Consider the following 1,153,433-nt stretch of genomic DNA (forward strand, 5'->3'; position numbering starts at 1 on the left):
GATGTCATCCCAGTTCCAGCGGATTTTGCCCAACCAGCTCCTTCCAAGCAGTGTGGGGCCATCAGCCGGGACAATCCAGAGTGGCAGTTCGTGCACCGTGCCCTCGTAGGTGACCTTGAACATGGCACTGCCCAGGACAGTGATAAGCTCTTTGGTGTACGTTCTCAGTTTCGTGTGGACGGGGCTCAGGGCTGGTCTGAATGCCTTGTTGCACCACAGTCTCTCAAACATCTTTTTACTCACGATGGATTGGTTAGCGCCAGTGTCCAGTTCCATGGCTACGGATAAGCCATTCAATTTTACGTTTAGCATTATAGGTGGACATTTCGTCAAAAATGTGTGTACCGCGTGTACAACTTCTCTCTGAGGCTCGAAATTGCTTTGATCCACCATGGACCGATCTTCCTCTGCCACGTGGTGGTTAGCAGGTTTTGCAGAGCTTGTAGCTCGTTTGCAAGCTCGTTGGAGGTGCCCCATTGTTCCACAGCTCTTGCAAACATACCCTTTGAAGTGGCATGAATAGGCTGAATGGAAGCCTCCACAACTCCAACAAGGTGTGAATTGCCTTGCATTCATCCTTTGTTGGGGACTCTGAGTCATCTGGGTCACCTGAGGCCTGCTGGCAGTTGCAGACTCGTGGGTTCTGCCTTGTACATTTCTGCTCGCAAACACAGTTCCAGTTAATTTATGAACATTGCTAGCACTTGTGTGCTGAGAGATTTGTTTGGTGTTATCACTGGGCCAGCATGCCATTTGCTTCCTTTACTGCATGAATAACTTCAATGGCTGATGTACCACGACACCCAGGTCTCGTTGCCCCTCCGCTTTAAGGCGAGGTGGCCGAGAGGTTGAGGCGATGGACTGCTGATCCAGTGTGCTCCCACCCTCGTTGTTATTGTGTTAAAAATTTGATCCCTCTGGTTTTGCCCAGTAGTCGTGGCTGAGTGCTTAAAGCGATGGACTAGAAACTCATTGGGGTTTCCCTGCACAGGTTCGATCCTGCCGAGTACCGATTTCAGCATTTTTGTCAGGCCGAAATAGCTCAATTTGGAGAGCGTTAAACTAATAGATCTAAAGGTCACTGGTTCAATCCCGGGTTCTGGATATTTTCCCCAAAAGAGTTGTGGTGTTATCACTGGTGGACATAAACGCCTGTGCTATCGCAATGGCTTTACTGAGGGTCGGTGTCTCTACAGTCAAAAGTTTTCGTAGGATGGTCTCGTGGCCAATGCCCAGTACAAAAAAGTCTCTGAGCATTTGCTCCAGGTAGACATCAAACTCACATTGTCCTGCAAGTTGCCTTAACTTGGCGATGTAGCTTGCCACTTCCTGACCTTCAGATCGCTGGCATGTGTAGAAGCGATACCTCACCATCAGCACGCTCTCCCTCGGGTTAAGATGCTCCCAAACCAGTGTACACAGCTCCTCATACAACTTATCTGTGGTTTTCACCGGAACCAGAAGATTCTTCATGAGGCTGTAGGTCAGTGCCCCGCAGACTGTGAGGAGGACCGCTCTCCTTTTTGCAGCGCTTCCTTCTCCGTCCAGCTCATTGGCTACAAAATACTGGTCTAGCCGTTCGACATAAGCTTCCCAGTCTTCACCCTCCGAGAACTTCTCCAGGATGCCCACAGTTTGCTGCATCTTTGTGTTGGATTCGTATTCTCGTCGCCAGTTATTGTGTTCCTAACACAGATGAGGCTGCACACAGGGAGATTAGTGACCTCAGCCTTTAATAAGACACTCCAGAATGAGGAACAGGCCTTCGGGGCGGCTTATATACAGTGCTCCCAAGGGATGCTGGAATTCCTTGGGACTTCAGGGGATGAGCTCCCTGGTGGCGGAACATGGGAGTGCATGCTTTACAGATACACAACAACTTGTATGGCACATTGTTGCTGAGACCAGCTCTGAATTTAGCAGGAATTCTGCAAAATAAATGAGCCCAGCCCTATTGCTTTTGATAGTTGTAGTTTGTCGGCAAAAGCTTATAACGGAATGTCTGCTTTGGCTATCCATTTCGATGGCCTCCTGAGATGCCGAGTAGAGAAATGAGCTGCCTCCTGCAACAGATCTTAGTGGGAAGGTTGATGTGATGTGTTCCATGGTCTGAGACTCATGGTCACAGTCACACTTCGCGTCGTCCCTCATCCTCCACTTGAGGAGCTGATGACAACTTACACGTGGTCTCCCCGTGTAATGTTATCAAGAAGACGAACGTCCAAAAGCGGCCTCCCGGTCTGAAAAGCATGAAAGCTTTTGGTAGCAGAAAATCGTCTCAGGCGATGCCCCCAACCATGCCCCTCATACTATAGAATGTAAAGGGGTCAGTTCTGTGGTATCAGGAACTCCCCAAATAGTAGAAAACCGCATCAAGTAGAAACAGTTCTGTAATATATCTTCCTAAATGTTGGTCCCTGGTTCTTTACTCCAGGAACCAATAGAACAAATAAGCCACTACTTTAAGTTCGATTGTATATATCTATTTTTTAAAATGTTTTTAACGCTTAAAAACAATTCTGATTGCCAAATAAAGGCGAGTGGCCTACATGGCAGTGGATGAATGAAGTGCGCACAGAGCTGCAGCTGTCCTTGAGTGCAGAGTGACACCCGCGTGAGCCCGGCCCCTTGTGCGTGCGCGGTCTTCTGTCAATCAAACCCTCCCTACCTTCAGGACGCGGAAGTCGTCGGAAGGCTGCAGTTTCTTCATCGAATTTCTGTTTTTAATTTTCACTATTTTCTTCATTCCTCTGTTAGCATATTTTTGTTCGACTAGAAATACTTGACTTTCTGCAGTAGAACAAGAGGTAAGCATAACCCCGAGCATGAGTGGCTTCATCTTTCCATGAAAGTTGTAGATCGTGTTCAGCGAGGCGCGGTAACAGCGAGAAGGTTGAGACTGCGGATTAAATCGTGTACGGGTCACGGCGACATCCTCGCAGTGTGTGTGAATCATTCCCCAGCCCCCGGTAGCGTTGCTGGGTTTCAGACTAAGATCTTATTTTGTAGGCCGGAATACTGTAGATAATTCCACAGGCAATGCAATGCACTTCAATAGGCTTCATTCTGATTCATTTTTGACGTAAATCTTAAGGACCGATTGTTTTTTTAAAACCACCAGAACAACGCTGTTCAGAAGTTGTTGTTTTATTTTTCAGATGTACAGAAATACATCTTAAAATAAATGTTTTCTTCAAATTCTTTAGCCAGTAATTCTTTGCGGTTTTCCATTTTTGCATTGTCATTGGGATATGATACACAGCAACTCTGTGTGGGCCATATGATCTGGTCATATGTGATATATATCAATTTACCTCATAATTCTCCTCACATGGGTGAATGGCTGGGCTTCTCTTCCCGCTCCTGGACCGTTACCTCTGGAGACCCCAAGGATCTAACCCTGCCCCCCTCCTATTTCTCATCTGCATGCTGCCCTTTGCTGACATAATCCAAAAACAGTCAAGCTCACCTCGCCACTTCCTCTTTCGACTGCTCCACTACCTCTGTCTTGTCACGCTGCTTGTCTGACATCCAGTATTCGATGAGCAGAAATTTTCTCCAATTAAATATTAGGCAGTCCAAAGGCATTGTCTTCAGTTCCTGCTACAAATACCGTGCCCTAGCTACTGACTTCATCCTTCTCCCTGGCAGCTGTCTGAGGCTGAACCAGACTGTTCACAAACTTGGAATCCTATTTGGCCCTGAGCTGAGCTTCCGTCTCCATATCCTCTCTATCAAGATCGCCTACTTCCACCTCTGCCTTAGCTCATCTGCTGCTGAAACACTGATCTATAAGTTTGTTATCTCTAAACTCTCCTGGTCGGTCATCACCTTACACTCTCCGTAAACCTGAGCTAATCCAAAACTCTGCTGTTGTACCTTAATTAGCACTGTCCCGTTTACCCATCACCCTTGTGCTCGCTGACCTACATTGGGTCCTGATTCAGCAATGACTCGATTTAAAAATTCTCGTCCTTGTTTTCAAATCCCTCCATGGCCTCACCTCTCCCTATCTCTGTAACCTCCTCCAACCCTACAGCCCCTCGAGATCTTTGCGTTCCTCCAATTCTGGCCTCTTACGCATACCTGATTTTCATATCTCCACCATTGGTAGCCATGCCTTCAGCTGCTTAGGTCCTAAGCTCTGGAATTCTCACCCTAAACTTCTCCACCACTCGCCTCTGAGAAACCCCCTTAAAAGCTACCTCTTTGACCAAGCTTTTCGTCACCTGTTCTAATATCTCCATACGTGGCTCAGTGTCAAAGTTTGTTTGATTATGCTCCTGTGAAGTGCCCTGGGAGGTTTTACTACATTAAAGGTGCTATATTAATGCAAATTGTTGTTGGGAGGGGAGTATCTCGCAGGAAGTGAAATAATTTAAGATTGGAAGAATAAAGGCATGGTTGATTAGCAAGCGTTTTAGGATGCTTTTGAAGGGGGGAGGTACCAAAGAAATATGTTTTTGGAATATAATTTTAGAGGGAGCTGGTTGTAGAGGCTAAACTAATGGTTTCCAGTGGTAGTGGAGAGAGCAGGAGCAGGCAGCAATCTAGAGTTAGAGGAACTGAGCTTATGCGATAGGATCCAGGGTTGGAGAAGAAACCACATTTAGAGTGGAACAAAAGAGGAATGGAAGATGAGGATGAAGATCTTAAAATAGATTAGCTGGGCCACAGAGTTGGTGGATTTAGGCAAGGTTGGGGTGATGGATGTGGAACTTTGTGCAAGGGAGAACTATGGACCACAGAGTACTGGATTAGCTGGAGTTTATGAAGATTGTAGAGGTTGGGGTTCAGAGCTTAACCATTTCGGTCATAAAGTTGTAGATAAGTATTTCAGGGACACTGGGGGAATTGGGGCATAAGCAATCAAGGTTACACAGGTAGAAGGCGGCAGACTTGGGGTTCAAAACACACCTCAAAGACAAACAAGGCTGAAGTTACACACAAGGTTCAGCCTGAGTGAGCAGCCACTCGGCCAAAAGAGTAGAGGTAGTGGAGAGAGCCAAACAAGATAACTTCAGACTTGTGAACATTGACTTGTCTTGAACTTGATGATAGACAAGCATTGGATTGTATCGACAGCAGTCATAAAGTCAATTCTGGTGGTTGAGAGGTAGGTTTGTTTTTCTGGTGGATAGGCGGAATACCATAGTTTGTATGCTTCCGTTGGGGTACAATGCTATAAGAAACCCTCTAAAACAGTAATAATGCTACTTAGATATCAGGGTACCCTACTTCTGATAGTTTCAATGGTATGCTAAAATTACAATTTTAACATATTTAAGACATAACATTTTATGTCTATTCTGCCTATCTTCTTTACTATTCTTTCTTTACTATTCTAACTTACTTTATATTATTTATCACCTAAATTCTCCTGGCTTTTAAACAATTTGAATGTTAGACTATTCCGGACTATTGAGATGTGTGCTAGCTACAATACTTTTAATTATTTGGAGAGTTAGTCAAAGTTATGCATGCTGGATGCTTGACTTTTTGACTATGACTATTCGTTTTTTGTCTGTATGAATGTAGCATTGTCGAGTTCTTTATTTTCTGATTGGTTGCTACTAATCACATGACATGAGAAGCGCATTATAAATGTAAGTTGCTGTGGTTGTGTATTTCTTTCCTAATTCACTTTTTGAGTTTGTTTTCGTGCAGACCGTGTGGTCGATCTTATCTTCAGAGCGTGTTCGGTACGGGTGGTTAGAGTTAGGAACGGGAAACCCAGAGGTATGAGTTTTGTAACGCCCTTCAGTTTTTGATTGCAGGATGTCTTTAAAAAAAATTCTGTCAGTTCCTGTCCACGGCCAGCCTGATTGATAAGCTGGCTGCTTGTCAGGTGGGAAAGCCTGCAATGCAAGGCTGGAGCCGAGCTGAGAGCAAGTAGGTCTAGTGGTCCAATAAAATATTTAAATGACCAACCCGCCTTTTAAGAGCTCCCCCGTCCGACTTTCGTTAAAACCAGAGATGGGCTTGTTTGAGGCAGGTTGGATTCCGGTTTCAGATTTTTAGCTTTTCAACCTTCCACCCAAACCAAATCCACCTGTTTTTGGGGGTTAAAATCCTCCCCCCCCCCCCCCATCCCACCCCCTGTATCCGTTTAGACCACTATCACTCTGCACCCTACTGGTGCAGCGGGGAAAACTTTACAGGGCTATGGGTAAAGAGCAGGGGAATGGGACTAATTGTATAGCTCTTTCACAGAGCACAAGCATAATGCCGCCTTTGCTGGATGTTTATGTGATTCTATGACTGATGTGATTAGCATAGACCAACCAAAAAAACAGACAGTGAGCTGAGCAATCCCAGCCAATTTCACCCTCACTTCTATAGCCAGTACCAGATATATAAAAAAGGTGAATGTTATAAAATAGTCCTCTAATTAGCCAGGCACAAATCCACCAGTTCTCTGATTACGTTACATAGAATTACATAGGATATACCCCACAGAAACAGGCCATTCGACCCAACCAGTCCATGCCGGCATTCATCTTCCATTCGAGCCTCCTCCCGTCTTTGCTCATCTAAAGCTATCAGCACAACCCTCTATTCCCATCTCCCTCATATGCTTATCTAGCCTCCCCTTATATGCTTCAAAAGTGGTTGAGCTATTAGAGTTTGTAAATGATTCTTTCACTATGCTATAAAATAAAGGTGTCCTAGGGGTTGTGTTAAAACATAATCCATATACATAGAGTTAAGATTTAGGAAGGGACATATACATTACAAGCTAATAAACAGTGGAATTCTGTAAATCTCATAAAACTACCCATTGTACTCACTACTGCTCATCTTACCTCCTATCTATTCCTTCTGTGGATCAGGATCACCTTTGGATCCAACCTACTTCTTCCACCAAGCCGAGCCTGCCTCCGACCTACATACCTCCTGCCTTGTTCTTGAGCCAAATCTGCCTCTCTGATCTAACCTTGTGTGTCCTTTGCCACAAACACTGGAGGAGATCTATTCGTCTTTTAAGAATATTGTTAACTATGAAACTGAGGTTTTGTTGACATTCTATACTTACAGCTGCTACTGTAATACATTGGTAATTGGTTGTAAATGAAAATCAAAGTCAGATGATCTCGCTGAATTTAATGGACCAGCAGTAAATTTGGTTTTGAAATAGCCTAACACGAGACTTTTTAAAGAAAATTTTCCAGCAATTCTACCTCATGATATGAAATACCATTTAAATAATCAAACCATACTAATCATATCATAGTAATTCTAATCCAGACAATATGCTTAATTTGTGGCATTAAAGAAGAAAAGGCTTTAGAAGCACAAAGACCACATTGTAAACAGCCTGAAAATTTACTACAGTAAACATCCTGATTTCCCTATGATTAATATTGAAGAAAAAATAATTTTATTCTTATTGTACCATGGTTTACAATATTGAATCTGTGTAATGAAGAGAGCTAACATATTTGTGAATATTAAAAGTAAATATATAAGGGAATAAGAACAGGATGTTCAAATTTGTCACCTTGGAAATTTTGTACTAGACCTGCTTATTTTGTTTTTCATTTTGCCTTGGCAGAAAAACCATTTATAATAATGTACATTTCCATAATATCCGAGGGTCCTCATGTAAAGAAAATAGGTGAATGCTTAATAATTAATTCTCCTTTTTTTAAATGTGTCCATTGTAATGGGTGAAAATTCCATTCTGTGATTCTGTGATCCGGCACTAGAGTTCTCCTCAACCATCTTCTCCCTGTGGCTGAGGAGCTCCTTCTGGAGTCACAGTGCGATTTCGCCCCCTACGGGGCACAACGGACATGATCTTTGCAGCGCGACAGCTGCAGGAAAAATGCAGGGAGCAGCACCAGCCCTTATACATGGCCTTCTTCCACCTTACAAAGGCCTTTGTCACTGTCAACCGCGAGGGTCTATGGAGCGTCCTCCTCCGTTTTGGGTGCCCCCAAAAGTTCGTCACCATCCTCTGCCTGCTCCACAACAACATGCAGGCCGTGATCCTTACTAACGGATCCACGACAGACCCAATCCACGTTCGGACTGGGGTCAAACAGGGCTGCGTCTTTCGCCCCAACCCTCTTCTCAATCTTCCTCGCTGCTATGCTCCACCCCACAGTCAACAAGCTCCCCGCTGGAGTTGAACTAAACTACAGAACCAGTGGGAACCTGTACAACCATCGCCGTCTCCAGGCCAGATCCAAGACCACCCCAACCTCTCGTCGAGCTACAGTACACGGACGATGCCTGCGTCTGCGCACATACAGAGGCTGAATGCCAGGACCTAGTCGACGTATTTACTGAGACGTACGAAAGCATGGGCCTTACTCTAAACATCCGTAAGACAGAGGTCCTCCACCAGCCTGTCCTCGCCGCACAGCACTGCCCCCCCAGTCCTCAAGATCCACGGCACGGCCCTGGACAACGTGGACCATTTCCCATACCTCGGGAGCCTCTTATCAACAAGAGCAGACATTGACGACGAGATTCAACACCGCCTCCAGTGCGCCAGTGCAGCCTTCGGCCACCTGAGGAAAAGAGTATTTGAAGATCAGTCCCTCAAAACTGCCACCGAGCTCATGGTCTACAGGGCTGTAGTAATACCTGCCCTCCTGTATGGCTCAGAGACAAGTCGCTGGAGAAATACCACCAACGATGCCTTCGCAAGATCCAACAAATCCCCTGGGAGGACAGACGCACCAACATTAGTGTCCTCGACCAGGCCAACAACCCCAGCATTGAAGCATTGAGCACACTTGATCAGCTCCGCTGGGCAGGCCACATAGTTCACATGCCAGACACGAGATTCTCAAAGCAAGCGCTCTACTCTGAGCTCCTTCACGGCAAATGAGCCAAAGGTGAGTATAGGAAACGTTACAGGGACACCCTCAAAGCCTCCCTGAAAAAGTGCAACATCCCCACTGACACCTGGGAGTCCCTGGCCAAAGATCGCCTTAAGTGGAGGAAGTGCATCCGGGAGGGCGCTGAGCATGCAGAAATCAAGCGCCGGCAGCAGAAAGAGGGTGCGGAAAACATGTCCCACCCACCCTTTCCCTCAACGACTATCTGTCCCACCTGTGACGGGGACTGTGGCTCTCATATTGGACTGTTCAGTCACCAAAGAACTCATGTTAAGAGTGGAAGCAAGTCTTCCTCGATTCCGAGAGACTGCCTATGATGACTCCGAATAGAGAGAGGAACTCGCAGCTCGGGAAATTACTGGCAATTTTCACATGATTGTACTCCTTGTGTGCCCTGCTTCATTCCGGGAGTGGTGGTTTGAAGAATCACTCCTGAAGTATGAAAGAAAGAAAGCAAGAACGTACATTTATATTTTTATTCACAAATTCAGGACATCTCAAAGTGCTCAAAGCTAATGTAGTAGTTTAGAAATGCAGTCAGTGTTGTAAGAAAACACAGCAGTCAATTGTGTACAGAAAGTCCCTCAAATATAATGAGATAAATTGACCAGTTAATCTTGGTTGGTTGAGGGATGAATGTTGGCCAGGACGCCAGGAGAACTCTTCTCTTTTATGCCCACCTGAGAGGGGAGATAATAAACATTTCATTCGAAAAGCAACATTTCTGGCAATGCAGCACTCCCTCAGTACAAAAGCAAAATACTGCGGATCCTGGAACCCGAAATAAAAACAGAAAATGTTGGAATTCTCAGTGTGTCAGGCAACTTCTGTGGAGAGATACAGAGTCAACGTTTCAGCTCTGTAACCCTTCATCAGAACTGGAAAAGTTCGAAATATAACAGATTCTTGACGAAGTGCAGGGGCAGTGAAGGGGGGAGGGAAGGAAAGAACTAAAGTGACAGGCAACCAGAAGCTCGCGGTCACGCTTACAGACTGAACAAAGGTGTTCAGCAAGGTGGTCACCCAGTCCCTTCACTTCCATCCCCCACCAGGATGACCTGAGGGTGCTCTGCTTCTTCCTCGAGTAGAGGCCCAACCAGTCCCCATTCATCACTGCCCTCCTCTGCCTGGCTGAGCTTGTTCTACATTGAACAACTTCTCCTTTGACTCCACTTAGTTATTCCAAATTAAAGGTGTTGCTATGGAAACCCGCATGGGTCCTAGCTATGCCTGGCTTTTCGTGGGATATGTGGAACATTCTTTGTTCCAGTCCTACTCTGGTCCCCTCCCTCACAGTCATTCATGTACCGGAGAAAGAGGTATCAGTGCCATTTCCTGCTCTTGCCCTGAACTAGAAAATTTCATTCACTTTGCATCCAATTTCTACTCTTCCCTCACCTTCGCACGGTCCATCTCCGACTCTTCTTCCATTTCTGGGGATAGACTATTGACAAACATTCACTAGGTCCACTGACTCCCACAGCTACCTGAAGTTCACTTCTTTCCACCCCGCATCCTGTAAAGACTCCATTCCATTCTCCCAGTTTCTCTGTATCCATCGCATCTGTTCTGATGACACCACTTTCCACACTAGTGCCTCTTCCTTTTTTCCTCAAATGAGAATTCCCCTCCGCCGTGGTTAATATGGCCCTCGACCGTGTCCATTCTATTTCCCACACTTCTGCTCTCACCCCTTCCCCTCTCTCCCAGAACCACGACAGGGTTCCCCTTGTCCTCACCTTTCACCCCACCAGCCTCCACGTTCAAGGGATCATCCTCCGCCATTTCCGCCACCTCCAGCGTGATCCCACCACCAATCACATCTTCCCCTTCCCTCCTCTCAGCATTCCGAAGGGACTGCTCCCTCTGCGACATCCTGCTCCATTTCGCAGTTACCCTCAGCACTCCGCCACCTTCCCATGGCACCTTCCCATGCAAGTGCAGGAGATGCAACATCTGCCCGTTTATCTCCTCCCTTCCTACTATCTAGGGCCCCAAACACTTCTTCCAGGTGAAACAGCGATTTACTTGTACTTCTTACAATTTAATATACATAGAAACATAGAAAATAAGTGCAGGAGTAGGCCATTCGGCCCTTCGAGCCTGCACCACCATTCAATAAGATCATGGCTGATCATTCTCTCAGTACCCCTTTCCTGCTTTCCCTCCATACCCCTTGATCCCCTTAGCCGTAAGGGCCATATCTAACTCCCTCTTGATGCCAGTTCATTGGGTATATTCAACAACTCTTTGTGGCAGGGAATTCCACAGTTTAACAACTCTTTGAGTGAAGAAGTCCTCATCTCAGTCCTAAAATGGCTTACCCCTTATCTAAGACTGTGTCTCCTGGTTCTGGACTTCCCCAACATCGGGAACATTCTACCCGCATCTAACCTGTCCAGTCCCGTCAGAATCTTATATGTTTCTATGAGATCCCCTCTCATCCTTCTAAACTCCAGTGAATAAAGGCCCAGTTGATCCAGTCTCTCCTCATATGTCAGTCCAGCCATCCCCAGAATCAGTCTGGTGAACCTTCGCTGCACTCTCTCAATAGCAAGAACATCCTTCCTCAGATTAGGAGACTAAATCTGAACACAATATTCCAGGTGAGGCCTCAGCAAGGCCCTGTACAACTGCAGTAAGACCTCCCTGCTCCTATACTCAAATCCCTTAGCTATGAAGGCCAACATACCATTTGCCGCCTTCACCGCCTGCTGTACCTGTATGCCAACTTTCAATGGCTAATGAACCATGACACCCAGGTCTCGTTGCACCTCCCCTTTTCCTAAATGCCGCCATTCAGATAATTTTCTGTCTTTGCGTTTTGCCCCCAAAGTGGATAACCTAACATTTATCCACATTATACTGCATTTGCCCACTCACCTAACCTGTCCAAGTCACCCTGCAGCCTCTTAGCGTCCCCCTCACATCTCACACCGCCACCCAGTTTAGTGTCATCTGCAAACTTGGAGATATTACACTCAGTTCCTTCATCTAAATCATTGATGTATATTGTAAAGAGCTGGGTCCCAGCACTGAGCCCTGCGGCACTCCACTAGTCACTGTCTGCCATCCTGAAAATGACCTGTTTATCCCAACTCTCCCAATACCATTCGCTTTGATTTTGCACACCAATCTCTTGTGTGGGATCTTGTCAAAAGCCTTTTGGAAGTCCAAATAAACCACATCCACTGGTTCTCCCATGTCCACTCTGCTAGTTACATTCTCAAAAAATTCCAGAAGATTTGTCAAGCATGATTTCCCCTTCATAAATCCATGCTGACTTGGACCGATCCTGTCACTGCTTTCCAAATACGCTGCTATTTCATCCTTAATAATTGATTCCAACATTTTCCCCACTACTGATGTCAGGCTAACTGGTCTATAATTACCCGCTTTCTCTCTCCCTCCCTTTTTAAAAAGTGGTGTTACATTAGCTATCCTCCACTCCGTAGGAACTGATCCAGAGTCGATAGACTGTTGGAAAATGATCACCAATGCATCCACTATTTCTATGGCCATTTCCTTAAGTACTGCGGGATGCAGACTCTCAGGCCCCGGGGATTTATCGGCCTTCAATCCCATCAATTTCCCTAACACAATTTCTCGCCTAATAAGGATATCCTTCAGTTCCTCCTTCTCTCTAGACCCTCGGTTCCCTAGTACCTCCGGAAGGTTATTTGTGTCTTTCTTCGTGAAGACAGAACCAAAGTATTTGTTCAATTGGTCTGCCATTTCTTTGTTCCCCATTATAAATTCACCTGAATCCGACTGCAAGGGACCTACGTTTGTCTTCACTAATCTTTTTCTCTTTGCATATCTATAAAAGCTTTTGCAGTCAGTTTTTATGTTCCCGGCAAGCTTCTTCTCGTACTCTATTTTCCCCCTCTTAATTAAACCCTTTGTCCTCCTCTGCTGAATTCTAAATTTCTCCCAGTCCTCAGGTTTGCTGCTTTTTCTGGCCAATTTATATGCATCTTCCTTGGATTTAACACTATCCTTAATTTCCCTTGTTAGCCACGGTTGAGCCACCTTCCCCGTTTTATTTTTACTCCAGACAGGGATGTACAATTGCTGAAGTTCATCCATGTGATCTTTAAATGTTTGCCATTGCCTATCCACTGTCAAACCTTTTAAGTATCATTTTCCAGTCGATTCTAGCCAATTCACGCCTCAAGCCATCGAAGTTACCTTTCCTTAAGTTCAGGATCCTAGTTTCTGAATTAACTGTGTCACTCTCCACCTTAATAAAGAATTCTGCCATGTTATTGTCACTCTTCCCCAAGGAGCTTCGCACAAGATTGCTAATTAGTCCCTTCTCATTTCACATCATTCAGTCTAGGATGGCCTGCTCTCTAGTTGGTTCCTCGACATATTGGTCTAGAAAACCATCCCTAATACATCCCAGGAAATCCTCCTCCACCGCATTACTACCAGTTTGGTTAGCCCAATCAATACGTAGATTAAAGTCGCCCATGATAACTGCTGTACCTTTATTGCATGCATCCCTAATTTCTTGTTTGATGCTGTCCCCAACCTTACTACTACTGTTTGGGGTCTGTACACAACTCCTACTAGCGTTTTCTACCCTTTGGTATTCCGTAGCTCCACCCATACCGATTTCACATCATCCAAGCTAATGTCCTTTCTCACTATTGCATTAATTTCCTCTTTAACCAACAATGCCACCCCGCCTCCTTTTCCTTTCTGTCCTTCCTAAATGTTGAATACCCCGGATGTTGAGTTCCCAGCCTTGGTCACCCTGGAGCCATGTTTCCGTGATGCCAATTACATCATACCCGTTAACTGCTATCTGCGCAGTTAATTTGTCCACCTTATTCCGAATATTCCTCGCATTGAGGCACAGAGCCTACAGACTTGTCTTTCTAACACACTTTGCCCCTTTAGAATTTTGCTGTAATTGTGGCCCTTTTTGCTTTTTGCCTTAGGTTTCTCTGCCCTCCACTTTTACTTTTCTTCTTTCTATCTTTTGCTTCTGCCCCCATTCTGCTTCCCTCTGTCTCCCTGCATAGGTTCCCATCCCTGCCATGTTAGTTTAACTCCTCCCCAACAGCACTAGCAAACACTCCCCCTAGGACATTGGTTCCGGTCCTGACCGTCCGGTTTGTACTGGTCCCACCTCCCCTAGAACCGGCTCCAATGTCCCAGGAATTTGAATCCCTCCCTTCTGCACCACTCCTCAAGCCATGTATTCATCTGAGCTATCCTGCGATTTTACTCTGACTAGCACGTGGCACTGGTAGCAATCCAGAGATTACTAATTTTGAGGTCCTACTTTTTAATTTAGCTCCTAACTCCCTAAATTCGTCTTGTAGGACCTCATCCCGTTTTTTACCTATATTGTTGGTACCTATGTGCACCACGACAACTGGCTGTTCACCCTCCCTTTTCAGAACGCCTTGCACCTGCTCCGAGACATCCTTGACCCTTGCACCAGGGAGGCAACATACCATCCCGGAGTCTCGGTTGCGGCCGCTAAAATGTCTATCCCCCTTACAATTGAATCCCCTTTCACTATAGCTCTCCTACTCTTTCTTTTTCCTGCCCTCCTGTGCAGCAGAGCCACCCACGGTGCCATGAACTTGGCTGCTGCTGCCCTCCTCTGATGAGTCATCCCCCCCCAACAGCACCCAAAGCGGTGTATCTGTTTTGCAGGAGGATGATCGCAGGGGACCCCTGCACTACCTTCCTTGCACTGCTGTTCCTGTTAGTCACCCATTCCTTATCTGGCTGTGTACCCTTTACCTGCGGTAAGATAAACTCACTAAACATGTTGTTAACGTCATTCTCAGCATCGTGGATGCTCCAGATTAAATCAAACCCTCAGCTCCAGTGCCGCAATGCGATCCGTCAGGAGCTGCAGGCGGATGCACTTCCCGCATACGTAGTCGTCAGGGACACCGGAAACGTCCCTGACTTCCCACATAGTACAGGAGGAGCATAATATGTGTCCGAGCCCTCCTGCCATGACTTAACCCCTAGATAAACTTAATTTGGCAACAACAATGCTAAAAGGTTACTTACTGATAAAGAAAAAGAAAAACTACTTAACAATCACTTACCCCCTTGGCTCACCAGGTGAGGCCTCACCTGGAATATTGTGTTCCGTTTTGGTCTTCTAATCTGAGGAAGGATGTTCTTGCCATTGAGGGAGTGCAGCGAAGGTTCACCAGACTAATTGCAGGGATGGCTGGACTGTCATATGAGGAGAGACTGGATCAACTGGGCCTTTATTCACTGGAGTTTAGAAGGATGAGAGGGGATCTCATAGAAACATATAAGATTCTGACGGGACTGGGCAGGTTAGATGCGGGAAGAATGTTCCCGATGTTGGGGAAGTCCAGAACCAGGGGACATAGTCTTAGGATAAGGGGTAGGCCATTTAGGACTGCGATGAGGAGAAACTTCTTCAGTTAGAGAGTTGTTAACCTGTGGAATTCCCTGCCGCAGAGAGTTGTTGATGCTAGTTCATTGGATATATTCAAAAGGGAATTAGATATGGCCCTTATGGCTAAAGGGATCAAGGGGTATGGAGAGAGTGCAGGAAAGGGGTACTGAGGGAATGATCAGCCATGATCTTATTGGATGGCGGTGCAGGTTCGAAGGGCCGAATGGCCGAATGGCCTACTCCTGCACCTATTTTCTATGATTCTATGTTTGCTGTGACGTCACCTTTCGATTTCTTTCTACTTTTTTGCCTTCTCGCCCTGCTGCAGCTGCCCTGGCTGGCCTCAAGAACGACGCTGGGACTTTTTATAGGCCTCCCCACGCTGCCTCCTCGACGAACGCTGCTTCCCACTGGCCTCAGGAATGACGCTGGGCCTTTTTTCACTGTATTTACTGCTCATGAAGTGGTCTCCACTACATTGGGAGACCAGCAGATTGGGTGACCGCTTTGCGGAACACCTTCGTTCAGTTCGTAAGTGTGACCCTGAGCTTCCGGTCACCCGTTGCTTTAATTCTCTACTCCCACTCTGACCTTTCCATCCTCGACCTTCGACACTGTTCTAATGAAGCTCAATGCAAGCTCGAGGAACAGCACCTCATCTTTTATTTAGGCACTTTACAGCATTCTGGACTCAACAGCGAGTTCAACAATTTCAGACCATAATAACTGCCTATATTTTGATCCCTTTTCTCTTTTTGCAAAAGCTTCCCCCCCACCCCACTTATTTTTTAAATCTTTTTCTCTTTCCCATGGCAGCTGGTAATTATTCTGCCATTCACACCCCACCTAGACTCATATTCTGTTTCCTAACTTCTGCTATTACCATCTCAATTTGGCCCATCATCCCTTTTGTCTCAAATCATTCCTGCCTATCACATATCTTCCCTTTTGTTCTTTCCTCCCCTCCCCCTGTCAGTGCCCCAAGCACTTCCTTAAGAATGTGTTCCATTTCAAATTTTTCCAGTTTTGACAAAGGGTCACAGACATGAAACGTTAACTCTGTTTCTCTCCACACATGCTGCCTGGCCTGCTGAGATTTGCAGTATTTTCTGTTTTTACTCCCTCAGTACTGCCTGAAGTGTCAGCCTAGATTATGAACAGTTGTATTTACCTCAAGCTCTCCAGTACATCAACCTACCATTTTGTCTTTTACTTTTAAGATATTTTTAAAACCTTGGAATGTGGGCAGTATTTATTACCCATCCTCAGTTGCTCTAAGAGCATTAAAAATCCACCACATAATGTGGGATTGGAGTCATATATAGGCCAACCCAGGTATGGGAAAATCCCTTCCCAGAAGAACATTGGTGATCCGGTTGTATTTTTCTGGTGCCAGCACAAAAATTACCAGATTAATTGAATTCAGTTTCACAGCTTGTCGAATGCATTTTGAACTCTCAACATTTGGGTTGCATGTCCAGCGCCATACCCACATGGTTACCATACCCTGCATACCATAGTATTAATCATAGTTATCCAAGCCATCTTCTTTCCAAATGAGGACAAACCTAGCTCTCCCACATCATCTTTCATAGATCAAAAGCAAAACATTGTGGAGGTTGGAAATCTGAAATAAAAATAGAAAATGCTGGAAAGCATTCAGCAGATCAGGCAGCATCTGTGGAGAGAGAAACAGTGTTCTCTTTCATAGTTCAGTGATTTAAGATGTTACTGTTATGTCTGTAATGTACTTATGAATGACTCCACGAGGCAACGTGTTGTACTCAAACTGTAGTGACCTTGGTCCTTTATTCGTACCTCCAGAGTGAGGCAGCTACATGATGGCTCCCCTTTTATACAACCCCTGCCACCAGGGCAGGAAACCCCGGTTTCCACCAGTTGCACCTTCTAGTGGTGCCAGCATGTATATACAGAGTGTAAACCTTATTGACAGTACATCAGGTAAACAAGTCTCCATCTTGTGCAACTATGCAGTGACTACACAGAGAGCATATCTATATAGTCTGCATATATAACAGTTACTAATTGTGTTGACCATCTTAAAACCTTTGTAGTACTTCTGTCCTTTTGGAAGTATGATTGAAACTAGACACAATGCTCCAAATGTGGTCTGACTGATATTTTACATAATACTCTAGTGCATGAAAGAACAAATTTAGCTGGTGCTCAATAGAAATTTCTTACAGATCATTGTGCAACATAAAACCTAGGTGTGACTGGAGACCAAACCTTTGTCTGGCCCCAAACTCCATTTCAAGTATTCTATTTTTATCTCTGATATAATCGTGAGTGTGTGTGTGTGTGTGTGAGAGAGAGAGAGAGAGAGAGATTATTTTTTTTCTAGGACTGATAACATAACTTTTTGCTATTTTGTCATAAAGCCCTGGCAGAGCTTATGTGGACCAATAGTACAGTATCTGATGTTTTGGCGAGTAATAGTTAAAGCTTCCAGAAAAAGGGTACTTTCCAGTACAAACTTTTGCCCTTGTGACCAGAATAATCAGATTGGAATCATATTGCATTTTAAGCTTTACTATAGCATGGTTCACAGAAGGAACACTAGAAACTAGTGCCAACATATCTACACCAACTGCAGTTGCTTGAAATCCTGAAAATGCAGATGTAAAGGTTGCTACTGATCACTTTAAAAATATGTGCACATTAAATGCCAATGTATTATTGTAAACTGAGGGACAGGTATATAAATTATCCCTACTTTTTTTCTCCTGTAATGTCTTGAAGGTGCTAGGGTCGATGTTTAAGGTCATCTGCATTGATTATGCAAATACAGAATTGGTGCAGGGAAATCCAAAAATTGGGGGAAGCAGACCTTATACAAGAAGATTGATTTTTCCAATTTTGTAGTCCCGGTAGTTAGAATCTGTATCAAGGTACTTCACGGTACTTGCTTAAAATATATAATCTTATCTCATTTGACTATGCTTGCAGCCCAAGTCAAAGACACTTCTTAATGATATTCCTAAAGCTCTCTTTGCAGTAATTTAAGCCTGGCAGGTCAGACCAGGTGCTGACGTGCGGTTGAATCGTGTTACCTGCAATTGGTGAAAAAGCTGCTCATCAGACGATAACATTAAATGGGAAGGAAAATTGGGCTGTGGAAATCATTTATTCTTTTATCTGAATTGTGCCTGGAATTAGTTGACTATACTGTATCAGGATTGTTTTTGTAGAATGGGTTCTATTGTGTTTTCATTTATTGAAATTTATAGTTTTAATTTTTGAGTTTTTGCTATTTTTTCATTTTCTGTTTGTGCCCCTTTCATTTCCCTCCAGCTTTTGTGGTTTGCTTACTTCTATTATGTCCAGAACATAGTTCCTGTTTTACAAAAAGTCAGTGGTTGACGGTTTCTCTCTCCAGATCTCATGGAGCCATTGTATGTTTCTGACATTTTCTGTTTTTGGAGTTGCTGGTTTATTTTTAAATGCCTAGTTTTTTGTAGCACCTACACCTAAAGACACGGAAACATAATGGTATCTTTTAAGGTTACTTTGCAGACATCAGATGTTTGTATTTCAAATCAACATGCAGCACCTGTCCTTTCTAGCCCTGAAAGAGGAACACTCATACCATCAAATTTGTTACAGTTCTAATGCCGGCAGTAAAATAAACAACTGCAGAGGATCAGAAATGAGGGCAGACCAGTCGAAACAAGAGCATGTTTATGACATTACCATTGCATGGCCCAGTTTCCTTATTGTGCAGTGCTGCAACAATTAGCCATTGGAGACAGGCCTCATCTCTCTCTTATTTGAATATCCAGTATGATTTAGTTTACTTGGTTAGAATGGGGCTCAACTGCATGACCTGATGGGGAAATGGAGAATATTGCAAAAGAAATCGTGGAAATTTGATATTTAATTGAATTTACCAGTTAAGGGAAGGGTTTGTGATTTCAGTTTTTGAGATAATAAATGATTGCTGCAGTTAATTAAGTTTGTTCATTTATTTGAAAGTATTGTGAATTGCTGGCCACAATAAACCTACCATTAGCAACTTTGAGGAACTCCTGTTTGTTTTAACCTACCCCAAAACACTCCAGATGACCTGTCAGAAGTGTCCCTATCCAAGTACAATGTAGCGGTCAATACTTGCACATCAGGGTCTTTTTGAAGTATGCTTTGGTCCCAGTATTAATGGGGAGGTGGCGAAGCACAGTACTGCGGGTAAAAGCTGGAGGTACGGAGGCCCTGACAATCTTAACGGCAGTTTATAAATTAAATTCATTACTTTTCCAGTTTGTTAGCTTTCTAAGCAATATTGAAATTTGCTGAAGAATTTGGACAACCAACTTGAACTATGTATTTTGGCTCCATGAAGGATAAGTTGTTAATCGTATTTAGGTTTCACAGCACAGAGATTGTCTGACTGATTTTTTTTGCTATCATGATTACACTGGTGAAACAAAGCACATTTACCGCAGCTGGGGAACTGTGGGGACAGTCACCGACAGTTGGTGAGGGGGGTGTCTGGTCTCACTCGGGGAGGAGTGGGGTGAGTCTGGCCATGATCAGCGCAGGAGGGGAGGGGGAGGCGCAAGGCTTCCTTGAGAGGCCTGGAGGAGCACTCCTTCTCCTCGTGGCCCACATGGAAACCTGAAAAATAAATTGAAAACTTCCCTTCTGGGCCTCTTCTGTCCCGGATCCGGCTCCTGGTAGTTTGCTTGACATGGAGCTGACACTGCCCACCCCACTTGCTCAGGCCCCGCCGCCCCCCCCCCCCAGCCCCAGGCATAATTGATCAGGTCCTGATGACATAATCGGACCTAGTCTGCATATTTAAATCAGGATCCCGCTTCCTTCCTGAGGGTGTCCTGCTGAAAAGAGCAGGTTTAATATGAGGACATGACTGGTGAGAAGCGGGATCGCTAGGAGTAAGTGACTCCCGTTATTTTAACTGCCCCACAGCCCGGTTTCCATCTGTGCCCTCCATCCTCACGTCCAACAACAATTGCGAGAAGTTCATGGACTTCTGTATCTCTAAGCTTGAGACTAATCCGATTAGCTGCCTCTGCCACTTCTCTTTCCCTTAGCCCATCGGGCCAAACTTCTTCTAAGGTTCCCCCTCTCCCTGAACTCGCATCTTTCTCCGGTCTCTCTCATGCCCTCTCCGAGCTCATTTTGTCCATGCGACTCACTTCCTGCTCCCTTGTCCCTATTCCCACTAAACTACTGACCACCCAACTTCCTTTTTTGGCTTCCGTATGAGCTGAGATTGTTAACGGTTCTCGCTCCTCGGGTACTGTCCCCCCTCCTTCAAAGCTGTGGTCATCACCCCTCTCCTCAAAAAAAAAACAACCCTTGACCCTTCCGTCCTTGCAAACAACCCCCCCCCCCCACTCTCCATCTCCTCTCTTTCCTTGAACGTGTTGTCACCTCCCAAATCTGTGCCCATCTTTCTTGGAGCTCCAGGTTTGAATCCCTCCCATCAGTTTTCGGCTCCTGCCACAGTACCGAAACAGCTCTTGTCAAAGTCACTAATTGATCCTTGGCCCCCTCGCATTTCTCATCTACATGCTGCCCCTTGGCGACATCATCCAGAAACACAGCGTCAGTTTCCACATGTATGCTGACGACATGCAGCGTTGCCTCAGCCCCACTTCTCTTGACCCCTCCACTGTCTCCAAATTGTCAGTCTGCTTGTCCAACATTCAGTACTGGATGAGCAGAAATTTCTTCCAACTAAATATTGGGAAACCATCGTGTTCAGCCCCCACCACAAATTCCGTTCACTAGCTACAGACTCCACCCCTCTTCCTAGCACCTGTCCGAGGCTGAACCAGACTGTTCACCACCTTGGTGTCATATTTGACCCTGAAATGAGCTTCCGGTCACACATCCACGTCATAACTAAGACTGCCCATTTCCACCTCCGTAACATTGCCCATCTCCACCCCTGCCTCAGCTCCTCTGCTGTTGAAACCCTCATCCATGCCTTTGTTACCTCTAGACATGACTATTCCAGTGCACTCCTAGCTGGCCTCCCACGTTCTACTCTATGTAAACTTGAGGACATCCAAAGCTCTGCTGCCCATGTCCTAACTTGCACCAATTCTGGTTCACCCATCATCCCTGTGCTCACTGACTTACATTGGCTCCCAGTTAAACAATGCCTCCATTTTAAAATTCTCATCTTTGTTTCCAAATCCCTCCATGGCTTCGCCCCTTCCTATATCGGTAATCTTCTCCAGCCCCACAACCCCCTGAGATATCTGCGTTCCTCTAATTCTGGCCTATTTAGCATCCCTGATTTTAATCCCTCGACCATTGGTGGCCGTACTTTCAGCTGCCAAGGCCCTAAGCTCTGGAATTCCCTCCTTAAACCTCTCTACCTCTTTCCTCCTTTAAGACGCTCCATAAAACCTACCTCTTTGAGCAAACCTTTCTGCCCTAATTTCTTCTTATGTGGCTTGGCATCAAATTTTGTTTTATAATGCTCCTGTGAAGCTCCTTGGGATGTTTTACTACATTAAAAATACACTTTATAAATACAAGTTGTTGTTAAAATCAGGGCCTTTATTTCTACCCTGTCCTGATGTGTATATTAGATAGACTGGGTAATTTCTGTAAGTGATCGTTACATTTACTCTCACCCGGAAGAAAAGTGGCAATAAACATCTACATATAGATTGGGCTAACCAAGCTGGTAGCAATACGGTGGAGGAGGATTTCCTGGAGTGTATAAGGGATGGTTTTCTAGACCAATATGTCGAGGAACTGGGTGATGTGTAATGAGAGAGGACTAATTAGTAATCTTATTGTGCGAGGCCCCTTGGGGAAGAGTGACCATAATATGGTAGAATTCTTCAGTAAGATGGAGAGTGACACAGTTAATTCAGAGACTAGGGTCCTGAACTTAAAGAAAGGTAACTTCGATGGTATGAAACGTGAATTGGCTAGGATAGATTGGTGAATGATTCTTAAAGAGTTGACGGTGGATAGGCAGTGGAAGACATTTCAAGATCATATGGATGAACTTCAACAATTGTACATCCCTGTCTGGCATAAAAATAAAATGGGGAAGGTGGTTCAACTATGGCTTACAAGGGAAATTAGGGATAGTGTTAAATCCAAGGAAGAGGCATATAAATTGGCCAGAAAAAGCAGCAAACCGGAGGACTGGGAGAAATTTAGAATTCAGCAGAGGAGAACTAAGGGTTTAATTAGGAGGGGGAAATACAGTACGAGAGTAAACTTGCAGGGAACATAAAAACTGACTGCAAAAGCTTCTATAGATATGTGAAAAGAAAAAGATTAGTGAAGACAAATGTAGGTCCCTTCCAGTCAGAATCAGGTGAATTTATAATGGGGAACAAAGAAATGGCAGACCAATTGAACAAATACTTTGGTTCTGTCTTCACTAAGGAAGACACACATAACCTTCCAGAAATAATAGGGGACCGCGGGTCTAGCGAGAAGGAGGAACTGAAGGAAATCCTTATTAGTCAGGAAATTGTGTTGGGGAAATCGAAGGGACTGAAGGCCGATACATCCCCAGGGCCTGATAGTCTGCATCCCAGAGTACTTAAGGAAGTGGCCCTAGAAATAGTGGATGCATTGGTGATCATTTTCCAACAATCTATCGACTCTGGATCAGTTCCTATGGATTGGAGGGTAGCTAATGTAACACCACATTTTAAAAAAGGAGGGAGAGAGAAAATGGGGAATTATAGACTAGTTAGCCTGACATTAGTAGTGGGAAAAATGTTGGAATCAGTTATTAAAGATGAAATAGCAGCGCATTTGGAAAGCAGTGACGGGATCGGTCCAAGTCAGCATGGATTTATGAACGGGAAATCGTGTTTGACAAATCTTCTAGAATTTTTTGAGCATGTAACCAGTAGAATGGACAAGTGAGAACCAGTGGATGTGGTGTATTTGGACTTTCAAAAGGCTTTTGACAAGGTCTCACATAAGAGATTATTGTGCAAAATTAAAGCACATGGTATTGGGGATAATGTACTGACGTGGATAGAGAACTGGTTGGCAGACAGGAAGCAAAGAGTAGGAATAAACGGGTTCTTTTCAGAATGGCAGGCAGTGACTCATGGGGTGCCGCAGGGTTCAGTGCTGTGACTCCAGCTATTTACAATATACATTAATGATTTGGACGAAGGATTTGAATGTAATATCTCCAAGTTTGCAGATGACATTAAGCTGGGTGGCGGTGTGAGCTGTGAGGAGGATGCTAAGAGGCTGCAGAGTGACTTGGACAGGTTAGGTGAGTGGGCAAATGCATGGCAGATGCAGTATAATGTAGATAAATGTGAGGTTATCCACTTTGGTGGCAAAAACAGGAAGGCAGAATATTATCTGAATGGTGACAGATTAGGAAAAGGGGAGGTGCAACGAGACCTGGGTCTCATGGTACATCAATCATTGACAGTTGGCATGCAGGTACAGCAGGTGGTGAAGAAGGCAAATGGCATGTTGGCCTTCATAGCGAGAGGATTTGAGTATAGGAGCAGGGAGGTCTTACTGCAGTTGTACAGGGCCTGGGTGAGGCCATACCTTGAATATGGTGTACAGTTTGGGTCTCCTAATCTGAGGAAGGACATTCTTGCTATTGAGGGAGTGCAGCGAAGGTTCACCGGACTGATTCCCGGGATGGCAGGACTTGTATATGAAGAAAGACTGGATCGACTAGGTGTATATTCACTGGAATTTAGAAGAATGAGAGGGAACCACATAGAAACATATAAAATTCTGACGGGATTGGACAGGTTAGATACAGGAAGAATGTTCCCGATGTTGGGGAAGTCCAGAACCAGGGGTCACAGTCTAACGATAAGAGTTAAGCCATTTAGGACCGAAATGAGGAGAAACTTCTTCACTCAGAGAATTGTGAACCTGTGGAATCCTCTATCACAGAAAGTTGTTGAGGGCAGTTTGTTAGATATATTCAAAAGGGAGTTAGATGTGACCCTTACGTCTAAAGGGATCAAGGGTTATGAAGAGAAAGCAGGAATGGGGTACTGAAGTTGCATGTTCAGCCATGATCATATTGAATGGTGGTGCAGGCTCGAATGGCCAAGTCCTGCACCTATTTTCTATGTTTCTATGTTTTCAGTTAGTTAGCCAATCCTCTATCCTTTTATGTGGCACCTTATCAAATGCTTTCTGGAAATACAAATACACGACATCCACTGGTTCCCCCTTATCTACCCAGCTCGTTACATCCTCAAAGTACTCCAGCAAATTTGTCAAACATGATTTATCTTTCATAAAATCATGCTGGCTCTGCTTGACTGTAATATGCATTTCCAAATGTCCTGCTACTGCTTCCTTAATAATGGACTCCAATATTTTGCAATCCACAGATGTTCGGCTAACTGGTCTATAGTTTCCTGTTTTCTGCCTGCCTCTTTTAAATAGGGGCGTTATATTTGAGGTTTTCCAATCCGCTGGGACCTCCCCAGAATCGAGGGAATTTTGGTAGATTACAACCAATGCATCCACCATCTCTGCAGCCACTTCTTTTAAGACCTTAAGATGTAAGCCATCAGATCCAGGGGACTTCTCCGCCTTTAGTCCCATTATTTTACCAAGTACTACTACTTTAGTGATCGTGATTGTATTAAGTTCCTCCCTAAAGCCTCTTGATTATCCACTATTTGGCATACAGTTAATGCCGGAAATTTGCTAAACCGCCCGCCCATATTTTTAAAAAAAATCTGATGTCATCACTCGTGCACAGCCCAGAAGACTGTATATAATGGAAAGTAATGCCCAAATACTGCCCAGATTATCGGCAAGCGTTACTTTCTGCATTTCGTCCATAATTCGCCCAAATGATCGCTCGTCCAAAAAGACGCTCAAGAAAAGCTGCACTCACCTGACATTAACCCAGCTGTATGGATGCCATTTTGTAATTCGGAAGACTTTTCATAAAAGGCTGTATCAAGTTCATGGGAACTTTGAAGTAATTTGTGAGTGCTTTTAAGGTGGTTTTAAAATCTCTTGACAACCATCCAATCATATTGTGGTGAATTTTGATTTTTTATTGTGTTTTTAGAGGACAATTTACTAATTTTGAAGACATATAAATAGGGCATTAGTAATAGTAATGGGGCCTGTAATTTCTCAGCCAGTATTGATGACTACTCATATGCTGCAGACTAGAGATGGGAGAAGGTTTATTGAAGAGCATTATGTGCCCAATCAAAGAGGTGGCAGACTGCTGAAGAGGAGGAGACCTTGCACCCGACGCACTTACCGGGATAAGCAATCATATCACGGTCACGGTTGGATGCTGGGGGATAAAGGATATGGCCTTGCCAGCTGGCCAGTGATCCCCTGCATAAGCCCCAGATGGAAGCCGAGAAGCACTACAACGAAAGCCACAAAGCCACACGCAATATCGTCGAAAAGATAATTGGAGTGCTTGAGCAGCGCTTCAGATGCCTGGACCACTCAGGAGACGACTTACAATACCATCCTGAGCAGGTCGCTCAATTCATTGTGTTGTGCTGCATGTTGCATAATTTAGCTATCAGGAGGGGACAAGAATTGCCAGATGGGACTGCCGGTCCACCTCAGGAGAGAGGGGAGGCGTACGAGGACGAGAATGTGGACCTTTGGGAGAACAATCAGGCTGGCGTTGAAACCATACCCCCACCCCACACTATACTGCAGGAAAAGCCCCGTGGTAGTTACGCAGTTGCAAGACTGTTGCGTCAGCAGCTCATAAATGAACGCTTTGCGTTACGCTGGTGACAGTTACAGTTACAGTTGTGTTATATATGTGGACTTGTATTTACTCTGTACAGCCACCAGAGGGCTCATCCCTTGGAGTCTCAAGGGATCCCATAATTCCTTGGGAGCACAGGTATTTAAGGAGGCTTCACAGGTTAGAGAGGCATTCTGGAGACCTGCAATAAAAGACTACGGTCACACTTTACTTTGAGCTCACAGTATTCAGTCTGACTCTTTCTCCATACACAACAACTGGCGACGAGATACAGATAGCGAACCCAAAGATGCAGAGAACAGTGGGCATCCTGGGGAAATGTTTGGAGGGAGATGATTGGGAAACTTTGGCGGAGCGACTCGACTAATACTTCGTAGCCAATGAGCTCGATGGGGAAGAAAGCGCTGCCTAACGAAGGGAGATACTCCTCACCGTCTGTGGGGCACCAACATATGGCCTCATGAAGAATCTGCTCACTCCAGCAAAACCCGCGGCGAAATCATACGACGATTTGTGCACACTGGTCCGAGAGCTTTTGAACCCGAAGGAAAGCGTTCTGATGACGAGGTACTAGTTCTGCACCTACAAAAGGTCTGAAGGCCAGGAAGTGGCGTGTTATGTCACCGAGCTAAGATGCCTTGCAGGACATTGCGAATTTGAAGGACATTTGGAGCACGTGCTCAGAGACTTTTTCGTACTTTGCATTGGCCACGAAACCATACTTCGCAAACTTTTGACTGTAGAGACCCCAACCAGTAAGGCCATAGCGATAGCCCAGGCATTCATTGCCACCAGTGACAATACGAAGCAAATCTCTCAGCACACAAGTGCTGCTACAAGTACTGTGAACAAAGTGATGTTGTTTTTGAATCGTAACGTACAGGGTAGGTCACACATACCTGCAGCTGCACGTCTGCAGATGTCTGAGTCCAACATCAAGGGTGATGAATGCTAGGCCATTAACACCTTGTTGGTGCTGCGGGGGTGATCATCATTTCCATTTATGCCGATTCAAAGGATACGTTTGCAAGGGCTATGGAACAATGGGACATCTCCAATGAGTGTGCAGGCGAGCTGCAAAGCCTGTTAAACCTGCAAACCACCATGTTGCAGAGGAGGACAGATCCACAGAGGATCACGACGAATCAGAGCCTCAGATTGAGGAGGCAGAGGTACAATGGGTGCACACATTCACCATTAATTGTTCCCCCGATAATGTTGAATGTTGAACTAAATGAACTCCTGGTGTCAATGGAGCTGGACATGGGCGTGAGCCAGTCCATCATGGGCAAAAAGACTTTTGAAAGGTTGTGGTGCAATAAGGCCTCAAGGCCAGTCTTGACTCCAGTTCGCACGAAGTTACACTAAAGAACTGATTCCTGTAATTGGCAGTGCTATCGTAAAGGCCTCCTACGATGGAGCAGTACACAAGCTACCACTCTGGGTGGTGCCGGGCGATGGTCCCACGCTGCTCTGCAGGAGCAGGCTGGGAAAGATACGCTGGAATGAGGATGACGTCCGAGCGCTATCGCCTGCTGATGACAATTCATATGCCCAGGTCTTAAACAAATTTCCTTTGCTGTTCGAACCAGGCATCGGGAAATTCCAAGGAGCAAAAGTGCAGATCTACCTAATTCCGGGGGCGCAACCCATCCATCACAAGGCGAGAGCAGTACCGTACATGATGAGCGAAAGGGTAGAGATCGAGCCTAGACTGGCTGCAAAAAGAGGCCATCATTTCACCAATCGAGTTCAGTGAGTGGGCCAGTCCTATTGTTCCAGTCCTTAAGGGAGACGGCACTGTCAGAATCTGTGGCGATTACAAAGTAACTATCAATCATTTCTCCCTGCAGGACCAATACCCATTACCAAAGGCCGACGACCTCTTTGCAACGCTGGCGGGAGGAAAGACGTTCACGAAGCTGGATCTGACTTCAGCCTACATGATGCAGGAACTGGAGGAATCATCGAAGGCCCTCACCTGCATCAACACGCACAAAGGTCTTTTTGTTTATAACAGATGCCCGTTTGGAATCCGATCAGCGGCGATATTTCATAGAAACATGGAAAGTTTACTGAAGTCGGTCCCGCACACTGTGGTCTTCCAGGACGACATCTTGGTCACAGGCCCCAACACAATCGAACACCTGCAGAACCTGGAGGAGGTTCTTAGTCGAATCAACTGCGTGGGGCTCAGGTTAAAACGCTCAAAGTGCATTTTCCTGGCGCCTGAAGTGGAATTCTTGGGAAGGAGGATTGCGGCGGACGGCATCAGGCCCACCAACGTGGAGACGGAGGCAATCGAGAACGCACCGAGACTACAGAACGTGACGGAGCTGCGGTCGTTTCTGGGACTCTTGAACTACTTCGGTAACTTCTTACCAGGTCTCAGCACACTGCTAGAACCACTACATGTCTTACTACGAAAAGGGGGCGAATGGGTTTGGGGCAAAAGCCAAGAAAAAACCTTTGTAAAAGTGAGAAAATTGTTATGCTCAAACAAATTGCTTGTGTTGTATGATCTACGTAAGCGTTTGGTACTAGCATGTGATGCGTCGTCATATGGCATCGGGTGTGTATTGCAACAAGCTAATGATTTCGGGAATCTCCAACCGGTTGCTTATACATGCAGGAGTCTGTCTAAGGCTGAGAGAGCCTACAGCATGATTGAAAAAGAAGCATTAGCGTATGTCTATGGGTTAAAGAAAATGCATCAATACCTGTTTGGGCTAAAATTCAAATTGGAAACTGACCATAAGCCATTTTATCCCTGTTTTCCGAGAGTAAAGGGACAAATACCAACGCATCGGCCCACATCCAGAGATGGGCGCTCACGTTGTCCGCATACAACTACGCCATCCTCCGCAGGCCAGGCACAGAAAACTGTGCCGATGCTCTCAGTAGACTGCCATTGCCCACCACGGGGGTGGAAATGGCGCAACCCGCAGATCGAGCCATGATTATGGAAGCATGTGAGAGTGAGCAATCACCCATCACTGCCCGGCAGATCAAAACTTGGACAAGCCAGGACCCCTTATTATCTCTAGTCAAAAGCTGTGTGCTTCACAGGAGCTGGTCCAGTGTCCCAGTGGAAATGCAGGAAGAGATTAAAGCCGTTCCAGCGGCGCAAAGATGAAATGTCTATACAGGCAGACTGCCTTCTGTGCGGCAATCGAGTAGTGGTCCCCAAGAAGCGCAGAGACACCTTCATCAATGACCTCCACAGTACCCACCCAGGCATCGTAATGATGAAAGCGAGAGCCAGATCCCACGTGTGGTGGCCCGGTATCGATGCGGACTTAGAGTCCTGCGTTCACAGATATAATACATGATTGCAGTTAAGCAATGTACCCAGGAGGCGCTGCTAAGTTTATGGTCTTGGCCCTCCAAACCGTGGTCTAGGGTACACGTCGACTATGCAGGCCCGTTCTTGGGTAAAATGTACCTTGTGGTTGTAGACACGTACTCCAAGTGGATTGAATGTGAGATAATGTCAGCTAGCACGTCCGCTGCCACTACTGAAAGCCTGCGGGCCATGTATACCACTCATGGCTTACCTGATGTCCTGCTGAGCGACAACGGGCCATGTTTTACCAGTGCTGACTTCAAAGAATTCATGACCCCTAACGGGATCAAAAATGTCACATCTGCCCCGTTTAAACCAGCGTCCAATGGTCAGGCAGAGAGAGCAGTGCAAACCATCAAGCAAGGCTTGAAGAGGGTAACTAAAGGCTCACAGCAGACTCACCTATCCCGAGTCCTGCTTAGCTACCGTACAAGACCCACTCACTCACTTGGATCCCACCTGCTGAACTGCTCATGAAAAGAGCACTTAAGACAAGGCTCTCGTTGGTTTACCCTGATCTACATGAACAGGTAGAGAGCAGGCGGCTTCAACAAAGTGCATACCATGATAGCGCAAATGTGTCACGCAAGATTGAAATCAATAATCCTGTATTTGTATTAAATTATGGACAAGGTCCCAAGTGGCTTCCCAGCACTGTCGTGGCCAAAGAGGGGAGCAGGATATTTCGGGTCAAACTTTCAAATAGACTCATTCTCCGGAAGCACTTGGACCAAATCAAACTCAGATTCACGAACTATCCTGAACAACCCACCTTGGACCCTACCTTTTTTGATCGCCCAACATGCACACCAGTGGCAACCGGCACCACAGTTGACCACGAAGTAGAACCCATCATCTACAGCAGCCCTGCAGGGCCCAATACACCAGGCAGCCCAGCAAGGCCAGCTGCATAGAAGCCCAGCGAGGGCCCAACAAATGATTCAACAACACCAGCTTTCACACCGAGACGATTAACCAGGGCAAGAATAGCCCCAGATCGACTCACAATGTAAATAGTTACACTATTGACTTTGGGGGGGTGTTAAAAATGTGGACTTGTAGTTACTCTGTACAGCCACCACAGGGCTCATCCCCTGGAGTCTCGAGGGATCCCATAATCCCTTGGGAGCACAGGTATTTAAGGAGGCTTCACAGGTTGGAGAGGCACTCTGGAGACCTGCAATAAAAGACTAAGGTCATACTTTGCTTTGAGCTCACAGTGTTCAGTCTGACTCGTTCTCCATACACAACAAATTGTGTTACATTACGTTTCATCTTTGCCTTGCCTGGCCTGGCCTCGCCATTGTTTGCAAACTTAGTCTATGTTTAACGTTTCTGTTAATTGGAAGACACTGCACAACAATGTTAAGTTACATTTTTTTTTAATTATTAATGAATTGAAAAATTTGAAAGAAATTTTTTTTTAAACAATAAACACCCATCTACCCCTCACCCCGACCCCAACAGTGAAAATTAAAAAAAAATAAGAATAAATAACAATAACAACATTAACAGCAGCATAATATATAACGGTATAACAACAATATCAACAATAAACTTTCAAAACAATTATAAATATAATAAACACCCAGCCACCCAACAGTCAGCAAATATATTAATAACAATAATAAAAGTACAAAAAAATACATTCTCCCACCCTCCCGTACTTGCGGCCACACCTCGCCTTTCCTTTTACCCCCCCCCCCACCTCTCCCCCTTGTACACACACCAAGCCGTCTTGTAGCAGGGCACCTTGAGCGCTGCTGGTGTGTGGGGCTGATGACAGAGTCGAAGATGAGACTGGAGAAGATGGAGAGGACGTTTCCAAAGAAACTTCCTCCAAATCAGAAGCAACTGTTTCCTCCTGACTGGCATGCGTCGATGGCAATGGCGGTACTGCACCTTGGGGTGCAGTGCCGGATTTCTGGACTACAGGCTGACATCTGGCATCCATGGACTCAGCTATTTTCTCCATTACCGCTACCATCCGCGATATCTCCTGCGAAACGATCGCGGTCAGGGCGACAACCTGTCCAGTTAACCCGTCCATTGTCTGGAGGAGCTCTCGACCTGTCGACGCTCGTCCTGGACATCTGCCGGTCTTAGAGCAATCCGACCTCGCCGAACCAACCTCCGCGGGGTCAGCGGAGGCATTGAACCACTTGTGGTGCCCTGCTGCAAGGAGCTTGGCCCCGCTGCTTTCTCGGTGGATGAAGACGTGGCCGCAGGAACATTGGAAGACCTCGCTGCAGGCTCCTTCTTCACCTCCTCACTGTCCTCTGTGGATAAGAGGACTTGCAACAGTACAGGAGAGGCGCTTGTTTCCTCACCTCCAGAGACAACCTGGAGAGCCTGGGTAGCCTGCGAAGCCTGGTGACCTAGAAAACATAAATGAGGTTAATAGAAGAGAAGGGGATGCCAGGGTGACATGAGAATGCTTATGCTATGCAGTCATATGTACGAGGAGCAACACTACTGCTATAAATATCACTGACAGACGTCACATATAATTAACATCATGATAGTACAAGTTGAACCTCCCTTATCCGGAACCCTCGGGACCTGGCCTGTTCTGGATAAGGGATTTTTCCAGACGAGGGATGGTCACATTAAATTGGATGGTATAGGTACTGAGCAAGGGGATATCGGGGCTGGCTGGCTTGGGGCTGGGAGTGCGGCAGAGAGATCGGGGTGGGGGAGTCAGGCCAGCGATTGCAGGAGTCGGCAGCGAGGAAGGACTTCAATTTGTTCACGTTGGAGTTCTGTGCATACGCCACCTGGTGGCCAGGAATGGTTCTGGATAAGGGAGGTTCAACCTGTACAGAATCTGCATTGTATTACAATGATATTTCATGATCCCATCATTAATTACATAACGTTACATCAACCATATGTTGTACTGAAATGGCATTAAATTACTTTAAATCACCAATGGTTTATACATTACTCATGTGGCACAAGAACAGGTTCAGCACCACCACGGGTGGCCGACCGATTGTGGACTCCCACTAAAGCCAACGCCCGGTCCTCAAGGTCGGTCAGTTGGCAGCGGTCTGCCGGTCCTCCCCCAGTGCGCCTCTGTTTCGCCCGGTTTTTCGACAGTTTCTTCTGCAAAGGTGACAAGTGCATTGCATAAGCTCATTGCCTAGGTACTATTACAGATATTACAGATATTAGTAGATACTATTACACAATACAGAACACACAGATAATCCCCAATTAGTCATCGCCCATTTTATTGATTGATAACGTTATATGCTAATACGCTTCATACGTAATTGAATGCATGGTTATATCTATGGTCTGAGAATAAATTTAATAAGATCGAGGTTAGGAACTAATGCATGACACCAAGATTACCAGCCTAATTACAATCCAGCAGATCTACATTTGAATTAATGAGTTATTGCATCATTACAATTTATTTAATAAATGTAATACTTACTCTTCCGGAACCAACAAGATTGTTCCAGTGCTTGCGGCACTGGTTTGGCTCACGGACCTCATGCGTAGTTGACGCGAGCACTTCGGTGATCTCCGCCCAGATACATTGGTAAAACCAGGTGGAGGGGTGGGGGGGGGTTTCCCACGGCCACCCCGGGTCAGTTGGGCCCAACGACTTTCAAACTCCTGAACGAGGGCAGCACTGACCTCCTCAGAAAAGTGCTTTGCGCGCCTTCTACCGCCCATCTCCTCTCCCACCTCACCCAGATCACTCCCTTCAGCCACTTCCTCCACTTCTACATAAGCCACCATCTCATCAACTTGATCCATTGTCACAAAAATATCTGCTACTCTGCACACCAGCTTCCCACAAACAACCATCCCCCTCTCTCTCTCTCTCTCTCTCTCTCTCTCTCTCTCTCTCTCTCTCTCTCTCTCTCTCTCATGCACATGTGCAGATGACCCCTGACCTCCCGAATCGCAGGAAAAGTTAATCATAAAGAAAACCCACGCATGCGCAGAACGGCTGTTGCTATAGACGGCGGCCTTCCACGATGGAATAAACCGCTAACGCCCATTTCACATCACTACGGCTAATACCCAAATTTAAAAATGGAAACTAGCGGGTTTTAAAATAGGCGATATTCCAGCAATCCCGAAAAATAATATTATCACTGATGTCGGAAATATCGCCCAATAGACCAAGATGCAAAGTCTAGCCCTTAGATTTACATTGCCTGAATAAATCGATTTCCATTTTTATTAAAATATATTCTGCGATTTTTGTCTAGTGCTTTGGGTATTGAATTTCTCAACCCTGTCCATTATTTTGTGAAAACTGTAAATGAGTTGCCTTTATATGGTCATTATTCCGCCATTCACACCCTATCTTGACTAATGTTTTTCTAACTCCTGGCATTACCTTTTGAATTTGGGCCATCATCCCTTTTGTGTTTCTCATTTCTCCTGTCTTCCACCCTATCACAGACCTTCCCTTTTGTTCTTTCTTCCCCTCCCCCTTTCGGTGTTTGTTAAGGATCTGTTCTTTCCGAACCGTCTTCAGTTCTGACAAAGGGTCATCAACCCGAAATGTTAACTCTACTTTCTCTCCACAGATGCTGCCTGACCCGCTGAGATTTCCAGCATTTTCTGTTTTTATTCCAGATTCCAGCATGTGCAATATTTTACTTTTGTAGCCTTTATGTTCCTTTGTGTATTTACCATTTTTAATGCAAAGAATACACAGCAGGATGGTATACAGGATGCAACAGTTAGAGGTAGAGATCTGGGGCTAGACTTTCCACTTCACATCGCCTATCTATCGCCCAAAACTGACCTCTATCGCCCATTTTGTGCAAAAAGTGGAAACTAGGCCAAAACATCTCTGGAAAAACAGGTGCTTAAGTTTCCACTTTGATCGCCCACATAAGGCCCATCTCAAGTTTTGGCACCCAGCATGCACTTCGCTGGGCCGATGCAAGGCCCAAAAGAGTGCTGAGAAATAGTTGCTTTTTCTGGGCCTAAAAGAAGGAAATGGGCACTACGGATGCCATTTTGAATTTCGGAGGAAAGGTGGAGGATTAACTGTGAGTTAATTTAAAGTTAATTGTACTCAGAATATTGGATCGGGAATATAAACAGGTATTATCAAGCTATTTTTGGTAAATAGGTTTTATATATTGAAATTATTTTGTGAATAGCTTTTACATGGTGAAGTTATTTACTGATATTGTTTGTGCATATCAAACTGACTGGTATACAGCGTAGAGAGTGCAAAGTACAGTGATTAGAGAGTATAGAGTAGAGAGATTATTAAAATTAGTGCAAGTAATTATCAATAGTGATGGGGCCCATGCTTTCCCTGCCTTTAATTGTAACTGCTCACACACTGGTTACTGAAAGGAACAATCAAAGAGGTGGCACAGTAATGCGTAGATGGAGATGAAGACAGAGGAGGAGACCGTACAGCCAACGAAGGTACTTGGAAAAGCTATCTTACCTGAATTTGTCTGAAAATGCGTGTCTTGGGAGGTTGCGATTCCGGAAGGAGGTCATCGATGAGATATGTCAACTCGTCAAGGGTGATCTGCAGCCTTCCAGCACCATCAGAACCGCACTGTCCGTTGAGGTGAAGGTTACTGCTGCCCTAGCCTTCTATGCATCAGGATCTTTTTAGGCTTCAGCTGGCGACATCTGCCATATCTCTCAGCACGCTACACACTGCTGCATTCGACAGGTGACTGAAGCCCTTTACGCTCGCAGGATGGACTTCATAAGCTTCCCAATGACTAGGGAGGCACAGACTGCGAGGGCTTTGGGTTTCTTGAGAATAGCAGACTTCCCCAAGGTGCAGGGAGCAATAGACTGCACACACGTTGCCCTGAAAGCACCCTTAAAGAACGCGGAGGTGTTTCGTAACAGAAAGGGGTTCCACTCACTAAATGTGCAGCTTGTTGTCGACCACAATCAAACAATTTTAACAGTGAATGCTACATTTCCTGGCAGCATCCATGATGCGCACATCTTACATGAAAGTGCTATCCCTAACCTGTTTGTCAATCAGCCAGAAGGTCATGGTTGGATGCGGGGGGATAAAGGGTATGGTCTTGCAAGTTGGCTGATGACCCCTCTGCGTAATCCCGTCACTGAAGCACAGAAACGGTATAATGAAAGTCACGTAGCGACTCACAACATTGTTGAAAAGACAATTGGAGTCCTAAAGCAGCATTTCAGATGCTTGGATCATTCTGGAGGCAGCCTCCAGTACCACCCCGATCAGGTAGCAGAGTTTATTGTGGTGTGTTGCATGCTGCATAACCTAGCTATAAAGAGAGGACAAATAATGCCAGATCTTACTGCAGGTCCACCTCCAGAAGAAGATGAGACAGAAGAGGCAGCCGGCGAGGATGAAGAGGAGGAACAGGCGGGAGAGGACGCGGGCAAGGACATAAGGGAGCTTAATCAGCCTGGCGATCTAGCACCGGTACCACCACACCTCTCCCGAAGACCAGTAGCCAGTGGCAGTGACACGGCTGCTAAGCTTTTGCGCCAGCAGCTCATTAATGAACGCTTTGCATGAACTATTAATTGTGGATATTCAAATGTTCATTTACAGTTAGGGTTAATCAAAAGTTTCATTTGCGTGGGGTTTCCTTGTTGTGTTTCCTGCACTGGCCTATCATCTGAATTAGTTGAAGTAAAGTTTAAAGTACTGGCAAAATAAAAGTACTGGTATAATAACAGAATAAACAAACAAATATGCATGAAAAACTGTACATTTGAAAACTAATGTAACTAAGAGAGAATGCACAAAAGTTGTTGGAATACATTTTTTTTGATTAACAAAGATAGAAATGTTTTTAGAAAAAGTAATGAACAACACCCTCCCTTCAACCCTCCGCCCCCTGCACCAACCCACCCTTCCCTCAAATCCCCAAAATGTTATAACATGAAGAAATTGAACATTTAAGTAATAATAAGTGAACATTTAAGCAACAATAACATTTATGGAACTTTTGAAAAACATTCCCCCCTCCCTACCTGCGGCCACGTTTCCCTCCAGATCCTGTCCCACCCCGTGTTCGCACCCCAACCGCCCATTTTGGTCTACGCAGACCAACACGAACGCGTTCCTGCCGTGGTGGAGGTGACGGTGCGGAAGCAGAAGCCTCAGGCTCCACTTCTGAATCAGGAGGAACGGTGTCCTCCGTACTCGCTTGCGTGCTTGGGGTCTCGCTGCGAGTGGACACGATACCTTTGGGTGCAGCGCTGTGTCCAGCCAGGAACGCATGCCGTAGGGCATTTGTTGCGGCTGTCTGCTGCCTAATCGCCTCCAACGTCTCCCGAGCAGTCTGTGACTGCTCAGAAGACCAGCTGGAGAAGTGTGTGCAGAACTCGCTCCAGGTTGTGGAGAACTGGCTCCAATTTGATGAGAAACCCGTGAACCTCTGGATAAGGTCGCGACCGTCTCCGTGCACAGGGATAGTAAGCTCTCCGTCTGGTCCTCATAAGAACATAAGAACATAAGAATTAAGAACAGGAGTAGGCCATCTAGCCCCTCGAGCCTGCTCCGCCATTCAACAAGATCATGGCTGATTTGGCCGTGGGCTCAGCTCCACTTACCCGCGCTCCCCATAACCCTTAATTCCCTTATTGGTTAAAAATCTATCTATCTGTGACTTGAATACATTCAATGAGCTAGCCTCAACTGCTTCCTTGGGCAGAGAATTCCACAGATTCACAACCCTCTGGGAGAAGAAATTCCTTCTCAACTCGGTTTTAAATTGGCTCCCCCGTATTTTGAGGCTGTGCCCCCCTAGTTCTAGTCTCCCCGACCAGTGGAAACAACCTTTCTACCTCTATCTTGTCTATCCCTTTCATTATTTTAAATGTTTCTATAAGATCACCCCTCATCCTTCTGAACTCCAATGAGTAAAGACCCAGTCTACTCAATCTATCACCATAAGGTAACCCCCTCATCTCCGGAATCAGCCTAGTGAATCGTCTCTGTACCCCCTCCAAAGCTAGTATATCCTTCCTTAAGTAAGGTGACCAAAACTGCACGCAGTACTCCAGGTGCGGCCTCACCAATACCCTGTACAGTTGCAGCAGGACCTCCCTGCTTTTGTACTCCATCCCTCTCGCAATGAAGGCCAACATTCCATTCGCCTTCCTGATTACCTGCTGCACCTGCAAACTAACTTTTTGGGATTCATGCACAAGGGCCCCCAGGTCCCTCTGCACTGCAGCATGTTGTAATTTCTCCCCATTCAAATAATATTCCCTTTTACTGTTTTTTTTTTCCCAAGGTGGATGACCTCACACTTTCTGACATTGTATTCCATCTGCCAAACCTTAGCCCATTCGCTTAACCTATCTAAATCTCTTTGCAGCCTTTCTGTGTCCTCTACACAACCCGCTTTCCCACTAATCTTTGAATCATCTGCAAATTTTGTTACACTATACTCTGTCCCCTCTTCCAGGTCATCTATGTATATTGTGGTCCCAGCACCGATCCCTGTGGCACACCACTAACCACCGATTTCTAACCCGAAAAGGACCCATTTATCCCGACTCTCTGCTTTCTGTTAGCCAGCCAATTCTCTATCCATGCTAATACATTTCCTCTGACTCCGCGTATCTTTATCTTCTGCAGTAACCTTTTGTGTGGCACCTTATCGAAGCCTTTTGGAAATCTAAATACACCACATCCATCGGTACACCTCTATCCACCATACTCGTTATATCCTCAAAGAATTCCAGTAAATTAGTTAAACATGATTTCCCCTTCATGAATCCATGTTGCGTCTGCTTGATTGCACTATTCCTATCTAGATGTCCCGCTATTTCTTCCTTAATGAAAGTTTCAAGCATTTTTCCCACTACAGATGTTAAACTAACCGGCCTATAGTTACCTGCCTTTTGTCTGCCCCCTTTTTTAAACAGAGGCGTTACATTAGCTGCTTTCCAATCTGCTGGTACCTCCCACAGTCCAGAGAATTTTGGTAGATTATGACGAATGCATCTGCTATAACTTCCGCCATCTCTTTTAATACCCTGAGATGCATTTCATCAGGACCAGGGGACTTGTCTACCTTGAGTCCCATTAGCCTGTCCAGCACAACCCCCAGTGATAGTGATTGTCTCAAGGTCCTCCCTTCCCACATTCCTGTGACCAGCAATTTTTGGCATGGTTTTTGTGTCTTCCACTGTGAAGACCGAAGCAAAATAATTGTTTAAGGTCTCAGCCATTTCCACATTTCCCATTATTAAATCCCCCTTCTCATCTTCTGAGGGACCAACATTTACTTTAGTCACTCTTTTCCGTTTTATATATCTATAAAAGCTTTTACTAACTTTTTATGTTTTGCGCAAGTTTACTTTCGTAATCTATCTTTCCTTTCTTTATTGCTTTCTTAGTCATTCTTTGCTGGTAGGTGATTGCATAGCACGCTGACCGGACCTCCGTGGTGTCGGCATGTGCAATGTCACGCGCCTTGGCATCATCATCTGCACACTGCTTGGTCCCGGTGCCTCATCCATCTCATGTTCCCTCCCCCCACAAAAAAAATTCTTCTTCCTCCTCCTCCTCTTCCTCCTCCTCCTCCTCCTGTTCATACACAGCAGCAGGAGTCTGTAGTGGCTCCTCTTCTGCCTCTGCCTCCTGCAAAGTTCCTGAAGGTTCAGTGGACATGCTCCATGGACACTTGATCTTTGAAAGACAAATGAAATTTACAAACAACGTTTAACAATTCAAATCAATACATCTCAATTTTTCAAGAACTCAAAACCTTACAATGCTTTCCATTATCCCATATGCACAAAGGATCACCAGGCCTAACATGACCTCATTTGAAGATCAATAGTACATCACAATTATATATCAAATTACATTATAATTGCATAACATTACTTGCGTAACTAAGATATATTTCACAAAAAACAATCACAAAATGCCAATTTCAATTTTATAGACATCCCTTAGAAAGTCACAAATCAGTGCTGACACACATGGAATTCCTCCCAATTCTGTCTTGCCAGTTCTATGTCCCCATCAGCTCTGCCTTCCATTGTTCACGGCTTTCAGGCCCCACCAAGGCCACCGCAAGCTCCTCGTAAGCACTTAAAGACTGGAGCATGGCAGAGCCCCTGCCTGTCCTGCGTTGCTCTTGGTGGTTGATAGATATCTTCTTCTGTAAATGATAAGATAACATTGCACGGCATAAGCAAATGGATTTGGCATAAACATTTAAGACTGACATTTAAATGTAATTAAAAATTTGCATTACATTGCATAGGAATAAAATATTTCATACTACAACATTCAACTTTATGCTGGGGTGCATAAATTTATTCATAATTTAGTTATGTTTAAATGTAAGGAAATAACATTGCAGATTCTAGTTATAATTTCCATACATCATTAAATAATACATATGGATGATTTCAAATATCAGTTTCAACTTGCTCAGGCAGCTGCCAATAGGCTGTTCCATCTTTTGCGGGGCTGGTCCGCTGTGCGTGCTTCATTTGATACTGATGTGACCACGTCGGCAATCTCTGCCCAAATCCTATATGCACGGGGTGGAGGTTTCCCATGCCCACCCCGTGTCAGATCTTCCCACGTCGTGCTGACTATATTCACGAGGGCCTCATTGGCCTCCTCACTTCACCTTTCAATTGATCCCTCCATTTCAAAGAATAAAATGCTGATGATAAATTTTTTAATTAAATTCTAAGTAGTACTTAACCGTATTTAAAATTTGTTAAAATGCGAAAAAAATTCAAAATATGTGTAATATTAGCAGATAAATTCAAACAATCCAGAAAATCTTTTCTCCTTTATCCTCTTTCTCTCTCCCTGACCCTCACAGAGCTTCTGAGCATGTGTGATGACCCCTGACCTCTCAAAACGCGGCAAAGAAAACCTTAAAAAAAAAATCAAAATACACATGCGCAGTATTGCGTTGCTAAGGAAGCTTTTTTTTCTTCATTAACTTCCATTTTCTTTGGGCGATCGTGAGATCGCCGAAAAATCAGATCGCCCATTTGACATCGCCGGGGTAAGGCCGGTTGGAAAATCGCAAAAAAAAAATGGGCCTTGAGCCGGCAATCAGCACGGGCGATACGTCCCACATCGCTGGAACAAGGCCCTTTTTTTGGGCCTTAGCCACCTAGTGGAAAGTCTAGCCCCTGGTATTTAGTAATACTGGGGAGGGGGAAATAGGTATAGTGGGGAATAGTTCTGGGGTTTTGGCAGAACTCTGATGGGGGTCCTAGAGTTTGACATTATAGTAGTGGAGTTTGGCAGCATGGGTGTCCTTTGATCTGGCATTACTGAGGGGTGAAAACCTGAGATTTGGAAGGCAGAGCTGATGGGGACATAGAACTGGCAAGACAGAATTGGGAGGAATTCCATGTGTGTCAGCACTGATTTGTGACTTTCTAAGGGATGTCTATAAAATTGAAATTGGCATTTTGTGATTGTTTTTTGTGATATTTCCATGTGTATCTGTCACTGGGTGTGAGTGTGTGACACTGACAGTTGTTAGTGATTAGAATGGTTATATCTTTTAAATGTCAATATAACAAGCGATACCAAGTGAAATAATTAGAGACTGTTTGCTTCAAAATACAACTTTTATTGAAAATTAAATCAATTGCAATGAAGAAAGACATCGGCCCTGAAATTCCGGTAACACCATTCCCGCGGGCAATCTGGTAAAAGGAAAAAAAATGCGCACTTAACATTCTCTCCTGCGCCCTCTTGAACTTCAGATAGAGTGATGAAGGTTCCCAGGCAGCGTATGACGTCACGCCGCCCAGGAACGCAGCGCGCGCGAAGCCTGTGGCTTCTTTTGGAGTTTGTCTCCGCCCATAGGAGCTGTCAAAAGGAGTTTGTTTAGATATGCCACGCCCCTGATTTTTTTTTTACTTCAGTATTGCAGCTGGTTTAGAGATCACTATAAGGCTTTGAAAGGTGAGTTTTTCAATGATTTTATAATCTTTTAGAATAGTTTAAAGATTGCCTAATTTAATTTAAACATTTTAATAGTTTTAAAAGTTAATTAAAGCAATATAAAGACTTTAAAAATGTCTTGCATTTCTGAACGGGTCGTAGTTGTGCAGTGTGTAATAGCATGGCCAGCAAATTAAAAATAGCGACTTCTAAACTGCATGTACAAATGAAAGGAGGAGAAAGTGTTTATAAGATTGATGGCCACAAAATTTCTGGTTTGGGGAGGTTGTAAGTTGGCGGGACTATCAGTAAGATAATGGGACTAAAGGCAGATAAATCTCCTGGATGATGGCTTGCATCCTAGGGTCTTAAGAGAAGTAGCGGCAGGGATTGTGGATGCATTGGTTGTAATTTACCAAAATTCCCTGGATTCTGGGGAGGTCCCAGCAGATTGGAAAACTGCAAATGTAATGCCCCGATTCAAAAAAGGAGGCAGACAAAAAGCAAGAAACTATAGACAGTTAGCTTAACATCTGTGGTTGGGAAAATGTTGGACTCCCATTATTAAAGAAGCAGTAACAGGACATTTGGAAAAGCAAAATTTGGTCAGGCAAAGTCAACATGGATTTATGAAGGGGAAGTCATATTTGACACATTTTCTGGAATTCTTTGAGGATGTAACAAACAGGGTGGATAAAGGGGAACCAGTGGATGTGGTGTATTTGGGCTTCCAGAAGGCATTTGACAAGATAACACACAAAAGGGTACTGCACAAGATAAAAGTTCACAGAGTTGGGGGTAATATATTAGCATGGATAGAAGATTGGCTGATAAACAGAAAACAGAGAGTCGGGATAAATGCCAACCAGAGAATGAACCAATCAGTAATGAGTGGGGTGCCGCAGGGATCAGTGCTGGGACCCCAACTATTTACAATCTATATTAACGACTTGGAAGAGGGGACTGAGTGTAACGTAGCCAAGTTTGCTGACGATACAAAGATGGGAGGAAGGGTAATGTGTGAGGAGGACATAAAGAGGCTGCAGGAGGGCATAGACAGGCTAAGTGAGTGGGCAAAAATTTGGTAGATGGAGTATAATGTTGGAAAGTGTGAGATCATGCACTTTGCCAGAAAAAAAATCGAAGAGCAAATTATTCTTTAATGGAGAAAGATTGCAAAGTGCTGCAATACAGGGAGACCTGGGGGGGTACATGTGCATGAAACACAAAAAGAGAGTATGCAGGTACAGCAAATGATCAGGAAGGCCAATGGAATCTTGGTCTTTATTGCAAAGGGAATGGAGTATAAAAGCAGGGAAGTCTTGTTACAGCTGTACAGGGTATTGGTGAGGCCTGGAATACTGCGTGCAGTTTTGGTTTCAGTGGAGGCGATTCAGAGAAGTTTCACTAGGTTGATCCCGGGGATGAGTGGATTGACTTATGAGGAAAGGTTGAGTAGGTTGGGCCTCTACTCATTGGAATTCAGAAGAATGAGAGGTGATCTTATAGAAACGTATAAGATTATGAGGCGGCTTGACAAGGTGGATGCAGAGAGGATGTTTCCACTGGTGGGGGAGACTAGAACTAGAGGGCATGATAGAATAAGGGGTCGCCCATTTAGAACTGAAATGAGGAAAAATTTCTTCTGAGAATTGTGAATCTGGAATTTGCTGCTTCAGAGAGCTGTGGAAGCTGGGACATTAAGTAAATTTAAGACCGAAATAGACAGTTTCTTAAACGATAAGGGGTTATGGGGAGCGGGCAGGGAAGTGGAGCTGAGTCCATGATCAGATCAGCCATGATATTGAATGGTGGAGCAGGCTTGAGGTCGTATAGCCTACTCCTGTTCCTATTTCTTATGTTCTTATTGTCATGTATCCAAGCATGTTTACTGCTTGTATTAGTACATATGATGTGCCACCAGAGGGAACCACTATGGGAACTTGTACACCAGCTGTATGGTTACTCAGGTGTGCCACCAGAGAGCACTGCAGTGGGAGGCTTGTAGGTTACCTGTATAGGTGTGCCAGGCCTAGTATAAAAGGCAGGCCACCATGTGTGATACTCACTCTAGAGTTACATTAAATGGACTAAGGTCACTACAGTTCATGTACAATACATTTCCTCATGGAGTCATTATCAGCGCATCTAATGACATAACACTTATGACAGGAATTATTGGCTAGGCCGATGTATGACAGAACACACTGAAGAAGCAACTGCCCTCCTTGTGCAGCAGCATACAAATGACGGAATTAGGATGGGATGACAGCACTTGTCCTAAATTCGAAAACTCCTGCCCTCCCATCCGTTCGAGAAGCTGAGCCTCTATGTAAAATGTGCAGTTTGTCGGGACCCATTCACTAAGGTGGAAGTACATGGTTGAAAGTACGCTGTTCAACTGAGATTGTTTGTGGAAACTTTTGGCCAAAATTTGGGACTCACTACAATTGCTGGAAAGCCATTGCACTATTATTCTCAAGAAGCCATCCTCTACATTCTGCATGACTCTTGGAAAGCATTCTATCTCAACACAATTACAGAGCTAGGTACTGAGTGTCTGACTTAAAATCGATCATAGACAACATGGTAACTCAAATGTTATAAAAGTTGAAAGATTTGAATCTCTACTTTGAAAGGAAACTGCTTGTTTCCATTTCCTGCTGTTTATTTAGTTTGTGTTAAGCTTTTACTCTACAGAACTGCTCAGCATCGACTGCTGCTTATGCTGAAGGCTATTGAGCTGTTTGAAGCAAAGTTTCAGGTAGATGCACACAGAATGCAGGCTGTACGCCTGCTTTATCTCGCGCAGAACTTTCCTGCCCTATTCCTGGGCAGAAGATCTCTAAAAGTCGGAATTTTGCATGAGAACGCATCGCACGGGTAAGACATGTAAAGCTCCAGCTGGACAGGTCGGAAAAGCCGGTTTTCAGCGCATGCGCATTGTGCGCTGAAAACCGGCTTTTCCGATGCCTTCCCAGGTCCGTAGAAACTTCGTACAGGCCCGAGACATCGGAATTTCAGGGCCAATATCTTTGAGCTTAATGCTCTTCATGATGTTTTGAGAACGCAAAATAAGTGTAATCTGTTGGGGCTTTTTTTACACACACAGCCTCTTTAAATAAAAGAGTCACCCTGCTTTAAAAAAAACACCGGGATCCATTTTCACTTCTATCACCTAGCGTTAACAGGCCGGTGACAACCTCAAAAAGGGCTTGATAGCCTTACTGCCCTGTTAGCGCTGACGAAAAGGCTAGCAGCATGTCGAAAGGAGCCCACCGCTGGCGCCCAAAGCGCCTACCTGTTTCAGGCAGTAGACCCAATGTAATATACAAATGTGGATCCCAGGACCTCAATTGCCAATTTAGGTTGAAACTGGTCAGAGGCAGCGCCATGCACACTGGTGATGGAGCCGAATAAATCTAGCCAAGGTAAGTTTGGAATTATTTTTATGAGGCACCGAGGAGCAGGGATGCTCCTTAAGGGCCCTATAAAAATAATCTGGGCTATTGTCACCTGAGGACCCCCACCCACTGTGATTGTGATCCTTGCCCCACCCTTGCCTTGCAGGCAGCCGGGTTGGCCTTATATTGGAAGGCATCAATCTGGCGAGCTACATTGGGATGCCCATTTAGTGCACAGGAGCTCACTGGCCCGATGTTAATGAGCTTAAAATAAACACAGTCTCTCGCTTAATAAAACACCGCCTCACTGCTTATAGAAAACACACAAGTCCAAGCCCAGGCTTTTGGAAGAGGCTGAGGCCTTCAAGTTAATGCTTTAATGAAGGCATTAAAAGGCAATTCGGTTGATACATTTAATTATCATTGTGAAATATCTTTTTTTTATTCTTTAAAGCCTTATTTTGTATTTTAGAAATTTCATTTCGTGAAAAAAATAAGGTGGATGAATTTTTTTCAGAAAGTAGGTTGTGTGTAAAGCTAGCTGTATGTTCATCACAAGCACCAATTCACCATTTTATTAAAAATATATATTCTTAAGACAGAAAATATATGTTTCAGATATATTGATGCACCCTGTAAAATGGTTGTCAATGTCTTAAGAATGTAAGAAAATTAAACTCAACCATCGGTAGCCGTGCTTTCTGCTGCCTCGACACCAAGCTCTGGAACTCCCTGCCTAAACCTCGCTGCCTCTTTACCTCTCCTCCTTTAAGATGCTCCTTAAAACATACCTGTTTGACCAAGCTTTTGGTCACCTGCACTAATTTCTACTTATGCGGTTTGGTATCAAAATGTTATTGCGTAATACTCCTGTGAAGCGCCTTGGAACGTTTCACTACGTTAAAGGCGTTATATAAATACAAGTTGTTGTTGTGCAGAGATTGAGCACTCTTGTATCAAAATTTGTGCTGCGGGCAGCCCGAGATATGCAGGAAGCTTTCTTTTGCAAGTTTTGATTGTGCCTTAGATATTCTCTTGCGTGCAGAATTAGCCACTCCTATAAGCAGTCTTGAGTACTGCTCAATTATACAATAGCATAACCTGAGGGTGTAACAACCTTGTGATCCAAACTAGGTATTTGGGGGAATTTCTGCCCAACTTTTATCAGATCTTGCAGAATTCTGCACCATACGGAAGAACACGAATTTTAGTGCTATCGCTGATTTGGATCTTTATCTCCATCAGCCTTTCAGAGCACCAGAGTCTGAGCTTCCTGAGACAACTTGCTGCTTTCCCAAGATAAGAACCTGCCTCATCGCATATGACTTTTATCCGATTGCGTTTTACTTTGTAGCTATGTAAAACTATCTATATCTTCTAATTATTATCTTCTTGAGAGGACAGGATGGAAACTTACATGAAAGAAAAATTATGAAATATGCAGATCTGTATACAGAATATAAGTGGTGTTTTTAACAAGAAGGAGACCCCCAAAGCTATCTTCCCCATGTGGCTGTTTCACATAAAAACAAGACAATGCCTTTTCAGCTCAGAAATTGTGGCGCGGTGCCTTGATCACAAGACAAAGGTTAACAGTGCTGTATTAATATTTCAATTTTGATAACTTTAATAGGCTCATTGTTCTGATGGTCAAATGGATCTAGTAGGTTATAGAAAGTGTATTGCTATGATAGACTGTCTCACCAAGATACTTTGTTGTGTTTATTTATAGGAAAGGGTACAATAATTAAACTCTGGTATATGTGACTGATCAACTTGTGCTACAAATTGTTAACTTAGTTTTGTTAAAACTAAAAAGGGCATTTTGAAAGTTGGCCAATTCAGCATAAATAGGTGTCATAAATTTGCAGACATTTTCTAATGTGGTATAGCAGAGAAAATGGAGTAGATTTTTTCTAGTTCTTTTGGAAGTGCTTGAAAACATTGCAATATTTTCTACAGTTTAATTATAACTGCTTATAAAGTTAGTAAAACTCTAATCTACATATGCAATTTACCCTAATATTTGATTCCAAATGATTTATTTGAGCAAATTGTGCATTACTGGGCCAATAGCTTGAATGTTTTTGCTACGTAATGTGTGATACAGAGACGCATATCATAGCCTTGTGTTTTTCCCTGATAAAAGATGATCTCCCAAATGCTAATAGGAACAGAAGATGTTGTCAACCTGAAGCCCTTTTGTTCACATTTTTTCTTTAAAGACCCAGTTGGAGGTATGAGGTGTTGACAATCTATTATTGTTGTATCTGCCATTTAATGACTGTCTTGTATTTTTTAGTGTACCAAGTTGGCCTCCCAGAAGATCTATAACAGTGGAAGCTTTCAGAAAACTATCCCACAATGCAAAGTTTCTGGGTTTATTTCTTGGCATTTGTATCTGGATTCCTTGAATGCCACTGTAATAATGCAACAAGCAACTCAGAGGTTAGATTACTTCTCGTGTCCTTTGATGGATTCAGAGCTGATTATCTTGCACAATACGCCTTTCCTAACCTTCAGAAAATGATTGCTGATGGAGCCCATGTGAAGCATGTAACAAATGTGTTTGTTACCAAAACTTTTCCAAATCATTACTCCATTGTCACAGGCCGCTATGCAGAAAGCCATGGCATTGTGGCCAATCATATGTATGATGCAGCCACCAAAAAGAATTTTTCAATCTTCGCAGATCAAGATCAATTTTGGTGGAATGAGGCTACACCAATTTGGATAACTAATCAGCAACAAGGGCACAAGAGTGGTGGAGCAATGTGGCCTGGTACTGATGTGTCAATACACAATACAATGCCTTCTTATTACTTGAAATATGACCACAATGTCTCATTCAGTAAGAGGGTTGACCACATTATACAATGGTTTTCCAACTCAACCGAACCCATTAATTTTGGTGCATTGTACTGGGAGGAGCCTGATGCCACTGGGCACCATTATGGACCCGACAGTAAAGAACTGGGCAACATGTTGAAGGAAGTGGATGATCGCATTGGCTATTTAATCGATCAACTTCAAAAGACTGGACTCTGGAACACAGTTAATGTAATTATCACCAGTGATCATGGAATGGCACAATGTTCTGCAAAGAAAGTTATAGAACTGGATAATTGCATTGGGCGTGGTAACTACACTCGGGTGACTTATTCTCCAGTAACAGCTATATTACCCCATGCAAGTAAGCAGTAATAACTATACAGTATTGATTGGTCAACTCCAGACTTAAGTTATTTCTAAAAGGAAGTAATGAATGAATTTGGGTATAAGAAGTTGAACTTGATATTCTCAACTACAGGTTTTCAAACCTTTCTATGTGGGGTCCTCAATGTCGTAATTGTTGAACGTCAATGTGCAGTTACTTAAAGGAAAACTTACATAGCGGAAAATTCATTTTATGAGCATACGCTAACCAAATTAGTAAATCAACAAATAGCGGAATATGATATACAGAAAACAATTACATAGACATCATGTGATTCCCTCATAGACCCCAGTTCGAAAACATATGCCCAAATCCAAATAAGAATTTAAAAGTTAGTCTCTTGATCCCTTAATTCTAATATAGATCATGTTCCAATTATTAATTCTTTATTGTGGATACATTGCACATAAACTACATGATAGCACTGCATGTCAGATCAGAACTATCCCTATGGACTGAAGTATCTATACAAGATACCAAAATAACTGGCATCTGCTTCTGACCAACACTGATCATATGACCTTGAACATCATGACATTTTTAAATAGTATCATTTGTCAATGATGATCATGTTACCATTCTGTTCCTGGCAATCTGATTGGCTGTAGCTAATCCTGTCACTAATCTGGTTGTTCCATGTTTGACTGGTAGGGCTCTGAATCCGTGTTGGTTAAAGGCAAGCTATGTGGGTTTGGTGGTTCAGCTACTTTGGTGTATATACAATATTTGATCATTGGTGAACGCACTCAGCAGGTCCGGCAATAAAGATGCTGTCTGACCTGATGAGTGTTTCCAGCATTTTTCTGCTTTTGTTTTATATTTCCAGCATCTCCAGTATTTTTCAGTTATTGACTGATTGGTCCCTAACAACCCAATGGTAGCACTGGCTGCACACAAGAATCATTGTAATCAGCAGACAGCACAGTTATTTTGACAATAATATTTGGGCCATTGTGTTTATATTTCTGGAAGCAATAGTTAAAATTCCTCTGTGGTATCACTTTGTCATTGCCTGGTCATACCTTTTAATAGATTCATAGAATGGTTACAGCACAGAAAGCCATTCGGCCCGTGCCGACTCTTAACTAGTCCCATCTCCCTTGCCCTTTCCCCATAGCTCTGCAGTTTTTTTTTCCTTCAGATACTTATCCAACTCCCTTTTGAAAGATAAAATTGAGTCTGCTTCCACCACCCTTTCAGATCCAAACCACTCACTGCATAAAAAAGTTTTTTCGTATATCGCCTTTGGTTCTTTTGCCAACAAGCTTAAATCTGTGTCTTCTGGTTCTCGACCCCTCTGCCAATGGGAACAGTTTCTCTCTACCCTGACCAGACCCTTCATGATTTTTTTACCTCTATCAAATTCCTCTCAATCTTCTCGGCTCGAAGGAGAACAACCCCAGCTTCTCCAGTCTATCAATGAACTGAGGTCCCTCATTCCTGGAATAATTCTCGTAAATCTTGTCTGCAATTTCTCTAAGGCTTTCACATCCTTCCTAAAATGTGGTGCTCAGAATTGTCACAATATTCTAGTTGGGGCCAAACTAGTGTTTTATACAGGTTCATCATAATTTCCATACTTTTGTACTCTATACCTCCATTTCCCAAGATCTCCTAAGCCTTTTTAAATGCTTTCTCAACCTGCCCTGCCACCTTCAACGATTTATACACATGTACCCCAGGTCTCTCTGTGCACTACCTTTAGGATTGTACCATTTAGTTTATATGTCCTCTCCTCATTCTTTCTACCAAAATGCATCACTTCACACTTTTCTGCTACAACTTCATCTGCCACGTGTTCGCCCATTTCACCAGCCTGCCTATCACTTTCTCTTCACTGTTCTCTATACTTCCAAGTTTTGTGTCAGCTGCAAATTTTGAAATTGTGCCCTGTACACCCACAACCAAGCCATTAATACATATCATGAAAAACAGTGGTCCCAGTACCTACCCCAGTCTGAAAAACAACCGTTTATCGCTACACTGTTTCCTGTCATTTAGTCAATTTTGTATTCAGGCTGCCACTGTCCTTTTTATTCCATGGGCTTCAATTTTGCTGGCAAGCCTATTATGTGGACTTTGTCAAACGCCTTTTGGAAATCCATGTACATTACATCAACCGCATTACCCTCATCAAACCTCTCTGTCACCTCATCAAAAAAACTCAATCAAGTTGGTTAAACATGATTTTCCTTTAATGAATCCGTGCTGGTTTTCTTTAATTAATCCACATCTATCCAAGTGAGTTACTTTTGTCCCTGATTACTGTTTCTAAAAGCTTCCCCAATACTGAGGTTAAATTGACTGGCCTATAGTTGCTGGGTTTATCTCTACTCCCTTTTTTGAACAAAGTTGTAACCTTTGCAATTCTCCAGTCCTCTGGCACCACCCCCATATCTATGGAGGATTGGAATATAACGGCCAGTACCTCTGCGATTTCCGTCCTCAATTCCCTCTGCATCCTAGGATGCATCCCATTCTCTCCTGGTGATTTAGCTACTTTACGTACAGCCAGCCTTTTAATACCTCTTTAGCAATGTTTATCCTATTAAGTGTCTCCACTACATCCTCCTTCTCTATGTCTATGGCAGCATCCTCTTCCTTGGTGATCACTTTGTTACGAAGGGCCAATTGCAGCAGTTACCATAAACTAATAACAGATGAGATTATAGGCCATTGTCTTACAGCCCCGGTGGCAAACTCTAGTCCTTTGACTTTCTCCCAGCCACTATCTTAGGCTGAACTGAACAGTTTACATTCTTGATATGCTATTGAACCCTGTATGTATCCTTGTTCCACAATTAAATCCGACTCACCCAGCACCCTGTCCTTGTTGACCTGTATTGGCTCCAAGTTCCCCAAAGCATTACATTCAAAATCATTGTCATTGTCTTTAAATCCTTCCATGGCTTTGCCCACTCTATCTTTGCAATCTCCTCCAGCTCTGTAATCTCCCAAATGCTCTGTTCCTCTGGTACAGGCCTTTTGCTTATTCCCCTTACCATTAGTGACAGCACCTTCAACTGCCTGGGTCCTACTCTCTTGATTTTACTACATAAAGCTCTCTGATTCTCCACCTGTCTTTCCTCCTTTAAAATATTTTTCACAGCCCATCTGCTTGACTCACCTTTTGGTCCCCCTCTCCTCCTAGAAACATAGAAACATAGAAAATAGGTGCAGGAGTAGGCCATTCGGCCCTTCGAGCCTGCACCGCCATTCAATGAGTTCATGGCTGAACATGCAACTTCAGTACCCCATTATCCTGCTTTCTCGCCATACCCCTCGATCCCCCTAGTAGTAAGGACTATATCTAACTACTTTTTGAATATATTTAGTGAATTGGCCTCAACAACTTTCTGTGGTAGAGAATTCCACAGGTTCACCACTCTCTGGGTGAAGAAGTTTCTCCTCATCTCGGTCCTAAAATGGCTTATCCCTTATCCTCAGACTGTGACCCCCTGTTCTGGACTTCCCCAACATTGGGAACATTCCTCCTGCATCTAACCTGTCTAAACCCGTCAGAATTTTAAACGTTTCTATGAGATCCCCTCTCATTCTTCTGAACTCCAGTGAATACAAGTCCAGTTGATCCAGTCTTTCTTGATATGTCAGACCCGCCATCCCGGGAATCAGTCTGGTGAACCCTCGCTGCACTCCCTCAATAGGAAGAATGTCCTTCCTCAAGTTAGGAGACCAAAACTGTACACAATACTCCAGGTGTGGCCTCACCAAGGCCCTGTACAACTGTAATAACAGCTCCCTGCCCCTGTACTCAAATCCCCTCACTATGAAGGCCAACATGCCATTTGCTTTCTTAACCGCCTGCTGTACCTGCATGCCAACCTTCAATGACTGATGTACCATGACACCCAGGTCTCGTTGCACCTTCCCTTTTCCTAATCTGTCACCATTCAGATAATAGTCTGTCTCTCTGTTTTTACCACCAAAGTGGATAACCTCACATTTATCCACATTATACTTCATTTGCCATGCATTTGCCCACTCACCTAACCTATCCAAGTCACTCTGCAGCCTCATAGCATCCTCCTCGCAGCTCACACTGCCACCCAACTTGGTGTCATCCGCAAATTTGGAGATACTACATTTAATCCCCTCGTCTAAATCATTAATGTACAATGTAAACAGCTGGGGCCCCAGCACAGAACCTTGTGGTACCCCACTAGTCACTGCCTGCCATTCTGAAAAGTACCCATTTACTCCTATTCTTTGCTTCCTGTCTGCCAACCAGTTCTCAATCCACGTCAGCACACTACCCCCAATCCCATGTGCTTTAACTTTGCACATTAATCTCTTGTGTGGGACCTTGTCGAAAGCCTTCTGAAAGTCCAAATACACCACATCAACTGGTTCTCCCTTGTCTACTCTACTGGAAACATCCTCAAAAAATTCCAGAAGATTTGTCAAGCATGATTTCCCTTTCACAAATCCATGCTGACTTGGACCTATCATGTCACCTCTTTCCAAATGCTTAACATCCTTAATAATCGATTCCATCATTTTACCCACTACCGATGTCAGGCTGACCGGTCTATAATTCCCCGTTTTCTCCCTCCTTTTTTAAAAAGTGTGGTTACATTGGCTACGCTCCACTCCACAGGAACTGATTCAGAGTCTATGGAATGTTGGAAAATGACTGTCAATACATCTGCTATTTCCAGTACCTCCTTAAGTACTCTGGGATGCAGACCATCAGGCCCTGGGCATTTATTGGCCTTCAATCCCATCAATTTCCCCAACACAATTTCCCGACTAATACGGATTTCCCTCAGTTCCTCCTTCTAACTCGACCCTCTGACCCCTTTTATATCCAGAAGGTTGTTTGTGTCCTCCTTAGTGAATACCGAACCAAAGTACTTGTTCAATTGGTCTGCCATTTCTTTGCTCCCTGTTATGACTTCCCCTGATTCTGACTGCAGGGGACCTACGTTTGTCTTTACTAACCTTTTTCTCTTTACATATCTATAGAAGCTTTTGGCAGTCCGTTTTAATGTTACCTGCAAGCTTCCTCTCGTACTCTATTTTCCCTGCCCTAATCAAACCCTTTGTCTTCCTCTGCTGAGTTCTAAATTTCTCCCAGTCGCCAGGTTCATTGCTATTTCTGGCCAATTTGTATGCCACTTCCTTGGCTTTAATACTATCCCTGATTTCCCTTGATAGCCACGGTTGAGCCACCTTCCCTTTTTTATTTTTACGCCAGACAGGGATGTACAATTGTTGTAGTTCATCCATGCGGTCTCTAAATGTCTGCCATTGCCATCCACTGTCAACCCCCTAAGTATCATTCGCCAATCTATCTTAGCCAATTCACGCCTCATACCTTCAAAGTTACCCTTCTTTAAGTTCTGGACCATGGTCTCTGAATTAACTGTTTCATTCTCCATCCTAATGTAGAATTCCACCATATTATGGTCACTCTTCCCCAAGGGGCCTCGCACAACGAGATTGCTAATTAATCCTCTCTCATTACACAACACCCAGTCTAAGATGGCCTCCCCCCTAATTGGTTCCTCGACATATTGGTCTAGAAAACCATCCCTTATGCACTCCAGGAAATCCTCCTCCACCGTATTGATTCCAGTTTGGTTAGCCCAATCTATATGCTGATCTTTCCCATCTTGGCTGGGCATTTGTTTTCCTCATGCTTGTCTGTGAAGTACCGTGGAAAGTTATTTTTATATTAAAGAAACTATATAAATTCAGATTGCTGCTGCTGCTGCAATGACCCCAGACCCAGACCTGCTCCCACTGCTACTATAAATGGACCCTGTCTTCTCCCTCGGTCCTGACCACATTATATCTCATTCTGGTTCAAGAGGACCTGCAGTCATCCTGTAAAAAGAAAACCGAATAGAGGCAAGAAAGAGGGAAGGGAGGAAAGAGGAGTGGGAGATACAAAGAAAAGGTGAGATTTATGAGATAGTGGCAGAAGAGAGGAGAATCCAAGCAATCCAGAGAAAGTGAGTGAATTAAGAGGGAGGAGAGAAAAACTGGTGAAGGGAAGGTATGAATGAGACAGAGAGCCACAGAAGGGAAATAAAGACACAGTAAAGGGAAGGAGAGGAGAATGACACATGGAAAGGAAGGAGAGACTTTTTTCTGACATAATCAGTATCCATAGTTAAAGGGATGTGAGAAGGTGAGATTTTATTGGTGGCCCCGGTTGTAAAAGTTGTGAGAATTGTTGAAGTAGATTGTTTTTGCTCATGTTTGTTGTCAGGGATGATATGCTATATGAATCAGCCTCAAAGACACTTGTGTTTAAAATATTATAAAAATAAAAGATATTTTTGCTCCAGAGCTTCTAGATTTTGCTCCAACAAAGTGAAGTGTCCACTCCTTTTATAGCGCAACCTTATGCCGATTATGGTTGTGTAACTAGAATATCTGCTCTGACTTAGTTGATTTTATTGCCTTCATTGATGTAGCCATGGCAAATCCCATAGTTGTTGCCTGGTGCACCTATATAGCATTAGATCGATCTGCAGAGGCTTCAATTTTCCTTTATTATGGAGCAGATCCTTGGTACAGACATCAGGAGCAAGCAATAATAACTGCTAAATCCCCGTATCAACACAAAATCATAAAATCATACAGCACAGGCCATTCAGTCCATTGTACCTGTGTCGGCTCTTTGAAAGTGCAATCCAATTGGACCCACTCCCCTGCTTTTTCTCCTTAACCCTGCAATTTTTTCCTTTTCAAGTATTTATCCAATTCCAATTTGAAAGTTGGAATTACCATTGAATCTGCTTCTGCCATCCTTTCAGGTAGTGCATTCCGGATCATCATAACTCGCTACATTAAAAAAAATTGCTACCTCTCCACTCTAGTTTTCCACTCCGGCAGACTTTAATCTCCATTGAAACCAATGGAGTGTAATATTGTGCGGGGTGTAAAACTGGTGTTTCACCCGGTCCCATGGGTTTCCCGCCAGCAAGTTAGTTTAAAATTACCCACCTTTTCTCCGTGTGTGGCTGGCTTCATTAACATGGTTGTTGTAGTGTCTCTTCAAGTTGCCATACAAAATAACTTAGGTACGTGCAGTAACATTTATTTGCCTGAGGTTTATTAGTGCATAATTACAGGCAAGAGATTATGACCATTCTCATGATTTTGATTGTATGATATAAGCACAGTAGGACTGTTCTTTTTTTTAAAAAATGTTTAGGAATGTATTCTGTAATTATGTCTTTGTGTCCTTGCACATATTGTTGTGGGTGACACTGCAAGTAGTGACTATACTTGATGCAGTCTTGGGGATTTGATGTAAGCTCAGTGTGCACAGCAATGGTTTTATAGTTAATACCAGATGCACTGCATATCACTATTTAATTCATGTGTAATAAACACAAGAATCCTGAGAGAGAGACATTCCAGAATATTTAAACATTCTGGGGTAGAAATTCATCTTAGTCGGTGGCGCACAGCGAGTGGTATCGGATTGGTCGCCCGTTGTATGCGGCGTCCTGCAATGGAACTGAATATCGGGCGCTGCATATAACGGGCGGCCGATCCGATACCATCCTTTTTGCACTACCGCCCGAGACAAATCTTTACCCCTACATGTTGATAACTTGTAAGTCCAGTCACGGCAAGGGTGGATATTCCATTGGTCTGACGTCTACTTCACTGGGTCAGAATCTTGAGTAACTATTATTCAAAGTGTATTGGATCAATTAAAAGTATTATAAATCTTGGATTTGGATAATAATGGGTTGTAGATGTATTTTTATAGCCCATGCTGCAGTCATATTCTGCATATGGCAAAGATCTAAGCATCATAGTGACAATTGTGCTGCCTTTACATGGGCAGGCTCAGTCAGCATTCCAGTAGAGTTACACAATGTTACTTTAGTTTTAACATTCATTTATGGTCAGTTTTGATTCAACATGTGATTCCATTTTTATTAACAGACATAAGTAATGTATATGAATTACTGTTGAACTGTGATAGTCACATGAAGGTATATTTAAAAGAAGATATTCCAGAACGTTTTCACTACAAACACAATGAAAGGATTCAACCAATTCTTCTTGTTGCTGATGAAGGATGGACAATTGTTCAGAATGGATCAATCACCCAGTGTAAGTTCAGAATGCAAATGATTATATTTTTATTTTTGAAATCTTGAGCACTGTATTCAGTCTGAACTAGGTTCTTTCCTGGTGTTGCTTCAGTTTGTTCCATTTGTGTACATAAAAAAAATCCAACTGATGGGTGTACAACTGTTTCCAACAATCAATCAGAAACTTCTATGGGGTCAGACATAAAATTAAATGGCATTGATGGATTTTTATAATGAACAGAGGAAAACTTGATACTCAAGGTCACAAAGCTGTTGCAACACAGATTGTTGCCAAGCTATAATATGTAAGGAATAAACAAGTTATTTTCTAATAATTGTTAGTGGATTATCAATCAAACTTGCAGGATTTACTCATTCCTGAGGCAGAAGGGTTTTCGTTTTCTACAGGAAATTTGACAGAATGGTAGAGTATGATTGATGGCCCAGATTTTCAGTTTTGTGCAGGAATTGTGCAAAGGTCTCACTGGAAACATGTATAAAATGGAAAATCCATAACTAGATGAAAATGTTAAGGAGAAAATAGCTCCAGACAGATATCAATCACTTCAGTTTACACGCCAAGTCCTGCCTACTTGCCATGTGTCCTACCTGTTTCCCTAAGTTCTGCCTGCCTGTTGCTGCTGCCTTGATTTGAGCCTGCCTCGCATGCTAAGTTTGTGGTATGGATGCTCTGTCTCATTATTCCATTTGGCTGCCTTTTTTCTAGAAAAATATTGGTCTTCCCCCTTCTTAGCATGTCCAAGTGCTTTCTGCACAACACTTTGTCTCTTAGTCTATACTTGGTGCATGAAATTTATCTGTACTCCTTGGGCTGTTACCGGAACTGGGAACGGTATTTAATTTTTTTTAACCTATTTATAATCAATGTAAACTTGTGTTTCTTTGGCAATGTTTTGAGATGTTGCAATGTCAAAATCTTGCATTTTCAAAGTACCTGTAAAACTGAGAACCTATCCTCAACACACCAGTAAAAATCTCAGGGTTCACAGATTCCACAGAAATGAAATGTGACTGAGCTACTCACTCTGAACCAATGCTCCTGCTTGTTATATATGACCTAATCTACTGCTATGAAAACTGATGCTATGATGCTATATTGTATGTCAGGGAAGTAAAATATTTAACATAAGTAGATGTAATTGTTAGATGATTATACTACACAAAATATCACTTAAATCTGTATTTTAGAACAATTTCAAATTCCTGTTTTAAAAAAAATATCAGCTGGTTGTATCATTTGTATATTTCCCCTTCCAGTTTGTCTCTGCTTTTCTGCCCTTGTCGCTGCTCTCCTTGTTGATTATTGACCTGTTATTTTATAGACATGAGAAGCCCTCCAGTACTATGCAAATTGGTTTTCTAATAGACCTGCAGTGATCAGTCTGTCACAAACCAGTGCTGGTGGAACCAAGACAAACCAGTCATCTGACATCCAGAGGAATGATAAACATGGTTTCAACAATCCCAAATAGATTTGGCTGCAGTTTCTGGCAAATGTCCTATTACAAAGTACTTGTCAGCTCACTTGTTGAAAATGAATAAGTTACTGCCAACTTGATGTTTTTGTGAACTTGTAATAATGCAGAGATGTTGCATTGTCAGTGCACCACCACCTAAATCGGAATGACATTTGAAGCAAAAATGAATTTGTCCTTTTCTTGTAGAGGGCAGAGTATCATTGTATAAGGCCAAACTACTAAACCTGGATAATGCAATCAGACAAGATATCCGTGCATATCTCCTTCAAAATGATAGTTTATGTTCTACTGTAAGTGATAGGAACACTAAGAACTAAATAGTGATATCTGATGACTGTGTTACATAAGAACATAAGAAATAGGAACAGGAGTAGGCCATATGGCCCCTCGAGCCTGCTCCGCCATTCAATAAGATCATGGCTGATCTGATCATGGACTCAGCTCCACTTCCCCGCCCGCTCACCATAACCCCTTATCCCCTTATCGTTTAAGAAATTGTCTATTTCTGTCTTAAATTTATTCAACGTCCCAGCTCTCTGAGGCAGCGAATTCCACAGATTCACAACCCTCAGAAGAAATTTCTCCTCATCTCTGTTTTAAATGGGCGGCCCCTTATTCTAAGATCATGCCCTCTAGTTCTAGTCTCCCCCATCAGTGGAAACATCCACCTTGTCAAGCCCCCTCATAATCTTATACGTTTTGATAAGATCACCTCTCGTTCTTCTGAATTCCAGTGAGTAGAGGCCCAACCTACTCAACCTTTCCTCATAAGTCAACCCCCTCATCCCCGGAATCAACCTTGTGAACCTTCTCTGAACTGCCTCCAAACCAAGTATATCCTTTCGTAAATATGGAAACCAAAACTGCAAGCAGTATTCCAGGTGTAGCCTCACCAATACCTTATATAGTTGTAGCAAGACTTTCCTGCTTTTATACTCCATCCCCTTTGCAATAAAGGCCAAGATACCATTGGCCTTCCTGATCACTTGCTGTACCTGCACACTATCCTTTTGCATTTCATGCACAAGTACCCCCAGGTCCCGCTGTACTGCGGCACTTTGCAAACTTTCTCCATTTAAATAATAACTTGCTCTTTGATTTTTTTTTCTGCCAAAGTTGTCAACAGTGAGTTTCCAGTTTCAATTCTAGGAAGCGTGTTGGCCTGGCATCCCATCTTCCAGATTGTTAGTTCACCTGAACTGCAAACCTTAGAATGAAATCCCAGATATTTTTTACAATTGTTTTACAAAATGACTAATGAAATCACAAGCAGTCCTGAGGAGTTTATTCAATAGTATTTGAACAAATCATGTTTTTAATTTTAAAGAATCATTGTTGGATTTTGGGTACAAGCTTGTCTGGCTTAATGGTTAGCAGCATAACAGAGTGATCTTTCAAACTTCAGTTACTGTACTGTTCAAGTGAATTCCCAATCAAAGAACTTTTGGACAATTAATGGAATTCTGTCAGCCAAATTATAATCATAATCTAGGCTGACAATCCAGTGCTGCACTGTCAATAATGCCATCTTTTGGATGAGACACTAAACCGAGACCCCTGTCTGCCTTCTCGTGTGGACGGCACTATTCGAAGAGGAGCAGAGGGATTTTCTCAGTATCCTAGATATTATTTATTCCTTAACTAACATCATAAAAAAACATGTTATCTGGTCATTTATCTCATTGCGGTTTGTAGGACCTTTGCTGCGAGCATATTGGCTGTTTTGTTTTCCAACATTACAACAGTGACTGCACTTCAAAAGTACAGGTTGTACCTCTCCAGTCCAGCATCCTTGGGAACTGACTGTGCAAGGCCAGAGAATTTTCCGGACCACGGGATGTCACGCCAACCTTAGACTTACCGGGTCCTGATGACAGCGCTCAGGCTCCTGACTGCTCTGGCTGCAAAACTCTGGCCTCGCTCCCGCTCCGACCCGATCTAGGAGGGGGCAACGGGGAGAAGAGGAGCAGTCAGCCCCAAGACACAGCCCACCGACCCGACCTAGGAGGGAACACCGGAGGCAGTGGGGAGAAGAGGAGCAGCCAGCCCCAGGACACGGTGTGGGACGCCACCCCCACCGGCAATGATGCCAGACCAGGAATGATTCCAGACTAAAGAGTCCCAGACTGGAGAGGTACAACCTGTACTTAATTTACTGTGAAGCGCTTTATAATGTCTTTCTTTCACTCTGTCTTATCAATGACATGGCTACAAATTCAGGGCAGAGACTGGGCATTCAGCAACGAGTGCCTCATCTCTGCATCTCATCCCCTCAAAGCCTCTCCACCACCTACAAGGCTCAAGTCAGGAGTGTGATGGAATAGTCACCACTGGACCCAAATCTTTGCATCATTCAGGATGCCTCAGTGCCTCGGGACTTGATATCTACTTCCTCCTTCACCATCGTCTCATTGTAGTAAATACTATCTTACAGGATGAACTACCAAACTTACTTCGATAGCACCTCCTAATCCCACAACTTCAACCACTAAGAAGGACAAAAGCAGCAAGATAATGGAACACCATCACCTCAACATTTCCCAAGTGACACACCATCCCGACTTCATTGCTGTTCCTTTATTGTCACTGGGTCAAAGTCTAGGAATTCCTTACCGAACCCTATTGTGGTAGCAACATTGCAGTGATTCAAGAAAGCTACCCCCATCATCTTGGGGCAACTGGGGATGGACAATAAAAATGAGACCATAACCACGTCCTTCACATCTTGAACAAAAAACCTCTCCCACCAGTTACTGCCCCAGAACACCTACATTGTTCCCAGCATGTTCAGTCCCTCCTACCCCACCACTGCCTTCTCCCTCTGCATCACACGTGATAATTTGTGGCTCCCCATTTCATTCCAGCCTCAGCTTTCAGTGCCACTTTCTCTCTTATTATACACTATCATGTAGACAGCTTGTCCCCAACCAAGTCTAGTACCCACAACAAACCAGTACATTTTGGCTACCATTTTGATGTGAGCCCTGGCTTTTAGCATAGTTAAGGTAGAAAAATTGAGTGCATCAGTAAAGGCACACGTATGAGAGACATACAGGAGAAGGGAAGGTTAGAGAAAGAGAGATAAAATGTGAGGAACACTGTTGAACATGGAGAGAGATAGATGCCACTATGAGAATCCTTACAAAAAGAGTAATGTAAAACAAAGCCATAAAGAGATCCTTGGAGAATTAGAATGGGAAATAGACAGAGATCAGTTACAGAAAGAGAGATACCTTTCTTTTTTGCACCTGAACAATGGGCAGAGAAAATCAAGTCATAGTACAAATATGCATGTAAAAGTGAGTTAATTTAAAATACAATTTCTATTTGTAGCGTCAAACATGCTGTACCCAAATAGCTAACTATTTCACTGGTAATGGGCCGAATTTACCATGTTCTTGGAATTATCTGTTGAAATTAATTTATTTATTACACATGAAATGATTCGGTGAGACTGTCGTCTGGCCCCTATATTGGCGGGAAGGGTGCGGGGGAATGTGGTATCGCAGGGAAAAGCCGGAACAGGCCAGGGAAACTGAGATCTTGCTGAATCGGCAAGACTGCATAATTTTTTCTTCAGTTTCCTGCTCGGCAACCGGCCAAATTGACAGCCTGGCTGACTGCGAGGCGGAAAAGCAAGTGGCAGGAGGACACAGCTGAGGACCCTTGGGAACGGTCCTCGGCAATCATGAGGGGGAGAGGGAACGAGATCGAGTTTGGGTGTGAAAAAGGCCATCGCGGAGGGAGCAAGTGCTCAGAGCTGGAACTTAGTCATAGGAGGTAGGGAGAGATTGTGGCTTGGGGGTGGGAAGGTCATGGTTTGCTGTGAGGAGAGGGGAGGGGAAGAGAGGCCGCAGATGGCAGAAGGGTGGCCAAAAGCATTCTTGAGGAGCGAGGGGGAACAATCCTGCAGAACAGGCTGGAATTCTTGTCTCTAAAAAAGAGGAAGACTGAGAGGTGACCTGATATAAGTCTTTAAAATTCATGAAGGGTAGACGTGGAGATGATGTTTCCACTGATGGGGGGTAATCCTAAACTAGGGGCCATGAAAATAAAATAGTCACTAATAAATTCAATAAGGAATTCAGGAGTAATTTCTTTACTCAGTGAAAATGTGGAACTCACTACCATATGGAGTGGTTGAGGTGAATAGCATAGATGCACTTAAGGGGAAGCTGGATAAATACACTAAGGTGAAAGGAATAGAAGAATATGTTAAGATTAGATTAAGTAAGGTGGGAGGGGCTAGTGTGGAATATAAACTCTGTATAGACCTGCTGGGCTGAATGTGCTGTAAATTCTATGTAATATGTGCATCCATTGGGCAGTGGTCCATGCCAGAGTGCAAACTTGGAAAATGATCTCATATTAAAAAATCTTGTTCTTCTCAGGTGCTGCAATTATTAGTACAAAGACTGTTAAACATAGTGTAATTTATATTTTTGCATTTTTTCATCAGTGGGTGATCATGGTTATGATAACGCTTTACCAAGCATGCATCCCCTTCTGGTAGCTCATGGACCAGCATTTCGAAAGGCTTACAAAACCAACACAATCAATAGTATTGATGTCTACCCACTGATGTGCCACATCCTGGGACTGAAGGAGGAATCTAACAATGGAACTTTTGCGAATGTGAGATGTTTGCTCATTAGTGAGTCATGTGTGAGCCTACCAGATGTGATTGGAATTGTGATTGGCTCTTTAATGGTATTGGTAACATTGTCCTGCCTTATAATACTAATGAAAAAGCGAGGGTCACCTCAGCGTGCATTTGCTCGTCTTCAGTTACAGGACGATGATGATGATGATGATCCTTTAATAGCAGGGTAGTTTTAAGGCTTACCAGTGTGAAGAGTCAACAGTGAAATATGTTTATAATTTTAATGTGGCAGAAAGCAATGTGGTTTCTTTTTAAAGTAAAGATGTTATCGATAGAATCAAGATTTTTTTTCTTTCCATAATCCGAGTACGTTTCAATACTACAGATCTCTAACTTCCAAGTTTTAATGGTGAAATCACCAAAGCAACAAAAATTAATCTGCCCTTTCAGGCTGTTATCTAAGGTCAAACTGAATTAATGAGATTCCGAATTCTGTTATAATCAATACCAATTCCTTCCGCATTCCAAAACATTAGATTTTAGTATATCCTGTTTATATTGTCATCTTTTAATTGAAGTGAATCAAATTTCTAAGAGTCTGGTTTGCAAACGACAGTATACAAAGTTCAAACTCTTTGAATTGGCGCAAGTAGACTAGAAGTGGTTTGTTAGGAAACAGTTCAAGTGAAACTGAAACAAAACTAGAACTGTCCTGGATTACCTACAGCTGGAGGCAATGCAAACATCGTTCTCACGAACTGAGGTGGAGTTGATTACAGTACTCAACAGGTCCACTATAAATGTTTAGCACCTCACTGGTTAAGAATTAAATTGTAGTCACTGTTTCAGGTGACAGGAGATAGACATTCAGAGTTCTGCATTGCTGAACTTTCATAAGTTTGAGAAACTGTAGACACTATGCAAAATGTAATATTTCATGCCAAAAATCAAACCTGCAGAGCGTGCACTGCGATGCAGATGTGTACACATTTACATGAGACAACTTGTTCATGGCGCAATAGGGGTTAATGCAATCAGGTTTCATGAGATTGTTGGCAAAGTAATTCGTCCAGCCATACTGCTGAAGCATTTGCTGGAAAATAAACAGAGATTGGATCTGGTCATACTATAGACTTGGCAATGGCAGTTATCAGAGTCCTTGGTCTTACTGATTTAAAAAAAATTGAAACTGCAATCAGAGCCCAGTTTGTTTTTAAAATGAACAAAGGGGCTGCCTGGCTGTCACAAAATATGGTGAGAATGTACTAACTTAAAAAAAAAATTAAAGTATAGGATCAATTATAAACAAAGGAAAAGTTAATTAAATAGATGTGAGGAAAGGAGACCAAGTCAATAAAAAGTGTTACATTATTTTCAATTACAATTGCTTTAGGTATTTTACAGAATAATGCAGAAATAGGTTGGCCTTGACATTTGAGGAGCTTTAATATTCTAATGGCATGGTTTTCTCCAGTATCACAGGTCCATTTTTTAATGTTAGCTCTGGACCTGCTGGCAGTCTAAGAGTCAATACAATTGAATTCTGCAAACTGTGTCTGCATTTTCACAAACTTATTTAAGTAGTTTATCAGGCAATATATAAGTAAACCTTAGGACTAAACTATAATTCGAGCAGATTAATTTTGGGGGGGACAAGGAACTTTCTAGGATTTATATTGGGGAAAAAAATAAAGCTTTTATTTCTAGGACCGTTATTAAAAATCTTTAACTGAATACAGCAGTAAATGTTTATTTTAATGTGGCATTTAAATGTAGATTTTATTCAAATTGGCTCTTTTGAAAAAGGTACATTTCAAAGAGCATTGTGAATGTAGTTGTCTGCTAATAATTTCCATTTTTATTTTAAGTTAATATAATTGCAAACTTAATCAACAGCTATGACATTAAGGTTTAACAATTCTAATGCTTGCAATGTAACACAATAGCAATTGTGATGGATTTTGAACAGTCTGTAGTAAATCCAGTGTCCCTTTTAAAGTTTGTATTTTAAATGAGCAGGAATATCCAAGTCCTAAAGACGTTATGACCAAACTGTCTCATGACAACTCAAGTAGATGTTGATCATACCCATTACTCAGTGCTCCAGTAATTATAAAAGAACTAGAATAGTGAACATGTCCAACTAAAACTAACAAGCAAGAGCTTCAATGATGTGACTGGACAGTACAAGGATGTACCTTTTTTTTTTAGGTCAAAGCAAAAGGTAATGTATAACAGATATTGAGTTTCTTGGTGCACTGAAGATCATATGATAAATGGTGTACATGTCTTATTCCTGAATTCAGTGTTGTATGGAAGGTGTTCTAAGATATTTCAACTCATTTGCATCTTTCTCAACTTGCTAGTTTGTTTTTAAAAGTCTGTGGGCAGCTTTAGGTTGAATTCCTGGAAGACTTTTCACACAGAACTGAAGATGGCAACAAGATGCAAACATTATTTATTGCATTATTTATAGCTTATTTGAGCTGTTTAGTGCATTATGATGCAAATTCTAGATGTTAAGAGTGTCTTGTTACCATTTGGTTTATATTAGTTTTCATTATCTTGAATATTTAATAAATTTGATTTTTTTATTGCAAAATCTTCTCTATTTCATCCAAGCTAAAATGTAATTGTGTGGAAAGTTAACTAAACAATAAAATCAGGAAATAATTGGCCTCAATCCACCAATAAATTTATACTACGAATCCACCTGTCGGTCAGTTATATTACTTGCATACTCCTGGAATAGTACTCCCATAGCATATTTGACTGACATCTTGAACTCAGATGGGGATTTCTACAGAGCCATTTGTGCCCAAAGTTAGAGATTAAATTGCACTAGATGTGTGACTCCAAGTAAAGAAAATACTAGATTGCTTCCAGGAATTTTAGTCTTCCTTATTATTTTAACGCAATTATAAACTCCATGTAGAAATAGGATGCAGGTATTTGTCATATTCTGTAGAGGTAAGCTACCTATGGGCACTGATCCTTTAATCCTAAAGGTCTATAGATGAATTTTAGTTACACATCCATTAACAGCCTTTTCCTACTTTAATATGTTTCTGCCTCAGGGATTGATCTCCTTGTGCTGGTGAGGAACCAAGCTCAATCTTGAGTCTTTGATCTTTTGATTGAAGCCCATTATTTTTCTTTCACTTAGTAAATAGACAATATGAATGAGAAGTTACATTAAATAAATGTTAGAAAAATATAGAAAGGAAATAATGAAGAAAATAAAATGGGATCAAGACATGATTAGATGAGCAGTAGTACAATTATTCAAAATTAGGTATTCATTTCAGGAATAATATATTATACTATAATTCAAAGAGGAGTAGGGTAAAGTTCTCCCAATGTCCTGGCCAACATTTATTCTTCAAACACCACCTACAACAGATGATCTGGTAATTTATTTAATTGCTGTTATTGGGAGCTTGCTATGCACAAATAGGCTAGCACGATTCCTGTATTACTAGTGACTACACTTAAAAGTACTTTATTGGCTGTAAAGTGCTTAGGGACGTTGTGAACGGCACTATATAAATGCAAGTCTTTCAGTAATAAATTGATTGAGAAATATATAAAATGTCTCTTTCAGCCCCACCTGTATAAAGTCAGAAATACATCCACTATTACTGTTCAAAAACTACATAATATATATATTTTTAAAGTGCAGCATGTTTATATTCCTGGAAATAAATCCTCATTCAAGCTTCATGATTTTAATGGTGGTGGTCTATTTTGTTTCCTTTTCTCACTAATTCAATATGATTGTGTTTCACCTGTGGTTGGGCAGTAAGGTTTTGTCATTGTACAACATAAACATAACTTCAATGCTATTTGCATTATGCAGCAATTACATGATATTTGGAGGGGTTTGATTCAACCTGTAAATATAGTACTGTACTTGATGAGCTATTCAGTTTATTCCTTTTTGATAAGCATTCGTAGAATGTTCTTTTTTCCTGCAACCCCCAAAACTAGCACAATCATAAATAAGCTGGTCTCCAGTTACTTTCTGTACTTGTTAAAATGAGCAACTCCTAAACTGCTGTTGTAAATAGGAACTTCAGTTGTGTACGATTCTTCAGATTTGCTTGATTTGGGATTGAGTTTCATTTTCTTAAAAGACATTCAGCACTGAACCTTAAGTTGACATTCAATCTGAATGAACTACTCCAGCATCTTTATGGCAATTTTAAAATTGTATTTGTTGTTGAGTTTTTATTTTTGAACCATTTGAGAACTGCAAGAGCATTTCTGCACCGCTTTTAAAATATTAATTTTAATGTACTATGTTCTAAAATTACAGAATAATTAAAAATGTATTTTCACAGACCAAAAGCCTGCAACAGTACTCAAAAGGTGAAAAGATATTAATGATACATAATGGCTGTAAAGTAATAAGTAATTGCGCTCTTTCGGGAGGTGCCGCTGTGGTCTGCTCATTTATTTGGATTCTGAAATATGAACAATAAATATTTTTCATTTATAAAGAATGTTACATGAATATTTACTTAACAGTTTTTGTTGTTTTTTTATTTGCATTACATGGATATATCATAACATTGAAGTAATGGTCCCATTTCAATCAATTGAACCCCTTTCATTGCTGCCAATAATTATAGGACCATTTTACTGCTGGTTCCATGTCTACTACCCTACAGATTAAAAACCACGTGGTCCATTAACAGTAGTTAGAGTGTAAAATATCTTCCAAGCTACTAACACAGGGTTGTTCTTGATGAATACTTGTAAGAACTACAAGAGAGTTAATCGTAACCGATCAACCATGCTTGTGACAGTCACACTTCACACGTCCGCAGAATTGATAACTGTGATGTATGTAGCACACAAATCACTGACTCCATACGGTCTGGTGTTGATCTAACTGCTGTGACCTTGGTCCTTTATTGAACAGCTCCAGAGTGACTCTCCGGAGTGGTGGTCAGCCTTTTATATTGCCTCTTGCAGGTACCTTCAGGTCTCCCACCACAGCACCCTCTGTGGTGTACCATTGTGCTTATTATACATTTGAGGTACCAGGACGATACACATACCAATACATAACATCTCACTTCCCCCCAGGACGCAGGACGATACACACATCGATACATAACATCTCACTTCCCCCCCCTCCTGTCCTGACGCCGTTGCCGGGGATCTCGGCCTTGTTTGTCCAACGGAAGGCAGGTATGCATAGACAGTGCGTTTGTATGGTACATGTTATCTGGTACAGATGTTGCGTCAACTGGTTGCAGGTACACTGAGCAGTTACATTAAATAGTTATTAAATCCCAGCTCCTCTGGGTGAGGTGCAGTGACATGGCAACGGATCCCTGATTTCCTTATTAGCTCTGATCATTAATTGTACTTCATATCCATTATTTTACACAAACACAGTGACCATTCAGCATTAAAATATTAATTCTTATTATAAATCCGTCATCTCACATTAACATAGCTCATTTTAGACTCGCTCTTGCCTTACAAAAGTCACTGTGGGGACCGCCATGTGGTAAGGCCCTTTTAAGACTCCCGGGTGCATTTCCTTTTTAAGGCGCCAGCTTGGATTCCACGAGGCTTCTCCTTGGGCACCGCCATCTTTGATGCTCTGCTGCTCTGGACACAAGGCCGCTGCCATCTTGCTTTCCGTCGCTCTGGATGCCCTCCGCCGCCGCAGCCTCTGCTCCCCTCCACTGTCACCTGACTTGCCGCTTCTCCTGCGGCCGTCGTCGTCGCTTCTCCAGCAGCCACCATAGCCGCCTCCCCTGCGGCCGTCGTGGCCTCTCCAGCCGCCGCCTCCCCTGTGGCCGCCGACCTCCAGCTGTTACCGCCGCCCGACTCTCCCTCTGCGTGGGCCCCCTCCGATCCACTGGCCATCCTGGATCTCTCGCGCAGCGTCCCGCCGGTTCACTCACACACCCCCCCCCCACCCCCACTAGGCCCGCCTCTGCAGGGCTACTTGCCTGTGGGGGCTGAAGCTGCAGGATCACTGTGTGAGGTCCGGGGCTGGGGCTTGCTCTGCTTGCCTGTGGGTGGATTGAGGCTGCAGCTCCAGCTCGGTCAGCGCTGCTCTCTGGGAACCCAGGGCACGGCAGCACCCCGGGGAGCAGCAACCTGTGGAGTGAAGTCTTCCCAGCTCCCACGGACCGTCCCCATCCACCTCCGGCCAAGGAGCGTCGGCCTATCGCTTGCAACGACCCACAAGGGTAAACCGTGCGTCTTTCCCCGTGGGATACCTGCACCTCCGCTCTGCCAAGAACAGGTATCAGTTTCCCTGGTGTAGGTACGCAGCTTCGCCGTGACCGGGACCAGCTTGGGTCGTGCAGCTGGGTTAATCCACAGTTTATCAAAAGTTCTCTGACTCATCAACGACGGACCCGATCCCGTATCCACTACCATGCTCACAGGAACTCCATTGATTTTTACTTCCATTACCACTGGGGGCGAATCATCTGTGCATGTATACAGTCCCAACACCTCATCTTCTGCCTGCTCCTCGCTGAACAGTGGATCATCCCCTATCTCCTCAGCCACATGGTGAGTCCGATTTCTTTTACACATACGCTGAAGGTGGCCTTTCGTGTGGCAGGTATTGTACGTATACTCCGCAAATCTGCAACGGTGAGTCCCATGGCTTCCTCCGTAGCGCCAGCATGGTGCTGCTTGATTGGCCCCACTCAGCGGAGCCCGAGTTCCAGGACCCTGAGGTCCGTGCTCTCTGCCCCGGGCAGAGCCACGTTCTGCAGTTTTGTCCATGGTGGGCGCTATCCTGTGGACAGTGCCTGCCGGGTTCGAGACTGTGTGGATCATTTGTTTGGTGCTGCAAGTTGAGGTCATATATGCCCGGCTGATGGTGATGGCCTTTGTCAGGGTGACTGTGGGTTCCGTGGCTAGCAGCTTGTGAAGGAGACCCTCGTGGCCAATCCCCATGACGAAAGGGTCCCGCAACGCCTAGTCAAGGTGTGCGCCAAAATCACACGGCACCGCGAGTCTCCTGAGGTCCGCAGCATATTTGGTGACATCCTGGCCCTCTGGTCTGCAGTGATGGTAAAATTTGTATCTGGCCGTGAGGATGCTCTGCTTCGGTTTCAGCTGGCCACGCATGAGTTCAGTCAGCTCCTCGTATGACTTGTCCCTGGCGCTCCCGGGTGCCAGAAAATCCCTGACGAGACAGTAAACCTCATCGCCACAACTGGAGAGCAATATCGCCTTACGCTTCTCTCTCATTGCGTTCGTGTCGCCGTCAGATCGTTTGCTGTGAAGTAGTACTCGAGCCTTTCCGTGAAGGCCTCCCCAAAATTGCTTATGGTAAAATCCTTTAGCAAGCCCAGAGTAGGCATGGTTGCGTGGAATTCGTCTGCTTCCTCGTCGCCAATGTGATGACGTATGTAACACACAAATCACTGACTCCACACGGTCTGGTGTTGATCTAACTGCTGTGACCTTGGTCCTTTATTGAACAGCTCTAGAGTGACTCTCAGGTGTGGTGGTCAGCCCTTTATACTGCCTCTTGCAGGTACTTTTAGGTCTCCCACCACAGCACACTCTGTGGTGTACCATTGTGCTTATTATACATTTAAGGTACCAGGACAATACACACCAATACATAATAACATATCCTGTGTGTTGTGGAATTTTGGTTCTCTTACAAAAATGTGCCTGTTGTAAATGCAGCTACATGCAAAAAAGTGTATTGTTAAATGAAATTCAAATCTCGGCCAGCTTTGTGGCAGTTGATCACAACTTGAAAGTTGCTTTTCCTTGTATTCAAATGAAAAGTTAGCCAGATTTCACCTCTGTTGCTCAGAGGTATTTCAAGCTAATGGGCTTGAAAATACAAGTACTCATGCAAGGAATAGTTAAATAAAAAAGCTATTCCTGTTACAAATCGAATTTTCTGGTGCAGTGCACACCTCATATTTAATTGCACAGTCCTGGAATCTAACCAATTTAAGCTACCAGTCCAATGGATAACCACAACTAAAATCTTGGGAAAAAATTGAACCTTATGGTGCACATTTTTTGATTGCAGAACAGAGGGGGGGGGGGGGGGGCAGGAGGGGGAAAACATAGATTTCCGAGTGCTGTGTCCCCACCCCAAGGTCCTGTGAAATACATCAGACACCTCTGGCATCTGCCTAAAACAGGCCTTGGGCCCCTTGCATATATTAATGAGAACGCTAATGTCTGTTTCAGGACCTCCCAGAAATTTGTTAGGACTGAGGAAAATGAGCCCAGCATGCTTTAAGGTTTTTGGGTTCTTCAGGTTAACCATCGGTCCTTAAGGGGACTGAGAGGCTGCCATCAAAAAGTAAGCATTTTCTTTTAAACTTATCTTCATATAGAGTCTGGGGACGGGGAATATTGCTGCCTCCCCCCATCTGTTCTCCTTCCCCTCCACCCTCAAGGACTTACCGACAGCTACTGCTGGAGTGGCAGCTGCTGCTAATTGGTCCTTTTCAAACGCCAGCTGTCTCTAGACATCCGATTGGCATCTGCAATTCGCCATGAATATATTGATAAAGCTTAATTTTGGCTGAGCCTCAGGCGTACGGCTTCTGGCATGCGCACCCAAAGGCAATTACTAGCATTTTGTTTCAGGAAATCTCAGTATTTCCATAATAATGCCTATTGCCTTTAATTTATCAAAACAAAATTTTACCCATCATTCCTTATTTTTCTTGAAGTACCTTCTTCCAGATGGTTAATGATTAATAATGGTCGTCTGTAGTTTACATTAGTCACTTTCCTTTAAACGTGAATGTCTATTTATCAATACTTGCTTTCTCTTGTCAAATCAGATTGAAGTCCAATTCTGTTAAATTTACCAATAAATGCATACAACTTTATTTTCTTAAAAAAAATGAATAACTTTATTACCTGCCTTTGAAATCTATATTCCAGTTATATCTATAAATAATAATTCACTAATCTGGTTTCATTCTCAAAGCATTACAGTAGGTTCTTCAGGCACAACTTTTGTTGACTACTCGTTATGTTCTTGATTTAAGTTTGTACAAGCACAACCTCTCAAAAAGAAACCAATAATTGATAACTCACACATGAAGCTCAGTTACAATCAAAAGAAAACGTATTCAAGTTGAAGTGGTATTTCAGAGTTCAGAATAGAAGGAAGGAATGCTTTATTTTTTACTACAGTAAGCAAACTCACTGCACAGAAAATAAAACAAAGTTCACAAAATCACAATGGTCTGGAAATTGCGGCAAAAGGCTTGCTGCCCATGTACTCCTTCCGAACCGCAAGAAAACTCCCTACTTACCTTATGTCCCCCGAGCTTTGGACTCTTGCCTGTGTAATGACCCATGGATCCCAGGGACTAGTGCGGTTCGCAAGCGTCCTTGGGATCACGTGGGCCAGGCCAACCAATTACAACATTATAGAATGGTTACAGCACAGGAGGCGGCCATGCGGTTAATCGAGCCTGTGCCGGCTCGCTGCAAGAACACTTCAGCTAGTCCTTCTCCCCCACCCTTTTCATAAGAAATAGGAGCAGGAGTAGGCTATTTGGCCCCTTGAGCCTGCTCTGCCATTAAATAAGATCATGGCTCATCTGATCTTGGCCTCAACTCCACTTCCCTGCCTGCTCCCCATAACCATTGACTCCCTTATCATTCAAAAATATGTCTATTTCCACCTTAAATATATTCAATGATCCAGCCTCTGCTGTTCTCTGGGGTAGAGAATTCCAAAGATTCACGACCCTCAGAAGAAATTTCTCCTAATTTCAGTTTTAAATGGGCAACCACTTATTCTGAAACTATGCCCCCGAGTTCTAGATTCCTCACGATGGGAAACATCCTCTCAGTAGCTATCCTGTCAAGCCCCCTCAGAATCTTGTACGCTTCAAAAAGATCACCTCTCTTGCTTCTAAACTCCAATGAGTATAGGCTCGATCTTTCTTCATAAGACAATCCCTTCATCTCTGAAATCAACCTAGTGAACCTTCTCTGAACTGCCTTCAATGCAAGTATATCCTTCCTTAAATAAGGAGACCAAAACTGTATGCAGTACTCTAGCTATGGTCTCACCAATGCCCTGTACTGTTGTAGCAGGACTTCTCTACTTTTATACTCCATCCTTCTTGCAATAAAGGCCAACGTTCTATTTGCCTTCCTAATTACTTGCTGTACCTGCATGCTAACTTTGTGTTTCATGTACAAGGACCCCCAGATCCCTCTGTACCTCAGCATTTTGTAATCTCTCCCCATTTAAATAATAATTTGCTTTTTTATTTTCCCTAACAAAATAGATAACCTCCCATTTTCCCACATTATACTCCATCTGCCAAATCTTTGCCCATTCATGTAGCCCATCTATATCCCTTTGCAGATTCTTTGTGTCCTCCTCACAACTTGCTTTCCCACCTATCTTTGTATCAGCTGAAAATTTGGCTACATTACATTGTCACTTCATCCAAGTCATTAATATAGATTGTAAATAGTTGAGGTCCCAGCACAAATCCCTGTGGCACATCACTAGTTACAGTTTACCAACCTGAAAATGACACATTTATCCTGACTCTCTATTTTCTGATAGTGAGCCAATCCTCCATCTATGTGAACATATATTACCCCCAACCCTGTGAGCTCTTATCTTGTGTAGTAACCTTTTATGTGGCACATTATTGAATGCCTTCTGGAAATCCAAGTACATGACATCCACTGGTTCTCCTTTATCCACCCTTCTTGTTACATCCTCAAAGAATTCCAGCAAATTTGTCACACAGGATTTCCCTTTCATAAAACCATGCTGACTTTGCTCGACTGTATTATGACACCATCGAACACTTGAAGAACCTGGAAGAGGTTCTAAGTCGGCTACATCGCGTGGGACTCAGGTTGAAACGCTTGAAGCGTGTATTCCTAGTGCCAGAGGTCAAGTTCTTAAGGAGAAGAATCACAGCAGACAACATGAGACCCACCAATGCCAAGACGGAGGCCATCAAGAACGCACTGAGACCACAGAACGTGACGGAGCTGCGGTTATTCCTGGGATTCCTCAACTATTTCGGTAATTTCCTAACCAGGTTAAGCACTTTGCTAGAACCCCTACATGTGCTACTACGCAAGGGAGATGACTGGGTATGGGGAAATCACAAGAGGCTGCTTTTGAGAAAGCCAGAAATGTGTTATGTTCCAACAAACTGCTTGTTCTGTATAACCCATGTAAATGTTTAGTGCTAGCTTGCGATGCATCTTCGTATGGGGTTGGGTGTGTGTTACAACAAGCTAACGAGTCGGGAACATTGCAACCGGTCGCCTATGCATCCAGGAGTTTGTCCAAGGCCGAAAGGGCCTACAGTATGATTGAAAAAGAAGCTCTGGCATGTATTTACAGGGTGAGAAATATGCACCAGTATCTGTTTAGTCTCAAGTTTGAGTTAGAAACTGACCATAAGCCGCTCATATCGCTATTCTCAGAGAGCAAAGGGATTAATACCAATGCCTCTGCTCGCATCCAAAGATGGGCGCTCACACTGTCAGCATACAACTATGTAATCCACCACAGACCAGGCACAGAGAACTGCACTGATGTTCTCAGTCGGCTACCATTGCCCACCAGCGGGGTGGAAATGGCACAGCCTGCAGACTTGCTTTTGGTGATGGATGCATTTGAAAATGAAAAGTCACCCATTACAGCCCACCAGATCAGGACCTGGGTCAGCCAGGATCCTTTACTGCGTTCTCCATGGGAGCTGGTCCAGCGTCCCAGCGGAGATGCATGAAGAGATCAAGCCGTTCCAGTGGTGCAAAGACAAAATATCCATACAGGCAGACTTGTCTTTTGTGGAGTAATCGCATGGTTTTGCCGAAGAAAGGCAGGGAAACGTTCATACGCGACCTACGCAGTACCCACCCAGGCATAATAATGATGAAAGCTATTGCCAGATCCCATGTGTGGTGGCCTGGCATCGATTCAGACTTTGAGTCATGCATGCACCAATGCAACACTTGCTCTCAACTGAGCAATGCACCCAGAGAGGCACCACTAAGTTTGTGGTCATGGCCCTCCAAACTATGGTCTAGGATCCACGTGGACTTTGCGGGCCCATTTCTAGGCAAAATATTTTTGGTTGTTGTGGATGCTTATTCAAAATGGATTGAGTGTGTAATAATGTCTGTAAGCACATCCACTGCCACCATCGAAAGCCTACAAGCCATGTTCTCCACGCACAGCCTGCCTAATATCCTTGTTAGCGACAATGGTCCGTGCTTCACCAGCGCTGAATTCAAGGAATTCATGACCCATAATGGGATCAAGCACGTCACATCTGCCCTGTTCAAGCCCGCATCCAACAGCCAGGCAGAACGTGCAGTCCAAACTGTCAAGCAAAGCTTGAAATGTGTGTCGGAAGGCTCCCTGCAGACCCGCCTGTCCCGAGTCCTGCTCAGCTAGCGCACCAGACCCCAAATGCTCACCAGGGTTCCCCTAGCTGAGCTGCTCATGAAAAGGGTGCTCAAAACAAGGCTCTCGCTTGTCCACCCTGATCTCCATGATCATGTCGAGGGCAGGCAGCATCAACAAAGCATGTACCATGATCGCACAAACTTGTCACGCGATTTGAAGTCAACGACCCTGTATTTGTACTCAATTATGGACATGGTCCCAACTGGCTTACTGGCACCGTCATAGCCAAAGAAGGGAGTAGGGTGTTTCAGGTCAAACTTGCTAATAGACTAACTTGCAAAAAGCATTTGGACAAAACCAAATTGCGATTCACAAACAGCCACAAGCAACCCGAAGAGGACACCACCAACTTCGACCCTCCAACACACACAGTGGCAACCGACATCATGGTCAACCACGAAGCTGAACTCATCATCCCCAGCAGCCCGGCAAGGCCAGCGAAGAACCAACCAACTCATCCACACCTGCATTTGTACCGAGACGATCGATAAGGGAGCGAAAAGCCCCAGATCGTCTCACCCTGTAAATAAGTGTACTATTGACTTTGGGAGGGAGTGATATGTAATGTATGCAACCCTAGATAACCTGTATCATACTGCCACTAGAGGGCATACCTGTTGAAGTCCCAAGGGATCCTAGCATCTCTTGGGAGCACTGTATATAAGCAGGTCTCCCATGCTGTACCAACACTCTGGAGTTTGAATAAAGGAGCTAAGGTCACACTCACTCATATCCACAGTACTTTGTTACATTACTTTATTATGAGTATAACAATCTTGAAGGGAGGAAGATGCCTGTGCATGGATTTTTTAACGTGTGGTGGCCGTTGCACACCAGCCACCACAGGAGCTTGACAGAGCTAAGTCTTGGTACAGTGACAAAGATTAACCAAGACAACTGGAGACCAGCTCTGCTGCACACATATCACAGTGTGGGCTGGCCTGTGCTGCCGTGGGCCCTTGCCACTTCAGGGCCCCGAACTCACGTCTCTCCTGGGCCCCGATCACATCAGCAGGCCGGGACCATTAGAGGGAGCAGCATGTGCTGCTGCAGGAGGGCGACGGCTGACTGTAGTGCGGGCAGGTACAGCAGGAGCGGCAAATTAGTTTAAACCCTCCCCAACAGTACGAGCAAATCCCCCCACGAGAACATTGGTCCCAGCTCTGTTGAGGTACAACCCGTCCGGCTTGTACAGGTCCCACCTCCTGCAGAACTGGTACCAATGGCCCAGGAATCTAAAGCCCTCCCTCTTGCACTATCTCTCCAGCCTCACATTCATCTGCTCTATCCTCCTATTTCTATATTCACTAGCTTGTGGCACCGGGAGTCATCTGGAAATTACTACCTTTGAGGTCCTGCTTTTTAATCTCTTTCCTAGCTCCCTAAAATCTGCCTGCATGACCTCATCCCTCTTTCTACCCATGTCATTGATAAAGATATGGATCACGACCTCTGGCTGAGAATGTTCTGCAGCCGCTCAGTGACATCCTTGACCCTAGCACCAGGAAGTCACATACCATCCTGGAATCACGTCTGTGGTCGCAGAAACGCCTGTCTGTTCCACTAACTATTGAATCTCCCATCACAACACAAAAGCAAAATAATGCAGATGCTGGAATCTGAAATAACAGAAAATGCTGGAAATCTCAGCAGGTCAGGCAGAATCTGTGGAGGGAAAAACAGAGTTAACGTTTCAGGTCGGCGAACCCTCGTCAGAACTGGTGAATGTTCGAAAAGAGCACATTCTTAAGAAGCACTGAAAGGGGGAGGGGGAAGAAAGAACAAAAGGGAAGGTCTGTGATAGGGTGGAAGGCAGACGAGATTTGAGACAAAAGTGATGATGGGCCGAATTGAAATGGTAATGGCAGGAGTTAGAAAAAGGTTAGTCAAGATAGGGTGTGAATGGCACAATAATGACCAGCTGCCATTGGAGACAAAAAGAAAAAAGGTGGGCGGGGGGGGAAGGGAGCCAAAGTTGGGTAGAGGTTATACCCTGAAATTGTTGAACTCTATGCTGAGTCCAGAAGGCTGTAAAGTGCCTAAATGAAAGATGAGGTGCTGTTCCTCGAGCTTGCGATGAGCTTCATTGGAATAGTGCAGGAGTCCGAGAACGGAGATATCAGAATGGGAGTGGAGTGGAGAATTAAAATGACAGGCGACCAGAAGCTCAGGGTCACATTTATGGACTGAATGAAGCTGTTCCACAAAGCGGTCACGCAATCTGCGCTTGGTCTCCCCAATGTAAAGGAGACCACATCGTGAGCAGCGAATACAGTATACTAAATTGAAAGTACAAGTAAATCGCTGTGTCATCCGGAAGGAGTAATTGGGGTCCTGGATAGTAGGAAGGGGAGGTAAAAGGGCAGGTGTTGCATCTCCTGCACTTGCATGGAAAGGTGCCATGGGAAGGGGAAGGGGTGCTGGGGGTGACTGCGGAATGGACCAGGGTGTCACAGAGGGAGCGGTCCCTTCGGAATGCTGAGAGGGGAGGGGTATGGAAGATGTGATTGGTGGTGGGATTACGCTGGAGGTGGCGGAAAATGATCCGTTGAATGTGGAGGCTGGTGGGGTGAAAGGTGAGGACAAGGGGATCTCTGTCGTGGTTGAGAGGGAGGGGAAGGGGCGAGAGCAGAGGTGCGGGAAATAGAACGGACACGTGGGCTAGGGCTATGTTAACCATGGTGGAGGGGAATCTTCGGTTGAGGAAAAAGGAAGACATGAGAGAGGTACTGGTGTGAAAGGTGGATTAGTCAGCACAGGTGTGAATGAGATTATTGCTTTTCTGATCTTCCTCCACTTTCCCTCCCGCCCCACCCCCCCGTACAGCCGAGCCACCCATGGCACCATGGCCTTGGCTCTGGCTGTACTCCCCCAGAGGAACCATCGCCCTCACCAGTATTTAATACTGAATACTGGTTTGAGAGCGAGATGCTCTCCAAATATTTTGTATTGGTCTTTACAGTAGAGGACACTAACAATATTCCGACAGTGGATAGTCTAGGGGCTATGGGGGGGGGGGGGGTTGTTGGAGGAACTTAACACAATCACAATGATTAAGGAGGTGGTACTCAGTAAGATAATGGGACTAAAGGCAGATAAATCCCCTGGACCTGATAGCTTTTATCCTAGGGTCTTAAGAGAAGTTGTGGCAGGGATTGTGGATGCATTGATTGTAATTTATCAAAATTCCCTGGATTCTGGGGAGGTCCCAATAGATTGGAAAAATGCAAATGTAACGCCCCTATTTAAAAAAGGAGGCAGATAAAAAGCAGAAAACTATAGACCAGTTAGCCTAACATCTGTGGTTGGGAAAATGTTGGAGTCCATTATTAAAGAAGCAGTAGCAGGACATTTGGAAAAGCAAAATTTGGTCAGGCAGAGTCAGCATGGACTTATGAAGGGGAAGTCATGTTTGACAAATTTGCTGGAGTTCTTTGAGGATGTAACAAACAGGGTGGATAAAGAGGAACCAGTGGATGTGGTGTATTTGGACTTCCAGAAGGCATTTGACAAGGTGCCACATAAAAGGTTACTGCACAAGATAAAAGTTCACGGGTTTGGAGGTAATATATTAGCATGGATAGAGGATTGGCTAACTAACAGAAAACAGAGTTGAGATAAATGGTTCATTCTCTGGTTGGCAACCAGTAACTAGTGGGGTGCTGCAGGGATCACTGCTGGGACCCCAACTATTTACAATCTATATTAACGACTTGGAAGAAGGGACTGAGTGTAATGTAACCAAGTTTGCTGACGGTACAAAGATGGGAGGAAAAGCAATGAGTGAGGAGGACACAAAAAATCTGCAAATGGACATAGACAGGCTAAGTGAATGGGCAAAAATTTGGCAGATGGAGTATAATGTTGGAAAGTGTAAGGTCATGCACTTTGGCAGAAAAAAATCAAAGAGCAGGTTATTATTTAAATGGAGAAAGATTGCAAAGTGCCGCAGTACAGCGGGACCTGGGGGTACTTGTGCATGAAACACAAAAGGATAGTATGCAGGTACAGCAAATGAGCAGGAAGGCCAATGATATCTTGGCCTTTATTGCATAACGGATGGAGTATAAAAGCAGGGAAGTCTTGCTACAGCTATACAAGGTATTGATGAGGCCACACCTGGAATACTGCGTGCAGTTTTGGTTTCCATATTTACGAAAGGATGTACTTGTTTTGGAGGCAGTTCAGAGAAGGTTCACTAGGTTGATTCCGGGGATGAGGGGGCTGACTTATGAGGAAAGGTTGTGTAGTTTGGGCCTCTACTGATTGGAATTCAGAAGAATGAGAGATGATCTTATCGAAACGTATAAGATTATGAGGGGGCTCGACAAGGTGAATGCAGAGAGGATGTTTCCACTGATGGGGGTGACTAGAACTAGAGGGCTTAGAATAAGGGACTGCCCATTTAAAACAGCGATGAGGAGAAATTTCTTCTCTCAGTGGGTTGTTAATCTGGGGAATTCGCTGCCTCAGAGCTGTGGAAGCTGGGACACTGAATAAATTTAAGAAAGAACTAGACAGTTTCTTAAACGATAAGGAGATAAGGGGATATGGGGAGTGGGTGGGGAAGTGAAGCCGAGTCCATGATCAGACCAGCCATGATCTTATTAAATGGCGGAGCAGGCTCGAGGGGCCGTATGGCCTATTCCTGTTGCTATTTCATATGTTCTTATGCACTCAGGGAACTTCTGCATAACCTGCCTGGTCCTCCTTGTCTGTCTGACAGTCAACCATTCCCTCTCTGCCTGCTCACACTTTCGCTGCAGAGTGACCACCTCCTGAAACATGCTATCCACGTAGCGCTCAGCCTCATGGATGCACTGCAGTGACACCACCTGCTGCTCAAGCTCTGAAATCTGGAGCTTGACCTCCTCCAGCTGACGACACATCTTGCACGTGTAGTTGTCCAGGTCAAGGGAAGCGCTCCGGAGTCCCCACATGGCATAAGACGTGCATACCACGGGACTGAGGTGCCCTGTCATGGCTCTACTTAATAGACTATTAAGTAACTTATCATGAAATAAACTTAGGAATTAAAAAAAAAACAATCACCAACTACTCACCAATCAACTCTTTCCCTTGCGCTGACTTCACTTAGCTCGCTCCCTGACACTCACACTTCCTCCGGTCTCTTGGGCCTACCTTTATCTGTGGCCGCTCCTCTCTGCTCTCCCGCAGGTCTTCTCTCGTGTCTATTAGAAACTTTGGGTTCTGTGGCTCCACTCCTCCTTTTCAGTCAGATGTCTTAACCACCTTCCTCCTCTCCACCGAATTCCTGCGCTCTCAAAATTCCTCGCTCTGCTTGCGATTCACTCCGTTTGCATTCTCCCAGCTCTGTGCGCAAGCTCTCAAAGGAGGATTCCCATTATGAATATGGGGATGTATGGCTCAGAGACATGGACCATATATAGTAGACACCAAGTCGCTGGAGTCCTAGAAATCCCTTGGGAGGACAGACGCACCAACATTAGCGTCCTCGACCAGGCCAACATCCCCAGCATTGAAGCACTGACCACACTTGATCAGCTCCACTGGGCAGGCCACATTGTTCGCATGCCAGACACGAGACTCCCAAGGCAAGCGTTCTACTCGGAACTCCTTCACGGCAACCGAGCCAAAGGTGGACAGAGGAAACGTTACAAGGGCACCCTCAAAACCTCCCTGATAAAGTGCAACATCCCAACTGACACCTGGGAGTCTCTGGCCAAAGACTACCCTAAGTGGAGGAAGTGCATCTGGGAGGGTGCTGAGCTCCGAGTCTCATCGCTGAGAGCATGCACAAATCAAGGGCAGCAGAGTGTGCGGCAAACCAGTCCCACCCACCCCTTCCCTCAATGACTATCTATACCACCTGTGACAGAGACTGTGGTTCTCGTATTGGACTGTTCAGCCATCTAAGAACTCACTTTAAGAGTGGAAGCAAGTCTTCCTCGATTCCGAGGGACTGCCTGTGATGTTGATGATGATGACGGGGATTCCATTTACGTACAGAATCCCCATAAGCATAATAGAAATGATCTAATAAATACAATTTTACGATACTGCAATAAAAATAATCACAGGTTCAAAATTAACTAAAATACCTGTTAAACATTTAAAATAAAAATTTAACCTTTTGAAAAATAAATTTTTAAACAATTTTAAACAGGACAAAAAAACGAAACTAATTTTAAATGTGAGTGATTAAATTATTTAAAATGTTTATTTCAACATTTATTTTAATCCGTACACTGGTAAAAGGCTGCTTTTACCAGGCATATGGGTTTTGAGCGTATTCGCTGGGCAGTAGCCCAACTCTGTGCCAGCAAAAGTGAATTTATAGTGGATGTGTATGATGTCCAGGAGAAACTTGACAGATCGCAAGCTGTGGGTTTTCGCAGATGCGCATCGCATGCGGAAACCCTGAGCTAGCGGGGCCATTCACAGCACTTACGACAGTATACGCATAGGCCCTGTAAATTCCGGGCCTTTATCTTGTAGTTAGACAAGTTTTAAATATATATATTTTTCATGAAGTAACATGGCAGAAAGATTGAAAACAAATTCCAAAATAGACTAAAAAAAAGTTCAAACAAATTCTTTAATTTTTCCTTTCACTGTTCTCAATATATTTCACAACAATTTACATATATGTATCAGTTATTTTTCCTGAAGATTTAGCTTAATATAACCTATAACAGCACAAACAGTATTACAGTTTAAAAGCTGTGTAAAATATGCTAACAATGTTTACAACTCTTGTCTTTTCACTTTTCTATTTTGCTTTCCTTGCTTGAAGGGCAGTTAAGATGCATAATGTGTGTCCTCCTCGCTCCCCCTTTAGCTGCTTTATCACCACCAATCTAGTTTCCCAACTGAACCAACTAGCAAAATTCACCAACCAGGAGGATAGTTATTCAAATCTCAGTTGACGCTTCAATTTGAATATACACTCTGAATTTGGATCAATTGCTCTTGATGGAATTACAACAACCCCCCCCCCCCCCCCAGAAAGCCAGACATTTTATGGTGTGCTCATTTTTAATTGAGGGGAGAAAAATACTGCTTAAATAGGAACCATATCAAATTAATAAATTGCAACCGTTTGTTAAAATAGAAATCCCCAAAAGAGAACCTTCAAAGTTAAAATAATAAACCCATTTGTGGTAGTCAGCTTCATTTATTCGTGAATTATCTGTTTTGACTACGATACCCCGATTAGAAATTCTCGGTAATATATTAGACATTATTTCAAGAAATTCTGCAATAATCTGTATGAGTGAATCACTTGCAACATTGTTCAGTAATTGTGTGGATCAACCTCTTACCTGTGGCATACTGCAGTCACTAATGGTTAGATTTGAGAGCATGATTACAGAAATGACAACAACTTGCATTTATATAGCACCTTTAACATAAAATGACCATGGTGCTTCAGACAAAAATGGATGCTGGGCCAAAGAAGGAGATATTAGGAGGGTGAGCTTTAAGGAGGGTTTTAAAGAACTGTTGGCAGAAAGGTTAAGGGAAGGTATAAGGCACAGTCGCCAATGGTGGAGGAAAGAGTCGGAGGAAGAGAGTTCAGGGGGGATCATAGAAGGTTAGAGAGACAGAGAGGGGCAAGGTCATGAGATTTAAATACCAGGTTAAGAATTTTAAATTGGAAGTCTTGCAGGACTGAGCCAATTTAGCTCAGCAAGAAGAGAATGATGGTGAATGGGACTTGGTGTGGGACAGGGAACGGACAGCAGAGTTTTGAATAAGCTGAAGTTTGTAAAGCATGGATGCTGGGAGTCTGGAGGTGGCAAAAGCATGGATGAGTTTCAGCAGCAGATGGGCTGAGGCAGGTGGTTAGAGGTTAGAAGCATGTAATCTTTGTAATGGAGAGAATATGGGGTCAGAAGTGTAGCTCATTGTTGAATAGGACAACAGGGTTAGTCTGGCTCACCCGGAGACAATGGCTGGGAATGGGATGGAACCGGTGCTAAGAGTAGAGAGTTTACGACAGGGGACGAAAATAATCTCTTCAGTATTCCCAATGTTTAACCAGAGGAAACTGCGGCTCATCCAAGAATGGATGTAAGTATAGCAGTCTGACAGGTGCTGGGGAGGGAGAGTTGGCTATTGTCAGCATCCATGTGGATACTGACAACTGTCTTTGCATATCGCCAAAGGGCAGCAAGTAGATGAGGAGGAACAGGATGCCAAGGATAGATTCTTTAGGGACTCCAAAGGTAAATAGTTCGAGGGCAGGAAGAGAAGCCATTTGCTGGAGATATTCTGCCTCTGATTGGATAGGCAAGAGTGAAACCAAGCAAGGACAGTCACACTAAGCTAGACAATGGAGAGAAAGCGTTAAGAGGATGATGGTGAGGTTAACATGTCAAAAGCTGCAGAGAGGACAAGGAAGGAAAATGCAGCATGGTCAGAGTCACAGAGAATGTAATCTGTCACTTTTATTGGACCATTTCAGTGATATGGCATGGGTGGTCTGATTTCAGAGATTGCAACATGGAGTTGTGGGAAAGATGAGCAACACATTCAAGCGGTGGCTAGATCTTTTGACTATTAGCTCAGGAGAGGGCATGAGGGAGATAAGAGGGAAACTGGAGGAAAACATAGAACCAGGATTGGATAGGAGCCCAGCAGGTTTGGTTTTGTGGAAAATGGGAAGGGGGTTAAGCAAGAGAGGCAGCTACATCTAGGTGACAAAGAAGTCTATGAGCTCTTGACACATTGTTAGAGGTGATGATAGAGGTTAATGGAGATGTTTGGTAAGGCAGTAAAGGTAGGATTATCTTTGCTCATCAGGATGAGCTTTGAGTAGTGGACAGTTTTGCTGGAGGAGAACGAGACCTGATAGCACTGGATGTGATCCAGCTAGATCTGGTGATGGGTGGCTAAACCAGTTCTGCAGTAGATTTACTTGTCTGAGACTTGAAGAATATTGTCATACCAAGGGAAAGACCATGGTGGGAGAAAATAATAGTATTATTAGGGACAAGGGCAAAGTGGAAATGAGGGAGCAGTTGAGCAGATTGACAGCTGTAGAAGTATCATGGCAAATGTAAGGCCAAATGCTACAACAAGGAACCGGATCATTCGGCCCAACCAGTCTGTTTGTGTTTATACTCCACGAGCAGTAGTCCTAATGCCACGTGCCCATCCTGTTCCCATATCTTTAACCACCTCTTCCCTTCCTTTAGGCATCTATCAAATTTATTCTTAAATGTCGACTTGGTCCCTGCTTCAATCACTAACTTCGGTAGTGAACTCTGCAGCCTTACAACCCTGTGTAAAATGAAATTCTCTTGTTCACTGTCCTAAATCTTAAATTATTTCCCATCATCCTAGACCTTTGAACTACTGGAATTAGTCTGTTTTTATTTATCCTGTACCATACGTAATTTTAAACATTTCTACCAAATCACCCAATCATCTCATGTTTTCTAACAAAAGCAGCCCCAATTATTTAAATTCGTCATAGTATTTCATCATACCAAGCAGCATTCTACTTAATCTGCAATGTACCCTCTCTTGTGCCGCATCATCCTTCCTATAATGTGGTGAGAAAACTATATACAGTATTCCAACCAGATCTTAAAGTTTTATGTAGATTCACCATTACATCTGGCCTTTTATATTCTATGCTTGTTGCCATAAAATTCAGTAATCCATTTGCTTTTTATTTTAGCCTTATCCACTTCAGTGCTGCTATTAATCTGTGAACCTGAACCCCCAAATCCCTGTGTTCTTCCATGTCTCCCCACTCTCCTCAGTTTATTTTATTTGAATGTACCAAAAATGCATCATCTCACACTTACTGACATTTAATTCCATCTGCCACCTTTTTGCCCATCCCACCAGCTCATCAATATCCCCTTGCAGCTTCCTTTTTTCCCCTCAATTATTTACACCCCACTCTGACTTCAATGGACTATAAAAGCATGCTAGGTGTAAAACAGATGTCCACCCAAACCCATCCCTTTCTCATCGAGCAGGTTAGATTAAAATGACCCTTGTAGAGTCAAAGCAACATTTAGTAATTCCTATTTTAGTTCGTGAGGCACAAAAATTGCAATCATACTTTTAGATATGGTGAAAAATATTTTTATCCATCATAGTGTTTTGACCAATTTAGATGAGTATTATTGTAGTCTTAAATCAGTAACTAAGTGTACAACTACCAAGACTTTACACACTAGTACAGTGGGGTATAGATTTATTTCGGAGGCCTCGTTGCTGCTGGTAGGACTTTGCATGCAGGGAGAGGAATCATCAGAAAATCGCAGATGCATTGCCTGCAATTTTATGTTCATTTAGATCAGTGGATGTAAAGTTGCATGCAGTGCACTGGTGATTGCTGGATCATAATTCAGTAAGATTTAGGATAGTTATGGAAAAGGACAAAAGGGGACCAGGAATAAAAGTTCTCAATTAGGGCAAAGCCAATTTTGCTAACCTGAGATGGGATTTGGCCAAAGTAGACTGGAAACGGCTACTTGGTAAATCAGTATCAGAGCAATGGGAGGCAGTCAAGGAGATCATCCTGAGGGTAGAGAGCAAGCATGTTCGGCTAAAAAGAAAAGGATAGGGCTAACAAATCTAGAGCCCCCTGGATGTCAAGGGACATACAGGGTAAGATAAAGAAAAAAAGGGAAGCTTATGACAGATAGAGAACTCAACACTGCAGAAACTCTAGGATTATAAGTGCAGGGGTGCAATTAAAAAAGATATCGGGAAAGCAAAGAGCATGAAAGAATGTTGGCAAGTAAAATTAAGCAAAACCCAAAGATGTTTAATAAATACATTAAAAGCAAGAGAATAACTAGGGAAAGATTGCGGCCTATTAGAGACTATAAAGGAAATCTGTGTGTGGAGGATTCTTAATTAATACTTTGCATCTGTTTTCACAAGAGAGGGCGGAATATGAAATATTAGACGAGATAAATATAGTGAGAGCGTAAGACTTAAGGGGCTCAGCAGCTTTGAAAGTGGATAGATCCCCAGGCCCGAATGAAATGTATCCCAGGCTGTTAAGAGAACCAAAAGAGGAAATAGCAGAGGCTCTGACCATCATTTTCCAATCCTCTCTGGCTACAGGTGTGGTGCCAGAGGACTGGAAGACTGCTAATGCTGTACCTTTATTTAAAAAGGGAGAAAGGGATAGACCGAATAATTATATGCCAGTCAGCCTAACCTCGGTGGTGGGTAAATTATTGGAAAAAATCCTGAGGGACAGGATAAATCTTCATTTGAAAAGACATGGATTAATCAAGGACAGTCAGCATGGATTTGTCAAGGGAAGGTCTTATCTAACCAACTTGATTGAATTTTTCGAGGAGTAACCAGGAAGGTCAATGAGGGCTGTGCGTATGATGTAGTGTATATGGATTTTAGCAAAGTTTTTGATAAGGTCCCACATGGCAGACTGGTCATGAAAGTAATAAGCCCACGGGATCCAGGGAAAAGTGGCAAGTTGGATCCAAAATTGTCTGAGGCAGGAAGCAAAGGGTAATGGTTGATGGATGTCTTTGTGACTAGAAGGCTGTATCCAGTGGGGTTCTGCAGGGCTCAGTGCTGGGTCCCTTGCTTTGTGTGGTATACATCAATGCCTTGGACTTAAATGTTGGGGGTATGATTAAGAAGTTTACAGATGATACTAAAATAGGCTGTGTGGTTGATAAAAGAAGAAAGCTGCAGACAGCAGAAAGATATCAATGTACTGGTCAGGTGGGCGGTGGCGAGGTGGGCGGAACAGTGGCAAATGGAATTCAATCCAGATAAGTGTGAGGTAATGTATTTGGAGGTCGTCAAACAAGGCAAGGGAATACACATTAAATGGGACGACACTGAAAAGTGTAGAGGAAGAAAGGGATCTTGGAGTGCAGGTCCACAGATCCCTGAAGGTAGCCGGCCAGGTCCTTCCTTATCCGGCACCCGGCCTGTGCCAATTAAGGGATTTTGCCGGATGAGGGGAAGTCAGCGGCCCGAGGTCAGGGAGGGGTAGGAGGTCGGCGCCCCAAAGTGTCGGCAGGCCCTTGGCGAGCCGAGTGTCGGTACGGCCGCAAAATCGGGGTGGAGGTTGGCCGCGTTCTGCGCATGCGCTCCTGGCTGCCGGAATCACGCGTGTGGTGCCGGATAAGGGAGTCCCGGATAAGGGAGGTCCAACCTGTATTTGCCTTTATTAGTTGAGGCGTGGAATACAAGAGCAAGGAGGTTATGCTTGAATTTTATAAAACACTGGTTAGGCCGCAGCTGGAGTACCGTGTGCAGTTCTGGTCACCACATTACAGGAAAAATGTGATTGCACTGGAACGGGTGCAGAGGAGATTTACAAGAATGTTCCCTGGACTGGAGAATTTTGGTTAGGAGAAAAGATTGGAGATGCTGGGTCTGTTTTATTTGGTACAGAGGAGGTTAAGAGAGACCCGATTGAGGTGTATAAAATTCATAAGGGACCTGGATAAAGTGGATAGGAAGGACCTGTTTCCCTTGGTAGAGAGGTCAATAACCAGGGGGGAGGTTTCAAGGAGATACGAGGGGAAATTTCTTCACCCAGAGAGTGGTGGGAGTCTGAAACTTACTGCCAGAAAGGGTGGTAGAGGCAGGAACCCTCACCACATTTAAAAGATACTTGGATGTGCACTTAAAGTGCCGTAATCTACAGGGCTACGGACCAAGAGCCGGAAAGTGGGGTTAGGCTGGTTAGCTCGTAGTTGGCCAGCGCGGACACGATGGGCCGAAATGGCCTCCTCCATGCTGTAAATTTCTATGATCTAAGCGCCTTGTGTATGAGGCACTGTCAGTAGCTTTGGGTTGGAAAATGTTATCCTACATCTCATGCTAAACATTAGTTACAAAATCTACTTCAAAGCCAATGCAGTTATCAAGGATAGGCTTCTAATCATCAAGATTCACCCACTGATACTCCGAAATAGTAACTGAAAGGCAGCAACATTTATTTTAACATAATGATGAACTGCTACAGATTAGACATCATGGTCTAGATCTTCCGCTCAACCGGAATATTGGCCGGTTGAGTGGAAGATGGCAGGGCAGGATTTCCAACCGCCACAACGATGCATTCCTGACTTAGGCTGAGTTTCTGGGTCAGAGCCCTTAAAATAATTTTGGTGTGTTCCCTGATCATCGCCTAGGAACCCACAGAAGTGGCAGACACCAAGGACACAAAGATATAGCTGGCACCCAACATTGCTAAGGAGAAAATCATGGGAAGTTACATCATGTAGTATACCTCCAACATCACCTTCAGCATAAAAAGCCAGAAGTGGCAGGGAAGGAGAGCAGCTCTACTTGAGTTACACCCAGGAGCCAGTTGTCATAACTCGTGGTAAATCTAGGCCCACATCTGAAGAATCAGGTAGTGAGCAAGAACAGAAAATCAGCAGAATCTTATGGAGAGCGGGATTACTCGGTACTCACATGGGGAAAAACAATAGCGCTGGCCTGATGGGCTGGATGTTACAACATAGAAACAGGCCATTCAGTGATCCTATCTAAATTTTGGTGAACACAGTAGATAAGTGTGGTAATTATTATGCGCTTATGCAATAAAATCTTGCTAGAAACCTCATTATAATGTATTCTTTCCAGGGCCACAGTTCTATGTTCATAAAGTATCAAGTGGCTTTCAGGAAACATGCTAATGTTACTATAGAGAATAAAACAAAGATCATGACAACACAGTACATAAACCATTATACATGTGGGAAGAATGTTACAATCTTATCACAAGTCATTATGCCTTATTCTCATCACCCTCACTGCATGGGTGGGAAGCAGTATTGTGTTATACTTTTATTTTCTTCAAACCTTTCCCAAAAATGTTATATTCTGAATGCCACCCAAACTCATTAGTTTGAAAGAAGACACCAAGTGGTGCTCTGAGAGCAGTTTGAGGATTTACTGCTTGCAAGGTAACTGCTAGCTAACTCCTAATTAGATCCACATTCCATCATTTAAAAGTCATTTATGGCATCATTGCTATAATACCAAAAAAAAAATGAAGGAATTATCCAGGATATTAGCTTCTGTATGAGCATTCATGTGAAAAATACAGCTTGTGTTAGTCATCATTTATTATTTAAAAAAAAAAAGAGGGGACAGGTTACCCACACCATTGCCACTGTTCCAAGGTTTATCTTGGAAATAGCCCATCTTCATTGAGCTTCAGCATTCCCTCCCTCTTCTCACCCATCCTCGTATTACTTAACTATGGTACTTTAAAGAATTATTATTACAGTAAAAAACAATGTTTAGGTAGGTTATCCAGTAGGTCCATTTCGCTTGGAACATGAGGAATATTTCTGTTAGCCACATTACAAGATATACTCGTTTAAAAGTTTCTTGCTACGACGGCATGTTTTAGGTTGTGATTTCCATCAGTTTCTAGGTTAGTTTTTAATGTGGTGTTTATAGTTGCAATGCCATCGCGTAAAATCTTATAACAAATATTTCTTGACATATGCCTGATCAAAGTCCTAAAACACTTATTGTAGTTACTTAGCACGAAATGGAATCCCTCTGCCTACACTACTTACTATATTTGTTAGTAGACCTGATCTACTGCAGTGCTGATCCAAATGCACTACTGGGCAAACTCACTGACAGACAACAAATTTTCACAGATCTGCAAAACTACAACCCTGGATTCACATTAGTATAACTGCAGTCACTCAGCTAGTTAATACCATTTTGAGATAATAAAGGACAACTGATGCATTTTGAAATACAAAGTTCAACGGCAGAGAACAGTTCCATAAACAAATTTAACTTGGCAGCAAGGGTTGAGCCATCTCACCTTGGTGAATATTCAATCCAATCATCTGGCTTTTTGTCACCTGTTGTACAAATGCTATTAGAAATCCAACAACCAATACACTTCCAAGGAGAATACCTAGCCATGCATATGAACCCCTAACATTTATTTCATGCTTGGACTCAATCTGCATAGTTGTAATCATTTTTAAAGCAATTAATAATTCCTGAACATTTTTAAAGGTGCCATTGTTTGGCACTGGGTCAATTCCCAAGATGTGGCAGATTAACGGATAGAGGTCAACATTATCTATGGTTTCCTTGGTGAAATTATTCTTGAAAGCAGGACCATGGGCGATTAATATTGATTGCATGCTCCTTATGGTGTTATCATATCCATGATTACCCACTAGGAAAGAAAAGAGAAGTTCAGTAACAAATAATCACAATTTCACATGAACACGTAAAATTACATAAAATCCTAGGAACAATTTCTTAAAGACTTTAGTAGAAACAATGTAATTTCATATACAGGATAAGTTTAAAAAAAATACAAATTTGGAGTAACTTTATAATTAGCCCAACATTTTCTCAAGAGATGCAATTATTTACAGAAGATGTCTGCTTTCAGGAAACCTTTTCATACTCCAAGATCATTCGTTAGCACTTTCACCCTCAATTCATTTTCCTTTTTTTCTAGCTATGTGCTTTAAATCCAAATCAGGAGCCATAGTACTCAGTTTTCTATCAGACTGTGAAATTAAATTTAAAAAAGTTATTGTACTGAATATCACTTGCTTATCTAACTATGGAATAAACAGTAGGCACTTAATTGCAATATCTGTTATTTCTCACATAGGCATGTTTAAGTGTTTTTGAACTTTATATATGCAAGAAAGAACTTTTAATTTTATTCATTCTTGGGATGTGGGTCTCATTTACAAGACCAGCATGTATTGCCCACCCTAGTTGCCTTATAGTGGTTTGATACAATGGAATGGCTTACTAGGCTACTTCAGAGGGAAATTAGGAGTCAACCACTTTGGTATGAGACACTTCCAAATACGACAAAAGCAGCACTGCCTCACTACTGTACTGAAGTGTCAGCCTAGGTCCTGTAGTGAAGCTTGAACCCATGACCTTCTGACTCAGACGTGAATGCGACCAATGCCAAGCTAACCCTTAATGACACTTGCACGTAATCTTGAACTAGGGTTTAGTTGAGCAATCAAAAACTGTTTATAATTTTGGTGGAGCATGATACAGTTTAACTAGTTCAGAAGTTGACTGGTGCGGCTGACTACGCAATATCACTTGGTTGATCTTATTGCACGAAATAAAGTTGTACTGAAAAACCTCAAACCATAATGGCAGTGGGAATGGAAGATACTTCCAATGGAAATCAAATCAAACAGTAAGAAACTTAAAAAATAAGTGTTATAGAAATGGAACACTTAATGATATTTAGATATACAAGTGTAATCTGTGCATGCTCCAATATGTATTGCTCTTTTATCCTCACAGTTCCATGCTTTGCAGACTCCCTTTGTTTGTCTTCGGATCATACAAAATAAATGTAATCTTTTCTCAAAAAACTCTGAAGAAGCCGACTAAAAACAGAAGATAATATGCATTTTGATAATGGAAATGTGACAAAGCATATACTTAGACACAGATGAGTTGTCTTCCTTTCTTTGCCACCCCCTTACCAATAAAAAATCTGAAAATTATCCTCACCATTGCTTAAAAAATAATTAACATTACCAATATTATTAATATAAAACACTTACAAATAAATTTTCCAGATGTTTTGTTCTGGTTGATAGTCCAGCCTTCATCTGCCACAGCTATTATTGGTTGAATTCTCTCATTGTGTTTGTAGTGAAAACGATCTGGAATATCCTCCTTCTTGTATACGGTCATATTAGGGTGAGCATTCACTAAAGCATTATATACCTCACTGTGTTTGCCTACAGTAAAACAAAATAGTGCTCACATCAGCAGCACTAAAATACCTGCTTGTGCATTAGTGTTTCAAACAACTTGAAATAGTTTTTTTTTAAATAAACTGTGCCCCGAGCATCCATAATAATTATTTTCTTGTCAGCTGGGTTTCTGTCACACAAAAGAGAAACTCATCACTATAATTAACAGTCTCCAAGCAAAGCCACAGAGAAATCAGTTTGCCTAATTGGAGGGGGGAGGGGGATGCACTACATGTATCAAAACTGTAAAGAGCAGCTGTACAATTTTGAATGAGAAGGATCTCAATCTCTAGTGAATGGTCTACCCTCCAAGTCCCATTAATGAAACAGGTTGGATAGTCAAATATCAGTGCGCTGTTTAGTATTTCAGAACTGCCTGGTTTGGGTATCAAATTATCCTACAAAGGTTCTAATCCAATTTTATATCACCAGGCTGGTCAAGAGAATCCACTTATCTCCCCTAATGAGAATAGTGACTACTTGATTATAAAATAACTGGCAAGTCTTGTTAAAAGTCAAATAGCAGATATGAAGATCTCTTTGCAAGTGGCATAGTGAGTAGCACAACACCATAAAATGTGAGTGCACTGCCAGAGTCCTCCTGACAACAGCATGGACACACACCATATCTTTTCAAATGGTGGGTATAGCATTTGGAGGTGTACAGCTTCACAGCTTGTCTCTCTGCAAACCAATTGTGGTAAGGACTGAACTGAACCATGGATACATGAGCATGCTCTTACAGCCAGCTTTCAAGTAACATCTTCAAGCATCTTTCGTGGATTTTACCTCCAGAACACTGGTAAAAATCGCATAGTCCCATGTAATGAAAGCAGAATTTGATTTATTCAATCATAAGCCAATGGCTTAATCATCAAACAGAATTGCACAATGCATTCCCCAAAACACTGGCAAAAATCTTGAAATCTAGTAATAAAAACCTGATTTGTGGACTGATTTGTTCACAGTACATTAGCTAAAGGACAAGTATTCTTTCAGTTTGATGGACAGCATGCAATGTGCAAGCCACCTAATGTTCTAGACAACCAAGTTCAATGGGACATACGAGGCTTGTGTCACCAATAGCCCACACCCAAAATCAGATCCGACATCCAAAATTCAGCCTTAGACCCTACGCACAGAAAGGTCTAACCACCATTAAGAATCATGGAAATTTTTTTGACCAGTTCAACAACAACTTGCATTTATATAGCATCTTTCATGTAGAAAAACATTCAAAGGAACTTCACTAGATGCTGAGAAAACAGACACGGAGTCAAAGGAGAGATTAGAGATTAGGATGGGTGACCAAAAGCTTGCCCAAAGAGATGGCTTTTGGGGAGAGTCTTAAAATGAGCAATCGGTGTATAGAAGGATTTAAGGATGGAATTCCAGAGAATGAGGCCTAAATGATTGAATTTACGTTGCTAATGGTGGAGTGAAAAAAGGAGGGATGCACAAGAATCGGAATCAGAGAAATGGAGAGTTTGAGTGAGAGCAGGGTTTGTAGGGTGTTACAGCGATGGAGAGGCAGGCTATGGAGAAATTTAAAGACAAAAACAACAATTTAAAATTGAAGTTCAGGCACCAGAAACCAATGTAGGTTGTGGTGGCTGGTATGTAACGGCCACCACATGTTAAAAAAAATCCATGCACAGGCATCTTCCACCCTTCAGGATGTAGTTCGGGATTTGGAATATTAGGTCCTTCATTGAAACACTTGTGAACTCGTCCCTTTTTGGCGTGGAAGCAAGTCAGCCTCATTTCGAGGGACTGCCTATGATGATGATGAGGTCAGTGAGGGTGGGATGATGAACAAGAGTTTTGGTCAAGTTTCTGGAGGATGAATGACAACAAGAAGAGTACGAGAATATATTGAATCGCAAGATGGCAAAGGTATGCATGAGGTTTTCATTGGTAGATGAGCTGAAATGGAGCAGAATTTCACAATATTATGAGGGGGAAGTAGGTAGTCTTTGTGATGGAGACAACATGGAATCAAAAATTCAGTTCAGGCTCAAATAGGATACTGAGGGTGCAAGCACTCTGGTAAAGGCTGAGACAGTGGCTGGGAAGGGAATGGAAATAGCGCCGTGGAAGAAATTTGTGGTGGAAACCAAAGATGATATCTTCAGGCTTTGCAATGTTTACCTGCAGAAAATCAAGACTCATCCAAAGCTGGATGTCAGCCAAGTAGTCTAACAGTCTGGATGAATCAGTGGAGGACTCAAGAGATGCTGGAGAAGGAGAACTGGGTGTCACTGGTATACAAATATATTATGACATGTGAAGAACAGGGAAAGCAAAAAAAAAAAACAGTAGTCCACAAACCAGCTTACAAAAGGGCACAGGAGAAGGCCTAGGGAAAAGACAAATGTTTACATTGAAGTCTAAAAATTAAAAACATATTTAGTAGTATTCTAAAAGGTACATAGGAATAGGAGTAAGTCGATCAGCCTCTCACCATTCAATTAGACCAGGGCTGATCTTTATCACAACTCCATTTACCTGCATTTGTTCCATATCCCTTGATATCTATTTACAATCCATATTAATGACTTGGATGAAGGGACCGAGTGTAATGTAGCCAAGTTTGCGGATGATGCAAAGATGGGAGGGAAAGCAAGTTGCAAGGAGGATACAAAGGATCTGCAAATGGATAAGTGAGTGGGTAAACATTTGGCAGATGGGAGTATAATGTGGGAAAGTGTGAGGTTTATCCACTTTGGCAGGAAAAATAAAAAAGCAAATTTATTATTTAAATGGAGACAGATTATAAAATGCTGCACAATACAGAGGAACCTGAGGATCCTTGTGCATGAAACACAAAAAAGTTAGTATACAGGTACAGCAAGTGATCAGGAAGGCAAATGGAATGTTGGCCTTTATTGCAAGGGGGTGGAGTATAAAAACAGGGAAGTACTGCTGCAACTGTACAAGATATTGGTGAGACCACACTAGAGTACTGCAGAGAGTTTTGGTCTCCTTATTTAAGGAGGGATATACTTGCATTGGAGGCAGTTCAGAGAATTGATTCCTGAGATGAGGGGTTTAACTTAAGGTTGAGTAGGTTGGGCCTATACTCACTGGAGTTCAGAAGAATGAGAGGGGATCTTATTGAGACATATAAGATACTAAGGGAGCTCGATGAGGTAGATGCAGAGAGGATATTTCCACTCGTGGGGTAATCTAGAACTGGGGGCATAGTTTAAGAGTAAGGGATCGCCCATTTAGAATTGAGATGAGGAATTTTTTCTCAGAGGGTCGTAAATCTGTGGAATTCTCTGCCCCAGAGAGCTGTGGAGGCTGGGTCACTGAATATATTTAAGTTGGAGATACCTATTTTTGAAAGATACGGGAGTGAAGGGTTACGGGGAGCGGGCAAGGAAGTGGAGTTGAGACTAAGATCACATAAGCCATGACCTTATTGAATGGCGGAGCAGGCTCAAGGGGCCAAATAGTCTACTCCTATTTCTTATTAAAAGGGCGGGGGAGTGTGACTAGCTGAAGTGCTCTTGGAGAGCCGGCATGGGCTTGACAGACCAAATGGCCGCCTCCTGCGTTCTCACCAGTTCTAATGAAAGATCATCGACCTGAAACGTTAACTCTGCTTTTCTCTCCACAGATGTTGCCTGACCTGCTGAGATTTCCAACGTTTTCTGTTTTTACTACTGAATCCCTTTATCATTTTAAACACCGTAATTAGATCAATCTTCAACCTTCTAAGTTCAAGGAAATACAAGTCAACTGTTCCCACAATTTAACCCTTTAAGCCTTGTTAACATTCTGGTGAATCTGTGGCCCTTTCCAAGGCCAATATCTTTCCTGAGGTTCAGTGCCCAAAATTGAACATAGTACTCCAGATGTGGTCTGACCAAGGCTCTGTACAACTGAAGCAGCTCTTTCTCTCTTTTGAATTCCAACTCTCGAGATAAAGGCCAACAAATCCTTCAAACTTATTGATTACTTTGTGTTCCTGTGCACCAGCTTTTAGTGACTTGTGTATACAGAGACCTAAATCCCTTTGCTCTTTTCAACTCCTAGTCTATCAATATTAAGAACATATTCTAATTTGTCTTCTTCAGATCCAAAGTGGATGACCTCACACTTCTATTCCAAGAACACTGATGCACATATTGTTACATTCCATCAGTTACTGTAATACTTAAGCATACATGATGGATAATACAAGTTTGCTTGCATAGCCTATTGCCTGGCTGACCCACCTTCCTCTTCCTTATTCCGTTATCCAGAAGATGTAGTTAGAATTAGTGGAGTTTCTTAGTTATATAGTGATGGTTTTAAGATATTACGTTAAACGCATTTTTCCAATTCTTAACAAAGAAAATCAATAGTAATTGCCTTTGTCTTACCTTCTTTGGGTAAAATAGCAGAAACTGGAGTGAAGTCAATCCATGTATACAGATCATGATCAACGTATTGGTCCAATTCAATAATCTTGTCTCTAGAGCATTGAGCCATCCCATGGTCACTTGTGACTATTAAGTTTATTGACTCCCAGAGTCCTGCTTTCTGAAGTTGTTCTACGAGGTAACCAAGCTTTCGATCAATATCTGCAATGACCTTATCCATGAGAGGGTTGTCGGGCCCTAAAACATGGCCTGAATGATCAGGCTCTTCCCAGTACAAGAGGCCGAAATTAATAGGTTCTTTCCCACTGAACCAGTCAATCAGTCGAGCCACTCGATCCTCAAAAGGAACAGAGATATTATAGATCATGTAGTGAGTTGGGTACATACCATGTATTTGAACATCAGTACCAGGCCACATTACAGCTCCACTCTTTTGGCCTTGAATCTGGTTTGTAACCCAAAGTGGGTAGGCCTGGTCCCACCAGACTGGGTCAAACATATCCATTCTGTCCAAAGAGAAGGTTTTATTTAAGTCCTGATCATATATTTCATTGGCTACAATCCCGTGGCTCTCTGCATATAACCCAGTTACAAGGGTATAGTGGTTGGGATAGGTTTTTGTGATGAAAATATTTGTAACCTGATTCACATGAATACCATTTTCCATGACATACTTGAAGTGTGGTGTTGGAACTCTGTGGATGTAATCCCAACGAAATCCATCAAAAGATACCAGCAGTACCTTTGGTTGCTCGATTTGAACAGATATAGCTTCAGTGAGAGTGAAGGTGATTACAACCTGCCAAAGACACATTTGCCAGATGCGAGGTGCCATGGTAATCTGCGGTCAGGTATTTAGATACCAGCTGCAACACAGAAATAGCAACAATCAAAACTGCTTACATCTCAGTATTTATTAAAAACTCTCGAACCAAAATGTCCCCTTGTTCCTCACTCAATCTTGGAAGTGCTTACGCATGTTGAGCTACAGCTCTAGACACACCCTTATCTCTCTAGTCCCCCTAGCCACAGTGACATCAATTATCATGTTCCCATGGATAACAATTAACTTAGCGCTGATCAGTTAATAGTCAGATGTGGGAAGTTTCTAGAAAATATTTCTAAATAAAATGGTCACAATATACAGGCTTAAATACGTGGATGAAATTTTCTGAGACCTTTCACCACCAGTGGGACCTTGTACACAGCAGGTGGCTTATTGAAAAATTGCAGGTGCACTGCTCACGTTCTTCTGTGGATGGTAAATTGCCAGTAGTCCACATATAACTTTCCAATAAACCATTTGCTGCTTGCAAGGCCCCCTCCAAGGGTCTCAGTAGATTTTACCCATAGCATTCTACTAACATAGAAACATAGAATAGGTGCAGGAGTAGGCCATTCGGCTTTTCAAGCCTGCACAACCATTCAATAAGATAAGGGCTGATCATTCCTTCAGTACCCCTTTCCTGCTTTCTCTCCATACCCCTTGATCCCTTTAGCTGCAAGGGCCATATCTAACTCCCTCTTGAATATATCCAATGAACTGGCATCAACAACTCTCTGCGGCAGGGAATTCCACAGGTTAACAACTCTCTGAGTGAAGAAGTTTCTCCTCATCTTAGTCCTAAATGGCCTGCCCCTTATCCTAAGACTATGGCCCCTGGTTCTGGACTTCCCCAACATCGGGAACATTCTTCCCGCATCTAACCTGTCCAGTCCCGTCAGAATCTTATATGTTTCTATGAGATCCCCTCTCATCCTTCTAAACTCCAGTGTATAAAGGCCCAGTTGATCCAGTCTCCACATATGTTAGTCCAGCCATCCCTGGAATCAGTCTGGTGAACCTTCGCTGCACTCCCTCAATAGCAAGAACGTCCTTCCTCAGATTAGGAGACCAAAACTGAATAAAATATTCCAGGTGGGGCCTCACCAAGGCCCTGTACAACTGCAGTAAGACTTCCCTGCTCCTATACTCAAATCCCCTTGCTATGAAGGCCAACATATTATTTGCCTTCTTCACCACCTGCTGTACCTGCATGCCAACTTTCAATGACTGATGAACCACGACACCCAGGTCTCGTGGCACCTCCCCTTTTCCTAATCTGTGCCATTCAGATAATATTCTGCCTTCGTGTTTTTGCCCCCAAAGTGGATAATCTCACATTTATCCACATTATACTGCATCTGCCATGTATTTGCCCACTCGCCTAACCAGTCCAAGTCACTCTGCAGCCTCTTAGCGTCCTCCTCACAGCTCACACTGCCACCCAGCTTAGTGTCATCTGCAAACTTGGAGATATTACACTCAAGTCCATCAGCTAAATCATTAATATATATTGTAAAGAGCTGGGGTCCCACTGAGCCCTGCGGCACTCCACTAGTCACTTGCCTGCCATTCTGAAAAGGACCAGTTTATCCCGACTCTCTGCTTCCTGTCTGCCAACCAGTTCTCTATCCACGTCAGTACATTACCCCCAATACCATGTGCTTTGATTTTTCACACCGATCTCTTGTGTGGGACCTTGTCAAAAGCCTTTTAAAAGTCCAAATACACCACCATCCACTGGTTCTCCTTAGTCCAGCTGTGAAGAGAGGATGGCGCCAGATTGGCAAGAAGGGTCCTGGCAAATTTAAACCAGCAGCAATAGCTCAAGCTTGGAAATGCATTGCACAGCAGGTTTCCTCAGTGGGGCCACCAAGAGGACTGGTAGCAGTGCCAGAAGAAGTGGCAGGACCTTTGCCAAGCAGTTAGAATAAGTAATGTTTTTATTTATGCACTGCAATTACTTGAATTGTAAATGTGACTATGTGCGCCATGGCAGCAGAAGGCCCCGCTCTTTAAAATTTCTATTGCCATCTTTACATAAGGTGTCCGACAACCACCAAGAGCAGACAAAAACTGATGGAGGTCCGTCAAGACTGTACCCACTAACAGCTTTGTAAAGTAGAATCGCAGGTAGTATTGGTGGGTCCCAAAGATCAACCACCCATGCGGATGCTGGGCCCAGATTGTAGAGAGAGGGTAAGTCCTGCAAAATCCAGTCTGGGTTGGCACAAGTGGGCTACGCTTCAGTTTATGCGATGTACTCTCCATCAGCTACGCTTCGGTTTATGCGATGTACTATCATTCGTCATGGGCCTTCAAATGAGCCTGCGCTATTGTGAGCCTACTTATGTCACCCTGTCCCCTGTCCCCTCCCCTGCTGCTAACCATTCGTCTGTTCTGTTATATGTGGCAGATGTTTCACAAACATCCAATAATGAAGGAGAAGACCCCGCCACCTTGCCATAAACAGAAGTGGATGAGCCAGAAGACCTCGGCCATACTGAATAAGTTCCACAGGGCGATCAGGAGGAATACGAGGAGGAGTAGGAGACCGACAATATTTTTCAGGGGGGCGGGGGGGGGGGGGAAAAGAGAGAGGGCGGTGGAGGAGGAAGATGATCAGACGGTGCTATTGCAATTGGAGGAGGTGCAGGCCACAGATGTACCAAGCGCTTTCAACAGTTCTACACGCGAGGGGACATTTCTGGGTTGTCCACTCTACGAGGTTGCGGGTCCCAGTGGGTTGCAGGAAAGCACACCCAGTGCAGCAGTAGCCAGTCTGTATGGAGGAGACCTGAACAGTGCTCTCCTGAAATACAGGCTCCACGGGAGATGGTAGAGCTCATGGGACTGAGTGGGGAAGAGCGTTCAGCTTACAAAAGTCACTCCTTGAGGCCATGGGTGGGATCAAGGGAGAAATAGAGGTCATACCGGGAGGAATAGCAGCACGATCTGCAGGCATGTCGGAGATAGTCGCTACAACACAGGAACACACCCAGGCTGTCATCGCCCAGCGACAATTAATGGTATCAAGTGATGTCACTGCCACTCCAATTCCCAGACCAACCTTAACAGGTAGTGTGCAGGTTGATGCACAGGCCAAAGAGGCCGAACCCAGGTCTTCCGGATTGCTATCTCCTGGGTCTGTCCCCCAACAAGTGGAGCGTCGTACCCAAGACACTAATAAGAAGCTTGGGCTCACCGGAGTAGGGCTAAGCCTGTGGTAACAGGCAAGGTTAATGGCAAGGGCAAGGAGGGCAGGCGGCACAGCGGTGTTTAAGTAAGGGGGTGAGGGAAGAGGTGGCTGCAGCTTGTTTGCTGCTGTTGTTGTTTTGCTGTTCTTATGTTATTTAAATGATGTTAATTTAAACGTTTAAAATTTATCATTTTTTAATTAAAGTTAAGTACAAGTGTACAAATGTTTAATGAACTGCAAATTATTTTTTCAACTAAACCAAACTCACGTAGTGTCTCATTCGCAGAACAACAGGTGGAAATAGTCAACATGGTGGGATGCAATGATCAAACGGCCGTTCAGTCTTCATGCAAAGCGATGAAATATTAGCTGCTGACGCAAGGCTCTTACAATGGCATAATGTCCACGAGGCCTCCTCCCCCGTCGCCCTGCGGGTTGTAGTGGTACCATGGGTTCCTCATCCTCCTCCCCTCTCTCTCTCTCTCTCTCTCTCTCTCTCTCTCGAGCTGGTTCTGCAATCCCCAGTGGGAAATCCTCACCGACCTGCTGAGGGGAGTATTGCAGGGAGCCTCCAGAGTGGTCCAGGCATCGGACGTGCTGCTTTAGCACTCCAATTGTCCTCGACAGATATTGTAGCGACACTCGCCTTCTGTCTGCATTTTGCAGGGGGGGGGGGGGGGGGGGGTCATGAGCCAGGTAGCGTGCCCATAACTTTTGTCCCCCAGCATCCAGGTCTACCCTTCTGGCTGCTGCCCAAACATGAGAGACACTGCTCTCACGCAAGATGAAAGCATCATGGATGCTCCCTGCATATTTTGCATCTACTGCCATGATACGCTGAGTATGATCGCAGATGATCAGTTCGTTCAGGGAGTGGAATCCCTTTCGGTAAACCTCTGGCTCCTCTGAAGGTGCTCGCAGGGCAATGTGCGTACAGTTAAAGGCAGCCTGTACCTTGGGGAAGCTAGCAATTCATGCAAAACCGAGAGCCCTCTAATTCTATGCCTCCCTGGCCATTGGGAAGTTAATGCAGTTATCCCTGCATGCAAACAGTGCAGTAGTCACCTGGCGAATGCAGCTATGTATAGCGTGCTGCGAGATGCAGCATATGTCCGCAGCTGATGCCTGAAAGGAGCCGGAGGCATAGAAGGCAAGTGCCACAGTCACCTTAACCTCGATGGGCAGTGCAGTCCTCCTCCTGCTTGTAGGCTGTATGTCTGCCTTTATAAGCTGGCATATCTCTGTGACTACCTCTCTTCGAAAGCGCAGCTTTTTAACGCACTGTGCCTCAGTTGGGTGCAGGTAAGAGCGCGTCTCCCCGTAAACTCATTGGGGGCAAGGCCTCCTCCCCATAAGTCTGCAACCTCTTTGATTACGCCGATAATGCTGTCGAATAAGCCTTCTTCTATGATAATTCAGGATAACATAAGCACTCACCAAATATGGCAGATAGAATAGCCCGCATTCTTTAAAATGTCCTTAAATGTCCCTAAAAATGCATTATAAACTCCCTCCAAAGAAGCTCTGTTTTCCAGGATGGCGCCGATATCGATCCAACTCGACCAGGTAAGACGAGCTTTTTCAAATCGGTATTTAGCACTGTCCTTAAAAATGTCCTTATTGGGGAAAATCTCAAACGGCATTATCGTTGGTTTTGACGCCAAGTGGCGGCATTAAATGGTTCTCAAAAAAAAAACGGCCCTTTTTTTAACGACGGTGTTACACCACTGCCGAAACTAGCAAAATGGCCTTAAATTTATTTAGCTCTTTAAAAAAAACTTGGCTCCAAAAGATTGAGCTAAATCGATTGTTACGGTGGCGAATTTCTAGCCCATTATTTTTTATTTCTTACATTCTCCAACAATAATTAAAATCTGAAACAATAAACTGACTACGGTAATCCTAATATAACTAGCAAATCGTTCTGTATATTTTTTTTCCAAGTCATTTAGTTATTTTAAATTGGGTTACATACAGGTGGTGAACTAGGCACTCTGATTAAAATGCTTCTTTTTTGTGATAATTAAACTGCACCAGGTTACCACTCTTAAATAGAACAAGGAATATTTTAAAGCAACATTTTTTTAAAGTTATATTCTAAAACGCTGCTCAATTGCGTTGGTTCTGGCAGATTTTGCGTTTAGCGAAATGCAATTGAGCTCGAGCAGAAACTTGAGAGGAAAAAAAACAATTCTCAAAACTACGCATTTTAGGCGCCGTTGGGTCCTGATCGACGATTGCACCAAAGCGGAAACTCCACTTCCTGGTTTATATAGAGGTTGCTTAAGAGACTACAGGTTGAGCATCCAAAATCCGAAGTTCTGAAATTCGGAATGTTCCGGAATCCGGGCCGCTCCGTGGCAGGATCGTCCTGAAACCAGAAAATGCTCCGAAATCCAGATTCCCCGCCTCGGCCCCCGCGCCGCGTCACCCCCCCCCCCCCGCCTCTACCCCCCACCCCCTTGACCCCCCGACCCCCTCTCCGCCTCGACCCCCCGACCCCCTCGACCTTCCCCCCCAACACCGCCTGCCCCTTCTGCCCGCCCCTCTCCCCTCCCCTCCCCCCTCCCCCATCTACCTCAGCCCAGGCAGAGATGTTCGCAATCCGGAAATACCCAAAATCCAGAACGGTCTGGGTTCCGAGGTTTCCGGAGTTCGGACGCTCTACCTGTACACACATACTGGCTTCAGTTTTTTTGCTGACCCTTTGTTTCTTAGGTTTTTTATTTTTAAAGCTAGACACAGAAATTGGAGTGACAGAGATGCATGATAGACAGGAAATGCACACTTGGCCTAATAGAAACAAAATTCACAGAAAATCAGAGAGCCCATTTTCCAAGTATGTGTTGTCTCACCCACTGGCTGCACATATCAGAAAACCATTGGTACAGTGCCAGTGATTCTCCATACAAACATAGAAAATAAGGTGCAGGAGTAGGCCATTTGGCCCTTCGAGCCTGCACCGCCATTCAACAAGATCATGGCTGATCACCCACCCCAGCACCTCCCCCCACGCCCCCTCCACACCCCCCCCGGCTGCAAGGAGCACATCCAACTCCCTCCCGAAAACATCCAATGAACTGGCATCAACAACTCTCCGCGGCAGGGAACCCCACAGGCCAGCAACTCCCCGAGTGAAGAAGTCTCTCCCAATCCCAGCCCCGAACAGCCCACCCCCCATTCCAAGAGCGTGCCACCCCCCGGCTCTGGACGCACCCAACACCGGGAACACTCCCCCCGCACCCAACCCGCCCCATCCAGTCAGAATCCTTCCCAAATGCCGAACAACCCGGATGTCGAGCCCCCAGTCCCGGCCACCCTGGAGCCACGCCCCCGCAATGTCAACCACACCACATCCACCAACTGCCATCTGCGTAGTCAACCCGTCCACCCCAATCTGAACACTCCCCCCGCACCGAGGCACAGAGCCCCCAGGCCCGCCCCTCCAGACCTTCGCTGCAATGTGGCCCCTCCTGTCCCCCGCCCTGGGTTTCTCCACCCCCTCACCTCCACCACTCTCCCCTCCATCCTCCATCCCCGTCTCCCCTCAGCCTCCCCGCACAGGCTCCCATCTTGGGGGCGGTAACCTTCTGGGGCAGGGAATTTTAGCCCCCCCAGCGTGGAAGTCCTGCTCCCGCCGCAGAATTGGCCTTACCACCCCTCAATGGAAGCAGAGTGTAATTTCCCACACTGCACTTACTTTGGGTGCAGTTACCGGGGCACGACTGGATGCTCCTGCGATAGTTGGAGCTGGTGCTCTCCACTCTCCCGTCCTGCGACAGTTGGAGCTGGTGCTCTCCACTCTCCCGTCCTGCGACAGTTGGAGCTGGTGCTCTCCACTCTCCCGTCCTGCGACAGTTGGAGCTGGTGCTCTCCACTCTCCCGTCCTGCGACAGTTGGAGCTGGTGCTCTCCACTCTCCCGTCCTGCGACAGTTGGAGCTGGTGCTCTCCACTCTCCCGTCCTGCGACAGTTGGAGCTGGTGCTCTCCACTCTCCCGTCCTGCGACAGTTGGAGCTGGTGCTCTCCACTCTCCCGTCCTGCGACAGTTGGAGCTGGTGCTCTCCACTCTCCCGTCCTGCGACAGTTGGAGCTGGTGCTCTCCACTCTCTCGTCCTGCGTCAGTTGGAGCTGGTGCTCTCCACTCTCCCGTCCTGCGACAGTTGGAGCTGGTGCTCTCCACTCTCCCGTCCTGCGACAGTTGGAGCTGGTGCTCTCCACTCTCCCGTCCTGCGACAGTTGGAGCTGGTGCTCTCCACTCTCCCGTCCTGCGACAGTTGGAGCTGGTGCTCTCCACTCTCCCGTCCTGCGACAGTTGGAGCTGGTGCTCTCCACTCTCCCGTCCTGCGACAGTTGGAGCTGGTGCTCTCCACTCTCCTGTCCTGCGACAGTTGGAGCTGGTGCTCTCCACTGTGTCTAATTGATTAGCTGATCTGGATTTGTCCTGTTCTTCCAAAACCATTAAAAGTTTTCAGGTCTCAAAGAATGTTATAGCACAGAAACAGCCATTTGACCCATCAAGTCTGCACTGATGTTTTTCACCCCACTCACCACTTCATTGAAGCCCATTCTCTTGCTCATTGCCTTTAATAGTTCCCTTTTAAAAGCAATTAATTCCCTTTTAAAACAATTTATAGATTCTGCTTTGATGATGGTTAGTGGCAGAGAATTCCACGTTCCAACTATTCTCTGTGTAAAGACAGGTTTTCTATCATTCTTTTTGTGATCATCTTAAATTTTTGCCCACTCCATGTTTACAGTGGTCAGCAGGACACTATTTATCTCATCATAACCCTTTACATCTTGAAGACTTTTATCAGATCGCCCCTTAACTATCTCACCTATAGTGGAAAAAGCCTTAACTTCTCAAATATTTCTGCATAACTGTAATCTCTTGTCTATGGAAGCATCCTGGTGAATCTTCACTGCACCTTTTCCATTGTACTGTATTACATCTTTCCTATAATGTATACCCAAAATTGTACACAATAATCCCACTGCGACCAAACCAAGGTCCTGTACAAGTTCAACATTACCTCCTTGCTTTTTATGGTCTAATGTATATAGAAATAAAACTAATCTGCAGCAAAGAAACAGACCATTCAGTCCAACTGGTCTCTACCAGTGTTTATATTCTACACGAGCCTCTATTCCCTTCTCCCTCATGTATATATCAAACCTCCCCTTAAATGCATGAATGTGATCTGCTTCATCCACTCCAATGTGGTAGCGAGCACCTAATTCTCACCACTCTGTGTATAATGAAATTCCTGCAAATTTCTTTAATTGATCAGTTAGTGGCTATCTTATATTTATGCCCTTTTTTTCTGGACTCACCCACAAGTGAAAAGTTTCTCCACATCCACCCCATCAAGTTTCACGTATTGCTACCGTTTTCGCCGAAAAACCATGAAAGCCAAAAATCCGGCCCAGATGTACCAATGTTACTTTCTGCAGAAGTCTGGGAAATTATAGTCACAGCCTCCACTATTTCTTCGCTAGCTATCCTCAGAATATTCGGTGTAAACTATTGGGTCCTAGTACCTTAAGTTTGAGTTTTTTTTAGTATAATCTCTTTTTGAATAGTCGTTACTAACTATTCATACCCACCTCAGGTGATTCTACAATTTCAATATCCATTCCCTCTGTGAAACTGGAGACAAAGTACTTCTTTACTACCATTGCCATTCCCTCACTTTCCATTGCAAACTTGTCTCCTTAATGGCCCTAACATTGAGTATGCTATTGCTACTAATGCAGTTATAGAACACTTGTGTTACTGCCCTTTGTTTTTTAATGCTGACTGACTCTCAAACTCCCTTAGCTTTTCTAATCACCCCTTTATTCTTTAAATTTGTCCTGGTTTTTGTTTTATCTGCTATGTAATCACAAAATATTTCTCTTTTCAGCCTCAAATTGGCTCTCGTCTTCTTATTCATCCATGGAGCCCAAGCCTTCCATACATTGCCTTTTCCTTACTGGAATATACTAAATTTGTAACCTATTCATCGCGCTTAAATATTTCCCATTGCAGATCTAAAATTTTCTTTCCATTGATCTGCACAAGTTTACTTTTTATATCATTATAATTTGTCCTTAAATGTTCCTATTCCTTTTCTATTCTTACACAGAACGTGATCACTATTTTTTTAATACAGGTCCTTCATTTCGGTCAACTACTTGCTCTGCCCCATTACCCAGAACTCAGTCAGGTTTTGCTTCCTCTTGGAGTGGTAACATTTTGACTAAGAAAACAGTTCTGAGCACAATGTTGAAAAAAAACTCCCCTTTCTCACCACCTTTTCCTAGTCTCAGTCTATTTTGAGATAATTAAAATCTCCCACAATTATTATTAACTATTGTTAGTATGAACCTAATTTGACTAATTTCATCCTCAATTTCCTTTCCATCATTCAGGAATCAATATTATATTCCCAGCTCCCATCAATATTATACTACCAACCCTGTGCTGTTCCTCAGCTCAATTCAAAGTATCATACAATAAAATTGTTGTCCCAAAATTGGAGCCCCATGGGATTAAAGGGGTTGTGGCTGTGTGGATACAAAATTGGCTAAGAGACAGAAAGCAGAGAGTAGAGGTGAACGGTTGTTTTTGAGACTGGAGGAAAGTGATACCTCCAGGACCACTGCACTTTTTGATATATATCTTGGACTTGGGTATTCAGGGCATAATTTCAAGATTTGCAGATGATACGAAACTCAGAAATGTAATAAAAAGTGAGGATAGTAACAGACTTCAGGAGAACATACAGATGGTGAAATGGGCAAACACATGGTAGATTAAATTTATCAGAGAAGTGTGGTGATTCATTTTGGTAGGAAGAGGAGAGGCAATATAAACTAAATGCAGTCAAGGCCACCTCTGACCACTTCCTTGTATCACTCTTCACCCACAGCCCCCTTCCCCCACCCATCCCTACTTCCTTCTGCGTCCGCCTCTGGTAAAAACTCTCCCCAATCTCTCTTACTTATGAAATTTGAACTGTCCAGCCTTCCATTCACCATGACATTTCTGCAACCACACCTTCAATGCCGTAGTCCCTATTAAAACCATTACTCATGCTCACCCTGACCATTCCCCCGCTACGGCCCTCACCGTTGCTTCCTCAAGTCCAAGGGGTGCAGACTTGAACGGATATGGCGGACAACTGGTTAAGCCATTCACCGCCAGGTCTGGCTGGATCACATAAAGCATTATCAGGTTCTACTCATCTGCCAAAACTGGTCATTATTCCAAGATCATTCTGGAATACAAAGATAAGCCCCGGCTACTATTCTCTATGCTAACTGTCATCTTAAATTCATCTCCCTTGTCTCCACCATGCTTACCTTCAAGTGCGAGGAGCTTATGGATTTCTTTGTCTCAAAAATTGAGACCATCTGATCAGCAGTCTCTGCCACTTCCTTTCCATCCCCTAGCCCACTGGGTCAAACCTCCTCTGAAGTTCCCCCTGCCCTAACCCTGAACTCTCATCGTTCTCCAGTTTCTCTCCGATCTCTGCTCTTAACCGCTCCACCCTCATCTTGTCCACGAGACCCATTTCCTGCTCCCTTGACTCCCCTATTCCCACTAAAATGCTGACCACCCAACTTCCTTTTCTGGCTCCTTGTTAACAGTTCTCTCTCCTCTGGTACTGTGCCCCTCTCCTTCAAATCTGCCATCATCAGTCCTCTCCTCAAAAAATACTTGACCCTCACTTTGCTTGTAAGCTACCGCCCCACCTCCAACCTCCCTTTCCTCTCCAAAGTCCTTGAACGCGTTGTCGCCTTCCAAATAAGTGGCCATCTTTGCCAGAACTCCATGTTTGAATTCCTTTAAAACGATTTCCACCCCTGCCACAGTACTGAAATGGCCATCAAAGTCACAAATGATATCCTTTGTGACTGACAAACTATCCCTCCTCGTCGTTCTCGACCTGTCTGCAGCCTTTGACATGGTTGACCACTGCATCCTCCACCAACACCTTTCCACCATCACCCAGCTGGGTGAGACTACACTCGCCGAGTTCCATTCTTATCTATCTAATCATAGCTAGAAAATCATCTGCAATGGCTTCTCTTCCCGCTCCCACATCATTACCTCTGGTGTCCCCCAAGGATCTATCCTTGGCCCCCTCCTATTCCTCATCTATATGCTGCCCCTTGGCGACATCAGCCGAAAACACAGCATCAGTTTCCACATGTACGCTGATGACACCCAGCTCTACCTCACCACCACTTCTCTCAACCCCTCCACGGTCTCTAAATTGTCAGACTGCTTGTCCGACATTCAGTACTGGATGAGCAGAAATTTTCTCCAATTAAATATCGGGAAGACCAAAGTCATTGTCTTTGGTCCCCGCCACAACCTCCGTTAAGTAGCCACCGACTCCATCCCTCTTCCTAGCATCTGACTGAGGCTGAAATGGACTGTTAGAAACCTTGGTGCCATATTTGACCCTGAAATGAGCTTCCGAGCACATATCCACAGCATAACTAAAACCGCCTATTTCCAACTCTGTAACAGTGCCCCGTCTCTGCCCCTGCCTTAGCTCATCTGCTGCTGAAACCCTCATCCGCTGCTGAAACCCTCATCCATGCCTTTGTTACCTCTAGACTTGACGACTCTAATGTACTCTTGGCGAGCCTCCTACATTCTCACCGATGTAAACTTAACATAAGAAATAGGAGCAGGAAGAGGCCATATGGCCCCTCAAACCTGCTCTGCCATTCAATAAGTTCATGGCTGATCATCGATCTCAACTTCACTTTCCCGCATATCTCCATAGCCCTCGATTCCCCCAGACCCCAAAAATCTATATCTATCTATCTCAGCCTTGAATATACAACGTCTCGAATCCAACTGTCTGAAAACTGGATATTTTTGAGGTGGCCAAGATGGCAACATCGGGTGGCGAGGGATGACGAAACCAGTAAAAAAAAAACGCAGTTTTCTGTCCATTAACCAATCCTCTATCAATGCGAACACGTTGCCTCCAATCCCATGAGCCCTTATCTTGTGTAATAACCTTTTATGTGGAACCTTATTGAATGCCTTTTGGAAATCCAAATACAAGGGTATACTACATCCACTGGTTCCCTTTTATCTACCCAGCTAGTTACATCTCAAAAAATTCTAATAAATTTGTCAAACACTTTCCCTTTCATAAAACCATGTTGACTCTGCCAAATCAAGTTAGGATTTTCTAAGTGCCCTGATACCACTTCCTTAACAATGGATTCCAGCATTTTCCCAACAACTGATGCCAGACTAACTGGCCTGTAGTTCCCGGCTTTCTGTCTCCCTCCTTTCTTGAATAGCGGTGTTACATTTGCTACCTTTCAATCTGCTGGGACCGTTCTAGAATCTAGGGAATTTTGAAAGATCAAAACCAATGCATCCACTATCTCTGCAGCCACCTCTTTTAGAACCGTGGAATTCAGTCAGGTCCTGGGGATTTGTCAGCTTTTAGTCCCATTAGTTTCTTCAGTACTTTTCTCCTCTTGTATGAATTACATTAAGTTCCTCACCCTCATTAGACCCTTGGTTCCCCACCATTTTAGGTATGCTTTTTGCATCTACTGTGAAGACAGATACAAAATATTTGTTTAACATTTGTGTCATTTCCTTATTCCCCATAATAATTTCTCCTGCCTCAGCCTCTAAGAGACCAATCTTTACTTTTGCTACTCTATTCCTTTTTAGATACTTATAGAAGCTCTTACAATTTGTTTTTATATTTCTTGGTCTATTTTTTCCCTTTTTATTCATTTTTTGGTCATTCTTTGCTGGTTTCTGAAACTCTCCAAATAACTACTTACTACTATTCTTCACAACATTATAAGCTTCTTCTTTCAATCGAATTCTATCCTTAACTTCTTTAGTTAGCCATGGATGGATCACTTTTCCTGTCTGTGGGCACAGGCCAGCGCCTTGGGGTCAGGCTAGGACTGGGTGTGTGGGGTCAATCTGCTGGCCCCGATTTCCCCGGGTGGGGGTATTACCACCTTTGCCGGTAGCCAACTTTCTCTGGCTGAACCCACTTTCACTGAGACAGAGTCCGCCATTTGAACCCAAAGTAGTTGGGCGGAAGGTGCACGGGCACCTGTTTAATATTCCCACTGTAACCCCAGAGTCCCTTCGATCAGCCCAGAGCCGGCCTCGGAATCCCTTCGGCCAGCTCAGAACCGGTCTCAGCAGCAACCCTGGAGTTCTCTCAGCCAGCGGCCCGATCTACGGAGGCAAAAGCAGCTGGAGGAGCTGCGGCAGAGCCACTGCCGAGCACTGGCCGCAGGTAATGGCGGCGGCCACTCTGACCTCCCGCACGACCCTTCGGGAAGCAAAAATGGAGCAGTGCCCTAGCGTCTCTCATCCCCTCCCCTCATAGAAACATAGAAAATAGGTGCAGGAGGCGGCCATTCGGCCCTTCGAGCCTGCACCACCATTCAGTATGATCATGCAACTTCAGTACCCCATTCCTGCTTTCTCTCCATACTCCTTGATCCCTTTAGCCGCAAGGGCCACATCTAACTCCCTTTTGAATATATCTAACGAACTGGCCTCAACAACTTTCTATGGTGGAGAATTCCACAGGTTCACAATTCTCAGTGAAGCAGTTTCTCCTCATCTCGGTCCTAAATGGCTTACCCCTTATCCTTAGACTCCCCCAACATCGCATCTAAATATGTTTCTATGAGATCCCCTCTCATTCTTCTAAATTCCAGTGACTTTTAAGCCTAGTTGATCCAGTCTTCCTTCATATGTCAGTCCTGCCACCCCAGGAATCAGTCTGGGTGAACCTTTGCTGCACTCCCTCAATAGCAAGAATGTCCTTCCTCAGATTAGGAGACCAAAACTGTACACAATATTTCAAGGTGTGGCCTCACCAAGGCCCTGTACAACTGCAGTAAGACCTCCCTGCTCCTATGCTCGAATCCTCTCGCTATGAAGGCTAACATGCCATTTGCCTTCTTCACCGCCTGCTGTATTTGCATGCCAACTTTCAATGACTGATGTACCATGGCACCCAGGTCTCGTTGCACCTGCCCTTTTCCTAATCTGTCACCATTCAGATAAAATTCTGCCTTCCTGTTTTTGCTACCAAAGTGGATAACCTCACATTTATCTACCCTCAGTTCTCTCACCACCTCTCTCCTGAAGGCGCTGCTTAGTGCCGAGCTTACGGCTCGCATCCCACCATAGACAACTAGGCCCATACAGTAGACCTGGTCTCCAGTTGTCTTGGACCCCTTTGCCACTGGACCTTGCTCTGCTAAGCTCGTGTGGCAGCGGGTGTGCAACGGCCACCCCATGTTAAAAGAACTCAAGCACAGGCATCTTCCACCCTTCAAAATTAAGTTCGGGACATAGAAAACATAGAAACATAGAAAATAGGTGCAGGAGTAGGCCATTCGGCCCTTCTAGCCTGCACCGCCATTCAATGAGTTCATGGCTGAACATTCAACTTCAGTACCCCATTCCTGCTTTCTCGCCATACCCCTTGATCCCCCTAGTAGTAAGGACCTCATCTAACTCCTTTTTGAATATATTTAGTGAATTGGCCTCAACAACTTTCTGTGGTAGAGAATTCCACAGGTTCACCACTCTCTGGGTGAAGAAGTTCCTCCGCATCTCGGTCCTAAATGGCTTACCCCTTATCCTTAGACTGTGACCTCTGGTTCTGGACTTCCCCAACATTGGGAACATTCTTCCTGCATTTAACCTGTCTAACCCCGTCAGAATTTTAAATGTTTCTATGAGGTCCCCTCTCATTCTTCTGAACTCCAGTGAATACAAGCCCAGTTGATCCAGTCTTTCTTGATAGGTCAGTCCCGCCATCCCGGGAATCAGTCTGGTGAACCTTCGCTGTACTCCCTCAATAGCAAGAATGTCCTTCCTCAGGTTAGGAGACCAAAACTGTACACAATACTCCAGGTGTGGCCTCACCAATGCCCTGTACAACTGTAGCAACACCTCCCTGGAACATCAGGACCCTCATGGACAACCCCAATAGCGACAGACTGGAACGTCGCACTGCTATCGTTGCCTGGGAACTCAGATGCTTCGACGTCGACATCGCCACCCGAAGTGAGACCCGGTGGGCAGGAAAAGGCCAGCTCAAGTAACAAGGTGGTGGAGGTTACACCTTCTTCTGGAAAGGCAAACCAAAAGGAGGTCGCCTCCATGGAGTAGGCCTCGCCGTCAAGAATGAGCTGGTGGGCCATCTCAGAGACTCCTCCTACGGGATAAGCAAACGCCTCATGACTCTCCGACTCACCCTAGTCCGGAACCAGTGCACCAGTCATCAGCGCGTACACCTCAACACAGCAGATGAGATCAAAGAAGAATTCTACTCCAGCCTCGAACAATCCCTGTTCCCGAGTCCCTACGGATGACAAACTGATCCTCCTTGGCGACTTCAATGCCAGAGTCGGTAAGGACACAGACCTTGAGGCATGATCGGCAGAGAGGGGGTAGGGAAAACCAACTCCAGCAGTACCCTGCTCCTGACAAAATACCTAGAACATAACCTTGTCATTACCAACACCTTGTTCCATCAGAGGGACAAGTACAAGGCATCATGGCAACATCGTCGCTCCAAGCACTGGCATCTGCTCGATTAAGTCATCGTCCGAGCGAGGGACCGCAAAGACGTGCTCATCACCCGCGCCATGACAGGAGCCGACGACACCTGGACGGACCACCACTTAATCCGCTCTGTCATTATCAATATAGGCCCAAAGCAGCGTCGGCAACAGAAACAATGCCGCAGGAAAATCAACACTGGGACACTCAAAGACCCAGTTAAGAAAGCCCTATACAACCAGCGCCTCACTGCCAACTTGGTGACCTTCGATGACCCCGCGACGCAGAATGCCCACAGCGCCTGGTCTGCCCTCAAGGCCTCCATAACCAGCGCCTACGAAGAGCTCAGTTACTCAACCAGCAAACACCAAGACTGGATTGACGAGAACGACCAGGTGATCCAGGAGCTAATAAGCCGCAAGGCATTTCTGAACTTAAAGCAGCAACCCAATTCGGGAGCAGCAAAGCAGCTCTACAGGCGGCTGAAGACGAGGTCCAACAAAAAACCCGCGACCTAAAGAATAGATGGTGGGTGGAGAGATGATGAGTGCACAGGAGATCCAGCAGCTGGCCGACAACTACGACGTGCGAGGATTCTTCAGCGCAAGAACGGAGAGGCCCTCATTAAGGACACCGAGGCAGTCAGGGCCCGCCGGAAGGAGCACTTCGAACACCTCCTTAACGGAAACTCTGCCTTCAACACGAGTGTCCTCGACTCCATCCCACAGCATGCTCCCCGCCACCATCTCAGCAAAATCCCTGCCCTGCACAAGGTCAAAAAGGCCATCCGTCAGCTCAAGAACAAGGCATCAGGAGCAGATGGAATCCCCGCTGAGGCTCTAAAGTATGGCGAAGAAGCACTATTGGCACGAATGCATGACCTCATCGCTCTTATCTGGAAGGAGGAGAGCATGCCAGGAGATCTCAGAGATGCCGTAATCGTGACCATCTTCAAAAAAGGGGACAAGTCCGACTGCGGCAACTATAGCGGAATCTCCCTGCTGTCGGCCACTGGAAAGTCATCGCAAGAATCCTCCTCAATCGTCTTCTTACTGTGGCTGAAGAGCTCCTCCCAGAGTCGCAATGCAGATTCTGTCCACTAAGGGGTACAGCGGACATGATTTGTACCGCACGATTACAAGAGAAATGAAGGGAACAGCACCAACCCTTGTACATGGCCGCCTTTGACCTCACAAAGGCCTTTGACACGGTCAACCGTGAGGGACTATGGAGCGTCCTCCTCCGTTTCGGCTGCCCCCAAAAGTTTGTCACCATCCTCCGCCTGCTCCACGATAACACGTGATCCTGACCAATGGATCCACCACAGACCCAATCCACATCCGGGCCGGGGTCAAGCAGCGCTGAGTCATCGCACCAATGCTCTTCTCGATCTTCCTTGCTGCAATGCTCCATCTCACTCAACAAGCCGAGAGGTTTTTATTACGAGATTTCAAGATTTTTGCCAGTTTTGGGGAATGCATTGTGCAATTCTCGAGAAGAGCAAGTCCACTGGGAGGATAGACACACCATCAGTGTTCATGCTCAGGTTAACATCCCCAGCATCGAAGCACTGACCAAACTGACGAGCTCCGTTGGTGTGCCACATCGTCCGCATGCCCGTCACGAGACTCCCTAAGCAAGTGCTCTACTCGGAACACCTACATGGCAAGCGAGCCCCAGGTGGGCAGAGGAAATGTTTCAAGGACCACCTTGATAAAGTGCAACATCCCTACCAGCAACTGGGAATCCCTGGCCAAAGACCGCCCTTAGTGGAGGAACAGTATCCGGCAGGGCGCTGTGCATCTCGAGTCTCGTCGCCGAGAGCAGGCAGAAATCGAGCGCAGACAGCGGAAGGAGTGTGCGGCAAACCAGGCTCCCCACCCACCCTTTCCTTCCACCATTGTCTGTCCCACCTGTGACAGAGACTAATTCCCACATTGGACTGTACAGCCACTTAAGAACTCACTTTGAGAGTGGAAGCAAGTCTTCTTCGATTTCGAGGGACTGCCTAAGATGATGACGACGACTTTTCCTGTGTAGTTTTTGTTTCTCAATGGAATGTATTTTTGTTGAGAATTGAAAGATATTTCTTTAAATGCTAGCCACTGTTTATCTACTGCCATACCTTTTAATCTATTTTTCCAATCTACCTTAGCCAACTTGCCCTTCATAACTATGTAATTGGCTTTATTTAAGTTTAAGACTCTAGTTTCGGACTTACGGAAGTCACTTTAAAACGCAATGTGAAATTCTATTGTTATATGATCATTCTGCCCCAGAGGATCCTTTACTATAAGATTGCTAATTAACCCTGTCTCATCACACAATACAAGATCTAAAATAGCCTGTTCCCTGGTTGGTTCCATGACATATTATTCCAAGTTACTGTCCCGAATGCATTCCATGAACTTGTCCTCCAGACTACCTTTGGCAATTTGATTTGTCCAGTCTATATGAAGATTAAAGTCCCCACAATTATTGCATTACCTTTGTTACAGGCTCCTACTATTTCTTGAGTAATATTCTGTCCAATGGTATAGCTACTGTTAGGGGGCCTATTATATACTACTCCCACCAGTGTTTTCTGCCCCTTGTTATTCCTTATCTCCACCCATACTGATTCTACTTCCTGATCTTCCGAGGCAAGATCCTTTTTCTCTACTGTCCTTATATCATCCTTTATTATCAAGGATACCTCACCTCCTTTACCATTCTGCCTGTCTTTTCAAAACGTCAAGTACCCTGGAACATTTCATTCCCAATCTTGGTCACCTTGCAAGCACGACTTTGTAATGGTTATTAGATCAAACCCCATTTATCTCTATTTGTCTATCTTGTTACGAATGCTCCGTGCATTCAGATAAAGAGCCTTTTTAATTTTTTTACCATTATTCCCTGCTTTGACCTTATTCTCTGCTGCACTGCTACCATTATCTCTCTGCCCCTTCCTCTGCTTATTTTTACCCAAATCGCTATACTGCTCTATTGCATTGACCTTTCTCTTTAGAATATTTAATTTCCCTTCACCAGACCCCTCCCCACCCCCATTTTTTAGTTTAAAGCCCTATCTACAGCCCTTGTTATTTGATTTGACAGGGCACTGGTCCCAGCCGGTTTAAGTGGAGCCCATCCCGAAAGAACAGCTCTCTCTTTCCCGAGTACTGGTGCAAGTGCCCCATGAATTGAAACTCCTTCCTCCCACACATTTAACTCTCTGATCTGCTTGACCCTATGACAATTTGCACATGGCTCAGGTAGTAATCCAGAGATTATTACCCTTGGAGGTTCTGTTTATTAATTTAGACCCTAACTCCTCAAACTCCCTCAGCAGAACCTCATTCTTAGTTCTACCTTTGTCATGTGATCCATGTAGGAACCAGACAACTGGATCCACCCCCTCCAAGTTCTTCTCCAGCCATGAGCAGATACCCTTAACCCTGGCACCGGGCAGGCAACACAATCTCGAACTCCCTGTCACAGTTGCAGAGTACAGTATCTATTATCTTCCTGACAATACTGTCCCCTACCACATTCCTTCCTTCTCCCCCCACTTGCATGCCGCCCCCCCCACCTCCACCCCACCCCGTACTACGGTGCCGTGGTCAGTTCGCCCATCCTCTCTACAGTCCTTTTCCTCATCCATACAGGAAGCAAGTACCTTATACCTGTTGGAAAGGATCAAGGGCTGAGGCTCCTCCATCATTGCATCCTGGGTCCCCATACCTTCCTGACTCGTGGTCACACCCATCTGCCCTGACCAATGATTAAATCTAAAGAACTATTGAACCTTAAGGGTGTGGTTGCCTCCTGGAACAAAGTGCCCACGTAACTCTCCCCCTCCCTGATGCATCGCAATGTCTGCAGCTCGTACTCCAGCTCAACAACTCTGAGCCGAAGTTCCTCGAGCTGCAGATACTTACTGCAGTTGTGGTTGCTTGGGATCACGATGCTCTCCACCAGCTCCCACATGCCAGTTGTGACACACCACCTGCTCTGCCATCTCTTTGATTCAATCGATATTTTAGTTTTGTTTAATTATTTTGTTTTAAGTTATTAATTTAATAAGTACTAGCAAGTTACTGTTTCTCAGCTCTTAATTTAACCCCCTTTCCTCACTTAGAAAGCAAAGAAAGGCTGTACTATACACCAACCAATTACCTACCTGCTCTCCTGTAACATCATTCTTTCAGGTTTTTTTTGTTGCTTTTGAATTGGAGCGTCTCCGCTCTTTTTATGCCGCTGCCGCTCTGCTCCATCCGGTCATCCAAAACTCGACTGCCCATGTCCTAACTCGCACCAAGTCCCGTTCACCCATCACCTCTGTGCTCGCTCACCTACATTGGCTTCTGGTTGAGTAACGCCTCGATTTCAAAATTCTCATCCTTATTTTCAAATCCTTCCATGGCTTCGCCCCTCCCTATCTCTAATCTCCTCCAGCCCCAGAACTTCCCAGAGATGTTTGCGCTCCTCTAATTCTGCCCTCTTGAGCATCCCTGGTTTTAATCGCTCAACCACTGGTGGCCGTGCCTTCTGTTGCTTCGGCCACAAGCTCTGGAGCTCCCTGCCTAAACCTCTCTTTCCTCCTTCAAGACTCTCCTTAAAACCTACCTCTATGACCAAGCTTTTGGTCACCTGCACTAAATTCTACTTATGTGGCTTAGTGCCAAATAGTTTTTATCTCATAATACTCCTGTGAAGCGCTTTGGGACGTTAAAGGCACTATATAATTACAAATTGATTTGATCGAGTAAATAAGGAGAAACTGTTTCCAGTGGCAGAGGGTCAGTAACCAGAGGACTCAAATTTAAGGTCATTGACAAAAGAACCATAGACACCATGAGGAAAAATAATTACACAATGAGTTATGATCTGGAATGCACTGTCTGATGGAAGCAGATTCAATACTAACTTTCAAAAAGGAATTGGATAAATACTCAAAAGGGAAAAAATTTGCACTGCTATGGAGGAAAGAACACAGGAATGGGAGTAACTGGATAGCTCTTTCAAAGAGCCGGCACAGGCAGGATGAATCGAATGGCCTCCTCCTATGCTGTGTCATTCAATGATCTTGTTTGGGCCATTTCTATATTTAAATCCATATACGCTCGTGGTATGATGTCTCAAATTATTCCTGGCTCTGAAATACGATCTCTCCTCCAGCCCATTCCTGCAGCCGAGGTGGTAAAAAAAAATAAAGATATATTTAATATTTCAATCTGCATTTGACCCTGCAATGCTGTTTTATCAGTGACATGTCACGAGTAAGATCTGAGTGAGAACGAGTGCAAACCTATATTAAACTATAATAAACAAAGAGGTCGCTCAAATATAAAACGCCTTGAATAAGATGCTGTGGGGGGGGGGGGGGGGAATCTTTTTACAAACACACAGCAATGAACGGCACCGTCTCCACGGCCAGGAGTCTGCAGAGGACAGGCCCAGGGCTCGGCCTCTCCGTGCAGATGCTGCTGACCGGCTTGTGGTGCGGACCACGGACCAAGGCCACCCCCAGCTTGCCCATGACCCCGCCTCCGCCTCGGCCTCGGCCCTGGGGTTGTCGCCGCTGCTGAACAATCACCTGTTCCTGTTTACAGTGCCAGCTCCACTCCGTCCCCTGGTGTGCCGGTTGTCCCGGTCTCGCTCTGTGTCGCAGCTCACTCGCTCAGCCCGCTCGCGCTTCCTGAACGGCTGAGGACCGCACTCCTATTGGGCGACAGGCACTCTGTTACGTGACCCAGCCCAGCTCGCCAGGTTGCTAGGCGACAAAAGCACGCGTTCTCTCACCCGGAAGCAGCGCGCCAAATTGCGCATGCGTGCCGGCGGGCAGTGGTTACAGTCGCAGATTATCGGGAGCCAATGGGGAAGCGCATGTTTTCAGCAGTTTTACACAGGGCGGGGGATCGTATGACCGTTCTTGTTAAAGCTGTCAACAGCGGCCAAATGTTGCAATCAAAAAGGCTAAGAACCACCATTAACAGCAACAACAACTTTGTATTTATATCATCATCATCATAGGCAGTCCCTCGGAATCGAAGAAGACTTGCTTCCAATCTTAACATGAGTTCTTAGGTGGCTGAACAGTCCAATACGAGAACCTGATTCTCTGTCACAGGTGGGACAGATAGTCATTGAGGGAAGGGGTGGATGGGACTGGTTTGCCGCACGCTCTTTCCGTTGCCCGCGTTTGATTTCTGCATGCTCTCGGCGATGAGACTCGAGGTGTTCAGTGTCCTCCCGGATGCACTTCCTCCACTTAGGATGGTCTTTGACCAGGGACTCCCAAGTGTCAGTGGGGATGTTGCACTTTATCAGGGAGGCTTTAAGGGTGTCCTTGTAATGTTTCCGCTGCCCACCTTTGGCTCGTTTGCCGTGAAGGAGTTCCGAGTAGAGCGCTTGCTTTGGAATAGGAGCAGGAGTAAGCCATTTGGCTCCTCGAGCCTGCTCCGCCATTCAATAAGATCATGGCTGATCTGATCATGGACTCAGCTCCACTTCCCTGCCCGCTCCCCATAACCCTTTACTCCCTTATCGCACAAAAATTTGTCTTATCTCCACCTTAAATATATTCAATGACCCAGCCTCCAAAGCTCTCTGGGGCAGAGAATTCCATAGATTTACAAAATCCTCCAAGAAAAGAAATTTCTCCTCATCTCAGTTTTAAATGGGTGGCCCCTTATTCTGAGACGATGTCCCCTAGTTTTAATTTTCCCTATGAATGGAAATATCCTTTTTGCATCCACCTTGTCGAGCCCCCTCATTATATTACATGTTCTAATAAGATCACCTCTTATTCTTCTGAACTCCAATATGTATAGGCCCAACCTACTCAACCTATCTTCATAAGTCAAGCCCCTCATCTCCGGAATTAACCTAGTGAAACTTCTCTGAACAGCCTCCAAGGCAAGTGTAGCGCCTCCAATATAGTGGCTTTAATGTACTGAAACGTCCCAAGGTGCTTCACAGGACTATTATGCGATAAAAATTTGACACTGAGCCACATAAATAGAAATTAGCGCAGGTAACCAAAAGTTTGGTCAAAGAGATAGGTTTTAAGGAGCGTCAAGGAGAAAAGAGAGGTAGAGAGGTTTAGGCAGGGAATTTCAGAGCTTGGGGCGTAGGCAGCTGAAGGCACAGCCACCAATGGTTGAGCGATTTTAATCAGGGGTGCTCAGGAGCACAGAATTAGAGGAGCACAGATATCTCGGGGGGGTTGTGGGGTTGGAGGAGATTACAAAGATAGGAAGGCCATGAAGGAATTTGAAAATAAAGTTGAAAATTTTGAAATCGAGGCGTTGCTTATCGGAAGCCAATGTAGATCAGCGAGCACTGGGATGCTGGGGGAGTGGGATCTGGTGCAAATTAGGATACGGGCAGCCAAGTTTTGGATCACCTCTAGTTTATGTAGAGTAGAATGTGGGAGGCCAGCCAGGAATGCAATGGAATAGTCAAGTCTAGAGGTAAAAAAGGCATGGATGAGGGCTTCAGCAGCTGAGGCAAGGTCGGAGACAGGCGATGTTATGGAGGTGGAAATAGGCGGTATTAGTTATGCTACGGATATGTGGCCAAAACCTCATTTCGGGGTCAAATATGACACCAAAGTTGTGAACAGTCTGGTTCAGCCTCAGCCAGCAGTTGGGGAGAGGGATGGAGTCAGTGTCTAGAGGACAGAGTTTGTGGCGGGGACTGAAAACAATGGCTTCGGTCTTCCCAATATTCAATTGGAGAACACTGATGTCGGCCTCAAGCAATCTGACAATTTGGAGACGTGGAGGAGTTGAGAGAAGTGGTAGTGAAGTAGAGCTGGATGTCATCAGCATACATGTGGAAACTGATGCTGTACTTCTGGATGATGTCACTAAGGGGCAACATGTAGATGAGAAATAGGGGGCCAAGGATAGATCCTTGGGGGACACCAGAGGTAATGATGCGGGGGCGCGAAGAGTGATTCTCTGGCTACGATTAGATAGATAAGAATGGAACCAGTCAGGTGCAGTCTCACCCAGCTGAACGACAGTGGAGAGGCATTGGAGAAGGATAAAGTGGTCAAACATGCCAAAGGCTGCAGACAAGTCAAGAAGGACGAGGAGAGATAGCTTGCCTTTGTCACAATCACAAAGGATGTCATTTATGACTTTGATGAGAGCCGTTTCGATACTGTGAAAGTTGTTTGAAACACATAGAATTACAACTACTTTATGCAATGGAACAAAAAAGGCCACTAAAGGGTGGGTTTCAGGGAAGGGATGTTTCCCCAACAAAAATTTGCATTTATATATACCTTTAACATAGTAAAATATGCCAAGGCGCTTCACAGGAGCATTATCAGAGGAAATCTGATACTGAGCCACACAAGCAGATATGAGGATAAGCTTGGTAAAGGGTTAGGTTTTAAGGAGAGTCTTAAAGGAAGAAAGGCAGATGTTTGAGGAGGGAATTCCAGAGCTTTGATCCTAGGCAGCTGAAGGCATGGCTGTCAATGGTGGGGCAAAGGAAAATTAAAATCATTAACATCCAGCATCGTGTGTTTGTAGTAGGATTGCCAACTCTGGGTGGATATATTTCTGGAAATTTGATCATGTAAATTTGATCACAAGGCAATCAATCCCATGACACTTCTCGTGATGCTTCATCACATGATATTTGCCCACATTTACCTTAGCTGAGCGTCTGAATATCACCAAGCTACGAATACAATACTTGCCTTTTTGTTTTATAGTAAGATGAACAACTTATACATCAAAGAAAACATAAACGAATAGAAATATTTAAGGATACATAATGTTTAACTAAAAAATACTTTTGTGCAACGTTCCCTCTAAGCTGCGCGGGGGATAGACTTTTAAAATGTTAAATTTTACGCGTGCGTGTTTCTCTCCCCTCAATTTGAGTCTTTGCCTCCCTCCCTCAGATTGTGCTATCTCCCAGTTATGTTTTCTCTCCCATTTTTTTCTCTCCCTCCCCAGTCTGTGTCTTTCTCCCCCTCACTCCCCCAGTTATTTTTTTCTCGCCCCAGTCTGTGCCTTTCTCCTCCTCACTCCTCCAATTTGTTTTTCTCTCCCTCCCACCCAGTTGTTGGCCCCGATGCCATCATCCTCACAACCGACAATGAAGAAGTGAGTTCCAAATAACGTGGGGACCAGCAGGGGGCTCAGACAACACGTTACCCCTCTTCCCTTTTTAAATTTGGTTACAAGCCACAACAGCCTTGAACTAATTATTGCGCATGCACCAATCGCACCTTTCTCCCGCGTGGCCAGCAACAGTGCGCGGGAGGCCAATGGCCCATCCCGGTGGACTCCCGCTTGTCTGTAGCCAACCTTTGCAAATTTCACACTATACCACACAAACTTTAGCTCAATTGGAAATCTCTCCAAGTAATATATTTTGACCCTACTGCTCAGAATTTATTGCAACGGACAGGAACTTCAACAAACGTTCCCCCTCAATGTGAGCGGATTTCTTTCTTGGTGAGCGCTGCAACGAATGGTTGTCGGTCCGGCAACAATAACTCCGCTTCTGATTCAGTGCCTTTTATAATAACACGCTTTATTACATTGACTAGTAATAGTCTTCCATTCATATTAAATGACAAGGTGACATGTAAATAATACAACCCGGTTTGCCAAGAGAACAACAATTCATTCCCAAGAGTCGGATCGACCAGCTCCAGCTCTCCAGGCCCTGCCTGGCTCTGACCTCCAGAACAGAACGCTCGACTCAGATGGACAAAAGGTGAAAACAAGAATAAGCTTAGGGAAAACGTTTCAAACATTTCATTTCTCTGGTTGTTCCCCACATTCTCTTTCTCTTTCGGATTTTCTTTCTATCTTTGTCTTTCTTTATATAGTTCTCATATACTTTTATCTCCAACCCTTTAACACGTTCTATTTTTCAGCCTCTCGGTAAGAAAAATAGGCAAATGTTCCTGTTACATTGTAGGTTTTCACTCAGCTGCTTCTCTGGATTACTACTTGCTTTGCAGTCAAAACATAGGAATAATTGTATAGTGCCTTTGAAGTGACCTTGTGCATATCAGATCAGAAATTATCTGCCTGGGGAAAGTGACCCGGCAGTAATCAGAGTCAAAGTGACACATCCCACTTCTTGGTTAAGATATTAAAAATATATAGACTTATGATTGGATTCTTCCATAGCAACAGCCAGTGCCACCAAGTCACCCTTCTTGCTCTCCTGTCCATCTCTCCTGCAGCAACTAGTTCTGCTCTATTTGGCCTTGTGTCCTCCCATTCCTTGTCCAGACCAAGGAGGACCCCTAGCAAAATGTCTATGATCAAGCACTCCCTTTCTCCTGGTGACTTCTATAAGGTGTCCAATAAGTTGGAGTACCACAGTAGTTACTCTTTTTACGTGAAGCCCTCTGAGAATTTGCGGAATAAATGTTGCTAGGGCGTTATTGAAGTCTCGCTAAAGTGGCCCAGAAAGTCTCCCGATGTGTTTCAGAGGTCCTCCAACAGTGAAATGGCATGTATCCCTTTAAATAGTGCTTTAAATCCAAATCAACGCCTTGTTTACTCCTGTTGGGAGAGGGTGTTAGCACAAATGCTAGCCACCAAAATGGCATGCGGCCTCCTTAATGAGTGCTAGCAGACATTTATGTGGCAAACAGACCCTTAATGAACCTCCGACCGGATGTTCCCAGCACTCGCATCAACTCCTTTAGCAAGCTTATTGATCTTGGCTTTTCATTGCTAAAAGTGTAGTGTTTAATCCTTTGGAAAATCCCCTATCTTCCCTCCAACTTCCCTTCACCGCCCCGCCCCCCCCCCCCCATCTCTGGCTCTCTGCGCCTAATTTCTAAAGTGTACACAAGGTTTTTCTGAACGTACAAAAGTCGACGCTTACTCCGTTCTAAGTTAGTTTGGAGTAACATTTCGCTGCCTAAACTTGCAAAACAGGCGTAAGTGGCTGGTAACGCCCCCTTTGAAAACAAAACTGAACCAAAACTAAACTAAACTAACACTTAAACTGGAGCAAACTAAATGACGAGAATTTCTAAGATACTCCAAACTAAACTAGTTGCTCCAAAAAAATAGTAGCAACTCCAGCCAAAACTTGGGCCCAATGTTACCATCTCTACAACTGCATTAGAGTATCTGGCAACCTTAGATTAAATCATTTTGTCATATATTTCAGAACATCAGTTTTCACTAACCACCAGCAAAAAGTGCACTTCCCCATTAATGGAGTTCAGGCTGCCTTTAAGTAGAAATTTCCTCTACACCGCATGAAGACGAGGCGTTGTTTGGACTGTATACATGTACCGACGGTTCGGCCCTGGTGATTATGGAGGTCAAGATTAATGGAGTCCCTGTGAGTATGGAAGTAGATACTGGCTCGGGTCCGTCGTTGATGAGTCAGTAAACTTTTGAAAAACTGTGGGTTAACCCAGCTGCACGACTCAAGCTGGTCCCAGTCAAGGCAAAGCTGCGTACCGACACCAGGGAACTGATACCTGTTCTTGGCAGAGTGGATGTGCAGGTATCTCATAGTGGCGAGACGCACGGTTTACAGGCGATGGACCGATGCTTCTCGGCAGAAGATGGATGGGAAAGGCCTGTGGGAGCTGGGAAGACTTCACTCCTTGCTAGATCTCTTAATTTCCAATGAAATACGAACTCCGATGGTAGTTTTAACTTTTTAATCTTGGCAGAGAGCAACAAACTTCTTGGCTTTAAGCCAGGTCTTTGTTCTTACTGAGACACATGGTCAAAATGGCTGTATTTTATACCTGGATCAATTTACAGAAAAGAACTCGCCTTCTTTGACCTTATTGGCTCAATTGAAAGTCTTTTAATGTTTTAATTGGCTCGCTACCCAAGGTCCGAAAATGTCAAGTTGATTGATGAGTTAATGCAACATGCCGAACTGCATGTAGCAGCCTTGACTTGGGGGTCTGTGAATTTTCACAGTCTGTCTAAATGAGCCTGTTTGATCTATCACTCCTCCACAGACCGCTGTCCCCCGGGTCCCCAAAGAGCAGCGCCGACCGAGCTGGAGAAGAAATAAGCAGTTCATCAGCAGTCTCAATTCCACAGGCCACAGCAACCCTGCAGCCCCAACCCTGGAAGAGCAGCTTTTCAACCCGGCTACAGGAGCGGCGGCAGGTGCTGGAGCAGGAGCGAAGGCCACAGGAGAGGCGGCACCAGCGGCAGGAACAGAGGCTGCAGCGGCGGCGGAGGCTACGGAGGCGGCAGGTACAACTCGGGAGAACGCGATTTCTCGCACAGATGCAGGAGCCAGAGCAGATGCAGGAGCCAGAACAGAGGATACGGCCAGATTCAAGATCATGTTTTGGCTGTTTTCTTTCCTTCTTTCTTTGTTATTTCTTCTTTTCCAGAGAGTAAAATGGCAGGCCAGTGAGCTCAAGATGGCAGCAGCAGAGCTCTGCATAGAACAAAGGCAAACAGTACAACTAAACTGGCGGCGCCCAAGCTCGTGGGAACCACAAAATGGCGTCTTAAAAGGGAAATGCACCCGGGAGTCTTAAAAGGGCCTTACACCGTTGGCGATCCCCACAAAGAGACTTTTGTAAGGCAAGAGCGAGTCTAAATGAGCAATGTGAATGTAGGATGACGGATTTATGATAAGAATTAATATTTTAATGCTGAATGGTTACTATATTTAAAATAATGGATATGAATTGCGATTTATGATAAGAGTTAATATTTTAATGCTGAATGGTTACTGTGTTTAAAATTAGGGATATGAATTACGAAAAGAGTTAATACCACGAGGTTCAAGTAAAAGGGATATGGACCCATGACTAACATGACCAATGGCTAATGCGATTTTCGATTTAGGTGATTCATGCAATAGTTCAGCGGCTGCTAAGGCGACTACTTCATGAGAACAGAGGCAACGCACCAGTTGCGATACCCTGTCTCAGCGCAGCCCATTACCTCGGGCAAAAAGGGGCTGTGTACCGCCACCGTACCCCACCCAGAGCAGCTGGGATTAAATAACTGTTCAGTGTACCTGCAACCTATTGACATAACATCTGTACCACATATTATATGTACCAACAAATGTACAGTCTATGTATACCTGCTTTCTGTTGGAGGTTATGCTCGTGTGCTTTATCCACCATGTAAAGACTGCAAATACCACATGTGTGCACTGGGTCCTCCACATGGGGGAGAAGAGGGAGGTGGATGGTCATGGACTCACACTCACAAATCAACCAGGACGAACAGGGCCGAGGTCACCGGCAATGGCTTTTGGAACTGGGGGGGGAGTGAGATGTTATGTATTGTCCAGGTACATTAAATGTATAAGTACAATGGTGCGCCACAGAGGGCGCTGTGGTAGGAGACCTGAAAGTACCGGCAAGACAGAGTATAAAAGGCTGCCCACCACACCAGAGAGGCACTCTGGAGTCAGACAATAAAGGACTAAGGTCACAGCAGTTACCACAACACCAGACCGTGTGAAGTCAGTGATTTGAGTGCTACATACTGTCGAAATCTCGACCTCCGAAAAGAATGACTCCGACACTTACAGCTCCGGTAGAAGTTTCCTTTTTTAATTTACTTGCTCGCAAGGGGTAGGTCACACTCAGTCAAGGGCTAAGTGAACACCTCCAAAATGGTTCAGTTTAACAAGATATTTATAGAGTAAAACCAAAGTTCTGGCCTCTCCCTGTGTATTGCTCTGTCTCACAGTCAGTGAATACAGATAAAGAGTTAATTACTATATCCTGGTCCTGACATGGTGTCCAGATATTTCCTTTTGTCAGGGTTATCAGAAAGCCAAACGGCCATTACTCCATGAGTCATAGGTAATGGGCTATCACCTGTCTTGTATTGTGTCAGGATTGTTTCAATTTCCTGGTCAGTTTATCTGTTTGCATCAAATGGATGAGGTCTCAGAAAGAGATAATGGCTAGAAGATAAGGGTGGGGTGACATGGAACTCCTGTAGTGTAGACAATAGGAGAGCACCATGGGGGTTACTTGTCTCAGCATGACTTGTCTCCTAGCTGTCTGATGGCCATCAGCCATCTCACAGCAGGTTTAGCTGTTTATGCAAGCTGACTGCTAAAATGCAGAAAGTTCTGGAAGGGCCAGGACTCCATTTTAATCAAAAGGCACACAAATACCGTATGGTATCAGCTTAGATAAAAATACTTTCCACATTCCCCCATTTTGTCCTTCACAAGGACAACTCAATCCATTCTGATCTTGTACAGTCTCTCCATTTCCATTTCTACACAAGAGCCTTCAGCAGTTGTTGCTACCATAACTCTAGCCGTGGTCTCGGTAGGTAACATAGTTTCTCCCACCCTGGCACAGCAACACTTAATGACGACAAATAATAGATACAGGGCGAAGACTATCAGCAGGAATATGATCAAACCCTGTACCACAGATTTCCCCAGGGCTCCCAACCATCCTGATGTTTTCAGCTAGACTGCCGATATCTTCTGATTTATCTGGGATATACGTACAGCATTCTTCACCTATTAATGCGCATGTTCCTCCCTCCTTGGCTAGGAGATAATCTAAGGCCATACGATTTTGGAGAGTGTAGGGGAGGACGAAAACCCCCTCATTTTACCCAGAAGGAAAAGGGCTGTGGGATCAGTCTGTGCTGTGAATTGAAACCGATGGAAGGAAAACTTTGGGACACAAATGGAGACCCCCCCCCAGTGTTTGGACTCCTAGGAAAGGGAATTTAATTTGGAACTATCTACCAGAAAGTTTGAAATCCTAAAGTGCACATGGAAGAAACTACGAACTTTAATCGCATTTGGGATTTTTTTAAAGGTCTGCAAGAAAAGGGGTGGAGTCAATATCAAAAGGGCCAGTTTGGACATTGGAACTAATCAAATTGTCTGGGAACTGTATACCCTCGAAACTTGCGCCTTGAAAACATTAGCATTTAAACAATGCCACATACATATTCCAACACCTTTTTCATCAGGCATAGAAATATCTGGCTCAGGCCAGACTAGCACAATGGCTACTGGAGGCCAATGCAATCAACACCCACTCAAACCTTGAGTAGGTTAAGATCAGTGGGAAAAAAACCTAAAAACCTCATACTGCTGCATTTTTCAAAATCAAAAGTCCACCAATGAGAAGAATCGACTTCAGCAGGAGAGGCGGACTGGATAATCTGGCTATAAAAAAGGGGTTTCTGACGTAGTGAAAAAGAGGAGTGATGATTTTCCCTGCCCTCGTGATTCAACAACCACAACCACAGGCCTCTCGACACGGAAGGAAAACCAGTGTCTGAAGACACCGAAGATAGAAGAAACAAACCACCAGACTGCAGAAGGCACAGTAGTGAGTATAACCTGTGGTCCCCAGAACTCCCAACTCAGTTAGGCCAGGAAAGGTGGGAGGTTGGGCATTGTACTGCTAAACTGGTGTAAAGATTTTCGTTGTGTCCGTTTAGTGGGATTTAGGGGGATTGTTTTGTTGGTGTATTGATGTTTGTTGAGTTACACCTTGCCAAATAAATTGGAAGCCTAAAGTTCCTCTTGGAATCACCTTGTCTCAGTTCTATTGTATTACATCTCCTGATCGTGAGTCTTATGTCAGAACCGTGTAAGGGAAGCTAGGAGCGCCTCGAAAATGCTCAACTGTGTGTCACAGGCTAGGGAAGAAGGGGTTAGGAGTGTTTGACACTCACAGGTGCCTCACAGGCTAGGCATAAGCTGTGGGGACGCACGAGTCTCAAAACCCCCTTCATAAGCTGTGGACACAGTCTCTCCAGGGGTGCTCTTGCAGCACTCAGGGTACCTCACAGGCCAGGCATAAGCTGTGAGGGCAGAAGCCCAGAGAGAGACACCCAAGACACAACAACAACCCTGTGAAAACCCCTTACAAGAGCCACTGTTCGAATAGCTACCATTTCGTCATTTATCCCTTCAAAGGCTTGGGAAGTTGCGTTGGCTACTGATTCTACTAAGTTAGCCAGTTCCCGTAACTGCCATTCGGTCGATGCTATTCCATAGGGTGGCACCATTACCTTGAATATTCCGTTTAGCCACGTCAAATCCCGTTTAAATCTGTGGCTTCCATAGGCCTCCCTTAGAGTCCTTACTGATCTGATAAGGGGTACCACATATCCTAAGTAACAGGACCCTGTCCAGTTGGCTGGTAACCATGGGTAGGCTTTATGGCCACAAATAAAGTAGGTGCAATTATAGGGCGTCAGCTCCTGGTCCTTTCGCACTATCCCTACTCGAGTGGTCTCACCTTCCCACCCTTCACCTGGGGCTTTGTTATGGACCGTTGTCCAGCCAACGGTTGCTATCTTTCTCTCAGTGGGATTAGTTGTGGCTTGCCATTTAGTCATTTGGGAACACTTGCTGCGTCCCATTTCTGGTCCTTTAGTTTCATTACTCACTAGGCATATTATACCTTCAGGATTTCCTATTCTGGGAGTAATGCTTAGGAAGGGAGGCTGATGGTTATTATCATAATTGGGCTGGTACCATCCCTGGAAGGCTGTAAGTTTATACCCTGCCGACCTCCATTCTGTTTGCTCCTTCGTTTCTGGCCCCTTAGTTAGTTTTGTCCTGTTTTGCACTGTCAACCATTCTACCATTTCTGATTCGTTAAAGGGGACAGATCTCAGGGGAATACCCCCCCTGGAGTGGACAGGTACATGGGAACATATCCAACAACTCGGCAAGTTTCTTTCTTGAGCATACCTATGACTCAGTGCCATAAATACGTTTACGTGCAATTCCCTTCGGTGGCGGGTCTGTACCCCTGGTGTAATCAATAATGTGAAGTAAAACCCTGTCAAGCCCAGCACCATCAGTCCCCATAGTCCATACAGATACTTATTCAGTCTTCCTTTTTCTGTTCCTCTGGTTCCTTCGTCCCTTCCTCCTGGTCGGGTGCCCGTTTGTAATGGGATGCATGGATCCATGTTGGTCTTTCCTTTACCTTGATTGCAGTATTGGTCGCCAGCAAGACCTGGTATGGCCCTTCGAATCTTGGCTGTAGACTGCTTTTCCTTTTAAAAATCTTGATGTAAACGAATTCCCCTGGCTCCAGGTTATGACACTTCCCTTCCGCTGGCTTGACTTGGGCTTCCTTTACCTGTGAATGAAAGCTGGAAATACATTTGGTTAGTGCAATACAATAATTCAACATATTTTCCTCCATTTTGTGGATGTCCATCTGTTTTGCAGTAAATGGTGCTGTAAAAGGTAGTCATTGGGGACGTCCTATAACTATCTCATGCGGTGACAGGCCTGTTGTTCTGTTGGTTGCAGATCGCATTACCATCAAAGCTAAGGGCAGCAGTTCTGTCCATTTCAGTCCAGTGTCATTGCATAGTTTTGCCAGCTTATTTTTAAGCATTCCATTATATCTTTCAACAAGTCCAGCTGATTGTGGATGATAACTGCAATGAAAACGTTGATTAATCTGTAAAGCTTTATACATTTCTCTTATAACAGTTCCCGTGAAATGTGACCCGTTATCACTAGAAAGCTTAGCAGGGATTCCGAAGCGCGGTACGATTTCTTTTAACAAACATTTAGCAACAGTAGTGGCATCGGCCTTTTTACATGGAAAGGCTTCAATCCATCTAGAGAACACATCTACAATAACTAATACATACTTGAATCCCATACACATAGGTAATTCAATAAAATCCATTTGTAAATGTACAAAAGGCCCGATTGGATTTGGGTGGGAGGCAGATTCTACTTTTTCCGTCTTACCCGGATTCATTGTCTGACAGGTAACACAATTTTCACAGATTTGTTTTGCAATTGCCGAAATACCTGGTGCATACCAAGTTGCCAAAATATAATCTGCCAATCCCCCTTTGCCTGCATGTGTGAATGTATGAACACATCGGGCAATCCATGGAAGTAAGGATCTAGGGGCCACCACGCAGCCGTCATGGTGAACCCATATTCCTTCTGGATTTTTATAACATTGATCCTTCGTCCAGGTCACCACCTCCTCCGTACTGGCTTGTGTCTGAAAGGCTAGCACGTCATTAATAGTGGGTGGCGGGTCTGAGCAATTATTTTTCCTTAGTGGGAACAATGACACCTGCATCCCCCCTTTTGACAGAGCTGCTGACTTAGCTGCATTATCAGCTCTGGCATTCCCAAGTGCCACCTCATTCGACTGGCCTGTATGTGCTTGGCATTTGATAATGGCAAGTTTCAAAGGGCATTGAATGGCTCGCAGGAGATTTTCCACTTGTTCTGCATTTTTGATAGAGGTTCCTGAAGAAGTCAGGTACCCGCGAATCTTCCAAATTTGTCCATAGTCATGTGATACCCCAAAAGCATACCTGGAGTCAGTGTAGATATTAACTGTGTGTCCTTCAGCCAGAATACAGGCTTGAGTTAACGCAAACAATTCGGCTTGTTGGGCTGAAAAGGAGTCTGGAAGAGAGGCTGTTTCGACAACATTAAACTGAGTTACAATTGCATAAGCCGCTCTAGGTTGGCCCCTATCATTTCGTAAGGCTGATCCGTCAACATAGTACACTAGCTCAGGGTTACACATTGGTACATCTGTTAGATTGATACGTGGTTTAGTCACTAATTCGGTTACCATTTCACATGAATGGGGTTCGCCGTCGTCTTCCGTGGGGAGTAGAGTGGCTGGATTTAAGGTAGTGCATCTTTTGATGATAAGATTCGGATTTGATAACAGTTCGACCTCGTATTTAGTGGTTCTTGCGGAGGTTAGGTGTTGGGTGGCACATTTAGTCAGTAAAATCTCGACAGAGTGTGGGATATACAAAATGGTCTGATGATTTAGAGTTATTGTCTGAGCCTGTTGCATAGCATAATAAGCTGCTGCCAACGAAGGAAGACATCCCGATAGTCCGCGTCCCACTGGGTCTAGTTGGGTACTGAAATATGCTACCGGTCGCTGCCTGTCCCCATGTAACTGAGTCAAAACAGATTGTGCAAAACCCGACTTGTGATGCACAAATAAGTTGAATAGCTTAGTGTAATCTGGTAATTCCCAAGGCTGGTGCTGAAGTGAGGGACTGCTTAAGGTTCTGGAAAGCATTCCGGGATACTTCATTCCACATCCTTTAAGCATTGTGAGAATATAGTAGATTCATTCACAGCTCGTAGGTCATGGACAAACCTCCATTTGTGTGGGCTTCTGAACTGGACAAATCTGTGTGTTACACGGACTTCTCATTTATGCTTATAGTGATTCACAGATCACAGAATGTAAAGTACTTGTTTTCTAATTTTATTAAAAGGCTTCCAAACCCAAGATTTTTCCAATACACCCAAAATGTTGATCAAGAGATCACCTGAAATATCTCAAAATCCCAATTCAACTATTGTACTGTCACTCTTTATCAAAAAAAATCCTCTTACTGAGCTAGAAGCTTTTGTACCAAGAATTTACACCAAGGACAATGAGAGTGTACTCCCCCAGCCTGCACCTCGAGAGACCCACAAAGGCTTTTTAAAAAAAAAAGGCATTACAACTTTTAACCACCAGGACCATGTCTCAACAAACCTATCCTTTGTGCATTTCCTAGCTCCGTAACCTCTCATCCGAATAAATCCACACCTGCGCTTCTAACTTAAAATGTCTTAAACTTCCCACATACAGGACAACACTATGAAGGGTTAAAAAAACTTCACTTTGTTTGAAAAAGTGGGTGGAGCTAAAACAAACAGGCAGCTCCACAACCTTTCCAAACAGGTTTCCAGACACAAGGAAAAAAGACAGAAGCACTCTCATTCAAAGACAAGACATTCACGCACTCTCATTCAAAGACAAGACATTCACAAGTCTCTCTCCATTCAATAAAGCTTTTTCTTTTGCTAGCTTCATTTTTTTTTGAATCCATAAGTCACTATCAGGTTCTCTTTTTTTTTACATTTGATTTACTTCCTCTGTTAATTTTACATGGGCTTGAAGAATCGGAACCCAGGCCTTTTCTATTACTTTCCTTTTTTTTTTTACCTGGATCTCTGTTTATAAGACACTCCTCTAGACATGTTGTTCTCTCTAAATTAAATGAACCATCGGGTGGAAATGGCCTGTTTTCACCCTTAGTCCACTTTACCGGTTTTTGTTTCTTTGGTCAATTGAAGACTGACCACAATTCTGGAGCATGACATAGGCTGGTGTGCCTTTTGTGGTGTTTTAACTTGCTCCGGCACCTATTCTGGATGATTAAGATTTTCCTACAGTTTCTGATCTCACAATCCTTTCGGCCAACCGAGTTCTCTACGCCCACTTCTCCTGGCCGTTACGTGGCCTGAAAAGGCTCTTAATTCGGGCTCAGTCTGGGTGTGTGAGATATGTTGGCACGAACCAACCGTAGTTGATCAATCAGTTACTGTTTCTTTTCTTAATCAATCCTTGTGGTTTTTTTTTTCCGAATCACAATTTTCCCTAGTGACTCTTCCCGTTTCTCTAATGGCAATGACTCACAAAGGTATTGCACCCAACAGTAATACAAGGACAACACTACAATATTCCCGTGAGTACACAAATCATAACCTCTAAACAAATTCTCAGTCTGCGTTGTACGCCACTACAGACCGAGTCCTTAACTTATCCTAATAAAAACTGATAAAACTTAAGGTTCCGTACCCAAACTCTTTGATCGATTGCGCTCTTTTTTTTATAGTCTTATCACATAAGAACCCTTTCCGAATTAAAAACAATAAAAATCTTATCACATAAGAACCTTCGATCGATTAGCGCTTTCTTTTTCCTTTTTTTTTTAATAGTCTTATCACATAAGAACCCCTTCCGAATTAAAAACAATAAAAATCTTATCACATAAGAACCTGGAACCCTTTTCGATCGACTAGCGCTCCCTTACCTACTGAAACCTTCCCCGGGCTGTCGAGATTTTTTCCAGAACCTGTTCTCTTCTGCTGGCGAGCTGAGAAAGAAATGGTTATAAAAAAAATACCTTTAACTTTTAAATGCCGAGTCTTGTAGATGCAGTACCTCAGCTGTGGACAACAGATTACATCTGCGATTCAACAGTGAAGAAACCTCTTGTGAGCAAAGGCTCACCTTGTTTGGCCACCGAAGCCTTTCACTGGAGAGGCACTATGCCTGTATCCGTTTTACTCACAGAACAGAGAGTATGCATCTCGGTGGAACCTCCAATAACTGTCGAAATCTCGACCTCCGAAAAGAATGACTCCGACACTTACAGCTCCGGTAGAAGTTTCCTTTTTTAATTTACTTGCTCGCAAGGGGTAGGTCACACTCAGTCAAGGGCTAAGTGAACACCTCCGAAATGGTTCAGTTTAACAAGATATTTATACAGTAAAACCAAAGTTCTGGCCTCTCCCTGTGTATTGCTCTGTCTCACAGTCAGTGAATACAGATAAAGAGTTAATTACTATATCCTGGTCCTGACATGGTGTCCAGATATTTCCTTTTGTCAGGGTTATCAGAAAGCCAAACGGCCATTACTCCATGAGTCATAGGTAATGGGCTATCACCTGTCTTGTATTGTGTCAGGATTGTTTCAATTTCCTGGTCAGTTTATCTGTTTGCATCAAATGGATGAGGTCTCGGAAAGAGATAATGGCTAGAAGATAAGGGTGGGGTGACATGGAACTCCTGTAGTGTAGACAATAGGAGAGCACCATGGGGGTTACTTGTCTCAGCATGACTTGTCTCCTAGCTGTCTGATGGCCATCAGCCATCTCACAGCAGGTTTAGCTGTTTATGCAAGCTGACTGCTAAAATGCAGAAAGTTCTGGAAGGGCCAGGACTCCATTTTAATCAAAAGGCACACAAATACCGTATGGTATCAGCTTAGATAAAAATACTTTCCACAATACATCACACATACCACTTCAGGGAGCAGCACGAGCTGGTGCAGGAGGGCTACGGCAATGAAGCGGGCGACTGGATTGGACATCACCATAATCCAGGTCACTGATTGGAGCATGGGCAGGTGTAGCAGGAGCAGCAAGGTCGGGGCACAGGAGCAGCAAGGTCGGGGCACAGGAGCAGCAAGGTCGGGACGCAGGAGCGGCGAGTAACCGGGGCCCAGGAGAGGCGAGGGCCTTGGGACAGCGTGGGCCAGCCTACACTGCAATAGGTGTACGCACTAGGTCCGTGCAGCAGAGCTGGTCTCCAGTCGTCTTGGTTAATCCTTGCTACTGGACCAAGACCTATCTCTGTCAAGCCCGTGTGGTGGCTGGTGTGCAACGGCCACCACACATTAAAAAAAGCCATGCACAGGCATCTTCCACCCTTCAACATGTAGTTCAGGACCTGGAATTTCAGGTCCCTCATTGAAACACCTGTGAACTCATCCCTTTTTGGTGTGGAAGCAAGTCATCCTCGATACGAGGGATCGCCGAAGAAGAAGGAGGAGAAGTTCAGTTCTATTCGTAACTCCTCAGTTAATGAAGCAGTCCATGACCGTATACAGCCAGACCTGAATGACATTCAGGCTTGGTATCTGATAAGTGGCAGGTAATATTCCCGCCACACAAGTGCCAGGCAATGACTATCTCCAACAAGCGAGAATCTAACCATCGTCCCTTGACATTCAACGGCATTATCATCACCGAAACCCACCATAAACATCCTGGGGGGGTATCACCATTGACCAGAAACTTAACTGGACCAGTGACTGTGGAACAAGAGCAGGTCAGAGGCTGGGTATTCTGTGGCGAGTGTCTCACCTATTGACTCCCCAAAGCCTTTCCACCATCTACAAAGCATAAGTCAGGAGTGTGATGGAATACTCTCCACTTACCTGGATGAGTTCAGCTCCAACAACAAGTTCAACACCATCCAGAATAAAGCAGCCAATATTTAAGGAAGGATATACTTGCATTGGAGACTGTTCAGAGAAGGTTCACTAGGTTGATTCTGGAGATGAGGGGGTTGACTTATGAAGATAGATTGAGTAGGTTGGGCCTATATTGGAGTTCAGATGAATGAGAGATGATCTTATCGAAACATATAAGATAATGAGGGGGCTCGACAAGGTGGATGCAGAGAGGATATTTCCACTCATAAGGGAAACTAAAACTAGGGAACATCGTCTCAGAATAAGCGGCCGCCCATTTAAAACTGAGATGAGGAGGAATTTCTTCTCTTTGAGAGTTGTAAATCTATGGAATTCTCTGTCCCAGAGAGCTGGGGAGACAGAGACATTGAATATAATTAAGGCAGAGATAGACAGATTTTTGAGCGATAAGGGAGTAAAGGGTTATGGGGAGTGGGCTGGGAAGTGGAGCTGAATCCATGATCAGATCAGCCATGATCTTATTAAATGGCAAAGCAGGCTTGAGGGGCCAGATGGCCTACTCCTGTTCCTATTTCTTATGTTCTTATATAGCCCACTTGATTAACACCCCATTCACCACCTTAAACATTCAATCCCTCCACCACTGTCAGAACCTCCCAAACCCGTGACTTCTACCACCTAGAAGAACAAGGGCAGCAGGCTCATGGGAACACCATCATCTGCAAGTTCCCCTCCAAGTCATACTTCATCCTGATTTGGAAATATATCGCCGTTCCTTCATTGTCGCTGGGTCAAAGTCCTGGAACTTCCTCCCTAACACCATACAGACTGCAGGGGTTCAAGAAGGTGGCTCACCACCACCTTCTCAAGGGCAATTAGGGATGGGCAATACCTGTTGACCTTGCCAATGACGACCACATCCCATGAACTAATAAAAAAAAGATCCGACCACGAAACGGCTTGGCCCTTTCCACCATCTGATCTATGCCAAACATGCAATTTAACCCACCAATATATCTTTCCTAAGGTGCAGTGTCCAGAACGGAATGCAGAATTCTAAATGGGGTCTCACAAGAGCTTTATATAATTGTAATATAACTTCCACTCCTTTGTTTTCCAGGCCCCTTGAGATAAAGGTTAACATTCCATTAGCCATTTCAATTATTTTTTGTACCTGTCCACTAGCTTTTCGTGATTACTGTACTTTGACCCGTAAATCTCTCTGTTCTTAGCTTCTCACCATTTGGAAAATACAGGTTGAACCTCTCTTAGCCAGAACTCCTTTATCCGGAACCACCCCTCATTCAGAACCATTCCTGGCCCCCGGGTGGCGCATGCGCAGAACTCCGACATGAACAAATTGAAGTCTTTCCTCGCTGCTGACTCCACAATCGCTGGCCTAACCCCGCAATCTACTGCTCCCACCCCCCACCCTCCCCTGCTGATGTCGCTGCTGCACTCCCAGCCCCAAGCCAGCCAGCCCCAATATCCCCTTGCTCAGTACCTGTACCATCCAAATTAACGTGACCACCCCTCGTCCAGAAAAATCTTTTATCCAGATCAGGCCAGGTCCCGAGGGTTCCGGATAAAGGAGGTTCAACCTGTACTCTTTCTTAAGTCCAAAATTAATGATCTCATACTTCTCCACATTGAACTCTATCTGCCACAATTTTGGATACTCACTTAATCTATCAACAGCCCTTTACAATTTTCTGCTCCCATCTAAACTATTTACTGTGCCACCCAACTTGGTGTTGTCATCAAACTTGGATAAATGGCTTTTTATTCCTTTATCTAAGCCATGTATAAATATAGTGAAAAGCTGAGGCCCCAGTACAGATCCCGGGGACATCACTAATCACATTCAGCCGATTTTAATATGTCATGTATGTAACCACAATGTAACACCACTGTATTACTGTATACTCTCAACCTAGATGCACACCTTGACCACAAGGGGTGAACTTGTGGGAGACACTCCTTACCTGATCACACAGGTATAAAAAGGGAGGTCCCACACAGGGTCATCGTCTTTGGAGTCCTGTGAATAAAGCGTTAAGGTCACAGAGTGACCTTGTCCCCAGAATGTGTCTCATGTGGTTTCATGCTGTAGAGTAAGGACTTTACATTGGCGATGAGAAACGGGAATTCACAGCCCACAGGAATGGCCACCAGTAGCACAGAGGAACGGTACTGTGTTGGGGAAGACTGGGACAATTTTGTCGAGAGGCTTCAGCAAAGCTTCGTTACGAAAGAATGGCTGGGGGATGCAGCGGCCAACAAGCGAAGGGCTCATCTTTTGACCAGCTGCGGACCAAAGACTTACGCACTCATGATGGACTTACTAGCACCCGAAAAGCCGGCGGACAAAACCTTTGAAGAACTTAGCAAATTGATCGGGGAGCACCTCAAACCGGTGAGTAGCATACATATGGCCCGACACAGATTCTACACCCACCGACGTCGTGAAGGACAGAGCATACCGGACTTCGTAGCGGACCTCCGGCGTTTGGCCAGCCTCTGTAAGTTCACAGACGCCTGCAGGGGGGAGATGCTAAGGGACTTCTTTATCAAGGGCATCGGTCATGCGGGAATTTTCCACAAATTAATTGAGACCAAGGATTTGACCTTGGAAGCGGCGACGTGATGGCTCAAACTTTCATGGCGGGGGAGGAAGAGATGAAAATAATATATGCGTGCAATTCTGCCTCTAACGCGGCAATGGATCAGGGAGTCAACATCATCAATGCAACTCAGAGTCCCGCAAGCAGGCAGGGGCAGTCTGACATGCCCCAGGCAGCAATAGACCCCAGAGTAGGACTTCAACAGAGGCAATGGCAGGCTGAACGGACATTCACGCCATCACAGTGGACAATGCGGCCTGGGATCGGGCCATTGACACTCACTAATAGGGTACTTAAGAGCAGTCAAAGGGACAGTCAGCACGGAATGCCTGGCCATAAACCCTTTGTTCCCAACAATGGAAACTTTAACTCATGCTGCAGGTGTGTGGGAAAACACTCAGCTAGATCTTGCAGATTTCAACAGTTTGTCTGCAGGAGCTGCAATCTCAGTGGCACTTAGCTCGAATGTGCAGGAAGTCTGCTACCAGACTAATATATGAGGCGGATGGACCAGAAGAGGGTTCTTTGAGGCAGGATGACATTTGGGGCAAATCAGTGGATGCCGAGGTTCAGCGGGTCCATGTGGCGAATATTCACAGTTCATACACCAGAACGCCACCAGTGATGATGAGGGTTTTATTAAACAGTATCCCTGTATGCATGGAGCTGGACACTGGGGCCAGCCAGTCACTCATGGGCGTTCAGCAATTTGAGAAGCTATGGCCACTTAAAGCTAGTAGACCCAAATTAGCACGTATTGATACACAATTACGGACTTACACTAAAGAAATCATTCCGGTGCTAGGCAGTGCAATGATGGCTGTCACACACAATGGGTTAGTGAATCAGCTGCCGCTCTGGATTGTCCCGGGCAATGGTCCCGCACTGTTGGGGAGGAGCTGGTTAACCGAGATGAACTGGAAATGGGGGGATAGTCCAAGATGGTCATGGCTGTCGATGTCTTTGACAGCGCAGGCTCCCCCATCACAGCCCGCCAGATCAAAATCTGGACAAACAGAGATCCCCTCCTATCCCTGATTAAGAAATGTGTCCTGACTGGGGATTGGGCGTCCGCACACGGAGCATGCCCTGAGGAGGTTGGACCGTTCCACAGACGGATGGATGAGCTCTCCATCCAAACCGACTATCTACTATGGGGCAGCCGGGTAGTTATGCCCCAGAAGGGCAGGGCGGCTTCCATCAGGGAACTCCACAGCGAGCACCCAGGCATTGTGCTGATAAAGGCCATTGCCCGGTCACACGTTTGGTGGCCTGGAATTGATTCAGACTTGGAACATTGTGTTCACAGGTGCAAGACGTGTGCCCAGCTGGGTAATGCCCCCAGGGAGGCCCCGCTCAACCCGTGGCCCTGGCCCACCAGGCTATGGTCACACATTCATGTTGACTACGCGGGCCCATTCATGGGTAAGATGTTCCTTATTGTGGTAGATGCGTACTCGAAATGGATCGAGTGCATCATTCTGAATTCATGCACGTCATCCACCACCGTGGAAAGCCTACGTACGATCTTTGCAAACCATGGCTTGCCGGACATCCTGGTTAGTGATAATGGCCCATGTTTCACAAGCTACGAATTCCGAGAGTTTATGTCGGGCAATGGCATCAACCACGTCAGGAGTGCGCCGTTCAAGCCGGCCTCCAATGGCCAGGCGGAACGTGCAGTCCAAATCATTAAGCAAGGTATGCTCAGGATTCAAGGACCCTCCCTACAATGCCGCCTATCACATCTCCTGCTGGCCCATAGACCCCGACTGCACTCGCTTACGGGGGTCCTGCCTGCAGAGCTACTAATGAAACAGACACTCAAAACTCGGTTGTCCCTCATTCACCCAGTCCTGATCGACATAGTTGAGGGCAAGCGCAAGTCACAAAATGAGTACCATGACCGTAATTCGAGGGGGAGATGTATAGAAATAAATGATTCTGTATTCGTCCTCAATCACACCATGGGGCCCAAATGGTTTGAGGGCACTGTAATTGACTAAGAGGGGAATAGAGACATCGTGGTAAAACTCAACACTGGTCAGATATGCCATAAGCATCTGGACCAAATAAAAAAAAGGTTCAGCATCGACTCGGAGGAACCTGAAGAAAACCATGAGATGGAGCTCACAACACCGCCAGGGAATGAACAACAAGAGCAATCAGAAGAATGCACAGTCCCTGCGGTCAGCCCGGACAGGCCGGAATCACCACAGGTGACAGACACTCACATCAGTGTCCAACAACTAGAGCCCCAACTGCGGCACTCCACGAGGGAGCGTAGACCACCTGAAAGACTAAACCTATGATCCCAATAAGACTTTGTGGGGGGAGGTGATGTCATGTATGTAACCACAATGTAACACCACTGTATTACTGTATACTCTCAACCTAGATGCACACCTTGACCACAAGGGGTGAACTTGTGGGAGACACTTCTTACCTGATCACACAGGTATAAAAAGGGAGATCCCACGCAGGGTCATCGTCTTTGGAGTCCTGTGAATAAAGAGTTAAGGTCACAGAGTGACCTTGTCCCCAGAATGCACCTCAAAGAGGCGGCCATGGGTCGGTAAGGACTCTCCGCCTAGTCAGCGTTGAGTCTGGCAACATTTAATAAATTGCTCTACCTGATTTTCCCGCCGTTGATCATCACCGCGCCACCCATGTTCCCACCCCGCGGGATTGGCGCTGCCGCCGGTCAGTGCCCTGTCGGAAGCTGCGTGTGTTCGGGTGGAGTGCCCGCCCTTAAAGGGGAGAGCACACTGCCGGCTTCTCCATTTTATTTTATTTGTCGGCCGACTCCAAGGTCGGCCCGACAATGGTGACTACGGGTTCGGTTGGGCCGCCAACAAGCAGGCCTGGCCGAAACCCTCCCTGGTGGCCCTGTGGGCCTAACTAAACTACACGAAGAGCTCGCAGCGGCCTTCCCCTTTAACTGAAGGCGAGGGACATTGTGATGCATCAGCACGGCACTGATGACTCGGAGCCACGGATTGGGGCGGAGAAAAAAAAATGGTAGGTGCGGCACTTTTCAGTCAGGGGGCAATTTCGGCCCCTCTGTCTCCTACCTAACCAATTCCTTATCCAAGCCAATAGGTTGTCTCCAATTCCATGCACTCTAATTTTTGCTCAGTCTCTTATGTGTAACCTTATTAAATGTCTTCTGGAAGTCCATATCAATAACATTCATAGCTACTCCCATGTCTATCAGATTAGCTATCTCCTCAAAAAATTCAACGAAGTTTGTTAGTCAAGACTTACCCGTTACAAATACATTCTGGCTCTCTGATCAGCTCATTTTTGTCCACGTGCTCAGTCGCTCTTTCCCTAATAACAGATTCTAGTATATTTCCTACCCTTCTGAATTAATGGAGTGACATTGGTAATTTTCCAATCGAAGAAGAGCGTTTTGGAAATCATCTAAAATGTCCTCACCTGCTTGTTTTAATACCCTGGGGTGGAAACCATTAGGTCCTGGAGATTTGTCTATCTTTAGTCTCATTATTTTTTCCATTACTTATATTAAATGTGGTGAACTGTAGGTGAGAAATCACTTCCTACCATTTGGAACTGCAGTTACCCACTGTGCATTACCAAACTTACATGATTAATTGGGCTACATGTTGAATGAAGATTTATCAATGGAAACAAATCACTTTTCCATTGGAAAGGGAGAGAAAGTGTTCTTTTTTGTGTGGTATTTGATTTTGTTAAGTAATATATATAGAAAAACAATGCAATAAGTATAGTAAACAAACTGTTGAAAACTGGTCAGCAAACTATTTCATTTTAAACCAATTTGCTTGGTTTAAAAACAAACCAACAAATACACTCCGATTTAGTTCTATATTTTTCATCCGATACCTGCATCCTTGTCATCATGTTGCTCCAAGTCTTTCTTTCCTGGTATCTTGTTCTGGCTCTGGGGGTAATTTGGCAAAGGGTGAAAACAGGCACTAAATAAGAACTGTGCTAATAAGGTACGCCTGTTTGAAAGCCCGGATTTAACACACAATTTTCAGGCTAATTGATGATTATCATGATTTGAGCATGCCTGCAGGTTTAGCACTCAAGTGCTGAATGACACAATTTTCATGGAGCAGTAGATGTGGACTCCTCGCACCCACTGCCACTGAAGGTTTGGTGTGCTCTGGCTGGCACACAGCGGCAGGTTTCAGGTTAATCAGGGACCTAAGGACAGGGCCCACAGGTTCTCAGATGTGGCACTGGAGGAGGGGGGATGTCCTGAACCTGCAGGGGGCAAGGACACCACCTTACTCTCCTGTCCCTCTCTCCTGCAGCAGCTGGTGCTGCTCTGCATGGCCTCATGTGCTCATCCCATTCCTCATGGAGATCAAGGAGGACGTCGAGCAAGATGCTCATGACCAAGCACTCACTTTCTCCTGGTGATTCAAGAACACAAGAAATAGGAGCAGGAGTAGGCTATGCGGCCGCCATTTAATACGATCATGGCTGATCCGATCATGGACTCACCACCCTGCTCGCTCCCTATAACCCCTTATTCCCTTATCAGTTAAGAAAATGTCTATATCTGTCATAAATTAATTCAATGACCCAGCTTCCACAGTTCTCTGAGGCAGTGAATTCTACAGATTTACAACCCTCAGAGAGAAGAAATTCTTCCTCATCTCAGTTTTAAATGGGCGGCCCCTTACTCTAAGATTAAGCCCCCTAGTTTTAGTTTCCCCTATGAGTGGAAATATCCTTTCTGCATCCATCTTGTCTAGCCCACTCATTATCTTATATGTTTCAATAAGTTCACCTCTTATTCTTCTGAACTCCAATGAGTATAGGCCCAACCTACTCAACCTATCTTCAGAAGTCAACCCCCTCATCTCCGGAATCAACCTAGTGAACCTTCTCTGAACTGCCTCCAAAACAAGTATATCCTTTCATAAATATGGAAACCAAAACTGCACGCAGTATTCCAGGTGTGGCCTCACCAATACCCTGTATAACTGTAGCAAGACTTCCCTGCTTTTATACTCCATCCCCTTTGCAATAAAGGCCAAGCTTCCATTGGCCTTCCTGATCACTTGCTGTACCTGCATACTAATCTTTTGTGTTTCATGCACAAGTACCCCCAGGTCCCGCTGTACTGCAGCACTATGCAATTTTTCTCCATTTAAATAATAACTTCCTATTTGATTTTTTTCTGCCAAAGTGCATAGCCTCACACTTTCCAACATTATACTCCATCTGCCAAATTTTTGTCCACTCACTTAACCTGTCTATGTCCTTTTGCAGATTTTTTGTGTCCTCCTCACACATTGCTTTTCCTCTCATCTTTGTATCGTCGGCAAACTTGGCTCTGTTACACTTGGTCTCTTCTTCCAAGTTATTAATATAGATTGTAAATAGTTGGGGTCCCAGCATTGATCCCTGTGGCAGCCCACAAGTTACTGATTGCCAACCAGCGAATGAACCATTTATCCCGACTCTCTGTTTTCTGTTCGTTAGCCAATCCTCTATCCATGCTAATATATTATCCCCAACCCCGTGAACTTTTATCTTGTGCAGCAACCTTTTATGTGGCACCTTTCAAATGTCTTCTGGAAGTCCAAATACACCATATCTACTGGTTCCCCTTTATTCACACTGTTCGTTACACCCTCAAAGAATTCCGGCAAATTTGTCAAACATGACTTCCCTTTCATAAATCCATGCTGATTCTGCCTGACTGAATTATGTTTTTCCAAATGTCCTGCTACTACTTCTTTAATAATGGACTCCAAGATTTTCCCAACCACAGATGTTAGGCTAACTGGTCTATAGTTTCCTGCTTTTTGTCTGCCTCCTTTTTTAAATAGGGGCGTTACATTTGCAGTTTTCCAATCTGCTGGGACCTCCCCAGAATCCAGGGAATTTTGGTAAATTACAACCAATGCATTCATTATCCCTGCCGCTACTTCTCTTAAGACCCTAGGGTGCAAACCATCAGATCTAGGGGATTTAGCCACCTTTAGTCCCATTATCGTACTGAGTACCACCTCCTTAGTGATTGTGATTGTGTTAAGTTCCTCCCTCCCTATAGCCCCTTGACTATCCACTGTTGAGATATTATTAGTGTCCTCTACGATAAAGACTGTTACAAAATATTTGTTCAGAGTTTCTGCCATCTCCATGTTCCCCATTCCTAATTCCCCGGTCATGTCCTCTAAGGGACCAACATTTACTTTAAACTCTTTTCCTTTTTAAATACCTATAGAAACTCTTGCTATCTGTTTTTATATTTCGTGCTAGTTTACTTTCATAGTCTATCTTCCCTAAGTTGTTCTATAAGTTGTCCAATAATGAGGGGCAGCACAGCACTCACTATTTTTAGGTGAAGTCCTCAGAGAATTTCTGGAATAAATCTTGCTCGAGTGTAATTGAAGTCTTGAGAATGTGTCCCAGAAAGTCTCCCGATGTGTTTCAGAGGTCCTCTTCAGGGCTCCAGCAGCACTGATCACGAAATAGTGGGTATCCCATTGCACTTAAAATCGACATCAACGCAGTATTTACTCTCAAATAACTGGTTGCTGTTAGGAGAGGACGTTAGTTGAAGCGCTAGCCACCAGTAGTCCATGCAGCCTCTTTAATGAGCGCCAGCAGGCAATTTAAGTGCTAATCGGCTGTTTAATAAGCGTTCACTTGAACTCCTTTACCAAAATGCCATCTCACTCTAAACATGGACTAAACCAACGTTTCAGATTAAGACCCCATCTTGGCCCACTCTTTATCTCTTTAGCACCTAAAGTATTCGGCAAAAATGGCCCCCAATATGTCGGCTTCCCCTATTCCCACTGTGTGATAGGGCCAGGAAATGCTACTAGGAAGTTGAAGCTGTCTCCTCCTTCCCAGTGCTCTGAATCCCCAGGAGGTAAACCAGAGACATTCTGAGCTGCTGCATGTAAGGGTAGGCACATATAGATTATTATAAAGAATAAACTATTTGGCATGATATAGAATCAGATAATACTGAGCTGGAGTTATTAGGTTAAAACACACCGACGAGAAAGACACATACACAGCTGAGACAGGCTATTATCACAGCAGAGGACAGTGTGAAGGAGGAATTTCAATTGCCAGTGTAGATAAGAGAATAAATGGTTCTTTGGCAATAAAGATTGGAAGAGATAAGACATCAAAGGCGTATACAACAAGGGGTGCATATTCGCAGGGAGGTAGTGATTAGATTCTAGCAATGACTTTCCCAATGGCTGATAACAGGGAGATTCCTCTGTAGTTGATGTGGCCCCTCAACAAGCTCCGTGCTGGAGTGGAACTAAACTATAGAACCAGTGGGAACCTGTTCAACCTTCGTCGCCACCAGGCCAGATCCAAGACGGGCCCATCCTCTGCCATCGAACTACAGTATGTGGATGACACTTGCATCTGCGCACATTCAGAGGTTGAACTCCAAGTCATCGTCAACATCTTCACCGAAGCCTATGAAAGCATGGGCCTTACGCTAAACATCCGTGAGACAAAGGTCCTCCACCAAGCTGACCCCGCCACACAGCGCTGCCCTCTAGTCATCAAGATCCACGGCACGGCACTGGACAATGTAGACCACTTTCCATACCTCGGGAGCCTATTATCAGCAAGGGCAGACATCGACGACAAGGTTCAACACCACCTCCAGTGCGCCAGTGCAGCCTTCGGCCACCTGAGGAAGAGAATGTTCGAAAATCAGGCCCTCAAATCTGGCACCAAACTTATAGTCTACAGGGCTGTAGTGATACCCGCCCTCCTGTATGGCTCAGAGACGTGGACCATATACAGTAGACATCTCAAATCGCTGGAGAAATACCACCAACGATGTCTTCGCAAGATCCTGCAAATCCCCTAGGACAGATGCACCAACATTCGTGTTCTCAATCAGGCCAACATCCCCAGCATCGAAGCACTGACCACACTCGACCAGCTCCGTTGGGCAGGCCACATTGTTCGCATGCCTGACACAAGTCTCCCAGAGCAAGCGCTCTATCGGAACTCCTACACGACAAGCAAGCCCCAGGTGGGCAGAGGAAACATTTCAAGGACACTCTCAAAGCCTCCTTAATAAAATACAACATCCCCACCGACACCTGGGAGTCCCTGGCCAAAGACTGCCCTAAGTGGAGGAAGAGCATCCGGGAGGGCGCTGAGCACCTCGAGTCTCGTCGCCGAGAACATGCAGAAAACAAGCGCAGGCAGAGGAAGGAGTGTACGGCAAACCAGGCTCCCCATCCACTCTTTCCTCCAACGACTATCTGTCCCACCTGTGACAGAGACTGTAATTCCCATATTGGACCGTTCAGTCACCTGAGAACTCACTTTTGGAGTGCAAGCAACTCTTCCTCGATTTCGAGGGACTGCCTATGATGATGATGATGATGATTAGATCTGAGCCACACATTTGTCCGATGTAATGAAACATATAGGCCTTGAAATCCCGGCACCCCCGGGTCCGTACGGAATGTGTACGGACCCAGGAAGACATCGCAAAAGCCGGTTTTCGGCATGCAATGCGCACGCGCCGAAAACCGGCTTTTCCGATCTGTCAAGTTTCTGGCTTGACAGATGGCCGCATTTCGGGGAGAAGGACATTCCCACGGCAGGGATTGGGCTATTTGCCCATTTCTTGCCCTGCGAATGTCCTTAAAACTCTTGTACCTGGTAAAAGCAGGCGCATAGCCTATTTTTACCAGAGTAAGAATTTTAAAACATACAAAAACATATAAAAAATAACATTAAAAAAACATATTTTAATGTTAAAAACCCTGCCCACTAAGGTAAGTTTATTTTAAACCATAATTAAAACTTTTTCTTTTAAATCGGCATTTTCTTTTCAAAAACATTTCTATCAACTTTAATTTCTATAATGTATTTATGTGAGATGTTTTTTTACATTTTTTATGTAGTTTTTGGGTGTTTGGGGGTGTTTCTCATTTATATTAAAGGAGTTTCAGACTTACGAAACTCCTATTACTATGAATGAGAAAATACTTTACCGTAATTGGGTGTCCAGGCCTACGTGATTCCTACAGACGTCCCAATGTGCACGCGCTCCGTTGCGCAAGAAGAGGAGGCCTCAGGACCTGGACCAGCAGGAAAAGGTAGGTGCGGATCTTTTTAGCCATTTTCTGGTGAGCGCCCGCGGGAAGCAGAGGACTGGGATTTCAGGGCCATAGAATACAACGTTTTGCGTAAAAACGGTGACTCTTCAATCTATTATTTCTGAGGCTAGCATATGTAGCAAAGATATCTCCTGGAATATGAGTATTATTGGTATCTATATCTCATATATACTCCATGTAATGGGGTTATGTTTTATTATCTCATTGACTTGATTTAATAAAGTTTTTCAATGTTTCCCTACTCCTCAAACTTGTATTAAAGGTGCATGATAATATCTTATAATACCCTCACATAAGGGCAATAGCGATATATGATAATATCCTATATAAACTCAATAATGCAGTTGTTATCTGTTTGTGTTTTCCCTTAGCATTATTATCTTAACTTGACATAAATACTTTGACGCTGCTGTTCTCCAGATTAGCCTGAAGTTGTAGGCCCTCAGATTTGCTGTACCAGTTTCTACAATACTTTGGTATACTCTTACATATAAGTGATGGTTGAGCAAAGGAGAAGAATGTTAGATAACCTAATATGGATAAGGTCATTTTCATTTAATAAATTTAGCTTGCACACACAAAGATCCCCCTGGTCTGCCTCATATATTTTTCTGACCTTCAGGTATGGTCATTTTTATACCATGTATTTATCATGCAACTGATTTCATGCTGATATCAATATCTATATTATGATATGGATATCAATATTACTTTATATGGGGCTTGATTTTGGTGGACATAACGGCCACTACCGCCCGCATACCGCCGAGAATTGGAAGTTGTGTGGAAAAACAGCTGCATTACACCGACATACCACCCGGCGCGACTTTGGTAGGTGACATACCGCCGGGTGGTATGCATACCGTCCGCCCGCATGGAGCACCCGACAGACCACCCAAAAGTCCAACATTGGTGCATACCACCAACATACCACTGGAGCTGCACAATGTCTGAAAAAAGGTGGTTTTATGCCGATGGTATGTTGGCGGCATGTAAACTACAATGTTCCTCCCCCGCCATCCCCAGCGACACCGTGGCTCTTCCCTTCACTTAAAGGAGAGAGCCTCCGCGATTTTAAAACCTTGGCCCACTGGGCCACCAGTGAGGGTTTCGGCTGTGCCAGCCGCCTGGCACACAAAAGGGGGTGCCAGGCTGCCTGTTCGCGGCCCGGCCGAACCAAGGGGCGTAATTGGAGACCGACATGGCAGTCGGCCGTAAAAAAAAAAACATGCCGGCAATGGCAGTGCATCCTCCCCTTTAAGGGAAGTCGCACCGTCATTGCAAAAGGCCACAACCTCACTGGACCAACGGGAAAAAATAGTTTTTGGCATCGCTGGGCGGGCTGAAGATTTTCAGAGGGGCATGTTGCCGTCGGAGGGGAGGTGGGGGGGGGGGGGGGTAGATCGGCGGTGCGCGCGGTGATGACGCGCTTATCATGGATCAGCAGCAGCGGAGCAGTGAGGGATATCGGGGCGCCACCGGGAAACCTCAGGAGGGCAATTGCGCTATCAGCGGCCATTCCACGAAAAGTCGGCGGCCACTCCACTCTGCAGCGTGGCCACCGATTTGCAGTGGTAACAGGCCTTAAGGAGTGGGGCAATTTTGGCCCTCTAGCTTTTAGACAATGAAGCAGAAATTATGTGTAAGGAATGTTATGTTTTTAGATGCTCTGATAATGACTCCACGAGGCAATGTGTTATACTTGAACTGTAGTGATCTTAATCCTTTATTGATAACTCCAGAGTGAGGATCACACCTGGTTGGCCTGCCTTTTATATTAGGCCTGGCACATCTGTACAGGTAACCTACAAGTCTCCCATTGCGGTGCCCTCTGGTGGCACACCTTGTAATAGTGCAAGCAGTAACCATGTACGATACATGACATCACTCTCCCCCAAGCCTTTAGTGCCAATCGCCTCTGCATTGACTGTGCTCTGGGCTTAGCTCTATCTGGTTGACCCTTGGCGGGTCGTTTCTGTTATGTATGAAGAAAGAGTCAGACTGAATTCTGTGAGCCCAAAGTAAAGTATGACCGTAGTCTTTTATTGGGACTCCAGTAGATCAGCCCTCTAGTGGCTGTACAGAGTATATACTAGTTTATATATATAACAGTTTCCATCTTGGGTGAGTAGGTGGTATTTCGTTGGCAGTGGAGTTGCTGGTGGTTTCTGTTTGTGTGTGTCCATAACCACTCCATTCTCCTCCCCCCTCCCCCCCACTGCCACTTACAGATTGTGCCATTGGCTCATTACATTCATATACTTTCAAGTCCAACCCCAAAAGAAATTGCCTTTACAGTGTTGCATTTGTGGTACATGCTTGGAATATACTTGGAGTCAGTGCTGGGGTCAGCACCGGTGCGTGAGGACAAACTAGTGCCAGAACTGCTGGATGGTGTCCAGGTAGTCTGGTGGCAGCGCGGTGCCCAGTGCTGGCAGTGGGAACCCGGTTAGTTCAAGTTGCCTGCTCTCGGGGCTTTTGCCGTTGCTCCTAGCATCGGGCAGGTTCACAGATGCCTGTGACCTCCCTGTCCTCTCCTTGCACCCCGGGTCACTGCTGCTCCCTGAGGGGCAGTCGTCTAGCAGTGCACAGGGAACTGCTGACTCGTTTTACTGGGCGTTATTTGGTTTGGGATCCTGGCTGGTCCCAGTCACATTTGGGAGACCCGTTGCGGTGACCCTTCATTCCTGGGTGTAGCCTTGGTGATAATAGGGTCTGGGGGCTGCGCCTTAGCCGAGTTTGCTCTTTCAGGCTCATGACGGTTGGTGCCATCAGGTGCCTGAAAGATGGAGCCGATCGGGGGCAGGGTATCAATACCGTTGCCATGGCCCTCCTGAGATCGCTTGCTCTGCAGCTTGTATATATTAGCTGCTTGTGGCCACACTCCGTGGTGCATCACTCTGGTCCCAGGGATACAGGCTACAGCATTGGGTAGCTCGCTGGATCTGTGTGCTCCCAATGGGTGTTTGCCCGCTGCGTTGACAACGTTTCATTACTTATTGTACATAACCTGTAGCTCCACCACAAATGTGCGACTTTACCTTGCTTATTGCATGTACACAACTCTGATCCTCCATTACACATTTTACATGGTCGCAACCGCGCGACTTTTTCTTGCTTATTGCATGTACACAACTCTGATCATTAATTACACATTTTACATCTAACTCACAGTTGCTGTTACATTGATAGAGAGTGTGGAACTGTCCCTTTAAGTGTGGTGAGTTGCTCCATCAGCGCTGCACCTCGTGGTCCAGCCGCCGCCATCTTTTACTTCAGCACCTCACCTCGTGGTTTGGGTGCCATCTTTTTTTTTATCCACGATGTCAACTGCTGTGATCCTCTTCTCCCCGGGTTCCTCCACCGAAGCTGGGAAGTCACCTCTGGGTCTGATTCTGTTCCTCCGGAGTCCTGCCACTGGAGCCTGGGAGGTGCATTCGGGTCGTCTCAGCTAGATCATCTCCACGCAGTCGTGCTCAGTGGTCTGTGCCTCGGGTGCTGTGCTGGCCTGCTTTCTGGTGTCGGATCCAACCTCAGGTGGGGGTTTGCTTTGCCTCTGAGCGCGGGGGACGTCGATGGGGGGATGAAATCTTCCCAGCTCCAATTGCTCTTCTCCATCCACCTTCTTCCGAGTAGCGTTAGTCCATCACCTGCAACAATCCACAGTGGTAACTTGTGCACCGCGCCGTCATGGTGTACCTTTACATCCACACTACCAACGACTAGGATAGGTTCATTGGTGTAGGTGCGCAGCTTTGCCTGAACTGGGACCAACTTGGGTCGTTCAGCCTGATTGTCCCATAGCCTCTCAAAGGCTTCTTGATCCATTACTGACTGGCTCGCCCCCGTGTCCACTTCCATGAAGACTGGAACGCCATTTATCTCGACTTCCATCCGCAACGGAGAACATTCAGTGGTGCAGGTAAACATGCTATATACCTCATCATGGGGCTGAGCTGCCTCTCTGACTATCGCTTCATAATCCGCCCTGGATTCATGGCTATCTGCAGACTCTTCATCAACACAGTGAGTCATATTTTACACATTCGCTGAAGGTGGCCCTTTGTGCTGTAGCCTTTACATACATAGTCTTTAAAACGGCACTGGTAAGCCCTGTGATTCCCTGTGCAAAGCCAGCATGGTGCTACTCGATTAGCCCCCCTTGGAGGACTCTGAGTTAAGGGACTCGGGAGCCTGTTCTCTCTCTCCCGAGAAGATTCACGTTCTACAGTCCAGCCTCTAAAAGACGCCACTCTGTGCACAGTACTTGCCGGGTTTGAGTCCTGAGGATGAGTCATCCGCCTAGAGCCACAGGTCGAGGTCACGAATGCTTGGCTGATGGAGATGGCCTTCTACAGTGTGACTGTGGTATCCGCAGATAGTAGTTTATGAAGAAGGCCCTCATGACCAATTCCGATGACAAAGATATCCCGCAGCACTTCGGTGAGGTGGTCGGCGAAATCACACGGTGCCGCTAGCCTCCTCAGGTCTGCAGCGTATTTCGTGATTTCCTGGCCTTCGGGCCGTCGGTGGATGTAGAACCGGTATCTGGCTGTGAGGATGCTCTCCTTGGACTTGAGTTGCTCTTGGATCAGCGTTACAAGCTCCTCATATGTCTTGGTCATTGTCTTCACTGGTGCCAGCAAGTCCCTGACAAGGCCATAGACTGTGGGCCCACAACTGGTTAGCAGGATAGCTCTGTGCTTATCAGCCAGTGTGGCCGGATTGTCTCCTGCCAGGTCGTTTGCTGTGAAGAAATGGTCGAGCCTCTCCACAAAGGCTTCCCAATCATAACCATCGGGAACTGCTGCAACGTATCAAGGTTAGCCATTTTCGCGTGAAGGTCCGAAAGCTCGTCGCCAATTGTTATGTCTTCAGATGCTCTAATAATGACTCCATGAGACAGTGTGTTGTGTTTGAACTGTGGTGACCTTAGTCCATTTAATGTAACTCCAGAGTGAGGATCACACATGGTGGCCTGCCTTTTATTCTAGGCCTGGCATACCTGTACAGGTAACCTACAAGTCTCCCACTGCGGTGCCCTCTGGTGGCACACCTTGTAATAGTACAAGCAGTAACCATGTAGGATACATGACAGGTGGGATCAAGGGAGAAATAGCAGCACTATCTGCTGACATTAGGGAGGGCATGTCGGGAGGAATGGCAACACTATCTGTAGGCATGTCGGAGACAGTCGCTGCAATGCGGGAACACACCCAGGCTGTCATCAATTGATGCCACTCTCACTCCAATCCCCAGACCAACCTCAACTGTCAGTGTGCGGGTTGATCCACAGGCAGCAGAGTACCAAGCAAGACCTTCCACAGCCGAGGTTTTCAAGGGCTTCCATTGATGTCTCCTGGGTCTGTCTCCCAACAAGTGGAGCACCGTACCCGAGACACTAACAAAAACCTTGGGCTCACCGGGAAATGGCCTAAGGCTAAGGAAACGGCCAAGGCTAGTGGCAAATCCAAGAAGGGCGAGGGCAAGAAGGGCACGTGGTGCGGCGGTTTTTAAATAAGGGGGTGGGGGAAGAGATGGCTGCAGCTGAAGTTTGTTTGTTGCTGTTGTTGTTTTGCTATTCTTTTGTTTTTGTATTGTTATTTATGTGATGTTAATTTAAAAGTTTAAAGTTTAATATAAATTTTTTATTAAACTTAAGTACAAGTGTACAAATGTTTAATAAAACTGCTAATTATTTTTTCAACTAAATCAAACTTAAGTAGTTTCTCATTCACAGAATAACAAGTGTAAATAGTCAACATGGTGGGATACAATGATCAAACGTGCCATTCAGTCCTTATGCAAAGCGGTGAAGTATCAGCTGCTGACGCAAGGCTCTTGCAATGGAGTAACATCCACGAGGCCTCCTCCCCCATCGCCCTGCGGGTTGTAGTGGGTTCCTCATCCTCCTCCTCCTCCTCCCCGCTCTCTCTTGAGGTGGTTCTGCAATCCCCAGTGGTAAATCTTGTTCCTTGATGATGGCTAAGTTGTGTAGCATGCAGCACACCACAATGAACTCACCGACCTGCTGAGGGGAGTATTGCAGGGAGCCTCCAGAGTGGTCCAGGCATCAGGCGCGCTGCTTTAGCACTCCAATTGTCTTCTCAACGATGTTGCGTTTAGCTATATGGCAGCTATTGTAGCGAGCTCACCTCCTGTCTGCGTTTTGTGGAGGGGTGTCATGAGCCAGGTGGTGAGCCCGTAACCTTTGTCCCCCAGCATCCAGGTCTGCCCTTCTGGCTGCTGCTCAAACATCTGTGAGACAGTGGTCTCACGCAAGATGAAAGCATCATGGATGCTCCCTGGATATTTTGCATCTACTGCCATGATACACTGAGTATGGTCGCAGACAATCTGATGTTCCGCGAGTGGAATCCTATTCGGTTTCAGTAAACCTCCGGATCCTCAAAAGGTGCTCGCAGGGCGATGTGTGTACAGTCAATGGCAGTCTGTACCTTGGGGAAGCCAGCAATTCATGCAAAGCTTACAGCCCTCTCATTCTGTACCTTCCTGTTCATTGGGAAGTTGATGAAGTTGTCCCTGCGTGCAAACAGTGCCACAGTCACCTGGTGAATGCAGCTATGTGTAGCGTGCTGTGAGATGCAGCATATGTCCCTAGCTGATGCCTGAAAGGAGCTGGAGGCATAGAAGGCAAGTGCCCCAGTCACCTTTATTGTGTTCCTAACACAGATGAGACTGCCCACAGGGAGGTTAAAGTAACAGTGACCTCAGTCTTTATTAAGACACTCCAGAGTGAGGAACAGGCCTTAGGGCCGGCTTATATACAGTGCTCCCAAGGGATGCTGGGATCCCTTGGGACTTCAGGGGATGCACTCCCTGGTGGCGGAACATGGAAGTGCATGCTTTACAGATACACAACAACCTTGATCTCGACGGGCAGTGCAGTCCTCCTCCTGCTTGTATGCTGTATGTCTGTCTTTATAAGCTGGCATATCTCTGTGACCATGTCTTTTCAAAAGCACAGTCTTCGAATGCACTGTGCCTCAGTCAGGTGCAGGTATGAGCGCCTCTCCCTGTAAACCCGTTGGGGGTAAATCCCTATAAATCTGCAACCTCTTTGATTACGCTGATAATGCTGTCGAATAAGCCTTCTTCTATGATAATCCGGAATAACATAAGCACTCATCACATGTGGCAAAGATAGAATAGCCCCCATGCTTTAAATGCCCTTAAATGTTCTTAAATGCTCCTAAAAACACATTATAAACTCCCTCAAAAAAACACATCATTTCCCAAGATGGCGCCCTTAACGCCGATTTTGATCGGACTCGACCAGGTAAGGCAAGGTTTTTCAAATCGGTATTTAGCACTGTCCTTAAAAATGTCCTTATTGGGGAAACTTTCAAAAATGGCGTTATCGTTGGTTTTGACGCCGAGTGACGTCACAAAAACGGTTCTAGAAATAATCGACCCTTATTTTTTAACGACAGCGTTACACCACTGATGAAACCAGCAAAATGTCCTTAAATTTATTTAGCACCAAAAAAAACCTTTTAGGTCCAAAAAATGGAGCTAAATCGATCGTTATGGTGGCGAATTTCTAGCTCTCGAAAGACAGTCATTTTACTGTGCACAGTACACAGTGCAAATATCTTCATTCAGAGAGTTCTCGGCAGGTAATTTTGACTTTGTGCTGTATTGTAACATGGGTAATAGCAAATTGGCAGCCTGTTTTAGATCTCTCCCAATTTCTATTGATGATTTTACGATGTAAAATATTATACCATCTAATTGTAAAATGATCTGGAGTGCAGATAAAAGTGTATAATTTGCATTGTATATTTCCTGCAAAATGTTATGTGAAGTGATATTGGCACCCACATCATAACGGTAATTTTCCAATTTTGCACTGCTGAAAAAGAGCTTTTCTTAATTCTTTTTGTTCTCGGGTTGTGGCCAATGTTCGGCCTTCTCTTTGAAGCACTGCAGTTCTCGTAGATGATAATGTTAAGTCAAGAAAATCAGGATATTAATGAATTAATGACAATATATGTCCGAGTCAGGATGGGCAACATGGAGGTGATGGTGTTCCCATGGCATTGCTGCTCTTGTCCTTCTTAGTGGTAGAGATCACAGGGGAGGAAGATGATGTTGTAGTAAAATTGGTGAGTTGCTGCAGTGCATCCTGTAGAGAGTACAAACTGTAACTACAGTGCACTAGTAACGAAAGGTGTGGATATTGAGTCCAGTGGCAAGGGCACCGATCAAGCAAACTGCTCTTTCCTGGAGAGTTGAGAGCCGATTGAATTGTGGTGGTTGCCCCCACCTAGGTGAGCGGTGAGTATTCCATCACATTCCTGACTGGAGCCTTGTAGATGGTGGTAAAGCTTTGAGGGGTCAGGTGATGAGTCACTTTTCACAGGATACCCAGCCTCTGCCCTGTTCTTTTGGCTACAATGTCGATAAAGTTGGTCCAATTAAGCTTTTGGTTAATGGTAACCCCATAGATATTGCTGGTAGGGGACTTGGCGATAGTGGTGCTGTTGCAGGTCGGGGAGATGACTAGGATTTCACTTGATCAAGATGATCATTAGTTTGGTGTATGAAATGATACAATGAACTCCGTACAGTGAGCCAGTGACTAGGTGTAACCTGGTCAGTCTTTAATGGCTTCCAGAAGTGAAGATACAAAGGTGAAGTTCAGGTTATATACTGGGCCCAGCACGAGTGTACCCATGACCTTAGGACCTCCGATGGTAGGGTCCCCTGGTGGTGGGCAGACCTTATGTACATACATTACATCATTCCCCTCCCCCCCACCCCAGTTCTTGGCCCAAGTCCATATTACAAGTTCAGATACTCCTTCACTCCCTGGTTGACCGTCTCAGTACAATCGCAGTGTTTTCCGAGTCTCTCACGACTTGGGGCTGGGCGTTGACCCCAGTGGTTTCTTCTGATGGTTGGACATGAGTTGGTTGGTCGTCTAATCTCGCGGTGTCTTCTTCCAACTGTTCTGGTTCGTCAGTGTGTCTTAGCTTGATTTGATCAATGTGTTTCCTGCACATCTGCCCATTCTTGAGCTTAACCATATACACCCGGTTATCCTCTTATCCGTAAGATTGCTCGGGAGCCACTTGGGCCCTTGACCATGGTTAAGTACATACACTGGGTCATTTACAGATATGTCGCGTGACACTGTGGCTGGCCTTGATGTCGGGTTTCAACATGATCGTTAAGGTCAGGCTGGACTAGAGAGAGCCTGGTTTTGAGGCCTCTCTTCATCAATAGTTCTGCAGGAGAGACCCCGGTGAGCATGTGTGGCCTTGTCCTGTAACTGAGCAGTTTGCGTGACAGGCGTGTCTGCAAGGAACCGTGAGTTACGCATTTCAGGCTCTGCTTGATGGTTTGAACTGCCCGCTCCGCTTGACCATTGGACTCGGGTTTGAACGGGGCTGACCTCACATGTTTTATGCCATTGCATTTCATGAACCCTTGAAACTCCAAGCTCGTGAAACACGGTCCGTTGTCGCTGACAACGATGTCTGGCAGACCATGCGTGGCAAACATGGCTCTCAGGTTCTCAATGGTGGCAGCGGAAGTGTTGGATGACATGATCACACATTCTATCCATTTGGAGTAGGTATCCACCACCACAAAAAACATTTTACCGAGAAAGGGGCCCGCAAATTCGATGTGGTTTGGATGGCCACGACCACAGACTGAGTGGAGCTTCCTTTGGGGCATTGCTTAACTGCATGCAAGTGCTGCACTGATGCATGCATGACTCTAAGTCCGAGTCAATGCCAGGCCACCAAACATGGGACTTGGTGATGGCCTTCATCATGACAATACTGGGATGCGTACTATGTGACTCCCGTACACATCTTGCCCTATCTTTCTTGGGCATTACAACACGATTACTTCACAGCAAACAGTCGGACTGGATGGAAAGCTCATCTTTGTGACGGCTGTATGGTTTGGTTTCATCACCCATTTCCTTGGGGATGGTCGACCAGTCCCCATTAAGAACACAACGTTTTACAACCGATAGGGTCGGATCCTGATTAGTCCAGGTCTTAACTTGCTGAGCACTGACAGGCAACCCTTTACTCTCAAAGGCATTCATGACCATGAGTAGCTCTGCGGGCATTGGTGTTTCCACCTCTGGTGTGGGCAACGGTAACCGGCTCAATGCATCAGCGCAGTTGTTGGTGCCTGGTCTATGGCGAATTACATAATCATAGGCAGATAATGTCGGCACCCACCTCTGGATGCGGGACGACGCGTTGGTATTGATACCTTTATGTTCCGAGAGCAACGATTTAAGAGGATTATGATCAGTTTCCAGCTCGACGCGAAGCCCAAACGGGTACTGGTGCATTTTTTTTAACCCCATAAACACATGCTAAAGTCTCTTTCTCTACCATGCCATAGGCTCTTTCCGCCTTGGCCAGGCTTCAAGGCGCGTATGCAACTGGTTGGAGTTTGCCTGACTCATTGGCTTGCAGGAGTACGCAGCCGACCTCATAGGACGATGCATTACAGGTCAAAACTAGACGCTTGCATGGGTCATACAGTACCAGTAGCTTGTGGGAATACAACAGGTTTCTAGCCTTCTCAAAGGCTCTGTCTTGAAGTTCACCCCACACCCAGTCATCTCCTTTCCTGAGCAACTTGTGCAAAGGCTCTAATACTGTGCTCAATTTGGGTAAGAAGTTACCGAAGTAGTTGAGAAGATCCAGGAACGAACGCAGCTCCATCACATTCTGGGGCTTGGCGCATTTTTGATGGCCTCTGTTTTCACGTCTGTAGGCCTGATTCCGTCTGCAGCAATCTTTCGTCCGAGGAATTCGACGAAGGAAAACGCACTTCGAACGTTTCAGCCTGAGTCCCGCTTTGTTCAGATGACGCAGAACCTCTTCCAGATTGTGCAGGTGCTTGGCGGTGTCACGACCTGTGACTAGGATGTTGTCTTGGAATACCACGGCTCTGGGGACGGATTTCAATAGGCTCTCCATGTTTCTCTGAAATATGGCCGCAACCGAACGAATGCCAAAAGGGCACCTGTTGTAAATAAACAATCCTTTGTGCGTGTTGATGCACGTAAGTTTCTTTGATGATTCAACCAGTTCCTGTATCATGTAGGCCAATGTTAGATCCAATTTGATGAACGATTTTCCCCCAGCTAGTGTTGCAAACAGGTCATCAGCTTTCGGCAGCGGGTACTGATCTTGTTTCGAAGCTCGGTTGATCGTGACCTTGTAGTCTCCACAAATCCTGACCGTGCCATCGCTCTTTAACACCAGAATAATGGGGCTGGCCCATTCATTAAATTCGACCGGTGAGATGACCTCCTCGCATTGTAGCCTGTCCAATTCGAGCTCGATCTTTTCTCTCATTATGTGCAGGACCGCCCTGGCTTTGTAATGGATGGGCCTTGCGTCTGGGCCTAGGTGAATCTGCAACTTGGCTCCCTTGAAGCTGTCAATTCCCGGTTCAAACAGTGATGGAAATTTGCTCAGCACTTGAGCACACAAATCATCATCCGCTGATGACAAAGCTTTGATATCATACCATTTTCATTTTATTTTCTCGAGCCAACTCCTGTCGAATAATGATGGGCTGTTGCCCGGGATAATCCATAACGGTAGATCATGAACCGCTCCCTTGTATGACACTCTTACTGCTGCACTACCGATCATTGGTATGAGCTCTTTGGTGTAGGTATGCAACTTCGCATTTATCGGACTCAGGTTGGGTTTCTCTGCCTTGGTCTCCCACAGCTTTTCGAAAGTCCTCTGGCTCATTATCGATTGACTCGCACCTGTGTCGAATTCCATGGATACCGGCACGCCATTTAATTTTACCTCCATCATTATTGGTTGGCTCTTTGTTAGGAACACACGTATGCTGTACACTTCCTTCTCGGAGCTCTCAAATGCCTCGGGCTGCATCGCCAGATCCATGCTGAATTGATCATTATCTACGTGGTGTGTCACAGCTTGCTTGCTCTGCTGTGGACACGTCCGCTGAAAATGCCCCGTCTTCGCACACCCTCTGCATACATACTGCCTGAAGCGGCACTGATGGGATTGGTGATTGCCCCCACAACGCCAACACGTTGAGCTCAGATTTGCGCCCGATGGCGGGCTTTGAGCGGCTCCCGTTCTCGCATACGCAGTCGAGTAGGCCCTCAATGGCGAACTTTGAGCGGCTCCCGGCCCTGCCATGTGCAGCTCTGCTGGCCGTCGATACAATTTTGTGCACAGTACTTGCCGTGGAGTTCCAGTTTTGTTGCGATATCAGCTTCACGCTTTTCTGCGTGGACATGCAAGCCTGGGCGATGGTGATGACCTTGCTGAGGTCCAGCGTCTCCGCAGCCAGCAGCTTACTTAAGATCACCTCGTGGTTGACCCCGATCATGAAAAAGTCACGCAGAATGTCTTCCAATGCAGGCCCAAATTTGCTAGGCCCTGCAAGATGTCTCAGGTCGGCAACAAATACCGCTACGTCCTGGCCTTCTGGACGAACGTGTGTATAGAAGCGATATCTGGATATGAGGATTTCTTCCATGGGTTTAAGGTGTTCCCGAACTAGAGCACACAGTTCTTTGTAATCCTTTTCTGCAGAAAGAGTGGGTGAGAGCAGATTCTTGATGAGTGCATAGATCGTGGGGCCACAGACGGTGAGAAGAACTGCCCTGCGCTTCTCTGCATCCTTGTCTTTGTTTAGGTCGTTGGCCACGAAATACTAGTCAAGATGATCCGTGAAATCTCCCCAATCCTCTCCCTCATTGAATCTCTCAAGAATTCCAACAGTACTCGATCATGCTGTGCTCGCCATACTTTTGCATGGGTTCGTATTTGCCTCGTCACCAGTTGTTGTTTATGAAATGATACAATGAGCTCCGCACTGTGAGCCAGTGACCAGGTCAGTCTTTAATGGCTTCCAGAAGTGAAGATACAAAGGTGAAGTTCAGGTTATATACTGGGCCCAGCATGAGTGTACCTCTGACCCTAGTACCTCCGACGGTAGGGCCCCTGGTGGTGGGCAGACCTTATGTATATACATTATAATTATCCAGCACTTATGTGGCGCGAATGTTATCTGCTGCTTTTCAGTTTAAGACTGGATGTTATCCACGTCTTGCTTTTCACATGTTGGGAGGCTTCAATATTAGAGAACTTCTGAATTGAGCTAATCACTATTAAAATAATCAGCGAACAGGTCCACTCCTGACCTTATGACAGAGAAAAAGTTACTGATAAAGCAGCTGAAGGTGGTTGGTCCAGTACCACCTCCTGGAAAACTCCTGCAGTAATGTCCTGGGGCTGCAGTGATTGGCCTCCAACAACCACGACACCTATTATTGTGTCATGTATGACTCTGGCCATTAGAGAACTTTCTCTTTGAATCCCATTTACCTCAATTCTGCTGGAATTCACCATGTTTCACACCGATTGCCATTTTCCATCAGTGGTTATTTAAAGGCGCTGAGGCTTTGGGAGCATTGTGATAGGCTGCATTTGGAACTCATGGGGTGAAATTGCCCTGCACCCTGATTGGGGATGGTAACCTGCTCAGGGAGGTACCTCCCACTCCTGGCATGGAAATCCCGCCCCAGCCGCTGAATTGGACACCACCCCTCAGAGGAAGTGGAGTGTAATCTGGCTCACTTCACTTCCTGTAGGGGTGGATCCAGCGGCGCTAACTGGGCATGATCAGTAGTGCTAATGCATTTCAATGCCCCTCACCTTCGCTTAAAGGGGAGGGCCGTTGCACACTCTGTAAGGCCTCTGATGGCCTCCACTAGACCACCAGAGCAGCGCCGTACTGGGGCTGTAGCCCGGCACCCAAAAAGGAGTGCCGAGCTGCATGATGGCAGCCTGGACCAGGCTAGGGTGGGAGTCTTGGAACCGTCCAGCAAAAGCGCAAAGATAGCGGGCGCTGGTGACATCCCCTTTAACTTCCGCCCCACGAGCAGACATCGGTCCGCTTCGTGACCCGTGAGGCTGCCATTGACACCTGCTCGTGCCAGCCTCGCAGGCTGCAGGGCAATATCCGCCACGGGGTGGAAAGGGGTCAACGCGCAGTGCTAATGGGTCGCCACTCGTGGCAATGACATCATCGCCGGTTGAGCAGTGACCCAGAGCGCTACCCGCAGGGCGTGATGCTGCCACGACAGCGCCTCAGCTAACACCCAGGCTAATTCCCGGGAGTCGGTAGCACACAGCGCCCACCCCCTGGGTGAAAAGTGATTTGTGCCCCATTAGCACCCCCACAGGCGCCAACGAGAGGCGCGATTTCGACCTCTCAGTTCTTTTTTTAGCTGTCTGTATTTGGTGCTCATTTATTTTGGTGGAAGTCGCCTGTCAATACAAACAGCTGTGGTGGAAGAAGGAAGGCCCCTTACTTTGACAGTAAGAATATAAAGATCTTGCTGCAGAAAGTGGAGCAGAGGAGGGAAGTACTATTTTAGCACCGCCCTTTTCCAAAATTGGGCAAGGCAATCAGACTAGCATAACAGTTTACAAGACTGTAGGCAGAAGAGCTTGGCAGGAGGTGGTCAAAGGCAGCATTGTCCAGAGGAGGTGGCTGAAATACAAGAGAAGATTCAGCGACCTCACCAGGGGTAGCAGGTGGGTGGGGCCAAGGTCAACTCTTATTTATACTCTGAACCAGCCAGTACTAGCATAATCTCTTGGCTGTAATTTATGCATTTCTTCACTTTCTTACCACCTTTCCACAGGTGCCAATGATACACCACTACATCCTTTCCACAAAGTCCCTTGCCAGCTTCCCAGAGCATTGCACTGACAACTCCTTCCATGATCAACACCTGCATACTGTATTTATCTGTCTTGATGATCCCTACCATCAGGGGGTTGGGGTAAGCAGATTCCATGCACATATTGTCACATCATCTATACATTGCTTCTGCTTTTGTAGAAGTAGCACACAACAGAAGGCAACTGTTCACAACTGGAGAGGGATCTACAATGCACAATATGACTCCATTCGATGAGCGGTATCTGCAGATTAAGGCTTGGAACCTGGAGGAGGAGGCAGGAGATGAGGCGACAGATGGCATAGCCCCAGCTCAGGGTTTATACAGCACGTTATCTTTGCTTTGTACTTCATCCTAGTTACGCACACAAGCACTGACACAAAATCACCATACATCAGCAACATCATGCCAACTATTTGGGGAAGGCTGTTGCGTAATAAATTGTTCCGATGATGTCTTCCTAACAGTTTTCTATTTTCTGTTTCTGCAGGTACAGCAGAAGGGGGCCCTGCCAACTGGAGTCACCCAATATCTCACCTAACAATCTGTCCATAGGATCTTTTATGTCCACAGTTGGGGCCTCAGTTTAGCATCTCATCCGAAAGATGGGACCACAAACAGTGCAGCACTTCCTTAGTACTGCGCTGGAGTGTCAGCCTAGATTTTTCTCTCTCTTAATCATATTTTTCTTTCTCACTCTTTATGTCTCTTTCTGTACCTGATTGAGCATTGGATTCACTCATTCTAACTTACACTTCCTTCTCAGTCTTTGTGCTGTTAATGTCACAATTCTTCAATCTGATTGGTTAAGGAGATACACAGTTGCTTGACTTGTTCACTCAAATCCCAGATGCCCTGTTTCTCTCGCTGTGTCATTATCAGCTCACACTTTCAGCAACTTGCCACAAAAATAATTTAAAAACCTAAATGTGCAAAAGCAAATCTAACTAATAGCAGATGCCTTTTGATGCCCTGTCACAGCAAATTATGGCTCAATGTAGTGCAACTAAATGGCCAGTTTAAATGGAAACAGCCTGCACTTGACGTGCAACTGATGGAAATGGAAGAAATCGGGTTGTAGACAGATTAGGAAAAGGCGAGGTGCAACGAGACCTGGGTGTCATGGTACATCAGTCATTGAAGGTTGGCATGCAGGTACAGCAGGTGGTTAAGAAAGCAAATGGCATGTTGGCCTTCATAGCGAGGGGATTTGAGTACAGGGGCAGGGAGGTGTTACTACAGTTGTACAGGGCCTTGGTGAGGCCATACCTGGAGGAGTATTGTGTACAGTTTTGGTCTCCTAACTTGAGGAAGGACATTCTTGCTATTGAGGGAGTGTAGCGAAGGTTCACCAGACTGATTCCCGGGATGGCGGGACTGACATATCAAGAAAGACTGGATCAACTGGGCTTGTATTCAATGGAGTTCAGAAGAATGAGAGGGGATCTCATGGAAACGTTTTAAATTCTGACGGGTTTAGACAGGTTAGATGCAGGAAGAATGTTCCCAATGTTGGGGAAGTCCAGAACCAGGGGTCACAGTCTAAGGATAAGGGGTAAACCATTTAGGACTGAGATGAGGAGAAACATCTTCACCCAGAGAGTGGTGAACCTGTGGAATTCTCTACCACAGAAAGTTGTTGGGGCCAATTCACTAAATATATTCAAAAAGGAGTTAGATGTAGTCCTTACTACTAGGGGGATCAGGGGGTATGGCGAGAAAGCAGGAATGGGGTACTTAAGTTGCATATTCAGCCATGAACTCATTGAATGGTGGTGCAGGCTCGTAGGGCAAGATGGCCTACTCCTGCAACTATTTTCTATGTTTCTATGTTTTACCATTTGACCTCACTTTGCAGACAAGTTTAATATTTACATATTTTTCAGGTGTAATAAAGTGGCCTCCAACCAGACCTTGAATGGCACTCCCTGGTGGTGGGCAGATCTTATGAACATACACTACAATTACCCAGCACAAAAAATCTGCAAAAGGACATAGACAGACTAAGTGAATGGGCAAAAATTTGGCAGATGGAGTATAATGTTAGAAAGTGTGAGGGTCATGCACTTTGGCAGAAAAAAAATCAAAGAGCAAGTTATTATTTAAATGGAGAAAGATTGCAAAGTGCTGCAGTACAGCGGGACCTGGGGATACTTGTGCATGAAACACAAAAGGATAATATGCAGGTACAGCAAGTGATCAGGAAGGCCAATAGTATCATGGTCTTTCTTGCAAAGGGGATGGAGCATAAAAGCAGGGAAGTCTTACTGCAGCTATATAAGGTGGATGAATTAACTGCGCAGCCAGCTGTTAATGAATATGATGTAATTGGTATTATGGAGATATGGCTTCAGGGTGACCAAGGCTGGGAACTCAACATCCAGAGGTATTCAATATTCAGGAAGGATAGACAGAAAGGATCAGGAGGTGGGGTAGTGTTTCTGGTTAAAGAGGAGATTAAAGCAATAGTAAGGAAGGACATTAGCTTGGATGATGTGGAATCTGTATGGCTAGAGCTGCGGAACACCAAAGGGCTGAAAACACGAGTGGGAGTTGTGTACAGACCACCAAACAGTAGTAGTGAGGTCGGGGATGGCGTCGAACAGGAAATTAGGGATGCATGCAATAAAGGTACAGCGGTTATCATGGGTGACTCTGCTCTACATATAGATTGGGCTAACCAAACTGGTAGCAATACGGTGGAGGAGGATCCTGGAGTGTATAAGGGATGGTTTTCTAGACCAATATGTTGAGGAACCAACTAGAGAGCTGGCCATCCTAGACTGGGTGTTGTGCAATGAGAGAGGATTAATTAGCAATCTTGTTGTTCGAGGCCCATTGGGGAAGAGTGACCATAATATGGTAGAATTCTTCATTAAGATGGAGAGTGACACAGTTAATTCAGAGATCGAACTTAAAGAAAGGTAACTTCAATGGTATGCGACGTGAATTCGCTAGGATAGACAAGCAAATAATACTCAAAGGGTTGACGGTGGATAAGCAATGGCAAACTTTTAAAGATCACATGGATGAACTTCAACAATTGTACATCCCTGTCTGGCGTAAAAATAAAACAGGGAAAGTGGTTCAACTGTGGCTAACAAGGGAAATTAGGGCTAGTGTTAAATCCAAGGAAGAGGCATATAAATTGGCCAGAAAAAGCAGCAACCCTGAGGACTGGGAGAAATTTAGAATTCAGCAGAGGAGGACAAAGGGTTTAATTAGGAGGGGGAAAGTAGAGTATGAGAGTAAGCTTGCAGGGAACATAAAAACTGACTGCAACAGTTTCTATAGATATGTGAAGAGAAAAAGATTAGTGAAGACAAATGTAGGTTCCTTGCAGTCAGAATCAGGTGACTTTACAATGGGGAACAAAGAAATGGCAGACCAATTGAACAAATACTTTGGTTCTGTCTTCACTAAGGAAGACACAAATAACCTTCCGGAAATACTAGGGGACTGAGAAGGAGGAACTGAAGGAAATCCTTATTAGTCAGGAAATTGTGTTCGGGAAATTTATGGGATTGAAGGCCAATAAATCCCCAGGGCCTGATAGTCTGCATCCCAGAGTACTTAATGAAGTGGCCCTAGAAATACTGGATGCATTGGCGGTCATTTTCCAACATTGTATAAACTCTGGATCAGTTCCTATGGGTTGGAGGGTAGCTAATGTATCCCCACTTTTTAAAAAAGGGGGGAGAGAGAAAACAGGGAATTATAGACCGATTAGCCTGACATCAGTAGTGGGGAAAATGTTGGAATCAATTATTAAAGATGTAATAGCAGCGCATTTGGAAAGCACTAACAGGATCGGTCCAAGTCAGCATGGATTTATGAAAGGGAAATCATGCTTGACAAATCTTCTCGAATTTTTTGAGGATGTAACTAGTAGAGTGGACAAGGGAGAACCAATGGATGTGGTGTATTTGGACATTCAAGAGGCTTTTGACAAAGTCCCACACAAGAGATTAGTGTGCAAAATTAAAGCACATGGTATTGGGGGTAATGTATTGACGTGGATAGAGAACTGGTTGGCAGACAGGAAGCAAAGAGTAGGAATAAACGGTCCTTTTTCAGAACGGCAGGCAGTGACTAGTGGGGTACCACAAGGTTCAGTGCTGGGACCCCAGCTATTTACAATATACAGCAATGATTTAGACGAAGGAATTGAATGTAATATCTCCAAGTTTGCAGATGACACTAAGCTGGGTGGCAGTGTGCTCTGTGAGGAGGATGCTAAGAGGCTGCAGGGTGACTTGGACAGTTTAGGTGAGTGGGCAAATGCATGGCAGATGCAGTATAATGTAAATAAATGTGAAGTTATCCACTTTGGTGGCAAAAACAGGAAGGCAGAATATTATCTGAATGGTGACAGATTAGGAAAAGGGGAGATGCAACGAGACCTGGGTGTCATGGTACATCAGTCATTGAAAGTTGGCATGCAGATACAGCAGGCAGTGAAGAAGGCAAATGGCATGTTGGCCTTCATAGCTATGGTGTTTGAGTATAGGAGCAGGGAGGTCTTACTGCAGTTGTACAGGGCCTTGGTGAGGCCTCACCTGGAATATTGTGTTCAGTTTTGGTCTCCTAATCTGAGGAAGGACATTCTTGCTATTGAAGGAGTGCAGCGAAGGTTCACCAGACTGATTCCCGGGATGGCAGGACTGACATATGAGGAGAGATTAGATCGACTGGGCCTGTATTCATTGTAGTTTAGAAGGATGAGAGGGGATCTCATAGAAATATATAAAATTCTGATGGGACTGGACAGGTTAGATGCAGGAAGAATATTCCTGATGTTGGGGAACTCCAGAACCAGGGGTCACAATCTAAGGATAAGGGGTAAGCCATTTAGGACCAAGATGAGGAGAAACTTTTTCACTCAGAGAGTTGTTAACCTGTGGAATTCTCTACCATAGAAAGTTGTTGATGCCAGTTGTTAGATATATTCAAGAGGGAGTTAGATATGGCCCTGATGGCTAAAGAAATCAAGGAGAGAAAGCAGGAAAGGGGTACTGAAGTTGCATGATCAGCCATGATCATATTGAATGTTGGTGCAGGCTTGAAGGGCCGAATAGCCTACTCCTGCACCTATTTTCTATGTTTCTATGTTTCTATAAGATATTGGTGAGGCCACACCTGGAATACTGCGTGCAGTTTTGGTTTCCATATTTACGAAAGGATATACTTGCTTTGGAGGCCGTTCAGAGAAGGTTCACTAGGTTGATTCTGGGGATGAGGGGGTTGACTTATAAGGAAAGGTTGAGTAGGTTGGGTCTCTACTCATTGGAATGCAGAAGAATGAGAGTGATCTTATTGAGACTTATAAGATTATGAGGGGGCTTGACAGGGTGGATGCAGAGAGGATGTTTCCACTGATGGGGGAGACTCGAACTAGAGGGCACGTCTTAGAACAGAGATGAGGAGAAATTTGTTCTCTCAGAGAGTTGTGAATCTGTGGAATTCGCTGCCTCAGAGAGGTGTGGAAGCTGGGACATTGAATAAATTTAAGACAGAAATAGACGGTTTCTGAATCGATAAGGGGTTATGGGGAGTGGGCAGGGAAGTGGAGCTGAGTCCATGATTGGATCAGCTCTGATCTTATTGAATGGCGGAGCAGGCTCGAGGGGCCATATTGCCTACTCCTGTTCCTATTTCTTATGTTCTTATGTTCTTATAAAGCGCAGACCAAAAGGAGACCCAGTATAACAGGCCTTACATCTCTTTATCCATTGTGTTGCACTAGGAAATAGGCACACCTGATTTACAGACCAGAGGAAAATCAATCCTATAGAGTTCTTGGAGACCCCAAACCCTCTTCCATCTCCAGCCATAAAAGTTTGCAGCTGCTTGACTGCAAAGTCACTCTAGTGCCATGTTGCATCAGAATGAGAGTTATAAAGAGAACCATGACATTGTGTCAACTGGCAACTTCTCAAGTACTTTCCAAACAGTCTTGCCAGCCTTAACAGTAGGCAGTGCTATGGCAGTCAGCATTCTACTTGAAATGATAGTTATAATCTGAAGATAGTTGTACAGCACCATGAATTTTACAGTATATATTGTATAAATAATTGTATTAATATGTGCATTGTAAATTTTAATGGGTGGGTTTATTTCACTTATTCCCCATTTTTGTGACAGTATCAGCTCTCTAGATGAATGGGAGTACTCCATGTCATTGGTGAGTATAACAATGCTCATTCGTGCAAAGTTATATGGGCAGTAAGCGCTATATATATTTAGATAGCTTTTACTTTGTGTATTTGTAACAAAACAATAGTAAAAGCCATAGGAAAAAAATAAATGTATCTCAAAGAATCATAGAATAGTACAGCATAAAAGGAGGCCATTCAGCCCATCAAGTCTGTGCTGGCTCTTTCGAAGAGTTAGACCCACTCCTTGGCTCTTTCCCATATCCGTGCAATTTTTTTCCTCCTTCAAGTTTTTATCCAATTCCTTTTTGAGTGCTACTATTGAATTTGTATCCATCAGCTTATCAGGCAGCACATTCCAAAACCTAACCACTCATTACGTAAAAAGGTGTTTCCTCATGTTGCCTCTGGTTCTTTTGCCAATCACCTGTCATGTATGTAAACCTGTAAATACCATGTCTTTAGCCCCTGGAGTCCCAAGGGATCCCACAATCCCTTTGGAGCACCTGTATATAAGAAGGTCTCACAGGCTGGAGAGGCACTCTGAGACCTGTAATAAAGGACTACAGTCACACTTTACTTTGAGCTTGCAGTATCTAGTCTGACACTGGCGACAAGATACAAATGATGAACCTCACCGCAACAATGCAGAGAACCGTGAGCATCCTGGAGAAATTTTCGGAGGGAGATGATTGAGAAACCTTCGTGGTGCGACTTAACCAATACTTTGTGGCCAACGAGCTGGAAGGAGAAGCGAATGCTGCCAAACGAAGGGCGATCCTCCTCACCGTTTGCGGGGCACTAACGTATGGCCGCATGAAAAGTCTGCTTGCTCCAGCAAAACCCACAGACAAGTCATACAATGAGTTGTGCACACTGGTCCGGGAACATTTAAACCCGAAAGAAAACGTTCTGATGGCGAGGTACCGGTTCTACACGTACAAGAGGTCTGAAGGCCAGGAAGTGGCGAGCTATGTCGCCGAGCTAAGGTGTCTTGCAGGACATTGTGAATTTGAAGGACACTTGAAGCACATGCTCAGGGACTTCTTTGTACTTGGCATTGGCCATGAAATAATGCTTCACAAACTTTTGCCTGTAGAGACCCCAACCTTGAGTAAAGCCATAGCGATAGCCCAGGCGTTTATCGCCAAAAGTGACAATACCAAATAAATTTCTCAGCACACGAGTGCTGCTGCAAGTACTGTGAACAAAGTAACGTTGTTTTTGAATTGAAATGTACAGGGCAGGACTTACACGCCTGCAGCTGCACGTCCGCAGATGACTCAGAGTCTACCATCAAGGGTGGTGAATACAAGGCCATTAACACCTTGTTGGCGTTGCGGGGGTGATCATCATTTCCATTCATGCCGCTTCAAAGGATACGTTTGCAAGGGCTGTGGAACAATGGGACACCTCCAACGTATGTGCAGGCGAGCTGCAAACCCTGCTAATCCTGCAAACCACCATGTTGCAGAGGAGGACAGATCTACGGTGGATCACGACGAACCAGAGCCTCAGACCGAGGAGGCAGAGGTATATGGGGTGCACACATTTACCACAAAGTGTCCCCCGATAATGCTGAAGGTTGAATTAAATGGACTCGCGGAATTAAATGGAGCTGGACATGGGCGTAAACCAGTCCATAATGAGCAAAAAGACTTTCGATAAATTGTGGTGCAGCAAGATATCAAGGCCAGTCCTGACTCCCATTCGTACTAAACTGAGAACGTACACAAAGGAACTGATTCCCGTAATCGGCAGTGCTACCGTACAGGTCTCCTACGATGAAGCGGTGCACGAGTTACCACTCTGGGTGGCACCACTCTGCTGTTTGGCAGGAGCTGGCTGGGAAAGATATGCTGGAACTGGGACAACATCCGAGCGCTTTCGTCTGTCGACGACACCTCAAGTGCCCAGGTCCTAAACAAGTTCCCCTCACTGTTCGAACCAGGCATCGGGAAGTTCCAAGGAGCAAAAGTATAGATCCATTTGATTCTGGGGGAGCGACCCATCCATCACAAGGTGAGAGCGGTACATAGAAACATAGAAAGTAAGTGCAGGAGTAAGCCATTCGGCTCTTTGAGCCTGCACCACCATTCAATATGATCATGGCTGATCATGCAACTTCAGTATCCCATTCCTGCTTTCTCTCCATACCTCTTGATCTCATTAGCCATAAGGGCCACATCTAACTCCCTTTTGAATATATTTAACGAATTGGCCTCAACAACTTTCTGTGGTAGAGAATTCCACAGGTTCACAATTCTCTGAGTGAAGAAGTGTCTCCTTATCTCAGTCCTAAATGGCTTACCCCTTATCCTTAGACTGTGACCCCTGGTTCTGGACTTCCCCAACATCGGGAACATTCTTCCTGCATCTAACCTGTCCAATCCTGTCAGAATTTTATATGTTTCTATGAGATCCCCTCTCATTCTTCTAACTTCCAGTGAATATAAGCCTAGTCGATCCAGTCTTTCTTCATTTGTCAGTCCTGCCATCCCGGGAATCAGTCTGGTGAACCTTCGCTGCACACCCTCTATAGCAAAAATGTCCTTCCGAGACGAAAACTGCACACAATACTCAAGGTGTGGTCTCACCAAGGCCCTGTACAACTGCAGTAAGACCTCCCTGCTCCTATACTCAAATCCCCTCGCTATGAAGGCCAGCATGCCACTTGCCTTCTTTACTGCCTGCTGTACCTGCATGCCTACCTTCAATGACTGATGTACCATGACACCCAGGTCTCGTTGTACCTCCCCTTTTCCTAATCTGTCACCATTCAGATAATAATCTGCCTTCCTGTTTTTGCAACCAAAGTGGATAACCTCACACTTATCCACATTATACTGCATCTGCCATGCATTTGCCCATTCATCTAACCTGTCCAAATCCCCCTGCAGCCTCCTAGCATCCTCCTCACAGCTCACACTGCCACCCAGCTTAGTGTCATCTGCAAACTTGGAGATATTATCTTCAATTCCTTCGTCTAAATCATTAATGTATATGGTACCTTACATGATGAGAGAGAGGGTGGAGATCGAGCTGGACAGGCTACAAAGAGAGGGCATCATTTCGCCGAACGAATTCAATGAGTGGGCCAGTCCGATTGTTCCAATCCTCAAGGGAGATGGCACCATCAGAATCTGTGGTGATTACAAAGTAACTATCAATTGTTTCTCACTGCAGGATCAATACCCGCTACCGAAGGCAGACGACCTATTTGCGACACTGGCGGGAGGGAAAACGTTCACAAAGCTGGACTTGACCTCGGCCTACGTGACGCAGGAGCTGGAGGAATCATCGAAAGGCCTCACCTGCATCAACATGCACAAAGGTCTCTTCATTTGCAACAGATACCCGTTTGGGATTCGATCAGCCGTGGCGATATTCCAGAGGAACATGGAAAGCTTGCTGAAGTCGGTCCCGCGCACCGTGATCTTCCAGGGCAAAAACTTGGTGACAGGTCGGGACACTGTCGAGCACTTGTAGAACCTGGAAGGGGTTCTTAGTCGGCTTAATCATGTGGGGCTCAGGCTAAAACACTCGAAGTGCATTTTCCTAGCGCCTGAAGTGGAATTCCTGGGAAGAAGAATCGCGGCGGACAGCATCAGGCCCACCGATTCGAAGACAATCAAAAACGCAGCAAGACCACAGAACGTGACGGAGCTGCAGTCGTTTCTAGGATCCTGAACTATTTTGGTAACTTCTTACCGGGTCTTAGCACATTGTTAGAATCCCTGCACTCTTTACTGCATAAAGGAGATGAATGGGTATGGGGTAAAAGCCAAGAAAATGCCTTTGAGAAAGTTAGGAAGCTATTATGTTCAAACACATTGCTTGCGTTGTCCGATCCATGTAAGCGTTTGGTACTAGCATGTGATGTGTCGTCGTACGGGGCCGGGTGTGTATTGCAACAAGCTATTGAATTTGGGAAATTGCAACCGGTTGCTTCTGCATCCAGAAGTCTGTCTAAGGCCGAGAGGGCCTATAGTATGATCGAAAAAGAAGCGTTAGCGTGTGTTTACTGTAAAGTCCTTACTCTACAGTATGAAACCACACGAGGCACATTCTGGGGACAAGGTCACTCTGTGACCTTAACTCTTTATTCACAGGACTCCAAAGACGATGTCCCTACGTGAGACCTCCCTTTTTATACCTGTGTCTCCCACACGTTCACCCCTTGTGGTCAAGGTATGGATCTAGGTTGAATGTATACAATAATACAGTGGTGTAACATTGTGGTTACATACATGACATCACCTCCCCCCACAAAGTCTTATTTGGAATCATAGGTTTAGTCTTTCAGGTGGTCTATGCTCCCTCGTGGAGCGCTGCAGTTGGGGCTCTGGTTGTTGGACACTGACGTGAGTGTCTGTCACCTGTGGTGATTCCGGCCTGTCCGGGCTGACCGCAGGGACTGTGCATTCTTTTGATTGCTCTTGTTGATCGTTCACTGGCGGTGTTGTGAGCTCCATCTCATGGTCTTCTTCAGGTTCCTCCGTGTCGATGCTGAACCTTTTTTTTACTTGGTCCAGATGCTTACGGCATATATGACCATTGTTGAGTTTTACCACGATGACCCTATTCCCATCTTTGTCAATTACAGTGCCCTCAAGCCATTTGGGCCCCATGGCGTGATTGAGGATGAATACAGGATCATTTATTTCTATACATTTCCCCCTCGAATTACGGTCATGGTACTCGTTTTGTGACTTGCGCTTGCCCTCAACTATGTCGGTCAGGACTGGGTGAATGAGGGACAACCGAGTTTTGAGTGTCCGTTTCATTAGTAGCTCTGTGGGTGGGACCCCCGTGAGCGAGTGCGGTCGGGGTCTATAGGCCAGCAGGAGACGCGATAGGCGGCATTGTAGGGAGGATCCTTGAATCCTGAGCATACCTTGCTTAATGATTTGGACCGCACGATCCGCCTGGCCATTGGAGGCCGGCTTGAACGGTGCAGTCCTGATGTGGTTGATGCTATTGCCCGACATAAACTCTCGGAATTCGTAGCTTGTGAAACATGGGCCATTATCACTAACCAGGATGTCCGGCAAGCCATGGGTTGCAAAGATCGCACATCGGCTTTCCACGGTGGTGGATGACGTGCATAAATTTAAAATGATGCACTCGATCCATTTCGAGTACGCATCTACCACAATAAGGAACATCTTACCCATGAACGGGCCTGCGTAGTCAACATGAATGCATGACCATGGCCTGGTAGGCCAGGGCCACAGCCTGAGCGGGGCCTCCCTAGGGGCATTACCCAGCTGGGCACATGTCGTGTGCCTGCGAACACAGTGTTCCAGGTCTGAATCAATTCCAGGTCACCAAACGTGTGACCGGGCAATGGTCTTCATCAGCACAACGCCTGGGTGCTCGCTGTGGAGTATCCTGCTGAATGCCTCCCTGCCCTTCTGGGGCATAACAACCCGGCTGCCACATAGTAGGCAGTCGGCTTGGATGGAGAGCTCATCCATCCGTCCGTGGAACGGTCTGACCTCCTCAGGGCATGCTCTGTGTGCAGGCGCCCAATCTCCAGTCAGGATACATTTCTTAATCAGTGATAGGAGGGGCTCTCTGTTTGTCCAGATTTTGATCTGGCGGGCTGTGATGGGGGAGCCTGTGCTGTCAAAGGCATCGACAGCCATGACCATCTCGGCGCTTTGCTCCGCTGCCCACTCAATGGTGGCCAGTGGAAGCCTGCTGAGCGCGTTAGCGCAATTTTCAGTGCTGGGCTGGTGCGGGATGGAGTAGTCATAAGCAGCCAGCGTGAGAGCCCATCGATGTATGCGAGCTGATGCGTTGGCATTGACAGCCTTTCTGTCTGACAACAGGGATGTTAATGGCTTGTGGTCCGTCTCTAATTCACACTTCCTACCAAAGAGGTACTGATGCATTTTTTTTACACCATAGACACATGCAAGAACTTCCTTCTCAACCATCCCATATCCCCGTTCTACTTGAGAGAGCGACCTGGAGGCATAAGCCACAGGTTGTAGTTGACCCTCAGCATTGCCCTGCTGCAACACGCGCCCAACCCCATAGGACGATGCATCACATGTCAGAACCAATTTTTTACAGGGGTCGTACAATGTCAACAACTTGTTTGAACAAAGTAAGCTACGCGCCCGATCAAAAGCCCGCTCCTGACAGTCCCCCCAAAACCAATCGCAACCCTTACGCAGGAGCACGTGTAGCGGCTCCAACAACGTGCTCAAGTTCGGCAGAAAGTTCCCGAAATAGTTCAACAGTCCCAGGAATGAACGCAACTCCGATGTGCAGGGCCTGGGTACTCGTCGAATTGCCTCTGTTTTGGATTCGGTGGGCCGAATCCCATCTGCAGCTATCCTCCTGCCCAGAAACTCAACCTCAGGAGCTAAAAACACACATTTAGACTTCTTGAGTCGCAGGCCTACCCGGTCCAGTCGGCGTAGCACCTCCTCCAGGTTGTGGAGGTGTTCCTCGGTGTCTCGACCCGTGATGAGGATGTCGTCCTGGAACACGATCGTTCCAAGAATGGATTTAAGCAAGCTTTCCATGTTTCGTTGAAAAATCGCGGCCGCTGATCGAATGCCAAATGGGCACCTGTTATTGACGAACAGTCCCTTGTGCGTGGTGATGGTGGTCAGTAGTTTAGATTCGTCGGCCAGTTCCTGGCTGAAGTGAGGTCCAACTTGGTGAACAGCTTGCCACCTGTCAGCGTGGTGAAGAGGTCCTCCGCTCTCGGGAGCGGGTATTGATCTGTAGGGACACCCGATTGATGTTGGCCTTGTAGTCGCCACAGATCCTGACAGAGCCATCCGCTTTTAGGACGGGATAGATGGGGCTCGCCCAGTCGCTGAATTCAACAGGCGAGATGATGCCCTCTCTCAACGGCCGGTCCAATTCGCTCTCGATCTTTTCCCGCATCTCATACGGCACCGCTCTGGCTTTGTGGTGCACTGGCCTGGCGTCCAGGGTGATGTGTATCCTTACTTTAGTGCCTTTCAAAGACCCGACGCCAAGTTGGAATAGTGAATCGAATTGTTGTCGGACTTGTGAGCACGAACTTCGCTCCACAGATGACACTGCGTGAACATCCCCCCATTTCCAGTTTATCTTGGCTAACCAGCTCCTCCCCAACAATGCGGGACCATTGCCCGGGACAATCCAGAGCGACAGCCGATTCACTAACCCATTGTGTGTGACAGACAACATTGCACTGCAGACTTCTTTAGTGTAAGTCTGTAATTGTGTCTCAATATGTGCTAATTTGGGTCTACTGGCTTTAAGTGGCCATAACTTCTCAAATTGCTGAATGCCCATGAGTGACTGGCTGGCCCCAGTGTCCAGCTCCATGCGTACACAGGGATACCGTTTAATAAAACCCTCATCATCATTGGTGGCGTTCTGCTGTATGAACTGTGAGTATTCATCACATGGACCCGTTGAACCTCAGCGTCTATCAATTTGCCCCAAAAGTCATCCTGCCTCAAAGAACCCTCTTCTGGTCCATCTGCCTCATATATTAGTCTGGTTGCAGACTTCCTGCACATTCGAGCTAAGTGGCCACTGAGATTGCAGCTCCTGCAGACAAACTGTTGAAATCTGCAAGACCTGGCTGAGTGTTTTCCCCCACACCTCCAGCATGAGTTAAAGTTTCCATTGTTGGGAACAAGGGGACTATGGCCAGGCATTCCACGCTGACTGTCCCTTTGACTGCTCTTAAGTACCCTATTGGTGGGTGTCAATGGCCCCATCTCGGGCCGCATTGTCCACTGTGATGGCGAGAATGCCCGTTCAGCCTGCCATTGTCTGTGTTGAAGTCCTGCTCTGAGGTCTATTGCTTCGGACTGCCCCTGCCTGCCTGCGGGGCTCTGAGTCGCATTAATGATGTTGACTCCCTGATCCATTGCCGCGTTAGAGGCAGAATTGCACGCGTATATTATTTTCGTCTCTTCCTCCCCCGCCATGAAAGTTTGAGCCATCAACGCCGCATCTTCCAAGGTCAAATCTTTGGTCTCAATTAATTTGCGGAAAATTCCTGCATGACCGATGCCCTCGAAAAAGAAGTCCCTTAGCATCTCCCCACTGCAGGCGTCTGTGAACTTACAGAGGCTGGCCAAACGCCGGAGGTCCGCTATGAAGTCCGGTAGGCTCTGTCCTTAATGACGTCGGTGGGTGTAGAATCTGTGTCGTGCCATGTGTATGCTAGTCGCCAGTTTGAGGTGCTCCACGATCAATTTGCTAAGTTCTTCAAATGTTTTGTCCGCCGGCTAGTAAGTCCTTCATGAGAGCGTAAGTCTTTGGTTCGCAGCTGGTCAAAAGATGAGCCCTTCGCTTGTCGGCCCTAATCCCCCAGTCATTCTTTCATAATGAAGCTTTGCTGAAGCCTCTTGACAAAATCGTCCCAGTCTTCCCTAACACAGTACCGTTCCTCTGTGCTACCGGTGGCCATTCTCGTATGTCATGAATTCCCGTTTCTCGTCACCAATGTAAGGTCCTTACTCTACAGTATGAAACCACACGAGGCACATTCTGGGGACAAGATCACTCTGTGACTTTAACTCTTTATTCACAGGACTCCAAAGACAATGCCCCTGCGTGGGACCTCCCTTTTTATACCTGTGTGATCAGGTAAGGAGTGTCTCCCACAAGTTCACCCCTTGTGGTCAAGGTGTGCATCTAGGTTGAGTGTATACAGTAATAGTGGTGTTACATTGTGGTTATTTACATGACATTTACGGGACATTAAAGAAAATGCATCAATATCTGTTTGGGCTCAAATTTGAATTGGAAATCGACCATAAGCCGCTTATATCTCTCTTTTCTGAAAGCAAGGGGATAAATATGAATGCATCGGCCTGCATCCAGAGATGGACGCTCACGTTTTTTTTTTTTTTAATTCGTAGCCAATCGTTCCAATTCTTTGTCAAATCACAAACGCCAGAGGTCACCTTGCACACGTCAAGGATCACTCTGCGCCAATGCTCTTAGCCAAAAGGCCTAGAGCCACTGCACCGTTCCTGGAAATACTGCAATACCAGGTTCGTGCCATGGAGGTGGATGGGTCAGGTCCCCCACACACCTCCGTGGAGGTGGATGGGTCAAGCCACCCCACCCACCTCCTATTTCCAAAAAAGCAAGCATATACCTTCCTGATCCAGGGAGAACCACCTTGGGGTTATGGTGGTTACTCCCCTATCAGGTCAGTTACGCATGATCTTAGCGAACGACCTGGCGGCCTTCGAGAAACTCTGGGACAATCCAGTCGAACGACCTAAAATGCTCCCGGTCCAGGTGAAGCTGCTCACCTACACAAATGACATCATTCCAGTCGTTGGCAGCATAAATGTCCAGGTGTCCTACAGCGGTGCGATGCACAAGCTACCTTTGTGGATTGTTGCTGGTGATGGTCCAACACTGCTGGGAAGAAGATGGATGAGACAAATCCAAATCTGTTGGAGCTGAGAAAGCCTCCAGGCTCCAGCGATCGACGTCCTATGCGGCCCCAAATTTGGATCCATCACAGCACCTGAAGATCCTACCTTCCAACTCGACTGCGGGGCGACAACACAGACTGCACTACCCAACGGCGAGATGATCCAACCCAAATGACCAGACCTCACCTTCAGGGCTCCAGTGGTAGGACTCTGGAGGAAGAAGATTGGCGCAGAAGGTAACTTCACTGTTTCCGTGGCAGAACCTGGGGAGAAAAGGATGACCGCAGCCTGCCTCGTGAAGAGAGAAAAGATGGTGCCCGCACCACGAGGTGAAGCACCTGAATCAAGATGGTCGTGACCAGACCACGAGGGGCAGCATTGAGGTAGCAACACATGATGCTGAACAGCAAACTGGATTGGGGTAAAGATTGCAAGGCCCTCTCAAAGGAGACCTGCAACCCAGCACAATTAAAGGGACAGTTCAACTCTTTGTACAGTGATGCCGGTGATACATATGTAAAAGATGTCATTAACAAATGGAAATATCTAACTGTAACTTTGAACTGCGATGCCGGTAGGATACGTGGAAAAGATGTAATTAACAAATACAAGTATCTAAATGTAACTTTGAACAGCGTTGCCAGTAGTGTACATGGAAAAGATGTAATTGACAAATGCGAAGATGTAATTGACAAATGCGAACATGTAAAGATAACTAACAATTTTGATTCGAGTGATTGTGGTCGGAGCCAATGTATCATGACTGTAAGTGAAGAAATGATGTGTGATGCCGAGTTCAGTGGGGAAAATGTTGGAATCAATCATTAAGAATGAAATAGCAGCGCATTTGGAAAGCAGTGACAGGATTGGACCAAGTCAGCATGATTTTATAAAAGGGAAATCATGCTTGATGAATCTTCTGGAATTTTCTGAGGATGTAACTAGCAGAGTGGACAATGGAGAACCAGTGGATGTGGTGTATTTGGACTTTCAAAAGGCTTTTGACAAGGTTCCACACAAGAGATTGGTGTGCAAAATCAAAGCACATGGTATTGGGGGTAATGTACTGATGTGGATAGAGAATTGGTTGGCAGACAGGAAGCAGAGAGTCGGGATAAGCGGGTTATTTTCAGAATGGCAGGCAGTGACTAGTGGAGTGCCGCAGGGCTCAGTGCTGGGACCTCAGCTCTTTACAATATACATTAACGATTTAGATGAAGGAATTGAGTGTAATACCTCCAAGTTTGCGGATGACACTAAACTAGGTGGCGGTGTGAGCTATGAGGAGGACGCTAAGAGGCTGCAGGGTGAATTGGACAGGTTAGGTGAGTGGGCAAATGCATGGCAGATGCAGTATAATGTGGATGAAGGTGAGGTTATCCATTTTGGGGGCAAAAACACGAAGACAGAATATTATCTGGATGGCGGCAGATTAGGAAAAAGGGAGGTGCAACGAGACCTGGGTGCCATGGTTCATCAGTCATTGAAAGTTGACATATAGGTACAGCAGGCGATAAAGAAGGCAAATGGTATGTTGGCCTTCATAGCTAGGGGATTTGAGTATAGGAGCAGGGAGGTCTTACTGCAGTTGTACAGGGCCTTAGTGAGGCCTCACCTGGAATATTGTGTTCAGTTTTGGTCTCCTAATCTGAGAAAGGACGTTCTTGCTATTGAGGGAGTGCAGCAAAGGTTCACCAGACTGATTCCAGGGATGGCTGGGCTGTCATATGAGGAGAGACTGGATCAACTGGGCCTTTATTCACTGGAGTTTAGAAGGATGAGAGGGGATCTCATAGAAACATATAAGATTCTGACGGGACAGGACAGGTTAGGTGCGAGAAGAATGTTCCCGATGTTGGGGAAGTCCAGAACCAGGGGACATAGTCTTAGGATAATGGGTAGGCCATTTAGGACTGAGATGAGGAAAAACATCTTCACTCAGAGAGTTGTTAACCTGTGGAATTCCCTGCTGCAGAGAGTTGTTGATGCCAGTTCATTGGATATATTCAAGAGGGAGTTAGATGTGGCCCTTACGGCTAAGGGGATCAAGGGGTATGGAGAGAAAGCAGGAAAGGGGTACTGAGGGAATGATCAGCCATGATCTTATTGAATGGTGGTGCAGGCTCGAAGGGCCGAATGGCCTACTCTTGCACCTATTTTCTATGTTTCTATGTTTCTACATGTACGCCAACAAAACCAAGGGCAACCTCCCATTAGAAGCACCCAGGTCCAGCGGGCTACCCGATCATGTAGCCTCCGGGATCAATGTGATGCCCCAGGGAATGTGGCCACACACAGAGGGAGCATACCAACTGCAGGGCCAGCGATCAGCGGATGGCACAGGCACCACTCCTGGCACCCTGCCCCAGATCAGCCCGACCTCTCTGGCCACCAGGGCCAGTACTGGGAGCAAGAGGCTAGCACCCTATAGCGCTCCCAACAGGACCTGGGATAACCAGGCTCCCACTACTGCTGAAGGGCGCAGGGATACTCTGCAGCCCTCAAAGGAGGACAGGGAGGCCATACATTCCTGTGGCTCTGCCCACCACTAGGCAACGGCAAAGGCCCTGAGACCCAGCCGGGTGAGCGATTTGAGCCCATCCAGCTGGCAGGGGGCGTAGCGCCACCATCAGACAACCTGGAAACAGTCCGGTTACTCTGGAACTAGCGTCCTCACCCATCTGCACCTACACCTCAGGGGCAAGACTGTAATACCATGTATGTACCTTACCTGTCATATGTACTTGTTCCACTACTGCTAAACCCAAACAGTGATGTAACCAATCCTATTTTATTTTCTCTGTACATGCATGCAAATGCAGATGTCGAGCCACACACATGGTCTATGTATGGTGGGGCGGGGGCCGGGGGGAGAGGGGGGGTGGGAAATGGATGTATGTAGCCATGGACACATATGGATCACACCCAGAACCCACTCAAACCCCACTGCAACCTCCAACCGTCCACTACTGACCATTTCCCAATGTCATGGCAATAAGGATTTGGGGATCTACAGGGAGAGAGCCATTCCCAAGCACAGACAAGATGCAAGCGCTTTGGACACTCAAGTCGAGGGCCAGAGCACACAGTGCAAAGGCCAGTGCCACAAGACTTAGAGGGGAGTGATGTGTATGTATAATATATGTATATACCCTGTACACTTAATGTACAGTTACATAAGACCACTGAATGTACCTTCAAACTGTATACACTATGCCTGTACCACCAGAGGGTGAAACTGGTGAAGATCTAGGGGCCACCTGCACACTGCAAATAACCAAGTATAAAAGGGAGCTCACCTTACTGTATCCTCATTCAGGAGCTGCAATAAATGGACTAAGGTCACAACAGTTCAAGTGCAATACCTTACCTCGTGGAGTCATTACTAGAGTGCTTACAGACACAATAGGTTGAACCTCCCTTATCCGGCACCCTCGGTACCTGGCCTGTGCCGAATGAGTGATTTTGCTGGATGAGGGGAGGTCATCGGCCCGAGAGGGGAGTGGGTGGGAGGCAGCCCGAGGATAGGTGAGGGGGGAGGTCGCCTGAGGTCAGGAGGAGGGGGAGGGAAAGAGGTCGCCTGAAGTCGGGGGGGCGGGCGGGGGGGAAGGTAGGAGATCGGCTGCCCAAGCGGGCCTAGTGGGCCTTGAAGTGTCGGCGGGCCCTGAAGTGTCGGAGGGATGGCAAGCCCCGAAGTTGTGCTCCTCAACCTTGAGCCTAATTAATAATTTAGCATCCACAAGCAGCTCCCTTTCTTGGCCCGTGAAGCTGAAGAGAAAAGTATCAGTCATGAACCTTCCCCATCCATTGCCCTGGACTCTGCCTGGCTGTGACACCGCCCTTTCGTGTCTTTATCCCACTGAATGGTCACACACATACACATACGTTATTTGCAAAGAACAGTGTATCCCCATAGAAATGTGACAGGTGAACAGATTTCTAGTTTCTTTTTTCATATTGCGGATAGTAAAATAAATGAAATTATGCTGCCGTTACTTCGTACATTAAAAGAAACAACCACTTAAATTCCCAAGTATAGCTGCAGTGTAGAGCCACACAAAGGTATCCCATTGAGAAATGTTTCTGTCACCCCACTCAGCATGATTTTGGGTTCTTACCCTCACTCTGTATGCACTCTGATCACACTCCACTGTTCCTGCTGAGCCAGTCCTCCACCCAACTGAACATGTCTTTGGTTAATCCTCCCCTCCCCCACCACCTTAGCATGTCCTCATGTTGCTGACGCGTTCTGCGCATGTGCCACCTGGCGGCCGGGAATGGTGCCGGATGAGGGGTGGCCGTGTAAGGGAGTCCCGGATAAGAGAGGTTCAACCTGTATCACTATGATGTTTGCATTATATGCACCAATGTTATTAAAGAATTTATTTGTCACACTTTGTAGTCATAGCCAAATTGTGGGATGGAATGGAGATAGCATAGTGTACGGCCAGAGCTGATTTGACTTCCAGCAATGGTGGTGAGGATGAAAGCAAGGGACTCGTAAGTGTTTCTTTGGTTTATGTTGTTAGCATGACCACACAGCCAAATGTGGCAGCCAAATGTGTGACCTCCACAAAGTTAATTGAACCTGGCATGTATGAGGGCATCCCTGGTGTGACGAGCAGCATTCATGTACTGGTTTTAGTGGCACTGCCGGCTCCTCCAGGTGTTCCTCATCATCGCTGCCAACATCATGGTGCTCCTCCTCCTTCTCATCTTCCAATGAGGCTCTGCACTCTGCGCCGTCTTCCTCATCGAGTGCTAGTCCTTGCAGCTGTGCGATGTTGTGCAGTGCGCAGCAGATCATGTCTATTCTAGCGACCCTGGCTGGTGCATACTGAAGGGCTCCTCCAGATTTGTCCAGGCACCTGAGCCCCATTTTCAGCAATCCTATTGTTTACTCGATTATACTGCTGGTTGAGATGTGTGTCATTTATGTATGCTTGGGGTTACTAGCCACCAGGTTGTGCCACTGTCGGAGGCCATGGGACTGTACGCACGTGTGTGCGGCCCAGGTATAAAAGGCAAGCCATCACTTTGGGCCCTAATAAAGCAGAGCCAGGTTTGTACCTGTGTTAGTATTCAGTCTATCGAGTTATTACATACATAACATTTGGCGACAAGGTAACTTAAGAATCTTCGCCTGCAAAAAATGAACACAATTGGAATTCTGGAGAGATTCGTGAAGGGAGAGGACTGGGCAGATTTTGTAGCTCGCCTGGACCAGTACTTCATGGCAAACAAAATGGAGGAACCCACTGACGCAGTTGGGCACAGGGCGGTCTTCCACACGGTTTGCGGTCCGAAAATCTATGGACTCATAAAGACTCTTCTCTCGTCTGCAAGTCCAACGGACAAGGACTATGAGGAATTGTGTGCTCTGGTACGAGACCATCTCAAGCCAGAAGAAGGCATCATCATCTCACGATATTGATTCTACAAGCATGTTCGTTCTGAGGGCCAGGATGTGTTGGAATTCATTGCCGACCTAAGACGTCTAGCTGGATCATGTAAGTTCGAAAACGCGTTGGGAGACATGCTGCGGGACTTCTTTGTAATCGGCATCAACCACGAGGTGATCCTGCGTAAGCTACTGGCGGCGGAAATGCTGGATTTGAGCAAGGCCATCACGATTGCCCAGGCATACATGACGAAAGACAAAAACTTAAAGCAGATATCATCGAAAAATCGGAACTTGGCAAGTACTGTAAACAAGGAAAACTCTGTCGTTGAGCTGTAATACGCGGACGACGCCTGCGTCTGCGCACATTCTGAACTCCAGGATATCGTCGATGTATTCACCGAGGCATATGAAAGCATGGGCCTTACGCTTAACATCCGTAAGACAAAGGTCTTCTACCAGCCTGTCCTCACCACACAGTGCTGTCCCCCAGACATCAGGATTCATGGCGTGGCCCTCGACAACGTGGACCACTTCCTATACCTCAGGAGCCTTTTATCAACAAGGCAGACTTTGATGCGGAGATTCAACATCGCCTCCAGTGCGCCAGTGCAGCCTTTGGCCACCTGAGGAAAAGAGTGTTCAAAGACCAGACCCTCAAATCTACCACCAAGCTCATGGTCTTCAGGGGTGTAGTAATACCCGCCGTCCTGTATGGATCAGAGGCATGGACGATGTACAGAAGACACCTCAAGTCGCTGGAGATATATCATCAACGATGTCTCCGCCAGATTCTGCAAATCCCCTGGGAGGATAGACACCATCATCAGCATCCTTGCCCAGGTTAACATCCCCAGCATTGAAGCACTGACCACACTCGATCAGCTTCGCTGGGCAGGCCACATAGTTCGCATGCCAGACACGAGGCTCCCTAAGCAATTGCTCTATGCAGAGCTCCTTCACGGCAAACGAGCCAAAGGTGGGCAGCGGAAATGTTACAAGGACACCCTCAAAGTCTCCCTGGTAAAGTGCGACATCACCACTGACACCCGGGAGTCCCTGGTCAGCGTGAAGAGGTCAGGCGCAGGCAGCGGAAGGAGCGCACAGAAAATCAGTCCCACCACCCACTTCCTCCGATGAATGTCTGTCCCACTTGTGACAGGGTCTGTGGCTCTCGCATTGGACTGTTCAGCCACCAAAGGACTCACTTTGGGAGTGGAAGCAAGTGTTCCTCAATTCTGAGGGACTGCCTATGATGATGATGATATGGCAGGGTCTCCTCGACTGCATATGCGAAACCTGTGGCTGCTCAAAGTCCGCCAACGGGAATGAATCCGATTTCACCGTGTTGGCGTTGTGGGGGCAATCATCGGCCTCATCAGTGTCAGTTTAAACAGTACATTTGTAAAGGCTGTTCGAGACTGGGGCATCTCCAGCGCATGTGTCCGCAACTGAGCAAGCGTGCTGCGACACACCACGTGGATGATGATGACCAGTATAGCACGGATCCGGATATGCAATCCGAGATACCAGAGGAGGAAGTGTATGGACTGTATTCGTTCCTAACAAAGAGCCAACCGATAATGATTAATATGAAAGTTAACGGTGTGCCGATACCGATGGAATTGGTCATGGGTGCAAGTCAATCAATAATGAGCCAGAGGACATTCGACAAGCTGTGGGATACTAAGGCTGTGAGGCCTAAGCTGAGCCCAGTCAATGCCAAGTTGCGTACATACACTAAAGAACTCATAAATGTGATTGGCAGTGCAGTAGTCAAGGTGTCATATGATGGTGCAGTTCATGATTTACCATTATGGATTGTTCCAGGCAATGGTCCAACACTGTTCGGCAGGAATTGGCTAGAAAAAATTTAATGGAATTGGAACGATATCAAAGCGTTGTCATTGGAGGATGATACTCCATGTGCTCAAGTGCTGAGCAAGTTCCCCTCGCTGTTTGAACCAGGCATCGGCAATTTCACGGGAGCCAAGTTGCAGATTCACATGGACTCAGATGCAAGACCCACCCATCATAAAGCTCGGGTGGTTCCGTACATGATGAGGGAGAAGGTCGAAATTGAACTGGACAGACTCCAGCGTGAAGGGGTCATATCACTAGTCGAATTTAACGAATGGGCCAGCTCCATTGTTCCTGTGTTGAAGAGTGATAGCACTGTCAGGATTTGTGAAAACTACAAGGTTACGATCAACCGAGTTTCGAAACAGGATCAATACCCATTCCCGAAGGCTGATGACCTGTTTGCAACGCTAGCCGGGGGGAAATCGTTCACTGAACTGGATCTGACGTCGGCCTACATGACACAGGAGCTGGTCGAGACGTCGAAGAAACTTACGTGCATCAACTCTCATAAAGGACTGTTTATCTACAACAGGTGTCCTTTCGGAATTCGCTCAGCTGCAGCCATATTTCAGAGGAACATGGAGAGTCTACTGAAGTCAGTCCCTAGAACCGTCGTGTTCCAAGATGACATCCTGGTCACAGGTCATGACACCGCCGAACATCTGAACAACCTGCAAGAGGTTCTGCATCATCTGGACAAAGTGGGACTCATACTAAAACATTCAAAGTGCGTCTTCATGGCACAGGAAGTCGAATTCCTGGGGAGGAAAATTGCTGCTGACAGCATCAGGCCTACGGACTCGAAAACCAAGGCCATCAAAAATGCACCCAAGCCTCAGAATGTGACGGAGCTGCATTTGTTCCTTCGTCTACTCAACTACTTTGGAAATTTCCTACCTAGATTGAGCACTTCATTAGAGTCACTGCACATGCTGATAAGAAAAGGTGACAACTGGGTTTGGGGTGCGCCTCAAGATAGAGCTTTTGAGAAAACTACTAATTTGCTTTGCTCTAACAAGCTGCTGGTACATTATGATATGTGTAAGCGTCTAATATTGGCCTGTGATGCTTCGTCATATGGAGTTGGTTGTGCCCTCCAACAAGCTAATGAGTCGGGCAAACTACAACCTGTTGTATATGCTTCTAAAAGTTTGTCAAAGGCGGAAAGAGCCTACAGCATGGTAGAAAAAGAAGCATTAGCCTGTGTGTATGGGATTAAAAAGATGCATCAGTACCAGTTTGGTCTTTGCTTTGAACTGGAAACAGATCACAAGCCACTCATTTCTTTGTTTTCAGAAAACAAAGGTATCAATACCAATGCATCGTCCCGCATCCAGAGGTGGGCGCTGACATTATCTGCCTATGGTTATGTCATTCGCCATAGACCTGGCACCGAGAATTGTGCCGATGCACTGAGCCGTCTGCCGTTGCCCACACCGGAGATGGAGACGCCACAACCTGCAGACCTACTGTTAGTTATGGATGCTTTTGAAAGTGAAGGAACCCCTGTCACGGCTCAACAAGTTAAGACCTTGACCAGCCAGGACCTGATATTATCGGTTGTGAAACGTTGTGTCCTTAGTGGTGATTGGTCTGCCACACCCAAGCAAATGGATGATGAGACCAAACCTTACAACCGTCGCAAAGACGAACTATCCATTCAGTCAGATTGTTTACTGTGGGGTAATCGTGTTGTTATGCTGAAGAAAGGCAGAGAGAAATTTGTACCAGATCTACATAGCATTCATCCTGGTATTGTCATGATGAAAGCCATTGCCAGGTATGGTGGCCTGGAACTGACTCTGATCTGGAATCATGTGTGCATCAGTGCAACACTTGCATGCAGCTCAGTAAAGCACCAACGGAATCGCCGCTGAGTCTGTGGTCGTGGCCATCTAAATCATGTTCCAGGATCCACATCGATTTTGCAGGTCCCTTCCTGGGAAAGATGTTTTTAGTTGTGGTGGATGCATATTCCAAGTGGATAGAGTGTACAATCATGTCATCCAGTACATCCACAGCTACCATTGAGAGCCTTCATGTCATGTTTGCCACTCATCGTCTGCCCGACATTGTTGTAAGCGACAACGGACCTTTCTTCACTAGTCTGGAGTTTCAAGAGTTCATGAAACTCAATGGTATCAAACATGTGAAGTCAGCACCATTCAAACCCGCATCTAATGGTCAAGCAGAGCGTGCGGTCCAAACCAGCAAGCAGAGTATGAAACGTGTAACTCAAGATTCACTGCAGACTCGCTTGTCATGCATATTGCTTAGTTACAGGACAAGACCCCATACGCTTACCGGGGTCCCCCCTGCTGAACTATTGATGAAGAGAGGTCACAAGACCAAGCTCTCTCTTGTCCACCCTGACTTGAACGATTGTGTTGAATACAGACGTCAAAGTCAGCAGTGATATCATGATCGCGTTGCTGTGTCACGCGACATTTCTGTTAATGATCCTGTGTATGTACTAAATTATGGTCAAGGTCCCAAGTGGATCGTCGGTACTTTATGGCCAAGGAGGGTAACAGAGTGTTTTTCGTCAAGCTCAAGAATGGGCAAACATGCAGGAAACATGTTGATCAGATAAAGCTGCGTATGAACTGGAACAGTCTGAGGAAGACACAATCAGTGACCAACCAACCCACCCTCAGTCATCAGAGGACTCCGCTGTCATCAATGAATCTGGACTTTCAATCCCTGACATGGTCATTGCCACTCCCATCAGATCGGCTACCCAGCCACCATTCATAACAGCCTCAGAACGTTCGCCCAAGGCTGGAGTTGAACTGAGACGATCAACTCGGGAGTGGAAAGCCCCGGACCGTCTCAATTTGTAAAAAGACTGTTTCTAATATCTTAAAGGGGGATATTGTCATGTATGTATGCTTGGGGTTACTAGCCACCAGATGGCGCCACTGTCGGAGGTCATTGGGCTGTACGCACATGTGTACGGCCCAGGTATAAAAGGCAAGCCATCATATAATGTAATCACTTTGGGCCCTAATAAAGCAGAACCAGGTTTGTACCTGTGTTAGTTTATAGTATTCAGTCTATCTAGTTATTACATACATAACAATGTGGCTCTGATTTTATCGTCCCTAAGCCTCAAAGGTGTCATGAGCCAGGTCTTGAGAGAATAGCCCTTGTCACCAAGCAGCCAGCTGGAAAGACTGGCAGAGCAAAGAGCTAAGGGACGGTGGAATGGCGCAGGATGTATGAATCATGGCAACTGCCAGGGAACTTGGCACACTTGGAAGATGATTTTCTTATGGTTGCACACCAGCTGAACGTTGAAGGAGTGGAAGCCCTTGTGGTTAACAAAAGCTATTGGGTTGTGCTGGGGTGCCCTGATGGCCACATGTGTGCAGTCAATGACACCCTGCATCTGTGGGAAGGCAGCCAGTGCGGCAAAGCCGAGTGCCCTCTCAGTCACACTGGCTTCATCTGTGGTAAAACGTATATAATTGGCCGACTTGTTAAAGAGAGCATCAGTGACCTGTGTGATGCATCTTTGGGCAACCCGACTGCTAAAGAACACAAATGTCTGCTACAGATGCCTGGATGAAGCCTGAGCCTGTCAGTAGCCATTTTGACAGTGGGCCCGCCTCCAAACCCGTACTCGCAGCTGCGGTAAGATTCCGGCCGTAGTGTGTGAACGGAAACCAAATTAGCTACCCTGTGGATACAGTCATTCCCCAGAGCTGATGGCCTTAGTTTAGGTTAAATATGACTCGAAACAAATTCATCATGGATTGATCATAATAATGCTTTGTTGTTTACAGCAGCAAGAAGATTTATTCATTGTTAGCAGTTTAAATACAGTCCCACTGCCACGGGAGTACCTCTCCCACATAAGCCAATCTTCCAACTGGCAGTTGCAATTTCATACCTGGAAATAACAATGAAGATTACTGGATTGCATATTGCAGAGCAGCACAGGAAATATTGGGGCCGAAATTGCCCACCGCCTGAAATGAGGCTCACCTATCGCTTTTTGGCATGCATTACCGCCGCAATGACCGCTATTACATCAAAATTCAGCAATTTTGCTGAAAAAAAGGAGCGATGAGGTATTGGTGGCGGAAATGGTCTCATTGCAACTGTGTGGGGGCGGAGTGGCCAATTAGACTGCGAAATTCAGCTGATGTTCATTTACTGATAACGAGGCAGCTGTTCCCTGGCCTTCTAAAGGGCAGGTTTTGCAGCTAGACCCGAAGCACTGAATTTGTCTCTGTTGCTTGAGAAGGAATGGCTAATGCAAGAGGTTTAAGGAGGGCCAGCCACTTCTTGTATATTGAACTTGAGACGCTGGTCCAAGCTGTGGAGGGAAGGAAGCACGTTCTCTATCCCGACGCAGGAAGACCCACTCGCACCGTCTTTGCCAATTCATGGAGAGAGATAGAAGGTGTCGGGGCCCTCCATTCATGACCACACCACCACTCAATGCCGCAAAAAGCTGAACAACATCATTCGACTGATGAAAGTGAGTACATGTTCCCCCAACTCCTCACCTTCCATCTGCGAGACTCTCCTTCACCTCTTATTTCCCACTTTCACTATATAGTCAGTGACGCACCATTTGATTGCTGGGGCATGTATATCAATGTGTGCATACTCGCAATGGAGAGTCCCTTTCATGTTACACCTGCATGTAATGGACCAACACTTGCACTAATTGCCGAGGCCTCATGGCACTGCTACTCAGCAACCCTTCTTTGCTTTGCAGGCAAATGTCTTCTACAACCGTTTGGAGCAACAGTGGACTGGTGGAGGCGAGGCCAATATCCAGCAGCTGACTGATATAGGAGCAGCAGAGCAGGTCTCCAGTCGTCCTGGTTAAATTTGCCACTGGACCAAGACCTGGCTCTGTCAAGCCCGTACGGTGGCTGGTGTGCAACGGCCATCACATGTTAACAAAATCCATGCACAGGCATCTAACACCCTACACTATGTAGTTCAGGACCTGGAATATTAGGTACTTCATTGAAACATTTGTGAACCCACTCTTTTTTGGCCTGGAAGCAAGTCATTCTCGTTTCGAGGGACTGCCTGTCATATATGCTGACTATAGATAAACTCTCTGTGTAGTCACTGTATAGTTGCATAAGATGGTCAGAGGTACCATGATACTTGTTTACCTGATGTACTATCAATAAGGTTTACACTGTGTATATACATGCTGGCACCTCGAGAGGGTGCAACCGGTGGAGACCGGGGTTTCCTGCCCTGGTGGCAGGGGCTGTATAAAAGGGGAGCCACTATGCGGCTGGAGTTACTCTGGAGTTACAAGTAAGGGACCAAGGTCACTATAGTTTGAGTACAACACATTGCCTCGTGGAATCATTCATAAGTACACTGCAGACATAATAACTGGCGACGAGAATACGGACTTTCACGCGATTATGGCTACCTTTGGCACACTAAAAGACTTCGCAGAGGATGATGATTAGGATGCTTTCACGGAAAGGCTTGAGCTATATATCGTGGCAAACGACCTGGCAAGGGAGATGGACACATTGGCGGAGAAGCACAAAGCTATACTGCTGACCAGTTGTGGGCCTGAGGTCTACTGCCTCGTCAGGGACTTGCTGGCACCCATGAAGGCCAAGGATAAGATACACGATGGGCTGACTGAACTAATTCACGACCAACTAAAACCAAAACAGAGCATACTCACGGCCAGGCACAGATTCTACACTCACCGTAGACCTGAGGGCCAGAAGATTGCAAAATATGCTGCCGACCTCAGGAGACTTGCGGCACCATGTGATTTTGGCATGCACCTCAACGAAGTATTGCGAGACATCTTCGTTATGGGAATTGGCCACGAGGGCCTCCTTCACAAGCTATTATCTGCCGACACCACAATCAACCTGCAGAAGGCCATCAGCATCAGTCAGGCGTTCATGACCTCGACCTGCAACACCAAGCAAATTATTCATTCTATGGACTCAAGCGCAAGTACTGTACACAGAATGGTGCCTTTCACAGGCAGGACTGTAGAACGTGGCTCTGCCCAGGGCAGTGAGCACAGACCTCAGGGTTCCAGAACTCAGAGTCTGCCAAGGGGTGCTAATCGAGTAACACCATGCTGGTGTTGCGGAGGAAACCATAGGGCTCACCAGTGTCAGTTTGCTGAGTACATATGCAAAGCCTGTAACACGAAGGGCCACCTCCAGCATATGTGTAAAAGAAATACGACTCACCGTCTAGCAGAGGAGTTGGTCGATTACTTTGAATCCAGCGGGGAGTATGATGATTTGGCCAGAGAGGCAGCTCAGCTCCAAGAAGTGTATGGAGTGTATATCTGCACCACCGATTGTCCTCCAGTGAAGGTGGAAGTCGAGATAAATGGCGTTCCAGTCTTCATGGAAGTGGACACTGGAGCGAGCCAGTCAGTGATGAGCCAGGATGCCTTTGAGAGGCTATGGAACAAAAAATGACCCGAGCTGGTTCCAGTACAAGAAAAGTTGTGCACCTACACCAAGGAGCTGATCCCAGTCCTTGGTAGTGCGGATGTAAGTGTAATCCATAATGGCGTGGTGCACAAGTTACCTTTGTGGATTGTTACAGGTGATGGTCCAACGCTACTTGGAAGAAGGTGGATGGGGAAGATCCAGTGGAAATGTGAAGACCTCTTCACTCCAGCAATCGATGTCCCCCGTGCTCAGAGGCAGAACAAAACCTCACCTTTGCTTGGGCCAGGCACCAGAGAACAGACCAGCGCAGCACCTGAGGCACAGACAGTCCATCATTACTGCATGGCAATAATCCGACCGGAACGACCTAACAGTAACTTCCCGGCTCCAGTGGCAGGACTCCTAAGGAGGAAGTTCAAATTCACAGGCACTCTTCCAGCTTTTGTGGCAGAATCGCAGGAGAGGAGGATCAAGGCAGTCGACCTTGAGGACAGAGGCAAGATGGCGTCCCTGCTGCAGTGAGGTGCAGCATGGTGTGGCAGGGCTCTCTTAAAGGAGACCTGCAACCAACCGAACTTAAAGAGACATTGGATACATGGCAATCAATGTAATGAACCGATTAAGAATGTAAAGAACACAAATGTTGCAAGATGTCAGGAATAGAGTGTCCCCAAAAGCAGCAAGCGAGCGAATGCGGAAGGGTGAAGGCACTGATCCTGATACCCTGCCCCAGGTCTATCCCACGCTGCAGGCACCCGATGGCACTATTCGCCACGGACCTGGAAACGAAAACGTTGCCACTACGCGCAGTCGACTGCCGTTGCCCACCACCCGGGTGGAGATGGCGCAACCCCCAGACCCAGTCGCTACCTCGGCCATGTCCGGGAGCGAAAGGTCAGAACCAATGAGTTCCCCAAATTCACCTGGAACAGCCAGGTTCCCAACACTGTTAGAGAGCAGTCAGCAGATTCTGCAGCCCTCAAAGGAGGATAGGGAGGCGACACACACCTGTGGCTCTGCCCACCACTAGGCAACGGCAAAGGCCCTGAGTCCTGACAAGATGAGCGAACCAAGCCCACCCCACTAGCAGGGGGCGCAGCGCCGCCATCAGACGACTAGGACCCCGTCTGGTTGCTCTCGAACTAGCGTCCTCACATACCTGTACTGCTACCTCAATACTGACCATGACTGAACTAGTTATGCAATCTACCCAATTCTGGCGCACTACCGTAAAACATAACGAATGTAAGTCACTGAACCAAGGTGTCATGACACAAACTGTAAAAAAAAATGTTTTCTTCTTTTATTTGTAATTGCACTGTGTCTGATCCTATATGTTAATGCAATGGCCAGCTGCATGATCTCACTGTGGGGGTGATGAGGGAGGGGGGGGGGGGAATGGATGTATGTAGCAATGGACACACAAATAGATCACACCCAGAACCCACTGGAACCTCCACTGCAGCATCGAACCATCCAAACTGGTAACCACTACCCAACGTTGTGGCAAAAGGACTTGGGGGATAACATGGTGAGAGCCAAGCGTAAGCGCAGCCAAGATGCACGGGCTATTGGCACTTAAGTCTGGGGAGAGCTAAGCCAGAGCACATAATGCAAAGGTAATTGGCGCAAAGGACTTGGGAGAGAGTGATGTTATATATGCAGACTATAGATATACTCTCTATGTAGTCATTGTATAGTTACATAAGATGGAGACTTGTTTAGCTAATGTACTATCAATAATGTTTACACTGTGGTTATACATGCTGGCACCACTAGAGGGTGCAACTGGTGGAGACCGGGGTTTCCTGCCCTGGTGGCAGGGGTTGTATAAAAGGGGAGCCACCATGCAGCTGCCTCACTCTGGAGTTACGAGTAAAGGACCAAGGTCACTACAGTTTGAGTACAACACATTGCCTCGTGGAGTCATTCTTAAGTACACTACAGACATAACACTGCCTATGATGATGATGAAAATGTGTGGTGCCCAGAATTGGACATAATACAGCAACTGGTGCCGAACTAGTGTTTTATATAGGTTTAGCCTAATTTCCTGGCTTTTGTACTCTATTCCTCTATTTATAAAACCCAGATTCCATGGGCTAGATTTTTGGTTGTCAGCAAAAACGGTAGTTTTACACCAAAATTACCGTTTCGCTGCGCTACTGTTTTTAACATCTAAATTTTGGCCTTTATGCCTTGGTAAAGTCGGCATTGCACGAGGATTTGCGGCACAAACCGCGAGTTTCGGCAACTTTAGTCCGGGGCCGGTAGTGCTGCACGAGAGGCCTTGGGAGGAGGGAAAACCAAAAAACATTGACAAAACATTCACAAAACCCTTACCTCCTAAATCGCTGAAAAATAATTAACTTTAACTTACCTTTTTTGCAGGTCTTCATAGTTACCCCTGCTGGCAGGGCTGCACCAACAGGTTTGATCTGTCGGTATTCTGGGCGTGGCGGAGAGTGACGAACGTACAACGGTAACGCAATCTGCGATGTTGCACATCGCTTCACGTTGGCACACCTCTCCCCGGTGGTACATGGAAACGCCACCGCAAAAAGATGCCCAAAGATCCCGCCGACCGGGTTTTCACCGCAGAGGGTCAAATCGTGACAAAAACCCGGTCTCAAAGTTGGCGCAAATCTAGCCCATGCTTATGTATTAACTGCTTTATTAACCTGTCCCGCCACCTTCAAAGATTTGTGCACTTGATTACGTGCAGTCGTTCCCAATGGTCCCAAAGTATTAACAAGTGTGGAGTGTAGCAATTGTGGGCAGGCATGTGTATCATTAGAGGGGAAGGGGAATGGAAATCTGGAACTCGCTCCCCAAAAGCCTGTGGATGCTGGGGGAGTCAATTGAAATTTTCCAGACCAATAGATTTCTGTTGGGTAAGGGTACCAAGGGACATGGAACAAAGGCGGGCTAATGGCACCAAGGCACAGATCAGCCGCGATCCAACCGAATGGCTGAACAGGTTCAAAGCGCCGAATGGCCTCCTCCAATTCCCATGTTCCAATGGCGGGGAGGATGTGTGCATTGGGAGCCATGGATGCTGGGTAAATCAGCATGCAAAATCTTGAAAATTTAGAACACATGGCTAGTCAAGGTTGAGGTCTAAAATCAAAATCCACCCTGAAAAAATATAATGCTTGGCTGATGATATGAATACAAATTCATAGTATACTCAGAGTGGGTGACTTATGTTAATACAATACAATCCCTTTTATTGAAGCTTAGCATGTAATTCCATATAGTAGCACCAGCTTAAAGATTTTCTTTGAGACGATTGATGCCATTTTAAGAGCGACGCAATCAGATTTCCCAAGGCTTCTAAGGCGAAAACTAGACACTATCCCCATTAAAAGTTCAAAGAGCAGATTTCTTCCAATCAACTCTTCTTTAATTTCAATCAATTAATGCATGGTTATTAAGGGATAGAGACAATAATTGAGAATTTGACTAACTTGCCACAGGTAACAGAGAGAAGCAAAACGCTAGCCAAACAAAACTCAACACTGGCTAGTCCAACACTGGCAGGACTAACTCAACAAGATGAACTTCAAGAGCCTGATAAACACCAGGAACATCGGAGTAGGAGGAGGCCATTCAGCCCCTCCAGTCTGCTCCACCATTCAATTAGATAACGGCTGATCGCACCTCAACTCTATCAACTCACCTCAGTTCCACCGACCCCTCCCCCACACCCCCCAATACCCCCACTCAACAAATGTCTACTGATCTCCATCTTAAAAGCTCCAACTGATTCCCAGTGTCCACATCCCCATGGGCAGAGAAGATTTCCAGACTTCCATTATCTTTTACGAGATGAAATACTTCCTGACATCACTCCTGACATCACATTAGTTTCCTGAGGCATTGGGACCACTTCTGGGGGAGGTGGGGCCTGTACAAGCTGGACGAGTTGCACCTCAACAGAGCCGGGACCAATATCCTCATGGGGGGGGGGGGGGGTGGTGGTTGCTAGTGCAGTTGGTGAGGGTTTAAGCTAGCTTGGCAAGGGGATGGGAACCTGAGAATAGATTCAGTAGGGAGGGGAATAAAGCTGGAATTAGAAAGCAAAAATGAAGAAAGACAGAAGAAACAAGCAGGGAAAAAAGGGTAAAAATAAACAAATTTAAAAGCTTTTTGTCTAAATGCACATAGCATTTGTAATTGTTATGTATTGATGCTTGGGGTCACTAGACACCAGGGGGCGCCACTGTTGGGGGTCATCGGGCTGTACACGCGGGTGCACGGGCCCTGGTATATAAGAGTGAGTACCATGTCATGTGCGCACTTTGGGCGGGAATAAAGTTGAACCAAGTTTGCACCTGAGTGAGTTTACAGTAAGGTCTTTCCAGTTATTATATATATTACATTTGGTGACGAGGTAACTTAAGAACCTTCGCATGCATAATGGGCACCATTGGAATTCTGGAGAGATTCGTGGATAGCGAGGATTTGGTGGATTTTATCGATCGCCTGGATCAGTATTTCGTGGCCAACAAAAATGGAGGAAGCTGGTGACACAGTTAGGCGCAGGGCGGTTCTCCTCACCGTTTGTGGTCCAAAAATTTATGGCTTCATAAAGAATCTTCTCTCACCTGCATGTCCAACAGACAAAGAGTATGGGGATTTGTGCGCTCTGGTGCTTGAACATCTTAAGCCAAAAGAGGGAATCATCATCTCACGCTATCGCTTCGACACACATGTTCATGCTGAGGGCCAGGATGTGTCAGGATTCGTCGCCGACCGAAGACATCTGGCTGAGCCGTGTAAGTTCAGAAACGCGTTGGAAGACATGCTGCGAGATTTCTTCATGATAGGCATCAACCATGATGTGATCCTTCGGAAATTATTGGCTGAGAAATGCTGGATTTGAGCAAGGCCATCACGACTGCCCAGGCATGCATGTCAACTGATGATAATTTGAGGCAGATATCATCGGAGCTCCATGGCAAATACTGTAAACAAGATTGTGTCGTCGTCTGGCAGAGCTGCTTATGGCAGGGCCTACTTGACTGTTTATGTGAAACCTGTAGCTGCTCAAAGTCTGCCAATTAGTACGAATTCGATTTCACCCTGTTGGCGTTGTGTGGACTATCATTGGCCTCATCAGTGTAGGTTTAAACAGTACATCTGTAAAGGCTGTTCAAAAGCGGGGCATCTTCAGCGAATGTGCCCACAACTGAGCAAGCGTGCTGCTGCTCATCACATTGATGATGATGATGACCAGTCCAGTGCTGGCCCGGATATGCAACCCAAGATACCTGAGGAAAAAGTGTATGGCTGGTATTTGTTCCTGACAAAGAGTCAACCGATAATGGTTAATATGAAGCTGAATGGTGTGCCTGTATCAATGGAGCTAGACACGGGTGCGAGTCAGTCGATAATGAGGCAAAGGTCATTCGACAAGCTGTGGGACACTAAGGCTGTGAAGCCTAAGCTGAGTCCAATCAATGCCAAGTTGCGTACTTACACTAAGGAACTCATACCGGTGATTGACAGTGCAGTAGTCAAGGTGTCGTATGATGGTATAGTTCACGCTTTGCCATTATGGATCATCCCAGGCAATGGTCCAATGCTGTTCGGTGGAAATTGGCTCGAGAAAATCAAGTGGAGCTGGAATGATATCAAAGCGTTGTTATCGGTGGATGACACCTCGTGTGCTCAGGTGCTGAAGAAGTTTCCTTCTTTGTTTGAACCGGGCATTGGCAATTTTACTGGAGCCAAGGTGCAGATTCACCTGGATTCTGATGCAAGATCTGTCTATCATAAAGCTCGGTCTGTTCCGTACATGATGAAGGAGAAAGTCGAAATTGAGCTTGACAGACTCCAACGTGAAGGGGTCATATCACTGGTCGAATTTAACGAGTGATGGCACTGTCAGATCTGTGGAGACTACAAGATTACGATTAACCAATTTTTGAAACAGGATCAGTATCCGCTACCGAAGGCTGATGACCTGTTCGCCATGCTAGCTGGTGGAAAGTTGTTCACTAAACTGGATCTAACGTCGGCCTATATGATACAAGAGCTTGTCAACACTTCGACGAAACTCACCTGCATCAATACCCATAAAGGACTGTTTGTCTACAACAGGTGTCCTTTTGGAATCCGTTCGGCTGCAACCATATTTCAGAGGAACATGGAGAGTCGCCTGAAGTCTGTTCCTAGAACTGTCCTGTTTCAAGATGACATTCTGGTCACAGGTCGCGACACTGCTGAACATCTGAACAATCTTGAAGAAGTCCTACATCGTCTGGACAAAGTGGGACTCAGGCTGAAACGTTCGAAGTGTGATTTCATGGCACTTGAAGTTGAATTCTTGGGGAGGAAGATTGCTGCTGATGGCATCAGGCCTACTGATTCGAAAACCAAGGCCATAAAAAATGCACCCAGACCTCAGAATGTGATGGAGCTGCATTCATTCCTTGGGCTACTCAACTACTTCTTTAATTTCTTACCCAGATTGAGCACTTTATTAGAGCCACTGCACATGCTGCTCAGAAAAGGTGACAACTGGGTCTGGGTGTATCTCAAGATAGAGATTTTGAGAAATCTGCTCTGTTCGAACAAACTGCTTGTTCACTATGGTCCATGTAAGCATCTTGTATTGGCTTGTGATGTTTCATCATATGGGGTTAGCTGTGTACTCCAACAAGCTAATGAGTTGGGTAAGCTACAACCTGTTGCGTATGCTTCGAAAAGTTCGTCAAAGGCGGAAAGAGCTTACAGCATGGTAGAAAAAGAAGTTTTGACCTGTGTGTATGGAGTCAAAAAGATGCATCATTACCTGTTTGGTCTTCATTTTGAAGTCAAAACAGATCACAAGCCACTCATTTCATTGTTTGTGGAAAACAAATGTATTAATACCAATGCATCATCCCGTATCCAGAGGTGGGCATTGACATTGTCTGCCTATGAATATGTTATTCGTCATAGACCTGGCACTGAGAATTGTGCCGATGCACTGAGTCGTCTGCCATTGCCCAGATCTGAAATGGAGACGCCTCAACCTGCAGATCTACTGTTAGTAATGGATGCTTTTGAGAGTGAAGGAACTCCTGTCACTGCTCAACAAGTGAGCATCTGGATCAGCCATGATCCTATTTTATCGGTTGTGAAACGTTGTGTCCTCAGTGGTGATTGGTCTGCAATACCTATGGAAATGTGTGATGAGACCAAACCTTACAACCATCGCAAAGATGAACTATCCATTCAGTCAGATTGTCTACTGCGGGGCAATCATGTTGTTATGGCTAAGAAAGGCAGAGAAAAATTTGTATGTGAACTGCATAGCACTCATCGTGGTATCATCATGATGAAAACCATTGCCAGGGCTCATGTTTGATGGCCTGGAATTGACTCTGATCTGGAATCATGTGTGCATCAGTGTAATACTTGCATGCAGCTAAGTAAAGTACCAGCGAAATCTCCGCTGAGTCTTTGGTCGTGGCCTTCTAAACCATGGTCGAGGATACACATCGATTTTTCAGGCCTTTTCCTGGGAAAGATGTTTTTTGTTGTGATGGATTCAAAGTAGACAGAGTTTATTATTATGTCATCCAGTACTTCCACAGCTACTATTGAGAGCCTACGTGTCATGTTTGCTATTCATGGTTTGCCTGACATTGTTGTGAGCGATAACGGATCTTGCTTCACAAGTCTTGAGTTTCAGGAGTTCATGAAACTCAATGGTATCAGACATGTAAGGTCTGCTCCATTCAAATGTGCGTCTAATGGTCAAGCAGAGCGTGCAGTTCAAACGATCAGGCAAAGCATGAAACGTGTGACTCAGGGTTCACTGCAGACTTGTTTGTCATGTATATTGCTTAGTTACAGGACAAGACCTCACACGCTTACCGGGGTCTCCCCTGTTGAACTACTGATGAAGAGAAATCTCAAGAACAAGCTTTCTCTTGTCCATCCTGATTTGAATGATCATGTTGAAAACAGACGTCAAAATCAGCAATTGTATCATGATCTTGCTGCTATGACACGTGACATCTCTGTGAATGATCCAGTTTATGTGCTGAATTATGGTCAAGGCCCAAAGTGGATCGCCGGTACTGTTACGGCCATGGAGGGTAACAGAGTGTTTATTGTTGTGCTCAAGAATGGGCAAACATGCAGGAAACATGTTGATCAGATAAAACTACGGCACATGGATGAACAGGAACCAATTGAGGAAAATGCAGTCAGTGACCAACCAACCAATGTTCATTCATCAGAAGACTCTGCTATCATTACTGAATCTGGACTTTCAGTCTCTGATAGGGTCATCACCATTCCCATCAGATCGGTTACTTAGCCTCCAGTCATAACTGACTCAGAACGCTCGCCCAGAACTGGAGTTGAACTGAGACGATCAACTCATGAGCAAAAAGCCCCAGACCATCTTAATTTGTAAAGAGACTGATACTAAGATCTTGAAGGGGGATGTTGTTATGTATTGATGATTGGGGTCACTAAACTCCAGGGGGCGCCATTGTCAGAGGTCATCGGGCTCTACGCGTGGTGGCACGGGCCCTGGTATATAAGAGCGAGTACCATGTCATGTGTGCACTTTGGGCGCGAATAAAGTTGAACCAGGTTTGCACCTGAGTGAGTTTACAGTAACAAATCTTTCGAGTCATTATATACATTACAGTCACAAAATAGATGAGTTGACGGCAAAAGTAGATACAAATCGTTATGATTTGAGAACCATTTCAGAGACGTGGTTGCAAGGAGACCAGGACTGGAAACTGAAGGATATCCTTATTAGGCGGGAAATTGTGTTAGGGAAATTGATAGGATTGAAGGCTGATAAATCCCCAGGGTCTGATAGTCTGCATACTTAAGGAAGTGGCCATAGAAATAGTGGATGCATTGGTGATCATTTTCCAACAGTCTATCAGTTCCTATGGACTGGAGGGTAGCTAATGTAACACCACTTTTTAAAAAAAGAGGGAGAGAGAAAACGGGTAATTATAGACCGCTACCTGACATCAGTAGCGGGGAAAATGTTGGAATCAATTATTAAAGATGAAATAGCAGCGCATTTGGAAAGCAGCGACAGGATTGGTCCAAGTCAGCATGGATTTATGAAAGGGAAATCATGCTTGACAAATCTTCTGGAATTTTTTGAGGATGTAACTAGTAGAGTGGACAAGGGAGAACCAATGGATGTGGTGTATTTGGACTTTCAAAAGGCTTTTGACAAGGTCCCACACAAGAGACTAGTGTGCAAAATTAAAGCACCTGGTATTGGGGGTAATGTACTGACGTGGATAGAGAACTGGTTGGCAGACAGGAAGCAGAGAGTCGGGATAAACAGGTCCTTTTCAGAATGGCAAGCAGTGACTAGTGGGGTGCCGCAGGACTCAGTGCTGGGACCCCAGCCATTTACAATATACATTAAAGATTTAGATGAAGGAATTGAGTATAATATCTCCAAGTTTGCAGATGACACTAAACTGGGTGGCGGTGTGAGCTGTGAGGAGGATGCTAAGAGGCTACAGAGTGACTTAGACAGGTTGGGTGAGTGGGCAAATGCATGGCAGATGCAGTATAATGTGGATAAATGTGAAGTCATCCACTTTGGGGGCAAAAACACGAAGGCAGAATATTATCTGAATGACAGCAGATTAGGAAAAGGGGAGGTGCAACGAGACCTGGATGTCATGGCACATCAGTCATTGAAAGTTGGCATGCAAGTACAGCAGGCGGTGAAGAAGGCAAATGGTATGTTGGCCTTCATAGCTAGTGGATTTGAGTATAGGAGCAGGGAGGTCTTACTGCAGTTGTACAGGGCCTTGGTGAGACCTCATTTGGAATATTGTGTTCAGTTTTGGTCTCCGAATCTGAGGAAGGACGTTCTTGCTATTGAGAGAGTGCAGCGAAGGTTCACCAGACTGATTCCCGGGATGGCTGGACTGACACATGAGAAGAGACTGGATCAACTGGGCCTTTATTCACTGGAGATTAGAAGGATGAGAGGGGATCTCATAGAAACATATAAAATTCTGACAGGATTGGACAGGTTAGATGCAGGAAAAATGTTCCCGATGTTGGGGAAGTCCAGAACTAGAGGACACAATCTAAGGATAAGGGGTAAGCCATTTAGGACTGAAATGAGGAGAAACTTCTTCACTCAGAGAGTTATTAACCTGTGGAATTCCCTGCCACAGAGAGTTGTTGATGCCAGTTCATTGGATATGTTCAAGAGGGAGTTAGATATGGCCCTTACAGCTAAAGGGATCCAGGGGTATGGAGAGAAAGCAGGAAAGGGGTTCTGATGTGAATGATCAGCCATGATCTTATTGAAAGGTGGTGCAGGCTCAAAGGGCCGAATGGCCTACTCCTGCACCTATTTTCTATGTTTCTATGTAAATATTCAGAGGTATTTGACAATTTGGAAGGACAGACAGAAAGGAATAGGAGATGGAGTAACTCTGTTGATAAAGGATGGAATCACTGCAATAGTGAGAAACAATATTGGCTCAAATGATCAGGATGTTGGAACAGTGTGGGTGGAGATAACGAATAATAAGAGAAAAAAGGCACTCGTGGGCATGGTCTCTCGGCCCCCTAACAAAAGCAACTCTGTTGGTCGGAATACAAATGAAGAAATAGTGGGGGCTTGTAAAAAGAGAACAGCAATAATCATAGGTGATTTTAACCTCCATATTGATTGGACAAATCAAATTGATCAGGAAAGCCTTGAGGAAGAGTTCATAGAGTGCATAAGGGATGGGTTCCTTGAGCAGAATGTAACGGAACCAACCAGGGGGCAGGCTATCTTAGATCTAGTCCTGTGTAATGAGACAGGATTAATAAACAATCTCCTAGTAAAGGATCCCCTTGGAATGAGTGATCATAGCATTGTTGAATTTCAAATTCAGATCAAGGGCGAGAAAGTTGGATCTCAAACCAGTGTACTAAGCTTAAATAAAGGAGACTACAAAGGTATGAGGACAGAGTTGGCTAAAGTGGACTGGGAAAATAGATTAAAGTGTAAGACGGTTGATGAACAGTGGCTTACATTTAAGGAGATATTTCATAACTCTCAAGAAAAATATATTCCAGTGAGCAGGAAAGGGAGTAAAAGAAATAAGGGATGGTATTCAATTAAAAACAAGGGCATACAAAGTGGTCAAAACTAGTGGGAGGACAGAAGATTGGGAAGCTTTTAAAAGCCAGCAAAGAATGACTAAAAAAATGATTAAGAAAGGGAAGATAGACTTTGAAAGTTGATACACTCATCATAAAGGGTGAAACTGAGTACTGTATGTAATGAGCAAGTGTGACCTTAGCTCCTTTCATAAGATTCCAGAGTGCAGGTACCTCGTGCTCCCTACGGATGCTGGGATCCCTTGGGACTCCAACAGGTGGGCCCTCTGGTAGTCAGGTGTCATGCAGTTTGTAAAGGGTTAAATAAATAACATCACTCCCCCGTGAAGTCAACACTACACTTATTTACAAGGTGAGACGATCTGAGGCTTTACACTTCCTTGTCGTTCGTCTCGGTACAAATGCGGGTGTGGGTGGGTTGGTCAGTTCTTCACTGGGCTGTTGGGCAGTCGGCCTTGCTGGGCTGCTGGGGCTGATGAGTTTGGTTTTGTGGTCAACCATGATGTCAGTTGCCATTTGTGTGTGTGTGTGTTGGAGGGTCAAAGTTGGTGGTGTCCTCTTCGGGTTGTTCGTAGCTGTTGGTGAACCACAATTTGATTTGGTCCAAATGTTTTCTGTGCGTTTGTTCATTGGCCAATTTGACCTGAAACACCCTACACCCCTCTTTGGCGGTGGCCGTGCCAGCGAGCCATTTAGGACCACAATACACAATATCGCATGACAAATTTGCGCGGACATGATACACACTTTGTTGATGCCGCTTGCCCTCCACGTGATAATGGAGATCAGGATGGACAAGAGAGAGCCTTGCTTTAAGAGCCCTTTGTTGAGTATGGAGAAAGAGTCAGACTGAACTCTGTGAGCTCAAAGTAAAGTGTGACCTTAGTCTTTTATTGCAGGTCTCCAGAGTGTCTCTCCAGCCTGTGAAGCCTCATTAAATACCTGTGCTCCCAAAGGATTATGGGATCCCTTGAGACTCCAGGGGATGAGCCGTCTGGTGGCTGTACAGAGTAAATACAAGTCCACATATATAACAACACTCACTGCCCAAAGTCAATAGTGTAACTATTTACAATGTGAGTCGATCTGGGGCCCTTCTTGCCCTGGTTGATCATCTCGGTATCAAAGCTGGTGTTGTTGAATCATTTGTTGGGCCCTCGCTGGGCTGCTGTGCAGCTGGTCTTGCTGGGCTGCCTGGTGTGTTGGGCCCTGCAGGGCTGCTGTGGATAATGGGTTCTGCTTCGTGGTCAACCGGTTGCCACTAGCATGTATGTTGGGGGATCAAAAACGGTAGGGTCCAAGGTGGGTTGCTCAGGATAGTCCGTGAATCTGAGTTTGATTTGGTCCAAGTGTTTCCAGTGAATGAGCCTATTTGAAAGTTTGACCCGAAACACCCTGCTCCCCTCTTTGACCACGACAGTGCCGGGAAGCCACTTGGGACCTTGTCCATAATTTAATACAAATATAGGACTTCAATCTCACGTGACACATTTGCGCTATCATGGTATGCATTTTGTTGAAGCTGCCTGCTCTCTACCTGTTCATGTAGATCAGGGTGAACTAACGAGAGCCTTGTCTTAAGTGCTCTTTTCATGAGCAGTTCAGCAGGTGGGATCCCAGTGAGTGAGTAGTGTCTCGTGCGGTAGCTAAGCAGGACTCGGGATAGGCGAGTCTGCAGTGAGCCTTCAGTTACCCTCTTCAAGCCTTGCTTGATGGTTTGCACTGCTCTCTCTGCCTGACCATTGGATGCTGGTTTAAATGGGGTAGATGTGACATGTTTGATCCCGTTACAGGTCATGAATTCTTTGAACTCAGCACTGGTAAAACATGGCCCATTGTCGCTCACCAGGACATTGGGTAAGCCATGAGTGGCAAACATGGCCCGCAGGCTTTCAGTAGTGGCAGCGGATGTGCTAGCCGACATTATCTCACATTCAATCCACTTGGAGTACGCGTCTACAACCACAAGGAACATTTTACCCAAGTATGGGCCTGCATAGTCGACGTGTACCCTAGACCATGGTTTGGAGGGCCAAGACCATAAACTTAGCGGCGCCTCCCTGGCTGCATTGCTTAACTGCGAGCATGTATTACATCTGTGAACACAGGACTCTTAAGTCCGCATCGATACCGGGCCACCACACGTGGGATCTGGCTATCACTTTCATCATTACGATGCCTGGGTGGGTACTGTGGAGGTCATTGATGAAGGTGTCTCTGCCCTTCTTGGGGACCACTACTCGATTGCCCCACAGAAGGCAGTCTGCCTGTATAGACATTTCATCTTTGTGCCGCTGGAACAGCTTTATCTCTTCCTGCATTTCCACTGGGACACTGGACCAGCTCCCATGAAGCAAACAGCTTTTGACTAGAGATAATAAGGGGTCCTGGCTTGTCCAGATTTTGATCTGCCGGGCAGTGACGGGTGATTGCTCACTTTCAAATGTTTCCATAACTATGGCTAGATCTGCGGGTTGTACCATTTCCAACCCCGTGGTGGGCAATTGCAGCCCACTGAGAGCATCGGCGCAGTTTTTTGTGCCTGGCCTGTGGCAGATGGCGTAGTTGTATGCGGACAACGTGAGCGCTCATCTCTGGATGCGGGCTGCGGGCCAATGCTCTCGGAAAACAGGGATATAAGTGGCTTATTTTCAGTTTCCAATTCGAATTTTAGCCAAACAGGTATTGATGCATTTTCTTGACCCCTACACACACATTAATGCTTCGTTTTCAATCATGCTGTAAACAGACTCCTGGATACATAAGCAACCGGTTGCAATTTCCCGAAATCATTAGCTTGTTGCAATACACAATGGATCATACAACATAAGCAATTTGTTTGAGCATAACAATTTTCTCACTTTTACAAAGGCATTTTCTTGGCTTTTGCCCCAAACCCATTCTCCCCCTTTTCGTAGTAAGACATGTAGTGGTTCTAGCAGTGTGCTGAGACGCGGTAAGAAGTTACCAAAGTAGTTCAAGAGTCCCAGAAACGACTGCAGCTCTGTCACCTTCTGTGGCCTCGGTGTGTTCTCGATTGCCTCCATCTTTGCGTTGGTGGGCCTGATGCCGTCCGCCGCAATCCTCCTTCCCACGAACTCCACTTCAGGCACCAGAAAAACGCACTTCGAGCATTTTAACCTGAGCCCCAGGTTCTGCAGGTGCTCGACTGTGTTCCGACCTGTGACCAAGATGTCGTCCTGGAAGACTACGGTGTGCGGGACCGACTTCAGTAAACTTTCCATGTTTCTCTGGAATATCACTGCCGCTGATCGGATTCCAAATGGGCATCTGTTATAAACAAAAAGACCTTTGTGCGCGTTGATGCAGATGAGGGCCTTCGATGATTCCTCCAGCTCCTGCGTCATGTAGGCTGAAGTCAGATTCAGCTTCGTGAACGTCTTTCCTCCCGCCAATGGTACAAAGAGATCATCAGCCTTTGATAGTGGGTATTGGTCCTACAGGGAGAAACGATTGATAGTTACTTTGTAATCGCCACAGATTCTGACGGTGCTGTCTCCCTTGAGGACTGGGACAATAGGGCTGGCCCACTCGTTGAACCTGATAGGTGAAATGATGCCCTCTCTTTGCAGCCGGTCTAGCTCGATATCTACCCTTTCTCTCACCATGTACGGTACTGCTCTCGCCTTGTGATAGATGGATCACTCTCCTGGAATTAGGGGGATCTGCACTTTTGCTCCTTGGAATTTCCCGATGCCTCATTCGAACAGCGAAGGAAATTTGTTTAAGACCTGGGCACACGAAGTGTTGTCAGCGGGCGATAGCACTCGGACGTCGTCCCAGCTCCAGCGTATCTTTCCCAGCCAGCTCCTGCCGAGCAGCGTGGGATCATCACCCGGTACCACCCAGAGTGGTAGCTTGTGCACCGCTCCATAGGAGGAGACCTTTATGGTAGCACTGCCAATTACAGGAATCAATTCTTTTGTGTAAGTTCTTAGTTTCGTGAGAACTGGAGTTAAGACTGGCCTTGAGACCTTGTTGCACCACAACCTTTAGAAAGTCTTTTTGCCCATGATGGACTAGCTCACGCCTATGTCCAGCTCCATTGACACCGGGAGTCCATTTAGTTCAACATTAAGCATTATCGGGGGACAATTCATGGTGAATGTGTGCACCCCATGTACCTCTGCCTCCTCAGTCTGAGGCTCTGGTTCATCATGATCCTCTGTGGATCTGTCCTGCTCTGCAAGGTTTAACAGGCTTTGCAGCTCGCCTGCACACTTGTTGGAGGTTTCCCATTGTTTCACAGCCCTTGCAAATGTACTCTTTGAATCAGCATGAATGGAAACGATGATCACCCCCGCAGCGCCAACAAGGTATTAATGGTCTTGCATTCATCACCCTTGATGGTGGACCCTGAGACATCTGCGGACGTGCAGCTGCAGGTATGTGTGACCTGCGCTGTACGTTACAATACAATTGAAAACAACATCCCTTTGTTCACAGTACTTGTGGCAGCACTTGTGTGCTGAGAGATTTGCTTCGTATTGTCACTGGTGGCAATGAACACCTGGGCTATCGCTATGGCCTTACTCAAGGTTGGGGTCTCTACAGTCAAAAGTTTGCGAAGTATGGTTTCATGGCCAATGCCAAGTACGAAAAAGTCTCTGAGCATATGCTCCAAATGTCCTTTAAATTCGCAATGTCCTGCAAGCTGTCTTAGCTCGGCGACATAACTCGCCACTTCCTCACCTTCATATCTCGCCATCAGAATACTTTCCTTCGGGTTCAAATGCTCTCGGACCAGTGTGCACTTTCTCAGTGGGTTTCGCTGGGGTGAGCAGATTCTTCATGAGGCCATACGTTGGTGCCCCACAGATGGTGAGGAGGATCGCCCTTCATTTGGCAGCGCTCTCTTCCCCATGTAGCTTGTTGGCCACGAAGTATTGGTCGAGTCGCTTTACAAAAGTTTTCTAATCATCTCCCTCTGAAAATTTCTCCAGGATGCCCACCGTTCTCTGCATCTTTGGGTTCGCTATCTGTATCTCGTCGCCAGTTGTTGTGCATGGAGAAAGAGTCAGGCTGAACATTGTGAGCTCAAAGTAAAGTGTGACCTTATTCTTTTATTACAGGTCACCAGAGTGCCTCTCCAACCTGTGACGCCTCCTTAAATACCTGTGCTCCCAAATGATTATGGGATCCCTTGATACTCCAGGGGATGAGCCCTCTGGTGGCTGTACAGAGTAAATACAAGTCCACATTTTTAACACCCTTTTCATGAGTAGCTCAGCTGGGGGAACCCTGGTGAATGAGTGGGGTCTGGTGCGGTAGCTGAGCAGCACTCTGGACAACCGGGTCTGCAGGGAGCCTTCCGACACACATTTCAAGCTTTGCTTGATGGTCTGAACTGCTTGTTCTGTCTGGCTGTTGGATGCGGGCTTGAATGGGGCAGACATGACGTGTTTGATCCCGTTGCGGGTCATGAATTCCTTGAATTCAGCACTGGTGAAGCACAGTCCATTGTCGCTGACTAGGACATCAGACAAGCCGTGAGTAGCAAACACGGCTCGTAGGCTTTGAATGGTGGCTGTGGATGTGTTCACAGACATCATTGCACATTCAATCCATTTTGAGTAAGCGTCCATGACAACGAAAAGCATTTTGATTAGGAATGGGCCCGCATAGTCTACATGGATCCTCGACCACGGTTTGGAGGGCCACGACCACAAACTTAGCGGTGCCTCTCTGGGTACATTGCTCCGCTGACAGCAAGTGTTTCACTGGCACACGCATGATTCTAACTCTGAGTCAATGCCGGGCCACCACACATGGGATCTGGCTATGGCTATCATCATTACGATGCCTGGGTGGGTACTGTGCAGTTCACATATGAATGTGTCTCTGCCTTTCTTGGGCAAGATCACGCGATTGCCCCATAATAGACAGTCTGCCTGCAGGGACAACTCGTCTTTGTGTCTGTGGAATGGCTCAATTGCCTCCTGCATCGCCACTGGAACACCGGACCAGCTCCCATGGAGGAAATTTTTTTTTTAACCAGGACAGTAAAGGGTCCTGGCTGGTCCAGGTCCTGATCTGGCGGGCCGTAATGGGGGACTTCTCGTTCTCAAATGCCTCCATGACCATGAGCAAGTCCGCTGGCTGTGCCATTTCCACCCCGGTGGTGGGCAATGGCAGCCGACTGAGAGCATCAGCGCAGTTCTCTGTGCCTGGTCTGTGGCAGATTACATAATTGTATGCCGACAACGTGAGCGCCCATCTTTGGATGCGGGCAGAGGCATTGGTATTAATCCCTTTGCTCTCAGAGAACAGCGACATGAGAGGTTTGTGATCAGTTTTAAGTTCAAACTTGAGGCCAAGTAAGTACTGGTGCATTTTTTTAATCCCATAAACGCATGCCCGAGCCTCTTTAAAACCAGGCTGTAGGTCCTTTCGGCCTTGGACAAACTCCTGAACGCATAAGCGACCGGTTGCAAAATCCCCGATTCGTTAGCCTGTTGTAACACACACCCGACCCTGTATGACGACGCATCGCAAGCTAGCACTAATCATTTACAAGGGTTATACAGGACAAGCAGTTTGTTAGAACACAACAGATTTCTGGCTTTCTTAAAGGCAGCCTCTTGTGAAATCCCCCATACCCAGTCGTCTCCCTTGCGCAGTAGCGCATGTACGGATTCTAGCAGGTTACTTAACCCAGGTAGGAAATTACCGAAACAGTTAAGGAGTCCCAGGAACGACCGCAGCTCTGTCACATTCTGTGGTATCGGTGCGTTCTTGATGGCCTCCGTCTTGGCATCGGTGGGTCTGATGCCGTCTGCTGCAATTCTCCTTCCCAAGAATTCGACGTCCTGTGCCAGGAAAACACACTTCGAGCGTTTCAACCTGAGCCCCACACGATCCAACTGACTAAGAACCTCCTCCATAGTCTTCAAGTGCTCCATGGTGTCCTGACCTGTAACCAATATGTCATCCTGGAAGACCACTGTGCAAGGAACCAACTTTAGCAGTCTCTCCATGTTCCGCTGGAAGATCGCCGCGGCCGACTGAATCCTGAACAGGCACTGGTTGTAGATAAACAGACCTTTGTGCGTGTTGATGCAGGTGAGGCCTTTCGAAGACTCATCCAGCTCCTGCGTCATGTCCTGGCCGAGGTCAGGTCCAGCTTGGTGAACGTCTTCCCTCCAGCCAGGGTCACAAATAGGTCGTCTGCCTTGGGTAGCGGGTACTGGTCCTGCAGCGATAAAACTGTTAATCGTTACTTTATAATCCCCACAAATTCTAACCGTGCCGTTCTCCTTAAATACCGGGACGATCGGACTGGCCCAGTCGTTGAATTCCACCGGCGCGATGATGCCTTCACGTAGCAGCCAGTCCAGCTCAATTTCCACTTTTTCATGCATCATGTATGGTACCGCCCGAGTCTTAGGAGGACCGCCCTTCGTTTGATAGCGTTCTCGTCTCCTTCCAGCTCGTTGACCACGATGTATTGGTTGAGTCTCTCCACGAAGGCCTCCCAATCTTCTGAGAACTTCTCCAGGATGCCGACTTCTTTGCATTTTCGCGCTGTTGTTCGTTACCTCGTCCCCAATTGATGTACTCATAATAAAGGGTGAAACTGAGTACTGTGTGTAATGAGCAAGTGTGACCTTAGCTCCTTTAATAAGATTCCAGAGTGCATGTACCTCGTGGGTGGCCTGCTTATATACTGTGCTCTCAAGGGATGCTGGGATCCCTTGGGTCTCCAACAGGTGGGCCCTCTGGTGGTCAGGTGTCATGCAGGTTACAAAGGGTTAAATACATAACAAAAGCAAACTAGCACAAAATATAAAAACTGATAGCAAGAGTTTCTACAGGTATATTAAAAGGAAAAGAGTGGCTAAAGTTAATCTTGGTCCCTTAGAGGACAAAACCGGGGAATTAGTGATGGGGAACATGGAGATGGCAGAAACTCTGAACAAATATTTTGTATCAGTTTTTACGGTAAAGGACACCAACAATATCCCAACAGTGGATAGTCAAAAGGCTATGGGGGGAGGAACTTAACACAATCACAATCACTAAGGAGGTGGTACTCAGTAAGATAATGGGACTAAAGGCAGTGAAATCCCCTGAACCTGATGGCTTGCATCCCAGGTGTTATATATTTAAACCTGTAAATACCAGGGCTCATCCCCTGGAGTCCCAAGGGATTCCACAATCCCTTGGGAGCACCGATATATAAGGAGGCCTCATAGGCTGGAGAGGCACTCTGGAGACCTGTAATAAAAGACTATGGTCACACATTACTTTAAGCTTACAGTATCTGGTTAGATTCTTTATTCAAAACATAACAACTGGCGACGAGATACAGATGACGAACCCCACCGCAACAATGCAGAGAACCGTGGGCATCCTGGAGAAATTTTCAGAGGGAGATGATTCGGAAACCTTCATGGAGCAACTCGACCAATGCTTCATGGCCAACGAGCTGGAAGGAGAAGCGCACGCTGCCAAACGAAGGGCGATCCTCCTCACCGTCTGTGGGGCACCAACATATGGCCTCATGAAAAATCTGCTTACTCCAGTGAAACCCACAGAGAAGTCTTACGATGATTTGTGCACACTGGTCCGGGAGCATCTAAACCCAAAGGAAAGCGTTCTGATGGCGAGGTACCGGTTCTACACGTACAAGAGGTCTGAAGGCCAGGAAGTGGTGAGCTACGTCGCCGAGCTAAGGCACCTTGCAGGACATTGCGAATTTGAAGGACACTTGGAGCACATGCTCAGGGACTTCTTTGCACTTGGCATTGGCCATGAAGTAATACTTCGCAAAATTTTGACTGTAGAGACCCCAACCTTGAGTAAAGCCATAGCGATAGCCCAGGCGTTCATCGCCACCAGTGACAATACCAAACAAATTTCTCAGCACACGAGTGCAGCTTCAAGTACTGTGAACAAAGTAATGTTGTTTCTAAATCATAAAGTGCAGGGCAGGACTCACAAAGGCTGCAGCTGCATGTCCGCAGATGGCCCGGAGTCCACCATCAAGGCGGCTGAATGCAAGGCCATTAACACCTTTTTGGCGCTGCAGAGGTGATCATCGTTTTCATTCATGCTGCTTCAAAGGATATGTTTGCAAGGGCTGTGGAACAATGAGATACTCCAACGTATGTGCAGGTGAGCTGCAAACCCTGCTAATCCTGCAAACCACCATGTTGCAGAGGAGGACAGATCCACTGTGAATCACGACAAACCAGAGCCTCCGACTGAGGAGGCAGAGGTATATGGGGTGCACACATTTACCACAAGGTATCCTCCGATAATACTGAAGGTTGAATTAAATGGACTCCCGGTGTCAATGGAGCTGGGTACGGGAGCGAGCCAGTCCATAATGAGCAAAAAGATTTTCGATAAATTGTGGTGCAGTAAGGCCTCAAGGCCAGTCCTGACTCCCATTCATACTAAACTGAGAACATACACAAAGGAACTAATTCCCGTTTTCGGCAGTGCTACCGTAAAGGTCTCCTACGATGGAGCGGTGCACAATTTACCATTGGGTGGTACTGGGTGATGGCCCCACGCTGTTCGGCAGGAGCTGGCAGGGAAAGATACGCTGGAACTGGGACGACGTCCGAGCGCTCTCGTCCATCGACGACACTTCATGGGTCAAGGTCCTAAACAAGTTCCCCTCGCTGTTCGAACCGGGCATCGGGAAGTTCCAAGGAGCAGAAGTGCAGATTCACTTGATTCCGGGGGCGCGACCCATCCATCACAAGGGGAGAACGGTACCGTACATGGTGAGCGAAAGGATGCAGATCAAGCTGGACCGGCTGCAACGAGAGGGCATCATTTCGTCGTTCGAATTCAATGCCAGTTCGATTGTTCCAGTCCTCAAGGAAGATGGCACCGTCAGAATCTGTGGTGATTACAAAGTAACTATCAATTGGTTCTCCCTGCAGGATCAATACTCACTACCTAAGGCAGATGACCTATTTGCGACGCTGGCGAAAGAAAAACGTTCATGAAGCTGGACTTGACCTCGGCCTACATGACGTAGGAGCTGGAGGAATCATTGAAGGGCCTCACCTGCATCAACTCACACAATGATCTCTTCATTTACAACAGGTGCCTGTTTGGGATTCGATCAGCCGCGGCGATATTCCAGAGGTGCATGGAAAGCTTGCTGAAGTTGGTCCCGCACACCGTGATCTTCCAGGACGACATCTTGGTTACAGGTCGGGATACCGTCGAGCACCTGCAGAACCTGGAGGCGGTTCTTAGTCGGCTTAATCATGTGGGGCTCAGGTTAAAATGCTCGAAGTGTGTTTTCCTGGCACCCGAAGTGGAGTTCCTCATGGGAAGAATCGCAGCGGACGGCATCAGGCCCACCGATTCGAAGACGGAGGCAATCAAGAACACACCGAGACCACAGAACGTGATGGAGCTGCGGTCGTTTCTAGAACTTCTGAACTCCTTTGGTAACTTCTTACCGGGTCTTAGCACACTGTTAGAACCTCTGCACTCTTTACTGCGTAAAGGAGGTAAATGGGTATGGGGTAAAAGCCAAGAAAATGCATTTGGAAAGGTTAGGAAACTGTTATGCTCAAACAAATTGCTTGTGTTGTATGATCCATGTAAGCGTTTGGTACTAGCATGTGATGTGTCGTCATATGGTGTTGGGTGTGTATTGCAACAAGCTAATGAATCTGGGAAATTGCTTATGCATCCAGAGGTGTGTATTTAAGGCTTTGAGGGCCTACAGCATGATCAAAAATGAAGCGTTAGCTTGTGTTTATGGGGTAAAGAAAATGCATCAATGTCTGTTTGGGCTCAAATTTGAATTGGAAACCGACCATAAGCCACTTATATCCCTCTTTTCTGAAAGTAAGGGGATAAATACGAATGCATTGGCCCGCATCCAGAGATGGGCGCTCACGTTGTCCGCATACAACTACGCCATCCGCCACAGGCCAGGCACAGAAAACTGTGCCGAAGCTCTCAGTAGGCTGCCATTGCCCACCACAGGGGTGGAGATGGCACAACCCGGAGATTTAGATATGGTAATGGAAGCATTCAAGAGTGAGCAATCACCTGTTATCGCCTGACAGATTAGAACCTGGGCGAGCCAGGACCCCTTACTGTTCTTAGTAAAAAACTGCGTGCTCCATGGGAGTTGGTCTAGTGTCCTGTTAGAGATGCAGGAAGAAGTAAAGCCGTACCAGCGACGCAGAGATGAAATGTCCTTACAAGCAGACTGCCTCCGATGGGATAATCGTTTGTGGTGCCAAAAAAGGGCAGGGACACTTTCATTAGTGACCTCCACAGTATCCACCCAGGCATTGTAATGATGAAAGCGATAGCCAGATCCCACGTGTGGTGGCCCGGTACTGATGCAGACTTAGAGTCCTGCATGCACAAATGTAACACATGTTCACAGTTAAGCAATGCACCCAGGGAGGCGCCACTAAGTTTATGGTCCAGGCCCTCCAAACCGTGGTCCAGAGTCCATGTCGACTATGCAGGCCCATTCTTGGGAGAAATGTTCCTTGTGGTTGTAGATGCATACTCCAAATGGATTGAATGTGAGATAATGTCGGCAAGCACGTCCATTACCACCATTGAAAGCCATGTTTGCCACGCACAGCCTGCCTGATGTCCTTGTCAGTGACAATGGGCCGTGCTTCACCAGTACCGAGTTCAACGAGTTCATGACCCGCAATGGGATCAAACATGTCACATCTGCCCCGTTTAAACCAGCGTCCAATGGTCAGGCAGAGCGAGCAGTGCAAATAATCAAGCAGAGCTTGAAGAGGGTAACTGAAGGTTCACTGAAGACTCGCCTATCCTGAGTCCTGCTTAGTTACCACTCGCTCACTGGGGATCCCCCCGCTGAACTGCTCATGAAAAGGGCACTTAAGACAAGGTTCTCGTTAGTCCACCCTGATCTACACAAACAGGTAGAGAGCAGGCGGCTTCAACAGAATACATATCACGATCGCGCAAATGTGTCACGCGGAATCGAGATTAATGATCCTGTATTTGTGTTGAACTATGGACAAGGTCCCAAGTGGCTTCACACACACAAGTAGCAACCGACCCAGTGGTTGACCGCGAAGCAGAACCCATCACCTGCAGCAGCCCAGCAAGACTCACCACACCCAACAGCCCTGTAAGGCCAGCTGCACAGCAGCCCAGCGAGGGCCCAACAAACGACTCACCAAAACCAGCATTTGCACCGAGACGATCAACCAAGGAAAGGAAGGCCCCAGATCAACTCACATTGTAAATAGTGTTGTTATATATGTAAACCTGTAAATACCTTGTTTAACCACCAGAGGGCTCATCGCCTGGAGTCCCAAGGGATTCCACAATCCCTTGGGAGCACCTGTAGATAAGGAGGCCTCACAGGCTGGAGAGGCACTCTGGAGACCTGTAATAAAGGACTATGGTCACACATTACTTTAAGCTTACAGTATCTGGTCAGATTCTTTATTCAAGACATAACAGTAGGATCTTAAGAGAAGTAGCGACAGGGATAGTGGATGCATTGGTTGTAATTTACCAAAATTCCCTGGATTTTGGGGAGATCCCAGCAGATTGGAAAACTGCAAATGTAACGGCCCTATTTAAAAAAGGAGGCAGACAAAAAGCAGGAAACTATAGAACAGTTAGCCTAACATCTGTGGTTGGGAAAATCTTGGAGTCCATTATTAAAGAAGCAATAGCAGGACATTTGGAAAAGCATAATTCAGTGAGGCAGAGTCAACATGGATTTATGAAGGGGAAGTCATGTTTGACAAATTTGGAGTTCTTTAAGGATGTAACGAGCAGGGTCGATAAAGGGGAACTAGTGGATGTGGTGTATTTGGACTTCCAGAAGACATTTGACAAGGTGCCACATAAAAGTTTACTGCACAAGATAAAAGTTCACGGGGTTGGGGGTAATATATTAGCATGGATAGAGGATTGGCTAACGAACAGAAAACAGAGAGTCGGGATGCTTCATTCTTGGGTTGGCAATCAGTAACTAGTGGTGTGCCGTAGGGATCAGTGCTGGGACCCCAACTATTTACAATCTATATTAACGACTTGGATGAAGGGACTGAGTGTAAAACAGCCAAGTTTGCTGATGGTACAAAGATGGGAGGAAAAGCAATGTGTGAGGAGGACACAAAAAACCTGCAAAAGGACATAGACAGGCTAAGTGAGTGGGAAAGATTTGGCAGATGTATAATGTTGGAAAGTGAGATTATGCACTTTGGCAGAAAAAAATCGAAGAGCAAGTTATTATTTAAATGGAAAAAAATTGCACAGTGCTGCAGCACAGCACTGAGGGTCCTGGTGCATGAAACACAAAAAGTTAGTAAGCAGGTACAGTAAGTGATCAGGAATGTCAGTGGAATCTTGGTCTTTATTGCAAAGGTGATGGAGTATAAAAGCAGGGAAGTATTGCTCCAGTTATACAGGGTAATGGTGAGGCCACATCTGGAATACTGCGTGTAGTTTTGGTTTCTATATTTAATAAAGGATATACTTGTATTCAGAGAAGGTTTACTCGATTGATTCTGGAGTTGAGGGGGTTGACTTATGAAGATAGGTTGAGCAGGTTGGGTCTATACTCATTGGAGTTCAGAAGAATGAGAGGTGATCTTATTGAAACATATAAGATAATGTGGGGGCTAGACAAGATGGATGCAGAGAGGATATTTTCACTCAAAGGGGAAACTAAAACTAGGGGGCGTAATCTTACAATAAGGGGCCGCCCATTTAAAACTGAGATGAGGTGAAATTTCTTCTCTCAGAGAGTTGTAAATCTGTGGAATTCGCTGCCTCAGAGAGCTGTGGAAGCTGGAATAAATTTAAGACAGTTTCTTAACCGATAAGGGAATAAGGGATTATGGGGAGCGGGCAGGGAAGTGGACCTGAGTCCATGATCGGATCAGCCATGATTATATTAAATGCGGAGCTGGCTCGAAGGGCCGTATGGCCTACTTCTGCTCCTATTTCTTATGTTCTTATGTTCTGAACAGCCTAACTCTAATTTTAAGGTTATGCCCCCTTGTTCTCGATTTTCCCCCATCAGATGAAACAGTTTCTATCTATCCTATTGAATCCTTTTAACATTTTAAACACCTCAAATCAGAGCACCCCTCAATCTTCTATACTCAACAAAATATAAGCCAAGTTTATGCAACTGTCCTTATAATTTAACCGTCTAAACCTCAGATGAATTTGGCGTTTTCTCGAAAGTCAATATAGCCTTCCTGAAGTGCAGTTCCCTAAACTGAACTCCAGATGGGGTCTGACCAAGGCTCTGTACAACTGTATAATAATTTAATCACGTAAAGAAAAAAAATGATCAAACAGATTTATAACATCACCTACAAAGGACAAATAAGAAGAAATAGCATTGAAGAAAGACTTGCATTTCTATAGCACCTTGCACAACCACCGGATGTTCCAAAGTGCTTTACAGCCAATGAAGTACTTTTTGAAGTGTAGTCACTGTTGTAATGTGGGAAACATGGCAGCCAGTTTGCGCACAGCAAGCTCCCACAAACAGCAATGAGATAATGACCAGATAATCTGTTTTACTGATATTAGTTGAGGGATAAATATTGCCCAGGACACCAGGGAGAACTCCCTCTCTCTTCTTCAAAATAGTTCCATGGAATTTTTTACATCCACCTGAGAGGGCAGACGGGTTTAACGTCTCATGTGAAAGATGGCACCTCTGACAGTGCCGCACACCTTCAGTCAGAATAGATGTGTGTGCTCAAGGCTTTAGAGTGGACCTATGAACCCACAGCCTTCTGACTCAGAAGTGGAAAGTCCTATCATCAAGCCCGGCTGACACCTGAGCACATGCTGACCACACACTCCCTTTTTTCAGCTGGACAGGAGCCTGGATGCAGTATCAGGTTATGAAAAGCAATTGGTTAATTGGCTAATGAAGAGTGGGGGCGGGGGGATCAAGATTGTAATGCAACCAATTAGCATACTTGTTAATTAAGTTAAGTGGTTACTAGATTTAATATTAGAGCTGTCAAACATGGCTTCAGCTAATGGATGGAATGATGGTCAGATGACAGCAGCAAGCCTGAAGAGTAGTGTTTAGAGTGTTCACAATCGCGTTATCAATAGACAGGAGTTCAGTTCACAAAAGGTCCAGTAAATAGTAAATTAGGAACAGACCACTGGATCCCTAATGGAGGGCAAACATGATGGTTTTATTCTTCTCAATATTCTGTTGGAGAAAATTTAGTCTTCAAAAGTACCACTCGATAGTGTACTGAGCTTTGTAAATCTGAAAATGTCCCGGATTTGATCAATGGTCTGTGCCTTTAACAGATCTCAGCCAATAGGAGTTGGCCTGCTACAATTAACTGAGTACGCTGAGATCAGCCATCTGGCTCATAAAAACTAGTGACTCGTGTCGCAAATTATGGTCGTGTAGATGAAGGCTGAGGTTAAGAATCAGCTATGATATGGTCACACGTGATGAAAGTGGTACCCGAGGTCTACTGGAACTTGTTGAACTGTAACACAGCCTGGCTCAGCGCCCTCCAGAGAGGCAACTGAGGGAGCGGGAGGAGAGAGGGAAATGACAAGAGGCGTGGGAAACTCAAATGAATGACTAAAGTAAGTCATAAAACAACAAGTTAGAGGAGTGAAACTCCTTGGGACATAGGAATAAGAGGAGGCCATTCAGCTCCTCCAGCATGCTCCGTCATTCAATTAGATCATGGCTAATCCATTTACCCGTCCTTGATCCATATCCCTTGATGCCCTTACCCCCAACAAAAATCTATTGATCTCAATCTTGAAAATTTCAATTGACCTCCAGCATCATCAGACTTTTGAGATAAGAGTTCCAGATTTCCACTACCCTTTGTGTGGAGAAGGGCTTCCTAATTTCACACATGATTGTTCCACCTTTAATTTTAAGATAATGTGTTTGCTCTAGATTCCTCCATCAGAGGAAATAGATTCTCTCTAGCTATCCTATCAAATCAATTTATCATTTTAAACACTTTGAATAAATCACCCTTTAATCTTCTAAACTGAAGGCAATAGAACTAAAGTCTATGCAACCTGTTCCCATAATTTAATCCTTTTAGTTCCAATATCATTCTGGTGAATCTACGCTGCATCCAAGACCAATATATCCTTCCTGAGGTGCGGGAGCCAGAACTGAACTCCAGATGGAGTTTGACCAAGACTCTGAACAACTGAAACATCACTTCCACCTCTTTGTATTCCAGCCTTCCTCGAGTTAAAGGCCAACATTCCATTAGCCCCTTTGACTATCTTTGTACCTGTGCACTCGCTTTTAGTGATTTGTGTACCTGCACATCTAAATACCTTTTGCTCTTCCACAGTTTCCAGTTTCTCAGCTTTGCTACGTTAAAGGTGCTGTATAAATGCAAGTCCTCGTTGTAGAATCATAGAAATTTACAGCACAAGAGACCATTCAGTATTACTGTTTAAAAAAATGAATAATATTATAATTAACTTAATTTATTTTAATTAAGGAATATTCTGTCCTTTTTTTATATAACTTTATGGTATAATAAGTTTGATTGCCATAAATTGCTTCATATTTTTGGATGATGAAAATAGTGGATAATTTGAGTATGTCTTAAGAATCCTCTTAGTTCATTCTTAGAGTCTGTTGTTTAAAAAAGCTTAAGCAGCATCAGTTCGGTTCACCAGTAGCCATGAACTCACAGTGCAAAACTTCTCTAACAGTTGAACTGAAAATGATTTGAAAACAAATGTATAAAAACTTCTAAAAGCATATAACAAAAAGCAGCATGATCTGATGAATCTTTGAACAGTACTTCCATTTTTAATCAATATTAATGGAATAAAGTTTGTAAATGTTAATTTAATAAGACTAAAACATTTGTTATTTACACAGAAATTTCAATTAAATGTCTACATACCGTTTTAAATAAATCGGCGTCAAAAAGGCATTTCTTAAAGCAGTTTGCAGTTAAAAATGTCTTACAACTGGTATCCACAAGAGGTCACCCATCGTACAACAAATGAGATTAACTTTTCCAGTGTTTCATTACTTTTCTTTTAGATCAACGAATAAATTCAGTATGAAAACTCATTAGCCTTGGAACAAAAAAGTTAATGTTAAACCTAAATTATTTTTACAAATAATTTTGCAAATAAACAGCATGGGTTAGATTTTACACTTTTGTGCAAATCGCACAAAAATGGACGTTATTTCCGGCATGGGCGATAAAAATGGGTTTTCAGATCGCCAGCTTGTCGCCCATTCTCAAAGCCACTAATCTCCATTTTTGAAATTTGCCGTTACCATGAGCATGCTGAAATGGGCGTTAGCGTTAAATCTTTCTGACCTTCTGCCGTAAAGTGTCGCCGTCCTTAGCAACGGCATGGCAGTGCTCTATTTCCACGATTCAGGAGATCAAGGGTCATCATGACATGCGCATAAGAAGAGACAGAGAGAGAGGGAGCTGAGAGGGAGTGGAGGCGTGTGTGGCTGCTTTGGGAGGAAGGAGGGAGAGTTTCGAGCTTTATAGCAAATTGGGAAAAAAAAATTAGCTGTTACCAGCCAGATATTTTCCGAATTTGGTGCCTATAATGGAGGGAGGGGAGGAGGCGACACAGCACGCTGTGGAAACTGATGCTGGTGAGAGCAGTGAGCTGGGAGAGGAGCACATTGGAGGGCGCAAAAGAGTGAGGAGGTTCTCGGACGAGGCAAATGCCTCCCTCCTGCAGGAGGTCGAGTTACGCTGGGGTGATTTGACACAGGGAGGGCGTGGGAATCCCACCCCAAAGGCCAACCAGAAGATATGGACCGAGATAGCAGAGGTGGTCTCGTCGGCGGCCAACGAGGTGCATGAGGGCAACCAATGCCGCAAGCGATGGAACGACCTTGTCGGATCCACAAGAGTAAGTATTACATTTATTTACATGTACTTATATATTTATATAATTTGATTTGTAAGAGTCATGAGTGACTATCATCAGATGTGAGGTGTTTCACTTATGTGGCGATAGCCAGGAACACTTCTGGTACAGGCCTCCCAGTGGTCCCAGAGCGCGGCAACCCCTAGGTTCCGCACTACCAGTGCCAACGACACATGAGAGGCAGGACCAAGATCCTGCTTCTGGATCCGAGAATGTTCCCACCTTGGCACCCCCGCTCCCGTACCCATACAACCACCGCCTCTGCCTTCATCCCCCCCAACGAGGCACTGCCTGAGGAGCTCCTCGACCAGGTGGCGTGGAGCGAGGAGGGGAAGGGGTAGAGGTGGGGAGAAGAAGGGGAGGGGGGAAGGAAAGTGAGGTGCATGTCCGCAGGTGATGGCTGTGTTATATCTACATCTGGGTGTATGCAATTTGTTGTAATGTATGGGGAGAGGGGGCCACCCTCCTGCTTTGCATTTGTATTCTGTGTTGCTGGACATGTTGAACATTTGATTGATGTCAATGGTCAAAACAGTGGGATGGTGGTAGGATGTTTTTGCCCGTGATACTTATAATTTCAGACCAATGGTCGTATAAAATGTTTTTTATTCAACATAACCTTGTTGCGCATTGTCTCAGATAGCTGGACCGTTACACACTGGTTATTCCTTAACATGAAAGGGTAAAATTAAACTTAACTTGAATCAACTTAAACTTTAACTGGGACCAAGGTGATGCCCACCATTGATGTCTGAGCAGTACACACACAGCAGTGTGTCAGCTTTGTCAAAATTACAGCAACGTTCTTTCAGGCAAATCGCTCATTTATGAGCTCCTGACATAAAAGTCTTGCAGCTATGTAGCCACCACGGGCCCTTTCCTGTGGTTTGTAGGGGGGCATGGGCATGATTGCATAGCCAGCCTGATTGTCTGGCCCGAGGTCAGCGTCCAGTCCCTCGTCCTCCTCTTCCTCTCTCTCCTGAGGTGGACCATCAGTCCCTTCTGTCAATTCTTGTCCCCTACTGATAGCCAGGTTGTGCAGCATGGAGCACATGACCACGAATTGAACTCAGACTCAGGGTTGTATTGTAGCTCCCTACCTGAGTGCTCCAGGCATCTAAAGCGCTGCTTAAACATACTAATTGTTTTCTGGACCAAATTGCTTGTGGTTCTGTGGCTCTGGTTGTATTGTTTCTCGGCCTCGGTGTGGGTATCACGCAGGGGGGGTCATCAGCCAGGTGGCTAGGCCATATCGGTTGTCACCAAGCATCCAGCATTGTCCTTGTAGCTGACTGTTAAACATGTCAGAGACAGCGCTCTCAAAGGTTAGTATGCAGGTACAGCAAGTGGTCAGGAAGGCCAATGGAATCTTGGCCTTTTTCGCAAAGGGTATGGAGTATAAAAGCAGGGAAGTCTTGCTGCAGCTATACAGGGTATTGGTAAGGCCACACGTGGAATACTGCGTGCAGTTTTGGTTTCCATATTTACGAAAGGATATACTTGCTTTGGAGGCAGGTCAGAGAAGGTTCACAAGATTGATTCCGGAGATGAGGGGGTTGTCTTATGAGGAAAGGTTGAGTAGGTTGGGCCTCTACTGATTGGAATTCAGAAGAATGAGAGGAGATCTTATCGAAATGTATAAGATTATGAGGGGGCTTGACAATGTGGATGCAGAGAGGATGTTTCCACTGATAGGGGAGACTAGAACTAGAGGGTAAAATCTTAGAATAAGGGGCCGCCCATTTAAAACTGAGATAAGGAGAAATTTCTTCTCTCAGAGGGTTGTGGACCTGTGGAACTCACTGCCTCAGAGAGCTGTGGAAGCTGGGATATTGAATACATTTAAGACAGAAATTTAAGACAGTTTCTTAAACGATAAGGGAATAAGGGGTTATGGGGAGCATGCAGGGAGGTGGACCTGAGTCCATGATTGGATCAGCCATGATTATATTGAATGGTGGAGTAGACTCGAGGAGCCGTTTGGCCTACTCCTGCTCTTATTTCTTATGTTCTTATTACAGACTTTATTACCCCTATGCTCACCTGGTCAGATGCCCATCCCCCACCCTGCATAAACACCGGATCATCCAAAAGGCCAGCATCCATATCATTTAACCCATACCAAGCCATGCTCGCCCATTGCACCCAGCCTCACTGATCTGTATTATTGTCCTTGTGTTGAAATTCCCCCATTGCCTTGTCCTGCACTACCTTGTAATATCCTCCAGTCCTACAACACCCTGTACTTTCTATTCCATTGACTCTAGCCTCCCCATCCCATCACCCCACGATTGGCAGCCATGCCTTCAGCCATCTAGATTGCCCTTTCTGGAATTACCTTCCGGGAACCCCTCCACCTCCCTCTTCTTTAAGCATCTCCTTAAAACATATCTCTTTGCCCAATCTTTTGGTCAGTCCTCCTAATCTTTACTTCAGCATCCATTTTCCTGTGAAGCAGCTTGGGTTGTTTTTCTATGTTAAAGATTACATATAACTACAAGACGTTATTGCTGTTCTTGTTGTGTCATGATGGCCCCACCACAGGCTTTAGGGATTTGCTGTATTGAAACAGCACATTTACAAGCTCCAAAAAGTCACTCTAAAATAACGGCCCAAAAATTGAGGCCTCTTTGTGCAATGTGCGTAAGCACCTGAAGAGGCCTCGCAAATGAAGGTTCTCGGCCGCAATGCACATGCGCCGAGTACCGGCTTTTGCAATCTGTCAATATGTCTTTTGACAGATCGCACGCATCTCCGCAGGAAGGCTATTTGCCCAACTCCTGCCCAGCGAATGTCCTTCAAACTCTTACGCCTGGTAAAAGCAGGTGTATAGCCTATTTTTACCAGCGTAAGAGTTTTAAAACATAGAAAAATTCAATGTTATTCCTTATTTTTATATTAAAAACTCTGTCTATGATGGTAAGTTTATTTTTAACAATATTAATACATTCTCTAAAATATTTAATTTAAAGCAATTTCTATTAATTTTAAAAAGTAGTGTTTTTTTAATTTATGTTTGTGTTTTAGTTGATTTTAGGGATATTCTCATTGATAGTAATAGGAGCTTGTTGCTCCCATTACTATGAATGAGAATACTAAATTGTGATTGGTGGTCCAGGCTCACGTGATTCCAGGATACGCATACGATCCTGGAAGACATGTTCCCAAACACTGGACTGTGAAACTAGGCCTCCGAGTGCAATCCTACGTTCCTCTGGGACCACCAGGTACTTTTGTTAAAAACATTTTGGTCGGAGGCGTTCACCCGCGGAAGGCCTCCGATCGTAATTTTCCCCCAAACAAGTCTACGGCCGGGTTTCCCGCACGCCCTGCAGGTGCGCAGGCAGAGATGGAATGGGTGACTGCCAGACAGAAGAAGATGACCAGGCAGGTAGTGCAGGAGTATTCTGAGTGCATCTCGCTCTCCAACCAGTATTCTGTTCTGAGTACTGGGGAGGACGATAGTTCCTCTGGGGAGTGCAGCCAGAGCCAAGTCCATTGCACCATGAGTGTCTCAGCTGTAAAGGGGGGAAGGAAGAAGATCAGGAAAGCAATAGTGATAGGAGATTCGATAGTTAGGGAAGCAGACAGGCTTTTCTGCGGCCGCAGACATGATTCCAAGATGGCATGTTGCCTCCCTGGTGCCAGTGTCAAGGATGTCACTGTGCAGCTGCAAAACATTCTTAGGGGGGAGGGTGAACAGCCAGAGGTTGTGGTCCATATTGGTACCAACGGCATAGGTAGAAAGAGGGATGAGGTCCTACAGGCAGATTTTAGGGAGTAGGAAAGAGATTAAAAAGCAGGACCTCAAAGGTAATAAACTCCGGGTTACTCCATGTTCCACGAGCGAGTGGGTATAGAAATAGAAGGATAGAGCAGATGAATGCGTGGCTGAAGAGATCGTGCAGGAGGGAGGGCTTCAGATTCCTGTGGCATTGAGGCCGGTTCTGGGGGAGATAGTGTGGGAGCGAAACTCCAGAATACCTCGCTTTCAGCGCAGTCTGAGATGACACATGCTGGGTTAAAAGTTCACACAGCTTTTCTGATGGGCATGGATTGTAAATTGAAGATTAGATCAAAGCAGAGAATGTCTCCACATGAAGGAAGATGCTAGAAGGTGTGAGAATTATTCAGCCCTATCAAATGTGTCAATTTGGTCACCCGTGTGTTATAGTAATAAAATTAATGGCAAGAGTCAATTGTGGCAATAAGACCTGATCTCAGGACATTGCATGGCTGGTGTTATGATGGTGTTACAATCCCTTGGGAGCACAGGTACTTAAGGAGGCCTCATAGGCTGGAGAGGCACTCTGGAGACCTGTAATAAAAGAATAAGGTCACACTTTACTTTGAGCTCGCAGTATCCAGTCAGACTATTTATTCATATATAACAACTGGTGATGAGATACAGATGACGAACCCAATGATGCAGTGAACAGTGGGCATCCTGGAGAAATTCTCGGAGGGAGATGATTGGGAAACCTTCCTGGAGCGACTCGACCAATACATCGTGGCCAACGAGCTGGAAGGAGAAGCGAATGCTGCCAAATGAAGGACGATTCTCCTCACCGTCTGCGGGGCACCAATGTATGGCCTCATGAAATATCTGCTTACTCCAGCAAAACCCACAGAGAAATCATACAATGATTTGTGCACACTGGCCCGGGAGCATTTGAACCCGAAGGAAAGCGTTCTGATGGCGAGGTACCGGTTCTACACCTACAATAGGTCTGAAGCCCAGAAAGTGGTGGGTTATGTCGTCGAGCTAAGACGCCTTGCAGGACATTGCGAATTTGAAGAACATTTGGAGCACATGCTCAGAGACTTTTTCGTACTTGGCATTGGCCATGAAGTGATACTTCCCAAACTTTTGACTGTAGAGACCGCAACCTTGAGTAAGGCCATAGTGATAGCCCAGGCGTTCATTGCCACCAGTGACAATACTAAGCAAATCTCTCAGCACACGAGTGCTGCTACAAGTACTGTGAACAAAGTGATGTTGTTTTCAAATCGCAATGTACAGGGAGGCCCCAATTGCCTGCAGCTGCACGTCCGCAGATGTCTCAGAGTCCACCATCAAGGGTGATGAATGCAAGGCCATTAACACCTTGTTGGTGCTGCGGGGGTGATCATCGTTTCTATTCATGTCGCTTCAAAGGGTTCGTTTGCAAGGTCTGTGGAACAATGCGACACCTCCAACGTATGCGCAGGCAAGCTGCAAACCCTGTTAATTCTGCAAATCACCATGTTGCAGAGGAGGACAGATCCACGACGGATCGCGATGAACCAGAGCCTCAGACCAAGGAGGCAGAGGTATATGGGGTGCACACATTTACCACAAAGTGTCCCTGGATAATGCTGAAGGTTGAATTAAATGGACTCCCAGTGTCAATGGAGCTGGACACATTTGCGAGCCATTCGATTATGAGCAAAAAGACTTTCGAAAAATTGTGGTGCAGCAAGGCCTCAAGGTCAGTCTTGACTCCCATTCGCACGAAACTGAGAACTTACAAAAAGGAACTGATTCCCGTAATTGGCAGTGCTACTGTAAAGGTCTCCTACGATGGAGTGGTGCACAAGCTACCACTCTCGGTGGTACCGGGCGATGGTCCCACGCAGCTCGGCAGGAGCTGGCTGGGAAAGATACGCTGGAACTGGGACGACATCTCGCGTCCGCTGACGACACTTCGTGTGCCCGGGTCTTAAACAAGTTCCCTTCGCTGTTCGAACCAGGCATCGGGAAGTTCCAAGGAGCAAAAGTGCAGATCCACCTAATTCCTGGGGGGGTGACCCATCCATCACAAGGCGAGACCAGTACCGTACATGATGAGAGAGAGGGTGGAGATTGAGCTGGACCGGCTGCAACGAGAGGGCATCATTTCCCCGATCGCATTCAACGAGTGGGCCAGTCCGATTGTTCCAGTCCTCAAGGGAGATGGCACCATCAGAATCTGTGGTGATTACAAAGTAACTATCAATTGTTTTTCCCTGCAGGATCAATACGCACTACCAAAGGCTGACGACATTTTCGCTATGCTGGCAGGAGGAAAGATGTTCTCGAAGATGGACTTGACCTCGGCCTTCATGGCGCAGGAGCTGAAGAAATCATCGAAGGGCATCACCTGCATCAACACACACAAAGGTCTCTTGATTTATAACAGATGCCCGTTTGGAATTCGATCAGACGTGGCAATATTCCAGAGAATCACGGAAAGCTTACTGAAGTTGGTCCCGCGCACGGTGGTCTTCCAGGACGATATCTTGGTCACAGGTCGGGACACAGTCGAGCACCTGCAGATCCTGGAGGAGGTTCTTAGTCGACTCAACTGCGTGGGGCTCAGATTGAAATGCTCGAAGTGCGTTTTCCTGGTGCCTGAAGTGGAGTTCCTGGGGAGAAGAATCGCGGTGGACGGAATCAGGCTCACCGATTTGAAGACAGAGGCAATCGAGAACGCACCGAGGCCACAGAACGTGACGGAGCTGCAGTCGTTTCTAGGACTCCTGAACTACTTTGGTAACTTCTTACCGGGTCTAGGCACACTTTTAAAACCACTGCATGCCTTACTGCGTAAAGGAGATGAATGGGTATGGGGCAAAAGCCAAGAAAATGCCTTTGTAAAAGCTAGAAAATTGTTATGCTTGTGTTGTATGATCCATGTAAGCGTTTGGTACTAGCATGCGATGCGACGTCATACATTATCGGGTGTGTATTGCAACAAGCAAATGAATCTGGGAAATTGCAACCGGTTGCTTAAGCATCCAGAAGTCTGTCTAAGGCTGAGAGAGCCTACAGCATAATTGAAAAAAAAGCGTTAGCCTGTGTCTAAGGGATAAAGAAAATGCATCAATATCTGTTTGGGCTCAATTTTGAATTGGAAATGGACCATAAGCCACTAATAACCCTGTTTTCCGAGAGTAAGGGGATAAATACGAATGCATCGGCCCGCATCCAGAGATGGGCGCTCACGTTGTCCGCATATAACTACGCCATCCGCCACAGGCCAGGCACAGAAAACTGTGCCGATGCTCTCAGTAGGCTGCCATTGCCCACCACGGGGGTGGAAATGGCGCAGCCCGCAGATTTAGTCATGGTTATGGAAGCATTTGAGAGTAAGCAATCACCCGTCACAACCTGACAGATTAAAACCTGGACAAGCCAGGACCCCTTACTGTTCCTAATAAAAAATTGTGTGCTTCATGGGAGCTGGTCCAGTGTGCCAGTGGAAATGCAGGAAGAGATAAAGCCGTAACAGCGGCGCAAAAATGAAATGTCTATACAGGCAGACTGCCTTCTGTGGGGCAATCAGGTAGTGGTCCCCAAGAAAGGTAGAGACACTTTCATCAGTGACCTCCACAGTACCCACCCAGGCATCGGAATGATGAAAGCGATAGCCAGATCCCACATGTGGTGGCCCGGTATCGATGCGGACATAGAGTCCTGCGTGCACAGATGTAACACATGCTCGCAGTTAAGCAATGCACCCAGGGAGGCGCCGCTAAGTTTATGGTCTTGGCCCTCCAAACCGTGGTCCAGGGTCCATGTCGACTATGCATGCCCGTTTTTGGGTAAAATATTCCTTGTAGTTGTAGATGCGTACTCCAAATGGATTGAATGTGAGATAATGTCGGCAAGCATGTCCGCTGCCACCACTGAAAGCCTGCAGGCCATGTTTGCCACACACGGCCTACCTGATGTCCTTGTGAGCGACAACAGGCCATGTTTTACCAATGCCGAGTTCAAAGAGTTCATGACCCGTAATGGGATCAAACATGTTACATCTGCCCCATTCAAACCAGCATCCAATGGTCAGGCAGAGAGAGCAGTGCAAACTATCAAGTAGGGCTTGAAGAGGGTAACTGAAGGCTCACTGCAGACTCACCTATCCCGAGTCCTGTTTAGCTACCGCACGAGACCCCACTCGCTCACTGGGATTCCACCCGCTGAACTGCTCATGAAAAGGGCACTTAAGACAAGGCTCTCGTTAGTTCACCCTAATCTACATGAACAGGTAGAGAGCAGGCAGCTTCAACAAAGTACACAAAGTGCTAATGTGTCACGCAAATTGAAATCAATGATCCTGTATTTGTATTGACAGTTCCCAAGTGGCTTCCTGGCACTATTGTGGCCAAAGAGGGTAGCCGGGTGCTTCGGGTCAAACTTTCAAATGGACTCATTCACCGGAAACACTTGGACCAAATCAGACTATCCTGAGCAACCCATTTTGGACCTTACCTTCTTTGACCCCCCAGCACATACACCAGTGGCAACCGACACCGCAGTTGGCCACGAAGCAGAACCCATCACCCGCAGCAGCCCAGCAGGACTCACCACACCAGGCAGCCCAGCAAGGCCAGCTGCACAGCAGCCCAGCGAGGGCCCAACAAACGATTCACCAAAACCAACATTTGAACCAAGACGATCAATCAGGGAAAGGACCCCAGATCGACTCACCTTGTAAAATAGTTACACTATTGACTTTGGTGGGGGGAGTGTTGTTATGTATGTAAACGTGTATATACTTTGTACAGCCACCAGAGGGCTCATCCCCTGGAGTCACAGGCTAGAGAGGCACTCTGGAGACCTGCAATAAAAGACTAAGGTCACACTTTACTTTGAGCTCACAGTATCCAGTCAGACTCTTTATTCATATATAACAGCTGGTTGTTTAGTTTACATTGTTATTCTTTTGATATTTTGATGTACTTTTGATGTAACATGATTTATTGATAGTATGTATGGAATATAAAGTTCAAAGACCTGATTTTGTATAAGAGACATGAGTGAACACTGTTTTAGAAGAGGAGACACTAGAATTGGAGTGTGTGCCTCAAGAGAAGACACTGGAAAATGGAGCATGTGTGTCTTAAGAGCAGGGAGCATGTACTGGTTTTGTGAAGTGTATGTCTCAGTAACTTTCATACTTGTTTTGGTATAGTATGAAGTTTTACTAAAGACCTGATCCTACCATTACTATAACTGAGTGTGTGTGTAATCTGATGTTTAAAACAACCAAATGAAAAAGAGCAAGAAAGCAGTCCAATATCTTGGCGACCCCAACATGAATTTTTTGAGTTTTGTTAATCAAAGTTGGTCCAACTTTCCAAATTTCGTTGGCAGAGTTGGTTAAAGACCAAGTCGGTGAGTTTGTTAAACTCGAAGTCGGTTTGAAGAATTGTTTCCCACACATCATTCGAGAAGTGAGTATTCTCTTAGTTGTCCTGACTTAAGGGGATCTCCAGTTAGCAATGGGAGGATCAGGGAATATTCCAGATGAGGTCCAGTCATTTGTTAATGAATGGATTGAGTCTAAAAGAGGACCTGACGAGATAGGGGAGGAAACAATGACAGAAGGGTGGAGAGAGACACGGCAGTCCTTAATGGAGAGCATCCAGTTAAAAAAGATTAAGGTGCTAGGGTGAAAAAGCGTTAGTCTTACAGTGTCTAACGCTGGGGATTCAAATATTAGGAGAAGAGGCTGAGGCTGGAAATAGAGAAGTCTCAGAACTCACAGAGCAGCTAACAGTAGCTAGGAAAGAAGTAGAGAATTGGTGATTTCAGATGCTCGGAGCAGCCAGGACTGTTCTGATGCTGGATCAGCATCTTGCTGATAAACAGAACTGTAATCGCGATCTAGAGAAAGAAAACTGCAGAATGCGAAAATGATAGCGTCCCGAGTGAGCATAATAGTTAGAGGGGCCCCTACCAACCCGCGTCCTGTGAAGGAGATGGAAGGGCAGCAGGTTATGCTATTAGCTTGCCCAGTAGAGACAGAAATTGATGAAGCTTGGTGGTATTCGGAGGATTCCCCAGGTCCAAGAATTGAAAAGGGGATTAAGGAACACGGAGCATGCCCACCATTCACTTCCGCACCTCCTTTGTCTTCTCTGGCTTTGGAGCCTCGAACCCGTGTGGTTCGTGTTAAATGTTCGGTATGGAGGCGGAGCAGTTGGATGGCTCTTTGGTTCCTCAGACGCTTCACACCTCGCAACATTATACACAACTTTCCGATAATGGGGGAATGTATATTCCAGTTGTGTAAAAGTTTGGGAACTCATTGGATTGATATCAGTCATTATGGGGATGATACACATAGAGAGATTATTTTGACTCTTCTACCCCCTTCAGTAGTTCTTGAAGTAGATGCCTGGGGCAAGGTCGATAGTTTTGATAAATGGTTGGCAAGGGTAGAAAGCTTGTATCAGAGAGCTGCAGGTATCTCAGTCATGGAAGTGAGACAGGGGTTACAGCGATGGAAGGCAGAAGGGGCTGAGTGGATGAATCCCAGGAGGAGTCGCATGAAAGGAGCAGGACCAGGTGGTGCTTGGATCCCGACCTGTCAGTTGATAGAGGACAGGGATAGACTGGCTAAAGATTTAGAAAAGTTAAAAGCAAAGTTGAAGAATCCGGTTAAGGAAGCAAGAGTCACAGACAGGAGTGATACCTCGATTCAGCTGGTAAGGTCGGGGGTAGATTCTGCAAGTGAGGGAGAATTGCTTTAGGGATGCCGCACCTCAACCACACACGTTGTTCCTTTAGGATAGGGGTGGCCATTCCCTTATCAAGGAATGTGTGGAAGGGCAGCGGGAAATTGACATAGGGTCCACTAGACAAATGAATGTTGAGGTGATGCTGAAGGAAGGGGGATTCCCCTCTTCAGAGACTGTACCCCATCACCCCAGACCCGCGAGGAGCAATTACTGAACAGTCAGAGATGAAAGCAGTGGGAGAAGCTTGCTCAGAAGTACTTAACAAGTTTCTCTAGGAATGGGCTGTCTCAGAACTGATGAGATGTTAAGTGAAAAGCTCTATGTGGCAGTTGTAAGCATGATTTTAAGGGATGCGTAATGGAAGTTGGAACATTGAAAATGTTGAAAGAAGGACTTGGACTGGCGACTGAATATTCAGCATTTCCGTCACCTTTTACTCTATGTTATTACACACCTCCCATAAAATAGAGAAAATTGTTAAAAACTGTGCAAGAGGCAACAGATTTGTTCGCAGACACCGATTGTGAGTTTAAGATTCTGAATCAGAACAGAATGGGATTCAGTAGAGAACATCAGATATTGAAAATTGGCTTAAGAGAAAATGGATAAATAGTTACGACTGAATTGAAAGGAGGAAAGGGAAGACCATGTCTCTTTTCTGCTGTTCTACAGGTTTTCCTTTGATGTTTCAGTGTGAATGTTAAAGTTTTAAAAAAGCATGTGTGAATGTTTATTTGTTAGTGGCTATGGCTCCTCCCTCTTTTTCAAATGGCACTGGTTAGTTTAAGATTTAGGTCTGAATTAAATTGGTATTTTTTAAAATTTCTAACACAATTTCAATGTGTGATCAGAGGGAAAAAGGGAATGCTATTGTGTATGGAGTTGTTTTACAGAATGTTTGTAGTAATGTTACTGATGATGTCTGATGTTTTTACCTGCTGAACTGAATTGATTAGTATCTTTGCAAATTTTAAATGCACAGCGACTTTGCAAATGTAAAAGGTTTTTTAAAACTTGAAAAACTGCTGAGAAATTTGTGTGACAGAAGCTGACACTGATTGACGATGTCTGTGTTTGTCAACTTTTGAAATGCGAAAAAGGAAGTTAACGCTTTTCACAAGCTGCTGTGAACTCTGTTTTAATTCAGTACGCAATATCTTTTGCATAGTTGAATGTAAATATTTTGGGCATTTTTAAATTTAAAGTTTTTAAATTTGAGTAGGTGTTTCCCACAGTGACAGATGAATCAGAAATACAGGCCGGATGGTTGCACCTCAACAGAGCCAGTACCAAAATCCTCATGGAGAGGTTTGCTAGTACTGTTGGGAAGGGTTTAAACTAAGTTTGCAGAGGGATGGGCACCAGGATGTAGCATTAGAAAGGAGAAACAAAGGACACAAAGGATTGGTAGAAACGGATAGCACTAAAACAAGAAATAGTAAGGTATTAACGGGTCAGAGAGAACACAGGGGGGATGGTCTAAGATTGGTTTACAGTGTATGTATGTGAATGCAAAAGATTTACAAAATGATTCCAGGGATGGGGGCCTTCAGTTATGTGGATAGACTGGAGAAGTGAGGGGTGGGGGGGGGGGGGGGGGGGAGGTGGAGGACAGAGAAGGTTGAGAGGAGATTTGATAGAGGTGTTCAAAATCATGAGGGGTCTGAACAGAGTAGATAGAGATAAATTGTTCCCCTTGGCAGGACCAGAGGACACAGATTTAAGATGATTGGCAAAAGAACCAAAGGCAACATAAGAAAAAAATTTGCAGGGCTATGGGAAAATGGTGGGGGAGTGGGACTAACTGAAAAGCTCTTGCAGAGAGCCGGCATGGGCTGGATGGGCCGAATGGCCTCCTTTGTGCTGTAACCATTCTATGATTCTACGTGGGTGGGTTGGAGGCGGGATCAGGTCGTAAATCCCATTTTTAACACTTTAACCGCCTCCACTCCAAACCCACCCATTTTTTAAGGGGAAAATTCCAGCCTTCCTGTCTATCTATCTTAAAAAATTTAGAACATTTAGTTTGATGTGGCCACCACCAGTCCCCAAAAATCAAAGTAAAAGCAGCTTTAGAATTGTTCTCATATGTTAACTGATTTGTGTTCGTTCTGCTCACTTTTTTGTTTATATCTCTCGCTCGATAATTGGCCCAATACTACCTTAGATTAGTCTACATAAAGGCCTTAACAAGCAAAAAGTACTCACCACCACCCCTCCACCCCCACCCGCCCAAGTAAATATCATGAACATATTTTAGGATGGAATATTTTAAGATTCAGAGTAGAGATACAAAAGTGTATCATTACTTTCTGCTGCCTTGCCCCTATGTTTATGCATGCCTGCTTTTTTGAAAAAAAGAAAAAATATGGCCACTTGTTTTTCTTTACTAAGGGGCGAAATTGCCCTGTGCCCCGATTGGGGCCGGTAACCTTCTGGGGCCGGGACTTTTACTGCCTGGTGCGGAATTGCCTTACCGCCCCTGAAAGGAAGCAGAGCGCAATCTCCCGCGCTCCACTTCCTTTGAGGGCGGGAACCGAGATGCTACCGGGGTGCTGAAGAAAGCACTACGCAGATGCTCCGCATAGTGCTGACGTGCAATTATGGTAATGTGGCCACAATGTGTGTCCAAATCAGAAAGCCTGAAATTTGGTCTCGGGCCTCATATAAATAATCTGGGCAAGCAGCCAGCGCCAGTCACGCCTCCACAGGCAGCTCATCATTCTGTAGGAATGGATTTCAGGTCACCACCCTCGCCAGCAGTGGCCCTCCGGTAAGTGCCAGGAGGGGGCTCTACATGAATGTAAAAAAAATTAAAACTTACCTTTTCGGTGGTTGCCAGTTCCTAGGCCGCATCATGACAAGAAAAGCCAAGTGGCACAGGCCCAGCATTTGATCTGCTCAGAGAATCCTAAATCAGGCGTTGGGCTCTTTATTAGCTTATGCAAGGGCTCCAACACCTGTTTTGGTTTGCCGCCCTGAATGCCTGAACATTGTAGGTGTCCTTAAGGTGCAGAGCACAGACCTGCAAAATTGGTCATTTCTACCCACGCTTTCTGCAATGACACCAATTTGCACCCCCTAGTTTCTTGTGTTCTTATCACATGCCTTCAAAATGAGATATTGTGCAATTTGAATGCTGAATGTAAGTAGAACTGCAGAAAAGTAAAGACCCCAGAACATTCTTTATTTTGTACTATTCTTGGAATAAGCAAAATCATTTCTTGATATTTGTCTTGGTGTTACAAATACCACTGCAATTCTTAAACTATTTTTAAAAAGTTAGGAAAGAGATGTAATTGAACACAAAAAGTGCTAAATATTTACCTAATGTTGTGTTCATATTCTATTTATTTGTTACATCATCATAGGCAGTCCCTTGAAATTGAGGAAGATTTGCTCCCACTCTAAAAGTGAGTTCTCAGGTGACTGAACAGTCCAATGTGGTATTTACAATCTCTGTCACAGGTGGGACAGACAATGGTTGAAGGAAACGTTGGGTGGGGAGCCTGGTTTGCCTCACGTTCCTTCCACTGTCTGCGCTTGATTTCTGCATGCTCTCGGCGTTGAGACTCGAGGTGCTCAGCGCCCTCCCGGATGCTCTTCCTCCACTTTGGGCAGTCTTGGGCCAGGGATTCCCAGGTGTCAGTGGGGATGTTGCATTTTATCAAGGAGGCTTTGAGGGTGTCCTTGAAACGCTTCCTCTGCCCACTTGTGGCTCGCTTGCCGTGTAGGAGTTAGAAGTAACCTCTATGCCCTTTGGAGGGCCGACTGTAGACACTGAGATTGGTCTGAACCTTCCTCGACCCAAATTTCATAATACTCATGACATTCATTATAGAACATCTCCAGTCAAACTGACCATCTCCCAAAGGGATAGAAATTATGACGGGCATCAGGAACCTGCGGGAGCTATTCACAGTTGCCATTTTGGTTTGTTGTATAAAGCACACGGTTTAAGTTACTTTTCTCCTGGCTCAGTTTGTCAGTTATTTACGCGTACACAACACCTAGTTAATATACCTAATATATATTGACATTTTAAATGCAATTCAAGAATCCAGAACAAAGCAGTACTGTGGAAATATGAAGAACTTTTTTTTATTTACACTGTGTCTTGAAAGCTTGTTTTTCATCTCAACACTCCTGAAAGGTCACAATCACCTTGGGGTGTTCATTAAGTCTGTTCTGACTTTCACACATTCATAAGGGCATCTGTACACGAGCCCACTAAAAAGCAATTACCTAATAAGGTGCAGTGTGATTAGTGGCAAAACACAATTCACTTGGTACCCAAACTAACACACAATGTCATCTTGCAAGGACAATGTTTTATGTTACAGAAACAATAAAAATAACATTTTTAAAAAGAGACTTCAATGAAACATTGCTTTATATGACCAATAATCATGATTATTTAATCACAAAAACTTTCAACTTGTGTCTAAAGTGTAGATTATATTTGAGAAAAGGGATTTTCAAAGATAAGTTGTGTTTGTGAGAGTGTGCCTTTTGCAAAATCTTAGAGAAGGCACAAATACAATTCTGTCACAATGACCACAATTTTGAACAATAAGACACAGTTCCATGCACAAACCAAATAACAACAGATATATACCAGACATACATATATAAGGCAATTAATTTAAAAAGTATTATTACTAGCACCCATTCAGTGGCAAAGACACGTAATAACACAGACAATGTCCAATTACTAATAATGCTCTATTCTAACTATACACAAAAGCTCTAGGTACTTGGCAAAGCGGTCAAATTTCATTATTACTAGCTAATTGCCCCTTTAGCTTTGCATGTTAGCATTTTAGGAAAGGACCCTTGAGGATTTCTGACCCCAAGTACAACCATGGTCCATGGGACTACATAGAAGATGACCGAGACAAATTCCTTTGGCAGAAGAATACCACCACCCTTGGCTATTTGGGCCTCAAACTGCTTGGGAGAAGATTACAGGGAATGCCAAAGCTGATTTTTGAGACTGAGCAGAATGGAGTTCAAATGACAATTGGCAGACCATTTGAATGGGAGCCCAACATTGTCATTGGAGCACATGTATTTCTTCACTTTAATGGAGTTTCACAGGATTAGAGAGTACAGTTTTATTAAATCATTGACTTTGCTGTAATGAGGTTTGACTGTTTTGGTCTACAATATTTCTGCATTCAGAATGACTACATCTATACCGTGGATTCATTCACTGATTCTTTTTGTATCCTTTCAATATCTTTTTGACTATTTTAGGTCTCAGGCAACCTAATCCTTTCCCCATGAATGTTTTTCTTCATGTGATTTTAAAAAGGAAAATCCATGAAAGTATAGTAGCTGAATTGAAATGCTGAGTAGAAACCCAGCAGGAAAGTTGTTTCTTGCAACATATTAGAGCACAACAAAAACAGTGACTTAGACATTAAACACAATGGTCATCAAATATTATTCACCACCCTTGATAGATATGATTAACTGAGCAAAGTAAAATAAGTGCTATCCAGAAAAAAAAGCAAATAATTATGGCATTAATGTTGATAGCCATTAAAAAAATATTTCACTGCATGAAAACTGAAAATATGATTGAAAAAGCACAACATTTAGATTATTTTACATTGGTTCCTAACCCAATTTATCCAACTTTGGTTAAATATCTTCTAAATTTGTCAAAATGGAGTAGAATCAAGAATAATGCTAATTTATTTATTTTGAATGTTAATAGACAGAGTTCAGTCTAGTTTTTATATATACTCAATTGTGTCACTAGAATCTACACCCCAAAGTCATGACTCGCACATTTTATTATTGCAGCATCAAGTAGCTTATTGACATTTTTTAAGCAAATATTTAGACACCTCTGATTGTTGTGCTGAGGTGTGTGTTAATAATGTAAATAGCGCAGTAAAAGAAGTTACACTGAGAAAATGTCTAAAGTTTTTTTTAAATGTTCTATGTTTATGGAAATTTCTTTAAAAAAATGTATACTATAAGATGGGAAAGCAGGTCATCTTGCACAGATTGGAGTGTAAAGCTGTCATGTAGCAGCACAATAGGAGTCCTTCAGTGCAGCAGGTGATACCATAATATGATCTATTATACTCATCCTGGTCAGATAAGTGCAGATTGCAAAATTCATGACTGATAATGCTTATTTGTCTATCTGCCTTTATACTCATTTTTATCATTCCTATTTTTAATAAGCATATTGTATATAACTTCAATTAATACATTGTATCAATATTAAAACAGAGTGATAAAAGTACAAATTACAGTTACACCTTTTCACAACATTATATTTGATGATGCTGACATTATGTACTGCACATTGGTATAAATGAATGTTAGTCTTTCCACATGTGTTGCCTATACATTTTACGTTTTCTACAAATAGTCTCACAGGATTTTCACCAAGGACATCATTTGCAATTCAACACCAGAAAAATAAAACTCAGGCTATTCATTAACCTTTTCAGTTTCTGACCAAGTCGGAGAACATACTAGATGTAATCATAATATGCCTCAAGACTTTAAGTCTAATCTAAAATTGGATCAAGCATTTATACCAAATCATTTTAGAACACTAGGTTTCCATGTGCTGAATAGTTTGGATGTAATTTGTCTTGGAATTATAATGCCAAGCTTTGCTGGGTTTTACTAATGCCATTCTAACATAAATGAATGCTTTATGATATGATCAGATACTAGTTTGTATGTAGCAAATAGGCATACACATAGTAACCCCTTCCATCCTGTTTTGGTAGACCGTAGAAACACAGAAGGGGCTTGAAAACAAATGCTCCTGTGACTGACAGGCAATTGTTCCTTTCAACCGAGTACGGCTGTAGCAGAGAGCACTAGATGATACTTGACTGCAAGTGTGCATCAATGTTTCAATTGGACATTGCTGGTGGCAGATCAGGGCGCCTGGTTTGAATTATTTTTGGTTTAGGAGAATTCTTCAGTTCTTCCTCATCCTCTGCTTCACTATCGCAGACGTGGACCACCACACTGGGAGTTGATTCTGTTCCTGCATGTAATTCATACTTCTCTCCTGTAAAATAGAAGATGGAAAGATTACAAATAGGATAACCTATTAGTTTCAGAATGAATTCTTTCTTTAAAAAAATGATTTTGGGGATATTTGGTTAACTTATTTATTTTTGTGGCTTCAGACAGTTAGCTATCTGAGTGAAGTGATGTGATGTGTTTTCCTATTTTGGTGAGGCATGTTGGGACTCACAGTCACAATGTTCCTGTTTATTTGGCTATGTGTATCCTACATTTCTAAGTACATTTGAGAAGAGCGAGAATATCTTAATTATGGGTGAAATTTGGTGAAAGTGAGCAGCTTTAAAAAAAATGTCTGTACAAAATTGTGTTCTTGACCAACATTAGTTATGGAACTATAGGCAGAAACAAAGCACAGACTATACAATGTGCAAACTTTGTGTGATAGTGTAAAACGAGCGATAGCAAATCGACAGCCCTTTCTACATCGCTCCCGCTTTTTATTTCCATTCAATGTATCTGGAATGCACAGCCAGAAACCAGGCCAGGAAAGAGCACACGTGAGGGTGGAGCCTCCACCTGCCGCAAACAAGCCCATTAACATAAAGGTGGGCGGGGTGGGTCCAGGGTGCAGGGAATTCCTGAATCAAGAGATACACCACCCAGAGCCTTCAGTGGGACCGAGCATGAGGTTCGGCAGATCAGACCCAGTATACCTCCCCAACTACCAGCAGTTGCGAGGCCCACCTGGGGAATCCAGGACAGGATTGTGGACTATACCCATGAAGATCTGGCAGCAATTGAGACTGTGGGGGTATCTGTAACTTGTGTCCAGAAAGGGACCCAGCATCCTCCACCCAAACCTGGGCAGGCAACCCAGAGCTTGATTTTCCAATTTTAAGCCATTAGAGGGTGCTTGGGAGGTTCCCCAAACTGAACAGGTGGCTCACCATTGGCATGATAATTAAAGAACTTTCACCTAACCAGGAAACTTTGGAGTCAGTGGTGGATACATCCTGGCATTTACGCCACAATGGTCACCTCCACCACCCACTCCCATGGATGTTCAGAGCCAATGCTTTTAAGCAATCACTTCTAAAAGTACCTATACTAAAATATATATGCTAATTCCTGCTCCCTGTCCTGTTTTGGGCTGAGCAAAACGTGCCAATTGTGTTGGTTTCCTCATCCTTCATCTTTCTAGCCAGTGCTCTTTGTACTGGTCTACTAAATAATGGTTGAGTGGTGATCTAATTGAGGTGTTTAAAGTGATAAAAGAATTTGATAGGATAGATACAGATAAATTATTTCCTCTAGTCTGGATTAGTACGCACTGTTTTAGAATTAGGCCGTTCAGGAGTGAAATCAGGGAGCACTTATTCATGCAAAAGGTAGTGGAAATGTAGAACTTTCATCACCAAAAGGCTGTGGATGCTGGGTCGATTGAAAATTTCAAGACTAAGATTGACATATTTTTATTAGGTAAGGGTACCAAGGGATAGGGATCAAAGGCGGGCAAATGAAGTTGAGGTACAGATCAGCCATAATCTAATTGAATGGCGAAACGGGCTTGCGGAGTTGAATGGCCTATTCCTGTTCCTATGTCCCTATGTTAGAAAAATTAATAACTTTAGTGGTCTTGGTGCCAGATTTGCAGTTCAGCCCTCAGCCTGCCTCATGTCTGTCCAGCTCGTCTCCACTCACAGCGATCATTCTCAGTATCCCTGGGACCCAATGGCTCCCAGGCCCTATGGCTAAATTTGACCGCTCCATCCTTGAAAGTAAATTACTGAATCAGGGCTGTGTAAAATCAACCAAAAATAGGTAGCTATTTTGAATTTTGTTTTTAAACTAGAAAGAGGCAAATGCTAAATGTTTTTTTTTAAAAAGGTTAAATGCACCATAAAGAGCATAACCATATTTGGAGAAGACAAAGGGGGCATTGTGTTAAAAATCAGCTTTCTGGTGGACTTGTGATAATAGCTCATGGGTAGGTCACTGCACAGAATTATGCCACTCAGTCAAAAATTATTGATGGCAACAAAATGAAAGGATGTGCCAGCTAAATGGATCAGCCAAACTTATGATGGGTTTCTTTAGATTAATCTATGTTTCTGAGCCCAATCTGCAGATTTGATAGGTTGCAACTAATTGAGATTTAACAGATCTCCATACATACTCTAGCAAAGATATATCTGTGTCTGAATCTGTTCTCACAGTTTCATAGTAATATCATTGGGATTATTTGATGTATACCTCAGAGAAACTCACTTACAGTCTCTAATTACGGTATTTAAATATTTTATCTAAAGTTAATTGGAGCAGTTGTTAGATATTTGTTGTGGTCAAAATAGATGCTTCATCAAAATGGGACTAAGAGTACCTTGTGCATTTCAGTTGCTGTAATTAATTTTTGTTATTGTTACTTTCAGCCTGTCAGAAATGTGAAGTGACATAGAAAAGTTTTAGAATTAAGAAAAGGCCATTAAGCCTAATAGGTTTGGCCATTTTTCATTGATCAACCCCATATATGTATCTTTTCACTGTTACCTTTAATCTCTTCTCTCTCCACAAACCCATTGATGTTGTTTGCTTCAGTTATTTTCTTTGGCACCTTATTCACTCATGTTTTTATTACTTAGGTGTAAAAGTTCTGTGTGATTTTGCTTTTTACTGTTAAGTTTCTAATTTTTAACTTGTACCCTCATGTACCATTCACTATAATGCTTAATGTGCCTGGATCAATTTGACCAATTCTCTTCATAATCTTGAAAACTTCAACTGAACCATTTCAAAGTATATTTTCCAAAGGAAACAAGCCTAAGTGCTTTGACCCTTCCTCGTAGCTTAAAATTCCTGAAACCCAGAATCATCGTTATTGCTTGTTGAAGGCACATTTGAAGTGGTAGGTTTTGAGGAGGTTTTTGAAAGTGGAGAAAGATGTGGAAAGGTGGAAATCCTAATGAGTCCAGTGAGCATGGGCCAATTGCACTGGGAGCAATTTTCATTTGCAGCATATATTGAGTAGGTGGTTTGTGTGTGATGGGAGGGGTTGGGGGGGCCGTGTCTGCTCTGCCCAGCTGATGCAGTTGGAAAGGGACACAATCAATTTTTGTGGTCATAGACTTGGCGGGCTGCCAGCACAAATCACACTCATTATAGGCAGCTCGAGGTGGGATAGGTGAGGTGGAGTTTGGAGAATGGGGTCTTGGAGGGAGAGATGGAGACTGGGGAATTGGGCATGGAGAATGGGGGCTCGGTGGAGTGATAGAGACTGGGAAACCAATGATTCTCACTGGAAGAACCAACAAGGAAGGGCAGAGGGAGGTTCTTGAACTGAGTTCTATTAGGCCAGGGGAACCTCCACCACATGCGGCTATTGAGGTAGAGATTAAGGGGGAGAAATTTGCATCGTTTGTGCCTCGCGCGGTTCCGCTAGCGCCTCCTGTGAAATTCCACAGGAGTTAGCGGAGGCACAAACAGGCACCGCCCCATCCTCACTGTGTGCAGCGACCCATTTTTGCCCCGGAGCGGAAATTCTGTAGCCCCGTGAGGCTGCCACAGGTGTTGTTCGCACCCGCCTCATGGGTCGCGAACTATGCCACACTGCACTCGCGGAGCAAAAATTAAAGGGGAGGTGCGTGCTGCCATTTTGTCTCAATGACCTTGCGTTGAAGGTTTCACGGGGACAATGCTACCATGTTGCAGCCCGGCACTCTGCTTTGGTGTCGGATTGTTGGCACGGCAGCCCACTCCCCAGTGAAGAAGTGGTGGCCCCTTGCCCCACTGCAGAGCTCGCAGCATGCCCTCCCCTTTAACGGAAGGGGAGGGCCCTGTTTTCCTAAGTGCTCTGCGTAGAGCCGGAAAATTTCCATGCTTAGTGTCCCGGTCCCGCCCCTAAGAGGAAGTGGAGCACCCAATATTGCGCTCTACTGCCACTCGGGAGCAGTAACCCCAATTTCGCGCAGGAAGTCACACTTCGCTTTGGTTACCGCCTCCAAATGGGCCGATACCAAATTTCGTCCACTAAATCTTAATTTAAAAGGGAAGGGGATAAATATTTGAAAGGAGAAATATAAAAAATCTGGGGGGAATGGTGCTGCAGGTGAGAGCACCAGGGCCGAATGGCTTCCTCCTGTGCTGTAACTCTATGAAAAATCCTCTTTATCGAGACCGAGCCCATAAATGGTTTAGAAATGTTGGTGTTGAGTTGAATTAAGACAACGTGCCCTGATGGACGTGCCCCAAACATCGAGCCCTTTGTGCAATCTCATGGTTTGGTTCAGGTGTACCGGCCAGTTTTGATATGTGAAGTCCAAGTACAGATCAGCTCTCACTGAGCTTCGCAGTTCAGAGCATTCATCTTCACGCAGAACCAGAGTCCAAGGAGATAGGGAGAGTGATGGTGCCTATTAAAAGTGGCATCAATCGGGGAGCATGACCGCAGAGAGACTGAGGGAGAGAGAGAGAGAGAGACTGAGGGGGGAGAGAGAGAGACTGAGGGGGAGACAGAGAGAGAGAGACTGAGGGGGAGAGAGAGAGACAGAGAGAGACTGAGGGAGGGAGAGAGAGACTGAGGGGAGAGATAGAGAGAGAGAATGAGGGGGAGAGAGAGACTGAGGGGGAGAGAGAGAAGGAAAGACTGAGGGAGAGAGAGAGAGACTGAGGGGGGGAGAGAGAGAGAGACTGAGGGGGAGAGAGAGAGAGAGAGACTGAGGGGGGAGAGAGAGAGACTGAGGGGGAGAGAGAGAGACAGAGAGAGACTGAGGGAGGGAGAGAGAGACTGAGGGGAGAGATAGAGAGAGAGAATGAGGGGGAGAGAGAGACTAAGGGGGAGAGAAAGAAGGAGAGACTGAGGGAGAGAGAGAGAGACTGAGGGGGGAGAGAGAGAGAGAGACTGAGGGGGAGAGAGAGAGACTGAGGGAGAGAGAGAGAGACTGAGGGAGAGAGAGAGTGAGAGAGACTGAGGGGGGGGGAAGAGAGAGAGACTGAGGGGGATGGAGAGAGACTGAGGGGGGGAGAGAGAGAGAGACTGAGGGGGAGAGAGAGAGCGAGACTGAATGGGAGAGAGAGAGAGACTGAGGGGGAGAGAGAGAGAGACTGAGGGGGAGAGAGGGAGAGATTGAGGGGGAGAGAGAGAGAGAGACTTAGGGGGAGAGAGAGAGAAACTGAGGGGGAGAGAGAGAGAGACTGAGGGGGAGAGAGAGAGAGAGACTGAGGGGGAGAGAGCGAGAGAGACTGAGGGGGAGAGAGCGAGAGAGACTGAGGGGGAGAGAGAGAGAGAGACTGAGGGGGAGAGAGAGAGAGAAACTGTGGGGGGGGAGAGAGTTGTGCAGTGCAGGGGATTTGTGGCTATGGTTTCAGGGTGAATATCAGTGGGATACAACATAGGATTACAACTAGTTACAAGTAGGTTATTAGAGCATTACACCTATTCCTATCAGTGAGTATGGTATTGCTGTTGGTTATGAGGTGAATCTGAGTGTTACCTGTATTACTATTAGTTATCTGCATAATTGCACAATTTCAGGGAGTTACCATTAGTTACTGGTGCAATCAAAGATCCTCCCTCTGCAAATTGCTCCCCTTATCCTTTGCTTTCCCCTCTTTGCCTGATCACAGGTGGCTTTCTAGTTCTTGTAACAACTCGCTCAACAGCTGTTGGCATCAAACCAGGAGCAAAAATTCTCAACTACAGGGGACCCGACCGTTAAAAGGTAAATGCAATAACATTAGTTGAAGTCATGTGATCGGATGACACATGATCAGGCAACGCATGGTCAGATGTCATGTGGTCAGAACATCATGTGATCAAACCTCCAGGAATGTGTCCAACCAGAGGTGGCAACCCCCACTGTCAGTCACATAGAGGAATGCAAAATAGTTCAGTGTCTGTCAGAAAAACTACTTGAAAAGAGGTTTGCAGGAGCATTGACCAAAGATGGAGCTTCAAACCTGGAATTTGCTTACATTGAGCAGCTTTTTTCTGAAATTCTGGTACGCAATAAGTTGAAAGGAATTCTATGCCCGAGGCGGTTCATCAGGTGAGGTACTGAGAATTGTGTGTGCGCGCTGGAGCGGTGTTGGCGATGTTGCTGTCGGCAGCAGCTCAGCTATTCCCAGCCCAGTAACAGAACACACCGGGGTAGAAATTGCCCCCCGCCTGAAACGGGGTGCATGCGAATGTTTTTTACCGCAGCTGCGGTCAGGTCACATCTTGAGCAACATTCTGCTCTTTGTTGGTTTTTTTCCCTTGGATCCGGAAGTCGCTCTTAAAGCGAGCGGTGGCAACACTTGAAGGGCTGAAATCACGGCGCCGCATCACTACAGCTATCCCCTTCACTTAAAGGGGAGAGCCTCTCCGATTTTAAAACCTTGGCCCAGTAGGCCATCAGGGAGAGTTAGGGCTGGGCCAGTGCCCAGGCACCCAAGAGGGGATGCCAGGCTGCCTGTTGGCGGCCCGGCCGAACCCGGGGGCATAATTGTTGGGCCGACATCACAGTCGGCCGACAAAAAAATAAATATGGCGGCAGCGCATTCTCCTCTTTAAGGGAAGCCACACCGCCATTGCAGAAGGCCACAGCCTCACTGGACCACCGGGAAAAAACAGATTTAGGCACCGCCGGACGAGCTGAAGATTTTCAGAGGGGAATGTCGCTGTCGGGGGTAGATCGACGGTGCGCACGATGATAACGTGCTTACCACGGATTGGCAACAGCGGAGCCATTCCACGAAAAGTCGGCGGCTACTCCACTCCGCAGCTTGGCTGCCGATTTGTGGTGGTAACAAGCCTTAAGGAGAGGGGCAATTTCGGCCCCACCGTCTTCAACTGGTGGAATATTTCTTCGGTACAGCTGACTCCTCAACTGCCCCATTCCCCCTCGCCCCTGCTTCTGCTGTCACCTCTCGGGAATCAGGCTCCGCAGCGCTCGGCAGAGGGAATCGAGCGTGCAGGTGGAGGTTGTGACTGGGTCTAAAACAGAGTTATAATAACAGCCACGCAGTAAGGAACCCACTGTTTATATTATCAGAGATTCACAGTCTGTCTTTTCAAATAGAATATCAAGCTCTACCCACACAACAGGATATAGGAAAATAATCTGCCATATCTTAGCCCTTAAGGAATGGATTTTTAATATAATTCACTGTATCAGAGCTCCAGAATGGAGGCTCTAATGTAAATGGAAGTTTTTGTTCTATTATGCTCTAGCCAACTGAGCAATTTGAAAAAGATTTCTCATCTCTGTAATGATCACTGCACTTTAAACAACCTTGAGCAGCAAAATTTTGCAAAACAGTCTGTGGATACAGTCTTGTTTCCCACATTACGACAGTGACTACATTCCAAAAAAAAAGTTTTTCATTGGCTGTAAAGCGCTTTGAGATGTCCGATGATTGTGAAAGGCACTATATAAATACAAATTTTTATTTTTGATACACCAGTTAGTTTTTTTTCTAGAAAGTTTTAGTTGCCTTTTTAAGTCCAATCCTGGATGTAAAGGTTTAAAAGAAAACAAGTTCTGCGCAAAGTTGTTCAAAAAGATAATCAAGGTGGCATTCCACAGGAAGGGCCCATTTCCATGGTAACACACTGGTTTGGTGAGGCATGTACAGCTGCGCATCACCTGTCAAAAAGGTCACCAACCCCCACTTCTCCATACCACTTTGAGCATGTGTGATGTCTTACAATACAATGGGGCTCAATTTTCCCCAAGCCCGTTTTCTGGCATATTGCCAGAGTTACACCAATTCTCTAGGCCAGAAATGCGCCAGAAATATTTTGCCAAAGTTTCTCCGATGTATAATTCGAATTTGGTGGCGCACAGCATGTCCAGTCGCCTCGGAGGATGGAGCCTGCTGTCTGCGCATGCGCAGAAAAAATATTTACGTTTTTGACGTCATTCCAATGGACGCGCATGCTCAGTCTAGCTCAGATTTGGCAATTGGCTATTTTTAAAGAGCCAGTTGTGTGTGTTACAAGTGCTGCGTGAGAGCATTGTAAAAATCGCAGCTGCAGCAGTACAAGATGCAATTCAGTGCAAGAACCAAGAAGTTCTTACAGGATGAAATGGAGGCACTAGTTACTGTGATTGAGAACAGATGGCAGGAGCTGGATACCAGCAGACGTCACATTAAAGTTCCACCAAAAGAAATGAAGAAACGCTGGAACCAAGTTGCAGAAGATTACTGCGCAGTGGTGACCAACATGAGATCTGGAGGCCAGTGTAAAAAGAAATGGCAGGACCTTGGTCAAGTAGTTAGTGTAAGTAATATTTTAATTTATTCAATGCAATTGTAAATATGATCAGCTGTACATGTCCCACCCAGCAGAAAGACACCCTCTCTAAAAAGTTGCATTTTCATCTTTGCAGAGGAAGGTGGCACATAATAAAAGGGAAAGAATTCGAACAGGAGGAGGCCCGGCAAATCTGCACCCACTGACACCCTTGGAAGAGATGGTCGCTACTTTGATGGGTCCTGCCTGGAAAAAAGCAATCAGTACTGCACAAGCTGGGCCCACACTTGAGGGAGAGGGTAAGTCCTACAAATTCATCGTGGCCCTTCAAATCAACCTGCTGTCTGGCCTGTGATGTGTGAGCCTACTCATGCAATGCATCCTGCCCCCTCCTCTACTGCTAACCATTTGACTGTTCTGTTATATTTAGCAGAACTTGAGGCTAATCCTGACGATGCAGAAGAAGATTCAGACATAAACGAGCCTGAAGAGGAGAACATCTTCCAATCTATCCATGAGGATGAGAGGGAGGGGCTGGAGCTGGATGAAGCTTTCACTGTTGTACTGACTTTGGAGGAGGTGCCGCTCATGGAGATGACAGCCCCTTCTGTGACTAGTGCTTTGAGTGTTGGTGGGACATTCCATGGTTTCGCACTTTCCAAGGTCGCAGGTCCCAATGGTGTGGTGCAGCGAGGCACACCCAGGGCCCCACCTTCTGAGGTTGCGGGTCACAGTCATGTGGTACAGCGAGGCACACCCAGGGCCCCACCTTCCGAGGTTACGGGTCCCAGTCGTGTGGTGCAGTGAGGCACACCCAGGGCCCCACCTTCCGAGGTTACGGGTCCCAGTCGTGTGGTGCAGTGAGGCACACCCAGGGTCCCACTGTCCCAGGCTGCGGGTCTCAGTGTTGGGGTGCGAGCCACACCCGTGGGGAGGAGGGGAAGGAGAGCTCTCCTGATATGCAGGATCTAACAGATGTGATTCAGATGATGTCATTGAGTGCAGAGAGCATTGACCATACCTGATCACTACTGGACACCATCAGTAGGGTGAGTGATGAGGTAGTGGGACTGTCGGGAGAAGTAACAACAATTATTATGTATGTAAACTTGTATTTACCTTGTACAGCCACCAGAGGGCTCATCCCCTGGAGTCCCAAGGGATCCCATAATCCCTTGGAAGCACAGGTACTTAAAGAGGCCTCACAGGCTGGAGAGGCACTCTGGAGACCTGCAATAAAAGACTAAGGTCATACTTTACTTTGAGCTCACAGTATCCAGTCAGATTCTTTATTCAGATACAACAACTGGCGACGAGATACAGATGACGAACAAACGATGCAAAGGACAGTGGGCATCCTGGAGAAATTTTCGGAGGGAGATGACTGGGAAACCTTTGTGGAGTGACTCAACCAACACTTCATAGCCAACGAGCTTGAAGGAGAAGCGAACGCTGCCAAACGAAGGGCGATTCTCCTCACCGTCTGCGGGGCACCAACATATGACCTCATGAAAAATCTGCTTGCTCCAGCGAAACCCACAGAGAAATCGTATGATGATTTGTGCACACTGGTCCGGGAGCATCTGAACCCGAAGGAAAGTGTTCTGATGGCGAGGTACCGGTTCTATACCTACAAAAGGTCTGAAGTCCAGGAAGTGGTGAGTTATGTTGCCGAGCTAAGATGCCTTGCAGGACATTGCGAATTTGAAGGACATTTGGAGCACAGACTTGGAGACTTTTTCATACTTGGCATTGGACATGAAGTGATACTTCCCAAACTTTTGACTGTAGAGACCCCAACCTTGAGTAAGGCCATAGCGATAGCTCAGGCGTTCATTGTCACCAGTGACAATACTGAGCAAATCGCTCAGCACACGAGTGCTTCAACAAGTACTGCGAACAAAGTGATGTTCTTTTCAAATCACAACGTACAGGACTGGCCCCACTTGCCTGCAGCTGCACGTCCGCAGATGTCTCAGAGTCCACCATCAATGGTGATGAATGCAAGGCCATTAACACCTTGTTGGTGCTGCAGGGGGGATCATCATTTCCATTCATGCTGCTTCATGTTTGCAAGGTCTGTGGAACAATGGGACACCTCCAACGTATGTGCAGGTGAGCTGCAAACCCTGTTAATCCTGCAAACCACCATGTTGCAGAGGAGGACAGATCCACAACGGATTGCGATGAATCAGAGCCTCAGACCGAGGAGGCAGCGGTATATGGGGTACACACATTTACCACAAAGTGTCCCTGGATAATGCTGAAGGTTGAATTAAATGGACTCCCGGTGTCGATGGAGCTGGACACGGCTGCGAGCCAGTCCATTATGAGCAAAAAGATTTACGAAAAATTGTGGTGCAGCAAGGCCTCAAGCCAGTCTTGATTCCCATTTGCACAAAACGGAGAACTTACACAAAGGAACTGATTCATGTAATCGGCAGTGCGACTGTAAAGGTCTCCTACGATGGAGCGGTGCACAAGCTACCACTCTGGGTGGTATTGGGCAGTGGTCCCATGCTGCTCAGCAGGAGCTGGCTGGGAAAGATACACTGGAACTGGGACGACATCCAAGCGCTCTCATACGCTGACGACACTTCGTGTGCCCAGGTCTTAAACAAGTTCCCTTCGCTGTTCGAACCAGGCATCGGGAAGTTCCAAGGAGGAAAAGTGCAGATCCACCTAATTCCGGGGCGTGACCCATCCACCACAAAGCGAGAGCTGTACCGTACATGATGAGAGAAAGAGTAGAGATCGAGCTGGACCAGCTGCAACGAGAGGGCATCATTTCGCCGATCGAATTTAACGACTGGGCCAGTCCGATTGTTCCAGTGCTCAAGGTAGGCGGCACCGTCAGAATCTGTGGTGATTACAAAGTAACTATCAATCATTTCTCCCTGCAGTATCAATAATCACTACCCAAAGGCTAACGACCTTTTTGCTACGCTGGCGGGAGGAAAGACATTCATGAAGCTGGACTTGACCTCGGCCTACATGACACAGGAGCTGGAGCAATCATCGAAGGGCCTCACCTGCATCAACACACATAAAGTTCTCTTCATTTAAAACAGATGCCCATTTGGAATTCGATCAGCCATAGCGATATTCCAGAGAAACACGGAAAGCTTACTGAAGTCAGTCCCGCGCATGGTGATCTTCCAGGACGACATCTTGGTTACAGGTTGGGACACAGTCGAGCATCTGAAGAATCTGGAGGATGTTCTTATTCGACTCAAACGCGTGGGGCTCAGGTTGAAATGCTCAAAGTGCATTTTCCTGGTGCCTGAAGTGGAGTTCCTGGGGAGAAGAATCGTGGTGGATGGCATCAGGCCCACCGATTCGAAGACCGAGGCCATAGAATGTGACGGAGCTGCGGTCGTTTCTAGGACTCCTGAACTACTTTGGTAACTTCTTACCGGGTCTCAGCACACTGTTAGAACCACTGCATGCCTTACTGTGTAAAGGAGACGAATGGGTATGGGGCAAAAGCCAAGAAAATGCCTTTGCAAAAGCTAGAAAATTGTTATGCTCAAACAAATTGCTTGTGTTGTATGATCTATGTAAGTGTTTGGTACTAGCATGTGATGCGTCATCATACGGTGTCGGTTGTGTATAGCAACAAGCTAATGAATCTGGGAAATTGCAACCAGTTGCTTATGCATCCAGAAGTCTGTCTAAGGCTGAGAGAGCCTACAGCATGATTGAAAAAGAAGTGTTAGCGTGAGTCTATGGGGTAAAGAAAATGCATCAATATCTATTTGGGCTCAAATTTGAATTGGAAATGGATCATAAGCCACTAATATCCCTGTTTTCCGAGAGCAAGGGGATAAATACAAATGCACCGGCCCTCATCCAGAGATGGCGCTCACGTTGTCCGCATACAACTACACCATCCGCCACAGGCCAGGCGCAGAAAACTGTGCCGATGCTCTCAGTAGGCTGCCATTGCCCACCACGGGGTTGGAAATGGCGCAGCCCACAGATCTAGTCATGGTTATGGAAGCATTTGAGAGTGAACAATCACCCATCACAGCCCGACAGATTAGAACCTGGATGAGCCAGGACCCCTTACTGTCCCTAGTAAAAAATTGTGTGCTTCACGGGAGCTGGTCCAGTGTCCCAATGGAATTGCAGGAAGAGATAAAGCCGTACCAGCACCGCAAAGATGAAATGTCTATACAGGCAGACTGCCTTCTGTGGGGCAATCGGGTAGTGGTCCCCAAGAAGGGTAGAGACACTATCATCAATGACCTCCACAGTACTCACCCAGGCATTGTCATGATGAAAGCGATAGCCAGATCCCACATGTGGTGGCCCGGTATCGATGCAGACTTAGAGTTCTGCGTGCAGAGATGTAACACATGCTCGCAGTTAAGCAATGCACTCAGGGAGGCGCCACTAAGTTGATGGTCTTGGCCCTCCAAACCGTGGTCCTGGGTCCATGTCGACTATGCAGGCCCGTTTTTGAGTAAAAGGTTCCTTGTGGTTTTAGATGCGTACTCCAAATAGATTGAATGTGAGATAACGTCGGCAAGCACATCCGCTGCCACCACTGAAAACCTGTGGGCCATGTTTGCCACGCACGGCCTGCCTGATGTCCTTGTGAGTGACAACGGGCCATGTTTTACCAGTGCCGAGTTCAAAGAGTTCATGGCCCATAACGGGATCAAACATGTTAAATCTGCTCCGTTCAAACCAGCATTCAATGGTCAGGCAGAGAGAGCAGTGCAAACTATAAAGCAGGGCTCACTGCAGACTCGCGTATCCCGAATCCTGCTTAGCTACCGCACCAGAAGATTTCTTAACTCACCAGAAGATTTTTCGGGAGTGGCCAGATGCGCCAACCTAAGAGAAAAAAATGTTGGCCAAACTGCGAACAATTGAAAAAACCGGCGCAGACATGAGGTTAAAACGACGTAAAAAAAAACTGGCCTAGAAAAATCGTACCTAAGTCAGTTATGCCAGTGCAGATCGCAGGAGAAAACTTGGAAGAAATAAATACGCCAGAAAAAAAATGGCACAACTGATCGGGAAAAATTAAGCCCAATGTTACAGAAAGCATTGTGAGAAGATGGGACCTATTCAGATAGAGGACTTCGGTAAAAATCTAACAGAAATATTACTGCGTCTTCAGAAATCATTCTTATGAAGGGTAATTGACCTATTAAAGATAATTGACCTATTATGCAATTTCATTTTGTTTAGCTAGAGGGGCTTGTTCTCCAATGCTTGTATAACATGAATCTAGCAATTTGAGTGTGAGAATCAGGCAGACTTGAATTTTCCTGCAAGCTGTGGAAGCTGCTGAGAGCAGTGGTGAGGAATATGTAGACTCTCAGCCCCTGGCTTTCCATCCATTCATTTAAATGATGGTAGGCTTGAAATTTCCTGGCTAGCAATTCCTCACCGAGAGCTCAATAATGGGGAATCAACCCTATAGGACGAAGTTTCCAAGGATCACAATTTTAGTGTACGAACATTGCATCGTGCATTTTGGCCTCATGGATACGATATATGGCTGCCCCTGAAGATCTGCCAGGGTTGACCTAATTCAATCTGCATGATGAGCTCACAGCCTGAATTGGACCTTCCACTGGGAGTTCACTCAATTGGGAGGGAGTAGAATATTCAGTTCAGTTGAAACTCTTAAAGGACTGCATTTGCTATTTAAAGGGAGGCAATAATTAGAAGCCGAAAGAAGAGCAGAGACAGCAAGGGGTAGAAATTGCCCCCCACCCGAAACGGGGCGTTCCCACCCCGTTTTGATGGTTTTGACTGCAGCTACGGTTCAGGTCGCCTCTTGAGCGACATTCGGCTCTTTGATTTTTTTTCCTTCCATCCGGATCTCAATCATAATGGGGGCGGTGACAACACCGGAGAGGCAGATACACGGCAGCGACAGCAACTGAGGGGCATATTTGTCGGGCCGACATGGCTGTCGGCCGACAAAAAAAAATATGGCGGCAGCAGCAGTGCATCCTCCCCTTTAAGGGAAGCCGCACTGCCGTTACTGGACCACCGGGAAAAAACAGGTTTTGGCACTGCCGGGTGGCCCGAAGATTTTCGGTGGGGAATGTTGCCATCTGGGGTGGGGGGGGGAGTAGATCGGTGGTGCATACGGTGATGACGTGCTTAAGACGGATCATCAGCAGCGGAGCGGTAGGGGGGCTATCGGGTCACCGCCGGGAAAATCGGGAGGGCAATTGGGTTAGCAGTGGCCATTCCACAAAAAGTCAGTGGCCACTCCACTTCACAGCGTGGCCAGCAAGAGAGTCCAGTAAGACCTTCCATTAATGAAATATATCAAGTGTGTACAGCACTTACAATTACTTCCCCTTCACACTATCCGAAAGCACTTTCAAACCTCGCAATGAATGTCATGAATTTTCTGGCTGTCCTTTATACCCCAATCTTTGCATGCATTCAGCCCAAAATAATCCTCCTATCTAATATATCTGAATGTTGTAGGCAGATGGCATCACATCACAGAAGAAGTCAGCCTGTAACAACTGAGAGAGAACTCAGGAAGAAGAAGATGTCCTTGAAATCCTGGAATGCCATGGAAAGTGGAGGAGATGAGAAAGTGGGAAGTCTCCTGCTAGCTCATGGATTGCTATAAACTTCTGCTCTTTTTCATCCTATTCTCTAAATCACTTACTGCCAGCAAAGTATAATCTTTTACCATGTTGTTTCTACTAAAAAAAATGTCAACTCTGCTCAACAGGACACCATCAAGATAATCTTCATCTGTTTCTCTAGGTGTGTCACATGAAGGCAATTCAGGCCACACTACATACAGTCATGCCAGCATTTCACAGAACACATCATCACTCACTCTCTTCCTCCCAAGCATCAGCTTAATATATGCATTAGAGAGTGAGCTAGAGGGGAGAGCAGCAAGTTAGATACACAGCACAACTGAACAGGAGGGGGAGGACCAACTTGTATTCAGCCTCAGAATGTGAGCCCAGGGATATCGACCTCACCAGATCTAGTTTCAAAATCTACCATGGAGCATGTGACAGCTTCAGAGACATACCAGAATCACAAAAAAAAGGTGAATCTTTGGAATTCTCTACCCCAGAGAGCTGTGGAGGCTGGGTCACTGAATATATTTAAGGGGAGATAGACAGATTTTTGAAAGATAAGGGAGTCAAGGGTTATGGGGAGAGGGCAGGGAAGCAGAGTTGAGGCCATGATCAGATCAACCACAGAAACATAGAAACATAGAAAATAGGTGCAGGAGTAGGCCATTCGGCTCTGCGAGCCTGCACCGCCATTCAATGAGCTCATGGCTGAACATGCAACTTCAGTACCCCATTCCTGCTTTCTCGCCATACCCCTTGATCCCCCGAGTAGTAAGGACTTCATCTAACTCCCTTTTGAATATATTTAGTGAATTGGCCTCAACTACTTTCTGTGGTAGAGAATTCCACAGGTTCACCACTCTCTGGGTGAAGAAGTTTCTCCTCATCTCGGTCCTAAATGGCTTACCCCTTATCCTTAGACTGTGACCCCTGGTTCTGGACTTCCCCAACATTGGGAACATTCTTCCTGCATCTAACCTGTCTAACCCCGTCAGAATTTTAAACGTTTCTATGAGGTCCCCTCTCATTCTTCTGAACTCCAGTGAATACAAGCCAAGTTGATCCAGTCTTTCTTGATGTGTCAGTCCCGCCATCCCGGGAATCAGTCTGGTGAACCTTCGCTGCACTCCCTCAATAGCAAGAATGTCCTTCCTCAAGTTAGGAGACCAAAACTGTACACAATACTCCAGGTGTGGCCTCACCAAGGCCCTGTACAATTGTAATAACACCTCCCTGCCCCTGTACTCAAATCCCCTCGCTATGAAGGCCAACATGCCATTTGCTTTCTTAACTGCCTGCTGCACCTGCATGCCAAATTTCAATGACTGATGTACCATGACACCCAGGTCTCGTTGCACCTCCCCTTTTCCTAATCTGTCACCATTCAGATAATAGTCTGTCTCTCTGTTTTTACCACCAAAGTGGATAACCTCACATTTATCCACATTATACTTAATCTGCCATGCATTTGCCCACTCACCTAACATATCCAAGTCACTCTGCAGCCTCATAGCATCCACCTCGCAGCTCACACTGCCACCCAACTTAGTGTCATCCGCAAATTTAGAGATACTACATTTAATCCCCTCGTCTAAATCATTAATGTACAATGTAAATAGCTGGGGCCCCAGCAGAGAACCATGTGATACCCCAGTACTCACTGCCTGCCATTCTGAAAAGTACCTATTTACTCCTACTCTTTGCTTCCTGTCTGCCAGCTAGTTCTCAATCCAAGTCAGCACACTGCCCCCAATCCCATGTGCTTTAACTTTGCACATTAATCTCTTGTGTGGGACCTTGTCGAAAGCCTTCTGGAAGTCCAAATACACCACATCAACTGGTTCTCCCTTGTCCACTCTACTGGAAACATCCTCAAAAAATTACAGAAGATTTGTCAAGCATGATTTCCCTTTCACAAATCCATGCTGACTTGGACCAATCATGTCACCTCTTTCCAAATGCGTTGCTATGACATCCTTAATAATTGATTCCATCATTTTACCCACTACCGATGTCAGGCTGACCGGTCTATAATTCCCTGTTTTCTCTCTCCCTCCTTTTTTTAAAAGTGGGGTTACATTAGCTACCCTCCACTCCATAGGAACTGATCCAGAGTCTACGGAATGTTGGAAAATGACTGTCAATGCATCCGCTATTTCCAAGGCCACCTCCTTAAGTACTCTAGGATGCAGACCATCAGGCCCTGGGGATTTATCAGCCTTCAATCCCATCAATTTCCCCAACACAATTTCCCGACTAATAAGGATTTCCTTCAGTTCCTCCTTCTTGGTTGCTCAGGCTGCTGCCATAGAGGCCTGGATTGCAGAGTGAAACAGGCTATTTCCTTTGGCTTAGACAGGCTTGGGGATCAGTTAGAGAGAACCATGAGGCAGGGCTTCACTGATCTCATTTGTGTGATTAAGTGTGCTATCAGGCTGATCAGTAGTCATGATGAGGGAGTGCCCAGAATCAGGGGAATGCCTGGAAATTGCAAAGATCATGGGACTGTCTCTCAGACTGGGCAGAGATCGTCATCCTGCTACCAACTGTTTCCAATATCTGCACAGGTAGCAGAAGACATTCAGGCCCACACGGCCCATGCAGTAGTAGAAATGGCTCTACTGCTGAGCTACAAAGGCAGCTTCAATCACATCATCATCATAGGCGGTCCCGCGAATCGAGGATGACTTGCTTCCATGCCAAAAAAGGATATGATCACAGGTGTTCCAATGAAGGACCTAAAGTTCCAGGTCCTGAACTACATCCTGAAGGGTGGAAGATGCCTGTGCTTGGATTTTTTTTAACGTGGGCTTGACAGAGCTAGGTCTTGGTCCAGTGGCAAGGATTCCATTGCCTGCCATGAAGTCCTGGAATTCAGTGCTTGTGAAGCATGGGCCATTGTCGCTGACCAAGATATCCGGTAGACCATGGGTGGCAAACATTGCCCGTAGACTTTCTACCGTGGCAGAGGATGTGCTTGAATTTAAAATGTCACACTCGATCCATTTGGAGTCGGTGTCCACTACAACCAAAAACATTTTTCCCATGAAAGGACCTGCGTAGTCCACATGGATGCGTGACCAAGGCTTGGCGGGCCAGGACCAGGGGCTAAGGGGGGCTTCCCTGGGCGCATTGCTCAGCTGGGCACACGTGTTGCACCTGCGAACACAAAGTTCCAGATCTGCGTCTATTCCTGGCCACCAAACGTGTGACGTGGCAATTGCCTTCATCATGACAATGCCCGGGTGCTCATTGTGGAGTTCTCTGATGAATGCCTCTCTGCCCATCTGGGGCATGACTACGCGGTTTCCCCACAGTAGGCAATCGGTCTGAATTGAGAGTTCATCCCTGCGCCTGTGAAATGGGTTAAATTCCTCAGGGCATGCCCCGTACGTGGCTGCCCAGTCCCCATTCAGAGCACATTTATTGACTAAAGACAATAGTGGGTCTCGATTTGTCCAGACTTTGATCTGACGGGTTGTCATGGGTGAGCCTTCGCTTCCGAAAGCTTCAACAGTCATGACCATCTCAGCAGCATGCTCGGTAGTCCCCTCAGTGGTGGCTAGTGGGAGCCTGCTGAGTGCATCGGCGCAGTTTTCGGTGCCCGGTCTGTGCCGAATTGTGTAGTCATAGGCGGCTAACGTGAGTGCCCACCTCTGTATGCGGGCCGATGCGTTTGCATTTATGGCCTTGTTGTCAGCCAAAAGGGACGTTAGGGTTTTGTGATCTGTCTCCAGCTCAAATTTCCTGCCAAACAGGTACCGGTGCATTTTCTTTACTGCATATACACATGCAAGCGCCTCCTTTTTTACCATCCCGTAGCCCCTTTCTGCCTTGGACAGACTTCTGGAGGCATAAGCTACCAGCTGTAACTGAACCTTGGCATTAACATGCTTCAACACACACCCGACACCATAGGACGACGCATCGCATGTTAACACAAGTTTCTTACATGGGTCATATAGCATTAACAGATTGTTGGAACATAACAAATTGTGTGCTCTATTAAAAGCCCTTTCCTGGCTGTCCCCCCCAGACCCATTCGTGACCTTTGCGTAGGAGCACGTGTAGCGGCTCTAGCAGCGTGCTCAATTTGGGATGAAAATTACCAAAATAGTTCAGGAGCCCCAGGAACGAATGCAGCTCCGTCGTGTTACGGGGTCTTGGTGCTCTCTGGATCGCTTCCGTCTTGGACGCAGTAGGGTTGATCCCGTCTGCTGCTACCCTCATCCCCAGGAATTCTACCTCTGGAGCTAGGAAGACGCACTTCGCCTTTTTCAGTCGCAGCCCTACCCGGTCCAGTCTGCGTAGCACCTCCTCCAGGTTGTGGAGGCGTTTTTCAACCCATGATGAGGATGTCGTCTTGAAAAACCACCATCCCTGGAATCGACTTGAGGAGGCTTTCCATATTTCGTTGGAAGATCGCGGCGGCCGAGCGAATCCCAAACGGACATCTGTTATACTCAAACAATCCCTTGTGTGTCGTGATGGTGGTCAGCTTCTTCGACTCACTCTTCAGCTCCTGGGTCATGTAAGCTGAGGTCAGGTTCAATTTTGAAAAAAGTTTGCCACTGGATAGCATCACAAAGAGGTCCTCTGCTCTCGGTAGTGGGTACTGGTCTTGGAGTGATACCCGATTGATGGTGGCCTTGTAATCACCACATATCCTGACCGACCCATCCATCTTGAGCACCGGCACAATCGGGCTCGCTCAGTCACTGAATTCGACTGGCGAGATGATGCCTTTCCTCAGCAGGCGGTCCAATTCGCCTTCTATCTTTTCCCGCATCACGTACAGCACCACTCTGGCCTTGTGGTATATTGGCCTGGCGTCCGGATTTATTTGAATCACTACCTTGGCCCCCATGAAAGTGCCAATGCCGGGTTGAGACAGTGAGTCAAATTTGTCCAGGATCTGTGAGCATGATACTCGCTCCACAGAGGAAATTGCATTGACATCGCCCCATTTTCAGTTCATGACAGCAAGCCAACTCCTCCCCAGCAGTGCGGGACCGTCCGCCGGGACAACCCAGAGTGGCAACCTGTTCCCCGAATCTTTGTGGGTCACGACTACCGTGGCACTGCCTAGCACCGGAATGATCTCCTTTGTGTATGTCCATAGCTGTGCAGCAATAATTTTGGCCTCCTGGCCTTGGACACCCACAACTTTTTGAACTGTTTGATACTCATCAGGGACTGGCTGGCCCCTGTGTCTAGCTCCATTGATACTGGGATGCCATTGAGGAGCACTTTCATCATTATCGGTGGCGTCCTGGTGTATGAACTTTATATGTGCTCCACATGAACTCGCTGAACTTCAGCTTCCAGCGATTTCCCCCAGCGTTCATTTCTGCAATTTCTGCAGGTATTTTGCTCATCTCTGCAAACTCCGGCTGAGTGTGTCCTCCACACCTCCAACATGAGCTGTTGTTGGAAACAAAAGGTCCCTTGCCAGTCGATCGTCTCTGACTGCCTCTGTGACTGTCCTTAAGTGTGCTATTAACAGGTGTTGATGGCCCCATTACTGGCCGCATTGTACCTCGCCATCCAGCTAGCCATTGTCTCTGTCGAACTCCCCCCTCTGGGCTCAACTACATGTTGGGGCATGTCCAATTGCCCTTGTCTGTCTGGAGAACTGCATGCTGCTTTAAAAATGTTGATTCTCTGTCCCAACCATTCCTTAACACAGTGCCTCTCATCTGTTCTGCTAGTGGCCATGCTCACGTGGTTTAAATCCCAGTTTCTCGTCGCCATTGATACTTCCTTACTAGACAGTATAAATGCACACGAGGCCCATTATTGAGAGAAGGTCAGTCTGTGACCTGTCCTTTATTCCATAGCACTCAAATGATGAAGGTGGGTGGACTTCCCCTTTTATACCTGAAGGTCCAGGTTAGGAGTGTCTCCCAAAAGTTCACCACCTAGTGGTCATTGTTCTCACAGTGTACAACTTAGGTCAGATTATACATGGGTTACAATGCTGGTTGAATATATGACAGTTTCTTTGTAGGGAGCATGGGTAAGATGTCAATGGGACTGTTACTATTGTGGCCACATTTGTAAGTTAGGAGGAGTTATCTTGTAAGACAGCTTGCTGAAAGTCACTTGCATTGTGTTCTGCTCTGCAACCTCTTCAAATTTCTCGCCTCTTCATGAATCCCTTGTTGTGCCAGGGGACCTTCATACTCCGGAGTATCCATGATGATCCCTCTTTGCAGGCAGCCCACAACAACGTACCTTGAAAGCTTGGCTAGGCTGTATTACAGGACACACACAGATCTATCCAGGCAGCTAAAGCACTGCTTCAACGAGTAAATATTGAAGCTCAACGATTATTTTGATGTATGTCAGCACCTCATTATATCTGTGCTCCTGGGATATTGCACAGATGTCATAAGCGATTGTTCCAGAGGATAGTCTTGGTCATTACAGAAGCCACCTGAGACTTGTCTTTGTGAGACAAATATTGGTGGGACAGGAGACTGCTTTGATATTAAGGCACGTGGATTGCTGTCTGGGAAATGAGTATTGAGGTGCACAATCTGTGGTCACAATCGAGCTGAACACTGAGAGAGTGGAATCCTTTCTTGTTCATGTAGGTAATGGCATTGCGCAATGGAGCACACAAGGGCCACTTGGCTGCAATGTTCTGGATGTTCAGGAATCCTGCTATTTATAAAATTGCAGTTTCTCGTGCTGCTTTCTGTTATTATGAGGAAAGAGATCAAATTGATTTCTCAAACAAACACTTCTTTTACCACATCTACAGACAGCTCATTGATCATGTTGCTGATGCCCCCAGTGAAAGCACAAAGTGATCCTGAACCATAAAAGTTAAGAGTGATTGTGACCTTGAAAGACCCCAGCAGTTCCATGCCTGTTGAAGGGTTTGGCTGCCAGTCTGGCTGCTTAACTCTGTCATGGCATTCCTCGCAAATCCTAAGCTCCAGAGGCACAGCTCCTGTGACAAATGGAGTTATGTGTGTCTTTCCTTGTAGGTTCTGGAGTGGATGTACCGGCAGGTGGATGCAGATCGACTCTGGTTCAGCCTAGCCTACCTGGCATCCCTCCATTGATCTTCGTCTTTTTTCTTTAAAAAACAGATATTAGGATATTCCCTTTGGAAAACTAATGGAGTTGTGGGGAAAAAGAGACAGCAGCACAACAATTGCCACAAAGGCCCCATAATACTTGAGTGAAAAACAAAACAAACATGCCCATACCTTAGCAACCCTGAATATCACATGCGGGGCAGGGTGGTAGATCACTCAGTGTAATGCATACACAAATTATGTGCAGCTCAAAATGACATAATTGCAACTTTATTTAAATATTATAATAAAGATCCCAGCTGTTTCAGGTGGCAGCTCCCGTTAAATTTAGTACTGTTAATGCGCATTTTCGTGCAACATAGGCAGAAAACTGGTGGGACAGATCTCCTAATTTTCTAATTGGTAATGCTCACTTTATGTCTGAATATCAGGCGGTACCAATTGGAAAATCTACCCCAATGTCTCAGATACTCCGAATCATAATGCTGTGTTTATTTTGAAGCTAATCGGCCAGCAGACTGCACGTAAAGTATGTGATTCAGTCAGTTGTAATAGATGGATAATCTAAATATCTTTCCCAGGGATGCTATGTAATTATTTGTGCTGATTAGTGTTGAATATGACTGTTGTGCGTTGTGAATTTTTGTCCATGGAGGCTGGATTAAAATTGTCTAACCCTTAAGTGCTTTTATCTTTCTCTTATTGGGGGATCGATTTGAGCTCAAGTATGAAAGGGCACCATTCTAATGGACTTAACTAATTAGTGTCAAGCAACAATTCTTTTGGCACATTGAATTGCTGGGAAAAAGAAAAAAATTCCATTCATGATCCATTAATTACAGTAAGTGCTTCCAGGTCGCTGAATGCCATGAGTTTTCCATAACATTGGGTTTCCTCAGAACCCTCTGCAATAAACTCATGAAAAATAATAGCTCTTTGTTGCCTCCTCTATTCACTCCCCCTGCCCCCTCCCCCGCAATCGTAACTTCTTTAGCTGAATCATGAGCTGAATTCTAGTCAGTTCTGTGTTGTTGTCCCACATTACATTGTGTAGACTAAGCTGAAATTGGCATTCGAATTAAAAGTATTCTGAGCCAGAACAGCTGCTTATGAAAGGAATCTTTGATTGTAATCCAGAGTTGAAGGGCAGTAACTGGGACCAAAGTCCTGTAGGACATCCTGTGATATATTCTTTATGACATCACAAACACACAGATTACAAGATGGCCCTGCAGAAAACTTGTCATCATGTGACCTTGTCACCCTTTATTGTATTTACATCAGCAGTTGCATTACCACAGTAGTCCACTAGGTGGAGCAGTAGTCCACTGGAGGGAGCTCGAAATTACACTTCTCCCTCCTTAATGAAGAATTAATCCTAACAAATAATCATCGTACTTGCATGGTTATACATAACAAAAGATATGGACTTAGTTTGCCATATTTACAAAACAAATTTAACGACTGGTTTTCTGCTTCGAAGAGGATACTTTTGCTCTCGAACAGAATTTCCCAAACTTGGTGTCGAACTTAGACTTGTTCCAGGCTGAGCCTGAAGTGAGTTTTTCTCCATGGGCAAACCTTGATCTACATTTGAACTCTCTACAACTTCAGAATGTTTGTCTGCCTGGCTCGGACTCAGATTTAAATTCTGACTTTCTCTTGGACTTGTTTCTAGTACACCTGATGTAGGATTTGCTGCTGGTACTCTACTTATAACAGGACTATCTGATTCATCAGAAATAATCAAATCATTCCAACTTTCAACTCCTTCCACATCTGTAGGTAAAATATGATCAATGTGAACAAATCTAACCTTTGCATGATCAAACACCTTGACCAAATATGTGCGAGGACCACATACCTTAACTACTCTTCTTGGTAACCATTTATGGTGATGGTTCTTCACTCACCTTCTGATTCAATTTCACACTTCTCTCTCTTACTCTACCTCTATCATGATTCTCTTTCTGTCCTAATTATTCTCTTTTACTGACTGTGCCAGGTTTGGCTTTAACAACGAGAACTTGGTTCATGGCTGTCATTTGAGAAACAACTCTGCTGGGCTTCTACCAGTAGTTGTATGAGGAGTATTACGATTAGTAATCAGAAAGTTTGCTAGTTTGTGGTCCAATGACAAATGCCGTATCTTTGGATTTGGTTCCAACATTTTCTTGATGGGGGTACGTTTTAAAATTTGTACCGTGCGCTCTGCTGCACCATTTGAAGCAGGGTGGTATAGTGGAACCTTGGTATGTTTCACACCATTTCTGCTCATGAACTGTGCAAATTCTTCTGAACAAAATTGCGGCCCATTATCAGACACAATTTCTTCTGGGAGGTATATGAAGCAAACGATCTTCGCAAATTGTCTTGTGTTTTATTTGTTGTTATTTTCCACATCGTTAACACCTCTACCCATTTCGAATGACTATCAATCACTATTAACAATTGTTGTCCTTCTAGCTCAGCAAAATCTACATGTAACCTTTGCCACACCTGGGAGGCCATTTCCATGGCTGTAATGGTACTGATGCTGGTTCCTTGTTTACCGATTGACATTCTGTACATTGATTAACGATGTACTCTATATCTTTATCTAAACCTGGCCACCATAAGTAACTACGTGCAAAACTCTTGGTCAAGCACATTCCCAGGTGCTGGTCATGAAGATCTCCTAACAATTTGGACCTGAACTTATTTGCAATAACTACTCTTGCACCCCACATGAGCCAATTTTTATCCACCGATAATTCATTCCTACGAATGAAGTATGGATAAATATTTTTCTCTGATACTTGGCTTGGCCAGCCAGTTGCTATGTAATCGTACACATTTGACATAACTGGGTCACATTTAGTTGCTCTACCAATCTCTTCAGCTGTGACTGGCAGTTCTTCAATTTATGAAAAATAGAACACTTCTCTATTCGATGTAACTTTTGATGGGGATGGCAACCTGGACATAGTATCAGCATTACTGTGATCAGCTGATCGTCTATTTTCAATGTCATATGTATATGCTGACAAAATCAAAGCCCATCTCTGCATTCGGGCTGCAGATAAGGTTGCAATTGCGGACTTTGGATGGAGGATTGCAGTCAGGGGCTTATGGTCAGTAACAATGGTAAACTTATGACTATACAAGTATTTGTGGAACTCCTTGACCCCAAAAATCAATGCCAAAGCTTCTCTTTTGATTTGCGTATAATTATGCTCCGTGAAACAAAAACAATTGGTCTCTCCTCCCCACTAACTAGTACATGAGAGATCACTGCCCCAACTCCATATGGAGAGGTGTCACATGCTAGCTTGATCTCCTTAGAAATGTCATAGTGAACTAACATGGTGCTCTCTACCAACTGGCTTTTACACTGTTTGAATGCAGCATCGCATTCTTCTGACCACTTACAATGGACCTGTTTTTTCAACAGCTCATTCAATGGATGTAACTCTGTAGCCAAATTAGGTAGGAACTTCCCATAATAGTTCAAAAGACCCAAACATGAGGCAGACAAAAAGCAGGAAACTATAGACCAGTTAGCCTAACATCTGTCATTGGGAAAGTGCTGGAGTCCGTTATTAAGGAAGCAATAGCAGGACATTTGGAAAAGCATAATTCAATCAAGCAAAGTCAGCATGGTTTTATGAAAGGGAAATCATGTTTGACAAATTTGCTGGAGTTCTTTGAGGATGTAACGAGCACGGTGGATAAGGGGAAACCAGTGGATGTGGTGTATTTGGTGTACTGCACAAGATAAAAGTTCATGGGGTTGGGGGTAATATATTAGCATGGATTGAGGATTGGCTAACGAACAGAAAGCAGAGAGTTGGGATAAATGGGTCATTTTCCGGTTGGAAAACAGTAACTAGTGGGCTGCCGCAGGGATTAGTGCTGGGGCCTCAATTATTTACAATCTATATTAATGATTTGGATGAAGGGACCAAGTGTAACGCAGCCAAGTTTGCTGATGATACAAGTTGTGAGGAGGACACAAAAAAACTGCAAAGGGATATTGACAAGCTAAGTGAGTGGGCAAAGATTTGGCAGATGGAGTATAATGTGACAAAATGTGAGGTTATCCACTTTGGCAGAAAAAATAAAAAAGCAAATTATTATTTAAATGAAGAAAAATTACAAAATGCTGCAGTACAGAGGGACCTGGGAGTCCTTCTGCAAGAAACACAGATACAGCAAGAAATCAGGAAGGCAAATGGAATGTTGGCATTTATTGCAAGGGGGATAGAGTATAAAAGCAGAGAAGTCCTGCTACAACTGTACAGGGTATTGGTGAGGCCATGCCGAGAGTACTGCGTATAGTTTTGGTCTCCATATTTCAGGAGAGATATACTTGCATTGGAGGCTGTTCAGCGAAGGTTCACTAGGTTGATTCCTGAGATGAAGGGGTTGACTTATGAAGAAAGGTTGAGCCTGTACTCATTGGAGTTCAGAAGAATGAGAGGTGATTTTATTGAAACATATAAGATAATGAGGGGGCTCAACAAGGTAGATGCAGAGAATGTTTCCATTCTAGAACTAAGGGACATAGTTTCAGAATAAGGGTTTGCCTATTTAAAACTGAGATGAGGAGGAATTTCTTCTCTCAAAGGGTTGTAAATCTGTGGAATTCTCTTCCCCAGAGAGCTGTGGAGGCTGGGTTATTGAATATATTTAAGGCGGAGATAGACAGATTTTTGAGCGATAAGGAAATAAAAGGTTATGGGGAGCGGGCAGGGAAGTGGAGCTGAGCCCATGATGAGATGAGCCATGATCTTATTGAATGGCGGAGCAGGCTCGAGGGGCTAAATGGCCTATACTTGCTCCTACTTTTTATGTTCTTATGAAGTTCAGTGACATTCTTGGGAATGGGTGCATTTCTGATTGCATCCAGCTTTCCCTTGGTTGGATGCAAACCATCTTTGTTTACTCTGTGCCCTAAGTACTCCATGGAGTTTTGAAATAACTCACACTTATGAGCAGTCACTCGTACTTCTCTGCCGTTTGAGCACTTAATTCAACACGTTATTATGGATTTGCCTATTTAGTGCTGAAATGAGTATATTATCTAAATAACATACTACCCCTTCAATGCCTTGCAAAATCTGATTCATCACCCCTTGGAATACGGCGGGGCAGAAGACACTCCAAATGGTAGCCTATTAAATTGATATAGGCTTAGATGAGTATTTGTTGTCAAGCATGACTTGGACTCCTCATCTAGTTCAAGTTGTAAGTTTGCATTTGTAAGATCTAACTTTGAGAAATCTGGTCACCTGTCAGCGTTATGAACAAATCTACATTTAGCAATGTATTAGGTACATTACCCTCTAGAACATGGTTTACGGTTACTTTATAATCACCATACAACCTTACGTTACCATCTGACTCAGGTACAACAACAATGGGTGTAGCCCAATTACTTAGATCTATCTTAGAGATATTTACCTGGATTTTCGGGATCTGCGATTTTGTTTACGGGTGCAAATCGCAGCAACATTTATTTTTTACCGGCGGGTTAGCGTTAGCGCCAGAGCACGCAACTTTTGGCAAGTGAAGTTGCCGACGAGCATTAGCGCTAACTCTGACGTTGCACAACAGATTTTGTGCGCCGGAGTCAAAACTTCTGCCCTGAAAAAAATGGCCCTTCTGCGCATGCAAATTGTACAGGAGGGGTGGATCTAGACCCCTCCCATCACTATTCAACAAAATCTGGAGGGAAATTACAGAGGAAGTCTCTGACTCCAACACTGTTCAAAGGAGTGCAACACAGTGCCGAAAGAAATTGAACAATCATTCGAGGGTCGTTAGAGTACAATTTGTATTGATGCACGCTTTCATTACTTAAATTATAAACCTGACACACTATTTGTTAGTTCGGCACCCTATTTGCCATGAATGATCTTTACACCTTATTAAGATTGCTTTATGAGATCTCAAAAGATGTTTCCGCACTTCGATGTCCTACTGATGAACTTCCAAGGCCATTAACTGGGGACTGCAACTTCCAAGGCCATTAAACAGAGGACTGCATTACATTCACACAATATGGTATACGTGCTTTGGTGGCTATCTGTGTGTGACAGCATTCCCATTTTCACCTTTGCAGGCAAAGAAATCACACAATCGCCGGGAGCAGCAGCGGACAGGCGACGATCCGCCTCGGACCCTGCCGCTCACCGACCTGGAAGAACAAGTGGCAAATCTCATTAGCTTTTCAGGTCGGACAACTCCCCGTGGGGGTGCTGACCCCCCCTTGGATACTGAGGGTAGGTCCTGCACACTCACTGGGCTGGGTTGGGGCAATGTCCTGCAGTGTCTCTGGACTACATATAATGGAGTAGCAGTGGTCCTTCAAATGAGCCTGTGCTATGTGACCTACCTCATGTCACCCTGCCTCCTCCCCTGCTGCTAACCACTCATTGATTGATTTCTACTTCCAGATGACGAGTCGCAGGTGCCGAATTCCTCACACCAAACCTCCATGTCAGGCCATCATGTGGGGTGAATGAGGAATTTGAGGAGGAGGAGTTGACGGAGCAGCCTACTCCGGGGGGTGGGGGGGGCGGCAGCGGCAGAGGGGCAGATGCCTCAACACCTCTTTTGCAATCGGTAAACACCTCATCAGAGGATGAAACATTCCTGGGCTTTGAGATCTCTAAGACTCCTGGAACTAATGGCGTACAGCCGTAGTTCTGGGGTCGAATCTTTTATGCCATCTCTCCGGAGGGTAAGTCGGCAAAGTCAGTCTGCTGACAGACAGGCAGACGCGGAACTGGACATAGTGGGACTGTCCAGGGAGAGCTTCCAGCTCCTTGATGTCCTGGGTAGGATTCCCGTGAGCATCGACAAACTCACTGCGACCATAACAGAGGTAGGGTCGCAGATTGTCGGTGCGAGCCATGAAACCTGTGAGGCCATCACTGCCCACACGAGGCTGGTGGAGTCCCTAGTGTGACACCCAGACACACCCCCACACCACCTATGACTGGCGACGTCGATCAAGAGGCTTGCCAGTCAGAAGCCGGGCCTCCCATGCCACGAGCTGATCCAGTGCATCCCCAGACAGCATCTGCAATGTCTCTCCACACAACTCAGCAGGACTCTGGCTGCCTTGCTGCAACTCTTGGTGCCACTTTGGGTAGGGACATCAGGCAAGAGAGGGGGCTAAAGGTAAGGGTAGGGGGGCGGGGCGGTGGGGGAGGAAGAGCCGGTGGTAAAAGACAGTGGGGCAGGGGTTGTTGTTTTGTTGTTTGTTACTTTATTAAAGTTTTCAAAGTTTCCCAATTCTGTTCAGAAAGTTATAAAAGTTCACAATGTTTAATAAATGTTATTAAAATTGCACAATTACATTTACAAAGTTCACAAAGTTTACAATGTTTAATACATTCTTTTGTTCACCTTAACCGTTCCTGTGTAGTGTCTCATTTTCAGAATAAGAGGGAGAATAGACAACATGGTGGGATAGAGTGGCCAGGCAACGGTCAAATGTGCCATTAATTCTTCAAGCAAAGCATTCAATTCTGACTATAAAGTCCTGTCCCCTCAGTACAGATTCACACGAGGCACATAGTGAAGTCAAGGTCACTCAGGACCTGCACCTTTATTACACAGCTCTCGAAAGCCACACTTGCCTGAGACCTGTCCTTATATACCTGTCTGGGACAGGTATCCAGTGTCTCCTGCAAGTGCACCCCTGGTGGTAAGGTATGCTGGTGGTTACAGGTTATATCTTATTACAACCATGTATAGCATGGTAAGATACAGTTGTGTACAGTAGTGTGAGATACATGACATCACCCTCCCCCAAGCTCTTATTGTCTTTACAGGTTCAGTCTCTCAGGTGGTCTACGCTCACGCGTGGAGCGTCTAAGTTGTGGTTCAGTTGTTTGCCTTGGTGCCTGTTTTTCTTTGGGTGTGGTTGCTGGTATCTCGCCTGGGCTGTCTGTTTCGTTTAGTGTGATTGTTGGTGTTTCGCCTGGGCTGTCTGTTGGGATTGCCCTTTCCTCAGGTTGTTCCCTCTGTCTGTCCACCAGGTGTGGTGTGAGTTCCACATTGTAGTCTGCCTCTGGTTCAGCAGTGTTGTTGGTGAATCTGCTTTTGTCTTGGTCTACATGCCTCCGGCAGGTTTGGCCATTGTCCATTTGTACTACCAGTAGCCTGTTTCCTTCCATGGCCATTACTGTCCCTGCAAGCCATTTGGGACCCCTGCCATAGTTTAGTACAAAAACTTTGTCTCCTATTTCATGCCACCTCCCCCTCGAATTTCGGCCATGGTACTCGGTTAGCTTACGGAGCTTTGCCTCAACGATTTCGTGCATGTCTGGGAGGATTAATGAGAGCCTTGTCTTTAAAGTCCTTTTCATCAACAGTTGCGCGGCGGGAACCCCAGTCAATGAATGCGGACGAGATCTGTATGCCAGCAGCAGTCGTGACAGGAGACCCTGCAGCATGGGACCTTGGATTTTAAGAATGCCTTGTTTAATAATTTGCATTGCTCGCTCCGCCTGGCCGTTGGAGGCCGGCTTGAACGGTGCCGTCTTAACGTGATTTATGCCGTGGTCAATTATAAAATCTTGGAATTCTGCGCTGGTGAAGCACGGACCATTATCACTGACCAATATGTCAGGGATTCCGTGCGTTGCAAACATGGTTGCGAAGCTCTCCACAGTGGTGGAGGTGGTGCTCGAGTTTAAAATGGTGCATTCGATCCACTTTGAAAATGCATCTACAACTACGAGGAACATTTTCCCATGAATGGGCTCGCATAGTCTACGTGCACCCGCGACCACGGTTTGGTGGGCCAGGGCCAGGGGCTCAGGGGAGCCTCCCTGGGGGCATTACTAAGCTGGGCACAAATGGTGCACCGTCGGACGCAGAGCTCCAAGTCCGAGTTAATGCCAGGCCACCAGACGTGGGATCTGGCTATGGCCTTCATGAGAACGATCCCCAAATGCCTCTCTGCCTTGCAGAGGCATAACTACTCGGCTGCCCCACATCAGGCCGTCTGCTAGTAGTGATAGCTCATGGATGCGCCTGTGAAAGGGTTTGATCTCCTCAGGGCAGGCATCGCGAGCCTCTGCCCAGTCACCGGTTAGGACACATCTTTTTACTAAGGATAACGTGGGGTCGCTGGCCGTCCAGGCTCTGATTTGGCGAGCCGTCATGGGCGAACCTGTGGACTCAAAGGCATTGATTGCCATGACTATCTCACAGTCCTGTTCGTCAGACCCTTCCGTGGTCGCCAGGGGTAGCCTGCTAAGCGCGTCGGCACAGTTGTCTGTGCCTGGTCTTGCCTTATGGTGTAGTCGTAAGACGCCAGCATGAGTGCCCACCATTGAATGCGTGCCGAGGCGTTGCCGTTTATTGCCTTGCTCTCGGATAGGAGGGATGTGAGGGGCTTGTGGTCAGTTTCTAACGCAAACTTGGCCCCGAAAAGGTATTGGTACACCATACACGCACGCGAGCACCTCCTTCTCTACCATTCCGTACCCGCGCTCTGCCCGCGAAAGTGACCTGGAGGCATAAGCTATGGGTTGTAATTTGCCCGCACTATTGACATGTTGTAAAATACACCCGACCCCATACGCTGACGCATCACATGTAAGAACTAGCTTTTTACCTGGATCAAAGAAAGCCAAAACACTGTTGGAACACAGAAGGTTGCGTGCCTTGTTGAAGGCACGTTCCTGGGCGTCCCCCCAAAAACAATCGCACCCCTTTCTGAGTAGCACGTGGAGAGGCTCCAGCAGCGTGCTTAAGTTCTACATAAAGTTCCCAAAGTAATTGAGTAGCCCGAGAAAGTCGCGCAGTTCTGAGACATTCCGGGGCCTGGGTGCCAGGCGAATTGCTTCTGTTTTGGACTCTGTTGGGCGGATTCCATCAGCGGCAATCGTTCTGCCCAAAAATTCAACCTCGGGTGCGAGAAACAGGCACTTGGATTTCTTAACTCTTAGGCCTACCCGATCCAACCACTTTAGTACTTCCTCCAAATTGCGGAGATGGGAGTTGGTGTCCCTGCCCGTGATAAGTATGTCGTCTTGAAATACAACCGTCCCTGGGATGGACTTGAGCAGACTCTCCATGTTGCGCTGGAATATGGCAGCTGCCGACCTGATGCCAAATGGGCATCGATTGTACATGAAAAGGCCTCGATGTGTGTTGATGGTGGTGAGTAGCTTGGACTCCTCAGTCAATTATTGCGTCATATACGCAGATGTGAGATCTAGTTTTGAGAGAAGTTTACCTCCAGCCAATATGGCAAATAAGTCCTCTGCTCTGGGCAGCGGGTATTGGTCCTGTAGGGAGACTCTGTTTATGGTGGACTTGTAGTTCCCACAGATTCATACGGATCCATCAGGCTTCATGACTGGGACGATGGGACTTGCCCAGTCGCTAAATTCCACGGGTGATATAATGCCTTCCCGCAGAAGCCTGTCTAGTTCATGTTCAATCTTTTCCCTCATTACATAGGGTACAGCTCTAGCCTTGTGATGGACCGGTCTGCCATCCTGTGTGATGTGGATTTTGACTTTAGCCCCTTTGAAGGTGCCCACACCTGGCAGAAAGAGATGTTCAAATCGACTTAGAACTGTTGAGCAGGAGGTCCGTTCCTCTGACGACATGGCATGAACATTATCCCATTTCCAGTTTAGTTTTGCCAGCCAGCTTCTCCCCAGCAGTGCTGGGGGTCTCCGGGGACAATCCACAGGGGAAGTCGGTTCACTGTCCCTTTGTGTGTGATGGAGAGCATGGCGCTGCTGAGGACTGGGACGATTTCTTTGGTATAGGTCCTTAGTTTTGTGTCGACCCTTGTGAGTTTTGGTCTGTCTCTTTTGTGCGGCCACAGCTGTTCAAATTGTTGAGCGTTCAGGAGATACTGACTCGCTCCCGTATCCAGCTCCATGTTGACGGGTATCCCATTGAGTAGGACCCTCATCATTATTGGAGGCGTCTTGTTGTAGGAGCAGTGGCCATTGATCGTGTTGACCCACTGTACATCGGTGTCCCAGGTACTGTCCCCACCGTCTTCTGGTCCACTTTCCGACCCTTCTGATTCGTATACCAGCCGAGCTGCCATTTTTCTGCACATGCGGGCCAGATGCCCTGTATAGTCACAGTTTCTACAAACAGCATGCTGAAATTGACACCCCCTTGATGAGTGCCTTCTCCCACATCTCCAACACAGTTCGCTTCCTTTGTTTCCAAAGAATGAGCTGTGTCTGGCTGATCTCTCTTGAGCTTCTCTCAGTTTGTAGTTGATTGCTCGCATTGTGGGTTGATGAGGTGTGAACGGCCGTTCATGTGGCCCCCGATGGCTTCTGGCGCCACTGCCTGCTGTTGAGGGCCTGCTCTCCTGCCTTTGTCTGTGTGTGGGGGTAGCGGCTTGTTTCACGCTGTGAACCCCTTGTTCCGATGTTTCGTTAGTTGTCGTACCCGCAGTGTAGATCAACCTCGTTTCTTCTTCTCCTGCCAAGAATGTCTGTGCAACCAGTGCTGCTGCCTCTAGGGTCAAGTTCTTGGTTTCTATGAGCTTTCGGAATATGCCTGCATGGCCTATTCCTTCAGTGAAAAAGTCTCTCAGCATTTCTCTCCGCAGTTCATCGGAGAACTCACATAAGCTAGCCAACCTCCGAAGTTCTGCCACGAAGTCGGGTATGCTCTGGCCCACACAGCGTCTGTAGTTGTAGAACCTGTGTCTGGCCATGTGTAGGCTGCTCGCTGGCTTCAGGTGGTCTCTTACCAGTGTGCTCAACTCTTCAAATGACTTGCTTGCTGGTTTCTCGGGTGCCAGCAGGTCCTTCATTAAAGCGTATGTTTTCGAGCCACAGCTGGTCAAGAGATGGGCTCTTCTCTTGTCTGCCTTGTCGTCGCCTAACCAGTCTTTGGTTACAAAGCTTTGCTGGAGCCTGTCTATAAAGTCCTCCCAATTGTCTCCAGCATTGTACTTTTCATCTGATCCGTTGTTCGCCATTCTGTGGTTTCTGTAATCCCGTAACTCGTCGCCACTGTAAAGTCCTGTACCTGCAGTACAGATTCACACGAGGCACATCGTGAAGTGAAGGTCACTCAGGACCTGCACCTTTATTACACAGCTCTCGAATGCCACAATTGCCTGAGATCTGTCCTTATATACCTGTCTGGGACAGGTATCCAGTGTCTCCTGCAAGTGCACCCCTGGTGGTAAGGTATGCTGGTGGTTACAGGTCATATCTAGTTACAGTCATGTATAGCATGATAAGATACAGTTGTGTACAGTAGTGTGAGATACATGACAATGAGCTGCTGACGTAAGGCTTTTGCAGCAGCGAAAGCTCCACAAGGCCTCCCCTGTGGTTGTGTTTGTGGTGGTGGTGGCATGGGTTCCTTGCCAGGCTTCTTTTCCTCGTCTTCTCCTCCTCCTCCTCCCCCCTCTCCCCCCTTCTCTTGAAGTGGTTCTGCAATCCCCATTGGCAAATCCTGTCCCCTCATGATGGCTAAGTTGTGTATCATGCAGCACACTACAGTGAACTCAGAGACCTGCTGAGGGAAGTATTGCAGGCAGCCTCCAGAGTGGTCCAGGAATCGGAAACGCTGCTTCAGCACTCCAATAATCTGTTGATGACGTTGCGTGTGGCTACATGGCTCTCATTATAGCAATGCTCGGCTTCTGTCTGAGGGTTTCGGAGGGAATCATGAGCCAGGTGGCAAGGATGTAACCGTTGTCCCCCAGCATCCAGCTCTGGCCTTGTGGTTGATGCTGGAACAGACCAGAGTCACTACTCTCATGTAAGATGAAAGTATCATGGATGCTCCCTGGATATTAGGCATTGACTGCCATGATGCGCTAAGTATGGTCGCAGACGATCTGTACATTCATGGAGTGGAATCCCTTTCGGTTTCGGTAAACCTCTGGATTGTGTAAAGGTGCTCGCAGGACGATGTGCGTACAGTCAATGGCACCCTGTACCTTGGGGAAGCCAGAAAATCGTCCACAACCTACAGCCCTTTCATTCTGGGTCTCTTTGGTCATTGGGAAGTTTATAAAGTCCATCCTACGTGCGTACAGTGCAGTAGTCACCTGGCGAATGCAGCGATGTGTAGCGTGCTGCAAGGTGGAGCATATGTCCCCCGCTGATGCCTGAAAGGAGCCGGAGGCATGGAAGGCAAATGCCGCAGTCACCTTCACCTCGAGGGGCAGTGCAATCCTGTTGCTGCTGGTAGGCTGTAGGTCTGCCTGTACGAGATAGCATATCTCTGTCGGCATTTATTTTCGGAAGCGAAGCCTTCAAATGTACTGTGCCTCAGAGAGCTGCAGGTATGAACGATGTTCCCTGTAAACACGTGGGGGTAAGGCCTCCTCCCTATGCGTCTGTGACCTCTTCGATTATGTTTAAAATGATCATTAATAAGCCTTCTTGTAGCTCGACGCCATATAAATATAGCGGCCAAGAATAATGGCTGACATAGTATAGGCCCCATCTTTTAAAATGTCCTTAAATGTCCTTTAAAATGTACTGTAAACTCACATAAAACTTCACTATGAAAAATGTAGACCTCTTCTCCCAGTCCTTTGATGCACTCAACTTCTCCATTTTTTGAAGATGGCACCGTTAGTGCTGGATGCGCCCTGGGTCCGACCTGAGGGCGACTGCTTTCTGCTGGCGGGTTCCCAGGTGGATGCTAAATCGAGCGATATGCTTGAAAGTGCCGCCTGGTGCATTGCACACTGATTGACATCATCCAAACGGTGAAAAAATCGGGCGGGCGCTAAATTTTAGTGCTGCCGCAAAAGCACTGCCGAAAGTTCCACCCGGGCGCAAAATGCTGTGCACCTCATTTCACTCTCAACAAAATTGTTTTGCGTCCCACCCAGATGCTAAACGGGGTGTAAATGAGCTGAAAATCCAGCCCAAAGTTCTCAGTTTCTAGGGCTAGATTTTACACTTTTGTGCTTATCGCCCCAAAATGGGCGCTATTTCCGACGTGGACGGTAAAAATGGGTTTTCAGATCGCTGGCTTCTCGCCCATTCCAAAGCACCTAGTCTCCATTTTAGAAATTGGGCATTACCGCAAGCGATATGAAATGGTCAGTAGCGTTAAATCTCACTGACCTTCTGCCATAAAGTGTCGCCGTCCTTAGCAGCGGCATGGCAACGCTCGATTCACACGATTCAGGAGGTCAAGGGTCATCATGACAAGAGCAGAAGAGGAGACAGAGAGGGAGCTGAGAGGGACTGAAGGTGTGTGTGGGTGTGGCGTGGCTGTTATGGGAGGAAGGGAATACAGCAAATAGGGAAACAAAAATTAGCTGTTACCAGCCACATATTTGACAGAATTTGGCCTATAATGGAGGGAGAGGAGGAGGCATCACAGCACGCTGTGGAGACTGACACAAGAGAGAGCAGTGAGGTGGAAAGGAGCACATTGGAGGGCGCAAAGAGCGAGGAGGTTCTCGGACAAGGCAAATACCTCCCTCCTGCAGGAGGTCGAGTTACGCTGGGGTGATTTGACACAGGGAGGGCGTGGGAAGCCCACCCCAAAGACCTACAAGAAGATATGGACCGAGATATCAGAGGTGGTCACATCGGCGACCAACGAGGTGCGTGAGAGCAACCAATGCCGCAAACGATGGAACGACCTGTGGGTTTTGTAAGAGTAAGTATTTCATTTATTTACATGTACTTATGTATTTATATAATTTGATTTGTAACAGTCATGAGTGACTATCAGCAGATGTGATGTCTCCCACTTTTACCGGGAATGTTTTACCCAAAGCCTGCGGTCACACTGCACGTCTTTAGGTAAAGGATGATAATTATCATAATAAGCATGATTATATTTGTTGGTTATGTGTTGTATCAGTCTCTGTGACAGTACCTAGCAATGATATCATGCAATGATCTCATGCCATGTCATCCTGTTACCTTTTACAGAAGAAACTATCGACGATGAGGTCCGTGCAGAGGCGAACGGAGGGGGAGCCACCAGTCCCCAGCGACATCACTGAGATGGAGGAGCGTGTGCTCGCACTCGTGGGGAAGCACACCCGGACAGCCACGGAAGCATCTGCAGACCCTGAAGTGATGCCACGTGAGTAAAGCTTACACCATTGCGTGATGTGAAGTCAATAGATGCCACACCCACTCATATCCACAATCATATATGATAGATGATTTCTAAAATTGTCATAGAAATAATGCTGGCCTAATATATCATTGCAATGCAAATGTGTTGATGGTCATGAAATGTGATGCCTGTGATGATTTTGATAGCGGTGGTGCTTTTGTCGTGCATATGCTGTGTGTAGCGCTGGACTCATTTTGTGACCCTAGCACCCCCTTCTTCTCTAATAACCTCATTTGTGTTTTGCAGCTCAGCCAGCAGTGTGGCCCCAGGGAAGACCACAGAGGCCAGAAGGTCCAACTCTCTGGACAATCCTACATCTGGTGCTGAGGAGCTCCGATTCTCGCCCATCAATCTGCTGGGCCTGATCTCCAAGGATGAGAGCGCTGACTTCGAGGAACCTGCATCGCCAAGCTCCAGAAGCCATTCCATCCCAAGGCCAACTAGTGGTCCTCCGGTCATTCCCGCCTCCACTCTGGAGGTACCGGCCCCAAGCACCTCGCCACAGGGCACCCCATTTGTCCCCAGGACGGCACCGACCCCACGGAGGCATCGTGGATGCGGCAAGTCTGGCCCATGAGCGCCACGAGAGCGGAGAGATGGTACAGTTATCCAGGAGGACTGTAGACATTGGTGACCAGCTCATTGAAGCATTGGGGGGCATATCCCGATTGTTGGCTACCATGACTCAGTACATTCCGCAGATGGTGGAGCCCTGGATGCGACAGCCAGGAACACTGCTGGCACAGGCCTCCCAGTGGTCCCAGAGCACGACATTCCACCCCTAGGTTCCGCACCACCACTACGAATGACAGATGAGAGCAAGGACCAAGATCCTGCTTCTGCATTAGAGAATGTTGCCCCCTCAGCACCCTGTTCCCATACCCGTGCAACCACCACCTCTGCCTTCATCCCCCCTCAATGAGGCACCGCCTGAGGAGTTGCTCGGCCAGGCGCCATGGAGCGAGGAGGGGAAGAGGTAGAGGTGGCGAAGAAGGGGAGGGGGGAAGGAAAGTGAGGTGCATGTCCGCAGGTGATGGCTTTGTTATATCTCCATCTGGGTGTATGCAATTTGTTGTAATGTATGGGGGGGAGGGGAACACCCTCCTGCTTCGCATTTGTATTCTGCGTTGCTGGACATGTTGAACATTTGATTGATGTCAATGGTGGAAAAAGTGGGGTGTGGACAGAGGTTGGGGGTTTTGCCTGTGATACTTATGATTTCAGACCAATGTTGGTATAAATGTTTTTTTATTGAACAGAACCTTGTTGCGCATTGTCTCAGATAGCTGGAACATTACACACTGGTGATTCCTTAACATGAAAAGGTTAAATAAAACTTAACTTCAATCAACGTAAACTTTAACTGGCACAAAGGTGATGGGCTCCATTGATGTCTGAGCTACACACACACAGCAGTGTGTCAGCGTCGTCACTCACAGCAACATTCTTTCAGACAAATCGTTCAGATATCAGCTCCTCACGTAAGAGTCTTGCAGCTATGTAGCCACCACGGGCCCTTTCCTGCGGCCTGGAGGGGGTCGTGTCCATAGTTCCATAGCCAGCCTGATTGTCTGGCCCTATTTCAACGTCAGCCCCTCGTCGTCCTCTTCTTCTCTCTCCTGAGGTGGAGCATCAGTCCCTTCTGGCAATTCTTGTCCCCTCCTGATAGCCAGGTTGTGCAGCATCGAGCACACGACCACTAATTTAGTTACTTATTCAGAGTTATATTGTAGTTCCTCTCCTGAATGCTCCAGACATCTGAAGCGCTGCTTAAGCACAGTTATTGTTTTCTGGACCACATTGTGTGTGTCTCTGTGGCTCTGGTTGTATCGCTTCTCGGCCTCGGTGTGGGTGTCACACAGCGGGGTCATCAGCCAGATGGCTAGGCCTTATCACCAAGCATCCAGCATTGTCCTTGTGGCTGACTCTTAAACATGTCAGAGACAGCGCTCTCACGCAGGATGTGAGCCTCATCGAAGGTGCCCGGACATTTGGCATTCACTGCCAATATGATCTGGTTGTGGTCGACAACTAGTTGGACCTTCAGGGAGTGAAATCATTTTCTGTTACGAAAATGCTCCAGGTCCTGAGAAGGTGACCGCATGGCGATGTGAGTGCACTATATTGCTCCCTGCACCCTGGGGAACTCAGCAATGCGGTAGAATGCTCCAGCCCTGTCAGTCTGAGCCTCCGTGGTTATGGGGAAGCTGTTAAAGTCCATCCTTCTCACGTACAGGGCCTCTGTGACCTGTTTAATGTAGTGATGGGTGGCATGGTGAGGCAGAGGGCAAATCTCGACCCCGGGGGCCCGAAAAGAACGGGACGCGTAGAAAGACAGTGCCGCAGTGACCTTGACCTCGACCGACACTGATGTCCTGATGGCAGGCTGCATATGTGGCCTGATGAGCTCACGTATTTCATTGATCACCACCTTGTGGAAGCGCAGTCTCCGAAGGCAGGTGTGGTCAGACACGTCGCGGTAAGACCTCTTTTCCCTGTACGTGTGGGGTGTGTATGGTCTTGGCTCTCCTCCTCATTCTTGCACATCTTAAATTGGGGACATAATGATGTGCATCACACATTGAGCCATCTGCACTCTGCAGCATCTGCGTATTAATCGATGCAGGCTGAGAAATGGCTGGCTCCATTGCAATGAAAGTATAATAGTGATTGATCAGAAGCAATAATTTCCTCACTAAAGTACACCTAGAGTAAACCCCCAATAGTCCAGAGTCTGAAAATATGTCTGTTGAGATGGTCACTTCACCTAGAATTACTCCAGAATCAATCCAAACTTCCCCGAAGTTGAAGCAGCCTTTTGAATGAAGTGACCTGCGAATTTAAAAAATGACAGGCACACCACTGGCTTTAGTTCAGAACAGTTCCACTTCTTCTGGGCAGTTTTTTGGGTGAGCGATATTGTGGCCGATATGTGTGCGAGGTGGTGAAAGTGAAGGTGGGCGATCTCCTGGGTGTTAGTTTCGCCAAATGTGCTCTTCATGACAAAAAAAATGGGCGGGCGGTATTATTTTATCCCGGCATTATACACATGGGGAAAGTAATGCTCACCAATAAGTTTTTGAAAAATTCCCGTCAGCTTCCATTTTGTGGCTAAATGGACGCTATATGGGCATTATAAGTCATTTCAGCAGTAAAATGGACATTGTGTGCATTAAGCATGCAAAAAACATGGAAAATCTAGCCCCTAGTCTTTTGAGTTATTGCTCAACTTTCTCCTTGATTGAGTATGGTACGGGACGTGGCTTGCAGTAAACTGGTCTAGCATCCTTCTGTACCCAGACACTCGCTGTGAAGCCTTGGATCGGACTGCCTGTTTCACAGAACACCTTCGGATATTGCTTGATGAAGTCATCCTTCGATGCAAATCTTGGTTCAACATGAAAAATCTCATTCCAATCCTGCTTCAATGATCCCAACCAATTTCTACCTATTAAGGCAGGCTTGTCTCCTGCCACTACTAGCTGCCACTGCAAGCTCTGAAACTGATCCTTGTATTTCACCGGTTCGATGATACATCCTACCACAGGAATTTGCTCTCGTGAGTAGCCTCGCAGCTCTATCTTTGACTTCTCCAGTCGAAAATCACGCAACTTGTCGAGATATAGCGATTTCGGTACTACGCTCACAGATGCACCAATGTCGATTTCCTTGGGTTTCCTGGTTCCTGCAACGTCTACTTGGATGATGATACTTCATGAATCGTTGTACGGTACTGTTATGTACTTAACCCTTTGTAACTTACCTTACACCTGACCAGCAGAGGGCCCACCTGTTGGAGTCCCAAGGGATCCCAGCATCCCTTGGGAGCACAATATATAAGCAGGCCACCCACGAGGTACCTGCACTCTGGAACCTTAATAAAGGAGCTAAGGTCACACTTGCTCATTACACACAGTACTCAGTCTGACCATTTATTATGAGTGTAACAATTGGCGATGAGATAACGAACAACCGCACGAAAATGCAAAGAACAGTCGGCATCCTGGAGAAGTTCTCAGAAGGGGACAATTGGGAGGCCTTCGTGGAGAGACTCAACCAATATTTTGTGACCAACGAGCTGGAAGGGGACGAGAACGCTACCAAACGAAGGGCGATCTTCCTAACTGTCTGTGGGGCAACAACCTATGGCCTCATGAAGAATCTCCCAACCCCAGCGAAACCAACAGAGAAATCCTACGAAGAATTGTGTATGCTAGTCCGGGAGCACCTCAATCTTGATGGCGAGATATCGGTTCTACACGTGTCAATGTTCGGAAGGCCAGGAAGTGGCGAGCTACGTCGCCGAACTAAGGCGCCTCGCAGGACATTGTGAGTTTGAAGGATTCCGAGAACAAATGCTCAGAGACTTCTTTTGTACTGGACATCAGACATGAAACAATCCTTCACAAACTGTTGACTGTAGAAATTCCGATTCTTAGGAAAGCCATAACTGTAGCCTAGGCATTTATGTCTACCAGCGACAACAGCAAGCAGATTTCACAGAACAAAGATGTTTCGGCCAGTAGGCCAGTACTGTGCATAAAGTAACGTCAGTTTTGAGCAGAAATGTACATGGCAGAACATAGATGCCGGCTGCTGTGGCCCAACCTCAATTGACCCAGAGTCCACCATCATCTGTTAATGCGAGGCAGTTAACACCCTGTTGGCGCTGCGGAGGTGAACATCGGCCCCATCAATGCCGCTTTAAGCATTATGCGTGCAATGGTTGCAGAACAATGGGACACCTCCAACGAATGTGCAGGTGAGCTGCAAACTCTGCAAACCACCATGTTGCAGAGGGAGATCGATCCACAGTGGATCAGACTGAATTGGAAACTCGGACGGAGAAGGCAGAAGTGTACGGGGTACACACGTTCATGACAAAATGCCCACCAATAATGTTGAAAGTTGAACTGAACGGCATTCCAGTATCTACGGAGCTGGACACGAGGACAAGTCAGTCCATAATGAGTAAAAATGTCTTCGACAGGCTGTGCGGAAAGAAGGCACACAGGCCCAAGCACACCCTCATTCACACTAAACCAAGGACTTACACCAAGGAAATAATCACTGTAATTGGCAGTGCAGAAGTCAAAGTCTCCTATGATGGAGCAGTACACGAACTCCCGCTGTGGATTGTGCCAGGGGATGGCCCCACGTTGTTTGGCAGAAGCTGGCGGGGGAAAATCCGCTGGAACTGGGACGACATCCGAGCGCTTTCGTCTGTGGACAACGCCTCATGTACCCAGGTTCTAAGCAAGTTTCCATCGCTATTCGAACCAGGCATTGGAAGCTTTTCGGGGGCGAAAGTGCAGATCCATTTGATTCCCGGTACGCGACCCATCCACCACAAGGCACGGCGATACTGTGCATGATGTGTGAAAAACTGGAAATTGAGCTGGACAAGCTGCAATGTGAAGGCATCATTGCGCCGGTGGAATTCAACGACTGGGCCAGTCCGATTGTCCCGGTACTCAAGGAGCACAGTACAGTTAGAATTTGCGGGGACTATAAAGTAACGATTAACCGTTTTTCGCTGCAGGACCAGTACCCGCTACCCAAGGCAGACGACCTATTTGCGACCCTGATTGGAGGGAAGACGTTCACTAAGCTGGACCTGACCTCGGCCTACATGACGCAGGAGCTAGAGGAGTCTTCGAAAGGCCTCACCTGCATCAACACGCACAAAGGTCTGTTTATCTACAACCGGTGCCCGTTCGGCTGCAGCGATCTTTTAGCGGAACATGGAGAGATTGCTAAAGTCAGTTCCTTGCACAGTGGTCTTCCAGAACAACATATTGGTTACAGGTCGGGACACCACGGAGCACTTGAAGAATATGGAGGAGGTTCTTAGTCAGTTGGATCGTGTGGGGCTCAGGTTGAAACGCTCAAAAGTGTGTTTTCCTGGCACAGGACGTCAAATTCTTAGGAAGGAGAATCGCAGCAGACGGCATCAGATCCACTGACGCCAAGACGGAGGCAATCAAGAACGCGCCGCGACCACAGAACGTGATGGAGCTGCGGTCGTTCCTGGGACTCCTTAACTACTTCGGTAATTTCCTACCTGGGTTAAGCACCCTGCTAGAACCCCTACATGCGCTACTGCATGAGGGAGACGACTGGGTTTGGGGGAATTCACAAGAGGCTGCCTTTAAGAAAGCCAGAAATTTATTGTGTTCTAACAAACTGCTTGTCCTGTATAATCCATGTAAACGATTAGTGTTAGCTTGCGATGCGTCGTCATAAAAGGCCCAGCGGCAGCAGCGTCGAGGAGGCAGTTGGGGAGCAGCGTTGGTGAGGCCTATAAAAGGCCTACTGGTGCAGCTGCAGCAGGGAGGCAAAAAAGTAGAAAGAAATCGAAAGGTGACGTCACAGCCAAGGGGGTAAGTGATTGGCTGGTGATTGGTGAGTAGTTTTTCTTTTCTTTATCAGTAAGTAACCTTTTAGCATTGTTGTTGTCAAATTAAGTTAATCTAAGTGTTAAGTCATGGCAGGAGAGCTTGGACACGTGTTATGCTCCTCCTGTAATATGTGGGAAGTCAGGGACGCTTCTAGTGTCCCTGACGACTAGGTGTGCGGGAAGTGCATCCGCCTGCTGCTCCTGACAGACCGCATAGCGGCACTGGAGCTGTGGGTGGATTTACTCTGGAGCATCCACGATGCTGAGAATGATGTGAATAGCACATTTAGTGAGTTGGTCTTATCGCAGGTAAAGGGTACACAGCCAGATAGGGAATGGGTGACCAACAGGAAGAGTAGTGCAAGGTAGGTAGTGCAGAGGTCCCCTGTGGTAATCCCCCTACAAAACAGATACACTGCTTTGGGTACTGTTGAGGGGGATGACTAATCAGGGGAGAGCAGCAGCAGCCAAGTTCATGGCACTGTGGGTGGCTCTGCTGCACAGGAGGGCAGGAAAATGAGTGGGAGAGCTATAGTGGTAGAGGATTCTATTGTAAGGGGAATAGATAGACGTTTCTGCGGCTGCAACCGAGACTCCAGGATGGTATGTTGCCTCCCTGGTGCAAGGGTCAATGATGTCTCGGAGCGGGTGCAGGACATTTTGAAAAGGGAAGGGGAAAAGGGAGATGTTGTGGTGCATACAGGTACCAACGACATAGGTAAAAAACAGGAAGAGGTGCATTTAGGGAGCTAGGAGCTAAATTAAAAAGTAGGACCTCAAATGTAGTAATCTCAGGATTGCTACCAGTGCCAAGTATTAGTCAGAGTAGGAATCGCATGATAGTGCAGATGAATACGTGGCTGGAGGAGTGGTGCAGAAGGGAGGGATTCAAATTCCTGGGACATTGGAACCGGTTCTGGGTGAAGTGGGACTAGTACAAACCGGACAGTCTGCACCTGGGCAGGACCAGAACCAATGTCCTAGGGGGAGTGTTTGCTAGTGCTGTTGGGGAGGAGTTAAACTAATATGGCAGGGGGATGGGAATCTATGCAGGGAGACAGAGGGAAGTAGAATGGGGGCAGAAGCAAAAGATAGAAAGAAGAAAAGTAAAAGTGGAGGGCAGAGAAACCTAAGGCAAAAAGCAAAAAGGGCCACAATACAGCAAAATTCTAAAGGGGAAAAGTGTGTTAGAAAGACAAGCCTGAAGGCTCTGTGCCTCAATGCGAGGAGTATTCGGAATAAGGTGGACGAATTAACTGCGCAGATAGCAGTTAACGGTTATGATGTAATTGGAATCACAGAGACATGGCTCCAGGGTGACCAAGGCTCGGAACTCAACATCCAGGGGTATTCAACATTTAGGAAGGATAGACAGAAAGGAAAAGGAGGCGGGGTGGCATTGCTGGTTTAAGAGGAAATTAATGCAATAGTAAGGAAGGACATTAGCTTGGATGATGTGGAATCGGTATGGGTGAAGCTGCGGAATACCAAAGGACAGAAAACGCTAGTGGGAGTTGTGTACAGACCACCAAACAGTAGTAGTGAGGTTGGGGACAACATCAAACAAGAAATAAGGGATGCATGCAATAAAGGTAAAGCATTTATCATGGGTGACTTTAATCTACATATTGATTGGGCTAACCAAACTGGTAGTAATGCGGTGGAGGAAGATTTCCTAGAGTGTATTAGGGATGGTTTTCTCGACTAATATGTCGAGGAACCAACTAGAGAGCTGGCCATCCTAGACTGGGTGATGTGTAATGAGAAGGGACTAATTAGCAATCTTGTTGTGCGAGGCCCCTTGGGGAAGAGTTACCATAATATGGTAGAATTCTTTATTAAGATGGAGAGTGACAAAGTTAATTCAGAAACTTGGGTCCTGAACTTCAGGAAAGGTAACTTTGATGGTTTGAGGCATGAATTGGCTAGAATAGACTGGCAAATGATACTTAAAGGGTTGACGGTGGATAGGCAATGGCAAACATTAAAGATCACATGGATAAACTTCAGAAATTGTACATCCCTGTCTGGAGTAAAAATAAAACGGTGAAGGTGATTCAAACGTGGCTAGGATAATGTTAATCCAAGGAAGAGGCATATAAATTGTCCAGAAAAAGCAGCAAATCTGGGGACTAGGAGAAATTTAGAATTCAGCAGAGGAGGACAAAGGGTTTAATTAAGAGGGGGAAAATAGAGTACGAGAGGAAGCTTGCCGGGAACATAAAAACTGACTGCAAAAGTTTCTATAGATATGTGAAGAGAAAAAGATTAGTGAAGACAAACGTAGGTCCCTTGCAGTCGGATTCAGGTGCATTTATAATTGGGAACAAAGAAATGGCAGACCAATTGATCAAATACTTTGCTTCTGTCTTCACGAAGGAAGATACAAATAACCTTCCGGAAGTACTAAGGGACTGAGGGTCTTGTGAGAAGGAGGAACTGAAGGATATCCTTATTAGGCGGGAAATTGTGTTAGGGAAATTGATGGGTTTAAAGGCTGAGAAATCCCCAGGGCCTGATAGTCTGCATCCCAGAGTACTTAAGGAAGTGGCCCTAGAAATAGTGGATGCATTGGTGATCATTTTCCAGCAGTCTATCAACTCTGGATCACTTCCTATGGACTGGAGGGTAGCTAATGTAACACCACTTTTTAAGAAAGGAGGGAGCGAGAAAACGGGTAATTATAAACTGGTTAGCCTAACATCAGTAGTTGGGAAAATGCTGGAATCAATTATTAAGGATGAAATAGCAGCACATTTGGAAAGCAGTGACAGGATCGGTCCAATTCAGCATGGATTTATGAAAGGGAAATCATGCTTGACAAATCTTCTGGAATTTTTTGAGGATGTAACTAGTAGAGTGGACAAGGGAGAACAAGTGGATGTGGTGTATTTGGACTGTCAAAAGGCTTTTGACATGGTCCCACACAAGAGATTGGTATGCAAAATCAAAGCACATGGTATTGGGGGTAATGTACTGATGTGGATAGAGAATTGGTTGGCAGACAAGAAGCAGTGAGTCAGGATAAACGGGTCCTTTTCAGAATGGCAGGCAGTGACTAGTGGAGTGCCACAGGGCTCTGTGCTGGGACCCCAGCTCTTGCTCATGGTCATGGAGGCATTTGAGAACGAGAAGTCCCCCGTTACGGCCCGCCAGATCAGGACCTGGACCTTTATTCTCCTTGGTAAGAAAACTGTTCCCCCATGGGATCTGGTCCAGTGTCCCAATGGAGATGCAGGAAGCGATTAAGCCGTTCCACAGACGCAAAGACGAGTTGTCCATGCAGGCGGACTGTCTTTTGTGGGGCAATCGCGTGGTCTTGCCCAACAAAGGCAGAGACACATTTATTTGCGAACTGCACAACATCCACTCAGGCATCATAATGATGAAAGCCATAGCTAGATCTCACATGTGATGGCCTGGCATCAACTCAGATTTAGAGTCATGCATGCGCCAGTGCAATACTTGCTCTCAGTTGAGCAACGCACCCAGAGAGGCATCGCTAGGTTTGTGGTCATAGCCATCCAAACCGTGGTCATGGATCCACGCAGACTATGCGGGCCCATTCCTAGGCAAAATGTTTTGGTTGTCGTGTACGCTTACTCAAAATAGATTAAATGTACAATAATGTCTGTAGGCACATCCACGGCCACCATTCAAAGCCTACGAACCATGTTTGCCACGCACCGCTTGCCTGGTGTCCTAGTCAGTGACAATGGGCCGTGCTTCACCAGTGCTGAATTCAAGGAACTCATGACCCGCAATGGGATCAAACATGTCACATCTGCCCCGTTCAAGCCTGCATCCAACGGCCAGGCAGAACGGGCAGTTCAGCCAATCAAGCAAAGCTTGAAACGTGTGTCGGAAGACTCCCTGCAGACCCGGTTGTCCTGAGTGCTGCTCAGCTACCGCACCAGACCCCACTCACTCACCGGGACTCCCTCAGCTGAGCTGCTCATGTAAAGGGCACTTAAAACAAGGCTCTCTCTTGTCCACCCTGATCTCCATGATCACGTGGAGGGCAAGTGACATCAACAAAGTATGTACCATGACCGTGCAAATTTGTCACGTGATATTGAGATCAATGATCCTGTGTTTGTGTTCATTTATGGGCATGGTCCCAAATGGCTCGCTGGCACAGTCACAGCCAAAGAGGGGAGTTTCAGGTCAAAGTGACCAATGGACAAACGCACAGAAAACATTTGGACTAAATCAAATTGCAGTTCACCAACAGTTACGAACAACCTGAAGAGGACACCACCAACTTTGACCTTCCAACACACACACAAGTGGCAACTGACATCATAGTTGACCACGAAACCGAACTCACCATCCCCAGCACACCGGCAAGGCCGGCTACCCAACAGCCCAGTGAGGAGGTGACCAACCCACCCACACCCGCATTTGTACCGAGACGATCGACAAGGGAGTGAAAAGCCCCAGATCGTCTCACCTTGTAAATAAGCGTACTGTTGACTTCACAGGGGGTGATGTTATGTATTTAACCCTTTGTAACTTGCATTACACCTGACCACCAGAAGGCCCTCCTGTTGGAGTCCCAAGGGATCCCAGCATCCCTTGAGAGCACAGTATATAAGTAGGCCACCCACGAGGTATCTGCACTCTGGTAAGGTCACACTAATAAAGGAGCTAAGGTCACACTTGCTCATTACACACAGTACTCAGTCTCACCATTTATTGTGAGTGTAACAGGTATCCTCATGCTCCTGATGACGTGCATCTCCAGAACCCCCTCATCCTGTTGCTTCTCTTCAATGCTATGTAGTCTCTAGCGATTTCTACTTATAACCTTGAAAGTCGGTTTACTCTTCAGTCGGCATGCCTTTGCAAGATGCCCAGTTTATTTGCAGAAGAAACACTCTGCCTTCACATATGGACAGCTTTGAGCAATGTTGGCCCAGACACCGATAGCATGACTTCAATGCTCTGTTACCTTGGTCAGTTGCTGAGGCTTTGGGGCCCAATTGTCTTTTACTTTTAACTTGAAGCTGATTCACCTTGATTGTCTGGTGACTGTAAATGGTGCAAAATTCTAGGGAGTATTGGTTGGCCATATCTATTGACATAGCTGTCTGACAAGCTAAATCAAAAGTCAAGTTATGGGTTGTCAACAACTTTCTTCTGAATGCTTCATTTATCATCCCACAATCAAAGCGGTCATGCAATGCTTGGTCCTGAAAGTTTCCAAAATGACAGTGAATGTATAGCTTTTTAAAGCTACAATGTACTCACTGATACCCTCATCAATGAATTGATCCCGTTTTCCAAAATGATAACTTTCAGGAATTTCCAGGGGCTCAGGTCTGTAGTAATATTCTGAATCTCTGTCAGTGGTGTGTCCTTTGGCTTTATGGGAACAAGCCCATTTTTCAGGATTTCATACATCTCGGGACCTGCTTCAGTCAAGAAAATAGCCTGTTTTCTTTCTGACACTACCCGGTTACGGTTTTGATCATCAGGGACTTCGACGATACTATTTGCAGTGAAAAACATTTCTAGCCGCTCCACATATGCTCCAAAGGTCTCTCGGTCATACTGGAACTCACTTCCACAAGCGCCCAATTATTCCCATAGGTGTAGCCATCTGTACTCTAGCAGTTCAAACAATTATGCTTGAAATTTACTGTGGATTTTTAGCTATGCTGCAAAACAAAGAACCTCTCAAAGTCTCTCTGATGCTAGGCAGGAATCATCCACCAACAAAAATTTCAGCTAAGGAATCCAATTATCCTATCCTAGTGGGTAAAGTGATGGAATCAATTATTAAGGATGTCATAGCAGTGCATCTGGAAAATGGTGACATGATAGGTCCAAGTCAGCATGGATTTGTGAAAGGGAAATCATGCTTGACAAATCTTCTGGAATTTTTTGAGGATGTTTCCAGTAAAGTGGACAAGGGAGAACCAGTTGATGTGGTATATTTGGACTTTCAGAAGGCTTTCGACAAGGTCCCACACAAGAGATTAATGTGCAAAGTTAAAGCACATGGGATTGGGGGTAGTGTGCTGACGTGGATTGAGAACTGGTTGTCAGACAGGAAGCAAAGAGTAGGAGTAAACGGGTACTTTTCAGAATGGCAGGCAGTGACTAGTGGAGTGCCGCAAGGTTCTGTGCTGGGGCCCCAGCTGTTTACATTGTACATTAATGATTTAGACGAGGGGATTAAATGCAGTATCTCCAAATTTGCGGATGATACTAAGTTGGGTGGCAGTGTGAGCTGCGAGGAGGATGCTATTAGGCTGCAGAGTGACTTGGATAGGTTAGGTGAGTGGGCAAATGCATGGCAGATGAAGTATAATGTGGATAAATGTGAGGTTATCCACTTTGGTGGTAAAAACAGAGAGACAGACTATTATCTGAATGGTGACAGATTAGGAAAAGGGAGGTGCAACGAGACCTGGGTGTCATGGTACATCAGTCATTGAAGGTTGGCATGCAGGTACAGCAGGCGGTTAAGAAAGCAAATGGCATGTTGGCCTTCATAGCGAGGGGATTTGAATACAGGGGCAGGGAGGTGTTGCTACAGTTGTACAGGGCCTTGGTGAGGCCACACCTGGAGTATTGTGTACAGTTTTGGTCTCCTAACTTGAGGAAGGACATTCTTGCTATTGAGGGAGTGCAGCGAAGGTTCACCAGACTGATTCCCGGGATGGCGGGACTGACCTATCAAGAAAGATTGGATCAATTGGGATTGTATTCACTGGAGTTCAGAAGAATGAGAGGGGACCTCATAGAAACGTTTAAAATTCTGACGGGTTTAGACAGGTTAGATGCAGAAAGAATGTTCCCAATGTTGGGGAAGTCCAGAACCAGGGGTCACAGTCTGAGGATAAGGGGTAAGCCATTTAGGACCGAGATGAGGAGAAACTTCTTCACCCAGAGAGTGGTGAACCTGTGGAATTCTCTACCACAGAAAGTAGTTGAGGCCAATTCACTAAATATATTCAAAAGGGAGTTAGATGAAGTCCTTACTACTCGGGGGATCAAGGGTTATGGCGAGAAAGCAGGAAGGGGGTACTGAAGTTTCATGTTCAGCCATGAACTCATTGAATGGCGGTGCAGGCTAGAAGGGCTGAATGGCCTGCTCCTGCACCTATTTTCTATGTTTCTATGTTTCTACATCGCCAATGTGATATACTCTTTATGACATTACAAACACACAGACTACAAGATGGCTCTACAGAAAACTTGTCATGACGCTGTATTGTATTTACATCATCAGCGGATGCATTACCAGAGTAATCCACTAGGTGGAGCAGTAGTCCACTAGAGGGAGCTCTATATGACAGATCCTTATTGTTTTTGGGAGCAAAGCAGTTCAAACGAACTGGATATCTGTTTTGCGAATGTCACACAAAATCCTTGGGGGAGAAATTGTTTCCTGTCACGCCCGATTTAGGGACGAAGAATCGGAGTGGGAGGGATTCATTTCCAGACTAAATCTCTCTGGAAGTGTGGCAGCTGCAAAATCAGTGGCTGGCAATATCTGAATGCCCAACGTGACCACCTAACAGCTGTTGGGCTGCATGAATATGCTAATCAGGCTTCTAATATCTCGTTCAGGACCACAATGCCAAATTCGGAGAAAAATGGGTGGAGCATGAGCCGCACAGACTCTGCTCAATTTTTCTGGGTCTAAAGCTGCCTATCCAGTGGTCCTTAGAGGGACCACAGGAAGCCAATGAAGAACAGGTAAGTTTTTGGTTTTTACTCATTTTAATGTGGAGCCAGGAGGAGCAGGAGTGCTCCTCTTGGCTCCACAACAATACTGTAGGCCACTGACAGGCTGCATTCGCCCTCTCTTATTGACCTTTCACCCTCTCAGGACCTACCTGCAGGCTGGATCGGTGTCAGAGCAAGCCAAATTCTCTAGGGCCCTGACCGGTGAGCTGCATCAGGATATCTGATTGGACAACTCACTGGAATTATGTAGGTGAAGATAGAGGCCCAATTTGCAGTGAGCCTCGGGCCTTCAACTTCGGGAGTGTGTTGCAGCCACACTGTCCACTTGGCAATGGTTTTCGACGTGAGACCAATTTCCCAGCCCTTGTCTGACCCAGTGCTCTCCCTTGAGGAGGAGAATTGAGCCTTCATTTCTGCAAGTTTGACACTATAAACTTTACTTTATGTAGGGACAACAAGTGGCAGTGAGCTTTGGATTTATGACTAAGATCATAATCAAAACATTCTGCTGAGATATGTCATCATTTTATGGCACATAATCAGCATTTTAGACTCATGATTCAATATAAATTGTTACATTATCTTCAACAAAATGACAGTAGCAACTTTGTAAAGAATCTGATCAAAGATAGCAAAAATTATGTTAGGGGGAGGTTTTAACTTTTGGGTAGGCGACCGGTGGAATGCACCAGCTGCCTGCCCATGCCAGCAATAGAGATGCTGAAGCCATTTTGAGGCCCAGGCCTCATTTAAATACTAGGCTGCAGGTGTCAAATGGGCCATTCTGATGCAGCACAATATTGGCCGGTCATGTAAACATAAATATTACCAAACACTGAGAATTAGTTCATGAATAATTTAATATTATTCTGGCCATTATATGAAGCATGGAACCATGCTTTAAAACTCATTGTTGTGGCTAAAAGCTCCTCACTTCTGCCTTTTTTTATTTGATTGCCCAGTGATTTGCCCTCTTTTTCTCTGCATCATGTACTATTTTTGGCTGAGAGGTTGAGCAGGCAACTTATTCCCTGGCCTCTGCCAACGTCAGTATTCAGCTACTTGCGAGGAGCCAGTCACCATGGGTCACTGCTTCTCTGACTGCTGCTGAGGAAGTGCTTCACCTCTGTTCGGTCCCCCTTGTCGAAGGTCAGCTATGTTTGAGAACTGTACTTGTGGACACAAGTTTATGTTTGAAAACTCTATGACACACCAGTGCTCTACAATATCAGCCTTTTCATCTATTCTTGCTCCTTTGCAGAGAAGTCCGCATACACAAGCTATTATGAAGCATAGATGCACACAGCAAAAGTGCATTTTTCGAGCTATCAGTTCATTTGGTAATAAGGTGCATATTTAAATTTTACTTGAGTCTACAGCACAGAAAAAGGCCATTTGGCCCAAATAGTCTATGCCAGCATTTATGCTCCACACAAGCTTCCTCCCATCTCTCATCTAACCCTATCAGCATATCCTTCTATTCCTTTCTCTCTCATGCGTTCATCTAGCTTCCCCTTAAATGCATCTATGCTATTTGCCTCAATGTTCATTGTTATTCCTGCTTTAATGCAGGGAATGTTATTTACATTCCAAACATTATTTCTGCTTTACTGCATGAACAATTTCCACTGTCCTGACACAAACAGAAGGCACAGCATGCCAATAACAGCCCGGCACCACCACTTCTTCTATGACAGAAATATAAATGTTTTTTATTTTATGCTTCATTTTGTTACATGGGCAGCATCCAGTTTATTTTAAAAATTGTTTGTTTATTTTGAATAAAGAACTCAAAGGAGATCTTGTTCTTGGTTCTGGCTAATATAAAGAGCACAAATCTCTATATTGTTCAGCAGTCCTTGTCCTTACGTTTTTCTTTCTCTACTCTTTTGTCTTCAGGGCAGAATTAATTTTGCAGCCACGGTATGACGTCAAATTTGTCAGCAAGCGCCAAAAGCGACATAAGCTGCTGAATGCTTCTGCATTAATTCACCCCTAACATTGCCAATTCAAAGCAAATTGTAGAGAAGCAGACTGAAGGTTATACAGGGACTAATGATGTAAACCACTGGACCTGTTAGGCTTCGGGCCCCATATTATTGACTCTGTAAACCTGAGGTCATTCTCTGTGCCTGATGCATACACTGAACTCAAGAAAATATGGGCTGACAGTAACTACGGTATCAGGGGCTACGCACTAACTGCGCACGATGCTCATTCAGGCCCTAGATGCTATATGAATTAAAAGGCCTGCTCATAATGCATTACTCCAGTTGCTGAGAGGCCCGCTCAAAAATTTTAACTTACAGTCCAAAGTGGCCGCCTCCTTATTATAGGGCTGAACTTACTTTGCAGCTCACCTTTCACCTTCAATGGCCAATTCTTCAATGGTGACTTAGTGCACCACCACATTTACAGAAAAATGGCGCTGATTTATAGGCGGCGAGCAGTCTTTCACTGGCTCTTGGTGCCAGCTATTCTGGTCCCTAACCCACATAACACTGTCAGTGCATCATCTTCTAAATGGTGGAAACACCAAAAATGTATTCAAATTAACTGACTTTGTATTATTGTGCAAGCACATATTAGTTGAGTGTAGGTATCAGCAGTGCCTCAACAGCAAGAGTCCTTGTGGCTCTGCACCAGGGCTGTAGAATCCGCTCCCTTGCTGCAGGCATCCAAGGATAATTACATAGGCTATGGATTGTATTATTCCATGCCAACTTTTCATTTGATCACATGTTTGTCTGCTATTTTAACACAGGCATTAACACACTTCATGCACAGTATTGTTAGATGTGAGCGTGTGTTGGAGACAGCCTTATAGAAATAATTTTCCATTTGTACACTAGTGGCAGCGAGCCCCACCCATTGGTAGCACATATTGGAAATTTGGATGTAAACTGTGCACAATTTGTTGGAAAATCGTGTGCAACCCATGTTCAAATTCCAAAAATATGCTACCTGCAGGCAAGGCTTCCCGCCTCCGACACAAAGTCGTAAAATTATTCCTCCGACACTCACGTCTAATGAGGCCCCACACCAGCCACGGAGAGCGGAGCCTCAGAAAATTACCCCATTAAGCAATTAAGGCATGTATATCTTGCAATGAACGAGAAGTGAAACTCATTAATAAACATCCTGGATCAGGAGCTCCTTTTTTTCCCCAGAGAACCGGTACCCTGTAAGGATCAGTTAGGGCAGTTTATCTGCTAAAATTTTTATTTTCTTAGTTCAAAGCACCCTATCTAAAATTTCACTTAAAATATTGTCATTTAAAGGAGCTTGCAAAGGCCCATTTTTGATAGGATTTTAAAAGTTTTGTCATATTTAACAATTTGGGAATCGCTCTCATAATCCTGCATTTAGCTTACTGTCCATTGGCCTCTGGTTCATTTTGAATGACAGACATGACAGAGAGCTACTAGCATCCATCACTATGCTACATTTGAAAATGACCAAACTGCACTGGGTAGGAACACAGAACAGCAACATGCTCATTTCACAATCATGGGAAATGCTGGTCCTGCCAGGTAGCAGGAGTAATGAAAGGAAAATAGTGTTGCAGAGAAGCATCATTGTAATTGAGAATGCTTAGCCTATCTAAGTACAGTAAAACAATCATTGAAAAAAACACTTCTACCCTGTACTTCCTGACCTTTGCTGTTTGCTGATCTCAGCCAGAGTGAAAAGGGTAAAGAGAGGAGGTGGGCAGTGTGACTGCTACAATTGACCTTATTTCCTCTGGGTTAGGGAGGAGGACATCTACAAGGATTCCCATTCCTGATTGATACCCAGCAACCTTGCTGGAAAGTGCACATGTCTGGACCTTAGGTGAGGACAGGAGCTGGTTCATGTGCAAAACCTTGGCCCTCCCATAATCACATAGCTAGCTGACATTCATCATTAGATTCACACATTAAAATAGCCATTTGAGCAAGACTACCTAGGGAACTTGCTGCCAGCAGAAACATATCTTACAGGCAGATAACGCCTTTGTGAGAGAAGGGAAGTAAAGGAGTAAACATAGACAGACTGATCAGACTAATGAAAAATGAAATTTAATGCAGAGAAGTGTGAAGTGATACATTTTGGTAGGAAGAATGAGGAGAGGCAATATAAACTAAATGGTACAATTTTAAAGGGGGTGCAGGAACAGAGAGACCTGGGGATGTATGTACACAAATCTTTCAAGGTGGCAGGACAAGTTAAGAAAGCTATTCATAGAAACATAGAAACATAGAAAATAGGTGCAGGAGTAGGCCATTCGGCCCTTCTAGCCTGCACCGCCATTCAATGAGTTCATGGCTGAACATGCAACTTCAGTACCCCATTCCTGCTTTCTCACCATACCCCTTGATTCCCCTAGTAGTAAGGACTTCATCTAACTCCTTTTTGAATATATTTAGTGAATTGGCCTCAACAACTTTCTGTGGTCGAGAATTCCACAGGTTCACCACTCTCTGGGTGAAGAAATTCCTCCTCATCTCGGTCCTAAATGGCTTCCCCCTTATCCTTAGACTGTGTCCCCTGGTTCTGGACTTCCCCAACATTGGGAACATTCTTCCTGCATCTAACCTGTCTAACCCCGTCAGAATTTTAAACGTTTCTATGAGGTCCCCTCTCATTCTTCTGAACTCCAGTGAATACAAGCCCAGTTGATCCAGTCTTTCTTGATAGGTCAGTCCCGCCATCCCGGGAATCAGTCTGGTGAACCTTCGCTGCACTCCCTCAATAGCAAGAATGTCCTTCTTCAGGTTAGGAGACCAAAACTGTACACAATACTCCAGGTGTGGCCTCACCAAGGCCCTGTACAATTGTAGCAACACCTCCCTGCCCTTGTACTCAAATCCCCTCGCTATGAAGGCCAACATGCCATTTGCTTTCTTAACCGCCTGCTGTACCTGCATGCCAACCTTCAATGACTGATGTACCATGACACCCAGGTCTCTTTGCACCTGCCCTTTTCCTAATCTGTCACCATTCAGATAATAGTCTGTCTCTCTGTTTTTACCACCAAAGTGGATAACCTCACATTTATCCACATTATACTTCATCTGCCATGCATTTGCCCACTCACCTAACCTATCCAAGTCGCTCTGCAGCCTCATAGAATCCTCCTTGCAGCTCACACTGCCACCCAACTTAGTGTCATCCGCAAATTTGGAGATACTACATTTAATCCCCTCGTCTAAATCATTAATGTACAGTGTAAACAGCTGGGGCCCCAGCACAGAACCTTACGGTACCCCACTAGTCACTGCCTGCCATTCTGAAAAGTCCCCATTTACTCCTACTCTTTGCTTCCTGTCTGACAACCAGTTCTCAATCCATGTCAGCACACTACCCCCAATCCCATGTGCTTTAACTTTGCACATTAATCTCTTGTGTGGGACCTTGTCGAAAGCCTTCTGAAAGTCCAAATATACCACATCGACTGGTTCTCCCTTGTCCACTCTACTGGAAACATCCTCAAAAAATTCCAGAAGATTTGTCAAGCATGATTTCCCTTTCACAAATCCATGCTGACTTGGACCTATCATATTACCTCTTTCCAAATGTACTGCGATGACATCCTTAATAATTGATTCCATCATTTTACCCACTACCGATGTCAGGCTGACCGGTCTGTAATTGCCTGTTTTCTCTCTCCCTCCTTTTTTAAAAAGTGGGGTTACATTGGCTACCCTCCACTCCATAGGAACTGATCCAGAGTCAATGGAATGTTGGAAAATGACTGTCAATGCATCCACTATTTCCAAGGCCACCTCCTTAAGTACTCTGGGATGCAGTCCATCAGGCCCTGGGGATTTATCGGCCTTCAATCCCATCAATTTCCCCAACACAATTTCCCGACTAATAAGGATTTCCCTCAGTTCCTCCTCCTTACTAGACCCTCCGACCCCTTTTATATCCGGAAGGTTGTTTGTGTCCTCCTCAGTGAATACCGAACCAAAGTACTTGTTCAATTGGTCCGCCATTTCTTTGTTCCCCATTATGACTTCCCCTGATTCTGACTGCAGGGGACCTACGTTTGTCTTTACTAACCTTTTTCTCTTTACATATCTATAGAAACTTTTGCAATCCGTCTTAATGTTCCCTGCAAGCTTCTTCTCGTACTCCATTTTCCCTGCCCTAATCAAACCCTTTGTCCTCCTCTGCTGAGTTCTAAATTTCTCCCAGTCCCCGGGTTCTCTGCTATTTCTGGCCAATTTGTATGCCACTTCCTTGGCTTTAATGCTATCCCTGATTTCCCTTGATAGCCACGGTTGAGCCACCTTCCCTTTTTTATTTTTACGACAGACAGGAATGTACAATTGTTGTAGTTCATCCATGCGGTCTCTAAATGTCTGCCATTGCCCATCCACAGTCAACCCCTTCAGTATCATTCGCCAATCTATCCTAGCCAATTCACGCCTCATACCTTCAAAGTTACCCTTCTTTAAGTTCTGGACCATGGTCTCTGAATTAACTGTTTCATTCTCCATCCTAATGCAGAATTCCACCATATTATGGTCACTCTTCCCCAAGGGGCCTCGCACAACGAGATTGCTAATTAATCCTCTCTCATTACACAACACCCAGTCTAAGATGGCCTCCCCCCTAGTTGGTTCCTCGACATATTGGTCTAAAAAAACCATCCCTTATGCACTCCAGGAAATCCTCCTCTACCGTATTGCTTCCAGTTTGGTTAACCCAATCTATGTGCATATTAAAGTCACCCATTATAACTGCTGCACCTTTATTGCACGCACCCCTAGTTTCATGTTTGATGCCCTCCCCAACATCACTACTACTGTTTGGAGGTCTGTACACAACTCCCACTAACGTTTTTTGTCCTTTGGTATTCTGCAGCTCTACCCATATAGATTCCACATCATCCAAGCTAATGTCCTTCCGAACTATTGCCTTAATTTGCTCCTTAACCAGCAATGCTACCCCACCTCCTTTTCCTTTTATTCTATCTTTCCTGAATGTTGAATACCCCTGGATGTTGAGTTCCCAGCCCTGATCATCCTGGAGCCACGTCTCCGTAATCCCAATCACATCATATTTGTTAACATCTATTTGCACAGTTAATTCATCCACTTTATTGCGGATACTCCTTGCATTAAGACACAAAGCCTTCAGGCTTGTTCTTTTAACACCCTTTGTCCTTTTAGAATTTTGCTGTACAGTGGCCCTTTTTGTTCTTTGCCTTGGGTTTCTCTGCCCTCCACTTTTCCTCATCTCCTTTCTGTCTTTTGCTTTTGCCTCCTTTTTGTTTCCCTCTGTCTCCCTGCATTGGTTCCCATCCAAAAACATATGGCTTTATTAATAGAGGAATAGAGTACAAAAGCAAGGAAGTTATTCTAAACCTGACTGGTTAGGCCTCAGCTAGAGTAGTGTGTGCAATTCTGGGCACCACACTTCAGGAAGGATGTCAAGGCTTTAGAGATGGCGCAGAAGAGATTTACTGGAATGGTACCAGGGATGAGGGACTTCAGTTATGTGGCGAGACTGGAGAAGCTGGGGTTGTTCTCCTCAGAGCAGAGAATGTTAAGAGGAGATTTGGTAAACGTGTTCTAAATCATGAATGATTTTGATGGAGTAAATAATGAGAAACTGTTTCCAGTGGCAGAAGGGTCGGTAACCAGAGGACAGAGATTGGCAAAAGAACCAGAAGCGAAATGAGGAAACATTTTTTTACACAGCAAATTGTTGTGAACTGGAATGCACCGTCTGAAAGCGTGGTAGGAACAGATTCAATGGTAACATTCAAAAGAGAATTGGATAAATACACGAAGGGAAAACATTTACAGGGCTATGGGGAAAGAGCAAGGGAGTTGGATTAATTGGATAGCTCTACCGGCACAGGCACGATGGGCCAATTCGCCTCCTTCTGTACTGTATCATTCTATGATTCTAGGAATTGGCAAAATAAATTGAAAACAAAAAGCTTCTATTTAGTAAGAGATATTTCTAGTTTTGAAAGGAGACATAAAAATTGATTGGTTGGATTAAATACATTGAGCTATGTTTCCCAGGCTGCATAAATGATCAACTCAAACAAAATTTTAAATACTTATGATTTTAACAGAAAAAGAAAGACTAGGATTTATATAGTGCCTTTCATGTCCACTGGACGTCTCAAAGCACTTTATAGCCAATGAAGTACTTTTGGAGTGTAGTCACTGTTGTAATGTGGGAAACGAGCAGCCAATTTGCACACAGCAAGCTCCCACAAACAGCAATGTGATAATGACCAGATAATCTGTTTTTGTTATGTTGATTGAGGGATAAATATTATCCAGGACACTTGGGGTAACTCCCCTGATCTTCTTCAAAATAGTGCCGTGGGATATTTTACGTCCACCTGAGAGCGCAGACAGGGCCTCAGTTTAACGTCTCATCCGAAAGAGGGCAGTTCCAACAGTGCAGCACTCCCTCAGCACTGCACTGGAGTGTCAACCTTGATTTTTGTGCTCAAGTCCCCTGAGTGGGAACTTGAACCCACAACCTTCTGACTCAGAGGCGAGTAAGGGAGTAGAGTGAAGGAGCATTTAATAGGATGGTGTATTTGGAGGTTAGAGGAAACAAGAGGAGCACTGACCATGGTAGTATTGATAAAATAGGGGTAGTCATGTAAGGTACAAAGAGAAGGATATCATCATAGGCAGTCCCTCGAAATCTAGGAAGACTTGCTTCCACTCTAAAAGTGAGTTCTTAGGTGACTGAACAGTCCAATACAGGAATTACAGTCTTTGTCACAGGTGGGACAGACAGTCACTGAAGGAAAGGGTGGGTAGGGAGACGGGTTTGCCGCATGCTCTTTTCGCAACCTGCGCTTGCTTTCTGCATGCTCTCAGCGACGAGTCCTGAGGTGCTCAGCGCCCTCCCGGATGCTCTTCCTCCACTTAGGGCGGTCTTTGGCCAGGGACTCCCAGGTGTCGATGGGGATGTTGCATTTTATCAAGGAAGCTTTGAGGGTGTCCTTGAATGGTTTCCTCTGCCCACCTGGGGCTCGCTTGCCGTGTAGGAGTTCCGAGTAGAGCACTTGCTTTGAGAGTCTTGTGACAGACATGCGAACAATGTGGCCCACCCCACGGAGCTGGTCGAGTGTGGTCAGTGCTTCAATGCTGGGCTGATCGAGGACGCTAATGTTGGTGTGTCTGTCCTCCCAGGGGATTTGCAGGATCTTGTGGTGACATCGTTGGTGGTATTTCTCCAGTGATTTGAGGTGTCTACTGTATATGGTCCATGTCTCTGAGCCATACAGGAGGGTGGGTATCACTACAGCCCTGTAGACCATGTGCTTGGTGCCAGATTTGATGGCCTGATCTTCGAACACTCTCTTCCTCAGGCGGCCGAAGGATGCGCTGGCGCACTGGAGGCTGTGTTGAATCTGGTTGTCGATGTCTGCCCTTGCTGATAATAGGCTCCCGAGGTATGGAAAGTGATCCACGTTGTCCGGGGCCGCACTATGGATCTTGATGACTGGGGGCCATGCGGTGTGGTCAGGTTGGTGGAGGACCTTTGTCTTACAGATGTTTAGTGTAAGGCCCATGCTTTCGTACGCCTCAGTGAAGATATTGATGATGACTTGGAGTTCAGTCTCTGAATGTGCGCAGACGCAAGCGTCGTCCATGTACTGTAGTTCGACAACAGAGGTTGGGACGGTCTTGGATCTGGCCTGGAGATGACGAAGGTTGAACAGGTTCCCACTGGTTCTGTAATTTAGTTCCACTCCAGCGGGGAGCTTGTTGAGTGTGAGGTGGAGCATTGCAGCAAGGAAGATCGAGAAGAGGGTTGGCGTGATGACGCAGTCCTGTTTGAGCCGATCCGGACGTGGATTGGGTCTGTGATGGATCCGTTGGTCAGGATCACGGCTTGCATGTCGTCGTGGAGCAGGCGGAGGATGGCGACAAACTGACAAACTTTTGGGGGCAGCCGAAACGGAGGAGGACGCTCCATAGACCGTCGCAGTTAACAGTGTCAAAGGCCTTTGTAAGGTCAAAGAAGGCCAGGTACAAGGGTTGGTGTTGTTCCCTGAATTTCTCTTGCAGTTGTCGCGCCGTAAAGATCATGTTCGTTGTACCCTGTAGTGGATGAAATCCGCACTGTGACTCCGGGAGGAGCTCCTCAGCCACAGGGAGAAGACGGTTGAGGAGGATTCTAGCCATGACTTTCCCAGTGGCTGATAACAGAGAGATTCCTCTGTAGTTTCCGTGGTCAGACTTGTCCTCTTTTTTAAAGAAGGTCACGATTACTGCATCTCTGAGATCTCCCAGCATGCTCTTCTCCTTCCAGACGAGAGAGATGAGGTCATGCATTCGTGCCAATAGTGCCTCTCTGCCATACTTTAGTGTCTCAGCGGGGATTCCATCCGCTCCCGTTGCCTTGTTGTTCTTGAGCTGGTGGATGGCCTTTTCTACCTGGGGTTTTGCTGAGGTGGTGGCGGGTCGCATGCTGCGGGGTGGAGTTGAGGGCACTCGAATCAAAGGCAGAGTCTCGATTAAGGAGATCTTCGAAGTGCTCCTTCCAGCGGGCCCTGACTGCCTCGGTGTCCTTGATGAGTGTCTCCCCATTCTTGGCCAGCAGTGGGGTGGGGCCTTGGTGCTTGGGCCATAGGTGGCCTTGGCTGCGGCGAAGAATCCTCGCACATCATGGCTATTGGCCAGCTGCTGAATCTCCTGTGCTTTCGCCACCCAGCATCTATTCTTTAGGTCCCGGGTTTTTTGTTGGACCTTGGCCTTACGCCATCTGTAAAGCTGCTTTGCTGCTCCCGAGTTGGGTTGTTGTTTTAGGTTCAGAAATTATCTGCGCTTGCGATTTAATAGTTCTTGGATCTCCTGGTCATTCTCATCAAACCAGTCCTGGTGTTTCCTGGTTGAGTGACTGAGCATCTCTTCACAAGCACTGGTTATGGTGGCCTGGAGTGCAGACCAAGCACTGTGGGCATTCTGCGTCTTGGGGTCATCAAGAGTCAGCAGGTTAGCAGTGAGGCGCTGGCTGTATAAGGCTCTCTTAGCTGGGTCTTTGAGTGCCCTGGCGTTATTTTTTTGTGGCACTGCTTCTGCTGCCGTCACCGCTTTGGGGCTATATTGATGTTGATGATGGAACGGATTAGGCGGTGGTCCACCCAGCAGTCGTCAGCTCCTGTCATGGCACGGGTGATGCGCACAATCTTGTGATCCCTGGCTCGAATGATGACATAGTCGAGCAGTTGCCAGTGTTTGAAGCGAGGGTGTTGCCACGATGCCTTGTACTTGTCCCTTTGGCGGAACAAGGTGTTAATGATGACAAGGTCGTGTTCTAGGCATTTTGTCAGGAGCAGGGTACCGCTGGAGTTGATTTTCCCTACCCCCTCTCTGCCGATCACACCTCCCCAGAAGTCTGTGTCCTTACCGACCTTGGCGTTGAAGTCGTCGAGGAGGATCAGTTTGTTGTCCGTAGGGATGAGGGACAGGGATTGTTCGAGGCTGGAGTAAAAACTCTCTTTGGCTTCATCTGTTGGGGCGTACGCACTGATAATTGTGGCGCACTGGTTCTGGGATAGGGTGAGTTAGACAGTCATGAGAAGTTCGCTAATCCCGCAGGGGGAGTCTCTGAGGCGGTCGACCAGCTTGATGGTGAAACCGACTCCATGGAGGCAGCGTTCTTCCTCTGGTTGCCTTTCCAGAAGAAGGTGTAACCTCCACCTTGTTCCTTGAGCTGGCCTTCCCCTGCCCGCCAGGTCTCGTTTGGGATGGCGATGTCGGCATCGAAGTGTTTAATTCCCGGGCAACTATGACAGTGCGGCGTTCTGGCCTGTCGCTGTTGGAGTTGTCCATGAGGGTCCTGACGTTCCAGGTCCCGACCTTCATTTTGAGTTCTTTTAATGAGGGGTGGCCATTGCACACTGGCTACCACACGGACTTGGCTGAGCAAGGTCTTGGTCCAGTGCCAAGAGGCTCCAAGATGACTGGAGACCAGGCACTGCTATATGAGCCTAGTTGCCTACGGTGAGATGCGAGCTGTAAGCTCGGCACTGAGCAGCGTCCTTCGGTGAGATGGTAAGAGATCTGAGGCCTGGCTGAGGCAGGCATTGGGAAGGTCAGAGGTCCATTTTGTGGAAGGAGGAGAGGTCAACGAGGTCAAAGTAACCACAGCCATTGTGCACACCACGTGCTCGACAGAGACTCCACCGTTGAGTAGAGCCAGCAGCCGGGGGGTGGGGAGGCCAAGACATCGTTGGAGGAAGAGAGGCCAGGAATATGCCGATGGATGAAGGCCAAGGCGTCGCCGGAGGGAAGGCTCGTGCGTGATGTAGTCCCAAACCTGTGTTTGAAGCTGGTCACCACTGTTGAGATGGCCGGGGGTCGATTGGAGCAGCTGAGTCGGCTGTGGGTGGGGAGCGACAAGCGAAGGTCCAGCTGGAGGGACTTGGCAATGGGGAGGTCAGTCTGTAAGGTAGGCCGAAGTTGGGGGGTGGGATGGGCAGTGGACCCTTGCAGCACGGGATTTTAAGGTTTTAGGGGTAGGTAGAGTACTTTGGGGGTCGGAGTTAGGACCAGAGGGGGCTTAGACAATGGGGGGGGGGAGGTTTGAGGGAGAAAGAGGTGGAAGATGGCATCAGATGGTCAGATGATGGCTTGTTCGGGGAGAGCTCCCTAGGGAGCTTCTATCCCATCCGCCACCCATTGGATGGTCTGCCTCAAGACGGCAGAGAAGGACATACAGCCTTAATATAGGCCCATTGACATACAGTTGCACTGAAAGTGCAGCGGGATATGTGCTTGTCATAGCCTAAACTGGAGGACTACTACTCTACATCACAAAGATTGTGAGAAAAATCGCAGGCGTTACCCCCCATTTCTTGTGGAGATAGCAATGGCTACTATGAATTTGTATTGGTAATTTCTGTTGCTAAATATGATTGTTAAATTACTTGTATGATTGTTAATTAGTAAAATTGTTTTAAACACAAAGATGAAAATGTTTAATTGGAGGTGTTGGGGAATTGGGAGCCACTGTAGGTCAGCAAGGACGAGGTGATGGGCAAGCAGGACTTAGTGAGGGATAGGATATAGGCAGCAGAGGTTTGCTGAACTGAAGTTTACAGAGGGTGGGGGATGGGAGGCCGGCCAGGAGAGCGTTGGAATAATCGCATCTAGAGGTGACAAAAGCACGGATGAAGGTTTCAGCAGCAGATAGGTTGAAGTAGGACTGGAGGTAGGTGATGTTATGGAAGTGAAGGTGATGTGAGAGGACATGGGGTCAGAAACTCAGCTCATGGATGAATAGGATGCTGAGGTTACGAACAGTCTAGTTCAGCCTGAAACAGTGGCCAGGGAGACAGATGGAATCAGTGGCAAGGAGACGGAATTTGTAGTGGGGTCCAAAGACAATGGCATCAGTCTTCCCAATGTTTAGCTGAAGGAAATCGGGGCTGATTCAAGATTGAGATCGTAGGACCCCTATTAGCATCTATTCATGAGGCTCCCACCTGAGTTATGTTCTAACTCAGCCACCTTAAACAAGGCCCCAGTTTAGGTGGCAGCAGGTAGGAATTGATGGGGAATGGGGCGATAAGTTTTTGGCAGTGCTTTTAATTGCATGGCTGCCTTGTTCTTCCTGGGTGGGGTGGGTGGAAATGTTATTCACCCAGGGACTATCACCCAAATAGGAACTCAGCAGGGTCTTTGGATAGCCACGAGGAGCCAGAACCCTGGCTGATTTTCCCGTCCCTAATGTAGGGAAACTGGTGCCAACTATGGTGCCCTTACTGCTGCCCGGCTAAGACCAGCTAACTAATCAGAGCCCACAGTTAAAACCTGGGATATTCCTGGTCTTTGTGGTTTAGCTACTTACTGAATAAACTAAGTGAGCCATCACCGAATAAACATTCAACATTCTGGAAACAAAGTTCCTCATGCATATTGTTGCAGCTTGAAACAGCAGCCTTTGAAACGCCAGAAAAGGAACTGATGAGAAATGCCGTATCAAATTGACTGACCTTATAAAACGCAATAGGGGGTCAAATTCTTTGAGTTTCTGATGCCATATTACCCTATAAAAATGTTCAATGCCCATAAACTGCTGCTTGTTAACTTTTCCCAAGTACCCAACCCCTGTTGCTTTCAAGCAAATGTTTTCCATCAAGTTTCAAAACATTTAAATAGGTAAATAAGTTCAGCTCTGTCTAAATTTGTTGTATTAATGATTACATTTATACATTTTCAAGTAGTTACTACAGATTTCCTCACATATACTATTTATGACCATTCATACATAGACAAAACAATGCAAGATATCAGAGCTTCTATTTTAGTTTCTAGAACTGAAAGATATGTAGTAGAAAGATTTATCAGCAACAATACTATTAAAAATCCACATTTTTTTGTGAAAGCAAGATTTTGTGAATGGTTGGCATTTAACGATTTTTGGGTTGCTTGGAACTCTTAGCACCTTGAGTGTACATCTCTGGTTGCAGCATATCAGTGCATTATTTAGTAAATCAAAACAATACTGAAAATTACACTGGGCACATAGAATAAGAATTGAAATACTCAAACAGGACATATCAATGGAGGAGAAGCTATTGACAAAAGTTGTACATATATCAAGCAGCTGTCAGATTTCACGGCATATGAAATATGAAAAAGCTATAGAAAAACCCAATTTTACATTGAGGTGAATGATCAGCCATGATCTTATTGAATGGTGGTGCAGGCTCAAAGGGCCAAATGGCCTACTCCTGCATCTATTTTCTATGTTTCTATGTACATTGGTTTGCATAGTAGTAGAGTTGTGTAAATGTTGCTTACACATCATTTGCAGGAGCCTACATCAATACACAAGATTGTTGACATAATTATATCGACGGGTGTTACACAATTCAGTTTCACGGCTTGCTGGTAAGGACCACGGTGGGCCAACTGAGATGGCTGTCAGAGACAAGGAGGGGCTACATCATTTTTCTAGGTTCATGCATGAGGTCAGGATTGTGTTCAGCTCAGAATTATCTTTGAATTAGGATTCCTTATCGGGTTTTTATAAAATAAGAAATGATCAGTTTGTAATATTGTTATCTCAGCTCATACAATAATTCATGTTCCTGCTGTATATAATTGAGAATGTACCATACAATATCTTAGTAGCACTTGGGAAAAGATAATCTACTGGACTGTACTAATAAATGCAAACAAAGAAAAATTGAGATATATTTAACGATGCACAATATTTCATGAAAAATAGTAACAAACATTTTTAACATTTGTTTGCAGACACATGAGTGGAATTTTAAACCCCCAAAATGGGCCTGTTTCAGTCGGCTGGGGGTTAAATTGTTAAAAATCTGAATTCCGAACCCAACCCATCTTCAATCCATCCCCTTCCGGATTTAATGGAGGATTGGGCAGCCGACCCACTCCCAGGAGGTGGGTTGGCACTTTAAATATTATAATGAGGCTGCATGCCTCATTTTGAATCTCCATTTTAAATTTAACTGTGGACGGCCGGGTTTCCCAGACCTCGGGAAGCCAGCCAGCTAAAGGAAGGCAAGGACTGTTGAATCCAGGAGCTTTGTGCCTTGCCACTTACCTGCTTGATTCAGCGACCCTGCTTCGCCAACCCCTGTGATCCATCACCCCCCTCGACCCTTCAGATCTCCCCCGAAGGAGTCCGACCATCCCCACCTCCCCGGAGGCCTCCGATCTCCCCACCAAACTTTCAACCCTGGCCTCCTCCGATCCCCAGCCTTTCTACCTCCCACCCTGATCTCCAATCCCTCCCTGCACTCTACTACTCACCTCTCAATTTTGCTGGCTGTGGGTGGGTAATGGAGATTCCCTCTGTTATGTATGTAAACTTGTATATACCTTGTACAACCACCAGAGGGCTCATCCCCTGTAGTCCCAAGGAATCTCACAATCCCTTGGGAGCACAGGTACTTAAAGAGGCCTCACAGGCTGGAGAGGCACTCGAGAGACCTGCAAGAAAAGACTCAGGTCATACTTTGCTTTGAACTCACAGTATCCAGTCAGACTCTTTATTCATATATAACTGGCGACCTGGATGCAGAGAACAGTGGGCAGCCTGGAGAAATTTTTGGAGGAGATGATTGGGAAACCTTCATGGAGCGATTCGACCAATACTTCGTGGCCAATGAGCTGGAAGGAGAAGCGAACGCTGCCAAACGAAGGGTGAATCTCCTCACCGTCTGTGGGGCACCAACGTATGGCCTCATGAAAAATCTGCTTGCTCCAGCGAAACCCACAGAGAAATCGTACGATGATTTGTGCACACTGGTCCGGGAGCATCTGAACCCGAAGGAAAGCATTCTGATGGCGGGGTATCGGTTCTATACCTACAAAAGGTCTGAAGGCCAGGAAGTGGCGACTTACGTCACCGAGCTAAGACGCCTTGCAGGACATTGCGAATTTGAAGGACATTTGGAGCACATGCTCAAAGACTTTTTCGTACTTGGCATTGGCCATGAAGTGATACTTCGCAAACTTTTGACTGTAGAGACCCCAACCTTGAGTAAGGCCATAGCGATAGCCCAGGTGTTTATTGGCACCAGTGACAATACTAAGCAAATCTCTCAGCACACGAGTGCTGCCACAAGTACTGTGAACAAAGTGATGTTTTCAAATCGCAATGTACAGGGAGGCCCCACTTGCCTGCAGCTGCACGTCCGCAGATGTCTCAGAGTCCACCATCAAGGGTGATGAATACAAGGCCATTAACACCTTGTTGGTGCTGCGGGGGGGATCATCGTTTCCATTCATGCCGCTTCAAAGGATACGTTTGCAAGGGTTGTGGAACAATGGAACACCTCCAACGTATGTGCAGGCGAGCTGCAAACCCGGTTAATCCTACAAACCACCATGTTGCAGAGGAGGACAGATCCACGGAGGATCACGACGAACCAGAGCCTCAGATCGAGGAGGCAGAGGTAAATGAGGTGCACACATTCACTACAAAGTGTCCCCCGATAATGCTGAAGGTTGAATTAAATGGACTCCCAGTTTCAATGGAGCTGGACACGGGCGCGAGCCAGTCCATTATGAGCAAAAAGACTTTCAAAAAATTGTGGTGCAACAAGGCCTCAAGGCCAGTCTTGACTCCCATTCACATGAAACTGAGAACTTACACAAAGGAACTGATTCCCGTAATCGGCAGTGCTACTGTAAAGTTCTCCTACGATGGAGCGGTGCACAACCGAGCACTCTGGGTGGTGCCGGGCGATGGTCCCACGTTGCTCGGTAGGAGCTGGCTGAGAAAGATACGCTGGAACTGGGACGACATCCGATCGCTCTCGTTCGCTGACGACACTTCCTGTGCCCAGATCTTAAACAAGTTCCCTTCGCTGTTCGAACCAGGCATTGGGAAGTTCAAAGGAGCAAAAGTGCAGACCACCTGATTCCGGGGGCGCGACCCGTCCATCACAAAGTGAGAGCAGTACCGTACATGATGAGAGAAAGGGTCGAGATCGAGCTGGACCGGCTGCAACGAGAGGGCATCATTTCGCCGATCGAACTCAACGAGTGGGCCAGTCTGATTGTCCCAGTCCTCGAGGGAGATGGCACCGTCAGAATCTGTGGTGATTACAAAGTAACTATCAATCATTTCTCCCTGCAGGATCAATACCCACTACCAAAGGCTGGCGACCTTTTTGCTACGCTGACGGGAGGAAAGACGTTCACGAAGCTGGACTTGACTGCAGCCTACATAGCGCAGGAGCTGGAGGAATCATCAAAGGGCCTCACCTGCATCAACACACACAAAGGTCTCTTCATTTATAACAGATGCCCGTTTGGAATTCGATCAGCAGCAGCGATATTCCAGAGCTACATGGAAAGCTTACTGAAGTCGGTCCTGCGCATGGTGGTCTTCCAGGACGACATCTTGGTTACAGGTTGGGACACAGTCGAGCATCTGCAGAGCCTGGAGGAGGTTCTTAGTCGACTCAACCGCGTGGGGATCAGGTTGAAATGCTCGAAATGCATTTTCCTGGCGCCTGAAGTGGAGTTCCTGGGGAGAAGAATCACGGCGGACGGCATCAGGCCCGCCGAGTCGAAGACTGAAGCAATCGAGAACGCACCGAGGCCATAGAACGTGATGAAGCTGTGGTCGTTTTTAGGACTCCTGAACTACTTTGGTAACTTCTTACCGGGTCTCAGCACACTGTTAGAACCACTGCACGCCTTACTGCGTAAAGGAGACAAATGGGTATGGGGTAAAAGCCAAGAAAATGCCTTTGTAAAAGCTAGAAAACTGTTATGCTCAAACAAATTGCTTGTGTTGTATGATCTATGTAAGCGTTTGGTACTAGCATGTGATGCGTCATCATATGGCGTCGGTTGTGTATTGCAACAAGCTAATGATTTCGGGAAACTGCAACCGGTTGCTTATGCATCCAGGAGTCTGTCTAAGGCCGAGAGAGCTTACAGCATGATTGAAAAAGAAGCGTTAGCGTGTGTCTATGGGGTAAAGAAAATGCATCAATATCTGTTTGGGCTAAAATTTGAATTGGAAACGAACCATAAGCCACTAATATCCCTGCTTTCTGAGAGTAAGGAGATAAATACGAATGCATCGGCCCGCATCCAGAGATGGGTACTCACGTTGTCCGTATACAACTATGCCATTCGCCACAGGTTAGACACAGAAAACTGTGCCGATGCTCTCAGTAGGCTGCCATTGCCTACGACGGGGGTGGAAATGGCGCAGCCCGCAGATCTAGTCATGGTTATAGAAGCATTTGAGAGTGAGCAATCACCAGTCACAGCCTGACAGATTAGAACCTGGACGAGCCAGGACCCCTTACTGTCCCAAGTAAAAAATTGTGTGCTCCATGGGAGCTGGTCCAGTGTCCCAGTGGAAATGCAGGAAGAGATAAAGCCGTACCAGCGGCGCAAAGATGAAATGTCTATACAGGCAGACTGCCTTCTGTGGGGCAATCGGGTAGTGGTCCCCAAGAAGGGTAGAGACACTTTCATCAGTGACCTTCACAGCACCAACCCAGGCATTATAATGATGAAAGCGATAGCCAGGTCCCACGTGTGATGGTCCAGTATCGCTGTGGACTTAGAGTCCTGCATGCACAGATGTAACACATGCTCGCAGTAAGCAATGCACCCAGGGAGGCGCCACTAAGTTTATGGTCTTGGCCCTTCAAACCATGGTCCAGGGTCCATGTCGACTTTGCAGGCCCGTTTTTGGGTAAATTGTTCTTTGTGGTTGTAGATGCATACTCCAAATGGATTGAATGTGAGATAATGTCGGCAAGCACGTCCACTGCCACCACTGAAAGCCTGCGAGCCATGTTTGCCACGCACGGACTACCTGATGTCCTTGTGAGTGACAACGGGCCATGTTTTACCAGTGCCAAGTTTAAAGAGTTCATGACCCGTAATGGGATCAAACATGTTACATCTGCCCTGTTCAAACCAGCATCCAACGGCCAGGCAGAGAGAGCAGTGCAAACCATCAAGCAAGGCTTGAACAGGGTAACTGAAGGCTCACTGCAGACTCGCCTATCCCGAGTTCTGCTTAACTACCGCACGAGACCCCACTCTCTCACTGGGATTCCACCTGCTGAACTGCTTATGAAAAGGGCACTTAAGACAAGGCTCTCGTTAGTTCACCCTGATCTACATGAACAGGTAGAGAGAAGGCGGCTTCAAAAAAGTACATATCATGAGAGCGCAAATGTGTCACGCGAAATTGAAATCAATGATCCTGTATTTGTAGTAAATTATGGACAAGGTCCCAAGTGGCTTCCTGGCACTATTGTAGCCAAAGAAGGGAGCAGGGTGTTTGGGGTCAAACTTTCAAATGAACTCATTCACCAGAAACACTTGTAGCAAATCAAACTCAGATTCACGGATTATTCAGAGCAACCCACTTTGGACCCTACCTTCTTTGACCCCCCAACATACACACCAGTGGCAACCGACACCGTGGTTGGCCACGAAACAGAACCCATCACCCGCAGCAGCCCAGCAGGATTCACCACACCAGGCAGCCCAGCAAGGCCAGCTGCACAGCATCCCAGCAAGGGCCCAACAAACGATTCACCAACACTAGCATTTGCACCGAGACGATCAACCAGGGAAAGAAAGGCCCCAGATCGACTCACCTTGTAAATAGTTTCACAGTTGACTTTGGGGAGGAGTATTGTTATGTAAGTAAACATGTATATACCTTGTACAGCCACCAGAGGGCTCATCCCCTGGAGTCCCAAGGGATCCCACAATCCCTTGGGAGCACAGGTACTTAAGGAGGCCTAACAGGCTGGAGAGGCACTCTAGAGACTGCAATAAAAGACTAAGGTCACACGTTACTTTAAGCTCATAGTATCCAGTCCGACTCTTTATTCATATATAACACCCCCCTCCAGCCTTTTGAACCTCTCTCAGCCTCTGATTCCCAAACTCCCCTGTATGGCTTCCAATCCTCAGCCTCTGGCCAACTGTTCGGCCTCCGATCCTCAGCCTCTGGTCCCCGACCCCCTCTCAGTGCTCCAATTCTTGGCCCTCGGCCCCTGACCATTCCCCTGCCCGCCTCCAGCCTTCTGATTCTTGGTCCCCTCCGATACCTGGCCTTCCTACGTCTGATTCCTCCCTCCCACCTCTATGCTACCCACCCGACAGCCAGACTGCCTCTCATCTTGTCTGGCTGCAGGTGGGTAACAGAGAAACAAAATATTAATCAGGCCTTGTCATTAAATTCGTCAGGACCTGAGGGAAACCAGTTGTCCCGGGTTTCCTGTCTGCAGCCCAGTGTCCCCGCTCCCTACCCACCTCCAAGTTAAAATTCCAGCCAAATTTGGGTGCTATAAATTGGCTCAAGATCCATTATTACTTGCACATGATATTGTGACATAATTGACCTGACATCTCTCCCAAACAAATAAAGTTTGTTGAATACCTTTTCATTAAGATGGCCCTTTAAATAATTGGATCAGGATTGTGGTGGTCAGATGAAAATGACAGACACGAAAAGACCTACTGGCCTATCCAGCTGGTCCCATAGAGTTGTGATGCCCTATGCATTGCAATATATATACTCCTCACCCTCCTGGAGCCACCCTACATCTCGAGAGAGGCAAAAAAAATATAAAAATCTTACCTAATTGAGGGAGAGGGGGGAAATCCTCAGAATTCCTTTCCAACCCGCTTAGGCAATTAAAACTAGTTCAGGAGACCACATTGGCCCTAACTTACTTTACAGGATACCTATCTCCTCCCAGCTAGAAACAGTGAATCAGTGTTCACCGCACGAGCCGGCAACCTGTTCCCTTATTCTCTGGGAAAAGAAGAACCGCCTGACATCCAACCTAGCTCTGCCCTTACATCATTTGTAAGTGTACTCCCTGGTCCTCCATAACCTATTCCGTTGAAATAATAGGTCTACGTAAACACATTCTCGGGGCCAAAATTCACCCCCACCAGAAATGGGACACACCTACCATTTTTGTTTCATGCGATGGCTCATCCTGTGAAATTCAGCCCTCTGTCATTTTTTTTTGAGCGTGGCGCAAGTCGGCCATAATGGGGGCGGAAGTGGAGGTGGGACAGAATCTCTGCCGGTGTCAGTCATCAGCTCTGCCAACCGACGACACAATCTGGTGCACAGTACTTGCCGTGGAGTTCCGACTCTGTGAGGATATCTGCTTTGTACTATCGAACGTGGTCAGGCAAGCCTGGGCGATTGTGATGGCCCCGCTCAAATCCAGCATCTCTGCAGCCAGCAGCTTCCGCAGGATCACCTCTTGGTTTATGCATATTACAAAGATTTTGCACAGCATGTCTTCCAACGCGGTTCCAAACTTACACGGCCCAGTGAGACGCCTCAGGTCAGCAATAAATTCTGCCACGTCCTGGCCCTCAGAACGAACATGCTTGTAAAAGCGATATCTCGCGATAATGATGCCTTCTTTAGATTTGAGATGGTCCCGAATCAGAGCACGAAATTCCTCATAGGTCTTTTCCGTTGGATGTGCAGGTGAGAGCAGATTCTTTATGAGGCCATAGATTTTTGGACCACAAACCGCGAGGAAAACCGCCCTGCGCCTAACTGCGTCAGCATCTTCATCCATCTTGTTGGCCATGAAATACTGGTCAAGGTGATCTGTAAAATTCTCCCAGTCTTCTCCCTCCATGAATCGCTCCAGGATTCCAATGGTGCTCATTTTTTTTTGTGCGTGAAAGTTTGTTTGTGCCTCGTCGCCAAATGTTGTGTAAGCAATAACTCAATAGGCTTAGTATCGTGAACTCAATTAGGTGCGACCTGATGCTACTTTATTAGCTCTCAAAGTGAAGATTAAACATGAAGGCTTTCTTTATATACATGGGCTGCACGTGTGTGTCTGTGGCCCAATGACCTCCGACGGTCACTCCCCCTGGTGGCAGGTAAACCCAGGCATACATACATTACATCTGGAAGGAGGGAAATTGGGTTGGGAGGGTAGGCAATTGGGACAGTAGGCGATCGATCACATCGGGAGGATAGCAGCGACAATTAGGGGAGTAGCGGCAGCGGCCCGTCTGTGCTTTGAATTACATCCGGGTAAGTATATTTCAAAATCTTACCTCGTTGATTACTGGCTAACAGGCATATGCAAAGGGCCTAATGCCCGTTTCAGGCATGGTCTCTGGACGCTGATTTTCTGCCTACACCAATATTGCAGGCGGCGTGCATCCAGCTCGTAATGAATGAACGCTTCCTATAGTGGTGGCTTAGGAGGCTGATTAGTGCCAAAAACACTGACACTGTGCAGATTAATTTCTGGGCCAGTATTCGTAATGAGGCTTAACCAAGGCCTTGTACAAGGACAAAATGATATGCTTTATTTTACAGTGAATACACCCTGGAACTCTGTTCAATTTAGCTTTAGCTTCATGGGATATGTGTGTATGTTTAATGTTTGATATGCCCACATGCATAACATTAAACTTTTCTAAGTTCAACCTTATTTGCCAAACACGGGCTCAATCCCCCAACACATCGAGGTCTGCTTGTAGCATATCTTGGTATAGTCCACAAAATTTGTGGATCATTCCGCAACACCTATATCTAGATCATTAATGAAAATAGTAAATAATAATGCTCCTAACACCGATTCCTGTGGGACACCACTGGTAACCGGTTTCCAAGCAGATCCAAATTCATAGACAACCACTTCTGCCTACATGCATTCAGTCAATTCTCAAGCGACCGCACCAGCAATTCCACAAGAGCCTTACAGAGAAGCCTCTTGCAAGGTACTTTAACAAAATCTTTCTGAAACTTCAGGTAGACCATGTTTACTGGATTACCCTCATCTACTAAGCTTTTTTTTCATTCGTTCATGGGATGTGGGCATCGCTAGCAAGGCCAGCATTTATTGCCCATCCCTATTTGTCTTCTTGAACCGCTGCAGTCTGTGTGGTGAAGGTATTTCCACAATGCTGTTAGGGAGGGACTTCCATGATTTTGACCCAGCGATGATGAAGGAATGGCAATATATTTCTAAGTCAGGATGATGTGTTACTTGGAGGGGAATGTGGAGGTGGTAGTGCGCCTGCTGCCCTTGTCCTTCTATGTGATAGAGGTCGCGGGTTTGGGAGGTGCTGCCGAAGAAGCCTTGGTGAGTTGCTGCAGTGCATCTTGTAGATGGTACACTCTTCAGCCATGGTATGCCGGTGGTGGAGGGAGTGAATGTTTAAGATGGTAGATGGGGTGCCAATCAAGTGAGCTGCTTTGTCCTGGATGGTGTTGAGCTTCTTGAGTGTTGTTGCAGCAAGTGGAGAGTATTCCATCACAATCCTGACTTGTGCCTTGTAGATGGTGGAAAGGCTTTGGGGAGTCAGGAGGTGAGACACTCGCTGCAGAATACCCAGCCTCTGACCTGCTCTTGTTGCCACGGTATTTATGTGGCTGGTCCAGTTAAGTTTCTGATCAATGGTGGCCCCAGGATGTTGATGGTGATGATAATGCCGCTGAATGCCAAGGGGCTGTCATATATGTATACTCTGTACATACTATGCAGGTACCACTAGAGGGTGCAACTGTGGGAGGCCCAGGCAGCAGCTGTACAAAAGGCTCGTCACCACATTGCTGCCTCCTGCTGCAATTTGAATAAAGAGACTAAGGTCACAGCAGTTCAAGCACAGTACTAGGCCTCGAGAAGTTATTCTACAGATAAGTAGGGACACATTAGGGGCGGTGGTTAGACTCTTGCTTGTTGGAGATACTCATTGCCTGGCACTTGTGTGACGCAAATGTTACTTGTCACTTATCAGTCTAAGCCTGAATGTCATCCAGGTCTTGCTACATGCGGGCATGGATAGCTTCATTATCTGAGGAGTTGTGAATGGCACTGAACACTGCAGTCATCAGCAAACATTCCCACTTCTAACCTTATGATGGAGGGAAGATCATTGATGAATCAGCTGAAGATGGTTGGGCCTCGGACACTGCCCTGAGGAACTCCTGCAGCGATGTCCTGGGGCTGTGATGATTGACTTCCAAGAACCACAATCATCTTCCTTTGTGCTAGGTATGACTCCAGTTAGTGATGAGTTTTCCCCCTGACTCCTATTGACTTCAGTTTTACTCGGGCTCCTTGATGCCACACTCGGTCAAATGCTGCCTTGATGTCAAGGGCAGTCAATCTCACCTCACCTCTGGAATAACCTGGTGACTTCTTTGAAAAAATTCAATCAAATTGGTAAGACACAGCCTTCTTTTCTGGAAGTCGTGTTGGGTATCCCAGATATGGTCTTCGCTGTCGAAGTGGTCATAACTGCTGTGACCAAGTGATAGCTTTAACAATGCACATCAACGCAGGCAGCTCAAGACCACATTAGCACTGGAGGATCTGTCAGTGGCATATGGCACAATATGGAAGAATGGACTGCTTTTTTCAAGCTCTCCACCATTTTACCCTGCAGAACAACGATCCATCTTCTCAACTCCATGCTTAGCAACTGACGCTTCCATGTGTACACTGTTCTAGACATTTTGTCAGGAGTAGGGTACCACTGGAGTTGGCTTTCTCTACCCCCTCTCTGCCAATCACGCCTCTAAGAGGGCTGTGTCTTTGCCGACCCTGGCATTAAAGTCGCCCAGGAGGATCAATTTGTCGCCCGTGGGGACGTGGGACAAGCATGTCTCGAGGTTAAAATAAAAACCCTCTTTAGCCTCATCCGTTACATCAAGTGTAGGGGCATAAGCACTGATGACTGTGGCACATTGGTTCCGGGATAGGGTGAGACAAAGAGTCATGAGGCATTCGTTAACCCCACAGGAGGTGTCTTTGAGGCAGTCGACCAGCTCATTCTTGACGGCAAAGCCGACTCCATGAAGGTGGCGTTCTTCCTCTGGCTTTCCTTTCCAGAAAAAGATATAACCTCCACCATGTTCCTTCAACTGGCCTTCCCCTGCCCGCCGGGTCTCGCTTAGGGCGGCGATGTCAATGTCAAAACATCTGAGTTCCCGGGCAACTATGGCGGTGTGCGTTCCGGCCTGTTGCTGTTGGAATTGTCCATGAGGGTCCTGATGGTCCAGGTCCCAAACTTCATACTGACGAAGTAAAGGCTAGGTCCAAGATCACCCCAATCTCTGTCACTGAGCTGTAGTACGCGGACGATGCCTGCGCCTGTGCACATTCTGAGGCTGAACTTCAGGATACAGTCAACGTATTCACTGAGGCATATGAAAGCATGGGCCTTACGCTTAACATCCATAAGACAAAGGTCCTCCACCAGCCTGTCCTCGCCGCACAGCACTGCCCTCCAATCATCAAGATTCACGGTGCAGCCCTCGACAACCTGGACCACTTCCCATATCTCGGGAGCCTCTTATCAACAAAGGCAGACATTGATGTGGAGATTGAACATCGCCTCCAGTGCGCCAGTGCAGCCTTCGGCCGTCTGAGGAAAAGAGTGTTTGAAGACCTGGCCCTCAAATCTACCACCAAGTTCATGGTCTACAGGGCTGTAGTAATACCCGCCCTCCTGTATGGAGTTCTTCGAGTCTCAACGCAAAGAGCATGAAGAGGTTAAGCGCAGACAGTGGAAGGAGTGTGCGGCAAACCAGCCCCAGCCCCCACTTCCCTCGACGAATGTCTGTCCCACCTGTGACAGGGTCTGTGGATCTCGTATTGGACTGTTCAGCCACCAGAGAACTCACTTTGGGAGTGGAAGCAAGTTTTCCTCGATTCCGAGGGACTGCCTATGATGATGATGATGTGTACACTAGCACCCAGAAGAGCAGATATAGGACATTGAACAACTGATGCCCACAGGGTTCTGTCCTGGTACCCATGTAATTCAACGTTTACACCCATGATCTGCTCGAAACAGGGTCCCTCAAGTTCGTATACGCTGAAGACGTTGGCTGCGCAAAACACGAAGCTGTTCATCACCGAAGAAACCCTGACCAGTGATTTACAGAGGATGGTGACCCATAAAAGACTGTCACCTCGACATTCCACCTCAACACCCATCAAGCAAGCCAACCTTTGACAGTCCCTTTTGTGGCGCAGAGGTAAACCATGCCAAAAAAACCTCCTATTTAGGAGTCACGCTTGATCGCACCCTGTCATATAGACGACATCTCCAGACCCTTGTGAAGAAACTAAAGAGTAGGGTCAACTTGATCCAGAAAGTCGCTGGATCCACATGCGGAGCAGACGTTCAAACCCTCTGTACAGCAGCACTCGCCCTGGTGTACTCTACAGCGGAGTACTTCTCTCGGGCATGGTTATCAAGTCCACATGTCAAATCCGTTGATGTCCAGCTGAATTCTACTATGAGAATTATCACCAGCATGCTTTTATCAACACCAATACCTTGGCTGCCCGTGCTTGCAAACATGGCACCACCACACCTACGCCGCGAATATGCAGTCTACAGAGAATACAACCGCAACACCAGCAAGACATGCCGATCCAGGCCGACTTGAACAACCTACCACCAACCCGTCTCAAATCTAGAAGGTAATCTTGGACCGTCGCCGAAGTCCTTCACGGATATCCCCTCAGCTTTGATGACCAATGCTGAAATGCTTGGAAGAACTGCGACATATGGAATGGATTCCTTATAGAGGACCCCACAGTACAACCTTAAAGATCAAACTTCCTCGCAAACAGTGGACAACCATCAACTGCCTCAGAACTGGTCATGATAGATGCTGCCATCTTCTCCATAGGTGGAAAATTAAAGCATCCCCATCATGCGACTATGGAGCTGCTAATCAGATCCTGGAGCACATCATTGAGCACTGTCCTCAGAGGAAATTTGCCGGCAGCTCTAAGACATCCACGCTATTACACCGGAAGCTTTGGCCTGGCTATCCAACTTAGATATTGACATTTGATTTGCTTTGCTACTACCATACGAAAGATGAAGAAGAAGTCGTCATATATATATTGCAGCCCTCGAGCATCTTACCCATTACTAACATCTGCAGTTATCCGGTTCTGCCTTATCCCACTTTTTAAATGTTTTAACTACTTGAGCCTCAATTGGAACAACACTAGTCTATTGCAGGACTTACTGCACTATAGGCTCAGGTGAGAACTGAATTATACAGTCACATTGCTTTTTGGTCTGGCAAAATGGAGGTCTGCTTTTAACATTAATAAGAATGGCAGTTTAAAAAAATTTCAATGTGAACATTTAAAGTTTGTTTTGCAGCAATTGCAGTTATTAAGGTTAAATACTGCATAATGTTAACATAGCTTTGTGCAGTTATCCCTCTTAAAGTTTACATATTTAACATTTTGTTTCAAGTGCTGCATAACTCTGTTTTGAATTATATATATATACATATATAGATAGATAGATAGATAGATAGATAGATAGATAGATAGATAGATAGATAGATAGATAGATAGATAGATAGATAGATAGAGATATATATAAATAAAGTAGCATTTCACTTACTGCCTTGAACAGAATGTTAGGAGACTTTGATGTCAAGTGTTTTACAACACTGCATTTAGAGGTCAACAGAAGGGATGTCATGTTTCGAACTAAATGTATTTTTATTGAATATCATGTACAGTCAATATTTTTCTCTGCCGTTACTGCTTCCTGATTGGAATTACAGCATTGTAACTAAGTGCTGACCTTAATCAAATGTCTTTTAGCAGATTGCTACTCAATTCATTTGTGAATTTTTGGGTCTTCTCATATGAGTTACCTGTCACTATAAACCACAACTAAAAAACCTGAGCAAACAGAATACAGGTTCTCTTGGGGGAGTCTGGGCATTAATCTAATAGGATATTTCCAGTTACATCAGATTTTTATGGTGCCAAAAAATATCATTTTGTAAATAGGTTACCAGGGTTTATGTGAATCAGAACATTGGAATAACATTTGGCAGTCAGTGACTGCTCGAGGACAAATAACATTAATGGCAGAACTTACTGTTGCAATACATATCTTTTTTTAATAACAATGTCTTAGGGGGCAAAATTGCCCTGGGCCCCGATTGGGGGCGGTAACTTTCCGGGGCCGGAACTTTTAGCGACTTGCGCAAAAGATTCACCCCCGCCGCTGAATTGGGCTTACCGCCCCTCAATCTCCGGTGCTCCACTTCCTCTGGGAGCAGGTCCTGGGGTATGACTGGGACAAAATGTTCAACAATCCGCAAATGCTCTGCGTGTCACTAATGTGCTTCAATGCCCTTCCCCTTCGATTAAAGGGGAGGGCCGCTGCGCACTCTGCACGGCCTCTGATGGCCTCCACAGAGCCACCAGGGCAGCATGTGACTGGGCCAGCAGCCAGGCACCCAAGGTGGAGAGCTGGGCTGCACAATGCCTGCCCGGACCACGCTGGGGCTGCCATCATTGAGCCGACCAGAGAGTCGGCCGACAAAAAAAGATGGCGGCCCAGGGCACTGGCACCCTTTCCTTTAAGTACCGCCCCGAGAGCGGATGTCAGCCAGCTTCGCGACCCGTGGAGCTGGCGTTGACATCCACCTGCGGCAACCTTGGGGCACGCGGGGCAATTTCCCCCAAGGGGCGTTAAGGGGTCCGTGCGCACGGCGATGATGTCATTGTCGGATGTGCAGTAGCCCAGGGTGTTAACCGTGGGGCACGAGAATTGGTAGTGCCCCCGCCCCCCAGAGACGCTGACGGGGCTATAAAAAGTGTCAATTTCACCCCCTTATTCTGTTACCATTGTAATCCAATCCACTGAAATATTAGTGTTTTGAAAATATGACTTTGAAACGAAACTGTCATGTATTCAACCAGCATTGTAACCCATGTATAATCTGACCCAAGTTGTACACTGTGAGAACAATGATCACTAGGTGGTGAACTTTTGGGAGACACTCCTAACCTGGACCTTCAGGTATAAAAGGGGAAGCTGCACCCACTTCCATCACTTGAGTGCTAAGGAATAAAGGACAGGTCACAGACTGACCTTCTCTCAAGCATGGGCCTCGTGTGCATTTATACTGTATAGTAAGGACGTATCAATAGCGACAAGAAACTGGGATTTAAACCACGCGAGCATGGCCACTAGCAGAAGAGACGAGAGGTACTGTGTTAAGGAATCGTTGGGACAGAGATTCAACATTGTTAAAGCAGCACACAGTTCTCCAGGCAGACAAGGGCAATCAGGCATGCCCCAACATGTAGTCGAACCCAGAGGGGGAGTTCGACAGAGACAATGGCAAGCTGAACGGCGATTCAAGCCAGTGCAAGGGACAATGCGGCCTGTAATGGGGCCATCAACACCTGTTAATGGCGCACTTAAGGACAGTCACAGGGGCAGTCAGGGACGATCGACTGGCAAGGGACCTTTTGTTTCCAACAACAGCTCATGTTGGAGGCGTGGGGGCACACACTCAGCCGGAGTTTGCAGAGATGAGCAAAATAGCAGAAATGAACGCTGGGGGAAATCGCTGGAAGCTGAAGTTCAGCGAATTCATGTGGAGCACGTATACAGTTCATACACCAGGACGCCACCGATAATGATGAAAGTGCTCCTCAATGGCATCCCAGTATCAATGGAGCTAGACACGGGGGCCAGCCAGTCCCTGATGGGTATCAAACAGTTCGAAAAATTGTGGGCGTCCGAGGCCAGGAGGCCAAAATTATCGCCGATTGACGCATAGCTACGGACATACACAAAGGAGATTATTCCGGTGCTAGGCAGCGCCAAGGTAGTCGTGACCCACAAAGATTCGGGGAACAGGTTGCCACTCTGGGTTGTCCTGGGGGATGGTCCCGCACTACTGGGGAGGAGTTGGCTTGCTGTCATGAACTGGAAATGGGCCGATGTCAATGCAATTTCCTCTGTGGAGCGAGTATCATGCTCACAGATCCTGGATAAATTTGACTCATTATTTCAACCCGGCGTTGGCACTTTCATGGGGGCCAAGGTAGTGATTCACATAAACCCGGACGCCAGGTCAGTACACCACAAGGTCAGAGCAGTGCTGTACGTGATGCGGGAAAAGATAGAAGGCGAATTGGACCGCCCGCTGAGGGAAGGAATCATCTCGCCAGTCGAATTCAGTGACTTGGCGAGCCCGATTGTGCCGGTGCTCAAGGCGGATGGGTTGGTCAGGATATGTGGTGATTACAAGGCCACCATCAATCGGGTGTCACTCCAAGACCAGTACCCGCTACCAAGGGCGGAGGACCTCTTTGCGACGCTATCCGGTGGCAAACTTTTTTCAAAATTGGACCTGACCTCAGCTTACATGACCCAGGAGCTGGCGAGTGAGTCGAAGAAGCTGACCACCATCACGACACACAAGGGGTTGTTTGAGTACAACAGATGTCCATTCGGGATTCGCTCGGCTGCCGCGATCTTCCAACAAAATATGGAAAGCCTCCTCAAGTCGATTCCAAAAACGGTGGTTTTTCAAGATGACATCCTCATCACGGGTCGCGATACTGAAGAACACCTCCACAACCAGGAGGAGGTGCTACACAGACTGGACCGGGTAGGGCTGCAACTGAAAAAGGCGAAGTGCGTCTTCCTAGATCCAGAGGTAGAATTCCTGGGGATGAGGGTAGCAACAGACGGGATCAGCCCTACTGCGTCCAAGACGGAAGCGATCCAGAGAGCACGCAGACCCCGTAACACGACGGAGCTGCGTTCGTTCCTGGGGCTCCTGAACTATTTTGGTAACTTTCTTCCCAAATTGAGCACGCTGCTGGAGCCGCTACCCATGCTCCTACGCAAAGGTCGCGAATGGGTCTGGGGGGACAGCCAGGAAAGGACTTTTAATAGAGCACGCAATTTGTTATGTTCCAACAATCTGTTAACGCTATATGACCCATGTAAGAAACTCGTGTTAACGTGAGATGCGTCGTCCTATGGTGTCGGGTGTGTATTGCAGCATGTCAATGCCAAGGGTCAGTTACAGCCGGTAGCTTATGCCTCCAGATGTCTGTCCCAGGCAGAAAAGGGCTACAGGATGGTAGAAAAGGAGGCGCTCGCATGTGTATATGCAGTAAAGAAAATGCACCACTACCTGTTTGGCCGGAAATTTGAGCTGGAGACACATCACAAACCCCTAACGTCCCTTTTGGCTGACAACAAGGCCATAAATGCAAACGCATCGGTCCGCATACAGAGGTGGGCACTCACGTTAGCCGCCTATGACTGTACAATTCGGCACAGACCGGGCACCGAAAACTGCGCCGATGCATTCAGCAGGCTCCCACTAGCCACCACTGAGAGGGCTACCGAGCATGCTGCTCAGATGGTCATGGCTGTTGAAGCTTTCGGAAGCGAAGGCTCACCCGTGACAGCCCGTCAGATTAAAGTCTGGACAAATAGAGACCCGCTATTGTCTCTAGTCAAGAAATGTGTCCTCAATGGGGACTGGGCATGCCCTGAGGAATTTAATCCATTTCACAGGCGCAGGGATGAACTCTCGATTCAGGCCGATTGCCTACTGTGGGAAAACCGCATAGTCATGCCCCAGATGGGCAGAGAGTGTTCATCAGAGAACTCCACAATGAGCACCCGGGCATTGTCATGATGAAGGCAATTGCCAGATCACACGTTTGATGGCCAGGGATAGGCGCAGATCTGGAACTTTGTGTTCGCAGGTGCAACACATGTGCCCAGCTGGGCAATGCGCCCAGGGAAGCCCCCCTTAGCCCCTGGCCATGGCCCGCCAAGCCTTGGTCATGCATCCATGTGGACTACGTAGGTCCTTTCATGGGAAAAATGTTTTTGGTTTTTGTAGACACCTACTCCAAATGGATCGAGTGTGACATTTTAAATTCAAGCACATCCTCTGCCACGGTAGAAAGTCTATGGGCAATGTTCGCCACCCACGGTCTACCGGACATCTTGGTCAGCGACAATGGCCCGTGCTTCACAAGCACTGAATTCCAGGACTTCATGGCAGGCAATGGAATTAACCATGTCAGAAAGGCACCATTCAAGCCGGCCTCAAACGGCCAGGCAGAACGAGCAGTGCAGATAATTAAACAGGGGATGCTCAGAATCCAAGGGGGTTCCCTACAAAGCCGCTTATCACGCCTCCTGTTGGCCGACAGATCCCGACCACACTCGCTCACAGGGATTCCATCCGCAGAGCTGCTAATGAAAAGGACGCTCAAAACCCAGTTATCCCTTACACACCCCACCATGAAAGAAATTGTCGAGAGCAGGCGCAAGTCACAATGTGACTACCATGACAGGAATGCGAGGGCGCGATGTAGTGATGTAAATGACCCTGTTTTTGTCCTCAGCTATGCTGCAGGGCCCAAATGGCTCGCAGGCACTGTGATTGCCAAAGAGGGAAATAGGATTCTGGTAGTTAAACTTACCAATGGATAAATCTGCCGCAAACACGTGAATCAAACAAAAAGGAGGTTCAGCAACCCCATAGAAGAAGCAGAGGAAGAACACGATATAGAGTTCACTCCACCACAGGTGACCGAACACTGGAACCAAAGGGAGGAGGAGCCCAGTCACTGTAGGCAGTCCAGATAGGCCTGAGGCACCACAAACAGCAGACACTCAGGCCAGCGCCCAACAACCGGAGCCCCAACTCAGGCGCTCTACAAGAGAGTGAAAACCACCAGAGAGACTCAACCTGTGATCCCAATAAGACTTAGGGGGGGAGGTGATGTCATGTATTCAACCAGCATTGTAACCCATGTATAATTGACCCAAGTTGTACACTGTGAGAACAATGACCACCAGGTGGTGAACTTGTGGGAGACACTCCTAACCTGGACCTTCAGGTATAAAAGGGGAAGCTCCACCCACTTCCATCACTTGAGTGCTAAGGAATAAAGGACAGGACACAGACTGACCTTCTCTCAAGCATGGACCTTGTGTGCATTTATACTGTATAGTAAGGACGTATCAGAAGAGTTCTCTCATAAATTGTAACTGAGAAATGTCATTCTAACTACTGATCCCAAAAGCTTATTTCAAGATCTACCTCCCTATTGTCCCACACATATATCATACAGTTCACACTGGGTCTATGCTAAGATTAAAGGGGATAACTGGTCTTACCTCTGTTGTCACAAATAAAGACTTCCTAGGCTAATGAAGTCACAGCAATGACATGGTGTTTAACTATGCCTGTAATAAAATGATTTTGAACAGCAACAACTTATACTTAACATAGAAAAATGTCACAAATCACTTCCATGAGGTGTACTCAAAAAATGGACAACCAAGCTAAATGAAATATTAGGAAGGGTAATCAAAGAGATTCAATTTCAGTACAGATTTGAACGAGAAGATTGAGGTTGTGAGGCAGAGAGCTAGAGGAAGGGAATTCCATAGCGTGGAGTTTAAGCAACTGAAGGCATAGCTACCAATGGTGGGATAATGGGGAGAGATGCACAACAAGCCAGTCAGGAGAAGAGGGATTGTTTTTGGGGGGAGTGGTATGTAGGGCTGGAGGAGGATACAGAGATAGGGATGATTGAGGTCGTGAAAGGATTTAAATGCAGGGATGAACAATTAAAATTTGAGGCATTGGGGAACTGGAAGCCAATGTAGGGGACAAGGACGATGGGTGAGTGTGACCTGGTGCAGTATAGGTTACGGGCTGCAAAGCTTTGGATGAACTGAAGTTTATGGAGGGTTGAGGATGACAAACCAGCCAGTAAAGCATTGGAATAGTCAAGTCTAGCGGTAAAAACTAAATGGACGGGGGTTGAGGTAAGGGCAGAGACAGACAATGCTACAGAAGTAGAAAACAGCAGTCTTTGTGATGTCGGACAAGCAGTCTGACATCACAGATATAATTGAGGGGTCGAGAGAGGTAGTGGAGCAATAGAGCTGGGTATCATCAGTGTATAGGCAGAAGCTGACCCCATGAATGCAGATGATATCGTTGAGGAGAAGGATGAGTAAGAGCGGACAGCCAAGGATAGATCCTTGAGGGACTTTGGGGGTAACAATTTGGGATGGAAAAAAAATCATTTTTGGAGATGCTCTGGCTATGATCAGATAGGTTAGAGTGGAACCAATCAAGGGTAGTTCCACTGAGTTGGACAATAGAGCAGAGATGTTGGAGCAGGATGATGTGGCCGACCATGTTAATGACTCCAGAGAGGTCAAGGAGGATGAGGTGAAATAATGAACCATAGTCCCGGTCATAGAGAAAGTCATACATGACTTTGGTTAGGACCATTTTGGTTCTGTGGGAAGTGTGGAAACTTGATTGGAGAGATTTAAACAGAGACTTGCAGGAGATAAGGGCGTGGATTTTTAAGGTGACACATGTTCAAGAGGAAAGGAAGGTTGGAGATAGGGTAGCAGTTGTGCCAGGACAGAGGAATCGAGGGTGGGTTTTTAAAGATGGTGATTTTGAAAGGGAGGGGCACAATACCTGAGGGGAGGGAAACATTTACAATGTCAGTTAACATGAGGACCTTGATGGGATGTTGGGTGGTCAGCAGATAGTGGAAATAGGGTCAAGGGAACAGGATAATACATGCAGACTTTTCAGCCACTGTTTTCTGCATTCTCCTCAGCTGCAAAAAAAGTGCCACCACATCATGTAAAGTGCGCACAGCAAGAGGAAAATTAGATTCTTGGTTAGTAAGGCTATTCCATATAAACAATGAATTCACAACCACCTGTGCAAAGGAAAATAGTATGCATGGTGAAATTGCAGCATTTGCAAAAGTGACAACCTTAATCGACATGGTGATGTGTCCATTTTACAGGCATAAAACAGGGTTCCAAGGGTCCAATATGGTTGGCGATGTGCGCATGTTCATTCCGCGCTGGAAGCCCACCATATTGGTTAAGGATAATTAGTAGGTGTCCAGGGCATGTGCCTGGAACTAGCGTCATGCCCCATGCATATGCAAATTATGGACCAAACGCATTTCAAGTCCCCTTGCGAAATGAATCTGCGAAGGTCCACAGTAGGCACCATTGTTGCTGCAATCAGTTTCCTCAGGTGCTCGGCTATCAAGCCAGCAGTCATAATAGAGGCTGCCGTCCAAAAGGAAAGTTGAACATTATTTACTTACTCTATTGTGGAATCAGGAGGAGCAGGAGCGCTCCTCCTGGCTCCACATTAAAACCGTGAGCCGCTACCGGATATCACTCACCCCCCTACCACCCTCCAAATTCCCCCCCCCCGCTGCCCCACATATTCTCCTGAAGCCCTTGGAAATTATCAGAGCCAGCCGATCTTGCTGGCCTCTCTCCCCACCCCCGCCGTAACCAGTGAGCAGCCTCTGGGGACACAGATGGCTTCCCGTACCTCACCAGTACTATTCTATTGAGGCTGATGGACCAATTAACCAGCCTCATCAGGCGCACACAGTGTGCGCTGCACCGGGATCCCGCGCCAAGTCACACTGCATGGGTCACATTGAAACAGAGCATCACATCACCTGCATGTGGCATTGTCAGGACAAATTTGTCTCTTTTTCCTCTCTTCCTCCATATATAAAGCTTAGCCATTTAAAAAAAAAATTGCTTTCAGCATGTGGCAAATGCTGGCACGGTCGCATTTATTACCCATCTCTAGTTGCCCTGAGAAAGTGGTGTAGGCCGTTCTCCTTAATAGTGATCTTTTCTTTTACAACTGAATGCCTTACAGGGCCACTCCAGAGGTATTAAGAGTCAACCACATTGTGTGGGACTGGATATCGTGTAAACCAGACTTGGCAGGAGTGGCAGATTCCCTTCCCTGCAGGATGTTAGCGAGCCAGTTGGGGTTTTACAACCTGGCAGTTGTTGTGGTCAGTTTGGTGGCAGCCCAAAAATTGCTAGATTTAATGAACTCAATGTTATAACTTGCCATTGTGCGACTTGATCTCACCCAAATCGGTTGCTATTCCAATACCATAACACTGAAGGCAGTGCCTCTTTTATAAAATTGCAATATCTACACCAGCTATTTGAAGTTCTGATTCTTGTGGGTAAAGTCTGAGAATCCACAAATCAATTGAGACTGGCCTGAACTACTGAAGACTTTTGTTGCAAATCAATAGGGAGCCATACAGCTACCCATACTTAGTTTTTTGCAGAAAGGTCACTTTTGCAGGTCAGCAAGTGATGAGTTTTACTGAAGTGTTCCCATAGCCCACCCTTGAGACTTTCAACTCCAAAACAAATTTCCTTTTAGCAACATGAGTCATGGGACAGGATCTGGTAGATGCCAGACATCATATCCCAGTGGAAAATCCTAATGCTGGTACAATGAGCAGGAATGAATGAACTGTGATCCTAACTAGAGCAACTGAAATGTGGTATAGGGACCTGAGTGTTGAATTCAAAGTTAAATTGAAAAGTATCATGGAAGAAACTAGACTGGTGCAGTCTGGCTTTAATCAGAGTACTTCTGTAGTGAGCTGGCATGAAATGGATGGTGGTCACTAGCAAAAGCGTTCTTGCATCGCATTTTGTCCTGAAAGGTGAACAGCAGCAGGACATGCCTTCATGAGAATCCGTAAACATAGTATAAAAAAAATTAGATGGTAAACCTGTGACCTTCCTTCGAAACATTCTGCCACCATATTTATCTGGAAGTGCTAACTGATGCAGTTTCTGACAGTTTGCCCTGACTGCAGCTTCTAGGAATCATTTATATATCATTTAATGTTTTAGTATCTCAGACAAGTAGTGATAATTTTGAGTGTACTCTTCTGGAATATAATATTGAAAACATAGGTATTAAAGGGTCACTGTTTACATAACAAAGTGCCAAATCTTTTTTTTTATTAAGGAGGCAGAAAAGCTATGTAGCATTTTAATCATGTTGAAGACACACACGTGTTACTTGTTTGACTACAAATAAATAAGGTTTGTGTTGCAGTGCCCTTTTAAGAGGTTTGGAAATGCTAGCATTGTGAAAGATGACTTCCTCATGTGCAGCCATAAGTAAGGAAGGAAAAGGGAGGCATCCTCTCTTACCAATTGCTGCAACATCATTTTTTTTTAGCAGTTTTTTTTTAAAGTCATATATTGTATCTGAGAAAAAATTACGTTTCTGGCACACTGTCTCAAGCAGTTAAAACTTATATGTAAATCCAAGTCAGTGTGAAAGGCAATGTGATGAATGGCTCTTTTCTGGAGAGCCACGTGACCATTAACCTGACGGGCTGCCTAATCTCTAATTTTATCGCTGCTGCAATTTCTAATGTTTTGCTCTGACTGCAGCTTCTGGTGAGTCGGTGGAACCCTCTAAGTATATGATTTCCATAAAATCTTAAAACTAGTGACAGTACTGATAGAAAGAACATTGCGGCCAACGGTGCTTATGCACCCGCAGAAGCCTCACAAATGCTGGTTCTCAGCCGCAATGCGCATGCGCCGAAAACAGGCTTTTGCAATCTGTCAAAATGTCTTTTGACAGATCGCACGCATCCCTGGGAGAAGGACATTTGCGGGCGGAGATTTGGGCTATTTGCCCAACTGCTGACCAGCGAATGTCTTTCAAACTCTTACGCCTGGTAAAAGCAGGTGTATAGCTTACTTTTACCAGCGTAAGAGTTTTAAAACATAGAAAAATTATATGCTACCACTTATTTTTATATTAAAAACCCTGTCTATGAAGGCAAGTTTATTTTTAACACTGTTAAAACATTTTTTTTATTTCAAAATAATTTTTTTCCCTCTAAAACATTTAATTTATTGCAATTTCTATTAATTTTTAAAAAGTGAAGTGTTTTTTTAAATTTATGTTTGTGTTTTATTTGATATTTGGGGTATTCTCATTGATAGTAATGGGAGCTTGGAGCTCGGTGCTCGGCAAAGGTCCTTTCATAGCATGAGTTCTGACTTTGCCTTTTACCAATTTGTACCTGTGTCTCCAATACCTGCAGCCATGATTTAATTTGAAAAAGGTTAACCTTTTTTCTGCCATTAGTTTCATATGTACCTCTGTAGGATCCTCTCAATGGCCTAGAAATTTAGGCATGTCCATATTTGTGCCTATGTGCGGTGTTGTAGGGTACAATCCCCTGTGCATCAGGGGCAAGGCCCGAGGCGCCCTGATAGTGGGCCTTGTGCCTCATTTCCAGGAGGCAGGTGAGCTGTAGAGAGTAAGAAGCAGTTCGCCCAGCACAGCGTCGTTGAAGATCGGGTTGCAGGCCCTCAGGTAAGTGAGGAAGCGGGGGTGGGGGGGGGCGGAGGGGGAGGGAAATCCCTGGCGGGGAGGGGGGGGTTGTGGTGACCTGAAAATATTATTAGAATTACCTCTTCTTGTGAGGCACTCATGAAGACACAAAAGTTGATATGATAAAATATTTGATAAGATGATACTAGAATTGTTGCATTTAACTTCCTCTCTATTTGAGGTAGGAAGGAGTTGCTGTCAGAAGCCATACTAAAAGTTTAAAATGGCTCTGAAAGCTTCAGCTGTTCTGGCATACTCCTGCCTTAACTTTGGTAGGGTCCGACAGAATGGCCAGAAATTAGCATTTGGTTGGCGGAGGCAGAAGCAGGAGGCATCTGAGAGTCCAAGCTGGACCTCTGAAGAAGAGCGATATCTTTGGAGAAGAATTATTATTGCGGCCAGTTACAAAGGGGACTGCTGGAAACATCCTCATTTTGTTTCTGGTGGAGTGATCTAATTACCCTCTCCTTTCTCCAGCCCAGACAACTCTGCCAGACTTTCTGACTTTATGTCATCGGCAGACACCCCTGATGTGCCCTTATGTGGCATGGGTGCCCGTTATTGGCATGATAATGAAAGGACCTCAACCCTGACCCTTGGCAGATTTTTGGGGGCCAAAATGTCTACACAGTTATTTCATGAACCTAAATACATTAAGATTACCTAGCTAGGTCTACCTATCTACTTATCAGCTTAGATTATTTGAAAGACCTGTAGAAGATGTTACTCCAATGAGATGAAGACATTTTTCAGAATTGTGCAATTATCAGGACTGTTCTGCAGCCTTCTGCATTTAGCTTGGCTGAAGACTTTGTACAAAGGAGCTATAAAAAATTTATAACCATCTGCATATTGTGAGTTTGTAAATAAAAGTGTCAATTGAGAACCAACATTGCTCTAAACTGCTCGCTTACATCCCCCAAGAGAAACTAGAAAAAAACTAATTATGGGATAAAGTACTATACTATAAACTTTTGAAATGAAGGACATAATTACATAATTTTAGTTTACTAAATATCACTTATATCCTCAATCTGATTGACTCGCAAGATACTCTTATAATAAAAGTCTGAGTTGATAGTGCCCTGATTTTAAATAGTAAATGTGAACAAATCATAGAATAGGATCATAGAATTTTACAGCACAGAAGGAGACCGTTTGGCCTATTGTGCCTGTGTCGGCTCTCTGAAAGAATTTTCCACTTAATTTCATTCCCTGCCCTTTCCCCATTTTCTCTTAAAATTTTTCTTTTCAAGTATTTATCTACTTTCTTTTACAAGCTATTATGGATTCTGCTTCCACCACTGTTTGTGCTTGGCATTTCAAGTCCGAATAACTCTGCTTAAAAGATCTTATCTCTCCCCTTCAATCTTTTGGTAATGATCTTCAATTTGTGCCAATCAGTTACTAACTCACCGACTGGTAGAAATAGCTTTTCTCAATTTGATGTATCAAATTCTTTTATCATTTTGAATATTTCTATCACATATCCTTTAAACCTTCTTTGTTCCAGTGGAAAGTGCCTCAGTTTCTCTAGTATGTCCTCATAACTAAAGCCTCTCATTCCTGGTATGATTTTAATGTATCTCTTCTGCAACCTTTCCATGGCCTTAACATCCTTCCTAAATTAAGGGCTCCAAACTGGACACAATCATAGAATCATAGACATTTACAGCACAGAAGGAGGCCATTTTGTCCCATCATGTCCGCGCCGGCCGACCAAGAGCTAGCCAGCCTAATCCCACTTTCCAGCTCTTGGTCTGTAGCCATGTAGGTTACGGCACTTTAAGTGCACATCCAGGTATTTTTTAAATGTGGTGAGGGTTTCTGCCTCTACCACCCTTTCAGGCAGTGAGTTCCAGACCCCTACCACCATCTTGGTAAATACATTTCCCCTCATATCTCCTCTATACATCCCCCCAATGACTTTAAATCTATATTCCCTGGTTGTTGACCCCTTTGCCAAGGGAAACAGGTCCTTCCTATCCTCTCTATCCAGGCCCCTCATAATCTTATACACCTCAATCAGGTCTTCCCTTAGCCTCCTCTGTTTCAAAGAAAACAGACCTAGCATCTCCAATCTTTCCTCATAGCCAAAATTCTCCAGTCCAGGCAACATTCTTGTAAATCTCCTCTGCACCCTTTCTAGTGCAATCACATTGTTGCTGTAATGTGATGACCAGAACTGCACACAGTACTCCAGCTGCAGCCCAACCAGTATTTTATACAGTTCAAGCATAACCTCCTTGCTCCTGTATTCCATGCCTTGACCAATAAAGGTAAGTATTCCATATGCCTTCTTAACCACCTTATCTACCTAGCCTGCTACCTTCAGGGATCTGTGGACCTGCATTCCAAGATCCCTTTGTTCTTCTACACTTTTCAGTATCCTATCATTTAATGTGTATTCCCTTGCCTTGTGAGACCTCCCCAGATGAATTACCTCACACTTATCCAGATTGAATTCCATTTGTCACTGTTCTGCCCATCAGACCAGTACATTGATATCTTCCTGCAGTCCATAGCTTTCTTCTTCATTAATCAACCACACAATCTATTTTAGTGTCATATGCAAACTTCTTAATCATACCCTCAACATTCAAGTCAAAGTAATTGATATATACCACAAAAATCAAGGGACCCAGCACTGAGCCCTGTGGAACCCTGTGGATACAGCCTTCCAGTCACAAAAACACCTATCAACCGTTACCCTTTGCTTCCTGCCTCTGAGCAAATCTGGATCCAACTTGCCACTTTTCCCTGGATCCCAATGGGCTGGGTTTTTCTCATAATGGTTGGATTTCTGCCTGCCCCTGTAACTGCATCACAACCTGAGCCAATTCATGGGTCAGAGGTAGGATCGCAGAGGAAAGTTCAGACCAATATTCTAACTGTGGCCTGACAAATAGAGTAAATTTAACAATCCTGAGTGTGCAGCAAGGAGCCTCACTCAATGGGAACATGGGTCGAAGAATCGGGACTACACTGATGTAGTCTTATGTTCAACTAGCACTGCCATTGAGTGAGGCACACTGTTGGTGGCATGGGATTGATTAAGTTACCTTCAAAGAAGAAAGAACTTGCAAGTATATTGAACCTTTCATGATCTCAGGACATCCCAAAGCATTTCATAGTCAATTAATTATGTTTGAAGTGTGGTCAATGTTGATAAGTAGGCAAACACTGCAGCCAATTTACACACAGCGAGGTTGCATACACAACAAATGAGATAAGTGACCAGCGAATCCGTTCTTTCTCGTGTTGTTGGCTGAGGGATAAATATTGGCCAGCGCACTGGAAGAACTCCCCTGCTATTCCTTGAATAGTGCCTTGGACTTTTTACGTGCATCTGAACAGACAGACAAGGCCTTGCCCTTGATTTAATGGTGGAGGTGGTGATGGGCAGGGGGAGAAGTTAATGGTTGGGAAAGCTGCAAGTCTGGGTCTCCTCGAACGCTGTGGAGTTTTAACTCCAGGGTGCACATACTTATTTTTTTTAAAACAGATTCCCCGCCCGGAAGCCAGGCTTGGCCGCCTGTTGGGCGGAGAACGCTCCAGCAAAGGTCACACCCGAGGAGCAGTTTTGTGGTTGTTGGGGATAGAGATCACAAGGGGGGCGAGCGCGGGCGGGGGGGAGGGAAGGGGAGTGGAGGGGAGGGGTGGATGGTGGATGGAGCATAGTTGAGAGGGTCAGGGATGATCGCAGGGGTGTTGGAAATCGCGGGAAATCGGGTTGAGATGAGGGGGTCGGAGATCGGGGGAAGAGATGGGCGGTCGGGGAGAGATAGGAGAATGGTTGGAGATCGAGGGGGCTAGGGGGGCTGGGAAGAGGTCGGTGGTCAGATATTCTGGAGAAATGGGGGTTTTTGGGGGATGAGTCGAAGATCACGGGTGATATCGGGGAGGTTGGTGATGGTAGAGGTGAGGGGGGGTGCAGGGGTGCTGTTTACAGATTAGCTTGTTGGACTGGAAGGAGGCACTCCTGCTTCTCCTGACTCACAAGTAGTGCTGTAAAAGCACTTACCTGATGGATCTAGGCCTTCTCACCTTCTTTTACCTACCAGGTTTCCCAAACCCGAGGAAACCCGGCCAACAAAATAGAAATCTTGCTACAATGAAGGTACCCAGCCTCCTTAAAAGGTTTCAACAACTGACACGCATCCTGTGAGCAGATGACCCCCCCACTCCTTGGAAGTGATGGATTCAAGGCGAGTTGGATTCCTGTTTCAGATTTTTAACATTTTAACTTCCCACCCGACCCAAACGCTCTCGTTTTTGGGGGAGAAAATGACTCTCAATATCTCATATGAAAGACAGCACCACTGATGGTGCAACACTCCATCAGCACTGCATTAAAATTTATCTTTAAATTGTTTTCAATTCCCGTCCACATGATGCATGTACAAGGATTAATTACTGTTAAGCTTCAGAATCCTTAACTTCTGTAATTACTCTTTCAGACCATGAAACAGTTATATTGGCATTTTTTCAAAACACAGTGGGAAACCATGGCCACATTGGCATGGAAATAGCTCATTACTACAAGATAGGAACAGTAAATTTATTTCTGGAAGGAACTACATTTTATTAGCAGAAATGAAGGTTCAGTTTCAAATAAATGCTTATAGGATATGTATAAGGCCATTTTACTGTTTTGCTTTTCAAAAAATGAAGGAAAATTATGCCTCAGAGATATGGATGGAAAACTATAAGCCCCAATTTTAACTTGGGCATGAGTGCGGTGTGGAGTCAGCAACATGCTCACACTGCCGTGCTGGTGTGAGGCCTGGGTTATTTTAATCTCTGGTTCTCGTCGCCATATTTCAGAAGAGACTCCCTCCCAAACCCAGCGAGGATGACCAGAAGGGAGGCGGGCAAGGTCCACAAGGAAACCATGAAAATTGTAAAAAAAAAACTTTGGAGAACAGCAAGAGTGAAAAACAATCATCTTTACGTTCCTACCAAACTTGTAAGGAAGTTTTATAACAATTGCTCTGATGTTTGACAAATTTGCTGGAATTCTTTGAGGATGGAACGAACAGGGTGGATAAAGGGGAACCAGTGGATGTGGTGTAATTGGACTTCCAGAAGGCATTCGATAAGGTGCCACATAAGAGGTTACTGCACAAGATAAAAGTTCACAGGATTGGAGGTAATATATTAGCATGGATAGAGGATTAGCTAACTAACAGAAAACAGAGAGTCGGGATAAATGGTTCATTCTCTGGTTGGCAATCAGTAACTAGTGAGGTGCCCCAAGGATCAGTGCTGGGACCTCAACTATTTACAATCTATATTAACGACTTGGAAGAAGGGACCGAGTGTAACGTAGCCAAGTTTGCTGACAATACAAAGATGGAAGGAAAAGCAATTTGTGAGAAGGACACAAAAAATCTGCAAAAGGACATAGACAGGCTAAGTGAATGGGCAAAAATTTGACAGATGGAGTATAATGTTGGAAAGTGTGAGGTCATGCACTTTGGCAGAAAAAAATCAAAGAGCAAGTTATTATTTAAATGGAGAAAGATTGCAAAGTGCAGCAGTACAGCCGGGGCCTGGGGGTACTTGTGCATGAAACACAAAAGGATAGTATGCAGGTACAGCAAGTGATCAGGAAGGCCAATGGTATCTTGGCCTTTATTGCAACGAGGATGGAGTAGAAAAGCAGGAAAGTCTTGTTATAGCTATATAAGGTATTGGTGAGGCCATACCTGGAATACTGCGTGCAGTTTTGGTTTCCATATTTACAAAAGGATATACTTGTTTTGGAGGCAGTTCAGAGAAGGTTCACAAGGTTGATTCCAGAGATGAGGGGGTTAACTTAAAAGGAAAGGTTGAGTAGGTTGGGCCTCTACTCATTGCAATTCAGAAGAATGAGAGGAGATCTTATCGAAACGTATAAGATTATGAGGGGGCTTGACAAGGTGGATGCAGAGAGGATGTTTCCACTGATGGGAGAGACTAGAACTAGGGGGCATGACCTTAGAATAAGGGGTCGCCAATTTAAAACTGAGATGAGGAGAAATTTCTCCTCTCAGAGGGTTGTAAATCTGTGGAATTTGCTGTGCAGTACTACACAATGGGCCATGCAGCGCTGCCGCGTTTGAAAGCTCCTTCCCTTCCTTCCCACTCTTAAAGGGAAGGGCCATCGCTGCAGGCTCTGTAAAAGACTTACCTTCTCTTCGATGGCAGCCGCGATCCAGCCCAATCAGCCTGTTGCACTGCAGCAGAGTGCCGGGCTGATCGATCGCGGGCAGCAAACAAGGCAAAACATTGGAAAGAGGGATGTGAAATGTTTTCTTTACTTACCTCAGCCACCTCACCATTGAGCGTCATCCCTCCTGCAGTTGTTGGTGTTTTTGCCCAGCGACGCTGCAGGAGGTGGAACACACATTCAGGTCCGGGGTGCTACCGGAGCGTTGCGCACAGCGATGATGTCACGATCTCCGGGCGCAGGAGGTTGGGGTGCAACGTCATACTGCTGCTGCAAAACCTCCGCCAAATTTAGCGGGAGTCACTGATTTTGTTGCCCTACCTCCCCTTGCTGCTGAAAAAGCCGTTGTTGCTGTATCATAGAGATATTTCCCCCCAAAATATTGCCCCAATCATACGCCCCTTCTGCAAGTTTATAACCGTATATCCTTTATCTAAAGGCTACATAGGCAAAATGTTCATGCATTTAAAAAAATGAACTTAGTCCATCACTAATTTCAGTCCCCGGCCGAGAATTCAATGGTGCTATGCCCAATTGATGCCTGTAAAAGCAGCCAATGTGACAGACGGTGTGCGCACTCACAATAGGCAATAATCATGGGCGATTTTAACCTTCATATTGATTGGACAAAGCAAATTGGCCAGGGTAGCCTTGAGGAAGAATTCATAGAGTGTATCTGGGATAGTTTGCTTGAACAGCACGTTGCGGAACCAACCAGGGAGCAGGCTATCTTAGATCTGCTACTGTGAAATGAGACAGAATTAATAAATGATCTCCTAGTAAAGGATCCTCTAGGAATGAGTGACCATATAACATGGTTGAATTTCAAATTCAGTTGGAGGGTGAAAAAGTTGGATCTCAAACCAGTGTCCGATGCTTAAATAAAGGAGAGTAAAGTGGACTGGGAAAATAGATTAAAGTATGGGATGGTTGATGAACAGTAGCAGATATTTAAGAAGATATTTCATAACTCGCAACAAAAATATATCCCAATGAGAAGGAAAGACTGGAAGAGAACGGATAATCATCCGTGGCTAACTAAGGAAATAAGGGATGGTATCAAATTGAAAACAATGACATGCAATCTGGCCAAGACTAGTGGGAGGCCAGAGGATTGGGAAACCTTTAAAAGCCAGCAAAGAACGACTAAAAAAATGATAAAGAGAGGGAAGATAGATTATGAAAGTAAACTAGCACAAAATATAAAAACAAATAGTAAGAGTTTCTACAGGTACATAAAAAGGAAAAGAGTGGCTAAAATAAATGTTGGCCCCCTAGAGGATAAGACTGGGGAATTAATAATGGGAAACAAGGAAATGGCAAAGACGTTGAACAAATATTTTGTATCAGTCTTCATGGCAGATGACACAAAATACATCCCAATAGTGGATAATCAAAGGGCTATCGGGAGGGAGGAACTTAATACAATCACTACCATTAAAGAAGTAGTACTCGGTAAAATAATGGGACTAAAGGCGGACAAGTCCCCTGGACTTGATGGCTTACATCCTAGGGTCTTAAAAGAAGTGGCTGCAGAGATAGTGGAAGCATTGGTTGTAATCTACCAAAATTCCCTGGATTCTGGGGAAGTCCCAGCGGATTGGAAAACCGCAAATGTAACGCCCCTATTTAAAAGAGGCAGACAAAAAGCAGGAAACTATAGACTGGTTAGCCTAACCTCTATCATTGGGAAAATGCTGGAGTCCATTATTAAGGAAGCAGTAGCGGGACATTTGGAAAAGCATAATTCAATCAAGCAGAGTCAGCATGGTTTTATGAAAGGGAAATCATGTTTGACAAATTTGCTGGAGTTCATTGAGGATGTAATGAGCAAGATGGATAAGGGGGAACCAGTGGAACCAGAAGGCATTCGATAAGGTGCCACATATAAGGTTACTGCACAAGATAAAATTTCATGGGGTTGGGGATAATATATTAGCATGGATAGAGGATTGGCTAACTAATAGAAAACAAAGAGTCGGGATAAATGGGTCATTTTCCCGTTGGCAAACAGTAACTAGTGGGGTGCCGCAGGGATCGATGCTGGGGCCTCAACTATTTACAATCTATATTAATGACTTGGATAAAGGGACAGAGTGTAATGTAGCCAAGTTTGCTGATGATACAAAGATGGGTGGGAAAGTAAATTGTGAGGAGGACACAAAAAATCTGCAAAGGGACATAGACAGGCTAAGTGAGTGGGCAAAAATTTGGCAGATGGAGTATGATGTGGGAAAATGTGAGGTTATCTACTTTGCCAGAAAAAATAGAAAAGCATATTATAATTTAAATGGAGAAAAATTGCAAAGTGCTGCAGTACAAAGGGACCTGGGGGTCCTTGTGCATGAAACACAAAAAGGTTAGTCTGCAGGTACAGCAAGTAATCAGAAAGGCAAATGGAATGTTGGCCTTTAGTGCAAGGGGGATAGAGTATAAAAGCAGAGAAGTCCTGCTACAACTGTACAGGGTATTGGTGAGGCCACACCTAGAGTACTGCGTACAGTTTTGGTCTCTGTATTTAAGGAAGGATATATTTGTATTGGAGGCTGTTCAGAGAAGGTTCGCTAGGTTGATTCCGGAGATGAGGAGTTTGACATATGAAGATAGGTTGAGTAGGTTGGGCCTATACTCATTGGAGTTCAGAAGAATGAGAAGTGATCTTATCGAAACATATAAGATAATGAGGGGGCTTGACAAGGTGGAGCAGAGAGTATGGGCCCAATTTTGGCCATGACTTGCATCAATTTTTTTGGAGTAAGTTGTTTTTTCTGGCGTAAGTTAAAAAATGCCGTTTTCCCCAAAATATTTGCTCCAGAGTAAGTCAGTTAGCTACAATTTTTTTTCGTTTAGTTATTTTTTTCAAAAGGGTACGATCCCAGACTCTTACGCCAGTTTTGGCCATTTATGCCACTTTGGCCAGCAAAAACTTACTCCAAATCAACTTACGTCAGCATATGTGGCCAGCTCTGAAAAACATTGCGGGCAGTTAAGAATTCGATGCAGGTTAGTACATTTAAAGCATCAAGACTTACAAAGCACTAAACAAACCACACAAAGTAATAAGCAATCAATCGATAACAAATAAAAAATAGAAGTCCTACCTTTATGCCAGAATCAAGTTTTTAAAAAAAATTTCCTTCCCTCCCATCAAAACACTCTTTCTCCCCGCTCCGCACCCCCCACCCCCCGTCGCATCAAAACACTCTTTCTCTCCCCGCTCCGGCCCCCCCCCCAAAACTCTCCTTCTCCCTCCCCCCAATCAAAAGTCTCAAGCACAACCATCAATAAATAAAAAATAAAACTGAAGTTCTACTTCGGTCCGGGAAGTCAGCGGGCCCACCGGTCGGTGCGGGTGGCCACTCGGCCGGGGATAGGGGCTGCGAGCATTGGGTCCTGCTCACAGCCTGCAGGACACGCTGGGAGGGCAGGAGCATGCGCGCAGCTGCCAGCAGTGCTTTCTGCGCTGGCCTGTTGCTCCGCCCCCCACTTCACTAGCTACGCCGCACGGGGACACCAGAGAGTCGGCAGAGCGGGCAGGATGGGACCCCTTTTTTCGGTGCTGTTTCCAGTGCACAAAGTCAGCGCAATTAAGGTAAGTGCACCGAAAAAAGGGGTTGGGGAAAATTGGGCCCTACATTTCCACTCATAGGGGAAACTAAAACTAGGGGACATAGTCTCGGAATAAGGGGCCGCCCATTTAAAACTGAGATGAGGAGGAATTTCTTCTCTCAAAGGGTTGTAAATCTATGGAATTCTGTGCCCCAGAGAGCTGTGGAGGTTGGGTCATTGAATATATTTAAGGTGGAGATAGACAGATTTCTGAGCGATAAGGGACTAAAGGGTTATGGGGAGCAGGCAGGTAAGTGGACCTGAGTCCATGATCAGATCAGCCATGATCTTATTTGTGATATCTTCACAGAACACAGCACACACAGCTCCTAACATGGCAGGCAGCTCTCTCGGAAGCCTCTGGAATCTGCCTGGTTCTGTTTATGATTAACTCTGCAATTGCAGTATACAATACGTCCACATCCACAGTGTGGAGCTACAAACATTACAAGCTTACAGACATTACACTTCTCCCTCCTTCATGAAGAAGTCATTATTACAAACATCATACATAACTTTCATGTTTATACATAACACAGGATATAAACTTATTTTTTTCTCCATATTTACAAATTTAACTTTACCACTTGTTTTCTGTTTCGAAGAGGATACCTTCGCTCTTATACAGAACCTTCCAAACATGGTGTTGAATCTAAACTCATTCGAGGCTCATCCTGATGAACGTTTTCCTCCATGGAATTTGTTTGATTTTCATTTGAACTCACTCTAACTTCAGGCTCTTTGTTTTCCTGACTCGGACTCAGAATTTCATTCTGATTCTCTCCTGGATTTGTTTCCCATACATTGGATTTAGAATTTGCTACTGGTGTGTCAAAACTATCTGATGAATCAGAAATAATTGAATCATTCCCACCTTCAACTCATTCCATGACTGTAGGTATAATATGATCACCAAGAACAAACCTAACCTGTCCATTATCAAACATCTTTACCAAATATGTGCGAGGACCACATATCTTCACCACTCTTCCTGGTAACCACTTTAACCATTTATGGTGATCGTTCTTCACTCTCACATTCTGGTTTAATTTCACATTTCTCTCTTTTTCTCTACCTCTATCATGATTCTCTTTCTGTCTTAATTGTGTCTCTTCTACAAACTGTGCCAAATTTGGTTTTAACAACGAGAATCTGGTTCGTGGCTGTTGTTTGAGAAACAACTCTGCTGGCGTCCTACCAGTAGTTGTATGAGGAGTATTTCGATATGTAATCAAAAAATTAGCTAATTTGTGATCCAATGACAACTGTTGTTTCCTTGGATTTGGATCTAACATTTGTTTTATGAGGGCACGTTTTACAATTTGTACAGTGCGCTCTGCTGCACCATTCGAAGCAGGGTGGTGTGGTCCATTATCCAAAACAATTTCTTCAGGGAGGCCAAATGAAGAAAATAATTTTCGCAAAATGTCCAATATTTTACTTGTTATTTTCCACATTGGAAACACCTCAACCCACTTCGAATGGCTATCAATCACAATGAAGAATTGTTGTCCTTCTAACTTAGCAAAATCAATATGTAGCCTTTGCCACACCCTGGGAGGCCATTTCCATGGCTGTAATGGTGGTTGCTTGCTTACCGATTGACATGTCGTACACTGACTCATGATGTACTCTATATCTTTATCAAGACCTGGCCACCATAAATAACTGCATGCAAAACTCTTGGTCAATCACATTCTCAGGTGCTGGTCATGGAGGTCTCCTTATAATTTGGACCTGAATTTATTTGGTATAACCACTCTTGCACCCCACATGATACAATCTTTATCGACTGATAATTCATTCCGACGAATGAAGAATGGATGTGTATCTTTATTTGTTACCTGGTTTGACCATCCATTTGCAATATACTCATACACCTTTGACATCACTGGGTCACATTTGGTTACTCTACAAATCTCTTCAGCTGTGACTGGCAGTTCATTAATGTATGAAAAATAAAACACATCTTCCCTATCGGGTGTAACTTGTGATGGGGAAGGCAATCTAGACATTGCATCAGCATTACTATGATCAGCTGATCAGTCTGTATTCAATATCATATGTATATGCTGACAAAATCAAAGCCCATCTCTGCATTCGGGCTGTAGCTAATGTTGGAACTGGGGATTTTGGATGGAGGATTGCTGTTAGGGGCTCATGGTTCGTAACAATGGTAAACTTACAACCATACAAGTATTTGTGAAATTTCTTGACCCCAAAAATAAATGCCAAAGCTTCCCTTTCAATTTGCGCATGAGTACTCTCACTGGCACTGAGAGTGCGTGAAGCAAAAGCAATCAGTCTCTCCTCCCCACTACGTGATACATGAGAGATTACTGCCCCAACTCGGCATGCCTTCACAAGATGCCCAGTCTTTCTGCAGAAGAAACACTCTGCCTTCATGTATGGACAACTTTGAGCAATGTGTTGTCCCAGGCACCTATAGCATGACTTCGACGCTCTGTTAGAATTTCCAGTTTCTGAGACTTTGGGCCCCCACCGTCTTTTACTTTGAACCTACAGGTGATTTACCTCAGTTGACTGACGATCGTAATCATTATTTAATTCTCGGGAATATTGTTCAGCCATGGCCATCGACCTCACTGTCTGACAAGCAATCTCAAAAGTCAAGTCATCAGTCGTCAATAACTTCCTTCTGATCGCATAATTTTTCACCCCACAAAGAAAACAATCCCGTAATGCTCGGTTTTGAAAGTTCCCAAAATTATAGTGCATCGATAGCTTTTTTAATGCTACGATGTAATCACTGATACTTAGATCAGCCTTTTGATTCGAATCCCGAAATGATAGCTTTCAGCAATTTCTAACGGTTTGGGGTTATAGTGCTGCTCCAGCTTCGTTAAAATCTCTTTAAGCATTGTGTCCTTTGGCTCGTCGGGCACAAGCAAATTTACAAGGGTTTCGTACAATGCCGGACCCGCCTCCGATAAGAAGATCGCTTTCTTACCTTCCAAAACAGCCTGGTTCTGGACTGCATTGTCTGGAACTCGATTATGTTATTTGCAGTGAAATACATTTCTAGCCGATCCACATACGCTTTAAAACGTTCCCGGTCGTGTCTATATTTCCCCCAAATGTCCGATTACATCTGCCATTTTAATCTCTAGCTGTTCACACCATGTGTTGTATTTTACCTCGGATTTTTGTAGCTTTTTCCAAAGACAGTAATTTCCAAAGACTCTCTGTCGGCTGGCTGAATCCTTCACCAACAAAATTTAAGCTTTAAATCATCGGAAAAATCCCATCTCCTCACCAAATCTGATATCTTCACAGAGCACAGCACACACAGCTCCTAGCATGGCAGGCAGCTCTCTCGGAAGCCTCCGGAATCTACCTGATTCTGATTGTTATTAACTCTGCAGTTGCAGTACATAATACGTTCACATCCACAGTGTGGAGCTACAAACATTACAAGCTTACAGACATTACATTATTAAATGGTGGAGCAGGCTCAAGGGGCCAGGTGTCCTACTCCTGCTCCTATTTCTTATGTTCTTATTTTCTCTTCAAGTACCGAAGGGCCACTGCCGGCAACTCAGCATTACAGAATTGCAATCCCCTTCGCCAACCAGCTAATGTAGATGTGGCCTGAACCGGTTTCTAGGCCCCAATCTTCTTTGTGAAGGTGGGTGCGAGTTGTCTGGACCAGGTATTTTAACCATTTAAAAAATATTTAGCTGGTGAATTTCCTCAGGGCTTCTCCCGCTGCGCTGCTGAAACTTTAGCGGAAACCCAGTTTACATGCACAACTTGGGTTTGCACTAAACTTTCACCAAATTTATGGATGTGCAAAAGGAGAAGCCCCCCATCATTTTTTTTTACAAAGTATTATATGGAATTTACAACACAAAAACAGGCCATCTACCCAACAGGTCCATGCTGATATTTATGCTCCACACGAGCCTCCACCCAACCCTCTTCATCTAAACCTACCTTCTATTCCTTTCTTCCTCATGTGTTTTTCTAGCTTCCCCTTGCATCTATGCTATTTGCCTCAACCACTACTTGTGGCAGCGAGTTCCTCATCCTAACCACTCTCTGGGTAACAAAATTTCTCCTGAATTCTCTATTGGATTTATTAGTGATTATCTTATATTTCTGGTCCCTAGTTTTGGTCTCCCCTACAAGTGGAAACATCTTTTCTACGTCTACCCTATCAAATCCTTCCAAAATGCACCCCCTCATACTTAACTATATGGAAATTAATTTGCCAATTACATGCCCCTTCTGCAAGTTTCTAACCGTTTTTCCTTTATCTAAATGCTACATGGACAAAATCAATTGAGCGACCTTTCACAAAATGTACAATAAACATACAATTCTCTGGTATAAAAGAAAATTTGGCAAATCAGTGCATTTTTGTTAGACACATAGCCAAATGGGAACGGAAGCCTCATTTTTATGGACCCTTTCATATCCAACTGCATTGCATGCAGAAACTCCCTCTAATAATTTAAACATCCCCTCCCCTTTATTTAACAGGGATTGATCTACACCAATAAGTTCACAATGCTCCTAAAATAGAAATCTGACTGCTAATGATATTTATTAATGGTCCCACAGTCATTTTCTATTTGATGGCAAACATGACCTTGATGGGAATAACAGTCTTTAAACAGTTTAATGAGTGACATATATGCTCAAGCATCCCAGAGCAGTGATTCATTTTCCAGTAAACAAACACAACAAAGGCATGCTGTGCTCATTCACAGTTTTAGTACATCCGTGCCAATGCATTATACAACAGAGCCCTCAAAATAAAAACACTAGTTCAGTAGTTGCAGCAAGAGAACACAACATTTTCATTCAGAGGCCCCTCTTTTTTATTGGTATTATTTCATTAGCTTTTGGCTGGACTGCCAAATAACTAAGTTTTGTGCCAGATAGAAAAAGTTTAACTGCGCACTAGCCCTGGTTTGCAGGACTGGCCTCTGGGCTGTATTAATTATGGTGGCGGAGGTTTGAGCAGGAATCGTCGACACCATCGCAACCAAGTGAAAGAGAACAGGGTTGGCGATCAGTAACTGGTGGTGTGCTGCAGGGATCAGTGCTGGGATCCCAACTATATACAGTCTATATTAACGACTTCAAGAAGGGACCGAGTGTAACATAGCCAAGTTTGCTGACGATACAAAGATGGGAGGAAGGGCACAAAAAATCTGCAAAAGGATTTTAAAAATCTGCAAACAGGCTGAGTGAGTGGGCAAAAATTTGGCAGATGGAGTATAATGTTGGAAAGTGTGAGGTCATGCACTTTGGCAGAAAAAAATCAAAGAGCAAATTATTCTTTAAATGGAGAAAGATTGCAAAGTGCTGCAGTACAGTGGGACCTGGGGATACTTGTGCATGAAACACAAAAGGTTAGTGTGCAGGTACAGCAAGTGATCAGGAAGGCCAATGGAATCTTGGCCTTTATCGCAAAGGGGATAGAATATAAAAGCAGGGAAGTCTTGCTGCAGTTGTACAGGGTATTGATGAGGCCACACCTGGAATAACGTATGCAGTATTTGTTTCCATATTTACATAAGGATATACTTGCTTTGGAGGTAGTTCAGAGAAGGTTCACAAGGCTGATTCTGGAGATGAGGGGGTTGTCTTATGAGGAAAGGTTGAGTAGGTTGGGCCTCTACTCATTGGAATTCAGAAGAATGAGAGGCGATCTTATCAAAACGTATAAGATTATGAGGGGGCTTGACAAGGTGAATACAGAGAGAATGTTTCCACTGATAGGGGAGACTAGAGCTAGAGACCATGATCTTAGGATAAAGGGCCGCCCATTTAAAACTGAGATGAGGAGAAATTTCTTCTCTCAGAGGGTTGTGGATCTGTGAAACTCACTGCCTCAGAGAGCTGTGGAAGCTGGGACATTGAATAAATTTAAGACAGGAATAGACAGTTTCTTAAATGATAAGGGAATAAGGGGTTATGGGGAGCATGCAGGGAGCTGAGTCCATGATCAGATCAGCCATAATCTTATTAAATGGCGGAGCAGGCTCGAGGGGCTGTATGGCTTTCTCCTGCTCCTATTTCTTATGTTCTTATGTTCTAATGTAAAGTGCAGCTTGTGCAGTGGTGGATTTAAAAAATGGACACCTTCTACACATTTTTGGTCACACTAAACCCTTGAGAGTTGACTCCTCCAAGGGTTTACTTTTCATTGCTACATAGATTTGTTTTATAAATGCAACATGATTTGCATCACAAGCATCAACCAGGTACCTTCCTTCATGAGTGGGATGATAGGTGATCCCAGTGGGCAAGGCTCTGCACTGGAAGCATGCATTCAGAAAATCATCCCTTAAGTGTCAGCATCAGCTGCCTATTTGACCATGCGCATCACCGCAAAACCTGGTGTTGGCCAGTGTCACTGGATAGAGATTGGGAGCAGGCACCTAGTTGATTTATTTCCTCCTTAACTTAAGAGGCACTGAAGCTAACTGTTGCATCACTACTCTCAACCCAATCCAAGATCACCTGATTCAGAACAGAGCAAGGATTGAACTAAACAGCCTTCCTGATCTGTATGGCTCAGTACCATCATTCTCACAAAGTCTCAATTTGTTCAAGGGTGAGGAGCAGCCTTTCCATAGGCACAAGTTAATGAACAAATATTGCCATAACAAGAAGCGTGTATTTCATGTTAAAAATACTTCCCTCTGCAGCACACACTGAAAAGGACCGCATATTGAAAAAGAAAATCATGACATTATCTGGTTTTTGCCTTTCCCAGGAGATCACATGGTTCTGGTTGGGGTGGAGTGCAGAATGTTTCGGTGTAAGGGGTGTCGCAGTTGTGTGGGGCAGACTGGTTAGGCTGGGTGCTTTTTACCTTTCCACCATTGTTCATAGGTTTATATGTAACCTTCAGGGTTGCTGACCGAGGGCTGTGTGGCTCTTTGTCGGCTGGCGCGAACACGATGGGCCGAAATGGCCTCTTTCTGCGATATAAATTTCTATGGTTCTTCTATCTTTCTATTAGAAAATCACTAACAAAGAATTTGACAAGTACATTATGCTAGAATCCTGTAAATAGCAAATAGTGATTAAGTAGTAATTCTGATAGTACAAAGAGATGATGTCCCACAATTTGCGGTCAGCGGCGAAGCAAAGCCCAATTGTACCAGTATGAATTTTTCTATTTTCCTCATCTTGTGATTTCTCTGAGTGGGATTGCTAAGTTGGTGACAAGTTAACGGTAGTTTTTTCTTTTGAACCTGTGCCCGCGAGGAACTGGGTTGTGGCAGACAAAATTAATTTCATGTAGTACCTTTACAGCCAACAGACAGAGAGAACTTTCATCCCATCAGCCTGTGCTGAATTTGAACCCATTTCTCAGCGTTGTGTAGCCAATTGTACGACCCAGTTATATATCCACCCCCCACCCCCAACCACCCAACAAACTTCTTAAACTTCATTTTTTATCTTTACATTGTTAGCTGAGAAATGACAGCTCAATAATCTCTTTGTTACCATTAAAATTTAACCAGCGTTTGGCTGCTGCTGACCAGAGCAGCCACAGACAGAACTCGGTTTGCCACAGCCAAAGAGTGATGTGGAGCTCTTTGATCTGGCAACCTTGCATCACACGAAGCAGAGACTGGTCTTAATTTGATCCCTGTGGTAAAACTGCAGCCTAAACCCAACTATGGTGGGTCTGTGAAAAGGAACGTCACAATCTGATGGAGCTACTGGTTCAGATTTGGATAACAGTAATAAAATCAAAATCGATTTGCATCAAGAGTTTAAAGAGGATTTAAACAATGTTGGATTCTACAGCTCAGAGCTGTTTGGCTTGCAGCATCCAAAATTTTGTTACATCAAATTTCCCAGCTTTTCTCCACCTCAATGAAAGGCTAATTTCAATATAAATACCAGGTTTCAAAAAGGCATAGTCTACCATTGCAAAATCATATAAAATTATCAAGTTGTGACCTTTTATTACTGTGAAACTGGCACAATTTATTATTCCATGAAGCTTATCTCTGAAATCTCTTTTGGGCCTTGCTAAAATCGATTCCTATGGGAAAATTGTTGGGAAGAGTGCAGATCTGTCATCAACATCTGAATCAGTTCCTTAAATGACAGACAAGCTGATATTATAACTCTTCTTTACAGGCGTTAGATAAAATATGCCTTAGGGCCAGGATGAATGAGAGGCTGCCTTTGGCAGCCTGCGACTATAACCAGACTTATTTGTCCTCCTGATTCAGCATTGGAATTGTAAATGTCACAGCTGCAAAATGTTCTGAGCTACATTTTCAATTCCCTGTACCAAAAAGTAATGCTGGAAATATTTAATGCTACACTGCAACTCTGACTCCCCATTACTTTCTGCAGGCCAGTCTGATGGATGCGGGGTGGGTGTGAACTGTACCTGCCCATATGTGTTTGTATGATGAATATATGCAAATCAGGGAAACACAGCCTCCATTGAGACTCCTGCCACTTACACTGCATGAACGCTGGACATAGGGGCCATTTGTTAGACACCAGAATCCTGTGTTTAGATGTTAGTGGAGGGAGCTCAAATGAGGAGGGGCCTATGATTTTTTTCCAGAGCATTGCCATGCAAAGATTCCATCAGGAAAAGTTAACATTTTAAGGAGGCCAAAAATATTGCATCGGATTTTGCATTGCTAACGATGGCGAGACTGTCAGCGTTCGCCATCATTACCCCTCTGAAACTGACAGCATCTTCAAGATTTGGCGCATGTGCAGATAAACGCGGAAATCCTGAAGTTGCCATCAGGCATTCACTGGGTGCGCTGCCTCTACTCCCCAGAGCCGGCAATCAATTGAAATCACATATAAGGATAAAAACATCTCCTATTATGCTGGAATATCATTGTTAAACACCCTCCCCAGCCCCATCCCCACTCCCCTGGAAAATGTTAAGCCTTGTTGAAAGAACTGTAATTAGGTTTTTAACAATGTATGGATTGCTCAACATCCATGCTGGCCCGGAAAAAATAATTTTATATTGGTGGATGTCAAATTTTTCCCAGTAACATGATTAAGAATTACATGGTTTTTAAAATAATAATTTTTTTTTAAAGTTTGTTCATGATATTTCAGCTTCTACCTTAATCCTATGTGATGTCCCAATCTTTATTTCACTCTCTGTAAAATTTATAAAAAGTAAATTAGAATCTGTGCATTTTACTTCCTGCTTTATTGTTTGTGAGAATTCTTCAATGTAAGCTGCTTGGCCAGCTTGATGCCATCTCTGTTGCTGGACGCTGGAGCTTCGCTTGATTTGGCACCACATTTAAACAAAGGTCAGGAGAGCTGAAATCGTGATCGGTAAATTTTTGTGGACAACTTTTTTTTTTTAAAAGATCAGCAACGAGCGCTGTCACTTTGCCACTGACCACAAATTGCAGGCATTATTCCACCGGCAATGTGCTAATTGCCTCTTTCTTCCACTGTGGTAGAAACTTGCAGCACATTTCTGCCCCAGAGTAGCATGACTCCCTGGCTGAGGGTGGGAACCCTGTCTTCGGCCGCCTGAGGAAGAGAATGTTTGAAGACCAGGGGCTAGAACCTCCACTTTTGAGCTTATCGCCCAATTGGGTGATATTTCCGGTATGGGCGGTAAAAAAGGGTTTTCAGATCGCCGGCTTCTCACCCATTCTCAAAACACCTACTTTACATTTTTGAAAATGGGCGTTACCGTGAGCGATATCAAATGGGCGGTAGCGTTAAATTTTTTTGACCTTCTGCCGTAAAGTGTGGCCGTCCTTAGCAGCGGCATGGCAACGCTCGATTCCCGCGATTCTGGAGGTCAAGGGTCACCATGACATGTGCAGAAGAGGTGACAGAGAGAGAGGAGCTCAGAGGGACTGAAGGCGTGGCTGGGTGTGGTGTGGCTGCTTTGGGAGGAGGAGGGAGACTTTAGAGCTTCACAGCAAGTAGGCAAACAAAAAGTAGCTGTTACCAGCCACATATTTGACCGAATTTGCCCTATAATGGAGAGAGAGGAGGAGGCATCACAGCACGCTGTGGAGACTGACGCTGGAGAGAGCAGTGAGGTGGGAGAGGAGCACATTGGAGGCTGCAAAAGAGCCAGGAGGTTCTCGGATGAGGTAAATGCTTCCCTCCTGCAGGAGGTCAAGTCACGCTGGGGTGATTTGACACAGGGAGGGCATGGGAAGCCCACCCCAAAGGATATGGACCGAGATAGCAGAGGTGGTCTCGTCGGCGACCAACGAGGTGCATGAGGGCAACCAATGCCGCAAACGATGGAACGACCTTGTGGGATTCGTAAGAGTAAGTATTACATTGATTTACATGTACTTATGTATTTATATAATTTGATTTGTAACAGTCATGAGTGACTATCAGCAGATGTGAGGTGTTGCACTTGTACCGGGAATGTTTTACTCAAAGCCTGCGGTCATGGTGTACGTCTTTAGATAAAGAATGATAATAATCAAAATAATCATGATTACATCTGTTGGTTATGTGTTGTATCAGTCTCTGTGACAGTACCTAGCAATGATATCATGCAATGATCTCATGTCATGTCATCCTGTCACCTTTTACAGAAGAAGCTATCAACGATGAGGTCCATGCAAAGGCAAACGGGTGGGGGGCCACCAGTCCCCAGCGACATCAGAGATGGAGGAGCGAGTGCTAGCACTCGTGGGGAAGCAACCCCGGACAGCCAGGGATGCATCTGCAGACCCTGAAGTGATGCCACATGAGTAAAGCTTACACCATTGTGTGACGTAAAGTCAATAGATGCCACACCAACTCATATCCGAACAATCATATGTAATAGATGATTTCTAAAAGTGACATAGAAATAATGCTGGCCTAATGAAAATCATTACAATGCACAATGCGGTTGATGGTCATGAAATGTGATGACTGCGATGATTTTGAGAGCGGTGGTGCTTTTGTCGTGCATATGCTGTATGTAGCGCTGGACTCACCTTGTCACCCGAGTGCCCCCTTCTCCTCTAACAACCTTATTTGTGTCTTGCAGCTCATCCAGCAGCGCTGCCCCAGGCAAGGCCACAGAGGCCAGAGGTGGGGGTGCGGGGCAAGAGTCGGTGGACGATCCTACTACATCTGGTGCTGAGTAGCTCCGATTGTCACCCGTCAAACCGCTGGATCTGTTCTCGACGGATGAGAGCGCAGACTTCGAAGAACCTGCATCGCCACATTCCAGAACCCATTCTATTGGTCCTCCGGTCATTCTCGTCTCCACTCTGGAAGTGCCGGCCCCAAGCCCTCTCCACAGGGCACCCCATTTGTCCCCTGGTCGGTGCCAACCCCGCCGTAGGTCTCGTGGAGGCGGCAGGTCTGTTCCACGAGTGTGACATGACAACGGAGAGATGGTACAGTTGTCCAGGAGGACTGTAGACATTAGCGACCAGCACATCAAAGCTTTGGAGGGCATATCCCGACACCTGGCCACCATGGCCGAGTACATCCCGCGCATGGCGGAGTGCCTGGATGCGATAGCCAGGAACACTGCTGCCACAGCCCTCCCAGTGGTCCCAGAGTGCGGCACTCCACCCCAAGGTTCCGCACCACCACTGCGAATGACAGATGAGAGCAAGGACCAAGATCCTGCTTCTGCATCAGAGAATGTTGCCCCCTCGGCACCCCCCGCTCCCGTACCCATGCAACTAACGTATCTGCCTTCATTCCCCCCAATGAGGCACCACCTGAGGAGGTGGGGAGAAGGAGGAGAGGCGGGAAGGAAAATGAGGTGCATGTCCGCAGGTGATGGCTGTGTTATATCTCCATCTGGGTGTATGCAATTTGTTGCAATGTATGGGGGCTGGGGACCACGCTCCTGCTATGCCTGTGTTGCTGGACATGTTGAACATGTGATTGATGTCAATGGTGGAAAAAGCGGGGTTGGGTGTTATTGGCTGTGATACTTATGATTTCAGACCAATTTTTGTTATTAAACTTTTGTTATTGAACATAACCTTGTTGCGCATTGTGTCAGATAGCTAGACTGTTACACACTGGTGATTCCTTACCATGAAAGGGTTAAATAACTTATCAATCAATGTAAACTTTAACTGGCACTAAGGTGATGGGCACCATTGATGTCTGAGCTGCACACACGCAGCAATGTGTCAGCGTTGTCACTCACATCAGCGCTCTTTCAGTCAAATCTTTCCGATATCAGCTCCTCGCATAAGAGTGGGATTTAACAAATACCAGCCACACTGCTGCCGTTCGTTCCGGTTAGTTCCACTTTTTGTGGGTGGTTTTTTGAGCAAGCGATATTGTGGCCAATATGTGTGCAAGGTGGTGGAATTGAAGATGGGCGATCTCCATGGCCGCCAATTTCGGTAAATATGTTCTTTGTGTTAAAAAACAGTCGGCGATCGTTAATATTGAATCTCGGCGTTAATTCCATTCAGAAGGTAATGCTGGCCGATATTATGGGCGTTGAATTCGCCCATTCTGCTGATTCTGCCCAAAGAAAGTGGGCGGCGGTGATATTTTTTCTCGGCGTTAAGCCCATTGGGAAAATAACGCTCGGCAATAAGTCTCCTAAAAAAGCCTGTCAGTTTCCAATTTGTGCCAGAATGGGTGATATTTGGGTGTTATACGTCATTTCACCAAAAAAATGGCCATTAAGTGGGCGTTAAGCTGCCAAAAAAAGTGGAGCCCCAGGTCCTCAAATCTGGCACCAAGCTTATGGTCTACAAGGCAGTAATGATACCCGCCCTCCTATATTGCTCAGAGATGTGGATCATATACAGCAGACATCTCCAAGTGCTGGAGAAGTACCACCAGTGCTGCCTCCACAAGATCCTGCATAGATGCAACAACATCAGTGTTCTCGCTCAGGCCAACATCCCCAGCATCGAAGCACTGACCACACTCGACCAGTTCCATTGGGCGAGCTACATCATCCGCATGCCCGACATGAGACTCCCTAAGCAAACGCTCTACTCGGAACTCCTGCACAGCAAGTGAGTCCCAGGTGGGCAGAGGAAATGTTTCAAGGACACCCTCAATGCCTCCTTGATAAAGTGCAACATCCCCACCGGCACCTGTGAAACCCTGGCCCAAGACTGCCCAAAATAGAGGAAGAGCATCTGGGAGGACACTGAGCACCTCGAGTCTCGTCGTCAAGAGCATGCGGAAATCAAGCGCAGACAGCAGAAGAAGCGTGCGGCCAACCAGGCTCCCCACCCACCCTTTCCTTCAACCACTGCCTGCCTCACCTGTGACAGAGACTATAATTCCCGCATTGAACTGTACAGACAACTCACTGTGAACTGAGAACTCACTGTGGAAGCAAGACTTCCTAGATTTTGAGGGACTGTCTATGATGATGAATGCCCCTGGGGCTGGAATCAGGAGGGCATTTCTGGGGTGGGTGAAAAGGCATGCCAACCTCATTTCCGCCAGCACAGCCAGAAAGTCCAGGTTATGCTATAAAATGTTAACAATTGGCTACTGTGTAACTAACCAATGAAATAGAATATCTGCAGGGCCAGCGGGTGGATAACTATTAATGGTTTGGCCACATTGGTCATATCTTACCTAGCTGTTCATTAAATATTTGATCTTGAACATAGCTAATATTATTTGAGTCAGAATTGTTTTGGAGTTTTGCTTTGGAAATAAATTAGGTAAACATCTCATGAGAGTAGATTTGCAGCGCATTTAACAATTTGGAGACAAAGCTTAATGTTTCATCATTTCGACCTTAGGGCATGATGCCAAACTGAGTCCTAGTACTACAAGCAGAAGCCAAAACCATCTGTTAATTAACGTAGATGCATGGCATTTCTTAAGATTACATTAGTTCTGTATTTGTAGCATGACCTTCAAGAATTTGTCATCTATCGTGTAAAAACTACTCTCATTCACCTAAAGCTGTACTTAACCTTATGTTGTACAATATACTCAATTTTCAATTATGCTCCTTCTGTAGAATGGTGCTTATTTTGTAATAATGTGACAAGATGAAAGGTTGCAACAGACTATGCTGGTTGAACACTCGAATTACATAAGAACGTAAGAACATAAGAAATAGGAGCAGGAGTAGGCCATATGGCCCCTCGAACCTGCTCCGCCATTCAATAAGGTCATGGCTGATCTGATCATGGACTCAGCTCCACTTCCCTGCCCGCTCCCCATAACCCCTTATCGTTTAAGAAACTGTCTATTTCTGTCAAATTTATTCAATGTCCCAGCTTCCACAGCTCTCTGAGGCAGCGAATTCCACAGATTTACAACTCAGAGAAGAAATTTCTCCTCATCTCAGTTTTAAATGGGCGGCCCCTTATTCTAAGATCATGCCCTCTAGTTCTAGTCTCCCCCATCAGTGGAAACATCCTCTCTGCATCCACCTTGTCAAGTCCCCTCATAATCTTATACATTTCGATAAGATCACCTCTCATTCTTCTGAATTCCAATGAGTAGAGGCCCAACCTACTCAACCTTTCCTCATAAGTCAACCCACTCATCTCTGGAATCAACCTCGTGACCCTTCTCTGAACTGCCTCCAAAGCAAGTATATCCTTTCGTAAATATGGAAACCAAAACTGCCGCAGTATTCCAGGTGTGGCCTCATCAATACCCTGTATAGCTGTAACAAGACTTCCCTACTTTTATATTCCATCCCCTTTGCAATAAAGGCCAAGATTCCATTGGCCTTTCTGATCACTTGCTGTACCTGCATACTATCCTTTTGTGTTTCATGCACAAGTGCCCCCAGGTTCCACTGTACTGCAGCACTTTGCAATCTTTCTCCATTTAAATAATAACTTGCTCTTTGAATTTTTTCTGGCAAAGTGTATGACCTCACACTTTCCAACATATTCCGCCATCTGCCAAATTTTTGCCCACTCACTTAGCCTGTCTATGTCCTTTTGCAGATTTTTTGTGTTCTCCTCACACATTGCTTTTCCTCCCATCTTTGTATCATCAACAAACTTGGCTACGTTACACTCAGTCCCTTCTTCCAAGTCGTTAATATAGATTGGAAATAGTTGGGGTCCCAGCACTGATCCCTGCGGCACCCCACTGATTGCCAACCCGAGAATGAATCATTTATCCCAACTCTCTGTTTTCTGTTAGTTAGCCAATCCTCTATCCATGCTAATATATTACCCCCCCAACCCCGCGAACTTTTATCTTGTGCAGTAACATTTTATGTGGCACCTTGTCAAATCCCTTCTGGAAGTCCAAATATACCACATCCACTGGTTCCCCTTTATCCACCCTGTTTGTTACATCCTCAAAGAATTCCAGAAAATTTGTCAAATATGACTTCCCCTTCATAAATCCATGCTGACACTGCCTGACCGAATTTTGCTTTTCCAAATGTCCTGCTACTACTTCTTTAATAATGGACTCCAAGATTTTCCCAACCACAGATGTTAGGCTAACTGGTCTATAGACTCCTGCTTTTTGTCTGCCTCCTTTTTTAAATAGGGCCGTTACATTTGCAGTTTTCCAATCTGCTGGGACCTCCTCAGAATCCAGGGAATTTTGGTAAATTACAATCAATGCATCCACAATCCCTGCCGTTACTTCTCCTAAGACCCAAGGATGCAAGCCATCAGGTCCAGGGGATTTATCTGCCTTTAGTCCCATTATCTTACTGAATACCACCTCCTTAGTGATTGTGATTGTGTTAAGTTCCTCTCCCCCTATAGCCCCTTGACTATCCACTGTTGGAATATTGTTAGTGTCCTCTACCATAAAGACTGATACAAAATATTTGTTCAGAGTTGCTGCCATCTCCATGTTCCACATTACTAATTCCCTAGCCTCGTCCTCTAATGGACCAACATTTACTTTAGTCACTTTTTTCCTTTTTATATACCTATAGAAACTCTTGCTATCTGTTTTTATATTTTGCGCTAGTTTACTTTCATATTCTATCTTCCCTTTCTTAATCATTTTTTTTTAGTCATTCTTTGCTGGCTTTTAAAAGCTTCCCAATCTTCTGTCCTCCCACTAGTTTTGGCCACTCTGTGGGCCCAAGTTTCGAGCCGTGCCTAGAATGGCGCAGTCCCGACCTGGACGCCCGTTTATCGCGCCACAAAGTGCGCCTAAAAAAACCCTCCGTATTCTCCACCTCCTTGCAGGTCCTCTGGCCCTCGGCGCAGCACAGCAGGAGCTGTAGGGGGTGGAGCCAGGTCCCTGCGCTGAAAACAGTGCCGGGACCTCTGCACATGCGCGCTACAGTGGGCGCGCATGTGCAGTAGCTCCAGGCGCCCGAAACTGTGTGGGAGGGGCCGAAGCACGCAGCCCCTAGCCCTGGCCGAATGGCCTCACTGGGGCTGCGTGCATAAGGCTCCTCCCACGGCCAGCTCCTGCTTCCTCCCGACCCGACTCGACTCCCGCTTCCGGACCCGACCCGACCCGACCCGACTCCCGCTCCCGCTTCCCCCGGACCCGACCCGACCCGACTCCCGCTCCCCCCCCCCCAACTGGACCCGACCCAACTCCCGCTCCCGCTCCCCCCCCCCCGACTGGACCCGACCCGACTCCCGCTCCCATTCCCCCCCCCCCCCGACTGGACCCGACTCCCGCTCCCGCTCCCCCCCTACTGGACCCGACCCGACTCACGCTCCTCCCCGCCCCCGCCCCCGGACTGGATCCGACCTGACCTCCCTCTCCCTCCCTCCCTCCCCCCGACCCGAACCGGCCTCCCTCCCGACCCGACCCAACGCCACCTACCTGTAAATCTGGTGCTGGGGACGGGCCCTGCCCAAAGTCTCGGGCCCGGCCCGTTCAGCCTCCCTCCCCCTTCTCCTTCCCCCCCGCCCCACATCTCCTTAACCCCCCCCCATCTCCTTCTCCCCCCATCTCCTTCCTCCCTTTATCCCCTTCTCCCCCTCCCCCCTTCTCCCCCCCTTCCCCCATCCCCCTTCTCCCCCATCCCTCCCCCTTCTCCCCCATCCCTCCCCCTTCCCTCCCTCTGCTCCCCTCCTCTCTCCCTCTACCCCCTCCTCCCCCTCCCCTCGCTGTCAGAAACACAGACACTGACAGACAGAGAATGAGAGACACACACAGACAGACAGAGCGATAGAGACACTGACAGAGACACACTGGGGGGGGGGCATCCCAGCACGCTGTTGGAGGGCTCCTGGTGCTGCAGTCGGTAAGTAGAAAATGTTTTATTTATTGATTAAAAAAAATATATATTTCTTATTAATTTTTTTTGATTGATTTATTGGTTGATTTATTGATGTATTTATCATTTATTATTGATGATGTCTCTTTATTTGTAAAACTGAAGTGTTTAATGTTTGTAAACTTCCCTTTAAACACCTCCCCCACCATTCCCTACACCTGATTTGTAACCTACGCCTGATTTTCTAAAGTGTAGACAAGGTTTTTTCGAGCGTACAAAAATCTTTACTTACTCCATTCTAAGTTAGTTTGGAGTAAGTTTTCACTGACGAAACTTTGAAATCAGGCGTAAGTGACCGGACACTCCCCCTTTTGAAAAGAAAATTCTGTTCCAAAGTGAAACTGTTCTAACTGACTAGAACTGGAGCAAACTAAATGACGAGAATTCTGATTTCTAAGATACTCCGTTCTACACCAGTTGCTCCTAAAAATCAGGAGCAAATCATGTGGAAACTTGGGGCCTGTATGCCCTTGTTTTTACTTGGATACCGTCCTTTATTTCTTTAGTTAGCCACGAATTGCTATCTTTTCTCTTACACCCTTTCCTCCTCACTGGAATATATTTTTCTTGAGAGTTGTGAAATATTTCCTTAAATGTACACCAATGTTCATCAACCGTTCTACACTTTAATCTATTATGTTTTAAAACATTGCCCAATTTCACTGGTTCGTGGCAGATTTTGCATTTAGCGAAATGCAAATGCGTTTGAGTAAAAACTCAAGAAAAATTTTGGGTGTAGTTTGTGCCTATTTTGCCTAAAGCAGAAACTCTACCCCTTGCAGTTATTAAAGCTCTATGTCACCTGCTCTGCCTCAGCTAGATTACATCTGTCCTGCACAGCTAGAGCGTGTAGGCAAGCATTTATAATACTCCAGTTAGTGCTAAGTGATCAACTTAAATAGTAGCTATGGCGTTAGGTAACATGCAAAAACCTAGCAGGACCCTGTTTAGCCACTGCATCATGTGAAAAACAATGATTTAATTGGATGTAATGATCAAGCAATTGGTAGGCAAAAGCAAGCCAAAAGGTAGGTAAAGTAAAACAACTTTTTGTACTATATAGAATATATGAAATGACCAGCAGTGGATGTCAGACACTTTTCAGTCAACCAGGTCATGAGAACTCATTGACCTCATCTTCATTCTCTGCAAAGTGTTTCTTTGATGCCTATTCTTATGACTTGTAAAACAAGGCATAGCAGCAACAGTGATACTTTACACTGAGTCTAACTTTTAAAAATTAACCTTCCATAGGCTACTGTTCAATAGCAGTTATGAAATAAGAGAATGTGGAAGAACCTACCAGGTCCCAGTTTTGCCACTGCATAGAGCAGATCATAGTTGATGATTGGTGTGGCGTCATCAATTTGTTGCCAACCCACAGGTGGTGATGCTGGAGGGGAGATGAGAAATTGTTTTGCTGGCTGCGGAGGGGCAAGATGCAGGTTATCTCCATCAGTACCTTGATTTTGAACCTGGGAAATAAATTGGCAACTGTTTAAGCCATAATCTATAGTGTATCAGATGTCAGCAGCAGTTCATTTCCAATGTTTGAGTGGACCTAAAAGTTTTAGTCTTTTCAACCTTGCATTATACGCCCTGGCCCTTCACCTTGGTTTCTCAACAGGAAAAATGTTCAGAATTATTTTTTCCAGCCTCCACATTCTGTCTCTGGACTGCTGTAAGGCATTATGTTTAGAATTGAAAAATTTACAGGTAGATTTTATTTCAATATGGTGGCTGATGATGAATTTGAACACGTATAAGGGGTAAGATTACAAGTTTGCACTTCTGGAGTGGAGCTTCATCCACCAAGAGCACAATGAGAATTTGAACATGCTCCTCCATCATTCTCCATTCATTAATCTTGTACAATTGCACCTGTATTTTGTTTTAATGTTTATGTTGAGGCACAAAGATAAAAAGTCCTACCAGCACCATGGCTTGCAAATAATCACATTATACTTGGCTTGAGATGGAGCTTGAATGTAAGAACACTTCAGTGGGATTGTAAACTAATGCTCTTAAGGATCATAAAACTGCCCTCCATGCAAATGATGGTCTCCTTTAAAATTACTTTCACAATCCCCTAAAGTAGCTGATCTCAGCTGAAGCAGTAATTGGGCCACGACAACTGGAAACAGTACCCCTGGGCTTGAGAGAGGAAAAAGTAGCCAATGTTTCTGCTGCTAATTACTATTAAGTGTCTCTTGCTGGAAAGTGCGTGATTGTGGATAGCAGGTAAGGGTAGGATTGGGCTTGACGGTGATACCACCACTGTATAAGACCTTGCGGACACTCAAAGTCTAGGCTTACACATGAAGGCTGGCTAGTTGGTCAAGGTATTGGAGGGAGTTGGTACTTGTGGAATTGTACCCCAGTATTAGTCAAGGTTTCAAATTTAAACAAGTTAAATATTAATGATCGAGAAGTCTACATGAGTTTTATAAATAGAATAAATCTACAGTGACATGTGCTATACAATTGGGAACTGCTCATAGCTTGAGCACCACTGAGTTTGTTCACTTGTGGAATAAAAAGAACATATCGTGCGAGTAAACAGAATACCCTCTCTTAGAAACCCTACCGATGCGTGCTATGGTGCAGCTCCCAGATTGCAATAAAGTCTAAACAAATGTTTGAAAACTGTAGTAGCACTGCTGAAACAACATGTGCTCCCAGCATAAGAAATAGAAGCAGGAGTAGGCCATTTGGCCCCTCGCGCATGCTCCGCCATTCAATAAGATCATGGCTGATCTGATCTTGGTTTCAACTCCACTTCCCGCCCGCTCTCCATAACCCTTGACTCCCTTATTGTTCAAAAATCTGTCTATCTCCACCTTCAATATATTCATGAGCTTCAGGGACTATCAGGACTATGAGCACCAAGGCCAATTGTCCCCAAAGCATTTTATGACCATGACAGAGTCCAACGATCTTGATGCTCAAATTTACAATATGAAGATCTGGCAGGCAAGACTCTGCGATGGGAGCATGAATTCATAAAATCTACCCTAGAGGTTATATTTTCTAACTGGCAGTATCATTCCCGCTGGTGAAATTAATAAATCCAGGAAATTCGCCATACGGCAATCTCGCTTGGTCGTCATTGGAAAGTCCCCTCCAGCACAGATTCTGTGATTGGGTTTTGAAACCATGTGTTCTGCTCTTGCGCACTGTGCATGCATACTGCATTGAGACAAAGACCTCCAGCAAATTCCCTTTTATCCTAATTTTCAGGTGGAAGGCCTAACCACGGTTATATGCACCCATTCAAATGGGATGCCAAAGATAAGCTACTTGTGGCTGGGAATTCTTAAAGGGACAAACAAGTTTTCATTTTCTTTTTCAGCTAGTTTTTCTGTTTTTTTCCTGCTTTGTTTTCCTTTTGTTTTCTGTTTTTCATCACTGTCCTTTTGTAGGTTCAGTACATATCAAAAATAGAGATGCCACTGCCAGTGATAACCAAGCTCCTTCCTTCCTTAACTGTTGTGCCTCCACTTCTTTTCAGGTTAGCATAGGGATAATCTGTCATATCCGCCAATTTTCTGCTGACAGATGTATCGAACAGGTGACTGATGCATTGTTAAGCAGGGCTAGCTTTTGTAATTCTTCTCCCACTGAATTGCAGTAGAAGTATGATACAGCTGTACAATTTCACTGCAATAAATTTTCCAAATACGGGGACCCATTCATAATATCCATATGGGCATCTGAGAAGCAGGTTTCTGCTGCTCCTCTGGCACCAACACTTGTTCTGCTTCACTTATATATACATTATGACTTGCCTAATGCTACCTCCTCAAGCCCACTAACTGCATCCTTTGAGGTACATATATCTGTGCTGGAGCTTGCAAATGTTGGCCAGAGGGATGCAGTGTGCTGTGAGGTGCTGACTTGTTCTAGGCCATTGGCACTGCTGGCAGGCTGTTCTTCTAGACTACAATGATAAAAAAGGAACATGTGTTAGAATGCTAGCTCCAAGACACCTTCAAGCAGAGTTTGCATTACAAGATACTACGTGTCATGGTTCTTTGGTTGTGTATATGCTTGTGAGAAGGGGGCAAGACATAACAGGAGATGTTTGTACTAGCCTTTGTCTTCATCTATCTCTACATTCTCTACTCTTATAGGCAAGGATATCCAGGGTGGCCTCCTCCAAAGAATTTAAAAGCTTGCAATCTCTGGGTGCTCCTCTCATTTGGATCTGTTCTTTTGTACCAGAGGGATGATTCTGCAACCTGCATTGCTCTATATTGGGAGCACCAGAACACGGAATCACTCCATTATGCTTTCTTGTCTTGATAGCAGAGAAGTAGTGTTGAGATGTTGAGTTGGAACCACTGGGAACCCATCTCGAATATGTAACTGACCTCGACAAGGAAAGTAGGTTGGAGTCATGAAAGGGTCAGGCTGGCAGGCAGAAGTCCCTCCCCAACCCAGTTTGTCAGAAAATCCAGACAGTATGTGTATATTTGAAAACCATTTAGTACTCAAAGACTTGAACGTGTTTGTAGGTGTATTTGTGTGAATATGTACATATATTTTATTTCCTCCCATTTACCAACAAATTTCTCCTCTTTTTAAGTTGTCTCAGACCAGGAGAGTGTAGACATGCAATAATAAAAACAGAAAATGCTGGAAATCTCAGTGTAGACATACATTCTGCTTCAAGGTTTCTGACAATTTGCCTCTATAAGAGCACTAGGACGTGTAACAGGATGTGGTTGAATCACTCCCTGAACTTCTTTCTCTGTAGCAGGGTGTCCCTTCCCCTTTGAAGCTCACCCCACCCTCCACACCACCACTCTTCCAGCTAAAAGTAGCAATTTAAAGTGTACAGAGATTTGTGAAGTTAATCACTTTCTACTATCAAAACACTTGAGGAGTACTTTTCAGAAATTGTGTTCACAACAGAAGTGTGATTCTGTTAAATTTATCCCGTACAGCACCAGGCCCCCATTTAATTATACTGAATAAAGAAAGAACTGTTGGTGTCTAAAATAACAAGATTCTGGTCAGCAATGACTGCTAACATCAAAGCACAAAAGGTGACAAGTTATGAAAAATCCACTCACTGAACATTGTGGCACCTGCTTGATGGTCACAGTTTATGGTGCCCTTTGAAAAAGGTATCCAACAGTGCCGTATTATTCAATGGAAGAACGTGCTAAATTTATACCAACCGTATTGTCCTTACTGCTGATATTATTGCCCCAAGCTCTGGAACTCCCTCCCTAAACCTCTCCGCCTCTCTATCCTCCCTCAAGACGCTCGTTAAAACCTACCTCTTTGACCAAGCTTTTGGTTGCCTGTGCTAATTTCTACTTATGTGGCTCAGTGTCAAATTTTTTATCTCATAATATTCCTGTAAAGTGCCCCGGAACATTTCACTACATTAAAGGTGCTATGTAAATGCAGGTTGTTGTTATTGTGCTGGTGCTAACTGCTCTTGCTCATCCAGAAGTTACCACTTACTGCATTATTAGAAAGGTACGCTTGCAATGTTAAAGAATTACAATTAAGAATTTTTATAAACTTGAAAATAAAACAGTTGAGGCCTGGATTTTACAGTACATTAGCATGCAATCTTTTCAATTTTGGGACCTGGTTTCAAATCCATTGTAGACTAATGGGAAAAATATTTGGACTCTGTTGGTTTTAAGAGTTCTAATTGAAGTGTGTTGGGATAGTCTCAATTATAGTCCACAGCACTAAATTCAGCACTAATTGTAACTTCATGAAAAACAATTCAGTAATTTTATTTTGTTCGGAGGGAGAGGGAAGAGTTGTGTTTCAATATGATTTACATCAATATGTCAAAAAGGTTTCCCAAACACTTTTCACAAAGTCAGTACCTATTTAATAGTTATCCAAACCTGGCTTGGATTAAACACGGGATGAAAAGACTGCATTTTTAAACACCGTGGCTAAATTTTTGTCTTTACTACCCAGGTGTTAAACATCGCCTGGCCGGCATATGGAAAGGAAAATCTGGCAGGGGGATCACACGAAATGAATGAAAGAAAAATCCTTCAGGATCTGTAAGTGGCATGTAAACCATCTCGCCAGATTTTCCTTACTGCACTCCACCCTGATGTTAAATGTCCTCCTGTCACACCGCCATATCCTTTAGTTCAATTCAATCCAATCATAATTGCATCATTCTATGAAACACAGACTAAGGCTGAGCAATTTAAATCCTCTATTGAAGCTGAAATTAATGAGAATTGTACTTTCTACTATTTGAAATAAACTTTTGAAGGAAGTTCAAAATTCAGATTTGAATAGTTTACTACTAATGTTGGCTGATTAGGACTCAATGGGGAAGAAATTTGTCAGAACCCGAATTTGGGCAACACGTGGCCTAACTGGGAGGCCCAAGTCTGGCCCGGTACTGGGCAACGGGCCTTATCTAAGTAATCTGGGCAAGCTGCCAGCCCCTGTCATGCCTCCTCAGTTAGTTCATCCTTCTGCAGAAACAAAGTTTGGGTCACCAGTCTTGCCAGCAGCGGCCTCAGGTAAGTACCGGGGGAAGGGGTGGGGGGGTGAGTGGGAGAGGACAGCAGTTTGGGGCTGGTTGCAGCTGGGAGCAGTAGTCAGGAGTACTGTTTAACAACAATGTACTCGGGCAACTTTTTCAGTGGCAGGCGGTTCCTAGGCCTCATTCACACTAGGTGAAGCAGGCCCGAGGCCTGCTCTGTTCTTCAGGACACCAATTTCTCCAGAGATCCTATAACATGCGTTAGGCCACTCATTTACATATATAAGGGCCAGGGATACCTCAAATATCATCAATTTCAGGATGAATGTCTTTCAGGTATCCTAAAGGCGCAGGACATTGGACCTTGAAATTGGGCCTTGTTGTGCTCATGAGAGTAAAACAACACAAGGTCCAATTTCTACCCTAATTGCACTAGTTTAAAGAAAGAAAGACTTGCATTGGATATCTCAAAGCGCTTTACAGCTAATGAAGTATTTTTGGAGTGTAGTCACTGTTGTAATGTGGGAAACGCAGCAGCCAATTTGCACACAGCAAGCTCCCACAACAGCAATTTGGTAATGACCAGATAATCTGTTTTGTTATGTTGATTGAGGGAATAATATTGGCCAGGACACCGTTGATAACTCCCCTGCTCTTCTTCGAAATAGTGCCTTGGAATCTTTTACATCCATCTGAGAGAGCAGGCGAGGCCTCAGTTTAATGTCACATCCGAAAGACGGCACCTCTGACAGTGCAGCGCTCCCTCAGCACTGCACTAGAATGTCAGCCTAAATTTATGTGCTCACTGTCCCTGGAGTGGGACTTCAGCCCACAACCTTCTGACTCAGAGGCGAGTGTGCTGCCCACTGAGCCACAGCTGACACATAAACCCCTTTTCTTCAGTCTCTTTTCGTAATATATAAGTGCTTTAATAATCTATGATCGAAGTCCTGAATTCATTACCTGTGCAAAGTAGAGTTTTAGCTTTTTCCCATTGAACTTTGTTTCGTGGAGCTCTATTCTGGCACGGGCCGCTACTTTGGGATTGCTGAAGTTAATCCGTACACGTCTGAAACTTTTAAACAGCTGGAATGTGGCCTGGTCATCATAGGCCAAGAAAAGCGCCTCAAATTTCTCCTGTATTTAATAAACATAAAGAAAACAAACTTAAATTCCTGACTTATTTCACAATTCTTGTCCAAATATTTCAACTTTTAAACAATGTCCTTTGAAAACATCAAAATTAGTATTCAGCAAATCTTTCCTCCCTCCCTCTTATCTTTACAAATACAATTTCACACTCATGTAGCTTATAAATTCCATGTTTTAGGACTGTGTAAATCATTACAAAATCTAAGTAATACTATGGGGGAATTTTAAACCCCAAAAAAACAAGTGGGTTGGAGGTTAAAGTGTTAAAAAACTGAATCCCAACCCCAACTCACCCACGGAGGCGGGACGGGAGCAGGCAGCCAACCCGTTCCCAGGAAGTAGGCTGACCATTTATATATTATAATGAGCATGGCATGCCTCAGATTTAACCATCATTTCAAATTTAACTCTGGCTGGTCGGGTTTCTCAGGCATCGGGGAACCCGCAAGCTAAAGTAAGGCGAGGATTGCTGGATCCAGGAGGTAAGTGCCTTTATATTTACCTGCTGGATCCAGAGTCCCCGCATCTCCAATCTACCGCGATTGAAGGCCCCCCCAAGCCTCCGATCCCCACCTCCCCCCACCCCCCAAGGCCTCCGATCCCACTCAGAGGTCTCCGATCTCCTCCACGGGGCCTCTGATCCCGCCCCAAGGACTTTGATTCCATCCCCAATGTGGCCTCCGATTGCCTTCCCAGACTCACCCCTCCAACCCCGATGCTCCTGCAGTAACAATCTTTCCCCCCTCTCCCCGATGCTGTTGCGGCCGTGATCCTGCGGCCCCGACATTTATCCTCCACCCCCGATGCTGCGGCCCCCGACCACTCCCGGCCCTCAATGCTATGGCCCCGACCATTCAACCCCCCACCCTCGCCCCAGCACCTACCCGATACCTCTCTCCTTCCTCTCTGTGGCCGAGTGCTGCAGGCGTATCCGCCCTCAGCCAGCCAGCCTCACCAACGGGCTGGCTGTGGGTAGGAAACAGTGGTTTGAAATGCAAATCAGGCCCAGCCGTTAAATTCGTCAGGGCCTGCAGGAAACAAGTTCTCCCGAGTTTCACAACCGCTTTCCAGCCCTTCCCGCTTCCAACCCTCCTCCCTATTAAAGTTCCATCCAATTAAATAGTTTCCATAGTAAGAATGGTTTTGAGTCTTTTACTTGCAATTGAAAGCTGTCAAAGGCCAAGGCAGAGCATAATAATGGCAGTAGTGACCTCCTGAGTTAGACAGCTATTTCAATGTAAATGCAATTTGTGATTCGGATAATTGCAGCAAGCCATTAAAACCAAGGAGTACATTTTCACTTTCACCGCCTGGGTTGTATTCTGGCAACAGAATGAAAATCGATTGGATTCTACAATGAGCAGGCGATTCACTCCGGCAGATTACCACTCAGGTGGTGAAAGTGAAAATGAAAATTTACGCCGAATCTGCCAGAACGGATCGCCCACTCATTGTAGAAAACAAACGATTTTCATTCCATTGCCAGATTACCACCCAGGCAGTGAAGATGAAACTTGACCCCCGAGTGTCAATGGTGAATGTAACGTACTACATTACATGAAGTTGCTCAATTAGGAGTCTTGAAAATAATAACGATGTAATATACATCTGGTGCAATCTTTTCATTATTTGAGGAGAAGCTTATAATGCATTCTTCAAAAGAAATGGCATTTGAAATTTCTATTTCCCCCCTAATAGTCTCTTTTCTCTCCCATCCCAACTTAGTACGTGATCCCATGGATGCTGGTCAGCCTCCAGGATTTGCTCAAGAGACCAATCTTCATGCGTGGACCCAGACAGTGAAGGCTAGAAATTCATCTTGATGGTAGCACAAAGCGGGCGATGTCGGGCATCCGTTTTGCGCCACTGCCCGCGATGAATTTCTTGGCCTAAGTGTTGACAGTTTATCTGACGATGAAAGCATCATACGCCAACCCAGTCTTATCTACACCCAGTTACATGCCAACACATTCCAGAAGTAGCCACCAGACAGTGATGAAGATCAGAAAGTCCAGCTAATATTTTGTTTTCTTTAACATGGGGCACTGAGGCCAATTATAACACCCTCACCATTTTCATGGGTGAGCTAAGAGATCAAACATAGGTTCTTCTGGTGTTTTTGGCAAAATTAAGCTGTCAAAGTAGCCCTAAAAAATATCTGCTTTTATAGCTCTCCTAAAATATTATTTTGGCAAAGATGGTGTTGAACTTGCATTTCACCAACATCTCTGATTTTATCAAAGATCACAATGTTAACTTGCCTTGGTTGGCAGCATTCTTGGCTGTAAGTCAGATGGTTGGGGGGTTTAAACTCCTTTCCAGGAATTAAGCACATAATTTACAATGACACCTTGGTGCAGTAACGAGGAAGTGCGGTGGTATCCTCTGAATGAGATATTAAATTGAGGCCTTGTCTACCTGTTCAAATGGATCTTTAAGATCCAATGGCACTTTTTGAAGAGAAGTAGGGAGTTCTCCTCATGTCCCCATCAGCATTCCTTTCTCAACATTTGTTCCATTGTTGTTTGTGGGACTTTGCTATGAGCAAAATGTCTGCTGCATTCACCGACTGAACAACAGTGGCTGCAAGTATTTAACTGATGTGAAGCACTTTGGGACACTCAGAGATGTTTGTTCATCTGATAATAGATTAAAAACAGAAAATGCTGGAAATCTCAGCAGAACTCCAGTTCTGATGAAGGGTCTTCGACCCGAAACCTTAACTCTGTTTCTCTCCACAGATGCTGCCTAACCTGCTGAGATTTTCAGCATGTTCTGTTTATATTCCAGTTTCCAGCACCTGCAGTATTTTGCTTTTGTGATAATAGATTATGTTGTTCTGCCCTTGACCATAATTTTGTTGCCTCTCATCTTCATTTATGGTATTTCTTGTAGCCTCTGAATGGTTATTAAAATGTCATCAAATGTTTCAAGAAACTAACAGAGGCTTTTAAACCTTCACACTTTTAGAAGTTGTATATTACTAACCCTCAGAAATCTTATGTGCTGCCCATTTATCAACTGGCAGCAATTTGTCCATCAGGATTCTGTTCTCCTTCCTCTGTTCATCCCATGTTCAAGAAACAATTTGCAAATGAATGTGTATATCTCACATTCACTGCCAATGGAACAGCATTTGGTGCCAATGGGAGTTGCCAAATGATACTCTGATTAGTGCATTGTGAATGCTAGCCTTGTCCAGACTTTGGTTACTCTTGTTTCCGTCTCAAAAGCTAAAGCAGTAGGAAAAAAACTTAAGTTTTTTTATTTTCAGTATTTTTTTCAAATATATTCATCTTTTTGAGGTGCTGAGAGCTCCATTTTCCCCTCGTGGATGAAATATTGTAGTGTAAGTGTGTGTGAAAATATATTTTATCTTGTCCAAGTATTAGTTTTCTCATTTCAAAGAACTAAAATATTCTTGTGTTCATTTGTGTAAAGTTGAAAATATATAAATTCAAAGAATGTAAAATGTTATATGGAGTAAATCTGCAAAAAGACAAAGGGGCTGAGATTCCAATGGGCTCATGCTGCTGCCACAAGTGAACTGGAGTGGAAACCATACTACTCAAATTAAACCCAGTGCTAAACTGTAGCATATTTGTGAAGGGGTAGCCTATGCATTTAAGGGTGTATCAGAGGTGCCTATCCCGATCTGCTGGTAGAAAGAGGGGTGGCACACAGCTGGTCCACTGGGTTGCTACCGAGGCCCTTGACCGACTGAAGAAAAAGCATCAGTAAACAATCTTCATCTCCAACAAGAGACATGACTTCAGCACAGTAAGGTAATTGATCTCCTCTGGGATTGATTATCTTACTTCTGGCAAGGTTTGGGGCCATTCCAGGGGCGTCAATGAAACTCACTCCAGCTGTCAGCTGGTATGAGTTACGCTGAGGCCTTTTAAAGGTATAAAGAGTGGACTTCCTGGGGTAGCCTGCAAACATTCCCTACACACACCCCTAGACGTGGAGGGGACAGGAAAATGATTTACTTATGTACACCCGCTTCCCCATCAGAAAGTGGCTGGACTAAAAACACAGGACAGAATCCAGACACAGCTTTGTTCTGTCCAATTTTCAGGGTTTTAGTTGGGCAATCCACTGCAGATCCACCCAATCGGAAGTTTGGACAAAAAGTTTGGAAATGGTGGAAATGCATTTTTTTATTAAATTCTCGAAGCATGCATGCATAAGTGTTAATAGGCCAGTTCATATTAGACAATAGCACATTTCCTGGTGGATTCTAAATAAGGCAATAACAACAAGCTATTATGATATCAAAAATTTAATTTTGGGAGCCACGCCTGAATGGGAAAGGGTAAATTGCTATCTGACAGTCATTGTCGGGACAGTCCCAAATGATCTGAAATGGTTTAATACCTTCATTAAAATAGCGGAAAAAGGATTCATCTGCTGATATTACTGACCATAATTTCTAGCTTATAGCATAGCATCAGCTGTTTCAACTTTAAATCTTGCAGTGCTGCTACTTATAGAGAGCAGTCCCTGTGCAGTGCTTGTCTGTTGTTGTCTAAAAAAGTGCTTTTCCCTTAAAATGTACCCGGCATTGATAAAGACAAAGAGGTTCAGCAGGCCCTCTTGCCGGTGGGCAATGAAGCCAAACATCTACTGCATTTAGGCACATCAAAGAGATGATTGGTTTGGTGATTAACAGAAGAATTAATTAGAGGCACAGTCAGAAATGGCGTCCACCTTTTACAATTTTCCTGTCTGAATTGGTGGACTAATTGTGTTGGCTAATGAGATGCACGAGAACGAGGATTAAGTGCAGAAAATCACTCGAGAACTACAGAGATGATTCAATACTGTGTGGAACATAATCCTTTCTGTGCTGCCGGGCCAAGAATATAGTATCTATGAAAAGCAATACAGTCTACTCCCTAATTCAAAATTATCTGTTAATTCAAATATTTTAATACTAAATTCCCACTTTGTTCTGTTATTTACATTGCTTAATTCAAATTATTGGATAAATCAAAAAATGACATTAAATGATCAGAAGTAGACTATATGCTATTCTGAATTATGTACATTATAATGTTTACATAAATATTACCAAGGGACATAAGACGGTACATTACCAGAAGGCTTCTACAGTCCCAGATACTAATACCTCTTAATCGCAGCTATTACACCTGCTCACACCCTCTGAGTAAAGCATTTTGTGGGAAATTTCCTTGGGGCTTTTCCTGCTCCACCACTGTAACTTTGGCAGAGATTCGGTGCAAAATCCATTTACACATGTAAGAGAAGCTCCAAGGACATTCCCGGCATTTTAAATTTAAACCGTCTGTGCATCTTTTATCTTCCATTCTTAAGGCCGTGTCCATAAAACTGGAGGTTATATATACCCCATCTGATTGGAATGGAAAATCTGGCGGGGTGTATAATGGGCAACCAGTCCACTACCACTAGTATTCCACCCTTGCCAAAATTGAAAATCACCCCCTTTATTACCTCCTGGGATTTATGCTCTATCCCTCTGGTGAGCTTTTCTTGAGGTTGGGCACACTGTGCTGTTGTTTTCAGTAAGCTATCCATTAGTGCTCCCAGGTCCCTTTCCTGTGCTGTGTCCTGTAGCCAGGATCCATTTAGTTTATACTCCCACTGTTTATTTCTCTTCCCTAATCTCACGACTTTACATTTGTCCACACTAAAAGTAATTTGCCAGTCATCAGTCCACTTCTTAACCTATTTAGATCCCTTTGGATTTAGTTTACCTTTCTCCTGTTATTTTATCTGGCCCCCAGTTTAGTGTCATCTGCAAGTTTCAACAGCGTTACGTCTGTGCTCAGTTCCAAATCATTCATATACACTATAAACAATAATGGCCCCAGCACTGGTCCCTGTGGCACCTTATCATCTTGTTACAACTCCATTCACATTCACCTTTTGCTATCTCTGGTTTAGCCAATTGTTGCTCCATCTCACATACTCACTTCCTATTGCATGCTTGTGGACTAATGACTTTTATGGCACGGTAATAAAAGCCTTGCTGAAATCTAAATATCTCACATCCACAAAATTATACTGTTGTCAACAAGATCTGTAATTTCCTCAAAGAACTCCAATTAATTTGTTGGGCATGATCTCCCTCCTATACCTACCTCGGTATTTCACTGTACCTGTACCCTCTTTCAGGATCCCTTCTAATATTTCTCAACAACATGTAATTTCTTGGATTGTTCATATTTGCCCCGTTTTAAAGTTTACTGCTATGTTTGCTACTTTTCAATTCTTGGGAACTACCCCTATTTCTAATGATTCCCTAAAGATAGTGGCAGGACCCAATCAGTTTTGCTAATCATCACTTTAAGTGTTCTTGTATAAAGTCCATCCAGGCTGGTGCCTCATCTTCCTTGAACTTCTTGAGCCTAAACCTTTAAATGTATTTCTTTCAATACTTCCTTTGCTTTCCCAATCCAGAATTCAACTTCCATGCTGAGGAGACTACCCATGATCTCTTCCATAAACACAAAGAATAGGAATTAATTTACAATATTTGCTATCACTTGATCATTCAATATTATGTTACCTTTGTGTTCTTTCAATGGTCCAACCATTTCTTTTTTTTAACCTGCTTCCTGAGGATTTATTCATAGAAATGCTTGATATTCCTTTTAATATTCTAACCTAACTTCATTTCTACTTTAGCTCGCCTGACCAGTTTCTTCACTTTCTTTACCTTGCTTTTGTCTCAATCTGCCATGCTCCCTATAACTTTATATTGTAGAAGAGTCTCTTTTTTGCCCTTATTTCCCACATTACTTCCATTGCTGTCCACATTGGTTGTTTCTTTTGGTTACCCTTATAGAACCCTCTGTTCTATAATCTGTGTGTAGTATTTTTAAACATGATCAGTACTATCCAGTCCAGTTTCCTGAACTCATGCAGCCCGTTTCCTGAACTCACTTGCATCTCCTCAAGAACTGCCGAATTTCTAAAGGTAACTGTTTTCCATTGTACTCCTTCACTTTTCTATCATAATCCTAACCTTTACCTCCAACATACTGTGGTCACTCATTACAAGGTGTCTGGATGGTCTTATTTTACTGATCCTTGGTGGAAAGTGACTGCAAAGATCAAATGTCACCAGAAATGGTATTTACAGTGGTATCCACCTTACACTCTCAGGAGTCATCTGGGCAATGAAACAGAGGCAATTTTCAACCTTTTCCTAAAAGCATGTTGTGTCAATCAGCAATACAGGAAATTCTTTGTCTCTTTGCCTGAGAATAGTAACCTTGCGTTTTCAAACTTATTCAAGACTTTACAACGGATTGCAGATGAGAAGAAGGATATGACAGAAAGCAATTTTGCAACAAACATTATTAAAGGCATAAGGAGTTCAGGTAAGCATGGGTGTCTTTCTTGGATTATAGATTTTGCTTTATTGCAAGTTTGTACATGATCATCTGGGATCAGTAGCAGAAAATATCTTTAATCTTTTTTGGATCTGGGCATGGTGCCGGAGGACTGTTAATGAATGTAGTACCCTTGTTTAAGAAGGAAAAAATGGATGGGCCAAGTAATTACAGGCCTTTCAGCCTAGCCTCAGTGCTGGGAAAATTATTGGAAAAAATCCTGAAAGACAGGATAAATCTGCATTTGGAAAGGCAAGGATTAATTAGGGACAGTCAGCATGGATTTGTTAAGGAAAGATCATATTTGACTAACCTGATTGAATTTTTTGAGGAGGTAACCAAGGGGGTCGATGTGGGTAGTACATGCGATGTAGTATATATGGACTTTAGCAAGGCTTTTGATAAGGTCCCACATGGTAAACTGGTCATGAAGGTTAAAGCCCATAGGATACAGGGCAGAGTGGCAAGTTGGATCCAAAATTGGCTTGGAGATAGGAAGCAAAGGTTAATGATTGATGGATGTTTTTGTGACTGGAAGGATGTTTCCAGTGGGGTTCCACAGGGCTCAGTACTGGGTCCCTTGCTTTTTGTGGTATATATCAAAGATTTAGATTTGAATATAGGGAGTATGATTAAGAAGTTTGCAAATGACACTAAAGTTGGCTGTGTGGTTGATAATGAAGAGGAAAGTCATGGGCTGCAGGAGGATATCAATCTACTGGTCAGGTGGGCAGAGCAGTGGCAAATAGAATTTAATTCAGAGAAGCGTGAGGTGATGCACATTGAAAGGGCTAATAAGGAAAGGGTATACACATTAAGCGGTAGGCCACTTAATAGTGTAGATGAACAAAGCGCCCTTGGAGTACTTGTCCACAGATCCCTGAAAGTAGCAGACCAGGTGGATAAGGTGGTTAAGAAGGCATACGGAATGCTTGCCTTTATTGGCCGAGGCATAGAATATAAGAGCAGGGAGGTTATGCTTAAATTGTATAATACTTTTGTTAGGCCACAGCTGGAGTACTGCGTGCAGTTCTGGTCATCGTATTATAGGAAGGATGTGATTGCACTAGAGAGGGTGCAGAGGAGATTTACTAGGATGCTGCCTGAAATGGAGAATCTTAGTTATGAGGACAGATTGGATAGTCTGGGTTTGTTCTCATTGGAACAGAGGAGGTTGAGAGGAGACCTCATTGAGGTGTACAAAATATTGAGGGGCCTGGACATAGTGTATAGTAAGGGTCTATTTCCATTGGTGGAGGGATCTATTATGAGGGGGCGTAGTTTTAAGTTGGTTGGTGGAAGGTTTAGAGGGGATTAGAGGGGGGGCTTCTTTACGCAGAGGGTTGTGGGGATATGGAACTCGCTGCCTGGAAGAGTAGTGGATGCAGAAACCCTCACCACTTTTAAGAGATGGTTGGATGGGCACTTAAAGTGCAGTAACCTGCAGGGTTACGGACCTAGAGCTAATAATTGGGATTAGAGTGGACAGCGCAGATATAATGGTAAGCAATGCAGGGAATAGAATACGGCCAGGGTGATCTCCTGGACTAGATTCGATCGCCTGGATGGGTCGGAGAGAAATTGTCCCAGATTTTTTCTCCCTAAATTGGCCTGGGTTTTTATCTGGTTTTTGCCTCTCCCAGGAGATCACATGGCTTCGGTTGGGGAGGAGTGTAGAATGTTTCAGTATAAGGGGTTTCGCAGTTGTGTGAGGCGGACTGGTTGGGCTGGGTGCTCTTTGCCTTTCTGTTATTGTTCATAGGTTAATACGAAACCTTTAGGGCTACTGACCAAGGGCCGTGCAGCTCTTTGCCAGCCGGCGCAGACACGATGAGCTGAAATGGCCTCCTTTTGCGCTGTAAATTTATATGTTTTTATGTTTCTATGTTAATCATCAGTTGGAAGAGTAAGATAAGTTGCTGTAATTTATTCCATTAAATCTTAATGGAAGTAATATTCTCAGGTGTGAATATAGAAAGAAATATGATCTTTTGGCTCTTTAAGAAAAGTTGTACAGATACAGAAACTTAATGGCATTAAACTGCAGGAAGTTGAAGAATGATAAAGTAAATATTTGCATATAATTGCAGGACTTTGAGAAGCTTGGTGAAGGCTAAATGAATGCTAGGGTAATGAAGCATTTTGAAAACCAATATTCCTCATTCACTAAACAGTCTCTCAGCAGGTCAGGCAGCATCTGTGGCAAGAGATATATGTGCGCACTGGACCAAGACCTAGCCCTGTCAAGCCCGTGTGGTGGCCAGTGTGCAACGGCCACACACATTAAAAAAATCCACGCACAGGCATCTTCCACCCTTCAACACGTAGTTCAGGATTTGGAATATTAGGTCCTTCATTGAACCTGTGAACTCATCCCTTTTTGGCGTGGAAGCAAGTCATCCTCGATACGAGGGACCACCTAAGAAGAAGAAGACAGTGGTCACTGAGAGAAAAAAAGTGACTGAGTTTTTTCTGGTGCCACAAATTACCAAATTTATTGAATTCAATTTCACAACTTGGTGGGATTATGAAATCACAAACATTAATTTATTAGTGCTTGGCCACAACCATTATACTACTACACTCATACAGTTGGTTTATGCCTCCTTTCTGGCCCCATTAGTCTATGTTTCTCTCAGTAACCACTGTAGTTCCATTGCTTTAATCAATGCTCTAAAGTTAACACATGGATGTTTTTCTGCTTTAGATTTCTTCTACAGACTAGTGTATTAATGAACTGCAGAGATCATGGCAGAATAAGTATTACATGCCATTTTGGTTCAGCATGCTGTGCAACTTGGTAGTTAGGGGTAGGAATTGAGGGGACTATTAATGACGCCATTAGAGAAAGAGAAACAAACCAAAAGAGAAACTGAGAAAGTTAAGTGAAACACAAGGGGAATAAAAAAAAGGAAAATCTAGAAAATAAACAGAAAACAAGAGAACCGCAGCAAGTAGAAACATTGGCCTCGATTTTAAACCCCTCCCACATGCAACAGGCAGGAGACGCTCTTGGAGAGGGGGGTTTAAGGATTTAAATATGGGAAATGCATCTCCAACACACTCAGTGCCTATTTTACATCAGTGGATATTGGGGCATCTGAGTGTCCTGCCATAAAGCAGCTCGACGCTTCATTAATGTATTTAAATCGGACTCCCAAAGTACAATTGAGAGCCCGATGTAAAATGTACTGCTGCTACGCTCGGGTTTCCCAAGGGTCAGGAAACCCGGCAGTGAAAGGGAAATGGGAGTTGCTGATTCCACAAGTAATTGCCTTTCTCAGCACTCCTCGTGGGACAGGAGTGCGCCCCCATGCCTCTCAAGGTAGCCTTCAGTTTCCCTCCTATCGATCACTGCCTCTCTCTCCCTACCACCCCCTCCCACAACAGCCATGTTTGCCAAACACCCCAGCCGCGATCGCCAAACTTCCCCTCTCCGATTGCTGGGGACCGTCCCCAAGGGTCCCTGGCTGCGGCCTCCTGCCACTGGTTTTCAGTCCCGGCCACCAGCAGGGCAGGGCAGGGCAGGAATCGGAACAAAAAATGATAATTAAGTCCTGTTGTTAAGTTCAGCAGGACCTTCGCGCCCCGATCTTACCGGGTTTCTTCGGCCATTTTCAGTCTCCCCACTTCCCTGCAAATATCAGGGCCAATAAGACTGAGAGGTAAGCAAAGAGAAACAAAAATTAAGCAAAGAGGCCCAATACCTCGAAATGCTCTATAAACTTTTCTTTATGTTTTTCCCTTGGACAGATGTAAGAGAACACAAGAAGAAAATGTGGTAACAGTTTCATTGTATTCATATTTTGTTGTGTGAAGACACATGTAGGCCCTTTACAGTCAGAAATGGGAGAATTTATAATGGGGAACAAGGAAATGGCAGAACAATTAAATAAATACTTCGATTCTGTCTTCATGGAAGAGGACACAAATAATGTCCCGGAAATGCTAGGGAACCAAGGGTCAAGTGAGCAAGAGGAATTAAAGTAAATGATTATTAGTAAGAAAATTGTGCTGGAGAAACTAATGGGACTGAAAGTCAATAAATCCCAGGGCCTGATAATCTGCACCCTAGAGTACTAAAAGAGGTAGCCATGGAAATAGTGGATGCATTGGTTGTCATCTTCCAAAATTCTATAGATTATGGAACAATTCCTGCAGATTGGAGGGTGGCAAATGTAACCCCACTATTTAAAAAAGGAGGGAGAGAGAAAACAGGGAACTACAGACTGGTTAGCCCAATATCAGTGATAGGGAAAATGCTAGAGTTTATTATAAAGGATGTGATAACGGCACACCTGGATAATATCAATGGGATTAGACAAAGTCAACATGAATTTATGAAATGAAAATCATGTTTGACAAACCTACTGGAGTTTTTTGATAGAATAGATAAGGGAGAACCAATGTATGTTGTGTATTTGGATTTTCAGAAGGCCTTTGATAAAGTCCCACATAAGAGGTTAGTGTGCAAAATTAAAGCTCATAGGATTGGGGGTAATATATTGATTGAAAATTGATTAACTGACAGGAAACACAGAGTAGGAATAAACGGGTCTTTTTTGGGGTGGCGGACAGTGACTAGTGGGGTACCACAGGGATCGGTGCTTGGGTCCCAGCAATTCACAATATATATAAATGATTTGGATGAGGGAACCAAATGTAATATTTCCAAGTTTGTTGATGACACAAAACTAGGTGGGGTTGTGAGTTGTGAGGAGGATGCAAAGATGCTGCAAGGCGATTTAGATAGGTTGAGTGAATGGGCAAACACAGGGTAGATGCAGTATAACGTGGATAAATGTGAAGTTATCCACTTTGGTAGGAAAAACATAAAGGCAAAGTATTATTTAAATGGTGATAGCTTGGGAAATGTCGATATACAAAGGGACCTGGGTGTCCTTGTACACCAGTCATTGAAAGCAAACATGCAGGTTAAGCAAGCAGTTAGGAAGGCAAATGGTATGTTGGCCTTCATTGCAAGAGGTTTTGAGTACAGGAGCAAGGATATCTTACTACAGTTATACAGGGCCTTGGTAAGACCACACCTGGAGTATTGTGTGCAGTTTTGGTGTCCTTACCTAAGAAAGGATATACTTGCCATAGAGGAAGTGCAGCGAAGGTTCACCAGACTGATTCCTGGGGTGGCATGACTGTCTTATGAGGAGAGATTGGGTCAAGTAGGCCTGTATTCACTAGAGTTTAGAAGAATTAGAGGGGATCTCATTGAAACGTATAAAATTCTGATGGGGTTGGATATACTGGATGGGGGGGAGGATGTTTCCCCTGGCTGGGAAGTCTAGAACAAGGGGTCACAGTCTCAGGATATGGGGTAGGAAATTTAGGACTGAGATGAGGAGAAATTTCTTCACTCAGAGGATGGTGAACCTCTGCCATTCTCTACCACAGAAGGCTGTGGAAGCCAAGTCACTGAATATATTTAAGAAGGAGATAGATGGATGTCTAGACACAAAAGGCATCAAGGGATATGGGGAGAAAGCAGGAATATGGTGTTGAGATAGAGGATCAGCCATGATCATAATTAATGGCGATGCTGGCTTGAAGGGCCAAATGGCCTACTACTGCTCCTATTCTTGATGTTTCTATCGGCCCAAATTTCCCCAGGAATTGCTCCAGTTTTTTTGAAGCAACTTGATTTTTCTGGAGTATCTTTTTAGTTGCAATTCTGGCCATTTAATTTGCTGCAGTGTAAGTGAGTTAGTTAAAAAAAAATTTAGTTTCGATTTTTTTTCAAAAGGGGGCATTACCAGTCACTTACACCTGTTTTGGCCATTTAAGTAAGTTTAGCCAGCTAAAATTACCCCAAACTAAGTTAGGCCAGCGTAAGTGGACACTCTTGTACGTTCAGAAAAACCTTGCAGTGACTTAAGAAATCAGCGCAGGCAGCCAGAGATGGGTGGGTGAAGGGGACCTTGCAAAACACTAAACACCTTCACAACAACATTAAAGAAGCATAAATACATTTAAAGCACCAAGCATTAAACAAAGCAGTACATTTGCACCAAGCACTAAAAGTAATAAGCAAGTAATTAACAAATGAAAAATAGAAGGAACCCTGCACCTAAAGCACTAAAACCAAAGTAATAAGCAATCAATCAATCAGTAAATAACAAATAAAAAAATAGAAGGAATCCTGCACCTAAAGCACCAAGACCAAAGTAATAAGCAATCAATCAATCAGTAAATAACAAATAAAAAATAGAAGTCCTACCTTAGGGAATGCAGCCTGAGGGAACCAATTCGGCCAGGGCTAGGGATGGCGTGCTTCGAGCCCCTCCCACACAGCCTGCAGCACGCACTCACAGATTTGGCCTGCCAGGACCTACTGCACATGCGTGCAGACTCTAGTGAGCATGTGCAGAGATCCCAGCACTGTTTTCAGCGCCAGGACCTGGCTCCGCCCCCAATCCACTGGGCCACACTACACCATCACTGAGGAGAGGCTGGGGAGCGTCCAGAATTGGGAGGAAGATTTTCGGCGCACTTGGAGGCAGACAAATGTGGCGCACCTCGGGTGAGGGCGCCAGAAAAAGGAGTTGGGGAAATTTGATCCCCCAGTGTGCCCATGTGTACAGGAAAGAGGATATTTTACGATATTATCATGCTGTACAATCATGGAAGTTTACAGCATTTGGCCATCACAACTTTGGTGGCCGTCTAAACAAATTATCCACTTAGTCCTATTCTGTTTTTCTTTCCCCTATCCTTTTAATTATTTTCTTTCACAAATATTTAACCGCTTCCTTTTTAATACCGTTGTGAATTCTGCACCATGTCCTAACCAATGAAAATAAAAATCGCAAGAGATGTAAAACAGACTGTCAATTTGCTATCACTCATTTTACACTATCTCACAAAGTCTACATTACTCCCCACCATGTTACCTGACAGACAGAGATAGCAGTGTGTGATGGGACTATTCAATTCTCTAGCTAAGGAATAACATCTACGCAGAAAAAAAGCATTGCTGTTTAGAATTTCAGGTAGAATTAAGGAAGCTTCTCAATGTTTAAATGTTAATATGGATTTAACATTTACAAGTAACAGGGATGGACACTTATTTTATTTCTGTTTAAATATAGACTACAGAATTTGAATGTTCACAGTTTTAGATTACTTGTATCAGTATCTAATAAACAAGATACTTTGAATGTTTGGCTGAATAAGCATAAATATCTATAATCTACAGGTATTTGCAGAAAGTATACGACATTAATGAGATCTGCACTTTTGTGAAAACAGGACTTTACCTTAGTTCAATGTATGAGTCTTTGCTATTTCTTGGTAATATAACACACACTAAATACAGGGTATCAGTATCTAAAGGTGGGATTATATGATCTCTGGAGTGATGTGCTAATGCAGCTAGTTCAACAATAAGAATGTTGTTTGTGCAATCTGTATAATGGTATGGACTCACATGTGTGTCACCACAGTTTATCTGTGTAAAGACATTTCCATATTCAGGTAGTCACTTACCTGAATCAGGCATAAGTGACTAAGAAATGTGAATTGGCTGAATGTGGACTTATCTTCATATGTAATGAAATGTGCATCCTTACAACCACCAGTGTACCAACCAGGCCATTACCAACCTCTGGTGCAAGGGATTTAGCAACTATCTCTATCATTGGGATTAGTTATTCCAGGGAAGTCACATCTTCTAGCTATGAATGAGTATCTAATGATGGCAGTTTCTCCTTAGTGTGCATCTAATATTTCCTTTTATAATACTTATCTCAATTCCCCTTCGTTTATGTTTAAAATCTCTTTATAGACTGAAAATGTCTCAATTTCTTTGATGCCTTTCCTGGTGTAGATGATTGTCTTTCAATGTTTCACTTACTCAGTAATCAACCACCTTGTCATTAAATTACTCTTTCCAGAGTCTAATATTTACAATTCTTATCATTGAACTGCTTTTTCTTTTGACTGTTCTTACTTTTACCACTTTAACTCAATTTTTCTCTTTGCATATATGTACAAATCAGCTGCACATTCAAACAGCAGGTCCATACATGTATGCATCAATATCTTTGCTTGTCATTCAAATAATGTTTTTGCAAAAGTTCTGATTCATTCAGCTGATATTCAGCTGAATATCTCATCCAAGTGGCTATTCTTCAGATGTGAGCCTATTAGAAATGATGGCGAGCTATTCAATGCTGGGGTCTTCACAGCTGAGCCTAATTCTCATTCAATGTTAATACATGAAGACTTTGCAGCAAGAGTCACTGGGAAGTGATTAGGATTGGCTGATTGTTCTTCCTTTCTCAGGGAACCAAACCTAAGCCCTAGCTAGTCAGTGCACCATGGTTCCATTCCAGGGAATGTATTTACTAAATTATCTATGGGGGAAGTAAACACTATTCATATTCTTTAATCACAATTTGCAGCTGGATTATATTGGTGTGTATAAGATTGCTCGTGTGTGAACGGCAGACTTGTATCTTGGCATTTTACTAAGATATTTATAATATTTTTCTATACTGCATTAATTTGCCAATTAGTTAACATATATACATAGTATAGAGAAAATGTTGCTCTAAATGCAAAAGATAAAGTGCATATGCTTCCAATACCTATATTGAGTAAGTCTGAAAAGAGTTTATGATGCCCCGTATCTCTTGTTTCTAAATGAATTAAAGCTAGCAAATAAAAAAAAACATTTATTCTTACCATGATATTGACTGAGTTTTTACTCTCATATTCTGAATGCTAAGTGCACTTTTGTTGTATGTGGTGTAAGAGAATGATTGCTTTCTTAGGGCAGAAAAATTGAGGTATGATCCCCATAGGCCACAATAATCTCTATTAAAGTGTCATTATGAAGAGGAGGTCTCTGGACAGACTGAATTTCTTGAATAATCAAGAACAGCCTGCATCGTAAAGCTATCATGATCCTCACTGGGCAAAGTCTGCTATAACAGATAAGGGCCCAACAAGCTTGTTCCAATGAGGGACACAATTAAGTTTTCATTCTGATATATCTTCTGTTTCAAATGTTCCATAAAAATGAACTTAAGACGTATACAAAGTGACATAATGATGTGATTATGCCTCAATGGCACCATCATGTGTTCACAAATAGGGATAATTAAGTTAAAGGATTTAGATGCAAGACAACATAAGTATTTATTTGGGAATTTTAAAGATTAATAGTCTTTGATATCTGTTAATATTGATAAATTAAATGTGTTGTTGGAGAAGAACCCATGCGCACTCTTAGGGTACAGATGAACAATACACAAACAACTTACGTACACAGTATACATTATCGCACAGCCTTTAACTATGGTCTGATGCTGGCCAAATGTATTATTTTATACCAGACTTGGCAGCCAAGTTATGTTTTATGACCTTTTAAAATGATTACTAGGGAAAGATATTATCACCTAAATTATTACTTTCAATATCATGATTTCAGTACATTTTTTCTCTACACACCAAGGTCTTCATTTATTTTTCCAGCTTTTACTGAAAATGAATAACAGATTCTCGAGTTTCTTTAAGGGAGATTCAATTAAATAAATAATTGGGAGGCATGTGGACTGTCTTGCTGAATTAAGGTTATGTCGTGGGGGCTAGAAGGACAAGAATGAAGGCTGGGTCCATCAAGCTTCTAACATAACATCTGTTTGGCAATACAGTGCACCCAAAGTTCATTACTGTCATTCAATCACTCTTTAAACGCTTTGATAGTTTGGTTCCACTGTTCAGTAATTCAAAAAAAATTTTTTGATGTTGCCAAATCAAAGCTGTCCTTTGTTGACAATTGAAGATACCTTTCAATCATCCCTGAAGTGATATGTGACTGACTGGTGAATTCTGATGAACAAAAGTATAATTTCACTTAAGCATTTTAAGTGTTTTAAGTATTCTGTTTCTTCACAGCGGGTAAAAGCTCATGAAATACTGCAAAGCATAATTCTCCTATATGCAGAAAAATTGCCAAAAATGGTTAAATAATTTCACAGTTAAACACTTCTTAATGGTGCCACCAATTCCATTCCCCTTCTTGTCCAAGGTTGAACCAGACAGTTCGCAACCTTGACTTCCTATTTGAGTCCAAGCAGAGCTTCCAACTTCATATCCTCTCCTTCACAAAAACCACCTTCTTCCAACTCCTTTATATCACCTGTCTCCACCCCTGCCTCATGTCTTTGTCACCTCCAGACTTCACTATTCCGATGCTCACCAAACCAATTTCCCATCTTCCATCTTCCATATACTTCAGCTCATTGAATTCTCTGCTTCTATACCACATCAAGTCATGTTCACGCGTCATCCCTGTCCTTGCTGACCTACATTGGCTCTGGTCCCCCTAATGCTTCATATTTAAAATTCTCATCCTTGTGTTTGAATTCCTTCATGGATCTTGCCCCTTCCTGTCTCTGTAATCTCTTCCAGGCTCTACAACCCTCCAAGAACTCTGCATTTCTCTGAATCTGGCCTCATATGCATTACTGACTCACTTTAGTCCACGTAACTCTACTCCTTTTTGACACCTCCTTAAAACCCACCTTTGTGTCCAAGCTTTAATCACCTCTCCCAGGGCCCAACATTGCCCAAACTGTTTTTTCGACGCACTGTCCTGAAGCGTGGCAACTTTGCGTGCTGGAAACGGCGCCGGGAAAAAATCGCCCCATTCTCGCCACTGTTCACAGTCCCTGGAGTCCTGGCGTGGCGGCATGCTGAAGTGAGGGGGGCGGAGCCAAACACCAGCGCCAAAAACAGTTCCAGCACCTGCGCGCATGCACAGTGGTGCCGGCCCGACGTGCGCGCATGCGCAATAGAGACAAGACTTGGCTCCAGTCGCTCAGCGGCGCCCCCCACCCCTGGTGAGATGGTCCCGGCCCAGCGGCTGTGATTTCTCCGGTCACTCGGCGGCGCCCCCTCACCCCCCCGGTGAGACGACCCCGGCCCAGCGGCTGTGATTTCTCCGGTCACTCGGCGGCGCCCCCTCACCCCCCCGGTGAGACGACCCCGGCCCAGCGGCTGTGATTTCTCCGGTCACTCGGCGGCGCCCCCTCACCCCCCTGGTGAGACGACCCCGGCCCAGCGGCTGTGATTTCTCCGGTCACTCGGCGGCGCCCCCTCACCCCCCTGGTGAGACGACCCCGGCCCAGCGGCTGTGATTTCTCCGGTCACTCGGCGGCGCCCCCTCACCCCCCCGGTGAGACGACCCCGGCCCAGCGGCTGTGATTTCTCCGGTCACTCGGCGGCGCCCCCTCACCCCCCTGGTGAGACGACCCCGGCCCAGCGGCTGTGATTTCTCCGGTCACTCGGCGGCCCCCACCCCCCCAATGAGACGGCATCCAGAAGCTCGCACTTCTCCGGTGCGCATCTTTCCCCCCCCACCCATCCCAGGCCGAATGGCCTCACGCACAGGCCGGCCCGCTGCCTTTCCCGGGCAGACTTTAAAGATAAGGTAGGATTTACTTCCTTTTTAATTGTATTTTAATGGTTGAGCTTTTCCTTGCAATGTTTGGTGCTTGGTTGTTGAGGTCCTCTCCAGTTCCCTTCCCTCCTCTATCCCTGCCCTAATGTCTACCAAATGTGCACTGCTTTCTCTTCACTGCCCACAAGATTTTTCAGAGCTGGCCACATACGCTGACCTAAGTGGATTTGGAGTAAGTTTTTGCTGGCCAAAGTGGCATAAATCTCCAAAACTGTCATAAGTGTCTGGGAACGCCACCTTTTGAAAAAAAAAATGACCTAAAAAAAAATCATACCTAACTGACTTACTCTGGAGCAGATTTTGGGGGAAAATTGCATTTTTAAACTTATGCCAGAAACAACAACTTACTCCAAAAAAATTGATGCAAGTCATGGCCAATGTTGGATCCCTAATATCTCCTTCTATGGCTCGGTGTCCATTTTTGTCTGATCACACTTCTATGAAGCACCTTGGAATGTTTTTCTATTTTGCAGACACCGTATAATAAGTTGTTGTTTTATGGGAATACAAGAAAGAAGAACTTGCATTTATAAAGCACCTCTCATAACTGCAGGATGTCCCAAACTGCTTCACAGCCAATGAGGTACTTTTGAAATGTAGCCACTGTTGTAAGGTAGGAAAAAATGGCAGCCAATTTGTTCACAGCAAGGTCCCACAAATAGCAATTAATTAAATGACCAGATAATCTGTTTCGGAGATGTTGGTTGAGGGATATATGTTGGTCAAGACACTACCCTGTTTTTCTTTGAATAGTGGCGTGGAATCTTTTGCACCCGAGAGGTCAGACGAGGCCTCGGTTTAACGTTCAACGGAAAGGCAGCACCTTCGACAGTGCTGTATTCCCTCAATACTGCACTGAAGTGTCAGCATTGATTATGTGTTCAAATCTTTGGAGTGGAACTTGAACCCGACCTTCTGACTCAGAGGCAAGCGAGTGGTGCCACTGAGCCAAGGCTGATTTTTCCTCTTCCTAGCCTAGGGGTGTTGAGGGCCAACCATTCCCAGTGTCCCGGCAGAGATTAGCTATCTGAACACAGATTAGGAATCTAACCTGTTCTGAGTTTTGCATTCCACACTGCATTCATCAACTGAGCCTTGTGTCCATACTTTAAGACATAATACAAAATCAATAAAATTCTACAAACCATAGATTTCAATACAAAATAGATTCAAAATGATTTTTGTTGCATCTTAAAATATTTTACATAAGGTCCTACAAGAGCATTCCAAAATCCTATAGGACAATTTAATAAAAGTAAAAAAAGAAAATATGTGATATGTATGTTTGCATTTGGAGAAGGAATAAAGGAAAGACTGCAAGACATCGAAGGACAGACTGATGGGACTTGAAAATGGCTAACTTAATGTTCCAATGTAAAAGCCCAACAAAAGCCTTGATACTGTCTGCCTGAGAGCATAATGAAAATCTAATTCATGTTCAAGCATAGCACTGACAGCTACTGAGGTCACAGCATGGCACTCAATTGCCTTTGCTCACTCTGAAGCAGTTCACGTCTTTAATTTGCTTCAGTGAATGACGCACATGTCTGATATGCAGCTGTAGCCAGCTGGGAAACAAAGGCTGCTTTAAATGAAGTCCAAATTTTCTGTTTCATTTTATTTTGCTTTACAAATAGGTTGATCTAATATCTTTACTCAGGAGATTTGTAACTGAATTTTATTAAAATGATAAACCTTGACTTGCATTAGATTGCTGTGTCCTTTGCTGTAATCAATGGTAACATAATAAAACTTGCAGCATTTTTTCCTATTCGGGACTTTTACTAAAATGTTGTATTGAATTTCGGAATGCCCTTGTAGAATTTTGATTTTTAAATGTAAATAACACAATAGGATTTGTGCTACTTAGCGGAAAACAGGTAACAAACCTTTCTTTATGAAAAATAATTTATTAATTGTCAACCAGAGATTGTAATTTACATAGAAACATAGAAAATAGGTGCAGGAGTAGGCCTTGCGGCCCTTTGAGCCTGCACCGCCATTCATTGAGTTCATGGCTGAACATGCACTTCAGTACCCCATTCCTGCTTTCTCGCCATACCCCTTGATCCCCCTAGTAGTAAGGACTATATCTAACTCCTTTTTGAATATATTTAGTGAATTGGCCTCAACAACTTTTTGTGGTAGAGAATTCCACAGGTTCACCACTCTCTGGGTGAAGAAGTTTCTCCTCATCTCGGTCCTACATGGCTTACCCCTTATCCTTTGACACAGTTCACGACACCAACATCCTCCAACATCTCTCCTCTGTTGTCCAATTCAGTGGAACTTCCCTCACCTGGGTCCACTCCTACCTGTACAGTCGTAGCCAGAGAATCTTCTGCAACAACTTCTCTCCCGCCTCCGAACCATGACCTCTTGATTTCCTCCAATGATCTATATTTGGCATCCTCCACTTCCTCATCTATATGCTGCCCCTTGGTGAAATCATCCAAAGACATGGGGCCGGATTTTCGCCTTTCGGGGTTTTTCAGCGAAAACGGTAGCAATACGTAAAACTTACCGTTTTCGCTTCACTACCGTTTTTAACCCGAACTTTCGGCCTTTATGTCTGCGCCGGTAAGGGAGACGTTGCACAAATATTCGCGGTGCAAATCGCGAGTTTCGGCAACCTTAGTCTGGGGCCGGGAGCGCTGCAAAACGCCTTAGGAGGGGAAAAAAGAAAAATTCCAAAAAAACAAGAATAACAACATTTTCCTGACTTTTTCTGGAATATGGTTACGGTTGTTTCTCTCTCATTCCAATGTTTTTCTAAGGCTTAGACTAATTGAATAATATTCCAATGAGGTGATTCATTATAAGGTTGAAAGAGGAATAAGATGGATAATTCTAGCAGCCTGGAACTGGAATGTTGTGAAACATGCTAACTGAAACATATATACAAACAGATCAATAGTTAATAATATTGTTGTAATTATTGTTGGTCTACATACTTTCTGTGAAACTAGGTAGTGTGATATAACAAGGAGCTTGGAGTGCCATATGATGCAAGTACGAAATGATGATAGCTCTGTGTAAATGATTCCGATAAAGCAAACACATAGAAATCAAATATTTAGGATGATCTTCACATATATTAAAAATGTTTTTAGTAAACCCATTTCTTTTTATGCTGTTGAGGTGTAAATCTTTTTGTTTGTTTTTCATTCCTGTGAAGCAGTTCTTATAATGTGCAAGCCCGTCCTCAATTTTTCTCAAATTGTCCTTCAGTCAAAAACTGAAGACGTGCAGTGATTAATGAGAATGCAGGAACTTCTGAAGCTATAATCAGGTGCAATTTATCATAGCCCTTTACTAGAACCACTTTGGAGGTTGTGGATCTTTTTATTCATCCAAACAGTAAATCAAAGGTTGAGATTTACATAGCAGCAAGTAGTACGTTTTAATGCAGAGTGTCCCTTTTTGTGCCCTCCTGAAATTGCCAGCCAAATATATGGCACTAAGCAGACAACAACCCAGAAAATGATATGGGTGTATATCTGACTTGGGCAGTAGCGGAAAACAGGCCATAGCGAATCGACAGCCCATTTTGCACTCCCGTCGATTCGCTATAGCTCGTTATGGACAAGTTTACACCCTATTGTTTGCTAAATTGCCATTCAAATACTTACCATGGTTGCGTGAGATTCCTTTGTCTGCTATTTAACATAGGAGCTAACCCACTTATTTTAAGTGAGTTAAAGGAATGAGAAAGACTTGCATTTATATAGCGTCTTTCACAACCACCGGACATCTCAAAGCGCTTTACAGCCAATGAAGTGCAGTCACTGTTGTAATGTGGGAAACGCAGCAGTCAATTTGTGCACAGCAAGCTCCCACAAACAGCAATGTAATAATGACCAGATAATTTGTTTTTGTTATGTTGATTGAGGGATAAATATTGGCCAGGACACCAGGGAAAACTCCCCTGCTCTTCTTCGAAATAGTGCCATGGGATCTTTTACGTCCACCTGCGAGAGCAGACGGGGCCTCGGCTTAACGTCTCATCTGAAAGACGGCACCTTCCCTCAGCACTGCACTGGAGTGTCAGCCTAGATTTATGTGCTCAAGTCCCTGGAGTGGGACTTGAACCCACAACCTTCTGACTCAGAAGCGACTTAACGCCTTTGTTAAAATAGCAGACAGAATGACTTATGAACAGCTTAAAAGTATCTGAATGCTAATATTACAATCTGTAATTTACAGCTCAGATGATATTAACATTGTTAAGGGAGACCAGATAATATGAACAGGAATATAAATAGAGCAAACTGCAGAAGAACAGGTGTCCACTATTTTCTGACACACATGGGCTTCACATTCTTGGGTGCCTTTATATTTTATATCGGTTCTGCCATATTAATAATGCCCCTTTTGAACTATGCAGAACTTACGTAAAATATAGAATGATCTGCATTTTTAAAAATCTGTAGAGCTTAAGAGGCTGAAACTCTTACCTAGTGGTGAAATGCTACATTTTACTTTTACCACTCTTTTTGGTAAAATTAGTGAAAACGGGAATTTTGGCTCCTATATGACCTGAGGGAGATGTTTATTTTGCCAAACAGACCCTCGTAAGAAATCATTTCTTCATGCATTATATCTGATTTTCCTTACTTTCTGCTGCCAATCACTATCCAGAAAACCTGCAGCTCAGAGATAATAATGAAGTGAAAAGAAAAGAGATGAAAAAAAATGATCAAAAAGGGAACATTATGTACGCAGCTTATATTCTACTGAATTCTGTATCGATAAAAAAGTTATCCTTTTATAGTACATAGATCAGTCTAATTACAGGGCTGAAATTGCAGTATCAGTACAGCTGAAGTTTTGTGCTGCATTGCTAGTGTAAACCATGCAAGTGGAGCAGCGCACTAACTGCCCTGAAATTTCTCATCTGAATCATTTTACACAGCTGTCAATGATGTTTTGCCCTTTTGTGAGGAGCAGGCTCAAAGGGGCAAGCAGAATTTCTGGCCAGCAAGTCCAAATTGAAAGGATGTGCGCACTCAAAAGGTGAGTGCCTGTATAGAGAGACAAAACTATTTATTTCAGCCTCTGTCTTACTTTAAAATGAATTTCAGATACTTGTCAACCTTGGTCAAGGCTGGAGGGGAAATGACAGACGTAAATGAACTGAAAGGAAAGTCAACGTGGAGGCACCAAACAGATGACATGTCTATCCGGAGTTTCTGCTGAATTTCCGCCAAAATTAAGGAAGCCGATTGGGTAGAATCCCTGAGGAAATTCCTGGCATGTACCTTTGAAGAATTGTCCTTTCGTAATGATTCAGCTATTGCGCTGCAAGAGGGCAGGAGGTTGTGAGCAAGCACTGAGATAATCTAATCCGAATGCAGTTGATCACTGCAAAGTAGGAACATCAGCAAAAGATTTGCTAGGGTTGGATAATTAATGGAGGAGGGAAGAGGACAGAGCCCGGTGCAACACACTTGAATTAGGAATGTAGGAGCATAGGAACAGGAGTAGGCCATTCAGCCCCTCGAGCTGGTTCCGCCATTCAATAAGATTATGGCTGATCTGCAACCTAACTCCATATACCCGCCTTTGCTCCATATCCCTCAATATCTTTGGTTAAGAAAAATCTATCAATTTCAGAGTTAAAATTAATAATTGATCTAGCATCAATTGCCTTTTGTAGAAAAGAGTTTCAAACTTCTTCTACCTTTATGTGTAGAAGTGTTTCCTAATTTCACTCATGATAGGTCTGGCTCTAATTTTTAGACTATGCCCCCTAGTCCTAGACTCCCCAACCAGCGGAAATAGTTTCTCTCTATCTACCCTATCTACTTTCCTTAAGATCTTGAAAACTGTTGTGTATGTATAACATTATATATCCTGTACACTCAATGTACAGTTACATAAGACTACTGGATGTATCTTCACACTGTATACACTATATTTGTACCACCAGAGGATGCAACTGGTGGAGACCTAGGGGTCACCTGTACACTACAGGTAACCAGGTATAAAAGGGAGCTCACCATGCTGTACCCTCACTCAGGAGCTGCAATAAATGGACTAAGGTCACCACAGTTCAAGTACAATACCTTGCCTCATGGGGTCATTACTAGAGTGCTTACAGACATAATAACTGGCGACGAGATTACGAATTTCCACGTGAAAAATGGCTAACCTTGGCACTTTTCAACAATTCACCGATGGGGAAGATTAGGAGGCCTTTGTGGAAAGGCTCAAACACCTTTTCATTGCGAACGACCTGGCGGAAGACACACCAACCTCGCTGACTGATAAGCACAGAGCTATCCTGCTCAGCAGTTGTGAGCCCACCGTCTATGGCCTCGTCAGGGACTTGCTAGCCCCAGAGAAGACAACAACCAAAACATATGCAGAGCTCGTAACGATGAAACAGGAACAGCTCAAACCTAAAGAGAGCATCCTCACAGCCAGACACCGGTTCTATACCCACCGGCAGCCAGAAGGCCAAGAAATCGCAAAATATGCCGCACACCTCAGACGATTGGCTGCACCGTATGACTTTGGTGACCACCTCACCAAAGCGCAGCGGGACATCTTCATTATTGGAATCAGCCATGTCATGTATTCTACTGTCATTGTAATCCATGTATAAACTGACCTAAGTTGTACATCGTGAGAACACTGACCACTAGGTGGTGAACTTGTGGGAGACACTCCTAACCTGGACTTTCAGGTATAAAAGGGGAAGCTCCACCCATCTTCTCCACTTCAGTGCTGGAATAAAGGTTACTGGTCACAGATTGACCTTCTCTCTAGTATGGGCCTCATGTGCATTTATACTGTATAGTAAGGACATATTAGGCCACGTGGGCCTTCTCCACAGGCTGCTCTCTGCGGACACCATGGTCACCCTGCAGAAGGCAATTAACATGAGCCAGGCGTTCATGGCCTCAGCCTGCGATTCCAAGCGGATGACTCACCCCCAGGACTCTAACCCGGCAAGTACTGTGAACTTGCTAGCGCCTTTTAGAGGCAAGGTTGCTGCTAGCAGTCTCTCTCAGGGTTGAGAGAACAGAACCCGGAGTCCCACAACCCTGAGTCCATCACATGGGGCCAACCGGCCAAGCCCATGCTGGCGCTGTGAAGGAAAGCCCACCAGTGTCACTACAAAGACTATATTTGCAAAGGCTGTAACACGAAGGGCCACCTCCAGCGAATGTGCAAAATAAATTTTATTCACTGAGTCGATGAAGAGTTGGCCGATCAACCGGACTCCAGCGACGATGAAGAGGGAGTCCATGAGGCGGCTCAGCCCCACGATGAGGTGTACGGAGTGTTTACCTGCACCCCCGAGAGTTCTCCGTTGAAAATGGAAGTTGAAATCAACGATGTTCCAGTCACGATGGAAGCGGACACAGGGGCGAGCCAATCGCTAATGAATCAGACGGCCTTTGAGAAACTTTGGAACAATCCAGTCGAACAACCTAAAATTATCCTGATCCAAGTGAAGCTGCTCACTTACACAAATGACACCATCCCAGTCGTTGGCTGCGTGGATGTCCAGGTGTCCCATGGCGGCGCGATGCACAAGTTACCTTTGTGGATCGTTGCTGGTGATGGTCCAACACTGCTAGGAACAAGATGGATGAAACAAATCCGTTGGAGCTGGGAAAACCTCCAGCCTCCGACGATCGACATCCTATGCGGCCCCAAATTTGGATCCAGCACGACACCTGAGAAACCAGCCGCTCAACTCGACTGTGTGGAGACGACATAAACCACTCAACCCATCGGCGAGATGATCCAGCCGAAATGACCCAAGCTCACCTTCCAGGCCCCAATGGCAGGACTCTGGAGGAAGAAAATCAGCACAGAAGGTAACTTCCCTGCTTCCATGGAACCTGGGGAGAAAAGGATCACCGCAGCCTACATCGTGGAGAGAAAGAAGATGGTGCCCGCACCACGAGGTGAAGCGCCTGAAGTAAAGATGGCGGCAGCCAGATCACGAGGGGCAACGTTGAGGGAGCAACACGTGATGCCGTGCAGCAAACCGGATTGGGGTAAAGATTGCAAGGCTCTCTGAAAGGAGACCGGCAACCCATCACAATTAAAGGAACAGTTCCACTCTTTATACAGTGATGCCGGTAATACACATGTAAAGGATGTAATTGACAAATGCAAGTATGTAAATGTAACTAAGCGTGTTGAGTCAGGAGATTGCGGTTGGAGCCAATGTATTATGACAGTAAATGAAGTAATGATGTGCAAAGTCGGGTTCTACATGTACGGCGACAAAACCAAGGGCAACCTCCCGTCGGAAGCACCCAGGTCCAGCGGGCTACCCGATCATGTAGCCTGCACCTCCAGGACCAATGTGATGCCCAGGGAGTGTGGCCACACACAGAGGGAGCATACCAGCTGCAGGGCCAGCAATCAGCGGATGGCAAAGGCACCACTACTGATACCCTGCCCCAGATCGGCTCTCTCTCTCTGGCCACCAGGGCCAATACCGGGAGCAAGAGGCTAGCACCCTCCAGCCCTCCCAACTGGACCTGGGATGACCAGGCTCCCACTACTGCTAAAGGGCAGCAAGGAGACACTGCAGCCCTCAAAGGAGGACAGGGAGGCCACACATTCCTGTGGCTCTGCCCACCACTAGGCAACGGCGAAGGCCATGAGACTCAGCCAGGTGAGCGATCCGAGCCCACCCAGCTGGCAAGGGGGCCGCAGCGCCGCCATCAGACAACCTGGACACAGTCTGGTTACTCTGGAACTAGCATCCTCACCCACCTGCACCTACACAACCCAGGGGCAAGACTGTGATACCACGTATGTACCTTATCTGTAAAATGTACTTGTTCCACTACTACAGAAACCAAACAGTGATGTAATTAATCCTATGGTTTTTTTTGTTCTTTCTTTCTGTACATGTATGCACACGCAGGTGTTGAGCCACACACATGGTCTATACATGGGGGGGGTGCGGAAATGGATGCATGTAGCTATATACATACATGGATCACACCCAGAACCCACTCAACTCCAACTGCAACCTCTAACCGTCCACTACTGACCATTTCCCAATGTTGTGGCAATAAGGACTTGGGGGTCAACAGGTAGAAAGCCTAGCCAAAGCATAGACAAGGTGCAAGGGCTTTGGGCACTCAAGTCTAGGGCCAGAACACACAATGCAAAGGCCAGTGGCACAAGACTTAGGGGAGAGTGATGTTGTGTATGTATAACATAAGTATATACCCTGTACACTCAATGTACAGTTGCATAAGACTACTGGATGTACCTTCACACTGTATACACTATGCTTGTACCACCAGAGGGTGCAACTGGTGGAGACCTAGGGGTCACCTGCACACAGCAGGTAACCAGGTATAAAAGGGAGCTCACGATGCTGTACCCTCACTCAGGAGCTGTAATAAATGGACTAAGGTCACCACAGTTCAAGTACAATACCTTGCCTCGTGGAGTCATTACTAGAGTGCTTACAGACACAATAAAAACTTTGATCAAATCACCCCTTAACCTTCTAAATTCCAAGGAATACAACTCCAGTTTTTGTAATCTGTCCTCATAATTTAACCCTTGGAGTCCAGGGGGCCAAAATTCAGCATCCCGAAAAGGCCTCTTACTGCCGGAAAGCGGCGGAGTCGATTTGGTGTCCAATGGCCGCCACCAGCGAAATTCACCTCGTTGATTTTTCCAAAGGTCCCCACTTCCATCCCATTGCTGCCGAACCCTCCTAAGTGCGTCATCAAAGAGCGCACCATCGATCTCCCGCAACTCCACCGAAATTTAGCTACAAAAATCTTTGCGCAGCCAAGCAGTGCCCCAGACAGCTTTTTCTGTCGGTGCACTGTGTTTTTAGTGTGTGCAACATGGCTGTGCGACAGCCATTCAAGAGGAGGGCACACTGCCGTGGCCGGCATTTTTTTTTTGTCGACCGACTGCTAGGTCGGCCCGACAATTATGCCCCTGGGTTCGGCCGGGCCGCCAACAAACAGCCTGGCATCCCCTCTTGAGTGCCAGGCCACTGGCCTGGTTGAAACCCTCCCTGGTGGCCCAGTGGAACTAACTAAAATAATCGCAGAGCTTGCAGCAGCCTCCCCTTTAAGTGAAGGGGAGAGACGTGGGTGACGCACAGGCGTCATGACATCATCAGCGGCAGGCTGATGATTGACAGCAGTGGAGTCTCCATCCCGCCTCCACGTCTGCCCCTCAAGCGCGCTCACTGCTGCACTTCCGCCCCCATTATGACCAACTTCCGATCCGCTCCCAAAAAAATGACAAAAAGCTGAATTTCACAAAGGAGGCCACCTCATCCATAGCAGCGGTGAAAACACATCAGAAGTGGTAGGTGCGACCCGCTTCGGGCGGCACTGAATTTCTCACGCCAGGTATCATTCTGGTAAACCTACGCTGCACTCCCTCTAAGGCCACTATGTCCTTCCTCAGGTGTGGTGCCCTCAACACTCACAGTACTCCGGGTGTGGTTTAACCAGGGGTTTGTATAGCTGAAGCATGACTTCTACCCCCTGTACTGTAGTCCTCTAGATATAAAGGCCAGAATTCCATTAGCCTTTTTGATTATTTTCTGTACCTGTCATGTCATTAACCTATCTACCTGGACCCCCAAGTCTCTTTAGACCTCCACTGTTTTTAGCTTTTCACTAATTAGAAAGTACCCTGTTATATCCTTTTTAGGTCCAAAGTGGATGATCTCACACGTGCCTACATTGAAATCCATTTGCCACAGTTTTGTCCATTCGCTTAATCTATTAATGTCTCTTTGTCATTTTTTGCTTCCATCTACATTGCTTACATTGCCACCTATCTTTGTGTCATCGATAAATTTGGATATATGGCTTTCTATCCCATCATCTAAGTCGTTAATAAATATGGTAAATAGTTGAGGCCCCAACAAGGTCAATAATTTGCCTTCAATTCCCCATGGACTTCAACTTTAGTTTATAGTCTCTTGTGAGAAACTTGATCAAATGCCTTCTGGAAGTCCATATAAATAACATCCATAGACATTCCCCTGCAATGTTCTCACCTACTTCCTTTAAATCCCTGGATGGAAACCATCTGGCCCTGAGGATTTGTCACTCTTTAGTGCCATTATTTTCGTCATTACTGCTATTTTGCTTATGTTAATTGTGGTGAATCCCTGTCCCTGATTCAATATTAGTTTCCTTGGAATTTCCGGCTTGCTGACCTCTTCCTCTACTGTAAATACTGACGTAAAGTAATTATTCAACATGTCTGTCATTTCCTTATTTTCATTGACAATATTACTGTTATCATTTTTTAAGGGGCCAACATTGCTTCTGACCATCCTCTTTTTCCTAATTGTAAAAAAAATGGTGTTGATTTTGATATTCCTTATAAGTTTCTTTTTATATTCCCTTTATGTAGCTCTTACTATCTGTTTTGTCACCCCTTGCTGTTCTTTGTATCTTTCCCATTCACCAGGATCTGTGCTATTTTTTGCAATCTTGTGTGCTTTTTATTTTAGTTTTATGTTGTCCCTGACCTCTTTAGTCATCCATGGCTGTTTTTTTGGTTCTGTAACCCTTAATACCCTTTCCTGACAACAATCTATCAATCTCAGATTTTAAAGTTTCAATTGACCTAGCATCAACACCTTCTTAGGGCAAAAAGTTCCAGGTTTCCACTATTCTTTGGGTGAAGACGTGCTTTCTGACATAATCCCTGAAACATAGAAACATTGAAACATAGAAAATAGGTGCAGGAGTAGGCCATTCGGCCCTTCAATGATCATGCATTTCAGTACCCCATTTCTGCTTTCTCTCCATACCCCTTGATCTCTTTAGCTGTGAGGGCCACATCTAACTCCCTTTTGAATATATCTAATGAACTGACCCCAATAACTTTCTGTGGTAGAGAATTCCACATGCCCACAACTCTCTGAGTGAAGAAGTTTCTCCTCATCTCGGTCCTAAATGGCTTACCCCTTATCCTTAGACTGTGACCCCTGGTTCTGGACTTCCCCAACATCGGGAACATTCTTCCTGCATCTAACCTGTCCAGTCCCGTCAGAATTTTATATGTTTCTATGAGATCCCCTCTCATTCTTCTGAATTCCATTGAATACAAGCCTAGTCGATCCAGTCTTTCTTCATATGTCAGTCCTGTCATCCCGGGAATCAGTCTGGTGAACTTTCGCTGCATTCCCTCAATAGCAAGAATGTCTTTCCTCAGTTTAGGAGACCAAAACTGTACACAATATTCAAGGTATGGCCTTATCAAGATCCTGTACAACTGTAGTAAGACTTCCCTGCTCCTGTACTCGAATCTTCTCGCGATGAAGGCTAATATGCCATTTGCTTTCTTCACCGCCTGCTGCACTTGTATGCCAACCTTCAATGACTGATGTACCATGACACCCAGGTCTCGTTGCACCTCCCCCTTTACCAATCTGTCACCATTCAGATAATAATCAGCCCTCCTGTTTTTACCACCAAAGTGGATAACCTCACATTTATCCACATTATACCGCACCTGCCATGTATTTGCCCACTCACCTAACCTGTCCAAAATCATTAACGTATATTGTAAATAGCTGGGGTCCCATCACTGACCCCTGCGGCACCCCACTAGTCACTGCCTGCCATTCTGAAAAGGACCCGTTAATTCCTACTCTCTGCTTCCTGTCTGCCAATCAGTTCTCTATCCACGTCAGTACATTACCCCCAATACCATGTGCTTTAATTTTGCACACTAATCTCTTGTGTGAGACCCTGTCAAAAGCCTTTTCAAAGTCTAAATACACCACATCCACTGGCTCCCGCTTGTCCACTCTACTAGTTACATCCTCAAAAAAATTATAGAAGATTTGTCAAGCATGATTTCCCTTTCATAAATCCATGCTGACTTGGACCGATCCTGTCACTGCTTTCCAAATGCGCTGCTATTACATCTTTAATAATTGATTCCAACATTTTCCCCACCACTGATGTCAGGCTGACCAATCTATAATTCCCTGTTTTCTCTCTCCCTCCTTTTTAAAAAAGTGGGGTTACATTAGCTATCCTCCAGTTCATAGGAACTGATCCAGAGTGTATAGAATGTTGGAAAATGACCACCAATGCATCCACTATTTCTAGGGCCACTTCCTTAAGTACTCTGGGATGCAGATTATCAGGCCCTAGGGATTTATCGGCCTTCAATCCCCTCAATTTCCCTAACACAATTTGCTGACTAATAAGGATTTCCTTTAGTTCCTCCTTCTCGCTAGACTCTCGTTCCCCTAGTATTTCCAGAAGGTTATTCGTGTTTTCTTTAGTGAAGACAGAACCAAAGTATTTGTTCAATTAGTCTGCCATTTCTTTGTTCACCATTATCACTTCACCTGATTCTGACTGCAAGGGACCTACATTTGTCTTCACTAATCTTTTTCTCTTCACATATCTATGGAAGCTTTTGCAGTCAGTTTTTATGTTCCCTGCAAGCTTACTCTCAAATTCTATTTTCCCCCTCCTAATTAAACCCTTTGTCCTCCTCTGCTGAATTCTAAATTTCTCCCAGTCCTCAGATTTGCTGCGTTTTATGGCCAATTTAGATGCCTCTTCCTTGGATTTAACACTATCCCTAATTTCCCTTATAAGCCACGGTTGAGCCACCTTCCCCGTTTTATTTTTACGCCAGACAGGGATGTACAATTGTTGAAGTTCATCCATGTAATCTTTAAATGACTGCCATTGCCTATCCACCGTCAATCCTGAACGGCCTAGCTCCAATTTTAAGATTAAATCCCCTTGTTCTGGACTTCCCCCACCAGAGGAAATGTTTTTTCTCTATGTATCCTATCATCTAAAGCCCAATTTTAACCTCCAACATTCTGACCTGCTAGCAAAGTCCTCACACCAAGTGCTCCTCAGGGCCCCACAAGGAAACCTAGGGCTCCAGGCTTCCCTCCCCCAACTGTAATCATCTTCCCCCCCATCACTTATCTGTTCGCCAGAGACCATTCTCGCCAGTCTCCTGATGCAGCTTCCTGTCTCACTCACCTGACTTCCTCCTTCCGGCCTGAGCTGGAGTTAAAAATTGACCCCAAAACACCGTTAGAAGAGCTATCAACTGTATGATCAGGATTCAAAAGGCGTATTCAGAGTTTAAGAGGTACAGCTTCGGCAGAAGAGCAAAATAAGTGACGACTGGAGGGGCAGAAGGCAGCAGTAGTTGTTTTTTTCTAATAATATTGTGTTAAGCAGTTCTTGCTGTAATTTACACAAGTTGTGTGCTGAGATAATGTTGTCTTAGAATATTTCAGGACAGCAGATGTGAAAGGCAGAATTCTTATGACAGACGGCAGAATGACAGACATAACTGAACCAAGATGCCATACCAGAGATGACAGAAAGGGAGCGTTGAGGTATGGATCCTTCCATGCATTACAGGCTAGTCTAACATGCCATCCAAAGCATTATCCTGGTGTGCAGCATTGTGACTATTTAGTTAATTGTAAGATAACTAAGTTTTAGGTTTCCTTGAGTTAATTAGTAAAGAAATTAAGGGTTAGTTGAGCAGTCTAAGGAGGTTTCATACGGATATTCATGTGTAAAATAACTTGAAGGGTTTCCTAGGTTAGTGAGTTAAGAAGTGAATATAAGCATAAAGCAAGAAATATGTTTTCATACTCACCTGGACTCTTTTCCCAACGTAACAAAGACAGGAAAATAACCTAACCTTAATCTAACCCCAAGAAATTGGTGGTATGCATGGTAAGTGCCTTTCAATTGAGCAAAAATGTCAAAGCAGTTTGAGAAACTCCGAAGCATTACGCTGAGAAGGCGTTGCTTTTTAAGTGCTATATGAACTGAGCAGTTGTGACAGATGCTTTAGAGGTTGCTGAGCGATCAACAATATATAACACAAATGTTCAAATTGACAACCAGTTAATTGAACAGAAATGTTCATAAATATGTACTCAAATCCATTGATAGGACAAATTTTTGTCACTCCTGTGATTGTTTTTAGCATTTAAATGGCAGATGAATATTTTGTATTGTTTGTGCTGCCAAGTGGTGCAGTTTGTTCGAGTACAGTCCCAGCATGTTGCACAACAAAATGTTGGGAATTGGCTTTGAGTTATTTCTACTTATCATGAGGAACCAATTTTAACCACACAATGGGAGGAGTATTGAATGGAGACAAGTTCCTTCCTACAGAGAGGACGAAAGGATTCTCGGCTATGTACCTCCCAATGGGTGGCTTTGAGCAGTGGCCTGGAACAGGCTGCTTGCTCACTCGCTCAGATGGGGAATGATGTGTGGATCTCAAACAGGCAGAACATCAATAATGTAAAAATGACTAAATATTTAGCATTGCTCGTTTTCAACTGTTTTTTATACTGGACACTGCTATATTATGGGCTTATTCTGAGAGTAGTCCATTTATATAGTGAGCAGCATCCGGAAGAAAATGATCAAACTGTGAGAGGCCAGTGGAGTGCGAAAGGCCAGAAGAGTGTGGATTTAGCCTCAGCAGGAGTAATTGGGACAGAAGTACTGAAATTTTAATTTATATACTTCACTGTATTATGAGTTTACATGTATTTTTATCTACTTCATTTTAACTGTTGAATTATGAGAGCCATTTAAAGTGGATTTGGTGCCTCAACTGTGAATTGGTTTGAGGCCATAATAGATCATTAAGAGATGTGATTAGCTGTTCTTTGATTGGCAGTTTTGTCCCTTGTGGCAGATGGGGTGTTGTGTAAGTTAAGACAGTAAAGTTTGAACTGAATCTTGAACTGTGTGAGGGCAGAGGATTGTGAAAGTCCAGAAAAGTGTGGAGCTTAGCTATAAAATGAGTTCAGTCTTAAGGTGCCATTGTGGATAGGATTTTTTATTTCCTAAAATTAATACTTGTGTGAAGGGAGTAAGAGGATCTTGATTCTTGTGAGAAGCTGGTGCTGGTGGGTGATCTAACTACCACTATCTACATTTTTAAGTTAGAAACAGAGAATTGAAAGTACAGAGAACCTTTGTGATACGCATGGAGTGCCATATGTGAGACATCGTGGATCTTCATTATTTTCAGCGGCAGCACATTTGCACTAAGTGTCAGAACATTGAGTCTCTGGAGCAGAGGATCTCTGTGGTCGTGCAACAAATGGCCACACTCTGCAGCAGAGGATGAGATGTTTCTAGGATATACTCTTCAGAATGTGGTCACCCAAGAGGATAATGTAAAAAAGAGAATTGGACGATCATTCATAGAGGCAGCAAAGAAAGACAGGAATCACAGGTGGAAGGAACCCCCAAGTTATTGGAACTGTCCAAAAGATGCTATGGGGTGAGTATAACCCTAGCCATCCAATACAAATCAGATCGGTGGGCAATTAAAATTGCCCAGGTTACTTACCGGACCTGAGCAGGTGGTAGGAACAAGTGCACAAAGCCTGTGGGGTTTTACATGTGCATGTCGGCTTATGATGGCATCATTGGAACTCAAGTGCAATTTTAACTGATTGGGAAGCAGCAGTGAGTATCCCGCCTGATAAAGACAGGCGGAGAAGAAGATTAGAGCCAGAAGAAGCCCAGGGAGATAAGTTCATTTAATTTTTTTTAATTTTCTTTGTGGAGCCAGTAGGAGCAAAATAGACTGGAATAAAAGTGATGTGTGTGGTCAAATTTGTGAATGTATTTTAGAATGCATCCAGGACTGCTTCCTAGTGTGTTCTATAGGAGTAGGCCATTCAGTCCCTCGTACCTTTTCCGCCATTCAATAATATCATGGCTGATCTCTATCCTAACTCCACCCACCCACCTTGGCTCCATATCCCTTAATACCCTGTCTAGCAAAAATCTATCAACCCCAAATTTAAAATTATAAATTGAGCTTGCATCTGCTGCTTTTTGTTGGAGAGAGTTCCACACTTCTACCACACTTTGCGTGAAGAAGTGTTTCCTAACTTCTCTCGTGAATAGCATGGCTCTGATTTTAAAGTTATGTCCCCTTGTCCTAGACTCCCCACCAGCAAAGAAAGGTTTCTCTATATCTAACCTATCAATTCCTTTCATAATCCTAAAAACTTCTATCAAATCACTCCTTAGCCCTCTATATTCCAGGGAATACAAGCATTGCTATGTAATCTCTCCTCATAATCTAACCCTTGGAGTCCTGGCAACATTCTGATAAATCTGTGCTGCACTCCTTCCAAGACTAATATATTCTTTCTAAGGTGTGGTGCCCAGTGCTGTACACAGTACTCCAGATGTAGGGGCTGAAACTGCCCTCCTCCTGAGCAGATAGGTCTTACCGACTGGGGGCAGACGGATGGGTCAACCCGTCCTAAATTGTCCCCGGGCTGGGAGCGCCGGCAGACACAAATCGACCTCCCACCGACCGGCAGTGACCCTTTTCCGACCCCCGCGGGAAATTGCCCCGCAGGAGCGGAGTGACCACTGGTCGGTGACTCCTGTGGGAAGCTGTGAGTGCCTGGGCAATGCATCCACCCTTAAAGTGGCGGGCGCACTGCCGGCGCATCCATTTTATTTTAATTGTCGGGCTGACACCGAGGTCGGCCCGACAATGGCGGCCACAGATTCGGCCAGGCCGCCAAAAGGCAGCCCCATACCAGGCCTTGGATACCAGGCCGCTGTCCCGGCTGAAACCCTTCCTGGTGGCCCAGTGGGCCTAACTAAACCCGATGCCGATTTACAGTGGCCCTCCCCTTTAACTGAAGGGGATGGACATTGTGACGCATCAGTGCAGTGCTGATAACTCGTTGTGTCAACCAACCCGCTACAAGGCCACTTCCAACCCTCAACGCTGGCCCAACTAGAAATTCAGAACAAATACCTGAATATTGGCGCAAGATCCGCCCCAGGGCGGAGAAATAACTTCAAGATCAGTAAATGCGCTTATTTTTTGGTTGGGGGGCAATTTGGTCCTGTAATCTAAACTTGTACTGCTGCAGCAAAACTTCCTACCCTTTATATTTTAGACCTCGAGTTATAAAGGTTAATATTCCATTAGCCTTTTTGATTTTTTTTGCACCTGATGACTATATTTTAGTGATCTATGTATGTGGACCCCTAAATCTGTTTGGATCTCCAATGTTCCGAGCTTTTCACAATTTAAATAATATTCAGTGTAGGTGAACAATTGGAAAATAGTGACCACAATATAGTTAGATTTAATGTAAGAATAGAAAAGGATAATGAAGAGTCAAAGATAAGGGTTCTGGACTGGAAAAAGGCAAAGTTCAGTCAGATAATAGAGAATTTGACCCAAGTTAACTTAGTAGAAAAGTTAACAAACAGGTCTATAGATTGGCAGTGGGAAATTTTTAAATACGAAATGCAGAGTACAATATAAATAAATATATTCCTATAAGGTGAAAAGGGGATGCATCAAAGTATAGGGTGCTGGCCCACCACTATTGTCACTATTGTCATTTGGCAGTGGTCCACCTCAGACTTTGGAGCCTAAACCCAAAACAGCTTTGCCACCAGTGAGTGATGCTAGGACCGACTTGCTGTCAGCTACTCGGCAAGGCTTCCAGCTTTGTAAAGTTGGAGAGCAACAAGAACAAGAGGAAAAGCGGGACCGGGTTGGAAATGACGTGGCTACGATCTTGTCGCGACGTATAGCAGTCTGAAGAATCAGAATTCGATGATGAGGAATGGTTTGACTAGGCCGGCTATGCTGACACAGTAATCACCAGCTGCCAATAATTCTTCTGTTTGAAAAGCCAAACCTTTTTCAACAGTGTCGTTCACACATAGACGTCGTACTCTAATGTATTATTTGCACAGGATCTGTTGGGGAAGATGCATGTCAGACAAGAACTCACTTGACGTTATTCCGGAGTGCTTATTATATATGAAATGCCACATTTACAAAGCAATAAGATAAATTTGTCCATGTAGGATCACCATACACATTACAACAGGAAGGAGGATAAATGTGCTACAAATCAATGGATTACTGAAATGAACATAGCTTGCTGCCTTATACCAGACTTTAATTGCATCTGATCATCCAATGAATAAGATAATGTATTTATTAGCCAATAAATAGAGAGAGATTAAACTGAAACAGGAAGCATATGATAAAGTCAGGGCTAAAAATATTAAGTTTAATCATGAGGAATATAAAAATGTAGCCGAAAGGTGAAAAGCATGAAAAGGAAATCTGAAAAAAGACTTGAAGATAACATAAAAGGACATAGTAAGGGCCTTTGACAGCCATCAGAGAGGGTAGACCACTCAGGGATGAAGGAGGGGATGTAATTGTGAAGGATAACTATATATTAGTTGGTGTAATGTCAGTTATGGGAAAACGCTTGGAATTCTTTATTTGAGATGAAACTAATAAGAATTTAAAAATGCTTAATCCAGGACAGCCAGCAGGAATTTGTGAAAGGCAAGACGTGTTAAAAAATTTAGTGGAGTTTTTTTGCAGAAGTGAACAATTGGACAGATAACGGGAATGCAGTAGATAAGAACAGAAGAACATAAGAAATAGGAACAGGAGCAGGCCATATGGCCCCTCGAGCCTGCTCCGCCATTCAATAAGATTATGGCTGATCTGATCATTGATTCAGCTCCACTTCTCTGCCCGCTCCCCATAACCCCTTATTCCCTTATCATTTAAGAAACTATTTCTGTCTTAAATTTATTCAATGTCCCAGCTTTCACAGCTCTCTGAGGCAGCGAATTACACAGATTTACAACCCTCTGAGAGAAGAAATTTCTCTTCATTTCTGTTTTAAATGGATGGCCTCTTATTCTAAGATTATGCCTTCTAGTTCTAGTCTCCCCCATCAATGGAAACATCCTCTCTGCATCCACCTTGTCAAGCCCCCCTCATAGGCCCCAAGTTTCCACATGATTTGCTCCTGACTTTTAGGAGCAACTGGTGTAGAACGGAGTACCTTAGAAATCAGAATTCTCCACATTTAGTTTGCTCCAGTTCTAGTCAGGTAGAACAGTTTCACTTTGGAACAGAATTTTTTTTTCAAAAGTGGGCGTGTCCGGCCACTTACGCCTGATTTCAAAGTTTCGTGAGTGAAAACTTACTCCAAACTAACTTAGAATGGAGTAAGTGAAGATTTTTGTACGCTCAAAAAAACCTTGTCTACACTTTAGAAAATCAGGCGTAGATTACAAATCAGGCGTAGGGAATGGTGGGGGGGGGGTGTTTAAGGGGAAGTTTACAAACATTAAACACTTCAGTTTTACAAATAAAGAGCCGTCATCAATAATAAATGATAAATACATCAATAAATCAACCAATAAATCAATCAAAAAAAATTAATAAGAAATAATTTTTTTTTTAAATCAATAAATAAAACATTTTCTACTTACCGACTGCAGCACCGGGAGCCCTCCAACAGCGTGCTGGGATGCCCCCCTCAGTGTGTCTCTGTCAGTGTCTCTATCTCTCTGTCTGTCTGTGTGTCTCTCATTCTCTGTCTGTCAGTGTCTGTGTTTCTGACAGCGAGGGGAGGGGGAGGAGGGGGGTAGAGGGAGAGAAGGGGAGGGAAGGGGGAGGGATGGGGAGAAGGGGGAGGGGGGAGAAGGGGGAGGGATGGGGAGAAGGGGGAGGGATGGGGAGGAGGGGGGAGGGGGAGAAGGGGGAGGGGAGAGAAGGGGATTGGGGGGGAAGAAGGAGATTGGGGGGGGGAAGAGAAGGAGATTGGGAGGGGAAGAAGGAGATTGGGGGGGGAAGAAGGAGATTGGGGGGGGGAGAAGGAGATTGGGGGGGGAGGGAAGGAGATTGGGGGGGGGGAGGAGATTGGGGGGGGTGGAGGGGAAGGAGAAGGGGGAGGGAGGCTGAACGGGCCGGGCCCAAGACTTCGGGCAGGGCCAGTCCCCAGCACCAGATTTACAGGTAGGTGGCGTTGGGTCGGGTTGGGGGGGTGGTGGGAGAGAGGTCGGTTCGGTTCGGGTCGGGGGGAGGGAGGGAGGGAGAGGGAGGTCAGGTCGAGGGGAAGGAGGTCAGGTCGGATCCAGTCGGGAGGCGGGGGGGGGGGGGGGGGAAGCGGGTGTCGGGTCCGGTCCGGGGGCGGGGGGGGGGTGGGAGCGGGTGTCGGGTCCGATCCGGGGGCGGGGGCGGGGGGAGGAGCAGGTGCCGGGTCCGGTCCGGAGGCGGGGGGGGAGGCGGGTGTCGGGTCCGATCCGGGGGGGTGAGCGGGGGTCGAGTCGGGTCGGAAGGAAGCAGGAGCTGGCCGTGGGAGGAGCCTTATTCACGCAGCCCCAGTGAGGCCATTCAGCCAGGGCTAGGGGCTGCGTGCTTCGGTCCCTCCCACACCGTTTTGGGCGCCTGGAGCTACTGCACTTGCGTGCCCACTGTAGCGCGCATGTGCAGAGGTCCCGGCACTGTTTTCGGCGCAGAGTCCTAGCTCCGCCCCCTACAGCTCCTGCTGCGCTGCGCCAAGGGCCAGAGGCTGCAGGGCGGTGGAGAATACGGAGGGTTTTTTTAGGCGCACTTTGTGGCGTGAAAAATGGGCATCCAGGTCGGGACTGCGCCGTTCTAGGCGCGGCTCGAAACTTGGGCCCATAATCTTACATGTTTCGATAAGATCACCTCTCATTCTTCTGAATTCCAATGAGTAGAGGTCCAACCTACTCAACCTTTCCTCATAAGTCAACCCCCTCATCTCAGTAAAGTGCCTCGCAAGATGCTTGTTAAAAAGATTCAAGCATATAGTATAAGAGCGGACGAAGGAGCATGGATAGAAGGTTGGTTGACAGACAGGAAACCGAGTTAGGTGTTGCTTGGCCTGGAGAACAGTTGGAAGTGATGTCAGTAATGTATGCACCACTATTCTTTACATATGTCAACCAACGTTCTGTATATATATATATATATTGGCAGGTTAGCAGGATGAGAAAACAGATGGCAGAGGCAACTTAACGTGGATAAGTGTGAGGCAATAATTTGGGGAAAAAACAAAGAATGGGAGTATGCACTTAATGGAGAAACACTGAAGGGTGTGGATAAACAGAGGGTTTCAAATACACTGGGGTCGGGTAAGAGGTTAAAGAGTTAAAAAAACAGAATCCTAACTCCAGCCTGCCCACTTCCGGTTTTAACAGAGGCGGGACGGGGGATGGGCAGCCAACCCGCTCCCAGGAGGTGGGTCTCCCATTTAAATATTACAATAAGGCTGGGCATGCCTCATGATGATCCGCCATTACAAATTTAACTCTGGCTGGTCAGGTTTCCAAGGCCAGCTAAAATAAGACGAGGATTGCTGGGTCCAGGAGGTAAGTGCCTTTCCACTTACCTGCTGGATCCAGCGTCCCTGCCTCACTCACACCCGCCCCCCCCATGCATTCCCTCCCCCCCCCACCCTCACGAGGCCTCAGATCCGCCCTCCCCCCAAGGCCTTCAATCCCCCTGTGAGGCCTCTGATTGTCTTCCTGACCTTCCCCTCCAGCCCCGATGCTCCTCTGAACCATGACTGCCCCACACACCAACCCCGATCCTCCTCCCGCCCTGATTCACTCTGCATCCCCCTGCCTCACCCACCCACCTGATGTCCCTTCGGCCCCAAACACCCCCTTATCATCCTCCGGCCCCGATTCAACCCCCCACCCAATTCAACTCCCCAATGCCCCTGACCAGCCCCTCGTCCCCAACTCCCGGTTCCTGCTCCGGCATGGATTCGCACTCCTGATGCTCCTCTGACCCCTGACTGTAATATACAGCTCCATCTAGTGAACGACTGTGGCAATGCATCCACTGATGCACTAAAAGCTAATTGTGAGGACACAAAAAATCTGCAAAGGAATATAGACAAGCTAAGTGAGTGGGCAAAAATTTGGCAGATGGAGTAAATTGTGGGAAAATGTGAGGTTATCCACTTTGGCAGAAATAATAGAAAAGCAAATTATAATTTAAATGGAGAAAAATTGCAAAGTGTTGCAGTACAGAGGGATCTGGAGGTCCTTGTGCAAGAAACACAAAATGTTAATATGCAGGTACAGCAAGGAATCAGGAAGGCAAATGGAATGTTGGCCTTTATTGCAAGGGGGATAGAGTATAAAAACAGGGAAGTCCTGCTACAACTGTACAGGGTATTGGTGAGGCCACACCTGGAGTACTGCGTACAGTTTTGATCTCCATATTTAAGGAAGGATATACTTGCATTGGAGGCTGTTCAGAGAAGGATCACTAAGTTGATTCTGGAGATGAGGGGGCTGACTTATGAGGATAGGTTGAGTAGGTTGGGCCTATACACATTGGAGTTCAGACGAATGAGAGGTGATCTTATTGAAACATAAGATAATGAAGGGGCTCGACAAGGTGGATGCAGAGAGGATATATCATTTCATAGGGGAAAATAAAACTAGGGGACATAGGCTTAGAATAAGGGGCCGCCCATTTAAAACTAAGATGAGGAGAAATTTCTTCTCTCAGAGGGTTGTAAATCTATGGAATTCTCTTCCCTGGAGAGCTGTGGCGGCTGGGTCATTCAATATATTTAAGGTGACGACAGACAGATTTTTGAGCGATATGGGGGTAAAGGGTTATGGGGAGCAGAGCAGGGACGTGGAGTTGAGTCCATGATCAGAACAGCCATGATCTTATTGAATGGCAGAGCAGGCTCGAGGGGCCAAATGGCCTACTCCTGCTCCTATTTCTTATGTTCTTATGATGTTTACAATAAAAGCAATTTCCAGATTGAAGCCACATTGAGTGAGTATGTTTCCGATGTCGTAAATAAGATATCACACTGACTGTTGTGTATAGAAGAACTCCGTGAGGCCAAGTACTGTGAGCTAAACTTAGTGTGACCTTAGTCTTCTTTATTACAACTTCAGAGTGCCTAAACAACATGGCAGGCAACCTTTTATCCTGGCCCTGCACATGTGTGCAAGTGACCATTAGGATTCCAACAGTTGTGGCCTCTGGTGGCAAGTATTACATAGTTACATACATAACATCACTCCCCCCGAAAGTCTTCGGTACAAGTTATTTACAAGTTGAGGTGATCCGGGGCCCTTCGCTCCCTGAGTGATCGTCTAAGTTCAAACCCTTACGCGTGAGTTGGTCAGACCATTGCTGCACTGCACCACGGCTGGTCTGACCGGACTGTCAGGAATGGTGGGTTCATCCTCATGACTGACAGCGAGGTCGATTGCTGGTTGGGTGTGTGTTGGTGGATCATCGATGGTGATGCCCTCTTCAAGTTGTTCCTGGTTGTCAGTAAATCGCAATTTGGTCTGATCTAAATGCTTTCTGCACGTTTGGCCATTTAACAGTTTGATTATAAACACCCTATTCCCTTCCTAGGCCAGCAACCCACTTGGGACCATGACCGTAATTCAGGACAAACACAGGGTCATTAACATCAATGTCACATGAAACAGCCGCACGATCGTGGTACTATTCTGCTGGTGTCACCGGGTTTCCACGTGATCATTAAGATCCAGGTGGACTAAGAAGAGCCTGGTTTTGAGGGCTCTCTTCATTAACAATTCTGACGGGGGAACCCCAGTGTGTGAGTGGGGTCGTGTCCGGTAACTGAGCAGAATGCGAGACAAGTGGGTCTGCAGGGAGCAGTCCGTCATGCGTTTCATGCTCTGCTTGATTGTTTGGACTGCCCGCTTCGCTTGACCGTTGGACGCGGGATTAAAACGGAGAAGACCTGACATGCTTGATGCCATCGCAGGTCATAAACTCATTGAATTCCAAGCTGGTGAAACACAGTCCATTGTCGCTGACAGGATGTCGGGCAAGCCATGGTTGGCAAATATGGGCCGGAGGCTTTCAATGGTGGCTGTGGATGTGCTGGATGACATGATTATGCATTCAATTCCTTTGGAGTAAGCGTCCATAACTACTAAAAACATCTTTCCTAGAATGGGGCTGGCAAAATCTATGTGCATTCTGGACCACAGTTTGGAGGGCCATGACCATAGACTCAGTGGAGCCTCCCTTGGTGCATTGCTCAGTTGGAAGTGTTGCACTGATGCACACATGACTCCAAGTCTGAATCAATGCTGGGCCACCAAGCTGGGCGACCTGGCAATTGCCTTCATCATGACAATGCCTGGGTGGGTACTGTGTGGGTCGCGTATAAACGTTTCCCTGACTTTTTTTGGCAAAACCACGCGATTACCCCATAAGAGACAATCCGACTGGTGGACATTTCATCTTTGCGTCGGTGAAACAGCTTAATTTCATCTTGCATTTCCCTGGGAACGGCCGACCAGTTCCCATTTAGGACGCAACTCTTTACTATGATAGCACAGGATCCTGGCTGGTCCAGGTCCTGATCTGGCGAGCTGTGACGGGTGACCCCTCGCTCTCAAAAGCATCCATGACCAGTAGCTAGTCTGCGGGCTGCGCCATTTCAACCCCAGTGATGGGTAATGGTAGCCGGCTGAGAGCATCGGCACAGTTTTCAGTGCCTGGTCTGTGGCAGATAATATAGTCATAAGCAGATAATGTTAGGGCCCATCTTTGGATGTGGGACGAAGCATTGGTATTTATACCTTTGCTCTCTGAAAACAGCGAAATGAGCAGCTTGTGGTCAGTTTCAAGCTCAAACCGAAGTCTAAATAGGTATTGGTGCATTTTTTTAACCCCATATACGCATGCCAACGCCTCTTTCTCGACCATACTATAGGCTCTCTCAGCCTTAGACAGACTTCTAGACGCGTATGCAACTGGTTGGAGGTTGCCTGCTGCATTGGCTTTGTTAAGTCCTGACTCTAATGTACTGACTTACACGAGACACATGCGAAGACAAGGTCACTCAGGACCTGCACCTTTAATTCACAGCTCTCCAGTGCTGCACTTGCCTGAGATCTCCCTTTATATACCTCAGTGGGACAGGTATGGAGTGTCTCCTGCAAGTGCACCCCTGGTGGCAAGGTATGCTTATTGTTACAGGTCATATCCAGTTACAGTCATGTATAGCATGGTAAGATACAGTTATATACAGTAATGTGAGATACATGACATCACCCTCCCCCAAGGTCTTATTGCCTTTATAGATTCAGTCTCTCAGGTGGTCTGCGCTCTCGCGTGGAGCGTTTTAGTTGTGGTTCAGTTGTTTGCCTTGGTGCCTGTTTTTCGTTCGGTGTGATTGCTGGTATCTCGCCTGGGCTGTCTGTTGAGACTTCCCTTTCCTCAGGTTTTCCACCTGTCTGTCCACTAGGTGTGGTGTGAGTTCCACATTGTAGTCTGCCTCTGGTTCTTCAGTGTTATCAGTGAATCTACTTTTTACTTGGTCTACATGCCTCCAGCAGGTTTGGCCATTGTCCATTTGTACAACCAGTAGCCTGTTTCCCTCTTTGTATGTTACTGTCCCTGCAAGCTATTTGGGACCCCGGCCATAGTTTAGCACAAACACTTTGTCCCCTATCTCATTCCACCTCCCCCTCGAATTTCGGTCATGGTGCTCAGTTAGCTTTTGACGCTTTTCTCAACAATTTCATGCATGTCTGGGAGGATTAACGAGAGCCTGGTCTTTAAGGTTTGTTTCATCAATAGTTGCGCGGGGGGAACCCCAGTCACCGAATGCGGACGAGATCTGCATGCCAGCAGCAGTCGCGACAGGCGGCTCTGCAGTGTGGGACCTTGGATTCTGAGCATGCCTTGTTTAATGATCTGCACTGCTCGCTAGCCATTGGAGGCCGGCTTGAAAGGTGCCGTCTTAACGTGATTTATACCGTGGTCAACTATAAAATCGTGAAATCCTGCGCTGGTGAAGTACGGACCATTATCACTGACCAATATGTCAGGAATGCCGTGCCTTGCAAACATGGTTCTAAGGCTCTCCACAGTGGTGGAAGTGGTGCTTGAGTTTAAAATGGTGCACTCGATCCATTTTGAAAATGCATCAATGACTACGAGGAACATTTTGCCCATGAATGGGCCCACATAGTCTACATGCACCCGCGACCACGGTTTGGTGGGCCAGGGGCTTAGGGGGGCCTCCCTGGGGCATTACTGAGTTGGGCACAAATGGTGCACCGACGGACGCAGCGTTCCAAGTCCGCGTCAATGTCAGGCCACCAGACATGAGATCTGGCTATGGCCTTCTTCATAAGGACGATCCCCGGGTGCTCGCGATGGAGCTCCCGGACAAACGCTTCCCTGCCTCGTAAGGGCATAACTATTCGGCTGCCCCACATCAGGCAGTCTGCCTGTAGTGAGAGTTCATGCATGCGCCTATGGAAGGGTTTGACCTCCTCGGGGCAGGCATCGCGAGCCTCTGCCCAGTCACCAAACACATCTTTTTGCTAGAGTTAACGTGGGGTCACTGGTCGTCCAGGCTCTGATTTGGCGAGCCGTCATGGGCGAACCTGTGGATTCAAAGGCATTAATTGCCATGACCATCTCACAGTCCTGTTCATCGGACCCTTCTGTGGTCACCAGGGGTAGCCTGCAAAGCGCGTCGGCACAATTGTCTGTGCCTTATCGTATAGTCGTAAGCTGCCAGCATGAGTGCCCACCGCTGAATGCACGCCGAGGCGTTGGCGTTGATTGCCTTGCACTCGCATAGTAGGGACGTGAGGGGTTTGTGGTCGGTTTCTAACGCAAACTTGGCCCCGAAAAGGTATTGGTGCATCTTTTTGACACCGCACACGCACGCGAGCACCTCCTTCTCAACCATACCGTACCCGCGCTCCGCCCGCGAAAGTGACCTGGAGGCATAAGCAACGGGCTGCAATTTACCCGCATCATTGATGTGCTGTAAAACGCACCCAACCCCGTTCGCTGATGCATCACACGTAAGGACTAACTTTTTACCTGGGTCAAAAAAGGCTAAAACACTCTTGGAACATAGAAGATTGCGTGCCTTATTGAAGGCGCGTTCTTGGGCGTCCCCCGAAAACCAATCGCACCCCTTTCTGAGGAACACGTGGAGAGGCTCCAGCAGCGTGCTCAAGTTCTGCATAAAGTTCCCAAAGTAACTGTGTAGCCCGAGAAAGGCGCGCAGTTCCAAGACATTCCGGGACCTGGGTGCCAGGCGAATTGCTTCGGTTTTGGATTCTGTTGAGCGGATTCCATCAACGGCAATCCTGCCCAAAAATTCAACCTCAAGCGTGAAAAACAGACAGACACTTGGATTTCTTAACTCTTCGACCTACCTGATCCAATCGACTTAGTACTTCATCAAGATTGCAGAGATGAGAGTCGGTGTCCCTGCCCGTGATGAGTATGTCATCTTGAAACACAACCGTCCCCGGGATGGACTTGAGCAGACTCTCCATGTTGCACTAGAATATAGGAGCTGCCGACCTGATGCCGAATGGGCATCGATTGTACACAAAAAGGCCTCGATGTGTGTTGATGGTGGTGAGTAGCTTAGACTCTTTGGTCAGTTCTTGCGTCAAATACGCAGATGTGAGGTCAAGGTTCGAGAAAAGTTTTCCTCCAGCCAACGTGGCAAATAGGTCCTCCGCTCTGGGCAGCGGGTATTGGTCCTGTAGGAAGACTCTGTTTATGGTGGACTTGTAATCCCCACAGATTCGCACGGATCCATCAGGCTTCATGACGGGGACGATGGGGCTTGCCCAGTCGCTGAATTCCACGGGGGAAATTATGCCTTCCCGCAGAAGCCGGTCCAGTTCGTTTTCAATCTTTTCCCTCATCACATAAGGCACAGCTCTCGCCTTGTGATGGACCGGTCTGGCATTCTGCGTGATGTAGATTTTAACTTTAGCCCCTTTGACGGTGACCACATCTGGCTGAAAGAGATGTTCAAAACGGCTTAGAACTGTTGAGCAGGAGGTCCGTTCCTCTGACGACATGGCGTGAACATCATCCCATTTCCAATTAAGTTCTGCTAGCCAGCTTCTCCCCAACAGGGCTGGGAGATCCCCGGGGACAATTCACAGGGAAAGTCGGTTCACCGTCTCTTTGTGTGTGACTGAGAGCATGGCGCTGCCAAGGACTGGGACGATTTCTTTAGTATAGGTCCTTAGTTGGTGTCGATCTTTGTGAGTTTTTGGTCTGTTGCTTTTGTGCGGCCACAGCTATTCAAATTGTTGAATGCTCATAAGGGATTGACTGGCCCCTGTGTCCAGTTTCATGTTGACGGGTATCCTGTTGAGTAGAACCCTAATCATAATTGGAGGCGTCTTGGTGTAAGAACAGTGGACATTGATCATGTTAACCTCGGTGTCCCGTGCACTGTTCCAACCGTCTTCTGGTCCGCTTTCTGACCCTTCCGATTCGTATACCAGCCGAGCTGCTGTTTTTCTGCACATGCGAGCCAGATGCCCTGTGTAGTTGCAGTTTCTGCAAATGACATGCTGAAATCGACACACCCTAGTTGAGTGTCTTCCCCCACATCTCCAACACAGACCATTTCCATTGTTTCCGAAGGATGAGCTGCATCTGGCTGATCTCCCTTGAGCTTCTCTCAATCTGTTGTTGATTGCTCGCATTGTGGGTTGATGAGGTGTGATCGGCCGTTCATGTGGCCCTTGATTTTAATGGCTTCTGGCGCCACTGACTGCTGTTGAAGGCCTGCTCTCCTGCCTTTGTCTGTGTGTGGGGGTAGCGGTTTGTTTCACAATGTGAGCCCCTTGCTCCGATGCCTCGTTGGTTGTCGTACCCGAAGTATAGATCAGCCTCGTTTCTTCTTCACCTGCCAAGAACGTCTGTGCGACCAGTGCTGCTGCCTCTAGAGTCAAGTTCTTAGTCTCTATAAGCTTTCGGAATATGCCTGTGTGGCCTATTCCTTCAATAAAAAAGTCTCTCAGTACTTCTTTCCTTAGTTCATCGGGGAACTCACATGAACTAGCCAGCCTCCGAAGTTCCACCACGAAGTCGGGTATGCTTTGGCCCACACACCGTCTGTAGTTGTCGAACCTGTGTCTGGCCATGTGTAGGCTGCTCGTTGGCTTCAGGTGGTCTCTCACCAGTGTCTCAGCTCCTCAAACGACTTGCTTGCTGGTTTCTCGGGTGCCAGCAGGTCTTTCATTAAAGCGTATGTTTTCGAGCCACAGCTGGTCAAGAGATGGGCTCCTCTCTTGTCTGCCTTATCGTCACCCAACCAGTCTTTGGTCACAAAGCTTTGCTGGAGCCTTTCTATAAAGTCATCCCAATTGTCCCCAACATTGTATTTCTCATCTGAGCTGTTGGTAGCCATTCTGTGATCCCATCCTCGTCGCCACTGTTAAGTCCTGACTCTAATGTACTGACTTACACAAGACACATGCTAAAGTCAAGGTCACTCAGGACCTACATCTTTAATTCACAGCTCTCCAGTGCTGCACTTGCCTGAGACCTCCCTTTATATACCACAGTGGGACAGGTATGGAGTATCTCCTGCAAGTGCACCTCCTGGTGGCAAGGTATGCTTATTGTTACAGGTCATATCCAGTTACAGTCATGTACAGCATGTTAATATACAGTTATATACAGTAATGTGAGATACATGACAGGCTTGCTGTAACACACAGCTGACCCCAGACGATGAGCCATCACAAGCTAGCACTAAACGATTACATGGGTCATAGTGTGCAAGTAACTTATTTGAACATAGCAGGTTCCTGGTCTTCTCAAAGGCTGTGTCTTGAGATTTGCCCCAAACCCAGTCGTCACCCTTACGAAGCAACATGTGCAAAGGCTCTAACAACGTGCTCAACCCAGGTAGAAAGTTACCGAAATAGTTGAGAAGTCCCAGGAACGAATGCAGCTCCATCACATTCTGTGGTCTGGGTGCATTCTTGAAGGTCTCTGTCTTTGGGCCTGATGCCCTCTGCTGCAATCTTTCTCCCCAAAAATTTGACTTCTGGCACCAGGTAAACACACTTGGAGTGTTTCAGCCTGAATCCCACTCTGTCTAGATGACTCAGAACCTCTTCTATGTTGTGTAGATGTTTGGTGGTGTCACGACCAGTGATCAGGATGTTGTCTTGAAACACAACGATGCGCGGAACAGATTTCAGCAAACTCTCCATGTTTCTCTGGAAAATGACTGCAGCCAAGCGAATCCCGAAAGGGCACCTGTGGTATATAAACAACCCTTTGTGTGTGTTGATGCACGTCAGTTTTTTCGAAGATTCAGCCAGCTCCTGTGTCATGTAGGTGGAGGTTAGGTCCAACTTGGTGAACGACTTCCCCCCCCCGCTAACGAAGCGAATAGGTCATCCGCCTTGGGCAGCGGGTACTGGTCCTGTAGTGAGACTCGGTTAATCATTACCTTGTAGTCTCCGCAGATTCTGACCATGCCATCACTTTTCAACATCGGAACAATTGGACTGGCCCACTCGTTGAACTCGACTGGCGATATGATTCCTTCACGTTGGAATCTGTCCAGTTCGATCTCGACTTTCTCCCTCATCATGTATGGAACCAAGATGGATCTGTACCTTGGCGCCTGTGAAGTTGCCGATGCCTGGTTCGAATAGCGAGGGAAACTTGCTCAGCACTTGAGCACACGAGGCGTCATCTACTGAAGATAGTGCTTTGATGTCATTCCAATTCCATCTAATCTTTACTAGCCAGCTTCTGCCAAACAGTGTTGGACCGTTGCCTGGAACAATCCACAATGATAGGTCATTCACAGCTCCATCATACGATACCTTCACTGGGCTCTTTGGTGTAGGTACGCAGCGTTGCATTAATCGGGCTCAGTTTGGGTCTTTGTGCTTAATTGCCCCAGTTTCTTGAAAGCTTTCTGGCTCATTATTGACTGTCTCGCATCCATGACCAACTCCATGGATACTGGAACTCCATTTAATTTGACTCTCAGCATTATAGGAGGGCTCTTGGTGGTGAAGGTATGTACCCCATACACTTCTTCCGCGAGTTGAGTTGCCTGTGCTGCGTGATCCGCGCTGGATCGATCATCCTCTGCCACGTGGTGTGTCGCAGCACGTTTGCACATTCGTTGGAGGTGCCCCATCAGTGCGCAGCCTTTGCACACGTAGTGCTTGAATCAACATTGATGGGCCCGATGATTACCCCCGCAGCGCCAATACAGTGCTAATGGATTCACATTCACCCAATAGCGGACTCTGAGTCATCACAGGTCTTGCAGCCGCAGACGTATAGGCCCTGCCATATGCAGTTCGGCCTGCTAGCGACGTCATTTTATGCACAGTACTTGCCGGTGAGCTTCGATGTTGAGAAGATATCTGTTTGGTGTTATCATGCGTGGCCATGCATGCCTGGGCGATTGCGATGGCCCTGTTCAGGTCTAGGGTTTCGGCAGCCAGCAGCTTTTGAAGAATGACCTCGTGGCTGATGCCCAGCATGAAAAGGTCCCGCAGCATTTGCCCCAACACAGCTCCAAAATCGCAAGGTCCCGCGTGGCGACATAATCCGCCACATCCTGGCCCCCGGAGTGGTGGTGCGTGTAAAAATTATATCTGGCCATGAGGATACTCTCCTTCGGCTTGAGGTGGTCCCGAACCAGCGGTGCACAACTCTGTATATTCCTTCTCCATTGGTTTTGTCAGTGCGAGTAGATTCTTGATGAGGCCATATATTTTAGGACCACAGACGGTGAGGAGAACCGCCCTGCGCTTGGCCTCCTTAGTGTCTCCTTCCAGCTCGTTGGCCACGAGGTACTGGTTGAGATGCTCGACGAAGGCTTCCCAATCATCACCCTCTGCGAATCTCCCTAATATTCCAACGGTAGCCATGGTTGCGTGAAGGTTCATATTCTGTTACTTGTCTCCAATTGTTGTGCATAGAAGAACTCCACGAGGCTGAGTACTGTGAGCTACATTTAGTGTGGCCTTAGTCTTCTTTATTACAATTCCAAAGTGCCTAAACAACATGGCAGCCAACCTTTTATACTGGCCCTGCACGTGTGTGCAGGTGACCATTAGGACTCCAACAGTCGCGCCCTCTGGTGGGAAGTATTACATAGTTACATACATAACACTGACCACCCACCCAATCATCTTCAGGCCCCTGACCACACACCCTTAATCACCCTCTGGCCTACATTCAGCCCCCACCTCCCCCACGATTCACAACCCCTGATGCTTCTCCGGACCCTGACCATGCTCCCGATCCTCCTCCAGCCCTAACTATTTCACCTGATCATTCTCGAGTCCTGATTAACATTCCCCGATGCTCCTCCAGCCCGATTATCCTGCCCCGATCATCCTCTGGCCACTGACCACCTCCCCATCCCTCCCTCACTCCTCTTTGTGGCCTAGTACTGCAGGCCTACCTGCCTGCAGGTAGCCAGTCTCTCCATCTGGCTGAATATGGGTGGAAAACAGAGCAGGGCCTGCGGTAAACCTGTTCTCCCGGGTTTCCTGACCGCTTTCTAGCTCTCCCGCTTCCGATCTGCCTCCAGATTAAAATTCTGGCCATTCCAGTGCACAGGGGGGGAGGAAGAAGACGGGAAGGGCTATAGTGATAGGAGATTCAATAGTTAGGGGAGCAGATAGGCACTTCTGCAGCAGCAAAAGTGACATCAGGATGGTGTGTTGCCTCCCTGTGCAAGGGTCAATGATGTCACTGAGCGACTGCAGGGCATTCTGGGTAGGGATGGGGAACAGCCAGTGGTTGTGCCACATTGGTACCAACGACATAGGTAGAAAGAGGGGTGAGGTCCTGGAAGCTGAGTTTAGGGAGCTAGGAGTAAGATTGAAAGCCAGGACCTCAAAGGTGGTAATCTTGGGATTACTGCCAGTGCCACGTACGAGTGAGGGTAGAAATAGGATGGCTATTCAGCTAAATACGTGACTGGAGCATTGGTGTAGGAGGGAGGGCTTTAGCTTCCTGACCAATTGGGACCGCTTCTGGGTTAGGTGAGACCTGTACAAGTCGGACAGGTTACACCAAAACAGAGACGGGACCAATGTTCTTGCGGGTGGTTTTGATAGTGTGGTTGGGATGGCTTTAAATTAGCTTAGCAGGGGGATGGGAACCCAGGAGAGGGCTCTGAGCTAGTTAGAGTGGGTGAGAGCTCAGATGAACTGAACCCCAAGAAAGAATGTAAAAGACAGGAGGCAACAGAGCAGAGTAGCACCTGGATAAGTGTAAACCACAAGGTGATAGGAAGGGACAATATGTATGAATATAAAGGGGCAGCAGGAGGGGTCAAAACTAAAAATCATGGTTTAAAAACTAGTATTTAAACACTTTACCTAAACGCCGCAGCATTCGAAACAAAGTAAATGAGTTGACGGCACAAATCATTACAAATGGGTATGATTTGGTGGCCATTACAGAAACGTGGTTGCAGGGTGGCCAAGACTGGGAATTAAATAAAGAGGGGTATCTGACAATTCGGAAAGATAGACAAGAAGGGAAAGGAGGTGGGGTAGCTCTGTTAATAAAGGATGATATCAGGGCAGTTGTGAGAGATGATATTGGCTCTAATGAACAAAATGTTGAATCATTGTGGGTGGAGATTAGAGATAGTAAGGGGAAAAAGTCACTGGTGGGCGTAGTTTATAGGCCCCCAAATAATAACTTCATGGTGGGGCGGACAATAATCAAGGGAATAATGGAGGCATGTAAAAAATGAATGGCAGTAATCATGGGGGATTTTAACTTACATATCGATTGGTCAAATCAAATCGCACGGGGTAGCCTGGAGGAGGAATTCATAGAATGCATACGGGATTGTTCCTTAGAACAGTATGTTACAGAACCTACAAGGGAGCAAGCTATCTTAGATCTGGTCCTGTGTAATGAGACAGGAATAATAAACGATCTCCTAGTAAAAGATCCTCTCGGAATGAGTGATCACAGTATGGTTGAATTTGTAATACAGATTGAGGGTGAGGAAGTAGTGTCTCAAACGAGCGTACTATGCTTAAACAAAGGGGACTACAGTGGATGAGGGCAGAATTGGCTAAAGTAGACTGGGAACACAGACTGAACGGTGGCACAATTGAGGAACAGTGGAGGACTTTTAAGGAGCTCTTTCATAGTGCTCAACAAAAATATATTCCAGTGAAAAAGAAGGGCGGTAAGAGAAGGAATAACCAGCCGTGGATAACCAAGGAAATAAAGGAGAGTATCAAATTAAAAACCAATGCGTATAAGGTGGCCAAGGTTAGTGGGAAACTAGAAGATTGGGAGAATTTTAAACGACAGCAAAGAATGACTAAGAAAGCAATAAAGAAAGGAAAGATAGATTTTGAAAGTAAACTTGCGCAAAACATAAAAACAGATAGTAAAAGCTTTTACCGATATATAAAACAGAAAAGAATGACTAAAGCAAATGTTGGTCCCTTAGAAGATGAGAAGGGGGATTTAATAATGGGAAATGTGGAAATGGCTGAGACCTTAAACAATTATTTTGCTTCGGTCTTCACAGTGGAAGACACAAAAACCATGCCAAAAATTGCTGGTCACGAGAATGTGGGAAGGGAGGACCTTGAGACAATCACTATCACTAGGGAGGTAGTGCTGGACAGGCTAATGGGACTCAAGGTAGACAAGTCCCCTGGTCCTGTTGAAATGCATCCCAGGGTATTAAAAGAGATGGCGGAGGTGATAGCAGATGCATTCGTTATAATCTACCAAAATTCTCTGGACTCTGGGGAGGTACCATTGGATTGGAAAGCAGCTAATGTAATGCCTCTATTTAAAAAAGGGGCAGACAAAAGGCAGGTAACTATAGGCCGGTTAGTTTAACATCTGTAGTGGGGAAAATGCTTGAAGCTATCATTAAGGAAGAAATGGCGGGACATTGGAATCGTGCAATCAAGCAGACGCAACATGGATTCATGAAGGGGAAATCATGTTTAACTAATTTACTGGAATTCTTTGAGGATATAACGAGCATGGTGGATAGAGGTGTACCAATGGATGTGGTGTATTTGGATTTCCAAAAGGCATTCGATAAGGTGCCATACAAAAGGTTACTGCAGAAGATAAAGATATGCAGAGTCAGAGGAAATGTATTTGCATGGATCGAGAATTGGCTAACTAACAGAAGGCAGAGAGTCGGGATAAATGGGTCCTTTTCAGGTTGGAAATCGGTGGTTAGTGGTGTGCCACAGGCACAGGGATCGGTGCTGGGACCACAACTGTTTACAATATACATAGATGACCTGGAAGAGGGGACGGATTGTAGTGTAACAAAATTTGCAGATGACACAAAGATTAGTGGGAAAGCGGGTTGTGTAGAGGACACAGAGAGGCTGCAAAGAGATTTAGATTGGTTAAGCGAATGGGCTAAGGTTTGACAGATGGAATACAATGTTGGAAAATGTGAGGTCATCCACCTTGAAAAAAAAAGTAAAAGGGAATATTATTTAAATGGGGAGAAATTACAACATGCTGCACTGCAGAGGGACCTAGGGGTCCTTGTGCATGAATCCTAAAAAGTTAGTTTGCAGGTGCAGCAGGTAATCAGGAAGGCGAATGGAATGTTGGCCTTCATTGCGAGAGGGATGGAGTACAAAAGCAGGGAGGTCGTGCTGCAACTGTACAGGGTATTGGTGAGGCCGCACCTGGAGTACTGCGTGCAGTTTTGGTCACCTTACTTAAGGAAGGATATACTAGCTGTGGAGGGGGTACAGTCTTTGGCCAGGGACTCCCAGGTGTCGGTGGGGATGTTGCATTTTATCAAGGAGGCCTTCAGGGTGTCCTGAAAGGTTTCCTCTGCCCACCTGGGGCTCGCTTGATGTGTAGAAGTTCCGCTTGCTTTGGGAGTCTTGTGTCAGGCATGCAGACAATGTGACCCGTCCAACAGAGCTGGTCGAGTGTGGTCAGTGCTTCGATGCTGGGGATGTTGGCCTGATCGAGGACGCTAATGTTGGTGCGCCTGTCCTCCCAGGAGATTTGCAGGATCTTGCGGAGACATCGTTGATGGTATTTCTCCAGCGATTTGCGGTTTCTACTGTATGTGGTCTCTGAGTCATACAGGAAGGCGGGTATCACTACAGCTCTGTAGACCATAAGCTTGGTGCCAGATTTGAGGGCCTGATCTTTGAACACTCTTTTCCTCAGACTGCCGAAGGCTGCACTGGCGCACTGGAGGTGGTGTTGAACCTCGTTGTTGATGCTTGCCCTTGCTGATAATAGGCTCCCGAGGCATGGAAAGTGGTCCACGTTGTCCAGGGCAATGCTGTATGGTGGGGTCAGGTTGGTGGAGAACCTTTGTTTTATGGATGTTTAGTATAAGGCCCATGCTTTCGGACGCCTCAATGAAGATGTTGACTATGACTTGGAGTTCAGTCTCTGAATGTGCGCAGACGCAAGCGTTGTCCATGTACTGTAGTTCGACGACAGAGGCTGGGACGGTCTTGGATCTGGCCTGGAGACGACGAAGGTTGAACAGGTTCCCACTGGTTCTATAGTTTAGTTCCACTCCAGTGGGGAGCTTGTTGAGTGTGAGGTAGAGCATTGCAGCAAGGAAGATCGAGAAGAGGGTTGGCGCGATGATGCAGCCCTGTTTAACCCCAGTCCAGACATGGATTGGTTCTGTGATGGATCCGTTGGTCAGGATCACGGCTTACATGTCGTCGTGGAGCAGGCAGAGGATGGTGACAAACTTTTGGGGGCAACCAAAATGGAGGAGGACGCTCAAAATTCCCTCGCAGTTAATAGTGTCAAAGGCCTTTGTAAGGTCAAAGAAGGCCACGTACAAGGGTTGGTGCTGTTCTCTGCATTTTTCTTGCAGCTGTCGTGCTGTAAAGATCATGTCTGTTGTACTCTGTAGTGGATGAAATCCGCACCGTGACTCCGGGAGGAGCTCCTCAGCCACAGGGAGAAGACGGTTGAGGAGAATTCTAGCGACGACTTTCCCAGTGACTGATAACAGGGAGATTCCTCTATAGTTGCTGCAGTCGGAATTGTCCCCTTTTTTAAAGATGGTCACGATTACTACATCTCTGAGATCTTCCGGAATGTTCTCCTCCTTCCAGACGAGAGAGATGAGGTCATGCATTCGTGCCAATAGTGCCTCTCCATCATACTTTAGTGCCTCAACGGGGATTCCATCCGTTCCTGTTGCCTTGTTGTTCTTGAGCTGGCGGATGGCCTTTTCTACCTCGTGCACGGCTGGGGTTTTGCTGAGATGGTGGCGGGTAGCATGCTGTGGGGTGGAGTCGAGGACACTCAAGTCAAAGGCAGAGTCTCGGTTAAGGAGGACTTCGAAGTGCTCCTTCCAGTGGGTCCTAACTGCCTCAGTGTCCTTGATGAGTGTCTCCCCGTTCTTGGGGTGGGGCCTTGGGTGCTTTGGCTGTAGGTGGCCTTGACTGCATTGTTCAAGCTCTGAATGTTTTTGTTAAATAGATGGATAGATATTTGAAGCAGAGGAAGATACAGGATTATGGGGAGAAGGTGGGACAGTGGGATTAGTTCGACACTGCTCTCGCAAAAAACCATTACCGACATAATGGGGAGTAAAACTGACAACTCCAATAGCACAAAGTGAGCCAATAGCAAATCGACAGCCCGGTTTACACCATGCCCAAACTTGTTTTCCACTGACTTCAGTTTATCTAGGGTTTAATTTCCTCTGGTCAGACATTTCTTAATAAGTTCATTTATAATTTCTTTTTGCGCTATGGTCGAATAAATGCATTAAAATAACACAAAAATAAGTTTTACACAAATGCCTTCAGCAGTACATTCCCAAAAGAAATTAACACGCGGCATTGTAACAATCTGCTTATATTACACAGTTAAAGGCATTTCACATATATGCAACTTTTCTCTCTCTTCAACTGAGTGTCTATTACAAATTTCCAATGTATAATACTGTAAGTGAAAAATTTTAGTCAAAAACTGTTTTATCACATAGACCTTCTCCATCCAGATTGCATTTTAAATTGACTTCAACAATGTCACAAGATATTAAAGCAACCAAGCTAATAAATGTTTTGCTAGTTATAGTGATAAATTAGTAGACTCCCAACTTAAGGACCAGAATTTGAATTGCAGCCTCGCGAACATTCAACTCTGCAACTTTCATTGGTGAGTATTGCCAACTTTTGTCCAAGATACTGGATGAAACACTTTCTTGCAGCACAGCAGTCTATTTTGGAGGGAGTAGGAGACAATGGGGCCAAAACTGTCCCTTCCCTTAAGGCCTGTTACCGCCGGAAATCGGCAGCTATGCTGCGGAGTGGAACGACTGCCGATTTTTCGTGGAATTGCCGCCATTTTGAAAATTGCGCTCCTGCATTATCCCCCACTGCCGCTCCGCTGCTGCCGATGCATCCTAAGTGCGTCATCAGAGCGCACACCACCGATGTTCCCCCCAATCGCAAAATTCCGCGGAGAAAATCTTGCTGCCGCCACTCGGTGCCACCAGCAGCTTTTTCTGCCGGTGCACTGTTCATGGATTGTGCTCAAAATGGCGGTGCGGCTGCCATTAAAGGGCAGGACCTACTACCATGGCCGCCATCTTAATTTTTTTTGTCAGCTGACTGCCATGTCGGGCTGACAATTATGCCCCCAGGTTCTGCTAGACTACTAATCGGCAGCCTGGCACCCCCTCTTGGGTGCCAGGCCGCTGGCCCAGCTGAAACCATCCCTGGTGGCCCAATGGACCGAACTTCAAGAATTGCACAAGCTCTCCCCTTTAAGTGAAGGGAAGAGACGTGGTGATGTGCCAACGCGATTACGTCATCAGCGCTACGCAGTCCGACTGACCCCAACTTCCGACCCTCGAGTGTGCGAACTTTCGCTCACCGCCACACTTCCGCCCCCATTATGACCAACTTCCAGTCGGCTGGAAAAATAAAGCTAAAGAGCGGAATTTCGCTCAAGAGGCCACCGCATCAACCGTGCCGGTCAAAACCGTGCCCCGTTTCCGGCAATTTTGTGCCCAAATTGGCAAAACCAATCTTACCGTGTCAACCACCAAACAATATCGATGCTAACTATTAAACTGCTGAGACTGTTCTGGCAATCCTTTCTCAAAAATGAAGCATAGTAATAAACTGGAACTCAAATATGAGTTTGAAGGGATGAAAATGGGATTCACAAATTATTTCAGTGAAGTCAACTATGGGTTTTCTCTATTCCTTTCGTATTTTAAAGGGGAAAGAAAGTATAGGTGTCCAAGATGAGGGCTATGAGCTTACATTACTCAGCCTTTGAAACCCCAGGCAAAGTTTTCTATTTGTATATTTGTAAACCTAAATTTCTTCTGTTGTTGGCTTCAAATTTTTGAGCTTCTTGGGCCTGGAGGATTTTAAAAGACTCCTTCGCTGGTGAGTTTAGATCAATGAGGTCGCAGCCTTTTTCCACCAACCAAGGGGCAGTCTATACAATTCTTTGGGCCAAGGAAGTAGGAAACGCTGCAAGTGACACTAGAAGAACCTTATGTACACAAGCGCAAAGATAGAAAGCTGGCAGTGGCAGTCAAGGAAGAGGAGAAGAGCACAGAAGTGATGGGCGCAATGGCAGCAGCAATAAAGATGGCGATCACAGAGAAATCCTGCTGCAACTAACTGTACAGGGTATTGGTGATGTTGTGTCCTTAGATGCTCAAACAATGACTCCACGAGGCAGTGTGTTGTACTTGAACTGTAGTGACTTTAGTCCTTTATTAGTTAACTCCAGAGTGAGGTTCATACCTGGTGGCCTGCTTTTTATACTAGGCCAGGCACACCTGTACAGGTAACCTACAAGTCTCCCACTGCTGTGCCCTTTGGTGGCACACCTTGATATGGTACCAACAGGGGCCATGTAAGATACGTGACAGGTGAGGCCACACCTGGAGTGCTACGGACAATTTTGGTCTCCATATTTAAGGAAGGATATACTTGCATTGGAGGCTGTTCAGAGAAGATTCACTAAGTTGATTCCAGAGATGAGGGGGTTGACTTATGAAGATAGGTTGAGTAGGTTGGGCCTATACTCATTGGATTCAGAAGAATGAGAGGCGATCTTATCGAAACATATAAGATAATGAGGGGGCCCGAGAAGGTGGATGCAGAGAGGATATTTCCACTCATAGGGGAAACTAAAACTAGGAGACATAATCTCAGAATAAGGGGCTGCCATTTAAAACTGAGATGAAGAAGAATTTCTTCTCTCAGAGGGTTGTAAATCTATGGAATTCTCTGCCCCAGAGAGCTGTGGAAGCTGGATCATTGAATATATTTAAGGCGGAGATAGACAGATTTTTGAGCGATAAGGGAATAAAGGGTTATGGGGAGTGGGCAGGGAAGTGGAGCCGAGTTCATGATCAGATCAGCATGATCTTATTAAATGGCGGAGCAGCCTCAAGGGGCCAGGTGGCCTACTCCTGCTCCTATTTCTTATGTTCTTATGTGAAACAATTCACAATGGAAGAGATCAAGTTTGCCAGCAGAGGATGTGCAAAATGCAGGGCACTGAGTCATAGAGAGAGCACGAACCAACCTAAAGATAAACAAGGAGCAGGCAGCCAGCCAACCTTTACGTATAAGAATTTTTATTTTTGTGAATGAGTTTGCATTTTTAATGCATGGTGTTTTTCTTGACATACATGAGTTGGTTTTATTTATGTATGGTATTTAATTTAATGAGCACGTATGATGTTGCCAACATTTACAAGTCCTGTGATTTTTGGAAGTATATTATTCAAATGATTGCGAGGAAGTGCAACTGAAGCTTTCATATCTGATCCGCTCACTCATTGTAGCACATGCTCAAATGTTGGACACCCCTGACCTAGAAGGAATATTTTCACTGCAAAGTACTTTTTAATTGAAGAAAACAATGGGCTCACTGTAAATTTCTTTGACAGTTGGCTAAAAACTTTAGTTTTATTGGTCACCTGAAAATGCTAGTCTGCTTCAGTGACCTCACTGGTGGAGAGCATCTTGGAGCAGGTTCATTGCAAACAGGTGGGGGCAACTTCAAACTAGCCACCTGACCCTGGGAAACTATGCTACAGGCTAGCAATGCAAGTGCTGAATGAGAACGCAGATTATTTACTTTAGCTAGAAGTTTGTACTGCATTCAAATCGACATCTAGAGCTAGCTTTAAACTTTCATCTTCTAAAAAAGAACCTGTCAATCACTTTTGAAATACACCAGTACCAGCATTTGCTATATCTTAGTCATTCTTCTCTTTTTACTGTTGTAAATCATGGCCTGTGGATTTGGCCCCTAATGCTCCAAAACAAGAAAGGAGAAATATCAGACAAGGAGTAGCTAAGTATTTTTTATACTGATGCTTTTGGAATTGTAAACATATGTAGCGAAGAAAAAGTGAAAATTGTAACAGGAACAACAGAGACCTGATTAAATCAGACATTGACAGAGATTAAAATACCAGGGATAGGTACCGCAAAGTAAGTGAGGAGGAGCTATAAAAGAAGCCATCACATCTATGAAAAGTATTACAATATGTGCTACTGCTGGTCCAATTGAAATGATTGAGGTCAACGACAGTAAAGGAACAAAGTTAATTGTTGGCTGCTATTATCTATCTCTTGGCTAAGAGGGGAGAATAGAAAGAGAAATGTCTACAGATCAGAGAAGCCGGGAAAAGGGGAAAAATGTTAACAATGGGGTTTTCAATTATCCTGATATTTACTGGGAAAACAGCAAAGGAAAAACTAATGAGTGCACAAAACTGGTATATATTGTTGCCAGTAATAACAGATCAATGCTTACTGCATTTGTATAACATTCCTTTGCTCCTTTAAAAGAGGTGTAGAACAGTTTATGTTAAATGTTTCATAGAATCATAGAATGCTTACAGCACAGAGGAGGCCATTCGGCCGTCAAGCCCATGCCGGCTCCTTGCAAGAGTACTTCAGCTAGTCCCACTCCCCTGCCCTTTCCCCTTAGCCCTGCAATTTCTTTTCCTTCAGGTACTTATCAAATTCCCTTTTGAAAGCCACAATTGAATCTGCCTCCACCATTTTTTCAGGCAGTACATTCCATATCCTAAACACTCGCTGCAGAAAAAAGTTTTCCCCTCATGTCGCCTTTGGTTCTTCTGCCAATCATCTTAAATCTGTATCCTCTGGTTCTCGACCCTTTCACCAATAGGAACAGTTTCTCTCTGTCTACTCTGTATAGACCCCTCATGATTTTGAACACCCCTATCAAATCTCCTCTCCAGGGAGAATAAACCCAGCTTCTCCAGTCTATCCACATAACTATAGTCCCTCATCCCTGGAACCATTCTTGTAAATCTTTTCTACACCCTCACATCCTTCCTAAAGTGTGGTGCCCAGAATTGGACACAGTGCTCCAGTTGAAGCAGAACCAATGATTTATACATGTTCATCATAACTTCCTTGCTTTTGTACTCTATGCCTCTATTTATAAAGCCCAGGATACCATATGCTTTTTTAACTGCTTGCTCAACCTGCCCTGCCATCTTCAATGATTTGTGTACCTACACCCCCAGATCTTTCTGTTCCTGCACCCCCTTTAACATCTTCTTCCTTGGTAAAGACAAATGCAAAGTACTCATTAGCACCTCAGCCATGCCTGCTGCCTCCATGCATAGGTCTCCTTTCTGGTCCCTAATCAGCCCCACCCCTCCTCTTACTACCCATTTACTATAGGAGACTTTTGGATTGCCTTTTGTTAGCTGCCAGTCTATTTTCATACTCTCTCTTTGTCCGTCTTATTTCCTTTTTCACTTCCCCTCTGAACTTTCTATATTCAGCTTGGTTATCAGTTATATTCACAACCTGACATCTGTCATACACCTCCTTTTACTGCTTTATCTTACTCTCTATCTCTTTCATCAGCTCAGTGGACAGAGGAATGTCATACAAATGTGTTTAACTTTCATCCACAAATATTGCAACAGCAATTTCGAGATGGTGTAAATTCCTTCTTCAATCAGTGTGTTGACCACTCAACACAGTCAGTGACTTGGAGCCAAAAATCCATGGCCCTATAACTCTGATGAGAGTGTGCCTGCCGATGGGAGAGATTCCGTGGACCTTACAAGGGGCGAAGACTCTGCCTGTTCTTACAAGGCCAGTGGTGTAAGAAGGAATGTGGCCAGGGATGTATACTACCTACACTGGGAGTTCCCACTTCCCCAGCCCATAAAGGTCCAGCGTATCATTGGTGGTAGTATATCTGGTAAGCCCAAGCACACCAAAGCTCCAGATGTCATATGTGGGCCCTGCCTGAGGGTCCAGGCCAGGGTTGTGGTCCAGACTGCCGAAAGAAAATCTGAATTTATTTTTTAATAATTATTTAAATGCAATCCCTTTACAAAGGAAACCACTGGCGGCACTTCAAAGTTCTTTCAATGGAATGGCAGTGTGCGAGAAAGAACCAGCATTTTCAGAAGTTACACCACAATTTGTAGCCTGTGGGGGCAGGCAGTGCCCTAGTGCCACGAGCGCCCACTAATGGCATTTAAATTTAGGGGTCCTCTTGACCCTGTGAATTTTGGCGGGTCTTCAGGAGACAATTAGGTGTATCTGTGGAGACAGAAGGGAAGGAGGAATAAAGGCATTTAGGCAGGTGTCCATCTATGAAGTAGGGCAAGCTGGCATGTTTTCAAGAATACTTATTTTCTTAGGCAACAAAACCAATCAGGCTTTTGGACCATTCTCTGTTAAATTTAGCTCCAGTGCCATTCCACAGTAAAATACTTTCACACTGTGCAGACAATCTGAGAAGGAACTGGTGACTTATGCTGCATGACCTTATATAGTTCACAACTACAGCTACAAAGAATTACCTCAGCACCTTGATTAGCCTTGATTTAAAGATGTCTTCAATGAAAGTTAAAGGAAAAGGAATACTGAGAATAGGGGGCATAGTGAATTAAAGAATGGCCTTCCATTGCTAGGACTTTTGGGATGAAATTCTTCTCTTTCTATCAGCTGCAGGGGTCCAATATGAAATAGGTTTGTGCTGTCTCAATACTGTTCCAGGGGTACAGCATAAAACTGACAACAAATTAGCAGTAAATTGGCAGTCTAACTATGATGGCTGCTCAATGAAGGGTCCTTGTACTCATAAAAGCAACATTTTAAAAGATGAATGTCAAATAGTTCTTCTCCAATTGGGAACTCAGATGAGATGCTCAGTCCTTGAGTATATTCAAAACAGAGATCGATAGATTTTGGGGTATTAAGGGAATCAAGGAATATGGGGACAGTGCAGAAGGTGGAGTTGAGGTAGAAGATTAGCTACGGCTTTATTGAATGGCGGAGCAGGCTCGAGGGTCCACAGGGCTTACTGCTGCTCCTATTTCTTATGTTCTTAATTAACTCCATTACTTAGAAAGCACAGATTATCAAAAAAGGCCACAGGGATGAAACAGATTTACTGTGTTAAAAAAATACTTCTATTGACAAAGCTGCTTGGATGTGTGGATTGCAGATGTCAACTCATCATATCACAAAATAAAGTATTTACTTTATTGCTGTTAACATATTTCTGCTTTGCTGCCATTCTGTGCTATCAGTACTTTCACTGCTAATGGGTAATACAGAAAATAATGTTTTTTTTCTATTCATTATTTTGTGGAATATTGTTTCCATAGATCATTGATGAATAAACAAAAAGACTAGCAATGGAAATTAATCATGGAGTAAGACTATGTTCTCCCTGCTTTTCTGGAGTCAAAAACTGTTAACACTTTTTCTAACCTCTGGAACTGCATATATAAAAATAAAATACACTCTCATTTCATCAACAAAAAATTCCAGTTACTGATAACATACATTCCTGTACAAATATGGATAAAATTCTAAATGAAATTAGGTATTTGGCAGCACAGTTTTTCTAAAAACAGCTGCTACAGAAAATGGTCATTTTAGAAATGAAGCCAATTCTTCTCAGGAGGTACATAGCTTTGCAGCAATTAGATCAAATCACCAGGATATAAATAGTTCAAGATTGATCCTTCCTGGGCAATGGAATAACATTCTAATCCAAATGCTTTAACTAAGGAAATAGTTAACTTTGTGTTTCTTTCCACTAATGAAAACTCACCCTTTGAGTACCGGCTTTCAATGATTCTTCTGCTGTCATGCAACATCTGGCAAAGGGCTTTCTGTAAAGCTCTATGTTGTAAAGTGACTGTGAGGAGATGCTGGAATCATGCATGTCTTAATTTATGATGTTCTCTTAATAAACTGTTATGCTGGAATGTGCTTTTATCCTTTGTTCAGTGCAGAAACGGTGCTGCAGCTCTCAGCAGGTCAACATGATATATACTGCACACTAACTCGTCTCTCATACTTTATGATAGAAGTAACTTTGTTTTCTTCACTTTCTGATAAAACTTTGACATCTTTAAAGAAACAAACTGTTAAAAAAATGTATTTTCAAAGTTATAGAAAGCAAGTTAAGGCATATTCAATTCCACACTGGTTCTGCACTTATAACAGGACAATTAAACTTAATTATACATACCTTTAGATTGGAACACTGCCATCTTTGCACATATGTGGTGCAGGATTGAGCAGTAGTTCATGACCTACATTCCACTGCTGTGACTAGTCTGCAGTTACCTAACACATTGAGGACGTTGGGGGTAACCATTCTTCCGTTCGCCATTCCAATCAAAATCATAAACAGATCCAATGTTTTCTCAATTTTCACTGAATCATTTAGCACAAATATTACACACTCCACAACAATATTAACCATCTGCATTAACCAACTGTGCTTTTAGCTGGAACACTACCCATCTGCAGTAACTGGAAGTCTACCTGAGCCACGGCGAGGACATCTGTTTGGCAAATTGGATCAAGCTGTAGAAGAAAGTCTCCGCTCGTCTTGGAAATCAGACGGGATTGCTTCAACCATTTTTCTACAGTTGTAAAGTGTTGGTCATAAACCAGCAGGTGATTACCATGCTTTGGTACTGGCTGGTCACTTTGATTCGTCCTGCTGAATTTGTCACCAAGATGTAGAAGAAAATGATCAATTTCTTCCAAGACAAAGAAAAAGAGGGCGATCAGGTGCTTGTGTGCACGCTTTTCCAGGAGATGACTTTCCACTTTAATTCTTTGCAGTGATACCTTTATATTGAGAATCCTCCAAACTAGTGTGCACTGCTAAAGTTTTTCTTCTGCCTCTCGACCCCACCACTGTCTCTAAGTTGTCAGACTGCTTGTCCGACATCCAGTACTGGATGAGCAGAAATTTCCTCCAATAAGTTCCTGCCACAAACTCCTTTCCCTAGTTACTCTCCATCCCTCTCCTTAGCATCTGTCTGAGGCTGAACCACACAGTTTGCAACCTTGGTGTCATATTTGACCCTGAAATTAGCTTCCAACCACAGATCTGCGCCATCACTAAGACCGCCTATTTCTATTGCCCGTCTCTGCCCCGCCTCAGCTCATCCGCTGCTAAAATCCTCTTCCATGCTGGTGTTACCCCCAGACTTGACTATTCCACGCCTGGCTGGCCTCCCACATTCTACCCTATGTAAACTTGAGGTCATCCAAAACTCAGCTGCCCATGTCTTAACTAACATGAAGTCCCGTTCACCCATCGCCCCTGTGCTCACTAACCTACATTGACTCCCGGTTAAGCAACGTCTCAATTTTTAAATTCTCATCCTGGTTTTCAAATCCCTCCATGGCCTTGCTCTTTCCAGTCTCTGTAATCTCCTCCAACCCCACAACCACCCCACCACCACCCCCATCCCTGAGATATCTGTGCTTCTCTAATTCTGGCCTCTTGAGCAGCTCTGATTTTAATCGCTCAACCATTGGTGGTCGTGCCTTCAACTGATTAGGCCCTAAGCTCTGGAATTCCCTCCCTAAACCTCTTCGCCTCTCTACCTCTCTTTCCTTCTTTAAGACACTCCTTAAAACCTACCTCTTACCTGTCCTATTATCTCTTTATGTGGCTCGGTGCCACATTTTATTTGATAATGCCTTAGGATGTTTTAAGAACATAGAACATAAGAAATAGGAGCAGGAGTAGGCCATTTGGTCCATCGAGCCTGCTCCACCATTCAATAAGATCACGGCTGATCTGAACCTGGCCTAAACTCCACTTCCCTGCCCGCTCCCCATAACTGTTGACTTCCTATTCTGTTCAAAAATCTGTCTATCCCCATCTTAAATATATTCAATTACCTCTGTTAAAGGTGCTATATAATTACAAGTTGTTGTTGTTGTTGTTGCCTCCTGTACAGCTTGAAATCTGGCAGGCAGCTTTTCTACATCTGCCTGAGAGAGATGTCTCTGTCCGAGCTGGCTGTCTTGTACCAAGAATGACTAAAAGTCTGGAACTTGGTTGTCCCAAACAATAACTCTCTCTCGACCATGGTGGCGGCAAGTTATGCTTTTTAAAAATTAGTTCCTGGGATGTGGGCATCGCTGGCAAGACCAGCATTTATTGCCCATCCCTAATTTCCCTTCAGAAGGTGGTGGTGAGTTGCCTTCTTGAACCGCTGCAGTCTGTGTGGTGAAGGTACTCCCACAGTGCTGTTAGGGAGGCAGTTTCAGGATTTTGACCCAGCGACGATGAAGGAATGGCAATATATTTCTAAGGGGATTAAATGTAGTATCTCCAAATTTGCGGATGACACTAAGTTGGGTGGCAGTGTGAGCTGCGAGGAGGATGCTGTGAGGCTGCAGAGCGACTTGGATAGGTTAGGTGAGTGGGCAAATGCATGGCAGATGAAGTATAATGTGGATAAATGTGAGGTTATCCACTTTGGTGGTAAAAACAGAGAGACAGACTATTATCTGAATGGTGACAGATTAGGAAAAGGGGAGGTGCAAAGAGACCTGGGTGTCATGGTACATCAGTCATTGAAGGTTGGCATGCAGGTGCAGCAGGCGGTTAAGAAAGCAAATGGCATGTTGGCCTTCATAGCAAGGGGATTTGAGTACAGGGGCAGGGAGGTGTTGCTACAGTTGTACAGGGCATTGGTGAGGCCACACCTGGAGTATTGTGTACAGTTTTGGTCTCCTAACCTGAGGAAGGACATTCTTGCTATTGAGGGAGTGCAGCGAAGGTTCACCAGACTGATTCCCGGGATGGCGGGACTGACCTATCAAGAAAGACTGGATCAACTGGGCTTGTATTCACTGGAGTTCAGAAGAATGAGAGGGGACCTCATAGAAACATATAAAATTCTGACGGGGTTAGACAGGTTAGATGCAGGAAGAATGTTCCCAATGTTGGGGAAGTCCAGAACCAGGGGTCACAGTCTAAGGATAAGGGGTAAGCCATTTAGGACCGAGATGCGGAGGAACTTCTTCACCCAGAGAGTGGTGAACCTGTGGAATTCTCTACCACAGAAAGTTGTTGAGGCCAATTCACTAAATATATTCAAAAAGGAGTTAGATGAGGTCCTTACCGCTAGGGGGATCAAGGGGTATGGCGAGAAAGCAGGAATGGGGTACTGAAGTTGAATGTTCAGCCATGAACTCATTGAATGGCGGTGCAGGCTAGAAGGGCCGAATGGCCTACTCCTGCACCTATTTTCTATGTTTCTATGTTTCTATGTTTCTAAGTCAAGATGGTGTGTAACTTGGAGGGGAACTTGCAGGTGATGGTATTTCCATGCGCTTGCAGCCCTTGTCCTTCTAGGTGATAGAGCTCATGGCTTTGGGAGGTGCTGCTGATCCCCCTGATACTCATTGACTTCAGTTTTACTCGGGCCCCTTGATGCCACACTCGGTCAATTGCTGCCTTGATGTCAAGGGAAGTCACTCTCACAACACCTCTGGAATTCAGCTCTTTTATCCATGTTTGGACCAAGGCTGTAATGAGGTCTGGAGCCAAGTGGTCCTGGCAGAACCTAAACTGAACATCGGTGAGCAGGTTATTGGTGAGTAAATGCCACTTGATAGCACTGTTGATGATATCTTCCATCACTTTGCTGAGGATTGAGAGTAGACTGATGGGGCGGTAATTGCCCGGTTTGGATTTGTCCTGCTTTTTGTGGGCAGGACATACCTGGGCAATTTTCTACTTTGTCGTGTAGCTGCCAGTGTTGTAGCTGTACTGGAACAGATTGGCTAGAGGCACGGCTAGTTCTGGAGCACAGGTCTTCAGCACAACAACCGGGATGTTGACGGGGCTCATTGCCTTTGCTGTATCCAGTGCACTCAGCCATTTCTTGATATCACGTGGAGTAAATCGAATTGGCTGAAGACTGGCTTCTGCAATGGTGGGGACCTCAGGAGGAGGCCGATATGAATCATCCACTCGGCACTTTGGGCTGAAGATGGCTGCAAACGCTTTAGCCTTGTCTTTTGCGCTCGCATGCTGGGCTCTGCCATCATTGAGGATGGGGATAATCATGGAGCTTCCGCCTCCCATTTGTTGTTTAATTGTCCACCACCATTTACGACTGGATGTGACAGGACTGCAGAGCATTGACCTGATCCATTGATTGTGGGATCGCTTAACTCTGTTCATAACATGCGGCTTCTATTGTTTAGTATGCACGTAGTCCTGTGTTGTAGCTTCACCAGGTTGGCACCTCATTTTTAGGTATGCCTGGTGCTGCTCCTGGCATGCTCTTCTGCATTCCTCATTGAACCAGGGTTGGTCCCCTGGCTTGATGGTAATGGTAAAGTGAGGGATTACAGATTGAGGTGGAATACAATTCTGCTGCTGCTGATGGCCCACAGCGCCTCATGGGTGCCCAATTTTGAGCTGCTAGTTCTGTTCTGAATCTATCCCATTGAGCATGGTGGTCGTGGCATACAACACGATGGAGAGTGTCCTCAATGTGAAGATGGGATTTCATCTCCACAAGGACTGTGCGGTAGTCACTGCTACCAATGCTGTCATGGACAAATGCATCTGTGACAGATAGATTGGTGAGGACGAGGTCAAGTAGGTTTTTCCCTCGTGTTGGTTCTCTCACCACCTGCTGCAGTCCTAGTCTGGCAGTTAAGTCCTTCAGGACTCGGCCAGCAGTGGTGCTGCTGAGCCTCTCTTGGTGATGGACATTGAAGTACCGCACCCAGAGTACATTCTGTGCATTTGCTATCCTCAGTGCTTCTTCCAAGTGGTGTTCAACATGGAGGAGTACTGATTCATCAGCTGTGGGAGGACAATCAGTGGTAATCAGCAGGAGGTTTCCTTGCTCATGCTTGACCTGAAGCCATGAGACTTCATGGAGTCTGGAATCAATGTTGAGGACTCCCAGGGCCACTCCTTCCTGACTGTATACCACTTGCTGCCACCTCTGGTGAGTCTGTCCTGCCGGTGAGATGGTGATGGAGGGCCATTGGTTGAAAGGTATGATTCTGTAAGTATGATTATATCAGGCTGTGGAATAGCTCTCCCAACTTTGGCACAAGTCCCTAGATTTTTAGTGAGGAGGACACTGCAGGGTCGACTGGGCTGGGTGTGTCATTGTTGTGTCCGAAGCCGGTGCTGAGGTCGATGCCGGGTGGTCCGTCTAGTTTTATTCTTATTGCTTTTCGTTGCGGTTCTATACAACTGAGTGGCTTGCTAGGCCATTTCAGAGGGCAGTTAAGAGTCAACCACATTGCTGGAGAAAGATATAGGCAGACCACAGCAGATTTCCTTCCCTAAAGGACATTAGTGAACCAGATAGGTTGTTACAACAATCCAATACTTTCATGGTCACCATACTAGCTTTTTATTTCAGATTTATTTAATTGACTTTAAATTCCCCAGCTGCCGTGGTGGGATTTGAACTCACATCTCTGAATCATTAATCCAGGCCTCTGGATTACTAGTCCAGTAACATAACCACTATGCTACCATTCCCGACAAAATTCCCAGATACACATACCCATCTTCAGCAGCATATGAGAAAGAGAGAGATGAGCCTTGATGTGAAGGTAACCAGAGTCAGGAACGTACTAATCAGCAGCAGAGCTGGATGGATTTGGCCAGAGATGTTCGTTGCCCACGTGACCTGTCATTACATCTGTCCTGCTGCCAATATCATCCGTTAAGATCCGCACTCGGCCCTGACTCAGTTAGATGCAGTGAGCAGACTCGAGCATGGAGTGGTCCCATCTGATCTCACCCCGTTAGGATGCAGCTGCTCATCAGTGCAAGGCCCTGAACCTCCTCTTTGGAAACCTCGTTTGTACCATCCCATTCTGCATGGAGGGATTTCCTCTATTCTTCCAATTGGCATGGACGAGTGTCCCAAGTGAAAAGCTCTTTATTCTGGGATTCACCCTGGCACTACTGTGGACCTGATGTGGAGATTGCTACACTGCACAGTGCGCATCAAATTTATATTTGAGCTACTTCTCTGATGTTCTGCTGATTTGCCCATTTTGCTGCTAGATTGATTCTGTTTTCCGTTAGTACATAGAGTGGTAGAGATTCCAGCCCCTTTTCCATTTAACAAAGGGGTTTCTCCCTGACTTGCCGCTACATTTTTTTCCTGCATTCATTATCTTTGGCCACCCAGTACTTAAAGGGGCAAGCACATTGGAGGGCCTCCTGATGGGTCTACACCTGCCCCTGGGGAAATCTATCATCCACAAGTCCAGGATGCATGGATCGTGGAGGTTTGCTCAAACTGCGTGCCTCTGTTCTGAAGTCTGGTGTGCACCTGAGTACCAAGTTGCACGATTACGTGGTGATCAGTGGTTCATGCAAAGCCTTCTGTCACCTGTGGGCACCACCAGACATCGCCTGCCTTATTGACAATGAAAACCAGATTGTCATTTAACCCTACGCGCATGCATGCACATCTAGTTTGATTGAGCAGCTTGTTAAGTATTAGCAGTGCCCTTCCCCTGGGGTGGCACTTGCAGTTGTATTTGTACTGCTGACATTGTATTAACCAACTGTTTTAACTAACTGCATTAACCACCTGTATTATTCAACTGTATTGACCATCTGTCTAATATTTGGACCAGCGAAGTGGCTTGTTAGCTGCCTGAGAACTATTAAACGATTACTGCAATGGATGCATTGTGATCATCTGTTTTTTTCCCATTAATGAAATCGCATTTTCAAGAAGTGCCCACAAGTTCCCATAATCTCATTAGTGGGTTAATAATATAGCCCTGATGTTTTTTTATTTCTTTAGTATTTTCATGCAGCAATAGTATCAAATAAAAGATCATCTTTTTTACAAATGTTGTTCTTGCTAGTACAAATAGATTGAATCTGGGTAATTAGCAACATTTTTTAATCAGCCAGTAATAAAAGAATGTGTTAGCTCAATATGGTCAGCCTGAGCATTTTCTGCTGTCATACTTTTAAGGACAGTTAGATGTGAAGGATTCTGGGAGGAAGGAGGAGCTCCTCCTTTGTTGGTTGATAAAGAATCTAAGTCCTTCTAGAGAAAAGGTCTCCTTTTTTTACTGGAATACTGAGCTTGTCTTGGCTACAATGGAATAGCAAAATTGATCATCAGCAGTCCCACACTCTCAGTGACATCAACTGTAGATAGCATTCTCTGCCTCTTAACAAACAATCCAGGCACTTTAGTGCTCTTCATGTATCTTCAGGTTTCCAGTCATCCTTATTTGGAGTAATATGGATGGATGGATGAATGAAGGTATGTGCATGAATCGCGCACACAGCAGGGAGCCTTGCCCACCGGAAGTTCCTATCAGAAGTTTGGGAACATACTAACCTAACTTTTCTATCCATTAATTTTAATGGTCGGAAAATCATGGGAAGTGTATGCCTGGATTTCCAATATGGCAAGGCTTTCCACTAGGAGGGCAGACTCATAAAATTACCTCCAATTGCAGGCATATCAAAAATAACAGCCAGCCAGATCGTTTTTATAATAAAGATTATTTTAACAATCTCAAATTTTTGAAACGGTTCATGAATGAACCTGGCCATTTTCATTTTGAATATAATGGACCCTGTTATGACAGTATCCTTTTAAGCCACCACTTTGCTTCAGTCCTAAAGTATACAATTTAATGCAGATATCATTATATTAAAGCACTCCCATGTGTTTTTCTCTAAAAGTCGGAAATGCTTCCACTAACAGTCTAACGATATTAAATCTGTCAGAAATAAACCTTCCTCTGGTTACTATTTTTCATGAATTTGTTAATGTATTTATAATTTCTCAGTTTGCAAGTTTAACTAAGCTATTAACCTATTTTTTAAAAAAGGGTTAATCACTTTGTTAAAAATAACAAATAGAGAAACAAATGCCTTAACCAAACCATTCAATGTAATCCACGGAAGACTTATTCTCCACAATGTGCAACCAGTCAGCTTTTATTAATGGATGTATTCAATAGACCAGTAGAAACAGGTGTGGAAAATATTTTCCAGGAAGGTCTAAAAGCGACAAGGTCATTAGATAAACAACTTGTTATTGAATGGTATGTGTGAAAATGTTAATGAAGCAAATTTGCTTCTTAGTATGATGGGCATGTTAGATTGCCTGGGCGAAGCACATGAAGGAAAATTGGGCAAACTCTGTTACTGAAGGGCAATCCTTCCCACCTGATTTCCCTCCATGCACCAATAACCCAATGTGGCCAAGCAAATTAACAGCAAAGTCTGCCCCAATAATGAATGTACAATCAATAATTCTGTATATGCTATAAAATAGTTATAGGTACTTCTCCCAATGGATAGTGAATAAAAGGCTCACAGGCCATAGGTTTAGTTCACAGTTATTTGATCTCAGCCAAGAAAATACAACTGGCCTCAGTACCACAGGGCTGGAGGGGGTGGGAATCAGCCAGGTCGTTGTTCTTTATTGTTAACCACTGAGCTCGGCTAGAAATGCACCTGTGTGAACATTGCATGAAAACGCGATGAATCTCAATTAGTCAACATTGAAACAGGCAGGAAGATTTAAGCGGAATGTTGGTGCCTCTGGAAACATACCGTGGGAAGAATCAGAACCGTCAGGGAAAGAGGGAACAAATTGAAAACAGGACCAAAAAAAAATTATTTAGAGGTAAGTTGCATAATGTTTCCAGCATTAGTACCAACTGTTGGCAGAGACAAATAAAGCTGCCTCTGTTTGGCTTGATTTTCATTCAATTTAAATTCAAATATCAACCACGGAAATCAATTTCAAAGTGCCTGACACAACTAGATCAAGAACAGATTACCTTTTCTAAAATCAAATTTGCTTTAGATTTTTTTTGTCAAAGAGAATTCTGGTATTTTGAAAGTAATCCATCCCCATCTCAAACTAGATTTGCCTAGCTCAGCTTTGTGTTCTCCAAACCAAAGCAGTTTGATCCTACTGAGCGTTCAGATTTTGGAATCAAACCACGTGAAATTCAGGAAATCGGAGTCCAAATTAAAGGGAAAAATAAGATTGAGGATACCTCCATAGACTTCTAAACCAATGCTATAAAATAAATTCAGTAACTGATATGACCGAGTGTTTAATCTGACGGGAGGCATCCTAAACATTGTCGATGTAAGCAGCTTAGACCTAGAACAAGTAGATGCTCTGCAAAATAGCAAGACTTGAGTTCAAAATAATACTTTTGTGTGTATGGTGATAGATTTGTAGAACAAACTGCTTTGAAAAAGTCATGGATAAATATCTGTTTAAGAATGGGTTTGAAGGATAAGGGTAACATAGATAATTAAATATTCTATGGTCTCGGTGCTGCTGGTGCCACAGTGTGCTATTTATGAAATCTAATTGGTCTGCCTTGAGTAACCCAAGTTGTAATTCTGGACTACTATCCTAAAGGTTCACGATTAACTTTTGAAGAAATTTCAGAGCGTTGCCTTTCTGACAGTTTGCACTGTGATTAGTCACCTCCTTCAGGAGATTTCATAGGTTGAATATATTCCAATAATAAGGAAAATTGTAAACAGTCTGTTGAGTGAGAGGGAGTGATTGGCTGAATGCCTTTTCTTTTTCCATACTTTTAAGTTCTTCGTTCACTGAACTCAGATTCGTTCTTGAACTGAGGAAACCAATGAGTGAACCTGCTCCACTTGACATTAGACATAACCCCCAGCTACAAATCTTTTGAGCAATAAAACACATAACCCTCCCATGTGACTGTTGGGAAAGATTAATGCTTCTGATTCCTACTAAACTGTTAGGAAAAATGGATAGTTGCAACAATATAACAACATTGGGCTGAATTTTCGCCACCATTCTGTGCCATTCTAAAGTAGGTATGTTCGATTTTTTTAGTTCCCGATTTTTTTACGTCTCTGGGGGTGGAACCTGCCGGGTGCACCATTTCTGGCCATTTAAACGAGTTTGGCCAAGTACGATTTTTTTCTAAAATGGCGCATTGCACCCTTCTGGAAAAACCTTCCCTCCACAAGGAAATCAGCGCAGAGAAGAGAAAATCGGCGGAGAGAAGATGCCATTGTTTCAGCAGAGCTGAAGACACGGCGGGGGTCCCTTTGGCCTGGGACAGGTGTGGGCCGGTACGGGGTCCTTTAGGCCCAGGATAGGTGCGGGCCGGTACGGAGTCCTTTTGGCCCGGGACAGGTGTGGGCCGGTACGGGGTCCTTTTGGCCCGGGATAGGTGCGGGCCGGTACAGAGTCCTTTTGGCCCGGGTCAGGTATGGGCCGGTACAGAGTCCTTTTGGCCCGGGACAGGTGTGGGCCGGTACAGAGTCCTTTTGGCCCGGGACAGGTGTGGGCCGGTACAGAGTCCTTTTGGCCCGGGACAGGTGTGGGCCGGTACAGAGTCCTTTTGGCCCGGGACAGGTGTGGGCCGGTACAGAGTCCTTTTGGCCCGGGACAGGTGTGGGCCGGTACAGAGTCCTTTTGGCCCGGGATGGCAGTGGCACCGGCACTGTAGAGGTGAAAAAAAATCTATAAATGCTCAAAAGGAAGAAAGGAATTTCATAGTGTTTCATATATTGAGATTTCAGTCTGTTGATCACGTCTCTCAGTGATTTATTTTACAAAGGGGAAATGCTTTATTTGTGCCTCAGCCGTTCAGAGTGTCCCTCGTTACCCTGGCAACCTCAGTTTTTCAGCACAGACCTTATGCTCCACCCAAAGATCTTAAGGACAAGTTGCGCCGCTCCAAAATGAAAATTTATGCCAGCGAAACTTGGAACTTTTCTTTTGGCGCAGTTGGGCCACTAAAAAAAAGTCGGACGTACCTCTACAACATCGCCAAAAAAAGTCCATGTGGAATTTTGGGCCCATAGGCTCTCAAATTCCAGGGCTTCCAGTCCAGCAGCAGAGGAGTTTGGCGGGACTCTGTGGCACTCATGCCATCGATGGAGGCAAGGTCAGTCAAATGGTTGGGGTGGGCGGCCCGACCCTGTATGGCCACATTCGAAGCATGGCCGTTAAAATTGAAGCAGTAGTTTGCCACTCTGATTAAAGGAGCAAAAGGCCCTCGAAGGCCCAAAGATTTTATGTTATTTAAATGTTTTATTCTCCCCACAAGGATGAAGTGAGCCTTCTTAGATAGGTAAACAAATCTTTTTGGAACCAGTTACCTTTCTTACAGGAAGAGACGTTAAGTTCCATTGGGCTTAGGGAGAGTGCAATAGGTGAAACTGCCAGGGTAGTACAGGAACTCCTCCAGACATGCCTCCAAAAACAGCCTGTGTCTGTGGGGGGAGGAGCACAAGACCTGCCTGGGGTAGATTTTACATGGCCCAGAAGCTGATGTAGCCGGGGTCTGTCCCAAATTCCAGTCCCTCCTCCCCCCGGCTGATCTGTCCCACTTCTGCAAATCCACCTACTAGAATTGCATATCATAGAAACATAGAAAATAGATGCAGGAGTAGGCCATTCGGCCCTTCGAGCCTGCACCGCCATTCAATGAGTTCATGGCTGAACATGCAACTTTAATACCCCATTCCTGCTTTCTCGCTATACCCTTTGATCCCCCTAGTAGTAAGGACTACATCTAACTCCTTTTTGAATATATTTAGTGAATTGGCCTCAACAACTTTCTGTGGTAGAGAATTCCACAGGTTCACAATTCTCTGGGTGAAGAAGTTTCTCCTCATCTCGGTCCTAAATGGCTTACCCCTTATCCTTAGACTGTGACCCCTGGTTCTGGACTTCCCCAACATTGGGAACATTCTTCCTGCATCTAACCTGTCTAAACCCGTCAGAATTTTAAACGTTTCTATGAGATCCCCTCTCATTCTTCTGAACTCCAGTGAATACAAGCCTAGTTGATCCAGTCTTTCTTGATATGTCAGTCCCGCCATCCAGTCTGGTGAACCTTCGCTGCACTCCCTCAATAGCAAGAATGTCCTTCCTCAAGTTAGGAGACCAAAACTGTACACAATACTCCAGGTGTGGCCTCACCAAGGCCCTGTACAACTGTAGTAACACCTCCCTGCCCTTGTACTTAAATCCCCTCGCTATGAAGGCCAACATGCCATTTGCTTTCTTAACCGCCTGCTGTACCTGCATGCCAACCATCAATGACTGATGTACCATGACACCCATAATCTGACACCATTCAGATAATAGTCTGTCTCTCTGTTTTTACCACCAAAGTGGATAACCTCACATTTATCCACATTATACTTCATCTGCCATGCATTTGCCCACTCACCTAACCTATCCAAGTCACTCTGCAGCCTTATAGCATCCTCCTCAGAATGGCAGGCAATGACTAGTAGAGTATCGCAGGGCTCAGTGCTGGAACTCCAGCTATTTACAATATACGTAAACGATTTGGATGAAGGAATTGAGTGTAATATCTCCAAGTTTGCAGATGACACTAAACTGGGTAGCGGTGTGAGCTGTGAGGGGGACGCTAAGAGGCTGCAGGGTGACTTGGACAGGTTAGGTGAGTGGGCAAACGCATGGCAGATGCAGTATAATGTGGATAAATGTGAGGTTATCCATTTTGGGGGCAAAAATACGAAGGCAGGATATTATCTGAATGGCGGCAGATTAGGAAAAGGGGAGTTGCAACGAGTCCTGGATGTCATGGTTCATCAGTCATTGAAGGTTGGCATGCAGGTACAACAGGCGGTGAAGAAGACAAATGGTATGTTGGCCTTCATAGCTAGGGGATTTGAGTCTAGGAGCAGGGAGGTCTTACTGCAGTTGTACAGGGCCTTGGTGAGGCCTCACCTGGAATGCTGTGTTCAGTTTTGGTCTCCTAATCTGAGGAAGGACGTTCTTGCTATTGAGGGAGTACAGCGAAGATTCACCAGACTAATTCCAGAGATGGCTGGACTGTCATATGAGGAGAGACTTGATCAAATGGACCTTTATTCACTGGAGTTTAGAAGGATGAGAGGGGATCTCATAGAAACATATAAGATTCTGACAGGACTGGACAGGTTAGATGTGGGAAGAATGTTCTGGAAGTCCAGAACCAGGGGACTTAGTCTCAGAATAAGGGGTAGGCCATTTAGGACTGAGATGAGGAGAAACTTCTTCACTCAGAGAGTTGTTAACGTGTGGAATTCCCTGCCGCAAAGAGTTGTTGATGCCAGTTCATTGGATATATTCAAGAGGCAGTTAGATATGGCCCTTACGGCTAAGGGGATCAAGGGGTCTGGAGAGAAAGCAGGAAAGGGGTACTGAGAGAATGATCAGCCATGATCTTATTGAATGGCGATGCAGGCTCAAAGGGCCGAATAGCCTACTCCTGCACCTATTTTCTATGTTTCTATGTTTCTATGTTTTCATGGCAGCTCACACTGCCACCCAACTCAGTGTCATCCACAAATTTGGAGATATTACATTTAATCCCCTCGTCCAAATCATTAATGTACAATGTAAACAGTTGGGGCCCCAGCACAGAATCTTGCGGTACCCCACTAGTCACTGCCTGCCATTCTGAAAAGTACCCATTTACTTCTACTCTTTGCTTCCTGTCTGCCAACCAGTTCTCAATCCACGTCAGCACACTACCCCCAATCCCATGTGCTTTAACTTTGCACATTAATCTCTTGTGTGGGACCATGTCGAAAGCCTTCTGAAAGTCCAAATACACCACATCAACTGATTCCCCCTTGTCCACTCTACTGGAAACATCCTCAAAAAATTCCAGAAGATTTGTCAAGCATGATTTCCCTTTCACAAATCCATGCTGACTTGGACCTATCATGTCACCTCTTTCCAAATGCGCTGCTATGGCATCCTTAATAATTGATTCCATCATTTTACCCACCACCGATGTCAGGCTGACCGGTCTATAATTCCCTGTTTTCTCTCTCCCTCCTTTTTTAAAAAGTGGGGTTACATTAGCTACCCTCCACTTGATAGGAACTGATCCAGAGTCAATGGAATGTTGGAAAATGACTGTCAGTGCATCCGCTATTTCCAAGGCCACCTCTTTAAGTACTCTGGGATGCAGTCCATCAGGCCCTGGGGATTTATCGGCCTTCAATCCCATCAATTTTCCCAACACAATTTCCCGACTAATAAGGATTTCCCTCAGTTCCTCCTTCTTATTAGACCCTCTGACCCCTTTTATATCAAGAAGGTTATTTGTGTCCTCCTTAGTGAATACCGAACCAAAGTACTTGTTCAATTGGTCTGCCATTTCTTTGTTCCCAGTTATGACTTCCCCTGATTCTGACTGCAGGGGACCTACATTTGTCTTTACTAACCTTTTTCTCTTTACATATCTATAGAAGTTTCTTTTTAAACTTTAAAAGTATTTACCAGAGTTATTCCTTTCCAAATTTAATCTAGTAATGCTAGCCTTTTAAAAACAGTCCTGTGACATTTTTGTAATGATTTAAAAAGTGGAATCGCATATGACTGAAATCTGAGAAATGTCTTGGTGCGCACACATACTACGATTTTCTTAAAGGAATTTTTATATCTGAAAAGCTGGATTCTTTAACTGTTCACCCTACTTATACACATATTATTGTATTGTTTCAAAGAAATTTAATTTAAGTTACATTTTCTGTTTACACTGGGTTTTATTCTACAGCATATCTCAATCAGTAATTTTTCCAATGAATCTTTTAAACTATGTAGCACCTTTGTTGCCAATCAATTTCCTGTTTTACTCAAAGCTGTTATCCCATGGGTGCAATCAGTAGAACTAAGAGCTTTAATGGACATATCAATACTACACATAATTTATTTATACTATCAATTATAATGTTCCTTTACTGTTGGTTTGTGGCAGAATGCAGCTGTAAGGGAGATTAAGGTGACAATTTTCCCTACCTCGGCGGGTCCGAGAAGGGTGACATTGGTGGCGGGTCTCAGCCCCACTGTTGGCTCCATCCCGGCCTCCGACATGACTTTCCTTTGATTGGGTGGGCCAAGTGAGTTAGGCCCAGTGAGTTTCCTGACCAACTGAAGGAAGTGGGTCTGATAACATCAGTCGGTTTCCTTAAAGGGACCATACGCAAATTTACTTTCACATTTGTGCTGTTAGTGTTCTAAAGCATTGAGGTGCTGCAAACACTGACGATGACTGCACAGAGGTACACGACTGCATCCAGGCTCCCCCATGACTCCCTCCATATGCTTATGGAGGGAGTCATAGCACATATGGAGGTTTTCTTCCCTTCCAATGGGCAGAAGAGAACTCCTCAGGAGACCAACGCAGCCTTGGTTGCACATTGTACAGGAGGGCACAAGCTGGGATGTCGTCAGGAGGACCAGGCTGCAGTGGTGCAAACCTTTCAATGATCTAAGAAAATCTCGAAACATTACTGCAAAGCCACACTCAACCTCACCCTGCTGTGCCACTCATCACATTCCCATCACTCTGCCTTCCCTGCCCTACTGCTGCACATCCTTACTCACACCAACTTACCTTGCACCTCCACCCATCCCTCTCGATCTACATTATCACTTCCCCATCTCACGAGCCACCCCTCACACTCACCTTCATCCTTGTCCAATCATACCAGCTAACAACACACGGGTAGGCACTTGTATGTTTTAGACAATGTTCATGTGAAGTTTCTGTTAAGAGCATAAGAACATAAGAAATAGGAGCAGGAGTAGGTAATTTGGCCCCTCAAGCCTACTCTAACATTTAATAAGATTATGGCTGATCTGTGATGTCAAACATTGAAGTCTTTATTTTCAACACCGCGTTCTTGGACAGATGTATGTGCACCTTTGGAAGTGAGTTGCAGTGAATGGTGAGACATAACGGTATCCCCTGCAATGGTGATGACTGTGAAGGGAATGGCTTGGGCCTTGTGGGTATTCTTTATGTGTTGGTATGGGGTGGTGCCAACTTGGCACATCATGTGGCAGCCAGGGTGTGCAGCATCAAGCGAAGTAAATGTGGCCATGGTGAGGCCATCCTTGGTGTCCCAGGCAGCAATGTGGTTGGGTGCTGATGCCCTCTGTCCTGTGTAGCATCAGGTGATTGCAGAGAAGGTTGGTGTGGATGTTGGTGCTGCTGGTGTGCCTGATGATGCTGGTGTTGGGGCTGATCGTGGTCAGATTCTAAAGACCAAGGTGAGAGAGTATAAAGTTTATCCATGGATGGAATAGATGGCAGGTGAAATAGAGATAACAGAAGCGATCTGTCAATCTTGGGAGAGTTAATGAGATCAGACTGCATGGAAACTTGTGTAACGACTTCCAGTTCAATTTACCTGGGTCATTTGCACCGTTTTTTTGGCGCGCGCCATTTATCTGGTGTATTCATTTTTTTCAAAGTTTCCCACTGCAATCTGCGCTGGCGTAACTAAGTTAGTTACGATTTTTATAGGTGAGGTTTTTTTTTGACGTAATAGGAGGCGTTACCTCATGTCTGCGCCAGTTTTCATAATTTTTCGCAGTTTGGCCAAAAATGTTTCCTCCTAGGTCGGCGTATCTGACCACTCCCGAAAAACCTTCTGGTGAATTGGCAGAAATCAGCGCACAAATCGGCGCTGGAAGATGCCATTGTTTTTAATCGAAGATTTTGAAGGGAGTCAAGAACACACTAAAAATCAATAATAAAGTTCAACTTTTTTTTAATCTGTCAACGTAGTAAATGGAAGTTTTTTAGATTTTAGAAGTTTTCATTTTTTTTTCTTACTTACACTCCAGCAGCAAATGTCTTCAAGCAGGGCTGGAGGGTCGTAGCTTTGGCCGGCAGAATCAGCCCTGCGCCTGGACACAGGGGCTCGGGGCTCAGCTGAAAAACAAGCCCCGGGCGGGGGGGGCAGGTAGAGAGTGAGATGCCGATCGATCAGAAGCATTCTGCACTGAGCCCGGGGAATGAGGTGCCAATCGGAAGGCTACTGAAGACTGCAATGAGTTGCGGGGGGAGATGTCACAAGACCTGGGTGTGATCCATCCATACAGATCTTGGTGAGAGAGAACAAAGAACCTGTCCTGTCTGCCTTCTTGGCATTTTGAGCTTCTTGCAAAGGTAAAATGTAATCATGGGGGCAATACTGACAATGCCATACCTTTTGCGAGCCTTCTGCATGATGGTGCTACGTAGGAAACAATTGATTTGATGTCATTGCATGAGGAACATCAGAGCCCATAGGGTGCTAGGCAGGAGGCCTTACCTACGTCGGGTATATCGAGACAGGAGTTCGTACCTGCACCTGAGTGATGCAGACTGCGTCAGAAAGCTGCGTTTCCGCAAAGAAGTTGTAACTGAAATCTATGAGTTGATGAAAGCAGACCTGCAACCTAGAAGCGTCAGGAGGACTGCTTTGTCAGTTGAAGTGAAGGTTACAGCTGCACTTTCATTCTATGCCTCCGGATCGTTTGAAGCTACGACTGGGGATATGTATGCTATTTCTCAACATGCAACACATGTCTGCATTCGGCAGGTGACAGCTGCACTATATACCCGGAGGAATGACGACATAAAGTTCCCCATGACTGCCCTGGCAATGCTCGACAGGGCTGTGGGCTTCTCCAGGATTGCTGGCTTCCCAAAGGTACAGGGCTGCATTGACTGTATCCACATCGCCTTGCAAGCACATTTGGAGGATTCTGAGATGTACAGGAACAGAAAAGGCTTCCACTCCGTTAATGTGCAGCTCGTGTGTGACAACATGCATCGCATTATGTCAGTCGATGCAAGATACCCTGGGAGAACCCATGATACGTTCATCCGACGCAAGAGCGTTATATCTGCCATGTTTCAGCAGCAGCCAGAAAGGCAGAGCTGGCTACTGGGAGACAAAGGGTATGACTTTGCCAACTGGTTCATGATGCCCCTACGCGTAACCCGGACGGAAGCTGACCGCACATTGCGATGTGCAGCATCATAGAGACGACCATTGATTGACATTTCCGATGCCTGGACCATTCAGGAGGCTACTTGCAATACTCCCCTGAGATTGTCGGTCAGTTCACTGTTGTGTGTTGCATGCTATATAACTTAGCCATCATGAGGCAGCAGCAGCTGGTAGGAGAAGGCCCACCTGCGGTGAGAGTGGCTGATGATAATGATGAAGAAGATGCAGATGACGAGCAGGAGGACGAGGAAGCCATGCAAGTCCCTGAACCCGAAGCACGACGGCGGAGGAAGGCGGGCCATCATGTCCCTTTAACGATTGCTTGAGTCTTGCGCCAGCAGTTCATCCATGAACGCTTTGCTGCCTGAAGGCTCACTGACAACTATTCCACATGGACTATGTTTACTGTTTGGACCTGTTCCGTAATGTTGTGTTATGTTAATGGAACAAATAATGGAAATTATTCTTGTTTACTTCAAAAGTTGTGTTAATAATGGAACAAATAATGTAAATGATTCAGATTTAATGTAAAATATATTTTATTCAAAAGTTTAACAAACAGTTCTTTGTAGTTAACTTAACTTTAATATAATTATTCTTGTATCAAACTTTAAAGTTTTCAGTTACAATCACGTACAAACTTTAAGATCACTTACTAACTTTTAAACTTATAAATGTACATAACTTACAAAAATCTTTTAATTTGAGAACAACAGTTACAACAGTAACAATACTAATAACAGCAGCAGCAGTAACAAAGAAAGGCTGCACCCATCTTTCCTCCACCTTATTCTAAGAATGCCCGCCGCACGTGTTCTTGGTGACTCCACCACCCCTGCTCGCAAGCGGTGGTGCAGTGTTTCTGGTACCAAGCTTATTCTTTCTAAGATCTTGGGTAGTGCGCACCTGTTTGGGGTGGGGGGGGGGCGGAGGACAGGTGGCAATGTAGCAGCTAACTCCAACGTGCCGTCCCTCATGAGCCCTGACTATGTTTCAATGACCTGCAACATTCCCTCCCTCATGTTGAGCAAAACTGTCTCAACTACCTTTGACATTCCTTCCCTCATGTTCAGTGATAGTGTTTGCACCATCTCTGACATTCCCTCCCCGATGTTCACTGACACGCATCACCTACCTGTGATATTCCCTAACTCATGGGCATGGACACCGTTCCCATTTCTTGTGAGATTGCTGTTACTTCTTCCGACAGTCCCGCTACCTCGTCACCCACCCCACTGATGGTGTCCAGGAGTGATCGCGTAAGGTCAATGCTCCCCACTCATTGCCATCATCTGAAGCACAACTGTTAGATCCTGCACCTCAGGTCCAGCTCTCCTTCCCCTCCTCCCCACAGGTGTGGCGCGCACCCCATCACTGGGACCCACAGCCTGGGACGGTGAGGCCCTGGGTGTGCCCTGCTGCACCACACCACTCAGACATTTGGAAACCATGGAATGTCCCACCAGCACACAAACCACGAGTCACGGAAGGGGCTGTCACCGCAATGAGCGGCATCTCATCCAAAGTCAGTAAAACAGTGGGGGCTTCATTCAGCTCCATCTCCTTCCCCTCCCCCTCACCCCCATGTTCTTGGTCTGGAGGGTTGGATTCGAAGATGTTATCCTGTTCAGGCTGGTTCATGTCTGAATTTTCTTCTACATCGTCAGGGTTGGCCTCAAGTTCTGCAAAATATAACAGAACGCAGACAAATGGTTAGCAGCAGAGGAGGGGGCAGGGTGGGTGGCATGAGTAGGCTCACACAGCACAGGCAGCAGGCTGATGTGAAGGACCACGATGAGTGATAGCACATTGAAACAACCAAAGCGTAGCTGACGGAGACATCCCCAGGAACCGAAGCATAGCTAGCCCGCGCAGTACTTAACATTTAGCAAAGCCAGACTGTGGAATTTGCAGGACTTATCCTCTCCCTCGAATGTGGACCCAGCTTGTGCAGTGGTGGTGTTCTTATGTTCTTATGTGATTGCTTTTCTCCAGGCAGGACCCATCAAAGTAGCTACCCTCTCTTCCAATGGTGTCAGTGGGTACAGATTTGCCAGGCCTCTTCCTGTTCGGGTTCTTTCTCATTTGTTGTGTGCCACTTTCCTCTGCAAAGATGAAAACATAACTTTTTAGAGAGCGTGTCTTTCTGCTGGGTGGGACATATACAGCTGGTCACATTTACAATTGCAATGAATAAATTAAAATATTACTTACACTAGCTACTTGACCAAGGTCCTACCACGTTTTTTTACACTGGCCTCCAGATCTCATGGTGGTCACCGTTGCGCAGTAATCTTCTGCAACTTGGTTCCAGCGTTTCTTCATTTCTTTTGGTGGAACTTTTGTGTGGCCTCTGCTGGTTCTCAATCACAGTAACTAGTGCCTCCACTTCATCCTGCAAGAAATATTTGGTCCTTGCACTGTGTTGCATCTTATGCTGCTGCAGCTCTGGTTTTTCCAATGCTCTCACACAGCATTCCTTCACACACATAAAACTGGCTCTTTAAAAATGGCCGATTGCCAACTCGGAGCCGTACTGCACATGCGCATCCATTGCAACAATGTCAAAAACGTCACTTTCTTTGTCGCGCATGCGCAGAAGGTGCGGCATCATTTTTTCAGCGCAGACAGCAGGCTCCACCCCCCCCCTTCCCCGAGGTGACTGGACACGCTGCGTGGCACCAAGTTCGAATGATACATCGGGGAAACTTTGCAAAATATTTCCGCCGCATTTCAGGCCTAGGAAAACAGGCATAACTCTGGCAATACGCCAGAAAACGGGTTTGGGCAAAATTGAGCCTTGAATCTGTAGTGGAAATGCAGTTGAGAGAGCCTAGTGCTTAAGGGAAGATATCTGACTCAGCTGGGAAGCTTTGAGTTGACATTTGAAGCTGTCAACTCATCAGCTGATTCAATGGCCACTGACCTCCCACCTCAGCTTCACAGACAGGGTCTAGGCACAGCGGGAAACCCGTGGGAGACTTGCGAAAGTTTAAAATTTGGGGGCAAAAAAACAAAAAATTGGTCACCGCCACTACTTGTCGGGTCTGCCAGCGCTGAGCGGACCAGACATTGGGAAATGCAGGTGTGTGTGTTTTGACAGCAGGTTCCCAACCCGCTGGCAATCATTTAAATTTCACAGCTGACCCGCCACCGATCGGGTCTGCTGAGCACTGGCAAAATTGCAGTTAATGTGTAAGTTTGTTAATTGTCTTCAATTAATTTTGGGGGCTGGAGTGGGGGGAGGGGGCTTGACTCCAAGGAACTTATTCAATGGGGTTGAAATTCACCCTCCCAAAAAGGCCTCTTACCGCCAGAAAGCGGTGGTCAAGCGGCGGAGGCCAGTGGCGGTAACTGAGTCCATGATCGGGCCCACAACTCGATTGACTGGGTCAGCAGCCCAGCACCCAAAACAGAGTGCCGGGCTGCACGATGGTGGCCGGGTCAATGTGAGGGCTGCCATTGTTGGGCCATCCAAAGAGTCAGCCAACAAATAAAGAAGGCAGCCCGGGGCACTAAAGGCCTCCCTGTAAGGAGCGTCCCGGCAGCAGACGTCTGGCAGCTTCACAACTTGCAAAGCTGACGTCGCTATCCGCCCGCACCAGCCTCACGGCCCGCGGGACAATTTCCCCCGCGGGATGTTAAGGGCTCAGCGCTGGGCAGTGAGGGGTTGGCGCGCATGCCAATGATGTCATCGGCGATTGCGCGCCAGCGTGGGGTGCTAATCGCGGGGCGCGGCACTACCAGGACAGCGCCCCCAAACCTCCAGGGCAATTTCCCAGGAGGCGGTTGTGACCCCCTCCCCTGGGCAAAAAAGTCATTGCTTCCCGTTAGCGTCCCCTAGAGGTAATAACGGGGCTATAAAAAGGGGCAATTTCACTCCCTATTTTTTAAAACCTTCCTGTGGAGCCAGGTATAGCAGGCGTGCTCTTCCCGGCTCTCCAGCACTCCTGACAGCCGGCATAATCAATCCCCCTCTCACTGTCCTGTCCTGTCCCCTCCTCTCGGCACTTACCCTGAGGCCGCTGTTGGTCATGTAGGCAACCTGAAATTAGTTTCTGCAAAAGACGAACTGCCTGTGGGGGTGTGACAGGTTCCCCCAACTCATCAACGTTATTTAGATGAGGCCCGAGGCCCAATATCAGGCCAGCCTCGGGCTTCCTGGTTTGGGCTTGGGGGAATTCTGGGCCCAAGCACAATTTTACCCCATATAGGTTTGAAAATAGACAGGCACTGGACCACCGAAGATTTGACACAAATTCCTTCCCCTCCCCCATTTACAAGGCTGAACAAATCAATAGATAAAATAAATGGAAACCATCACAAAGTACGGTTATAAATAATTCACTCAACCAAGACAATAGTCAGGCAGCAACATGGGGATATAACTGTTTAGTGTTAACATCACTGTGTCAACTTTTACACTTATCTAACAGTATGTTGCAGATGGCTGCTTTTCAACACTGTCCCTCCTAAGAAAAGCTTTTCAATCTCTATGTTACACTGAATGGTGTTGGATATTATTTGTTGATCCCTAAGTTTGTGATGTATTTCAATTTTCCTCATTGAGCAGTGCAGGATTTCTGCTATGGATGTGACAGGACATAAAGACAATCATTAATCTGGTGCCTACAGCACCAACAGAAACCTAATATTTTCTAAAGCACAGAGACCACAGGTCCATGTTGTTAATAATGACAGCCAAGCCAAATGACTGACAATCTCACATATGTAGATCTATAATAAATTTGCAATGTCTGCTGTACACTCCTTATTTGGGCATCGCCATTCTGTGACACATAGTCATACCTGCAATTGTACACATTTACCACTAGATGGAACGTCATAAGCTCCAGAAGTTGCAGATTTCCATGCTTACACCTACAACATCAGTAATGGACTCTGACAGAATTATCCTGACTCTCCACAAATCCATGGGAGAGCCATTAGTAATTAGAATAAAGCAAAGAGCACTAACTAACCCTAACTTGCCTAACCCTCATTAGGTAAGGACCTCTGGGTGGCCCCTTGGTGCTATGGTTCTCAGTTTCATTTTTCTTTAAAGATATTAGGTTCCAAAGACTGGGAAGGGAGAAATTGGGAGGAATGGCCCCTTAATGTTTATGTGGCATATGGTCATACTTTCCCCTCATTCTGTTGCGATTCAGGCAGCATTGGTATGAATGCATACTATACACACACATAAGTGAGCCCATTAGTATTCATTCAACAACACCGACCTGTGCATTACTTCTCCAAAACAACACTGCTTTGTTAGTGCCACGATGCTGTTGTCCATTGTATTGCTGTTTGTGCAGGCAAAAAATGAAAGCAGAAAATTCTTCCAATTTAGCAACTGCTATTGTTTGCTTTAATCTACTGTTCTTTAGTACAAAGAAATTGAATTTTGAAACACTGCTAAAATAACTTCAGAAACCAAAACACAAGTATGCATTGGTGCAACTTTGTCAAATGCACTTGTGAGGGGTGCTGTTGCATTTCTATCTTGGGTATGACTTAAGGGTATTGAAATGTTCAGGTGTTCAGGAATTTTGTGAGGATCTAACTAGTACGATGATGCATTGCTACTGGCTTTCTGTGAATTGTGAAGAGAGGGAGGAGAAAATTAACTAGGTTTCCTGTTTCTGAAAATTTTCAAGAGAAAAACCTTTAGGTACGGTATTTCAATTTTTTCTGCATGTCCCATGGACTTTACGTGGTTATTTTCTGCAAGTTCTGCCCAGTGACATAGGCAGGATGTTCAAACACCTCCCCCCCAGCAAATTTCTAGCTTCTTTTTACTGGACGACTCGTTCTTTGAAAAGAACAAGCCTTTGGTCATTTGATAGAAAACAGAAACAATGGATGTCCTTCCAGAGCTAGTCAGCTCTGCAACTCAACCAATGAAAACCGATTAGTTGGGCTTGCACTTCTCAATGTTCACCGGGATATTGGAGTGCATAGCAGCAAAGGTATTGATAGAGTAGTGACATATTGTTAATCAAGATTTTTTTTCTTTTCAGTTGCTTTATTTGTATTGTTAAATTAATCAAAGTAATAATGTTTCTATTTGAATCTTATTGTGAAATTCCGATTTGAAAAATAATCTTTTTGAAGTAGTTTTGTTTGGACTGGCAAGCTCATACAAACACCCTCTGAATAAAATCCAGCCTACGCCACTGGTCCTGCCTAACAAAGAGGAGCAAGGGTTTTGAAATTTTCCACCCTTAAAATAACTGGTTCAGACAGTTAAGGCTCCATATTTTCCATTGCTGTACTAAAGATAAAGCATTGTTTTCCCGGAGACAAATGCTGATCTGCACTGGTCCCTAGGTTAGTAATTTTGTCCTGCTGTATTTTCATGTGCGAGGAAGTACAGAAAAATTGAAGTTTCAATAATATAAAGCGAGGAGACACCATGCGTATAGGGATGTCAGCAAACATTTCCTCAATCAACATTCACAAACATGGTTCTAAATTTATCTGCATCTGAAATGATTATTAGTTGTCCATTCTCGCATTTAAAACATTTCATTCTTCTGACCCATCCCCCCAGTCTCCCAAAAAAGAAAGTAAATTCCTGTCCCTGAATCCAGCAGAGGAGTATTATTATTTTTTTAAACTTTGGAATTGGAATCTCAAGTCTAATTCTCAAGTAGGGAACGTTTGAAATAGACACTAAAGTGAATGTGAACGAAGGTCAGTAACATAAATGTAATTATTCATTTTCTTTACTATTACTGGGAAAATTGCTAAATTATGCAAAGACACAATATTGGTCTGATTTGCACAGAATTCTATACCTAGTTTTTTTTTTCCCCGAGCTCCAAAGAATGGGGCCCTATTGGATTTATTGTTAGCTCATCAAGGAGCAGAACTGCCACTGCTCATTCAAACACGGGTGGATTTTCGGTTCATTGTCACCTCAGTTTTCGCCCCAGAGAGGCCGTAATGGCGGCGAAAAGAATTTCTGGCCAGGCAGCCAGCTTCCAGCGTCTTGCCGGGACACTCTGTGCCGAGTTTAGGGGGGCACAGAGCAGTATCGCCTGGGAGAGGCGAGCCAGTGTGCAACATCCCTAGTTGCGACATCTGCTCAAAATTTGAAATTCGCCCAATCCGTAGCATGCTGCACCGCGCCTTAGTGGGACTGCCTGTGAAAGCTGGCGGTCCGAGCTGTAGCGGCCGCAGTGAGGGAAGGAATGTCTACCTAAGGTAAGTGTAATTGTTTTAATTTTTTAATATTTGCGATTCATGTGGATGTGGCATCAGTAAAGTATTGGGAATGTTTTTGGTGTCTTTTTCAGTTTTTTTTTTCATGGAAGCCTCTCTTAGGGCGCTCCGAGGCTGGCTGTTTACCTCGGGATTTCCATTTGCTCAGCCGGCCTAGCACCCTAAAAGAGATGTGGAATGTCTCCATTAGCGCTCCGCTCCACATTTTGGGCCCAGCTGGCGAATTTTGCAGCTGGAGACACAAACCATTTCCCAGCGCAAAACTTACTGCTCCGCCTGGGTTAACGCCGCAACAAAGGCACCACCAAATTTCCACCCCATAGAGCCTTGGACAGTTCTAACATCGCAGAGAAAGAAAGTATGAATCTACCCTTGAGCAATTTTTGGTCACAGCCCAGAAATGACACCACTGTGTCAGCTAATGAGCTGGAAGTGGGGCAGGACTTAAAACAGGACCCATAACAAAATTGGGTAGAAACTATTCTGATATACAGATTTGGCATTCAGTCCTCCTACAAAGCAGTAGAAAATTTATATTTTAAAACTACACCTGAATAGATGCTGAAATATTCTTGGTAACTATTTTACATGGAGGCAAACAGCCTATCTTACATTATTCCAACCTTTTTTGGGGGAGAATTAGCAGAGCTTGGTAACTTAAACTTTAAACCAAAAACCTTCCTTTAAAATACACAAAATATAGTGGATATGTACAGATAATACCACATCAGCCAGGTTTCATGACCTGCTATTGGACAATGGAAAATTATAAACCCGTATTCTTTGTGCCTGCTTTCTTGCACTGGAATCCAAAGACTAGCCCAAAATTAAAATTCTGACTGAAAATATACCTAACCTCCAGCAGAAAGAAAGTTGGGCCTTGATTCCCCCATAATCTTTTAAAATGGTGCTTCTTAAAAGGTTAGCTATAAATTTTATAAGGAAATAAAAGTATAACTATACTAAATAAAGATGAAATGAAGATTGTTCTTTGGAAGCTGTTTTGAAATAGTTTTTATGTTATAAATAGTGCTTGTGTACACACACACACACACAGTATTAACATAGGTTAATAAGAAGATGGAAACCAATGGGAAGCAACAAAACTGAGTGAGTTATATTCCCTAATGAGACAAGTGCATTTATTTTCCATAAATTTGATGCTCCTTGTCTTTGATTTTTATTTCAATAATGTATTGCTTTATAGCCTGGATCCAGAACAGTTTTGGTAGTAGGAATGATTTAAGCAAAAAAAAGAAGAGGTAAAATAAAGGAAGAAAGACTTGCCTTTATATAGCACTTTCAAGATGTCCCAAATAAAGTGTTTAGTTGTCCCTTTAGGCACAACCAGGGTCTCAGGTTGGGTATTCTAATGTTGATGTTTGATAAACACCATGCTGTAGAATAGAATTTATTTTACTATGCTGGTGGAGCTTTCTCCATACTGACCCAACGTCGTGTCTTAATCCTTCTTTCAGAACAGTACCCCAACTGCACCAATGTAAGATTGCCATTTCTCACACCCACTATTCATTCATGGCCTATCTGAATTAAATTAATAAATTAACAGTTTTGTGCTTTGGATACACGTTCACCAAGAACTCACTTTACATAGGACATCTTTCAAAGAGAGGATCTGGTTCGATAATGAAAGGACAGTGCCATTACTTTGTGAAACCCAGTGTGCACTAATATTGTGTTTTAAATATCAATTTGGGAATTGATTTAAAGTTATTAGAGGAACAGTAAGAAATGTAAAGTAAAGTAGCGAAAAATTGAGTGGCCCTGAAGGTTTATATACATTGCATATATTCTAGCAAAGCACATTAAATGAATTAATGGTGAATCATCATAGTTATAGATGATATATCTGCATTTCATTGCTATCCAGTGTCTTTTCCATTTTATCTCAATGAAAGAAAGAAGACAGACTTGCATTTATATAGCACTTTTCATAACCACCGACATCTCAAAGTGCTTTACAGCCAATGAAATACTTTCAAGTGTAGTCACTGTTGTAATGTGGGAAATGCGGCAGCCAATGTGCGCACAGCAAACTCCCACAAACAGGAATTTGATAATGACCAGATAATCTGTTTTTTGGTTATGTTGATTGAGGGATAAATATTGACCAGGACACCGGAGATAACTCCCCTGCTCTTCTTCGAAATAGTGCCATGGAATCTTTTACGTCCACCCGAGGGGGCAGACGGAGCCTCGGTTTAATGTCTCATCTGAAAGACGGCACATCCGACAGTGCAGCACTCCCTCAGCACTGCACTGGAGTGTCAGCCTAGATTTTATGTGCTCAAGTTCCTGGAGTAGGACTTGAAGGGGGTACTGAAGTTTCATGTTCAGCCATGAACTCATTGAATGGCGGTGCAGGCTAGAAGGGCTGAATGGCCTGCTCCTGCACCTATTTTCTATGTTTCTATGTTTCTATGAACCCACAACCTTCTAACTCAGAGGCGAGTGTGCTACCCACTGAGCCACGGCTGACACTAAAATGCAGAGTGAGTACAGTACAGAGTGGGCTTACTGTCTCATCTAGGAAGGGAGATGCCTGATTGTTATAAACCCATTTAGAATCAATTGCCAAATTGTTGATAACCAACAAAACAGTTTTCCTAGTTGTCCAGGCTAAAAAACAATAGAATGCTTAACTTTAGATTGCAGTTTAGAGACCATCCCTTAAAACTGAGGGGTATGGCTAAAGTTTAATCAATTCGCAAATCTCTTCCCTGGATAAAATGCTTTGTTGTTTTACAAGTAAGAAAAACAGACCGACTCAGCGAAACCATTAGAAAAATCTTCTTTACAGCAGATCACAGACTGCAATGACACAAAGTAGTGTGTGGCCAAAATCATGCCAACTTTTAAATAAAGAGTGTCCTTAGCTTTGCTATACCAACATTTTCAGGAAACATGGTGGTAAAGTTTAAGCTGCGGAATTAGGGACACTCTCCCTCCCTCACTTGGGGGAAAAACATAATACCAAGGATAGACAGGCTCTACATTGAGAAGCACGCACCCATCTGATATCTGTAAGTAAATATCAGTTTTCTTAAAAGCATTATTAAAACACTCTTTACATGCAGACCTTTTATATTATGAGTATTATATTGGATAATAATTTAGTTGAGGGGGTCTGTGATTATTAATCCAGTTGAAAAGTGGTCCTTCAACCAAAAAAGTGAGAGAACCACTGATATACAGTATGAAAACATAAAACTTCTTCTCAACTGTAGATCAGTGCAAAGCTGCTCCTGCATTTACAGTGTTAACATACACACACACACAAGGGCTCTGTAATGTTAGGTAAAGGACTACAAAGGCTTGTGTTATGCCAAATACTTTGGTTCAGCAGCTAATATTTTTTAAGGTGCTGTTAAGGTGCAGCAAAATTCCAGCCAGTATTTCTAAACAAGATTAGGTAATACTTAAGTTAGCACAATCATGACAATGCACACATACTTACATTTTATTTGCCATTAATTTTTTTGTTCTTTTTGTTCCAAGCTGGTCCAAATTCCTTTTCAACTTCTTTCCTATGCTATTGATGCAGGCTAAGCAGTCTCCTTATTTTTAATCTTCATCTAACCAAATCCATCATCAAATACATTCAAAGGAACAGCAAAGGGACAGTTTTGGCCAAACCAGGAGTTAAAGAATTTAGTTATTTTAAGTCATTGGGAGGAATTGGGACATTCAACTTTAGTTGCATCAGGAAATAAGCTCTTTCACACAATCAAGATCACATAAGCAATTGTCAAGAGAATAAAGAGTAATAAGAAGGGTTAATCTACTGCTAAAAGATCCAATCATAATTTATTGTTTTGCAAAGTACACTTGCCTCCAGGAAAGTGGAAGGCAAATTTTAAACATACTGTAAAATTAATTACTGTTACAGACAAAAGAACTCCTCATTACTCCTGCACTGTTTAAAGCATATTTTGCACAAGGTTGTAATACAGTTACACAGCTGCATTCAGTCCAGAGGAAACATAAATACCACATTAAATGGGTAGTCTAAATATTTAGAGATAGCTGACAAAGTAAAGGAATATTAAATAGTATACCTTAATCTCTTGACTGGTAAAAACTTCCACATCGACTAGACAGGCAAGCAGTGTAGAAAGCTCACAGTCCATGTTAAGGGCTGGCATCCTCCCACTCACCAAAGCTGCACTGACTATAACTACTTTGCTTTGTAAAGTGCACTTTACAAAGTAACAGACTGGACGAGCTGCATCAAGAATTAAACTACAAAAGTGTACTGCTAGAAGCTTGGTAGCTTAAAGCAAATGTGCTGCTACCTCTCAGCCAGTAAGTGGCTGATTATTCCTCCAAGCTCTAACTCTGTCTACTGCAGCAGCAAGAGGACTGAGCAGCACAAACACCCTCTCTCGGTGATGACATCATTGCAAGACTGACATCAGCCAAATCTATTTTTTGTTTAAAGTCTTTTATCTTGAGGCTGTTCAGTGAAGCAAACTGAACATGATTATGTGCTAAACTTGAGTTAGGCCTATCCATCAAAACAGGATTGTCTGCCACAGACTCTGACTCACATCGAATGCAACTCGCCACTCTAATGCTTATACTCACAAAAAAGAAACAACTCTGTTGTAGCATTTCTCCTTTGCCATAATAAATAAATGACTTTTAAATTAAAATATCCGTTTTTGACATTTGGAGTACCAGACTGCTTATTCACCCTAAATGAAAATATGTAATTCCCATTGGCTGATTCCCAAAACATGAGAATGGTTTTCAGTAAAATCACAGCCATTATAAGAGTAACATATGCTTCGTTGCTGTGAATTTCACTCTGGTTAATGGAAACAGCTCTACCTGATTTCATTATGTTCTTCTCATTCTGGCAAGAAGAAAATTAATGCATGTACATTTGTAGCCAGTGGACATTCTCACTGGTGTTGTGATTCTGTTCTTTTATATAAGCAACTAGAAGTCAGAGGCTGTATTTCTGAAAAAGAACATTTCATTTAGAAAAGCCTTTGCTTGCTTAGGCGCGGCACCCAGCTCTCACAATGCACCAGGAATAAACATTTTTTGCTCCCAGGCTAACTAGCCTTTGTGTTCCTGAGACGGATGAATGCTCAGGCCAAGAGAGTCCGCAGCTAAATGCTGATGTCTGAAAACAATCAGCTCAAGCTATTTTGAACCTTTTTTCCAATCTTCCTTCCACCCTAATTTTCCACAATAAATCATTCAAGATACTAACACAAGGGGCAACCTTTACCCCGACATACCTCATCAAAAAAAAAACACACTGTTTTATGATTCTTACAGCACACTTCAGCAATGATAATTTAACTGAACAATTTACTTTCCAGCAAGGCTTTGGCATCCGATCATGATGCTTGACGTAAATCATTCAGCATGAGTGTACATTTCTCTTTCATCTTTGGTGATTAAATTTGTGTGCCATGATGCAAGCTGACAAAAATGACGGCAGCAAAAAATGAACATAAATCCTTTGTGGATTAGTATTTAACTAGGCATCCATGTTAGTAGCCTCACAAACACCTAGGTCATGAATTTCCTAGGGCTCGCTTCCACTCTGCTGCAATAAACAGGATTTCTGCCACACTTCCGTCGAAGTTAGGGTAGTGGAGCAGGAACACGTCCAAGGAAATTTCTGACCCTAGATGTCACAGCCATCCAATGTGCAACACAAAGCTGTTGGGATTGTCCATGAGGGTCCTGACGTTCCAGGATGCGAATTTCATTTTTAACGTGTGGAAGATGCCTGTGCATGAATTCTTTTAACGGGGGGTGGCCGTTGCACACCAGCTACCACACGGGCTTGGCAGAGCAAGGTCTTGGTCCAATGGCAAGGGGATCCAAGACGATTGGAGACCAGGCTCTGATACATGGGCCTAGTACACACACTCACACACACTTACTCCTACTGTCCTACTCAACCCCAACCCCAACAGTGACAGACCGGAACGCCGTACTGCTATAGTTGCCCGGGAACTCAGACGATTCGACATAGACATCGCTGTCATGTATGTAACCATCATGCAACGGTAATCTTCATGTAACTGTAACCTTCATGCAACTCCTGTATACTGTACTTATACCCGAGAAATGCACACCCTGACCACAGGGGTGAACTTGTGGGAGACACTCCTCACCTAGGTTTCCAGGTATAAAAAGGGAGGTCCCACCTAGGGTCAGCACTCCTTGGTCCTGGGAATAAAGGTTAAGGTCACGTAGTGATTGTGTCTGCAGTACATGCCTCGTGTGAGTTTGTAGTACGGTGCAGGGACACCACATTTTGCGACGAGAAACAGGAATCACCGAACCACGAGGATGGCCACTGATAGCACAGGGGAACGTTACTGTGTGTGTGAGGATTGGGACGACTTCGTGGAAAGACTCCAGCAGAGCTTTGTCACGAAGGACTGGCTGGGAGCGACAGCGGCTGGCAAGCGGAGGGCGTATCTACTGACTAGCTGCGGACCACAGACGTATGCGCTGATGAAAGACCTGCTCGCACCCCAAAAGCCAGCAGACAAGTCCTTTGAAGAGCTCAGCCAGCTGATCAGTGAGCATCTCAAGCCGGCGAGTAGCGTACACATGGCCCGGCACCGGTTCTACACACCCCGGCGTCGGGACAGACAATACATCTCGGACTTTGTTGCGGACCTGCGGCGCTTGTCCAGTCTCTGTAAGTTCACAGACGCCTGCAGGGGGGAGATGTTAAGGGACTTTTTCATTGAGGGCATTAATCATGCCGGGATTTTCAGGAAGCTCATAGAGGCCAAGGACTTGACTTTAGAAGGGGCGGCATTGATAGCTCAGACCTTCATGGCAGGGAAAGAGGAGACCAAGCTAATTTACGTGCGCAGCCCTGGTTCCAACATGGCGATGGACCAGGGAGTTAACATTGTGAACGCGGCTAGGGACCCCGCAGGCAGGCAAGGGCATTTTGAAACCGCCCAGGCAGCAACAGACTCTAGGGTGGGCCGCAACAGGGACAATAGAAAGGGGATCGGCAATTCACGCCATCACGAAGAACAATGCGTCCCGCAATGGGACCATTAACACCCACCATCAGAGTGCTTAGAGACAACCAAATGGGCAATCAGAGATGAGTGCCTGATAACAGTCCTTTTGTTAACAACAATCTCAGCTCATGCTGGAGATGCAGGGGTAGACATACTGCGAAAAGCTGCAGGTTCCAGCAATATACCTGTAGGATTTGTAACGTCAGTGGACACTTGGCCAGGATGTGCAAAAAGGCTCTGCGAGACAGAGGAACCAGACAAGGGGTCTGCAATGCAGGATGATGCCTGGGGAAAAGCCATGGATGCTGAAGTTCAGCGGGTTCACGTGGCTGACGTCCACAGCTCATACACTAAAATGCCACCCATGATGATGAAAGTTTTATTGAATGGCATCTTGGTGTGCGTGGAGCTGGATACGGGAGCTAGTCAGTCACTTATGAGCGCCCAACAATTTGAGAGACTATGGCCACACAGAGCTAGCAGGCCCAAACTGGAACGCATTGACACGCAGCTACGGACGTACACCAAAGAGATCATCCCAGTGCTATGCAGTGCAAACTTGGCGGTAACACATAATGGATCACAGAACCGGCTGCCACTCTGGATCATCCCGGGAAATGGCCCCGCGCTCTTGGGGAGGAGTTGGCTAGCCGAGATGAATTGGAAATGGGGGGATGTGCACGCCATTTCATCTGTGGAGCGAAGTTCAGGCTCACAGGTCCTACAAAAATTCGGGTCACTGTTTCAACCCGGTGTCGGAACGTTCAAGGGCACTAAAGTAGTGATACGCATCACTCCGGACGCCAGACTAGTGTACCACAAAGCCAGAGTGGTGCCATATGTGATGCAAAAAATTGAAAGTGAATTGAACAGGGCATAATTTTGGCCATTGAATTCAGCGACTGGGCAAGTCCCATCGTTCCTGTCCTTAAAGCAGATGGCTCGGTCAGGATTTGTGGCGACGACAAAGCCACCATCAACCGAGTGTCGCTGCAGGACCAATACCCGCTCCAGAGAGTGGAGGACCTTTTTGCCACGCTGGCAGGTGGCAAGCTGTTCACGAAGCTGGACCTCACTTCAGCCTACATGACTCAGGAACTGGCTGAAGAATCCAAGCTTCTGACCACCATCACGACGCACAAGGGATTATTCATCTACAACAGGCGTCCGTTTGACATTCGTTCGGCGGCAGCTATCTTTCAGCGGAACATGGAAAGCTTGCTCAAATCCATTGCTGGAACAATCGTATTCCAAGACGACATCCTTATAACGGGTTGAGACACCGAAGAACACCTCCACAACCTGGAGGAGGTGCTACGCCGACTGGACCGGGTAGGCTTGCGGCTGAAAAAGGCCAAGTGTGCGTTTTTGGCCCCAGAGGTCGAGTTCCTGGGCAGGAGGGTTGCCACAGACGGGATCCGGCCCACTGAATCAAAAGTAGAAACGATCCTCCGGGCACCCAGGCCCGGCAACATGTCAGAGTTGCGATCTTTCCTGGGACTTCTGAACTATTTCGGGAACTTTCTGCCAAACTTAAGCACACTGTTGGAGCCGTTACACATGCTCCTGCGTAAAGGTTGTGAATGACTTTGGGGGGACTGTCAAGAACGGGCTTTCAATAAGGCAAGGAACCTGCTGTGTTCTAACAAACTGTTGACTTTGTATGACCCCTGTAAAAAATTGGTTTTAAGAACGTAAGAATTAGGAACAGGAGTAGGCCATCTAGCCCCTCGTGCCTGCTCCGCCATTCAATAAGATCATGGCTGATCTGGTCGTGGACTCAGCTCCACTTACCCGCCCTCTCCCCGTAACCCTTAATTCCCTTATTGCTTAAAAATCTATCTATCTTTGACTTGAAAACATTCAATGAGCCAGCCTCAACTGCTTCCTTGGGCAGAGAATTCCACAGATTCACAACCCTCTGGGAGAAGAAATTCTTTCTCAACTCGGTTTTAAATTGGCTCCTCCGTATTTTGAGGCTGTGCCCCCTAGTTCTAGTCTCCCCCACCAATGGAAACAACCTCTCTGCCTCTATCTTGTCTATCCCTTTCATTATTTTAAATGTTTCTATAAGATCACCCCTCATCCTTCTGAACTCCAAGGAGTAAAGACCCAGTCTACTCAATCTATCATCATAAGGTAACCCCCTCATTTCTCGAATCAGCCTAGTGAATCGTCTCTGTACCCCTTCCAAAGCTAGTATATCCTTCCTTAAGTAAGGTGACCAAAACTGCACGCAGTACTCCAGGTGCGGCCTTACCAATACCTTATACAGTTGCAGCAACACCTCCCTGCTTTTGTACTCCATCCCTTTCGCAATGAAGGCCAACATTCCATTTGCCTTCCTGATTACCTGCTGCACCTGCAAACTAACCTTTTGGGATTCATGCACAAGGACCAATTGTGGAGCAGTGGAGGCGTGTCCTGCTCAGTTGGCTGAGTGAGCAGTGAGAGAAGGAGCTATCAACTTTTGCTCCTGTTTTGGAAGGCCTTGAGAGCCCTGAGACCAGCCCAGGAATAGGAGGAAAGGGCTAGCTTGCTACCCATTCAACATCCGGAGGGAGAGGAGGAGAGCTGAACAATTATCATTTATTACAACTACAGAGTGTTGGAGAGAGGGGGAAAGAACAACCAGAGGAAACACCATCCAGTTAGTCATTTCCACATCTTCGACAGGTGGGTGTGTTTTGGTGCATTCCCCAATAGACTTTGTTGTATCGGTGGGGGGAGGAAAGAAGATAACTTGAGGGCCGGAACATCGCGGGGGGTGTGTGTGTGTGGAAGTGTGTGTGGGGGCCTTGCTTACAACTAGGCCCCACACACAATTGAAACACCCCTCCCCCCCCCATTGCCTAGCCTGGGATAGCTGGAGCTACCTGGCTGAAGAATATTTAATCACCTATTGAACATCGTTAGGTGTGTGTGCCTGGGTGGCTCGAGCTGCCCCAGGTGAAGACATCTTCTCCCCCCACCTGAAGACCACCCCAAAGACTGTGCTTTGTTTTTTTTGCCATCTGGGGAGTGCACCCACCCATTGCTGTGAGGGGAGACCTGCCCTCGCAGCCTCCCTCTTTCCCACACCCCTCTCTCTATCTCTATCTCTCTGTCTCTCCCCTCTCTCTCTGAGAGCCCTTCCTCCTAATTTAAAAAAAAACAATTAAGACACTGAGCAGAGGGAACAAGGCCCCTCCCCAATCATTAACTAGGGGAGAGGTGTGCCTCTTTCAGAGCTCCCTCTGTTCAAACACCAACGAGGCTAATAAAGACCATTAAGGCCTGTGACTTTGGGGTGGGTGTAGCCCTTAAAGGGACCCCGTGATGGCGACCCCATCCACGCCGGTGGCAGGGCCAGCGAAGACATATGCGCAGGTGGCAACCGCTTCCACGGCACCTCCTGCGCCACCCGCTGCCCTGCCACCATTCAGACTAATTACAAAAAAACACGGGGTCAAGAGCTGCACTCACCCCACAATGAGCATTGAGGAGTGCGTGCGGGCGATGGCTGGGGTAGTCGGCCCCTCGGCCATTGTTGCAGCCTCCAAGATGTCTGGGAAGGCCGTGTTCTTCCTGGGGTCGGAGCGGGCGGTGTCCCTGGCCCTCGAAAAGGGGCTCACGGTGGGCGGGACGTTCCTGCCGGTGGATCCTCTCGAGGCCACCGCGCAGAGGGTCATCGTATCGAACGTCCCGCCCTTTGTTCCCGCTGAGCTCCTCCTCCCTCACCTACACCAACTGGGGGAGGTAAGGTCGGGGATCAACCCCATACCGCTTGGCCTCCGGGAGAACAGCCTGCACCACGTGTTCTCCTTCCGCCGCCAGCTCTTTGTCCGGCTGGCGCGGGAGGAGACGACCGAGGGGAACTTTAATGTGGTGCACGAGGGGACTGCCTACCACGTCTTCTGGACGTCGGACGGCGTGCGGTGCCATGCCTTTAGGGAGGGGGGGCACGTTCGCAAGAACTGCCCCGCCTCCAAGGCCGCCAAACCACCGAAGGCGGCCAAGGCTGGCGCCGCCGCCACCCCTCCCCCTAGTTGCGTCCGCGTGCCGGGAGCCATGGGTGCGCGGGCATCGTCGGGGGCCTTTGTTTTCACGGCCTCTGGTGGGGGGGAGGGAGAGCGTCCGACCGGTAAGAAGGCGCGGAAGAAGGCAAAACACCCAGAGGCGGATCCCCTCAGTGCGCGAGAAAATTTGACCACCGCGCTCAGCCCAACCCCGTCACCGGCGAGCGCGGGGTGCCCTGAGCCCGTGCCTGAGCCCTTGACCAATACTGCAGAGGGGCCCGGGCGCGGGCAAGAAAAGGAAAAGGGGGGGGCGGAGCGGGAGGCTTCGGCAGACATGGAGGTCTCCCTGACTCCGCGCGCCCCCAGGAACAAAAAGAGGCACCGCCCCAATGAGGCGGAGGGGGAACAACATCCCTCCGCAGAGGAGGCGGTGCCCGCCGCGTGTCCCGCGTCCCCCACCAGCGCTCCCAAATTGCGCTGCAGGCGCGAGGAGTCTGTCCCCGGGGAGGGTGAGGCAGTCGAGGCTGCCCAGCCGCTGCCTCCTGGGGATGGAGTGGAAGATCTGCCTGTCGTGGGGGGCGTGGGGCCAGCAGAAGAATGCATTGCCGCCGGGCCGGGCGTCCTGGGGACTGAGGCGGGCGGGGCCGAAAAGGCCGAACCTGAGCCCGCCCAGCCAATACCCAACTGCCCCCGGGAGTCGCTCGACCCGGCAGAAACACAAATGAGTGATTTTAATGAAACTGTAGATGCTGGGCCGGGGGGTGGCAGCGGGGAGGGGGAGGAACACCCACCCTCGCCTCTTGCTGTGGAGCTGGAGCACTTGGAGAGCCTGGGGATTTCCTATGGCCGGGTCTCTCCTTGTTCCCCGGTTCCTGAGGCGGAGGGGGAACCCCTTCCGCTGTCATTTCCCGACCCAGCACCATTTTTAAAAGAGCCCAGTGGGGACTCCTCTGCCGACGATCCTGGGGGTGGGATCGGGGCAGAGCCAGGGCCGGTTGGAGCGGCCGGTTCATTTGCCGTACCTTGTGCGGTCGATGGGCCGGCTGCTGGCGGCCACCTCCCGGAGGAGGACGGGGACTCAGTGGGGGACGCGGGTGAAGACCTAGAGACCACCGCCAGCGAGGCGGTGGATCTGCTTGCGGCCGCCGCCGAGACCATCCTCATTCCTGCAAAGGAACTCCGGGACTTTTTGGCCCAGAGCCGGGGTCGCTGCAACCAAGCCCAACTGGCCCTGGAAAAATAGTCCGAGCCAGAGCTGATCAAGGGGTCCGTCCGCGCCGCCGTCAAAACCTTGGCCGCGGGCGGGCCCTTGACAAAGGCGCAACACCTTGAGCTGCGCGAGCTCGAGGGACTCCTCGCTGGGCTGCGGAGGGAGCGGAGTTCAATAAAAGACTCCGCTCCCTCCCCCACAATAGGTTAAGGTAGAGGTTGCACTATGCTTTTGCCATGAAGATAACCATAGCCAGCCTCAACATCAACGGCGGCAGAGGGGCACGCCGTAGATTTGACAATTTTTCGCTCCTGCGGGAGGGGAAATATGCGGTGTGCTTCCTGCAAGAAACCCACACCGTTCCGGGAGACGAAGCCACGTGGCTCCTGGAATGGCAAGGAGAGGTCCGCATGAGCCACCTCACCGCCATTTCTAGTGGGGTGGCCATCTTGCTGGGCCCGCATTTTCAGCCGGCGATCTTGGGGGTCGAGGAGCCCGTGCCAGGCCGCTTGCTGCACGTAACGGTTCGCCTGGGGGACGTGCCGCTCCATCTCGTGAACGTGTACGCCCCTCAGCCCGGCCCGCAGCAAACGCGCTTCTTTGAAGAGGTGTCCGCTCTTCTTGGCTCCGTCGACGTCGGCGACTGCATTGTCCTCGGGGGGGATTTTAACTGCACCCTCGAGGCGAGGGACCGCTCCGGTGCCCCGCAGTGCATGACGGCGATGGAGAAGTTGAGGGACCTGGTCGGGTCCTTCGACTTGGTGGACGTCTGGCGAAATCTCCACCCCGACTCCAGCGCCTTTACTTGGGTGAGGCCTGGAGTAGGATGGTCTAGAGTCGACCGCCTTTACGTGTCTCGGGCGTACGTTTCCTGCGTCCCGGCGGCCTCCATGCGGCCGGTGCCGTGTTCGGACCACCACCTGGTGTGGGCGGAGCTCGCTTCGCTCCGCGCGAGGACGGGGTCCGCGTACTGGCACTTTAACAACCGGCTGCTGGAGGACGTGCGGTTCCAGGACTCATTCCGTCGATTCTGGTCCGACTGGAGAAGGAAGCAGGGGGGCTTCCCCTCCTTGAGGCTATGGTGGGACGTGGGCAAGGCTCACGTCCGCGTCTTCTGTCAAGAGTACGCGAGGGGGTCGACCAAGAGGCGGGCGGCCAGAGTCGGGCGCCTAGAAAAAGAGGTGCTCGACCTGGAAGCCCGTCTCGGTCAAGTCGTCCAGGACCCGGCCCTGCGGACAGTGTACGAAGCGAAGAAGGCCGCGCTGAAGGACCTGCAGCTCGTCGGGTCCTGAGGCGCGTTCGTGAGGTCGCGGATCCGGTTCCTGCAGGATCTGGACCGCGGCTCCCCCTTCTTCTACTCGCTGGAAAAAAGGCAGAGTGTCCGTAAGCAGCTCTTGACGCTGCTGGCCGACGACGGCTCTCTCGTCTCGGATCCAGAGGGCGTCAACAACAGGGCCCGTGAATATTACGGGGCTCTGTTCTCTCCGGATCCGTCCAGCGAGGAAGCGCGTAGAGTTTTGTGGGAGGACCTGCCGAAGGTCAGCCCGGAGGGCGCCGAAAATCTGGAAGCTCCGCTAAGCCTGGCGGAGCTGACCGGTGCCCTCGCCCGGCTCTCGAGGGGAAAATCCCCGGGGCTGGACGGGCTGACCGTGGAGTTCCACAGGGCGTTCTGGGACGTCCTGGGGAGCGACTACGCGCGGGTCCTGGGGGAAAGTCTGGCGACCGGGGAGATGCCCCTCTCTTGTCGCAGGGCAGTCATCGTCCTGCTGCCTAAGAAGGGCGATCTCCGCCTCCTTAAGAACTGGCGCCCGGTCTCCCTCCTCAGCACGGACTACAAAATCTTCGCCAGGGCGATGTCTGCTCGCCTTGGTGCCGTGCTGGACCACATGATCCACCCCGACCAGTCCTACACGGTCCCGGGCCGGACAATCCACGATAACATCCATCTGGTCCGGGACCTCATCCATTGTTCCCAGGAGGCTGGTCTGTCGGTCGCCTTCCTATCCCTCGACCAAGAGAAGGCGTTCGACAGGGTGGATCACGACTATCTGCTCGGAACTCTGCACGCTTTCGGGTTCGGGACGCATTTCGTCGCCCGGATCCGACTTTTGTACGCCGCCGCAGAGTGTCTGATTAAGGTTAACGGGTCCTTGACGGCGCCCCTTCGCTTTAGGAGAGGGGTGCGCCAGGGATGCCCCATGTCCGGCCAGTTATACGCCGTTTGCGTGGAGCCTTTCCTGCGCCTCTTGCGGACGAGGTTGACGGGACTGGCTCTGCAAGGGCCGGGCGTGGAGGTCGTCCTCTCGGCTTACGCCGATGACGTGCTCCTCGCGGTAGAGGATCCCGCTGACCTGCGGAGGATGCGTGAGTGCCAGGAGATTTACTCGGCCGCGTCCTCCGCCAGGATCAACTGGGAGAAATGTTCCGGACTCCTGGTGGGTCAGTGGCGGGTGGACTCCCTGCCGGAGGAGCTCAGGCCTTTTGCCTGGAGCACGACCCATCTCCTCTATCTGGGAGTCTACCTTAGCCCCGACGAGGGAGCCTGGCCGGCGAACTGGCAGGAGCTGGAGGCCAAGGTCGCCGCTCGCCGGACAGGACTGCTCCGAGTGCTGTCCTACAGGGGTCGAGCGCTCGTCATAAACCAGCTGGTGGCCGCAATGCTGTGGTACCGGCTGGTCACTTTGACCCCTCCCCCTGCGTTTGTCGCTAAGATACAGAAGAAGCTGGTGGACTTCTTCTGGAACAACAGGAAGCACTGGGTCTCTGCTGCGGTCTTGAGTCTCCCGCTTGAGGAGGGCGGTCAGTCGTTGGTGTGCGTCAGCGCCCAGCTCGCAACTTTCCGTCTTCAGACCCTGCAGAGATAACCTTTACGTCGAGCCCCCTCCTAGGTGGTGCGCTCTGGCGAGGTATTTCTTCCGCCAGCAGCGCGACCTCAATTATGACACGCAGCTCCTGTTTGTGAACTTGGGGGGTGCCAGGACCGCCCTCCGGGAGCTGCCTGTCTTTTACAGGGAACTCATCAGGGTCTGGAACAAAGTCTCCACCAAGCGCAGCTCTCCGCCGGCTGGAGTGGCGGCCGTCCTGCAGGAGCCGCTGCTCGGGAATCCGTACCTCCACGACCGAGGTTTTATGTGGCGGTCGGAAGAGAGGGCTGTGGCTGGTGAGGTGACCAGGGTCAGGGACCTGCTCGATGGCGGAGGAGCGGGCTGGATGGCGCCAGACACGCTGGCGCGGCGCCTAAATTCTGCCAACGTCCGCCACGCGGCCGATGCCATCGAGTCGCTAAAAACAGCTCTGGGCCCTGACTCCGTTAGGTGCATCGAGGAGGCTCAAGCACGTGGGGAGATCCCGTCCGAACTGACCCCCGTCCGGACGGAATTCCTCATCGGCGCCAAACCCCGGAACCTCCCTCGGGGGCCGGCGCCTCACAACTTGAGCCGCCTCGGGGAAATCCCCTCCGTGCCTTTCAGTTCCGCGCGGAGGGGTTTCCTGTACGGGCTGCTCCTGCACACCCTCAACTTTGCCATCCTCGCCGGCCGTCCGGACACGCCATGGCGTACCATCTTGCCGTCCGGAGGAGGCGGGGGTCCCCGATGGAGGGCACTCTACGCAGGGGTCCTCCCACTATTCATTGGGGACTTGGCCTGGAGGGTGGTGCACGGAGCAGTGCCGTGCAACAAATTTTTAAGCCGGTTCACGGACTCCCAGGCCGCCTGCAATTTCTGCGGTCTGGAAGAGTCCGTGTTCCATGTTTTTATGGAATGCACAAGGTTGCAGCCCCTGTTTTATTATTTGAAGGGGCTGCTCCTGAAATTCTGGCTGCACTTCAGTCCCACTCTCCTGATCTTTGGGCACCCTGTGTGGAGGGGAGCGGGTAGGTCCGAGGGCCTCCTCGTAGGACTGCTCCTGGGCACGGCCAAGGGTGCCATCAGCCGGTCCAGGCAGCGGGCGGTCGAGGGGGTCGTTCAACCTGACTGCCTGCCTCTCTTCCGCTCTTACATCCGGTCCAGGGTGGCCTTGGAAATGGAGCACGCGGTGTCCACCGGTACGCTCGCGGCCTTCCGCGAGAGGTGGGCACCGGAGGGACTGGAGTGCATCATCACGCCCGGCAACCAAATTTTAATTTGATTTTACGTTTTAAAGTTTAATTTGTTTTAATTGCCGGTGCTTTTAGTGTCCCCCTTCCCTTTTATAGGGGGCACTGGGGGAAATTGTGATTTTAGTGCCCAAAAAAAAAACCAAAAAATAGAAAAACACAAAAAAAAACAAAAAAAAGGGGGGAAAAAAAAAAAGGGCCTTGTAAATGTCTGGAGTGTCACCCAGGTCGGGTGGCACCGTTTAATGTTTTATGTTTTTGCAGGTGAACTCCAAAAAGAGTTTCATGCACAAGGACCCCCAGGTCCCTCTGCACCACAGCATGTTGTAATTTCTCCCCATTCAAATAATATTCCCTTTTACTGTTTTTTTCCCCAAGGTGGATGACCTCACACTTTCCGACATTGTATTCCATCTGCCAAACCTTAGCCCATTCGCTTAACCTATCCAAATCTCCTTGCAGCCTCTCTGAGTCCTCTACACAACCCGCTTTCCCACTAATCTTTGTGTCATCAAATTTTGTTGCACTACACTCTGTCCCCTCTTCTAGGTCATCGATGTATATTGTAAACAGTTGTGGCCCTAGTACTGATCCCTGTGGCACACCACTAACCACTGATTTCCAACCGGAAAAGGACCCATTTATCCCGACTCTCTGCTTTTTGTTCGCCAGCCAATTCTCTATCCATGCTAATACATTTCCCCTGACTCCGCGTACCTTTATCTTCTGCAGTAACCTTTTGAGTGGCACCTTATCGAATGCCTTTTGGAAATCTAAATACACCACATCCATCGGTACACCTCTATCCACCATGCTCGTTATATCCTCAAAGAATTCCAGTAAGTTAGTTAAACATGATTTCCCTTTCATGAATCCATGCTGCGTCTGCTTGATTGCACTATTCCTATCCAGATGTCCCGCTATTTCTTCCTTAATGATAGTTTCAAGCATTTTCCCCACTACAGATGTTAAACTAACCGGCCTATAGTTACCTGCCTTTTGTCTGCCCCCTTTTTTAAACAGAGGCGTTACATTAGCTGCTCTCCAATCCGCTGGTACCTCCCCAGAGTCCAGAGAATTTTGGTAGATTATAACAAATGCATCTGCTATAACTTCCGCCATCTCTTTTAATACCCTGGGAGGCATTTCATCAGGACCAGGGGACTTGTCTACCTTCAGTCCCATTAGCCTGTCCAGCACTACCCACCTAGTGATAGTGATCATCTCAAGGTACTCCCTTCCCACATTCTGTGACCAGCAATTTTTGGCATGGTTTTTGTGTCTTCCACTGTGAAGACGGAAGCAAAATAATTGTTTAAGGTCTCAGCCATTTCCACATTTCCCATTATTAAATCCCCCTTTTCATCTTCTAAAGGACCAACATTTACTTTAGTCACTCTTTTCCGTTTTATATATCGGTAAAAGTTTTTACTTTCTGTTTTTATGTTTTGCGCAAGTTTACCTTCGTAATCTATCTTCCCTTTCTTTATTGCTTTTTTAGTCATTCTTTGCTGTTGCTTAAAATCTTCCCAATCCTCTAGTTTCCCACTAACCTTGGCCACCTTATACGCATTGGTCTTTGATTTGATACTTTCCTTTATTTCCTTGGTTATCCACGGCTGGTTATCTCTTCTCTTGCCGCCCTTCTTTTTCACTGGAATATATTTTTGTTGCTCATTATGAAAGAGCTCCTTAAAAGTCCTCCACTGTTCCCCAATTGTGCCACCGTTTAGTCCTTGTTTCCAGTCTACTTTAGCCAACTCTGCCCTCATCCCACTGTAGTCCCCGTTGTTTAAGCATAGTACGCTCGTTTCTGACACAACTTCCTCACCCTCAATCTGTATTACAAATTCAACCATATTGTGATCACTCATTCCGAGAGGATCTTTTACGAGGAGATCGTTTATTTTTCCTGTCTCATTACACAGGACCAGATCTAAGATGGCTTGCTCCCTTGTAGGTTCTGTAACATACTGTTCTAAGAAACAATCCCGTATGCATTCTATGAATTCCTCCTCCAGGCTACCCCGTGCGATTTGATTTGACCAATCGATATGTAGGTTAAAATCCCCCATGACTACTGCCGTTCCTTTTTCACATGCCTCCATTATTCCCTTGATTATTGCCCACCCCACCATGAAGTTATTATTTGGGGGCTTATAAACTACGCTGACCAGCGACTTTTTCCCCTTACTATCTCTAATCTCCACCCACAATGATTCAACATTTTGTTCATTGGAGCCAATATCATCCCTCACAACTGCCCTGATATCATCTTTTATTATCAGAGCTACCCCACCTCCTTTCCCTTCTTGCCTATCTTTCTGAATCGTCAAATACCCCTGTATGTTTAATTCCCAGTCTTGGCCACCTTGCAACCATGTTTCTGTAATGGCCACCAAATCATACCCATTTGTAATGATTTGTGCCGTCAACTCATTTACTTTATTTCGAATGCTGCGTGCATTCAGGTAGAGTGTTTTCATCCTAGTTTTTAAACCATGATTTTTAGTTTTGACCCCTCCTGCAGCCCTTTTATATTCAGTGGCCCTTTTTGTTTCTTGCCTTTGGTTTCTCTGCCCTCCACTTTTACTCATCTCTTTTCTGTCTTTTGTTTTTGTCTCCTTTTTGTTTCCCTCTGTCTCCCTGTATTGGTTCCCATCCTCCTGCCATATTAGTTTAACTCCTCATCAACAGCACTAGCAAACACTCCCCCTAGGGCATTGGTTCCGGTCCTACCCAAGTGTAGACCGTCCAGTTTGTACTGGTCCCACCTCCCCCAGAACCTGTTCCAATGCCCCACGAATTTGAATCCCTCCCTGCTGCACCACTGCTCAAGCCACGTATTCATCTGTGCTATCCTGCGATTTGTACTCTGACTAGCACGTGGCACTGGTAGTAATCCCGAGATTACTACTTTTGAGGTCCTACTTTTTAATTTAGCTCCAACTCCTTAAATTCGTCTCGTAGGACCTCATCCCTTTTTTTTTTAACCTATGTCGTTGGTACCAATGTGCACCACGACAACTGGCTGTTCTCCCTCCCTTTTTAGAATGTCCTGCACTCGCTCGGAGACATCCTTGACCCCAATCACCAGGGAGGCAATATACCATCCTGGAGTCTTGATTGCAGCCGCAGAAACGCCTATCTATTCCCCTTATGATTGAATCCACTATCACTATCGCTCTCCCACTCTTTTTCATGCCCTCCTGTACAACAGAGCCAGCCACGGTGCCATGAACTTGGCTGCTGCTGCTCTCCCCTGATGAGTCATCTCCCTCAACAGCACTCAAAGCAGTCTATCTGTTTTGCAGGGGATGACCAGATGGGACCCCTGCACTACCTTCTTTGTACTACTCTTCCTGCTGGTCTTCCATTCCCTAGCTGGCTGTGGATCCTTCTCATGCGGTAAGACCAACTCACTACATGTGCCACTTATGTCATTCTCAGCATCGTGGATGCTCCAGAGTGAATCCACCCTCAGCTCCAATTCCGCAACGCGGTCAGTCAGGCGATGGAGGTGGATACACTTCTCACACATGTAGTCGTCAGGGACACCGGAAGTGTCCCTGAGTTCCCACATGGTACAGGAGGAGCATATCACGTGACCGAACTCTCCTGCCATGCCTTAACCCTTAGATGCCCTTAAATTGGTAACAACAATGTTACAGTTTACTTACTGATACAAAAAATAAAAAGAAAAGCTACTCACCAATCACCAGCCAATCACTTACCCCCTTGGCTGTAACGTCACCTTTTGATTCCTTTCTACTTCTTTTTTGCTTTCTCTCCCGCTGTAGCTGCACAAGTACGCCTTTATAGGCCGCTCCGACGCTGCTCCCGCCTCTCACCAACTGCCGCTGACTCTCGAGCTCCCGTTGGGCCTTTATAGGTCGCTCCGACGCTGCTCCCGCCTCTCACCAACTGCCGCCAAGGCCATGGTCACGTATTCACGTAGACTATGTGGGCCCGTTCAAGGGGAAAATGTTCCTGATCGTTGTCGATGCATACTTGAAATGGATCGAGTGCACCATATTAAACTCGTGCACGACATCCATCATTATGGAGAGTCTGCGTACAGTTTTCGCGACCCACAGCTTGGCAGACATCCTGGTCAGCGACAATGGCCCGTGTTTCATCAGCCATGAATTCCAGGAGTTTATGTCGGGCAATGGTATCAAACACGTCCGGACAGCGCTGTTCAAGCCGGCTTCCAATGGCCAGGCGGAACGTGCGGTCCAAGTCATAAAACAGGGCATGCTATGCTTCCAAGGACCCTCCCTTCAGTACCGCCTATCGTGCCTCCTGCTGGCTTGCAGGTCCTGCCCGCATCCACTCACGGGAGTCCCGCCAGCGGAATTCCTCATGAAACGCATGCTCAAGACGTGGCTGTCCCTCATTCATCCAGCCCTGGCTGACATTGTTGAGGGCAAGCGCCAGTCCCAAACCGAGTTCCATGTTCGAAACTCAAGGGGAAGGTGTATAGAAATGGACGACCCGGTATTTGTTGTTAACCATGCTTTGGGACCCAAGTGGCTTGAGGGCACAGTAATTGGCAAAGAAGGGAATAGGGTCATAGTGGTCAGACTAAACAATGGGCAGATATGCCGCAAACACTTGGACCAAGTAAAGAAAAGATTCAGCATAGACACGGAGGAACCTGAAGAAGAGCATGAGATGTCACCCACACCACTGCCAGTGGACGAGCAACGAGGACAATCCACAGCATGCACAGTCCCTGCAGCCAGCCCGGACAGGCCGGAATCACCTCAGGTGACAGAGACGCACGCCGAGGCTCAGCCACCAGAGCCACAGCTGCGGCGCTCCACGAGAGAGTGTCGACCACCTGACAGACTTAACCTCTGACACAAAAAGACCTAAGGGGGGAGGTGATGTCATGTATGTAACCATCATGCAACGGTAATCTTCATGTAACTGTAACTTTCATGCAACTCCTGTACACTGTACTTATACCCTAGAAATGCACACCCTGACCACAGGGGGTGAACTTGTGGGAGACACTCCTCACCTGGGTTTCCAGGTATAAAAGGGGAGGTCCCACCCAGGGTTAGCACTCCTTGGTCCTGGGAATAAAGGTTAAGATCACGTAGTGACTGTGTCTGCAGTACATGCCGCGTGTGAGTTTGTAGTACGGTGCAGGGACATCACAATCGCCACCCTAAGTGAGACACGGCAGGCAGGGGAAGGCCAGCTCAAGGAACAAGGTGGTGGTTACACCTTCTTCTGGAAAGGTAAACCAGAAGAAGAACGCTGCCTTCATGGGATAGGCTTCGCCATAAAAAATGAGCCAGTTGAGCGTCTCAGAGACTCCCCTTGTCGGATAAACGAACGCCCTTCGGCTCACCCTCACCAGTGCGCTATGGTCATCAATGCGTATGCGCCAACACTGGAAGCTACAGATGAGACCAAAAAGAGGAATTCTACTCCAGCCTTGAACAATCCCTGACCCGAGCCCCACAGGACGAAAAGCTGATCCTCCTCGGCGACTTTAACATCAGAGTTGGAAAGGACACAGACCTCTGGGGAGGTGTGATCGGCAGAGAGGGGGTAGGGAAAGCCAACACCAATGGTACCCTCCGAAATGCTTAGAACATAGTCTTGTCATAACCAACACCTTGTTTCGTCAGAGAGACAAGTACAAGGCCTCATGACAACATCCTCGCTCTAAGCACTGGCATCTGCTAGACTACGGTAATCGTCTGAGCGAGGGGCCACAAGGACGTCCGCATCACCCGCGTCATGACAGGAGCTGACAACTGCTGACTGACCACCGCCTAATCCGCTCTGTCATTTCCATCAATGTGGCCCCAAAACAGCGGTGGCAACAGAAACGCTGCCACAGGAAAATCAACGCTGGAGCTCTCAAAGTCCCTGCTAAGAAAGTCGTATTCAGCCAGCACCTCACAACCAACCTGATGATTTCCAGTGAACCAGAGACGCAGAATGTCCACAGCGCCTGTTCTACCCTCAAGGCCTCCTTAATTAGCACCTGTGAAGAGACGCTTGGTCACTCCACCAGGAAACATCAAGACTGGTTCGACGAGAATGACCAAGAAATCTAGGAGCGATAAGCTGCAAGCACAAGGCATTCTTGAACTGGAAACAGCAACACAACTCGAGAGCAAGAAAGCAGCTCTACAGACGTCTGAAGGCCGAGTTCCAACATAACACTAGCGACCTAAAGAAAAGATGGTGGGTGGAAAAAGCGCAGGAGATCCAGCAACTAGCTGACAACCACGACGGCGTGGATTCTTTAGCGCAGTCAAAACCACCTACAGCCCAAGCACCCAAGGTCCTACACCACTGAGGGCCAAGAATGGAGAGGTACTATCAAGGACAGAGAGGCAGTCAGCACTCGCTGGAAGGAGCATTTTGAAGATCTCATTAACCGAGATTCTGTCTTCGACATGAGTGTCCTCGACTCCATCCTGCAGCATGCAGATGAACACAAAGCTAGTCATCACAGTGTTCAGTGGCTTATTGATTAATTAAGTAAACTGACATTTGTTGTAAGAATGTAATTTATTTGCGCCTTATACAATATCAGGATATCCCAAAACACTTGTAATGTAGGAAACCATGGCAGCCAATTTGCACACAGAAAGGTCACACAAACAGTAATGAAATAAATGATCAGATAATCTGTTTTAATTATGTTGGATAAATGTTCTAGGACATCGGGTGAACATGACTGCTGTTCTTCGATATAGTACCGTGGGATGTTTTGGGTCCATTTGAGGGGGCTGATTGGTTCTCGATTTAAGTTGTCATCTGAAAGACATTACCTCTGACAGTGCAGTACACTGCTGAAGTTTCAGCATACCTTATGCACTCAAGGCTCGGGAGTGGGGCTTGAACCCACAACTGTCTGACTCAGAGGCATGAGTGCTACCATTGAGCCAAGACTGACATCTGGAAGTTGCTGATATGTTTCCACAAGCATCCCTCAGTAAATTGCCCAAGCAGCCTTCTTTCATGTGAGAGTTCAGACAGCAAAGGGTCAATTTTAACCATGCTTGGCCGGTTGAAGGCATTGGATAGTTCCAATCGCCCGTGGGACTGACCCACTAAGGTCCTGTGGTCTTCCTCTGGATTCCAATTTTAACTGTTCTGAGCAGGCAAGAGGGTCACTTGCCAGAAATCAGCAGAATCATTCTTTAAATATGCAGATTGTGCTCTGATGACATCAGCCCAACCTAGCATGAAGATGAACTGGATCCAGAAAAAGAATGTTTAGGCTTCTCCTGGCCTAGCATTCCCCTCCCTTCCCCAGCCTTGAAGCCCTCTTGAACCCCTCCCAATTATGTTTCTGAGTGCCAGGGTGCGCTGCTGAAGTCAGGACAGTTTGCCACCCACCTCGGCCACCGCATGCATGACTCCCGCCCGTATTTAAAATAGGGGCTTAAGTGTTGGCAGACCATCACCAACAAGCCTGTTCTTTCCCTCACTTGAAGCCTGTATTTGCGCATTTCCAACATACGTCATTGTAATGTAGGGACGAAGATAGTGAATCCTGGCCAAAGTTTTGATTGTCCCTGTCCTTGTTTGGAAAGGACAATTACAGCATTCACCATAGCCAAGATTGGGCAACTGAGCACAGACCAGGATTTGGACTTGAGACCTTCTTGATTTGTATGACAGTATGACACCATTCAGTGCATTGCCAACTGAACCACCAGAGTAGCTAATCACAACAATTACACATAATGGATGTTGTTTTTACTGTATCACAATCATTTAGGGGAATGCAAGGGGTGAAATGTCTGCCTTTAGTAATTTTAGCACAAAAGTAGACCAGAGTATGAAGCGGTTAAACATATTTTTTATTCCGTCTATTTGTTCATTAAAATTTGAGGCGGCAAAAAATTTCAGTCTTACCGAGTCCAACTATATAACCATTTGAGAACACAAAGACCTTTCCTTCAATCATATCTTATCTAAAGAAATAATTTCCTGTAAGTTTATAATGTTGAGGGACACAGAGTAAAGAATCCCAGAACATTGTTAGACAGAAATGTTTATATATAAACTGGACAAACAGATTTTTTGAAATTTTTTGATATAAGCAAATCTTTAGCAACTCAGTTTCTCCCTGACGCAGTATGGTTATACAGTATATCTGTAAAACATCTAGTTACAAACAACATTTTTCCATCCTCTCCTTGTGTAACATCAGGATTCCACTGCATAAAAAAAGGATTTACTCGAAGGATCAGCACATGTGGTATTTATCAATATTGTGTGCTGTATTTATTAAAAAAACAAGCTGAACAGTAATGCAGAAAATGCAGAATTACCTTGGCTGCAAACCAGATTGTGTGCATAATCTGGAAAGGAATGTGCAACAGGCTATCTAGTTAAATTGTACAGCTAACAGGACTGAATACAATAAAAAAAGAAACACTGCTTCACATTCACTTAATTATATACACTTCTGTACTTTAAATATAGCTACTTTGTTGAGCCATTAGCCAAGCTGGCTAATTATAGATAGTACTAGTTAAAGTTCTATGATGTTTCCAAACTGTGCCATGTTGAATCCAGTTCAATTTTCCATCCATTTAACTTAATGTACAGAAAATCGGGTCGGCTTTGTAATGGATGCGCAGTACTCCCTGGACAATTTTCCTCTGCTGCCGTGCAAAGCTTAGCCGTGCACTTACCAGCTGCGTCCTCAGGACAGCCCAACAAAGAGTCTTCTTTAACAACATCTACAGGATTGGAATGAGTTTTTTTTTAAACTGGTTCCTTTATGAGTAATATGTTACAGAAATATTCTAAGTCCTATCAAAAACACAGCCCCAATAAACCCCCCCCAAAAATAACAAAGTAATCTAATACAGTGCAAATGATATTAACAGCTTCCTGCATTACAGAACCACTTGCCTTTAGCCATCTCATTCTCAATAATTGGTTTCAACTCTTCACAATGATTTGGAATATGGAGAGAAACTGTTTACCCAGCTGAGACCTGTGGGTCATCATCTTTCTAATGCACACATTACTCAAATTCTATCGAAATAAATTATTTTCTGCAAATTTCTCATGCAGAATAGTAAATCACAGAATATTTTTGCCCCACATTCAGTTAATTTCTCCTCACAGCTTGATGCATGCTACAGCATACATTATTTCCAGACAAAGACGGGCTCAAGCAACCTGCTCCAAGACCACCATCAATGGTCCTGAATAGCAGGCGCAAAACAGTGGTCTTGATGTTTTTTCCATTAGCATTTCCTCCCTGTCTGTCGGGAATCTGGCTCCCCCATGCTTGGCATTTCCTGTTGATGGACCTTGCTGAGATTAGGAGCTCGGTGTGTGTCAAATTGCAGACATGAATCTACATTCAACCATCTGTGCATGCAAGACTTTGGTATATCGATGCGCTGTTCCTGTGCTTTGTCCCAAGAATATTTTATAAATTAGCGTACAAAAGCAAAATACTGTGGCTGCTGGAAATCGGAAATAAAAACAGAAAAGGTCATCAACCTGAAACGTTAACTCTGTTTCTCTCCTCACAGGAGCTGCCTGACCTGCTGAGCATTTCCAGCATTTTCTTTTTTTCGTTTATATTATAAATTATAGTATTTGCTTAGTAAAATAAAGAAAAAAAACACTGTATTTTCAGGATAAGTTATATAACAGTCCTCATGGACTAAGGAGAAAGACAAGATGAAAATCATTTACGCCTTTCCACTGGTTCCTACAAACCATTGTTGTTATTCACTAATCTGCTACTAAAATCAGGTTTTCCCCCCAGTAATGGTGTGATATAAGAGTTCTAGAAACTCACAGATGTAAAGGAATTATGTAAAAATTAATTTCACAAAATGTATTTATTTCTTCAGTGAATTGATTTGGTTTTCAAATGTTTTCTGGACTGACTCTCCTGTTTCAGACCTTTCAGTAGTAATTCACTTGATTGCATTCAATGTCACTTTAGTGAGAAATTATGTTCGAAGGATGCACCACTTACACTGCTCAGTTACTCAATTTGTACCTTTGAATCTTGATTTGATACATTCAAATGAATAATAATGATTCCTATCAGATGTTATTTGACTCTGTTTCATTTTGACTGAAAAAATGGGATCCTGAATAAACTTCCCTAAATCATATTTACTTCATCACGGTATAAATTATTTTCACTGTCCACAGAAGTGATGATTATCTCCAATGTATTAAATATGCTTCTGATTGGTTGACTAGAATCCTTTATGACATTTTTGTACATTACATTCCAACGGAGGATATTATCAATTATCAATTTTTGATATTAATATAGTTCTGTCTGTTTCAATAGGTTTGAAATGTGTGTCATTCTCGTCCGCCAGAAATGTCATGCCTAAAATCTTCTCTTTGTTGACATTCTGTAACATTATCCCTGAACACTACTGGCCTGATACATCTCCACTCATGCCACAGAATGATCATGATAATGATAAATACCTTTCTACTTGTGATATGATTACAATTTTGCATTTGCTGTTATTCAACAAGCTGGTAGTTTTGCATTCAATGAAGTCACAACACCAAGAACTCCATACAAGAAAATAATTCAAATGACATGGAAACTAAAATGTATATACTAAATGTGTAGGTGTCAAAGAAAGAAAGAGATTAATAGGGTTGACCAAAAGCTTCGTCAAAGAGATTGGTTCTAAGCAGGATCTTAAAGGAGGAGAAGGAGGTGGCAAGTGGAGGGGTTGAGAGAGGAAATTCCAGAATGTGAGGCCTAGATAACTGAAGGCATGGCCACCTATAGTGGGGATGAACAAGAGGTCAGAGTCAGAGAAACGGAGAGTTCGGACAGCGATTGTTGGGCTGCAGAAGGTTGCAGATATAGGGAGGGTGAAGCTATTAAATACGGGGATGAGAATTTTAAATTTGAGGTGTTGGAGCCAATATAGCTCTGGGAAGACAGGGGGGTTATGGGCGAGTAGGACTCGGTCCGGGATAGTATACAGGCAGAAGAATTTTGGATGAACTGAAGTTTAATGTGGGTGGCGGATAGGAGGATTTGTGACTTCGGTTTAGGCCATTTTGGTGATATGATGGGGGGATGGGGTGGAGGGGGGTGGAAACCTGATTGGAGAAATTGAAACAGGAACTTGCATGAGGCAAATACATTTCAATGATTTTGTCGTGGAAAAGGAGATTGGAGATAAGTTGGTAGCTTGCTTGGACAGATGGTGTGTTTTTGAGGAGAGAGTGATGATAGTGATAAATGATTACGAAAGGGAAGATAGACTATGAAAGTAAACTAGCACAAAATATAAAAACAGATAGCAGGAGTTTCTATAGGTATATAAAAAGGAAAAAAAAAAAAGAGTGGCTAAAGTAAATGTTAATCCCTTAGAGGACGAGACTGGAGAATTAGTAATGGGGAACATGGAGATGGCAAAAACTCTGAACAAATATTTTGTATCAGTCTTTATGGTAGAGGGCACTAACAATATTCCAAAAGTGGATAGTAAAGGGGCTATAGCGGGGGAGGAACTTAACACAATCACAATCACTAAGGAGGTGGTACTCAGTAAGATAATGGGACTAAAGGCAGATAAATCCCCTGGACCTGATGGCTTGCATCCTAGGGCCTTAAGAGATGTAACGGCAGGGATTGTGGATGCATTGGTTGTACTTTACCAAAATTCCCTGGATTCTGGGGAGGTCCCAGCAGATTGGAAAACTGCAAATGTAACGGCCCTATTTAAAAAAGGAGGCAGACAAAAAGCAGGAAATTATATACCAGCTAGCCTAACATCTATGGTTGGGAAAATGTTGGAGTCCGTTATTAAAGAAGCAGTAGCAGGACATTTAAATAAGCAAAATTCGGTCAGGCAGAGTCAGCATGGATTTATGAAGGGGAAGTCATGTTTGACAAATTTTCTGGAATTCTTTGAGGATGTAACGAACAGGGTGGATAAAGGGGAACCAGTGGATGTGGTGTGTTTGGACTTCCAGAAGGCATTTGACAAGGTGCCACATAAAAGGTTACTGCACAAGATAAAAGTTCACGGGGTTGTGGGTAATATATTAGCATGGATAGAGGATTGGCTAACTAACAGAGAACAGAGCGTTGGGATAAATGGTTCATTCTCTGGTTGGCAACATGTAACGAGTGGGGTGCCGCAGGGATCAGTGCTGGGACCCCAACTATTTACAATCCATATTAACGACTTGGAAGAAGGGACTGAGTGTAACGTAGCCAAGTTTGCTGACGATACAAAGATGGGAGGAAAAGCAATGTGTGAGGAGGACACAAAAAATCTGCAGAAGGGCATAGACAGGCTAAGTGAGTGGGCAAATATTTGGCAGTTTAAAAGTGTGAGGTCATGCACTTTGGCAGAAAAAAATCAAAGAGCAAGTTATTATTTAAATGGAGAAAGATTGCAAAGTGCCGCAGTACAGCGGGACCTGGGGGTACTTGTGTATGAAACACAGAAGGATAGTATGCAGGTACAGCAAGTGATCAGGAAGGCCAATGGTATCTAGGCCCTTATTGCAAAGGGGATGAAGTATAAAAGCAGGGAAGTCTTGCTACAGCTATATAAAGTATTGGTGAGGCCACACCTAGAATACTGCGTGCAGTTTTGGTTTCCATATTTACGAAAGGATATACTTACTTTGGAGGCAGTTCAGAGAAGATTCACCAGGTTGATTCCGGGGATGAGGGGGTTGACTGAGGAAAGGTTGAGTAGATTGGGCCTCTACTCATTAGAGTTCAGAAGACTGAGAGGTGATCTTATCGAAACGTATAAGATTATGAGGGGGCTTGACAAGGTGGATGCAGAGAAGAGTCGGCGGCAGTCGGGAGCAGCATCGAGGAGGTGCGTGGAGAGGCCTATAAAAGGCACAGCAGGGGGTCCGGGGCCCAGCGTCGGCGGCAGTCGGGAGCAGCGTCGAGGAGGTGCGTGGAGAGGCCTATAAAAGGCACAGCAGGGAGTCCGGGGCCCAGCGTCGGCGGCAGTCGGGAGCAGCATCGAGGAGGTGCGTGGAGAGGCCTATAAAAGGCACAGCAGGGAGTCCGGGGGCCAGCGTCGGGAGCAGCGTCGAGGAGGTGCGAGGTGAGGCCTATAAAAGGCGTACTTGTGCAGCTACAGGGAGAAGGCAAAAAAGAAGTAGAAAGAAATCAAAAGGTGACGTCACAGCCAAGAGGGTAAGTGATTGGCTGGTGATTGGTGAGTAGTTTTTCTTTTTTCTCTTCTATATCAGTGAGTAACTTTTAACACTGTTGTTACCAATTTAAGTGTATATAAGGGTTAAGTCATGGCAGGAGAGCTCGGTCGGGTGTTATGCTCCTCCTGTACCATGTGGGAACTCAGGGACACTTCCGGTGTCCCTGACGATTACGTGTGCGGGAAGTGTATCCACCTCCAGCTCCTGACAGACCGCGTTGCGGAGTTGGAGCTGAGGGTGGATTCACTCTGGAGCATCCACGATGCTGAGAATGACGTGAGTATCACGTGTAGCGAGTTGGTCGTACCACAGGGAAAGGGTCCACAGCCAGATAGGGAATGGAAGACCAACAGGAAGAGCAGTGCAAGGAAGGTAGTGCAGGAGTCCCCTGTGGTCATCCCCCTGCAAAACAGATACACTGCTTTGGGTACTGTTGAGGGGGATGACTCATTAGGGGAGGGCAGCAGCAGCCAAGTTCATGGCACCGTGGCTGGCTCTGCTGCACAGGAGGGCAGGAAAAAGAGTGGGAGAGCAATAGTGATTGGGGATTCAATGGTGAGGGGAATAGATAGGCGTTTCTGCGGCCGCAACCGAGACTCCAGGATGGTATGTTGCCTCCCTGGTGCAAGGGTCAAGGATGTCTCGGAGCGGGTGCAGGACATTCTAAAAAGGGAGGGAGAACAGCCAGTTGTCGTGGTGCACATTGGTACCAACGACATAGGTAAAAAGAGGGATGAGGTCCTACGAAACGAATTTAAGGAGCTAGGAGCTAAATTAAAAAGTAGGACCTCAAAAGTAGTAATCTCGGGATTGCTACCAGTGCCACGTGATAGTCAGAGTAGGAATCGCAGGATAGCGCAGATGGATACGTGGCTTGAGCAGTGGTGCAACAGGGAGGGATTCAAATTCCTGGGGCATTGGAACCGGTTCTGGGGGAGGTGGGACCAGTACAAACCGGACGGTCTGCACCTGGGCAGGACCGGAACCAATGTCCTAGGGGGAGTGTTTGCTAGTGCTGTTGGGGAGGATTTAAACTGATATGGCAGGGGGATGGGAACCAATGCAGGGAGACAGAGGGAAACAAAAAGGAGGCAAAAGCAAAAGACAGAAAGGAGATGAGGAAAAGTGGAGGGCAGAGAAACCCAAGGCAAAGAACAAAAAGGGCCACTGTACAGCAAAATTCTAAAAGGACAAAGGGTGTTAAAAGAACAAGCCTGAAGGCTTTGTGTCTTAATGCAAGGAGTATCCGCAATAAAGTGGATGAATTAACTGTGCAAATAGATGTTAACAAATATGATGTGATTGGGATTACGGAGACGTGGCTCCAGGATGATCAGGGCTGGGAACTCAACATCCAGGGGTATTCAACATTCAGGAAAGATAGAATAAAAGGAAAAGGAGGTGGGGTAGCATTGCTGGTTAAGGAGCAAATTAAGGCAATAGTTCGGAAGGACATTAGCTTGGATGATGTGGAATCTATATGGGTAGAGCTGCAGAATACCAAAGGACAAAAAACGTTAGTGGGAGTTGTGTACAGACCTCCAAACAGTAGTAGTGATGTTGGGGAGGGCATCAAACATGAAACTAGGGGTGCGTGCAATAAAGGTGCAGCAGTTATAATGGGTGACTTTAATATGCACATAGATTGGGTTAACCAAACTGGAAGCAATACGGTAGAGGAGGATTTCCTGGAGTGCATAAGGGATGGTTTTTTAGACCAATATGTCGAGGAACCAACTAGGGGGGAGGCCATCTTAGACTGGGTGTTGTGTAATGAGAGAGGATTAATTAGCAATCTCGTTGTGCGAGGCCCCTTGGGGAAGAGTGACCATAATATGGTGGAATTCTGCATTAGGATGGAGAATGAAACAGTTAATTCAGAGACCATGGTCCAGAACTTAAAGAAGGGTAACTTTGAAGGTATGAGGCGTGAATTGGCTAGGATAGATTGGCGAATGATACTGAAGGGGTTGACTGTGGATGGGCAATGGCAGACATTTAGAGACCGCATGGATGAACTACAACAATTGTACATTCCTGTCTGTCGTAAAAATAAAAAAGGGAAGGTGGCTCAACCGTGGCTATCAAGGGAAATCAGGGATAGCATTAAAGCCAAGGAAGTGGCATACAAATTGGCCAGAAATAGCAGAGAACCCGGGGACTGGGAGAAATTTAGAACTCAGCAGAGGAGGACAAAGGGTTTGATTAGGGCAGGGAAAATGGAGTACGAGAAGAAGCTTGCAGGGAACATTAAGACGGATTGCAAAAGTTTCTATAGATATGTAAAGAGAAAAAGGTTAGTAAAGACAAACGTAGGTCCCCTGCAGTCAGAATCAGGGGAAGTCATAACGGGGAACAAAGAAATGGCGGACCAATTGAACAAGTACTTTGGTTCGGTATTCACTGAGGAGGACACAAACAACCTTCCGGATATAAAAGGGGTCGGAGGGTCTAGTAAGGAGGAGGAACTGAGGGAAATCCTTATTAGTCGGGAAATTGTGTTGGGGAAATTGATGGGATTGAAGGCCGATAAATCCCCAGGGCCTGATGAACTGCATCCCAGAGTACTTAAGGAGGTGGCCTTGGAAATAGTGGATGCATTGACAGTCATTTTCCAACATTCCATTGACTCTGGATCAGTTCCTATGGAGTGGAGGGTAGCCAATGTAACCCCACTTTTTAAAAAAGGAGGGAGAGAGAAAACAGGGAATTACAGACCGGTCAGCCTGACATCGGTAGTGGGTAAAATGATGGAATCAATTATTAAGGATGTCATCGCAGTGCATTTGGAAAGAGGTAATATGATAGGTCCAAGTCAGCATGGATTTGTGAAAGGGAAATCATGCTTGACAAATCTTCTGGAATTTTTTGAGGATGTTTCCAGTAGAGTGGACAAGGGAGAACCAGTCGATGTGGTATATTTGGACTTTCAGAAGGCTTTCGACAAGGTCCCACACAAGAGATTAATGTGCAAAGTTAAAGCACATGGGATTGGGGGTAGTGTGCTGACATGGATTGAGAACTGGTTGTCAGACAGGAAGCAAAGAGTAGGAGTAAATGGGGACTTTTCAGAATGGCAGTCAGTGACTAGTGGGGTACCGCAAGGTTCTGTGCTGGGGCCCCAGCTGTTTACACTGTACATTAATGATTTAGACGAGGGGATTAAATGTAGTATCTCCAAATTTGCGGATGACACTAAGTTGGGTGGCAGTGTGAGCTGCAAGGAGGATTCTATGAGGCTGCAGAGCGACTTGGATAGGTTAGGTGAGTGGGCAAATGCATGGCAGATGAAGTATAATGTGGATAAATGTGAGGTTATCCACTTTGGTGGTAAAAACAGAGAGACAGACTATTATCTGAATGGTGACAGATTAGGAAAAGGAGAGGTGCAACGAGACCTAGGTGTCATGGTACATCAGTCATTGAAGGTTGGCATGCAGGTACAGCAGGCGGTTAAGAAAGCAAATGGCATGTTGGCCTTCATAGCGAGGGGATTTGAGTACAAGGGCAGGGAGGTGTTGCTACAGGGCCTTGGTGAGGCCACACCTGGAGTATTGTGTACAGTTTTGGTCTCCTAACCTGGGGAAGGACATTCTTGCTATTGAGGGAGTGCAGCGAAGGTTCACCAGACTGATTCCCGGGATGGCGGGACTGACCTATCAAGAAAGACTGGATCAACTGGGCTTGTATTCACTGGAGTTCAGAAGAATGAGAGGGGACCTCATAGAAACGTTTAAAATTCTGACGGGGTTAGACAGGTTGGATGCAGGAAGAATGTTCCCAATGTTGGGGAAGTCCAGAACCAGGGGACACAGTCTAAGGATAAGGGGGAAGCCATTTAGGACTGAGATGAGGAGGAATTTCTTCACCCAGAGAGTGGTGAACCTGTGGAATTCTCTACCACAGAAAGTTGTTGAGGCCAATTCACTAAATATATTCAAAAAGGAGTTAGATGAAGTCCTTACTACTAGGGGAATCAAGGGGTATGGTGAGAAAGCAGGAATGGGGTACTGAAGTTGCATGTTCAGCCATGAACTCATTGAATGGCGGTGCAGGCTAGAAGGGCTGAATGGCCTACTCCTGCACCTATTTTCTATGTTTCTATGTTTCTAAGATGTTTCCACTGATAGGGGAGACTAGAACCAGAGGGCATGATCTTAGAATAAGGGGCCGCCCATTTGAAACTGAGATGAGGAGAAATTTCTCCTCTCAGAGGGTTGTAAATCTGTGGAATTCGCTGCCTCAGAGAGCTGTGGAAGCTGGGACATTTAATAAATTTAAGACAGAAATAGACAGTTTCTTAAATGATAAGGGGATAAGGGGTTATGGGGAGCGAGTGGGGAAGTGGAGCTGAGTCCATGATCTGATCAGCCATGATCTTATTGAATGGAAGAGCAGGCTCGAGGGGCCGTATGGCCCACTCCTGTTCCTATTTCTTATGTTCTTATGTTCTTATGGTCAAAGGGAGCATTACAGTGCCTAAAGAGAGGGAACCACTTACAATGTCAGCTACCATGAGTACCAGGAAGTGTGATTGGGCGTGGGTTTTATGAACGAGATGAGCTTGGAGATGGCATGACGGGAGATTGGAATGAGACATGGATTCAGGGCTAGGGGAGGGGGAACCTAGTGGGAGGTTTGGTTTGGTGGGGAAGGGGGCAAGCAGCACAACAGTTGAACAGAGGGTTTCAATCTTAGTAATAAAGAGGTCCAGGAGCTCCTCATACTTGTTGTTGGAGGTGAGGGTAGAAGAGCAGGTAAGTAGGATTAAAGGAGATAGTTGGTTGTGAAGAAAAGAAGCCAGGCATTGTCTTTGGGTTCCAGTATGATCCTGGAGTAATAGGTGGCTGTGGCAGAAGAGTGAGGGTTGATAGCGCTTGATATGGTCCAGCCAGATCTGACACAAATGACTAAGCCAGTTGTGCACTAGATCCTCACCAATCTGTGTCCCTTAGAGGAGTGAAGATGAGGACCATACCAGGGAGTGATCAGAGATGGGGTTTTTTAATAAATGAGACCAGAGAGAACAGATTGAGAGAGGGAGAGGAGAAAAAGAGAGTTATTTCAGGATGATGCCAAGAAGGTGTTAAGGTTTTCTAGAAAGTACAGAACAACAAGAACTTATATTTAACATCATGAAACGTCCTCAGGCGCTTCACAGGAGTATTATCAGATAAAAATTTAGCACCGAGCCACATAAGTAGAAATTAGTGCAGGTGACCAAAAGCTTGGTCAGAGAGGTATGTTTTAAGGAGCGTCTTGAAGGAGGAAAGAGAGGTAGAGAGGCGGAGAGGTTTAGGCAGGGAGTTCCAGAGCTTGGGGTGTAGGCAACAGAAGGCACGGTTACCAATGGTTGAGCGATTATAATCAGGGAAGATCAGGAGGGCAGAATTAGAAGAATGTCTCGGGGGGTTGTGGGGTTGGAGGAGATTACAGAGATAGGGAAGGGCGAGGCCCTGGAGGGATTTGAAAATAAGGATGAGAATTTTGAAATTGCGGCGTTACTTGACTGGGAGCCAATGTAGATCAGCGAGCACAGGGGTGATGGGTGAGTGGGACTTGGTGCGAGTTAGGTCATGGGCAGTCGAGTTTTGGATCACCTCTAGTTTGCGTAGGGTAGAATGTGGGAGGCCAGCCAGGAGTGCATTGGAATAGTCAAGTCTAGAGGTAACAAAGATGAGGGCTTCAGCAGTGGATGAGTTGAGGCAAGGGCGGAGATGGGCAATTTTAAATAGTACTCCCCTTGGAGCCCAATGAAGCAGGTATACTATGCATGTGACCTAGCATCCTCTGCTCAAATGGCTTACTTTATTAGACATGTCTGGAGAGGAAAGTGTCTGTGTCTCCAACCTGAACTTCCAAACGCCTCTGGTGACAGTCCCAATACTGCTACAGGTACAACGTCCCAAATCTGGAATTCTGAAAACCGGAATTGTCCAAAAACCGGACATTTTGCAGATTGCAGAAGGAGTCAGCCGGAATCCGAAAATATATTCTGAAAACCGGACATTTTTTTAAAAAACGGTGCAAATACAGACCTGCGATCGGTCCGAGTCTTTCGGAATGCTCCACGACCCCAACCCATGTATGACCCGAGCTCACCCGACCGAACCCATGTGTGACCCAAACCGACCCCACCTGACCCACGTACTCCGCTCGATCAGGCCCCACCCAACCTGACTCAAGCGCTGTGGTGTTTTTTCCAATTTAAAGGTACTGTGAATTTGTGTTGTTTGCCATTGCAACCATGTCAAAAAGGCCAACAGATACCCCAATGGGTAATACAGGCAGTGCAAAGAGGAAGTATAATTCACTGTCAACTGTCAAGAAAGTGGAGTTACTCCAGAGATTAGATAGAGGTGCTTCAGTGAGAAGACTGAGTGAGGAGTATGGTGTTGGAATCTCCACCATTTATATATAAAAAAACAGAAAGAATAGTTCATGAAGTTTTATGCAGAAAGTGACGTTCAGAAAGGAATGAATAAGAGAAAAACTATGCATAAGCCTAAAAGTGATGAGTTGGATCGAGTAATGATGGAGTGGGGGGCAACAGAGGAGAAGTGAAAAGGTTCCTTTGTCTGGCCCAATGGTGATGCAACAAGCTAAGATATTCCACGCAGAACTGGAGATTGAAACTCCGTGCAATTACTCTTCAGGTTGGCTAACCAAATTTAAAAGGTGTCATGGCATCAGGCAATTGAAAGTATGTGGTGAAAAAGCCTCAGCAGACCATGAGGCAATTGAAGGTTATTTGGATAAGTTTGTTAAACTAATTGTTGACGAAAACCTTTCGGCTGAGCAAATCTATAATGCTGACCGAGACAGCACTGTTTTGGCGCTATATACCGAGAAAGACATTAGCAACAGCTGAAGAATCGCAGCCAGCAGGTGTAAAAGTCGCCAAAGATAGGTTGACTGTACTTGCTTGTGCAAATGCGGCTGGGACACATAAGTGTAAGCTAATGGTCATCGAGAAAAGCCACGTCCAAGATGTTTCAAGGGCGTGAGAGTATTCCCAGTGCATTATTATGCTAATAAGAGAACATGGGTATCCAGGGTAATCTTTCTGAACTGGTTTGAGAAGCATTTTGTTCCCCAGGCGCATGCTCATTGCATGGCAGCTGGCCTTGAAGAAAACAGAAAAATATTCTTGTTGCCAGACAATCGCTCAGCACATCCTGCTGGTGAGCTTCTAGTAAAGTTTAGATAATATCCATGGAATCTATTTATCTCCCAATGTAACATCACTGGTACAGCCAATGGACCAAGGAATTTTGAGATCAATGAAGTGTCTCTACAAAAACAAATTCATGAGGTGTTTGCTTAGTGCTGTGAACAGACGCATGAGAATAACAGCGTTCTCAAAAGATTTCTCTGTGAAGGATGCCATATGGGCAGCTGCGGATGCATGGAATGAGGTAACTAGAGACACCTTGGCCAATACTTGGCATAACCTCTGGCCAGCAACTATGTTTAGTGAAGTTAACAACGATGCTGATGATGACTTTGAAGGTTTTCATGTGTCCAGGGAGGAGGAAATGATTGCTGAACTTTTAGAATACATAAAAGGACTGACTTGTGAAGCTGTGCTAGAATTGAATGAAGACGATGTCACAGAAGTCATGGACATAGACAATGATGCTCCCATTGTGCAAGCAGTGACAGATGAAGAAATTGTGGGCATGGTTTTGCATCCAGAGGAAAAGGATGAAAGCAGTGAGGATGACGATACTGATGTTGATAATCAAGTCAAAGAAGTGTCCATTGACAAAGCAATCAATCATTGTCAAGAATTAATTAACGCCCTACAGCAACAAAACTGCATAAGTGAAGAGGAAATAGTGCAGGTGTGTAAAATTCAGGAAAAATTAATCAAACAAAAGCCCAAATTACTTAAGCAATTAAAATTAGACGATATGTTTCAAAGGGTATTGCCGCAGAGTGCCCAAGACCCACAGCCTGCAACTACACCAGCAATTTCCACATCTGAAAATCCTACTGCTGGCCCATCTTCAGCCCCAGACATCACAGCTGAGCCCTCTACCTCAAGCACAACCTTCAGCCAATTGTAACCTGTACTATTTCTGTGCAGCTTACTTAGGAAGTGGATCACAGGAAGGAAGAATATTAGTCTTCATACAATACAGGGTATCTGTATTCTGTTTCATACCTGTACTCTGTTTAACAAATAAAAACCTTTATTTATTGTATTATATATCATACCTGTGCTGTTTACCAAATAAAAACCTTTATTTATTATATTTCATGCTTTGAGTAGATTCCTTTTTATATTTTGTACATTTTAAGCTGTACATACCTTTTCAAAGATAAATCCGGAAAAATCCAGACCAGCCTCAATGTTGCCAGGTTCGGGACTTCGGATTGTCTCTGAAATTCAAAAATACCCGAAACTCGGCCCAAGTGTTTCTGGATTTGGGACGTCGGATTTCTTCTCCGAAATCCGGAAAAACCATAAAACCGGAACAGCCTTGGATTCTGGACACTGTACATGTATTACTTTCACCAAGTAAACAGTGCTATATCCCCACCTCCATCGCCCATCCTGTGAAGTAGTTAATTCTGTGCTGTATGGAGGAGAATACACCTTCTGCTGCTGTTGCTACTGGAAGGTGCCAATGACCAGACATGCAATCTACTCACCTGTGCAGGTAGCACATGGGATAACAGAGCACATTAATAGTACTATTCAGTCATGGCAGTACATGCTGCATGAATATAATTCTTTCCTCTCTGGATGCTATGATACTTGCCACAGATGTACTTTAGTAGGCCCAACCTCTGTTGTTGAGCTAAGTCATAGTTAACATCACTGAGGTGTACGAAAGCATGGGCCTTACACTAAATGTCCATAAGACAAAGGTCCTCCACCAGCCTGTCCCTGCCACACAACACTGCCCCCAAGTCATCAAGATCCACGGCGCGGCCCTGGACAACGTGGACCACTTTCCATACCTCGGGAGCATATTATCGGCAAGGGCAGACATGGACGACGAGGTTCAACACCGCCTCCAGTGCGCCAGTGCAACCTTCGGCCATCTGAGGAAAAGAGTGTTCGAAGATCAGGACCTCAAATCTGCCACCAAGCTCATGGTCTACAGGGCTGTAGTGATAGCCGCCCTCCTGTATGGCTCAGAGACATGGACCATATACAACAGACACCACAAATCACTGGAGAAATACCACCAACGATGTCTCCGCAAGATCCTGCAAATCCCCTGGGAGGATAGACGCACCAATGTTAGCGTCCTTGACCAGGCCAACATCGAGGCACTGACCACACTTGACCCGATCATTTTCCAACAGTCTATCGACTCTGGATCAGTTCCTATGGACTGGAGGGTAGCTAATGTAACACCACTTTTTAAAAAAGGAGGGAGAGAAAACGGGTAATTATAGACCGGTTAGCCTGACATCAGTAGTGGGAAAAATGTTGGAATCAATCAATAAGGATGAAATAGCGTGCATTTGGAAAGCAGTGGCAGGATCGGACCAAGTCAGCATAGATTTTTGAAAGGGAAATCATGCTTGATGAATCTTCTGGAATTTTTTGAGGATATAACGAGCAGTGTGGACAAGGGAAAACCAGTGGGTGTGGTGTATCTGGACTTTCAAAAGGCTTTTGACAAGGTCCCGCACAAGAGATCAAAGTGCATGGTATTGGGGGTAATATACTGACGTGGATAGGGAACTGGTTGGCAGGCAGGAAGCAGAGAGTCGGGATAAACGGGTCCTTTTCAGAATGGCAGGCAGTGACTAGTGGAGTGCCGCAGGGCTCAGTGCTGGGACCCCAGCTCTTTACAATGTACATTAAAGATTTGGATGAAGGAATTGAGTGTAATATCTCCAAGTTTGCGGATGACACTAAACTGGGTGGCGGTGTGAGCTGTGAGGAGGACGCTAATAAGCTGCCGGGTGACTTGGGCAGGTTAGGTGAGTGGGCAAATACATGGCAGATGCAGTATAATGTGGGTGAATGTGAGGTTATACATTTTGGGGGCATGGCAGCAGACTAGGAAAAGGGGAGGTGCAACAAGACCTAGGTGTCATGGTTCATCAGTCACTGAAAGTGGGCACGCAGGTACAACAGGCGGTAAAGAAGGCAAATGGTATGTTGGCCTTCATAGCTAGGGGATTTGAATATAGAAGCAGGGAGGTCTTAATGCAGCTGCACAGGGCCTTAGTGAGGCCTCACCTGGAATATTGTGTTCAGTTTTAGTCCCCTAGTCTGAGGAAGGACGTTCTTGCTATTGAGGGAGTGCAGCGAAGGTTCACCAGACTTATTCCAGGGATGGCTGGGCTGTCATATGAGGAGAGACTGGATCAACTGGGCCTTTATTCACTGGAGTTTAGAAGGATGAGAGGGGATCTCATAGAAACATATAAGATTCTAACGGGACTGGAGAGGATAGATGCGGGAAGAATGTTCCCAATGTTGGGGAAGTCCAGAACCAGGCGACATAGTCTTAGGATAAGGGGTAGGCCATTTAGGACTGAGATGAGGAGAAACTTCTTCACTCAGAGAGTTGTTAACCTGTGGAATTCCCTGCCGCAGAGAGTTGTTGATGCCAGTTCACTGGATATATTCAAGAGGGAGTTAGATATGGCCCTTACAGTTAAAGGTATCAAGGGGTATGGAGAGAAAGCAGAAAAGGGGTACTGAAGGAATGATCAGCCATGATCTTATTGAATGGCGGTGCAGGCTCAAAGGGCCGAATGGCCTACTCCTGCGGCTATTTTCTATGTTTCTATGTGTTACATTTCTGCACGCAGGACTCTAAGTCCCCATCGATACCGGGCCATCACTCGTGGGATCTGACTATCGCTTTCATCATTACAATGCCTGGGCGAGTTCTGTGGAGATCACTGATGAAAGTGTCCCTGCCGTTTTTAGGTACCACTACCCGATTGCCCCACAGAAGGCAGTCTGTGTAGACATTTCATCTTTGTGCCGCTGGTATGGCTTTATCTCTTCCTGCATTTCTAATGGGACACTGGACCAGCTCCCGTGAAGCACACAATTTTTTACTAAGGATAGTAAGGGGTCCTGGCTCGTCCAGGTTCTAATCTGTCAGGCGGTAACGGGTGATTGCTCACTCTCAAATGCTTCCATTACCATATCTAAATCTGCGGGCTGTGCCATTTCCACACCCTGTGGTGGGCAATGGCAGCCTATTGAGAGCATCAGTACAGTTTTCTGTGCCTGGCCTGTGGCGGATGGCGTAGTTGTATTCGGACAACGTGAGCGCCCATCTCTGGATGCGGGCCGTGCATTTGTATTTATCCCCTTGCTTTCAGAAAAGAGGGATATCAGTGGCATATGGTCAGTTTCCAATTCAAATTTTAGCCAAACAGATATTGATGCATTTTCTTTACTCCATAAACACATGCTAACGTTTCTTTTTCAATCATGCTGTCGGCCCTCTCAGCTTTAGACAGACTTCTGGATGCATAAGCAACTGGTTGCAATTTCCCAGATTCATTAGCTTGTTGCAATGCACACCCGACACTGTATGACGACGCATCACATGCTGGTACCAAACGCTTACATGGATCATACAACACAAGCAATTTGTTTGAGCATAACAGTTTTCTAGCTTTTCCAAAGGCATTTTCTTGGCTTTTACCCCATACCCAGTCGTCTCCTTTACACAGTAAGGCGTGCAGTGGTTCTAACAGTCTGCTGAGACCCGGTAAAAAAGTTACCAAAGTAGTTCAGGAGTCCTAGAAACGACCACAGCTCCGTCATGATCTGTGGCCTCGGTGCGTTCTCAATTGCCTCCGTCTTCAAATCGGTGGGCCTGATGCGTCCGACGCGATTCTTCTCCCCAGGAACTCCACTTCAGACACCAGGAAAACGCACTTCGAGCATTTTAACCTGAGCCCCATGCGGTTGAGCCGACTAAGAACCTGCTCCAGGTTCTGCAGATGCTTGACTATGTCCCAGCCTTTAACCAAGATGTCGTCCTGGAAGACCACGGTGCGCAGGACTGACTTCAATAAGCTTTCCATGTTTCTCTGGAATATCGCCACAGCTGATCGAATCCCAAATGGGCATCTGTTGCAAATGAAGAGACCTTTGTGCGTGTTGATGCAGGTGAGGCCCTTCGATGACTCCTCCAGCTCCTGCATCATGTAGGCCGAGGTCAAGTCCAGCTTCGTGAACGTCTTTCCTCCCACCAGCATCGCAAAAAGGTTGTCTGCCTTTGGTAGTGGCAGGGAGAAACGATTGATAGTTACTTTGTAATCACCACTGATTCTGATGGTGCCGTCTCCCTTGAGGACTGGAACAATCGGACTGGCCCACTCGTTGAATTTCATCGGCGAAATGATGCCCTCTCGTTGCAGCCAGTCCAGCTCGATCTCCACCCTCTCTCTCATCATGTACGGTACTGCTCTCGCCTTGTGATGGATGGGTCACGCCCCGGAATTAGGTGGATCTGCACTTTTGCTCCTTGGAACTTCCTGATGCCTGGTTCGAACAGCAAGGGGAACTTGTTTAAGACCTGGGCACACGAAGTGTCGTCAGCGGACGAGAGCACTCGGACGTCGTCCTAGTTCAAGCGTATCTTTCACAGCCAGCTCCAGCCGAGCAGCATAGGACCATTGCCCGGTACCACCCAGAGTGGTAGCTTGTGCACCGCTCCATCGTAGGAGACCTTGACAGTGGTACTGCCGATTACGAGAATCAGTTCCCTTGTGTAAATTCTCAGTTTAGTGCGAATGGGAGTCAGGACTGGCCTTGAGGCCTTGCTGCACCACAATTTATCGAAGGTCTTTTGGCTCATAATGGACTGACTTGCCCCCGTGTCCAGCTCCATTGACACCGGGAGTCCATTTAATTCAACCTTCAGCATTATCGGGGGACACTTTGTGGTAAATGTGTGCACCCCATATACCTCTGCCTCCTTGGTCTAAGGCTCTGGTTCGTCATGATCCACGTGGATCTGTCCTCCTCTGCAACATGGTGGTTTGCAGGATTAGCAGGGTTTGCAGCTCGCCTGCACATACGTTGGAGGTGTCCCATTGTGCCACAGTCCTTACAAACGTATCCTTTGAAGCGGCATGAATAGAAACAATGATCACCCCCGCAGCACCAACAAGGTGTTAATGGCCTAGCATTCATCAACCTTGATGGAAGACTCTGAGACATCTACGGACGTGCAGCGAGGCCTGCCCTGTACATTGTGATTCGAAAACAACATTACTTTGTTCTCAGTACTTGTAGCAGCACTCGTGTGCTGAGAGATTTGCTTGGTATTGTCACTAGTGGCAATGAACGCCTGGGCTATCGCTATGGCTTTACTCAAGGTTGGGGTCCCTACAGTCAAAAGTTTGCAAAGTATGGTTTAGTGACCAATGCCAAGTACAAAGAAGTCCCTGAGCACGTGCCCCAAATGTCCTTCAAATTCGCAATGTCCTGCAAGGCGTCTTAGCTCGGCGACATAGCTCGCCACTTCCTGGCCTTCAGACCTTTTGTACGTGTAGAATCGGTACCTCGCCATCAGAACGCTTTCCTTCGGGTTCAGATGCTCCCGGACCAGTGTGCACAAATCATCGTATGATTTCTCTGTGGGTTTCGCTGGAGCAAGCAGATTTTCCATGAGGCCATACGTTGGTGCCCCACAAACGGTGTGGAGAATCGCCCTTCGTTTGGCAGCATTCGCTTCTCCTTCCAGCTTGTTGGCCACAAAGTATTGGTCAAGTCGCTCCACGAAGGTTTCCCAATCATTTCCCTCCGAAAATTTCTCCAGGATGCCCACTGTCCTCTGCATCGTTGGATATGTATGAATAAAGAGTCTGACCAGATACTGTGAGCTCAAAGTATAGCGTGACCTTAGTCTTTTATTACTGGTCTCCAGAGTGCCTCTCCAGCCTGTGAGGCCTCCTTAAGTACAGGTGCTCCCAAGGGATTGTGGGATCCCTTGGGACTTCAGGGCATGAGCCCTCTGGTGGTTACACAAGGTATTTACAGGTTTACATATATAATCATCTCCATGTTGTTGAATGCAAAATGTTGTCCCTGTAGAGTGAGAAACTCTTGCATCACTTTTTCTTGAGTTAAAAGTCACAACATTTTTGTGCTGTGTTGTACACCATGAAAACTACATGGGTTACAGAGCAGATCACAGGATCATCACATTAAGGGTGCAGTGCAGCACTAATCTGCGTTTCCCGTTACCTTATTCCAGTTCCCTAGAGGATTGTAATCTGCTGATTTTAGTGTCTGCATGCCTGTCCCTGCTGCTACCATCTTTCTGATGAGAATCCTGCTGTCCCTTGTGCTAATGCTTCCCACTCTCTACAAAGGGCATATGTTCAATGACTCTCTGCACCAAGTCTGGCCCAGCACAAATATTTCAATTGATTCTCAAACTCTAAAGTATGTCTATAATTAGCAACAGTCTGCATAACAATGTTTTTAATTTATTGTTCCATATACAGCAAAATGAAATCCTGGCCAAGATTCCTTGTCAACCATTTGCTATGATTTATCTACTCTCCGGAAGATAAACCTGATAAGTCAACACACAATTATCTGCAATACAGGACTTGACAGTTTTTACAATAGATTCAAAATCTGATTGTGTGTCAAGCATTTGTTAGGGTTGGTTTATGTTATTTATGCAAACAAACCATGTTAAGTTAGTCTAATTATGAGGTGTGTGGCATATAAATCAAAACCATAAATACTCTTGGGGATTATATCTGAATGTCAATTTACAAATGTTGATTACTTTGAACAAATGAGTGAATCTACACATATTATATGGAGTACTGCCATTTATAGAGTGAGGGCTGTCTGCAAAACCATGGGGTCTGCACAGCATTTTCTGTGTTTGCCATCATGAATATAGATAGGCATTCCTTGCATTAACAGCCTGTGCTGGAGGTAGACTAATTATAGCTCTTGTGAAATTTGTAAAAATAAACATTGCGTTAAAAATGGCAAGTTACTGCTGTTTCCCGTATTTTCATTCACAGCTATTTATTAGTATGGAAACACTTAGGATAGTACAGGTAGTGCAATTTGAATGCTCACTTATGATCCCTGCTTAATTCACATTATTATTAAATCACTTTATAGATTCACAAAGTCATTAAAACATCATTATAAATTTAGAGAGCCATTTTTGAAGAAGCTATACAAAACAAATTAATTTTAATATGCTACAAAAATGATTAAGGATCAAGATAATTGTACTGAGCCTGAATGTGATCCACTAAATCTCCAATAGTGAAAGCACATTCTGATGACAAATACTTGTATTTGTATTGATCACTGTATTAACATCTGTGCTTTAACAATCAGTTTTTGAAATGTTGTGTTAATGATGTAAATTATATGTTGATCCATTTGTCTGATCCAATAAAATATCACTATCATTTAATCAGATTACATAATCTTACATCATATGTAAATATTAAATAGAGTAATCTATAATCGCCAAAGGCCAAAGTAATGGATTTCCAGGCTTTCTATTTACACAGCATTTGTTGTACAGGTGCAGCGGCCTGAATCCAGAACCCTCGAGACTGAGGCCGTTCCGGATTTTGCATTTTGCTGGATTTTGGAACATCTTCCTGATGTCACGAATCCAGAAACACCCAAGCCCAGGTTCGGGTATTTCCGGATTTTGGATTGTCAGAAGGGGCTAGCAGCAGCAAGTGGGGGATGCTCATCGATGAACTGTTCCAGTTGCCAGGTGGGGCCCCGCCACCGTGGAAGTGTTTGGGCAGGGCCCTGCCTCTGTGAAGTTGTTTGGGCGGGGCCCCGCCGAAGAGGAGGTGTTCGGGCAGGCCGGTGAGGTAAGGCCCCAAGGTCGGGCGGCGGCGGCGAGGGGTGGTGCAGCGAGGCCCGAGGGCGGGCAGCGGCGAGGGGTGGTGAGGTGAGGCCCCGAGGTCGGGCGGCGGCGGTGAGGGATGGTGTGGCGAGGCCTGAGGTCGGGCAGGTGGCAGTGAGTGGCGGTGAGGTGAGGCGAGGCCGGGCGGCGAGGTGAGGCCCAAGATCGGGCAACGGCGGCACCTTGAGGTCGACAGAGTCCGGATTCCGGAACATTTTACGATTCTGGACGACCCTGTCATCAATCGGTCCGGAGTCGGGAATCGTAAAATGTTCCGGAATCTGGATTTTGGATGCTGCACCTGTATTAATTTACAGCAAATATATATGATGCAAACTAGCTTGAATTAACATGCATGTAATCTGAGACTGGCAGTTGAGGTCAGCAGGTCTGACTGCGTTTATATAGTCCAGTCCTGATCCTGCAATGTTTCAAGCACGCTGAGGCTTATGACCATGCTGTGATGTCATAACCACACAATTAACAATAATAAATCAACATGTCAGTGCCGGAAATCAGCTGTATTGTTATTCTGAAGGAACAATGCGATTAATCACATTATCTTAATAAGTTTTGGTTCCACTATATAATTCTATTTTTTTGTTAATTGTTATGTTTTTGATCAAAACTGTGGCAAAGATGTGTAAAATATGAAAATGGCAGGCTCTTAAAAGCACAGGATGAAAGAGCTGAAAGTCTATTTTGTTTATCGGTGTTGTAATAAAGTCACAAAAACAGTTGATTTAGTCTGGTAGGCATCAATTCTCCATTTCTGTCATGCACATTCCTTACATTTGAAACTTGAAATGGTAAACGGCAATATGGCAAATGTCCACCAAGCTCAAATCAACAACAACTTGCATTTATAGAGATTTTTACATAGTAAAACAAAATTTGACACCAAGCCACATAAGGAAATATTAGGATAAGTGATCAAAAGCGTAATTAAAGAGTCAGATTTTAAGGAGAACCTTGCATCCAATATTCTCAAATATTCCTCAAAGTGTATTGCTAATCTAGAATAATTTAGATTGATTTAATCCAGGCTAATTACATTACAGTGCATTAAAGATCTATCCAGCAGTTCATTGCTGACCCACCATGTACTCAATGAGACAAGGCCTCTGCTCATGCTGCTTATTAATTGAGCTGCTCGGTTTGTCTTGTCCTTTGATTTTTTATGTCCTCCTCTGAGGAAGAGCCTCAACGGTCTCTGCCAAGCCACCAGTTTATGAATGAGAACTCAAATCCATAGCATAGTGAAGAATAGCGAACTATTCTGAAGTGCTGGCCTGTAGCTCTAAGTTGCATTATACTTGGTGCTCACTATTCTAGAGTTGAAGCACAGCAGCATACAGTAACACTTTTGTCAAATATTGAAGTTTGATTTTGGACATTCCCAGAACTTTTACCAGCTTAGCTGACCACAACTCATATATTCTACAACACACAAAATGCATAAAATCAAATACAATCATTTTATTGGGAAGTCTTAGAGTCATTAGAGACACATTCCCAATATGTCTTTTAAAGTGAAAGAAATGTTCACAACAGATAGTAGCATTTCAGGCAAATTAAGTGTTTCACAAATGTTGCGCAACAGTTCATTGATTGACGTATGGTATATGGGATGAGTGAGTGGATAAAGGGGACTGCCATATGATTTGAGGTATGATATGTTACTGATGTATACGCGGGAAACATTTCATGTAAAATGTATGATCCAGGATCTTTGGTCAATACCAATGAGACAGTGGAACTAATTTTGTGATCCTGCTTTCTCAGTGGGGAGCTGGCCTCAATGGGAGTGTGGTTTCAAGAATCAGGACGACAATGTTGCAGCCCTATCTCAGAGCTGAAATCCTTTCCAAAATGGCTTTTCTCCTGGAAGTTCAGAATCGTTAATTTAACCTAGTAACTTTGTTGCCAACTAAAACACCCTTCTTCCTATCCTTCACCTAGTTACCCAGATGGTCCATGGGCTACAAGACACATTGATTGAAATTCCTCCATTTAATTTATATGCTCTCCTGAATCCCAACCATAGCATCTACCGGTTGTCCGAAGACATTATTTATCACAAAATGAATATGCACTTCACAAAATAAGAATGGTTGGACAATAAAATCATAAGGAAGTATGTAATATGAAAAGACTATTCAATTTATCAAGCCCCCCACCCTCACAGACTAGATGAATCTCACCAATATCATAGGAACATAACATAAGAAATAGGAGCAGGAGTAGGCCATTTGGCCCCTCGAGCCTGCTCCGCCATTCAATAAGATCATGGCTCATCTGATCTTGGCCTCAACTCCACTTCCCCGCCCGCTCCCCATAAACCCTTAACTCCGTTATCGTTCAAAAATCTGTCTGGCTCCACCTTAAATATATTCAATGATCCAGCCTCCACAGCTCTCTGGGGTAGAGAATTCCAAAGACTCACAACCCTCAGAGAAGAAATTCCTCCTCATCTCAGTTTTAAATTGGTGACATCTTATTCTGAAACTATGCCCCCCTAGTTCTAGATTCTCCCACATGGGGAAACATCCTCTCTGCATCTACCCTGTCAAGCTCTCGCAGAATCTTATATGTTTCGATAAGATCACCTCTCATTCTTCTAAACTCCAATGAGTATAGGCCCAACCTACTCGAACTTTCTTCATAAGACAACACCTTCATCTCAGGAATCAAACTGGTGAAACTTCTCTGAACTGCCTCCAATACAAATATATCCCTCCTTAAATAAGGAGACCAAAACTGCATGCAGTACTCCAGATGTAGTCTCACCAATACCCTGTACAGCTGGCGCAGGACTTCCCTACTTTTATACTCCATCCCCCTTGCAATAAAGGCCAACATTCCATTTGCCTTCCTAAATACTTGATGTACTTGCATGCTAATTTTTTGTGTTTCATGTACAAGGACTACCAAATCCCTCTGTACCACAGCATTTTGTAATCTCTCCCCATTTAAATAATAATTTGCTTTTTTATTTTTTCTACCCAAGTGAATAACCTCACATTCACCCACATTATACTCCATCTGCCAAATTTTTCCCACTCACTTAGCCTGTCTATATCCATTTGCATATTATTTGTGTCCTCCTCACAACTTGCTTTCCCACCTATCTTTGCATCTTCAGCAAACTTGGCTACATTACACTCGATCCCTTCATTCAAGTCATTAATATAGATTGTAAATAGTTGAGGCCCCAGCACTGATCTCTGTGGCACCCCACTAGTTACTGTTTGCCAACTGGAAAATGACCCATTTATCCCGACTCTCTTTTCTGTTAGTTAGCCAATCCTCTATCCATGCTAATATATTATTCCCAACTCCGTGAGCTCTTATCTTGTAGAGTAACCTTTTATGTGGCACCTTATCAAATGCCTTCTGGAAATCCAAAACACGACATCTACTGGTTCCCCTTTAACCACCCTGTTCGTTAAATCCTCAAAGAACTCCAGCAAATTTGTCAAACATGATTTCCCTTTCTTAAAATCATGCTGACTCTGCTTGACTGTATTATTATTTTCTAAATATCCTACTATTACTTCCTTAATAATGGATTCCAGCATTTTCCCAATGACAGATGTTAGGCTAACTCGTCTATGGTTCCTGCTTTCGGTTTCGCTCCTTTCTTTTAATAGGAGTGTTACATTTGCGATTTTCCAATCCGCTGGGACCTCTCCAGAATCCAGGGAATTTTGGTAGATTACAACCAATGCATCCACTATCTCTGCAGCCACTTCTTTTAAGACCCTAGGATGCAGGCCATCAGGTCCATGGGACTTGTCCACCTTTCTAGTCCCATTAGTTTGCCTAGTACTTTTTCTCTAGTGATAGTGATTGTTTTACATTCCCCCTCCCAATAGCCTGTTGATTATCAATTATTGGGAAGCTTTTAGTGTCTTCTACCATGAAGACTGATACAAAATATCTGTTCAAAGTCTCTGCCATTACCCTGTTTCCCATTATTAATTTCCCTGTCTCATCCTCTATGGGACCAACATTTACTTTAGCTACTCTCTTCCTTTTTATAATACCTGTAGAAGCTCTTACTCTCTATTGTTATATTGCTTACTATTTTACTCTCATAATCTAACTTCTCTCTCTTTATTATTTTTTTAGTCGTCCTTTGCTGGTTTCTAAAAAGTTCCCAATCATCTGGCCTTCCACTAATTTTGGCAACATTGTATTCCTTTGTTTTCAATTTGATACCATCCTTTACTTCCTTAGTTAGCCACGGATGGTTCATCCTTCTCTTTCTCACTGGAATATATCTTTGCTGAGAGTTATGAAATATCTCCTTAAATTGTTTGCCACTGTTTATTGACTGTCTTACCCTTTAATCTATTTTCCCAGTCCACTTTAGCCAACTCTGTCTTCATACCTTTGTAATTGTCTTTATTTAAGTTCAGGACAGTAGTTTGAGACCTAACTTTCTCACCCTCAAACTGAATTTGAAATTCTACCATGCTATGATTACTCTTCCCAAGAAGATCCTTTACTATGAGATCATTAATTAATCCAGTCTCATTACACATTATCAGATCTAAAATAGTCTGCTCGCAAGTTGGTTTCACAATGTATTATTCTAAGAAACCATCCCGAATACACTCTATGAACTCTTCCTCAAAGCTACCTTTGCCAATTTGATTTGTCCAATCAATATGAAGATTAAAATCGCCCATGATTATTGCTGTACTTTTCTTCCCCAGCATTGAAGCACTGACCACACTCGATCAGCTCCATTGGGCAGGCCACATAGTTCGCATGCCAGACACGGATTTCCAAAGCAAGTGCTCTACGCGGAGCTCCTTCACGGCAAACAAGCCAAAGGTGTGCAGCGAAAACGTTACAAGGACACCCTCAAAGCCTCCCTGATAAAGTGCGACATCCCCACTGACACTTGGGAGTCCCTGGCCAAAGACTGCCCTAAGTGGTGAAAGTGCATCCGGGAGGGCGCTGAGCACCTCGGGTTTCAACGTCGAGAGTGTGCAGAAATCAAGTGCAGGCAGTGGAAAGAGCGTGCAGCAAACCAGTCCCACCCACCCCTTCCCTCAGTGACTATCTGTCCTACCTGTGACAGAGTCTGTGGCTCTCGTATTGGACTGTTCAGCCATCAAAGAACTCACTTCAGGAGTGGAAGCAAGTCTTCCTCGATTCCGAGGAACTGCCTATGATGATGATGACTTTTCTTACAAGCCTCCATTATTTATTGATTTATACTCTGTCCTATAGTGCAGCTACTGTTTGGGGGCCTATAGCCTACTCCCACCAGTGACTTATTTCCATTATTATTCCTTATCTCCACCCAAACTGATTCTACATCTTGATCTTCTGAACCAATACCATTCTCACTACTGCACTGATCTCATCCTTTATTAACAGAGCTATCCCCAACTCCTTTTCCTTTCTGCCTATCCTTCTGAAATGGCAAATACCCCGGAATATTCAGTTCCCAGCCTTGGTCACCTTGCAACCGCATCTCTATAATGGCTATCAGATCATACCCATTTATTAATATTTGTGCCGTCAACTCATCTATCTTGTTACGAATGCTACGTGCATTCAGATAAAGAGCTTTTAATTTTGTCTTTTTACCATTTTTCCCTACTCTGACCCACTTTCTGATGCACTCTGTCCCTTCCCGTCACACTCTGGTTATCATTATCCCTATCGCTACCCTGCACTATTGCCTTCTCCTTTCTTTTTGACTTTTTAAAATTTCTGCTCACCTGATCCCTCCCCCCACTATTTAGTTTAAAGCCCTATCTACAGCCCTGGTTAGTTAATTCGCCAGGACACTGGTCCCAGCCTGTGTCAAGTGAAGCCCATCCCAATGGAACAGCTCCTTCTTATCTCAGTACTGGTGCCAGTGCCCCATGAATCGAAACCCATTTCTCCCACACCAATCTTTGAGCCACGCATTCATCTCTCTGATCATATTTACCCTATGCAAATTTGCTCGTGGCTCAGGTAGTAATCCAGAGATTATAACTTGTGTGGTTCTGCTTTTTAATTTAGCCCCTCACTGCTCATATTCCCTCAGCAGAACCTCTTTCTTTGTCATTGGTACCTACAATACCAACAATATCCATTTCATCTCCTGAAACAAAATACGCCTTAATTCCCAGAGGTAATCAAGCCAATCCCAGAATATTCATTCACAACTCAACACTGTCCTGCTGTCCTGAACGGACAACATTTCTCCACTGCCCCAGCAGTACAGTAACCAGTTGGATGTATGGAGGCCAAGACTGTGAAGCTTGGCATATGGATTGCAGCTGTACACTGGGTGGAGGCAACCCATATTATTGGGAGCTGATGCCTGCCTTGTGCCCGCCATGGGGGAGGGGAAAGGTGGCAACTGCCTATGGCATTCGGCCTGGTCATCAGACATGTTCTAGGCTCACTGAAGCCACAAATAAATGTTAAGAAGGTTCTTGCCCCATAATGAAATCTCAATTCCTGGCAGCTCTATGGTGCCCCACAGTTTTGTGAAGCAGTCAAACATCACTGCACAGCTGCAGCTATTAGATTCCCCCATAGTAGCTATTGTATCTTGTACTGGTTCCTGTCAGACAAAAATATGACACCCTTCTTTGCAGAACCTCCCTGTGCATCATCTCCAGGGTTGTCTCAGTGATTAGAGGACCCCTCCCTCTGAACAGAGTGCCACCACTTCCTTCAGCCATCTCTGTATTTGCTCTGAAATGTTTTCCAGCAAAAGCAGTTTAAAAAATGGTCACCTCGCCTTTAACTCATAGCAACGCTGCAAACAAGGAATGCATTACTATTATTATAACAAAAGCATATTGCAATATATCTACCATCCACACTCAGTACAAACAGTCTGTGCTTTCCAATAGTTTCATGCTACTGTAACATGAAAGTAAAATTTCTCCTTACATGAACAAACTGATCCCAACAGTACTGACAGTGTTAGAGCGTCTGATCTTGGAGAAAATATTTGCAAGTGTGAACAAATTGCAGGGGGTGGGTGGAATTCCACAGGGAGTAATAGAACCACGAAGAAAGAACTCCATGGGAAATAATAAGTGACTAAGGTAGAACTCCACAGGGAACAATGGGTAACTAAGGGGGAAAAAAGCTCTATAGGGAAGTTAAGGGGAAACAAAGGAAAGAAAACTCTACAGCGAATTATGGAAATAAATGGAGGGAACATAGTGAAAATTCCAGAAGTCCCAAAGGTATCACCAAAGGAAAATCTCTGTAGTAACAGCAGAGTACTGAAACAAACATGTATGCATCACATGCATAGAACAGAAGAATTGGAAAATCTGAAAGAGAAGGGGTGGAAATTTAGTGTGTTAGCACCACCCGTTAGCACCCCAGAGGGGCATTAACGGGGCGCTAAACACCTCCCGCCCGAGTGCCGCGCTGTCAGCGCCTGCCGCAAACTTCAGTGAAGGTTTAGCAGTGGCGCCGACAGTTTGCGCTGCACTTGCTAGTGCCACCCACTTGGTGACGTCACTGAGTGTGCAATGCCCCCGTAACACCGCAGTCGCAAAATTGATTGCTTTCGCCTGCCGTAGCGCCAGGCGTTACTTCCGACAGGGAAAGCAGTCGGTACATCGATGATCCTGGAGCGCTATCGTCCAGAGTGCATGTAATGTGGTGACATTTAATTTTTTAACTTCTATTTATTTATGGCAGCAGTGGGGAAGTGTGGGTGTAGGTCATTGAAACCTTCCACTAAATTTTTTCCCCTCTCTTCAGGCACTAGGCTGCCGGCATCCTAGTGCGGAAACATTTAGTAGGCCTCCTGCGCTACCACTCCATTAGCACTCGAAGAGGAGTGTGGAATGCTTCCCTTGGTGCTCCATTCTCCTCTTGGGGCGAAACAACTGAATATCGTACTTAGAGGTGGTAGACACCGCACGGTGCTAAAGTTAGCGACCAGGCAGTGCCCGCGCCTCAATGTGGGCGGCACCGAATTTCCAACCCTCATTGTGTACACCATCAAAAGCTTGAATAATTGAGGCCATTTTTATACATTTAATTGTTCTGTCTGGATAACAACAGCTGGGAAATTATTTGATGGTTTGGAGCTGTATTATTTGCTACATGTTTATCTGGAGTCAATGAAACTGAGAAATTATACAGATTTAATATTTAGCTTTTAATTATTCTCGATCTAACATACTGAACACAAGTAACAATCCTTTTATTTGTTGTAATGGGATCTTGCTGTGCACAAAAAGGAGACTACATTAACCTACATATATTGTATTTGAAGTGTTGACATGTTTCTGACAGCCACAAAATCATTATATAAATATAAGTCTTTCTTTTTAACATTTATGAAGGAAAATTATACTTTTCCCAATCACTTGTAAATCAAACCACAGTGCTATTACACGGCTGTTATATTACCAGTATTTATATGTAACGTTGCAACTGTATCAGATAGCAACGAAGCCTAGAAGCAATTTGTAATAAATAGGCACCATGCTAATTAGACCACGGGATTAAAAGCTTGTTCAATTTGCGTAATTCTAATGTAGAAAGCTAATGAGAGCCAAAGCTCTGAAAGTCCACTAATTATTAGGAAAGCATGGAAATTTTTTATGGATGGTCCTCCTTTGTTACTACAGAGAAGTTGAAATGCACGAGTCTTTTTTGTAGTATTTACCTCTTTAGCTGCAGAGATGAATTTAATTTTGCATAATAATCAGATGTAACTAGGGAGCTGAAATTCAGATTGACACAATCTAGGCACTTACACTGAGATTGTGCCCACTAGCCCTTCTACTCTGATCGGGGGAGTGGGGGAGGGGCACCAATCCCCAAAGCTGTCAGTGACATTGACCGGAGGTGGTGGCGCCGCTCCCGCGGGGCAATTTCCCATGGGGGTTGGAAAGGGATTCGCCGTCGGTAGGAATGGGGTCGGTAGGTGCCCGACGGGTGGTAGCATGGATGGCGCAGAAACCCGTTCCCGCCGCTCCCAGCCCGGGGGCAATATAGGAGGGGTCGGCCCATCCATCTGCCTCCATCGGTGAGGCCTATCCGCTCCATTACTGCCTCTTAAGAGACAGTAATGGAGCTTAAGGAGGGGGCAATTTCAGCCCCTTAATCTTTTATTGTCTCAACAATTAAAAAAACTATTAACTCTGCGCCATAAAAAAACAATTTCTCAGCATAACAACAAATGATGGAAATCTCTCAGCACAGAACTCAGAATCATAGAATAATACAGAAGGAAGCCATTCAGTCCAACATGCCTGTGTCAGCTCTTTGAAAGAACAATCCAATTAGTCCCACGCCCCTGCTCTTCCCCTACCCCCTCCCCGCCCCCTTTTGACTGTTATTATTGAATCTCATTTCACCACCTTTTCAGGCAATGCATTCCAGAACGCAACAACTCGCTGTGTAAAAAATAGTCTCCTCATGTCACCTCTGGTTATTTTGCCAATTACCTTAAATTTGTGTCCTCTGGTTACCGACCCTTCTGCCGCTGGAAACAGTTTCTCCTTATTTACTCTATTAAAACTTTTCATGATTTTGAACACCTCTATTAAATGTGTTATCCTTCCGAAAGTGTGGTGCCCAGAATCGGACACAATACTCCAGCTGGGGCCTAACAGAGATTTTTAAAGGTTTAGCATAAATTCTTTACTTTTATACTCTATGCCTCTGTTTATAAAACCAAGAATCCCGTATGCTTTCTTAGCAGCCTTCTCAACTTGTCCTGCTACCTTCAAAGATTTATGTTTGTACACCCCTAGGTCTTGCCATTCCTGTGCCTCCTTTAAAATTGTATAATTTAGTTTATCTTGCCTCTCCTCATTCTTCTCACCAAAATGCATGACTTCACACTTCTTTGCGTTAAATTGCATATGCCATGTGTCTGCCCATTTCACCAGTCTGTATGTCCTCCTGAAGTCTATCCTCTTCACTGTTTGCTACATTTCTAGGTTTCAGGCCATATGCAAATTTTGAAATTATGCCCTGTATACCCAGTCTAGGTCATTATTATATATATATAAAATAACAGTGATCCTAATAGCGACCCTAGGTGATACCACTGTATACTCCCTTCCAGTCTGACACTAAGTACTGCTAATCTCTCCAAATCAATCTCCTCTTGCCACTCTCTAGAAAGCAACTTCCTTACACATAATTTCTGCTTCATTGTCTAAAAATTAAGGGGCCGAAATTGCCCCACTCCTTAAGGCCTGTTACCACTGCAAATCGGCGGCCACGCTGCAGAATGGAGTGGCCGCCGACTTTTCGTGGAATGGCTGCTGATAGCGCAATTGCCCTCCTGAGGTTTCCCGGTGGCGCCCCGATATCCCTCACTGTTCCGCTGCTGCCGATCCATGATAAGCGCGTCATCACCGCGCGCACCGCCGATCTACGCCCCCTCTCCCCCCGACGGCAACATGCCCCTCTGAAAATCTTCAGCCCGCCCAGCGGTGCCAAAAAATGTTTTTTCCCGGTGGTCCAGTGAGGTTGTGGCCTTCTGCAATGGCGGTGCGGCTTCCCTTAAAGGGGACGATGCACTGCCGGTGCCGCCATGCTTTTTATTTTGTCGGCCGACTGCCATGTCGACCGACAGTTATGCCCTTCGGCCAGGCCTCCAAAAGGCAGCCTGGCACCCCCTCGTGTGCCAGGCTGCTGGCCCAGCCGAAACCCTCCCTGGTGGCCCAGTGGACCAAGGTTTTAAAATCGCGGAGGCTCTCTCCTTTAAGTGAAGGGAAGAGCCACGGTGACGCGGCGCTGTGATGACATCACCACGGCGGTCACTCCGCACCGCCCCCAACTTCCGCCCCTCATGTGTTGCCATCGCCCCCATTAAGAGCGACTTCCGGATCCAAGGAAAAGCAAACAACAAAAAGCAGAATGTCGCTCAAGAGGCAACCTGAACCGCAGCTGTGGTAAAAACCATTCAAACGAGGTGCGTGCTCCCCATTTCGGGGGGGGGAGGGGGGGGGGGAGAAATTCCTATCCCCAAATTGCTTGTAGTGCGCACCAAGAGGTTAAAATTCAGTTAAGCCCCATTTGCGGGCGGTAACCAAGGTGAGGCAGGACTTATTGCACCTGGCGGGGCCGCAGGAAGTCACAAGCGCCACCTCCTTTTGAGGCGGGTTCGAGGGCGCTACGTGGTCTCGCCACGTAGTGCTGACACATTTCAACACCACGCCCCTTTAGTTAAAGGAAAGGGATGCTGCGAACTCTGCAGACCCTTTTGCAGGCCTCCACTGGGCCACCATGGCTAAGGGGTGCAATGGCTGCAGCCCGGCACTGAAAAGAGTGGTGAGTGGCCCGATCGGTAAGGGAGGGAAACAACAAAGATAGCAGCACACGGAACCTCCCCATTAAGGTTCGCCTCGTGATGGGTGGGCGGGCCATTTCGTGACCTGCGATGCTGGCGCAGGCATCGCCTGAGATATCCCATCTGGCTGGCGGGGGCATTGCCACCGCGGCCTCACGGGGCACTGGCCAATTTCTGTGCGGGATGAAAAGGGGGCACCTCGCACGGCAATGACGTTATCGCCAGATTGCAGCGGCTCCGGGCGCTACCGTTTTCGCGCCTCCACTAACTCCCATGCAATTTCACGGGAACCGGTAGCGCCCCCCACTGCCCCGGAGGCAGAACAGGTGAATTGTGGCACCCAAGTGTCTAAAAATCATTTTGTCTCAGCACATACGGGGGGGGGGGGGGGGGTGGGTTAGCATGGGTGAGCGAATGCGAGTGGAGGGATTAAATGGGCAAAAAGATCAAAGCACATCAGGAAGCCGGCTCTAACACGCCGACTTCCGGGTTTTACTGAGGTGAAACAAGGGGTGGGCAGCCAACCCGCTCCCAAGAGGCAGGTTGGCATTTTAAATATGTTAATGAGGTTGGATGTGTCTAATTTACTCGGGCCGGCTAGGCTGCAGGGAGGATTGGACCCCCATACCCCCCGGGTTTAGGGATCAGGCCCTCCTTGGGATTGGACACACCTCCCCCCACCTGGGTCGATGATTGGACCCTCCTTGGGATCAGACAACTCCCGGGGTCAGGGATCGGATCCTCCTGGTCCTGCAGCCTGCTCCACAGTGTGCGGGGAAACTCAGACTTCCGGGTTTCACGTGCGCTACTGGATCTCCCTGCTCCCAGCGCATCGGGAAGTAAGACATCCTCAAGACATCCTTTCAGCACAATTTAGTTAAAATCCTGAAACTCCTTACCCAACACCATTGTGGGAGCAGCATCAGCACAAGGACTGCAGCCATTCAAATAGAAGCCAATCATCAAATTCTCAGGACAACTAGGGAGGGGCAACAAAAATGTGGCTTTTGCCCACATCTCAAGATCAAATTTGTTTAAATGAGTTAGACATACACAGCTGGTTCCTGTTATGTTGAGACTTGGTATAAATGGCACTTAGTTGAGACACAGTGAAAATATTATCACTTCTGTTAGTAAAAATATTGTCTCTGTTTTCTTTCTTAGGTTTAAAAATACAATGGATTTGATTAACATGTTTGGGTAAATTTTCTCTTCATTGCCGGGACAGTAATCTGGTGGAGCCAATCACCCACCCGTTATAGAACTCACCTGATTTTCATTCCACTGAACAGCTACTTTTAATAATCCAGAATCTTGTTTTTTGTGCAGTACAATTAGGTGCAGACTTCCACTTTAGTTACAGAATCCAAGAGGCCCTGGTAGAACTCTGAATACATACTATTGCCAGACCCAGCAGACTTATCCAATAAAACATTGGCAGGTCTGTATTCAACATGAAAAAACAGAGGGGTAGAATTGCTTTGACCCTGTCTGTAGGCCTAAAATGAAGGCCACTCATGGAGCAGGCGCCACAACCAAGAGAGCCAAGGCCATTCAGAAATTGTACTTCAAGCCTCATTCATTATTTCGATGAAATGTCAGTGCCTATTGCATCTCCACAGGAAGCTCACCCATTTGAAATAGATGAATTTCTTGCCAGCAGTGAGCCGAAGGTAAATCCTGAGAGGTGTGGTGATCGGGATACTGTAAAATCAGTGTAGCAGCCTTGCTCCTCCTGGATTCATGGTAACGTTCTTTTCAATTCTTTTTGGGGTTTTTTAGTGACTTGTCGTGGCAGCCACAGTGACCGCTGAAAAATCCATGCAGGTAAATTTGGCAAAGGGATCCTAAAATTGGTTAGGACCCTCATTTGCATATGTAAGGGGCCTAACGCCCATTTTGGGCAGCTGCCAGGGGGATCTTGTAAAATTGTCGGATCCAATTTCAGATCAGATGTCTTTCAGGTGACCTCAGGTGCACAGGACAGAAGTCCCCGAAATTTGCCATCCTGAGGACGCCTGAAAGATGGCCCACCTGTAATTGGGTCAAACGATTTTTGATGAGGGCTCTGCCGGTATTCTAAAACAGGCGTTACATCTATTACATATGTAAATGAGGGGCCTAATGTCTGTCATAAGTCCCCTGTTTGAAATTGGGCAGCAATGAGCAAGGAGGGTGCTAGGTCTGCCCTGCTCAGGATTCTTCATCGGCCGCTGCAGCTGTCAGCTAAACTGAAGACTTTTTAAAGCCAGTTTGTACAAATACCTTCCTGTGGAGCCAGGAGGAGCAGTAGTGCTCCTTGGTTAAAGGAAGGAAGAGAAGTGGTTCATGATCGTTTTCTAACTGGAGGGATACAAATGGTGTTTCCCAGGGGTCAGTGTTTTGATAAATATATTGTTCATCTCAATATATATTAATGATCTTGATTTAGGTATGGTGAGCACAATATCAACATTTGAAGACAACACCAAAATAGGGAGCAGGGTGAAGACGACCGTAAGTGCCTTTAGGAGAATGTAGGCAGGTTGATAGATTGAGGTCAGATGAAATTTAAGGTCGAGAAATGTGAGGTGATGCAGTTTGGGAGGGAGAAGGAGAGGACGTGCAAGGCCAAACTTTGTTACTACACCTGGGCCCATTGGATTGCCTGAGCACAGTATTATGTTTGTAATGTACTTATGAATGACTCCACGAGGCAATGTGTTGTACTCAAACTGTAGTGACCTTGGTCCTTTATTCCAAACTCCAGAGTGAGAGACAAGCATGGTGTGCAGCCTTTTATACTGGGCCCTGCCACCAGGGCAGGAAACCCCAGGTCTAGTGGTGCCAGCATATATACACACAGTGTAAACCTTATCGATAGTACATCAGGTAAACAAGTCTCCATCTTATGCAACTATACAGTGACTGCACATAGAGTACATCCATAATCTGCATACACAACACACAGCAAATATAGCAACATTGGAGGGGCAGGCGATAAGCTCACAGCTTCAAGGCAGTCCACCCAATTTTCCTGTGTTCATGGCCCCAGGCACAGACACAGGAAAATCTGCTCCATACAATAAATGACAAAATGGAGGAGCAGAGAAACCTAGTTGATAAAGCTTTTAAAAAAGCATATGGGATCCAAGGTTTTATAGACAGGGGCACAGTAAACAAAAGCAGAGGTAATGCTAAATTATTGGTTAGGCTGCAGTTGGAATATTGTGTTCAGTTCTGGATGCCCTACTTTAGGAAAGATGCTAAGGCCATGGAGAGAGTGGAGAAGAGATTCAATAAGATGATACCAGGGATCAGAGGCTTTAGTTCATAAGAACATAAGAAATAGGAGTAGGAATAGGCCATTTGGCTCCTCGAGTCTGCTCCGACATTCAATAAGATCATGGCTGATCTGATCATGGACTCAGCTCCACTTCCCTGCCTGCACCCCATAACCCTTTATTCCCTTATCGCTCAAAAATCTGTTTATCTCCGCCTTAAATATATTCAAAGACCCAGCCTGCACAGCTCTCTAGGGCAGAGAATTCCATAGATTTACAACCTTCAGAGAAGAAATTCCTCCTCATCTCAGTTTTAAATGGGTGGCCTCTTATTCTGAGACTATGGGCCCAATTTTGGCCAACGCGTTTTTTTGGCACACTGACTTTATGCGCTGACTTTGTGCGCTGGAAAGGGCACCAAAAAACTTTTAGTATCCTGGCTAGATGGCCTACTCCTGTTCCTAATTCTTATGTTCTTATGTTCCTTGGTTATCCACGGCTGGTTATGCCTTCTCTTACCGCCCTTCTTTTTCACTGGAATATATTTTTGTTGAGCACTATGAAAGAGCTCCTTAAAAGTCCTCCACTGTTCCTCAATTGTGCCACCGTTTAGTCTGTGTTCCCAGTCCAGTTTAGCCAACTCTGCCCTCATCCCACTGTAGTCTCCTTTGTGAGGAGTGAAGAGGTTGTGAGGAGGACACAAACAATCTGCAAAGGGATATAGACAGGCTAAGTGAGTGGGCAAACATTTGGCAGATGGAATATAATGTGGGAAAATGTGAGGTTATCCACTTAGCAGAAAAAACAGAAAAGCAAATTATAATTTAAATGGAGAAAAATTGCAAAGTGCTGCAGTACAATGTAGGTATATCCTTCCTTAAATACGGAGACCAAAACTGTACGCAGTACTCTAGGTATAGCCTCAGCAATACTCTGTACAGTTGTAACAGGACTTCTCTGCTTTTATACTCTATCCCCCTTGCAATAAAGGCCAACATTACATTTGCCTTCCTGCATACTAACTTTTTGTGTTTCAAGCATAAGGACCCCAGGTCCCTCTGTACACAAAAACCATGCCAAAAATTGCTGGTCACGGGAATGTGGGAAGGGAGGACCTTGAGACAATCACTATCACTAGGGGGGTAGTGCTGGACAGGCTAATGGGACTCAAGGTAGACAAGTCCCCTGGTCCTGATGAAATGCATCCCAGGGTATTAAAAGAGATGGCGGAAGCTATAGCAGATGCATTCGTTATAATCTACCAAAATTCTCTGGACTCTGGGGAGGTACCAGCGGATTGGAAAGCAGCTAATGTAACGCCTCTGTTTAAAAAAGGGGGCATACAAAAGGCAGGTAACTATAGGCCGGTTAGTTTAACATCTGTAGTGGGGAAAATGCTTGAAACTATCATTAAGGAAGAAATAGCGGGACATCTAGATAGGAATAGTGCAATCAAGCAAACGCAGCATGGATTCATGAAGGGGAAATCATGTTGAACCAATTTACTAGAATTCTTTGAGGATATAACGAGCATGGTGGATAGAGGTGTACCGATGGATGTGGTGTATTTAGATTTCTAAAAGGCATTCGATAAGGTGCCACACAAAAGGTTACTGCAGAAAATAAAGGTTCGCGGAGTCAGAGGAAATGTATTAGCATGGATCGAGAATTGGCTGGCTAACAGAAAGCAGAAAGTCGGGATAAATGGGTCCTTTTTGGGTTGGAAATCGGTGGTTAGTGGTGTGCCACAGGGATCGGTGCTGGGACCACAACTGTTTACAATATACATAGATGACCTGGAAGAGGGGACAGAGTGTAGTGTAACAAAATTTACAGATGACACAAAGATTAGTGGGAAAATGGGTTGTGTAGAGGACACAGAGAGGCTGCAAAGAGATTTAGATAGGTTAAGCGAATGGGCTAAGGTTTGGCAGATGGAATACAATGTCGGAAAATGTGAGGTCATCCACCTTGGAAAAAAAAACAGTAAAAGGGAATATTATTTGAATGGGGAGAAATTACAACATGCTGTGGTGCAGAGGGACCTGGGGGTCCTTGTGCATGAATCCCAAAAGGTTAGTTTGCAAGTGCAGCAGGTAATCAGGAAGGCAAATGGAATGTTGGCCTTCATTGCGAGAGGGATGGAGTACAAAAGCAGGAAGGTCCTGCTGCAACTGTACAGGGTATTGGTGAGGCCGCACCTGGAGTACTGCGTGCAGTTTTGGTCACCTTACTTAAGGAAGGATATACTGGCTTTGGAAGGGGTACAGAGACGATTCACTCGGCTGATTCCGGAGATGAGAGGGTTACCTTATGATGATAGATTGAGTAGACTGGGTCTTTACTCGTTGGAGTTCAGAAGGATGAGGGGTAATCTTATAGAAACATTTAAAATAATGAAAGAGATAGACAAGATAGAGGCAGAGAGATTGTTTCCACTGGTTGGGGAGACTAGAACTAGGAGGCACAGCCTCAAAATACGGGGGAGCCAATTTAAAACCGAGTTGAGAAGGAATTTCTTCTCCCAGAGGGTTGTGAATCTGTGGAATTCTCTGCCCAGGGAAGCAGTTGAGGCTAGCTCATTGAATGTATTCAAATCACAGATAGATAGATTTTTAACCAATAAGGGAATTAAGGGTTATGGGGAGCGGGCGGGTAAGTGGAGCTGAGTCCACGGCCAGATCAGCCATGATCTTGTTGAGTGGCGGAGCAGGCTCAAGGGACTAGATGGCCTACTCCTGTTCCTAATTCTTATGTTCTTATGCTTTCCTACCCATCTTTGTATCATCAGCAAACTTGGCTACATTACACTCGGTCCCTTCATCCAAGTCATTAATATAGATTGTAAATAGTTGAGGACCCAGCATCAATCCCTGCGGCACCTCACTAATTACTGTTTGCCAACTGAAAAATGACCCATTTATCCTGACTCTCTGTTTTCTGTTAGTTAGCCAATCCTCTATCCATGCTAATATATTACCCCCAACCCCATGAAATTTTATTTTATGCAGTAACCTTTTATGTGGCACCTTATCGAATGCCTTCTGGAACTCCAAATACACCACATCCACTGGTTTCCCCTTATCCACCCAGTTCAGAAAAGAGACTTGAATAACTGCAGCTCTTCTCATTAGAATAAAAATGTTGAGAGGAAATCTGATAGAGGTGTTCAAAACTTTGAGAGCTTTTGATAAAGTAAATTGGAAAAAATTATTCCTACTGCTCAATGAATTGGTAACAATAGGACATAAATTTAAAATCATTACTGAAAAGACAAAGGGAAAGCTTAGGATTTTTTTTTATACAGAGGGTTGTTAGAACATGGAATGCCTTAGTAGAAACAGTGGTGGCAGCAAAATACATAATAATAGCTTTTAAAAGTGAATTCAATAAATATTTGAACAAGTAAAATTTACAAGAGAAAGTTATGAAATGGAACTAATTGGGTAGCTCTTTCAGAGAGTTGGCAGCGGTACAATGGGCCAAATGGCCTCCTTCTGTGCTGTAAACTCTGTATGACTCTATATGTAACAAAGTTTTTTTTTTAAATAGCTTCTTACATTGGCAGTATAGCATAAGTTAGTACAAATCATGAAAAGAATACAAAAAAAGTGAATGAATTAATTTGGCCAGCAGCCTTTGAAGCAGGAAGAGCTCTAATTACATGCAAGACTTCTTTAAATTTGATTTGATTACTCAGGTGCTCTTGTCTTAAGTCAAAATAGACAATGTCAACTTGTCAAAGAAAGTTAACTGCTCCAAACCTGTTGGTTCAAATTCTGATTTACAGAATGACTTGCAGTAAAAATGTTTAGATTCATTATTAAAGAGGACTGCATCTGCAGTCACAGTACACTGGTCACAATTCATTCCATTATTAGCCTACGTGCTACTCCATGATAAGGAGTGCATCATGAGCTTGCCTGAATACTCAAACTTGATTAGTGTTCAGAAGTTTTTAGTTCCTTCTTCAAAACAACCATTGTTTAATGCTAAAGAAGAAATTAATCATAGTCGTTGATAAAATCCATCTTCCCTAAACAATAATAGGGGTTCAATTTCAGTGGGAGTTCTCCCGCTCATCTGCCATAACCAGACTGGAAAAGTTTGGGTCGAGGGAGGTTCTTCTGTTGAGCCCAGAGTTCAGGGAATACTGTTTGAAATGAAGGGGGTCAAAAGAAAATAGGAAATTTGGGTGCCGTTTTTTGTAAGAGGGTGATAGAATTATGGAACAGATCACCATTAGCAGTAGTGGAACAGGAAATCAAGATAGGTTTTAAAATAAGGAGTGGATGAATTCCTTTTAGGAAAGAGGATACAGGGCTATTAGTTTCAGAATAATAGAAACATAGAAACATAGAAAATAGGTGCAGGAGTAGGCCATTCAGCCCTTCTAGCCTGCACCGCCATTCAATGAGTTCATGGCTGAACATGCAACTTCAGTACCCCATTCCTGCTTTCTCGCCATACCCCTTGATCCCCCGAGTAGTAAGGACTTCATCTAACTCCCTTTTGAATATATTTAGTGAATTGGCCTCAACTACTTTCTGTGGTAGAGAATTCCACAGGTTCACCACTCTCTGGGTGAAGAAGTTTCTCCTCATCTCGGTCCTAAATGGCTTACCCCTTATCCTTAGACTGTGACCCCTGGTTCTGGACTTCCCCAACATTGGGAACATTCTTCCTGCATCTAACCTGTCTAAACCCGTCAGAATTTTAAACGTTTCTATGAGGTCCCCTCTCATTCTTCTGAACTCCAGTGAATACAAGCCCAGTTGATCCAGTCTTTCTTATAGGTCAGTCCCACCATCCCGGAAATCAGTCTGGTGAATCTTCACTGCACTCTCTCAATAGCAAGAATGTCCTTCCTCAAGTTAGGAGACCAAAACTGTACACAATACTCCAGGTGTGGCCTTACCAAGGCCCTGTACAACTGTAGCAACACCTCCCTGCCCCTGTACTCAAATCCCCTCGCTATGAAGGCCAACATGCCATTTGCTTTCTTAACCACCTGCTGTACCTGCATGCCAACCTTCAATGACTGATGTACCATGACACCCAGGTCTCGTTGCACCTCCCCTTTTCCTAATCTGTCACCATTCAGATAATAGTCTGTCTCTCTGTTTTTACCACCAAAGTGGATAACCTCACATTTATCCACATTATACTTCATCTGCCATGCATTTGCCCACTCACCTAACCTATCCAAGTCACTCTGCAGCCTCATAGCATCCTCCTCGCAGCTCATACTGCCACCCAACTTAGTGTCATCCGCAAATTTGGAGATACTACATTTAATCCCCTCGTCTAAATCATTAATGTACAATGTAAACAGCTGGGGCCCCAGCACAGAACCTTGCGGTACCCCACTAGTCACTGCCTGCCATTCTGAAAAGTACCCATTTACTCCTACTCTTTGCTTCCTGTCTGACAACCAGTTCTCAATCCACGTCAGTACACTACCCCCAATCCCATGTGCTTTAACTTTGCACATTAATCTCTTGTGTGGGACCTTGTCGAAAGCCTTCTGAAAGTCCAAATATACCACATCAACTGGTTCTCCCTTGTCCACTTTACTGGAAACATCCTCAAAAAATTCCAGGTGGTTTGTCAAGCATGATTTCCCTTTCACAAATCCATGCTGACTTGGACTTATCATGTCACCATTTTCCAAATGCACTGCTATGACATCCTTAATAATTGATTCCATCATTTTACCCACTACTGAGGTCAGGCTGACCAGTCTATAATTCCCTGTTTTCTCTCTCCCTCCTTTTTTAAAAAGTGGGGTTACATTGGCTACCCTCCACTTGATAGGAACTGATCCAGAGTCAATGGAATGTTGGAAAATGACTGTCGATGCATCCACTATTTCCAAGGCCACCTCCTTAAGTACTCTGGGATGCAGTCCATCAGGCCCTGGGGATTTATCGGCCTTCAATCCCATCAATTTCCCCAACACAATTTCCCGACTAATAAAGATTTCCCTCAGTTCCTCCTCCTTACTAGACCCTCTGACCCCTTTTATATCCGGAAGGTTGTTGGTGTCCTCTTTAGTGAATACCGAACCAAAGTACTTGTTCAATTCGTCTGCCAATGATGGTGGTTTGGTAGGGTAGAGGGGTGGTCTTCACCTACCTAAAACATACCGCGTTATATCACCCCGTTTTAAAAAAAGTCTATACAAGTACTGTATGCCATAATCTTTGCAGAATAGTTGTGTAGTTTTTGCTAACATATTTCCTAGTAAGATACAGACAAAATTTGCTCGTGCAAAGTGGCATTAGATTTCCATTGTTTCAAACTACTGGGATTATAAATGTCTCCATTGGCGTCGCCAATTTAAAGTCTATAAATGGAGTATCAGTGGTAGGAGCTACTGACAAACATTGACTATACACCCACTGACTCCCACAGCTACCTGGGCTACACTTCCTCCCACCCCGCATCCTGTAAAGACTCCATTCCATTCTCCCAGTTTCTCTGTCTCCGTCATATCTGTTCTGACAATGCCACCTTCCACATTAGTGCCTCTGACATGTCTTCCTTTTTCCTCAACCGAGGCTTCCCCTCCACCGTAGTTAACATGGCCCTCGACCGTGTCCGTTCTATTTCCTGCACCTCTGCTCTCACCCCTTCCCCTCCCTCCCAGAACCACAACAGGGTTCCCCTTGTCCTCAAATTTCACCCCACCAGCCTCCACGTTCAACGGATCATCCTCTGTCATTTTCGCCACCTCCAGCGTGATCCCACAACCAACCACATCTTCCCCTCCCCTCCCCTCTCAGAATTCTGAAAGGACCGCTCCCTCCATGACATCCTGGTCCATTCCACAATCATCCCCAGCACCCCCATCCCCTTCCCATGGCACCTTCCCGTGCAAGTGCAGGAGATGCAACACCTGCCCTTTTACCTCCTCCTTTCCCCTCTTCAGGGCCCCAAACACTCCTTCCAGGTGAAACAGCGATTTACTTGTACTTCTATCAATTTAGTATACTGTATTCGCTGCTCACAATGTGGTCTCCTCTACATTGGGGAGACCAAGCGTAGATTGGGTGACCGCTTTGCAGAACACCCTTTCGTTCATTGCGTAAACGTGACACCGAGCTTCCGGTCGTCTGTCACTTTAATTCTCCACTCCACTCCCACTCTGACCTCTCCGTCTTTGGCCTCCTGCACTGTTCCAATGAAGCTGAATGCAAGCTTGAGGAACAGCATCTCATTTTATGTTTAGACACTTTACAGCTTTCTGGACTCAACATTGGTTCAACAATTTCAGACCATAACCTCTGCCGTTATTTTGTTACCTTTCCTGCTTTTTTTTTTTAAAAACAAACTCCCCCCTTTTTATTTTTTCTCTCTTTCTCATGGCAGCTAGTGAATATTCTGCCGTTCATACCCCATTCTACACTCATCTGTTGTTTCCTAACTTGTGCCATTACCATCTAATTTTTGACCATCATGCCTTTGTCTCTGAAATCATTTCTGCCTTCCACCCTATCGGACCTTCCCTTTTGTTCTTTCCTCCCGCCTCCTTTCAGTGCCCCTGCACTTCCTTAATAATCTGTTACATTTTGAACTTTTCCAGTTCTGACTAAGGGTCACAGACCCAAAACGTTAACTCTGTTTCTCTCCACAGATGCTGCCTGACCTGCTGAGTATTTCCAACACTTCGTTTTTATTTCAGATTCCAGCATCTGCAGTCTTTTGCTTTTGTAGTAGTAGTAGGAGCTACGTTTCTACAGGGCAAAACCAGTCTCACCAGCTTCTCCACACCTGTGAGGTGTGGTGCTTTGCTGTAATGATGCTCCACCTAATAATCAGAGTTTATGAAATTCGCTCATTGATGACAATCTAGACTATGACTTGAAGTATGCTTGTCACCCTCTACTCCTAACCTCAATTTAAAAGTGAAAAAAATTGAATTGTAGAAAATGGCTAATGTGCTTCAGCTTACTTGTAAATTGTTGAAACCATTTATTTTAAGCATTGAGGGAAAGCCTATTCCAAAAAATAAGGCCATCAAGGAGATAAGTGATCTAGCATTATGAAATAAGAAACAAATGAAAAATGTTCAGAACCAAGAATTTTAGCATCTAGCATTTAGATGGCGAACAGGTCTTCTGAGCAATATTGCAATAATCCTTACTGTTTGTGGGAAAATCTCAGGGGCCTTCAACAGAACTGGTCTTCTTTGATGTCATTTTCAACAAGGTTGTGTGGATATATGCTCAAGCAGGCCCTTAAATGATTTGATTTGGACACATACTTAGGACGGGTTCAAGCTATCTGCAAAGAGCAGTCACAGCTGGAAGGATCACTTCATTCCCCTTTTCTTTGGGAGAGGTGATTTTCATTACAGTTCAGTTTTCTGTTAATATTTTCACCATAAAAAGTGACCGGATGGTACCGTGGGTTAGTTGCAGAACCTGTCACCTCAGGCTGACGGGATGAGAATGCCCTTAATTAGACTAGCTATAAGAATCATCTGCAAAATGAGATTGGGCAGCCTAAACCCTGTTCCGAGTGATTCCACGACCTTTGCACAAAATTGTCCCGAGTTTACTACCAAATTTGCAATTTCAGTCAGGGAGGCCACAGGATAGCTTGTGTGGAAAAACTGTCACACTGCTGGAGTAGTGAGGCACTCTTCTGAGTATCCTCTATTTTGAGATCAGGCTCCCTCTACACTGAAACTCCCAGGACAGGTAAGGCACAGGTTAGATACAGAGTAAACCTCTCTAGACTGTCCCATCACACACTTTCAGAGCCACTTAAAAAGGATCGAGAAGCCCTGAAGAATTCAGCAATTTTTTTTATTGAATGACCGAGCCCGACAACAGGTAAAAGATTAGGCTCAAAGACCCACTCCTCTCGCTCCATCAAGGGACTTCAGGGGCTTCTCAGCAGCTGGTGGACCGCGAGAATTACAGTACAAACAATGACGGACAGGTAAAGACCAGCTGGTCCATCAAGCTGTCCCACCCACTTGCAATACCTTGTGTATCACAACTTATACACTCCACTCCACCCGAAACCATGTGGTCTCCTGGGAGAGGCAAAAAAAGAGATAAAAAACCCAGGCCAATTGGGGAAAAAAAAAATCTGGGAAATTCCTCTTCGACCCATCTAGGCGATCGAAACTAGTCCAGGAGATCACTCTGGCCGTTAAATTCCCTGCAGTACTTACCTTCTGTAAGAGTTAATCTGCACCGCAGCTAGAAACAAATCCAGTTTTTGCTTGAAGGAATTCAGTTTGTGTCCACCACATGAGAGGGCAGCTTGTTCCAGAGGTCTACTATTCTCTGTGAAAAGAACCATCTCCTGACATTTAACCTAGATCCAGCCTTATACAACTTAAATTTGTGCCCCCCTGGTCCTGCCTAGCCTATTTGGTTGAAATAAACGGTCAGCTGGAACACTGTCTATTCCTTTCAGTCTACGCTACTCTAAGGTAAAGAGTCCCAACTCTTTTAACCTGTCTTGATAACTAAGTAAGAGGGTTAAATGGGCGAGAAAAAGGTCCCAAACATGTGCCCCACACCTCCTGCTTTTGCAGCAGCAGGTGGGGAACGGTCAAAGGGAAATTAAGATCGGGTGGGGAGGCAGCAGGAGGCCTCATTGTTTGTGCCCCATCCAACATGATTTGAAGCAGGATAGCAAAGAAAAATCCAGGCCCAGAAGTTATGGAACTGTCAGTGAAAATCGGGTCCACCATCCAGTTAAATTAAATTTGTAATGGTAACAGTGTTTAAGATTTACTGTTTGCATACAAGTCAGTAATAGAGAGACTGCAGGTAAACCTAGAAAATGAATACGTTCTTAAAGGCACCTTGTGGCCCTAACAAAGTTGTCGGCTAGCTACATTAAATTGATAAACATGCGATACAATCTGTATTACAAAATGGTATCAGGTCTTATAATAATACTGGTGTAATATTACATGCTGCAACAATAATATTGTTGCCATAACAAGCTAGGATGTTGTCACAATATTTACAATTTACTTTCTTTAAAGGTTGCAGCTAACAAATGTTTGACAGCAAATAGAAAGGAAAACTCAGTTAATCAGTCTTTGTTTGGGTTCATATATTTGTTATCTATATGATTGCTCTAGAAGGGCAAAGAGTTTAAAAAAAGCTGCCTCAACTTGCAAAATTGAATAATTTTTTCTTTCATAAACTATGTCAAACTGCAGCCTCAAGCATCAAACAATTCAGAGCTTAGAAAATAAATTCATGATGATGCTGAAAGCTCAGAGCCTCACTGAAACTCCTTGTTATTTTCTGGTAGATGAAGGCACTGATTGGTAATATTTTTTAATCATTTTACTTAATTAATCAGTAGAAGCTGGGATTGGACTTTAACCTTGAGGTCTGTTAGGGTTTGGAATAAAAATCATCTGCAATTATATATTACCAGAAACAGCTATAATTTGTCACAGCTGTGTGATTTATCTTGTTTATCATTTTACATTTTAAACAGAAATTTGTTATCCGCATGAAAAGGTGCAATGAGGGTGAATTCACTTGCAGCCTTCGGAGTGGCAGTTTAATGCAGCAATCACAGCTGAGCATCACCTTTCCATCTGCAGTACTGATCAACTGCCTCACACTTGACGTCATTCTCTGAAGCAGAGGGAAAATTGCTTGCTTTTCTGGATGCACTATGAATTATTTATGATGGAGAAAACAATCACCATGGCATAGCAGCTTGCCAATCAGGCAAGAATAACAAAAAGTTACTATTCAGCATACTAAGTAAAGGGTTTGAGGCCTAATCCTTCATTCATATTGAGATTCAGGATTTGTTGTTAAACCAGAGGCAAGCTCTCAAATCTATATTATATTCCAATCAAAGATGAATGGCCTTCCAAATATTGCAGTGCACTTATCGTTCAGTTAAGACAATTAATATGTCTGCAATGCTTGAGCAAATCTAAAAATATTTTTGAAAATATCAACCAAAATATATATTTTTTGGATCTGTTAGCTTTTGACATGATGGCAAAAGATATTTACAGCAGTATCATAAAGCACTGGTGGATATAACTGTTAAATTAGACAGTACATACTCATCAAGTTAAACTAGAATAATTCCAAACAATATTGGAAATGTGAGCGATTTAATAAGAAGTTATGAGTTGATAAATGCAGAACAACAAAAATAAGTTCCAAGAAATGTGGCTAATGATCTCTCAGTATCCCAGGACTGCCATTTTAATTGCTCTTTTCAGTCTTGATCAATGCGTCACTGCACATTTATTGCATTCCTTCAAGCAGCTGGAAATTTTGGTTCCAGGTTTCTATGTAGATTAATTTCAGAGACTGCAGTCCAGAACAGATAAAATCAACAGCTACTAGCAACAACAGATTTTAAAATATATATATTGTTGTGCTAATGACATGTAAGCATAAACATTTTGAAAAAAATAATCTATTGACATGTTAAAAGAATATGGAATGAGGAAATGAGAATATGCATGTCATGTCAAGACCCTCCTTCTACAGTCCATATATTATCTATCCTAGCATCATGGATTATATCATCTCGATGAAGAGTATACATCCAATTCAACTACTTCATAGAATCATAGAAGTTTATGCCACAGAAGGAGGCCAAACTTGTTTCTTGTCTTTACAAATGCTGACTTTCCAGCAATTTCTGTTTTTTTTGTTTCATACACAATCATGATGTCCCATCTATCTCATTTAATCTCTGCAAAGTTTCTTCCTGCCCCTTCCCCCAAATTTAAATCTATAAGTCGCAGACCAATGAAGTTATTGGCGCATAACAGCATTTTAACCTCCACATTCGGGAGGTGGGCATGGAGCCAACCCCGACACATCAACCAAGGCAGGAGTCTGCGGAGTGGCCAGAAGAAGCCAGGGTAAGTTTGGAAAAATAACTTTTATGCAGACTTGGACGGCAAGAGGAGCATGTGTGCCCCCTTCCTCACCTGCCTTGCCGGGGACCATTTCCACCCACAACTTTCCACTCCTGCCCGCCCACCGGCATCAATGCAATTCCCACTGGCTTCGGGTGAGAGTCAGTGCTGGGACATTCAGATGAGACTCAGGAGTTAAAATTTCCCGGACCTCAAACAGATCACCGCCCAATTTGGCCCTCATGTTCCCAATTCCCACACCCGTGTTTTGGTGATGTTAATTTAGTGGTGAATGTTGGCCAGGACACTCGCACTACTCCCTGCTCGTCTTTGAATAGTGCTGTAGGAACTTTTATGTCAAATAGGTAGACTTGGCCTTGGTTCAACATTTCATTTGAAAAACAGCACCTCCAACATTGGAGCACTCCTGCACTGAAGTATCAGCCTAGATGTTGGGGCTGAATTTGTGGTCGGAGCCTTCCCGTGGGTGGATGCTTCCAACCAGCAAAAAATCTACGAACTTAACTTTTGCCACGGAATCCACGGAGACTCCTGGGCCTCTATGCGTATGCCTGCGTAGAGGTGCACGTATCCCACAGGCGCAAGAGGTTCGCAAGCGTCCCTGAGATCAATTGGGCCAGCCCAACCAATCAAAGAAGGGGATCCCCATTCATAGTTATGGGGATTCCGTACTTATGGAATCCCCATAAGTATGAATGAGGATCACATAAAAATACATTTAACATAACAAATACATTTTTAAAAACATAATATATTTAAAATTAATTAAAATACAATATACTTAAACATTTAAAACAAAAATACAATTTTTTGAAAAATAAATGTAAATGTTTTAAAGGGGCTAAAATAACCTTACTGTATATGTGTTAATGGCCGGAAAACTGCAGCCTCTCCAGGTGCGTACACACCCGAAGAGGCCTCGCAAATGCCGGCTTTTGCAATCTATCAAAATGCCTTTTGACAGCTCACACATATCCTCGGGAGAAGGACATTCGTCGGCGAAGATTTGGGCTATTTGCCCAACGAATGTCTTTCAAAATTATTACGGCTGGTAAAAGCAGGCGTATAGCCTACTTTTACAGTGTAAGAGTTTTAAAACATAGAAAAATTAAATGTTGTCACTATTTTTTATATTAAAAACCCTGTCCATTACGATAAGTTTATTTTTAACCCTATTAAAACATATTTTTAAAAATTTCAAAATGTTTTTTCTGAAACATTTAATTAAATTCAATTTAAAGTAATTTTAAATACGTGAGTTTTTTAAAAAACTTATTGTGTTGTGTTTCTGTGTTTTGGGGGGGTATTCTCATTGAAAGTAATGGCAGCTCGCATAAACGGAGCTCCCGTTATTATCAATGCAGGCCTGCTTTTACCGGGCATAAGAATTTCACGGGCATTCACTGGGCAGAAGTTGGGCCCCAACTCTTCACCCACGGAGGCCCTTTTCACGGGGATGCGGAGGATCTGACAGATCGCAAGTTCCGGGATTTCCCACCTGACTAAACCCGGAACTTGTGCAGCCCTTATGGGCGTATACGCACCTTGTATGCACCAGTAGGGGCCGCAAATTACGGCCCATTATCTATGCAAGTCCTGGAATGTGGCTTAAGTCTATGACCTTCTGACTCGGAGGAGAGAGTGCTATCAAATGAGACAATCGGACACACATCTAGTACTCTGTGGCTTCTTAATTTTGTCTCCTCTTAATCTTTTTTTTCTAATAAATGTGAATCTCTTAAATTAGAGCTCTATATCCCAGAATCATCCTTGTCTCTCTTCTCAATTGCTTTACCAATGCATCAAGGTCCTTATGAAAGAAAGTTGTTCAAAACAGTACACAGTTTTCCAAATAAAGGAAAAAGCCACATCTTAATAAAGCCAAACATAAGTTTAGGTATAGAATATTGTTCTTTTTTGAGGATGATGTTTAACTAATGAAATTTAAACAGGTACTGATTTAGAAATAATTGACTAGTACCTACCAATAAATTAAATTTATTGTCTAAAGTGTCAATAACTAAGTCAGGCGGGTAGCTCGGACACCCAGCAAAAGGCCTCGGGAAAAGTAGTGGTGGAGCGGGAAAAGGTGTAAATATAGAATAGTAAGTAATAGAATAGTAAGTGGGAATAGGTAAGTAATAGAATAGCCTCCATTTTAACTCCACTGTTTCCACCAGGTGGTGGGAGTTAAATATGAGTGTATACATCAAGGGCAGGATTAGGCTTGATTAATACTCAGATTTTCACTATTACAGTATTGCCAACCCCACTGCCTCATTAATCAGGAGACAAACTCTAAAAAATCATGAAATCTGGTATAGAAATCATGAATTGCTATTTTTTTCCTGACCCAACCCCTGGCTGACCTTTGCTCCAGGAAGCGCATTCATATCCTTTGATTCCCTTAGCGTTCAAAAATCGATCTATCTCAGCCTTGAATATAGTCAATGATTCAGCATCCACAGCCCTCTGAGGCAGAGAATTCCAAAGATTCACAACTCACTGAGTGAAGAGATTTCTCCTCATCCCAGTCCTAAATGACCGACCCCTTATCGTGAGACTATGGCCACTAGTTCAAGAACTTTTTTGAAGCCTAAATCATCCACTTTGAGATTGGGGACTCCCAACTTCTCCGAAATGTTGTCAGGTTTCAGGTCCCAGTGGATGACGTGGTTCTTTGCAAAAAAGCGTACATTAAATAACCATTGCATCATTTTTGCAGAAAGCGAACAAATTTTATTTGTACACAGTACCTCTTCATTTTTTTTTTGAATTTCCTGCTTCTATTTCCAACCACTGATAATGTAAGAACAGCTGAACACTTTGGAACTGAAAATTCAGTCGTGCCCCATTTGAGACTGTAACTTTTAACTTTTACAAAATGTAGTGTCTGGCAAATTGGCTTGCAAAATTGTGGGAAATTGGACGTTTTTGCCCCAGGAGTGAAGGGGGGGCAATAAATGAGGTTCTGATATCCTCATTTGGACGCTGCAGGGGCACCATTCACAGAGAGTTACCCAATTTCAGTTGACTTGCATTCAGCAATTAGACTTCAATCCTTGCTTCCAGCTAGATCTAGCTCTTAAAGCAGAGGTAATTTCAACCTACTGCTGCTCATTTTCAGCATTGCTGCACTTGAGTCAGACATCTCAGCAACTGAGACACCTTTTTGTGCAATGGCTGCTGCGAATCCCGCTTCAAGGGAGAGGGCCACGTGGTTTAATGATGTGGCGCTGGAGACATTGGTGGGGGCAGTGGAAAGGAGGGAGGGAGTCACTGTTCCCTCCATCTGGAAGGAAGCCATCTCCACAGGTTATCAGGGCCATGTGGCAGGCCGAAAGAAATTCAACGACCTCAGTCGGGTGGTGAAGGTGCGTACATGCTTCCACACCTCCTGCATACCAGCCTCTGAACCTCAGTCTGTACACACTGTGCAAAGCAGCACTTTCCCATCACTCAGCCATGACGCATCTGCAGCTACTCACACCCTCATCTTGCGCCTTGCCTACGTTCACAGCTATTCAACCACGGCAGGCATATCTTCCACATACATAGCTGGACTCTTATTCACAAAAGTTCCTTTCTTTTGCAGGCCAAGATGGCAAATAACAGGAGGGAACAACAGTGGACTGGAGGAGGGGAACCAGAACTGTGTGAGCTGAGTGACCTTGGGGAGCGAGTCTTGTGGCTCAATGGCCCGCAGTGGGGGCAATGGTATCTTTAACCCCTCTTCTTTTCTCATCCCACTTCCCCCTCACACCTGAAGGCTTTATCACTTTACAGCTCCTGATACGGTCTGCATTCCTTGCTCCATTCCTGCCCCACTGCCCTCACCTTAATGCGAGCTTTGTGCCATTTATGCCTTCAGATAACCAGGCAGCAGATGAGGAGCCTGCACCTGAGCAGCAGCCCCCCCCGTCCCCAACCACAACAGTCAAGAAGGAGGAAGAGGAGGAAGAGCAGGAGCCGAGCACTACCTCATTACTTCTGTCACCCGAATGCACCAGCTCAGATACTGGCACTACGTGTTCGTTAGAGGTTAGCTTAGTAGAGGAGTCTGCACTGGGTGATGCACCAGGGCCTAGCGGGCTGCAGCAAGGCCAAGGGAAAAGGGAACCTCGGGAGCCATCTCCCCGGAGGGCAATTTCGCGCTCGAGTTCTGCTGCACAGGACTCAGATGAGGATCTCGATGGGGAGGTATTCACACAAAGGGTGAAGGTCATGCCCTCTGACATCACAGATGCAATGGCAAGGGTGCCCGAAAGCCTCTCAGCAATGGTAAGGAGCGTGGAGGAGTCCACTCCAGTATTGCACAGAGCTCTGCGCACACCATGAAGCCCATCATTGCCAGTCTACAGACCATGGTGGTCTCTCAGAGAGACCACCATGGACCCAGACCTCCTGACGCTTGTCATGGGCAATGTCACAACTTCCATTGCAGCACAGGCAGAAGCAATGCAATGTCCTGATGCTGTGATGCAGAGCATGGTTGGTGCCATCGAGTCTCAGACCGCACTCATACAGTCTCAGTTGGATGCCACGCGTGCTGTGACTGCTGCCATCGCCGCTGGGTCCACAACAGTCCACCAGGGATTTCACAGTGTCGCAGCAGCCCAGCAGACTGTGCTCCAGCAGATTGGTGGGGATGCTGAGGTGCAGGCCTGGGGAAGAGGCAGTGGGTCAGTGGAGGAGGAACCTGTTGTCCTCTCTCACAATCACAGCATTCCTGAGCCCACCATTGCCACACTGCACTTGTCGCTGCCCGTCACCCAGCCAGTCCAGACTGCTGTCACTCAGCCTGAGGTGGTGCAGTCTACAGCCGGGCCTTCCAGGCCCACAGCTGGTCGAGGGCGTCCTAAAAGGTCATCTGTAGTCTCTGGCCCTGACACACAGCATCCTTCCACCAGCCGTGCTGCAGCCATAGGGTCGCACTGCGGAGGAGTATGAGAATAGGTAAAGCAAAGAGGTGATATATGGAAATGCACAAGGGTGATTCTTAAATACATTATGATACCATTTACTGTTATATAAATTTTGATTGGAATTTTTCATCTTTGACTTTGTCTCTCATTTCAGTTTTGGGGCTTTGGTATAGAAGGGCAAATTGAAGGGCAGGAACCGGGAAGTATGATGGAATTCATTGGAACTGAAGTCTGATGAAACGGTCACGGGCCGCCCTTGCAGAATCGCGATTGACTCGCTACCTCCTCCATCACAGTTGTTGCTGTTCCTCATCCTCGTCCTCCACCTCCTCAGGTGATGTGGCTATGCCTGGTGGCAATGGCTGTGCCCTCATGATGGCCACGTTGTGCAGCATGCAGCAGATGACGACAAATAGGGATATCCACTCAGGCAAGTACTGAAGGACTCCTCCTGAGTGGTCAAGGCAATGATGTTCCCGGTGGTGGCATGGCTCTCATTGTATGAGATCACATGGCTCCGGTTGGGGTGGAGTGTGGAATGTTTCAGTGCAAGGGGTGTCGCAGTTGTGTGGGGTGGACTGGTTGGACTGGGTACTCTACCTTTCCGCCATTCTTCATTGGTTTATGTGTAACATTCAGGGCTGCTGACCAGGGGCCGTGCGACTCTTTGTCGGCCAGCGCGGACACAATGGGCCGAAATGGCCTTCTTCTGCACTGTAAATTTCTATGTTTCTGTGTATGAATGCTGGGCAGGAGTGTTGGGGTTGTTGGGGTAAGTCATGAGCCAGGTGGAGAGCAGATAGCCCTTGTCTTAGAGCAGCCAGCCACGAGCTCGATGTGGTGGCTGGAAGTGATCTAGCACATCGGTCTGACACAGGATGAAGTCATCGTGGCTGCTGCCAGGATAGCGGGCATTGATGGGGAGGATTTGGCGTGTGTGGTCACACACCAGCTGCACAGTGAATGGTAGCCTTTGCGGTTACAGAATACCTCAGGATTGTTATCCGTTACCCACAAAGTGACATGGGTGCAGTCAATGGCGTCCTGCACCATGGCGAAGGTCGCTATCCTGACCAATCCACATGCACGCTCGTGCTGCTTCTCTCTGGTCAAGGGGAAGGAAATTGTTACGTATGCAACCGTAGGCAACCTGTATAATACTGCCACCAGAGGGCCTATCTGTTGGCGTCCCAAAGGATTCCAGCATCCCTTGGGAGCACTGTATATAAGCAGGCCTCCCATGCTGTACCACCACTTGAGTCTGAATAAAGGAGCTAAGGTCACACTTGCTCACTGTCTACAGTACTCAGTTGCATTATTATGAGCTTCACAACTGGCGATGAGAAAATGAACAACCACACGAAAATGCAGAGAACTGTTGGTATCCTGGAGAAATTCTCAGAAGGGGATGATTGGAAGGCTTTCGTGGAGCGACTCGACCAATACTTCGTGGCCAACGAGCTAGAAGGGGACGAGAACACTGCCAAATGAAGGGCGATCCTCCTCACAGTCTGTGGGGCAACAACCTATGGCCTCATGAAGAATCTTCTAGCTCCGGTGAAACCAACAACAAAATCGTATGAAGAATTGTGTACGCTGGTCTGGGAGCACCTAATTCCGAAGGAAAGCATTCTGATGGCAAGGTATCGATTCTACATGTGTCAATGGTCTGAAGGCCAGGAAGTGGCGAGCTACTCCGTCGAACTAAGGTGCCTTGCAGGACATTGCGAATTCGATGGATTCCTTGAGCAAATGCAAAGAGACTTTTTTGTGCTTGGCATTGGCCATGAGGTTATCCTTCACATTGATTGTTGAAACACCGAATCTGAGCAAAGCCAAAACGATAGCCCAGGCATTTATGTCCACCAGCGATAACACCAAACAAATTTCACAGCATAGAGAGGTTTCGGCCAGTACTGTACACAAAGTAATATCGTTTTCAGGCAGGAATGCATATGGCAGAACGAACACGCCGGCAACTGCACGACCTCAGATGACCCAGAGTCTGCCATCAATCGTTAATGCAAGGCAGTTAACACCTTGTTGGCGCTGTGGAGGTGATCATCGAGCCCATCAATGCCGCTTCAAACACTATGTGTCCAAATTCATTGGGACACCTCCAATGAATGTGCAGACGAGCTGCAAACCACCATGCTGCAGAGGAGGATCGATCCATGGTGGATCAGGCTAACTCGAGACTCGAACCGAGGAGGCAGAAGTGTACGGGGTACACACCTTCACCATGAAATGTCCACCGATCATGCTAAAAGTCGACTGGATGGAATTCCAGTATCCATGGAACTGGACATGGGTGCAAGTCAGTCTATCATGAGCAAAAAGGTCTTCGACAGGCTGTGGTGCAACAAGGCACACAGGCCCAAGCTAGCCCCATTCATACCGAGCTAAAAACTTACACTAAAGAGCTGATCCCTGTAATTGGCAGCGCAGCAGTAAAAGTCTCCTATGATGGAGCAGTGCACGAACTCCCACTATGGATTGTACCAGGAGATGGCCCCACACTGTTCGGCAGAAGCTGGCTGGGAAAAACCCGCTGAATCCGAGCGCTCTCATCTGTCAACGACGCATCATGTGCCTAGGTTCTGAGCAAGTTCCCGTCGTTGTTTGAGTCAGGCATCGGAAGTTCCTCGGGGGCAAAGGTGCGGATCCACATGGTTCCCGGTATACCACAAGGCACGGGCGGTGCCATATATGATGGGAGAGAAAGTCAAATTGAGCTGGACAGGCTGCAGCGACAAGGCATCATCACACCGGTGGAGTTCAACGAGTGGGCCATTCAGATTGTTCCGGTTCTCAAAGGCGACGGCATGGTCAGAATTTGTGGTGACTATAAAGTAACAATTAACCGTTTTTCGCTTCAGGACCAGTACCAGCTACCCAAGGCAGATGACCTATTTGCGACCCTGGCTGACGGAAAGACGTTCACCAAGTTGGACCTGACCTCGGCCTACATGACACAGTAGCTGGAGGAATCTTCGAAAGGCCTCACCTGCATCAACACGCACAAAGGTCTGTTCATCTACAATAGATACTCATTTAGAATTCGATCAGCCGCTGCAATTTTCCAAATGGACATGGAGAGCCTGCTAAAGTCGGTTCCGTGCACCGTGGTTTTCCAGGACAACATACTGGTCACAGGTCGGGACATCATCGAACACTTGAAGAATCTGGAAGAGGTTCTAAGTCGGCTGGATCGCGTGGGACTCAGGTTGAAACCCTCGAAGTGTGTTTTCCTGGTGCCAAAGGTCGAGTTCTTAGGGAGAAAAATCACGGCAGACGGCATCAGACCCACCAACACAAAGACGGAGGCCATCAAGAACGCGTCGAGACCACAGAACGTGACGGAGATGCGGTCGTTCCTGGGACGCCTCAACTATTTTGGTAATTTCGTACCCGGGTTAAGCACCTTGCTAGAACCCCTACATGTGCTGCTACGCAAGGGAGACAACTGGGTTTGGGGGAAATCACAAGAGAGCCAGAAAGCCAGAAATCTGTTATGTTCCAACAAACTGCTTGTCTTGTATAACCCATGTAAATGTTTAGTGCTAGCTTGCGATGCATCTTCATACGGGGTCAGGTGTGTGTTACAACAAGCTAACGAATCGGGAACATTGTAACCGGTCGCCTATGCATCCAGGAGTTTATCCAAGGCCGAAAGGGCCTACAGCATGATTGAAAAAGAAGCTCTGGCATGCGTTTCAGAGTTCGGCGGGAGTTCCGGGGTCGGCGAGAGGTCTATAAAGGCCATTGAGACCAGGAGCAGCGCGAGTTCGGCGGGAGTTCCGGGGATCAGCGAGAGGCCTAAAAAGGCCAGTGAGACCAGGAGCAGCGTGAGTTCGGCGGGAGTTCCGGGGATCGGCGAGAGGCCTAAAAAGGCCAGTGAGAACAGGAGCAGCGTGAGTTCGGCGGGAGTTCCGGGGCCGGCGAGAGGCCTAAAAAGGCCAGTGAGACCAGGAGCAGCACGAGTTCGGCGGGAGTTCCGGGGATCGGCGAGAGGCCTAAAAAGGCGTGCTTGTGCAGGTACAGGGAGAAGGCAAAAAAGTTGAAAGAAACAAATGTGACGTCACAGCCAAGGAGGTAAGTGATTGGCGAATAGTTTTTCTTTTTTCTCTTCTATAACAGTGAGTAAACTTTAACATTGTTGTTGCCAATTTAAGTGTATCTAAGGGTTAAGTCATGGCAGGAGAGCTCGGTCACGTGATATGCTCCTCCTGTACCATGTGGGAACTCAGGGACTCTATGTGTGCGGAAAGTGTATCCGCCTCCAGCTCCTGACGGTCCGCGTTGCGGAATTGGAGCTGAGGGTGGATTTACTCTGGAGCATCCATGATGCTGAGAATGACGTGAGTAGCACGTGTAGCGAGTTGGTCTTACCGCAGGTGAAGGGTCCACAGTCAGATAGGGAATGGAAGACCAGCAGGAAGAGCAGTGCAAGAAAGGTAGTGCAGGGGTCCCCTGCGGTCATCCCCCTGCAAAACAGATACACCGCTTTGAGTACTGTTGAGGGGGATGACTCATCAGGGGAGGGCAGCAGCAGCCAAGTTCATGGCACTGTGGCTATCTCTGCTGCACAGGAGGGCAGGAAAAAGAGTGGGAAAGCGATAGTGATAGGGGATTCAATGGTAAGGGGAATAGATAGGCGTTTCTGCGGCAGCAACTGAGACTCCAGGATGGTATGTTGCCTCCCTGGTGCAAGGGTCAAGGATGTCTCGGAACGGGTGCAGGACATTCTGAAAAAGGAGGGTGAACAGCCAGTTGTTGTGGTGCACATTGATATCAACGATATAGGTAAAAAAAGGAATGAGATCCTACGAGACGAATTTAAGGAGCTAGGAGCTAAATTAAAACGTAGGACCTCAAAAGTAGTAATCTCGGGATTGCTACCAGTGCCACGTGCTAGTCAGAGTAGGATTCGCAGGATAGCTCAGATGAACACGTGGCTTGAGCAGTGGTGCAGCAGGGAGGGATTCAAATTCTGGGGCATTGGAACCGGTTCTGGGGGAGGTGAGACCAGTACAAACTGGACGGTCTGCACCCGGGCAGGACCGGAACCAATGTCCTAGGGGGAGTGTTTGCTAGTGCTGTTGGGGATGTGTTTAACTAATATTGCAGGGGGATGGGAACCAATGCAGGGAGCCAGAGGGAAACAAAATGGAGACAGAAGCAAAAGACAGAAAGGAGATGAGTAAAAGTGGAGGGCAAGAAACCCAAGGCAAAAAACAAAAAGGGCCACTGTACAGCAAAATTCTAAAGGGTCAAAGTGTAATTAAAAAGGCAAGCATGAAAGCTCGGGGCCTCAATGCAAGGAGTATTCCTAACCCAGGAGAGGGCTCTGAGCTAGTTAGAGTGGGTGAGAGCTCAGATGAACAGGACCCCAAGAAAGAATGCAAAAGGTAGGAGGCAACAGAGCAGAGTAGCACTGGGGTAAGTGTAAACCACAAGGTGATCGGAAGGGACAATATGTATGAATATAAAAGGGCTGCAGGAGGGGTCAAAACTAAAAATCATTTAAAAACTAGTATAAAAACACTCTACCTAAACGCGCGCAGAATTCGAAATAAAGTAAATGAGTTGACGGCACAAATCATTACAAATGGGTATGATTTGGTGGCCATTACAGAAACGTGGTTGCAGGGTGGCCAAGACTGGGAATTAAACATACAGGGGTATCTGACAATTCGGAAAGATAGACAAGAAGGGAAAGGAGGTGGAGTAGCTCTGTTAACAAAGGATGATATCAGGGCAGTTGTGAGAGACGATATTGGCTCTAGTGAACAAAATGTTGAATCATTGTGGGTGGAGATTAGAGATAGTAAGGGGAAAAAGTCACTGGTGGGCATAGTTTATAGGCCCCCAAATAATAACTTCATGGTGGGGCGGGCAATAATCAAGGGAATAATGGAGGCATGTGAAAAAGGAACGGCAGTAATCATGGGGGATTTTAACCTACATATCGATTGGTCAAATCAAATCGCATGGGGTAGCCTGGAGGAGGAATTCATAGAATGCATGTGGGATTGTTTCTTAGAACAGTATGTTACAGAATCTACAAGGGAACAAGCTATCTTAGATCTGGTCCTGTGTAATGAGACAGGAATAATAAACGATCTTCTCGTAAAAGATCCTCTCGGAATGAATGATCACAGTATGGTTGAATTTGTAATACAGATTGAGGGTGAGGAAGTAGTGTCTCAAACGAGCGTACTATGCTTAAACAAAGGGGACTACAGTGGGATGAGGGTAGAGTTGGCTAAAGTAGACTGGAAACACAGACTAAATGGTGGCACAATTGAGGAACAGTGGAGGACTTTTAAGGAGTTCTTTCATAGTGCTCAACAAAAATATATTCCAGTGAAAAAGGGCGGTAAGAGAAGGGATAACCAGCTGTGGATAACCAAGGAAATAAAGGAGAGTATCAAATTAAAAACCAATGCGTATAAGGTGGCCAAGGTTAGTGGGAAACTAGAAGATTGGGAAAATTTTAAACGACAGCAAAGAATGACTAAGAAAGCAGTAAAGGAAAGGTAGATTACGAAAGTAAACTTGCACAAAACATAAAAACAGATAGTAAAAGCTTTTACCGATATATAAAACGGAAAAGAGTGACTAAAGTAAATGTTGGTCCCTTAGAAGATGAGAAGGGGGATTTAATAATGGGAAATGTGGAAATAGCTGAGACCTTAAACAATTATTTTGCTTCCGTCTTCACAGTGGAAGACACAAAAACCATGCCAAAAATTGCTGGTCACAGGAATGTGGGAAGGGAGGACCTGGAGACAATCACTATCACTAGGGGGGTAGTGCTGGACAGGCTAATGGGACTCAAGGTAGACAAGTCCCCTGGTCCTGATGAAAAAGAATTTCGATAGGCTAAGTGAATGGCTAAGGTTTGGCAGATGGAATACAATGTCGGAAAATATGAGGTCATCCACCTTGGGAAAAAAAAACAGTAAAAGGGAATATTGTTTGAATGGGGAGAAATTACAACATGCTGCGGTGCAGAGGGACCTGGGGGTCCTTGTGCATGAATCCCAAAAAGTTAGTTTGCAGGTGCAACAGGTAATCAGGAAGGCGAATGGAATGTTGGCCTTCATTGCGAGAGGGATGGAGAACAAAAGCAGGAAGGTCGTGCTGCAACTGTGATATTGGTGAGGCCACACCTGGAATACTGCATGCAGTTTTGGTCACCTTACTTAAGGAAGGATATACTAGCTTTGGAAGGGGTACAGAGACGATTCACTAGGCTGATTCCGGAGATGAGGGGTTTACCTTATGATGATAGATTGAGTAGACTGGGTCTTTACTCGTTGGAGTTCAGAAGGATGAGGGGTGATCTTATAGAAACATTTAAAATAATGAAAGGGATAGACGAGATAGAGGCAGTGAGGTTGTTTCCACTGGTCGGGGAGACTAGAACTAGGGGGCACAGCCTCAAAATACGGGGGAGCCAATTTAAAACCGAGTTGAGAAGGAATTTCCTCTCCCAGAGGGTTGTGAATCTCTGGAATTCTCTGCCCAAGGAAGCAGTTGAGGCGAGCTCATTGAATGTATTCAAATCACAGATAGATAGATTTTTAACCAATAAGGTAATTAAGGGTTACGGGGAGCGGGCGGGTAAGTGGAGCTGAGTCCACGGCCAGATCAGTCATGATCTTGTTGAATGGTGGAGCAGGCTCGAGGGGCTCGATGGCCTACTCCTGTTCCTAATTCTTATGTTCTTATGTTCTTATTATGTTTACAGGGTGAAAAAAATACACCACTCTCGGTTTGGTCTCAAGTTTGAGTTAGAAACTGACCATAAGCCGCTCATATTGCTATTCTCAGAGAGCAAAGGGATTAATACCAATGCCTCTGTCCGCATCCAAAGATGGATGCTCACGCTGTCTGCATACAATTATGTAATTCACCACAGACCAGGCAAAGAGAACTGCGCTAATGCTCTCAGTCGGCTACCATTGCCCACCACCGGGGTGGAAATGGCACAGCCTGCAGACTTGCTCTTGGTGATGGATGCATTTGAAAACAAAATGTCACCTGTTACGGCCGGCCAGATCAGGACCTGGAGCAGCCAGGATCCTTTAATGTCCCTTGTAAAAAAAAACTGTGTCCTCCATGGGAGCTGGTCCAGCGTCCCAGTTGAGATGCATGAAGAGATCAAGCTGTTCCAGTGGCGCAGAGACAAAATGTCCATACAGGCAGACTGTCTTTTGTGGGGTAATCACGTGGTTTTGCCTAAGGCAGGGAAACGTTCATATACGACCTACACAGTACCCACCCAGGCATAGTAATGATGAAAGCTATAGCCAGATCTCATGTGTGGTGGCCCAGCATCGACTCAGACTTAGAGTCGTGCATGCGCCAATGCAACACTTGCTCTCAACTGAGCAATGCACCCAAAGAGACACCGCTAAGTTTGTGGTCATGACCCTCCAAACCGTGGTCTTGGATCCATATCGACTTTGCGAGCCCGTTTCTAAGCAAAATGTTTTTGGTTGTTGTGGATGCTTATTAAAAATGGATTGAATGTGTAATAATATCTGTAAGCACGTCCACTGCCACCATCGAAAGCCTATGAACCATGTTCGCCATGCACAGCCTGCCCAATGTCCTTGTCAATGACAATGGGCTGTGCTTCACCAGTGCTGAATTTAAGGAATTCATAACCCGCAATGGGATCAAGCACGTCATATCTGCCCCGTTCAAGCCCGCATCCAATGGCCAGGCAGAATGGGCAGTCCAAACCAAGCAAAGCTTGAAACGTGTGTTGGAAGGCTCCCTGCAGACCCGCCTGTCCCAAGTCCTGCTCAGCTACCGCACCAGACCCCACTCGCTCACCGGGGTTCCCCCAGCCGAGCTGCTCATGAAAGGGCGCCCAAAACAAGGCTCTGTCTTGTCCACCCTGATCTCCATGATCACGTCGCGGGCAGACGGCATCATTAAAGCATGTACCATGATCGCGCAAACTTGTCACGCGATATTGAAGTAAATGACTCTGTATTTGTACTCAACTATGTGCAGTAGTGTACGCTTTCATTACGCACTTATGAGGAATTGGCAGCAGCAGGGAGGAAGTGATGACCGCCGGAAAAACTACCAAGGAGAATTTCACTGGCGGGGGCCATTCGACCGCAAATCGGCGGCCATTCAACTCCACCGCTTGGCCACCATGCTCCGGCGGTAAGAGGCCTTTTCTGGAGTCTGAATTTTGGCCCTGGCGCCTTTAAAAAGCGCCTCTCCAGCCGACTCCCGACTGCAACTCAACAGCGGAAGCTGTCATTGTCAGCGCCAGGTGGTAAGTGAAGGGACACGGCCAAATTGCTCTTCCGGGGCAGTAATGGGGCACTGCGCACGACGATGATCTCATCATCGCTGGGCGCAGCCGAGCAAGGCGCTACTGGCAGGAGCCTCCACAAAACCTGAGCCCAATTTCACGGGGTGCACTGTTCTTCCGGGCGGAAACGCATTTGCGCCCCGTTAGCGCCAATGGCAGGTGCACAGAAGTCCAATTTTGACCCGTGTTTTATACTTGCCAAATATACTGCAAACATTTGACAGTTTTGTGTGACGCTCGGAGTGAAAAACTTTGGATTTGCCTGAACTGATTGCCATTTACATTTTATTGCTGATCATCAAAATGTGAGTTTTATAGATTTGACTTGGTATTGACGATTGAGTCCAGCCTCCAAGAAATAGTTTTTGAAGGGTGGACAGGCATTTGGCAAGGAGAAATAAACTGAGGGATGAAAGGGGTGAACTGTATTTTGTGTTTGAACTCTGGAATCAACCAGATGAACTGGAATGATACCTTTTCAGTCCTGCACATTTCTCATCATCATAGGCAGTCCCTCGAAATCGAGGAAGACTTGCTGCCACTTTAAAAGTGAGTTCTTAAGTGACTGAACAGTCCAATATGGGAATTACAGTCTCTGTCACAGGTAGGACAGTCAGTCGTTGAAGGAAAGGGTGGGTGGGGAGTCTGGTTTACCACACGCTTCTTCCGCTGCCTGCACTTGATTTCTGCATGCTCTCAGCGAAGAGGCTCGAGGTGCTCAGCGCCCTCCTGGATACTCTTCCTCCACTTAGGGCAGTCAGTGGCCAGGGACTCCCAGGTGTCGGTGGGGATGTTGCATTTTATCAAGGAGGTTTTGAGGGTGTCCTTGAAACGTTTCCTCTGCCCACCTGGGGCTCGCTTGCCATGTAGGAGTTCTGAGTAGAGCTCTTGCTTTGGGAGTCTTGTGCCAGGCATGTGAACAATGTGGCCCGCCCAACAGAGCTGGTTGAGTGTGGTCAGTGCTTCGATGCTAGGGATGTTGGCCTGATCGAGGACACTGACGTTGGTGTGTCTGTCCTCCCAGGGGATTTGCAGGATCTTGCGGAGACATCGTTGGTGGTATTTTTGCAGCGATTTGAGGTGTCTACTGTATATGGTCCATGTCTCTGAGCCATACAGGTGGGCGGCTAGCACCACAGCCCTGTAGACCATAAGCTTGGTGCCAGATTTGAGGGCCTGATCTTCAAAAACTCTCTTCCTCAGGTGGCTGAAGGCTGTGTTGAACCTCTTTGTCGATGTCTTTCCTTGCTGATAATAGGCTCCCGAGGTATGGAAACTGGTCTACATTTTCCAGGGCTGCGCCGTGGATCTTGATGACTTGGGGGCAGTGCTGCGTGGCGGGGTCAGTTTGGTGGAGGACCTTTGTCTTATGGATGTATAGTGTACTATGTTTCTATCAATCCACTTAAATACTACCCGACACACCTTGATGTTGCTCACGTGTTTTCTGGGGTCTACAGCAGAATTGTTAAGCTGCTAAAATGACTTGTCCTTTACTCAGTGCCCAGATATTCCCTGTGGAGATGTGGTGCAATGAGCCCAGAGGACAATTGCAGGTAAACTGCCATTAGTTTCGGAATTTCACAGATCACAAGGTACTTGTAAAATTCTAGCTCCATCAATTTGCAAACTTCCCTTGCTAAGAAAAACTAATCTGAAATTGATAAGCAACATAAGAAATAGGAGCAGGTGTCGGCCATTTGGCCTCTCGAGCGTGCTCCTCCATTCAATAAGATCATAGCTGATCTGATCATGGACTCAGTTCCACTTCCCTGCCCGCTCCCCATAACCTTTTATTTCCCTATAGCTCAAAAATCTGTCTATCTCTGCCTTAAAATTATTCAACGACCCAACCTTCACAGCTCTCTGGGGCAGAGAATTCCATAGACTTACAATCCTCATCTCAGTTTTAAATGGGCGGCCCCTCATTCTGCTATACTTCTATGAAATATAACAAGGCACATGAATCTTGGAGCAAGTTGGGTGGATGGGCGGGCAATGAGCAGGAGACAGTTCGGGCCGAGCCAAGAGTCAACAGAAGCAGCCCGACCCCCTTGGGCCTTGCCCTCGCGGCTCACCTTCAGGTAGCTCTGCTGTTCAAGCCTGTCTTGGAGTAGGTAAGTCAGTTCAGCTGCTCCATCATCCGTTCCATCATTTACAGCCGCTCTAACTCAAGAAAGAAAACACACAGGCCCTCGTCTTCTGTCTGTGCCACTCACGTCTCTCAGGATAGAAGCCATAACGTTGTTGCTGCTGAGAGACTTTCCATCGGCACAGAATACACCAGCCCAGAAATAGGTGGGTGTTCAGAAAATGCACATAAATATTCTCACCATTTGTGCTGATCTGAAATTCATGTGCAAAGGCTCGCTGGCCCCGAGGATCCGCTCGCCTTTCAGCGTGCTGCCCTCCGAGAAGGCATTGAGGCCAATAGGAGCAACCATCTATGTCAGACAGCCGCCTTAACCAACTGGAGCACTGTCATGCTGTTCAACTCGGGCCCAGCGTCATTGTGTCATTTCCCGAGAAAAAAAACGCAAGATTGCGAGTTGAGTTAAAGTTTCATGAAAAATCACGTCTCGCATTTAATTCGCGAGATTTGGCATTGCTGCAGTATTATTTGCCAGTAATTATAGTAGTTTCTATATATTTGGGCCAGGAGACCATTGCTGCAGCAACAAAAGTGATTTTCTTTCCTGCAAGTTTACCTGCATTAAATTTGTAATGAACAGTCTCATTGTTAACCAAACTATTAATCCAGCCAAATTGATGGAATGAAAGCTTCTTTCTCGGCTGGCTGGAAGCATCCAATGTGAAATGATTTGGGTCCAAATACAAAACCCCAAACTTTGGGCTAAATCCTTGTGGGCTCACTTGGAGAAGACACAAAGGGCGGAATTTTAACATGGGTGAGAGTGTGGGATTGGATGCGAGTGGGGGCGGCGGGGTGCGGTGGTTAAATCGGGAAAACTACCAAGCGCGTCGGGAAACCGATTCCAACCCGGCAACTTTGGGTTATATGGAGGCGGGACAAGGGATGGGCAGCCAACCCGTTCCCAGGAGGCGGGTTGGCTATTTAAATATGTTAATGAGGCTGGCAGCCTTTGATTTAAACTGCTCTGTAGGTTTTAAAATGGGCAGGCAGGTTTCCCAGACCTGGGGAAACATGGTAGCTGAAATTAGGTGAGGACAGCTTCATGGAGAAGATAAGTGCTTTCACAGCACTGCTCATGGGTCAGGAGGAACAAGAGCGCTTCCCACCACCCCGGCCACCAAGCTCCCCCCACCAGACACCTCCGCCCATGCAAAGGCCCCCGGGGTCGGGGATTGTAACCTCCCCCCCCGCTCCACCCAGATGGTGGATCGGACCTACCTGATCCTACTCCCTGCCCGGAAGCCAAGCTCATCAAGACCAAAAGATGCATGCTGTGGAGTTAAAACTGAACAGCATGCCCGAATCCTAGACTTCCGGGTTTCCTGTCCGAAACTCTGTCCATCCCCCACCTACTTAACCCGCCCCTGTTAATAGTCAGGCCAAGGATGGGTAGTGCGAATAGTGGAAGAATGTATAGTGGTGAATTTTTGGTGCTCTTCTGAGAGTGGAAATTAAAAGGACCTTTATTCTACTTCTAGCTGTGCTTATTCCTGCCCAAGGAGTGTTGATACTGACACTCGGCGACAAGACTGGGAGAAGTATCCACGTCCCAGTACTGATATCCTTTATGTTAATGAGCAGACATTCCTGTTATGTGCAGGGCTGGGGGTATTTAATGCTCAGAAGGTTAACTTGCTGGGCTCACATAAACCTTAAATAAAATGGACTCTAGTTAAAAAAGGCAATCATATGCAGATTAGTTGAATTATAGTTTCAAATATGATTTGTAAATACTGTTGCCTTTAAGTGATTTGAAATTAATTCACTTTGCTTAAATGTACTTTTTTTTAAAAAAGGATTTAAACATCATCATTAAATTCTCCAAATGGACCTTAGAGATAACTAGCAAAAAAGCAAGAAAAGTATAATGACCATCAGCTTGACGATAACTTAGCTGTCATCTCACACCAACACAAATTCACCTATTGTTTCCATGCAGCCTGTAAAAACACTTAAAAGGCCATTACGCACATGCTGCTTTTATCTTAATGGATTCTCAATAACTTACACCTAAAATGTTTACTGAAAACACTGAGTGGCTTATTTGAAATTGTGCAGTGTCATTCTTCAGATGTGACAGATGCTGCATGCATCTAAACAGGAATATGTATATAGTGGAAAATTGGGGCTAATTTTGTAACATCAGTCAGTCTCCTGATGTGTGCTCGGTTGAAAGGTTTGTTACATGATCTGCTCATTGGTCTCTGAGAGTTGTTTACTTCAACAATTCTTTCATCTCTCCCACTGCATTCAAATTACTTTTGATGTCACTTAAATAGGCACCATCTTGAACAGCGGGCTAGATTTTCATTTTTCAGCAAAAACGGTAGTTTTATGGCAAAATTACCATTTTCGCTGCGCTACCATTTTTAGGCCTGACTTTCGGCCTTTAAGTTTGAGTCAGCATTACACCACAAGTTTCAGCAACTTTAGTCCGGGGCCGCTAGCACTGCGAGAGTAGCCTTGGGAAGGGGGAAAAACAAAACACAAAAAATTGCAAAAAAAATTCACAAAACATTCACAAAACATTCACAAAGCCCTTACCTACTAAATCACTGAAAAATAATTTAAAAATAAAAACTTTAACTACCTTTTTTGCAGGTCTTCATACTTACCGCTGCTGGCAGGTTCGGTTTGACCTGTCGGTAAAAAGGTCTGGAGAGTGCCGAAAGTACGGCGCAAACGCAATCTGCATCGTTGCACATCGGCGCACCTCTCCCTGGGGATACATGGAAGCACCACCGCAAACAGGTACCCAAGGAACCCGCCGAACGGTTTTTGCCGCGAAGGGTCAAATCGCAGCAAAAACCCGGTCGCAAATCTGGCGAATATCCGGCCCGCAGTCATTGAGAAACCTAATTTAAATCCATTTTGATATCTAAATTCTCATTTTACAACAATCCTGTGTGCTCCTTCTTTTCATTGCAGATGGAAGAGTGGCTTCTGGGTGACAAGAGTTATGCTGTACTGTCATCATGCAAGCCTCCATTCCAGTGCAGAACTGGTCCAACGGTGCACAGATCTCAGCGAGGATAGTCCCTGAAGCAGGGACAGATTAAGGGGGGCAGGCAGATGGTGGGGCAGTTGCCTGGGACCCAAGCCCAGAATGGGGCCCATACACAGTCCAATTAAGGGTAAGGGTAAAAAGTATTGACATAACTGACGTATCAAGAGCGGAGTGAAGCCGCAAAGGCTCAAGTGCATGTTATTCTCGACTTGATATAAACAGACACTAGATGCCCTGTTTCTAGAGATGCATTCTCAACACAAAACGGGGGCAAGAAAAGAAGAAAAAAGGAAAGAGCACCAGCTACACGAGGAGCAAATGAGATGAGAAGTAATTAAACTGCTTAAAATAGATAATTTTCTCCAACTAAAAACTCAAGAACATGAAGTTGAAGGCCAAGACGACGCTGTGCAGTCAACTTCAAAACAAAGCCACTAGTGGCACTAGACCCGGAGTTGGCCGAGTTGGGTCTCAGCGGGTTGTAAATCTGTGGAATTCTCTGCCCCGGAGAGCTGTGGAGGCTGGGTCATTGAATATATTTAAGGCGGAGATAGACAAATTTTTGAAAGATAAGGAAATAAAGGGTTATGGGGAGCGGGCAGGGAAGTGGAGCTGAGCCCAAGATCAGATCAGTCATGATCTTATTAAATGGCAGAGCAGGCTCGAGGGGACAAATGGCCTACTCCTGCTCCTATTTCCATGTTCCTAAGTCCAAAAAGTTGAAGATGAAAACCAACTGGCGCATACTGAGCTGAAAGAGGTGCAACTTACGAGTGAGGAGACAATGTGGGAAGACAATATCTCAGAAGATATGCAAAGCCATTGGATTGCAAAAGGTAGTGAGGTCTGCTGGAACTGTGATAAAGATTTCCAAAACTCCAGCATGCTTCCTGGCAAGGAAGGATGTCAGTAATTTCTGCTCTCTGGTTTAGAGATGCTACTGCGTACCGCCCCTTCCCACCTGGAGCAGTTTCATCACATGCCCGACCCCCATCATGCTTGCCTACTTAGCACCCAAACAATGTCTTTAAATGTTGCCCTGGCTACATTTAGTACATTGTAATGCTGAGGCCTAGAATTTACCAAATGCAAATAAGTCATAACAACAACAACTTGCATTTATATAGCGTCTTTAACATAGTAAAATGTCCCCAGGCGCTTCACAGGAGCGTTTTCAGACAGATGACCAAAAGCTTGGTCAAAGAGGTAGGTTTTAAGAAGCAACTTAAAGGAAGAGAGAGAGACAGAGAGGATTAGAGAGAGGTAGAGGGGAAAAGAGAGAGCTAGAGAGGGGGGGAGAGAGAGGCAGAGTGATTTAGGGAGGGAATTCCAGAGCTTAGGACCAAGGCAGCTGAAGGCATGACCACCAGGGGCGGTTTAACCATGGAGCAGATGGGGCTGCAGCCCCAGGCCCACCAAGGAACATAGGCCCACCAAATAAATGTAGGAAAAAAATATAAGGCCTCCCAAATAGGCTGAATAGAATAGACAATAAGAGGAAAAACAAGAACGAGGAAAATTATTCACTTGTTTATACCTATATACAGAATACCTATATACATATTCTGTTCTGTATATAGGTATATTAGTGTATATAGTGTACATTATATACATTAATGTACCTATATACAGAACAGAATATGTACTAGCCTGTTTTATTTCACATATTATTGAGAGAAATTTACATACATGTACAAGAATCTAGTAATGCAATGTTACCAGTACCAGAATATATACCATTCACACCCTATCTTGACTAATGTTTTCCTAACTCCTGGCATTACCATTTCAATTCGGCCCATCATCCCTTTTGTCTCTCCAATCTCTCCTGCCTGCCACCCTATCACAGACCTTCCCTTTTGTTCTTTCTTCCCTCCCTCTTTCAGTGCTTGTTAAGAATCTGTTCTTTCCGAACACTCTCCAGTTCTGACGAAGGGTCATCGACCTGAAACGTTAACTCTGCTTTCTCTCCACAGATGCTGCTTGACCCGCTGAGATTTCCAGCAATTTCTGTTTTTATTCCGCATCCGCAGTATTTTGCTTTTGTAGCAGAATATATACTTTCTTTATACAGATTTTATGATTTCATATACTGGCCTATGTTTTCATACTCAGAATCAGAATCATATACGTAATGTAATGAACATGAACAAACATAACTATAGGCCCATTTGGATTAGTTTGCCCCTGGCCCATCAGTCCCTTAATCCAGCCCTGATAGCCACCATTGGTGCAGTGATGCAGATCCCATTTAGTTGTGTAATGTGGGGTTCAGTTAATGTATTTATCATGATGTCCTGCTATGGCTTCTGTGAAGCACATGCTAAACCTTGTGTTCACTCCTAAATGATTCCCTTATACTGAAACAGGTAGCTGTTGTTACTGAAAGATCTGCTCTTGACTTTCCTTGAACTGGGACAGGACAACTCAGATGACAAGACAACTCCAATGACAAAACTGAATGTTTTCTTCATATCCTGAATGTAATGATTAGGAATAACACATTTTTCTGATCCCACAAAGTAGCATTTTACATTTTAATACTCCTGAAAGTTAGCACTCTAAGAACCTTGAGAATTATAAACAAACACAATTCTCCAGGTTATTGTAACCTATACTATACTAGGTTACAATATACGACTAATTATACTTTTATTCAATTTCTATGGTCCTACTCAAATAACGCCTTTTCACTCCTTCTAAAGTCGGGTTCCTGACTACAGCTAAAAGGAGCTGAAAAAGAGTAACCAGAAATATTTATTTAATATTGCTTACAGATTACACAGTTTATGAAGTCACACTCTGAATAATAGTTTCTACATTCTAATTTAATTTACATTTGGATTCTGCATTATCTGCTATTCTTTTGACCTCTTGTGAACTGAATCTGTAGATTAGTTACTGAAAGGAAACTAGGTCAGCCCTTGGAGTCCAGCTAACATTATGCTGCTGCTTTCCATTTCAGTTTGATTCAGAGCACTTGAATGCAGCTTCAGTTAAATACAGTCCACCAGGAGATGCAAAGATCACCAATCCTCAATCGCCGCAGTCTTTTTATAATCTCTGCACTATCACCGCACCCATTCTCTTTCAAATATTCAAACACTTCACAGATTTAAAACAAATCATCAGAAAAATTCAAAACTACAGGCTGCCATTATTAGACCCTCTGCCATCCTGAATGAAAAGAAGTCTGTCACCATTTTAATTACAGAAACACAGAAGGATTGTGTATTAGCTTTGGAGGTCAGAGAGAAATTATGCATAAGTTCCCTTCATGATATTACACAAATTGGGTCGGGTTTTCCATAGGGTAAATTGTACACAGTCTGTGGAAAGAATGAGCTCAACAGCAGAATGGCCTTTTCTTGTTTCTTGGTTTATTCTGATATTGGTCGCGATTTTACTTATCTTGGCGGTCCGTGGCGGGTGATGCCATAGTCCTGCTGCCGACTCCATTGCGCAGTGTGAAATGAATTCCGTTGATATGGTTTGTTAAGCCTGCCCACCGCATTTCCATGGCCAATTAGAGGAAGCGCGACATCAGCCACTTTCTTTAAAGAGACCATGTCCTAAGTTATTTGACATTTGTGCTGTCAGTGTTCTACAGCATTGAGGTGCTGCAAACACCGACAATTACTGCACAGAGGTGCACAACTGCACCCAGGCTGTTCCATGACTCCCTCCACGCAGGGTGCTTCTGTTCCCTTCCAATGGGAAAAATAGATCTCCCAGGAGAGCAATGCAGCCTGGTTGCACATTGCAGAGGAGGGCACAAGCAGGGATGTGGTCAGGAGAACCTGGGTGCAATGGCGCAAACCTTTCAATGATCTCAGTAGATCACAAAATGTTAGTACAAAGCCACACTCAACCTCATCCTGCTGTGCCACTCATCACATCCCCATCACTCTGCCTTCCCTACACTACTCCTGCATATCCTTACTCACCAACTTAACTCCACCTATGACACTCTCGCTATCTACATTATCATAACCTCTTCTCACTAGCCAGCCCTCACACTCACCCTCATCCTTGTCCAATCATACCAACTAACAACACACAAGGGTAGGCACTTGGGTGTTTTTTTCCAATATTCATTTAACATTTCTGTGAAAGTGCTGTCAAATATTGAAACCTTTATTTTCAACACTTTGCATTCATGGACAGATCTGTGTGCACCTTTGGAAGTGGCTTAGTGAGTTGCAGTGAATGGTAAGACATAACGGTACCCCCGCACAATGGTGGTGAGTGTGAAAGGAATGGCTTGGACATTGATGGAATGCTTTATGATGTTGGTGTGGGGTGGGGTCAACATGGTGCATTATGTGACAGCCAGGGTGTACAGTGTCAAATGAAGTAAATCTGGCCATGGTGAGGCCATTCCTGGCCTCCCAGGCAGCAATGTGGTCGGGTGCTGATGCCCTCTGTCTTGTGTAGCATCAGGTGATTGCAGAGAAGGTTGGTGTTGCTGGTGCTGCTGGTGTGCCTGGTGCTGCTGGTGTTGGGGCTGATCGTGGTCAGATTCTGAGGACCAAGGTATGACAGTCTAAATGGTACCCATGCTGATAGAATAGATGACAGGTGAAGTTGAGATGACTGAAGCGATCTGTCAATGGTGAGAGAGGTTAGTCCAATGAAGTCACACAGGATGGAGAGTTTGCTCCAAATATTTGCAGCCCTGCATAAAACTCAATCTGTGTTCCAAATGGAGTAAGCAACAGCTTGTGAGCTTGGAAAGTGAACAGCTGTGAGGTGGGAGCTTTTATAGCACATTTCAAGCTCTCAATTAATCAGCTGATTCAATGACCACTCAACTCCCACCTCAGATTTACAGATGTGATCCCCTGTGGGCGAGCAGTTAGAGAAAAGGGAAGGTTAAAAGTATTATTAATGATCTGTCAACAAGGCAATAATCAGTTTAATTGGGTCCCCCGCCGCTGCGTGTCGGGTCTGCTCAGTGCTGACAAATCATTGGTAAAGGCCTGTGACGGCAGGTTGACAGCGGGGTCCCAAATTGAGCTGACATTTCAAATTAGCCAAATGTCCTGAATGTGATCTGCTGCTTTCAGCCATGAGGCCAATTAGCAGGAGTTTGGAGTAACGGACCCTGCATGTCTTCAGATACCAGCAGGAGTTTGCAGTAACGGATCCTGTGAATTCTCAGATACTAGCAGGAGTCACCATTCTTTTACCAAATCGAATACTGGTTTTAGCATACTCACAAAAGGTTGTTCACGCTGGTTTATGATTTGCACCAAATTCATTCGTACAAGCACAGTAGCAGAAAGTGATCATCTTAATGGTTACACTACGACAATTACTCAATATGTCAGTTTGATTTAAATTTTTTCCTCATGTCCTCTTTTTCTTGCTCTTGGAGGCCACTTGCCTCTACACATCCGTTGTGGGGCAGGACAGATGGAGGTCGCGTCCATTTCCATGACCACAGATGCCAATGCAGGTTTGTGTTCCGAAGCCTCGCTTATCGTGTGGAAAGTTTAATTATGTCCTAAGGTGAAATGATCCACTTGTGTTTATTGGCAGGCTGAAAATTGTTGCAAAATCACAGCTGTGGATGGACAGATTGAAATATCAGCTAGCATTTGGGACATTGAGACTTTGCCCTGTGGCCCCCAAGCGCAAAATGCTCAACAGCTACAATCCAGCTCTCTCAATAATTGGAATGTTTGGTAAGGCGCCTGGGCAGTATTTATGCTAGCAGCAATGTGTGTACCACTCGATTCTGTGGCAGCTCTGTATTCTGATGAAACTATTATCCAAAAATTAGTTGGTACGGACCTCACATATGCAGCGAGTTAAAGGGAAAGTATTTACCGGTACATAAAAATACTTTGTCAAATCCCTTGTGTTTGTAGAGGGAAGAGAGTCTGAAAAGCAATTTAATTTTTGTCATGCACTGTGAAATAATTATGAATAATTATGTCATCATGGCATGTGATTGCAAACAAATGATGAGGGCTTTGCTGAATACCTTTTCTGGAAGATAAAGTTCCTTTAGCGATCAGTTAAAATGAACCCGATAATTGCCTGTCGTGTTTGATTGCATTTAATGGCAACAAACTGTCAGAGTAGAACATAGCAGAACCCAAACATGAAACAGTTTTGACATAGAAGAGGTATATTCAAAATGTATGGTATATTTTCTGATAATTAGCTAGAAAATATAAATAATTATTCGACTAATTATTATGCAATAAACACTGTCATGTTTGGTACAATTTCACCTATATCCCATCCTGGGATAAGAATTGCTTTGGTCACTATGTATAGCAACATTCATTGTGAATGCTTTTGTGAAGATTTTCCCTGCTCATTATTTCTAGTGAAACCTCAATGTGTTTTTTTAATAACATGTTTACAATTTCACTAGATATAGTGGAGCCAAAAGAGCACAGATCCACAATCCTGGCATAAGTGCCAAGATGTGTCCACTGGGAACCTCTGTCGCTAACCCTGCCAGACTTTCTGGGGTCAGGGGGAAGGTTGCCCAAGTTACCTTTTTCTGGTGAGCCTCACCTCCACTGACTGGGAGAGCAGAATACCCCCATTTGATTTGGTGTACCAACTGCAGATCTCAACCCATGGCTGAGGAAACATACTGTCCAACGGCCATGCAGGGGAACCATATTTGGAGCAGAGGAAGTTACATAGAAAACATAGAAAATAGGTGCGGGAGTAGGCCATTCGGCCCTTCGAGCCTGCATCGCCATTCAATGAATTCATGGCTGAATATGCAACTTCAGTACCCCATTCCTGCTTTCTCGCCATACCCCTTGATCCCCCTAGTAGTAAGGACTGCAACTAATTCCTTTTTTGAATACATTTAATGAATTGGCCTCAACAACTTTCTGTGGTAGAGAATTCCACAGGTTCACCACTCTCTGGGTGAAGAAGTTTCTCCTCATCTCGGTCCTAAATGGCTTACCCCTTATCGTTAGACCGTGACCCCTGGTTCTGGACTTCCCCAACATTGGGAACATTCTTCCTGCATCTAACTTGTCTAAACCCGTCAGAATTTTAAACGTTTCTATGAGATCCCCTCTCATTCTTCTGAACTCCAGTGAATACAAGCCCAGTTGATCCAGTCTTTCTTGATATGCCATCCCAGGAATCAGTCTGGTGAACCTTTCGCTGCACTCCCTCAATAGCAAGAATGTCCTTCCTCAAGTTAGAAAACCAAAACTGTACACAATACTCCAGGTGTGGCCTCACCAAGGCCCTGTACAACTGTAGTAACACCTCCCTGCCCCTGTACTCAAATCCCCTCACTATGAAGGCCAACATGCCATTTGTTTTCTTAACCACCTGCTGTACCTGCATGCCAACCTTCCCAGGTCTCGTTGCACCTCCCCTTTTCCTAATCTGTCACCATTCAGATAATAGTCTGTCTCTCTGTTTTTACCACCAAAGTGGATAACCACACATTTATCCACATTATACTTCATCTGCCATGCATTTACCCACTCACCTAACCTATCCAAGTCACTCTGCAGCCTCATAGCATCCTCCTCGCAGCTCATACTGCCACCCAACTTAGTATCATCCACAAATTTGGAGATACTACATTTAATCCCCTCGTCTAAATCATTAATATACAATGTAAACAGCTGGGGCCCCAGCACAGAACCTTGCGGTACCTCACGAGTCACAGCCTGCCATTCTGAAACATACCCATTTACTCCTACTCTTTGCTTCCTGTCTGCCAACCAGTTCTCAATCCACGTCAGCACACTACCCCCAATCCCATGTGCTTTAACTTTGCACATTAAAGTCTTGTGTGGGACCTTGTCGAAAGCCTTCAGAAAGTGCAAATATACCACATCAACTGGTTCTTCCTTGTCCACTCTACTGGAAACATCCTCAAAAAATTCCAGAAGATTTGTCAAGCATGATTTCCCTTTCACAAATCCATGCTGACTTGGACCTATCATGTCACCTCTTTCCAAATGCGCTGCTATGACATCCTTAATAATTGTTTCCATCATTTTACCACTACCGATGTCAGGCTGACCGGTCTATAATTCCCTGTTTTTTCTCTCCCTCCTTTTTTAAAAAGTGGGGTTACATTAGCTACCCTCCACTCCATAGGAACTGATCCAGAGTCTATGGAATGTTGGAAAATGACCGTCAATGCATCCGCTATTTCCATGGCCACCTCCTTAAGTACTCTGGGATGCAGACCATCAGGCCCTGGGCATTTATAGGCCTTCAATCCCATCAATTTTCCCAACACAATTTCCCGACTAATAAGGATTTCCCTCAGTTCTTCCTCCTTACTAGACCCTCTGACCCCTTTTATATCCGGAAGGTTGTTTGTGTCCTCCTTAGTGAATACCAAACCAAAGTACTTGTTCAATTGGTCTGCCATTTCTTTGTTCCCCGTTATGACTTCCCCTGATTCTGACTGCAGGGGACCTACGTTTGTCTTTACTAACCTTTTTCTCTTTACATATCTATAGAAGCTTTTGCAGTCCATCTTAATGTTCCCTGCAAGCTTCCTCTTGTACTCTATTTTCCCTGCCCTAATCAAACCCTTTGTCCTCCTCTGCTGAGTTCTAAATTTCTCCCAGTCCCCGGGTTCGCTGCTATTTCTGGCCAATTTGTATGCCACTTCCTTGGCTTTAATACTATCCCTGATTTCCCTTGATAGCCACGGTTGAGCCACCTTCCCTTTTTTATTTTTAAGCCAGACAGGAATGTACAATTGTTGTAGTTCATCCATGCGGTCTCTAAATGTCTGCCATTGCCCATCCACTGTCAACCCCTTAAGTATCATTCGCCAATCTATCCTAGCCAATTTACGCCTCATACCTTCAAAGTTACCCTTCTTTAAGTTCTGGACCATGGTCTCTGAATTAACTGTTTCATTCTCCATCCTAATGTAGAATTCCACCATATTATGGTCACTCTTCCCCAAGGGGCCTCGCACAATGAGATTGCTAATTAATCCTCTCTCATTACACAACACCCAGTCTAAGATGGCCTCCCCCCTAGTTGGTTCCTCGACATATTGGTCTAGAAAACCATCCCTTATGCACTGCAGGAAATCCTCCTCCACCGTATTGCTTCCAGTTTGGCTAGCCCAATCTATGTGCATATTAAAGTCACCCATTATAACTGCTGCACCTTTATTGCATGCACCCCTAATTTCCTGTTTGATGCCCTCCCCAACATCACTACTACTGTTTGGAGGTCTGTACACAACTCCCACTAACGTTTTTTGCCCTTTGGTGTTCTGCAGCTCTACCCATATAGATTCCACATCATCCAAGCTAATGTCTTGTCTAACTATTGCATTAATCTCCTCTTTAACCAGCAATGCTACCCCACCTCCTTTTCCTTTTATTCTATCCTTCCTGAATGTTGAATACCCTTGGATGTTGAGTTCCCAGCCCTGATCATCCTGGAGCCACGTCTCTGTAATCCCAATCACATCATATCTGTTAACATCTATTTGCACAGTTAATTTATCCACCTTATTACAGTTACTCCTTGCATTAAGACACAAAGCCTTCAGGCTTGTTTTTTTAACACCCTTTGTCCTTTTAGAATTATGATGTAGTGTGGCCCTTTTTGTTTCTTGCCTTTGTTTACTCGGTCTTCCACTATTGCTTTTTACCTTTCTACCATCTGTTTCTAACTCCATATTACTTCACCCTGTCTCATTGCATAGGTTCCCATCCCTCTGCCATATTAATTTAAACACTCCCGAACTGCATTAGCAAATGTTACCCCCAGGACATCAGTTCCAGTCCTGCCCAAGCGCAGACCGTCCCTTTTGTACAGGTCCCACTTCCCCCAGAACTGGTTCCAATGTCCCAGGAATTTGAATCCCTCCCTCTTGCACCACTGCTCAAGCCACATATTTATTCTAACTATCCTGCTCCCTCTACTCTGATTAGCACATGGCACTGGTAGCAATCCAGAGATTACTACCTTTGAGGTCCTACTTTTTAATTTAACTCCTAGCTCCCTAAATTCAGCTTGTAGGACCTCTTCCCGCTTCTTACCTATATCGTTGGTACCTACATGTACCACGACACTGGCTTTTCACCCTCCCGCTCCAGAATACTCTGCAGCCGCTCTGAGACATCCTTGACCCTAGCACCAGGGAGGCAACATACCAAGTTCCATCCCAAACAATACTTTCAGCGCAGGCCAGATCCTGGCACATCTCAGTCCTGGCCTAATTCACAGGCCTTCCACCACACTCTTACCCGACTTACTGAAAGGTCCACAGATTTTGGGGCCAGCGAGCAACAGAGAAAATCTTCTCAAACTCACTTATAATGTTGTTATCTATGCTGACCAAAGGAATTCTTACCCCAACATCTACTTACTCAGTTAGCCCACCATGTACATTGAAATGTATAGAAGTTACATCACAGAAATAGGCCATTGAGCCCAACTAGTCCATGTTCCCATTTACCTTCCATGTAATTAAATAGTTTCATTCACCCTGTTCCATATCCCTTCAACCCCTTTTTTTCATCCACATATCCAACTTGACCTTGAATTTTGATATAGTTTCTAACTCAACCACTGACCCTGGCAGTTAATGCCACATCCTCATCACTCTCTGTCTTAAGAAGATTTTCCTCCCCTCTGTTCTAATTCTTTTACATTTAATCTTCCATCTACGGTTCCTCATTCTTGATCCCTCAACTACCGGAAAGAGTGTTTTGAACACTTCTATCCTATTGCCTCATAATCTGCATTGTTCTCATGAAAAAATGCCTCCAAATCCTAGAACTCTTAATACTTGTTTTTACAGCCTTATCAATCGGAAGTGCCACCATTAATGTACTGTGAACTTGTACCCACCAAATCCTTCTGCTCTCCCCAACACCGAGCCCATTCACAGTATAATTACTGCTGTTATTTTACTACATTGTATCACCTTGCACTTATCGACATCAAATGCCATCTGCAATTTTTTTGCCAATTTCCCTATCTTATCAATATCCCTTCGCAGCTTCCTTTGGTCTTCTAAAGAATTAACCACATCTCCTATTTTGCTATCGTCTGCAAATTTCAAAATCACTCCCTCTGGGGCTATATCCTAATAACTGACATACACAGTGAACAGAAGTGGTCCCAAAGTTGATCCCTGTGGGACAGCTTTATCCATTTGCAACCACTCTGAAAAACTGCCCTTTGACTCTCTGGAGGTGAAATTGGACTCACAACAAATAAATCCCCAGGGCTAGATCTTATTTACCCTAAAGTGCTGAGACAGACTTGCAAGGAGATGTGTGAAGCACTGACAATTGTTATGAGGAGGTTAGTGGACAATGGGGAGGTGACAAAACAGACACAGGTAAATACAAAACCATTAGTCTTAATTCCATTCCTTGTAACATAATGGAATCAATTATCAGAAGTAAAATAAGAATTTTGTACAATAAGAATCTAGTTAACAGCAATTAACATGGATTCAGAGGTGGAAGTTCCTGCCTGTCGAAGAAGTGACAGCTGAAGTGGGCTGTGATTAACTCTATGAAACTGGAATTCCAAAAGATCTTTCATAAAATTCCACATGAAAAGCTATTAATTAATTTATGTCATTCTCACATAAAGAATGATCAATGTCCGGAATAAATTCTAAGATAGAGTAGCGGAGTCAAAATTCTGAAATCACAATGGGCCCAAGTTTCCACAAAAAAAAACGGGCGCCCCTCCGAGCTGGGCGCCCGTTTTTCGCGCCTAAAACGGCGCCTAAAAAAATCCTCGGTATTCTCCACCTACGCAGGTCCTCTGGCTCTCGGCGCAGCCAGCACGAGCTGTGGGGGGGCGGAGCCAGGTCCCTGCGCTGAAAACAGTGCCGGGACCTCTGCACATGCGCGCTACAGTGGGCACGCAAGTGCAGTAGCTCCAGGCGCCGAACTGTGTGGGAGGGGCCCAAAGCACGCAGTCCCTAGCCCTGGCTGAATGGCCTCACTGGGGCTGCGTGAATGAGGCTCCTCCCACGGCCAGCTCCTGCTTCCCCCCCGCCCCCGACCGGACCCGACACCCGCTCCCCCCTGCCTCCGGACCAGACCCGACACCCGCTCCCCCCCCCCCCACCCGCCGACCAGACCCGACCCGCGCTCCCCCCCGCTCTCTCCCTGCCCCTCTCTCTCTCTCTCTCTCTCTCCCTCCCTCCCCCTCTCTCTCTCTCTCTCCCTCTCTCCCTCTCTCTCTCTCCCCCTCTCTCTCTCTCTCTCCCTCCCTCCCCCTCTCTCTCTCTCTCCCTCTCCCTCCCTCCCTCCCCCTCTCTCTCTCTCTCTCTCTCTCTCCCCCTCCCGCTCAGCGGCACGAACGGCTGCAGAATTCTCCCTGGCTGAAGCACTTTCACACAGGTAGGAAGATGGTTTATTTAATCTTTTCTTGGCTTATAAATGTTTATTCAGGTTGGATTTATTTGTATAATATTTGTAGAAGTATAAATAAGGATTTATTGTAGAATTTAATGAGTTCCCTTCCACTCCCCTCCCTCCCCACCTCGTCCTGGGCACCTAATTTGTAACCTGCGCCTGATTTTTTAATGTGTAGAACAGGTTTTTTCAGTTCTACAAAAATCTTTACTGGCTCCATTCTACTTTAGTTTGGAGTACGTTTTCACTGTGGAAACTTTCAAATCAGGCGTCAGTGGCCGGACACGCCCCCTTTTGAAGAAAAGATTCTGTTCCAAAGTAGAACTGTTCTACCTGACTAGAACTGCAGAAAAAAAAATGTGGAGAATTGCAATTTCTAAGATAGTCCGTTCTCCACCAGCTGCTCCTAAAAATCAGGCGCAAATCATGTGGAAACTTGGGCCCTATATGGGGGAGGGGTGGTTAGTATCTTGCTAATGGATGAACTAAGATGGGCTGAATGACCTTCCTCATCCAGAATTATCTTGTGATTAAGAGAGAAATTACAGACTTAACATTATGGTGGTGGTGGGGGGGGGGGGGGCGGTGGGGGAGGGAGAGGTCCACTTTTTGAATTTTCTGAACTGATCTGCAAACTAAAATTATAGATCGAGTGCAACCTTCCAAATCAGACAAGGTCAGAAAGATGCTCTCTTGACTGCCAAGAAATGAAGGTATCCCTATATACCACCATCAACCTCTGATGCATCATCTCACTGAATCAACAGGGAACTCTAATGCACCATCTACTGACACTTAAGGAATTATGACACTCCTACCCCTTCCCATGAAATATCAGGAAAATCTGACACATCTGTTGTTGACTATCTAGAAATTTTGATTTCCCCTCAAAATGAATAACCAGGGAACTCTCGATGTAACATTGCTGTATCACCAGGGATTTCTCATGCATCTCCCACTAGACCATCAGGGAACTCTGATGTGTTTCCTCAGTAAATCATGAGGGAATTCTGATATATGCCTCATGGACTGTCTAGGAATTGTAGTTGACTCCCCTCTCCAAATCATCAGGGAAATGTAATCAAACCATCACCAACCATATCATGTGTCCCTTGAGATGTCCAGGACCACAGGGTGCTCAGACAAAGAGGATTGACTAACAGAAAACAGTCGGGATAAATGGTTCATTCTCTGGTTGGCAACCAGTAACTCATGGGGTGCCGCAGGATCAGTGCTGGGACCCCAACTATTTACAATCTATATTAACGACTTGAAAGAAGGGACTGAGTGTAATGTAGCCAAGTTTGCTGATGATACAAGGATGGCAGGAAAAGCAATGTGTGAGGAGGACACAAAAAATCTGCAAAAGGACATGGACAGGCTAAGTGAGTGGGCAAAAATTTGGCAGATGGAGTATAATGTTGGAAAGTGTGAGGTCATGCAAAATGAAAGAGCAAGTTATTATTTAAATGGAAAAAGATTGCAAAGTGCTGCCGTACAGTGGGACCTGGGGGTACTTGTGCATGAAACACAAAAGGATAGTATGCAGGTACAGCAAGTGATCAGGAGGCCAATGGAATCTTGGCCTTTATTGCAAAGGGGATGGAGTATAAAAGCAGGGAAGTCTTGCTACAGCTGTACAAGGTATGGGTGAGCCCACACCTGCAATACTGCGTGCAGTTTTGGTTTCCATATTTACGAAAGAATATACTTGCTTTGGAGGCAGTTCAGCGAAGGTTCACTAGGTTGATTCCGGGGATGAGGGGGTTGACTTATGAGGAAAGGTTGAATAGGTTGGGCCTCTACTCATTGGATTCAGAAGAATGAGAGGTGATCTTATCGAAACATATAAGATTATGAGGGGGCTTGACAAGGTGGATACAGTGAGGATGTTTCCTCTGATGGGGGAGACTAGAACTAGAGGGCACGATCTTAGAATAAGGGGCCGCCCATTTAAAACAGAGATGAGGAGAAATTTCTTGTAAATCTGTGGAATTCACTGCCTCAGAGAGCTGTGGAAGCTGGGACATTGAATAAATTTAAGACAGATATAGACAGTTTCTTAAATGATAAGGGGATAAGGAGTTATGGGGAGCGGGCAGGGAAGTGGAGCTGAGTCCATGATCAGATCAGCCATGATCTTATTGAATGGCGGAGCAGGCTCGAGGGGACGTATGGCCTACTCCAGTTCCTATTTTTTATGTTCTTAAATGTACCGTGAAAGTACTGCAGAAGCAGACGGTTATGTTTTTGGGTTTCTTCTACCCTTTCTACTCCAAATATTTTTGACTTTCATGTTTCAGATTACTCCCACAAGTAAGCTCTAGTTTTCTACATCCATTGGGATACCAAACAAAAATTTTTTTTTAGATTACTTCAGCTACTACTTGAATCCTGAGCCTCCACATGTTGTTCCTTTTCTTTAAAATGCGACTGAACAACAGATCTTGTTTTAGGATTTAATTGCCAAACAGATTTATTAAACAATAACACAACAAATGAATAGCCGCAGTAAAACATCATTCATTTCACAGAATTTGTTGAGTTTAGCTCGCTCCTTCATGGTGAGGGGAAATAATTAGTTGACAATTTCTATGCTAAGCCATATATCAGTTTTAATTTTTATATCTGGTTGTACTTTTTCTTTCATTTCTCTCACCAACTACAGGTCTCTGATTTAGTTAACGCTTTTCACTTGTTTAGACTTTGAAGACTAGAGATAGCCTCTTGCCTCTTCAAAAGCCACAGACAGCCTCACTGATTTCAAAAAAGCAGGCTGATAATAAATTCCTCTGAAACAGTAACCAGAGCCAAACAGAATTTATCAGTTAGATTCAGAAAGCTATCAATCAGACACAGTTCTGAACAAATCACACAACCTGCTGTTTTGAATTGGGTGTCTTGATTCCTCCCTGAAGTAAATGACCATGAATACGCCAATTAATCATCATAATAATGTATCGAGTTAAGCTGGAAAATCATTTCTTTGAGTGAGACCATTGGACCTATGTCTACTACAGATCAGAGCTAATCTGCAGTAGACATAGGTCCAATGGTCTCATGGAAATCAGATAAGAGAGGGCATTCCCAATCTCCTGCCTCCCGTGTATTTTTTTTACAAGCATCCAAAGATGGTAGGCCAAGTTCCAGTAACCCCTCCCTCCCTCCCATGGACCAAGGGACCCATGAGAATTCAAGGGACAGCCTGAAGATAGTAGGTCACTGTAGGTAAGAGATCCCCCCCACCTCCCCACCCCCCCGCCTCCGCCCCACATCCCCCACCGCCCCCCATCTCCACCTCCCCACCCCCCGCCTCCCAACACTGCGCTGGATGATTTTTGAGCCTTGGGACCATCAGCAGCGGAAGGCTTCAATGCCAATGGCCAGGAGCTCTGTTATGGTTATTTTCCTGTTTCCTGCCATGCTTTCCGATGCAAGGCCCAGACAGGGGCGGGTCTGCATCGGTAATGCCCTCGGGGCTTATTAATGGCACAGGATAGGAAATCCAGTGTAGTGAAGCTTTTTAAGAATAGCATAGTTACATCCTCCAAACTAAACCAACCCAATGCAAAGCACAAACAAACCCTGCAATGATTTCACTCTCTTAATCCTGCTCTCCTTGCTGATTGCACTCAGACCATAACTGGAAGTGAAGATAGCACACAGAAAAGAACAAAGTATAAACAAACATCATAAACTCAAACCTCATTTACATGCATTGGTACAGTACACATATAATATACTAAAGCTGCATTTCAGTTACTGAAAGAGTTATTAATTGCCACAAATGAAATGGCTGGAAAAGAACACAAGAAAGCATAGAGTAAGAAAAGGCAAATCTTTTACCACAGCTCAAGGTAGTTCCCAATATTTAATCGCACAAAACTGACCAAATCTGCAATCTCTTCTCGAAATATATTCTTTACGAGGATCAAATGGAAAAAATATAAATATTGTCATGTGAAGTCGAGGTAATGTTCTGAGCCAATGGAGTAGGTTACATAAAGGAGACAATATGGGGGACCTCAATATTCCTGTTGGTTTGCACCAATTCTTACATAGGAAACCAATTTCTATTGTGAGGAGAAAGCAAGGCCCATACAATGCTGCTATCAACAATTCAACCTAAATTCTATTCTCAGAAGAGCCATACTCCACATGCTCCACCAATGAGCATTACCATTTTGTACGCGATTATAGAAAGGTAAAAACTGCCAAAATAAATAATATATTCAGAAGACATTAACTCTCTATTCATGTCCCCAACTTTCAGTTCAGAATGGAAAAAATATTTTCTTATCTATTTCTGTCCCTCAAGGCAAGAGCATTATTATTTTTCCTCCAACCTGTACACGTGGGAGTGAGAAAGAACTTACATTTGTTTGCAAGCACTGAGGCACCAATTACTAAAATGAACTGAGCAAATCATCAGTATCACACATGCTGCAGGCAAGCAGCAATTCAGAAAATAAATTATCCTAAAGGACATCAAATGGATATTTTTTGCCTCCAGTTTACTTGCCATATGCTCAAGTTGTTCTTTTCTCACAAGTGTGTAAACCATGAAAAATTGTGGAATCAGTCAACCCCACCTCCATAATGTCATAAGAAACCCAGGTAGACAAAGTCCCCCGGGATATGCAGTTTACATGTTTGGACATTATTTTGCCATGTCCTGTGTAAGCTTTGCATCTGTCAGAACTTGGAAATAAGGCTGAAAACAGAAAATCATTTCCCATCTCAGAAATAGGCAAGAAGTGTTGCACAGGCTGACATAATGGCCCTGAAATTGCGGCCTCTCTAGGTGCGTATGCGTCCGAAGAGGCCACGCAAGTTTCGGGTTCAGGCACGCACTGCACATGCGCCGAAATCTAGCACATGCGAACTGTAACATTTTTTATGACAGATCACGCGCACCCCTGGGGGAAGTGACTTCACGGGCGGAGATTTGGGTTATTTGCCCAACTCTTGCCCAGTGAATGTCCTTAAAATGCTTTTACCAGCGTAAGAGTTTTAAAAGATTGAAAAATTAACTTTTATTACTAATTTTTATTTTAAAAACCCTGTCCATTAAGGTAAGTTTATTTTTAACCCTATTAAAACATTAATAAAACATTTTCAAAAAAATATTTTTTTAACCTAAAACATAATTTAATTTAATTTCAATTAATTTTAACTATGTAAGGTTTTTTTTTATTTATTGTGTTGTGATTCTGTGTTTTGGGGGGTATTCTTGATAGTAATGAGAATATTACATTGTGATTGGTCGTCCAGGCCCATGTGATGCCAGGTTGCGCTTACGTACCTGGGAGGCATGGGCCTCTGTGCTGGGCAGCGCATCGAGGCATTGAACTGGAAATGTTAATTCCTAAGGGACCTCCAGTACTTTCGTCAAAAAGTTTTCAGAGACATCTGCCCGCGCGGGAAGCCTCCGACCGCAATTTTTGACCCATTGACATAAACTTAATTTTCTTGACGCACTGCCAGCTGCAGGTGTCTCATGCACATTGATTTTTTAAAACTTCAGTTTTCCCTAAACTTCACATTTAAATAGCACTGCAATATTTATGCCCCATTGTTAATCAGCCAGGATTGGTAGGATTTCCAGAAAGGATCTCTCTGACTGCTTGCTGATATTCCAATCCCTAGTGCCAACATTCCCTGAAACACAAACATGCAGTGATCAGTGGCCACTGTAGGATATCACCTAGCTCACTGACAGTGACAACCAAATTGTTATTTAATATTAACTGCATGCACTTTTAATTTGAATAGGCTGCTCATCATGTATTAGTGGGGCCCTACTTCAGGAGTTTGGGCACCTGCTGACATTGGGATTCTGCTGACATTGGGCTTTTGTCCAATATTACTCTATTGGTCTAAAGAAATGAGTACAACTAGCATTGAAATAAAACTTTCATGCTCTTTTGTTTTGTGACTGGATTCAAATTCAGGCCTCCAGAAATGAGTGACAAATGACTGAAAGCGGCATCTACAATAACTACACAATGCAACACATAGCAGCATAATATTGTCAACACCAGCTCTCTGTAACATTCAAAAGCTCCTGCTCAGAGACACTGGAACTCAGCCCAAGAAAGTCCAAAATCCTGCCAACTGGCATTAACTGTTGCCCTCTTTGTAAGTACTAGGATCTTTTAGGCCCATTAACAAGTAAATTATATTAATTCATCATTTCATACAAAAAATTCAAATTTAATTTGTAGCAATTGATTCTCACTGAACATAAGAACATAATAGGAGCAGGAGTAGGCCATTTGGCCCCTTGAGCCTGCTCCGACATTTAATAAGATCATGGCTGATCTGATCATGGACTCAGTTCCACTTCCCTGCCTGCTCCCCATAACCCTTTATTCCCTTATCATTCAAAAATCTGTCTATCTCTACCTTAAATATATTCAGTGACCCAGCCTCCACAGCTCTCTGGCACAGAGAATTCCATAGATTTACAATCCTCAGAAGAAATTTCTCCTCATCTCAGTTTTAAATGGGCGGCCCCTTCTCCTGACACTATGTCCCCTAGTTTTAGTTTCCCCTATGTAGAAATATCCTCTCTGCATCCACCTTGTCAAGCCCCGTCATTATCTTACATGTTTCAATAAGATCACCTCTCATTCTTCTGAACTCCAATGTGTATAGGCCCAACTTACTCAACCTAGCTTCATAAGTCAACCCTCTCATCTCCGGAATTAACCTAGTGAACCTTCTCTGAACAGCCTCCAATGCAAGTATATCCTTCCTTAAATACGGAGACCAAAACTGCACTCTAGGTGTGGCTTCACCAATATCCTGTACAGTTGTAGCAGGACTTCTCTGCTTTTATACTCTACCCCTTTGCAATAAATGGCAACATTCCATTTGCCTTCCTGATTAATTGCTGTACCTGCATACTAACTTTTTGTGTTTCATGCACAAGGACCCCCAGGTCCCTCTGTACTGCAGCATTTTGCAATTTTTCTCCGTTTAAATTATAATTTTTCTCCATTTTCATTATTTCTGTCAAAGTGGATAACCTCACATTTTCCCACATTATACTCCATCTGCCAAATTTTTGCCCACTCATTTAGCCTGTCTATATTCCTTTGCAGTTTTTTTGTGTCTTCCTCACAATTTGCTTTCCCACCCATCTTTGTATCATCAGCAAACTTGGCTACATTACACTCAGTCCCTTCATCCAAGTCACTAATATAGATTGTAAATAGTTGAGGACCCAGCATCGATCCCTGTGGCACCCCACTAGTCACTGTTTGCCAACCGAAAAATGACCCTTTTATCCCGACTCTCCGTTTTCTGTTAGTTAGTCAATCTTCTATCCTTTCTAATATATAACCCCCAACCCCATGAACTTTTATCTTGTGCTGTAATCTTTTATGTGGCACCTTATTGAATGCCTTCTGGAAATCCAAATACACCAAATCCACTGGTTCCCCCTTGTCCAACCTGCTTGTTACATCCTCAAAGAACACCAGCAAATTTGTCAAACATGATCTCCCTTTCATAAAACCATGCTGATTCTGCTTGATTTGGAAAAGCATAATTCAATGCCCTGCTACTGCCTCCTTAATAATGGACTCCAGCATTTTCCCAAATTCAGATGTTAGGCTAACTGGTCTATAGTTTCCTGCTTTCTGTCTGCCTCCTTTTTTAAATAGGGGCATTACATTTGAGGTTTTCCAATCCGCTGGGACCGCCCCAGAATCCAGGGAATTTTGGTTGATTACAACCAATGCATCCACTATCTCTGCAGCCACTTCTTTTAAGACCCAAGGATGTAAGCCATCAGGTCCAGGGGACTTGTCCGCCTTTAGTCCCATTATTTTACCGAGTACTACTTCATTAGTGATAGTGATTGTATTAAGTTCCTCCCTCCCTCTAGTCCCTTGATCATCCACTATTGGGATGTTTTTAGTGTCTTCTTCCATGAAGACCGATACAAAATATGTGTTCAACATCCCTGCCATTTCCCTGTTCATTATTAATTGCCCAGTCTTATCCTCTAGTGGATCAACATTTACTTTAGCCAGTCTTTTCCTTTTTATGTACTTGCAGAAACTCTTACTATCTATTTTTATATTTCGTGCTAGTTTACTTTCATAATCTATCTTCCTTTTCTTTATCATTTTTTGAGTCAGCCTTTGCTGGCTTTTAAAAGTTTCCCAATTCTCTGGCCTCCCACTAGTCTTGGTCACATTGTTTTCAATTGGATACCATCCCTTATTTCCTTAGTTAGCTACAGATGGTTGTCCCTTCTCTTACAGTCTTTCCTTCTCATTGGGATATATTTTCGTTGCGATTTGTGAAATATCTCCTTAAATGTCTGCCACTGTTCCTCAACCGTCCCATACTTTAAGATATTTTCCCAGTCCACTTTAGCCAACTCTGCCCGCATACCTTTGTAATCTCCTTTATTTAAGCTTAGGTCACTGGTTTAAGAACCAATTTTCTCACCCTCCAACTGAATTTGAAATTCAACCATGTTATGGTCATTCATTCCTCGAGGATCCTTTACTACAAGATAATTTATTAATCCTGTCTCATTTCCGTTGTGTTCCTGGCACAGATGAGACTGCACACAGGGAGATGAAAGTAACAGTGACCTCAGTCTTTATTAAGACACTCCAGAGTGAGGAACAGGCCTTAGGGGCTGGCTTATATACAGTGCTCCCAAGGGATGCTGGGATCCCTTGGGACTTCAGGGGATGCACTCCCTGGTGGCAGAACATGGGAGTGCATGCTTTACAGATACACAACAATTTCATGTGCCAGATCTAAGGTAGCCTGCTCCCTGGTTGGTTCCACAATGTACTGTTCAAGGAAACTATCCCGGATACACTGTATGAACTCTTCCTCAAGGCTACCCTGGCCAATTTGCTTTGTCCAATCAATATGAAGGTTAAAATCGCCTATGATTATTGCTGTTCCTTTACTACAAGCCTCCATTATTTCTTGATTTATACTCTGTCCATCAGTGTAGCTACTGTTAGGGGCCTATAGACTATGTCCACCAGCAACTTTTTCCCATTATTCCTTATCTCCACCCAAACAGATTCAACATCTTGATCTCCTGAGCCAATGTTCTTTCTCATTAACGCACTGATTTCATCCTTTATTAACAGTGCTACCCCACCTCCTTTTCCTTTCTGTCTGTCATTCCAAATTGTCAAATACCCCTAAATATTTAGTTCCCAGTCCTAGTCACCTTGCAACCACGTCTCTGTAATGGCTATCAGATCATACCCATTTGTATCTATTTGTGCCGTCAACTCATCTATTTTGTTATAAATGCTACATGCATTCGGATAAAGATCTTTTAAATTTAATACTTCGGCTTTCTTGCCATCTTGCAGCTTCCTGAATGACATTGGTTATGTTAGTGGAGTAACACAGCAACATTATAAAGGGATTGTTTTCTATTTCAAATTCTCTTTCTTCATTTTGCTATGGTTTCTGATAACTAGGTACCATCTGTTATCTATTAACCACTCCTGCCAGTCTCTCCCACCTGAATGGCAATAAGAGAATGTATATGCAAATAAAAGGAATGATAACCACGCTTTTATACAAGCAGCTTTTGCTGTTCTGTTCAAGTGCAGGTTTTTTTTAAATAATTTATGTTGAAAAATTCAGCAGCTATATTTACAATTGTCTACAGACCTTGAATTTTATTTCACACATGAACACATCAGAGTTGGTTTTTCACATTCTTGTTAATTACTTCAACTTATTGCCATGTGGAAATGTCTCCAGATAGTCATTTAGATGGTGTTTACACTGATTCGTATTTCCAAAGGTAGAAAAGGTGATTTTGAAATAATGGTCAATTGCATTTCTATTTATAATGTATACAACAGACTGCTGAGCTAGGTTGCCAAAATCAACAGTGTATTAAGTCTAAGACCACCATGGTCGGGCTTTATGGTGTTTTGGTGAGGCTGTGCTTTGAATTCAGTAGGTTGTCTTGCGCAGCCTTCTGCTAACAAAAGTGATGTGTGCTAGAACACTAATTATTATTGTAGTTGGCTTTATGTGACCTTCACTGCACTGTTGCACTTCCTTGCAATGTCTGACCCTATTCAACGAGTGGGCCCTCTGAATCCCGAGACAGGGCTTGCAGAAGGAGACAGGAGGTAGAGAAGAAAGAAGCATGGCCCCAGCTCAGGGTCTGTACATCATTTACGCTTTCTTAAGTGTCTATCCTATTCAGTCACACAATTACTGACACGCAAGCTTGCATACATCAGCAGGTGAAGTCTGCTCATCAGTAAGTTGCAATGAGGATATGCCCCAAACAATTTTTCTTTTTCTATACATCCATGCATGGCAGAAGAAGCTGGCTGAGGGCCATCGCACCGGGACTCGCCGAGAATTTTGCCTGGCGCTCCATTATTCACTCTTACTCTGCACAGCACCGATCTGTCCACCCCAGCAGATTTATTCACTCAGTTTGAGGGCAGCACACTGGGTAATTGACCGAGCACAAGTTAGCAAGAACAGGTAAAGCTTCTGCAGGAGCAGAAGGAAGCAACTGGCCAGAGAGTGACATGACAATGCTCATCCACAGCTGAGGAGGCCAGGAATCCTGACCTCTGGGGCCCAGCTTTTAAGAAAAGTACACTTTCAGAACAAGAGCGATTGTAGGAGTCATTGGAGATATAGCTGGGACCTTGCAACAAACGGCAGCCAGCAGAGGATTCCATAAGTATCGAGTTCTCACCATCATCATCATAGGCAGCCCCTCAGAATCGAGGAAGACTTGCTTCCACTCTAAAAATGAGTTCTTAGGTGACTGAACAGTCCAATATGAGAATTACACTCTCTGTCACAGGTGGGACAGACAATTGTTGAAGGAAAGGGTGGGTGGGGAGTCTGGTTTACCGCACGCTCTTTCCGCTGCTTGCGCTTGGTTTCTGCATGCTCTCAGCAATGAGACTCTAGGTGCTCAGTGCCCTCCCGGATGCACTTCCTCCACTTAGGGCGGTCTTCGGCCAGGGACTCCCAGGTGTCGGTGGGGATGTTGCATTTTATCAAGGAGGCTTTGAGGGTGTCCTTGAAATGTTTCCTCTGCCCACCTGCGGCTCGTTTGCTGTGAAGGAGTACCGAGTAGAGCGCTTGCTTTGGGAGTCTTGTATCAGGCATGCGAACAATGTGGCCCACCCAGTGGAGCTGGTCGAGTGTGGTCAGTGCTTCGATGCTGGGGATTTTGGCCTGGTCGAGGACGCTAATGTTGGTGCGCCTGTCCTCCCAGGGGATTTGCAGGATCTTGCGGAGACATCATTGGTAGTATTTCTCCAGCGATTTGAGATTCTCATGCATAGCATCTAAAGCATGCAAACAGGTTTGGAGTGAGAGGTAGCACCAGGGGCATCTGCGACACAGTCCTTCATGGTGGAGGCCATCATACTAGACTGCTACCATAAAAGCACGGACGGCAAGGTCATCCCCTCCTTCCATGGGCACGCTGATTGAATGGAGACAAGAGCTGACTGGTACCGGCAATGGATGATGTGCTATGAGTCTCAATGGCAACATATTCCCACCAGCCTGCCACCCAGTTCCAATGATTTTACAGCTTCCAGAAAATGGGCAGAGGCAGGCTGTCTCCACACCTGCAGAAGTGCAACAGCCTCAAGCAGGCCCAACTTGGGGCCGTGCTCACAGAGATTGAGAGTTTCTTCAAACCCAGAATTCCCGCACTGATGTCCAGCTGCAGCTAACGCACATTCTTCGATCACAATGCTGGCACTAAATAGAATGACAAGATTCCATGGTTGAGCACAACACACACAACTGATAGCAAGAAGGGTTTTCTGTGAGAGTCTGGTGTAACAAATATGTATTGAAGAGATATGGTCTGGCTGGCAGAGGAGTAGGATTGGCAAGAAAATGTTACAGATGTTGATTTATTGCAAGAAATATGAAAGATGCTGAGAGGGCTGTTTTTTGGGTGTCAAGGTGAAAGTGTCCTTGTTCAAGGTTTGCTGAATGTCCTTTTCAGCTGCTGAAGAAGCTACTTCTGCTGCTGCCTCCTCTAGTTCCGCAGGCTCATCAGTAACCTCCCCAAGTTACTCTTCACAGGGCTCTTGCTTCATCTGTCGCATGTAGGTATCTCCTTGAATTGCGAGATTATGGAGAAGGAAGCAGACCAAGATGGTCTAGGAAATTTTGGCTGGGTTATGCTGAAGGATGCCCCAAGACCTATCAAGACACTAGAAGCACTACTTCAGCATGTCAATGGTGTGCTGAATAATGTATCTGACAAAGGCAGCACCTCATTATACCTGTGCTTGGCTGTTGTGTGGGTATGCCACAGAGGGGTCATAGGCCAAGGCAACAGCAGATAGCCTTGTTTGATTTTAATTCTCAGGATATGGATGTCGCTAGCAAGGCCAGCATTTTATTGCCCATCCAAAATTGCACTTGAGAAGGTGGTGGTGAGCCTTCTTGTTGAACTATTGCAATACAGACTGCAGCGGCTCACAAACAAGGCCCACCACTAGAGTTTTCCCCCTGATCCCCACTGACTTTAATTTTACTTGGGCTGCTTGGTGCCACACTCAGTCCAATGCTGCCTTGATGCCGAGGGCAGTCACTTTCACCTCACCTCTGGCATTCAGCTCGTTTCCATGTTTGGATCAAGACTATAAATAAAGAGATCTGGAGCTAAGTGGTCCTGGCGAAACCCAAACTGATTTTCAGTGAGCAAATTGTAGTGAGCACTTTCTGAAACTGTTGATGACCTCTTCCATCACTTTGCTAATTATTGAGAATAGGCTAGCAGGTTCTATAACTGGCAGGTGATTCGCTCTGCCAGATTACCACCTCGGTGGCGAAGGTGAAAATCTATCCCAACATAGGTTAGGCCAATGCCAGAGGAATTTCTGTTATTTTTCTAACGTAAAATACATCAAGGATGGTGTCAAGTTTTAAAAAAAAGATTTATTTTTATATTGCACACAAAAAAATAGCAAAACAATGAAATGCAGATTGCAACCCATCTATCACTCACAACTTGGAATTTAACCAGTGAAAGGTCCACCTTTAAATTCTGTATATACAATGGAATCTAACCTTGTACAGTCAGTGGTAATTTTACTCATTATAGGCCTGCAAAAGGTCACTGTTGCTATTTTAATTCTGCATTGGACTGCCCCAGGTAATTTATTTGTAATAATTTTTACAATGAATTGCCAGACTCCTCCAGTCTTATCCACCGAGAAGGAAAATGTCAAAGGCAGCAAATGCATCTTATTTTAATTAATGTCATGAGTATACAAATGACATTATTAGATGTAAAGTAACCTTATTTATCATAACGAAGTAGAAAAAGACGCCCCCCCAAAGCAGCAAGGTCAAGGTATTCACTTTAGAATACATTGAAATGCCAGCAAAAACTTGAATTGTGACTGGAATATTGGATGAGCTAGAATGGCAACGAGTCCCCTTTCCTCGCCTACCCAGTTTAACTGGGTGTTTGTTTCTAGCTGTACTGTGGAACTGTTGCTAATGATTGCACAGAGCACTAAAGTGCTCTCATCCCTTATTTTTAATTTAATGTTCTGGATGCGTTTTTTGGTTACCAAGGTGATGATGTCTGTGCCGGGAAAGAGAATAGGTTTTCACCCAGCATCTGCATCAAGCATTCCCAAGTCAGGTGTAGCCCCAGCCCCAGAAGAGCACACCCTTCTACATCAGTGTGACATTTTCACATTCATATATAGCAGCTATCCTTATTTTAGTGTGATAACCAATCAATGTGAAATTAAAGGCAATGTGTGCTATGGGCTGACACCTGGCGGTAGCTAGGTTTAGACGGTCCAACCCTATCTCACATATGATCCTGTCATCCAGAAGAGAGAAGGGACGACTTTCATCCCAACAGCCAGGATTGGATTAGAGCACAGGTTGCACAAAAGACAGGGTGTTAAACCACTATGCCACCCAGTTCCCATCCCATAATTATTATAGGTAATAGCAACAAAATGCTATTTTTCAGATGCACAAATACCAAAAAGGGAGATTTTAAGTCTGCAAAAACTTAGAAACATAGAAACATAGTATCTGCGCTGGTCGACACAGAGCCGCACGGCCCTCGGTCAGCAGCCCTGAAGGTTACATATAAACCTATGAACAATGAACAATGGCGGAAAGGCAAAGAGCACCCAGTCCACCTCACACAACTGTGACACCCCTTATATTGAAACATTCTATACTCCACCCCAATCGGAGCCATGTGATCTCCTGGGTGAAGCAAAAACCAGATAAAAACCCAGGCAAATTGGGAAAAAGAAATCTGGGAAAATTCCTCTCCGACCCATCCAGGCGATCGAAACTAGTCCAGGAGATCACCCTGGCCGTATCCGATTCCCTGTAGTACTTACCATCATATCTGCGCCAGTTAACAAGAGGTTATCCAGTCTAATCCCAATTACCAGCTCTAGGTCCACAACCCTGCAGGTTGCCACACTTTAAGTGCTCATCCAAGCATCTTTGAAATGTGGTGAGGGTTTTTGCATCCACCACACTTCCAGGCAGTGAGTTCCAGATCCCCACAACACTCTGCCTAAAGAAGACCCCCTCAAATCCCCTCTGAACCTTCCACCAGCCACCTTAAAACTATGCCCCCTCCTAATAGACTTCTCCACCAATGGAAATAGGTCCTTACTATCCATTATGTCCAGGCCCCTCAATATTTTGTACACTTCAATGAGGTCTCCTCTCAACCTCCTCTGTTCCAATGAGAATAAACCCAGCCTATCCAATCTGTCCTCATAACTAAGATTCTCCATTCCAGGCAGCATCCTAGTAAATCTCCTCTGCACCCTCTCCAGTGCAATCACGTCCTTCCTATAATACGGTGACCAGAACTGCACGCAGTACTCCAGCTGTGGCCTAACCAGAGTATTATACAATTTAAGCATAACCTCCCTGCTCTTGTATTCTATGCCTCGGCCAATAAAGGCAAACATTCTGTATGCCTTCTTAACCACCTTATCCACCTGGCCTGCTACTTTCAGGGATCTGTGGACAAGCACTCCAAGGTCCCTTTGTTCATCTACACTATTAAGTGGCCTACTGCTTAATGTGTATACCCTTTCTTTATTAGCCCTCCCAAAGTGCATTACCTCACACATCTCTGAATTAAATTCCATTTGCCATTGCTCTGCCCACCTGACCAGTCGACTGATATCCTCCTGCAGCCCATGATTTTCCTCTTCATTATCAACCACTGAGCCAATTTTAGTGTCATCTGCAAACTTCTTATATTCAAATCTAAATCATTGATGTATACCACAAAAAGCAAGCGACCCAGTACTGAGCCCTGCGGAACCCCACTGGAAACATCCTTCCAGTCACAAAAACATCCATCAACCATTACCCGTTGCTTCCTACCTCTAAGCCAATTTTGGATCCAACTTGCCACTTTGCCCTGGATCCCATGGGCTTTAACCTTCATGACCAGTCTACCATGTGGGACCTTATCAAAAGCTTTGCTAAATTCCATATACACTACATCATATGCACTACCCTCATCGACTCTCTTAGTTACCTCCTCAAAAAATTCAATCGGGTTAGTCAAACACGATCCCTTAACAAATCCGTGCTGACTGTCCCTAATTAATCCTTGTCTTTCCAAATGTAGATTCATCCTGTCTTCCAGGATTTTTTCCAATCATTTTCCCACCACTGAGGTTAGACCTATCCCTTTCTCCCTTCTTAAACGAGGGAGCACATTAGCAGTCCTCCAGGCCACCGGCACCATGCCCAAATCCAAAGAGGACTGGAAAATGACGGTCAAGGCTTCTGCTATTTCTTCTTTTACTTCGCTCAATAGCCTGGGATGCATTTCATCCGGGCCTGGGAACTTATCTACTTTCAAAGCTGCTAAACCCCTTAATACTTCCTCTCTCATTATTTCATCCAGAATATCACACTCCACCTCGATAGCAGTATCTGCTTTGCCCCTTTCCTTTGTGAAAGCAGATGCAAAATATTCATTAAGAACCATACCAACAGCTTCCGCCTCCACACAAAGATTCATCATCATCATAGGCAGTTCCTTGGAATTGAGAAGGCTTGCTTCCACTCTAAACATGAGTCCTTAGGTGGCTGAACAGTTCAATAAGAGAACCACAGTCCCTGTCACAGGTGGGGCAGATAGTCGTTGAGGGAAAGGGTGGGTGGGACTGGTTTGCTGCACGCTCTTTCCGCTGCCTGCACTTGATTTCTGCATGCTCTCGGCGGTGAGACTCAAGGTACTCGGCGCCCTCCCGGATGCACTTCCTCCATTTAGGTCGGTCTTTGACCAGGGTCTCCCAGGTGTCAGTGGGGATGTTGCATTTTATCAGGGAGGCTTTGAGGGTGTCCTTGTAACGTTTCCTCTGCCCACCTTTGGTTCGTTTGCTGTGAAGGAGTTCCGAGTAGAGCGCTTGCTTTGGGAGTCTCGTGTCTGGCATGTGAACAATGCGGCCTGCCCAGCGGAGCTGATCAAGTGTGGTCAGTGCTTCAATGCTGGGGATGTTGGCCTGGTCGAGGATGTTAACATTGGTGCATCTGTCCTCCCAGGGGATTTGCAGAATCTTGCAACGACATCGTTGGTGGTATTTCTCCAGCGACTTGAGGTGTCTACTGTACATGGTCCATGTCTCTGAGCCATACAGGAAGGTGGGTATTACTACAGCCCTGTAGGCCATGAGCTTGGTGGCAGATTTGAGGGCCTGGTCTTCGAACACTCTTTTTCAGGCAGCCGAAGGCTGCACTGGCGCACTGGAGGCGGTGTTGAATTTCATCATCAATGTCTGCTCTTGTTGATAAGAGGCTCCCGAGGTAAGGAAAATGGTCCACGTGTCCAGGGCCATGTCATGGATCTTGATGAACAAATCGGCCCTACCCTTTCTTTAGTTACCCTCTTGCTCTTAATATATTTATACATCTTTGGGTTTTCCTTAATTTACTAGCCAAGAATTTTTCATGCTCTCTCTTAGCATTCCTAATATTCTTTCACTGCAAGCACTCTTTCCACAGTTTTGTTTGGCCAGCTTGAGGATAGGAAATGCATCACAAAGTGCTTCCAGCTTCTATGATTCTTGAGAGACACAATAGAATGATGGTGGTCTCCTCCATTGGATCAAAACAAAGTCTAATCTCAGAGAATCAAATAGCATCAACATTACTTACATGAATAAGAAAACAACAACCGCTTGCATTTAAATAGCATCCTTAATGTACAAATCTGTTAGATTAAGGATATTTTGAGTAGGATTGTGCTGAGCAGAAAATGAAATAAGCATCCTAATCCTTAATAATCCGGGTGAGCTGTTTGCAATTTCTGCTGCCAGCAGCTGGGCATAAATAGAGTTGAATAGAAGAGTAAATGCCAATCAATATCCTTCTGCTTGACCATAATAAATACATCTGAGTTTTTCTTTAAAAGAATATTGCTTCACAGCTCCAGTAAAACACGTTGATAAATTATGCACAATATTCCAAAAGTGCTAGTCTCTGCAACTAACACGTGATGAAGAACTGCATTAAATTACTGCTTCTGTAAACCTTTCTTTAAAAATTTTTATATATATCAAACTTTCAGAATGATAAATCATCATCATCATAGGCAGTCCCTCAGAATCGAAGAAGACTTGCTTCCACTCTAAAAATGAGTTCTTAGGTGACTGAACAGTCCAATACGAGAACCACAGTCCCTATCACAGGTGCGACAGACAGTCGTTGAGGGAAGGGGTGGGTGGGGCAGGTTTGCCGCACACACTTTCCGCTGCCTGCGCATGTTTCTGCATGCTCTCGGTGACAAGACTCGAGGTGCTCAGCGCCCTCCCAGATGCACTTCCTCCACTTAGGGCGATCTTTGGCCAGGGACTCCCAGGTGTCGGTGGGGATGTTGCATGATGATAAATAATTCATAATTCAGCCACATTGACCATGATTTCCTCCCCTTAACTCCCATTGGGATTGAAACATAGGGCCCAAGTTTCCACAAGAAAAAAAACGGGTGCCCCTCCGAGCTGGGCGCCCGTTTTTCGCGCCTAAAACGGCGCCTAAAAAAATCCTCGGTATTCTCCACCTACTTACAGGTCCTCTGGCCCTCGGCGCAGCCAGCACGAGCTGTGGGGGGGGGCGGAGCCAGGTCCCTGCACTGAAAACAGTGCCGGGACCTCTGCACATGCGCGCTACAGTGGGCACGCAAGTGCAGTAGCTCCAGGCGCCGAACTGTGTGGGAGTGGCCCGAAGCACGCAGCCCCTAGCCCTGGCTGAATGGCCTCACTGGGGCTGCGTGAAGAAGGCTCCTCCCACGGCCAGCTCCTGCTCCCCGCCCCCGACAAGACCCGACACCCGCTCCCGCCCCCCCCCCCCCGCCGACCAGACCCGACCCGACACCTGCCCCCCCGCCGACCAGACCCGACCCGACACCCGCTCCCCCTCCCCACCCCCGCCGACCAGACCCGACACCCGCTCCCCCCCCGCCCCGACCCGAGACCCGCTCCCCCCCCCACCCTCGACTGACCCGACCCGCGCTCCTGTTCCCCGACCCGACCCCCCCCCCCCACTGGACCCGACTCCTGACTCCCGGACTGGATCCGATCCGACCTGACCTCTCCCTTCCCCAACTCCCCTCTCTCTCCCCCCCTCGCTCTCTCTCCCCCCCTCTCTCTCCCCCCCCCGCCCCTCTCTCTCTCTCTCTCTCTCTCCCTCCCGCTCAGCGACACGAACGGCTTTCTCCCCTCCCCCTCCCGCTCAGCGGCACGAACGGCACAGAATTCTCCCTGGCTGAAGCACTTTCACACAGGTAGGAAGATAGTTTATTTAATCTTTTCTTGGCTTATAAATGTTTATTCAGGTTGGATTTATTTGTATAATATTTGTAGAAGTATAAATAAGGATTTATTGTCGAATTTAATGAGTTCCCTTCCTCCCCCCCACCTCGTTCTGGACGCCTAATTTGTAACCTGCGCCTGATTTTTTAATGTGTAGAACAGGTTTTTTCAGTTCTACAAAAATCTTCACTGGCTCCATTCTACTTTAGTTTGGAGTACATTTTCACTGTGGAAACTTTCAAATCAGGTGTCAGTGGCCGGACACGTCCCCTTTTGAAGAAAAAATTCTGTTCTAAACTAGAACTGTTCTACCTGACTAGAACTGCAGAAAAAAAAATGTGGAGAATTGCGATTTCTAAAATAGTCCGTTCTCCACCAGTTGCTCCACAAAATCAGGCGCGAATCATGTGGAAACTTGGGCCAATAATAACACACTCCTTTGAGCTCTGTGTCAACACTGCATCAACATGATGACATCAGGCACGCTGCTTTCCGTTGTTGTAACACTCAAAATTTCAGACCAGCTGACATTAGATTGAGGTACTCTGGAATTTTTGTTACAAATGTACAATTATTGCTCCACCATTAACAATACTTTTGAATTGTTACATAGGATTACATAGAATATACAGCACAGAAACAGGTCATTCGGCCCAACCAGTACATGCCTGCGTTTATGCTCCACTCGAGCCTCCTTCTGCCTTTCCTCAACTAACTATCAGCATAATCCTCTATTCCTTTCTCCCTCATATGCTTATCTAGCCTCCTCTTAAATGCATCTATACTATTCATTTCAACCACCCCCTGTAGTAGCGAGTAAAGAACTTTCTTCTGAATGCCCTATTTGATTTCTTGATAACTGGTTTTGCTCTTCCCCACAAGTGAAAACACTATCTGTACCTAATCTATCAAAACCTTTATTAGGTCACCTCAGCCTTCTCTTTTCAAGAGAAAAGAGACCCAGCCTGTTCATTCTTTTCCGTTAGATATAACCTTGTATTTATGGTATCATTGTGCTCTGGTTTGGCATTCAAATCAATGCATTGTCTAAGGAATGATTATGAACATAATTTCCTTTGAAAGTATACTTATTCACTTCTCGACTAAGGTTTGTGATTTCATTATTGTTTTATGTATTAGCTGTTAAAAATAAGCAAACAACTTATACACATCTTTTAACAGTTGCTATTTTGGCTAAAGAGCAAGTTTGTGAAAGTTTTGTTTACGAAAAATACAATGCAAATGGTGCAAACTGCATTACAACTATATTCAGGCCGATAATACGGTCCTGTTGCCAACTGAGGCCATTGCTCCTTAGGTGTTGAGTTTGCATGCTGTGTTGCATCAATAGCATATAACCAATTGTTGGCTCATATACAGTAACATTTCTTCTCGTAGTGGGGGGAACTGGGGGGGAGAGGGGGTTGACAGCCAAGCAAAGCAGTCCAGGTGTAGGTAAACTGAGTGGCCCTTGTATAAAGTCAGAATCATTCAGGAAAGTAATTAATCTTCCTGCAGTCCTCCCATACACGGCATTTGCAATTGCCTCAAAGCAACTGATGTGTTTCTGAAGCTTATCAACCAGATTGTGGAGCAGGAATCATTTGTATGTAAATGGAACCTGATGAGCCTTACACACAGTTGATGCGCAAGCCCTAAGTGCTTGTTGTCTGCATTGTCCTACACACAGCGCATTGGGGACAGAGTACATATCAGATCTCAATGCCTAGTACAGGGCCCAAGCACCCAAAACCCACAGCCCTTTGGATGCCACTAGCTACATGATCAGCTCCATTGTGTCACTTATGTATCACATCATAATTATGAATGGCAAGATGATCCCAATATGGCATGTATGTGCCAGATTGTCATGAATATTGTGTCTTCCACCTTCCCCTACAATAAAATATTTTGCCAAAAAAATATAGCACCAACATTGCAGTTCTGCAGCCATAGGGATCATGGTACCATTTCCAGTTATAAAGGTAAAACCCATAAATCAGTATGTACAGATCAGTATGTACATAAATCAGTATGTACAGAAAGACCATGTACAGTAGATACCTGAAGTTGCTGGAGAAATATCACCAACGATGTCTCTGCAAGACCCTACAAATCCCCTAGGAGGACAGGCGCACCAACATCAGCATCCTCATTCAGGCTAACATCCCCAGCATTGAAGCACTGACCACACTTGATCAGCTCCGCTGGACAGGCCACATAAGTTCACATGCCAGACACGAGACTCCCAAAGCAAGTGCTCTACTCAGAGCTCCTTCATGGCAAACAAGCCAAAGGTGGGCAGCAGAAACGCTACAAGGACACCCTCAAAGCCTCCCTGATAAAGTGCAACATCCCCACTGACACCTGGGAGTCCCTGGCCCAAGACCGCCCTAAGTGGAGGAAGTGCATCTGAGAGGACGCTGAGCACCTTGAGTCTCAACGCCGAGAGCATGCAGAAATGAAGCGCAGACAGCAGAAAGAGCGTGTGGTAAACCAGTCCCACCCACCTCTTCCCTCAACAACTATCTGTCCCACCTGCGACAGAGTCTGTGGCTCTCGTATTGGACTGTTCAGCCACCAAATAACTCACTTCAGGAGTGGAAGCAAGTCTTCCTCGATTCCGAGGGACTGCCTATGATGATGTTGATGATATGAAAACCCATAATCATTCTACTGCGTCAGCTGTGGCTCAGTGGGTAGCACACTCGGCTCTAAGTCAGAAGGTTGTGGGTTCAAGTTCCACTCCAGGAAGTTGAACACATAAAAAATCTAGACTGACACTCCAGGGGAGTGCTGCACTGTTGAAGGTGCCAGCTTTCGATGAGATGTTAAACCGAGGTCCCGTCTGTTCTCTTGTAAAAGATCCCATGGCACTATTTTGAAGAAGAGCAGGGGAGTTATCGCCTGTGTCTTGGCCAATATTTATCCTCAATCAACATAGCAAAACAGATTATCTGGTCATTATCACATTGCTGTTTGTAGGAGGTTGCTGTCTGCAAGTTGGCTGCCACGTTTCCCACATTACAACAGTGACTAGACTCCAAAAGTATTTAATTGGCAGCACTTTGAGACATGCGGTTGTTGTGAAAGGCGCTATATAAATGCAAGGCTTTCTTTCTTTACTGAGTGATAATGTACAAAAAGACTGGAAATATAGATTGGTTTGGAAAAACACAGAAGTCTCAACTACCTTTGATTTTCAGTTCTTTGCTGTGTTTTTCTTTCTGGTATTTTTCCCTTTGCTTTACAGTCAGTCAGTCATCCCAGTTAATGCACATATACTTGCTGCTTCCTCTTTTGCTGGCTTAGCGCTGCTTCTTTCTTAACTCCTTGCCATCACAGACTTACAAATGTGCTGGAATTGGAGGAAGCAGTGGACTGATTTACATGAGAACCAGTTATCCCATGCTGCACTACAGACGCCATATTTTGGTGGAATTCACATCAGTGTAGAGTCACTCCTTTATTATTCCAGAGCATAAAATAGAAATAATACTGTAGCTATAGGAATCATGCCATCCTTTCTGTATTGAAAAGTTTCCTACATCCCTTTTCTGATGAAGAGTAATTCATGAACTATTACATATCTTTCTCTTTATGATGATGGTGTGACTTTTGGGCATTGTCCATTTTTATTTCTGATTTTTAGCATTTGCTTTTTTTTCCCCTAACACCAGAATTATTTGTATACTCAAAATGTCATGGAAATCAAGACCTTTTGTCTGCTGATTAAATAACACATTATTGATAAATAAGAAATAAAAATATACTGTGCCTTTGTTTTTTTCAAAACTCCAGCCATGGATGTTTGATGGAAATAATAAGCAGTAATCTCACAATTTAGCAGAGGGAGACAAACTCAGTTTATTGGGCCTATTCTCACATGCATAGCAACAGTAAGATTCCATCCATGTGCTCATTTGTGATTTGAATACATAGCTACCCATTTCCATACTGTGGGTATGTTGACTTCCCGACTCATGTGCAGAAAGTAGAGACAATAGCAAAGCTGCTGATATCTCAACTATTTCCCTATCTGTATGTGCCCCCATAAAAGCATGTCGTAAACATTCTTAGATTTCACATGGTGGATCATACGTATCCATCTTAGAGGGCAATCTATTTCGTTAGAGAAGACTGCGATTGTGCTACAGATTAAGCGTCCAAAATCTAGAGTTCCGGAATCCGGAATGTTGCGGAATCCGGACTCCAGACCGATTGGTCGCAGGGTCGACCGGAATCCGTAAAATGTTCCGGAATCCGGACCCGCCGACCCTGCCGACCTCGAGGTCCTGCCGCTGCCTAACCTCAGGCCTCGCCTCACCACTGCCTGACCTCGGGTCTCGCCTCGCCCTCCCTCGTCACACCACCGCCCGACCTAGGGCCTCACCTCATCGTCCCTCGCCTTTCTGCTGCCGGGCCTCGCCTCGCCACCGCCCGACCTTGGGCTTCGCCTCGCCGCCACTGCCCTTACCTCAAGGCCTCCTCGCTGGCCCGCCTGAACACCTCTCCGCGATGGGGACGCCTGACCAGCTCTTCGGCGGGCCCCGCCCGAACACCTCCTCGGTGGCAGGCCCCGCCCGAACACCTCCTCGGTGGCAGGCCCCGCCCGAACACCTCCTCGGCGGCAGGCCCCGCCCGAACACCTCCTGGGTGGCAGGCCCCGCCCGAACACCTCCTCAGCGGCAGGCCCCACCCCATCACCTCCTCGGTGGCAGGCCCCGCCCGAACACCTCCTCGGTGGCAGGCCCCGCCCGAACACCTCCTGGGCGGCAGGCCCCGTCCGAACACCTCCTCGGAGGCGGGGCCCGCCCGAAAACCTCCTCGGGGCTGGGGCCCGCCCGAACACCTCCTCGGGGGCAGGCCCCGCCCGAACACCTCCTGGGTGGCAGGCCCCGCCCGAACACCTCCTCAGCGGCAGGCCCCACCCCATCACCTCCTCGGTGGCAGGCCCCGCCCGAACACCTCCTGGGCGGCAGGCCCCGTCCGAACACCTCCTCGGTGGCAGGCCCCGCCCGAACACCTCCTCGGAGGCGGGGCCCGCCCGAAAACCTCCTCGGGGCTGGGGCCCGCCCGAACACCTCCTCGGGGCTGGGGCCCGCCCGAACACCTCCTCGGGGCTGGGGCCCGCCCGAACAACTTGTCGGCGGCGGGTCCCGCCCAAACTCTTCCCCGGCGGCGGGGCTCCGGCCGACGACCTCATCACCTAGCGAACACCACCCTGCTGACATTTCGAAATCCAGAGATACCCAAATCTGGGCTCGGGTGTTTCCAAATTCGTGACATCAGAAAGACGTTCCAAAATCCGGCAGAACGCAAAATCCGGAACGGCCTCGGTCCTGAAGGTTCCGGATTCGGGACGCTGCACCTGTATTTGTTTCAATGGAAATATTCAGATGAGTATAATTTGATAAGTAATGGTTTGTATAGCTTCCTTTAGAGAAAATTACAGTATTGCTTCCAGTGCAATGCTTTTCTTTGTCACATTGACTACAGTGATGTCACTAATTAATAAAGGTGTAATACAACCACACCTCTAATTAAGCAGGTGAGGTTTGTAAGGCACGAACGAAAGTCAATAACATTTCCTTGTTTAAATACACAAGCGTTTTGTTTTCGTTCCCCAGCTCCTTTCATCAAGTGCCGAAGCTATCTCTTTGACAGTGATGTTCTTGCTGAGGAAAACAATACTTCAGCCACTGACTCTCAGGCTCAGCCAAAGAGCTGGGCACCTGGGAGTATAACGGTCGAGGCATTTCTTGCTTCTGCTTTGAGCTAGGCTGATCTTTCAGCACTCAACCTTCATTGAAAATAACATTCAGCTGACCAAACCTTCACTGAAAATATCATTTGGCTGACCACAGGTGCCACATCCTGATTTAAAAAAATAATTATGTAGGAATTATTGTTAATAATCATAAAGCACAGGGCACGCCAATTTTCTGTAGCACCCAGCAACAGGAGGGGGCACCAACATTGCACTGTAAGCTCCCACTGGATTCTCAGGTTTGATAGAGAGCAGAAACAAAGTAGTTCTTAAGAAAGTTACGAGAAAATGCACCAATACTGAAGGTTTTGGAAAGCTGTGAAATGTACGGCAATTATATAACCACAAGGATATGACACGGGTAAAGGACATTTAAACTGAAGAATATATCACCTGGTAGTGTAGACTGGCAATATTGTACTTTTACCATATTACTGGAAAAATCTTATATACCACAAAAAAATTTAACTAATACAAAATAATCTCACTGCAGTAGTAAAAGCAGTTCCAATAAGCAAAAGACTAGTAAGGTATACATCTAGAAATTACAGGCCAGTTAGTCCAACATCCAGAGTGGGAAAATGCTTCAGTACATCCTGCAGGTTGCTTTAAGTGAAGATGTAAAAAGAGCACAGGTATAATGGGCAGCAATGAGGTAGAATTTCAATTTTCTACCTGGGCATAAAACTGGTGTTGTGGGTCAGCTACCTGGTATGGAAACCACCCAATTTTCATTTCCATTGATTTCAATGGAAATAAAAATCAGGCAGTCTCTATAATAGGCAACCAAACCACAAAAGTTTTACACCCAAGGCAGCAAGTTGATAATCTACTCCAATGGGCCAGGTCCTACAAACCTATTTGAACCGTATGAGGAGATAACCAAGACAGTGGACAAGAATCATCTAGTAGATGTAGTTTGCTTGGGCTTTTAAAAGGCTTATGATGAAGTTAATCATGTGAAACTAATAGGGGGTACGGCACAGTCATGCTCCTGTAACGGATAATACATTGCTAGATCAATAAAGACAGAAGATAGGAATAAAGGAAAATGTTCTGCCTGGGTAAAAGTAGCAACTGGTGCTTTGCAAGGATTTGTTATGGGACTCTGCTGTTGATAGTATTTGTGAATAATATAGAATGGGGTATTTGTAGTAGAGTCCCTGAATAAATCCTTTAAGAGGTTCAGTTTTTATAGATTGAATTGGGAAACACTATTTTCAGTAACTTACAATTATTACTAACAGAGTGAAGAAAGTCAGAGAAATGTCTTTAAGCAGTAGTGTTGGAACATGGATGCTTCATCACAGGGAATGGTTGACGCAGAGACTGCTGCATCTTTTATAGAAAAAACATGATATTTGATGCATAGGAAGTTGCAGGTGTATGGGGAGAGAGCATGGTAATGGGATAAGCTTGGGATTGCTCTGCCAAATTGCTGACACAAACATGATGGATTGAATGGCCTCCTTCTGTGTTATAAACTTCAATGGTTCCATGGATTCTAAATTATTGGAAACCAATCCTGGAGTATGTCATGCAAGCTTGGTCACCCTATTTCATACATATGAGAAAAGGCCATGAAGCCCATACATGCTCACCCCATTTCTTGCTGGACTCAATCCCATGTCACCACACCGTCTTCCTTCCCCCACCCTCATGGGAGAGACAAAATAAAACAGGCACCTGTAACCAATTTAGGAATTCCCTAAAAATGTCCTTTCCAGTCTCGCTAAGGCAATCAAGCAAACCCCAGGAAGCCCCAAACTCATTAACGATTACCCAGAGTCTTACTTTCCTTCTGCTGTGTGTTCAATGTTTTCAACAAGAGCAGTAACACCTTCTTGAAGGACTTCAAGCAGTCAGTCCTCATTACCACCTCTGGAATCTCTGGAAGGTTGATCAGCCTTTGAGAAAAACAAAACACCCACATGTCCAACTTTCTCAATTGAAGTGGGTGGCTCTTAAATCTATTTAAGCCTATCACCTCAAACAATCTATCTACTTGCACGTTATCAATATTCTTAATAATTTTAAATAGCTGAATTAGATCCTCTCCAAGACTCTGCCTCGACAGCGATTCCAAATCCAAGGAATGAGGTCTACCTTTGTATCTCATTGCCCTTCTCTGTACCTTTGAGAGCAAAGGGGCTGGATTTTCCTCTGGAAAATCATCTGTTTTCACATGTTTTTTAAGCATTAAAAAAGAGAAAAATTAATATATGTTGAGAGTTATGGAAATATTAGCAGACTTGATTTTTTTCCAGAATTGATAGGGGAAGGAAACTATTATTTCTTCAAGTAGAAGATAAACAGATGATGGGGAGAAGTCCAAAATCGAACAATCAGACTTAGACTTTGGATGCAGTGGGCTTGTCAGGCCTTTTCTCGCTCCAGACCTCCTTTGTGGCAATACAATTATTTTTTTCAATATCCAGCAAGACTAACGCAGACCTGTACTATTACTCATTTTTCACTCTGATCATTGACTGAAAGATATGAGTGCAATATAATTTTATGAGTATCATCAGTCCATACAAGAAGGGTATAAAATTAGAACAAAGATGAATGCCCAGGCATCCTAACGACTGAGGGAATTGAGTGAAAATGTATGGGCAACCATGCACAAACTAACATATTTTGGCATGCATTAAATTTATAAATTGCCGGAGGACATTACTGATATCATTGGAAAGCACTTGTGTGTTTTGGAAAAAAATCAGTTAGAAGAGTTCCTGAGGTTTACAACTGGTTTTTCTCAATGTTTTAATCACTTGCCCTGTGCACTGTGCTGCTTGGGGAAACTGCTGCTGCATTTCACACACCTGTCAGTCACTGTTAACTTAAATTTAAAGTTCACTTTTACTTGTATCCGACTGAAATTTGCTTCATTCATTTTGTGAAATTACTTGCTGAATTTTATTCAGTTGATAAGTGCCTCATTCGCAGAGGGACACAGATGTAAATCCGAGACCATTTAGCAGGCCCTAGGGAGGTACAGCCAATTGTCTACCCATTAGTGAGAAGATGCAAATCAACTTTGGAATTTAAGTGAATTTTAATGAGGCCAATTTGGACTCATTCACAAATTTTCAGATTTGGATCCAGTTTGTTGCACGTTCTTTTTAAGAGAATGATGCTGTTCATGCAGTGGAACAGTTTGCTTTCTTTTAGTGTATTTTGTGCAAAGGCAGCACCATTTATTTTAGGTAGTAACTTTTTGTACTGCTCTTTTTTTGACAGGCATGCGTTTGTCCAGCCCTGTCCCCCCGCTGCCCCCCATGCCCATACTGCACTTTTTTTGACAGACATGTGACAAGCCCCGCCCCCTATCAACCTCCACCATCTCCCGGTCCCGAATCATAGAAACATAGAAACATAGAAACATAGAAAATAAATGCAGGAGTAGGCCATTCAGCCCTTCAAGCCTACACCACCATTCAATGAGTTCATGGCTGAACATGCAACTTCAGTACCCCCTTCCTGCTTTCTCGCCATACCCCTTGATCCCCTAGTAGTAAGGACTTCATCTAACTCCCTTTTGAATAAATTTAGTGATTCATTCCCTCCATGTGGTGCCGAGAAGCAGGATCTGAGGCCCCAACTCTCTTCTCCCAGACTCTCTTCCCCCCCCCCCGACCATCCTCCCCACCCCTCCCCCCCCCGGCCGGATTCTCTCAGGGAGGCATGCACTTGGACTGGGGTAAAGCACTTTGGCTGGGGGAGGGATGTACTTCAGCTGGGTAAGGCACTTTGGCTGGGGGAGGCATGTACTTGGACTGGGGTAAGGCACTTTGGAGGAGGCATGCACTTGTACTGGGGTACAGGATTTTGGCTGGCCCTTGCTGTCTTCTGGGGAGCTCTGTCCTCTGTCGCTTTAGGAAGTCAAAGTGGATCAAGTTACAATTTGCAAAGTCAGTGAGACCTTGGGATGGGTGGTTCCAGTTACACATTCTTGTGAAACTTCAAGTTGTGGCTTATCCTCCAAGTGGACCAATCATAGACAAAGGGTGGAGCATGGTGGCCATTTTTGCAGTACAAATAAGCACGTCCTTTATTTTAAGGGTGTAACAAATTTACATGTTGCCAGGCCTTCAGGGCTTTCATTGCAGTGGCTAGAGGTATAAATGTCTGTGTTACTTGTATTTATTTTGGAGTCTAACTGATCTCATTTCTATGGTGGTTGTGCATCCAGAAAACTGTGGTGGCCTATTAGCTATTGGCCAAGACTTCTGTCCACTGGTTATGTTCCATAGGACTCCATGTTGGTCAAGTGGCTAAGTTGCTGAGGCTTCTGTCCAGTGGCTATGCACTCAAGGCCTATAAAATGACCTAAGCCTAGAAATTACTGTTGGCAATATTAATGTATGAATACTTAACAGATACATAACTCCTTTGTTCAAATAGTAAGTAATGGAATGACATAACGCATTAAGCATTCATCTTTTACTTCTGCCAACAGCGATCTCAAGGCTCCTATGACGATGGGGCCGATTTTCCTCATCTGCTGCAAATCGTGTCTATAAAGGCAAGAAATGGTACGAAACCAGCCTGAATGGTAATGCATTAATAGCACTCAAATTTCATGGATCGGCTCACTGTATCATTATTCACAGGTGCAGAATGAGTTAAGTGTAGGGCGTATACTAGTAGTGGGAGCAGAAAGTTGCTTGTGAATGAAATTTAAAGCTTTAGGGTCAATTAAAAGCAAGCATCATACTGGGTGGACAACATTCTGAAAGCCTTTAGAAAGGCTCAGAAAGCATCTCAACACATGAGCCAAGAATTAAGAAGTGACATTTTTCTGTGACCCTTAAATTTACTTAGCTGCACTGTTGAGTAGCTGGATGTCCAGTTACATGAAAAATCTTAGGGCCCAGTTATAATGGACATTCATTTCAAAGGCTTTAGACAAAGAATTAAATCACGTACATGCGCAGGAAGTCTCTATAATGATGCTGCACCTGTTTGGTTCAGGAGAGAATGTCCACCCATGGCACATTACTTAGTTGCAAATGTGGTCGTGTGTTAATGGAGCAGAGATCTGATACACCTAGATGAAGGAAATCGGCTCCGGTGTAACTAAGACTTCTGTGGTGTTTCAGTAGTTATGTGGCCAAGATGTCTGTCTGGTGACTCTATGATGTACTGGTGCTAAAGTATCTGAGGCTTCTATGTTGGCCCAATGACGAATGGTCTAGTGACTATGGCCCCAAAACATCCACAGGCTGCGATCCTAGTGGCGCCTTCCAGCACAGATCCCGCTGGAGTATGCAGATCGATGGAAGGGCATCCATTTTGCATGGAGCACCTGGACACCCGTGCCACTGCAGCCACACCTCAAGTACTTGCCTGCCCCTTGTAGCCAGAAAATTCAACACCAGATCCACCCTCCCCTCCCTCCTAAAAGTATTTTCCCTGCAAGGGATGAGTGGAGATTCCGCCTCTTTCAAGGCAGACTAGAATATCCTGGGAAAAGTGGAGACCCAGTGCAACTGGATGCCTGTCATTTCTATGGTTCTGCTGATGGAGTTATGGAAGGAGTCTGACAGAACCCCCAACTAAATTCAGGGCCTGAGACTTCTGTAGCGGTCTAAGTGGCTGAGTGCAAGAGTCATTTTCTTCCTTCTTAGGTAAATCCTCAGAGTCGAGGATGACTTGCTTCCACAATAAAAGGGAGTTCTCAGGTGACTGAAGAGTCCAATGCAGGACCTACAGTCTCTGTCACAGGTGGGGCTTGGAGGGGTGGAATGTTGGGGTGCCTGGGTTGCCGCGCGCTCCTTCCACTGTCGATGCTTGGCTTCAGCTTGCTCTCGTCGAAGAGACTCGATGTGTTCAGCACCTTCCCGGATGCTTTTCCTCCACTTTGGGTGGTCTTGGGCCAGGGATTCCCAGATGTCGATGGGCATGTTGCACTTTTTCAAGGAGGCTTTTGAGGATGTCCTCGAAGCATTTCCTCTTCCCACCTGGGGCTCGCTTGCCATGTTGGAGCTCCGAGTAGAGCACTTGTTTTGGGAGTCTGGTGTCAGGCATGCGGGCGATGTGGCCCATCCAGCGGAGCTGATCGAGCATGGTCAATGCTTCGATGCTGGGGATGTTGGCCTGAGCGAGAACACTGATGTTGGTGCGCGTATCCTGCCAATGGATTTGCAGGATCTTGCAGAGGCAACATTGGTGGTATTTCTCCAGTGTTTTGAGGTGCCTGCTGTACATAGTCCATGTCTCTGAACCATATATGAGGGCAGGTACCACTACTGCTCTGTAGACCATGAGCTTGGTGCCAGGTTTGAAGTCCTGGTCTTCAAACACTCTCTTCCTCAGGCGACCGAAGGCTGCACTGGCACACTGAAGGCGGTGTTGGATCTCGTCGTCGATGTCTGCCCTTGTTGACAGTAGGCTCCCAAGGTATAGAAAATGGTCCACGTTGTCCAAGGACTCATTGTGGATTTTGATAACCGGGGGGCGGTACTGTGTGGCGGGGTTAGGTTGGTAGAGGACCTTTATCTTACGGATGTCTAGTGTCAGGCCCATGCTCTTGTATGCCTCAATGAAGGTGTCGACGATGGCTTGGAGCTCTGCCTCCAAGTGTGCGCAGGCGCAAGCGTCGTCTGCGTACTGTAATTCGATGACGGAGGATGAGACAATCTTGGATCTGGCCTGGAGGCAACGGAGATTGAACAAATTCCCGTTTGTCCTATAATTTAGTTCCACTCCAGCAGGGAGTTTTTTGAGGGTGAGGTGGAGCATTGCAGCAAGGAAGATCGAGAAGAGCATTGGTGTGATGACACAGCCTTGTTTGGTCCGAACGTGGAATGGGTCTGTGGTAGATCCGTTGGTCAGGATCATGGCTTGCACGTCATCATGGAGCTGGCGGAAGATGATGACAAACTTATGAAGGCAGCCGAATCTGAGGAGGACGCTCCGTAATCCCTCACAGTTGACAGTGTCGAAGGCTTTTGTGAGTTCAAAGAAGGCCATGTACAAGGGTTGGTGCTGCTCCCTGCATTTCTCTTGTATCTGCTGTGCGGTGAAGATCGTGTCTGTTGTGCCCCTTAGTGGGCGGAATCTGCATTGCGACTCTGGGAGGAGCTCTTCAGTCACAGGGAGAAGGCGATTGAGGAGAATTCTTTCGATGACTTTCCCGGTGGTTGACAGCAGGAAGATTCCTCTGTAGTTACCGCAATTGGACTTGTCACCTTTCTTGAAGATGGTCACGAGTACAGCGTCTCTGAGATCTCCTGGCATGATCACCTCCTTCCAGATAAGAGAGATGAAGACATGGATCCGCACCAGTAGTGTTTCTCTGCCATGTTTTAGTGCTTTGGTGGGGATTCCATCTGCTCCTGATACCTTGTAGTTCTTCAGTTGACGGATGGCCTTTTCAACCTCATGCAGGCCTGGGGTTGTGCAAAGATGGTGGCGGGTGGCATGCTGTGGAATGGAGTCGAGGACACTCACGTCGAAGACAGAGTCTCGGTTAAGGCGATCCTCGAAGTGCTCCTTCCAGCGGGCACTGACTGCCTCTCTGTCCTTAATGAGCACCTCCCCATTCTTAGCCAGCAGTGGGGTAGGGCCTTGGGTGCTTGGGCCGTAGGTTGTCTTGACTGCGCTAAAGAATCCTCACACGTCATGGTTGTCGGCCAGCTGCTGCATTTCTTGTGCTTTATCCACCCACCATCTGTTCTTTAGGTCGCAGGTTTTCTGTTGGACCTTGGCCTTCAGACGTTTGTAGAGCTGCTTTCTTGCCCTCGAGTTGTGTTGCGGTTTCCAGTCCAAGAATGCCTTGCGCTTGTAGCATATTAGCTCCTGGATCTCCTTGTCGTTCTCGTCGAACCAGTTTTGGCATTTCCTGGTCGAGTGACCGTTCTGGAATTATGGAAGCTTTGAGGGCAGACCAGGCACAGAGGCATCTAGTAGTCTAGTGGGTCAATGGTGCTTACTGGGACATGCAAGGCAGGGGATGGTCATCCATATAATTTGTGTGGTGATCTACTCTTTAGCAATCAACAACAACTTGTATTTATATGGCACATTTAACCCCTGTGCTCGCTGACCTACATTGGTCCCCGGTTCGGCAATGCCTCAATTTCAAAATTCTCATCTTGTTTTCAAATCCTTCCATGGCCTCGCCCCGCCCCATCTCTGTAATCTCCTCCAGCCCCACAACCATCCCCCCCCCCCCCCCGAGATGTCTATGCTTCTCTAATTCTGCCCTCTTGAGCATCCCTCAATTATAAATCGCTCAACTATTAGTGGCCGTGCCTTTGCTGCCTCGGTCCTCATCTCTGGAATACCTTATCTAAACCTCTCCGCCTCTCTTTCCACCTTCAAGGTGCTCCTTAAAACCTGCCTCTTTGGCCAAGCTTTTGATCACCTGCCCTGATTTCTCCTTATGTGGCTCAGTGTCAAACTTTTTATCTCATAATACTCCTGTGAAGCACCTTGGGACGTTTCACTATGTTAAAGGCGCTACATAAATACAAGTTGTTGTTGTTGTCACAATAGGGAACACACTTTTATTCAATAAAACATTAAAAATTTGGAATAACTTATGTAAGTGTGAGCATGCGACAAATGTAGAGTATTTCAGAATGCTCAGAATACTATTTTCTCCCGAGAATTTCTGAACTCCTGAGTGTTAAACTGTTTATCATTATTTCCAATTTATGGCAGTGTTATTCACTGAAAATATAATTACAGTCTGCCTGAACGCTATAATGTGTTCATTTCAAGGTCACTTAATTTTCCCATCCACTGAAAATATTTTAAACTTAGATGGGCATCACTGCACAACTGTGTTAACATCACACCACCAATTTCCCTCTGTATAGCGCCCCTGTAAGGCTGCATCCTTCCTTGAAAGAGCTCTGAATCTTTGAAATGGGGCTGCATTCAAATTATTTTTAAAAATTCAATCTTTCTTAAGGGATGGAGGCTATGATCCCAACCTGGGCCCCTGGTTGGAGTCTGCTCCCGCGATTCAACAGCTGATGATGACATCCGAGGGTCCCGAGAGAGCTGGGACACGTGAGGCCCAGCATTGCAAGGCAGCACTAATCTAGAAAGCAGTGCTGGACACATTGTAGAAATCTCTCCAACACTTCACCATTTCCATAACTCTTACTCCATTAAATCATTGGATAATTATGGTCCTGTTCCCACATTTTTCTTTAATTTGCCTAGATATCTCTTCCTCTATCTCCTTTCCATTGTTCAGAAGTCTACTCTGCCAATAGATTAACTATTTCCTTCTTATTCCTTAACTCTAAACAACAGATACAGCAACATTTCCATCAGAGTTCTAATGCTGTAATGGAATCTTCGATTAACACCGTCTCCTCTTCTCCCATTTTCCCTACTCTAGCTTTCCTGAATTTTATAACCAGAAATATTAAAGCTCTGAGTCTCGGGTAGCACCCTGAAGCTAAGGTAGTGATTCGGAGCACCCAGTGGGATGGTTGCACAATGCAGCTGTGATGCACAGGGATTGAGGAAGGGCGAGAAGCAAGGCTCAGTGCAGTCTGTCCCTCAACAGTGTCTGCTAACCTGCAACCCCGAACACAGGAAGGTGACAGGCGAGGTCCGCATTGTCCCACATTCTGACTCTCCTGATTGACTTTGCCATCAAATGGAGAGCAGCCAAACAGTGTAACCCTGGCCTAAAAATTGGGCCATTTACTGCCACAAGTTATCACCATGATCCAGTCGAAAAATGGGAACTGCCACTCTAGCACCCTTCTTTAGCGCAGGACTTGGCGGCTGCCATTTTGGTGAGGGCCTTAGCCCTGCCGATAGCATTTTTGGCTCTAGAAATATAAATTACGAGAGGGTGACATTATTCGGTGTGCAACGCCAACTTACGTCACCACAGCAAACTTCGACTTTAGCCCGGAGTTCAGCACTGAGTCCTAAACTTGCCATGAAAACCCAGCTGCATGTTAAAAGGTTTTTAAGTGCGCAGAGAATGCTGCTGGATGCTTGCAAGGCCTCGGATTGTAAAGAAAGGCCTCAGAGAAGTTGGAAAATGCTGGAAATACTCAGCAGGTCAGGCAGCATCCGTGAAAAGGGAAACAGAGTTCACATCTCAGGTCAAGATACTGCCTGACCCGCTGAGTATTTCCAGCATTTTATGCTTTTATTTCGGATATACAGCATCTGCTTGCAGAGGGAAGAGGAAGACACAGAAAAGCAAGATGCAGAAGGAGAAGAAGCATAAGAGGAAGAAGCAGAAGGAAGGATGCAATGCAGAAGCCCCTTTCTGGCCGGGATATACAGTATGGAATCATCCGCCTTTGGTACCAGTAACCACAACTCCAATTCCCCTTTCAACATTTGTCTCACACCTTACCGTCCGTCTGTTACTGAACAAAGTATCCTCTTGGTTATAAAGCTGAAATAAAAGAAAGACACCACAAAGCAAAATTTCCAATCCAACTTTATACATCTACTCATCCAATATGTCATCAAGAAATCAACATCATCCTTATGCATTTCCTTAGTGATTGTCTTGTGTGTTCCTTTGTCTATCCTAGTCTTCTTCTATTTCTTCTTCTTCCAGGCTGCTTTTCTTGGGTGTGTGAAATGGGGAAAGCACAAGGGTGCAGTTGTGGTAAGGGGATGGCGGGAAAGCAAGATGTGCATGCGACAAGGAGGATAACATATGAGGATACCAGCATCTTGTATCCTTTCAGGCCCGCCGCTGGCCAATGGCTCAGCCATGCCCCTGCCAAGAATAGCCAGCACCGTCTCCTCCATGGGGGTGAGGTGAAGTTAGAAATGGGATGTGTGCCTCTTGTTTGGTGCAGATTGTTGGTAGGTGAGTGATTGGGGAGCAGGGGGAGGAGTGCATTGAGAAGGGTTTGAGGCTAGTGGTGCAGAGATGACTTGTAAAGATGCATTCACTGACCTTGACCAGTGGTCTGAGGTCATGAAACTTCTTCAGGCACTGGAGCCAAGTGGTGGGGGTGACACCGCTGGCAGTGACCGCCTCGCTGATGTACTCCCGCATCATTCTTTCTGGAGGGCCGCCTGGTCCCAGTGGGTAGAGGACCTCTCTTGCAGTGTTGACCTCCTGCACAAAGCTGGAGCGCTGCGTGCGAGACCCTGGGTGCCCCTTCCCTGGCTTGCTGAGCCATTTGTGTTAGTGCTGAAGCACTTTTCCCATTTTTATTTTAGGTGTGAAAGGGAATTTAGCTTTAAAAGATGAAGACTCCGATTTGGGAATTTCTTTTCATGTTGATTTTTTTTTTCAGAAGGGAGTTGAGCTGTAGAGACTAAAAACTGCATATTTTTACTTGATTTTTAAAAAATATTTCAGAAGTCATTACCCCTTTAAGGAAACAACAATGCTTTCTGAAATGTCAGCTTTGCTTTCAGAGGCTGTTTGAGCAGCTATGATGCTTGGGCCAGGCCACATTGGAGCCTCCTGCTGGGACCACCACCACCAGGACAGCGTTCTATGGCGAGGTAAGCGCTGGGCTAATGTTAATTGGTCCCCAGTACCAGTTTTTTGGTCCTGTCAGCGCCACCATTTTTGGCGCTGTTAACCCCCGGCTACGATGGCACCTGCAGCTTTTCTGGTGGCCACGAATTTCGAGGCCCTTTAGTCGGAATGCCAGCTGCATGCAACATATGGCCAAAACATTGGCTGAACAAATCTCCCAGTCTCCTCAATACAGGACACAAGCCAGAAAGATAACGCAGCCCCCACCCACATCAACATCCGATTTTGACCATAAAATTGCAACTCCACAGGTATCTCCCAGTCCTGGTCGATGTTAAAGTCTTTCCACAGCCTTTCAATTCCTACTCCCAGAGACTCGAACTGAAAACAGCCGAGAATAAACTAACAGGTCATTAAACCACAATTTAAACAGGTAAGTAGCTGCAACAATGCAAGGAAGTTTAACCCCCCAAAAACGGGTGGGTTTGGGTTGGGTGGGATTTAAAAAATGTTAAAAATCTCAAACCCAAACCGCCTCCAACCTGCCCACTTCTGGTTTTAACGGTGGTAGAATGGGATTGGGTGGGCAACCAACCCACTCCCAGGAGACAGGTTTGTAATTTAAATATTATAATGAGGGTGCATGCCTCAGATCTGATCTCCATTTTCAATTTAATCCTGGCCAGCCGAGTTTCCCAGGCATCAGGAAACCCGGTGGCTAAAGGTAGCTGAGGACCGCCGGATCCAACAGGTAAGTGTCTTTTCACTTACATAAGAACATAAGAAACAGGAGCAGGAGTAGGCCATATGGCCTTTCGAGCCTTCTCCGCCATTGAATAAGATCATGGTTGATCATCGATCTCAACTCCATTTTCCCGTCCGATCTCCATATCCCTTGATTCTTCTAGACTCCAAAAATGTATCTATCTCAGCCTTGAATATATTCAGAGACTCAGCATCCACAGTGCTCTGGGGCAGATAATTCCAAAGATTCACAACCTTCTGAATGAAGAAATGACCTGCTGGATCCAGCATACCTACCCCCCGCCCCCGAGCCATGATCTCACCTGAGCCACAATCTCCCCTTGAGCTACGATTCCCCCCGAGCCATGACCTGCTCTCCCCGCTGACTCCCCCCACCAACCCTCGCCCGAGACATGATGTCCCTCCATCACGAGCCACGATCTCCCCCCTCCATAGCTTCCCCTGCCGCCCCCCGGTCTTTCAGATCCCTCCCTCCTTTGCAGTCTCTATTATACCCTCCAATCTTTCCCCAATCCTTTCAATTTCAGAGTCGAACAAGAAGATGATTGTATACATAATGGTGCAGAAAAAATGTATATTATATATACGGAGATTTGTATTTGCAAATTGTTCCAGATAAATAAATAATTCTGGCTCGAAGATGCTTGCAGTCATTGTGTCATTCTGGACTATTTTCTACCATTAGTGCCAGCAGCATGTGATATGCACTTTTGCATTTTTTAGCATCATTAACATACATTATCAGTAATGTGCTTCAGTGAAGTGGTAAATTTGAAATAATACCAACATTTTCTGGTTGGATGACTATTTTTCTCGTAAATTCAGAGTGAGATTTGCAAAAATTGTTACCTTGCTGCTTGGCCAGTCCATGAATAATGTTACTGACAGAGTATGATATAAAAGGACTTAATGCCCCAAAATCATGTTATACCCAGACGTTACCATCAGGATTTTTTCAAATTTTCAAGTAAAGTTTGATTTAAACAAATCATTGCTGTACGTAACTTTCGGATAGAAGAACACTTTTCTTGAGAAACCAGGGCCGCAATTTCGTTGGCGTTCACTGGGCGGGACTGGGGGCAGATTAGCCGGGAAATTGGCAAAGATTGGCAGCGGGTCGGGACCCCACTGTCAACCCACCGCCAAATGTCAGGTCTGCCTGCACTGAGCAAACCTGACTGGCAGCAGCGGGGGGAGGCAATGGAGCCAAATTATTGGGTTGGGTAGAAGCCCTTTACAGTGATATTTTACTCACCTTTTAACTTTACCAGGTCACCCACAGATTTCACGCTGCTCCTGGACCCCATCTGTTCATCTACGGTGGAGGTTGAGTGGCCATTGAGGCAGATGATTGGTGACAGCGTTAAAACTTGTATAAACCTTCACAATTTACACCTGAACACCTTCCAAACCCAAAGATTCTTTGGTTTCTCCCCTTGGAAGGCAGACTGTGCGTTATGCCGGCTGCATGCCTTTGTAGTAAACTCTCCAGCCAGGCTCACATCATTGCAGCAACCTCTCTCACCTTTGACAAGGTGCTTCCGTCATCTCACCTTCAACTGGTATCTACTCCATCAGGATGGAAACCATTTACACTCTTTCACCTTGGCCCTCAGAATCAGAACACGATGAACCCCAACACCAGCATCACCAGGCACACCAGCAGCACCAATACCACCAACCTTCTCCCCAATCACCTGATGTTGCAGAGGACAGAGGGCATCAACAGCCGAGCACATTGCTGCCCGTGATGGCCTCACCATGGCCAGATTTACTTCACTTGACGTTGTATACCCTGGCTGCCACATGATGCACCAGGTTGGCACCATACCACATCAACATCATAAAGCATCCCTACAATGTCCAAGCCATTCCTTTCACACTCATCAGCATTGCGGGGGATACCCCTATGTCTCTCCATTCACTAGAACTCACTAAGCCACATCCAAAGATTCACACAATTCTGTCCAAGAACACAAAGTATTGAAAATAAAGATTTCAATGTTTGACAACAGATTAGCAGAAACTCTCCGTGAAAGTTGGCATAAACACCCAAGTGCCTACCCTTGTGTATTGTTAGTTGGTCTGATTGACCTAGGATGAGGGTGAGTGTGAGGGGTGGCTAGTGAGATGGGGAAGTGATAATGTAAATAAAGAGGAATGGGTGGAAGTGCAAAGTATGTTGGTGCAGGAGTAGAAGGCAGAGTGATGGGGATGTGATGAGTGGCACAGCAGGATGAGGTTGAGTGTGGCTTTGCAGTAACGTTTTGTGATCCACTGAGATCATTGAAAGGTTTGCGCCACTGCAGCCTGGTCCTCCTGACGACATCCCTGCTTGTGCCCTCCTGTACAATGTGCAACCAGGCTGCGTTGGTCAACTGGGGAGGTCTCTTCCCCCATTGGAAGGGAAGAGAACCTACCTGCGTGCCATAAGCATCAGGAGGGAGTCATGGGGGAGCCTAGGTGCAGCCCTGCAACTTTGTGCAGTGCTTTTCAGTGTTTGCAGCACCTCAATGCTGTAGAAACTGACAACACAACTGTCAAAATATATGTGGCCATGGTCCCTTTAAGACCTGCTTCCTTTTAATTGGCCGGGAACCTCGCTAGGTGGGTTTAACAAGCCCAGTCAGGGGAAAGTCTTGTGGGAGGCCAGGATGGAGACAGAAGTAGGATTCGGACCCGCCACTGATATTGCCCGTCACGGACCTGCCGAGCTTGGTAAAATCCAGTCCCAGGTAACTGTTATACCGTCTGGCCGTGTCTATCTGGATTATGGTAAGGGTACTTGTACCGCAGCTCTTACAGGTCCACCAACATGAAACAACTTATTGCCACTTCTACCTTTTTACCAAACGGAGCTGAATTGCATTTCAATTATGTTACACTCTACTGTACAAACAATTTGTTGCAAAATAAAAATAATTTGTTTTTGCCACACAAGAATACAAGAGCATGGAACAAAAATATATCAAAAGTACGCCCATCCAGTCCACGCTTTCTACAGACCATTGTCCCAAAATTCACCATCATTTAGCTCCATTTCTTTGGAGTTAAAAGTGTTTTTGGAGCTAACTTAATTTAAGGCAATTTTGCTAGTTTCGCCAATGGTATAACACCGTCCTTAACAGATAATGTATTTTTTATGTAGCCTTTTTCTGACTTCACTCGGGGTCAAGCCCACCCATAATGCCATTTTTGCGAGTTTCGCCAATAAGGATTTTTTCAAGTATCGTTTTTCTGACGTCACTCGGGGTCAAACTCACTCATAACTCTGTTTTTGCGAGTTTCAGCAATAAGGATTTTTTTTTAAAGACAGCGCTAAGGACCACTTTTTGAAACCTTGCCTTATGAAGTCGGAGTCAGATCGAAATCAACGTAAACGACACTATCTTGGGAAACGGAGCTGAGTTATAGCTTTTGGAGGGAGGGAACGAACATATATTATATACAAACTAATTTAAAATGTTTGTGCGGAGGGAAAAGACAAACTTTATTGCAGTTCAAAACTGAAATTGCTAGAGGTGCTTAAGTTCCACTACCGAACTGTTGACGTCCCGTCTCCGCTGCTCACCGGGTTCGAGACACACAGGGTCGGAGCACCGGCCCGGCAGGATCACTCCCTCGGCTGGACACAGGAGCTCGATGCTTGGCTTCCACCTCCCCCCCGGGCTTCTTTTGAAGCCAAGCGCCAAGCTCCTGAGTCCGGCCGAGGGAGCGATCCTGCCGGCCGGTGCGCCAACCCCTGTGTGCCTTGAGTCCGGTGAGCAGTGGACACGGGACGTCAACAGCTCGGTGCAAACATTTAAATTGTACATTTTGCCCCCAGTGTTGATTTTCTCTGTCGTATTCTCTGCCGATTCAAAATTGTGCAGAATTTTAAACGTTTCTATGAGGTCCCCTCTCATTCTTCTGAACTCCAGTGGATACAAGCCCAGTTGATCCAGTCTTTCTTGATAGGTCAGTCCCACCATCCCGGGAATCAGTCTGGTGAATCTTCGCTGCACTCCCTCAATAGCAAGAATGTCCTTCCTCAAGTTAGGAGACCAAAACTGTACACAATACTCCAGGTGTGACCTCACCAAGGCCCTGTACAACTGTAGCAACACCTCCCTGCCCCTGTACTCAAATCCCCTCGCTATGAAGGCCAACATGCCATTTGCTTTCTTAACCGCCTGCTGTACCTGCATGCCAACCTTCAATGATTGATGTACCATGACACCCAGGTCTCGTTGCATCTCCCCTTTTCCTAATCTGTCACCATTCAGATAATAGTCTGTCTCTCTGTTTTTACCACCAAAGTGAACAACCTCACATTTATCCACATTATACTTCATCTGCCATGCATTTGCCCACTCACCTAACCTATCCAAGTCACTCTGCAGCCTCATAGCATCCTCCTCGCAGCTCACACTGCCACCCAACTTGGTGTCATCCGCAAATTTGGAGATACTACATTTAATCCCCTCGTCTAAATCATTAATGTACAATGTAAACAACTGGGGCCCCAGCACAGAACCTTGCGGTACCCCACTAGTTACTGCCTGCCATTCTGAAAAGTACCCATTTACTCCTACTCTTTGCTTCCTGTCTGACAACCAGTTCTCAATCCACGTCAGCACACTACCCCCAATCCCATGTACTTTAACTTTGCACATTAATCTCTTGTGTGGGACCTTGTCGAAAGCCTTCTGAAAGTCCAAATATACCACATCAACTGGTTCTCCTTTGTCCACTTTACTGGAAACATCCTCAAAAAATTCCAGAAGATTTGTCAAGCATGATTTCCCTTTCACAAATCCATGCTGATTTGGACCTATCATGTCACCTCTTTTCAAATGCGCTGCTATGACATCCTTAATAATTGATTCCATCATTTTACCCATTACCGATGTCAGGCTGACCGGTTTATAATTCCCTGTTTTCTCTCTCCCTCCTTTTTTAAAAAGTGGGGTTACATTGGCTACCCTCCACTCCATAGGAACTGATCCAGAGTCAATGGAATGTTGGAAAATGACTGTCAATGCATCCGCTATTTCTAAGGCCATCTCCTTAAGTACTCTGGGATGCAGTCCATCAGGCCCTGGGCATTTATAGGCCTTCAATCCCATCAATTTCCCCAACACAATTTCCCAACTAATAAAGATTTCCCTCAGTTCCTCCTCCTTACTAGACCCTCTGACCCCTTTTATATCCGGAAGGTTGTTTGTGTCCTCCTTAGTGAATACCGAACCAAAGTACTTGTTCAATTGGTCTGCCATTTCTTTGTTCCCCGTGATGACTTCCCCTGATTCTGACTGCAGGGGACCTACGTTTGTCTTTACTAACCTTTTTCTCTTTACATACCTATAGAAACTTTTGCAATCCGCCTTAATGTTCCCTGCAAGCTTCTTCTCGTACTCCATTTTCCCTGCCCTAATCAAACCCGTTGTCCTCCTCTGCTGAGTTCTAAATTTCTCCCAGTCCCCGGGTTCGCTGCTATTTCTGGCCAATTTGTATGCCACTTCCTTGGCTTTAATACTATCCCTGATTTCCCTTGATAGCCACAGTTGAGCCACCTTCCCTTTTTTATTTTTACGCCAGACAGGAATGTACAATTGTTGTAGTTCATCCATGCGGTCTCTAAATGTCTGCCATTGCCCATCCACAGTCAACCCCTTAAGTATCATTCGCCAATCTATCCTAGCCAATTTACGCCTCATACCTTCAAAGTTACCCTTCTTTAAGTTCTGGACCATGGTCTCTGAATTAACTGTTTCATTCTCCATCCTAATGCAGAATTCCACAATATTATGGTCACTCTTCCCCAAGGGGCCTCGCACAATGAGATTGCTAATTAATCCTCTCTCATTACACAACACCCAGTCTAAGATGGCCTCCCCCCTAGTTGGTTCCTCGACATATTGGTCTCGAAAACCATCCCTTATGCACTCCAGGAAATCCTCCTCCACCGTATTGCTTCCAGTTTGGCTAGCCCAATCTATGTGCATATTAAAGTCACCCATTATAACTGCTGCACCTTTATTGCATGCACCCCTAATTTCCTGTTTGATGCCCTCCCCAACATCACTACTACTGTTTGGAGGTCTGTACACAACTCCCACTAACGCTTTTTGCCCTTTGGTGTTCTGCAGCTCTACCCATATAGATTCCAAATGTTGGTTTACTTGAAAAAATAATGTTCATGGTTTTGGTTTACTTGAAAAAAGAAGTTTATTAAACATTTGTATACTTGTACTTAACTTTAATAAAAACATTTTGCATCAAACTTTAAACTTTTAAATTAACATCACTTAAATAACAATAAAAGAACAAAAGAACAGAAAAACAACAACAGCAGCAAACAAACTTTAGCTGCAGCCACCTCTCCTCCCCCTGATTCAAAGAACGCCGTGCCACATGCCTTTCTTACCCTTACCCTTACCCTTACCCCTCTTGTACTTGTCACTACCCTTGCCCGTTGGCGCAGCCTTAGCCCTCTTCCCGTTGAGCCCAATCTATTGTTACTGTCTCGGGTATGTCGCTGCAATTCTTGGTGGACAGACCCAGGAGATGGCAATCTGGAAGGTCCAGCTTGGGCCTCTTTGGCCTGTGGATCAACCTGCACAGTACTTGAGGTTGGTCTGGGGATTGGAGTGAGAGTGGGATACCATCAATTGACGCTGTGCAATGTCAGCCTGGGTGTGTTCCAGTATTGCAGCAGCTATCTCCAATATTCCCTCCCTAATCTCTCCCAACAATGTTGCAACTCCTCCCGACAGTGTTGCCATTCCTCCAGACAGTGCTGCTACTTGTCCCGACTGTCCCGCTAATTCTCTCCTCATCGCATCCATGGTCTCCATGAGCGATCTGGTAAGCTCAATGCTCTCCCCACTTATTCCCAGGAGCTCTACCACCTCCCGTGTAACGTGCATTTCAGAAGAGCGCTGTTGAGGTCACCTTCCCCTCTTCACCGGTACCCTGGTTGTGGTGTGCTGCAACCTACTGGGATCCGCTGCGACCACGGAGGCTGGACAACCAGGAAATGTCCTGTCGGTCGTAGTGGTCTCGAAAGGGCTTGGTGCATACCTGTCCAGCACCACATCCTCCAAATACAATGTACCGTCTGAGTTATATCAGCGTCTTCCTGCTCCTCCGATTCTCCTCCTCATCCTCGTCCTGATCATGCTGTGGAAGATCTTGAATATGGACGAGGTTGTCAGGCTCATCCAATTCTGGTTGTGGTACCGTGGCGGGGGGTTGTCCTTCATTAATGGATGTGTGTGCAACCTCTGCAAAATATAACAGAATAGACAAATGGTTAGCAGCAGGGGAGGGGGCAGGGTGACATGAGTAGACTCACATAGTGCAGGCTCATTTGAAGGACTATGATGAACGATAGCACACTGCATAAACCGAAGCACAGCAGACGGAGAGTACATCCCATAAACCGAAGCGTAGCTCACACAATACTTAACATTTAGCCAACCCAGGCTGTGGAATTTGCAGGACTTACCCTCTCTCGAGAAGCTGGGCCCAGCTTGTGCAAGGGTGATTGATCTTTTGGAGCCAGCACTAATCATACCAGCAATCCTCATTTCTAAGGGTGTTAAGTGGGTACATATTTGGCACACATCCACCAGTTTTTGTTTGCTCTCAATTGTTGTGTGACAACTTCTTCTGCAAAAATGAAAATACAACTTTTTAAAGAGAGAGGCCTTCTGCTGTCGTGGTACACACAGATAGTCAGATTTACAATTCTAGTAATTGCAGTGCATAAATAAAAATATTACTTACATAAACTGCTTGGCCAAGGTCCTGCCACTTCTTGCGGCACTGCTTGCCGTCCCTCTGGATCAACACCACAGCCGAAAACTCCTCTGCAACACGGTCCCAAACTTTACTCAGTGGTGTGGCTTTCAGTTTACCGGGACCCTTGTTGCTAATCTGCTGACATCGTCTTTCAATGGTGTCTACCAGAGCCTCATTGTCCTCTTCGCAACATTTCTTGCCTCTTCTTTCGGATTCATGCTCCATTTTAGTTTTGCAGCTCCGATTTTAAAGTACTCTCAGATCTGCTCAGACTTACAATGCTCTTTAGAAATTGCAGATTTTTTTTTGCGCATGCGCAGAAGGGGCCTCACATTTTCGGCGCTAAAGATTAGCTCCATCCTCAAAACCAGAGGTATTTCTGCGCTGCGCCAAAATGACAAATAATTTTGGTGAAACTTCTGACTTTTTTTTGCCATTATTTCAGACTAAAAAAACAGCCGTTAATCGAAATTAACACCAAAAAATGGAGGGATTTTACAATGTGGAATTTTGGGCCCCATGTACCTTACTACAGACTTTCCTGAATGCAAGTCATGTGCTAGATTACAGAAATACAGTAACACACATGGCAGTATTATTGTCCGACATACATACTGGTCACTATGATCATATGATTTCTGATCCTAGTGCACTAATTATAGGCATTGCCAACCAATTACTTCACTGGGTAAAGTTCACTAGAATTGTGAGTTTAAATTATTGATGGATATGAAATATGGAGTGGCTGCTACCAACGAACTGGAAGCTGCTGCCAACGCAATCTCTTTTCACCACCCCCTTCCCTCCTTTCTCTCTGGAAGTGTTTTCTTTGTAATGGTGACAATATTTTCTTCTCAGTTAGCAAACAATCCAAAAAACACAAACTGCGCATACGCAACTACTTCTACGTCGTTGGCAACAGTCGCGTCCTTCTCATTTAGGCAGTATGTCGTTTTCTGCCGGCAGGAAGATGCAAAAGGTGACCAGAGACAGATAAAAGCAACGTGTGGGATAACGGGGAAGCTGCAAACAAGGACAGAGGGTCAAAGAGCCAGCAGAAAACCAAATACTGTCCAGATGAGAAAGTGCATTGGACACTGGAAACACCTCTTGTGGATACCCAGAGGATGTGTTGCTATTTAATTTAAGGCCAGGTAAGTTTCCGCAGTACAGTTTGTCTGCACATAAGGAGGCACAGCTGAAGAGTAATAGCACAAAATGATGTTGAAATGTTAACTTTCCACTGTGAATAACTATATGCATTGAATCTGCATGATAGTAACAAGATTGCTGAAATTGCCTCCACCTGCTGAGATTTAACCTGCTAACAGCATGGCATGAATGAATTTAACTTTCCCGTACAATATAGGACATCAAAACAGGGACACAAACAGGATGCCTGTGTATCAAATTTACTTTGTTGCGATGTGTACAAAGAATATACTGGAAATCCAGAAATACTTACATATGTCGTCACTTTTTTATTGCTCATGTGGCACAATAATAAGTTTAACACGCTCATGATTATGTACCTGAGCTTAAAAAATATCCCAATATGACAAACACCACTAGGTTGCTATTTTCATGTATGACAGTATAACATTTTACAGTCCTTACACGTAGCAGCTCTTGAGATATGATATATAGGCCCCAAGTTTCGCCATGATTGCTCCTGATTTTTAGGAGCAACTGGTGTAGAACGGAGTATCTTAGAAATCGGAATTTTCGCCATTTAGTTTGCTTCAGTTCTAGTCAGTTAGAACAGTTTCACTTTGGAACAGAATTTTTTTTTCAAAAGGGGGCATGTCCGGCCACTTACACCTGTTTTCAAAGTTTCGTCAGTGAAAACCTACTCCAAACTAACTTAGAATGGAGTAAGTGAAGATTTTTGTACGCTCGAAAACACTTTGTCTACACTTTAGAAAATCAGGCGTAGGTTACAAATCAGGCGTAGGGAATGGGGGGGGGGGGGTTAAAGGAAGTTTACAAACATTAAACACTTCAGTTTTACAAATAAAGAGCCATCATCAATAATAAATGATGAAAACATCAATAAATCAACCAATAAATCAATCAAAAAAAATTAATAAGAAATATATTTTTTTTAAATCAATAAATAAAAATGTTCTACTTACTGATTGCAGCACCGGGAGCCCTCCAACAGCGTGCTGGGATGCCCCCCTCCCCCAGTGTGTCCTGTAAGTGTCTCTATCTCTCTGTCTGTCTGTGTGTCTCTCATTCTCTGTCTGTCAGTGTCTGTGTTTCTGACAGCGAGGGGAGGGGGGGAGGGGGGTAGAGGGAGAGAGGGGGGGAGCAGAGGGAGGGATGGGGGAGAAGGGGGAAGAAGGGGGGAGAAGGGGGGAGGAGGAGAAGGGGAAGGGGGGAGGAGGGGAAGGGGAGGAGGAGGAGGGGGAAGGGGGGGAGGAGGAAAAGGGGGGGCGAAAGAAAAAGGGGGGGAGGAGAAGAGGGAGGAAAGGTAGAGGGGCGGAAAAGGAGGGGGGGAAAGGAGATGGGGGGGAAAGGAGATGGGGGGGGAAAGGAGATGGGGGGGGGAGAAAGGAGATGGGAGTGGGAGGCTGAATGGGCCGGGAGGAAGCAGGAGCTGGCCGTGGGAGGAGCCTTATCCACGCAGCCCCAGTGAGGCCATTCGGCCAGGGCTAGGGGCTGCGTGCCTCGGCCCCTCCCATACAGTTTTGGGCGCCTGGAGCTACTGCACATGCGCGCCCACTGTAGCGCGCATGTGCAAAGTTCCCAGCACTGTTTTCAGCGCAGGGACCTGGCTTCGCCCCCTACAGCTCCTGCTGCGCTGCGCCGAGCTGCAAACGACCAGCAGGGAGCTGGAGAATCTGGAAGTTTTTTTTAGGCGCACTTTGTGGCACGAAAAACGGGCGTCCAGGTCGGGACTGCGCCGTTCTAGGCACGGCTCGAAACTTGGGCCCATAGTTTCACCATAAGAACATAAGAAATAGGAGCAGGAGTAGGCCATTTGGCCCCTCGAGCCTGCTCCGCCATTCAGTAAGATCATGGCTGATTTGATCTTGGCCTCAACTCCACTTTCTCACCCTGCTCCCCATAATCCTTCACTCCCTTATCGTTCAAAAATCTGTCTCTCTCCACCTTAAATATATTCAATGACTCAGCTCTCTGGGGCAGACAATTCCAGAGATTCACGACCCTCCGAGAGAAGAAATTTCCCCTCATTTCCGTTTTAAATGGGCGACCCCCTATTCTGAAACTATGTCCCTTAGTTCTGGATTCCCCCACGAGGGGAAACATCCTCCCTGCATCAAGCCCCCTCAGAATCTTATACCTTTCAATAAGATCACCTCAGTCTTCCAAACTCCAATGAGTATAGGCCAAACCTGCTCAACCTTTCTTCATATGACCACCCCTTCATCTCGGGAATCAACCTCATAAATCTTTTCTGAACTGCCTCCAATGCAAGTATATCCTTCCTTAAATAAGGAGACCAAAACTGTACGCAGTACTCCAGGTGTGGTCTTACCAACGCCCTGTACAGTTGTAGCAGGACTATAGTACTTTTATACTATATCCCCCTTGCAATAAAAGTCAACATTCTATTTACTTGCTGTACCTGCATACTAACCTTTTGTGTTTCATGCACAGGGACCCCCAAGTCCTTCTGTACTGTAGCATTTTGCAATCTCTCGCCATTAAAATAATGATTTCCTTTTTTATTTTTCCTACTGAAGTGGATAACCTCACACTTTCCCACTTTCTACTCCATCTGCCAAATTTTTGCCCATTCCCTTTCAAGAAATTTTGACAGATTAGAAAAGCTGTTTTTTGGAGCATGCGCATCGCGCCCCGAAAACCGGCTTTTGCGAGGCCTCGTTGGGTCCGTGCACATTTCGTACGGATCCGGCGAGGCCAGACTTTTCGGCACATTAGCTCCCATTGCTTTTTCCTTAAGATTAAATTGACCTCCTTCAGAGAGACTGCAGGAAGTTTGGTGTAAGAAATCGAAACAATGTCACACTGTTACAATTAAGGGTATTTCCTGGGAAGAACAGAAGCAGCTTTACTCTGCCTCTAGCTATGCCCTACAGCAAGACCTTGCTCAGCTAAGCCCGTGTGGTAGCCAGTGCGCAACAACCACCCCATGTTAAAAGAACTCACGCACAGGCATCTTCCACTCCGTTAGCATGGAGTCCGGGACCTGGAACGTCAGAACCCTCAAGGACAACCCCAACAGCGACAGGTCGAAATGTCGCACCGCCATAGTTGCCCGGGAACTTAGACGCTTTGATATCAACATCACCGCCCTAAGCGAGACCCGGCGGGCAGGAGAAGGCCAGCTCAAGGTACAAGGTGGATCCGGGAGGGCGGTGAGCACCTCGAGTCGCAACACCGAGGGCGTGCAGAAATCAAGCGCAGACAGCGGAAAGAACGTGCAGCAAACCAGTCCCACCCACCCCTTCCCTCAACGGCTATCTGTCCCACCTGTGACAGAGTTTGTGGCTCTCGTATTAGACTCTTCAGCCACCAAAGAACTCACTTCAGGAGTGGCAGCAAGTCTTCCTCGATTCTGAAGGACTGCCTATGATGATGACATCTTACCTGGGACTACTTAAAGCTGAGACAGTTGTCTGAAATAGAAGTGTCTCACATGCCCATGCCAACATCTCTTACCTTAAAAAATCAGCATATTGAAACAATCTCTTAAAAAGGGTCTCTTTTTCTTTCCAGTGCCAAAGATTCACCTCCAACATTTCAATGTCTGATGAACCAACCATTCTACGTCATTACTGAACCATTCTATTCAGACTGTATTCTACTATTTTCCATCTCTACTTGCTATTTTCCCTTTGCCCACATGTACACACAACAGAGCACATTTGTATTGTATCTCCATATATTTCCAGATTATCAATAGTAACACAATCTGCACCTTAATTCTAAAAGGTTCACAACTTTAGACATTTGTAACCACACACAAAAATAAGCAACTTGTAAAGACATTTCCAAAATATAGCCAACAGCATGCAACTTGTGTACTTACACACTTCCTCTATGAGGTGAAAACAGAGTGTTAAATGTATATTTGAAATGTAACAGAAACTTTTATATGCTTATAAAAACTGATAAAATATATCAATGTCCAATAATTGGATACAATTTAATTTTACATGATTCTGCTACTTCTGGATGGGGAATGTGTAAACACTCAAATGTAGCATGTGGTAAATTTCTCATCTCCCCTCGAGATCTTTTTCCAATTATAAATACGACCATCAAACCATCATAGCTCATAAAGCCAGAGGTTCCCTACATTGCAGCACTAATTACATTTTAAAAGTACTTCATTGGATGTAAAGCGTTTTGAGACATTCTTAGGTCATGAAAGGTGCTCTAAAAATGCAACTTCTTTCGTTCTACAGCATGGTACAATTGATAGATAGATTCATAGAAGGAGGCCATTCAGCTCATCATGCCTGTGCTTGCTCTTTGAAGGAGTAGTCATGCTTAGTCCCACATCCCTGGTTTTTGCCCTAAGTTCCTCATCCTTCAGTACCTGTCCAACTCTGTTTTAAAATGATTTATGGAATCAGCTTCCACCACCATTTCAGTTAGTGTGTTCCAACTCTCTGAGTGAGAAGAATTCTCCTCATCTCCCTTCTAGATCTTTTTCCAATGATTTTGAATCTATGACCTCGAGTTATTGACCCACTTGCCAGAGGGAATATTTTTTCCCTATTTACTCTATCAAAACCTCTCATCATCTTAAAAACTTCTACTAGGTCACCTCTTAACCTTTCCTGTTCCAAGGAGAACAATCCTAAATTTTCCAACCTCTCCTCATAACTGAAATATGTTAATTAAAGATAGCCAATTAAAAATCATCAAAGCTAACTCACCATCGTACTAAGTTTGTTACCATTAGCCATCTTTTCAGAAACCTAGGTTTCTCCTTCATTGACATTCAAGTACTGATAAGTGAACTGATTGACAGACTGTTCCTCAAAGTGGTACGACATGCTTAAAACTGGCAGAAAAACAAGATATAAATAGTAGTGGTAAGTTTAGTAACAGTTATATTTGTACGAAAATGCTTTTATAAAAAGGAACTAAGCATTTGAATATATTGATGTTACCATGTCAGAAATGCGGTGATTATGCATTTAAGTGATGCCACCTAGTGGCAATGATCTGTAACAACAAAGCCAATCTGTGAATGCTGAAGAAGCAGCAAATAAAGAATATTTGCACTTACGCAGCGTCGTTCGCATCAAGACATTTTAAAACACTTTACCCAATGAATTACTTCTTTGAAGTGAAGTAGTTGTTCATTTGGAGGCATATATAGCAGCCAATCAGCACCAGCAGCATCCCATAAATAATATGGCACTCATGCAACCTAGCAAATCAGCAAAAGCTAACCAACAACATTAAATAAACCTAACATCGCTCCAAAAAAAGTTTTAGGAGGTGATTTTCCTCCCCCACTTCACAGCATTAGTCAGGTGGTGCGTGCAAAGGAAAATCAGGCCCCGCAGCTCAGAAAGGGCTCTGGTTACTGGTCTCATGTTGTATGAAGGCAAGAAAAAGAAAGCACAGCTTCAGCACTGGTGAATTTATACATTATTGAAAGCGGGTGTCATTTCTGAAGGCGTGAGGTTTGTTTTCCAGATGGTCTGCGAGCATGTTCCCCAGATCAGACTTTATTTGGTGTGTTTTCTAACACTTTGCAGCCTACTGTAATTCCAACTTTCAAGCCAAAAATAATTTCCCTTACACGATATTTTAAATATTAAAATAAAAGTAGTTGTAGCAACTTCAATGCAACTTTTCAGGGTCCAGTTACTTTAATTGGGAATCTAACCCCGGATACATCATGCTATTTGTGAGCTGAAACCTCTGCCATCTACAATAATCCCAATCACTATTCTATTGTACATTGTCGGGATATCTCTGGATCACTATTTCATCTTTGCATTTGTCCCAGTCCCAGTCCCAGACTTCATAACGGCTTAGAGGCAGATGCAGAGCGGGGTGGGGGGTGGGGCGGGGGGTGCTGAATTACCTGGTGTAAAGGTTTGTGGGTTTGTGGATATAAGTATTTTAATACAGCTTATCTCCAGAAAGGACAAGGGTGAGTCAATATAATTGAAAGAAAATCTTAACATCGAGTTCTAGTGAAGGGCAGCACTGAGACATTTACCTGTTTTTTCCTCTTTTGGTTGCGCATCAAACTGTTGTGCATTTTAAACATTTTCTGCTTTTAAAACCTTAAAAACACTAGGCTCAAAATTACTGTTGCTGGAAATTGTGGAAGAATGCTTCAGGGTTAACACTTCCATTAAAACAGCAGACAGAAGAACACCAGACGGAAGCATTAAACATTTGTCCACCATTAGCACCAACAGCAACTTTGTGCTGATATCTTTATAATCCTGTCAAAAAGGTTTAGTTCCTTGTACAGAAAATAACAGGCTGCAATCATTAAAAAATGTAAGAAATTGTATGAAAATGCAGGTTTGTAGAAAGAGGCAAACTAACTCAATTGTGTGCTTTCAAGTGGGCCTGATTGACAGCCTCCAGTCTGGAGTTTGCAATCTATTATATGGTTATTGATTATTAACCTCATTCCTCACAGGTCCCCATTGAATGGCCAACCATTCTAGTATGGACAGTGCGGGCTTTCTTCCTAGTTACTGCACCCTCACAAAGGGACATCTTTGTAAGATCAATTTTTCTCCCTTTGTTTACATAAGAACATAAGAAATAGGAACAGGAGTCGGCATTACGGCCCCTCAAGCCTGCCCCGGCATTCAATAAGATCATGGCTGATCTGATCATGGACTCAGCTCCACTTCCCCGCCTGCTCCCCATAACCCCTTATCCCCTTATAGTTTAAGAAACTGTCTATTTCTATCTTAATTCAATGTCCCAGCTTCCACAGCTCTCTGAGGCAGCGAATTCCACAGATTTACAACCCTCAGAGAAGAAATTTCTCCTCATCTCTGTTTTAAATGGGCGGCCCCTTATTCTAAGATCATGCCCTCTAGTTCTAGTCTCCCCCATTAGTGGAAACATTCTCTCTGCATCCACTTTGCCAAGCCCCCTCATAATATTATACGTTTCGATAACATCACCTCTCATTCTTCTGAACTTCAATGAGTAGAGGCCCAACCTACTCAACCTTTCCTCATAAGTCAACCCCCTCATCCCCGGAATCAACCTAGTGAACCTTCTCTGAACTGCCTCCAAAGCAAGTATATCCTTTCGTAAATATGGAAATCAAAACTGCACGCAGTATTCTAGGTGTGGCCTCACCAATACCTTATATAACTGTAGCAAGACTTCCCCGCTTTTATACTCCATCCCCTTTGCAATAAAGGCCAAGATACCATTGGCCTTCTTGATCACTTGCTGTACCTGCATACTATCTGTCATGTATGTACGCTTGGGGTTACCAGCTACCAGGTTGCGCCACTGTCGGAGTTCATTGGGCTGTACGCACGTGTGTGCGGCCCAGGTATAAAAGGCAAGCCATCATGTAATGTAATCACTTTGGGCCCTAATAAAGCAGAGCCAGGTTTGTAACCTGTGATAGACTGAATACTGTAAACTATCGAGTTATTACATACATAACATTTGCCGACGAGGTAACTTAAGAACCTTCGCATGCAAAAATGAGCACAATTGGAATTCTGGAAAGATTTGTGGAGGGAGAGGACTGGGAAGATTTTGTAGCTCGCCTGTACCAGTACTTCGTGGCCAACAAAATGGAGGAACCCACTGATGCAGTTAGGCGCAGGGCGGCCTTCCTCACGGTTTGCGGTCCGAGAATCTATGGACTCAAAGAATCTTCTCTCTTAGTAAGTCCAACGGACAAGGATTATGAGGAATTGTGTGCTCTGGTACGTGACCATCTCAAACCAGAAGGTGGCATCATCAGCTCACGATACCAATTCTACACGCACGTTCGTTCTGAGGGCCTGGATGTGTCGGAATTCGTTGCCGACCTAAGACATCTTGCTGGACATGTAAGTTCAAAAATATGTTGGGAGACATGCTGCGGGACTTCTTTGTAATCAGCATCAACCACGAGGTGATCCTGCGTAAGCTACTGGCGGCGGAGACGCTGAATTATAGCACGGCCATCACGATTGCCCAGGCATGCATGACGACAGAAAAAAACTTAAATCAGATATCAAAAAATCAGAATTCGGCAAATACTGTAAACAAGATTGAATTGTCGTTTGGCAGAGTTGCATATGGCAGGATATAATCGACTGCGTATGCGAAACCTGTGGCTGCCAAAATCCGCCAATGGGAATTAATCTGATTTTAACATGTTGGCGTTGTGGGGGCAATCATCGGCCTCATCAGTGTTGGTTTGAACAGTACATTTGTAAAGGCTGTTCGAGACTGGGGCATCTACAGCGCATGTATCCGCAACTGAGCAAGCATGCTGCAACACACGATGATGACCAGTATATCGCGGATCCGGATATGCAATCCGAGATATCAGAGGAGGAAGTGTATGGACTATATTCGTTCCTAACAAAGAGCCAACTGATAGTGATTAATGTGAAACTTAATGGTGTGCCGGTACCGATGGAATTGGACACGGGTGCGAGTCAATCAATAATGAGCCAGAGGACATTCGACAAGCATGGGATACTAAGGTTGTGAGGCCTAAGCTGAGTCCAGTCAATGTCAAGTTGTGTACGTACACTAAAGAACTCATAATGGTGATTGGCAGTGCAGTAATCAAGGTGTCGTATGACGGTGCGGTTCATGATTCACCGTTATGGATTGTTCCTAGCAATGGTCCAACGCTATTCGGCAGGAATTGGCGAGAAAAAATCAAATGGAATTGGAACAATATCAAAGTGTTGTTGTTGGTGGAGGATACTCCATGTGTCAGAGTACTGAGCAAGTTCCCTCGCTGTTTGAACCAGGCATCAGCAATTTCACGGGAGCCAAGATGCAGATCCACGTGGACTCGGATGCAAGACCCGTCCATCATAAAGCTCAGGTGGTTCCGTACACGATGAGGGAGAAGGTCGAAATCGAACTGGACAGACTCCAGCGTGCAGGGGTCATATCACCTGTTGAATTGAACAAATGGGCCAGCACCATTATTCCTGTGTTGAAGAGTGATGGCACTGTCAGGATTTGTGGATACTACAAGGTTACGATCAATCGAGTTTCAAAACAAAATCAATACCTGTTACCGAAGGCTGATGACCTGTTTGGAACGCTAGCCGGGGGGGAAGTGGTTCACTAACTGGATTTGATGTCGGCCTACATGATGCAGGAGCTGGTTGAGACGTTGAAGAAACTTACGTGCATCAACATTCATAAAGAACTGTTTATCTACAACAGGTGCCCTTTCGGAATTCGCTCGGCTGCAGCCATATTTCAGAGGAACATGGAGAGTCTACTGAAGTCAGTCCCTAGAACCGTCGTGTTCCAAGATGACATCCTGGTCACAAGTCATGACACCGCCGAACATCTGAACAACCTGCAAGAGGTTCTGCATCATCTGGACAAAGTGGGACTCATACTAAAACGTTCAAAGTGCGTCTTCATGGCACAGGAAGTCGAATTCCTGGGGATGAAAATTGCTGCTGACAGCATCAGGCCTACGGACTCGAAAACCAAGGTCATCAAAAATGCACCCAAGCCTCAGAATGTGACGGAGCTGCATTTGTTCCTTCGTCTACTCAACTACTTTGGAAATTTCCTACCTAGATTGAGCACTTCATTAGAGTCACTGCGCATGCTGCTAAGAAAAGGTGACAACTGGGTTTGGGGTGCGTCTCAAGATAGAGCTTTTGAGAAAGCTACTAATCTGCTTTGCTCTAACAAGCTGCTGGTACATTATGATCCGTGTAAACGTCTAGTATTGGCCTGTGATGCTTCGTCATATGGAGTTGGTTGCGTTCTCCAACAAGCTAATGAGTCGGGTAAACTACAACCTGTTGCGTATGCTTCTAAAAGTTTGTCAAAGGCAGAAAGAGCCAGTAGAAAAAGAAGCATTAGCTTGTGTGTATGGGGTTAAAAAGATGCATCAGTACCAGTTTGGTCTTCGATTTGAACTGGAAACAGATCACAAGCCACTCATTTCACTGTTTTCGGACAACAAAAAGGTATCAATACCAATGCATCATCCCGCATCCAGAGGTGGGCGCTGACATTATCTGTCTATGATTATGTCATTCGCCATAAACCTGGCACCGAGAATTGTGCTGATGCACTGAGTCCGTTGCCCACACTGGAGGTGGAGACACTACAACCTGCAGACCTACTGTTAGTCATGGATGCCTTTGAAAGTGAAGGAACTCCTGTCATGGTTCAACAAGTTAAGACCTGGACCAGCCAGGACCCGATATTATCGGTTGTGAAACGTTGTGTCCTTAGTGGTGATTGGTCTGCCATACCCAAGCAAATGGGTGATGAGACCAAACCTTACAACCGTCGCAAAGACGAACTATCCATTCAGATTGTTTACTGTGGGGTAATCGTGTTGTGATTCCTAAGAAAGGCAGAGATAAATTTGTACATGATCTACATAGCACTCATCCTGGTATTGTCATGATGAAAGCCATTGCCAGGTCTCATGTATGGTGGCCTGGAATTGACTCTGATCTGGAATCATGTGTGCATCAGTGCAACACTTGTATGCAGCTAAGTAAAGCACCAGCGGAATCGCTGCTGAGTCTGTGGTCGTGGCCGTCTAAACTATGGTCCGGGATCCACATCGACTTTGCAGGTCCCTTCCTGGGAAAGATGTTTTTAGTTGTGGTGGATGCATATTCCAAATGGATCGAGTGTATAATCATGTCATCCATGCCATCCACAGCTACCATTGAGAACCTTCGTGTCATGTTTGCCACGCATGGTCTGCACTACATTGTTGTAAGCAACAACGGACCTTGCTTCACTAGTCTGGAGTTTCAAGAGTTCATGAAATTCAATGGTATCAAACATGTGAGGTCAGCACCATTCAAACCTGCATCTAATCGTTGTTATGTATGGAGAAAATGTCAGACTGAACACTGTGAGCTCAAAGTAAAGTGTGAACTTAAGTCTTTTATTGCAGGTCTCCAGAGTGCCTCTCCAACCTGTGAGACCTCCTTAAATACCTGTGCTCCCAAGAGATTATGGGATCCCTTGGGACTCCAGGGGATGAGCCCTCTGGTAGTTGTACAGAGTAAATACAAAGTTCACATATAAACCAACACTCTCCCTCCCGCCCCCCACCCCCCCACCCCCAAAGTCAACAATGCAACTATTTACAATGTGAGTCGGTCTGGGGTCATTCTTGCCCTGGTTGATCGTCTTGGTGTGAAAGCTGGTGTTGTTGAATCATTTGTTGCACCCTCGCTGGGCTGCTGTGCAGCTGGCCTTGCTGGACTGCCCGGTGTGTTGGGTCCTGTTGGGTTGCTGTGGATGATGGGTTCTGCTTCATGGTAAACCGTGGTGCCGGTTGCCACTGGTGTGTATGTTGGGGGATCAAAAAAGGTAAGGTCCAAGGTGGGTTGTTCAGGATAGTCCATAAATCTGAGTTTGATTTGGTCCAAGTATTTCCGGTGAATGAGTCCATTTGAAAGATTGACCCGAAACACCCTGCTCCCTTCATTGGCCACGAAAGTGCCGGGAAGCCACTTGGGACCTTGTTCATAATTCAATACAAATACAGGATCATTGATTTCAATCTCGCGTGACACATTTGCGCTATCATGGTATGCACTTTGTTGAAGCCGCCTGCTCTCTACCTGTTCATGTAGATCAGGGTGAACTAACGAGAGCCTTGTCTTACGTGCTCTTTTCATGAGCAGTTCAGCAGGTGGGATCTCAGTGAGCGAGTGGGGTCTCGTGCGGTAGCTAAGCAGGACTCGGCATAGGCGAGTCTGCAGCGAGCCTTCAGTTACCCTCTTCAAGCCTTGCTTGATGGTTTGCACTGCTCTCTCTGCCTGACCATTGGACGCTGGTTTAAATGGGGCAGATGTGACATGTTTGATCCCGTTACGGGTCATGAATTCTTTGAATTCAGCACTGGTAAAACATGGCCCGTTGTCGCTCACCAGGACATTGGGTAAGCCGTGAGCGGCAAACATGGCCCGCAGGCTTTCAGTAGTGGCAGCGGACTTGCTAGCCGACATTATCTCACATTCAATCCACTTGGAATACGCGTCTACAACCACAAGAAACATTTTACCCAAGAACGGGCCTGCATAGTCGACGTGTACTCTAGACCACGGTTTGGAGGGCCAAGACCATAAACTTAGTGGCGCCTCGCTGGATACATTGCTTAACTGCGAGCACGTATTACATCTGTGAACGCAGGACTCTAAGTGCGCATCGATACCAGGCCACCACACGTGGGATCTGGCTATCGCTTTCATCATTACGATGCCTGGGTGGGTACTATGGAGGTCATTGATGAAGGTGACTCTGCCCTTCTTGGGAAGCACTACTCGATTGCCCCACAGAAGGTAGTCTGCCTGTATAGGCATTTCATCTTTGCACCGCTAGAATGGCTTAATCTCTTCCGGCATTTGCACTGGGACACTGGACCAGTTCCCGTGAAGCACACAGCTTTTGACTAGAGATAATAAGGGGTCCTGGCTTGTTTAGGTTTTGATCTGCCGGGCAGTGACAGGTGATTGCTCACTCTCAAATGCTTCCATAACCATGGCTAGATCTGCGGACTGCGTCATTTCCACCCCGTGGTGGGCAATGGCAGCCTATTGAGAGCATCGGTGCAGTTTTCTGTGCCTGACCTGTGGCGAATGGCATAACTGTATGCGGACAACATGAGCGCCCATCTCTGGATGCGGGCCGATGCGTTGGTATTTATCCCTTTACTCTTGGAAAATAGGGATATAAGTGGCTTATGGTCAGTTTCCAATTCGAATTTTTGCCCAAACAGGTATTGATGCATTTTGTTTACCTATAGACACACACTAACGCTTCTTTTTCAATCATGCTGTAGGCTCTCAGCCTTAGACAGACTCCTGGATGCATAAGCAATCGGCTGCAGTTTCCCCGAATCATTAGCTTGTTGCAATACACACCCGAAGCCATATGACGATGCATCACATGCTAGTACCAAACGCTTACATGGATGAAACACAAACAATTTGTTTGAGCATAACAATTTTCTCGCTTTTATAAAGGTATTTTCTTGGCTTTTGCCCCAAACCCATTCATCCCCTTTTCATAGTAAAACATGCAGTGGTTCTAACAGTGTGCTAAGATCCAGTAAGAAGTTACCGAAATAGTTCAGGAGTCCCAGAAGCGACTGCAGCTCCGTCACATTCTGTGGCCTCGGTGTGTTCTCGATTGCCTCCGTCTTCGCATTGGTGGGCCTGATGCCTTCCCAAGAACTCCACTTCAGGCGCGAGAAACCTGAGCCCCACGCGGTTGAGTCAACTAAGAACCTCCTCTAGATTCTGCAGATGCTCGACTGTGTTCCGACCTGTGACCAAGATGTCGTCCTGGAAGACCACGATGTGCGGGACCGACTTCAGTAAGCTTTCCATGTTTCTCTGCAATATCGCCGCCACTGAGCGGATTCCAAACTGGCATCTGTTATAAACAAAAAGACCTTTGTGCGTGTTGATGCAGGTGAGGGCCTTCGATGATTCCTTCAGTTCCTGCGTCATGTAGGCTGAAGTCAGAGCCAGCTTTGTGAATGTCTTTCCTTCTGCCAGCGTTGCAAAGAGATCGTCGGCCTTTGGTAGTTGGTATTGATCCTGCAGGGAGAAACGATTGATAGTTACTTTGTAATTGCCACAGATTCTGACGGTGCCGTCTCCCTTGAGGACAGGAACGATTGGACTGGCCCACTCGTTGAACTCGATCGGTGAAATAATGCCCTTTCTTTGCAGCCGGTCTAGCTCGATCTCTACCATTTCTCTCATCATATACGGTACTGCTCTTGCCTTGTGATGGATGGATCGCGCCCCCGAAATTAGATGGATTTGCACTTTTGCTCCTTGGAATTTCCTGATGCCTGGTTCGAACAGCGAAGGAAATTTGTTTAAGACCTGGGCAAACGAAGTGCCGTCAGCGGGCAATAGCGCTCAGACGTCGTCCCAGTTCCAGCGTATCTTTCCTAGCAGCTCCTGCCGAGCAGCGTGGGACCATCGCCCAGTACCACCCAGAGTGGTAGCTTGTGCACTGCTGCATCATAGGAGACTTTTACGGTAGCCCTGCCGATTACAGGAATCGGTTCTTTTATGTAAGTTCTTAGTTTCATGCGAACTGGAGTTAAGACTGGCCTTGAGGCCTTGTTGCACCACAATCTTTCGAAAGTCTTTTTGCCCATGATGGACTGGCTCGCGCCCGTGTCCAGCTCCATTGACACCGGGAGTCCATTTAGTTCAACATTCAACATTATCGGGGGACAATTCGTGGTGAATGTGTGAACCCCATGTACCTCTGCCTTGTCAGTCTGAGGCTCTGGTTCATAGTGATCCTCCGTGGATCTGTCCTCCTCTGCAACATGGTGGTTTGCAGGTTTAACAGGATTTGCAGCTTGCTTGCACACTCGTTGGAGGTGTCCCATTGTTCCACAGCCCTTGAAAACGTACCCTTTGAATCGGCATGAATGGAAGTGATAATCACCCCCACAGCACCAACAAGGTGTTAATGGCCTTGCATTCATCACACTTGATGGTGGACTCAGACATCTGCGGACGTGTAGCTGCACGTATGTGTGACCTGCCCTGTACGTTACGATTCGAAAACAACATCACTTTGTTCATAGTACTTGTAGCAGCACTTGTGTGCTGAGAGATTTGCTTCGTATTGTCACTGGTGGCAATGAATGCCTGGGCTATCGCTATGGCCTTACTCAAGATTGGGGTCTCTACAGTCAAAAGTTTGCGAAGTATGGTTTCGTGGCCAATGCCAAGTACGATAAAGTCTCTGAGCATGTGCTCCAAATGTCCTTCAAATTCGCAATGTCTTGCAAGGCGTCTTAACTCGGCGACATAACTCGCCACTTCCTGGCCTTCAGACCTTTTGTAGGTGTAGAACCGGTACCTCGCCATCAGAACGCTTTCCTTCAGGTTCAAATGCTCTCAGACCAGTGTGTACAAATCGTCGTATGATTTCTCCGTGGGTTTCGTTGGAGTGAGCAGATTCATCATGAGGCCATATGTTGGTGCCCCACAGACAGTGAGGAGGACCAACCTTCGTTTGGCAGTGTTCTCTTCCCCATCTAGCTTGTTGGCTACAAAATATTGGTCGAATCACTTTTCCAGATCTGCGTCTATCCCTGGCCACCAAACGTGTGACCTGGCAATTGCCTTCATCATGACAATGCCCGGGTGCTCATTGTGGAGTTCTCTGATGAACACCTCTCTGCCCATCTGGGGCATGACTACGCAGTTTCCCCACAGTAGGCAATCGCACTGAATCGAGAGTTCATCCCCGCGCCTGTGAAATGGTTTAAATTCCTCAGGGCATGCCCTGTACGTGGCTGCCCAGTCCCCATTCAGGACACATTTCTTGACTAGAGACAATAGCGGGTCTCATTTGTCCAGACTTTAATCTGACGGGCTGTCACGGGTGAGCCTTCGCTTCCAAAAGCTTCAACAGCCATGACCATCTCAGCAGCATGCTCGGTAGCCCCCTCAGTGGTGGCTAGTGAGAGCCTGCTGAGTGCATCGGCGCAGTTTTTGGTGCCCGGTCTGTACCGAATTGTGTAGTCATAGGCGGCTAATGTGAGTGCCCACCTCTTTACGTGGGCTGATGCGTTAGCATTTATGGCCTTGTTGTCGGCCAAACGGGACGTTAGGGGTTTGTGATCTGTCTCCAGCTCAAATTTCCTGCCAAACAGGTACTGGTGCATTTTCTTTACTGCATATACACATGCAAGTGCCTCCTTTTCTACCATCCCATAGCCCCTTTCTGCCTGGGATAGACTTCTGGAGGCATAAGCTACCGGCTGTAACTGACCCTTGGCATTGATATGCTGCAATACACACCCGATACCATAGGACGTCGCATCGCACGTTAACACAAGTTTCTTACATCGGTCATATAGCATTAACAGATTGTTGGAACATAACAAATTGCGTGCTTTATTAAAAGCCCTTTCCTGGCTGTCCCCCCAGAACCATTCGCAACCTTTGCGTAGGAGCACGTGTAGCGGCTCTAGCAGCGTGCTCAATTTGGGAAGAAAGTTACCAAAATAGTTCAGGAGGCCCAGGAACGAACGCAGCTCCATCATGTTACTGGGTCTGGGTGCTCTTTGGATCGCTTCTGTCTTGGACGCAGTAGGGTTGATCCCGTCTGCTGCTACCCTCATCCCCAGGAATTCTACCTCTGGAGCTAGGAAGACGCACTTCGCCTTTTTCAGTCGCAGCTCTACCCAGTCCAGTCTGCGTAGCACCTCCTCCAGGTTGTGGAGGTGTTCTTCAGTATCGTAACCCATGATGAGGATGTCGTCCTGAAAAACCACCATCCCTGGAATCGACTTGAGGAGGCTTTCCATATTTCGTTGGAAGATCGCGGCGGCCGAGCGAATCCCAAACGGACATCTGCTTTACTCAAACAACCCCTTGTGTGTCGTGATGGTAGTCAGCTTCTTCAACTCACTCGCCAGCTCCTGGGTCATGTAAGCTGAGGTCAGGTCCAATTTTGAAAAAAGTTTGCCACCGGATAGCGTCACAAAGAGGTCCTCCGCTCTCGGTAGTGGATACTGGTCTTGGAGTGACACCCGATTGATGGTGGCCTTGTAATCACCACATATCCTGACCGACCCATCCGCCTTGAGCACTGGCACAATCGGGCTCGCCCAGTCACTGAATTCGACTGGCGAGATGATGCTTTCCCTCAGCAAGCGGTCCAATTCGCATTCTATCTTTTCCCGCATCACGTACGGCACCCCCCTGGCCTTGTGGTGTACTGGCCTGGCGTCCGGGTTTATGTCAATCACTACCTTGGCCCCCATGAAAGTGCCAATGCCGGGTTGAAATAATGAGTCAAATTTGTCCAGGATCTGTGAGCATGATACTCGCTCCACAAAGGAAATTGCATTGACATCGCCCCATTTCCAGTTCATGGCAGCAAGCCAACTCCTCCCCAGTAGTGTGGGACCATCCCCCGGGACAACCCAGCGTGGCAACCTGTTCTCCGAATCTTTGTGGGTCACGACTACCGTGGCGCTGCCTAGCACCAGAATGATCTCCTTTGTATGTCCGTAGCTGTGCGTCAATCGGCGATAATTTTGGCCTCCTGGCCTTGGACGCCCACAGCTTTTCGAACTGTTTGATACCCATCTGGGATCTGGCCCCCGTGTCTAGCTCCATTGATACTGGGATGCCATTGAGGAGCACTTTCATCATTATCGGTGGCGTCCTGGTGTATGAACTGTATACGTGCTCCACATGAACTCGCTGAACTTCAGCTTCCAGCGATTTCCCCCAGCGTTCATTTCTGCAATTTCTGCAGGTATTTTGCTCATCTCTGCAAACTCAGCTGAGTGTGTGCCACCACGCCTCCAACATGAGCTGCTGTTGGAAACAAAAGGTCCCTTGCCAGTCGATCGTCCCAGACTGCCCCTGTGATTGTCCTTGAGTGTGCCATTAACAGGTGTTGATGGCCCCATTACTGGCCGCATTGTCCCTTGCAATGGCGTGAATCACCGTTCAGCTTGCCATTGTCTCTGTCGAACTCCCCCTCTGGTTTCGACTACATGTTGGGGCATGCCCGACTGCCCTTGTCTGCCTGGAGAACTGTGTGCTGCTTTAACAATGTTGAATCTCTGTCCCAACCATTCCTTAACACAGTACCTCTTGTCTGTTCTGCTCGTGGCCATGCTCGCGTGGTTTAAATCCCAGTTTCTCATCGCCATTGATACGTCCTTGCTACACAGTATAAATGCACACGAGGCCCATGCTTGAGAGGTCAGTCTGTGACCTGTCCTTTATTCCTTAGCACTCAAGTGATGGAAGTAGTTGGAGCTTCCCCTTTTATATCTGAAGGTCCAGATTAGGAGTGTCTCCCACAAGTTCACCACCTTGTGGTCATTGTTCTCACAGTGTACAACTTAGGTCAGATTATACATGGGTTACAATGCTGGTTGAATACATGACAGAGTCGCTCCACAAAAGTTTCCCAATCATCTCCCTCCGAGAATTTCTCCAGGATGCCCACTGTTCTCTGCATCTTTGGGTTCGCTATCTGTACCTCGTCGCCAGTTGTTATGTATGGAGAAAGAGTCAGACTGAACACTGTGAGCTCAAAGTAAAGTGTGACCTTAGTCTTTTTATTGCAGGTCTCCAGAGTGCCTCTCCAACCTGTGAGGCCTCCTTAAATACCTGTGCTCCCAAGCAAACCATCAAGCAGAATATGAAACCTGTAACTCAGGGTACACTGCAGACTCGCTTGTCATGCATATTGTTTAGTTATAAGACAAGACCCCACACGCTTACTGGGGTCCCCCCTGCTGAACTATTGATGGAGAGGTCTCAAGGCCAAGCTCTCTCTTGTCCACCCTGACTTGAATGATCGTGTTGAATACAAACGTCAAAGTCAGCAGTGGTATCATGATCGCACTGCTGTGTCACGTGACATTTCTGTTAATGATCCTGTGTATGTACTAAATTATGGTCAAGGTCCCAAGTGGATCATCGGTACTGTTACGGCCAAGGGGGGTAACAGAGTGTTTATCGTCAAGCTCACGAATGGGCAAACATGCAGGAAACATGTTGATCAGATAAAGCTGTAGCACACGGATGAACCAGAACAGTCTGAGGAAGACACAATCAGTGACCAACCAACCTACCCTCAGTCATCAGAGGACTCCGCTGTCATCAATGAATCTGGACTTTCAATCCCGGACATGGTCATTGCCACTCCCATTAGATCGGCTACCCAGCCCCCAGTCATAACAGACTCAGAACACTCGCCCAAGGCTGGAGTTGAACTGAGACAATCAACTCGGGAGTGGAAAGCCCCGGACCGTCTCAATTTGTAAAAAGACAGTTACTAATATCTTAAAGGGAGATATTGTCATATATGTATGCTTAGGGTTACTAGCCACCAGGTGGCGCCACTGTCGGAGGTCATTGGGCTGTACGCACGTGTGTGCGGCCCAGGTATAAAAGGCAAGCCATCATGTAATGTAATCACTTTGGGCTCTAATAAAGCAGAGCCAGATTTGTACCTGTGTTAGTTTATAGTATCCAGTCTATCGAGTTATTACATACATAACACTATCCTTTTGTGTTTCATGCACAAGTACCCCCAGGTCCTGCTGTACTGTGGCATTTTGCAATTTTTCTCCATTTAAATAATAATTTGCTCTTTTTAAATTATTTTTCTCTTCCTCCTTTTTATGTTCTCACCTGCTTTCACCAAACCTGAGCACATACGTTTTCCAGTGCTCACACCTGGCGCTATCTGGCTCCAAACAACATGTAGAAATGAATATTATGCCAAATCCCGTTGATTGTCCCTTCCCTGTGTTCTGTGGCTACTCTTCCTGATGGGATTAGGTACTGATATCAGAAGAGAACATCCTTATATCATTAAATATCAGTCTGCCAAGATGACAATTCCCACCCCAAGTCTCTGCCTGTGTGATTTTTGGTCAAGCAAATGGATACGGCACGAAAGGTGAACATCCTTCCCTTCCTGCAACCTCTGCTCAGGGCCTTTGACCAAAGGCATACCTGACATTTGAAATATACCCCATGGGTACATCTTTTTTCACAAAGCATTAAAGTTTGCTGTATACTCATTTGGTGCAAATTTAGAAATTATGAATCCCGAAAGATCGGGCCAAACATTTACAATGTGGGAGCGGGGGGGGGGGGGCGGGAGCAACCCAGCCTAAACTGGGACAGAATTTGGGGAGATGGGAGGGAAGTAGGGAACAAGGATTGAAAATTTGGCATATGTATTAAACCAACTGTGGATAGAATCCTGCCAGTTACTCAAATGGGTAAGCTCCAGTTCCATCAAATCATTGACATTAAAGCTGCTTTTCACACTGGTGATTTAGGTTGATGTCTAGGAGACCTATATCCACAAACCGGCTTCCAGTATCTACACTATGAAATCAGGCTCCCTCAATCCAAGAAGCATAATCTTTGGCAGAATCATAAACCCACAATCAACTGGGCCTCTGAGCTAACTAAGGGAGTCAGATTTATGCAGTGTAAACAACGGGAATGGCTCACAGAACAAACAGCACTATAATAACAGCTTAAAGCATCCAATCTGACGGTAATTGCCTTTATTGACTTTACTGCCTTAGTGAGATAATGTACCTTAATGATACAAAAAGGTGACATCAATTCAGATTTCCAAGAATTTCTATATTGGTAGGTGATCGGATACAACAGGACATTTTTTTAAATCACATTCTCAGGTTTCAAAATCACACATTCCCAGGATTTTATTAGTAGTTTGCTAATTACAGAGAAAACAGGCCTGGCCCAATTTTTCACCTCCTTAAAGCCTAGCATAACTTAAGTTATAAGTATGATTTAAATTAAAATGATGTGCATAACGACATGATGATTGAACCATCATCATCATCATTGACAGTCCCTCAGAATCGAGGAAGACTTGCTTCCACTCTTAAAACATGAGTCCTTAGGTGGCTGAACAGTCCAATACAAGAACGACAGTCCCTGTCACAGGTGGGACAGACAGTCGTTGAGGGAAAGGGTGGGTGGGACAGGTCTGCCGCACGCTCTACCTACACTTGATTTTTGTATGTTCTCGCCGATGAGACTCGAGGTGCTCAGCACCCTCCACTTAGGGCGGTTTTTGGCCAGGGACTGCCAGGTGTCAGTGGGGATGTTGCACTTTTTCAGGGAGGCTTTCAGGGTGTCCTTGTAACGTTTCTTCTGCCCACCTTTGGCTCGTTTACCATGAAGGAGTTCCGAGTGGAGTGCTTGCTTTGGGAATCTCGTGTCTGGCATGCAAACAATGTGGTCTGCCCAGCGGAGCTGATCAAGTGTGGTCAGTGCTTCAATGCTGGGGATGTTGACCTGGTCGAGGACGCTAATGTTGTTGCGTCTGTCCTTCCAGGGGATTTGTAGGATCTTGCGGAGGTATCGTTGGTGGTATTTCTCCAGCGACTTGAGGTGTCTACTGTACATGGTCCATGTCTCTGAGCCACACAGGAGGGCGGGTATTACTGCAGCCCTTTAAACCATGAGGTTGGTGGCAGTTTTGAGGGCCTGGTCTTCAAACATTTTTTTCCTCAGGTGGCCGAAGGCTGCACTGGCGCACTGGAGGCGGTGTTGAATCTCGTCGTCAATGTCTGCTCTTGTTGATAAGAGGCTCCCGAGGTATGCGAAATGGTCCATGTTGTCCAGGGCCGCGCCATGGATCTTGATGACTGGGGGGCAGTGCTGTGTAGCAAGGACAGGCTGGTGGAGGACCTTTATCACTGTGTTGATTTCATCCTCTACAGGGCAAATGGACATGATTTTTGCAGCGCAACAGCTGCAGGAAAAATGCAGGGAATTGCGGCAGCCCTTATACATGGTCGCCTTCGACCTTACAAAGGCCTTTGACACTGTCAAACGCGAAGGTCTATGGAGCGTCCTCCTCCATTTCGGATGCCCCCAAAAGTTCGTCACCATCTTCCGCTTGCTCCACGATGACATGCAGGCCTTGATCCTTACCAACGGATCCATTACAGACCCAATCCATGTCCGGACTGGGGTCAAACAGGCTGCATCATCGCGCCAGCCCTCTTTTCAATCTTCCTCGCCATTATGCTCCACCTCACAGTCAATAAGCTCCCCGCTGGAGTGGAACTAAACTACAGAACCAGTGGGAACCTGTTCAACCTTCGCCGTCTCCATGCCAGGTCCAAGACCACCCCAACCTCTGTCGTCGAGCTACTGTACGCGGACAACGCCTGCGTCTGCACACATACAGAGGCTGAACTCTAGGACACAGTCGACGTATTTACTGATGATTGAATAGTAAGGAATGAAAAGATGTCCAGATATTAGCCTCATCTCATCACTGCTTTGGTAAAAACCCTGATATGCGCACACAGATTCTCATTCAAAAAGTTATGCATAACAGGTCATTGAACTACTGTAGGGAATTGGGTAACAAACTTAAATTAGATGTTTTTCACATTTAAAATGGACATAGAGAAAGAAACTTCATTGTAATACTTTAATTTAAAAAATGGCAATCAGAGCCAGCAGGGCACAAGTGCGTTAAAAATAGGCCCACTTCACATCACTCCATTCCCATGTCCGATATAAACTATAAGTTCCTCATAGACATATATATATAGCACCAACACGTGAAAATATCTCAGCGCTGAACAGGCTTTGCAAATTCCACTTGCCAAAGTAAATTATGCAAATATCCCTATTGCTTACTAATCCTTGGAAAATGAGCTTCTAGATTTTTCACCTTTAATCACTAGATGGCAATAAAAGCTCTTTTGAATTAAACCACAAGTTACATCAGTGTATATGTTTAATAAGAAAGCTCATATAACTCTAGCAGTGTCTTATAATGGATTGTTTCCCCATCTCCATTCTTTTTATAACTTAGAAATGAAAGTGTTCCAAGAAAATGAAAAACACACTTTAAAAAAAAAAATGTGCCCATGCTTTTTCTCCTGGGTTGCTCACAGCAGTGTCCAGGAAATTAATCTTTAATTCCTGGAGACTCTGGGACAATCCAGGAGAGTTGGCAAGCTTAATTATAATCCATGTTCAATGTCACTCTGAGCTTTGGAAGAAACTGCAGTGTCAGTGACTGGCAGTATAACCTGTGCCTGACCGTGCTAACCCCATAACTGTAACAAAGTCATGAGATTTGCTGAATAAATGAGATAGGAATCCCGATTTCTACTTAATTGGTTTGGAGTTCTGTTTGTGACTACTTTACTTTAAATCATCTTCTTCTGTATGGTAGTAGCAAATCAAATATCACTATCTAAGTCAGATATCCAGGCCAAAGCTTCTGCTGTAACAGCGTGGATATCTTTACTTTGATTTATTTGTATGTTACCTCATGTTTAAATAACAATTGATCTTCTACTGAAAACCAGTGCAGTGATTGTAGAACTGACACGTTACCCAGTGCAACAGAGCAAACAGAGTACTGTGTGATAATAAAATAAATAAAAATGTTGTGGTATTAAAGCCATTTCAGTAAAACCTTGCATGACAGTAAAGTACTTTTTCTACCGGGACAAGTCTTACCCATGAAAGAAATGTCAGAAAAACACTGAACCAGGGCAAAGCAAGGGAGCAACAACTTGTACCCCTTTTTGAGATGAATGCTGCCTGATATAGAACCATCAATATTGTGTAGAACCCAGTTCAGTGATGCCTGTGCTCCTGAACCACAAACCAGGTAACTCATCATGTGACCAGAGACCCTGATATCGCATCACAAAAATATTCTCTCTCCCGCCTCTTGCCTCTTTCTCATGTCACGTAAATTCTGGTTTCTGCCACTTACTTGCAGCTCCCTTCACTCTGCATTTGCCTTTTCTCACAGCTCTTGTTACGAAGCCGGAATTTAAAAAAACAAAGTACACAGATCTGAATCAGTAAAAGAATATGGATCACTCAGGCAGCCATCAGCAAAATTTACAAACAACAACGGGATTCTGTCTTGAAATGGGTCAAAATTGGAAATTTCAGAAGTGACATGAAACGGTTATGCACTTCTAAACTCGATGACATTGGAGTAGCATTGTTTGAATGGTTCAAGGCAGCATTGAATAAAAAAACCCTCTAGATTTCAGAATATATTTTATTGGAAAAAGCTTTCAAACTCGAGAAGAATTAAGTTTAAGGATCTCCCTGAAGTCAACTTGGGATGGATCAAGAGATGGAAAAGGTTCATGCTATAACTTATAAGAAAATGGTGGGAGAAGTCAATGAAGTGTTCCCTGAAATGATAAATGAATGGCTTTCATCAACTCTGCCTGCATTACTTCTTAAGTGTCAGCCTTCTCATGTGTTTAACTTTGATGAAGCAAGACTTTTCTGAAAGCTTCTGCCAGGGCCACCTTTCACAGCAGGAAGCGCATTGGTGGGAAATGGAGCAAGGAACACATGCCGCTTCTTTACATAAGAAACATAAGAAATAGGAGCAGGAGTAGGCCATTTGGCCTCACGAGCCTGCTCCGCCATTCAATAGGATCATGGCTGATCTGCTCTTGGATTCAGCTACACTTCCCGGCCTTTACTACCTTATCGCTCAAAAATCTGTCTAACTCTGCCTTAAATATATTCAATGACCCAGCCTCCACAGCTTTCTGGGGCAGAGAATTCCACAGATTTACAACAATCTGAGAGAAGAAATTCCTCCTCATCTTGGTTTTAAGTGGGTGGCCCCTTATTCTATTGGCTCAATTTTGCCCAACCCCTTTTTTTGGCGCAGTTACCTTAAGTGCACCAACTTTGTGCGCTGGAAAAAAGTCATCCCATCCTGGTCGCTCTTCCAAGTCCCCGGAGTCCCAGCGTGGCATGCATTGTGCAGTGGGGGGCGGAGCAACAGACCAGCGCAGAAAGCACTGCTGGCAGCTGCGCGCATGCGCAGTGAAGTCTGCGCGCATGCTCCTGCCCTCCCAGCATGTCCTGCGGGCTGTGAGCAGGACCCGATGCTCGCAGCCCCTATTCCCGGCCGAAGGGATGCCCCGATCTCACCGCACCCTATCCCTGACTGAGTGGCCTCCCACACCAGCTGGCTGGCCCGCTGAGTTCCCGGGCCAAGATAGGACTTGAGTGTTTTGGGGGTGGGGGGGGGGGGGGGAGAAAGAGTGTTTTGTGGGGGGGGGGGGGCGAGAAAGAGTGTTTTGTGGGGGGGGGGGAGAAAGAGTGTTTTGTGGGGGGGGGGAGAAAGAGTGTTTTGTGGGGGGGGGGAGTGGGGGAGAAAGTGTTTTTTGGGGGGGGAGGAGGGGCGAGAAAGAGTGTTTTGAGGGGGGGAGGGGGAGGAGGAGAACTTTTTAAAAAAAAACTTGATTCTGGCATAAAGATAGGACTTCTATTTTTTATTTGTTATTGATTGATTGATTGCTTATTATTTTTTGTGCTTTGTTTAGTGCTTTGTATGTCTTGGTACAGGTCCTCAGCTTCCTTCTTTTTTTTAATGTGTTATTGAATGTTTATTTTTGTGCTTTGTTTCGTGCTTTGTAAGTCTTGGTGCTTTAAATGTACTAACCTGCGCCGATTTCTTAACTGCCCACAAGGCTTTTCAGAACTGGCCACATACACTGACCTAAGTCGATTTGGAGTAAGTTTTAGCTGGCCAAAGTGGCATAAATGGCCAAAACTGGCGTAAGTGTCTGGGAACGTCCCCTTTTGAAAAAAAAACTAAAAAATAATCGTACCTAACTTACTCACTCTGGAGCAAATTCTGGGGGGGAAATGGCATTTTTTTTAAACTTACGCCAGAAAAGACTTACTCCAAAAAAATTGATGCAAGTCATGGCCAAAATTGGAAAATATCCTCTCTGCATCCACCTTGTTGAGCCCCCTCATGATATATGTTTCGATAAGATCACCTCTCATTCTTCTGAACTCCAATGTGTATAGGCCCAATTTACACAACCTATCTTCACAAGTCAAACCCCTCATCTCCGGAATCAACCTAGCGAACCTTCTCTGAACAGCCTCCAATGCAAGTCTATCCTTCCTTAAATACGGAGACCAAAACTGCACACAGTACTACCCTGTACAGTTGGAGCAGGACTTCTCTGCTTTTATACTCTATCCCCCTTGCAATAAAGGCCAACATTCCATTTACCTTCCTGATTACATGCTGAACCTATTAATTTTTGTGTTTCATGCACAAGGATCCCCAGGTCCCTCTGTACTGCAGCACTTTGTAATTTTTCTCCATTTAAATTATAATTTGTTTTTCTATTTTGTCTATCAAAGTGGATAACCTCACATTTTCTCACATTATAATACAAATTTTTGCCCACTCACTTAGCCTATTTATATCCCTTTGCAGATTTTTTGTGTCCTCCTCACAATTTGATTTCCCAACCATCTTTGTATCATCAGCAAACATGGCTACATTACAGTGGGTCCCTTTATCCAAGTCATTAATATGGATTGTAAATAGTTGAGGACCCAGCACCGATCCCTGCGGCATCTCACTAGTGAGTCACTGTTTGCCAACCGGAAAGTGACCCATTTATCCCGACTCTCTGTTTTCTGTTTATTAGCCAATCCTCTATCCATGCTAATATATTACCCCCAACCCCGCGAACTTTTACCCTGTGCAGTAACCTTTTATGTGGCACCTTATCGAATGCCTTCTGGAAATCCAAATACACCACATCCACTGGTTCCCCCTTATCCACCCTGTTCGTTACATCCTCAAAGAACTCCAGCAAATTTGTCAAACATGATTTCCCTTTCATAAAACCATGCTGACTCTGCTTGATTGAATTATGCTTTTCCAAATGTCCCGCTATTGCTTCCTTAATAATGGAGTCCAGCATTTTCCCAACGACAGATGTTAGGCTAACTGGTCTATAGTTTCCTGCTTTTTGTCCGCCTCCTTTTTTAAATAGGGGCTTCACATTTGCAGTTTTCCAACCCGCTGAGACCTCCCCAGAATCCAGGGAATTTTAGTAGATTACAACCAATGCATCCACTATCTCTGCAGCCACTTCTTTTAAGACCCTAGGATGTAAGCAATCAGGCAATCAGGTCGAGGGGACATGTCTGCCTTTAGTCCCATTATTTTACCAAGTACTACTTCATTAGTGATAGTGATTGTATTACATTCCTCCCCCCTGCCCCACCTCCCCCCCATAGCCCCTTGATTATCCACTATTGGGATGTTTTTAGTGTCTTTTACCATGAGGCACCAATATGGAGGCACCAATATGAACGGATCTGAGGAGCTTCCTTTTCTGTTCATCAGTAAAAGTGAGCAGCCAAGATGCTTCAAAAATAAGACATTTCCTTGGAGGCATCACTTACCTTTTCAATCGGTGATCTTGGATAACTTCTATGATTTTTGAGAAGTACATTCAGTCGTTGAGGAAATTTTGAGCTCAGGGTAGAAGCATGTTAATTATTTAGGATAATGCACCCTGAAATTTCCAGCCTGATGATTGTGAAATTTATTTGTCTTCTAAAGAATTAAACTTCTAAGCTTTAGACGATGGACGCTGAAGTTAGCAATCTTTTCAAGGCTCACTATTGAATGTTTCTGACTAGAAAAATACTAGCTGCTTATGAAGTCAAGACTGAATTCTCAATCAGTTTGCTGGATGCCATAAATTTCATTGCTAGAAGTTGGGATCTTATGACTCAGCAACATTGTTTTTGCCATGCAGATATTGTCAGTAAAAGGAGGAGATTTTGTGGAGCTTGAAGGCACGGACATGATGGCCGAACGGCCTCCTTCTGTGTCATAATTTTTCTATGAGTCTATGATTCTAAGGCATTGAAGCTGACCCTGAGCTGTAGAGAGTTTGGGAGGGACTTCAGCAAGCAGGACTAGTCCCTCCTGATGTCCCTCGGTTTGATTCTATTTCAATTGATGAATCTCCATCGACCAGACACGGAATGAATTCATGCAATTAGAAACATAGAAAATAGGTGCAGGGGTAGGCCATTCAGCCCTGCGATCCTGCACCACCATTCAATAAGATCATGGCTGATCATCACCTCAGTACCTCTTTCCTGCTTTCTCTTCATGATCCCGTGATCCCTTTAGCTGTAAGGGCCATATCTAACTCCCTCTTGAATATATCCAATGAACTAGCATCAACAACTTTCTGTGGTAGAGAATTCCACAGGTTAACAACTCTCTGAGTGAAGAAGTTTCTCCTCATCTCAGTCCTAAATGGCCTACCCCTTATCCTTAAACTGTGTCCCCTGGTTCTGGATTTCCCCAACATTGAGAACATTCTTCCTGCATCTAACCTGTTCAGTCCTGTCAGAATTTTATATGTTTCTATGTGATCCCCTCTCATCCTTCTAAACTCCAGTGAATACAGGCCCAGTCGATCCAGTCTCTCCTCATATGTCAGTCCTGCCATCCCGGGAATCAGTCTGATGAGCCTTCGTTGCACTCCCTCAATAGCAAGAATGTCCTTCCTCAGATTAGGAGACCAAAACTGAACACAATATTCCAGGTGAAGCCTCACCAAGGCCCTGTACAACTGCAGTAAGAGCTCCCTGCTCCTATAATCAAATCCCCTAGTTATGAAGGCCAACATGCCATTTGCCTTCTTCACCGCCTGCTGTACCTGCATGCCAACTTTCAATGACTGATGTACCATGACACCCAGGTCTCGTTGCACCTTCCCTTTTCCTAATCTGCCGCCATTCAGATAATATTTAGCCTTCGTGTTTTGCCACCAAAGTGGATAATCTCACATTTATCCACATTATACTGCATCTACCATGCATTTACCCACTCACCTAACCTGTCCAAGTCACCCTGCAGCCTCTTAGCATCCGCCTCACAGCTCACACTACCACTCAGCTTAGTGTCATCTGCAAGCTGGAGATATTACACTCAATTCCTTCATCCAAATCATTGATGTATATTGTAAATAGCTGGGGTCCCAGCACTGAGCCCTGCAGCACCCCACTAGTCACTGCCTGCATCCTGAAAAGGACCCGTTTATCCCAACTCTATGCTTCCTGTCTGCCAACCAGTTCTCTATCCACGTCAATACATTACCCCCAATACCATGTGCTTTAATTTTGCACACCAATCTCTTGTGTGGGACCTTGTCAAAAGCCTTTTGAAAGTCCAAATACACCACATCCACTGGTTTTCCCTTGTCCACTCTACTAGTTACATCCTCAAAAAATTCTAGAAGATTTGTCCAGCAGGATTTCCCTTTCATAAATCCATGCTGACTTGGACCGATCCTGTCACTGCTTTCCAAATGCGCTATTTCATCTTTAATAATTGATTCCAACATTTTCCCCACTACCGATGTCAGGCTAACCGGTCTATAATTACCCATTTTCTCTCTCCCTCCTTTCTTAAAAAGTGGTGTTACATTAGCTACCCTCCAGTCCATAGGAACTGATCCAGAGTCGATAGACTGCTGGAAAATGATCACCAATGCATCCACTATTTCTAGGGCCAATTCCTTAAGTACTCTGGGATGCAGACTATCAGGCCCTGGGGATTTATTGGCCTTCAATCCCACCAATTAGTGAGGGCAGCGAAAATTTTGAAGATGTTGTTGTTGCTGTTGATTCTCCAACTCGAGCAACCTGCCCCAAGATGCTCTCTGGCATTTGATAATATATGCAGTACTGATCTAGCAACTTGTCTGACTCAAAAGTGTTGGCTAGTCAGGCAAAAAGTGAAGTAGCAATTGCTCCTTATTTAAGTTCAAGAATAAAACAGTCCAAAATAATTTGTTAAAAATAACTCAGTGAAATTCAAGTAAAATATTGGATTCTTTATGTTTTCTTTCCTGTTCTTTATAAAGGAAAGTTCTCCTATTGTTATAGTGCATATTAAAGTTATAATTTTGCCCAGTCTGACAAAGTTATCATCATCATCATAGGTGGTCTCTCGTATCGAGGATGCCTTGCTTCCACGCCAAAAAGGGATGAGTTCACAGGAGTTTTAATGAAGAACCTAATATGCCAGGTCCCGAACTACATGTTGACAGGTGGAAGATGCCTGTGCATGGATGTTTTTAACGTGTGGTGGCCGTTGCACACCAGCCACCACAAAGGCTTGACAGAGCTAGATCTTGGTCCAGTGGCAAGGGATTAACCAAGATGACTGGAGATCAGCTCTGTTGCATGGACTTAGTGACAAAGTATAACATTAGGCAGACCCAACTGTTCTACCTTTTGGCCCATTCGACGGTTCATGTAGCAAGATAACTCACTCAGATTGGAGGCCCCAATGAAACCTACCAACTCCCATCTGACAAGCTAACAAAGTTCTCAATTTTTCTCTTTTCAGATGCTGATGGATTTACTGTGTATTTTCATATTTAAAATATCTGTAGCCTTTCTAGCATAAATTATTTTTTGGCTTGAAAGAGAATCACAATAGAATTCAAAATATCGGAAAATGCAATCAACATTTTTTAGGGATGGCTATGAACCTGGACTGATGGAGAGCTATATCTGAAACATTAGCAGTTTTTTGTTCTTTACAGATGCTGCCTGCGCACTTCCAGCATTTCCTGTTTTTGTTTCAGATTTTCAGCCTTTGTCGTACTTTATTTCTTGTTCCAGAAAAAGTTAATTTTTTAATAATTTAATTGGTGCGTTTTCATATAAATGTAAATTTTTAAATGATGATAGGATAGGTTAGATAGTGTAGAAAAAAACATCAAATGAAAGCAAAACATAAATAAACGTGGGACAGACAAGGAATTGGAAAAAAGAGAAAACAGAGACAAGGGAGTAGAATTAGTAAATTAAAATTGTGAATTGTCTTATTAGTTTATGGTCAACATTACAGTAACAAAACGATTCAATATATTTAAGTAGCTTTATCACTGACATAAAACTATGGGGATAATGATTAACCACCACCTGAGCTGTAACCTGGCAGAATAGATCACTCACATATTGTAGATCCCATCCTACTGGCTTCAACAGATGGGTGATCTGTTCCCCAGGAAGCAAATTTGAAAATTACCAGCAATAGTTCGTAAGTTAATCATTTTTATGCGCTTTCCACGTGTTTGTGTTTTTTAAAAACTGTGATTGTTGGTTTAGAATGTTAGCCAAGGAATGACTATTGTTTCTGTTTAACTTTTGCCATCTGCAGATTGATTCTCTGTGCTGACATGGATTGAGAACTGGTTGTCAGACAGGAAGCAAAGAGTAGGAGTAAATGGGGACTTTTCAGAATGGCAGGCAGTGACTAGTGGGGTACCGCAAGGTTCTGTGCTGGGGCCCCAGCTGTTTACACTGTACATTAATGATTTAGACGAGGGGATTAAATGTAGTATCTCCAAATTTGCGGATGACACTAAGTTGGGTGGCAGTGTGAGCTGCAAGGAGGATTCTATGAGGCTGCAGAGCGACTTGGATAGGTTAGGTGAGTGGGCAAATGCATGGCAGATGAAGTATAATGTGGATAAATGTGAGGTTATCCACTTTGGTGGTAAAAACAGAGAGACAGACTATTATCTGAATGGTGACAGATTAGGAAAAGGGGAGGTGCAAAGAGACCTGGGTGTCATGGTACATCAGTCATTGAAAGTTGGCATGCAGGTACAGCAGGCGGTTAAGAAAGCAAATGGCATGTTGGCCTTCATAGTGAGGGGATTTGAGTACAAGGGCAGGGAGGTGTTGCTACAATTGTACAGGGCCTTGGTGAGGCCACACCTGGAGTATTGTGTACAGTTTTGGTCTCCTAACCTGAGGAAGGACATTCTTGCTATTGAGGGAGTGCAGCGAAGGTTCACCAGACTGATTCCCGGGATGGCGGGACTGACCTATCAAGAAAGACTGGATCAACTGGGCTTGTATTCACTGGAGTTCAGAAGAATGAGAGGGGACCTCATAGAAACGTTTAAAATTCTGACGGGGTTAGACAGGTTAGATGCAGGAAGAATGTTCCCAATGTTGGGGAAGTCCAGAACCAGGGGACACAGTCTAAGGATAAGGGGGAAGCCATTTAGGACCGAGATGAGGAGGAATTTCTTCACCCAGAGAGTGGTGAACCTGTGGAATTCTCTACCACAGAAAGTTGTTGAGGCCAATTCACTAAATATATTCAAAAAGGAGTTAGATGAAGTCCTTACTACTAGGGGAATCAAGGGGTATGGTGAGAAAGCAGGAATGGGGTACTGAAGTTGCATGTTCAGCCATGAACTCATTGAATGGCGGTGCAGGCTAGAAGGGCCGAATGGCCTACTCCTGCACCTATTTTCTATGTTTCTATGTTTCTATCAAATTATGTGCATTGTTTCTGAAATGCTTCTACTAGTGTTTGTGTTTGCACAGACTCAGACATGTTTCAAAAGAGCTGCCAAGAGATTAATGAGAATGTTGCAGAAATGTTCATAGTTTTGTTAATATATTAAGTAGCTATCAACAAAAAATAGTGGGTTCAATTTTCCACTTGGGGGAAGATATTGAGAGGGGCAATTTGCCAGTAAATCCATTGAATGATTATTATTTCAATACCATGTTATTTTGTGCCATAGTATATTCTGAATCCAAACAAATTCTGGTTGTTACCAGTTAATTATATCAATCATATCTCAGGAGCCTCCTATCAACAAGAGCAGGCATCGACGATGAGATCCAACACCATCTCCAGTGCGCCAGTGCAGCCTTCAGCCGCCTGAGGAAAAGAGTGTTTTGTAGACCAGGCCCCCAAAACTGCCACCAAGCTCATAGCCTACAGGGTTGTAGTAATACCTACCCTCCTGTATGGACAGAGACATGGATCATGTACAGCAGACATCTCAAGTTGCTGGAGAAATATCACCAACGATGTCTCCGCAAGATCCTACAAATACCCTGGGAGGACAGGGGGCGCACCAACATCAGCGTCCTCGTCCAGGCTAACATCCCCAACATTGAAGCACTGACCACACTCGATCAGCTCCACTGGGCAGGCCACATAGTTTGCATGCCTGACACAAGACTCCCAAAGCAAGTGCTCTACTCGGAGCTCCTTCACGGCAAATGAGCCAAATGAGCGGAAACGCTACAAGAACACCCCCAAAGCCTCCCTGATAAAGTGCAATATCCTCACTGAAACTTGGGAGTCCCTGGACCAAAACCACCCTAAGTGGAGGAAGTGCATCCGAGAGGGCGCTGAGCACTTTGAGTCTTAACGCCGAGAGCATGCAGAAATCAAGTGCAAGCAGCGGAAAGAGCATGCGGCAAACCAGTCCCACCCATCCCTTCCCTCAACGACTATCTGTCCCACCTGTGACAGAGTCTGTGGCCCTCGTATTGAACTGCTCAGCCACCAAATAGCTCACTTCAGGAGTGGAAGCAAGTCTTCTTCGATTTCGAGGGACTGCCTATGATGATGATGATATCAATCAGCCAAAAATTAGCTATTTGGCTTTTTAGCAAATGCTGGAGCATTTCTGCCAGCAATGAGCAAAAGCAGTGAAAAACGCTTGGGTGGAGCTGAATGCTATTGGCTAATGTGATCTTTAACTATCAAGGCATGGAGTTTCTGCTGAAGATGCAATTGGCAAATTGCACCCAGAACGCGCGTGACACTGCGCTAGCTTTGCAGAGTTGAAGTTACACCCACATTTCCACGTAAAGTCATTGCATGGTTGCATTTGCTGCTGCAGAGATCAAATAAAACTTATTTCTATATAATTCTAAAATGAACAGAGCAAATGAATAAGAAAACTAAATCAGGAGAAAAAAAAAAGAATACCTTCCAAATAGAATTTAGCTGAGCCAAATTGAAAGATAAGAGAAAAAGAAAACGAAAGTCTTGCATTTATATAGTGCCTTTCACAACCACCAGACATCTCAAAGCGCGTTATTGCCAATGAAGTACTTTTGGAGTGTAGTCACTGTTGTAATGTAGGAAAGGCGGCAGTCAATTTGCACTCAAGCAGCTCCCACAAACAGCAATGTGATAATGACCAGATAATCTGTTTTTGTTATCTTGATTGAGGGTAATAACTACCAAAGGCACAGAAAGAGCCAGTAACATAAAGGTTAACGGCTACAATCATTTTAACTGGCAAAGCAGTTATAACAACTGAATTCATATTTAAATCACTCTGCAAATCATGATTTAGGTCAGTTAGGTCATTTTGATGAATTTAAAATACTTTAATCTTTCAGATTACCCAAGGTAATTTCTATTTTGAAGGTACTAGTTTTATCTCCTGGGTTAGTCCTTTTATTCAGCTGTTCTGTTCATTTTACTATATAGTTGTTGGTGCTGCACAAACAATTTTAACTATCGGCATGGAATGTACTTCTGTGGCTTACTGTAAAAAAGCAAATCGGTTAGAAATTCCTCTGTGCACTAATTTTAATAAAATTATTAAACTGTTCAGTTTGAGAGAAATTATTTATCAAACATTTTCCCAACATTGAGTGAAATTTAATCTAGGAAGGAATTTGTAGAGTAATGCACTCGCTGAGTGCCTTCAGATCGGAAATTCAATTAATGGGAACAGCAGCTCTAATTTGCCAGTAATTTAATCTTCTTCATTTGCTACAAACCTAGGATTCATATCATTTGAGTTTTTATACTTCACAAACTAATACCATGAAACTATTCTGTTTAATGAATTGAACACAAGATTACAAGACTTAACAAGTAATTAAAAGCCATGATGTAACAATTATGATGCAAAATTTCTAAACGGGAGATATTTTGTCAAAGGCGGCTGAAGATTACTAAACTAAAAATATTTTGTCTCTCCTTCCTGAAGGCATTAACCCCTTGCTTTGGTACAGTTCCACAACCACATTTTGCCCTCCAGTATCTCACATCATTCAAGTGGCCATCATTCATGTGTGAGCCTTGACGGTGACACCTTGGGCCCAAAATTCAATACCGCTGGAAAGCTAGTGCTCCCCCCACTTTTTTGTGGCCATTAGCACTGAAATTTGTGTGGCTGGGCCACCCCATATTCAGCTCCAAAAGTGAATAAATGGGTTCCAACGCTAATGAACTCTTCCAAAGCGCTTTGCTCAGCAGTGTGACTGTCTTAATTTGAGCGTTATCACCACTGAGAAATTCAATACACATGTAAGGGTTTCTAACGAGCCAGCTGCTCCAAGGCCCTGAGGGGGGAAGGAGTTTGGAAGGATGGCTGCTCTAAGAGGTGCAAGGAGATCCAACAGGTTCACTGATATGGAGCTGAAGACACTGATGGATGGTGTGGAGGACAGAAGAAGAATACTGTTTCCTGATGTGGGGAGACCTGGCAGACTTCCAGTACATAATGCATGGAGGGAGATTGCAGGGGAGGTGTCAGGCACCTCCATATACGTGAGGACGCACCTTCCCAGGACGCTGCTGGCCAGTCTGCACCTGGCCCTTCCAGGGTGGCGATGGGTCGACACCTCCTAGCTTTGGGGTGACGGGGATCCTCCTCCTCCTTCTGTACCTCCTCAGGTGGTACTGTTTGCTCGACTTCCAGCGGCTGTCCCCTCACGATGGCCAGGCTGTGCAGCATACAGCAGACCTCGACAATTATGGAGACACGTTGAGGAGAGCACTGCAAGGTGCCACCAGAGCGGTCCAGGCACCGGAACCTCTGCTTAAGGAAGCCTATGCACTGCTCGATGGTACACCTGGTGGCACAATGAGCATCATTGTATGCATGCTCTGGTGCTGTCCTGGGGCTCCGCAGTGGAGTGAGCAGCCAAGTGGACAGGGGATATCCCTTGTCCCCAAGCAGCCAACCACAATCCTGATTCGGGCTGGTCAAGATGGCGGGCACACTGGTCTAGTGCAGAATGAATGAATCACAGCTGTTGCCTCCCTTGCCCGCTGCCTCTCTGCATGGTGCTGATGGCGTCACTTTCTCCTGTGTGCCACCCTGCTTCTGAGCAGGTGTACCAAGTGTCGCCCTCCCAACACTCCTCCCATCCTCAGGGTGAAGCCTGCCAAGCAGGTCTCTGCAGCCCACAGGGCTTCACTAAAGACTCAGACCTGAAAGTTGTACAAAAATATCTGCAAACCTCTGAGCAGTAATTGGCAGGTTGAATGGAGCCAAAACAATTAATAAAACTATATGAAAAGATAAATATAGTGGATGATGTAATCTCACATAAAAATACTAATAATTAATAAAACTGTATGAAAAGATAAAAACAATGGATGCTGGAATCGGAAATAAAAACACTAAAATTAATAAAACTATTTCCCTACCAAAGGGCCCCGATCACGGCAACACTCCAGCGGTGTCGCATTTGAGCACCGCATTGACTACCTCACGGGAGCACTGCTGGGAAAAGTCCTACCTTTTTGCAGCTGAAAATCCCTGTACTTGCTGCTTTTCAGCAGCCCACATGCTGCAGAGCTCACCACTCACTCTGCTGTTTCCGGCGGAAGTGAGCACCGCTCAAATCCCCCGAGCTGAATCTGATCCGGGGAGGGAACATCATCTGACCGTGATGGCTGATCAATTTTTTCGATCAGCCGCCCAAACCCCGCAGTAGCCATCCCTTCAGGGACAGTGAATTTTGGCCCCCTTATTTGTTCACAGTGGGTATTACAGCCAAGCCCAATCTGGTCTCACTTGACACTCACATCACCGATCAGAGGTTGTTGGATGGTAATCAAGAGTCGGAACATTGGTTATTTTTTTCTTCCTCTATAACTCTATAGTGTGTCATGGCTATGGGCCCAAATTTGCCCAGGAGTTGCTCCGTTTTTTTTGGAGCAACTTGATTTTTCTAGAGTATCTTAAAAATCCCCATTCTGCAGATTTAATTTGTGCCACTGTGAGTTAGTTAGGATTTTTTTTAGTTTTGTTTTTTTTTTCCAAAAGGGGGCATTACCAGCTACCTACACCTGTTTTGGCCATTTAAGACAGTTGGACAGCTAATAGTTGCTCCAAACCAACTTACGCCAGCGTATGTGGTCACTTGTGGCTGCACAGAAAACCCTTGCGGAGAGTTAAGAAATCAGCGCAGGTAGCCAGAGATATAGAAAACATAGAAAACATAGAAAATAGGTGCAGGAGCAGGCCAATCAGCCCTTCTAGCCTGCACCGCCATTCAACGAGTTCATGGCTGAACATGAAACTTCAGTATCCCCTTCCTGCTTTCTCGCCATACCTCTTGATCCCCCTAGTAAGGACTTCATCTAACTCCCTTTTGAATATATTTAGTGAATTGGCCTCAACTACTTTCTGTGGTAGAGAATTCCACAGGTTCACCACTCTCTGGGTGAAGAAGTTTCTCCTCATCTAAATGGCTTACCCCTAAATGGCTTACCCCTTATCCTTAGACTGTGACCCCTGGTTCTGGACTTCCCCAACATTGGGAACATTTTTCCTGCAACTAACCTGTCTAAACCCGTCAGAATTTTAAACGTTTCTATGAGGCCCCCTCTCATTCTTCTGAACTCCAGTGAATACAAGCCCAGTTGATCCAGTCTTTCTTGATAGGTCAGTCCCACCATCCCGGGAATCAGTCTGGTGAATCTTCGCTGCACTCCCTCAATAGCAAGAATGTCCTTCCTCAAGTTAGGAGACCAAAACTGTACACAATACTCCAGGTGTGGCCTCACCAAGGCCCTGTACAACTGTAGCAACACCTCCCTGCCCCTGTACTCAAATCCCCTCGCTATGAAGGCCAACATGCCATTTGCTTTCTTAACCGCCTGCTGTACCTGCATGCCAACCTTCAATGACTGATGTACCATGACACCCAGGTCTCGTTGCACCTCCCCATTTCCTAATCTGTCACCATTCAGATAATAGTCTGTCTCTCTGTTTTTACCACCAAAGTGGATAACCTCACATTTATCCACATTATACTTCATCTGCCATGCATTTGCCCACTCACCTAACCTATCCAAGTCACTCTGCAGCCTCATAGCATCCTCCTCGCAGCTCACACTGCCACCCAACTTAGTGTCATCCGCAAATTTGGAGATACTACATTTAATCCCCTCGTCTAAATCATTAATGTACAATGTAAACAGCTAGGGCCCCAGCACAGAACCTTGCGGTACCCCACTAGTCACTGCCTGCCATTCTGAAAAGTACCCATTTACTCCTACTCTTTGCTTCCTGTCTGACAACCAGTTCTCAATCCACGTCAGCACACTACTCCCAATCCCATGTGCTTTAACTTTGCACATTAAAGTCTTGTGTGGGACCTTGTCGAAAGCCTTCAGAAAGTCCAAATATACCACATCAACTGGTTCTCCTTTGTCCACTTTACTGGAAATATCCTCAAAAAATTCCTGAAGATTTGTCAAGCATGATTTCCCTTTCACAAATCCATGCTGACTTGGACCTATCATGTCACCATTTTCCAAATGCGCTGCTATGACATCCTTAATAATTGATTCCATCATTTTACCCACTACCGATGTCAGGCTGACCGGTCTATAATTCCCTGTTTTCTCTCTCCCTCCTTTTTTAAAAAGTGGGGTTACATTGGCTACCCTCCACTCGATAGGAACTGATCCAGAGTCAATGGAATGTTGGAAAATGACTGTCAATGCATCCGCTATTTCCAAGGCCACCTCCTTAAGTACTCTGGGATGCAGTCCATCAGGCCCTGGGGATTTATTGGCCTTCAATCCCATCAATTTCCCCAACACAATTTCCCGACTAATAAACATTTCCCTCAGTTCCTCCTCCTTACTAGACCCTCTGACCCCTTTTATATCTGGAAGGTTGTTTGTGTCCTCCTTAGTGAATACCGAACCAAAGTACTTGTTCAATTGGTCTGCCATTTCTTTGTTCCCCGTTATGACTTCCCCTGATTCTGACTGCAGGGGACCTACGTTTGTCTTTACTAACCTTTTTCTCTTTACATACCTATAGAAACTTTTGCAATCCGCCTTAATGTTCCCTGCAAGCTTCTTCTCGTACTCCATTTTCCCTGCCCTAATCAAACCCTTTGTCCTCCTCTGCTGAGTTCTAAATTTCTCCCAGTCCCCGGGTTCGCTGCTATTTCTGGCCAATTTGTATGCCACTTCCTTGGCTTTAATACTATCCCTGATTTCCCTAGATAGCCACGGTTGAGCCACCTTCCCTTTTTTATTTTTACGCCAGACAGGAATGTACAATTGTTGTAGTTCATCCATGCGGTCTCTAAATGTCTGCCATTGCCCATCCACAATCAACCCCTTAAGTATCATTCGCCAATCTATCCTAGCCAATTCACGCCTCATACCTTCAAAGTTACCCTCTTTTAAGTTCTGGACCATGGTCTCTGAATTAACTGTTTCATTCTTCATCCTAATGCAGAATTCCACCATATTATGGTCACTCTTCCCCAAGGGGCCTCGCACAATGAGATTTCTAATTAATCCTCTCTCATTACACAACACCCAGTCTAAGATGGCCTCCCCCCTAGTTGGTTCCTCGACATATTGGTCTAGAAAACCATCCCTTATGCACTCCAGGAAATCCTCCTCCACCGTATTGCTTCCAGTTTGGCTAGCCCAATCTGTGTGCTTATTAAAGTCACCCATTATAACTGCTGCACCTTTATTGCATGCACCCCTAATTTCCTGTTTGATGCCCTCCCCAACATCACTACTACTGTTTGGAGGTCTGTACACAACTCCCACTAACGTTTTTTGCCCTTTGGTGTTCTGCAGCTCTACCCATATAGATTCCACATCATCCAAGCTAATGTCTTCCCTAACTATTGCATTAATCTCCTCTGTAACCAGCAATGCTACCCCACCTCCTTTTCCTTTTATTCTATCCTTCCTGAATGTTGAATACCCCTGGATGTTGAGTTCCCAGCCCTGATCATTCTGGAGCCATGTCTCCGTAATCCCAATCACATCATATTTGTTAACATCTATTTGCACAGTTAATTCATCCACCTTATTGCGGATACTCCTTGCATTAAGACACAAAGCCTTCAGGCTTGTTTTTTTAACACCCTTTGTCCTTTTAGAATTTTGCTGTACAGTGGCCCTTTTTGTTCTTTGCCTTGGGTTTCTCTGCCCTCCACTTTTCCTCATCTCCTTTCTGTCTTTTGCTTTTGCCTCCTTTTTGTCTCCCTCTGTCTCCCTGCATTGGTTCCCATCCCCCTGCCATATTAGTTTAACTCCTCCCCAACAGCACTAGCAAATACTCCCCCTCGGACATTGGTTCTGGTCCTGCCCAGGTGCAGACCGTCCGGTTTGTACTGGTCCCACCTCCCCCAGAACCGGTTCCAATGCCCCAGGAATTTGAATCCCTCCCTACTGCACCACTGCTCAAGCCACGTATTCATCTGCGCTATCCTGCGATTCCTACTCTGACTAGCACATGGCACTGGTAGCAATCCCGAGATTACTACTTTTGAGGTCCTACTTTTTAATTTAGCTCCTAGCTCCTTAAATACGTTTCGTCGGACCTCATCCCTTTTTTTACCTATGTAGTTTGTACCAATGTGCACCACGACAACTGGCTGTTCTCCCTCCCTTTTCAGGGGGGAAGGGAAGCGGAGAGGACCTTGCAAAGCACCAAACACCTCCGCAACAACATTCATGAAGCATAAAAACCATCAATAATAAATAAAAAAATAAATAAAACCTTCATACTCAGCCCGGGAAGTCAGCGGGCCAGCCGGTGCGAGAGGCCACTTGGCCGGGGATAGGTGCGGTGGGTGGGAAGCCCGGGCGGGAGAGCAGTGAACTGCCCACACAAGAGACGCAGCAGGCTGGGCTTGCAGCAGAAGGCTGCAACAGGGAACTTAAAGGGGGGCTGGGAACACACAGGCTGCAGGAGCCTTAATGTGTTAAGTGTAAAAGTCTATTATGTACTTATTGTAAGTTTTGATAGTTGCCATGACACCTCAAAATAAATCATAAATAATGCTGACAAAAAATCCAAGAAACAATCCAAAACATTCGTGCTAGACTAAAAAAGTACATTTTAAAAATGAAAACTCATCTGAGACAATTAAATATACTCCCAACAGCATGTACCATTTGTATGGACTTCAGAAATGATTATAAATTTGAATGGTAGTGTCGTAATTCATAGAATTAAAATCAGGTTGCATGAGATTTGCTTGAATTGAATCCAGTGATTAAGATTGAAGGAGCTTGATTGAATCTTTACTTCTATCTGCATACTTCTCAGGGCTGCAGCCATTCTGTGGTCAGCTGTTCAAGGTGCCCTCATACTCAACAGTTGCAGAGTTATTTCTCTGGGCAATAGGTCTGATGCTAAAGCAATGCCGGTGTGAAAGGCCACTCAGCCGGGGATAGGTGCGGTGGGTGGGCCACCCAGGCACTGTTACACATGCTGGGCCCTAGTCCCGCCCCCCCCGCCGGCACTCTTTCAGCCGCATGGCCCTAGCTCCGCCCCCCCATGATTGCCACACCACGCCAAGCACAAGGAACGGAGAGAATACGGCAATATATTTTCAGCGCCATTTTGAGAGTAGAAAGTCAGCGCACCTCACGTAAGTGTGCCGAAAAAACCGGAGGGCCAAATTTGGGCCCTATGTTACTGGACTAGTAATCCAGAAACTTGGACTAATAATCCAGAGAATAATGCAGTTTGAGAATTTATATTCAGTTTTTTTTAATTAAATCTGGAAATAAAAAGCTGGTAGCAACAAAAGTAGCCATGAAGCCTTCAGAATGTCATAAAACTCCCACTGATTCACTAATGTCCTCGAGAGAAGAAAACCTGCTGTCCTTAACCGACCTGGCCTCTATCTAATTCCAATCCCTCACCAACATGGTTACTTCTTAACTGGTTACTGAAGTGGCCTCACAAGCCAGTTGTATTAAAACTGCTACAAGCAGTGCCACTACCTTCTCAGGAAAACTAGAAATGGGTAATAAATGTCGGCCTTGCTGAGAATTTTTTTCAAAAACTCAGGTCACTTCAACTGCGATCAGCTAATTCAACACAGACCAGGGATTGAAAATGGGACCTTCTCAGTCTGTATGTTTCCTACATTACAACAGCGACTACACTTCAAAAAATACTTCATTTGCTGTAAAGCGCTTTGGGATGTCCGGTGGTCATGAAAGGCGCTCTATAAATGCAAGTCTTTTGTTTAGTTTAGCTATTCGCTGGATAAACTTGCTAAGCCATCAGGGGAGTTGGCCACTATGAACCTTTCCCAGCTCATTCACTGAACCCTTCTAATGGTAAGCATGACAAAGCAAAATAATTGATTTTGTCATGGGTAGTAATCAAAGGAGTTCAGTCTGTGCTGTTCACATCAGGACAAGTGAGAAAATGCTCAGCAGTTGATCGCATTCTATGGTCTCTGCAATTAAAAATAGTCAGTATAGATCGCAATCTGCTCTGGTCATTGAGATACTCGGTGAACACTTCATATACTGGTATCTTTCTCACAGCAGCGAACAAATTTGTTTTTCTCCACCTGAATGGAAAAGAGGACAGATGGACTCTTATTATTTGATAGAGATAAAAAGAATGTGAAAACTGGAAATCTGAAGTCGAGACAAAAATCTCTGGAAAGGCATTGTAGTTCAGTCAAATTCTGAAAATGAAAAAAAAACAGGGTAGCACTTTGGGTGAAATTCTTCACCTAAAATGCATTCTGATGAAGGATTTTACCTGAATTCTGCCCTGTCTTTTCCTTTAAGACCGTGTCTGACCTGCTGTGCATTTCCAGCACCTTTGGTATTTATTACTATCCTTGCTTACAGGATGCTCACAGAATCCTGAATCAGTATTCCAGGATATTCATGTCTTCTGAAGAAAAAGACCATGCATGTTCCCTTCCTTCCACAAGCAATCTTCCCTTTATGTATTGGCTCTGTTTCTTCTGCTGCTTTTGTATTAAATGTTAAAGCAAAACAAAGCATGTACAAAAATGTGAGAAAAATATCTATGTGCATCAGAGAGATTGTTTTTAAATGTACCAGTAGCAAAAGGATAGAAGGAGGATAACAGAGGCCAGTAGATAAGGGGAAAAAAAACATTGACTGCAAGGGCACACTGACAATGAGAGGGCAGGAATAGTGGTACCTATAATACTATAGTATAGTCTATCTGCAAATATATCCCATCAGAACACTGCATCTGAATGTGCCCAAGGATGAGATCTATCCCAGAGAAGAATTCCATTAACCAAGATAACAATTTCAATGCAAACATTTAAGCTGGTTTATAATTGTAAAGCATGTATAGATTGTCAACATAAAAGCTGAATATTCTAAAAATGCACAACAGGGCCATCAAGATTTGAAGAGAGAGAAGACAGGTTAACATTTCCAGCGTAGACACTTTGTCTACACTAGAACTGTCAAAGGGTCTCTACCCAAAAGGTTCATCTGTCTTTTTTCTTTTTAGATGTTGAAGGAACTGCTGTGTATTTCCAATATTTTCTGTTTTTATTTCAGATTTCCAGACTTTGTAGATTTATCTGGATTAATGCTAGAAGATGTCTTGCATGTAAAGAGTGCAGGTGCTGTTGCTGGATTGTAAATAGGTTTTGTTTCCTTTTTCCTATTGTAAATGTGGTAGAGCTACAGTAAGAAAGGTTTGTTATTAACTCATGAACAAACCAAGTTTTCAATTTTGTAATTAACAAATCTTGCACAGCTGCAGAGAACTTCAAACTCAAGTGGATGAATAAAATGTAAAATTGTTTATTGTCCCACTATCCCATCTCACAGTAATGCTGGGATTTGACAGCCTTCAGTCTGGGTTTGCAATCGATTCCTAGGCAGTCCTTCGAAATCGAGGAAGACTTGCTTCCACTCCCAAAGTGAGTTCTTTGATGGCTGAACAGTCTGATACGAGAGCCACAGACCCTGTTACAGGTGGGACAGACATTCGTCGAGGGAAGGGATTGGTGGGGCTGGTTTGCCGCACACTCCTTCCGCTGCCTGCACTTGGCCTCTTCACGCTCTTTGCGTTGAGATTCGAAGAGCTCAACGCTCTCCCGGATGCACTTTCTCCACCTAGGGCGGTCTTCGGCCAGGGTCTCCCAGGTGTCAGTGGTGATGTCACACTTTACCAGGGAGGCTTTGAGGGTGTCCTCATAACGTTTTCGCTGTCCTCCTTTGGCTCATTTACCACAAAGGAGCTCCGCATAAAGCATTTGCTTAGGGAGTCTCGTATCTGGTATGCGAACTATGTGGCCTGCCCAGCGAAGCTGATCGAGTGTGGTCAGTGCTTCAATACTGGGGATGTTAGCCTGGTCGAGGACACTGATGTTGGTCCGCCTGTCCTCCTAGGGGATTTGCAGGATATTGCGGAGACATCATGGGTGATACATCTCCAGCGACTTGAGGTGCCTTCTATACATCGTCCATGCCTCAGATCCATATAAGAGGGCGGATATTACTACAGCCCTGTAGACCATGAGCTTGCTGGTAGAATTGAAGGCCTGGTCTTCAAACACTCCTTTCATCAGACGGCCGAAGGCTGCACTGACACACTGGAGGCGATGTTGAATCTCCGCATCAATGTCTGCTTTTGTTGATTAGAGGCTCCCGAGATATGGGAAATGGTCCAAGTTGTCCAGGGCCGCGCCGTGAATCTTGATGATCTTTGCAGCGCGACAGCTGCAGGAAAAATGCAGGGAGCAGCACCAGCCCTTATACATGGCCTTTTTCGATCTTACAAAGGCCTTTGACACTGTCAATCATGAGGGTCTATGGAGCGTCCTCCTCCGTTTTGGATGCACTCAAAGGTTTGTCAACATCCTTCGCCAACATCCTTTGCCTGCTTCACGATGACATGCAGGCCGTGATCCTTACCAACGGATCCATTGCAGACCCAATCCACGTCCAGATCGGGGTCAAACAGGGCTGCGTCATCGCTCCAACCCTCTTCTCAATCTTCCTCGCCGCCATGCTCCACCTCACAATCAACAAGCTCCCAGCTGGAGTGGAACTAAACTACAGAACCAGTGGGAAGCTGTTTAACCTACGCTGCCTCCAGGTCAGGTCCAAGATCACCCCAACCTCTGTCGTTGAGCTGCAGTATGCGGACGACGCCTGCGTCTGTGCACATTCAGAGGCTGAACTCCAGGATATAGTCAATGTATTCACTGAGGCATATGAAAGCATGGGCCTTACGCTTAACATCCATAAGACAAAGGTCCTCCACCAGCCTGAAATCGATTATACTCTGATCATTAACGTCATTCTTTACATTTCCCTGCGACTATCAGCTTATAATTTTGTTTCGTGTCAAGTTTGAATGCAAACAAAAGCATGAGAAATTAACATCTGTTATTAGTTCTAACAGCCCTTGTCTTACCATCCAACCAATCTGATCAGTACTGGCAGCTGAGAAGTGCAAACAAGCCAATGTGTGTGTTGAAGGGCTGACTATCAACCTAAAATGCTGACGATTGTCATTTATGCTAATGTTTCTGTCCTGCACTTATAACAGGGAGTGGCATAGAGCCAAACATTTTTCACTCAAATAGGCTTACCCATTCATTACGAAAGCTTCACTTGGCATCATTCCCACTATAAACAAAAAACTGCATTTATATTCCATCTGTCAGAAACATCTCAATTCACTTCATATGCAACAATTACTTTGAAATGCATTAATTGTTGTTAGGTGGGCAAACACAGCAGCTACTTTGCATACAGCAAAATCCCACAAACATCAATGAAACAAGTGAAACATGAATCTGTTTTTGATGTAGTAGGTTGGATGAGGGAGGAATGTTGGACACACCATCTTCCTGCCCTTCTTTGAATAGTGTCATGGGCGCTGGGGCAGGCAGATAGGGCCTCAGTTCGATTTCTAGTCCAAAGGACAGCATTTCAGATGATACAGCACTCACTCAGTCTCAAACTAGATTTGTGCTCAAGCCCTGGTGAGGCTTGAACCGATCGAACTCAGGGGATAAAGTGCTAACAACCAAGTCAGGTGCCACATAGATGTCACATAGCATTGGATTTATAGAGCTAGGATTGGCAACTCCGGGTGAACGTATTCCTGGATATTTCATCACATGATATAATAAATACTGCGAGAGTATTCATTGCATATATTACATATTTTCTCCTCATCCTCTATTCCATCTCCATTGGCATTCTCGTTTAGACACGTCATTTCTTCCTTAACTGTCCTATTGCTTAAAAGGTACTGGAAGACTTTCTTGCTCTTGCATACAGCTACACTCATTTCCAATTCCCTCAATGTTCATCTGATCACCCTTTTCACATGCTTCTGAAGTTTCCTGTATTCTTCCCAATCAACTTTTCTCAATGTTGTTTTTTGTTTCTCATTTTACAGTCAATTGTCGCATTGATCCATTTAGGGCCATTTTTTAACTCCACCTTACTAATTTAATGAAGTATTCATCCTGTGTGTTCTTGTGTATGTCTTTGAAGGTATTCCATTCAACCAGTCATCATCATCATAGGTGGTCCCTCGAACGAGGATGACTTGCTTTCACATGAGTTCATAGATGTTTCAATGAAGGACCCGATATTCCAGTGAACTCCAGTTAAAGATGCCTGTGCGTGGATTTTTTTAACATGTGGTGACTGTTGCACATCAGCTACCACACGGGTTTTACAGAGCTAGGCCTTTATCCAGTGGCAAGGGTTAACCAGGATGACTGGAGATCTGCTTTGCTGCACGGACCTAGTGTGCACACATATCACAGTGTGGGTTGGCCAGTGCTGCCTCTGGGCCCTCGGCTCTTCTGTGCCCCGCACCCTCATTTGCAACCTGTACTGAGGTGTTAATAAATTATTACCCCAGTCAATCTATTTTAGCTCTTTCTTCATACCCTGCTAGTTTGCTTTTTTTTAAAATTGTATATCCGAGTGTTAGTCCTTGGCAGTACTGAATCCCAAATCATATTGAACTGTTCTGCTAACAGTCACCCAGGGGTCTCAAGACTTCCATTTTCTGCATGGTTTGAGGATCATTCACCATTATCAAATATGTTCAGGCTAAGTGAGTGGGCAAAAATTTGGCAAATGGAGTAGAATGTTGGAAAGTGTGAGGTCATGCACTTTGGCAGAAAACAATCAAAGAGCAAGTTATTACTTACATGGAGAAAGATTGCAAAGTGCCATAGTACAGCAGAACCTGGGGGTACTTGTGCATGAAACACAAAAGGATAGTTTGCAGGTACAGCAAGTGATCAGGAAGGCCAATGGTATCTTGCCCTTTATTGCAAAGGGGATGGAGTATAAAAGCAGGGAAGTCTTGCTACAGCTATACAAGGTATTGGTGAGGCCACACCTGGAATACTGCATGCAGTTTTGATTTCCATATTTACGAAAGGATATACTTGCTTTGGAGGCAATTCAGACAAGGTTCACGAGGTTGATTCCAGGGATGAGGGGGTTGACTTATGAGGAAAGGTTGAGTAGGTTGGGCCTCTACTCATTGGAATTCAGAAGAATGAGGGGTGATCTTATCGAAACATATAAGATTATGAGGGTGCTTGACAAGGTGGATGCAGAGAGGATGTTTCCACTGATGGGGGAGACTAGAACTAGAGGGCATGATTTTGAATAAGGGGCCGCCCATTTAAAACAGAGATGCGGAGGAATTTCTTTTCTCAGAGGGTTGTAAATCTGTGGAATTCGCTGCCTCAGAGAGTTGTGAAAGCTGGGACATTGAATAAATTTACGACAGAAATAGACAGTTTCTTAAACGATAAGGGGATAAGGGGTTATGGGAAGCAGGTGGGGAAGTGGAGCTGAGTCCATGATCAGATCAGCCATGATCTTATTGAATGGTGGAACAGGCTCGAGGGGCCATATGGCCTATTCCTGTTCCTATTTCATACATTCTTATGTTTCATTTCTGCATAAAAAGTGAGATTTCAGTACATTTGCCTCTCGTAGTAATATACTACCAGCTCTGCTAGGCACAGGGATAAAGAACATTGCATTATAAAATTATGTATTTTTTTCAATAAAGCTGGTGTTTTCTGTCATGCTATGAGTTTGTTTATTATTTATGAGTAAAAGTGCTTGCCATGTTATAAGAAGCTTTACAACAAAACTGAGTCACCAAAACCTCAATGTGCTAGAGGTTGTAACACACAGTTTTGGCCAGAAGTCATTCAGACCCCATTCTCGTGTTTGACTTAATTAAAACCTCTTGATTGTCGTTCAGCTTTGCACACTCTGGATTCTCTGTATAAAACATGTTGCTTATATCTTATTTCTCCATAAATTACCAGTTGATCTCCTGTGGTGTCATGCACGGTAAGTCCAAGGTTACTCTGTTTTGTGACATGGGCTCACCAAGCCCCAATAACAGATGGCAATCCATCCTCTACACCGAGCATCACCACAAAGATTGCTGCAGCTTGAACAGAACATCCATCAGCTCAACTAAGGACAGGCAATAAATACAGCCTTGCCAGCATTGTTCAAATCCTGCGAATAATTTTTTTTTAAAAAAAGGTGTTGAACAGCTTTTGCACATAACTGGATGTTCTGTGTTCAGTTGTTTAACTGATTCACTCTAAACTGCTAATATGGGGCTCAATTTTCCCCAGTATTTGCTCCTTTTTTTTTGGAGTAGGCTGCTTTTTTTGGCCTAACTTAAAAATCCCCAGTTTCTCCAATCAATTTGCACCAGTGTAACTGACTTAGTAACATATTTTTTAGGTAAGTTTTTTTTTCTCAGAAGTGGGTGTTACCAGCCACCTACTCCAGTTCTGGCCATTTCGGCAACTTTGGCCAGCTAATCCATTTCTACTCAAGCCAGCATATGTGGCCACTCAAGAAAACCCTTGCGGAGAGTAAAAGAAATTGGCTCAGGTAAGTACATCGGAGGCCATTCGGCCTGGGATAGGGTTGGGAAGCGGAGAGGACTTGAACCAACCAAGCCTTAGCAATGTTAAATAAATCAATGGGGAGTGCATTTGCAAACAAAAACTACTAACGAGTCATTGAAAAATAAAATCTATTCATTCAATAGAAACACCACTTCTCAGGAGGGAATGGATTTGCAAAACCATCCTTTGTACAATTAAAATAATCAAGAAATAATCATTACCGCAATTCTATAAGAAATAAAAAATTGAAATCGTACCTTCAGCATCAAACTCCAATTCACCTTTCTGCACTCGGCCCGGGAAGGCAGCGGGCCGGTGCGGGAGGCCACTCGGCCTGGGCTAGGGGCGGGAGAACACGCCGGGAGGCCACTCGGCCTGGGCTAGGGGCGGGAGAACGCACCGGGAGGCCACGCGGCCTGGGCTAGGGGCGGGAGAACGCACCAGGAGGCCACGCGGCCTGGGTTAGGGACGGGAGAACGCACCAGGAGGTCACTCGGCCTGAGCTAGGGGCGGGACAACGCACCAGGAGGCCACGCGGCCTGGGTTAGGGACGGGAGAACGCACCAGGAGGCCACTCGGCCTGGGTTAGGGGCGGGAGAACGCACCGGGAGGCCACGCGGCCTGGGCTAGGGACGGGAGAACGCACCAGGAGGCCACGCGGCCTGGGCTAGGGGCGGGAGAACGCACCGGGAGGCCACGCGGCCTGGGCTAGGGGCGGGAGAACGCACCGGGAGGCCACGCGGTCTGGGCTAGGGGCGGGAGAATGCACCGGGAGGCCACTCGGCCTAGGCTAGGGGCGGGAGAATGCACCGGGAGGCCACTCGGCCTGGGTTAGGGACGGGAGAACGCACCGGGAGGCCACGCGGCCTGGGCTAGGGGCGGGAGAACGCACCGGGAGGTCACGCGGCCTGGGCTAGGGGCGGGAGAACACGCCGGGAGGCCACTCGGCCTAGGCTAGGGGCGGGAGAACGCACCGGGAGGCCACGCGGCCTGGGCTAGGGGCGAGAGAACGCACCGGGAGGCCACTTGGCCTGGGCTAAGGGCGGGAGAACGCACCAGGAGGCCACTCGGCCTGGGTTAGGGACGGGAGAACGCACCAGGAGGCCACTCGGCCTGGGTTAGGGGCGGGAGAACGCACCAGGAGGCTAATCGGCCTGGGCTAGGGGCGTGAGGACGCACTGGGAGGCCACTCGGCTGGACTAGAGGCGGGAGGGAGCGAATTGGCCGGCATCGGGGCCACAGAGCGGCAGCAAGTCAACGTAGAGGCTGGGGGTGGAGGTGGGGGTGCTGGTGCGGGGGAGCATACAGACCCTCCAACAACCTGGTAAACAATAGCACTCCATACAGCCCCTTTAACAACAATGAGGCCATTATCAACGTAGTCTCTCAACTATTCCCTCAGCCATGGTATTTTGAAAAAACAGCCTTCAGTCTCTTAATGTGGTGATTGCAGCGTTTCGTTGTACTGATGGCATTACCTGTTGCAGCGCAGTTTGTAGGCTGGGAGCTCAATGCTGTAGTGAAAGCACCGCTCTGGCAGGTTCGCCACTTTAAACACAACCTTTCACTCAAGTGTTGTGCTGAACTGCCACCGCGCATGCACAGATGTCCCGGCACATTTTTCCGATGCAGACTGCAGGCTCCACCCCCGAGACGACTGGCCACGCTGCACGGGTCCAGGATAGAGGCCAAACATCGGCGAAAGTGGAAAGATTTTTTTCTACTGACCCAATGAGGCGGCGCAACTCTGGCAAGTACGCTAAAAAAACGGGCTCGGGGAAAATTGAGCTCATGAGGTGGAGCTGAGCAAGTTCACCTCAAAAATGACTGGAAGGCACAGTGATCAGCCAGGCAGATAGTGCTCCCTGAAAAAGCCAGAAGAAACAGTTGAGAATAAAAACGCAAAAGGACAATTTTCCCAACTCTTCTAGGAAGGGGTAGCCCACATGTAGAAGATAATCCTGAGTCCACATAGGTTTTTCCTTAGTCTGGTGATTTAAGTTACTAGCTGCAGGCCGACTGCACTTCCAAAGTTTCTGAACACAACTGAAATTCTTAAAGGCCTTGAATTTCCTTGTGGCTGGTCTGCTTAATCTGCTATGATAGCTTTGCCAGAAGTGTAGGGGACAGGTAAGATGGGAGGGACGGTAACGGAGAAGGATTCCACGCCAGCATCAGTGGCTTAAACTGCGATTGCAAAGTACTTTCCTCAATGATTAATCTTCCACTCCGGATGAGTTCTGGAAATCCAGGAGGGTTGGCAACCGTATATAGAGTAATTGTGGACAGTAACAGGAACTTCATATTAGCAAAGTAGAGTGAATTAGTAAAGTAACTGAGCATAAAACATCCTGTTATGTGCAAAAAATGCTGGAAGCCTTTTTAAAAAAACATTATTCGTGGGATATGAGCGATGCTGGCATGCCTGTATTTATTGCCTGTCCATAGTTGAGCTTTGAAAGGGTTGATGAACTTTCTTTTTTAACTGCAACAATCCTTGTGGCGATGATGCCTCCAATATGGTGTTAGGTGGGAATATTTTTTAAACTTGCATTTACGCCTTTCAGAACCTCAGGATGTCCCAAAGCACTTTAAGTTAACCACGTACTTTTTGAAGTGTCGTCATTGTTGTAAAGCAGGAAACATGGCAGCTAATTTACACACAGTAAAGTCCCACAAACAACAATGTGATAATGATGTTGGTTAAGGGATAAATATTGGCCAGGACACCAAGGATAACTCCCTTGCTCTTCTCTGAAATACAATGTTCCCTTTAAGCTGCGCTTTGTTCTGAGCAGCCCGTTTCCTTTAATGCACGGTCACGTTAAATTTCTGTGCATACGCGGTATTTACAATGTAAAAGCCGGTGAGCGGCCCATGCGTGACCTTAGTAGGAACACTGTTGCCATGGGATCTTTTATTTCCATTCGCAAGGGCAGTCTGGGCCTCAGTTTAATGTCTCATCCAAAAGAGGGCACCTCCAACAGTGCAACACTCCTTCAGTAATGCACTGGAGTGTCAGCCTAGATTTTTGTGCTCGAGTCTCTGAAGTGGGACTTCAACCCACAACCTTCTGACTTAGAGGCAAGAGTGCTGTCAACTGAGCCACAGCTGACTAGGGAATTTGTAAAAATATGTCACTTGATGGCACTGTTAATTACTTCATCTATCACTTTGCTAATGATTGGGAGTAGACCGATAGGGTGGTAACTGCCCAGGTGAAATAGGTCCTCCTTTTTGTGGATACGACACAGCAGGACAATTTTCTACCTTGCCGGGCAGATACCAGTGTTATAGCTGCACTGGGATAGCTTGGCCAGGGAATAGCTAGTTCTGGTGTGCAGGTCATCAGCACTACAGCCTCAGTCAAAAAATCCTTTATTGGTAACTTAATCCTTGGAGTGCAAATGGAAATACATCAGTGATCCTCTGCTGGAGATGTAATTAGCTTCCTCTAACTTCAGTGGTCCGGAGGGATGTCAATTGCTCTCCACAATGGAAAAAAAGTGTAGGTGGTTTTGAATAAACACCTTTAGCAACTCACAAACTCTCCTCCCCTGATCTAAATATCAAATGATGTTGGTTGAGGGATAAATATTGGCCAGGACACTCCCCAAATCTCAACATAATGGCAGAGAATTGTTTAAAAGGCATGCAAAAGCAGGTATTGCCTACTCTCCCCACAGGCTACTGTTCAATATGCAGCAATTAATGAATGTATACAGTACATCCTAAATCCAGCTACTGCAGCTTATATCATAACATCTAATAATTCGATATTGCTATTAAGAACATAAGAAATAGGAGGAGTAGTAGGCCATGTGGCCCTCTGAGCCTGCTCCACCATTCATTAAGGATCTTGCAGAGACATCGTTGGTGATATTTCTCCAGCGACTTGGTGTCTACAGTACATGGTCCATGTCTCTGAGCCATACAGGAGGGCGGGTATTACTACAGCCCTGTAGACCAGGAGCTTGGTAACAGTTGTGAGGGCCTGGTCTTCAAACACTCTTTTTCTCAGGCAGCCGAAGTCTGCACTGGCGCACTGGTGGCGATGTTGAATCTCGTCGTCAATGTTTGCTCTTGTTGATAAGAGGCTCCCGAGGTATGGAAAATACATAAGAACATAAGAATTAGGAACAGGAGTAGGCCATCTAGCCCCTCGAGCCTGCTCCGCCATTCAAAAAGATCATGGCTGATCTGGCAGTGGACTCAGCTCCACTTACCCGCCCGCTCCCCAGAACCCTTAATTCCCTTATTCGTTAAAAATCTATCTATCTGTGACTTGAATACATTCAATGAGCTAGCCTCAACTGCTTCCTTGGGCAGAAAGTTCCACAGATTCACAATCCTCTGGGAGAAGAAATTCCTTCTCAACTCGGTTTTAAATTGGCTCCCCCGTATTTTGAGGCTATGCCCCCTAGTTCTAGTCTCCCCTACCAGTGGAAACAACCTCTCTGACTCTATCTTGTCTATCCCTTTTATTATTTTAAATGTTTCTATAAAATCATCCCTCATCCTTCTGAACTCCAACGAGTAAAGACCCAGTCTACTCAATCTATCATCATAAAGGTAACCCCCTCATCTCCAGAATCAGCCTAGTGAATCGTCTCTGTACCCCCTCCAAAGCCAGTATATCCTTCCTTAAGTAAGGTGACCAAAACTGCACGCAGTACTCCAAGTGCGACCTTACAAATACGCTATACAGTTGCAGCAGGACCTCCCTGCTTTTGTACTCCATCCCTCTCGCAATGAAGGCCAACATTCCATTCGCCTTCCTGATTACCTGCTGCACCTGCAAACTAACTTTTTGGGATTCATGCACAAGGACCCCCAGGTCCCTCTGCACCGCAGCATGTTGTAATTTCTCCCCATTCAAATAGTATTTCCTTTTTTTTGTTTTTTTTCCCAAGGTGTATGACCTCACACTTTCCGACATTGTATTCCATCTGCCAAACCTTAGCCCATTCGCTTAACCTATCTAAATCTCTTTGCAGCCTCTCTGTGTCCTCTACACAACCCACTTTCCCACTAATCTTTGTGTCACCTGCAAATTTTGTGACACTACACTCTGTCCCCTCTTCCAGGTCATCTATGTATATTGTAAACAGTTGTGGTCCTAGCACCGATCCCTGTGGCACACCACTAACCACCGATTTCCAACCCGAAAAGGACCCATTTATCCCGAATCTTTGCTTTCTGTTAGCCAGCCAATTATCTATCCATGCTAATACATTTCCACTGTCCCCGCGTACCTTTATCTTCTGCAGTAACCTTTTGTGTGGCACCTTATCGAATGCCTTTTGAAAATCTAAATATACCACATCCATCGGTACACCTCTATCTACCATGCTCGTTATATCCTCAAAGAATTCCAGTAAATTAGTTAAACATGATTTCCCCTTCATGAATCCATGCTGCGTCTGCTTGATTGCACTATTCCTATCTAGATGTCCCACTATTTCTTCCTTAATGATAGTTTCAAGCATTTTCCCCACTACAGATGTTAAACTAACCGGCCTATAGTTACCTGCCTTTTGTCTGCCCTCTTTTTTAAACAGAGGCGTTACATTAGCTGCTTTCCAATCTGCTGGTACCTCCCCAGAGTCCAGAGAATTTTGGTAATTATAACGAATGCATCTGCTATAACTTCCGCCATCTCTTTTAATACCCTGGGATGCATTTCATCAGGACCAGGGGACTTGTCTACCTTGAGTCCCATTAGCCTGTCCAGCACTACCCCCATAGTGATAGTGATTGTCTCCAGGTCCTCCCTTCCCACATTCCTGTGACCAGCAATTTCTGGCATGGTTTCTGTGTCTTCCACAGTGAAGACCGAAGCAAAATAATTGTTTAAGGTCTCAGCCATTTCCACATTTCCCATTATTAAATCCCCTTTCTCATCTTCTAAGGGACCAACATTTACTTTAGTCACTCTTTTCCGTTTTATATATCTATAAAAGCTTTTACTATCCATTTTTATGTTTTGCTCAAGTTTACCTTCGTAATTTATCTTTCCTTTCTTTATTGCTTTCTTAGTCATTCTTTGCTGTTGTTTAAAATTTTCCCAATCTTCTATTTTCCCGCTAACCTTGGCCACCTTATACCCATTGGTCCTTGTCGAGGCCCCTCATTATCTTTTATGTTTCAATAAGATCACCTCTCATTCTTCTGAACTCCAAGGAGTATACCTACTCAACCTATCTTCATAAATTAACCCCCTCATCTCCGGAATCAACCGAGTGAACCTTCCCTGAACAGCGCTCAATGCAAGTATACCCTTCCTTAAATACGGAGACCAAAACTGTACATAGTACTCTAGGTGTGGCCTCACCAATACCCTGTACAGTTGTAGCAGGACTTTTCTGTTTTTATACTCCATTCCCCTTGCAATAAAGGCCAACATTCCATTTGCCTTCCTGATTTCTTGCTGCAGCTGCATACTAACTTTTTGTGTTTCATGCACAAGAACCCCCAGGTCCCTCTGTACTGCAGCACTTAGCAATTTTTCTCTATTTAAATTATAATTTGCTTTTCTAGTTTTTCTGCCAAAGTGGATAACCTCACATTTTCCCACATTATACACCATCTGCCAAATTTTTGCCCACTCACTTAGCTTATTTATATATTTATATCCCTTTGCAGATTTTGTGTGTCCTCCTCACAATTTGCTTTCTCACCCATCTTTGTATCATCAGCAAACTTGGCTACATTACACTCGGTCCCTTCATCCAAGTCATTAATATAGATTATATAGGAAAAATAGGTTAATGGGCAGGGGAGAAAGCAAAGAATCAAAAAATCAACAGAAAATGACAAAAGAGAGACTTGAGTCTCATACCAAATGTGAGAGAGCTGGTTATTAGGTCTTTTGATTGTACGCAATCTGCAATAATGTTTCAAATCCATTTCTAATGGTTTGTGGTAAATCTTACCCGGAAATAGATGCAACCAGTTTGAAACGTTTCAGCAACATGATAAAGTGCTGTATAAATTCAAGTACAAATGCAGATTTCAACTAAAAGAATCAGCAAAACTGAGTTTTGTGTACGCCATATTTGCTATTTAACAAAGTATCCCAACTAAAGCCTTAAATGTCACAATCACGTTATCCTGCCTGAAAGTGTTAGTAAATCTCAGTTACTAGCACTCTGAACCTGGAATCAGTAATGCATGGGTTCAAGTCTCACTCTAGAATTTGAGCATATCATCTAGGCTGATAATTCAGTATAATACTTAATGGTCAGAAGTGCTGACTTTAGATTGAGACATTGGGCTCTTAATTCTTGGGCAGGGGATAGAATTTAGCGTGGGATCCATGTCTCTATTTGATACATGCTTACTATACAGTATAAATGCACACGAGGCCCATGCTTGAGAGGTCAGTCTGTGACCTGTCCTTTATTCCTTTGCACTCAAGTGATGATGGTGGGTAGAGCTTCCCCTTTTATACCTGAAGGTCCAGGTTAGGAGTGTCTCCCACCTCGTGGTTATTGTTCTCACAGTGTACAACTTAGGTCAGATTATACATGGGTTACGATGCTGGTTGAATACATGACATCATTGCTTTTTCTGTACATTGCATAATTCTACTAGAGCTGGAAGCAAACGCTATTTGCGTTCACCCCACCCCCCCCCTCCCCCCATGAAGGACACCAGAGAGATGGGACTGGGGATGGTGGGGCGGGCTGACATCATCGACCAGAATTCCTGCCAGTTTTGCCCCTTAACCCTAAGTGCACTTGCCTGTCATAAGTGTGCTAGTGTGCCTTTATCTGTTAATAAAGGATGATATCAGGGCAGTTGTGAGAGACGATATTGGCTCTAATGCACAAAATGTTGAATCATTGTGGGTGGAGATTAGAGATAGTAAGAGGAAAAAGTCACTGGTGGGTGTAGTTTATAGGCCCCCAAATAATAACTTCACAGTGGGGAGGGCAATAATCAAGGGAATAATGGAGGCATGTGAAAAAGGAACGGCAGTAATCATGGGGGATTTTAACCTACATATCGATTGGTCAAATCAAATCGCACAGGGTAGCCTGGAGGAGGAATTCATAGAATGCAAACGGGATTGTTTCTTACAACAGTATGTCACAGAACCTACAAGGGAGCAAGCTATCTTAGATCTGGTCCTGTATAATGAGACAGGAATAATAAACGATCTCCTCGTAAAAGATCCTCTCGGAATGAGTGATCACAGTATGGTTGAATTTGTAATACAGATTGAGGATGAGGAAGTAATGTCTCAAACGAGCATACTATGCTTAAACAAAGGGGACTACAGTGGGATGAGGGCAGAGTTGGCTAAAGTAGACTGGAAACACAGACTAAACTGTGGCACAATTGAGGAACAGTGGAGGACTTTTAAGGAGCTCTTTCATAGTGCTCAACAAAAATATATTCCAGTGAAAAAGAAGGACGGTAAGAGAAGGGATAACCAGCCGTCGATAACCAAGGAATTAAAGAAGAGTATCAAATTAAAAACCAATGCGTATAAGGTGGCCAAGGTTAGTGGGAAAATAGAAGACTGGGAACATTTTAAACGACAGCAAAGAATGACTAAGAAAGCAATAAAGAAAGGAAAGATAGATTGTGAAGGTAAACTTGCGCAAAACATAAAAATGGATAGTAAAAGCTTTTACAGATATATAAAACGGAAAAGAGTGACTAAAGTAAATGTTGGTCCCTTAGAAGATGAGAAGGGGGATTTAATAATGGGAAATGTGGAAATAGCTGAGACCTTAAACAATTATTTTGCTTCCGTCTTCACAGTGGAAGACACAAAAACCATGCCAAAAATTGCTGGTCACAGGAATGTGGGAAGGGAGGACCTGGAGACAATCACTATCACTAGGGGGGGTAGTGCTGGACAGGCTAATGGGACTCAAGGTAGACAAGTCCCCTGGTCCTGATGAAATGCATCCCAGGGTATTAAAAGAGATGGCGGAAGCTATAGCAGATGCATTCGTTATAATCTACCAAAAGTCTCTGGACTCTGGGGAGGTACCAGCGGATTGGAAAGCAGCTAATGTAACGCCTCTGTTTAAAAAAGGGGGCAGACAAAAGGCAGGTAACTATGGGCTGGTTAGTTTAACATCTGTAGTGGGGAAAATGCTTGAAACTATTAAGGAAGAAATAGCGGGACATCTAGATAGGAATAGTGCAATCAAGCAAACGCAGCATGGATTCATGAAGGGGAAATCATGTTTAACTAATTTACTGGAATTCTTTGAGGATATAACGAGCATGGTGGATAGAGGTGTACCGATGGATGTGGTGTATTTAGATTTTCAAAAGGCATTCGATAAGGTGCCACACAAAAGGTTACTGCAGAAGATAAGGGTCCGCGGAGTCTGAGGAAATGTATTAGCATGGATAGAGAATTGGCTGGCGAACAGAAAGCCGAGAGTCGGGATAAATGGGTCCTTTTCGGGTTGGAAATCGGTGATTAGTGGTGTGCCACAGGGATCGGTGCTGGGACCACAACTGTTTACAATATACATAGATAACCTGAAAGAGGGGACAGAGTGTAGTGTAACAAAATTTGCAGATGACACAAAGATTAGTGGGAAAGCGGGTTGTGTAGAGGACACAAAAAGGCTGCAAAGAGATTTAGATAGGTTAAGCGAATGGGCTAAGGTTTGGCAAATGGAATACAATGTCGGAAAGCGTCAGGTCATCCACCTTGTGGAAAAAAAACAGGAAATGGGAATATTATTTGAATGGGGAGAAATTACAACATGCTGCGGTGCAGAGGGACCTGGGGGTCCTTGTGCATGAATCCCAAAAAGTTAGTTTGCAGGTGCAGCAGGTAATCAGGAAGGCGAATGGAATGTTGGCCTTCATTGCGAAAGGGATGGAGTACAAAAGCAGGGAGGTCCTGCTGCAACTGTACAGGGTATTGGTAAGGCCGCACAGTCTAAGGATAAGGGGTAAGCCATTTAGGACCGAGATGCGGAGGAACTTCTTCACCCAGAGAGTGGTGAACCTGTGGAATTCTCTACCACAGAAAGTTGTTGAGGCCAATTCACTAAATATATTCAAAAAGGAGTTAGATGAGGTCCTTACTACTAGGGGGATCAAGGGGTATGGCGAGAAAGCAGGAATGGGGTACTGAAGTTGAATGTTCAGCCATGAACTCATTGAATGGCGGTGCAGGCTAGAAGGGCCGAATGGCCTACTCCTGCACCTATTTTCTATGTTTCTATGTTTCTATGGAGTACTGCGTACAGTTTTGGTTAACTTACTTAAGAAAGGATATACTAGCTTTGGAGGGGGTACAGAGACGATTCACGAGGCTGATTCCGGAGACAAGGGGGTTACCTTATGATGATAGATTGAGTAGACTGGGTCTTTACTCGTTGGAGTTCAGAAGGATGAGGGGTGATCTTATAGAAACATTTAAAATAATGAAAGGGATAGACAAGATAGAGGCGGAGAGGTTGTTTCCACTGGTCGGGAAGACTCGAACTAGGGGGCACAGCCTCAAAATACGGGGGGGCCAATTTAAAACCGAGTTGAGAAGGAATTTCTTCTCCCAGAGGGTTGTGAATCTGTGGAATTCTCTGCCCAAGGAAGCAGTTGAGGCTAGCTCATTGAATGTATTCAAGTCACAGATAGATAGATTTTTAACCAATAAGGGAATTAAGGGTTACGGGGAGCGGGCGGGTAAGTGGAGCTAAGTCCACGGCCAGATCAGCCATGATCTTATTGAATGGTAGAGCAGGCTCGAGGGGCTAGATGGCCTACTCCTGTTCCTAGTTCTTATGTTCTTATGTTCTTATGTTCCAGATCAGGTTGTATTACTTTTTTATTTTTTAAACGGTGGTTTCCTCATCTGAAATCAATTGTCATTAGGAAAGTAGCAACTATACATTTTAAACCCTCTGGGAAGTTTGAGATTATCTTGACCTGCCATTGCTGGACCACCTCGCCCCAATGAAGCAGGCATCCCAGTATTTCCACTAATTGTGTAGATGTCCACCCACTTATGCAAATATACCTGCCCTTGGATTTGAGAGGGGGTCAGGGGTGTAGCAGACTGGTGGCTGGATGTTCTGCTTGCTGCACGTCCAATCTGGAGCAGGGCTCCTGGAATTTTGGGCCCAATAAATCAAGTCTGCCTGTTCAGGTGGACATAAAAGATCCCATGTGCTATACTTGACAAAGACCAGGGCATTTTCCTTCCGCTCTATATTCTTTCCTCAACCAACAAATGCAAAAAAACACACACACACACACACACACATCAACGCATCTCATTTTTTGTTTGTGAGTCCTTGCTGTGCTTGCTTACATAACATTGACTGCATTTCAAAAGTGATTCATTGGTTGTAAAATGCTTGGGAAGAGCCTGAGGATATGATAATACATTATAAACATGCAAGTTCTTTCTTTAAAATTTATTGTCGTGTAACTGTTCACTCTTCCTCCCCATTACTGTGTTGAATTAAGATACATTGCACCATCTCAGATAAAAAAATAATTCATTCTCAGCATCTCCAAACTCTGCAACTCCTTATCTTCTCCAGGTTTCTAATAAGCAAAGAGAAACAACAACAAGATAATTAAATTACTGGTGGATGTCTGTTCAAATGGGGTTAGTTTGACAGGGTGTCTAAATCCAGCTCTGCTGACAATGGATCCTGCTGATGCCAGTGGTCAGCACCAGAAGCCTTCCCTATCTTATCTGGTTCTACAACTCCATACTCCAAAGTAAACACATAAAATAGAACTATATAAATGAAATTAGACACCTGCAATATAATTGTTTTATAAGAAACAGTAGGTGGCTGTGTCTCTTAAAATCATCTTAATGTGTGTGAATATTTTGGAAGGAAGGGCAAATCATATGATTGAGTTTGGAGAAGAAAAGGGAGAAGCGTGTCAAAGTGTGTAAAGGAGGATGGGGGTGCATGTGACATGTTTGGGGAAATGTATACATTTAGGAAAGGAAGAGTTGAGCATAAGGCTGCATTTGGGAAAGAAGGAGGAAGTGTATAGTTACCGTTGAAGCAGGGCAGGAAGCACATGGTCACATGGTTAACGATACGTATTGGTGGGTTGAGTGAGAAGCCCACAGAATTGCTTGAAATTGTGGTCCTTGGCCAAAAGTTAGAGAATATCATTCCAACTTTGATCTTGGGGCTGACTTCTGGAGTGGTGATAAAATACAATTAGCCGACATGAGAGTTACAGTGCATTCAACTCAGAGTATTGCTTTCCTGATATTGGAGTCTGCACTGAAAAAAGGAGCCACAGAATTAGGACTGTCCACAACCAGCTAAACAGCCTCCTGTTGGCTGTATAAAATTCTACACAGTTCGAATCAAATCCCTTAGGGAAGCAAAATGTTCTCGGGTTAATAGCCTGTTGCTGGTAGTAACAAGTCCAAACTCCATATCATTTGAAGCAGCAATAATAGTTATTCAGCCCTTCAGTACAGACAGCTGAAAGCTGTACTCTCCCTGTCTGAGTGAGGCACAGGCAAAAGTCAGCGATTCAGTTCCACTGATCAGCCTCAGTTCACAATCTGCAACCATGCATTTAGACGTGCCTGCGCCATTCACTTCTGGTAGACACACGGGGGTCACAAGGGGAACCAAATTAATACATGCTGCAAAGGAGTACACAGACCTTATGGGGTGTGCACAGTAAACAAAACAAATACTGCAACTGTGGTGTATGTAGCACACAAATCACTGACTCCACACGGTCTGATATAAGTCTAACTGCTGTGACCTTCGTCCTTTATTGTTCAAGCTCCAGAGTGCCTCTCAGGTGTGGTGGTCAGCATTATATAGCCCTTGTTACAGGTACTACCAGGGTTTCCCCCCGCAGCGCCCTCTGTGGTGTGGCATAGTACTTACAATACATTTAAGGTACTGGGACGATACACACATCACAACGATACACACATCATTACATAACATCACACTTGTCCAACGGAAGGCAGGTGGGCATAGACAGTGCATTAATATGGTACATTTTATCTGATTATTGACTGGTAGCGGAACCTTGATTTCCTTGTTAGCCGTTATCATTAATTGTACTTCATCCATTATTTTACACAAATACAGTGGCCATTCAGCATAAAGAAAAAAGTAATTCTTATTATAAATTCACTATCTCACATTAACATAGCTCATTTTAGACTCGCTCTGCCAAACAGAAGTCCTTTGTGGGGACCACCTCTTTTTAAGGCCCTTTTAAGGCTCCCGGGTGCATTTCCTCTTTAAGGCGCCATCTTTGATGCAGGAGAATTCCACAAGGCTTCTCCTTGGGCGCCGCCATTTTTGATGCTCTGCAGCTCCGACACAATGCCGCCGCCATCTTCTTCTCCGCCGTCGCAGCCTCCGCTCCCCTCCGCTGCCACCTGACTTTCCGCCTCTCCTGCGGCTGTCGTGGCCTCTCCAGCAGCCGCACTTGCCGCATCCCCCGCGGCCTCCCCTGCGGCTGCCGCCGCCTGACGCTACCAGCTCCTCGGGGGGGGCCCGCCCAACGGCCTCTTCCTCTGCGGGGCCCTTCCGAACCGCCGGCCCCTGGATCCCTCAGCACCCCACCTGCAGTGCCCCGCCGGCTCAACCCCCACCTCCCCTTAGGCCCCTCTGTGCAGGGCTGCTTGCCTGTGGAGGCTGGGGCTGCAGGGTCTCTGTGTGAGGTCCGGGGCTGGGACTTGCCTGTGGGGGCTGGGGCTGCAGGGTCTCTGTGGGAGATCCAGGCCTGGGACTTGCCTGTGAGGGGATTGAGGCTGCAGCTCCAGCTCGGTCGGCGCTGCTCTCTGGGAACCCGGGGCACGGCAGCACCCCGGGGAGCAGCAGCCTGTGGAGGAATGAAGTCTTCCCAGCTCCCACGGACTTTCCCCATCCACCTCCGGCCGAGGAGTGTCGGCCCATCGCCTGCATCGACCCACAAAGGTAAAGCGTGCGTCTCGTCCCGGTGGGATACCTGCACCATCGCTCTGCCGAGAACAGGTATTAGTTCCCTGGTGTAGGTACGCAGTACGTGACCGGGACCAGCTTGGGTCGTGCAGCTGGGTTAATCCACAGTTTATCAAAAGTTCTCCGACTCATCAACGACGGACCCGAGCCCGTGTCCACCTCCATACTCACTGGGACTCCGTTGATTTTTACTTCACTTATCACTGGGGGCGAATCGTCGGTGCACGTATACAGTCCAAACACCTCATCTTCTTCTACCTTCCACCTCGCTGAACAGTGGATCATCCCCCATCTCCTCAGCCACATGGTGAGTCCGATTTCTTTTACACATACGCTGAAGGTGGCCTTTAACGTGGCAGGTATTGCACGTATACTCCGCAAACCTGCACCATGGGTTCCTCCACAACGCCAGCATGGTGCTGCTTGATTGGCTCCCCTCAGCAGACTCTGAGTTCCAGGATCCCGAGGTCCGTGCTCTCTGCCCTGGGCAGAGCCACGTTCTGCAGTTTTGTCCATGGTGGGCGCTATCCTGTGGACAGTGCCTGCCGGGTTCGAGACTATGTGGATCATTTGCTTGGTGCTGCAAGTCGAGGTCATATATGCCCGGCTGATGGCGATGGCCTTTGTCAGGGTGACTGTGGGTTCCGTGGCCAGCAGCTTGTGAAGGAGACCCTCGTGGCCAATCCCCATAACGAAAACGTCCTGCAAAGCCTCGTCAAGGTGTGCCCCAAAATCACACGGCGCCGCGAGTCTCCTGAGGTCTGCAGCATATTTGGTGACATCCTGGCCCTCTGGTCTGCAGTGATGATAAAATTTGTATCTGGACGTGAGGATGCTCTCCTTCGGTTTCAACTGGTCACGAATGAGTTCAGTCAGCTCCTCGTATGACTTGTCCCTGGCGCTCGTGGGTGCCAGCAAATTCCTGACGAGACAGTAAACCTCATCTCCACAACTGGAGAGCAATATCGCCTTACGCTTCTCTCTCAGTGCGTCCGTGTTCTCCGTCAGGTCGTTTGCTGTGAAGTAGTACTCGAGCCTTTCCGTAAAGGCCTCCCAATCATTGCCCACGGTAAAATCCTTTAGCGAGCCCAGAGTAGCCATGGTTGCGTGGAGTTCGTCCGCTTCCTCGTTGCCAATGCGGTGTATGTAGCACACAAATCACTGACTCCACACGGTCTGGTGTAAGTCTAACTGCTGTGACCTTCGTCCTTTATTGTTCAGCTCCAGAGTGCCTCCCAGGTGTGGTGGTCAGCCTTATATAGCCCTTGTTACAGGTACTACCAGGGTTTCCCACCGCAGCGCCCTCTGTGGTGTGGCATAGTACTTACAATACATTTAAGGTACTGGGACGATACACACATCATTACATAACAGCAACCATGTGTGTTAAACAAATGTAATTGCCCTTATTGTATTCCTAACACAGATGAGGCTACACACAGGGAGGTTAAAGTAACAGTGACCTCAGTCTTTAATAAGACACTCCAGAGTGAGGAGCAGGCCTTAGGGGCCGGCTTATATACAGAGCTCCCAAGAAATGCTGGGATCCCTTGGGACATCAGGGGATGAGCTCCCTGGTGGCGGAACATGGGAGTACATGCTTTACAGATACACAACAGCCCTAAATATAATTTTCCACACACAAACTGAGAAGTTTTAAAGCAACTTGTCTAGATTTAAATTTCTGCAACAGTTTTAAATTGCAGGCATCACATTACTTCAAAATGAGGGGCCAGGTTTTATCTGACCTGCTAAAAGAAGCAAGGCAGAGATGTGTGTTTTGGGGGGGTAGGGGGCAGAATCTTTGGGCTGGACAGGCACAGATCTCCAGTGGAGAGCTGTCTATGAGAACAGAAGCAGGTCACCACATCCTTCAGTCAATTCCACCATTTTACCAGGTGTTATGTATGAATAAAGGTTCAAACTGAGTACTGTTTAACTAAGCAAGGTGCGACCTTGCCTGTGCTTTATTTAGTCCCAAAGTTACTCACTCACAAAATGGCTGGCCTTTTATACCAGAGCAGCACGATGTGCATGCTGCTCAGTGGCCTCCAACAATGACAGTGGTTACCAACAGCATGAACATACATAACACCAGGTCAGCCACGGTAGGAGAAGCCACCCAGAATGTCCACTGATGTACTCTACTCAGCATTTCTACCACTTACAATTACCTCACATTCTCTTAAAACTCTATAAATGCTTGTCATGAATGCACGAGGCAGCAGGGTGCCCTATATACCCACCCCAGCCTTTACTCGCAACTGTTCCTTCACTCACGTCCTTGTATGCATTCAGCAGCATACAGGAAAGCTCCCGTGTAATGTTGCATGCAACCGCCATCACACCCATTGGAGCCTAAATACTAACACTTTGGTATTGCTGTCAGTTATGATTGTAATTGTTATTTAATTCTTTTTGAATGAGACATCAGCTTATAACAGAGAGAGCAGCTACAGGTGATGGCAAACCAACAATCTTTTATCCATTCGAGGAAGAAGCTCTGGAACTCTTGAGGAAGGAGAGGTGAAGTTCATGAGGAACATCTGTTTATGTTCTTCCCACCTGCTGTACCCTTCATTAACTGTCAGCAGAACATCTCAAAGTCTTGAGCTACATCATTCCTTTTATTCCCCAAGTTAGCTGTGAAGTCTGCCTATCTGGATGTTATTATAGCGTGTCTTCCTCCTTTCATTCTCCAGATGTGTCTGAGAGAAAGGCACCAACAGAAGCAGCTGGTGGCACCACACGAAGAGGAACTTGCTGTTATAAAAACATAGGAAAAAGGAACAGGAGTAGGCCATATGGCCCCTCGAGCCTGCTCCACCATTTAATACGATCATGGTTGATTTGATCATGGATTCAGTTCCACTTCCCCGCCTGCTCCCCAAAACCCCTTATCGTTTAAGAAACTGTCTATTTCTGTCTTGAATTTATTCAATGTCCCAGTTTCCACAGCTCTCTGAGGCAGTGAATTCCACAGATTTACAACTCTGTTTTAAATGGGCGGCCCCTTATTCTAAGATCATGCCGTCTAGTTCTAGTCTCCCCAATCAGTGGAAACATCCCCTCTGCATCTACCTTGTCAAGCCCTGTCATAATCTTATATGTTTCGATAAGATCACTTCTTATTCTTCTGAATTCCAATGAGTAGAGGCCCAACCTACTCAACCTTTCCTCATAAGTCAACCCCCTCATCCCCAGAATCAACTTAGTGAACCTTCGCTGAACTGCCTCCAAAGAAAGTATATTCTTTCGTAAATATGGAAACCAAAACTGCACGCAGTATTCCAGGTGTGGCCTCACCAATATCTTGTATAGCTGTAGTAAGACTTCTCTGCTTTTATACTCCATCCCCTTTGCAATAAAGGGCAAGATACCATTGGCCTTCCTGATCATTTGCTGTACCTGCATACTATCTGTTGAGTCCTCAACTCTAAACATAAATCACACGAGGCACGTACTGCAGACACAGTCACTGTGACCTTCACCTTTATGACCTGAACCAAGGAGTGCTGACCCTGTGAGGGACCTTCCCTTATATACCTGAATCTCCAGGTAAGGAGTGTCTCCCACAAGTACACCCCATGTGGTCAAGGTATGCATTTCAAGTAAGTATGTACAGTATGTAGTGGTTACATGAGGGTTACAATTGTATAAGGGTTACAGTTGTATGCTGGTTACATACATGACACAATCCTTTTGTGTTTCATGCACAAGTATCCCCAGGTCCCGCTGTACTCCAGCACTTTGCAATCTTTCTCCATTTAAATAATAACTTACTCTTTGATTTTTTTCTGCCGAAGTGCATGACCTCACACTTTCCAACATTATACTCCATCTGCCAAATTTTTGCCCACTCACTTAGCCTGTCTATGTCCTTTTGCAGATTTTTTTTGTGTCCGCCTCACACATTGCTTTTCCTCCCATCTTTGTATCGTCAGCAAACTTGACTACATTACACTCAGTCCCTTCTTACAAGTCGTTAATATAGATTGTCTGGAGGGACACCATGCACACTGTCTTGCTGATGAGCTTTGGGATCTGGATCTTATGGATACTGTTTTTTTTTAAACAAAGTTATAGCTAGTTTTATTTTAATCTCCTTATGACTAGGCACAGAATTAAGGGAAACACTACAAAGACAGAACTGCTTCATTTAACTTATGGGCAGCTTGAAATAGTACCAATACATAAGACTTTTACAGACATTGTCTGTGCCAAGGCTGTCGTGGACTTTGGATTACAACATGTGGTATAACTCTTTAATGGTTTCCCAGGAGAATCAAAGCCTCTGCAGGAACTGCTCCTGGGACAAGTGGCAGTACATGCCCCTCTGCCCATATAGTGTAGTGTGAGGGTACCGGCAGTGGGTGTGGAGTGCCTCATATGCAGCTTGACCTACCTTATATCTATTGTTTCTCATCTTCTTCCACTAAAATGCACTGATATAGGGGAAACCCATTGTAGCACTATGTCAGCAAAAAGTAGGGAGAAAACAGCGCCACAACTATGCAAAGTCCCTCAATAATAACAGGAAAAAGGGAACAAAAAAAGACAAGAACTACCTTCAGCAATTTCATTACTGGCCTCTTTGAACTGATTTCCATGTGAAGAATGGTGCTTAGCAAACCTGAATGCTCAGTTTATATATGAAGGTAAAAAAAGACATGCAATGAATGGAAATTATGGAAAATTATAAATGTGATATAATTATACATTAATTTAGTTGTATCCACCCATAAAACAGCAGGTGCTTCCTATAACTACTGTTCTCCCAATTGAAAAATCGGAATGGAGGAAAAATGGGCAGAGGTCAGACATGATGGATTAACACCCAATTGTCTAGCTGCAAAGGTCAACTTTATGAAACTCTATCTTTTAATCCAAGTGATTCATTTCAATAATTGATTGATATGAAATTGCTAAAAGTGTTTTGGATCTATGCTATCTCAAATGTTACTTTTGCGCTGATTGGATTGGGCGGATGCTGCTTAGCTCATACCTTTCAAAACCTGTATAATTTTGGATCTTTGCATTATATCCTTGCATAAAATGTCATTTAATTTGTCTGTTAATGCAACCTGAAATGAATTAAGCTGTTAAAAGTGGGATACTAAAAAAGTAGACCCTGTAGATTGTCAGTGTTCTCGCTCAGGCCAACCTCCCCAGCATCGAAGCACTGACCACGCTCGACCAGTTCCGTTGGGTTGGCCAACTTGTCCGCATGCCCGACACGGGACACCCTCAAAGCCTCCTTGATAAAGTGCAACATCCCCATCGACACCTGGGAATCCCTGGCCCAAGACCGCTCAAAGTGGAGCAAGAGCATCCGGAAGGGCGCTGAGTACCTCAAGTCTCGTCGCCAGGAGCATGCAGAAATCAAGCACAGGCAGCGGAAGGAGTGTGCGGTAAACCAGACTCCCCCCCCCCACCCTTTCCTTCAACCACTGTCTGCCCCACCTGTGACAGAGACTGTAATTCCCGCGTTGGACCGAGGAACTCACTTTTAGAGTGGAAGCAAGTCTTCCTTGATTTCGAGGGACTGCCTATGATGATGATTAAAAAAGTACTAAAATTCTTGCAACTTCTGATAACAGATCAGACAGAGGGCTTACTTTTAGCTCCCGGTTATAAGAAATTACACTGAGAGCAGTGTGAGAAAACAAAACTGATTGAAATCACCTCGTCAGTAACTAGGGCATTGTTTTCAACAACTAAAGATGCTAGCTTAGATTTTCCAATTTCCATTATTTCAATGCTGGTGGTATTTTAAATGAGTTACAATAGTGTTAAAATAACATTGATCAGAAAATCCAAGCTACCTTCTGCTTTAACCTGAAAGACATTTCTTATAAAGGGAAACAAATCCAGCATGGATTTTCCATATTTCTTGTATTTCTGTATTAATTTTTACTTTTTACCTTGTGCTTCCTATTTCTATTTAATTGTAAATAAATACATTAGTCACTGTATTCTGTGAAAACTCTGATCTCAAGTGAGAATGCACAAGACCACATATAATCCAGTAAGAAGATTACTGCAAGAAAGGTTAATCATTATTGCTTGCGTCGCATAAATCTGTAAAGTGCAGATTATTGGAAAAAAAGTAAAGCTTCTGGATCATGGGAGTCAAGGTCCACTTAGGGAAAGTGCTGGAAAACTGTTGAGAGAGAGAGATTCTATTAAAAAAGAAAGAGAGAGCTGCTGGCTGATGAAATTGCATTTCACCCCGAGACACTGTTTTCAGAAGAGGGGGAATGAGAAAGGAAATAAAGGGATATTAGAAAAAAAACTATCAAAAATGAAGAGCGGCATTAATCACTGCAGTAAGAATAAAACATGCTGGAAACACTCAGAATCTGTGGAGAGGGGAAAGTAGGGTTAACATTTCAGATCGGTGACCTGTCGTCAGAACCCTACCTCCCTCTCTCCACAGATGCTGCTTGAGCTGTTAAGTGTTTCCACCATTTTCTGTTTTTATTTCCGATCAGCCATGATCTTATTGAATGGCAGAGCAGGCTTGAAGGGCCAAATGGCCTACTCCTGCTCCTATTTCTAAAAATTTCCACCAGCTTTGTTTTACCGCTTGAAGTAAGGTACCACAATCGGCAGTAAATGCACTGTGCGACTTCAGACAGAGATGTAGTGTCAGGCATTCCTTCACACTTATGAGCAACCGTAACTCATTTATACCTGCAGTGATTGAGAGTTATGGGGTTCCAACACACCAAGGAACCATAGTAAATCTGACCATTGTCATAATCTGTATTTATCATGTCAGCAAGTCAGTGTGAATGATATTACTGACCTTGTGCATTGGTAGTTAATTTGAATTTGTATTGCATTTTTCTACATACATCATTCAGTAAAAACTGGCAAAATAAAGACTTGTCACACCATGGACAGTTTATTGATGTTCATAGATTCTTTGTATATTAATTTTTATCAACTTGAATGTTTTAATAGTTTTGATGAACTCACCTTTTTGGTTCTTAAGATACAATTGGTGATGCTTTGTAACTACATATAACTGAAATAAAACCGTTAACATTTTTTTTGAACCCTGCAATGTACTTAATGAGTTTATTGTTAGGTTAGTGCAGCTGGAGAGAGATGCGTCATTTGTATTTCTTTGGAATCCTCTGTAAATTGAGTCATATTGGAGCAACAAACTACAGAATTTGAATTGAAATACCCTAATTGTTACTTCTGGGCAAAAAAAGCAAATTGCACATGGTAATATTTTTATCACCATGATCTCACGAACAATTGTCTGCCTTTCTATTATTAATACATTTTAAAATATCATGTTTTAAAACAGCCTTTTGTTGCATCACAACAGTGACTACACTCCAAAAGTACTTCATTGGCTGTAAAGCGCTTTAAGACATCCGGTGGTTGTGAAAGTCACTATATAAATCCAAGTCTTTCTTTCTATAAATATCTTAAGATAAATAATGACTTCTTCACAGATAGTATATGCAAAACAATGTTATTTAAAAAGCACTCTAAAGGAAGTTTGCTAAAATAGATTAACAATGAAAGTCAGTGGCAGTCTGAAAGGGAGATTGTGAATGAAGAAAGAAAATGTAATGAGATGCCAGATTTTGGAAAAAAAAGTTAAAGCTGAGGGATACAGAACTATAAAAACAAGGCCAAAAAGGAATAACTCTATGTTGTAAAGTGCCACACATTTATAAAGGAAAATAGCACAAGAAAACAACAAGTATAACAAAAGGCCATTTGCCTCAGCGATGCGAATCCCTTTAATAGCCCAACTCTCTAATTGGGGTAAACATTCTTCTTCAGTGCTCCCGGTGTAAAGCTTTATGAGCTGGGAGCACATATCAGGAATCTGGGTGAGCACTCTCCACAATTTCCCATCCATTAAAATTAATGGACACAATAGTATGATGAAAATGCAAGCAAATTTTCAATAGGCATTCCTAGCACACGAAACTCTGCACCAGGAGCATTCCCAGTGAAAATGTACTATATTACAGTATTCAGCTGCACTTTGAATGTTCCCAACACTTTCATCTTTCCACACTGCCTGAAAGATTATCCCAAACTTTTACCATTCTTTGAGAAAATGATGATCATTCCTCTGTGTACCCTTTAATATTTTCTTATTTGCCCATCAGTGAAACAAATTATAAAAATATTTCATCACTTCTGGTGGTGGTCTACATTACAACCATGACTACACTTCAAAAGTACTTAATTGCCTGTACAGCACTTTGAGTCATCCTGAGAACGTGAAAGGTGGCATTCAAATGCAAGTTCTGTATTTCTTTTGTCTATCTGTACCAGCTAATCACAATGCCTCACTCTTGCTTCAGGCAGGAGCATGGATTGGGCTGAGCTCTTGTCAAAGAATGACTAAGAAAGCAATAAAGAAAGGAAAGATAGATTACGAAAATAAACTTGCGCAAAACATAAAAACAGATAGTAAAAGCTTTTACCGATATATAAAACGGAAAAGAGTGACTAAAGTAAATGTTGGTCCCTTAGAAGATGAGAAGGGGGATTTAATAATGGGAAATGTGGAAATAGCTGAGACCTTAAACAATTATTTTGCTTCGGTCTTCACAGTGGAAGACACAAAAACCATGCCAAAAATTGATGGTCACGGGAATGTGGGAAGGGAGGACCTTGAGACAATCACTATCACTAGGGAGGTAGTGCTGGACAGGCTAATGGATCTCAAGGTAGAGAAGTCCCTGGTCCTGATGAAATGCATCCCAGGGTATTAAAAGAGATGGCGGAAGTTATAGCAGATGCATTCGTTATAATCTACCAAAATTCTCTGGACTCTGGGGAGGTACCAGCAGATTGGAAAGCAGCTAATGTAACGCCTCTGTTTAAAAAAGGGGGCAGACAAAAGGCAGGTATCTATAGGCCGGTTAGTTTAACATCTGTAGTGGGGAAAATGCTTGAAGCTATCATTAAGGAAGAAATAGCGGGACATCTAGATAGGAATAGTGCAATCAAGCAGACGCAACATGGATTCATGAAGGGGAAATCATGTTTAACTAATTTATTGGAATTCTTTGAGGATATAATGAGCATGGTGGATAGAGGTGTACCGATGGATGTGGTGTATTTAGATTTCCAAAAGGCATTCGATAAGGTGCCACACAAAAGGTTACTGCAGAAGATAAAGGCATGCGGAGTCAGAGGAAATGTATTAGCATGGATCAAGAATTGGCGGGTTAACAGAAAGCAGAGAGTCGGGATAAATGGGTCCTTTTTGGGTTGGAAATCGGTGGTTAGTGGTGTGCCACAGGGATCGGTGCTGGGACCACAACTGTTTACAATATACATAGATGACCTGGAAGAGGGGACAGAGTGTAGTGTAACAAAATTTGCAGATGGCACAAAGATTAGTGGGAAAGTGGGTTGTGTAGAGGACAGAGAGGCTGCAAAGAGATTTAGATAGGTTATGCAAATGGGCTAAGGTTTGGCAGATGGAATACAATGTCGGAAAATGTGAGGTCATCCACCTTGAAAAAAAAACAGTAAAAGGGAATATTATTTGAATGGGGAGAAATTACAACATGCTGCGGTGCAGAGGGACCTGGGGGTCCTTGTGCATGAATCCCAAAAAGTTAGTTTGCAGGTGCAGCAGGTAATCAGAAAGGCGAATGGAATGTTGGCCTTCATTGCGAGAGGGATGGAGTACAAAAGCAGGGAGGTCCTGCTGCAACTGTACAGGGTATTGGTGAGGCCCCACCTGGAGTACTGCGTGCAGTTTTGGTCACCTTACTTAAGGAAGGATATACTAGCTTTGGAGGGGATACAGAGACGATTCACTAGGCTGATTCTGGAGATGAGGGGGTTAACTTATGATGATAGATTGAGTAAACTGGGTCTTTACTCGTTGGGAGTTCAGAAGGATGAGGGGTGATCTTATAGAAACATTTAAAATAATGAAAGGGATAGGCAAGATAGAGGCAGAGAGGTTGTTTCCACTGGTCAGGGAGACGAGAACTAGGGGGCAAAGCCTCAAAATACAGGGGAACCAATTTAAAACCGAGTTGAGAAGGAATTTCTTCTCCCAGAGGGTTGTGAATCTGTGGAATTCTCTGCCCAGGGAAAAAAAAACTAAAAGCCAGGAAAGCAGTTTCCTACAGTAACATTTAAAAAAAAATCATTCCTGGAATGTGGGCATCACTGGCAAGGGCAGCATTTATTGCCTATTCCTAATTGCCCTCTGTTATGTCCGTAATATACTTATGAATGATTCCACGAGGCAATATGTTGTACTCAAACTGTAGTGACCTTGGTTCTTTATTCCAAACTCCAGAGTGAGGCACAAGCATGGTGTGCAGCCTTTTATACTGGGCCCTGCCACCAGGGCAGGAAACCCCCGGTCTCCACCAGTTGCACCCTCCAGTGGTGCCAGCATGTATATGCATAGTGTAAACCTTATTGATAGTACATCAGGTAAACAAGTCTCCATCTATTGCAACCACACAGTGACTACACAGAGAGTATATCCAGAGTCTGCATATACAACACCCTTGATAAGGTGGTGGTGAGCCGTCTTCTTGAACCGCAGCAGTCCATGTGGTGAAAGCACTTCCACAGTGCTGTTAGGGAGGGAGTACTCAGTGACAATGAAGGAACAGTGATATACTTCCAAGTCAGGATGGTGTGTGACTTGGAGGGGAATATGGAGGTGGTGGTGTTCCCATGTGCCTGCTGCCCTTCTCGTGGTAGAGGTCATGGTTTGGGAAATGCTGATGAAGACCATCAAGTATTTTCAGTGCTTCTCTGCCCATGTAGGTTATTAGTGTAGCTATTCTGACTCCTTAGTGAAGTGTGATGGAATGCTGTAATTTCTGCATATTCTATTAAAGCATGTTTAATTGCCGAGCTGATGATTTGTTCCCTCCGGTGAGAAGGTTTGCAGAAGTGAATTTCTCGCATTGAATTCCTGGTGCTTTATATTCTAAATATTTATTTCTAAAATTATATTTTGGTTGATACAGCGGCACATAGAAACATAGAAAATAGATGCAGGAGTAGGCCATTCAGCCCTTCGAGACTGCACCGTCATTCAATATGATCATGGCTAATCATGCAACCTCAGTACTCCACCACTGCCTTCTCTCCATACCCGCTGATCCCTTTAGCCGTAAGGGTCACATCTAACTCCCTTTTGAATATGTCCAACGAACTGGACTCAACAACTTTCTGTGGCAGAGAATTCCACAGGTTCACAATTCTCTGGGTGAAAAAGTTTCTCCTCATCTCGGTCCTAAATAGCTTACCCCTTATCTTTAGACTGTGTCCCCTGGTTCTGGACTTTCCCAACATCGGGAACATGCTACCTGTATCTAACCTGTCCAGTCCCATCAGAATTTTATAAGTTTCTATAAGATCCCCTCTCATTCTTCTAAATTCCAGTGAGTACAAGCCTAGCCGATGCAGTCTTTCCTCATATGTCAGTCCTGCCATCACGGGAATCAGTCTGGTGAACCTTCGCTGCACTCCCTCAATAGCAACCACGTCCTTCCTCAGATTAGACGACCAAAACTGTGCACAATACTCATGGTGTGGTCTCGCCAAGGCCCTGTACAACTACAGTAAGACCTCCCTGCTCCTATACTCAAATCCCCTCGCTATGAAGGCCAGCATGCCATTTGCTTTCTTTACTGCCTGCTGTACCTGCATGCCTACTTTCAATGACTGATGTACCCTTTTCCTAATCTGTCACCATTCAGATAATAATCTGCCTTCCTGTTTTTGCCACCAAAGTGGATAACCTCACATTTATCCACATTATACTGCATCTGCCATGCATTTGCCCATTCACCTAACCTGTTCAAGTCACCCTGCAGCCTCTTAGCATCCTCCACCCAGCTTAGTGTCATTTGCAAACTTGGAGATATTACCTTCAATTCCTTTGTCTAGATCATTAATGTATATTGTAAATAGCTGGGGTCCCAGCACTGAACCCTGCGGCACCCCACTAGTCAGTGCCTGCTATTCTGAAAAGGACCAGTTTATTCCCATTCTTTGCTTCCTGTCTGCCAACCAATTCTCTATCCACGTCAATACATTACCCCCAATACCATGTGCTTTAATTTTACACACTAATGTCTTGTGTGGGACCTTGTCAAAAGCCTTTTGAAAGTCCAAATATACCACATCCACTGTTTCTCCCTTATCCACTCCACTAGTTACATCTTCAAAAAACTCTAGAAGATTTGTCAAGCATGATTTCCCTTTCATAAATCCATGCTGACTTGGACCGATCTTGTCACTGCTTTCTCGATGCACTGCTATTGCATCTTTAATAATTGATTCCAGCATTATCCTCACCACTGATGTCAGGCTAACTGGTCTATAATTCCCCGTTTTCTCTCTCCCTCCTTTTTTTTTAAAAAGTGGGGTTACATTGCTATCCCGCAATCCATAGGAACTGATCCAGAGTCCATGGAATGTTGGATAAAGATCACCAATGCATCCACTATTTCTAGGGCCCCTTCCTTAAATACTCTGGGATGCAGACTATCAGGCGCTGGGGATTTATCGGCCTTCAGTCCCTTCAATTTCACTAACACCACTTCCTGACTGATAAGGGTTTCCCTCCGTTTCCCCCCGTTTCCCCTTCTCGCTAAACCCTCGGTCCCCTAGTTTTTTCCAGGAGGTTATTCATGTCTTCCTTAGTGAAGACAGAACCAAAGTATTTGTTCAATTTGTCTGCCATTTCCTTGTTCCCCATTATGAATTCACCTGATTCTGACTGCAAGGGACCTACATTAGTCTTCACTAATCTTTTTCTCTTCACATATCTATAGAAGCTTTTACAGTCAGTTTTTATGTTCCATGCAAGCTTACTCTAATACTCTATTTTCCCCTTCCTAATTAAACCCTTAGTCCTCCTCGGCTGAATTTTAGATTTCTCCCAGTCCTCAGATTTGCTGCTTTTTCTGGCCAATTTATATGCCTCTTCCCTAATTTCCCTTGTTAGCCACGGTTGAGCTACCTTTTTTATTCGAACGCCACACAGGGATGTACAATTGTTGTAGTTCATCCATGTGATCTTTAAATGTCTGCCATTGTCTATCTACCATCAACCCTTGCAGTCTATCCTAGCCAATTCATGTCTCATACCGTCGAAGTTTCCTTTCTTTAAGTTCAGGACCCTAGTCTCTGAATTAACTGTGTTACTCTCCATCTTAATGAAGAATTCTACCATATTATGGTCACTCTTCCCCAAGGGGCCCCGCACAACTAATTAATCCTCTCTTGTTACACAAGACCCAGTTCAGGATTGCCTGCTCTCTAGTTGGTTCCTTAACATATTGGTCTAGAAAACCATCCCTTTTACACTCCAGGAAATCCTCCTCCACAGTATTGCTACCAGTTTGGTTAGCCCGATCAATATGGAGATTAAAGTCACCCATGATAACTGCTGTACCCTTATTGCACACGTCCGTAATTTCCTGTTTGATGCCATCCCTAACCTCCCTACTATTGTTTGGTGGTCTGTATACAACTCCCACAAATGTTTTAACAAAATATATTGTCAAGCAAAAGTACCATTAGTTTCTGTATCTTTTTCATTTTGGAGTACTGAGCTACAAATAATAGCAAATGGACATAAATCTGTTCTAGGTGCCAGAGTTATTAAACATATGCAACTTGTGAAGGTGAATCATGGGAATATTGTCATGATGGAGCATTCTTCAAAGCTCACAAAATATGTAGTGGTCAAGAATCAGGAAGTATTCAAAAAGGAGAGATGTTAGAAGTCTGCATCTTCAAATTGATTCTAAAATCCAAATCACACAGTTGCCAGACAGAAAGCTAGCTGTAGCTGTAAATGAACTAGTCAAGAAGCACATTAATAACTCGGTTGATAGAAAAGTTCTTGAGTGTCTTGACTGTTTGTGTCCTTTGTGTACAGTTTTGGTCACCTAATCTGAGGAAGGACATTCTTGCTATTGAGGGAGTGCAGCGAAGGGTCACCAGACTGATTCCCGGGATGGCAGGACTGACATATGAGGGGAGACTGGCTCAACTGGGCCTGTATTCACTGGAGTTTAGAAGGATGAGAGGGGATCGCATAGAAACATATAAAATTCTGACGGGACTGGACAGGTTAGATGCAGGAAGAATGTGTTGTGTTCCTGACACAGATGAGACTGCACACAGGGAGGTTAAAGTAACAGTGACCACAGTCTTTATTAAGACACTCCAGAGTGAGGAACAGGCCTTAGAGGCCGGCTTATATACAGTGCTCCCAAGGGATGCTGTGATCCCTTGGGACTTCAGGGGATGCACTCCCTGGTGGCGGAACATGGGAGTGCATGCTTTACAAATACACAACATCACTCCCCGCCCCCCCCCCCCACCAAAGTCAAAGTGAAAAACCGCCTCGGTACAAAGGTGTGTTGGCTGTGCCCTCGCTGGGCTGGCGTGTTGTTGGCCCTGCAGGACTGCTGGGTGAGCCTGGCCTTGCTGGGCTGTTGGGCATGATGGGTTCGATTTCCTGGTCCGGAGTGGTGTCATTGATCCTTTGGGTGTGTGTTGTGGGCTCGAAAAAGGTGGTGTCTGCTGTGGGTTGTTCAGGGCAGTCTGTGAACCGCAGTCTCGTTTGGTACAGGTGCTTTTTGCAAATTTGTCCATTGTCGAGTTTGACTACAAACACCTTACTCCCTTCTTTAGCTATCACCGTGCCCGCGATCCACTTGGGACCATGTCCATATTTAGCACATACACAGGGTCATTCAGATCAATTTCCCGTGACACAGTGGCGCGACCATCATTTACATTTTATTGCTGCTGCCTGCTCTCTACCTGATCATGCAGGTTGGGGTGAACCAGCAAGAGTCTGATTTTAAGTGTCCTTTTCATGAGTAGCTCAGCCGGGAGCACCCCTGTGAGCAAGTAGGGTCTCGTGCGGTAGCTGAGCAGTACTCGGGACAGGCGGGTTTGGAGTGAGCTCTCTGTGACTCATTTAAGGCTCTGTTTGATTGTTTGTACTGCCCGCTTTGCCTGCCCATTGGAGACTGGTTTAAACGGGGCCGAGGTGACATGTTTCATCCCATTGCGAGTCATGAATTCTTTAAATTCGGCACTGGTGGAACATGGCCCATTGTCACTGACCAGTATGTCAGGCAGGCCGTGGGTGGCAAACATGGCACTCAGGCTTTGAATGGTGGTGGTGGCGGTGCTTCCCGACATTATTTCACATTCAATCCATTTTGAAAAAGCATCCACCACCACCAGGAACATTTTATCGAGAAACGGGCCTGCATAGTCGACATGGATCCTCGACCATGGTCTGGAGGACTAGGACCACACACTTAGTGGTGCCTCTCTGGGCGCGTTGCTCAACTGAGCACACACGCTGCATTGCCGTACACAGGACTCTAAGTCAGAGTCGATACCGGGCCACCACACGTGCGATCTAGCTATCGCTTTCATCATTACTATACCCGGGTGTGTGCTGTGGAGATCCGAGATGAACATCTCCCTGCCCTTTTTGGGTAGCACTACGCGGTTACCCCACAACAGGCAGTCTGCCTGAATGGACAGCTCGTCCTTTCGCCGCTGGAACAGCTTGGTTAGCTCTTGCATTTCAATGGGGATGCTGGCCCAGCTCCCATGCAGTACACAGTTTTTTACTAGGGACAGCAGAGGATCTTGGCTGGTCCAAGTCCTAATCTGGCAGGCCATGAGAGGTGATTTATAATTTTCAAACACTTCCATGACCATCAACAAGTCTGCGGGCTGCGCCACCATCAACAAGTTTGCAGGCTGCACCATTTCCACCCACGTGGTGGGCAATGGTAGCCGACTGAGAGCATCCGCACAGTTCTCGGTGCCTGACCTGTGGCAGATGGTATAGTTATACGCTAATAGCGCGAGTGCCCACCTTTGTATGCAGGCTGAGGCATTAGTATTTATCCCCTTGTTTTCAGCGAACAGCGATATGAGGGGCTGGTGATCGGTTTCCAGCTCAAATTTGAGGCCAAGCAGGTACTGATGCATTTTCTTTACCCCGAACACACGCTAATGCCACTTTCTCAATCATGCTGTAGGCCCTCTCGGCCTTAGACAAGCTCCTGGAAGCATAGGCAACAGATTGCAACTTCCCCGCAACGTTCGCTTGTTGTAATACACACCCGACTCCGTACGACGACGCGTCACATGCTAGCACAAGTCTTTTACATGGGTTATACAATACAAGCAGCTTGTTGGAGCATAAAATGTTTCTGGCTTTCTCAAAAGCAATTGCTTGTTTTTTTTTCCCATACCCAGTTCTCACCTTTATGCAATAACAAATGTAGGGGCTTGAAGAGGGTGCTTAACCCCGGTAGGAAGTTACAAAATTTTTGAGGAGTCCCAGGAACGACCGCAGCTCCGTGACGTTCTGTGGCCTAGGCGCGTTCCTGATGGCCCACCGACGCCAAGACAGAGGCTGAATGCCGTCCGCCACGATCTTTCTCCCCAAAAACTCCACCTGTTGCCATGAAGATGCATTTCGACCTCTTCAGCTGCAACCCTACGCAAGCCATTCGCTGGAGGACCTCCTCCAGGTTTTGTAGGTGCTCGACGGTGTCCCGACCCATGACCAATATGTAGTCCTGAAAAACCGACATGCATGGTACCGACTTGAGTAGGCTCTCCATGTTTCTCTGGAAGATCGCTGCAGCCGACCAAATTCCAAACGGGCATCTGTTGTAGATGAACAGTCCCTTGTGCGTGTTGATACAGGTGAGGCCCTTCGAAGACTACTCCAGCTCCTGCGTCATGTAGGCCGAAGTCAGGTCAAGCTTGGTAAATGTCTTGCCTCCTGCCAGCGTCGCAAATAGGTCGTCTGCCTTAGGTAGCGGGTATTGGTCCTGTAGCGAGAAACGATTAATAGTTATTTTATAATCGCCGCAAATCCTGACCGTGCCATCACTTTTGAGTACTGGAACAATCAGGCTGGCCCACTCGCTGAATTCCACTGGGGAGATGGTATGATATTGCAGCCTGTCCAGCTCGATTTCCACTCTCTCCCTCATCATGTGAGGTACCGCTCGCGCCTTGTGGTGAATGGGTCATGCCTCTGGGACCAAGTGGATCCGCACCTTTGCCCCGGAAAAGTTTCCAATGCCAGGCTCAAAAAGGAAGGAAAGAACCTGGGTACATGAGGCCTCATCGACATGTGATAGCTCTCGGATGTCATCCCAGTTCCAGCGGATTTTGTCCAAGCCAGCTCCTTCCAAGCAGTTTGGGGCCATCGCCCGGGACAATCCAGAGTGGCAGTTTGGGCACCGTGCTCTCATAGGTGACCTTGACCATGACGCTGCCCAGGACAGTGATGAGCTCTTTGGTGTACCTTCTCAGTTTCGTGTAGATGGGGCTCAGGGCTGGTCTGAGTGCCTTTTCGCACCAGTCTCTCAAACATCTTTTTACTCATGGATTGGCTAGTGCCAGTGTCCAGTTCCATGGCTACAGGTAAGTCATTCAATTTTACATTTAGCATCATCGGTGGACATTTCGTCGAAAATGTGTGCACCCCGTGTACTTCAGCATCTGCCTCCTCTCTCTGAGGCTCGAAATTGCTTTGATCCACCATGGACCGATCTTCCTCTGCCACGTTAGCAGGTTTTGCAGAGCTTGCAGCTCGTCTGCAAGCTCGTTGGAGGGGCCCCATTGTTCCACAGCTCTTGCAAACATACCCTTTGAAGCGGCATGAATAGGCTGAATGGAAGCCTCCACAACGCCAACAAGGTGTGAATTGCCTTGCATTCATCCTTTGTTGGGGACTCTGAGTCATCTGGGTCACCTGAGGCCTGCTGGCGGTTGCAGACTCGTGGGTTCTGCCCTGTACATTTCTGCTCGCAAACACTTGTGAACATTGCGAGCACTTGTGTGCTGAGAGATTTGTTTGGTGTTATCACTGGTGGACATAAACGCCTGTGCTATTGCAATGGCCTTACTGAGTGTCGGTGTCTCTACAGTCAAAAGTTTTTGTAGGATGGTCTCGTGGCCAATGCCCAGTACAAAAAAGTCTCTGAGCATTTGCTCCAGGTAGCCATCAAACTCACATTGTCCTGCAAGTCGCCTTAGCTCAGCGATGTAGCTCGCCACTTCCTGACCTTCAGATTGCTGCCACGTGTAGAACCGATACCTCGCCATCAGCACGCTCTCCCTTGGGTTAAGATGCTCCCGAACCAGTGTACACAGCTCCTCATATGACTTATCTGTGGGTTTCACCGGAGCCAGAAGATTCTTCATGAGGCTGTAGGTCAGTGCCCCGCAGACCGTGAGAAGGACCGCTCTCCTTTTTGCAGCGCTTCCTTCTCCGTCCAGCTCGTTGGCTACAAAGTACTGGTCTAGCCGTTCGACATAGACTTCCTAGTCCTCACCCTCCATGAACTTCTCCAGGATGCCCAGTTTGCTGCATCTTTGCATTGGATTCGTATACTCATCGCCAGTTGTTGTGTTCGTGACACAGATGAGACTGCATACAGGGAGGTTAAAGTAACAGTGACCTCAGTCCTTATTAAGACACTCCAGAGTGAGGAACAGGTCTTAGGAGCCGGCTTATATACAGTGCTCCCAAAGAATACTGGGATCGCTTGGGACTTAAGGGGATGCACTCCCTGGTGGTGGAATATGGGAGTGCATGCTTTACAGATACACAACAGAATGTTACTGATGGTGGGGAAATCCAGAACCAGGGGACACAGTCTAAGGATAAGGAGTAAGCCATTTAGGACTGAGGTGAGGAGAAACTTCTTCACTCAGAGAGTTGTTAACCTGTGGAATTCTCTACCGCAGAGAGTTGTTGATGCCAGTTCATTGGATATATTAAAGAGGGAGTTAGATATGGCCCTTACGGCTAAAGAGATCAACGGGTATGGAGAGAAAGCAGGAAACGGCTACTGAGGTGAATGATCAGCCATGATCTTATTGAATGGCGGTGCAGGCTCGAAGAGCCATGCAGTGTGCAGGTAACCCTTAGGTCTCCAGCAGCAGTACCCTTTGGTGTACAGGTAAGATGTGTACAGTGTAAGGGTACATTCAATGTTGCATAACAGTGTTTCAGACATCACACAGTAAACAGGCATGCATACACAACAACACTCCCTCCCCCTCCCCCGCCCCCCATAAGCAGTTTTCATATCCCTTTTGTCATGCCCAGGGGAGGTGATCAGTGGTGGGCTATGAGAGTTTGTGGTGAGGGTTGTGTGGTTGCCAGGTGTGAACCCTGTGCTTGAGGCTGGCCTCATACGTTTCCCCTCCCTCACACACAAACCAAGTGGGTGTCACTGTTGTGGGATCCCTCGGGGAGGTAGCCACGGCAGCAGTGGATGGTGTGTATACACTGTGATGTGGGTAGTTGTGGGGTTGTGGGCAGGGCCACAAGACTGGGTGGGCTCCTTGTCCACCAATTGGGATGAGGATCAGGTCATCCCAGGGTTTGTCAGGGAAGCTGGAGGGTATTGGCCTCATGCTCCTGGTGTTGGCCCTGGTGGCCAGGGGCTGTAGGGCTGGTCTGGTGGTGGCTGGGCTGCCCATTGACCACTGTCCCTGTAGTGGGTCTGCTCCCACTGCCTGTATGTGTGTCCTGTAAGGGGCATCACATTTGTTCCAAAGGTCCAGGCTACAAGGTCAGGTAGCTGCTGGACCTGGGGGTCTCACACAGGGGGATTCCATTGGCGTCAGCATGGTCCCTGTCGGACCCAATGTCCTTTGGCAGTGTCCTACCGGTATACATGACACCTTGGCTCTGATCACACATAGTCGAGCCTGCATTATACATTCTAGCATTTGCATCACTTTTAGGTGTCCTGGTTTCAACAGACATGGTTATTCACAATCTCTATCATTACTGTTAAGCATAATAAACTTGTGCTCAACCTTACTGACACCTGCATTCATCTCATTAGTCACATTAGTTAAACCAACATCACAATTCATGGTTACATTGCATACATTGTCATACTTGCACCCTTTAATTGCATCTTTAGCTTTAAAGTCCGTGTACTCAAATATTTGTTGTGTACGCATGCCTGTTTACTGTGTGATGTCTGAAACACTTATGCAACACTGAATGTACCCTTACACTGTACACACCTTATCTGTACACCAGAGGGTGCTGCTGCCGGAGACCTAAGGGTTACCTGCACATTCTCTGAAGGTGCCCTTTCTCTTTGCAGCCTTTGCATGCATAGTCTTTGTAGCGGCACTGGTGGGCCCTGTGGTTTCCTCCACATCGCCAGCACGGGGCTAGCCGGTTTGCCCATGTCACGGACTCAGGGTTGCAGGACTCGGGGCAGCATTTCTGCCTTTAGAAGTATCCATGCAGTGCACTGCGCTCGCCGGTTTAGAGTCCTGGGTCAGTATTCGCCTGGAGTCGCTGACCGATACCATGTAGGCCTGGCTCACTTGAATTGCTTTCTGCAGGGTGACCGTGATGTCACCCGAGAGCAATTTGTGTAGGAGGCCTTCGTGGCCGATTCCAATGGCAAATATGTCCCTTAGTGCTTCATTAAGGTGGTCGCCAAAATCACACGGTGCAGCTAGTCTTCTTAAGTGTGTAGCATACTTGGCAATTTCCTGGCCCTCAGGTAAGTGTAGAACCGGTGCCTGGCTGTGAGGAAGCTTTCTTTCGGTTTTAGTTGTTCCTGTATGATTGTTACAAGTTGCTCATAGCTCTTGGTGGATGTCTTCTTCGGGGCTAGTAAGTCCCTGACGAGACCATAGATGGTGGGCCCACAACTGCTAAGCAGAATGGCCCTGTGTTTGTTCGGTAGTGTAGCTGGTGTGTCCCCGTCCAGGTCGTTGGCTATAAAGAAGTGTTCCAATCTTTCCACAAAAGCATCCCAATCTTCCCCCTCTGTAAATTGCTGAGGTTAGACATGTTGAGCATGTAGTTTGTGACCTCGTATTTCCATCGCCAGTTGTAGTGTATGTAGGCACCTTTAGTAATGACTCCACGAGGCAGAGTATGATACTTAAACTGTATAGACCTGTAGTCCTTTATTTGCAGCTCCCGAGTGCTGACAACAGCTGCGAGTTCCTTTTTATACTGGGTTACCTGCAGTGTGCAGGTAACCTTTAGGTCTCCAGCAGCAGCACCCTCTGGTGTACAGGTAAGGTGTGTACGGTGTAAGGGTACATTCAGTGTTGCATAACAGTGTTTCAGACATCACACAGTAAACAGGCATGCATACATAACAGGCCGAATGGCCTACTCCTGCACCTATTTTCTATGTTCTTTCAATAGTGCAGATAGTGAAACGAAATAATAAAGTGCACCTGTGCATCAATCCAAAGCCACTTAACAAAGCTCTCAAATGTAATCACTACCCACTTAGAACCATTGATGATGTTCTGCCTGAACTAGTAAAAGCAAAACTATTCACAGTGATGATCACAAAGAACAGGTTTTGGCATGCTGAATGAGTTGAATGCCACAGAATGCACTGTCTAATTTCATGGCTGAGAACTCATGAAATTCACCCAGTGTTTACAATTTCAATTGAGGCAAGACTTTGACCTCATGATTTTCTAATCACAGTTCAGTGCTGTTTGATGACCGCTCTTGGCTTGATTTCTGTGACAGATACAGATTAGAGAGTGGAGGTTCATGGATATTAAACAATAACTTGTATTTATTTGGCCGCTTCAACATAACAAAGCGTTCCAAAGCATTTCATGCAAGAGAGAAACAAATTAAGCAACAGAGGATGCAAGAGTTGGCCAAAGGAATAATCAAAAAGACAGACTTTGAGTAAGTTTTTAAAGACAGTAGTGAAGTAAAGAAATCTAGAAAGAGTGTTATAGAGGCTGGTTCAGGGAAGCTGCCCGCACAACTCAAGAATCAGAGATAGAACTGTTTTATTTCATGTAAACTACTGGTCATTAATTTCTACAACATCCCACATTTCCTCCCAGCTGCAATAGTGGTTGACCTTTGGTGGAGCCGGCCCACTGCCCATTCATTGTTTGCACCCCAGATCCTGGCCCACTTTTCAGATCAAAGGTACTTACTTATTTCAGGAAACCACTTGCACCATTTATGGCATGACTGGGTTATCTGTCTCAGGAATTGGGAGGAAAACTCACTGTGGTGCCTTTCCGTGGACTGGTTGTGCTGGAGGATCAATTAAAATACTCATCTATTTTTGAATGAGTTGATTTCCTTACTTCACTCAACTGTTCTGCAATTGATTCTAGTAGAGAAAGCAGCTTTTTTTTTTTAAAAAAAAGTGTTTCAATCCCAAACCCCGATGCCCTTAGCAATATTGATCGCCAGGATGCACAGGCGTCCCTTGTGACCCACGTTGGTCGGGTGCAAATGTGGGAAATACATTGGATGATGCATTTTGCTCATTTCCATGGTCTCATAATATATACCTATCTCCAAATCCTACTCAAACTCTGACCGGCAGCAAAAGATGCCTTTCGCCATGGGTTAACCTCACTCACTCTCCCACGATATAGAGTTTTTATGCTGATTTGCCAGCGAGAATTCAGGTCACAATGTTTGAAGTTTTTTTACATATTTAATTTTTTGTTGTTATTTTTTCACCACTTTCATATGCACTTAGTGCTCAAGTGTAGAGTGATGCACATGATGACAATGTCACCGATGTTCCTGTCGGTGTCTTTGAGAAATTTGGCAGTCATTGTACAAAAAAGTGTAACATTTTCCTTGTGGGAAGCAAAAACTCCTGACCATAAATCGCTGGTCTAGTGCCAACATGCTAAAAATAATTATAGGCAAGAAAGTACAACTAGTGATTTTAGCAGACAAATGCTTGACACATTCATATGACATTCCCCCCGTGCACTGTTTTAATAGAGACATTAACCCATTACATAAACAGCTTAAATAGCTATTAAAATAATGCATAGAGGAACGTTATATCATTGTCATTTCTCACCCCTACCCAGTGTATAATAAATAGGAACAGGAATAGACCATACGGCCCCTCGAGCCTGCTCCGCCATTCCATAAGATCATGGCTGATCATCGATCTCAACTCCATTTTTCCGCCCGATCTCCATATCCCTTGATTCCCCTAGACTCCAAAAATCTATCTATCTCAACCTTGAATATATTCAGAGACTCAACAGCCACAGCCCTCTGGGGCAGAGAATTCCAAAGATTCACAACCCTCTGAGTGAGGAAATTCCTCTTCATCTCTGTTTTAAATGGCATACCCCTTATCCTGAGACTGTGCCCCCTAGTTCTAGGCACTCCAACCAGGGGAAACAACCTCTCAGCATCTACCCTGTCAATCTTGTATGTTTCTATGAGATCACCTCTTATTCTTCTAAACACCAGAGTATAAGTCCATTCTACACTGATATGTCCTTACTATACAGTATAAATGCACACGAGGCCCATACTTGAAAGAAGGTCACTCTGTGACCAGTAACCTTTATTACAGCACTGAAGTGATGAAGGTGGGTTGAGCTTCCCCTTTTATACCTGAAGGTCCAGGTTAGGAGTGTCTCCCACAAGTTCACCACCTAGTGGTCAATGTCAATAGCGGCTCCGGTTGTTGGGCGCTGGCCTGAGTGTCTGCTGTTTGCGGTGCCTCAGGCCTGTCTGGACTGCCCATAGTGACTGGGCTCTCCTCCACTTGGTTCCGGTGTTTGGTCACCTGTGGTGGAGTGAACTCTACATCGTGTTCTTTCTCTGCTTCTTCTATGGGGTTGCTGAACCTCCTTTTTGTTTGATCCACATGCTTGCGGCAGATTTGTCCATTGGTAAGTTTAACAACCAGAATCCTATTCCCCTCTTTGGCAATCACAGTGCCTGGAGCATAGTTGAGGACAAAGACAGGGTCATTGACATCAATACATCGCGCCCTCGCATTCCCATCATGGTAGTCACATTGTGACTGGCGCCTGCTCTCAGCAATTTCTTTCATGGTGGGGTGTACAAGGAATAACCTGGTTTTGAGCGTCCTTTTCATTAGCAGCTCTGCGGGTGGGACCCCTGTGAGCGAGTGTGGTCGGGATCTATTGGCCAACAGGAGGCATGATAAGCAGCTTTGTAGGGAACCCCCTTGGTTTCTGAGCATCCCCTGTTTGATTATCTGCACTGCTCGTTCCGCCTGGCCGTTTGAGGCCGGCTTGAACGGTGCCATTCTGAAATGGTTGATACCATTTCCTGCTATGAAGTCCTGGAATTCAATGCTTGTAAAGCACGGGCGATTGTCGCTGACCAAGACGTCTGGTAGACCATGGGCGGTGAACATTGCCCGTAGACTTTCTACCGTGGCAGAGGATGTGCTTGAATTGAGGATGTCACACTCGATTCATTTGGAGTAGGCGTCTACTACAACCAAAAACATTTTCCCATGAAAGGACCTGCGTAGTCCACATGGATGCGTGACCATGGCTTGGCGGGCCAGGACCAGGGGCTAAAGGGAGCTTTTCTGGGCGCATTGCCCAGCTGGGTACACGTGTTGCACCTGCGAACACAAAGTTCCAGATCTGCATCTATCCCTGGCCACCAAACGTGTGACCTGGCAATTGCCTTCATCATGACAATGCTCAGGTGCTCATTGTGGAGTTCTCTGATGAACATCTCTCTGCCCATCAGGGGCATGATTACTTGGTTTCCCCACAGTAGGCAATCGGCCTGAACTGAGAGTTCATCCTTGCGCCTGTGAAATGGTTTGAATTCCTCAGGGCATGCCCTGTACGTGCCTGCCCAGTCCCCATTCAGGCCACATTTTTTGACTAGAGACGGTAGCGGGTCTCTATTTGTCCAGACTTAAATCTGACGGGCTGTCACGGGTGAGCCTTCGCTTTCGAAAGCTTCAACAGCCATGACCATCTCAGCAGCATGCTCGGTTGCCCCCTCGGTGGTGGCTAGTGAGAGCCTGCTGAGTGCATCGGCGCAGTTTGTAGTGCCCGGTCTGTGCCGAATTGTATAGCCATAGGCGGCTAACGTGAGTGCCCACCTCTGTATGCGGGCCGATGTATTTGCATTTATGGCCTTGTTGTCAGCCAAAAGGGACGTTAGGAGTTTGTGATCTGTCTCCAGCTCAAATTTCCTGCCAAACAGGTACTGGTGCATTTTTTTTACTGCATATACACATGCAAGCGCTTCCTTTTCTACCATCCCGTAGCCCCTTTCTCCCTGGGACATACTTCTGGAGGCATAAGCTACCGGCTGTAACTGACCATTGGCATTCACATGCTGCAACACACACCTGACCCCATAGGACGACGCATCGCACGTTAAAACAAGTTTCTTACATGGGTCATATGCTCCAACAATCTGTTAACGCTATAACAAATTGCGTGTTCTATCAAAAGCCCTTTCCTGGCTGTCCCCCCCGACCCATTCGCGACCTTTGTGTTGGAGCACGTGCAGCGGCTCCAACTGCGTGCTCAATTTGGGAAGAAAGTTACCAAAATAGTTCAAGAGCCCCAGGAACGAACGCAGCTCCGTCGTGTTACGGGGTCTGGGTGCTCTCTGGATCGCTTCAGTTTTGGACGCAGTAGGCCTGATCCCGTCTGCTGCTACCCTCATCCCCAGGAATTCTACCTCTGGGGCTAGGAAGACGCACTTCGCCTTTTTCAGTCGCAGTCCTACCTGGTCCAGTCTGCGTAGCACCTCCTCCAGGTTGTGGAGGTGTTATTCAGTATAGCAACCCGTGATGAGGTTGTCGTCTTGAAAAACCACCATCCTTGGAATCGACTTGAGGAGGCTTTCCATATTTCGTTGAAAGATCGCGGCGGCCGAGCGAATCCCGAACGGACATCTGTTGTACTCAAACAACCCCTCGTGTGTCATGATGGTGGTCAGCTTCTTCGACTCATTCGCCAGCTCCTGGGTCATGTAAGCTGAGGTCAGGTCCAATTTTGAAAAAAGTTTGCCACCGGATAGCGTCGCAAAGAGGTCCTCCGCTCTCGGTAGCGGGTACTGGTCTTGGAGTGACACCCGATTGATGGTGGCCATGTAATCACCACATATCCTGACCGACCCATCCGCCTTGAGCACCGGCACAATCGGGCTCGCCAAGTCACTGAATTCGGCTGGCGAGATGATGCCTTCCCTCAGCAGGCGGTCCAATTCGCCTTCTAATCTTTTCCCGCATTACGCATGGCACAGCTCTGGCCTTGTGGTGTATTGGCCTGGTGCCCAGGTTTATGTGAATCACTACCTTGGTCCCCATGAAAGTGCCAATGCCGGGTTGAAATAATGTCAAATTTGTCCAGGACCTGTGAGCATGATATTCGCTCTACAGAAGAAATTGCATTGACATCGCCCATTTCCAGTTCATGACAGCAAGCCAACTCCTCCCCAGTAGTGCGGGACCGTCCCCGGGACAATCTAGAGTGGCAATCTGTTCTCCGAATCTTTGTGGGTCACGACTACCGTGGCGCTGCCTAGCACCGGAATGATCTCCTTTGTATATGTCCGTAGCTGTAATCAATCGGCACTAATTTTGGCCTCCTGGCCTTGGACGCCCACAACTTTGAGCTGTTTGATACTCATCAGGGACTGGCTGGCTCCAGTGTCTAGCTCCATTGATACTGGGATGCATTTGAGGAGCACTTTCATCATTATCAGTGGCATCCTGGTGTATGAACTGTATATGTGCTCCACATGAACTCGCTGAACTTCAGCTTCCAGCGATTTCCCCCAGTGTTCATTTGGCCTCGTAGGACTTACATCGGGCCCATCCTTCTCATACATCAACCTGGCTGCAGGCTTCCTGCATATACGCACCAAGTGACCGCTGACGTTGAAATTTCTGCAGGTATATTGCTGATACCTGCAAGCTCTGGCTGGGTGTTTGCTTCCACACCTCCAACATGAGCCGTTGTTGGAAACAAAAGGTCCATTACCAGTCGATTGTGGCTGACTGTCTCTGTAACTGTCCTTAAGCGTGCCATTGACAGGTGTCGATGGCCCCATTGTCCCTTGCGATGGCATGAATTGCCGTTCAGCTAGCCATTGTCTCTGTTGAATTCCCCCTTTGGGTTCGACTACATGCTCGGGCATGTCCGATTGCCCCTGTCTGCCTGGAGAACTGTGTGCCGCATTAACAATGTTGACTCCCGATCCATTTGCTGCATTTAAGCCAAGAATTTTGTCAATCATCATTCTGGTCTCTTCCTCTCCTGAGATAAATGTCTGGGCCATCAAAGCCGCCTTTTCCAGGGTCAAGTCTTTGGTCTCAGTTTCCTGAAAACCCCAGCATTCCCGATGCCCTCAATAAAAAAGTCTCACAGCATCTCCGCTCTGCATGCATCTGGGAACTTACATAGGCTCGCCAGTCGCCGGAGGTCTGCCACGAAGTCTGGAACGCTTTGCCCTTCTCGCCGCCGGTTCGTGTAAAACCGGTGTCTCGCCATGTGCATGCTGCTCGCCGGTTTAAAGTGTTCCCCGATCAAGTTACCGAGCTCTTCAAAAATCTTGTCCGCTGGCTTTTCTGGCGCTAGGAGGTCCTTCATCAGGAAGTGCATGTCCTGGATCCACAAACCGTCAGGAGATGAGCCCTGCGTTTGTCGGCTGAATCCTGTCCCAACCATTCCTTAGTGACGAAACTTTGCTATAGTCTCTCAATAAAATCGTCCCAATCGTCACCAACACAGTACCTCTCATCTGTGCTGCTAGTGGCCATGCTGGTGTGGTTTAAATCCCAGTTTCTCATCGCCAATGATATGTCCTTACTATACAGTATAAATACACGAGGCTCATACTTGAGAGAAGGTCACTCTGTAACCAGTAACCTTTATTCCAGCACTGAAGTGATGAAGGTGGGTGGAGTTTCCCCTTTTATACCTGAAAGTCCAGGTTAGGAGTGTCTCCCACAAGTTCACCACCTAGTGGTCAATATTCTCACGGTGTACAACTTAGGTCAGTTTATACATGGGTTACAATGACAGTTGAATACATGACATACACAATCTCTCATCATTGAATAGTACTCTCATCCCAAGAATCAATCTAGTGAATCTTGTTGCACCGCCTCCAAGGCAAGTATATCCTTCCTTAGATAAAGAGACCAAAACTGTACACTCCAGGTGTGGTTTCACTAAGGCCCTGTACAATTGTAGCAAGACTTCCTTACTCTTATACTCCAACTCCCTTGCAGTAAAGGACAACATGCCATTTGCCTTCCTTATTGCTTGCTGTACCTGCATGCTAGCTTTGTGTTTCTTGCCCAAGGACACCCAAATCTCTCTGAACACCATCATTTAAAAGTTTCTCATCACTTAAAAAATATTCTGTTTTTCTATTCTTCCTACCAATGTGAATACCCTCACATTTCTTTACATTATACTCCATCTGCCACCTTACTGCTCATTCACTTAGTCTATCTATATCCCTTTGCAGACACTTTGTGTTCTCCTCATAGCTTACTGTCCCCACCTAGCTTTGTATCGTCAGTAAACTTGGATACATTACACTCGATCCCTTCATATAGGTCATTAATATAGATTGTAAATAGCAGAGACCCCAGCACTGATCCTGCCTGCCAACCTGAAAAAGACCCGTTTATCCCTACTCTGTTTTCTGTCCGTTAACCAATCCTCTATCCATGCTAATAAATTACCTCCAATCCCATAAGCCCTTATCTTGTGTAATAATCTTTTATGTGGCACCTTATCGAATGCCTTTTGGAAATGCAAATATACTACATCCACTGGTTCCCCTTTATCTACCCTGCTAGTTGCATCCTCAAAAGACTAATAAATTTGCCAAACACTATTTCCCTTTCATAAAACCATGTTGACTCTGCCTAATCATGTTATGATTTTCTAAGTGCCCTGAAACAACTTCCTTAACAATGGATTCCAGCATTTGCCCGGATGACTGATTTCACGCTAACTGATCTGTAGTTCCCGGTTTTCTCTCTCCCTCCATTCTTGAATAACGGTGTTACATTTTCTACCTTCCAATCTGCTGTGATTGTTCTAGAATCTAGGAAATTTTGAAAGATCAAAACCAATGCATCTACTATCTCTGCAGCCACCTCTTTTAGAACCTTAGGATGTAGGCCGTCAGGTCCAGGGGATTTGTTGACTTTTAGTCCCATTAGTTTCTCTAGTACTTTTTCTCTACTTATATTAATTTAATTAAGTTTCTCATCCTCATTAGACCCTTGGTTCCCCACCATTTTAGGTATGCTTTTTGCATCTTCGACTGTGAAGACAGAAACAAAATATTTGTTTAACGTTTCTGCCATTTCCTTATTCCTCATAATAATTTCTCCTGCCTCAGCCTCTAAGGGACCAATGTTTACTTTTGCGACTCTCTTCCTTTTTACATACTTGTAGAGTACATACATGGAGCCAGATATTGTCTTCCAATGGACATTTTGTCAATGAAGTAACAATTCATGCAGTAATCACAGGTATTATTCTCCAAATGAAAATACCAACTGTGCATTGTCTCACAATTGTAGCCTTTAGACTTATGATAATAAAAGAAGATGATGAAATGGATAACTGTTAAGTCAGAATCCCACACGAGTATAAAGTTTCAAGCTTTACGTGACTCTTTCCGGAATTTGCTAATAGACTATTTTAATCCCAATAACAAGAGTCAGCAGAGCTGGTAATGCAGCAATTACTTTAACGTTATCCAAGATTAGATGAGAGAGGTCTTACTGATGTCCATGTTCCTGATTTTAATGTGAACTAGACTGAATGTATGTTTACTCAATACCTTCCATTTAGACAATTTATAAAGAAAATTTACTGTGGTAATATTCTGCCAACATTTGCTAATAAGTTTGGACCTATCCTGATGTAACTATCCCATTTATTTATCTGGTTTTGCAAGAAGGTATTTGCAACATTTACATCAATTAAAGACCAGCTGTAAACTGAAGTGAGCACCTGAATTGGTTTGAAGTGGGAAGATGCAGACTTATTCTGGAGGCGATGAATGTCGACTTCCCTTGGAACGAATACATTCAGTATCTAACTCTGAAGAAAATTACGCAGTTCTTTTGTGCTGAGACAATTTGCCAACAGTGTAGTCACATGATGCCATTTTTCTTCGTAGTGAGGCAAATATTTATGTATATCCTATTTTTAACAAGCATTTGGTTAATTCAATAACATTTGTTAAATCTTTTATTGATGTTGTTCAATCCATCCAATCCTTCTCTATGGGCAGAGCTCATGTCCCAGTAATGAGATCTGTCACCTGCATGATCAGAAAATTTACCAGAAATTGAAAATAAGGAGGTTTGGGGTTGGTGGGAGTACAAATAAACTGTGGGAAATGCAAACAACCAACCAAGTAACAGGAACTAATGGCACAAAGGGCTTCCACCGTTAAAAAAACCAAGCTAAAATATAAAACTAAAAGACAAATAAATAGTGAGCCGATCACACCAAAGTGAAGTTCCCAAAGTATTTGTGTAGGAAAATAACTATTGTATGAAATCAGTGGCTCCAGGTTCTCTTATTGATTTGCTGCGTGACAATGCAAAGCAAAGAGGGTAAAGCAAATTATGAAATGTTGAAATTTCTAATTACTGGTCATAATGAAATTGCACAAAGAACAAATTGAAATGGCTCGGAATAAACACTTTCGTTCTCTCACTTTATTTTTTGTCAATCAAATCAACCGCTGATTCTGTATCTACTCATGTTCACACAGCAAATTTAATTAGACTTGTAAAAAAACCTTCACAGTTCACCCTATTCTTTGTGAGCCTTTCTTAGATATATTCATCCCAGGTGTTATTTTTTAAGCACATATTGGGCAGGATTTTCAAGAGGTTTGCGACCGGGTTTTCGCCGCATTTTGACCCTCCGCGGTCGCAAAGCCTGGGCGAGATCCTCGGCTCCTTGTTTGCGACGGTGATGGGACGTACCGCCGGGGAGAGCTGCGCCGGACATGTAATGACACGAATTGCGTTACCGTCCGAGTTTCAGCAGTCTCCCGACCCATACGCCGCGACCAGAACAGCGACAGGTAAAACCTGTGCAACCCTGCCAGCAGCGGTAATTTAGAAAACCTGCCAAAAAGATAAGTTAAAGTTTTTATTTTTTAATTTTTTTGCAGCGGTTAGTTAGTTAAGGGTCTTGGTAATGCTTATGGAATGTTTTTTTTTCATTTTTTCCGCCCTACTCCCAAGGCCTCTCTCGCAGGGCAAACGACTTCACACTAAAGTTGGTGAAACTCGTGCTTACATAGAAATCACTGGCAGGCAGGAGCACTAAGAGATCGATCGCACCGGGAAGCCACTTGGCCAGGGCTAGGAGCAGGCAGAAGAACTGATAGAAATCACCGGCAGGCAGGAGCACTATCAGTTCTTCTGCCCGCTCCTAGCCCTGGCCAAGTGGCCTCCCGGTGCGATCTCTTAATGCTGGGGTGGGGTGGGAGGGGGGAAGCGAGGGAGGGAGGGAGGGAGGGAGGGAGGGAGGGAGGGAGGGAGCTGTCAAAAAATCTTCCAATCTCTAGTCTCACTGTGTCCAGAGTTCAATCCAAATAAATAGCACATAATTAGTGCTTCTCACAATTTTAAGGACAGGATTCATGTTCTCCCCTCCCACTTTTAATCTTTTCTCCAATGAAATAAAGTTCAACTCTGTCTCTCTCCACATTGCTTGCATCTGAGAATCATCTCTTATTGCCTTTCTCTGTATCCTAGCTAGCTTTAAGAGCGAGAGCATTAACACATAAGCCTGAGTGAATTGATGAATAACAAGAAAGCAAGATATTATACCTCAGAAATTCGGTCGCGAAGACACAAGCAGCTCTTTAATGGCCAATTGCCAACTCGCAGCGCTACTGCACATGCACGGACATCACTAATCACCACTGCACATGTGCAGATGTCCCTGCACATTTTCCAGCACAGAACGACTGGCACGACTGTAGTGAAGAGACCAGACAATGGATAAAGTTCCAACATTTTTTTTCAGCGCATCTCGGAACATACATAAGCGACGCAACTCCGGTAAGTGCGCCGACAAACGGGCTCGGTCAAAATTGAGGCCAATATGCCCTGTTTCCAGAGTTGCTTTTGACACACAAATCGGGGGGCGAAAAAAAAGGAAAGAGCACCAGCTACGCGAGGAGCAAAAGAGACGAGAAACAGCTAAACTGCTTAAACTAGTTAATTTTTTCCAACTAAAAACTCAAGACCATGAAGATGAAGGCCAAGACGGTGCTGTGGAGTCAACTTCAACAACGAAACCACTAGTGGCACCGGACCTGGAGTTGGCTGAGTTGGAGCTCCAAATCCAAAAAGTTGAAGATGATGAAAACCAACTGGGGCATACTGAGCCGACACTGGGCTGTGGCGAGACAATATCTCAGAAGACATGCTAAGCCATTGGATTGCAAAAGGTAGTGAGGACTGTCGAAACTGTTTTTTTAAGTCTTCCAAAACTCCAGCATGATTCATGCCAAGAAAGGATGTCGCCAATACTGCTCGAAGTCCTTCTTCACACGTGTGCACCCACTGACAGGGGAACATGTGGAGCAAACATGGCTCTGTTATTCATCTTCAAATGGTAGAGTATACTGCTTTGCTTGCAAGATCACAGTACGAACAAGTAGCCACTTTACTCATAGGTTTAATGACTGGCAGCATGAAGATGAGTGGATTTAATCTCACGAAAACAGCCACCAGCATAGAAAAGCCATGGTAGTACTGTGCACCAGACAAGCAGGCACTGGTTGTGTGGATGCTCATATTGTCTTCCAATTTGAAGTTTAATGACAGTACTGGCGCACGGTGCTAGAGCGGGCTGTCTCTGTGATAACGTTTCTCTGTGAATGAGGTCTTTCATTGCGAGGCAGAGACGAAATCGTTGGGTCTCCAACTAATGGTAATTATCTGGGTATGTTGGCGGTTCTCGCAAACTATGATGCATTTCTTGCTGAACACATCAAGCGGTTCGCCAACAAAGGCAAGCGCCATACTTCATACTTGTCTTCCACCACGTGTGAAGAACTGATTAGTCTGATGGGTGGCAAATTGCTTGAGATGATTATCTAGGAATTGCAATCAGCAAAGTTCTATTCAATATCTGTTGATTCAATGCCAGATGTCACATACTTAGATCAGCTGACATTTGTCATCCGCTATGTTCTATCGACTGGTCTGGAAGTGAGGTTCCTAAAGTTCTTGCCGATAATCGATCATATTGGACAAAAAATAGCAGAAATAATACTGGCCTTTTTTGATCGGTGCTAGGGCTTCAACTATTTACAATCTATATTAATGATTTGGATGAAGGAACTGAGTGTAATGTAGCCATGTTTGCTGATGATACAAAGATGGGTGGGAAAGTAAATTGTGAGGAGGACACAAAAAATCTGCAAAGGGATATAGACAGGCTAAGTGAGTGGGCAAAAATTTGGCAGATGGAGTATAATGTGGGAAAGTGTGAGGTTATCCACTTTGGCAGCAAAAATAAAAAAGCAAATTACTTTTAAATGGAGAAAGAGTAATCTGGGGGTCCTTGTGCATGAAACACAATGCAGGTACAGCAAGTAATCAGGAAGGCAAATGGAATGTTGGCCTTTATTGCAAAGGGGGATAGAGTATACAAGCAGAGTCCTGCGAGATCTGTACAGGGTATTGGTGAGGCCACACCTAGAGTACTGCGTATAGCTTGGGTCTCCTTATTTAAGGAAGGATATACTTGCATTGGAGACAGTTCAAAGAAGGTTTACTCAGTTGATTCCTGAGATGAAGAGGTTAACTTATGAAGAAAGGTTGAGCAGGTTGGGCCTGTACTCATTGGGAGTTCACAAGAATGAGAGGTGATCTTATTGAAACATATAAGATAATGAGGGGGCTCGACAAGGTAGATGCAGGGAGGATGTTTCCACTCATGGTGGAATCTAGAACTAGGGAGCAGTTTCAGAGTAAGGGGTCGCCCATTTAAAACTGAAATGATGAGGACTTTCTCCTCCAGAGGGTTGTAAATCTGTGGAACTCTCTGCCCCAGAGAGTTGTGGAGGCTGTGTCTTTGAATATATTTAAGGCGGAGATAGACAGATCTTTGAGCAATAAGGGAGTAAAGGATTATGGGCAGGGAAGTGGAGCTGAGCCCATGTCTGAGGGGAGTGTTTGCTAGTGCTGTTGGGGAGGAGTTAAACTAACATGGCAGGGGGATGGGAACCAATGCAGGGAGATAGAGGGAAACAAAAAGGAGGCAAAAGCAAAAGACAGAAAGGAGATGAGAAAAAGTGGAGGGCAGAGAAACCCGAGGCAAAGAACAACAAGGGCTATTGTACAGCAAAATTCTAAAAGGACAAAGGGTGTTAAAAAAACGAGCCTGAAGGCTTTGTGTCTTAATGCAAGGAGTATCCGCAATAAGGTGGATGAATTAACTGTGCAAATTGATGTTAACAAATATGATGTGATTGGGATTACGGAGACGTGGCTCCAGGATGATCAGGGCTGGGAACTCAACATCCAGGGGTATTCAACATTCAGGAAAGATAGAATAAAAGGAAAAGGAGGTGGGGTAGCATTGCTGGTTAAGGAGGAGATTAAGGCAATAGATAGGAAGGACATTAGCTTGGATGATGTGGAATCTATATGGGTAGAGCTGCAGAACACCAAAGGGCAAAAAACGTTAGTGGGAGTTGTGTACAGACCTCCAAACAGTAATGGTGATGTTGGGGAGGGCATCAAACAGGAAATTAGGGGTGCATGCAATAATGGTGCAGCAGTTATAATGGGTGACTTTAATATGCACATAGATTGGGTTAACCAAACTGGAAGCAATACGGTGGAGGAGGATTTCCTGGAGTGCATAAGGGATGGTTTTTTAGACCAATATGTCGAGGAACCAACTAGGGGGGAGGCCATCTTAGACTGGGTGTTGTGTAATGAGAGAGGATTAATTAGCAATCTCATTGTGCGAGGCCCCTTGGGGAAGAGTGACCATAATATGGTGGAATTCTGCATTAGGATGGAGAATAAAACAGTTAATTCAGAGACCATAGTCCAGAACTTAAAGAAGGCTAACTTTGAAGGTATGAGGCGTGAATTGGCTAGGATAGATTGGCGAATGATACTTAAGGGGTTGACTGTGGATGGGCAATGGCAGACATTTAGAGACCGCATGGATGAACTACAACAATTGTACATTCCTGTCTGGCGTAAAAATAAAAAAGGGAAGGTGGCTCAACCGTGGCTATCAAGGGAAATCAGGGATAGTGTAAAGCAAAGGAAGTGGCATACAAATTGGCCAGAAATAGCAGCGAACCCAGGGACTGGGAGAAATTTAGAACTCAGCAGAGGAGGACAAAGGGTTTGATTAGGGCAGGGAAAATGGAGTACGAGAAGAAGCTTGCAGGGAACATTAAGACGGATTGCAAAAGTTTCTATAGATATGTAAAGAGAAAAAGGTTAGTAAAGACAAACGTAGGTCATATGCAGTCAGAATCAGGGGAAGTCATAACGGGGAACAAAGAAATGGCGGACCAATTGAACAAGTACTTTGGTTCGGTATTCACTAAGGAGGACACAAACAACCTTCTGGATATAAAAGGGGTCGGAGGGTCTAGTAAGGAGGAGGAACTGAGGGAAATCCTTATTAGTCGGGAAATTGTGTTGGGGAAATTGATGGGATTGAAGGCCGATAAATCCCCAGGGCCTGATGGACTGCATCCCAGAGTACTTAAGGAGGTGGCCTTGGAAATAGTGGATGCATTGACAGTCATTTTCCAACATTCCATTGACTCTGGATCAGTTGCTATGGAGTGGAGGGTAGCCAATGTAACCCCACTTTTTAAAAAAGGAGGGAGAGAGATAACAGGGAATTATAGACCGGTCAGCCTGATATCGGTAGTGGGTAAAATGATGGAATCAATTATTAAGGATGTCATAGCAGTGCATTTGGAAAGAGGTGACATGATAGGTCCAAGTCAGCATGGATTTGTGAAAGGGAAATCATGCTTGACAAATCTTCTGGAATTTTTTTAGGATGTTTCCAGTAGAGTGGACAAGGGAGAACCAGTTGATGTGGTATATTTGGACTTTCAGAAGGCTTTCGACAAGGTCCCACACAAGAGATTAATGTGCAAAGTTAAAGCACATAGGATTGGGGGTAGTGTGCTGACATGGATTGAGAACTGGTTGTCAGACAGGAAGCAAAGAGTAGGAGTAAATGGGGACTTTTCAGAATGGCAGGCAGTGACTAGTGGGGTACTGCAAGGTTCTGTGCTGGGGCCCCAGCTGTTTACACTGTACATTAATGATTTAGACGAGGGGATTAAATGTAGTATCTCCAAATTTGCGGATGACACTAAGTTGGGTGGCAGTGTGAGCTACGAGGAGGATGCTATGAGGCTGCAGAGCGACTTGGATAGGTTAGGTGAGTGGGCAAATGCATGGCAGATGAAGTATAATGTGGATAAATGTGAGGTTATCCACTTTGGTGGTAAAAACAGAGAGACAGATTATTATCTGAATGGTGACAGATTAGGAAAAGGGGAGGTGCAAAGAGACCTGAGTGTCATGGTACATCAGTCATTGAAGGTTGGCATGCAGGTACAGCAGGCGGTTAAGAAAGCAAATGGCATGTTGGCCTTCATAGCGAGGGGATTTGAGTACAGGGGCAGGGAGGTGTTGCTACAGTTGTACAGGGCCTTGGTGAGGCCACACCTGGAGTATTGTGTACAGTTTTGGTCTCCTAACCTGAGGAAGGACATTCTTGTTATTGAGGGAGTGCAGCGAAGGTTCACCAGACTGATTCCCAGGATGGCGGGACTGACCTATCAAGAAAGACTGGATCAACTGGGCTTGTATTCACTGGAGTTCAGAAGAATGAGGGGATCTCATAGAAGAATATTCCCAATGTTGGGGAAGTCCAGAACCAGGGGACACAGTCTAAGGATAAGGGGTAAGCCATTTAGGACCGAGATGAGGAGGAACTTCTTCACCCAGAGAGTGGTGAACCTGTGGAATTCTCTACCACAGAAAGTTGTTGAGGCCAATTCACCAAATATATTCAAAAAGGAGTTAGATAAAGTCCTTACTACTAGGGGGATCAAGGGGTATGGCGAGAAAGCAGGAATGGGGTACTGAAGTTGCATGTTCAGCCATGAACTCATTGAATGGTGCTGCAGGCTAGAAGGGCCGAATGGCCTACTCCTGCACCTATTTTCTGTGTTTCTATCAGATTAGCCATGGTCTGATTGAATGGCGGAGCAGGCTCGAAGGGTCAAATGGCCTACTTGTGCACTTATTTCTTATGAGAACAGGATCGACATACAAAATTGTTGCGAACAATCTTATGATAATGCTTCAAATATGAGTGGGAAATACATTGGTGTCCAAACTTACATCAAAGAGCAATGCCCATATGCGATGTTTATACCATGCACAGCTCACTCACTCAACCTTGTGAGGAAAAACAGTGCCGAATGCAGCCCAATGATCATCAGATGTTTTGACATTGTAGAAAAGTTGTACACTTTTCTCTGCATCGACGTATCACTGGCAACTACTTTTTGAAAAACTAAAGCCTTTAGGGCTGTCTGTCGTCAAACAGCTTTCTGCTACTCAATGGTCAGCAAAGTATGAAGCAGTATCCACCCTGATCAAAGGTTACACTTCCATATGCGAAGTGTTGGAATCCCTGGCAACTGTTGCGGAACAGAAAGTTGAATGCTGAAATGAAGCTCAGTTGATCAATGACAAACTGGGCGATCTGGATTCAGCTATTCTCATTGTTATTTGGAACAGTCTTGAAGCGCTTTCATCTGACCAATCCCTCGCTTCAAGAGACCGGCTTGAATCTGAATGTCATGGTGTCCTTACTGGAGTCCCTTGTTGATTTTGTTAAGACCCAGCAGACAAAGTTTGAGGACTTTGACGAGCTAGGGATTAAACTGTGAGGCCACAATAAGTACAATTCAGCTCAGAGGTGCGTCTGGGTACGCAACCACCGCTTTGACGATGGAGATACTGAAAACACTGTGCTGTCACCCAAGGAGAAATTCAAAACTGAAGTGTTCCTTGTCATCGTTGATCAACTAATCAGTTCCTTGAAACACCGCCTTGAAGCATACAAGGAAATCAACTATAAGTTTGGATTCCTGTCCAAGCCAGCCACTCTCTCGACTCATGAGATCAAGCAAGCTGCAGAAAATCTTGCCTGCGCCTATTCCAAAGATCTGGAACCTATGATTGAAAGTGAATTCATCCAGTTTTCTAGCTTGGTTGCATCCTCAGCAGAGCTTCAAACTTCAATTTGTTTCAAACAAACAAAGTCAGCAGAGCTGAGAATGTACCAATTCCTCCATACACACGCCCTCACACAAACCTGTTCTAACATTGAAATAGCTCTTTGGATATATCTGTCAATGATAGTATCAAATTGCAGTGGTGAGCGGTCCCTCTCAAAACTAAAATGCATCAAGGATGAGATCAGGAACCGAATGGGACAAAATCAACTTAATAGTCTTTCAATCATGAGCATCAAGAGTGAAGTATTGAGAGGACTTGACTTCTCGAAAATCATTGACGAGTTTAGCCGACAAAAATCTAGGCAAAGCCCAATGTTATACTTGTAGTTGCCTCTGTGGAGAAAATGGAATGCAAATGACAAATGGTGTTCCCAAAAAAATTGTGTTGTCTTGTTCCAAATTGTTGTCATTGTTGATTTAATTTCAAAATGTAAGGATTTTTTTAAATTAAAGCTTTGTTGCTTACTGTTTATACAGGGTTTCATCAAGGTATCGGTTTGATTGTATGGAAACATAATAAAATATTAAATGAGTGTCATCATAGTATCAATGAGAACATAACATGAGATGTAGACCTGATCTGACACATACTCAGTATAGTGCCCTGTGACTTAGCTCACTGTCATTTATTGCAGGATGTGAAAGGGAGTAAGGGGCCCATGGCCAGGGTACTGCCCGGGGCCTGAGGCACCTTTAAACCGTCCCTGGATTGAGTTAAAACTCACGATGCAACCTGCCCGATTTTCCAATAATAGCTCTACCTATGACAATATTTTACACCCAAGTGTTAAAAAGGGAAATCTGCTCCAATGACTCTTTGGGTTTTAGTTCCATGGGTGCTAGTTGCTCTCCAGTGTCTCTTTCGATTGCTATGCTCTGCGTACAAGAAAAAACACAGAGTGAATTTGCGGCTGAATGTCTCCGACCAGCAAAAAACTTATGCACTTATCTTCTGTCTTGGGTTCCATGGAGACTTGCGCTCCTGGGCCTCTACCCGTAGGCCTGCGTAGAGGCCCACATATCCCAGGGACGTATGCAGTTCGCAAGCGTTTCTGGGATCATGTGGGCCATCCCAACCCATCAAAGAAGGGAATCCCTATTCATGCTTATGGGGTTTCCATATGTGCGGAATCCCCATAAGCATGAATGGGGATCACGTAAAAAAATACATTTAACATAACAAATACATTTTTAAAACCATTGCCTATTTAAAATTAAAGTGACATTTAATTAAAACAAAAATGTAATTCTTTTGAAAAATAAATTTACATGTTTAAACAGGGCTAAAAATAAACGTACCTTATTGCACAGGGATTTTAATGTATAAATTATTGTTTTTTTTAAACTTACGCTGGTAAAACCACAGCAGAAAATGTGTAACTTTACCTTCCCTGTTCTATCCCTGCTGCGATCAGCTAATGCAGCAGAGTCAAGGAAAGGCAAACAAAATTGGAACCATCATGTTCTGTATGGTTCAGTTCCACACACAGCAGTATATTTACCAAAAGCCACCAGGGGACCTCCCTTGATGTTGCAAAATTTCAGTTCTTCCTGACTTGAATCTAAAAAGTTGAAACTCTAACCTAATCTCCCATTTTGATGTTTCAACACAATGCAAATGAAATCTAAAAGAAGAAAAAAGAAAGACTTGCATTTATATAGCACCTTTCATGACCACCGGACATCACAAAGTGCTTTACAGCCAATGAAGTACTTTTGGAGTGTAGTCATGCGGCAGCTAATTTGCACACGGCAAGCTCCCACAAACAGCAATGTGATAATGATCAGATAATCTGTTTTTTTCTCAATGCTGATTGAGGGATATACATTGGCCAGGACATCAGAGATATCTTCCCTGCTCTTCTTCGAAATAGTGCCATGGGATCTTTTACGTCCACCTGAGAGAGCAGATGGCATCTTGGTTTAACATCTCATCTGAAAGACGGCACTTCCGACAGTGCAGCATTCCCTCAGCACTGCACTGGAGTGTCAGCATAGATTTGTGCTCAAGTCCCTGAAGTGGGGCTTGAACTGATAACTTTATTACTTAGAGGCGAGCATGCTACCCACTGAGCCACCGAGGGGGAGAAATTGGCCTCTTTTGCACCTCCTGTTAGCGCCTCTGGGCAGGGGGGGGGGATGATGGGGCAGTACCAGCTTTCTGAGCGGGTGGAGCAAGAGTACTGATGCCGCAACCTTCCCTTGCAGATTAGCGTCGGCGGTAAACCGCAACGCCACGATCTCCTGCGCCCCAGAGATCATGATGTCATTCAGTGCGTAACGCCCCGGTACCGCCCCGGATGCTAACTTCAGCATCGCCGGGCATTGACACCAGCGCTGTAAGGTCGGCCAGCCGCTTGAGGAGCGGTAGTTAAAGGGACTGCTGGTGAGGTAGGCGAAAAAATTTTATTCAAGCCTTTGTGCATATTTTTCCATATTTCTACTGCCACAATTGATCAACCCTGCACTCTGTCAGAGTGCTTGGCGCTGATCGTCACAGATGGCAGGTGCCGTCGGCGAGCAGGGTATTCGTTTTGTTGCAGAGCCTGCATCAATGGCCCTTCCCTTTAAGGGAGGGAAGGAGTCTCTGATCCCAGCAGCACTGCACTGGACATTGTGCAGCACTCTGCCGCTACCACCCCTCACACCTGGTTTAGCGCTCCAAGGGAAGTGGTAGTGTTTGATTTAGTGGTCCACTTCCCTCCTGGAGCACTAAACCGGAAGTTTGTGTCCGCTAAAATTGGGTAGCACCCACCGATACTTCTGCGCCCCTGTCAAAGTTATTGCCCCAAATGGGGCGCTACGCAATTTCTAGCCCTAAACATTCAGACAAGCAATGTAATCTACAACCAGGAGTAACTCTGTTGTAGAAGCTGTAAAAACTAATACTCAACTTAAAACTTAGGCTTGTCCACCCTCATGGCTGCAAATAAAGACAAGGATGAAAGGTGACATGCAAACAGAGGCCTCATTTAGCCTCTGGTTGTTGGAGGAACATTTTCCAAATATTTAAATGACACGACATTGCGCTGAGGGTACACGTGTATACTATGTTGATATTGCTAATGGGAAGATTTCAGGCATAAAGGCCCCACAGCATTCGGTCCCATTCCAGGCTTTCATATTACAGTACAGTAAAAAATATCCACAATGATTTTTTTTTAATTCAAGGAATGGCTCTCTCATTTTTTCCACTATGGCCAGTGTTTCATGTTGCTCAGTACTTCCCCGGTGATGGTATGGCTGATATTTGAAAAGTCAGAAAACCAATACCTTATCTGATGCCACACTCAAGATGTTGAAATGTATTGTGCTACCATGTTGTCTAAACATTACAGTATTATGGATCAGACAACATTCTGGTGTTGGTGCTGAAGGTCTTCACACTAGCAATAGCCACTACCCGAGCCAAGCTGTTCCTGTATAGGTTTGACACGGTCATCTACCCAACGACTTCTCTATTCACGAAAATAAAATCATAAATCTACCCTAACTAATTACTGCTCACTCAATGCCTCAATAGAGTGATGGAAGGAGTCACCAAGTAACACCGACTTGCAAATAACCCGCTCACTGACAATCAGCTTGGGTTCCACGAGAACTGTTGGCTCCAGATTTCATCATTGTCTTCATCCAGATGGATGGATTCAAGAGTTGAATGTCAGAGGAGAAGTGAAGTAGGTGCCTGCGACATCAAAGCTGCTTTTGTCTAAGTATGGGACCAAGGAACCCGATCAAAACTGAAGATAATAGGAGTCAAACACAAGATTCTCTAGTGACTGATGTCATGCATGACAAACAAGAAGATTATTGTGGTTGTTAGAGGCCAATCATCACAACCGCAGGACATCGCTGTTGGAGTTCTACAGGGAAGCATCCTCGGCCTGACCACCTTCAGCTGCTTCATCAATGATCTTCCTTCCATCATAAGGTCAGGATTGGGACTGTTTGCTAACGACTCCAATCACAACTCCTCTGATAATGTAGCTGCCTACCTTACTGGACCTGAACATTCAGGCTTGGGCTAACAAGTGGCAGGTAATATCTGCAACACATTAACTGCCAGGTAATAACCATCTCGAACAAGAATAAGATCAGCCATCTCCACTGACCTTCAATAGACTACCTATCAGAGTCCCCCATCTGGGGATCAGCACTGACCAGAAGCTTAAATGGACCAGTCATATCAACTATGACTACAAGTGCAGGGAAAAGGCTGAGTGTAATAAGTGGCTCACTTTGTGACCTCTCAAAGCCTCTCCACCATCTCCGAAGGTGATAGAATTCTCATCACTCACCTTGATGACTACAGCTGTAAAATCAAGAAGATCAACGCCATCCAAGACAGAGCATATTGCTACTGGACTCAATAACCTGCCCTTCATCTCTGGTGCATTGTGGCTACAGGATACACTGTGGCAACTCACCAAGCTTACATTAACAATTAACAGCATCGAGAATCATAGAATCATAGAATAGTACAGAAGGAGGTCATTCGGCCCTAGAGTCCGCGCCGGCTCTTTTGAAGAGCAATCCAGTTAGTCCCACTACCCCGCACTTTCGCCATATCTTTGCACTACTTTCTTCTTCAAGTATTTATGCAATTCACTTTTGAAGGTTACTATTGAACCTTTATCCACCATCCTATCAGGCAGTGCATTCCAAATCTTAACCACTCGTTGCATAAAAAAGCTTTTCCTCATGTCACCTCTGGTTCTTTTGACAATCACCTTAAATCTGTTCCCTCTCGTCATCGACCCTTCAGCTATTGGAAACAGTTTCTCTTTATTTACTCTCTCTAAACTCTTCATAATTTTAAACACCTCTATCAAATCTCCTCTTAGACTTCTCTGCTCCAAGGAGAACAACCCCAGCTTCTCTAGTCTGTCCACATAACTGTATTCCTTCATCCCTAGAAATTTTCCAGTAAATCTCTTCTGCACTCTGTCTAAGGCCTTGACATCCTTCCTAAAGTGTGGTGCCCTGAAGTGGATACAATACTCCAGCTGGGACCGAACTAGTGTTTTATATAGGTTTAGCATAGCTTCCTGGTTTTTGCACTCTATGGGCCCAAGTTCCCACATGATTTGCGCCTGATTTTTAGGAGCAACTGGTGGAGAACGGACTATCTTAGAAATCGCAATTCTCCACATTTTTTTTTCTGCAGTTCTAGTCAGGTAGAACAGTTCTCCTTTGGAACAGAATTTTTTCTTCAAAAGGGGGCGTGTCCGGCACCGACGCCTGATTTGAAAGTTTCCACAGTGAAAACGTACTCCAAACTAAAGTAGAATGGAGCAAGTGAAGATTTTTGTAGAACTGAAAAAACCTGTTCTACACATTAAAAAAATCAGGCGCAGGTTACAAATTAGGCGTCCAGAACGAGGTGGAGGGGGAGGGGGGGGGGAAGGGAAGTCATTAAATTCTACAATCAATCCTTATTTATACTTCTACAAATATTATACAAATAAATCCAACCTGAATAAACATTTATAAGCAAAGAAAAGATTAAATAAACCATCTTCCTACCTGTGTGAAAGTGCTTCAGCCATCGTTCGTTCCTGCGGGGGGTGGGGAAGGAGACAGCTGTTTGTTGCCGCGGAGGGGAGGGAGGGGGAGGAAACCGGCGTTTGTTGCCGCGGAGGGGAGGGAGGGGAAGGAGACAGCGGTTTGTTGCCGTGGAGAGGAGGGAGGGGAAGGAGACAGCCGTTTGTTGCCGCGGAGGGGAGGGAGGGGAAGGAGACAGTGAGAAGGGTAGCCTCAGTGCTGATGTGCTGATGGCAATGTGCTTTTATTAAAAAATGTTCAAAAATTAAACAGCTACAAAGAACTACAAAAATGGCCGAGTGCCAATGTTTCCTTCACACTGCGCGTGCGTGAACGCTCCAACGCGCACGCGCAGCGTTGCCAGCAGGAAAAAAACTAATTTAAATAGTACCCGCCTCCTCCCACTTACAAAATCGGCGCGAGTGTAGGCTCCGCCCCCCTGGGTGCCGCGCCAAACAGACAAGGAGCTGCAAAGCGCTCGAGAATAGCGCGTTTTTTTTCTGGCGCCGTTTTAGGCGCGAAAAACGGGCGCCCAGCTCGGAGAGGCGCCCGTTTTTTATCCTGTGGAAACTTGGACCCTATGTCTCTATTTATAAAACCCTATTTATAAAGCTAAGGATCCCATATGCTTTATTAACTGCTTTGTTAACTTGTCCTGTCATTTTCGAAGATTTGTGCACAAGCACCCCCAGGTCTCTCTATTCTAGCACCCCCTTTAGAATTGTACCATTTAGTGTGAGTGGTCTCGCCTCATTTTTGCTACCAGAATGTATCACCTCACACTTCTCTGTTGAATTTCATTTGTTATGTGTCTGCCCATTCCATCAGCCTATCTGTCTTCTTGAAGACTATAACTATCTTCCTCACTGTTTACTACACTTCCAAGTTTTCTGTGTTCTGCAAATTTTGAAATTGTGCCCTGGACCCTCAAGTCCAAGTCATTGATGTATATCAAAAACAACACTGATTCTAGTGCTGAACCCTGTGGAACGTCACTGTATACCTCCCTCCAGTCCAAAAAACAACCATTCACCACAACTTTGTTTTCTATTATCCCTTACCCAATTTTGTATCCATGCTGCTACAGCCCCTTTTATCCCATGAGCTTCAATTTTGCCAACAAGCCTAGTATGTGGTTCTTTATCAAACACCTTTTGAAAGTCCATATACACAACATCAACTGCATTGCCCTCATCCACCCTCTCTGTTACCTCATCAAAAAACTCAAATTAATCAAACACGATTTTCCCTTATCATCATCATAGGCGGTCCCTCGAATGAAGATGACTAGCTTCAACACCAAAAGGGATGAGTTCGTATATGTTTCAATGAAGGATCCGATATTCCAGTCCTGAACTCCAGGGGTGGAAGATGCCAGTGCATGGGTTTTTTTTTTAAACATGTGGTGACTATTGCACCTCAGCCACCACATGACCTTAACAGAGCCAGGACTTTATCCAGTGGCAAGGGTTAACCAGGACAACTGGAGACCTGCTCTGCTACACAGACCTAGTGCGCACACATATCGCAGTGTGGGCTGGCCAGGGTTGCCCCTGGGCCCTCGGCTCTTCTGGGCCCCGTGCCCCCATTTGCCCTGGTTGCCGTTTGGAGCGTGGGCAGGAACATCGGCCCAGGTATAGCGGAGGAGCGGAAAAGTTGGGGCGGATGAGCGGTGAGAGATCGAGGCAGAAATGCACCGAATGATCAGGATGGAGGAGCGGTGAGGGATCGTGGCGGAGGTGCCCATAACACATCCATGCTGGCTCTCCTTTATTAGTCCAGGCTTGTCCGAGTGGCTGTAAATTTTCTCCCGTGGGAAAACCATTGCCATCTTGTGCTCCTCCAAGTCACACAGAATCCTGACTTGGATATATATCACTATTTCTTCATCATCACTGGGTTAATATCCCAGCCAACACCTTTTGTGGGATTATGGATTACATGAATTCAAAGATAAGGCCAACCACCATCTTCTGAAAGGATGGGAAATAAATGCAGGCTTACCAACATTGCCACTTCCAGAGAACAATTTTTTTTTAAACTGGAATTCTGCTGTACATGCAATATGTCAGAATGGAAAAGCAAATGCTACCCAATAACTAGAATTTGATATAGGGCATATATGCCTATTACATTAAGTATTAAATCAGAAATAAATTGGGACTTGGTCAAGATTCATAGCAGGATTCTGCCAATAATTAACTTGAATCATGTTTCTATATTTCTGAATTTGACAGTGCTTTTACCCTGCCAGTCTTTAAATACTACAGGAGAAGGCCAATACATTGTCTTTTAATTGAAGATGTATACCAGATTTACACTAACACCCCACAAATCAGAAAGAAGCCCTCTACATGGAGAGGAAAGTGTCAATGCTGCCCAGAGTACACTGATGGAGTTATAACAAAAATTGACCTTGAAAATCAAACCTCTTTCTAAAGCTCTGGAAAATTCTTCCTAATCCACAAGCTATGATATCGATGGTGGAATTAATCCAAGAGCAGCTGCAGCACTAATAGCATTAAAGTGGATTTAGTGCACTTTGATTACTGTAAACAGGAGACCTGTAGTTATTGACTTTTGACTGCAAATGCATTAATGTTTGCCACCAGTGATGCCTTCCGTAAATTGCTTGCATGTGATTTTATGTTGTGGTGAGTTAAGCTGGATCAATTGTTACAAAAACCTCATTAGGAGAACATCCTAAAGTGCCAGCTCATGCACTAGCAGTTGGAATAATATTTGCAGAGACCAACATTTACAATAACTCAAGTCTCATGTTATGAAAATATGAATTGTGCTAAAATTCAAAAGCTGAAGACCCTGTGATTATTTTTTAATGTGTGACAGGGAATGGCTGTTCTGATCTTCACCCGGTAGACCTTTGCTAGATCTATTTGTTACATGTCAAGCTGTCTGCCAACTCTCTTTATTTATGTTCACAGCAAAAGGCAGTTTCTATAAGCACATCTGTATATCCTACGATCTGAAACATACTACCCTATGCATGTTATCAATGCAAGTAATATTCACATGATCACCTTTCATACCAAAGATTGCATAAACTGCCCACCATGGACTCCAAAAGCTGCAAAACATCACACTATCAGATGAGATCATTCTCACTAAAACTACTAGAGAAATGTATTTTCAAGGAATGGAATTGGAGAGAAGCAATAGAGTCCAATAAATAATTAGCAAATCTATGTACAATATTTTAAACTATCCCACAATTAATAAAATTAATAGAAGGAAAATCATTGACGCCCTGAATTTGTGGTCACGGTGTATCAGAAGAATACACCACAGAACCAAAACAAATTCCGAACTGACCTGGTGTCTCCGGAGCTTCAGATTCTTGTGGTCCTGGGCCTGCAGGTGTCGCCTGCGTAAAGGCCCACGGATCCCAGGGGCGCATGCGGTTCGCAAGCGGCCCTGATTTCACGTGGGCCCAGTCAACCAATCAAAAAGAAGGATTCCTATGATACTTATGTAGATTCTATTTACGTACGGAATCCCCATATGCATATTAGGAATCCCCAAATAAATAAGAATTCACACTACTTAAAATAAAAATAAATGATCACAAGTCCAAAATTTTAAAAAAGACCCTTTAATTAAGCATTTAAAATAAAAGTTTCATTTTTTTGAAAAATAAATTTGAGCATTTTAAAAGAGGCTAAAATTTACCTAAACTAATTTTAAATGTATGTGTATGTTTAAATCATTTTTTTTTTAATTACTTTAACATTTATTTTAATGCTTACACTGGTAAAAGCAGACCTTATGTCTGCTTTTACCAGGTGTAAGGGTTTTGTGGGCCTTCTGTGGAGAGTAGTTGGGCAAATAGCCCAACTCTGCGCCAGCAAAAGTGAATTTGGAGCGAATGCGAAGGATCTGTCCAAGCAAAACTTGACAGATTGCGACTTCCGGATTTCCGCTCATGCACAGCGCAAGTGAAAATCCAGAACTTGTGTAGCCTTTCTGAAGGCTTTCGACAGCATACACTGTGTGTACACTGTCGAAAGCACCGTAATTTTAAGCCCAATATGATCCTCTGCCAGGAGTGCAAATTCACAAAATAGGCCTTTTTATGTTCATTTTAGAAACCTTTAACTGTGTTTGATGAACATAATATGGGCTCTTCAGCTTCATACAGCCCCTCCTACTGCCGCAATGTAGGTACAAGCAGCTGTACGTATACAATCATAGCTTTCTTTGAAGAGGAGGCTGGCTTCTTTGATGAACACAACCAATCAAAGCAGTCCTTACCAGACATACAAACATAATACTGTATTAATATATAGTAGCATCCAGGTAAATAGAGTGGGAACAGCAGCCACTTCGCTGTCTATTTATTTTATTTACACTTGACACCTGCCTTGCGTAGCACATAGCTTGGTTCCAAGGTCAATCCCAACATATTCAACTTTCCATAAATTGCTCCTGGGATTAATCAAATCTAATCCATCTTAACATGGACTAGGAATTGATGTGCTTTGTTTGTTAAAACCTTGTTAAGGAGCAATTACTTGCCATTACATTTGTACAACTGAAGCTGGCATAAAAGCACCAGAGGGAGCTGGCAGAGTTCGATGGGTGAGCGGGGCAAGAAATAACGAGGACATTAGCTCTGAATATCCGTAGCTGTTCTGGTATACTGTGGCTATAACTTCAGCAAGAGTATATTGGAAACCAGGCCAGGATCCAGAAAAGTGAAGTCCCAGCCTTGCGCCAAACAATCTGTATGGCAGATTTTCAGGGCAACTGCGATACAAAACTTTGCCGATTGGGAGGAGGCCAGTAACGACCGTCAGGACAGCTGTGGAATTGGGAGAAGCAGGAGCGCTTACATAAGAATTAGGAGCAGGAGTAGGCCAAGCGGCTCTTCAAGCCTGCTCCAACATTCAATAAGATCATGGCTGATCTTTTACCTCAATTCCACCTTCCTGCTTCATCCCATATCCCTTGATTCCCTTAATATCCAAAATTCTAAGAATCTCTATCTTGAATATACTCAAAGATTGAGCAACCACCACCCTCTGGGTAGAGAATTCCAAAGATTCACAACACTTTCAGTGAGGAAATTTGTCCTTATCTCAGTCCTAAATGGCCAACCCCTCATTCTGAGATTGTGACCCCTGGTTCTGGACTCACTAGCCAGGGGAAACATCCTCCCTGTATATACCCAGTAAAGCCCTGTAAGAATTGTATATGTTCCAATGAGATCACCTCCCATTCTTTTAAATTCTAGGGAATATAGGCAGAGTCTCCTCAATCTTTCCTCATATGACAATCCCCCATCCCAGGAATCAGTCTGGTGAACCTTTGTTACACTCCCTCGGAAGGCAAGTACATCATTGGAGAACAAAACTGTACTCCAGGTATGATCTCACCAAGGCCCTATATAATTTCATTAATACTTATTTGCTTTTATACTCCAATCCTTTTGTAATAAAGGCTAGCATACTATTTGCTTTCCTAATTGCTTGTATGTAATTAACCTGTATGTTAACTTTCAGTGATTCGTATGCAAGGACACCCACGTCCCTTTGAAAAGCAACATTTCCCAATCGCTCACCTTTTCAAATATATCCTGCATTTCTATTTTGCCGATCAAAATGGATAACTTCACACTTCTCCACATTATATTCTTGTCCATGTTCTTGCCCATTCACTTAACCTATCTATATCCATTTGCATCCCCATTACAAATTACTTTCCCACCTAGCTCCATTATAATTTCTCCTCCTACTGCCTATAAGGGAAAGCAAGTTGTGAGGAGGTCACAAACAATCTGAAAAGGGATGTAGACAGGCTAAGTGAGTGGACAAACATTTGGCAGATGGAGTATAATGTGGGAAAGTGTGTGGTTATCCACTTTGGCAGGAAAAATAAAAAAGTAAATTATTATTTTAATGGCGAGAGATTGCAAAATGCTGCAGTACAGAGGGACCTGGGGGTCCCTGTGCATGAAACACAGGTACAGCAAGTAATCAGGAAGGCAAATGGATTGTTGGCCTTTATGGCAAGGGGGATGGAGTATAAAAGCAGGGAAGTCCTGCTACAACTGTATAGGGTATTGGTGAGGCCGCACCTAAAGTACTGCATACAGTTTTGGTCTCCTTATTTAAGGAAGGATATACTTGCATTGGAGGCAGTTCAGAGAAGGTTCACTAGGTTAATTCATGAGATGAGGGGGTTGTCCTATGAAGAAAGGTTAAGCAGGTTGGACCTATACTCATTGGAGTTCAGAAGAATGAGTAGTGATCTTATTGAAATGTATAAGATACTGAGGGGGCTCAACAAGGTAGATGCAGAGAGGATGTTTCCACTTGTGGGGGAATCTAGAACTAGGGGGCATAGTTTAAAAATAAGGGGTCGCCCATTTAGCACTGAGAAGAGGAGGAATTTCTTCTCTCAGAGGGCTGTAAATCTGTGTAATTCTCTGCCCCAGAGAGCTGTGGAGGCTGGGGCATTGAATAAATTTAATTTGGAGATAGACAGATTTTTGAACGATAAGGGAGTGAAGGGTTATGAGGAACGAGCAGGGAAATGGGGCTGAGCCCAAGATCAGATCAGCAATGATCTTATTAAACGGCGGTGCAGGCTCAAGGGGTCAAATGGCCTACTCCTGCTCCTATTTCTTTTGTTCTTATGTTCTTATGACCCACATTTACTTTCACTAATCTCTTCCTTTTTACATATCGATAAAAGCTTTTACAATCTGTTTTTATGTCTCTTGCTCAGATTCTACTACCCATATTTTCTCTCTTTATCAATTTCTTGTTCCTCCTTTGCTGAATTCTAAAATCCACTCATCCTCAGGCTTACTACTATTTTTGGCAACATTGTGAGCCTCTTCCTTTAATCTAATGGGCTGAAATTTCCAGTCAGAAGCATACCTTTCAACAGTAGTAAAGCACTGTTACCCCAACTCCATAAAAATGTAATATTTTTAAATTATGTTTAAAATTTTATTTTGGACACAGAAATTTCAGCTACTAAAAAAAAATACGAATTAAAATTCTTTTGAAAAAACATTTTGAATGATTCGATTCATTGATGAACAAACTGGGATGGTAGAATACTCATGTAGGAAAATTAATTGGGAGATTTGGACATAGGAATTTATAATAAGGTGGACAGTAAGAGGACAGATGGAGTACATTGTGGGGAAATGTGAGGTTATTCACTTTGGTAGGAAGAATAAAAAAAAAACAGAATTTTTTTTTTTAAATGGTGAGAAATTATTAAATGTTGATGTTCGGAGAGATTTAGATATCCTTGTACAGAAAACACAAGAAAGTTAGCACGCAGAAACAGAAAGCAATTTGGAAGGCAAATGGTATGTTGCCCTTTATTGCAAGGGGGTTGGAGTAAAGAAGCCTTGCTACAATTATACAGGGCTTTGGTGAGACCACACCTGGAGTACTGTGCACAGTTTTGGTCGCCTTATTTGAGAAAGGACAAACATGTCTTATGGGCGGTTCAACGAAGGTACACTAGATTGAACCTTGGCTGAGAGGGTTGCCCTATTAGGAGAGATCGAGTAGCTTGGGCCTAAACTCTCTGGAATTTAAAACTGAGATGAGGAGGAATTTCTTCATCCAGAGGGTTGTGAATCTTTGAAATTCTGTACTCCAAAAATAATGGATGTTGAGTTATTGAGTATATTCAAGGCTGAGATAGATAGATTTTTGGACTCTAGGGGAATCAAGGGATATGGGGTTCAGACAGGAAAGTGGAGTTGAGGTAGAAGATCAGCCATGATCTTATTAAATGGCGGAGCAGGTTCGAAGGGCTGTATGGCCTACTCCCGCTCCTAATTCTTATGTTCTTATGGTGGAAAAGTTGACAAAAATGTAACCAAAAAAGAGTGACAACATAAAGTAAAGTTTGTAGGCAGGAAATGCATGCAAGTATAAGGGCCCTGAGGTTGCAGAAGTAAACAACAAAGATGATCAGGAATTTAATTTATGAGGCTAGATTTTAAAAAGCAAGGCTTGTTTTCTCTGGATTATAGGAGACTTTGAGGTAATCTACTTTATCTTCTCAAGATTATTAAGGAAATTGACTAAACTGATCTTGGCAAATTGTTCACTACGGCAAACAGTTTGAATATCAAGGGACAGAATTAAAAATTAGGAAGTGATGAGTAAAGAAGGAAGGTTGGACAAAGCATTTTCACCCAAATGTCAATCAAATTATGCAATAAATTACCAGAGAAGGTCATTGAAGCAAACAGCATGAAGGGGCTGGATTTTGCAGGGGATCAGCAGGTGCAATTAGTGATGGGTCGGGTGGGAAAGTGTTTTTCCCCCCATGGATCAGGGCCCTGCTGTGAACCCGCTGCCATGCATGTTTACCACATGTCGGGTCTGTCTGAGCACACCAGACACGCAACGGTGGGGGAGGCAATTAAAATCATTGGTGACTTGTTTACAGCCGCTTAAAAAAGCTTTTGTTCCCAGCTTTTCGAATTTGACAGGTCGCCCACCGGATCCCACTGTGCCTAGACCTTGTCAGTGAAGCTGAAGCAGGAAGTCAGTGGCCATTGAATCAGCTCATGAGTTGACAGTTTCATATGTCAAGTCAAAGCTCCCAGCTTATTGAAAAATGTTCCCTCAACCACTAGATTCTCTAAACTGCATTTCCACTACAGATTCAGGATGCTGCAAGTCTTTACACAAGTCTCCATCCAGTCTGATATCTATCTCTCCCACCATTGACAGATCACTTCTGTCATCTCTACTTCACTTGCCATCTACTCCATCAGCATGGGTGCCCTTGAAACTCTCACATGGCCCTCAGAATGTCACAACAATCAGCCCCAACACCAACATCACCAGGCACACGAGCATCATAAACAACAACACCAACCTTCTCCGCAATTAACTGATGCTGCACGGATCAGCACCCGATCACATTGCTGCCCGGGAGGCCAGAGATGGCCTCACCGGCCAGATTTACTTCACTTGACGCTGTACACCCTGGATGCCACATGATGTGCCAGGTTGGCACCACTCCATACCAGCACCATAAAGCAATAACTCATCATCATCATCATAGGCAGTCCCTCAAAATCGAGGAAGACTTGCTTCCACTCTAAAAGTCCAATACAGGAATTACAGTCTCTATAACAGATGGGGCAGACAGTGGTTGAAGGAAAGGGTGGGTGGGGAGTTTGGTTTGCCGCACGTTCCTTCTGCTGTCTGCACTTGATTTCTGCATGCTTTCGGTGACGAGACTCGAGATGCTCAGCGCCCTCCCGGATTCTCTTCTTCCACTTTGGGCAGTCTTGGGCCAGGGATTCCCAGGTGTCGGTGGGGATGTTGCACTTTATCAAGGAGGCTTTGAGAGTATCCTTGAAACGTTTCCTCTGCCCACTTGGGACTCGCTTGCCATGTCAGAGTTCCAAGTAGAGCACTTGCTTTGGGAGTCTCATGTCGGGCATTCGGATGATGTGGCCCACCCAACGGAGTCAGTGCTTCGATGCTGGGGAAGTTGGCCTGAGCAAGAACATTGACGTTGGTGCATCTATGCTCCCAGTGGATTTGCAGGATCTAGCGGAGGCAGCGCTTGTGGTACTTCTCCAGCACTTTGAGGTGTCTACTGTATATAGTCCACGTCTCTGAGCCATATAGTAGGGTGGGTATCACCACTGCCCTGTAGACCATAAGCTTGGTGCCAGATTTGAGGTCCTGGTCTTCAAACACTCTTCCAGGAAGAGAGTGTTTGAAGACCAGGACCTCAAAAATTGCAATACCCAAGCCATTCCTTTCACACGGGCCGGGGGGGGGGCACCGTTAATTCTCACCATTCACTGCACTCACTAAGCCACTTTCAAAGGTGCACACAAATTTGTCCAAGAAGGTAAAGTATTAAAGATAAAGATTTCAATGTTTGACAACACATTAACAGAAACTTTACATGAACATTGCATAAAACATCCAAGTGCCTATACCCTTATGTGTTGTTAGTTGGTATGATTGAACTAGGATGAGGATGAGTGTGAGGGCTGGCTAGTGAGATGGGGATGTGATAATGTAGATAGAGAGGGATGGATGGAGGTGCAAGGTCAGTTGGTGCGAGTAAGGATGTGCAGGAGTAGGATAGAGAAGGCAGTGTGATGGGAATGTGATATGAGGCACAGCAGGAGGAGGTTGCGTGTGGGTTTGCAGTAACATTTTGTGATCTACTGAGATCATTGAAACATTTGTGCCACTGCATCCAGGTCCTCCCGACGACATCCTGCTTGTGCCCTGCTCTGCAATGTGCAACCAGGCTGCGTTGATCTCCTGGGGAGGTCTCTTCCACCCATGGGAAGGGAAGAGAACATCCCTGAGAGCTCTGACTCCCTCCATAAGCACATGGAGGGACTCATGTGAAAACCTGGGTGCAGCCGTACACCTCTGTGCAGTGCTGGTCAGTGCTTGCAGCACCTCAATGCTGTAGAGTACTGACAGCACAAATGTCAAAAGAAAGTTGGCCATGGTCCCTTAAGAAAACCGGCTGATGACACATCATCAAATGACATCACAAGATCTGCTTTGGTCAGTAAACTGAGAACTCATTTTTAGTGCGGAAGCAAGTCATCCTCGACTCCGAGGGACTGCCCAAGAAGGAGAAGAAGAAGAAGAATTGGCCGGGAAACAGGCTGGGCGGGCTTAACAAGCCCAATCAAGGGAAATCATTTTGGATAGCGGGCTGGAGCCAGCAGTGGAGTCGGGACCCGCCACCGACGTTGCCCGCCATGGACTCGCAGAAGGGAAGGACGGGTCAGGTAGAAAGATGTAGGTGCAGTTGATCCATGAAAAAGTACAAGCTTGTTCATATCTAAAGACCTTTACCTGTTCCTAAAAGTTCTTATAATGGTATGTACAGCAATGCTAGCTTCAGCAAAATATAATTAAGAGTTTCTTCCAGCTCAACAGAATTGTAAAAGGTATAATTATAAGCTCTTATTCATCTTACTTTAATATGCATCAGCATATAGCAACATATTAGATTTCTTTTCTGCAGCACATTTCAAGGGATTATTGATTTAAAAAGTAATTTCTCTTCCTGTCCGTGTCTTTCCATGGAGGAACCTATCATTGCCATATAGAAAAAAACTTGCACATTTAATCCTCAGGATACCGAGCACTCTGTGCAGCTTTTTAAAAATATCCACTTTCACAGCTAATATCTACAGAAAGAAATGTGCTGGATATGCTGGGTATTATGAGGCAGAACAGTGGCAATTCAGGGAACCAGTATCAGCTCATAACAGCCCCTGAAGAAACCAAATCAAATTACTGAAAGTAAAAGGGTGCCAGCATTCAAGCAAAGTAACACGGATCAAGCAAATATTTATTAATACTGAACAACCCTATTTATTGATAGAAAGCTGACTCATTGCTAACTGACGCCAAATGGCAGCTTTACAAATAATATGTACTTGATAAACGTTACTCCCCCTGAGAATTCAATAGCTGTCAGAGCATGAGAGTCCATGTGGAGACTAAAAATTAATTCTACAAACATTTTTGTAATATTAGTTATTTTTGACTCTAAGGGAGGAGCCTGTCAATTGTAATTAGTTGCAATTGAATTCCCAGAATTTCTTGATGTACTATAAATACTCTTGGTGAAATACTCTTGCCAGGCAAATAATTTTCTTCTGTCAAGTATTTGTACTTAGTATTATTGTGAAACATTTGTTTTCAGAAAAAATTTACTGTCAATGCTATTGTCTTACAAGCATGTTGAGGTCCAATGCACTATGCCACAGAATAGACTGGTTAGCAAAATTAAAGCCTATGGGATTAAAGGGACTGTGGCAGCGTGGATACAAAATTGGCTAAGGGACAGAAAGCAGAGAGAGAGTAGTGGTGAACAGTTGTTTTTCAGACTGGAGGGAAGTAGTGTTTTTCTTGATGTATAATAATGACCTGAACTTGGTATACAGGGCATCATTTCAAAGTCTGCAGATGACACAAAATGTTGAAGGTGGCAGGATAAGTTGAGAAGGCTGTTAAAAAAGCATATGGGATCCTTGGCTTTATTAAGAGAGAGGTAGAGTACAAAAGCAAGGAGGTTATGCTAAACCTTAAAAAAAAACACTTGTTAGGCCGCAGCTGGAATATTGTGTTCAGTTCTAGGCACCGCACTTTAGGATAGATTTCAAGACTTGAGAGGGTGTAGAAAAGATTTACAAGAATGGTACCAGGAATGAGGGGTTTCAGTTACATGGAGAGACCGGAGAAGCTGGGACTATTCTCCTTAGAGCAGAGATGGTTAAGAAGAATTTCATAGAGGTGTTAAAAATCATGTAGGGTTTTGATAGAGTAAATAAGGAGATATTGTGGTAGAAGGGCCGGTAACCAGAAGACACAATTTACAGTGATTGGCAAAAGAATCAAAGGCGACATGAGGAAAAAAAATTATGCAGCGAGTTGTTGTGATCTAGAATGCACTGCCTGTGGAAACAGATTCAATAGTAACTTTCAAAAGGGAATTGGATAAATATTTGGAGGGGAAAAAGCAGGGGAGTGGGACTAATTGGATAGCTCTACTAAAATGCCAGCACAGGCACAATGGGCTAAATGTATCATTCTATGATTCTAAGTGAATTTGTGCAGTTGTGCAACTGAATTATTTATCTCAGTTGTATTACCACACTGACCCAGGAAGGCCAATGGAATGTTAGCCTTTATTGCAAGGGAGAGAGAGTATAAAAGCAGAGAAGTCCTGCTACAGTTATACAGGGTACTGGTGAGGCCACACCTGGAGTACTACGCACAGTTTTGGTCTCCGTATTTAAGGAAGGATATACTTGCATTGGAGACTGTTCAGAGAAGGTTGATTCCAGAGTTGAGGGGGTTGACTTATGAAGATAGGTTGAGTAGGTTGGGCCTAGACTCATTGGAATTCAGAACACAAGAACATAAGAACATAAGAAATAGGAGCAGTAGGCAGCCATATGGCCCCTCGAGCCTGCTCCACCATTTAATACGATCATGGTTGATTCAATCATGGACTCAGGTCCACTTCCCTGCCCGCTCCCCATAACCCCTTATTCCATTATTGGTTAAGAAACTGTGAATGAGAGGTGATCTTATTGAAACATACAAGATAATGAGGGGGCTCAATAAGGTGGATGCAGAGAGGATATTTCCACTCATAGGGTGAACTAAACTTAGGGGACATAATCTCAGAATAAGGGGACACCCAGTTAAAACTGAGATGAGGATGAACTTCTTCTTTCAGATCGTTGTAAATCTGTGGAATTCTCTGCCCCAGAGAGCTGTGGAGGCTGGGTCATTGAATATATTTAAGGCGGAGATGGACAGATTTTTGAGCGATAAGGGAATAAAGGATTATGGGGAGCGGGCAGGGAAGTGGAGCCGAGTCCATGATCAGATCAGCCATGACCTTATTAAATGGCGGAGCAGGCTCAAGGGGCCAAATTGCCTACACCTGTTCCTATTTCTTATGTTCTTATTGTTATATATGTGGACTTGTATTTACTCTGTACAGCCACCAGAGGGCTCAGTCCCAAGGGATCCCATAATCCCTTGGGAGCACAGGTATTTAAAAAGGCTTCACAGGTTGGAGAGGCACTCTGAAGACCTGCAATAAAAGACTAAGGTCACACTTTACTTTGAGCTCACAGTGTTCAGTCTGACTCTTTCTCCATACACAACACTTATTACCACAGGGAGATGTCAAGATGAGATCAGGAACATCCCTACAGAATGGGAATGCAAGGGATGAGTCAGCTTGGCTGCTGTGGCAATCCTCACAAGGTCTGCTTATAAAATGAGACTGAGTGACACCTTGAGGTAGGATGCCTTCGGTCACTTCTATGACCTGGGAAAATGCACGGCACAGAGAGATTCCCACTGCGAAAAGTGAAAGGCTACTTCAGAGATGCAGAAAAAAAATGTTGTCCCACGACACATTCCTCCAAAGTGCTAATCTTAAAATTGCTGATATTCTTCAAAGATACTGAAGCATTTTAAAACAAAATCACAATTTTATGCAAGGTTTGTAAAAATGCACTTTCTTAATCTCATTTTCAAACCATGATTTAATTATGGGTTTAAGAGCAGTTCAGACATTTGTATTTTTCCTCTTTGAAGCAACATTAGGATAAGTGTCCCTCTGGTCACTGTAGCAACACTGCAAGTGAGTTACTAAAGTGCTCCTTTGTATGACATTGAGCAAAATCCAAAACGTAGAACATGATTGAAATTTCACCAAAAGCAGCAGAGTGAATTGTTAACACATTTTCAGTGCGTTATACACAGTGACCAGAGGAACTTTTACCTCACGCAGACATTTTGTTATTGGTTGGACAACAGTCACAAAATTCACACTGATAATCAGGGATGGTAGAAGTTTTTCCCACAGATACCTACTGTTACATTTTTGGGTCTTTATGCCAGATATTCTACTTGGGTTCAGCATCAAATGATCATTCTGCAAGAGGACCTTGTGTCCCTCATCCAATATCTATGAAAATGTACCTAGACTCAGGGATTCACCAGAGAACTTTTGTTCCAGTACTAGATTAGATCACATGCCATCATGTGACCTCCTTGCCTTTGTTATACAAATGAAGATGGACTCTCAGACCAAAACTCAGATTATGACCAAGAAACAAATTTATTTAACATGATTAGTTAGATGAACAGTACCTAATAAAAACAAGTATATTGATAATAATTACTAATTGCCTCACAATGGGGCCAAGTTTCGGCCTGAGTTGCTCCTGTTTTTTTTGGAGCAACTGGTTTAGAATGGAGTATCTTAGAAATTTGAATTCTCGGCATTTAGTTTGCTCCAGTTCTAGTCAGTTAGAACAGTTTCACTTTGGAACAGAATTTTCTTTTCAAAAGGGGGCGTGTCCGGCCACTTACGCCTGTTTTCAAAGTTTCGGCAGTGAAAACTCACTCCAAACTAACTTAGAATGGAGTAAGTGAAGAGTTTTGTACGTTCGAAAAAACCTTGTCTACACTTTAGAAAATCAGGCGTAGGTTACAAATTAGGCGTAGGGAATGGGGGGGGGGGTTTTAAAGGGAAGTTTACAAACATTAAACACTTCAGTTTTACAAATAAAGAGCCATCATCAATAATAAAATGATAAATACATCAATAAATCAACCAATAAATCAATCAAAAAAAATTAATAAAAAATAAAAAAAATTTTATCAATAAATAAAACATTTTCTACTTACCGACTGCAGCACCGGGAGTCCTCCAACAGCATGCTGGGATGGCCCCCCCCAGTGTGTCTCTGTCAGTGTCTCTATCTCTCTGTCTGTCAGTGTCTGTGTTTCTGGCAGCGAGTGAAGGGGGAGAAGGGGGGTGGGAGGGGGGTGGGAGGAGGAGAGGAGGGAGGGAGGGAGGGAGGGAAGGAGAGAGGAGGGAGGGAGGGAAGGAGAGAGGAGGGAGGGAGGGAAGGAGAGAGGAGGGAGGGAGGGAAGGAGAGAAGAGGGAGGGAGGGAAGGAGAGGGGGGGGGGAAGGGAAAGAAGGAGGCTGAACGGCCGGGCCCAAGACTTCGGGCTGGAATTACAGGTAGGTGGCGTCGGGTCTCGGGGGTGGTCGCGGAGGTCCGGGGGGGGGAGGAGAGCGGGGGTCCGGTCGAGTGAGAGGAGCCTTATCCACGCAGCCCCAGTGAGGCCATTCGGCCAGGGCATGTGCAGAGGTCCTGGCACAGTTTTCAGCGCAGGGACCTGGCTCCGCTCCCTACAGCTCGTGCTGCGCCGCACCCAGCTCCAGAGGGCCTGCAGGGAGCCGGAAAATAGGTAAGTTTTTTTTTTAGGCGCACAAAACGGGCGTCCAGGTCCGGGCTGCGGCGTTTTAGGCGCGGCCCGAAACTTGGGCCCAATATCTTTAGTGAGTTACGTTGAAATTTTGAGAATTATTAGCATACGACAGAATATAAAAATGGGTGTAAATCAAGTAGAAATCAGCATAAACAATCGTAGCCTGAGCAAAGCACAAAACATATGCACATTCCTTATTTAAGTTTCTCCTTATGCATGAAAATTAAAATTAGAAACCATCCAAACATCTTTGATACACATTAGACACAATGTGCTTAAGTACATGCAGTCATGGAAGTTGTTCAATTTCTAATGCAAATCATTTGGGTATAACATGAAAACAAGTGTAAAATTGCTTGCGTCCAAAGCTCATCAATCTTTTACCCCAAAATTGGCATTATGCCATTGTTTCTGCATAGGCTTTCAAGAAATTCCAGACTAAAGACTTTACATTGCCCTAGGATTTTGCTCAATTTATAACCAAGCTCACTGTACCAAAATGTTTGAATCTTTGCTATTACTTCCTTCAAGAATCCCAAAGATTCATCAGCTTCTATTAAAAATATTTATAGAAATTATGGCTCTCTCTCATTTTCCAGTAACCATTTTTAAGTTCAGCTGACCCACAAAGGCCTCAAGTGTAAGACAGTTAAATTCACAGATGATACCAAGCTACAGGCTATGTGGACTCAGAGGAGGCAATGGAAATTTTACTTAAATATTTCAAAAGGATTTGCTCCTGAGCTAATAAGTGTAAAATGGAGTTCAATAAGGATAAATGCAGTGTATTGCACTGCAATATTGGAAATAAAAATAGAAGGCAAATGCACTAGTATCAATGATCAGAATTCCCTTTTATAATTTACATGAGCATACCATCTCATCCTTGGAAGCAATTGTGAAAAGGAATGTGGAGAAGGACACTACAATGTTGCCTGAATAGCCAACTCTCCTTTCCTAATTATTAATAAAAGCCTAACTACTTCATAGTTTCTTCATTTTTACCCAAGTACTTCTCTCACAATCGGGCTTCCTCAGTATAGATTCACGCTTCTTACTTTTCCAGTCAATGGCTGAGAAACAAAAACATCTATACCAAACTGACATCGCAATTGATTACATTATACACGTCGAACACATCTAGAACATGCTGTGCTCAGGTTGGTTTACAGTATATGTTATACTGCTTAAGCAATAATTAGAATGGCCATGCTTGTACTGCTTTCCCAAATGCAAGATATTTAACTGAAGGAGTGGATGAAGGTTAGGTCCATCAACCAATTAGTCATCGAGGTTAAGAATGCAATCAGTTCATTGTTCCACCCAACCATATCTTATACACTTTTGCTTGAGCTTTACAATTTTGTTGATTTCAAATTTTAAAAACGAATACTATAATATTGGTACAATTCCTCCATCAGTAGTTGAAACCAGTATGATGCAACACCGTTTAACTGAAATTTTCCAAATATAGTCAACTGGGCATTTACAACAACAATTTATATATCACCTTTAACATAGTAAAACGTCCTAAGGCGCTTCACAGGATCGTTACCAAACAAAATGTGGCACCGAGCCACATAGAGATAATAGGCCAGGCTTGGTCAAAGAGGTAGGTTTTAAGGAGCATCAAAAGAGGGAGAGCAAGGTAGAGAGGCAGAGAGGTTTAGGGAGGGAATTCCAGAGACTAGAGCCTAGGCAGCTGAAGGCATGGCCACCAATGGTGGAGCGCCACATTCTTCCAACATTTAAAGGAAGCATGAACAGAGGATGTTTTCAGCTCTTTAGGTACTCACTAACAGAATGCCTGCCCCCAACCAATCCTCGGACCACCTACCATCTCAACGAAGGGCTCCACTCAGTGCCGAGCCTGCGGCCAACATCTCGCCGTAGGCAACTAGGCCCATACAGCAGTGCCTGGTCTCCAGTTGTCTTGGACCCCCTTGCCACTGGGCAAAGACCTTGCTCAGCTAAGCCCGTGTGGTTGCCGGTGTGCAACAGCCACCCCACGTTAAAAGAACTCACGCACAGACATCTTCCACTCCTTTAACATGAAGTTCAGAACCTGGAACGTCAGGACCCTCATGGACAACTCCAACAGCGACAGGCCAGAACGCCGCACCGTCGTAGCTGTCCGGGAACTTAGATGCTTCGATGTCGACATCGAAGCCCTAAGCGGGACCCGGCAGGCAGGGGAAGGCCAGCTCAAGGAACAAGGTGGAGGTTACACCTTCTTCTGGAAAGGGAAACCAGAGGAAAAACACCGCCTCCACGGAGTTGGTTTCACCATAAAAAACGAGCTGGTCGACTGCCTTAAAACTCCCCCTGCAGGATTAACGAATGTCTCATGATTCTCCAACTCATCCTATCCCGGAATCAATGCACCACAGTCATCAGTGCATACGCCCCAATACTCGATGCGACAGATGAGACCAAAGAGGGTTTTTACTCCAGTTTCAAAAAATCCTGTCCCGCATCCCTGCGGACGACAAACTGATCCTCCGCGGTGACTTCAAGGCCAGGGTCGGCAAGGACACAGCCCTCTGGGGAGGCGTGATCAGCAGAGAGGGTTAGGGAAAACCAACTCCAGTGGTATCCTACTCCTGACAAAATAACTAGAACATGAACTTGTCATCAACACCTTGTTCCGCCAGAGGGACAAATACAAGTCATCGTGGCAACACCTTCGCTCCAAACACTGACACCTGCTCGACTAGGTCATCTTCCAAGCCAGGGGTCGCAAAGATGTGTGCACCACTCACGCCATGACAGGAGCTGACAACTGCTGGACGGACCACCACCTAATCCGATCCATCATCAACATCAACATAGCCCCAAAGCAGCGAGGGCAGCAAAAGCAGTGCCACAAAAAAGTCAATGCCGGGGCACTCAAAGACCCAGCTAAGAGAGCCCTATACAGTCAGCACCTCACAGCTAACCTGGCATGCCTTAATGATCCCGAGACGCAGAATGCCCACAGCGCTTGGTCTGCCCTCCAGGCCTCCATAACCAGTGCCTGCGAAGAGACGCTCAGTCACTCAACCAGGAAATACCAGGACTGGTTTGATGAGAATGACCAGGAGATCCAAGAACTAATAGATCGCAAGTGCAGGGCATTTCTGAGCCTTAAACATAAGCCTACTCGGAAGCACCAAGGCAGCATTACAGATGACTTAAGGCCGAGGTCCAACAAAAAACGCGAGACCTAAAGAACAGATGGTGGATGGAGAAAGCACAGGAGATACAGCAGCTAGCCGACAACCATGATGTGCGAGGATTCTTGATTGCAGTCAAGGTCACCTACGGTCCAAACACCCGAGGCCCCACCCCACTGCTGGCCAAGAACGGGGAAACAATCATCAAGGACACCGAGGCACTTAGGGCCTGCTGGAAGGAGCACTTCAAAGATCTCCTCAATTGATGTTCTGCCTTTGACTCGAGTGTTCTTGACTCCATCTCGCAGCATGCTACCCACCACCACCTCAGTGAAACCCCAGCCCTGCACGAGGTAGAAAAAGCCAGAAGACAACTTAAAAATAACAAGGCTACGGGAGCGGATGGAATCCCCACTGAAGTATGGCGGAGAGGCACTGTTGGCGCGAATGCATGACCTCATCTCTCTCATCTGGAGGGAGGAGAGCATGCCAGGAGATCTGAGATGCAGTGATCGAAACCATCTTTAAAAAAAGGGGACAAGTCCGACTACAGAGGAATCTCCCGGTTATCGGCCACAGGGAAAGTCGTTGCTAGAGTCCTCCTCAACAGTCTTCTCCATGTGGCCGAGGAGCTCCTCCCGGAGTCACAATGCGGATTTCGTCCCCTACGGGACACAACGGACATGATTTTTACAGCGCGACAGCTACAAGGAAAATGCAGGAAACAGCACCAGCCCTTGTACATGGCCTTCTTCGACCTTACAAAGGCCTTTGACACGGTCAACCATGAGGGTCTATGGAATATCCTCCTCCATTTCAGATTCCCCCAAACGTTCGCCACCATCCTCCACCTGCTCCACAACAATATGCAGGCCGTGATCCTTACCAACGGATGCATTACAGACCCAATCCACGTCCGGACCGGGGTTAAGCAGGACGGAGTCATCCCACCAACCCTCTTCTCAATCTTCCTCGCTGCCATGCTCCACCTCATACTCAACAAGCTCCCCGCTCGAGTGGAACTAACCTACAGAATCAATGGGAACCTGTTCAACCTTCGTCGTCTCCAGGCCAGGTCCAAGACCATCCCAACCTCTGTCGTTGAGCTACAGTATGCGGATGACGCCTGCGTCTGCGCACACACAGAGGCTGAACTCCAAGTCATAGTTAACATATTCACTGAGGCATACGAAAGCATGGGCCTTACATTAAACATCCGTAAAACAAAGGTCCTCCACCAACCTGTCCCCGCCGCACAACACCGCCCCTCAGTCATCACGACATGGCCCTGGACAACGTGGACCATTTCCCATACCTCGGGAGCCCCTTATCAACAAGAGCAGACATCGACGACGTGATTCCAGCCTCCAGTGCAGCCTGTGGCCGCCTGAGGAAAAGAGTGTTCGAAGACCAAGCCCTCAAATCTTCCACCAAGCTCATGGTCTACAGGGCTGTAGTAATACTCTCCCTCCTGTATGGCTCAGAGACATGCACCATGTACAGTAGACACCTCAAGTCGCTGGAGAAATACCACCAACGATGTCTCTGCAAGGTCCTGCAAATCCCCTGGGAGGACAGACGCAACAACATTAGCGTCCTCGAGAAGGCCAACATCCCCAGCATTGAAGCACTGACCACACTTGATCAGCTCCGCTGGGCAGGCCACATTGTTCGCATGCCAGACACGAGACTCCCAAAGCAGGCGCTCTACTCGGAACTCCTTCACAGTAAACGAGCCAAAGGTGGGCAGTGGAAGCATTACAAGGATACCCTCAAAGCCTCCCTGATAAATTGCAACATGCCCACTGACACTTGGGAGTCCCTAGCCAAAGACCGTCCTAAGTGGAGGAAGTGCATCTGGGAGGGTGCTGAGCACTGAGTCTCATCTCCGAGAACATGCAAAAATCAAGCGCAGGCTGCGGAAAGAGTGTGCGGCAAACCAGTCTCACCCACTCTTTCCCTCAACGACTATCTGTCCCACTTGTGACAGAGACTGTGGTTCTCGTATTGGACTGTTCAGTCACCCAAGGACTCATTTTTAGAGTGGAAGCAAGTTTTCCTCGATTCCGAGGGACTGCCTATGATTAGAATGAATGCATTGTATATCCTGTGATCTTAATTCCTTTTTCATTCAATTTTTTATATATCTCAAATATACAGAGGGTAGAGAGTGAATTTAAATTTGTCTATCAATAACAAGGTTAAAGTCGCATGCATGAACTATTTAACCAATTTGAGATTTGTGATATTATAGGGAGCAGAGCAGGCACATGGGATCAAGTCCACTGCTCATGTAAACAATAAACAACAACACAAACTGCTTGGGCTAAATGGCCTATTTCTGAGTTGTGATTTCTACATAAACTATGTCATTCTATGTAGTCTGAACCCTTTGAGCAAACTAGATCATCCCCAAGCAGTTAGTGTTATATATGCGCACACACACACATACACATATTATATATACATGCACACGCTTGATCAGCCAAAGCTGCAAAGGTTACACTTACAAAAATGTTTTTTCTAATTCTGCGATCTGACCTGTACCTCAAAGAGTTCTACTAAATATGCCATATTCACAATGAACATCCTTGAAACAAAGATAAGTATCCAAACAGACCAATGTCAAGTGTGCTAGGAAGATATTGAACATAAATGCATCACTCATTCCAACATCAGTTCTTGTAGCATTACATCATCCCAGGGCACACCATCAAACACCCTATCTATTTTGAGACCAGAATGTGCATTGTGACTATATAAGTACCAGTAAGTCAGGGTTTATAAGTATCGATGATGCAACAGTATTAGTAATTTCAAGATCATTTATTTCTATGTTATTTGAATCCTACAGCTATAATGTGTGGCTTTACTATTGCAAAATGATTAGCTTCACTATTAATCTGCAAACACCACAATTTACATATTTATTACTCAAACATAGTGATCCATAGGACACAAATTATACTGTTGTATAATATTTTATTATCTACTTTAACTACATTTTGTACTGATTTCAAAAGTAGAACTATAGCTTAACTAGTTTTTATATTTTGTGGGTGAAATAAATACATAATTTAAATTCACATGATGATTAGATGTTCAACTAATTAAGCACTATTTGCCACATAACCAAATTTTTAAAAACGACCCTGTTTTGACCTAAAAAAAACAGTAGAGGTCTAGCGTACCATGGGTGGTAGATAAACTAAAACTTGCTCAGTCTTCTGTTTTACCTTGTTTAGACATCACTTTTAACATAGGTCTATAAATGGATGGGGAAAATGTTTATACAGGTTTAGATTACTGGGTAGATTATTCCTTAAGCACAGCATCACTTTTTTTTGTTGTCACCATCCCTCCATGAACATTGCCAAGCTCACCAGGCCTCATTCCTCTCTAAGTATTACTGCTGACACGCAGTGGGGCTGCCATTCATTCATGGGATGTTTTCAGATACATGTGTGTTGCTAACTGAAAGAAAATATTTTCCAAGCACACTGCATTGCTCATTATAGTTTGGAAACGCACATTTCTGAAGTAGTTACCAAAGAAAAAAAATCCTATCAAATCAAGCTGTGTTCAGTCTATTCCTTTATCATTCTCGTTATCACAAATGTTCCACTTATGTACAGATGTACTGAAGGAGAGTATATACGTGCATTCCAGATTTAGAATTAGTCTTACAAAACATATCAGAAATTCAAGCGTGCACTGAATATCATTATTTCAAATGAACACAGCAATTGTGGAAGGTGGGAGCCGGGGGTGGGTGAGGTCGCCAACCAGGGGCACGGGGTCAGAAAATCAAGTCAGATCAAGGAGTTTTTTCCCATCGTTCCTGGGCTGTGGGCACCGCTGGCAAGGCTAGCATTTATTACCCATCCCTAATTGCCCTTGAGAAGGTGGTGGTGAGTTGCCTTCTTGAACAGCTGCAGTCCTTGTGGTGATGCTACTCCCACAGTGCTTTTAGGAAGGTCAAGATGGCATGTAACTTGGAGGGGAACTTGCAGGTAATGTTGATCCTATGCACCTGCTGTCCTTGTCCTTCTAGGTGGTAGAGGTCACGGATTTGGGAGGTGCTGTTGAAGCCTTGTCGAGTTGCTGCAGTGTATCTTGCAGATGGTACAGACTGCAGCCACGATGCCCGGTGGTGGAGGGAGTGAATGTTTAAGGTGGTGGATGGGGGTGCCAATCAAGCGGTCTGCTTTGTCCTGGATGGTGTCGAGCTTCTTCAATGTTGTTGGAGCTGCACTCATCCATGCAAGTGGAGAGTATTCCATCACACTCCTGACTTGTGCCTTGTGGAACGATGTTGGGGAAGCAGGAAGTGAGACACTCACCGAAGAATACCCAACCTCTGATCTTCTCTTATTGCCACAGTATTTATTTGGCTGCTCCAGTTAAGTTTCTGGCCAATGGTGACTCCTAGGATGTTGATGGTAGGGGATTCGGTGATGGTAATGCTGTTGATTATCAAGGGTAGTGATTAGATTCTCATTTGTTGGAAATAATCATTGCCTGGCACTTGTATGGCGCAAATGTTACTTGCCACTTATCAGCCCAAGCCTGAATGTCATCCAAGTCTTGCTGTTTGCGGACATGGACTGCTTCATTATCTGAGGAGTTGCAAATGGAACTGAACACTGTGCAATCATCAGCGAACATCCCCACTTCTGACCTCATGATGAAGGGAAGGTCTTTGATGAAGTAGCTGAAGATGGTTGGGCCTAGGACACTGTCCTGAGGAACTGCTGCAGTGATATCCTGGGGCTGGGATGATTGACCTCCAACAACCACAACCCACTTCCTTTGTTCCAGGTATGACTCCAGCCAGTGGAGAGTTTTCCCCAATTCCCATTCACTTTAATTTTACTCCTTGATGCCCTCTATCACCTAGAAGGACAAGGACAGCAGGTACATGGGAACACCATCAGCTGTTAAATGCTGCCTTGATGTCAAGGGAAGTCACTCTCACCTCACCTCTGGAACTCGGCTCTTTTATTCATGTTTGGATCATGGCTGTAATGAGGTCTGGAGCAGAGTGGTCCTTGCGGAACCCAAACTGAGCATAAGTGAGCAGGTTATTGGTGAGTAAGTGCCGCTTGATAGCCCTGTCGACGACACCTTCTATCACTTTGCTGATGATTGAGATTAGACTGATGGGGCAATAATTGGCCGGTGTTGTAGCAATACTGGAACAGCTTGGCTAGAGGTGTGGCTCGTTCTGGAGCACAAGTCTTCAGCACGACAGCCAGGATGTTGTCGGGACCCATAGCCTTTGCTGTATCTTCTGCACTCAGTCGATTTTTGATATCACATGGAGTGAATCGAATTGGCTGAAGACTGTGATGGTGGGGACCTCAGGAGGAGGCCAACATGGATCACCCACTTGGCACTTCTGGCTGAAGATGGTTGCAAATGTTTCAGCCTGGTCTTTTGTACTCATGTGCCAAGCTCTGCCACCATTGAGGATCGGGATATTCAAGGAGCCTCCTCCTCCCATTAGTTGTTTAATTGTCCACCACCATTCACGAGTGGATGTGGCAGGACTGCAGAGCTTTGATCTGATCCACTGATTGTAGGATCGCTTAGCTCTGTCTATAGCATGCTGCTTCCGCTGTGGTTGTTTAGGGTGACATAGTTTGACAAATTAACCTACATACAGTGCATCCCTCCTAACTGTACAGCTTCTTCCTACACACTTGTCTCAGGAATACCCATTAAGAAAAGTTCATGCAAGTACACTAATACAAAATATATAATTTAGATGAACAAAAGCGAACTAAAATGTTTTAGTTATTATAAACTGAATAAAATCATTTAAAATTAACAATTTTTGCCAAAGATGTCAATAATAAATAATAAGGTGAAAAGACTAATTTTGATGAACAATTAACAGAGTGACATTTACAAAAGTGAGAACAGGGTGATTAATTTGCACTGTGTATGTGGGCTGCAATATCATATTTACATGTGATTTTACAGAACAAAATAACTTTAATGAAAATGAGTAATGAATACTGTGAAAAAAATGTTAAGTTATATATACAAAAATGGATTGCACGTTAATATATCAGAAAATGAAAGACTGTGGGACATTTTATAACATGCCAATAAAAAACTTATTGGTTTAAATGTGACCATTTTACAATACTGACATATTGGAGTAGATTTTCATCTTTCCCACCTGAGCATTCAGCACCATTTGGGCAGAGAGCAGAAAGGAAAGTCTGGTGAGGAGGATTGTACACCAGTAACAGAACCTGGCTAAATTTCCCTTCAGTGAAATAAATTACAGAAACAATTGGATTTTTCTTTTAAGGGCATGCAATTCTTTTTGCTGGATTTTCCCCTCTGCATTGTGCCCAGATCATGCTTAATTGACGGTAAAGATGGACATCTTTATTTTAATCTGTATCTTAATTGTTTTCAGGATTTTAGAATTTATTTTTAAAATTTTAATTTTGTGTCCATTGTGTTCTGCCCTAGAGCAGGTCCTAACTAAAGTCACACATGAGATTGTTCAGCCACTTACTGGGGAAGAGTAGCTCAACTGGTTTCCTATTGCCTTCCTCACGGGTTTTTATCTTCAGAGTAACTTTTCCTTGGTGAGGTGCAACCAACACTTAAGAGCCCCACCAACTCTTACTTTGCAACAGGGCATCCGCACACATCAGACTCAAGTACTGCTGCTAGACGTCAACCCAGTATGCAGAGTTCCAGTGCTACGCTCACCAGAGTTCTCTGGAATGGGGCCTGAACTCAACCCTTCTGACTCAGAGGTGGAAATATTACCACTAAACCAGTGGTCACTCAATCTGGGCACAAGTACCCTCAACCCAGTATTTAAAGACGATATTCTAGTCCTCACTCACCGGGGTTGCCTTTAGTGAAGCTCGACCCCTTCACCTTTTAACTCAGAGGGAGCAAATGCCATCAGTTGTCTGATGAGGTTGCTGTAAAAGTTGTTGTTGTGCAAGTTGTTGTAAAATTTGTCCACGGACAAAAAGGTCGTGCTCAAAGGAGTTCGTGGCAAGCTCAGTACAAAAAAACATTTCGAGGGAACATTGGATAGGACGCAGTAGGGGTCAATTTTAGAAGACTGTGCTGGCAATGGGTAAGACTCTGTCTGCAGTGCGGATTCAAAAGATTACCTGATTAATACCTTCATGACCTTACCTTCAAGAAGAGAATGCTGTTGCACGAGCACATTCCAGAAGCTTTCTTTTCAAACAAATAACATTCAATAGTGCAATGTATACACACTAACATAGTCACCATGGATTGAAGAATGCTAGACTTTCAGGGTGCACTGAACTCCAGCTTTGCAAGAAGTCTCAGTTTGTAAGTGACATGGAGCTTGTTAGAAATTAGGGGTGCCTAAAATGTATATGGTTATGCGAATGAAACTGTGAGGCAAATAATATGGTGTTGAAACGATTGTATGTTTTTACTCAAGACAAGAAAGAGGTTAATGTATAAGTTATGTTTTACTGGAACTGCGCAAGTTTTAGTTTCCTAGAAGCTTGTATTAGAATTTGAGACAAGTGCTTTTGGTTAGATGATGCATAACATCCCACACATGGGCCCAGCCCGTCCAGGCTAACTGTTTGTTGCTTGGAAGTTAGGGTTTTAACTTTGTTTAATGTATTTTTAATTTGGCCAATGAAGGCCCAATCTATGATTCTTCCATTATTGCTCATAGAAGCATAGAAAATAGGTGCAGGAGTAGGCCATTCAGCCCTTCGAGCCTGCACCACCATTCAATGAGTTCATGGCTGAACATGCAACTTCAGTACCCCATTCCTGCTTTCTCGCCATACCCCTTGATCCCCCTAGTAGTAAGGACTTCATCTAACTCCTTTTTGAATATATTTAGTGAATTGGCCTCAACAACTTTCTGTGGGAGAGAATTCCACAGGTTCACCACTCTCTGGGTGAAGAAGTTTCTCCTCATCTTGGTCCTAAATGGCTTACCCCTTATCCTTAGACTGTGCCCCCTGGTTCTGGACTTCCCCAACATTGGGAACATTCTTCCTGCATCTAACCTGTCTAACCCCGTCAGAATTGTAAACGTTTCTATGAGATCCCCTCTCATTCTTCTGAACTCCAGTGAATACAAGCCCAGTTGATCCAGTCTTTCTTGATATGTCAGTCCCGCCATCCCGGGAATCAGTCTGGTGAACCTTCGCTGCACTCCCTCAATAGCAAAAATGTCCTTTCTCAAGGTAGGAGACCAAAACTGTACACAATACTCCAGATGTGGCCTCACCAAGGCCCTGTACAACTGCAGTAACACCTCCCTGCCCCTGTACTCAAATCCCCTCGCTATGAAGGCCAACATGCCATTTGCTTTCTTAACCGCCTGCTGTACCTGCATGCCAACCTTCAATGACTGATGTACCATGACATCCAGGTCCTGTTGCACCTCCCCTTTTCCTAATCTGTCACCATTCAGATAATAGTCTGTCTCTCTGTTTTTAACCACCAAAGTGGATAACCTCACATTTATCCATATAATAACCATATTATACTGCTAAGTTAGAACTGGAGTTTGTTTAACAGAATTGCTTGCTAAGATGCGTAAGTTAACCAGTGTGTAAGATACAACAGTCTGATAATGAAATTAAATAGTTAGTGTACACACCAGCTGCATGAATATAAATAACTGGTAATAAGCAGTTACGAACAATGAGGCCTCTGATTGAAGGCATCTGAAGGCCAAAGCTTGGTATGTATGGGCTACTGACTCCAGACCACGGGGGATAAGAGACTATGGGCTGGATTTTCCGGTCCTGTTCGTCTCTGCCGCCCCTCCAGGGCGAAAACAATGGCGATGGTGAGCTCTTCCAGGCAGGCGGTCAGCTTCCAGCGCACCGCCGGAGTTTTCAGAGCTGGTTTCGGCCGGGCATGAAACATTACCGCCCTGAAGAGGCGAGCCAGTGTACAACGCCCCTAGTTGCAACACGAGCTCAATTTAAGTCCCGCTCAACCCGTAGCACGCCCTGCTGAAACCGGCTGTGAAAATGGGCGGTCTGACCTATACCGGCTGCAGTGAGGTAAGTAATGTCCATCTCAGGTAAGTGATTGTTTTCTTTTTCTTTTTGCGATTTATGCTGTGGTGGCATGGCCTATATATTGGGAATGTTTCTGGTGTTTTTTTTCAGGTTTGTTTTTCTCCCCACCCTCTCTGAGCACTCCCAAGCCGGCTGTTGAGCTCGGGATTTCCGCATGCTCAGCCAGCCTAGCACCCTAAGAGAGGTGTGGAACGCCTCGCTTATTGCTCCGCCCCATACTCAGGGCCCAGCTGCCCGAAAATCCAGCCCTATAGTTTTAGAAGGAGAGGGCCAAATGAGATAAGGGAAGACAGTCCTCAACATGCTGTACAGTTATGTTTGGTCAAGTACAGAAAGCATGTGTAATGGCTAAGAGAAGGCTCCTGACAGGTGGGAGATAACAGGAGGGTTGACCTCAACATGCCATCGGGCACCTTGTTTTTAAGGGGAACCTCTTTAGGTTAAATGGTCTTGTCAATATTCTATCTCAGGCCCACCCCTAAAAAGAGAATAAAAGGAAAACCCAAAGAGCCATATCTCAGACAGTGGAGCGGAAGGCTCCCAAGAGTGAGTCGGTGGACTAACTCTCTTCTGAGAGTGGACCCATGCTGACCCTAGTCTAACACTCTTGGGTAGTTCAAGAAGAAAGAGAGTGACACGCAAAACGAGGAGAATGAATAAGAGTTGTTCGTGCACGCCAGCCGATTGGGTCCGGTACCAGTTACTTGTCACGGTCGTATCTTTTTGCTGTATAACTAGTGTGTGGTACTCCGTACTAAACTCCAATTAAATACAATCTAGCCACCATACTAGTTTGCACTCGATCCTGATTATTTGAAAGACTAGAGATAAGTTAATCTCAACACACAGCGCTGCAGTCTAAATCCTTTTGATTAAAGGTTTTTCGGACATTGGAGGTGATTTGCAGTTAATGCGTTGTGTAAATTTACCATAAATTTGGAATATCATCCAAACCCATCTCAATTGTACTCGTATCTGCCTAGAAACTATCCAAAAAGGTCTAAAAATTAAGCTTGGATCATTTCCAACAGGACAAAATCTCTGCTTATTTGTTCTGTCCATCATGGTACCAAATAACTTCAGAAAGCACCACTATCGATTCACAGTTAGTCAACAAAACTGGTTACCTTTACACAGATTCATGAGAACAAAGCTTCATTCAACTTGCAGCTTTAGAAGTCAAATTAGTCCCAGTCTCTCTGTCTTACATTTACAAACCTACCATATGTGGACTACATAGTCATAGGTAGAAATGTCAATCTGAGATTTCAAATAAAAAAAGACCAAATCAATCAGTTTTAGGAATGTCACTGGCAAAATCGATTTCCCTCTTTGTCTATCAGTACACACCAACACGTTAAATGTTGGGCTCTCCCAAACCTCGTACAGCAGCTGGCAGCATCCCTTCCCAGCCACTTCAAAGTACCGTCTTTATATTGTTGAATGAAAAACTGACAGATTTACTGTATTATTCATAGTTTTGTTTCAACTATCAAGAAAAGGAAACTGATTATTTCAATCACCACAACCATTCCTTTGAATTAAGGACCGTTTATTTGTACCAACATGCTACACCCTTTGTTTCTGATTGGTCTCCTTGGAGAATAAGCCACACCCTGAAGTTTCACAGGAATGTGTCACTGGAACCGCCCATCCCAAGTTCTCACTGGCTTTGCAAATTGTAACTCGATCCACTTTGACTTCCTGAAGCGACAGAGTACAGAGCTCCCCAGAAGATGCAAGGGCCAGCCAAAGTCCCACACCCCAGCACAAATGCATGCCTCCCCCAGCCAAAGTGCCTTACTCCAGTCCAAGTGTATCCCTCCCCCAGCCAAAGTGCCTTACTCCAGTCCAAGTGCATGCCTCCCCCAGCTGAAGTGCCTTACCCCAATCCAAGTATATCCCTCCCCCAACCAAAGAGCCTTACCCCAGTCCAAATGCATGCCACCCCCAGCCAAAGTCCCGTACCCCAGCACGTGCATGCCTCCCCCAGCCGAAGTACACTACCCCAGTTCAATTACATCCCTCCCCCAGCCTAAGTGCCTCCCCCCACCACCCCATCATAGATAGGGCAGGCATGGTGTACAGATTGTTAACAGGCTTATTGGGTATGAAGTGAATAGCGACAGTGTCATGACTTATGAATATTATCCACTCCAACGATGTCCCTTGTAGGGGATTGGAAGAACTTGATCCGTCTTCCCCTACCCGTGTCTCTCTCTTTCTCTCCCCCCACCACCCCATCCCGCCAGCCTCTCTCTCTCTCTTTCACCCCCCCAGCCTCTCTTGCTCTTTCTCCCCCCCGCCCCTCTCTCTCCCTCCCTCCCCCAGCCTCTCTCTCTCTCTTTCTTCCCCCCCCAGCATCTCTCTCTCTCTCTCTCTCTTTCTTCCCCCCCCCGCATCTCTCTCTCTTTCTCCACCCCCCGCATCTCTCTCTCTCTCTCTTTCTCTCCCCCCCAGCATCTCTCTCTCTCTCTTTCTCCCCCCCCACCCCCGTATCTCTCTCTCTCTCTCTCCCCCCGCCTCTCTCTCTCTCTCTCCCCCCCCCCGTCTCTCTCTCTCTCTCTCCACCCCCCCACGTCTCTCTCTCTCTCCCCGCCCCCCCCGCCTCTCCCCCCCCCCGCTCTCTCTCTCTCTCTCTCTCTCCCCCCCCCACCTCTCTCTCTCTCTTCCCCACCTCCCCCCCCCCAAGCCTCTCTCTCTCACTCTCTTCCCCCCCCCCCCCAAGCCTCTCTCTCTCTCCCACTCTTCCCCCCCCCCCCCAAGCCTCTCTCTCTCTCTCTCTCTCTCTCTCTTCCCCCCCCCCCCGCAAGCCTCTCTCTCTCTCTCTCCCCCCCCCCAAAGCCTCTCTCTCTCTCTTCCCCCCCCCCAAAGCCTCTCTCTCTCCCCCCCCCCAAGCCTCTCTCTCTCTCTTCCCACCCCCCCAAGCCTCTCTCTCTCTCTCTCTCTCTTCCCCCCCCAAGCCTCTCTCTCTCTCTCTTCCCCCCCCCCCCCAAGCCTCTCTCTCTCTCTCTCTCTCTCTCTCTCTCCCCCCCCCCCCACAAGCCTCTCTCTTCCCCCCCCCCAAAGGTTCTCTCTCTCTCTCTCTTCCCCCCCCCCCCCCCAAAGCCTCTCTCTCTCTTTCTCTCTCCCCCCCCCACCCCCCAAGCCTCTCTCTCTCCCCCCAGGATCGCCGCTATCGGGTCCCCGCTGACTGCACTCGACCCCTCACACCAGCCGGGGTGGGGGGTTTGGAGGGGCGAGAAAGAGAGTCGGAGCCTCAGGTCCTGCTTCTCGGCTTCACGTGCATGGAATGATTCGGCCGGGAGGTGGGGGTCGAAGCTTCACAGAGGGCGGGGTTTGTCGCCTGTCGGTCAAAAAAGTGCAGTACGGACATTGGGGGACGGGGCTTGACGGACGGCTGTCTGGTCAAGAAAAGTGCAGTACAAATAGTTACTTCGTTGAATTAATTACAGATTGCTGTTTACTTCCCTTGTCTCTCTTTTGCTTGAGGAGAACCACTGCAACTTGTGTGATACATAAAGGTGTGGACATTATGAAATTAGGCTTGAACTTCAAGGTCTAGTATGGTTTTGTATAGGTTGTCTAAACATTGAAGCCCAAATATTGCAGTCAGCAAGGCACCAGAATTTGAGGCAGAATCTGGATCTGTCAGGTTTCCAACTTTTGGCATTACAGATTGCGTCCAGAGGGAGAGTGCTGTAATGTGACTGGAAATAGTTGGTGCCTATTGATAAAGGACTTTGAAAACTTGAGGCTTAACAGTCAGAAAATCCTCCCTAATCCAACCTTATTCTTCACCACTTTATAATAAAATCTGTTTATTATCTTCTACTATTATTTTTGAAGAGAACTTTACTTTGGAAATGTTGGAGCTAGCAAACAGCACCGGACATGACCTCCCCTTGATCCCACACCAAATCCTGGGGAAGGGGTCATTAATATATTGGGGATTGGTGCCCACACCTGCAGCACTACAATAGTGGCACCCACCCAGTGTGACCATTAGAACATCAGAGCGATAGCATGCTGCAACGACGGGGAGTACAGCCAGCCAATCGGACCAAAAATTAAGGCAAGATTTTTAACTTGTCTTGTAGGTTACATGTGAAATGTAATTTTTTTAATTAATCTCAAAAAGCACATAACACAAAAAGTAACCAGTTTAGAAGTGTAATGTATGCACCTGCGAGTATGCTCACAGGTACATACATTACAAGAAGTACCACAAAATCCCTCAATTCTATAGTAATGAATTTTACAAAATCAGAATCTTAGTTCACTTTATTGAAAGATGAACAGACTCAATCATAGTCCTTCAGAAAATTACATTTCTACAACATATATATTTACATATGGATTTAAAAAAAAATTATTCTTGCAATGTGGACAATCTTTATTTCCCATCTCTGGTTGCTCAGAGGGCATTAAGAGTTAACTCTATAGTATGAGATTGTGCTCACATATAGGCCAGACCAGGCAGGAGTGCCATAACTCAACAGCACTGAGACCCTGATGCAATATTACAAATGTTCCTGAAGCACTGTAGCAATATAAAAAGATCATTAAGCTCCTATAAAGATGCAGAAATGGACTAATAGCTGCATTCAACTCAATATATGGGATAGTCATTTATAGATGACAAAGTTTAATGTCTGATATACATTAGTTTATTTTTATAATAAAGAACTGGTGGATACAGATATATTAGTTTTATCCATACTTGCTCCAGACATTTTAACGCTCTCATGCTGTGTTCCAGGATAACACTACAGCCAAGATTTTCATCACCATCACTGGATATATTGATTTCCTCAGTATATAGTTGAGGCCTATGACAAATAAGGACATGCTAGCCAGAATTGTCCAACCACACCTTATTTGATTTGTTGACTATTTTCTCCAAATTCTAAGCTTGCTGCTTGTATCACTTGCTTTACTGTAGTTGTGATTCTATTCAGAGATTTTCCTCTTAGCCTGAAAATTCCTTTTGACAAATGCATAATGGTAGTCAGTAACAGATAGTGCTAAAAATGCAGCGGTGAGCAAACACTAAGACTCTGGATGGAGAGGTTTGGGTGCTCTTGAACCTGGCCTGGAGGCAGCATAGGTTAAACAGCTTCCCATTGGTTCTGTAGTTTAGTTCCACTCCAGCGGGGAGCTTGTTGACAGTGAGGTGGAGCATGGCAGCGAGGAAGATTGAGGAGAGGGTTGGAGCGATGACGCAGCCCTGTTTGATCCCGGTTCGAACGTGGAATGGGTCTGTAACGGATCCGCTGGTAAGGATCACGGCCTGCATGTCTTCGTGGAGCAGGCGAAGGATGTTGAAAAACACTTGGGGGCACCCAAAATGGCTTATGGAGGATACTCCATAAGCCCTCACGGTTGACAGTATCAAAGGCCTTTATAAGATTGAAAAAGGCCATGTATAAAGGCTGGCACTGCTCCCTGCATTTTTCCTGCAGTTGTCGTGCTGCAAAGATCATTTCCGTTGTTTCCCGTAGGGGACAAAATCCGCATTGTGATTCCGGGAGGGGCTCCTCGGCCACAGGGAGAAGACAGTTGAGGAGAACTCTAGCAACAATCTTCCCAGTGGTTGATACCAGGGAGATTCCCTTGTAGTTGTCGCAGTCGGATTTGTTCTCCTTTTTTAAAATGATCACTGCATATCTCATATCTCCCGACATGCTCTCCTCCCTCCAAATGAGAGATGAGGTCATGTATCCATGCCAACAGCGCCTCTCCGCCATATTTTAGCGCCTCAGCAGGAATTCCATCTGCACCCATAGCCTTGTTATTCTCGAACTGTTTTATTGCTTTGCCTACCTTGTGCAGCATTGGAGTTTCACTGAGGTGGTGGCGGGTTGCATGCTGCGGGATGAAGTTGAGAACACTCGAATCAAAGGCAAAGGTAGAGTCTCGATTGAGGAGATCTTCAAAGTGCTCCTTCCAGCGGGCCCAGACAGCTCGGTGTCCTTGATGAGTGTTTCCCCGTTCTTTGCCAAGAGTGGGGTGGGGCCTTGGGAGTTTGGACCATAGGTGGCCTTGACTGCAGTGAAGAATCCTCGTATGTCGTGGCTGTCAGCTAGTTGTTGTATCGCCTGCGCTTTCTCCATCCACCACCTGTTCTTTAGGTCCCGGGTTTTTTGTTGGACCTCAGCCTTGAACCGTCTGTAACGTTGTTTTGTAGCTCCAGAGTTCAGTTGTTGCTTGAGGCTCAAAAATGCTCTGCGCTTATGATCTATCAGTTCTGAGGGATCTATTAGAAAATGAGGGATAAACAATGGCAGTAATACTAAACTACCGCCTAATCATTTTCGCCTTGGTTGTCTTTTGCTACTGTTGACAGAAGTTGGCATTATCTCGCCAACAGTAGCTGGATTGTTTACTTGGCCATCTCTACATCAATCATGGGCCATCAACATTGGGAAGCAATTCCAGGCAACCAGGTAGAGTTGTTTGCAGGTGGTCGAGGGTGGAGGCAGAATAGGAAATATGAAACAAATTTTGTTGCAAAAAAATGTTCCATTATATAAAAGTGTAAGAAGATATTTTATTAGTATTTTATGTAACTGGCTGGAAACACAACCAGCACTGAAATATAATTCAGTGTTTCTATAAACACTTTCTTGAAGAAGCCATGTGAAATGCTCACATACTGAAGTCTAAAATGCTCCCGATGGCAGGGCATGATTATTCAAATGGTCTATTCCTAACCTTATTGATTATCAATAGTGTATTGTAAAATGCTGAATCTTACCCCTCCACCTGATTACATTAGAACCCAATACTGAATTACAAGCAATTAGGCCCAGCGGTTCTAGGAGATGCCATGCTTTACAGAGCATAACTGCTGCTTTTTCATTAAGATATATGCTATAGCTACAACACAGCATTCAACATAAGACAGCTTTATAGAAGTTATATTAGTTTGACGTAAGCAATCATCATAAATTGGCCTTCAATAACATCCACTCGTTTCATATACTCGTACTGGTCAAGCTCAGAGTATTCAATTTGCGGGAAGTGCTCTATAGCACCAGTTTCACTGCAGATTTACAGGGCACCATCATTCTACTAAAGTAACTTGCATGCTATTTAACCAGATTTGAATACACAGATACACAATTGCATCACAAATCATGGTGGTGCTCAAGAAAATACATGACATTAAAAATGTCTTAACCTGTTTAAAGATTCACAAAAAATTGAATTGCAATAGTTAGTTCAGTGTTATGTATACCATCAGCTGCACAAAGCTCTTAGAACAGACTGTTCCAGATAGTAAGCCTGCCCAAAGACTCCCCCAAATTGTGATAATGCCCCTTTATAACTATGCATCTCTTGACATTTTATAATGATTTAGACAGGAAATGAAAACATATTATATAGCCTCTTTCACCTCAGGACATTCCAAAGCGCTTTACAGCCAATGAAAAACTTTTAAAGTGTAATCACTGTTGTAGCAGCACCTCTCAAACCTGCGACCATTACCACCTAGAAGGACAAGGGAAGCAGGCGCATGGGAACACCATCACCTGCAAGTTCCCCTCCAAGTTACACACTATCCTGACTTGGAAATATATCGCCATTCCTTCATCGTCGCTGGGTCAAAATCTTGGAACTCCCTCCCTAACAGCACTGTGGGAGTACCTTCACCAGAAAGACTGCAGCGGTTCAAGAAGGCATCTTACCACCACCTTTTCAAGGGCAATTAGGGATGGGCAATAAATGCAGACTTTGCCAGCACGCCCGCATCCCAGAATTTAAAAAAAAGTAGGAAAACGCAGCAGCCAAATTGCAAGCACAGCAAGGTCCCATGAATAGCAATGTGATAATGACTAGATAATCTGTTTTAATGATGTTGATTGAGAGATAAATATTGGTCAGAACTGCGTGGAAGTACTTCCTCGTGTTTCTGTGAAATAGTGGCCCATAATTTCCGACGTCGCAGGTCCTCGTCGGGAACGAGGACATTTGTACATGAAAGTTTGGGCTATTTACCCGTATCTTGCACGGCAAATGTCCTCAAAACTCTTGAGCCTGAAAAAGCAAGCGCATAGTCTACCTTTACAGGCGTAAGAGTTTAAAAACATAGAAAAAACATGATTAAAATAAAATTTTTAAAAACATATTTATGTTAGAACCCTGCCCATTCAGATAATGTTATTTTAAACCCTAACTTTTTTTTTAAAAATCGGGAATTTTTTTTTTCTTTAAAAAAACATATGTTAACATTTTTAATTTGTATTAGTTTATTGTGCAAGGTTTTTTTTAATAAATGTTTTATGTAGTGTTTGTGCATTTTGGGCTTTATCTCATTCATTGTAATAGGAGTTTCATAACGTACGAAACTCCGATTACAATGAATGAGAAAATACTTACCTGTGATTGGGTGTCCAGGCACACGTGACCCCTGCGAATGTCCCGATGTGCACACGCTATGCGTCGCAGGGAGAGGAGGCCTGTGGATCGGGAGTTCCAGCGGGAGCAGCAGCTTCAGGTAAGTGCGCATTTTATTTCTATTTTTTCTGGATTTACCCGTGGGAAGCCCTTCTCGGAATTTCTGCCCCAATGTTTTATATCCACCCGAAAGGGCAGAAGAGGCCTCGGTTTAAAGTCTCATTTGAAAGGAGCTAACAGGTGTTAATTTCCATGTATAACAAAATATAATTTTCAAAATGGCAGCAAGATATTCAAATTTATTCTCCAAAAAGAACCTGCTTTTCCTGAAGAGACTGCTATTTGTATCTAGTACTCAATTAGAACAAGGTGTAAAAACAAAGAGGGTTTGCAGCTGATGATCAGGTGCTGGAAAATTCACGAGTGTGCAGAGTATCCCTGCTCTGTTATCTCAGTCCAAGTTGTTGTGTTGCTGTTGGAAACAAGTTGCATCACTATGATGAAGAAATGTGCAATAATGAACCATGGAAGTAATTCAATTCATGGACACACCTGTTTTGGCAAAGTTTTATTGAAGTAGACAGAAGAGTGGTAACCACCTTTCTGGGAAGGACCAGCCTATAATTGGACATGCATTTTCCATCTCTCTCTGTTACTACAGTTATGAAATGTAGTTGTTTTTACTGCGCTAGGTTTCTTAAGTTGAGGCCTGCAAATATTTCTGAGATTAATATCTGTATCCGCAACCAGCAGGTTCTTGTTTATAGAATGAGACCAATGCTACCAATCACAATAATATTTGCAATGCTAGCTCCTTTGGTGTCCGGCCAGGCACAGAGCCAGGCAACAGTATTGCAAGATTCTTACTACCATGGTTGGCAGAGCTAGTAGCCTGTTTGTAAGCGAATATGATACTTACGTTAGATACAAAACTGCAACCATCTTAAAAAGGCCACAGTCTTCACAAAAAAAAACTGGCTATATTTTTTTCTTGTTTGGAAAATACACATGATGTGATGATATAAACATGTGTTGTTACTTCACACAAATAATCATGACGTGAATACGTTGTAACATGTGGCTCTTCTCCTTTCCTGTCTATGAAGTCAGTCCCTCTTTTAAAGAACAATTACATACCCACATTTTGGAAATATGACCTTCAAAACTACATGACTGTAGACCAGAGACACTTTAATAGCATTGATCCACTACATTTAACACAGAATAGGGCTGATTCACTAAAGGCACTTATTTTAGGAGTAAATAATTATTATTTTAATTTAAGAGCTGCAACTTGCAACTAAATCACTTCAATGCAAATAGTCCAACATCAATACATTGAATCAGAGGTCATCATTTGTGGTTTGCATAGGAGAGGAAGAAAACAACTGGAAAGAAAAACAAATCTACAATTACAAATAGAAATTTCTAACGGCAATGTTTTACTATTACGAGTATAAGTCTATGGTCAAGGACCCAAAGGGAGAAGAAAAACAACAGATGAGAAGTTAAAGCAGAACAATGTTTTGCCCAAAATATCTGAGTTAAGGCCGGCACTTGTAGAAACATAGCATAGAAAAATAGGTGCAGGAGTAGGCCATTCGGCCCTTCGAGCCTGTACCACCATTCAATAAAATCATGGCTGAAAGAAACATAGAAACATTGAAAATAGGTGCAGGAGTAGGCCATTCGGCCCTTCTAGCCTGCACCGCCATTCAATGAGTTCATGGCTGAACATTCAACTTCAGTACCCCTTTCCTCCTTTCTCTCCATACCCCTTGATCCCCTTAACTGTAAGAGCCATATCTAACTCCCTCTTGAATATATCCAGTGAACTGGCATCAACAACTCTCTGCGGCAGGGAATTCCACAGGTTAACAACTCTCTGAGGGAAGAAGTTTCTCCTCATCTCAGTCCTAAATGACTTACCCCTTATCCTAAGACTATGTCTCCTGGTTCTGGACTTTCCCAACATCGAGAACATTCTTCCCGCATCTAACCTGTCCAGTCCAGTCAGAATCTTATATGTTTCTATGAGATCCCCTCTCATCCTTCTAAACTCCAGTGAATAAAGGCCCAGTTGATCCAGTCTCTCCTCATATGATAGCCCAGCCATCGCGGGAATCAGTCTGGTGAACCTTCGCTGCACTCCCTCAATAGCAAGAATGTCCTTCCTCAGACTAGGAGACCAAAACTGAACACAGTATTCCAGGTGAGGCCTCACTAAGGCCCTGTACAACTGCAGTAAAACCTCCCTGCTTCTATATTCAAATCCCCTAGCTATGAAGGCCATGTGCCTTCGTTACCGCCTGCTGTACCTGCGTGCCCACTTTCAGTGACTGATGAACCATGACACCCAGGTTTCATTGCACCTCCCCTTTTCCTAGTCTGCCGCCATTCAGCTAATATTCTGCCTTCGTGTTTTTGCCCCCAAAATGGATAACCTCACATTTATCCACATTATACTGCATCTGCCATGCATTTGCCTACTCACCTAACTTGCCCAAGTCACCCTGCAGCCTCTTAGCGTCCTCTTCACAGCTCACTCCGCCACCCAGTTTAGTGTCATCTGCAAACTTGGAGATATTCCACTCAGTTCCTTCATCCAAATCGTTAATATAAATTGTAAAGAGCTGGGGTCCCAGCACTGAGCCCTGCGGCACTCCACTAGTCACTGCCTGACATTCTGAAAAGGACCCGTTTATCCCGACTCTCTGCTTCCTGTCTGCCAACCAGTTCCCTCTCCACGTCAGTATATTACCCCCAATACCATGTGCTTTGACTTTGCACAATCTCTTGTGCGGGACCTTGTCAAAAGCCTTCTGAAAGTCCAAATACATCACATCCACTGGTTCTCCCTTGTCCACTCTGCTAGTTACATCCTCAAAAAATTCCAGAAGATTCATCAAGCATGATTTCCCCTTTCATAAATCCATGCTGATTTGATCCGATCCTGTCACCGCTTTCCAAATACGCTGCTATTTCATCCTTCATGATCGATTCCAACATTTTCCCCACTACTGATGTCAAGCTAACCGGTCCATAAATTACCTGTTTTCTCTCTCCCTCCTTTTTTAAAAAAGTGGTGTTACATTAGCTAACCTCCAGTCCATGGGAACTGATCTAGAGTCGATAGACTGTTGGAAAATGATCACCAATGCATCCACTATTTCCAGGGCCACTTCCTTGAGCACTCTGGGATACAGACTATCAGGCCCCAGGGATTTATCGGCCTTCAATCCCATCAATTTCCCTAACACAATTTCCCGCCTAATAAGGATATCCTTCAGTTCCTACTTCTCACTAGACCCACTGTCCCCTAGTACCTTTGGAAGGTTACTTGTATCTTCCTTCGTGAAGACAGAACCGAAATATTGGTTCAATTGGTCTGCCATTTCTTTGTTCCCCATTATAATTTCACCTGAATCTGACTGCAAGGGACCTACGTTTGTCTTTACTAATCTTTTTCTCTTCACATATTTATCGAAGCTTTTGCAGTCAGTTTTTATATTCCCGGCAAGCTTCCTCTCGTACTCTATTTTCCCCCTCTTAATTAAACCCTTCGTCCTCCTCTGTTGAATTCTAAATTTCTCCCAGTCCACAGGTTTGTTGCTTTTTCTAGCCAATTTATATGCCCCTTCCTTGGCTTTAACACTATCCTTAATTTCCTTTGTTAGCCACGGTTGAGCCACCTTTCCAGTTTTATTTCTGTACTCCAGACAGGGATGTATATTTGCTGAAGTTCATCCATGTGATCTTTAAATGTTTGCCATTGCTTATCCACCGTCAACCCTTTTAGTAGCATTTGCCAGTCTATTCTAGCCAATTCACGCCTCATACCGTCGAAGTTACCTTTCCTTAAGTTCAGGACCCTAGTTTCCGAATTAACTTTGTCACTCTCCATCTTAATAAGGAATTCTACAATATTATGGTCACTTTTCCCCAAGGGGCCTTGCATAACAAGATTGCGAATTAGTCCCTTCTCATTACACAATACCCAGTCTAGGATGGCCAGCTCCCTGGTTGGTTCCTCGACATATTGATCTTGAAAACCATTTCTAATACACTCCAGGAAATCCTCCTCCACCGCATTGCTACCAGTTAGGTTAGCCCAATCAATGTGTAGATTAAAGTCGCCCATGATTACTGCTGTACCTTTATTGCACACATCCCTTATTTCTTGTTTGATGCTGTCCCCAACCTCACTACTACTATTTGGTGGTCAATACACAACACCCACTAGCGTTTTCTGCCCTTTGGAATTCCGCAGCTCCACCCATACTGATTCCACATCATCCAGGCTAATGTCCTTCCTTGCAATTGCATTGATTTCTTCTTTAACCAGCAACGCCACCCCGCCTCCTTTTCCTTTCTGTCTATCCTTCCTAAATGCTGAATATCCTTGGATGTTGAGTTCCCAGCCTTGGTCCCCCTGGAGCCATGTCTCCGTGATGCCAATCACATCATATCCGTTAACTGCTATCTGCGCAGTTAATTCATCCACCTTATTCCAAATATTCCTCGCATTGAGGCACAGAATCTTCAAGCTTGTTTTTTTTAAAACACACTTTGCCCCTTTAGAATTTTGCTGCAATATGGCCCTTTTTGCTTTTTGCCTTGGGTTTCTCTGCCCTCCACTTTTACTAGTCTCCTTTCTATCTTTTACTTCTGCCTCCTTTTTATTTCCCTCTGTCTCCCTGCATAGGTTCCCATTCCCCTGCCATATTAGTTTAACTCCTTCCCAACAGCACTAGCAAACACTCCCCCTTGGATATTGGTTCCGGTCCTGCCCAGGCGCAGACCGTCCGGTTTGTACTGGTCCCACCTCCCCCAGAACCGGTTCCAATGTCCCAGGAATTTGAATTCCTCCCTTCTGCACCACTCACTTCATTTGAGCTATCCTGCTATTCCTACTCTAACTAGCACGTGGCACTGGTAGCAATCCTGAGATTACTACTTTTGAGATCCTACTTTTTAAATTTAGCTCCTAGCTCCTTAAATTCGCCTCGTAGGACCTCATCCCGTTTTTTACCTATATCATTGGTACCTATATGCACCACGACAACTGGCTGTTCACCCTCCCTTTTCAGAATGTCCTGCACCCGCTCTGAGACATCCTTGACCCTTGCACCAGGGAGGCAACATACCATCCTGGAGTCTCGGTTGCGGCCGCAGAAACGCCTATCTATTCCCCTTACAATTCAATCCCCTATCACCATAGCTCTCCCACTCCTTTTCCTGCCCTCCTGTGCAGCAGAGCCATCCATGGTGCCATGAACTTGGCTGCTGCTGCCCTCCCCTGATGAGTCATCCCCCTCAACAGTACTCAAAGCAGTGTATCTGTTTTGCAGGGGGATGACCGCAGGGGATCCCTGCACTACCTTCCTTGCACTGCTCTTCCTGTTGGTCTTCCATTCCCTATCTGGCTGTGGACCCTTTACCTGCGGTAAGACCAACTCACCAAACGTGCTATTCACATCATTCTCAGCACCATGCATGCTCCAGTGTGAATCCACCCGCAGTTCCAGTTCCACAACGCGGTTCGTCAGGAGCTGGAGGTGGATACACTTCCCGCACACGTAGCCGTCAGGGACACCGGAGGCGTCCCCGATTTCCCACATAGTACAGGAGGAGCATAACATGTGTCCGAGCTCTCCTGCCATGACTTAACCCTTAGATACACTTAAATTGGCAACAACAATGCTAAATGTTACTCACTAATATAGAAAAGAAAAAAGAAAAACTACTCACCAATCACCAACCTCCTTGGCTGTGACATCATCTTTCTTTTTCTTTCTAATTCTTTTTTGCCTTCTCCCTGTAGCTGCACAAGCTCGCCTTTATAGGCCGCTAAAGTCAGATTGTGTGGCAATCTGACTTTAAGCTCCGACTTAACAGTGCTCAGACATCTTAAGCTTTTTCCCAATACAACTGTTTTTCTCCCCCCAGTTTTAATGAAGTGCTTGTAGGTCATACTGAGCAATTTACATTTCAGGATTATAAATACGAAGAATCCAATTTTCCTCTAGTCAGTTATGGTAATTATAAAAGATCAAAATGCTGGCTGCTGTGGGATCCGAGCTCTGTAGAGAAAGTAGTAATTTCCCTGAAAAGTACAGCTTAGTTCTCTTTAAATATTCACTGAGGCTGTAACAAATACATGCTGCTCTTGTTAGGCTGTGCTGGTGGCTTTGGGGATTGATTAGAGTAAAAATATTTATCAGCAATGAAGAACTGACTTCTATTCAAAACCATTGTTGTGGGGTGGACTTATATGATTCCTGTTTAAACCCATATCAAGCATAAACACTGCAACACATGTAGAAACTAATTTACTATATTAACTTGTTGAATCTTTATGCTCGCCAAGCTGAAAGCTTTCACGTCAGCCATATTTGTATGTGATGTTTCCCCTGTCCTCTTTCCTATAATTTTCCATTGCTGTTCCCTCTTCTTTGGTCCCACAACAAAATGATAATTAATACAGCCACCAGAGCTAAAACATTGACTTATGCTTCAGCCATTAAAAGATGCATTACTTTATTCTGGTATGCTTCCTCCTTCTCTTGTGATCCAACAGGAGTATGTGACTTCCTTATTCTTCCTACCAAAATGCCTCAAATTCCAGAGTCCAAATTGTTAATGTTTCCATTAAAAATGTGGTACTGGAAATTTCTAATGCAAAATGTTGACCCCATAGTGTGGTGTCCCTGAACCTTACTACAAATTCACACGAGGCATGTATAGCAGACACGGTCACTCTGTGACCTTAACCTTTATTCCCAGGACCAAGGAGTGCTGACCCTGGGTGGGACCTCCCATTTTATACCTGGAAACCCAGGTGAGGAGTGTCTCCCGCAAGTTCACACCGTGGTCAGGGTGTGCATTTCTAGGGTATAAGTATAGTGTACAGGAGTTGCATGAAGGTTACAGTTACATGAAGATTACCATCGCAAGATGGTTACATACATGACACATAGCGTGATAAAACATGACAACAGGAAGTAAGGTTTTGCAGAAAGGTAGTCCCTCCAAATGCAAGATTTTTAATATATTAGGTACAAAATCCCAAATCCGGAATTCTGAAAACCGGAATTGTCTGAAAACCAGACATTTTTGAGGCGGCCAAGATGGCGACATCAGGCGGCGAGGGACGAGGAAACCAGTAAAAAACGCAGTGCCAGGCAGCGAGAATTCTCGGGAGGCGAGCAGAGGAGTGGTGGAAATTGGCGGGCGGCAAGGAGCGGCAACTGCGAGGTCCGAAATCTGTCAAAACCCAAAAAGCGGCGCGGATTCGGTCCCGAGATTGCAGGATTTCAGACATTGTATCTGTATTATACATATATGTGGTTACATATGTAACCTTGTAAATACAGTGTGTAGCAACCAGAGGGCTCTTCCCCTGGAGTCCCAAGGGATCTCGCAATCCCTTGGGAGTGCCTGTTCATAAGGAGGCCTCACAGGCTGGAGGGGCTCTCTGGAGATCTGGAATAAAAGACTACGGTCACACTTTACTTTGAGCTCACTGTATCTAGTCAGACTCTTCATGCATACATAACAACAGGCGACGAGATACAGATGTCGAACCTAACGATGCAGAAAACAGTGGGCATCCAGAGAAATTTTCGGAGGGAGATGATTGGGAAACCTTCGTGGAGCGACTCGACCAATACTACGTGGCCAACGAGCTGGAAGGAGAAGCGAACACTGCCAAACGAAGGGCGATCCTCTTCACCGTCTGCGGGGCACCAACATATGGCCTCATGAAAAATCTGCTTACTTCCAGCGAAACCCACAGAGAAATCATACGATGATTTGTGCACACTGGTCCTGGAGCATCTGAACCTGAAGGAAAGTGTTCTGATGGCGAGGTATCGGTTTTATACCTACAAAAGGTCTGAAGGCCAGGAAGTGGCGAGCTACGTCGCCGAGCTGAGACGCCTTGCAGGACATTGCGAATCTGAAGGACATTTGGAGCACATGCTTGGAGACTTCTTCGTACATGGCACTGGCCATGAAGTGATACTTGGCAAACTTTTGACTGTAGAGACCTCAATCTTGAGTAAACAGAGAAACATAGAAAATAGGTGCAGGAGTAGGCCATTCGGCCCTTCGAGCCTGCACCACCATTTAAGAAGATCATGGCTAATCATTCCCTCAGTACCCCTTTCCTGCTTTCTCTCCATACCCCTTGTTCCCCTAGCCGTAAGGGCCAGATCTAACTCCCTCTGGAATATATCCAATGAACTGGCATCAACAGCTCTTTGCGGCAGGGAATTCCACAGGTTAACAACTCTCTGAGGGAAGAAGTTTCTCCTTATTTCAGTCCTAAATGGCCTACCCCTTATCCTAAGACTGTGTCCCCTGGTTCTGGACTTCCCCAACATCGGGAACATTCTACCCGCATCTAACCTGTCCCGTCCCGTCAGAATCTTATATGTTTATGAGATCCCCTCTCATCCTTCTTAACTCCAGTGTATAAAGGCCCAGTTGATCCAGTCTCTCCTCATGACAGCCCAGCCATCCCGGGAATCAGTCTGGTGAACCTTCGTTGCACTCCCTCAAAAGCAAGAACGTCCTTCCTCGGATTAGGAGACCAAAACTGAACACAATATTCCAGGTGAGGGCTCACCAAGGCCCTGTACAACTGCAGTAAGACCTCCCTGCTCCTATACTCAAATCCCCTAGCTATGAAGGCCAACATACCATTTGCCTTCTTCACCGTCTGCTGTACCTGTATGCCAACTTTCAATGACTGATGAACCATGACACGCAGGTCTCGTTGCATCTCCCCTTTTCCTAATCTGCCGCCATTAAGATAATATTCTGTCTTTGCATTTTTGCCCCCAAAGTGGGATAACCTCACATTTATCCACATTATACTGCATCTGCCATGCATTTGCCCACTCACCTAACCTGTCCAAGTCAACCTGCAGCCTCCTAGCATCCCCCTCACAGCTCACACCGCCACCCAGTTTAGTGTCATCTGCAAACTTGGAGATATTACACTCAATTCCTTCATCCAAATCATTGATGTATATTGTAAAGAGCTGGGGTCCCAGCACTGAGCCCTGCGGCACTCCACTAGTCACTGCCTGCCATTCTGAAAAGGGCCAGTTTATCCCGACTTTCTGCTTCCTGTCTGCCAACCAGTTCTCTATCCACTTCCGTATATTACCCCCAATACCATGCACTTTGATTTTGCACACCAATCTCTTGTGTGGGACCTTGTCAAAAACCATTTGAAAGTCCAAATAAACCACATCCACTGGTTCTCCCTTGTCCACTCTACCCGTTACATCCTCAAAATATTCCAGAAGATTTGTCAAGCATGATTTCACCTTCATAAATCCATGCTGACTTGGACCGATCTTGTCACTGCTATTTCATCCTTAATAATTGATTCCAACATTTTCCCCACTCCTGATGTCAGGCTAACCGGTCTATAATTATCATCTTTCTCTCTCCCTCCCTTTTTAAAAAGTGGTGTTACATTAGTTACCCTCCAGTCCAAAGGAACTGATCCAGAGTCGATAGACTGTTGGAAAATGATCACCAATGCATCCACTATTTCTAGGGCCACTTCCTTAAGTACTCTGGGATGCAGACTCTCAGGCCCCTGGATTTATCGGACTTCAATCCCATCAATTTCCACAACACAATTTCCCGCCTAATAAGGATATCCTTCAGGTCCTCCTTCTCACTAGACCCTCGGTCCCCTAGTACTTCCAGAAGGTTATTTGTGTCTTCCTTCGTGAAGACAGAACCAAAGTATTTGTTCAATTGGTCTGCCATTTCTTTGTTCCCCATTATAAATTCACCTGAATCCGATTGCAAGGGACCTACGTTTGTCTTCACTAATCTTTTTCTCTTCACATATCTATAGAAGCTTTTGCAGTCAGTTTTTATGTTCCCGGCAAGCTTCTTCTCGTACTCTATTTTCCCCCTCCTAATTGAACCCTTTGTCGTCCTCTGCTGAATTCTAAACTTCTCCCAGTCCTCAGGTTTGTTGCTTTTTCTAGCCAATTTATATGCCTCTTCCTTGGATTTAACACTATCCTTAATTTCCCTTGTTAGCCACATTTGAGCCACCTTCCCAGTTTTATTTTTACTCCAGACAGGGATATACAATTGCTGAAGTTCATCCATGTGATCTTTAAAGGTTTGCCATTGCATATCCACCGTCAACCCTTTAAGTATCATTTGCCAGTCTATTCTAGCCAATTCACGCCTCATACCATCGAAGTTACCTTTCCTTAAGTTCAGGACCTGAGTTTCTGAATTAACTGTGTCACTCTCCATATTAATAAAGAATTCTACTATATTATGGTCACTCTTCCCCAAGGGGCCTTGCACAACAAGATTGCTAATTAGTCCTTTCTCATTACACATCACCCAGTCTAGGATGGCCAGCTCCCTAGTTGGTTCCTCGACATATTAGTCTAGAAATACATTCCTAATACACTCTAGGAAATCCTCCTCCACCGCATTGCTACCAGTTTGGTTAGCCCAATCAATATGTAGATTAAAGTCACCCATGATAACTGCTGTAACTTTATTGCATGCATCCATAATTTTTTGTTTGATGCTGTCCCCAACCATACTACTACTGTTTGATGGTCTGTACACAATGCCCACTAGCGTTTTCTGCCCCTTGGTATTCCATAGTTCCACCCATACTGATTCCACATCATCCAAGCTAATGTCCTTTCTTACTAGTGCATTAATTTCCTCTTTAACCAGCAATGCCACCCCGCCTCCTTTTCCATTCTGTCTATCCTTCCTACATGTTGAATACCCCTGGATGTTGAGTTCTCAACCTTGGTCACCCTGGAGCCATGTCTTTGTAATGCCAATTACATCATACCCGTTAACTGCAATCTGCGCAGTTAATTCGTCCACCTTATTCCGAATACTCCTCGCACTGAGGCACAGAGCCTTCAGGCTTGTCTTTCTAACACACTTTGCCCCTTTAGAATTTTGCTGTAATGTGGCCCTTTTTGCTTTAGTTTTCTCTGCCCTCCACTTTTACTTTTCTTCTTTCTATATTTTGCTTCTGCCCCCATTCTACTTCCCTGTGTCTCCCTGCATAGATTCCCATCCCCCTGCCATAATAGTTTAACTCCTCCCCAACAGCACTAGCAAACGCCCAGGTGCAGACCGTCCGGTTTGTACTGGTCCCACCTCCCCCAGAACCGGTTCCAATGTCCCAGGTATTTGAATCCCTCCCTTGTGTACCACTCCTCAAGCCACGTATTCATCCGAGCTATCCTGCAATCCCTACTCTGATTAGCACGTGGCATTCGTAGCAATCCTGAAATTACTACTTTTGAGGTCCTACTTTTTAAATTTAACTCCTAGCTCCCTAAATTCGTCTTACAGGACCTCATCCCATTTCTTACCTATATCATTGGTACCTATATGCACCACGACAACTGGCTGTTCACCCTCCCTTTTCAGAATGCCCTGCACTCACTCAGAGACATCATTGACCCTTGCACCAGGGAGGCAACATACCATCCTGGCATCTCAGTTGCGGCTCCAGAAACGTCTATCTATTCCCCTAACAATTGAATCCCCTATCACTATAGCTCTCCCACTCTTTTTCCTGCCCTCCTGTGCAGAAGAGCCACCCATGGTGCCATGAACTTGGCTGCTGCTGCCCTCCCCTGATGAGTCATCCCCCTCAACAGTACCCAAAGCGGTGTATCTGTTTTGCAGGGGGATGACCGCAGGGGACCCCTGCACTACCTTCCTTGCATTGCTCTTCCTGTTGGTCACCCATTCCCTATCTGGCTGTGTACCCTTTACCTGCCATAGCAATAGCCCAGGCTTTCATTGCCACCAGTGACAATACTAAGCAAATCTTTCAGCACACGAGTGCTGCTACAAGAACTGTGAACAAAGTGATGTTTTCAAATCGCAATGTACAGGGTAGGCCCCACATGCCTGCAGCTGCACGTCCGCAGATGTCTCAGAGTCCACCATCAAGGGTGATGAATGCAAGGCCACTTACACCTTGTTGGTGCTGCGGGGGTGATCATCATTTCTATTCATGCCACTTCAAAGGATACGTTTGCAAGGGCTGCGCAACAATGGGACACCACCAACGTATGTGCAGGCGAGCTGCAAACCCTGTTAATCCTGCAAACCACTGTGTTGCAGAGTAGGACAGATCCACGGTGGATCACGATGAACCAGAGCCTCAGATCGAGGAGGCAGAGGTATATGGGGTGCACACTTTTACCACAAAGTGTCCCCTGATAAAGCTGAAGGTTGAATTAAATGGACTCGCGGTGTCAATGGAGCTGGACATGGGCGCGAGCCAGTCCATTATGAGCCAAAAGATCTTCGATAAATTGTGGTGCAGCAAGGCCTCAAGGTCAGTCCTGACTCCCATTCACGTTAAACTGAGAACTTACACAAAGGAACCGATTCCCATAATTGGCAGTGCTACTGTAAAGGTCTCCTAGGATGGAGCGGTGCACAAGGTACCACTCTGGGTGGTACTGGGTGATGGTCCCTTGCTGCTCAGCAAGAGCTGGCTGGGAAACATAAGCTGGAACTGTGACAATGCCCGAGCGCTTTCGTCCGTTGATGACACTTTATGTGCCCAGGGTTTTAAATAAGTTTCCCTCGCTGGTCGAACCAGGCATTGGGAATTTCCAAGGAGCAAAAGTGCAGATCCACCTAATTCCGGGGGCACGACCCATCCATCACAAGGCGAAAGCAGTACCGTACATGATGAGAGAGAGGGTGGAGATTGAACTGGACTGGCTGTAGCGAGAGGGCATCATTTCGTCCATCGAATTCAACGAGTGGGCCAGTCCGATTATTCCAGTCCTCAAGGGAGACGGCACCATCAGAATCTGTGGTGATTACAAAGTAACTATCAATCGTTTCTCCCTGCAGGATCAATACCCACTACCAAAGGCAAACGACCTTTTTGCGACCCTGCCGCGAGAAAAGACATTCACGAAGCTGGACTTGACCTCGGCCTACATGACGCAGGAGCTGGAGGAATCATCAAAGGGCCTCACCTGCATCAGCACACACAAAAGTCTATTCATTTACAACAGATGCCCATTTGGAACTCGATCAACCGCAGCGATATTCCAGAGAAACATGGAAAGCATACTGAAGTTGGTCCCGCACATGGTGGTCTTCCAGGATGACATCTTGGTCACAGGTTGGGACACAGTTGAGCAGCTGCAGAACCTGGAGGAGGTTCTTAGTCGACTCAACCGCGTGGGGCTCAGGTTAAAACGCTCGGTGCATTTTCCTGGCGCCTGAAGTAGAGTTCCAGGGGAGAAGAATTGCGGTGGACGCATCAGGCCCACCGATTCGAAGACGGAGGCAATCGAGAACGCACTGAGGCCACAGAACATGACGGAGCTGCGGTCATTTCTAGGACTCCTGAACTACTTTGGTAACTTCTTACTGGGTCTCAGCACACTGTTAGAACCACTGCATACCTTGCTGCGTAAAGGAGCCGAATTGGTATGGAGTAAAAGCCAAGAAAATGCCTTTGTAAAAGCTAGAAAACGGTTATGCTCAAACAAATTGCTTGTGTTGTATGATCCATGTAAGCGTATGGTACTAGCATGTGATGCATCGTCGTACGGAGTCGGGTGTGTATTGCAACAAGCTAATGAATCTGGGAAATTGCAACCGGTTGCTTATGTATCCAGAAGTCTGTCTAAGGCTGAGAGAGCCTACAGCATGATTGAAAAAGAAGCGTTAACGTGTGTTTATGGAGTAAAGAAAATGCATCAATATCTGTTTGGACTCAAATTTAATTGGAAACTGACCCTAAGCCACTGATCTCCCTTTTTTCCGAAAGTAAGGGGATAAGTAAGAGTGCATCGGCCCGCATCCAGAGATGGGCGCTCAGGTTGTCCGCATCCAACTACGCCATCCGCCACAGGCCAGGCACAGAAAACTGTGCCAATCCTCTCAGTAGGCTGCCATTGCCCACCACGGGGGTGGAAATGGCACAGCTCGCAGATTTACTCATGATAATGGAAGCATTCGAGAGTGAGCAATCACCCGTCACAGCCCGACAGATTAGAACCTGGATGAGCCAGGACCCCTTACTGTCCCGAGTAAAAAAGTGTGTGCTTCACGGGAGCTGGTCCAGTGTCCCATTGGAAATGCAGGAAGAGATAAAGCCTTACCTGCAGCGCAAAGGTGAAATGTCTATACAGGCAGATTATCTTCTGTGGGGTAATCGGGTTGTGGTCCCCAAGAAGGGCAGGGATACTTTCATCAGTGATCTCCACAGTACTCACCCAGGCATCGTAATGGTGAAAACGATAGCCAGATCCCACGTGTGGTGGCCCAGTATCGATGCGGACTTAGAGTCCTGCGTGCACAAATGTAACACATGCTCGCAGTTAAGCAATGCACCCAGGGAGGCGCCACTTTATGGTCTTGGCCCTCCAAACTGTAGTCCAGGTTCCATGTTGATTATGCAGGCCCGTTTTTAGGTAAAATGTTCCTAGTGGTTGTAGATGCGTATTCCAAGTGGATTGAATATGAGATAATGTCGGCAAGCACGTCCGCTGCCACCACTGAAAGCCTGTGGACCATGTTTGCCTGCACGGCCTACCTGATGTCCTTGTGAGCGACAATGGGCCATGTTTCACCAGTGCCGAGTTCAAAGAGTTTATGTCCCGTAATGGGATCAAACATGTCACATCTGCCCCGTTTAAACCAGCATCCAATGGTCAGACAGAGAGAGCAGTGCAAACCATCAAGCAGAGCTTGAAGAGGGTAACTGAAGGCTCACTGCAGACTCACCTATCCAGAGTCCTGCTTAGCTACCACACGAGATCCCACTCGCTCACGGGGATTCCACCCACTGAACTGCTCATGAAAAGGGCACTTAAGACAAGACTCTCTTTTGTCCACCCTGATCTACATGAATAGGTAGAGAGCAGGCGGCTTCAACAAAGTACATACCATGATAGCACAAATGTGTCACGCGAAATTGAAACCAATAATCCTGTATTTGTGTTGAACTATGGACAAGGTCCCTAGTGGTTTCCCGGCACTGTTGTGGCCAAAGAGGGGAATAGGGTGTTTCGGGTCAAACTTTCAAATGGACTCATCCACCGGAAACATTTGGACCAAATCAAACTCAGATTCATGGATTATCGAGAGCAACCCACATTGGACCCTACCTTCTTTGAACCCCCCCTCCCCAACATACACACCAGTGGCAACCGACACCGCAGTTGGCCACGAAGCAGAACCCCTCACCCGCAGCAGCCCAGCAGGACTCACCACACCAGGCAGCCCAGCAAGGCCAGCTGCACAGCAGCCCAGCGAGGGCCCAACAAACGATTCACCAAAACCAGCATTTGCACCGAGACAATCAACCAGGGAAAGAAAGGCCCCAGATCGACTCACCTTGTAAATAGTTACACTACTGACTTTGGAGGGGGTATTGGGGGTGGGCCGTTGCGGTGTGGGGGAAAGAGCATTGTTATATATGTAAACCTGTAAATTCCTTGTGTAGCCACCAGAGGGCTCATCCCCTGGAGTCCCAAGGGATCCCACAATTCCTTGGGAGCACCTGTACTTAAGGAGGCCTCACAGGCTGGAGAGGCACTCTGGAGACTTGCAATAAAAGACTAAAGTCACACTTTACTTTGAACTCACAGTAGCTAGTCAGACTCTTTATTCATACATAACATATGTCAATTAAGATTTTTTTTTTAATTCATTCTCGGTATGTGGGTGCCACTGGCAAGACTGGCATTTATTACCCATCCTTGGTTGCCCTTGAATGTCTTGCTAAGCCACTAAGAGTCAACCATGTTGGTGTAGGACTGGAGTGACATATAGGCTAGACTGAGTAAGGAGGGCAGGTTACCTTCCCTAAAGGACATTAGTGAACCATTTTAACAATCGTGGTCATGTTTACTGCAACTCACTTTTTAATTTCCAAACTGTTTTAAACAAACTTGAACAATAAGGCCTAGAAATTGGCCTCTTTAGCGCTTCCCCTTATGGGATGCTAAGCACTTACCGACCAGGTGCAGTGAGATGATCGAATCCCGCTAAATTTAGTGGGAGATTTGCAGCAGTGGTAGGACATTGTGGCCCGATCTTCGGTTCCGCCCCTTGTAGCATCGCTGGGCGAAAACACCGGCAGCTGGAAGAGTCTTTCATTGGGAGGCTGGGCACTTTGGGAGTGAAACTTAAGGCGAGGTGGCCAAGGAAAGTAAAAAAGATTCCAAAATGCTGCTTACTATTTTTTTTGCTTCATCTTCAGCCACAATTGATTAACCAGGCACTCTGCTGCAGTGCATCGGGCTGATCAAGTCAGATCGCAGCTGCCATTGGGGACCAGGTAAATCTTTCCATTGCAGAGCCTGCAGTGATGGCCCTTCCCTTTAAAGGAAGGAAGAGCCTCCGTACGTGGCAGTGCGGCAGGCCTGCACGGCCCATTGTGCAACGCTGAACACCTACCACTCCGCCTGTGTCCTGTTGCGCTCCACGAAGAAAGTGGAGCGCTTGATTTAGCGCATACTTCCTTCCTGGAGCGCAAACCACAAATTTTTTTAAAGTTGAAAATCATTAATTTTTTCAACTTTTAAAAGTTAATGCCCCAAAGGTGGGGGGGGCGCTCCCAAATTTCTCCCTCTAAGTATACTAACATTATAATTGTAGCATTTTTTCCATCACTTGGATTAAAAATATTAATTGTTTTACCTCCTCCCTCTGAATTTACTTAAAAATAACATCTGAAAATGTATATCCTATACATAACCTAAGGGAATGAATGGTACCAGTGAGTTAATCTAATTGGGACTTCTGCCACATTTTTAAAAATAACTGCATGACCCAACACATTGAGAACATTGTGAACTTTAGTTGAGCCTCACATCTTACTGGAGAAACAGCCAGGCTTCATCATAGCACTCCTGAACGTTTAAATTAATTAACCTTCTTCAAAGTTCATGAGAATTTATCACAAAAGCACTAATTGTTTTATTCAATGGTTCATTTCAAAGGGTATTTTTGGTAAAAATATCCAGCACGTTTTTTTTTATATCAAGCCTCTTCCTAAAGACTAGAGCATAAAGAAAACGGAAAGGGTTTTTTTTTTTAAGTCCATTGTTTTAGCTTTGGTAGAAATTAAACAATAAAGCTTATTCTGCTCATTTAAAGATCTAATATTCAACAAACTTCAAACAAGATTTTAAATAATCCCAACATTATGGATCCATTTGGTTAATGTAAAAATGACAAGCCTAACACCATTTATACAAGAATCTCTTACTCTGGAAATCTCCTTTGAAACAAGAGATAAACTGAATACTAAATTATAGCTTAGAAATTCACCAAATTTACATAAAAGATGAGAATCGGCACAAATAAAAATTAACTACAAAGAAAGAGGGATGTACATGACTCTATCATTCTTTCTGATGCCGTATATAAATTGTTAGAACACATACAACTCCCGTGATAGCCTTGTGGGTAAAGGAAAAGTATAACTAAGCTTTGCAGACCAGAATTGACCAGGTTTGATTCCTGCATTAACTGACCTCAGCCAAAGTGGCAGTAGGGGTACTACAATTGGCCTTTGGGGTAGCGAGGGAAAAATCAGACGAGGTCCAATCTAGTGTCTAGTGATCCTTGCTGTAAAGTGTGCATTTGTGCATATCAGGTCAGAACAAGATCAGGCTAGGTTAGAATGCTCCACATGACTGAATAGTCTGCCAAACTTCACTGTCTAAAAAAAGCCATTTGGGTGAAGTATCAGAAAGCCAACTGTAGCTTGGAACCTTATGCTTGGAAGATGGCAACGCGTAGAGTTGGAACAAAAACTGGCAAAATAAAATGTTTCCATTTCTTTTTTTAAAAAAAAAACAACGTTCAGACAACCTATATTACATCAGAGACTACAATTCAAAAGTACTTCATTGCCTGTAAAGCGCTTTGGGATATCCGGAGATCGTAAAAGGTGCTATATAAATGCAAGTCTTTCTTTTTTTTTTAAAACCTTGTGGCATTGGCAAAGCCATACCTCTAATGGGGGGAGGGGGTCGGAGGTTAAGACTGAGTACATCTTGGCAAGTTGTAATAAGCTATATATAAAACTTTAAAAATTGTAATCTTTGGACTCCATTATGTTTCAAAAAGCTTAATTCCTACAACACGTGGATAAAATAATTTGAAGAATTTTGTAGCAAACGTTGAAGATGCATTGTATCAAATAATCAGTCACCTGTAGTAGTCAGTTGGTGCTAACATTGATTTTATTCACAGTTAGCTCTAATGTTCCCTCTTTATTTTTATCCATGGAAATTATTTCACTCCATTTTGCCTCTCCAAGGCATGGGGATGGAAATACAACCACGGGCCCTTCTACAATCACTGCAAATGCCACTCCATATAATCGGCCAACAAAAATATGTGCACAAAGAGGAAAGCAACAACACTCACATTCCTTCAATAATGAAAGGCAGATTTGAGCGACAAGCAGCAATGAAATTCAAAGACAGTGACTAGATGGAAAGGTGACTTCTGTGCACCAGCTGTAGTGAAATCATAAACCCATTTATAAAGAACGCATTTACGATTTCACCACACCTAGTGCACAGAGGAAATCTTTCCCCGAGGCTGGTGTTGTTCCATCTGTTACCACATTTGGCTACCTACATTAGGTGAGCCAAAAAAATGTATCAAGTGAGTACAACCTGATTATTTTCAAATATACCATCGCTGAAAATCTTTGTTTGCAGAACACCATTTTCATGAGTGTTTAAGGGACATCTTGTTTAGTTCTGAGAAGGGTTAAAAGCAGAAGGGTAATGCATTATTTGTTTCTCGATCGCGCTATGTAGAAATAATGCAATATACATTTTGCTATAAATTAATTGATTGCATCATGTGGTTGAAATGTTTGCCAAACACTTTTTTTTAAATGAAGGCATCACCTCTTTAAAATGTAATTTGCTGTTAAATAATGGACGCTCCGTACTGTGACAAATTTTGCCCTGGTGAAGGCCATCTGAAGAGCTGTATACTCATAACATGCTGTTGTTGCAAAAGTACCATATGGGTGAAATTAATTGTATCCAACAAAGTCCAGTTTGGAGTGAAATCTCCCACTTCCCAATGTGATATAATTGGATTTGAATCAGCGCACCTTGGCTCATGATTCAGACTTGAAACCAGAGACCGTCTGACACACGTCAAGACAAAGGTGCTGTGAGCGCAACTAGTGTCTTGAGAATGATTAGTACTCAACTTAAACCAGTTTGTGTTTGGAATAAAGTGACCTGAACTGCATGCAATCATTGATGGAAATGGGCTACGGGTCACAATGTCATAAGGGCTTTCTTAAGTCTGTGCTATGATCTGTGGTGAATTTTCTCATTGTAGTCTATGTGGGCCAGGTGCATTGTTGCCCTCAAACCATTTAAGGTATGTGGACTATTGCCAAGAGCCTGCAGGGTGCCAGCACCCGTGCCCAAGACAATTTCAGCCATGATCCCGATGTGCCTATTACACTAAAACTACATCACTGACGACATGTTTTTGATTCTAATATTTCAGTTAGGTTTAAAAAGCGTCAATAACCTCACATTTTCACATTTGAACTTTAATTTGAATATATGATTTATAGCTTAAAGAAAAGTGGTCAAAGATTATTATAAATTTACTGCAGAAATCAGACCTCTTTTCATAGATCTGGAAAAATCATACTATAATTTTGATGCAAACAAATTAACTGTAACCTAGCCTGCTGGGTGTGAAACGGGTGGTTTCGGGACAGGCGCCCGTTTTATATACCGCCTGATTTTACTCTCCATGGACCTTTGTCTTGATATGTTTCAGATCGTCTCTGGTTTCAAGTCTGAATCATGAGCGCTGATTCAAATCCAATTATATCACATTGGGAAGTGGGTGATTTCACTCCAAACTGGACTCTGTTGGATACAGTTAATTTCACTCATATGGTATTTTACAAAAACAGCATGGTGTAAAACAGGCGGCCGACCCAAACCCGCTGTTTCCTGCTGAATGGGTTAGGTTAAAATTACCCCCAAAGTTTTTTAATAAAAGTGGGCATTAGAATTGATTTGAAAATGAATCTGTTAAACAGAATAGCATCTTTGTACAGTAGAAGAAATGACAGTATTGAGATCTTCACCTTCACTCCTTAATTCTATGAAACTCAATTTGATTTTTTTTTAAATAAGCTGGTGCTAGAAAATGTAAAAATTGTAATACAGTAGACTGTTAAGTTATGGATTAACAAAGATATGAGCATGAACATTGTTCTGCTCTTCGGCTTCCAGAATCAGTACGCATACTAATGTAGGGATGTTATATTATTTAATATATCTACAATTACGGTGGCTTGGAATTATCTTTTAGCCAGAGCTCAGAACAGGATTATTGTCAAATCTGTTAATCCAGGTAGTCATTGTTGTTGAACTATTCTAAAAAAAAAGGCTTTACATTTAATTTTAGAGTTGACAATTAGAACATGTGCAAGAGGCTCAAAACATAACACTTGGGGGTTTAAATTTAACATTGTTCTGCCAGTTTTATAGGCCTCAAACGGGCACAATGATAGCCAATTTAGAAGTGCAGATATGCACAGGAGTTTGAGCCAGACCTAGACTCCTAAATTCTTTTGTCCTAATGAGAATTCCGATGAAAATGATCCCATCCCCAGGATTTGGTACAAGGCCTGGGATTGTCTACACAGATAGTCTTTGGGTTAACTCAGCCACTTTTTACCAAATGAGCATCCCTGCATGAATGTTGGGGCTGGAAATTGCCAAGTAAAATTAATCACCCCCCACCACCACCATCACCACCACCACCCATCTCCTACTTTAAAGCAAGATAGAGATACCAACTGAAAAGGTACAAAATAGGTATTTGCACACAGTTTGATTTTATGTATTTTTCAAAATACTAGCATTAATGCACATATATTCTATAAATAGCTCCTGTCCCATCAGACATGGCTGAAGTTTCTGCACAGTAGGATATCAGATCAACTTAACATTAGTGTGGAGGTGTATCTTTTCCATGCCACTGGTGCTGGCTGTGAGATATGATCAATACAGAAGTCAATCTGATACACTTTTAAAATGCCACAGTACCTGAGCTATCATCGTAAATGGAAAATGGTTAGTACTATATTCACCACTGATGGTAATTTTCACACTCAAGAGAAAATACAGACTTGTTTTGATGAATTACAAAATCTTTGCACTTATCGTCCAAATTTAAGCTTTTGTATGTAGGCTAAATGAAAATGTTCTAGTTTTCTTAGCTCATTTTCTCTTCATTTGTATTAACTGTCATGTTTGAGGCATGTTTTCCGAAAATCACAGACACTGTGGGATCAATATTCATGTATTGAAGTATGGGATAATAATTTTACCATGATATTTCTGAAATGGATTTGTTAAAAGTTCTAAATCATCTACTCAATGATATTGCATTGTTATCCACTCAGGTTTTCTATTTATACCATAGGTTTGGAAAGAGAGAGAAAATAATAAACTATGTGCTAGACATAAAATGATCCAGCATTATTTCTTGCTAAAGCTGTATGCAATAATAATTATTGATCTTCTCCAATGAACATTAAACAGTAAGGACATGGAGAGCATTTCAGCACAAAAGTAGCCAAAAACAACATTAAAACACCCAATCAAATTGCATTTCAACAAAGAATAGCAGAGAGTAATTTTGAATCTGCAGTCTAACCTTGGAATTTCAAATGAAAGTTGAAAATAGCACAAGCGTCAATCATGTAGTTTAGGACATCATTTGAATCCTTTATTCCTGGTAGTTACTGTTCTCTATTTATTCTAAACAAAAAAGTTACACTTAATTGCAGATGGCACTGTTCATTTCATTTTAGAGGATCACATTATAAGATGTGTTAGAGGCCTAAAACATAACAGGGTTTATTGTCAGTCAAGGAGCCAGTAAAAACTTTCATGATTAAACTGAACTAAACTCAGGGATTTGGGAAGATAACCTGAAACAACTTAATTGAAATGGGGAATTCAGCTTACATCTCATCCTACTACGAACTACTTCAATAATGTAAAAATAAATATTGATGTGACTTTCTGTGAATTCTAGTAAAAACAGCACTATAAATGTTGCTCGTCCTGGAATTCACAAGACCCACATTGCACTCCAAAATCTGGAACTCATTTTGAATCAAAATTTTTTACATATTTCAAGTAGTGTTCACTTGGGAGTGAAAAATGTTCACTAGACCCATGAACAAAAATAGATTGCTTTATTTTTGAGGCTGTAATTTAGAACTTAAATCCTTATTTGGGGATTTATTTCAAATATGGCAAAGAATTGAGGAGAAAATGAAAATAAATCCAATCACACTACATTTAGCCATTGACTTTTAAATTGTTACGATATAAGCAATAGAATATATACTCAACAAACAGCAATAACTATATATATATATATGTTAATCATATATATATATATATATATATATATAATTAACATGAGTTTTTATATATTACAATATATTTGTATTTTGTGAACTGGGATGTGCCGAATTGACAAGTAGATCTTCAAAGCTGCACCAGAATGGCACACTGTAGAAACAAAGTCCTTCAATTAAATTCTACACAGAGGTTCTAGCTGCCAAGACTGTCGGACAGTAACCCTTGGAGAACTACAGTAGCGTTTTTGCACCATATCCAAAAATAACATGATTAGTAGTTTTCTTCAGTGTGCTATAAATAGTGTGATGTTTTCATGTGCTTTGTACTGTACTTTGCCTTGTTGTGCTATAAGTTTATAATATCAGTTGTTGTTGTTGTTGTTGTTAGGGACAGATCTTCATGTTGCAACTGTAAGCTCAGGGTTCCATAAACAAAATTGCTAAGCATCAGGATGAAGGTGCCATAGGATTTCACACTCAATATGGAAATACCTCTTCAGCTGAAATTTTTATAAATAATTTTTGTAGTACCATAACAAAAAAATACATGAACTTTGCTTTCAATTTGTAGGGACCGAGATGGAACCTGGTGTTGACTGGTTAATGAGTATGCCATAGCTGGTGTCTTTATGGAATGGGTAAAAGTAGATTAGATGAATCATTCAATGGTTTGATAGCATTTTCACAAATCGCTATCAAGCAGCCCTGATTGGTAAGCAGCATTATTATTGGAATATGCAACACTGTGCATTCTTTGAAGGACGCCATTTAAAAGGGGGAAGGGGGGGGGGGAGGAGTGTGATAAAGCACAGCCTGAGGATTCAAGCTTTCAAATTGCTAAATGTAGAATTACATGGAATTTACAGCACAGAAACAGGCCATTCAGCCCAACTGGGCTATGCCGGTCCTTATGCTCCATTCAAGCCTCCATTCTACTTCATCTAATACTATCTGCATATCCTTCTATTACCTTCTCCCTTGTGTACTTATCGAGCGTCCCCTTAAATATATCTATACTATTCACCTCAACTACTCCATGTGGTAACAAGTTCCACATTCTAACCACTCTATGGGTATACAGAGCAATAACAACTTGCATGCTGTAGATATCACTAATAGAAGGCTAGTAAAGCATTCTGCCCATGTCCTGTTGGAAGATTGAAAGCCTATGTCAAAACTCCTTCTTCCAGAAAATCTTTATTGTATTATGAGGGCTATTACCTGCAACATACTCTTCAATATCAATAATGTCCGCCCTTTATTTACCAACAAATCACTATTCTACTTCCCTGGTACTAAACAGAAAGATGTATCCGAGATAACCTGGTATATTTAAAACAATTATATTAACGGCACCAGGACACATTAGTCCAGCTGTCGAAAGATTTCAGATCCAACTACATACATGTTACTAATGGCCACACATACCCTTCCTTGTTCGTCTTCAAAAACAGACTGATGCACGTTGCAGGCAAAGAGTGAGGTCGGGAGGTCGTTGAAATCCGTTATCTCATCGAAGTCTTCCTGCGAGAGGATGTGATCATTGGGATCGCGAATGTCTGCAGCCTGAAGAAGGCAAAAATCGCCGGCCGCAGCTCTGTCGCTGAAACGTTTCAGGTTCCTCATCCCAGCAAACGGATGGTCTCCTCTCATCCTACTAAAAAACAAAGTAGACGGTAAAGTGTAGTGTTGCACCGAGCAGTAAAATTATATCGCTTCAATGGAAACATTACTATCTCAGACCCTTAAAAGAGAGATAACAAATGATCAACCTCCAATGGCATGCACTTTATGTTATTCTAGGAACTGGAACATTGTTTGCCAATATCGAAACAGCGAGACTGCCACATAAAAAAAGATTTCCACAAGCAATGTCTAAAGCACAAACTGACCATAATGAAAATAACATAATAAAAACGGTCCATCAAATCAATCCATATAAACTGTTTTGCTCGTCACGGTGTTTCACACTCTATTATATAAGATTGATTTCTTATTTATTGATTTTACAAAAGCACTCAGATCTGTTCTGGCTTTTTCCCCCAAAAAAGAAAAACAGGATGAAACTAGTATCATTAAAGAGCTGGAACCCCCTTTCCGATAGATGAGCCAACGCCGCACCGTAAACACATCCCATTGGAGCTGGTGCGCTCGGCTTTAAGCATAATTAGCAACCTTAAAGTGTTCAGATCTGGAGCTGCCAATCTGATGGGTGATGAGAATGAATATTCTGATCTCCACCTACGGGTATTGTTATTCTTCATCACCTCCAGCGCCGAGCTCGGATTAATTACTGCTCTCAGACTGCAACACAATTTTCTTTAGTCTTCGTACCTGCCTGTGTCCCAACTCTCCGTCTCCCAGCGACCAGAGGACTATCTCCTTCCCTCTCAATCAACCTGGCCTGACAGCTGGGGGTGGGGAGGAGACCCATTGACTGCTCTTACAGCGGCCATCCAAGTATCCAATCCCCGGGAGCAACCCGCTGATGAACAGGCGCCTTGGCTAATCGCCGCTCGGGTGTCGGTGGGTGAACGATCCGGATGGAAGGCACGAGGACCAATCGGAGCAGAGCGAGGACAGAAGGAGGCGGGGCGTGGGGCTCGCGCTGGGTTTGCAGGATTGGTGCGGGAGGATCAGTGCAGGTGTTTAGTCGCAGCTGGAGGGCTGGATCCACTTTAGCGGTCTGCAGTGGCAGCAAATGTATTCGGTGAACACAAATGGGGGACGAGCACCAAGGAATTCCGAATTTGTTGCAATCCTGAAATATAAACGGAATTTGCTGGAAACACTCAGCAGGTCAGGCAGCACCTGTGGAGAGAGGAACAGGGGTTAATTTCATCGTAATCTTGATCGAGACACAAAAACGGCCCCAGTTGAAAATATGCAATTAATGTGTTGCGTCAACATCCCACCTTATCCGAGTGCTGAAAGTATCCACTCGAGAGCCCCAATTATAAAATCAAACATAACAAACGTATTTAAATCTTCAAGTCCTGTATTTTTCTGTCAAATACGATTTTTATTAATCTCTCGTTCCAACTATACGAAACACCAGACCCAGTCACGAGGACAAGCAAACAAATCCTGCTTCCAGGCCTCTTGTTGATGGCATTTAGTAACTTCTGTTTCCCGTCTCCCTGTGGGAAAACGTTACACAGACTCGGTGGCTTGGTTCAGTGCATTTACTCTGACAGTCAGGAGATTAAACTTGCATCCTACCAATGCTGCAATGTGTTGGATGTATTTAAAGATGCATTGTACAACTGTAATTTGGTGCAAAGTAGTTTCGCTTCACACTCGCTCTAATTATAGCAGAGACGCAACCCAAAATCGAGTCAGGGCCGGAGAAACACTCGAGTGAGACTTCCTGGAGAACATCTCGCTGCGCCTTGCTTCAGATTTAGCTAAGGCCTTACCTCCAGATTTGTGCTACATAAGTTTAGCGTCAGTGTGAAACTTAAAAGAAAGACTTACATTTATATAGCGGCTTTCATGACCACCGGACGTCCCAAAGCTCTTTACAGCCAATTAAATCACTTGTAATGTAGCAATTTGTAGTGTAAATACAGTTAACATTATGATACTTACATGGCTGATTTGTGGGGCTTTATTTCAAATTTATCTGGTTTTGGCTGCAGCACTAATTGGACCCAAGGAGTCCATGTTTTTTGATCAATTGGGCTCCCCTTCCCACCTTATCCCTTAAATTCTTCTTCCAGAAACCACACTTGCCACTATTCACGTACGTTTTATATACAGTCAGCATTTGGCTCCTAGTGTCTGCTTGTGTTTGAAGTGGAAAATTAACTGGTATCACGCTCAGGAGATCAATGAGCATTGGTTCTGAGCTATGAAATAATGGATCAAGGTTTGATGTAGCCAGTTTGGGTTCAGACCAATGATGAGACAGTTTAAGTGCAGACTAATGATTGAACCAAATTGTGCTGCTAAATGCTTTCAATGTGCAAACAGATGAATTGAGCAAACAAGATATCTTTAACAAAACAAAAGCAAAATACTGCAGATGCTAGAATCTGAAATAAAAATAGAAAATGCTGGAAATCTCAGCGGGTCAGGCCACATCTGTGGAGAGAACCAGAGTTAACGTTTCATGTCGATGAACTAATTGTGTAGTGCAGAGGACTGGTTGATCGCAGGGGGAGCACGTGCAAGGCCTACTGCAACTTCTTTTGGCACCCCTGCATTTGGGAACCTTCCTGGTGTACCTGGAACAAAATGAGGAAGGAGACCCTATAAGACCCCTCTCACGTTATCTCCATAGCATTATATTTTGTAGGTGCCTGTGCCTCTTGAAATCCCAGGGGAATGTAAAAGGGACAGCGATGGGTGATGCTGCTGCTTCACCCCTTTTTGCTCTAATTTGCACCTGGTAACTGAGCACTTCCTGGTGTGTAGAAGAGGAATATTGGGGCCTAAGTGTGGCGGGGACCGAAGACAATGGCTTCGGTCTTCCCAATATTCAATTGGAGAAATGTTTTGCTCATCCAGAACTGGATATCGGACAAGCAGTCTGATAAATTGGAGACTGTGGAGGGGTCGAGAAAGATGGCAGTGAGGTAGAGCTAGATGCCGTCAGTGTACCTGTGGAAACTGACGCTGTGTTTTCGGATGATGTCACCAAGGGACAACATGTAGATGAGAAATAGGAGGGGGCCAAAAATAGATCCTTGGGGGACACCAGAGATAATGATGTGGGGGCGGGAAGAGAAGCTGTTGCAGGTAATTCTCTGGTTATGATTAGATAAATAATAATGGATTAGGCGAGTGAAATCCCACCCAGCTGGACGACGGTGGAGAGGCGTTGGAGAAGGTGTTAAGTATCGAATAACTCCACGAGGCTAAGTACGGTGAGCTAGTTCAGGCATGACCTTATTCCAGTTTATTTACTCTCAAAGTGAGGATTCAACATGGCTGCCAACATTATATACACGGCTTGCACGTGTCTGCCAGTGACCATTAGGACTCTGACAGTCGCGCCCTCCAGTGGCAGGTAAAACCCAGTTAACATACATAACATCATTCCCCCAAAGTCCTTGGTACAGGTTCTATTTACAAGTTGAGATGGTCCGGGGCCTTCTGCTCCCTGATTGATTTTCTCAGTTCGAACCCAAGCTTGGGTGAGTTAGTAGGACAATTGCTGCATTGCGGAGCAGTCGGTCTGAAAGGACTGTCAGGAATGATGTGTCATTCACGAAGACGAACCTAAGGGTCAACTGATGGTTGGATGTGTGTTGGTTGGTCAATGATGATGTCATCTTCAATTTGTTCTGGGTTGTCTGTGAATCGCAGTTTGGTTTGGTCGTTGTGCCTCTTGCACGTTTGGCCATTTAACAGTTTGACTACAAACACCCTGCTTCCCTCCTTGGCCAAAACCGTGCCAGCAACCCACTTTGGACCATGACCATAATTCAGGACAAACACAGGGTCATGAACAACAATGTCACGTGATACAGCCACGCAATCGTGGTACCATTGCTGCCATTGCCTTCTGATTTTGACAGATCATTGAGATCCGGGTGTACAAGGGAGAGCCTGATTTTGAGGCCTCTCTTCATTAACAGCTCGGCAGGAGGGACCCCAGTGAGCGAGTGGGGTCTCGTCCGGTAACTGAGCAGAATGCGAGACAAGCAGATCTGTAGGGAGCAGTGATTCACGCGTTTTAGGCTCTGCTTAATGGTTTGGACAGCCCGCTCCACCTGACTGTTAGACGCGGGTTTGAAAGGGGCAGATCTGACATGCTTCATGCCATTACGGGTCATAAACTCATGGAACTCCGAACTGGTGACTCATGGTCCATTGTTGCTGACAAGGACGTCGGGCAGGTCATGGATGGTGAACATGGCCCGGAGGCTTTCAATAGTGGCTGTGAACGTGCTGGATGACATAATTACGCATTCAATCCATTTGGAGTAAGCGTCCACTACCACTAAAAACATTTTGCCGAGAAAGGGGCTGGCAAAGTCTATGTGTATCCTTGACCACGGTTTGGATGGCCATGACCACAGACTCAACGGAGCCTCCATAGGTGCGTTACTCAGTTGCATGCAAGTGTTGCACTGATGCACGCATGACTCCAAGTCCGAGTCAATGCCGGGCCACCAAACGTGAGATGTGGCAATGGCCTTCATCATGACAATGCCTGGGTGGGTACTGTGTAAATCTTGCACAAAAGTTTCCCTGCCTTTTTTTAGCATAACAACACGATTACCCCATAACAGACAATCAGATTGAATTGACAATTCATCTTTGAGGCGGCTATAAGGCTTAATTTCATCCTGCATTTCACTGGGAATGGCAGACTAATTTCCATTTAGGACACATCTTTTTACTCTTGACAGTACAGGATCCTGGCTGGTCCAGGTCCTAATTTGGTGAGCCGTGACCGGTGACCTCTCGCTTTCGAAGGCATCTATGACCAGCAGCAAGTCTGCAGGCTGCGCCATTTCCACCTCGGTTGTGGGCAATGGTAACCGGCTAAGCGCATCAGCACAGTTTTCAGTGCCTGGTCTGTGACGGATGACATAATCATAAGTGGATAATGTCAGTGCCCATCTTTGGATGTGGGACGAGGTATTGGTGTTTATACTTTTGCTCTCAGAAAACAATGCAATGAGCGGCTTGTGATCTGTTTCAAGCTCAAACCGAAGCCCAAACAGATATTGGGGGCATTTTCCTAACTCCATATATGCATGCTAAAGCCTCTTTCTCTACCATACTATAGGCTCTTTCAGCTTTAGACAGACTTCTGGATGCGTCTGTAACTGGTTGGAATTTGCCTGATACATTGGCTTGCTGGAGCACACAACCGACCCCATATGATGAGGCGTCGCAGGCCAGCACTAACCGCTTACATGGGTCATATTGTACCAGTAATTTTTTGGAACATAGCAGCTTCCTGGCCTTCTCAAAGGCTCTGTCTTGAGATTTGCCCCAAACCCAGTCGTTACCCTTTCTCAGCAACATGTGCAAGGGCTCTAGCAATGTACTCAAACTAGGTAGAAAGTTACCGAAATAGTTGAGAAGACCCAGGAACGAACGCAGCTCCATCACACTCTGAGGTCTGGATGCATTCTTGATGGCCTCTGTCTTTGAGTCCGTCGGCCTGATGCCATCTGCTGCAATCTTTCTCCCAGGAATTCGACTTCTGGTGCCATGAAAATGCACTTGGAGCGTTTTAGCCTGAGTCCCACTCTGTCCAGACGATGTAGAACCTCGTCCAGGTTGTGTAGGTGTTCGGTGGCGTCGCGACCGGTGATCAGGATGTCATCCTGGAACACGACGGTTTCTCTGAAATATGGCTGCCGCCGAGTGAATTCCGAAAGGGCATCTGTGGTATATAAACAGTCCTTTGTGCGCGTTTATGCATGTCAGTTTTTTCGAAGATTCGACCAATACCTGTGTCATGTAAACCGAGGTCAGTCCAATTTGATGAACGACTTCCCCCCCCCCCACCCCCGCTAGCATTACAAACAGGTCGTTAGCCTTGGGTAACGGGTACTGATCCTGTATCGAAACTCGGTTGATCGTTACCCTGTAGTCACTGTAGATCCTGACCGTGCCATCACTTTTCAACACCGGGACAATTGGACTGGCCCATTCACTGAACTCGACTGGTGATATGATTCCTTCCTGTTGAAGTCTGTCCAGTTCAATCTGGACCTTCTCCCTCATCATGTATGGAACTGCCCGAGCCTTGCGATGGACCGGTCTTGCATCCGGGCCTAGGTGGATCTGCACCTTGGCTCCCCTGAATATGCTGATGCCTGGTTCAAACAACGAGGGAAACTTACTCAGCACTTGAGCACACGAAATGTCATCCACTGATGATAAGGCTTTAATATCGTTCCAGTTCCATTTAATTTTCTCAAGCCAACTCCTGTTGAACAGCGTTGGGCCATTGCCTGGAATGATCCACAGTGATAAATCATGCACAGCTCCATCGTACGATACCTTTACTGCCGCGCTGCCAATGACTGGTATGAGCTCTTTGGTGTAGGTACGCAGCTTCACATTGATTGGGCTCAGGTTGGGTCTTTTTGCCTTAGTGTCCCACAGCTTTTCGAAAGCCCTCTGGCTCATTATTGACTGACTCGCACCCGTGTCCAATTCCATGGATACTGGAACCCCATTTAATTTAACTTCCAGCATTATCGAAGGACTTTTGGTAAAAGAATGTACCCCATACACTTCTTCGTCCTGTACCTCAGGTTGAGTTGCCTGTGCCACTTGATCCACACTGGATCGATCATCCTCAGCCACGTGATGTCTAGCAGCATGCTTGCTCGGTTGTGGACACATTCACTGAAGGTGCCCCATTGTTGCACAGCCTTTGCACACATATTGCTTGAATCGGCATTGATGGGCCTGATGATAACCCCCACAACGGCAACAAGGCGAGATTTGATTCACCCCCGATGGCAGACTTTGAGCAGTTACAGGTCGTACGAATGCGGACGAGTAGGCCCTGCCATGTGCAGTTCTGCCTGCCGACTATATTATTTTATGCACAGTACTTGCCGGTGAGTTTTGATGCTGGAAAGGTATCTGTTTTGAGTTTTCGTCCATGGACATGCATGCCTGTGTGATTGTGATGGCCCTGCTCAGGTCTAGAGATTCAGGAGCCAGCAACTTTCAAAGGATGACCTCGTGGCCAATGCTAAGCACGAAAAAGTCCCGCAACATTTCCTCCAACGCAGGAAGTTGCATGGCCCAGCGAGATGTCTCAGTTCGGCGACAAATTCCTCCACGTCCTGGCCTCGGAGCAATTGTGCGTATAGAAACGATACCTCGCCATGATGATGCTTTCCTTCGGTTTAAAGTGGTTCCGCACCAGTGTACACAAGTCATCGTAAGTCTTATCCATTGGTTGAGTCGGTGAGAGTAGATTCTTGATAAGGCCATAAATTTTTGACCCACAAACAGTGAGGAGAACCGCCCTGCGCTTAATTGCGGTTCCTTCCAATCTGTTGGCTACGAAGTATTGGTCAAGGCGATCAGTGAAATCCTCCCAGTCTTCCTCTTCCATGAATCTCTCCAAAATTCCAACAGACATGGTTGTATGAAAGTTCGTATTTTTAACTCGTCGCCAATTGTTAAGTGTCGAATAACTCCACGAGGTTAAGTACGGTGAGCTAGTTCAGGCATGACCTTACTCCAGTTTATTTATTCTCAAAGTGAGGATTCAACATGGCTGTCAACATTATATACACAGCTTGCACGTGTCTGCCAGTGACCATTAGGACTCCAGTGGCAGGTAAAATCCAGTTAACATACATAACAGAAGGATAGAGTGGTCAACCATGTCAAAGACTGCAAACAAGTCCAGAAGGACGAGGAGGGATAGTTTGCCTTTGTAACAGTCACAAAGGATGTTATTTGTGACTTTGATGAGAACCGTTTCGATCCTGTGGCAGGCGTGGAAACTGCATTGGAGGGAGTCAAACATGGAATTGCGGGAAAATGCTTTATCAATTAACACCTTTAACAGGGAGCTAGTTAAAAAACTAGGGATGGGGAAAGATTTCCTCTGTATAGTCACTGTAGTGAAATCATAAAGCTGTTCATAAATAATTTGTTTGTGATCTTGCTACACCTTGCAAACAAAGGAAATCTTTCCCTGACTCAGAACTCTACGTTTACTGAATATTCTTCGTTAATTTAACAGCTACATCCTGAATTTACATAGCACCTTTAATGTAGAAAAATATCGCAAGATGTTTCGCAATAACATAATCAGACAAAAAAAATGGACGAAGAGCCAAAGAAGTAGATGTTAGGAGGGATGTCCAAAAACTTGGTCAAAGAGGTTGGTTTTAAGGATAGTCTTAAAAGGAGGAGAGGGAGATGGAGAGGTGAAGAGATTTAGAGAGGCAATTCCAGAGCATAGGGCCGAGATGGCTGAATGCACGGCCACCAATGGTGGGGCAAAAGGAGGGGGAGATGCATAAGAACACAGATCTGAAATGGTTCTAGCACTGAACGAAGTTACAGAGATATGAAAGGGAGAAGTCATTAAGGAATTAAACATGAGGATGGGAATTTTTAATTAAAGGGGTTGGGGGATGGGGAGCCAATGTAGGTCAATGAGTGACTGGTGTTCGGTGTGGGATACGATACAGACAGCAGAGTTTTGAATGAAGTGAAGTATGCGGAGAGTGAAAGATGGAAGGCCGACCAGTTGAGCATTAAAATAGTCAAGTCTAGAGGTAACAAAAGCAAGTATGAGGGTCTCGGCATCAGATGAGCTGAGGCAGAAGTAGAGATGGGCGATATTACTGAGGTGGAAGTAGGCAGTCTTGGTGATGTATAGGATATGGGGTCAGAAGCTCAGCTCAGCGTCAAATAGGGCGCTGAGGTTGAAAGCATCACATGCATGATTCATCTTCATCTAATTTTCTCAAACTGTTATAAAAGATGAGCACACTCGCCATTGAACCACATTCATATAACAATAGCATGGCTGAAGAATTCAGCAGCAGATGAGCGAGGCGCGCAATGTCGTGCAGGTAGATGTCGCCAACCTTTGTGATGAAGAGAATAGGGTTTAATGTCAACTCGGGGTCAAATAGCACTCTGAGACTGTGAATATCTCCCCGAGACAATGGCTGGGGAGGAGAATGGAATCACTAGCAAGGGTAGGAAAGTTGTAGTAGGGGACCGAAGATGATGGTGTAATGATTTACTTCATGGGTTCTTTGCTAAAGCATTCAGAGCAACACATTGCTACTAAGAACTAGTTGGTTTATTAGCCAAAAGTTTAACAATCACACTACACATTACCAGTTCAATTATTTTAGTTGTGCACTTTAAACAAATGCCCCCTGCAAGGGGGGGTCACATTCCAAAATAAATGTTTTCCAGTGACCCTTTTTTTTTAGGGGGGTGGGGCGGCAGATTAGAGCACTAAAAAGAGAAATTATGCAAGTGCCCCCTGGCTAAAAGCAGGGGGCAGGGTGGGGGCACTAAAACCGTCAAATTAAACTTTAGACATCAAATCAAGTTAAAATTTGGTTGCCGGTGGTGATGATGCACTCCAGTCATTCCGGCGTCCACCTCTCGCGGAAGGCCGCGAGCATACCGGTGAACACCGCGTGCTCCATCTCCGGGGACACCCTGGCTCGGATGTAACCACGGAATAGAGGCAGGCAGTCGGGCTGAACGACCCCCTCGATTGCCTGCTGCCTGGACCGGCTGATAGCCCCCTTGGCCATGCCCAGGAGCAGTCCTACGAGGAGGCCCTCGGACCTACCTGCTCCTCTCCGCACAGGGTGCCCAAAGATCAGGAGTGAAGGACTGAATTGCAACCAGAATTTGAGGAGCTGCCCCTTCAAATAATGGAATAGGGGCTGCAACCTCGTACACTCAGTAAAAATGTGGAACACCGACTCTTCCAGACCGCAGAAATTGCAGGCGGCCTGGGAGCCCGTGAACCGACTTAAAAACTAATTGCACAGGACTGCTCCATCCCACAACCTCCAGACCAAGTCCCCAATAAATAGAGGGAGGACTCCCGCATAGAGTGCACTCCATTGGGGATGCACACCTCCTCCGGATGGCAAGATGGTGTACCATGGCGTGTCCGGACAGCAGACGAGGATGGCAAGGTGGAGAGTGTGCAAGAGCAGCCCGTACAGGAAACCCCTCCGCGCAGAACTGAAAGGCACGGTGGGTATTTCCCCGAGGAGGCTCAAGTTGTGAGGCACCGGCTCCCGAGGGAGGTTTCGGGGCTTGGCGCTGATGAGGAATTCCGTCCAGACAGGGGTCAGTTCGGACGGGATCTCCCCACGTGCTTGAGCCTCCTCGACACGCCTAACAGAGTCAGGGTCCAGTGCTGTTTTTAGCGACTCGATGGCATTGGCCGCACGCCGCATGTCGGCCCAGTTTAGGCACCGTGCCAGCAAGTCTGGCGCCATCCAGCCCACTCCTCCACCATCGAGCAGGTCCCTGACCCTGGTCACCTCACTAGTCACAGCCCTCTCATCCGCCTGCCACCTAAAACTGCGGTCGTGGAGGTATGGATTCCTGAGCAGCAACTCCTGCAGGCCAGCAGATGGTGGAGGGCTGCGCTTGGTGGCGACTCTGTTCCAGAACCTGATGAGTTCCTGGTAAAAGGCAGGCAGCCCCTGCATGGTGGTCCTGACACCCCCAGGCTCACAAACAGGAGCTGCATGTCATAATTGAAGCTGTACTGCTGGCGGAAGAAATACGTCACCAGCGCACACCACCTAGGAGGGGGCTCGACGTAAAAATATCTCTACAGGGTCTGAAGACAGAAAGTCGCATGCTGGGTGCTGACGCACACCAATGCCTGACCGCCCTTCCTAAGCGGGAGACTCAAGACCACAGCAGAGATCCAGTGCTTCCTGTTGTTCCTGAAGAAGTCCACAGTTTCTTCTGTATCTTGGCGACAAACATAGGGGGAGGGGTCAAAGTGACCAGCCAGTACCACAGCATAGCGGCCACCAGCTGTTTATGACAAGCGCTCGACCCCTGTAGGACAGCACTCGGAGCAATCCTGTCCAGTGCCCTAGACGAGCGACGACCTTGGCTTTCAGTGCTTGCCAGTTCGCCGGCCAGACTTCCTCATCAGGGCTAAGGTTGACTCCCAGATAGAGGAGATGGGCCGTGCTCCAGGCAAAAGGCCTGAGCTCCTCCGGCAGGTAGTCCACCCGCCACTGACACAACAGGAGTCCAAAACATTTCTCCCAGCTGATCCTGGCAGAGGATGAGACCGAGTAAATCTCCTGGTACTGACGCATCCTCAGCATGTCAACGGGATCCTCGACCATGAGGAACATGTCATCGCTGTAAGCCGAGAGGACGACCTCCACGCCTGGCCCTTGCAGAGCCAGTCCCGTCAACCTCGTCCGCAAGAGGCACAGGAAAGGCTCCACGCAGATGGCATATAACTGGCCAGACATGGGGCATCCCTGGCGCACCCCTCTCCCAAAGCAAAGGGGCGCCGTCAAAGACCCATTAACCTTAATCAGACACTCCGCGGCGGCATACAGAAGTCGGATCCGGGTGACGAAATGCGTCCCGATCCCGAAAGCGCGCAGAGTTCCGAACAGATATTCATCATCCACCCTGTCGAACGCCTTCTCTTGGTCTAGGGATAGGAAGGCGACTGACAGACCAGCCTCCTGGGAATGGTGGATCAGGTACCGGACCAGATGGATGTCATCGTGGATTGTCCGGCCCGTGACCATGTAGGACTGGTCGGGGTGGATCATGTGGTTCAGCACAGCACGAAGGCGAGCAGACATCACCCTGGCAAAGATTTTATAATCCGTGCTGAGGGAGACTGGGCGCCAGTTGTTAAGTAGGCAGAGATCGCCCTTCTTAGGCAGCAGGACGATGACTGCCCTGCACCAAGAGAGCGGCATCTCCCCGGTCGCCAGACTTTCCCCCAGCACCCGTGCTTAGCGGAGCTACCAGATTTTCGGCGCTCTCCGGGCTGACCTTCGGCAGGTCCTCCCACAAAACTCTATGCGCTTCCTCGCTGGACGGATCCGGAGAGAACAGAGCACCGTAGTAGTCTTGGGCCCTGTTGCTGATGCCTTCTGGATCCAAGACCAGGGATCCATGTCAGCCAGCAGCGTCAAGTGCTGCTTATGTACCCCCTGTCTTTTTTCCAGCGAGTAGAATAAGGGGGAGCCATGGACCAGGTCCTGGAGGAACCGGATCCGTGACCTCACGAACGTGCCTCGGAACCCGACGAGCTGCAGGTCCTTCAGCGCGGCCTTCTTCACTTCGTACACCGTCCGCAGGGCCGGGTCCTCGACGACTTGACCCAGACGTGATTCCAGGTTGAGCACCTCCTTCTCCAGGCGCCCCACCCTGGCAGGCCGCCTCTTGGTCGACCCCTTTGCATACTCTTGACAGAAGACACGGACGTGAGCCTTGCTCATATCCCACCATAACCTCAAGGAGGGGAAGCCCCCCTGCTTCCTTCTCCAGTCGGCCCAGAAATGACGGAACGAATCCGGGAACCGCTCGTCCTCCAGCAGCAGGTTGTTAAAGTGCCAGTAGGCGGACCCCACCTGCGAGCGGAGCGAAGTGAACTCCGCCTACACCAGGTGGTGGTCCGAGCACGGCGCCGGCTGCATGGAAGTCGCCAAAATACAGGAGACGTACGCCCGAGACACGTAAAGGCATTCGATTCTGGACCATTCTCTTCCAGGCCTCATCCAAGTGAAGGTGATGGAGATTTCACCAGACGTCCACCAAGTCAAAGGACCCGACCAGGTCCCTCAACTTCTCAATCGCCATCATGCTCTGCGGGGCACCGGAGCGGTCCCTCGCCTCGAGGGTGCAGTTAAAAACCCCCCCGGGGACAATGCAGTCGCCGACGTCAATGGAGCCAAGAAGAGTGGACACTTCTTCAAAGAAGCGCGTTTGCTGCGGGCCGGGCTGAGGGGTGTACACGTTCACGAGATAGAGCAGCACGTCCCCCAGGCGAACTGTGACGTGCAGCAAGCGGCCTGGCACAGGCTCCTCGACCCCCAAGATCTCCGGCTGAAAATGTGGGGCCAGCAAGACAGCCACCCCACAAGAAGTGGCAGTGAGGTGGCTTATGCAGACCTCTCCTTGCCATTCCAGGAACCACGTGGCATCATCTCCCGGAACGGTGTGGGTTTCTTGCAGGAAGCACACCGCATATTTCCCCTCCTGCAGGAGTGAAAAATTGTTAAATCTACGGCGTGCCTCTCTGCCGTCATTGATGTTGAAGCTGGCTATGGTTATCTTCATGGCAAAAGCATAGTGCAACCTCAAACTTAAACTATTGTGGGGGGGGGGGGGGGGGGGGGGGGAGTGGAGTCATTTGAGGACCTCCACTCCTTAAGCAACCCAACGAGGAACGTTCTGAGCCGGTGCAGCTCAAAGCGTTCTTGTTTTGATAAGGGCCAGCTCACGGCGCGGACGGACCTGATGAGCAGCGCCGGTTCGGATCATTTGTCCAGGGCCAGATGGGCTCGATTGCGACGACCCTGGCATTGAGCCAAAAAGTCCCCGAGTTCCTTTGCAAGAATGAGGGGGGACTCAGCGGCGGGCATGAGGAGATCCACCACCTCACTGGTGATGGACTCCAGATCTTATCCCGCACTTTCCACCGAGCCCCGTCCCCCTCCGGGAGGTCGCCGCCAGCAGCCAGTCCGTTGACCACACGAGGTACGGCAAACGGCCTGCCCGCACCATCCGGCCCTACCTCTGCCCTGATCCCGCCCCAGGATCGCCAGCAGAGGAGTCCCCCCTGGGCTCTTTTTCTAGTGTTGCCGGGTCGGGAAGCGGCAGCAGACGGGGTCCCCCTCCGCCCCAAGCACCGGGGAACACGGAGAAACCAGGCCAAAGTACAGCTCCAGTTCCCCCAAGTCCCCCGGCCCCAATGTGAGGGATGAAGGTTGGGATTCCTCACTCTCCCCGCCACCACCCTACAGCCCAGCGGGTGCGGGTTCACGAAATTCATTCATTTTTTCATTTTGTTTTGCTGCCAGTTCGAGCAGATCCCAGAGGATGTTGGTTATTGGCTGGGTGGGCTCAGGTTCGGCCTTTTCGGCCCCGCCCACCTCAGTCCCCAGGACGCTCAACCCGTCGGCGATGCATTCTTCCGGTTGCCCCGCGCCCCCTGCAACAGGCAGATCTTCTTCCCCATCCCCGGGAGGCTCAGGCTGGGCAGCCTAAACTGTCTCACCCTCCCCGGGGACAGATTCCCCCCCCGACCTGTGGCGCGGTTTGGGAGCGCTGGTAGGGGATGCAGGACTCGTGCTGGGCACCAACTCCTCCACAGAGGGACCTTGGTCATCCTCCGCTTCCTTGGAGTGGTGTCTCCTTTTTTTCCTGGAGGGACGCGGAGGTAGGGAGCTCTCCATGTCTGCTGGGGCTCCTGCCTCCTTTCGATTATCTTGCCCGCGCCCGAGCCCGACCACGAGTGACAAACTCCCTGCAGAGGCGGGTGCGGTCAGGGATTCGGGCCCGGGCTGGGAATGCACCGCGCTCAGCGGCGATAGTGGTGGGTGGGGGGGGGTGCGAGTGCGTTGATTGGGCTGTGTGGCCCACTGAGGGGACTGTCCAAAGGATGTTTATTTGTTTTCTTCCACGCCTTCCTTCTGCGCGGACACTCTCTCTCCCCCCGCCGGAGGCCGCGAAGACAAAGGCACCCGACGATGCCCGCGTACCTACAGCTCCCAGCACATGGATGGTACTGGGGGAGGAGTGGCGTCGACACCAGCCTTGGCCGCTTTGGCTGTTTTAGCGGCCTTGGATGCGGGGCAGTTCTTTCAGACGTGCCCCACCTCCTTACAGGCGTGGCACTGCACGCCGTTCGATGTCGAGAAGACGCGGTAGGCAGTCCCCTCGTGGACCACACTGAATGTACCCTCTGTTAACTCCTCCTGGGCCAGCTGAACGAAAAGCTGGAGCTGGAAGGAGAACACATGACGGAGATTGGCCTCCCTGAAGCCGAGCGGTATCAGCGTTATCCTCTACCTCACCTCCCCCAGTTGACGTAGGTGGGGGAGGAGGAGCTCACCGGGAACAAAGGGCGGGACGTTCGAGATGACGACCCTCTGCACGGTGGCCTCGAGAGGATCCACCAGCAGGCAGGTCCCGCCCACCGTAAGCCCCTTACTGAGGGCCAGGGACACCGCCCGCTCCGACCTCAGGAAGAACAAAACCTTCCCATACATTTTGAAGGCGGCGACAATGGCTGAGGGGCTGACTGTCATGTATCTTACATTATTATATATAACTGTATCCTAACATGCTATACATGACTGCAATAAGATATGACCTGTAACCACCAGCATACCTTACCACCAGGGGTGCACTTGTAAGAGACAGGTATATAAGGGTAGGTCTCAGGCAAGTGCAGCATTCCAGAGCTGTGAAATAAAGGTGCAGGTCCAGAGTGACCTTGACTTCACTACATGCCTCGTGTGAATCTGTACTGTGGGACAGGACTTTACACCGACTACCCCAGCCATTGTCCTCACGCACTCCTCGATGGTCGTGTTGGGGTGAGTGTAGCTCTTGACCCCGTTCTTTTTAGTAATGAGTCTGAAAGGTGGCGGGGCAGCAGGAGCCACCGTGGCCTTTGCTGCCACATGCGCATAGGTTTGTGCTGGCCCCGCCACCGGCGAAGGTGGACTTGCCATATCAGGGTCCTTTTAAGGGCGACACTCACCCCAAAGTCATAGGCCTGAAAAGGTCTTGATTGGCCTCCTTGATGAGCAGAGGGAGCTCTTAATGAGGCACACCTCTCCCCAACTTTTGACAATTGGGGAGGGGCCTTTTTCCCTCTGCTCAGTAGTTTTTAAAAAAATATATTTTAAAAGAGGCTCTCAGAGAGAGAGAGAGAGGAGAGACAGAGAGAAAGAGGGAGGGGGGGGTGTGGGAAAGAGGGAGGCTGTGGTATCAGGCACTCCTCACAGCGTTGGGTGGGTGCTTGCAGGGGGTGCACTCCCCGGATCAAAACAAAGTCTTTATATTCTTCTGGCGGGGGGAGAAGATGTCTTCGCCCGGGATGGCTGGAACCACCCAGGTACAGTCCTCCAAACAATGTTAAGACAGGTAGCTCCTGTCAACCCGGGCCAGGCAATGGGGAGGAGTGCTTCCAGTGGTGTGTGGGGCCTAGTTGTTCGCAAGAACCCCACACACTTGCACGCACCGCCCCCTCCCCCCCCCACCCCACAATGCTCTTAATAAATCTTCTTTCCTCCCCCCACCGATTAAGCAAAGTAGCAAAGTCCTTTTTGGGGAGTGCACTAAAATACACCCATCTGTTGATCTTGACAATGGCTCTCCCTCCTTCCACACAGCCGGTAGTTGAATGGCAGCTGTTCCTTCCCCCTCTCTCAAATTCTGCAGCAGTAACAGGAGTATTGGCAGCTCTCCCTCCTCTTCCCTCTCCAGGCAGCAGGCCTCCTCCTCCTCCCAGACGCTCACAGTCTCCCTGTAGATGTACCTAGAAGACAGCTTTTCTTCATCCTCCTCTTACAGGGTCCTGGGTTCACTCTCACTCTCACTGTAGTTGTAGCAGTATTAGCAAAGGGTTAATAATCACACTACACTGCACCAGTTCATCCACCAGGCTCACAACCACCTGCCTCATTGTGGATCTCCTGAACACAACTGGCTGGGATTTTATTGAGTCAAGTGAATATCATGTGACTGGCTAAGCTCTCCCAACTCAACAGCTCTACCGGCCTCTCTAACTCTATGGTAGCAGCAGTGTTGTAGCTAGCAGCTGTCCTTCTCCCTCTCAAGATGTTGAATCCAGTAGGCCTCTTCCTCCTCTCCTGGAAACTCTGGTTTGCAGTCTTCCTCCACAGGGTCACAGCTCCAAGTGACTAGGCCATGCCCACAGCAGCTCTACAACTCTTTTAGTTGTGAACATTAAACAAGTGCCCCCTGATTAAAAGGAGGGGTCACACTCCAAAAACTTTTTAATTTCAAAAAGACAACTGAGCAGAGGGAAAAAGGCTCCTCCCCAATTGTTAAGCAGGGGAGAGGTGTGCCCCATTAAGAGCTCCCTCTGCTCAAATAAAGGAGGCCATTAAGACCTTTAGGCCTGAGGCATTGGGGTGAGTGTAGCCCTTAAAGGGACCCTGACATGGCGAGTCCATCTACGCCAGTGGCACGGCCAGCGCAAACTTATGCGCACGTGGTGTCTGTTATTTATTATTTAACCCCTCGAAACCTGTATTACACTACCACCAATGGGCCTACCTGTTGGAATATCAAGGGATCTCAGCATCCCTTGGGAGCACGGTATATAAGCAGGCCACGAGGTACCTGCACTCTGGAGTCTCAGTAAAAGAGCTAAGGCCACACTTGTTCATTGTACATAGTACTCAGTTTCATCCTTTATTATGAGCTTATCAATTGGCGACAAGGTAACGAACAACCCCGCGAAAATGCAAAGAACAGTTGGTATCCTGGAGAAGTTCTCAGAAGGGGACGATTGGGAGGCCTTCGTGGCAATGGGCCGTGCTTTTACCATTGCTGAATTCAAGGAATTCATGACCCGCAATGGGATCAAGCACGTCACATCTGCCCCGTCCAAGCCCGCATCCAACGGCCAGGCAGAACGGGCAGTTCAGACCATCAAGCAAAGCTTGAGATGTGTGTCGGAAGACTCCCTGCAGACCCGGCTGTCCCGACTGCTGCTCAGCTACCACACTAGACCCCACTCACTCACCAGTGTTCCCCCAGCCGAGCTGCTCATGAAAAGGATGCTCAAAACAAGGCTCTCTCTTGTCCACCCTGATCTCCATGATCACATGGAGGGCAGGCGGCATCAACAAAGTGTGTACCATGACTGCGCAAATTTGTCACGCGATATTGCGATCAATGATCCTGTGTTTGTACTCAATTATGGAAATGCTCCCACTGGCACGGTCACAGCCAAAGGGGGGACTAGGGTGTTTCAGGTCAAATTGGCCAATGGACTAACGTACAGAAAACATTTGGAGCATGTGATGACCAAAGAGTGGACCAAGTGATACACAGGGTCGACACTCAGGCAGAGACGACAGATTCAGGCAGTGGTTCAAAACGGTTTATTCGCAGGCCTGGGGAGAACCTTCCAAGATTGCTCCTGGACACGACTCCACAGTTAACTTAAAGTTACAGTCTTATATACCTTTTAATACAAGCTTATTTCACAGGCAAAGCCTGCAGCTCAGCATTTTTCAAACTACTTCACTGTGTGTCTATATTCTTTTCAAGTTATCTTATCTTGTACAGATAGTAACAGTTTCTTGTGGTACCCGTCCCAAGGTCTCATCTTGCTTGGCTGATTCGTAACTATTCTACTGCTATTTTGCTGTCTCGCTTTTTAGCTTTCGTTAGTTACAATTAATACATGATGATTGATACAATGTTTTCTTTACCCTAGCTTTCATATATAGTTTTAAATGATCCCAGGCTATGCATTTTACCTTGGTTTTTTTTAGGGATGTTTCAGTTCCCCCCTTGTGGCCCATTGGTCCCTATACCCAATACGGCCACTTTATGTAAATACATGTTCCATCTGTATCCCATTCCATGGCCCCCCTTTTGCACCCTCCTATTACCGTGCCCCCTCACTTTTTCTGGGGCCTGCCTGATCCGTACAAACAGTGATCAGTCGCCCTGAATCAAGCTTTCCAGTTTACCAGAATACTTCCAGACACTCTCTGCTTAACAACATGTGTGTGTGTGCTTCCTTCCTGTGTTGTAATTCTGCCATGGTCACATAATCGCTATGTGATGCTACATTTGCCTGGTAATGCTTCTGCCCTTTGCGTTTTTGTCGCATTATAATTATCATTGCTACCCAACATAGAACCAAGAACAATTGAATGAAAACCAATACATGGGATATAATCCTAATCTAAGGGTGGATGCTCACATTCATTCCCCAATCCCACAGTTTACGGTACCAAGGGACCGTATTCAACTCTTTCCCAATGTCCTTTGTCAATTTCATAAGGTTTCTTTTGATAAGATGATATCGTTTGATACTGGCAACAAGTGAGTTCTTAAGCCGGTTCAGGTGTACCGGCAAGTGTGGCATTGGTGGTGCAATATCGCTTGTGTATTGTTCCAGCTCGTCCTGTAAACTGTCTTTTACATTCAGCGTAACCGCCTCCCTCGCATGTATATAGACCATTCGAGCACGTCCCACGCATACCGAAATCCTTGGGGTGAAGCAGAAATTTGGGTTAGTGATGTTACATACAGTTTCACCATATGTATATTCCCGGAGGGTCGTTGCCACACAATATTCTCCCTTCCCTCGATAAATGGAATGGGTGGCCTCCGTGTCTGCCGGACTTTCAACCAAGACACAGTTTTCAATTTGATTATAACCACATTGGTCTCGCTCCCCCTGCCCCACCAGGTGAGGACATTTGGTTAATCGACCCCTCCGTCTGCACCCCTCCAAAGATATTCCCACCATTGACCTGTTGCGTCTTATAGCATATCTGTCGGTAGGATAGTATTGTAGCTATCTATCCCGTCGGAACACCCCGATGTTATCTACTTCGAACTGGGGTATGGGCCTCCCGCTTCGTCCGTCATGACTGGAATATTGAGGACTAGCCCCACTAATCCGGGACCTTCGCCTACGCATCCTGCTGCGGCTGAATATGCCCGGGTCATTTGTTTGCGGGTACACTTATCCAGGACCCCCAGGTGTTGCGCCATTCGGAGCAACTGTGTCGCATTGATCCAATCTGGTACTTCCCCCGAGTTAATGAGGGACAGGTTGTGTCTTAGCTGTCCGACCATCCATCCCCCAGGGGAGGTTTGACCCATCCACCTCCACGGAGGTGTGTGGGGGATCTGACCCATCCACCTCCATGGCACGAACCTGGTATTGCAGTACTTCCAGGAACGGTGCAGTGGCTCTAGGCCTTTTGGCTAAGAGCATTGGCGCAGAGTGATCCTTGGCATGTGCAAGGTGACCTCTGGCGTTTGTGATTTGACAAAGAATTGGAACGATTGGCTACGAATTTAAAAAAAAAAAAAAAAAAATCCATCCCCAATATGCATGGCACAGGTCCCTACGAACCTCTGTTTTTTCATTCTCGAATTCCCGGTCGATTAACTGATTGATGGTGGCGGCGTGGCCTTCCAGGACTGTGATCCCTTTCACTAAGCTCCCCGCCGTCCCTATTCCTTCCTCTGCCAAATGGATTGATTCCTTCGCCTGCCTTGCCAGCAACCACTGTACGACCCCTTTTAAGTGGTCTTGCTGGGCCTGTATAATTTGTACGTTCAGGGTGTTTACTACAGATGTACAAGTATTTACCCCTGATAGAATATAATTTGCGAAGCCTCTCTTTTCCCTATGCATCGGTTTCGAGAGTCTCTGGTGTCCTGACCCCGCTCTTCCGTGATATTCTGCTAATACTGTATGTGTTAATCGGGCATACAGTGCTTTTATCTTTGGGTCACATTTGGCAGGGAGGCCTAAACCAGTAAGATATATTAGTACAGGCAATGTTTCATGCAATACATTCTCATACAGGGTTGTCCCATCTGATCTCCACACCAGTCCGCTCAGGGGACCTCCTATTGTCTTTGGGCACTTTAAAAGTTCCCAAAGTTCTAGTTGAAATGGCCCATGCCCCCTGCAGGCTGCTCTTGGCCTCCCACCCGTTGGGTTTTTACACCATATTGTCGGAGTCATTTTTACTTCCGGCACCCACTTTTTCCCATCTGAACCTTTCTGGGTGTACTGAATCTCCTGGCCCAAGTCATGTCCAAACGGTGGAGCCTCCTTGTGCCCTGGTCACACTTAGGAATGACTTAGTCCCCTTTATGACATAAGCAGAATTTTTTGTTCGTAGACTTCCGTTGCCGAGGATGCAGGTGAACTCCACGCCCTCATTTTCTCTCAGCTGGATCTTCCCGTTCGTGCATTTACCAGTGGTTACTAGCGCCACTCGCTCCCCTTGTGCTGCCCCAACGAGGCTGACAAGAAAGAGTTCAGTTATGCCCCAAGCCTTAACTCTCATGCTTGGCGTGGTGCGTGGATGCCCGGTCCTTCGGGCTCTGCTAGACTCGGATTCTGCCTGAGGCTTCTAAGAATGCAGATCAATAATATTAATATAATTTACATCCCTAATAATATGTAACTAAACATGCTTATCCATTTGTGATAATCTTGAGCGTATTGTTCGCTCTCGTCAAATGGTATTACTCCTGGTTTATCCATTGGCTTGTTCATATAGCTTTAGCTGAGTCCAGTGCTTCCACCTCCCTTTATTTGTCCCGGACTTGTCTATACAAGCGCAAGTATCACTGTTCATTAGCACCTCATAGGGTCCTGACCACTTGGGTGCCAGTCCTGGCCTGGCTGGTATTATTTTAGCCATCACTTTACTACCCACTGCTGGGACCTCCTTCTGGTCAGCCCGGGTACTGTGTTCCAAATCATGTATAATCTGTTGGTCCCTGGCCTCATGCCTGAGAGCGTGTAGTTGGACACACAATTGTTTGATAAATTTCCTAATTCTATCCTTCAGAGGCCCCATATTCTCTCCCCCGGTAATGATTCCTTCCGGCAATGCCATTGCTCAGCCAGTCATTAGTTCAAAGGGGGTTAGCCCAGTAATTCTATTTGCCGTTGCTCTGAGCCTCATTAGTATACTAGGAAGTAACTCTGCCCATCCCTTGACTGTGTCTTCTATTGCCTTAGCTAAGGATAATTTCAATGTCCTATTCATTCTTTCCACCATTCCTGAACTCTGGGGGTGGTATGGTATGTGGAACCTTTGTCAGATACCTAGCAGGGCCCATGTCTCTTTTATAACCTTTCCCATAAAATGTGTCCCCTGATCTGAGTCAATCTGTACCGTGACTCCCCATCATGGCACCACCTCCTCTGCCATTATCCGTGCCACCGTGGTTGCTGTGCAATCCCTAGTGGCGAATGCTTCCACCCATCTAGTAAATTGATCTATTATCACCAAACAATAAGTTTTCCCTTTAGAATTTGGTAAGGGTCCTGTAAAATCTATCTGCAGCTTTTCCCATGGGCCCCTTGGTCACGGCTGATGTCCCCATTTTACCTTAATGGGCTTTCCTGTGTTATACTGGGCACATCTGTGATACTGCCTGCAAAAGTTTTCCACCGCTCGTTTCATTCCTGGCCACCACCAGCATCGCTGGAGGTTGTTTAGCATATTAGACATACCTGTGTCCTGTCTACCATGGTACAGTTCCATCAACCCCTGTTGAATGCAGCTTGGGGCGCAAATTTACTGCTCCTGCCTCCATATCCTTCCCGTCTTTTCCACTGCCCCTCTTTGTTTCCAGGTCATCCTTTCCTCTTGGGATACTTCCACATGTAATTTGGATATGTCTATATCCTCGGGCAATGCAGTAATAGCGGCTATATCTATCTGTGTTTCTGCTCCCGTTTCAGCCTGGTCTACCGCAGCGATTAGTTGTTCTGTCACCTTCTTGGCTGCCTGGTCTGCAGCTCTATTTCCCTTTTCTGTGGGGGAAATCCCTCGCTGATGGGCTTTTACCTTCACCACCGCTGCTTCCATGGGTAGCTCCGAGGTGGCTACCAATTTCTCTACCAAATCCCTGTGTTGTATTGGTTTGCCTCCTGAGGCGATGTATCCCCTTCGACTCCAGCCTGCCATATAATCATGTACTATGTGGTATAGATATTCACCCGTTTCCCTTCTGCCAGTTTCAATGCTTCCGTTAATGCCGTTAACTCGGCAACCTGTACTGAACTATCCCCTGGTAGCCTTCCTTCCCTCTGAACAACGCCATTCCCCGTAACCACGGCCCATCCTGTCCGTGGGGTTCTGTCAATATATTTCTGAGAACTGTTGACATATAATTCTAAATCTGCTTCTGCCAAGGGTAGTTCCCTGATCTTATCTATGTACTTCATTTCCCCTTCACTAGGGCAATGATGTTCCTCCCCTTCCGTCCCCAGTATTGCTGCGGGCTTTTGATTCATAGCTCTAACTATCCGTATGGATCTATCCTTTGGCAATAGGACCGCCTCCCAAGCTGCCTTTTGGCTGTTTGAGACCATCTTGAATCGTCTGGTGTTTAACAATTCCACCAGGGTGTGTTGTGCATGTAACACAATATTCCCTGTCATTACTACGGGTTCGCTCACCTTCACTGACCACCATGTGCAATCGATCGCAGCTACGCACCCCCGCATACCGGCCACTATTGGGGACCTGCGAGTCGAATAGTAGGCTACCGTTCTCATCTGATTCCTGTGTTCCTGTGCCACTACCCGCACAATAGTGCCCCCCATGATTGTGACGGAAAATGCGATATGGCCTCCCCATGTCGGGCAACCCTAGAGCCGGCACAGCTGTCAGCGCCTGTTTCAGTTTAGTGAAAGCCTTCGCCTACAAATCTGTCCACTCGATAGGTTCCTCTGCTGCCTTTCCTCCTATTGTTAGTTCATACAATGGTGCAGCTAACTGTGAGAATCCATCAATAAAGTTTCGGCTATAATTAAATAGTCCCAGGACTTGTTGCACTCCCCTTACATTTATGGGTTTGGGCATATCATTTATAGCCTTTTTTCGATCTGCTGGCATAGCCCTCTGTCCTTTGCTGATGTTATAACCCAGGTAGATCACCTCTGATCTCCCTACCTGGGCTTTAGTGGGGTTTACTTTAAAACCGGCATCCCGGAGTGCCTTCAAAACCTTAGATAATGCTTTAACGTGCCCCTGGGTGTCTCTGGAGGCTATTAGCAAATCGTCGACGTATTGCAATACGGTACTACCGTCCTTTTCTAATTCCACCTCCTCCAGGGCGTCGGCCATGTGTCGATGGAATATAGTAGGACTGTTATGAAATCCCTGTGGGACCCGCGTCCAGGTATACTGTTTCCCATCTACCGTGAAGGCAAATTTCTCTTGTGACTCCTTATCCAATGGTATGGACCAAAATCTGTTTGCAATAACCAACATCGTGAAAATCTTGTGTTCTGGTTTTAACCCGTTGAAAATTGTAGGCCGTTTGGCTACGATCGGGTATTCTTTTGGGGTGTGTAATTGATGGTCAGTCAATATGAGGCATCGGGTTTCTTTACTAGCCATACCGGGGAATTGGTCCCCTGTTTGGTCAATTCTAACACTATGTCCCGCATGGTCACTCTTACTTCTGCCTTTAAAGGATATTGTTTATGTGGTCGATGCATGGGCCACGGTATCTTTACCGGAGGGGTTTGAACTAGCCCGCAATCCTGCTTGTGCGTTGCCCATACCTCGATGTATTATTTGCATGGAAGTGCCCACGGCCCCTTCTTTTCCCATTCCGGGTTAATAAGTTTAATTGCTCCCACCCGACTATCCCTACTTCCCGGGGTGGTTTGTTTATCCGGTGGCCAGATTACTTTGTTTGCTTTGGGGTCAATTAGGACTCCTACTTCTCGCAGCAAATCTATTCCCAAAATTGTACCTTCTATATTTTCACATATCCAAATATGGGTGGGTATCATTATACCTTTAATAGGATTTTTTTTTCTTTTATAAACCCTGAGCCTTCTCTCACCTATTCCTTCTATATTAATTGAGAGTTTCGTTCGGGGTAAGGGTAAGTTTGTCAATGAAATCGAGGCTCTCGTATCTATCAACATTTTGCACTGCCGGCCCCCTACCAATGCGTTGACAAACATTCTTGGGTCTTCCTCGCCACTTTCCCCGAGGACCGCTGTCTTTCATTTAATGTTCAATTTCTTCATCATGTCCCTCATTTGTCTCAGCGTGTTTATCTCATCTCCTTCCCCATTGTTTGAGTCGTACACGTATCGTTTCTCATCTCAGGCTTCCCTTCTGCTTCTATACTTCCTATCCTCACTCTCATCCCTATCCCTCAATGTTGTCTCTCTCATTCTCTATCCTCCTGTTCTTTCTCTTCCTGCATCCACTTCCTGACGTTCTCCTTTGTTACCCCTCCTCCGGAGGATTTTCTCTGGGGCCCCCCTTTTTGTCGTGGTCCCTGACCTTCTTTCCCTCCCCCCTTGTTCCAGAAGTCTGCTTTCTTATGCCCTGGCTTGTTACAATTGTGATAGGCCGGGCGAGAGTCCGGTACTGGTCGGACGTCTTCTGTCCGCTTTTGCTTGCATTCCCTGGCGAAATGTCCCTCTTCCCCGCAAGCATAACAACTCGCTATTCCCACGGCTTCCCCCGGTCCCTCTATTCCTTTAGCTGCTGCTATCTTAATCTTTTGCATGTTATCTACCTCTGTCGCCCATCTGATTAGTGCATCATAAGTATTCATTGTCACAAGCCCTGACCGTATGGCCGCCTGATGTGCTGGGCTTAGTCCGGCTTGAAATGACTGGAGGAAACACTGGTTCTTCCTGGTGGGGTTCAGGATGCCTAAGCATCCCATGAACTTCCTCATTTCCATTTACTATAATCTATTGCAGATTCCCCCTTTTCTTGGGTTATATTGGTTATTGCTGCCCAATTCACTGGAGCCGGTCCCAGTACCCCATTATTCGTGGCTTTAAAGGCATCATCGTCAATATCTACTTGTTATCGCGTGACGTTTAATACCTGGCACCATTCTCTGTTCCTAAGATTCGGAGCTAACCGTTCCCAGTGATCGTCCAAAATTTTGGCTCGCAGTAGTTGCTTCACATCCCTATTGTGTAGGTTATGGCTGATCCCTTAGTTCTCTCATTTTTTGCCAGAACGGATAGTTATTGTCCCATGGTAGGAGCTGGGGTAATTTATCCACCAACATTTGTCTTTCTAAGGGGCTGAATGAATGATAAGTAGTTCTAATCATCTGCGGCCCTTCTGGGGCTCCCTGGACTGGTGGTTGAGCGTCTGGGTCTGCTATTGCCGCTGGTGTCCCGGGAATTAGCTCCGTCCTTATTGGTGCCACCGGGACTTCTCCTGGCATCACACAATAGGGTGGAGGGTGATTTTCTTCAGGTGGCTCTGTCCTGTATCTCTGCTTCCCTTGTTTGTTCACCCCGCCTTTTGATCTATCCCACCCTACGTCGTTCTGTCCCGGCAATGGTGGGTACAGGGGCGCAGTGCCAAGGGTAGCTGGGGTGACTGCTGCTACCGGGTTTCCTGTCACATTACCCTCCCTCTTCGGTCTCCCTTCTTTGTATCCTTCCTTTTCGCGCCCCTTCTCCTTTTCCAGTCCTTCTTTCTTACACTGGTTCCAGTAACATGCCAGAATCACCATTTCCTCCTTTCCTTCCTTGTCCTTGGTTTGCCCCTTGCACCATGCCTTTTGTTTCTCCGCACTATCTTCCGATCCCATCCCTTTTTCATATTCTCAATGAATTTTTGATTTTTGTCCGTTAAGTAGCGGGTGATAGAGTCGGATTTTCCCCAGAGGGATCATTCCGGTTCTATCATTTTCAAATCTTTTTTTGCCATTTCTACATCGGGTCCAGGAGATGTCGCTCGGTATCACGATTCTACGGTCCAAGTGTGTTCCCTACACCTACTTGATCCTGGCCATCACGTGGGACTAAGTCCTCTTAATTCAGGCTCACGCTAGGCATTTGAGATATTAGACTGTCTATTCGTGTCGATCAACCGGCATCCATCTTCAGCACCCCTGTTTCTCGTTATTGTCGCGCATTTTGTTAGGTTTTTGCTGCCTTCCCGGCTTGGAGGATCTTGCCACCTCCCCGGCTACACCGAACCGCACCACTTACTTGAGTCTGTCCCTATTTGTTCTTTGGTCGTGATCTTGTCACATCCTACAGTCTGTTTTGAGCACTCTAATTTATGGGTGATAAATGAAAAGTACTCACCCTCTTTCGCTAAATGTTCCTGGGAATGGCAAGACTTCACGACCCTGCTCGCAACGCCAAAATATGGTGACCGAGGAGTGGACCAAGTGATACACAGGGTCGACACTCAGGCAGAGACAACAGATTCAGGCAGTGGTTCAAAACGGTTTATTCGCAGGCCTGAGGAGAACCTTCCAAGATTGCTCCTGGATATGACTCTGCAGTTAACTTAAAGTTACAGTCTTACATACTTTTTAATACAAGCTTATTTCGCAGGCAAAGCCTGCAGCTCAGCATTTTTCTAACTACTTCACTGTGTGTCTATATTCCTTTCAAGTTACTTTTCATCAAATCGCATCAATAGATAGTAACAGTTTCTTGGGGTGCCAGTCCCAAGGTCTCACCTTGCTTGGCCGATTCATAACTATTCTACTGCTATCTTGCTGTCTCGCTTTTTAACTTTCGTTAGTTACAATTAATACATGATGATTGATACAATGTTTTCTCTACCCAAGCTTTCATACATAGTTTCAAATGATCGCAGGCTATGCATTTTACCTTAGGGTTTTTTAGGGATATTTCAGAGCAAATCAAATTGCAGTTCACCAACAGCTACAAACAAACCAAAGAAGAAACCACCAACTTTGAACCGAAGACACCACCAACTTTGACCCTCCAACACACACAGAAGTGGCAACTGACATCATGGTTGACCACGAAGCCGAACTCACCATCCCCAGCAGCCCAGCAAGGCCGTCTGGCTGCCCAATAGCCAAGTGAAGAACTAACCAACTCACCCACACCTGCATTTGTACCGAGACGATCGACAAGGGAACGAAAAGCCCCAGATCGCCTCACCTTGTAAATAAGTGTACTATTGACTTCAAGGGGGACTGATGTTATGTATTTAACCCCTTGCAACCTGTATTACACAACCACCAGAGGGCCTACCTGTGGAGTCCCAAGGGATCCTAGCATCCCTTGGGAGCATGGTATATAAGCAGACCAGCCACGAAGTACCTGCACTCGAGTCCTGAGCTCAGGTCACACTTGCTCATTGTACACAGTACTCAGTTTCAGCCTTTATTATGAGCTTATCAGAGTCCATTACCACTGTGGCTCCTGCTGCCCTGCCACCCTTTGCATTAATGACTAAAAAGAATGGGGTCAAGAGCTACACTCACCCCAACATGAATATTGAAGAGTGCATGAAGGCAATTGTCGCCACCTCTAAAATGTACGGGAAGGCTGTGTTCTTCCTGGAGTCGGAGCGGGCGGTGGGCCTGGCCCTTAGTAAGGGGCTCACGGTGGGCGGGACCTTCCTGCCGGTGGATCCTCTCGAGACCATCGCGCAGAGAATCGTTATTTCAAACGTCTCGCCCTTTGTTACGAATGAGCTCCTCCTCCCCCACCTACGTCAACTGGGGGAGGTAAGGTCAGGGATGAACACCATACCACTCGGCTTCAGGGAGGCCAGCCTCTGTCATGTGTTCTTCTTCCGTCGCCAGCTTTTCATCCAGCTGGCGTGGGAGGAGGTAACGGAAGGAGCTTTCAACGTTGTCCACGAGGGGACAGCCTACCGCGTCTTCTGGACATCAGACGGCGTGCGGTGCCACGCCTGTAAGGAGGTGTGGCACATCCGCAAGAACTGCCCCGCCTCCAAAGACGCAATAACAGCCAAAGCGGCCAAGGCTGGTGCCGCCGCCACTCCTCTCCATGTCACCGTCCGCGTGCCAGGAGCCATAGGTGCGCGGGCATCGTCGGGGGCCTTTGTCTTCACGGCCTCCGTGGGGGGGAGGGAGAGCGTCCGTGCAGAAGGAAGGCGGGGAAGAAAATTAAACACCTTCGGACGAGTCTCCTCAGTGGGCCAGACAGCCTCTTCACTGCATTCGGCTCCTTTTTATCACCGGCAAGCATAGGGCATCCTGAGCCCGTGCCCGAGCCCTTGGCCACACCTGTTTCCGCGGAGAGTTTGCCATTCACAGTCAGGCTCGGGCGCGGGCAAGACAACCAGAAGGAGGGGAGCGGAGACGAGAGCCCCGGCAGACATGAGGGTCTCCCTGCCTCCGCATCCCTCCAAACAAAAAAGGAGGCACCGCTCCAGGGAAACGGAGGATGAACAAGGTCCCTCCGTGGAGGAGTTGGTGCCCGGCACGTGTCCCACGTCCCCCACCAGTGCTCCCAATGTGTGTCGAAGGCGGGGGGAGTCTGTCCCTTGGGAGTATGAGACAGCCAAGGCTGCCCAGCCTGAGCCTCCCAGGGATGGGGCTGCAAAACTGTCTGTTGCTGGGGGCGTGGGGCCGCAAAAAGAAAGTATCGCCGCCGGGTCGAGCGTCCCAGGGACTAAGGCGGGCGAGGCCGAAGAGGCCAAGTCCGAGCCTGCCCAGTCAAATATCAGCATTCCCCGGGATCTGCTCGAACTGGCGGAAAAAGAAAAATGTAATAAATTTCAGGAACCCCCACCCGCTGGGCCGGAGGGCGGTGGCGGGGAGGGTGAGGAACCCCAGTCTTCATCCCTGATGTTGGAGCCGGGGGACTTGGAGGACCTTGAGCTGTTTTTCAGCCCGGTTTCTCCATGCTCCCCGGTGCCTGGGGCGGAGGGGGATCCCCGTCCGCTGCCGCTTCCCGACCTGGCATCCCAGGAGGAGCCCAGGGAAGACTCCTCTGCCGACGATCCTGGGGGTGGGATTGTGACAGAGGTAGGGCCGGATGGTGTGGCCGGGCCATTCGCCATACCCCGTGCAGTCGGGGGATTGGCCACTGGGGGCAACCTCCCAGAGGAGGACTCGGTGGTGGGCATGGGAGAGAATTTAGAGTCCATCGCCAGTGAGGTGGTGGATTTCCTCATGCCCATTGCTGAGTCCCCCCTCATTCCTGCAAAGGAACTCCAGGACTTTTTGGTGGAATGCCAGGGTCACCGCAATAGAGCCCATCTGGCCCTGGACAAATGGTCCGAGCCGGCGCTGCTCATCAGGTCCATCCGCGCCGCCGTCAAAACCATGGGCACAGACAGGACCTTATCAAAACCAGAAACCCTTGAGCTGCACCGGCTCAAAATGTTCCTCGCTGGGTTGCTGAGGGAGTGGAGGTCATCAAACGACTCCGCTCCCCCACCCACTACCCCCCCCCCCCCCCACAGTAGTTTAAGTTAGAGGTTGCACTATGCTTTTGTCATGAAGATAACCATAGCCAGCCTCAACATAAATGGCGGCAGAGAGGCACACCGTAGATTTAACAATTTTTCGCCCCTACAGGAGGGTAAATATGCGGTGTGCTTCCTGCAAGAAACCCACACCGTGAGTTCGCCGAAAATCACATCACCCATTTGACATCGCTAGGGTAAGGCCGAGTGGAAAATTGCAAAAAAAAAAGGGCCTTATACCAGCGATCAGCAAGGCTGAGACATCTCACATCGCTGGAACAAGGCCTATTTCTTTCAGCCTTCGCCACCTAGTGGAAAGTCTAGCCCTATAGGCCCATTCTACACAATCTATCATAGGACAACCCTCTCTTTTTTTTTAGTCGTTCCGGGATGTGAGCGTCACTGGCAAGGCTTGCATTTATTGCCCATCTCTAATTGCCCTTGAGAAGGTGGTCATGAGCCGCCTTCTCGAACTGCTGCAGTCCTTGTGGTGAAGGAACTCCCACAGTACTATTAGGGAGGGAGTTTCAGGATTTTGACCCAGCGATAATGAAGGAATAGCGATATATTTCAAAGTCAGGATGGTGTGTAACTTGGAGGGGAACTTGCAGGTGATGGTGCTCCCATGCACCTGCTGCCCTTGTCCTTCTAGGTGGTAGAGGTCGTGGGTTTGGGAGGAACTGCTGAAGAAGCCTTGGCGAGTTGCTGCAGTGCATCTTGTAAATGGTACACACTGTAGCCACGGTGCACCGGTGGTGGAGGGAGTGAATGTTTAAGGTGGTGGATGGGATGCCAATCAAGCAGTCTGCTTTGTCCTGGATGGTGTCGAGCTTCTTGAATGTTGTTGGAGCTGTATTCATCCAGGCAAGTGGAGAGTATTCCATCACACTCCTGACTTGTGCCTTGTAGATGGTGGAAATGCTTTGGGGAATCAGGAGGTGAGACACTCGCTGCAGAATTCCCAGCCTCTGACCTCCTCTTGTAGCTATGATATTTATGTGGCTGGCCCAATTAAATTTCTGGTTAATGGTGACCCCAGGATGTTGAAGGTGGGGGTTTCGGTGATGGTAATGCCGTTGAATGTCAAGGGGAAGTTGTTAGACTCTCGCTTGTTGGAGATGGTCATTGCCTGGCACTTGTGTGGCACAAATGTTACTTGCTCCTTATTAGCCCAAGCCTGAATGTTGTCCAGTTCTTGCTGCATGTGGGCATGGCCTGCTCCATTATCTGAGGAATTGTGAATGGCACTGAACACTGCAATCATCAGCGAACTTCCCCATTTCTGACCTTATGATAGAGGGAAGGTCTTGATGAAGCAGCTGAAGATGGCTGGACCTTGGACACTGTCCTGAGGAACTCCTGCAGCAATGTCCTGGGGTTGGGATAATTGATCTTCAACAATCACAACCATCTTCCTTTGTGCTAGGTATGACTCCAGCCAGTGGAAAGATTTCCCCCTGATTTCCATTGACTTCAGTTTTACTAGGGCTCCTTGGAATTAATCTAGTAAACTTTCATTGCACCGCCTCCAAGGCAAGTATATCCTTCCTTAGATAAAGAATCCAAAACTGTGCACAGTACTCCAGGTGTGATCTCACCAAGGCCCTGTACAATTGTAGCAAGACTTCCTTATTCTTATACTCCAACTCCTTTGTAATAAAGGACAACATGCCATTTGCCTTCCTTGTTGCTTGCTGTACCTGCATGCTAGCTTTCTGTGTTTCTTGCATGAGCACACCCAAATCTCTCTGAAAACCAACACTTAAAAGCTTCTCACCATTTAAAATATATTCTCCTTTCTTTTCTTCCTACCAAAGTGAATAACCTTGCATTTCCCTACATTATACTCCATCTGCCACCTTACTGCCCACTCACTTAGCCTATCTATATCCCTTTGCAGATTCTTTGCGTCCTCCTCAAAACTTACTTTCCCACCTATCTTTGTATCATCAGCAAACTTGGATCCATTACACTCGATCCCTTCATCTAAGTCATTAATATAGATTGTAATTAGCTGAGGCCCCAGCATTGATCCTTGCGGGACCCCACTAGTTACAGCCTGCCAACCTGAAAAAGACCCGTTTATCCCTACTCTCTGTTTTCTGTCCGATAACCAAACCTCTGTCCATGCTAATACATTACCTCCAATCTCATGAGCCCTTATCTTGTGTAATAATCTTTTATGTGGCACCTTATTGAATGGATTTTGGAAATCCAAATATACGACATCCACCTGTTCTCCTTTATCTACCCAGCTAGTTACATCCTCAAAAAACTCTAATAAATTTGTCAAACACGATTTCCCTTTCATAAAACCATGTTGACTTTGCCTAATAATGTTATGATTTTCTAAGTTTTGCTATGTTAAGCTAAACTTTTGCTAAGTTTTCTCGAGGAGTGTAGAAAGTGCAGAGTGAAATTAAAAAGGAAATTAGGAAAGCAAAGAGAGGGCATGAAAAAATATTGGCAAGTAAAATCAAGAAATGCCCAAAGATGTTTTATAAATACATAAAGAGCAAGAGAATAACTAAAGAAAGAATAGGACCTATTAGAGACCAAAAAGGTAACCTGTGTACTGAGGTGGATGACGTGGGTATGATTCTTAATGAATACTTTGCATCTGTCTTCACAAAAGAGAGGGACGATGCAGACATTGTAGTTAAGGAGGATGAGTGTGAAATATTAAATGAGATAAACATAGTGAGAGAGGAAATATTAATGAGTTTGGCATCTTGCCAGATCCAGATGAAACATATCATTGGCTGTTATGAGAAGCAAGGGAAGAAATAGCAGAGGCTCTGACTATCATTTTCCAATGCATTCTGGCTACAGGTGTGGTGCCAGAGGACTGGAATACTGCTAACATTGTACTGTTGTTCAAAAAGGGAGAAAGGGATAGACCGAGTAATTACAGGTCAGTCAGCCTAACCTCAGTGGTGGGCAAATTATTGGAAAAGATTCTGAGGGACAGTATTAATCATCATTTAGAAAGGCACAGATTAATCAAGGACAGTCAGCAGGGAATAATTAAGGGAAGGTCGTGTCTGACTAACTTGATTGAATTTTTTGAGGAGGCAACAAGGAAGGTTGATGAGGGTAGCACAGTTGACATAATCTACCTGGATTTTGGCAAGGCTTTTAACAATGTCCCACATGGCAGACTGGTCAGCAAAGTAAAAGCCCAGGGGATCCAAGGAAAGTGGCAAGTTGGCTCCAAAATTGGCTCAGTGGCAGGAAGCAAAGGGTGATGGTTAATGGGTGATTTTGCAACTGGAAGGCCATTTCCAGTGCAGTTCCACAGGGTTCAGTATTAGGTCCCTTGCGCTTTGTGGTATATATCAATGATTTAGAGCATGAATACATAATAACATAAGAACATAAGAATTAGGAGCAGGGATAGGCCATTCGGCCCCTCTATAGCTGGTTAAGAAGTTTGCAGATGATACAGTTGATAGTGAGGAAGAAAGCTGTAGACTGCAGAAAGATATCAATGGACTGACCAGGTGGGCAGATAAGTGGCAAATGGAATTCAATCCAGAGAAGTGTGAGGTTGTTGGGGTAAAAGGAAGACTTCTCCTCCTCAAGGTGGATTCCCTGATATAAGGGGTCGACACCTGCCTCGCCCGCCATATAACGACCACGGAATCAAACAAACGAAACCTTCGGTTCACCGGTTTATTATTCGAACATGCTCGGGAAATGTTCCAAACGGACACTTCAAAGTTCAAGAGTTCTGCAAGCACAGATACACAATTTTTCAATTTGTGTGACCCTCCTACAAAACCACCGATTGGCCTACTGCTATCAGCAAAGTTACATTGATTTGTTGACTCTTATCAGACTGGCTCTGAGTGGTTCTCCCCCACTGTCCATCTCCCATCACATGTCACCCTCCCGGAATGTGTTATTGAGTGGTGTCAACTTTGCCTCAGTTTCTCATGACGTGTTGATTAACTTTGTTTTCCAGGGTGGTGCCTCCTTATCCCTCTCCCAAGAACTCTAGTCAAAACTGCCAGTTCCCCTGCTGCTACAATCTATGTTCCCAAACATTTCTGTCCTTGTTCTGACCTGAATATGTACGCTTCCATGAATCTATTCTAAGATTAATAACGGATGGTTCATTACCCATCAGGCTTCGCTATTCCCCTCTTACTAGCCCAATGTAACCGAGTGTATAAGCGTGCTTTACTTACATAAGCCATTTATACATAACCGGTCAATATTACAATCCATACCGTAAGACAGAAGAGCTCCTGATTCCTCCGAAACTCCTAATATTGATAAGCCCTCTTAATCTGGACCATTTCACGGGTCAGATTAATTCACTACCTTCAGTATCTCCATTTGTGACCATCAGCGTGACCATCAGTCTGTCTCCACTCTAGTGACCGATTTTTATCCCCTTACAAGGTAATGCATTTGGGGAGGGTTAACAAGACAAGGGGATACACATTAAATGGTACGACACTGAAAAGTGTATTAGAACAGAGGGACCTTGGTGTTCATGTCCACAGATCCCTGAAGGTAGCATGACAGATAAATAAGGTGGTTTAGCAAGCATACGGGATATTTTTTTTAGTAGCCGAGGCATAGACTATGAACTGTATAAAACACTAGTTAAGCCTCAGCTAGAGTACTGCCTGCAGTTCTGGTCACCAAATTACAGGAAAAATGTGATTGCATTAGAAAGGGTACAGAGGAGATTTACGAGAATGTTGCCTGGACTGGAGAATTTTGGCTATGAGAAAAGATTAGATAGACTGGGGTTGTTTTCTTTGAACCAGAGGAAGTTGAGGGGAGACTTAATTGAGGTGTATAAAATTATGAGGGGTCGAGATAGAGTGGATAGGAAGGACCTATTTCCCTTAGCAGATGGGTCAATAACCTGCAAGCATAGATTTAAAGTAATTGGTAGAAGGGTTAGAGGGGAGTTGAGGAAAGCTTTTTTCACCCAGAGGGTGCTGGGTGTCTGGAACTCACTTCCTGAAAGGGTGGTAGAGGCAGAAACACTCAGCACATTTAAAAAGTACTTGGATATGCACTTAATGTGCCGTAACCTACAGGACTATGGACCAAGAGCTGGGAAGTGGGAATGGCCTCCTTCTGTGCTGTAAATTTCTTATGATTTTATGATAAAAATACTCAATTTGTTTCACAGTGGATTTCTGATGAACAATGTCTTGATTTTTCCCTACCTGTGTTTTTGAAAATGCTGAGTGGTAACATTCTAAAGGTACTGTACCTGTAGTTGTTACTGTGAACATAATGTTACATGACATAAGGTTATGTGACAATATTACATGACATAACATTACATAACAAACTTACATGACAGTTAGAAAAATTGTAGATCCACTTTTGGTAACATGAAGGACTTTTTTTAAAAATACGAAAATCTTGCATAAAAATTGAAAAGCACCTCAGAAAAAAATGTAAGATGGTTGAACAAGGAAATATATGAAAAAGTTAATTTTAGGAATTGCCACGTATGTGCATGCTGTTTGTAGCCACCAGATGGTGTCATTGTTGGAGGCCACTGAGCAGCACGCACATGGTGCTGCTCTGGTATGAAAGGCCAGCCATTTTGTGAGTCAGGCACTTTGGGCCGTAATAAAGCAGAGCCAAGGTTGTACCTTGTTCAGTTAAACAGTACTCAGTTTGTACCTTTATTGCATACATAACATTTGGCGACGAGAATACAAGAACCTTTGTTTGAAAAATGAGCACGATTGGATTTTTAGAGCAATTCGTGGAGGGAGAAGATTAGGCAGACTTTGTGAGCCGTTTGAACCACTACTTCGTGGCCAACAAAATGAAGGGGGTCGACGATGCAGATCAGCGCCGGGCCGTGTTCCTCACTGTGTGCGGTTCAAAGATCTACGGTCTGATAAAGAACCTATTCATGCCTAGTGATCCAATAGAAAAAACATACGAGGAGTTGTGCACCTCAAGCCAGACGACAGCATCATCATCTCGAGATACAGGTTTTATACACACGTTCGATCGGAGGGCCAGAGCGCAGCAGAATTCGTTGCCGACCTGAGACGTCTAGCGGGACCGTGCAAATTTGGGACGGTGTTGGCAGACATGCTGCGGGACTTCTTTGTTATCGGTATTAACCACGAGGTGATCCTGCGCAAACTTCTGGCAGTGGAGGAGTTGGATTTAAAAAAGGCCATCCAGATCGCTCAAACATGTATGACGACGGTCAGGAGTCTAAAGCAAATATCGGTGAAGAACCGAACCTCGGCAAGTACTGTAAATGCGATTAATTCGGCGTTTGGCAAAGTGGCACATGGCAGGGCTTATCCGGTTGCGTTCGCGAAACCTGTGGCTGCCCAAAGTCCACCAGCGGGAATGTATCCGACTTCTCCGTGTTGGAGTTGTGGGGAAATCATCGGCACCAGCAATGCCGATTTAAGTAATATAGTTGCAAAGTCTGTCTGAGAGTGGGGCATCTCCAGCGCAAGTGTCCACAGATGAGCAAGTGAGCTGCGATTCACCACGTGGAGGATGAGAATCAGACTAGCGCGGATCCAGATACGCAATCTGAGATGCCAAAGGAGGAGGTGTGTGGACTGTACTCTTTCATAACCAAGAGTAAACCAATTTTGATTAATGTGAAGTTTAACGGGATACCGGTATCGATGGAACTGGACACAGGGGCGAGTCAATTGATCATGAACGAGAGGATATTTAATAAGCTGTGGGATACTGAGACTGAGAGACTGAGAGGACCAGGCTGAGCCCTGTTAAAGCCAAGCTGCGCACGTACACCAAAGAACTGATAAAGGTGATTGGCAGTACACAAATTAATGTGTCGTATAACGGTGCGGTTCACGCTGTGGATTGTTCCAGGCAATGGCCCAACGCTGCTCGGCAGGAGCTGGTTGGAGAAAATCAGATGCGACTGGAACGACATAAAGGCATTGTCGGAGGAGGAAGATACATGTGCCCAAGTATTGAGCAAGTTCCCCTCGTTGTTCGAACCTGGTATCGGCAACTTCATGGGAGCCAAGGTGCTGATCCACGTGGACTCAGATGCAAGACCCGTCCATCATAAAGCTCGGGCAGTGCCGTATATGATGAGGGAAAAGGTCAAAATTGAACTGAACAGCGTGAAGGGATCATATCACCGGTCGAATTTAATGAATGGGCCAGCCCCATTGTTCCTGTGCTGAAAAGTGATGGCACAGTCAGAATCTGTGGCGACTACAAGGCTACGATCAATAGGGTTTTGAAACAAGATCAGTACCCATTACCAAAGGCTGATGACTTGTTTGCGACACCAGCCGGAGGGAAGTCGTTCACAAAACTGGAATTGACATCGGCCTATATGACGCAGGAGTTGGTCGAGATGTCGAAGAGACTTACATGCATTAACATGAACAAATACTGTTAATTTACCACAGGTGCCCATTCGGAATTTGCTCGGCTGCAGCAATATTCCAGAGGAATATTGAAAGTCTACTGAAGTCCGTTCCCAGAACCGTCGTGTTCCAAGGAATATCTGAACAACCTGGAAGAGGTTCTACTGCGTTTGGATAGATGGGACTCAGACTTAAACGCTCAAAGTGCGTCTTCATGGCACCGGAGGTCAAACTCCTCGGGAGGAAAATCGCCGCTGATGGCATCAGACCTACTGACGTGAAAACCAAAGCCATCAATAATGCACCCAAGCCACAGAACGTGACAGAGCTGCGTTCGTTTCTGGGTCTGCTCAACTACTTTGGTAACATCCTACCTAAATTGAGCACCTTGCTTGAACCACTGCACATGCTATTGAGAAAAGGCAACAACTGGGTGTGGGGCACATTGCAAGACATAGCTTTCGAGAAAGCCACCAATCTGCTTTGCTCGAACAAGCTGCTGGTACATTATGACCTATGTAAATGGTTAGTTTTGGCCTGTGACGCATCGTCATGTGGAATTGGTTGCGTGTTACAACAAGCCAATGAGTCAGGGAAACTTCAACCTGTCACGTATGCATCCAAAAGTTTATCTAAAGCAGAAAGAGCCTACTGTATGGTAGAAAAAGAAGCTTTAGCGTGTGTGTACGGTATTAAAAAGATGCATCAATACCTGTTTGGTCTGAGGTTCGAATTAGAGACCGATCACAAGCCTTTCAGTTCGTTGTTTACCAAGAGCAAAGGTATCAATACCAATGCTTCATCCCGCATCCAAAGGTGGGCACTGACATTATCTGCCTATGATTATGTCATTCGCCACAGACCTGGCAAAGAGAATTGTGCCGATGCTTTGAGCCGGTTGCCATTGCCCACACCCCACACCGGAGGTGGAAATGCCTCAACTGGCAGATTTAATGTTAATCATGGATGCTTTTGAGAGTGAAGGTACCCCTGTCACGGCTCAACAAGTTAAGACCTGGACCAACCAGGACACAATATTATCGGTGGTAAAGGGTTGCATCGTCAAAGGGAATTGGTCTGCCTTACCGAAGCAAATGTGCGAGGAGGCCAAACTGTACATTCGTCGCAAGGACGAACTGTCTATTCAAGTAGATTGTATCTTGTGAGGCAATCGAGTTGTAATGCCTAAGAAAGGGAAAATGAAGTTTGTGCGTGAGTTGCACAGCACACATCCTGGTATAGCGATGATGAAGGCCATCGCCAGGTCCAACATATGGTGGCCAGGAATTGATTCTGAGCTGGAAGCATGTGTGCATCAGTGCAATAACTGCAGACAGCTCAGCAAAGCACCAGCGGAATCGCCGCTGAGTCTGTGGTCGTGGCCATCCAAACCTTGGTCTAGGATCCATGTAGATTTTGCAGGTCCCTTCCTGGGCAAGATGTTTTTAGTGGTGGTAGGTGCTTATTCGAAGTGGATAGAGTGTATAATCATGTCGTCCAGTATGTCCATGGCAACCATAGAGATTCTCAATGTCATGTTCGCAACACATGGTCTGCCTGACATAGCTGTGAGTGACAATGGGTCGTGCTTCACCAGTCAGGAGTTTCAGGAGTTTGTACAACTTAACATAGAAACATAGAAAATAGGTGCAGGAGTAGACCATTCGGCCCTTCTAGCCTGCACCGCCATTCAATGAGTTCATGGCTGAACATGCAACTTCAGTACCCCATTCCTGCTTTCTTGTCATACCCCTTGATCCCCTTAGTAGTAAGGACTACATCTAACTCCTTTTTGAATATATTTAGTGAATTGGCCTCAACAACTTTCTGTGGTAGAGAATTCCACAGGTTCACCACTCTCTGGGTGAAGAAGTTTCTCCTCATCTTGGTCCTAAATGGCATACCCCTTATCCTTAGACTGTGACCCCTGGTTCTGGACTTCCCCAACATTGTGAACATTCTTCCTGCATCTAACCTGTCTAAACCCATCAGAATTTTAAACATTTCTATAAGGTCCCCTCTCATTCTTCTGAACTCCAGTGAATACAAGCCCAGTTGATTCAGTCTTTCTTGATAGGTCAGTCCCGCCATCCCGGGAATCAGTCTGGTGAACCTTCGCTGCACTCCCTCAATAACAAGAATGTCCTTCTTCAGGTTAGGAGACCAAAACTGTACACAATACCCCAGGTGTGGCCTCACCATGGCCCTGTACAACTGTAGCAACACCTCCCTGCCCCTGTACTCAAATCCCCTCGCTATGAAGGCCAACATGCCATTTGCTTTCTTAACCGCCTGCTGTACCTGCATGCCAACCTTCAATGACTGATGTATCATGACACCTAGGTCTCGTTGCACCTCCCCTTTTCCTAATCTGTCACCATTCAGATAATAGTCTGTCTCTCTGTTTTTACCACCAAAGTGGATAACCTCACATTTATCCACATTATACTTCATTTGCCATGCATTTGCCCACTCACCTAACCTATCCAAGTCGCTCTGCAGCCTCATAGCATCCTCCTCGCAGCTCACACTGCCACCCAACTTAGTGTCATCCGCAAATTTGGAGATACTACATTTAATCCCCTCGTCTAAATAATTAATATACAGTGTAAACAGCTGGGGCCCCAGCACAGAACCTTGCGGTACCCCACTAGTCACTGCCTGCCATTCTGAAAAGTACCCATTTACTCCTACTCTTTGCTTCCTGTCTGACAACCATTTCTCAATCCATGTCAGCACATTACCCCCAATCCCATGTGCTTTAACTTTGCACATTAATCTCTTGTGTGGAACCTTGTCGAAAGCCTTCTGAAAGTCCAAATATACCACATCAAATGGTTCTCCCTTGTCCACTCTACTGTAAACATCCTCAAAAAATTCCAGAAGATTTGTCAAGCATGATTTCCCTTTCACAAATCCATGCTGACTTGGACCTGTCATGTCACCTCTTTCCAAATGCACTGCTATGACATCCTTAATAATTGATTCCATCATCTTACCCACGACCGATGTCAGGCTGACCGGTCTATAATTCCCTGTTTTCTCTCTCCCTCCTTTTTTAACGGCATAAAACATGTAAGGTCAGCACTGTTCAAGCCAGCGTCCAACGGGCAAGCAGAACGTGCAGTACAAATTATCAAGCAAAGCATGAGGAGAGTAACCCAAGTGTCACTGCAGACCCGCTTGTCTTGCATACTACTGAGTTACAGGACAAGACCCCACAGACTCAGAGGGGTCTCGTCTGCTGAACTTATGATGAAAAGAGGTCTTAAGACCAAGTTATCTCTTGTACACCTGGATTTAAGTAATCATGTTGAATACGGAAGACAGAATCAATAAGGGTACCACGATCGCACAACTTTGTCACGCAAGATTTCTGTTAATGATCCTGTTTATGTGTTGAATTATGGTCAGGGTCCCAAATGGATCACTGGTACAGTCATGGCCAAGGAGGGCAACAGGGTATTTGTTATTAAGCTCAAGAATGGGCAAACATGAAGGAAACACATGGATCAAACAAAGCTGAGGCACACAGACGAGCCAGAGTAGTCGGACGAAGAAACCGTCGACAACCAACCAACTGACCAGCAGCCTTCAGTGGATTCGAGGGTCATCAGTGAACCTGGAATTTCCATCATGGACTTGTTCAATAAAAATGGACTTTCAATTCCTGACATGGCCACTGCCACCCCCAACAAGTCAGCCATCCAGCCACAACAGACTCCGCACATTCACCCAAGGCCGGAATCGAACTGAGATGGTCAACCCTGGAACGTAAAGCACCGGACCATCTCAACCTGTGAAAGACTGTGATAAGATCTCAGAGGAGGGTATTGTCATGTATGTACATGCTGTTTGTAGCCACCAGATAGTGTCATTGTTGGAGGCCACTGAGCAGCACGCACATGGTGCTGCTCTGGTATAAAAGGCCAGCCATTTTGTTAATCAGGCACTTTGGGCCATAATAAAGCAGAAGCAAGGTTATACCTTGCTTAGTTAAACAGTACTCAGTTTGTACCTTTATTGCATACATAACAGGAATGAGACTAAAAATACCCGTGATCACCTGTTGCTTAACATAGTGCTGTTAATGCCACAAAGACAAAAACGTGGAACTCCCAAAGAATAAAAAAGTGTCCAATAAATAAGTTAAACCCAACATAAAAATGTAAATAACATCAGAAGAGGGTGGAAAACACTCAGCACTCAGCAGGCCAGGCAGCATCTGTGGAGAGAAAAACAGTGTTACTATTTCAGGTCGATGATCTTTCCTCAGAACGGAAACTGTAAAATTGTTTTCCTGCCTCAAAATGCATGACGTGATCAGAAACAAAGAAGTAACCCTAGAAAAGAAGGCTTTGCAAGACACAGCCATGGAATTCAGACACAGAAAACCCAGTGAGAGACCCCTCCCACGAACAGCACAAATCGACGTACCTCCCCGTAGCGCTACAGTAGAAATTAAATCCAAAACTTCTCTCCCCGCAGATGAAGCAGAAATCGGTGGGCAGCACCTCTTACCCTTTCTGATGCAAAATGAGCTCTCTTCCCCACCAAGACATCAGAAAAACATAAGAACATAAGAAATAGGAGCAGGAGTAGGCCATTTGGACCCTCGAACCTGCTCTGCTATTTAATAAGATCATGGCTGATCTGATCATGGACTCAGCTCTACTTCCCTGCCCGTTCCCCATAACCCTTTGTTCCCTTATCACTCAAAAATCTGTCTATCTCCGCCCTAAAAATATTCAATGACCCAGCCTCCACAGCTCTCTGGGCAGAGAATTCCACGGATTCACAACTCTTTGAGAGAAGAAATTCCTCCTCAGCTCAGTTTTAAATGGGCGGCCCCTTATTCTGAGACTATGTTCCCTAGTTTTAGTTTCCCCTATGAGTGGAAATATCCTCTCTGCATCCACCTTGTCAAGCCCTCTCATTATTTTACATGTTTCGATAAGATCACCTCTCATTCTTCTGAACTCCAATGAGTATAGGCCCAACCTAATCAACCTATCTTCATAAGTCAAATCTCTCAGCTCTGGAATCAGCCCAGTGAACCTTCTCTGAACAGCCTCCAATGCAAGTATATCCTTCCTTAAATACAGAGACCAAAACTGTACGCAGTACTCTCGGAGTGGCCTCACCAATACCCTGTAGAGTTGTAGCAGGACTTCTCTGCTTTTATATTCTATCCCCCTTGCAATAAAGGCCAACATTCCATTTGCCTTCCTGATCACTTGCTGTACCTGCATACTAACCTTTTGTGTTTCATACATAAGGACCCCCAGGTCCCTCTGTACTGCAGCACTTTGCAATTTTTCTCCATTTAAATTATAATTTGCTTTTCTATTTTTTTCTGCCAAAATGGATAACCTCACATTTTCCCACATTATACTCCATCTGCCAAATTTTTGACCACTCACTTAGCCTGTTTATATCCCTTTGCAGATTTTCACTCGGACCTCCCTCAGCCGCACTAACTGAGAAAACCCCTCCCTTGGTCTTTCTCTCTCCCTTTGCACTTTCCGCCTTCCACTTCTTTGCTCCTCCTCTCCCTCTTCCTCTCCACCACCTCTCGCTCCCCCTTCACTCACTTCCCTCTTTTCTTCACTTCTGCTACTCACCTGAGCCCTCCCCACTCCTCCTTACTTCATCTTTCTGTCTTCCCCTCCCTCCTTCTCTCCTCACCCATCACACAGTCTCCTCCCCTTCCTCATCTCCCTTTCTGCCCTCTCTATCTCCTCTTTCCTCCTCTGCCCATCTTTCTCATCTGTCCATTGGTTCAATTATCTTCCCACCCTTTAACCTTGCTTGACCTTAGTCTTGATCCCAGTCTGCAACATCACAGGAGGTAAATTCGGTTTTAAAATATGTATATATCTACTCAGCAAATCTGACCAATTTCTACCACCAGTAAGCGGGACATGGAGAGACTGTCGGCCATTGTTGCGGAAAATGTATTTGCAATTGTGCAAGACACAACATTGCATCATTTGATTGTGATGAAACAGTGACAAAATGACACAAATGTTATGGCTTTTTCCAAAACAGCAAATAATTTATTTACAAAACACTTTCCATGATGGCCTTTCAACCTTTTACCAATCTTTATCCTGGTGCCAGTGATGAGGGCTCTGAATCTTTCTCGGGTTGCAGTTGTGGTACAAATTCTGAGAATTTCTGCAGACTCCCATGAAATTCATCAATGAATGTCATAGAGCTTTACACCAATAATTAGAGATATTAGGACCATCCAAGTTCTCTGAACTTTAGGAATACCATGCAACAAATGCAGCACATTTGTTGAGCAGCACAAAAATTAAAGGTTTACCAACTATCATTGGAATAGATGGTTGGAATCCTATCACCCTGATTGCAGAACTCCAGAATTTCCTGAGAGAAGCACCTAAAGAAATTAAGTTTGTGGGCTCAAAAGGCTGATGAAAGTATCACTGATTACATCGTAGCATTAAAAATGCTATCGATGCACTGTAATTTTGGAAACTTTCAAAACCAAGCATTACGGGATTGTTTTGTTTGTGGGGTGAAAAAATGATGCGATCAGAAGGAAGTTATTGACGACGGATGACTTGACTTTTGAGATTGCTTGTCAGACAGCGAGGTCGATGAGCATGGCCAAACAATATTCCCGAGAATTAAATAATAATTACGGTCGTCAGTCAACCGAGGTAAATCACCTGCAGGTTCAAAGTGAAAGACGGTCATGGCCGAAAGTCTCAGAAACTGGAAATTCTACTAGAGCGTCTGTAAAGTCCTTACTCTACAACATGAAACCACATGAGGCACATTCTGGGGACAAGATCACTCTGTGACCTTAACTCTTTATTCACAGGACTCCAAAGACGATGACCCTGCTTGGGATCTCCCTTTTTATACCTGTGTGATCAGGTAAGGAGTGTCTCCCACAAGTTCACCCCTAGTGCTCAAGGTGTGCATCTAGGTTGAGAGTATACAGTAATATAGTGGTGTTACATTGTGGTTACATACATGACAGTGTCAAAGTCATGCTATAGGTGCCAGGGACAACACATTGCTCAAAGTTGTCCACACGTGAAGGCAGAGTATTTCTTCTGCAGAAAGACTGGGCATCTTGCGAAGGCATGCCGACTGAAGGGTAAACCAGTTTTTAAAGCTATGAGTCCAGCGTTCAAAGCTATGAGTAGAAATCCCAAGAGACTACATAACATGGAAGAACAACAACAGGACGAGGAGATGTTAGAGTTACACGTCATCAGGAGCACGAGGTTAACGGACAGCGATTCGGAAAGCATTAAAATCCACATATATGTTGCGGGATTCAAAATACCAATGGAAATTGACACGGGTGCATCCATGAGTGTAGTACCAGAGTTGCTGTACCTCGATAAATTACGTGATTTCCAACTGGAGAAATCCAAGATAGAGCTACGAGACTATTCGGGAGAGAAAATTCCTGTGGTAGGTCGTATCACCGTACGGGTGAAATATAAAGATCAATTTCAGAACTTGCCTCTAATAGTAGTGAAAGGAGACAAGTTTGCCTTACTAGGAAGAAATTGGTTGAACTCACTGAAGCTGGATTGGAGTAAGATTTTCTGTGTGGAAGCAAGATTTTTATCAACGGATGAGGTTACCAAGAAGTATCCGAAGGTGTTCTGCGAAACGGGCAGTCCGATTCAAGGCTTCAAGGCGAGTGTCAGGGTACAGAAGCATGCTAGATCGGTTTACTACAAGCCACGTTCCGTACCAAATGTACTCAAGGAGAAAGTTGAGCAAGAACTCAAAAGACTAGAGACTGAGAACATTATATGTAAGATAGATCGATGTAATTGGGCTACACCCATTGTTGTTGTACCTAAGTCCGATGGTAAGGTAAGATTGTGTGGTGATTATAAGGTAACCGTAAACCAGGTTCTAGAGGGTAATGTCCCCAATACATTGCCGAATATAGAAGATTTGTTCACAACACTGACAGGTGGTCAGATCTTCCCAAAACTGGATCTTACGAATGCATACTTACAGCTTGAACTAGATGAGGAGTCCAAGTCATGTTTGACTATAAATACTCATCTAGGCCTATATCAATTTAATAGGCTACCATTTGGAGTGTCTTCCGCCCCTGACATATTCCAAGAGGTGATGAACCAGATTTTGCAAGGTATTGAAGGGGTAGTATGTTATTTGGATGACATACTAATTTCAGCACCGAATGGGCAAATTCATAATAACATATTGAATGAAGTCTTCAAACGGCTAGAGAAGCACAGAGTACAAGTGTCTGCTCGTAAGTCTGGAGTACTTAGGGTACAGAGTAGACAAAGATGGTTTACATCCAACCATGGAAAAATTGGATGCAATTAGAAATGTACCCACTCCCAGGAATGTCACTGAACTTCGTTCATTCTTGGGTCTTTTGAACTGTTATAGGAGTTCCTACCAAATTTGGCTACAGTATTACATCCACTGAATGAATTTTTGAAAAAACAGGTCCATTGGAAGTGGTCAAAAGAATACGATACAGCATTCAAGGAGTGTAAAAGCAAATTGGTAGAGAGCACCATGTTAGTTCACGATGACATATCTAAGGAGATTAAGCTAACATGTGATGCCTCTCCGTATGGAGTTGGGGCAGTAATCTCTCATGTATTAAGTAGTGGGGAGGAGAGACCAATTGCTTTTGCTTCACGCACTCTCAGTGCCAGTGAGAGTAATTATGCGCAAATTGAAAGGGAAGCTTTGGCATTAATTTTTGGGGTCAAGAAGTTTCACAAATACTTGTATGGCCGTAAGTTAACCATCGTTACGGACCATAAGCCCCTAACAGCAATCCTCCATCCAAAGTCCCCAGTTCCAACATTAGCTGCAGCCCGTAATGCAGAGATGGGCTTTGATTTTGTCAGCATATACATATGATATTAAATACAGACTGATTAGCTGATCACAGTAATGCTGATGCAAGGTCTAGACTCCCTTCCCCATCACAAGTTAAACCCAATAGGGAAGAAGTGTTTTATTTTTCATACATTGATGAACTGCCAGTCACAGCTGAAGAGATTGGTAGAGCAACCAAACGTGACCCAGTGATGTCAAAGGTGTATGAGTATATTGCAAATGGATGGCCAAACCAGGTAACAGACAAAGGTACACATCCATTCTTCATTCGTAGGAATGAATTATCAGTCGATAAAGATTGTATCATGTGGGGTGCAAGAGTGGTTATACCAAATAAATTCAGGTCCAAATCATTAGGAGACATCCATTACCAGCACCTGGGAATGTGCTTGACCAAGAGTTTTGCACACAGTTATTTATAGTGGCCAGGTCTTGATAAAGATATAGAGTGCATCGTGAGGCAGTGTACGACATGTCAATCGGTAAGCAAGCAACAAGCACTAGTACCATTACAGCCATGGAAATGGTCTCCCAGGTTGTGGCAAAGGCTACATATTGATTTTGCTGAGTTAGAAGGACAATTGTTCATTGTGATTGACAGCCATTCGAAGTGGGTTGAGGTGTTTCCAATGTGGAAAATAACAACAAGTAAAACATTGGACATTTTACGAAAATTATTTTCTTCATTTGGCCTCCCTGAAGAAATTGTTTTGGATAATGGACCACAATTTCATACAGAAGAATTTTCACAATTCACAAGCAAAAATGGTGTGAAGCATACCAAGATTTCACCATACCACCCTGCTTCGAATGGTGCAGCAGAGCGCACTGTTCAAATTGTAAAAAGTGCCCTCATAAAACAAATGTTAGATCCAAATCCAAGGAAATGACAGTTGTCATTGGATCACAAATTGGCTTAATTTTTTGATTACATATCAAAATACTCCTCATACAACTACTGGTAGAACACCAGCAGAGTTGTTTCTCAAACGACAGCCATGAACCAGATTCTCGTTGTTTAAGCCAAATTTGGCACAGTCCGTAGAAGAGACACAATTAAGACAGAAAGAGAATCAGGATAGAGGTAGAGTAAAAGAGAGAAGTGTGAAATTAAACCAGAAGGTGAGAGTGAAGAACCATCACCATAAATGGTTAAAGTGGTTACCAGGAAGAGTGGTGAAGATATGTGGTCCTCGCACATACTTGGTAAAGATGTTTGATAATGGACAGGCTAGGTTTGTTCATATTGATCATATTTTACCTACAGACATGGAAGGAGTTGAAAGTGAGAATGATTCAATTATTTCTGACTCATCAGATAGTTTTGATATACCAGTGGCAAATCCTAAATCCAATGTACTGGAAACAAATCCAGGAGAGAATCAGAATGAAAGTCTGAATCCGAGTCAGGAAAACAAAGAGCCTGAAGTTAGAGTGACTTCAAATGAAAATCAAGGAAATTCCATGGAAGAAAACGTTCCTCAGGATAAGCCTCGAATGAGTTTAGATTCGACACCATGTTTGGAAGGTTCTGTTCAAGAGCGAAGGTATCCTCTTCAAAACAGAAAACAAGTGGTAAAGTAAATTTGTAAATATGGAAAAAAAAATAAGTTTATATCCTGTGTTTCGTATAAACATGGAAGTTATGTATGACGTTTGTTATGATGGCTTCTTCATTAAGGAGGGAGAAGTGTAATGTCTGTAAGCTTGTAATGTTTGTAGCGCCACACTGTGGATGTGGACGTATTGTGTACTGCAAGTGCAGAGTTAATAATAAACAGCCCAGGCAGATTTCCGAAGACTTCTGAGAGAGCTGCCTGCCATGTTTGGAAGCTGTGTGTGCTGTGCTCTGTGAATATATCACAGGCATGTTTCACCGTTGCCTGCCCACTCTATCCCACCATGTTGACTATTCCCCCTCTTATTTTGCAAAAGGGACACGACACAGGAATGGTTAAGGTGAACAAAATAATGTATTAAACAGTAACTTGATAAACATTGAAACTGGAATAACATTTAACTTGAATAAAATTTAAGCATCTCAAAAGTGGAACAAAATTTATTAAACATTATTGTGAATTGGCAAACTTTTATAAAATATCAACAACAACAAAATTGCAACAAAATAACAACAAAACAACGAAAGAACAACTCCGGCACCGAAAGTCTTTTACCTGTGACCCTCCTCCCCCCCTCCCCCCTAACCCCCCTTATCCTAACCCCCCTCCCTTGCGTCATGACCATACCGATGGTGGTACCAAGACATCGTGCAGCAACGCGGCCAGAGTCCTGCTGTAAAAGGGGGATAGACAATGGAGACAACATGTGTGGATCCCCTGGAGAAGCTTGGGGTATGGAAGGCCTGGTTTGTGAGTGGCAAGCCTCTTGCTCGGCCTCACCACTCACAGGTGATGTGGGTCTGGGTGCTGTGACACTGGGGACTGTACTGCCAAAGGTCGAGACCATCAATTGCATGTGGGCATTGACAGTCTTGGTGTTCTCGCGGGTCGCAGCGACAGTCTGTGACATGCCCTCCCTCGTGTCCGTGGAGAGTGCCGCAATGCTTGCAAGAAAACCATCCAAGACCTCCAGGTTCTGTCGGCTAAGTTGGACGCTCTCCCTGGAGTCCCACCATGTCCAGGTGTGCGTCTGCCTGTCTGTCAGCAGACCAGCTTTGTCGACTCACCCTCCGGAGAGATGGCATACGGGATTCAGCCCTGGGAGTGCGTTGCTGCATGCCACTTGTACCCGGGGCTTTGGATGGGCAAAAGCCCGAGAGTGTTTCTTCCTCAGAAGAACTAATGGTCGCGGCGAAAGGAGGTTGTGACTGTATCGGCCACTGCATCACATTTCCCTAACCCTAGTCCACAGACACTGCATCACATTGCCCGAACCCTAGCCCACAGACACTGCATCACATTGCCCGAACCCTAGCCCACAGACACTGCATCACATTGCCCGAACCCTAGCCCACAGACACTGCATCACATTGCCCCAACCCAGCCCAGGGATTTTGCAGGACTTACCCTCAGATTTGAACAGGGGCTCAGCATCCCTGAGGCACTGATCATAGCTGCCACGTGCTCCTCCAAGTCCGTCAATGGCAGTGTCTCGGGTGGACCGCTGCCTGTGCGCCGCTGCTCCCGATGGTTGTGCGACAACTTTCCCAGCAAAGATGACAATTGGAATGGTTACCAGGGCACCCTTTTGCCCTTGTGGCAGACACAGATAGCCATCAAAGCACTTATACCATACTGTGTGTATTTAATACAGTCCTCTGTTTAATGGACCTGGTAGTCGCACGTGGTTCATGAGGAAGACATCGAAGTGCAGAAACATTTTTAAGATGTCAAAAAGCAGTCTTACAAATGTGTAACGATCATTCATGGCAAATAAGGTGCAACACGAAGCCTACCTATACCAACATGTGTCAACATATACCAACAAATTTACAATTTAAGTAATGAAGGAGTGCATCAATAAAAATATTATTCTGACAACCCTGCAATGGTCATTGAACCTTTTCCGACATTGCTTGTGGTCTCTTCTGATGTCGTCCACTGAGGAAACTTCCTCAGCTATGGTGATCCATAAATGCCTTAGAATAGCTGGGAGGATTTTACTAGCACCCTTCCTATTAAATTCCCCCATCTGCTTTGCACAGCTACGATGAAGGCCTCGTTTGCCTCTAAACTAAATTTTTTTGGCTTTCTGCCTGCTGGATTCCCCTTCCATCATAGCTGCTCTGAAAAATAGCTGAGTCAGCCTTGGATGTACTGCACATGCTGACCAGAATCGCGAGAAGAAGAAAGAAATCAGGGGGAAAAAATCGACAAAAAAAAATATGCGCATGCGCAGAAGGTCCATTTTCTTTTTCGATCACAAATTTCGGCTCCAGCGCACAAATTCAGTCATGCAAGGCCGGATTTACCATTATCGCTATAGCTGGTCATCGTTTGGCAAATTTTGCAACGTCCAGCGATAGCGGTATCCCGGCGGTAAAAAGAAGTTCCACCGCAATTATCGCCCATAAACAGGCAAAGTCGCTAAAACCTGAATTTCCAGCTCATTGTGTCTCATTTTATTCTGGTATGTAAAGCCATAGAAAAGAGAATATGAGGTAACAGCTCAGTAATTATATGAGGAAACATAATATTACAGCGCTATGATCGCTTGAGAAAAATTAAACATAGCATTTCCCTCAGTACTGCACCGACAGTGTCAGCCTAGATTATGTGACTTAAAGTGCTGCCACTGAGCCACTGAGCCAAGGCTGGCACTTTGCACTTTACATGCAATTATAATAATCTCACAGGACAAAAAAGTAATGTTGGTGTCTCTAATTCAAAATATGCAGGTAAAACTCAGGGTTACATCACACAGTGTTTGAAAAATTGAAAGTTACTGGTCATTACCTGGCTACAGCTAGTTTATTGCAGTATTGTGTCTCTGCTTTGTTTGTAAGCTCTTTCTGATGATATGGCATCACCTGAAACATTAGATTCCACCACCTTGTGCCCTCATGGGTCAGAAATGGGCACTACTTGCGGGAGTTTACCATGTTAAACTGGCTTTTCTCTTTTCGGGTGCTAATGGACCTGTGGATTCCACTATTTTCGGTTCTTAATTCAGATTTCACAATTTTAATTTTTATTGGTTTATTTTGCTTTTGCTTTTGCTTTTTGCTTGTCTTGAGCACCACATGGTGGTAGGATTTGATTACTGCAGAATTAAATGAAATATTATTCAATGCTACTTCTCACCACCAAGTGGTAGGATTTAGGTACTCCAGTAATAACATTTAGAATCATAGAATCATAGAAATTTACAGCACGGAAGGAAGCCATTTCAGCCGATCATGTCTGCGCCAGCCGACCAAGAGCTATCCAACCTAATCCCATTTTCCAGCTCTTGGTCCGTAGCCCTGTAGGTTACGGCACTTTAAGTGCACATCCAAGTATCTTTTAAATGTGGTGAGGGTTTCTGCCTCTACCACTCCTTCAGGCAGTGAGCTCCAGACCCCCATCACCCTCTGGATGAAGAAATTTCCCCTCATATCTTCTCTAAATCCCCCCCCCCCAATTACTTTAAATCTATGCCTCCTGGTTGTTGACCCCTCTGCCAAAGGAAACAGGTCCTTCCTATCCACTCTATCCAGGCCCCTCATAATTTTATACACCTCAATGAGGTCTCTCCTCAGCCTCCTCTGTTCCAAAGAAAACAGACCCAGTATCTCCAATCTTTCCTCATAGCCAAAATTCTCCAGTCCAAGCAACATTCTTGTAACTCTCCTCTGCACCCTTTTGAGTGCAATCACATCTTTCCTGTAATGTGGTGACCAGAACTGCACACAGTAATCTAGCTGCAGCCTAACCAGTGTTTTATACAATTCAAGCATAACCTCCTTGCTCTTGTATTCCTCGACTTATAAAGGCAAGTATTCCAAATGCCTTCTTAATCACCTTATCTACTTGGCCTGCCACCTTCAGAGATCTGTGGACCTGCACTCCAAGGTCCCTTTATTCCTCTACACTTTTCAGTGTCAAACCATTTAATGTGTATTCCCTTGCTTTGTTAGACCTCCCCAAATGCATTACTCCACACTTATCCGGATTGAATTCCACTTGCCACTGTTCTGCCCAACTGACCAGTACATTGATATCTTCCTGCAGCCCGCAGCTTTCTTCTTCATTATCAACCACACAGCCTATATTAGTGTCATCTGCAAACTCCTTAATTATACCCCCAACATTTGAGTACAAGTCATTGATATATACCACTAAAAGCAAGGGACCCAGTACTGACCCCTGCGGAACCCCACTGGAGACAGCCTTCCAGTCACAAAAACACCCATCAACCATTACCCTTTGCTTCCTGCCTCTGAGCCAATTTTGGATCCAACTTGCCACTTTGTCCTGGATCCCATGGGCTTTTACTTTCATGACCAGTCTGCCATGTGGGACTTTAACAAAAACTTTGCTAAAATCCATATACACTATATCATATGCATCAATCCTCCTGGTTATCTCCTCGAAAAATTCAATCAAGTTAGTCAGACAAGACCTTCCCTTGACAAATCCATGCTGACTGTCCTTGATTAATCCATGTCTTTCCAAATGAAGATTTACCCTATCCCTTAGGATTTTTTTCCAATAATTTGCCCACCACCAAGGTTAGGCTGACTGGCCTGTAATTACTCAGTCTATCCATTTCTCCCTTTTGAAACAAAGGTATAACATTAGCAGTCCTCCAGTCCTCTGGCACCGCATCTGTAACCAGAGAGGACTGGAAAATGATCGTCAAAGCCTCTGCTATTTCCTCTTTTGCTTCTCTTAACAGCCTGGGATACATTTCATTCAAGCCTGGGGATTTATCCACTTTCAAAGCTGCTAAGCCTCTTAATACTTCCTCTCCCACTGTATTTATCTCGTCTAATATTTCATACGCCTCCCTCATTGCAAAGTCCACATCGCTCTTCTCTTTTGTGAAAATGGATGCAAAGTATTCATTAAAAATCATACCCACGTCTTCTGCCTCCACACACAAATTTCCTTTGTGGTCTCGAATAGGCCCCACTCTTTCTCTAGTTATCCTCTTGTTTTTAATGTATTTTTAAAACATCTTTGGATTTTCCCTAATTTATTTGCCAACATTCTTTCATGCTCTCTCTTTGCTTTCTTGATATCTTTTTTAATTGCACCCCTGAACTTCTTATACTCCTCTAGAGTTTCTGAAGTGTAGAGTTCCCGGTATCTGTCATAAGCTTCCTGTTTTTTATTTATTTTACCCAGTATGTATCTTGATATCCAGGGGGCTCTAGATTTGTTTGCCCCACCCTTTTTTTTAAGGGAACATACTTGCTCTGTGTTATATATGCAGACTATAGATATACTCTCTGTGTAGTCACTGTATAGTTGCATAAGATGGAGACTTGTTTACCTGATGTACTATTAATAAGGTTTACACTGTGTATATGCTATGCTGGCACCACTAGAGGGTGCAACTGGTGGAGACCGGGGTTTCCTGCCCTGATGGCAGGGGCTGTATAAAAGGGTAGCCACCATGCGGCTGCCTCACTCTGGAGTTGCGAATAAAGGACCAAGGTCACTACAGTTTGAGTACAACACATTGCCTCGTGGAGTCATTCATCGGTACATTACAGATATAACACTCTGTACTCTCAGGATCTCCTCATTGAATGCCTCCTGCTCTGACACTGATTTACCATCAAGTAGCCGTTTCCAGTCCACTTTAGCCAAATCCCATCTCAGCTCAGCAAAATTGGTTTTACCCCAATTGAGAACTTTTATTCCTGGTCCACCTTTGTCCTTTTCCATAACTACCCAAAATCTTACTGAATTATGATGACTAGCATCAAAATGCTCTCCCACTGATATCCATTCCACCTGCCCCTCTTCATTCCCCAAAACCAAGTCCAGAACATTCCCCTCCCTTGTTGGGCTTATTACATAATGGCTAAAGACGTTCTCCTGAATGCATTTTAGGAATTCCACACCCTCTGTACTATTCACACTACCTTTTTCCCAGTTAATATTAGGGTAGTTGAAATCCCCCACTATTACAGTGCTATAGTTTTTGCACTTCGCAGCAATTTGCTCACATATTTCTTCTTCTATCTCCCTCTGACTGTTTGGGGGTCTATAGTACACTTCCAGTAGTGTGATCGCCTTTTTTGTTCTTCAATTCAACCCATAGGGCCTCGTTTGATGACTCCTCTAACATATCATCCCTTCTCACAGCTGAAATTGTTTCTTTAATCAATACTGCGACCCCCCCCGCCCCTCCTTTCTTATGCCCCTCTCTATCCTGTCTGAAACCCTGTTACCAGGAATGTTGAGCTGCCATACCTGCCCTTCTTTCAGCCATGTCTCAGTAATAGCTATAATATCGTGCTCCCCCAGTGTCAATCTGTGCTCCCATTTCAGGTACAGTCCCTAACGCTATTGATGGCGTGTTTGTGCAAATGTGATTTTCCCACTATAACGGTCCCTCCTCTTTCCCCATCCTCCAACCTCCTCTCTCCCGCTCCCTTCTTTCATTTGCCCTCTCTCCTCTCTCTCCTCACTCTCTCTCCCTTCCCCTTTCTCTCTCTCCTCACTCTCTCCTTTCCCCCCAATCTTTACCCTTCCCTCATTCTCTACCCCTGCCATTTCTCTCCACTTTCTCATCTTTCTCCACTTCTCACCTCTTCTCCTTTCCATTCCCCTGCCACCTCCCCCCCTCTTCACCTCCCCCCCCCCCCCGCCACTCCTCTCCCCTCTTCCCTGTTTCCCTTATCCCAATCGCCTCTTTCTCCTCTGCCTCTTGTTGTTCAATTGTTGCCCAACAGAATCACTGACTACCCACTGGCATGGTTATGGTGACTCTGTTTTAACCACATGCACTAATTTAAAACACCTTGCACACAATACTGATAGGAGAGACTAGAACTAGGGGGCATAATCTTAGAATAAGGGGCCGCCCATTTAAAACTGAGATGAGGAGGAATTTCTTCTCTCAGAGGGTTGTAAATCTGTGGAATTCACTGCCTCAGACAGCTATGGAAGCTGGGTCATTGAATAAATTTAAGACGGAGATAGACAGTTTCTTAACCGATAAGGGAATAAGGGGTTATGGGGAGCAGGCAGGGAAGTGGACCTGAGTCCATGATCGGATCAGCTATGATCGTATTAAACGGCGGAGCAGGCTCGAGGGGCCGTATGGCCTACTCCTGCTCCTATTTCTTATGTTCTTATGTTCTAATCCAGGCAAATGTGTGTATATTTGCTGAACAAATATCCACCACCATTCAGCACAAAACTTCACAATCTTTCTCTTTCACCAAAGTTTGGAATTCTGGGATTAATTTATCAGACTTAGCTATCTTAGTGCAGTTTCTAGGTTTTTCTCCAGCAGTTGTGAGCAGTACTTTGACTTCATCAGAGTGGGTGCTGAGAGTGTTGACTCACACTGCGAGACATGTCAGACCCGCCCTTGCTCCCCATCCAGAACACGGCCGGATGCTGTTCGCCCTTTGCCATGACGTATCCTGTTGGAATTGCTTTCGTCTGCTGGCCTGGAGCAGTTAAATTCTGATTGGTCGAGCTGACCACGCTAACAGCTTCCCTCTTGATACAATGTTGTCGGTGTTGCCATGGCGCTGAAGTTTTTTTGTTCTCAACTAGTCACCATTGTTCTGGTTCCCACTTTGAATGGATCTTGTGCCCATTGCCAATAATTTTTTTTATTCTTTACGTACTGCCCACTGTCACTCTTCTCCACCCCCATCAATTTGGTTTTATTTTCATTTTATATATGATATTTAATCAGTATTCTACTCCATACAATGTGTGATGCATAAAAGGTTGTTGGAAGCATTTTCATTTGGCTGGTGATACTCACAGTGTAGGGTTGGTGATTGGAGCGTGGGCAGGTACAGCAGGAGTGGCGAGGGCGGGGCAAAGGAGCGGCGAGAGTTTGCAGAGCGATGTGATCAGGACCCAGGAGAGGCATGAGCTTGCGATATGTGTGCACACCAGATCCGTGCAGCAGAGCTGGTCTCCAGTCACCTTGGTTAATCCTTGTCAATGGACCAAGACCTAGCTCTGTCAAGCCCGTGTGGTAGCTGTTGTGCAACAGCCACCACACGTTAAAAAAATCCACGCACAGACATCTTCCACTCTTCAATATGCAGTTCGGGACCTAGAATATTAGGTCCTTCATTGAAACACCTGTGAACTCATCCCTTTTTGGCGTGGAAGCAAGTCATCCTCGATTCAAGGGATAGCCTAAGAAGAAGAAGAAGTCTGGAATTTTCACCCATGTTACATAATTTTTTAGCAGATAACCAGTAAGCAGTAATCAATGCACACACAATGATCAAGAAATACTCGCATGCTTTGCTTTTTGTCTTACTTGCTTTTTTTGTTTTAATTGACTGTGACAAAGGTACACTTTCCCTTCTCATTCTTCTGGATCTGTCTGCAGCCTTTGACATGGTTGACCACAAAATTCTGCTCCAACACCTCTCCATCATCGTCCACCTGGATGAGACTCCACTCGCTTAGTTCCATTCCTATCTTTCCAGTTGTAGTCACCTGCAATGGCTTCTCTTCCCGATATCGCACCATCACCTCTGGTGTCCCCCAAGGATCTATCCTTGGCCCCCAACTATTTCTCATCTACCTGCTTCTCATCTTGGTGACATCATCCAGCAACACAGCATGAGTTTTCACATGGACGCTGGTGATACCCAGCTCTACCTCTTCTCTCCACCTCGATTGAACCGTCCATCGTCTCCATACTATCAGACTGTTTTCAAGCAATGATGAGTAGAAATTTCCATCAATTAAATATTGAGAAGACTGAAGCCATTGTCTTTGGTATATGCCACAAATTCTGTTCCCTTCCCACTGATTCGATCTCTCTCCCTAACTATCTATGGCTGACCAGATCTGTTCGCATCCTTGGTGTCATATTTGATCAAAATTGAGCTCCTACCTCATAGAAACATAGTAACATAGAAATTAGGTGCAGGAGTAGGCCATTGGGCACTTCGTGCCTGCACCACCATTCAATATGATCATGGCTGATCATGCAACTTTAGTACCCCATTCCTGCTTTCTCTCCATACCCCTTGATCCCTTTAGCCGTAAGGGCCACATTTAACTCCCTTTTGAATATATCTAACAAACTGGCCTCAACAACTTTCTGTGGTAGAGAATTCTACAGGTTCACAATTCTCTGAGTGAAGAGGTTTCTCCTCATCTCGGTCCTAAATGGCTTACTCCTTATCCTTAGACTGTGAACCCTGGTTCTGGACTTTCCCAAAATCGGGAACATTCTTCCTGCATCTAATCTGTCCAATCCTGTCAGAATTTTATATGTTCCTATGAGATCCCCTCTCATTCTTCTAAATTCCAGTGAATATAAGCCTAGTCGATCCAGACTTTCTTCATATGTCAGTCCTGCCATCCCAGGAATCAGTCTGGTGAATCTTCGCTGCACTCCCTCAATAGCAAGAATGTCCTTCCTTAGAGTAGGAGACCAAAACTGTACACAATATTCAAGGTATGGCCTCACCAAGGCCCTGTACAACTGCAGTAAGACCTCCCTGCTCCTATACTCAATTCCTCTCGCTATGAAGGCCCACATGCCATTTGCCTTCTTCACCGCCTGCTGTACCAGCATGCCAACTTTTAATGACTGATGTACCAGGTCTCGTTGCACCTCCTCTTTTCCTAATCTGTCACCATTCAGATAATATTCTGCCTTCCTGTTTTTGCCACCAAAGTGAATAACCTCACATTTATCTACATTATACTGCATCTGCTATGCATTTGCCCACTCACCTAACCTGTCCAAGTCACCCTGCAGCCTCATAGCATCCTCCTCACAGCTCACACTGCCACCCAGCTTAGTGTCATATGCAAACTTGGAGATATTACATTCAATTCCTTCATCTAAATCATTAATGTATATTGTAAATAGCTGGGGTCCCAGCACTGATCCTTGCGGTATCCCACTAGTCACTGCCTGCCATTCTGAAAAGGACCCGTTTATTCCTACTCTTTGCTTCCTGTCTGCCAACCAGTTCTCCATCCACATCAGTACATTACCCCAATACCATGTGCTTTAATTTTGCACACTAATCTCTTGTGTGGGACCTTGTCAAAAGCCTTTTGAAAGTCCAAATACACCACATCCACTGGTTCTCCCTTATCCACTCTACTAGTTACATCCTCAAAATATTCAAGAAGATTTGTCAAGCATGATTTCCCTTTCATAAATCCATGCTGACTTGGACCGATCCTGTCACTGCTTTCCAAATGCGCTGCTATTACATCTTTAATAATTGATTCCAACATTTTCCCCTCTACCGATGTCAGGATAACCGGTCTATAATTCCCTGTTTTCTCTCTCCCTCCTTTTTTTAAAAACTGATGTACCAGATCTCGTTGCACCTCCCCGTTTCCTAATCTGTCACCATTCAGATAATATTCTGGCTTCCTGTTTTTGCCACCAAAGTGGATAACCTCACATTTATCTACATTATACTTCATCTGCCATGCATTTGCCCACTCACCTAACCTGTCCAAGTCACCCTGCAGCCTCTTAGCATCCTCCTCACAGCTCACACTGCCACCCAGCAGTAGGGTTTTAAAAGTGGGGTTACATTAGCTACCCTCCAATCCATAGGAACTGATCCAGAGTCTATAGAATGTTGGAAAATGATCACCAATGCATCCACTATTTCTAGGGCCACTTCCTTGAGACTATCAGGCCCTGGGGATTTATCGGCTTTCAGTCCCATCAATTTCCCTAACACAATTTCCTGATTAATAAGGATTTCCTTCAGTTTCTCCTTCTTGCTAGGCCCTCGGTCTCCTAGTATTTCCAGAAGGTTATTTGTTTCTTCCTTAGTGGTCTGCCATTTCTTTGTTCCCCATTATAAATTCACCTGATTCTGACTGCAAGGGACCACATTTGTCTTCACTAATCTTTTTCTCTTCACATATCTATAGAAGCTTTTGTAGTCAGTTTTTATGTTCCCTGCAAGCTTACTCTCATACTCTATTTTCCCCCTCCTAATTAAACCCTTTGTCCTTCTCTGCTGAATTCTAAATTTCTCCCAGTCCTCAGGTTTGCTGCTTTTTCTGGCCAATTTATATGTCTCTTCCTTGGATTTAACATTATCCCTAATTTCCCTTGTTAGCCACGGTTGAGCCACCTTCCCCGTTTTGTTTTTACTCCAGACAGGGATGTACAATTGTTGAAGTTCATCCATGTGATCTTTAAATGTCTACCATTGCCTATCCACCTTCAACCCTTTAAATATCATCCGCCAGTCTATCCTAGCCAATACACGTCTCATTCCGTCTCATCTCCTTCTATCGCTAAGACTGCCCATTTCCACCTTCGTAATATCACCCATCTTCGCCCTGGCCTCAACTTATCTGCTGCTGAAACCTTCATCCATGCCTTTCTCACCTCCAGACTTGACGATTCCAACGCATTCCTGGCCGGCCTCCCTAGTTCTACCTTCCATAAACTTGAGGTCATCCAAAACTCTGCCGCCCGTGTCCTAACACACCAAGTCCAATCACCCATCATCCCTGTGCTCACTGACCTACATTGGTTCCCAGTTAAGCAACACCTCGTTTTTAAAATTCTCATCCTTGCCTTTAAAGCCCTCCATGGCCTCACCCCTCTTTTTCTCTGCATTGTCCTTCAGCCCTATAATCCCCTAGACCTCTGTACGCCGCCTATTTTGGCCTTTTGAACATCCTTGAGTTTAATTGCTCCACCATTGGCAGTCGTACTTCAGCTGCCTCGGTCCCAAGCTCTGGAATTTCCTCCCTAAATCTCTCCACCCCTCCGCTTCTCTTTACTCCTTCAAGGCGCTCCTTAAAACTTACCTCTTTGACCAAGTCTGCCCTAACATCTCCTTTTATGGCTCAGTGTCAATTTTATTTTTGATAACACTCCTGTGAAGTACCTTGCAAACACAATGGGGTGAAGGGTTGTTTTATTACTACGTTAAACGCCCTATATAAATATAAGTTGTTATTGTTACCATTTTATAAACAAACGCACAAAAAATTTAAAGTGCACATGCTTACGATGTGAGTGTTGAGATCACAAGCCCAGCGACTGTGTCTAGTACAGAAGCCAAATACTGCGTATGCTTGAAATTTGAAATAAAAACAGAAAATGCCGGAAATACTCAGCAGGTCAGGCAACATCTGTGGAGAGAGAAACAGTTAACGTTTCAGGTCGTTGATCTTTCATCAGAACAGTGTCTAGAACTCATTTTTTATTTATTAATCAAAACTGAAATTAGACACATTTGCATTCCCAATTAGCCACATGTAGCTAGTGGTTAATATATTGGAGAACACCATTCTACCTCCCTTTTCCTTTGTTCCTTTTCCTGCTTTCCTCCCCCTCCTTCTCTTCCTTCCTCTCCTTAAAAAAACAACCCTTGACCCCATTGTGCTTGCAAGCTACCACCTCCCTTTCCTCTCCAAAGTCCTTGAACGTGTTGTCGCCTTCCAAATCCCTGCCCACCTTTCCCGGAACTCCATGTTGAATCCCTTCAATCTGGTTTCTGACCCTGCCACAGTACCGAAAAAGCTTTCATCAAAGTCACAACTGATATCATTTGTGACTGTGACAAAGGCAAATTCCCTCTCCTCGTCCTTCTGGACCTTCCTGCTGGATGGGACTGCACTCGCCTGGTTCCATTCTTATAATTTAATCGTAGCCAGAAAATCACCTGCAATGGCTTCTCTTCCCACTCCCGCATCATTACCTCTAGTGTCCCCCAAGGATCTATACTTAGCCCACTCCTATTTCTCATCTATATGCTGCCCCTTGGCGACATCATCCGAAAACAGTTTCCACATGTATGCTGACGATACCCAGCTCTACCTCAGCACCACTTCTCTTGACCCCTCTTGAAATGGTCAGACTGCTTGTCCGACATCCAGTACTGGAAGAGCAGAAATTTTCTCCAATTAAATATTGGGGAGACCGAAGCCATTGGGCTAGATTTTACACTTTTGTGCAAATCGGCCAAAAATGGGCATTATTTCTGGCCTGGGTGGTAAAAATGGGTTTTCAGATCGCCGGCTTGTCGCCCACACCACATTCTCAAAGACCTTAGTCCCTATTTTTGAAATTGGGCGTTAACGCGAGCGATATGAAATGGGCGGTAGCATTAAATCTCTCTGACCTTCTGCCATAAAGTGTCGCCGTCCTTAGTAACGGCATGTCAACTTTCTATTCCCGCGATTCAGGAGGTCAAGGGTCATCATGACATGCGCAGAAGAGGAGACAGAGAGAGAGGGAGCTGAGAGAGACTGAAGGCGTGTGTGGGTGTGGTGTGGCTGCTTTGGGAGGAAGGAGAGAAAGTTTAGAGCTTTAGGGCAAATAGGGAAACAAAAATTAGCTGTTACCAGCCAGATATTTGCCCGAATTTGGTGCCTATAATGGAGGGAGAAGAGGAGGTGTCACAGCACGCTGTGGAGACTGATGCTGGTGAGAGCAGTGAGCTGGGAGAGGAGCACATTGGAGGGCATAAAAGAGTGAGGAGGTTCTCGGACGAGGCAAGTGCCTCCCTCCTGCAGGAGGTCATGTCACACTGAGATGATTTGACCAGGGAGGGTGTGGGAAGCCCACCCCAAAGGCCTACCAGAAGATATGGGCCGAGATAGCAGAGGTGGTCTCGTCAGCAACCAACGAAGTGCGTGAGGGCAACCAATGCCGCAAACGATGGAACGACCTGGTGGGATCCGCAAGAGTAAGTATTACATTGATTTACATGTACTTATGTATTTATATAATTTGATTTGTAACAGTCATGAGTGACTATCAGCAGATGTGAGGTCTTTTACTTTTACCGGGAATGTTGTACTCAAAGCCTGCGGTCACGATGCACGTCTTGAGGTAAAGAATGATAATTATCATAATGATCATGATTACACCTGTCGGTTATGTGTTGTATCAGTCTCTGTGACAGTACCTAGCAATGATATCACGCAATGATCTCATGCCATGTCATTCTGTTACCTTTTACAGAAGAAGCTATCGACGATGAGGTCCGTGCCGAGGCGAACGGGTGGGGGCCACCAGTCCCCAGCGACATCACTGAGATGGAGGAGCGGGTGCTCGCATTCATGGGGAAGCACACCCGGACAGCCACACAAGCATCCTGAAGTGAAGCGACGTGAGTAAAGTTTACACCATTGCATGATGTAAAGTCAATAGATACCACACCAACTCATATCCGAACAATAATATATGATAGATGATTTCTAAAATTGTCCTAGAAATAATGCTGGCCTAATGAACATCATTGCAATGCACAATGTGTTGATGGTCATGAAATGTGATGTCTGTGATGATTTTGATAGTTGTCGTACATATGGTGTGTGTAGCGCTGGAATCACCTTGTGACCCTCGCACCCCCTTCTCCTCTAATAACCTCATTTGTGTTTTGCAGCTCAGCCAGCAGCACTGCCCCAGGCAAAACCACAGAGGCCAGAAGGTGGGGGCGTGGGGTCGGACTCGCCGGACGATCCTACATCTGGTGCTGAGGAGCTCCGATTCTTGCCCATCAATCCGCTGGGTCTGTTCTCTACGGATGAGAGCACGGACTTCGAGGAACCTGCATTGCCACGCTGCAGAAGCCATTCCACTCCAAGGCCATCTAGTGCTCCTCCGGTCATTCCCACCTCCACTCTGGAGGTACCGGGCAAAAGCACCTCGCCACAGGGCACCCCATTTGTCCCCAGGACGGCGCCAATCCAGCGGAGGCCTCGTGAACGCGGCAGGTCTGGTCCACGAGCATGACGTGAGAGCAGAGAGATGGTACAGTTGTCCAGGAAGACTGTAGACATTGGTGACCAGCTCCTCGATGCATTGGGGGACATATCCCGACAGCTGGCCACCATGACTGAGTATGTTCCATGGATGGCGGAGGCCGTGGAGGCGATAGCCAGGAACACTGCTGCCACAGGCCTCCCAGTGGTCCTCGAGCGCGGCACTCCACTCCAAGGTTCCGCACCACCACTGTGAACGACAGATGAGAGGCAGGACCAAGATCCTGTTTCTGGATCCGAGAATCCCCTTCGGCACCCCCGGCTCCCGTACATGTGCACCCACCGCCTTTGCCTTCATCCACCCCAATGAGGCACCGCCTGAGGAGCTCTTCAGCCAGGAAGCATGGAGCGAGGAGGAAAAGGGGAGAAGAAGGGGAGTGGGAAAGGAAAGTGAGGTGCATGTCCGCAGGTGATGGCTGTGTTATATCTCCATCTGGGTGTATGCAATTTGTTGTAATGTATGGGAGAAGGGGACCACGCTCCTGCTTTGCCTTTGTATTCTGTGTTGCTGGATATGTTGACCATTTGATTGATGCCAATGATGGAAAAAGTGGGGTGTGGGCAGAGGTGGGGGTTTTTGCCCATGATACTTATGATTTCAGACCAATGTTGATATAAAAATGTTTTTATTGAACATAATCTTGTTGTGCATTGTCTCAGATAGCTGTACCGTTACACAATGGTGATTCCTTAACATGAAAGGATTAAATAAAACTTAACTTCAATCAACGTAAACTTTAACTGGCACAAAGGTGATGGCCACCATTGATGTCTGAGCTGCACACACACAGCAGTGTGTCAGCATCGTCACTCAAAGCAACGTTCTTTCAGGCAAATCGTTCAGATATCAGCTCCTCACGTAAGAGTCTTGCAGCTATTTAGCCACCACGGGCCCATTCCTGCGGTCTGGAGGGAGGTGTGGGTATGGTTGTATAGCCCTAGGTTGATTGTCTGGCCCTAAGTCAGTGTCCAGCCCCTCGTCGTCCTCTTCCTCTCTCTTCTGAGGTGGAGCATCAGTCCGTTCTGACAATTCTAGGCCCCTCCTGATAGCCAGGTTGTGCAGCATGCACACGGCCATGAATTTAGCTACTTGCTTAGGGTTGTATTGTAGCTCCCTTCCTGAGTGATCCAAGCATCTGAAGTGCTGCTTAAGCACAGTTATTGTTTTTGTCATGTATCTTACATTATTATATATAACTGTATCCTAACATGCGATACATGACTGTAATAAGATATGACCTGGAATCACCAGCATACCTCATCACCAGAGGTGCACTTGCAAGAGACAGGTATATAAGGACAGGTCTCAGGCAAGTGCAGCATTCCAGAGCTGTGAAATAAAGGTGCAGGTCCACAGTGACCTTGACTTCACTACATGCCTCGTGTGAATCTGTACTGAGGGGACAGGACTTTACAGTGGCGACGAGTTACGGGATTACAGAATCCACAGAATGGCGAACAACGGATCAGATGAAAAGTACAATGCGGGAAACAATTGGGAGGACTTTATAGAAAGGCTCCAGCAAAGCTTTGTAACCAAAGACTGGTTAGGCGATGATAAGGCAGACAAGAGAAGAGCCCATCTCTTGACCAGCTGTGGCTCGAAAACATACGTTTTAATGAAGGACCTGCTGGCACCCGAGAAACCAGCAAGCAAGTCATTTGAAGAATTGAGCACACTGGTAAGAGACCACCTGAAGCCAGCGAGCAGCCTACACATGGCCAGACACAGGTTCTACAACTACAGATGCTGTGTGGGCCAGAGCATACCCGACTTTGTGGCGGAACTTCGGAGGTTGGCTGGTTTATGTGAGTTCTCCGATGAACTGAGGAGAGAAATGCTGAGAGACTTTTTCATTGAAGGAATAGGCCAAGCAGGCATATTCCGAAAGCTCAGAGAGAACAAGAACCTGACCTTAGAGGCAGCAGCACTGGTTGCACAGACATTCTTGGTAGGGGAAGAAGAAACGAGGTTGATTTACAATGCAGGTACGACAACTAACGAAATATCGGTACAAGAAGTTCACAGCACTAAACAAGCTGCTACCCCCACACACAGACAAAACCGGGAGAACAGGCTCTCGACAGCAGGCAGTGGCGCCAGAAGCCATCAAGGGCCACAGGAACGGCTGTTCACACCTCATGAACCCACAATCCGAGCAATCAACTATAAACTGAGAGAAGCTCAAGAGAGATCAGCCAGACGCAGCTCATTCTTTGGGAACACTTTGAACAATGGAACCGGTCTGTGCTGGAGGTGTGGGGGTGGGCACTCATCAAGGGCATGTCGATTTCAGCAGGCTGTTTGCAGGAACTGTGAATATACAGGGCATTTGGCCCGCATGTGCAAAAAAACGGCAGCTCGGCTGGTATACGAATCGGATGGGTCGGAAAGCGGACCAGAAGACGGTGGGGACAGTACCCGGGACACCGATGTACAGCGGGTCAACACGATCAATGGCCGCTGCTCCTACAACAGGATGCCTCCTATAATGATGAGGGTCCTACTCAACGGGATACCTGTCAACATGGAGCTGGATACGGGAACGAGTCAATCTCTCATGGGCGCTCAACAATTTGAACAACTGTGGCCGCATAAAAGAGACAGACCAAAACTCACAAGGGTTGACACCAAACTAAGGACCTATACCAAAGAAATCGTACCAGTCCTCGGCAGCGCCATGGTCTCTGTCACACACAAAGGGACAGTGAACCGACTTCCCCTGTGGATTGTCCCCGGAGACCCCCAGCACTGCTGGGGAGAAGCTGGCTGGCAAAACTAAACTGGAAATGGGATGATGTCCATGCCATGTCATTAGAGGAACGGACCTCCTGCTCAACAGTTATAAAGCAATTTGAACATCTCTTTCAGCCAGGTGTGGGCACTTTCAAAGGAGCCAAAGTCAAAATCTACATCACACAGGATGCTAGACCGGTCCATCACAAGGCCAGAGCTGTACCCTATGCGATGAGGGAAAAGATTGAACACGAACTAGACAGGCTTCTGCGGGAAGGCATTATATCACCTGTGGAATTTAGCGACTGGGCAAGTCCCATCGTCCCAGTCATGAAGCCTGATGGATCCGTACGAATCTGTGGGGACTACAAATCTACCATGAACAGAGTCTCCCTACAGGACCAGTACACGCTGCCCAGAGCGGAGGACTTATTTGCCACATTGGCTGGAGGTAAACTTTTCTCAAAACTAGACCTCACATCTGCGTATATGACGCAAGAATTGACCGAGGAATCCAAGCTACTCACCACCATCAACACACATCGAGGCCTTTTCATGTACAATCTCTGCCCATTTGGCATCAGGTCGGCAGCTGCCATATTCCAGCGCAACATGGAGAGTCTGCTCAAATCCATCCCGGGGACGGTTGTATTTCAAGACGACATACTTATCACGGGCAGGGACACCGACTCCCATCTCCGTAATTTGGAGGAAGTACTAAAGCGGTTGGATCGGGTAAGTGCCTGTTTCTCGCACCCGAGGTTGAATTTTTGGGCAGAAGGATTGCCGCTGATGGAATCCGCCCAATAGAGTCCAAAACAGAAGCAATTCGCCTGGCACCAAGGCCCCGGAATGTCTCAGAACTGCGTGCCTTTCTCGGGCTACTCAATTACTTTGGGAACTTTATGCAGAACTTAAGCACGCTGCTGGAGCCTCTCCACGTGCTACTCAGGAAGGGGTGCGATTGGTTTTGGGGGGATGCCCAGGAACGTGCCTTCAACAAGGCACGCAACCTTCTGTGTTGCAACAGTGTTTTGACTTTCTTTGATCCAGGTAAAAAGCTAGTTCTCACATGCGATGCATCATTGTATGGGGTCGGGTGCGTTTTGCAACATGTCAATAGCGCGGGCAAATTACAACCCATAGCTTATGCCTCCAGGTCACTTTCGTGGGCGGAGCACGGGTACGGAATGGTAGAGAAGAAGGCGCCCGCGTGCGTGAACGGTGTCAAAAAGATGCACCAATACCTTTTCGGGGCCAAGTTCGCGTTAGAAACCGACCACAAGCCCCTCACGTCCCTCCTGTCTGAGAGCAAAGCAATAAACGCCAACGCCTCGGCACGAATTTAACGGTGGGCACTCATGCTGGCGTCCTACGACTATACCATAAGGCACAGACCAGGCACAGACAACTGTGCCGACGCGCTCAGCAGGCTACCCCTGGCGACCACGGAAGGGTCTGACAAACAGGACTGTGAGATAGTCATGGCAATCAATGCCTTTGAGTCCACAGGTTCACCCATGACGGCTCGCCAAATCAGAGCCTGGACGACCAGCAACCCCACGTTATCCTTCGTAAAAAGATGTGTCCTAACCGGTGACTGGGCAGAGGCTCGCGATGCCTGCCCCGAGGAATTAAAACCCTTTCACAGGCGCATGCATGAGCTATCACTACAAGCAGACTGCCTGATGTGGGGCAGCCGAGTAGTCATGCCTCTGCGAGGCAGAGAGGCATTTGTCCGGGAGCTCCACCGCGAGCACCCGGGGATCGTTCTCATGAAGGCCATAGCCAGATCCCACGTCTGGTGGCCTGGTATTGACGCGGACTTGGAGCTCGGCGTCCGAAGGTGCACCATTTGTGCCCAACTCAGCAATGCCCCCAGGGAGGGTCCCCTGAACCCCTGGCCTGGCCTACCAAACCGTGGTCGCGGGTGCACGTAGACTATGCGGGCCCATTCATGGGCAAAATGTTCCTCGTAGTTGTAGATGCATTATCAAAGTGGATCGAATGCACCATTTTAAACTTGAGCACAACCTCCACCACTGTGGAGAGCCTCGCAACTATGTTTGCAATGCACGGAATCTCTGACATATTGGTCAGTGACAATGGTCCGTGCTTCACCAGCACAGAATTCCAAGATTTTATAATTGACCATGGCATAAATCACGTCAAGACGGCACCGTTCAAGCCGGCTCCAACGGCCAGGCAGAGAGAGCAGTGCAAATCATTAAACAAGGCATGCTTAAAATCCAAGGTCCCATGCTGCAGGGTCGCCTGTCGTGACTGCTGCTGGCATACAGATCTCGTCCACACTCATTGACTGGGATCCCCCCGCGCAATTGTTGATGAAAAGGACTTTAAAAACAAGGCTTTCATTAATCCTCCCGGACATGCAAAGCGCCGTAAGCTGACTGAGTACCATGACAGAAATTCGAGGGGGAGATGGAATGAGATAGGGGACAAAGTGTTTGTACTAAACTATGGCAGGGGTCCCAAATGGCTTGCAGGGACAGTAACAAGCAAGGAAGGAAACAGGCTACTGGTAGTACAAATGGACAATGGCAAAACCTGCCGGAGGCATGTAGACCAAGTCAAAAGCAGATTTACCAACAAAACTGCGGAACCAGAGGCAGACTACAAGGTGGAACTCGCACCACACCTGGTGGACAGACAGAGGGAACAGCCTGAGGAAAGGGCAATCCCAACAGACAGCCCAGGCGAGTCAACAACAATCACACCAATCGAAACAGACAGCCCAGGCGAGATACCAGCAACCACACCCAAAGAAAAACAGACACCAAGGCAAACAACTGAACCACAACTCAGACGCTCCACGCGAGAAACTAGACCACCTGAGAGACTGAACCTATAAAGACAATAAGACCTTGGGGGAGGGTGATGTCATGTATCTTACATTATTATATATAACTGTATCCTAACATGCGATACATGACTGTAATAAGATATGACTTGGAATCACCAGCATACCTCACCACCAGGGGTGCACTTGCAAGAGACAGGTATATAAGGACAGGTCTCAGGCAAGTGCAGCATTCCAGAGCTGTGAAATAAAGGTGCAGGTCCAGAGTGACCTTGACTTCACTACATGCCTCATGTGAATCTGTACTGAGGGGACAGGACTTTACAGTTTTCTTGACCACATTGCGTGTGTCTCTGTGGCTCCGGTTGTATTGCTTCTCAGCCGCTGTGTGGGTGTCACACAGGGAGGCCATCAGCCAGGTGGCTAGGCCATATCGGTTGTCACCAAGCATCCAGCATTGTCCTTGTGGCTGACTCTTAAACATGTCAGAGACAGCGCTCTCACGCAGGATGTGAGCCTCATTGAAGCTGCCTGGACATTTGGCATTCACTGCCATTATGATCTGGTTGTGGTTGACAACTCGCTGGACCTTCAGGGAGTGAAATCCTTTTCTGTTATGAAAAAGCTCTGGGTCCTGAGAAGGTGCCCACATGGCGATGTGAGTGCACTGTATTGCTCCCTGCATCCTGGGGAACTTAGCAATACGGTAGAATGCTCCAGCCCTGTCAGTCTGAGCCTCCGTGGTCATGGGGAAGCTGATAAAGTCCATCCTTCGCGCATACAGGGCCTCCGTGACCTGTCTAATGCAGCGCTGGGTGACATGGTGAGACAGAGGGGAAATCTCGACCGCGGAGGCCCGAAAGGAACTGGACGTGTAGAAAGACAGTGCCGCAGTGACCTTGACCTCGAATGACACTGATGTCCTGATGGCAGGCTACATATGTGGCCAGATGAGCTCACATATTTCATTGATCACCATGTTGTGGAAACGCAGTCTCCGAAAGCAGGTGTGTTTGAACATGTCAAGGTAAGACCCCTTTTCCCTGTAAGTGCGGGGTGTTTATGGTCTGCCTCCTCCTCATTCTTGTACGTCTTAAATTGGGGACATAATGATGTGCATCAGACATTGAACCATTTTCACTCTGCAGCATCTGCGTATTAATCGATGCAGGCTGAGAAATGGTTGGCCCCATTGCAATGACAGTATAATAGTGATTGATCAGAAGCAATAATTTCCTCACTAAAATATACCTACAGTAAACCCCTAATAGTCCAGAGTCTTAAATTATGTCTGTTGAGATGGTCACTTCACCCGAGAAAAACTCCAGAGTCAATCCAAACTCCTCTGAAGTTGAAGCAGCCTTTTGAATGAAGCGACCTGCGATTTTAAAAATGGCGCCCATATCGCGATGATTCGTTCAGAACAGTTCCACTTTTTCTGAGCGGTGTTTTGGGCGAGCGATATTGTGGGCAAGATGTGTGCGAGGTGGTGAAAGTGACGCTGGGCGATCTCCTGGGCGTTAGTTTCAACAAATGTGATTTTTACGACAAAAAAAAGTGGGCAGTCAGTATTACTGAATCTCGGCGTTAATTACATGCCGAAAGGAACGCTGGGCGATATTATGGGCATTGATTTCGCCCATTCTGGTGATTCCGTCCAAAAAAGGTGGGCAGGCAGTATTATTTTTTCCCAGCGTTACGCACATGGGGGAAGTAATTTTCGCCGATGTGTCCGAAAAATGGGCTTCAGTTTCAATTTTGTGGCTAAATGGGCGATATCTGGGCATTATACGTCATTTCAGCAGTAAAATGGACATTAAGTGGACGTTATGCATGCAAAATATGTGGAAAATCTAGCACATTGTTTTTGGTTCCTACCACAAACTGCATTCCCTAGCTACTGACTCCATCCCTCTCCCTAGCATCTGTCTGAGGCTGAACCAGACTGTTCACAACCTAGGTGTCATATTCGACCCTGAAATGAACTTCCGGCCACATACCCGCAGCATAACTAAAACTGTATTTTTCCACCTCCGTAACATTGCTCATCGCTGCCCCTGCCTCAGCTCACCTGCTGCTGAAACCCTCATCCATGCCTTTGTTACCTCTAGACTTGACTACTCCAATGCACTCCTGGCTGGCCTCCCACATTCTACCCTACATAAACTTGAGGTCATCCAAAACTCGGCAACCCGTGTCCTAACTCGCACTAAGTCCGACTCACACATCACCCTTGTGCTTGCTGACCTACATTGGTTCCCAGTTAAGCAACGCCTCGATTTCAAAATTCTTATCTGTGTTTACAAATCCCTCCATGGCCTCGCCTATCTCTATAATCTCCTTCAGCCGCACAGCCCCTTGAGATGTCTGCGCTCTTCAAATTCTGCCCTCTTGAGCATCCCTGATTATAACTGCTCAACCATCGGTGGCTGTGCCTTCAGCTGCCTTGGCCCTAAGCTCTCGACCTCCTTCCACCTCTCTACCTCTATTTCTTCCTTTAAGACGCTCCTTAAAACCTACCTCTTTGACCAAACTTTTGGTCATCTGTCGTAATTTCCTCTTATGTGGCTCGGTGTCAAATTTATTTGTTTTGACTTATAATACTCCTGTGAAGCGCCTTAGGACGTTTTACTACGTTAAAGGCGCTATATAAATACAAGTTGTTGTTGTTCTCTCCCCTTCCCTCCTCGCCCTCCCGGCTGCTTTCCCACCATCCCTCTCCCCTCGCTATCCCTTCCCCCTCCACCTTCTGCCCCTTACCTACCCCTCCACTCCCTCCCTCTTGCCTTTCATCTTCTCTTCTCCTTCATTCCCTTCCTCTCCTCTCTCCCCCTCTGCCTGTAACTTTCTCCCCCCTCCCTCTTTTTCCCTCTCCTCCCTTCTGCTCCTACCCTCTCTCCCTCCATTTCCCCCTCTCATTCTCCTCTTCCACTCCTGCTCCCTCTCCCACTGTTCTCCCCTCACTTCCCTTCCCCTCCTCTTCTCCGTTCATCTCCTTTCTCCCCTTCCTCCTTTCCCCTCCTGTCACTTCCTCCCTTCACCTCCCACCCTGTCCCCCTCCTCTCCCCTTCCCTTATTCTCCTCGACACCTATTGTGACCTCGTGCACTTGTCTATATTACACATCTTGCCAAATCAGCCTCCAGTCCAGCGATTCGTCTCTAATGTGCCCATTTTTATATTATTAATAAATTTGAGAATGGTACTGTTTAATCCCTCCTTTCGATCATTATGGAAAGTACAAGAGCCCAAAAGACAGAAACATCAATATGCCCATTAAAAATGAAATCTTGACGTTATGTCATGACAAAACAATTTGATTTCCAATATTTACACATTACTATTTTAAAACTTTTATTTCATGGTTTCGTGAAGACTAACTCACTGCCATATATATCAATACTTAATTGAGTAAAAGCTTATGACCATTTTCAATACATGATTTTAATGTTTATTTAGTGCAGAAAGTAATTTTATATCATGCAATGTTTGGTTTGCAAATTATTTTGCCAAAGAATATCATACAGGAAATATAGAGAATAATATTATTTCAGTTATAATTTATTTGGTAGACATTTGGCAAACCAACCTTATTGTTCTTGTAATATTTTTTCTCAAAACCTAGCTTTAATTTTCTTTGCTTCAACTGCATAGATTCTAACAGCAATAGAAGTCATCATATAAATTTAGATGAGCTTCTGCAAAGTAAAGTAAAAATGATTACTATCCCAGATTTGTATGTAATTAAGTAGGAAGTAGGGATTGTTTGGTACAGACGTATTATGACAACGTCAACAATTTTGTGTATTTTTAGCAATCATTAACTATAAATGGGATCTTCTAAAACTAGTGAGTTGCAGCAAGGAACAACAAATAATGCTGAACATTGTTTGAAAATCTGTTGATCTGAGGTTCTGGATCTATTTAAACTCTTCAAGGCAATAGAAAATATATGGTATGTCACGTATCCAGACATGTTTACTGCTTGTACTATTACATATGATGTGCCACCAGAGCGCAGTATTATGGGAAACTTGTACACCAGCTGTATGGTCACCTAAGGCGTGCCACCAGAGGGCACTGCAGTGGGAGACTTGTAGGTTACCTGTACAGGTGTGCCAGGCCTAGTATAAAAGGCAGGCCACCATGTGTGATCCTCACTCTGGAGTTATATTAAATGGACTAAGGTCACTACAGTTCAAGTGCAATACATTGTCTCGTGGAGTCATTATCAGAGCATCTAAGGACATAACAATTGGCGACGAGATTACGGACTTACACGCGAAAATGGCTAACCTTGGTACTTTGCAGCAGTTCGCCGATGGTGATCATTGGAACGCCTTTGTGGAGAGGCTCGACCTTTTCTTCACAGCAAACAACCTGGCAGACGATAATCTGGCCACACTGGCTGATAAGCAAAGAGCTATCCTGCTAACCAGTTGTGGGCCCACCGTCTCTGGCCTCATCAGTGACTTGCTGGCACCAGCAAAGACAACAACCAAAACGTACGAGGAGCTTGTAACGCTGATCCAAGAACAACCCAAGCCCAAAGAGAGCATCCTCACAGCCAGACACCAGTTTTATACCCACCGAAGGCCCGAAGGCCAGGAAATCACGAAATATGCTGCAGACCTCAGGAGGCAGGCGGCACTCTGTGATTTCGGCGAACACCTCACCGAAGTGCTGCGGGATATCTTTGTCATTGGAATCGGCCATGAGAGCCTTCTTCACAGGCCACTATCTGCGGATACCACAGTCACACTGCAGAAGGCCATCACCTTGAGCCAAGCATTCATCTCCTCGACCTGCGGCTCTAGGCGGATGACTCATCCTCAGGACTCAAACCCGGCAAGTACCGTACACAGAATGGTGCCTTTTAGAGGCTGGACTGTAGAACATGAATCTCCTCAGGGGAGAGAGAACAGGCCCCCAAGTCTCTTAACTCAGAGTCCGCCGAGGGGGGCTAATCGAGTAGCACCATGCTGGCATTGCAGAGGGAAGCACAGAGCTCACCAATGCCATTTTAAGGACTATGTGTGTAAAGGCTGCAGCACAAAGGGCCACCTCCAGAGAATGTGTAAAAGAAATATGACTCACTGTGTTGATGAAGAGTCTGCAGATGGCCATGAATCCAGCGTGGATTAAGAAGCGATAGTCAGAGAGGCAGCTCAGCCCCACGATGAGGTGTATGGTATGTTTACCTGCACCACCAGAATGTTCCCCATTGAGGATGGAAGTCGAGATAAACGGCGTTCCAATCTTCATGGAAGTGGACACGGGGGCTACTCGGAAGAAGGTGGATGAAGAAGATTCATTGGAGCTGGAAAGATTTCATCCCTCCAGCAATCAACGTCCCCCACGCTCAGAGGCAAAGCAAGCCCCCACCTGAAGTTGGATCCGGCACCAGAGAGCAGACCAGCACAGCACCCGAGGCACAGCACCGCTCAGCACGGCCGCATGGAGGTGATGCAGCTGAGACGACCCAAACGCACCTTCCAGGCTCCAGTGGCAGGACTCCAGAGGAAGAAAATCGGATCCAAAGTCGACTTCCCGGCTTCGGTGGCAGAACCCAGGGAGAAGAGGATCACAGCAGTCGACATCATGGATGGAAGAAAGATGGCGCCCAAACCACAAAGTGAAGAGCTGAAGAAAAAGATGACGGTGGCTAGACCACGAGGTGCAGCGCTGATGGAGCAACACATGGTACCAAGCGAAGAAGAGGATTGGGGTAAAGATAGCAAGGCTCTCTTAAAGGAGGCTAGCAACCCACCACACTTAAAGGGACAGTTCCACATTCTCAATCAATGTAATAGTACAAGCAGTAAACATGTCTGGATACATGACATCACTCTCCCCCAAGTTCTTAGTGCAAATCGCCTTCATGCATTGACTGTGCTCTGGGCATAGCTCTATCTGGTTGACCCTTGGAGGGTCGTTTCCATCTTAGGTGAGTAGGTGGTGTTTCGTTGGCAGTAAAGGTGCCGGTGGTTTCTGTTTGTGAGTCCATGTGAGTTAAATGTAAAGCTTGTAATTGATGATCAGAGTTTTATACATGTAATAAGCAAAGAAAAGTTGTGCGATTGCGATCGGAACTACAGTTTATCTACAATGAGTAATGAAACGTTGTGCGATGTAGGATTTCAACTATATTCAGATAATGTAATGGGCAAACACCCATCGGGAACACACAGGTCCAGCGGGCTACCCAATGCTGTAGCCTGCGTCCCTGGGACCAGAGTGATGCACCACAGAGTGTGGCTACAAGCAGCTAATACATACAAGCTGCAGAGCAAGTAATCTCAGGAGGGCAATAGCACTGGTATCAATACCCTGCCCCCGATCGGCTCCACCTCTCAGGCACTCGATGGCACCAACTGTCACGAGCCTGAAAGAGCAAACCGCGCTAAGGCGCAGCCCCCTAGACCCTATCCCCACCAAGCTTACACCTGGGAACGAAGGGTCACCCGCAACGGTTCTCCCAAATCGGACCGGGATCAGCCAGGATCCCAAACCAAATAACACCCAGGCAAGCGAGTCAGCAGTTCTCTGCGCACTGCCAGACTACTGCTCCTCAGGGAACAGCAGCGACCCGCGGCGCAAGGAAAGGACAGGGAGGTCACAGGCATCTGTGAACCTGCCCGACGCTAGGAGCAACGGCAAAGGCCCCGAGAGCAGGCAACTTGAGCCAACCGGGTTCCCACTGTCAGCACTGGGCACCGCGCAGCCACCACCAGACCACCAGCACTGATTCCAAGTATGCATCAAGACTGTACCTCACCAGTCAAATGTACTTGCCTCACAACTGTACCACAAATGTAGTGATGTAAATGCAAAATTTTTTTCTGGACTTGAATGTATATGAATGTAATGAGCCACCGGCATAATCTAAATGTTGGGGGGGGAGAATGGAGTGGTCATGGACTCACAAACAGAAACCACCAGCACGACTACTGTCAACTCAAGATGGAAACGACCCTCCGAGGGTCACCCAGATAGAGCTAAGCCCAGAGCACAGTCCATGTATGAAGGCGATTTGCACTAAGGACTTGGGGGAGAGTGATGTCCTGTATCCAGACATGTTTACTGCTTGTACTATTACATATGATGTGCCACCAGAGGACACTAATATGGGAAACTTGTGCACCAGCTATATGGTCACTAAGGTGTGCTACCAGAGGGTACTGCAGTGGGAGACTTGTAGGTTACCTGTACAGGTGTGCCAGGCCTAGTATAAAAGGCAGGCCACCATGTGTGATCCTCACTCTGGAGTTACAATAAATGAACTAAGGTCACTACAGTTCAAGTGCAATATATTGCCTCGTGGAGTCATTATCAGAGCATCCAAAGACATAACATGATAGGTCTCTTAAGACTAGCAATCAAAAAAATTATCAATATTAAGCAATCTTTTACTGACCCCATCAAAAGTAGTTACTGATGTATTGAATATTTATTTTGCAGAAAGAGCTGGAGCGATATCTGTAAAAAGCAACTAAAAAAACATGCAAGTGTTAGAAATTTGAATCAAAAGCAGCAAATGCTGGAAACCCACAGGTCAGTCAGCAAATGTGGCGAGAGCAGACAAGTCAACCTTTCAGGCTGAGCTCTTCTTCCAAACTGGAAAATGAAAAGATGTACCAGCAATTTAATAGAATCAGAAAAAAGGGAAGGTGGCGGGAACAGGGAGGAAATATTGCTAACCAGATTAGTCAAACCATGGAAAGAAACATTAAAGAAATTAAAGAAAAGAACATGTGAATAGCTAAAAACAAAAATGGCATGTCCGTGGTAAAATAAAAAGTGAGAAAGTGGGAGAAATTGAAAACACAGAAAACCTGAAGGTCAGCCCTGAAATTAAAAAGAAATACTGGCCATACACCGCGGGCTGGGTCCGCCAGTTCTGAAAAAGGGGAACAAGAGGGTATTGCTCCCCTCCACACCTCTGTGTCTGACAAAGGATCTCCAACCTAAAATTCAACCTGCATCCCTCCCTCCCACTGGACACCAGCAGCCCACACACATCACCAGTAACCTCTTGATAAAGAAAACGCAGGATAGAGCTGAGGCCAGATGTTACTGATCTGAATGTTTAGACCAGGAGCCCGCAGAGTACCCAAGAGAAAGACAGATGTTGTTCCTGGAGCTTGTGTTGAGCTTCATTGGAACACTGTAAGAGGCCATAGCTGGAGACATCAGAGTGGGAATGAAAAGGAGAGTTAAATGGTGAGGCACAGGGAGCTCAGGGCCACACTTGACAACAAAATGGGGCTGTTTGGCAAAGTGATCACCTACTTGGTATTTGGTTTTCCCAATATAGAGACCACATTGGGAGTAGCAAATATAGTATACTAGTTTAGAGGAAGTACATGGAAATTACTGCCTTACATGGCAGGAATATTTCCGTAAAGATAGTTTATATTTGCTCAATATGGAATGCACACTTTCTCCCTACAAAGGCACACTCCACTTAAATCCAGAGAGCTTAGGTACAGGCTGAAAGAGCTGAGGCTTAGAGATGCCCAAGCATGCAGAGGGTTAAACAGCTAAATCTGTACAGTTTACTGGCACAAGGCTTTCGATCTTTGCCCACTCCTATCTGTTAGGAAATTGGCTTGCAGAGTTATCTGGAGCCGAGTGCGAGTAATAACAGTCCCAGTGACAGGCTGACCTCTCCAGGTTCCATTAGCGAATCAGGATAGCTGGATTAGAGGTGATGATTTGCTTTCGGGGGCCCGATGCAAAGGTTTGGTTTGGGTATTGGATCTGCTCAAAGCCCCTGGGTGGAATGGTTAACAGGTCATCGCAAATCAAGTAGTGGAGAGAAGCATCAACAACAAGGGTGTGTTAATAGCTAAGGAGATGGGAGCCTCAGGCTAATACGAGAAAGTGGGAAACAAGGGAAATCGAGGGCCTTCCCAACTAACATTGGTCTCATTACAACATAATTCTAAAAGGATAAAGAGTGTTAAAAAAGCAAGTCTGAAGGCTCTGTGTCTCAGTGCGAGGAGCATTCGTAATAAGGTGGATGAATTAACTGCGCAGATAGCTGTTAACAGATTTGATGTAATTGGGATTACGGAGACATGGCTCCAGGGTGACCAAGGCTGGGAACTCAACATCCAGGGGTATTCAATATTCAGGAAGGATAGACAGAAAGGAAAAGGAGGTGGGTTGGGGTTGCTGGTTAAAGAGATTAACACAGTAATAAGGAAGGACATTAGCATGGATGATGTGGAATCTGTATGGGTAGAGCTTCGGAACACCAAAGGGCAGAAAACGCTAGTAGGAGTTGTGTACAAACCACCAAACAGCAGTAGTGAGGTTGGGGATGGCATCAAACAGGACATTAGGGATACATGCAATAAAGGTACAGCAGTTATCATGGGTGACTTTAATCGACATATAGATTGGACTAATCAAACTGGTAGCAATACGGTGGAGGAGGATTTCCTGGCGTGTATAAGGGATGGTTTTCGAGACCAATATGTCGAGGAACCAACCAGAGAGCTGGCCATCCCAGACTGGGTATTGTGTAATGAGAGAGGATTAATTAGCAATCTTGTTGTGCGAGGCCCCTTGGGGAAGAGTGACCATAATATTCTTCATTAAGATGGAGAGTGACACAGTTAATTCAGAGACTGGGGTCCTGAACTTAAAGAAAGGTAACTTTGATGGTATGAGATGGGAATTGGCTAAGATAGACTGGTGAATGATACTTAAAGGGTTGACGGTGGAGAGGCAATGGCAGACATTTAAAGATCACATGTATGAACTTCAACAATTGCACATCCCTGTCTGGCAGAAAAATAAAAAGGGGAAGGTGGCTCAACCGTTGCAAACAAGGAAATTAGGGATAGTGTTAAATCCAAGGAAGAGGCATATAAATTGGTCAGAAAAAGCAGCAAACCTGAGGACTGGGAGAAATTTAGAATTCAACAGAGAAGGACAAAGGACAAAGGATAAGGAGGGGGAAAATATGAGAGTAAGCTTGCAGGGAACATAAAAACTGACTGCAAAAGCTTCTATAGATATGTGAAGAGAAAAAGATTAGTGAAGACAAATGTAGGTCCCTTGCAGTCAGAATCAGGTGAATTTATAATGGGGAACAAAGAAATGGAAGACCAATTGAACAAATATTTTGGTTCTGTCTTCACTAAGGAAGACACATAACCTTCCGGAAATTCTAGGGGACTGAAGGTCTTGCGAAAAGGAGGAACTGAAGGAAATCCTTATTAGTCAGGAAATTGTGTTAGGCAAATTGATGGGATTGAAAGCCGATAAATCCCCAGGGCCTGATAGTCTGCATCCTAGAGTACTTAAGGAAGTCGCCCTAGGAATAGTGGATGCATTGGTGATCATTTTCCAACATTCTATAGACTCTGGATCAGTTCCTATGGATTGGAGAGTAGCTAATGTAACCCCACTTTTTAAAAAAGGAGGGAGAGAGAAAACAGGGAATTGTAGACCGGTTAACCTGACATCGGTAGTAGGGAAAATGTTGGAATCAATTATTAAAGATGTAATAACAGAGCATTTGGAAAGCAGTGACAGGATCGGTCCAAGCCAGCAAGGATTTATGAAAGGGAAATCATGCTTGACAAATCTTCTTGAATTTTTTGAGGATGTAACTAGTAGAGTGGACAAGGGAGAACCAGTGGATGTGATGTTTTTGGACTTTCAAAAGGCTTTTGACAAGGTCCCACACAAGAGATTAGTGTGCAAACTTAAAGCACATGATATTGAGGGTAATGTATTTGCGTGGATAGCGAACTGGTTGGCAGACAGGAAGCAAAGAGTAGGAATAAACGGGTCCTTTTCAGAATGGCAGGCAGTGACTAGTGGGGTACCGCAAGGTTCAGTGCTGGGACCCCAGCTGTTTACAATATACATTAATGATTTAGATGAAGGAATTGAATGTAATATCTCCAAGTTTGCAGATGACACTAAGCTGGGTGGCAGTGTGAGCTGTAAGGAGGTTGCTAAGAGGCTGCAGGGTGATTTGGACAGGTTAGGTGAGTGGGCAAATGCATGGCAGATGTAGTATAATGTAGATAAATGTGAGGTTATGCACTTTGGTGGCAAAAACAGGAAGGCAGAATATTATCTGAATGGTGACAGATTAGGAAAAGGGGAGGTGCAACGAGACCTGGGTGTCATGGTACAACAGTCATTGAAAGTTGGCATACAGGTACAGCAGGTGGTGAAGAAGGCAAATGGCATGTTGGCTTCATAGTGAGAGGATTTGAGTATAGGAGCAGGGAGGTCTTACTGCAATTATACAGGGCCTTGGTGAGGCCTCACCTTGAATATTGTGTACAGTTTTGGTCTCCTAATCTGAGGAAGGACATTCTTGCTATTGAGGGAGTGCAGCGAAGGTTCACCAGACTGATTCCCAGGATGGCAGCATTGACATATGAAGAAAAACTGGATCGACTAGGCTTATATTCACTGGAATTTAGAAGAATGGGAGAGGATCTCATTGAAACATATAAAATTCTGACGGGATTGGACAGGTTAGATGCAGGAAGAATGTTCCTGATGTTGTGGAAGTCCAGAACCAGGGATCACATAGAAACATAGAAAATATGTACAGGAGTAGGCCATTCAGCCCTTCGAGCCTGCACCACCATTCAATAGGATCATGGCTGATCATTCCCTCAGTACCCCTTTCCTGCTTTCTCTCCATACCCCTTGATCCCCTTAGCTGTAATGGCCATATCGAACTCCCTCTTGAATATATCCAATGAACTGGCATCAACAACTCTCTGCGGCAGGGAATTCCACAGGTTAATAACTCTCTGAATGAAGAAATTTCTCCTCATCTCAGTCCTAAATGGCCTACCCCTTATCCTAAGACTATGTCCCCTGGTTCTGGACTTCCCCAACATCGGGAACGATCTACCCGCATCTAACCTGTCCCGTCCCATCAGAATCTTATATGTTTCTATGAGATCCTCTCTCATCCTTCTAAACTCCAATGTATAAAGGCTGAGTTGATCCAGTCTCTCCTCATATGTCAGTCCTGCCATCCCGGGAATCAGTCTGGTGAACCTTCGCTGCACTCCCTCAATAGCAAGAATGTCCTTCCTCAGATTAGGAGCCAAAACTGAACACAATATTCCAGGTGAGGGCTCACCAAGGCCGTGTACAACTGCAGTTAGACCTCCCTGCTCCTATACTCAAATCCCCTAGCTATGAAGGCCAACATACCGTTTGCCTTCTTCACCGCCTGCTGTACCTGTATGCCAACTTTCAATGACTGATGAACCATGACATCCAGGTCTCGTTGCACCTCCCCTTTTCCTAATCTGCCGCCATTCAGATAATATTCTGTCTTGCGTTTTTGCCCCCAAAGTGGATAACCTCACATTTATCCACATTATACTGCATCTGCCATGCATTTGCCCACTCACCTAACCTGTCCAAGTCACCCTGAAGCCTCCTAGCATCCCCCTCACAGCTCACACCGCCACCCAGTTTAGTGTCATCTGCAAACTTGGAGATATTACACTCAATTCCTTCATCCAAATTCTTGATGTATATTGTAAAGAGCTGGGGTCCCAGCACTGAGCCCTGCGGCACTCCACTAGTCACTGCCTGCCATTCTGAAAAGGACCCATTTATCCCGACTCTCTGCTTAGGTCTAAGGATAAGGGGTAAGCCATTTAAGACCGAGATGAGGAGAAACTTCTTCACTCAGAGAATTGTGAACCTGTGGAATTCTCTACCACAGAAATTTGTTGAGGCCAGTTCATTAGATATATTCAAAAGGGAGTTATTGTGGCCCTTACGGCTGAAGGGATTAAGGGGTATGGAGAGAAAGCAGAAATGGGGTACTAAAGTTGCATGATCAGCCATGATCATATTGAAACATAGATACATAGAAACATAGAAAATAGGTGCAAGAGTAGGCCATTCGGCCCTTCGAGCCTGCACCACTATTCAATGGGTTCATGGCTGAACATGCAACTTCAGTACCCCATTCCTGCTTTCTCGCCATATCCCTTGATCCCCCTAGTAGTAAGGACTACATCTAATTCCTTTTTGAAGATATTTAGTGAATTGGTCTCAACAACTTTCTGTGGTAGAGAATTCCACAGGTTCACCACTCTCTGGGTGAAGAAGTTTCTCCTCATCTTGGTCCTAAATGGCTTACCCCTTATCCTTAGACTGTGACCCCTGGTCCTGGACTTCCCCAACATTGGGAACATTCTTCCTGCATCTAACCTGTCTGCACCCGTCAGAATTTTAAAAGTTTCTATGAGATCCCCTCTCATTCTTCTGAACTCCAGTGAATACAAGCCCAGTTGATCCAGTCTTTCTTGATATGTCAGTCCCGCCATCCCGGGAATCAGTCTGGTGAACCTTCGCTGCACTTCCTCAATAGCAAGAACGTCCTTCCTCAAGTTAGGAGACCAAAACTGTACACAATACTCCAGGTGTGGCCTCACCATGGCCCTGTACAACTGTAGTAACACCTCTCTGCCCCTGTACTCAAATCCCCTCGCTGAATGGTGGTGCAAGCTTGAAGGGCCGAATGGCCTATTCCTGCATCTATTTTCTATGTTTCTATGTAGTAACAAAGTATAGCACAAGTTTAGAGAGCAATCGCATCTTTCTCTAAGGCATCCTTCAACCCGCTGATCTAAAGATGAACTTCAGTTGTAACCTCATTTGCTACCCTGCTTCAAACTCATTCATGGCCCCCAGGTTTGATGATAAGGCAGGGTTAATGTCATCTCACAAATACGGAGAGGTAATTGTGCAACTGAGAACTGGTACAAACAAAGAGGAGACAAAGGTAGAGAATACATTGATAGAAACAAAGGAGATAAATACAAGACAAAGGAGCAGAAGTGAAGTTGGACACAGGGTTAGAACTAAAGTAAATGTTGGTCCCTTAGAAGATGAGAAGGGGGATTTAATAATGGGAAATGTGGAAATGGCTGAGACCTTAAACAATTATTTTGCTTCCGTCTTCACAGTGGAAGACACAAAAACCATGCCAAAAATTGCTGGTCACAGGAATGTGGGAAGGGAGGACCTTGAGACAATCACTATCACTAGGGGGGTAGTGCTGGACAGGCTAATGGGACTCAAGGTAGACAAGTCCCCTGGTCCTGATGAAATGCATCCCAGAGTATTAAAAGAGATGACGGAAGTTATAGCAGATGCATTCGTTATAATCTACCAAAATTCTCTGGACTCTGGGGAGGTACCAGCGGATTGGAAAGCAGCTAATGTAACGCCTCTGTTTAAAAAAGAGGGCAGACAAAAGGCAGGTAACTATAGGCCGGTTAGTTTAACATCTGTAGTGGGGAAAATGCTTGAAATTATCATTCAGGAAGAAATAGCAGGACATTTAGATAGGAATAGTGCAATCAAGCAGATGCAGCATGGATTCATGAAGGGGAAATCATGTTTAACTAATTTACTGGAATTCTTTGAGGATATAATGAGCATGGTGGATAGAGGTGTACCGATGGATGTGGTGTATTTAGATTTCCAAAAGGCATTCGATAAGGTGCCACACAAAAGGTTACTGCAGAAGATAAAGGTACGCGGAGTCAGAGGAAATGTATTAGCATGGATCGAGAATTGGCTGGCTAACAGAAAGCAGAGAGTCAGGATAAATGGGTCCTTTTCGGGTTGGAAATCGGTTGTTAGTGGTGTGCCACAGGGATCGGTGCTGGGACCACAACTGTTTACAATATACATAGATGACCTGGAAGAGGGAACAGAGTGTAGTGTAACAAAATTTGCAGATGACACAAAGATTAATGGGAAAGCGGGTTGTGTAGAGGACACAGAGAGGCTGCAAAGAGATTTCGATAGGCTAAGTGAATGGCTAAGGTTTGGCAGATGGAATACAATGTCGGAAAGTGTGAGGTCATCCACCTTGGGAAAAAAAACAGTAAAAGGGAATATTATTTGAATGGGGAGAAATTACAACATGCTGAGGTGCAGAGGGACCTGGGGGTCCTTGTGCATGAATCCCAAAAAGTTAGTTTGCAGGTGCAGCAGGTAATCAGGAAGGCGAATGGAATGTTGGCCTTCATTGCGAGAGGGATGGAGTACAAAAGCAGGGAGGTCCTGCTGCAACTGTATCGGGTATTGGTGAGGCCGCACCTGGAGTACTGCGTACAGTTTTGGTCACCTTACTTAAGGAAGGATATACTAGCTTTGGAGGGGGAACAGAGACGATTCACTAGGCTGATTCCGGAGATGAGGGGGTTACCTTATGATGATAGATTGAGTAGACTGGGTCTTTACTCGTTGGAGTTCAGAAGGATGAGGGGTGATCTTATAGAAACATTTAAAATAATGAAAGGGATAGACAAGATAAAGGCAGAGAGGTTGTTTCCACTGGTCGGGGAGACTAGAACTAGGGGGCACAGCCTCAAAATACGGGGGAGCCAATTTAAAACCGAGTTGAGAAGGAATTTCTTCTCCCAGAGGGTTGTGAATCTGTGGAATTCTCTGCCCAAGGAAGCAGTTGAGGCTAGCTCATTGAATGTATTCAAGTCACAGATAGATAGATTTTTAACCAATAAGGGAATTAAGGGTTATGGGAACCAGGCGGGTAGGTGGAGCTGAGTCCACGGCCAGATCAGCCATGATCTTGTTGAATGGCGGAGCAGGCTCGAGGGGCTAGATGGTCTACTCCTGTTCCTAATTCTTATGTTCTTATGTTATGCGAGATGACACAGATGAGTATCTCTGACTCATTGTGAGTAATGTCACAGGAGCAGCTAACAAACCGGATAAATCAAGTTGCTTTGTTTATTGTATCAAATTGCTTTGTTTATTGTTCTCTAGGTTATTTGATCACATATGATTATTTGTAACCATCGATGATTCAATAATAAATAATAATTAGGAATATCTTTCCCAATTTTGGCTACCTTGTGCTTAAAGTGGTGGGGGGCGGGGGGTGTGCTCATGAGTTGGAGAGGGTTCATAAAAGAGTCACAAACACGATGATGAGAATGGCTTGCAGAATTGAATTTCTTCTCATTAGAGAGCTGAAAACTGGTTCAGCGAGATCTGACTGTCCCCTCCCCTAGCGGCCCGTGCATTGCGCTGTCAGTCGCGCGTGCCCCGGGTCCGTGCGCAGGCTGCTGACGACGCAATGGACGTTCAGGGATGCCTTTTGCTCCTGGTTCCCATCCCACTGGCTCTGGTGGCTGCAGCCCTGTTGCATTGGGTGTTTAAGCAGAGGGAGCCGCTGGAGACGGCGGCTCCTCCGTGCATTGGCGGCTGGATTCCCTGGATCAGGGCTTCTTTCCGCTTCGGAAAAGCTCCGCTTGAATTTATCGAACAAGCCAGAGCAGAGGTAAACATCGAAGCATTACCATTGAAAAAAACTATCCATTAACCTACAAGCAACACTTATATTGTTAACCTTGCTGTCGAGTAGGCCAGTAGGGTTCTGCAAGGAAGAGGATGGAAGGTTTGCATTTAGTTAATATTTATTTTCATTGAGGCAGGGAGTTTGTTTCCCGATATAAAGCCGAGTGAGCAGACCCGTCAAATGGCCCTCATTTGGGCAAATTGTAACTTCCGTTCAGGCCCATCACTCTTACAGAAAACGCAGCGCAACATTTGCAAATACGTTTGCATTTTGCCCTTGGCTGTGCTCTTGTAAAAATGTTGGCCTTATTTCACTGTTTCCTGTAATATTTGTGCCTCAGAAGTTGGTAATTGCGCTACTTGATGTGAAAATGATGCATAAATCTGGAAGATAGATCCCAGTTTTAATTTCGGATATTCTGCTAACTGACCTCAGCTGGAGTGGTATTTTGCGAGCTAACATTGATCTCAATGCCCTTGGACTCGGGAGGGGGAAGAAGGCATGATTTCTGCTCAGGATAGATGGAAGGTATGAATGTATGGTCAATGGGTGACGCATTGTCCAGCCTCACACGTGAAGAATGACCAAAATATTAATTTTACCCCAGTAGAAATTGGCTTCTTCAGGAGGGCAGAAAAGTTGGTAGGGATAACTTAAAAAAAACGCACCCCAGTCATGCTGGCTGTTTTGTAGGAGTGCAGTGAAAAGTAAACCGGAAGACTTGTACTTCTATAGCACCTTTCACAACCTCAGGGGGTCCTTGTTGTAATGTAGGAAACACGACAGCCAATTTGCGCACAGGAATCGTCAATTAAATAAATGACCAGATAATGTTTTTTTTGGTGTTGGTTGAGGAATAAATGTTGGCCAGAACACTGGGAGAAATCCCCTTTGTGGGATCGTTACGTCCACCTGAGGGAGCAGAAGGGGCCTCCATTTAAAGTCTCGTCTGAAAGACGGCACCTCCAACAATGAAGCACTCCTTGCTGCACTATCATCCAATTCTAATAACTGAAAAGAGCTCACTGTTTTGTCAACTCCTATTTTGTCAAAAATGGCATCATTAGTTAGAATATGGTAAGCAGTGTTCCCTGGATGTGTTTGGGAACTTACAGGTGGGATCTCTGCTTTCTTGTGATGTGAGTGGGCAACATAAGGTTGGCTGCACGACAGATGCAATGTAGCTGGGTCATTCAAGAAGGCAACAGGTTCAAATGTTCTTGGGTTCACCAGCAGATCTTGGGTGGACATCCGGTGTAAGAGACCCAGTGGGGAATGACAATTCTGACGGGACTTGAAAATGCCAGGTGGTCTGCCCAGAATCCCAACAGCAGGACATCTGAACAGGGCCCTGGGCTTGGCACAGCATGGCCACTGACGTCATAAGCAAATTTCGTAGGGCCGGAATTTGTTCACCTCCAGATTTTCTTCTGCCCACTGATCTGGACGCTGGGATGAACCTGGCATATAGGTCAGCTTGGGAGCGGAAGTGGAGCCTCATTGCAGTTTCAAGAGGGAATCGTGGTGTAGAGAGCCCCAGAATTCCTTTCCACTAGTGTTTGGATTGGCTCTCCAATATCGGGAGTGGGGATGGGGGCATTCAGCTTGTTTACCTCTACTTCTGGGACATGCCTGCTAACAGCCACTGCAAGTAACAATTTATTGCCGCCCCTACCCCCAATGGGTGCCTGAAATTCACCCATACTGGTGAGGGTGCATGCTGGCAATATTTAATTCCCTGACCTCAGATACTCCAGTGCAGTCAGCAGTGTTTATTCTGCTGCATTTTTTGTCAGAGGATTTTTGGGCCCAGTGTCTTTATGTCTGGAAAGGGAGAAAAATAGGTTTTTGTAATGATATTTTCATCGAAGACAAGAAAGAAAGATTAGGAACTTATGACTACGAAACCATTGGAAAAGATGCATGTTAATAACACTCAGCTGTCCATCATTGTGGAAAAGGTACTGGCAAGGAAAATAGCAGTAATTGGTCGGCTGACCCCAATCCGCACATCAGAAAACAAGCCTGGGAAGATAATACCAATTGGGACACCACTCGCCTGGCAAAAAGCCATGAAAATGTTCCACAGGTTTAAAAAAAACAATGAGAAAGAAAATGACCTTCAACCACTATAAAGCGGTGAACAAGAATATATTGTCCTCTTACCAGCTGCTGGAATTGAATCTGGTATGTGTCATTCCTTCTAAATTATGTAATTCATTAAATCATAGCTGTTGGAAAGTATGATTTACAGGACGAATTGAAAAACATGCTAATGCATATCATTGCTACCTGCATAGACATTGGCCTGGATTTTGCGATAAAAATAACAGTGAGGCTATCAGCATTCAATATTATTAAAGAATAAATCGGACAGCAACTTTTGGCGACAGCACATGTGCAGTTAAACCAGAAAATCAGAAAATTGCTATCCGAGTTGTGCTGCTCCTCCAGAAGCTTTGCTACACTGGTATCTCACCAAGAGACTCGCCATTGAAACACATGGAAAGCGTGAAGGTGCAGTAATTACCCACTAAAATCGCCAGAAAAAGTTAGGGTTTCTCTATTTTAGTGTAAGTGGATTTTTAAAGGTGTGATAAATCTTAATTACTGCCAAAGAATTTCACATTTCAGTGAACTATGAAGCAGTCACTGAGCATGATTGATAAAGTTTTATGGTGGTTAGGAGAGGTATAGAATTGTAGAATCATGGAATCTTACAGCTCAGAAGGCGGCCATTGGTCCATCGTGCCTGTGCCGGCTCGTTGAAAGACCTGTGAAATTTAGACATACAACCCAGCTTTTCCCCATAACCCTTCAAATTAGTCCTCTTCAATTACATGCCCAATTGCCTTTTGAAAGTTCCTATGGGAATCTGATTCGGTCAGGTACATGGTAGGTTTAGAAATTAGGAGCTTGCCTTCAAAATAATGTGGGAGCACCAAACTATCTGCACAATGTCAAGGCCACAATGTATGCTCTGATGGAGAAGAGGATCGAAGAGGTGAAGATCCGCTTTTGAGATAATTACCTCTAACTCCTAAAGTCAGCAATATTCTGAATTAGACAGCAATGTAGTCTAGCATGGAGGGAACTGCAACCAATGCACTACTGCAATTGGAAACCTCAGTCACCCAAGAACTAAGCAACGTAGAGGCATTAAAAATGATTTGATTGCTACTATATCTCATATGGTTCCACCATCCAAGACGTCCTGTAGTCAGGACTGGAGAATCATTGGGCTCAATTTTCCCCAATGTTTTTTGGCGTATTTCAAGAGTTATGCCCATTTTTTGGGGCCCAACTACTCAAACAAAAACTTGCAAGTTTCCCCGTTCTCATTTTTAAAATTGACACCGCGCAGCCTGTCCTTTAGCTTCGGGGAGTGGAGCCTAATGTCTGCGCTGAAAAAATGATGCGCCCCCTTCTGCGTATGCGCGGGGGAAAAACACGTTTTTACGTGACTACCATGCCTGCACATGCCCAGTACACCTCCCAGTCTGCATTCAGCCATTTTTAAAGAGCCAGTTGTGTGTGAGAACTTTAATTCTCAATGGAAAAATCGGAGCTGCAATATGCAACACGACTCAAGGACCAAGAATTTCTCACAAGACGAAGTGGAGGCACTAGTTACTGTGATTGAGGCCAGATGGCACGAGCTGGACACCAGTAGAGGCCACATAAAAGTTTCACCAAAAGAAATGAAGCAACGCCTGAACCAACTTGGAGAAGATTACTGTGCAATGGTGACCACCCCGAAGTCTGGAGGCCAGTGCAAAATAAGTGTCAGGACCTCGGTCAAGTAGTTAGTGTAAGTAATATTTTCATTTATTCACTGGAATTGTAAATTGAATATCTGTATGTCCCACCCAGCAGAAAGGCACCCTCTCTAAAAAGTTATATTATCATCTTTGCAGAGGAAAGTGGCACACAACAAAAGAAATAAAACTTGAACAGGAGGAGGCCCGGCATTTCTGCACCCACTGACACACTTGAGAGACAGGGTCGCTGCTTTGATGGGTCCTGCCAGGAGAAAAGCAACCACCACTGTACAAGGGTAAGTCCTAGAAATTCCACATTCTAGCTTTGCTAAAAGTCAAGTACTGCGCGGGCTAGCCATGCTTCGGTTCACGGGGATGTCTCATCAGCTATGCTTCGGTTGATGCAATGTGCTATCATTCATCGTGGTCCTTCAAATGAGCCTGCTGCCTGCGCTGTGTGAGCCAACTCATGCCACCCTGCCCCCTCCTCTGCTGCTAACTATTTGACTGTTTTGTTATATTTTGCAGAACTTGAGGCCAACCCTGATGAGGCTGAAACCGATGCAGAAGAAGATTCAGACACGAACGAGCCTGAAGAGGAGAACATCTTTCAATCCCAACTTCCAGACCAAGACCACGGGGGTGAGGAAGGAGGGGGGAGGGGCAGGGGGATGATGAAGCCCCCATTCTTGCACTCACTCTGGAGGAGGTGCAGGTGCCGCCCATTGAGGTTCACATAGTCTGAGACTGGGGGTTCCAGTGAGGTGCAGCAAGGTACACCCAGGGCCCCACCGTCCTAGGCTGTGAGTCCCAGTGGGATGCAGTGAGCCACACCCAGGGTCCCACCGTTCAAGGTTGCAGGTCCCAGTGGGATGCAGCGAGCCACACCCAGGGCCCCACCGTCCGAGGCTGCGGGTCGCAGTGGGATGCAGCGAGCCACACCCAGGGTGAGGAGGGGAAGGAGAGCTCGACCACGCTCTCCTGAGGTGCAAGATCTCAGAGATGTGGTTCAGATGATGGCAAATGAATGCGGAGAGCATTGACCTTACGCGATCACTTCTGGACACCATCAGTGGGGTGGGTGATGAGGTATTGGGACTGTCGGAAGAAGTAATAACTCTCACGAGAAATGGGAACACTGTTCATGCACATGAAGGAGGGAATGTTGCAGGCAACTGATACACTATCGGTGAACATGAGGGAGGGGATGTTGCAGGTAGTTGAGACCTGTCGGAGTTAGCTGCTGCAATAAGGGAACACGCCCAGACCCCATTGACAGAATCAACTGCCACTCCCACTCCAACCTCTGAAGAGGCACAAGCCGGGCCTTCCACATTACTGCCTGCCCACGCCCCCCCCATCAAGAAGTGCGCATTACCTGAGATGCTCGAAAGAATAAGCTTGGTACCAACCCGAGAAACGGTGCCCACTGCCTGCGGGCAGGGGTGAAGTCACCTTTTCTTGTGACTGTTCACTGTGATCTGCTCTACCTTCAGCACTGGAATCTTTTCTTGATTGTTTCCACTGAACTGGCTCCGGATTCACTTGTCCCACTTTGGCTGCTGCTCCTCAGGCCTGTAAAGAATCTCTGCCTTGCCAGCATTGACTATCAATGAATTAGACTTCAATGTAGGGGGCATGATTAAGAAGTTTGTAGGTGAGACTGCAGGAAGATATCAATCAGGTGGGCAGAAAAGTGGCAAATGGTATTCAATCTGGAGAAGTGTGAGGTAATGCATTTGGAGGGGGCTAACAAGGCAAGGGAATACACAATAAATGGTAGGATATGAGAAGTGTAGAGGAACAACAGGACCTTGAAATGCATGTCCACAGATCCCTGAAGATAGCAGGACAGGTAGATGAGGTGGTTAAGAAGGCATCCAGAATAATTTCCTTTATTGGCCGAGGCAAAGAATATAAGAGCAGGGTGGTTCTGGTTGAACTAGGCCACAGCTAGAATACTGTGTACAGTTCTGATCACTAATTGCGGGAAAAATGTGATTGCACGAGAGAGGGTACAGAGGAGATTTATGAGGATATTGCCAGGACTGGATAATTTTAGCTATGAGGAAAGATTGAATAGGCTGGGTTGTTTTCTTTAGTACAGAGGAGGTTGAGGGGAGACTTAATTGAGATATATAAAATTATGGGGGCATAGATAGAATGGATAGGAAAGACCTATTTCCCTTAGCAGAGAGGTCAGTAACCAGGAGACATAGATTTAAAGTAATTGGTAGCAGGAATAGAGGAGAGTTGAGGAGAACGTTTTTCACCCAGTCTGCAATTCACTGCCTGAAAGGTTGGTAGAGGCATTTAAAAAGTACTTGGATGTGCAGTTGAAGTGCCGTAACCTACAAGGCTATGGATCAAAAGCTGAAAAGTGGAATTAGACTGGATAGCTCTTTTTTGGCTGGCACAGACACAATGGGCCGAATGGCCTCTTGTGCCATAAATATCTATGATTCTAAATGCCTACAAAAGTTCCATTGGCACCTCAGTAATGAAGTGGATGTTCGTCATTGTGAGGAATGAGAGCTGCTTCTTTTGATGTGATTGCAGAAGGTAGTGGGTATGGAGAATTGGTTCAGAGGTTCAAGAGGATGCTCATGAGAAGGTGTATGTCATGAGGCTCTTTCTGGTTCTAGCTGCATGCAGCAGCTTTTTTTTGTGCTGCTGTTCCCCTTTTTCACCCGTGGCCTTTCATTTCCTTCCTCTTCTAGCTCCTCCAAGAGGAATCCTCTTGTCAAAGGTAAATCTGTGGAGCGCATATTAGATTACCTCAATCCTTCGTACTTTGCTGGAGTGGATTACAAGTTCTTTGATTAGGCTTAGAAGCAACACCAAGTTCAGGAAATAGAAATGGTAGCTAGAGTACTAACAGGAAAAACACCGTGGAATAAAAATAATGATCTGCTTGGCACAGCTTGTCTTGTTGATCTGTGGCCTTATCGAAATTGGCAGGTCTTAGACAAAGAGATAGTTAAATGCTACAATTGTCCTCAGCATGCCTGGGTTAGAAAGGCAGTAATCTAAATCGGCCAGAGTTCCTGCTCCTAATTGCTACCCATAAACCTTGCTTCTAAAGTGTCAGAACAAGATTGGGCTGTGACACTTCCTATGATTGAATAGCCTGCCAACATCTGCAATCTAATCACATAAATATTATCCTCTCCCAAGAGATTATTTCCTTCTTCAATCTTTAGAAATGTGATTTGGTTATATTGAGTCTTGTGAACATCATGTGACTGGCTAAGCCACTCCCAACTCAACAGCTCAACAAACCTGTGAGCATACTCACAAGTGCATACATTACAATGTCCATCAAAGAATCGAGTTAAAAGCTAGTATTCTGCTCACATCCTGTGAATCGTTTGGTGGATCTGGGGCTGGCATGGACAGTAACCTGCTTGAGGATGCTCTCTCTCATTTCCCCTGCCCCCCATTCCCCAGTGGGCAGACACAGCACCACAAAGTGCTGTATGTGCTTGGGCATAGGCAAACTATATACAAAGTAGGGAAATACGGCCTCTACTGTATTTCCTGCCACTTGACCTGTTGCAACCCTAAGCGATTGGGCCACTTAAAGGTCGGCAGAAGAAAGCGAAGGAAGGGGCCAGTAGCAAGGGCCTGTGCAATAGGTCTCCAAGGGTTGCCATGCACAAGCCCCAGAAGACTGAGGTAATTCTTTGAAAGTTTTTACAGTTTTACTAGCATCTGTGGGACCACTGACACTCTCGTCTCTGTGATCTACCACTACTGATTCCTCCCTTATTTCTGGTAGATATTCTCTGTGAAGGCCAGAGATTGCACATCAATTATGTTGATAACTCCTCGTCTTGGAATTCAGATGAGCTTGAGACATCGCCATGGTGTTTCGAAGTCCTGCCCAATCCAATTGTAAAATGTAGGCTACAAAGGTGTTACAATTGGTCTCAGTATCCCAAAGTAATGGAACGATAAGTAAACTAAGGTTCCCATTCCTGGTTATATGTGGAAGCCAGGTAAAGATAGGGTTCAGTTTAATTATGAGGACCTTCCTGGCTGGGATCAAAGAAGAAGGATCATCAATTGAGCAAGAACATTCTGTACATGCTGAATTAGCTGGCAGAGTCTTAAAAGCAGTATAAGTTGTTAGGTCATTATCTGTTACTTGCCATGCATGTAATATTAATTGTAATTATACAATCTAAAATATAAAAGAATCTTTTCAAAGTGTACTCATTGATTATGTTACACTTTCTCATAAAAATGTTTTAATTTATAGTACGGAGCAGTATTTACTGTGGTAGCTGCTGGAAAGCGACTCACTTTTGTTACAGAAGAGGAAGATTTTGAGATATTCTTTAAATCTAAAAATGTTGACTTTCAAGAAGCTGTACAAGATGCTGTATGGCATACTGGTAAGAAATAACACAAAAAAGGCATACCCTAATTAAATGTATTTCAATTAGAAGTCATTCTAATAGGAACAGAAATAGGCCATTTAACTGCTCAAAACTGTTCCTCCATTCTATTAGATCAAGTTTCCTTTTGCCCTACCCTCTGTCTCCTACCTCCCAACCAATTATCAACCCACATCACAAGGTGACGTTCAATTCTGTGCACTTTCATTTTTGCTCATAATCTCTTGTACAGAACCTCATCAAATGCCTTCTGGAAGTCCATATAGACAACATCCATAAACGCCCCTATCCACCTCAAAAAATTCAGCTAGATTAGTCAGCCATGACCTACCATTCATAGATTCCTTGCCTTTGTTTAAGCCTTTCAGGTTGATATTATTTCTTACCTCATTTGTTGACCATGGTTGCTTCATTATACAAATGGAACTTTTACCTTTTAGGGGTATGTATTCACCATTTGCTCACCCTTTTTGACAAGCAACAAAATTTATTTTTGGAAATTCCACTGGAACATTTTCAGATATGAAATGAATTTTATGAATCTGATAAATCACACCGATGCATTTGTTGAAGTCTCAGTTAATGAGTCTCTGGTAGTTTTATCTATTTCTCTAGATAATGACTCGGATTTTGCAGGCTCCAGCGAAGTGACAGTGCTCGCTGCTGACCATGAATAAAGCTGCCCGCAAACATCTAGCGATCTCTGTGGCATTGATTTTTACCTTTCCTACGGTTAATTTCATGTTGGTGCTAACTCTAGGGGATTTCTAGTGTCCAGCAGCAGTGCTGTCATTAAGCAGGTTAAGCAGCCAGTCACATTGAAGAATTCTCACAAACAGCAAACCAGGAAATAAAAAGCACTGATTAACCTTCACTTTTTATAAATTTTACAGAGGGTGAAATAAAGATTGAGACATACACATGGGATTAAGGTAGAAGCTGCAATATCATAAACAAACTTTTTCTAAAATTAGTTTCTCAGAGCCAGAGAAGTTGTTCAGCAGTAGTTATGAATTAGTACATAGTTACAAACCCAATTACACCTCATTTAACAAGGCTTACACTAAAGTCCCGCATCCCTGGTACCCTTCGAGTAAATCTTCTCTGCACCCTCTCTATAGTCTTGACATCCTTCCTAAAGTGTGGTGCCCAGAATTGACCACAGTAATCCAGCTGGGGCTTAACTAGTGATTTATAAAAGTTCAGCATAACTTTCTTTTGTACTCTATGCCTCTGTTTAAAAAGCCAAGGATTTGTTTTAGCTGCCTTCAAAGATTTGTGTACATACACCCCCAGGTCTCTCTGTTCCTGCACCCTATTTAAAATTGTACCCGTAGTTTATATTACCTCTCCTCACTCTTCCTGCCAAAATGCATCACTTAACACTTCTCTGCGTTAAATTGCATCTGCCATGTGTCTACCCATTTTGTCAATCTGTTTATGTCCTCCTGAAGTCTGTTACTATTCTCCTCACTGTTTACTACATTTTCAAGTTTCATGTCATCTGTAAACTTTGAAATTATGCCCTCTATGCCAAGTCCAGGTGATTAACATATATCAAAAAGATCAGTGGTCCTAATACTGATTCGTGGGGGACACCACTCTCTACTTCCCTCCAGTCTAAAAAACAACTGTTCACCACTACTCTCTGCTTTCTGTATCTTAGCCAATTTTGTATTCACACAGCTCCTGTCCCTTTAATACCATGGGCTTCAATTTTGCTAATAAGTCTGTTACGTGGTACTTTGACAGTCCATATGCACAACATCAACTGCACTAGCCTCATCAACTCTGTTTGTTACTTAGTAAATATGATAACTATTAAGTATTATTCCAAGTTTGTAAGTTGCTTATATTACTTGTCAACAGCTTCTATTAGTAAGAAGAGTTTTTATAAGAGCCACACAGCAGTTCATGACATGTTGAAAGGGAGACTGGCTCCATCTAGATTACATCTGTTCTTCGATAATCTGTCTAAGGAGTTCCGTGAACAGCTCATGTGCCTTGGAACCGAAGGTACTGATGACTTATATGACCTCATCTGGTAGGTAACTGCAACCACAATACAATATACAAAATGCTCTATAACGTTCATACATTACAAATGCTTAGTTCCACCTTTGACCATTTCAATAATTTATAAATGCTAGGTTAACTTTTGCACAACTTGAAGATGTATTACTTATTTTTGAAAACAATACATTGTACGATTGAGATAGAGGATACATGGTGAGGACACCAAAGGATAGCCTGATAACTGATGAGTAATAAAACTGCTCAATTTTCTTTCAACAGGGAAACAAGTTAATTTGGGGAGTCTTGCTTGATAATTTAGAGTCCTAAGATCTTAAATCATCCAGTGACTCTTTTTGCAACAATGCCCTTTTGAAGATGAGATGCCCAAAGTTGTTCTAATGTGGCCTTAGCCATAACCCAGAAAAAACTGGCAATTTATTTTGATAATGCCAAATGCTTACAGCTCAGTAGTTCATTGCCTTTGATAACAACTTCTCATTGAAAGACATTTGTTTTTGTTATGTCACCTAATGTACAAAAGGACATTACAAGAATTATAAAGCACTTCTAGTAGGATCACTGAATTTCTTTTTGCAGTGTAATTTTATGAAGATATTGGCTGCCTTGGGGACACTGAGGATAATTGTTGTACCTCAACTGCTGCCACGCTGAAGTAAAAAAAATTACATTTCATTTGAAATCAAACTTTTGCATTTTGTGAAGGGTTTTTCTTGTTTCAGTAGCACTTTTATTTGCGGGGGAAAAAGCCTCCTACAAATGTATACTTTCTCAGTTACACAAAAATAAGACTACACAGAATATAAATGAACATTGCTTGACGTGAATCAAACCCGACACATGATTCCTTTCAAAAATTTAAGGGGGACGTTATTCACATGGTATGGGTCTGAAATTCCGGTCGGAGGCTTCTTTTGGACGAATGCCTCTGACCGGAGAATTTTTACGAAATTACCTGGTGGTCCCGGAGGCACCAGCGATTCCAGTGGGGAGGCCTTCTCTTCCCGCGCTTCGAAGCGCGCTCCCGTCCTCGAGGTTCGAACGCAGAAGGTGCAGTCATGTGTGACTGCACAATCAATCAGGTACAGGGTTCTCTTTAATAGCAATGAGAACCTCGTATCTACGAATTCTTATTGCTAGTAAGAAAAAAAAACAAACACACTAAACTCAATATAAAAAGTACACCTCACATAATTAAAATTAATTGAAATTAAAGTTAATAAATGTGTTTGTAAACATTTTTTCGATTTTTTAAAAAGTTTTGTACTTAGGGTTTAAAATAAATTTACCTTAGTGGGCAGGGTTTTTAACATTAAAATGTGTTTTTCAATTTTATTTTTATATGTTTTAAAACTCTTAGCATGCGCAAGAGTTTTAAGAACATTCGCTGGGCAAGAGATGGGCAAATAATGCAGTCTTGCCCATGCAAATGTTCTTGCTGCCGAGATGCATTGGATCTGTCAAGCCAGAACTTGACGGATCGGAAAAGCTGGTTTTCAGCGCATGCGCATCGTGCGCCGAAAACTGGCTTTTGCGATGCCTTCCCGGGAACGTACACATTCCATACGGACCCGGGGAGGCCGGAATTTCAGGCCCTAAATTTTTTGGTGAGTTATGAAAATCTGTTTTCTTCAATTATTGACAGGCACAATATGTATACTGCAGTTGTAAACAACCTGTTTGGAAGAGGCATCTGTCCCACTGATAGAAACACAGTCAGAGAGTTTGAAGACCATTTTCAGAAGTTTGATAGAGATTTTGAATTTGGTTCCCAGTTACCAGAATTTTTACTCAGGTAAATACTGCATTCTATTTGCTGTATAGATTTGGAGTTAGAGTTAGCAGGGGTGAATTTTCTATGGGGGTTCTCTCGTTTATTCGTTGTAACTTTGACTGCAAAAACCCTGGAAAATGGCATAAACAGTGAACCTAAGTAATTGTCGGTCCAGATTGTGGATGCCTACAGTATTGAGTGTCATTTGCTAACCTTGCTCCAACAGCATAGTTTCTGGTTAACATTTGGGTCACTATCATGTTGATAATCTGTGTGGTGCAAATATTTCTATGATAATCATGTAGTAACCCTTCTTCATCTAAATAACTAAAATTCTGGTTTGTTTATCATTTCTACTTTTGTCTTCAGAGACTGGTCTAAATCCAAGCACTGGCTTCTGTCTCTGTTTCAAAATATTGTAGCCAAGGTTGAAAAGGTGAAACACGCAGACAACGACTCAAAGGTAACACTGGAATTTCTGCATTGTGAACAAACCTTAAAGTAAACATGAGCAAAACTTGGCCTGTTTGAATGCACTAAGCCTATTAAAATATAAAAATACTGTTCTGTATATTTCCTATTTATGCTGAAAATATCCTAGGATACAAAATCCACATGCTGCATTAAAAAATTATGTTTGCATTATTTAGGCTGGATTACAACTGATTGGTGTTTAACTGAATCAGTGAGGTGTTGGTGATATATATTAAATTCACAGGATAATTTATTACATTGAATCAAATTTCTACCATAATTTCACATTTGAGAAGTTGTTATAATTGAACTTGTATATTTTAATTTCGGTACCATTTTGATGTTGGGCAAATTTTGATCAGCTGTCATATTTCAGTGAAAGGAATAATATCGCACTCTCACTGGAGTAAAAATACTGATCTAGGCTTTCTCTGTGGCACATACAGCGAAATTTCACCCCTTCCATATGTTTTTCCAGACACTTACTTAATGCAGAACTCTGTTTCTGTCATCTTAACTGTGAAGTAGTTAATGATGTTTTAAAAAGATGGTTAAAAAGAGCTGGATAAACATCTTAGTAGGAATGGGATTGAGGATTATTACAAGGATAATTGCTGATAGAATTCATTGAACGATGTGTAGGATAGGATGCTACTTGAGTTGCTTGGAGCAAAGAAGGCATGGGGTCCAAAATAAATAATGTAGAATGTAAGGTTAGGTAGATATTCTCTTCATTGCTGTTTGTGGCAACGGGGAGAAACTTTGTAAAATCTTTAAATATAATGGTTTGCTTTTTTATGTTTTTATCTGCTTTATCGCTAGGATCAGTTCAACAGTTTTATCTCCTGATTACATATTTACGTTACATCCAAATGTGTACAAAGATTAATGGCTTATATGTAAATTGGGAAAGAGCCAACATGTTACAGTTTAATTAAGAGCATTGACCTCTGCAGAGTTCTTAAATCCTTAATAGTGTCTATACTTATAACACACAAACACTGACACTGGAGTTGAGTAGAAATGGAATAGCTGGTGGAGCGATTTGTCAAAGGCATTTCTCTCATTAGTAAAGTCAACAGTCATTCATATATTCAGTAGATATTTAATAATGAAGTATAACTGTGTCAATATGACCACAAATATAATACATTGGGTTTATTTGGTCATTTAAGAAAAATTGCTCCTGGCTTGGGGCATCGCTGGCAAGGCCAGCATTTATTGCCCATTCCTAATTGCCCTTGAGAAGGTGATAGTGAGCGTCTTCTTGAACTGCTGCAGTCCGTGTGGTGAAGGTACTCCCACAGTGCAGTAAGGGAGGGAGTTCCAGGATTTTGACCCAACGACGATGAAGGAATGGTGATATATTTCCAAGTCAGGATGGTGTGTGTTTTGGAGGGGAACTTGGAGGTTACGGTGTTCCCATGCACCTGCTGCCTTTGTCCTTCTAGGTGGCAGAGGTCGCAGGTTTGGAAGGTGTTGCTGAAGAAGCCTTGGCGAGTTGCTGCAGTGCATCCTGTAGATGGTAAACACTGCGCCCACAGAATGCCGGTGGTGGAGGGAGTGAATGTTTAAGATGATGGATGGGGTGCCAATCAAGTGGGCTGCTTTGTCCTAGATGGTGTCGAGCTTCTTGAGTGTTGCTGGAGCTGCACTCAGCCAGGCAAGTGGAGAGTATTCCATCACACTCCTGACTTGTGCCTTGTAAATGGCGGAAAGGCTTTGGGGAGTCAGGAGCTGATACACTCATCGCAGAATACCCAGCCTCTGACCTACTCTTGTATTTATGTGGCTGGTCTAGTTAAGTTTCTGGTCAATGATGACCCCCAGGATTTGGTGGTGGGGGATTCAGTGATGGTAATGCTGTTGAATGTCAAGAGGTGGTGCTTAGACCCTCTTTTGTTGGAGACAGTCATTGTCTGGCACTTGTGTGATGCAAATGTTACTTACCTCTTATCAGCCCAAGCCTGAATGTCATCCAGGTCTTGCTGCATGCAGGCATGGACTGCTTCATTACCTGAGGAGCTGCAAATAGAACTGAATACTGTGCAATCATCAGCAAACATCCCCACTTCTGACATAATGGAAGGAAGATCATTGATGAAGCAACTGAAGATGTTTGGGCCTAGGACTCTGCCCTGAGGAACTCCTGCAACGATGTCCTGGGGCTGAGATGATTGGCCTCCAACAACTACCACCATCTTTCTTTGTGCTAGGTATGACTCCAGCCGGTGGAGAATTTTCCCCCTGATTTCCATTAACTTCAGTTTTACTGGGGCTCTTTGATGTCACACTCAGTCAAATGCTGCCTTGATGTCAAGTGCAGTCACTTTCACCTTACCTCTGGAATTCAGCTCTTTTGTCCATGTTTGGACCAAGGCTGTAATGAGGTCTGGAGCCGAGTGGTCCTGGCAGATCCCAAACTGAGTATCGGTGAGCATATTATTACTGAGTAAGTACCGCTTGATAGCACTGTCGACGACATTTTCCATCACTTTGCTGATGATTGAGAGTAGACTGATGGGATGTTGATTGGTCGAATGAGATTTGTCCTGCTTTTTGTGGACAGGACACACCTGGGCAGTTTTCCACGTTATCGGATAGATGCCAGTGTTGTAGCTGTACTGGAATAGCTTGGCTAGAAGCGCGGCTAGTTCTGGAGCACAAGTCTTCAGCACAACAGTCAGGATGTTGTCGGGGCTCATAGCCTTTGCTGTATCCAGTGCATTCAACCATTTCTTGATATCACGTGGAATTAATCGAATTAGCTGAATACTGGCGTCTGTGGTGGTGGGGACCTCAGAAGGAGGCCGAGATGGGTCATCCACTCGACACTTCTGACTGAAGATGATTGCAAACACTTCAGCCTTGTCTTTTGCACTCTCGTGCTGGGCTCTGCCATCATTGAGGATGGGGATATTCATGGAGCCTCCTCCTCCCGTTAGTTGTTTAATTGTCCACCACCATTCCCGACTGGATGTGGCTGCAGAGCTTTGATCTGATCTGTTGGTTGTGGTATTGCTAATCAAGTAGGATCATTGTCACAGGATGGGTTAGGTATTTTTGTGTCTTGTATCTTACTTTATGCTCTGAAGTAGTGTTTTGAAAATGTTATTGTTATATGTGTGCGCGCTAGGTCTGTGCAGCAGAGCTGGTCTCCAGTCGTCATGGGTAATCCTTGCCACTGGACCAGGTCCTAGCTCTGTCAAGCCCGTGTGGTGGCTGGTGTGCAATGGCCACCACATGTTAAAAAAATCCACGCACAGGCATCTTCCACCCTCCAAGATGTAGTTCGGGATCTGGAATATTAGGTCCTTCATTGAAACACCTGTGAACTCATCCCTTGTTAGCGTGGAAGCAAGTCCTCCTCGCTTCGAGGGACTGCCAATGATGATGATGTTAATCAAGGGTAAATGACATTTTCTAACTGAAATTAAAAATGCACTTCAGTGTTGGCTGTTTATGTTACACAGATCTTGTCTGTGGAAATACATTATTCTTTTTATATGAATTGGCCGTACTAAAATAAGTTTCACAGTGATAATTGGGGGTATTTTTTTTACATTTTTCAAGGTCCACATTTTAACTGGTTTTGGTTAGTCGCAATAAACCTGTAATTTCTGATACTTATGAAAGCTTTGCCAAACTGATAGCTGAACTTAGATTCTTTCCTGGCTTGGGCTCACTACTTGGCACTTGCTACAGATAGGTAAATAATGAAACTCACATTGGGTTAAAACCATTTTGTGCACACGAGCAGGAAACTGCATTATTCTTAAGAGCATAAGCCATAAAGATCAATATTTGAGTCAGCGAATTCAAAATTCATCTGGTAAGGAAGATGACTCCTCTAATTGTGTTGAGGAGAGAGACAGATAACTGCCTCCAATGTTTGAAGCCATATTTTTTTTCCCAGAAAGCATCACCAAAACACATTACAGTTTTGTAGTGTCTTACAACTCCTAAAGCCAAAAAAGAATAAATTCACAATTTTCTATTTTTTGTCCTCCATCTTGAGTGTCGGGGTGTCCTCCATCTTGTGTAAACATAAGAACATAAGAATTAGGAACAGGAGTAGGCCATCTAGCCCCTCGAGCCTGCTCCGCCATTCAACAAGATCATGGCTGATCTGGCCGTGGACTCAGCTCCAATTACCCGCCCGCTCCCCATAACCCTTAATTCCCATATTGGTTAAAAATCTATCTATCTGTGACTTGAATACATTCAATGAGCTAGCCTCAACTGCTTCCTTGGGCAGAGAATTCCACAGATTCACAACCCTCTGGGAGAAGAAATTCCTTCTCAACACGGTTTTAAATTGGCTCCCCCGTATTTTGAGGCTGTGCCCCCTAGTTCTAGTCTCCCCGACCAGTGGAAACAACCTCTCCGCCTCTATCTTGTCTATCCCTTTCATTATTTTAAATGTTTCTATAAGATCACCCCTCATCCTTCTGAACTCCAACGAGTAAAGACCCAGTCTACTTAATCTATCATCATAAGGTAACCCCCTCATCTCCGGAATCAGCCTAGTGAATCGTCTCTGTACCCCCTCCAAAGCCAGTATATCTTTCCTTAAGTAAGGTGACCAAAACTGCACGCAGTACTCCAGGTGCGGCCTTACCAATACCCTGTACAGTTGCAGCAGGACCTCCCTGCTTTTGTACTCCATCCCTCTCGCAATGAAGGCCAACATTCCATTCGCCTTCCTGATTACCTGCTGCACCTGCAAACTAACTTTTTGGGATCCATGCACAAGGACCCCCAGGTCCCTTTGCACCTCAGCATGTTGTAATTTCTCCCCATTCAAATAATATTTCCTTTTACTGTTTTTTTTCCCCAAAGGTGGATGACCTCACACTTTCCGACATTGTATTCCATCTGCCAAACCTTAGCCATTCACTTAGCCTATCGAAATCTCTTTGCAGCCTCTCTGTGTCCTCTACACAACCCGCTTTCCCACTAATCTTTGTGTCATCTGCAAATTTTGTTACACTACACTCTGTCCCCTCTTCCAGGTCATCTATGTATATTGTAAACAGTTGTGGTCCCAGCACCGATCCCTGTGGCACACCACTAACCACCGATTTCCAACCCGAAAAGGACCCATTTATCCCGACTCTCTGCTTTCTGTTCGCCAGCCAATTCTCTATCCATGCTAATACATTTCCTCTGACTCCGCGTACCTCTATCTTCTGCAGTAACCTTTTGAGTGGCACCTTATCGAATGCCTTTTGCAAATCTGAATACACCACATCCATCAGTACACCTCTATCCACCATGCTCGTTATATCCTCAAAGAATTCCAGTAAATTAGTTAAACATGATTTCCCCTTCATGAATCCATGTTGCGTCTGCTTGATTGCACTCTTCCTATCTAGATGTCCCGCTATTTCTTCCTTAATGATATTTTCAAGCATTTTCCCCACAACAGATGTTAAACTAACCGGCCTATAGTTACATGCCTTTTGTCTGCCCCCTTTTTTAAACAGAGGCATTACATTAGCTGCTTTCCAATCCGCTGGTACCTCCCCAGAGTCCAGAGAATTTTGGTAGATTATAACGAATGCATCTGCTATAACTTCCGCCATCTCTTTTAATACCCTGGGATGCATTTCATCAGGACCAGGGGACTTGTCTACCTTGAGTCCCATTAGCCTGTCCAGCATTACCCCCATTACTTAGCTCCTGCATATGAGATGAAAAGACTGTTTAGAAGTGAAATATACAAATATAAAATGTTATTTGCGATTATTTTTCTCCGTAATTATTTTGTCATTTAACTGGAGCCTTAGTACTGGAAAAATGAGTGTAGGAGTGTTAGATCTCTTAATTTCCAATGAAATACGAACTCCGATTGTAGTTTTAATGTCACTTTATTTTGGTCGCAGTAACAAGCTCTTGGCTTTAAGCCAGGTCTTTGTCCTTCTGATATCACATGGTCAAAATGGCTGTACTTATACCTGGATCAATTTACAGAAAAGAACGCGCCTTCTTTGACCTTATTGGCTCAATTAATAGTCTTTTAACCTTTTAATTGGCTCGCTACCCAAGGTCCTAAAATGTCAAGTTGATTGATGATTTAATGCAACATGCTGAACTGCACATAGCAGCCTTGACTTGGTGTCTGTGAATTTTCACAGCCTGTCTAAATGCAGCCTGTTTGAATTCTCTATAAATCCCCCCTTTGATTCTTTCACAAACTGAATCATAAAACATCAGGTATCACTGGTTAAACATTCTACAAAATAATTTCATACATGTTAATATAGTTTCCTTCTAAAATTTGTTGATGTGTTTCGCCACATGTAGCTTCCACACAAATTTACACCAACCCGAGTTCCATCGTGACCACAATGGAAGTCTGGTTTTAGTAGGCTAATTAACCTTATTCCAATTTAATCCAAATCAATATCTTAATTCAACCAGTAAACAACCTTCGCTTAAGCATAACATACCCCTGTGCCATGTACAGATGGTCTGCTGGGACCTGCAAGGTGTCTCACCTGCGGGACAGCAGCTACAGCCGCCTGGTCGCAACAACATTTAATCAACATAAACAAACAATATAAAAGTAAAATAATTACAACAAATAGAATTAAACCTTCCACCAATGAAGTTCCTATTAAACCTAGCCATTCAGTGGCTCCGCTCCACAAAGTGAATGATGGGGGTTGCTTAAGTTTTTCTACCTCCTTTTAGATATGCTCCGCTAAGTGGGTAATTTCTTCGGAGCTATCTGGGATATATGTGCAACACTCAGTTCCGAGTAGGGTGCAAGTACTCTACCTCCCTTTTCAGCCAAGATGTAATCAAGGGCCAGTCTATTCTGTTGGGCTTCTGTGCGGATTGCTACCATTTCTGCATTGATTTTAACTAGGGCCTCTGAGGTATCATTGGCTACCCGTTCCACAACGGATGCCATGTTAATGGATTCCCTTGCCAGTCTGGCGGTCCGATACCTGGGGATCAGAATGGCAAAGAACCTCTCTGTTTCTGTGATAGCTCTCTTAGGACGGTGTAAATGTTCCGACAGTGACTTTATATGATACATATAAGGCACAATGTAGGCTAAATAGCAGGATCCCGTCCAATTCTGGGGCAGCCAAGGGAGGCCTTGTGGCCACACACCCAATAGGTGCCATTATATGCAATGAATGTTAGCTGTATCTTTGTCAGCAACACTCCGGGGCCTGTCCAGGCTTTTCCATCTGTTTTATTCAGAATCCCCGTTACGTTAAAAATTCCCACATCGGCCCAGTTTGGACAGTTCCGTGGCTTGATTATATTATAATTCCGGGAGCAGTTACTATACCCCATATTTTGGCCTCCTTTGATGTTTCTAATCAGACAGACCGATTCCCCCGGTCTTCCTATTCCCGTTGTATTAGTGATAACAAAAAATGTGGGCCGTTTGGAATTATTGTAGCATGGTTGGTATCCCCCCCTTCAAAGGTAGTCAGATTGTAACCTGCTGACTTCCATTTCTGTGCCCAGTTTTCCATATCCTGAAATGCATTGCCTGTTTTGTTTTGATTAATTATCCACTCAGCCATTTCCGAGATATTCAAGGGAACTGGCCTCAAGGGAATCCCTCCCTTTGAGTGAATAGGAATATGCGCACACACCCAACAACTGGAAATGTTACCTTGTTTGGCATAAATGTATGACATATATAAAAAGGTATTTACATGTAATTCCCTTCGGGGAATGTAATCCTTACACAAGGCCTTTGCAGTGTGATTGGCTGTGGCTCTTTTAGTTGGGATAGCTTCTACCCATCTAGAGAATCTGTCGACCATGACAAGAATGTTAGTGTATCCTTGGCATGAAGGAAGAGATATATAATCAACCTGCAGATGCTGGAATGGTCTGGCAGGGGCAGGGGGCCTCAGTTGGGGCATTATCGTGATGGGTCCAGAATGATTTTTCTGGCAGACCACACAGCGGTCTGTTACCAGCTGGGCATGTTTTTTAAATCCCCGACCCCACCAGCTTTTCTGGAACCGTGCCGTCATCTGTTGTGAGGTCAAGTGTCCTTACGAGTGGATCTGTTGGGCTAAAAAAGGCATAAGCGCTTGTGGCGCGACTGGCTTGTCGGTAATTCTTTGTCTCCAGACACCATCCTCACATAGCTTAATTCCTGCCTCAATCCATGTCCATTTTTCCTCTCGGGAGCACTCGCCTTGCATTGTTTGAAGGTCTCGTGTCAGAGTCCTGAGTGCTTTCAATCTGCACATCTTTGTTGGTTCTTCTGGAGGAATGCCCTGTGAGGCGGCATCTTTAGCTGCCTGGTCGGCTAGGGCATTTCCCTGAGCTTCTGTTGTATTTTCCTTGGTATGGGCCTTACACTTCAGGATGGACACTTCCTGAGGTAATTGAATGGTCTCCAGTAAGACTCGGACTTCTTTTCCATTTCGGATAGGTGTACCAGCAGCAGTGAGGAATCCTCTTTTCCGCCATAACAGACCAAAGTCGTGAACGACTCCAAAAGCATAACGCAAATCTGTGTCGATATTAGCTGTCTGTCCTTCTGCTATTCGACATGCTTCTGACAGGGCCCATAACTCGGCCTGTTGTGCTGACGTTCCTGAGGGTAAACATCCTTTTGCCACTACCTCATATAAGGTTGTAACTGCCCATCCTGCTTTTCTGGTCAACAAAGGAGGAACCATCTGTAAACAGGATGAGGTCTGGGTTGTGCAGAGGCTCCTCTGCTGCTAAGGCTGCTTCTTCTGTTTCTTTTAAAATCTCCACGCAGTCATGGTCTTCACATTCTCTCCACTCTTGCTCCCTCGATTCTGACATCGGGAGCATAGTTGCGGGATTAACCGGGCTGGCCCAGACGATATGGAGATTAGGAGCTTCCAAAACTGCTGTCCAGCGGGTCCATCTAGCTGCCGTCACCTGAGACATTCTTTTCATAGACAGCAAAGTGTATACGGTGTGGGGACACTTGACAATCAGCTTTTGGTCGAGGACTAGACCCACAGTGATCATTACCGCTCGACATGTAGCTTCCATAGCCTTTAGACCACTTCCCCATCCAAGGGCTACCGCATCCAGTTTTGCCGAATAATAGCCAATAGGTCTTTGCTGATCCCCATGTTCTTGTGTCAGTATAGCTGTCATATATCCTTCTTTCTCATGGACAAACAGGGTAAATGGCTTACCACTGTCAGGGATTCCCAGAGCCGGTGCTGAACACAATGCCTTTTTCAAACTCAGGAAGGCCTCTTGCTGTTCCTTAGTGAGGGTGATGGCTTCTTTAGAGGCACGTTTCCCCTTTAAAATATCATTCAATGGCTGAGCAAGCTGTGTGAAGGAGTCAATCCAACTTCTGTTAAAGTTACACAATCCCAAAAAGGACCTTAGTTCCTGAATAGTGGTGGTTTTTTAGCAGCCCGAATGGCTGCAGTTCTATCCTGGGTAAGTTCTCTCTTTCCTTGTGAAATCTTTTGTCCCAGGTATACAACCTCTTCTTGGGATATTTGTGCTTTGTCGATGCTGGCTTTATGTCCTTTCAGCCAAAGGTGATCCAGCAAAGCTCGTAAATCTTGTTCATGCTGGTCTTCCGTGTTTGAAGCTAGCAGGATATCGTCGACATATTGGATGACTGTGGATGACAGGGGAGGTAATTCTCGCAAATGGCTTTGTAAAGCCATGTGGAATACCGTAGGGCTGTTGTGGAAACCCTGCGGTAACCAGGTCCAAGTATACTGTTGTCCTTGGACCGTGAAAGCAAACCACTGTCGAACCTCCAGTGCCAGAGGCACCGACCAAAATCCGTTGGCCATATCTATAACCGAGAAATATTTATGTTCCGATTTGAGGGCATTAAAAATGGTGGAGGGATCTGCGACCAAAGGAGCTTTTTGATCAATACACTGGTTAGCTTTCCTATAATCGACAGTCAAACGCCAAGTCTCCTTAAAAACACGGGGCTATTGGAGGAGCTATGTGTTTTAATAAGCACCCCTTGTTTCTCCAATTGCTGAATAACCGGTAAGATTCCCGCGATGGCAGTTGGACTGATGGGATACTGTTTAGTGCATGGAGGCTTGGTCCGGTAAATGACGCAGGCTCCATCTGGAGTAGGCCACAATCGTTCTTATCTTTAGCCCATATCGGGTGTTCCTTCAATTCTTCTTTCTTCAAAGTTCTAATTGACTATGTCACCCGACCATCCTCGAAATGCAACGATAAATCTACTTGGATTAGAACGTCCATTCCCAAAAGGGGTTGATCTACTGGGCCTATCCAGACTGACGTGGTTAGTTCATGTGGACCCAGCCCTATAAGTACCGGTGTTGTCCTTTTAATTTCCATTTTATTGCCCCCAACTCCATAGGCTGTACGTGCCCTACCATCCAACGACAAAAAGTCTCCATATTGTAGGGGTAAGCATGTTAATTCTGCCCCTGTGTCTAAAAGACAGTCCACATCCTTATCACCTACCCTCACAGTTATATATAGCCTATCTCCCCTCTGTTGTATTAGTGCGAGGAGGGGGGTCAGGGTGGGCTCTAATCGTTTTTTGCTATCCCAAGTAACTCCTTCTGTTGTTGTATTGTCAGTCGCTTAAATGCTTCTTTGAGGTCATTATCTTGTGACAAGCCTGGTTTGTTGGCTGAATTGTATCCCTGGCTGCGTCCTCTTCCCCAGCCACGACCTTTCTGTTTTGCCCTGCACGTCTTGCCCAGTGACCTTCTTTCCCACAATAATGACATTTTCCGGGTAATTTTCCTAATGACTGTTTATCGGAATCCTGGGATTTCCATCCCATAGCCTGTACAGCTCGGACTTTAGCTCCCATATCCCGATCTAATTGGTTACATCGATCCACCAATGCTGCAAAGGTAGTTCCTCTACCTTCCCAGTCCGGTAACACTACCTGAAGCATTTTGGACAGTTCTGGCTTTAGACCTGCCACGAAAGCTGCTTTCAGGGGTCCAAACACTTGTTCATCCATTTCTTCATCCGTATTATTCATACCCGAATGTTCTAGCCACGTGCATCTAAACCACTCGTCATACTCCAGGACCTCCTCTGTTCCTTTCTGTTGGCAGGCTGCAATTTTTCCCCAGTCTGTCTTAGCTGGACTGAAGGCTTGCAGCCAGTGTTTAATCGCCTCCCATCATACGTCTAATTCTTGCTTATCCTGCTCCAAAGCTTCTTCTACTTTGTCGTGCAATTTTCTTCCCTGTGTTTTTGACACCACTATGGTCAAAATTTGCACTCCGTCCAGGGATGAAGTTGATATATATTTCTTAAGCGGTCCAATTGGTCCCACATTTTCACTCCCCCTTTCTTTGGATTGGGCAATTCCTTGGACCATTTATCAATTTTCTCTGGGTCTGCCGGATCATGAATTAAGTATTTTTCATACAGCCTTTTCTTCATTTTTTTGGTTCTGCCTTCATCTGCAATCTCTTCTGATTTGACTACAACTCGTATTTTTTTAAATGGGGCAAAGCGCACCCCTATTTCTTCATCCTCCGACCCTGTATCGGCGGAGGATTCAGAATCCGTATCTATTCCTCGGTCGTGTCTTCGGGTTTGCGCTTTTAATTTATCCAAACATGGGTACCCTGGGAATTGACCAATACATTTTCCTTTTCCTATTATTGTCTCTTGACCTAATGACTTTTTCCATTCTTTAATTTCACCTTTAAGATCTTTAACTTCCGTTTGCAGCTTTTCAAGTTCAAGCTTTTTCTGTCGCAGCTGTGTACAAACAGCTTGCAATTGGTCCTTTGTACTGGTCAGTTCTCGATTATGTTGGGAATGCATTATAATTTCATTCCGGTTTCAGATCTTTCCCATAACGGCTAGGGACCATCTAGTTCACTCTTTATTTTTCATACGGGTCGTTTTTCCCCAGACCCTTTTAATCTCGTCCAAGAACCATTGTCCTTTGGAGGTTCCGTACTTTTATTCGATCTTAATACAGGTTTTAGATAAATTGAATTGTTGCTCTATGTATTTTTTCAACTGTTCGAGAATCTCATCTAGCGAAACCTCAGGTGGTGCCTTCCCACCTTTAACAGTTGTAGGCAATTCTTTGCTCTTATCTCCTGCTGCCATAATACTGATTTCTTTACTGCGGTCTCGAGTCGTAGGCTTTCTAGCCGATCAATAGATCGGTGATTAATTAACTAACACACCTCCGAAGTTAGACGTCTATGGGACCTCGAGCCGACTACCAACCGGAGGGTTCGCAAACCGGAGGCTTTCAGAATCGCGTAGAAGGAGAGGCGCATTTATACTTTTGACCGAGGACTTTTATAAAGAGGAGTCCTTACCTCAGTATGTAGGTCCGATGTCCAAAATTCAGTTTCTTCCCTCAGCGGTCATGTTCATGATGCCAAAATTGTTAGATCTCTTAATTTCCAATGAAATACGAACTCCGATTGTAGTTTTAATGTCACTTTATTTTGGCCGCAGTAACAAGCTCTTGGATTTAAGCCAGGTCTTTGTCCTTCTGATATCACATGGTCAAAATGGCTGTACTTATACCTGGATCAATTTACAGAAAAGAACTCACCTTCTTTGACCTTATTGGCTCAATTAATAGTATTTTAACCTTTTAATTGGCTCGCTACCCAAGGTCCTAAAATGTCAAGTTGATTGATGATTTAATGCAACATGCTGAACTGCACATAGCAGCCTTGACTTGGTGTCTGTGAATTTTCACAGCCTGTCTAAATGCAGCCTGTTTGAATTCTCTATCAAGGAGCATGGTAATGGCTTCAAGTATCCGGATACCATGGACTGTCTGTGGTGGCCATTTTCTGAATGGTTTTAGTGTTCACTTTGGGATTGGGTTGGACCCTGAGAACATGTGCCGTTTCTGCGGTGGCTGCCGGTGTTTGTTTGGAGATTTACCACTAGCGGAGGAGAGTTTGGGTGCGCGTGGGGGGGAGCAGCGGCCTCCACTGTATTAATACAAGGAGTTGATTTGTGTGCTCTGTGCAATCTTATCGTCGGTCAGTGCCAACACTACCAACCCTCCTCTCTCCTCCTTATCATGGTGTAGTTGTGGAATCGTTTCAGACTGAGGCTGCCCCAGATCTGGGATGGCGATGCATGTACTGTAGGATGAAGGGACCCAGCGCTTTTCATGTGCAGCTTTTCATCTAGCCGGCCTTCGGTCTCTTCTGTGTTTATCTGTCATTTCTGCAAGGGAGGGCTGGCCGATTTGCTGCAAGTATTAGAAGCTGTGGCTCGCTGCAATTCCACAACCACACAAGCCTTACCATCATCAGCATCTCCATTCCAGCTGCAAAGAGTTCAGTTCAAAGCCACATGCACCACATCAGCTGCATGCAGATGAGAAACTTTTAAAACATCCCTCAGAACTCCAGTGGACAACTGACCTTCCTAATGCCTGCCCCCAACCAAGCCTCGGGCCACCTACCCTCAAGGGCGCTACTCGGCGCTGAGCTTGCGGCCAACATGTCGCCACAGGCAATTAGGCTCATACAGCAGTGCCTGGTCTCCAGTCGTCTTGGACCCCCTTGCCACTGGACCAAGACCTTGCTCAGCTAAGCCCGTGTGGTTGCCGGTGTGTAACGGCCATTCCACGTTAAAAGAACTCACGGACAGGCATCTTCCACTTCGCCAACATGAAGTTTGGGACCTGGAACGTCAGGACTCTCATGGACAACTCCAAAAGCGACAGGCCGATACGCTGCACCGCCATAGTTGCCGGGGAACTTAGACGCTTTGACATTGACATCGCCGCCCTAAACGAGACCCGGCGGGCAGGGGAAGACCAGCTCCAACAAGGTGGAGGTTACACATTTTTCTGGAAAGGAAAACCAGAGGAAGAACTCCACCTTCATGGAGTCGGCTTCAAAAATGAGCTGGTTAACCGCCTCAAAGACTCCCCCTGCGGGGTTAACGAACACCTCATGGCATTTCGACTCACCCTATCCCGGAACCAATGCGCTACAGTCATCAGTCCGTACGCCCCAACACTCGATGCAATAGATGAGATCAAAGAGGGTTTTTATTCCAACCTCGAAGCAGTAGCAGGACATTTGGACAAGCAAAATTCGGTCAGGCAGAGTCAGCATGGATTTATGAAAGGGAAGTCATGTTTGAAAAATTTGCTGGAATTCTTTGAGGATGTAACGGACAGGGTGGATAATGGGGAACCAGTGGATGTGGTGTATTTGGACTTCCAGAAGGCATTTGACAAGTTGCCACATAAAAGGTTACTGCACAAAATAAAAGTTCACAGAGTTGGGGGTAATATATTAGCATGGATAGAGGATTGGCTAACTAACTGAAAATAGAGAATTGGGATAAATGGTTCATTCTCTGGGTTGGCAACAAGTAACTAGTGGGGTGCCGCAGGGATCAGCGCTCGGACCACAACTACTTACAATCTATATTAATGACTTGGAAGAAGGGACTGATGGGTTTAGACAGGTTAGATGCAGGAAGAATGTTCCCAATGTTGGGAAGTCCAGAACCAGGGATCACAGTCTAAGTATAAGGGGTAAGCCATTTAGGACCGAGATGAGGAGAAACTTCTTCAGCCAGAGAGTGGTGAACCTGTGGAATTCTCTACCACAGAAAGTTGTTGAGGCCAATTCACTAAATATATTCAAAAAGGAGTTAAATGTAGTCCTTACTACCAGGGGGATCAAGGGATATGGCGAGAAAGCAGGAATGGGGTACTAAAGTTGAATGTTCAGCCATGAACTCATTGAATGACGGTGCAGGCTAGAAGGGCCGAATGGCCTACTCCTGCACCTATTTTCTATGTTTCTATGTTTCTATGAATGGCGGTGCAGGCTCGAAGGGCCGAATGGCCTACTCCTGCACCTATTTTCTATGTTTCTATGTAACGTAGCCAAGTTTGCTGACGATACAAAGATGGGAGGAAAAGCAATGTGTGAGGAGGACACAAAAAATCTGCAAAAGGACACAGACAGGCTAAGTGAGTGGGCAAAAATTTGGCAGATGGAGTATAATGTTGGAAAGTGTGAGGTCATGTACTTTGGCAGAAAAAAAATCAAAGAGCAAACTATTATTTAAATGGAGAAAGAAACATAGAAACATAGAAAATAGGTGCAGGAGCAAGCTATCCGGCCCTTCGAGCCTGCACCACCATTCAATAAGATCATGGCTGATCATTTCTTCAGTACCCCGTTCTTGCTTTCTCTCCATACCCCTTGATGCTTTTAGCTGTAAGGGCCATATCTAACTTCCTCTTGAATATATCTAACGAACTGGCATCAACAACTCTCTGCGGTAGGGAATTCCATAGGTTAACAACTCTCTGAGTGAAAAAGTTCCTCCTCATCTCAATCCTAAATGGCTCACCCCTTATCCTAAGACTATATCCCCTGGTTCTGGACTTCCCCAACATCGGGAACATTCTTCCTGCATCTAACCTGTCCAGTCCCGTCAGAATTTTATATGTTTCTGTGAGATCCCCTCTCATTCTTCTAAACTCCAGTGAATACAGGCCCAGTCGATCCAGTCTCTCCTCATATGTCAGTCCTGCCATCCCAGGAATCAGTCTGGTGAATCTCTGCTGCACTTCCTCTGTCATGTATCTCACATTACTGTACATAACTGTATCTTACCATGCTATACATGACTGTAACTAGAGATTAACGGTAACCACAAGCTTACCTTACCACCAGGGGTGCACTTGCAGGAGACACTGGATACCTGTCCCAGACAGATATATAAGGACAGGTCTCAGGCAAATGTGGCATTCAAGAGCGGTGTAATAAAGGTGCAGGTCCTGAGTGACCTTGACATCAGTATGTGCCTCGTGTGAATCTATACTGCAGGGACAGGACTTTACAGTGGCGACGAGTTACGGGATTACAGAATCCACAGAATGGCGACCAACGGCTCAGATGAAAAATACAATGCTGGAGATAATTGGGAGGACTTTATAGAAAGGCTCCAGCAAAGCTTCGTAACCAAAGACTGGTTAGGCAAGATAAGGCAGACAAGAGAAGAGCCCATCTCTTCACCAGCTGTGGCTCGAAAACATACGCCTGAATGATGGACCTGCTGGCACCCGAGAAACCAGCAAGCAAGTCGTTTGAAGAGTTGAGCACACTGGTAAGAGACCACCTGAAGCCAGCGAGCAGCCTACATATGGCCAGACACAGGTTCGACAACTGCAGACGCTGTGTGGGCCAGAGCATACCTGACTTCATGGTGGAACTTCAGAGGTTGGCTAGCTTATGTGAGTTCTCAATGAACTAAGGAGAGAGGTACTGAGAGACTTTTTTATTGAGGGAATAAGCCACGCAGGCATATTCCGAAAGCTTATAGAGACCAAGAACTTGATCCTAGAAGCAGCAGCACTGGTTGAACACACATTCTTGGCAGGAGAAGAAGAAACGAGGTTGATCTACACTGCGGGTATGACAATTAATGAAACATCGGATCAAGGGGTTCACAGGGTGAAACAAGCCGCTACCCCCACACACAGAGACAAAGGCAGGAGAGCAGGCCCTCAACAGCAGGCAGTGGCGCCAGAAGCCATCAAGGGCCACATGAACGGCCGTTCACACCTCATCAACCCACAATGCGAGCAATCAACTACAAACTGAGAGAAGCTCAAGAGAGATCAGCCAGACGCAGCTCATCCTTTGGAAACAATGGAAGCGGTCTGTGCTGGAGATGTGGGGGAAGGCACTCATCAAGGGGGTGTCGATTTCAGCATGCTGTTTGCAGAAACTGCGACTATACAGGGCATCTGGCCCGCATGTGCAGAAAAACGGCAGCTCGGCTGGTATACGAATCGGATGGGTCGGAAAGCGGACCAGAAGACGGTGGGGACAGTACCCGGGACACCGATGTACAGTGGGTCAACGCGATCGATGGCCACTGCTCTTACAACAAGACGCCTCCAATAATGATGAGGGTCCTACTCAACGGGATACTCGTCAACATGGAGCTGGATACGGGAGCGAGTCAATGTCTCATGAGCGCTCAACAATTTGAACAGCTGTGGCCGCACAAAAGAGATAGACCAAAGCTCACAAGGGTCGACACCAAACTAAGGACCTATACCAAAGAAATCGTCCCAGTCCTTGGCTGCGCCATGCTCTCAGTCACACACAAAGGGACACTGAACCGACTTCCCCTGTGGATTGTCCCCGGAGATCTCCCAGCACTGCTGGGGAAAATCTGGCTGGCAAAACTAAACAGGAACGGACCTCGTACTCAACAGTGCTAATTCGATTTGAACATCTCGTTAGCCAGGTGTGGGCACCTTCAAAGGGAATAAAGTCAAAATCTACATCACACAGGATGCTAGACCGGTCCATCACAAGGCTAGAGCTGTGCCCTATGTGATGAGGGAAAAGATTGAACATGAACTGGACAGGCTTCTGCGTTATATCACCTGTGGAATTTAGCGACTGGGCAAGTCCCACCGTCCCAGTCATGAAGCCTGATGGATCCATACGAATCTGTGGGGACTACAAATCTACCATAAACAGAGTCTCCCTACAGGACCAGTACCCGCTGCCCAGAGCGGAGGACTTATTTGCCACATTGGCTGGAGGTAAACTTTTCTCAAAACTAGATCTCACATCTGCGTATATGACGCAAGAATTGACCGAGGAATCCAAGCTACTCACCACCATCAACACACATCGAGGCCTTTTCCTGTACAATCGATACCCATTCGGCATCAGGTCGGCAGCTGCTATATTCCAGCGCAACATGGAGTGTCTGCTCAAGTCCATCCCAGGGACGGTTGTATTTCAAGACGACATACTTATCACGGGCAGGGACACCGACTCCCATCTCCGCAATTTGGAGGAAGTACTAAAGCGGTTGGATCGGGTAGGCCTAAGCGTTAAGAAATCCAAGTGCCTATTTCTCGCGCTCGAGGTTGAATTTTTGGGCAGAAGGATTGCCGCTGATGGAATCCGCCCAACAGAGTCCAAAACCGAAGCAATTCGCCTGGCACCCAGGCCCCGGAATGTCTCAGAACTGTGCGCCTTTTTCGGGCTACTCAATTACTTTGGGAACTTTATGCAGAACTTAAGCACGCTGGTCGAGTCTCTCCACGTGCTACTCAGAAAGGGGTGCGATTGGTTTTGGAGGGACGCCCAGGAACGCGCCTTCAATAAGGCACGCAACCTTCTGTGTTCCAACAGTGTTTTGGCTTTCTTTGATCCAGGTAAAAAACTAGTTCTCACATGTGATGCGTCAGTGTATTGGGTCGGGTGCGTTTTACAACATGTCAATAGTGCGGATAAATTACAATCCATAGCTTATGCCTCCAGGTCACTTTCGTGGGCAGTGCGCGGGCACGGAATGGTGGAGAAGGAGGTGCTCGCGTGCGTATACGGTGTCAAAAAGATGCACCAATACCTTTTCGGAGCCAAGTTTGCATTAGAAACCGACCACAAGCCCCTCAGGTCCCTACTGTCCGAGAGCAAGGCAATAAACGCCAACGCCTCGGCGCGCATTCAACGGTGGGCACTCATGCTGGCCTCTTACGATTACACCATAAGGCACAGACCAGGCACAGACAACTGTGCCGAGGCGCTTAGCAGGCTACCCCTGGCGACCGGAAGGGTCTGACGAGCAGGATTGTGAGATAGTCATGGCAATCAATGCCTTTGAATCCACAGGTTCGCCCATGACGGCTTGCCAAATCAGAGTCTGGACGACCAGCGACCCCACGTTATCCCTCGTAAAAAGATGTGTCTTAACTGGTGACTGGGCAGAGGTTCGCAATGCCTGCCCCGAGGAGATCAAACCTTTACATAGGCGCATGCATGAGCTGTCACTACAAGCAAACTGCCTGATGTGCGGCAGCCGAGTAGTTGTGCCTCTGCGAGGCAGAGATGTATTTGTCCGGGAGCTCCACCGCGAGCACCCGGGGATCGTTCTTATGAAGGCCATAGCCAGATCCCATGTCTGGTGGCCTGGCATCGACGCGGACTTGGAGCTCTGCGTCCGACGGTGCACCATTTGTGCCCAACTCAGTAATGCCCCCAGGGAGGCCCCCCTGAACCCATGCCCCTGGCCCACAAAACCGTGGTCGCGGGTGCACGTAGACTATGCGGGTCCATTCATGGGCAAAATGTTCCTCGTAGTTGTAGATGCATTTTCAAAGTGGATCGAATGCATCATTTTAAACTTGAGCACCACCTCCACCACTGTGGAGAGCCTTGGAACCATGTTCGCAACGCACAGCATTCCCTACATATTGGTCAGTGATAATGGTCCGTGCTTCACCAGCGCAGAATTCCAAGATTTTATGAGTGACCACGGCATAAATCACGTTAGGACGGCACCATTCAAGCCGGCCTCCAACGGCTAGGCGGAGCGAGCAGTGCAGATCATTAAACAAGGCATGCTCAAAATCCAAGGTCCCACGCTGCAGGGCCGCCTGTCGCGACTGCTGGTGGCATACAGATCTCGTCCGCATTCATTGACTGGAGTTCCCCCCGCGCAACTTTTGATGAAATGGACCTTAAAGACAAGGCTCTCATTAATCCTCCCAGACATGCATGAAATCATTGAGGCAAAGCGCCGTAAACTAACCGAGTACCATGACTGAAATTTGAGGGGGCGATGGAATGACATAGGGGACAAAGTGTTTGTGCTAAACTATGGCAGGGGTCCCAAATGGCTTGCAGGGACAGTAACAGGCAACGAAGGAAACAGGCTACTGGTGGTACAAATGGACAATGGCCAAACCTGCCGGAGGCATGTAGACCAAGTCAAAAGTAGATTTACCAACAACACTGCTGAACCAGAAGCAGACTACAATGTGGAACTCACACCACACCTGGTGGACAGACAGAGGGAACAACCTGAAGAAAGGGCAATCCCAACAGACAGCCCAGGCAAGATACCAATAATCACACCGAAAGAAAAACAGCATCAAGGCAAACAACTGAACCACAACTAAGATGCTCCACGCGAGAGCGTAGACCACCTGAGAGACTGAACCTATAAAGACAATAAGACCTTGGGGAGGGTGATGTTATTTATCTCACACTACTGTACATAACTGTCTCTTACCATGCTATACATGACTGTAACTAGAGATGACCTGTAACCACAAGCTTACCTTACCACCAGGGGTGCACTTGCAGGAGACACTGGATACCTGTCCCAGACAGGTATATAAGGACAGGTCTCAGGCAAATGTGGCATTCGAGAGCGGTGTAATAAAGGTGCAGGTCCTGACTGATCTTGACTTCAATATGTGCCTCGTGTGAATCTGTACTGCAGGGACAGGACTTTACACCCTCAATAGCAAGAACGTCCTTCCTCAGATTAGGAGACCAAAACTGAACACAATATTCCAGATGGGGCCTCACCAAGGCCCTGTACAAATGCAGTAAGACTTCCCTGCTCCTATACTCAAATCCCCTTGCTATGAAGGCCAACATACCATTTGCCTTCTTCACCGCCTGCTGTATCTGCATGCCAACCTTCAATGACTGATGAATCATGACACCGAGGTCTCGCTGCACCTCCCCTTTTCCTAATCTACCGCCATTCCGATAATATTCTGCCTTCGTGTTTTTGCCCCCAAAGTGGATAACCTCACATTTATCCACATTATACTGCATCTTAAATATTTCAAAGTGTCGCAGTACAGTGGGACCTGGGGGTACTTGTGCATGAAACACAAAAGGATAGTATGCAGGTATAGCAAGTGATCAGGAAGGCCAATGGTATCTTGGCCTTTATTACAAAGGGGATGAAGTATAAAAGCAGGGAAGTCTTGCTACACCTATACAAGGTATTGGTGAGGCCACACCTGGAATACTGTGTGCAGTTTTGGTTTCCATATTTACAAAAGGATAAACTTGCTTTGGAGGCAGTTCAGAGAAGGGTCACTAGGTTGATTCCGGGGTTGAGGGGGTTAACTTATGAGGAAAGGTTGAGTAGGTTGGGCCTCTACTCATTGGAGTTCAGAAGAATGAGAGGTGATCTTATCGAAACGTATAAGATCATGAGGGGGCTTGACAGGGTGAATGCAGAGAGGATGTTTCCACTGATGGGGGAGACTGGAACTAGAGGGCATGATCTTAGAATAAGGGGCCACCCATTTAAAACAGAGATAAGGAGGAATTTCTTCTCTCAGAGGGTTGTAAATCTGTGGAATTTGCTGCCTCAGAGAGCTGTGGAAGCTGGGACATTGAATAAATTTAAGACAGAAATAGACAGTTTCTTGAGTGATAAAGGGATAAGGGGTTATGGAGATTGGGCGGGGAAGTGGAGCTGAGTCCATAATCAGATCAGCCATGATCTTATTGAATGGCAGAGCAGGCTCGAGGGACCGTATGGCCTACTCCTGTTCCTGTTTCTTATGTTCTTATCCCTGTCCCGCATCCCCGCGGGCGACAATTTGATCCTCCTAGGTGACTTCAGTGCCAGTGTCGGCAAAGACACAGTCCTTTGGGGAGGCGTGATTGGCAGAGGGGGTAGCGAAAGCCAACTCCAGCGGTACCCTACTCCTGACAAAATGTCTGGAACATGAACTCCTCATCACCAACACCCTGTTCCGCCAGAGGGACAAATACAAGGCATCGTGGCAACACCCTATGTCATCGTCCGAGCCAGGGATCGCAAGCATGTGCGCCATGACAGGAGCTGACAACTGCTGGACGGACCACCGCCTAATCTGATCCATCATCGACATTAACATAGCCCCAAAGCAGAGGGGACAGCAGAAGCAATGCCGCAAAAATTCAATGCCGGGACATTTAAAGACCCAGCAAAGAGAGCCCTATACAGCCAACGCCTCACAACTAACCTGGCGTGCCTTGATGACCCTGAGATGCTGAATGTCCTCCAGGCCTCCATAAGCAGTGCCTGTGAAGAGACACTTGGTCACTCAACCAGAAAACACCAGGACTGGTTTGATGAGAATGATCAGGAGATCCAAGAACTAATAGATCGCAAGTGCAGAGCATTTCTGAGCCTCAAACAACAACCCAACTCGGGAGCAGCAAAACAACATTACAAGCGGCTCAAGGCTGAGGTCCAACAAAAAACCCGAGACCTAAAGAACAGGTGGTGGATGGAGAAAGCACAGGAGACAAAAAACCCGAGACCTAAAGAACAGGTGGTGGATGGAGAAAGCACAGGAGATACAACAACTAGCCGACAGCCACGATATGCGAGGATTCTTCATCGCAGTCAAAGCCACCTATGGTCCAAACTCCCAAGGCCACCCCACTGCTGGCCAAGAATGGGGAAACACTCATCAAGGACACCGAGACTGTCAAGGCCCATTGGAAGGAGCACTTCGAAGATCTCCTCAATCGAGGCTCTGCCTTTGACTCGAGTGTTCTTGACTCCATCCTACAGCATGCGACTCGCCACCACCTCAGTGAAACCCTAATGTTGCACGAGGTAGGAAAAGCCATAAAACAGCTCAAGAATAACAAGGCGAAAGAAGCGGATGGAATTCCTGCTGAGGCGCTAAAGTATGGCGGAGAGGCGCTGTTGGCGTGGATACATGACCTCATCTCTCTCATCTGGAGGGAGGAGAGCATGCCGGGAGATCTCACAGATGCAGTGATCATGACCATCTTTAAAAAAGGGGACAAGTCCGACTGCGGCAATTACAGGGGAATCTCCCTGCTATCAGCCACTGGGTTGGTTGTCGCTAGAGTTCTCCTCAACCGTCTTCTCCCTGTGGCCGAGGAGCTCCTCCCGGAGTCACTGTGCGGATTACGTCCCTACGGGGCACAACGGATATGATCTTTGCAGCGCGACAGCTGCAGGAAAAATGCAGGGAGCATACGTGGCCTTTTTCGATCTTACAAAGGCCTTTGACACTGTCAATCGCGAGGGTCTATGGAGCGTCCTCCATTTCAGATGCCCCCAAACGTTTGTCAACATCCTTTGCCTGCTCCATGACGACATGCAGGCCGTGATCCTTACCAACAGATCCATTACAGACCCAATCCACGTCCGGACCGGGGTCAAACAGGGCAGCATCATCGCCCCAACCTTCTTCTCAATCTTCCTCGCTGCCATGCTCCACCTCAGTCAACAAGCTCCCCGCTGGAGTGGAACTAAACTACAGAACCAGTGGGAAGCTGTTCAACCTTCGCCGTCTCCAGGCCAGGTCCAAGACCACCCCAACCTCTGTCGTCGAGCTACAGTATGCGGACGATGCCTGCGTCTGTGCATATTCTGAGGCTGAACTCCAGGATATAGTTGACATATTTACTGAGGCATATGAAAGCATGGGCCTTACGCTAAACATCTGTAAGACAAAGGTACTCCACCAGCCTGTCCTCGCCGCACAGCACTGCCCCCCAGTCATCAAGTACCACGGCGCCACCCTCAACAACGTGGACCACTTCACATACTTCGGGAGCCCCATATCAACAAAGGCAGACATTGATGCAGAGATTCAACACCGCCTCCAATGCGTCAGTGCAGCCTTCGGCCGCCTGAGGAAAAGAGTGTTTGAAGACCAGGCCCTCAAATCTACCACCAAATCTACAGGGCTGTAGTAATACCCATTGTCCTGTATGGGTCTGAGGCATGGACGATGTACAGAAGACACCTCAAGTCGCTGGAGATATATCATCAATGATGTCTCCGCAAGATCCTACAAATCCCCTGGGAGGACAGTCGCACCAACATCAGTGTCCTCGTCCAGGCTAACATCCCCAGCATTAAAGCACTGACCACACTCAGTCAGCTTCACTGGGCATGCCACATAGTTCACATGCCAGACACGAGACTCCCAAAGCAAGAGGTCTACTCGGAACACCTTCATGGCAACCGAGCCAAAGGTGGGCAGCGGAAACGTTACAAGGACACCCTCAAAACCTCCTTGAAAAAGTGCGACATCACCACTATCACTTGGGAGTCCCTGGCCAAAGACCGCCCTAAGTGGAGAAAGTGCATCCGGGAGGGCGTTGAGCACTTCGAGACTCAACGCTGAGAGCATGCAAAAATCAAGCGCAGGCAGCGGAAAGAGCATGCAGCAAACAGTTCTACCCACCCCTTCCCTCAACGACTATCTGTCCCACCAGTGACAGAATCTGTGGCTCTCGTATTGGACAGTTCAGCCACCAAAGAACTCACTTCAGGAGTGGAAGTAAGTCTTCCTCGATACCGAGGGACTGCCTATGATGATGATGATCATGGACCAGCCAATAGATGATAAAATAACTTATTATGAAAGATGAACTTCAATTTATTTTTGATCAGATTTCATAAAATCCTTTAGAAAGTGAATTACATCATTGCTGCTGTTACTGCCATTCTGTATGTGTGACAGGAGGTACACATTATGGGTGATGGGACAAGTCTCTTACTGTTTCTTTTGCATGTTAAATAACAGCATTATTTAAGTAGTGTTAATATCATCAATTTATATATTTTTCAGACATTGTTGCAGCACCTTTTGGATACTTTGAATGGGAACTCTACTGCGAATTACAGTTTATTAATGCTCTGGGCTTCCCAGGCCAATGCACTTCCTGTGAGTACCATCTTGAAACATCAGGTGACATGTTCCTGCCAAGATAAACCAATTAAAAATGGTAACAATTGTGAAATCTTCCAGACCATGGGATGTCTGTGATGCTTGGCTTGCTTGACCTTCTGGACTTCTGAGTAAGAAATTGGTTGCAAAGTGCTCAGGGCCAATTTATTTTTAGGAAAGGAGTTTATTTGGAAAAGGCTTTTGAAACTACTAAAGTATTCTTTCCTTCTGACGAGCCTTTAATAGATTGAATTCGTCTAATGCCACAGCTTTCAATTTTAATTGGTGACCTAAGCTGGATTAACCAGTTTTGTTTATATTTAGTTGATTAAAACTTCTTTGCTGCTCTAGCTCCAGTTCTTTGACCATTCCAGTAGGTAACAAAAGTGAACATATTGTGAAAGTGAGTATCATTGCTGTTGTTTCTCTTTTTTAGATCACATTTTGGACTCTTGCATTTATTATTTCGAACCCATTTGTTTATAAGACTGTTATGAAGGAACTCTGTTCTGTCTTTGATGACCAAGGTAATTGTTTAAAAACTTGAATGGTGGGTAAGTGCATTTCAGTTATTATAAATAATAAGATGTGCTGCATAGAAGTTACTTTAAGATCTATTTAAAATGGTGTCCCAATTGCAAAGGTGCAGACTGTGATGTGATTTTCCACACCTCACATCAATTATGTGTTATGATGTTGCACCTCTGATGTCCATTTTTCTTCACCTAATGGTTGCCCCACCTACATGATCATTACTTCTCTATGGAAAAAATGTCAAATAAAGGTGACTTGCTAAAGATGCTATATAAATACATGTTATATATAGGCTTAAGCCAAATCAAAATACTGGGACAGGGAGAGGATTCCTTGATTATTTTGGACTTGTGTAGAATCATAGAATCCTACAGCTCAGAAGGAGGTCTGTCGTGCCTGTGCCATCGTTTTTTAAGAGCTGTCCAATTAAGTCTCAAACCCCAGATTTCTCAATGCCCCTTTTACAAAGGCAAATATCCCATACACTTTCGGATTTGCCTTCTCAACTTGTCCTGCCACCTTCAAGGATTTGTGAATATGCACCACCAGATTCCTCTGCTCTTGCACCCCCCTCAAAATAGTGCAATTTAGATTATACACTAATCCTCAATAAATTTTATCCGCCATATGTCTGCCCATTTCACCAGTCTGTCTATGTCCTCCTGAAGTCTACTATTATCCTGCTCACTGTTTACTACATTGCCAAGTTTTGTATCATCCGCAGACTTCAACATTGTACTCCTTATACCCAAGTTCAGGGCATTTATATATAGCAAGAAAAGCAATGGTCCGAATATCGACCACTGGGGACCCCACTGCATATTTCTTTCCAGTCAGAGAAACATACATTCACCACGACTCTGCCTCCTATCCCTATCAGTATATACACTGATAGGTCAGTCAGGGTTTTCTGTCCTCTTCACTTTCCTGGATCTGTGCAAGAAAGTATGGACATTGGCTAAAGGCTAATATTCGTCCAGTACTCAATCTAATGAAGATTCTGTGATAATGAACTTCTGAGATTAACGTGCCAATTTATTTGATTTTTTTAATTACATTTTTTAACGCACATTAATCACAGAAGTTACTTTGAACAAGCTGTCCTGGTAATTGGAGGAATCGATATAGAAAATGATGAGTGGAGAAATGGCTCAGCTGCTCTTTGATGTGGTGATGGAAGGCGATTGTGAATCGCGCTCCCTCTGTTCTTCCCTCCATCTGTCCAGCCTTGGCTCTGGGACGGGAGGTGGGAGGAAGAACTCAGTGCGCTCACATCTCCTGTGCCGAAAACACTGGTTGGCAAGCGGCAGCTGCCATGTTGTGAGGGGGCCTGCGGTGAGCGGCAGGGCAGGCTGGGCCTGGGAGGGGTGGGAATCAGGATGAGTGTCGATGTCTGTCCGCCACAGGATGAACAGTGGCCGCACCTGGCAGCGGGAATAGGATGATGCTTGTAAAGCTGGAGGAGACCTGACAGAAAATAGAGCTGGCAAGCCTAAAAGAGGTAGGAGCCGCAGCCATAGATGGTAGATTCCAGGGGGCCTGTGGGAAGGGAGAGGAGAACCGAGTTGGGGGTAACGGCCTGGCAGAGTGAGGCCAGCCCACTGCTCTCGCAACCTCATCCCGGGTGGAATTACCGTCTCCTGGGACCATAAAGCCCATCCCCATGTCACAGCCTGAGTCCGTAACCCCACCCCGCCCTACCACGTAAAAACATAAGAACATAAGAAATAGGAGCAGGAGTAGGCCACCTGGCCCCTCGAGCCTGCTCTGCCATTTAATGGCTGATTTGATCAAGGACTCAGCTCCACTTCCCCGCCCACACCCCATAACCCCTTATCGCTCAAAAAACTGTCTTATCTCCAAACATATTCAATGACCCAGCCTCCACAGTTCTGTGGGGCAGAGAATTCCACAGATTTACAACCATCTGAGAGAAGAAATTCCTCCTCATCTCAGTTTTAAATGGGTGGCTTCTTATTCTGAGACTATGGGCTCAAGTTTTGGCTTGAGTTGCTTCTATTTTTTTGGAGCAACTAGTTTAGAATGGAGCATCTTAGAAATTGCAATTCTCGGCATTTAGTTTGCTCCAGTTCTAGTGAGTTAGAATAGTTTCATTTTAGAACAGATTTTTTTTTCAAAAGGGGGCGTGTCCAGCTACTTACGCCTGTTTTGCAAGTTTAGACAGCAAAAACTTACTCCAAACTAACTGAGAATGGAGTAAGTGTAGATTTTTGTACGCTCAGAAAAACCTTGCCTACATTTATAAATCAGGCATAGGGAACGAGAGATGGGGGAGTGGAGGCGGGGGAAGGAGGGGGTTTACAAACATTAAACACTTCACTTTTACAAATGAAGAGCCATCATCAATAATAAATGATAAATAAATCAATAAATCAACCAATAAATCAATCAAAAAAAAAATAATAAATCAATCAATAAATAAAAAATTAAGTTTCTACCCACTGACTGCAGCACTGGGAGCCCTCCAACAGCGTGCTGGAATGTCCCCGCACCCCCCCCCCCCCCAGTGTCTCCCTCTCTGTCTCTGTCAGTGTCTCTCTCTCTGTCAGTGTCTCTCTCTGTTTCTGACAGCGAGAGGTGTGGGGGTGGGGGAGAGAGAGGGGGAGGGGAGAGGAGAGAGGAGGGGGAGGGGAGGGGGAGAGGATGGGGAGAGGGGAGTGAGCGGGGAGAGGGGCGGGAGGGGAGAGGAGAGGGGAGGGGAGGGGGAGGGAGTCGGAGGGAGGGGAGGGGGGAGGGGAGGGGGAGTGGGGCTGAACGGGGGGGGAGGGAAACGGGCTGAACAGGGTGGGGGGAGGGAGGGGGGCTGAACGGGCCCCACCGCCGCCGCCCGGCTCCCATGGAGGACTTTGGGTGGGGCCCGCCCCCAGCGAGAGGCCGGGCATGTGGGCCCCGCCGACGACAACGCCGATGCCAGCTCCCACGGAGTACTTCGGGTGGGGCCCGTCCCCAGCGAGAGAGGGAGAGGAGCTGGGAGGAGGGGGAACGGCTGAACGGGAGTGGGGGGGTGGGGGAGCGGGAGCTGAATGGGAAGGAAGGAGGGAGGCCCGAGTTCGATCTTTGCCACCCCGGTGAGCTAGGGCTAGGGGCGGCATGCTTTGGCCCCTCTCACGCAGCCTCGGGGGCGAGAAACTATTGCACACTAGTGCGCATGTGCAGAGGTCCCGGCACTGTTTTCAGCTTCGGGACCTGGCTCCGCCCTCCACGCGTTCTGTTGCGCTGCGCCAAGAGCCTGGATCGACCGGACGGAGGGGAGAATACCAAGGTAAGTAATAGGCACCATTTCTGTTCCAAAAAGTCGGCGCACCACACGGAGATGCACCGTTCTAACCCTGGGGGCAAACTTGGGCCCTATGTCCCCTAGTTTTAGTTTCCCCTGTGAGTGGAAATATCCTCTCTGCCTCCACCTTGTCGAGCCCCCTCATTATCTTATATGTTTCGATAAGATTACCTCTCAGCCTTCTGAACTCCAATGAGTATAGTCCCAACCTACGCAACCTAGTCAACCCCCTCATCGGTGGAATAAACCTCGTGAACCTTCTGTGAACAGCCTCCAAAGCAAGTATATCCTTCCTTAAATACGGAGACCAAAACTGTACGCAGTACTCTTAAGTGTGGTCTCACCAGTACTCTGTACAGTTGTAGCAGGACCTCTCTGCTTTTATATTCTATCCCCCTTGCAATAAAGGCCAACATTTCATTTGCCTTCCTGATTACTTGCTGTACCTGCATACTAACCTTTTGTGTTTTATGCACAAGGACCCCCAGGTCCCTCTGTACTGCAGCACTTTGCAATTTTTCTCCATTTAAATTATAATTTGCTTTTCTATTTTTTCTGCCAAAGTGGATAACCTCACATTTTCCCACATTAGACTCCATCTGCCAATTTTTTGCCCACTCACTTAGCCTGTCTATATCCCTTTGCGGATTTTTTGTGTCCTCTTCACAATTTGCTTTCCCACCCATCTTTGTATCATCAGCAAACTTGGCTACATTACACTCAGTCCCTTCATCCAAGTCATTAATATAGATTATAAATAGTTGAGGCCCCAGCACCGATCTCTGCGGCACCCTACTAGTCACTGTTTGCCAACTGGAAAATGACCCATTTATCCCGATTCTCTGATTTCTGTTAGTTAGCCAATCCTTTATCCATGCCAATATATTACCCCCAACCCCGTGAACTTTTATCTTGTGCAGTAACCTTTTATGTGGCACCTTATCGAACGCCTTCTGGTAATCCAAATGCACCACATCCTCTGGTTCCCCCTTATCCACCCAGCTCGTTACATCCTCAAAGAACTCCAGAAAATTTGTCAAACATGATTTCCCTTTCATAAAACCATGCTGACTTTGCTTGATTGAATCATGCTTTTCCAAATGTCCTGCTACTGCTTCCTTAATAATGGACTCCAGCATTTTCCCAACGACAGATGTTAGGCTAACTGGTTGATAGTTCCCTGCTTTCTAAATAGGGGCGTTACATTTGCGGTTTTCCAATCCGCTGGGACCTCCCCAGAATCCAGAATATTTTGGTAGATTACAACCAATGCATTCACTATCTCTGCAGCCATTTCTATTAAGACCCTAGGATGCAAGCCATCAGGTCTAGGGGACTTGTCCGCCTTTAGTCCCATTATTTTACCGAATACTACTACTTTAGTGATAGTGATTGTATTAAGTTCCTCCCTCCCTATAGTCCCTTGATTATCCCCTATTGGGATGTTTTTAGTGTCTTCTACCATTAAGACCGATATAAAATATTTGTTCAAAGTCTCTGCCACTTTCCTGTTCCCCATTATTAATTCCCCAGTCTTATACTTTAGCCATTCTTTTTCTTTTTATATACCCGTAGAAACTCTTACTATCTTTTTTTACAGGTGCAGCGTCCAGAATCCGGCACCCTCGGGACCGAGGCCGTTCCGGATTCAGCGTTTTTCCAGAGTTTGGAACGTCTTTTTGACGTCACGAATCTGGAAACACCCAATCCCAGGTTCGGGTATTTCCGGATTTCAGAATGTCAGAAAGGGGCGGCGGGGTTTGGGGGTGGGGATGCGGGGGTGTGCTCACCAAGGAACTGTCCAGGCTGCCGGCCCCATCGATGAGGTCGTCGGGCGGGGCCCAACCCACAAGGAGTTGTTCGGGCGGGCCCCGCTGAGGAAGTGTTCGGGCGGAGCCCCGCCAAAGATGAGCTGGTCAGGCAGGGCCCGCCGCAGTGGAGGTGTTCCGGCAAGGAGGCCCCGAGGTAAGGGCAGAGGCGGGACCTCGAACTCGGCAGGGTTGACGGGTCCGGATTCCGGAACATTTTACGGATTCCGGACGTCCCTGCCACCAATTGATCCGGAGTCCAGATTCCGTACCTCCGGATTTTGGAGGCTGCACCTGTATATTTCGTGCTAGTTTACTTTCATAATCTATCTTCCCTCTATTATTTTTTTAGTCGTTCTTTGCTGGCTTTTAAAAGTTGCCCATTCCTCTGGCTCTCCCACTAATCTTGGCCACTTTTTATAACCTTGTTCTCAATTTGATACCATCCATTATTTCCTTAGTTAGCCATGGATGGTTATCCCTTCTCTTACAGTCTTTCCTTCTCATTGGTATATATTTTTGTTGAGAGTTATGAAATATCTCCTTAAGTGTCTGCCACTGCTTATCAACCGTCCCACACTTTAATCTATTTTCCCAGTCGACTCTAGCCAACTCTGCCTTCATACCTTTGTAATCTCCTTTATTTCAGCTTAGGACACTGGTTTGAGATTTAACTTTCTCACCCTCCAACTGAATTTGACATTCAACCATGTTATGATCATTCATTCCTAGAGGATCCTTTACTCGGAGATTGTTTATTAATTCTGTCTCATTACACAGCACCAGATCTAAGATAGCCTGCTCCCTGGTTGGCTCCGTAACGTACTGTTCAAGGAAACTATCCCAGATACACTCTATGAACTCTTTCTCAAGGTTACCCTGGCCAATTTGCTTTGTCCAATCAATATGAAGATTAAAATCACCCATGATTATTTCCGTTCCTTTTTTATAAGCCTCCATTATTTCTTGATTTATACTCCGTCCAACAGTGTAGCTACTGTTAAGGGGCCTATAGACTGTGCCCACCAGCAACTTTTTCCCCTGATTATTTCTTATCTCCACCCAAACTGATTCAACATCTTGATCTTCTGAGCCAATATAGTTTCTCACAAACGCACTGATCTCATCCTTTATTAACAGAGGTACCCACCTCCTTTTCCTTTCTGACTGTCCTTCCAAATTGTCAAATACCCCTGAATATTTAGTTCCCAGGCTTGGTCAATTTGCAACCACGTATCTGTAATGACTTTCAGATCATACCCATTTGTATCTATTTGTGTCGTCAACTCATCTATTTTGTTGAGAGTGCTGCGGTGCATTCAGATAAAGAGCTTTTAAATTTATCTTTTTACTATTTTTTCCTGCTTTGACCCACTTTCTGATTCACTTTTATGTTTATACATTCTGTCCCTTCCTGTCACGCTCTGGGTTTCATTTCCCCCAGTGCTATCCAGCTCTATTGCCTTCTCCTTATTCTTTGACTTTTAAAATTTTCACTCACCTGAACCCCCCACCCAGCCCGAGTTCATGCAGCCAAATGGGTGACGAGCATGGTTTCTGTACCTACTCTAAGAATTGTTTGCGTATTATTAATGCTGGATTCTCAAGACTAAGTAGTAAAAGACACCAGGTGCTGCATTCATGCTCTCGTTTTTTTTTTATTTCCCTAGGTAATAAAAACATCAAACCAGAAGAGACTGATCTACAGAAGCTCCCATACTTGAAGTGTTGCATTTTAGAGGCAATTCGTTTGCGAGCTCCAGGAGTTATAACTAGAAAAGTGGTGCAACCTCTGAAAATTAAAGTGAGTTATCTATGGTCTTACTGCTTTGATCCAAGGGATGGGATAGGGAGGTACAAATCGCCTGAGCTGCACTGAGAACCAACATAGGAAATACAGCGGAGACCTCTTCAAATTGAACTTGATTGACAGAAAACTGCTGTAATTGCAGGGTCAAAAATGTGTTTGTGGAAGCCTGTTAAATTCACAAATCTGGAATGCAGGGAATAAAAAGAAATGGAGAATTAATATAAATACTAAAAAGGTAGTAAGAGGAGGGGTGGGGCCAATTAGGGAGGTAGAGGGTATGGTTGAAGTACTAAGCGAGTACTTTGCATCTGTCTTCATCAAGGAAAAGGATGCTGCCATAGATATAGTGAAGGAGGAAGTAGTGGAGACACTTCATAGGATAAAAAATTGATGAAGAAGTGGTATTAGAAAGGCTGGCTGTACTGAAAGTAGATAAATCACCAGGAGCAGATGGGATGCATCCTCAGATGCTGAGGATAATTAAGGGCGGAAATTGCGGAGGTGTTGGCCATAAGGTGTGGATTAATTAAGGAAAGCCAGCATGGATTTGTTGAAGGCAAATCTTGTTTAATCAGCTTGATTGAGTTATTTGATGAGGTGACAAAGCGAATTGATGAGGGCAATGATGTTGATGTCATGTACATGAATTTCCAAAATGCATTCAGCAAAGTGCCACATAATAGACTTGCCAGCAAAATTGAAGCCCATGGAATAAAAGGGACAGTGGCAGCATGGATACGAAATTGGCTAAGTGACAGGAAATAGAGAGTAGTGGTGAATGGTTGTTTTTCGGACTGGAGGGACGTTTTCAGTGGTGTTCCCCAGGGGTCAGAACTAGGACTCTGCTTTTCTTGATATATATTAATGACTTGGAGTGGATGTACAGGGCACAAGTTAAAAATTTGCAGGAGACACAAAACTTGGAAGTAGAGTGAACTGTGAGGAGGAGAGTGATAGACTTCAGGAAGACATAGACAGGCTGGTGAAATTAGCAGACCTGTGGCAGATGAAATTTAATGCAGGAAAGTGTGAAGTGATGCATTTTGGTAGAAAGAATGAGGAGAGGACATCTAAACTAAATGGTACAATCCTAAAGGTAGTGCACAAACAGAGAGATCTGGGGATATGTGTGCATAAATTGTTGAAGGTGGCAGGTAAGGTTGAGAAAGCAGTTAAAAAGGGTTACGGGACCCTGGGTATAAATAGAGGTATAAGAGTACAAAAGTATGGAAATTACGATGAACCTGTATAAAACATTGGTTCGGTCCCAACTGGAGTACTGTGTCCAATTCTGGGCACCACATTTTAGGAAGGATGTGAAGGCCTTAAAGAAGGTGCAGAAAAGATTTCGAGAATTATTCCAGGAATAAAGGACTTCAGTTACGTTGATAGACTGGAGAAGCTGGGGTTGTTCTCCTTGGAGCAGAGAAGATTGAGGGGAGATTTGATAGAGGTGTTCAAAATCATGAGGGGTCCAGACAGAGAAAATGGAGAGAAACTGTTCCAGTTGGCAAAAGGATGGAGAACCAGACCCCACCGTCCTCTGGGTAAAAAAAATTCTCCTCAACTCCCCTCTAATCCTCTATCTATTACTTTAAATTTATGCCCCTTGGTTATTGACCAGCCCACTGGGGGAACTAGGTCCTTCCTATCCACTCTATCACAATTTTATACACCTCCATCAAGTCTCCCTTCAGCCTCCTCTGTTCTGAAGAAAACACCAGCCTATCCAATCTTTGCTCATAGCTAAAATTCTCCAGTCCTGCCAACATCCTCGAAAATCTCTGTACCCTCTCTAGTGCAATCACATCTTTCCTGTAATCTGGTGACTAGAACTGCACGCAGTACTCGAGCTGTGGCCTAACTAGTGTTTTAAACAGTTCAATCATAACCTCCTGCTCTTATATTCTATGCTTCGGCTAATAAAGAAAAGTAACCACCTGTCCTGCTACCTTCAGGAACCTGTGGACATGCACCTCAAGGTCCCTCTGTTCCTCTACACTTCTCAGTGTCCTACCATTTATTGTGTATTCCCTTGCCTTGTTAGCCCTCCTCAAATGCATTACCTCACACTTCTCCAGATTGAATTCCATTTGACACTTTTCTGTCCGCCTGACTAGTCTATTGATATCTTTGTGCAGTCTGCAGCTTTCTTCCTCACTATCAACCACATGGACAATTTTTGTATCATCTGCAGACTTGTTAATCATACCCCCTACATTGAAGTCTTAGCACAGTTTGCCCACTATGGGTGCCTGGCGGGGAACCCAGAACAGCTTCAGAGGAGCAGGTTAAAATCTGAAGACAGTTCTACCTAGGCGATGAACTGCCTGCCCGCCTAGTTTCTGTCAGGTTAAACTCACTCCCTTATGTTTTGTTACTGGATTTAAAAGGGCTAACCATCAAGCTAGAACTAGTCAGAGAAAAACATTTTTGTCATGAAAGTCATTCCTCCATTTTTGTTCTTTGCGATAAGCATAGAGCACAGGTGGGGAAATCTATCAGTAATGAAAAAGAAATAGAACTGAGATATCTCTTGTTCACAATATAGTGAATTTCAGAGGTGCAAATTGCAGGGATCTGAATGTTCTAAAATCAGAATATGCCAGAGTAACTCTGATGGCTGTGAGTAGCTGCTGAGTAGAGATCAGGGAAATCTCAAATGTGATCCCATTCTTTGCTTAAATAACTGATTTCAAGCAGGGTGGCAGTAAGTTGGCCTCATCATCCTTAGATTAGAATGGGGAAAGTCGGCCGGAGACCCTGCTCTGGATGACCATCTAATGAATCCTGCTGGAACTAAGCTAGAGTAGAATTTGGCTGGGAAGTGTATCAGGCTTAGCCATGAAGCGCCCGTAATTGAATATTCTGATGACACTCTTCACATTTGAGCAACAGTCAGTTGGACAAGATATTGGATAGTGACCAGCAGTAATGCAACCATACCCCAGCATGGAGATCTTGTGCAGAACCTGATCAAATACCTTTAGGAGAGGAAAGGAAGGAAGAAAAGTGAAAGAATTTGACTATGCAGTTTAATGGATATTTTCCAAAAAAACTACATTCTGTAAATTATGTAACAGTAACATCTTCTTACTCTAGAATTACATTATTCCTTCTGGAGACATGCTCATGCTGTCAATTTACTGGGCACACAGGAATCCCAAGTATTTTCCTGAACCTGAAAAGTTTCTTCCCGTGAGTATGTTTGCATGAAAGTATTTTATTGCTCTTTCTCCCTGCATTGTGTGAAGCAGAAATGCTTCCCAGTACCTCATGTATACACAGCAAATCTCGTTTGGAATCCTTTTGGACAATATTAAGATTCTCACGTTAAAACACGAATGGTTCCTGTCACCTTCACTGCAACAAAAGCAAACTCATAATTCTTCAGGGTGATACTGATGCACGGAAATTAGGAATGACACAGTACACTGTGATATTAGAAATTTCTGTTTTTTACGAAAACTACAGAGTTGTATAGCATTTTATTTTATTGGGATAAGGCTGCTTTGGAATGTGCTTTAAAAATATGGTTTATTTAAATTGGGGTCAGATATATTGTGGCATTGACATTCTAAATCATTGTACTGCATTTTTGCTAATTTTTCTGTTTTCCATCTTTTATTATTCTGTACTTATCTGCTCCCTTATCTCCTCTCCGGATATTTAGTTGTCAAAGCTAGATCCTAGCTCTGCCATATCTTGTATCTTCTCCAGTCCCTCCTTAGTTTGCCTAGTGTGAGTATTCTCTACATCCTGGTATCTTTCTTGATCTCCTCCCAATGTACTGTCTGCTATGCTCCATTAAGATTTGTCTCCTTTTGTTGTTTTTCCTTTCTTCTCAACTACATTGTTTATGGATCTTGGCATTATATTTAGTTTAGCAACCCAACTGAGATCCTGGCATCTCTTTCCTTTACACGATTACTTCTAAATGTAAATTCGAGGTACCAGGTATTATCTTTCTTTATATTGAAGTGAGGTTAAATCTATATTGGCTGTTCACTTCCAAGCTTGATACCATGCTCTTTTTTTGTAGAGTTTGTTAACATGTCAAATACTATAAATTTATTGATACCTCTTAGGATTGAATACCTGAGTAAGATCTCCACTAAATCTTTTCTCCAGTGTAACCAATTTCCACAGGTGCCCAATCCAAGGAGTGAATTTTGCATTTTCCAATGCCGGGATGTTTCCACTGTAGTAGTGACCAGAACTGAATACAATACTGCGAGTGCTTTATATCACTTAATTATCACTTCCTGGGACTTGTGTCCTAATCTTCCACTTGAGATCTTGTTTACTTTCTTTACTGCTACCCCAATTGTGCTGAAAGTTTCAGCAAACTATCCAACAATATCCCTAAATCCCTCTCCTGTTTTACATAAGAACATAAGAAATAGGAGCAGGAGTAGGCCATACGGCCCCTCGAGCATGCTTCGCCATTTAATACGATCATGGCTGATCCGATCATGGACTCAGGTCCACTTCCTTGTCCGTTTCCCATAACCCCTTATCCCCTTATCATTTAAGAAACTGTCTATTTTTGTCTTAAATTTATTCAATGTCCCAGCTTCCACAGCTTTCTGAGGCAGTGAATTCCACAGATTCACAACCCTCTGAGAGAAGAAATTTCTCCTCATCTCAGTTCTAAATGGGCGGCCCATTATTCTAAGATCATGCCCTCTAATTCTAGTCTCCCCTATCAGTGGAAACATCCTCTCTGCATCCACCTTGTCAAGCACCCTCATAATCTTATACGTTTCAATAAGATCACCTCTCATTCTTCTGAATTCAAATGAATAGAGGCCCAACCTACTCAACCTTTCATAAGTCATAAGTCAACCCCCTCATCTCTGGAATAAACCTTGTGAACCTTCTCTGAACTGCCTCCAAAGCAAGTATATCCTTTCATAAATATGGAAACCAAAACTGCATGCAGTATTCCAGGTGTGGCCTCACCAATACCCTGTATAGCTGCAGCAAGACTTCCCTGTTTATATACTTCATGCCCTTTGCAATAAAGGCCAAGATTCCATTGGCCTTCCTGATCAGTTGCTGCATACTAACTTTTTGTGTTTCATGCACAAGTACCCCCAGGTCCCGCTGTACTGCAGCACTTTGCAATCGTTCTCCATTTAAATAATAACTTGCTCTTTGATTTTTCCTGCCAAAGTTCATGACCTCACACTTTCCAACATTACACTCCATCTGCCAAATTTTTGCCCACTCACTTAGCCTGTCTATGTCCTTTTGCAGATTTTTTGTGTTCTCCTCATACATTGCTTTTCCTCCCATCTTTGTATCGTCGGCAAACTTGGCTACGTTACACTCAGTCTCTTCCTCCAAGTCGTTAATATAGATTGTAAATAGTTGGGGTCCCAGCACTGATCCCTGCGGCACACCACTAGTTACTGATTGCCAACCCGAGAATGAACCATTTATCCCGACTCTCTGTTTTCTGTCAGTTAGCCAATCCTCTATCCTGCTAATATATTACCCCCAACCTCGTGAACTTTTATCTTGTGCAGTAACCTTTTATGTGGCACCTTATCAAAAGCCTTCTGGAAGTCCAAATACACCAGTTCCACTGGTTCTCCTTTATCCACCCTGTTCGTTACATCCTCAACGAATTCCAGCAAATTTGTTAAACATCACTTCCCCTTCATAAATCCATGCTGACTCTGCCTGACCGAATTTTGCTTTTCCAAATGTCCTGCTTCTTTAATAATGGACTCCAACATTTTCCCAACCGCAGATGTTAGGCTAACTGGTCTATAGTTTCCTGCTTTTTGTCTGCCTCCTTTTTTAAATAGGGGTGTCACATTTGCAGTTTTCCAATCTGCTGGGACCTCCCCAGAATCCTTGTGTCCTGCAGACTATAATTTTACTTATAGTCCCCTTTCTAAATGTCATTCAGTTTTGCATTGATTTACATAAATGTCATTTGCTTGTCCAACTTCTTCATCAATCCAACTCCTTCTATAGTTGATCCATTTGTTAAGTGTTATTTACAAGTTCTCCCACTTCCCTTCCCCAGTTTGGTCTTGTGTGTGGCTTAATTTTATTTCCACAGCACAGATGTAGAAAAATGTTGTCTTCCAACAGGACCGATGGAAGAAGACAGACGTAGAAAAACACGGCTTTTTGGATGGCTTCATTGCTTTTGGAGGAGGCAAATATCAATGTCCAGGAAGGTAAGAAAATGGCTCAGTATCATCTGTTTATTAACCATGGCAATGTTAAATTTAACATTTTAGCCAATACGTCTATAGATAAGGCTGATAGACGAATGCTGCAGACTCTGGGGGTGGGGGTTGGGTCGTGGCCTCGTACTGTATTTGCGAGTTATTGTGCTTGTCTTTTTTAATGATAGAATCTGTCATGCGTAGATCAGGACTGGAGCAGAAAAGCACTTTTATATTGGTCCAACGATGTACCTCAATTGAAGAGTCTGGTTTGCCACATCAAAGGGACATTTTCATTTCACATACCTCAGTACAGATTCATACGAGGCATGTAGTGAAGTCAAGGTCACTCTGGACCTGCACCTTTATTTCACAGCTCTGGAATGCTGCACTTGCCTGAGACCTGTCCTTATATACCTGTCTCTTGCAAGTGCACCCCTGGTGGCCACAGGTCATATCTTATTACAGTCATGTATAGCATGTTAGGATACAGTTATATATAATAATGTAAGATACATGACATCACCCTCCCCCAAGGTCTTATTGTCTTTATAGGTTCAGTCTCTCAGGTGGTCTACGCTCTCGCGTGGAGCGTCTGAGTTGTGGTTCAGTTGTTTGACTTGGTGTCTGTTTTTCTTTGGGTGTGGTTGCTGGTATCTCGCCTGGGCTGTCTGTTTCGATTGGTGTGATTGTTGTTGACTCGCCTGGGCTGTCTGTTGGGATTGCCCTTTCCTCAGGCTGTTCCCTGTGTCTGTCCACCAGGTGTGGTGCGAGTTCCACATTGTAGAATCTGGTTCCGCAGTGTTGTTGGTAAATCTGCTTTTGACTTGGTCTACATGCCTCCGGCAGGTTTTGCCATTGTCCATTTGTACTACCAGTAGCCATTTTTCCTTTCTTGCCCGTTACTGTCCCTGCAAGCCATTTGGGACCCCTGCCATAGTTTAGTACAAACACTTTGTCCCCTATCTCATTCCATCTCCCCCTCGAATTTCTGTCATGGTACTCAGTCAGCTTATGGCGCTTTGCCTCAACGATTTCGTGCATGTCTGGGAGGATTAATGAAAGCCTTGTTTTTAAAGTCCTTTTCATCAACAGTTGCGCGGGGGGGATCCCAGTCAATGAGTGTGGACGAGATCTGTATGCCAGCAGCAGTCGCAATAGGCGACCCTGCAGCGTAGGACCTTGGATTTTAAGCATGTCTTGTTTAATGATTTACACTGCTCGCTCCGCCTGGCCTTTGGAGGCCGGCTTTAATGGTGCCGTCTTGACGTGATTTATGCCGTGGTCAATTATAAAATGTTGGAATTCTGCGCTGGTGAAGCATAGACCATTGTCACTGACCAATATGTCATTGATTCCGTGCATTGCAAACATGGTTGCGAGGCTCTCCACAGTGGTGGAGGTTGTGCTCGAGTTTAAAATTGTGCATTCGATCCACTTTGAAAATGCATCTACAACTACGAGGAACATTTTGCCCATGAATAGGCCCGCATAGTCTATGTGCACCCGCGACCATGGTTTGATAGGCCAGGGGCTCAGGGGAGCCTCCCTGGGGCATTGCTGAGTTGGGTACAAATGGTGCACCTTCAGACGCAGAGCTTGAAGTCTGCGTCAATACCAGGCCACCAGACGTGGGATCTGGCTATGGCCTTCATGGGTGGAGCTCCCGGACAAATGCCTCTCTGCCTCGTAGAGGCATGACTACTCGGCTGCCCCACATCAGGCAGTCTGCTTGTAGTGATAACTCATGTTAGGACACATCTTTTTACGAAGGATAACGTGGGGTCGCTGGCCGTCCAGGCTCTGATTTGGCGAGCCGTCATGGGCGAACCTGTGGACTGAAAGGCATTGATTGCCATGACTATCTCATAGTCCTGTTCATCAGACCCTTCCGTGGTCGCCAGGGGTAGCCTGCTAAGCGCGTCGGCACAGTTGTCTCTGCCTGGTCTGTGCCTTATGGTATAGTCGTAGGACGCCAGCATGAGTGCCCACCGTTGAATTCGCGCCGAGGCATTGCCGTTTATTGCTTTGCCCTCGGATAGGAGGGACGTGAGGGGCTTGTGGTCGGTTTCTAACGCGAACTTGGCCCCGAAAAGGTATTGGTGCATCTTTTTGACACCGTACACGCACGCGAGCGCCTCCTTCTCTACCATTCCGTACCCGCGCTCCGCCCGCGAAAGTGACCTGGAGGCATAAGCTATGGGTTGTAATTTGCCCGCACTATTGACATGTTGCAAAACGCACCCGACACCATATGCTGACACATCGCATGTGAGAACTAGCTTTTTACCTGGATCAAAGAAAGTCAAAACACTGTTGGAACACAGAAGGTTGCATGCCTTATTGAAGGCGCGTTCCTGGGCGTCCCCCCAAAACCAATCGCACCCCATCCTGAGTAGCACGTGGAGAGGCTCCAGCAGCGTGCTTAAGTTCTGCATAAAGTTCCCAAAGTAATTGAGTAGCCCGAAAAAGGTGCGCAGTTCTGAGACATTCCGGGGCCTGGGTGCCAGGCGAATTGCTTCTGTTTTGGACTCTGTTGGGCGGATTTCATCAGCGGCAATCCTTCTGCCCAAAAATTCAACCTCGGGTGCGAGAAACAGGCACTTGGATTTCTTGACTCGTAGGCCTACCCGATCCAACCGCTTTAGTATTTCCTCCAAATTACGGAGATGGGAATCGGTGTCCCTGCCCGTGATAAGTATGTCGTCTTGAAATACAACCGTCCCCGGGATGGACTTGAGCAGACTCTCCATGTTACGCTGGAATATGCCAGCTGCCGACCTGATGCCGAATGGGCATCGATTGTACATGAAAAGGCCTCGATGTGTGTTGATGGTGGTGAGTAGCTTGGATTCCTCGGTCAATTCTTGCGTCGTATACGCAGATGTGAGGTCTAATTTTGAGAGAAGTTTACCTCCAGCCAATGTGGCAAATAAGTCCTCCGCTCTGGGCAGCGGGTACTGGTCCTGTAGGGAGACTCTGTTTATGGTAGATTTGTAGTCCCCACAGATTCGTACGGATCCATCAGGCTTCATGACTGGGACGATGGGACTTGCCCAGTCGCTAAATTCCACAGGTGATATAATGCCTTCCCGCAGAAGCCTGTCTAGTTAGTGTTCAATCTTTTCCCTCATCACATATGGTACAGCTCTGGCCTTGTGATGGACCGGTCTAGCATCCTGTGTGATGTAGATTTTGACTTTGGCCCCTTTGAAAGTGCCCACACCTGGCTGAAATAGATGTTCAAATCGCTTTATAACTGTTGAGCAGGAGGTCCGTTCCTCTAATGACATGGCATGGGCATGCTGTCCCCGGGAATCCACCGGGAAAGTCAGTTCACTGTCCCTTTGTGTGTGACAGGGAGCATGGCGATGCCAAGGACTGGTACGATTTCTTTGGTATAGGTCCTTAGTTTGGTGTCGACCCTTGTGAGTTTTGGTCTGTCTCTTTTATGCAGCCACAGTTGTTCAAATTGTTGAGCGCCCATGAGAGATTGACTCGTTCCCGTATCCAGCTCCATGTTGATGGGTATCCCGTTGAGTAGGACCCTCATCATTATAGGAGGCGTCCTGTTGTAGGAGCAGCGGCCATTGATCGTGTTGACCCGCTGTACATCGGTGTCCCGGGTACTGTCCCCACCGTCTTCTGGTCCGCTTTCCGACCCATCCGATTCGTATACCAGCCGAGCTGCTGTTTTTTTGCACATGCGGTCCAAATGCCCTGTATATTCACAGTTCTTGCAAACAGCCTGCTGAAATTGACATCCCCTTGACGAGTGCCCACCCCCACACCTCCAGCACAGACTGCTTCTATTGTTTCCAAAGAATGAGCTGCATCTGGCTGATCTCTCTTGAGCTTCTCTCAGTTTGTAGTTGATTGCTCGCGTTGTGGGTTGATGAGATGTGAACGGCCGTTCCTGTGGCCCTTGATGGCTTCTGGCACCACTGCCTGCTGTCAAGAGCCTGTTCTCCCGGTTTTGTCTGTGTGTGGGGGTAACAGCTTCTTTAAAGCTGTGAACTTCTTGTACCGATATTTCGTTAGTTATCGTACCTGCATTGTAAATCAACCTCGTTTCTTCTTCCCCTACCAAGAATGTCTATGCAACCAGTGCTGCTGCCTCTAAGGTCAGGTTCTTGGTCTCTATGAGCTTTCGGAATATGTCTGCGTGGCCTATTCCTTCAATGAAAAAGTCTCTCAGCATTTCTCTCCTCAGTTCATCGGAGAACTCACATAAACTAGCCAACCTCCGAAGTTCCGCCACGAAGTCGGGTATGCTCTGGCCCACACAGCGTCTGTTCTTGTAGAACCTGTGTCTGGCCATGTATAGGCTGCTCGCTGGCTTCAGGTGGTCTCTTATCAGTGTGCTCAATTCTTCAAACGACTTGCTTGCTGGTTTCTCGGGTGCCAGCAGATCCTTCATTAAAGCGTATGTTTTCGAGCCATAGCTGGTCAAGAAATGGGCTCTTCTCTTGTCTGCTTTGTCGTCTCCTAACCAGTCTTTGGTTGCAAAGCTTTGCTGGAGCCTTTCTATAAAGTCCTCCCAATTGTCTCCAGCATTGTACTTTTTATCTGATCCATTGTTCGCCATTCTGTGGATTCTGTAATCCCGTAACTCGTCGCCACTGTAAAGTCCTGTCCCCTCAGTACAGATTCACACAAGGCATGTAGTGAAGTCAAGGTCACTGTGGACCTGCACCTTTATTTCACAGCTCTGGAATGCTGCACTTGCCTGAGACCTGTCCTTATATACCTGTCTCTTGCAAGTGCACCCCTGGTGGTAAGGTATGCTGGTGGTTACAGGTCATATCTTATTACAGTCATGTATAGCATATTAGGATACAGTTATATATAATAATGTAAGATACATGACAGTAATACTGCAGAATTCATAACTGTTGATTCTGAATATGAAGGTAGTTTTGTACTGTGCAAATGTGTTCACCAGGAACTGGACTAAATCGGTCCAAATTAATTTTACTTAGCACCTCAAAATATTGATAAACATACCAGAATACCGTGTAATAAAAACAGAATTTGACTTATTCAGCCATTGTAAATCAGTAGCCCCAAGTATACATTATATGTTAAAAATGTCATAACTCCTGGTTATAAAACAGTGTGGGCCGAAATTGCCCGTTGCTGGAAAGGGGGCGCAATTACCGTGTTTCGTCTGTTTTTACCTGCGCGGTTGGTGCAGTGGCCTCTTGAGCGAAATTCCGCTCTTTGGCTTTTTTTCAGCGGATCGGAAGTCGGTCATAATGGAGAGAACGGTGCGATTCTTTAAGTTTGGTCCACTGGGCCATCAGGGAGGGTTTCGGCCGGGCCAGTGGCCTTGCACTCAAGAGGAGGTGCCAGACTGCGTGTTGGCGGCCTGGCCGAACCCGGGGGAATAATTATCGCCCCGACATGGCAGTCGCCCGACAAAAAAAAACATGGCGGCCACGGCAGCAGGTCCTCCCCTTTAATGGCGGCTCCACCGCCATTTTAAAAACACTGCAAACACAATGCACCGGCAGAACTCGGCGGAATTCCATGATCCGGGGGGAACATCGGCGATGCGTGGTCTGATGATGCACTTAGGATGGATCGGCAGCAGTGGAGCAGGAGTGGTGGGGGGGGGTAAGCGAGTCACCGCCCGGATACCATAGGAGCGGAATTTTCAAAATGGCGGCCATTCCACAAAAAATCGGCAGCCGGTGCACTCCGCAGCGTGGTCGCCGATTTCCGGCAGTAACAGGCTTTAAGGGAAGGGGCAATTTCGGCCCCTGTATCTCTGACTCACCATGAGCAAAACCCTGGGAGATTTGCTAGTTAATACAGTTGGACCTCTCTGGTCCGGCACCTTTGGGACCTGACCGGTGCCAGACCAGAGAATTTTCCTAACCACAGGAGGTCAACTGGTAACAACGCTGCTGACAACGACTCGGATGTGTTCCGCTCAGTCAGCCGCCTGCCCTTCCCTACCCTTTGAGTGCCCGGCTTGCTTACCTCAATGAACACCAACACTTCAAAAAAACCACATACATACACATAAAAAAAACTAGAGATCGGAGATAAAGTGGAGGATAAAGTCAAGGAGAAACGCTGACCCTTACCCACGATCCTACTCCCGGCGCCAGTCTATGCGTAAACCGTGAGCAGAGCCTGACTGGTGGAAATGGCAGCCTCCTCGCACCGAGACACACAATAATCCCCCCAAGACCGGGGGGTGGGGGAGTGGGGTGGAAATGTTGGCTCAGCCCGGCGCTGCTGCTGCAGCCTTCAGAGTACGTGTGCCCGCCACCAATCAGGCAAGGAGAGGCGGCCTCGATAGCGAGGAGGGCGTGTCAAACCACAGCACTAGCCAGTGTGTAAAACCTCCAGCTAGCCAGGGCATGGCTGTCCAGGTTTGTCATCCAAAATGCATCACATGTACATTTAACATGTGGAGCCATAATTTTTTTTCAATGGACGCCACCCACGCCGGGACTGATGCCGGATCAGAGCCTAAAGAGTCCCGGACAGGAGAGATACATAATTCCTGTTGTTACACATTTCCGATCAGTCAAACTCAAGGCTTCACACTTCCTCTGTTGTACCTCGTGCATTTCACTTCGTGCACCACACTTCCTGTCTCTTACATCAGGTGTGACACCTAAGGCAACACAACTGTGGCTCAGATTTCATATTCATGAAACACCAAAAACTCTGAACTCGGTACTTAGGGAATATAAGAATCAAAAGAAAACAACCTTGCTAGGAACTGTCAGAAAAATACACCAAAGAAAGGAGAAACTGTTCCAATCAAATCACTCAAGGTTTTGTGAAGTTGATTTGAGCCTCCATCTTGGATTTTCCCCTTGCTGAATATGAACAGGAACCAGGAGCCCACTGCTTTGATTTCACGTTAATCCAAAAAAAAGTGTTTGAGAGGCACTGGAAGCTGCTGCTGAATTTATATAGACACAGGCCACCCTGCACCGTTGATGGATGTACTTCTCTTTATTCCTCCCATAACCCATCATTGCTGACTCTCATATGTATAGCTGTTGGCTGAACTGGCATCCCCATCTATTTCCCTGAATAGCTCTTTCTCTAATGGCTGTTTTTTTGCCTTAAAAGATTGTGCATAGTATTAGGAACGTGTACACGTGGATGTAAACTTATTGGAGATTGAAGAAAAGTTGCAACCTATAAATGCCATTAATGAGCAAAGGTTATGCCAGGTGCTTTGACCTCTATAAAGTTCATCTAACCATGAGCTGTAGTAATAAAATCACAGTACTTACTGACTCAGAGCTCTTTACAAGAGATAGAAGGAAATATAAATAAAGTTTCATTAATCTGATTGTTGTTGGCCAAGTATAATTGATAATTAGAGTCTAATGATGTTGCTTTGAGTCTGGCTTTCTCTTCAAACAGCTGTTTTGTTTCCTCCTAGATGGTTTGCACTGCTGGAGATTCAAATGTTTGCTGCTCTCATACTTTACAAGTATGAGTTTACTCTGTTGGATATTGTCCCAAGAGAGGTAAAAGCAATATAAGTGGCATGCAAGCCAAATGTGTGTTGATCTGAAAACTCAGGAATATGTCAACTATTTTTGGATAGAAACAGAGAAGAATGCTGTTTTGCTGAGAAGCAGAAGGGGATGATGGCAGCTCTAATTTAAAATTTGATATTCCATTGGTGATGATCATACAACCAATGAAAGCAGATGTAGCTCAGGCAGAAGAAAAACTGGCCAGCAAGCTTATAGTCTGAAAAAGATAACATCTGAAACACATTCTGATTGTGCCTGTGGGCCATCTTCGCAAGCAAGATCCAAAAATGTTGTGTGCCTGCACACAGTTAAAGTTTTTCTTTTAAATCCATGATCATCTCCAAAACCAGTTCATAACTGGCACTAATTTAGCACTAATTGGCTTCCTCACTGCAAAGGCCACAGAATGGCAGATGTAGGAAATGGAAAAGTGTCTGGTGCAGTATAGGTTGCTCTTCTGAGGTTTCAACTAATTCACTGTATTGGAGTAAAATACAAGAAGCTGTACTCTGCATCTAACCATGTATGCCAGATTATGCTGATCTAATAATAGTAAAATTAAAGCTACTTCTGGCTTCTCAGTATCATTGTAATATCAGATGATTCTTCAATGTGTATCAGTTGATTTTTTTTTAAACAGATATTCTGGAAATGCTAGTACAGTAAGTGTTAACGTGCCGCATGTCTCACACATGGGCTCAATTTTCCCCAATGCCGTTTTTTGGCAGTGTTATGCCCGTTTTTCTTGGCCCAACTACTCAAAAAAAAAGTTGCAAGTTTCCCCGTTCTATTTTTTGAAATTGGCGCCGCACAGCCTGACTTGTAGCCTCGGGGGGGTGGAGCCTAATGTCTGCACTGTAAAAAAACAATGCCCCCCCCCCCCCCCTCCTTCTGCGTATGTGCGAAAAAAGAGGACGTTTTTTACATGATTCCTATGGGCGCGCATACCCAGTACAGCTCCCGGTCTGCAATCGGCCATTTTTAAAGAGCCAGTTGTGTGTGAGAAATTTAATTCTCAGTGGAAAAATCGGAGCTGCAATACAAGATGCAAAGTGGCGCAAGGACCAAGAATTTCTTACAGGATGAAGTGGAGGCAGTGGTTACTGTGATTGAGGGCAGATGGCACGAGTTGGACACCAGCAGAGGTCACATAAAAATTCCACCAAAAGAAATGAAGCAACGCTGGAACCAACTTGTACAAGATTACTGTGCAATGGTGACCACCCTGAGGTCTGGAGGCCAGTGCAAAAAGAAGTGGCAGGATCTTGGTCAAGTAGTTAGTGTAAGTAATATTTTCATTTCTTCAATGGAATTGCAATTGTAAATGTGACCAGCTATATATGTGCCACCCAGCAGAAAGACACCCTCTCTAAAAAGTTATATTTTCATCTTTGCAGAGGAAGGTGGCACACAACAAACGAGAAAGAACTTGAACAGGAGGCCCGGCAAATCTGCACCCACTGACACCCTTGGAAGAGAGGGTCGCTGCTTTGATGGGTCCTGCCTGGAGAAAAGCAACCACCATTGCACAAGCTGGACCCACACTCGAGGAAGAGGGTAAGTCCTTCAAATTCCACAGTCTGGCTTTGCTAAATGTTAAGCTGTGCTTCGGTTCATGGGGATATCTCCCGTCAGCTACGCTTCAGTTGATGCAAAGTGCTATCATTCATCGTGGTCCTTCAAATCAGCCTGCAGCCTGCACTGTGTGAGCCTACTCATGCCACCCATCCCTCCTCTGCTGCCAACCATTATGTCTGTTCTGTTATATTTTGCAGAACTTGAGGCCAACCCTGACGATGCAGAAGAAGATTCAGACGCGGACAAGCCTGAAGAGAAGAACATCTTCCAATCCCACCTTCCAGACCAAGAGCATGGAGGTGAAAGGGAGGAGGAGGTGATGGATGAAGCCCCCACTATTGTACTCACTCTGGACGAGGTGCAGGTGCCGCCTATTGAGGTGCCAACCCCTTCCCTGAGTGGTACGAGTGTTGGTGGGACAGTCCATGGTTTCCCACCATCCGAGGCTAGGGATTCCAGTGGGATGCAGCGAGCCACACCCAGGGTGAGGAAGGGAAGGAGAGCTCGACAGCGCTCTCCTGAGGTGCAGGATCTAACAGATGTGGTTCAGATGATGGCAATGAGTGCGGAGAGCACTGACCTTACCCGATCACTCCTGGACACCATCAGTGGGGTGGGTGATGAGGTATCGGGACCGTTGGGAGAAGTAGCAACACTCACAAGAAATGGGAACACTGAGAACATGAGGGAGGGAATGTCACAGGCAGCTGATACAATGTCGGAGCACATGAGGGAGTGAATGTCGTATGTAGCTGATACACTGTTAGTGAACATGAGGGAGGGAATGTTGCAGGTAGTTGACACACTGTTGCTCAACATGAGGGAGGGCATGTCACCGGTAGGTGAGACACTGTCGGCGAACATAAGGGAGGGAATGTTGTAGGTAGTTGGAACACGCCCAGACCACATACACATTGACAGAATCAACTGCCACTCCCACTCCAATCCCCAGACCAGCCTCTGAAAAGGCCCAAGCCCAAATTACCGTCTGCCCCCCACCCCCATCAAGAAGTGCACATTACCCAAGATGTTCGAAAGAATAAGCTTGGTACCAACCCGAGAAACGATTCGCCACCGCATGGGGGCAGGGGTGGAGTCAACAAGACCAGGCGCAGCAGGCGGTTTTAGAATAAGGTGGAGGAGAGATGGGTGCAGCCTTTCTTTGCTGCTGTTGTTGTTATTATTATTACACTGGACTGGAACATCGAGTCTTTCATTGAAACATCTGTGAACACTTGTGGAGGCAAGTCATCCTCATTCAAGGGACTGCCTATGATTGATTGATATTGTTGTTAGTGTTGTAACTTCCCTCAAATTAAAAGTTTTTTGTACGTTGTGTAAATTTACAAGTTTAAAAGTTTGTAAGTGATCTTAAAGTTTGTAAGTGATCTGAGAGTTTTTAAGTGATCTTAAAGTTTGTAAGTGATCTTAACTGAAAACTTTAAAGTTTGATACAAGAATATTTTTATTAAAGTTAAGTTAAGTACAAACAAATGTTTGTTAAACTTTTGAATAAAATATATTTCAAATTATAACTGAATAATTTACATTATTTGTTCTATTATTAACACAACTTTTTGAACTAAAGAAGAATCATTTCCATTAATTGTTCGATAAACACAACACAACATTACGGAACAGGTCCAAACAGTAAACATGGTCCACGTGGAATAGTTGCCGCTAAGCCTTCAGGCAGCAAAGCGTTCACGGATGAGCTGCTGGCACAAAGCTCGAGCAATCGTTAAAGGGGCACAATGGCCCGCCTCCTCCACCGTTGTGCTCCGGGTTCAGGTAGTTGCATGGCTTCCTCGTCCTCCTCCTCTTCCTCCTCATCATCATCTGCATCTTCCTCATCATCATCAGCCAATTTCAGCTCAGGTGGGTCTTCGACTACCAGCTGTTGCTGCCTCATGATGGCTAAGTTGTGCAGCATGCAGCACACAACAGTGAACTAACCGACAAGTAGCCTCCAGAATGGTCCAGGCATCAGAAACGCTGTTTCAAGATGCCAATGGTCCTCTCTATTATGCTGCACGTCGCAATGTGCGACATGTTGTATTCCCCGTTAACTTCTGTCTGGCTTATGCATAGGGGCTCATGAGCCAGGTGGCGAGGCCGTACCCTTTGTCTCCCAGTAGCCAGCTCTGCCCTTCTGGCTGCTGCTGAAACATGGCAGATACAACGCTCTCGCGTAGGATGAATGCATCCTGGGTACTCCCAGGATATCTTGCATTAACTGACATCATGCGATGCATGTCGTCTCACAGGAGCTGCACATTAACAGAATGGAAGCCTTTTCTGTTCCTGTACATCTCTGAATCCTCCAAAGGTGCTCGCAAGGCGATGTGGATACAATCAATGCAACCCCGTACCTTTGGGAAGCCAGTAATCCTGGAGAAGCCTACAGCCCTTTCACGCATTGCCTGGGCAGTCATGGAGAACTTTATGAAGTAATTCCTCTGGGCATACAGTGCAGCAGTCACCTGCTGAATGCAGATATGTGTTGCGTGTTGAGAAATGGAGCACACATCCCCAGTTATGGCCTGGAACGATCCAGATGCATAGAATGAAAGTGCAGCTATAACCTTTTCTTCAACTGACAAAGCAATTCTCCCGACGCTTCTAGGTTGCAGGTCTGCTTTTACTAACTCACAGATCTCAGTTACAACTTCTTTGCGAAAACGCAGCCTTCTGACACAGTCTGCATCATTCAGGTACAGGTACGAATGCCTGTCTCGATATACCTGATGTGGGTAAGGCCTCCTGCCCATCATCCTATGTGCTCTGATGTTTCTCATGCGATGACAACGAATCAGTTGTCTTCTCCGCAGAAAACTTGCACAAGGTATGGCATTGTCAGTATTGCCCATATGATTAAATTCTACCTTTGCAAGAAGCTCAAAATGGCAGGCAGGACAAGGTTCTTTGTTCTCTTCCCCCAAGGTCGACGCCCGAGTTATGGACCACACCCAGGTCTGAGCAGGCGCATTGATCGGGAACCGCCCCCCCCCCCCCGGGCTTCATTTGATGCATAGTGTAAGGCTTCTCATACCTTCCATTCACCTTCCACAGCCCCTCCCCCCCCCCCCCCCCGGGTTTCTTTTCAAGCCGAGCCCCGTGCTCCTGGTGTCCGGGTGAGGGACCGATTCTGCCAGCCAACACTCCGACCCTCGAGCCCAGTTTGGAGACATTCGGTGGTGGCATGTCAGTTTAAAAAAAATCAAAATGAAAGAATTCCATTAAACTTCCATTTCCTGCGTTTTAAGTTTCAAAAATTTAAGCTTGATTATGCATATTTATGTGTTCTTGACTCCCTCCAAAACTTCGCCTAAAAACAATGGCGTTGTTCTGCACCGATATTTTAATATGCGTTGGTTTTCCTTAAGTGCCCAGAAGGTTTTTTGGAGTGGTCACATATGCCGTCTTAGGAAAAAGCTAAGTTGGCCAAACTTGCATAATTGTGAAAAACTGGCGCAAACATCAGGTTACGCTCCCTATGACGCAAAAAAAATGAGCCTAAAAAAATCATAACTAACTGAGTTACGCTGGTGCACAAAGATTGGAAAAACTTTGATTTTTTAATTTAGGCCAAAAAAGCGGCGCACGCCAAAAGAATGGCGCAAATCACTGGGGGAAATTGAGCCCACTATGTAGTGTCCAGGTTTATATTGCATTTGTAATTATATTCTATCAAGTGTAGCTTTTATTAGATTTTTTGTGTGGCATCTGTAAAAAGTGCATCACACCATGATAATGTGCAACACTTTCTGTTGCATTATTTGAAATGTGATGTTGATCACAGATTTTCTTTCTCTCTTTTCAGAGTCCGCTTCATTTAGTTGGAACCCAACAGCCACTGGGTCCTTGCAGAGTTGAATATAAATGCCGATGACCATTATTTACTGCATTGCCTATCCTAACCATTTTACTCAAAAGTAGATGTGATCATTTAAAAAAATTAACTTCTTTCCTTCCTGTACAACGTTAAAAGCAACAAATGAGTGTGTATGTTGGACAAAATAAAAATTAATAATTTCACATTGGAACATTTGTTAATGGAGAAGTACCTTATGAGCAGAGAAAGGAGCAGTAAAGACTGTTGAGGAAACTCAGGGGAAGAACTATCTGTATCCTAACTGTCGGAGAGCACAAAAGTCAAAAGCACTGATACCGTATGAGGGCTGTGGAAACAAACCGAAAGAGAATGGATTAAAAAGGACTTACTGCATCAGGTTGAAAAAGTAGCATTGCAGCAAAAGCTGAGGGATATATGTCACTGCACCACGATAACAAAGGAGCAAAGTTCCTACAGGGAATATGGGCAGGACCACCCACAAGTGAATTCAATAATATATAGATTCTTCCACCAACATTGTAGAAAACACTGCACACAATCAGAAAGAGACCATAAACCTTAACCATAAACAGTGGGTGTGAGGTATTTATCAATTATGGAGCCAAGACACCAAATTGTGTATTAATTACAGTCTGAGGAAACTACATCAAGGCTAGCTCATCAGTGACTTAACTACCTTCCATCTCAGCCTCCCTTTTTTTCCCACTTGCAATAATATACTTTGCTTTTAAAACACATTAAAGTAACTTTCTTTTTGGAAAACTGGTCAAAACATCCACAAAGGTGACACCCTCATACCTTTGAACTCTCCATCATTCAACACAACTGTCCTCTTCAACTGCTTATCTCCCATGATCCATTTCAGTTGGACTGCCTTTATGTGACTCCACTCCTACCTCAGCCAGAGCATCTCCACGAGTAGCTTCATCAGTTACTGCACAGCCACCTTCGGGATTCTCAGAGGATGCATCCTTAGTTTTCTCCTCTTCCTCATCTACATGGTGACTCTTGCTGACATCATGCAAAAACATATGGACATCTTTGAAAAAATGCTGCCAACAACTATCTGTACCTTTCCATCACAATCTCATTGCCATCGCCATTCCTGTGACGTCAGCCTGCCTGTCTGACATTAATTCATGAATGAGCCATAATTTCCTACAATTCACCACAAAGGAGCAAATACATTATTTTTGGCCCTGCCATAAACCCTTGTATCCTTGGCATTAATGGTTGCTTGCTTGCCCGAACCTGACTGCAACAATGTTGGCATTCTGTTTAACTCAAAGCTCAACTTCAAACTCCATATCCTGCCCACTACCAAGACTGCTCACTTCCACCTCCATCCCTCCCTTCGCTGTCAAAACCTTAACCACACCCTTGTCACATCGGGACTTGACTTCTCCAACATTCTGCTGGCCAGCCTCCCAACCACTACAAGCTCAAAATCTTTCAGAACCCCACCGCCTATCCACCCCCATCTTCTCTGACCTACATTGGATTCCTGTCCTCCAACAGATCAAATTTAACATCCTTGTCCTCCTGTATAAATTGCTTCACAAGCTCACTTTACCTCCACAATCTTCTCCAGCCTTACATCCCCTTTCACATCCTCTAGTCCACTGATTCTGGTTTATACATTCCACCGTCTCCTTTTGCTTCTCTTTCAGTGACAGCTTTCAGCTACCTTGGCCCTACTCCTAGGAACTTTCTTCCCAAGCCCTTCCACTTCTCTACTTCTCACCTCACATTTAAAAGCCTTGCCAAAACACATCTCTTCTAAACTTCCTACAAAGGTTAGGTGCATGCTGCCTCCTCTGAGAAGCACTTTGTGATTTAAAAAAAAATTAAATGTGCAATATAAATGCAAGTTGTCAATTTTGTTAGAGAATATTTTCATTAGAATTAGGTCATTCAACATACAAGGGCTCTATTTTCAACACCATTGGGGGTTGTTTTTTTGGCGTCTGCTGATTTTTTTGGAGCAATCATGATTTTGCAATTTTCCTCAAAGTTTGAATGCCAGCGGCGACTGTCGGCACCATTTTCTTCTACGCCAGACTTTTTGGCGCAGGTCTGGTTGAAAACTGATCTTCGCGCTGTTTTTGGTCCTTGAACTGATTTTCGCCAAAAACAGATTTTTTTTCAGGGCGGTGCACAGTGGCCTTAAGCACCGATGAGAAAAACCCTACATTAACTTAAGGCAATCGGCGCTGAGTATATTTCTGAGGTTTTGGAGCGAGGAAAGAAGACAATTTAAAACACAAATTCATTGTGATTTTTGCAGAGGGAACTCAGAAAATAACTTGGAAAGTCAATTTTTCCCACAGAATGTTTTTGAGAATGAGCAAATTGCGACTCCAGAATCTCTGCTCACGGGGCTCCAGGCACGGGTCGGAGGAGTACTGGCTGGCTAAAGGATGGCTCCCTCGGCTGGACACAAGCACAGGAGCTCACCACTGCCCCCGCCCCCCCCGGGCTCAGCTTGTAAAGAAGCCTGGGGGGCTTAGGTGGAATCCAAGCATCGAGCTCCTGTGTTTCTGTCCAGCCGTGGGAGTGATTCTGCCGACATGCACTCTGAACTGTGCATCAGAGATGGAACAACACAGCAGCAAACGTAGGCGTTTCAGCACAAGTTATAATTAAAGTGCCATAAATCTCTGTGCATCGCGTCTCCAGAGACACAGAGCTTAGTGTTGCGCATGCACGCAGACCAGGGTGCGGTCCGTTCAGCTAGGGCGTCACCCAGCAAAGGTGTGTGTGCTGTGCTTCAGTAAGTCTCACAATAACAAGAATAACAAAGTTAAGAATAATAATTATGGCGGCACATTTTGCTCATATAGTAAGGTTGGTTTACATGCATGACACGTGGAATCGACGGCAACGACACGCCGTCGTCGCACAAACCAGATCGCTCGGGGAGGAGGTCATACCCTGATCGAATCTACAGGAACAGGTTAATCATACCCACACCTGAGTGAGGCAGACTGCATTCACAGGCTGCGATTTAGAAAGGAGGTCATCACCGAGATCTGCCAGCCAATCAGGTCAGCCATACAGCCAAGAAGTAGCAGAAGGACTGCCTTACCTGTGGAAGTGAAGGTCACTGCAGCACTTGGCTTCTATGCTTCTGGCTCATTTCAAGCAGCAACTGGGGACATGTGTTGCATCTCGTAGCACGCCACACATGGCTGCATTTGACAGGTGACTGCTGCACTGTATGCCAAAAGGGACCAGTTCATCAATTTCCCTATGACAACACAGGCAATGCTAAACAGAGCTGTGGGGTTCTTGTAATGTATGTATGCCTGGGTTTACCTGCCACCAGGGGGAGCGACCATCAGAGGTCATTGGGCCACAGACACACACGTGCAGCCCTTGTGTATAAAGAAAGCCTCCATGTTTAATCCTCACTTTGAGAGCTAATAAAGTAGAGTCAGGTCGCACCTGATTGAGTTCACTGCACTAAGCCTATTGAGTTATTGCATATGCAACAGTTCTCCAGAATTGCTGGCTTCCCAAAGGTACAGGGTGCGATCAACTGTACCCACATCACCTTGAGAGCATATTTGGACGACTCTGAGGTTTATCGCGACAGGAAAGGGTTCCACTCCCTAAATGCGCAGCTCGTCTGCGACGATATGCATCAGATCATGCCAAATACCCTGGTAGCATCCATGATGCTTTCATCCTATGTGAGAGCGTTATATCGGCGATGTTTCAGGAGCTGCCAGAAGGGCAGAGCTGGCTGCTTGGGGATAAAGGGTACGGGCTCGCCACCTGGCTTATGACCCCCCTACGCAATCCCCGCACTGAGCCAGAGCGTTGGTACAACATGTCGCACATAACGACACGGAGCATCATAGAGTGGACAATTGGCATACTGAAGCAATGTTTCCAATGCTTGGACCACTCTGGAGGCTACCTGCAATACGCCCTTCACCATGTCGGTCAGTTCACTGCCGTGTGCTGCATGCTGCACAACTTGGCCATCATGAGGGGCCAGGCCCTAGACATTGTAGATTCTCCTGAGGGGAGAAAGGGTGGGGAGGGAGGAGGAAGAGGAGGACGAGGAGGCTGACAATGAGGAGGAGCAGGACGACGAACCCATGCCACCACCTCAACCCGCAGGAGGACGGCAGAGGAGGTGACCTCTTGCATCTGTAGCCATAGCTAGAGACTTGCGTCAACGGCTAATCCGTGATCGCTTTGCTGCCTGAAGGCTAAACGGCCTGACAGTGTTGACTCTTTGCACCTGTTAATGTGAAAAAATAATGTACATCATATGTACTTTATATTGCTTTAATTCAAAAAATAATGTACATGATAATGTATGTAATGTGTTGGTTTATATTGCTTTAATTCAAAAAATAATGTATAAGAACATAAGAAATAAGAACAGGAGTAGGCCATATCGCCCCTCGAGCCTACTCCGCCATTTAATACGATCATGGCTGATCCGATCATGGACTCAGCTCCACTTCCCTGCCCGCTTCCTATAATCCTTTATTCCCATATCGGTTAAGAAACTGTCTATCTCTGTCTTAAATTTATTCAGTGACCCAACTTCCACAGCTCTCTGAGGCAGCAAATTCCACAGATTTACAACCCTCCGAGAGAAGAAATTCCTCCTCATCTCAGTTTTAAATGGGCAGCCCCTTATTCTAAGATTATGCCCTCTAGTTCTAGTCTCGCCTATCAGTGGAAACATCCTCTCTGCATCCACCATGTCAAACCCCCTCATAATCTTATATGTTTCGATAAGATTACCTCTCATTCTTCTGAATTCCAATGAGTAGAGGCCCAACCTACTCATCCTTTCCTCAGAAGTCAACCCCCTCATCTCCAGAATCAACCTAATGTACATAATGTTGTGTTGGTTTATGTTGCTTTAATTCAAAAAATAATCTGCAGGATTCTGCTTAAATTTAAAAAATAATTAGGTTTATTAAACATTTGTACAGTTTTACTTTAATTTAAAAAATTGTATCAAATTAAACTTTTCAATAAAGAAAACGTAGCAGCAACAAACAAACAAACAAACTCTAGCTGCCGCCATTTATCCTCCTCCTTATTCAAAGACCTTAGCGCTGTGCTCCCCTCTTTCCCCTGTTGTTGCCTCTACCCCTACCCATGCCCGTTGTCACAGACTTCTGCTTCCTAATCATGACCCCAAGGTTTTTTATGCTTTCTGCGCGAAAGCACATTTGTTGTTGAGATTGGACAGGGACAGACCTAGCAGACAGCATTGTGGAAGGCCCGGGTTCATCGTCAGTCTCTTCTTCAGCCTGTGGATGAACCCCCGGCACACTACCTGACTTTGGTCTGGGAATTGGAAAGTGAGTATCAGCAGTTGATGCTGCAAATTGCTGTTAGACAATGACAGCCTGGGCGTGTCCACTTATTGCAGCAGCTAGCTCCAACATTCCCTCCCTAATCTGTCCCGACACTGCACCAGCTGCCTCCGACATTCCCTCCCTAATCGCTGACGTTCTCTCCCTAATCTCCAACATCCCCTCCCTCATCTCCGACATCCCCTCCCTCATCTGTCCCAACACTGCTCCCGTTCCTCCAGACAGTGTTGCTACTTCTTCTGAAAGTCCCGCTAATTCTACCTTCACCCCACCCATGGTGGCTAGGAGCGATCTGGTTAGGTCAATGGTCTCCCTACTCATTCCCATGATCTGTCCTATGCCCTCTGCATCCTGCATTTCAGGTTGAGCTCTCCTTCCCACCCTCCTTGGCCGTCTCCCAGGTGTGGCTTGCTGCAACCCACTGGGACCCGCAGCCTCAGACTGTACACCATGAAATGCTGTGTCTGTTGTATCGCTCAGCAAAGGGCTTGGCGCCCTCAGGGGGTTCCAGTTACAATGTAACCATCTCAGTATTGGGGTCTTCCTCTGCTCTTCATTCTCCAGCTCATCCTCGTCCTGATGTTGATGAAGAATATCTGGACTGACGGCTTCTTGATCTTCTGCTTCAGCTTCTGTCTCTTCCTGATGCGCAACATCTGCAGAACCTAACAGAGCAGATGTTTCGTTAGCAGCAGGGGAGGGGGCAGAGGGGGCAGGGTGACATGAGTACGAGGCAGGACTTACCCTCTGTCGGTAACCTGGGCCTAGCGCCCACATTGTTGGTTGATCTCTTGCGAGATTTAATCATATCAGCGATCCTCTGTTCCACGGCTGTTAGTTGCAGCCTACTTGGCGCATCTCCTCCAGTTTTTGATCTTTCTCGGTTGATCAGTGACACCTTCCTCTGCAAATAGAACCAGGATAGCAAGGAAACGCCACAGGACACCGAAGAGGATAGCATTGACAGCCAAAAGTGCCCAGCGTGTGAAGTCGTCTTCCCGCTCAACCTGGAGGACTTTGATTTCGAGCAGCACATTCTGAAGCACTTTGTTTACGAGTGTCCAGTGTGTCAAAGGACCTTTCCAGAGAACCGACAAGCTGCCTATGAAGACCATGTGCAGTCCCATTTTATGGAGGCAAACTGAGGAGCAAACAACAAACCAGTTTGAGTTCTACTTTATAAAGGTAGTAACTATATCCAGTCTGAATTTTAATTCTAATTTAACTTTTTAAGAGAGGGTCCTTTTGCTGTGGTGACTATACACACACACACACACACACACACATTAGTCACATTTACAAATGTAATTGCAGTGCATAAATACTTACAGTAACTGCTTGGCCAAGGTCCTGCCACTTCTTTTTGACCTGCACGCTGCTTCTCGGGGTCATGGCCACTGCATTGAACTCTTGTGCAACTTGTTCCCAAAGTTTTGCTCGGAGAGAGGGTTTCAGTATCTTTTGTCCCATTCTCCCTTTATTCTCAAGCACATCTCATCTCCCTTCAATGATGTCTACTAGGGGCTCAACTTCTTCTGCTTAAAATCTCTTGGCCCCTTCCCCTTCCCCTTCCCCTTCTTGTCCTCCTCCTTCCATTTCCCCTTCTCCTTCTCCATCCCCTTCCCCTTCCCCTTCTCCTTCTCCATCCCCTTCCCTTTCCCCTTCTCCTTGTCCTTACCCTTCCTTTGGTTCCATCTTTTGCAGCTCAAATTTAAATGTCCAGATCCAGCTCCGATCCGAATGTGTTCTCACAAGCTGCTGATCCAGACCATGAAGTTCACCGTGGATGCGCGGACACACCCGTCACATGGAAAAAGTTTTTTTTTCCCTGCGCATACTCATTGACTTTTCGCCGCACACTTGAAGCTCCACCCCCAGATTTAACTTTGGGTACCGCAGTGGCAAAATTAAACTTTACTTTGGAGAAAATTGTATTTTTTTTCCCAGCGCAAACAGGCACAAAAAAATCATCCGTACATCCTCCTGGGTGCCAAAAGTCGGCAAAGAGGAAAATAGAGCCCAATAAGTTGAAGGGGCAGTGGTGGATGAAATTTAATATGGACAAGTGTAACATACTGCACATTATGTACTGTTCAGGTCATTGAGACGTGAGAGAGTCTTTCAATCCCATGAGACTCTGCTTCAGCATGAGATATGAGAAAAGGCATGAAAACTATTGGACTTTACAACCTTTGAAATGAAGCAACTGAGAGGAGATCTTATATAGAGGTATGAAAGTAGTGAAATGTACAGTAGGTGAAGTAGTAAATAGATAAAGTCAATTGGGACTGTTACTTACCAACTTATTGGTGTTGCTTCTTTCTTCGACCCAAAGTTGGAAACATTAATATCTGTTATTAAAAAATACATTAAAATCTAAGTCTAGAGAAAATGTAAGACATAAATCTAGAGAAAAATATTTTTGAAGTAATCTGTATTCCACATACCATCAATGGCCATGAGGTTGCACCAAAAGTATTTAGCTTTCATTCTTAAAAATAAAATAGTTTTAAATTGTTTATTTGGCACAAAACTGCCAAGATTTCTGTTTAGGATCTGATGGGAGTTAGTTTCCAACTGCTAGTTATTTTATGCCCTGCATAACTCTAACTAATACTCCAGAAATGCAACAATAAAAAGGACCATGGTAAGATAATAGAAAAGGAGAAATTTAAAATAACAATAACATGTCAGTTGCTAAAGGCACTGCCCTGTGTGAAACTGGGCCACACACACCAACTGCATCTGCTTGCCAGAGTTCCAGAAGTTTGTATTAGAGGGAGCTACTGCCTGGGTGAGCTGAGGGCGCAGGTAGGGAGCAGTTACAGCACATAGTGGAGCAGCTGTGGATTGGAGGAGGATGGACTGTAAGCAATTCGAGTGTGTGTCTAAACATAAGCAAATGTTTGAAATTAATCGCCTCCTTACTCAACGTTTAATTTGTTACACACATACACCTTAGAAACATAGAAACATAGAAAATAGGTGCAGGAGTAGGCCATTCGGCCCTTCTAGCCTGCACCGCCATTCAATGAGTTCATGGCTGAACATTCAACTTCAGTACCCCATTCCTGCTTTCTCGCCATACCCCTTGATCCCCCTAGCAGTAAGGACCTCATCTAACTCCTTTTTGAATATATTTAGTGAATTGGCCTCAACAACTTTCTGTGGTAGAGAATTCCACAGGTTCACCACTCTCTGGGTGAAGAAGTTCCTCCGCATCTCGGTCCTAAATGGCTTACCCCTTATCCTTAGACTGTGACCCCTGGTTCTGGACTTCCCCAACATTGGGAACATTCTTCCTGCATCTAACCTGTCTAACCCCGTCAGAATTTTATATGTTTCTATGAGGTCCCCTCTCATTCTTCTGAACTCCAGTGAATACAAGCCCAGTTGATCCAGTCTTTCTTGATAGGTCAGTCCCTCCATCCCGGGAATCAGTCTGGTGAACCTTCGCTGCACTCCCTCAATAGCAAGAATGTCCTTCCTCAGGTTAGGAGACCAAAACTGTACACAATACTCCAGGTGTGGCCTCACCAATGCCCTGTACAACTGTAGCAACACCTCCCTGCCCCTGTACTCAAATCCCCTTGCTATGAAGGCCAACATGCCATTTGCTTTCTTAACCGCCTGCTGCACCTGCATGCCAACCTTCAATGACTGATGTACCATGACACCCAGGTCTCTTTGCACCTCCCCTTTTCCTAATCTGTCACCATTCAGATAATAGTCTGTCTCTCTGTTTTTACCACCAAAGTGGATAACCTCACATTTATCCACATTATACTTCATCTGCCATGCATTTGCCCACTCACCTAACCTATCCAAGTCGCTCTGCAGCCTCACAGCATCCTCCTCGCAGCTCACACTGCCACCCAACTTAGTGTCATCCGCAAATTTGGAGATACTACATTTAATCCCCTCATCTAAATCATTAATGTACAGTGTAAACAGCTGGGGCCCCAGCACAGAACCTTGCGGTACCCCACTAGTCACTGCCTGCCATTCTGAAAAGTACCCATTTACTCCTACTCTTTGCTTCCTGTCTGACAACCAGTTCTCAATCCATGTCAGTACACTACCCCCAATCCCATGTGCTCTAACTTTGCACATCAATCTCGTGTGTGGGACCTTGTCGAACGCCTTCTGAAAGTCCAAATATACCACATCAACTGGTTCTCCCTTATCCACTCTACTGGAAACATCCTCAAAAAATTCCAGAAGATTTGTCAAGCATGATTTCCCTTTCACAAATCCATGCTGACTTGGACCTATCATGTCACCTCTTTCCAAATGCACTGCTATGACATCCTTAATAATTGATTCCATCATTTTACCCACTACCGATGTCAGGCTGACCGGTCTATAATTCCCTGTTTTCTCTCTCCCTCCTTTTTTAAAAAGTGGGGTTACATTGGCTACCCTCCACTCCATAGGAACTGATCCAGAGTCAATGGAATGTTGGAAAATGACTGTCAACGCATCCACTATTCCCAAGGCCACCTCCTTAAGTACTCTGGGATGCAGTCCATCAGGCCCTGGGGATTTATCGGCCTTCAATCCCATCAATTTCCCCAACACAATTTCCCGGCTAATAAGGATTTCCCTCAGTTCCTCCTCCTTACTAGACCCCCCGACCCCTTTTATAACCGGAAGGTTGTTCGTGTCTTCCTTCGTGAATACCGAACCAAAGTACTTGCGTTATAAAACCATGTCGTTCGTTAGATATAGTCAAAAGGGAGTTAGATCTGGCCCTTACGGCTAAAGGGATCAAGGGGTATGGAGAGAAAGCAGGAATGGGGTACTGAAGTTGCATGATCAGCCATGATCATATTGAATGGTGGTGCAGGCTCGAAGGGTCAAATGGCCTACTCCTGCACCTATGTTCTATGTTTCTATGTAGCTGTTCATTTTTGGAGCATCACTTGCCAGAGTTTCACATTGAATTAATATTTTCTGAATATAAAGCTACAAGTACAAAGATAAAAAGCAGCGCATGATTTTTTTCCCCCACGAAAAGCGTTGCATAGAATTGATTACATTTGTTTCCGGAAACTGGGGCCTTGGGAGTGCGTGGTGGAGGTGGGGGCGGGGGTGGGGGCAGAGCTTAGGAGTCCAAATTTGTGGAGAGAGGATGACTGGTGAATGGGGGGTCAGGGAGAGAGTGAGATTGGTGATTGGGGGGTCAGTGAGAGAGGAAGACCGGGGGTTGGAGGGTCAGGGAGAAAGAAAGACCGAGGGTTGGAGGGTCAGTGAGAGAGGAAGACCGGGGGTTGGAGGGTCAGTGAGAGAGGAAGACCGGGGGTTGGGGGGGTCAGGGAGAGAGGAAGACTGAGGGTTGGAGGGTCAGTGAGGGAGGAAGACCGGGGGTCAGGGAGAGAGGAAGACCAGGGGTTGGAGGGTCAGGGAGAAAGAAAGACCGGGGGTTGGAGGGTCAGTGAGAGAGGAAGACCGGGGGTTGGAGGGTCAGTGAGAGAGGAAGACCGGGGGTTGGGGGGGTCAGGGAGAGAGGAAGACTGAGGGTTGGAGGGTCAGTGAGGGAGGAAGACCGGGGGTCAGGGAGAGAGGAAGACCGGGGGTTGGGGGGGTCAGGGACAGAGCAAGACCGGCAGTTGGGGGGGTTCAGGGTAAGGGAGACTGGAGTTCAGGGGAAGAGAATGGGGAGGTGGCGGAGGGGGGGCGGACAGTGCAGAGAAGAAGACTGGGAGCCGGGGGTTGTGGTGCAGAGAGGGAGACTGGGGAATGGGTTGGATGTGCAGACCCATATATTCCACAGAGCCGAGAGCAGCAGCAACGTGGTGAGTGAGAGCAGCCAGTAAAGGGGTGAGTGAAACCTGGGGACTGACCAGACCTTGTGTAATGTAAAGAAAGAAATACTTGCATTTATATAGCGCCTTTCATGATTACCGGACATCCCAAAGTGCTTTACAGCCAATGAAGTACTTTTTGAAGTGTAGTCACTGTTGTATTGTGGGAAACACGACAGCCAATTTGTGCACAGCAAGCTCCCATAATCTGGTCATTATAACAATGTGATAATGACCAGATAATCTGTTTTATGTTATGTTGGTTGAGGGATAAATATTGGCCAGGACACCGGGGATAACTCCCCTGCTCTTATTCGAAATAGTGCCACGGGATCTTATATGTCCGCCTGAGAGGGCAGACCTCAGTTTAACCCGAAAAATGGCACCTTCAATAGTCAGCACCCCCTCAGCACTGCACTGGAGTGTCAGCCTAGATTTTTGTGCTCAGGTCTCTGGGACTTGAACCTACAACTTTCTGACTGAGAGGCGAGAGTGCAGCCCACTGAGCCACAGCTGACAAAATGCAGGGCGATTCTGGCAGTAGTTTCAGGGAAAGATTATTACAAGTTACAGGTAGTATATTGGGTCATTACACCTGTCACATACCAGTTATATATGAACTATCAGGGAGTTAAATTATCAGAGAAATTGAGTTTTACCAGTATTATTAGTTATCGGTGCACTTTCAGCGAGTTACTATTAGTTTTGGTGGAATCAAAGTTAGTCCCATCTCTGCATCCTGGAAATCACTCATCCGTACCCACACTCCTCGCCACATCACCACATCCCCTCCCCATCCTCAGTATCCCCTCTCCCGCCCGAGGTCTCCCCTCTCCCCAGCCGTTGGTCTCCACACGCCACCACCCCGCCCACCCTGCTGCCCTCTGTCACCACTCGCCCCCGCCATCCCCCTCGGGGTTTCCCCTATCCCTGGTCTCTCCCCATCTCTTCTGCTTCCTGTCTCCCACTCCCGATCCACCCCCGCACCCCCGTTGGACTCCCATCTCCCAGCCCTCAGTTTCCCTTCTACCGGGCCTCGGTCTCCCCTCTTCCGCTCCTCCCCCCCCCCTTCTTACCACTTTCTTCATCACACTCTTCCCCCCTCTCCCCCACCCTTTCCCCCTCCCTCTTCCTCCTCCCACACTCTTTGCCCTCACCCTCTTTCCCCCCTTCCATTCCCCTACTATTTTCCCCCCTTCCCTGCCCTCTTCCCCCCATGCTCTTCCCCTTCCCCTCCACCCTTTTCCCCCGCCCCTTTCCCCCTCTTCCCCCACCTTCTTCCTTCCCCTTCCCCCACCTTCTTCCTTCCCCTTCCCCACCCCCTTTCCTGCCCTCTTTTCCCTCCCTCTTTCCCCCCCCTTCCCCGCCCTCTTTCCCCCCCCCTTCCCCGCCCTCTTTCCCCCCCCTTCCCCGCCCTCTTCCCCCCCCTTCCCCGCTCTCTTCCCCCCCCCTTCCCCGCCCTCTTTCCCCCCCCTCTTTCCCCCCCCTTCCCCGCCCTCTTCCCCCCCCTTCCCCGCCCTCTTTTCCCCCCCTTCCCCGCCCTCTTTCCCCCCCCCTTCCCCGCCCTCTTTCCCCCCCCCCTTCCCCGCCCTCTTTTCCCCCCCTTCCCCGCCCTCTTTCCCCGCCCTCTTTTCCCCCCCCCTTCCCTGCCCTCTTTCCCCCCCCTTCCCCGCCCTCTTTTCCCCCCCCCTTCCCCGCCCTCTTTTCCCCCCCCTTCCCCGCCCTCTTTCCCCCCCCCTTCCCTGCCCTCTTTCCCCCCTTCCCCGCCCTCTTTCCCCCCCCCCTTCCCCGCCCTCTTTCCCCTCCCCGCCCTCTTTCCCCCCCCTTTCCCCCCCCTTCCCCGCCCTCTTTTCCCCCCCCTTCCCCGCCCTCTTTCCCCCCGCTTCCCCGCCCTCTTTCCCCCCCCTCTTTCCCCCCCCCTTCCCCGCCCTCTTTCCCCCCCCCCTTCCCCCCCCCCCTTCCCCCCCTTCCCCGCCCTCTTTTCCCCCCCCCTTCCCCGCCCTCTTTCCCCCCCCCTTCCCCGCCCTCTTTCCCCCCCCCTTCCCCGCCCTCTTTTCCCCCCCTTCCCCGCCCTCTTTTCCCCCCCTTCCCCGCCCTCTTTTCCCCCCCTTCCCCGCCCTCTTTTCCCCCCTTCCCCGCCCTCTTTTCCCCCCCTTCCCCGCCCTCTTTTCCCCCCCTTCCCCGCCCTCTTTTCCCCCCCTTCCCCGCCCTCTTTTCCCCCCTTCCCCACCCTCTTTTCCCCCCCTTCCCCACCCTCTTTTCCCCCCCTTCCCCACCCTCTTTTCCCCGCCCTCTTTCCCCCCCCCTTCCCCGCCCTCTTTTCCCCCCCCTTCCCCGCCCTCTTTTCCCCCCCCTTCCCCGCCCTCTTTCCCCCCCCTTCCCCGCCCTCTTTTCCCCCCCCCTTCCCCGCCCTCTTTCCCCCCCCTTCCCCGCCCTCTTTCCCCCCCCCTTCCCCGCCCTCTTTCCCCCCCCCCTTCCCCGCCCTCTTTTCCCCCCCTTCCCCGCCCTCTTTCCCCCCCCTTCCCCGCCCTCTTTTCCCCCCCTCTTTTCCCCCCCCTTCCCCGCCCTCTTTTCCCCCCCTTCCCCGCCCTCTTTTCCCCCCCTTCCCCACCCTCTTTTCCCACCCTCTTTTCCCCCCCCTTCCCCACCCTCTTTTCCCCCCCTCCCCACCCTCTTTCCCCCCCCTCCCACCCTCTTTTCCCCCCCCCTTCCCCACCCTCTTTTCCCCCCCCCCTTCCCCACCCTCTTTCCCCCCCCCTTCCCCACCCTCTTTCCCCCCCTTCCCCACCCTCTTTTCCCCCCTCCCCACCCTCTTCCCCCCCCTTCCCCACCCTCTTTTCCCCCCCCTTCCCCACCCTCTTTTCCCCCCCCCTTCCCCACCCTCTTCCCCCCCCCCTTCCCCCACCCTCTTTCCCCCCCCCTTCCCCACCTCTTTCCCCCCCCCTTCCCCACCCTCTTTTCCCCCCCCTTCCCCACCCTCTTTTCCCCCCCCCTTCCCCACCCTCTTTTCCCCCCCCCTTCCCCACCCTCTTTTCCCCCCCCTTCCCCACCCTCTTTTCCCCCCCCTTCCCCCCCTCTTTCCCCCCCCCTTCCCCACCCTCTTTCCCCCCCCTTCCCCACCCTCTTTTCTCCCCCCCCTTCCCCACCCTCTTTTCCCCCCCCTTCCCCACCCTCTTTTCTCCCCCCCTTCCCCACCCTCTTTCTCCCCCCCCCCTTCCCCACCCTCTTTTCCCCCCCCCCTTCCCCACCCTCTTTCCCCCCCCCTTCCCCACCCTCTTTTCCCCCCCCCCTTCCCCACCCTCTTTCCCCCCCCCCTTCCCCACCCTCTTTTCCCCCCCCCTTCCCCACCCTCTTCCCCCCCCCCCCCTTCCCCACCCTCTTTTCCCCCCCCCTTCCCCACCCTCTTTTCCCCCCCCCTCTTTTCCCCCCCCCTTCCCCACCCTCTTTTCCCCCCCCCCTTCCCCACCCTCTTTTCCCCCCCCCTTCCCCACCCTCTTTCCCCCCCCCTTCCCCACCCTCTTTTCCCCCCCCCTTCCCCACCCTCTTTTCCCCCCTTCCCCACCCTCTTTTCCCCCCCCCCTTCCCCACCCCCCTTCCCCACCCTCTTTTCCCCCCCCCCCTTCCCCACCCTCTTTTCCCCCCCCCCCTTCCCCACCCTCTTTTCCCCCCCCCCCTTCCCCACCCTCTTTTCCCCCCCCCCCTTCCCCACCCTCTTTTCCCCCCCCCCTTCCCCACCCTCTTTTCCCCCCCCCCTTCCCCACCCTCTTTTCCCCCCCCCTTCCCCACCCTCTTTTCCCCCCCCCCTTCCCCACCCTCTTTTCCCCCCCCCTTCCCCACCCTCTTTTCCCCCCCCCTTCCCCACCCTCTTTTCCCCCCCCTTCCCCACCCTCTTTTCCCCCACGCCCTTGCCTCTTCCCCATCGCCCTCTCTCGCCCCCAGCCACCTCCCCGTTCTTCCCTTGTCCTTAAAGGGACTGCGCACCCAAAAATAAAATGACGGGGAGTTTTTGCTTCCAACCAGAGTTGGTGACCTTTTACCAGCCGATGCTAAATAGGCTGATTCCTGCTGGAGGTTAAGTGGTTGCTGAACAAATGTGCCACTGTAGTTCCCTGTAGTTTTTGCACCAGTCCAGCCAGCAAAATTCCTATGTTACTTTCAGTTTCATATCACAGCTATCTGAATTTTTTTTAAATCTCAATTTTTTTCCCCGGTGATCTTTAGCAACCTTTCATTTGAATTGTGCAAAAATTGCATTGCATTAGAGATTATGTGGTACATGGGGATATAAACCGAATAAGTTTTCCAGCTGGCAATTTGCAACGAAAGAGTTTAGCTGAACATCAAGCTGATATTCTGTTTCCCCCTCTAGTGGAATCTGTTGTTCATTGTGGTTTACCACCAACACCAAGTCCCAGCGGCCTTCTGCAGCTGTCAAGGTGATATGCTCCTGCCTCACTCACACATCGGGTAGGAGGGAGCTTTGAGGGTGAGGCACATTTTGGTTGCATTTTATCTTTAACATTTACTGTAAGACTGATCTTTTTGTGGGGGCGGGGAATTGCAAAGTCCAAAACAGCCGTTCGCTTTGTTGCTTCAGCCAGTTTTGTGTTTTAAAGATGCATTTAAAATAATCTGGTGTTTTAAGTTCTTTTAGGTTGCTGGTGCCGTGCCTGCGCCCTCAGTCCCGTCCTGCCCGGCCGCGATGAGCTCGGAGGAAGGCGGCGGGCAGCCTGCCCGGGCCAGGCGCTCTCTTCTGGCCAAGTTCATGCTGACGGCCTGCGCCGCCGGCGTAGCAGAAACAGGTGCAACGTTTTGTCCTCTTTGTTTGTTTATTGTAAGCACCAGTGTCCAAGAGTTTTCAGATAGTCGTTGGGTCTGGTGCTAAAATGTTGCGCTTTCATTAACAATCCAGCATATAAATACAACAAACTCCTGGCGTCATTTCCCCCATACCACATACATACCAATCAAATCCAGGGGGAGGGGAGATTTGTGGAGCATTTGGTTATTGTCATAAGAGTCATTGGATATTGGAAAAGTTCAGCAGGTTGGAAGCAAGCAAACACAGACCTGGGCAAATACAGGCCCGTAATGTACCATCAAAAGTGGATAAAATAATGGAAAACTACTGAAGGAAAACTCCACTGCAGCAGCTGAGGAAGAAATTACCAACATAGATTTAGAAGGAATATTCTGCTCAACAAACTCCTGACAGCTTTGAAAAATTGTGAAATTAGCTATGATGTAAAACGTAGCCTTTTTATAAGGTTTTACGGAAAATACTAATAAAGCTAAAAATCATGGGAATGCAGAGTAAAACATATAACTAGATAACTTGGATAAAAAAACTCAGTATGAGTGAGGTATTACAGAGATCAGTGTTCATTGCCCTTTTGCTAACTATAATAGTGATCTTGATGCAACAAATATTGTACATTTTGCAAATTCATAGATGCTAACACGGAGAGTGGGAGAGAAAGAGAATGCAGATAATGATTTGCATAAAGATTTAGATCTGTTATACAAGTGGACATATACGTGTCAAATGAATGTTAGCACTCACAAATGTAAAGCAGACACAAAAATGAGTGGCATAAGTATAAAATGAAGGGCATAGAATCAGTATAGGGAGACTTAGAAAGAGACCTGGAAATACCAGACTTGTCAACTTCAATGTTGGGAAAATGTGGAGAGCCAGTTATAAAAGCAATAAGAATGCTGTGATACATAGCCAGAACAATAGAGTAGGGAGAGCTTTTGAGAATGCAAGCTGAGATTCCTGAAGTTCCTTTTGAATGCGGAACAGTTGAATGTTGGGTGCAAAGAAGGATCGACTCAAATGAGCAGATGATGAATACTGTAACAACAGCAACTTGTATTTATATAGCACCTTTTAACGTAGTGAAATGTCCCAAGGCGCTTCACAGGAGTATTATGAGATTAAAAATGTTGACACCGAGCTGCAGAAGTAGAAATTAGAGCAGGTGACCAAAAGCTTGGTCAAAGAGGTAAGTATTAAGGAGCGTCTTGAAGGAGGAAAGTGAGGTAGAGAGATTTAGGCAGGGAGTTCCAGAGCTTAGGGTCTAGGCAACAGAAGGCACGGCCACCAATGGTTGAGCGATTATAATCAAGGATGCTCAAGAGGACAGAATTAGAGGAGCGCAGACATCTCGCCGGTCGGTGGGGCGGGGGGGGGAGGGGGTTGTGGGACTGGAGGAGATTACAGAGATAGGGAGGGGCGAGGCCATGGAGGAATTTGAAAACAGGGATGAGAATTTTGAAATCGAGGCATTACTTAACCGGAAGCCAATGTAGGTCAACGAACACAGGGATGATGGGTGAACGGGACTTGCTGCGAGTTAGGACACGGGCAGACGAGTTTTGGATCACAGGAAAATATTTCAGAACTGGATAAAGGTGAGTTGCTGGAGAGACTTAGAAAATACACATGCCTTACACCTGCTTTAAATATAAAAAGGATGCAGCTTTGTCCATTCACAGTTTGTGGAACATTGCAAACATTTTTATTGTGATCTTTATGGTCTCGCTTGCAACACTGATAAGGACAAGGACACCAGTTCTAGCCCAGTCCAAGTGATTTACGTGAGCATACCAGACATGATGTACCTGAGAGTGCTTTGGGACGATTCTCTATGTTAAAGGTGCTATATAAATACAAGTTGTTATTGTCAAAAGAAAGAACTTAATGTCCTAAAGTGCTTGACAACTGATGGATTACTTTTGAAGTGTGACCATTGTTACGTAAGTAAACATACAACATTTGCATTGTAATGTTCACAAAGTTCTTTGCTGAGTTGAATTTGTTTTTATCTCAACAATGTAAATGGGTCATATGAATTTTAATAGAGCTGTTACGGTGACATTTAATAAACCGAATACACTTGATTTTAGTACCGAAGCAACTGAGAGTTTGAAATGTGACTACTTATACCGTGACATTTTTCTAGCAAATATATTCTGCATTTTTGGAAGGTTTTATATTGGATAATATTAAGATTAGTGATAGTGCAAATAGAACTTTAAGCCAGTGACAATCTTTTAAGTTACGTGATGAGATTAAGATTGTTATCCTCCCCCCACCCCCTCCATCAAGCATAGGAAAAAAGAATGTCCAGGACCTAGATCATATATTCCTCATGAGTGAGACTATTTCTCTGTTTAATCTGGTGATTGTAGCTGTCTTGAAACATACATAGAAACAGAGGAAATAGAGGAGTAGGGCATTCGGCCATTTGAGCCTGCACCAGCATTCAATATGATCATGGCTGATCATTCACCTCAGTACCCCTTTCCTGCTTTCTCTCCATAGCCCTTGATCCATTTAGCCGTAAGGGCCATATCCAACTTCCTCTTGTATATATCTAACGAACTGGCATCAACAACTCTGCGGAAGAGAATTCCACAGGTTAACAACTCTCTGAGTGAAGAAGTTTCTCCTCTTGTTATGTTTCTGTGGAGCAAACACGGGTAAAAGCGCCCCAGAATTTCTAGCAGAATTCCAGACCCAAGACCTTCACCATCACTGGATTTGGAGCAGATCAGTTGTTCCTTTGTGATCTGATAGTGCAGAAAGATTTCACTTTATCCCTTTGTCATTCCAGGGTTGCGTTTTACAGGATGTTAACAAAACAGTAATATTTGGAATAGCTGGATTCCAATTTATTTGCCTTGCTACTTCCGTGACCCATCAATGACTGATTTCTAATTTACTTCTTTGTTCTTAGTAACTTTTCCACTTGATTTGACTAAAACGAGACTTCAAATTCAAGGGGAAGCAGTTCGCCATCGTCATAGAGATGATAAAACAGCAAGGCCTTACAGGGGGATGATCCAGACAGCAATTGGAATAGTGAAAGAAGAGGGCCTGTTTAAACTATGGCATGGTGTTACTCCTGCTATCTACAGGCATTTCGGTAATTATCTGACTAGATTCAACAGAGCTTTTTATTTTTAATGTATTAATTATTGCCTAAGTAACAGAAATGTTATTTCACTGTTGTGCCATTTGTGTTCCCATTTACTGAATGTACAGATTTCTCTTGGATTATACATAACTGGAGCACATGTTGAGTGGCATATTCATTTCTCCGCTATCTGTGACAGCATTTGCTACAACATGGCAGAAAAGCAAGAAATTAAGCTTAAGTTTCTCTTAGAAAGTCAGATTTTCTGTTCAGGTAGCAGTTGTTTTCTACAGCGTCACCCTGATTTAGTTAACAACATAAGAACTTAAAAATTAGAAGCAGGAGTAGGCCATACGCCACTCGTGCCTCCTCGTCCATTCAATAAGATCATGGCTGATCTTCAACTTCAACTCCATTTTCCTACCCGATCACCAAATCTCTTGGTTCCACTAGAGTCCAAAAATCTATCGATCTCAGCCTTGAACATACGCAACGATTCAGCAACCACAGCTCTTTGGTTGCGAATTCCAAAGATTCACAACCCTCAGAGTGAAGGAATTCCTCCTCATCTCGGTCTTAAATGGCCAACCCCTTATCCTGAGACTGTGTCACCTAGTTCTAGACACCCCATCCAGGGAAATAGAAGGGATGGAACTAAAGTGTTTGCCTCACCAAGCCTATTCCTTCGAAAGGCCATGTACAGTCTGCTCGATAGTGGACTGTACCCTGCCCTTTAATTTGGGGAGCAAAGCTTCTACAAAGTTTCCCCCTCTCTATCTACATATGTTTGCCGTGTAGAAGGAGCCTCTGCTTTTAATTAGCTTTTCACAAAAATAGAAACTTGGAAAAAAAATGTTTTAAGTCTCATTCTTTTCTTGAAGGATAGATACGTGTGGAGGAACTTTCCTGGTACTCCCAACAAGGCTGTTGGGAACTGGGCAGATAATTCCTACCAACCTGCTGTCTGACCGTATTTGCTAAGCATTGTTTGTACAGGCATAGTTACAACTCCCGACAACCCCATCTGGCTGTGGGGTGGGGGGAGACTTAATTCATTTCAAGCACCTCAGCCCTCTCCAATGATTCTAAATTCACACAGGAACAGCTGGATTGACTTCCTCTCAGTAAGGAAGGACATGGCCTGAGTTTTGCATCTCCTCTGAGGAGAAGTGCAAGATTCAGAATCATAGACATCAACCACACTGGGTCACAACCCAGGATAACATTGACTTTATTTTTTTTGAAATAACATTAAAATTGTTTGCACTTTTAAAATTAAGCAAAAGTATATTTTCTAAAGAATGCAAAGCTAAAAAATAATTTTGCTACAATTACATTGCCAAAATGACACCACAATCAGTTTAGACTAATTTCCTTGGACTACAAATGGTATTTGTCTTTTCAGTATTTTTTAGGTAATTTGTATTAGAAAGTATGGTGTGTATGTAATAAATTCTACTGGTTAAATTTTCAGAAAGTTTTAAAGAGGTGCCATCTATAATCATGGGGTAAGAGAACAGTGTATACCTTTTTATTGTGGTCATATTTTTGCAACAGTGACAGATTTTGACATTATTTTTTTTATTCATTCACGGAATGTGGGCTTCGCTGGCAAGGCCAGCATTTATTACCCAACACTAATTGCGCTGGAAAAGGTGGTGCGTCACCGCCTTGAACCGCTGCAGTCCGTGTGGTGAAGGTACTCCCACAGTTTTGTTAGGAAGGGACTTCCTGGGATTTTGACCCAGTGACAATGAAAGAATAGGGAATATATTTCCAAGTCAGATGGTATGTGATTTGGAGGATAACTTGGAAATGATGGTGTTCTCGTGCGTATGCAGCCCTTGTCCTTCTAGGTGGTAGAAGTTGCAGGTTTGGGAGGTGCTGTAGAAGAAGCCTTGGAGAGTTGCTGCAGTGCATCTTGTTAGAAATTAGGGATATCTAAAAACATATGGTTATGTGAATGAAACAGACGCAAATAATGCTGTGTTCACATGGTTGTGTTAGAACTGGAGGCAAAAAGTCTCCTCAGACTAGTATTAGAATGACTAGATAGATGCTTGGAATGTGCAAATGTTTTGGTTTCCTACGGATGTTATTGCTACCCTACATTAAAAGGTATGACCGTAGATAAGCAATGGCTAGCATTTAAAGAATTAATACATAATTTACAACAAACATACATTCCTTTAAGGTACAAAAACCTCACAGGAAAAGTGGTCCAATCGTGGCAAACAAGAGAAGTTAAAGATAGTATTAGATCAAAGGAAGAGGCTTATAATGTTGCCAAAAAGAGCAGTAAGCCTGAGGATTGGGAGGATTTTAGAATTTAGCAAAGGAGGACCAAGAAATTGATAAAGAAAGTGAAAATAGAATATGAGAGTAAACTAGCGCGAGACACAAAAACAGACTGTAAAAGCTTCTACAGGTATGTAAAAAGGAAAAGTAAATGTGTGTCCCCTACAGGCTGAGACAGGAGAAATTATAATGGTGAATAAGGAAATGGCAGAGAAATTAAACATACTTTGGGCTAGAAATTGCATGGAGATCGTCCCCGCCCGATCCTTAGCAGTATTCCGGCAGTTGCGTCTTTTTGAACCACCGGAATGCCGCTGGTGCGTACTCCCGAGGTTTTCGGATGGTCTATGGCAGCGGCAGTGTGGAGCGAAGTGCAGCAGGCGGCCAAAGCGGGACCAAAGTTGGCAATCAGCTTTCATGTATAAAGGAAAGCTGAGCAGCTGTCTGAAAGGGCTTGATTCGGCTGTCTGCGCATGCACAGCCATTCTCCTGCGTTTTCGGGGTCAAGGGTGACCCCACACATGTGCAGACAACAGGACAGCCTGGTGCAGTGGCCAGGGAAAGGGGCCCACGGTTCCATAACATTAGCCAGTCAGTTTATGATTTGCTGCACATGAACTGGGTGAATACAGCAATCGGGTAATGAGTTGCTATTACAGAAACTAGTTGATAAATTGATACGACAGACATTAGTTAATGAGTTGCCACTTCAATTTGCGGCTGCGGTTGGTTACAATAAGTGTTGTCAGGTTAAATAGGCGCCAAGGGGGTGCATCACAATCTGTAGCCAGGATTGAGGGTGTATTTTTGGTGTCGTTTTTAAAATTATGTCGATAGGGAAGGGAGTGAGCTGAGGTTGTTGTGCAGGGGTCAGAGATTTTTGTTGTGATGGTATGAAGATGACACAGAACAGGGGCAGCCAGGGGAGTGATTTGTGGGGGTATATTAAGCCCTGGTGTCTGCTACGACGGTAGTCCGCCCCCGATCAAATGAGGGACGGCGTTGAAAGGACGCTTCATCTGCCGGGCAGCGGGTATCCGGTATAGTAATTCGGGTATAACTTAGGGAGGCAACGTCGGAACTGGCCCAGGTAAACAACGTCTGCATAGGCCGGAGGAGCGGAACAGGGTGCTACCAACGGTGAGCAGCTGCCGCTTTGTCTGGCGGAGGTACAGCCGTTGGCTGGAGACCGCTTTCCGACTGCTATCTCTGCGGGCCAGCCACCAGCCTTAGCTGGGTGCACGGCACTGGTAAGAGGAAGGCAAGAGGCATTGAACGGTACCTGAATCGGACAGGCCGCCCAGTGGAAAGCGGGCAGGGAGTCCCTGAAACCTATGGAGGCAGACCGGTTTAAATCGCGGGGAATAATGCTGCCATCTGCCAGTAACAAAATGGCTACCTCGCCTCAGTGGTAATTCAATGACCGACTAATGTGGGAAATAGTTAACTAAAGTTGTAAAAATTGTTTCAGAGACAGTCCGAAAGTGGTAACATTAACTGAAAATTGTGGCAAATGGTTAACCAAATGGCTGATGCTTTATTCGGAGGGTGGGGGTGGGGGGGGTTAAACTTGTGTCGGGCAGTCATTGTTGCTGGATGGAATGGGGCTAGCAACCTGCAAGCAAAATGGAGGGAGTCATAAGGCTGGGCCCAAGTCAGGTAAGTACTCCAGAAATGGGCGGAATCCAGCGCAGAGATAAAGGGCGGTAGTGGGCCTTCAAAAACAGATTTTAATGGAATTTAGGGCTGGGAGGTAATTTTCCGACTTTTTTTGATCTCCAAAGCGCCCGCCCACTTTGGAGAATGCCGACGGTAATGATTGGCCCAAATTACTGCTGCGCTAATTGCGGGCGGTAATTTACATTTTTTTATGAAAACAGGCAGTAAATGGGCAATTTGAAAGGAAATTCTATCCCTTTTGTCTATCTTCACGGAAGAAGTGGATGTGTATTTGGATTTTCAGAAGGCATTCGATAAGGTGCCACACGAGGTTATTGAACACAATTAGGGCTCATGGGATTGGGGGTAATATACTAGTATGGATTAAGGATTGGCTAATCGACAGAAAACATAGTAGGAATAAACGGGTCATTTTCGGGTTGGCAGGCTGTAAATAGTGGGTTGCCGCAAGGATCGGTGTTTGGGCCCCAGCCACACTCAATCTATATCAATGATTTGGATGAGGGGATCAAATGTAATACAGTAAACTCTTGTTTACCCGGATACGAATGTAACGGAAAACCCGCCGTAACGGAATTTAAAATATTGCGAGATTCGGCAACTAAACAAAAATGAGAGGATCATTGGCTACATAACAAATACAAGCAGTAGTGAACATTATTACTTGCTTTAAGCTGTGCAAACTATACACTTTACTTACCTTCTTACTGAACCATGATTAGCCACCCAGCACTCCACAGGGCGGATCTGCTGGTCTTTCACATTCCGGAGGGGTGGCAGTGACGGCGGTGAGGTCTTCTGGGTGGGCGGTCAGCCTCCAGCGCCCCGCGGGGGTCTCCGGGGTCAGTTTTGCAGCGGCACTGAGCAGTACCACCCGGAGCAGCTGCGCCGGTGTGCAATGCCCCTGGTTGCCACACCGGCCCGCTTTTTGAGTCCCGTACGCCCCGCATTGACCGCCTGTAAATACGGGTAGTCCAACCTATACTGACTGCAGAGAGGTAAGTAATGCTGTCCTAAGGTAAATGTGATTGTTTTTTCTTTTAATATTTTTTGTGATTTATGTAAACTCGTCCTATTGGAAAATTCGTTTACCCGGAGTTGCCGAATCCCCAAACAATCCGGGTAAACGAGAGTTTACTGTATTATCCAAGTTTGCTGATGATACAAAGCTAGATGTGAATGTAAGTTATGAGCAGGATACAAAGAGGCTTCAAGGGGATATAGACAAGCTACGTGAGTGGGCAAGAACATGGCAAATGGAATATAATGTGGAGAAATGTGAAATTATCCACTTTGGTAGGAAAAATAGAAAAGCAGAGTATTTTTTAAATGGTGAGAGATTGGGAAATGTTGGTGTTCAAAAGGACCTGGGTGTCCTTGTACAAGAATCACTGAAAGCTAACATGCAGGTACAGCAAGCAATTAAGAAAGCTAATGGTATGTTGGCCTTTATTACAAAGAGGATTTGAGTATAAGAGTAATGACATTTTATTGCAATTTTATAGGGTCCTGGTGAGTCTGCACCTGGTGTATTGTGTACGGGTTTGGTCTCCTTACCTAAGAAAGGATATACTTGCCATTGAGGGAGTGCAATGATGGTTCACCAGACTGATTCCTGGGATGGGGGGATTGCCTTATGAGGATAGACTAGGCCTATATTTTCTAGAGTTTAGAAGAATGAGAGGTGATATCATTGAAACATACAACATTCTTACAGGGCTTGACAGGGTAGATGCAGGGAGGATGTTTCCTCTGGCTGAGGAGTATAGAACCAGAGGGTCACAGTCTCAGAATAAGAGGTCAGCCATTGAGGACTGAGATGAGAAACTTCTTCACTCGGAGGGTGGTGAATCTTTAGAATTCTTTACCTCAGAGCACTGTCAGTATATTCAAGATGGCGATTGATAGATTTTTGGATATTAATCAAATCAAGGGATATGGAGATAGTGCAGGGAAACAGCCATGATCTCACTGAATGGCAGAGCAGGCTTGAGGGGCCGAATGGCCTACTCCTGCTCCTAATTCTTATGTTCTTGTGTTCTTATTATTGCATTCTGTACTGTGACAGCAATATACAATCTGCTTGTTGCCAAGCGATTATCTGTTTTTAAGTTAAGACTTGAACCTTGTTTATGTGTCTTATGTATAATGCTACAGTAGAAATTGAAGTTGGCTTAACAGAACTGCTCACGAAGATAAGTAAAAGTTAATTAGTATAGAAAGACGTAAAATGGAAGGAATTTGGGAAGGTTAGGGTAAACACAATCTCAGAATGGAGCAGTTTGCTAGGTCGTGTAGAAGCTAACAACCGATTTATGTAAGACAGCTCGGGTTTGGGTCTCATGATTGAGAGAGTACAGGGCCAGGCTTTGTACTAATTGTACCTGAGAGGATAGGAACTAGGGAGATAAGACACAAATTTCAAAGGAAGAACCTTTAGAAAGTACAAACAGGAAAGACATGTGAACAAGATCATGAGACATCTTTAGGGAGGGCTTTCATTCAAGAATTGAGACAAAGAACTTGATGCCGCATTCGGTACTGAGGTCAGTAGGTTTTGTCAATATCCCATTCCAGGCCCACCCCTAAAAAGAGAATAAAAGTAACCTCCTGAGGGCTTGTCCTCTCAGATAGTGGAGGTGAGAGCAATAGGCTCTAGACGAAAGGAAGAGAGGCCACTCAAAGAACTGCTCATGTGTGCCAACTGTCTGTCTGATACGATCGGCACCAGCTACTTGTTACGGTTGTATGTTTTTGCTATATAACTAATGCGTTATATTCTGTCTTAAACTCTGATTAAACACAATATACCCATCATATTGGTTTGCACTTGAACCTGATTATTTAAAGTGACCAGAGATAACCATAAATTGGTTATTTATAACAATCTTGTAGATGGTATAGGGAGCGAGTATTTAAGGTGGTGGATGGGGTGCCAATTAAACGGGCCACTTTGTCCTGTCGAGCTTTTTGAGTGTTGTTGGAAAAAACAAAAGGCATCTAGGCAAGTGGAGAGTATTCCATTACAGTCCTGATTTGTGCCTTTTAGATGGTGAAAAGGCTTTGTGGAGTCAGGAGATGAGTCACTCGCTGCCTCTGACCTGCTCTTGTAGCCACAGTGTTTATGTGGCTGGTCCAGTTAAGTTTCTGGTCAATGGTGACCCCCAGGATGTTGCTGGTGGGGCATTCGATGATGGTAATGTCATTGAATGTCAAGGGACAGTGGTTAGACTATCTCTTGTTGGAGATGGTATTTGCCTGGCACTTGAGTGGTGCAAATGCTACTTGCCACTTAGCAGCCCAAACCAGAATGTTATCCAGGTCTTGCCTCATCACATTGCATATTTGGCAAAAAAATGTCATCGAAGACTGTGCCCATTTATAGTGTATCATTTATTTTACTGAATATCATTGTATAGAGCACTACCAGAAATGTTTTTTTATCATTCGTACATGGTAAACAAGAAAGATTATTGAACTGAAGATAAGAAATCTGCGAATAATGGAAACTGAATTTCTGCCAGTGAAGTTAAAATCTAACCCAAGATATCAAAGCAACTATGCTGACACAGCAAATCGAATTGTTTGTGTTGTACACTACCACGGAGTACAGGGATGTGAGTTCAAATTCCACCATGGTTGAGATGTACATCCCAAGTGCAGGCCAGGCATCTCCTCTTGGGAGAAATAAGGGAATCACTAATACCGTGCCGCAGAACAGTTGGTTGAAAATTGTTGGAGGCTTGGCAGCAGGTTGTCCATCATCCTCTCAACAGCAAGAGATGTGTGGCCTAGTGAGACCACAATAAGAAAGAAAACTGGGTTTGGGGTTGGATATTTTATGCTCTTTGGAAAAAGGCTTGGTGTGCAGAAAACAAAAAGCAGATTGTTACATTTTCCATTTAGTGTTTGTATTCTGAACATAATCTTTACTTACACTTTCACCCTATCTTTTTCCTATGGTGTATACAAGTGTATTCAGGTGTACGGATGGTTACGTATGAACAGCTCCGTGATTCTGTACTTCGCAAGGATGAAGATGGCTATTTCCCACTGTGGTAAATATAAGTTTACTACAAAGCCTGCAATCCTTTATGTGCATGCTCAGATTTGATTTATGAGTTGATATATAAAAATTCTTTAAAAGTACCCTCAATTTACACAAATTTCAAAAGTATAAAGCAGAAGGGAAAGGCAGTCATTTCATACTTTTTATTCTGATCGGTAGCCAGAAATTTACAATCAACTTCCAATCTGAAAATTGCAATTAAATTCGAATTAACTTTAGGCTGCTTCAGCCTGTAAAGAAATTATCAGGTTGACTGGTTTATGGTAACGAACAAAAATTAATTCTTAGTAGATGGAACTCCAGGAATCCTACCAACAGTTTGGGAATCGCATTCGCTGAGTAAATTATGACACTTGTTTGGCTTTCCTTACAATTCTCCATGCAGCTTTTTAAAATTAAATGGTACTATTCTGTACATAATTTGTTATTAATAGATTTTTTTTAACCAGAAGATGACTGGAGGGTAGGGGAGTGGGGCGGAGTGGTGGGGGGGAGTACTGGCTGTGTGAAACATTAATGCATCCTGGTGTAACAAATATAGAATCTGTTGTAATTTAAATCATAAAGTCTATTTTTTAAATAGATATATAAAATGTGACTGGTCATTTTAAATTTGGTTAAAGCAGCTTGATTTCTCACACATTATGGTCCGGTATGTAAGATACCACTTCAAAGGCATTTTCTTAGTAGATAGAAAATTATTGCAAAGCATAGACTGCTCCTGTTGTTCTAAAATCTATTCAATAAGGTAAAGTGATTGGTAACACGTGCAAATTTGTTAGGGTCTCACAACGAGGAGAAATCAGGAAACCATCACATTAATTTGATGAATTTAGTTCATAGGAGACACCTTGGGGCCGAAATTGCCCCCCCTCTATAAGCTTCATTACCGCCTGTAAGAGGCGGGAAAGGAGCGGAGAGGCCTTACCGACTGGGGGCAGATGGATGGGTCGACCCATCCAAAATTGCCCCCGGGCTGGGAGCAGCGGGAACAGGTTTCTGCACCGCCCATTTTCCCGCCCCATCAGGCACGCGCCGACCCCCTTCCGACTGGCGGCGAGCCCGCAGGAAATTACCCGGTGGGAAATTGCCCCGCAGGAGCGGCACCACCTCCGGTCGGTGACACTGACAGCTTTCCCCTGCGGGAAGCTGTGTGTGCCTGGGCGGTGCGTCCGCCCTTAAAGGGGAGGGCGCGCTGCCGCGGTCACCATCTTATTTTAATTGTCGGCCGACTGCCAGGTCGGCCTGATAATCGTGGCCAAGAGTTCGGTCAGACCACCAACAGGCAGCCTGGCACCCCCTCTTGGGTACCGATTTACTGGCCCGCCCGAAACCCTCCCGGGTGGCGTAGTGTTTTGCCACTAAAGTGGCTGCAGAGTTTGCAGCGGCGCTCCCCTTTAACTGAAGAGGAGGGACTTTGTGACACGTCAGCACGACATGGCACGTCTGTGTTGTGCTGGTATCATCAGCATGGCCCCCTTTATTTTTGCAACTCAGTTTGTTGGAACTTGGAAAATGACAGCTCTCACTGTTTTGAGCCAGGCTCAGCATCCTTCTTGGTCCTGGATGCCTGTGTTTTCCAATGGCAGTTCAGTACCAACTTGAATGCCTAGATATGTATGTGAGTGAGTGAGTGTGAAAGGCTGTACATTTCACTCATAGGATTATAGAAAAGAATAAGCTGAATAGATTAGCATCATACACTATGGGCTCAATTTTCCCCAATGCCGTTTTTTTGGCATATTGCCAGGGTTACGCCTGTTTTTACTTGGCCCCAACTACTCCAAAAAAAGTAGAAAGTTTCCCCGTTCAATTTTTGAATGCGTCACAAAGTCCCTCCTCTTCAGTTAAAGCCACTAAAGTGGCTACAAACTCTGTAGCCACTTTAGTGGCAAAACACTACGCCACCCGGGAGGGTTTCGGCCGGGCCAGTAAACCGGTACCCAAGAGGGGGTGTGCAGCCTGTCCTGTAGAAAAATGAAGTTTTTGACATGATTCCTATGGGCGCATGCCCAGGTACACCTCCCAGTCTGCATTCGGCCATTTTTAAAGAGCCAGTTGTGTGTGAGAACTTTGATTCTCAATGGAAAAATCAGAGCTGCAATATGCAACACGGCTCAAGAACCAAGAATTTCTCACAGGACGAAGTAGAGGCACTAGTTACTGTAATTGAGAACAGATGGCACGAGCTGGACACCAGTAGAGGCCACATAAAAGTTTCACCAAAAGAAATGAAGAAACGCTGGAACCAACTTGGAGAAGATTACTGTGCAATGGTGACCACCCAGAGGTCTGTAGGCCAGTGCAAAACAAGTGTCAGGGCCTTGGTCAAATAGTTAGTGTAAGTAATATTTTCATTTATTCACTGGAATTGTAATTGTGACCATCTGTATGTCTCATCCAGCAGAAAACACCTTCTTTAAAAAGTTATATTTTCACCTTTGCAGAGGAAAGTGGCACACAACAAAAGAGAGAGAACTCGAACAGGAGGAGGCCCGGCAAATCTGCACCCACTGACACACTTGGAAGACAGAGTCGCTGCTTTGATGGGTCCTGCCTGGAGAAAAGCAACCACCACTGCACAAGCTGGGCCCACACGAGAGAGAGAGAGAGAGAAGTCCTGCAAATTCCATAGTCCGGCTTTGCTAAATGTTAAGTACTGCGCAGGCTAGCCATGCTTCGGTTCATGGGGATGTCTCCGTCAGCTATGCTTCGGTTGATGCAATGTGCTATCATTCATCGTGGTCCTTCAAATGAGCCTGCTGCCTGCGCTGTGTGAGCCTACTCATGCCACACACCCTGCTCTATCCTCTGCTGCTAACTATTTGTCTGTTCTGCTATATTTTACAGAACCTGGGGCCAACTCTGAGGATGCAGAAGAAGATTCAGACACGGACGAGACTGAAGAGGAGAACATCTTCCAGACCAAGAGCATGGCGGTGAGGGGCAGGGGGAGGTGATGGATGAAGGCCCCACTGTTGTACTCACTCTGGAGGAGTGCAAGTGCTGAGTCGGGAGCAGCGTGAGTTCGGCGAGAGGCCAATAAAAAGGCCGCGAGGTCGGGAGGTGCGTCGCTGAGTCGGGAGCAGCGTGAGTTCAGTGAGAGGCCTATAAAAAGGTCGGGAGATGTGTCGCTGAGTCGGGAGCAGCGTCAGTTCGGCGAGAGGCCTATAAAAAGGCCGCGAGGTCGGGAGGTGCATCGCTGAGTCGGGAGCAGCGTGAGTTCGGCAAGAGGCCTATAAAAAGGTCGGGAGGTGCGTCGCTGAGGCGTGCTTGTGCAGCTGCAGGGAGAAGGCAAAAAAGAATTAGAAAGAAATAGAAAGGTGATGTCACAGCCAAGGGGGTAAGTGATTGGTAAGTAGTTTTTCTTTTTTCTCTTCTATATCAGTGAATAACTTTTAACACTGTTGCCAATTTAAGTTAATCTAAGGGTTAAGTCATGGCAGGAGAGCTCGGACACATGTTATGCTCCTCCTGTACTATGTGGGAAGTCAGGGACGCCTCCGGTGTGCGGGAAGTGTATCCGCCTCCAGCTCCTGACGGACGCATTGCGGAATTGAAGCTGAAGGTGGATTCACTCTGGAGCATCCACAATGCTGAGAATGACGTGAATAGCACGTTCAGTGAGTTGGTCTTACCGCAGGTAAAGGGTCCACAGCCAGATAGGGAATGGAAGACCAACAAGAAGAGCAGTGCAAGGAAGGTAGTGCAGGGATCCGCTGCGGTCATCCCCCTGCAAAACAGATACACCACTTTGAGTAACTGTTGAGGGGGATGACTCATCAGGGGGGAGCAGCAGCAGCCAAGTTCATGACACCATGGCTGGCTCTGCTGCACAGGAGTGCAGGAAAAAGAATGGGAGAGCGATAGTGATAGGGGATTCAATTGTACGGGGAATAGATAGGCGTTTCTGCGGCCGCAACCGAGACTCCAGGATAGTATGTTGCCTCCCTGGTGCAAGGGTCAAGGATGTCTCGGAGTGGGTGCAGGACATTCTGAAAAGGGAGGGTGGACAGCCAGTTGTCGTGGTGCACATTGGTACCAACAATAAAGGTAAAAAACGGGAAAAGGTCCTACGAGACTAATTTAAGGAGCTAGGAGCTAAATTAAAAAGTAGGACCTCAAAAGTAGTAATCTCGGGATTGCTACCAGTGCCATGTGCTAGTCAGAGTAGGAATTGCAGGATAGCTCAGATGAATACGTGGCTTGAGCAGTGGTGCAGCAGGGAGGAATTCAAATTCCTGAGGCGTTGGAACCGGTTCTGGGAGAGGTGGAACCAGTACAAAACAGACGGTCTGCACCTAGGCAGGACCGGAACCAATGTCCTAGGAGGAGTGTTTGCTAGTGCTGTTGGGGAGGAATTAAACTAATATGGCAGGGGGCTGGGAACCAATGCAGGGAGACAGAGGGAAACAAAATGGAGACAGAAGCAAAAGACAGAACAGAGATGAGTAAAAGTAGAGGGCAGAGAAATCCAAGGCAAAAAACAAAAAGGGCCACTTTGCAGCAAAATTCTAAAGGGTCTAAGTGTGTTAAAAAGGCAAGCCTGAAGGCTCTGTGCCTCAATGCGAGGAGTATTCGGAATAAGGTGCACGAATTAACTGCGCAGATAGCAGTTAACAGATACGATGTGGTTGGCATCACGGACACATGGCTCCAGGGTGACCAAGGCTGGGAACTCAACATCCAAGGGTATTCATCATTTAGGAAACATAGACAGAAAGGAAAAGGAGGCAGGGTGGCGTTGCTGGTTAAAGAGGAAATTAATGCAATTGTAAGGAAAGACATTAGCTTGGATGATGTGGAATCGGTATGGGTGGAGCTATGGAATACCAAGGGCCAGAAAACGCTAGTGGGAGTTGTGTACAGACCTCTAAACAGTAGTAGTGATGTTGGGGAGGGCATCAAACAGGAAATTAGGGGTGCATGCAATAAAGATGCAGCAGTTATCATGGGTGACTTTAATATACATATAGATTGGGCTAACCAAACTGGAAACAATACGGTGGAGGAGGATTTCCTGGAGTGCATAAGGGATAGTTTTTTTCGACCAATATGTCGAGGAATCAACTAGGGGGGAGGCCATCTTAGACTGGGTGTTGTGTAATGAGAGAGGATTAATTAGCAATCTCGTTGTGCGAGGCCCCTTGGGGAAGAGTGACCATAATATGGTGGAATTCTACATTAGGATGGAGAATGAAACAGTTAATTCAGAGACCATGGTCCAGAACTTAAAGAAGGCTAACTTTGAAGGTATGAGGCGTAAATTGGCTAGGATAGATTAGCGAATGATACTTAAGGGGTTGACAATGGCAGACATTTAGAGACCGCATGGATGAACTACAACAATTGTACATCCCTGTCTGGCGTAAAAATAAAAAAGGGAAGGTGGCTCAACCGTGGCTATCAAGGGAAATCAGGGATAGTATTAAAGCCAAGGAAGTGTCATACAAATTGGCCAGAAATAGCAGCGAACCCGGGGACTGGGAGAAATTTAGGACTCAGCAGAGGAGGACAAAGGGTTTGATTAGGGCAGGGAAAATAGAGTACGAGATGAAGCTTGCAGGGAACATTAAAATGGACTGCAAAAGCTTCTATAGATATGTAAAGAGAAAAAGGTTAGTAAAGACAAACGTAGGTCCCCTGCAGTCAGAATCAGGGGAAGTCATAACTGGGAACAAAGAAATGGCAGACCAATTGAACAAGTATTTTGGTTCGGTATTCACTAAGGAGGATACAAACAATCTTCCAGATATAAAAGGGGTCAGAGGGTCTAATAAGAAGGAGGAACTGAGGGAAATCCTTATTAGTCGGGAAATTGTGTTGGGGAAGTTGATGGGATTGAAGGCCGATAAATCCCCAGGGCCTGATGGTCTGCATCCCAGAATACTTAAGGAGGTGGCCTTGGAAATAGTGGATGCATTGACAGTCATTTTCCAACATTCCATTGACTCTGGATCAGTTCCAACGGAGTGGTGGGTAGCCAATGTAACCCCACTTTTTAAAAAAGGAGGGAGAGAGAAAACAGGGAATTATAGACCGGTCAGCCTGACATCGGTAGTGGGTAAAATGATGGAATCAATTATTAAGGATTTCATAGCAGCGCATTTGGAAAGAGGTGACATGATAGGTCCAAGTCAGCATGGATTTGTGAAAGGGAAATCATGCTTGACAAATCTTCTGGAATTTTTTGAGGATGTTTCCAGTAGAGTGGACAAGTGAGAACCAGTTGATGTGGACTTTCAGAAGGTTTTCGACAAGGTCCCACACAAGAGATTAATGTGCAAAGTTAAAGCACATGGGATTGGGGGTAGTGTGCTGACGTGGATTGAGAACTGGTTGTCAGACAGGAAGCAAAGAGTAGGAGTAAATGGGTACTTTTCAGAATGGCAGGCAGTGACTAGTGGGGTACCACAAGGTTCTGTGCTGGGGCCCCAGCTGTTTACATTGTACATTAATGATTTAGACGAGGGGATTAAATGTAGTATCTCCAAATTTGCGGATGACACTAAGTTGGGTGGCAGTGTGAGCTGCGAGGAGGATGCTATGAGGCTGCAGAGTGACTTGGATAGGTTAGGTGAGTAGACAAATGCATGGCAGATGAAGTATAATGTGGATAAATGTGAGGTTTTCCACTTTGGTGGTAAAAACAGAGAGACAGACTATTATCTGAATGGTGACAGATTAGGAAAAGTGGAGGTGCAACAAGACCTGGGTGTCATAATACATCAGTCATTGAAGGTTGGCATGCAGGTACATCAGGTGGTTAAGAAATCAAATGGCATGTTGGCCTTCATAGCGAGGGGATTTGAGTGCAGGGACAGGGAGGTGTTACTACAGTTGTACAGGGCCTTGGTGAGGCCACACCTGGAGTATTGTGTACAGTTTTGGTCTCCTAACTTGAGGAAGGACGTTCTTGCTATTGAGGGAATGCAGTGAAGGTTCACCATACTGATTCCCGGGATGGCGGGACTGACATATCAAGAAAGACTGGATCAACTGGGCTTGTATTCACTGGAGTTCAGAAGAATGAGAGGGGATCTCATAGAAACGTTTAAAATTCTGACGGGTTTAGACAGGTTAGATGCAGGAAGAATGTTCCCAATGTTGGGGAAATCGAGAACCAGGGGTCACAGTCTAAGGATAAGGGGTAAGCCATTTAGGACCGAGATGAGTAATCTCGGGACTGCTACCAGTGCCACGAGCTAGTCAGAGTAGGAATCGCAGGATAGCTCAGATGAATACGTGGTTTGAGCAGTGGTGCAGCAATTCAAATTCCTGAGGCATTGGAACCGGTTCTCGGGGAGGTGGGACCAGTACAAACCGGACGGTCTGCACCTGGGCAAGACCGGAACCAATGTCCTAGGGGGAGTGTTTGCTTGTGCTATTGGGGAGGAGTTTAACTAATATGGTAGGGGGATGGGAACCAGTGCAGGGAGACAGAGGGAAACAAAATGGAGACAAAAGCAAAAGACAGCAAGGAGATGAGTAAAAGTGGATGGCAGAGAAACCCAAGGCAAAAAACAAAAAGGGCCACTGTACAGCAAAATTCTAAAGGGTCAAAGTGTAATAAAAAGGCAAGCATGAAAGTTCGGTGCCTCAATGCAAGGAGTATTCCTAACCCAGGAGAGGGCTCTGAGCTAGTTAGAGTGTGAGAGCTCAGATGAACAGGACCCAAGAAAGAATGCAAAAGGCAGAAGGCAACAGAGCAGAGTAGCACTGGGGTAAGTGTAAACCACAAGGTGATCGGAAGGGACAATATGTATGAATATAAAGGGGCTGCAGGAGGGGTCAAAACTAAAAATCATGGTTTAAAAACTAGTATTAAAACACTCTACCTAAACGCATGCAGCATTCGAAATAAAGTAAATGAGTTGACGGCACAAATCATTACAAATGGGTATGATTTGGTGGCCATTACAGAAACGTGGTTGCAGGGTGGCCAAGACTGGGAATTAAACATACAGGGGTATCTGACAATTCGGAAAGATAGACAAGAAGGGAAAGGAGGTGGAGTAGCTCTGTTAACAAAGGATGATATCAGGGCAGTTGTGAGAGACGATATTGGCTCTAATGAACAAAATGTTGAATCATTGTGGGTGGAGATTAGAGATAATAAGGGGAAAAAGTCACTGGTGGGCGTAGTTTATAGGCCCCCAAATAATAACTTCACGGTGGGGCGGGCAATAATCAAGGGAATAATGGAGGCATGTGAAAAAGGAACGGCAGTAATCATGGGGGATTTTAACCTACATATCGATTGGTCAAATCAAATCGCACGGGGTAGCCTTGAGGAATTCATAGAATGTATACGGGATTGTTTCTTCGAACATTATGTTACAGAAACTACAAGGGAGCAAGCTATCTTAGATCTGGTCCTGTGTAATGAGACAGGAATAATAAACGATCTCCTAGTAAAAGATCCTCTCGGAATGAGTGATCACAGTATGGTTGAATTTGTAATACAGATTGAGGGTGAGGAAGTAGTGTATCAAACGAGCGTACTATGCTTAAACAAAGGGGACTACAGTGGGATGAGGGCAAAGTTGGCTAAAGTTGACTGGAAACACAGACTAAACGGTGGCACAATTGAGGAACAGTGGAGGACTTTTAAGGAGCTCTTTCATAGTGCTCAACAAAAATATATTCCAGTGAAAAAGAAGGGCGGTAAGAGAAGGGATAACCAGCCGTGGATAACCAAGGAAATAAAGGAGAGTATCAAATTAAAAACCAATGCGTATAAGGTGGCCAAGGTTAGTGGGAAACTAGAAGATTGGGAAAATTTTAAACAACAGCAAAGAATGACTAAGAAAGCAATAAAGAAAGGAAAGATAGATTACGAAAGTAAACTTGCACAAAACATAAAAACAGATAGTAAAAGCTTTTACCGATATATAAAACGGGAAAGAGTGACTAAAGTAAATGTTGGTCCCTTAGAAGATGAGAAGGGGGATTTAATTATGGGAAATGTGGAAATGGCTGAGACCTTAAACAATTATTTTGCTTCAGTCTTCACAGTGAAAGACACAAAAACCATGCCAAAAATTGCTGGTCACGGGAATGTGGGAACATAGAAACATAGAAACATAGAAAATAGGTGCAGGAGTAGGCCATTCGGCCCTTCTAGCCTGCACCGCCATTCAATGAGTTCATGGCTGAACATTCAACTTCAGTACCCCATTCCTGCTTTCTCGCCATACCCCTTGATCCCCCTAGCAGTAAGGACCTCATCTAACTCCTTTTTAAATATATTTAGTGAATTGGCCTCAACAACTTTCTGTGGTAGAGAATTCCACAGGTTCACCACTCTCTGGGTGAAGAAGTTCCTCCGCATCTCGGTCCTAAATGGCTTACCCCTTATCCTTAGACTGTGACCCCTGGTTCTGGACTTCCCCAACATTGGGAACATTCTTCCTGCATCTAACCTGTCTAACCCCGTCAGAATTTTATATGTTTCTATGAGGACCTTGAGATAATCACTAACACTAGGGGGGTAGTGCTGGACAGGCTAGTGGGACTCGAGGTAGACAAGTCCCCTGGTCCTGATGAAATGCATCCCAGGGTATTAAAAGAGATGGCGGAAGTTATAGCAGATGCATTCGTTATAATCTACAAAAATTCTCTCGACTCTGTGGGGAGGTACCAGCAGATTGGAAAGCAGCTAATGTAACGCCTCTGTTTAAAAAAGGGGGCAGACAAAAAGCAGGTAACTATCGGCCGGTCAGTTTAACATCTGTTGTGGGGAAAATGCTTGAAGCTATCATTAAGGAAGAAATAGTGGGACATCTTGATAGGAATAGTGCAATCAAGCAGACGCAACATGGATTCATGAAGGGGAAATCATGTTTTACTAATTCACTGGAATTCTTTGAGGATATAATGAGCATGGTGGATAGAGGTGTACTGATGGATGTGGTGTATTTAGATTTCCAAAAGACATTCGATAAGGTGCCACACAAAAGGTTACTGCAGAAGATAAAGGTACGCGGAGTCAGAGGAAATGTATTAGCATGGATCGAGAATTGGCTGGCTAACAGAAAGCAGAGAGTCGGGATAAATGGGTCCTTTTCGGGTTGGAAATTCGGTGGTTAGTGGTGTGCCACAGGGATTGGTGCTGGGACCACAACTGTTTACAATATTCATAGATGACCTGGAAGAGGGGACAGAGTGTAGTGTCACAAAATTTGCAGATGACACAAAGATTAGTGGGAAAGCGTGTTGTGTAGAGGACACAGAGAGGCTGCAAAGAGATTTAAATAGGTTAAGCGAATGGGCTAAGATTTGGCAGATGGAATACAATGTCGGAAAATGTGAGGTCATCCACCTTGGAAAAAAAACAGTAAAAGGGAATATTATTTGAATGGGGAGAAATTACAACATGCTGCGGTGCAGAGGGACCTGGGGGTCCTTGTGCATGAATCCCAAAAAGTTAGTTTGCAGGTGCAGCAGGTAATCAGGAAGGCTATTGGAATGTTGGCCTTCATTGCGAGAGGGATGGAGTACAAAAGCAGGGAGGTTCTGCTGCAACTGTATAGGGTATTGGTGAGGCCGCACCTGGAGTACTGCGTGCAGTTTTAGTCACCTTACTTAAGGATAGACTAGCTTTGGAGGGGGTACAGAGACGATTCACTAGGCTGATTCCGGAGATGAGGGGGTTACCTTATGATGATCGATTAAGTAGACTAGGTCTTTACTCGTTGGAGTTCAGAAGGATGAGGGGTTATCTTATAGAAACATTTAAAATAATGAAAGGGATAAACAAGATAGAGGCAGAGAGGTTGTTTCCATTGGTCGGGGAGACTAGAACTAGAGGGCACAGTCTCAAAATACGGAGGAGCCAATTTAAAACCGAGTTGAGAAGGAATTTCTTCTCCCAGAGGGTTGTGAATCTGTGGAATTCTCTGCCCAAGGAAGCAGTTGAGGCTAGCTCATTGAATGTATTCAAATCACAGATGGATAGATTTTTAAGGGAATTAAGGGTTACGGGGAGCGGGCGGGTAAGTGGAGCTGAGTCCACGGCCAGATCAGCCATGATCTTGTTGAATGGCGGAGCAGGCTCGAGGGGCTCGAAGGCCTACTCCTGTTCCTAATTCTTATGTTCTTATGAGAAGAAACTTCGTCACCCAGAGAGTGGTGAACCTGTGGAATTCTCTCCCACAGAAAGTTGTTGAGGCCAGTTCACTAAATATATTCAAAAAAGAGTTAGATGTAGTCCTTACTACTAGGGGAATCAAGGGATATGACGAGAAAGCAGGAATGGGGTACTGAAGTTGCATGTTCAGCCATGAACTCATTGAATGGCGGTGCAGGCTCGAAGGGCCGAATAGCCTACTCCTGCACCAATTTTCTATGTTTCTATGTTTCCCTGAGTGGTTTGAGTGTTGGTGGGACATTCCATGGTTTCCCACCGTCCAAGACTGCGGGTGCCTGTGGGGTGCAGCGATGCAGACCCTGGGCCCCACTGTCCCAGGCTGTGGGTCCCAGCGGGATGCAGCGAGCCACACCCAGGGTGAGGAGAAGGAGAGGTGCGGGATCCAACAGATGTGGTTCAGATGTTGGCAATGAGTGCGGAGAGCACTGACCTTACCCGATCACTCCTGGTGGGGTGGGTGATGAGGTATTGGGACTGTCGGGAGAAGTAACAACACACGAGAAACGGGAACACTGTCTGGGAACATGAGGGAGGGAATATCTCAGTTAGCTGAAACAATGTAGGTGCACATGACAGAGGGAATGTCGCTGATGCGCTGTCAGTGAACACGAGGGAGGGAATGTTGCAGGTAGTTGACACACTGTTGCTCAACATGAGGGAGGGCATGTCACAGGTAGCTGATACACTGTTGGCGAGCATGAGGGAGGGAATCTTGGAGGTAGTTGAGACACTGTCAGGGCACATGAGGGAGGGAATGTCGGAGTTAGCTGCTGCAATAAGACAACATGCCCAGACCCCGCGCCTATTGACATAATCAACTGCCACTCCCACTCCAATCCCCAGATAAGCCTCTGAAGAGGCCCAAGCCAGGCCTTCCACATTACCGCTTGCCATGTCCCCCATCAAGAAGTGCGCATTACCCGAGATTTTCAAAATAATAAGCTGGGTACCAACCCAAGAAACACTACTTAAAGCTTAGCAACTTTATTTTTTTTTAATCCTAAAAGTGAATATAATGTAGACACATCAATAAGAAAAATAAATATAGTGGGGTGCGGGAAGGAGAAGAAAGGTTTCAAATAAATAATAACTGTAACTTAGTCCAATAATGCAAGTACTGGATCATTTGTCCCATACCATGTGACTCGGGACCATCAGTTAAAATGTGCCCGCCTCAAGTGGAGGTGAACTGCCTGCTCTTCTTGTTATTATACAAAAATAAAGCATTCCATTTCAATTGGAGATATTAAAATTAACTTTGTCTGTCTCAGCTAAACTTATAAATCTGGTCATTAATACCTTGCTGCATGTGGGACCTTGCACTGCACATATTGTCTGCCGTGTTTCCTATCAACATCCTAGGCAGTCCCTCGAATTGAGGATGACTTGCTTCCATGTCAAAAAGTTCACAAGTGTTTCAATGAAGGACCTAAAATTCCAGGTCCCGAACTAAATCTTGAAGGGTGGAAGATGCCTGTGCGTGGATTTTTTGGACGTGTGATGGTCGTTGCACACCAGCCACCACACGGGCTTGACAGAGCTAGGTCTTGGTCCAGTGGCAAGGATTACCCAAGACGACTGGAGACCAGCTCTGCTGCACGGACCTAGTACGCGCACACATATCGCATTGTGGGCTGGCCTGTGCTGCCCCAGGGCCCTCGCCTTTTCTGGGCCCTGAACTCACGCCTCTCCCGGGCCCCGATAACATCGCACTGCAATCTCTCACCGCTCCTTCGCTTCGACCTCGCCGCTCCTGCTGTACCTGCCTACGCTCCCATCAGCGACCTGGATTTTGGTGACATCCAATCCAGTCACCCTCTTCACAGCCATCGCCCTCCCGGACCGGCTCAGCGGCAGGTCGAGGCCATGGACGGAGTGGCGGCCATGGACGGAGTGGCGGCCATGGACGGAGTGGCGGCCCCGACCTGCGAGAGACCATCAGCGGCAGGTTGGGGCCATACTAAGCTAGTCGATGCAAAGCTGACCAATTTATTTGCTAGGGCTGGCTGGTGGTCTCTGTTACAGTGAGTTCTGTCACTTTTCAGCTGGACCATGGCAGTGGAGTCTCATTATTTTGGTGGTTGGGGCATTTAAATTCAGATCCAAAAGCTATGTATTCCACTCTGCAGCAAGCATGCATCTGCTTAATTGATTGTTGATGTCTTTTGGGATAGTGGAAAATTGCAGCCTAGTGATGAAGGAAGAAAGCAAGATCCTCATGGGAGAGGTATAAATTAAAAATAATTAAAAGATTTTATAAGACCATTAAATGTAAACTTTATGTTTTATTTATATCTATTTCTGGGCAGGAAATCTGTATTGGGAGGAATGCTGTCTGGTGCCTTTGGTCAGTTTGTTGCCAGCCCAGCTGATCTGGTGAAAGTCCAGATGCAGATGGAAGGAAAAAGAAGGCTTGAAGGAAAAGCACCAAGGTGTGAATTTTGGAAAATAAATTTAACCAAATATGTTGTCCTATAGTTAGGGGCATAAGAACAGGAGTAGGCCATGCAGCCCCTCGAGCCTGCTCTGCCATGCAGTTAGATCACGGCTGGTCTGAACCTCAACTTCATTCAACATCCTTAACTCCATATCCATTGATGCCCTAACCTAACAAAAAATCTATCAATCATAGTCTGGAAAGCTCCAATTGACCCAGCATCCACAGCCTTTTGGAGAAGAGAATTCTAGATTTCTACTTCACCTGGTGTGAAAAAGTGCTTCCTGATTTCCCTTCGAAATAGTTTAGCTCTAATTTTAAAATTATGTCCCCTTGTTCTTGACACCAGAGAAAATCATTTCCCTGTATCTGCCCTATTGAATCCTTTTAACATTTTAAACACCTCGATGAGATCACCCATCAATCTTTTATACTTGGGTATGAAACCTATCCTCATAATTTAATGCTCCAAGGTAGTATATAGGCAAAACAGTGGTGCTTCACAATCCAGGCCTCAGTCTTGATATTTGATACTACTGGGCTTTGTCACTAGCAGAGCATTCCACTTAGTGTTCCATATACTGGCTGATTGCACAATGACTTTAACATCAATTGTGGGATGGGATTGATTAACTGTTCCTACGAGCCTCCTCCTTTTGTATGAGGGTGGGAACACTGTTTTAACTGGATGTCTTATTCATACTTAGAAAAATTTCTTTAAATGAAGAAAATCGCTAAATACTTGTTAGATTAAACTAGCCTTGTGTCATTGTAGGCTATAAAATAAAAATAGCAGATGCAGAGCGTAATCTGTTGAAAGCTCAGCAGCCATTTTCTTCAAACCGAAATGTAGTGAACTTGCACGTAGATTTGCTACCATGTAAGTGTAAAGCTTCCATAATTATGTCAAATAATATTTTTTAAATTAAATCCTAGGAACTACTGCTTTTCATACATCAAAACAAAATTGAATCCAACTTAATTGTGTTATACATTTTATGTTTTTGCATTAGATATTCTCTCTGGTTCAATATCACTCTCAATAGTAGATCCATGTCCCTTATAGTCCAGAATAGACCTTGACTACCTTTAGTTATCAGGATAGCCATGAGTTATCAGGACATGCTATAGTTAACAAAATTGCATGATCTGGGAATCGTAACAGAACTGCCTACTAGAATCTTACACATGCACATGCATTAACCTGTCTTTACAGAAGGTGGACTGAAAAGCGCTCTAGCAAGATGAAGCATGTTTGTAAGCTAACAAACTGGTTTATTTTACTTAAAATACATGAATACATGAAAATACAGAATACAGTTTTTGCAGTGAGATACATTAATTTCCTATGTCGCTCAATAGAAATAATAAAACACATCTTTTGTTGTTGTCTTAAGCAAATACTCACTTTCAAGTCAGCTAAACTCAAAACTGGCAGTGCCTTTGTTACAGATTGTATATGTTCATACATCTAAGTCTGTGCATCTGAGTGAGACATGGAGATCTCTGTCTTGCATAAATCTGTGTGATTTAATTCCTACCTTCTACGTAACCTAGAATACTGTATTATGTTTTGGTCCTGTTACATAGCAGAGGATATCAAGACACTGGAAAAGATCCCGATGACTGCTGCTCAATTGATACCTGTTTTAAGAGCCTTTAGTTATCAGGATAGGCTTGAGGAATTGAGTCTCTTTGCTGTGGAAAATCAGACTATGTTTGAAGTCTTTAAAATAATGAAGGGATTAGATTTGGTCCCAGTAGGACAGGATATTTGAGCTATATGTGCAGAGAAGAACTTGTGGGCATCAGAATAGTTCAATTTGAAGTACTTCAGTGTCTCATCTTAGATCTTGGGTTTGTTGTTTTCTGCTGCTGTACTTGAGTGTTCAGACCTCAGTGATATATAATCTTGTTTTCAGAGTCCGTGGAGTCTACCATGCTTTTGTGAAAATTCTGTCTGAAGGTGGAATCCGAGGATTGTGGGCTGGATGGGTACCAAATGTACAAAGAGCTGCGATAGTGAGCCTAGGAGGTAATTTAAAAATACATTTGCTTTTTTTTTAGTATTAGAATAGACTGCATGAAACCTAAAGACAACTTTTAAAGTTGATGTTGATGAAATCTGCAAGTGTAGAAATAGATGTGCTAAGGGTCAAGCCAGAAATCCCATATGTTAATTAAAATGCTAATTAAACAATTGATGATTAACATTGAATCCAAAGAACAGATTTCTAGGTGATGATTTTGTGCAAATTCCACAGGTGTCAATGCTGATACTTTGCAGACTTTTTGGTTTAACACAAATTTGTGTTTCCAGATAAATTGTTATGTTGCATGTTCCAATATAATTTTGGATTACTTATGCATGTTTATATAGAACAACCTGGTAAGGCTCTTTGGTTTGGCTAGTTAAAATCAACCTCTTGTCTAATATCTTCAGTAGAACAAAGGAACTGCACAACACACAGCTGGCAGAGTGCAATTTGTAAAGTGATGGCACTTTGTGTAAGCTTGTAGCTGAGTTGGTTCACACTTTTCATCCAAGCAAGACTGATTTTAACTTGACCTGCTGCAACATGTGTGAAATAGAGTTTTGTCAGATCTCAATGGAGTTGCTAGGTGGAATGTTATGCTACAATGGAATCCTTGGTTAGATGTGAAGAAAACGGCTGCCCTGATCTGCCAGAATCACGTTGCAACATTTGATGCCGAATCATAACTTTATGTGCAGTTACTTAATACCACATTCTCCAAAAGTAGATTTGATTTGCGTCCATTTTGAAACCAAACCATGTTCAGACTACTCGGGAATTTGGAGCAGGCTCATTTGGTAGGAACATAGGAACAGGATTAGGCCATTTAGCCCCTTGAGCCTGTTCCGCCATTCAATGAGATCATGGCTGATCTGCGACCTAACTCCATGCACCCAACTTTGGCCCATTATCCCTTAATACCTTTGACTAACAAAAATCTATCAATCTCAGATTGAAAATTAACAATTGACCTAGCATCAATTGCAGTTTGCGGAAGAGAGTTCCAAACTTCTACCACCCTTTGTGTTTCCTAATTTCACTCCTGAAAAGTCTGGCTCTAATTTTTAGACTATGCCCCCTAGTCCTAGACTCTCCAACCAGCAGAAATAGTTTTTCTCTATCTACTCTATCTGTTACCCTTAATATCTTGAAAACTTCAATCAAATCACCCCTTGACCGTCTAAATTCAAGGGAATACAACCTTAATTTGTGTAATTGATATCACAGTATCAAAATGTTCTAATAGTTCAAAATGTTCCTTTAATCTTGTTTCTGTTTGGAGACAGCAGAAATGGGAGTATTAGTTGTGTAGTGAACTTTCAGAAGTGTTTCATTCCTGCTGGATCTCTGCAACAAGGATATATTTCAAAATAAGTTATTAATTTATATATTAGAACTTGCATTCGGAATTCAAATCCGAAAGATGTTGCAGGATCCCGTTTATCAGGAGCTAGAAATGTTATAACGTTATTCTGTTAAGAGTGCTTTGTAACCAGAATATAGACCAATGCACAGCAGATAAAGTCTCTTGGGCTTGTTGTGCTATCTGGCAGCAGATGTTATCCAACAGGCTTTTAAGAGGATGCTTAACCTTCCAATGGGAGAAACAGTAGGTTTATGTTGCATTGAAGTATGACCATACATGACAAAATTAAGGAAGTGGGATAAGAAGCAAAGAATTTCCACTTTCTGTTTCTATTTTAAGGGTAAAGGGTCCAGTTCAGAACTTTAAGTGATAGGGGATGTATTAAAAACTTTTAATTGTTGGCAATACAACTTCAGTTGAGCTGATGGTTTGAGGTAAAACTATGATAAACTTTTTGCTGTCTCCATTGAATAAAATTGCCAATCATTCAGTTTCTCCTGTCAATGGCATTTTATTATGATGGATCACTACAAAGTGTTGACTGACCTCATGGGAATCAATCTCCTCAGATGCCTCGGTGGGGAACTACATAGTGTGGGCCTTATTTAAGGAGGAATATACAGGTGCAACGTCCCGAATCCGGAACTCTGAAAACCGGACATTTTTGAGGCAAAACCCCAAATCCGGCATGGATTTGGTCAAAGATTCCGGATTTGAGACTAGAAAATCAAGTCTGAAATCCAGAATCCTTGACCGAATCCGTGTCGGATTTGGGGATTTGCCGGATTTCGGACCTCGGCGCTCAAATCCCGGCATGGTCAAGGATTCTGGATTTCACACTCTTGATTTTCTTGTCTGAAATCTGGGGGAAAAAACCAAAAACCGGAACGGATTCGATCCCAAGGATTCCGGATTTATACCTGTAATTGCATTGGAGGCAGTTCAGAGAAGGTTCACGCGGTTAATTCGTGAGATGAAGGGGCTGACGTATAAAGGAAAGATTGAGCAGGTTGGGCCTATGCACATTGGAGTTTAGAAGAATGAGAAGTGATCTTATTGGAACATATAAGATTCTAAGGGGGATTGACAGGGTAGATGCAGAGAGAATGTTTCCCCTCGTGAAGGAATTTAGAACTAGGAGGCATAGTTTCAGAATAAGGGGTTAACCATTTAAGATGGAGATGTATAGGAATTTCTTCCTTCAGAGAGTTGTAAATCTGTGGAATTCTCTACCCCAGAGAGCTGTGGAGGTTGGTTCATTGCATATATTCTAGGCTGAGAGACAGATTTTTGAAAGATATGGGAGTCGAGGGTTATGGGGAGCGGGCAGGAAAGTGGAGTTGAGGCCAAGATCAGAGCAGTCAGGATCTTATTAAAGCAGGCTCGAGAGGCCAAATGGCCTACTCCTAATTCTTATGTTCCTATGTGTTACATGAGCCAAACAGATCAGAGAGTTCTCTGGAGCATCCACAGTATTTTGCTATTGTCGAGAGTTCTCTCATCTGTACTTAGTTAGTTGACCTAATCTGGGATTGCAGTGGCAGCAATTGGCCACAGTACTTACATGGGTTGAAGAACATAACCCTTCACTCCCCTATCGTTCAAAAATCTGTCTATCTCCACCTTAAATGTATTCAATGACCCAGCCTCCACAGCTCTCTGGGGCAGAGAATTCCATAGATTTACAAGCCTCAGCGAGAAGAAATTCTTCCTCATCTCATTTCTAAATGGGCGACCCCTTATTCTTAAACTATGCCCCCTAGTTCTAGATTTCCCCACAAGTAGAAACATCCTCTCTGCATCTACCTTGTCGGCCCCCCTCGGTTTCTTGTATGTTTCAATAAGATCAACTCATTCTTCTAAACTCCAATGAATATCGGCCCAACCTACTCAACATTTCTTCATACCCCCTTATCTCCAGAATCAACCTAGTGATCCTTCTCTGAACTGCCTCCAAGGCAAGTATATCCCTTCTTAAATAAGGAGACCAAAACTGTACACAGTACTCTAGGTGTGGTCTCACCAATACCCTGTACAGTTGTAGCAGGACTTCCCTGCTTTAAAACTCTATCCCCCTTGCAACTTCTGATTTTTTACCTTCCTGATTTCTTGCTGTACCTGCATACTAACATTTTCTGTTTCATGCGCAAGGACCCCCAGGTCCCTCTGTACTGCAGCATTTTGTAATCTCTCTCCATTCAAATAATAATCTCGCTTTTTTATTTTTCCTGCCAAAGTGGATAACCTCTTACTTTCCCACATTATACTCCATATGCCAAATGTTTGCCAACTCACTTAGCCTGTCTATATCCCTTTGCAGATTCTTTGTGTCCTCCTTGTCCTCCTTACAACTTGCTTTCCCACCCATCTTTGTATCATCAGCAAACTTGTCTATATTACACAGTCCCCTCATCTAAATCATTAATATAGATTGTAAATAGTTGAGGTCCCAGCACCGATCCCTGTGGCACCCCGCTAGTTACCGTTTGCCAACCGGAAAATTACCCATTTATCCTGACTCTCTGTTTTCTATTAGTTATACAATCCTCTCTCCATGCTCATATATTACCCCCAATCCCGTGAGCTCTTACCTTGTGCAGTAACCTTTTATGTGGCACCTTCTGGAAATCCAAATACACCACAACTACTGGTTCCCCCTTATCCACCCTGCTCGTTACATCCTCCAAGAACTCCAGTAAATTTGTCAAACATGATTTCCTTTTCATAAAACCATGCTGGCTCTGCTTAACTGTATTCTGCTTTTCCAAATATCCTGCTATTCCTTAATAATGGACTCCAACATTTTCCCAACGACAGATGTTTAGATTAACTGGCCTATAGTTTCCTGCTTTCTGTCTGCCTCCTTTTTTAAATAGGGGCATTACATTTGCGATTTTCCAATCCGCTGGGACCTCTCCAAAATCCAGGGTATTTTGGTAGATTGCAACCAATGCATCCACTATCTCTGCAGCCATTCCTTTTAAGTCCCTAGGATGCAGGCCCAAGGGACTTATCCACCTTTAGTCCTGTTATTTTACCGAGTACTTTTTCTTTAATGATAGTGATTGTTTTAAATTCCCCTCTATAGCCCCTTGAAAATCTTTTATTGGAATGTTTTTAGCGTCTTCTACCGTGAAGACCAATACAAAATATTTGTTCAAAGTCTCTGCCATTTCCCTGTTCCCCATTACTAATTCCCCAGTCTCCTCCTCTAAGGGGCCAACGTTTACTTTAGCTACTCTCTTCCTTTTTATATACCTGTGGAAGCTCTATCTGTTTTTATATTTCTTGCTAGTTTACTCTCATAATCCATCTTCTCTCACTATTATTTTTATAGTCCTTTGCTGGTTTTTAAAAATTTCTCAATCCTCTGGCCTCCCACTAATCTTGGCTACTTTGTATGCCATTGTTTTCAGTTTGATACCATCCTTTACTTCCTTAGTTAGCCATGGATGGTTTTCCCTTCTCTTAAAGTCTTTCCTTCTCACTGGAATATATTTTTGTTGAGAGATATGAAATATATCCTTAAATGTCTGCCACTGCTTATCAACCGTCTTACTCTAATTTATTTTCCCACTCCACTTTAGCCAACTTTGCCTTCATACCTTTTGTAATTGCCTTTATTTAAGATCAGGACACTGGTATAAGACCCAACTTTCTCACCCTCCAACTGATTTTGAAATTCAACCATGTTATGATCACTCTTTCCTGGAGGATCCTTTACTATGAGACAGGCTTAATAAACAATCTCCGAGTAAAGGATCTCCTCGGAATGAGTGATCATAGCATCATTGAATTTCAAATTCATATGGAGGGTGAGAAAGTTGGATCTCTAACCAGCGTACCAAGCTTAAATAAAGGAGACTATGAAGGTATGAGGGCAGAGTTGGCTAAAGTGGACTGGGAAAATAGATTAAAATGTAGGACGGTTGATGAATAGTGGTGTACATGTAAGGAGATATTTCACAACTCTCAAGAAAAATATATTCCATTGAGGAGGAAAGGGTGTAAGAGAAAAGATAGCCATCCGTGGCTAACTAAAGAAATAAAGGATGGTATCCAGTTAAAAACAAGGGCATACAAAGTGGCCAAAACTAGTGAGCGGACAGAAAACTGGGAAGCTTTAGAAAGCCAGCAAAGAACGATTAAAAAAATGATTATGAAAGGGAAGATAGACTACGAAAGTAAACTAGCGCAAAATATAAAAATGGATAGCAAGAGTTTCTATAGGTATATAAAAAGAAAAAGATTGCCTAAAGTAAATGTTGGTCCCTTAGAGGACGAGACTGGGGAATTAGTAATGGGGAACATGGAAATAGCAGAAACTCTGAACAAATATTTTGAATCAGTCTTTACAGTCGAGGACACGAACAATATTCCGACAGTGGATAGTCTCGGGGTTATGGGGGGGGGAGGAACACAATCACAATCACTAAGGAGGTGCTACTCAGTAAGATAATGGGACTAAAGGCAGATAAATCCCCTGGACCTGATGGCTTGCATTCTAGGGTCTTAAGAGAAGTAGCGGCAGGGATTATGGATGCATTGGTTGTAATTTACCAAAATTCCCTGGATTCTGAGCAGATTGGAAAACTGCAAATGTAATGCCCCTATTTAAAAAAGGAGGCAGACTAAAAGCAGGAAACTATAGTCCAGTTAGCCTAACATCTGTGGTTGGGAAAATGTTGGAGTCCATTATTAAAGAAGCAGTTACAGGACATTTGGAAAAGCAAAATTTGGTCAAGCAGAGTCAGTCAGCCTGGATTTATGAAGGGGAAGTCATGTTTGACAAATTTGCTGGAGTTCTTTGAGGATGTAATGAACAGGGTGGATAAAGGGGAATCGGTGAATGTGGTGTATTTGGACTTCCAGAAGGCATTTGACAAGGTGCCACATAAAAGGTTACTGCACAAGATAAAAGTTCACAGGGTTGGGGGTAATATATTCGCATGGATAGAGGATTGGCTAACTAACAGAGAACAGAGAGTCGGGATAAATGGTTCCTTGGTAACGAGTGGGGTGCCGCAGGGATCAGTGCTGGAACCCCAATTATTTACAATCTATATTAACGACTTGGAAGAAGGGACTGAGTGTAACGTGGCCAAGTTTGCTGATGATACAAAGATGGGAGGAAAAGCAATGTGTGAGGAGGACACAAAAAATCTGCAAAAGGACATAGACAGGCTAAAATGGGCAAAACTTTGGCAGATGGAGTATAATGTTGGAAAGGGTGAGGTCATGCACTTTGGCAAAAAAAAATCAAAGAGCAAGTTATTATTTAAATGGAGAAAGATTGCAAAGTGCCGCAGTACAGCGGGACCTGGGGGTACTTGTGCATGAAACACAAAAGGATAGTATGCAGCTACAGCAAGTGAGGAGGAAGGCCAATGGTATCTTGGCCTTTATTGCAATGGGGATGGAGTATAAAAGCAGGGTAGTCTTACTACAGCTATATGAAGCATTGGTAAGGCCACACCTGGAATATTGCGTGCAGTTTTGGTTTCCATATTTACAAAAGAATATACTTGCTTTGGAGGCAGTTCAGAGAAGGTTCACTAGGTTGATTCTGGGGATGAGGGGGTTGACTTATGAGGAAAGATGGAGTAGGTTGGGCCTCCACGCATTGGAATTCAAAAAAATGAGGTGTGATCTTATGAAAACGTATAAGATTATGAGGGGGCTTGACAAGGTGGATGCAGAGAGGATGTTTCCACTGATGGGGGAGACTAGAACTAGAGGGCACGATCTTAGAATAAGGGGCCACCCATTTAAAACAGAGATGAGGAGAAATTTCTTCTGAGGGTTGTAAATCTGTGGAATTCACTGCCTCAGAGAGCTGTGGAAGCTGGGACATTGAATAAATTTAAGACAGAAATAGACAGTTTCTTAAATGATAAGGGGTTATTGGGAGCGGGAGGGGGAGTGGAGCTGAGTCCATGATCAGATCAGCCATGATCATATTGAATGGCGGAGCAGGCTCGAGGGGCCGTATGGCCTGCTCCTGTTCCTATTTCTTACGTTCTTATTTATTAATCCTGTCTCATTACACAGTTCCAGATCTAAGATAGCCTGCTCTCTGTTTACTACGTACAGTTCAAGGAAACAAAAATTTGGCAGATGGAGTATAATGTGGGAAAATGTGAGGTTATTCACTTTGGCAGAAAAAACAGAAAAGCAAATTATAATTTAAATGGAGAAAAATTGCAAAGTGCTGCAGTACAGAGAGACCTGGGGGTTCTTGTGCATGAAACACAAAAGGTTAGTATGCAGGTACAGCACATAATCAGGAAGGCAAATGGAATGTTGGCAAGGGAGATAGAGTATAAAAGCAGAGATGTCCTGCTACAACTGTACAGGTTATTGGTGAGGCCACACGTGGAGTATTGCGCAGAGTTTTGGTCTTAGGATATACTTGCATTGGAGGCTGTTCAGAGAAGGTTCACTAGGTTGATTCCGGAGATGAGGGGGTTGACTTATGAAGATAGGTTGAGTAAGTTGGGCCTATACTCCGTGGAGTTCAGAAGAATGAGAGGTGATCTTATCGAAACATAGAAGATAATGAGGGGGCTCGACAAGGTGGATGCAGAGAGGATATTCCCACTCATAGGGGACATAGTCTCAGAATAAGGGGCCACCCATTTAAAACTGAGATGAGGAGGAATTTCTTCTGAGGATTGTAAATCTATGGAATTCTCTGTGCCAAAGAGGTGTGGAGGCTGGGTCATTGAATATATTTAAGGCGGAGATAGACAGAATTTTGAGCGATAAGGGAATACAGGGTTATGGGGAGCGGGCGGGAAGTGGAATTGAGTCATGATCAGATCAGCCATGATTTTATTAAATGACGCAGCAGGCTCGAGGGGCCAGGTGGCCTACTCCTGCTCCTATTCCTTATGTTCTTATGAAGCCATCCTGTATACACTCTATGAACTCTTACTCAAGGCTATCTTGGCCAATTTGATTTGACCAATCAAAATGAAGATTAAAATTGCCGTACCTTTCTTGCAAGCCTCCATTAGTTCTTGATTTATACTCTCTCCAACAGTGTAGCTACTGTTAGGGGGCATATAGACTATGCCCACCAGTGACTTCGTCCCCTTCTTATTTCTTATTTCCACACAAACTGATTCTATATCTTGATCTTCTGAGCCAATATAATTTCTCTCAATTGCACTGATCTCATCATGTATTAACAGAGCGACCCCCCCTTTCTGTCTATTCTTCTGAATTGTCAAATATCCCTGAATTTTCAGTTCCCATTCTTGGCCACCTTTCAACCATGTCTCTGTAATGGCTATCAGATCATACCCATTTATATCTATTTGTGCCGTCAACACATCTAACTTGTTACGAATGCTGCGTGCATTCAGATAAAGAAGAAAAATGAGCCTGGGTTTCTGCTTCTGACTCTTGTAGTTACTCCTATTGAAAAGTGTATATGTAGACATTGGGAAGGACAGGATTGGGCTTCAATCATAACCCCACAATTGAATAACGTGCCAATATTCACAGACTAAGCCCACACAAAGTATTACCGTTGATGACAGTGGAATCATACCCCGGCATGAATCATCATCATCAGCTTCACTTCAGGAAAGGAGAAAAAATTCTTAAAGTAGAAATGTTTATCGCACTCCTTATTTCAGGAGAGAGAACACAGCCTTGCATCATTTTTGTTGTAACGGCACATACAAGTGATGTAATAATGAATTTTGATGTTTATGAAATTGCTACCTGTATTTGTATGCAGTTGGAATTGGTGTGGTAGATACATTTTTCTCAAGCCAATGCCATTAAACAATAAATAGATGGCTGTCTTCTTACAAAATGTCATATTAGGTACTTCTCTTTCTCCTGTAGCTTCTTACATTAATTTTGCTAACCTCTTTAATGATGATCTTGTTCTCAGATCTAACTACCTACGATACAGTGAAACACTTTTTGCTGCGGAACACATCTCTGCAGGATAGCAGTTTATGCCACACTTTATCAAGGTACAGACTTTCTCCTCAATAATCTCTCATTTCAATTATGCTGACATAAACTAGATATTTGTTCCTTTCAGACATCTGGAATCATGACGCTGTAGAACTGTATATTTTTCCTACTGGGCGTCGTGTTTGATGATCATATATAGTTAACTACTGGGAAGAGATAAAAATAGACATTGTGAAAATCCTAATGCCTAGCCCTCTTTAATTTGGCAATTGATGCTCCAGAGAACTCTCTGATCTGTTAGGTTCTTGTATGTTACATGAGCCAAAGAAATAGGAGCAGGAGTAGGCCATTTGGCTCCTCAAGCCTGCTCCGCCATTCAATAAGATCATGGCTGATCTGATCTTGGCCTCAACTCCACTTTCCTGGAGTTTTTACTTAGTCCTTTCCCAGTTTCCTTCGGTTCAAGAAATTGACCCATCATTTTATTCACCTTTATACAAAGTACAACTAGAAATCTAATACAAAAGCAAACTGCTACAGAAAATGTTGGAAATACTCAACAGGTCAGGCAGCATCTGTAGAGAGAGAAACCGAGTTAACATTTCAGGTCGATGACCTTTCATCAGAACTGGAAATCTAGGCCCCAAGTTTCCACATGATTTGCTCCTGATTTTTAGGAGCAACTGGTGGAGAACGGAGTATCTTAGAAATCGGAATTCTCCATATTTAAGTTTTCTGCAGTTCTCGTCAGGTAGAACAGTTTCACTTTTGAACAGAATTTTTTTTTCAAAAGGGGGCATGTCCGGCCACTGACGCCTGATTTGAAAGTTTCCACATTGAAAACGTACTCCAAACTAACTTAGAATGGAGCAAGTGAAGATTTTTGTACGCTTGAAAAAACTTTGTCTACACATTAAAAAATCAGGCGCAGGTTACAAATTAGGCGTAGGGAAAGAGGTGGGGGGGAAGGGAAGTCATTAAATTCTATAATAAATCCTTAGTTATACTTATACAAATATTATACAAATAAATCCAACCTGAATAAAAATTTATAAGCAAAGAAAAGATTAAATAAACCATGTTCCTACCTGTGTGAAAGTGCTTCAGGCAAACCTTTCAGGCAGCGGTGTGGCGTCGGTCCCGACGGCAGGGGCAAGAAGCAGCAAGCAGCCTCAGTGCTGATCATGGAAGGGCAATGTGGTTTTATTAAAAATTTTTAAAAATTGAACAGCTACAAAGAATTTGAATAGTCTCAAACAAGTGCATGTGTCCTGTTTATCACAGTCTATCTTTAATTACAGAATGAGTGGTGGAGATTGAAACGGTAACGAGTTGTAAAGGCTGAATTAAAATGCACAGTTGCTGCAGTAACACTGGTTAAAGAGCCAACATTAATTCAGCAGGTGATTTATTCAGCAGTGCTGCTAAAAGCACTCCCTCACACACAGAAATATCAAGAAAATTAAAATGCAAGCCTTTGCAAGGGTTCAATAAACAAATTTTCACTTTTTCTGCAGCACTTTTAAAAATGGCCGAGTGCCAATGTTTACTTCAGACTGCGCGTGCGCGAACGCTCCAACGCGCACGCGCAGGGTTGCCGGCACCAAAAAAACTCATTTAAATTGTACCCGCCCCCTCCTACTTACAAAATCGACGCAAGTGGTAGGCTCCGCCCCCTGTGCGCCACGCCAAGCAGACATCAAGCTGCAAGGAGCTCGAGAATACGGCGTTTTTTTTCAGGCGCCGTTTTTGACGCGAAAAACAGGCGCCCAGCTCTGAGGGGCGCCTTTTTCGCCGCGTGTGGAAACTTGGGGCCCTAATGTGGGCCACTCTGAGAAGCTGTACTGGTTCTTGGCTCAAGCCAAGTAATAGTACCGTTTCTTGATCGTCTCAAAACATTTCTAAAATTGGCCTATTTGTTTTATTGTAGCTCATTTGATCTTGAATGATTATCAGAAGACTTGCACATTTGGTCCAGTCCTGATTGTTTTCTCAATTACCGCCACAAAGACTAGCCCTTTCCTTTAACGTGCAGATACGTTTCTCTTTTAACCTTTTTATTTGTTCAGATTTCTGATGCCATTTCCCTTCCCATATTGTAATCTCTCAACGGTCGGGAATCCTTCTGGCAAAGCTAAAAAGACAGTTGCTCAACCTGTTAGCATTATTGTTTGCTCGAACTTCTTCCTTGGTGACACCATTAACCATACTGCAGCTACTGTTGGATTTTTGCTGCCACGGTTTCCCTTCTCCGAGGATCCAGTGACCATGTTTTCTCTTGCCAGCAGTGACGCGAAATATATCCACCTTCCACCACCAGATCTAGTACAAAGTTTCCCCTCTCAAATTAAAAACTGCTCTTCAATGAAATGGTCACCCCATTTTAAAACTAACAAGATTTTATTTTGAGGTAATTTGCAAGGGGTTTATTCTGTAAGGGGTCATCAGAGCAGTAATGAGAAAAATCTGAGCACAGCAGCCCTTAAAAAGGATTAAAGGAATGAGTTTAAAATGTAAAAAATATTTTGTCAATGGGGAAATTTTAGACAAGTAACTTTGCTAAATTTTCATTGCATCAGGTACACCCGCTTGCATTTTCTGAACAGAAAATGCTCTTTGACCTTACTTGACTATGACCAGATACTTACGCAATCGTAAAGGTGATGGGGTGGCTTAAAAGTTACAAAAGCCTTAGGGGAGTGAGTACCTGCTCTTTACAAATCCCACTTTTACCATTAAGCCCTAAACTGTTTCGTCTCAATAGTAATTGGTTTCAATGGTGTGAGAGCCCAAAACAAGCCAGTGACAGGTTGCCAAATGGATGTTTGTATGTGTCCTACAGTGCTTCCAGCTTGCAGGGAAGAGCCACACGAGGTCAGTGAAGATTCATTCCATCAATGTCTGCCTTCTGGGCATCCATCAATCAGGTTTCAATTGCTAACATCTGAAAGGCTTCCATATGGAGCAATCCTCATCCATTTACTAAACATACACAATATCAGATTGCTGGTGTTACTAAATCTGCACTACTTTCATATGTACCTATGTATGGAGGATGTGAGATGTAGATGGATAAATTAGCTGCCTTTAGGATAATCATTCTTCAAATAATACGCATTCTCCACACACAAATCTGTCCATCTGTCTCCATAGGCCCTCCAGAGAGGAGTTGGTCGGTAATTCCCGTCAAGCTTTGTTTTCATGCTCTGTGTTATTTCAATCACGTAGCAACTCACGTTTTGCAGCCCTAACCAATAAAAGGAAGCTGTACAACAAATTTTCTATACTGTGAAAGAAGCTTCAGCCAAATAAATCAGGATTTAAAAGTTAGCTTATTTCATAGCAGGTCTCTTAGACCAAATACAACTTCCCTAACCAGTTTAAAAAGTGAGCTGGCATATATCAATTTAAAAGATCATAAAGAACAGCAACAGATCTCTGTCTTCTCTCCTCCTCTATCCCAATGCGCACACATCTACCAGTAAACTTCAGGATGGTTCAAAAATCAGCAGTGGGATACCATGGTACCACACGTTTATGCACTAACACGCTCTAATGTGCTGGTCAAATGGAGATTCAGATATCCCACTCCAATGAGTAACTGTTCAAAGCAGCATTACTACAGGGAGGTGGCAAGTGGAAACAGAAGCTTCTGCAGTGCAGGGCAAGGAGGGTAAAAATGGAGAGCTTTCCCTGTGCTGCTGTTGCACACCTCCTTGTAGCTGATTCAAAAACAGTGTAGGCTGAGACTTGGGAGTCAATCCCGGTTTCTCCTTCCCGCGGGCGTTTGATTGGATTCTAGAAAAAAAGAAGCGCACCTACCCAAAGCTGCTGCGCCCACGCGAGATCCCGGTCCTGAGGCCTCCCCTGACTGCGTGTTGCAGCGTGTGCACGTCGGGACGTGCGCAGGACTGACATGGCTCTGAGCAGCCAATCAGGTATAGTATATTCTCATTCATAATAATGGGAACTCCATAAGTTGGAATTCCCATTATTGTGAATGAGAAACAGCCCCCAAAACACTCATAACCAATAATAAAAGATAGAAAAATGCACAACATATTTTTATTAATTTAAATTAGTTATTTATGTATTTTAAAAAAATTAATTATGGTTTAAAATAAACTTACCGTAGTGGGGAGGGTTTTTAACAATAAAATGTGTTTTTTAAATTTTATTTTACAATGTTTGTGTGTGTTTTAAAACTTTTACGCCTGTAAGTAGGCTATGTGCCTGCTTTTATCAGGCGAAGAGTTTTGAGGACATTTGCTGGACAAGATATGGGCAAATACAGCAATCTTGCCTGTGCAAATGTCCTTGCTCCCGAGATACAGAAGATCTGTCAAGCTCTAGCTTGACAGATCGCAAAAGCCGGTTTTCAGTATTGTGCACTGAAAACCGGCTTTTCCAATGCCTTCGCGGGTCCGTAGAAACTCCATAGGGACCCGGGGTGGCCGGAATTTCAGGGCCAGTCACTCAAATGTTTAGCCCAGGGAAACCAGAAAGATTGGGAAATTTAATGGTTAATGCCACATCAGTTACACTGAAAAAACAATTATTTTTCAGTTTTCTTTGTTATGAATTAACACACTTCATACAAGTTTAAAAATAACAACTTCTGCTCAGTATTTGCTCAGGTCTCGTCGCTGCTACCATGGGAACCCCTGCTGATGTAATTAAAACCAGAATCATGAACCAGACCAGAGATAAACAAGGAAGGCAAGTATGATATAAGTGCCCTTCTACTGTAGGGAGGTTGTAATCATATTTTCAGGGTGTGGGAGGGGGGGGGGGTTAAATGATGTAATATACAGAACATGGTGGGAGTGATTGTAGAAAATAGTCTTTAAGGGTCAGGTGATGCAAGAATCCCCAAATTTCGATTATCTGAATACTCTCCATAAGATTTTATAACGTGATTATGGATACTTAACTATAGTACCGTTGTTTGCAGAGTAAAAGAAAAAAAGTGTGTCTAATCTGTAGCCACATGGAAAGCCCTTTTTCAGAAGTTGGTGTTCAAGTCACACTCAAAACCGAGACACTCCATTCAGTTGATGTTTGACGTGTCTTTATTGAGAGATCATATTGGTAATATAACACCTGCATCATTATCAGAATTTAGTCTTTGGCATATTACTGGGATATGTATTTATAATCTTGACTCTGAACTTTACGACTATTTTAATTCTTCTCAAAATTGCCACATTCCTGATTGAAGATTTTCATTCATTATATACACCAGACTCTGCCACATCATAGTATCCTTATTGCATGTTAAACAAAATTGTACATTTACAGATGAATACTAAAACATTCAAAGTATCAACATCCCCGCCTCAAGAAAAGTACCAGCTGCTATTTTCAGTGTTTTGATAGCACAGGATGTTGCTATGTTATTTTTTTTAAAGAGCTGATACAGAACAAAGTTGTATAACATTTTGCTTTAAAAGCTATCAAAGTAAAAAGAAAATATGCAAATCCCTTAATTTGATTTGTACAGCCTGGTTATTGTAACCAAATGTTTGGGCATTAAAGGAACAAATATATGCATTTAAAAAATACTGACATCTTCGATGTATCAGGCGTACTAAAACAACAAATTGATCACATATGTTAGAGTCGGCACGTACAGAATCATGACACAGAAACTCTAAAAATACATTATTTAAAACTGAACTTTTCATTTTTAACACTAGCCATTTTTTGTTTTGCTAAATAAAATTGTTACGGTAGAAACAAGACCTTATTTGCGCCCCTATTGAATTAATCTTTACCTCGTTGTACACCGCAGTAAATCTAAAAGACTCTATTCAGACTTTTTTTTTTTAATTGATTTTTCTTTAACTGATTCCAAGAGATCCTCACAGCACTTCTGTTCATTTTTTGTTATTAGGGGTTTACGATACAAGTCCACAATTGATTGCCTGATGCAGACAATACAGAAAGAGGGGCTGTGGTCATTGTATAAAGGGTTTCTGCCAACCTGGACAAGAATGGTAAATGTTTATTTAACATTTAAGAATACTTTTTTTTAAAGTTTTTGTGGAAAGTATGTTTTTCTGTTAACTTGATTTTAATTTCTGTTTCAGGCACCTTGGTCATTGACATTCTGGCTCATGTTTGAACAGCTCAGGAAAATAACAGGCCTCAGTTCATTTTGACACCTCTTCAGATGAGATTTATTTTCAGTTAAGTTCCTTTTGAGAACTATAATAATATCTAGCACCACTCCAGCTTGGGGAAAATGAGAAATTTCCAATGAACTCTTTCATTTATGGTTCCTCTGGGTATCGGTCTGGAGGTTGCAGTCAGCACACCTGTTAATTCCACTTATAGTTCACTGTACTTCAGATTCAGGAATTTTCAGCTGTACATCACTTCATTATTAAAAATTTGAAGTTTTGTATTAATTTGATTGCAGTGAAAGATGTGTGGACATATTGTAAAATCACAGAGGGCTAAGCTGATTTATAACTGGGCTTCGGCATTGCATTTGATTGGTATCCTTTACCATTCCAACACTGCAGTGTAGAGTCTATTATGGACTATTTGAATATGCTCGAACACAATTCCATTAAATGAGGAAAAATTCTACAGATTCTGGAAATCTGAAATATAAATAGAAAATGCTGGACATTCTCAAAGATCACAGATCTGAAATGTTAACACTGTCTCTCCACAGATGCTGCCGGACATCTTGAGTATTTCCAGAATTTTCTGTTTATATTCGATTAAATTAGAGTGTTTGAATCTTTGTGACTCATCCACGAGGTCAAGTCCAGTGCAAGTGTCACAGTCCAATGCAAGTGTCACAGTCCAGAAGGGTTTCAAAGTACCATGAAGAGTTGGGAGTTCACCCACATGATAGCATTGACATCGTGTGGCTATAGGCATTTATTTGCTATGCTACTCAATTCATCATTTGCTGGTTTATTAGAGTTTGTTGAAGCAAATACGCATATAGATTTTAAACAATGGCCCTGAAGTTGCGGTCGGAGGCTTCCCGCGGGTAGATGCCTCCGACCACAAAAATATTTACGAATGTACCTGGTGGTCCCGGAGGAACGAAGACTTCTGCTCTGAGGCCTCGATGCGCAGCCCTGCGCAGAGGCCCACCCATGTATTCCAGGAGCGTTTGTGCATCCTGGGATCACGTGGGCCGGACCAACCAATGAAAATGGAGTATCCCCATTCACAGTAAGGGTGAGTTCCGTTTGTACGGAGCTGGCATTTCTAGGAATGGGGATACCCCAAACATTTTAAATAAATAAGAAAAGCACTTCACATATTTAAAATGAATTGAAATTAAATTTAATGTTTTAGCCAAAAATGTATTTAAAAAATGTTTATTTTTTATATATATGTTTTTAATAGGGGTAAAATTAAACTTGCCTTAATGAACAGGGTTTTTAACAAAAATTATTGATATTTTATTTTTCTATCTTTTAAAACACTTACGCTGGTAAAAGCCAGCCTTATGTCTCCTTTTACCAGGCATAAGAGTTATTTAGACATTCGCTGGTCAGGAGTTGGGCAAGTAGCCCAAATCTCCGCCCGAGAAGGCCCTTTTCCCGGGATGTGTGCTTTTGACAGATCGCAAGTTCCAGGTTTGGGCGCATGTGTAGTGCACGCCTAACCCCAGAATTTGTGGGGCGTCTACGGGCGCATGCGCACATCGCACGCAGCTGGAAAGGTCACGATTTCAGGCCCAATATTAACTATTTATTGTATTACACTTAATATTTAATTTGTAATGGACATTAACATATGTAATTGTCTGAAAAATATCTATGTTCGGATAGCTGGTCTCGAGTCTAGCTAGAAAATGATTTCTAATGATTAATCTTAAAGAAAGACAATGGGCCTGAAATCCCGGTGCTGGGCTTCCCACAGGCACTCGCCAGAAAAATAGTAAAAAAGATCCGAGCCTACCTTTTCCTGCTGCGCCCTCCAGCGATCCCGGTCGGAGGCCTCCTCTCCCTGCGCATCGGAGCATGTTAACATCTTGCAGATCAGATGCGCAGGACGAAAGCCTCCCTCCCCAAACACCAATAAAAAAATAGGAAAAAAATATCACATATTTAACATTAATTTAAATTAAAGTTAATAAATGTGTTACAAAAAAAAATACTTTTACGATTTTTTAATTTTTGTAATTATGGTTTAAAATAAACTTGCCTTAGTGGGCAGGGTTTTTAATATTAAAATGTGTTTTTAAATTTTATTTTTTTGTTTTAAAACTATTACGCTGGTAAAAACAAGCGCAAGAGTTTTAAGGACATTCGCTGGGCAAGAGATGAGCAAATAACGCAATCTTGCCCATGCGAATGACCTTGCTGCTGAGATGCGTGCGATCTGTCAAGCTAGTGTGACGAAAACCAGATTTTGTGATGCCTTCCCGGGTCCGTACACACTCCATACGGACCCAGGGAGGCTGGAATTTCTGGGCCAATAATCGGTTGTTTATTTCTAGCCATTTACCTCTGGCGCCAATGAAAAAGCCAAAGAATTACATTTTTGCCTTCTGTCAGACTTTTGATTACTGTTTCAAGGTGCCTGTATTTGTCCAGGTTTTTGCTAGGGTTTGGTTGTGGTCATAGTATTCTACTGTCACATTAACAACGGTCACCGCTTCTCCTTTCTGGATTATGGTGTCAGGTTTCCAGAGAGAACCGATCGGTGATTTTAATCTCCATTTGATATGCGATGTCCGTCCATAATTACTTAGTCTTTCAGCCAGTCTAGGATTTTGTTACGCCTTTTAATTTTACCATTTGACAAAATTACAGTTGCCAGATACATGTGAAATAATTTCCTCAGCTTGGATACATTTCCTGGATAAATTGTTTGCACTTGGTCTTCCATTAGAAAGTGTGCATCCGGTTGGGTATATATTACATCCCAACAATAAAGCATTCTTAAATTGAGATTGGTTCATGCCATTGTTTAGATTTGCCCAGCTATTAGATATTCTATTATTTTGATAAGAGAATCCCAAGCTTTGGTATTAGAAAGAAAGGCACTTTCTGGAATTCCACTTTCTACCATTTAGCCTGTTTGCCTGTTGTTTTCTGTAGCCATTCTGATTTTTTAATCAGCAGTTGCCCGTTGATACTTGGGTTTGAATCCCAGTTATCTTGGCAAATAACATTTTAATTATAGGGTTTTCAGCTTTCCCTAGGGGTTCCGAATAATTGCTGATGGAATGTGAACTTCCAACTGGGGCAATCACAGGTCCCAGTGTTTGGTGTATAATAGGCCGTTAATGTCTCACTGGGTAAATTCAGATTTTAACTGGTCTCTGAGCTTGATAGAATAACCAAATCTAGGTGTTCTGAGATAGCTGTGCATATAAAGTGATAATATATTCTCGGAATCATATAGGTCTTTAGGATTTCAATTCTCTGTTAGCTTTTTTGTGGAAAAGTGAATGTCTTTTTGATAATCTCTGGACCAGTCTTCTTGCAGAATGATTGTATGATCAAGTACTTGGACATTCTAGAGTGAGATTTACTCTCAATATCATCTGAAAAAGCTGGAACCGTGCATTTCGTGGACCAGTTATGATGTTTTAGAAAGAACTGCCAAGCCTTCCTTTTCTACTGACCAGAGGGTGTAGTGGGACCATTGTTTCTTCGAGCAACACTGGTGATAGATTGACACATCTTGACCTGTATTGGGTTGGTACTGGTAATAACTCTTATTATTGTGCTTTCCTTTGAGTAAAGATCTTCCATGAAATGTCTCCTTCTTAGGCAGTCCCCCGGAGTCGAGGATGACTTGCTTCCATACTAATATGAGTTCTAAGGTGACTGATGAGTCCGATGTGGGATCAACAGACTCTGTCGTAGGTGGTGGTTGAAAGGACGGATGGGTGGGGTGCTTGATTGGTCATACGCTCCTTCCACTGTTTGTACTTGGCTTCCGCATGCTCCCGAAGTGTTCGGCACCTTCTCGGATGCTTCTTCTCCACTTTGAGCGGTCTTGGGTCAGAGATTCCCAAGAGGTCAGTGGGGATGTGACATTTTTTCAAGGAGATTTTAAGGGTGTCTTTGAAGCGTGTGCTCTACCCTCCTGGGGCTCGCTTGCCATGGCGGAGCTCGGAGTAGAGTGCTTGCTTCAGCAGTCTTGTATCGGGCATGTAGACAATGTGGCCCGTCTATTGGAGCTGGTTGAGCATGATCAATGTCTTGATGCTGGGGATGTTAGCCTGAGAGAGAATACTGATGTTGGTACGCCTATCCTGCCAATGGATTTGCAGGATTTTGCGGAGGCAATGTTGGTGGTACTTCCCCAGTGTGTTGAGGTGCCTTCTGTGTGTATATTGTCCGTGTCTGTGAAGCATATAGGAGGGCGGGTATCACTATTGCTCTGTAGACCATGAGAGGGGACGAAATCCGCATTGTGATTCCGGGAGGAGCTCCTCAGCCACAGGGAGAAGACGATTGAGGAGAACTCGAGCGACAACTTTCTCAGTGGCTGAAAGCAGGGAGATTCCCCTGTAGATGCCACAGACGGACTTGTCCCCCTTTTTAAAAATGGTCACAATCATTGCTTCTCTGAGATCTCCCTGTGGCCGAGGAGCTCCCCCCGGAATCACAATGCGGATTTCGTCCCCTACGGGGCACAACAGACATGATCTTTGCAGCGTGACAGTTGCAGGAGAAATGCAGGGAGCAGCGCCAGCCCTTATACATGGCCTTTTTTGATCTTACAAAGGCCTTTGACACTGTCAACCGTGAGGGTCTATGGAGCGTCCTCCTCCGTTTCGGATGCCCCCTAAAGTTTGTCAACATCCTTCGCCTGCTTCACGATGACATGCAGACCGTGATTCTTACCAACGGATCCATTACAGACCCAATCCACGTCCGGACCGGGGTCAAACAGGGCTGCGTTATCGCTCCAACCCTCTTCTCAATCTTCCTTGCCGCCATGCTCCACCTCACAATCAACAATCTCTCCGCTGGAGTGGAATTAAACTACAGAACCAGTGGGAAGCTGTTTAACCTGCGCCACCTCCAGGCCATGTCCAAGATCACACCAACCTCTGTCGTTGAGCTGCAGTATGCGGATGATGCCTGCGTCTGTGCAAATTCAGAGGCTGAACTCCAGAATATAGTCAATATATTCACTGACGCATATGAAAGCATGGGCCTTATGCTAAATATCCGTAAGACAAAGGTCCTTCACCAGCCTGTCATCGTCACGCAGCACTGCCCTCCAATCATCAAGATCCACGGTGCGGCCCTGGACAACGTGGACCATTTCCCATATCTCGGGAGCCTCTTATCAACAAAGGCAGACATTGATGCGGAGATTCAGCATCGCCTCCAGTGCACCAGCGCAGCCTTCGGCCGCCTGCGGAAAAGAGTGTTTGAAGACTAGGTCCTCAAATCTACCACCAAACTCATAGTCTACAGGGCTGTAGTAATACCTGCCCTCCTGTATGGGTCTGAGGCATAGACGATGTACAGAAGGCACCTCAAGTCGCTGGAGATATATCACCAGCGATGTCTTTGCAAGATCCTGCAAATCTCCTGGGAGGACAGGCGCACCAACATCAGTGTCCTCAACCAGGCTAACATCCCCAGTATTGAAGCACTGACCACACTCGATCAGCTTCGCTGGGCAGGCCACATAGTACGCATGCCAGTTACGAGACTCCCTAAGCAAATGCTTTATGCGGAGCTCCTTCATAGTAAACGGGCCAAAGGAGGACAGCAGAAACGTTATAAGGACACCCTCAAAGCCTCCCTGGTAAAGTGCGACATCACCACTGACACCTGGGAGACCCTGGCCGCAGACCGCCCGAGGTGGAGAAAGTCCATCCGGGAGGGCGTCGAGCTCTTTGAGTCTCGATGAAGGAGCATGAAGAGGCCAGGCGCAGGCAGCGGAAGGAGCGCGTGGCAAACCAGCCCTTCTGACCCCTTCCCCCGACGAATGTCTGTCCCACCTGTAACAGGGTCTGTGGCTCTCGTATTGGACTGTTCAGCCATCAAAGAACTCACTTTGGGAGTGGAAGCAAGTCTTCCTCGATTCCGAGGGACTGCCTATGATGATGATGATGATGATGTAGCCCATGAGCGCTTGGTACCGGATTTGAGATTTTGGTCTTCACTTTTCCTCAGGCGACCGAAGGCTGCACTGGCACACTGAAGGCGGTGTTGGATTTAGTGATCGATGTCTGTTCTCGCTGACAGAAGGCTCCCAAGGTATGCAAAGTGGTCCACACTGTCCAAAACCAAGTCATAGACCTTGGTAACAAGGAGGGGTGGGGGCAGTACTGTGCTGTGTGGCGAGAGCAGGTTGGTAGAAAACCTTTGTCTTACGGATGTTTAATGTAAGGCCTAGTCTCTCGTATGCTTCCGTGGAGGTGTCAACGATGGTTTGGAGTTCGGCCTCCGAGTATGCACAAATGCAAGCATCATCTGCAGTCTGCATACTGTAATTCAATGACAGAAGGTTGGAACAACCTTGGTTCTGGACTGGAGGCGACGGCGGTTGAACAATTTCCTGTTCATCCTGCAGATTAGTTCCACTCCAGCGGGGAGCTTGTTAAAGGTGAGATAAAGCATTGCAGCGAGAAAGATTGAGAAGAGCATTGGTGCAATGACACAGCCTTGCTTGATCCCGGTCTGCACTTGTATTGGGTCTGTGGTGGATCCATTGGTAAGGATCACAGATCTTGGAAATCATCATGTGCCCTACCAAATCAAACATTTTGGCGAGGTCAATAACTTCCTCTTGTTGCACTTTGTTCCTTTCATAATAGTTTGACAGATGGTCATTGCAGCCCAGAGTGGAGTTCTATCATTTTGCCCAGTCTTTTCAAAATGATTTTAATAAAAAGACAGAACGACTAGGGCCAGTAAGGTTGCTAGTTTTCAGTATGTTTGAGCGGTGGAACGTCTTGCTAATTATCTGCCAATTTCAATTAACTGCCAGGGCGTTCTTTCCATTGTGGCAGATAATTGATTCCATTGCAAATAGGAAGTGGTGTGAAAGGAAGGTTCTTTGTATGATAGTTTGAATAAACAAATGAACTCCTGTAGCAAAAGGCTTCTTTCAAAAATACCTTTGTATGATGATGAATTCAACATGGTTAGGGTAATCAGGGTCACTTTGTTAGTCACTAGAAAGTCTTCATTACAGATCAGAAGTTTCTTCTTTTCTCACTTCAATAATTATCTTGCCCCTGTTTCTGTTGCTTTCCATGTACCTGTGGGCATCGGCAATCTTCTCCATAGGGAAAGTGCTATCAATGATTGGGCGAAGCTTACCTTCAGGTACAAAGTGAGGCATCACATTTTCTGTGAATGCTCTAACCAGCTCGGCTTTATACTGAAACACAAAAAAAGAACTTTGCATCACATCTTCCTAAAAGGACAAACTTCACATTAATATAGCGCCGTTCAGGTCCTCGGCATGTCCCAAAGCACTTTACAGCCGATTCATTACTTTAAGTGTAGTCATTATTTTGTAAGCAAACATAGCAGCCAATGTGCATGCTGCAAGATCGTACAACAGCACGGAGATGAATGACCAATTAAACTGCTTAGTGGTGTTGGCTAAGGGACATTTTGGCCAGGGCATCGAGAGAACTCCACTGTTGCTTTTTGAATAGCGCCTTGGGTGCTTTTACATTCACCAGATAGGGAAGATGGACTGCTGGTGGCAACTGCAAAAATGGAGCATTCTCTCTATTCTACTGAATTGTCAACCAGATTAGATGCTGAAGTCCCTGGAGTGTGGCTTGAATCCACAACCTTCTGATTCAGGAGATGAGTGTGCTACAATAGAGCTACAGCTGAAAAATGTTAATGCTGATATAAATCTCCAATTATTAACACAATGCCTTATTTCCAAAGCAATAATGTTCGTACTTTAATTTTGCTACAGTAGAACTTGCTGTCTCTTGATAAAACTTACAACTGCTGTGTGAAGACCTTAAATCTCATTTCCATATCTAGCTCTACAGGTATTACAAATTAAAGCTGCAATGCACCATAAATCTATTTTTAAAAGTTATTAATGTACATTACACACGTTTACACAGTTACTGTGCATTCATGCCCTGTATTCTTTAAACTAACTGGTTTGATGGCAGCCAAGGTTTCTATTTCAGTACATCTGCTCAATTGAACAAGCATCTCTCTGCCAATGTCAGAATAGCCGCTAGATGAAATTTTCCTAATATTAGCAGAGAGAGATATCACTTCTGTGGAGCAGGAATGACAAAGAGGATCTGTCGTGCCCAGATACGTCAGCTATATTTGGGAGCAGAAAGGACACTGTCAGCAAGGAGAATTGGCTTATTTTGTCGGAATAAATACATAAGTAACGCAAGTAACATAAGAATTAGGAACAGGAGTAGGCCATCTAGCCCCTCGAGCCTGCTCCGCCATTCAAAAAGATCATGGCTGATCTGGCCGTGGACTCAGCTCCACTTACTCGCCCGCTCCCCATAACCCTTAATTCCCTTACTGGTTAAAAATCTGTCTATCTGTGATTTGAATACATTCAATGAGCTAGCCTCAACTGCTTCCCTGGGCAGAGAATTCCACAGATTCACAACCCTCTGGGAGAAGAAATTCTTTCTCAACTCGGTTTTAAATTGGCTCCCCCGTATTTTGAGGCTGTGCCCCTAGTTCTAGTCTCCCCGACTAGTGGAAACAACCTCTCTGCCTATATCTTGTCTATCCCTTTCATTATTTTAAATGTTTCTATAAGATCACCCCTCATCCTTCTGAACTCCAATGAGTAAAGACCCAGTCTACTCAATCTATCATCATAAGGTAACCCCCTCATCTCCGGAGACAGCCGAGTGAATCGTCTCTGTACCCCCTCCAAAGCTAGTATATCCTTCCTTAAGTAAGGTGACCAAAACTGCACGCAGTACTCCAGGTGCGGCCTCACCAATACCCTGTACAGTTGCAGCAGGACCTCCCTGCTTTTGTACTCCATCCCTCTTGCAATGAAGGCCAACATTCCATTCGCCTTCCTGATTACCTGCTGTACCTGCAAACTAACTTTTTGGGATTCATGCACAAGGACCCCCAGGTCCCTCTGCACCGCAGTATGTTGTAATTTCTCCCCATTCAAATAATATTCCCTTTTACTGTTTTTTTTTCCAAGGTGGATGAACTCATATTTTTCTACATTGTATTCCATCTGCCAAACCTTAGCCCATTCGCTTAACCTATCCAAATCTCTTTGCAGCCTTTCTGTGTCCTCTACACAACCTGCTTCCCCAATAATCTTTGTGTCATCTGCAAATTTTGTTACACTACACTCTGTCCCCTCCTCCAGGTCATCTATGTATATTGTAAACAGTTGTGGTTTAGATACAGGGAAATGCTCTGCTTGGGTATTCCCCTGAAGGGACCAGATATGTAATGAAAAAATAAGATTGTACATTAATGCACATGTATATTACATTATCTTCAACCAATATCTGCAGTTGATTCTATTGTGAATAAAGTTGTAAATGACATTAAAATCCTACTTTTAAGGAACGTGACCGTAGTAGGCTAGTAAGAAGACTTCCTCTTTTGAACAGCAGTTGTTTCAGGATATCTCCATGCACATCACAAGCTCCCAGTAGTCCATAAAGGACCCATCTGCCATCAGCAGCCAGGCACTTGACATTTTTTTCCCAATAGGATCCACCAATGCAGTCCAATATAACATTAACTCCTTTACCTTTGAAGAGAATAATTTCCATGGATTAAATGGTTCAATATTTATATTATTTTCTACATCATTCAAAGTATTCTAAATTGAGAGTAATTAACACTCTGCCCCGGAGATTGAGTCCTGCTTTTGGAAGAGCACAAATTCAACTGGAATTATGATGATCATTATAGAACAAGAGCAAAGATACACATGGCACAAATATATCCAAATCCCAAGATTCCAGCTTTGGTCTCAGTTTGGTAAAAAAGGAACGGCAATAATCATGAGTGATTTTAACCTTCATATTGATTGGACAAAGCAAATTGGCCAGGGAGCCTTGAGGAAGAGTTCATAGAGTGTATCTGGGATAGTTTCCTTGAACAGCACGTTGCAGAATCTTAGATCTGGTACTGTGTAATGAGACAGGATTAATAAATGATCTAGTAAAGGATCCTCTAGCAATGAGTGACCATAATATAGTAGTTGAATTTCAAATTCAGTTGGAGGGTGAGAAAGTTGGATCTTAAACCAGTGTCCTAAGGTTAAAGGATACTACAAAGATATGAAGGCAGAGTTCGCTAAAGTGGACTGGGAAAATAGATTATAAAATGTGGGACGGTTGATGAGCAGTGGCAGATATTTCATAACTCTCAACAAAAATATATTCCAATGAGAAGGAAAGACTAAGAGAAGGGATAACCATCTGTGGCTAACTAAGGAAATAAGGGATGGTATCAAATTGAAAACAAGGGCATATAAAGTGGCCAAGAGTAGTGGGAGGCTAGAGGATTGGAAAACTTTTAAAAGCCAGCAAGGAATGACTTTTTTAAAAAAAATGATAAATTGAGGGAAGATAGATTATGAAAGCAAACTAGCACAAAATATAAAAACATAGCAAGAGTTTCTACACATATAAAAAGGAAAAGAGTGGCTAAAGTCAATGTTGGTCCCCTAGAGGATGAGACTGGGGAACAGGGAAATGGCAGAGATTTTGAACAAATATTTTGTATCGGTCTTCATGGTAGAAGACACTAAAACATCCCAATAGTGAATAATCAAGGGGCGAGAGGGAGGGAGGAACTTAATACAATCACTTTCACTAAAGAAGTAGCATTTGATAAACATAGAAAATAGGTGCAGGAGTAGGCCATTAAGCCCTTCAAGCCTGCACCACCATTCAATAAGATCATGGCTGATCAAAATAATGGGACTAAAGGTGCACGTCTCCTGGACCTGATGGCTTACATCCTAGGGTCTTAAAAGAAGTGGATGCATTGGTTGTAATCTACCAAAATTCCCTGGATTCTCAACAGATTGGAAAACCGCAAATGTAACGCCCCTATTTAAAAAAGGAGGCAGACAGAAAGCAGTAAACTATAGACCAGTTAGCCTAACATCTGTCGTTGGGAAAATGTTGGACTCCATTATTAAGGAAGCAGTAGCAGGACTTTTGGAAAAGCATAATTCAATCAAGCAGAGTCGGCATGGTTTTATGAAAGGAAAATCGTGTTTCACAAGTTTGCTGGAGTTCTTTGAGGATGTAACAAGCAGGGTAAATAAGGGGGAACCAGTGGATGTAGTGTATTTGGATCTCCAGAAGGCATTTGACAAGGTTACTGCACAAGATAAAAGTTCACGGGTTTGGGGGTAATATATTAACATAGATAGAGGATTGGCTAACTAACAGAAAACAGAGTCGGGATAAATGGGTCATTTTCCAGTTGACAAACAGTAACTAGTAGGGTGCAGCAGCGATCGGTGCTGGGTCCTCAACTATTTACAATCTATATTAATAAAGGGACCGAGTGTAATGTAGCCAAGTTTGCTGATGACACAAAGATGGGTGGGAAAGCAAATTGTGAGGAGAACACAAAAAATCTGCAAAGGGATACAGACAGACCAAGTGAGTGGGCAAACATTTGGCAGATGGCGTATAATGTGGGAAATTGTGAGGTTATCCACTTTGGCAGAAAAAAATAGAAAAGCAAATTATAATTTAAATGGAGAAAAATTGCAAAATGCTGCAGTACAGAGGGACCTGGGGGTCCTTGAGCATTGAGCACAAAACGTTAGTATGCAGGTACAGCAAATAATCAGGAAGGCTAATGGAATGTTGGTGTTTACTGCAAGAGGGTGGAGTATAAAAGCAGAGTAGTTCTGCTACAACTGTACAGGGTATTGGTGAGGCCACACCCAGAGTACTGTGCACAGTTTTAGTCTCTGTATTTAAGGAAGGATATACTTGCCTTGGAGGCTGTTCAGAGAAGGTTTACTAGGTTGATTCCTGAGATGAGGGGGTTTGACTTATGAAGGTAGGTTGGGTCTATATTCATTGGCGTTCAGAAGAATGAGAGGTGATCTTATTGAAACATACATGATAATGAGAGGGCTTGACAAGGTGGATGCAGAGAGGATATTTCCACTCATAGGGGAAACTAAAACTATGAGGCATAGTCTCAGAATAAGGGGCCGCCCATTTAAAACTGAGATGAGGAGGAATTTCTTCTCTGAGGGTTGTAAATCTGTTGAATTCTCTGCCCAGAGAGCTGTGGAGGCTAGGTTATTTGAATATATTTAAGGCAGAGATAGACAGATTTTAGAGCAATAAGGGAATACAGGGTTATAGGGAGTGGGCAGGGAAGTGGAGCTGAGTCAATGATCAGATCAGCCATGATCTTATTAAATGGCAGAGCAGGCTCGAGGGGCAAAATAGTCTACTCATGCTCCTATTTCTTATGTTTGGCCTGATTTAGTTCATCTCATCTACCATGGCAGTGGGGACTAATAATAGCCTTAGCGATTACTGGGTTCAGAAGAGAGAAGGGGGGCGGGAGGGAGGTAGAACATCAGTGAAGATTGCTGCTAAAACCTATCTGGAGATTCCTGCGATAAGCCTGTTTGTGGCTATTGAATGCAGGCATAGCTTCTCAACATGCACCAACAATGCTAATCCAACAACAGGCATTTGTGCAAGGTTACCAGAGGCTGGAATCATAACAAGGTTGTGGAATCAACACAGCCTTAAAAAAGGAGAGGACAAGGGCATAAATTAAAATCTATGAGTCAATTTTCATAACTTACCACCAGTAAACAGGAGGACTTTTTCTGAGAAATTCTCTTCTTTGTAGTTAAATGCAGCAGCTGTCCCAAGTTCTGCACACAGATGCAATTTCTCATCGGCCCCTGCAGTTACAATGGGAATTGCTTCTGCCAACTGAATTAGCTGAATTGCTGCTGTGCCAACACCACTGGCTCCAGCATGGATCAGCACCGTTTCACCTTTATGCACTTTAGCTTGTGGGAAAATAATCAAAATGTAACCCCAGTCAGTAATATGCAATAGTAAATGTAATTACAGTCAAATACAAATGCAAAGAAGCAAATCTTTACTTGTAATTTATTTTGATTTAAATGTAATAATACAATGTGTGAATGAGGAACAAGATCAATGTTCTAGCAGATTAATGAAAAATCCAGCACTGGAGTTTGTTGCAGTTAAAAAAGGCAGAACCACTGCGGTTCTCCTTGTGTTAATGCCTGCAGTAGACTAATTGATAGAAATGAATTGCTATGATTAGTCAACAACTCCATTATCATTGTATCATGCGACTACCAGGATGGTAGAAGGCAAACTAGATGGATCTTGGTCTCTTATTGTCTAGCAATTCCTATTTGAACACAACACTGAGTTAGTTGTATTAACAGGAATGTTAGAGGTTTTATTTTTGCTGTGTAAGGCTTTCCTCAGACAGTAATGTGTGGCACTCTGTTACATACTGTTGTGTATGTAATAACCATTAGACTGAGTACTGTTTAACTCCAAGAGGTATGACCTTGGCTCTGCTTTATTAAGGCCCAAAGTGACTAATATACACACGTGCGTGCAGCCCAATGGCCTCCAAAAGTGACGCCATCTAGTGGCTAGTGATCCCAAAAGTACATACATGACAATATCCCCCCTCTGAGATATTAACAGTCTTTTACAAATTGAGACGGTTGGTGTTTTACGCTCCCGGGTTGACAGTTTCAGTTCAACTCCAGCCTTTGGGGAGTGTTCCGAGTCTGTGGTGGCTGGGTGGCTGACCTGGTGGATGTGGCAGTGACCATGTCAGGGATTGAAAGTCCATTTTCATTGAACAGGTCAGTGACTGAAAGTCCTGATTCACTGATGATCACTGAGTCCTCTGATAGGTTAATTGGTCGTCGATTGTCTCTTCCTCCGACTGTTCCGATTCGTGTGTGTGCCGCAGCTTTGTCTGATCCATGCATGTTTGCCCGATCCATGCATGTTTGCCCATTTTTGAGCTTGATAATACTCTGTTGCCCTTTTTGGCCATGACAGTACCAGCGATCCACTTGGGACCCTGACCATAATTCAGAACATATACAGGATCATTTACAGAAAGATCGCGTGACACAGCTGCGCGATCGTGATACCCTTGTTGACTTTGTCTTCTATATTCAACATGATTATTCAAGTCAGGGTGTACAAGAGATAGCTTGGTCTTAAGACCTCTCTTCATCATTAGTTCAGCGTGTGGGGTCTTGTCCTGTAACTAAGCAGTATGCATGACAGGCGGGTCTGCAGTGACCCTTGGGTTACTCGTTTATACTCTGCTTTATGATTTGGACAGCACATTCTGCTTGCCCATTGAATGCAGGTTTGAACGGTGCTGACCTTACATGTTTGATACCATTGAGTTTCATGAACTCTTGAAACTCCTGACTGGTGAAGCACGATCCGTTGTTGCTAACGATGTCAGGCAGACCATGTGTCGCGAACTAGATGAAGTCTTTACTACTAGGGGGATCAAGGAGTATGGCGAGAAAGCAGGAATGGGGTACTGAAGTTGCATGTTCAGCCATGAACTCATTGAATGGTGGTGCAGGCTAGAAGGGCCGAATGGCCTACTCCTGCACCTATTTTCTATGTTTCCATGAACATGCCACTGAGATTCTCAATGGTAGCTGTGGATGTGCTGGATGACATTATTACACACTCTTATCCACTTCAAATATGCATCCACCATAACTAAAAACATCTTCCCCACGAAGGGGCCTGCAAAGTCTATGTGGATTCTGGACAATGGTTTGGACGGCCACGACCACAGACTCAGCGGCGATTCCACTGGTGCTTTGCTGAGCTGCATGCAAGTATTGCACTGATGCACACATGATTCCAGCACCGAGTCAATTCCCGGCCACTATACATGAGACCTGGTGATGGCTTTCATCATTACAATGCCAGGATGTGTGCTATGTACTCACGTACAAATTTCTCTCTCCCTTTCTTGGGCATAACAACACGATTGCTCCACAGTATACAATCCGACTGAATAGACAGTGCGACTTTGCGACGAATGCGAGGTTTAGTCTCCTCACACATTTGCTTGGGTATGGCAGACCAATCACCTTTGAGGATGCAACTCTTCACCACCGATAAAATCGGGTCTTGGCTGGTCCAGGTCTTAACTTGTTGAGCTGTGACAGGGGTTCTTTCACTCTCAAAAGCATCCATAACTAACAATAGGTCCGCTGGTTGTGGCATTTCCACCTCCGGTGTGGGCAACGGACAGACAGCTCAAAGCACGGGACAATTCTCGGTGCCAGGTCTATGATGAATGACATAATCAAAAGTGGACAATGTCAGTGCCCACCTCTGGATGCAGGATGAAGCATTGGGTATTGACATCTTTGTTTTCAGAGAACTAAAATGAGCAACTTGTGATCGGTCTCCAGTTCAAACTGAAGACCAAACAGGTACTGATGCATCTTTTTAACCCCATTCACACAGGCTAATGCTTCTTTCTCTACCATGCTGTAGGCTCTTTCCGCTTTAGACAAACTTTTTGAAGCATACGCGACTGGTTGAAGTTTATCCGATTCATTAGTTTGTTGGAATACGCAACCAATTCCATATGACGAAGCATCACAGGCCAATACTAAATGTTTACATGGGTCATAATGTACCAGCAGCTTGTTCGAGCAAAGCAGATTAGCGACTGTCTCAAAACCTCTGTTAAGATGCACCCCATACCCAGTTGTCGCCTTTTCTTAGCAGCATGTGCAGTGGTTCTAATAAGGTGCTCAATTTAGGTAGGAAGTTACTGAAGTAGTTGAGTAGACCCAGGAACGAATGCAACTCTGTCACATTCTGCGGCTTGGGTGCATTCTTGATGGCCTTGGTTTTTGCGTCCGTGGGCCTGATGCTGTCAGCAGCAATTTTCCTCCCCAGAAATTTGACCTCTGGTGCCATGAAGATGTACTTCGAGCATTTCAGTCTGAGTCCCACTTTGTCCAGACGATGTAGAACTTCTTCCAGGTTGTTCAGTTGTTCCTCGGAGTCACAACCTGTGATCAGGATATCATCTTGGAACACGACGGTTCTGGGAATGGACTTCAGTAGACTCTCCATGTTCCTCTGAAATATTGCTGCAACCGAGCGAATTCTAAAAGGGCACCTGCGATAAGTAAACAGTCCTTTATACGTGTTAATGCACGCAAGTCTCTTTGACGTCTCGACCAGCTCCTGTGTCATGTAGGCCGACGTCAAGTCCAGTTTGGTGAACAACTTCCCCCCCGGCTAGCATTGCAAACAAGTCATCAGCCGATAATGGGTACTGATCCTGTTTCAAAACCCTGTTGATCGTAGCCTTGTAGTCTCCACAGATTCTGACGGTGCCATCATTTTTCAGCACAGGAACAATGGGGCTGGCCCATTCATTAAATTCAACCAGTGATATGATCCCTTCACGCTGGAGTCTGTCCAGTTCGATATCGACCTCCCTAATCATATACGGAACTGCCCGAGCTTTATGATGGATGGGTCTTGCATCTGAGTCCACGTGGATCTGCATCTTGGCTCCCATAAAGTTGTCGATGCCTGGTTCGAAAAACGAGGGGAACTTGCTCAGTACTTGGGCACATGTATCTTTCTCTGATGACAACGCCTTGATGTCGTTCCAATCGCATCTGATTTTTCAAGCCAGTTCCTGCTGAACAGCGTTGGGCCATTACCTGGGATAATCCATAGCAGTAACTCGTGAACCGCACCGTCATACAACACTTTAATTGTGCCACTGCCAATCATCGTTATGAGTTCTTTGGTGTACATGCGCAACTTGGCATTGACTGGACTCAGCCTGGGCCTCAAGCCTTAGTATCCCACAGCTTGTCGAATGCCCTCTGGCTCATTATCGATTGACTCGCCTCCTTGTCCAGTTCCATCAACACCAGCACCCCATTAAATTTCACGTTGATCATTATCGGTTTGCTCTTAGTTAGGAACGAGTACAGTCCATACACTTCCTCCTCTGGTATCTCGAATTGCGTATCTGGATCCGCACTAGTCTGACCATCATCCTCCACGTGGTATGATGCAGCACGCTTGCTCATCTGCGGACACTTGCACTGGAGATGCCCCACTCTCAGACAGCCTTTGCAACTATATTGCTTAAATCGGCACAGCTGGTGCCAGTAATTTCCCCTACAACGCCAACACGGAGAAATCGGATACATTCCCGCTGGCGGACTTTGGGCAGCCACAAGTTTTGCGTACGCAGTCGGGTAGGCCCTGCCAAATGCCACTCTGCCGAATGCCGAATCAATCATATTTACAGTACTTGCCGAGTTTCGATTTTTCACAGATATCTGCTTTAGACTTCTCTCCGTCGTCATGTATGATTGAGCGATTGTGATGGCCCTGTTCAAGTCCAACGTTTCCATCGCCAGTAGTTTACGCAGGATCACCTCGTGGTTGATGCCGATTACAAAGAAGTCCCGCAGCATGTCTGCCAACACAGCCCCGAACTTACACGGTCCCGCTAGACATCTCAGGTCAGCATCGAATTCCGCCGCATTCTGGGCCTCTGAGCGAACGTGCGTGTATAATCTGTATCTCGAGATGATGATGCCTTCATCTGGCTTAAGGTGGTCCTGTACCACTGTACACAATTCTTCATACGTCTTCTCTGTTGGACTCACAGGCAGGAGTAGATTCTTTATCAGACCATAAATATTTGGACCACAAACCGTGAGGAACAACGCCCGGCGCTGATCTGCGTCACCGACCTCCATTTTTTTGGCCACGAAGAACTGGATCAAACAGCTCAGAAAGTCTGCCCAATCTTCTCCTTCCACAATTCGCTCCAACAATCCAATTGTGCTCATTTTTGCACGCAAAGGTTCTTATTGCCTCGTCGCCAAATGTGGTGTATGCAATAACTGTTAGACTGAGTACTGTTTAACTCCAAGAGGTATGACCTTGGCTCTGCTTTATTAAGTCCCAAGTGACAAATATACAAAATGGCTGGCCTTTTATACTTGGGCTGCACACACGTGTGTGCAGCCCAAAGGCTTCCAACAGTGATGCCATCCAGCGGCTAGTGATCCCACAAGTACATTCATGACACATACCATTTCCTATACCTCGGGAACCTCTTGTCAACAAAAGCAGATATTGATGCGGAGATTCAACACGCCTCAGTGCAGCCTTCGGCCGCCTGAGGAAAAGAGTGTTCGAAGACCAAGCCCTCAAATCTACCATCAAGGTCATGGTCTACAGGGCTGCAGTATTACCCACCCTCCTGTATGGATCAGAGACATGGTCAATGTACAGAAGGCACCTCAAGTCACTGCAGATATATCACCAATGATGTCTCCGCAAGATCCTGCAAATCCCCTGGGAGGACAGACGCACCAAAGTTAGCATCCTCATCCAGGCTAACATCCCCAGCCTTGAAGCACTGACCACACTCGATCAGCTTCGCTGGGCAGGCCACATGGTTCGCTTGCCAGACACGAGACTCCCGAAGCAAATGCTTTATGCGGAACTCCTTCACGGCAAACGAGCCAAAGGTGGACAGCGAAAACGTTACAAGGACACCCTTAAAGCCTCCCAGGTAAAGTGCGACATCACCACTGACATCTGGGAGTCCCTGGCCGAAGACCGCCCTGGGTGGAGAAAGTGCATCGGGAAGGGCGTTGAGCTCTTCGAATCTCAACGGTGAGAGCGTGAAGAGGTCAAGCGCAGGCAGCAGAAGGAGTGTGTGGCAAACCAGTCCCACCCAACCCTTCCCTCGGCAAATGTCTGTCTCACCTGTGACAGGGTCTGTGGCTCTCGTATTGGACTGTTCAGCCACCAAAGAACTCACTTCAGGAGTGGAAGCAAGTCTTCCTCGATTCCGAGGGACTGCCTATGATGATGGTGATGATGATGTTACTTGCTTGCTCCCTCTTAAGGTACCAAGGAATTCCAGGTATCAATATTTAACTTATGAAAAAACACTGGGCTGGATTTTCATCAAAAGCCGCCCAAAAAACCACTGACTTCTGCTATAAAGAACAGCGGAAAATTTGTGAAAAAAATGGGGAAAAATCCACCTGGCGGGAAAAATCGGCGTAGTATGAGAATTCACGGTGGAAAACGCGATCCTCGTCAACTTTAGTCCGAGGCTGCGAGTTGGGCCTAGGGAGGGGGGAAAACATTTTTTTAAAATCACACAGCATTCACAAGACTCTTTTCAATTGAATCGCTGCAAAATAACTTTTTTTTTAACTTTAACTTACCTTTTTTGCGGGAGTTCATACCTACCGCCATTCCAAGGGCAGCTCCGACTGGTTTTTCCCTGCTGTGTTTTTTTTCCATCTACAGGTCACCACTGTGACCAAACTCGGGCGGAAGCGGTTTTTCGAGTGTTGCACGCCGGCGGTCTGCTCCCCAGCAGTATTTCAAAACTGCAGGCGGAACACTTTCCATGAATTTCCCACCGGATGGTTTTCCACCCAAAACAAAGAAATATTGCCGAAAAACGCAGCAGAAGGCTGATGAAATTCCAGCCCTACGAGACTGGGCTTGTTTTCTTTGGAAAATAGGTGTGCTAATTGAAGTTCTGAGATTATAAAGGAAATTGCCAAAGTTAATTTGAAAGAAAGACTTGCATTTATATAGCGGCGTTCACGACCACTGGGCGTCCCAAAGCGCTTTACAGCCAATGAAGTACTTTTTGAATTGCACTGTTGTAATGTAGGAAACGCGATAATGACCAGATAAACTGTTTTAGTGATATTGATTGAGGGATAAATATTGGCCAGGACACCAAGGAGAACTTCCCTGCACTTCTTGAAAATAGCGCTATTGGCAGATGGGTACTAAGTTTAACGTCTCATCCAAAAGACGGCACCTCCAACAGTGCTGCACTCCACTAGAGTGTCAGCTAGTTTTTTGTGCCCAAGTCTCTGGGATGGGACTTGAACCCACAACCTTCTAACTTAGAGGTGACAGTGCAACCCACTGAGCCACAGCTGACACTGACACATTTGGACAAATAGTTTAGTATAGCAAAAAGTTTAAACATTAATTAAAATTAGGTGTAAGAAGGGAGGTCTTGTGTAACCTTTTAAACCATAAAGGCAATAGTTAGTCATTTCTTAGTAACTTATTCCACACTGAAGCAGACAATATAAACGGATTCAAGATGCAAATAAATGAGTCAGCATGGTAGCAAAGTGTTACGGTTCAAACTATAGATCATAAGTTCAAATGGCAACTTGGGAAATTGTGAAACTGAATTCAATAAATGTGGTCTAGCACCATAAAATTGTCGTAAAAACTCCGATCGGTTCATTCATGGCCTTTAGGTTATTACACTAGATAAGGGCTCATAGGACTGGAGGTAATGTATTAGCATGGATAGAGGATTGGTTAACGGACAGAAAACAGAGAGTAGGGACAAACTGGTCTTTTTCAGGTTGGCAGGTTGAAACTAGTGGGGTGTTGCAATTTACAATCTGTATTTATGACCTAGATGAAGGGACCGAGTGTAATGTATCAAAGTTTGCTAATGATACAAAGCTAGGTGGGACTGTAAGCTGTGAGATGATCACATGGATGAACTTCAACAGTTGTACATCCCTGACTGGAGTTAAAATAAAACAGGGAAGGTGGCTCAACCGTGGCTAACAAGGGAAATTAAGGATAGTGTTAAATCCAAGGAAGTGGCATATAAATTGGTCAGAAAAAGCAGCAAACCTGAGGACTGGGAGAATGTTGTAATGCAGCAGAGGAGAACAAAGGGTTTAATTAGGAGGGGGGAAATTGAGTATGAGAGGAAGCTTGCTGGCAACATAAAAACTGACTGCAAAAGCTTCTATAGATATATGAAGAGAAAAAGATTAGTGAAGACAAACGTAGGTCCCTTGCAGTCGGATTCAGATGAATTTATAATGGGGAACAAAGAAATGGCGGACCAGTTAAACAAATACTTTGGTTCTGTCTTCATGAAGGAAGACACGAATAACCTTCCGGAAATACTAGGGGACCGAGAGTCTTGTGAGAAGGAGGAACTGAAGGAAATCCTTATTAGGCAGGAAATTGTGTTAGGGAAATTGATGGGATTGAAGGCCGATAAATCCCTGGGACCTGATAGTCTACATCCCAGAGTACTTAAGGAAGTAGCCCTAGAAATAATGGATGCATTGGTGATCATTTTCCAACAGTCTATCAACTCTGGATCGGTTCCTATGGACTGGAGGGTAACTAATGTAACACCGCTTTTGAAGAAAGGAGGGAGAGAGAAAACGGGTAATAATAGACCGGTTAGCCTGACATCAGTAGTGGGGAAAATGTTGGAATCAATTATTGATGAAATAGCAGCACATTTGGAAAGCAGTGACAGGATCAGTCCAAGTCAGCATGGATTTATGAAAAGGAAATCATGCTTGACGAATCTTCTAGAATTTTATGAGGATGTAACTGGTAGAGTGGACAAGGGAGAACCAGTGGATGTGGTGTATTTAGACTTTCAAAAGGCTTTTGACAAGGTCCCATACAAGAGATTGCTGTGCACAATTAAAGCACATGGTATTGGGGGTAATGTACTGACGTGGATGGAGAACTGGTTGGCAGACAGGAAGCAGAGAGTCGGGATAAACTGATCCTTTTCAGAATGGCAGGCAGTGACTAGTGGAGTGCCGCAGGACTCAGTGCTGGGACCCCAGCTATTTACAATATACATTAATGATTTGGATGAGGGAATTGAGTGTAATATCTCCAAGTTTGCAGATGACACTAAGCTGGGAGGCGGTGTGGGCTGTGAGGAGGATGCTAAAAGGCTGCAGGATGACTTGGACAGGTTAGGTGAGTGGGCAAACGCATGGCAGATGCAGTTCAATGTGGATAAATGTGAGGTTATCCACTTTGGTGGCAAAAACACGAAGGCAGAATATTATCTGAATGGTGGCAGATCAGGAAAAGGGGAGGTGCAACGAGACCTGGGTGTCATGGTACATCAGTCATTGAAAGTTGGCATGCATACAACGGAGGTTCATTAGATTGATTCCTGGGATGAGAGGGCTGGCTTATGATGAGAGATTGTGCAGAATGGGCCTATACTCTCTGGAGTTTAGAAGAATGAGAGGTGACCTCATTGAAACATACAAGATTCTGAAGGGGATTGACATGGTAGATGCTGAGATGTTGTTTCCCTAGCTGGAGTGTCTAGAACTATGGGTCAGTCTCAGGATAAGGGGAAGGTCATTTAAGACATTTCTTCACTCAGAGGGTTGTGAATCTTTGGAATTCTCTGCTCCAGAGGGCTGTGAATGGTGAGTCTCTGAATATATTCAAGGCTGAGAGAGATAGATTTTTGGACTATAGGGGAATCAAGGGATATGGAGATTGGGCGAGAAAGTGGAGTTGAGGTCGATGATTAGCCATAAACTTATTGAATGGCGGAGCAGACTCAATGGGCCGTAGGGCCTACTCCTGCTTCTATTTCTTATCTTATGTTCTTATGTTATGTATCTGGGACCTGAGTGAACAGGGCAAGCAAATGAGATTGAAGGATTGAGAAATAAACAGTGGAAGGACCAAGAAGGAAGTGTAAATTAGAGCGGGCGAATTCAGCGGTAGTATAGTGGTAATGTTAATGGACTAGTAATCCAGGGGCCTGGACTAATGATCCAGGGATACGAGTTCAAATCCCACCATGGCAGCTCGGGAATTTAAATTCAGTTAATTAAATAAATCTGGATTAAAAAGCTAGTAATGGTGACCATGAAACTATCGGATTGTCGTAAAATTCCATCTGGTTCACTTTAGGGAAGGAAATCTGCCGTCCTTACCTGGTCTGGCCTATATGTGACTCACAATAATGTGGTTGACTCTTAACTGCCCTCTGAAATGGTCTAGCAAGCCACTTAGTTAAAAAATGGATGGACCATCGACCTTGGCCTAGGCTACGGACGCAACAGAGGCACACCCAGCCCAATAAACCCTGCAAAGTCCTCCTCATCAACTTGTGCCAAAATCGGGAGAGCTGTCTCACAGATGAGTCAAGCAACAAACTGACAGTCATACCTTTCAGCCAATGTCCCAGAACTTCTCCATCATCATCCTTGGGTACATCCTATCCCACCGACAGGTGATAGTGTTATACAGTCGGGACGGAGTGGCCCTGGGCGTCTGCAAAAGTGACTCGGCCCCCATGAAGTCTCATGGATTCAGGTCAAGCATGATCAAGGAAACCTCCTGCTGATTACCACCTACTACCCTCCTTCAGCTGATGAATCAGTACTCCTCCATGTTGAACACCACTTAGAAGAAGCCAGAGAGTAGCAAGAGCACAGAATGTATTCTGGGTGGGGGACTTCAATGTCCATCACCAAGAGTGGCTTGGTAGTACCACTACTGACAGCCCTGAAAGACATAGCTGCCAGACTGGGCCTGCGGCAGGTGATGAGAGAACCAACATGAAGGAAAAATCTACTTGACCTAGTCCTCACTAATCTATCTGTCGCATATGCATCTGTCCATGACAGCATTGGTAGCAGTGACCACCACAGTCATTGTGGGAACAAAGTCCTGTCTTCACACTGAGGACACCCTTCATCGTGTTGGGTGGTACTAGCACCATGCTAAATGGGATAGGTTTAGACCAGATCTCGTGGCTCAAAACTGGGCATCAATGAGGTACTGTGGGCCATTAGCAGAACTATATTCTGCCACAATCTGTAACCTCACGGCCCAGAATATCCTTCATTTTACCATTACCATCAAACCAGGGGATCAACCCTGGTTGAATGAGTAGAAGAGCATGCCAGGAGCAGCACTAGGTGTACCTAAAAATGAGACACAGAAACCCTCACCACATTTAAAAAATGCTTGGATGTGCACTTGAAGTACCATAACCCACAGGGCTATGGACCAAGAGCTGGAAAGTGGGATTAGGTTGGTTATTTTGATGATTTTATAACCTGGGGAAGCTGCAACACAGGACTACATACATGCTAAAAAGTGGAAGCAGCATGCCATAGACAGGGCTAAGCGATCCCACAATCAACGGACCAGATCAAAGCTCTGCTGTCCTGCCACATTCAGTAGTGAATGGTGGTAGACCATTAAACAATTGACGGAAGGAGGAAGCTCTATGAATATCCCCATCCTCAATGATGGGAGAACCCAGCACGTGAGTGCAAAAGTTAAGGCTGAAGTGTTTGCAACCATCTTCAGCCAGAAGTGACGAATGGATGATCCATATCGGCCTCTTCCTGAGGTCCCACCATCACAGATGCCAGTCTTCAGCCAATTCGATTCACGACATGTGATATCAAGAAACGGCTGAGCACACTGGATGCAGCAAAGGCTATGGGCCCCTACAACATCTCGGCTGTCGTGCTGAAGACTTGTGCTCAAGAACTAGCCATGCCTCTTGCCAAGCTGTTCCAGTACACCTATAACACTGGCATCTATCCGACAATGTGGAAAACTGCCCAGGTATGTCCTGTCCACAAAAAGCAGGACAAATCCAATTCAGCTAATTACCACCCCATCAGTCTACTCGCAATCATCAGCAAAGTGACAGAAGGCACTAATTCACCAATAACCTGCTCACTATTTTTCAGTTTGGGTTCTGCCAGGACCACTCAGCTCCAAACCTCATTACAGCCTTGGTCCAAACATGGACAATAGATCTGAATTCCAGAGGTGAGGTGAGGTGAGGAGAGAGTGACTGCCCTTGACATCAAGGCAGCATTTGACCGAGTGTGGCATCAAGGAGCCCCAGTAAAACTGAAGTCAATGGGATTCAGGGGGAAAAGCGCTCCACTGGCTGGAGTCATACCTGGCACAAAGGAAGGTGATTGTGGTAGTCGGAGGTCAATCATCCCAGCCCCAGGGCATCGCTGAAGGAGTTCAACAGGGCAGTGTCCGAGGCCCAACCAGCTTCAGCTGCTTCATCCATTGTATATGCAGACTATGGATGTACTCTCTGTGTAGTCACTGTGTGGTTACATAAGATGGAAACTTGTTTACCTGATGTACTATCAATAAGGTTCACACTGTGTATATACATGCTGGCATCACTAGAGGGTGCAACTGGTGGAGACCGGGGGTTTCCTGTCCTGGTGGCAGGGCCCAGTATAAAAGGCTGCACATCATGCTTGTGCCTCACTCTGGAGTTTGGAATAAAGGACCAAGGCCACTACAGTTTGAGTACAACACATTGCCTCGTGGAGTCATTCATAAGTACATTACAGACATAACATCATCAATTGAACTTCCCTCCATCATAAGGTCAGCAGTGGGGATGTTCGCATGATTGCACAGTGTTCAGTTCCATTCGCAACTCCTCAGATAATGAAGCAGTCCATGCCCGCATGCAGCAAGACCTGGATGACATTCAGGCTTGGGCTAATAAGTGGCAAGTAACATTCGCGCCACACAAATGCCAGGCACTGACTAGTTCCAACAAGCAAGAGTCTAACCACTGCCGCTTGACATTTAACGGCATTACCATCACCAAATCCCCCACCATCAACATCCTAGGGCTCACCATTGACCAGAAACTTAACTGGACCAGCCACATAAATACTGTGGCAACAAAAGCAGGTCAGAGGCTGGATATTCTGCGGTGAGTGTCTCACCTCCTGACTCCCCTTAGCCTTTCCACCATCTACAAGGCATAAATCAGGTATATGATGGAATACTCTCCACTTGCCTGGCTGAGTGCAGCTCCAGCAACACTCAAGAAGCTGGACACCATCCAGGACAAAGCAGCCCGCTTGATTCGCATCCCATCCACCACCTTAAACATTCACTCCCTCCACCACCAGCATACCATAGCTGCAGTGTGTACCATCTACAAGATGCACTGCAAGGCTTCTTCGGTAGCACCTCCCAAACCCATAACCTCTACCACCTAGAAAGGCAAGGGCAGCAAGCGCATAGGAGCACCATCCCCTCCAAGTTCCCCTCCAAGTCACACACCATCCTGACTTGGAAATATATCGCTGTTCCTTCATCGTCGCTGGCACAAAATCCAGGAACTCCCTCCCTTACAGCACTGTGGGAGTATCTTCACCACACGGACTGCAGCGGTTCAAGAAGGCGGCTCACCACCACCTTCTCAAGGGCAAATGGGGATGGGCAATAAATGCTGGCCTTGCCAGCGACACTGACAACCCTTGAACAAATAATTTTTTTTTTTAAATGTCAAATCCGGTACACAAAGAGAAATAATGAAAGTGAAAGAAAGATTGGATTGGGAGAGAAAAATAAACTAAAATTTAAATTATATTTCTTTAAATCTCCAATTAAAACCTGAAGGAATGAGACTCCACACTTTGAATAGTTAATTTTCAGTGCCAGAGAGGTTGATTGACAGTAATTCTAATCGCATCATTAAAAGGGTATTTTAATGCCAAGACTTTTCTTTCTGCAGTGGGTTTGTTTGTATCCATCACGCAAATATAGCACCTTCACGATATTCAATGTGTGCAGCAAAATGCTGTCTTCGCGAAGTTAATGATGGAGCTGCACAACTTGAACAACAACTATTGGCATTAAACCACGCGCCTGCCCCTCGCCTGAGTTTGCTGTCACATTTATAAATAAAAAGCAGCGAGCGCCGTTAGTCTCACTTATTTTGACAGCAAAATCTGGTATTTTGTATTACGTGGTATGACGATCCTGTTACAGGCATCATTTGACTTACTATGAAAAATGGCATGGGCGATCTACTAATAACACAATGAGACCTCATTAGTTTTGCATTTGATCTAGCTAAAGTGTTGAGATGATAACTATTACAATGACTTTCAGCTTTAAGAAAACAAAATGCCGCTTACAGAACACAGTGTACTCGGTAGCAGGTGTAACTTGTTTCATTCATTTGTGGATAAAGCAATATTTTGAGTTTCTTTGATTCAATATGTAAAGTTTACGTTGTACAGGAGTTTAAAATCCTATATTGCTTTAGAAAACACCAAACCATGGGGGTGAAATTCACCTTGGGCGGTACCACAAAATAACTGAGTGAATCGGCAGCCCGCTGTGCACTCCGCCCAAATCACCTTCCCATTGAAGTCAATGAGAAAGAGAATCGGTCAGAGTGTAAAACAGGCTGCTGATTCACGACTGTCCTAGGTGTCACCCCCATGATGTTAAAAATAGTCTATCCCAATAATCATCTTCATCACACTATAGAAAAGTTAACAGCAAGTTATAGATGATCCTTTGTTCAGTTTATCTTTAAGGGTGGGTTATATCAGAGATTCTGGTACAATGTGTTAATGAAGGCCTACTGCACTGTACTTGAGTACAGAATGGATTACATATACACTTAATTGGTTTGACTTGTATGTAGTGGACTGGTCCAAAGAACACTTTTAATAATGGCCTGAACATCCACAAATTAAAGTAACCTTGTCAAACAAGATTACAATTCCTATCTAAACCACTTAAAAATATTTTTAGTGCACAGAATAATACTGATTAATCATTTGACAGCACACATCACAGTCCTTACATGCTCACAATGAATATAAATCTCTTCTTACCTACAAGATGCAGCAGCTGATAGGCAGTCAGCCAAGCCTCTGGAATGGCTGTGGCCTGACTAAAGGTCATGTGACTTGGTACTGGCATCAGCTGATCTTCTGGTGTTATGACATATTCTCCATACCCACCACCTGCCAACAGCGCCATCACTCTAGCACCAACAGAGAAGTTGCCCGTACAACCAGGTCCAAGGCTGACCACAGTTCCTGCAGCTTCCAGGCCAAGTACCTCATTTTCTACATTGGCAGAAGGATAGATTTGTTCTCTCTGCAACATTAAAGCAGCCAAGACTTCAAATACCGACATCTATTTATTTCAAATGTCAATTTTACAATCTTAATTTCAAGTGGAGGAATTTTGGTATGCCATGGTTCAGACTGCACACAACTTCTAATCAAGCAATATTTATGCACAGGACATGTTTTTAAATATTTGGATAGAAGAGAAAATACATAATTGTTAAAGAAAGGAAATGGTCAAATATATTTTTGAATGCATAACTTACAAAACACTTTCTGGTAAAAAAATAATACCCCGAGCAAATTATATACCCTGAGCGAATTATAATACCAAGCATGCCCTGAGCAAATTATATACCCTGAGCAAATTATATACCCTGAGCAAATTATAATACCCTGAGCAAATTATATACCCTGAGCAAATTATATACCCTGAGCAAAAGACCTTTTGGAGGTTATTGGTCTATGAGTGGTTTGTTCATCTTCACTGAAATGTAAGGCAGCTTTACAATATAACTGCACAGTGTTACACAATAATGCTTAAATTAGGAACATGTCTATCTTTTCCCAACAGGACAAAAGGGGTACTGGGCAAAATTCCACATGCCTGATCAATACAATGTCAGCCACTGGTGGCCATAAATTATATTGTTGGCAGAGTTGGTGCTACCTCCAGAGTTGCAATTGAAATCCACTCTAAGTAGGTCTGGAGGTTTCAGAAAGAGAGCTTTTTCTCATTTTGAAACAGCTCTGGTAAGTGTCACAAAGTCATTTTCCAGTACAGTTATAGGGTACAAATAGTCTTGTAGCATTGCAAACTTTTGGAAAATTATTTCTCTGACCTCCAAGTAAAGCATAAAATTCTGAACAACTGCCTCAGTAAGTTGAGAGTTGAAACATCCATTGCTAACACCTTAGCAATAAGTCTATATTCTAATCGCAGTGTAACCACGTCTTAACACAATAGTCAAAAATTATTGTTGTGGTATATTAAATCAAAACTGCTTCATAATAACTAATGATTTAATCAATATATGGTACTCTAATACACTTTTTCTTCTTAGATGGTCCCTCGTATCGAGGATGACTTGCTTCCACACCAAAAAGGGATGAGTTCACAGTTGTTTCAATGAAAGACCTGACATTCCAGGTCCCAAATTACATATTGAAGTTTGGAAGATGCCTGTGCGTGGATTTTTTTAACATGTGGTAGCCGTTGCACACCAGCCACCACACAGGCTTGACAGAGCTAAGTCTTCTTCCAGTGGCAAGGATTAACCAAGATGATTGGAGACCAGCTCTACTGCATGGACCTAGTGTGCACACATATCTCAGTGTGGGCTGGCCCGTGCTGCCCCTGGGCCCTCACCTCTTCTAGGCCCTGAACTCATGCCTCTTCTGGGCCCCGATCATGTCGTTCTATAATCTCTCGTCGCTGCTTCGCCCCAACCTCGCCGCTCCTCTGCTGCTTGTCGCCTCTCCAGTCAACGACCTTGATTTTGGTGAGGTCCAATCCAGTCACCCTTCTCCAAGTCATTGCCCTCCTGCACCAGCTTGTGTTGTTCCCTGAAGTGGCATGCCTCCACACTGCTCCCGGGCCGCCGTACCTCCGCTCCTTTTATGGCCCGACCTACGGCTTGTGGTTTCTTGCAGGTCAGGGCCTGCACACTCTAATGCAACCAAGTTTGACACTAGACAATATGATGATTTGTAATCATAAACATGGCATACAGGTACTATACAGGTATTGCAATTAGCAGTCAGGATAAGTAAATAGCACTACTCATGGGATGATTCCAGCAGAGTTTGTATCTACTACCATGGGGGATGAGGTAGGGGGAGAAGAGAGAGATCTTCATGCAACTGATACATATTTACCACTTATTTTGAATCTCAGTTCATCATCATTAGTGCAAATGATCTGGCAAATGTGCAACATACAGTGATAAGTCCTACAGACTTCTATGCTTACTGCATGTAATGTGATTTGCTGCATAATTACGACAATTTTGCATTAAATATCTCAGGAGCGGTGAAATGCCAGTTTCTAAGTGGACCTGGGCAATAACCAAAACTCAATCTTACGAAGTTACTCATTTCAACCTGAACAAAATAAGAGTTTTTCACACTCTAGATCATGTTCTTCTAGAATGCTATATTTCTGAGTAAAATAAAGTTCTTAAAGTGTTTAAAGCAGCTGGCTTTAACAAACAGTGCTACAGTAACATCCTTAAGTAACACATTACATAGTGTGTGGTTGGAGTGCAAAGAAAAATTACCTGCAGTAAATCAGACCTATTCAAAGCAGTAGCAAACACTTTAATCAAAACCTCTCTGTCTTTTGGCTCTGGTCTAGGTACTTCTTTGATATAAAGATTTTCAGGTCCACCAGGCTGATCAAAATATACTACCTTCATCTTGTGCTATAATAAATGTAAAATATATTATTTAAATTTGAGTTTTTATTTTTCATAACACAACATCACATAATTCATTGTTTTCCATATTATAGTTTTATTGAAGGCTTTTTAAAGCCATGGCGCTAGTAACCAAATAAGAAATGCAGTCAAGAGACTGTGATTTGTGTACTGCACACTTTTATCTTTAAAAAGGTGACATTTGTTAAAGAACAGCTCAATAGACACTTGAAGTAAAACATTCTTAAATAAAGGGGCCTACAAAGGTATGAGGGCAGAGTTGGCTAAAGTGGACTGGGAAAATAAACTAAAGTATGGGACGATGAGCAGTGCAGACATTTAAGGAGATATTTCATAACTCGCAACAAAAATATATCCCAATGAGAAGGAAAGACTGTAAGAGAAGGGGTAACTATCCGTGGCTAACTAAGGAAATAAGGGAGGATATCAAATTGAAAACAAAGGCATACAATGTGGCCAAGACTAGTGGGAGGCCAGAGGGTTGGGAATTTTTTTTAAGCCAGCAGAGAACGACTAAAAATATGATTAAAAGAGGGAAGATAGATTATGAAAGTAAATTTGCACGAAATATGAAAAACAGATAGTAAGAGTTTCTACAGGTACATAAAAAGGAAAAGATTGGCTAAAGTAGAGGATGAGACTGGGGAATTAATAATGGAGAACAGGGAAATGGCAGAGATGTTGAACAAATATTTTGTATCGGTCTTCACGGTAGAAAACACTAAAAACATCCCAATTGGGTTAATCAAAGGGCTATAGGGAGGGAGGAACTTAATACTATTACTATCACTAATGAAGTAGCACTAGGTAAAATAATGGGACTAAAGGCAGACAAGTCCCCTGGATCTGATGGCTTACATTCTAGGGTCTTAAGAGAAGTGGCAGCAGAGATAGTGGATGCATTGGTTGGAATCTACCAAACTTCCCTGGACTCTGGGGTGGTCCCAGCGGATTGAAAAACCGCAAATTTAACACCTCTATTTAAAAAAGGAAGCAGACAAAAAACAGGAAACTATAGATCAGTTAGCCTAACATCTGTCACTGGGAAAATGCTAGAGTCCATTATTAAGGAAGCAGTAGCGGGACATTTGGAAAAGCATGATTCATTCAAGCAGAGTCAACATAGTTTTATGAAAAGGAAATCCTATTTGACAAATTTGCTGGAGTTCTTTGAGGATGTAATGAGCAGGGTGGATAAGGGGGAACCAGTGGATGTGGTGTATTTGGAGTTCCAGAAGGCATTTGATAAGGTGCCACATAAGAGGTTACTGCACAAGATAAAAGCTCACGGGGTTGGGGGTAATATATTAGCATGGGTAGAGGATTGGCGAATTAACAGAAAACAGAGAGTCGGGATAAATAGGTCATTTTATGGTTGGCAAACAGTGACTAGTGGGGTGCCGCAGGGATCAGTGCTGGGTCCTCAACTATTTACAATCTATATTAATGACTTGGATGAAGGGACCAAGTGTAATATAGCCAAGTTTGCTGATGATACAAAGATGGGTGGGAAAGCAAATTGTAAGGAGGACACAAAAAATCTGCAAAGGAATATAGACAGGCTAAGTGAGTTTAGACAGGCTAAAATTTGGCAGATGGAGTCTAATGTGGGAAAATGTGAGGTTATCCACTTTGGCAGAAATAATACAAATAATAGAAATTATAATTTAAATGGAGAAAAATTGCAAAGTGCTGCAGTACAGAGAGACCTCGGGATCCTTGTGCATAAAACACAAAAAGTTAGTATGCAGGTACAGCAAGTAATCTAGAAGGCCTTTATTGCAAGGGGGTGGAGTATAAAAGCAGAGAAGTGCTGCTACAACTGTACAGGGTATTGGTGAGGCCACACCAACTGTACTGCGTACAGTTTTGGTCTCCGTATTTAAAGAAGGATATACTTGCATTGGAGGCTGTTCAGAGAAGGTTTACTAGGTTGATTCCAGAGATGAGGGGGTTGACTTATGAGGATAGGTTGAGCCTATATACATTGGAGTTCAGAAGAATGAGAGGTGATCTTATTGAAACTTATAAAATAACGAGGGGGCTCAACAAGATGGATGCAGAGAGGATATTTCTACTCATAGGGAAAACTAAAACTAGGGGACATAGCCTTAGAATAAGGGGTCGCCCATTTAAAACTGAGATGAGGAGAAATTTCTTCTCTCAGAGGGTTGTAAATCTGTGGAATTCTCTGCCCCAGAGAGCTGTGAAGGCTGGGTCATTGAATATATTTAAGGCGGAAATAGATTTTTGAGCGATAAGGTAGTAAAGGGTTATGGGGAACAGGCAGGGAAGTGGAGCTGAGTCCATGATCAGATCAGCCATGATCTTATTGAATGGCGGAGCAGGCTCGAGGGGCCAAATGGCCTACTCCTGCCCGTATTTCTTATGTTCTTATGTTCTTATTCTGGGAAAGGGATTTTACTCAGCATTGGGGGGTGGGGGTGAGGGGGCGGGGGCGTGGTGATGGGGCACCTCAACCGCCCCATTGAAACCAAGGCTCACCGAATGCTATATTCAGACAGGCCTGTAAATGGGAGAGCAAAGCCCACCTGCCTGAAACAGGCATAAGGCTGTTTAAATACTTAATCGGAGTCCTGTCCTGATTACAAAATTCGGGTGGAAATAGGTGTAGCGTCTGCCATGCATGCTCCTCCCAGTAGTATGATGCATTGAGTGGACTAACCAAAGTAAGAGTATGTCTCCCAGACCACCACCTCTGCTGCTGCCACCACCCTCAGAGTAGGACCCAGACAAATTCCTGCTGTGCCACAATCAGTGAGCTGCAGTGGGTTGCCCATTTGGTGCCACAATTCGGCGGCAACATTTAAAGGAAGCCCAATCCCGAATTTCTTTCCAGCAGAAGTTGTACTTCTTGACCTCTATGAATTTTTTTTGTTAATCCTTCATTCTTCCAGCGATACCCTTGTTATTGATTCACTAACCACTGAGAACAATGTTTCAGTTTACTTTCAAAGTCTTTTATAATTTTGAAAACCTCTTCAATCTTAACTGTTCTGGTGGAGATCCATCAACTTTTCTTCATAATTTTCACCTGTCATTCCTGACATCTTTCCAGTATCCTTTCCATATCTCTAATATCCTTTCTATAATGGGGTGCCCAGAACTGCATGAATTTTCCATGGTCAAATCAACATCTTGTACAAATTTTAAGCCATTTAATTGTTTTTATATCAAATGTCCCTTTAATAGTTTTATTTTAAAAATCCTTACATACATTGTGTGATGTCATTGTACAGTTTGTTAGACAGTACTTTCAGGAGAATCCAATGAATCACAGGTTGTTGTTTTGGGATGGGTGTGCTGGCATTTCCAGCGATGGGGAGAGGAAACGGGTTGGTACTTGGGGCGGGTAGCTCCAAAGGTGCAGGCCTGGGTCTGGAACATTGTGACTCCACCATATTTTCTGTGATCTTCCAAAATGCTGTCCAGATTGGCTGAATGCCAGAATATATGAAAAATGTGTGTTTCCAACTACAGCCTTTACCACAGTAATCCCCCAGTGGAGCATCTGTGCAATGAGGTACACTCAATGTATTATTTTAAGTTCACACTCTCGCATTCTACTACAGGTGGTAGTTTTGTGTTCTTCCATACTCATCTCCTCTGCTACTTCACAGGGGAAATTCCAGTCCCAGAGCTTCCCTCAAGTTTTCTGAGTTGTGTTTTTCCACTCCATCAGCCGAAGTGTGTCAGACAGGACTTCCAGCTGTAACTGTGGCCTGGAGTTGACCCTGTCCTAAATGAGGGGGGCAGGGTCATTTAAATAGTTGGGCAGATATCTCACACCTGTACTTGTACAACTTAAGAGCCCACCCCGGCAGAACATCGGAGCAGCACCCTGTCATTCGAATGAGGAGACCAGACACCCTTATCTGACCAAAGATTGAACAGCTCCTGCAATCTATATAGCATTGCACCAGCCTATGTCCACCTATCATCTCCCTCAGATAGCAAACTTTCTCATTTGATTGTATCAGCGAATTTCATTATCATTCCTCTATGTCCAAATCAGTTGTATATAAATGGAAAACAAGAGATATCCCAACAGGGCATAAAACTACCTGCATTCCACCAATCTGAAAAATACTCTTACCCCTACGTTTTACTTTCTATCCAGTATGCACAACTACAATTTCAGTTCTAAGTGCAAACTTTTATATTTAAAAACATGAATTTATGTGATTTAAACGAATTCACCGTAGACACAGAGGATAGAATTCCAAGATTTTCTTCTTAAACATGTAATTCAAACTTATAAAGTATGAAAGGTGACATTAGTGCTGTCAGATTTCTCCCACAAATAAAACGCAGCGCAGAGGGTGGGATGTGCCTCACACTTTAAAATAACCCGTATCCTAAACAGTCTCGGAGCGCATTGCATTCCGTTCTCTATTACTCACAAACTTCCGCGACCTCCGTAACAGTTCAGTTCCTCACCATTTTTTAAAGACAGGTGGTTTGCTGTTACACTGTCCTCTTGGTCTATTGCAAACTCCCCCCACGTCGTTCCTTTGAGCAGCCACTCGCTGATTGACGGACTTTGTCCAGTCACGTGATGTAAGTCCCAGGCTGGCCAGAGCCACAGTTTGATTGGCACAAACGACAGCCCCATTGATGTACTTTTTCGTCTTCCTTCAGAGGATGTGGGCTTTGCTGGGAAATTATTGCCCATCCCCAACTGGTGAGCCACCTTCTTGAATACAACAGCAGGGTCATTACAGAGAGCAGTTAAGAGTCAACCACATTGTTGTGGGTCTGGAGTTACATGTTGGCCAGACCGAGTAAGGATGGCAGATTTCCTTCCTTAAAGGACATTAGTGAACCAGATGGGATTTTATGACAATCTGGTATTTACATGGTCACCATTACTCATAATATATTTTTATTCCAGATTTATTTAATTAACTAAATTCAAATTCTCTATTTACTCTATCAAAACCTCTCATCATCTTGAAAACCTCTATTTGGTCACCTCTTAGCCTTCTCTGTTCTGAGGAGAATAGTCCTAACTTTTCCAACCTCTCCTCATAACTGAAGTCCTTCATCCCTGTTAACATCCTGGTAAACCTCCTCTATACCCTTTCTAATGCGTTTACATCTTTCCTGAAATGTGGTACCCAGAATTTGTGCTGCATCCTTCTATGAACTTGGCTTTCTGAAGGTCAATCTGCTTAGAAATATCAGTCCATAAAGGAAATGTATCTATTAACTCACAGCACACTTGTGAGTACATTTTGCAGATAACGGGGAAGCTGTCTATTGTTGCACAGCCCTGAAGGAAGTCAACAGTACAACACATGCCATGAACTCACCTATTGACTCCATCTGCACATGAATCAGCAGTTTCAGAGACCTTCACTGAACTCTTCCTGTGCTTTGCAACTGTAGTTATAGTAATTGACCTCATTTCTGTTACATGACTGGTTATAACTACTTCCCACAATCAATTTGGTACATTTTTTTGTGGGGGGGGGAGGGAACTTCCTTTTCAGAATATTTAAAGAATATTACCACACATATTGCATGGGACAACTGCATGGGGCAGTGTTTGTGATGCATGATTTTATGTGATATTCTAATTTATGCGATGTTACAATGCATGTGGATTGAGCTATATTTTCCCAAGTTGCTTTAAAGTGCTCTTTGTGACTCATGTACTTTCATGTCTAGTTTCATCATGTGCACTATGCTGAAATGCTCCTCAACTTGAGGTTTTAGTTATGGTAATTGATGATCCAGCCTGAGTATCCATAATTGGCAATCTACATGAGCAACTAACTATGATGTTTTTGAAACAGTGCATGAGAGTTATGTACTATTGTCATTGAGGGCTCAGTACTTTGAGGTCTCGTCCATAGATGCTTTAACAGGACAGTGTCCCAGCAATCCACTGCTGCTAAAACCACAATCAAGAAGGCAACTAACCTCAAAATAATCAAAAGATGCAAAGCCAAAGAAGGAGATGCAAAGCCAAAGAAGGAGGTACAAGGAAAGCTTGGTCAAAAACGTAGGTGATTGGCAGCCCTTTACCAGCTGCTGGTATCAGAAGTCCCTACTTCTGCACACTCCCACCGTGTCATGCATTAAGCACAAACAAAATATAAAAATGAGCTAACATCACATTATGGTGTGAGGTCAGCCATCTGCTCCACATGAGCTTGCATCACCCAATTCATAGCAGTCCCTATATACTTTTGTAACAGTAAGTAAATGAGAGAATAAAATAAGAAAGAAGAGCATCAGAAGTTTATCTCATAGATTTATTTGAGGAAATGAACTGGAGGCAGACATAAGAACCTAAGAATTAGGAACAGGAGTAGGCCAGCTAGCCCCTCGAGCCTGCTCCGCCATTCAACAAGATCATGGCTGATCTGGCCGTGGACTCAGCTCCCCTTACCCGCCCGCTCTCCGTAACCCTTAATTCCCTTATTGGTTAAAAGACCTCCTACTTCCCCATCTCCAACACCCTCAATTATCTCCCTTTCCAGGATTTTGAGGGCTTCCTCCTCATATAGGGTTAGAGTTTGAAATTTAGGGATCCTCTTCCTCCAAGTGTTCTCTTTATGTTGTTATGAACTGACTTTTGCACAGAAAAGAGCAAGTGAGCAGTTCCAGTTATTAAGATGGCATACAGTAATACCAAAGTGTCAGCATGCAGTCTGTTGATTAATACTGCTAGAGAGACAATCCTGGAGCTGTTGTCTCTGTGGTAAGAGTAAGAGTTCTAGTCACAGTCTTCGCTTATAAATTTATTAGAGGAAATGATACTCACAGACAACAAATGCTGCAATGTGAAGGCTATGGGAGACCTCACGTTACAGTTGCTGAGCTCAGTCACAGGATGATTAGACGCCAGGTCTTCTCTAACATCTTACAATGGTTCTTACTTTTTATCCTACAGCTGAAAGGCTATTACATCATATCCTGCATGCTGACACAGAGTTAAAAGGCTCCACAGCAGAATCTCAGGACATGACATAAACTGTCTTATCTACTTACATGTACAGTAAAAGGTAAACATATAACAGATAGATGTATCCATTAGTATACAAGTCTAGTAGAGCTACACAATAGATTCTGCTAAATATTGACTTTTAACTACAAAATGAATTTTTGAATATTAAATTAATTCATTAATAAAACCTTTCCTTCTTGGATTCCTAACACAGTCTCTGGTGGGTATAAGGACTGGCACAAAAGAACATTCAGTAACATCAGATGGAAGGATTCTTGTTGGGCTAAATGCATATAAAGATGTTAGCAAAGGAGCACTTCCAGTCAAAGACTGATGGTGCAAAGTTATCTCGCTGAATAATGTGCATTCAAGGTAAGGTTGAAAAGTAATTTAGGACAGTGTGAGGGGGAAGTAATTGTAAATGCCATATACGTTTGCACACTGCATGAATGAAAGTTGGTAATAGGTTCTCCTACCTTGGCTGATCTGGTAAAATCATTGAACTTTTCTTCTGTACTGTTTCCATGTGCATGGTGTGGTGGAGGTGACATTCACCTCCTGTTATTGCTTCTGGGTTGCTTTGCTTGGGGGTCTGGAATATGCATCACTAAAGATGGCGGAGAAACAGGCCAGTATCTGCTCCTCAGCACTCCTTCCAGGCATTATCCTTTTGTCACGTTGTTTCTGAGTTCCAAATCTGAGAAACAACTAACTTTCCCCTTTAAACTGGTGCAGGACTTGAAATACTGCAAGATTTCCCACCCACCAATAGAAGAGCTCCCCATTAAAGGCAATCTTCATGATTGGAACACGTCCACAGTATTAAATTAAACTGACCCAGAAACAGTATGTTGGGTAGGTGTCATTTTCACACTTCCAGTAAGCCTTACATTCAATTGGAACATGCACACTAAGGAATGTTAGCAGGATATTTTTTTTAATAGAGAGCATCACAGTCAAGCCCAATTGACCATCCATAAATGCAAACTTTTCAGCAGGTCACTGACTACAACAGAGCTTGTAACCATGGTTGATTTTACTTCCCTTGTCCAGAGACACTATAGCCAATTGCAATATCTATAGCACCAGTCCAATTTAGATCAGTTAACTCAGCTTAAACACAGCTTACTTACAGGGTTTGTTTTCTTTTACTTGGTGAGTAACTAGGAAATCTAATCTCCAGGCTTCAGCCACATTTATCTTCGTATCATTGTAGGGTTTCTATGAAAACATAACACTAATCTTTATATTATTGTGCTGTTCACTTATAATTGCTCTATTCTTCATGGAGAAATGAATAATTACAAAGTACACTGCCGCCTTATGTGTTAGCTGCCGTTACCAGTGAAGGTGTACACTTAGCATTGGTCTGGGGAGGGGAAAATCAGGCATTTTCAATTTCTGATTTTTATCCTGGGACCCCCCCCTGCTGGAAAGTATGCTTGCGTAGATGTTTGATGAAGACAGGATCACATTTGTGCGCGTCACCTATTAACACTCTCGCTAATAATTTCTGTGGGGGTTCTCCCGATCTCCCGCTGTAACTTTGGCGGAAGATCGGTGGAACCCCTGAAGAATCAGCATAAACGGTTGCTCCGAGGTGTCCACTGATCTTCCGCCGAAGTTGTAGTGGAAGATCGGGGAACCCTCTCTATCGAATCTCATACATGAAGAGTGGCCAAATGGACATGTGCCAGAGGAACTGTACTCCCAACAAGAGTCTGCACCTTCAGTAAAGGATGGGAGACAATTTAAAATAAATTGAGACGTTTAAAGTGGATATATTGCAGAAATTTTTTTTTTGTATGATATCCCCTAATGGTAATATGTAGGCCGTTGCCATTATTAATAGCATTAACTATTTTAATGTAATTTTATGGAATTAGAGAATTAGAGAAAGGTCATTTGGCCATTTAAACCTGTCCCTTTTACAATCTGCCATTAATACACAAGCTATGGTATTCCCCTCCATCATCCAGTGAAATCATTATCACCGCAGGCCTAATCATGTGTAGAACTACCTGTCGTACAAACTTTGCAGCACACAAGCATGCGCTGAATATCTGACATTTTCTGCCATTTCATTCTTGTTGGCACAAATTGATCGAAAACAATAAACGGAACAAAGAAAATAGAGGGCAATTTTCCTTCTGTTAAGGATTAGTAGTTATTGTAAAAAGCTACCTGACACTAGCAATTTAAGATTAAACATTACGTGGATTAAACCACTGAACTGAACGCAATGCATAGTGGTGTGTTACTATAGCATCAAACGGAAACAAAATGTATTAACACATTACTAGCCCTTTGGGGACCAATAAATCGTTTTGCATCGTACTAAAGAATTCTAAATTTCTTTATAAATTTAAATATGATGTGAAGCTCTGAAAAATAAACAGTTTGGAGATGGATAGCACTTTATTCTCATTGTATGGTCAGTTTCATAGACTGATCCAACATTACTGGTGCTGTAGGATCTCATGAGCATGAGTACTCACTCAGGGGTTAAATATTGTCACAAGATAAACCTATCAAGGAATTAAAGCTTTTTTCAGTTTAGAAAAGCATTCAGAGCCTACGTACATTGAATACGCAGTTCGTAAGTGAAACAAGTTGTCTAATATAAACGTTAAGTAAATTATTTAGGGAAGCAAATTATTACATATCAGGCGAATAATCTGTTGAAAGTAAGAATATTTTTTGCATAATTTAACTTGTTAAACTTAAAAAATAGAATGTAACCTACTGTGTCAATGAGGTTCCATGGTATTAGAAAATATTCTGGAATGTAGTTCTGTCCCTACACGTGGTGGAACCCACATTGTCCAGTGTCTATAAGTACATCTAGTCGAACCTCTGAGTTATTTACTGATGAAAAGCTGTGGGGAGTAGCTCAGTGCAAGAGATTACCCTGATGCTTGAATGTAGATGACTTGTTGCTATTCTTCTGACCGAAAGGACTTTGATTTGGAACAATGATCTAGTGAACTATAAGAACAAGGGTTTTGATTAATTGATTTTGGATCTCTGGAGTCAAAGGAGGTATCATGCCAATGTTTAATAAGGTGTAATGTTGCAATCTGTTCATTCTGTTCAAATTAGGATTCTCTCGTTTTGTATATCTTGAAGTGGGCTATAACTCGTTTTTATTAAAGGTTATTTTTTTAAAGAGTGCAACTTACATGCCTCACCTTGAAAAGCCTCTTCAAAACTCATTTCTTTGACCATTCCTTTGGTAATCTGCTCAATTCTTCTCAGTGTTCATTGTTCCCTACTGCCCCACCCCCTCACCTGTGAAGTGCCTTGGATGTTTTGTAAGTTAAAAATGCTTTATAAGCACAAATTGTTGTAAGTCACTGATAAAACTTTTGATAGTCCTCAGTATTCAAGCCAGCAAGGTTTCAATGGGATCAATAATCCTCAGTGTTGGGTATTTTTATTTTTTATTTTTTTATTTTGGAATGTAAATGTGTGAAACAAATGTAGAGATTTGATGTCTGGTCATGTTACAGTCAAGTCAAGCAGGGTTAGAAAGCTGGAGGATATTTGGACCAAAGCAAGGGAGGAGCAAGGAGTGGGAAAAGGAGTGGAGGAGATGGGAAATGGCAGAGAAATGGAGGAGGGATACTGAGGAAGTGGAGAACAGGAAGAGAAGGAAGATGGAGAGGGGAGAGGAGGCAGATGGGGTAGGGAGAAGATGAAAAGAGAGATGGAGAGGTGAACAAGGACAGAGGAGAGGGAATGGAGGTGGAGAGGGAAAGAGTAGGGACAGAGGAATGGGAAGAAAGGCCATGTGGAGGGCAGAGGAGTGCAGAGGTAGGGGAACTATCTCAACAGGGAAGGATCATCCAGATTTTCATCTCAGCCATAGGGGGGGGGGGGGAGGGGGAGATTGTGGTAAGTCTCAGGGACTGAAATTCTTCCCTTTGCAAAGTTGTGATGAGTTACAGATTCCCTCCTCAAGCGTCACATAGTTGCGGAGGAGGAAAATCACTAACTTCTCCAACTACAACCAGGGTCAGCAGCTCAGGTTTACTCCATCCATTTCAGATTTCTTATGTTTAACCATAACATGAAAGAGTATCCTTCGGGGACAGAAAGTACCCAGGGTTAAAGGGAAGGGACACATTTACAAGAGTGGATGCATGGGTTCAGAGAGAGGCATCACATTATGCTCCTGGTGCCCAAGCCAGCATTTTTCCCTCAAACAATATGCCAAAAATAAATTAACTAATCTTCCATTTATTTTTTGTTTGGAGGATCTTGATGTCAAATGGCTGGCATATTTGCCTTGTAATAACAATTACTTTAAAGTAATTCATTGTATGTGAGCAATTTGAGACATTTCTGAGATAAACGTAAAATTTTCTTTATAATGCGTGAATATTCTGGGTGGGTACAGAATACAGTGTTTTATAGTACTTGTAATTTAAAAAAAAAATCACTTTAAGGACTGAGTACAAGTTAGAATACAGAAGGTAGCATTCATGAAGCCGTCCAAAAACGTAGCGGTCAGTTTGGTTTCAGTTTCACTAAAGAAATTAATTTTGATATATAATTTCACTAATCACACTGATGAGGCCATAAAGCTGCCTGCGAAATAACACTTCTAAAATCGGGTTTAACATAAGAACATAAGAAATATGAGCAGGAGTAGGCCATTCGGCCCCTTGAGCCTGCTCCGCCATTTAATAAGATCATGGCTGATCTGATCATGGACTCAGCTCCACTTCCCTGCCCACTTCCCATAACCCTTCACTCCCTTATCGCTCAAAAATCTGTCTATCTCCACCTTAAATATATTCAATGATCCAGCCTCCACAGCTATCTGGGGCAGAGAATTCCAGAGATTTACAACCCTCTGAGAGAAGAAATTTCTGCTCATCTCAATTCTAAATGAGTGACCTCTTATTCTTAAACTATGCCCCCTAGTTCTAGATTCCCCCAAGAATGGAAATATCCTCCCTGCATCTAACCTGTCGAGCCCCCTCAGTATTTTATATGTATCAATAAGATCCCCTCCCATTCTTCTAAACTCCAATGAGTATCGGCCCAACCTGCTCAACCTTTCTTCATAAGTCAACCCCTTCATCTCGGGTTGAAAAAGCAATTATTGAGGTAGTATTAGACAACTTTAATCTGTACCCGACCTATACTCTGATCTAGGAGTCCTTGACAATGTGCAAATGTATCCCATTTTCCAGTGCTATCATCCCATACCTTATGTGCACTGAAAACTTCAAATATAAACAATGAGTTGAAAGGGTTAAACTCTCAATATATGTGGCTTTTTATAGAAACATAGAAAATAGGTGCAGGAGTAGGCCATTCAGCCCTTCGAGCCTGCACCACCATTCAATATGGTCATGGCTGATCATGCAACTTCAGTACCCCATTCCTACTTTCTCTCCATGCCCCTTGATCCCATTAACCGTAAGGGTCACATCTGACTCCCTTTTGAATATATCTAACGAACTGGCCTCAACAACTTTCTGTGGTAGAGAATTCCACAGGTTCACAATTCTCTGAGTGAAGAAATTTCTCCTCATTTCAGTCCTAAATGGCTTACCCATTATCCTTAGACTATGTCCCCTGGTTCTGGACTTCCCCAACATCGGGAGCATTCTTCCTGCATCTAACCTGTCCAATCCCGTCAGAATTTTATATGTTTTTACGAGATCCCCTCTCATTCTTCTAAATTCCATAAGCCTAGTTGATCAAATCTTTCTTCATATGTCAGTCCTGCCATGTAAATAAAAGATGCATAACTAATAAAATATTTTCTGCTTTTAGTAACTGTACTAATACTTGGGCTCAAATATTTCAACAGGTGTATTAGGGGAAAACATTACACCTAATAGTACAATTATGAACAAGTCGGCAAAGAACTCCCCATTGTTGACAGTGGATGCGCATTTGAGAAACAAAAAGGAAGATATGCTCTTACATATTCGACTGGACCACCTGCACCGTGGCCATTGTATTGTCCTGTCAACATTACAGCAAGAAAGTGCGACTGTAACAGAGGAACTTCAGAATATGTTGAGGCAGAAATCAATACTCCGAAAATTTAAATTAGATGATTTAATTATGCAACTAAAGACCATCAATATGCGAGACAAAACTGAGATGAATTCAAACTGGGATTCAAAGGCAAGAGGCACCATGGCCGCGTCAACGCAGAGTAATTTGCAACGTGTGAGTTTGTTGGGTACATGGGCCGGATTAAATGGGAGAACCAGTCCCAGTTCTTTTGTTCAAGATGAATTAGATGAAAGGCTTTCTACAAATCAGTTTGTGAAGAAAGGATCTCACATGTCTGCTTCTGTTCGTAAAAGTTCTTCAAGGCCATCTGGTTTTAGGAGGCCCAAGTCAACCGCGTTTCTGCAGGGGAGAATTGCAGACGGTGGTGATATCCAGTCTTTGACACACAAAGAACTGCGTCGTATGGCCAGCATTGAAAACATCTATCAAAAGGAACTGGAGAGACAGAAACAGGACCGTTTACAGGAACGAGTTCAGTGGAAGAAATTTATGGATGAGAAAATGAAAGAGAAAATAAATAACTTTATAATGACATTGGACAAAAGCGTGAAATAGCATGGATATAAATATGTAATATTCGTAGGCTGTGTTTTGGATTCTGAAACAGCCTCTCCACCTGACGTGTTCTTTTCTCTTTTCAGATGCTTTCAAATGTGTATTCCAGCACTTTCTGTTGTTATCTATTTTTGTTGATTAAGATTTTCTATAAAAAAACAATTCATAGCCCTTATTTACTCTATTTCAGATAAGTATAGATGAAATTACTGGGCATATGAAGGCTCCCTCAGCATACTTTGAAAAGTAAATTGGGAAAAGTATGATTTGAAAACTGGTGACCTTTTTAGATCCTGTGCAAAAAGAGGAATACAGAAATTGCAGCTGCCCTCAATCATTACCTGACAGGTGTGCTAGAGGTTGCAAATACGGTTGGTGGCATAATAGAAAGTCTGGTTCGAGTGCTAGCTGATCTCCCGGCATGTCTTCTTTTATTTTACATCACTTCAAACATGAAATACTATTTTTGGAGTGATTAAAAAGCAACAGTAATAATTTCAACTTGACTTGCCAACTGACATGGAACTCAGTATAGCTTACAGTTAGATACTTTCCTGTTAGTGATAATGAGAAAATGTTGAATTTTTTTGCTGTTTACATAAATTTGAACCTGTTAATTAAGCACTCTTGTGTTTGAATGTATCAGCATTTTCTTTGCGATCAATAGCTACACAGAATTGTGTGTTATGTTTTTAACCTGCATAGTTGCAGTGAAACTTCATTAAGTCATGAAGTTAGTACCGAACAACACTTTAAAAATCATTTGTGTGAAGTAATTTGAGATATTTCTCAAATACTGGATCTGGTGCTATATAAATGCAAGCCATTCTTTCTTTTCATACTCCCTCTTTCTCATTCTTCCTAGTCTGCTGAACTCTTGTAAATGCTTCAAACATAGTCAGCTTTCCAATCATGTTGGAAACAATATTTGGCTCTTTTTTATTTCTACATAAACATTCCCTAAGTATTCTAATGTCAAAAAACAGATAAAATATTTTTTTAAACACAAAAAAAAGCACCCATTGACTGATAGATGTGTTTTTATATGGTCCCTTTTACATTCTAGAAAGAAAGACTTGCATTGTTTTCGCACCTTTTACAAGCTCAAGATGTCCCAAAGCACTTCACAGCCAATGAAGTACTTTTGAAGTGTAGTCATTGTTGTGAAAATGTCAGCTAATTTATACATAGCAAGTTTCCACAAGTGGCAAATTAGTTAAATGATCAGCTAATCTGGTTTTGGTTGTATAGGTTGGGGATTAAATGTTGGCCAGGACTCTGGGAGGGCTACTCTTTATAAATAGTGCCACAAGGTCTTTTAGTTCCACATGAACAGGCAGACAGGGACTTGAATTAATGTCTCATCTAAAAGATGACACATCTGAAAATGTGAAAAGCCAGCCTAAGAAGCCACTAAGAATAAATAACATCAGATAAATAGTCTATGCACCTTTAAGTGTTGCATGGAGCATCCTTTTGCCCACTCCAGATGGGTAACTCTTAGGTGCTGATGGTTCCTGGAGCTCTATCATAGGGCTCAATTTTCCCCAAAGCTGTTTTTTTGGCATACTTGAAGAGTTACGCCCATTTATTTTGGGCCCAACTATGCCAAAAAAAATTATCCACGTTTCCCCGTTTGAATTGTTCATTTTGGTGCAGCCTAGCCTGTCCTTTATCTTTGGGCGTGGAGCCTAAGATCAGAGCCAAAAAGATAGTGTTGCCATGGTAACTGTGGGCTGAGGCTGGAAAGTGAAACATAGAATAGCCAGCTCACAGCAACCTGCACAAGCACATTACAGCAACTTATCACCATTAAATTATTAAAGTGTTTGTAAAGTTCTGTCCCCTCAGTACAGATTCACACGAGGCATGTAGCGAAGTCAAGGTCACTCTGGACCTGCACCTTTATTTCACAGCTCTGGAATGCTGCACTTGGCTGAGACCTGTCCTTATATACCTGTCTCTTGCAAGTGCATCCCTGGTGGTAAGGTATGCTGGTGGTTACAGGTCATTATTACAGCCATGTATAGCATGTTAGGATACAGTTATATATAATAATGTAAGATACATGACATCACCCTCCCCCAAGGTCTTATTGTCTTTATAGGTTCAATCTCTCAGGTGGTCTAGTTTCTCGCGTGGAGCGTCTGTGTTGTGGTTCAGTTGTTTGCCTTGGTGTCTGTTTTTTTTTGGGTGTGGTTGCTGGTATCTCGCCTGGGCTGTCTGTTTCGATTGGTGTGATTGCTGTTGACTCGCCTGGGCTGTCTGTTGGGATTGCCCTTTCCTCAGGTTGTTCCCTCTGTCTGTCCACCAGGTGTGGTGCGAGTTCCACATTGTAGTCTGCCTCTGGTTCCGCAGTGTTGTTGGTAAATCTGCTTTTGACTTGGTCTACATGCCTCCGGCAGGTTTGCCATTGTCCATTTGTACTACCAGTAGCCTGTTTCCTTCCTTGCCCGTTACTGTTCCTGCAAGCCATTTCGGACTCCTGCCATAGTTTAGTACAAACACTTTGTCCCCTATCTCATTCATCTCCCCCTCGAATTTCTGTCATGGTACTCAATCAGCTTACGGCGCTTTGCCTCAACGATTTCGTGCATGTCTGGGAGGATTAATGGGAGCCTTGTCTTTAAAGTCCTTTTCATTAACAGTTGCGTGGGGGGATCCCAGTCAATGAGTGCGGACGAGATCTGTATGCCAGCAGCAGTCGCGACAGGCGACCCTGCAGCGTGGGACCTTGGATTTTAAGCAAGCCTTGTTTAATGATTTGCACTGCTCTCTCCACCTGGCCATTGGAGGCCGGCTTGAACGGTGCCGTCTTGACGTGATTTATGCCGTGGTCAATTATAAAATCTTGGAATTCTGTGCTGGTGAAACACGGACCATTGTCACTGACCAATATGTCAGGGATTCCATGTGTTGCAAACATAGTTGCGAGGCTCTCCACAGTAGTGGAGGTTGTGCTCGAGTTTAAAATGGTGCATTCGATCCACATTGAAAATGTATCGACAACTACGAGGAACATTTTGCCCATGAATGGGCCCGCATAGTCTATGTGCACCCGCGACCACGGTTTGGTAGGCCAGGACCAGGGGCTCAGGGGAGCCTCCCTGGGGGCATTGCTGAGTTGGGCACAAATGGTGCACCTTCGGACACAGAGCTCCAAGTCCGCGTCAATACCAGGCCACCAGACGTGGGATCTGGCTATGGCCTTTATGAGAACGATCCCCGGGTGCTCGCAGTGGAGCTCCCGGACAAATGTCTCTCTGCCTCGCAGAGGCATGACTACTCGGCTGCCCCACATCAGGCAGTCTGCTTGTAGTGATAGCTCATGCATGCGCCTGTGAAAGGGTTTTAAATCCTTGGGGCAGGCATCGCGGGCCTCTGCCCAGTCACTGGTTAGGACACATCTTTTTATGAAGGATAACGTGGGGTCGCTGGCCATCTAGGCTCTGATTTGGCGAGCCGTCATGGGCGAACCTGTGGACTCAAAGGCATTGATTGCCATGACTATCTCTCAGTCCTGTTCGTCAGACCCTTCCGTGGTCGCCAGGGGTAGCCTGCTGAGCACGTCGGCACAGTTGTCTGTGCCTGGTCTGTGCCTTATGGTATAGTCGTAGGACGCCAGCATGAGTGCCCACCGTTGAATTCGCGCCGAGGCGTTGGTATTTATTGCCTTGCTCTCGGAGAGGAGGGACGTGAGGGGCTTGTGGTCGGTTTCTAATGCGAACTTGGCCCCGAAAAGGTATTGGTGCATCTTTTTGACACCGTACACGCACACGAGCGCCTCCTTCTCTACCATTCCGTACCCGCGCTCCGCCCGCGAAAGTGACCTGGAGGTATAAGCTATGGGTTGTAATTTGCCCGCACTATTGACATGTTGCAAAACGCACCCGACCCCATACGCTGACGCAGCGCATGTGAGAACTAGCTTTTTACCTGGATCAAAGAAAGTCAAAACACTGTTGGAACACAGAAGGTTACGTGCCTTGTTGAAGACGCGTTCCTGGGCGTCCCCCCAAAACCAATCACACCCCTTCCTGAGTAGCACGTGGAGAGGCTCCAGCAGCGTGCTTAAGTTCTGCATAAAGTTCCCAAAGTAATTGAGTAGCCCGAGAAACGCGCGCAGTTCTGAGACATTCCGGGGCCTGGGTGCCAGGCGAATTGCTTCTGTTTTGGACTCTGTTGGGCGGATTCCATCAGCGGCAATCCTTCTGCCCAAAAATTCAACCACGGGTGCGAGAAACAGGCACTTGGATTTCTTGACTCGTAGGCCTACCTGATCCAACCACTTTAGTACTTCCTCCAAATTACGGAGATGGGAGTCGGTGTCTCTGCCTGTGATAAGTATGTTGTCTTGAAATACAACCATCCCCGGGATGGACTTGAGCAGACTCTCCATGTTGCGCTGGAATATGGCAGCTGCCGACCTGATGCCGAATGGGCATCGATTGTACATGAAAAGGTCTCGATGTGTGTTGATGGTGGTGAATAGCTTGGATTCCTCGGTCAATTCTTGCGTCATATACGCAGATGTGAGGTCTAGTTTTGAGAAAAGTTTATCTCCAGCCAATGTGGCAAATAAGTCCTCCGCTCTGGGCAGCGGGTACTGGTCCTGTAGGGAGACTCTGTTTATGGTAGATTTGTAGTCCCCACAGATTCGTACGGATCCATCAGGCTTCATGACTGGGACGATGGGACTTGCCCAGTCGCTAAATTCCACAGGTGATATAATGCCTTCCCGCAGAAGCCTGTCTAGTTCGTGTTCAATCTTTTCCCTCATCACATAGGGTACAGCTCTGGCCTTGTGATGGACCGGTCTGGCATCCTGTGTGATGTAGATTTTGACTTTGGCCCCTTTGAAAGTGCCCACACCTGGCTGAAATAGATGTTCAAATCGCTTTATAACTGTTGAGCAGGAGGTCCGTTCCTCTAATGACATGGCATGGACATCATCCCATTTCCAGTTTAGTTTTGCTAGCCAGCTTCTCCCCAGCAGTGGAGAATCCACTGGGGAAGTCGGTTCACTGTCCCTTTGTGTGTGACAGAGAGCATGGCGCTGCCGAGGACTGGTACGATTTCTTTGGTATAGGTCCTTAGTTTGGCGTCGACCCTTGTGAGTTTTGGTCTGTCTCTTTTATGCGGCCATAATTGTTCAAATTGTTGAGCGCCTATGAGAGATTGACTCGCTCCCCAATCCAGCTCCATGTTGACAGGTATCCCGTTGAGTAGGACCCTCATCATTATAGGAGGAGTCCTGTTGTAGGAGCAGCGGCCATTCATCGTGTTGACGCACTGTACATCGGTGTCCCGGGTACTGTCCCCACCGTCTTCTGGTACGCTTTCCGACCCATCCGATTCGTATACCAGCCGAGCTGCCGTTTTTTTGCACATGCGGGCCAAATGCCCTGTATATTCACAGTTCCTGCAAACAGCCTGCTGTAATCGACATCCCCTTGACGAGTGCCCATCCCCACACCGCCAACACAGACCGGTTCCATTGTTCAAAGTGTTCCTAAAGAATGAGCTGCGTCTGGCTGATCTCTCTTGAGCTTCTCTCAGTTTATAGTTGATTGCTCGCATTGTGGGTTGATGAGGTGTGAACGGCCGTTCCTGTGGCCCTTGATGGCTTCTGGCGCCACTGCCTGCTGTCGAGAGCCTGTTCTCCCAGTTTTGTCTGTGTGTGGGGGTAGCAGCTTGTTTAGTGCTGTGAACTTCTTGTTCCGATATTTCGTTAGTTGTCGTACCTGCATTGTAAATCAACCTCGTTTCTTCTTCCCCTACCAAGAATGTCTGTGCAACCAGTGCTGCTGCCTCTAAGGTCAGGTTCTTGGTCTCTATGAGCTTTCGGAATATGCCTGTGTGGCCTATTCCTTCAATGAAAAAGTCTCTCAGCATTTCTCGCCTCAGTTCATCGGAGAACTCACATAAACTAGCCAACCTCCGAAGTTCCGCCACGAAGTCGGGCATGCTCTGGCCCACACTGCGTCTGTAGTTGTAGAACCTGTGTCTAGCCATGTGTAGGCTGCTCGCTGGCTTCAGGTGGTCTCTTGCCAGTGTGCTCAATTCTTCAAACTACTTGCTTGCTGGTTTCTCGGGTGCCAGCAGATCCTTCATTGAAGCATATGTTGTCGAGCTACAGCTGGTCAAGAGATGGGCTCTTCTCTTGTCTGCCTTATCGTCGCCTAACCAGTCTTTGGTTACAAAGCTTTGCTGGAGCCTTTCGATAAAGTCCTCCCAATTGTCTCCAGCATTGTACTTTTCACCTGATCCGTTGTTCGCCATTCTGTGGATTCTGTAATCTCATCCTCGTCGCCACTGTAAAGTCCTGTCCCCTCAGTACAGATTCACATGAGGCATGTAGTGAAGTCAAGGTCACCTGCACCTTTATTTCACAGCTCTGGAATGCTGCACTTGCCTGAGACCTGTCCTTATATACCTGTCTCTTGCAAGTGCACCCCTGGTGGTCAGGTATGATGGTGGTTACAGATCATATCTTATTACAGTCATATATAGCATGTTAGGATACAGTTATATATAATAATGTAAGATACATGACAGTGTTTATGACAAAAGTCTATCTCCTCCTCCCGATACCCGTTACTATCCCTGGCTGAAGGGCCTCCCGGTGCCTGTACCTGCTACTATCCCAGGCTGAAGGGCCTCCTCCCTTCTGGTACCTGCTACTCTCCCAGGCTGAAGGGCCTTCCCCTCCTGGTGCCCACTACTATCCCAGGCCTAAGGGCCTCCTGATGCCAGTGCCGGTATCCACTACCATCCCAGGCCGAAAGACCTCCGAAAGACCTCCTCCCTCCCAGTACCCTCTCATAACTCTGGCCGAAAGGCCTCCCCCCACTCTGTCTCCTCTCTGCTGCTGCTGCCCGGGCCCTGGACTTGCACCTGCTGCGCTGATTTTCTTAACTGCCCAGAAGGTTTGTCCAGAGAGGTCACATATGCCATCCTAAGAAAAATTGGAGCAAATCGGAGCTGGCCAAACTTGCTTAAATGGCCAGAATTGGCGCGAGTGGCAGGTTATGCCCCCAATGAGGTTAAAAAAAACAAACCTAAAAAAATCGTAACTGTGTTACACTGGCGCACAATCTTTGGGGAAACTTGGATTTTAAAATTTAGGCCAAAAAAAGTGCCGCGCATCAAAAAAATGGCGCAAATAACTGGGGAAAATTGAGCCCAATATATTAAAATTAAGCTTTCATTGTGTGAGACCACCTCAGGTCAGCCAGACTTACTGGCAAAATGCACACAGCCCAGTTTGAACAAGGATTCAACCAAAAACTATCTTTGGCTGATTTTCCAGTCCTCACGGGCTGAAAATCTACCCTTTATTCGTTTGACTTCACATTTTTATGCAAAATATTCACAAAAAGGAGAAATTTCTATACTCAAACAATCACAACTTGTATTTATACAGTGCCTTTAACATTGTAAAATGTCCCAAGGTGCTTTACAGGAGTGTTGTAAGGCATAAACAAATAAATTTGACACTGAGCCACTGAAAAAAAAAATTGTTCTGGGATGTGGGCATTGCTGGCAAGGCCAGCATTTATTGCCCAAACGTAATTGCCCTTGAGAAGACGAAATTAGGACAGATCACCAATAGTTTGGTCAAAGAGGTAGGTCTTTACCGCAGGTAAAGGTTACAAAGGCAGATAGGGACCATCAAGCAGAGCAAGAGTAGGAAGGCAGTGCAGGAGTCCCCTGCGGTCATCTCCCTCCAAAACAGAAATACCACTTTGGATATTGTTGGGGGAGATGGCTCACCAGCAGCAGCCAGGTTCATGGCACCATGGGTGGCTCTGCTGCACAGGAGGGCAGGAAAAAGAGTGGGAGAGCTATAGTGGTAGGGGATTCTATTGCAAGTGGGATAGATAAGCGTTTCTGCAGTCGCAACTGAGACTCCAGGGTGGTATGTTGCCTCCCTGGTGCAAGGGTTAAGGATGTCTCGGAGCGGCTGCAGGACATTCTGGAGGGGGAAGGTGAATAGCCAGTTTGTCATGGTGCATATAGATACCAACGATATAGGTAAAAAGTGGGATGAGGTCCTACAAGCTGAATTTAGGGAGCTAGGAGATTAATTAAAAAGTAGGACCTCAAAGGTAGTAATCTCAGGATTGCTACCAGTGCCACGTGCTAGTCAGAGTAGAAATAGCAAGATAGCTAAGATGAATACATGGCTTCAAGAGTGGTGCAAGAGGGAGGGATTCAAATTCCTGGGATATTGGAACCGGTTCTGGGGGAGGTGGAACCAATACAAACCGGACGGTCTGCACCTGGGCAGGACCAGAACCAATGTCCGAGGGAGAGTGTTTGCTAGTGCTGTTGGGGAGGGGTTAAACTAATATGGCAGGGGCATGGGAACCTATGCAGGGAGACAGAGGGAAATAAAGTGGGGGCAGAAGCAAAAGATAGAAAGGAGAATAATAAAAGTGGAGGGCAGAGAAACCCAAGGCAAAAATCAAAAAGGGCCACATTACAGCAAAATTCTAAAGGGACAAAGAATGTTAAAAAGACAAGCCTGAAGACTCTGTGCCTCAATGCGAGGAATATTCGTAATAAGGTGGATGAATTAACTGCTATTAACTATTATGATATAACTGGGATTACGGCGACATGGCTCCAGGGTGACCAAGGCTGGGAACTCAACATCCAGGGATATTCAACATTCAGGAAGGATAGACAGGAAGGAAAAGAAGGTGGGGTAGCGTTGCTGGTTAAAGAGGAAATTAATGCAATAGTAAGAAAGGACATTAGCTTGGATGATGTGGAATCTGTATGGGTGGAGCTGCGGAATACCAAAGGGCAGAAAACACTAGTGGGAGTTGTGTACAGAGCATCGAACAGTGGTAGTGAGGTTGGGGATGGCATCAAACAAGAAATTAGGGATGCGTGCAATAAAAGCACAGCAGTTATCATGGGCGACTTTAATCTACTTTTAGACAACCAAGCTCGTAGCAATGTGGTGGAGGAGGATTTCCTGGAGTGTATTAGGGATGGCTTTCTAGACCAATATGTCGAGGAACCAACTAGAGAGCTGGCCATCCTCGACTGGGTGTTGTGTAATGAGAGAGGACTAATTAGCAATCTTGTTGTGCGAGGCCCCCTGGGGAAGAGTGACCATAATATGGTAGAATTCTTTATTAAGGTGGAGAGTGACAGTGTTAATTTAGAGACTAGGGTCCTGAACTTAAGGAAATGTAACTTCGATGGTATGAGACGTGAACTGGCTAGGATAGACTTGCAAATGATCCTTAAAGAATTGACAGTGTATAAGCAATGGCAGACATTTATAGATTACATGGATGAACTTCAACAATGGTACATCCCTGTCTGGAGTTAAAAAAATGGGGAAGGTAGCTCAACTGTGGCTAACAAGGGAAATTAGGGATAGTGTTAAATCCACGGAAGAGGCATATAAATTGGCCAGAAAAAGCAGCAAACCTGAGGACTGGGAGAAATTTAGAATTCAGCAGAGAAGGACAAAGGGTTTAATTAGGAGGGGGAAAATAGAGTACAAGAGTAAGTTTGCAGGGGCATAAAATCTGACTGCAAAAGCTTCTATAGATATGTGAAGAGAAAAAGATTAGTGAAGACAAACGTAGGTCCTTTGCAGTCAGAATCAGGTGAATTTATAATGGGGAACAAAGAAATTGAACAAATACTTTGGCTCTGTCTTCACTAAGGAAGACACAAATAACCTTCCGGAAATACTAGGGATTCGAGGGTCTAGCAAAAAGGAGGAACTGAAGGAAATCCTTATTAGTCAGGAAATTGTGTTAGGGAAATTGATGGGATTGAAGGCCGATAAATCCCCAGGGCCTGATGGTCTGCATCCCAGAGTACTTAAGGAAGTGGCCCTAGAAATAGTGGATGTATTGGTGATCATTTTCCAACATTCTTTTGACCCTGGATCAGTTCCTATGGACTGGAGGGTAGCTAATGTAACACCACTTTTTAAAAATGGAGGGAGAGAGAAAACAGGGAACTATAGACCGGTTAGCCTGGTATCAGTAGTGGGAAAAATGTTGGAATCAATTATTAAAAATGAAATAGCAGCGCATTTGGAAAGCAGTGACAGGATCGGTCCGAGTCAGCATGTATTTATGAAAGGGGAAATCATGCTTGACAAATCTTCTAGAATTTTTTGAGGATGTAACTTGTAGAGTGGACAAGGGAGAACCAGTGGATGTGATGTATTTGGACTTTCAAAAGGCTTTTGCCAAGGTCCCACACAAGAGATTAATGTGCAAAATTAAAACACATGGTATTGGAGGTAAGGTATTGACGTGGATAGGGAACTGGTTGGCTGACAGGAAGCAGAGTCGGAATAAACGGGTCCTTTTCAGAATGGCAGGCAGTGACCAGTGGGGTGCCGCAGGGTTCAGTGCTGGGACCCCAGCTATTTACAATATACATCAATGATTTAGAGGAAGGAATTGAATGTAATATCTCCAAGTTTGCAGATGACACTAAGCTGGGTGGCAGTGTGAGCTGTGAGGAGGATGCTAAGAGGCTGCAGGGTGACTTGGACAGGTTAGGTGAGTGGGCAAATGCATGGCAGATGCAGTATAATGTGGATAAATGTGAGGTTATCCACTTTGGTGGCAAAAAACAGGGAGACAGAATATTATCTGAATGGTGACAGATTAAGAAAAGGGGAGGTGCAACGGGACCTGGATATCATGGTAGATCAGTCATTGAAGTTTGGCATGCAGGCACAGCAGGCGGTGAAGAAGGCAAATGGCATGTTGGCCTTCATTGCTAGAGGATTTGAGTATAGGTGCAGGGAGGTCTTACTGCAGTTGTACAGAGCCTTGGTGAGGCCACACCTGGAATATTATGTTAGTTTTGGTCTCCTAATCTGAGGAAGGACGTTCTTGCTATTGAGGGAGTACAGTGAAGGTTCACCAGATTGATTCCCGGGATGGAAGGACTGACATATGAGGAGAGACTGGATCAACTGGGCTTGTATCCACTGGAGTTTAGAAGAATGAGAGGGGATCTTATAGAAACATATAAAATTCTGACGAGATTGGACAGGTTAGAGGCAGGAAGAATGTTCCCGTTGCTGGGGAGTTCCAGAACCAGGGGTCATAGTCTAAGAATAAGGGGTAAGCCATTTCGGACCGAGATGAGGAGAAACTTCTTCACTCAGAGAGTGGTTAACCTGTGGAATTCTCTACCGCAGAAAGTTGTTGAGGCCAGTTCCTTCGATATATTCAAAAGGGAGTTAGATATGGCCCTTACGGCCAAAGGGATCAAGGGGTATGGAGAGAAAGCAGGGGTACTGAGGTTGAATGATCAGCCATGATCTTATTGAATGGTGGTGCAGGCTTGAGGGGAATAGCCTGCTCCTGCACCTAATTTCTATGTCTTAAGAAGCGTCTTAAAGGAGGAAAGAGGGGTAGAGAGGCGGAGAGTTTTAAGGAGGGAATTCCAGAGCTTAGGGTCTAGGCAGCTGAAGGCATGGCCATTCATGGTTGAGTGATTAAAATCAGGGATGCTCAAGAGAGCAGAATTAGAGGAGCGCAGATATCCCGGGGGGTTGAGGGGCTGGAGAAGATTACAGAGATAGGGAGCGGGCGAGGCCATGGAGGGATTTGAATACAAGGATGAATAACCGGGAGCCAATGTAGGTCAGCAAGCATAGGGGTGATGTGTGAATGGGACTTGGTGTGAGTTAGGACATGGGCAGCCAAGTTTTCGATGACCTCAAGTTTACATAGGGTAGAACATGGGAGGCCAGCTAGGACTGTTATGGTAACAAAAGCATGGATGTGGGTTTCAACAGCAGATGAGCTGAGGCGGGGCAGAGACGGGTAATGTTACGGAGTTGGAAATATGCGGTCTTAGTTATGGCGCGGATCTGTGGTCGGAAGTTCATTTCAGGGTCAAATATGACACCAAGGTTGCGAACAGTCTTGTTCAGCCTCAGACAGATGGCTTCGGTCTTCCCAATATTTAATTGGAGAACATTTCTGCTCATCCAGTACTCAGAGAGTGGTTAGAATGCAGAACTCGTTACCATAGGAAGTGGTTGAGGCAAATAGCTTGGATGCTTTCAAAAGGAAACTGGACAAGTACATGACAGATAAGGGAATAGAAAGATATGCGGAAAGGCTGAAATGAGATAGATGGAATGGGAGGAGACTCATGTGGAATATAAACATCAGCACAGACTAGTTGGGCCGAATGGCCTGTTTCTGTGCTGTATATTCTATGAAAATATATGTAATAACAAGCAACACAGACCATAATGCGATTTTTTTTGACAAAAATGCATTCATTTAATTAACACAGGAATACGAAGACACAAGAGGCTTGCCAGTCTGACTTTGAACCCTGAAGAAACTTCAGTTTGTCAATAGTGTGAAGGAGTAACATTTTTATACTAGTTTTTGAATTCTACTTTTATAAGGAAACTCCTTCTTAATAGATTCCTTATGGTGATTTATGAAACATGCTATATTTTAACAATAACAAGCCCTCCATATTTTCTGATGAAATGTTCACTGTGTATATGCAATAGAAATGAGTGGAATGGAGTTCATGATGTACAGTCTTTGGAAGGAGTGGCCTTTTCTCATTCTTGCCTTTTTTGTATTCGTATGTATCACCAATAAATCCACAAGCCAGTCTTTGATCCTTTCATTTACCCTTTGTTTTAAAGTATTCACCTTAAATAAAGAAACATATTGGTGTTAGATGATTATTTTTTCACAAATGCAACATAATCATGCTGTACTCTTGTAAGAGGCACATATTTATTTATGTTTATGGAGGCTACACTGCTACTTGTTTTTGAAGTCTAAAATATTTATGGACTGGAAAAATTATATATTTTCTATGATTCATTGACTGGAGAAAGCTGAAATCTTTTCCAAAAATATGCTACTTAGATTTGATGCTTCTTTTGAAATTTATCTAGTAAGATAAAAAGTAAATTGAAAATAATTCATGCTTTTACAGAGTGTTGTTTACTGAAATAGCAATAGTTGTCCTTGTAAAGGCTGGCACTGATCCCGGGACTACATCACCTCCAATCCTTCCCCAGTATGAGCTGTACCCATCTATTCTAGCACTTGTTTTTTTAATCATACAACTAACTTTATATCAATGCTACTACATTTTCTCTTGTACCATATTCTTCATTTTTTCTAACTAGTCTGTTGTGAAACATCTTAATAAATGGCTTCTGAAAATCTATGTATGCTAAATCTACTGCATGCCTTTTATGCATCCAATTGCTCATGTATTCAAGAAAATAATAAATTTGTCAAACACAACTTGCCTTTAATAAATCCACAGTGGCTGTCCTTGATACCCTATGCATTTCTAAATGCTCACTAATTTTATCTCAAATGATGAATTCTAAGAGTTTGCCTACTACTGATATTAGACTAACTGGTTTATACAGTTACCCAGTTTATCCATTTCTCCTGTCTAGAATATCAACTACTATCAAATCCATGCAGAATCTGCATATTTAAGGAGGATTGAAAATTGTGGCCAGAGCCTCTGCCATCTTCTCTCTGACTTTTCAATAGTCTAGTATCCGTGCAATCAGGCCTCAGTAACTTGAGTTCTGCTATTTTTTCAGAAGCAATCCTTTTCTAACAGTTAACTCTTATCAATTTTCCATATCTAAATGAAACAATATTTCTTTTCTTATTGGAATAGTATACAGAAGGTCATGGAAAAGACACAAAAATGTTAAGGCATGTGATTTTTTTTTAGTAATTTCTTATTAATTTTCTTCATTTTTGCCCCACTGGTGCTTAGACTGCCACAACCCTGTGTGCCACTGGTTCAAACTTTGTTTTTGCCCCAGCCACATTACTGTCACCAATGGGTTTCCTCCTACCTGAGGTATCTAAAGGAAAAAGAAGAGCTATGAAGGAATGCCAGGCAGATCGTGCTGCATGAGAGGTGCCCTCTGTCCAGCTACTATTATATGCACAGTTGCAGCTGCAGAGAGAGGTGAACATACCTCACTTTGGTTGATGATTAGTGAATTTGTTTTTGAATTTACTGGTAAATCAACATTTCTTAATAGGAATCAACAAGGTTATTTCTATTCCCAAAATAGCTGGGACAGCAGATCCCTGATGCCACAATTAACAGATGTGCACAACTGACTAACTGTAATGTTGGATGCTTCCTTCCATGGCATGCTTTCAATGCATGATATGGCATACCAACTGTGATCAACACCCACCAAGATGCCACCAACCAAAACTGTAGGCTCTGCCACACCTGGCAATGACCATGAAGATCTGGGGGGCCAAAGTTCAGGGCTGCCAGAAAGCTGGCGCACCTACATTTTTTAAAAAGTTTTTTCCGCCGAGAGCATTGAGACGGGCTTTCCATCGATTTTCGGGACTTTGTACTTTTTTTAACGTTGGACCGGAAGTCGGTCATAGTGGGGGCGGAAGCGCAGCAGTAAGTCAGGCTGAGGGACGGAAGTTGGGGCGGGATCGAGACTGCAGCACAGCGGTGGAGCAGTGCTGCAGTCACAGCGTATGTGTGTCACCACGTCTCTCCTCTCCATTAAAGGGGAGAGAATTGGCCATTTTTTAGGTTCAGCCACTGGGCCACCAGGGAGGGTTTCGGCCGGGCCAGCAGCCTGGCACCCAAGAGGGTGTGCAGGCAGGCTGGCCGAACTCGAGGGAACAATAGTCCGGCCGACATGGAAATCGGCTGGCAAAATAAATAAGATGTCGGCCGCGGCATTCGGCCCTCACCTTTAATGGCCGCCGCACCGCCAGGGCAGAGAGAGAGCAGACAGAGAGAGCTGTCGGGGGCACCGTGCGGTGGGGCAACGATTTTTTAACCTAAATTTCGGGTGGAGTATTCTGCAGTTGAGGGAGAGCGGCGGTGCACATTTTGATGACGCGCTTTCGGTGGTCATCATTAGCGCGGCGGAATTGGGGACAGGCCGAAAATCTCCGACCTGAATTTGGGCTGGGGCGGCCATTGGACTGCAATGCGGCAGTCACTCAATTCTGCCGCATGGCTGCCGCAAAATGGCAGAAACGGGTCTTATATGGACCCTGAATTTTGGACCCCTGATTTCACAAGGTCTGGCTCATCAGAGACTATTTTTTCTTGGGAGGTGGGTGTTGCATGCAATGGCCACTTTTATTGTCCATCCTTAGTTGCTCTGGATACAATTGAGTGGCTTGCTAGGACATTTCAGAGGGAAGTTAAGAGTCAACCACATTAGTGTGGGACTGGAGTCATATAGAGGCCAGACTGGGTAAGGATGGTAAGTTTCCTTCCCCAAAGGACAAAAGTGAACCAGTATGGTTTTTATGACATTCCTCTAGCTTCCTGGTCGCTTTTATTCATACCAGCTTTTTATTCCAGATTTAAAAAACAAATTGAATTCAAATTCTGAAATTACAATGGTGAGATTTGAACTTGCGTTCTATAGCTAATTAGTCCAGGCCTTAATTAAAACAGGATTACTATTCCAGGTGCATAACCACTACACCACCTTATCCAACTACAGAGTATGTCATCTGATGCAAGCATGCCTGCAGATATCATGCAGCGTATGGCTGGTACAAACTGTGACAGTAACCGTCAGCTGCATCCTGAAACTTGGCTCTATGGGATTGGTTCCATGAAATGTCAGAGAAGGTTAACCACCTCATACAGCATCATCTTCCATTTTAATAGCCATCAAAAGGTACTGGGTTGCTCCATCACTTGCTTGCAAACTCATGTCTGCACCATATGACTCATCATGGCAACACTTAGCTGAGTGACAACCAGCAAATATCAGCCTTTGGGGAATGGGAACACACTTCCAGTAAATCAAAATTCATTAAGCTGTGACCTTGAAGACAGAATTATTGAATTATCCAGGAATTCATAGTTTCAGACATTTGATGCAAAACGATGAACTAACTAGTCCGTATGCCACATCAAATTGAGACATTAAGTTGTCAATTTTCATTTTCAGCATACATCAGATGGGCACTGTAATGTATGTACATAAGGTCTGCCCACCAACAGGGGGCACTACCGTCAGAGGTCCTAGGGTCATAGGTACACTCGTGTTGGGCCCGGTATATAACCTGAATTTCACCTTTGTATCTTCACTTCTGGAAGCCATTAAAGACTGACCAGGTTGCACCTAGTCACATTGTATCATTTCATACACCACAGGCCCAGCAAATGGAATGTCTGCCTGATGTCACCACTAATATGCCCAAATCACTTTGATGATCAGACCTCATTTGCATTCCTCTGGTGAGTTACCCATATATTTCCAGCCTTGATAGGCAGCTTGTCATTTTGGAAGGGTGTAAAATATGACGAGGCAGCCATAGTATGTAGGCCTGTAGCAATGGGTTAAAGTGGAGGGCTGGGCCAATCTGGGGGTGCGGGGCAGGTGGGGGGAGGGTGATGGTGGCCATTATGAGCAAGGAACAAGGATAGCATTTATAGGAAAACTGAAGCCACAAAACTGGCAAATAACTTATTTTTAATGTTACCAGAATTGTTTCCAGTGATCCTTTTAAGCACCGCTGATGCTGGCCATCTCGCACTCTGTACACTGAGTGATTCCACCACTCAGCGGACATAGCGGTAAACACTTCCAAATTGCTTTGGAGTCCTAACTACTTTGTAGAATCCCAACTTGCATTGCATAGCTGTTTGCTGCAGGATCGCTGGCCAACTAAATTGAGGCCTACTCAAAAACTGCAGCAGGTGGGCTTCGGGTGAGTTATCAATTTTAAGTCAATGTTTGTAATTTTAGTTATTGCAGTGTTCACAGTGAAAAATGGGGATGCAGAGATGCCACAATAAGGGTCTACACTTCTGTCCCAATTAAACCCAATCTTTAATCATGGTGACTTTAATCTACATATTGATTGGGCTAACCTAACTGGTAGCAATGCGGTGGAAGAGGATTTCCTGGAGTGTATTCGGGATGGTTTTCTAGACCAATATGTCGAGGAACCAACTAGGGAGCTGGCCATCCTAGACTGGGTGATGTGTACTGAGAAAGCAATCTTGTTGTGCGAGGCCCCTTGGGGAAGAGTGACCATAACATGGTAGAATTCTTTATTAAGATGGAGAGTGACACAGTTAATTCAGAAATTAAGGTCCTGAACTTAAGGAAAGGTAACTTCGATGGTTTGAGGCGTGAATTGGCTAGAATAGACTGGCAAATGATACTTAAAGGGTTGACGGTGGATAGGCAATAACAAACATTTAAAGATCACATGGATGAACTTCAGCAATTCTACATCCCTGACTAAAATAAAACGGGGAAGATGGCTCAACCGTGGCTAACAAGGGAAATTGAGGATAGTATTAAATCCAAGGAAGAGGCATATAAATTGGCCAGAAAAAGCAGCAAACCTGAGGACTGGGAGAAATTTAAAATTCAGCAGAGGAGGACAAAGGGTTTAATTAAGAGGGGGAAAATAGAGTACGAGAAGAAGCTTGCTGGGAGCATAAAAACTGACTGCAAAAGCTTCTATAGATATGTGAAGAGAAAAAGATTAGTAAAGACAAACGTAGGTCCCTTGCAGTCGGATTCAGGTGAATTTATAATGAGGAACAAAGAAATGGCAGACCAATTGAACAAATACTCTGGTCTTGTCTTCACGAAGGAAGACACAAATAACCTTCTGGAGGTACTAGGGGACTGAGGGTCTAGTGAGAAGGAGAAACTGAAGGATATCCTTATTACGCGGGAAATTGTGTTGTGGAAATTGATGGGATTGAAGGCCGATAAATCCCCGGGGCCTGATAGTCTGCATCCCAGAGTACTTAAGGAAGTGACCCTAGAAATAGTGGATGCATTGGTGATCATTTTCCAACAGTCTATCAACTCTGGATCAGTCCCTATTGACTGGAGGGTAGCTTATGTAACACCACTTTTTAAAAAGGGAGGGAGAGAGAAAGCGGGTAATTATAGACCGGTTAGCCTGACATCAGTAGTGGGGAAAATGTTGGAATCAATTATTAAGGATGAAATAGCAGCGCATTTGGAAAGCAGTAACAGGATGGGTCCAAGTCAGCATAGATTTATGAAGGGAAAATCATGCTTGACAAATCTTCTGAAATTTTTTGAGGATGTAACTAGTAGAGTGGACAAGGGAGAACCAGTGGATGTGGTGTATTTTAACTTTCAAAAGGCTTTTGACAAGGTCCCACACAAGAGATTGGTGTGCAAAATCAAAGCACATGGTATTGGGGGTAATATATGGACGTGGATAGAGAACTGGTTGGCAGACAGGAAGCAGAGAGTTGGGATAAACGGGTCATTTTCAGAATGGCAGGCAGTGACTAGTGGAGTGCCGCAGGGCTCAGTGCTGGGACCCCAGCTCTTTACAATATACATCAATGATTTAGATGAAGGGATTGAGTGTAATATCTCCAAGTTTGCAGATGACACTAAACTGTGTGGTGGTGTGAGCTGTGAGGGGGAAGCTAAGAGGCTGCATGGTTACTTGGACAGGTTAGGTGAGTGGGAAAATGCATGGCAGATGCAGTATAATGTGGGTAAGTGTAAGGTTATCCACTTTGGGGGCAAAAACGCGAAGACAGAATATTATCTGAATGGCAGCAGATTAGGAACAGGGGAGGTGTAACGAGACCTGGGTGTCATGGTACATCATTGAAAGCTGGCATACAGGTACAGCAGGCGGTGAAGAAGGCGAATGGTATGTTGGCCTTCATAGCGAGGGGATTTGAGTATCGGAGCAGGGAGGTCTTACTGCAGTTGTACAGGGCCTTGGTGAGGCCTCATCTGGAATATTGTGCTCAGTTTTGATCTCCTAATCTGAGGAAGGACGTTCTTGCTATTGAGGGAGTGCAGCGAAGGTTCACCAGACTGATTCATGGGGTGGCTGGACTGACATATGAGGAGAGACTGGATCAACTGGGCCTTTATTCACTGGAGTTAGAAGGATGAGAGAGGATCTCATAGAAACATATAAGATTCTGACGGGACGGGACAGGTTAGATGCGGGTAGAATGTTTCCGATGCTGGGGAAGTCCAGAACCAGGGGACACAGTCTTAGGATAAGGGGTAGGCCATTTAGGACTAGATGAGGAGAAACATCTTCACTCAGAGAGAGTTGTTAACCTGTGGAATTCCCTGCCGCAGAGAGTTGTTGATGCCAATTCATTGGATATATTCAAGAGGGAGTTAGATATGGCCCTTACGGCTAAGACGATCAAGGGGTATGGAGAGAAAGCAGGAAAAGGGTAGTGAGCGAATGATCAGCCATGATCTTATTGAATAGTGGTGCAGGCTCGAAGGGCCGAATGGCCTACTCCTGCACCTATTTTCTATGTTTCTATGTTTCTTTCAGTTATTTTACATACAAGTTTCCCAATACTCACCAAGTTTCTCCACAGCTTCAACGCACACACTTGGATACATCCCCTCTGTGTAAGTAGCACAGATAATATATGATTCTGTCTTTACCAACAGCAGGCCCTCCTTATTCTGTTCAAAGAAACCAGCATCCAGTTATTAAACAGCTTAATTCATAATTCAATATCAGTTTTAACGAAGCTCCACAAAAAGAAATTGCTGATTCCAGACATGCCCTGAATAAATGGCTTAAAAATGCAGTACACAAAACCTGACCAAATATAAGTCAATTCCTCTACTCTTTTCATTTTAAACTTGATAGACAGTAGCAGCTCATTCACATCTGTTTGCAGTTATTCTCTTCAAATATTTCTCACTTAGATCAATATCAGTCTTTGACACAAGCAGTAGAAAGATGCACAAAGGGCAGTACAGTAGGTACAGTTTAAAATGCATAAAGATTGAACAGGAAGTGAATATGTGCCTACTATTTTAATATAAATAATAATAAATCTCAGCTTACATATTTACCGTACACTGAATTCATATCTGCTCTCACACATAGGTAGTTTACATTCTTAAAGGAAAAGCCACCTTCTCGGATGTTGCCTGGCTGCTTGAATGCATTCACGAAGGCCTGAGTTTCCACTGGTTCCAACTAACAAAAACAAAGTGTTTCATATTATTGGAAACTATTTTTCATTTTACAGAAACCTATTGTTAACTGTTAGAAATCAGGGTTACCCGAAACTAATGCCGTGTTTAGAATTGTATGTTTCTACTCGAGTCACATAAAGGGTTCATGCATAAGCTATGTTTTACCCGAGAATACTTAAGTTTTGCTTCCCTTGGGAGATTGTCTCGAGACAGTGGTTAGATTAGAGAATGCATAACATTTTGACTTAGGCTTTAATTTGGCCAATGAAGATCAATCTAATGTTTCTTCCATTATTACTAATAACCAAGTATAATACTAAGGTAGAATTTGGAGTTTGTTTAACATTAAAAGTTAATTAGTATAAAATACATAGAATGTGTTTGATACGGGTAAGAGTCTCCATGGCAACTGGCTGGAGTAAGACAGTTCTAACAAAGGGCTTCTCTTTTAATGGCCCCAAATTTTGCCTGAGAATGCCGGAGGACAAGACAAGATAAGACTCAGATGGATGAATTGGCTTTCAAAACTCTAAACAAGATGGATGTATAATGGTTGTAAAGACCCTTCCTTCAGGGTGAGTCTTCATCAGCAAGTATAGAAAAAGATCTCGAGGCCCCATTGGGTATAGAGTTTTTAGGAGAACCTCGATAAGCCAAGAGGTGCTGTCAATATCCGATTCCAGGCCCACCCCTAAAAACACAATAAAAGTAACACCCTGAAGGCCTATCCTTGCAAAACGGTGGAGGGAAAGACTGGGAGTTGTGCTGGTCGATTGCTCTTTGAGAGCAATCCCATGCTTTACCGAAGGAGACTCTAGATGAGAGAAAAAGAGAGGCCGTAAACCAGAGAACTGCTCACCTGCGTTATCCGTTTGTCCAATCAGGATTGGATACCAGCTACTTGTCACAGTCGTATATTTTTGCTGTATAACTAATGTGTTATATTCCGTCTTAAATTCTGATTAAACACAATGGGCGAGAAATTTGGTTGTGTAATGCCTCATTTTGCAGCCTGGAGGGGTGTTAACGCGTCTCGAATGGCTTAACGCCCGGCTGGGCAGATTGTAGTGTCCCGACGGGAAATTTGGTTCATGTTTACTGGCAGCTCAAAACGCTACTGCCTCGCCGTCTAACATCAGTCAGATCATGGCGTCAGTACGCATGCAGTGACCTGCTAGTGTCTCGCTCGCAAAATTAGGAGCGGCTGCCTCATTTAGCATCCGCTGCTGTAGCGGAGAAACCAGGCGGTCCCACCATCTTTAAGAACGTAAGAAATAGGAGCAGGAGTAGGCTATTTGGCCCATCGAGCCTGCTCCGCCATTGAATAAGATCATGGCTATTCATATCATGGACTCAGTTCCGCTTCCCTGCCTGGTCCCCATTACCCTTTACTCCCTTATCACTCAAAAATCTGTCTATCTCCACCTTAAATATATTCAATGACCCAGCCTCCACAGCACTCTGGGGCAGAGAATTCCATAGATTTACAACCCATACACCAATAGCAGGCATTAAACAACTGCAAGGAGATATTTACAATTATATTTACAGGATGAGGACATCTGTCCATGGTGGCCAAAGTCTTTATTGCGACTTGCTCTCTGATTTTCCACCCCTTTCCTTAACCCTCCTCCCACATCTACTGCTCCTCCTTAATGTGGCCGCAGTGCCCGCAACAAGGCTGCTTGAAGGCTGCTGTGTCTGTAAGACAGACGCTACAGATGGCCGAGCAGGATGCCCTGGACCAGCTCTGGGCCTGGAAGGTGCGCCTGCGGAATCGACTGTTTCAGCATCGGCGGTAGCAGTCTCAGATGACTGGTGTGTAGACCGCAGCAGGTGGAAAGGCGGAGTGGCAATGGTGGGAGCTGGAATACTGTTATCTTGAGCAAGGACAGCATCTCCATTTCCAGCGGCCCACTGCCACGCCCCATGGGCAGAGCCTCAGCATTCCGAGCAATCTGTGGGAGCACAGATTTCTGGCCTGCATCGGCACAGTCACTTCCCCGTTGGGACTGTGGGGAACACAGAGAGGATGGCAGCAGTCAGTGTTTGCATGGCATCAATCTGAGACTGACTCAGAGCAGACTGAGTCTGAAACACAGCATTCTGAGTTGATGCCAGCAACCAGTGATTGAATCAGATTACGAAGGACTTGCGTGGTTTCAGCCTGTGATGTGATAGCTGTTGTCACGTCAACGATGGCACGTGCCATTACCTCTGGGATTCCACTGTCGCTCGTTGAGCCCATCTCCCTCTGGAGTTGGGCAAGGATGGGCTCGATGGGCTGCTGAGAGGCACGGACAGTGCTTCAGGCTATCTCCCCCAACCTCAGAGCAAGTGCATCCATGCTCTGCGGGACCCTTTCCAATGCACCCATAAGCTCCAGGTCCACATCTTAGTGGCTCTGAGCAGGACTCCTGGGTCGACTCACCCTCCAGGGAGCTGGCCCCCGAGCTTCCCCTAGAGTGGGCATTGCTGCAGGCCACTGGGGCCAGGAGCCTCATGCTCTTCAACCCCCAGGAATGTCATGTCTTCCACCGAGATGTGTCTCCATTCGGTGTTGCTGATGGAGTGTCCCGTCTGGCATACCACTGTCGTCCCTTTCCTCCTCGTCTCCCCCGTAGTTGGATGTGGAGGGCTCACAGGCAGGCTGCTGCACTTCTGGCTCATCATCTCTAAGTACAAAGCAACAAAACTGTGGTTAGCAGCAGGGGAGGGGACAGAAAGGGAAGAAGGAGGTGGCATTGGACATTTATATGTAAAGGGGATAAGGCATGTGGTATCAAGGGTATTAATCAAGAAATAGTAGGAGCTTGCAACAACGGTAATGCAATAATCGTGGGGTACTTTAATCTTCATATAGACTGGACAAATCAAATTGTCAAAGGTAATCTGGAGGATAAGTTCGTGAAATACAATCGGGACAGTTTCCTAGAACAATATGTCATGTAACCAACCAGAGAACAGGCTATTTTAGATCTTTATTGTGTAATGAGACAAAGTTAATTAGCAATCTCATAGTAAAGGATCCTCTGGGACAGAGTGATCATAATATGAAAGAATTTCATGTTATGTTTGAGAGTGACTTGCCTAAATCCGAAACTGGAGTCTTAAACTTAAATAAAGCAAATTTCATAGTTATGAAGGGCGAATTGGCTAAGGTAGATTGTAAAAATACATTAAAAGGTATGGCAGTCGATAAGCAGTGGCTAGCATTTAAATAAATATTTCATAATGCTCAGCAAAAATACATTCCATTGAGAATCAAAAACTCCACAAGAAAAGTGATCTATCCGTGACTAACGAAAGAAGTTAAGGATATCATTAGATTGAAGGAAGAAGCTTATAATGTTTTGAAGAATAGTAGTAAGTCTGAAGATTGGAAGAGTTTCAGAAACCAGCAAAGGATGACCAAAAAAATTGATAAAAAGAGAAAAAATAGACAATGGAGAAAACAGGGAACTACAGACCAGTTAGGCTGACATCAATTGTTGGGAAAATATTGGAATCCATTGTTAAGGAAGTGGTATCAGGGCACTTAGAAAATCATAACATGATTAGGCAGCGTCAACATGATTTAATGAAAGGAAATCATGTTTGACAAAGTTATTAAGAGTTTTTTGAGGATGTAACTAGGAGGGTAAATAAAGGGCAACCAGTAGATGTAATATTTTTGGATTTCCAAAAGGCATTTGATAAGGTGCCACGTAAAAGATTATTCCACAAGATAAGGGCTCATGGGATTTGAGGTTAGCATGGATAGAGGATTGGTTAGCGGATAGAAAACAGAGAGTAGGGATAAACGGGTCATTTTCAGGGCAGGCTGTAACTAGTGGACTGCTGCAAGGATCAGTGCTGTGGCCTCAGCAATTTACAATCTATATTAATGACCTAGATGAAGGGACCGAGTATGTATCCAATAAGTTGGCTGACGATACAAAGCTAGGTGGGACACTAAACTGTGAGGAGAACACAAAGCGATTGCAAATGGATATAGATAGACTAAGTGAGTGGGCAGTAAGGTGGCAGATGGAGTATAATGTAGGGAAATGGGAGGTTATTTTTTTAAATGGTGAGAAACCTTTAAATATTGGTGTCCAGATGGATTTGGATGTCCTTGTGCAAGGAACACAGAAAGATAGCATGCAGGTACAGCAACAATAACAACTTGTATTAACATAGTGCCTCTAACGTAGTGAAATGTTGCAAGCCGCTTCACAGGAGTATTAAGCGATAAAAATTTGACACCGAGCTGCATAAGTAGAATTAGTAGGTGATAAAGAGGTATGTTTTAAGGAATGTCTTGAAGGAGGAAAGAAAGGTAGAGATGCAGAGAGGTTTAGGCAGGGAATTCCAGAGCTTGGGACCTAGGCAACAAAAGGTACGCCCACCAGTGGTTGAGCCATTACAATCAGGGATGCTCAGGAGGGCAGAATTAGAGGAACGCAGACATCTCAGGAGGTTGTGAGGCTGGAGGAGATTACAGAGATAGGGAAGAGTGAGGCCATGAAGGGATTTGAAAATAAGGAAGAGAATTTTGAAATCGAGGCATTGCCAATGTAGGTCAGCGAACACAAGGGTGATGGATAAGTGGGACTTGGTGCGAGTTAGGACATGGGCAGCAAGCAATAAGGAAGGCAAAATAGCATGTTGTCATTTATTGTAAGGGGGTTGGAGTATAAGTGTAAGGAAGTCTTGTTCCCATTGTACAGGGCCTTGGTGAGACCACACCTGGAGAACTGTGCACAGTTTTGATCTCCTTATCTAAGGAAGGATATACTTGCCTTGGAGGCGGTGCAACGGAGGTTCACCAGATTGATTCCTGGGATGAGAGGGCTTTCTTATGATGAGAGATTATGTAGAATGGGCCTATACTTTCAGGAGTTAAGAAGAATGAGAGGTGATCTCATTGAAACATATAAGATTCTGAAGGGGATTGACAGAGTAGATGCTGAGAGGTTGTTTCTCCTGGCTGGAGTGTCTTGAATTAGGGGGCACAGTATCAAGATAAGGGGTAGGCCATTTAAGACAGAGATGAGGAGGAATTTCTTCACTCAGAGGGTTGCGAATCTTTGGAATTCTCTGCCCAGAAGGCTGTGGATGCTGAGTTTCTGAATATATTCAAGGCTGAGATAAATAGATTTTTGGACTGTAATGGAATCAAGGGATATGGAGATCAGGTGGGAAAGTGGTGTTGAGGTCGATGATCAGCTATGATCTTATTGAATGCTGGAGCAGGCTCGAGGAGCCGTATGGCCTTACTCCTGCTTCTATTTCTTATGTTCTTATGTTCTTACAGGGTCTCACATAAAACGCAAAGGGCATTAACATACCGTCACTGTATACAGTGGGCTCGGCTTTGCCGATCGCTCTGCACCAGCTCATGTGCCCATGATGGCGGACACTCGTTCCCCCCACCTCCGTGAGACCCTGGGTGTCGGGCTCCCCTCCTCCAGTGCGCACCTATTCGCGCCTGTTGTATGCTAGTTTTGACTGCAATAAAAAACACGAAGGTGTGAGTGAGTGTGCAGCTCATCGTGTGCCACATGTGCCTTCCATAGTTGAATAGCTGCTACTCTATGGAAGTGTGCAGATCTCCATTTGAATCTGCATGTCTGTGCAGAGTGGATGTGTGAATGGTGGGGTGAGGTGACAACCACCCAAGATGAAGGATGAGGCTGAAGTGTTGTGAATGCATATCAAGAGTGAAACGATAGTGCGAGGAGGGGTCAGGCTGAGTAGGGAACAAGAAGATCAGCAACGCTTGGATGGGTAGGGAATGGCTGCTGAAGTGAGCCTGAAATTTTATGTTGGCTTCGCCAATGAAGACCATGGCCTGGTACACAAAGTGAAGGAGTAGGTACTGCAAAGACTTTACATTGTGTGAGACAGTGAAGTTCACATTATGGCATTGCAACGTTAATAGAAAGAGTACTCATCCTGATGATCCTAGTGAAGTCGTTGAATTTCTTGCGACGTTGTGTCGCAGTTCTGGCCACCGTGTTCCTGGCGGAGACATGCTGAGCCAACTCCCTCCATAGCCTTCTAAAGAGTCTAGGAGCGGCCCTCCGTCCACTGGAAGGTTGCAGCACATTCCACCACCTCTCCACTGCCTCGATGGCTGTGGGCAAGAAACGGTGGGCACACTGGCGACTTGCTTCTTCCTCCATTTTCCTGCTCTGAGTAGACAGAAGTTGAAACTGCACATGTGCACACTTATTTTACCACGCCTTTAAGAATCGGCTGTCCACGGTGTTATAAAGGCTCAACAGTTCGAGGAGAGCGGCGGCAGTCGGGAAGCGGGAGTTCGTGAGGCGAGCGGCCTATAAAGGCCTAACAGTTCGAGGAGAGCGGCGGCAGTCGGGAGGCGGGAGTTCGTGAGGCAAGCAGCCTATAAAGGCCCAACAGTTCGAGGAGAGCAGCGGCCGTCAGGAGGCGGGGGTTTGTGAGGCGAGCAGCCTATAAAGCCCAGCCGGTGCAGCTGCAGCGGGGAGAGAAGGCAAAAAAGAAGTAGAAAGAAATCAAAAGGTGACGTCACAGCCAAGGGGGTAAGTGATTGGCTTGTGATTGGTGAGTAGCTTTTGTTTTTTCTTTTCTTTATCAGTAAGTAACATTTAGCATTGTTGTTGCCAAATTAAATTATTCTAAGGGTAAGTCATGGCAGGACAGCTCGGACACGTGTTGTGCTCCTCCTGTACTATGTGGGAAGTCAGGGATGCTTCCGGTGTCCCTGACGACTACGTGTGCGGGAAGTGTATCCGCCTGCAGCATCTGATAGACCGCATTGCAGCACTGGAGCTGCGGGTGGATTTACTCTGGAGCATCCATGATGCTGAGGATGTCGTGAATAGCACGTTTAGTGAGTTGGTCACACCGCAGGTAAAGGGTACACAGCCAGATAGGGGATGGGTGACCAACAGGAAGAACAATGGATGGAAAGCAGTGCAGGGGTCCCCTGCGGTCATCCCCCTGCAAAACAGATACACTGCTTTGGGTACTGTTGAGGGGGATGACTCATTAGGGGAGAGCAGCAGCAGCCAAGGCACCGTGGGTGGCTCTGCTGCACAGGAGGGCAGGAAAAAGAGTGGGAGAGCTATAGTTGTAGGGGATTCTATTGTAAGGGGAATGGACAGACGTTTCTGCGGCCGCAACCGAGACTCCAGGATGGTATGTCGCCTCCCTGGTGCAAGGGTCAAGGATGTCTCGGAGCGGGTGCAGGGCATTTTGAAGGGGGAGGGTGAACAGCCAGTTGTCGTGGTGCATATAGGTACCAAGGATATAGGTAAAAAATGGGATGAGGTCCTACAAGCTGAATTTAGGGAGTTAGGAGTTAAATTAAAAAGTAGGACCTCCAAAGTAGTAATCTCAGGATTGCTACCAGTGCCACGTGCTAGTCAGAGTAGGAATCGCAGGATAGCTCAGATGAATACATGGCTTGAGGAGTGGTGCAGAAGGGAGGGATTCAAATTCCTGGGACATTGGAACCGGTTCTGGGGGAGGTGGGACCAGTACAAACCGGACGGTCTGCACCTGGGCAGGACCGGAACCAATGTCCTAGGGGGAGTGTTTGATAGTGTTGTTGGGGAGGGGTTAAACTAATAGGGGGATGGGAACCAATGCAGGGAGACAGAGGGAAGTAGAATGGGGGCAGAAGCAAAAGATAGAAAGAAGAAAAGTAAAAGTGGAGGGCAGAGAATCCCAAGGCAAAAAGCAAAAAGAGCCACATTACAGCAACATTCTAAAGGGGCAAGCCATTTAGGACTGAGATGAGTAGAAACTTCTTCACTCAGAGAGTTGTTAACCTGTGGCCTTCCCTACCGCAGAGAGTTGTTGATGCCAGTTCATTGGATATATTCAAGAGGGAGTTAGATATGGCCCTTACGGCTAAAGGGATCAAGGGGTATGGAGAGAAAGCAGGAAAGGAAAACTGAGGTGAATGATCAGCCATGATCTTATTGAATGGTGGTGCAGGCTCGAAGGGCCGAATGGCCTGCTCCTATTTTCTATGTTTAACAACTGGCGACGAGTTACAGATCATGAACTTTCATGCAGAAATGGCTGCCGTTGGTATTCTTCAGAGATTTGTTGAGGGTGATGATTGGGAAGCCTTCGTTGAGCGTCTCGACCAGTACTTCGTGGCCAACGAGCTGGACACGGCTGAGACGGCGATCAAGCTCATTGTATGTGGGTCTTCGATATATGGCCTCCTCAAATATCTGCCGGCACCGGACAAGACCTACAAAGAGCTGTGTGCGCTGGCTCGGGAACACCTCCAGCCGAAGGAAAGCATCTTAATGGCCAGGTATCGCTTTTACACGCACCATCGCTCCGAGGGCCAGAACGTGGCGAGCTTTGTCGCCGACCTAAGACGCCTCGTGGGATAGTGCAAATTTGCAGGATCCTTGGGGGGGAAATGTTCCGGGACTTTTGCATGCTTGGAATCGGCCACAAGATATTTCTTCGCAAACAGCTGTCTGCCGAAGCCTTAGATCTGAGCAAGGCCATCACGATAGCCCAGGCCTTCATATCCACGAGCGACAACACGAAACAGATATCTTTACAGCATTGTAGCTCACCGGCAAGTACTGTGCATAAAATAATGCTTTCAGCAGGCAGAACTGTACATGGTAGGGCCCACACGACCGCAGAGGCCAGGCCTAGGGTGACTCAGAGGCCGCTGTGGAGTGCTAATGCGAATCCATGCTGGTGCTGCGAGGGCAGTCACAGAGCCCATCAATGTCGATTCAAGCACTATGTGTGCAAGGGCTGTGGAACAATGGGGCACCTCCAGCGAATGTGCAAGCGACTTCTGACTCGCCATGTGGCCGAGTCAGCAGAGAACGACCGATCCAGCGCGGATCACGCTGAACGAGCAGGAGAGGCAACTCAACCTGAGGATTAAGAGGAAGTGTATGGGGTACACACCATCACCATCAAAAGCCCTCCGATAATGTTAAAAGTTAAACTTAACTGCATTCCAGTCTCCATGGAATTGGACACGGGGGCGATTCAATCAATCAAAAACCAGAAGGCTTTTGAGAAACTGTGAGGCAACAAGGTACAGAGGCCAAAACTGAGCCCGATTCACACAACGCTGCGCACTTAAGCAAAGAACTCATACCTGTTATCGACAGTGCGGTAGTGAAAGTGTCATACGACGGAATAGTGCATGATTTACCACTATGGATTGTACTCGGCAATGGCCCAACGCTGTTCGGCAGAAGCTGGCTAGGAAAGATCCAATGGAACTGGGACAACATCAAAGCACTGTCTTCGGTGGATGACGCCCCATGCGCCCAGGTGCTAAACAAATTCCCGCCGTTATTCAAGCTGGGCATCGGCAACTTCACAGGCGCCAAAATGCAGATCCATCTTGTTCCTGGGGCACTGCCCGTTCATCACAATGCCCGAGCAGACCCATCTATGATGCGAGAGAAAGTCGAGATCGAGCTGGACAGACTTCAACAAGAGGGAATCAGATCGAGTCGAGTTCAACGAGTGGGCCAGTCCAATCGTGCTGGTGCTAAAGAGCGATGGGATGGTCAGAATCTGCGGGGGCTACAAGGTAACGATCAACCGAGTCTCGTTACAGGACCAGTACCCACTACCCAAAGCGGAGGACTTATTCACAACGCTAGCAGGGGGAAAGTCATTCACCAAGCTAGACTTAACCTCTGCTTACATGACACAGGAGCTGGCTGAACTGTCAAAGAAATTGACGTGCATCAATACACACAAAGGACTGTTCGTGTACCACAGATGCCCCTTTGGGATTCGCTCGGCTGCGGCCATCTTCCAGAGGAACATGGAGAGTCTGCTGAAATCGGTTCCAAAAACCATGGTGTTCCAAGACGACATCTTGATCACTGGTCGCAACACCACCGAACGCTTGCACAACCTGGAAGAGGTTCTAAAGTGACTGGACAGAGTGGGACTCAGGCTGAAACACTCCGTGTGTTTTCCTGGTGCCAGAGGTCGAATTTCTGGGGAGAAAGATTGCAGCAGACGGCATCAGACCCACGGACTCCAAGACGGAGGCCATCAAGTATGCACCCAAACCACAGAATGTGACAGAGCTGGTTCGTTCCTGGGACTCCTCAACTATTTTGGTAACTTTCTACCGGGGTTGAGCACTTTGCTGGAACCCTTGCATTTATTGCTTCGCAAGGGTGACAACTGGGTTTGGGGTAAATCTCAAGAGACAACCTTTAATAAAGCCAGAAACCGGCTATGCTCTAACAAGTTACTTGTATTGTATGGCCCATGTAAACATTTAGTACTAGCTTGTGATGCGTCGTTGTATGGGGTCGGTTGTGTGTTACAGCAAGCAAATGTGTCAGGCAAACTGCAACCGGTTGCATTTGCATCCAGAAGTTTATCCAGGGCTGAAAGAGCCTACAGTATGGTTGAGAAAGAAGCGTTGGCATGTGTATACGGGGTTAAGAAAATACACCAATATCTATTTGGTCTCCGGTTCGAGCTCGAAACCGACCACAAACTACTTACCTTTGCTTTCTGAGAGCAGTGAAGTATCAACTGCTTCGTCCCGCATCCAAAGATGGGCACTAACATTGTCTGCATATGACTATGTAATCCGCCACAGACCAGGCACTGAGAACTGCGCTGACGCCCTCAGTCGGCTGCCATTGCCCACCACCGGGGTGGAAATGGCGCAACCCGCAGACTTGTTTCTGGTAATGGATGCTTTTGAAAGCGACGGTCATCCATCATGGCTCGCCAGATCAGGACCTGGACTAGCCAAGACCCTGTGCTATCACTAGTAAAAAGCTGCATCCTCAATGGGAGCTGGTCGGCCGTTCCCGGGGAAATGCATGATAAAATTAAGCCATTTCACCGACGTAAGGATGAATTGTCCATCCAATCGGATTGTCTCCTATGGGGGAATCGCGTGGTTTTGCCAAAAAAACGGCAGTGAAACGTTTATACGCGACCTATACAGTACCCACCCAGGCATAGTCATGATGAAGGCTATCGCCAGGTCGCACGTTTGGTGGCCCGGCACTGACTCCGAACTGGAGTCATGCGTACATCAATGCAACACTTGCTCACAGTTGAGCAATGCACCCAGGGAGGCCCCACTAAGCCTGTGGTCATGGCGCTCCAAACCGTGGTCCACGGTCCACGTAGATTTTGCTGGCCCCTTTCTAGGGAAGATGTTTCTAGAAGCAATGAACGCTTATTCTAAATGGATTGAATGTATAATAATGTCATCATGTACGTCCACTGCCACCACTGAAAGCCACATGTTCGCCACCCGTGATTTGCCCGATGTCCTTGTTAGTGACAAAGGACCATGTTTCACCAGCTCGGAATTCAACGAGTTCATGACCCGCAATGGCATTAAGCATGTCAGGTCTGCCCCATTTAAGCCCGCATCCAACGGTCAAGCAGAACGGGCAGTCCAAACCATCAAGCAGAGCTTGAAATGCGTAACGGACGGCTCCTTGCAGACCCGGTTATCTTGGGTCCTGCTCAGCTACCGGACGCGCCCCGACTCGCTCACCGGGGTTCCCCCTGCAGAATTGTTAATGAAGAGAGCACTCAAAACCAGGCTCTCCTTAGTCCACTCAGATCTCAATGATCATGTAGAAACCCAGCAGCACCGGCATAATGTGTACCACGATCGCGCGGCGGTATTGCGTGACCTTGAGGTTAATGATCCGGTGTTGGTTCTAAATTACGGTCACGGTCCCAAGTGGATTGCTGGCACTATCTTAGCCAAGGAGGGGAATAGAATATTTGTTGTTAAATTGGTTATGAATGGGCAAACGTGCAGAAAGCACTTGGATCAGATCAAACTGCGATTCACGGACATCCAAGAACAGTTTGAAGAAGACTTTACCATCTATGATCCACCAACACACATCCAACCAGCAATCGAACTCGCTATCAACCATGAGGATGAACCCACCATGCCCGACAGTCTGATCAGACCAGCCGCGCTGCTGTGCAGCAATGATCCGACCAACTCACCCATGCCAGGACTTCAACTCAGGCGAACGAGCTGGGAACTCAGAATGCCAGATCGCCTCAACCTGTAAATAACTTCTACTTAAGACTTTGGGGGGAAAGTGATGTTATGTATGTAAACCTCACCTATGTGTAAGACTTGCCACTAGGGGGTACACCTGTAGGAGACCTATGGGTCACCTGTGCATCCTGGAGCAAGCAGATATAAAAGGCAGCCCACCATGCTGCTGCCTCACTTTGGAGTTATATTAAAGAGACCAAGGTCACAATGGTTTGAGCTTATAACACAATCTCGTGGAGTTATTTTGAACTTAACACACGAGATATATAGCAGTCTTCGCAGCATGCATATTCATTCTGGAAATTTATCGCTGAGACTTTCGGTTCCATAGCCCTAAGACAATTGTGCAACAACTGATTTAGTGCTCCCTTTCCCTCTTGGGACGCTGAAATCTAATTTTGTGGTACCTGGGGCAAACTTTACGAAGGTGCTATAGTTACCACCCGGACAGGATAAATGCCTCAAATTGGGCGATACCAAATTTCCAGCCCAAAATGCACCAGACTGGTTTCCAGTGAAAACTGATTATTAAAGTGACCAGAGATAGCCTTAACTTGGCTATTTCTAACATAACAAACATTGTGAAAATGTATTTTTTGAAGTTACACTTTCTGTTAAATGTACCCTTTTGTAATAAAACACAATGGAGTCTCGGTTCTCCCAGAAGCCCCTGCAGCAGACAGCCTGTTTCTGCATAAACATATTAACCTTGACTGATAGCCGACTAATTTAGAAATGCAGGAGCCATCTATGTGAGTGAGGAAACCTTGAATTTATCCTCCCTAACAGAAAGAATGTTCTGTTAGAATTATACTCCCTACTAATAACTGTTGCTATGCTAAACCTTAGAAATACTAGATAAAGGTTGTATAGATATAGAGCAAAACAAGGATGTGGTGTTAATTAAGTGATTGAAGAACTCCTTATCTGTATTTGCTGACCGCAAGGGCAGAACTGATACACGTGATGGAGCCATAATTTCTTTGTTTGTTCTTCCGTATAAAGATAATGTGATTTTGTACCTCTGAAGAAGTCTTCGCCGAGCCTTTGACTTAGCAAGGCTTTTCCTTGCAGCAAGTAAAACTATTAAAGGGACATCTACCGGAGCTGTTTGTGTCAGAGTTTCAGATTTTTAGTTAAATTGAGAGTCGAGATTTCGACAACATGCCTTAGTTTGATACAGGTAAGGTTAAGTCCAGTACAACAGAATGTGTGACAGCTAAATATTTCAGCCATACCTTGAAACTACATTATAAATGTGACTTGATATCCGTTATTAATCAATATACCCACAGCAGCTTAGATTTTCCTATATAGATTGCAGTTTATACCCATGATTAAAAAAACATTTTTTTACTGATACAAACTGAGCTTTGCTTTTTCCACCCAATTTTCCAAGGTGAGTTCATTAGAATAAGTTCAGAAGCATAAATAATGGAAACAGCAAACTGCATATCAATGAAGACAGTTTGCCATGGTCATTGCCAGGTATATGTGCCAAAGTCTGCAGATGTGGTTGTTACACCTTAGTGGGTGTGGCCAAACAGTGTACACCTGTGGCGAGCCTTTTTTCATGCAGTACTACTGACATTGTCAGTGGTTTTCTCTCCATGGACTCTGTACTTTCAAAATCGCCATCAACCGCCTTTCATACCCTTCTTAAAAACCCATTCTTGACCCATCCATCCCCCTTCAATGACATCCCCTTGTCTGACTTCCTTTTTCCCTCTACAATCTTAGAATATGACACTGCCTGCTAACTCTATGCACATCTTTCCCAAAATTCAAATACTTGTAGTCAGCTTCCAACCTTCTGTCAGTACTATAAAGTATCTAGCCAAAGACATGAACTGAATTGTTATTGTTACTTCAACAGTTTTTGAAATTACTGAGCACGCCTTGTAACCATGTTGTATTGTTTGACCATGAACAGGGCTTTATATCCTACATTCTATCCATCACCAAGACTGCTTATTTTTAACTCTGCTACATTGCTCACCTCCACCTACATTTCTATGTTGCCTACATAACAACAGTGACTACACTTCAAAAGTACTTAATTGGCTGTAAAGCACTTTGGGATGTCCTGAGGTCATGAAATGCTAACAAAAAAGGGAATTGCTAACATAAAAGGGAATTCAAAAGTCTTCTATAAGCATATAAATAAATAGGTAGCAAGAGGAGGGTGGGGATGATTAAAGACCAAAAAGGAGACCTACGCATGGAGGATGAAGGCATGGCTGAGGTACTAAATTGGCTCTGAATTTGCGGCCCCTATGTGTGTGTGTACGAGGTACTCATGAACCCATAGGGGCCCGGCAAGTTCCAGATTTAGGCATGTACTATGCCTGCGCCAAATCCCGGAACTTGTGATCTATCTAGAATCTTATCAAGATCCTACAAATCTGACAGAAATGGGCATTCACTGGCAGAGAGTTGGGCTATTTGCCCAACTTCTGCCCAGCAAATGACCATGAATTTCTTATGCCAGCGTAAGACATTTAAAGGACGTAAAAATAATTTTTTTTCAATAAATTAAACATTAAAAAACCTGTGAAATAAGGAAAGTTTATTTTTAGACCCTTTAAAATATGTAAATTTATTTTTCAAAAACTTAGTTAAAAAAAAATTAATTAAATTCCATTTTGATTAATTTTAAATATGTGATGTTTTAAAAAAATGTATTTTAGGTGTTTATGTATTTTTCAGAGTACAAGTTGAACCTCTCTTATCCAGGATTCCCTTATCCGGCACCACCCCTCGTCCGGCACCATTCCTGGTGGCGTATGTGCAGAACGCGGCCGGTCAAAATCCTTCCTTCCCCGCTCTCAGAACATACATTAAAAAAAGATTCGTACAGGGTACTCACCAATATAATCTTTTTCCTCGGTAACAGGGTTATCGACTGCCTCCTCCTCGCCTTGCTGGAACTCCTGCAGCCACAGTCCTTGGGCCGGCAGCTCCTCTGCTCAGCGCTTCCTCCGGGCGGGGGTCTGCCCGGTGGGCCACATACTTGGGCCGGCTGCACCTCCACTCAAAGCTGCTTCTGGGAGGTCGGGCCGGTGGTCCACGTTCTTGGGCCGGCCGTCCCTCCACACAGCGCTCCCTCCGGGGGTTCTGCCCGACGGGCCACGTTCTCGGGTCGGTCGCTCCTCCGCTCAGCGCTGCCTCCGGGGAGGTCTGCCTAGCGGGCCGCAATGACTCATCGGGCCCACTCGGGCTGCACCGACTCATTGAGGCCCGCCCACACTTCAGGGCCCGCCGACTCTTCGGGGCCATCGGCCCACCGACACTTCGGGGCCCACTGACCTCCTCACCCCGACCTCGGGCCACCTCCCCCCTCCTTCCCCGGGCCGATGACCTCCCCTCATCCGGCAAAATCCCTCATTCAGCACAGGCCAGATCCCAAGGGTGCCGGTTAAGGGAGGTTCAACCTGTATTCCCATTCATACTTATGGTGATTCCGTATATACGGAACTCACCACAAGTATGAATGCGAATACCTCTACTTTGATTAGTTGGGCCGGCGCACGTGATCCCAGGGACGCTTGCGAAACGTCTGTTGCCAAACCTGCCGGACCACCAGGTAAGTTTGTAGATTTTTTTCAGGTTGGAGGCTTATGCGGGAAGCCTCCGACTGCAATTTCTGCACCAATGAGTACATTGCATCTGTCAAGAAAGAAGATGCTGCCAAAGTCATTGTAAAAGAGGAGGCAATGGAGATACTTGATGAGATAAAAATTGATAAAGAGGAGGTACTAGAAAGACTGTCTGTACGTATCGTTGATACGTCATCAGGACTGATGGGAAGCATTCTAGGATGCTGAGGAAGGTTAAGGAGGAAATTGTGGAGATACTGGCCATAAACTTCCAATCTTCCTTAGATACAGGGGATGGTGCAAGAGGACTGGAGATTTGCAAATGTTATACCCTTGTTCAGAAAAGGGTGCAAGGATAAACCCAGCAACTACAGAATGAGAGGTGATCTTACCGAAACATATAAGATTATGGGGGAGGGGGGGGGGGCTTGACAGGGTAGATGCAGAGGGGATGTTTCCCTCGTGGGGGAATCTCGAACGAGGGGCATAGTTTCAGAATAAGGGGTCGCCCATTTAAAATGGAGATGAGGAATTTCTTCTTTGAGAGTCGTGAATCTTTGGAATTCTCTACCCCAGAGAGCTGTGGAGGCTGAATCATTGAATATATTTAAGGTGGAGATAGACAGAATTTTGAACAATAGGGGAGTCAAGCGTTATGGGGAGCGGACAGGAAAGTGCAGTTGAGGTCAAGATCAGATCAGCCATGGAGCAGGCTCGAGGCTTACTCCTGCTCCTATTTCTTATGTTCTTATATACAGGCCAGTCAGGTTAACCTCGGTAGTGGGGAAGCTTTTAGAAACGATAATCAGGGACAAAGTTAACAGTCACTTGGACAAGTGTGGATTAATTAAGGAAAGCCAGCACAGATTTGTTAAAGACAAATTGTATTAAACTAAATTGACTTGAGTTTTTTGATGAGGTAACAGAGAGGGTTGATGAGGGCAATGCAGCTGACGTGGTGTACATAGACTTCCAAAAAGGCGTTTGATAAAGTGCCACATAATAGGCTTACCAGCAAAATTGAAGCCCATGGAATAAAAGGGACAGTGGCAGCATGGATACGGAATTGGCTGAGTGATAGGAAATCGAGAATAGTGATGAACGGTTGTTTTTTGGACTGGAGGAAAATATACAGTTTGCCAGGGGTCGGTACTAGGACCAATGCTTTTCTTGAGATATATTAATGACTTGGACTTGGGAGTACATGACATTGTTTCAAAATTTGCAGATGACACAAAACTTGGAAGTATAGTGAACAGTGAGGAGGATAGTGATAAACTTCAAGAAGACAGAGACAGACTGGTGAAATGGGAGGACATATGGCAGATGAAATTTAAAGTAGAAAAATGGAAGTGATACATTTTGGTAGGAAGAATGAGGAGAGGCAATATAAACTAAAGGGTACAATTCTAAAGTGGGTGCAGGAAGAGAAAGACCGAGGGCCCCAAATTGTCAGGACATAAGGTCTGCCCATTTCTCGGCGGTATGCCGGTGGTGCGTCATTTCAAACCGCCAGCATACCGCCAAGACCAAAGAGCGCAATTTTGGTGGATTTTTTTTCGGTGGTATGTGAGCAGTGTGCAACGGGCGGTAGATAGCATTGTAGTTGATCCAGATCGACTTTCTTATCGATGGCTCTACACTGCGCATGCGCAAATTTTTTTTTTCCAGAGAAGCTTTTACCCGCGATTTTGGGGGTCAGGGGTCACCCGCGCATGCGCAGTGAGTTGAAGTCGAGGGAGAGAGAGAGTGAGAAGGAGCAGCAAGCTATTCGAGGGTCAGTTGGTTTAATCACAGATTGCAGAGTTAATAAATATTAATAACAAATAATTATACAATATCAATAGTAAGACATATTTTAGAAATCAAAAATCATAACAGCGTAAATAGAATGGAAATGCTCCAAAAAAAGTCGAAGTGCAGGAACATTGAGAAGGACGGGAGGTTGAGGGCGCCCGCCTTCGACGAGACGGAGTTACCTGCCCTGCTGGAGAATATTACGGAGGGGTACTCCAACCTAATGAAGGGTGGTTGTGGGAAGCCCTACCCAAAGGAGTACAACAGAATATAGGATGAGATCGGGGAGGCTGTGTCCTCCACAAGTATGATGGTACACACCGAGGAAAGGTGCTGTAAGAGGTGGAACGACCTGGTGAAGGTAGCAAAAGTAATGATTTTATTTATGCACCCCCCCCATGTGCCATGTACCATGTAAATGTAGGTTCAGTGTCACACGGATGATGTTATTTATCTTAACGTTACGGCAATGTATTTGTGCTTTCAGGCAATGACAAGAAGATCAATACAGTGTTTTAATATGTGTGTGTGGGCGTGTGTGAACCTGTGTGTCTGCGATGTTAAATGGATTGAATATTTTTACTTTCATTTACTTCACTTTCTGCAGAAGATGATATCTGCAATAGCTGCGGTTCAGCAGCATACGGGGGAAGGACCCACAACCCAAGAACTATTGACGGAGATAGCGATCCATGCCCTGTCACTGGTCGGGGATAGCAACCGTGCCACCACCGGCGTTGGAGCTAACCCACTCATACAGGATAGTCAGTTCAATACAATCCCTGGTCTGTGTTGCAGTCCTGTAAAGTCATGTAATGTAACTGTAATGTTGGCCTCATGTAATGTAATGTAATGTAATATAATGTAAGTTTATTGCACTGTAATGTTGCCCTCATGTGATGTATTGCAATGGTGGGGGCATGTAACGCGATGCATATGTATATGTATATATGTATTGTCTGTCTGCAATATGTAATGCAGCAGTGGTGGACATAGAAACATAGAAAATAGGTGCAGGAGTAGGCCATTCGGCCCTTCGAGCCTGCACCGTCATTCAATGAGTTCATGGCTGAACATGCAACTTTAGTACCCCATTCCTGCTTTCTCGCCATATCCCTTGATCCACCTAGTAGTAAGGACTACATCTAACTCCTTTTTGAATATATTTCATGAATTGGCCTCAACAACTTTCTGTGGTAGAGAATTTCACAGGTTCACCACTCTCTGGGTGAAGAAGTTTCTCCTCATCTCGGTCCTAAATGGCTTACCCCTTATCCTCAGACTGTGACCCCTGGTTCTGGATTTCCCCAACATTGGGAACATTCTTCCTGCATCTAACCTGTCTAAACCCGTCAGAATTTTAAACGTTTCGATGCGATCCCCTCTCATTCTTCGAACTCCAGTGAATACAAGCCCAAATGATTCAGTCTTTCTTGATATGTCAGTCCCGCCATCCCGGGAATCAGTCTGGTGAACCTTCGCTGCACTCCCTCAATAGCAAGAATGTCCTTCCTCAAGTTAGGAGGCCAAAACTGTACACAATACTCCAGGTGTGGCCTCACCAAGGCCCTGTACAACTGTAGCAACACCTCCCTGCCCCGTACTCAAATCCCCTCGCTATGAAGGCCAACATGCCATTTGCTTTCTTAACCGCCTGCTGTACCTGCATGCCAACCTTGAATGACTGATGTACCGTGACACCTAGGTCTCGTTGCACCTCCCCTTTTCCTAATCTGTGACCATTCAGATAATAGTCTGTCTCTCTGTTTTTACCACCAAAGTGGATTTAAGACTGCGCTCAGTCACTGTACTACTCATGTAACCCTGACCCCTCCCCTGGTGCCAAGCATTTTTAAATGTTGTTTTGTATTTCCAGACTTGGACAATTCAGACCAGACCACAGACCCACTGCCTCCACCTCTGGCGTCACCCAGCCCTCTCCCGACTTCACCACTGCCAGAGATGATGTAGACGAAGAGGAAGAGCCGCTGATCCTGGAGCCAGTGGAGGTAGGGGTGGGGGTGGAGACGGAGGAGGATACACCAGTTCCATGTGGGCCAGCTGGAATATCCTCCACCACCGAGTGTATATTCAGGGGATTCCCCCATGCCTCCTCTGATTCTGTGGGACCAAGTAGTGTGCAGCAATGCACCCCCAGCGTTGCAGCGCCTTTGCCGCAGCGACAGAGGTTGATGCAGAAAAGGTCGATTGCTGCACGACAGATAGGCATGTACCAGGACATGATGCGTCTATTACAGGCCAGCATCGATATAGGTCAAGGCCATGTCTATGATAGCCGGAAACATCGCGGCTCTATCAGAATGACAGTCGGAGGATATGTCACGTCTGATTGCCGCGATGGAGCGAACTGCCGACTCCGTCGATGCCATGCGGCAATCGACGGGATCAGGACATGGCGCGGAGTCCCCCCATTCCATAGTAGTCGGGTCGGCAGCACCTGAAGGTGGGGAGCTGCCAGCAGCTTTCAGCCTTGAAGCCGTGCCTTCCACATCACGAGCTTCTCCTGAGGCCCCATTTATTACGCCTGCAATGTCTGACCCCCAACGACAGCAACAGTACTCGGGGTGCAGTGCTGCACGCCAGCTTGGTACCACCACAGGGAGGTTCGGACTCAGGGGCAGTGGGAAGGGCGGGAGTAAGAAATCGGGGAATAGTTCCAAGGATGATGGCGCACGCGGTCGAGTTCGAGGACAGTAAAAGGTCTTTTGTTGTAGTTGTTCATTTAATAATTGAAGTTTGATTTTTTTTAATTTATTCAAGTTGTTAAAGTTTTGTTAAAGTGGTTGTTAAAGTTGTTAGTTGTTCAAAGATATAGTTATAAGTTTTACAAAGCTTTAAAATTGTTGTATATTTTTTACATTTTTACATAAATGTTTGAATTGAATTGAAGCACTCTTGTACAGTGTCAAACTTTTGGGGTAACAGTCATCAGGGTCTTAAAACACAGCTCTCCACATTCAAGCAAAGCGTTCATTTATGAGCTGCTGACGTAATAATTTTGCAGTGGCATATGCTCCGCGTGCCCTCCGCTGTGGTGTTTGGGGGGGGGGGGGGTTACCATCGGTTCATCTGGAAGTTCATCCTCATCCTCCCCCCACCCATTTTCCTCTTCTTCCTCTTCCGTCTCCTGCACTGTCTCCTCAGGCAGTCCGCAGTCCTCTGTGACAATTCCTGTCCCTGCATGATTGCTAAATTATGCAACATGCAGCACACCACTGGTGAACTGAGCAACCTGCTCAGGGTGGTATTGCAGCCTGCCTCCTGAGTGGTCCAAGCATCGAAAGCGCTGCTTCAGCACTACAATTATCTTTTTGATAATATTATGTGTGGCTATATGGCTCTTATTATATCATTGCTCAGCTTCTGTCTGAGGGTTCCGCGGGGGGGGGGGTCAAGAGCCAGGTGGTGAGGCTGTACCCTTTGTCCTCCAGGATCCAGCATTTACCAGGTCAGACATAGTGCTCTCACGCAACATGTGCGCATCATGGATGTTCCCTGGAAAGATGGGATTCACTCCCATTATGCGCTGTGTATGGTCGCAGACGAGCTGCACATTGAGGGAGTGGAATCCCTTACGGTTTTGGTACACTTCCGCCTCCTGTAATGGTGCTCACAGGGCAACATGGGTACAGTCAACAGCATCCTGCACCTTGGGGAAGCTGGCAATGTGTACAAATTCCAAAGCCCTATCACTCTGTGCCTCCCTGGTCATTGGGAAGTTTATAAATTCCATCCAGCGTGCATATAGTGCTTCGGTTACCTGTCGAATGCAGCGATGAGTAGCATGCTGTGAAATACAGCATATGTCCCCAGCTGATGCTTGAAAAGAGCCGCATGCATAAAAGGAAAGTGCTGCAGTCACCTTCATTTCGACAGAAAGTGCAGTAATGTTCGTGGTACTGGGCTGCAGGTCTGCCTTAATGAGCTGGCAAATCTCATTGATCATCTCTTTTCAGAAGTGCATCCTTCGAACGCACTGTCGATTGGTCAGGTCCAAGTATGAGCATTTCTCCCTGAAAATTCTTTGGGATAAGGCCTCCTCCTCTCCCATCAGTCTGTGACCTCCTCCATTACCCTGATAACTCTACTCAATAAACCTTCTCCCATCTGGATCCTGCATTAGACAGGTAGTCAGCAATACAGGCTGAGATAGTACAGGGCCCATTCTTTTCAAATCTCCAGAAGATTTTTGAATTTAAAAAATATAACTAAAATGTCTTTGATCTTAATAATGTACTCAATACCAAGAAAAATACCTTTCCCACTGTAAATCGCACTGTAACGTCACTATTCACCTCAGAAATACTGAGGTGCTGCTTTTGCTGACTGCTCCCAATTTCAAAATGGCGGCTCCGAGCACTACTGCCCATTCCCACCCACTTAAAATCGAGTAAAACCACATTTTCCAGGACGGTATGCAGCTCTGATGGTATGTCAGGGTATGTCATGAAAATTTGACTTTTTGGCCAGTATGCGGGAGGTTCTGCATAGCGGACGGTATGCATACCGCTTGGCGGTATGTCAAGATGACTATTCCGCTGAGCGGTATGTCGGCAGTATATACGTGTTTTTTCACCAAAATTTTATTTTGGGCGGTAAGTGGGCAGTATTTCAATGAATTTCGGCCCCCTAGAGTATATGTGCACAAATTGTTGAAGGTGGCAGGGCAGATTGAGAAAGCAGTTAAAACACATACGGAATACTGGGTTTCAATAATAGAGGTATAGAGTATTAAAGCAGGGAAGTTATGATGAACCTGAATAAAACACTCGTTCAGCCTCAACTGGAGTATTGTGTCCACACTTTCGAAAGGATGTGAAGGTCTTAGAGAGGATGCAGAAAAGATTTATGAGAATGATTGCAGGGATGAGGGACTATCTAGTTTACATGGATGAACTAGAGATGCTGGGGTTTTCTCCTTAGAGCAGAGTAGTTTGAGAGGAGATTTGAAAGAGGTGTTCAAATTCATGAGGGGTCCAGACAGAATAGATAGGGAGAAACTGTTCCCATTGGCAGAAGGGTCGAGAACCAGAGGACACAGATTTAAGATGATTGATGAAAGAACCAAAGGCAACATAGGGAAAAACATTTTTACTCAGCGAATGGTTAAGATCTGGCATGCACTGCCTGAATGGTGGTGGAGGCAGATTCAATCGTGGCTTTCAATAGGGAATTGGTTAAGTACCTAAAGGAAATTTATTTTTGCAGGGCTACGGGGAAACATAGAAAATAGGTGCAGGAGTAGGCCATTTGGCCCTTCGAGCCTGCACTGTCATTCAATGAGTTCATGGCTGATCATTCCCTCAGAACCCCTTTCCTGCTTTCTCTCCATACCCCTTGATCCCCTTAGCCGTAAGGACCATATCTAACTCCCTCTTGAACATATCCAATGAACTGGCATCAACAACTCTCTGCGGCAAGGAATTCCACAGGTTAACAACTCTCTGAGTGAAGAGGTTTCTCCTCATCTCAGTCCTAAATGGCCTACCTCTTATCCTAAGACTATGTCTCCTGGTTCTGGACATCCCCAACATCGGGAACATTCTTCCCGCATCTAACCTGTCCAGTCCCGTCAGAATCTTATACGTTTCTATGAGATCCCCTCTCATCCTTCTAAGCTCCGTGAATAAAGGCTCAGTTGATCCAGTCTCTCCTCATATGTTGGGGGAGTAGGGCTGAAGTGCTCTTGCAGAAAGCCAGCACGGATTTGATGGGTCGAATGGATTCCTTCTGTGCTACAGCCATTCTATGATTCTATGATAAGTCAGCTCCTCCACGACTAAAATCCTATTCATGCCCTGGTCACCTCCAGATTTAGTTATTCAATGCTCTCCTTGCAGGTCTCCTATTCTCCACTTGCCATAAACTCCAATTTGTCCAAAGCTCTGCTACATGTATCTTGCAGGTTTAGGGTGACACACTGGGAGTCATATTGGTAGCAGTAGTACTGCTGGGGACTAAAAAGAAATTAAAACAATTAGCGTAAAAGCTCATGAGAACCTAAATGCCAGCAGAAAATAAATACAAAGAAAAAACTTGGATTATGCTTGCAGAATTAGAGGACACATTTAAAATTACAAAACCACAAATAAAACTAGAAGTTAGAAGATCATTTTGCCCACCGAGTAATGAATGTGTGAAACAGACTAGGAGCAATCGTTTTCTTCTTCACATAATACAACAATACCCCTCTGCAGTATTATAGTGTAAATAAAACTACACTCAGAAGTAACAGTAGCAGAATCAGTTTATTTAATACCAACCCAAATCCCACATGAAGGTCCTGCTATTTATTTAACAAAAAGCCCAACCCTACACTCTCAATCCCAATCTAACCCACATACACACAGACCGTAACTATTATTAAGAGATTTCGGGGCCGAAATTGCCCCTTTCTATAAATGCCGGGACCGCCTCAAAGAGGCTGCCATGGGTCAGTAAGGACTCACCGCTCGGTCGGTGCAGAGGGGCCACCATTTTTTAAATTGCCCTCCGTTATTTTTGGAGCAGTGTACGGGACCGCCCCAGCCATCTTCCCGCTCTATCCCCTTAGCGACTGGCGGCAACCCCCTTTCCGCCCACTTGTGGGAAATTGCCCCGCGGGAGTGGATCGGCCACTGCTCAATGCCCCTGGCCGCTTCCCCAGTGGGAAGCTTCTTGTGGCTGGGTGGTGCGTCCCCCCTTAAAGAGGAGGGCGCACTGCCATGGCCACCATTTTATTTTAATTGTCGGCTAACAGTCCAGCCGAAACCCTCCCTGGTGGCCCAGTTTTTGCCACTAAAGTGGCTGCAATGTTCGCAGCGGCTCTCCACTTTAACTGATGACTCGAAACGACGGCCGTTCCATACGAACATAAGAAGTAGGAGCAGGAATAGGACACCTGGCCCCTCGAGCATGCTCTGCCATTTAATAAGATCATGGCGGATCTTATTATGTACTCACCTCCACTTCACTGCCCGCTTCCCATAACCCTTTATTACCTTATCGCTCAAAAATCTGTCTATCTCCGCCTTAAATATATTCAATGACAAAGTCTCCAGACCTCTCTGAGGCAGAGAATTCCATAGATTTAAAATCCTCTGAGAGAAGAAATTCTTCCTCACCTCAGTTTTAAATGGGCGTCCCCTTATTCTGAGACTATGTCCCCTAGTTTTAGTTTCCCCTATGAGTGGAAATATCCTCTCTGCATCCACTTTGTTGAGCCCCCTCATTATCTTATATGTTTCGATATGATCACCTCTCAATCTTCTGAACTCCAATGAGTATAGGCCCAATCTACTCAATCTATCTTCATAAGTCATGCCCCTCAACTCTGGAAACAACCTAGTGAACCTTCTCTGAACTGCCTCCAATGCAAGTATATCCTTCCTTAAATACGGAGACCAAAACTGTACGCAGTATTCTAGGTGTGGCCTCACCAATACCCTATACAGTTGTCGCAGGACTTCTCTGCTTTTATACTCTATCCCTCTTGCAATAAAGGCCAACATTCCATTTGCCTTCCTGATTACATGCTGTACCTGCATACACACTTTTTGTGTTTCATGCACAAGGACCCCCCCAGATCCCTCTGTACTGCAGCACTTTACAATTTATCTCCATTTAAATTATAATTTGTCTTTCTACTTTTTCTGCCAAAGTGGATAACCTCACAGTTTCCACATTAGACTCCATCTGCCAATTTTTTTGCCCACTCACTTAGCCTGTCTATATCCCTTTGCAGATTTTTTGTGTCCTCCTCACAAATTGCTTTCTCACCCACCTTTGTATCATCAGCAAACTTGGCTACATTACAGTCAGTCCCTTCATCCAAGTCATTAATATAGATTGTAAATAGTTGAGGACCCAGCACCAATTCCTGCGGCATCCCTCTAGCTATTGTTTGCCAACCGGAAAATGACCCATTTATCCCGACTCTCTGTTTTCTGTTAGTTAGCCAATCCTCTATCATGCTAATATATTACTCCCAACCCCGGGACCTTTATCTTGTGCAGTAACCTCTTATATGGCACCTTATCGAATGCCTTCTGGAAATCCAAATACACCATATCCACTGGTTCCCCCTTATCCGCCCTGCTTGTTACATCCTCAAAGAACGCCAGCAAATTTGTCAAATATGATTTCCCTTTCATAAACGGTGTTGTGGTCAGTGTGCTCATCCTCCCTGTAGTCCCTGCTCTCATCCACACAGGAGTAAGAGCCTTGAACCTGTTGGACAAGAGCAAGGGCTGAGGCTCCTCCATCACTCCATCCTGAGTCCCCATACCTTCTTCTCTCATTGTCACACCTTCCTGTCCCTGACCATGGATCGAATTTGAATTCATTACTCTAATTGGTGTGACTAGCTCCTGGATCGCGGCATCCAGGTAACTCTCCCTCCGTAGAGTCCGCAGCTCGGACTCCAGCTCATCAACACGGAGCTGAAGTTCCTCTAGCCTCAGACACTTGCTGCAGATGTGGTCGCCGTGGATGTCAATGGCGTCCACCAGCTTCCACATGTTGCAGCTGTGACACATTGCCTGCCTTGTCATCTCTAATGTATTTAATTAATTAGATTTTGTTTTTAGTTATTAATCCCAGTCCCTAATTTAAGGCCCTTAATTTAACGCAATAAATGTTTTGACGCTTCCAACCGGCCCGCACTTCCACCCCACTGACGACCCCACATCTGCCCCGCTCCAAAAAAAACAAGTGCTGAATTTCCCCAGACTGTCTGTCTCATGCACAGGGGCAGACAGAACACTTAAAAAACGGAAGGTGCGCCCTGTTTGGGGCAGAGGGCAATTTTGGCCCCTTCATGGTTAAATGTGTGCAGTGTCCTTGGTCTACTCCCTTGTGATAAGAGTGAATTGGTAACAAAGCACAGATTAACAGCTTTATTATTCCTATACCTAGATTTGATCATGTGTGTATTACAATCTGCCTCATGCCCATTAAAGCCTGAGGAGTCTCTCTCGGTATCACCCTGTAGCTGGGTCTTTAATTCTGCACTTTCAGTTCCCAGTCTTAATGGCAGAGACAGGGAGCATACTTTCTTGGTTGTGTGCTTTCTAATCTGCAACAAAGGGGTGGCACCTGTTTTCACAGACACAATTTGGGGAACTAGTTGTTTGCACAGGAGCCAGTAACCTCTTCCTAAGCCATTTCCAATTCGCATGCAGTTCAGCATGTCACTGGCCTCACAGGAAAGCGAGAGATTTCCCAAGTGCCCCAGTGAATGGTTCCATAGCACTGTATTTTGGGCACCTCCCTTTTTTTCGGGAGAATTCCGAAGAATCCCATGGAACCCGTGAGATTTATTCTCTTGATCACCAAAACAAACATTACAAGCTGAAGGTACTGAACTCATCACCAAAAATATAACAAATGCAACATTCTTACTTTGAATCCTTTGGAGGCTGTCACCACTGAGACATTTTTCAAATTTATGATTGCGCAGTGATGAACATGGTTTGTTGCAAGAAGAGACTGAGTCAACAAATCCTGGTACTCACCCATTTTGAATTTATCCTGTCAAGACAAAACAACCATAACACTGTGCAGTAAATCCAAACATCAAAAGCTAAGACTGTAGTTTATTTTAACCTATGTTATAGAATCATAGAAAATAGGTGCAGGAGTAGGCCATTTGGCCCTTCGAGCCTGCACCACCATTCAATAAGATCATGGCTGATCATTCCCTCAGTACCCCTTTCCTGATTTCTCTCCATACCCCTTGATCCCCCTAGCAGTAAGGGCCATATCTAACTCCCTCTTGAATATATCCAATGAACTGGCATCAACAACTCTCTGCGGCAGGGAATTCCACAGGTTAACAACTCTCTGAGTGAAGAAGTTTCTCCTCATCTCAGTCCTAAATGGCCTATCCCTTATCCTAAGACTATGTCCCCTGGTTCTGGACTTCCCCAACATTGGGAACATTCTTCCCGCATCTAACCTGTCCAATCCCGTCAGAATCTTATACGTTTCCCCTCTCATCCTTCTAAACTCCAGTGAATAAAGGCCCAGTTGATCCAGTCTCTCCTCATATGACAGTCCAACCATCCCTGGAATTAGTCTGGTGAACCTTCGCTGCACTCCCTCAATAGCAAGAACATCCTTCCTCAGATTAGGAGACCAAAACTGAACACCATATTCCAGGTGAGGTCTCACTAAGGCCCTGTACAACTGCAGTAAGACCTCCCTGCTCCTATACTCAAATCCCCTAGCTTGAAGGCCAACATACCATTTGCCTTCTTCACTGCCTGTTGTACCTGCATGCCAACCTTCAATGACTGATGAACCATGACAACCAGGTCTCGTTGCACCTCCCCTTTTCCTAATCTGCCGCCATTCAGATAATATTCTGCCTTCATGTTTTTGCCCCCAAAATGGTAGGCTTCATTGCTAGGTTTCACAACTCAGGAAAAATATATTCCAGTGAGGAGGAAAGGGTGTAAGAGAAAAGATAGCTATCCGTGGCTAACTAAAGAAATAAAGCACGGTATCCAATTAAAAACAAGGGCATACAATGTGGCCAAAACTAGTGGGAAGAATGGGAAGCTTTTAAAAGCCAGCAAAGGATGACTAAAGAATGATTAAGGGAAGATAGACTATGAAAGTAGACTAGCACGAAATATAAAAACAGATAGCAAGAGTTTCTATAGGTATATAAAAAGGAAAAGAGTGGCTAAAGTAAATGTTGGTCCTTTAGAGGACAAGACCGGGGAATTAGTAATGGGGAACATGGAGATGGCAGAAACTCTGAACAAATATTTTGTATTAGTCTTTACGGTAGAGGACACTAACAATATTCCGACAGTGGATAGCCTAGGGGCTATAGGACCATAGGAACTTAACACAATCACTAAGGAGGTGGTATTCAGTAAGATAATGGGACTAAAGGCAGATAAATCCCTTGGACCTGATGGCTTGCATCCTAAGGTCTTAAGAGAAGTACGGCAGGGATTGTGGATGCATTGGTTGTAATTTACCAAAATTCCCTGGATTCTGGGGAGGTCCCAGCAGATTGGAAAACTGCAAATGTACGCCCCTATTTAAAAAAGGAAGCAGACAAAAAGCAGGAAACTGTAGACCAGTTAGCCTAACATCTGTGATTGGGAAAATGTTGGAGTCCATTATTAAAGAAGCAGTAGCAGGACATTTGGAAAAGCAAAAATCGTTCCGGCAGAGTCAGCATGGATTCATGTTTGACAAATTTGCTGGAATTCTTTTAAGATGTAATGAACAGGGCGGATAAAGGGGAACCAGTGGATGTGGTGTATTTGGACATCCTGCAGGCATTTTGACAAAGTGCCACATAAAAGGTTACTGCACAAGATAAAAGTTCATGGGGTTGGGGGTAATATATTAGCATGGATAGAAAATTGGCTAACTAACTGAAAACAGAGAGTCGGGGTAAATTGTTCATTCTCCGGTTGGCAATCAGTAACTAGTGGGGTGCCGCAGGGATCAGTGGTGAGACCCCAGCTATTTACAATCTATATTAACGACTTGGAAGAAAGGACTGAGTGTAACATAACCAAGTTTGCTGACGATACAAAGATGGGAGGAAAAGCAATGTGTGAGGAGGACACAAAAAATCTGCAAAAGAACATAGACAGGCTAAGTGAGTGGGCAAAAATTTGGCAGATGGAGTTTAATTTTGCAAAGTGTGAGGTCATGCACTTTGGCAGAAAAAAATCAAAGAGCAAGTTATTATTTAAATGGATAAAGATTACAAAGTGCCGTAGTACAGCGGGACCTGGGGGTACTTGTGCATGAAACACAAAAGGATAGTATGCAGGTACAGCAAGTGATCAGGAAGGCCAATGGTATCTTGGCCTTTATTGCAAAGGGGATGGAGTATAAAAGCAGGGAAATCATGCTACAGCTATACAGAGTATTGGTGAGGCCACACCTGGAATACCGCATGCAGTTTTGGTTTCCATATTTACGAGAGGATATACTTGCTTTGGAGGCAGTTCAGAGAAGGTTCACTAGGTTGATTCCAGAGATGAGGGGATTGACTTATGAGGAAAGGTTGAGGAGGTTGGGCCTCTACTCATTGGAATTCAGAAGAATGAGAGGTGATCTTATTGAAACGTATAAGATTATGAAGGGGCTTGACAAGGTGGATGCAGAGAGGATGTTTCCACTGATCGGGGAGACTAGAACTAGAGGGCATAATCTTAGAATAAGGGGATGCCCATTTAAAACTGAGGTGAGGAGAAATTTCTTCTCTCAGAGAGTTGTAAATTTGTAGAATTCGCTGTCTCAGAGAGCTGTGGAAGCTGGGACATTGAATAAATTTAAGACAGAAATACAGTTTTTTAAACAGTAAGGGAATGGGTTATGGGGAGCGGGCAGGGAAGTGGACCTGAGTCCATGATCGGATCAGCCATGATCGTATCAAATGGCGAAGCAGGCTCGAGGGGCCGTATGGCCTACTGCTGCTCCTATTTCTTATGTTCTTATGTTTGGGTTCTTGGGGATCATTATTCTCTAGCATTTATGGAAATTAATTTTTTAACACCTTCCTCTCTTGAAAATAATAGTGTAACCAACCAACTAACTGCATAAGTGCCAGGTAATAACCATCTCGAGCAAGAATAAATCCAGCATCTCCCACCATACTCAACCTTCAACGGCAGCACCATCGCTGAGTCCTCCACCAATAACATCATGAAATTCACTATTGACAGAAGCTGAAGTGGACTAGCCACATCAATAGCATGGCATCAAGAGGCTTTATGACCCGTGACTCATGTCCTGACCTGTCAAAGCCTATCCACCATCTACAATGTTAAAGTCAAGAATGTGATGGAATTTTCACCACTGACTTAGATAGGTGCAACAACACTCAAGAAATTTGACACCATTAAGGATACAGCAGTCTGCTTGATTTGTGCCCATGGTTTCGGACTCAATTTCAATCCCAACTACAGTGGCATACTCTGTGGCTGCAGTATGTACAATTTACAGGATGCATTGCAGGAACTCAGCAAGGTTACTATGATAGCACCCCCTCCCTTACAACCAAGAATGACAAGAGCAGCAATGTTATGGGAACATCATCACCTTCATGTACCGTTCTAAGTTACACACCAACGCGACTAGGACTTACATCATCATTACTTCATCATTGGTCAGAATTTATTTACAAATTAGATGTAAATTTAAAAGTATGTCAAATATTATTGATACAACACAGAAATGTGCAAAGTTTGAAATTATTTAACTTATCCTGACGTATAAATGTTTTGTTTTGAAAATAAAGTGCTTAATAATACACGTTCTCTTTCACTCTCTCCAGAGTTGTTAAGAACTTAATCAACTTTTCAGTAACTTTTAGAGGCTGTCATTTTTCCAGTCTCCTGTTTATAACTACTGTACTTGATCCAATGCTTTCCGCAGAGAAACCAAATACCGTTAGCAGTTTTCCATTCATCATTCAATAAATCATAGAAATGAACACAAAGAGAGATGGATGGTTAGAGATGTTGAAGGCCAGTCATCACAGCCCCAGGACATCACTGCACGAGTTCCTCAAGGAATCTTCCACAGCTCAAACATCTTCAGCAACTTCATCAATGAGCATCCCTGTCTTGAGAGATCAGGAGTGGAGCTGTTCGCTGATATTCCAGTGTTCAACTTTCCATTATTGAAGCAACTCATGCCATCCTACAGCAGGAATTGGATATCATCCAGCATTGAGTTGACAAGTGGCAGGAAATGTTTGCACCACATGTGGCAGGTAATGACTATTCGAACAAGAGAAAGCCTGGCCATCTCCTTCCATGGCCATGTCCCATACTATCTCCATGATCTACTCCACTTTTGTCCCATCCTTAGCTCTTCAATCCTCCATCTAGTCTCCTGTACATTCCCCCAACCCGCATTCAACCATCAACAGTAGAGCTTTTAGCTATCTCAGCCTTACTCTGTGCAACTCTTTAAAACCCTTGCCTTGCTTCCTCTCTTCATGCCTTTAAGTGCCTTCTCAAAACCCATCAATTCAACCATGTCTTCAGTCACCTCTCACAATCCCCACCCCCCATATTATCCTGTGAAGTGCTTTGGATGTTCGTTTATGTTAAAGGTGCTATATAAATGCAAGTTTAAAAAAATTATCATAGAATTATATAAGTTTACAGCACAGAAAGAAGCCATTTCGGTCCATCGTGTCTGTGCCAGCCAATAAAAGGCTATCCAGCCTAATCCCACTTTCCAGCTCTAGGTCCGCAGCCCTGCAGGTTATGGCACTTCAGGTGCACATCCAAGTATTTTTTAAATGTGGTAAGAGTTTCTGCCTCTACCACCCTTTCAGGCAATGAGTTCCAGACCCCTACAACCCTCTGCGTTTCCCTTCAAATCCCCTCTAAACCTTCTACCAATTACACTACTTTAAATTTAGGGTTAGGGTTAGAGGCGAGGGCCCTTCCACCCGACACTGCAGTTCAGGACCTGGAATATTAGGTCCTTCACTGGAACACCTGTGAACTCATCTTTTTTTGGCGTGGAAGCAAGTCATCCTCGATTCCGAGGGACTGCCTATGATGATGGGGGTGCGACTGGCCTCCGTACCCTGCATTAGGGAGGAGAAATAACATCAATCAGGAATCGTGTGCCTGATCGCCATCCACTAACTGCTGCTGAGACAGGGCTCTCGTCCCTGATACCTCCTCCCCAAACCCGGGTCCCGACTCACAGGCGAGGGCCGTGGCCCCTGGGGGCCCAGCCTGACGAGAGCAATGGGAAGTGGATGAGGCAGAAGACACAACAGAGCTATACTCGGCAGCAGAGCAAACGGCAGATGAAGACCACCCGCTGGCTGCATCACCCCGCGGCCAGGGTCCGCCTCCCGCGCACTCGGATTGGGCGGAGTACCAGCGCCGTCACGCGGTTAGTAATGCTCTTTTGTGATATCATTGGTCAGCCGGCCTGTCAATCAATGCAGCCTCACTTTCACGGCGTTGTCAAAAGCCACGTCGCCATAGAAACCAGACACTTTCACCGTTGTTGATCGAAGTTCCCGCTGGCAGAAGAATCCGGTTCACATTAAAAATAAACTCTGCAAAACAAACATCCTAATCATAGTTCTCAGGTGCAACTGGTGTCAAAGGGCAGTGACGCACGTTTATGTGTAACTATGAATCGGTAGAAACAGGAGCTCTCGGCACGGCAGCGCTGAGACGGCCGGGCCGGGCCGCCGTTAGTCGGTGCGGCGCTGTGATCTCCCCAGTGAGTGAGTGAGCCGGCCGTTGGTCGGTGCGACGCTGTGATCTCCCCAGTGAGTGAGCCGGCCGGCCGGGCGGGGCGAGGCTCCGGACCATGAGCTCCAAGAGGAACCGCTCGGGTCACATTACCGTACATGGCCCGTTTCAAACCGAGTGCATCGGAGCAGTGAGTGCAAGGAGAGGAAGGAAAATAAACTGTGGCGGCGGGATTTAGTAACTTTAAATCGTCTGTCCCAGCCCAAATAAATAACTAACTGCCATGAATGTATCCGGGCTACCTGGTTAACACTCCCGTGTCATGGCGATGCACGTCTACATTTATCCATTCTCTTTTTTTTAAAGGAGTTAAGTCACTGAAACGAATCAACAAATCTACATTAACTGCACTAATAGCGCGGTTCCTCCACAACATGCCTTTTCTAATAAAACCCATAAGGAAACACTGGGTTACCCCGGTGTCCTCAAACAAAAGTGCTCCCCCTCCCCCAAAGAGGGACCCAAATAAACGAGAAACTAAACCATAAAACGAAGGACACTTTGAACATTAAATATCATTCCCAGTGACTTCTCTGCCCTGCTGTGCCCACCGGGAATCCCCACCATATGTGGTTCGTTTTTCTCCCAAACCTGCTGCCCAGCAGCACCGTGCGATGCTTTTCGCAATAAGAAGAATTTGTTTCCACCTTCGGAGCCCACAGTTGTTGAAACTTTTGAACAGTTTCCCAATTTGTTAAGGCACCTTATGGCGGTGCAGACACCTACCGAGAGGGTACTGTCTAGTAACCGAGTCATTGGTTTCAAATAGTAAGTTCTATCCATAGTCACTGATGCGAAAACCGAGACACGGGCTGTGCAACTATCGGACTCACTGCACAGGGTTGCTTTCGAGGGCGGGTTTATGTTTGTCAGGTTTTTTTTTACCGGGATTTAATAAGAGACAAAAATGTGTTTTATATTGCATTACTGAGTAATTTATGATGTCGGGATGACTGATCGAATGTCAGAACAGCCTCGTCATTGTAAGCTTAAAAATCTTGAAATAATATATTTACGTTGTTTGAGCAGTTAAACGTTGCATTTGTTTATTTTATGACGCATTTACACTGCAAGTGTAGTGTTGCTGTGAAGGAAAGGGATTTGCACTCCGACTAAAGTTAGTGTAAATCCTCAGTTACGGAGGATGGAGTCTCACTCCATTTAACTCTGGAGTCAGGTTGAGTCCAGACTCGGGAGATCTCGCTGAATCTCTTAGCCTCCTTTATGGTCTTGATATCCTTTCTAAAGGCACCCAGAACTGGAAAGTATTCTGTTTAAGGCTGACCAGATCTGTTCGCAACCTCGGTGTTATATTTGATCATGAATTGAGCTTTCTACCTCATCCGTTCTCTCACCAAGACTCTCCATTTCCACCTTCGTAATATCGCCCATCTCCATCTTTGCCTTAACTTATCTGCTGCTGAAACCCACATCCACTCCTTTATCACCTCTAGACTTGACTATTCCAATGCACTCCTGACCATCCTCCCTTGTTCTACCCTCCAAAACTCTGCAGCCCGTGTGCTAACTCGCATCAAGTCCCACTTGCTGACCTACATTGGCTCTCAGTTAAGCAACACCTCGATTTTAAAATTCTCATCCTTGTTTTCAAATGCCTCCGTGGCCTCGCCCCATCTCATCTCTAATCTCCTCCAGCCCTATAATCCCCCTAGACCTCTATGCTCTGCCAATTTTGGTCTTTTGAACATTCCTGAGTTTAATTGCACCACCATTGGTGGCCGTGCCTCAGCTGCCTAGGTTCTAAGCTCTGGAATTCTCTCCCTAAATCTCTCCGCCTCTCCACTTATCTTTCATCCTTTAAGACGCTACATAAAACCTACCTCTTCAAAGGACCAATCTTTTGATTGTCTGCCCTAACATCTCAATTATATCAATTTTTTTTTGATGTGTCTTGGGACATTTTATTACGTTAAAGGTGCTATGTAAATATAAGTTGTTTTGGCCAACCTAAAATTAGCATAGGTGTAGCATTGCATATTGCTTTTATACTTATAGAATGATTACAGCACAGAAGGAGCCATTCGGCCTGTCAAGCCCATGCCGGCACTCCAGTCTATCCACATAACTGATGTCTCTCATCTCTGGAACCATTCTTGTAAATCTTTTCTGCACCCTTTCTAAGGCCTTCACATCCTTCCTAAAGTGCGGTGCCTAGAATGGTTCATTCTCGGGTTGGCAATCAGTAACTAGTGGGGTGTCGCAGGGATCACTGCTGGGACTCCAACTATTTACAAATTATATTAACAGAAGAAGGGACTCAGTGTAACGTAGCCATGTTTACCGATACAAAGATGGGAGGAAAAGCAATGTGTGAGGAGAACACACAAAATCTGCAAAAGGACATAGACAGGCTACGTGAGTGGGCAAAAATTTGGCAGATGGAGTATAATGTTGGAAAGAGTGAGGTCATGCACTTAGGCAGAAAAAAAATCAAAGAGCAAGTTATTATTTAAATGGAGAAAAATTGCAAAGTGCTGCAGTACAGGGGACCGGGGGGTACTTGTGCATGAAACACAAAAGGATAGTATGCAGGTACAGCAAGTGATCAGAAAGGCCAATGAAACCTTAGCCTTTATTGAAAAGGGGATGGAGTATAAAGGGAGGGAAGCCTTGCTACAGTTATACAGGGTATTGGTGAGGCCACACCTGGAATACTGCGTACAATTTTGGTTTCCATATTTACGAAAGGATATACTTGCTTTGGAGGCAGTTCAGAGAAGGTTCACTAGGTTGATTCTGGAGATGAGGGGATTTACTTATGAGGAAAGGTTGAGTAGGTTGCGCCTCTACTCACTGGAATTCAAAAGAATGAGAGGTGATCTTATTGAAACGTATAAGATTATGAGGGGGCTTGACGTGGTGGATGCAGAGAGGATGTTTCCACTAATAGAGGAGACTAGAACTAGGGGGCATAATCTTAGAATAAGGGGCCGCCCATTTAAAACTGAGATGAGGAGGAATGTCTTCTCAGGGTTGTAAATCTGTGGAATTCACTGCCTCAGAGAGCTGTGGAAGCTGGGACATTGAATAAATTTAAGACAAAGATAGACAGTTTCTTAACCGATAAGGGGTTATGAGGAGTGGGCAGGGAAGTGGACCTGAGTCCATAATCGGATCAGCCATGATCGTATTAAATGGCGGAGCAGGCTCGAGGGGCCGCATGGCCTACTCCTGCTCCTATTTCTTATGTTCTTAATTGGACACAATACTCTAGTTGAGGCTGAATCAGTGTTTTATAAAGGTTCATCATAATTTCCTTGCTTTTGCCACGAATGCCTCTATTTATGAAGCCCAGAATCCCGTATGCTTTTTTTAACTGCTTTCTCAACCTGCCCTGTCACCTTCCAACGATTTGTGCACATTTACCCCAAGGTGTCTCTGTTCATTCATCCTCTTTAGAATTGTACGCTGTAGTTCATACTGTCTCTCATTCTTTCTACCTACCAAAATGTATCACTTCACACTTTTCTGCGTTAAATTTTATCTGCCACGTGTCCGCCCATTTCACCAGGCTATCTATGCCCTCTCCTAAGTCTATCATCATTCTCCTCACTGTTCACTATACTTCCAAGTATTGTTATCTGCAATTTGTGAACTTGTGCCCTGTACACCCAAGGCTTTGTCATTAATATATATCAAGAAAAGCAGTGGTCCCAGTACCCTTGGGGAACACCACTCTATATCTTCCTCCAGTGCGAAAAACAACCGTTCACCACTACTCTCTGGTTCCCTGTCACTTCGTCAATTTCATATCCAGGCTACCACTGTCCCTTTTATTCCATGGCCTTCAACTTTGCTGGCAAGTCTATTATGTGGCACTTTATCAAACGCCTTTTGGAAGTCCATGTACACCACATCAACCGCATTGCCCTCATCAACCCTCTGTTACCTCATCAAAAACTCGATTTGCTTTAACAAATCCGTGCTGGCTTTCTTTAATTAATTTATACTTGACTAAGTGACAATTTTGTCCCAGATTATTGTTTCTAAAAGCATCCCCACTACTGAGGTTAAACTGACTGGCCTGTAGTTGCTGGGTTTATCCTTGCACTCTTTTTTGAATAAGGGTGTAACATTTACAATTCTCCAATCCTTTGGTACCAGCCCCGTATTCAAGGAGGATTGGAAGGTTATAGCCAATACCTCCTTAATTTCCACCTTTACTTCCCTCAGCATCCTAGGATGCATCCCATCTGGTTCTGGTGACTTACCTACTTTAAGTACAGCCAACCTTTCTAGTATAACCCCTCTTTATCAGTTTTTATCCTATCTAGTATCTCCAGATCGGAGATACTAGAGCCGGAGCAGGCTCGAGGGGCTAGATGGCCTACTCCTGTTCCTAATTCTTATGTTCCACTACCTCCTCTTTCACTATGACTTTGGCAGCATCTTCCTTGGTAAAGACAGATGCAATGTACTCATTTAGTACCTCAGCCATGCCATCTGCCTCCATGCACAGGTCTCAATTTTGGTCCCTAATCGGCCGCACCCATCCTCTTACTACCTGTTTAATATTTATATGTCTATAGAAGACTTTTGGATTCCCTTTTATGTTAGCTGCCAATCTATTCTCATATTCTCTCTTTGCCTCTCGTATTTCCTTTATTACTTCCCTCTGAACTTTCTATATTCAGCCTGGTTCTCACTTGTATTCTCAATCTGACATCTGTCATACGCCCTCTTTTCTTGCTTCATCTTACTCTCTATCTCTTGTCATCCACGGAGCTCTGGCTTTAGTTGCTCTACCTTGCCCCCTCATGGGAATGTACTTTGACTGTACCCGAACCATCTCTTTAAAGGGAGCCCATTGTTTGATTACAGTATTGCCTGCCAGTCTTTGATTCCAATTTACCTGGGTCAGATTCATTCTCGATCCCACTGACATTGGCCTTCCTCCAATTAAGTATTTTTACTCTAGATTGCTCCCTATCCTTTTCTTCCATAGCTAGTCTAAACCTTAAGATACTGTGATCACTGTTCCCTAAATGTTCCTCTGCTAACACTTGCTCTACTTGATCCACCTCATTCCCCAGAACCAGATCCAGCAATGCCTCCTTCCTTGTTGGGTCGTTAATGTACTGATCAAGAAAGTTCTCCTGAACACAACAGAAATTCTGCCCCTTCTCTGCCCTTTACACTATTATTATTCTAGTCTATACTAAGATAGTTGAAGTCTCCCATTATCACTATATAGTTCTTGCACCTCTCTGTAATTTCCCTACAAATTTGCTTCTCTATATCCTTCCCACTAGTTGGTGACCTATAGAATACACCTAGTAATGTAATAGCACCTCTATTGTTTCTCAACTCTAACCATATAGATTCTGTCCTTGTCCCCTCCAGGACATCCTCTCTCCAGCACTGTAATATTCTCTTTAATCAATACTGCCACCTTCTTTCTTTCCTTCCCTGTCTTTCCTGAACACCATCCAGTAATATACCCAATCCTTCCCTTTTTTGAATCGGGTCTCCGTTATCTCCACATCATATTCCCATGTGTCTCTTTGCGCCTGCAGCTCACCGACCTTATTTACCACTTTGTGCATTCACACACATGCACTGTAAACCTATTTTAGACTTTGTTGCATTCTCGCTTCGTCTGGTCCCACCGAATACCGTACCATTCCTTCCTCTAGTGTTAATCTATCTCTCCCAATCCTTTGTGCATCTTGTTTCTCGTTTCTAATGCTACATACTGGTGCCCACCCCCCTGCCAAATTAGTTTAAACCCACCCCAACAGCACTAGCAAATCCCTCCTCCCGCGAGGACATTAGTCCCAGCTCTGTTGAGGTGCAACACATCCGGCCTGCAGAGGTCCCACCTCCCCGAGAACCGGCTCAGATGTCCCAGGAATCTAAAGTCCTCCCCCACCCCCCAGCCACGCATTCATCTGTATTTTCCTATTTCTGTACTCACTAGCTCGTGGCACCGGGAGTAAGCCAGAGATTACTACCTTTTGAGGTCCTGCTTTTGAATCTCTTTCCTAGCTCCCTAAAATCTGCCTGTAGGACCTCATCCCTCCTTCTACCTATGTTGTTGATACGGATATGGATCACGACCTCTGGCTGTTCACCCTCTCTCCTCAGAATGTTCTGCAGCTGATCAGTGACATCCGTGACCCTGGCACCAGGGAGGCAACATACTATCCTGGAATCATGTCTGCGGCTGCAAAAACGTCTCTCTGTTCCCCAACTATTGAATCCCCTATCACTATTTCTTTCCCGATCTTCCTCCTCCTTCCCCCCCCCCCCCGCCCCCAACTGATAGCTGAGCCACCCATGGTGCCATGGACTTGGCTCTGGCTGTACTCTCCAGAAATTCAGTTCTCAGTTAGAGAGCGCGATGCATTCAGGGGACTCCTGCGCTATCTGCCTGGTCCTCCTTGTCTGTCTGAAGGTCACCCATTCCCTCTCTGCCTGCACACTTGTGTTGCGGTTGACCACTTCCTGAAACGTGCTATCCACATAGCTCTGTGCCTCATGGATGCACTGTATTGATGCCAGCTGCTGCTCAAGCTCCGAAACCTGGAGCTTGAACTCCTCCAGCTAATAACTCTTCCTGCACATGTGATTGTCCAAGAAACGGGAAGCTTCCTGGAATGCCCACATGGCACAAGATGTGCATTCTACAGGACCAAGGTGCTCTGCTGTGCCTCTACTTAATTAACTGACCGAACAGAAATAAACTGACGACTTTAAAAAAAAAATTAATCAACTCCTTCCCTTGTACTGACATCACTTACCACGCTCGTGCTCGCTCTGGGCTATTGGGTCTACCTTTATCTGCGGCCGCTTCGCTCGCTCTCCCGCAGGTCTGCTCTCGTGTCTATTAATTTAGAGACCTTGGGTTCTGTAGCTCCACTCAATGTCCCTATTTATAAAACTTAGGATCCCAATGCTTTTTCTTTTACATCTTTATCAACTTGTCGTTCCAATTTTAAAGAATCTATGTGTGCATATTAATACAGGGTATGTGTGTATATAATATATATATTATAACTACCTCTGAAGGACATAGAAACATAGAAAATAGGTGCAGGAGTAGGCCATTCAGCCCTTCTAGCCTGCACTACCATTCAATGAGTTCATGGCTGAACATGCAACTTCAGTACCCCCTTCCTGCTTTCTCGCCATACCCCTTGATCCCCTGAGTAGTAAGGACTTCATCTAACTCCCTTTTGAATATATTTAGTGAATTGGCCTCAACTACTTTCTGTGGTAGAGAATTCCACAGGTTCACCACTCTCTGGGTGAAGAAGTTTCTCCTCATCTCGGTCCTAAATGGCTTACCCCTTATCCTTAGACTGTGACCCCTGGTTCTGGACTTCCCCAACATTGGGAACATTCTTCCTGCAACTAACCTGTTTAAACCCGTCAGAATTTTAAACGTTTCTATGAGGTCCCCTCTCATTCTTCTGAACTCCAGTGAATACAAGCCCAGTTGATCCAGTCTTTCTTGATAGGTCAGTCCCACCATCCCGGGAATCAGTCTGGTGAATCTTCACTGCACTCCCTCAATAGCAAGAATGTCCTTCCTCAAGTTAGGAGACCAAAACTGTACACAATACTCCAGGTGTGGCTTCACCAAGGCCCTGTACAACTGTAGCAACACCTCCATGCCCCTGTACTCAAATCCCCTCGCTATGAAGGCCAACATGCCATTTGCTTTCTTAACCGCCTGCTGTATCTGCATGCCAACCTTCAATGACTGATGTACCATGACACCCAGGTCTTGTTGCACCTCCCCTTTTCCTAATTTGTCACCATTCAGATAATAGTCTGTCTCTCTGTTTTTACCACCAAAGTGGATAACCTCACATTTATCCACATTATACTTCATCTGCCATGCATTTGCCCACTCACCTAACCTATCCAAGTCACTCTGCAGCCTCATAGCATCCTCCTCGCAGCTCACACTGCCACACAACTTAGTGTCATCCGCAAATTTGGAGATACTACATTTAATCCCCTCGTCTAAATTTCCAGTCCCTAAAACATAATTAATCACTCCTGTTTTATGTCATTTGATCAACTTCCTATTTATGTTGCCATATTCTCTTTACTGCCATGTGCCTTTATTTTTAGTAACAAGCCTCCTATGCAGCAGCTTATTAAATGCCTTTTCAAAATCCAGATATATGACATCCATTGCATCTTCTTTAATCAGTACACTCTGATTTATCCAAACAACTCAATTGAATTCGTCAGACACAATTTGCCTTTTACAAATCCATGCTGACCCTCTTAAATTTACCTACATCTTTCTAGTTGAGGCTGCTTCTAGCTTAACTGCCATGCCTGGACCAAGCTACACTTTCTGGATAAAATGATGGGTGAGCAGAGTCATATACACCCACGTAAACCTGTACATTACAGCACACGGATGCTATCTCTATTCAGCCTAATGTTAATCCATATTATAGCCTCTAGAAGTTTACCCATTACAGGTACTGATATTAGTTTGACTGGTCCATCGCTATTGGATTTATCCTGCACTCGCTTTTTGAATCAAGGCAATACATTAACAACCCTTGTATGTTAAAGCTTCATAGTGTCAATGCAAAAGAATTTTGAAAATCCATATACACCCTCAAAGCCTCCCTGATAAAGTGCAACATCCCCACTGACACCTGGGAGTCCCTGATCAAAGACTGCCCTAAGTGGAGGAAGTGCATCCGGAAGACGCTGAGCACCTCGAGTCTCATCACCGAGAGCATGCAGAAATCAAGCGCAGGCAGCGGAAAGAGCGTGTGGCAAACCAGTCCCACCCACTCCTTCCCTCAACGACTATCTGTCCCACCTGTGACCGAGACTGTGGTTCTCGTATTGGACCATTCAGCCACCTAAGAACTCATTTTAAGAGTGAAAGCAAGTCTTCCTTGATTCCGAGGGACTGCCTATGATGACGATGACATTAAATCTACTACATTCCTTATATTTAACCAATTGGTCGTCAAAAAAATCTATTCACTTTGTCAAACGCAACCGATCCTTGATTAGCTCATATTTCTAAATGCTCACTAATTTTATCTCGAATGAGGGATCCTAAGAGTTTACACAGCATTTATAGAACATGCATTGATGTAATCAGTCTTTTGGCATACTTCCATGTAATGATGTAGCAGTATTGCACACATGAAGATTGGGGACTTTTGTTTGCAGTAGCCATGGGCAGGAAGTACTTTGTATGTGTGTCTTATTGAGCCAGGTAATTATTACTTTTGTGCTTGGTGCAAGGGGCTGATGACAGTCTCCTTCTCATCACCCTGTTCCTACCTCTATGGGGAAATGCTGTGCCGTATGTGAGGAAGATCTTGTTGCATAGGACTTTGGATATTGGTTGAGCAGAGGCACAAAATACCTTTGGGTGAATTTACACTACAACTTTAGTGTCACTGTATATTATTTATATTAGATTTGATTTGTGATACTCAAAGTGGAGGGAGCCTTGTTCAAAAGTATATGTTTATTATACTTATTAAACTATAATAGCATAAAGAAGTTAAAATGCAACGGTTATTCTTGTTAAACAGTGAATAAGCTATTAGTGTACAACCTGATGAACACCACAAGATTTCAAGGTGATCAGACTCGAAATAGCCATGTTACCAATTAAGCGTATTCAGTTTTGTTCCGAGAATAAAATGAGCCGTTCTTTTTTTTTGCATGGATGCTAAAATTGTTATTTACATCGTCAAATTGTCTGGAGTAAAGTGGTGCAAGATTCCCTGGAGGAGGAAGTCTTGTACTGTTTGGGTACTGCATGGAGTATAACCAAGTTTAGAAAGTGCTTAGGGCATCTCTTGAATGTTAGTAAAGCAGAGCTCATTCGTGGGCAGAAGAATTGAAGATGCAGTCAGACATTGCGCATAGAATACTGCTTGACTAAAACCTCAGATTGAGAGCTACAGCATTAAAGACAACTCTAATCAAAGTTGTCAGGTCTAATTTTATATTGTCATTCGTATATTTTCTGTCTTTATAGGTTGCTACTGCAAGAACATGTCCAAAAGAATCTCTTTCAGCACAAAGGTGTGCAAAAATAAAACCACCAGAAAAATGTCTAAGTGCATCTATTTGTCCAACGGAACAGAATTGTGTAGACTGGCTCTCAAAGAAGTCTTTTGCTCATCTCCAGGTATAATTGTTTTTTTAATAATAGTGACCAGCAGTAAGCCCACATGCCTGATGAAGTTGCTGGATGCACACAAAGAAAAACTACATTAGGGTGCTAACAGGTAAATCAGAGATTTTGTCCAATCACATTCAGTTGTTGCATTTAGGTGCATTTGAAGCTCCAGATGCGAGAACAGAATTACTAATGGCTGTGATATATAGGAGAGAGTTCCTCAGTGGGCTGCTGTAAACAACTCTTGCACTGATTGTAATCTTGCTAGAGGACCGAAAGCTTGTCTACCCTTTCCATGATGACATGCAATGGGTGGGTAGGCTATGGATGTAATTGGGGAGAGCCCAAGGAAAGAGAGGCCCCTACTCCTCCTGGCCCACAAAGACACCTGAAATAAAATTAAAAATGTACCTGCCTGAGCTGCTTCTGGCCCACGATCCAGCTCCTGATGTGTTTGCCCTGATGGGGAAGCCGTTGCTGCTCCACCACTTGGGCATCCAACCAAAATAGAAGATTGGGTCCCGATGACATAATTGGGACCCGATCTGAATATTTAAAGCACACCCTGTCAGCTTGGGTCGGGTATCCTGCCCATCTGCTCAAAAGAGCAGGTTAACATTAAGACAAGGTATGAGGGCAGCGGGATCAGAGGCGGTAGGTCACTGCCCTTATTTTAATTGCCCTCCCCATTCCCTCGCTCAATATTTGACAGGTCGGGGGAGTTAAAATCGAGGCCTATACTTTAAAAGTATTTTATTATTTGTGAAGCACTTTGAGACGTCCTGAGGCTGTGAAAAGCACCATACAAATTTAAGTTGTTTATTTCTTTCTTTATTATTGACTCAGGCTTAGTCATTATGAAAGTTGTCTATATGCAAGAGTGTTGAAATACAAATGTCTGGGCGGAATAAAAGAGTCAACCGTTTGAACTGTCCAAATCATGATCAGTTCTGAGCCTGATCTTCCCATTTTTTTTAACTTGCTCAGTTGTGAAAGTTTTGAATGTTTCTGGGTAGGCGGTCTCGTAGTTTTGAAATGTCTGTGCTTTGTAGGCTAAAGCAGTTATGGAATCCTGTGAAGTTGATGCTCTCTGCCAGCCCATGTATGACACAGAAGAAAGCTTTATCAAGGTAAGATCACCTATTTTAGCAGTTGTTAATTTGCATTGGAATAAACAGATCAGGAAAGTAAAATTAAAATCTTCCATTTTCACCACATTGTGAAATAATGGCCCGGAATTTGCAGTTGGTGGTGAAGCAAAGGTGTTTGCTGCTGGCCCCGAAGAAAGCTGCCCACAGAGATCTTGTGATGTGGCGAGAAGTTTGCCTTTTTAGATGCATAAGAGATTTCAGCGCAGTATAATGGGAAATCCCTAATGCGATCTGCTGTGATGACAACAAGCTGTCTAAGCAGCCAATCATAATGCAGAATTCTCAGACAAGGAAGCAGGAAATGAGAACCTGCTTTTTTCACAACTATTTAAAAATGTTTCTTAAAAATTGTAATTTTTATCATAATGGAGAAATGTGACATTCCACAAAATTAAAATCAGTTTTTCAGGGCCATAACATTTGTTTAGCTGTCATATGCTGTTAAAGATCCAGTTACACTTAATCTAACAAGGCCTACCAGTTAATGGGGTATTTAACAGCGATATTACCGCAGAAAAGCCCAAGTGTTCATCCATTTCACTGATTGCCGGTGGTGGTGGGGGGGGGGTGGGGGTCCCACAGCGCAGCCAGTGTTGGAACAGTAAATGATTGACCACATCTTCAGGATTTCTGCATTTAGATGCGCATTTACTATATACTGAAGTTGTGATCAATTTCAAAGGGATAATAATGGCGAACGCTGTTAGTTCGCCGTTAATCCTGCCGCAAATTCCGGCCCAATATAAATACTTTGGGTACAGAAAAGTATATGGAAAGTAATAAAATACCAGTTATAAAACAGGAGTGATGAAAAATAAAAAAATATTAAATTGCCTGTATAGCAATGCACAGAGCATCAGCAAAAAGCACGAGGAAAAACACCATCGGGGTATATGACAGATTGAGAACAGTTAGCAAATAAGAGTTCTTGTACAAATGCATGTAGTATAAGAAATAAAACAGATGAGTTAGAAGCACAAATTCAGCTTAAAGGGTAGAATGTAGTAGCAGTTAGCGAGACCTGGCTACAAGCTGGGCAAAACTTGGAGCTAAATATTTCACACTATAGAATCTATAGAAAGGACAGGGGAATTGGTAAAAGGAGTAGTAATAATATTGATAAAAGACATAATTACAGCAGTAGAAAGAAAGGATTTCAGTAAAGGTGATTAGACAGTGGAAACACTGGGTAGAACTAAGGAACAGCAAAGGGGTAATGTATTGACATGGATAGAGAACTGGTTGGCAGACAGGAAGCAGAGAGTAGGAATAAACGGTCCTTTTCAGAATGGCAGGCAGTGACTAGTGGGGTACCGCAAGGTTCAGTCCTGGGACTCCAGCTATTTACAATATACATTAATGATTTGGACAAAGAAATGTAATATCTCCAAGTTTGCAAATGACACTAAGTTGGGTGGTAGTGTAAACTGTGAGGAGGATGCTAAGAGGCTGCAGGGTGACTTGGACAGGTTAGGTGAGTGGCCAAATGCATGGCAGATGCAGTATAATGTAGATAAATGTGAGGTTATCCACTTTGGTGGCAAAAACAGGGAGGCAGAATATTATCTGAATCATGACAGATTAGGAAAAGGGGAGGTCCAACGAGACCTGGATGTCATGGTACATCAGTCATTGAAAGTTGTCATGCAGGTGCAGCAGGCGGTGAAAAAGGCAAATGGCTTGTTGGCCTTCATAGTGAGAGGATTTGAGTATAGGAGCAGGGAGGTCTTACTGCAGCTGTACAAGGCCTTGGTGAGGCCACACCTTGAATATTGTGTACAGTTTTGGTCTCCTAATCTGAGGAAGGACATTCTTGCTATTGAGGGAGTGCAGCGAAGGTTCACCAGACTGATTCTCGGGATGGCAAGACTGACATATGAAGAAAGACTGGATCGACTAGGCTTATATTCTCTGGAATTTAGAAGAATGAGAGAGGATCTCATAGAAACATATAAAATTCTGATGGGATTGGACAGGTTAGATGCAGGAAGAATGTTCCCAATGTTGGGGAAGTTCAGAACCAGGATGCATAGTCTAAGGATAAGGGCAGGGGTAAGCCATTTAGGACCGAGATGAGGAGAAACTTCTTCACTCAGAGAATTGTGAACCTGTGGAATTCTCTACCACAGGAAGTTGTTGAGGCCAGTTCATTAGATATATTCAAAAGGTAGTTAGATGTGGCCCTTACGGCTAAAGGGATCAAGGAGAAAGCAGAAATGGGGTACTGAAGTTGCATGATCAGCCATGATCATATTGTATGGTGGTACAGGCTCAAAGGGCCGAATGGCCTACTCTTGCACCTATTTTCTATGTTTCTATGATACAAGATTCTGATGGGAGTTCTCTCTTAAAAGGCGGTAGACAATAGATTAATTGACTTTTCAAGACTGGGATCACTATATATTTGTTAGGCAAGAGTTTCAAGGGACATGGATCAAAGGAGTAAATGGAGTTGAGATACAGATCAGCTATGATATTGAATGGTGGGAACAGGCTCAAGGGGCTAAATTGGCTGTTCCTATGATAACTGCACCAAGCTAATATGCTAGGTGCACTATTTTGTTACCTATTATGAAATTCAAGTCCAGATGTGTTGTATATTTCATACCTGTACAAATGTAATGAAATATAATAAAAGTAGATTGAGTATTGGCAAATTGTTGTTTATTTTATAAAAATGTTCCTTGTCTCTGCCTTTCATTAGGAGTTGGGTAAATATTTGGCCTACAGGGATATGCTAAACTTGCGAAAGAAAGAGCTACTGTACAAGAAATGGAATGAATGTGTTTATGAACCAATGCAGTGGAAAGTCAAAGCAGTATTAAACCAGTCAATTGAAAGAACACGTGCTTCAATGTTACAGTACTTAGATCACTGCAATAAAAAGGTACTATTTGGCAACTATAGCCAATCTATTTTTATAATGTAACTTTAATCTACAGAAATATTAAACTATATTCCTTTTAATAGGAACCTGTGTTTTTGGAAGATTATAACCCCAATGACTACAATCCATTTGTCCTCCATCTGTGCAAACCTCGTAGATTCAAGGTACTGTCTTTATATAATATTCTTGCAGCATTTGGTTCTTGCTGTAATTATTGCACTGCAGTTTATGTGACACATTGTTAATCCAGCATGAGACCACAGCATACTGCTTTAGTCTGCTCAAAATCTATTCCAGAATGTAGCCTATTCACTTCAATGGCATAGCTTCTACTTTAATCTGAAAGACTACACTCCTGACATTTTGTTTTGCTAAAACTCCTTTTCTATGATATGCAGCACAATTTCACAAGACTTTACAGTTACACAAATGATAGTTTTAGGTCTCTAGTACTAAATTTTAATAGAGTCTGATATGTAGAAACAATTGACTTCCATAATTTATATATTCCAATTCGTTGCAAAGTACACTTACTTGATGTCAAAGACTAAGAAATATCAAGAATTGTTCTTGAATGAAATAAGCATTTTATTGTGTTTTGGGATCTCTGAGGAAGGCAGCAGCTATGTTATTGTCATGAATTGTTGTGCTCTAACATAGCCAAATGGATTCCACCAATATTTTCCTATCATCGGCATTAGTTTAGGGTTTCAAACAAAATCATAGCTATATATTTATTTTGGATACATTTTATGTGTGTCTGTGTCTCTGTCTCCTGGGATTGTGATAACTGGAATCATAAAATTATAGAATTTTACAGCACAGAAGGAGGTCTTGCAGATCATTGCACTTAGGCCAGCTTTGCGAAAGTGCTTATTCTCTTCCTCTGCCCTTTTACATTTTTCTTCTTCAAATCTTTATCCATTTCAGTGATCTTAAATTCATGCCCTCTAATTACTGTCTATTGGAAATACTTTTTTCCCCTTTACCTCATTAGAGACCTCATAACTTTGAACAGCTCTTGACCTTTAATTGTAATAAAAAGAGCCTCTGATTCTCTAGTCTCTCCTCATAACTAAAAACCCTTTCATCCCTTGTGTTATCTTCATGAATCTCTTCTGCATTCTTTGAAAGATTCCATAAAATTCCCTATGTAATTGTTGGATAACCCCAATGTAATAAAATAAATCCAAAGATTATCCAGGTAATCCACATGAAGTCAGGAGAAGAAAGGTAAGTACTGTACCATGCCCATTGCTGATGCAGTGGAGATGCTTCTTAATATGAGGAAAATTGGAGACACAGGCTAGAATTTCAAAAAGTTTGGCGACCATTTTACCGCCTGGGCGAAGTGATACAGTTGAGCGTCCCGAATTCGGCAACCTCGGGACCGGGGCTGAGCCGTTTTTCGTGTTTTTCCGAACTTCGGAACGTGTTTCTGATGTCCAAAATCCGGAACACCCTAGCACAGGTTCGGATATTTCCGGATTTTGAAAAGTCAGAGATGTGGCGGGGTGGGTGCTTGCTGAGGAGCTGCTTGGGTCGCTGGCTGAGGCCCCGCCGACGGGGACGGCCGCCGGGGAAGAGTTCGGACGGGGGCCCGCCGCCGGAAAGAGTTCAGGCGGGGCCCGCCGCCGAGGAAGAGTTCTGGTGGGGCCTGCCGAAGAGCTGGTCAGGCGGCTCCATCGTGGAGGTGGTGTTCGGTCGGGCAGCAGCGAGGCGAGGCCCGAGGTTGGGCAGCGGCGGGACCTCGGTCAGGTTCAGCGGCTTCGGATTCCGGAACACTTTACGGATTCCGGAACTCCGGATTTTGGATGCTCAACCTGTATATATATTTTTGGGGGCTAAACGAGTCGCACAACATTTTGCGCCCAGGCGGAAATTTCAGCAGTGGTTTTGCGCCGTCACTAAAAGTTATTACCTGCCTGATTTTTTTAAAAGCTTTTTAATGACATCAGTCGGCATGGAACGCTGCACTATCGTCCCGGCGAAAAATTCAGCTATCACCTGTTTTATCGCCCACCCGGAAAAACGGTTGGACCCAGGGTGTACCCGGCGCTAACGGAGCAGAAGTTCAGTGTATAAAAGGATTTGGAGAAGGAAGGCTGCATTTTTCACAAGTTTTATGTGAGTTTATAGTTCGTTTTAAGGGATTTTTTTTTAAAAGGGGGGCTATACAATGTCAGACGTTATTACTGGCTGCTTTTTGTATGCAGTGTTGAGCTGGAAGAAGGCTTGTTGACGAGCGTAATCGAAGAGCTTGCAGACGTAAGGGGAGGAGGCCTTACCCCCCACGAATTTACAGGCAACAGCACTCATACTCGCTGAGGCACACTGCATTAGATGGCTGCGCTTCCAAAAAGAGGTGGTCACCGAGATATGCCAGCTCATAAAGGCAGACCTACAGCCCATCAGCAGCAACAAGACTGCACTGCCCATCGAGATGAAGGTGACTGCAGCAGTTGCCTTCTATGCCAACGGCTCCTTTCAGGCATCAACAGGGGACATATGCTTCATCTTGCAGTACGCTACACATCGCTGCATTTGCCAGGTGACTACTACACTGTACGCACGCAGGATGGACTTTATAAAGTTCCCAATGACCAAGGAGACACAGAATGAGAGGGCTGTAGGTTTTGGACAAATTGCTGGCTTCCCCGAGGTTCAGGCTGCCATTGACTCTACGCACATCGCCCTGCGAGCACCTTTACTCAATCCAGAGGTTTACCGAAAGGGATTCCACTCCATGAATGTACAGATCGTCTGTGACGATACTCAGCGCATCATCGCAGTAAATGCCCAATTTCCAGGGAGCATTCATGATGCTTTTATCTTGCGTGAGAGCAGTGTCTCATGCCTGTTCGAGCATCAGCCATAAGGCCAGAGCTGGATGCTGGGGGACAAAGATTACGGCCTCGACCCCCCTCAGACAAAAGCTGAGCATCGCTATAATGACAATCATATAGCCACATGCAACATCATCAAACAGACAATTGGAGTGCTCAAGCAGCACTTCCGATGCCTGGACCACGCTGGAGGCTGCCTGCAATACTCCCCTCAGCAGGTCTCAGAGTTCATTGTGGTGTGCTGCATGCTACACAACTTAGCCATCATGAGGGGACAGGATTTGCCATTGGGGACTGCAAGACCACCTCAGGAGAGAGGGGAAGACAAGGAGCCTGGTGATGAACCACTGCCACCACCCCCACCACCACCACGGGAGGCCTCGTGGAGGCTGCAAAAACCTTACATCAGCAGCTCATAATTCAACGCTTTGCTTGAAGAGCGAACGGCACGTTTGACCGTTGCCTGGCCACTCTATCCCATCATGTTGACTATTCCCCCTTTAGTCTGAAAATGAGGCACTACACAGGAAAGGTTAAAATGAGGAAAATAATTTATTAAACAGACAGTAACTTGAATAAGATTTATTAAGCATTGTAACGTGAATAAGATTTAACTTGAATAAAATTGATAAATTTTATTTCACTTTTGAAAGGTTTAAACATTGTGAAAACTTTAATAAAATATCAACAACAAAACAATCCCACCGAACGTACCCCCCTCTCTTTCCCTCCCCCCCCGCCACATGACAGATTGAGGTAGAGACTTCCATTCAAGGATGTGGCGCCTGCGACGACTCATATGGAAATAGAAAACAACAGATCAGTGGTTAGCAGCAGGGTGACATGAGGTAGGTCACATAGCACAGGCTCATTTGAAGGACCGCCGCTACTCCATTATATGCAGTTGAGAGACACTGCATTACATTGTCCCAACCCTAGTCCACAGACACGACATCACATTGCCCCAGCCCGGGAATTTTGCAGGACTTACCCTCAGTTTTGAACGGGGCTCAGCACCCGCATGGGCAGTTGTCCTTCCTGAGGCACCGATCAGACCGGCCACTCAATCCTCTAGGTCTGTTAGAGGCATGGTTCTCGGTGGACCAGCGGTTGTGGGACATCTTTTCCTGCAAAAATGACAATGGGAATGGTTACCAGAGGACCCATCTGCTCTTGTGGCACACACAGATAGCCATCAAAGCATTTATACTTTACTTAAAAGTGCATTTAATACAGTCCTCTGTTTAATGGCCCTGGAAGTTGCATGTGGTTCATGAGGAAGACATCGAAGTGCAGAAATATCTTTTAAGATCTCAGAAAGCAATCTTAATAATGTGTAACGATCATTCAAGGCAAATAAGGTGCAAAACTAAGCCTACCTATACCAACATGTGTCAGATTTATAATTTAAGAAATGAAGGAGTGCATCAATAAAAATATTACTTATTCTGACAATCCTGCAATGGTCATTGAACCTCTTGTGGCACTGGGTGTAGGTCCTTCTGATGTCATCCACACAAGACACCTCAGCAATGCTGGTCCACAGATGCCTACAAACCGCTGGGAGGAGTTTACTTGCACCCTTCCGATTGAAATGCTCCCATTTCCTCTCCACAGCAGTGATAAGTGCCTCGTTCGCCTCATTAGTAATTTTTTCTCGCTCTGTGTCTGCTCCCATCTCCTTCCATTGTGACTGACTACAATCCATAGGAGAGTGGGTAATGCCAGAGGACTGCGGAACAATTAATATTGTTCCTATATACAAAAAGGGAGACCGCACAAAACCTGGGAAATACAGACTTATCAGCTTAATGTCAGTTATGGGAAAAATACTGGAATCTATACTAAAAGAAGTGATAGATCATCTAGAGACAGAAAATATAATTAAAAAACAGTCAACATGTATTCCGAAAGGCTAAGTCATGCTTAATTACTTTGATAGAATTCTTTGAAGAGGTAATGGAAAGAGTAGAATAATGCAATAGATGTCATATACTTGGATTTTCAAAAGGCCTTTGATCAGGTACCACACGGTAGGCCCATGACAAAGGTTAAGGCATGTGGAGCCAGAGGTCAAATAGCTGAGTGGATAGCAAGTTGGCTTGAAATAGAAAGCAGAGGGTAGGGGTAAAGGTTAGTTATTCAGATTGGAGAAAGGTAGAAAGCGGTCTTCCACAAGCATATCCATGCTGGGACCACTGTTATTTAAAGTTTACATGAATGCTTTGGATTTGGGATTAAGTAACTCACTATCAAAATTTGCAGATGATACCAAACTGGGGATGTGGGTATAGCAAACACTGAGGAAGAAGGCAACATAAGACAGGAAGAAATTAGGAAACTTAAAGACTGGACAGTTAAGTGGCAAATGAACTTCAACATAGATAAACGTGAGGTGCTGTACTTTGTTAGGAAAAACAGAAACATCACTTACACCTTAGAAAATAAGAAACTGAATGGGGTAGAAGAGCAAAGGGATCATGGGATACAGATGAACAAATCATTAAAAGCAGCATCGTAGGTCAGCAAAGTAATTAAAAATACTAACAAACCACCAGGATATTTATTTCTAGGGGTATACAATTCAAAAGTAGTGAACTTATTGTATAGGATCCTGGTCAAGTTGTACTGTGCACAGTTCTGGTCTTCATACTATAAAAAAGACATAGAAGCACTGGAGACAGTGCAAAAAAGATATACAAGAATGGTACCAGAACATAGAGATTACAGCTATCAGGAAAGATTTAACAGGCTGGGCTTTTTTTCTTTAGAAAAGAGAAGGCTTAGAGGTGACCTGATGGAGGCATTATGAATGGGTCGGTCAGGGTAGCTGTCGAGAGAATGTTTCCACTTGTGGGGAATTCAAACTAGAAACCATAAATACAAGATGGATACTAATAAATTCAATAGGGAAATGAGAGAAAAAATTATTTATTCAGAGTGGTTAGAATGTGGAATTCACTACCAAAGGAAGTGGTTGAGGCAAATAGCTTGGATGCTTTCAAAAGGAAACTGGACAAGTACATGACAGAAAGGGGCATAGAAAGATATGCTGAAAGGCTGAGATGAGGAGAAATGGAATGGGAGGAGACTCGTGGAGTATAAATAACAGTACAGACTAGTTGGGCCGAATGGCCTGTTTCTGTGTTGTATGTTCTGTGTAAGTAACACACCATGTTACTCTCTTCCTTTCAATTGAAGCGTTTTCCCGAGTTATTGGGCCCTAATTTGGCCAGGAGTTGCTCTGTTTTTTTTTTGGAGCAACTTGATTTTTTTTGGACTATCTTAAAAATCGCAATTCTGCACATTTAATTTGTGCCAGTGTAAGTGAGTTAGTTAGGATTTTTTTTAGTTTATAGTTTTTTTTCAAAAGGGGACATTACCAGCCACCTACACCTGTTTTGGCCATTTAAGCTAGTTTGGACAGCTAATAGTTGCTCCAAACTAACTTAGGCCAGCATATGTGGCCACTTGTAACCCGCACAGAAAACCCTTGCGGAGAGTTAAGAAATCAGCGCAGGTAATTTCACTTAAAGCACCAAGCACTAAAAAAGCACAAAAATAAGCATTCAATAACAAATAAATAATACAAGGAAGCTGAGAGGACCTGCACCTAGCACCAAGACTTACAAAGCACAAAAAGTAATAAGCAATTAATTATCAAATTAAAAAGTAGAAGAAACCCAGCACCTATAGCACCAAGACCAAAGTAATAAGCAATTAATCAATAACAAATGAAAAATAGAAGTCCTACCTTTGTGAAGGGAAGGCAGCGGGCCACTAATGAGGGAGCCCATTTGGCCAGGGATAGGGGCAGTGCGCTTCGGGCCCCTCCCACATAGCCTGCAGAGCACACTCACAGATTCTGGGGGCGAGGAGCTACTGCGCATGCATGCACACTCTAGCGCGCATGTGCAGAGGTAGTGCTGGGACCTGGCTCCGCTCCCGAATCCAGTTGCCATGCTACGCCACCATCGATGAGAGGCTGGGAAGCGGCCAAACTCGGCCTGAAGATTTTTGGCGTCCTTGGAGTTCTACAAAAGCGGCGCACCTCTGGTGAGTGCGCCAGAAATCTGTACTGGTCAAATTTGGGCCCAAAATTGTCTCTTGCAGGTTTCTGTGGTAAACTTGAAAGTGATATAGTTCCGTCAGATTTTCATATAAGGATATTAAAGGTGTTTCCAATGTAATTACGAGAGATTTATGGAATAATATGCTATGAGAAAATTGCCAGTAGTTATTGAAAATTAAATTTTTTTATTCTGTACTTTTTAAGTACCAAGATTTGTTTAGTGTTAATTCCTTGTAATTAATGTTGATGATATTTCTATAAGATTTACTCTTTCTGCAGACAAGGACTTCAACTCTCGATGATCCTCTGCTTATGCAGAGTCGAAACAAGAATGAGGAAGACAGTGCCATACTGCAATGTCAAAAAGGTTTGTGAAATTCATTAAAAAATGGATTTCAGTGCATGGGAGTAGTTTTGCAGGTGGAAAAATTAAACCATTTAGTTTAGTTGGGGTGGAGAAAAGCTTCACTTTAAACTGTATTTGGGTAACATAGTAACTTATAAAGTATGCTTCGACCTTCTTTACATATAAAGCAATATTTAATATTTCAACATTGATTCCTTATTTTCGACCATACTCAAAATGGAGTATACAATATAAAATACCAGATCATTATTTTTTAATTATTCAACTAATTTGAATAGTATCTTGCTAATAGCAAAGAAAATTACTTTTATTTGTATTCACAATACTTTTATTGGCAACATAAATTTGGGTCAATTAAGCCTCCTTCAGTTGATAAATCAGCAAGTTTGAAGGGGTGAAAGTAGCCTATCAAAATAGAACTAGTAAATCAGAGAAGAGAGTTGTAATACTGATTTTTTTTTTTAAGTTGCTGACTGGTGAAATCAGTTGGAGAAACACTGTTCTTTTTCCTATATGATTCTGGGTTTGAACTATGTTCCTGCAACTCTAGCCTCTTGTGAATTCCCAACTCCTTTTGCCCCACTATTGGTAGCTGTCGAAGCCCGACGCTCTGAAATTCCCTCTCTGCCTTTCCACTTTTCTGCTCTTTTAAGAATCTCTTTGAAAACCTACCTCTCTGATCAAGCTTTCAGTCACCCGTCCTAACCTCCTACTATGGCTCCGCATCCATTTTTGTCTGATTTACGTTTCTGTGAAGTGTCTTGGAACATTTTTCTGTGTTAAAGGCGCTATCTAAATCGAAGTTGTTATTCGTGGAGACTAGTAGGTTGAAAGTCTCATTCTCTGTCTCTCTTTTTCATCTGTTTCATCCTTTTCACACAGGCTCCTTATGGGGCCTAGCACAAACTGGTGGTAAATTGGTACTAAATTATAATTGGGAGCCTATAAGGGTAGCTGGTTTTGAAATTGGAACGTAAATTGCATTGGAGTAGTCTTCTGAGATGAGGGCTAATTGCTAAAGAGATGTGACCCTGCAGTATCTCTCCTAGAGTGTTTTAGTTTGGATTGGGTACCAGAAATGAAAATAAAATGGCTCCAACTCTAGCATTAATATTTCAAACACATTTTTTTGAAGAGCAAAGTAGTTCAGAAAGATATCAAAAAAGAGGAAAAGCCAGATGAAAACCTGATCCCAATTAGTTAAGCTCTGGTATTTTTGAGGAACTACGGGATTTGTGCTGAAAAAGGGAAAAAAGCTCTTTCCTCACTTTGATTTCAATGTTTGTAATTGTTGTAGTTTTGAAGGGAAAGGTTAATCTCTCATTAGAAGAAAACTTAACTAGTCTGGAATAATGTAGTCAGTCTATGAAAAAGGAAACTTGTTTGATATCTGCCCTTTAAAAGAAAGGCCATTACAGGTTATTAGAAGCTGTTGGGGGATGAAGGTACACAAATGGCAGGTAATGACTATCTTGGACAAGAGGAAGCCATGCTATGTCCTCTAACCTTCAGGCACTACCATTATCGAGTTCCCTACCATCAACATGTTGGGAATCACCATTGACCAAAATCCTGACTAGACCACCCATATCAACACCATGGCTATAAGAGAGGGCAGACTTGGAACGCTTATGTCTGGCTAACCTTCTGACCCCTTAGACCTTCTCCACCGTCTACAAGACTCGAATCAGAAGAATTATGAAAAACTCACCAATCACCTGGATGGGTGCAGCTGTAACAATGCTCTAGGGACTCAACCACCCAGAACAGAGCAATTTGTTTGTTCAGCACCCTGTCATTGAACTCAGTGTCCACCCCTCCATCACTGGTGCACTGTGGTTGTAGCATGTACTACCTACAGGATGCTCTATAGCAATTGCCAAGGTTTCTTCAACAGCACCTTCTTTTCCTGTGATCTCTACCACTGAGAAGGACGAGCAGCACTAGCATGAGAGGAGGATCATCACCTAGTTCTCCTCGATCAGACACCATCGTTTGCCTTTCCTTCATTGTCACTTGGTCAGTATCCTGGGATATCCTGCTTAACACTATCAGGGGAGCAACGTCACCACAAGGACTGCCAACGATTCAAGGAGAAAGTTTACTATCAAACACCTTAGGACAACTAAAGATGAGCAGTAAATGTGCTTTACCAGTGTCAGTGACAGCCCCAAGAGCATTTAAAAAAAAATGCAGCAAGCTGGATATTAAAATCAAATATTCAACATCATTATCTATCATATTAGCAGAGTAAGAAAACAGCCAAAACAAAAGTTGATTGGAGAAAAACAAACTGCAGAGAAATGAAAGAGGACTTAGGGCCCAAATTTGGTCCTCCATTTTTTTCAGCACACCTCCAAGCCCCCCCGGCTGACATTTTATCTCAGAAGGAGTGCCGAAAAAAATCCGTGTGATCGTGGCCGATTCTCGGGCCATCTGTGGAGCTGGCATGTGGCGTACAATAAAAGAGGGGGGCGGAGCTAGGTCCGTGCTGGCCGCGCAGAGCTGGCAGGGGGGTGGGGCCTGATCTGAGCGACTGTGCGAGTGCCGGCAGCACACGCATGCCCATTGCAGCATTCGTGCATGCTCAGTGGGGCATTACCACCATCCTCCAGCCTGCCGTGTTTCTTAGTTTCTCTCTCTTCCTCTCTCTCCCCTCCCCCGCCCCCCTCCCACACACACACAGCCTGCCACATTCTTTCTCCGTTTCTTTCCCCACCCACAGCCTGTCGCGTTCTTTCTCCGTTTCTCTTGGGAGCACCTGTATATAAGGAGGCTTCACAGGTTGGAGAGGCACCGAGAGATCTGTAATAAAGAACTACGGTCACACCTTACTTTGTGCTTGCAGTATCTAGTCTGACACTTTAGTCAAGACATAACAGATAGTATGCAGGTACAGCAAGTGATCAGGAAGGCCAATGGAATCTTGGCCTGTATTGCAAAGGGGATGGAGTATAAAAGCAGGAAAGTCTTGCTACAGCTATACAGGGTATTGGTGAGGCCACACCTGGAATCCTGTGTGCAGTTTTGGTTTCCATAGTTAGGAAAGGATATACTTGCTTTGGAGGCAGTTCAGAGAAGGTTCACTAGGTTGATTCCGGGGATGAGGGGGTTGACTTATGAGGAAAGGTTGAGTTGGCTGGGCGTCTACTCATTGGAATTCAGAAGAATGAGAGGTGATCTTATCGAAACGTGTAAGATTATGAGGGGGCTTGACAGGGTGGATGCAGAGAGGATGTTTCCACTGATGGGGGAGACTAGAACTAGAGAGCATGATCTTAGAATAATGGGCCGTGCACTTAAAACAGAAATTTCTTCTCGGTTGTAAATCTGTGGAATTTGCTGCCTCAGAGAGCGGTGGAAGCCGGGATATTGAATAAATTTAAGACAGAAATAGGCAGTTTCTTGAACGATAAGGGGTTATAGGGAGCGGCCAGGGAAGTAGAGCTGAGTCCATGATCAGATCAGCCATAATCTTATTGAATGGCGGAGCAGGTTCGAGGGGCCGTATGGCCTACTCCTGCTCCTATTTCTTATGTTCTTATGTAAATGTTCTCGCATTAAAAGTTTTTTGTAAGTTATGTAAATTTACAAGTTTAAGTGATCTTAAAGAGTCATATTAAAGAAAAGTTTGATACAAGAATAATTTTATTACAGTAAAGTTAATAAACTTTACAATAAAATATTTTACATTAAAACTGAATCATGTTCCATTAACACAACACATTACAGAACAGCTCCAAATAATAAACATCTTCATATGGAATAGTTGTCGCTTAACCCCTCAGGCATCAGTAAAAGCTTTCACGGATGAGTTGCTGGTGCAAGGCTCGAGCAATCGTTAAAGGAGCACGATGGCCCATCGTGCTCCGGCCTCAGGCACTTGCATAGTCGTCTCCACCGCCTTCCTCCTTCCTCCACCTCCACCTTCCTCATGATGGCTACGTTATGCAGCACACAACAGTGAATTGACTGACAATCTTAGGGGAGTATTGCAAGTAGCCTCCGGAATGGTCCAGGCATCGGAAACACTTTCAAGATGCCAAGTTTCCACATGATTTGCTCCTGATTTTTAGGAGCAACTGGTGTAGAACGGAGTATCTTAGAAATCGGAATACTCGTCATTTAGTTTGCTCCAGTTCTAGTCAGTTAGAACAATTTCACTTTGGAACAGAATTTTTTTTTTCAAAAGGGGGCGTGTCCGGCCACTTATGCCTGTTTTTAAAGTTTCGGCAGTGAAAACTTACTCCAAACTAACTTAGAATGGAGTAAGTGAAGATTTTTGTACGCTCGAAAAAACCTTGTCTACACTTTAGAAAATCAGGCGTAGGTTACAAATTAGGTGTCGGGGATGAGGTAGGTGGGGGGGTGGGGGGGGGGGGGCGGGGAAGGGAAGTCATTAAATTCTACAATCAATCCTTAGTTATACTTGTACAAATATTATACAAATAAATCCAACCTGAATAAAAATTTATAAGCAAAGAAAAGATTAAATAAACCATGTTCCTACCTGTGTGAAATAGCATCAGCCTTCGAGCTGCTGTGCTTCAGGTAGGCCTTTCATGTTGGAGACAGGCAGGGGTGTGGCGTCAGTGTCTCGACGGCAGCGGCAGCAAGCTTCGAGCTGAGCTGCAGTGCTTGAGGCAGGCCTTCATTCTCTTCGTGGCTGGCCGTGAAGAAGCAGCACCGGACGGACCCGTGGCCATTCGGCCATGAGATATCAGTGGCTTCAGTGGCTGGCCGGCAGCCGAAGAATCAGCAGCGGACCGATGTGAGGCCATTCAGCCATGAGATAGCAGCGGCGTCAGTGGCTGGCCGGCAGCCGAAGAATCAACGCAGGACACACGCAGCTCATTAAGGTTCTTGAGGCCATTCGGCCACGCTTTAGGGGCGGCGTCAGTGGCTGGCCGGCAGCCGAAGAATCAGCAGCGGACAGACGTGAGGCCATTCGGCCATAGGATATCAGCGGCGTCAGTGGCTGGCCGGCAGCCGAAGAATCAACACCTGACACACGCAGCTCATTAAGGTTCTTGAGGCCATTCGGCCACACTTTAGGGGCGGCGTCAGTGGCTCGACGGCAGCCGAAGATACAGCAGCAGCCTTCGAGCTGTGAGGGGGACTGAGGCCATTTGGACAGGGAGAGGCAGCCACATCGACAGTTTTATATTTAAATTTGCAGAATGGGTGCTGCATTGTCAACACCACGTATTATTGCAAAGTTGAATTGGCACTCTTATTTCTCCAAACACACAGTCCTTAATTTGCATGCACCAATGCAGCACCGGTTCTGCAAATTTAAATTAAAAAGTGAAAAGCTGAACTCACTGATTTCAGCAGGTGATTTATTCAGCAGTGCTGCTAAAAGCACTCCCTCACACACAGAAATATCAAAAAAAATGAAATTACAAGCCTTTGCAGGGATCCAAGAAACAAATCTTCACTTTTTCTGCAGTATTTTTAAAAATGGCCGAGTGCCAATATTTGTGTGAGACTGCGTGTGCGCGCACGCTCTAATGCGCACGCGCAGGGTTGCCGGCACCACGAAGGCTAATGTAAATTGTACCCGCCCCCTGCTACTTAGAAAATCGGCGCGAGTGTTAGGCTCCACCCCCTGCTGCGAAGAGCGCGCCACGTCAAGCAGACATCGAGCAGAATATCGGACTTTTTTTTAGGCGCAGTTTTCGGCGCGAAAAACAGGCGCCCAGCTCGGAGGTGCGCCGTTTTTGCCGCAGGACGAAACTTGGGGTCTATGATGCTACGCGTTGCAATGTGCGACATATTGTATTCACGGTCAGCTTCCGTCCGGGTGTCATGAATCAAGTGGCGAGGCCGTACCCTTTGTCTTCCAGTAGCCAGCTCTGCCCTTCTGGCTGCTGCTGAAACATGGCAGATATAACGCTGTCGCATAGGATCGTGGGTGCTGCCAGGATATCTTGCATCGACTAACATGATGCGATGCATGTTGTCACACACAAGCTGCACATTAATGGAGTGGAAGCCTTTTCTATTCCTGAACATCTCGGAATCCTGCAAACGTGCTCGCAAGGCGATGTGGGTATTTTAATGCAGCCCTGTACCTTTGGGAAGCCAGCAGTCCTTGAGAACCCCACAGCCCTGTCATGGATTGCTTCGACGGTCATTGGGAACTAGATGAAGTCATTCCTCCATGCATACAGTGCAGCCGTGACCTGGCGAATGAAGACATGTATTGCATGTTGAGAGATGGTGCACGCATCTCCAGTTGTAGCTTGAAACTATCTGGAGGCATAGAATGAAAGTGAACCTTCACTTGAACTGACAAAGCAGTCCATCTGACGCTTCTCGGCTGCAGGTCTGGTCTCAGCAATTCACAGATCTCACAGACAACTTCTCTGCAGAAACGCAGCCTTCTGACACAGTCTACATCACTCAGGTGCAAGTACGAACGCCTGTCGCGATATTCCCGAGGTGGGTAAGGCTTCCTGCCCAATACCCTATGGGTTCTGATATTCCTGATGTGATGAACTCTAATCAATTGTCTCCTACGTAGCACAATGATTCAGAACACTAGCACAAGGTATGGCATTCAGTATTGCCCCCATACGTAAAGTTAAACTTTCAAAGAAGCTCAAAACGGCAGGAAAGCAGGCAGTACAGGTTCGCAGTTCGTTCTCTCTCTCTCCCCAAGGTCTGTATGGATGGACCACACAATAGGTCTTTTGTCCTCTCCTCTCTTTCCCCACCCCCTTGAGTTTTGTGACCTCGCTCCCTCCCCCCTCCCCGGCCGCCAAACCTTCAGATCAGCTGTCTGCGACCCTCTCCAGTCCGAGTGAGGTTCCTTCCTGGTCCGCTGTGGTGAGTGCCTGCCTGCCAGTCAGATTGCTTCCTCCTTCCCTTCACCCGCCGAGCTTCTCTGGTGCCTTCCTGCCGCTCTGTGGCCCCCGATTTCGTGCCGGCCAAGGTCACTCCCTTCACCCTGAGCCGCTCCGGTGCCTTCCCGCTGCTCTGTGGCCCCCGATTTTGTGCCGGTCCAGGTCCGCTCCGCTTCCCGCCCTTAGCCCAGGCCGAATGGCCTCCGATTTACTTACCTGCGCCGATTTCTTTAACTCTCTGCAAGGGTTTTCTCGAGTGGCCACATACGCTGGCCTAAGTAGAAATGGAGTACTTATTAGAAACATAGAAATTTACAGCGCAGAAGGAGGCCATTTCGGCCCATCATGTCTGCGCCGGCCGACAAAGAGTCGCACGGCCCTTCGTCAGCAGCCCTAAAGGTTACATACAAACCCATGAACAATGAGGGAAAGGCAAAGAGCAACCAGTCCGCCCCACATCACGGCAACACCCCTTCTACTAAAAACATCTACACTCCACCCCAACTGGAGCCATGTGATCTCCTGGGAGAGGTCAAAACCAGATAAAAACCCAGGCCAATTTAGGGAGAAAAAATCTGGGAAAATTCCTCTCCGACCCGTCCAGGCGATCACCCTGGCCGTATTCTATTCCCTACAGTACTTACCATTATATCTGCGCCGACCAACAATGGTCATCTAATCTAATCCCAATTACCAGCTCTAGGTCTGTAACCCTGCAGATTACGGCACTTTAAGTGCCCATCCAACCATCTCTTAAAAGTGGTGAGGGTTTCTGGATCCACCACTCTTCCAGCCAGCGAGTTCCAGATCTCCACAACCTTCTGCGTAAAGAAGTCCCCCCCCCCCTCAAATCCCCTCTAAACCTTCCACCAACCACCTTAAAACTATGCCCCCTCATAATAGACCAATGGAAATAGACCCTTACTATACACTATGTCCAGGCTCCTCAATATTTTGTACATCTCGATGAGGTCTCCTCTCAACCTCCTCTATTCCAATGAGAACAAACACAGCCTATCCAATCTGTCCTCATAACAAAGATTCTCCATTCCAGGCAGCATCCGAGTTAAATCTCCTCTGCACCCTCTCTAGTGCAATCACGTCCTTCCTATAATATGACGACAAGTACTTCAGCTGTGGCCTAACCAAAGTATTATACAATTTAAGCATAACCTCCCTGCTCTTATATTCTATGCTCCGGCCAATAAAGGCAAGCATTCCATATGCCTTCTTAACCACTTTATGTACCTGGCCTGCTACTTTCAGGGATCTGTGGACAAGCACTCCAAGGTCCCTTTGTTCATTTACACAATTAAGTGACCTACTGCTTAATGTGTATACCCTTTCCTTATTAGCCCTCCCGAAGTGCATCACCTCACACTTCTCTGAATTAAATTCCATTTGCCACTGCTCTGCCCACCTGACCAGTAGATTGATATCCTCCTGCAGCCCATGACGTTCCTCTTCATTATCAACCACACAGCCAATTTTAGCATCTTCTGCAAACTTCTTAATCATACCCCCCTATTTTCAAATCTAAATCGTTGATATAGAAAACATAGAAACATAGAAAATAGGTGCAGGAGTAGGCCATTCGGCCCTTCTAGCCTGCACCGCCATTCAATGAGTTCATGGCTGAACATTCAACTTCAGTACCCCATTCCTGCTTTCTCGCCATACCCCTTGATCCCCCTAGTAGTAAGGACCTCATCTAACTCCTTTTTGAATATATTTAGTGAATTGGCCTCAACAACTTTCTGTGGTAGAGAATTCCACAGGTTCACCACTCTCTGGGTGAAGAAGTTCCTCCGCATCTCGGTCCTAAATGGCTTACCCCTTATCCTTAGACTGTGACCTCTGGTTCTGGACTTCCCCAACATTGGGAACATTCTTCCTGCATCTAACCTGTCTAACCCCGTCAGAATTTTAAATGTTTCTATGAGGTCCCCTCTCATTCTTCTGAACTCCAGTGAATACAAGCCCAGTTGATCCAGTCTTTCTTGATAGGTCAGTCCCGCCATCCCGGGAATCAGTCTGGTGAACCTTCGCTGCACTCCCTCAATATACCACAAAAAGCAAGGGACCCAGTACTGAGCCCTGCGGAACCCCACTGGAAACATCCTTCCAGTCACAAAAACATCCATCAATCATTACCCTTTGCTTCTTGCCTCCAAGCCAATTTTGGATCCAACTTGCCACTTTGCCCTGGATCCCATGGGCTTTAACGTTCATGACCAGTCTACCATGAGAGACCTTATCAAAAGCCTCGCTAAAGTCCATATATACTACACATCGTACGCACTACCCTCATCAACCCTCTTGGTTACTTGCTCAAAAAATTCAATCAGGTTAGTCAAGCATGATCTTCCCTTAACGAATCCGTGCTGACTGTCCCTAATTAATCCTTGCCTATCCAAATCCAGATTTATCCTGTCTTTCAGAATTTTTTCCAATAATTTTTCCACCACTGATGTTAGGCTGACAGGCCTGTAATTTCTCGGCCTATCCCTTTTCCCCTTCTTAAACAAGGGTACTACATTAGCAGTCCTCCAATCCTCCGGCACCATGCCCATATCCAAAGAGGACTGGAAAATGATGGTCAAGGCCTCTGCTATTTCCTTTTTTACTTCACTCAACAACCTGGGATGCATTTCATCCAGGCCTGGGGACTTATTACTTTCAAAACTGCTAAACCCCTTGATACTTCTTCTCTCACTATATTTATTTCATCCAGAATATCACACTCCTCTATAGCAGTATCTGCATTACCTCTTTCCTTTGTGAAAACAGATGCAAAATATTCGTTAAGAACCCTACCAACACACAAAGATTACCCTCGTGGTCTCTAATAGGCCTTACCCTTTCCTCTTACTCTTAATATATTTATAAAACATCTTAGGGTTTTCCTTAATTTTACTGGCCAAGAATTTCTCGTGCTCTCTCTTAGCATTCCTAATATCCTTTTTAATTTTGCCTCTTAACTTTCTATATTCCTCGAAAGATTCTAAAGTATTTAGCTGTTGATGTGTGACATAAGCTTCCTTTTTTTCTTAATCCTCCCCTGTAAGTCCCTAGACATCCAGGAGGCTCTAGAATTATATTTCCCAGCCTTTTTCTTTAAGGGCACATGATTGGCCTGAACCTTCCGGATCTCCTCAATGAATGCTTCCCACTGTTCCAACACTGATTTACCCAAAAGTAGCTGTTTCCATTCCACTATGGCCAAATCACTCCTTAATTTAGCAAAATTAGCTTTTCCCCAATTTGGAACTTTTATTTCAGGCCTATTCTTGTCCTTATCCATAACCAACTTGAATCTGACTGAATTATGGTCACTGGCACCCAAATGCTCCCCCACTAATACCCCTTCAACCTGCCCAGCTTCAATCTCCAAAACAAAATCCAAGACCGCCCCCTCTCGAGTTGGGCTTGCTACATACTGACTAAAAAAGTTCTCTTGAATGCATTTCAAGAATTCCACACCCTCTATACCCTTCACACTAAATTTGTGTCAATCAATATTTGGATAGTTAAAATCCCCTACTATTACTACCCGATGGTTTTTAGACTTCACAGCAATTTGCCTACATATTTGCTCCTCTATCTTCCTCCTACTGTTTGGGGGTCTATAATACACTCCCAGCAGTGTGATCGCCCCTTTTTTATTTTTCAGTTGATGATCCCTCTAACATATCATCCCTCCTCACCGCTGTAATAGTTTCTTTAATCAGTACCGCAACTCCCCCCCACCCTTTTTTTAACCCCTCTCTATCATGTCTAAAAATCCTGTAGCCAGGAATATTGATCTGCCAAACCTGCCCCTCTTTCAGCCATGTTTCTGTAATGTCATACTCCCAAGTGTCTACCTGTGCTCTTAGCTCATCCGCTTTATTAGCTGGCTAAAGTCGCCTAAATGGCCAGAATTGGCGTAGATGGCTGGTAACGTCCCGTTTTGAGAAAAAAAAAGGTACCTAAAAAATAACGTAACTAAGTCAGTTACGCTGGTGCAAATTGATTGGGGAAACTGGGGATTTTTAAGTTAGGCCAGAAAAAGCAACCTACTCCAAAAAAACGGAGCAAATACTGGGGAAAATTGAGCCCAATATATCCAACAGTCACGAAAACATTTCTTTCAGTATGTAATGATTTTAAGTACGGAACTTTTACCTCTATCCCTAACCCAGGTAAAGTTTACACTTTGAAAGAAACAGAAGAATATCACCAGACAAAACTACCTCTGGTTCCATTGGGTCGCCAGAATATTGACAGCATTACATGGCTCCTTGTACCACTAAGCTATATTGAGAGTGATGTCCGACAAAGAAGCAGGTAACTAATATTTTGCCATACTTTTCCATTTCCGTCCTCACTATTCTATAGTGGCAGACTAATTAAAGTCGTCTTTGGACTGTCCATGGCTTCTGAAGCCAATCTTCAATTTGTCCACAAATACAAAGATTAAGCAATTAAAATTAATTACATAAGCAGTTTGACATTTCATTAGAATGATGATGCAAAATAAGTCTTTTCAAACATTTTCGCTTAATAATCATCTTTACTTTTAACCATACTTGGCACAATGACGAAGAAAAATGATGTCTTAAGTTAACTACTGATCCAGTAAATGTGGGTCTAAAATCTGCTAAAAATTCACGTTCAATGTGTAGTAAATAAATTGATGGCCTTAATTTTATTTGTCTGTATACCTCAAGTTTCCAGGCTGTCAAAAAAATAAATTTCTATAATGCCACATTTGTTGTTCTGCCAGAGGCTTTACAACTAAAGACATGTACTTTGGCACTTGAAGTAACAATGTAAACTGATATAAGACAGTAGATGCAGAAACTAGTAAACACATTTTTACAGCTGGTGGATCTAGTGACTAAGTGTAGAATATAATTATTAAATGTCTCTGAACTTATAAGCCAAATTTGTGCTCAGTCATTATGTAGAAAATAAGATGTTTGTCAAACTGTCAGTCAACACCACCAAAGCAGATTACCTAGTTCTTCCTCACATTGCTGTTGCTGGGACTTCGCTATGTGCAAATCGGTTGTCTCATGTGCCTGACAACACTTCACAAGTAGTGGCGAGATGTTTCTGGATATCCTGAGATTGAGAAAGGAGCTATATGTAAGCAAGTTTGTTCTTTAAACCATGCATATCAAGCAGGTTCTAAGTTTGATCGCTGATCTGTGCTGAGTTGGGGGTGTCACATTTGACCTCTGGTGTCCATAGGCTTAGGAAAGGAATAAAGAAATAAGGGAAAAATTGAGGGTAAGGAAAGAGGCTTACAATAAGTACATGGACAGTACAGGGAGAGCATGATGACAGAAAATACAATAAGTATATGGACAGTACAGGAGAGCATGATGAGAGAAAATACAAAGAGATTAGGCGAGGTCAAAAAAGTTAGGAAAGCAAAAAGGAACAAATCTTTTTTGCACTGTTCCAATGAAGCTCAATGCAAGCTCGAGGAATAGCACCTCATCTTTATGTTGAGTCCAGAAGGTTGTAAAGTGCCTAAAGTAGAGTTCAGCAATTTCAGAGCATAACCTCTGGCCATCTTTGGCTCCCTTCCACCCCCCCCCCCCCCCCACATCTTATGTTTTTATCCTCTTTGTCTCTAATGGCAGCTGGTCATTATTCCACCATTCACACCCTATCCAAATTAACCTTTTTCTAACTTCTGTCATTACCATTTCAATTCAGCCCATCATCCCTTTTGTCTCTCATCTCTCCTGCCTTCCACCCTATCACAGACCTTCCCTTTTGTTTTTTCTTTCCTTCCCCCTTTCAGTGCTTAAGAATGTGCTCTTTTCAATCATTCGGCAGTTCTGACGAAGGGTCGTCGGCCCAAAACGTTAACTTTGTTTTTCTCTCCACAGATGCTGCCTGACCCGCTGAGATTTGCAGCATTCTGTTTTTATATGCCCACTCACTTAGTCTATCTATATCCCGTTCCAGACTCTTTGTTCGCCTCACAGCTTATTGTCCCACCTAGCTATATATCAGCAAACTTGGATACATTACACTCTGTTCCTTCATCTAGGTTATTAATATAGATTTTAAATAGCTGAGGCACCCCAGCACTGATTCTTGCGGCAGCCCACTAATTACAGCCTGCCAACCTGAAAATGACCCGTTTATCCCTACTCTGTTTTCTGTTCGTTAACCAATCCTTTATCCATGCTATCCATTATCTCCAATCCCATGAGCCCTTATTTTGTGTAATAACCTTTTATATGGCACCTTATCAAATGCCTTTTGGAAATCCACTGGTTCCCCTTTACCCTGCTAATTACATCCTCAAAAAAACTCTAGTATATTTGTCAAACACAATTTCCCTTTCATTAAACCATGTTGCCTCTGCCTAATCATGTTATGATTTTCTAAGTGCCCTGATACCACTTCCTTAACAATGGGTTCCAGTATTTTTCTGACGACTGATATCAGGCTAACTGGCCTGTGGTTGCCTTATTTTTCTCTCCGTCCTTTCTTGAATGGCAGTGTTACATTTGCTACCTTCCAATCCGCTGGGACTGTTCCAAAATTCCCCAGATTCTAGAACATCAAAACCAATGCATCCACTATCTATGCAGCCACCTCTTTTAGAACCCTAGGATGTAGGCCGCCAGGTGCAGGGGATTTGTCGGCTTTTAGTCCCATTAGTTTCTCTAGAACTTTTTCTCTACTTGTATTAATTACATTAAGTTTCTCACCCTCATTAGACCCTTTGTCCCCACCATTTTATGTATGTTTTTTACGGCTTCTACTGTGAAGACAGATACAAAATATTTGTTTAAAGTTTCTGCCATTTCCTTATTTCCCATAATTTCTCCAGTCTCAGCCTCTAAGAGACCAACGTTTCTGCCATTTCCTTATTCCCCATAATAATTTTTACTGTCTCAGCCTCTAAGGGACCGATGTTTACTTTTGCTACTCTCTTCCTTTTTACATACTTATAGAAGCTCTTACAATCTGTTTTTATATTTGCCAGTTCTCGCTCATTCTATTTTTTCCCTTTTTATCAATTTTTTTGGTCATTCTTTGCTGGTTTCTGAAACTCTCCGAATCCTCAGACTTAGTACTATTCTTCGATACATTATACATTTCTTCTTTCAATCTAATGCCATCCTTCTTTAGTTAGCCACGGATGGATCACTTTTCCTGTGGCGTTTTTGTTTCTCAGTTGAATGTATTTTTGTTGAGAATTATGAAATATTTCTTTAAATGCTAGCCACTGCTTATCTACTACCACCTTTTGATCTATTTTTCCAATCTACCGTAGCCAACTCGCCCTTCATACCTATAATTGGCTTTATTTAAGTTTAAGACTTAGGCAAGTCACTCACAAATGTAATGTGAATTTCATATCCTATTATGATCACTCTGCCCCAGAGGATCCCTTACTATGAGTGCTAATTAATCTTGTCTCATTATACAAAACAAGACTAAAATAGCCTATTCTCTTGTTGGTTCCATCACGTATTGTTCTGGGAAACTGTCCCGAATGCATTCCATGAACTCGTTCCCCATACTACCTTTGCCAATTTTATTTGTCCAGTCTGTAAGATTAAAGACCCCCACAATTATTGCATTACCCTTGTTACAAGCTCCTATTTCTTGATGACTATTCTGTCTTACAGTATAGTTACTGTTAGGGAGCCTATATACTACTCCCATCAGTGTTTTCTGGCTTTTGTTATTCCTTATCTCCACCCATACTGATTCTACTTCCTGATCTTCCGAGCTGAGATCCTTGCTGTCTATAGTCCTTATGTCATCCTTTATTATCAGGGCGACTCCCCCTCCTTTACCATTCTGTCTGTCTTTTCGAAACATCAAGAACCCTAGAACATTTAGTTCCCAACCTTGGTCACCTTGCAACCATGTCTCTGTAATGGCTATTAGATCAAACCCATTTATCTCTATTTGTGCCACTAGTTTATCTACCTTGTTACGAATGCTTTGTGCATTCAGATACAGAGCCTTTCATTTAACATTATTCCCTGCTTTGATCTTCTCTGCTGCACTGCTACCGTTAAACTCTCTGTCCCTTCCTGTTACTCTCTGCTTATTTTTACCCAAATCGCCACACTGCTCTATTGCATTGACCATCCTCTTTAGATTTCTAAATTTCCTCTCACCTGACCCCCCACCCCCCCACTTTTTAGTTTAAAGCCCTATCATCAGCCCTAGTTAATTCGACTCGCTAGGACGCTAGGCCCAGCCTGGTTTAAGTGGAGCCCGTCTCGACGGAACAGCTCCCTCTTTCGCCAGTAATGGTGTCAGTGCCCCATGAATTGAAACCCATTCTTCCCACACCACTCTTTGAGCACGCATTTAGCTCTCTGATCCATTTGACGCTATGCCAATTTGTGCGTGGCTCAGGTCGTAATCCAGAGATTATTAACCTTGAGGTTCTGCTTATTAATTTAGACCCTAGCTTTATCAAACTCCCTCAGTAGAACCTCATTCTTAGTTCTACCTATGTCATTGGTGCCTACATGGACCACGGCACCTGGATCATCCCTCTCCCACTCTTAAGGTAATGCAATAGATATAATTTATCTAGATTTTCAAAATGCCTTCAATAAGGTACCATATTACAGACTAATGAATAAGTTCAAAGAATGCAGTGTCAGGGGATACGTAGAAGAATTGATAACTAGCTGGCTTCAAGTCCGAAAACAGAATATGGATAAAGGGTAGCTATTCAGAGTGGCAGAAGGTGGGAAGTGGTGTTCCATAAGGATCAGTGCTGGGACCACTGTTACAATTTATATTAACAATTTAGACGAATCAAAAACTCATTTGCTGATGACACCAAATTGGGGGTGATGGTCAATACTGAGGAGGACGGCAACAAATTACAAGACGACATTAATAAACTTGTAGAATGGGCATATAATTGGCAAATGAATTTCAACATAGATAAATGTGAGATATTACATTGTGGTAAGATAAATAGGGAGGTCACGTATTACTTGGAAAATCTGAATCTAAATGGGGTAGAAGAGCAAAGGGATCTCCGAGTACAAATACACAAATCACTAAAAGTAGTGACACAGGTTAACAAGGCCATAAAAAAGCAATCCAAGCATTAGGGTTTATTTCTAGAGGGTTTGAGTTGAAAAGTAGAGAAGTTATGTTATACTTGTATCACCCTTGGTTAGACCACACTTGGAGTACTGTGTACAATTCAGTTTGCCATATTATAAAAAGGATATAGAAGCACTGGAGAGGGTGCAAAACAGATTTACAAGGATGATACCAGAATTGCAAGGATATACATATCAGGAAAGAATGAACAGGCTGGGTCTCTTCTCTTGAAAAGGGGTGACCTAATAGAGGTCTTTAACATTATGAAACGTTTTGATAGAGTCGATACAGAGAGAGTATTTCCACTTGTGGGAAAGAGCAAAACTAGAAGCCATCATTATAAGATAGTCACCAAGGAATCAATTAGGGAATTCAAATGCAAAATCTTCATTCAGAGAGTCATCATCATTATCGGCAGTCCCTCGGAATCAAGAAAGACTTGCTTCCACTCAAAATGAGTCCTTAGGTGGTTGAACAGTCCAACGCATGCTCTCGGCAATGAGACTCGAGGTGCTCGGCGCTCTCCTGGATGTACTTCCTCCACTTAGGGCAGTCTTTGGCCAGGGACTCTCAGGTGTCAGTGCGATGTTGCACTATATCAGCGAGGCTTTGAGGGTGTCCTTGTAACGTTTCCTCTGCCCATCTTTAGCTCGTTTGCTGTGAAGGTGTTCCGAGTAGAGTGCTTGCTTTGGGTGTCTTGTGTCTGGCATGCGAATAATGTGGCCTGCCCAGCGGAGCTGATCAAGTGTGGTCAGTGCTTCTGATCAAGTGGGGATGTTGGCCTGGTCGAGGACGCTAACGTTGGTGCGTCTGTCCTCCTCGGGGATTTGCAGGATCTTGCGGAGACATCGTTGGTGGTATTTCTCCAGCGACTTGAGGTGTCTACTGTACATGGTCTATGTCTCTGAACCATACAGGAGGGCGGGTATCACTATAGTCCTGTAGACCATGAGCTTGATGGCCGATTTGAGGGCCTAGTCTTCGTACACACTTTTCCTCAGGCGGCCGAAGGCTACACTGGAGGCAGTGTTGAATCTCATTGTCGATGTCTGCTCTTGTTGATAAGAGGCTCCCGAGGTATGGGAAATGGTCCACTTTGTCCAGGGCCGCACCGTGGATCTTGATGACTGGGGGGGCAGTGCTGTGCGACGGGGACAGGTTGGTAGAGGACCTTTGTCTTATGGATGTCTAACGTAAGGCCTATGCTTTCGTACACCTGAATGAATACATTGACTATGACTTGGAGTTCAGCCTCTATGTGCACAGACGCAGGCATCGTCCGCCTACTGTAGCTCGACGGCAGAGGTTGGAGTGATCTTGGACCTGGCCTGGAGACGACGAAGGTTGAACTGGTTCTGTAGTTTAGTTCCACTCCAGCGGGGAGCTTGTTGACTGTGAGGTGGAGCATGGCAACGAGGAAGATTAAGAAGAGGGTTGGGGCGATGACGCAGCCCTGCTTGACCCCGGTCTGGATGTGGTTTGGGTCTGTAATGGATAAGTTAGTAAGGATCATGGCCTGCATGTCGTTGTGGAGCAGGTGGCATGCTACCCGCCACCAGCTCAGTAAAACCCCAGCACTGCATGAGGTTGAAAAAGCCATAAGACAGCTTAAGAACAACTTAAGAACATAAAGGCTACAGGAGCGGATGGAATCCCTGCTGAGGCACTGAAGTATGGCGGAGAGGCTCTGTTGGCGCGAATGCATGACCTCATCTCTCATCTGGAGGGAGGAGAGCATGCCGGGAGATCTCAGAGATGCAGTGATCATGACCATCTTTAAAAAAGGGGACAAGGCTGACTGCGGCAACTACAAAGGAATCTCCCCGCTATTAGCCATTGGGAAAGTTGTCGCTAGAGTCCTCCTCAACCATCTTATCCCTGTGGCTGAGGAGCTCCTCCCGGAGTCAGTGCGGATTTCGTCCTCTACAGGGCACAATGGACATGATTTTTGCAGCGCGACAGCTGCAAGAAAAATGCAGGGAACAGCACCAGCCCTTTATACATGGCCTTCTTCGACCTTACAAAGGCCTTTGACACTGTGAACCGCGAAGGTCTATGGAGCGTCCTCCTCCGTTTCGGATGCCCTCCAAAAAACCGAGTGTGATGAGAATGTGGAACTCACTACCACAGGGAATGGTTGAAGCGAATATTATGGATGCATTTAAGATAAGCATATGAGGGAGAAGAAAATAGAGGGTGATGCTGATAGTTAAATGAGTAAAGACTGGAGGAGGTACGAGTGGAGCATAAATGTCGGCATGGACTGGTTGGGCTGAATGGCCTGTTTCTGTGCTTTATATCCTGTCTAATGATGTTTGTTGCAAGGATCGCTCTCTAGTGATCCCAGCTGTAAAGTATGTACGTGCAGATGTCGTCTGTAATGTCCTTCCCATTAAAGGAGCTTGTTGACAACACATTGTTTAGGTTTACATATGAGGAATGGCCAATTTGTCAACATTGTAGAAGGTGACTGTCGCCTATGGAAGTGCACCCTAGCAAGAGAAAATTTGGTGCAGGCTGGGACTGACTTTTTTTTTTAGATGCATCAAGATGGTGAATGCAATGATCCATCACTTCTTGTGTGAAATATTTACATTACGTATTGTCGCTTCCCAAGTTCGTGCCCATTTTCTCGCTACTCCACATTTGAATTTCTCCAATCAGATCTCCATCCCGCCAAAGCACTGAAACAGCCCTAATCAAAGTCACAAATTACATCCTATGTCCTGGTGCACTATTCCTCGTCCTTCTCGAGCCTTTGACGCCACACCATCCTCATTTGCTGTCCAGCTGAGTGGGACTGCCCTCACCTGGTTCCATTCTTATCGATCCAGTCGTAGCCAGAGAATCTCTTTCTTCCCTCGCACCCCCCCCGCACCCATCCACACCTATTTCTCATCTACATGCAACCCCTCTGCAACGTAATCGGAAGAGAGATCATCAGATTCCACATGTAAACCGAAGACACCTAGCTCTACCTCACCACCACCTCTCTTGATTTTTCCACTGCCTTGGTGCTGTCAGGCTGCTTAGAACATAAGAACTTAAGAAATAGGAGCAAGAGTAGGCCACCTGGCCCCTCGAGCCTGCTCTGCCCCTAAATAAGATCATGGCTGATCTGATCATGGACTCAGCTCCACTTCCCCCTTAACCCTTTATTCCCTTATCGCTCAAAAATCTGTCCATCTCCGCCTTTAATATATTCAATGATCCAACCTCCACAGCTCTCTGGGGCAGAGAATTCCATAGATTTACAACTCTTGGAGAAGAAATTCCTCATTTCAGTTCTAAATGGGCAGCCCCTTATTCCCCCAGTTTTAGTTTCCCCTATGAGTGGAAATATCCTCTCTGCATCCACCTTGTCAAGCCCCCTCATTACCTTTTTGTTTCAATAAGATCACCTCTCATTCTTCCGAACTCCAAAGTGTATAGGCCCAACCTGTCTTCATAAGTCAACTCCTTCATCTCCAGAATCAACCTAGTGAACCTTCTCTGAACAGCCTCCAATGCAAGTATACCCCTCCTTAAATACGGTGACCAAAACTGTACGCAGTACTCCAGGTGTGGCCTCACCAATACCCTGTACAGTTGTAGCAGGAGTTCTCTACTTTTTATACTCTATCCCCCTTGCAATAAAGGCCAACATTCCATTTGCCTTCTTGATTACTAACATTGTGTTTCATGCACAAGGATCCCCAGGTCCCTCTGTACTGCAGCACTTTGCAATATTTCTCATTTAAATTATAATTTGCTTTTCTATTTTTTCTGCCAAAGTGGATAACCTCACATTTTCCCACTTGTCAGGCATCCATTGTCTTCTGTTCCCGCCACAAACTCCATTACCTAGCCACCGATTCCATCCACCTCCTTGGCTATTGTCTTAGGCTGAACTAGACAGTTTGCAACCTCAGTGCCCTATTTGACCCTGAGCTGAGCTTCAATTCCATATCCTCTAACACCAAGACCGCCTACTTCCACCTCCGAGACATTGTCTCTGCCCTGTCTCAGCCCATCTGCTGCTGAAACCATCATCTGTGCTTTTGTTACCTCCATACTCGACTATTTCAATGCTCTCCTGGCCAGCCTCCCAGCTTTCACCCGCTATAACCTTGAGCTCATTCAAAACTCTGTTGCCCATATCCTAACTCGCACAAAGTCCCATTCACCCATCACTGTTGTGTTCGCTGACCGACCTTGCCTCCTGGTACCCAAATATTTTCAATTTAAAATTCCACTGTGGTCTCATTGTGCCTGCCCCCTGCTATCTTTGTAACCTTCTGTAGCCCTACAACCCTCTGAGAACTTTGTGTTCCTCCAATTCTGGCCTGTTGTGCATCCCCAACATCTTCCGCCCCACCATTGGCGGCCATGCCATCAGCTGTCTAGTCCCTAAGCTCTGGAATTCCCACCCTATACCTCTTCCTCCTCCTTTAAGACATTCAAAGTAGAAAAGTCAACCAGTCCAGATGGGATGCATCCTAGGTTACGGGGGCAAGGGTGGAAATTAGAGGCTCTGACCACAAACTTCCAATCCTCCTTGGATATGGGGGTGGCGCCAGAGGACTGGAAGATTGTAAATGTTACATCCCTGTTTTTTTTAAATAAAAGGGCAGAGGCATAAACCTGACAACTACAGGCCGGTCAGCCGAGCGTCGGAAACTTTGAGAGACCATAATCCACGACAACATTAATTGGCATTTGTAATGGTATGGGCTAATAAATGAAAGTCAGCACGGATTTGTTAAAAGGCAAAACTTGCTCTTTGATGTAGCGGAGAGGGTTGATGAGGGTAGTGCAGTTGATATTTATATGGACTTAAAATGTGTTTGACAAAGTACTGTACCATATAATAGACTTGTTAGCAAAATTCAAGCCCATGGGATTAAAGGGTCATTGGCAACATGGATACAAAATTGGCTAAAGGACAGAAAGCAGAGTAGTGGTGAACGGTAGTTTTTCCAGACTGGAGGGAGGTGCACAGTGGTGTTCCCCAGAGATCAGTACTAGGACCACCGCTCTTCTTGATATATATTAATGACCAGGACATAGGTATACAGGGCATAATTCCAAAATTTGCAAATGACACAAAATTTGTAAATGTAGTAAACAGTGAGGAAGATAGTGACAGACTGGGTAAAGGGCTAGACACATGCCAGATGAAATTTAACGCAGGGAAGAAGTGTAAAGTCTTATATTTTGGTAGAAAGAATGAGGAGAAGCAAAATGAACTAAATGGTACAATTTTAAAGGGGGTGCAGGAACAGAGAGACCTGGGGATGTATGTACACAAATCTTTGAAGTTGGCAGGACAAGTTGAGAAGGCTGTTAAAAAGCATATGGATCCTTGGTTTTATTAATAGAGGAATAGAGTACAAAGGCAAGGAAGTTTATGTAAGCCTTTATAAAACACTGGTTAGATCCCAGCTCGAGTATTGTGTTCAGTTCTGGGCACCATAATTTAGTAAAGATATCAAGGCCTTAGACAGGTGCAGAAGAGATTTATTAGAATGGTACTTGGATGAGGGACTTCAGTTATGTGGCGAGACAGGAGAAGTTGGGGTTGTTCTCCTTAGAGATGCTCAAAATCATGAATGGTTTTGATAAGAGTAAATAAGGAGAAAATGTGACAGAAGGGTCTGTAACCAGAGGTCACAGATTTAAGGTAATTGGCAAAAGAAGTGACATGAAGAAACTTTTTTTTTTTTACACAGTGAGTTGTTGTGATCTGGCATGCCCTGCCTGAAAGGATGATGGAAGCAGATTCAATAGTAGCTTTCAAAAGAGAATTGGATTAATACTTGAAAGAAAAAAAAATACAACTCTACAGGGAAAGAACAGGGAAATGGGATTAATTGGAGAGCTCTACCAAAGAGCTGGCACAGGCACAATGGGTCGAATGGCCACCTTCCGTGCGGTGTCATTCTATGATCATTAAAGCCTATCTTTGAACAACTTTTTTAGTGTCTTTTGTCTGATTACACGCTTGTGAAGTGTTGGGATGTTTTACTACATTAAAGGCGCTATATAAATGCAAGTCATTGGTGTTGCAAGCTTCAAAGCTGCAAACAACTGAATGTTCTGATGAAAGGTCATCAACCTGTCTCTGTCTGCACAGATGCTGCCTGACCTGAGTATTTCCAGCATTATCTGTCTTTATTTCAAAGTTCCAGCATCCACATGAATGTTTAACTAACCAGTTTAGAACTGAAGTTATGTACAATGGATTTTTAAAAAAAATTACTTTTATTTTATCTACACAAAGGAAACGAATGATTCATAGAACCAGGAGAAACTAGACACACACGTTCCTCATCATCCATTTTTACTGAAGATGCAGATTTGCAAGAAACTTTTCCAAGATTCACATTGAATGGGCAGTCTAATTACCTACCGTGGCATGGAGAAACACATATTCCAGATTAATTTATTGTACAACAATTTGTGTCCTAAGATATGCCAGTTCTTGAAAGCTGTCCAAAGCCTCCTTGTGCAACAACCATCTCTCAAACGAATTGGTAATAAAATGATATTACTTAACATGCAATGTAATGACTATTATTGTTTAATGACCATGTAAAAGCTACTAGTTGAGAAAAGAGCAGATACTTAATTGCCAGAATCTGAAGTGAGAAGTAGTTTACGACATAAAATTAAAGACATTTCCATTCTTCTTTACTTAATCAAACAATTGACAAAACACAATAGCACTTTATGCTTATTAAATATATCAATGCCTGCTAAAATGAGCAACAAAATACCTGAGATACTGAGGATCTGGAAATACTTGGGTCAGTTAGCATCCATGGCTTCCTGAAGAAAGATCCAAGACCTGAAACGTTCTTTTCTGTTTCTCCACGGATGCGGGTTGTCCAGCTATTTCTATTTTTATTTACCAATGCTTACTATTTAGTGCAAGTACATCTGGGGAAGAGAGAGTAATTTGACCAAATAATTTTCTGCTAGTCATCATTTTAAAATGAGATTTGTGGCAACTCAGCACGTGGATAGCAGGAGAGCTGCAGAAGCGCGAGCAAACAGTTTAAACAGAGAAGATGGGCAGAAATGACTTTCCTCCCCGCCTGACTTTTCTCGCAGAAAAAGATGCCAATGCTTTTTCAGCACAGTAAGTGTGCTGGAACCAGCAAGGGAATTCACCCTTATGTTTAGAGAAAATATATCAAGATGTCGAGTAAAACCACCCGTTGATTCAGAGTCTGTGTATATTCAGTCTGCATGTCAAAGATAGGAGAATCACATGGTGGCATTTGATATATTTCAGTAGCCAATGTACAGAGTAAGCATTCTCTGTTGCAATTGTTGGATTTTGCTATAACTTATCTAGATTTTGAGCAGATTAGTGGCACACACCAATTGTAGAGAGGGGAGGTCTGTTTCAGAGGCAGCCAATGATGCTGAACTGAAGAAAATATCTTGTGAAAACTCAAAGTACCTGTTCTTCATAATTTATGACTCCACTGAGAACAAAAAGGTAAGAGCTAATCATAAAATACCTGAAATAATCAGTTAAAACTTCTCAAGCAGCTAATAAGTATGAGTAGAAGTAATTTTGTTTTCTCTGGTGAGGCATTTGCAATCCTAGATGTTTTATTGGGATCCAGGAATTTGGGATTCAGTTAAACACATCCCAGATGAGATTTACATTTAGTATTTCTTTTATAATGCTATCAGGAACATCTCCTTTTAATGTTTAAAAACTTCTTGTTGCATTATCGGAAATATAAAGTTGTGTGCAAAAATTCCACATTTAATTTCAATGGCAAGCAAAATTGGGTGCCGTGTAAAACAGGTGCCCGATTCGACACTTGCTGGGGGGGGGGGGGGGAGGAATTAGGTTAGAATTATCCCCATGGCATGTAGGAATTTCCATGAGCTGTGTTTACTGGCTAAACATACATAAAATCAAAGGTGGCAGCACGGAATAGGTAGTGAGCATTTTTGTATTTATATAGCACCTTTAACGTAGTAAAACATCTCTTGGCGCTTCACAGGAGCATTATAAAACAAAATTTGACATCGAGCCACCTAATGTCACTGGAATCTTTTAACAGGCAGCTGAACCATTGAACCAAACTTGTTACATAATCTAAAAGAATAGCACCAACATAAGAATTAGGAACAGGAGTAGGCCATCTAGCCCCTCGAACCTGCTCCGCCATTCAATAAGATCATGGCTGATCTGGTCGTGGACTCAGCTCCACTTACCCGCCCTCTCCCCGTAACCCTTAATTCCCTTATTGGTTAAAAATCTATCTATCTTTGACTTGAAAACATTCAATGAGCTAGCCTCAACTGCTTCCTTGGGCAGAGAATTCCACAGATTCACAACCCTCTGGGAGAAGAAATTCTTTCTCATAGAAACATAGAAACATAGAAAATAGGTGCAGGAGCAGGCCATTCAGCCCTTCTAGCCTGCACCGCCATTCAATGAGTTCATGGCTGAACATGAAACTTCAGTACCCCCTTCCTGCTTTCTCGCCATAACCCTTGATCCCCCGAGTAGTAAGGACTTCATCTAACTCCCTTTTGAATATATTTAGTGAATTGGCCTCAACTACTTTCTGTGGTAGAGAATTCCACAGGTTCACCACTCTCTGGGTGAAGAAGTTTCTCCTCATCTCGGTCCTAAATGGCTTACCCCTTATCCTCAGACTGTGACCCCTGGTTCTGGACTTCCCCAACATTGGGAACATTCTTTCTGCATCTAACCTGTCTAAACCCGTCAGAATTTTAAACGTTTCTATGAGGTCCCCTCTCATTCTTCTGAACTCCAGTGAATACAAGCCCAGTTGATCCAATCTTTCTTGATAGGTCAGTCCCGCCATCCCGGGAATCAGTCTGGTGAACCTTCGCTGCACTCCCTCAATAGCAAGAATGTCCTTCCTCAAGTTAGGAGACCAAAACTGTACACAATACTCCAGGTGTGGCCTCACCAAGGCCCTGTACAACTGTAGCAACACCTCCCTGCCCCTGTACTCAAATCCCCTCGCTATGAAGGCCAACATGCCATTTGCTTTCTTAACCGCCTGCTGTACCTGCATGCTAACCTTCAATGACTGATGTACCATGACACCCAGGTCTCGTTGCACCTTCCCTTTTCCTAATCTGTCACCATTCAGATAATAGTCTGTCTCTCTGTTTTTACCAACTCGGTTTTAAATTGGCTCCTCCGTATTTTGAGGCTGTGCCCCCTACCAATGGAAACAACCTCTCTGCCTCTATCTTGTCTATCCCTTTCATGATTTTAAATGTTTCTATAAGATCACCCCTCATCCTTCTGAACTCCAAGGAGTAAAGACCCAGTCTACTCAATCTATCATCATAAGGTAACCCCCTCATTTCTGGAATCAGCCTAGTTAATCGTCTCTGTACCCCTTCCAAAGCTAGTATATCCTTCCTGAAGTAAGGTGACCAAAACTGCACGCAGTACTCCAGGTGCGGCCTTACCAATACCTTATACAGTTGCAGCAAGACCTCCCTGCTTTTGTACTCCAGCCCTCTCGCAATGAAGGCCAACATTCCATTTGCCTTCCTGATTACCTGCTGCACCTGCAAACTAACCTTTTGGGATTCATGCACAAGGACCCCCAGGTCCCTCTGCACCACAGCATGTTGTAATTTCTCCCCATTCAAATAATATTCCCTTTTACTCTTTTTTTCCCCCCCAAGGTGGATGACCTCACACTTTCCGACATTGTATTCCATCTGCCAAACCTTAGCCCATTCGCTTAACCTATCCAAATCTCCTTGCAGCCTCTCTCAGTCCTCTACACAACCCGCTTTCCCACTAATCTTAGTGTCATCTGCAAATTTAGTTGCACTACACTCTGTCCCCTCTTCCAGGTCATCTATGTATATTGTAAACAGTTGTGGTCCCAGCACTGATCCCTGTGGCACACCACGAACCACTGATTTCCAACCCGAAAAGGACCCATTTATCCTGACTCTCTGCGTTCTGTGCGCTAGCCAATTCTCTATCCATGCTAATACATTTCCTCTGACTCCGCGTACCTTTATCTTCTGCAGTAACCTTTTGTGTGGCACCTTATCGAATGCCTTTTGGAAATCTAAATACACCACATCCATCGGTACACCTCAATCCACCATGTTCGTTATATCCTCAAAGAATTCCAGTAAGTTAGTTAAACATGATTTCCCTTTCATGAATCCATGCTGCGTCTGCTTGATTGCACTATTCCTATCTAGATGTCCCACTATTTCTTCCTTAATGATAGTTTCAAGCATTTTCCCCACTACAGATGTTAAACTAACCGGCCTATAGTTACCTGCCTTTTGCCTGCCCCTTTTTTTAAATAGAGGCGTTACATTAGCTGCTTTCCAATCCGCTGGTACCTCCCCAGAGTCCAGAGAATTTTGGTAGATTATAACGAATGCATCTGCTATAACTTCCGCCATCTCTTTTAATACCCTGGGATGCATTTCATCAGGACCAGGGGACTTGTCTACCTTCAGTCCCATTAGCCTGTCCAGCACTACCCCCCTAGTGATAGTGATTGTCTCAAGGTCCTCCCTTCCCACATTCCTGTGGCCTGCAAATTTTGGCATGGTTTTTGTGTCTTCCACTGTGAAGACGGAAGCAAAATAATTGTTTAAGGTCTCAGCCATTTCCACATTTCCCATTATTAAATCCCCCTTTTCATCTTCTAAGGGACCAACATTTACTTTAGTCACTCTTTTCCATTTTATATATCTGTAAAAGCTTTTACTATCTGTTTTTATGTTTTGCGCAATCTATCTCCCCTTTCTTTATTGCTTTTTTATTCATTCTTTGCTGTTGCTTAAAATTTTCCCAATCCTCTAGTTTCCTACTAACCTTGGCCACCTTATACACATTGGTCTTTGATTTGATACTTTCCTTTATTTCCTTGGTTATCCACAGCTGGTTATCCCTTCTCTTGCCGCCCTTCTTTTTCACTGGAATATATTTTTGTTGCGCACTATGAAAGAGCTCCTTAAAAGTCCTCCACTGTTTCTCAATTGTGCCACCGTTTAGTCCTTGTTTCCAGTCTACTTTAGCCAACTCTGCCCTCATCCCACTGTAGTCCCCTTTGTTTAAGCATAGTACGCTCGTTTCTGACACAACTTCCTCATTCTCAATCTGTATTACAAATTCAACCATATTGTGATCCCTCATTCAAAGAGATCGTTTATTTTTTACGATCTTTTACGAGATCGTTTATTTTTCCTGTCTCATTACACAGGACCAGATCTAAGATGGCTTGCTTCCTTGTAGGTTCTGTTACATACTGTTCTAAGAAACAATCCCATATGCGTTCTATGAAACAATCCCGTATGCATTCTATGAATTCCTCCTCCAGGCTACCCCGTGCGATTTGATTTGACCAATCGATATGTAGGTTAAAATCCCCCATAACTACTGCTGTTCCTTTTTCACATGCCTCCATTATTCCCTTGATTATTGCCCGCCCCACCATGAAGTTATTATTTGGGGGCCTATAAACTATGCCAACCAGTGACTTTTTCCCCTTACTATCTCTAATCTCCACCCATAATGATTCAACGTTTTGTTCATTGGAGCCAATATCATCCCTCACAACTGCCCTGATATCATCTTTTATTAACAGAGCTACCCCACCACCTTTCCCTTCTTGCCTATCTTTCTGAATCGTCAGATACCCCTGTATGTTTAATTCCCAGTCTTGGCCACCTTGCAACCATGTTTCTGTAATGGTCACCAAATCATACCCATTTGTAATGATTTGTGCCGTCAACTCATTTACTTTATTTCGAAGTGTCAGTCTAGATTGTGTTCAAGTCCTGGAGTGGGTTTTGCACGAAATCTTCTGATCAGAAGGTAAACTTGTTTCATTACCATTATTTCCATAAAGCAAAATGCTGACAAAAATACCATCCAATAATTTAAAAGTGTCAATTTTATTGACAACATATTAGAGAATTGTTATCAAACTGCATACTATACAAGAAAATTCGGTTTACAAAATATCAAGCAACTGATACATACCACAGTAGTGCAAAGAGATTCTCTAGCAGACTGTATAGGAAGGGCAGTGGCATAAAATCACAGCAGATTTAAAAAAAAGTTTTACATGATTTAACGTAAAGAAAAAACAATTTACATGCCAAAACTTTTAAATATTAAACTATATAACTTCCAGTTGCATTCCCCTTTTAAAATGTTTGTTTTCAATACTAGTAACAGTTTGACAGTGGTTTGACTGAATTATCAGAGGTTTAACACCCCACATTGTGTTTTCATAACCCTTCTGGCTATTGCTCCCATAAGTAGGAAAAATATTTGGCAAAATAGACATTCCCTGTTCCCTCTTATAATGTACATTTTTGCACTCAAGAAAACTAATTAATGCTGCATAGCTTGCAGCTTTTTTGGGTTTTTATACATTCAAATTTAAAGGTCTGAGATGCAAACATTTTAAATGACCATTAAAGACACCATATTGTGGCATGTTCTGGCACTCAATGCCAATTTCCTAGCAGCTTGGTCAACTGTACAATGGTTGCTTTCAAGACAGTTTGGAAAAAAGTCAATAATAAATCATCGCATTTGTACTACAGTTTAAAAATTAAACTTAACTTCAAACAAAAAGATGTTAAAGAATGATTGGAATCCTCACATTGGGCATATCTTGCCATTTTATTGGATGCTGTTCAATCACTACAGCAGCTAGAGTAATTTTCTATCAGTGCAAAGACCTAGAGAATTTCCCCACAAATCTAAGCACAGTAGTAATCAGGAAGCCTGTTAGGAGAAATTCCGAAGAGCCTTATTTGAGTCCTTAAACTCGGCCACTTTCATTGCAAGTTTCACTCGATTTCCCCTTGGCCACCAGATAGAAGAGTAAAAAGGAGACATCAGTACTGGGTTCCAACCCTTGATTGTAAGCAAACAGTGATAATAATGGCAGTCAGTGACCATCTCTGCTAAAGGTCAACAGTGAAACTGAAAAATAAGGGGAGTAACAAAATAACATTCAAGGGCTCAGCAGATAAATCCATCACATGTTTTTGTTTTGAGCTACACTGCCTAAGCAGGATCCACGAACAATACCTGGTCTATGCAGGGTTGGCTAAGTAATAGTGACTCAGGGACCCTGATTTGGTCGTGGGACATTGAGTGAAATCTGCAAGTTTTTACTCCTGGTTACTGTCCACTAGAGACCTAATAAAACGTATACAAGCAACTGACTCAGCTCATGTGCTCCTCATATTTCCTCCACCAAAATCCCTTCCCCAATTGAGTAGCTCAGTAGGGCTAACACACAATGAATGATCAGTTGTACATGGTATCGGAGCTGCTAGGACCCTTTGAACTGTACAACAATACTTTTAGGAATGGGAAGGGGGATACAGGAAGGGCGCTTGTACAATGAGCTTCAATATGGGGTAAAATTTTCCATGGGGGTTCTCCCAAGCTCCTGCTGTAACTTCATTAGAAATTCCGGACGAACAGCGTAAATGGTTGTTTACCCCAAGGTTTCTGCCAATTTTGTCGGGCGCGGGAGAACACCCATGGAAGTTTCAGGTGCATATCTGATTCACTTAACAAATTGAACATGCGTTTACATGAAATGCTCACGTGGTGCATTGTATGTAGAGTTTTGCCAGTGAACCTTCCGTGAAACTATGTGCACAGCTCTGATCATTACCACCTTCATCTAGTATCTCCAATCGCTGTTAAGTTCATATTGAATATATTAAGTTAATTTAAAGGCAATAATATGGAGATATCACTCGGGTTTGCAGAGGTAACACGCCGTTATTATAAACTTATTTTATCGTAGATCTCACAACTAAATGGAAGAAAAATATTCCATTTACGGCATCTTTTTTGATGATAGCACTGATGTCTGCTTCAGTGTCATAATGTAACTGAGGTGGTACTTTTACCTCCATAAAAGCAGAGAACTACCCCATCTTCCGGGGCTCCCCTCAAGGCAACAGCAACACCAACTATAACTTACCACCAGTCACCAGTGGTGCTCGTCACCATTTTTTCTGGTCACAGACAGAATAAGCTTTCCGTTGTTCAATATAGTTAGTTTTGTGGTTTTCATTTGCTGGCTTCTTCTGACCTTCCCGACCCATCAGTGAAGATCCATGGGGGGATATGGAAGTCATAAAAGTGCATGTGAAAACTTTGTCTGCCTGGTGTTGTGGAATGAATGTGCCCCGCATTGTAAAACGGGAAGGACTCCACAGCACTGAGCTCCCAAATATTCCTACTTGCAGCAGTTCTGTACTGTAAGGATTATATTATTGACTGCTTACTTATATTCTGATATGTTATAGTCCACTAAACATAGCTGCAACAATCAATCTAGCATCTTCCAAGGCTCAGGAAGTTTTAAATGGTGTCTTCAGTACTGAATGCCAGAAAATGAGCCTTTTTTAAATTATATTCTTCTGATATAGTCTAACATCACATGCACAATGCAGTGATGCTAGCCTATATTGTGCTATAAATACATCAAAGGACAATTCCTACACCATTCCAAAGTTAAAGAATCAGTTTTTAAAATAAAATTTTCACATTCAAGCAGGAAACCCAAGGGTGTAGCAATAAGTTCAAAACAAGTTTTGTTTATAACATTTGAAATGAAGGAGATGAACTGTTTGAAATCCCACTGCACCTCTGCAGGAACATGGACAGCAGAACAACATTTAAACCAATTCATGTATTTCATGTTAAGTAGAAAACTGATAATTTAAACTGATTGTGGATTCAAAAAAACATTGTTTGAAAACATCAATAAAATGAGACAGATACTGGTAAATAATTCACTTGCGGATTACATCTTGGTGCACGCCTTCATGCTATGAGCAAAGGAACCCGGCTGTACATTAAATAAAACCAGAAAATGGTAGAAATGCAGAACCGGTCAATTAGCAACTGAGAGTGAGGTGGGTCGATATTTTGGATGTAACCTTTCATAACTACCTGAACCATTAATCTGTCTTTCCCTTTCATATTCTGACCAACCTGCTAGGCATTTCTTGCACTTTTTGTTTTTATTTCATATTTCCAACAATCGTCATCATTTTATCTTTAGCACGTTACAACAATTTTGCTGAAGACTTGACTAAACTAATCGGTGGTTTCTCAAGTAAATATGACAGAAATAAAATGGAATCCATAAATCATTTCTGCCTCACTATTTCTCTTTAACCATTCTCTTGCACTCAGTCCAAACAGGTTTTCTGGTAATGCTACACCAGTTAAATGATGGATAACAAGTACAAAATACACATCTTAAAAAATCTAACCAAGAACTTAAATATGCAATATAAACAAATCTAATAAAGGAGCTGGCACCTGAGAAACTAGTCATCAAATTTGGTCTGATCTGATAAAATATTTTACTTTATAAAATCTGAAATTGCAAGGTAATACCAGAGTACTATTTTCACCGATTTATATTAAATTTACTAAAAGTGACTAAACCATTGGTGTATAGTTCATGTGTGCTTCTATAATCTGTAATCTAGAGATGGAGAAATCATTTGACATATGAATGACTAGATAAAAAGGAGAAATCATTTTTCAAAAAAGTAAGATCTCAGTTTACTTTTACAAGCCACCTGAACTAAGGCAAGGTGGAAAGTACATTATGTACTGTTAACTCTAGGCAAAAACTGCTGGTAAAGGTTTATTGATGCACTGCTTTTATAATATACAGAAAAACAATATTTGTTTTTATTCAGTGCAACAAAAAGTTCGACAAAACTTTTTTTTCTCTATTCAGCAGCCAGGGACCTCTCATTCAGTTTTAAGCTCCTCTTATAAACAGCTCGCAATTCCAGCAAATATCCGGAGATATTTTGAATCAGTGTACACCACCCTTAGCTTCCATTTACTGTATGTTGCCAATTTTTCTCTCCAACTCTTCACTTGAAAGTATATCCAAATAAATTACTGGGTTCTAGTTCCAAATTCTGTTCAGTTACTTCAAAAAATGCTTTTGGATGTAAAGTTTTTGCAGTGAGAGAGAAAAGTCCAGACAATTCAAAGTTGTTTGTTTTCAAATTTACAAAGGCTCAATTGTTCCTTGACTTCTGCATAGATTATCATTTCATTATTTTTAATGACGTCAGTAGTGAAGTCACTGCACAGGTTGCCTTGAGTCGTTCTCAGCCAGTAAGGCTATCCTCAACAAGGGGGAAAATAATCCAGTTCCCTCATTGCTCACACTGCTGAAATCAGCATTTAATGTCCCTTACTGATCTCTGGTGGAAGTTTACACTATGAGGAAAACGGGCAGGAAGTGGCAAAAAAAGGTAAAATACTTATGATTTTGCTACAACCATTGCTGAACATCACAGTGTACATTGGTTGTGAGGTTTCATTTGTTAAGACTGTCTCCATAATTCTAGAAAAGTTGAATTTCTATTTTTGTCATCCATAGATAATTGCCACAATTTTAATCACTGAACATTCAAAATTTACACACTTTTTAAGCCTGAATTTCAAAGTAACGTCTTCTGTTCATACAGCTGAAGATCAAGACGAACCCATACTTCCCCAGTTGGTACTTCGTGCAAAAGAAGACGCTTTGTAGACGGTCCCTTGCCTTCTTGCTCCTTTTTGATTGTTGCTACTGGGACCTCTGTCCGACCTAGGAAATCTGGCCAAAATATAAAATGTTATTGCTGAGAAATCATTGAATTTTATTATTCACCCTCCTTTCCTTAAGGTGCTGCCTTGTGTTACAGTATTGATTTTGCTGGTGCCAGCAGGCCTCTGATACTCAATTCAAGTTGATGGACTAGGAGGGGCAGTATACCAGAGTCCGATCTTGTCCTTATCCAATATTACACATGGCACCTTGCAGCAGATGTCACTGGATATTGATGAAGAACAGTAATCCTGACTGATTTTCCTTACTCAGCACCGAACTGGAATAAAACCTCGGACCATTTTCTGGTGTGTGTGGCTAAATGCCAGGATGGGGAGCCCATTTACCAATTTTGTTTATAATTTATCAAGATTCCTTCCTGGCGTATTGAATGCATATCAACAAAGAGTTAGTAGATGTAGTACAAGATAAAACAGGCAATTTGATAGGACAGGGAAGCACAATATCACAAATGATAAACTATGACCCAAAAATACCTAGCTAAATTGAACTCTTAATATTTTAATATCTCACTAAAATCATACCAATGCTTACGAGAAATGTAATAAACTAGACTCAAATGGTCATCCAAAGAACTTCAGTTAAATAACCCCAATGATATGTAGAGGTCAATGGAATGAAAAATTGGGCGGGGTGTATATCAGGCAGCTGATCCACTACTTCCACTTTTAAGGCGGTGAAAGTTATTCCCATTGTGCAGAAATACACTAACTTTTAATAAGCACACTAATTTTCTTAAATTTTTAAAGACTACATTTTGTTCATATATTTAAATTTTGGTAATATCAAATTGTAGTAAGATCCACAGTGGCTGGTTCAAAAATAACAATTGAAAAAAGCTCAGAACCAGGTTGCCGGCTTGTACTGGTGGAAATACTAATTTATTTGGGAGGGGAAAATACATAATTAATACTGTCGGGAAGGCTACAAAGTATTGTGGTTTTGCTCATCTTAAAAAGATGGGGGTATACCAGCTGAAATATAAGTGTGTAAACCTGAATTCAAAATCTGTAAGCAATCATATCTCTTCCCCATTGCATCTTCAGAGGAATATTTAAATGTGCTTCTGAAGGCACTTGTAAGAGTGCCTTCTTCACAATGTTCAGCAACTGAATTGATGCCCTAAACTGCCTGATGTAAGTCTGTGATTTATTTCATCACTTCTCATGTGCCCACTAGGTGGAGTCTTACACTGGTAAAATAACTATTGTGGAAGAACTGATAACTGACTGACTGCAATGGCAAGTGAGGAAAGGGCTGGATGAAGGAAACAAGGCCTAAAAAAAAAATGACCACAGTTGCTTTCCTATTTGACTAACACATTACTTCTCTGTCCAATTCTCACTGAACTACAGTTCCTTCAGTTGATAGGTATAAGATGTACTTTTGGAGCTTGATATTTCAATCAAGTTTTTTTTTTAAATCAAGGGCCGTTTCCTCACTGGAAGTAAGTTATATTGAGTGGGACTTGTTCGACAGCATCAAAACATCATGATTTCATGTATTCTCTTTGGCCTACTTCTCCCTGATGGAAAAAAAAATGGTTATCACAAGAACTCTTACCATCAGGTGAAAACTGATCTCTTTCAAAGACTGTGATACACAATACATCCTGGTAAAGGTCCTTGATAAAGAACTGGCAGTTAAAGTTCCACTTTGGGTTCAAAGTGTCCGACAGTGTTCTGGTTGTGTAACATTGGGATCCCATGGTGAGTTCACAGTAAGGATTGCTCTTTCCTAGTAATGACATGGACCAGACAAGAGCTTTAAATGACATTTCAACCTGCATATCAGATGTAAAGCATTTTCACAAAACATTCACTTTACTATTAATTCATCATTCCTGACTAATCAGGAGGTACCTTTACTTACAGGAAAAGTGACTAGACAAGTTACTAAATTTTTGCTGCGTGTACTCTTGTACAACCCTGCCCTGCACATTCTATTGAGAAATTATGGCCGGGACAAACAGTTAATCTGCTAGCTCTTGAATAACCTACTCCACTTGAGATGATTAATGATTTATAAAAACTTGAGAAAGAATGTTAGAAATACTTGGCTGAATTTTCATGGTGCATCTCTAGTCCAAGCCTAGAATTTCATGAATTCTTTTTGTGGCCCAAACATAACTTTTCTTACTAAATCTGTTGTGATTATCAGAATTCAATTGTGGTACCTCTCAGACCCTCCTTCTGCACACGTAACTGCTCAGCTGATGTTTGGCAATTTCACGATACAGAAGTGTTGAAAAGGCACCGTCAAAACAAATGCAAGTTACTCTAATCTGCCCGTACACATCTCTACCTTAAAACTAATCTAGGACCATTATTTTTTTTAAACAGTTATTTAGTTGCATGTAGACCCGTTATTCATTGCATAAAGTTGTGTTTCAGGGCAATAATACTTTATTTTTTCCTCAGTGATTTAATACATATAAATGTGATCACTAATTGGGCTCAATTTTCCCCAGTTATTTGCGCCGTTTTTTTGGCCTAAATTAAAAAAACAAGTTTCCCCAAAGATTGCGTGCCAATGTAATTCAGTTCGTTACGATTATATTAGGTTGGGTTTTTTTTTTACCTCATTTGGGGCGTAACGTGCCACCCACGCCAATTCTAGCAAGTTTGGCCAGCTCTGATTTACTCCAATTTTTCTTAGGATGGTGTGCATGACCTCTGTGGAAAAACCTTCTGGGCAGTTAAAATCGGCACAGGTAAGGAAATCAGCGCAGCAGATGTACTTCCAGGGCCCGGACAGCTTGCAGCAAAGAGGGGAGAGGCCTTTCGGCCAGAGTTAGGAGTGGGTACCGGGAGGGAGGAGGCCCTTCGGCCTGGGATAGTAGCGGGTACCGGTACCAGGAAGCCCTTTGGCCTGGGATAATAGTGGGTACTGGCATCGGGAGGCCCTTTGGCCAGAGATAGTGGTGGGTACTGGCATGGGGGAGAAAGAGAGGGGGAGATAGACTTTTGTCATAAACACTTTAATAATTTAATGGTGGTAAGTTGCTGCAATGTATAATGTGCTTGTGCAGGTTACTGTGAGCTGGCTGTTATACGTTTCACTTTTCAGCCTCAGCCCGCAGTGTGTCCCTGATTACCGTGGCAACCCGATCTTTTTGGTGCAGATCTTATGCTCCATCCCCAAAGCTAAAGGATCGGCTAGGCGGCGCCAAAATGAACAATTCAAACGGGGACATTTGGATGATTTTTTTGGGCGTAGTTGAACCCAAAAAAAACGGGCATAACTCGTCAAGTGCGGCAAAAAACAGTTTTGGGGAAAATTGAGCCCATTGTCACTGTCTTACTGAGCAGTATTCTCTGAATTATTCATACATTTTTACATTTTCACCCTGTGCATTTCTTCATGTAGACCAAGGTGCAGGCTTCAGTGGAAAAGATTGAACCAATGTTAAATTAGTTCGCACTGACTAGCACTTCTGGGTCTTGGGCAGCCTAACCAACGGTCCTTCAAGTGACTACTGGAGGCCATTCAAAACAGGACCAAAAGCGTGGGAAATCTTTAGTATTTTGTAGTGTTGGATGGAGCAGGAGTGTTCCAACAAGCTTCACAAAACAACTATATGCTCCCTCCCTTCGGGACTAATCTTGGTCTTGGTGAGGCCTGAAATTTGTAATGTGCCCGCAGAATGCTCGATTTATTCTGATGAAGCCTAAGGACAAATTTACTTTGGTCCTAGTGCCTCTTTGTTCTGGCGCGCTGCCGGAATCAGGCCTGGTTTGGGGCGCTAAGGAATTTAGGCCCCTATGTTTTATGCATGTTCCTTGCTAACTGGAGTAATCACTAATGTATTTAGAAATTGTATCCATGCGCTCAAGTTAGGCAAAGAATTATACCAAGAGAAAATTCTGGGAAACAGGGATTGATTATTTTTCAACAAACGATAATCCATAAAAATAACTAAAATAATTGAAATTACAATGCCAATGTGGTATTTTTTTCCACATTTATGTTCACTATTAGTATTTTATAGCAGAAATGAATCGCTAGCAAACAGATTCAAATAAAATTCTAAAAAAACACATTACTTCATAAATTCTGATTATTATACTACTTGTGTGGTTGCTGTAACACAGTTTTAAATGCTGTCTGAGCTAATACAAGTATAATGTTTGCAGTTGTTTACCATTTGCCCTGCAGGGTTTCAGTTCTGTTGCTTCAATAATGCTCACCAAAAGCCGCCCTATTCCACTTGTCTTCTGTGAGCGTGCTACAAGACAAAAAGCAAGGTGTGTAGAAAGGCAGTTTTCTAAAGTGTTAGATTAGAACGCAAAGTTGTACAAAGAGGTAAATCAGTCTGCTGCACCACTGTTTAATTGCGTGTCACAGATTAGGAAGGTAAGGGTTTGTCCCATGATTCACGACATGGAAAGTCTGTATCAGCCATCCATCAGGCAGAGGTGCAAGTTGAGGCCAGATACCGCCCCCACTGGGAAGGAGGGAAAATTGATGTGCAAGAGACACTAATGATTCTCATGCAGCAACTATCCTGGGTGGTACTGGAAGTAGGTTATCTCCCTGTGTCCTTGGTTGAGGATTGAGGAATGATAGAAAGATTTAAAAGGGGAAGTGGGCTAAAATGGAGTAAAAACAATATTTTGAGATATATACCTTGATAAGCTTTTTCACGTTTCCCTTTCTCGGTTTCTATAAAGTTTTCTGATGCTGCTTTAATCTTCTGAACCCAGGCAGTCCTGTCGGGGAGTGAAGGAAAGACAACTCACCATGACTTGAACAAATTTATCCATTTTTTTTTGTGTGTCAAAAAAATTAGACAAGTGTATAAGGCAAAGTCGGTGATACAAAAATACCATTAAGTCCTAACTTAGCACATTTCTTGGAAACATGACATGGTATTTCACACTTTTGAATTATTTTAAAATTTCAGTCATTGTAGTTATATAGGCAAATGTGGCAACTGATTTGTACACAGCTTTGAGATGAATGACCAGTTGATCTATTTTGGTGATGTTGGTTGAGGGATGAATATTGTCCAGGACATTGGGAGAACAAAAGTAGGAGGTGCAGTGGAATCAGAGGAGGTAAATATTACAGTACTGCAGGAATGGATGAGATCAGAGCTGATAGTTAAAATGACTAAGAGGCTAAAGTTGTTTACTAAAAACAAATCCCATGTGTTTGTCTGGCACAAACAACTGAGTAACTGCAGTTAAATTAACCCCACATTTTACAAACTCCTGCATATTAAAAAAACCTTTTCATGTTGTAAATCGCTTTTCGTTTTATATGCTGTAATGGAATCAATAGGCTCAAATATTCTACAACACAAACCTTTTTCACAATTAGAATTCAAGGACTTACTGGCAGATTTGGTAATATGTGGGGCAGGAAAGGGACAGTCAGTCAGGCTGATAAGTCTTAAAGTGACTGTCTAATGCATTTTCAACTATTGATTATTTAGCTGTTCCACTGCATATGGAGAATAATAAAAGAGCAAAGCAGAGAGGATATTCAGAAGTACTAGTTTTTTTCTCCAGGCTGACAATCAGCACACAGAATTCCAAGGAATGAAACCAGTCAGCCAGCATGTTTCACTATACAACAGAGTCCAAGGCAACAAGCCACACATGTTCAAATATAAAGACTAAATGCAAATGAATAGCAACCCGAAAAACCGGTTGGATCATGCAACAGCAATGAAAGGATCAGGTAGCAATCTCCTAGCAATCACCATGGCGTGCCAGACACAACAAATCGGGAGCTTTACTGGTCAGAGAAGTAACATGTAATCGTTTTCATAGGAGTCATAGAAATTGCAGTCCAGATGGCAGCCATTCATCCCATTGTTCTTATGTCAGTGTTGGCTTGTCAACTAGAGTTATCTACTCTAATGCCCTTTCCCCACATCTTCCTTTTTAAATACCTTCCAATTCCATATTAAATGATGTTATAGTTTCTACTTCAACAACCACTTGAGGTAAAGTTCAGTTCTAAATAACCTAATATGCATTTTTTTCAGCTAAATTCCCTTCATTCCTCTAGTGATCATGCTTAATCTACGTCCATTTTCCAATCATTCCAGTAGCCTTGGAAGTTCTGCTTCATTTCTTCAGCACTGTGATATTTAATTGGCAACTCTACTTTAAACTAATTGTTGCTCTCTCCCTTCCACTTTCAATTCTAGTCCCTGCTGCAATTAGCTGCTGAAAACCAGGCACACGGAAACAGGCCATTCGGCCCAACCAGTCTGTGTCATAGAAACATAGAAAATAGGTGCAGGAGTAGGCCATTCGGCCCTTCGAGCCTGCACCATCATTCAATATGATCATGGCTGATCATGCAGTTCAGTACCCCATTGCTGCTTGCTCTCCATACCCCTTGATCCCTTTAGCCATGAGGGCCACATCTAACTCCCTTTTGAATACATCTAACGAACTGGCCTCAACAACTTTCTGTGGCAGAGAATTCCACATGCTCACAACTCTGAGTGAAGAAGTTTCTCCTCATCTAGGTCCTAAATGGCTTACCCCTTATACTTAGACTGTGACCCCTGGTTCTGGACTTCCCCAACATCGGAACATTCTTCCTGCATCTAACCTGTCCAATCCCGTCAGAATTTTATATGTTTCTATGATATCCCCTCTCATTCTCCTAAATTCCATTGAATATAAGCCTAGTTGATCCAGTCTTTCTTCATATGTCAGTCCTGTCATCCCGGGAATCAGTCTGGTGAACCTTCGCTGCACTCCCTCAATAACAAGAATGTCCTTCCTTAGATTAGGAGACCAAAACTGTACACAATATTCAAGGTGTGGCCTCACCAAGGCCCTGTACAACTGCAAAAAGACCTCCATGCTCCTATACTCAATCCTCTCACTGTGAAGGCCAACATGCCATTTGCCTTCTTCATCGCCTGCTGTACCAGTATGCCAACTTTCAATGACTGATGTACCATGACACCCAGGTCTCATTGCACCTCCCCTTTTACTAATCTATCACCATTCAGATAATAATCTGCCTTCCTGTTTTTACCACCAAAGTGGATAACCTCACATTTATCTACATTATTTCGCATCTGCCATGCATTTGCCCACTCACCTAACCTGTCCAAGTCAACCTGCAGCCTCATAGCATCCTCCTCACAGCTCACAGTGCCCCCCAGCTTAGTGCCATCTGCAAACTTGGAGATATTACATTCAATTCCTTCGTCTAAATCATTAATGTATATTGTAAATAGCTGGGGTCCCAGCACTGAACTTTGCGGTACCCCACTAGTCACTGCCTGCCATTCTGAAAAGGACCCGTTTATTCCTACTCTTTGCTTCCTGTCTGCCAACCAGTTCTCTATCCACGTCAGTACATTACCCCCAATACCATGTGCTATAATTTTGTGCACTAATCTCTTGTGTGGGATCTTGTCAAAAGCCTTTTGAAAGTCTAAATACACCACATCCACTGGCTCCCACTTCTCCACTCTACTAGTTAGATCCTCAAAAAATTCTAGAAGATTTGTCAAGCATGATTTCCCTTTTATAAATCCATGCTGACTTGGACCGATCCTGTCACTGCTTTCCAAATGCGTTGCTATTACATCATTAATAATTGATTCCAACATTTTCCCCACCACCGATGTCAGGCTGACCGGTCTATAATTCCCGGTTTACTCTCTCCCTCCTTTTTTAAAAAGCGGGGTTACATTAGCTACCCTCCAGTCCATAGGAACTGATCCAGAGTCGATAGAATGTTGGAAGATGACCACCAATGCATCCACTATTTCTAGGGCCACTTCCTTAAGTACTCTGGGATGCAAACTATCAGGCCCTGGGGATTTATTGGCCTTCAATCCCATCAATTTTCCTAACACAATTTCCTGCCTAATAAGGATTTCCTTTAGTTCCTCCTTCTCGCTAGACCCTCGGTCCCCTAGTATTTCCGGGGGTTATTTGTGTCTTCCTTAGTGAAGACAGAACCAAAGTATTTGTTCAACTGGTCTGCCATTTCTTTGTTTCCCATTATAAATTCACCTGATTTTGACTGTAAGGGACCCACGTTTGTCTTCACTAATCTTTTTCTCTTCACGTATCTGTAGCTTTTGCAGTCAGTTTTTATGTACCCTGCAAGCTTACTCTCATATTCTATTTTCCCCCTCCTAATTAATCCACGTCCTCCTCTGCTGAATTCTAATTTTCTCCCAGTCCTCAGGTTTGCTGGCCACTTTATATGCCTCTTCCTTGGATTTAACTCTATCCCTAATTTCCCTTGTAAGCCACGGTTGAGCCACCTCCTCCGTTTTATTTTTACGCCAGACAGGGATGTACAATTGTTGAAGTTCATCCATGTGATCTTTAAATGTCTGCCATTGCCTATCCACCGTCAACCCTTTAAGTATAATTCGCCAGTCTATCCTAGCCAATTCACACCTCATACATCAAAGTTACCTTTCCTTAAGTTCAGGATCCTAGTCTCTGAATTAACTGTGTCACTCTCCATCTTAATGAAGAATTCTACCATATTATGGTCACTCTTCCCCAAGGGGCCTCGCTTAACAAGATTACTAATTTACCTTCCCCTCAAGCAATACCAGTTATTACCAGATTCTTCGACATGCCTCTGTTTGCAATATGAAGTCACGTCCATAGCAACAGGTCAAGCAGCTCAGGTAGAACTGTAATCACGGCAAAGGGCCAAAATAGGGGAAATATCAGAAATGAGACCAGATAAACCTCTCTCTGTGCTATACTTCATCTCCTCAGCCCACTGCATTGACAAAATGTAATTAATTATTTTATTTGGTGCAAAGTCTGAGGGGCAGTTGAAAAATTCATCCATCTAATGCATCCATTAAATTAGAAACTGCCCATCTATGCAGCTTACATTTACTGTCACTTTCATAATGGAAAATAAATTATTTATTGCAAGCTTTTTATGTCTCTCAATCTTTATACCTGTATCTTCTTTATTTATGTTATTACTTGCTGTTTTTCTCCTCTGTTTTGTTATCATGTTCCATTTTTGTATTTCTCTTTTCACACCCCTCCCTTTTTCACTATTCCCCTATTTTTCCTCTTCACTCTTTCTCTGATTGTTACCTTCCAGCTTTGTCATTCACCATCACCTATTAATATATCTTCATGACATTCTGACTCAGTCTCAAGACTAGTCACCTCACTAACTGATGTACACAGACTGCTTTCACTGTTCTGGCATCAGTGGTAACCTCGGCAACTTTACTTCACACAGATTTTAAAACTATTTTCCCATCATATTTTGTAAACATCCAAAACATGAACTTCCAACATAAATACCACAAGATAATGAAGCAGTCCGTGCCCGCATGCAGCAAGACCTGAACAACATTTAGGCTTGGGCTGATAGGTGGCAAGTAACATTCGCACCACACAAGTGCCAGGCAATGACCAGTTTTGGTCTCCTAACCTGAGGAAGGACATTCTTGCTATTGAGGGAGTGCAGCGAAGGTTCACCAGACTGATTCCCGGGATGGCGGGACTGACCTATCAAGAAAGACTGGATCAACTGGGCTTGTATTCACTGGAGTTCAGAAGAATGAGAGGGGACCTCATAGAAACATTTAAAATTCTGACGGGGTTAGACAGGTTAGATGCAGGAAGAATGTTCCCAATGTTGGGGAAGTCCAGAACCAGAGGTCACAGTCTAAGGATAAGGGGTAAGCCATTTAGGACCGAGATGCGGAGGAACTTCTTCACCCAGAGAGTGGTGAACCTGTGGAATTCTCTACCACAGAAAGTTGTTGAGGCCAATTCACTAAATATATTCAAAAAGGAGTTAGATGAGGTCCTTACTACTAGGGGGATCAAGGGGTATGGCGAGAAAGCAGGAATGGGGTACTGAAGTTGAATGTTCAGCCATGAACTCATTGAATGGCGGTGCAGGCTAGAAGGGCCGAATGGCCTACTCCTGCACCTATTTTCTATGTCTATGTTTCTATCTCCAACAAGAGAGTGTCTGATGATTGGCACCCCACCCACCACCTTAAACATTCATTCCCTCCACCACTGGTGCACAGTGGCTGCAGTGTGTACCATTTACAAGATGCACTGCAGCAACTTGCCAAGGCTTCTTCAACAGCACCTCCCAAACCTGTGACGTATACCACCTAGAAGGACAAGGGCAGCAGGTGCATGGGAACACCATCACCTGCAAGTTTCCCTCCAAGTTCCACACCATCCTGACTTGGAAATATATCGCCGTTCCTTCATAGTTACTGAGTCAAAATCCTGGAACACCATACCTAATAGCACTGTGGGAGTACCTCACTACATGGACTGCAACGGTTCAAGAAGGTGGCTTACCACCACCACCTCAAGGGTAATTAAAGTTGAGCAATAAATGCTGGCCTTGCCAGCGATGCCCACGAATAAAAAAAAATTGTATATTGTATATTTGCACCCTGGAAAGGTTTCAAAACAAAATCATGCCTCAAACCTCAACTGATCTGAAACTACCACATACAAAGTGATAGATGGATGGAGAATTTAATAGGGACTCCTTTCAGGTCAAATTCTGAAAGGAGGTAAGAGTTTTGAAATGTTTTATAGTCCTGTCTTTTTCTCTAATAATATTTAATAAAATCTGCATCACTTTGGGTACATATGGCAAGGCAATCACAATAATCACAGGGTAATCTCAACAGTGAGCACGTGATTGACTGCAGCATGAAAGTAACTGAGTACTGCAATTATATCACTTAAGATTGAAAACAGACCTGTATTTACAGGCTATGACAGGAATGGTATCCTTTTCACTTTACAGATCTAGGAAACCAGAACAATAGTCCACATTTCCCTGTGTGGGGCATTATGACATCCCAACGAGTTGACTGGAGAAGATACAGAACAAGCCAAGGCACTGTCCTCTCTGATCGTGAATGATTATAGGGTGGCATTTTTACAGGTATTTAGGAATAATTTATACATAATTAAAAACAAATTTTTAAAAGTCTACCATGAAATCGGATTTTGATACTGGGAGAGGTTTTTTGTCTTTGTGAACAGAATTAAAACTGGGTCTATCCTCAGAGTGATAAATGGTTAACTTACACCACATTAACTGGGAGTTATTGAATTAAGATGTGTGGGCTACATTTCAATTGAACAAAAGTATTTAAATTAGGAGTAAGTAAAGTACTTTGGCCACAAGCCTGTTTGATTGAGCTATCATTTCTCTTTCTCTCTGCTCTACCCTTCCCTGATGGTCCAGCTAAGGTAAGTACCCATTGTAGTGGAAACCACAACGCAGACTCATATTCTTTCATTGCACAGCTACATTGTACACAAGCATACTACACCTGTGAGCTGTTCTAACAAGTGAAGTTTCAAACAAGTGATTATTCTGTTAGGAGTGGGGGTTACATCTGTTATGCTAAGTTGTGCAGTAGGCAAGTTCTCTTTTGCAATGCTGTAGTTACCCATGAATAACAACTTGACAACAATAATGCAACACACACTCTTAGGCAGATTGATGCTACTCACCTCTCATTTAGAGATTCCACTCTGAGTGTGTACACCCTGTCAATGTGCGAAATATGAAAGACTGGATCATCACTTGATGGATCAGTCGGCAGTTTCACAAGAACTTCATTTAAGAAAATAGGCTGAAGAAATCAGATAGAAATGGAGAATCTGGGTTATTATTCTCATTCAGTGAGAAGAGTAAAACTTGCTGAGGTAAATTGAATTCATTGTTTCCACCCCACATTTATAATCAGTGCAAGCTCAAGAAATTTGAGGATCCCAGCAAAAAGCTGCTCAGCGGACCCTTCCCCACCCCCCACCACTGAAGGAGTGAGTTGTTATTCTAGGGAGTCCACGGTGTGAATGATCTCTCAATAATCCTTCAAAACCTCTGACCTGAATGAAAACAGTAAAACGAAAATAGCAGCATGTCTTCGCACAATGTAATGGGCCTTTCCTCTGCTCTCTTTACAATCTGAAATTCACTGAAACTCATTTGATTTTTGTGACCCATATTTCTTAAAAAGTTTATGTTTCCTTCCAAGTAGTTTTTACAGTTGCTCACTTTGATCCCTTCAACAACTTTCTCACGCACCACTCCTACTTCTATGTCCAATATGTTTATTGAAAACGCCACGAAAATTGCTCCATATTTGGCAGCCATGCCTTCAGCTGACTAGGCCCTAAGCTCTGGAAATCCCCCCCTAAACATCTCCGTCTCACTACCTCTCTCTCCTCCTTTAAGATGCTCCTTAAAAGCTACATCTTTGACCAAGCTTTTGGTCATCTGTCCTAATATTCCCTTATGCAGCTCAGTGTCACATTGTGTTTGACAACACTCTTGTGAAACACCTTGGGATATTTTACCATATTAAAGGCGCCTATATAAACACAAGTTGTTGTTGTTAAAGAGTGGCCGGCTCACTTGGAATTGGAGTCCAGCATGAATGAATGTCTTTGGGTGAAAAGGGAAGAGGAGGTTTGTGGGGGTGGGGTGGGTGGGGGCTGAACACTCGAGCTTTGTTTATATCACTGCCCGCCATTAATAAAACATTGCAAACTCTAGATCTACAAGCCACATCTGAATCATGCATTTCGAAATTCACCTGTGGTGATAGCTACACATGTTTCTATCGGACCTACCGTTTTGTACATTTTAAACTGTGAGTTACATTTAGAGCTGAACAGTTTTTCGGAGCCTGATGAAATAAACGTTTGTTTCGCTATATAGGTGAGCAGCAGGAAATCGTTGAAAAGGAAGCCATACAACTCTTTGTTGCTCTTTGTTTTGTAAAGTTTTCCACTGTGCAGCAGCTTCCGTGGTCCCAAACAGTTTGTTATGGAGTTGAAAACAATGTGCTAAAAAAACAAGCACACAATGTTAAATTAACCAACAAATTATAGCTATAGCAAAATGCAAATTATATGATTTGTTTATTTCTTACAGGCATTCTCCAAGGACTGAGCATGCTTTGGAAGCAGGCTGGAATTACTGAATAAAAGAATGCATTCAGCTTTCAGTTGCTGAAAGCAGGAGTCCACTCAAATTTCCAAGTCCGACTTTCAGGAGCGCAATATTGGACTCAATTTTAAGTCTGTTGCTTTTTGATATATTGACCCGTCTACCTGTCTCCTCACCATATCTCTCAATGCCCTCTCTCTAGAAACGCATCTGTCTATTCAATTAAATTACACTTGCTGCTTTAAAATCCTTTCCTTTCAAACTCTTACCTTTTGTTCAAGGAATCAATGCATTGTCCTACCCGTAGGTATCTTAACCCCCATCCCATATATACTGAGAATGCAGTGACTGAGATTGGATGTGCAACTAGTTTTTCCCAGAGTGTGATGGACCTGTGGAACCGGATTCCGGAAGTGGTTCGGAGGATTGACTCTTTGCAATCCATCAAGACTTTTGGAAAATGAGGTGATCACGGCATATGAAAGGTAAGACTAATTATTCTGGGAAAGTGTGTTTGAGGCATCCTAGAAATTGCCTGATCGCCAGTGAGGAGCTGGAGAGCAATTTTTAATAGAGGACTCCTAAACTGTCTACTCCAAAGAGATGGGTGAGGGATGTGAAGATCATCATAAGCACTCCCTCGAAATCGAGGAGGACTTGTTTCCACTCCCAAAGTGAGTTCTTTGATGGCTGATCATTCGTCGGGGGAAGGGGTCGGTACGGCTGGTTTGCCGCTTTGTGTCAGTCTTAGATATATTCACATTTTTCAAGAGTCTTCTACTGGCAGAATTCCAAACTTAATTTCTAACCAGCTGCAACTCAGATGGTACTCCCCACAGTCAGGAAGACCAATTTCCCACAGAGTCTATTAGAGGGCAGTAGGTATAAGTTGGAGGATCTGCAGTTGATGGAACTTATGAAGATCCATCCAGTGGTATAAATGTGCTGCTGCAGGTGTCACTATGTGGCAGGTAGCTCTATAATGGGAAAGTCCAATTGCGATGTAACCAAGAGTCAGGATGGAATGGTGATGTCAAAATAAGGAGTGCACAACATATAGAGTAAATGTAATATATTGCTAATTAATCTGCAGGGTTACACACCAAGCATTTAATTCAGATCAAGCAGAGGTAGAGGGTAGAGGAAAAACTGGTCCACGGTGGAGAGGCGGGGGTTGGGAAGAAGGCAGATGGGAGGGGAAGGGTGGTGGGGAAAACAGGAGGAGGGCAAGGGGGAGGAGGAGGAGGAGGAGGTTATAGCGGGGTACAGGGGAGGAAGGAGGTGGGGGAAAGGGGAGATGGACAAAGTAGGGGAAGGAGGAGGTGAAAATGTGGGGAAGGAGAGGGGAGATGGAGAAGCACTAGTACTGATCAGGGTGGGGAGGCAATGGACAACATTTATGATCAGTAGAGGAAGGGGGATTAAAGCCCCCAGTGGTGAGTGGGTTTGCGAATGAGGAAGTGTTGTCCAGTGATGGTGTGGTAGACAGCGAAAATGCTGCTCGGTGGTGAGCAGGGGTGAAGAACGGTATACAGCGGGGTAAGTGAGTGGTTGGAAAGGCCAGGAACCCAGGATCAATGCCATCAGCGACAATCAGCTACCCGTTCAGAATATGTGCAGGACAGTGACGGGGATAGCGGAACAACTTGTTGATGGGGACTCAAAGGCAATACTGCCTGGAGAGGGGAGAAATCCTCCTCGCTTCCTGTGGACAGGGGAAGGGGATAGGCAGCAGTGGGACAACATTGCATGTGCTGGTTACAAATCACTGCTGGGGGTGTGGGGGTGTTGTGGCGGTTCTACATTGGATGGCAGAATCAGAATCAATGGCACTCACTGTGGTGGGGGAGGGAGGTTTATGGTAATAATTACCAGGTTAGTGGCAATCTTTTTCTCAGGTGGGGTGGGGGGAGCTATTGGAAATTTGTTTGCAGGGATTGGAAAGTGAACATTGGATGCATCCTTTCATGAAATGGAATTCTTTGGTGTCACTTAGTGGCTTCACTGGAGAACCTGCTGGCTGCCTGACAGTTTAAAATGTCTGCAGCCGTATTGGGTTTGAAGCTAATTCCATAATCCCTTGGGAGCACAGGTATTTAAGAAGGTTTAACAGGTTGGAGAGGCACTCTGGAGACCTGCAATAAAAGACTAAGGTCACACTTTATTTTGAGCTCAGTGTTCAGTCTGACTCTTTCTCCATACTCAACAACTGGCGACGAGATACACATGGCAAACCCACAGATGCAGAGAACAGTGGACATCCTGGAGAAATTTTCGGATGGAGATGATTGGGAAACTTTTGTGGAGCGACTCAACCAATACTTCGTGGCCAACGAGCTAGATGGGGAAGAGAGCGCTGCCAAACGTAGAGCGATCCTCCTCACCGTCTGTGGGGCACCAACGTATGGCCTCATGAAGAATCTGCTCACTCCAGCAAAACCCACGGAGAAATCGTACAATGATTTGTGCACACTGGTCCGAGAGCATTTGAACCCGAAGGAAAGCGTTCTGATGGCGAGGTACCGGTTCTACACCTACAAAAGGTCTGAAGGCCAGGAAGTGGCGAGTTATGTCGCCGAGTTGAGACACCTTGCTGGACATTGCGAATTTGAAGGACATTTGGAACACATGCTCAGAGACTTTTTCGTACTTGGCATTGGCCACGAAACCATACTTCACAAGCTTTTGACTGTAGAGATCCCAACCTTGAGTAAGGCCATAGCGATAGCCCAGATGTTCATTGCCATCAGTGACAATACTATGCAAATCTCTCAGCACACAAGTGCTGCTACAAGTACTGTGAACAAAGTGATGTTGTTTTCGAATCGTAACGTACAGGGCAGGTCACACGTACCTGCAGCTACACGTCCGCAGATGTCTGAGTCCACCATCAAGGGTGATGAATACAAGGCCATTAACATCTTGTTTGCGCTGCGGGGGTGATCATCGTTTCCATTCATGCCGATTCAAAGGATACGTTTGCAAGGGCTGTGGAGCAATGGGACACCTCCAACGAGTGTGCAGGCGAGCTGCTAAGCCTGTTAAACCTGCAAACCACCATGTTGCAGAGGAGGCCAGATCCATGGAGGATCACTACGAACCAGAGCCTCAGATAGAGGAGGCAGAGGTACATGGGGTGCACACATTCACCACGAATTGTCCCCCGATAATGCTGAATGTTGAACTAAATGGACTCCCGGTGTCAATGGAGCTGGACATGGGTGCGAGCCAGTCCATCATGGGCAAAAAGACTTTCGAAAGCTTGTGGTACAACAAGGCCTCAAGGCCAGTCTTAACTCCAGTTTGCACGAGACTAAGAACTTACACTAAAGAACTGATTCCTGTAATTGGCAGTGCTACTGTAAAGGTCTCCTACGATGGGTGGTACCGGGCGATGGTCCCACGCTGCTCGGCATGAGCTGGCTGGGAAAAATACGCTGGAACTGGGACGATGTCCGAGCGCTATCGCCCGCTGACGACACTTCGTGTGCCCAGGTCTTAAACAAATTTCCTTCGCTGTTCGAACCAGGCATCAGGAAATTCCAAGGAGCAAAAGTGCAGATCCACCTAATTCCGGGGTGCGACCCATCCATCACAAGGCGAGAGCAGTACCGTACACGATGAGAGAAAGGGTAGAGATCAAGCTAGACTGGCTGCAACGAGAAGGCATCAATTCACCGATCGAGTTCAGCGAGTGGACCAGTCCTATTGTCCCAGTCCTCAAGGGAGACGGCACCATCAGAATCTGTGGCGATTACAAAGTAACTATCAATCGTTTCTCCCTGCAGGACCAATACCCACTACCAAAAGCCGACGACCTCTTTGCAACACTGGCAGGAGGAAAGACGTTCACAAAGCTGGATCATACTTCAGCCTACATGACGCAGGAACTGGTGGAATCATCGAAGACACTCACCTGCATCAACACGCACAAAGTTCTTTTTGTTTATAACAGATGCCCGTTTGGAATCCGATCAGCGGCGGCGATATTCCAGAGAAACATGGAAAGTTTACGGAAGACGGTTCCATACAGCGTGGTCTTCCAGGACGACATCTTGGTCACAGGTCGGAATTGGGAGAGGTTCTTAGTCGACTCAACTGCGTGGGGCTCAGGTTAAAATGCTCGAAATGCATTTTCCTGGCGCCTGAAGTGGAGTTCCTGGGAAGGAGGATTGCAGCGGATGGCATCAGGCCCACCAACGCGAAGACGGAGGCAATCGAGAATGCACCGAGGCCACAGAACGTGACGGAGCTGCAGTCGTTTCTGGGACTCTTGAACTACTTTGGTAACTTCTTACCGGGTCTCAGCACCCTGCTCGAATCACTACATGTCTTACTATGAAAAGGGGGCAAATGGGTTTGGGGCAAAAGCCAAGAAAGTGCCTTTGTAAAAGTGAGAAAATTGTTATGCTCAAACAAATTGCTTGTGTTGTATGATCCATGTAAGCATTTGGTACTAGCATGGATGTGTCATCATATGCCTTCGGGTGTGTATTGCAACAAGCTAATGATTTCGGGAAACTGCAACCGGTTGCTTATGCATCCAGGAGTCCGCCTAAGGCCGAGAGAGCCTATAGCATGAAAAAGAAGCGTTAGCGTGTGTCTATGGGGTAAAGAAAATGCCTCAATACCTGTTTGGGCTAAAATTTGAATTGGAAACTGACCACAAGCCACTAATATCCCTGTTTTCCGAGAGTAAAGGGATAAATACCAATGCATCGGCCCGCATCCAGAGATGGGCGCTCACGTTGTCCGCATACAACTACGCCATCCGCCACAGGCCAGGCACAGAAAACTGCGCCGATGCTCTCAGTAGGCTGCCATTGCCCACCATGGGGAGTGGAAATGGCGCAGCCCGCAGACCTAGCCATGGTAATAGAAGCATTTGAGAGTGAGCAATCACCCATCACTGCCCAGCAGATCAAAACCTGGATAAGCCAGGACCCCTTATTATCTCTAGTCAAAAGCTGTGTGCTTCACGGGAGCTGGTCCAGTGTCCCAGTGGAAATGCAGGAAGAGATAAAGCCGTTCCAGCGGGGCAAAGATGAAATGTCTATACAGGCAGACTGCCTTCTGTGGGGCAATCGAGTAGTGGTCCCCATCAATGACCTTCACAGTACCCAGCCAGGCATTATAATGATGAAAGCGATAGCCAGATCCCACGTGTGGTGGCCCGCTATCGATGCGGACTTAGAGTCCTGCGTTCACAGATGTAATACATGCTCACAGTTAAGCAACGTACCCAGGGAGGTGCCACTAAGTTTATGGTCTTGGCCCTCCAAACCGTGGTCCAGGGTACACGTCGACTATGCAGGCCCTTTCTTGGGTAAAATGTTCCTTGTGGTTGTAGACGCGTACTCCAAGTGGATTGAATGTGAGATAATGTCGGCTAGCACGTCCGCTGCCACTATTGAAAGCCTGCGGGCCATGTTTGTCACACACGACTTACCCGATGTCCTGGTGAGCGACAACGGGCCATGTTTTACCAGTGCTGAGTTCAAAGAATTCATGACCCGTAACGGGATCAAACATGTCACATCTGCCCCGTTTAAACCAGCATCCAATGGTCAGCCAGAGAGCAGTGCAAACCATCAAGCAAGGCTTGAAGAGGGTAACTGAAGGCTCACTGCAGACTCGCCTATCCCGAGTCCTGCTTAGCTACCGCACAAGACCATACTCACACACTGGGATCCCACCTGCTGAACTGCTCATGAAAAGAGCACTTAAGACAAGGCTCTCGTTAGTTCACCCTGATCTACATGAACAGGTAGAGAGCAGGCGGCTTCAACAAAGTGCGTACCATGATAGCGCAAATGTGTCATGCGAGATTGAAGTCAATGATCCTGTATTTGTATTGAATTATGGACAATGTCCCAAGTGGCTTCCCAGCACTTTCGTGGCCAAAGAGGGGAGCAGGGTGTTTCGGGTCAAACTTTCAAATGGACTCATTCACCGGAAACACTTGGACCAAATCAAACTCAGATTCACGGACTACCCTGAGCAACCCACCTTGGACCCGACCTTTTTTGATCCCCCAACATACACACCAGTGGCAACCGACACCACGGTTGACCACGAAGCAGAACCCATCATCCACAGCAGCCCTGCAGGGCCCCAACACACGAGGCAGCCCAGCAAGGCCAGCTGCACAGCAGCCCAGCGAGGGCCCAACAAATGATTCAACAACACCAGCTTTTACACCGAGATGATCAACCAGGGCAAGAAGGGCCCCAGATCGACTCATGTTGTAAATAGTTACACTATTACATAGAAAACATAGAAGCATAGAAAATAGGTGCAGGAGCAGGCCATTCAGCCCTTCTAGCCTGCACCGCCATTCAATGAGTTCATGGCTGAACATGAAACTTCAATACCCCCTTCCTGCTTTCTCGCCATACCCCTTGATCCCCCGAGTAGTAAGGACTTCATCGAACTCCCTTTTGAATATATTTAGTGAATTGGCCTCAACTACTTTCTGTGGTAGAGAATTCCACAGGTTCACCACTCTCTGGGTGAAGAAGTTTCTTCTCATCTCGGTCTTAAATGGCTTACCCCTAATCCTTAGACTGTGACCCCTGGTTGACTTTGGGGGGAATGTTGTTATATATGTGGACTTGTATTTACTCTGTACTGCCACCAAAGGGCTCATTCCCCGGAGTCCCAAAGGATCCCATAATCCCTTGGGAGCGCAGATATTTAAGGCGGCTTCACAGGTTGGAGAGGCACTCTGGAGACCTGCAATAAAAGACTACGGTCACACTTTACTTTGAGCTTAGTGTTCAGTCTGGCTCTTGCTCCATACACAACAGTACCTTTAATATACAATAATCAGATATTCAAATTGAGCTTCTTTGATCTGTCTGCACAATCTAATTGGCCAGAAGTATCATCAAACAAGAGTTAAATTTAGACGCATTGTGGAATGAGAGTTCTCTAAAGAAACAAGCAGACGTCAGAAGTGAAGGCCATTGACTTTGAGGTTAGTGCACATTAATCTAAATAAATGCCTTAGTTACAAAGATCTCACTGATTGATTGCTGTGTTACAGCTTTGGAAAGAATTGCATTATCGAATTATAACCTCTATCCCCATCTACAAATCTAACTTCACTAATAAAATCGCGAAGTGACACAAATTTTATCTGGCATGCCCAGTCGCTGCTTGGATGGATTTTGACAAGATAATGAGAGAGAATTAGTTGGGCAGATCAAATAAAAAGAAAAAAACCCTACAAATGCTGGAAATCTGCAATAAAATTAGAAAATGGTGGTGATACATAGTAGGTCAGTTGGCAACTTCTCTTTCCCCTTTACAGCTAACATTTTGGGTGTAAACCCTCAGAATTTAGATGAATGTTTTACACATGAAATATGAACCTGCCTTTTCTAATTATGGATGCTGAAGGACGCTGTGTATCTTCATTTTTGCTTTAGGCAGATCAATCCTGAGAACGGAACATGTATTAACCTTTACAGGAGGGCAGAATAAGGCATTCATGAATCATGGTTTGTCCAAACTAATGTTTAAGGAATTTTTAAAAACACAGAAAATGATAGCAATCCAAACATGCATTAATATTTCAGCTGTAATCCTGCACCAAAACCTGAAATGTGAACCCATTTTTTCTCTTTCTGATGGTAATCAGTGTGAATTATACAGCACTTTTCAGATTTTTCTAATTTCAGATTTCCAGCATTTATTGCTTCCTTTTTATCTCTAATACTTTGGGATTAACAGGTAATAATAAAGTAAGAAATTCCAATATTGAGATCAGGTATGATATTGAATCTTTATTACCCAGTGTCCACAGGTTAGGTAGGCTCCCAGACTAGACACTATATACCAGTAGTGTTAGTTCTCCAGTGCGTACCTCCTCCCGGAGTCAGTGCGGATTTCGTCCCCTACGGGGCACAACGGACATGATTTTTGCAGTGCGACAGCTGCAAGAAAAATGCAGGGAACAGCGCCAGCCCTTAGACATAGCCTTCTTCGACCTTACAAAAGCCTTCGACACTGTCAACCGCGAGGGTCTATAGAGCGTCCTCCTCCGTTTCGGATGCCCTCAAAAGTACATCACCATACTCCACCTGCTCCACGACGACATGCAAGCCGTGATCCTTACCAACGGATCCATCACAGACCCAATTCATGTCCGGACCGGGGTCAAGCAGGGCTGTGTCATCGCCCCAACCCTCTTCTCAATCTTGCTCGCTGCTGTGCTCCACTTCACAGTTGATAAGCTCCCCACTGGAGTGGAACTAAACTATAGAACCAGTGGGAAGCTGTTCAACTTTCGCCGTCTCCAGGCCAGGTCCAAGACCACACAGAGGCTGAACTCCAGGACATAGTCGACGTATTTACCGAGGCGTATGAAAGCATGGGCCTTACGCTAAACATTAGTAAGACAAAAGGTCCTCCACCAGCCTGTCTTCGCCGCACAGCACTGCTCCCCAGACATCAAGATCCATGGCACGGCCCTGGACAACATGGACCACTTCCCCTATCTCGGGAGCCTCCTATCAACAAGAGCAGGCATTGATGATGAGATCCAACACCACCTCCAGTGCGCCAGTGCAGCCTTCGGCTGCCTGAGGAAAAGTGTGTTTGAAGACCAGGCCCTCAAAACTGTCACCAAGCTCATGATCTACAGGGCCGTAGTAATACCCGCCCTCCTGTATGGCTCAGAAATATGGACTATGTGCAGTAGACACCTCAAGTCGCTGGAGAAATACCACCAGCGATGTCTCTGCAAGATCCTGCAAATCCCCTGGGAGGACAGGCGCACAAACATTAGCGCCCTCGTCCAGGCCAACATCCCCAGCATTGAAACACTGATCACACTTGATCAACTCCGCTGGGCAAGCCACATAGTCTGCATGCCAGACACGAGACTCCCAAAGCAAGCACTCTACTCGAAACTTGTCCACGGCAAGCGAGCCAAAGGCGGGCAGAGGAAACGTTACAAGGACACCCTCAAAGCCTCCCTGATAAAGTGCAACATCCCCACTGACACGTGGGAGTCCTTGGCCATAGACCGCCCTAAGTGGAGGAAGTGCATCCGGGAGGATGCTGAGCACCTCGAATATCGTAGCCGAGAGAATGCAGAAATTGTCTAATGACGGTGCATACCTAGGCCATGTAGTTAGTGAGTTTAGGCAAGTAGGAGGTCTTCTGACCTGCACACAAGGTTAAGCAATGTGGGAGAGAAATGCCATGAAAATTTAATCAGCTTTCCCTTCAAATAATAGAATCAGAAGATGCATTTTCTGGCACAACATACAGGTAAGAAACAAGTATTCCTGTGCACTGCAAAATGCAATTGGAAGGTGGAGTGCCAGGCAGTAGCAATCACTTGGAGGCACAGTCTTCAAATGAATGTGAGTAGTAGTCAGATTAAATTAATGAATTTTTTCTTTTAATTACAGTGAGTTGTTGAATGGTATCAAATCCCTACCTGCCCCCATCAAGGCGGCTGTTGAACAATGAAATATTGATCATTTGCAAACCAGACTACCGAAACGACCAGTGCATCCTCACCTCTGCCAGTCCATCGCATTGAACACGTGACTGAATCCACTCCAGCCGGTCAGAATTTTCCTTCTCACGCACACCTTCATTTACTTGGGAACACAGCTCCTCTGCGCGCTCCATTGCCAACTTCAAATGGCTATGGTCTGCGTGGATCTCCGGAGTGTTTTCCAAAATCTGCAGTTATTATGAAATGAGTTATCAATAACAATTAGGACATGTTGTGGTCTGCTCTGAATATCCCTGCATAATCCAGATGTGAAGATCCATTTCTTCTAAAAAAAAATATTTGCACTTATGTAATGCCTCATCACACTGAAACATTTCAAAGAGCTTTGTACAATAAATTACACTTTTGAGTGTCAGTGACTGGTTTGTCAGTAAGATCTTCTAGTAAATATCCTTCTCTGGCACTATAACACATCACAGGCACAACTGCCAAAATTCTTTTGCATTGAAGTCCTTTTCAGAAGTAAGTTTTCATTGAAATACTCCAGAGAAGCCTATTGGAATAAGCTCTTGTAAGAATGACTCAGTTGTACAATTCCTTTGTAACAAAATGAATGTGAAACTTAATTACAGATTAAATTATTTTTCAGTTTACAATTGACTATCCTAGGCATCATTCTGTGAGCCTTCCCTGGAGTAATCCTTAAATAAGTCCATAAAGTTCTGTTCAATTACATTTGGCATTTTCATGGAGCCAGAATATTGGTTTACCCCAGATATTTGATTAACTTGTGATCTATGTAAGATGCCATTAGAACAGAAGTATTTTTATGAACATGAAAAGCCCAATTGGCCCAATGAGCCAGTCACTTTCTCTCTGATATAAACCCATCAACCTATCTTTCAATATCATTCAATCTTTTCCCTTCTCACATTGGAGTTCCTCTTAAATCCATGTATACTATTCACTCCGATTTAGTGACCTATCACAAGTCATTATTTTCTGTGTAAAAGTTGGCTCCTCTTAATTTAACTTCCCAATTTCTAAAGTTGTTACTTTTCTGGCACCTGTTTAGTTTGGATTCTGAGATTTGTCTCACTTAGTTTCAACTACTCGAGCTGGTTTTGTTATTGCGGGAACAGAATTGTAAACCCACAAAAGCTGGGTCTACAATTCTGCCACCCAGATTAAGAGAGTGGACTTAGTGTAAACATTGGGAACCAGCTCCTGGATGTGAATCTTCCGGAATCTGGACTAAATGAGTGCCAATGTGAAGGCGGCTTAACCTGTGACCCTCAGTTGGAGACGGCTATGCTGCTGAAGTCAAATAGATATATGGAAAGTAAAATTTCAGAACACCCAGGTGTGTTTTAATAAATAGTTAGTTTCAACAGCATTTAAATATACAATGTCAGTAATAGGTTTTAAAAAACATGGTATAACTGAAAGGCTGACTACTAATTTTATGCTGCAACATCAGAAACTATTGTGCAACAATGCACTTACATTCTTAATAATAAGTGGATAACGTGTAATCCTCTGCATTGGCTTCAGTAAGAAGCTGGAAAGTGGCATCCCTTTACATCGAGGGTCAGAGGCCAATTTCTGTGGGGAAAAAGGTGCAAAAGTTACTGAAAAGGATAACACAGATAGCGCTTGGTTATGGTCATTAACTGCATAGACTTAAATCAACACCTTTCAGATACGTAAAAATAAGCTAAATCTTATTAACATTGCTCCACTTTTCTTCTCGACAGAGATAATTTGGACTTGGGCATAGGGATCGCAATGTCAAAATTTGCTGTCAACATAAAAGTAGAAGGTTTAACAATCAACAAGAATAACTGTAAAAGAGCTTAGGAGGACCAAGATAGGTGGGTGGAATATGCAGAAGCAATTCAATGTAGACGAGTGTGAGGCAATACATTTTGGGGGGAAATAAAAGGAATGGGATTATACATTTAATTGAAAGACTCAGACAGGTGTAGATGAACATAGAAACCGAGGGGTTCAAATATAGAATTCCACTGACATGTCCTCCGGGAGACTGGACAAGTGCTGTCCGAGCCCCTGGCCTATATTTTTAATAGCTCACTGCACTCTGGAATGGTTCCTACAGATTGGAAGGAGACTAATGTAGTCCCCATTTAAAAAAAGTGACAAGGCAGACCCGGGTAACTATTGGCCGATCAGTTTAACATCAGTAATAGGTAAGATGCTTGAAAGAATCATAAGGGATGCAATATACGAATACTTGGATAGAGAGGGACATATCATGGACACCCAACATGGCTTCATTTTAAAAAAAGAGGTCACGTCTCACAAATCTAATAGTATTTTTTGAAAAAAGTTACTAAGTTGGTGGATGAGGGAAGCCCAGTAGACATTGTCTACTTAGATTTCCAAAAAGCTTTTGACAAGGTATCACATAAGAGGCTTCTCTACAAGATCAGAGTCTTTGGTATTAGTGGAAATACATTGAGTTGGATTCAGAACTGGTTGGCAGGACGCAAGCAAAGAATAGTTATAGATGGATTTGGATCTGTTGGAGACCGGTCACCAGTGGTGTCCCGCGGGGATCAATGTTGGGACCATTGCTTGTTACTATTTTTATTAATGATTTGGATTTTGGGGTTGGGGACACAATTTTCAAATTTGCAGATGATACCAAGATCTGTGTGAGTGTTAGAATTGTAGAAGATGCTCATCTGCTTCAGGCAGATCTTAATGAGTTGGGAGATCGGCTCAAGACTGAAAAATGTGTATAACTTAGATAAGTTCAGTGATATGCATGTGGGCAGAGCAAATGCTCAACATTCATACAGCTTCCAGGGAAAGGCATTAAAGATGGTGGAGATAGAAAGAGATTTGGGCATTCTAGTGCATACATCCTTAAAGGTGCATGAGTAATGCTTGCAGCGATAGCCAGAGAAAAGAGAGTGTTGGGATGTATCCATAGAACAATTGAGTATAAGACAAGGCGTACTGTTTTGTACGAAATCTTAGTCAGGCCACACTTGAAATACTGTATCCAGTTTTGGTCTCCTCACATGGTGGGTGATATTGAGGCTCTGGAAAGGGTGTAGAAGAGGGCCATTAGACTCGTTCCAAGTCTAAAGCATCTTAGTTAACACCTTAGAGCAGCATAGACTTAGTGGGGATATGATTGAGGTTTAAAAGATAATGAAGGGAATAGACGGTGTTCCAGCTGACAGTTTATTTAAATTAAACAGGTTAGGCAGGACCAGGGGTCACAAATATAAGTTGTATAAAGCTAAATCTAGGTTAGATGTCAGGAGATGGTTTTTTTCCCAGAGAATAGTAGACCTCTGGAACAAGCTGCCATTTCAGGTGGGGATGCAGACTTGCTGAATTCCTTCAAGCAAAAGCTGGATTTGTTTCTGGCTGCGGTGGAGATCACCTTTTACAGAAGGTAGGTACTGCAGGGAATTTAATGGCCGAAGTTTCGATCGCCTGGATGGGTCGGAGAGAAATTTTCCAGATTTTTTAATCTGTTTTTTTGCCTCTCCCAGGAAATCACATGGTTTCAGATGGGGTGGCATGTATAAGTTGTGATACACAAGGTATTGGAATTGTGTGGGACAGGCTCGATGTTCATCATTGTTCGTATAAGCACTGCACAGACGTGCATGGCTGCACCCAGGCTCTCCCATAACTCCCTCCATATTGCTTAGGGAGGGAGTCATAGCACACAGGGAGGTCCTCTTCCCTTCCAATGGGCAGAAGAGACCTCTCATACCAACTAACAACACACAAGGGTAGGCACTTGTGTGTTTTAGCTAATGTTCACGTGAAGTTTCTGTTAATGTGCTATCAAATATTGAAATCTTTATTTTCAACACTTTGCGTTCTTGTACAGATTTGTGTGCATCTTTGAAAGTGTCTCAGTGAGTTGCAGTGAATGGTGAGACATAATGGTAACCCTGCAATGATGATGAGTGTGAAAGGAATGGCTTGTGCATTGTAGGATGCTTAATGTTGTTGGTGTGGGGTGGTGACAACCTGGTGCATCATATGGCAGCCAGGGTGTACAGCGTCAAGTAAAGTAAATGTGGTCATGGTGAGGCCATCGCTGGCACCCTGGGCAACAATGTGGTTGGGTCATGATGTCCTCTGTCCTGTGCAGCATCAGGTGATTGCGGAGAAGGTTGGTGTGGTTGTTGGTGCTGCTGGCCTGCCTGATGATGCGGCTGATCGTGGTCAGATTCTGTGGACCAAGGTGAGAGAGTATAAAGTGCACCCATGCTGATGGAATAGATGGCAGGTGAAGTAGAGATGACAGAAGTGATCTATCAATGGTGGGAGGGGTATTGAGATCAGACTGCATGGAGACTTGTGTAAACATAAGAACATAAGAAATAGGAACAGGAGTAGACCATTTGGCCCCTCGATAAGATCATGGCTGATCTGATCATGGACTCAGCTCCACTTCCCTGCCCGCTCCCCACAACTCTTTATTCCCTTATCGCTCAAAAATCTGTCTATCTCTGCCTTAAATATATTCAATGACCCAGACTCCACAGCTCTCTGGGGCAGAGAATTCCACAGATTTACAACCCTCTGAGGAGAAATTTCTCCTGATCTGAGTTTTCAATGGGCGGCCCTTTATTCTAAGACTATCCCCTAGTTTTAGTTTCCCCTATGAGTGGAAATATCCTCTTTACATCCACCTTGTCGAGCCCCCTAATTATCTTATGTTTTTAAGATCACCTCTCATTCTTCTGAACTCCAACCTATCCTCATAAGTCAACCCCTTCATCTCCGGAATCAACCTAGTGAACCTTGTCTGAACAGCCTCCAATGCAAGTATACCCTTCCTTTAATACGGAGACCAAAACTGTATGCAGTACTCGAGGTGTGGCCTCACCAATACCCTGTACAGTTGTAGCAGGACCTCTCTGCTTTTATACTTTATCCCCCTTGCAATAAAGGCCAACATTCCATTTGCCTTCCTGATTACTTACTGTACCTGCATATTAATTTTTTGTGTTTCATGTACAAGGACCCCCAGGTCTCTCTGTACTGCAGCACTTTGCAATTTGCAATTTTTCTCCGTTTAAATTATAATTTGCTTTTTTATTGTTTCTGCCAAAATGGATAACCTCACATTTTCCCACATTATACTCCACCTGCCAATTTTTTCCCCACACACTTAGCCTGTCTATATCCCTTTGCAGATTTTAAGAGTCCTCCTCACAATTTGCTTTCCCATCCATCTTTGTATCTTCAGCAAACTTGGCTACATTACACTCGGTCCCTTCATCCAAGTCATTAATATAGATTGTAAATATTACTGAGGACCCAGCACCGATCCCTGCGGCACCCCACTAGCCACTGTTTGCCAACTGGAAAATTACCCATTTATCCTGATTCTCTGTTTTCTGTTAGTTAGCTGATCCTCTATCCATGCTAATATGTTACCCCCAACTCCGTGAACTTTTATCTTGTGCAGTAACCTCTTATGTGGCACCTTATTAAATGCCTTCTGGAAATCCAAATAGACCACATCCACTGGTTCCCCCTTATCCACCCTGCTCGTTACATCCTCACAGAACTCCAGCAAATTTGTCAAGCATGATTTCCCTTTCATAAAACCATGTTGACTCTGCTTGATTGAATCATGCTTTTCCAAATGTCCCACTACTGCTTCCTTAATAATGGACTCCAGCATTTCCTCAATGACAGATGTTAAGCTAACTGGTCTATAGTTTCCTGCTTTTTGTCTGCTTCTTTTTTAAATAGGGGCGTTACATTTGTGGTTTTCCAATCCGCTGGGACCGCCCCAGAATCCAGGGAATTTTGGTACATTACAACCAATGCATTCACTATCTCTGCTGCCACTTCTCTTAAGACCTTAGGATATAAGCCATCAGGTCCAGGGGACTTGTCCACCTTTAGTCCCATTATTTTACCTAGTACTACTTCATTCTTGATATTGATAGTATCTCCCTCCCTATAGCCCTTTGATTATCCACTATTGGGATGTAAAGATTTGAAGCATCCTGAATATGTAGTGGAAATGCGGTATAGAGATGCTAGTGCTTAAGGGAACATTTCTCAATCAGCTGACAGCTTTGAGTTGATATTTGAAGCAGTCAACTCATCAGCTGATTCAATGGCTATTGAACTCCTGCCTCAGCTTCACTAACGAGTTTTAGGCACAGCGTGAAATCCGTGGGAGACCTGTGAAAGTTAAAAAGCTGAGAAAAAAGCATTGTTAAGTGGCTATAGACAAGCCACTAATTATTTGAATTGGGTCCCCCGCCGCTGCCTGTCGAGTCTGCTCAGGGCTGGCAGACCAGACATCGGGAAATGCAGGGGTGCGCGTTTTAGCAGTGGGTCTCTGAGCCGCTGTCAAACATTTTAAATTTCACAGCTGATCCACCACCAATCAGATCTGCTGAGCGCTGGGAAAATCTGGCTAATGTCTGCAGTTTTGGGAGCCTCATTATAGAACATATAAAAATAATGGACAGGAAAACACCCAATAGTCCATCTAGCCTGTCCCATACAGTTGTGATGCCCTATGCGCCACGATGATACCCTATAAAAGGACATTAAAGCCATAGTGTACAGTGTGTGTTGACCGCAATGATGCTAAGGATGAAAACTATAATTTTGAGGAGAGACTTGGAAAACAGAGCCTATTTCCACTGGAGCAGAGAAGGCTGAGGAGATTAAATAGATTTTTTTAAAATTATGAAGTGTTTGCTAGAATGAACGGGAAAATACTACTACTTCTGGTTGAGGAAGCAGTGATAAGGGTCATCAATATAGAATTATTAATGAGAGTGAGGAAAGTGTTTGGGGGGTTATCTCGTCATACAGAGGGTGGGTGGAGCACTTAATGCTTTACCAGAGGGAGTGGTTGAAGCAGAAACATAATATCCAAAAAATGAATAAATACTTGAAATGAAGCACTATTAGGATAGCATAAAAGAGATTTATTTTGAATTGTAGCTGGCACAGGCATGATGGGTTGAGTGTCTTTTCCCCTGTGCTGTAAACTTCTATGGTTTTGCCAAACATTCATGTATTTGGAATAAGCTGATAGACAAGCCATTCCTAATGCACTATGTTAAACTGCCTTGTAAGTTTCCCTGATGAATGAGTGAGTTTATGCAGTGCACAAATGGGTTGTCAGTTATGTGTTGA

At 45.1% G+C, this 1,153,433-nt stretch overlaps 10 protein-coding genes across 28 annotated transcripts in view; 5 read left to right on the plus strand and 5 right to left on the minus strand.

The window, feature by feature from the left end:
* Positions 1-2,671: 2,671 nt before the first annotated feature.
* enpp4 (ectonucleotide pyrophosphatase/phosphodiesterase 4) lies at positions 2,672-66,553 on the plus strand. 2 transcript variants are annotated; one of them, XM_070885206.1, is made up of 5 exons: positions 2,672-2,807; positions 5,668-5,739; positions 46,945-47,835; positions 55,795-55,965; positions 61,905-66,553. In XM_070885206.1, exons 3-5 carry the CDS (start codon positions 47,007-47,009, stop codon positions 62,276-62,278), a joined length of 1,374 nt encoding a protein of 457 aa, XP_070741307.1. In that variant the 5' UTR covers positions 2,672-2,807; positions 5,668-5,739; positions 46,945-47,006; the 3' UTR covers positions 62,279-66,553. The 2 variants fall into 2 exon arrangements, with proteins under 2 accessions (XP_070741307.1, XP_070741306.1); XM_070885205.1 differs by lacking the exon at positions 5,668-5,739.
* Positions 66,554-81,051: 14,498 nt separating this feature from the next.
* enpp5 (ectonucleotide pyrophosphatase/phosphodiesterase 5) lies at positions 81,052-117,959 on the minus strand. Its single transcript, XM_070885207.1, has 4 exons — positions 117,794-117,959; positions 95,609-96,474; positions 91,041-91,220; positions 81,052-89,659 (listed from the first exon to the last, which is right to left on the minus strand). The coding sequence occupies exons 2-4, from the start codon at positions 96,441-96,443 to the stop codon at positions 89,262-89,264; spliced, it is 1,413 nt and encodes a 470-aa protein (XP_070741308.1). The 5' UTR covers positions 96,444-96,474; positions 117,794-117,959; the 3' UTR covers positions 81,052-89,261.
* A 116,361-nt stretch (positions 117,960-234,320) lies between these two features.
* rcan2 (regulator of calcineurin 2) lies at positions 234,321-768,076 on the minus strand. 3 transcript variants are annotated; one of them, XM_070885208.1, is made up of 5 exons: positions 768,006-768,076; positions 767,100-767,328; positions 361,329-361,502; positions 355,185-355,356; positions 234,321-237,300 (listed from the first exon to the last, which is right to left on the minus strand). In XM_070885208.1, exons 2-5 carry the CDS (start codon positions 767,322-767,324, stop codon positions 237,140-237,142), a joined length of 732 nt encoding a protein of 243 aa, XP_070741309.1. In that variant the 5' UTR covers positions 767,325-767,328; positions 768,006-768,076; the 3' UTR covers positions 234,321-237,139. The 3 variants fall into 3 exon arrangements, with proteins under 3 accessions (XP_070741309.1, XP_070741310.1, XP_070741311.1); XM_070885209.1 differs by having other exon boundaries at positions 767,917-768,022; XM_070885210.1 differs by lacking the exons at positions 767,100-767,328; positions 768,006-768,076 and adding an exon at positions 455,498-455,776.
* An 83,352-nt stretch (positions 768,077-851,428) lies between these two features.
* cyp39a1 (cytochrome P450, family 39, subfamily A, polypeptide 1) lies at positions 851,429-915,325 on the plus strand. Of its 2 annotated transcripts, XM_070884428.1 has the most exons (12): positions 851,429-851,632; positions 859,676-859,811; positions 861,684-861,858; positions 863,494-863,643; positions 863,992-864,085; positions 888,479-888,574; positions 889,014-889,104; positions 895,888-896,021; positions 899,130-899,225; positions 902,139-902,227; positions 909,639-909,726; positions 915,140-915,325. In XM_070884428.1, exons 1-12 carry the CDS (start codon positions 851,429-851,431, stop codon positions 915,206-915,208), a joined length of 1,422 nt encoding a protein of 473 aa, XP_070740529.1. In that variant the 3' UTR covers positions 915,209-915,325. The 2 variants fall into 2 exon arrangements, with proteins under 2 accessions (XP_070740529.1, XP_070740530.1); XM_070884429.1 differs by lacking the exons at positions 851,429-851,632; positions 859,676-859,811 and having other exon boundaries at positions 861,751-861,830.
* Positions 915,326-930,710: 15,385 nt separating this feature from the next.
* On the plus strand, positions 930,711-974,637 carry slc25a27 (solute carrier family 25 member 27). Of its 2 annotated transcripts, none has more exons than XM_070885211.1 (10): positions 930,711-930,819; positions 930,979-931,135; positions 934,079-934,267; positions 942,210-942,294; positions 955,767-955,889; positions 957,817-957,929; positions 967,206-967,290; positions 971,861-971,953; positions 973,131-973,233; positions 973,327-974,637. In XM_070885211.1, the coding sequence occupies exons 2-10, from the start codon at positions 931,036-931,038 to the stop codon at positions 973,396-973,398; spliced, it is 963 nt and encodes a 320-aa protein (XP_070741312.1). In that variant the 5' UTR covers positions 930,711-930,819; positions 930,979-931,035; the 3' UTR covers positions 973,399-974,637. The 2 variants fall into 2 exon arrangements, with proteins under 2 accessions (XP_070741312.1, XP_070741313.1); XM_070885212.1 differs by having other exon boundaries at positions 930,715-930,819; positions 930,988-931,135.
* A 5,649-nt stretch (positions 974,638-980,286) lies between these two features.
* tp53i3 (tumor protein p53 inducible protein 3) lies at positions 980,287-1,003,404 on the minus strand. Its single transcript, XM_070885213.1, has 5 exons — positions 1,003,267-1,003,404; positions 1,000,748-1,001,015; positions 985,994-986,206; positions 982,743-982,939; positions 980,287-980,578 (listed from the first exon to the last, which is right to left on the minus strand). The coding sequence occupies exons 1-5, from the start codon at positions 1,003,402-1,003,404 to the stop codon at positions 980,384-980,386; spliced, it is 1,011 nt and encodes a 336-aa protein (XP_070741314.1). The 3' UTR covers positions 980,287-980,383.
* Positions 1,003,405-1,010,738: 7,334 nt separating this feature from the next.
* LOC139266824 (uncharacterized) lies at positions 1,010,739-1,017,486 on the plus strand. Its single transcript, XM_070884430.1, has 2 exons — positions 1,010,739-1,010,776; positions 1,016,235-1,017,486. Exons 1-2 carry the CDS (start codon positions 1,010,764-1,010,766, stop codon positions 1,017,002-1,017,004), a joined length of 783 nt encoding a protein of 260 aa, XP_070740531.1. The 5' UTR covers positions 1,010,739-1,010,763; the 3' UTR covers positions 1,017,005-1,017,486.
* An 11,792-nt stretch (positions 1,017,487-1,029,278) lies between these two features.
* On the minus strand, positions 1,029,279-1,070,518 carry pfn4 (profilin family member 4). 5 transcript variants are annotated; one of them, XM_070885228.1, is made up of 5 exons: positions 1,070,471-1,070,518; positions 1,063,872-1,064,000; positions 1,036,888-1,037,022; positions 1,036,391-1,036,496; positions 1,029,279-1,029,693 (listed from the first exon to the last, which is right to left on the minus strand). In XM_070885228.1, the coding sequence occupies exons 1-5, from the start codon at positions 1,070,498-1,070,500 to the stop codon at positions 1,029,665-1,029,667; spliced, it is 429 nt and encodes a 142-aa protein (XP_070741329.1). In that variant the 5' UTR covers positions 1,070,501-1,070,518; the 3' UTR covers positions 1,029,279-1,029,664. The 5 variants fall into 5 exon arrangements, with proteins under 5 accessions (XP_070741329.1, XP_070741330.1, XP_070741331.1 ...); XM_070885229.1 differs by lacking the exon at positions 1,070,471-1,070,518 and adding an exon at positions 1,069,435-1,069,719; XM_070885230.1 differs by lacking the exon at positions 1,070,471-1,070,518 and adding an exon at positions 1,069,607-1,069,707.
* On the plus strand, positions 1,068,171-1,113,717 carry fam228a (family with sequence similarity 228 member A). Of its 6 annotated transcripts, none has more exons than XM_070885223.1 (8): positions 1,068,171-1,068,225; positions 1,079,751-1,079,903; positions 1,080,947-1,081,024; positions 1,083,750-1,083,932; positions 1,084,016-1,084,096; positions 1,091,130-1,091,217; positions 1,102,253-1,102,397; positions 1,113,436-1,113,717. In XM_070885223.1, the coding sequence occupies exons 1-8, from the start codon at positions 1,068,217-1,068,219 to the stop codon at positions 1,113,467-1,113,469; spliced, it is 771 nt and encodes a 256-aa protein (XP_070741324.1). In that variant the 5' UTR covers positions 1,068,171-1,068,216; the 3' UTR covers positions 1,113,470-1,113,717. The 6 variants fall into 6 exon arrangements, with proteins under 6 accessions (XP_070741324.1, XP_070741322.1, XP_070741323.1 ...); XM_070885221.1 differs by lacking the exon at positions 1,068,171-1,068,225 and adding an exon at positions 1,069,456-1,069,874; XM_070885222.1 differs by lacking the exons at positions 1,068,171-1,068,225; positions 1,113,436-1,113,717 and adding exons at positions 1,069,456-1,069,874; positions 1,112,885-1,113,126.
* A 5,403-nt stretch (positions 1,113,718-1,119,120) lies between these two features.
* The window catches only part of LOC139267231 (intersectin-2-like), a 297,091-nt gene continuing 262,778 nt past the window's right edge, over positions 1,119,121-1,153,433 (minus strand). For all 5 annotated transcript variants that reach the window (XM_070885216.1, XM_070885218.1, XM_070885214.1 and 2 more), the window contains 8 exons: positions 1,147,764-1,147,862; positions 1,146,317-1,146,484; positions 1,136,461-1,136,676; positions 1,135,336-1,135,457; positions 1,128,476-1,128,558; positions 1,127,991-1,128,074; positions 1,125,410-1,125,583; positions 1,119,121-1,123,834 (listed from right to left, as the gene is read on the minus strand). In XM_070885216.1, the coding sequence (XP_070741317.1) occupies positions 1,123,677-1,123,834; positions 1,125,410-1,125,583; positions 1,127,991-1,128,074; positions 1,128,476-1,128,558; positions 1,135,336-1,135,457; positions 1,136,461-1,136,676; positions 1,146,317-1,146,484; positions 1,147,764-1,147,862 (1,104 nt within the window). In that variant the 3' untranslated portion in view covers positions 1,119,121-1,123,676. The remainder of the gene's footprint in view (positions 1,123,835-1,125,409; positions 1,125,584-1,127,990; positions 1,128,075-1,128,475; positions 1,128,559-1,135,335; positions 1,135,458-1,136,460; positions 1,136,677-1,146,316; positions 1,146,485-1,147,763; positions 1,147,863-1,153,433) is intronic.

Source organism: Pristiophorus japonicus, chromosome 7 (genome assembly GCF_044704955.1).
Source record: "Pristiophorus japonicus isolate sPriJap1 chromosome 7, sPriJap1.hap1, whole genome shotgun sequence".
In the NCBI taxonomy this organism is placed as follows: Eukaryota; Metazoa; Chordata; class Chondrichthyes; family Pristiophoridae; genus Pristiophorus; species Pristiophorus japonicus.

Bases quoted from the DNA above. Each gene is read 5' to 3' on its own strand.
- cyp39a1 (XM_070884428.1), top strand. From the start codon at position 851,429: ATGGACGTTCAGGGATGCCTTTTGCTCCTGGTTCCCATCCCACTGGCT. The intron at 851,633-859,675 runs GTAAACATCGAA...TTTAATTTATAG, and splicing joins TCGAACAAGCCAGAGCAGAG to TACGGAGCAGTATTTACTGT. The intron at 864,086-888,478 runs GTAACACTGGAA...TATATTTTTCAG, and splicing joins ACGCAGACAACGACTCAAAG to ACATTGTTGCAGCACCTTTT.
- tp53i3 (XM_070885213.1), bottom strand. From the start codon at position 1,003,404: ATGAAGGTAGTATATTTTGATCAGCCTGGTGGACCTGAAAATCTTTAT. The intron at 1,001,016-1,003,266 runs GTAATTTTTCTT...TTAATGTTGCAG, and splicing joins ATAGGTCTGATTTACTGCAG to AGAGAACAAATCTATCCTTC. The intron at 982,940-985,993 runs GTAAGTTATGAA...TTCTCTTCAAAG, and splicing joins AGTCCTCCTGTTTACTGGTG to GTAAAGGAGTTAATGTTATA.
- fam228a (XM_070885221.1), top strand. From the start codon at position 1,069,803: ATGAGCTCCAAGAGGAACCGCTCGGGTCACATTACCGTACATGGCCCG. The intron at 1,081,025-1,083,749 runs GTAAGATCACCT...GCCTTTCATTAG, and splicing joins CAGAAGAAAGCTTTATCAAG to GAGTTGGGTAAATATTTGGC. The intron at 1,083,933-1,084,015 runs GTACTATTTGGC...TCCTTTTAATAG, and splicing joins TAGATCACTGCAATAAAAAG to GAACCTGTGTTTTTGGAAGA.
- enpp5 (XM_070885207.1), bottom strand. From the start codon at position 96,443: ATGGCACCTCGCATCTGGCAAATGTGTCTTTGGCAGGTTGTAATCACC. The intron at 91,221-95,608 runs GTAAGACAAAGG...GTTTTACTGTAG, and splicing joins TGCTATTTTACCCAAAGAAG to GCAAACACAGTGAGGTATAT. The intron at 89,660-91,040 runs GTAAGTGTTTTA...TTTCTTTCCTAG, and splicing joins AACATCTGGAAAATTTATTT to TGGGTAATCATGGATATGAT.
- rcan2 (XM_070885208.1), bottom strand. From the start codon at position 767,324: ATGAGAGGAGACCATCCGTTTGCTGGGATGAGGAACCTGAAACGTTTC. The intron at 361,503-767,099 runs GTATGTGTGGCC...TATTAAATACAG, and splicing joins TTGAAGACGAACAAGGAAGG to GAGAAATTTGAGGCGCTTTT. The intron at 237,301-355,184 runs GTAGGTTCTTCC...TCTATTTTACAG, and splicing joins AGTGGCAAAACTGGGACCTG to GAGAGAAGTATGAATTACAT.
- pfn4 (XM_070885227.1), bottom strand. From the start codon at position 1,069,308: ATGCAGCCAGCGGGTGGTCTTCATCTGCCGTTTGCTCTGCTGCCGAGT. The intron at 1,036,497-1,036,887 runs GTAAGCTGAGAT...TTCTTTGAACAG, and splicing joins ATTCAGTGTACGGTAAATAT to AATAAGGAGGGCCTGCTGTT. The intron at 1,029,694-1,036,390 runs GTGAGTATTGGG...TCTTTATTTAAG, and splicing joins TGAAGCTGTGGAGAAACTTG to GTGAATACTTTAAAACAAAG.
- slc25a27 (XM_070885211.1), top strand. From the start codon at position 931,036: ATGAGCTCGGAGGAAGGCGGCGGGCAGCCTGCCCGGGCCAGGCGCTCT. The intron at 931,136-934,078 runs GTGCAACGTTTT...CTTTGTTCTTAG, and splicing joins CGCCGGCGTAGCAGAAACAG to TAACTTTTCCACTTGATTTG. The intron at 967,291-971,860 runs GTACAGACTTTC...ACTTCTGCTCAG, and splicing joins TTATGCCACACTTTATCAAG to TATTTGCTCAGGTCTCGTCG.
- enpp4 (XM_070885206.1), top strand. From the start codon at position 47,007: ATGCAAAGTTTCTGGGTTTATTTCTTGGCATTTGTATCTGGATTCCTT. The intron at 47,836-55,794 runs GTAAGCAGTAAT...TTTTATTAACAG, and splicing joins AGCTATATTACCCCATGCAA to ACATAAGTAATGTATATGAA. The intron at 55,966-61,904 runs GTAAGTTCAGAA...TTTTTTCATCAG, and splicing joins GAATGGATCAATCACCCAGT to TGGGTGATCATGGTTATGAT.